The 1,044,756-nt window shown below is 47.0% G+C and overlaps 1 protein-coding gene, 1 long non-coding RNA gene and 1 pseudogene across 3 annotated transcripts; all 3 read left to right on the top strand.

Annotated features, from left to right (window-relative positions):
• The first annotated feature begins 50,837 nt into the window (after positions 1-50,837).
• LOC147702862 (uncharacterized) lies at positions 50,838-54,430 on the top strand (annotated as a pseudogene).
• A 134,829-nt stretch (positions 54,431-189,259) lies between these two features.
• Positions 189,260-798,770, top strand: FBXW11 (F-box and WD repeat domain containing 11). 2 transcript variants are annotated; one of them, XM_086931440.1, is made up of 14 exons: positions 189,278-189,394; positions 228,199-228,300; positions 265,823-265,885; positions 288,264-288,489; positions 346,284-346,470; positions 346,573-346,663; positions 444,072-444,209; positions 534,854-534,972; positions 562,004-562,253; positions 662,466-662,584; positions 676,007-676,117; positions 724,377-724,455; positions 762,212-762,399; positions 796,433-798,770. In XM_086931440.1, the coding sequence occupies exons 1-13, from the start codon at positions 189,350-189,352 to the stop codon at positions 762,371-762,373; spliced, it is 1,692 nt and encodes a 563-aa protein (XP_086787566.1). In that variant the 5' UTR covers positions 189,278-189,349; the 3' UTR covers positions 762,374-762,399; positions 796,433-798,770. The 2 variants fall into 2 exon arrangements, with proteins under 2 accessions (XP_086787567.1, XP_086787566.1); XM_086931441.1 differs by lacking the exon at positions 228,199-228,300 and having other exon boundaries at positions 189,260-189,394.
• Positions 315,437-317,859, top strand: LOC147702861 (uncharacterized). The gene is made up of 4 exons (XR_015297256.1): positions 315,437-315,542; positions 315,636-315,727; positions 315,828-315,868; positions 316,209-317,859. It is a non-coding gene; the product is annotated as an uncharacterized LOC147702861 (long non-coding RNA).
• Positions 798,771-1,044,756: the final 245,986 nt, after the last annotated feature.

Below are 1,044,756 nucleotides of genomic sequence, written 5' to 3'. Positions count from 1 at the left end.
TTCAGATTCATGGTGTCAGCGCTTTCTTCAAAATTTACAAGTCTGGTATTATTGGATATATATATATATATATATATATACACAAATCCAATGCTCACCTTCACAGTAAAAAGTAAGCGGGACACATGCTCCGGGATAGGCAGAGGGTTTATTGGAACAAAACAGAGCCCAGTCTTTTGCAGTCCATGAAACGCTGTAGTAATGGGCAGACGCGTTTCTGGCCGGTTTGGCCGTCTTCAGTGCCAGTCTATATATATAAATAGTAGATTTTCTCAGGATTCTATAGCAGGACCGGAGGCTTCTGATTATGCTTACTCAATTTCCTTACTGCAAACACAGCAGCCAATGAGAGTAAAACTACAACAATAAAAAACATCAATACCCATGAGGCTTTGAACCACGCCTCCTTTGTTACAGCCAATCACTGCATTATCAAGTATACAAAGTAGAGAGACACTAATCTGTCTTCCTCTTTCTTTGCTGCTCCGCAGCCCAGATAAGTGCCTCTCTACCTTGTATTCTTGCACTGCACTGTACTGTATTGAATAGTATTTGCTATATATATATTGTTATTTCATGATTATTACGTCTGCTTGATGCTGTAATTCGATTACCTTGTGGGGGATTGCCTTATGTGCACCACGCGTCTTGTTTCCTGCGCGCCTTCTAGCTCTGTCTCCGGAGCGCGGCACCCCCGCGCAGCCTGCTCCGCTTCCTCAAGCTTCCCCTTCTTCAGCGCGTGTTGTGCTGTAGGTACCCCGCCGCTCTCCCCGCCTGCTGCCGGCAACGCTCCTGCTTGTGCCGCGGCCGCGGAAAGAGCGGCTTGGCCCCCACCGCTGGGAGAGGAGGACACGTCGGGGCCTTCGCGGGCGCCCAGCGTGCGTCTCCAGGGCTCGAGTGCGTCTCAACGCGAGCGCAGCCCACGAACAAGTGCCGATCAGACGCCTCCACCCCGGGCTGAACAGGGGATACCGCAGCAGGCCAGGAGCCAATTTGGGCCTTTCCTACTTCCTAGAGACAGCGTTTTGGATCAGACGATCCTCAGGATTATGAAGCATATTAACCCCTGATTTACCAAGGCCTATTGTGAGACTTAATTTTTGGTGACCCTCCTGCTGGATGCAGATAGGGGTCTTTTCCCTCCATTAGTCCTAGAGTGGGACTACATTGACTCTGAGTAATTTCAAGTGACTTGTATTGCGATTTTATTGACTCCTGAGCCCGGCACTACTCCCGACCAACACCATTTCCGGGGTTAATAATTGAGCTGCCCTCTGGGGACCTTTTGATTGGAATTTTATTCTATTTTCGAGGATGGCAGAGTTTGATTGCTATCAGGAGGAAGTTGATGCGTGCGGTGAGTAGGGTGGAGAAGACTGCTACGAGGAAGAGTCCATGGAGGACATTATTAATAAAAAGCTGGATGCTAAATTAGATAGGGCCCTGTCTTCCGCCCTTAGCTAAGAAATTGGAAATGCTTGTCCCTGCCGCTCCCAAAGCCCTCCCTCCTTCGGGCTCTGATCAGACCCCTGCTACCCTGACCAGTGAGTCCCCTGGGTCCTCTTGGCCACATGCCCATTCCTATGCAAAACTTTACAAGTCCAATGAAGGCGCAAAAGAGGCCGTTCCTTCCCTTCCCCTTCCACAGCCCTCGCCCATCCCTGTTGTGGATACCACTACCGATACTGGTACTGGCACAGACTCCTCCCAAGCGTCCAAACCGCGCAAGTGCGCAAAAAAGCGTAAGCATGCTTCCTCTCCTGTTACCCCATCCCCTTTCATGTTTGACCCCTCGGACATTGTCCACCCTAGATCTTCTGACTGGGTTCCTCCCCCCGCGGTGGCGTAATACTTACAGACCAAGCTGCGCAAAGATTTTCACAAAGAAGTCAGGGCTCGCCTGAAGTCAGAATGCCCCCGCCCAGACTTAGCCCACAAGGTGGCTCTCACCCCGACATCGATACTTCAATGACCACTTTTCTCAAGAAATATAAAAAGCACCCCAAGAAGGGGATTGACAGCGCCCTCCGGGTGTGCCAGGATAAGGTCCTCGACCTTTCAGGCCCATTGGCAAAGATTCTTGAATTGGCCCTCCAGGCTCAGGAGACAGGAGATGTCATCCATTCCGAGGTCCTGGTTGGTTGGGCACAAAGAGCGATTTGCATGTTAGGGAACGCTAACTGCGCCCTGGCCTCGGAGAGACGGTAATCCGTCCTGCTCAGGATTGATCCACAGTTGGTGGAATTAGCCTCTCGGAACCCGGTCCCTTGGCTGAAGGTCAATTGTTTGGAGACAACTTTGTTAAAGATATCGCCAAATTTGTAAGTACGTTCGCTTCCCTTGACAAATCTCAGGCCTCATTGAAGAGAGTGTTACACCAGGTCTCTGGTAGGGTCGGGTGTGGCAGAGGACGCTCGACAGGCCGCTACTCAAACACAAGTCCTCAGAGTGGATACGCCCCCAGGCGTAGCAGAGGTTACACCCAAGAACCCGACCAGGCTGGTTTCTACCCGTCCAGATTGCGCGGCTACAGGGGCCGCTTCAACCGGGGTGTCAACCGAGGTTATAAGAATTTCGACACTCAACCCTCTGGTAAGTCCTGTGTGTCCATTGATTCCCCTAGGGGGCAGATTGGTACATTTTGTGGTCAATTGGACGAAGCTCACTTCAAATGTTTGGGTCCTTCAGACCGTCCAGGACTATCAGAAAGAACTGTTGGAGTTTTCCCTTCAGGTGTTTCCCCCTCACCCTCTCCTTTTTTCCCATCAAGAACAGAGTTTTATAGACTCAGAAATAGAAGAGCTTTTGGCCAAACAGGCTATTGCCATGGGAGCCTTCATCCCGAAGGATTTTGCAGCAACGTCTTTTTGGTTCAGAAGAAAGGCAGCGGCCAACGCCTTGTATTGAACTTAAGGGATTTCAATCCCTATGTAGTGTATTGACACTTCAAGATGGAGGGCAGCCATCTTTTAAGGGACCTCCTGTTAGAGAACGATTGGATGGTCCGGCTGGACTTGAAGGACGCTTACATTACTGTCCCCGTTTGCCCCTCACATCAGAAATTCTTGCAATTTCCTTGGAAAGGGCGGTGGGACCGATATCAGACATTCATTTGGCCTGTCGTCAGCCCCTTGGGTATTCACCAAGCTCCTCAAGCCAGTAGTCGCCCGTCTCCGGGAGATGGGGGTGCAACTCATTTTGTACTTAGACAACATGTTAATTCTGGCGCAGGATCGGAATCTCCTCCTCACACATTTGGAGTGGACAATGTCCCTGTTACAGAATTTAGGGTTTGTCATCAACGCCAAGAAATCTGTGATGATACCAAGTCAGCAAATGGAATTTTTGGGATTCCTGATAGATTCGGTTTCTGCGCAGCTTCTCCTCCCAGCGAGCAAGATCAGGTCCATAAAGAAGGGGATCAGATCCACATTGACCAAAGAAATTATTTCCTTGAGGGTTCGAGCAAGAATTGTGGGTCTTCTTGCATCTTCGATACAGGCCATCTTTCCGGGTCCCTTGCACTACAGGGCCCTTCAGAGACTCAAGATCTTTTATATTCAGAAGAGGTTCCACTACGACCATCTCATTTCCTTGTCCCCGGAAGCTCGAGAGGAGCTTCATTGGTGGTTAGAACACATGACGGCCTGGAACGGGCAACCAATTTTCGGCGCAACCCCGGACGTGGTTGTCGAATCCGATGCCAGCCATTGGGGTTGGGGCGCTCGTTGTGGAGAATTTACCACAGGAGGATGGTGGTCAGCAGACAAACTAAAGTTGCATATAAATTGCCTAGAGTTGCTGGCAGGGTCCTTTGCCATCAGGTCTATCTCACCCCTGAAGAGCAATTGTTGCATCCTGCTTCGAATGGACAATGTCTCAGCGGTGAGATACATCAATCGTCTAGGGGCACGAGGTCCCGCATGCTAGTACACATAGTGAAGGAGTTCTGGCATTACTGCCTGGATCTCAAGATCTCTGTTGTGGCGGACTATCTCGGGGAAACGTAATCATGTAGCGGATTGGAATTCCAGGTTCCTCCGAGACTACAGCGATTGGAGACTTCACCCCTCACTTTTTGCTCAGATCATGGATATGCGAGTCCCTTGCCAGATAGACCTGTTTGCCTCTCTCCTCAATGCCCAACTTCCCCTGTTCTTCAGTTGGAGACCGGATCCGATGCCGATGGGAACGGATGCGTTCCTTCATCATTGGGGGCAGCAGAGGAATTATACGTTTCCTCCGTTTGCTCTGATCCCGAGAGTGGCGGCCTTTGTCCGTCGGCAGAGGGCTTCATTAGTGTTGGTGACGCAGTTTTGGACAACTCAGTCGTGGTTTCCCACACTATTGGAGTTATCTGTGGATCGGCTGTTCCAGCTTCCTGTATTCCAGACTCTCCTCCAGGACCCAGTGGGGTCTGGCCATCCACTGGTCCTTCAGAATCAGTTAGTACTGATGGTGTGGATGCTCTCAGGAGACATGAGAGCATTGCAGGACTTTCACAGGCGGCTACCAAGCGTGGGCTCCTTCCACCCGAAAAAGATATTCAGTTTCATGGAAGAGATGGGTGGGTTGGTGCCTTCAAAGACAGGTGGATCCCGTGGGATCAAATGTAACTGAGATTTTGAATTTCCTGTCGGAATGTGCAGAATCAGGCCTTGCTTACAGATCGGTTAATAATTTCAGGTCTGCCATTTCTGCTTGGCATGATCAGATTAATGGTAAGCCTGTGGGGATGCATCCCCTGGTTTGTAAGTTACTTAAGGGTGTCCGAGTGGCCAACCCTCCTCGGCCTAGGTATTCCACTTTATGGGATGTTTCTAAAGTTCTCTCCCTGTTGGAATCCTGGCCGGATAATGTTGACTTATCTTTAAAACAGATCTCTGCCAAACTTACCATGTTGCTTTGTCTCATTTCATGTCGAAGAGTGTCTGATGTTAGGGCTTTAGACCTGGCTGGTAGGATGTTTTCTCCTCATGGTGTCTCTTTTGTGATCACACGATGGACTAAGATCATGTCTCGTTCTGAGGAGTATCCTTCTTTTCCTCATAATAACAAGCTATGTGTTTTACAGTGTTTGAAGTGTTATGAAGAATGTACTTTTGCACACAGGTCTGATCTTTTGGGTCAGTTGCTAATTTCTGTCCAGTAGCCATTCAAACCAGTATCTGCTGCCACCTTAGCTAGGTGGGTTAGATGGGGGATGTCAGAGGCAGGTATTGACATCTCTGTTTATGGTGCCCACTCTGCCAGAGGGGCTATGGCCTCCAAAGCCTACCTGTTAGGATCCCGTTTGGAAGACATCTTCAAAGCAGCTGACTGGTCTTTTGATTCAATGTTTAAATTGTTTTATTATAAACCTATTCCTCATGTTTCAGATGCTGTGATTGATGAGCTTTGAACCAGCATAATCAGAAGCCTCCGGTCCTGCTATAGAATACAACATTTTCTAGGTATCCCAACAAGAATTTTAGATTCTATTAAGGGCACAGAGGTGAGGATTATCCCACCCGTTGGGACAGTTTATGCAACTGTGAAGATGTTTGATGTTATATTGTTCTAACAACTTTTTTATGCCCACCCGATGAGAAATGATGTTGCGGGTTTCCTTTCTCAACCTTGTTTTCTGTTTTAGGAAATGATTCCAACAAGAGTTGATTGGCTACTCCGGGTGGAGCTACTTGCCTTCCTGACAGAAGCGGATGCCTTCGTTTTCTGAGGATTATTCTCCGTTGAGAATTCCTAAAGAACTGTTCATCTCTCCGTTGAGAGTTTAAGACTTTGATTTTGTTCTTATTGGACTGAGTTTGCGCAAAGAAAAGAGGAAGACAGATTAGTGTCTCTCTACTTTGTATACTTGATAATGCAGTGATTGGCTGTAACAAAGGAGGCGTGCTTCAAAGCCTCCTGGGTATTGATGTTTTTTTATTGTTGTAGTTTTACTCTCATTGGCTGCTGTGTTTGCAGTAAAGAAATTGAGTAAGCATAATCCTCGCCTCCGTGTTCTTAATGGAATCTAAAATTCTTGTTGTGATAGCTAGAAGATTTTGTACTCCATTTTACCACAGGCCTGCCAAGTATCACGCATCAGGTGTGACACTAACGCATTTCAGTGTGGTGTTCCGCAACACCGCACTGAGATGCATTGTCACGCATTTTTAATGCACTCTGAAACACGGCTATGCGGCATGCCAGCGTGCGCCCCCTGCATCTGTGCGTGCATCTGTGCTCCGGCTCTGCTTCTCCCCACAGACGTGCCAGCAGCCAGCTGCCTCAATAAGGTAATAGTTAAAGATTTAACAGGCTTCTGCACTCTGGAGTCAGAGTGCTACAATGTTACAAATTGCCCCCACAGCGGCGCAGGGTGGCTGTCAGACGCCACTCTCTCACTCACTGCCAATTACCAGTCCGAGACAGAGGGAGGGGCAGCGCTGCCCTGAGCAATGAGTGCCAAGCCTTCTGTTCTGCTCCAGAGCACACCGCTCCGCTGCCAGCCCCCAGCGCTTCCTTGCAGGCCTTTTCATCTCCGCGCAGCCCGAGGCTCCAAGCCTTGGAAGTGACAAATAACTGCCCAATCATCATATCACCAGCCCGTGAATCCAATTACCGTAGTTCACTTCAGCCTACTTCGTTGCAATTCAGATTTATTGACGGGACATGGAGATTTCAAAGTGTTGCCAAATCTTTACCCATTGGCCTTTGGAAGCCTGATAGTGTAGCGCGCTGACAAATACCAGACTACTCCCTCTGCTATCTCTGGTAATGCACAGCCCTCCACAATAGTACAGTTCAAGGAGGGGAGGGGGCATTTTGTGTCTCAAGGCTCTTTTCTACCTGTGTCCCCGACAGACTCTCTGAAAAACTGGGCACACTTTCACCCGTTTTATCTCAGTCTTGCCTTTTGTGATACCCTGCATTTTTACTTTCCACTTCTGCTTTCCTCTAATCAGCTAGCTCCCTGAAGCACATCATAGGGTTAGAAGATGGTTTAAAAACCACAGCACTCGGCCTCTTCTGCTCCTTACCCCGCCCTCCTTTCATGACACACTGCCCTTCTTCTCCTCCCTAGACAGCGTTCTCTTTCACGTAGTGTCATTTAATCACAGTATAAAATCTCTCTCTCTGCTCCCCCCATGTCACTCCTTTCATCACAGACTGTCAGCCTCTTCTATCCTTCCCACTCTGTTTGTTCTCAGACTCGACTTATTAAAAGGAGCTGCCAGCCCTTTTAAGCAGTCTTTGAATTTTTCCTCCAGGGCGACCATTCTTTTCTCTTTCTCTCTGGTTTGTGCTGAACACTAAACTGCATCGTAAGGCATGTGTTTTTTTATGTCTGCATGACTGAAGTGCATACAATTGGTTGCTACTGGCTATGGCATACCGTGGGGGGCCCCGGGATTTTATTCGGATGTGACCTCGTGCCTCGTCCTGGAGGAAGAGAAAGTGAGGTAAGGTAGTAGGCAGGTCAGAGAAGCCGCGGGGGACTCACGAGTCGGGAAGTCCCGGTGCGCTGATGTCTGCGCAACAAAAACCCGCGTTGGACTGGCCGGAGTGACTTGACTACTGTCCCCAGACTCATGGCCGCCATGCAACATGAGAGCCATCAACATCATGGTGATGAATCGCCGCAGGCGCAAACTAGTAGTAGTGCGGCCCGGTCAAGGGACGAATCACTCATCTGGGAGAACTGGGTGCATTATGCAGTCTGATGAGCGGCCGTGGGTCCGTGTCACGCCGCGGCCGCCGGACTGACCGTGACGCAGTGACACACAGCAGTCTGAAATGCATATAAAGTAAGTGTACTTTGGCCAACGCTGCACGCCAGGCAGAGCCGTGACTGATATTGTGTAGTGCAGTTCTGTTGTTTATGTTGTAACTTATCAGAGACAGAACGGCAAAGCACATGCATGAGGAGGTAGCACTAGGATTAGTGCCCTTAGTTCCTTTTCTGGTGCTCTGCAGCAGTTTTAATAAGTTCTTGGAGTTATTTGTTGCTCAAATGGCTATAATTTCAGATATTTAGAAGGCTTCCCTCGTCTTAATTGCATGATTTTTGCTCACGAAAAAGTGTCACTCATAGTCGTTGAAATGTCACTCATAATTTCACTGAAGTTATACAAATGTCACACATGGTAATATGAAACCTTGGCAGCTATGTTAGCAGCGATTCAGCTTGGACAAGTATATATCACATATTTACAGAGTGAAAAGAGAAATAAAAAAAAATAAAAAAATTAAATTAAATTAAAAAAAAGGGGTGGAGAGCGGTATGTGGGGGAGAAGAGTTGGAGGCTGAGATTGGTGAGAGGAGAGAGGGGGACCTGAGGGGGAGAAAGAGATAAGGCAATTCAGCGTAAGAGAAATGTCTGAAGGTCAGCAGGATGGAATCCAAGGGACTAAAGGAAAGGACAAGAGTCAACAAAATGGCAGACCCGGGTCGTGGGCATCGATGGAAACCATCTCAACATGGTAAGATGCACCCAGGGCAATAGCGACAACAGGAGAGGGTCACAAAATGGCGGGGCGCACTCGAATTCCAGTCCAAAAGTTACGAGGGCCAAGTCCAAAGAAAACCAGAGAGCCGACACAACGGAGGAAGAAAAAGAGGGGAAAAGGAGCTAGACAGTCAATAGGAGGAGAATCTGTGTGCTGAGTGATTCCGTGCAACCGAGGTGCAGTAACACATACATGCAAAATAGACCCGGCTCTGGGGGCCAAAAATATCTTTATTTTGGCTGTCCCCCGCCTAAGGTGCATCTGCCTCAATAGAACTCAACAGTGAGAAATGCATTCTCCTGATTATTATTTTTTTTCAATCTCCCACTTTACTCTTCTAAAATGTTTTATTACAGAACGTGGTTGAGCAAATGTGAAACATATCATATAAAATAAAGGAGGCCACCTTATCTAGTGGGTCTGGGACCAGGGGAATCTTAGGAGAAAGCACACAAGGTCCCTTCGGGTAACCACAAAGGTGGTCTTGCCTAAATAAAGGTGCCCTACTTTTCTCAGCAATACCAATCTCACAATAAACGACAACCTCCAAGTATAGAGAAACATAAAAATAAATATGAATAAATTATACAATCAACACAACTATGTGACTAATAGTCACGCAAGTAACAGTACACATAATGCCTCTTGTTGGGGAATTCAAGCAAAAAGAAAGAGATGTTTTAAGTTATACATTTGTGCATTTATTCAAGAACATTGTTATATAGTAATGATCACAAAAACTGGAAAAATTACATTCATTTATAAAAAATACATTGTTGGCTAAATTTAGTCATTTATTCATATTTATTTTTATGTTTCTCTATACTTGGAGGTTGTCGTTTATTGTGAGATTGGTATTGCTGAGAAAAGTAGGGCACCTTTATTTAGGCAAGACCACCTTTGTGGTTACCCGAAGGGACCTTGTGTGCTTTCTCCGCAAATGTGAAACAGACATATTTTTAGGTCTCGTCCTATTAATCCCGCAAGGGATAATTGGACGAGAGTATAGTAGGCCAAATAAGCATTGAAACCAACGGCAGATTTGCCACAGTACATGTGCTCCGTACGCGTTCACAAACCAGCTACGTCACAAACCTCCATTTCTCCTCCCCTAATTATTCACTGCCCACGGCCAGCGGTACTTTCACTTTCACGGCCGCCAGGCTGTGTCTCGCATTTCTCCTCCCCACATTTACGGCCGTTCTTCTCATTCACACGCTCTTCAGGCCAGAAGGCATTTCTCCTCCATTTCTCCTCTCCAAATTATTCACTGCCCACGGCCGGCGGTTACTTTCACTTTCACGGCCACCAGGCCGTGTCTCACATTTCTCCTCCCCACATTTACAGTTCTCTCCATCGTATGCTTCCCCCAACATAACCCCTGCCCAACGGTGTGTGTTGCTGTCCTTTACGTTTTCCGCCCAAGTTGTGTGCCCTCTAGTCTGCTTTCCCTCTTCACCCACAACCCTCCTGAACTCTTGTTGGCTCATGTGCTTCCCCCGTAGCTAAAATTCTCCAGACCCCTCCATGCTCTGTTTCGTATTTAATACCCCATTCTGCCTTGATATCTGTTTTCCAGGAGGAGACGCATTTATTTTCCTGGGCGCACCATGGCTTGCTTCTTCGAGGAGCGACATTCTTTCCTTGAGCCACACAATGGTTGTACCAAGACACACATGCGGCTGAATGTTAGGTGGCCATCTAAAGCACAACATCGTTAAAAATTAGTAATTTTACTAAATGGCAGCATATCTGTTACATTAATCGTGCATGACTCTCTCTATTAAGGTTCAATGGTGCAGGCATAATTAATATTATTACCTTAATAGCTATAAACTGTTTTAAAATGATTCCTAGGGAGAGCGCTGGTAAACTCGTTGAGTTTCTTATAATGGTGTATTATTTTAGCCTAGGGTCATCTGACTAGTGGAGTTTTGTCACCCGTAGTAAATACATTGCTTCACTTACATGCCCAGCTTTTGTTTTACTTTTTGACAATGAAAACAGTTTTAGTGATAGTCCCGTGACATTATCGTGTGTAATCTGACACTGAACTTTACCGGACCAGAAAGTATGCTTGTATTTCATTGCAGCTTTGCTTTTTCTGACTGCCTCGGCAAGCTCCCATCCTATCGTGGCTCCTATATTTCTAACATGATTTGGCCATGCCAATCTGCCTCATTTGTTTGTAATAGGAAGGAGGGGTTTGGTGTATATACTGTGATATATAACGAAGGCATTTCTCCTCCCGGCCGTACTTTTTTTTATACTCCTCCCTAATTATTCACGGCCGCCAGGCCGTGTCTCGCATTTCTCCTCCCCCCTAATTATTCACGGCCGCGTTGCCCAGAGCTGCCACTTTTCTTTTTTTGCTATCAAAGACAAGGGTCCTTAGCTTATTAAGATCAAGAGGAGAATGAAATATAGGCCATGATAGGAGACTATATTTTTTACTGCCCAGCCGGAAAGGATATTTATTTTTAATCAATGCAAACACATTGGACAAATGGTTGTAAGGCACAATCCTGTACCATGCTTGGGGAAAAAACAAGTCTCCTATCATGGCCTATATTTCATTCTCCTCTTGATCTTCATAAGCTAAGGACCCTTGTCTTTGGTAGCACTGATCACCCACGGTCCTCAGCAAACTGTTTGGGTCCCCTTGTTGTATATTAAACTTCTCTTTTTTTGTGCACACCTTTTTTCAGTTTTTTTTCTTTTTGCTTGCATTTTTTATCACCGCTCTCTTTCCACTCGCCATCTACCTCCCTCCGCGATCTTTCTCGCTCTCTCCCTCCCTGTCTCACCCCCTCTCTTCTTCTCCACCGAGTCTTCCCCCGCCCCCCCTGCCCTTCCCACTGTCTCTTTTCACGCCGCTCTCTCTTCTCTTTCTCCCCTTTGTTATGTCACAGGTTGTTACCCACGGAGTTAGACCGGCCGGGTGAGACCCGGTTGAATCAGCGTCTCTCGACTGTCAGCCTCTCACCCCATCCCTCCCACCCCTCCGGTCCCTTCCCGGCCTCTCCCTGTTCCTCCCTTTCATCGTCCCCGCGGCATCTTCCCCATGGACCCCACACTTCCGGTCCGATTCCGCTCCACATCTACCTTTCCTCCCCTTCCTGCCCCCCTTCCCTTTCAGTATTTCTCTTTTCATCCTCTCTCTCGCGTTTCCTCGTGCCGCCCTTCCACCCCCTCTCTCTCTCCCCACCTCTCCACTGACGCTGATTCTGCCACTGTTCTCCCTCCCTGTCTCGTCTTCTCGCCCTTCGCTTCTTCCCAGTCTTTCCCGCCCTCTTTCCCTCCAGCTCCCATTTTACCATTATCTTTCTTCCTATCTTCCCCTCTCGCTCTCTTTCACTGCCCTTCCACTCTCTCTCATTTTCCTCTCTTACCATCTCTCTCTTCTCCGTTCCCGTGCACTCTTTATTTTTTTCCCCTCTTCATTCACTTTCCTTTTCCCATCTACCCCTGCTTTCTGCCACTCCTCTCTCTCATGCCACCAGCCTTGTTGAAAGTGCTGGTACGCTCCCATTCAAAGTATTATTACACCTCTACTGAGAAATTAAGGTACTCTCCCTTATGAGTTCTAGAGTCGCAGGCACTGAGTACCGGACAGTACCTGTCCACTCATGTCACTATGCTCAACCGAAAGCTATATGGAAATGCACGTGCGTATGTTCTTTCACATATGAAGCAGAGCTTTGGTGACTGTAGCGCCTCGCCTTCTTCTTGGTATCAACTTTAAAATGGGTGCAATATTGTGATTTCGTTATTTTGTGTTTAATGGCTGAAAACAGAAATGTCGAAAACGGCAATGGATTAATGTGTACCACAGCGTACTCCGCCAACATAGTGGCATATATATTTTTTCGGTTTACACACTGTCATGTCCGTTGACAAGAATTTGACCAAAATTACAAAAACATACAGAGGAATTTGCATGCAAACTGCTTTCAAATTAACTCTTTCAACAGAGTGTTTATGATTTTTTACACATTTTGTTTAGCGTGAACTTGACCCGAATGCACTGAAGCAGTGTACAGGAGCACCAGTTACATTACACAAGGGCACACATTCATGTGTTTTTTTTGTTAAGTATCGAGACTTTAAGTGATTTGCCCAGAATCACAGGATGTTGAGCTGCGGAGAATCGAGCCTATCTCACCACTTCTAAAATCAGCACCCCTGGCCGTAAGCCCACATATTCTGGCCATTTTCTACAAACTTTTATTGGGCCAGTGCACTATATCGAAATATTCCATTTCAGCAGACTTTGCACTTATCCTCCCATTGTAATCAAAAACATAATTTTCCGTCTCGGTGCTTTAAAATAAGTGTGATTAAAAACACACTTCCACACTTTATATCAATGGTTTTCAGCCACCATAAATGATTGTCAATAAATGGCGGACATTGAGAATACAAGAAATTGTGTCTGGTGAACAGAGGGACTTTTTTGCCCCGTTTTTTCTAGGTGCCCTCATTCTATCTATCTATCTATCTATCTATCTATCTATCTATCTATCTATCTATCTATCTATCTATCTATCTATCTATCTATCTATCTATCTATCTATCTATCTATCTATATATCGCCCTCACTCAATCTATCTATTGCACTCACTCTATCTATCGCCCTCACTCTATCTATCTATCGCCCTCACTCCATCTATCTATTGCCCTCACTCCATCTATATATTGTCCTCACTCCATCTATCTATCGCCCTCAGTCTAATCATCTATCTATTGCCAGTCTGTCTATCTATCTATCTATCTATCTATCTATCTATCTATCTATCTATCTATCTATCTATCTATCTATCTATCTATCTATCTATCTATCTATCTATCTATCTATCTATCTATCTATCTATCTATCTATCTATCTATCTATATATCGCCCTCACTCTATCTATCTATTGCACTCACTCTATCTATCGCAGTCACTAAATCTATCTATTGCATCACCACAGTATCACTCAGCATCACCACAGCATCACTCAGTGGCACCACAACATCACTATGCGCTACCGCAGAATCACTGAACGCCACAGCATCACTAGTCGCCACCACAACATCACTCCGCGCCATCACAGCATCAATCTGTGCAACCATTCAACAACAACTGGTTCAAATATGTTCTCTCAATGTTTCAAGCTTTATTACAAATGTCACAAAAATGTGTTAATATTTCACTTCTGTTCTTGGATTTTCGTCACAATAAAATACACTGAACACCACCACAGCATCACTCAGCACCACCACAGCATCACTCAGCACCACCACGGCATCACTCAGCACCACCACGGCATCACTCAGCACCACCACGGCATCACTCAGCACCACCACGGCATCCTCAGCACCACCACGGCATCACTCAGCACCACCACGGCATCACTCAGCACCACCACAGCATCACTCCGCACCACCACAGCATCACTCCGCACCACCACGGCATCACTCCGCACCACCACGGCATCACTCCGCACCACCACGGCATCACTCCGCACCACCACAGCATCACTCCGCACCACCACGGCACCACTCCGCACCACCACAGCACCACTCCGCACCACCACGGCACCACTCTGCACCACCACGGCACCACTCAGCACCACCACGGCATCACTCAGCACCACCACAGCATCACTCAGCGGCCTCCACGGCATCACTCAGCGGCCTCCACGGCATCACTCAACAACAACTGGTTCAAATATGTTCTCTCAATGTTTCAAGCTTAATTAAAAATGTCACAAAAAGATGTTAATATTTCACTTCTGTTCTTGGATTTTCGTCATAATAAAATACACTGAACATAATCTTCACAAAAGTTATTTACAAAAGTTTAAGCTATTGCCATTATAAATAACAATAACAATAAGATTTAAGTATTAATTATTAAAAAAAATAAAAGCCATTGTTATTTGTAATATTAATACATCTAAGTCACGTAAATACAATACATATTGCATTACAAATGCTATAGGTCTCACATTTGCGAAAGTTATAACTATGGGCATTGTAAATGACAAAGCTATTATTTTCGCTATTTTCAAAACCAACACGTAATAATAAATGTGTCATTTACAATACCAATAGCTCAAACTTTCCTAATGCGAGACCTATTGCATTGCAAATGCTTGTTTATAATGTGTGTTATGCTGTGAGTTCTGATTAACTTTGCAGGTCAATTTATTGAGTTGCTAGTGTTCTTTTATGGTCTCAATCTGATATCCTGTGCTGGCTTTGACAGGAGATTGTCCACTCTATGATCTTATTGATCAGGTCAAGGTAACAACTGGTGTAGAAAAAGAGTGAGGGGGATTCCGAGAGCTGCCTGGATAGATGGGGGTAAAGTCTTCCATTATATGTTTTCAGTGAAGAGATTTACCAAGATGCACTATTATCATAATGTTTCTGTCAAGCCTACAAGACAGTGCAGCTGTTTGTTTGCAAAAGACATATTGTGGGCTTACCAAGAATTTACAGGTGCTTATTTCCCGTGCAATCCTAAATCATTGGTTGGTTTTATTGTTACTCTCTTTGCTTGCTTCTTACTCAGTGGCTTTCCTTGTCCACCTTGTGTGTGTCCCTCTCCTAGAGTGTAGCCTCTTTGCCATCCTTTTGACTAGCTGTCTTGTGTACTTCCACTGCTCACTTTTCAGGGATCTACCTTTTTTATTTTTAGTTAAGCACGCCATGAGAGTGCATGTGTTTTCCATCTGTCTCCCTCTTTTGTTTCTGTGGATGGAGGTAGAATAAATACTCCAGCATCTGTAAAGGCAACATGTAATGTTTACCACTTTTACTGTAGATTGTATGTCTATTCGGCATGTCAATTGCAGTAACAGTAATTTCACATAATGTATCGCTGCTCAGCACCAGCTCAACGAAATGTATTCTTGATTTTTCAAATACTTCAAAGGTCATCAGGACAATTGTCAGCTATGCCTGGTCAAAAACCAGTTTAGTTGTAAATACACTCATTCTCCTTAAATTGTGGCCATAAATCTGACAAGAACAAATAATCAACTTGACTATCATCCATTAAGGCCAGCAACCCATCACAAGGATGGAAAGGGAACAAAAAGAACATATTCTTAGAACAAACTGTTGCAACATTTGCAGATTTGCTACATTCCCTAATAAGGATTTCAGTATCGCAGACATTTAGCCTGCAAATAGAGATAAATCTCATAAGGAGGTTAGGGATGGTAAAAGGGTGCCCTTTACATGTATATAACGCTGTTTGTGCACAGTGGGGAAGAGCACTAACATTTGCATTTTGTAGCAGTAATGCTCTCATTAAACAAGCTGAAAAATTTGAGAATTCTGAGAGTGTTTGTTTTCATTCAAGAAGCTGTGTCTAGTATGATTCACATTATCACAATGTACTGACGTACAGTCCGCGAGACCTTTGATGGCAGCTGACCTGACACTAAGAATCAACCTGCTGGGTTCAGATTTAGAGGACTCCCATGTGGGATATCCAAACGAAGTCTCACAAGAGACGAGAATTAATAATTTCTCTTATCCTCAACCCTCCACCCCATATCCCCACCATACTTAGTTTGATCTCTCCATTATGGTTACCCATTTGTCCCGTACCAGGCGTATCCTCAGGGTGGTACCGATGCTCTGAGGGGTCCACCTCTTGACAGTCCCAAGTCTGGTGTATTATAATAACGCTGACTTTTGGGATGGTCAAGCGGGGGCAAGAAAGGATGGGAACTGCAGGGAGGGAGACCTGTGAATGGAGAGAGAGAGACTTTTAATAACTCTTAGATGAGTACCTAGCTATTAGGACCAACAATAAAGATTAGAACCACCTAATAAATAACTGTAAAAGAAAAAAATCAACCCAGTAAGATGGGAGGTGAGCAGGAGGATTTGAGTCCCCAACATGGATACTGCAAAGGAGGAAACAATTGAGAGTATAAACAAACACCTCCTTCTGTTATTAAGGCCTATAGACCCAAGAGATAATGTTAAACCAGCACACCTAGCCTCAGTATCGGGTCTAGATGAACCATTAAGGACAGGAACCTCAGGTTTCCAATCACCCACTACTGACTTACCTGTCAAATGAACAAATGAATTATCACTGCTGATTAAATCTGTCTTTTGTGTAGTTCCAAGCGAATCAAGAAAACAGTGGCGTACCATCAACAGAATATGAAGAATGAGCTCTGAGGTGATTGCTTTTACCACCTCCAACAGTAGGAGCACCTTTGCACAATCTTCCACAAACAGTACTTCCAGAATGTTATAATTGTATATAAACAAATATCTAATGCAGCAGTACAATGAGAGTTCCTTCACTCTCTACTCATCCAAATATTTCTTTATTGTTTTGTCAAAAGAATCCTATAGTCAGTACCTCTCGCCACTTGAACCAGGAAATAGAGGTTCCACCCACGAAGGAGGTAACATGGAGCTGAATTGTGTACTCAATAGAGAATCTCCCCCGCATGAGTCCTCTAAGCAGCTGGACTCGCCAATGGGGGAAAAGAGCAGCAAGCGCACAAGAAGTTCAGGAGGGTTTGAATTGCTAACAGACCTTCTGCCAATAGTAACAAGAAAAGATACAGTGCCTCCAGCACCCTTACCAGACCGGGAAACTTGCAATCAAAACTCAGGCCGGAGTATGAAATAATCGGCGGCTCCGTGTGATGTCTTCCCGGCTACATCCGGGTTTCCTGATGACGCGCACAACGTGGGATGCAACATCATCAGTGCAAGTTCCGCATGGAAGCTGGTGGACAAAGTGGAAGATATTTGCAATGCTGAACACAACACCCTCCAAAATTGTACAGTGAACTGAAGTCCACAATCAGATACTATCACTCGCTGAAGTCCATGCAGTCGGACCACATGGACCAGCAGTAACTTTGCTAACTGTCCTGCTGATGGGATTTGTTTGCAGGCGATAAAATGTCCCATCTTGGTTAGATAGTCAATAACCACTAAGATAACAGTATATCGCTGATCTCTGGGCAACCCTACTATGAAGTCCACAGAGAACCTCTCCCATGGTTTGTCGGGGGTTGGTAATGGGTGTAGTAAACCTTGCGGTTTACCTTTGTCAGTCTTCATCTGGGCGCAGGAAGTACATTTCTTCACCCACAGTATTAGGTCCTTTCTGAGAGATGGGCACCAGAATTGCCACAGTGTTCATTCAGTTGTTTTTTCACTCCTGTTATGCCCCACACTGGGGAGAATATGGCACCATTGGAAGATTAGCTTTCTTGACTCATTAGTGGGGACTATTATTTGATTTCCTTTATCAGGAATGCCGTGATTTAGGTTACATTCAGGATGTCTTTTCAACCAATGTTTCTAAGTGAACGTTTGTACCTCCCTGGCTACTTTTCTTAAAAAGTGTCTGTGTGTACTACACAAAGGACCTTCAGTGGTTCGATGATAGCTCATTCTGGGTTAAAACCAGGTTCTATTGTTGATTCTTGATGTGTCAGTGCATCTGCTTTCTTGTTTTTGCTGCCGGTTATAAAGGTCACTACAAAATGATACTCTGCGAGGAACAGCATCCATTGACGTTGACGTGGGGTTAGTTGTTGGGCTGACTTCGTAAATTGCAAACTGTGATGGTCAGTATATACTGTGACACTGTGTTTCGCTCCCATAAACCAATGCCTCCATTCAAAAAAAGCCTCTTTGATGGCCAGTAGCTTTTTTTCGGCTATGGTGTAGTTCTGTTCAGTGTTGTTTAGTTTTCTGAACATAAAAGCAATAGGATTCAGTTGACTAGTAGTTGCATGCCTCTGGGATAACACCGATCCTACCGCCACCGCTGAGGCGTCAGCCTTTTCAATGAATGATAAATCCGGGTTAGCAAGGGTCAGTACCTGAGCAGTTACAAATGCTCTTTTTTAGAGCTTCAAAAGCTGATTGTGCATCATCCGACTACTGGAAACTTTTTATTCTTCTGCAACAATTTTGTTATGGGGGCTGCTTTATCAGAGAATTGATTGATGAACCGCCTATAAAAATTGGCGAAGCCTAGAAAACACTGAATGTGTCTTACATTTCGGGGACGTGGCCACTCCGTAACTGCCCTTACTTTTCTCTCATCCATTTCTTGTCCAGAATGCGTGAGCATGACCCCCAAGAATTCCATGGTGGTAACATGGAACTCACACTTGATTTTACAGAAGAGGTGATTATTCTGTAGGGCATGAAGAATGAGACTCACATGTTTGAAATGTTCTCCTTCGTTCGAAGAATAGATGACAATGTCGTCGATGTAGACAACCACAAATCAGTCCAGGTATTCTCGAAGCACATCATTCAAAAAGAACTGAAAGGTTGCAGGGCATTTCATAGCCTAAAAGGCATAACTTGATATTCATGTAATCAGTAGCGAGTTTTGAAGGCAGTCTTCCATTCGTCTCCTTCTCGTATACAAACCAAATGATCTGCTCCTTTATTATCAAGCTTTGTGTAGATCACTGCACCTTTGACTTGTTCCAACAATACAGATATTAAATCCTTTGCTGCGTCGAACGTTCAGCACCAAGTGCTGAACGTTCAAATAACGAGCGCTGGCCGTCGTCCAAAAGGTCGTTCGCAGCACTGGGGAGGTAGCGTTGCCGTCGGCTGTTGGCCGACGGCAGCGCTTAAGGGGTTAATGGTAGTGGGGAGTGTCTTTTTACTGTGATGGCAGTTAGTGCGCGAAAGTCTATACACATCCAAAGCTCCCCATTAGCTTTCAGAATTAAGAATAAAGGAGAAGCTGCAGGAGAACTAGAATGACGAATAAATCCCAGGGAGAGGCATTTATCAATGTATTTTCGCAAGTGTTCGTTTTCTAGCTCAGTAAGTGCATGGATTCTTCCGCAAGGAACCACCGCTCCCGGGATGAGATCTATCCGACAATCGTAGGGCCTATGAGCAGGGAGCACTTCTGGAATCTGATCACTGAATACTTCTTCATACTGCTGGTAAGAGGTGGGTAACATCACATCTTTTTTTGCGGCTGTGGCGATATGATGACATAATGCTAGTGCCATTGAAGGGACCTCAGTAGTCCTCAAACAATGTAGTCTGCAATATTCAGAGTCCATATTCAAGATCGCTTTAGACCACTCCATGGTGGGGTTATGTTTCTGTAACAAAGGCATGCCCAATATCACTCCATATTGGGGGGCTTGAATAATATTAAAGGAAAGATATTTGTGACGAGTTCTGTTCCATCCTACTTCATAGTCTTCTGTGGCATAACAAATGGGTCCTGATTCTAACCGCTTCCCATACACTGCAAAAACAGCTTCAGACAAAGGTTTGGGTATAAGCTTCACTCCCAGTCTTTCTGCTTCCATTTTATCCATGTGGCTCCGGAATCGACCATGGCTTTAATTCGGGATTGTTCTTGATTTATTAAGATCTCCATGGGAATAAAGAAATGTTCTTTACCGCAGAGGTGTTCTTGTTCAACCGAAGGGATGGACACACTGCTCGGAGGCTCCCCTTCACTAGGCTTTGTGCATATTAGTTTTCCGACGGTTTATCAGCTGATACAGTGGCCACTTGACCGTATCTAGGGTGACTGTTCTTGGGTTTAATGGCATAATCTTTAAGATAATGCCCCTTCTTTCCACAATACAAACATAGCCCATTCGTGTGATTCTTGCGTCGAAATTCTCTTTCATCAGGGGTTAAGGAGCTTGCACCATTCCTATTTCCATTGGTACGGGTGAGGCGGCCCCATGTTCAGGTGTCTTTGGGGCGTTCGAATCGAGGGGGAAATTTATCTTTCCTTTTGTTGTCTCTTTTGCTTTCTTTCAGGTGATGGACCAGATGCATAGTTAGATCTATGGGAGCTGAGCAGGTCCTGGGCTGTGGATCAATTTGAGCAATTACTCTTTCGACTCATCCTTGAGCCCCTGGTAGAAGATCGCCAGCTGTTTAGATTCTGGTCAGTCAGTGTCTGCCACTAGTCTTCTAAAGGTGTTCAAATAAACGATCAACTCCTTGTTACCCTGTTTTAATTCCAGTAATTCCCTGTCTGCGGAGAAGATGTCAGCCCTTCGATCAAACGTTTTTTCAAACTCTTCTCTAAAAGCTTCCCAATCATACAGTAAAGGATCATCTCTTCTGACTATGCGTACTTCCCATTGTGCCGCCTCTCCCGCTAATAAAGAGATTAAGAAGGCTACTCTCGCCTGATTAGTGGAAAACATCTTTGGGTTGCAGGTAAAGTGTAAGAGGACCTGAAGTATAAACACCTGTACTTTGGTTATGTCCCCATAAACATTTTCTGGAGGGGCTACGGGTATTGGAGGTGGTATTTCCACCAATACCGGGCTAGTCGAGGGCAGGGGATGACTTCCTACAACAAAGGGATTTCTCTGCATTCTGTCTATCTTGTCCTGTAAAGCTGTGGTTTTCATTACATGAAACCGTTAGCGTAGTTTGAACCGCTGCAAGAGCAACTAAGACATATTCTAAGGTGGTAATTCTGGAATCAGCATGACCGGGAGGATATATATATTCGTGGGCCGATTATTTGGTCCCGTACCAGGCGTATCCTCAGGGTTGTACCGATGCTCAGAGGGTCCACCTCTCAACAGCCCCAAGTCTGGTGTATTATATTAACGCAGACTTTGGGATGGTCAAGCAGGGGAAGGAAAGGATGGGAACTGCAGGGAGGGAGACCTGTGAATGGAGAGAGAGAGAGAGAGACTTGTAATAACTCTTAGAAGAGTAAATAGCTATTAGGACAAACATTAAAGATTAGAACCACCTAATAACTACCTGTTAAAGAAAAGAATCAACCCAGTAACAGGGGAGGTGAGTAGGTGGATTTGAGTTCCTAACATGGATACTGCAAAGGAGGAAAAAATTGAGAGTATAAACAAACACCTCCTTCTATTATTAAGGCCTATAGATCCAAGAGATAATGTTAAACCAGCACACCTACCCTCAATATCGGTTTGAGATGAACTATACAGGACAGGAACCTCAGGTTTCCAATCACCCACTACTGACCCCCCCTGTCAGATGAACAAAAGAATTGCCACTGCTGATGAAATCCGTCTTTTGTGTAGTTCCAAGCGAATCAAGAAAACAGTGGCGTACCATCAACAGAATAAGAAGAATGAGCTCTGAGGTGATTGCTTTTACCACCTCCAGCAGCAGGAGCTCCTTTGCACTATCTTCCACAAACAGTACTTCCAGAATGTTCTAATTCAGTGCTTTTCGGTGAAATGAAGGGTAGCGCACAGGAGATCTTCCGCAATCCGCCTGCCTGGAAGGATAAACTTGGGCGCGCTCCAGCACGAATGCGAGAACTCAAGTAAGGACTCGTTCCTGGCAGCATGGGATCCGTCAGTAATTGTCTTGTTCAACATAGGAATGCTTGTAGGGAGGATGTTTACAAGGCAAACGTTCCGTCTTACTTTGAATTCAGGTGACAAGCACCAGATGATAGGAGGGAGGAGTTTAAGTACTGAAAGGGTAGAATAGGTAGGACAAGAAATACGCCCTTGGCTTTATGGGAAATGTAGTCCCCCTTTCTTTCCTCATCCATATTGCCTCATTCAAACATAAAAGAACATTCAGACCCACTCCCCACTTTAGCGTTACCTAAACATGACCGAACCCCCTCCCAACGACCGATGTCTCGGCGGTCCACCAGTCTTAGTAGGGAACCGTTCGTGGAAACACCTAAGGAGACCAGGGCAATGAAGGTGGGCACTTGGTTCCCAAGAGAGCTCCGCTGGGCAGTACCCTTTCCACTCAATGAGGTAATGCACCCGTCCCCTTATGCGTTTGGAATTAAGGATGTTCTGTACCTCGTACTCTTCCTCCCCTTCAATCTCCACAGGCCTTGGTCTCTCAGGCACTCTGGTACCAGGGAGACAGGGTCGTAGGGGGGAAACATGAAACACAGGGTGGATGTGCCACGTGGAAGGGAGCATTAGCTTCATGGCAATGGGGTTGATCACGCATATAATCGAATAGGGACCCACAAATTTAGGTTGTAGCCGCGAGTTACCCTTAAACTTCGATTTTTTTTGTGCTAAGCCACACCTTATCCTCTACCTTATAGGATGGCTCTGGGGTTCCCTTTGTATCTGTATTTTGCTTATCTCGGACTCTGGCCACTTCCAGGTGTGATTTGGCATTCTGTAATACCTTTTTGAGATGTGCATGGTGTTCTTGGATTGTATGATGTGTGGAAACCCCTGGCTGTACAAATGGTAGTAAGTTAGGATGATATCTATTAAGGCAATAGAAGTGTGAACAACCCAGTGAGGAATGGTCTGCATTGTTATATGCGAACTCTGCAGTCCATAAAAGTGTTCTCCATTCTTCGCCGTGTTGTAATGTGAAACATCTCAGGTACTGTTCTAGGGTTTGATTTAGCCTCTCTGCTTTTCCGTCCGTCTGAGGATGGTACTCGTAGACAGTCGGGCGTCGATTTTCAAGACGCCACATAATGCTTTCTAAAACCTTGACGTGAATTGGGTCCCTCTGTCAGTGATGATGACAGAGGGAATCCCATGCAGACATACGTGTTATAAGAAGATAGTAACCACTTCCCCTGATGTGGGTAGTTTGGTTAGGGCTATGAAATTACCCATCTTGGTTAAGTGATCGATGACCACAAGAATGATGTTATTCCCACAGCTGGGAGGCATTTCTACAATAAAGTCCATAATCATGTTGTGTCAAGGGGCTGGAGGTAGGGGTATGGGTCTGAGTAATCCACTGGGTCGTTGGTGCTGAGCCTTGGCATTCTTACAGATGGAACATTCTGAGACATATTTTTAGGTGTCTTTCCGCAGTGTTTCCCACCAAAAGTATCTAGACATGTTTTGTAAGGCCTTTTGTTTTCCGAGATGTCCGCCCAAGGTAGAGTTGTGCATCCATTGCAAGAATTGTATTTGCAGTGGCCCTTCAGGTACGTAAAGCTGTTTGTCATAAAAAAACAAATGGTTCACAACAGAGCGGTGTAGCAGTTCTCGAGCAAGCCATGCATTTTTGTCTAGAGTCTTAACTTGCTTCTTTACTTCTTCTAGGAATTCGGAAGATGTCGTCAATGCCATTATTTCCATCAGGAAGGAAGCCTTTTGAAGAATGATCGGAGGTTCTTCTGCTAGGGCTAGGTTGGTTTCTGGAATAGCCATGGGTCTCGAGAGTGCATCAGCCTTACCGTTTTGAGGTCATGGTCTATATCTGATCACAAATTCAAAGTCTGAGAAAAACAGTGACCAGCGGAGCAGTTGAGAGGTCAGGGCTCTAGCACTCTTTAAAAAGAGTAAATTCCGATGGTCGGTGTATATTTCCACCATGTATCTGGCCCCCTTTAAATGGTGTCTCCATTCCTCACATGCTCTCTTTATTGCCAACAGTTCCTTGTCGGTGATGCTGTAATTCACCTCGCACGTAGACAATTTCTTGGAGAAGAAGACAACGGAATGGAGCTGTCCAGTTTCTGGGTGTCTCTGGGATAGAATGCCTCCAATGGCGTAATATGAGGCGTCTGTTTCTACCACAAATGGCTGACTACCATCGGGATGCTGTAAGATCGGGCACTCGTAAAGCAGGTCTTTAAAGTTTGAAAAGCCTGTTCCGTAGAGTCAGTCCATAAAAAGGCTGCTCCTTTCCGTAGCAGGTGTGTCAATGGTTTAATGATTTTGGAGAACTCCTTGATAAACCTCCTATAGAAATTCGCAAGGCCCAGGAAACTTTGCAGGGCCTTCACACAAGTGAGGGATTCCCATTGGATGATGGTGTGTATTTTCTTTTGGCCCATACAGAGACCATTGGGCCCGATGACGTACCCCAAGAACTCTACATCTGTGGCGTGGAACAGGCATTTTTCTAGTTTGGCATACAGAGCGTACCCCTAAATGCGCTCTAACACCACTGACACGTGGTGGACATGTTCCTTTAGTGATGCTGAGTATATCAGGATACCAAAGGTGATGATGACGGAGTGTTTGAGCAAATCAAATACTCACCCCCAGTCAACTGATCTGGGTTTAATCCATCACCATTCTTTAGCTCACTCCTCCACCCCAGTTCAGACATGGCCATTTGCAAATCAGTCTGACACAGTGCCTCATGGGAACAGTCCAGCCCAAACTGCCAAGCCATGTCTTCCCTCGACTGGAAACAAGCATCCTGGGACCGGTTTCGGGTTCATAACTCTCATCAACCAGGCTATCTTTAAACCATTGGCAGAGTGAGCAAGGGACCCACGTCTGGGCATACCCTGCCAACTTAGGGCAAACAAAGCGTTACCAAAGGGGATGATAGGTGGAGCGTGAGCAAATCAAACACTCACCCCAGTCAACTGATCTGGGTTTAATCCATCACCATTCTTTAGCTCACTCCACCACCCCAGTTTAGACATGGCCATATGCAAATCAGTCTGACACAGTGCCTCATGGGAACAGTCAAGCCCGAACTACCAAGTCATGTCTTCCCTGGACCGGAAACAAGCGTCCTGGGACTGGTTTCGGGTTCATACCCCTCATCAGCCAGGCTATCTTGAATCCAGTGGCAGAGTGAGCAAGGGACCCACGTCTGGGCATACCCTGCCAACTTAGGGCGAACAAAGCGATACCAAAGGGGATGATGGACAGAGCGTTTGAGCAAATCAAACACACACCCCCAGTCAACTGTTCTGGGTTTAATCCATCACCATTCTTTAGCTCACTCCACCACCCCAGTTCAGACATGGCCATATGCAAATAAGTCTGACCCAGTGCCTCATGGGAACAGTCCAGCCCGAACTGCCAAGCCATGTCTTCCATGGACAGGAAACAAGCATCCTGGGACAGGTTTCGGGTTCATAACCCTCATCAGCCAGGCTATCTTGAATCCAGTGGCAGAGTGAGCAAGGTATATCAGGATGTTATCTATGTACACGATGCATGAGACATCCAATAAGCCCCGTAACACTTCATCAATAAAATACTGGAATACGGCGGAGGCATTGCAGAGACCAAAGGGCATCACCTGATACTCATACAGCCCAAATTTTGTACGAAAGGCCATTTTCCATTTATCCCCTCGCGGCAGGCGTACCAAATGGTAAGCTCCCCGGGGATACAGTTTGGTGAAGACTTTGGCTCCCTTCAGCTGGTCCAGCAGTACGGGTAGCAAGGGCAGGGGATATCTGTTCTTTTTCGTCACTCTGTTCATCACCCTATAATTGATACAAGCCCTCAAGCCCCCTTCACGTTTCGGAATGAAAAACAGGGACGAGGAAGCTGGGGAGGATGATGGACGAATGAAACCGGAAGACAGCAATTTATCCAGATATTGTTGCAGATAGGTGGTTTCAGCCTCTGTGAAGGAATATACGCGGCTACAGGGTATGCTGGCACGAGGCTCCAGGTCTATCACTGTGACCGAGAGACTCGGCTGATAGACGAGGACTCCCCTAACAAGGAATGGTGGGTTGTTGACTCTACAATGTCTCCCTCTCTCCATCCCTTTCAGAACGAGTGGAGCAGAGACAGATATCCGCTTTAGTCAAAGCAGGAGGAAGAACTGGGTGAACGCTCCTTTAAATGGGCGTATGAGTATGGAGAGGATAGGCCCCCAGCTGACGTCCATGCGGTAGGATTGGATAAAATAGAGGAAGTACAGAACACGGTGTGTGACGTCATCGGAGAGGAGTTACTGGCTTTGAGAGGAGATTGAACTGCGTTGGGAGGCGAGGAACGAGTACAAGAGACAAGGGACCATGAGGAGAGAGGAATACCGACCGAGGGAGTTGCAGAGCCTGGAGGCCAACGACCCCGCGATTCGCCGAGCCAGGTTCCAGGAGGCACTTGGCTACAGCAGGTACGACAGAGAATGACGGGCTGGGTTGGGAGGCGGGGAGACTCGACTTGCTGGAGTAACCCAGCCTACGATATATATAAATACTCGTTCCAAACCCACGTTTCCCCCCCTCCTCAACCACCCTTTCCTCACCAATACATACCTCACACCCACTGTCTAATACGTGTTGTATGATACACTTATTCAGCGGTGATCCCCACACTGCCTGGTTCCCCGGGCATTTGGATAAGAAACGGAACTCTGACCTGAAGCTCTGTGTCTTTCTCTCCACATATATCCTGCGGTGAGGAAACCGGGGAACAGTACCAAGACCACAGAAGGAGAAGAGCTAAACTGAAGCGGCAGCGCCCTGAGGTCACCCATACCGACGGATCCTTCGGTGTATACTCAGGACAGACTCACCACTAGGAATAAGAAAACCTTTAAGAAAATAAAACCCCATTTACCCAGACCTGGTCTCCGATCCCTTACTTTGACCCCGCCACAATCACGCAATCATATTCCCTGTGTGGGGACAGCTTGCTTGCTTCTTGTTTGCTGAACATGTCCTCGTACAGCTGGCATTCCTCTGGAAGTACGGAGATAAGGCAAACACTCTGCGCACTGCAACCACTGGCAAGCAGTGCAGCTGGATTTCCCGTCTGGTAAGATGTTTGGACTCTGTTGCGGGTACAATGTTCAGAACAGTACGAAGAATTCATTGTAACCGTGGGGCTGCCCATTGAATGAAGGGATCATGTTGTGTAAGCCAAGGCATCCCCAAGATGAGTTTGAAATGCAGGGCATCAATGAAAGCGATTGTATATGCTCGTAATGGGTCATTCCAAACTGCATCAGGATCTGAAGGGTATGAAAACGCACCGGACCTGACGTTAACGCAGTTCCATCCACTGCCTTCACAGGTTCCGGGATCCTTTTTCTTATGCAGGGTACTCCTAATTCTTGAGCCTATTGCTGGTCGATAAAATTGCCTGTGGCCCCAGAATACAATAGAGCATGCACAACCATGGGCTCCACTCCTGGCCACTCCATTGTAACACACACATCAATGTGGGGCACCAAAGTTTGCGCAGTGTTGGCCACAGCAGGAAAGACCTCTTCAGTTTCAGGTCCCAAACAAGGAGTCTCTAGCTTGTTTGAGCATAGCAGTTTCCTGGAGTTTCTGGCAAGTACTCCAACACAGGCACGTTTCTAGTTCCTTTGCTGTCTTTGTATGTAGCTTTGGTCTTTGTTTTATGATCCTTAATGTAATGACCAGGCTTTCCGCAATACATACACACTCTTTGACTGCGTCTTTGGTTCCTCTCATCAGGGCTCAGTGGACCAGGCACGCCGCTTATCTGCATCGGTTCCGTCCCATTGCATGACTGCCGGTGTTCTTCAGTTAGCGGCTTTGATCGAGGAAGCAGGAACCTGCTTCGGTACGCTGTTTAACCCCCTTTCTTTCCTCGAGCCGGGGATCCAGTTGTACCGTAAGGTCGGTAAGTTTGTCACAGGTAGAGGGCATATGAACCACTTGGGCTAACACGTCCTTCAGTTGGCGTCGCAGTCCCCGGTAATACAAGGAAATTATTTTTTTTACGGGGCAATCTGTTTCTATAACATAGTCGGTTGAACATGGTTATGTATGTCAAAAGGTCTTGTGAGCCCTGCTTAAGTGTTATGAGTTCCCTATCTAGGGGGAGCTGGGGCTCCTTTCTATCAAATAACTTGCGCATCTCCTCACAAAAGTCAGAAAAATTAAGTAATACAAGATCATTTCTCTCTATCAAGGGACAGGACCAACTCAACTAGCTGCATTCCCTCCCAGATAGGACATCATGAACGCCGTCTTGGCTTGATCGTCCGGAAACACAGCGGTCCTGCACATGAAGTGCAGCTTACACTGTCCCAGAAAAATGGCAAACTTTTTGGATCCCCAAAGAACCTCTCGGGAGGGGCTAGCGCCAAATGGAGGGGCTTTATCACTTGGATGGTGGATGATCCTGCTCTCCCACCCTGATCCTGTATCGTGTCGGGGGATGTGGGTGGTGGTAGAGTCCAATTCCTAATGTAAGAGGGCCCTCGTGAACCTCTAGGGCTAGCGCAGGACAGGCCTGCTACTTCTCGTCTCATGGTGTCCATCTCATTTCTCAATTCCAGGTTTCCCCCCCGAAAGGCATCCACCTCCATCCGCAAAGCGGTCAAGGTTTCTAGCACTGAAGTAAGAACAGTGTTGGTATCCATTGCTCAGGCTGTAGGCAACTGTGGGCCTGTCACTCTGTCACAACAGAGACTGTTTAACTAAACTTGAAAGCCGGATATAGCAGGAGCGATGTAAGATGCTAGATAGCCCTTTTCCCCTTATATGGCACCACCTGCGAGTATGTATAAGCTCACTCCACAGATCATACCAAGGCAGGGGAAGGGAAAAAGGGATAAACTAAACAATAAAGTTGCAGAAGCGAGAACACTCAATGGCGTGGGAACCTAGAGTTGTAGGCTTCACTCCTATGATCGCCCTGTGTTCCCTGTATGACACACAACACAACACACATGAGTTTCTACCCTAACCCTCCCTGATACATATATATATATATATATATATATATATATATATATATATATATATATATATATATATATATATATGTCAAAACGTATATACTGTACTTACAGTTAAATGCTGCAACAATCATCCCAAGGAAAAAGGCACAAAAGGTAAAAATAAAGAAAATACATTTAAGGCTGTTTCTTCGCCTCCAAAGTTCAAAAGCAGAACACACAGTGTAGCATATAACCCTCTCAGGATTCAGCAACAAGTCACAATACATTGTACTTATTTTAAATCAGATGTCTGGCAATGATTAGTATTTCCTTTTAGGGTTAGAAAGAGAGCAATTTCCAGTAGCACATACTTCCAGCGTGTGCTTGAACGAATAACAAAAAAAAAATATTCAATGAATGTGGATGGATAATCCGAGCCTCTCAACGGATCATAAAGAATAAGACTTCACCCAGGATGAATCGTAGACGCATCTTAATGAGTGCATCGCGCTCTAGCGTGTCCATAGAAAACAAGGCGCTGAGCGCTCATCTCGCCGTGAGACCAAGGAAGCGGCAGAAACGCGGTCGCTCTCCAGCGCGAACGCTAGCAAAATCAGAATGCCAGCGCCTCAGCGCTTTTCGGTGAAATGAAGGGTAGCGCACAGGAGAGCTTCCACAATCCGCCTACCTGGAGACAAGCATTTACAATGCAATGGTCTCGACCTTATTTAAGGTAGAGCTATTAGCATTGCTCATGACATTTTTTTTTTTTTAATCATAAACAAATGGCATTGTTATTTACATTGCCAATAGCTTAATCGTTAAATAAATGGCATTGTCATTTACAATGCCAATAGCTTAATCACTCGCAAATGCATGACCTATTGCATTTACACCCACACAGAGCCACACACACAAAGCCACCCACACTCACATACAGGGCCACTCACACAGAGACACACACACACACAGAGCCCCACACACTCACACAGAGCCCCCCCCACACACACACAGACAGTCCCACACACACACACACACACACACACACACACACACACACACACACACAGAGCCCCACACACACCCAGAGCCACACACACACCCAGAGCCACACACACACCCATAGCCACATACACAAACAGGAGAGCAAGCGCAGCGAGGGGGCAGGGAAGCAAGCACAGCGAGGGGGCAGGGGAGCAAGCACAGCCAGGGGCAGGGGAGCAAGAACAGCCAGGGGGCAGGGGAGCAAGCACAGCCAGGGGAGCAAGCACAGCCAGCGGGCAGGGGAGCAAGCACGGCGAGGGGGCAGGGAAGCAAGCACCGCAAGGGGGCAGGGAAGCAAGCACAGAGAGGGGGCAGGGAAGCAAGCACAGCGAGGGTGCTGGGAAGCAAGCAAAGCGAGGGTGCAGGGAAGCAAGCACAGCGAGGAGGCAGGGGAACCAGGGGGCATGGGAGCAAGCACAGCCAGGGGGCAGGAGAGCAAGCACAGCCAGGGGGCAGGGAAGCAAGCACAGCGAGGGGGCAGGGAAGCAAGCACAGCGAGCGGGCAGGGAAGCACGCACAGCGAGGAGGCAGGGGAGCAAGCACAGCCAGGGGGCAGGGAAGCAAACACAGCCAGGGGGCAGGGAAGCAAGCACAGCTAGGGGGCAGGGAAGCAAGCACAGCCAGGGGGCAGGGAAGCAAGCACAGCCAGGGGACAGGGAAGCAAGCACAGCCAGGGGGCAGAGGAGCAAGTAAAAGCCAGGGAGCAGGGGAGAAAGCACAGCGAGGGGGCAGGGGAGAAAGCACAGCGAGGGGGCTCCTCGACATTGGCATTCACCCTTGTATAGCGCTGGCTAGACCCGCAGGTATCAGAGCGCTTTCCCGTAGGAACGAAGCAAGGGAGAAACAAACTCTGTGTGCCCAATTATAGACAACCTGGAGCACGGCGCCCTGTTCTGTTCCAAGAGATTTTAATTCTTAAAAAATGCTCCAACCCTTGTGCTTCTACCCCCAAGGGAATCACAAATTCACTCTTAGGCAGGCAACAGCATTCTGGGGGTGGTAGCGCCACTATTTGCATTACACGTGTGGAACTATATGTCCCAACATGCAGAGAGCTTTCGGCTGAAAGCTAGGAGTGGCTGAAAGGCACAAATGCCACTGAATATCTCCGAGCAGAGAGTGGCCTGCGAACACACATTTGCCATTGTCTCATCACCTGAAGGGAGGCTAAGGGAAGTAAAGAAAATACGATTGCAGGACATTTTATACCTCAATAAAAGCTCTGTGGAACTTTGCAATTTCGAAGAACCCGTAAATTTAGGCCATTTCAGGTGTATTATATCACCCGTCACAGCCACGAGTCACACACGGGGTAAAAAAGAACTGAGAATGGTGGCCCTTTGTGTTAAACAACACAGCTTTGGCGGGCATTCAAAACATCACACTGCTAATAGCCAGTGGCGTCACTAGGAGTGTGCGGGGTTGCAGACCGCACCGGGTGACACCATCACATGGGGTGACACCGACGCTCTCAGCACGACTACGGCTACACGGTGACCAGGGAGCAGGCTTCACAGGCTGAGATTCAAGGTGGAAGCGAGCCTCATGGTCAGACTTACGTTCTTCCACACTCGGCCCCGCACACTCTCTAAACACACATGCACACGCGGAATGTTTCAAGCTTCTCTCACACACTTCCACGAACACCCTCAAACCAGGACACGCTCGTCGTCGTCTCCCAAATCGGACACAGACGCATTGCTGTCAGCTCCTTAAGCACAGGGACAGAACAGGCGGAAGGAACTCAGTTACACCAAATCTGTGTGAATAGATAGATGAATGGCGCTTCCAGCCGCTACTCATACAGATACAGCTGCAGAGCTCCGGTCACAGTTTTAGGCAGCGCTAGTGTATCCAGCTGAGCAAGGCAAGTGCGAGCGTGAAAGGTCGTGCTTCTGAAACACAGGTCAGAATGACACAAGGCGCTGCGGGCTGTCCCTGCGACCCTTCATTCAGACAGTGGGGCCCCGGAGACACTCCCGTACCTCACAAAAACAAACTGAATACGGTGCAAGGGCGGCAGGGACATGTCTGTGTTAACCCTTGTATAGCGCTGGCTAGACCCGCAGGTATCAGAGCGCTTTCCCGTAGGAACGAAGCAAGGGAGAAACAAACTCTGTGTGCCCAATTATAGACAACCTGGAGCACGGCGCCCTGTTCTGTTCCAAGAGATTTTAATTCTTAAAAAATGCTCCAACCCTTGTGCTTCTACCCCCAAGGGAATCACAAATTCACTCTTAGGCAGGCAACAGCATTCTGGGGGTGGTAGCGCCACTATTTGCATTACACGTGTGGAACTATATGTCCCAACATGCAGAGAGCTTTCGGCTGAAAGCTAGGAGTGGCTGAAAGGCACAAATGCCACTGAATATCTCCGAGCAGAGAGTGGCCTGCGAACACACATTTGCCATTGTCTCATCACCTGAAGGGAGGCTAAGGGAAGTAAAGAAAATACGATTGCAGGACATTTTATACCTCAATAAAAGCTCTGTGGAACTTTGCAATTTCGAAGAACCCGTAAATTTAGGCCATTTCAGGTGTATTATATCACCCGTCACAGCCACGAGTCACACACGGGGTAAAAAAGAACTGAGAATGGTGGCCCTTTGTGTTAAACAACACAGCTTTGGCGGGCATTCAAAACATCACACTGCTAATAGCCAGTGGCGTCACTAGGAGGGTGCGGGGTTGCGGACCGCACCGGGTGACACCATCACATGGGGTGACACCGACGCTCTCAGCACGACTACGGCTACACGGTGACCAGGGAGCAGGCTTCACAGGCTGAGATTCAAGGTGGAAGCGAGCCTCATGGTCAGACTTACGTCCTGCCACACTCGGCCCGCACACTCTCTAAACACACACGCACACGCGGAATGTTTCAAGCTTCTCTCACACACTTCCACGAACACCCTCAAACCAGGACACGCTCGTCGTCGTCTCCCAAATCGGACACAGACGCATTGCTGTCAGCTCCTTAAGCACTGGGACAGAACAGGCGGAAGGAACTCAGTTACACCAAATCTGTGTGAATAGATAGATGAATGGCGCTTCCAGCCGCTACTCATACAGATACAGCTGCAGAGCTCCGGTCACAGTTTTAGGCAGCGCTAGTGTATCCAGCTGAGCAAGGCAAGTGCGAGCGTGAAAGGTCGTGCTTCTGAAACACAGGTCAGAATGACACAAGGCGCTGCGGGCTGTCCCTGCGACCCTTCATTCAGACAGTGGGGCCCCGGAGACACTCCCGTACCTCACAAAAACAAACTGAATACGGTGCAAGGGCGGCAGGGACATGTCTGTGTTAACCCTTGTATAGCGCTGGCTAGACCCGCAGGTATCAGAGCGCTTTCCCGTAGGAACGAAGCAAGGGAGAAACAAACTCTGTGTGCCCAATTATAGACAACCTGGAGCACGGCGCCCTGTTCTGTTCCAAGAGATTTTAATTCTTAAAAAATGCTCCAACCCTTGTGCTTCTACCCCCAAGGGAATCACAAATTCACTCTTAGGCAGGCAACAGCATTCTGGGGGTGGTAGCGCCACTATTTGCATTACACGTGTGGAACTATATGTCCCAACATGCAGAGAGCTTTCGGCTGAAAGCTAGGAGTGGCTGAAAGGCACAAATGCCACTGAATATCTCCGAGCAGAGAGTGGCCTGCGAACACACATTTGCCATTGTCTCATCACCTGAAGGGAGGCTAAGGGAAGTAAAGAAAATACGATTGCAGGACATTTTATACCTCAATAAAAGCTCTGTGGAACTTTGCAATTTCGAAGAACCCGTAAATTTAGGCCATTTCAGGTGTATTATATCACCCGTCACAGCCACGAGTCACACACGGGGTAAAAAAGAACTGAGAATGGTGGCCCTTTGTGTTAAACAACACAGCTTTGGCGGGCATTCAAAACATCACACTGCTAATAGCCAGTGGCGTCACTAGGAGTGTGCGGGGTTGCAGACCGCACCGGGTGACACCATCACATGGGGTGACACCGACGCTCTCAGCACGACTACGGCTACACGGTGACCAGGGAGCAGGCTTCACAGGCTGAGATTCAAGGTGGAAGCGAGCCTCATGGTCAGACTTACGTTCTTCCACACTCGGCCCCGCACACTCTCTAAACACACATGCACACGCGGAATGTTTCAAGCTTCTCTCACACACTTCCACGAACACCCTCAAACCAGGACACGCTCGTCGTCGTCTCCCAAATCGGACACAGACGCATTGCTGTCAGCTCCTTAAGCACAGGGACAGAACAGGCGGAAGGAACTCAGTTACACCAAATCTGTGTGAATAGATAGATGAATGGCGCTTCCAGCCGCTACTCATACAGATACAGCTGCAGAGCTCCGGTCACAGTTTTAGGCAGCGCTAGTGTATCCAGCTGAGCAAGGCAAGTGCGAGCGTGAAAGGTCGTGCTTCTGAAACACAGGTCAGAATGACACAAGGCGCTGCGGGCTGTCCCTGCGACCCTTCATTCAGACAGTGGGGCCCCGGAGACACTCCCGTACCTCACAAAAACAAACTGAATACGGTGCAAGGGCGGCAGGGACATGTCTGTGTTAACCCTTGTATAGCGCTGGCTAGACCCGCAGGTATCAGAGCGCTTTCCCGTAGGAACGAAGCAAGGGAGAAACAAACTCTGTGTGCCCAATTATAGACAACCTGGAGCACGGCGCCCTGTTCTGTTCCAAGAGATTTTAATTCTTAAAAAATGCTCCAACCCTTGTGCTTCTACCCCCAAGGGAATCACAAATTCACTCTTAGGCAGGCAACAGCATTCTGGGGGTGGTAGCGCCACTATTTGCATTACACGTGTGGAACTATATGTCCCAACATGCAGAGAGCTTTCGGCTGAAAGCTAGGAGTGGCTGAAAGGCACAAATGCCACTGAATATCTCCGAGCAGAGAGTGGCCTGCGAACACACATTTGCCATTGTCTCATCACCTGAAGGGAGGCTAAGGGAAGTAAAGAAAATACGATTGCAGGACATTTTATACCTCAATAAAAGCTCTGTGGAACTTTGCAATTTCGAAGAACCCGTAAATTTAGGCCATTTCAGGTGTATTATATCACCCGTCACAGCCACGAGTCACACACGGGGTAAAAAAGAACTGAGAATGGTGGCCCTTTGTGTTAAACAACACAGCTTTGGCGGGCATTCAAAACATCACACTGCTAATAGCCAGTGGCGTCACTAGGAGGGTGCGGGGTTGCGGACCGCACCGGGTGACACCATCACATGGGGTGACACCGACGCTCTCAGCACGACTACGGCTACACGGTGACCAGGGAGCAGGCTTCACAGGCTGAGATTCAAGGTGGAAGCGAGCCTCATGGTCAGACTTACGTCCTGCCACACTCGGCCCGCACACTCTCTAAACACACACGCACACGCGGAATGTTTCAAGCTTCTCTCACACACTTCCACGAACACCCTCAAACCAGGACACGCTCGTCGTCGTCTCCCAAATCGGACACAGACGCATTGCTGTCAGCTCCTTAAGCACTGGGACAGAACAGGCGGAAGGAACTCAGTTACACCAAATCTGTGTGAATAGATAGATGAATGGCGCTTCCAGCCGCTACTCATACAGATACAGCTGCAGAGCTCCGGTCACAGTTTTAGGCAGCGCTAGTGTATCCAGCTGAGCAAGGCAAGTGCGAGCGTGAAAGGTCGTGCTTCTGAAACACAGGTCAGAATGACACAAGGCGCTGCGGGCTGTCCCTGCGACCCTTCATTCAGACAGTGGGGCCCCGGAGACACTCCCGTACCTCACAAAAACAAACTGAATACGGTGCAAGGGCGGCAGGGACATGTCTGTGTTAACCCTTGTATAGCGCTGGCTAGACCCGCAGGTATCAGAGCGCTTTCCCGTAGGAACGAAGCAAGGGAGAAACAAACTCTGTGTGCCCAATTATAGACAACCTGGAGCACGGCGCCCTGTGCTGTTCCAAGAGATTTAAATTCTTAAAAAATGCTCCAACCCTTGTGCTTCTACCCCCAAGGAAATCACAAATTCACTCTTAGGCAGGCAACAGCATTCTGGGGGTGGTAACGCCACTATTTGCATTACACGTGTGGAACTACATGTCCCAACATGCAGAGCGCTTTCGGCTGAAAGCTAGGAGTGGCTGAAAGGCACAAATGCCGATGAATATCTCCGAGCAGAGAGCGGCCTGCGAACACACATTTGCCATTGTCTCATCACCTGAAGGGAGGCTAAGGGAAGTAAAGAAAATACGATTGCAGGACATTTTATACCTCAATAAAAGCTCTGTGGAACTTTGGAATTTTGACGAACCCGTAAATTTAGGCCATTTCAGGTGTATTATATCACCCGTCACAGCCACGAGTCACACACGGGCTAAAAAAGAACTGAGAATGGTGGTACTTTGTGTTAAACAACACAGCTTTGGCGGGCATTCAAAACATCACACTGCTAATAGCCAGTGGCGTCACTAGGAGGGTGCGGGGGTGCGGACCGCACCGGGTGACACGATCACATGGGATGACACCGACGCTCTCAGCACGACTACGGCTACACGGTGACCAGGGAGCAGGCTTCACAGGCTGAGATTCAAGGTGGAAGCGAGCCTCATGGTCAGACTTACGTCCTGCCACACTCGGCCCGCACAATCTCTAAACACACACGCACACGCGGAATGTTTCAAGCTTCTCTTACACACTTCCACGAACACCCTCAAACCAGGACACGCTCGTCGTCGTCTCCCAAATCGGACACAGACGCATTGCTGTCAGCTCCTTAAGCACAGGGACAGAACAGGCGGAAGGAACCCAGTTACACCAAATCTGTGTGAATAGATAGATGAATGGCGCTTCCAGCCGCTACTCATACAGATACAGCTGCAGAGCTCCGGTCACAGTTTTAGGCAGCGCTAGTGTATCCAGCTGAGCAAGACAAGTGCGAGCGTGAAAGGTTGTGCTTCTGAAACACAGGTCAGAATGACACAAGGCGCTGCGGGCTGTCCCTGCGACCCTTCATTCAGACAGTGGGGCCCCGGAGACACTCCCGTACCTCACAAAAAAAAACTGAATACGGTGCAAGGGCGGCAGGGACATGTCTGTGTTAAGAGCCCGCATTCCGACAAGGCTTGTTCACCCTCAAACCAGGACACGCTCGTCGTCGTCACCCAATTTGGACACAGACGCATTGCTGTCAGCTCCTTAAGCACAGGGACAGAACAGGCGGAAGGAACCCAGTTACACCAAATCTGTGTGGATAGATAGATGAATGGCGCTTCCAGCCGCTACTCATACAGATACAGCTGCAGAGCTCCGGTCACAGTTTTAGGCAGCGCTAGTGTATCCAGCTGAGCAAGACAAGTGCGAGCGTGAAAGGTCGTGCTTCTGAAACACAGGTTAGAATGACACAAGGCGCTGCGGGCTGTCCCTGCAGCCCTTAATTCAGACAGTGGGGCCCCGGAGACACTCCCGTACCTCACAAAAACAAACTGAATACGGTGCAAGGGCGGCAGGGACATGTCTGTGTTAAGAGCCCGCATTCCGACAAGGCTTGTTAGTGTTTCACAACACGGGTGGCATGGACGGCAGGGCCCGGGGGCGCGAAGAGTGTCCATCAAATAAAGGCGGCCCCTGAAGTATGCAGATTGCAACAGAACACCATACAATCCACGCACACGCACACGCGGAATGTTTCAAGCTTCTCTCACACACTTCCACGAACACCCTCAAACCAGGACACGCTCGTAGTCGTCTCCCAATTCGGACACAGACGCATTGCTATCAGCTCCTTAAGCACAGGGACAGAACAGGCGGAAGGAACCCAGTTACACCAAATCTGTGTGGATAGATAGATGAATGGCGCTTCCAGCCGCTACTCACACAGATACAGCCGGGACTTCTTCCGGCGGCGGCGGTGGTCGGCCAGAAATGGCTGCCTCAAAGCTTCCGAAATTTTTCGGATTTGGGGAGTGTTTTGCTGTCCTGAGTGACGGACGACGTCACTGTCTAAAGAACAGCAAAACACACGCCCCCAAATCCGAAAAAGACGGAGCCTATTCGGAGGGACGGCTCTCTCCTCCAATGGCTGGCCTCCGTTTAGGAAGCCAGCCAATGGAGGGAGAGCCAAAAAGAGGGAGGGACTAATAGTCCCACTAAGTAACATTAATTATCGGACTTCCGGTCTGCCTTCGGCAGACCGGATATTACCTCGACCTAATAAAGGAAGGATAAACGCGTTCGCGCTGGAGCGCGACTGCGAGCAAGGACTCGTTCCTGGTGCCTGGGATCCATCGGTAATTGTCTTGTTCAACACAGGAATGCTTGTAGAGAAGATGTTTACAAGGCAAACTTTGAATTCAAGTGACAAGCACCAGATGATAGGAGGGAGGAATTGAAGTACTGAAAGGGTAGAAGAGGTAGGACAAGGAATACGCTCTTGGCTTTATGGGAAATGTAGTCCCCCTTTCTTTCCTCATCCATATTGCCTCATTCACGCGTAAAAGAACATTCAGACCCACTCCCCACGTTACCGTTGCCTAAACGTGACACTGTGAGCAACCTAATTAAAACTTCACTTTGCGCCCAAACTGCTGTCTTATGGTTGCCCTGGAATCACCAAATGGTCATCAGCATGGCAGCTGCAAGATCTCTAACGAGGGTGAGCTGTAATGTAATTAACATACCTCAAATCTCACTCAGTTTACACTAAAAGATTAATGGAATTTTTCCATATGCGTGTGTCCCTTAAGGCAATGCTGATTCAAATCTGATCAAGGTACAGGTCTACAAAGCTAATCATCTCTTTAATTACAGTCTGTCACACTCCTACAGTTAAATTACATGGTGCAGCTAATTGTGCCTGGTGAAATGCTCAAAGTCAGTGTTGCAACGATTGGTGCTGGGCTTCTTCAGTGAGTGAATGGTTTAGAAATAATTTCTGGAAAAACACCACTGCATTTCTTGGAAGTCTGCACTTAAAACATTTTGGAAGACCTATTTTCTGCAGATAGTATTTACACTGAAAGAGAAGTTTGTGATCACGTCATTTACTAACATCTTCAAAACATCTCACTGGTCACATAAGATCAATATCCATGTTGTCACAATTGTCTATGTGCCAGGGTTGCATATTACTTTACTGTAACTGTGTAGGATGCTTTTTCTTAGCTACTTGTTTACGATTATGTGTGTAAGCGCTTCAGTGCCCCATATAGAGGTAGTAAGCTCTATACTAATTCTACACTACTATACAGGTAGTACTGCCCACTAAGGCCATGGGAATAGCAACTATGTTGGACAATTTTAGTGGATGAACAAGATGTGGGGGGGAGAACCCCACGCAGCATGTCGGAGTGGACATTTTCTGCCATCCCCTCTCAGCTCACCCATTGCTTTATTTGCCCTTGCACTTTTTTTTAATTGATACACCCTACACATCTATCTCCTTCAAGGACCCACTGCTGCATCTGCCATTTATTCTCCTCCACTATCAGTCCCCCTCTCCACCGCTGCCCTCCCTTGCCAGCCTCGTTCTTTTTGTAGCACTCGGTAGCTGCAATTTTCCATCAAATCACTCATTTAATTAAAAAAGCCTTTGTCCACTTCACATATTTTTTAATTTACTGCCTCAAGATGGGCATCCGCTATTTTGGAATGATAAATGAAGTAGACTACTACATCATGACATGTGTATGCACATGCATCATCACCCTGTGGCTGCCGGAGACATGCATACGTTCACATGGGTGATAACGTACCCCGATTTACATCTGCTGCCGGATTTTGCCACCCCCTAGTTACCTTGTGTCTGCCGCTGCCCCATGCCCTGGCTGTAATTATACTCTCCCATGTCCTACATCGTCTGCTCTTAGCATCTGCCCCACATCTAAGCGCTATTTTCGCTTGGCGCTTATCAACGCCCGCTCCCTCCCGAAACATAGCTTAGAAATTAGAGAATTTATCGGGAGTCAGGAGCTGGACATCTTGTTCATAACTGAATCTTGGAGAGACGCTGCCTCCGGCCCGGATTTCTGTGCAGCCACACCGGAGGGTTACTGTGCGGTAAGACAGGACAGAACTACGGGAAAAGGTGGTGGCTTAGCCATTATTCATAAAGGGATTTTTCAATCTAAAATTGAATCCATTCACCGACTGAATTGCGAAGCCTGTACTTTCTCCATTACACTTAACCACAATCAAGTCTTTAAGGGAATTCTTATATACCGCCCCTCTGGTCCACACATCAGCTTCCTGTCGACTCTTGATGATCTTACGGAACTCTCCTTGGGCCATTCTGAATATACCATTTTAGGGGACTTCAATTTTCATCTGGAAGTCCTAGGGGACAAAGACACCACCCAACTGATTTCCGACCTACTTGCAGTAGGATTACAGCAGTTGGTGGAAGCCCCCACCCATCAGGCAGGCCATACGCTTGATGGCTTGTTCACCAACAACCCTGACATCTCACTGACTACAGTTCTTCCTTTAGTATGATCAGACCATTCAGCAGTTATCTTTACTATCCTGGCTCATAACCCCAATCCCCCGTAATACACTTCTCGCACCCCCATTACTACCAGAGCCTGAAAAACATAGACTATCCTCTTTTGTCCAATATTCTGGCTGAATCCTCTTATGAGCCATCACCGCACCCTACGCTTCTGTCCAGTAGATATCAGGATTGGATTCTGGATGCCATTAATGAAGTAGCCCCAGCCAAAACCATTATTTCCAACCGGGCCAGGCCATCTGCCCAATGGTTCACAGAGGACCTTCGGCTACAACACCAGTATTGCAGGAATTTAGAAAGGAGCTGGCGCAAGCACTACAGGATCTCGGATAAACAAACATATAAAGATGCGCTAGCGTTATAATAATAATAATAATACCGATATTTATAAAGCGCGAACAGCTACCTCACAAGGAGGTGTCCCGGCGCTGAGTGATCATTTTCCAGGTAAGAATGGGCGGAGAAAGGGGAGAGAGTGTTTAGTTATTCTGGGAAAAGAGCCAGGTCTTTAGCTGCCTCTTAAAACTGGCTTCCGTTGGAGCCAGTTTGATGTTGACCGGTAGGGCGTTCCAGAGTGTCGCCGTGCAGGCAGAGAAAGATCTGCCTCCGAGTCTGGCTCTCTTGGCGCGGGGGATGGAGAGCAGGTTTCGTGAATTAGAGCGCAAGCATCTCTCCTGATAGTATCTGGGGAGTCTAAGCTTTAAATAGGAGGGGCAGGTCCCCTTTTGGGCTCTAAACGCCAGAGTTAGAGCTTTAAACTTGATTCTGCAGGCTACAGGGAGCCAATGCAGATCGCGCAAGTACGAAGAGACATGCTGTTTAAAAGGGATGTTTTTTAGCAGTCTCGCAGCCGCGTTCTGCACGATCTGCAGTCGTTGCACCAGATATTTGGGTAGGCCGAGGTAGAGGCCGTTTGCGTAGTCCAGTCTGGAAGTGACTGTAGCATGGACCACCGACTTGCGACAGTCTTCAGGCAGGAGGGACAGAAATTTGCGAAGGTTTCTTAGTTTATGGAGACAGCACGCAGAGACCTGCTGTATATGTGAAGAAAAGGAGAGACTCTCATCCCATCTTACTCCCAGATTTTTCGCATTGGTGCTGGGTAGAGGAGGGATACCCATTTCGGAGGGCCACCACAGGCTTGGGGGGGGCCGAGTATGTTTGCCAAAGAAGATGACTTCCGTCTTGCTTGCATTCAATTTGAGTTTGTTTGCATTCATCCATTTGGCAACATCTCGCAAGCATCCCTTCATATTGCTGAAGGCTGCCTCTGAGACGTCCGAGAAGGGGAAAATTAATTGTGTGTCGTCGGCGTATGAAATCGCCTTGACACCCCAATTAGCAATAAGGGAGAAGAGAGGAGCCAGATAAATATTAAAAAGTAGTGGACTGAGGGCCGAGCCCTGAGGGACACCGCACCAGAGGGGTTTAGGTTTTGAGGAAAGGGGGCCCAAGGCTACTTTCTGGGTACGATCCGTGAGATAGGACTGTAGCCAGCCCAGAGCCTTATCTTCCAGGCCTGTGTTTTGTAGCCTTGACAGTAGCCTCACATGGTCCACAGTATCAAAAGCGGCAGATAGATCCAGGAGCACCAACATAGCCGATGCTCCTGAATCTAAAGACCACCTGATCGACTCAGCCACTTCTATCAGAGCGGTCTCAGTGCTAAAGCCCGCCCTGAAACCCGACTGGGTTTCATGTAGTGTGTCTCTTACTTCTATGAACCTGTTCAGTTGGCGCTGTATCAGTTTTTCAAACATTTTGCCAGGGGCTGCTAACAGGGAGATTGGCCGGAGATTGCTCAAATCATCCGGGGCACCGTTTGGTTTCTTTTTTAAAGGCAGGAGTGTGGCATGTTTCCAGCAATCAGGGAATAGACCAGTTTTGATAGATGTATTCCAGATATGTAGCAGTGAAGTGGCAATTGAGTCCGACATCATTTTCCAGAGCTTGGGCGGGCATGGGTCATCAGGAGCCCCTGATTTACATTTTTGTAGTTCCCTTTTGGCCTCGGCGAGGGAGATAGGATGAAATTGAGCTAAGGCGGGGAGGGAAGCCACATTATCATTTGTGTCGGACATAATTGTGGGCTCGGGATTGGTGAAGGTGTCGTAGACTTTCTCGATCTTTTTATCAAAAAAGACCGAGATGTCCTCGCAGAGTTTCTCCGACGGAGTCACTTCAGTTTCAATTGCCCGAGGTTTAAAAAAGGATTGAACAATTTTAAAAACTTCCTTGCTGGATTGTTCAGCTTGCTGAATGGAGGTCGCAAAGAACAATTGTTTTGCTTTTTTTATGGATTTGTGGAAAACACGCAGGGCTTCTTTATAGCAAATTTTTGCTGATGTGGAATAATTTATCCGCCAGAGACGCTCTAGTTTTTTGCAATGACTTTTTTCAGCCAATAGCTCAGTCGAGAACCATGGGGCCGAGGGGGATTCTCTGCGTGATGTAGCAATTTTTGCAGGCGCGATAGTATCCAGCGAATTACCTATCCAGAAATTTAGAGCCACAGCGTCCGAGTTCACATCTGATGACAGAGTTGGAGTAGTGGCTGAGAGAGCAGGACAGAGAGTCTCTGCTGATATGTTGGCCCAGTTTCTGCGAACATAGGATCGTCTCCCTTTTGTCTTCGTTATATAAGAAAGCCATCATTAAGAACAAAAGTGCTTTTTTTCTTGCTCAGATTGAGTCTGCCCAGAACTCTGCTAGAAGGCTTTTTCAAGTCGTCGATTCCCTCTCCAATCCTCCGACAGGGCCTCCCAGTGAACCATCCCAAGACCTCTGTAACGCCGTTGCAACTTTTTTCTTCACCAAGGTCATGAACATTTATTCATCTTTTTCCTCCCCTATAGGTTCGGACCACACTGACCTTTTCCCTCAGTCCTCCCCACTCACTCCCACCTTTCCTAACTTCCACATGGTCACGACAGACCAGATTAGCAAGCTAATCACCTCCATTAAATCTGGGTCTCCTTTAGATCCCTGTCCCCCTCCTACACTGAGTGCCTTAACTGAGGTTATTACTTCTCCGCTCACGGACCTATGCAACTCCATCTTCCTAACAGGCATATATCCTGAAATTTGGAAAAAAGCGGTCATCAAGCCCTTGTTAAAAAAGCCTTCCCTGGACCCCGCGGACTCAGCTAATTATAGACCTATCGCTTGCCTTCCATTCCCGGCCAAAATATTTGAAGCTATTATGAACAAACAGCTGTCGGGTTTCATCGATTGCCACCAACTTCTAGATGATACCCAGTTTGGCTTCAGGAAGGGCCATGGCACAGCGACAGCTTTGATAAAATCCTCGGACGAGATCGGGACTATAATGGACCAGGGTGGGGCAGCGGTCCTTGTACTTCTAGATCTATCCGCTGCCTTTGACACGGTCGATCATTCCATCCTCATCGACCGTGTCACATCCCTGGGGGTGACCGATCTTGCCAGGGACCTCATTGCCTCGTTTCTGGCTAATCGCACTCAGGCAGTGAAACTGGGCACTTTTTACTCACCCATCTTCACCCTTCCGTGCGGGGTGCCACAGGGCTCCTCGTTAAGCCCCACATTATTCAATATATATGTGGCGGATTTGGCGAGAGTCATTAAAGCACAGGGTCTCAGCTTAACCACCTATGCGGATGACACTCAACTGGTGTTGGCGATACACAAAGATGAACCTGCTGTGGCCGCAATATCTCAGGAAGGGATGATGACCATTAGCTCATGGATGTCAAGCAACTGCTTGAAGTTAAATTCGGAAAAAACCGAGGTCATGACCTTTGGCAACCTTTCTCCGGAATGGTCCTCCATCTGGTGGCCCAGTGAAATGGGACCACCCCCCACTTCGGTTGCCAAGGTCAGAAACCTCTGTGTCATGTTCGATGAGAAGCTGCTGTTTAAACACCACGTGAATGCAGTGGTCTCATCGTCTTTCTATACGCTAAGGAAGATCAAAAAGCTGTTCCCATATCTCCCTCCATGGGCAGGGAAAACCTTGATCACCACTCTTGTTTTCTCTAAAATTGATTATGGCAACGCCCTCTTCCTTGGCACGCAAGAACAGATCTTATCCAAACTACAATCGGTGCAAAATGCAGCGGCCAGAATTCTGCTTGGCATCCCTAGTCGCGGCCCCACCTCTCTGGCCATACGTCACCTGCATTGGCTAAGAGTCAAGAGTCGGATAAAGTTTAAGGCACTTTGCATTGCTTACAAGGCCATCCATGACTCTGGACCCAGGTTCCTCAAAGATGCTTTTCGGATCTATGCTCCGCAAAGATCTCATCGCTCGGCTGGCACCCACCTCCTTTCTGTCCCACGCACCAGAACCACCAGCTGGGGAGTCAGACGTTTCTTAGTAGCCACTTTCAGACTGTGGAACTCTCTTCCTTTGCCCATCAAAACCAGTCCCACCCTTACCATCTTCCGTAAACTCTTGAAAACCTGTTTATTCAATCAATGATTCATCTGGTAGTTATCTGTCCCAGGCAGTCCGATATGCGCCGAGACACCCTCGGGTAGTTGTGTGCAATAAAAATCTCAAAAACATAAACATAAACATAAACATCATTATGCTTTTTTTTCTTTTTGTCAGTGGTGTTCTGCATTCATAGGCAAAGAAGCCCTTTTTTAGGTCTCGCCTATCCCTTTCGGCAAGGAATGGATAGTCGAGAATTATAGGAGGCAAAAAAGTTCTCAAACCATCGGGCGGATTTCAGACAGTTCATGTGAACACAAGCACGCGCATTTCCCCACATCGAAGCCATCAGCCTCCCTCCCACAGGCTTCCCCAGAGTGCGCAGTGCACGCTGGCCTCAATTCTCCTCCCCCTAATTGCTTTCACTTTCACGGCCACTTCAAAGGGATCCTTTCCCAGCCGCTTTTTTTGTTCTTTCGGCGATGTTCTTGTTTTAAAGGGGATTTGGGTATGTAAATTGGGACGAAAAATACAATGGCAGTATGGCACAGTTTTCAAACATTTTCAGTAGTTATCCTTCGATTCCTTGCCTGTTAAAACTCAGCTTACTGTTCATAACTGTAAACGTACCAGCCTTGACATTTTCTGACATGCAAACAAAATTTCCTGTTCCTAAAATTCCACCAACCTAGATCTTTTGAATTAAGAAGAGATGTTGAGAAGTACAAACTCATTCATTTTTTGCCTAGGTGACACCGGTACGCAAAAATATTTGTGACCAAGCCTTATGTGCACGAGACAGACTTTCTCACCACAAATATTGGTACTTCCCAAACTCGCTCCCTTTGTGCGTTTTTTCGCTGAAATAAAAAAAAGCGTACCGTGAATCGTTTTCATGACTATTATCTTTTCCTTCTTTGCAGTTTACTGCAGTCTGAGCCAAAGAAAACATGTCCAACTCCCTGCATCATTTTCATTGTAATTGAAAACATTGAAAAACAAAACGTTCAACTTCCGCCCAGTGCTCCCAGGCCTCCTCCCCCACAGAGGGTCTTTTGGTTTCGCCCTGTTGTCATTTAGCAGATTTCCTGGGCATGCGACATAGCAACGAGCTTTCGCTTAAAACAGAAAGCCGGGCCACCGTCAGTTCTGCCTGAGGTGATGTCGCGCCCGCTGCAGGCATGCGATCCAAGAAGCCATCTGAGGCCTGCAGATGTGTCACTCGTGCGCTCGGCAATCATTTTTGCTTGTTTAATAACAGGCACTGTTGAGGTTCTCATTGCCATGCCTCGTGAACTCGTTCGCGTCCAAAGCTCCGGCTAATGGGATGCACATGTAGGCCCAGAGCCACGGAACGCAATGACAAAATCTGAGCGTTCTCGGTCCGGGAAGGGCTGGTCCCTCCTCCCCCAGGGCCTGCTGTAGTTTGCACATATCGTTTGGGGCATAATGTTCAGTCTCCTGCCAAGAAACTCTTCTGCGCCACATTCTCATAAGCTGCAATCATGTACAAATGATAAAAAATCCTAATCCTAAAACTGGAAGCCTTTTAAATTAATATATTACTTAAAACACGCAGCTATCTTTTGCATGAGCAGGCAAGGGGGTGGGATGTTTTTTTCCCAATTCAAAGTTAAATTAAAGATATATTTTGACCAATGCAATAATGAAGAGACTTGCCCCAGACCAGCAAATATAGTCTCCCTTAACAGCTGAGGAAATTGTACTTGCTATATATTTTTTCTGAGTTTTATACACAGCAAGATTTTTCTGTGTTTTAAACACTCGCTGCTGACATCTTCAGTTATGTAATAAAGGTCATCAGTTCACATCCTGGCAGGACCAACTCACACACGTGCTATTTAGCGCTAATTCTTTCACACACATGCAAACACACACACACACACATTCACAGCAAGATTTTTCTGTGTTTTAAACGCTCGCTGCATACATCTGCAGTTATGTAATGAAGGTCATCAATTCACATCCGGGCAGGACCAACTCACAATTCCAGCTTCTAAGGTGGATGAATTGAGTACTGTTACATTGGGTTATAGTAGTTCATTTTCATTGTGTTGTGAGTGCGCCTGCTGGCCAAAATAGACTGCCACATTAACGCATGCATGCAACACATAGAGCCAGTGGTTCAACGGCTACGGCTAAGGGGGATACATTTATCACTTTGTGTGCAGACTAATTACTGAGATTCATGCGCATCAGCAAAAATGGAGGCCTGCGGGTCGGTCACATTCTCTGCCTCTCTCGCCATACCGTCACTGTAAATTGCCTGGAATGCGGCTCACACAAAGCCTCCCTTTACCTGGGGAATGCTTCTAAGGAGCACGCTGCCCACAGCAGAAAATAATTAACTCACTCTATCTGTCTATCCATCGCACTCACTCTATCGCCAACACTCTTTCTATCTATCGCCCTCCCTCTATCTATCTATCGCACTCACTCTATCGCATCCCCACAGCATCACTCAGCACCACCACAGCATCACTCAGGGGCACCACATCACTACTATGCGCTACCACAGCATCACTGAAATCCACAACATCACGCGTCGCAACCACAACATCACTCAGCGCCACCACAGCATCACTCAGCGCCACCACAGCATCAAGCTGTGCAACCATTAAAACAACAACTGGTTTACATATGTTCTCTCAATGTTTCCAGCTTTATTTCAAATGTCACAAAAAGATGTTAATATTTCACTTCTGTTCTTGGATTTTAGTCACAATAAAATACACTGAACATAATCTTCACAAAAGTTATTTACCAAAGTTTAAGCTATTGCCATTATAAATTACAATAACTTTTATTTAAGAATTAATTATGAAAAATAAATTAAAGCCATTGTTATTTGTAATATAAATACATCTAAGTCATGTTAATACAATACATATTGCATTACAAATGCTATAGGTGTCACATTTGCGAAAGTTAAAACTATTGGCTTTGTAAATGACAAAGCTATTCATTTCGCTATTTTCAAAACCAACACATAAATAACAAATTTGTCATTTACAATACCAATAGCTCAAACTTTCCTAATGAGAGACCTATTGCATTGCAAATGTTTGTTCTTTTGCCAATACAGAGCAGCATCACCAAAAAGCACTGCAAAGATAAAATGCCAGGTAACATAACGATATTGAAAGGTAAAACCAGTTGGTTTTGACAATGCTGTTGAAAATGTGAAAAGCATTTAGAAGAACCAAAAATGTAAAAAGTCAAAGAAAGAACACAATTAAAAGCCCACTATAATGTTTACAAAAAGAGAAAAATATAATAAGGAAAATGAAACCAATACGTCTAAAATCCAATAAGGATAATGGGATATATGACATTTTAAAGATTTCAGTAAAAAAGTGCCAAGAAAAAGTAAAGGTCTAATGACAGCCTATTGTCACGATTGACCTGGACCTAGGCATGATTTCAGGTTGATCGCCATGGAGTGTAGGTCGGAACCTATACATAGGTTTGTCCCAGTCTGAGGTTTTACCTAGGGACTCAGTCTCTGAAATGGAAGTCGAAATCCTCCAATAGGGCAAGGTTGCAGGCTGTACCTGAGAAGAGATCCACAAAACTAGAGATCAATTGGATGAGGTAATGCTGAAGCTGCTGGTTTGGATGGGAAAGCTCAGTGGTAGAATTCATCTTTCGAGTCCAGAGAAGTCCTCTTGTCTGTTGGTTACTTTTCATACCTTTGACCAGTTAGGATTTCTTCGTTAGTACTTAGTCACTTTTTCAGAGCTCAAAATCCTCCATCAGGACAAGGTTTATCCACACAGAGTTTCTCGAGGCCCAGATACCTTCTCATCAACGGTCTAGTGAAATGGACTTGCTGCTGCAGAAAATCTCAAAGCAGAAGAAACCTGTTTCTTTAGCACGGTGAAGTCGCACCTTGAGCAGATTGGCTTGGATGGTTGCTCCAGGTCCTCCGGAGGTCTGAAAGCCCCAACTTTTCAAAGGTGCTAGGAGAAGTCTAGATAGGCACAGCCAGGGAGTCCAGGACCTCACGAACAACACTTTGGGTGCCAAAGCTTACACCACCAGGGTCAAGTCCAGATACAGATGCTATTAGTCAGCTGAGGACTTCAGGGAAAAGGCCTCTTGCTGTTTGCTATGTCCTAGTTAGCCACACAGGAGGTCTGCTAACTGACACTTGAAGTCCACTTCTTTATCCTGGGTACAACTGGGAGCAGGTCCAGCTTTTCAGGTCTCCTCACAAGTCTCAAACAGCAATGAATAAAAAACAAATCAGAACACTTTACTTAACAATGTGCAAATGATAAATATTTTTGCTGAAACCCTACTGCAAGGCAATAATGTTTACACGCTATACTGTTTTATCAGTAAAGCTGCATGTTAGTGGGAACATTTGTGGCCATTTCAATGGAAAAATAACTATCTGTAAATTGCAGCGAGCCCCCATAACATGCTTTAGTAATATTTTAATTATAATTGAGATGTAAAACATAACCTGATAGACATTGCTGCTCTCGCCCTGATGACAATGCTATTAGTGAACAGGAAAGCAAATCTGGGGGGGTCATGTGTACCCTATATGTGGTCTACATTCTTATTATACAGGAAGTACATGTTTAGTCTATTAAATCAAACAAAATAGTTTGTTTGTACAGCAGAAATGCTGAATTCATCTATTTGAAGGTGCTGTCATATGTGATAATGGAGACTGTAAAATAAAATATTGGCCTAGGACAACACAATTTCAGACCAGTTAATTGGTCAAGTATGCTACATTTAGGTCAAGTAGGTTATTCAAGTCTGCAGGTCTGGTAACATTTTTATGATTTTTCAAGGCCTGAACATTTAATAAATATTAACTCTTTTTACTGGTTCTTAACCGAAGTGTGAGGGGGACAACCGAACCAGGGCAGGAGACTCACCGTATCTGTCCCACGGTTTTCAATTCTATGTCAGTCCACGGAGGCTCAGATTATGCTTCTCTTCACTTTACTGACAAATACAGCAGCCAATAAAAACTTTAAACTGGCATGACCCCGGAAGGACAACCCCCTCCAACAGTCTGCACCAATCACTATCAAGTCCAACATATAATTGTCCATGTTTAACCATACGACCTCCTCTTTCTTTGCTGCTGGAGCAGCGAGTTAAGTGCCCTTTACGTTACTACTTTGTTGTGGTTAATTGTTATAAGGGCGGTGGTTGTTAACGGCGCGTGAGCGTGTCTTTGAACTTATTGTTACCGTTGTATTATTTATGCCCCTCGCATTTATTTGATGTAGCTGTTCCCGTTGTATTGTTTATGCCCCACGCATTTATTTCATCTAACCTTTTGGTGGCGCGAGTCGTAGGAGCGCGAAACTGAACAGTAGGGGGCGGTGGAGCAGGAGGAGACAGACGCGAGTCTCTCACGCTCAGGAGGCCGTCGAGTTCAGCCCCCACACGCGACGCGCATGCGCGAGGAGCCGACTTTCACTTTTGCATTACCGGCTCCTCGCACATCGCGCGTCTTTTGACTGCATAAATCCTGGTCTCATTGAACGCTTACCGGAGCGTGTCCGGATCAGAGCCAGGCTCTAGGGGAGATTTTGTATGCATAAAGGGGTCTCCTTCCACCTTGATTTTGACCTCATAGAGTGTTGGACATTAGGAGCTACAGTGTGTGTGTGTGTGTTAGAGGCACCCCTGGGCTGCTCCCCCCCTGTAGAAGTTCCTCCACACCTCCCTGCTTTAGAGCTATGGCGTACTACACCGAGGAGGACAACCAATGGGTAGAATACAACGAATATGAAGAGTATGAGCCACAAGAGGAACAATTGGAGGAAAATTTGGTGGAGGCCCTGGATACCCATGTCCAAGGGTCGGTCAATAAAGCACTGATCAAGGCTCTCAAGCCTTTTACTAAACCCCTTCAGAAATATGGCAAGAGAAAGTTTAAGTCAGCCCGAAAGGGTGATACCGCTACTCACTCCTCGGCCCAGGTGTTGGCACAGATGGCCACGAATGTCATGAAGGATCATGGCTCAATGGCGAACTAAACGTCTGGGGATTCTTCCCCGACCCCACCTGACACCTCTGATTCAGAGGTGGAATCGGTGGCTTCCAGAAAGAAATCTAAGAAGGTGAAACACACCGCTTACAAAGCAGATGATAGTCAGGTGCCAAAGAACCTTCTTTTTGATCCTAATAGTATTGTGCACCCTAGATCCACAGAATAGGTGCAGTGTCCAGAATTGGCGCATTATGTGGGTAACAACCTGCGACAAGGTTTCGACAGTGGAGTGAGAGCCACACTGCGATCTGAATGCCCCAGACCATCCTTGACAGGAAAGGTAGTGGATACGCCGGACTTGGATCCCACAATGGTGGCGTTTATGAGGAAGTTTGCAAAATAGGGGCTGGATAGAGCATGGCGGGGTTGGCAGGACAAAATGTTGGATGTCGCTGGACCCCTCACGAAGATTCTAGACGCAGCAGTTAAGGCAAAGGATAAAAATGTACCAATGGATGTATCGGAGGTCCTGGAATGGGCACAACGTGCCATGTGCTTCTTGGGGAATGCGAATGTGGCCCTGTCTACGGAGCGGAGACGCTCTTTTCTTATGAGAATCGATTCCCAACTGGCAGAAATGGCCCCTTACGAACCAGGTTCCCTGGCTAATGGTATGCTTTTTGGGGACAAATTTGTTAAGGAAATGGGCAAGTACATTACCACCTTCTCCGCGCTGGACAAGGTGCAATCAAACATCAAGAGAGTGTTCCACACTGGTGTTTTTGATAGGGCCAGACGCCCACGAGGTCGAGGGTCCGGCCGAGGTTATGCACAGACCTCGCGTGGAGCAGATCAGAGAGGCAGAGGCAACCGACGCTCCAATTTCTACCCCTCCAGTGATAGAGGAGGTCGAGGCAAAGGGCAGAGAGGAACCTATCATGGACAGCAGAATAATTCAGGAGACAACTCCTATTCAGGTACGACTTCTATGTCCGTCAGAACATATGGTGGGAGGCAGACTGTCTCTTTTTCTCCACAGGTGGCGAATGCTCACAAACGACCCTTGGGTGTTACAGACAGTACAGGGATTTCACATAGAGTTCTATGCCTCCCCGGTACAGCGGCAGAGGCCGAATCCCCTTCATTTTTCCCAAACAGAGCAGAGTTTCATCGACGCAGAGATATGCTCCTTGCTCCAGAAGGGAGCGATTGTGGAATCCACCCCACACGATCTAGGCTTCATAAGCACCGTCTTTGTGGTCCCCAAAAAGGACCAAGGGTATCGTCTGGTGTTGAACCTCAGAGAGTTCAATGGCTGGGTTGTGTATCGGCACTTCAAAATGGAAGGTATACACCTCCTGCGCGACATCCTCTTGGAACAGGATTGGATGGTACGCCTGGACTTAAAAGACGCCTACCTGGCAGTGTCCATTTATCCCCCACACCGGCGGTTCCTACAGTTTCAGTGACGCAACCGGTGGTTCGAGTTTTCCGCCATGCCCTTTGGACTGTCATCCGCCCCATGGTGTTTCACCAAGTTGATGAAACCCATCGCACAGAGGTTGAGAGAAAGGGGCGTTCGCTTCATTATTTACCTCGACGACATACTGATTTTAGGACAGTCGCCGGAGATGGTGTCACTCCATCTGTCATGGACGATCCAACTCCTTCAGGACTTGGGCTTCCTTCTGAATTTACAGAAGTGCATCTTGAGACCTTCTCAAGTGATGGAGTTCCTGGGGTTCCAGGTCGACTCGGTGAAAGCTCAGTTGCTCTTGCCCCTCAAGAAGAGAGTGGCTATCAGGAAGGAGTTGAGGAGAGCGCTTGCCTCTCCGACAATCTCCTTGAGGACTTTGGCGTGCCTGATAGAGCTTCTAGCTTCTTCGATCCAGGCGATTTTTCCGGGCCCTTTACATTACAGGGCCCTGCAGCGGTTGAAAGCGTTGCACTTGCGCAAGGGTCTGACTTATGCCCAGCAGGTTTCCCTTTCGGCAGAGGCTCGTACGGAGATGAACTGGTGGTTAGAGCATATGGATGCGTGGAATGGCAGAGCCATTTTCGCGGCCACCCCGGAGGTGGTGATAGAGTCGGATGCCAGCCGCTGGGGCTGGGGAGCCCGTTGCGGCTCGGTGGAGATGGGAGGTCGTTGGTTCCGCAAAGAGCTGAGTCTCCACATCAATTGCCTGGAACTCCTGGCAGGTTCCTTTGCGATTCGCACTCTGTCTCCTCAGAAAGTTTCATGCTGCATTCTCCTACGCATGGACAATGTGTCCGCGGTGGGGTATATAAATCGCCTAGGAGGCACCAGGTCACGTCTCCTGGCGGAGATAGCCAAGGATTTTTGGCATTATTGCCTGGCCCATCAAATTTCGGTGACGGCGGAGTATATACCGGGGTCCGCCATTGTGACGGCGGATTGGAACTCTCTGTATTTGAGGGATACCAGCGATTGGAGGTTGCACCCCAGGATCTTCGGGGCGTTGAACCACAAATGGGATCTGTGTGTGATGGATCTGTTTGCCTCACGGCTCAACAGACAGTTGCCCCAGTTTTACAGCTGGCGTACGGATCCCTTGGCGATCAGCTCGGACGCCTTTCTTCAGTCATGGACGACGGGCATTCTATATGCGTTTCCTCCATTTATCATGATCCCGAGGGTTCTGGCTCAGGTTCAGAGGCAGAAGGCGGAGATGGTCTTGATCTCCCCGTGTTGGAAAGCACAAGCGTGGTTCCCAGTAGCAATGAGTCTTACCTGTGCATCGCCGGTGCGGATCTCATCGTTTCCGGACCTTCTTACGGACCCGGTGGGTCTTCGCCACCCGTTGGTCCTTCAGGATCAGTTGTCCCTCATGGCGTGGAGACTTTCCGGTGCCGTTGGCAAGTGCCGGGTGTTTCACAGGACACTCTCTTTTTCTTATCACAGGCATGGGCACCTTCCACCCACAAGCGTTATGAGTCAGCTTGGAGACGATGGGTTGGTTGGTGTAACGAACGGCAGGGAGATCCGATGGGATCCGATATCACTGTGATAGTGAATTTCTTGTCTGAATTGGCGCGGTCAGGAATGGCTTATAGATCGGTGAATAACTTCCGGTCAGCTATTTCGGCGGGACATCCGCATGTTGAGGGCAAACCTGTTGGGGAACACCCCCTGGTGTGTAAGGTAGTCAGGGGGATCCGTTTAGTGAATCCCCCTCAACCCAAGTACACTGAGCTTTGGGACGTTTCAGTGGTCTTGTGTTTTTTGGCGGCTTGGCCGGCTAATGAGGGTCTGTCTCGCAAACAGCTCTCAGCAAAGCTTACGATTTTGCTCTGTTTGATCTCATAAAGGCGAGTGTCGGATATTCGGGCCTTGGATTTGTCAGGTAGAGTATTCACTCCCACTGGAGTTTCTTTTATGATCTCTAAGCGTACAAAAACACATACAAAATGCATTGCTTATACTGCATTTCCTCATCACAGTAAATTATGTGTAGTTAAATGTCTGAAAGTATATGAGGATTGTACTAGAGAATTTAGAACTGATTTTGGTCAATTGTTGATTTCATTGCAGAGACCTTTCTGCCCAGTCGCCAGTGCGACTCTGGCCAGGTGGGTTACCTGGTTGTTGAACCTGGCCGGTATTGATACCTCTAAATTTGGGGCTCATTCTGTGAGGGGGGCTATGGCCTCAAAATCTTTTGGTGCCGGTTCTCGGCTTCGGGATATCATGACTGCGGCAGATTGGTCATCTGATTCCACCTTTAAGACGTTTTATCATAAACCTATTGTGGATGTGGCCTCGTGGTGGTGGAGAAACTTTAAACTAGCATAATCTGAGCCTCCGTGGACTGACATAGAATGAAAAATTGTCTAGCAGACGCGACAAAGAATTTTCAATTCTATTAAGGACACAGAGGCGAGGATTATTCCACCCTGGCTTGCAGAACTGTATTTTCGTGCATTATTGTATGATTATGTAAAGTATTGTACCCACCCGAATGATTGTTATGGCTTGACTGTATTTCCAAGTTTGGGAATGGCCATTACGACATATATTCTTGTTTCAGGTGATCAGCACAAGCAGACTTGAGATGAACAGCCTATGATCTGGGACTGTGTGCAGTTGTGCAGGAGGTGACTTCCTCGACGATGGATGCGATAGTTGCCACGTTGGCCTCCGGTCTTGTTGGACTGATGGTGTAATCGCAAAGAAAGAGGAGGTCGTATGGTTAAACATGGACAATTATATGTTGGACTTGATAGTGATTGGTGCAGACTGTTGGAGGGGGTTGTCCTTCCGGGGTCATGCCAGTTTAAAGTTTTTATTAGCTGCTGTATTTGTCAGTAAAGTGAAGAGAAGCATAATCCTCGCCTCCGTGTCCTTAATAGAATTGAAAATTCTTTGTCGCGTCTGCTATACAATTTTTCACTTTCTGACATCCGTGAGGGGGACCCAAGGGGAAGGAAGGAGTTAACCATACCACCTGCCTCCTCCTCACAGGACGAAGGGCATTCCCCGCCGCAGGATGATGTATGAACAATGAGTACGAAGGCGGAAGAGGAGGGACTGTCAGCACGTAAGAAGAGGGAATCCCAGGAAGCCGGCAGAGAAAACCCGGAAGATGCTGAGAGTTGGAGGAGCCTGGCTGCAACGGCGAACAAAGACGCCATGCCGACGGACGGAGAGAGCCCAGCTGACGTGCAGAGAGAGGAAGAGGACACCGGTGAAGTCGACAACTGGTGGGAAGATTGGTGGAAGACCTCAGGGATTGCCTTCAAGCCGCCGCAACTCAGGAGAGGTGTGGTAGTTGCGGTAGGTGACTCAGGCAGGGGGAGGAGATTTAAGGGTCAGGCACTAGGGTGAAGAGGGGTCAAAAGGGGACACCGCCATGAAAGTGTGCACTACTGAGCCCTGCATGTCACGCCCAGAGTGTCCATAACCTCCGAAGAGGGAGGCTAGGACAGACTTTGGGGAATATTGATAATCCTAGGAAGCCTTGCATGTTAAGTTATATTTGGCTTTAATTTTGTTCCCGATTTTCATGGGGTACATGGCTTATTCCCTGAAACTAAGGGATAGGTAGAACCAGATAAAGAGAGAGAGAAGCTAAAACGGGATCAAATACATAGTCTCTTAGCCACCACGTTCCTACACCCTTTTTCTCAGCTCTAACTTCCTGCATTTTGGTGTGGTGATGGTATCTCAAAGCCCAAATACAAGGACACTATACTTACCGCTGCTATCTTATCTTTTGGGAGATTCTGGGGGACGTCATCCTGACAACCTGACTGAAGATACCTGGAGAGGAAAAAGGAAAAGAGAAGAGAGATTGTTTGGAAACTCAAGGAAAATCCTTGCCCTTTCTGTTCTGAAACTTTACTTTATACCATTTCAATAAAACGACTCCAAAATTAAGCCACACATCAAGCCTCCTAGATTCTATTTCCACCCATCCCTCCCACACCAAGATAACAGAGTTCATATTTTGATTTGTGCTTCACTCTTCTCATAGGGCAGCCAGAACTTTCACAGTGAAAATAGCCTTTGGGGCTTTATCACTGGAGGGACATGGTTACATAAAATTTCTACATATCCCACTTTTAAATACCATGCTACTAGCCCTACATCGGAGTGACTTGTTAATATTTAAAAGGAAGTTTGTTCCTGGTCATTTTGACAGGTTGAACTGCAGGTCTGAAGAAGTGGAGAAGTGTGGCTCAATGGTTAGAGGAGGCATTCCCGGAAGCTGAGGTCAGACCCGGGACCAGGGTTCAATTCCTGATGCCGCAGGGTCTGAGCCCAAGTGTACATGGACTCGATAATTCTCACTTCGGTGCCTACTCGAACCACGGGTTCACACTCTGCAACTCTGGGCAATAGCTTGCTTAATCTCCACTACGGCCCCCCGCGGTGGGATGCCTGGCCTTCACCTTGGGGATGCCCAGTACGGGTTATCTCACAGGGAAAAGCCAGGACGGGTTCCCAATGCAAGCGCCGGGACACCCCGTTGGGGTAGCTGTGCGCTATATAAGATACACTAAAAAAAAAAAAAAAAAAATTGTCAAGTTTCACTAGTAGGCCTGAAGCTATGTTTCCCTTTTACACCAGTGGATGCCACAGTACCTGTTGCTGTCCACAGGAGACATTTAATTTTTCATCCCATGGGTGTTTTTCTACACCATATATCCAGCCCTATAGGAAAGTTAAATATGCCAGTCAAAGAGAGCCAATTCTTACATTTTTTAAGAGTCAGAACACACACTGGACAGCAGTGTGCAAGTGTGAAGAATTAAAGAACCTCCAATAAAATACAGCAAAAATTGGGGTTGACCAAGCAAAAGGAGATATTTTCTAACAGGAGATTAATAATCATCCATGCACCTAAGGCAGAGATGCAGTCATCAAGTCTTGTCTTGTGGAGGTCTACTGGGCCATCCGTTTTTAGAATGTTTTGCATATCATCTACCTAGTTTTAACATGCAGGGTTGAACAATCTGATCAGCTCCACTCATAAGGTGAGGTAGATATTGATTCGTAGAAGAGGGAGGATTGACCCCTGAGGGATGTCATGATGTTGGGTGTGAGACGTGGATAAGAAAGGTGGTAAGAAGACCAAGCTCTTTTTGCCTTTGAGGTATAAAGCAACCATTTTAGGTTATTTTTTGCATATTCCGAGGTGGTAGACTCTATCTAGTAGTGCCTGTTGCTTATAGGTCTGGAAGCAGTAACGTATCCACACCATTCCTGTCCTCTGTTAGTTTTATGTCATCCCACATGGATACAGGACTAACTCTATCTCTACCTGCCCTGAATCCAGAGTGTTGGTACAACATCAAGTTTTTTCTTCAGTAAATTGGGAGAGATGAGTAAAAATTGCTACTTCAAATAGTTTATCCAGAAATGGACCATAAGCCTTTGGCTGGTAGTTTTCTGGATGGATGGGCAAACACTGTTATTGAAGAATGATCTAAAGTATGGGTGTTTTAGTGCTGGTGAGAATGATCCTAATTCCAAGAACTTGTTTAGTATGGTTTTAGCAACTTCAACTACACAGGTTGTTCAAGAATATCTTTCTTATTTTTTTTGGGCAGTGTTGGAAATTGGGTACCTTGTTGTCGCTATCAGGAGGACATGCAAAACTTAAAATTACATGCCCTGCCTTTTATGTACATAGCACCCTGCCCTATCGGCTACTTAGGGCCTGACATTGGGGTGACTTATCTGTAATAAAAGGGGAAATTAAGGCCTGGCAAGCCGTTTTAAATGTGAAGTCAAAGTGGCAGTAAACTACACCCACAGGCTCTGCAATGGCAGGCCTAAGACAGGTTTGAAAGGCTACTTGTGTGGGGGGCACAATCAGTCCTGCAGGCCCACTAGTAGCATTTAGGTTACATGCCCTGTGCATATGGTATGTCTTTGTACAAGGGACTTACAGGTAAACTAAATATGTCATTTATGTATAATCCAATGTTACCATGATTAGGGGAGAAGCACATGCACTTTAGCACTGGTCAGCAGTGGTAACTCGGCACTCGTGAGTTGGTGACAGCACTTACGAGGTCCTGCTTGAGCATTGGGGGCAGACTGCGAGCCTTGCTGGAGGTGTGTGAGCTCATCTGTCACCCGCCATACTGCCATTCTCTTTTACGCTTTTTAAACAGCTTTTAAAATCTGTTTAACTTTGCCTGATTTTAGCTGGGAAATAGCTGAGTTGTCTAACATATTTTACCTGTGCTGAGGTGTGCTTCCCTGCCCCGGTCCACCGCGGCTGTTGTGCCGTTTAAGTGGAGGGCGGTGCGCCATCTTGGGTGAGGACCCGGATACCGGTGGGGCCGTTCGCTGCAGTCTAGCTGGGGGTGGGGCTTAGCTATTTACTGGCCAGCAGTGTGAGGCGCTCTTGTGCTGAGGTGTGCTTCCCTGCCCCGGTCCACCGTGGCTGTTGTGCCGTTTGAGTGGAACGCGGGGCGCCATCTTGGGTGAGGACCCGGATACCGGTGGGGCCGTTCGCTGCAGTCTAGCTGGGGGTGGGGCTTAGCTATTTACTGGCCAGCAGTGTGAGGCGCTCTTGTGCTGAGGTGTGCTTCCCTGCCCCGGTCCACCGTGGCTGTTGTGCCGTTTGAGTGGAACGCGGGGCGCCATCTTGGGTGAGGACCCGGATCCTGGTGGGGCCGGTCGCTGCGGTCTAGCTGGAGGTGGGGCTTAACTATTTATTGCACATGGCTGTCCGGACGCGCAGCGGACGCGCCGAAAGGCTCTCCAAAGGCAAGCCCGTCTGCGCCCGTCCGTGCCCCGGCAGCAACCAGCGCCAGGCACTCTGGTCAATTTGTGCCCGACCCTACCAACAGGAAGTTCACCTATTCACGGGACGCTTTGCTTGAAGTTAGGGGCCCCAGCTGCAATACGATCAGACAGGGGGCTGTCCTGGACAATCTTTCCGGAAAGTGCCCTGCGTGTGATTTCTGCTTACAGAATACAGCGCCCCATCCCTCTATCCGGACTTCGGACAATATAAGAATTCAGGCAGCGCTCATTAATGCACGCTCAATGGTCAAGCATGCAGCAGATATTTTTGAACTGCTAGCAGATGACATGCTAGATGCTCTGTTTATTACAGAGACCTGGCTCACTGAGTCGTGCGCCCCGGTAGTGGAACTTACCATCCCCAGAGGCTACAAAATTGTCAGGGCCGATAGGGGGGCGGCAGAGGGGGTGGGTAGCGGTAGTACTTAGGGACTCCTGGCTCTTCACTAGCGAAGTCATTAGAGACTGGGCGGATGGAGAAGCTCTCGACTTCGTCCTCATGATCTCTCCTCATTTTATGTTAGGTGGGACCCTGGTATATCGCCCACCGGGCCCACCTGGAGCTTTCCTTAACCCCTCCCATGCTGGTGACGAACCCCAGCCGTCACGCCCCGCGGTGGGCGTGAGCTGATGATGGCTGGGGTTCGTCACGGCCCCGCCCTGTTCTTTTGTTTACCGCACAGCGGTAAAATCGCGGCCGCAGCGAAGGGGTTAAAGCACTAGAGGACGTTATTGTCCCACGCGCCCTATGCTACCCTAAATTTCTCCTACTAGGAGACTTCAATATCCATTTGGACACCCCATCCATCCCGGAGGCCAGGGCTCTCCTGGACTCCTTGAACTTTGCCCAGCTAACTCAACACGTGCTGATCCCTTCTCATGTCGGGAGACATCTTATTGACCTGATCTGCTCCAATTTCCCTATATCAGTTACTGATCGTTAACCTACAACATGGTCTGACCACTTCTTGATCAGGTTCTTGTGGGGGGATAACAGGTCTGGCAGATGCCCTGCCCCTCCCACCGGGCCTCAAGCCAATAAAGTGAATCTCCCTGCTCTTATGGGGTTCCTACGTCAGACCCACCCTTCCCCTGCTACGGACCTAGAGGGGGCAGTGGCCAATTTCGACCACTGGATTACCCAGGGAGTTAGGGCCTGCTCTAAGGCTAAACCAGGAATTTCTCATTGCTCTTTTCCCTCTCAGCCCTGGTACTCTTCCAGCCTTAGGGATCTGAAACAAGGGTGTAAGATGCTGGAGCTCTGCTGGCGTCAGAGCTACTGTATGACAGCAAAGGCGGCCTTACGTCGCGCCCAGAGAGAGTACTACTCGGCCATTAGAAAGGCGAAGAGCGACTACTTCGCCGGGAGGATTGTGTCGGCCCGGAATAATAGCAAGGCAATTGTCCGGAGCTTCCTCTCCCCCTGTGCGGATTCAGGAGAGTGTTGGCCCTGCTTCCAGGCACCTGGAGAGTCTCTCTCCTGAACCCCCCTCGAATCTTTCTGCTGATTCCTCCCTTCTCTCCTCATTTCTGCCCACTGCTGAGGCAGATGTACTGGCCCTCCTAAGATCTCTTAAGTTTGGCTCTCCAGCTGACACCTGCCCAGCTCGGGTCTTAGCTGGTGTAGCTGAGGTCATCTGCCCAGCAGTGGTGGATATGGTTAATCTGTTCCCTTTGGTCGGGTCACGTTCCTGCTCAATGGAAGCGGGCTAAACTACTCCCCTTCTGAAGAAACCCTCATTGGACCCCTTGCTGCCGGCTAACTATCGGCCCATTTCTCTCCTTCCTGCCATCGCTAAAGTATGTGAGAAAGTGGTCTTCCGGCAGCTTGAGGCGTTTGTGGAAGCATCAGGAGCACTCCACCCAGCTCAGTCAGGATTTAGATCCTCTTACAGCACAGAGACTGCACTAGTGGAGATGTCGGAGGCTATCAGAGAGTGTCTAGATGGAAGCAGCAGGGCAGCCTGATCTTACTCGACCTCTCTGCCGCCTTCTATATGGTGCCCGACCAGCGGCTCCTAGATAGGCTTTCTGCAGTTGGGATTTCAGGCCTATTCTGGAAATGGATTCAATCCTTTCTGGATTCCCGTTCACAACAGGTCTGCATGGCCCCTTGTGCCTCCTCTGTCAGGAACTTGGCTACCGGGGTGCCACAGGGCTCCACCCTAAGCCCCCTCCTTTTCAATATCTACCTGACCTCCCTTGTTTATCTGGCAGAGGAGCTGGGCGCAAAAGTGATAGCGTACGCTGATGACACGCAGCTATTCTTTACCTGGGGTGGCTCTGACCTAAACACAAGTGCTGCCCAGTCGTGTCTAGCCTCAGTATTTCAATGGTTGGCCTTGGCTTCCCTCAAATGTAATGAGGTTAAATCAGAGTTCCTCCTTTATGGCCAGTTCCTGGATGATTTCAGATCCCGCGTATGGCCTCCGGACTACCCCAGCCCACAGTCCGTGGGGGGGCGGCAAAAAACCTGGGTATCTGGTTTAAGGAGGACCTGCGATTCAGTGACCATGTAAAAAAACTAATGGGGGTCTGTTTCGGCACCCTTAAAGCACTCAGAAAATTTTTTCCTCTTCTCCCGAGAGCAGCTAAGGAGACGGTCACCCGTGCACTGATCCTGTCCAGACTGAATTATGCTAATGCTCTGTTCTGTAATAATGTGAATTACTGGACCACACAGTATAAGCTTCAACTTTACTTTATTTTGACGGAGCGCCGGGAAACACAACCTCTTGCTTTGGAACGGTCGGCGCCAATGCCATAAGATGGCCGCCTTCCGTTTCCGCTACTCCCCTTCCTGTTCCGCCTAGCGGAACACTAGAACGCTAAAGCGTTACCACATGTTCCTAGGGCTGCCGGGCTATCTGCTGCACAGGCTCCAAATTATTCAGAATGCTGCAGCCAGGTTTCTCTTCAATGCCCCTACGAGGTCCACTGCACAGCAGTTTCTACGGGAATTACACTGGCTTCCTGTGGCTCTGCGGGTGCGATTTAAAGCAATTACTCTGGCCCATAGGGCTCTTCATGGCCTGGGCCCTACCTACCTTAGGAAGCGTTTTGTTTTTTATTGGCCAAATTGCCCTCTGCGGTCAGCGGGGAACCGCCAGATGGTCATCCCTCGCTTCCACAGAGTGCGGATGGGGGGTAGTCTATCTCTGTCAAGGCTGCTGAAGCATGGAATGCGCTTCCTTTTGATCTCCAATCTATTTTGGAGTTCCAGCTCTTTAAAAAGCAGCTCAAAACACATTTGTTCAGCATGATCCGCTGTGGAGTAGGGGTATGGGCGGACCGGAATAGCAGGCTTGGAGGACGATGTATTGCGCTATTTTTAACTGTTTTTATTGTTCGGTACCAGGGTAGACAAGAGGGGTAGAAAGGAGGTGTGACTGGATGTCTTGAAGCCTTTCTCGGGTCATAGAAGGAACAAGGTTGCTCTCAACTGTGCTGGGGTCGTCTGGGTTATGAGGACTTCGGGTTGGCTTCTTGTCCATGGACAGGATCCGGTTTCGCCTCGGAGGGGGACGAGAGAGAGAACAGGGCAGTTAGTCCTTTTGGTATTGGACCGTTGGAGCACTATCACCAACACCCGGGTCGTGATGGGGCCAAAGGGAACGTGAGGGTGAGGACGGTAAGGGAGGGTTCGGGGAGGGGGGGCAGAGAGGGGAAGGGGAAGAGCGTGCTGAGGTGAGGGAAGGGTGCCGGGACTATGATACAAAGCACTAGGTTAAGTGAAACGGCTAAGAATTAAATACAGTGCAGTTGTGGTCTATCAGTGAGAGATACTATGTACACTTTCTACAGCTACAGGGAGACACGGAGAAAAGATAACAGCGTACTCCCCTGCCCCGCCGCAACTCTCCTGCGAGTTGCGGCCGCTCTCCAGCAACCTCCTGAGGACTCCACCAATCTTCGGTCCAGACGTCCTCCTCCTCCTCGTCTCCGATCCTCTGCTCTTCTTCTCCTTTCCTCGCACTCCTTCCACTCTCCGCCACAGGTTCTCCGTGCGCTGTCTCCTGCCACGAGTCCGCCTCCTTGAACGCTCTCCTCTCTTGGTCGTCAGCTTTTCTGTGTGTCGGGTCAGTGATGGAGGAGGGACTTCCGGGGTCACGGGAGATCGCTTCCGGTTCGTTCCGCATCTCCATTGGTTGTACTGCTTTCTGCAAAGGGAGAGAGAGCGGAGGAGTCCTGGTCGTCAGGGACGCGGGATGGACGGGTTCAGAGGCCCTAGAGCCCCTGCTCGGACGCCGCCCTGTTAAGGTGAGAGGCGCTCCCCTTCCACATCCCCTTTCCCTAGCTGTCTTTCTTGTGGGGGTGGTGGGGGGTGGATAACGGGAGAGATAGTCCGCATTGCCCTGTTCTGCCCCTTTTTGGTGCAATGTTTTGAAACAACAGGGTTGCAGGGATAGGAACCACCGAAACACTCGGTCGCTGTGGCCCCTGTTTCGGGCCATCCATTCTAATGGAGTATGATCCATATACAGGACAAATTCCCGACCCTCCAAGTAATACCGAAGGCTTTCTACCGCCCATTTAATAGCCAGGGCCTCCTTTTTGACTACTGTGTAGTTCATTTCCCGAGGGAAGAGCTTTCTGCTAAGGTAGAGGATTGGCCTTTCTACCCCTGTCTGGTCTTTCTAGGATAGGACGGCCCCCAAACCCTGGTCTGAGGCATCAGTTTGTAGGATGAATGGCTGGGTGTAATTGGGGCTGATTAGTACTGGTTCGGAAACAAGGGACTGCTTGAGTCTGTTAAAGGCTTGCAACAACAAGGGAGTGGGGTGTTGTAGTACTGCTTCTTTTCTTGTGTTTTTCTTTAGTAGGTCTGTCAATTGGATGGCTGTTTGGGAGAAGTTAGGGATGAACCTCCTATAGTAGCCTAACAGACCGAGGAAGGCACGGAGGTCTTTCCGTGTGTGTGGCAATGGAATGGTCTGGATGGCCTTTATTTTGTTATCTTGAGGTCTGATAACACCCTCACCAAGCAGGTAACCCAAGTACTTTACGGTTTGTGCAGCGAGAGTGGTTTTGGTCGGGTTGATGGTAAACCCGTTTTTCCCAAGGGATGATATGACTTCTTTCAGATGGAACAGATGCCTTGGCCAAGTATCGCTATAGATGACAATGTCATCCAGGTTGGCTCCTGTGTATTGGGCATGTGATTGTAGGACTATGTTCATGGCCCTCTGAAACGTCACAGGGGCCCCGTGAGGCCCGAAGGGCAATACCCTGAACTGAAACAGGCTATCCGGCGTGGAAAACGCTGTTTTTTTCTTGTCTTCTTTTTTCAGGGGTATCTGCCAGTAGCCTTTGCAGAGATCCAGGGTGCTTATATACCTGGTTTTGCCTATACGTTCCACCATCTCATCTACTCTTGATAAGGGATAGGTATCGAAACTAGAGACCTTGTTAACCTCCCGAAATTCTATGCAGAATCTCGTAGAGCCATCCGGTTTGGGAACTAGGACAATGGGCGAGTTCCAGCTGCTGAAGGATGGCTCTATGATGCCCATCCGCAACATCTGGTTCGCCTCTTCTCTGATAGTGGTCCGGCGTGCTTCAGGGACCCGGTAGGGCCGTTGTCTCACGGTTTTTCCGGGTTCCGTGTGGATGGCATGTTCAATGATGGTTGTGTGCCCTGGTAAGGAGGAAAAGACCGCCTGTAGTGGGGATAAGTTGTTTCTTAGGTCTTGTTTGTTGCTTTTGGGCCGATCAGGGTCTAGACAGCTCTCAAACAGCAGGGGTTTCTAGGCCTGTGTGCCGGCTAGGACAGGCCGGGGTCCCTCCCATTTCTTCAGGAGGGTTATGTGGTATATTTGTGTGAGATTGCGGTTGGAGTCCAGTTCGATTTTGTACGTGACCGGAGTCACTTGTCTTAGGACGGGGAACGGACCCTGCCACTGTCCTAGCAACTTATGGTCGCAGGAGGTTATGAGTAGCAGTACTAGGTCCCCGGGGACAAAGGACCGCACCTTGGTTCCTTGGTCATACTGGAGTTTTTGGGTTGCCTGTGTCAGGATCGGAGCTGTCCGCGAAATGCGTGGCATATCTAAGCCCCGAGGATCGAGAACTACGTTGCCCATGGTCCCTAGCGGCAGAAGGAGCGTGATGATGTCATTGCGCTGATTCAGGAACTAGTAGCAGCGGCAAGGAAGGACGGTGCCGATAATTCCTTCTGTGTTTGTTGTCCTGGTCGGTAGGCAGCTTATCTGGGAAATCGTGAGTACAGAAACTGTGTTATAGACGACACTCGCTCTTGGACGGTGAAACGAGTGGGTGTCGTATTTTTGGCAATTGGAAGACACGCGGCTGCGTGTAAGCTGTATAGACACTTTTGGATTTCCTAACTTGGCAAAATATACGTTTGGTTTCTTTCCTGTTGGAAGAGAAAGAGACGCTTTCTCAGTGCAGGAGGGAAACGCTATTCTTGGGGCCAAACGATCTTTGGATATAAACTATTGATGTGTGTGCTTGGTTAAGACTGAATTACTCGAGCAGTTGGAGACTGATAACGCTTTTGGGCTCAAAACGTTGGGCAAAAGTCCCTACTGGTTGCATCAATATGTTTAATGACTAATACACTTTTTTAGGTGTGAAAATATTCTTTATTATTAAGGGAAGGAACTGTGATTTGGTGATTTCAACCTCACGTATTTCTATTTGCTTTATCTGCACATCGTTATTGTTTTCATCAAGAGAGACTCAACAGGGGGTACATGATCCGAGGGAGCGTGTGACCAAGATTAGCACACAGATATATTGTGGTATGTCATTTATGATCTTTGGTGCATACATTTCTTTTCTCTCCATTAAGAGCTATAGCTGGGTAGTAAGGTATTCCTTATTCTCTTCTAGCTGGTGACCGCCCCTGGTATTACCCTGTGCCTGTGCTCCTGTGTTTAAAGATCCTATTATCTTCCTTTTCAGGTAGGGGTCTAGAAATCCATTTAGACGAGTATAGAGGAAGTGAGGGGATTTACTGTTGTAGGAAACAAAGGGGGGGGTAAGTTGTTCTAAACAAACTGTCTTTGTCATTTCATATCTCCCTCCCTGCTGTCCCCTTCCTTTCCCGCGCTCTCGGAACCATTCTGGGGTCTGTGTTATATTATCAGACTTCGGGGTTGTTGTGGGTGTGCGGGTTTCGGACTTTCATCGCAGCCCCGAGGAGTATAGGATACGGAGCCTGACAGCCTGGGCGGTCACCATGTTTTGCCTTACTATCTCTCTGATTTGTCCTAAGTGTGTCTTAAGATTCTCTACGTATTCAGGTAGAGGTCGGGTTCGATCCGGCTCGGCCTCCCAGGCCTCTCGAGCCATGTCTAACAGTGTCCTGGGTGCCCGCCCATACAGGAGTTCGTAAGGGGAGTATCCAGTACTGCTTTGGACTTTACAGCGAATTGCGAATAAGGCCAAGGGCAGCATCTCTTCCCACCGACGGCTCTCCAGGCCTAGTAGTTTCTTGAGGGTGGTTTTTAGGGTGGCATTATATCGTTCCACCAACCCGTCGGTCTGGGGGTGGTAAGCAGAGGTCCTTATCTGTTTGATGCCCAGGTGGGAACATACCTGGCGCATAAGGAAAGAGACAAAAGGAGTACCCTGATCTGTCAATATCTCGCAGGGAAAACCTACCCGGGCGAAGATGGAGATGAGAGCTTTAGCAATGTTCTGGGTGGTTGGTTGGCATAAGGAGACGGTCCAGGAAAACGGGTGGCGTAGTCCTCCAGGACAAGAGCATACCTACACCCGCTCTTTGAGGGTAACATGGGGCCTATAAGGTCCATCCCTACCCTACTGAAGGGGACATCAATGAGAGGGAGGGGTTGGAGGGGTACTTTGGGGGCCGGTACCGACTGTTCTTCTGGCACACAGGGCATTCACAACAGTATTGACTAATTTGTTTATACACACCAGGCCAGTAGAACCTTTACAAAATGGTCTGTCCCATTTTTTCATCCCCGAAATGACCCCCTAATAAATGGCTATGGGCCAGGAACAGTACTTTGTCACGAAAGGGACCGGGAACGAGTAGCTGAGGGGGTTGCTGGGGTCCGCCTTTCCTGTATAAGAGTCCACTCTTTTTGAAGAAATAAGGACCTACTTGTAGTGGGTCTTTGTTTTGCAGGGTGCGCCCCCATGCATCCTGTAACACGGGGTCTTCTTGTTGGGCGGCTCGATACTCCCGGTCGGTTTCCCATGGATGGTTGTCCAGCTGGATAGGATAGGCCTTGGTGTGTGTCCTCTTCTCTTTCTTCTTTTGGCTCCTGGTCTTCGGAGTCTTGGATGTTGGCTCTACGGGGGGAGGGTTTTGGGAATAAGGAGCCTCGGCCCACCACCTCTCTAAAGAGTCCGTAGCGTCTTGCAGCAAATGGGGGAGGCCACTGTAGTCACTGCCTAGGATGACTTGTTCCGGTAGGTTGGGCACCAGCCCCACTGTGAGCTGGCTACCCTCATCGGTGGGGTGTTGTATTCGGACCCTGGCGGTGGGATATCTCTTCGTGTCACAGTGTACACATTGTATGGCCACTGTACCGGTCACAAGTCCAATAGGGGTTGGCACCTCCTGGGGTCTTAGGACACTTTGCCGGCAGCCTGAGTCGGCGAGGGCCATCATTTGGTGGCCGTCTATCTTCACTGGACAACGGAAAGGAGGAGGGCTGGCATCCGTGGTGAGGCAAACATAGTTCCTGGCAAGCCCTACCTCCATGGGCTCTTCTTTCTGAGGGCAAAAGCAGGCAATATGCCCATACCCTCCACAGTGGTAGCACTGGGGTCCTGGAGGGCTTGGTCGAGGCAAGACCGGGAAGGGCAACAAGGGAACAGGTTCCGGTTTTCGGGGCACGGCGGGCCTTTGGGCCCGGGGTTGGCCACCATGCGGTATACGGGGAGGATGTTCGTCCTTCTTCTGAAAATCTTGTGCTCGGCTATAAGCGCTAGCTATTTCAACGGCGCTGTCCAGTGTCAGGCGGGCATGTTGTCGCACCCATTTCTGGGTAGCGGGATGGAGAGAGGTCAGGAATTGCTTCAAGTAGATCTTGGACAGAATGTCCTCCTTTGAGGCTGTGGCAGGCTTCAACCACCGGTTGGCCAGATCCTGGATGCGGAAAGATAAACGCCTGAGGCGTCTCCTGGGGTCCTTCTCGGGCTTGCCTCAGTCGAACCCTATACGTCTCCTCGTCGATCCCTAGATGTTCCAGGATACAGGTCTTTATGTCCTGGTAAGGCGTTTATCCTTGTACGTTGGCCTGCTGATAGGCCGCCTGCAGTTCCCCCGTCAACAGAGGACCCAAGTAGTGGCCCCAGCAATCGGCCGGCCAGGCAGCGGCTTGTGCCAGGCGTTCAAAGTTTGTGAAGAAGAAATCCGGGTCTTCTCCCGGAACGTACTTTTGTAAGACCACTGAGGGAAGAGAGGTAGTTGGTCGCTGCTGTCCCATTAGGTCGGCTAACCTCCCGAGGGCCTGATCCTGAACGGCGCCCTGATCCTTCAGGACGTCATGCAGTTGTCCACGATCGTCTTCAGCCGTCTTGAGGAAGCGTTCCATCATCTTCCCTAGGAGCTCCTGACTTTCCGCCAGCTGTTTAACTGCGGCCTCCATGCCTTCGGTAGATCCCACTTCTGACACCAGGTGTGGAGTAGGGGTATGGGCGGACCGGAATAACAGGCGTGGAGGCCGGATGTATTGCGCTATTTTTAGCTGTTTTTATTGTTCGGTACCAGGGTAGACAAGAGGGGTAGAAAGGAGGTGTGACTGGATGTCTTGAAGCCTTTCTCGGGTTGTAGACGGAACAAGGTTGCTCTCAACTGTGCTGGGGTCGTCTGGGTGAGGAGGTCTTCGGGCTGGCTTCTTGTCCGCAGACAGGATCCGGTTTCGCCTCGGAGGGGGAACGAGAGAGAGAACAGGGCAGTTAGTCCTTTTGGTATTGGACCGTTGGAGCACTATCACCAACACGGGTCGTGATGGGGCCAAAGAGAACGTGAGGGTGAGGACGGGAAGGGAGGGTTCGGAGAGGGGGGGCAGAGAGGGAAAGGGGAAGAGCGTGCTGAGGTGAGGGAAGGGTGCCAGGACTATGATACAAAGCACTAGGTGAAGTGAAATGGCTAAGAATTATATACAGTGCAGTTGTGGTCTATCAGTGAGAGATACTATGTACACTTTCTACAGCTATTTACAGGGAGACACGGAGAAAAGATAACAGCGTACTCACGTGCCCCGCCGCAACTCTCCTGCGAGTTGCGGCTGCTCTCCAGCAACCTCCTGAGGACTCCACCAATCTTCGGTCTAGACGTCCTCCTCCTCCTCATCTCTGATCCTCTGCTCTTCTTCTCCTTTCCTCACACTCCTTCCACTCTCCGCCACAGGTTCTCTGCACGCTGTCTCCTGCCACGAGTCCGCCGCCTTGAACGCTCTCCTCTTTTGGTCGTCAGCTTTTCTGTGTTTCGGGTCGGCGATGGGGGAGGCACTTCCGGGGTCACGGGAGATCGCTTCCGGTTCGTTCCGCGTCTTCATTGGTTGTACTGCTTTCTGCAAGGGGAGAGAGAGAGGAGGAGTCCTGGTCGTCAGGGACGCGGGATGGACGGGTTCAGAGGCCCTAGAGCCCCTGCTCGGACGCCGCCCTGTTAAGGTGAGAGGCGCTCCCCTTCCACATCCGCTAATTTGATTCCAGCTTCTTCCCCTGCTCTCCCTCGCGCCAGGACACTCCAGAGTAACAGTGCGCGTTATAAATGTAATATAACATTACATAACATAAAGTGCTCAGAGTCCTAAGGCCAATAAAAAGAAATTCAGGAAGAGAAGGGGAGTGTTAGACCTGGCATCTTTTGCCGTGTTTCCCCTGTCTTTTTGCTTTCTGACCTGGTTTAGTCTCTGTTTTTGCTGGTTTAGTGTTTCTGTGCACTTTCTCACTGCTGTTCAATGTTAAAGTGCAAGTGCTACTATTGTAAATTGTATTATAGATTGATGTTTCCAAGATTGGCATATTTGATTTACTGGTAGCCCCTAGTAAGTCGCACTCAGAGAGCCATGGCCTGCAAATCAAATGCTGCTAATGGGCCTTCAGCACTGATTGTGCCACCCACATAAGCAGCCTTTCGAAGGGTTCTCCTGCCTTCCACTGCAGTGTCTGTGCACAGTTTTTACTGCCATGTCGACTTGGCAAGTGCACCCATTTGCCAAGCCCTAACCTTCCCTTTCATTACATGTGAGTCACCCCTAAGGTAGGGCCAAGGTACCCTAATTGTCAGTGTGCGGTGTATTTGAAGGGTAGGACATGCACTGGTGTGTGTGACATGTCCTGATAGTGAAATACAGTATATTTCGTTTTTCACTGCTGAAAGGCTATCTGTCCCATTTGGTAGAATGGGGAATACTTTGTAAACACTTTACGAGTTTATCTTTCCATTGGGACATGATACAGAAATTTAGTTTAGTATGCCTGAACTCAGAATGTAGAAATGCATCTTTTAGTAAAGATGCTCTTTATGTTTTGTGTTTGAAAATACCACTTTTAGAAAGTAGGTATTTTTTTGCTTAGAAATCCTGTGTGCCTCTGCTGGGTTGTGGATTGACTGTCTGGCTTTGGAGTGACAGGGGCTGGGGATGTGCATTCTCTTCAGACAACTACTGAGGGGGTAAGGTGTGTCCTGCCTCTCCTGTATGAGTCACGGCTGGGCTGAATAGACCTGGGCTACATTTAGAGTAGTGGGAGGAGATTTCTTTGCACCTGAATGGGCCTGGTATGCCTTGGACAATGCTGCCCCCACCTACTGCTAGGAAGCTGGGGCAGAGAGGACTAAACAGGTTTGGACTGAGTACAGATGCACTCTGCGTAAGAGAACATAGAGAAACTGATTATACATTTTGGGCGCCAGACCCCAGAAATAGCTTGGATCAAGGAACCTGTCAAGAACAGCTGGAAGAACTGCCAGAAGGAGTTCTGTCCCTTTGCTGTGTTGTTGCCTTGCTGGGTTGGCCTGCAGTTCATTGCTGCTTCTGACTTGGGCAGTGAAAGGACTGGACTGAACTTTCTTCACTTGTTGCTGAGTATCTCCATGGGCTTGAAATAGAGCTTCCCTCCTGTTCGCGAAATCTCAGGGACAGCGAAGACTTCACTTACCTCTGAGTACCGCCTCTAGAACCATGGGTTTCCATTCCCACAGAGGGGGAAAGCAGCCAACACCTTCACCGACACTGCTTCCGGCTCCGTGTCCAGAGGGCACAGCAGAAGGCACTGCCACACTTCGAACCGCAACACTGGTCACACCGACGATGACGACCACTGCCGCCACCGAGGTGCTGCGTGCACCGCGACCTGTTTGCACTGCACCCTGCGCCGCCTCGCTTCACTCTGGCGCCCTGGTCTCACCGACGACGTTGCTGCATGCTGACCTCACCACCTGTGACCGCAGCATGGTTTGGGGACACCGCTCGTAAGTCACACAAAGCACCGCCCCGTCTCACACCGAAGTATGGGCCAACCGACGCCAGCTCTCATCAACCGACACTGGCGCTTGCACCGTGACCTGTCAGCACTGCAACGAGCACCGTCTCACTCCACACCGCAGCCCTAGTCTCACCAATGCCGCTGATGACCGTCACTGAGCCATTACCTGCTCTGCGACTTGAGGCACCACATGCAACACCGCTATGCTTCACATCGCAACCTCGATGGTTCCCACGACCTTCCTGCACCGACGTGGTCGGCTGGCATCAAAGGTACTGTTTACGAGTCTGCTGACACTAATGCCGGTCTTCACCTACACAGTCAGCCGGAACTGTTGGAGTCTGTTATTTTCAGCACTGCGGTAGCCCAGGACGGAGCGACCAGCTTTAAGGAACTGCCTTTTGAAGTAATTCTTGCAAAGTGCATATTTTTGATTACTGTATATTGATCTTTTGTCATTGGTAGTCTCTTTTGCACAGATAAATATTGGTTATTTTTCAAAAACTGTTGTGGTGTCCTTTTGAAGTGTTTTCACTTATTCTGTGTGTTATGTGCAAATGCTTTACACACGGCCTCTGAGATAAGCCCGACAGCTTGTGCAAAGCTACCAAGGGGTGAGCAGGGGTTATTTCAGTAGTCTATCCCCGTTACCCTGACTAAAAGGATGGGTCCCTATTGGGACAAAGGTGCAAACAATTGCCAAATAGAAACCCTCATTTCTAACATTGGTTGTCAACGGTGAGGATAGGACTTGTGTTTGCCCTTGACCTACAGTGATTGGTGTACACTACTGCCATATCGCAGACCATTACGTGCCACATACTATTTTTGTTTGGTCTATTTTTGGGATCCCATCTTTTTTTGAACTTGAACTTTCCATTGCATTATGCCTGAATCAAGAGCATTATCGGTTGGATCCTTGGAAGTGGGCTCTGAGGGGGAGAAGTTAGAAACCTACAACATGAAGGAGTTGAAGGCTATCTGGAAGAACCTCAAAGTCCAAATCAGGGGTCTCACCAGGAAAGAGGAACTACAAAAGGCGCTGAGGGCCTGGGTAGCAGCCAGACATGCCAGTGGGTAGTCTGGAGATCTCAGCGTGGAGGTGAAGGAGCCTATTTCTAGGATGGATGTGCTTTTGGGAGGGGGGAACCCTCCAGGCCAGGCAGCAGTAGCTTGTCCTTAGAGGAGCTGAAGGACAGGCGGGAGGCAAGGAAGTCTCCGGCTGGAGAATGAGAGGGAAGACAAAGAATAGCCATGGAAGAAAGGAAGATGATGTTGGATCATGAGCGTGGTATTAAGGATCTGGAGCTAAGAAGTAGGTCCAGCACAGATGGTGGCAGCAATTTCTCAGTGCAGGCAGATATAATTGTGCACATTCCCAATAATGTAGGCAAGGAATTCAAGAAAGGGGATGACATACAAAGGTGGTTTCAGGGTTAAGAGGCATCTACACACATGCATGGGGCCCCTGAAAAAATTGGGGAGCAGGATTGTGGCCTCTTTTCCCAGAAGAGAGGAGGGACACTTTAGTGGCTTTGGGTAAGGGACAGAGCCTCACCAACACTGACATGAAGGAAGCCCTTCTCACCAGGTATGGACTCACTCCTGACAAGTACAGGGATCAGTTTAGGTCCAGAAGGAAAACTGATGCAAACACTTGGATGGAATGTGTGGATTCTTTTTGTGCAGGTGACTGGATGGTTGAGTGAAGGGCAGTAATGTGATATAACTTCAGGGGCTCTACAGTTTGTCTAGTCTATGTTTTGCAGTGCTGCTCCAGCACGTGACTGATAGTAAACTGACTGACCCCAGGAAGCTTGCTATGGAGGGGGACCGCTGTGTGAGTACCAGGGTTGACAAGAAGGTGTATGGGGGCATTCAGCCAAAGGTGGGCAGGGTTCCCAGCAGAAGAGTGGGGGTACACGGGTAAAGCACAGGAGTTCTCTAAATGGCCCCAATCTAATAACCTGGGTAAAGGTTCCCATCCCCAAGGAAATAAGAAACAAGGGTTCTCTTCAGGGAAGCTTATAGAGACCGGCACCCACACGTCCTATGCCTATGAGCAGGTAGGTTGCTTGAAGGGGGACCCCAAGTGTCCCAAGAGGGCATAGCCACCCACCGGTGGTCAGTCCAAGGTATTGGCTAGTGTAACGCTTGGGGAGGAGTGGTACCCACAGGAGGGTAGGGATCCCACAGAGAGGACACCCATCTCACTAGGGGACAGTGATATGGTCCCAGGAAACCAGGTGCTTGCTAACACTAAAAAATACAGCGCCTGGGTGACCATCAATGGGAGAAGGGTAGAGGTTCTCAAAGATACTAGAGCCAGTGTGACCTTAGTCTGGTGTCACCTGGTCTCTGAGGAGCCAGCAGTCCCCGAGGCATTCCACCAAGTAGTTGCTATATACAATCAGAGCATCAGTGTATGGTGGCACAGGTTCCCTTTAAATGGTGGGGGGTCTCAGGCCCTTTGAGGGTGGTTGTGAGCCCTACCATGCCTGTAGGTTGTCTGCTAGATAATGACCTGGAGGAGTCCTTGTGGAAGGATGTTGAGCTCAGGTCTCATTTGGAGATGCTTGGGTTGCCAGAGTGGACATGCGTAATCACTCGGTCTATGACAGCCAGTAAAAGTGATCAGAAGGACCTGGAGCCTAAAACAGTGGCCCAGGTTCCTGTGTGACCACTCGGTCTATCGCAGTCAGTAAACGTGATCAGAAGGACCTGGAGCCTGAAACAGTGGCCCAGGTTCCTGCCAAGAGAAAGGGCAGGGAGCGCTAGAAACCCGCCCCTGAAGTTCCTACAGTCTGGGAGGAGCCTGACCTTGAGGGGGACGCTCCAGTACCTACAGGGGAGCAGGTAGCTGAACTGGGAGACTTATCTGAGGGGACCCATTAGCAGCAAGAACGTGGTCCCACTAGGGAAGAATTATGCAGGGAGCAGAAGGATACCCTTCTCTGGAGAGTTTGCAGCAGCAGACTGCAAACCAGGCAGCTGGTGACCAGTCTGGATTACACTGGATCTACTGGGGGAATAATCTCCTATACAGCGAGCCTAAGGTTGCTGAACCTGGGTCACGCCGTGTGCTGGTGGTACCCCAGTGCTTCATGAACTTCCTACTAGGTCTGGCCCACGACGTGCCTTTGGCAGGACATCTGGGGCAGGACCAGACCCTTGACAGGATTGTCACCCACTTCTTTTGGCCCCAAATTCAAAGGCAGTCAGATGCACATTGCAGGTCTTGCCAAACATGCCAGGCAAGTGTTAAGAGTGGGAGGAATTTTAAGGCTCCTCTCCAACCTTTTGAAAGGGTTGAGATGGGCATTGTGGGACCACTGGGTCCCAAGACAGCCATGGGCAACAGATACATCTTGGTCTTAGTAGATCATGCCACCCGGCACCAGGAGGTTACCCCTCTCAGGACAACAACAGCGCCACTGGTGGGCCGGGCGTTAATGGGGATCTTTTCCCGTATGGGCTTTCCCAGAGAGGAGGTATCTGATTGTGGGACCAATTTAATATCCAAGTATATTGTTAGATTCCAACTAGCCCAAGCACTGCAGGAACGTAGCATGCACCAATCCCCTTTACTAGCCCCTTGGACCCCCACAGGTCAAACACTATGTGGGCACCAAGGGACCCGAAAAGAGGGTGGTAATGTTGAGGAGACACCAAGTCTTCCACCCTTGGCGACGAAAAGGAAACAGCTCCCTCCTGCTTTACGCTTCTGCACCACACTGTATAAGGGGAGACAAAACAATCCCTTCATATATCACTGCTGACAGTAAAACCACCAACCCTCAATGATCATGCCTTGTAAAACAGTCAACAACCCCTCTTACCGCTTTAATGTGCAGGCTTTGCTTCGTAAAGAATAGGAGTGCAATTAGTGTAAATAGCACTCCAGTGACTGCAATAATGACTCTGTAACTTGCAGGAAGGGGAGGGAGCTGTCGTCGCAAAAGCCAAAAATAAACAACAAAGGAATAATGGCCAATGAGGGGAAAAAGGTCTTACAGTGATAAAAGGTCACCGCCTAAAAAAAAACCTTCGGTTCGTCTCCCAGGGACAGAGGAGACAAAGTATAGACTCGCAAAGAGTCCAAAACAAACCCAGCACAGCCTTCGCGGAGTGACCCGAAACATCACTTCCGCTCAAAACGAAGCTGAGAGCAGTCCCGGCAAAGACGCGCTGGAACCGCCGGCGCTCCGTTTGAAATCCGCGTTGCTTCCTCTAGACGAGAGAAAACATCTCTGTGCAACGAGCGTGTGAGCGGGGGCCCCCGGACACACTACAAAAAGAAAAGGAAGGCTGATAACAAAAAATGGGAATAAGCAGGATGGGAAGGGAACCCAGGAGAACCCACACACCTCTCTAACTAAGCAAGGGATGAAACTAAAAGCAGGGGAAAACGGCAAACTTTCTCACGAGCCCGTGAGAAAGGAGGATGATCAAAGAAAAAATGGGGCTTCAAAACAGCAGGGAAGAACTCGATCCAGCAGCAAAACGACAGCCAACAACCAGGGTAGAAATCCAAACACTGGCAGATATCAAGCATCGAGCTAAAGGTAGGACCACCTTTTATCTTACTTCCTAGTCATGTGATATCAAGGCATGATCATAAACGAGGGACTAACCCAATTCCTAACAGTACCCCCCCCAATGATCCTCCCCACAGGTCGGGGTTTCGAGGGGTGCTGTCTGTGGAACAATCGGACCAACCGCGGAGCGTGCACCCCCCGGCTGGTTCCCATGTCCTGTCCTCTTTAGTGTACCCTTTCCAGTCCACCAGGTATAAAAGGTGCCCCCTGACCCGCTTCGAATCTAGAATAGCCTGCACTTCGAATTCCTCCTGCCCATCCACCATAACAGGAGGAGGTGGTGGTAACACCTGTGCTGAGGGTACGTAGGGTTTAAGCAAAGAAGTATGGAACACGGGGTGTACTCTATATTCTGATTGTAAACTGAGCTTCATTGCCACGGGGTTAATGACCTGTAGAATGGGGAAAGGGCCCACGAATCTGGGCTGCAGTTTGCGAGAACCTTGCAACCTCAGGTTGCGTGAAGCCAGCCACACTTGGTCCCCTGTCTTATATGCCGGAGCATCAACACGATGCTTATCCGCCTGGACTTTCATCGCCGTCTTTGCTACTAGAAGGCTATCCTTGGCCAACTTCCATATGTCTCTCAAACGCTCGCACACGTCATCGATGGCTGGCACGCGACCCGTGGGCTGTATAGCTACTGCTCTAGGATGATACCCAAGGGAACAGTAAAAGGGTGTCATGCCCAAGGCGGAATGCACACTGTTGTTATAAGCGAATTCCGCAATGGGCAGAGCCGTCACCCAATCACAGGACAAGGACACAATCAGACAACGTAGATATTGTTCCATCGTCTGATTGGTGCGCTCGGTCTGACCATCGGACTGAGGGTGGTAAGCCGAAGATAAACGTATCTCGGTTTTAAGCACTTGACACAACTCAGTCCAAAAATGTGAGACAAACTGCGCCCCCCTGTCGGATACAATCACCACTGGCAACCCATGTAAACGCACCACCGAAGACATAAACACCACCGCCATCTCCTTCGCAGTAGGGAGTTTAGGAAGCGGTATAAAGTGGGCCATTTTGGTGAATAAATCCACCACCACCAGAATGGTATAAAGTGGGCTATTTTGGTGAATAAATCCACCACCACCAGAATGGCGGTGCAACCAGCTACCAAGGGTAGATCTGTTACAAAATCCATACTTAAAGTATGCCATGGACAAGGGGGTACCTCCAAAGGCTGTAAGAGACCCGATGGTTTACAATGCGAGGGCTTGCTGATCGCACACACAGAGCAAGCACCCACATATCCCTGAACATCCTTAGTCAATGACTCCCACCAAAACCACCTCATACATATTTCCTTAGTCTTCCTTATTCCTGGATGTGCTGCCAAGGCAGAGGAGTGACACCATTCCAGCACCTCATCCCTCAACACAGGGGGTATAAACAACATGCTCTCATGGTACAAAAGTCCATCTTTCATTGAGATCAGGGGTAGAGACAACCAAGGCGCCAGATCTACTTGGCTCAAACGTTCCTTCACGAGAACAGGAAAGTCTTCCACTACCAAAGCCCCTATTATTCTTTCCCGGCTATCATCGCCCTGCTCTCCTTCACGGAGCCATCTTCCTTTCCCACAACGTGTATTCGAGAAAGAGCATCGGATTTCACCTGTTGGGCTGCAGGCCTGTATGTTATGACGAAGTCGTATTCATTGAAGAATAAAACCCATCTCATCTGACGAGGAGTTAATGCCCTAGCAGAACGAAAGAATTCCAGGTTTTTATGGTCGGTGTAGATAGTAATGACATGTCTGGCCCCCCATAAATAATGACGCCATTCCTCAAACGCAAGTTTGACCGCCAGCAGCTCGCGTTCCGCCACAGTATAATTGCGTTCGGCTGGCAATAAGGTCTTAGAAAAGAACGCAATAGGATGCATATGGCCTGTGGCCTCATCTCGCTGGGATAATACCCCACCCACAGCACACAAAGATGCGTCGGTTTCTACAAAATACGGCAGGGCAGGATCAGGATGCACCAATAGCGGTGCAGTCACAAACTGTCTTAGCAACGTACGAAAGGCATCCTGAGTCTCACTTGTCCAATCAAAAAGAACACCCTTCCTCAAAAGGCGAGTCATCGGAGCCACAATGTCAGAAAAATGCAGTATAAATCGCCGGTAGAAATTGGCGAAACCTAGAAGCACCTGTATTTGCTTCACATTAGTTGGTACTGGCCAGGTCTCTATAGCCTGAATCTTTTTTGGGTCCATTCGGATGCCTGCTGCAGATATCACAAACCCTAAAAACTCCACCTCAGGAGTCCCAAACTGGCACTTCTCCAACTTCGCGTATAAGTGATGTTCCTTTAAAGACTGCAATACCTGCGTCACATGCTTGGTATGATCGATCTCCTTCTCTGAGTATATTAGTATATCATCCAAATATACTATAACTGTCTGATCCAGATACTGGCCTAGGACTTCGTTGATAAAAAACTGAAACGCCGCCGGCGCATTGCACAGACCAAACGGCATTACCGTATACTCAAACAATCCGTACTTTGTCTTAAAAGCCGTCTTTCACTCATCTCCTGGCCGAACCCTTATAAGATGGTAGGCGCCCGCAAGTCTAACTTGGTGAACACCGTCGCCTTGCGGAGCTGATCCAGCAACACGGAGATGAGTGGAAGAGGGTACCGGTTTTTAACGGTGGCCGAGTTCAACGTTCTGTAGTCAACACATGCCCTCAAGGACCCCTCTTTCTTCGGGATGAAAAATATAGCCGATGACACTGGCGAGGATGAATGACGAATATAACCCAAGAGCAACATCTCATCTATATATGTTTTCAGATGGGCCTCCTCAGGCTCAGACAATGCATAAACCCGACTGCATGGCAATGGAGCTCCTGGTATTAAATCAATCTTGCAGTCGTACGACCTATGCGGAGGAAGACCTTGAGCGCACACCTTGTCAAACACATCCTCATAAGATGAATATTGAGGAGGAACAACACTCTTTTCAATCATGGCACAAGACAAGGGGTTGATCTGTTCCGCTGCCACCACATAACAATTCCTCAAGCAATGTACTGAGTCCAACGTAACCAATCTCTGTACCCAGTCAATCCTCGGGTTATGTTTTTGCAGCCACGGGACCCCCAACACCAATCCAAAAGAAGGGGCATCAATCAAATCAAAGACCACACTTTCCACGTGTCCGTTCTCACACAACAAACCAAGTGGAACGGTCTGTTTTGTAATACACCCTGATGTCAACTCGGTCCCATCTATCGCCCTTACTGGCTCAGGCTGTTCCTTCAGGTGACAGGGAACCATCAACTTTTCAGCCATCGAGATGTCTATAAAGTTTCCGGTGGCCCCAGAATCTAACAATACCGACACCGGAATGCGTTTCTGTGCTGGAAGCAGCAAATGGGCGCTAATCACAAAATGCCTTGGAGCTTGATCTAAGGCCCCTACCACCTCATACTGCTCTATTCTATCAACACCTGAACCTTGGTCCACATATATACACGCCACCTTCTTACCAAACCCTACCCCTGATGGTTTCACAGGGCAATCACGTGCGAAATGGCCCCCCTGTCCACAATAAAGACACAGATTCAGCTCTCTTCTTTTTTTCTTTTCCTCTGAAGTCAGGGGTCCCCGCACTCCACCTATTTCCATGGGTTCCGGTGCTGATCTACTCTCCCCTGTCGACTTCGCCTCTGGTTTCACATAACTACTACGGGGTGGCAGAAACCGGTTACGTTCTCCACGCCGTTCTGTCACCCGGTGATTCCGTTTTACCACGAGATCGATAAATGCTGCAAAATCCTCAGGCGGATCCACCACCTGCGACACTATATCTTTCAACTCCTCACAAAGTCCCTGATAAAACAGAGACGTTCTTTTCTCAGTTGGCCAATGCGTCTCGGCTACCAATCGATTAAAGTTGGCTATATAAGACAATAAGTCCTGCCTGCCCTGTCGCAGCTTCAACAGTTCAGCATCACTGGCCTGCATAAATGCATGCTTTGCAAACAGACCACGCATTAAGTCCTTAAATGCCTGATAGTTATATAGCACACGGTCGTTGCTTTCTACCAGAGGAATTGCCCATTGAGCCGCGTTGCCAGCCAGGTATGACAGTATAAAAGCGATCTTAGCTGAGTCATCGGGGAAGGCATTAGTCCTACACATAAAGTGCAGCTGACACTGGTTCATAAAAGTGCCAAACTTATCAGGATCTCCTAAAAATCTCTCAGGGGGGGGCCAAGGGAACTGCCACGGGGATCGTCACTGTTACCGCTATGGGATTACTGCTACTAGCAGTACTTGCTCCTGCCCCGCCTGTATACTGAAATGTAGCTGATTGTAAAACAGGGCCCGTTCCCCTGCTAGAGGCCTGTTCCCTTGCCCTAACGGCCACCAGTTCCTGTTTTAGCCCTACGTTCTCCTGCTGCAGCTTCTGCACTTGTGCCTGGAGAGTATGTACAGCTCCCATAATATCTTGCATAGTAGGATTACCCGTTCCCCCTCCTAGGGCATTCCCATCGTCATCCATGCTAGTCCGGGCAGTGCTATTATATCGTGGGCTTGATATTCTGTTAGATTCCAACTAGCCCAAGCACTGCAGGAACGTAGCATGCACCAATCCCCTTTACTAGCCCCTTGGACCCCCACAGGTCAAACACTATGCGGGCACCAAGGGACCCGAAAAGAGGGTGGTAATGTTGAGGAGACATCAAGTCTTCCACCCTTGGCGACGAAAAGGAAACAGCTCCCTCCTGCTTTACGCTTCTGCACCACACTGTATAAGGGGAGACAAAACAATCCCTTCATATATCACTGCTGACAGTAAAACCACCAACCCTCAATGATCATGCCTTGTTAAACAGTCAACAACCCCTCTTACCGCTTTAATGTGCAGGCTTTGCTTCGTAAAGAATAGGAGTGCAATTAGTGTAAATAGCACTCCAGTGACTGCAATAATGACTCTGTAACTTGCAGGAAGGGGAGGGAGCTGTCGTCGCAAAAGCCAAAAATAAACAACAAAGGAATAATGGCCAATGAGGGGAAAAAGGTCTTACAGTGATAAAAGGTCACCGCCTAAAAAAAAACCTTCGGTTCGTCTCCCAGGGACAGAGGAGACAAAGTATAGACTCGCAAAGAGTCCAAAACAAACCCAGCACAGCCTTCGCGGAGTGACCCGAAACGTCACTTCCGCTCCAAACGAAGCTGAGAGCAGTCCCGGCAAAGACGCGCTGGAACCGCCGGCGCTCCGTTTGAAATCCGCGTTGCTTCCTCTAGACGAGAGAAAACATCTCTGTGCAACGCGCGTGTGAGCGGGGGCCCCCGGACACACTACAAAAAGAAAAGGAAGGCTGATAACAAAAAATGGGAATAAGCAGGATGGGAAGGGAACCCAGGAGAACCCACACACCTCTCTAACTAAGCAAGGGATGAAACTAAAAGCAGGGGAAAACGGCAAACTTTCTCACGAGCCCGTGAGAAAGGAGGATGATCAAAGAAAAAATGGGGCTTCAAAACAGCAGGGAAGAACTCGATCCAGCAGCAAAACGACAGCCAACAACCAGGGTAGAAATCCAAACACTGGCAGATATCAAGCATCGAGCTAAAGGTAGGACCACCTTTTATCTTACTTCCTAGTCATGTGATATCAAGGCATGATCATAAACGAGGGACTAACCCAATTCCTAACATATATGACATCCCTATGGGAGGAGAACGATGTGACCTACACGTTAACCTCTCCTACCACCCACAAGGTAATGGTTTGGTGGAGAAATTCACCCAAACCTTAAAAAGCATGATCAAGGGTCTAACAGAACCCATGAGGCGTAAGTTGGACATCTTCTTACCATGCCTTCTCTTTGCATTCAGGGAAGTACCACAGAAGTCATTAGGGTTCAGTCCCTTTGAGCTTCTATATGAGCACCTTGTGAGAGGACCCAGTCGAATCTTATGCCTTGCAGGACAAGTGGATGGGGCTTTTGAGGTGGTGGAGTGAAAAAGTAATGTCACCTACCTGGTAAATTTGCAGACTCCCAGGAACCCTTTGAGGCTCCTCCATATGAACCGCCTCAAGCCTCACTTTGAGAGGTCTGAAAAGAGCATGCTCTTGGCAGTTTGAAGAAAGCATGCTCTTGGCGACAGATGATGGGGTGGAAGACGAGACCCCTCCTGTCTACCAAGGAGCACAATGGGTCAGTGGAAAGTGTGATCCTTTCCCCTACACTGTCCCCAGAGCAGCAGAGTGACTGTCACCAGTAGTTGGGGCAGTTTTACGCGCTGTTCTCCCTGACCCCAGGTGTTACTCACTGGTGTACCCATGACATGGACACTGGTGACAGCTCTCCTGTGAAACACAAGATTTACAGGTTGACTGACTGGGTCAGAGCCAGCCTCAAAGAGGAGGTCTCTAACATGTTTGCATTAGGGGTGTAAGAGCCGTCCAACAGTCCTTGGGCCAGTTCAGTGGTCTTGGTCCCAAAGGCTGCTGCACCTGGTGCCACTCCTGAACTGCGGTTCTGCATGCACTACTGTGGGCTCAATGCCGTCACTGTGAGGAGGGACACACCACTGTAGAGCCTTGGGTTGATTCCCCTCCGATGACATCGGTATCACTTTCCCGACACGCCTTCCAGGATACCACATGAGCGCGAAATCCATACCATTGTTCCGTGTTTCCACAGACCGCCGACGCAGACGAGAACCCGGAAGGGGGAGGAGAATGCACCGGAAACTCTTTGAGGGATCCAATGAAAAGTTGAAAGGTAAGACAGGAGAAGGAGGAGGAGAGTTCGGGGGAGAGAAACCAGGAAGGACGTCGGAAGAACCACGCAGAGAAAATGAACCCTGTAGCTGCACACCGCGAGAAGACCCAAGGAGCGGAGAAGCGGTGGAGACCGAACCAGACGAGACTTGGTCTGAGGAGTGGTGGAGTCCTCCGGAGGATGCTGGGGAGCAGCCACAACTCAGGAGAATTGCGGCAGAGCCGGTGAGTGCCAGTATTCCTTGGGAAGGAGGGGGGAAACGCGGGTGGCAGTTGGGAAATTGGGGGTTTCTTAGGGGGTTTTCCTCAGCGGTAGTGTGGGTAGCTCGCTGTTTAAAGGGAGCGGGTGTGTCTCACTGTTTCGGGGACCGTGAGGGGTTTTTGGAACATGTGTGAGCTGACTTGAGCTACAAACGGGAAGCAGAGTTGTTTTTGCCATGTGTAGTTGACTTAAGCTACAAGCACAGTACAGAGGTGTTCTGAGCCTTGTCTGTCTAACTCAAGAGTGAAAGAAGCTTAACCACGAGTTGTTGGCAGGGTCTATTGTTGCTTTAAAGTTTCTTTACTTTATGCTTATCGAACAGAGCATTAAAATACCAGGTGGAACAGTTATGTTAATTGAACAGCTGTGACTTTAGCAGTTGTGTTATTCCAGTATCTAAATACTCCCCTCCCTTCATTTAGTCCTTCCCCGGCACGTCTCTTTATTTTCTAACAGTTTGAGCACTAAAGGTGTCGTGACGGGTGCATCTATTATTAACAACCCAAAAATAGTGTCCTGACGGCTCTTCTTTCTCCCTCTTATGAGCCTCTGGGGAGAACCCTGTGATTCAGAAGAAGAGGAGCCAGGACCATCAGCCACTTTGTCACCATCCAGCTCATCAGAGGAAGAAGAACCTAAAGAAAAACCTATTGAACTCAAACCTCTTGTTACTTCTGGCAATAAAAATAGACCTCTTGGAAAATACCTTCAGCCTCCTCGCTTGTCTGATAAACCTGCGCTCCCACAGTCACCAAGACTGATGCGCACCCCATCCCCAAGCTGATGAGCTCATTGATCGGTTGGGAGCTGCTATGTTCCTCAGCACTTTTGGTTTGATGTCTGGGTACAGGCAGATTGCATTAACTGAGTGGGCCATGAAAAAGTCAGCATTTTCAATACCAGAGAAGCACTACCAGTTTTGGGTGATGCCCTTTGGGTTGAAGAATGCCCCGGCCACCTTTCAGAGGTTGGTCGTCCAGGTGTTGGCTGGGTTGGAGGATTTCAGTGCCTACTACCTAGACTACAGCAGTTTTCAGTTCTAGCTGGAAACATACTTGCAGCACCTCTGGGAAGTGTTGAAGGCTCTGCAGAGGGCAGGCCTCACGGTCAAGGCCAGTAAGTGCCAGATCGGGCAGGGCTCTGTAGTGTACTTAGGGAACCAGGTAGGAAGTGGCCAGGTGGCTACCCTACAGCCTAAGATTGACACCATTCTGGGTTGGGAGCCCCCAAGACCCAGAGAGAAGTGAGGGGCTTTTTAGGTCTCACTGGCTACTATAGGAGGTTAGTCAAGGGCTATGGCACCATTGTTGCCACCTTGACAGCTGACTTCCAGGAAGTAGCCCTGGAAGGTGATCTGGACTGATGCTTGCCAGGTAGCTTTTGATGCCCTGAAGGCAGCCATATGCAAAGCGCCCATGCTCAAGGCACCTGACTTCTCTAAGGAATCCTTAATGCAGACTGATGCTTGTGAGCATGGTGTGGGAGCGGTGCTCTCACAACTGAACGATCAGGGCCTAGACCAGCCTGTAGTCTGTAGCTTAGACTACTCCCCAGGGAACAGAGGGGGAGTGCCATAGAGCGAGAAGCTGTTGCTCTGGTCTGGGCACTGAATAAGCTAAGACCTTACCTTTTTGGGACTCACTTCAGAGTTCAGACAGACTATAGGCCCCTCATATGGTTAATTCAAATGAGGGTGAGAACCCAAAGCTGTTGAGGTAGTCCATCTCCCTACAGGGAATGGACTTTAAGGTGGAACACCGCCCTGGCACAGAACTCGCCAACGCTGATGGTTTGTCCAGGTTCTTCTGCCTTAGTAAAGAGAACTCCAAGGAGGTTGGGTAGTTCTCCCTACTTTCAGCTGGAGGGGACATGCAGTAGACCTGGCATCTTTTGGCATTTTTCCCCTGTCTTTTTGCTGGCTTAGTGTCTCTGCAAACTTTCTCGCGGCAGTTCAGTGTTAAAGTGCAAGTGTTCCTGTTGTAAACTGTATTATGAATTGATTTTTCCATGATTGGCATCCATCTGAATAGAAAATATTAAAATAAGATGGAAAAAAGGGACTACTTTATTTCTTTTCACTCTTCTGCAATCCATAAGCATAATGGGGTCCATTGTGGGCTCCCTCAAGTGGTAAATTACATCAAAACCGATACGGAAGGTAGACATATTTTACTTTAAGCTAACCTAGAGGTCAGACACTTAACTTCTTGGCCTTCTAAACATTCCCAGCAAGAGACAGGATTATTTACTGATGGAATTTCTCTCTACTCTTGGTGAGTTCACCAGTGGGATGCAATCCTTGCCAGAGACTTTAATTCAGTGGATCCCACAAATGGATACATCGGGGGAAGTATCAGGTGCTTTCTTGAAAAATGAATATTGAGAGGTTGGGGATGAGGGACACTCGTTGGGAACTTCACCCCGGATAAACTGATTATTCCTTTATGCCCCCTGTGCATTAAACACATTCCCAAATATATCTGTCTTAGTTAATAATCACAATAGCCCACTCAGTCAAGAAGAGACAATAAGCGGAATAGGTGTCTCAGACCATGCATACATCACAGTGGATATTGACTTTATTCTAATGCTTAGCAATCTGCCTGGTGCTTACACCCTAGGCTGCCTGGTGCTTACACCCTAGGCTAATCAGAAGCATAGTACCGAAAATGGCTTTAGTGGAACAGATAAAAAAATATTTCTAAATCAATGACAACGAAGAAATATGTCCACTGAGGCTCTTGAATGCCATGAAGGCTGTCCTGAGAGAAATAGGTAGTTCCAGGAGTGTTGGCTCAGATAAACAACGTCCGGAGACGGAGTGAGAATACATAGCAGCCCCATCCGTGGCTAATTTGAGGAAGTGAACTAGCACACAAAGGCAATTCAGAGTGCTAGACAACAGCAAAGCTGAAATCTCAATGCTGCACCTCAGAAAAACCTTTTATGTTGTGGAGAATAAAAAATAGTCTCACTTGTCTAGGCAGTTACGAGGGAGAAGGGAACAAGAATATATTAAAGAAATTAATGCGGTTCAAGGTGAAATTTCTCAGACAGAAGTCAATAAACTGGAGATATTCTACCAGTTCTACAAGAAATGATACTCCAGGAAGGATCCCCCATCGAGCCTCCAGAAATTGTACCTGTGGGGGTGCCCCTGCCCCAGAAGACAGTCCTCAACAATAAGCACTGGATTCTCTGATCACGCAAGAGAAGTTGAGATTGGCTATAAAAACGGAAAAATAAACAAGGCACCAGGCCCAGATGGATTGAAGGGATTCTTTTGTTTATAAAACATTTAAATCTATTAGTACCCAGTCTACAGAAAATATTTAGCTATATTGTGCAACAAGGCTAGGTTTTTGAGGGACACAAGAATAGCGACAATTTCAGTCCTTCATAAAAAAAAGCCACGCTTATAGTCCTCCTGCAGACGGATCGCCCTAATAAATACTGATGTCAAATTATACTCAAATATCCTTGTGGCAGAATGAAAGAGATCCTCCTTTACTTAATACATGCAGGCCAATCTAGATTCATAGCCTCCAGACAGACTCATGATAATATAGGAGGGACAGTCCACTTGGTCAAGAAGGTTAAGAAAAATCGAGCATTTAGTATATGCTTAGAAAGGGGTACCCAAAAAGGGCTTAGGAGATGTGGCCTAGCTTCTAGAGTGGCTGACTTTGGAACCTTCGAACCCATTTTCAAATTCAAACCTCTGCAGCTTGACTCACCATTGTGTCATTCTAGACAAATCACTTGGCACATGCATCAATATTGCTTTTTGCGATTCCTTAATTGCGAAAAATAAGGAATTGCAATTAAGGAATTGCAAAATGCAATGCATCAAGAAATTGCTAAATAAATTGCGATTTCTTAATATTCTTTAATTGCGACTCGCAAATTGCGAGTCGCAATTAAGGAATACCTCCCCATTCATTCCTATGGGCCTAGAGGCCCATAGGAATGAATGGGAAGACATTCTCAATTTGCGATTAGCAATTAGCGAATCGCCAATTGAGAATGCGATTTCAAGGGTGCAGGGGTGTCCAAAGGACACCCTGTTGCACCCCTGAAATCAATCTGTGCACATATGTTGTGCACACACATGCCCTTAGGGCATGTGTGTGCACAACATGAAACTTTGAGAAATGCACAAAAGGGCATTTTTCAAAGTTTTCGCAAATTACCATGAGGTTCAACCTCATGGTAATTTGCTCCCCCTAATTGCGAATTCGCATTTTTTTAAAGTTTCATGCATTGCATTTAAGGAATCGAAAAATGTGATTCCTTAAATGCAATCGCATTTTGAGAATTAGCAAATATTTGGGAATTCTCAAATTGCGAATGCCTTCACCCTTCATGCATTCCAAAAGCAGATTTTACGATCGCATTGGGCGATTTTTGCGATTTGCACCGTTTGCGATGGCAAAATCCTTTGAAGCATGTACCTGTAAGGGCCTGATTATGAGTTTGGTGGTGAGAAAGCGGGGCGGCACACCACTGACCTACTCCCACAACGCTAATTCCACCTCTGACCACCCGCCAGATTACAAGTTGAAATTCGGCTCGGAGGTCCTGCAGCGGCTGGCCCACAGCTCTGCCTTTCAAAGGCTCATAGGAGAACATTAGAAATGCAACGCTGTGGGACAGCCACAGCGGGTTCCAGCATGGCATGGACTGTTAAGTCCATGTTGTGCTGGAACTGGGGGTGCAGATGGCATGCCCCCTGCATGCGCCCCTGTGCACTGGGGCACCAGGGGATCTTGCAGGGCCCCCTAAGTTTCCTCACTACCACCCTTTTGCAGAACCACCCAGGATATAGTGGCATGGATTATCAAATTTAGCGCCACAAATATGGAAATTTAGAGGCATAAATATGGAAATTTAGAGGCACTTTATTTTACTCACAATCATTCATTTTCAGCTTTAAAACAATGGAAAGTGTTTTCGCAGAGTATTCCACTTTGAAATAGGCCCTGATGTGATGTCATTTTCTTTGATGCCCCCTTTCACTACCCCTAGCATTTTAATTAATTGACACCCATGCTCTAGTTGGCCATGTTACCCCCTCACCTTCCATGTCCAATGTGCCTGTAAAACCCTGTATCTTGTTTTTAATTACACAACAAACAGCCGCCTTTTGACTCAGGTTGGCAGATTTTCCACCCCCCATGCTGGCAGACTTACTCCCTCTGACAAGGCAGCTGTTGAAAATTCACCTTATGAAGGATTAACCAGCAGGGCACATGAGGGTTGTCCACCAAAGTTGCAGCCTCCGCCATGGGAAGAAATATTTTGGTGGGTTTCGGCCCTAATGTTTTATCACCTAAGTGGCTCCTCCCATGTGGGGGTGCAGATACTCTGTTGAGTAAGATCCAACGCTGAGGAGATTCCACCAGTAACATAGCATAAGTATTTGTAAAGCAAAACCCAAGGGCACCTTGACACTGAATAACAGATGTTTTTTACCCAACTCCGTGGTTTAATTTTATTGACCGCAGAAAGATGAAATTCGTAGTGGACCCACCGGGGTTTGAACCTGTGACTATGAGGACCCGGCTTAACCATGGCCACTGGGAAAGTCACGTGAAGTGGAAATACAAGGTATGCACCACATATCAGCCTGGATTTGGCACAGATTTGGGGATCCATGACCACCACTTACTCCTTGCTGGTCTTGCACAGAACTAACTCCACTGGCCCGATACTGGACCAGCCACAGCAGAACCCCTGACCAGTCAGCCACAGCAGACTGGTCAGGGGTTCTGCACCTATGTGGTTAGTGACAACTAGACATTAGTGGCCCCAAAGGCAGTGCAGGAGGCGTCCACACCGGCTTAGAGCCCCCTTGAGTACCCTACACAGAGTGGTATCATGGGTGAGCTATCCCATGCCACCATCCTCATCAGGCTCTTAACCTGAAAGATGTGGCCATCTAAGCATTTTTTTATGCAGGCCAAAGTTTTTTAAAGGTGACTTTGGCTTTCTGTTGGAACAAATGTAACCTTAGATGAAGGCAACAGTTTGGCATTTAAGTGCAAAGACAAGCCGCCCAGCGGTAGACTGGACTTTACGTTATCAACATTTGTGAAGCGCCTTCTACCTTTAGTATTGCGCTGAAGCACTTTCTTAATTGGGGACCTATTTTTAAGGTCCTAGAATTCCTTGTATCCGTTGTTTATTTGCAGAGTTTTACTATAGTTTTTTTAATGTTTTTGATTTGCAAAGGGTTAGTAGAGGTTTGTTTTGGTTGTCTGCAATAACGATATGCCGGGTTGCAACCCGATGTTTGTGGAGCACAATGGCTCATTTGTTCTCTTTGTGGGTAAAACTAATTAAAGAAATTTGAACCAAAACGAGTTTAATAACATCTTCTAACAATTAATTAAACTCGGGGGTGACAAGAGATTTTCTGCACCGGGTACCACTTGACCTTACTATGCCACAGGGCCTGGAAAGGACAGAATACCCGAATGTTTACTTTCAGTTTCACAATACACTGAGGGTGAAATCCCTGTCCCTTTGCCTCTGCAGGACGTTTGACACTTGTCAAGAGCAGAAGCAGCTGCACACTTTTTCAGCATGTCATTGTGAAGTACTTGTATTTGGGGCATGCAGTAATACACTGATGGTGCACATTACTATAGCGCCTAGTGAACATTCTTTGTGAAACTTTGCCCCGGTAGTGTAAATGTGTCCAAAAACACAAAACATTGATGTAATACTGTCACAAAATTTGCCACATTAAGCAGCATCATTTGCCTTTTCTTGCCGTATAATTTAGTCAACCCTTCCACCTATAATGATCGTCGCCCTGTTGCATAATTCCAGGGGCCCTGCCACCTGCAGTATGGTGGACCGGACATCTGTCTTGATTGTGACAGATTATCCTGTCTGCCAAACTCAAAATGAGGCCCTTTCTCTTTTAATCTACATAGGACACATGGATTCCTTAGATTTCAACAAGTGTTCAAAGTCAAGTTCATAAACCTGTTGCAACTGTTGAGCCATAACGTTAGTAACCAGATATGGGCAAGCTGGAATGCTGCTGTGACTGTCTGCTTACGGAAAGAAATAAGATCTTGTTATAAACAAATTGAGCAAAACCAGTATCTCTACCCTCTCATCTTAATCTTCATTAATAAAACATTGTAATAATGTTCCAATGTTTTGTTTGTACATTTTATCTAACCATCAGATACATATATGGAAAAGTTATTGAAAGAGTCCACTGTGACCGAAAGTTGGGTATACAAGAATAAATAGAATGTATATCTGAGCACTCAGATTAAACGAAGGGAAAGGGAACTTCTAATAAAGGATATTCTAATGAGGAATAATGAGATACACTACAATCTGGGATATGATTGGCATCATACTCCAGTTAAGATTCACAAAATGTATCTGAAAGAATGCCTTATGGGAGTGACGCAAAGGCTCTGGGATAGAGGGAGACACCCTTCACCCATGGTGAGATGCCCCAAGCATCTTCCTTTCTGGAACAAAATTGGAGAGGTTCTAAGACACATCCTAGGGTTTGCTTTCCTGTTCGATCCTAAAAACTTTATATTAGGAATCAGGGGCTAGATGTAGGTAAAGTACATTTACCAATTCTAAAATACCGAATTTTACCGATTCAGTATTTTAGAATCGGTAAATGCCATGTAAGAAAAAAATAGGTAAAAATTACCGAATCGTTAAGATTCGGTATTTACAGTATCGGTATTTACCGATTTGGTGATTCACATTCATTCCTATGGGTCTAGAGGCCCATAGGAATGAATGTGAATTACCGAATCGTTAAATACCGATTCGGTAAAATAGGGAAAGAGTCAAGGGTGGCAGGGTGTCACATTGACACCCTGTTGCATCCCTGAATAGTGCTTGTGTACACATGTGGTACACATACATGCCCTAAGTTCATGTATGTCTGCCACATGGCACTGGTGTAAATTCACAGATTTGCATTTACAGAGGTATTCCTTATTTACCACCAACTAATAGTTGGTGGTAAATAACGAATCCTTACAGCACAGAAGCACTCTTCCAAGTGCTTCCTACATGTCATTTACAGATTCGGTAAATACCAAACAGGTAAATGATGATTCGGTAAGTACCGAAAATTTACCGAATCTGTAATTTGGCCACCTACATCACAAAAGCCTAATTCCAGTCGGTAACCGCTGAAATTCGGTAATTTCGGCCATTACCGACCGGAATTAGGCTTCCTACATCTGGCCCCAGGTCATATAATTGAACACATATGGCCAAATCAGAGCTAGAATCAGGCAGTTCCTAATGCAAGAATCAGGCAGTTAGTAATGCAAGAATAATGCGGGTCGTAATGCAAGAATCCGGCAGTTTGTAATGCAAGAATAATGCCGTTCGTTATGCAAGAATCAGGCAATTCGTAATCCAAGAATCAGGCAGTTTGTAATGCAACAATCAGGCAGTTCGTAATGCAAGAATCAGGCAGTTCGTAATGTAAGAAACAGGCAGTTCGTAATGAAATAATCAGGCAGTTCGTAATGGAAGAAATAATGCTAAATCTGCGCAGTCAACTCGGTCACCACTAGGCCCCCAACAGCAGAGAAAACGGTCGTAAGCTGAGAGGGGCGGCTCAGGTACTGCTGGGCAGGTACGGGCCTATCGGGGACTCTGCGCATCAAACGCGTTGCAGCGGGAGAGAGGTCGGAGCACTCCTGTACTCCCAATGCCTCGATCTCTCTCTCTCCGCTCGCCGGACATCCTTCTGAGCGATTCCGATCACGTTGCAGTTCCATTGCTAGGCGACGCTGTAGCCGGACGAGTTACGGCGCTTCCTTCTCCTTCATTGACGATCTATCTTGGGCAGATTCCTCTTGGCGAACAACTATCACAATCCCTTTCACCTTGCAGCTTCCCTAGCTTCAAGAAATCCTTTAGCACGTTGGGGCTCGGGCCTGCGGCGGCAATCCTTACTCACAGCCTCAGTAATGAAGACGGCTCAGGCCACAAACAGCAATACAGCAGCGTGGACAATGTTTCACGCTGCGGGGGCAATTCGGTCAAGGGCAGCTCGTAAAAAGCTCCACAGACCCCACAGCACTTCAAGAAATCCTTTAGCACGTTACGGCTCGGGCCGGAGGCGGCGATCCTTACTCACAGCCTCAGTTACGATGACGGCTCAGGCCACAAACAGCAATGCAGCAGCGTGGACAATGTTGCACGCTGCGGGGGCAATGCGGTCACGGGGCACCTCGTAAAAGGCACCACGGACCACAGAGCAGTATCTGGCATGCAAAAAGCACACGCACCAAGCGTCGCTGAGACACGGTTGGAAACTTTGATGTTCCTGAGTTTCCACAACAGGGGACCAGCACTCTTCGAGCCCTTGGAGACAAGTTACTTCAGGACACAGCATGCAGTAAAGTCCTTTCAAGCAGGGGGACACAACACACAGCAAAGTCCCTTGTCCTCTCCTTAGTCAAATCAGCAAACTACAGGCCAGCCCCAGAACACACAGCAAGGGCAGTCCTTCTGTTCAGTCTCTTCAGCTGTTCTTCTATGGCAGAGGTTCCTCTTGAACACAAAGTAGTTTCAATCCCTTTGGATTTCAGTCTTGAGTTCAGGGGTTTCAACTCTTACATTTATACCACTAAATGCTGTTGAAGTCTTTGTGTTCAGGGGGCTCCAAGCCCAGTACCAACCAGACCTGGGTGTCTTCCTGCCTTTGCACACCCTTTTCCTTTGATAGTCAGGGTCTGGGCCCCAAACGCTCAGCAGGAGGTGGAGCCATTCTTTGGTGGCAGCAACACAGCCCTCCTCACATTCAGGGGGCTACTCCTCCCCCACATCAAATGCAGGCCAGCCTGTTGCTGTCTCACCTACTCCTCTCTGGTGTCAGGATACTCCCCAGACCCTGTAACATCGAAACCCAAACATGCAATACACAACCAGGCAGAGGCACACGGGATGGTTTGAGACAAGAAACCAGCCACTTCTAAAAGCGTGGTTTTTAAACACACAATTTAAAAACCATTTTCACAAAAAGATGTGTTATTAAATTCTGAGTTCAGGCACACTAAACTTCATCCCTCTATCTTATGCCTATAGGAAGATATGCTGGAAACATGGGACACAGCATTCCCCATTCTGTCCTATGGGCAAGATAGCAAAATGAATTTGGCAGTATTTCACTGTCAGGACATGGTACACACCTCAGTACATGTCCTACCTTTCACATACAATGCTCCCTGCCCAGGGGGGTACCTTGGGCCTACTATAGGGCTGTCTGATGTGCATAAAAATGGATGGTAAGGCCTGGCAAGCGAGGGCACTTGTCAGGACAATAAGGCAGTTAACAAACTGCGCGCAGGCTCTGCAGTGGAAGGCCTGATATCTCTTTTTAGGGCTACTTTTGTGGATGGCACAATTAGTGCTGCAGGCCCACTAGTAGCATTTGCATTGCCAGCCCTGGCACACATAGTGCTCTTTACTAGAAACTTTACTAGTAAGGCAAACATACCAATTATGGACAATCAATTACCATAACACTTTCTACAGGGAGCACTTGCCCTTTGACACTGATCAGCAGTGGCAAAGTGCCCAAAGCATCTAAGTCGGCAACATAATGTCAGAAAAAGGTCTAGGAGGGAGGCAAAAAGTTTAAGGAACTTTAGCCATAAAGGGCCAAGTCCAACAAGTGTCCTAAGACTGGGACAAGGTAGAAATATCATTAAACAACTATTTTAAAAAGTTATTGAAAATCCAATTCAATGGTGATGTTGGATTTTTAATAAATATTAGGGTAAAGTAACTTTTAGAAAGATACCTTTTCCCTACTTGAAGTTCTTGAAGACTAAATTTGCATTTGCTCTCCCACTTCTGCCAGTCATAAATAAGCATTTGAAGAGTTCTTAAAAAGGAGTTTAATGCTTCTCAGGAGCAAACAATAGGCCGACAAGAAAGGGCAGAGATGACACATCTGAACTTCCCAGAAGCAGCAGTCTGGGGCTGTGAGCCTCCTTTTTCACAGTGCAGTGTCCAATCCTGCTTGAGTGTCAACGCCTGCTTGACTGGTCTGCTTGGATTTTACATATCACAATGGGGGTGCACTTGAAAAGAAGGGAAACATGATGCCAAAGCAACTCCTGTGTATCCACTGTATGCACCACATGCATGATACATTTTTTATTATACACTTACTATTCTAACCATACTGTGCCTTTTACGCTTAGACAATCTTCAGCATTTCCTCTGATGAACCTTTTTCCACCGATGGTAGGGGTGGAAATTAGGGTGGCCAAGTATTACGGAATTTTACGTATGCCTTAGGAACTCCATCATTTGAACAAATGCGTCTTTAGCACACATTTGTTCGGCATGCAAGTAGATTTAACGACTTGCCTTAAGGAGGAGCTGGGTATTTACACAACAGAAATTCAAGGGTATTAAGTATACGGGAAATAATGGCGCTCAAACAGTATTAGCGTATATATCAAGTGAAATTGACAAAAATCACTGGTGCTAGCAGGGAGGGGAGACCCCAAGAACCCCTCAATTTAAATGTGAGAATTCACATCTAAGAATTAAGAAAACAAAATCCCGCGCACACAGGTTAGGTACAAACAAGTAGAGTGCTACTATATATGATTCACAGTAACAAATGTCCAACGTAGGTTCTTTGAAGTATATTTCCTTTTATTAGATCGTCACACCAATGGGAATTCACAGCCAGCCGACACGTGTTTCGTTATAGGTCTGTACAATTCTAGACGCTATAACTCTTCAGGGCTTAATGGCTGGATCCTTATCTGTAAGGGCCCTAGTCCGGTGATAATTCCAACCCGGCAGGGTAACCTATTAGTAGGAGGATGACGGCGTAATAGTTCCCTTAAAACGGTTCAACACACTGTACAGAGGAGACGCCAACTTCACGCATATCTATGCGAGCAACAAATCCATGGTTCCAATCGTGGAGTTTAAGAAATTCTTCAACGTACACCACATGGGTTTGTGTGGTGTTCGAATTCTGGGTAGAATCACCCTCGATGAGACTCGCGTCCTCGACACGGAGCTGGGTATTTGAATAGTTTCATTTCCTATTCCAACTCCAGTCTGCGCAACAGTAGGGAAGGGGTTGGACTTTAATTCCAACACCACTCCACCACTGCGCCCGTTGTAAGCGACTGCATGCTAAAGATGCATTTGCTCTGTTGCGGGTGCTGTGAAGGCACAGCATGATTACAACTTCATTCTAAAGGACGTTTCCTGGCCAAAACACCATGTTAGCTTGCCAACGAGGGCCATTAATTGACAGTTAACTCACAAATTTGAGATCTGATTTAAGTACACCACTCTAAAGACCGTGCTGTATAAATATACAATAGAAACAGGAATACACAACCTCCTGAAGAAGTTAACTCGGGATAGAATTATGAAGACAAAAAGCTCTGCAACAGCAACACAGAACAAAAGAAGTACTACTTGATGTTCCGACAGAACTAGCTGATTTTCCCTACAACTCATTTAAGATACTAGTAAAATAGCACAATTTAAATGGAAGAACCAACAAGACTCAGACCGGTATTAGATTAACATGATTATATTAAAGATCCAAAATTCATAGTCATAAGCAGTCTTTTGAGAATTTCAGTTAAGCATATCACAGCCTACATTAAAGCACTAAACATTAACCCCTTCTGTGCTGCGCGAATTTTGCTGCGGTGCTGAACGTTCCATTGGGCCTATGGAACCATGACGGAACGCTTCCGTCATAAGCACAGGCCAACCGACGCTCATGACGGAACCGTTCCGTCATGAGCATGGAAGGGGTTAAGGGGCCTGTAATGCTGGGCGATCTGCGGGCTGGAAAAGCAGGCGAGGAGGCCGTATGTAGTGTGCTATTCTGAAGGTTTATTATACAAGGAGGCAGAATCAATGTCACAACACAAGGAAGGTAAGGAGGGTTCCGGGTTCGCAGTCCGCTCCGGGTCTTGGGTGTAGTCCTGGGTCTGGGATTCTCCGACGACAGCTCCGGTGTAGGGGAGTTCCACGGAGGGCAGTAAGAGAAAGAAACAAAGGACCGTTAGTCTTATCCTTATGATCCGATGCTATACCGAACACCGTCACCCGGGTCGTGAGGGGGCGGGAAGAGAAAAGAGATCGTGAGGAAAGGAGGGTGTAGGGAGGCCGGAACACAAGGGGGTTTGTAGAAAGCGTGTCAGGAAGGGGTGTGTGGGAACGGGGACACGGGGGCCACTTCAAACAGTGCGAGTGCTATACAAATATACTACAGTGTGGGGTACGTGATGCTAAAGAGAAGGGTTTATTTACAGGGCGTTAATAGGACTCCTAATGAGTAGGGGTAAGGAAGGCTTAAGACACTCACCCGGTCCGCCGTAACTCTCCAAGTGAGTTACGGCCGCTCTTCAGCCACCTCCTGTGGGCTCCACCACTCTTCGGTCCACACCTCTCCGTCACACGTCTGCTCTCCTTCTTCAGCTCCAGTCCGAATCTCCTGCCACAAAACTCCGACGGGGTGTTCTACTCGGATCCCGCTTTTATCCTGTGCTGACTCTGCCGCTAAGGCGGGACTTCCGGGGTCGGAGGGATTTACTTCCTCCGGGCTCGTGGTTCTGGTTGGTCCCTGGGGAAGAGAGAAGGGCGGAGCCTTGTGGGTTATGGCCGGATTGCCGAGTTCTGTCTTTACCATAGGATATGGTGTGCGCTTTTGTAGTCCCGGTGGTGGAAAAGACCGAGGTAGGTGCGGGGTAGAACAGCCCTCCTGGGGGGTCCGCGGGGGCGCCACCTCACATACCCTTCCCCTAGCTGTCCTTCTTGTACTGGATGGAGTATGAGGGTAGCGTGACAGATAATCGGCATTGCCCTGGTCTGACCCTTTCCTGTGTAGAGTCTTGAAGTGAAACGGCTGAAGGGAGAGAAACCAGCGGAGGACCCGGTCGTTCTGACCTTTGTTCCGGGCCATCCACTCCAAGGGAGCGTGATCAGTATAGAGGATAAAGTCTCTGCCCTCCAAGTAGTATCGTAGGTTGTCAATCGCCCATTTTATGGCCAGGGCTTCTTTTTCCACCACTGCGTAGTGTTTTTCCCTGGGAAACAGTTTACGACTAACATAGAGAATGGGTCTTTCGTTACCTAAGGGATCTTTCTGTGACAGCACCGCCCCCAGCCCATGTTCGGAAGCATCTGTTTGTAGGATAAAGGGCAAGGAGTAGTCAGGGGGTATCAAAACAGGGCTTGAGGTCAAGGCGTCTTTTAGATCTGTAAACGCGTGCCAGGCTTCGGGAGAGGGGTTTCGTAACAACTCATCAGAGCGGTTAGTCTTCTTTAGAAGATCCGTCAGGGCGGCGGCTCTCTGGGAGAAGTTGGGCACGAACCGCCGATAATATCCGAGAAGCCCTAAAAAGGCTCGAAGGTCTTTCTTTGTTTGGGGAAAGGATAGGGAACTGATAGCCATGGTTTTGCTTTCCTGAGGTCTTATTAGTCCCTCCCCCAGAAGATACCCCAGGTATTTGACAGTCTTTGCCGCCAGAGTGGTTTTGGCGGGATTTATGGCGAATCCAAAAGAGCCCAGGGAAGAGACAACGCTACATAGATGTTTCACATGTTGTGGCCAGTTGTCGCTGAATATGACGATGTCGTCTAGATAGGCGCCTGGGTACTGTGCATGGGGTCTCAGAACATGGTTCATTGCACGCTGAAAGGTGGCGGGCGCCCCGTGAAGACCAAAGGGCATGACTAGGAACTGGTATAACCCCTCAGGGGTGGAGAAGGCTGTCTTTTTCTTGTCTTGTTCCCTGAGAGGTATCTGCCAGTACCCTTTACAGAGGTCCAGGGTGGAAATATACTTTGCCTTCCCTATCCTCTCTATCATTTCGTCCACCCGGGGCAAGGGATAGGTATCGAATGTGGATATTTTGTTGACCTCCCGAAAGTCGATACAGAAGCGGACCGACCCGTCTGGTTTTGGGACAAGGACGATAGGGGAATTCCAGTCGCTAACTGAGGGCTCTATTATTCCCATCCTTTGCATGTCTTCTATCTCCTGCCTTATGACCGCCCGACGGGCCTCGGGTACTCTATAGGGTCGCAACCGGACCACCCTTCCTGGTTCGGTTTCGATGGCATGCTCAGTAATACTGGTTCGACCTGGAGAAGAGGAGAAGACTCTCTGAAGGGGTCCTAGGGCTTTGCGGAGTTCCTGGACTAGAGTAGGAGGTAGTTCAGGGTCTACACAAGGGTCAAAAGGAAAGGACAGGGGTTGGCTAGTTCCTGTTAACACCGGCCGGGGTCCTTCCCATTTCTTAAGCAGATTCACATGAAATATCTGGGAGGTACCGCGTGTGGCATCCAGTTCTACCTCATAGGTAACCGGCGTCACCTGCTGGAGAATGGTGTAAGGGCCTTGCCACCGACCCAGGAGTTTCTGGTAGGATGAGGGCATCATAAGAAGGACCAAATCGTTAACAGCAAATACCCTGGGACGAGTGCCCTTGTCATATTGCTTCTTCTGGCTGGTTTGGGCACTTTCGAGGTTCTGTCGGACTATGTCCCGTATCATGGCTAGGTGGGTTTTAAGGTTATCCATATATTCTGGAAGCGGCCGTGTGCGATCCGGCTCTGCTTCCCAGGCCTCCTGTGCCATGTCTAACAGGGTGCGGGGAGGCCGTCCATATAGCAGCTCATAAGGGGAGTAGCCTGTGCTGCTCTGCGTTTTACAGCGTATGGCGAACAGAGCCAGTGGCAACATATCCTCCCACCTTTTAGCTTCCAGACCCAAAAGCTTCTTGAGAGTTTGTTTGAGGGTGGCGTTGTACCGTTCTACTAATCCATCTGTTTGCGGATGGTAGGCCGAGGTACGGATTTGCTTAATCCCCAGCTCAGCACAGACCCGTTTCATAAGGGCCGACACAAAAGGGGTACCCTGATCAGTCAAGATCTCTCTGGGAAACCCTACCCGAGAGAACAGGGTGATCAGGGCTTTTGCTATCGCCTGGGTAGTGGGTTGTCGCAAAGGTATGGCTTCCGGGAAGTGGGTGGCGTAGTCGACTATGACTAACGCATAGCGACACCCGCTGCGGGAAGGCAGGAGGGGGCCTATGATATCCATTCCTATCCTACTGAACGTGACGTCTATGAGAGGCAGGGGTTGTAAAGAGACTCTGGGGGGTTGGTAACGGCTGTTTTTCTGACAGACCACGCACTCCCTACAGTAGGTTTTGATCATTTGGTGTACCCCCGGCCAATAGAATTTCTCTAGGACTGCTTGGCTGGTTTTCTCATCCCCAAAGTGACCCCCTAAAAGGTGGCTATGAGCGAGGAAGAGGACTTTGTCCTGAAAGGGGCCTGGGATAAGTAACTGTGCGTTCTGTTGTGTCCCCCCTCCCCGGTACAGCAACCCGTTTTTCATGAAAAAGTAAGGACCTACTTGCAAGGGGTCTTCGTGGTCAAGGGCCCTTCCCCAGGCTTCCTGCAGGAGGGGATCCTCCTGTTGTGCCGCCCTGAACTCTCTATCGGTCTGCCAGGGGTGTTCTTCGGTTAACACGGGATATGCGCTGACATACTCTTTCTTTTCTTTTCTCCTCTGACTTTTGGGTTTATGCGGTTTAGGTGTAGACTCCGGGGTTGACTGTCCCTGATAAGGAGCATCCTTCCACCATTGGGCTAGAGAGTCAGAGGTCTCCTGAAGTAGTGTGGGTAATCCCGGATAATCACTCCCCAGAATGGCTTGTTCAGGGAGGGCAGGCACGAGACCTACGGTGAGGTTGGTTCCTGGATCCTTCTGATGATGGATCCGCACTTGAGTAGTAGGGTAGTGCTTGGTGTCCCCATGGACGCATTGGATGGCCACTACTCCCGTAGGGTGCTGGACAGGATGGGCCAGATCTTGGGGTCTTACTACACTCTGACGGCACCCAGTGTCAGCCAGGGCCATCAGTCGTCGTCCATCCACAGAAACAGGACAGTGAAACGGCGGGGGAGCGGCCCCGGGAGGGTGACACAGGTAGTTCCGTACCAGGCCGATCTCCATTGGCTCCTCCTTCTGCGGGCACATCCGGGCGATGTGCCCAAACCCACCACATGAGTAACACTGGGGTCCGGGGTTGGGGGGTCGAAACAGGACCGGAGAGGGTAGAAGAGGTGAAGGTTCCGGTCTTCGTGCTGTTTGGGGACGAGGGGGACGTGAGACCATAGTGTGTGAATACCTGTGTGAATGTTCCTCCTTTCCCCGCTGGAGCTCTTGAGCCCGGCTATAGGCAGAGGCTATCTCTATGGCGGTTTCAAGAGTGAGCCTAGAGTGTTGCCTCACCCATCGCTGGGTGGCCGGGTGCAAGGAGTTCAGAAATTGTTCAAGATATATTTTTTCAAGGATATTGTCTTTGGTGGATGTCTCGGGTCGGAGCCATCTGTTGGCGAGATCCTTGATCCGAAAGGAGAGGGCTCTTGGATTCTCCTGGGGTTTCTCCTTTGCTTTTCGCAGTTGAACCCTGTAGGTGTCATCATCGATACCCAAACGTTCTAATATGTACCGTTTGATATCTGCATACGGGGTGGTGCCTTGAATGTTGGCCTGCTGGTAGGCCGCCTGTAAGTCGCCGGTCAAAAGGGGACCTAGGTATTGACCCCAACGATCCACAGGCCAATTGGCCGCTTGGGCTAGCCTTTCAAAGTTGGTGAAGAAGTAGTCCGGATCCTCTCCCGGGATATACTTCTGCAAAACGACTGACGGGAAAGAGGAGACAGGCCTAGGTTGTCCCAGGGCGGTAGTTAGCTTTTCCATGGTTTGTTCGTGGGCAACCCCCTGACCCTTAAGGACGTCATGGAGCTGTCCCCTGTCGGTCTCAGCGGTCTTGAGAAATTGTTCCATAAGTTTCCCGAATAGCTCCTGGGATTCCGCCATCTGTTTAACCACGGCCTCCATGCCTCCAGCAGATCCCACTTCTGACACCAGATGTAATGCTGGGCGATCTGCGGGCCGGAAAAGCAGGCGAGGAGGCCGTATGTAGTGTGCTATTCTGAAGGTTTATTATACAAGGAGGCAGAATCAATGTCACAACACAAGGAAGGTAAGGAGGGTTCCGGGTTCGCAGTCCGCTCCGGGTCTTGGGTGTAGTCCTGGGTCTGGGATTCTCCGACGACAGCTCCGGTGTAGGGGAGTTCCACGGAGGGCAGTAAGAGAAAGAAACAAAGGACCGTTAGTCTTATCCTTATGATCCGATGCTATACCGAACACCGTCACCCGGGTCGTGAGGGGGCGGGAAGAGAAAAGAGATCGTGAGGAAAGGAGGGTGTAGGGAGGCCGGAACACAAGGGGGTTTGTAGAAAGGGTGTCGGGAAGGGGTGTGTGGGAACGGGGACACGGGGGCCACTTCAAACAGTGCGAGTGCTATACAAATATACTACAGTGCGGGGTACGTTATGCTAAAGAGAAGGGTTTATTTACAGGGCGTTAATAGGACTCCTAATGAGTAGGGGTAAGGAAGGCTTAAGACACTCACCCGGTCCGCCGTAACTCTCCAAGTGAGTTACGGCCGCTCTTCAGCCACCTCCTGTGGGCTCCACCACTCTTCGGTCCACACCTCTCCGTCACACGTCTGCTCTCCTTCTTCAGCTCCAGTCCGAATCTCCTGCCACAAAACTCCGACGGGGTGTTCTACTCGGATCCCGCTTTTATCCTGTGCTGACTCTGCCGCTAAGGCGGGACTTCCGGGGTCGGAGGGATTTACTTCCTCCGGGCTCGTGGTTCTGGTTGGTCCCTGGGGAAGAGAGAAGGGCGGAGCCTCGTGGGTTATGGCCGGATTGCCGAGTTCTGTCTTTACCATAGGATATGGTGTGCGCTTTTGTAGTCCCGGTGGTGGAAAAGACCGAGGTAGGTGCGGGGTAGAACAGCCCTCCTGGGGGGTCCGCGGGGGCGCCACCTCACAGGGCCAATTAGGATGGCGGTGAATCTGCATCCTCCGGGCCGGCGGAAGCCACCGCCGGCCTGGAGGATGCGGATTCACCGCCGCGGCCACAGAAAACACCCACCGCCAGATTAGGATGGTGGCGGGATTGCGGTGGGACCAGTGGCGGACGGCAGGTCCGTCCGCCGCTGATCCGCGGGGTGTGGAGGGCTATTTGGTGGCGGTGTCTGTGTAACGGGGTGTACAAAAGGGCCTCGGATGGCATGCAGGACTCAGAGCCTCCAGGTGCCGGTCTCCCTCGAGCAAAGAGGGCGACCGAGGGGAGGTCCGACCTAACGCTTGTTCCCTCCCCTCCCCTCTCTCTCTCTAAACCACAGGACCCGGGTGCAAGCTGGACTGAGCCGAACGCCATGGACTGGCCCTTTAACTCAGGAGAGGACGCCGAGTGGGAGGAGCCGACCTATCCGACCTGCCCCTCAAAAGGAGAACACGACGGGTCACAGGTGTGCTTGTTCACCTGGAGGGCGGAAGGAGAGAGTGCGCGGAGAACGGATGGTCGAGAGGAGGAAGATAAGGATCGGAGGATCGGACTGCAGGAGGAGAGAGCGGGAGACGCCAGTGGAGAGGCCGAAAGCCGGTCAGCGAGAGCGAGAGAAGGAAGCCGGACGTCAGGAGAGGAGACAAGAGCAGATTCGCCGCCTGCCACGGACGGAGGAAAGCCAGGAGGCCACCGTTCCCACGAGCCGCCCAGCCACTCACCCAGGGGAGGTGCGTGGCTTCTCCAGGTACGTGACCGGTTAAGGGGTTGGGTAGGAGGTCAGCGTACGCTAGGTACAACGCCCCGGGACGTCTAACCACCCCGGTACCCTTCCTGTGCACGTAACCCCTCCAATCACTCGTTATCTAGAGCCCAGGTGATCCCCTCACTCCCTACCCTGCACGGAGTGTTGTTTCAGAACAAACGCCTGACACTTTTCCTTTCTTCTCTTTGGGTGATTGCTGGAGAGCTACTCCGATAGTCGGGACGGACTCCGAGGAGGAAGAAACACCACCCAGAGGACCAGAAGGGACCCGGAAGAAGGAGAAGGTCGCCCATCGCCAACGGAGGAGAAGCCGGTCTCCACGGAGATACCCTAACCGGAAAAGCTGTACCGACCAACTTTTTGCTGCAATAAAACCCCAGTTGCCACGAGCTCGCCTCTTGCCCCTATCTTCTGCGCCGCATCCCGCACAAATTGTAACAGTCTGCAAGACACCGTCAGCCGAATTACGATCTGCATTGCAACATGCTTTTCCACGGCGGCTTTTCCGCCGTGGAAAAGAATGTGGTCTTTGGGGTTTGGGGGCCCGTTACGGGCCCCCAGGGTGTCGGGGGGTGCACATGGGGGGTACCTATGGTACCCCCCAGCATTTACATGCACAAAGCGGTAGGCACCGCTTGGTGCCTGCCGCTTTGTGCATGTAAATGTAAAACATGCATTTTTAACCTTGCAGCGAGTGTTGCTTCAAGCAGCACCCGCCGCAAGGTTAAAGATACAGGATTTGACCGCCAGGATGGCGGTCACATCCTAATTGCACCGGAGGGACCGCCGCTGCCCCTGCGGACGGGCCCTCCACCTCTGGGGTGGCGGTCGGACGCAGGGCCGTCCGCCATCCTAATAGGCCCCTAAGTCAAGGCTATTATCAGAATCAGTTTACAGAGTTCCACCACCATTAAGGCAGAAGGATAGATTGTTTGTTTAACAGCTCAAATTTCACAAGGAAGGGGAAAGAGTTTCAATTAAAGTCCATTATAGGTGAGTCCATTAGCATAAAAAGAAAGAAATAAAAGAAATGAAAAAGGTTCGGCAAAGAAGGTTTCAGTCCATCAGCTATCAACTGAAGTATCAGCAAAGTAGTCCAAAGGTAAGAGAGAAGTTAGGTCTTAGTAATCATTAAAAAAATCAATAAGTATAGCATGCTTTCACAAGGGGAAAGGAAAAAGTATGGTGTTTCTTATTTTATAAAGTCTCTAGCAAATTCCAGTGATATAGCATCACAACACCATTGAATGACTGTCATATTCTCAGATTCACATAATGTCACCTAGGGCACTTGCAACAGTGAGATGCTTTGCCATGCTGGTCATGAGAAACGAAAGATTTGAAAGTCCACATAGGCCTAACAAAGGTGAAAAAGAAATACAAAGTATCCATCTATACCAACAGCTGAAATCATGTTCCCACAGGAATATTTCACTGTGAACATTGAATAAACATTCTGGAAAAACGTTTTCGAAAAAGCCTTTAAGTTAGCATGACACAATTTAATTGAAATAAACTGTAAATCAATATCAAATATAATGCAATAAGGGCCAGATGTAGGACGGCTATTACCGGTCGGTAACGGCCGAAATTAACAAATTTCGGCCGTTACCGACCGGTAATAGGCTTTTGTTATGTAGGGGGCAAATTTACAGATTTGGTACATACCGAATCGGTATTTACCGATTCGGTATTTACCGAATCATCATTCACCGATTCGGTAAATACTGAATCATCATTTACCGATTTGATAAATGACATCTAGGAAGCACGTTAAAGAGTGCTTCTGTGCTTTAAGGATTCGTTATTTAACACCAGCTATTAGTTGGTGTTAAATAACGAATACCTCTGTAAATGCAAATCTGTGCATTTACACCTGTGCCATATGACAGACATACATGCCCTTAGGGCATGTATGTGTGCTACATGTGCAAACAAGCACTATTCAGGGGTGCAACAGGGTGTCAAAGTGACACCCTGCCACCCTTGACTCTTTCCCTATTTTACCGAATCAGTAATTACCGATTCGGTAATTGACATTCATTCCTATGGGCCTCCAGGCCCATAGGAATGAATGGCAATTACCGAATCGGTAAATACCGATTCTGTAAATACCGAATCTTCACGATTCGGTAATTTTTACCTAATTATTAGCTACATAGGATTTACCAATTCTAAAATGCTGAATCAGTAAAATTCGGTATTTTAGAATCAGTAAATCCTTTCAACAGAGATTATTACATAGAAATAGCAAACGTTAGAAATACCCTAATACCACACAATCTAAAGATTTATATGTGTATCATTTTCTAAGTTCATACTACAAAATTTGTTTATCACTTTTCATAAATTATAGTATCTCTAGTATCAATATGTGAAATTTCAAGATCGTACCTCATTTCTACACATTTTTGCACCAACTTTAAATAATGGTGCATTTTAACAAAAAGCGATAGAAACACTATGCCACTTTATTAACAGCACAATTTTATCCATAAACGTTAAATGAACAACATAGTCATAAGAAACTCTTATGAGTGCAGCTTGTTTATATGTATTAGTTTGCTTTGTATGTTAAGCATGCTTTTACAGTGCTTCTACTACACTTGTCTCAGTTTCCTGTGTCACTGCATCTAACGTGTGCAAAGTGCACTTTCAGATTTTTGTGTCTAAAATCAGAAAATGTGTTCTGCATTATTATTTTGTCGTGAGGTGCTGCAACAGGAGATAATGGAGCAGGAAAGAGACACAGAAAAATTTCCCCCTCACCTATCTCTGTGTCCTTTCCTGTGTTTTCAACCGGCATCCACACTGCAGGACGTAAACTATGCCTTTAAGGATCGGAGAATCTCCAATCCGCTTCCTGATCATGTGACCTGGTCACGTGATCCAATGAACTGCTACTGCGACGAAGCGTAAAGCAGGGCTCTTCTGCAGAAGACGCTGTGGATGACATGCAGCTGGAGAGCACTAGAACTTTTACTAGAACTAGACACTTCCTCAACTACATGACTACATGATTAATTGAAGGATTAAGAAGTGAAACCATTAGGTGTTTAATACACCCATTAGAGAGATTAGGCATTCAGACACCCTTTATATACTTAGCCGTTTTTATCTTCTCTCTTATGCAGATATTGTGCCTTGTCCTTGATGGTCCTGTTGTATCATGGAGTTCAACTCATGAACCCATCCTTCCTTGTTTTTTTCCCTTCTTCCCCAGATTTCCATTGTCACTTTGACCTTGTTGGGTGCAATTGGTGATTTGGTGAAGTAGTGGATTCTTCTTCAAGTCCATGATGTTCGTGCGGAAAACAAAAATAGGTGAGACCTAACAGAACGCGAAGCCCGAGAAAAGTTTTCTCTTCCGCCCGGTCGTCGTGGAAATGACTCTAGCAGATTTAGCACCATGTTGGGTAGCCTTCAGAAGGAAACCCAAGCCCTATTGGCCAGGGTGGATTCCATACAGTGGGGTATGAGGTCTGATTCAGGTCCAGGGACCCCGAATCCTGATACTAGCATCATGGTTATACAAGTCACAACCCCACCATCCATCCCTTTGGCTCCCCCTGAGCGTTTTTTGGAGGAGCCTGCTAAGTTTGCAGCTTTTATTAGTCAGTGTCAGCTTCATTTCATGTGCAAGGCCCCCTGCTTTCCGACTGACCAAGCAAAGGTGGCGTTCGTTATATTCTATTTAGGGGGATCTGCTGCTATTTGGACCATACCTTTGATAGAAAGAAACGACCCACTGCTATAAGACTATGACACTTTCAAAAGAGAACATAGAAAATTATTTGACAAACACACCTTCACACAGTCAGTAGACACTGCGCTTGTGAATTTAAAACAAGGGACTAAAGACTTGGCTACATATATTTTCCCGTTCAATAGACTAGTAGCAGAACCTGGTTGGCCCGAGGAGAAGCGTAGTGTTCTGTTTTACAAGGGGTTGAGAGAGGATTTAAAAGATCTGTTAGCACAGGTTGTTGACCCTTCTGAGTCCTGCACAGCCCTCATCGACCTGGTGGTCAAATACCCTAACAGAAAAGGGGAATGTGTATTTGCATGAATACCTTGATGAACTGATGAGGATTGGGTTTATTCGTCCCTCTCGGTCACCGGCATCGTAATCTCTCTTATTCATACCTAAAAGAGAAGGGGGTCTCAGATGTTGTATAGACTATAGGGCTTTAAACGCCATTACCATCAAGAACAGGTTTTCCTTGCCTCTGATATCCTCCCTCCTTGACCAGATAAAAGATGCTAAGGTGTTCACCAAATTGGATTTGTGAGGGGCTTAACATCTTGTAAAAATTGAGGAGGGAGATGAGTGTAAAATGGCCTTCTGTACCAAGTATGGGTTATATGAATAATTAGTGATGCAGTTTGGGCTGTGTAATGCCCTTTCGGCTTTCCAGTTTTCATCAATGAAGTCCTAAAGGGCATGTTGGACCTGTTTGTCATCGCTTACATTGATGACCTCCTGATTTATTCTTCATCCATGCAAGAACATGAAATTCATGTTAGGAGGGTCCTCGAACGTTTGAGAGATAATCATTTATACTGTAAACTAGAGAAGTGCCATTTTCACACACAATTAGTATATTTTCTTGGATTCATGGTATCTCCCCAGGGAAAAAGTATGGACGCAGAATGTAGCAGCCATCACTCGTTGGCAAGCACCACAGACTGTTAAAGAGATTCAGAGTTTCCTAGGTTTCGCCAATTTTTATAGACATTTTATTTTTCTGACTGAGGGCCAGATGTAGGTAACACATTTTTACCGACTGAAAATTACCGAATTTTACCCAATCGGTATTTCCGAAAAGTGAAACGAGATGTAGGTAAAAAATCGGTAAAAAATACCGAATCGGTAAAAATCGGTAACCCCTTCACGGTATTTACCGAATCGGTATCTTCCGAAACGGCAAATACCGATTCGGTAACTCACATGCAATCCTATGGGCCCGGAGGACCATAGGAATGCATTGAAACTACCGACTCAGTATTTACCGAATCGGTAAATACCGAGTCAGTAAATCTCGAGTCGGGGATACAAAATATCAGGCAGTTGAAGATACAACCAATCACGTGTCACCATCCCGCCCCTCAGCCAACCAACAGAGCAATAGACCAATCCTGTGCATGGACCCCACCCCACATCCAGGAAGTGGCCACACCCATGCAGGTGCAGTGTAACTGATCACACAGGAGAGCAGACACACAGAGACAGGCAGTTGTGAAGCAGAGCCCTGCAGGAGAAAGACATGGAGCCCCAACACTCTCAAAAAGAAGGTGCTGAGAGGAAGAGAAAGCTGAAGTTTAGCACTGGAGAACTGCAGGTGTTCCACTACCCAAAAATATTTGGAAAACAGTCCCTGCATGTACCAGAGGCTGTCAAGAGGAGCACCTGGCTGGGGATCCAGACTAAAATCAATGCCATTGGAGTGACCAACAGGGAAGTGGAAGACCTAAAAAAGCGATGGTATGATCTAAGGATCACCACGAAGAGGAAACTGGCTGCAAGAAGCAAGGAGTCAAATTTAACAGGTGGAGGGAAGAACAAGGCACCTCCACCCACAGACCTGGAAGAGCTAGTGGAGTCCACACTGGAGCCAGACTGCGTCCTGGGGATTGGTGATGCAGACAGATCAGCCCGAGCTGCAGCTAAGAAATGTAAGGGACATGCCCATCATCCCACGCCCCCTGCCTGTGTTCCTCCCCCAATGTGGCAATGTATTTAGGAAATCCAGTTCTGACTTTAGTACTCACCTGCAAAGCATTATGGGAGTGGTAGCATAAGAATACCCATATGAGCAGTCAACATGAAATGTTGTCAGGCATGCCACACAATACAATCAGACACATGGGAGGAGCAGAAAATAGTGATGTCAAAATGTAATTTAATCTTGATGTACACGGTGAAAGCACCACTAAGATACTGTCCATGTCTGTCCACAGGAGAGACATCACGCAAGTCACAGTAGGTGAGGGAGAAGACACATCCCCAAAGGGATAGCGGTGAACAAGAAGGCAGGGATGCTGGGCCCAGCAGTGCAAGACCTACAGACATACCAGAGGCAGACGACACCATGCAACTGGAAGCATCTCCTGTGCTCATAGGCTCACCACTACCTGCGTCAGAACAAACACACACACCAGCAGACTCTGAGGTGTCTGAAATCCTCAGGCCAGTGAGGCATGAGGGTCCCCCGCATAGGATCCTGCAAACATCCTCGGATGAGGAAGGGGAATGTGAGGAGTCAAGGCAGTCAATGGCAGGGAATGCACCAGCTCACACATCCACTCCTGACAGGCCATCTGAAGGAAGAAGACGTCGTAGGGCCCGGGAGTCCGGCGGCAGTGGCCGTGATGAGAGTGTTTTCCAAGGACTTGAGACCACAGTGGTGAAGGTTCGGCGCCTGCAAGCAAAAGGGATCAGTGCAGTACACAGGCAGATGCTAATTCTTAACACCAACTTCACAGACATGAACAAAGGAATAGCATCAATGGCAGACAGCATGAGGGACATGGCAGAGGGAGTCAGGGACATGTCTTAGTGTGTCATGACACTCTGTGAAGAACTTCGTGAGGACCGTGCACAAAGGCGCAGGGAGAGCCATCGTACGCAGCAGCAGACAAGCGGCATGCGGCAACTAGCAAATGCAACTTCACTTATGTGTCGCCGGTCAGTTGCAATGCAGGAGGGGCTGGTGCACTGCTGTACTGACCTCACACGGGGGATGGGGAGAGTCACTTCAGCGATGGAAGTGTTGCTGACAAACCAGTCAGCCACCACAGGAGCAGAAGGTGTCGGGGACACAGATACCACTAGTAGCAGGGCCAGCACCCCTGTACCTGAAGTAAGGAGGATTAGCAGACGCCAGAGCGCCGGTGCTGCCACTGCAGACTTTGAACCCAGCCCAGCTCCTGCAGCACGCGGGGCTGTACATGGGCGCAAGCAGTGAGTCCAGCAAGGTCAGTTGGACATGTGAGGGTGAGGTAACCCCTGTACACACAGTAGTGCCAGGCACACTAGTATGTGACATTTTTGGCTCATTTATTTTCTACGTAGTGCTAAATAAACTACGTGCATTGATGTACAACACGTGCATTGTCTCCATACTTACTCAGAAGTAGTTGTGTGTGATTTCTGTCCGTCTCTGTCTTCCATCTGTGGGTGTTGGTACTCCGACTGTGTTGGCTGCTGGTAGTGCCTGGTCATCGTCATGGTCTTCATACTCCTCCAATTCCACCTCTGTGCCCCTCTTAGTTGCGAGGTTGTGCAACATTGCACAGGTTGCAATAATCTTACAGCACGTTACAAGTGCGTACTGCGTGCCCCCCCACTTTTGTGGAGGCAGCGAAATCGGCTCTTCAGGAGGCCAAAGGTGCGCTCAATGATGTTCCGGGTGGATTTATGTGCCACATTGTAACGTCTCTGGCTGGGGGTTGTGGGGTTGAAGTAGGGTGTCAGGACGAAGGAACGGAGTGCATATGCACTATCCCCTAAAGTGGAAGACAGAATTATACATTACTCAGATGCACACATTGACATACATCTGCTTCATCTATCAAGGAAGTGTCACCCATTTCTTTACCTAGCAGGTATCCTTCCCCGAATTCCCCCGCTGTCAGGTGGGTATAGATCCCACTGTTTTGGAAGATATATGAGTCGTGGGTGCTACCAGGGTATCTGGCCACTATATCGGTGATGATGAACTTGGCATCACAGATTGCTTGCACATTGATTGTGTGTGTTGACTTCCTGTTCCTGTATATGTGCTCTGTGGCAGCTGGGGGCAAATGGGGATGTAGGTCCCATCAATGCAGCCAATCACGTGTGGGAAGTTAGCCATGAGGTAAAAGTCTGTCTTGGTCCTGAGCAAGTCCGCATCAGTGTCTGGGAAGTGGATGTAGTGATCCATTCTTTGTATCATGGCGTCCAGGAACCTTCTGAAAAACGCTACAGGCAGCTCTGGGACACCCCACCTACCGCTGCCACTATACTCTGGTGGCTCCCAGATGCTAGGAGGTGTATGCTACAGAGCACCTGGACATGGGGTGGGATGGCATGGGCCCTTGGTCTTGGGTGGTCCAGGAGTGGATGCAGGTCCCTGATCAGGTCCATGATGGTTTCAGGGTGCAGTCTGTATCTCTGCCTCTGTCAATTGGAAGAGTGTAATCCTTTGCCTATATACCTGTTCCTCCCTTCTCCATTCCCTCTCACCTGCTGCCTGTAGCCTTAGCCGTCTTGCTATGACGTAAAAAGCAGCCATTCTAGTTCCAGTGTTGCATTTTGGGGCCCTTTTTTATAGGCTATACCTGATTACCACCTGCTTGCAATCCATGTTAAATACCGACTTGAAATTACCGAATTTCGGACAAATTCGGTAATTTAAGGCTCACCTACATCTCGATGGCGTGGTATTTTTCCTTTCGTAATTTCCAATTCGGTATTTTTACCGATTCGGAACTTTTTCCGACTCGGTATTTGTTCTGATTCGGTAATTTTACCGATTCAGAACTTTTACAGACTCTGTATTTGTTCCGATTCGGTAATTTTACCGATTCGGAAATGTTAACGAATCGGTATATTTACCGAGCCGGTAATCTACCGATTCTGTATTTTTACCGGTTTTCGGCGACCTACATCTCATTTTCCTAATACCGGTAGGTAACGGCCGAAAACACCGGTTTTCGGCCGTTACCGCCCGGTATTAGGCTACCTACATCTGGCCTTTAGTTTCTCCGATAACTAGGCTCTTGAAAAAAGGGGTTAAGTTTCAATGGAATCCAGCGGCAGATGCATCCTTTCTTCACTTAAAGGAAGCCTTCATACAAGCTCCCATCTAAGACATCCAGATCCTTCACGTCCTTTTGTGGTTGAAGCAGATCTCAAGTGGCAGTTGGAGGGGTCCTCTCTCAGGCAGATCCTAGCACAGGACGTCTTCATCCAGTGACTTATTATTCAAGGAATATGGCTCCAGCCGAAATGAATTACTCAATAGGAGACAAAGAACTACTGGCTATAAAAAGAGTCTTTGAGGAGTGGAGGCAATATCTTTTAGGAGGAAACCATAGAATAACAGTCCTCTCAGATCACCATAATCTACAGTTCTATCCATGCGACAACTATGTTGGACTCAGTTTTTTAGTGATTATGACTTCATCATACAGTTCCAAGCAAGGAAAAAAACGGGAAAGCTGATGCATTATCCCGCTTAGGTTACAAACCCATAGAACAACAACGTGAGCCTCCCCTTATAATAGCCAGTCAAAGAATAATTGGAGCTCTTTATTCAGAGGATGATTTTGTAAGGAAGATTAAGGAGGCACAGGCATCTGAAGACATGAAAAAAATCATAGGTACCCAAGAAGTTACCAAAAACAAGACCTGTTCTATGTTCAATGGGTTTTAGTGCTTCCTACTCACAATTTGAGGGTACAAGCTTTAGAGTGGTGCTATGCTCATCCTCTAGCTGGACACCAAGGGTACAAGAATACTCTAGATTTACTACTGAGACACTTTTGGTGGCCTAAAACAGTATGTGCACACATGTTATGTGTGTGCCCAAGGCAAAGCCTCTCACCAACCCCTGTGGGACTGTTACAACCATTACCCACTCCCCCTAATCCCTGGCATACAGTTACCTTAGATTTCATAGTAGAATAACTGAAGACATCTCAAGGGAACACTAATCTCCTAGTTGTAGTAGATTTATTGACCAAGATGGCCCATTTTATTCCGCTCAGGGCACTTCCCACGTCACACGTTTTGTGTTTGTTCAACATGTTGTACGCTTACATGGCCTTCCTTCCATTCTGATATCTGACAGAGAGTCTCAGTTTATTTCTAGATTTTAGAGGGCATTGGGAGCCCTGTTGCAGATAGATGTTCGGTTGTCCTCAGGCCAACACCCTCAGACAGATGGTCAAACCGAGAGAGTGAATCAGTGTTTTGAACAGTATATCAGGTGCCAAATTTTACACTCACTCTCTGATTGGGATGAATTGGCATGGATAGCCGAATTTTTATACAATAATAGTTATTACTCTTCCACTGCTTATTCCCCTTTTTACTGTACTTACGGTTTTCATCCACAAACAATGCTGTCTCAGTTTCCTTCCGTCAATTCTACCCCGGCAGCCATAGACTTAGTGAAAGAAATACAAAACATACACAGAGCAGCTCAAGTGAATCTAGATAAGGCTAAGGCAAGATATAAGGAGCGAGCGGATTCCCACAGTCGTACAGAGCCTAGATATAGCCAAGGGGACGAGGTGTGGCTTTCCTCAAGAAATCTTGTGCTGAAGGGGTTTTGCAAATTTAAACCCCGGAACATAGGACCATACAAGATATTGAAAGTGGTAAACCCTGTTGCTATGAAACTTGACCTTCCTGCTTCTTTGAAGGTACACCCGGTATTTCATGTCTCCCTTCTGAAACCGGTAGTACCAGGTATGGGTCTCCCTACAATATCAGCCCAAGTAATGGTAGATGACGAACCTTAGTATGAGGTAGGGGCCATCATCGATTCACGTAGAGTGAGACGTAGGCTCCAGAACTTGATACATTGGAAGGGATACAGTATTGAAGAATGGACTTGGGAACCAGCTAGCCAGGTACACGCTCCTCGATTGGAGCGTTTGTTTCACAGGCATCATCCTGATAAACCAAAACCTGTTGGGGGGACCATAGGTGCGGTGTACTGTCACGGCTGCCGAACGGTCGGGAGCCGGAGCCGAATGAACTACTAAAATGGCCTCCACACAGGGGACGCCCAGGCGCAATGACCAGAAAGGTTAAAGCGCAGTCATCCCCGAGCGGCAGCGCTTCGCGTTCCTGTATTCTGGCATAGGGCTTACCTTCCGGTTACCTCATTCTCCTTCAGGACTTCGGGAATCAAGTGCTTCTCCGCGGTCTCCCAGCCTTCGGTGCTCAGCCACCCCTTACTGGACCTCTCATTGTGTTCTGCATCTGGCGCGTTATCTTCCCCGATCGGACCTCTGACAGTGCTACAGTCTTCGGTGCTCTACCCTTGCCTCCAGAAGAAAAGACAGAAAGCTTTATTAAGCCTACATAACAGTAACAGCACTTTGCGCTGTAATTTTTCTATTGTTTTACTGAACTCCTGCACACTTATCTTGTTGTAAATGAATCTAGGACCCTAGTGTAATTTTCCCGATCCTTATATAGGCATAGAAATCATTACCATATTTGGACTGAGCCTATACAGCCCAAATACGGCATGGCTACTTCCACTAAGTTCCAAGAATCAACAACGATTTCTTAGAAAATCCGCCTTCAGCAGCTAGGGACTTCCCCTCGCCTGAATACTAATTTATCTAGGAAATCATGGAGTTTTCAAAGAACGGAGTCTTTCCGTGACATTATTAAGTCCAATCATACGTCAAACTCTGCACCTTCAAAGTATAAATAAGCCTACATTTGCCGAGACAAACACACAGTGGTTTGGAGCAGATCGACTAACTACTTGCCCGACGCCCTGCAGCAGCAAGTGCCGAAGGAAGCCGACCCTCCAGCTGATGCACTGAGAGACGCTGTCTTTTCTCCTGCCGAGAAATCCAGCTCCAGTGTTTCCAGGCTACCCTTGCGGGTTGCTGGGTAATCGAGTCCTGAGAGAGAGATACAAGACCTCCTTCATTCTAAAACCAAGGTACGGAGCTGATTAGACCCTTAGAGAATTCTTGGATAGATCCTTGGCAGAGAAATACTAAACTTAAAATACTCCTCACCTACTTCCCTTGTACTAGACTTGGGTTAGGTACACCGGAGTAGGCGTATTTTAGAAGCACCAGTTGAGTACTTTTAGTCATTATTTTATTACTGTATGTATTTTATACGTTTTAGGCAACTTATGGCTTAGAAACCATATCATGCTTTTACAATACTACTTTATAATACTTTTCGTATTATATGCCCTGTACTTTATAACCAGTATTACGATTGTAGCAGTACATTTCTTATGCTTGGGAAATAAGACTGTTCAATAAATACCTTTTATTGAAAACGCCTGTCTCTCTATTTTCTCAGCACCTCTGGTGAAACGAAGCATGCACGATTGACTGAGTAAAATAGTTATCTATTATTTCCGCGACTCTAGAGATTGATTTCTTATTCTTGGGAAACAAAGTTGTCATGTTTATGCGGTTGTCAGAAACAAATCCCTTCTTGTTTATTCGAGAAAGTTTCTAGTGACCTCTGAGCTAGCTGGCACTGACAATTAAGTTTAATATATATGATAGAGACCTAGTCGACCTCAGTCCTACGTCTAAACTATAGTATATGTTATTCCAATGCGCAGAGCCTATTGGGAATATAGGAACTACACTACAATCTAATCAGGTTTTCCTGTTGCTGTGGGCATCCGTTCCTTCCTTAACTTGTTTTGATTTACTAACCTGCAAGCAGACAAAGAAGGCATTAGATAGATGTCTGATTTTAAGGCGGTGTTTACTTTCTTACTTTGACACTCTGTTTATGGAGTTTATTTACGTTTGAGAGTTTGGTGAATAGGTCGGTTCAACTCAAGAGTCTTCTTCTTTTTTTTATATATTTTGTTTTTGATCTAACTAAGGATACCATATTTTGTTTTTACTAGACCCAGACACTTCCTCAACTACATGACAAGATGATTAATTGAAGGATTACGAAGAGGGGAAACCATTAGGTATTTCATACACCCATTAGAGAGATTAGACATTCAGACACCCTTTATATACTTACCAGTTTTTATCTTCTCTCTTATGCAGATATTGAGCCTTGTCATTGCTTGGTCCTGTTGTATCCTGGAGTTCAACGCGTGACCCCATCCTTCCATGTTTTGTTTCCCTTCTTCCCCAGATTACCATTGTCACTTTGACCTTGTTGGGTGTAATTGGTGATTTGGTGAAGTAGTGGATTCTTCTTCATGTCCATGATGTTCCTGCAGAAAACAAAAATAGGTGAGACCTAACACCTTCCTTACTCAGGCCCTATGGCTCTCTGACAAGAGCTTTAGATTCAATCAAAAACTTGACCCTACCTTACAAACCGCTTAGGCTCACACTAGACAGACCACTACTCTACCCAGCCCTGTGTATCCACATTTTCACGTTGAAAACGACCTCGTATAGAACCGGAAACACAGGGCTCCTTCTCAGTTAGTAGTGCCACAGGCCTTTCAAGAGCAGGTCCTTTTTTCGCTCACTCCCACCTACTTGCAGGTCATAGGGGAGCTCAAAAGACAACACAAATAGTGCTACAACATTTCTATTGGCCAGGCATCTTTGCTCATGTCACCAAATACTGTCAAGAATGTGAAGTGTGCCAAAAAAAGAACCCTTATAGGCCCCCTTCCGTTCCCTTACAACCCCTTCCGATTATCGGAAAATCGTTCGAGAGGATAGCAATGGATCTTATCGGCCCCATACCTTGGTCTAAGAAGGGTAACCCGAATGTCTTAATCGTGGACTATGCTACGCGTTATCCAGAGGCCTTCCCATTAACAGTCCCCACCACTACTAACATCAGCAACAAACTCCTAGAATTGATTCAAGGGTGGGTTTTCTGAAGGAAATCTTCAAGGACCAAGGAACCCCCTTTGTATCTACATAAATGTCACAAATATGTAGAACTCTTGACATTTCCCATATCAAAACATCAGTATACCATCTGCAATCAGATGTTGTGTGAACGATAAAACGCTACTCTTAAATTGAAGGTAAAGAAAATGCTGGCTGTCAAAGGTAAAGAGTGGGACATGCTTCTCCCTCTGGTACTGTATGTTGTAAGAAGCCAAACCCAAACCAGTTTGGGCTGTTCCCCTTTTGACCTCCTTTATGGCAAGGAGCCATGCAGCCTGTTGGAACTAACCAAAGAGGCATGGGAGCAAGAGAAACAAGAAACCAAGACCTTCCTTGACTATACCCAATCCTTACACACATGCCTACATAAATGCAGGGAGCATGCTGATGTCAATTTAGAACAAACCCAAACCAATCAACAACTGTTTTATGACAAAGGAAGAAAATGGAGGCATCTAAACGTGGGAGATTGGGTACTAGTACTCATGCCATCGGCTCTGCGATCCATTTTCGGATCATGTGACCTGGTAACATGATCCAATGAACTGGTATTGCGACGACGCGTAAAGCGTAAAGAAGGGCTCCTCTCCAGAAGACGCGGCGGATGACCTGCAGCCGGAGAGAAGCTGCGGAAACGAAGGACCACCCACATACTCGCCGGAGGAGAACCAGGACGAAAAACGACCAGAATCGGAGTTCACTAAAGAGAAGGACCAAAAGAGGGAGCCGGACCCTATTCGGCAGGCGAAGATTCCAGCCACGTTCTAGGAGGCACGTGGCTTAGCAAGGTACTAGCGCGTTTGGGGAAAGGGAGCCTGGGCTTTCAAGTCTGGTCGGGAGGAGGGAGACTAGTGCGGTGTACGCGTGCTGCCAGAGTCACAAAGATGCGCGCAACGCCAAGCACAGCGCTCAGAACACTGGTGATGACATCTGGGTGAAGTCTCCTGACACACCTTTTCCCCTATCAGTTTAAGGACTTTTGGACATCATCTTTATGTGATTTTTTAGTGTTTTCCTTTTGTCTCCTTCTGCCCTACACCCTCTGGAGGCTTATAATCCGTGAGGAAGAAACTGACAACACCAGTCTGCTCTCTTGTTCATCTTCCATTTCGAGATAATTTCTTGTTCTTCTCAATCCACGATTTCTATTCTTTCTCTATCAGCCAGGGGCGTAGCTAGAGCTTGTGGCGCCCGGGGCTATCCTTCAGATTGCCGTCCCCCCTGGGAGGGTGCTCGGCAAAAAGGACGGCGAGCACCTGAAAGAGGTCCGAGAGACACGTAGTATCTCCGCTAATAGTTACCTCGATCAAGCAAGTTACATGCACATACATGTCTAGACAGCCCCGTCCCCAAAATAGTGCTGCCTGGGGCGGACCAACCCCACCTAGCTACGCTCACACTCACTCTTCTCTCCATCCATCCTTATCTCCATCCAGCTATTCATCTCACACGTTAACACGTCAAAACAATATGGAAAGAATCCTTTTTCTTCCTCAAGACCCTACTGAATAAAAACCTTACATAAATTTCCAGGATTAAGATCTCCACATATTACCCAGCATAGTGACAGAAATAGAAGAATCCAGTGGACTGTATGTAGGCCTTGCTCTGTTACTCAAGTGCAAAACCCAGCGTGTACAAAAGGCAGCAGTAAGACTTCTTCTACATCTTACAGCCACAGAGCTTAGTAACGTATGTCGCACCTCCAATAGCCCCCAGTTTCTCAGAGGATTTTCTTCGAAGGGCTTGGCATGGTCCACAAAATCACCTACTGAGCTTACATGAGACATGAATGTCCCTGACCAAAACCTAGAGTCAGTATCTAGACACCTCCCCTTTCCACAAGAGGGGAAATGACACCCTTCTCACTCCAAGCAGCTAATATACCATGAGACATGTTTCCTAGATTAATTTACAACTTTTTAGAATACCTAAGATTTAGGAACGATCTAAAATAAGGCACTTTCCCACATCTACTAAACAATACGCAAATACTAGTGAAAAGCCATCTCACCCTTTATGGCTGCTTTCTAAGTTCCCACTCCTGTCCACCTAGGGACTTTAGATTCCATCAACGAGTCTACAATCACCTACTACCCCTATGCATCATATATCAAAGTCCAACAACAAATCATGATTGAATCACCATATCCATCTATCTTCTTTTACTTATTTTGCTATCTTTAATTTCTTTCCTATATTGTCTTATGAGGCTGAGCTTGTGCTTTTGCTTATATTATGCTCCTGTAAAACCCCTATATCATTACCGGTTGCAAAGTATGCTGCTTACTTACTTATTTCCAAAATTCATTTTAATTTAGCTGCCTGTGTATACTTTTGTAATAAAATGCTCCAAAAACCACAGAAAAAATAATGAGGCAAGAGGGCAGTGTGCAGATATAAATACAAATATACACATGAGCAGCCGTGCAGCAATGTGGGGGATCTACCCACCTCACAAAGGGAAACAATAGTAAAAGGAAAAAAAACATTAAACTAGAAGGACGCATTGGCTGTTGGCAGAAGCAAAATTTGAATGACACTGCAGCAGACCAAAAGATGAAGAGAGCTAACTGAAAGCCTCTGGCTCAAAAGTATTATATATGAGGTCAATGAACTTCGGGGGAGCATGCAGCAGGCTGCACTGATGTATGCTTCCCTCAATGCCCTCAGGCCACTTTCCCAAAGTGGAAACTGTCTCTCAAGGACAGCTTCCACTTTGCAAATGTATACCACCAATTATGCGGGGTGGTATCCTTTCAATGCTCCAGTTGAGTGCAAATGGTACCTCTTCACCACCCAGCAGGAGCCTATGTGGACCACAGAGCTGTGCGTGAGCAAACAAAATGAGGTAGCAAACAGTGCATTACAGGAGGAAAAAGTGACAAGTGTGCAGATTACAAGAGAAAACAAAGTACAATTTGAGGTATAATACTGCAATATATGCTACAGTGGCGCAACGAAACTTGAGGGGGCCCCCCTGCAACGCACATGGAGGGCCCCAACAGGATATGCATATGTGAGGCCCCAACTGCAACTACAAACAAATGGCTGACCGAAAAACAAAACACATATTACCAGGCAAAGTGTGGCCTGCCTGACGGCAAAATCAATCTGGATAATAACCTCAGGACGACTCGGGCCTCTCTCCCTCTGTGACGTGAGGAAATGCCAGTCCCTAAAACTGAGTCTAAATGCCCACCACCTGCAGCTGCAACCACCGACATTAATAAAGCAACAAAACTTGCCTCAATTACTTCAAAAGTGAGCGTCCGTTCGTTCCCTAAGGAAACCTCAAAGTACACGCAGACAACAGTGTCTCCTCTCTGTGTGTGTGCTACATAGCCGATGGGGCCCTGGAACACGAGGGCTGCTGTGGGGCCTAAAAATTACGTTTTAATGACCCCAGGATGCATCCCACCCCACCCTCTGAGGCTCCTCTCTCCAACACTCACCTGATGCCTGCCCTGCAGTGTTGTATCCTAACCTTGTTCTCCCCTGTGCCCCAGTTACCTCTCTGACTTGAGAGCACCCATTGTCACCTCTCCTCTCCCATTGGTTCCCCAACGTTCCACCACCCCCTCCAGCTTTAGGAACTGTCAACTGATATGTTAATATGCTTCCTGACCACGCCGTGACCTGGTGTGGGGCTGTAGATACGGAATAAACTTACAGCTGATTTACCTACTGCTTCCTGGTATCTGATTTCAACAAGTGGCGACGAGGTAAACCACGGCCCCTCACCACGGATTTGATCTACTTTATTCGTAGGAATTAAGCATTTATACTGAAAAATGCCCTCCTACCTGAACTCCGTATAATGCTCGACATGACATCCTGAAATTGGTTAGTGTCCTTGGAGCTCTTCTGCGGCGACACCTGAGTCGAGGCGCCTGTCTGCTGCATTTTCATGAGGGTCGGCCTCCCCGGCGTGAGTGATTCGAAGTCCCTGTCTTCTGCTTTGTTGTGAGGCTCGGCTGTTTCCCGGCGTGTATTCCACGGCCTCCGCCCTCACCACCTTTGATGACGACCCGTCGGTAAGCACAGCCCTGGCATCGGATGAAGAGGTGTCGATTGAGTGACTGCGCGCTGCTGCTTCGAGGGTTGTTGCCGTCACACGGCGAAGGTGAGAGCCAAAGAATATCGTGCTGCGCCTGTAATTAATTGTCGGGGGAGACGCCTGGTGATTTCCTATGTGCGCAAGGAGATTTCTCTTCGTGCCTGTTCTGATTGGGAAAGAGGCGCCTTCTTCCTCACAAGAGCGCAGTGACAATTTCTGTCAGCTGTTTTCGCGCCACATACTTTCCTCAGCTGCGTTCTTCTGCGCATGCTTCAGCACGTTCCACGTCACTGGAACGCAGCGTCTGGCGCCATCTTGTGGTGAAATCTTCGGAACTTGTATAACTTTGCCTTCAAACCAGGCACATACACGGTGATGTGCACACCCATGTAATTCTAATGGAATTGTATGTTTTTCTTGCAAACAGCTTTTAATAAGACAGTTACAACAAAACTACATTACTGGAAAACAAAAATCTGTACTGTCAACTAATAATTCATTCTGTGACAACTAAGCTGATGCCCCAGGCCTGTGAAATATTTCTGCTATAACTGTAACGTATATTGGACAGTTAGACAACCACTCTTGGTTTAATTCATCTCGAGTCCACTCCTTAACCCTTCGAAGGCAAGTGTCAAGTTACACTAGGAACAACTGCTACTTAGAATTTCGCTTGCGCTTTTAAATCAGAGACTTGTGTGTCTTCATCCTTAAGCTCATTGGCAATGTGTGCCCTTAGTTCATTAAATCTTGCGCAACCCCAAGCTTTCCTACCTCTCAAAGGTGCTCCTAGTATGCCATGGAAGGAATGGAGAGAGTATTTCACTAATTATATAGAAACTGTGGAAGATGAGGATTTCACTCCAGAAAAGAAAAAGAAAGTGTTGTTGTACTGCTTAGGTCCAGGGGGTGTCAAGACTTATAATAATATTGAAAAGAAGGTAAGAGAAGGTAATGATGTTTATCAACATGCATTAGATGACTTAGATGCCCATTTTTCACCTATCGTTTGTGTTGCTGTTGACCGGTACAAATTTTCAAGAAGGAAACAGGGCAAAGATGAGAGCATTGATGATTATGTGGCGGCCTTGAACAACCTGGCTCTAACTTGTAGATTTGGTCAATTGCAAGAAGAATTTGTACGAGATCAAATCATTATGCATGCGAGTAACCCCAACATCCAAGACAAACTATGGGTTAATGGAGAATCTTCCTTAAAAGAAGTTGTTGCTCTAGTTAAAAAAGCTGAACTAACAGGCAGATGTGCGAAAGCGGTTTTAGATGAGCCAATTGTCGTTAAAGCAATTCGTTCTTCCAACGCAAACAAACTCAGACAAAAGGCCAGCAATAAAGAAGTTGCGCATGAGTATCATAAAAAAAATGAACCTTACAAATCTAGGCACAAAAGTGAGAAAAGTCACAGCAGTAAATACAAAAATCCACCTGAACTCAAATGCTATCGATGTGGTTCTCCTAACCACTTTGCAGATTCAACAAAGTGCCCCGCTAGACATCAGAAATGCTTGTCATGTGGTTTGACTGGTCACATCGCCATGGCCTGCAATAAGGCATCCTTTAGGCAGAGCAGACATGTCAGACACATTCAGGATGAAAGTGACTCTTCAGATGAAAATTCGGAGTACTCAGATTCAGATAGCATCAATTACGTGTTCTCCATTGAATATGATGTATTGGAACTTACACCCACTAAAAAAAAGAAGCCCATGTGCGATGTGAAATTGGGAGGGGTAACTGTAAACTTAATGGCTGATTCCGGCTCCCCTTTCACAATCATCAATGAGAACGTATGGAAACAATTGCTTACTGATAAAATTGGAACATCGCTTGAGAAGTCAAACATCGTTGCTAGAAGTTACACTGGCAACAACATCGAATTTCTAGGAACACGTGAATTGGAATTCGAGTTCAAAAACAGGAAAGCTAGTTGTAAACTCTTCATTGCAAAAAAAGGACCTTCAGTACTTGGCTGCAGTGACCAAGCCGATCTGGGAATAATCCTCAACCCAAACAGCGCAGACCCTGTTTTGTCCGTTGATGAGTCATGCAAGAATACAATTCATAAGGATTTTCCTGAAGTGTTCTCTGGAAAAGTAGGTCTTCTTAACAGTTTTGAACACAAAATTGAACTTAAAGACTCAGCCATTCCATGTGTTCACAAGGTAAGACACTTACCAGTGTCGGTTAGGAGTGATGTTCAAACAGAGTTGAATAGACTGGTCAAAGATGGAATAATTGAGGAAGTTGAATCAGCGGAGTGGGTTTCTCCCTTAGTTGTGGTCAAACGTCCCAATGGCAAAATTAGGCTGTGCATTGACCTTAGAGATCTTAACAAGAACATTATTGTTGATCAGTATCCTCTACCACGCATTTATGAGATGTTTAATGCCACTAATGATATGTGTATTTTTTCAATAATAGATTTGAAATCCGCATATCACCAGATACCCCTACACGTGGACAGCAAGAAATACACCACATTCATCACCCCATTTGGTTGTTACCGTTTCACTAGGGTACCGTTTGGGTTAGCCTCTGCCGCGGCGCTGTTCCAAAGGGTCATGACTTCCATCTTGGAAGGCGTTGCAGGCATCAGGTTCTTCCAGGACGATATTTTAGTCATGGGTGGCAACCAACTGGAACATGACACACGCTTAAAGCAAGTTTTCAACAAACTTAAAATGCATGGTCTTACTGTTGAACTAGATAAATGTAAAATTTCTCAGGAACAAGTGGTTTATTTGGGACACACTATCAGCCACGAGGGCATCAAACCAAAGCAAGGCTTAGTAGATGCCATTCTTAATGCTCCTAGCCCATCTAGTAAAGAGGACATCAGAGCTTTTCTCGGATTAACGGAGTATTACTCCAAATTCATAAGGAATTTTTCAGAAAAAATGTACAGTCTAAGACAGTTGCTGAAAAACAAAACAACATTTGAATGGTCCCCAGAATGTCAGACCACCTTTGAAACAATCAAAAAAGAAATTAGTGAAGCACCTTTCCTCAAGGGATTTGATCCCAAAGCCGAAATCTATGTCACAACGGACGCAAGCAACAAAGGATTAGGTGCAGTGCTAGCACAGAAGGATAATTCAAATCAAGAATGGGTTGTGGCTTTCGCCTCCAGGTCACTCACCCCTGCCGAGGAGAAGTACTAGGTAATAGAACGCGAGATGCTTGCCTGTTCTTGGGCGCTCAACCACTTCAGAGCATACATATGGGGATACAACATACATCTTCGCACGGATCACAAGCCATTGATCAAGATCTTATCTGCTTCTGGTTTGCAAAATGCCTCACCACGTCTGAGTAAAATGTCAATAAAATTATTGGACTACAACTACTTAGCAGAATATTGGCCAGGCATCAAGAACAAAGTCGCTGATTTTCTCAGCAGATTACCCCTGCCACATAACGAGAATTTGAATGCTCCTGAGGATGATGAAAGAGTGGCTCTACTCTTCAACACAAATTTTGAGGGAATCTCTACTGGAGAATGGGAGAATCACATGTCTCAGGATTCAACGCTAAACGACGTATGTAAATATGTCAACACTTCGTGGCCAGAGAAACGCCACCTTCAAGACAACATTAAGTTGTATTGGGAAATAAGGAATGAAATCAGCTTTGAAAATGGTGTGTTGTACAGAGTCGGTAAAGCCATCGCCCCTATCACTCTCAGAGACAAAATCCTGAAACTTTGCCACATGGGTCACCTTGGCATCACTAAAACAAAGCAAAGAGTCAGAACCTATTATTGGTGGCCCGGTATCGACAAACAAATTGAAATCCTGATAAGGAACTGTGTCGAATGCAGTGATTCTGATAAAGTTCTCAAGACATCCAAAGTTTCCCTTTCTCCACTTCACCCTCCCCAAATGGCTTGGGAAAAATTAGGCCTGGACATTGCTGGACCAATTGAAGGACATGATGGAGGGATCAAGTACATCATAGTGGTCATCGATCACTTCTCCAAATGGCCGGAAATAGAAATCGTTTCTGAAATAGACAGTTCAACTATTATATCATTCCTGGATAAATTGTTCCTAGGTGAAGGTCTACCCAAATGTATTCTCACAGACAATGGTCCACAATTTTGCTCCATGATGTTCAAATCATTCCTTGAAAGGAACTGTATCACCCACCACACTACTTCATTGTACCACCCTGAAGGAAATGGTCTTACTGAACGCTTCAACCGTGTCCTCAAGGGACACATACGATTGTCAAGGAATGCCAATCTTAACTGGGAAGAAGAGGTGTTCAAACTCATCTGGGCTTTCAGAATCTCTCCCTGTGCCAGCACCCGCAATGCACCTTTCGTGCTCATGAGAAGCAGACAGCCTCTGAGCATTGACCTAGGTTGGATGCCTGTTTCAAAACAACTTGAATGGTCACCTGATGTCATTAGGAACAACATAATCAAGGCGCAAAAATACTACAAAGAATGGTATGACTCAAAACATAGTGCAAAAGAACACTCATTCAAAGTTGGAGATCTGGTGAAAGTTCGCTTAGAAAAAAAAGTAAAGAAAGGAGAAAGCAGATTCACCTCACCTCTTCGCATCAATGAACTTTATAACAACGCCGCCAGACTCAACGATGGGAAAGTGTGGCACATGAGCAGATTGGCGAAATGCCATCTTGAAGGCAAAGCTCCAAGTCAAATGCAACCTAATGTGCATAGTAAAGATTTGTGGGTTGATTATGATATGTCTAGTTCTGAACATGGTTGCATGCCCAGCAATGAGACTTCACATGTTCTCCCACCTGTCTCTGACTTTGCTGATTGTCACTCATCAGACCGGTCTGTTGATGTCAGTCCTCACACTCCGTTTCCAACGCGGGGTTGTCATGGCGACTCACATTCTGACTCTGAAGTCATGTCTGACAGTCGCAGCTTCAGCGGTAGGTCTGGCAGAACCAGTAATGATCCTCACTCTGACACCGATAGTATTTCTGATCCTCACCGTGTCACGGGGAGGTTTGGTCGAACCATTCGTAAGCCAAAACGTTATGAAGACTTTGTATATGATTAATGTTCACCGTTCCTCCCGCTTGAATGTATGTTTCATCGCCGAGGGTTCAATCCTTTAAAACTCTCAAGAGAGGAAGATGTGTTGTATCCTAACCTTGTTCTCCCCTGTGCCCCAGTTACCTCTCTGACTTGAGAGCACCCATTGTCACCTCTCCTCTCCCATTGGTTCCCCAACGTTCCACCACCCCCTCCAGCTTTAGGAACTGTCAACTGATATGTTAATATGCTTCCTGACCACGCCGTGACCTGGTGTGGGGCTGTAGATACGGAATAAACTTACAGCTGATTTACCTACTGCTTCCTGGTATCTGATTTCAACATGCAGCTCAAGTGGTAGGCGCGAATGGGCGGCAGGAAACAGGACAAGGCAAAATTAAATTATTGCCGGTGGCCACGCAATCTCTCTAGTCATTTCCGGGATGCCTCACGCGCGCACTTTTAATTCTGCTGAAATGCGCTTCACAATGGTTACCAGCCCCATGCCCCCACCCTAAAAGAGCGAAGACCCACGGAGCACTATTTAATTTGTGAAAGAGGCCACAGCGAGGTGTAATGATGGGGAACCTAACACAAGTTATGTAAGCACTTCACATCCCAGACGGATACACGCAGGTATACGAACAAACGTTACGTCAATTTGGCAAGTGGGTTGCTGGATAAAAATTCAAATGGAATTAATTTTCGCTTTACCTTAATTTGGCCGTCGGTGTCGGTGTCTCTCTCGACTCTCGAGTCGACTCGAGGCGGCACAGATGGCAGGTCAGGCCCAGCGCATGCCAGCACCAACAGTCAACTCAAGAGAGCGCACTGCGCACGCACTAGTCTGCGCCACTGCTACAGCGCGGGCGGGGGCTGGCCAAACAGATACCCAGGGCCGTCATTGGTAGCGCTTTCGCGCTCTACAGGATTGACGGCCCTGGCTGGGACATACCGCCGGCGCTGTGTGTTTGTCTGCAAGCATGTGTTTTTGCACTTCACTGCCGCCTCCAAAATGGTGCCGCCTGGGGCGGACCGCCCCCCCCCCTAGCTACGCGGCTGCTATCAGCAAAATCTTATTGACAATATAATCAGCATTATGCTTAATTCAGAAGACAGGAGTGGTAGACGACTAGAACGACAAGCGTCGTTCCTGTCCTTCTCTGCGTTTGAATAGTATCCCTGAGCAAAAAGGCCAACATTTCTCGAGATTAAGTGACACTTTGGCTCCTCAGTGTTTTACGCTGTTTCCTACATTACGGGTGCGCCCCACCCACTGCCTGCACTTTGCTGTTACCCTCTAACGGACCCCAGGTAAGTTCTCCGTATAGGCACGCATTGACAATAACAATAATTGATTGCCCATCCGGTGCTTATATAAAAAGTACTTTACTCTAAGCACTAAATACAATACTCTACATAAATAATAAATAACAGTACTATGGTTAACAACTAGTGAGATTACTTTTTAGAGTAAGCGGGAGCAATCCATGTTGACTTATGTTCTTTCTGGGACGCAAGTATCACTATATTCAGTGCAAGTCCAAAGTCAGCAAGCATGGGACACATTTCTGTCTGTGTTCTAGACAAGCATCTCCAAATCTCCTGAACATGCAAGTCTTCATGAGCAGAAGAGGTGTCAGAATACACCGAACATAGGCACCACCTAGACAAAGGTCCTACCTCTCAGATGCCGAAGTTAGGCTAAATATCTGAGAGAAGGCAAGAAAGACTATGGGCCCTATTACGAGTACAGCAGTTATCAGGACAGCCGTACTCACTGTAGTAGCCTGACCAGAGTGTGGTGGACGGACCGCCATAGGGCTGCTGCCTCCGCTTGGATCCAGGGTCTCACAGTGGTGGCACCGTGGAAAGGGGCAGCAATATGCTGGTGGTCCAACTGGGGCACCACTGAGCATATTACGAGTTGCCTGTCCACTTTCCATTTCATGGTGGTGAGCCTGAATGAAAAGGGTGGTGGAGAGGCAACTAAGGGGGCCCTAACAGGCACCCTGCCGGCACATGCAGGGGGGCACATGTTGTGCCCCTGTGGAACTGCAGCCCCATTTCAGCACAGTATGGCATGCATGACATGGTGCATGGCACGCCGTGAAGGAATGTGCTGCAGGTGCTGTTACAGCAACGGTCTGCTGGTAAGGCTCTCCTATGAGCCTTAAACATCTACCGCCATGAGACCACCGCAGCACCACCTACCCGCCATTGGTTAAAGCCATAATCTGTCGGGTGGGCGCAGATTGGGCTTGCCAGTCTTCATGTGGGCGCAGCGGTTGCGGGCCAACAGGAGGACCGCCAAACTCGTAATCATGCCCTATATGTCCAATGGAACCATATGACTCTCACAAGATTTGCAAATGGTGTCGGCCATCTTGAATGCTTAAAGTACATGTTGCTCGTGGTCCTTGGTAGCCAATCTGGATGCTGCAGCCAGGACTTGCTGTTTGAAGACTGAAATTCTTGTAGCCTGTAATTCTTAGAAGTCAACAAAAGGCGTTACTGGAATCAGAGAAGCATTCTAGCGCAGCAAACACTTGTAAAAGGGTACGAACTTGCATTTAAATATTATTTCAGGGCTTCTCCATTAAGGATTGTGAATTCTCGTTTTGCATATGTTTATTTTTCTCAAGGAGTCATCTATTGGAATTTTGAACTCCTATTTTTATGTTATCAGTTTACAGCAGTAGTCATTCATTATATTATTTATTTATGAGTCTTTTTATGCATACAGCTACCCAGAAGGGTTTCCAGGCGCAAAGCAAACGCAGTTAGGGTGCAAGTGTATTAAATTAGAACAGCCAGGTCTTCAAGCTTTTGCGAAAAGTCAATAATGAATTACAGTTTCTTAGAACTTCAGGAAGAGGGTTCACCAGTTTCGGGCCTAGATAGGCAAAAGAGCGGCCTTTCATGCAAGTTAGATGAAACCTCGTGACAATGAACAAAGCTTGATTCGAAGATCTCAAGGAACAAGTATGCTGATATGGGCTACCAGTTCATGTATGTAGCTTGGCTATAATCTCTGTTTGGCCTTAAACATATAGCACAGTGCTTTATACTTAATATGCTTAATAATCCTAAAAAATACAGTTCCTGTAACAAGAGACAAAGTGAAGTTGATTTCGGTAAGTGATAGAGCATCCTAATGGCAGCATTTTGAACAATCTGCAGACGATGGACCGAGGATTTATCAGCGCACCAGGTATAGCACATTACTCTAATCCAATCTGAATATGATTAAAGCCTGAATTACAGTCCTCTGAGGAATAAGCCAGATGATCTTTTTCAGCCATCTGAGGGCTTGAATCTTTCATTGGCTGAATCTTGAAACAGGAAAGAAACAAACAATCCTAAAGCTGAGCCTTCAAGGCCTAATGCCACCAGTCTTTACACCAGGATGGAGTGGGACACCATATGGAAAGCCACACTCAAATCCAATATAATGAGTGCGGCAGTGCCACCCTCATCCAAGTGTTGTCTTCAGTAACACCTAAAAGGGCGGACTTAGTACTATGTATGGCCCTAAAGCCAGACTGCGAAGGATCAAAGTAATTTTGCATCCCAACAAATGCAGTGAGCTTTGCATTAACATGCTTTTCCAAGGCTTTTGAGAAGACTTGTAGCGAAGAGATAAGCTGAAGTTCGACATGCGGGAAGAATCCAGATTCGCTTTTTTCAAAAACGGAAGGACCATAGCGTGCTTCCACCTTTGAGGTAAAAACCCCTCTCTCAACATGGAATTAAAGAGCTCCAATATCATAGATTTAAAGGTTTTTCCAGTAACCTGAGCTTATCTGGTGGTAGGGGATCCAGTGGAGATCCTGATTTGATGGATTGTAAAGCAGCTAGAAAAGATGCAAAATCCAAAAGGGGACCACTCACTCAATTTTGCGCTGCACCCTGCCTTGGTTGCTGGATAATAAGTCTCCACTAAAGGCCAATTCAAAGTATCCATATTTAAGTTAGAATCTGCATTCACAGAGTCTTTATCCAACTGTGAGTGAATGTTTTCCACTTTTTGAATGAAGAAAAAAGCTAACTCATCGCAACAGCTTTCTCTGGGAATGTTATGTTATGTTATGTTATTTATTTGTTAAAGCGCAAACAGCTGCCCCAGCAACGGAGCGTCCCGGCGCTGACCTAACCAGTACCTGAGGAGAGAGGAGGAACCAACAGAGGAATTAGATGACAGAGAAGAGATGGGTTTTGAGTTTCTTCCGGAAAGCGATCAGATTGGTTTGGGTACGGATGTGAGGAGGTAGGGAGTTCCACAGCTTAGCCCCTAAGACTCTGAAGGAACGACCACCCTTTCTACAGAGCTTAGTTCGGGGGACCATCACGAGGTGTTGTCCCAGTGAGCGCAGGTTGCGCTGGGGAGTGTATGGTACCAGAAGTGGGCGCAGGAGTTCAGGACAATCAGAGTTGAGAATTTTAAATGCCATGGTTAGGGTTTTAAAATGGATCCGAGATTCAATTGGAAGCCAGTGCAAATTGCGGATGGTGGTTCTGGCAGAACACCTACGTGGGAGACCAACCACTGCTCTGGCGGCCGAGTTCTGGATACGTTGCAGTCTTGCTAGTTCAGCTTTGTTTGCCCCCAAGAGCAAGACATTGGCATAGTCCAGCCGGGCAAGAATCATGGATTGTATAATGAGTTGGCGGGTTTTGGAGTCAAAGAATCCAAGTATGGGGTTGAGGCTCCTCATGAGACCCACACACGTAGCTGCCACTTTCTTCGTGTGGGACTGAAAGTTAAGTGAGGGGTCAAGCCAGACACCTAGATTTTTGACGACATCTTTTGGCACGGGGGTGGGGCCAAGCGCAGAGGGCCACCAATGATTGCTCCAAAGGGTGGGGTTTTTTCCCAGGAGGAGGACCTCCGTTTTCCCGGCATTTAGCTGCAAGCAGTTGAGTGTCATCCACTGTGCGACTGCTGCGAGGCCATCTCTGAATTTGGTAGCTGAAGGTGATGGACCTTCAGAGAGTGTGATGACCAGCTGTGTGTCGTCAGCGTACGACACCAGCGTAAGGTCCCACTCTTTTGCCACCACTGCGAGAGGCTGGACGTATAGATTAAAAAGGGATGGGCTAAGTGCCGACCCCTGGGGGACCCCTTGTCCGATGGAATGGGGTTGAGAGATGTAGGGTGGGGCTGAAACTTGAAAGGACCTGTCTTTTAAGAAGGACTGGAACCATTCAAGGGCTAATTCGCCAATCCCAATGGCCTCGAGTCGTTTCAGCAAGATGTTGTGTGAGACCGTGTCAAAGGCCGCGCTGAGATCCAACAGGATCAGCGCGGCACTTTGACCGGCGTCTAGGATACCTCGAAGGTGCTCCGTAGTGGTCAGCAGAGCCGACTCAGTGCTGTGGCCTGGTCTGAAGCCGTTTTGGGAAGGGTCTAGGACATGGTTTTGCTGCATGTGGTGGGATAGTATTTTGTTGACATGAGCTTCAGCCAGTTTTGACGTCCAGGGGAGCAGTGAAATGGGCCGGAAATTTTCTGGTTTATTGGGGTCTAATGTGGGTTTTTTGATGACAGGTGAGACCCAAGCAGATTTCCAGCAGGTGGGGACCACCGCTGAGGAAAAGGAGAGATTGAGTAGTTTGGCAAGCAGGGGGAGGAAGAAGTCAAGTGATTCCAAGAATTTGGACGGTCGCATGGGGTCTGCTGGAGAACCAGACTTGACCTGTCTACACAGTTTAGAGAGGTCGTCGAGAGATATGTCAGGTATTCTTAACAGTTTTGATGTCGTTGCCGCCGAATGGGGGGTGTTAGTGGGCGTAGCATCGTCTTGTGGAAAGGACGCGTAGATCTTCCTCACCTTTTCAATAAAAAAGGTGGCAAGGTCCTCGCATTGTTTCAGGGAGGTGATGCAGGAGCCTGGATTGGGAGTTTTCTGGAGACTTTGGACTAAGTTGAAGATGGTTTTGGTGGGATTGGAGCTGCGTTCGATTTCCTTTGCATAGAAGGAGGCTCGGGTAGTGCGAATCGCCTTGTGGTAGGTGCGAAGTTTAGATAGGTAAAGGGTTTTGTTGATGTCTAAGTAGTTTTTCCTCCACTCGCGTTCGGCTTTTTTGCACTCTTTCCGTAGTGTTTTGAGTGAGTCATTGTACCATGGGTTAGAGGGGGAACTGCGGGTTTTAGTCCATTTGGGCGGAATTAAGGCGTCAAGCCCTGTGACTATCCATTCGTGGAAGGCGGCGTATACTGTATTAATGTCCCTACTCTCATCGGGGAGGTGGAATTCTCCTAGGTGGTTGATGAGGTCTCCGGAGATGAGTTTGTGCCATGGTCGTTTGTGGCTGGATTTGGCCGCGACTTTGGGGGGCGGTTTTTTTGCCATAATGGTTAGTTTGACAAGAAAGTGATCAGTCCAGCCCATGGGTTCAGGGGGGTCAGTCGTGATTTCCGATAAATTAGAGAAAACGGGATCTAATGTGTGCCCGGCAATGTGGGTGGGGGAGTGGACCAGGGAGTTTAACTGCAAGGCCGCGATGTCGGCTAGCAGGTTTTTGATAGTGGAGTCAGTGGTGGAGTCGAAGTGGAGATTGAGATCACCCAAGATGGTGAAGTTGGGGGATGAGACTGCCAAGGTGTGAGCAAGTTCCAAGAGTTCCTCAATAAATCTGGCGGAGGGGCCAGGAGGCCGATAGATGTAAAGGCCAGAGAGAGTGAATTGCGGGCAAGTGGCAACTATGAAGCGTGCGCATTCGCAGCCCCAGATTTCTTCTTTGGTGAAGGAGCAGTTGTATGCTGTACGGTATACAACGGCTATTCCACCGCCCCTAGAGTCTCTGTTAACCAGTTTCATGGAGAAACCGTTAGGCAGCGTAAGATTTAAAATGCTGGTTTGGTCGTTATGGAGCCAGGTTTCACATATGAACAGAATATCTGGGTTTTCGTCCGTAATGAGAGTGTTGACTTCTGCATGGTGCTTTACGAGAGATCTGACATTCAGTTGTAGAACCGGGAGGGAGGGCAGCTTAGGTATCGCTGCTGTATCACTTACCAGGCTGGGCGGGGGCGTAGCAAAATTGCAGGACTCACAGTGAAGTGCAGTTTGTCCGAGGCAGCCTTCGAGCTTGTTGCATCTGGTTTTGGCGTTCAGTGCATGGAGATGATCTCTGTCATAACTGACTCGATGTGGGGGATTTTGTGCAGGGGGACTGGCGAGAGGCGATGTCTTGGCGATGACGGGCGCAGACGGGCTTGCCTTAGGCGCGCCTTCGGCGCGCAAACGGCGCTCCCGCTGCGCTCGTCCGCTGCGCTTCCTGTACGTGCACATTTATCCCTGAAAAGAGTGGGTGTGGCCTCACCGGGGGCGTGGTCAGCGTGCACGCCTGCCCAGATGGCGGCCGCTTTGTTTGTAGAATTGCGTGGAAGGAAAGCGCGACTACAGCTATATCGCCAGCTGTGCGCTCAAGGTCAGGTGACTGGTAGGATGCCAGCCGTGTTTAAAAACACAGTACGTGACACCACACCACACAAATAGTCGGACGATTTAAAAGGCTTCTAGCGTTAGTACCGCCAGCCCCGGCTTCCGCCTCAGGACTGGGAAGGAATTGTGTTGACACCGCTAAGGTCGGTGTTTTATATCGTCAGGAAGTGGGCGTGGCCTCACCGGGGGCGTGGTCAGCGCGCACGCCTGCCCAGATGGCGGCCGCTTTGTTTGTAGAATTGCGTGGAAGGAAAGCGCGACTACAGCTATATCGCCAGCTGTGCGCTCAAGGTCAGGTGACTGGTAGGATGCCAGCCGTGTTTAAAAACACAGTACGTGACACCACACCACACAAATAGTCGGACGATTTAAAAGGCTTCTAGCGTTAGTACCGCCAGCCCCGGCTTCCGCCTCAGGACTGGGAAGGAATTGTGTTGACACCGCTAAGGTCGGTGTTTTATATCGTCAGGAAGTGGGCGCGGCTTGAACTTGAATGAAGTTCAAGTTCAAGTTCAAGAATTTGTATAGCGCACTACTCACCCAGAGGGTCTCAAGGCGCTTGGGGAGGAGGTTATTTATTTATCGAAAAGCCAGGTTTTAAGTTCTTTTCTGAAGGAGATGTGGTTCTGTGTAAGGCGGAGGTGAGTGGGGAGTGAGTTCCAGGTCTTGGCCGCCAAGTAGGAGAAGGATCTGCCTCCCATGGTGGATCTTTGGATACGCGGGACTGCGGCGAGGCCTTGATTGGAGGATCTTAGTTGGCGGGTGGGTGTGTAGAAGGATAATCGAGTGTTGAGGCATTCGGGTCCTAGTTTGTGGAGGGCCTTGTGTGCGTGGGTGAGGAGACGGAATGTTATTCTCTTGTTGACGGGAAGCCAGTGGAGGTCTTTCAGGTGGCCGGTAATGTGATCTTGGCGAGGGATGTCCAAAATGAGTCTCGCCGATGCGTTTTGGATGCGTTGGAGTTTTTTCTGTAACTTGGCTGTGATTCCGGCGTAGAGGGTGTTTCCGTAGTCTAGTCGACTCGTAACCAGTGCGTGGGTGACAGTCTTTCTTGTCTCGGTGGGGATCCAATGGAAGATTTTTTTGAGCATACGAAGTACGTTGAAGCAGGAGGATGAGACGGCGTTGACTTGTCTGGTCATCGAGAGGGAGGAGTCTAGGATGAAGCCTAGGTTACGAGTGTGGTCTGTGGGTATGGGTGCGGAGCCTAGATCCGAAGGCCACCATGAGTCATCCCAGGCAGAGGGGGATGATCCTAGGATGAGCACTTCTGTTTTGTCTGAGTTAAGTTTTAGGCGGCTGTTTTTCATCCATATGGCTACTTCTTTCATGCCTTCATGAAGATTGGTTTTGGCGGTGTTGGGGTCTTTGGTGAGGGAAAGGATCAGCTGGGTGTCGTCAGCGTAGGAGATGATATTGAGGTTGTGTTGGCGCGCGATGGAAGCGAGTGGACTCATGAAAAACGTTGAAGAGGGTGGGACTGGGTGATGATCCTTGTGGAACACCGCAGATGACTTCGGTGGCCTCTGATTTGAAAGGGGGAGGCGGACTCTCTGAGTTCTTCCGGCGAGGAACGAGATGATCCAGTCCAAGGTTTTACCTTTTTTTTTTTTTTTTTTTTTTTTAAATTTATTTTATTACGAAAAAGCACCTCACAAAATACAAATAATCGCTCGCCTACAACCCATCTCGGGCAGGCAATAGGTCTTCGTGCAACAACAATGACATGTACCATGATACATTTACATCATAGAGTCCAATATAAGCGCTCGCCGGAGGTCAGTTGAGGGAAACCCTCCTCTGTAGGCTTGTACCATCTGCAAAGTAGCGTGCATTTTGAATAAATGAACAAAGCAGTACATTTTTAGTTTTTCTCCCAACCAATCCCCAACCCCGTAAACACCCCCCTCCCCGTAACTGGTCCCTCATTTGTGCTCCACGAGTAAGTCCTCAGGCGTCGCTATCACCTGTTGTATCTAGTGCGGCCTACCACTCTCCCTCAATCCAGAGTGCTTCCCCCCCCATTTCACACCTCTAGGGATGGGGTATCTCCTACCGCCTATAGAGCGCTAGTTGTGCGGGGGAACACCCCGGGCAGGTGAATCAGGCGGCTCTTGCATGACACTCCCTTGTTCCTCCCCTTCTCCCTCCTCCGAGACAACCCCGTCCGGCTTGGAGGACAAGTAGGTCTGGTACAGCCCCCAAAAGTTCTTGGGGAGACTTCTGGGCGGAAGGAGCTCACTGTATGTTTCCGCCTGCGTGTTACAGTACTTCATATCGCTAGTCCACCGCTTGAGTGTAGGTAATGGCCCCCTCATCCAGCATAATGCAACTACCCGCTTCGCAAGGAGCATCCCCATGCCCACCAGTTTCCTAACCGAAACGGGGATCGATTTCGTGTAACCCATTAGAGCAAGGGCTGGGTCCATTGCCAGGTCCACCTCCACTATAGTGCTCATTTCAGCGAATACGCCGGTCCAATACCTCTGGACCCCCGGGCAGTTCCAGGCTAAGTGCAGGAAGTCTGCAACCTGTGCCCGGCACTAGGCATGGGCGGAAAATCCGTTCCGCTCGCGGATTTTGCGGATTTTCGGGAAATCCGCAATCCGCGAGATTTGCGAATCTCCCGCAAAATCCGCAAATCCGCGAGCAGCGGATTTTGCTCGCACTGCTCGCACTGTTCGCGTGAGTTCGCGTGAGTTCGCGCCCCGCGAATAAGTGCAAAATTGCAGAAATACGATCTTAGCAAAACTGAAAGTAATTACTTACCAGGTTCAAAAGTTCAGGCTCATCATTTGTAGCCATTTCCTGTAGTGCTTCCTGAGGGGCCCCTCCAGAGTTCAGTTGCCAGTTGAAACTATTATGTGACCCTGCTCTGAACCTCAGAATAGTTACACATATGCCACAAAGGTCCTGAATTACAGCTAAGGGAGACAAGCAGGAGCCAGGCTGGAAGTTAAAATCCATTAATCAGCCCCTAATTCAATATTGTCAGTTGGGGCAGGGCAGGTGTTGTAACTAATTTTGCAACAATGAAAGCACTTAGCAAGTGCAAAAGATCACTAATCAGGGCGCACTAAGGAAGCAGGTGCCAGCTAAAAAAATATTCTGTGACACATTAATCAGCCCCAAATTAATTCAGGTCACTTGAGGCAGGGAAGGTGTGCTTTGCTTTGCCGAAAATAATGTACACTGGACAACCAGAGGGTGTGGTGATGAAACAGAGGGTGGCATGGGTGGGCCAGAGGGTGGCATGAGTAGTCAGAGAGTGGCAGTGGTGACAGAGAGTGGCAGTGATGAAGAAGAGTGTCCCAAACAGGCTGGACACGTAGAAACAACAAGTTCGCGAAACTTGCGACCCGACAGGTAAGTTCGCAATTTGCGAAAGTGTACAAAACCCTCGCGAACTGGCAGAAACACGGGCGAACACAAAAAAAAAAAAAAATCCGCAAATTCGCGGGAATTCGCGGATTTTGCGGATTGCGAATCCGCAAATCCGCAAAATTCGCGAACGCGAGATCCGCAAAATTCGCTCATGCTTACCCGGCACCTCTCGCAGTGTGGGGTGTCGCGAAGACCGTACCTGTGGAGCCGTTCCGGTGTATGGTATACCCTTTGCAAAAATTTAAAGTGGACCAAACGATGCCTCCCGTTCAGGGAAATGTGGCCGCACAGCAGTAGGCCCACATGTCGTCATCGACGTGGGTGTCCAGGTCAGTCTGCCAGGCTAATCGCGCCCTCGTGTAGAGCAGGGCTGTGTGCTCGTGTCCTATCCCGTACAGCCTAGTGATCAGCTTCTTCGGAGATACGCTGTCTATAACATACACCAGTTCCGGGACTGCGGGGGGTTCCTCCATGTCAGGGCCCAGTAGTTCCAAGAGGGCGCTACGGACCCGATGGTACTGAAAGCGTTGAAGCAATGTGGAGCTCTCCCTCCGATGCGAGATCTGTGCCCACGTCTTCGCCTTGCCATTCACAAATAGGTCCCCCAAAGTGTGTGCACCTAGTCCGTGGAGGGCCCTATGGACACCCGGTTCCGCCAAGGTCGGCAGCCAGAGCGCCCATTGTATAGGCATGTTGGGAGCATACATCAGCTCCTTGTTTTGCCTCTGCAAAATGGAATGCCATGCGTGGTTGGTGGACAGTAGGGAGTCCAGTACGCCAACCCTGCGGTCTTTGGGGCCGCAAATGGTAGCAGGAAGTGGAGTAGGGTCTGCGAATAGCCGTTCCAGGATCACGTGCGGAATGTCTTGGTTGGCATGAATCCAAGTGTGGAGGTGGGAGGCCTGCGGAATCCTGTAGTAGCGCTCCAGATCCGGGGCCGCCAATCCCCCCTGCTCATACGGTAATTGCAGCACCTTCCATTGCACCCTAGGTTGTTTCCCGGCCCACGCCAATCTCACCAGGAGTTTGTTTAGAGTTGCAAAGAAGGCTTTCGAGAGGACAATTGGGAGATTATTAAATAGAAATAGAAACCTCGGGAGAATGACCATTTTCATTAAGGCAACCCGTCCCAACAGAGACAACGGGAGTTTAATCCAGAGCTCAACGTCATCCACGAGTTTGCTGTATGCAACCCCCTAGTTCTCCCTCAGCATGACGTCCGGGTCCGTGTGATGCATAATGCCCAGATATCTTATCGGCTCAGTGGACCATTGGAGCGGGTAGTCCATCTCGAAGGGGACAGTAATTGGGGTCAGCGGGAAGGCGACTGACTTCGCCCAGTTAACCTTCAGTCCGGATAGCGCGCCAAACCTCACAACCTCCCTCAGTACCGATGCAAGATTATTGGCCGGGTCCCTGACATAAAGCAGGGTGTCGTCCGCATAAGTGGAAATACCCATCTTGTAGGTGGGGTAATTGATGGCTTCATACGAGTGGTATTCCCGAATCGCACACGCCAGCGGCTCCGCCACTAGGGCGTAGAGTAGCGGGGAGAGGGGGCACCCCTGTCTCGTGCCTCTGCTGATGGAGATCGGCTCCGAGACTGCATCACCCAGTCTGACTCTGGCTGTGGGCTGGTGATAAAGGGCGCCCAGCAGTTGGAGGAAGAGCTCTCCCAGCCCCAGCTTCTGCAGTACTTTGCGCATGAAGGGCCACTCCACAGAGTCAAAGGCCTTCTCCATGTCTAGAAAGACCGCAATGGCTTTGGTGTCCTGCCTAGTGTGCTGCATGGCTCCCATGACCGTGCGGATATTGTAAGTGAGGTTCCTAGCCGGGATGAACCCAGCCTGCTCCGGGGCTACCAACTCGGGCGCCACCAGTGCCAGCCTGGTCGCCAGCACTTTTGCGTAGAGTTTAGCGTCCACATTGAGAAGGGACAATGGGCGGTATGATCCTGGCAGGTCGCTGGGCTTGCCAGGTTTAAGTATAGTGACAATAAGCGCCTCCCGCATAGAGAGTGGCATAGCGCCGTTTTCGCAAATTTCGTCAAAGAGGGTGGAGAGGTGGGGGAGCAACTTATCTTTGTACGCCTTGTAAAAGGCCACCGTCAGACCATCTATCCCGGGGGCACTGTCCGCTCTCATGGTGGCCAACGCATCAGATATCTCCTCGCAGTGGATAGGGGTCATCAGGAATTCCCTCTGCCAATTCTCAAGGAATGGCATCTTAATATAGCTGAGGTAATTGTCAATTTGATCCTCCACCCCCGAAATTTTAGTGGTGTATAGCTCCTCATAGAAACTCCTGAATTCCGCCAGAATGTGTGTCTCCTCCGTAAGTATCTCCCCTCCTGTGGTGCGCATTTCCGCGATTGTCTGTTTGCGCCTAGCGCCTTCCATAATCCTGGCAAGCAGTGCACCCGGGCGGTCACCCTCCCCATATGCGCGCGCCGTCGCATACTTTCCTAAATGTCGTACCTCCCTGTCCGCTTCCTCGTGGAACTCTTTCAAAAGTTCTTGCAGGGTGTCATCCCCAGGCAGGCTCGGGTCAAGGAGCTGGCGGCGTTCATAGTCTGCTATCTGCCCCTCCAAGAATTTCAGCCTGTTTCTAATTGCCTTGAGGACCCCGGAGTGCTTTGCCATGACCACCCCCCGTACATACACCTTGAATGTCTCCCAGATCGTCCCGAAGCTGTCCACTGAGCCCAGATTGGTGGTAAAGAAATTGTCTATGTCCTCTCCCAGGTCAGCCCTGAAAGCCTCATCCAGCAACGAGTATGGTGGAAATCGCCACGTGAACGGCGGGATTCTCTGCTGGGGAGTGTGCAACTCTAACAGCACCGGGGAGTGGTCCGACAGAGTGCGGGGAAGCACACTGCAGCTCCTGACCATGGAAAACAGGGAGTGTGAGGCCAGCCAGTAGTCAATCCTGGTATGGATGTTGTGGTACGCTGAGTAGTGCGTGTACCCCCCCTTGGTGCTATGTCTTTCTCTCCATACATCTACCAGACCCAGCCTCAACATTTCTGCCTGCATGCGCTGCGCCGCCGCTGCAGGGCGCCTGGCAGGGCCCGCAGACCTATCTAGATCAGGGCTGAAGGTGAAATTGAAGTCCCCACCCCAAACCATATTACCAGCGGACCATTCAGCACAATGTTCCGCAACCGTTGCATAAAAGTCAGGGGAGTCATAGTTCGGGCCATAGACATTCATGACCAGTAGGTCGTGTCCCTTGCCTGTGCACTTGCTCAATACAAACCTCCCCTCCGGGTCCGCCTTCACCAAGGCAAGGGATAACTTAGTTTTCGGGTTAACCCAGGTGAGGACCCCTCTGGCGTGTGTGGTGAAACCTGCGTAAGTGGAGTGTCCCTGGAGCCCCCTGTGTGTTAGCATCTTGCTGGTGTTGGGCAGATGTGTTTCCTGCAGCAGCGCCAAGTCTATGTGGTGTCTCTGTAGGTAGTGCAGCACCTTGCGGAGTTTCCGGTAATCATTTAATCCCCTCACATTCCAGGTGATAGCCCGGAGGGACTCCGAATCACGTAGTGAGTCTGCCTGTGTCGTGTCAGCCATTAACATTAAAAGAGGACATCAATTGTAGCGTGGTGACAAGGGCCACCCCCCTCCAGTAGCGGCAGCCGCCCACCCACCCCGCAGTACATAACATTTTAGAGCACATGTCGAACCCTTCCCCAAACATCCCAAACATCCCCGAATTCATACCCCCGTTACCCCCCTCCGCCCACAGTCAACCAACCCCAACCTGGTGTGACCGAGATCCCTGCATTCACCCCCCCCACCCGTCTTCAAACTTCCCCAAGCAGTCTCAAGAAGAGCCGCAAGCACTATAAGCGCCAGGGCAGAGGTAGCGCACTCGATGTCCAAATCGACCTCAGTCCGGTCGTTCCTTCTGCACAATATCAATAGGCCGCCCCCACGCCAGCGCCCCCAATTGCTAGTGCGGCTGTAAGAAATGAGAGCAGTATAGTACCCGCCTTAACGGGCGTCCCCCCCCACCCCCCCCCGGCTCGCACCGACCCTCCCATGCGGCAGGGCCCCAGCAACACCACCCCGGGTCAGATTAACAGTGTCATAGCAATCGCCGCCCTCCACCATAACCCGTGCGGCTTGTGCAGATCTCACCCACAGCACCATGTCCAGAAGTCCGTTCACAGCAGTGATGCGCCCCGAGTGGGCTCCCCCCGGTCCAACCGACAAGGATTATCGCAGGGGATAGAGTAGCCGAGCATCCAGAGGAAACCACTGCGCCCCCTCTCCTCGCTAGTCCTGCTCATCCAGGTCGTCATTGCCAGCACGCTCCTCCGCAGGCGCCGTCCGGTCCTCTCGATGCTCCTTGATCCATTGTTTCAGGGATTTCTGCAGCTCCTTGGGGTCAGTGAAAAAATGCGAGTGGCCCTGCCTGTTGATGCGCAGCCGCGCCGGGTACAACATGGCATAGTCCAAGCCCAGGTCTCTGAGTTGCTGCTTGTAGGGGACGAATCGCCGTCTCTCCTCCTGTACCTTGGAGGTGAAGTCAGGGTATAACGAAATGTTCATCCCCTCGTACTGCAAATCCCCCTTCTCTCTAGCAGCACGGAGGGCAGCGTCCATGTCCCTGTAGTTGAGGAGTTTTGCTATTATCGGCCTAGGGTTCGCACCCGGTGGAGGCCTTAGTCCCAGGGTGCGGTGAGCACGTTCCACTATAAACATGGGGGAGAAGGTATCGTCCCCCAACAAAGTTTTAAGTAGTTTCTCAACAAATAGTTCAATTTTCCCCGTTTGGGTCGACTCCGCCACACCCGTGACGCAGATGTTGGATCGCCTGGAGCGGGCCTCTAAGTCTTCGGATTTTTCCTGTATCACCTGGAGCAGCCTTCCAAACTGCTTGCGGTCAGCGTCCCATGTTGTTTGCGCCTCCTCCGCCTCCGTTAGCCTGCGCTCTGCCATGTCCAGCCTCTCTGCATGCTTATCCACCCTCTCCGTCATTCGATCCATCCGGTACGCCAGGGCGTCAATCTTGGTGCCAATGGCCGCCATGCCCTCCTGTAGGCCCTTCTCCATCGTGTTGAGCATACCTTTAATCTCTGCGCACAGTGCGGAGCTCGGGTCTGCAGCTGCTCCCGGGGACTGGGCCGCCGGAGGGTCCGGCACCTTCTGTCGCCTCTGGTCAAACGATAGTTTAGTTTGAGTACTGTCGCCCTTGCCCATCACTGCAGCGGATAGGGAGGCCAGTGTCCTCAGGTCTTATAGTGCCGATGGTCCTCCAATGGGACGGTGTGGGATCCTTCCCCGTGCGCAGGCCGGAACTGGAGGCCGTCCGCCCAGGTCCCTGTCGTGTGCAGGCCTGCCTGCCCAGCACTGCCACTGGCCGAGGCAGGCGCTCGTCTCTTTCACTCCCCCACAGGGTGCCTCGGTGCCAGGACACCCCCAGCCAGATTAAGGGTGCAAAGCTCGTGTAGGGGGTACACTATCACGAAGCCGCCCGCCGCTCCTCAAGGCTCCCTCCAAGCAGTCAGGCTGCCAGGCAGGTCTCTCCGGTAGGAGGTAATGGCGCCCGTGACAATGCAGGGTTCCGCCGGCGCCACGTGTGCCCTCCCGGCGGGTCCGCCTTGCCGCCGGCGCTCGTTCGAGTCCCCCAAGTCCTTCAGGGTGTGCAGCTGTTGCAGCGAGAGTCCGCCGTGTGGTCCTGGAGCGCCGAAGGGGTCGCGGCTACTGCCGGCCTCAGTGCACGCTCCTTAGCGGGACATCTTCACCCAGGGGCCGCACGTCGGGTGACGCAGCCCGGCCTCGTGTCTCAGGACAGCGCGGGGATCCCGGCCTGGTCCGCAACTCTCCGGTCGGTGGCGTCGCCGGGGGAACCCGCAAACGCAACTCTCTCAAAGCCGCGTCGGAGGTCCGCGGGGGGGATGGGGAGGCAGCCCCCGCCGGAATTCCACAATTATCGCCGCTCTGTGAGGATAATTAACGAATGTTCTGCGGCGCTAGCGCGGAGCTCTGCACTTAAGCGTCCACCATGAACGCCGGCTAGCTCCGCCCCCCCAAGGTTTTACCTTTTATGCCGATGTTGCTGAGGCGTTGTATGAGGGTGCTGTGACAGACAGTGTCGAAGGCGGCGGAGAGGTCGAGTAGAATGAGGGCCACTGTTTCTCCGTTGTCCAGTAGTGTTCGGATGTCGTCTGTAGCTGCGATCAGGGCGGTTTCGGTGCTGTGTTTGGCTCGAAAGCCGGATTGTGAGGGATCGAGGGAGTTGTTGGATTCGAGGAAGGCGGCGAGTTGGCTATTGACGGCTTTCTCAATGACTTTGGCCGGGAATGGGAGGAGAGATATGGGGCGGTAGTTTTTGAGTTCAGAGGGGTCTGCTGGGGGTTTCTTCAGGAGGGCGCTGACTTCGGCATGCTTCCAACTTTCTGGGAAGGTGGCAGAGTTGAAGGAGCAGTTGATGACGTCACGGAGATGGGGTGCGATGATGGAGTCTGCTTTGTTGTAGATGTGGTGTGGACATGGGTCGGTTGGCGAGCCAGAGTGGATGGAATTCATTAGGCGGATGGTGTCTTCAGTGGTGATTGGGTTCCAGGCGTTGAGGTTGTTAGAGGGCGGTTTAGGTTCTGAGGGGGGTGGAGAGGATTGTTCGTTGGAACTGTTTTCGAAGCTGTTATGTATGTCGGCAATTTTGTTGTAGAAGAAGGAGGATAACGAATCGCAGAGGTCTTGGGAGGGAGTGATGTCGTTTGAGGCTGCGGTGGGGTTGGTGAATTCTTTGACGATGTTGAATAGTTCCTTGCTGTTATGGGCGTTGTTGTCGAGTCGATTCTTGAATGCTGATTTCTTGGTGGATCGAATCAGCTGGTGGTGTTTGCGGGTGGCTGACTTGAAGGTGGTCATGTTGTCGGTGGTTGGGTTTTTTCTCCATGTTTTCTCGAGAGTACGGCATAGCTTCTTGGATTTCTTAAAGTCATCGTTGAACCAGGGGGCCTTTTTTTTGTCTTGTTTGGTGTGGTGGTTTTTCAAGGGTGCTAGTTCGTCAGCGCTGTGAGTGATCCATTGTTTGAGTTTGGTGGCGGCTTGGTTTGGGTCCGATGAGAGGGCGGGTGGGTTCTGGTTGAGCGATGTGAGGAGTTGGTCGGTGGTGATTTTGTTCCATTTTCTCTGGGGGATAGGTTGTGGGGGGTTGTGGGTCGAGGTGGTTTTGTAGCTGAAGTGAACACAACAGTGGTCCGTCCAATGGAGATCTGTGGTGTGATCGAAGGAGATGTGTTTGCTGGAGGTGAAGATTGAGTTGAGCGTATGTCCGGCTACGTGGGTGGGGGTGTCAACAAGTTGTTTGAGGCCGAGATTGGCCAGGTTGTCAAGAAGGGTGGTGGTGTTGCTGTCGTTTTTCTTTTCCAGGTGGAAGTTAAGGTCTCCTAGTAGAATGTAATTCTCGGAGGCGAGGGCATGTGGACTGATGAAGTCAGTGATGTCTTCGCTGAATTGTTTACGGGTTCCTGGAGGCCTGTAGATGAGGGTGCCTCTGAGTGTGGTCCTAGGGTCGGTGTGGATCTGGAAGTGGAGGTGTTCGGCGGTTGTAAGGTTATCGTCGGAGCTGGTCGTGATTTTGATAGTGTTCTTGTGGACGATGGCGATGCCTCCTCCTGTTTGGACAGTGCGGTCTTTCCGGATGATCTTGTAATTGTCCGGGATGGCTATGGCGATGTCGGGTGCTGATGATGCGTTCATCCATGTTTCAGTAAGGAAGGCGACGTCCGGTGATGTAGTGTCGAGTAGATCCCAGAGTTCAGTGGCGTGTCTGTGGACCGAGCGGGTGTTCAGCAGGATGCACTTCAGCTGGTTAGAGTCGGAGCTGTGTTTGGGGTTAGTGGATGTGGGGTTGGTCTTATCGCTGGTAAATTTGCAGGGGCGGCAGGCGAAGGGACCGTGGGTACGTCCCGGGCAGCTTCGTAGCATTGTGGTGTTTGTCCGAGGTTAAGGGCGAGGAGAGTTGCGGTATCATACGTGAAGCGAGAGGGCTGGGTAAGGCGGGGACCAGGGGGTCTGGCGCTGGGCGCGGTCCAGGCGCGAACGGGCGTAGACAGGCTTACCTTTGGTGCACCTTCGGCGCGCATGGGGCGCGACCGCTGCGCGATAAAGCATCTGTCATAAGAGGATAGTGGAAGGGGAGGGGCGCGGGAGGGTCAGCTGGGAGGCGGGAGCGGGGAGGAGACACGGGCTGGGAGTGGACACAACAACAACAACAAAATGGCCTCCTAAATAGAAAAACAAAACGGGGCACAGCCGAGGACCGGCAATCACAACAATATCCAAATGAAAACAGTATCAGGCACAGAGCAGCGCAAACGGGAGCAAAAGCAAGCAGCTTGTTCAATTTTGAATCCCCAACAGGCTGGCTATGTAATATGAAATTGTCAATGTGGCGCAGGAAGGGCACTGATAGCGCTTAGTGGTAACGATACCAGGCGCTGAGAGAGTGCGCTCGATCACGGGTCCAGCAGGGTAGCAGGCAGCAATGAGGTATGCAATCTGGCAGCAGGCGTGGGAGCGTGGGTGAGCGACCGCTTCGGGGCAAGCCCAGGTGGTCACAGCGCTAGGAGGGGAGGAGGGACGGTCTTACTCTGTCTGTGGGCGGGAGGGTCAGCTGGGAGGCGGGAGCGGGGAGGAGACACGGGCTGGGAGTGGACACAACAACAACAACAAAATGGCCTCCTAAATAGAAAAACAAAACGGGGCACAGCCGAGGACCGGCAATCACAACAATATCCAAATGAAAACAGTATCAGGCACAGAGCAGCGCAAACGTGAGCAAAAGCAAGCAGCTTGTTCAATTTTGAATCCCCAACAGGCTGGCTATGTAATATGAAATTGTCAATGTGGCGCAGGAAGGGCACTGATAGCGCTTAGCGGTAACGATACCAGGCGCTGAGAGAGTGCGCTCAATCACGGGTCAAGCAGGGTAGCAGGCAGCAATGAGGTATGCAATCTGGCAGCAGGCGTGGGAGCGTGGGTGAGCAACCGCTTCGGGGCAAGCCCAGGTGGGAGCAGGAGAGACAACACTAGCGTTCAATAATTCTTTCACCACCTTAAAGAGCATTTTCTGGCAATGCTGAGCATTAGTAATTTTATCTGTGTTGCATGAGTGGACTTCCAGAGGGCATGGTAACCTTTTAATACGTTTCTATATTTGCTATTGGACTTTTCAGCAAACAACTTTCTTCAGCATCTTTCTAGCCCTATGCCGCGTTTTCTTTCTAACTTAAGTGCGTCAGTAAACCAGGGTGCTGGCGGGTGAATTCCTCCTGCACATTTGGTGGTAGTTGGTAGGATAACATCAATAGCCCCAGTGAGCCAGTGATGAATTGCAACTCAATCCAAATCAGCCTGATGTTGTAAAATAGAGTTGGTACTAAACAGCTGCTCGTTTACTGCTGGGATGTTACGTTCGGACCAAATCCTAAATTCTGAATTCGAGTTAGATTGTGCTATAGGAAGATGAGAAGAAACCTTAACTTTAAAAGGCACAGCACAATCGTCGGACCGACAAACCAGAAGAGGAAGGTCTATCAACAGATCCTTTATATTAGAGAAGCAGTGGTCCAAGAGATGGCCATCAATGTTGGTGGGCAATGAATTCAGAAGTGGCAAATTGAGTACACCTAAATCCTCAATGAAAGATGCATTTTGGTTGCTCATCAAGTCATCAAGATGGAGAGTAATATCCCCAAGTAGAGTAAAGTTAGCATTTGCAAAATATAAGAAGCCAATAAATCAGGTAGGTAATAAATCAAAGCCCCAGAAAACGTAAATTTAGAAGTAAGGGAGAGTGGAAAAATCAAAGCTTCGCAGTCAATGACAAAAAGTTCTTCAATTTTAGATTTAAAGTCTTTTTAAAAAAACATAATGGCAATACCTTTGCCTGGCCTTTCCTTTCTATCTATCCTGACTAATGAAAAATTTTCAGGAAGTGCTGCAATTATATCCAGCAAGAAACCTGCTTGCAGCCAGGTCTCAGTAGGGAATAGCGCATAGAGCATGGCCATCATAATAGTTGTTGAAAGCTGAGCGCGAAAAATTGCAATTGCAGGTCAGACAACTCAGCCGAGCATTGTGGTAAAGAAGAGGGCCGCTGCCCTCTGCAGTAAGGTGTCCCTAAGCAGGTCGCCGCTTTAAGTACATGTTTGTGACCGGTGTATGACAGGTGGGGGCCACTGTGAATTGTGTGGGCCATCACCCCAGTGCATCGCCTTAGTGACGAGAGGGCTGTCACCGTGGACAGTGTTGCAACCATTAGATGGATGTTTCCTTGAAAGCAGAGAAAGTGACCGCCATGTACCAATTGGGGTCGCAGAAGGAGGTGGCCGAGACCCACGAACCAAGTGCAAACTGTGAACTCTGAGCTGTTATCTCGTCATCGGAATGTCAGGAGCACCCAGAGTCTACCATCAGGTCCCAAAGCTACTTACAGGTTCAGAACCATTGCTGCCGCGAACAGACTGCTGCTCACGAGCACCTACCCCATTGACGTCTACCCTTGACTGCTGAATGCTCATTCTCGGTCTTGTCTCTACGGAGAGCAGGTGAGACAGAACCTTGAGAAATTGAGCCTTTAAGTGGAGCATCTGCTCTCACTGTAGCACCATATGTGGCCAGTGGGGGCCTTCTGAGACTCATATTCAAGTGAATGGGGAATAACCAGGCCTGTAGATGAAAGAACAGGACGATGGTAGCCGGTGAGACCGTGCTAGTATGCAGACTGTACGAAGAGTGTGTTATCATTCAGTGTGTACTGTATTTTGCTGTGTGTATAAATGCTACGTTTTATAAATGCAAGTATTTGGCTGGATATTCAATTATTGCACTTGCTGAACGTCCATTCATTTGTGAGCTTGTGTTCGCCCCACCCCTATCTCCACCATGAGAAGGCTTTTACTGCTTGTCTGATGCTACCACTGACAGTCAAGCACAGAAGGGGTACTTGCCCAGTAGCCCAGAGCCCCGGGAAGTCAGAACTAAAAGCCCTCAGCCTTAAACAGTTGGGCGTAGTAGCTCCTGCGTGCCCCGAGGCCCTCTGAAAGGTATTCTGACCAGCCCAAATTCTGCAGCCACCCACATTGTAAAAGGGCGTTGGTTTTGAGTGGAAAAATGTGATCTGTCCATGTTATGTTTTGGGCTCTTTTCTGTCGTGGGCTCTGGGCCCACCCACTCAAGGGGAGTACCATTTTTATCGGGAGACGTATAGGAATTAATTTTTATAGGGAGACATGTAGGAATGAGTGGTAGGACATTTGAGGATCCCTTCAGATTCCGGAACTTTCCCTCACAGAAATGTTACGAAAATATGTATTTTTAGCCAAAGTTTAAGGTTTGCAAGGGCTTCTTGGAAACAAAACCACATGAGAACCATACAAGTGACAGCATCTTAGACTTCCTCAGGTATCTAGTTTTCAGAAATGTCAGGATATGGTAAATGTTCTTGGGTGGCGCCTGACCTAGGGCCCAAAATCTTCAGATACCCAGATAAAAAGCATTGATTTTTCTGGGTGAATGTGATGCTTTCATTTTGGTGAGTTTTGCATTGCAGGCACTAAGATCCACCACACAAGTGAAGAACCATCTTAGGTCTCGCACCTGGTGACGCAACGCGAAGCGCTGTCGCCAGCGAGACCTATTGTCGCTGACTTGCCTCTCAAGGGAGACAGGAGATGGGCACGCGCAAGCTGGACCAGAAATGTGAATGCGCCGCGCACATCTCCTGTCCCCCTTGGGAGGCAAGTCAGCATGCAGTTTCACTTTAACTTTTTGGAAAACTCGTCCCATCGTTGGAACGCGGCCCTGCGGGCGCGCTCAGTAATTAATCAATGGCACTGTGCCTTTATCGGCAGAAATGAAGATTCATCCAAACTCACTCAGTGTGGCGGCTGGCTGCGGCGCGGTACTGGAGCACTCCAGCTCCTCCATATTTCTGGCAGCACGATGCGGGGCTGCCTCCTTAGGCATAGGAGCCCCGCACTGCTATCGACCGCTCTCCCGGGACTTCAGCTCCCGCACTTCCTGATTAGTGCTGGGGCTCCCTTTTCACCCCGGGAGCCCCGGAAGGGGACAGCCGCTGCCTACACCGGCCGCACGCGCGAGCCGCAGGGCACGCTAACGTAACATGTACCGCGCATGTGTGGACAGCCCTCGCCCTCCCAGGTCTCCTCCCCGCCCGGATGAGGAGCTGCTTTCTGTTTTGCCGTTCCCTGCCTCGCTGCAAGTTAGTGTTAAATGTGACTAAATGTTAGCATTCTGCCCGCTTGGCCCGTAGATGAATGTTAGTGCTACGCACTCGACTCAGTTGCTGAAGGTTAGTGATGTATGTACACTCGATGCTACATGGCTGAGTGTAGTCGCTATGCTCTCTTAGTTCTGTGACTGAATGTTAATGTTATAGCTGGGGACTGAACGTTGGTGCTCTGTATCTTGGCTACCGCAGTAGTGCTAGCTCTGTGGCTGATTTTAGTGCTGTGCCTTCTTGACTGAATGCTTGTGCTGTGCACTCCTGGGCCTGTAGCTGGATGTTCAGGATCGGCGCTCTGTGGCTAAATGTTACCGCTGTGCGCTCTCAGCACAATTTCAGTGCTGTGCGCTCTCGGCACTCCAGAAGGATGTTAGTCCTGTGAGCTCCTGTCTCAGTGGCTTACAGCTGTGTTGCTGGACGTAAGAGCAGTGCGCTCTGGGCCGCACAACAGTACTGCTGCTCTCTCCCCATCTAAGGAGGGTCTGCTCTCTCTCTTCAGTCCTCAACCCTCCTCAAAAGCTGTCTCCACGCAGTAGGCCTCTCTGGCGGTTTGACATATTTATACCTCCTGATTATTTCGGCGGTGGGGATAGGCTCAGCTTTGGAGGTATCCGCGTGACAGCGAGTGACGAATCGGCGGCAGTGTGGGATCAATGAAAATTGCAGAAAGCAGGATGCACAGCGATGCCCCTGACAAGGCCTTAGCTCCTCGGCTGACGGAGCTGGCCACGTTTGCATATTTGTGTTTTTTGATTATTGTGATTTCCCCGTCCATCTTTTCACATAGCTCCAGTTACCGTCCTTCCTAAATCGTAGCTTTTCATTGGTAAATAAGCTTACTAGTCCCTCCTTGGTACCGCCTTGTCACCATCTGTAACCTCCCACAAGGACTGGTGTTGTTAAACGGTGTGCTTTATATGGTCAGTGAGCACTATTTTTTGGTGCACAGCAAGGAACGTGTTGATCTGCCACTTTGCACTAGCACTCTTAATGTTTCCTCCAGCGCCAGCACCAAGTCATACCTACACCTCTCCAGCGATGCCCCCACAAGCCAACACCTCTCCAATGATACTCAAACAACACCCTGCTTCGACATACCCTTACCCAGGGCTTTAAGTGGGATGACAAAACTGGGGGGTCTCTTAAAGGGGCGTGGCCAGTGTAATTAAAGGAGTGGCTTAAAATCACGTAAACTAAAATCTATGCATAGCATAGTGTGTTGCCCGACTTGTATTTTGCTGTTTCTGTCATTGCATACAGATTTATGATACAAGTAATATCATGCCTACAACAAATCAGGATTATTGGCTTTGTCAATGGTTGTGAGATACATAAGATAAACAAGCAGCAACTATGGCTTGAATATTTTGAAAAAGCTTCCACTTTCAGCCATGGTGACACCAAAATAGTGTTGCTGTTCCTGAGTTTCAAAACCAGAAGGAAAGTCCAGAAAGAGCATGGCTCTTTAAAGGATTGCCCTTCCCCTACAACACTCACCTGGCATGACGTCATGCCGTAACGTCTCCACTAGTGAGAAGTGAGCAGTATGAGCACTTAACAAAGCCCCCAGAAGCCGAGTGATGTGGTGCATCATAACCCTAGAGACCCCAAGTGCTCCCTCGACTCTCCCTAAGGCGACTAAAGAGCTCCAACTGTTACAGGAGGTATCTCCCCACTGATTCGTACCTCTGTCATAACAAGGCACTGCACTGGAAACAGAAGGACAGGCAGAAATTCACCGAATAGTCAAGAGCTAGCTTCCTGCGCATGTAGTGGCCAAGTTAGAGTTCGTAAATTCCGGAAGAAAAAGAAAATACAAAAAAGTTAGGCAATAAATCTGAAAATAATCAAATTAATTCTGAATTACTTTTATATACTAGCTCATGAACGTTAACTGAAATGCCAATCAGTCAAAGAAAAATACATATTTTATTAAAAAACGTTATTACATTAACACAGGTCAGTCAAAGTAAAAGGCAATTGCTAGTTTTAAAGATGTTGCTAATTACGTTTTATAGAGATTTGTCCTAATAAATGTATTACTACTGCAACCAGAAGCGACTAGAATAGATAGCAGGGACTACACGCCTTCATGGCACATGCTTCTGAGCTGGCTGATCGGATCCCCGAAACACAACTACTTCACTCATTCAGAGTGCACTGTGGGAAAAAGTGATCCAAGAGGGAGCTCATGAACTCACTCCTTACGTGTTTTTGATGGTTGAACAGGATCCTGATACCTCTTGAGAGATAGTTAATGGAAGATAAGCATTTTGTGAGCGTCTGCCCTCATACATGCAAACAGGGAAGTTTGTATGGTGCGTTTATGAAGCGCTTCATGCTGTTGTCCGTGCCTTCTTCACCCCAGCGCTCCCTCCCGTTGTCCGCGATACCTACAGTTTGCAATAGGTCTCGCATTTGCGCAAGCTTGAGCTGTTGGCATTGTAAATGACATTGCCTTTTATTTATGTTTTAGTTCTTAAAACATAAATAAAAGGCATTGTCATTTACAATGCCAACAGCTTAAACTCTCGTAAATGCGAGACCTATTGCATTGCAAATGCTTGTTTATTAAGAGGCATGTTGGAGCACAGAATAGTAGAACATTTGTTGTTACTATTTGGATTTCTCTGCCTTTGTGGCCTCCAAGCGTAAGCTAGTGTTCAAGAAAGAAGACATTATGCAAAATGCACTCTAAATCACAATTATATTGTTAACCACAATTTTAGACGTGTACAAGTAACCACTGTTCCTAAACTCAATGGTTTGTATACATTTCCGAAATGCATAGGTTTCCTTATTACCTGTTAGGAATTGGGTCTCTACTTGACTGAGGTATGCACCCTGTCCAAGTAGGGACCACACTCGTAGGAAGGGTAAGTCACAATACAATTCAAAATTATCCTGTGCTCAACCTCTGGTAGCTTGGCACAGAACAGGCAGGCTTAACTTAGAAGGCAATGTTTAAAGTATTTGTGCAATAACTCATACAACAACGAAGTAAATACACAGCATAAAAGACTCCACACCAGCTTACAAAAATATTTTATTATATTCTGACCAAATAATAATTTCTCTTTGTAAGGCACAAACATATCACCCCTTAAGGGTTTCAAGGCGCTGGGGGGACAGCGGGGAGATTACGTGAGCTATTGCCCAGAGTCACGTGATGCTGAGCTGGCACCAGGAATCGAAGCAGGAGCCCTGCGCTCTGGAGTCAGCCGCCCTGGTCCCTGCGCCACACCTCTCCCGCTATCAAAACCAGACAAAAATCCAATTAGTAGAATTTGAGATACTGAATTTTGATGAAATAAATGTAGTAAACCGCTTAGAAGCAAGTAGAGCTAAAAATAGGTCATGCTGGACAGGTGCAAAGTCAAAGTACGGGCTGGCGGTGATGGAGTACCGTCCGGATATGAATATATGGCGTTACAACGCAAACAATTACAACACATTCTTTTACAACGCAGTTTTTACATCACAACTACCATTACATCGCATGATTTTACAATGCATGCCATTACAACACATTTTTTAAAACTACCATTACACCGCATTCCATTACAACGCATACCATTACAATGCATACCATTACAACGCATAATACTTTGAGGGCAACAGTAGGGTACGTGTTGGATAGTGTAGTGGTAGAAATTATTATTCCCACTCCAGTGACTGTAACAGTAGGGTAAGTGTTGGATAGTGTAGGGGTAAAAATTACTATTCCCACTCCAGTGAGTGAACAGTAGGGAAAGTGTTGGATAGTGTAGAGGTAAAAATGACTATTCCCATGTACCCCAAAACCCATACCCACCCTAAAACAAAAACAAATCTCTATTACTTATCTTATAATGTGTTGTAATGGCATGCGTTGTAATGGTATGCGTTGTAATGGCATGCGCTGAAGTGAAATGCATTCTAATAGCATGCGATGTAAAGGCAATTGCGTTGTAACAGTTGCATTGTAAAGGTAGTGCATTGTAATGACTGCGTTGTAATGGATGATTCCCGCCGGATATAGGACCCCACGCAGGCCCTGGTCACAAGCAGCGAGATGCGTTGATCTTCTCCATGCAGTGAGGGTGATGCCTCTGTTCCAAAGACAGGTGCTCAAGTTGAGAGCCGTCAAGTGATGCATCAGTTTCTGGAATACTGTTGAGGAGATGCGTCAATCTCAGCAAGAGGCAGTAGTGGCGATACGCTGTCCGATGCATCAATCTGTGGAGGCAAAGCACTGGTCCTGGAACGATGCGCCGATGTTACTCTCGCAACGGGGTCCTGAAGGTATTCTGCCAGCCCAGCTGTGGTCCTTTGAGTAGAACTGCTGCAGAGTGATACCTTCTCGCAGTCGCTTCGGAATCACCAAAACCCATCAGAATGCAGATGTGAACTCAGGATGCAGATGAGCCTCACCTTCCTGTGATTGTGGCTGTCTAGAGGGAATGCACAAAGGATAGCTGTCACCCAACCCAGACGTGTATTGGAGACAGGCTGTAAGGCACAAAAGAGCTAAGAGAAATGTCCACTTTCTAAAAGTGGCATTTCTAAAATAGTAATGGTAAATCCAGCCTCATTAGTAAAGAGGATTTATCAAGGCCATTTCAAACATAAAAACATCAGCACCCTTCTCCTGTCTGATCTGGAATTACAGCTTAAAAGTGCATTAAGGAGTTCTCAATGCTAGTGTATGAGAGGAATAGGCCTCACAGTAGTGAAAAAATAAATATGCTGTTTGCCACTGTCAGGATATGTAAAACATACAACCACATGTCCTACCTTTTACTTACATAGCAACCTGCCCTTTGGGCTACCAAGGGCCTTCCATAGGGGTGACTTATATGTAATAAAAGGGGAGTTTAAGGCTTGTCAAAAAGCTATAAATACCAAGTTGAAGTGACAGTAAACTGCACACACAGGCCCTGCAATGGCAGGCCTGAGACCTGTTTGAAAGGTTACTTGTGTGTGTAGCACAAGTAGTGCTGCAGGCACACTAGTAAAAACAACAGTTGATGGACAGAATGCAGAACAATGTCATACATTCACCCCAGTACAGAGATCTGGGCCTAAATCCATCGTTTTTTTGCTCACCACACCACCCCAGTTCAGACATGGCCATATGCAAATCAGCCTTGACCCTGTGCCTCATGGGAACAGTCCAGCCCGAAATGTCAAGCAATGTCTTCCCTGGACCGGAATCAATCATCCTAGGACTGGTTTCTGGCTATCAGCCGTCTTCAGCCAGGATAGCTTGACTCCAGTGGCGTGGGGAGCACACTAGTAGCATTTAATTTACAGGCCCTGGGTATATGGCATACCACTTTACAAGGGACTTACAGGTAAATTAAATATACCAAACAGGTGTAAGTCAATCATAACATGTTTGAGGGAGAGAGCACCTGTACTTAGCATTGGTTACCTCCGGTAAAGTGCTCAGAGTCCTAAAACCAACCAAACCTAATACAGAAAAATGGAGGGAGGGAGGGAGGGAGGGCGGCAGGCAAAAGATTGAGGGAGGACCACCCTAAGGCTGTCAGTTCTAACAATACCCATTCTTCATACTTTATATTTTACCATATGAATTGATGTAAATTTGGTGCACAAGGAAAAATCATTGTACGGTGCAGCTCAGTTGTAGGCTCTGTGCATTGTGTGTTTTTGAAGAACCTACAAACCGTAAATATCACTGTGACCAGAACAGTCTACTGAATGACACAATATATATCGACCACTGTAACAAGAAGTTACACATGAAAATGTTGCCACAAATGGCTGTTTTTTTCCTGCACATTTTCATTATTTATTTTATTTCAGCAGTTTATTTGGGAAATCCTAGAGGGATCTATGCAAATTACCCCCTGCTGAATTCAGAAGTGCCTACTTCTTTTCATAAATGTAAAGTTTTCTGCGATCATCCATGAGTTTCACACCTGTTTCCACCACAAACTGCAAGCAGGCTGAAACCACAAAATGTGGGAAAAATTGAATACCTCCATGGTTGCTTCTGGCCCTGGTGGGACTCACTGACCCAGGGTTTACCTGTTTTCCTGCCTTGCAACAACTGCTGACGGGGGGAGGCGCCAGGTCATCGTGCTACAAAGCACTACCTCTACCCCACAGCGCGGACCCCTCCATCGTTGCTTCTGGCCCTGGTGGGACTCGCTGTCCCAGGGCTCATCTGTGTTCCTGACTTGCAACAGCTGCTGGCAGAGGGAGGCGCTAGGTTATCGCACTACAAAGCGCTGCCTCTACACGCCCGAAGACTGGACCAAAGCGAGCCTGTCTGCGCCCATCCAAGGCCGAGCATGGCTGGGCTGGGCTACCCCTCTTTAGACTCTTTGGGCCCAGAGCAAAGGGTAAGTGGTTTCTCCAATACCTCATTCCCTGTAAGGGGCGTTTCTACCACAAATAACTATACTCCAGGATAATAAGGAAACTGATGCCAACCCCAAAAGGAAAGGGAAAATTAAACCCTGGTACAAACACACCAATAACTAATTACTTAACCAATGCGATGGGTCCCATCAATAATGAAATAGCTAATGCTGAGGAACGCATTGCTGTTACTAAAACAGCTTTGAACACGGCTTTAGAAGTAGCTAGATTTGAAACAGCGATTTTAGAAAGCGGAACCAATAACTCATTATGATCAGGGGGAAATGCAGCTATCCTATCTAATGTAAATGAAGCACCCTATGTATTGACAACTTCACCAGAGATATCTGTATTATCAGGGAGCACTGAAATGATATCCCCCCTGCAAACAAAGTAAGCCACCACTAAAGCCATGCCAACTAGGTCCAACAAACAGAACAAAGTCTTAAAGACGAGTAAAGCACATAGAACAGAGGAGGATTTGGCACCCAGAATTTCGAAAAGTCTTAAAAGCGTATTCAAGAAGCTACACGTGAAAATAGGCACAATAGAAAGAAGGCTAATGTCGGAGATAAAAACTGTTAAGCATGATGTTGAATCTATTGGGGAAATGATTAAGGACATAACATCACCACAAAAAATATCCAACCTAATTCACCATATTAAGATTCCAAACATGGAACTACAGAGCCATCTATTAGATCTGGCACCATTGGCGTGGGCCTCCCCTGCATTTTTGCCTTTGCCTCCAGTGTTTTTGCTGTATGTTGGACTCCGTTTTGCTGGTCTAGATGCTTTGGGCACTTTGCCACTGCTGTTCAGTGCCAAAGTGCAAGGGCTCCCTTTGTAAATTACTGTTATGGATTGGTGTTTCCATGATTGGCTATTTGATTTACTAGTTAGTCTCTAGTACAGTGCATTGTGTGTGCCCAGGGCCTGTAAATCAAATTCTGCTAGTGGGCTGCAGCACTGTTTGTGCCACCCACAGAAACAGCCTGTAAAATGTAACTCTGGCATGCCATTGTAGAGCCTGTGTGCAGTCTGGGACTGCCATGTCGACTTGGCAAGTGCACACACTTGCCAGACCCTAAACATTCCCTTTTCTACACATTAGTCACCTCTAAGGTAGGCCCAAGGTACCCCTGTGGACAGGGTGCCTTGTATGTGAAAGATAGGACATGCCCTGATAGTGAAATACTGCCAATTTCGTTTTTCAATATTGCAAGGTTACCTGTTCTCATAGGACAGAATGGGGAGTTTGTTTATAACATCTTATAAACATAACTGGCCCTCGGACCCAGGTAGAAAAACACAGTTTAGTATGCCTGAACTCAGAATGTTAAAGTGCATCTTTTAGTGAGGGTGATTTTTACATTCTGTGTTTGAAAATACCACTTTTAGAAAGTAGGTATTTTCTTGCCTAACCATCCAGTGTGCCTCTGCTAGGTTGGTGTATTGCATGTCTGGCTTTTGGATGACAGGGGCTGCGGCTCCAGGAGTCTGATGAGTCAGGGCTGGGCTGAATAGGCCTGGTCTGCATTTGAAGTAGTGGGAGGAGTAACATCTGCTCCTGAATAGGGCTGTGAATGCCTTCCACAATGACGGCTCCGCCCCCCCTGTGGTGTGTCTGGAGCCCGGGTTCACACTGACAATGGAGGTTGTTGTGCACTTGCTAATTTCCCCACAGAACTGGTTTTGGCTGGGTACAGACACTCTGTGCCTTCAGGGAACAAAGGAGTTTTGGGTATAAAAAGAGGGACCCAGACCCCAGACATTTAGATCACTTCTGGGAAATCAAGAGGAACCTTTGCCAAGGAGAGGAGCAGGATAAGCTGAGGAAGAATACTGCCCCTGCGCTGTTTCCTGTCTGGGGTTGGCCTGCAGTGGCTGCTTGCTGCCAAGGAAAGGAGGAAAAGGACTTTGCTGTTTGCTTTGTCACCTGCTTGAAGAAAAGATCTCCAAGGGCTTGAACCGAAGCTTACCTCCTGTTCTGAAGTCTCAGGGACACAAAGACTTCACCACCAGCTCCTCTGAATTTCCTTGCTGGGAATTCCAACCTGCAAGGAGGTGCCTGCTGCTGTTTAGGACCTCTAGAGACTGTTTGTCACGGGGAGCTGGAAAATCGACGCAACACCGAAGAAGCGTGTCGCATCCGCAGCTATTTTCCAACGCATTGCAGAATAAATCGTCACAGCGCCTGCTCCGGCTCGAGAAATGCCCCACGACGCATCAGGTGCAACGATCTCCAAAGCCCAAGATCACGGCACCGATCCTGAAGCAAGCCTGCCTTGCGGCTGCACAAAACCATGCATCGTACCGGAGCGATGCATCGCATTGAGGCCCCAAGAATGCTGCATTGTTGGGGGCTGCAGTAAGAAACAGACGCATCAACTCCCCATGCAGTAAGAAATTGACACATCATCTCCTCTGCCGTAAAGAACAGATGCCTCAACTTCCCTGCGCAGCAGTAAGAAACCGACGCATCACCTCTCCCAGAGCAAGGAACCGACACATCACCTTCCCTGAGTGTCAGGAACCGACGCATCACCTTTCCTGCGTGCCCGTTTTGTTTGTTTGTGTGACGCATCCAAGGTACTTTGTGTGAAAAGTGTTGCATCTGCAATTTGTTTTGAACTGAACTATTTCTACCATTTGAAAGCCTTATTTTTAATACTGCATTGTGGAATTTTGTCATTTGGTCTTATTTTAGTTTAGATAAAGATTACTTATTTTTAGGTCGAGCCTAAAGCAGCGCATCGAACTATAGTAAGTGAGTTTTCAAAATGCTACCCACAGGGTTTAGCTGGCCTAATGCCAGCGTTCACTAGAACGTGCGCGTGCACAGCAGCCATCTGGCTCCTTTGCTCGCACTCCCATTCCCTTCTCGTCAGCTTTAATCAATCAGGCACCATGCACCCATTGTCTTTCCTCTCGCTCCTCCGCCCCTCCCCCGCCGTGACACGGCCAGACGACTTTTATTTTAACAGCACGGTGCCCATTTAAAGGGACGCTGCGCTTCAGTTCGTCGTCTACTTTCCTCACCCGCATGGCTATGTGCGTGCCTTTCTCTTGTTTAGTCATGCCATAAGCATGCGCTGTATAGGCCAGTGTTTATGTAGGATTCCGATTTTTAAAGGATTTCAAACAAATGTTTTGTGTACTGTGCCACTTGCGGGGTCTCTCAAAGTGGCGCTGTTCTCGGCTAATTCCGCTTAGAAAGAAAGTGCCTTTTGAACTAACTAGAGAGGTGCGCGGCTCTCAGATTCCACTACAAACTAAACTGATGCTTGGTTTTACAAGCGCACCATTCTAACCATTAAAAGCGCACTATCTAAATTAATATACGCCAGTAAGAGTAACAGAGGAGAGCTAAGGATTTTTTCTCTCCCAATCGTACCTTGCATTATAAGTATTATTATTATTTTTCTTAGTATAACTTTTCCCGTCTCTATTTGGCTGTGTTGGTCGGTGGACCGTGTAACAATAAAGCTTTTTTCTGCTGTTTCTCTAAAAAACAACAGCGGTGACGCTTATTTTCATACGCGGTCGCATTGTAGGTGTATAGACCGGCGATCACATGGTATAGAGGAAGACCAGTGATAGGCTGCCTGAACGTATTTAAATCGCCTTGTCTATTAACCTTTTTTTCACTATCACTTTTATCAGGAACCGGTATACCAGGAGCAGGGAGGACGTATTTAATATTTGAGGTGAGTGTCCCACCGCTAGATAGACCACTTTTTTATCCCCCGTAAAATGCCGCCACATTGACTATCTGGCAGTATGCGCCTCTCGAGCGGCTTTTAATTCCCCGATATATTAGTTTGTTGCAAACCTCTTTCAACCGGCTTTGTAACTTTGTAGCTGCGCCATTGTAATTAAGTTCAGTCGCGGTGCGGCGTTGACATAGAAATGCCCGTCTGGAGCTCCAGTGCGATTGAAACAGACAGGAGTTTGGGCGAGACGATGAATCATGTTTCACGATGCCGGCATATAGCAGGATCATTTAATATAACCTGTGCTAATCATTGCAGACTAATATTAACGCTATAGCCACGTGTGAGTACAGTCTTTTAACGCACATTATTAAATAGCATGACAGCTATGTTTATAAAGCATGCGTGCCATATCTCTCAATAATAAGGAATGGATTAATGTATTGCGAGCTGTTCATACTAAAATGTGACAATAGAGAGTAAACTGACCAATACCACAATGTACGAAGTGTAATTTGTAATTTGTTTAGTAAACAAAGCATTCCACTATTAATTTTGAAGAGTGAGACTGTCAACCTATGGTATAATGAGCACATTTTCTGATAGGGAATTAGAGGTAGCCAAATAATATAAAAGAAACTATAGCAGTGCCAGTAATAATTTAATTGAGTTAAGGCCGTTTCAATCTCTTTAGTTAATAATTCAGCAAAAAGTCAATATCAGAATGTTGCTTACAACTTGATATAACAATTTCAGATGGTCATATAAAAAGACCTCTTCAGGAGGACAACCCTTGATAACTGCGCACCTCGTATAAATGCAGTGAATTGATTGTGGCTGCAGTGATTCACCGCTCTGGGATTTTTTTTTTAACCGGTAAGAGATGCATTGTAACCTTTGGGTATATATAAAAAACACATGCCAGTGCTAAGCCTGTCGATTTACACCTCCAATATTTTTCTTTAGAGTCTACCTCCAAATTAAATTGCTGATAACGGTTGCTCCTGTATACATGAATACCCCTTGGGTATTTGACTAGCCAAGGTAATTATCCTAACACATTCGAAAAATGAAGAATAAAAATACCGCAATAGGTTTTTTTCAAGCTGATGTTTAAATTATGTCTTGAAGGTGTATACCTTGATGAGAAGACTGGTACTCTCAAAGTACGGTATAGACCAGGCTATCAAAGGAAAATTCCAATATTATTTGTTCACATCTTGGATGTGATTCTGAGGTATGTAACTACCATGGCTTATTAAAGTTTCCAGAGATTAGTAGTTGTCACACAGTAGATATTAAAACATTTATGTGTCTAAATGACATATAATTGTGTACATTTTGTACGTAGGGAGTAGTTATGTTTCCAACGTTTGGTTGAGCTCAGAATTGTTGAAAATATAGTATGCCTAAAAGAATGTAGATTGGAACTGTACCATGTCAAACTGTTATACTGAAGTTTTTTTTTAAAAAGGCTGTTAGAAAATATGATGTGATTAATTGTATGTGTCTTACCATTCAGAAAAACTGTCCTGAAGAAGGTGTTTTAAAGCAAAAAACCGAAACGTTGCGTCGACAACAGTTTTTTTCCAAACCATTGTTTTTTTTCCATATTATTGTTTTCCTGGTGACAGGAAATTTTTAATTGTATTTTAATATGTGTTATTATGATATTGATTTGATATATACAATAAAGTACTGTACTGAATAAACCATGTATTTTTATAAATTTTGTTTTGTAATAAGTTTTTAGTACTTACATCCACTTGTTATCTTTGGATATTAGTCTTTTGTCATGTTGGGACTAGTTTTCCCTTCTGAGTTCTGACAAATAACACTATCCTACGGTTAGGTTTTGTGTATTCATTCTGTGTTAGGGATATTGTTGCTTTATTGCACTTTACTTTTAAACATATTCCTCTAAAGCGCTGCATGCCACCATTGCTACAAAAATACATACACCTTTTTTTAGGCCTACAATTTATAGACTTTTGTTGCAATTGGTGTTGCAATATTTAGTAATGCCAATAGCTCAAACTTAATTAATGTGAGACCTATTGCATTGCAAATGATTGTTCTAAACTGGTGTGGTGTCCAATTGCAGTGTTTTCACTATATTACTGTAAGTGTTCACAAATGCGTTATGCACTGCCTCTGAGATAAGCCTGTTTGCTCATGCCAAGCTACCTAGGGGGTGAGCCTGGGTTATTTTAGGAGGGTATCCCCCGAACCCTGACTAGAAGCAAGGGTCCCTATTTGGACAAAGGCATCTACCTCTGCCAACTAGAGACCCCATTTCTAACACCATCCATCACAAAATGTGAGGCAGAAAGTCCCCTTTGTCCCCCTTAAACTCGACCAAGCAAAGGACAACACAAACACACGCTTAGGAAAAACAGTCCCCGCCCATATATATATAACTAGCAACACCATTAATAACAGTAAAAGCATCACAGACAATAGAACCTCCAGTTTTTTTTTAAATCCTCAAGATACTCTGCACTTACCACCCAAAGCAACACCATACACTATCATATTGAAAGATGCCCCACAGTTGATAGAGGGGGTCACTGAAACATGGACGAACTAAAAAAACAAGGTTGTTCATTGATTTACTAAAAGCAGCAATTGTAGTGCAAATTTTCTTTCACAAGGAATTATTATGTTACGAGGAGTGAACTGGGATGGTCCCGCAAGGAAAATCGGACAAGGGGACTGTAATATTGTAAATTTCTGCTCATCAGATCTGGCTAGACAACTTCTCAGAGACAGCCAAAGGATGAGGGAGATGCGGCCAGATGGCATCAGAGCAGTACCTCTTGGGCTTTTCCATAAACCAGAAGGAGAACAATTTTCACATAATAGCTACAGTCATTCATCTATATATAGGCATACACCATTGCCAATAACAAACAAATTTGCCCCACTAAGAAGATGTAGTGATCTTGACTGACTATCTAAGTACTCAATCCAAGACCTGAACACAACTGGTAAATCCTACAAGTCACGAATATGCAATCCAAATGCCGGGACAGTACTAAAAGAGCCACAACTATATATAGGATCGGTCCTTACAACTTGGAACATTGCTGGGATTAGAAATAAGTTAGAGGACAAGCCATGGATAGATACAATTAAAAGTTGTCAATAATCCTCTTACAAAAGACATGGGACACAGCCTTCTATATCGAGCGATACTCATCAGTAATAACACCAGCAATTCCCTCTCGCTCTGGCAGGTCAAAAGGAGGCCTAGCTACTCTGATTGCAGTCACACCTTCATTAACTCTGAAAAAATCTTTAACTAACTCGCCATTTTATTCAGTTATTATGGCTTGAGTCTAACAAAGACCAGAGTATAGTGTTAATCAACTAATGACATCTTTGATAATATTAGAAATCAAGTTGTATTGACCCTCGAAAAGGAATTAGATAGCTTTACAAAATGTCTTAAAAATAATGATGTTTGTATCTGGGCAGGTGATATACCTGGAGCTTTTAGAACAACTGATCATAATGGGGAACACCGAGGTACCAACATATGAAAATTATACCCAGTCTTCAATTATTGATCACATTTTGATCTTAGAAAACGGTCTGAGTCTGATTAGAATATTTGAGGTTATTGAAAGCATTTTTTGCGACCACCATCCGCTTTTTCTCACCATGGGTCCATACAGCAGAAAAAAGCTCGTCTAGTAACAGACATAGAAACCCAAGGAGAAAATGGTATAAGTATTAAATGGTCAGGTGGTAATTCGTCCTCTTTCCTTTAAAACCTTGTTCATGACAACAACCATGATGTGAACATCCTGATCGACAGATTATCTTGGCCTTTTGTAATATAATATCTGCGATAGCAAGAGATCTATGAACCAAAAGTAAGAATAATTCCAAGCCATGTACCGGATGGTTTGACCATTCTTGCTCTAAAGCTATTAAGAACCTCAAACGAGCTTTGAAGAAAAACCTAGAAAGACTAACTTGATAAAAGATTTAAGAAAGTCTTATAAACAGGTTTTAAGTAATAGAAAAGCAGTAATCCAGGAACAAGCAAGGGGAAATATAATACAGGCAGCAGATATGCGGGACATATCATTATTCTGCAAGACAATTAACCATCCCTTTTGTAAAGATCAGACATCAGCAAAGATTGATATCCTGGTACAATCCTCTGACTGGATAAGCCTCTTTGGGCGGATTTTTAATCCAAGCGATGACAGTTTACTAAACTCCGAAAACAGTGTCTTAAAAACAGCTTGCACTGACCTGGAACCAATATCATTGCAAGAGATCACAGTTGCTCTAGAAAGATGTGCCAATGGGAAGGCACCAGGTCCTGACGGGGTGCCCATTGATTTGTTTAAGTCAGATATTAATTTTGGGGCCCCAATAATACTAAAAGTCTGTAATGTCTCAGCAGGGGGATTTCTGCCCGTAGCCTAGACACAAAGTACCATTGTACCGATATTCAAGAAGGGAGATAGGGGAGACATAAAATGTTATTGCCCCATATCTCTTCTTAATTCAACTTCAAAATTAGGATACTTTTGGAAAGACTAGAAAGCTGGGTGAATGACAACTCAGTTCTCACAGAATCACAATTTGGGTTTAGAAGAGAGATCGGGACAATAGAGCAATGTGTCAACTTACACTTAATCATTAGTAAATACACACTCTGTAAAAAAGGCCATCTACACCTATGTTTCGTAGACCTAACAATTGCATTTGACCTGGTTAACCATATGAAATTATGGCAGACATTGGCTAAGATGGGTGCCCCCAAGGAAATTATCATTTACTTCTCCTAGTATAATTATTTATCTGCCAGAGTACAATATGGAAAATAACAACAGAAGGGAGGTAGAGTGAAGAGTTTAGGATTCTTACTCCATGGGCACTGTTACACAAACAAAAAGAATCCTACTCACAGTGGACAAGGGGAATGTCGACCACGAATGTGGGGACATTCAGTGTTTTGTAAAATACCCCTCACACACCAACAGGCCCGTTGGTGTCATGCTTCATCATTGGGGCCTTCGCACCCCTCTAACGGGATGCGGCGTGCTGCGACCTACGACTACGCGGGACCACTGGTAGTCTACAAAAAAGAGCCCTAATGCAACTAAACCACCACTACTTAAGGCCAAGGGCTCTCCAGCGGATTTTGGGAAGTGCACGTCTCGTGCACGAGCTTGCCTGAGCCTTCTGCCTATCAGCCTGCCAGTTCTCCTCCCCTAATTATTCACTTCACTTATTCACGGCCGCAGGCCGTAACTCTGGCTCTTCAAAGGCTCTGCTCCCCGCCCCCCACCCGCCTGCCCTTCACGGCCGCTTGCCTTCTGTCCCTTAATCTCCCCGTGACTCCCCCCTCACCTCTCCCACTCCACTGCTTCAGGCCCCCACCATTTGCTCAGAACATTGCTTGTTTTTTTCGTTTTCGCTACAGCTTCCCCAGCATTTGTCATGCCGCATTATTAGTGCTCCATGCCTCGGCATCAACCACTTGGCATTGCTTCTACAGTGATGTTTTTATTTACATTTTAGCTACAGCCCTCCCCCCACCACCATTGTACGATCCCTCCTGCCCTTTACGTTAGTGCTTGCTGCTTGCTTGTTAATGGTGGCTTAATTTTGCGAAAGACTGCAGCTACAGCTTTGCTTTCCACAGAAGGTGATTTTTTCGAGGCTATATTTTGGTTTTAGCTACAGCTCTTTCGCTGTAGCAACTCCTTTGCTTTTGGCGTGTTCCCTGCTGCGTCCTTCTCTTTCTTTCTTCCACCCTTGGTTTTCCTTCCTCCACGCATCTGAATTTTCCCTTTCCTTTCTCCAATCCCAGCGGCCTCCTTAGAACCCGACACTCTTATTTTGCGTCTGTTTAAAATCTTTCAATTAACTATTTATATGGCTTGCGGGTAGCATGTTTCACAGATCTCTTTACCACTCACGCTGCTACAAAATAAATGCTGTGTGTGCCTGTCCTTAGTTTATTTGAATAAATACAGCACAGCGCACTGTCATTTGACATATTTCCATTCCACAAAGAGGCTCTTATGTATGTAGTACGCAAACATTTAGGGGCTTGATTAACCAAATGGCGTTATGTATGGTCCTGCAGGGTCCTTAATTGAAACCGGTGTATGACAGTACGCACATGGGCAAATTTGCATTACACGTGGAATTTAGCATTAAACAAAAAGAAAATACACAAAGCATCCGAGCCTCGGCTGTGGAAATATAAATACCTCTAAGTTGGGACATTTTTATTTTACGCAGTTAAATTGCAAAACCCTTACTTTTGCTCACCTCACTCCTCCTCCTCCTCACCCCAACCCCCCAAAAAATACACCCCCCAATCGTCACTTGCAATCTACATTTTGTAAACACCTCTTCAGGCGCTTCCACACACCTACATACAAATCATACTGTAACAGCTCTTTAAGCAGACTAGCGCCGCTTCGGTAACACCAGGCAGGCACAGCACTATTCGGAAGTAAAGTTAAATTATTGTCATTTGCTGATCACACACAACCAGCCAAAGTTTCCCATATCTCTCTACCACTCATTCAGCTACAAACTATATGCAGCACGAGGCGTAACTGTAAAAAAAAAGCCTCAATTTCAAATGGGTAGGTACAGGACAATTCAATTGTTTGACTATCCTTTCAGCTAACGCTGCAGCGCCGGTTTACTTCATGCCCTCTCTATACTAATCTTGCCACTATTTATAATACTTGTAACGTCTGCGGATTCTCTCCCCTTAACACCATGGTCACCTTTATCTGCCCCCTTCTTTCCCATGCATACAATCCATGTCTCCACAACCTTCCACAAGTTAGCTCCGGCCCTACGCTCACCTCTGCCTCTCTTGTCTCCCACCACCCAGTCACAACTCATATCAGTGTGTTTCTCAGTGTACTACTCAAAACTGTAGCGAATCCCTTTACACACAGACATAAGGAAGGCCCCTGCAGGGGGCTTAATTTAAGCCAGTGTCCAGTTACTTCCAGTTCAAAAGTGCCAACTAAATATTAAATGTTAGGTACGATTACCTTTCGCTCTATCAGAAATGTTTAATTCACCCTCTTTATAACACACTGCATGGCCTGTTCGTAACCTTATTTCATCACAATTTATCTTTACTTTAAAAACAAGCATTTGAAATGCAATAGGTCTCGCATTTGCAAAAGTTTGAGCTTTTGGCATTGTAAATGACAATGCCTTTTATTTATGCGTTTGAAAACCTTCAAGCTGTGCGTAAACAAGCACTTTGAACTTATAGTCTATGCTTATGAGAAGCAAGGCTGGCAGTCTCTTTTACTGCCAGCCTTGCTTCTCGTAAGCAAGGACTATACGTTCAAAGTACATTTTATGCACCGATTGCAGGTTTTAAAAATACATGAATAAAATTCATAGTCATTTACAATGCCAATAGCTCCAACTCTCGCAAATGCGAGACCTATTACATTGTAAATGCTTGTTTCCAAAAAGCAGCAATATAAATAAAAGTATAACAAAGAAAGAATAGGTTAAAAACACAACACAAGAGTTAATAAAGACATTACACTTTGTCATTGGGTACCATGACTCATATTGAAGACTATACAAAATCACCCGCATGTATCCTAATTCATTAACATTTGGGGTAGATTAAGAGAGATGAGTTTCGAAGGAAATATGGTTGAACCATCTTTCTCAAGACTACAAAACACTGTACTCTTGCTGGTTAAAACATTGTGACCGTGGGACGATGGCGGGCTGGAAAATCAGGCAAGGATGTCGGATGTAGTGGCCAATGGCGTTTCTTCTTATTATGCAAAAACATAATACAATGCTGGGAATTTGTAGTACAGAAGTGAAGTTCCGGGAGAGGACGTCTCGGTCTTCTTCAGTGCTTCGGTGGGTATAGGTTCTCCTGGGAGGTTGAGCGCTGGGGCGGTCCTCGGAGGTAAAGGAGACAACAAAAAGGAGCGGTTAGTCCAGCTGGACCTGTTATGGTACAATCCGTAACCAACACCGGGAATACAGTGGAGGGACTCGAGGAAAGCGACCGTGAGGGAGGGAAGGCGGGACAGAATCAGGAAGGAAGGGAGAAAGAGAGAGAGAGGGTTCTGTGAGGGTTCGTGATGGGGTAACCTATGAACTAAGTGCTGTACAAGTGGTGACGTGCTATACAAGGATTTTACAGTGATGGCCAGTGACACTAAAGAGAAGCTGATATTTACAATGCAACTAGTGTGCTACAGAGGTGGATTCGCTAGTACTCACACGCTCCGCCGCAACTCTCCGATGAGTTGCGGCAGCTCTTCAGCCACCTCCTCTGGACTCCACCAGTCCTCGCTCCACACGTCTTCTCCTTCGTTCGCCTGTTCTGCATCAGCTCCGGTCCGAGTCTCCTGCCACAAGATCGCTGCTCCGACGGCGTCTCTGTCTCTGCTTCTGCTTTTTCCTGGTTCCGGCGGTGGTTCTGAGGAGGGACTTCCGGGGTCATGGGGTTGTGGTTCCTGGAAACAGCTGCTCCGGATTGGTTCCTGAAAGACAGAGAGGGGAGGGGTGCTGGTTGTCAGGGTTGTATCCAGGGAAGCCTCACTGCCGGTTGCCGCGAAGGGTGAGGGTCCGAAACCAGGAGGTCCGGGCGGGGTCTGGGACGGAACCACATCACAAACATCTATAACACAAACACATATATTAAATGAATGCTAAAATACAATTATTATATTAATTAAAAACATCAGCTGTGAAAAAATCCATTATTACTCATAATTACTAGGTTAGAAATAGAAAGCTTAGAAAAATACATTTACTGTTTGTGATACCAACACATTATTACTCTTGATCCCAACAGTGCCCGATGCAACCACAACAAATATTCCATCAATCCATCACAGGTATCTAGCAGGCAAAAAACATTTCGCATTTAAGAGCATTTCGAAATGTTTTTTGCCTGCAGCCAGATACGACACATGCTAACTACACGTGCGGTCTCTGACTACTAGCAACAACAGCGACGCTAACTGACGACAACCCGGTGGACCTAGGCAATCCTCTCCTTCCCAGTAAGCAGCGCCTACAACATCCACCCAATTTAAGTACACCTGCCAGCAGACACAGTGACTCTGTCTTCTGTCCCACCCGAGATTTGCTAGACATGCCCAGAACTCCCTCAACTAAAAGCAGGACTCACGTGCCGCCAATTCGGAGCGTACATGAGTGAGTGTCCACCCCACCTCCCCCAGACATTAGTGTATACACTACTTGGGCCCCTACTGATTCTCTCCTTATTTCCACAGAATTACAGTCCCATGGTTGAGACTGTCTGACACTTAATTGTCAAAAAGCCCCATCCCACTGGAAGTAAGTTGCGCATATTAAGCTTTTAACTGTTTAATCCATTACCCCAGCATCCCCGCATTTCTTTACCACTAGTTCCCTATCTAAAGCATATTGTTGATATGACATAAATAATACATTGTAATTGGTATTGATTTTCTCCAAACAACTGGGAGCACCATATCACTGAATATGACTCTAATGTAGGTACATCTGGTAATCATACTTACGTTAATTCAGTTTCAGATTGCTCACTCCCTTGTCCTGAAGATGATCTTAACTAACTAAAATAAAACGTTGTCAACCCCCCCACAACAGGAACCCCTTCTCATTGTACATACTCATGTGGAGTTCCTTTTCTGTTGTAATTGTGATGTTATGTTTCTAAGTTCACTTTCACTTTGTCACAATACACACGTTTTCACTTACGTTAAGATGCTCACCCACACACACAAGGCACTCCACGGCACCGGACCAGCATACCTGAACAGCCGGCTCAAATTCCACGCACCCCAAAAGACCCTACGATCAGCCCAGCTCTCCTACGCCAAGGTCCCCCGCACCAGAAAGACCAGATCGGGAGGCCGCTCCTTCTCCCTTCTCCTTCCTCGCAGCCAAAGCATGGAACGCCCTTCCGCTCCACCTCAGACAGACAACATCGCTCTCCATCTTCGCAAGAAACCTCAAAACCTGGCTCTTCGACAGACCCCCTCCTTGATGGAATGGAACCTGCACCCCCCCACCCCTAGCGCCTTGAGACCCTTACGGGTGAGTAGTTGCGCTTTAACAAACTCCTGATTGATTGATTGATTGATATGTGAGCACCTGACAATATCTTGAGATATCTATGTTTACCATTTAAAAATAAACCCTAAAGGTTTCCCTACAATCTCGCTCCCTTTATGATTTAGGGCCAGATGTAGGTAGCCCCTTTACCGATCGGAATCGGCCGAAAATACCGATTTTCGGCCGTTTCCGATCGGTAAAGGGCTATGGAGATGTAGGGGCACATATTCGGTAATATTTACAGATTCGGTAAAATTACCGAAAATGCAATGTGGGTAGCCAATTTTCCATTGGCACATGCCTTTCAGAATCGGTATTTTACCATGGAATACAAATCCATGGTAAAATACTGATTCCTGTGTACATGCACATCTGTGCATGTACACATGTGCCATGTGACAGACAGACGTGCCCTTAGGGCATGTCTGTGTGCCACATTGCACACATGCCCGTTTTGGGGGTGCTAGAGGGTGTCACAGTGACACCCCCTGCACCCTTGACAAATTTGAAATACCAAATTTTACCGATTCGGTATTTCAAAATCGGTAAATGGGATGTAGGTACCAACATCTGGATTTTTTACCGATACCTTGAAATTCGGTATTTACCGATTCGGTAAATACCGAATCGGTATTTGCTATTGAATCCTATGGGCATCAAGGCCCATAGGATTCAACAGCAAATACCAATTCGGTATTTACCGAATCGGTAAATACCGAATTTCAAGGTATCGGTAAAAAATCCAGATGTTGGTACCTACATCCCATTTACCGATTTTGAAATACCGAATCGGTAAAATTTGGTATTTCAAATTCGGTAAATGGGATTTACCTACATCTGGCCTTAAATGTCTAGTCTAAATTGATTACACACCGCCCCTCCGGGGCTGTTACTCTAGACCTAGTACGGCCAAATCTGAACCATTGTTCTCCTCAAACATGGTCTATGAGGAATGGCTAACAGCGTTGCACATCAAACTCAGGAAAATATATTTCTGAGGAGAATATTGTAAGTCTCTAATTCTTCTCCCTCTTACATAGCCCATAAGGAGCTTGCAGTTTTCTATATCGATGATTACATCAGTACAGCCTATTTAATTGCCTAGCCCGGGATATGGAGTAAAATCGGAACCAGATTCACCCAGGACATCATAATTGATTGCCTGGGTCTTGAACACAGCATTAAAATCCAATGGCTGGCATAGAACAATAAACTCGTAAAAGAGGTTGACAAGGACCTTGATATTCATGACCCTGTACAAATCCTATATTATAGCAAAAAGGAACTGAAAACAGGGCTTGTTGGGGCTAGGGATCTCAGGAGGGAAATCAGGGAGAATGAAAAATCAACAATTACGGAATATAACGAGGGACAACAAAAGAAAAGAATACAACGATACCTGTTCTGGGTACCAAACCTGTGTCATTGATTCTACCTTACAAGACTTAGATTGGGTACTCTCCACTTTTTAGTAGCCTTCCCTGACATGGGCAAATGGAAACAAAACCTTTCATTTTGCCCATGTGATATAGAGTAAAAACAGTGAACTCTACATTTTATTCTTTTATGCAACTTTTATAAGGAAAAATATTTTACGTTCCCTTTTTCATAGGGACAATTTATATTTTTATATAGCAGCTTATAATTTTATTCGTAGCTTGGAAAACGAGGGTGTATGTTATGCTGTGGCCTGATGCGTACAATTATCAATCAAAAGAAGGAAAGAAAATGTGCATCTTGAGGCCTTAAATTACGAAACTACTCATGTCATACACATATAAAGGTCGCTTATTATATTTTATCTTTATTTGAGGATTTACTTTCATTATATATTGATACTTTTTATGTACTTTATCGCTTAATTTATTTAGAAACTATATTATTATTAAGTTGTTAGTCATCATGTATTTTTGCCTAGTCGGTGGCAGAGCACTATACTCGTCTAAAGTCGTTTTTATTATCATGATGTTTGGGATTTGAGATATAAATAATGCTGCACCAAGGGCGTAACACAGGTCCCCGCAACCCCAGTGGTGCGGGGGGCCCCCGAGCTGCAACTGGGGCCCCCTCAACACCATACTCCGGCCTTTGAGCTCCATATTAAATACAAAGTAGGGGCCCCTTCATGTACCCTGAAGGGGGGACCCCTCAACTTTCGTTACCCCAGTGTGCTGCACTCTCGCTCATATAAATAAATTACATATAATGGAGATAAATTATAATCAGTGGTCTTGTCAGATGAAACTAAAACATGACACACATTCACATGACGATTTACTTGTGATAATCATAGGCTACTATTATTTGTATTATCTCTCTTTCCCTTCTCTTATTTATTTGCTGTAATTTACAGATTTAAAGATTCGATTGTCCTTTTTAATGTCTCTGCAAAACTGATGCCTTTTGCCTGGCGTCAGGGAACGTCTCAGTTAATCACTCCTCCGCCATATCGGGGACCCAGCTGCCTGCACCGACCCCTCCTCGTCCTTCATAGCGAGGAGGGGTCGGTGCAGGCAGCGGGGTCCCCGATATGGCGGAGGAGTGATTAACTGAGCCGTTCCCTGACGAAGGTGTGGTCAAACACCGAAATGCATTGGAACATGGATTGTCTTGAATTTTGAAAAGAATGAAAAGTGAATAAAATAATTTTGGATTTTGAACTTAACAAGAATATGGAGTCATATTTCTATAGAACGATTGAAGATTGAATTGTTGAAGTAAAACTACGCTGGAGGTTCCAGCAAAGATATACTGGTGCCTAGGGTGACACACTTATGAGGCAATAAGTGTGCAGCTAGAAGTTGTTTGACATACACTCCAGGAGGGGAGTGATACCCAAGAGCACAGTTGAAATTGGATTTAACATTTAGGCGGTGCACAACCCGATACACAGAAGCTCACCTGTGTGAAGCCAGCCTCCTTCAGGACAGGAAACAGATGTTTTTTCCTGGGCTCTAAATAAAGCCCGCAAAACATAACAAAATGCATAGTGTCTTGAACAGAAAAGTGATCACAGTGACAAGGGGGCTAAATCAGGTTTTTCTGACGTTTTAAAATTGCCCAAATAAAAATGGATCAAATTAAACCTGAACTTAGTAAGGAGGAATCTGTGGAATGGGATCGTGACCTGGCCAAGATAAGGTGCTAGTGCAAAAGAATTAACAAGAAGATAGTGCCTCCTCACAGCTGTTTTCACAAGTTCTTTTCCCTCACAGAAAGCTCTTGCCCTGTCCATAAATTGTTTCTTGATCAAATCTATATCTTGAATCTTGATGCCCCGGGGAGATGTAAAAAGTTCTGGTCGTCCCAGATCTGAGAACTCCTTCATCAGATACGCCATCCATGGCACCCTTTTACAATGGTCCAGCGACATAACGTCAGACATGATCCTATGGTTGAGAGGCAGCTCCTCGTTGAGCCAAGTCTTCAACCAAAAAATCAGGGGTGCCATATTCAAACCATCAGTAACGAAGTCCAACCCCACCTCCATGTGTATTGAGAAGGTAGGTGAGGACTGTGGGACAGACAGGAGGGACCGGATAAATCTATTTTCTGCCTTCTGGATTGGATCAAGGTTGACATATCCCCACAGGGCTGATCCATAAGAAGCCAAAGCGACAGATTTACTTTTATAGATCTTCAGAAGGGCTTCCATCGGCCTGGCACCCAACCTGTTCGCGAAGCCCATTATGGCTGCAGAGGATCTTGTCACCGCCAGCCTCTTCGCCCTGACCTGGGGGCCCCAAGATCCTCTCTGGTCGAAAAGAACCCCCAAATATGGGAACGTGGAGACACTGGTGACAATCTCTCCCTTACATTTAAAGATTTTGTATTTCCCTTTACTGGCTTGGCGCCCTACGACCATAGTATGGGACTTATTTATATTTATTTTTAGGTCCATAAGGTCCATAAATGTGCCGAATGCATCCAGGAGACGCTGCAGGCAGAGACCAGTGCGGGCTATCAGCACTGCGTCGTCCGCGTACAGGAGCGCGGGGATCTTAACTGCTCCTGCACGCGGAACATCTCCAACAACATCCTCCAGATATGCACTCAGACCATTTATGTAGATGGTAAAAAGCAACGGGGCCAGTATGCAGCCCTGCCTGACCCCTCTCATGTACTTGAAACGGGACGTACACCTACCCTCATTGGTGACCCGCACTGCAGCAAAAAGCTCTTGGTGGAGAGAGGCTATAAACTTAACCAGTGCCCCATCTTCAGGAGTGTGGTCCATAACTTAGACCTGTTCACCAAGTCGAAGGCCGAGGAGAGGTCCATAAACGCTAGGGATAGGGACCCCTCCTTGGCCACCGTATATTTGGAGATCAACAGGTGTAGGTTGGAACATTGCTCAACTGTTCCTTTCTTTTCTCTGAAGCCATACTGGATATCGGCCAGCCCCCCGCAGCACTCTAAGCTATCCCTCAGTTTATCCAGCAGGACTCTACCTAAGATTTTAACTGTAGAGTCCAGGAGGGATATGGGCCTGTAGCACCCCGGGTCGTCCCGCAGGCCCTTCTTAAAAATGGGGACGGTGGTAGAAATGGCCCAGGTGGATGGTATAAAGTTGCCATTAACTGCATTGAAAACATTAGCCAAAACCCCCGCCCATAACTGGGGTGCATGTATGAAGAGTTATACAATAGTATACTTTTGAACTGTTGTATAATCTATCATGTACGCACGCTATCATGCCCCTGCTTCCTTTTTTACAACTGCCTGGAGAACGACCTATCGGGAATATGAGGAAGCAGTCTAACGTTTAATATAATAATAAACCACTTACTCTTGTTAGATTACACCATTTTTTGCTGGAGAACAGTCTGGATCTGAGTGTATTAACATATGTAGCACCTTTACATATTTGGCAGCGAAAAGTGAATGTGGTAACTTCACAGATCAACTGATAAGGGATCAGTTATTCACCAGATGCTTTAATGTGAGACTTCTGAACGTCTTCTCACCTGCAAGAACCCTTCACTTGATGAAACTATTGACATAGCCAATAGCGTTCAGAAATCTAAAGAATATTTGAAAGAATTGAGGAAACATCAGATGACACATTGTCTCTTGTCAAGAACAAGAAACCTGGAGTTGCTATTTTACCACATGGAACTTTCTCACAACAGAAGAACAAAGCGTCATCTGATTATTCATGTTTTAGATGAGGATCTAAAACACATGTTGCCTCTTCCAAGCAATGCCATGCATTAGGAAAGAAATTTAATAAATGCCATTTATAGGTCATTTTGCTAGAGTCTGTAGGGCCATGAAGAAAACAAAAGTTAATTCTGCTTTAGCAGATGATCAGAACTGTCTCTCTAGAGGATTAGGTAACATTATTTTGTGTTGAAGTGCATGAGAAAGACGTACCTGTCTGCAAATAGTGTATTTTAAACTTTGTAGTGGGTGGAGTTACTATCCCAATTTTGGTAGATTCTGATTAAAAAATCAGTGTTTTTTCAAAGCACATTATTTGTGAAAGTAGACTTTTGTGTAGACATTCAACTCCTGAGATTGATCCTGGGGGTTAGAATGGGATCAAGCTACATTTAAAAGGATATTCTTAACTTCTGTTTAATTAAAAGAATGTACTGTTGTGGGTAAGGTGTATGTTTCTGTTAAAAGTCCTGGTAATTTAGCTTGGCTCCATCAGAGGTGTCTCAGCATTGTTCTGAGACGGGTTATCCTCAAATTCTTTCTGCGAGTGATGCTGAAAGTCGGTCTATTAATTTGGAATCAATAATAAAACAACATCGTTGTTTTCAAAGAAGACCTTGATATGGTGAGCCATTTGTATTTTTTTATTAAAGTAAAGCAAGAGAGCTGCCAGTAAAGTATAAATTATGTGGTGTTCCATTAAGCATTATATCAGAACTGAGTGAACTTCTAAAGAAAGTATCTAAAGATGGCGTGGTTCAACCAACTGATTCCATCTAATGGTTATCTCCAGTTGCAGTAGCATGACAAATGAACACCGAACTCAGAATGTGTATAGACCAGAGAAGACGTTATCAAAATCACATGGGTAGATGGTCACTCTCTTTCTAGGATAGATGAACTAATAACATCTTTGAGCGGGATATGCATTTATCTAAACTAGACATGTGGTCCTCTTATTACCAGGTGGTTGTAAGTCAGTAATCTAGGCATTGTACTGCTTTTGTTACCACAGGCTGTATTTTCCAGTTTTGTAGAAAGCTGTAAAGCTGTTTGAGGCGTTCCAAAGAGTGATAGAGGAAATTTTGCTTCGTATTCTAGGTGGATCAATCTTCCAGGATGATATTTTGGTTGCTGGGAAGTATAAAGCTGAAGAAAACCATAGAGTGGGTTTGGTTTTAACAGAAACGTCTAAAAGGTGTTTAAAGCAGAGAAAGGACAAATGTTTCTTTGGAGAAGAGGAGGAAAAATACTTAGGACATGTGGATTTGAGTAAGGGAATTTTGCCCAGACCCAGTGTTTTGAGAGCACTTGTTTTTATTTGATATAACTCTGCTTGTTCCCAAAAGCCGGGAAGATGATGATCCTAGCACAGACACCCAGCACTTTTTTCCTTATTTCCCACATACTCTAAAATTAAGCTATATAGTGGCTATTTTATAAATTCCCCCAAGGAAAATCTACAACCATGGCCGCCGTTAGATTATCCAGGATGTTGGGAAAAAGGGACACAAATTTGGCAACAAAACCTTGTGGACGAAAGTTATGGAGGTTTAACCACGTCCACGAGGTAACCCTTACATCCAAAAACAAGCATTTGCAATGCAATAGGTCTCGCAGTAGAAAAGTTTGAGCTATTGGTATTGTAAATGACAAATTTTTTATTTATGTGTTGGTTTTGAAAATAGCTAAATTAATAGCTTTGTCATTTACAATGCCAATAGTTATAACTTTTGCAAATGTGACACATACAGCATTTGTAATGCAATATGTATTGTATTTACGTGACTTAGATGTATTGATATTACAAATAACAATGGCTTTTTAAAAAAAGAATTAATACTTAAATAAAAGTTATTGTAATTTATAATGGCAATAGCTTAAACTTTTGTAAATAACTTTTGTGAAGATTATGTTCAGTGTATTTTATTGTGACGAAAATCCAAGAACAGAAGTGAAGTATTAACATCTTTTTGTGACATTTGCAATAAAGCTTGAAACATTGAGAGAACATATTTGAACCAGTTGTTGTTGAATGGTTGCACATATTGATGCTGCGGTGGCGCTGAATGATGTTGTGGTGGCGACGAGTGATGCTGTGGTGTTCAGTGATGCTGCGGTAGCGCATAGTGATGTTGTGGGGCCCCTGAGTGATGCTGTGGTGGTGCTGAGTGATGCTGTGGTGATGCGATAGATAGATAGAGTGATTGTGATAGATAGATAGAGTGAGTGCGATAAAGTGAGGGCGATAGATAGAGGGAGGGTGATAGATAGAGTGCTGGCGATAGATAGAGTGAGTGCGATAGATAGACAGATAGAGTGAGGGCGATAGATAGACAGAGTGAGAGCGATAGATAGATAGAGTGAGGGTGATAGATAGAGTGAGGTCGATAGATAGAGGGCGATAGACAGAGTGAGGGTGATGGATAGATAGATAGAGTGAGTGTGATAGATAGAGTGAGGGCGATAGATAGAGTGAGGGCGATAGAGATTGATAGAGTGAGGGGCGATCGATAGAGTGAGGGCAATAGATAGAGTGAGGGCTATAGACAGAGTGAGGGCGATAGAGTGAGGGCGATAGATAGATTGATAGAGTGAGGGGCGATAGATAGATAGAGTGAGGGTGATAGAGTGAGGGCGATGGATAGATTGAGGGTGATAGATAGAGTGAGGGTGATAGATAGAATGAGGGCGATAGATAGAATGAGGGCAATAGATAGAGTGAGGGCGATAGATACATAGAGTCAGGGCGATAGATAGATAGAGGGAGGGTGATAGATAGATAGATAGAGTGAGGGCGATAGAGTGAGGGCGATAGATAGATTTATAGAGTGAGGGGCAATAGAGTGAGGGTGATAAATAGATTTATAGAGTGAGGGGCGACAGAGTGAGGTCGATAGATAGATAGATTGAGGGCGATAGATAGAGTGAGGGCGATAGATAGATTGATTGAGTGAGGGGCGATAGATAGATAGAGTGAGAGCGATAGATAGAGTGAGGGCGATAGATAGATAGAGTGAGGGCGATAGATAGAGTGAAGGCGATAGATAGATAGATAGATAGATAGATAGATAGATAGATAGATAGATAGATATGTAGATAGATAGATAGATAGATAGATAGATAGATAGATAGATAGATAGATAGATAGATAGATAGATAGATAGATAGATAGATAGATAGATAGAGTGAGGGCGATAGATATATAGTGTAATTATGTGGCGTGTAATTATGTGGCACTGAGTGGTATTTGGAGTGTATGTTGCGTTGAGCGCAGTGTAAAGATGTAGCATATAATTATGTGGCACTGAGTGGTATTGTGTGGAGTGTATGTTGCATTGAGTGCATTGTAATTATGTAGCATATAATTTTGTGGCACTGAGTGGTATTGTGTGGAGTGTGTGTTGCATTCAGTAGAGGGTAAATTTGTGGCGTGTAATTATGTGGCATTGAGTGGTATTTGGAGTGTATGTTGCATTGAGTGCAGTGTAATTATGTGGCGTGCAACTGTGTGGCACTGAGTGGTATTTGGAGAGGTGGTGGTTGTGGACCTGGTGGTGGACACGGTGGTGGTGGACGTGGTGGTGGACGTGGTAAACGCGGTGGTGGTGGACGCAGTGGTGGTGGACGTGGTAATGGTGGTGGATGTGGTGCTGGACATGGTGGTGGATGTGGTGCTGGACATGGTGGTGGATGTTTTGGTGGTGGATGTGGTGGTGGTGGATGTGGTGCTGGTGGACGGTGGTGGTGGACGTGGTGGTGGTGGACATTGTGATAGATGTTGTGGTGGTGGACGTGGTGGTGGTGGATGTATTGGTGTACTTGGTGGTGGACGTGGTGGTGGTAGTGGATGTGGTCAAGCCAGGGTGGGGGAGGGAGAGAAAGGGGAGAGCCAGACAGAATGATGGGAGGAGCTGCTGCTGCCTCTCCCATCTGCTCCCTGGGCAGCCTTCCGGATAGCCAGGGATTGGGGGCGGCCACACCAAGGACAATTAACCCACGCACTGACCTGTTTATATAACCTGCTCAGACCAGTTCATAAACACTGCTCTCTGACTGAGCCACAGGGAAACTATAAGCTGTTCATGCGTCCTCGCCCAGTCTGGTTCTAAGAAACCCCCTTTGAAAAGATATAGAGGACAAGGCTAGACAGTGAGGATAAAATGATGCCCAGAATCACACAATGTAGCCTTGTGGAGGAGCGGGGATTCGCACCCTGTTCTTCAAATGTATACCTACATTTGGTAATTACATACCGCTTACTACACCTGACTAGGAGGTCAGTTCGGCTAATTATTTTTATTATTTATTATTATTTAAAACATTTGTATAGCGCAGCTGTCACCTTACAGGCATCCTGGCGCTGAGATATCTCCAGAGGAGGGGGAGAAGCACGGGGGAGAGCAAGCAGTACAATGACCATCAAGTTAACACTTTGGGAACAGCCAAGTTTTGACACGTTTCCTAAAAGGAAGGAGTTCTTTCGTTTGACGGATATCTAGGGGCATACTGTTCCAGAGTTTAGCGGCCGCAACTCCGAAAGATCTGCCTCCGGTCCTAACTTCAAGTCTTGGCACTTTTACAAGACATGCCGTTGTAGAGCGAAGTGCTCTGGTTGGGGTGTACCAGTCGAACATGGCTTGCAGAGAGCTGGGCCCAAATCCATGCAGGGCTTTGAAGACGAGACAGAGGGATTTAAAGGCCACTCGTTGTTTCAACGGGAGCCAATGGAGTTCGGCCATCGCCGCTGTGGCCGAGGATCTTCTAGGCCAGCCAAGGGCCAGTTTAGCAGCGGCAGATTGTACTCTTTGAAGTCTGTCTAGCAGAAGGCCTGGAGACTCGAGTAGCAGCGCATTGCAATAGTCAAGGCGACTTAGAATAGTACACCTGACTATTAAAGCCCGGGCCTGTAGGGGAAGTAGTGGCAAGATCTTACGTAAGGACCGAATGAGGGCCGAACAGGTGGACACCGTTTTCGCAACCTGGGCTTCCATGCTCAGTTTGTTGTCCATCATAACACCCAGATTGCGAACAGTGGTAACCGGCTGAGATTTTTCCGAGGATTCTGGGGGCCAAAAGTCCACCGGGAAAGGGCGAGGGATCCGACTTCCAGCACAGAACAAAACCTCAGTTTTGGAGGCGTTAAACTGTAGTGAGTTGTTATGTAGCCAGCCAGCCGTGTGTCGCAGACAATCATGAAAGGATTCCAAAGGAATCGATTCCTCACCCTCGCAGGAGAGGATGAGTTGAGTGTCGTCTGCGTAAATGATGGCCTTTAGCCTGTGAGCCTTTATCAACGTGATCAATGGTTTTAGATACACGTTAACCCCTTCCCCGCGGATGACAAAGCCAGCTCGTCATGGGCGTTACCTGCGCTGCGCGGATGACGAGCTGGCTTTGTCACGTTACGCGGGATTTTTAAAAATGCCGCGCACAGCGGGAAAAGCCGCCGCAGCGAAGCGGTTAAATAAAATCGGGCTGATGGACGAGCCTTGAGGCACCCCATGAGACACCGGGGAGAAGGCAGATTGAAACTGAGGAAGGGATACAGCCTGCTTCCTATCCCGCAGGAAGGAACGAAACCAGTGCAAGGCAGTGCCACCCACCCCGGCTTCCCTCAGTCTCTCCAATAGAATCCCATGATTTACCGTATCAAATGCGGCAGACAGGTCCAGCAGAATCAGAGCTACTGCCTGACCCCTGTCTGCACGCATTTGAAGGTCCTCCATAGCAGTAAGTAGGGCTGTTTCGGTACCGTGGGCTGGGCGGAAGCCGAATTGTATATCGTCCAGAAATTGATGCTGCTCCAGATGTTTGGAGAGACATGAGCTCACCCAACGTTCCGCAATTTTTGCAGGGAACGGTAGCAAGGAGATGGGTCTGTAGTTCTGTAGGCACTCTGGGTTTAAGGAGGGTTTTTTTAGCAGTGGAGAAACAAGAGCCTGTTTCCAAGAAGCAGGAACTGTGCCACTAAGCAGAGATTGATTACAGATCCTGCATAGAGTAGGAAAGAGTTCCTCCCAGGAAGCTTTCCAGATTTTATGGGGGATAGGGTCCAGAGGCGATCCAGATGAGATACCGCGAGCCATTCTGTCGAAGTCCGCCTCAGTAGTAGGGGGAAGCTCCAGCAGACAGTCCGCAGGCTGCCATCCTGGGTTCCCTGCACCGATGTCTGTATTACCTTCCCCAGAACAAGGGGGGCAGAACAGAGTAGGGGTGGTACTCAAGTTGCGAATGATGGCTTCTATTTTTTCATTAAAATACAGAGCTAGATTATCGCAAAGGGCCTGTGTGGGTAGGGTCGATTTTTTTGAGCAGTCAGGGTGAGTAAGACTGTTCAGAATCTGAAAAATGCTTTTGGAGCTATTTGCAGCGGTACAGATTGTGGAACAGAAATAGTCAGATTTCGATTTCTGGATCCAGGTTTTATTTTCGGAGAGTTTGGTTTTCCAGAGCAGTCTGCTGGCATGGGAATAACCCTACCTCCATTTCCTTTCCGCCTGTTTTCAGGCAAGTTTAAGAGCCTTTAAGGAGTCATTAAACCACGGAGACGACACTCTGCCCTTATGCTTACGTGTTTTTAGTGGAGCAAGAGAGTCAACCCTCGTGGTTATCCTGAGACATAAAGCCTCGTAATTGTCATCAACTTGCCGGTTCGGGGAGAAGCTGTCATCCACCTTGAACACTGCACCCGTAGTTCTCAGCCTCTCGAGAGCTCTCCAGTCTCTGTACTTAAATTCAGAGGAGGTGCCATGTACCGGCGTTCTAAACCCCTTGCTGTTAATATAGAATTTAAGAAGGGAATGATCAGTCCAGCCCATGGGCAAGATTTCATCCAGGTGTACTAGCTGTGGGACCGAGAAGATAAGGTCAAGCCGATGCCCTGCTCTATGAGTGGATTCCCTAACTAATTGATGGAGACCCACACTTTCACAAGAGAGCAAAAGATTATGCAGCCCAGTATCTAAGGTGCCATTCGGCCAAAGGTTAAAATCGCCTAGAATAATCAGTTTATTGTGGGATGTCGCTATGTTGGAGAAGGTATCGAGTAGCGATTTTTGTTGCTGGGTGCTGAAGGCCCCCGGTGGTCTATAGCAGATGACCACCGTAAAGATAGCCCCTATATGACTGTTAATAGAGAGGCCAAGCAGCTCAGTCCCAACGACCGAGTCCATATCTAGAATATTGATATGCCAAGAAGCTCTATAGATCACTCCCACCCCACCACCTCGTCCTTTTGGTCTGGGGAAGTGCAGGATTTTATATTCCTGCGGGCAGGCCCAGCCCAGCTCGATTTCGCAATCGAGGTGGGTCCAAGTCTCAGTGAGGAACAGGGTGTCTAACTGATGAGTGTCCACCAGTAGTTGGATTTCTTCGGCATGCTTGGGCAATGATCTGACATTAAGAAGTCCGCACGATAAAACGAGAGGTGACCCTCATGCGCGTACTCACCCAAGTTGAGCAGAGTCTCCCGGGAGTAAAGTGGAGGAGCTGCAACCGTACACGCGATACTTTGAGCAGAGTGGCCGGCGCTAGACGCGACCTGGGCGCAGACGGGCTTGTCTTAAGAGCGCCTTCGACGCGCTGACGGTGCGCCCGCTGCGCTCGTCCACTGCGCTGCCGAGAAGTGAGCATTATTATGGGGAGAGAGGAGGGGCGTGGCTTTGTATTATATGCTAGGTACCGGAAAAACAAAGCACACGTCGCACAGGAGGGACAGGTCTGCAACATTTAATGTGGTACCGGAAGAGAGCTCAGTTCGGAGCAGGGGGGGCCGACTTGCAACCCTAGCTCCGAGTTCAGTTTCCTTGAGCGGCGGGAAGTGGCTGAGGGGAGCAAAGGAATGGTGGGAGGGAATTCGGATCCTGCTTATGCGTCCTCGCCCTGTCTGGTTCTAAGAAACCCCCTTTGAAAAGAAATAGAGGACACGGCTAGACAGTGAGGATAAAATGATGCCCAGAATCACACAATGTAGTCTTGTGGAGAAGCGGGGATTCGCACCCTGTTCTTCAAATGTATACCTACATTTTGGTAATTACATACCGCTTACTACCCCTGAAGAGGTCAGTTCGGCTAATAATGCTAGGTACCGAAAAAACAAAGCACACGTCGCACAGGAGGGACAGGTCTTCGACATTTAATGTGGTACCGGAAGAGAGCTCAGTTCGGACCAGTGGGGCCGGCTGGCAACCCTAGCTCCGAGTTCAGTTTCCTTGAATTTTCCCGTGCACCTAGGGCTGAAAAGCCCCTGCGGGCTCTACTCTCACTGCAACACGCATTCTGCAAAGGCAGAGGGCAGCTCGGGTTACAAGCTGCCTTTGAAGAACTTCACACCAGGCAGCTGAAATATGTGCGGATTACGTGCATGGGTGCTATTTTAAATCAGGTAGCGCTAGGAGGGGGGCTCAGCTACCATGCCAGCATTCCAACTCACAAGCAGATGGTGCTGTTTCGCACAAGATGAGCGACGGGGAGTGGCTGAGGAGAGTAAAGGAATGGTGGGAGGGACTTCAGATCCTGCTTAAAACAAGAACTGGCATTGCACGGAGGGGGACGGGGGAGCGGCTTTCTTTGATGTCTGATGCCGAGGCTCAGACAAATGGTGTGGGATGTGGCTGGCGATGTGCACGCGCCTGGCTCACATGAACTGTACCCGATCCGCAGTTTTGGGTAGACTTTTGAAAGCCTTACTATAATCTCGACAAACAAGCATTGCTAAAGCAATGCTGTAGTCGAGAACTAAACAGGATGAAAGCCCTAACAGTCAAAAAGTTAAGAAGCATGCCCAGGATTTGGCAGATTTTTGAATTTTAAACAGATGGCAGGTATTTTTTTCCTTATTTCCCACATACTCTAAAATGAAGCTATATAGTGGCTGTTTTAGAAATTCCCCCCAGGAAAATCTACAACCCTGGTCGCCGTTAGATTATCCAGGATGTTGGGAAAAAGGGACACAAATTTGGCTAATTGTGGATACAAGTTATGGAGGTTTAACCACGTCCACGAGGTACCCCTTTCATCCAAAAAACAGGGGGAAAGCCCTAACAGTCAAAAAGTTAAGAAGCATGCCCAGGATTTGGCAGATTTTTGAATTTTAAACGGGTGGCAGGTATTTACTCAGGGAAAGGTGGCAACCCTATCAGAACTCTTCATATTAAGTGAAAAGTCGGATAATTCACCCTATGACGTAGTTGGAAAAGACGCATCCTCATCCACTATATGCCACATGGCAATGTATTTCAGCCCCTAATTAAGCTACACGGAAACTAGCACGAAGGTTGCAGGTTGCATCAGTTTTGAAGAGTGAGACTTCCTAAAGGTGTACTGTGACTGTGGGACCCGTGTCGCTATCCCTCAAAGACCGCAGAGTAGGGCTTCGGAAGGAGGCGGAACCAAGGTACTTGTGTCCAGACAGAGCGCTCCAGTATTCCAATTGGTATAGAGAGAGGCAAACGCGTCAAAGTTCCCCCATAGCACAGAGCGAACATGCCAACTCGCTGTACAACAGGACAGTAGCAGGCCATATAAGACTTAAGGATTTGCAAAGAAAACTGTATTTTTGGCTCATTTTTGTTTTTACCGTTATATATAGCGCGAACTCTACTCGAAAGTGTGGTATGCGCTCTAGTCTATGAGCGTGTACGCGATGACGCGTCACGCCATAGACTAGAGCAGTAGGCGCACGCATGCGCAGGAGGAACGAGGAGAAAGGCGCGAAGCGCGGAAAGCGGAGTTGGCGACCGGAGCGGTAGATGTTAGACGCTCGGCGCCCTAAGCTCTGTGGCACTTTGTGATATTCAATAAACGCAAGTTACTCAACTTCCATTGGCTCAGCATACATTGTGTGGAGGAAGAAGGGACGTTACAGTGGCGACGAGGCTGGCATCTGAACACCACCAGGAGCAGAGGACGACAGCTATCACCCCCTGCAGCCCCCACGCATGAGCCAGCAAGGCAGGACATCCACAGGAAGAGCTAAGGGCGTGGCAGCAGCGCAGCAGCACGGCACAGACCCTAACACCGACTCCATAGTCAGGTTAGTGCTGCCCAAGACACCAGGGGCCCTCAGCCAGCACCCTGGCAACCAAGGGAGACACCCCCAAGCCAGAGGACGGGGGGAAGACCGAGCAAACCGCGCAAAGTGCGAGGGACAATACCCCAGGTAGTCCAAGGGGCCAAGGCGACACGGCAGAGAGCGCAGGAGCATCCGGTGAGCCTACCCAACGAAGGGCCCAGGAGGGAGACCCTAGAGGCGACGCTAGAATGGCGAATCAAGCCTCAGCACTGATGGCACCCGTCCCTTTCCTACCCAGGCCAGGAGAACCCCAATTAAAATGGGAAGACTGGAAAGAATACTTTCTCAACTACATTGAGGCCCTCGGAGATGAAAATGAAGGGGAATACACGCCGGAAAGGAAAAAGAGACTGTTGCTCCACAACTTAGGCCCAGAAGGGGTAAGGGTGTTCAAGAATCTGGTACCCAAGGAGAGAGGTGCAGCGGAAACAGATGTCTTTGTGAATGCACTGGACGACCTGGACAGCCACTACCGCCCAGCAGTTTGTGTCTCCATAGACCGCTATAATTTCCAACAGAGAAAACAAGAGGCGGGAGAATCCATTGATGACTACGTGGCGGCACTCCGACGCCTGGCTATTTCGTGTCGGTACGGGACCCTGCAGGATGAATACATTAAAGATCAAATCGTGATGCACACCACCAGCAGAGCGGTCCAGGACAAGTTATGGGCGATGAACGAGACGTCCCTCAAAGAAGTGGTGGCAATGGTCAAGAAGGCAGAAATGTCTAAGCGAGGTGCCGACGCGGCAAAAAGGGAAAGTGGGCCGAGGCAGATGATCAACAAAATTGATGAGGCACCACAGTCCAGCAAGCCCAAAAGCACTTACGGAGATCAGAGGAAGGACACAAGAGGAACTGGAAGACAGACGACCCGCTCCAACCCTGGTAACAAATTTGCGTGTTACAGATGCGGCAGTGCAGCGCACGCGGCGCAGGACAGACGTTGTCCCGCGTTCCGCGCCAGGGGCTCGTTTTGTGGTCTGACCGGCCATTTCGAAAAGGTGTGTCGAAAGAAAGGGTCGAAGTCCACCGTCAAGTGCATCGACTCGGCCACAGCGAACTTGAGTGAGGAAGAGGACCCGGAAGAAGATGATTTGGTTCTGTGCATAGAGGACCAGGTACTGGATGTAGCAGGGAAGCGAAGAGATAAGCCCCGCACGGACATGCTCATCGGGGGTGTGAAGGTACATGTGGCCGTCGATTCAGGGTCCCCTTGGACCATCGTGCAAAGATCGATATGGGAAGAGGACTTCGCACCGGTCGTGGGGCCCGATCTAATGCCGCCGGACATCAGACCCATCTCGTATACAGAGAATTCCATCCCCCTGGTGGGGTGCGGGGACTTCGAATTCAGAGGACGGTCGGCCACGTGCACCCTATACGTGGCGGAGAAGGGCCCATCGGTGTTGGGATGGAGAGATGCAGGAGATCTCGGCATCATACTCAATCCAGGAGGGAAAGAGCAAATACTGTTAACAGATGAATGGCCCCTCTCGAAGGATGAGGACTGGAAAGCGGCATACCCCAAGGTCTTTGAGGGCACGGTCGGCAAACTGGACAAATTCGTACATAAAATAGTCCTTAAGGAAGGGGCAGTACCAGTTGTCCATAAGGTCCGGAACATACCCATATCCACGAGCGAAGCGGTACAACAGGAACTGCTGAAGTTGGAAGAACAAGGCATCATCGAGCCAGTGGACAGTGCGGAATGGCTATCGCCCTTGGTGGTGGTCAAGAAACCGAATGGTAAGGTCCGGCTCTGTGTGGACCTCAGAGAGCTCAACAAAAACCTCATCGTGGAGAGATTCCCGCTCCCCAGGATTGAGGAGATGCTGGCGAGAACGAAAGGCATAACCCACTTTTCCACAATAGACCTCACGTCAGCATACTACCAAATAGAACTGCATCCGTCAAGTAGGAAGTACACGTCCTTCATAACACCCTTCGGATGCTACCAATTCCGGAGGATGCCCTTTGGCTTGGCATCCGCCGCGGCCGTTTTCCAGAAGCTCATGCACAGACTGTTTAAGGACATCTCGGGGGTGCAGTATTTTCAAGATGACATTTTAGTCATGGGCTCCGACAAGGGAGAGCATGACAAGAAACTGCATCGAGTCCTAGGAGTGTTGCAAGGGAAGGGCTTAACGGCGGAATGGAGCAAATGTAGAATTGGGACTCAATCAGTGACCTACTTAGGACACGAAATAGGAACACACAGCATCTCGCCGAAAGAGCAAAACGTGAAGGCAATAAGGGATGCCAAAGCCCCAGCAACCAAAGAGGAGGTGCGGTCATTCCTTGGAATGGCCGAGTATTACAGCAAGTTTGTCAGACATTTTGCCACTCGGACCTACAGGATGAGGCAACTAATCAGAAACAATGCAAAGTTCGAATGGGACGAAGAGGCTCAATCCGAATTTGAGACAGTAAAAGACTGCATCAGCCAAGCCATCCCACTGCAAGGGTACGTCCCCACCGGCAAGACCATAGTAACGACAGATGCAAGCGACAAGGGCTTGGGGGCGGTGTTGGCGCAGGAAAGAGAAGATGGATCCAAGGAAATGATCAGTTTTGCGTCCCGTGCGCTCTCTCCGACGGAACAAAGGTACAGCGTAATCGAAAAAGAGATGCTGGCGGTCACGTGGGCCTTAAACAAGTTTCGGCAGTTCATATGGGGCACAAGATTCAAGCTTCAAACGGATCACAAGCCGCTTATCAAAGTGTTGACGTCCTCGGGCCATGACACGGCGACCCCAAGAATCGCCAAAATGACTTTGAAGCTGCTGGATTACACCTACGATGTAGAATATCTTCCAGGCACGCAAAACAAGGTGGCTGATTTTCTCAGCCGGGCTGCTGCGATGGAGGAAGCGCCGGAGGAGGCCCCGGACAAGGAGGAGATGGTGGCCAGCATGGAGGATCACGAGATGTCGATTAGCGCACAGGAATGGAAGGCGGCCTATGAGCTAGATGAGGAGAAGGTGGAAGTAAGGAGACACCTCACTGAGGGATGGCCGGACAAAAAGAAGCTCACGGAGGGTGTGCGACGATTCTATGAGATGAGAGAGGAATTGTCCCTGAGCGATTCGGGAATATTCTTGTACAGAGGAGAACGGGTGGTGCCCCCAGTGACACTTATACCCAGGCTGTTGAAGTTACTGCATGAGGGACATTTGGGCATAGTGAAAACTAAGGCGTTGGTCAAGCAAATGTACTGGTGGCCAGGAATGGATGCCCACATAGAGAGACAAGTGCGGGAGTGCGGGCAGTCCCAAGGAGCGGACAAGGTGCTCCGCCCGCTCAGACCGGCATTGGGGAAGTTTGACACCCCGCAAGGCCCCTGGGAGGATGTGGCTATAGACATTCTGGGGCCCGTCCTGGACAGTAGAGGGGTGAATAAATACATATGTGTGATAATGGACAAGTATTCCAAATGGCCTGAAGTGGACATACAAGAGTCAATGGACACTGACACGATATTGAGATTCCTGACCTCGGTGTTCCTACGAGAGGGTATACCCAAATCCATTCTCAGCGACAACGGACCACAATTTGTGTCGGACAAGTGGGGTCGATACATGAAAAGGAACGGGATTGAGGTGAAACACACGGCCGTTTATCATCCGGCATGCAACGGCCAGGTCGAAAGGTTCAATCGGGTGCTCATGGGCTCCATTCAAGCAGCCATATCACAAGGAAAGGACTGGGAAGTGGAAGTAATGAGCATGCTATGGGCTTACCGGATCACGCCCTCAGTAGTGGGGTACAGTCCGTTCCAAGTGCTAAGAGGACGGCATCCCTTCACCCGGGACAACGTTGCATGGAGGGAGAAGACCATCACCAGCAAGTGGTCCCCAGCGGTGGTGCAGCACAATCTGGAGAAGGCCCAGAAGATCTACGCAGCACACTATGACAAGCGACGCAACACAAAGGAAACCGTGCTGGAAGAAGGGGAATGGGTCAGGGTTAAACTCCCTACCCTACAAAAGAAAGGCGAAAGCAAGTTCAGCCGGCCCCTACAAGTTCAGGAAGTACGAGGCAGGGCGGCTCTTCTTAGTGACGGCAAGATCTGGTCGCAAGACCGCATGGCCAGAGTCAATAAAATAATAGTATGGCCCAAGTCGGAAGAGGATGAGAGACGGATGGACTCCCAGGAAGCAAGACCCCAAGTGGGGCACAGCGCAGAAGACCGGGGGGAAAGTGTAGGTGAGGACACTGAAGTGGAAGGCCCGGGAGCAGCGCCTACTGACGGAGATGGCGCACCGGTGAACGCAGAGCAGAGAGCAGATGTGAGAGAAGATGGGAGGTCCCAAGGAGAGACAGAAGGGAGAGAGAACATGCCGGTAAGACACACCCGCAGCGGAAGGGCAGTCACTGTGCCCTCTCGCTATAGAGACTTTGTGATGGATGGACACTAGCTTTTGGTGCCACCTCCCGAGGTGCCCCACATAGACTCATACTCCTGTGAGGGACTCTCAACCTGCTAGGGGGAATGTTTTGTTGTTTATATTAAAGGGGGGAGATATGTGGTATGCGCTCTAGTCTATGAGCGTGTACGCGATGACGCGTCACGCCATAGACTAGAGCAGTAGGCGCACGCATGCGCAGGAGGAACGAGGAGAAAGGCGCGAAGCGCGGAAAGCGGAGTTGGCGACCGGAGCGGTAGATGTTAGACGCTCGGCGCCCTAAGCTCTGTGGCACTTTGTGATATTCAATAAACGCAAGTTACTCAACTTCCATTGGCTCAGCATACATTGTGTGGAGGAAGAAGGGACGTTACAGAAAGTATTGGAGCTCGTTACAAGAGCCCCGTTACACAACACAATTTTGTAGGTAGGTAAATTAGGTGAATTGCCCAGAATCACAGGCTTTTCCAAAGTCTGCAACTTAGGCCGTTACGCCACATTATCTCCCGTTCTTACATTTTCCTTTAAATAATATGCTTCGTAACTGTGTGAGCACGCACCTGGCTCGATTAAGTCATCTTTGAACAGGTTATTATCTCACTGAATCCAACATACTCCCATTCAAAGATGGCCGCCGTAAAACCTTCTGCCGTATTCAGCACGCTCATGCCTTCGTATGTTTACCAATGCGGCAAACTGAGGGTTGTTCTGACTGCCTCCAGGTTTCCGGGCGGTGGCAGCTACTCGGTCACGTGAGCGTCTCGTCACGCAGGGCGGAGCTCCGCGGGCCCAGCCGCCGCCGCGGTCTCTGCGCTTCCGTCTGAAGCTGGGAAGGAGGAAGCACAGCCTGGACAAGATGGAGTCTGAGTCTGTGATCGAGGACAAGACTATCGAGCTGATGGTGAGTCAGTGGCTTAGACAACTGCCACCACTCAGGTCCTATGATCGCAGTCGGGTGCGTCTGTCTGGAGCTGGACATTAGTGACGCACGCTTTTGCCTAGTTGGAGGCGGCCGGCCTTCTGTATTACAGCTACTGAATCCTTCTCCAAGTCGGGGATCTTAGCCCCACTCCCATTACAGTGTGGATTGTCCTCATTACTCATCCAGTGGGGTGTTCTTGTTCAGTCGGGGCCTTCCCTTCTTCTCCTGAGGAGTTATTTTTCTTCTTTTAGATGTTGGGTTTTCATTCGTCCTCCCCTTCCTATTGGAAGAGGGGCGCAGTAGAGGCATATTTCCTAACTTGATCAGTGGCAGCTACCTCCTGCCTCTCCGGTAGGAGACGGTCTTTCCATTTCCCGTTGAGGGATCGATTCCCTTCCTTATTTAGTGTTGGGGTGCCCCCTTCTTCTTTTTGGTGTAACCCTTCTTTTGCCCACCGGGAAAGCCCTATTCCACCACAAATTGGTGGGTGTCTACCCATTTTTTAAAAAAATGTAGTTTCCTTCTAAAGCCTGTCGCTGGTCACACAAAGGTGCTTGTCTCTTTTCTTTAGAGGTGGTGTTTGGGGTCCGGTTTTGTCCCTTACTCTTTTTTACCTTTTATGTATTCACAGTGACATTATATTGTACTACCATGCCCATCCTTTACTCGGCAAACAAACGTGAGAGAGAGTGCATGGTGTTTGAAGGGACGGCACCCCAAGTATATCCCTTGAAACCTGCATGGGAAATCTGCATGGGAAATCTGACTGGTGGGCAACGTCTTTGGGAATCTGGGTACTTTTCTAAGGGTAGGAGGCTGCTCCACTCTTCTAGGGCAGGCAGAGAAGCACAGTTTGATACATGTCCAGCGGTTCTAGAGGGTGAGAAAAGTAATCGTTTTCCTGGTGACGGCCTAATTTAACTTCTGTTTCAGAACAGGTGTTCAAACCCATAATCAAATATGTTTGGATTATGTTTTTTGTTTTAGAACTTAAAGGGCTCTGAAAAGCAAACACACATTTAATAGACGGGTAATTATCACTATTTGTGTTGACTTCTCTTAATCATTCTTCCTATTTATCGATGCACTTTTTACTTATTGTATCATGCGACTAAGTTCATAAGAACAAATTGCAATGACATTTACAACTAAATATGATTATCGCTTTACCCATCACCAGTATTATTGTAAACTGCTTTGATATGTATGGTCTGATGTGCCTTTGTGCGCTGTCAAATGTTACACCGAGAATTGGATGGCAAATTACATGTCTGTTGATTGTTACAATTTTATGTTTTTAAAAGCCACCTGCCATGCTGCGTTTTGGCATTTGTTTGAAAGGCTAGTTACCGGGGCGCTTGGAAACTTGTTCCATTGGTACACCTTCATATGTGTTTGCGTGGAAATTTTACCACCAACAGTTAGGTAGATCTCGATGCTTTAATCACACACCAATTTGATAATGAAAAAAAGAGAGTACGCCGAATTTAGTTTTAAACATAAAATCTTGTAAATAGATGCCCATTTTGACTCCCGTTTATTCCGAAGATTACACATCACATCAGTGCATGGATTTTTGTGCATCAATTCGGTAGTTTCGCGCAAGCCTTTTGTATCAGCATATTGTTATGCAATCCTTCAACATTATGGTTAGGGGTTCTTATTGAAGCTAAAGTTTATTTCTTCTGGATGGGCATCACTGATATGTTTCATTTTAGATGCGAGCAGTCCTCTTCTTTTTCGTTTGATAACCATTACCATTGTTATGTCCAAATTGTAAGGATGAATGTTAAAATGATTGTACCTCTGACCATGCCTGATCAACAGCATGTTAGATAAAGTAAAGTTGCGTTGCGTCCTTGGGATGGCAGCCCTGAAGTGCATGTTTCAATATTTTGAAAAATCAAGTATGAATTTGGGGGTTGTCCATATTTCTTTAAAGACCGTATGGAAATAAATTATTTTCCCTTTTTTGAGTGCACATTTCTATTTACTTGTGTTGTGCGAAAACTCCTGTACCACAAACATGATTTGGCTGAAATTGTTTCATTTATAGAAATGCGCCGTTGATCAGATTTCCTGCTGTTTACTCCCTACCCATGTCATTGTCTTTTGTTACGGATTGGCTGTTTACGGAATATTGCATCTTTTTATACTCACAAGGCAGAATAAAATCACTTTTGGGTTCCCTTTTGTTGGGTCCCTAAACCCAAAAAGTTGATCAACCCAGAATCTATATAGACCAATGGATTCTAACAGAAACTCAGTAACTGTTTTGGTTTTATATGTGAAATCTCAGGATTACCTCTATTTTCTAGTTCAGAACAGTAGGTTTTATGAAATCACCAGTTTTCTAGTAGTAATTATGCTGTCTGTCCATAACCCTTTTGTCTGGTTATTTACCCTCCTTTTGCTGTCTACTTGAGACTATCCTTATTCTTAAGTTTGCAGTCTCTCATTCTCTGAGCTTTCGCTCCTTTTGTCACTCAAGCCACTTCTTCCTTTAGCATGACTTTTTTATGCTGGTTACCATCTCCACAAATGCTTGCGTATCTGTGTCAAATGTTTTTTCAAATAGGCATTGTGGCAATTTTGTTCTCTGAACAGAACATAACCAATGTCAGCAAAGTATTCCATTTCTTTCCCGTTCCTGATTGTCTGAGGATGCCTCGCTGAATAGAAAACTGAAGCTAAACATGCAAACTTGTTTTTTTTCATTCTAGGTGGTTTTATAAATTTTATTTCCTGGTTCGTTAACCAAGGTGCCTTTATAGAAAATGGAGCTGTTTTAGTTAATTCATTTTGCTTTTTCCTTCACAGTGCTTTACAAAAGAAGGCCTCATTTCACTTTAGGTTTTTCTGCAGAAGAACCTGCTGATTCGCTATCCACTGCGTAAGACAGTGCTTAAGAAATTGTATTTAACTAGGAAGAGCGACTGTAGGAGTACACTAGCCACAGTAAAACCAAGAGCACTGAGCCGTATACAGGATCTAGCTGTTGATCTATTATTTATTTATTTATTAGTTGAATTTGTAAGGCGCAACATCTACCCAAAAAGAGTTTCCCGGCGCCGGAGTGGACTGGCTGGAATTTTTTTAGCAGCTTGGGGAGAAATATTGGTTAAACAACCAGGTCTTAAGGGAGTTTTGGAAGCGGGTATAGACTGTTTCTTTCCGGATATCTGGGGGGAGTGAATTCCAGAGAGAGGGGCCAAGGTAGGCAAAAGATCGGCCTCCCATCCTAGATTATTTAAATCTGGGTAAAATTAAATTCTCATGGGTTGATGAGGGGAGGGACAGGGGTTAACCAAAGATTGCAAGTACTGTGGTGCCATGCCAGTTTTGATTTTGAAATCACTTTTAATAAAACCTGGAAATTATTTTGAAGACTATCCCATCTTTATAAGACATTAGAATTAAAAACAAGCATTTACAATGCAATGGTTTCGCCTTTGGAAAAGTTAGAGCTATTGGCATTGCTCATGACATTTCTTTTTTTTTTTTTTTTAATAAATAAATGGCATTGTTATTTACATTGCCAACAGCTCTGAGAGAGAAACATTGAACATAGGGGGGTGGAAATTTTGTGGGGATCACACTGGGGACAGAAGAAAAGAGCTGATAAACCTATGCACTCTCACGGAGTACAATCCGAGACAAAAAAAGTCATCGAATAAGAAGCAAATAAATGAGATTGACAATAAACACAACCACTGGTAAGCAATGGACAGGTTGTAGGCACACAGTAGGCCTTTTGCAATCAGACAAGTTAAACTACGTGGGCTGGACCACAAAAAGTAATGTGTTCTCGCTGCGTCAAAATGTCAGGAAGTTAAGAAACAAGCATGGCCAGTACAAATAAGTATGATCTTAATAGGCTGCACTATCAAAGACACACTCATCACTCTGAACTCACACTAGCACTGTTCATCCCCTGCACTTGTAATTGTGGTTTGGCTGTATGTAGTAGTGTATGGATGGATGGATGGATGGAGTTTATGGGATGGATGGATAGTATGGATGTCTGGATGTAGTGTTACATGTTTGGAATGTAATGTATGCTTTGGGATGTATTGTGGGATGGATGGACGGATGGATGTATGGTGTGGTGTTATGAAGGAATGTAGTGTGGTGATGGATATATGGATGAATTAGGGGATGGCTGGCAGAATGGAGTGGATGTTTTGTATGGATGGAATGGAGGGAGGCTATGGATGGATGGAGTGGTGGATGTAAATAGGGATTTAGTGGGATGGATTGTGATGGATGGAGTGTGATGGTTGGATGGAGTGTGATGGTTGGATGTATGGATGGAGTGGTGGGATGGATGGATGGAGTGGGATGGATGTATGTCTGTTGTGGGGGTATGAATGAATGTAGTGGACTTTGAAGCTGCGGATCCAGGTTCGAGTCTGGTTAGAGGCTCAACATCAGTGTGATTCTGGGCAAACCACTTAATCTACCCGTGCCTAAAAAACACATGAATGTGTCTTTCCATAATGCAACTGGCGCTCATGTAAAGCGCTCCGACATCTTGGGGTCGAGTTCAAGCAGTATAAAAACTGCAACAACAAAAAAAGATAATAAGTGGCTGAGGTGGGATTCGAACCCATGCAGCTAGAGTAAAAAGGTCACTGGCGTGCAAAAATACAAGGGCTGAATATACGGTGCTCAACTACTAGGAGTGGCCCGGCTATGCCTCAAGAGGGTGTGGCTTAACGGCCAGATCGGCCGACTTTGAAGCTGCGGATCCAGGTTCGAGTCTGGCTAGAGGCTCAACATCAGTGTGATTCTGGGCAAACCACTTATTCTACCCGTGCCTAAAAAACCCATGAATGTGTCCCTCCATAATGCAACTGGCGCTCATGTAAAGCGCTCCGATATCTTGGGGTCGAGTTCAAGCAGTATAAAAACTGCAACAACAAAAAAAGATAATAATAAGTGGCTGAGGTGGGATTCGAACCCATGCAGCTAGAGTAAAAAGGTCACTGGTGTGCAAAAATACAAGGGCTGAATATACGGTGCTCAACTACTAGGAGTGGCCCGGCTATGCCTCGAGGGTGTGGCTTAACGGCCAGATCGGCCAACTTTGAAGCTGCGGATCAGGTTCGAGTCTGGCTAGAGGCTCAACATCAGTGTGATTCTGGGCACAGATCACACTTCTTAGAAAATATTTAAAGTTTACACTTCGTTGGACAACCCCTTCTAGAGACACCCTACTTTTTCAAGCTCTTAAAGCCATGCCTTACCCCTCAAAGTGTTCCCATTCCCAGCCTGAGGATGCAGTCATTTTTTAGGGGCGGACAGGGTAACACTTGAGAGCTGTTCCCAAAAACAGATGGGCAGGCCAGCAAGTAGGTAAACATCGCAGGAAGACTTTTGCCACCCTCTGGACAGCCCCCTGATGCAATCGTCTTATATTTATAAGAAGATGGGCTTCGATGTATTTTCCCCGGGAAGTCTGTTCTCAAACACTACTGGGAAAAGCCAGGGGCTCTCATAGGCGGGCACAAGAAAGGAAATGTACTGGGTTTTTAACTATTCAAATAATCCAGCTCGGCTGCAGAGGCCCCCACGCACTCGTGGGCTGTTGTTCCATAGCACCAGCTGCACTATTTTGTGCCCCTCTACAAGGTCCAGGGTTTTAGACGTTAAGCCAAGTAGAGCATGCACCACTCCCACTCAAGCCAATTCCAGCCGGGAAGATCACTGACAAATGTAAACAAAACCGTTCAAGGCATGTGAGGACAGTGATAGAAAACTGCATCGGTGCCCCGGCATTTCTTTCCAACTGCAATAACAAGCAGCGAGCATGTCCGCTAACCATTCATAGAATTAAAAACCAAGCACGGCAACGCCAGGCTACAAAAATATGTTTACGTGCCAAACATGCCAAGAGTAGTTAACACTTAAGTTTACAGCTGCTAACTGATTGATCCAACTTAAAAGCTCAAGCTAAGCATAGGTCTTTCAGGTGCTATCCCCACAAACACTGCAGTCAACCTGCCAGTATTAATCCAAAAAAGTAACTCATTGCAGCGTTTTGAAGGGGCGCAAAAGTCCAGTCGTCCCACACCCTCCCCCCCCCCCCAAATACAACAGGTTAGAGAAATCGGAACGCGAGAAAACCTGTAATTTCCAAACGTTGCCTAAGCAATTAAACAAAGTGCCTTTTCACGGAACACTTCCTGTGTCGTTTATTATCAAAACTTCAAAACATGCTACAAAAAAAAAATACATTGCATAAAAATACGTGCAAAGGTCAACCAAAGTCGCGCCACTTTCAATGTGCCCCCAGACACGTTTTGCAAGTACTCGAGAGCAGGTTACAGCGTGGCCATTTCTAAGTAAGTTATACATTAAGCCATATAAACGGGGTGGTTGGTGCCACTCACCTGGTTTTGCACTCTCAGAGCCATTTTGAGATTCGGGCAGCAGTGCTAGGCGCACGGGCAGTGAGCGGCACAGCGGCAGTACTTCCTGCCCCCTCTCCCGTAGCTCCAGCCCTCAATGGCACCTGGGATCCGCACCGGTGCCCCGCCTAGCGCCTGATAAACTTCCGAAAGGGCGGGTCTCTTCTTTCTTCACACAGCCATGCCAAGTGGGCTAACAGGCGCAAGCGCTCGGATGTCACAGGCAGAAGAAGCGATACTAAAGAGAGCTGCAGCTCACAGCGCGAGCCCCGGAGCTGCCCGCGCAGCCAATAACATTTGACGTGACACACCTTGCCCCAGGGGCGTAGCTAGAGCTTGTGGCGCCCGGGGCTATCCCTCAGATTGCCGCCCCTTGAATCCGCAGTCCTGTGATTGTGTGAGGTTAAGTCTTGACTCAAATTTTGAATCTCACCTCATTGTCAATTTTCGGGCACAGATATTTCTCACATGTATCATTGGAATGCTAGTTTTACATTGATTAACTAGTGCAAGTAAGTGTTAACTATCTGAAATCGCAGTTGTGGAGGGATACGGAATACATTTCTACAAAAACCTATGCACACAGGCGTGCTGTAAAATTGTAATTGCATTTATATGGCGCTTACTACCCCTGACGAGGCGTCGAAGCGCTTTTTTGGCGAGTAGCACGCTACTCCGGGACCCATAGAGGATTAGTGTTGAATTAGTATAGTGTATACCTTCTGAGGACAGACCAGAGCTCTGTGGAGCGATAGCCCCAATCGACACAAAGCGGAAGGGATCCCTCATGGGTACTTACAATTAACTTGATCTGACCTTGTGTAAAATAACCTAGTGCTCATGTAAAGCTCTCTGATGCCTTTGGATCAAGTTCACACTACATAAAACTGCAAAAAACGCCAATGAAAGACTTTTACCTTCAAGGGTTCCATAGCTGCCAAGGTTTCAGATTGCTATGTGTGACAATTTCATAATTTCAGTGTAATTATGAGTGACATTTTAACAACTATGAGTGACACTTTCTCGCAAGCAAAATCAAGCAATTAAGACAATAGAAACATAAATATCAGAAATAACAGACATGTCAAGCGTCTCCCACCCACACACCCATGTAGCCTGTGGTTTACTTTAAAGGTATTGGAAAGTTTTACTGACCTCAACAATATAAGCAACGGCCTTTACCTTTAACTGACTGTAGGATGTGAGAAGCTGCAAAGAACAATCAATATTTTCGCATCAGACACAAAAGCTAATATGAGACCCTCTCTCAGTTGAGCCAGTAGCGCAGCACGTCAGAAAGGTTGGCCCTGGGAAATAACTGCCTTGCCTACGCATTAACAATACATATAGGAATTCAGAATTAAAGCAGATGGGATATTGTAGCTGTTCTATCATATGCCCGTAGCTACTGACAATCCAGGGGGATTTCCGTTACACTATCAAAGCCGACACCCGGTTCCCACTCATACATCAAAAACGTGCTGAAAGGAAGTATTTCTTCGAACCCTGGCTGCCCCTGTAGTAGCTGTGCACTTTTCCGACCGGGACCATTAGCAGTGTGATTAAATCAATAACTGAGCATTGCCCACGGGGTCTGTGGTACGGCCGCCCGTTATTATTAACGAGTTTCACTGCCTTCCCTGCTCACGCACCCAGCACCTACCAGCAGTAAAAAAAAAACGGGTCTTGGCTCGTCCAGAGAGCTAACTTTCTTTTCAAGCAACTCCATCTGAAGAGCACAGAGCAGAGCGTGACCACGGGAAAGGAGGCGGCCTGGGAACAGCAGCACACAGCACAGGGGGGATGCTGCAGAGGAAAGGAGAACGGCACAAGCACCCCCTGCAGCTCTTGCTTTCTACCATCCACCACCAAATTGCCATCACCGGTTCCAAGGAACGATCGATCATGCGGCACACAATGTTTCCAGTATAGTCGGTAAAATAGTTCCCATCCATTCTGCTGACTTCATGAGCTCACATATTCGGAATTAGTCTTTGACATGTTTTTGAATAGGAGCTGTCTTCCTCTTGCCTTGCACACCACATAGATTATAAAGGCCGCCTCCACGGGCCACAAGTGCCTCGCGGCACAAGGAGACACTCTTGAAAATAAATTCAGGTGGCATTACTCATGTTGCTACCGTTTTCGGCCGCCGCCCACAAGTTAGTGCCGCCTGGGGCGGACCGCCCCCCTCGCCCCCCCCTAGCTACGAGACTGCCTTGCCCACAAGGTAATTTGAGCTTGGTCGAGTCAATGAGGTTGGAGCCGGATTTTTTCCATTAAAAAAAAACACCTAGTTTTCATTCAGATCAGAAACCCGTATTGCCTTTTCCCTGTATTTAACAGCTACTACATTCAATAACTGAAGAGTTTCGGTTGAATACATGACAACGAAATTAGTAATGATCCCAGCTTCCAGTCGGACAGTTAGGAGCTGTGACCCACAGTTCTTTTAAAATGGCGGCAGGCGCGTTATTTTAATTTTTTAGAAAGTAACCAGGGCACAAGTCCTAAGAAGTCAGGTCCCGGGCCGCGCTGTGATTGGCTGACGTCACGGGGGTGTCCCGGGCCGGCAGCCAATCACAGCGCGGCCCGGGAACGACGTCACGGGGGTGTCCCGGGCCGGCAGCCAATCGCAGCGTGGCCCGGGACAAAGGGGCGGGGCTTAAAAAAAGCACCAGAAAAGCCCCCGAATCGCGTTTTCAAGAGAGCGCGATTGACAGCCTCTGTCTCCCAATGGCTAGCCTCCATTTATGGAGCTAGCCAATTGGAAACAGAGGCTGTCCTAACCTCACTACTAAAAACAAAAGATTTCGACTGGGAGGGGCTTCGCCCCTCGCCAAAAGTCGAAACCTAAAAAAACACCTTAAGTCTCATCAGGAACCACCATTTCTGTCAGCAACGTCCAAAATTACACCAGCATAATACCCACTCTACTACAGAAAACATTAAAGCAATTCTGCTTGTGGGGATTGAATATTTTTTCCCTTCTCCCTCTCCAGTTACGTGACAGGGCGGATCGTTGGAATCAATCAATCACTGCTAGTTAATAAATTGTAACATTTGTTGTGGGGAATGATTAGGTTTCATTCACGCGGTTACATTTGGCATTAGGGTTGACAACTTTCAAAATTGAAAAACTGGTTAATTTGGGCATAGAGATATGTAAATGTATTTATATAGCGCAAATCGCCCACATCGCAGGCATCTATGCGCTTGCTTAGGGAACCCGTCCTGGTATTCCCCTGTGAGCTACCCCGGCAGGGTATCCACAAGGGTAAAGCCAGGCATCCCGCCGCGAGGGGCCGTTGTGGAGATTAAGCAAGCTATTGCCCAGAGTCGCAGAGTGTGAACCCGTGAGTCGAGTAGGCACCAGAGCGAGAATTATTGAGTCTGTGGAATTATTGAGGCCAACCCCCGTCGGGGCGGGGAATTGAACCCTGGTCCAGGGCCGATCTCAGCTTCCGGGTCTGCCGCCTCTAACCCCTGAGCCACACTTCTCCACGATAGATATGAATATTCAAGGCACAGGTGACCATCTAAAGGTTTAATCATTAAATACCTTATTTAGGAAACGGTTTTAGCAATGATTTAGGAGGTGTCGCATAACTCAATAAGACTGAGCTTTTTGTTTCAACATTTGCTTAATTATTTATTATCTTTCAAAAGTTTATGACTGCAACTCTTTGATTTGGACTAAACCAGGACCGGTGAATTCACATCGCCTATGGCTCGGGCCAATTAGGACATTCTCACTGGTGAAGAAAATCTTGCTATTTTACCTAAGGTTTTTAAATACATGTTTAAGTTTTTGGCATAACCTCTGATTTCAAACTATGTAAAAGAAGTTGCATAACTTCCACACTGATTAAGCCAATTTTCCCTTCATTCTAAAATGAAAATGGAGATTTGAAACATGTTAAGAAATCTGAGATGAATTAATTTGCCGACCATAATAATTCCGCCACAGAAATGCTTCAAAGCTGCAGACGTACTGCATATTATGATGTGAATTGAGAGTGCCAATGATTTAATGGCGGAAGACTGGGTGGACAAAACATCTTAATGAATACTAAATGGATTCTGATCCCTAGTTTTAAGGTCAGCTTTGACTGAAAATTAACACATTATCCCACATTTATTAAGAGAAATGGGGATGATTAAGACCAGTCGGTAAGATTTGCCTCAGTAAAGGTCAAGTGGAACCTTAACACTATTGGTGGGTAACGTTCTTAAGGGAGAAGAGATGACTTGAACACCAAAGGTCACGTTTAATTAAGACACGTCATGGGAAGGGACTTGTAAAACATGAAAGACGTTTATCCACAATAGCAGTAATAGCAGAGACTTTTTGATTCTGCTTGTTAGTATACATCATTGGTAGAAAAATATGGAGAGTTGTCAAGCTGATTCTGTAAGCTAAGTAGATTATATTTTGGGCCTTTTAGGTCTTGGGTACAAGCCCTGTCATCAATCCTTTTTGTTGCCAGTTATTGGAAGTATTCATAATGGATTTTGGCTCCACCCTCCGAGTATTTGTCTCTCTTGAAATTGACTGTTTTGTGTATCATTCGACTTTATATGGTGTGCTTGCTTTACTATGTATGATCTATTTTAAATTTCAAAAGTACACTGAATTTCCCCCACATCAGATTCTGATTAATTCATTCAGTACGTACTTATCATTTTCACTTTGTTTTTTAGTGCTGCTCGCTTTTTAATGTTTTAATCGGCATTCAAAATTCATGCCAGGCCTATTGGCTTTTCCAGTGCCTGTTGCTCTTACTTCCAAGATGGATTTTAAAAGGTATACGGTTTTCCTTCTTATCTTTTCACACCTGCAAGTGATTATTGCCACTTACATTTTTGTCAAGTTAGCGGAGGCACAAACTGTTTCATTTTGTTTTTTTTCTTACACTCAGGGATACATTGTTATTTTTGGAAGACTCGTGCTCCGGTGTTTTATTTGCATTACATTTGTTTTGAATTGCATCTTACTTCCAGGCCCTGACACTGTGTCCTTCTTTGAGAAACTGTAACAAGCCATGTAGTGTTGAATGTAAATTTCAGGAGGTAGTTGTAATGTGCTGGAAACTATTGACGTCTCAACTTCGAGGATCCATGATCCTGTGTTTACAAAAGTGGATTCACTAGCAAGACAATGTAAAATTTTGAGCATTTGAATCTTAACAGTGCTGAAAGAATACGTATCCTATTTATTCTTTAAGATTTGCGGGTGCTTTTCCTCCGTGTCTGCTTGCACTTTTGTTGTAGGGGATATTTAGTAAGGTTTTTTTAGTTTGTGAATAGTCTGGAAAGTGACATCTATCCAAGAAGAAAGCAAAGCTATGTACTTTAAGCTGCATGAAGTGTTTGTGACATGGTTAAGATTTATTATGAAGGCATTGAGTTGGTTGTTTAAAAATCCGAGGTGCCTGAGAATGGCCAGTGATGGCAGTAACGGAAAAAACAATGTGCATATATTTTGGAGGCCTGTTAAGCGGTAAGGAATCGGATGTGGGCAAAATTGCGATTTGGAAAAATAATGGGCAATGCCTCGTGGTAGGACAGAGTAACCTTCTGGAGCCATGGGATAACCCAATAAGGCTAACTAATTTGTATCTGGAAAGGTTTGAATTAAAATAATTGCATAACTAAAACCTCTTAGGGTGGTGTGACCTGGCTGAAGTAAGTAGAACTAGTATTTAATCACCAGGCCGAGGGAGACCTATTTAATTGTAGACCATTTTTCTCCCTACCATTTCCTTTTCTCTATTATGTGGCTGAACACACTTTGCTTGTTTGCTTACTACATTTGGGCAGTATTACATTCATAAAAACATCAGTAATATTAGTAAAAATCAGTATTGAAAGCTGATTGTATTTTTAAGAGTGTTTTAGCTGGGAACTGAGATTTTACTGAAACAAGGGGGTTCCTTCGACCTACTCTGTAATGCTAATAAAGCTACTAAATGCAATTTTATATATGGATTAAAATGTATTGGTTAAATATATTCTACGATGCATTATGTGTATACTGCAGGTCATCAAGGAGCTGAGTGATCAGATAAAAATAGTAGGCCGAAGGCAGATTTAATTTATAAAGTCGGGAAACTCAGAGGTAACTTGCAGTACTCTTTAAACCTATAAAAGCTGTTACTTTCTTCTGCTTTATACTTTGTCCTTGCAAAAAGGTTAAATCCTTGATCACTTTCTGTCATATTTTCGAAATATAAGATCTGTAGTGCAAAACTAAGCACAGCAATTTACAGTTGTCCAGAATGGGCATTAACCTGCAGAGAGATTTCTGCTGTAGTGTAATGAACTTGAGATCAAATCGATAAAAAGGAACAGGAATTAAACAAGCATTGGAAATGCAATAGGTCTCGCATTAGAAAAGTTGGAGTTATTGGTATTGTAAATGACATATGTTATTTATTTGTTGGTTTTTAAAATTGCTAAATTGATGGCTTTGTCATTTACAATGCCAATAGTTATAACTTTTGCGAATGTGACACCTATAGCATTTGGAATGCAACATATTTTGTATTTACGTGACTTAGATGGCAGCTCTTGTCGTTAGGCCACATCTCTAGAGAGCAGGAGAGTGCAGCAGGGGAGAGAAGCACAGCAATGCAATAGGTCTTGCATTAGGAAAGTTTGAGCTATTGGTATTGTAAAGGACACATTTTTTATTTATGTGCTTGTTTTGAAAATAGCGAATTAATAGCTTTGTTATTTACAATGCCAATAGTTTTATCTTTTGCAAATGTGACACCTATTGTAACACAATATGTGTTGTGAGGGTGAGTGAGGGTGAAGGTGAGGGGTTGAGGGTGAGGTGTTGAGGGTGAGTGAGGGTGAGGTGTTGAGGGTGAGTGAGGGTGAGGTGTTGAGGGTGAGTGAGGGTGAGGTGTTGAGGGTGAGTGAGGCTGGGTGAGGGGTTAAGGGGGATTGGTCGAGGGTGAGGGGTTGAGGGTGAGGGAGGGTGAGGGGTTGAGGGTGAGGGAGGGTGAGGGGTTGAGGGTGAGGTGTTGAGGGTGAGGGTGGGTGAGGGGTTGAGAGTGAGTGAGGGTGAGTGAGGGTGAGGTGAGGAGTTGAGGGTGGGTGAGAGTGAGGGTGAGTGAGGGGTTGAGGGTGAGGGGTTGAGGGTGAGTGAGGGTGAGGGGTTGAGGGTGAGGTGTTGAGGGTGAGAGAGGGTGAGGGTGAGTGAGGGTGAGGGGTTGAGAGTGAGTGAGGGTGAGTGAGTGAGGGTGAGGTGTTGAGGGTGAGTGAGGGTGAGGGTGAGTGAGGGTGAGGGTGAGTGAGGGTGAGGGGTTGAGGGTGAGTGAGGGTGAGTGAGGGTGAGTGAGGGTGAGTGAGGGTGAGGGTGAGGGGTTGAGGGTGAGTGAGGGTGAGGGTGAGTTAGGGTGAGGGGTTGAGGGTGAGTTAGGGTGAGGGGTTGAGGGTGAGTGAGGGTGAGTTAGTGTGAGGGTGAGTGAGGGGTTGAGGGTGAGGTGTTGAGGGTGAGTGAGGGTGAGTGAGGGTGAGTGAGGGTGAGTGAGGGTGAGTGAGGGTGAGTGATGGTGTGGGTGAGGGGTTGAGGGTGACTGAGGGTGAGGGATTGAGGGTGACTGAGGGTGAGGGATTGAGGGTGACTGAGGGTGAGGGATTGAGGGTGACTGAGGGTGAGGGATTGAGGGTGAGAGATTGAGGGTGAGGGGTTGAGGGTGAGTGAGGGTGAGGGGTTGAGGGTGAGGGGTTGAGGGTGAGTGAGGGTGAGGGTGAGTGAGGATGAGGGGTTGAGGGTGGGTGAGGGTGAGTGAGGTTGAGGGTGAGTGAGGTTGAGGGTGAGTGAGGGTGAGTGAGGGTGAGGGTGAGTGAGGGTGAGTGAGGGCGAGTGAGGGCGTGTGAGGGCGAGTGAGGGTGAGTGAGGGTGAGTGATGGTGTGGGTGAGGGGTTGAGGGTGAGTGAGGGGTTGAGGGTGAGTGAGGGGTTGAGGGTGAGTGAGGGTGAGGGTGAGGTATTGAGGGTGAGGGGTTGAGGTTGGGTGAGGGTGAGGGTGAGTGAGGGTGAGGTATTGAGGGTGAGGGGTTGAGGTTGAGTGAGGGTGAGGGGTTGAGGGTGAGTGAGGGTGAGGGGTTGAGGGTGAGTGAGGGTGAGGGTGAGTGAGGATGAGGGGTTGAGTGAGGTTGAGGGTGAGTGAGGTTGAGGGTGAGTGAGGGTGAGTGAGGGTAAGGGTGAGTGAGAGTGAGTGAGGGTAAGGGTGAGTGAGAGTGAGTGAGGGTGAGTGTGAGTGAGGGTGAGGGGTTGAGGGTGAGTGAGGGTGAGGGAGTGAGGGTGAGGGGTTGAGGGTGAGTGAGGGTGAGTTAGGGTGAGGGGTTGAGGGTGGGTGAGGGTGAGTGAGGGTGAGGGGTTGAGGGTGAGTGAGGATGAGTGAGAGTGAGGGGTTGAGGGTGAGTGATGGTGAGGGTGAGGGGTTGAGGGTGAGTGAGGGTGAGGGGTTGAGGGTGAGTGAGGGTGAGTGAGGGTGAGTGAGGGTGAGTGAGGGTGAGGGTGAGTGAGGGTGAGTGCGGGTGAGGGTGAGGTGTTGAGGGTGAGTGAGGGTGAGGGGTTGAGGGTGAGTGGTTGAGGGTGAGTGAGGGTGAGTGAGGGTATGTATGTATGTATGTATGTTGAGTTTGAGGGTGAGTGAGGGTGAGGTGTTGAGGGTGAGTGAGGGTGAGGGGTTGAGGGTGAGTGAGGGTGAGGGGTTGAGGGTGAGTGAGGGTGAGTGAGGGTGAGGGGTTGAGGGTGAGTGAGGGTGAGGGTGAGGTGTTGAGGGTGAGTGAGGGTGGGTGAGGGGTTGAGGGTGGGTGAGGGGTTGAGGGTGGGTGAGGGTGAGTGAGGGTGAGGGTGAGTGAGGGTGGGTGAGGGTGAGTGAGGGTGAGTGAGGGTGAGGGGTTGAGGGTGGGTGAGGGTGAGGGGTTGAGGGTGAGGGTGAGGGGTTGAGGGTGAGGGGTTGAGGGTGAGGGGCTGAGGGTGAGTGAGGGTGAGGGGTTGAGGGTGAGTGAGGGTGAGGGGTTGAGGGTGAGAGGTTGAGGGTGAGTGGTTGAGGGTGATAGAGGATGAGTGAGAGTGAGGGTGAGTGAGGGGGTGAGGGGTTGAGGGTGAGTGAGGGTGAGGGGTTGAGGGTGAGTGAGGGTGAGGTGTTGAGGGTGAGGGTGGGTGAGCGTGAGGGTGAGCGTGAGGGTGAGCGAGGTGTTGAGGGTGAGGAGTTGAGGGTGAGTGAGGGTGAGGGGTTGAGGGTGAGTGAGGGTGAGGGGTTGAGGGTGAGTGAGGGTGAGGTGTTGAGGGTGAGGGTGAGTGAGCGTGAGGGAGGGGTTGAGGGTGAGGTGTTGAGGGTGAGTGAGGGTGTGGGTGAGGGGTTGAGGGTGAGTGAGGGTGAGGGGTTGAGGGTGAGTGAGGGTGTGACCATATCCATTCCAGACACTGATAATTAATTGGCGACAAAAGTTATTATTTGACGTGGCATATCTTAATTGCTAGGTTTTTTAATTACTAGTTGATGTTTAATTTTTGTAATCATTTTTTTAAGTATGCACCTCTTAAAAAAATAAATAAAAATATTGCTTGTTATGTATTTCCATTTGTAGACCTAGAATAGTTATGGTGCATTGTATGTAGCTTTAAAAAATAAAAATGTAGACTGCTCAATGTATTTCCGTGAATAGATGCAGGTTGCCTCTTTCTGTCAAATAATATCCCTTGTTCAACTTACTATAGTGGCGCGGCATACTATGAAGCAGCAGAGGAGGACTGACTGTCAGAGCCTTGCTCTTTCCTCTCTTGCCAACAGGGCTACTCCAGAATAAGACCACGAAAACCATAATTTGTGAAACATGGCCATTTGACTCGCAGCCCGGTCAGTGGAGGGGCTCCGCTTTCTGATCCGTAGAGGCTGATGCGCAGTCACTTTCTTGAAGAGGAAATGGGGAATAAAAACTTTACTTTTGAAGTGATGTCGATGAACCTGGCTTGATGTCACACTGCTGCATTGTGCTGATTTTCTAAGTAAAAACATGCATAGTGAGGAGCACTAATACGGGTTTGAGATGGTGGAAGAGCTGCTTATCTCTTATGGAGATAGATTATCTGGGGGAGGAAGGGCTCCTAATGGGAAGTGTAGACGGGGAGAAATTGAGAAAAAAAAGCTGAGCAGGGAGGGTGTTATTGCGGCTATCTGTTTGCCCGAGGGGAGGAGAAATGCAGGCCTGAGGCAGAGCACACGCTGAGAAGCTTGTGGGAGGGGGGCTGGGCTGCCTTTGATCTGGTAATGCGAGGCAGGCAGGCAGGCGGCTGGTGGCATTGTGCACGAGCTTTTTAGGGCTTGCGCTTGCGCAATGACCTAAAAAGCACATGCACTTGAAGAAATCGCCAGTGGAATCGCCAGTGGTGGATCAACACTGGATAAGCCGTAATAGAGCTTCGCCAGCGATGCGCAGAAGCGCATCAGCAGGCGAGCCCTAAAAATATCAGGTCAATGCCCTGTTAGAACGCCCTCAACTCTTTACCCCGAGTTGCCAGCAAAACAGAGGGTAGATGATGATTTATTGTTAGGACCCCCAATGCTATGCATGCCACCCCCCTTATGCCCGTAGTACAATGCCAGGACCCCTAAAGTATAGCTGGAGATGGCACGATCGCCTCAGTCTCCACTGCCTCTGCTCCCAGTCACCCACACCAAATGCCTCATCAAGGGATGCAATAGTAGAGGTAGGAACAAAAGAAATAGGAGCGCCCAGGGTCCCGCGATGAAGTAAAAATGAGCGAGCAGGCATTGATAAAATAGTTAAAACCCTCATAGATGGGAAAGAAACAGAAGAATATGTAACTGACATATGTAACTCCTATGTTGAAAACCACAAACAATACTTTATTGTACGTCTGTTACCACACCCTTACTGCATATGAAGAGAAATACCAAGATGTAGGGCCCGAGAGACTAGTGGCTCTCTATAGGAAGGTAGACATCGGAGATGAAGTTGACAACGATGTTGCAGAACTATTCTCATCCACACTAGAAGTATTGCGTCACCTCATAGAACATGGACAGATAGATAGGGACAGGACAACTAAGATAGCAGGACCCCCGGTGGAAAAACCGGATAGCATGATGCCAATTAAAGAAGCTGCCCCTAACTGGGTACCTCCTAGAGGACAAGGGACTCATGACAATATGAACCATCAAGATGCTAGAGGAAGGGTGGTCTACAATTGGGTGTACCAGCCATGGGACAGACAGGACATTTTGACGTTCCGTAAATCTTTACCGGATTTACCAAAGAAATCCACCACCTTTTACACTGAGCTAGGTACCGTTCTGGGATCGACAATAATGACACTTGCAGACATAGACTTGCTCTTCGGGTTATGTTTGCCAGCAGATGTGTGTAAACAGATTAGGAAAGTAGACCATACCGAACTGCTGGGTCATACCTGGGAACAACTCCACATACTAGATAAACAGCGGAACACTGGTCAGAAACCGGTTAAAGCAATATTGGACCTCCCTGACAAAATAGTGCAGAAAGTGAAAACGCTGAGCCCAGAGAAAAAGATAGACTGGTCCGTAGTAACCGCGTGCCGCCAGAAACCACAAGAGGATGTCTCGGAATATTTCTCCAGATTTGAAATTGTGTTCTCCGATTTACAGTGGACAAAACATGTCCACCGCAACCGGACACCACTTATTTGTGCAGGACTACGTCAAAGGACTACTGCCAGATGTATCCCAGAAACTACAAGCCAGCTAAAGTAGTTGGGAGGCATCTAAACCGGCGACCATTCTCCAAATGGCCCAGTACTAAGAGCATCAGAGAAACGAAAATGACAGGGCTACAGAAAGGAAAAAGAAGGAAGTGAAGGAAAGGGAAATGATAGCCCAACTCCAGGGGGCGAATACAGGAAGGGAGCAATATAGGGGAGGAAACAAGCAGAGTACCCCTAGAGTACAGCCTCCTAGGAACAATCCATCAACATCATATGTAGGACGCCAAGACCTAGGACTGGATCAATGTGCATTTTGCAAAGAATATGGACACTGGAAATCCCAATGCCCCGCTTTGTTAGGAGCTGGTAGGGGCAGAGGGGCGAGGGAAATAGCAAGTGGACAGAGAGGAAGAGGACGTGGGAGTAGGTATGCGAGTGAAGCAAGCGAGGAAAGGCTAGGAAGAGTGAACACATTTGACTATCCCAGGCAGAATCAGTACCAACAGACAGATTACGACAACACGTAATCGAAACTGGCTGCACGCCCATCACTGCAAGAAAGTCCCTCCAACGCTGGCAACCTGTGAAGAGGTGGAGGTGCAAGAGTAAGTACTCGCAAAGGACCGACCAGCTCTGAGTTGCTACCCACAAGAAGACACCCTCCAACTGTCTGAATTTCCTGACCCCACGGTGCCATCCAAGGAAGGGTACAACCCAAGATCGACGAAAAGGGGGAGCTCTAACAACCAGGCCACTAACTGAGTCAGAGTCTCAGATCGGTATCACAGCCAAACAACGCTACCAGGAAAAGCACCAGACAAGTCTGTGGTCCTAACAGTTGGTGACCTCCTCGAAGATGATGGAAGAAACTGAACACCTGAAGAGCAACCGCAAAGACACCGAGAATGCCAACCTGCACAGCACAAAGACAATTGCACTTGTAGCATCATTTCTCACCTGCCTCCTGCTAATGGTCACACTCTAGATTATTGACGAGAATGCACCTGCATACAGAACAATGTCGCCCACCATGCAACCAACCACCAAGAAAGAACATTATCTGGTATCACTGTCGCCACATCTCCGAGAACGACGCAAAGAAATTCTGGAATAATTCTTTAGTGCAAATGCTGCACCAACACAATCTTGCCACTAACTATTGGGTCTGTGGGCTGCTACCACATGCCACTGAACATTCCATCCCTTTCATTCCTTCACCCTTTTCTGTTCACGGATCTTGGCTTGCCTGGATGATGCTCCTACAAGAAAGTTACAAAGACAATGCCACTTCGATGGGACAAAAATCTCAGTTCTACAACAAATTCTGGCTGAACAAAACAGGAAGAACAGCCGCTCCCTCTTGCCCTCACACCTCCAATGCGACAATCCCAATGAATGTTCCCTCCAACGAACGAGTGGAAATACAAGTGTTCAATAATCCTGTCGGAGCCACATTTTCCTTCCTGAAGAAAAGAACTGCTGCAACACCGACTGTAGCCCTATCTGTGGTGAACGTCTATGGCCTTGTGTGCATTGAAGGCCGTGGGACTAAGAGTGTGGGTCACAGCACTTGTAACATTGTAAGGACTTTGAACACTGCCAACCCTCCAGCATTTGTTGCATCACCCAATATGTACTTTGTCTGTGGAACCAAAGCCTACACCTGGCTCCCAAGAAACTGGGGGGCACGTGCTACATCGCCTTTGTTTTGCCACCAACCTACTCAGCCCCTGCAGAGCATCATCGAGAAAAGCGTTCTAAAGACACTGATCAAGCAGACTCTGCCTCATCACAGTTCCTCGACGCAGCAAAAGGGCTCGTCCCGCTATGAGGTCCGATGGCAAACAGCCGAGCCATCAGACATCTGTCTCAAGCAGTAGAAACCACCCTGAACGTCACAGCTGGCATCCTCACCAGAAACACTGCTGAGCTTCAAGCTACTAAACCGCATGGTGCTGGACGTGGTACTAGCGGACTGTGGAGGAGCATGTCGCATCATCGGTGCCAGTTGCATATACATCCCTGATAATTCTCCCTCTGTCTATGAAGCAATCGAACATCTCCACAGGCTGTCTTCAGAAATTCATCAAGGATCAGAGACTTGGACAATTGGAAGTTGGCTTTGGGGCATCTTGAAGGACTGGGGCTGGATAATATCAATGTTTCTCTTGGTCCCAGTATTGGCAATATGTGGTTGTTGTTTGGGTGTACACTGTATACCACCTTTGGGTTCTCTTTGCAGAAGTACATTGCGCCCTAAGACTATGGACACTTGGCTAACAAAAATGAGAGTAATGTATGAATAAGAGATACAGGACATAATGGAGATCGTAATAGATTGATAAGCTGGCTAGTTATGTTCAAAGGGGCGAGCGACTGTTAAAAGCGAAACGACGATCATAAACATTACCTGCGCCACCTTGTCTGATGGAAGTTCCTACGTGCACATAAACTGCAGGCATTCTGATCAATCGTAGCCGTTTTGTATTCCGTTGGTCACCTTTTTGTTTCACCCTGCCCTTACTAGCATGCCTCTGACCAACCTGGTGTGTGAGCTGGGGGCTATAAACTATTGCCACGACAAACATCAACTTGCTGCCACAAACTAATTTTTCCTCTCCTCTCTGTTTACAGGCAAACCCATGGCAACCCTTACACAAACGGGGTCCAAATATCAAACAGACTTTTGCAAACATGGTTTATTGCACTGCACACAGCAAGACTTGGTTTTGCCAACAATGGGACCTGTTTTTATCAACAGAACGGACTCTTAGATCTGGCCGGTCTCATATGTTTTAGACCCTGAAGCAAGGTCCAGCTGCAAGATTAGATTGTCTATTTTGACCTGGGTGGGAGGAGAATTAATGTTGGCTGGTGTAACCATATTGATGGAACAATGTTGGGCTTGTGTGACAAACCTGCCAGGGGCGGAGACTCTAAGCTTGTAACCAGGATAAATAAAACAAATGCATTGTGTCAAACCTGTATAAAAGGAAGAGCCAGAAGGAGTTGCCAGCAGAACACCTCCCTCAGACATCTCGGTGTCTGCAGTTGACGTGGTCTCCTCTGAAGAGTAATAAACCTTTTTCTTGTCTTCCAGTTTCCAGCGCTTGCCTCATTATTTTGGTAACAAACCCAAGATGAATTATAGGTGGGACCCTGCCACTGGGCAGCATGGGGGTCTTAGAAGACTCGCTGCTTTTCACACCTTTATTTGTTTTAAAAAGGAAAACAAAAATAAAAGGCATTGTCATTTGCAGTGTCAATAGCTCAAGCTTGTGTGAATGCGAGGCCTATTGCATTGCAAATGCTTGTTTTATACAAGGTGTGTAAATTATGGCTTTTGTTAAAAATGATTAAGACTTGTGTTTGTCACATGAGGTTTAATTTATCTGCCCCTAAGATATGGTGTGTACCAGAATAACATTAAAATAAATATTATGTAAAAACATCAATCCTTAAGAGACAATGATGAAAGCGATTGGATCACTAAATTTAGAAAAATGTATCTGGTTGATAAATTGTTTAGGTGTAAATTAAGAATAGTGTGATGACAGCGAGAGAACCTTGAATATGGTTGTCCTTCTACCTTTTTAGGTTTTGCCTCGCCAAAAAGATGCGCTCTGCGCATCTTTTTCGGCGCAGGCGAAAACCTGATGAGAACTGTAGTGTGCTTTGGTTCGGCCCTCGTCATTCATTGGCTGGCTCCGTAAATGGAGCCTAGCCATTGGATGAGGGGCCTGTCCGTCAATGCCGGACCAGACACGGGGGCGTTCCCGACATTCTTTGGCTTTTGCCGACGTCACGCGACGCCGGGAACGCCCCCGAGTCTGGTCCGGCATTGCCGGCACCTGCCTTCCGTCGTCAGCGTCTTCCTTCGTGCTCCGTCTCTCCTCCCCCGCCCCCTCCCGCTTGTTTCCTCATGGCCGCCTTCCTGCTCCAAGGCCGTCGTCGGCGTCTCTCCTCCCCCTTTCCCGCCCCCTCCCGCTTTTCTTGTTTCTTGTTCTTGCCTTATGTCTTCCCGCCCCCCTCCGCTCTCCGTGCCTGTCCGTGTGTGTCTGTTCCTGCTCCCCCCCCACCCGATTGCTCGCAATGAAGCATGCACCACTAAACCCCAGCACAGCGAGGCACAAACCAGCCCGAGGGAGGGGACGGGGCTCTCAAAAGCGACAGGCAGCGGCGCCTCGGTCAGGAGAGGAACGCAGAGCTGCACCAAGCGTGGAGAAAAGGTACACCATGTCCACCGCCCGGTCCCCCGCGTGGATCATGGCCACACCAGGTACCCAGGATGGCCGAAGAGCACCTGACTATCGAGCGCTAACCGACCCAGCGCTAACGGGCTCAAGATCATGCCCACCCAGCACAGCTAGCCGGCCGGCCATGCCAGGTAAGAGCGCTACTCTCTCCCTTCCCCCGGTTAACCACGACAGAGGAGGACCATATCCCACCCCCCAACCCCGAGTCGGGTAGGGGGTGGCAATTCAAGAGGGGGGTGCATGCTGCGCCTGCCAGGGAACCCGTAAACGCTGAATTAGCCGCAAAATAGATTCGGGCCATCTTCGGCCAATGTTCGAGCCTTGGGGTGTAGCAACATTACGGTAAAGAGTGTCTGGAACATTCTAACAGGAAGTGGACACAGCACTTTCACCTCAACCATTAGGGAAGTTCACTGCGCTGTGACTGCTTCCGCTGCCTTGCAGATGAGGAGCGACCACGGACCATTTCCGTCAAATCGTCCACAACCCCATAAAAGCGGGATTACCATGTGCGGAACTCTCGTCCCGGGGGTGGTTATGAGAAGGGGTAAAATCCGGCCCAGTTCGCTCCTTCACTAGCCGCGGTGGTGGGGTCGGTTTGGCCCACCCCTCACTGTAGCAGTCCCAGTGAGCTGCCACTTACGACGATCCACCGCGTGACCTTGGGCATCGTGGTACCACAGCCGAGTGACTGACGTAGATTCCGCTTCTTGTTATGACAGCGCAGGGCGCGTCTATAGCCACCATCACCTGTGCATGGGGCAGCGATGTCTGACACTGTGATACAGCCACTTGTTAGTGTCTGTAGTAGCCAGCCTTGTGACACCCATCACTGCTGAAACCTACCACCCGAGGCTGCGCGTTGGGGGGGGGGGTGCTTTCTGAGCAGCAGCGTGTCTGTTGTAGCAAGCCTGGTGCCACACAATACTGTTGGAACCTACCACATGAGGTAGGTTGGGGGGGGGGGGCTTCTCTGAGCAGCAGCGGTGTCTGTGGTAACAAGCCTTGTGCCACCAAGCACTGGTGGAACCTACCACATGAGGCGGGCAGGGGGCTTCTGTGAGCACCAACGGTGACTGTGGGAACAAGCCACGTGCCACCCAGCACTGCTGGAACCTACCATGGAGGCTGCCAGATGGGGAAGGGGTGGGGGCGGGGTCTCAGCATCAGTGGTGTCTGTGGAAACAAGCTTTGTGCCACCCAGCGTTTTGCATTACGTGTGTTCTGTTTTGTGTAAATCTGAATTGTACACCAGGGGTCTGCATCATGTTGCTGATTTGTGTGTCTAGTGTGCATCTCGTTGTGTTGTCTGTATATGCTACCTCTAAATCGGATGGGTTGTCTGTGTGTGTTTTGTGCTGTTTTTTGTCTATGTCCTGTTTCCTACGTGTCACCAGGTGGTGTAATATATTGATGGTCCTGTATGTGGGTCTGTGGGGTGTGCTGTTCTTTGTGGTGTCTGTCTATGTTCTGCGAGTGTTGCACTGTCTGTGTGTTTGAGAGTCGTGTGGGCCTGTAAGTGCTGTTGTGTGTTGTGTATGCCTGTGCCCTGCTTGTGCTGTGCGTGGGTTGTCTGAGAGACTCGTCTGTTCACGTGAGTTGTGGGTGTTTTACTCTTTAAAATATGATGCCTTTTTTATTTTATGTTTTATTTGGACATTTATATTAGAGCATTGTACTGCGCATTGCTTTAATGCACGGGGAGGCAGTAAGTGATTCGCAGGGTGTGGCACTGAGGCACTGGTTGGCACCTGGCTGCTGGAGTCCGAAGTGGTATGTCTGCCATCACCAGTGCTTGTGGCCCTCTTTACGTGCCTCTGTTGCCTGCTTGTGGCCCTCTTTACGTGCCTCTGTTGCCTGCTTGGGACCCTGTTTTCGTGCCTCTGTTGCCTGCTTGGGACCCTGTTTTTGTGCCACTGTTGCCTGCTTGGGACCCTGTTTTTGTGCCACTGTTGCCTGCTTGGGACCCTGTTTTTGTGCCACTGTTGCCTGCTTGGGACCCTGTTTTTGTGCCACTGTTGCCTGCTTGGGACCCTGTTTTCGTGCCGCTGTTGCCTGCTTGGGACCCTGTTTTCGTGCCACTGTTGCCTGCTTGGGACCCTGTTTTCGTGCCTCTGTTGCCTGCTTGTGGCCCTCTTTACGTGCCCCTGTTGCTTGCTTGGGACCCTGTTGCTTGCTTGTGACCCTGTTGCTTGCTTGTGACCCTGTTTTCGTGCCTCTGTTGCCTGCTTGGGACCCTGTTTTCGTGCCACTGTTGCCTGCTTGGGACCCTGTTTTCGTGCCTCTGTTGCCTGCTTGTGGCCCTCTTTACGTGCCTCTGTTGCCTGCTTGGGACCCTGTTGCTTGCTTGGGACCCTGTTGCTTGCTTGTGACCCTGTTGCTTGCTTGTGACCCTGTTTTCGTGCCTCTGTTGCCTGCGGGGGGCTCGCAGCGAGCCCACAGTGTGTGGGGTGGGGCTCGCAGTGTGTGGGGGGCTCTGTGTGGGTGTGTGTGTGGGGGGGCTCTGTGTGGGTGTGTGTGTGGGGGGGCTCTGTGTGGGTGTGTGTGGGGGGCTTTGTGTGGCTGTGTGTGGGGGGGCTCTGTGTGGGTGTGTGTGTGGGGGGGGGTTTGTGTGTGTTGGGGGGCTCTCTGTGGGTGTTGGTGTGTGTCATTTGCAAGAGATAAAGCTAGTGGCATTGTAAATGACAATGCCATTTATTTATGTTAAAAAAAAAACATAAATAAAAATAATGTCAAGAGCAATGCCAATCGCTCTAACTTTAACAAAGGCAAAACCATTGCATTGTAAATGCTTGTTAAAAGAGGGGTCTATTGGGTCAGTGTAATATCATAATTGGCTTACTGGGCATAAAGTTTCACTTGCTTAGACAGCAAACATCTGCGTGAAAAGCTGTTTTATTGACTTGACCAAAATAAAGCCCTCCTATTCTCTCTCTCTCTCTCTCTCTCTCTCTCTCTCTCTCTCTCTCTCTCTCTCTCTCTCTCTCTCTCTCTCTCTCTCTCTCTCTCTCTCTCTCTCACTTCTGCAGGGGTGGAAATCTTGAATGTGCGTACATGTCCAATGGGCAAAGTGCTACAGTAATCTTCTTTCCCTTGTCCCACTCTCTGCCTAAATCAATTAGATAGCCTGAAACAGAGTCATTAGAAGCCTACGTTGTCCTCCTTGGCTCCCAACCACTCCGTGATTAGCTGTGCAAACTATTACAGTATTCTATTAAAACACACCGCTCTTACTCCATATGTTGTAGACTGGTTTTGTTTCCTATACCATAGCTTCATACCTTTGCCATAATGTCCATTGTTCTTTTCATCTGTTCTTTCACAGTATAGGCTTCACCTCCCCATCGCTTTTACCACAACTTCAATAGGTCTCCATTACACTCTCACTTCAGGCTCCAATCAGCAACTCCATCTTTCATTCCTGCACTCCATCATTCCTGCAAACTGCCACCTGGGTAACCAGGCATGCGGTCATGAGCGTCCCATGTCAAAGTTGAAGAGGCTTAATGATCACGAAGGTGCAGTATATGTAAAATTATAATGGAAAATATGTTTCAGTAAGAAACCCACACTTGTAAATAAGGATGCCACGGTGTTAATGGGTAGAAACAAAATGCAAGTAGAATAAAGCTGAGGAATGAGCTTAGCTTTTAGCAGGTGAAGCAAATAGAGAGAGAATGCTAAGTGAAGACAGGCAGCCTTTGAAACTGGTAGTTTGTTTAGTACAATGCATGGGTTGATCATGTTGGACAGAATTAACACCAAGTTGCTTGGGGCAGGGCAGGGATGAAAGTGTCCACTTCCGCACTATAATGGGGCAGCCAGTAAGTTTATAGCCCTGTATATGGAACTGGCACTTAAGATTAACCTGTGAGAGTCGAGCCAGAAAGAGAAGAGCAACAAATGAGACTCTTTTGCATTAGTCAAAAGGAGAACCAGCAGACTGGGAGTATGGGGGCTGACGGAATGGGCAGAGTCAAGCCGTGCAGCCAGACATTTCATTGGTGACAACTGACGAGGCTTATGGGGGAGCTTTCTGGAGTATAGTGATGGGTGCATTATAGGAGCAAGGGCCTGACAAAAGGCGCAGGCAGAAAAATTAGGGTGACACGGAAAAACCTTATTGAAAGGGTTCAGGAGATAGGCTGATGCAGAGGATGTGCGATGTCTCGGTGAAGGGCAGAATTACTACCGTCACGGGGGGAAATAAGGTGGTAGGAAATGTGTTTTAAAAACTGCATGTAGATGAGGAAGACTTGATTAGGCAGACCAGGGGTAGACCCTGGTATTTCCTTGTGAGTCCGGGTACAAAAGAGAAGAGTCAGATGGACAAGAAGTCTGAGTGAGTTGAGGCTCGCTGCTGTTTGCGGAGTGACCTGCAGGTCACAAACTTAAATCCTAACGGGGTATATGCTACCTTCCATCCTTTCCAGGACAATACATAGAGTGCTATTAAATTGGCATTAGCGACAATTGTGATAAATGAACACTAAATCAACAAAACCTGACATTGACATTAATTATGAAGTTTTCGAGGAAGATTAACAGGTAGCTATACTGGGGAAATAATGGTGCTGTGAGGGAGAATGGCCTGCCATAGGGCAGGAGTTCAGAGGTAGGGATGACCTTCAAGGGAATAGAGGATATGACATACGTTGGCAATGAGGATGTAAAGTTTTAATGGTATGGTAAAGAAATACTGATAGAAGTGAGGGGAAACAAAACTAGTGAGAAATAAAGGCCAGAGGTAATGGAGTACACTGCAAAGAAGTGCAAGGATAGACCATCTAAAGGAGGAATAGTGGTCGACCGAATTGAGGGATAAATGGGAACACCACACCCTCTGCTTGTTACAAAGAGGCACAGTATAAAAGGAGACAGCTCAGCAAACTGGCAAGTTGGGTCAGCGAGTAAAGGCTCACAGCTTACATGTTATGTGATCTGCAGTCATGGCATAGAATCCTGCACGGTAGACTCCTCCTTCGTGAGTGAACTGAATGCAGTTTTCATTAAGTGATAATAACGTCTATTATTTACATTGGTTGGAAACCGTGTGAGTCTAGTCTGAAGCACAATAGAAAGGAACACTGTCATTCTGTAAGTCTTCAGTATTTACACAGAGCAGTAATACTGAGGGGGGTAACAAAACACAACTGTGTTGTAGGAAAGCAAGGGTACAGAGGTATAGCGAAACATCAGGGGAGGAAGAGAAGGTGTGGGAGTGGTTGACATGGGGACGTATAGTGTCAAGGGCAGAAATACTGGAGGACGAGTTAAAACAAATAAAGAATTTTAAAAGTCAGGCAGATCACACGAAAAGTGCCTGGGAGGGTGTGAGGTTAGAATCTTTGGACAGAGGGCAAGTGGCATACTTATCTGGCGCACAAAAAGGAAGACTGCGGCCTTTCCTTGTGTTACACAGAGGTAAGCTAGAAAAGAGGGAAATGGGCAAGTTGACTTGGTAATTTAAGGCTTGCACCGACAGCTAGGGTGACCGGCAGATATATTCTGTCCATTCTCTGGAGGTTAATAACTGTGGTAACTCTGAGAATAAACTATCATTGCCATAGCCAATAGGCAATGCCTGTACAAGCTTTGCCAAAGCTTTTTGGCCATGTTCTACACTAGCGTGGCTAAAAATAATTCACGTTTAAGAGTGTCGTGGGGTGGTGAAGAGTGGAGTAGTGTGTTGTGGAGTGGGATAGAGCGTCCTATTTTGGAGTGACATAGATTGGAGATGTGTAACGTGGTGTAAGGTGGAGTGGTGTACAGTGTTACAGAGTGAAGTGACATACAGTGGAATATAGCGTACAACCTTCCTCTAGCGCTCCCTACATACATCGCGCACAGGTGGACGACTACAATAAATAAGGTTTGTGCAAGGGAAGAGACGAACTCCAGCTGGTCAGTCTAAAACAAATAGACAGCAAATAGAAAGGAAGCAAATGTGAGTTTCAAACCACAAAGCCAATGGTAAACAAAGGGCAGAAGGCGTTCCCAGGGAAGCTTTCTGTATGTCCCAGATGTCGTTAGCTGTGCTGCCTAGTAGGCTTTGACCTAAAAATGCATCCGTACAGGTGCTGCTGTTGTGAAAAGATAAGCCAATCTGTTCCGATCGGACGAGGCAGAGGATGCGTAAACGTGAGAGAGAGAGGGTAAAGCGTCAAGAGAGTTAAGGAGGCTGACTTGCATGGGAGCTAGATTAGGGCAGGCAAGCCTTGTACCCAAGTGCTGCACTGCAGTTCATTGAACGTGACAAACTGTCAAAAGATGTACTAGGGTGAAAAGTTGCAGTCTAGGAAAGGGGAATAGGCTGGATATTACAATTAGTGTAGGGAAACCATGTTGAACCCTAGTTTAATCTTCATGGGAATTAAACGTGTATAGTACACCGCGTTAAGACAACACAGGGGGTCAAGGAGTATGTTCTGGTTGGAGACGAGGAGGAAAGGAGTTTAGAATGGTCTTGCTCAAAGTGATTGCTTTGAGGAAAGAGCAGTGCATGTGAGAAGTGACGAGTTATGAGGCAGACTAGAGCAATCCTGCAAAGGAATATCGTAAGATGAGAAGGCAGGCTCTCGTGACAGAATCCAGAATTTTGGAACACTGCCAAGCTCCTATTGAAGGACGTAGATGGGATATGCAATGCAGCCAGGTTGTGTGTTTTTTAAAAACTTGTAAATAGATTAAGTAAAAGATGTTCATTTTCCTACAGGGATTCCTGCTTGTACGACTTCGTGTATACGTTTTGGTCATTGATATGTGTTTAAATATGAGACCTCTGTTTTGCTGCTAGAATACTCATTTGCTAGTCAACGGAGTGGGGTGGATGAGAGTTTTAAAATCAGGCATACTCGAACATCTCACTCCTCCCTTTCCCTCCTACCAGGCTCCTGTTCTGCACAATAAGAAAAGATTGCTTAGCATTTTGAGAATGCTTTCACTTCATTAGCTTAGATTTATTGCTGCTGCTATGGGTTTAGCTTTTTTCTCATACTGCTCTCCGTGGCCTTTGGTCTACAATAGCAACTACACAATTGCTGGCCAGTATTGCCGTTGTTTCTGGAAACACAGAGCTCAAATGCTACAGTAAAGGGATTGAGTTGTCTAGTACTTCCTTTCTTATGCCTTGATTTCGGGGTTAGCTAGTCAAATTGTGTAAGGTTACTCTTTAAAGATGGTGTGGAGTAGAATGACTAGAACGATAATGTTCAGGCAGTTTAATTTGTTTTTTAAAGTAAAGACTTACATTTTGATTTGTAAGTCTGTGTAATTGCTTGTAGGTGTTCAAATTCATTAATAGTATCCATAGCTGCCAAGGTTTCAGATGGCTATGTGTGACATTTTCATAATTTCAGTGTAATTATGAGTGACATTTCCACAAATATGAGTGACACTTTCACGCAAGCAAATCAAGCTATGAAGACAAGGGGCACATATAAATATCAGAAATTACACACATTAAAGCATAGCTGTTAATGTTTCAGATTGCTTGTGTGACATTTTCATAGATTCAGTGGATTTATGAGAGACATTCAGTGACTAAATGTGACACTTTCTTGCAACCAAAATCACGCAGTGAAGTCCATAGAAACCGACAAATATCAGAAAACACACTCCTTAGTACAACAACATGAAAGTCATACGCTGCAGCAGGTGCTTTTTAAGCTATTTTTTAATTTCTAAATTATCAGCACGAGAACAGTATGACCTCTATCCAGCGGGAACTTTAATAACCTCACTTATCTGTTACTTTCACTTAGCAAGTCTTAGTGTTGTGAAAATAAAACAAGCTGCTTTTACTGTCCAGCAAGGATATCAAACCCTTTGAACTAATAATGCATCAAAACATCTACTAGTTTAATTTGACAAAACTCCCACCTTAGATGGCCCTGTATTTACAACACAGACAACTTTAGTGTGCCATTTGCATGGTGCTATGCTATGCTGTGCTGGAGCCCCCTCCCCATTTTAGTAATAAACATTTTAAATGGTAGGAGTACATTATATTAAAATATGACTTACTAAATCTCTTGATAGAATGATCCACCAAGAGGTGCTGCTGCGGGACCCTGGAGATTGCCTGCGTGTGTGTCTTCTTCAATCAGAGCAAGCCGTGCTGCACTGCCTCAGCCTATGACACCTGCTCCGCCTCCCACTATGAGACTCATCCTGTTAGTGGGGAGTCCGGGGCACAAGTTTGGCTCTGCCTGGACATGGTACAGCAACAGCACGTGACGAGGTCAACTTAGAGCATGAGTGCTTGCTGGCAGTGCTCCTGTAGTCTGTAAGTGGCTGCACCTTTACGTCTCTGCTTTGATTCTTTGCGATTACTTTCAAAACGAAACAACTTGCCCGCGTTTTATTCCAGCAAGTGTAGAGCCTCACTGATGGACTTTGTTGTCCCTATCAGCATTTATTACGTTATAAGTCCTGTTTCATTTAGCCCAGCGCAGCAGCTGTTTTCTTAGGATTCATTCCGGAAGGCTTGCCCAGGTGACAGAAATTACTTTCTCGGGTGTCGGGCCTGCATGTGATTTAGTTTGAACGAAAATTAAAAACACCCCAGTGTTGCTAAAATGACACGCTGAACCGGTCTATGGCGGCTAGCACACAATGCACTACTCGTGAGGTTTAACTCACGCCGTGTGGACGTATCAGATTGATTGTATAGAGCCAGAGGCCATTGTCAAGATTTTTCACACATCTTCCTCGGAGTCCCAGCCGGGATCGAACTGTTAGTGGTGGCACAGATGGCACCGGACAGTGAAACAGGGCGGGCTGCACAAGGGGCGGCGCGGCGGGTGGCCATGATCATGCTTGAGAGAGAGTGTGCACAGAACCTGCCTGCACTCTCTAATCACCTGCCGCTTCTGGACTGTGCTCAACTTCCTGCTTCCTCCGGACGTGACGCCGGCCCATCCCAGGCTGGCACATTCGGATGTATAATACTGGCGGCCCCTGTGGTGCGCCAGTGATTGACAGCTGCTCTGAGGCTGTATGAGCGGGCAGCCGGCCCCCCTGCAGACTGCACTAATCGCTGCAGTTTCCAGGGCAACAGGAACACAGTCGTCCGCGTCGGACTCGATTCTGGCAGCGCAGGCAGAGCAGAGAATGATACATTGTAGCGCGGCTGCTCATGAGCTCAGAGAGCTCAGCTGCAGTGTCTCGGTTTCTGTTTCGGCACTAGTGGGCAAAGCAGCAGTGTCTCAGAACTCAGAGCCCGAGCACGCGGGAGCTGCTGGCGCGCTGGCAGCACAGGTGGCAAAATGCGTGACAAATGCATTCAGTGCGGTGATGCGGATCACTGCACTGAAATGCGTGACTGTCACACCTGTTGCGTGACGCTTGGCAGGACTGAGTATCAAGATTGTGCTGATATTTTTTATCTTCGACGTTTGTTAAAAGATTAGGTGTATATTGAAGCAAGGCTACAGTTTGACTTAGTGCTTAAAATTAACTAAAGCACAACCTCTATTCATAAAAATAATTAATCTTGCAGTTCAGTTGTTCTCATTTTTGTCATTGCATAAAGTTGTTCTACTGAGGTGGGAATGGGATGACTATGATTACTCCCGAAGACATGCTGGTCCTCGTTATTTGCAGTCAGCAGTCCTGACCTGGTTTAAGTTTGGTTTCTTAGTTCTGTCAGTTACAGATAACATTTAGAACAGCACAGCCCACAGGAAACTGAGTAAGTGTAATAAACAATACAATGTTTATTGAAAAATATTTATAAAATGTAGTTGGAGTCTCATTTTCCCAGCAAACCATACATGTTTAGATGGACTAGAAGGCATGTGAGTGCTTTTTATTAAAATTTATTAAGTAGTTGGAATATATGTATGAAGAACATTTCTGTGTAAAATACAAAGCAAATGTTAAACCACTCCAAAATGACAAATAGGTAAAAACAAGTGTGGTAGCCATTAATGAGCAGAATGTGAGGACTGTGCAATAAGTGGCTCAATGTAAGTGATACCTGTGCATAAACCATTAAAAACTGCAGAATTGTTAAGTATGCACAAGTGGCTGCCACCTCGCTGGATACATGCATTTGGATGTAATTCTCAAGAAAAGTCTAATGTTTTTTATAAAAATAAGTTTAGCTCTCGTTGGCAGCTGGATGATGCATACTTGTGTATAGATGAGAGCGTTTTAGGTCCCAGCCTACCACAAAGTGCACCTGTCTGGTTTGCTAAAGGCATCTGGGGATATTCAGAAATTTGACATAGGAATGCCTTACCATTGGCTTTGTGGTTTGTAACTCACATTCTCCAGCTTTCTATATGCTGGCTTTATTTGCTTTAGGCTGTCCAGCTCTAGTTCGTCTCTCCCGTTGCCCACATCTTGTTTACCGCATTCTCCACAAATTCGCTTTCTGTAAACAGGCCTTTAAATCTTTTTCTCCACTCTGCCTCTCCATTTTACACCATTCCACTGTCTCTCTACTCTACACCACTCAACTCTGTGCCAATGCAGTCTACTCCCCACTGCTCTACTATGCACGACTGCACCCTTCACCACTCCGCGCTGCTACCGTCTGCCACCCTACTCTGCAGCACTTTACTCAAAGCCATGTACTCTGCACCAAATCACTCCACGCTACTATACTCTGCATCTCTACACCACTCTACTTTGTGCCAAGGCACTCTACGACACTGCACTTTACACCAATGCACGCCACTCTACTATACACCACTGCACTCTGACTGTATACTCTGCAACACTGCCACTGTGCTTTATGCCATCCATGCCACTAGACTACGCTAATCCACTCTACGCCAATTCCCTCTGCCACTCTAATATACTCTGCACCACTGTATTCTGACATTCTACTCTATACCTCTGCACTCTGCGCCTCTTCACTCAACTCGGAAACAATCTATTCTGCCACTGCACTCTATGCAACTGCACTCTGCCACTCCTCTCTATGCCACTGTATGCAACTACACTCTACACCATTGTTCCGCCCTATGCGGCTGCAGGCTAAGCCGCCCTTTACCGTCCTCTATGTTACTGCCCACTTTTCTCTGTGATTCTCCGTGCTACTCTACTCTTTTCTCTGTGCTACTCTTCTCGACTGCACTCTACAACGCTCCACTCTTTAAACTCTGCTCCTCTGGCACTCTTCTCTATTCTATGACACTAGTCCAATCTATGAATCACTACGCAGCTCTCTCTGTGCCACTCTACTCTAATATTTGACACACTACTCCATTCCACTCTGACAATCTACTCCGCTGTGCTGTATGCCACTCTACTCTGCACCACTCCACGACACACTGCCAGTCCACTCTACCACACTTTTGAACTCTGACACTGTACTCCATTCTACACCTCAACTTTACACCCTTACAGTCTACTTCTTCCACAACACTGTAGTGTACTCCATGACCGTTCATTCCATACCAGTCAACTCAACTGTACGGCACTCCATAATGCTCCACTCCACTTTACAACACTCTCCTTTACCCTACTAACTTTTAGCCATGCTGAATAGCAGCCACTCAGGTGGGCACCTCTGCTTAAACATTGGCCAAGCCTATAAATAGCACTTGCATAGGCTCAACCTATTGGCTTTGCCAATGCTTGTTTTTTAAAGGCTTGCCTGATAGTGCAGCAGTCTCTCTTACCATTTGTTACCAACACCCTATAAATATTTAACAGAGATTGTGCTCTGCACAGAGGTGTATTTCTCACACTTCATTCCAAAGCTTGGTGAATCATTCTGCTTCCTATACAGTGATTGCAGTTTAATGCATGAAGGATTATTTTATAGAACGAAAGTAGTCTGAATCAGCAGACACAGGAATTCTGTTTTATAGGTGCAGCTTTTTTTTTTTTACCCTACAGGAAGTGGGTTATAATGTGTGTGTCTTGTTTTTCTTTTTTGGGGGGTTGTTAGAATTCATATTAGACTTATTGGATTTGCCGATGTTTTGTTTCTTTTTGCAGATGTTCAAAATTACCTTCTTGAAGCATTGGCAAATCCAAAAGACTAGTCCTATTGTTGGCCTTGCGAATTTAAGCCATGTGTACATTTACACAGCTTTTTCCTGTCTCATTACTGCTTTATAGGCCTTTTGGGGGCGAGCTGTAATTAGTGAAGTATTATTTACTGTTTTACATCGTTACCTACAGCACAGCCACGCTGGATATTGTGCGCATGTGCTTGGCCACTTTGGGCCACTGTGACCGGTGCACACATGCTGAGTGGTGCTAGCCGGTTGCCTGTTATTTTCGGGTCTTGCAGAACAATTTCTACTAACAACATAGTTTGTCTAGTTACTGGAACCAGATCTTGGTTGTTTCTCTTCTCACACGTCTACCAGAGGGAAAACTGTTATCGTAATCGTGTTTCTCACACAATATGATGTATGAGAAAAGGATCTTGGTGCACTCGCTGTATAAACATGAAAAAAGAACTGGTCTTACGTTTCACAATGTGGTCAGCATTTATTGTGGTTTCTCCAGCTTTAAAAAAAAATCTGATCAGGGAACGAACCCCAACCATACGATAAGAGTGGGTTGATTTTCTTTTGACAATCATATCCTGGCATTGGATGGGAAAAAATTTGACCAGAAAGGAAGAAAGCTTTATTATGGAGTACTTTGGGAATAGAAGGACAACGTATTTTTAAGTATTTCCCCGAAGATCATGATCTAAATTGTCAACACATACCTGATGTGTACAAGGAGGCCAAATTACGTTTAGAACAAACGTTTGCCAAAGAGGTAAACATTGTCACCTATCGCCACGTCGCTGTACTTATTTCTTCACTACATTTCTACTTACTCTTCTTGATTTTTTTTTCCCTCTCCTGAAGCATGGACATTTCCCTGTTTTGGTTCTTAAGGAACTAAGTTTCTTTTTTAAGCTGTTCAGAAGAGTGGATGGGTTCCAGCTGTCTCTCGAGTGCTTCTCTTACTTTCTCCTTTCTGCTGTCTTTCACCCATGTGTTTCTTCCTCGTTTTCCCTCCATAATGCCCGAGCCCTTGTGTGCTCCCCTGCCAGTGTTACTTTCATCTCCTGTGTACTATTTCCCCTTGCAGCTCCACACTGCTCTGTCAGCTTTTCCGCCTTCCCTCAATGCTCCACATTGCTCTCCCTTTTAACTATTTTCTCCTCATGTCCACCATGATGCTTCCCCCTTACCTGCACCCTCCATTTTGCTAATGGCACCCCTGTGGCTTCAGCCACGGCTGGCCCCGTTATTCCTTCTGAGCCCTCCCCAGATGCTTTACCTCTGTTCTGCTTTAATATACTCTGAGTGATCCGTAAGATCGTAACACTTATCCTGAAACAGACCCAGAGAACCACCATGGTCCAGGCCTTGGTAGTCTCATGTCTTGACTACGGCAACTCCCTGTATCTGGGTTCCCCAAAATATGTTGTAAACAGGTTGCACAAAATGCAACCGCTAGGCTACTTCTAAAAATACCTAGACAGGAGTCCGTGAAAGTTTCCCTGAAACAGCTTCACTTGCTGCCCATCCAATCCAGGATCAAATTTAAATCCCTCTGCCTGGCTCACAAAGCCATGAATGGAAGGGGCCCAGCCTTGCTTAGGACACTGATTTCCCCATATATTTCATCTTCAGACCACCTCATGAAGACGTTGAGGATAAAGGTCAATATGGGAAGGAAGGTCCTTCTCACACCTGGTCCCGAAGCTCTGGAATTCTATGACCAGGTAAGTGAGACTGCTGAAAGATGAACGCAGCTTCAGAAAAAAACTTAAGACATGGCTGTTTCATATTGACTCTTAGTCTTGCTCCTTATGACACTCTCCTCACCTCTACACAGCCCCTGGGCAGCCATGGCTATATAAATCCCCAAAACCTAAACATGTTGCTAACCACCACACACTTTCAAAAGAAAACTTGCTTTTCCAAGTTGGATTGGCAGATAAAAAAAATAACACAATGGTCATTTTGTAGGCACATGTGTAATGAGGGAGCATATAAAAAAATAGGATTTTGGTTTTTGCCCCCTTATTTAGCCACACTGTGTTGCATCCATAGTGCTGGACAGCATGGCTGAAAGTTATTGGGAAAGTAAATGGCTTAAAGATTAGACCTATTGGCTGTGCCAATGCTCGTTTCTAATCACTTGTTCTCCCTTGTTCCTTAAGTCACCATCCCAATGATTCTTTCATCTGCCCTCTGTTGCATGTGGTCAGCACCCCTTTTACCGAACTTTTGCTTTAGTTGTGCAACTGCCTAATCTCCTACTTGTATGATTTGTTATCTTGCATGTATTTTTGTTTTTTTTATATTTGTAATGCAGAGTACACTATTTCTGGGGCTGCTAAACTCAATTTGACACAAGGCTGGCGATGGTTATTAAAACTGTTGACTAAACCATTATCCGTGTAATTAGTGGATCTTTAAAACATGCTTTCTCTGTCTCAGTGTGGTGTGAAGGTTGTACATCTTTTTAGTACCATTGATGTAGCTCCTGTTGGTGAGTTTCACCAGTTTACATTCCTTCACAGGAACAACCTAATAGTCCTTTAAGTAGTATTTGTTTTTATTTTTCTTTCATTCTTTGCAATTTTCCAAATTCTCATCAGTGGATAAAACTAAACATTTCACTAAGTAGGGACTGTTAAAGTGGATTGGAAGCCCAATTTATGTTTTGAAACCACTCAAAGGTACTTTCTCTTCTCAAGCACCATTGTGGGTGTTTATTCTAGGCGAAGGGGTGCTGCGGTATTGTTATCTGTATATATTGTATAGTGAATGATAACGCAATTTGCTAACCTAGACCATCCCGCAGTATCCACCATTGTAAAAAATGTAACTGCTATCTTCTTATTCGTGAAGTTTTTCTGTTAAAGCAAGGCTTGATATTATTTAGGTAGTTTATGATGTTTACATTATGGTTTTCTTTGAAGAATTTCTACTTTGTACCCCTTGCTTACATATAAAATAGTAAATCCAGTACCATATTATATTAGTAAGTATATATGAATTATCTTTTGCATGGAGTGCAGTGTTTTACATTCATATTATTGCGATGCTGAAAATTCTGTTCTGGTGCAAGCAGAATACTTCCTGATTTCCAATTACTGCCACATCTTTCATTTTAAACCATTTGATGCTTGTATTATGTGTGCTTATGTGAATAAGAGGTTGCTTCCAAGGCTAACGTGCTCTAAAGCCTAGATTACGTTTGTACTTGAGGATTGTTGGTGTTCTTTAACTTGGAAGCAGTCTGCAACTGCTAGCTGCTGTTGGGCTTATTACTAGTTTACTTGAAGTAGAACACCAGGGAATCTTTTTCTCATTTCTCTTCTAGACTGGCTGTGCAAGATCTTCTAGTGTCAGACTGAAGTCTGATCTAGTTCCAGAACATTTTATTACGGGTACAGCTTTGGCAAATGTATCATGTTTCAGATTTGTCCTTGTCTATTCCAGCAGCAGTCAAAACTGTTGGCGTAAAAATGACTGTGACTCTGCTTTTGTTTGTGCAATTGCTGCATTGTATTTATATAATTAGTCCACCGAAAGTTTGTGGGATTCTCACCAAAGGTAAAATAACTGCTTTGACAATGGAGAGGCTCCTATCATTAGATTGATCATTGACTTTGCCTCTTGGTTCCCTTCTCCTACCTTGTACTAAAATCTAATTAGGGATTGATCCTTTAATGTAAAACCACATTGGTTACCAATGAATGGTAAGTTTAATATTCATGCATATTTGTATTAAATTTAATTTGTTCCTACTGAGCTGAATTTGAACAAGAAGTGGCGCCTAGGAAGCTGCATAATAAGAGTTGCCTTAGCTGTTTATTATCCCTCTGAGCATACATTAAAGGTGTTCTTATTTAAGGGGTTATCTAATGTACTTGGCATTGTTGAAAATAGTGAAAAGTTAACAAAACACCAATATAAAACGAGAAAGTAGCTCTCCTGAAACACGTATTATGAAGCTATTCAGCCTGTCGGAGTTTGGGGGAAGTACAAAAACAGTGCTTATACCACCTGTGAATGCTTTCTTTTGAGCCAGTGATGCCCCCTTCATTGCTTAGTTGTCCACATTTGAAAGAAAATCCGAAATATTTACTTCTGATTAAAACATTTTCCCCAACATTTATGAAAAGTTCCTAAATGGTTACCAAATTGCTCTTCATTTTAGGATCATCCCATTTCATGTTATCACCAAGGATAAGGCGTTTGAGTGCAAAATGGGTGAAAGTTTAGATCATAAAGGACCTCCGCATCTATTTTGCCCTGTACTGGCATTCATTACTCATTGACAAAGCTAGCATTCAGAAAATCTTTCCGCGTTACTATACTAATATTTTAGTTGCCTGCGTGAAATGGTTTTTATGGCATCTAACTGCATCTCTTCCTTCCTTTTTGTCATCCTGCAGTGTTCTGTGCCAAGGTCTTTGTGGCTAGGCTGCTCCAACCTGGCAGAGAGCATGTGCGCACTGAGATGCCTCCAGAGCATGCCCAGTGTCAGATGTCTCAAGGTGCCTCTTTTCATTCTTGAACCTGTTATATGCATATGTTGTAAACATTTGTGCAACTCTGTCAGTCTTTTTGTTCGAAAAGTTTGAATGTCTTCTGTTCTGCAACATGCCTGTATTTTGTCGCATTTTCTATTTTTGTAGTAGCCCTGCAAAGTAGAGGTTCTCTTGTAGGGGCTGAGCAAAGCAATCTTATGTGTTCAATTTTCTGTTCCTTGAAAGACCCCTAGTTATTGTAGTCGTTTTGCATGTTGCCTGAATGCTTGATTTATTTATATATCTTTATTTATAAAAAAATAAATAAAACCAAAAGGTGAAATCATATGCAGTTGATTAATAGCCTCACTTATCTATTAGAACACTGTTTACAAGGGATGTTTTTCTCTTTGTCTATCTCGGCTTTGTTTACATTAATGCAAACATTAGCTATGCTTCATAGTGATTAGTGTTTTTTTGCGGAAGGGCAAGGTAATTTGCAAGCTGATTTGCCGAAAGAGATCAAAATATGTTTTAAGATTTGTCCTGAAGATGCCGGTCACTAAAAGCGGAACCAATAGGTTGATCATTTCATTTTGGTAATAACTTCTCAGGGACTGTAGCCTGTATTTTAATAAGGAAATGTCATCAACATCACAACCCTCTCTCCAGTAATTTGCCTTTTCTCCCTTTGCACACGTGGTCTTCTTTCTTGGGATGTGAAAAGGCCAGTTGCGGATGTACATTAACCTCGCAGTAGTCAACAGCTATCATCGTTTGATGCCTTTCAGTAGTTGTACCAAGATAACACCATCTTGATTCTGTAGTTAATAGTGAATCTGCAACCTCATGTAATGCAGAACATAGGAAAATATCTGAAACTTGATGCGGTCTGTGCCACTTGGAAAGACATTTTTTCTATCCTTTCAGTTATCTTGTCTTTTAGCGAAGATGTATGATATGGAGTGAAGGAAGTGTTGAATATTACTTAATGTTGACAATCAGTGGTGTTTGCTCTTGACTGCGTGTCGGTGTAGATCGTAGCGACTAAGCTGAACAAAGTTCTTTCATTCTTTGCATGTGATTTCCAAATGTAATTTGCAAAGGAATAATGTGCTTTAGTAACTTTGATCTTGATGCACTTTTTATTTCTAAGTTTTTTATTTCTCAACTCGATACTAAAACAGGCTGCACTACTCTCACTGTACCAGTTAATGGCTTTGGTAGGTTTAGCGTAACAATTGACTTCCTCCACTTACTCAACCTTGTGGTGAAATTGCTGTGTACACGGTAGGTATTCACATACACAGTGGGCAAGATTTATTTTAGTTCTTGTGAGTTAAGACGTAAACATAATTTTTGAAGATCCTCTGTAGAAGGCCCAAGATTGCAAAGGTACTAAACCCGGCATATGAGACTGATCACCTTTTCTCTTTAAAACTTCCTGAAAGTGATTGATTTTTTTTTTTTGGGGACTACTGTTCTGGCTGTCTCTATTATTCTATTTGTCTGAAGTGTTTTTTCTGAACTTATCCGTTCTAATCAGTAACACAACGATGGTGCCACGAGCACTAATGCTATCAAAGACCGTGCACCTCAACATTGCGTTCTAAAAGGCAGTCCTAATTGGGATGCAATATATCACTGTATACATGCAACTTGTAGAGGAATCATTGGTATCCTTTCCTCTTTTTGATCCTCAATTTTGATGGTACAAGGTTACACATTTATTAAACAGCTGTCTAATCTTTACTTCTGCACCAGTGTTAAACTGTACATTTTATATGGACACGTTGAAAAACTTTGAAAGGTGACCGTCTTCCAATGTGCTAAAATGTGTTGCCTTATTAACTTGCATATTTCGACTGCAGTGGCAGCTGCCTTTAACTTATTTTTGAATTAGTTTTTCCTTTTTGAATTTGATGGGGGTATTTTCTTAAATGAAATTTTAAAGCTTAGGTAACCTTTTCCCTTTAACCAGTAAGCTGTTTTGACATAACCGGTTTAAGACGAGTGTAGGTTTAAGAAAGTGTTTTCTGTTTACTTAGGAAGACTGCAAATAAGTATACGTTCAAGTTTCAGAAGGAATGGCTTTAGTCTGATCCACTGGACAATTCCTATCACACTGAAGAAGCAGTCACAAATAGGTGAAAAGATGAGTATACAGAATTACACTCACCTTCAAATATTGATAAAGAAAATTTAAATTTGAATGAGTTGAGCCCGTTTGGTAATAGTGGTTGGCTATTAACTGAGGTTTCGATAGCATGTATTAAATGGATACCTTCAGTGAATTGTGAAGAAGTGCTTGCAAGCGTGTGAATACTCCAGCCCTATTTCCAAATTTAGAGTATTCAATGCAAGACTTGTTCCATTGCATATTTTATACCAGTACTTGGATACTGATCAAGTAATTGAGAGGGGTACCAACTGGCATATCACTGCGACTGGAGCTAATTTAAAACTTTGCCGCAATTTTCATAAAATCAGGTAAAGTTCAGGCCGTCTTGAGGATGCACATTCGCTTACCATTCGTTGGCATTATTTTCAGTCTTTTTTGCTGCCTTCTCATTGGGCAGCTCTTGCTATGCATCGCTCTTTCTGTGACACACGGACCAAGTACAGATTAATTGGGTGTGATTAGTGTCCCTCTGCTCTGGCCAGCCGTTGCCCATGCTATGATCCAAGTACTATTTCTGTGCTATGGGGCAGTCTATGCTGTCTGTGTCCTAGCTCCTTTTTTCTTTTTTTTCTTTTCACTCATCCCCACCTCTCCCTGTTTCTTCTCCCTTCCCTCCCATCCCGGTTTCTCCTTAATTTCAACCCACCCTCCTGTCCCTGTTTCACCCTCTGTAACAGAAGGGAGAAAAGTGCAATGAAACTGCCAGCGCTGGTGGCTCTATTGTGCTTTTTAATAACCACGATATTCACTCCACCCCATTTTCGCCAATGCTTGTTTGGTATTAGATGACTGGTTGCTGTAATCCTTACCAATATTTTTTTTTCCCCCATCGAAATGACCACCCCCTTTTTTTTTTTCTAACAAATTGGGGATTCCAAAGGTACTCCGCATTGAGTCCCTTGAAAATATAGCAATTTGGTTTATTTTTAAAAGGAGTGGGGGTGAGGGAGAGACGCTGTGTAACGTGCTTTCCTCCCCAAAAAATAGGCAACAGCGAAAAGGTTGCTGTGCTGTGCTAATATTGCCATTTTGTCAGCTTTCAGGAAATGCTGAGTTGTGGAAAGACATTTTTTTTCACCGAAGGTTTGCAATTTTATTTTTTTTAAGTCGGCTTCACTATACTTTTGCAGTTAGTGTGGGAAAGAGGTGTGAACCCGGAAAGCTGTACATTCCTGTAAAGTAGACACAATTAGGAATTCTGCAAGGGACAATTGTAGATGTCTCATGATTTTCCCAAATAAACTAATGGTTGAAATAAATCAGCATTGACCATGCCAATAGGTCTCACCTATCAAAGGAATTGACTTTGTCAATGTGTTTAGCCACGTTTTTCAGCAGTGGGTTGCTGTGCAGAATGGCTGAAAGCTAAAAACAAGCATTGGAAATGCAATAGGTCTTGCCTTTGTTTAAGTTACTCATTTACATTGCTAATGCCCCCTATTGGTAGGATGATTAGTATGGCTTTTGAAGTCACTCTAACCATTATGCAACAGTGTTCTGATGAGTGCTTGGTTGGGACCTCATAATAATTATTCAATGCACTGTATAATGTGCAGGTTTCACTTTTTAATAAGGGAATTTTATTGTTGCTAGGTTTTATCTAATGTTCTTAATTCCCTTTTTTCTTCTTCTTACTAAAAGTAATGTGTAACTGTATAAAATGTATTCTTTTATGGTGAATTTTTTTACCGAAAAAAGATTTATACTACTACTACTACTACTACATTGCTAATGGCATTGTGTTATAGCTATGTATTTAGTGTATGTATGTGATATGTTGTGGTTGTATGTTAGAATATTATCTGTTAGCTGTGTAGTAGTTAAAAGCATAGTGTTAAGAGGGCAAGGGCATAATGGAGGTGGCAGGGGAGAAGCACACAGGCAACAGAACGGGAGGGGGGGTGGATGGAAAACTCGTAGAACGGGAGAGGGCATGAACAAAGGGATGGGGAAATCAAAACGGGAGCGAGGAGGAAAGGATGAAAAGCAGACATCACTTTTAACAAATATAGCTTTCACAGATGCAAACAACAACATGGTTTTCGATCATTTGCCGGGGCTACTGCCGCCGTCGGTTGAGCCGTTCGTATCACCAGCGGGGCACAAGAATGAAGCAGCTGCGAGGCACAGCGCGCCTAGCTTGGCAGTGTAGAAAAAGTCAGGCAAAGCAGTGGAACCCAGGAGCTGGCCTGGCTGCTGCAGCTCTGCCGCTCCCTGTGTGCCCATGGGCTGTCCCTGCCTCGTGGCAATATAAGGCAGGCAGAAAAAGTGCATGTGGGTCTGATTAAATGGTGAAGGGGTGCTGGGCTCGAGTTGCGCCTGGCAGCTCAGGACACTTTGGTGAGGATTGATGATGGCGCACAGGTCTGTTAAATGTGTGCCTGGTGATACAGGGGCCACGCAGCCATAACCAGAACAAGCATACACTGCAGGCAGAACAAGCGTGGTGGAAGCAAAATGTGCGGCTAAATAATTAAACGGGTGCTGACAGTCTTCAAAACGCCTTCCTCTGTACATGCAGCAGGCACTGCAGCTGGTTCAAAAAATTGCAAATTGCGCAGCTAATTAATTAAACAAGCGCTGTCCTCAGCAAGACCTAAAAAGCTTTCGCCACACCATTGTACGAATGAAAAAAGTAAAAGATCCACTCCAGGTGGTCGGGGCAAAAAGAGGACAAGGTGGTAACCAGGAGGGACTAAAATAACCTCCTTTACGATCAGAACACACAGTTTACAATAATCAGTGACGCAAAATTACGCACACCACGGACGGAGCGAGATTGAGTTTCTAAAAGTATATGGATTCCAAGAAGCCCTCGCAGAGCGAGCAGCGCATACGCGCTGCAATGCCAGGCGAGACCTAAAAACTAATGAAAGTAAGTAGGGAACATAAAAAAAATTGACAATCTGTAATTTGTTTACCCCTATAAACTACTGACAAAAGTAATATACTATAGATGCGATAAACTCTTCCAGTCACAGGATGATAATTTTTGTCCATAAACCAGCAAAACCCAGAGCCATTAACGGAGCCTCCGCATAACATTTTTCATTGTGTACAACCATGCATCCATTTTTGAGGAAAAATTCATGAATGAAAATGGGTTCAGAGTAAAGCTGTTCATGTTTGTTTAAATGTGCCCACCGACTTTAGGATTAGTGGTTCTTTGTCTCTGAATTTCGGGTAACCCATAATTTTGTATTCGGAGGACGTTTCTCATAATATGTTCTTTCTTGCACAGCAACTTAAATTTGAAAACCTAAAATGGAAAGAGGTTCAAAAAATGTTCTACTATTTTGTTTTCTCACTGCTCCCAATAAAAACGGTACCCCAGTTACGTGGGTTAACCGATCACCCACGTCAGGAAAAGCCCCATAACCAGCATAGAAATATCAACATTTTTTCTTGGTATTTAAGTCTTTCTGGGATGTTGGTAGCTGTGGTATGCGGGCCCGAAAGTCTGCTTCATCTAGTAAAACCTACCCAAACCAAGGCGTTTCTAAAAGTGAAAGACCTTCAAGAGTTCCAGGTGGTGTGGCTTGCTTGGATCCTACTATTTCTGCTTACACAGATGCCTTGCATTTATCAAATATTGGCTAAAATCATAGAATTATTCAAGTTTCTGAGATCAAAAGTTAAGGGTCACTGAGAATTAACAAAAGTCTTGCCTCTCGATGTTCTCTCTCACTTGGGGGGGATGGGCTTATCGCCTGCTTTGGAACTGGTCAATACATTGACTGTAAGAAGTCAATGTGATCTTTGCATGAGTACAGTTTTGGTGCATTTCTAACGTGCTTTAGGCCTATTCATGCATGAATGTGGTGGGGTACTGTTTCTATCAGAACTGTGGAAATGTGGGGTAGTAGAACTTTGGCTGGAAGTGCCCAAGATGTCTGTCACATAAATATTAGAGTAACTGTCTATAACTCGATGTTGGCAAATCATTCTTGATGATAAACCAAACCACACCACCTTGGTTACCCTGAGTCTCTACGTTTCAGAAATGCCCCATTTTAGGGCTCGCGTCCTGCGTTGCACTGCAGCAGTGCTCAAGCAGGCGAGAGCCCCTTTGTCCGGGGTTTGAAAACTAACCCTGGAATAGCACACACCCGTGAGTGTGCTTTTCCTTTTGGGTTCCGCTATTGGGCTTTGTGTGCGCGTGTTTTTTTTAACAGAGCACGCAATAGGCCAAAGACGGGTGCATTGCTCCGCCCATGGCCTATTGGTGTCTGTTACGCACACCAAAGCCCATATGTTTTCAATTATCGTGCCCAGACACGGGCACAATAATTGAAAACCTATGCCTCGCTGTGACGCGTGCACACCCCTTGCGTGTGTGTTTTTTTTATTTTTTATTTTTTTTACCTTTCCTCATGCTGTATGTATTCCCAATCACTCTGCTGCCGGAAGCTTTCATTGAGGTCAGGACCCGTGTTCCATGTAACGCACAACTTTCTCAAGTCATCGGGACCGTGGAGTGATAAATGGCCCTGCGGTGAGCATGTTTTAAAATTTTTTTTTTATTTAATGACCGCCTCACAAAAAAATTATTTATTTAGAGCTTCCCATGTGTTAACTATTATAGGGCAGCGACCCCCCACTGTGAAACCACAAACTTTCTGCTTTCCGGCCAGATATGTGCACTTCCCGCGGCAGTGAAAGGCCACAAGGCAGCACTATTGTGTTTTTAAACATTGCCTGACCCACTGGGCATTGACAAACATTGCAAGCGTATTAACACAAATAAAACTGTCAGCTTACTACAGAATAAAGGGAATATTTCAACTAGATAAACTTCCAAATAAAATAGTAATCTAATAGTTAAAATTTGTTTTAATGCTATCAAACTTTGAAAATTCCTGCTCACCTTTTTAATAAAATGTGTTAACGAATATCTGGCAGACAAAGGAACAGAGAGTGGATTTTAAGGCGTGCAGAAACATTCAGCCGCGATAGAAAAAAAGCGGCAGTGGTTTTCATCATCTTCCAATGGTGTCGCCCATGTTTCCTTAGCCCGGCCGGCCCTCAAAATCCAGGAGGAACGGAATAAGAGGTCAAGCCGTCAGAACCAACTCCCAACTGCACGATAAAGGCTGCCGCTATTCGCTCTCTGTGATGGAAGGCGCTATCTCCCAATAATGTTGCGATCTCCTGCGTGTGCTTCTCGCGAAGACTAATGCACATTTGCACCACTCCACTCTCCATCCAGAAGGGACTCACGCCGGAGGGTTGGAGTTTAGAAGTCCTGGCTCCCTCCTTTATGCAGGGACTCTTTTAAGAAGGTGGCGGGATTGTTTCGCCGTGGGGGAGTTCTCGATAGTTGAGCCGCTCTTAGCGCTTTATGTTCCCTTTTGTACACTAACTTCGCCAGGTTCTAGCCACCATGCGACTGGGGAGGAGAAGGCGAGGCTGAATTGGGGGGGTGGTGGGGGTGCTTTGCGCCCATACCTGCCTTTGTTGTCTGTATCCTGGGGCGAGGTGGAGACAGGGGTCAGACAGGTTTTTGGATTGAAAGTAAATGACCGAAAGTAGAGATTCCTGCTGTTCTGGTCTCTGGGGATCACAGTGGGGGGGGGGGAGGTGACTCGACACTGACCCAAACTGGACCCGAGACTTACTCGGAGTGGTGCAGGCAGAATTCGTGGGTGCCCCGGTCAACTTCTCTTCTGTGACGTGGTGCACGCACCTCTCCATTTCTTTGTCTCTCTAGGCGCAGTCTGCTTCCCAAAGTAATTTTACAACTTATTGACTGTGACCGGATGAGAGTAGATATATATGGCGGGGTCCTTCCTCGTTCCTCAAGTAACTATGTTGTATTTTCAAAAGGACCAATGCTCTTAAAAAATGTTTGCATCTTATCATAACGCAGCGCTCTCCCCTTTTGTGTGTGTGTGTGTGTGTGTGTGTGTGTGTGTGTGTGTGTATGTATGTATGTATGTGTATATATATATATATATATATATATCTCTATATATAGATCACACAGTTCAAATTCTTTAGAACCGCTCCTCAATTAAGGACACTCAGGTCGTTCTTTGTAGTCCCATAGCCATCGATGAGAACAAAACAATCTGCGGTCTCCCAGCACAGCACAGAAGAATCCGAAGTATCGGAAGACTAACGGACGAATCAAAACAGACAAGCCGGTGCGGCAGCAACAGGCGGAGAGAAAAATGACACCGAAGGAGAACAGTCATCTACATCCTCTAATTTTTTCGAGGAGTACGAACTAATAAGGGGTCTGAGATAAAGACCAGCCGCAAGAACCCACCCCCAGAAGCCACAAAAGGAAAACAAGGAGGGGCAGGAAAAGCCGCAACGGGTTGTTCCACCCCAATTATGACTCGCAGCAGACGCGGGGGAAGGTAGAACTAACTGGAGTGGGAATGACCAACGACAGTAAAGAAACTATAATCAATCTGTCTGATAGAATACTATCAGAGAAAGAGCAGAACATTTTACAGCTGGGACTGACTTTTTGACCCACACCGGCCTTCAATTACACACAAACACGGATTGGTATTTTTAAATTCGTAAGGAAGGTCAAGCTAATAAATTCATGAACTTCACCTTAAAGACAATACCCTTGCAATAAGAGAAGAGACAGGTTTGGGTATCTTAACAGGAAGAGACTTGGAGACTATATCAATAGCACAAGGACTATTGGAGGAATCTGATTCCCAGATGGACCCATCACTATCACTGACGCAAATCTTGGAAGAAGGTGGAATTACACAGCAAGGCTGTAAGAGTAATATGACCATCAAATCTAAATATATTCCGAAAAGCAGTCATGATGCAATAGATACCTTCCAAGAGGTAGTGATTGGAGAAATGAAAAATCTACAGAAAAAGAAATTCAATGGTGCAAAAAGAAACTTTAGTAAAGAGGAATGGGATATCATCAAAAGCCTGAGAGAGGATGAGGACATAGTAATCAAGTCGAGTGATAAAGGGGGTAATGTAGTATTTTGAAAAAACAACAATATGAAGACGAGGCACTCTCGCAGCTGAAAAAACTTGATCACTACACCCCCATTAAACGAGAAAAATATCTGGAGAGCATCATGAAGTTTCATACCCTAATCTGTGAATGGAAAGATAAGGGTATAATGGATGTAAAGGATTGGGCAAACTTTAAGTGTGAACATCCTCAAATAGCGACATTCTATCACCTGCCTAAAGTCCATAAGAGTAAGATCTGGCCTCCAGGGCGTCCCATCGTGTCAGCTAAGGACAGTCTTTTGGAAAAAACCTCAATCTATATAGATAACTTTATTGCACCATTGGTGAAAGATCTAAGCTCTTACCTAAGGGACACAAAAGACTTTTTACGAACAATACAAGGAGTGATTTGGGAAGAGGACTTAATATTGATACCATTGGACATTGCAAGTCTCTATACCTCTATAAGACATGAAGACGGCCTGAAGGCCATGAGATTCTTCCTGGACAGAAGGGCTCTAAAATACAGGACACACAACCAAATGTTAATTGACCTTACTGATTTTTGTTTTATAAATAAAATTTTCCTGTTTTCAGGTCAACTGTATCTACAACTCCAGGGGACCGGGATGGGCACGTGCTTCGCCCCCAGCTATGCGAATTTATTCGTGGGCTGGTGGGAGGAGCACGTGACCTGAGCGGAGCCTAATGAGAACTGGGTGAAGAAGATAGTACTCTAGACCCGCTATATAGATCTTTTCATCGTATGGCGTGGGACACAGACTGAAACTGAGGAATATATTGGGATCCTCAATGAGAATCAACAAAATCTAAAATTTACCAGCCATATCAGCAAGGAAGATGTTTTTTTATCTTGATCTCAGAGTGCACATACAGGATAACAAAATTCAGACAGCTCTCTATAGAAAATCAACGGCGTGAAACACTATCCTGCATGCAGGGAGCTGTCATCCACGCAATGTGGTCAACAACATTCCGTATGGAGAGTTTCTACGGATTAAGAGGAACTGCTCCACAGAAGAGGAATACATTAGAGCCAGGACAGAATCCAGAAAGAGGTTTGAAGAGAGGGGCTATTGCAAAGGTGTTCTAAATGAAGCGGAGCACAGAAGTGATGCCAGATCTAAAGATGATTTGCTCATTGATAAAGCCAAAAACAAAGATACAAAAGTAAGAGTAATTACTCATTTCAATGACCAATCACACCAAATGTTTCAAATCCTGAAGAGGAATTGGAACATATTAAAATCAGATGGTGTAGTAGGGAGCTTGCTATCAGAGTATCCATTAATTACCTATCGGAAAAGCAATTCTCTGAGAGATCACCTAGTAAATAGCATATCACGAATCAAAGCGGAGAAAAAAGACGCCTGCTGTGGGATTTTATCCTTGCATGAAATGCAAGGCATGTAAAAACTCAGAGTGAAGGAATATGAGGTACTAGGGAAATCACATAAGATCACAATTTCAAAACTGCTAAATTGCAATTCGGAATTTACTGTATACTGCCTGCTGTGCCCGTGCGGCAAAAAATACGTGGGCAGCACCACCAAGCAAACTAAACTCAGATTTCTTGAACACGTGAGAGCCATAAATACAAAAGATCAGAGTTATACGGTGGCTCGTCATTATGAAAAAAAGCACAAAAGCAATTGTAATCTGTTGAGCTTTTTTGTGTTGGACCAGTTGGTAAAAACAGAAAGAGGAGGTGATTGGGCCAAGAAATTGAGAACCCTAGAGTCCAAATATATCATAATGATCCAAACCAAGAATCCTGTAGGACTAAATAACGAACAAGAGACGTGGGTGCACATTGGATGAATGAGATGCTTTCCCAACAATTTGACATGGCAGTAGGGAACTATCAGTCACCGTATGTTTTGTGAAAGAAAGGAATTTTTCCCCCTACCCTTCCTTCACTCCTTTTCCCAAAAAGTTTGAAACTTGGTTTGAAACTGACCTGCAGCAAAACGAAATCCCCGGTCTAGAGATGTCACGCAATGTATGGAAAACGAAACAGCCCATCCAGGGCAGTATCATTTTAAATATATTTAACTATACGTGACGAACCAGGCATATATATAGGCCGATCATAAGTACATCTATAATGTTGATCTATGATATGGATCTGATGAAATAGCCCATTCAGGGCTTGATTGAGGGTAGAAATACCGATTTACAAGTATGATATAATACTTTGTATCAACAACAATTGCATATGTGCGAAAAACATTTGTGATTTATACTTTCAGAATGCATGAATGCTGATGTACATAGACATTGCAAGATGGCCGCCACATAACAATGAATGAAATTGATATGCCTTCTTTTATGTTGTTGTTTTTAATCATGTGACATGATGTCATGGTGAAGCTTTATTTAAACAAAAAAATGTCTGTCAGTCAACACTGACGAAGGCGGCAACGCCGAAACGCGTTTATTGACTTGACATGTGTGAGAAGAACGCTTTTGAATAAATGTGGCTATGGGACTACAAAGAACGACCTGAGCGTCCTTAATTGAGGAGCGGTTCTAAAGAATTTGAACGGTGTGTTTTCGATAATATTTGCATCTCACCGTGCGTTAAGGAGGCACCCAAGGATAAGAGGAGCGGCAGTTGGTGAAATGGAGTTTGGAATGTATATATGTGTATGTGTATACATGTGTGTATATATATCTCCAAAGACTGCAATTTAATTTTGAAAAATGAGAAATAAAGATCGCACCGGAAAAATCTATTTCACGCTCCAGAAAACTGAGGGCTTTTTTTGCAGTGTGTATTCCTAATGGCAATGCTGAATGGAAATATGGCATATTTGAATGTACATGTGTATATATATATATATATATATATATATATATATATATATATATATATATACACACAATCTCTCTATAGTGTGTGTGTGTGTGTATATATAATATTCATATACACACACATGTACATTCAACAATGCCATATTTCCATTAAGCATTGCCATTAGGAATACACACTAGACGTTTCCGGTGCGATCTTTATTTCTAATTTTTCAAAATGTAATCGCAGTGTTTGGACGCCTACCCTTGTTCGTGCTCCACATTCGCTGTCGGCTATAAATCGCCCTTCGCTTGGTCTGATCCTCTCTTAATAACAATAAAACTTTCATGGGCATTGAAATTAAATGGAAAAGTAAACCCGCAACCCGAAGGGTCGGAAGGTTGTTATTAGGGTGAACAAACCTCCCAGTTCTGCTCGGGCTTGCTCCCTTCTCAGGAGCCTATCAAACAGAGAGATAATGGCGGTGTCTGACCCACGAGCACTCCCTGCTGTGCGAACAAACACTTATGCCTGCTCCCAATCCACATCTCGGGGCGCGGGACGTCACCACACCCAGCAGCACAAAATGCATCGGGGTTATACAGACCCTTGGCACTGGAAAGGTAGTGCGCAGGACCTTCAAAATCAGCGCTCTGCACTAAAGCAGTTAATAGTAATTTGTTTTGAATTGTTTGTTTCTTTGAAATCCCATCTGAAATAACAATGAGGGCCAACCGTACCATGTTTTGCAGTTTCTGAGTTTATTTACTTTCAAAGATAATTGGCGCACTTGCACTTTTGACTCAGCTTGCACGTTCGGATACAAATGTCCTCTTTTTAACGACCTACAAGCATTCAACACAAGGGTCTTGTCACACACATCCCTTGACGTTTGATACATGTAAGATGTAGCTGGGAATCCAAGGCGTTGTTGCCAGCTTTCCACGTTCCTGGTTTGAGAATTACTGAAATCTATGTATATGTTAAGTATTTATCTTTGTAAGTCAATGCTCAAACAAAGCAGTCTGCCATTAAAAGATCAAGAATCTCCAGAGGATTAGTTGGTTGTTGGGGCTCAACTGTAGCAGAGTTCAAAAAGATGCAATAATACAGTAACCGCCTACATTCTCAAAGTATTCCACAGATAAAATGCACATAAAACACATTTATTTCATGCATAGACCTGCAGTTCAAACTAGTCTTATTTAGTGCCACCCACATTGGGAACATGCACAAAGAAATACAGTTGAAAAGTTTAAAGTTTAGTCCATGCATTCAAACCTTTCTGCACACACATGCAATCTGGCACATCCTTCAATGCACACTCCCCCCACTCAAGCACCTTATAATATTTATCTGTGATGATGGGATTATTTGCACATGTATGTAACCTTAGTTTTCATATGTGCTTGTTCTGGAAATTGCTGTACCATACGCATTCATTACATAAGTAACACAATGTTGTTTATGTGCTACAGCAGAAATATTTTTAACATTCTTATGTGCCTCTTTTTTTTCCCACCACACAATTCTTCCCACACCCTACATTATAAAGTGAGCAATTTTTAGATACATGAAGGAAACTCGTATGAAATGGTTTTCAAGGTAAATCAACACGTTTTCCTTAGTATTTTGCCTACAGGTTCTGTTGTGCTCATTTCTCTTCAAAGCATCAATCCTGTGCTAAATTAGCATGTCATTGTTACACTAAACTTGCACTTTATTCAAATAGGCTGACATGTGATGCAGCTCCAAACCTGGTTTCCCATTGTGTTTCTCAGCACGTTCCTTGTTTAGTGTGCAGGCCTTGGAAAGATTTGGGTGTAAACAGCTTTGACAGTGTATGTGTAGGCAGGCAGGGCATACGTATATGGATCGATCTGATAAAAATGTTTACCTGTTTATTTGGGCGAGGAATCAAAATGACTAGTATATATCCCTGTCTGTAATACTACTCACCTCACTCCATATTTGCTCAGATGCTGTTATTGAGGGCAGGTTTATCAGTTTAGCTTCTGTTCAATTGTAATTTTTCACTGATTCACTTAAACTATAACGCAGCTTGAGCTAGTAGTTTCCCTTTTTGGAGAATTGCGATCACTACAAAAAAAGAATAATTTAGTTTCACAGACACTGTATGTGTAAGCAGTCTGTGCCATCTTCTGATGTTTACTTCAGATGTCCCAGTTGACATTGCATGATGCGAATGTTGGTACTGAGCAGACTACTTGCACCAAGAGATTAAGCAAGACTTAACTTCAAATGTATACTGACGACATGCAATGATAAACAAAACGACAAAACGATAAACAAAAATCACAAATTGCTTTTTTCATGCACATCCCTAGATGCAGGAAAGCTTCCTCGTCAGTGGAGTAAAAGCAAGGAATCATGTTTGTCATAACCGACCAAAAATGCATGACTTTGTTGATGATAGATTCTGAAAAGATCACATAAAACATGGTAGTTCATCAACATATTGTGTATGGTCTGGTTTGACTTCACAGCAAAAATGAGCCACTTTATGCACATGGAGACAGTGACAGTCGGGTGAATCCAGAGGCGATTAAACTAAAACATAGGAGTTCTATCCCATGCAAAATTCCATGTGTTCCAAGCACCTCACACAGCATATAGCATAATGCTGGGAACAGTTGTTCAAGGAAGAGTCGAAACCCATCTCAACACGTTTCAACCTTGCAATGGTGTTCAGATGCTCCAAACATTTTGGTGGCATACATTTTCCTCATGACTGTCCACAACGTAAGTGGTGAAAGCACAAACTATGATTCACATGGGCAATAATAACAAACCCCTCTTGAATATGAATAGCTAGTGGGGAACAAGCTCCCCATAGCTCGGGTCGGCTGGTATTTGTCCTAGAAACTGAACTAACAATATGGCTTATGCTTGCTTGTTTCCCACCTTATGGAGATCCACAAAACCAGAGTAGGCTGTGTATGCTGGTGCCTTCACTTGCCACACAAGTCCACCAGGTAATCGTTGACCCCATTTCTGGGGCCTGGGGTATTATCACGTACCAGTGCCTCCTTGGCTATACCACGAACACAAGTCTTGTGGAAGTTTACCTTGAAGTTGATAATACAAAAGAGGCTACAGGCTATGCGTAAGGATGTTTCATTGAAGGAAATTCTTAACTCTCTTCTTGAGTCAGTCAAGGTGTACCTCAATGCGAAATGAGAGGATTGCAAAGGCTAAATAAGAAGTCAAGAATTACTAGCCGGGGGCAGAAACTGCGATTATTCGATCTTTGTTAAAAGAGAATCTGCACTTGTGTGCATAACTCTGGGATGTGAAAAATGGTTGTTTGTCAATCCGAACTGAACTGACAAAAATGGTTCTGAAGACCCAGTTTCATAATCCACTTTGCTCCGATGTTATTCCTCAAGTGATTTATCCAACCTGGTAAATGCTCTTGTTTTCCTAAAAAGCCTTTTGGTTGAGTTCGTTTTGCCCTAACTTTTTTTTTGCCTGATATTTTTTTATTATTGCTGTTAACCGGGTCATCTTGAACCTTCTCTCCATAGTTCTTTTTTTATTGTAGAGCTTCTTTAGGTCTCGCCTATTAATCCCGCAAGGGATAATAGACGAGATATAGTGGGCAAACCAGGCTCTGAAACCATCGCGGATTTCGGACAGTTCGTGTGGTGCACTCGTGCGGAAAGCGTGTCCACATCAAAGCCATCAGCCTCCCTCCCACAGGCATCTGAAGCTTCCCCCGGCGTGCGCTTGGCCTCCGGCATTCACCCCTGCGTGTGCTCCGCCTCACTTCTCCTCCCCCCTAATTACATCCCTGCTGTTTCTTTTCACTTTTTCACGGCCGTGCTCTGCCGTTTCCTGTGTTTTCTTGCTAGTTTGGACTGAATTGTGTCATTAATTGAGTTTTGTGTTTTGAGTGCCAGGATATTTCTTATTGTTGTATGATAACACACCTTGCAATCTATCTTTGAAACTATCTGGGATCTGGCTTCGATCCTCAAGCAACCATCGGGCATACCAGTGCTCTGAAAACATGTCTAAACCAGCAAAGCAGGTAAAAGCCCCGTCCGGATAGCGAATGCTACACTCAACAGCACCGTGGGCAGTTTTAAATGCTGTTTTATTGCAGAATTAGAGAGGTGTGTGACAACATAATTTCTCCAGAGGATTACATCAGATTATTTGTGGCTGACCGAAAAAATAGATCAGCGGTGTTCAACAGGTTCTGGAGTGCGCACTGTTCCCAGTTCTGTTCCCCCTTTGCCGCGTCTGCTTTGTTGCTTTTATTTCCAGTTTTCGTGCCTCAATCCTTCAGCCCCTTCCCTTCCTTCTTTTCATTAATATATGTTCAGGGGCCATGTGTGAAATCTTCTGCAAATCCCCTAGTTCATCATGGTACGAACATGATCCCCCCCCCAAATCCAGCACACACTGTCACGCTGGTCTCTGGGGGTGGACCAGCACTGGCAGTGTCAGATGCATACTCGCTCCCCTCCTTTTGTCTGGTCTGAGTGGGTCTCTCGCATAAACACAGCACATCTGACATGTCCGCCCTCTCTCATTCCTCCTTTGTAGCTGGGAACACGTCGCCTCAACCAGACAATAGATGCGGACTCCCGCGGAGCACCAGCAACTCTGGATCGTAAAATATTAATTTTGTGTGCGGTTTGTAAATCAAGGACACGCTCGGCCCGCTGGGTTTCCCGTTTAGGTTTCTGTTTCTCCGTTGCCTCTGCTGGATCGACCCGGCTGGTCATTTCGACATGAAGTAATGTATGGTGCGACTCCTGCCGGGTGCACAGTCCCCTGCTCTGTGCTCCTTGCCAGGCCCCTTGTTGCTTTCTCAGTTTGCAATAATAAAATTAAAAGGTTGTTGGTAGGCGCTTCGTTTGTGCCTCTGTGCCCCTCCCCTTTTTGTTAACACCATCTCGTTTTACCGTCCGCTTTATTTTCTCAAAGTTCGCAACCGCCTCAAAATATATTGCTGATATTTCGTGCATGTGGAGTTGGCAGAACCATATGAATTATGTCTGCTTCCAGCAACATCTTAAATGTTAAACTTAGAAAGTAGCGTTTCCTTTCATTGCCTGTTGTGGCTTGTTTACAAAGCTTTACCTCGATAACTTTTTTTGTCTTCCTCTCATATCGCTGTTCACTCTGTCTATTCCTTTCTCACTCTTCCCGTTTTACCTTCTTCCTCCTCCAACTCCGTCGCTTCATCCTCTTTGATCTTTGGTTTTCCCCCTCTCACCCTCCAGTCCAGTATAAAGTTATTTCCTGTTTTACACTCTTACGCAATCCTTCATTCTTTTGTTATGTTCTCCCTTTCTCTACGTCCTCCTTCCTCGCCTTTCTCTTTTCACTTTTTTTCTACACGTATGAAAATTCCCTCTTTCCCTTTGCTTTCGTCTTCTTGTCCTTAAACTTTCTCATAACCTAGTTTCTTTCTGTTTTTTCTTTTTGCCTTCGTCTACATGCTTTCCACCTTCCTTCTTTCCTGCATCGTTCATTTTCACCTACATGCCCTTTCTTTGTTTGTATGTTTCTTTCCTTCTTGCTCTAATCCTTCTACTCCATTTATAATTATTACAAGGGACACATTTAGATAAGGACTCCCAATATATGTTCCCTAAACAACCAATGACATTAAAACTGTTCGTTGGGTGCCCCTGAAATTCACAAGCCTTTTACTTACTGAGCATTGATTTAGTTTAAACGTAGTGGTTGAGACCAAAACCCGGGGTTCGCAGACATCTGCATGGATGAACTTTGGTCTGGCACCTCTGTGGGTTCAGGCACCTGATGCACCACCACATTATCACTCAGCACCACCACAGGAGCACCACCACAGCACCACCACAGGAGCACCACCACAGCACCACCACAGCATCACTCGGCACCACCACAGCATCACTCGGCACCACCACAGCATCACTCGGCACCACCACAGCATCACTCGGCACCACCACAGCATCACTCGGCACCACCACAGCATCACTCGGCACCACCACAGCATCACTCGGCACCACCACAGCATCACTCGGCACCACCACAGCATCCCTCGGCACCACCACAGCATCCCTCGGCACCACCACAGCATCCCTCGGCACCACCACAGCATCCCTCGGCACCACCACAGCATCCCTCGGCACCACCACAGCATCACTCGGCACCACCACAGCATCACTCGGCACCACCACAGCATCACTCGGCACCACCACAGCATCACTCGGCACCACCACAGCATCACTCGGCATCACTCGGCGGCCTCCACAACCATTCAACAACAACTGGTTCAAATATGTTCTCTCAATGTTTCAAGCTGTATTACAAATGTCACAAAAAGATGTTAATATTTCACTTCTGTTCTTGGATTTTCGTCACAATAAAATACACAGAACATAATCTTTACAAAAGTTAAAGCTATTGCCATTATAAATTACAATGACTTTTAATTAAGTCTTAATTATTTAAAAAAATTGAAAGCCATTGTAATATCAATATATCTAAGGCATGTAAATACAAAACATGTTGCATTACAAATGCTATAGGTGTCACATTTGCGAAAATTATAACTATTGGCATTGTAAATGACAAAGCTATTAATTTAGCTATTTTCAAAACCAACACATAAATAAAAAAAATTGTCATTTAGAAGACCAATAGCTCAAACTTTCCTAATGCGTGACCTATTGCATTGCAAAACCTTGTTTTGTCTTTGGGGGTAGGGGTTGAACCACCTCCTTATATTTATTTTTCTGTTCCCCACTCATTTTGCGTTCCCTTTCCTTTCTCCATCCCCTTGAGGACTGTAGGACTCCCCTCCCTTTTTATTTCCCCACTTTTCTTTGTGACGCTGCCTCCACACCATTGTTAAGTACTTACCTTTTCTTCCATGCCATCATCTTCTGCTTCTTAGATTCTGGGCCGTGGTAGCCAATAGGTCTCCCATTTACACGAGTTTGAGCCATTGCAAATGACAATGCCTTTTATTTTGGTTCTTAAAACCTAAATAAAAGGCATTGTCATTTACAACTCACTTAAATGCGAGACGTAAATACATTGCAAATGCTTATTTCCCTTGTTTCTTTCTCCTTGTTTCATCCCCTCCCCACCCCTAACCCCTCTGAAATGTTGTTCCGTCCATCCCTGTGTGAGCCTCTGCACCAGGCCCAGCTGACTGATTTAATTCTCCTTTCCAAGTATACCCCATTTTCTCTCACCATTCTATAAGGTCGCTCTATCCTGCACCCTCACCCCCACCCTCCTGCACCCGTAGGCCATAGGCCCAGCTGCCTGAGCCTTAATTCTTCTCCTCTGACATTGTTTCCTCCCTCCTCTTTTGCTCCGTCTCCCCATCTGGAAGGTTGTTACCTCCATCTCTGGGTTCTGTGCATGCGTGCGTAGAGGGTGAGGGAGGGAATGATGGGGGCCTTGAGGGAGAGAGGAGCGGGAGGCGGCTCAGAGGGAGATGTGTCACACGTAATGTGAATGGTGTGTGGAGAGGGCACAGTGGTGATGGGATCATAAACAAGGGCGGGATGAGGGCAGATGTGAGGGCAGGAGTGTGTGAGGGAGCTAGTGGGAGATGTGACATGAGGGGGCAAGTTTTTGTGAGCGAGCTGGTCTGAGATATGTGATATGTGATGTGGGATGGGGTCAGGGGTGTGTGAGGGAGCTAGTGGGAGATGACATGTGAGGGGCAGAGTGTGTGAGGGAGCTAGTGTGAGATGTGACCTGTGAGGGGCAGGGGTGTGAGGGTGCTAGTGTGAGATGTCATGTGAAGGTGGGGGCAGGGGGAAGAGTCCTAGGGAGGTAGGATGAGAAATGTGAGAGGCTAGAGTGAGATGTGACGTATGAAGGTCCTGTTCGAGAGCACGAGGAAGGTAGGGAGCTAAAGTGAGATGTGACTTGTGCGACAGCGTGAGCTTTGCGAGGCGATGGGGTTTGTGCGCAGATGCTTGAAGCAGGGAGTAGGATTCAGTGTGCGACATGAGGTGACTGGTTTGGGGAGAGGGGCCTGGGGCAAGCGAGGTGAGGAACTAAGGTGAGATATGACTATTGTGGGGGGGCGTGTAGGGGAAATGTGTGCAAGCATGTGTCTCTGGGAGGCGGCCATCAAGGTTGTGGGGTTAATTAGAAAGGCGCTAGGATGGAGGCAAGCCGAGTGAGTGGGAAAGACTCGCATGTGGTGTTAGTGTGGGATGTGTGAAGGAGAGGCGCATACTGTAAAGGGCAGAGATGCCGTGCATATTGTGTGAGGAAGTGACGCCGTTCTGTGAATCTCCGCAACGCAACTCCTGTAAAAAGGGAATACATTAAATACATGTGCTGTGAGGAATGGGGGGCGTGTGGTTTGAGGAAGAGACATGCTGTGAAGAAGAGGGACACACAGAACAGTGTGTATGAGTGGGAAGGGTGGTTGAGGAGCCCACTACCTCTCTTGCACTTGGACCTCCGCCCCCGTATAATCCTGCCCCTGGCACCCAGCCTTGGGTCACCGGTCCGAATAACCCTGGCCAGGGCTATGGTTTACTTTATGTCTCTGGGACTTTGTACACCTATGGTGGCCACCTGCCCGCATCACTTCTAAGGCACTTCATGTGTGTGCAGGCACAGTAGATGTTTGTCGATGAGCAGGCACAGTAGATGTTTGTCAATGAGCAGAGGGGTTCGTGTTTGGAGATTCATTATACCCCTCTTCTGCAAACCAGGCCCTTTAAGAGCTGCATCTCCTCGCGAGACCGAGTTTATCCCAGGTGAGCGACTATTGTTCATACTTACGTGAGTTGTAGTCAATTTTCCACCTCCTGGGGTAACCCCAGACTGATGCTAGGGCGACGTTTGAGAGAAGTTTAAACAAGAAAACCAAACGCTCGCCATTCCCGTTGTTTGTTTTTGCATCGTGCTTTCACTTTAAAGTGAAAGTGCGATGCAAAAATAAACACGCAGCGCCCTGTCTCCTTTTGGGACGGCCCATCCGGACTGCATCGCAGGGCTTGTTTATATAACACGCCTCCTTGCGATAGGAAACGACTTCACGATAGCTGTGAAGCAGGCGATCCAGTTCGGATGGGCCGGACCAAAAGGCGAAAGGGAGGCAACGCAAACAGCTAATTTCCAATGGCAGGTGACGCTAGCCAATGGAAATGAGGGACGGGGCTTAAAGCCCTTTTCTGAAATCCCTCTCACTCAACATGTCTCGCCAGCATCTAGCGCATGCACTGCAATGCAGGCGAGACCTAAAAAGCTACAAGACCTGTACTTTCATTACCCCTTTTGCCCCATTGTTTTATTTCTTTTATTTATTGCGGTTACTAATATTTTAGATGGTTATTTCCAGACCTTTTTAAATGATTGTGATTATATATATATACTGTCCAAATTCAATCCTTAAGATGTTTTTTCATGGAAATGGATTTATTACACGTTGCTAGTTCTTCAGAATGGAGGTTTAGCAGCTTGCGATCTTCTGGCTACTCTTAAACACTTTGTAAAATGTGTAACTATATGGTAAAACCGTGAACAACGCAGTAATTGCACACACAAATGATCATAATCCCCAGAGGCAGTGGTTTTAGTTATTTATAATTCCACTTTGCTAGAATACTCTCCACTTGTGTTAATTCCTACCACTGGGGTCTGTGTACCACTATTCAAGCCCATTGATTAATACAATTTTTTTAATACAGGCCACAATGTATCTCGTTCCCATCTAGTATGCCTTCATAGTCTCTGCAGGTCTCCCTTTTTAAGTGCCCTATGCATTTTTTTTAAACTGTGCTCTACCCTGTTACAGTCCTAATGCTATGAACTAGGAGATCACTTTCCATACCATATTTATTTAGAGTTATCCTTGGCTGACTAAGTAGAAATTGCAATCAACTATATCAGACTGGCTTAGAGGTTGAATGTTGACCTAATCAAAAGGTTTATGTATACTTGTTGGCTCTTATTGTCTATTGGTAAATTTATGCGTGCTAGAGCAGCAGCCAAGACTGCCATTTCTCATTTGATTGCATCCTGCATAACAATCAGAGTGGAATATTAGGAGCTAATATTAGCCAGTTTTCATGCAGTGAATCCTACTTGTTCCTTGGTCTTCCAAGTTTTTCCCAAGTTTGTCCTGAAATTCTAGCATATGCACCGTTCAATATGCAGTTTGTAAATTCCAGATGTAAAATTGGAAGGAAGATGTCCTATTAACTAGCTGGTTCTGCAAAACCTTTACACTTGATGTGAAATTATAAAAATCCTATCATTGCAGACAGTTTTTTTTGTCTGTGGTTTGCTTGGAAGAGTGAAGATTGGTAGAATACATTGTTGCCCCATTATATCTGTTGCTTTTGGACGATCAGCTCTCTTCCCTTGGTATATCTGGGATTAACATTACACATTTGGGAATTGACTATTGTGTTTAGCCAAATCATCTCATTTAAATTGAAATGTAGGGAATCGGTGCAGGAGAGTATACCAAAAACTCACTTATTAAATTGAAGTGAAAGTCTCTAGTTGTGCTTTCAGATAGTAACAGGATAATCAAATGTTTTTTCAGCTGAAAGCTAATTTAACCAGTGTTGGTGGTAAATAATGCACTAATGTTATGCACTATTCTCTATGCGAACAATATGAAGTTATTATATCTGGCTACACAGACCCCCGCCTTTATTCATATATTATTCAATGTATTGATTATATTATGTTTTTAGTTTGAAGCAGAACACGACTCTTTGCTGTCATGCACAGCAGTTTCCAGACTGTAGCATTTAATTTGTAACCACTCAAGATTTCGAAAAAGAATCAGCAGCATAAGCTTTCTGAAATGGAATATAATTGAATACAAATCTCATAGGCTTTGTTTTAAAAACTTTTTATTGATTTTATGCAACAAAAACCGAAAACGCACAGGCAGTGCATGGGTCTACTCTAAGAGGAGGAGAAATTCCAGTCATATGCCAGGACAGTAGAATGAAAATAAAATGGCAATTCACAAGGCTGAAGTGAAACCACAAATTTCATAGTTAAGAATTTAGATTGTGGTGCGTCATATTTCCGCTCTTTGGATCACCCACAAAAGTGGAACGCGGTGATAAAAGGTAAGTAACACTTAGGATCTGTTTTTAATTCATCATCTGATTTTAATGTGTGTTTAAGTGAAACAAAACATTAAACACACTGACATTACAAAAGGAGTTTTAGGCCTATTGCAGTTGATTACTGCAGTGCTGTTTCACTTGTCTGGATGTTAGCTATTCTAACTGTTTATTTATCTTACTTTCGTGATTACTGAGATATCAAAGTACAGCTTAAAGCTCTAAAAATCTGCAGTTGGCTGCTCAGATCCTTACATTTTGTGACTTTTTTTTCTAGGTTGGATACATTTGCTAAAGATGTAAAAGTGTTGCTTCAAGTCTGATAAACCCATAGGATTAGATCAGCAAGTGCCACCAATATTGACTGCATTATCTATTAATGGCATGCCTGCTGCCCAGTGTCCAGGTCAGTGCAGCTTTGGTAGTATTAAAACGAGTCCTCCCTGTATTGACCGGTTCTTAATTGGTTGTGGGTCTAAGGACTTCTACAGTAGAGTCCTGTAGGAAAGAAAGGTGAGGTGGGCATCTCCTTCAGACAGTTTGTGTTGCGGATTGTCAGTAACCCCTTTGTAGTATGCTTTTTCTTTATACTCTTTCCAGTAGTCGTTTGCTTGGTAGCACCATTTAATTGGTAGGAACATGAGCACCTAATGCTAGTTGAATCGGAAATATCATGCATTTTATATGCATGTATGTTTTTGGACCAGACCATCGTGCAAATTTCAGGTACCTCCTGGCTTTTATTGGAGCCTACTCTATGAACTACTGTTTTACTGCTGTTTTGGAAGACTTGCAAGACTCCTGGATAGATTCTACCTTCTGCAGTGTTTCTGACAAAATGAAAATTAATTTTAGCACTATGCCAAATTTGAAATTGGCTCCCCTTTTAGATTATATCTGTGATTTTAACCTTGTGCATGTAAATGACATGCCCAGGTAATTTTCCTGAGAAGTACATTTAATAGGAGGTGTTCCGAAGTATGTCTTTCATCTTCGACTTCCTATTCTCCAGGCTTACTAACTGCAATCAGTACGTTCAGAGAAAATGTTCTTGTAGAAGACCCTGTTTCCCTACTGTGACACTTAATTTTACTGCAGACTTGCAACACTCAATACTTTGATCCGTACACTATATGTACTGCCAAGGACCAGCATATGTTCTGCTGTAATAATACTTTGTGTGTTATTTTTACTGTTAAGACAAATACTGGCTTGTCCAGTCTTTCTTTGGCCTCCCCAGGGCGTATCTGTACATAATTTCCTCAAGTATGTGCACTCTAGAACTTGCAAGGATTGGTTCACATATTGCTGGACTTTCCTAGAGGATGTAAAGTGTTTAATTCTATTTGTTCCTCGCCCTTACCATCAATGTCATCTAGCACCTGGAAGCAGCCTTCGAGCTCCTTTTTGAAGGTTAAACAAAGTCATTTGACAAGTTATTTGTCCACGTACTATTGGGCATATGGCTCTCGCTGGTAATAGCACTTTTAGCCCTTTTACAATTCGGGGTGGGGTCGCACACTACTCACACACCAGCAGTATCGCCCCTAAGGACTGTGGTAAGTGTAGTTCGTGTTCAGCGATGCATCTTCTTTCAATTCTCTACTATCTTCTCTCTCTTCGCCATCCCTGTACATGTGTTTCAGGGTATTTACCCCTCATCAGCAGAGATTAGGCCATCTTCTGGGGTTGCCAGTGGCTGCCAAAAATTACCAGGTTTAGTACCACTCAGGCGCGCAGGTGCGGGGTCCCAGGCTCGTCGTCCTGCTGCTCGAAGATGCTTTAACATTACAATTCGGGGTGGGGTCGCACACTACTCTCACACCAGCGGGATCGCCCATAAGGACTGTGGTAAGTGTAATTCGTGTTCCGCGATGCATCTTCTTTCGATTCTCTGCTATATTCGCTCTCTTAACCAACCCTGTACACGTGTTTCGGGGTATTTAACCCTCATCAGCAGGGATTAGGCCATCTTCTGGGGTTGCCGGTGGCTGCCAAATATTACAAGGTTTAGTACCACTCAGGCGCGGGGTCCCAGGCTCGCTTGAGCTTTGAGCTGACGAGCTCCTTGGACGACGCACCTGCGTGCCGGTTCGGGCATCGAGGCCTTTGACGGCTGCTTGGCGGTCTTCTCTTACAACCCAAACTATTTTTCTCTACTGATGAGGGAAGTTATCCCGAAACCCGAGCCATGTCTCGGGCGATACCCAAAAACCCGGGACATGTATCTGGTCTAGAGATCATCAGTCTTACAAGTACCTACTTGCACCCACTGGTGTGAACCACTCAAGAACTCCATGTACCAGAGTCCCTAGGGGCGATCCAGAGGAGGGGTTAGCGGTGTGCGGTCCATTGCGATTGCTTTTAGCCCTTTTGTTTCTGATTTCACTGTTGTAGTTCATATATTTGTTACGTCAGGCTTTTTTATCAAACCTGTTTAATACCCTTTGTTATTGATGTTTGTAGTGATGAACTTCACTTTACTCATTACAGTTCTTATTTTAGTATTCGTTTTCTGACGCATTTGATTTTACTGTGACATTAAAATAGAACCAAGATGAAAGGTTATAAAATATTTGCGTAACTTTGTCAAAATGTACTTTTATTTTGTACAACAAAACATTTTTTCCACATCCTAGTAAAGCTGTCCCGAATATCTACAAATGTAAAGAAATTGTGTTTCCACGCTTTAACAATTCAGTGTCCTTTGTTTCTCTCTCTCTGGTATGGGTTTAATATCAATTCAGAACTATGGTCTTTAAAGTTCATTAATGTTCTACTTGTCTTCGGCAAAATGAAACTGATGACTTGAAAATTGTGAATCTGTAATAAATACAGAGCAGTGAGAAATCGCAAAGAGAGTGGTAGCTGAGTTATTGGAATGTTTCTTTGGGTGTTGTATCTGACTTTAGTGATTCTTGCAGTTCTGCACCATAAACAAGCACCTCCTTTAGTCTGTAACTAAATATTGAGCAATAGGGGAATTGCACATAAAAGCACAATGTGTAGGAAAGATGCAGCTAAACAGTAAATGTACTTTTGTCTTAGCCTAATCTGCCTAAAACCCTAAAGCTCATGCTAGTATCAGTGGCCACTTAAAATTTGCATGACCATTCGCATGACCATTCCAGGTGAAACTAACCTTTTAAGGGATCTCAGCCTTTCTCCAGCTGTACAAACTGAGTCTGCACCAGAGCTCCTTTCTTATGTAGAGAATATAGGGCTGTGTCTCAAGGTCCTAGAGTTCTTTGAGGTTTGCCCCTCAAAGACTAGGTGGCTTGTGCCCTTGAGCTAATCTCTTTATCCTCTCTCACTCTGATAATACTAACAAGTTCAGTGACTGGCAATGCATCATTATGTCGGTGATTACACACTCGTTGACTCTACAGCCAGATGACCTAATGTAAACCGTGCTCTAAAAAAAAAAGCACTCTGCAGAACATCTTGTTGCAGTTCAGTGTGCCTAGGGGTCTCCATGCCATCGACTCTGTCAAGTAGAATTCAAAGGCCACCCTCGAGCTAGTTCACTGTACCATGAATTTACAGTTTTACATGTATACTAAAGTATAATCCATTCTTCGCTTCATATTTCATCCTCTCCACTCTGGACCAAAGCCTAGTCTTCAAAGACTTAGCAGACTTGCAGTGAGAAGTGGGCCCTCAGCAGTTCTTCTTAATTGTTACATCTATTAAGTACAATTCTTTTGTTTGTGGTGCTGGTTAGCAAATATTTCACAAAGCTCCTAGACTCTCTGGCAAGCGCTCTGTTTCCAGGTGAGGCCGGCCTATTTTTACCTAAATGTTTGTCTGATGCTGCCTTTTTGTTAGGTTGGGTCCTTGTACAGCCTCCTCTTAGCCATGGAGACCATCTTCCTTTTAGAGACATTCCCCATATTGTACCTTCCAGTATTGCAAAGAAAAGTCCATGAGGGTTTTCCTTCAAGACGGATAAGGGACTTCATATCCTCATGTGGCCTACTTAGGAAGTTGTTACTTTTTTGGAGATTCCAAGAAAATGTGCTTCTGTTTTCAAGACCTTGCTACCTAATGCAGGTTGTTCTAATGGCAAGATGTCAGAATTGCAGGTTCAGCTATACTTGGTGGATTAGGAGACACAATGGCAGATGGCTGGTGCTGCTGAAGTGCAAGGCATAGAGAACTCTATCGTCTGCCAGGCTATAACCAATTACGCTGTTTTAGTGGTGCTTTCTACAGACCCTTAAAATTAAATGTATCAAGCAACACTACTGAAATGAGTTTGGGTTTGGGGGTGCGATGCAATCTCTTAATAATTCTCTTGCAGCACAACTCATTCTTATTGGCCCAAAAGTAGATTTCGTATTAATATCCACATTCACCTTTACTGTGATATTTCAACATCAAATGTGGTGGTGGGAGGGAATGCCGAAATAGATGTGTCCATGCTTCTCTACTAGTTGCAAACAGTACTGGCATTTCACTAGAATAACTGCCCTGCTATGCTGAGATTAACTGTCTGAGCAACAGTACAAATTATTCGATAAGCAACTGAATTCCTGGGTGTGATATTAGATAATGTGCACTTAAAGACCATACTGCTGCTCATCATAACTCGTGGGGAGGGGGATGGGGGAAAGAGTCAGTCGGGCACTGCCACTCTTACTTAAGTGTGTTCAAGTAATTGACAGGGACCTCCTGTACGAAGCCTAGTAATTTTACAATTCATATTGGAAAAGTTGCTGGAGTTGACAACCTCTTTGTGCAAAATCAGGCTTTGATAAATGAGTCCAAAGTGTATGAAAACCCAAACCTGCCTGATTAAGCAAGATAGTTGATGGAAGTGAAAGTCGAGAAGATGGAGAATAATTGTATGCATGTGAGAATTTTCGGGAGGTGCTCTCTGGTGTGATGCAAGGTGTTTTTAACCCGTTAAGTGCTGCGCACGTTCACCGGCTGACGGCACCACTACCTCCGTAGTGCTGCCGTCGGCCGTTGAACGTTCGAACTGCACCTGCGCAATGGAACGTCCAGCACTGGAGCTGGATGTTCCATAGCAGTTAAGCGGTTACATTAGTTGGTGTTGCTGAAGATGTTGTCCAAGAATGGAAAGGTAGCTACTTGCTGCTAGGTGAAGTGATGGCACAGATATATTTTAAAACTAGAAAGAGTAACCTCTTTTTTCGTACTCTATTAATCAACTTGATGCATGTCAGGGAAATAGCCCTAAATTCTACATCTCTTCCATTTGCTTATGTGGGAAACAGTTATATTTACGGAGCTTTCTTATCCAAAACTTATGAGCGCCTTCTGTACACAGATCGGTCTGATGACTGATATGTAAGAGCGCTGGGGAGCCCCAAGAGTATGTATGCGGGAAATCGGGAGAGCTCAGTATTGAAAGCGCTGTCTATATCAGTCCGAATTGCTTCCAAAAACTCTCATGAATTTGGGAAAATTCCACAGGAGGTGTATCAGAGTCCTGGGTTGCCACAACCTCGCCAGCACTGACCATCACATAGCCTGTTCCATTTCTGAATGCGTACAGGGGTATAATACCAACATGAGCTGATTTTATATGCTGTTTCGGTACTTTCTACGTTATATGCTGTGTGGTGAGTCCTGTAGAATATGTCTCCCCATTCTTTGTCAAAGAGACTATGCCCAAGTTCTGCCTCCCAGCGGAGCTGGCCCAGGGTCCTATGATTGAGCGAAGCTTTTGTTAAGTGACAGGTAATTTCTGAAATAGTTTCTTTGTCATCTTCTTTGAGGAACAGCCACTTCACAAAAGTGGTCATATGTCTGCTACCTTTAGGGTGTGTCTCTGTATTGAGCAACCAATGGGTCACCTGGGTGTGAGTTAACCTGTTTTATTACCTTTGACCAACTCCTTACTTCTTGTTCGAACAAGACCTTCATGATCGTAAAGTCACCCTACCCGCTTACTGCCTCCCTCCAGCCAGTACTTAGCAATACCCGGTGACAGACTGGGTGGAAACTCTGGGTTCGCAAATAAGGGAGTCTTAGGGGAGGGGTAAGACGAGAGCCCAGCAGTTTCTGCTATCTTGTCCCATATTTTCAATGTTGGGTCTGGTGACAGGGGATGAACAGAGACCCTAGGATCTATGGGCATGAGGGAGGCAGACCTCTGCAGATGTGTGAGCTTGCTACTGTTTGACCCAAAAAGACCCAGTGCTTTTGTGTCATGTCATTGGCAGATTCCACTCAATCAGATATCTCAGCTGTAAATGTAAATGTACATGTACATGTATTTATATAGCGCAAATCGCCCACATCGCAGGCATCAATGCGCTTGCTTAGGGAACCCGTCCTGGTATTCCCCTGTGAGATAACCCCGGCAGGGTATCCACAAGGTGAAAGCCAGGCATCCCGCCGCGAGGGGCCGTTGTGGAGATTAAGCAAGCTATTGCCCAGAGTCGCAGAGTCGCTGTGCAGCTTGATAGTACCGCAAGACATTAGGAACCACCAGACCCCCTCCTTCCTGCTTGGTGCGTTGCAAACATTTGGCAAAGAAACCAGAGCACACTATATTTTTTCTTTATTTTTCTTTTTTCAAAGTATCTTCTTCATCAAGTTTTCATTCATTCAGGATAGATCACACCAAATGAATATTTTTAAAAGGATTTTATTTGTGAACAGTGTCCACTTCTCAGAGATCACTGTATCAATCACTTAAGCCTACACGTGTTTCATCACAGCATGTGGCTGTGACTCATCAGGGCTGATCAAATGATCAAAACGCGTGGTCGGGGAGCCGGTGATAATTCCAACCCGGTCCTAGTCGGGTAGTTTGTAAGGCACAATTGGTGATTAAGTGTGCCGTCAGGAAACTTTTTTCCGGTGCGCAAATGTTCTTAAATAAATTCTGGCCGTATGCAGCCAAGGTCCAGCTTGTAAAGCTTCTGTCTCCGAGTGCGGGAACATTGTTTTTTGGAGTCCGGGCTTCTTCTTACCCCTGGTAAAGCGATCGTTCTCCCTTTGTAACTGACAAAGCTCTCAGGGTGGGGGGCGGAGGAGCGTCTGAAAGATTTAGATCCCAGGGCAGGATGTTCATTTTCACTGCGGCTACCCTACCTAGCCAGGCAAGAGGAAGACGAGTTGGCCTAACTGCTAGGGAGCTCGACCTCGGACCTGGGGAACTGGGTTCGAGTCTCTGTAACGTCGCTGAACATCCTGTGATTCTGGGCAAATCACTTAATCTCCCCGTGCCTAACAAAAAAAATAAATGAATGTGTGTTCTCATGCAACATAACTGGTGCGATGTAAAGCGCTCTGATACCCAATTCGGTTGCGGGTCAAGTTCGCGCTATAATAAACGCTGCAAAAAAAAAAAGGCGCTGCCAGTGATCTAGGTCTTTGCGGATTGTGGTCCTGAGTCTAGAGTAGTTGGCCTGTGCAGTTTTAATGAGACTCTGAGTCAATACCAGTCCCAAATAGGAGTGATTGGATTCCACCCTTTGAAAGTCGAACCAGGCGCGTAGGGTTTGCTCTGTGTCTTTGTGAGTGGTGAGGTTTAGTATTTGTGATTTCAACAAGTTTACCTTGAAGCCCGACACAGCCCCAAATGCTTCCAGCTCCAAAATAGCAGAAAGTGAGGTGAGGGGTCGGATGATGGTGAATATGATACCGTCTGCATAGAGACTAATTCCATGTGTTTCCGCCCGAATGAAACGCCTACTGCGCTGGGGTCGTCTCGCAGCCTCTGTGCAAAGGGTTCTATATATAGAGCGGGCAGCCCTGCCTTGAGCCCTTCTCCACCAGGTATCTGCTAGAGCTCACTCCATTCACCCGAACTACTGCACCTGGCTGTAAATGCTAAGCACCCAATTCACAAAGCGCTAGCACATCCCAAAGCTCCAAAGAGTTGCAAAAAGGTAGGGTCAGTGCACTCTGTCAATTACCTTCTCCGCATCAATAGCTAGTGAAAGAGCCTCTTCCTGGGAACACTGGACTTTGTCAAGTGGGGTGGCAAACACCCTTGGTGTTGTCCCCACACTGATGTGAAGGAATAAAGCCAGCCTGATCTGGATCAACAAGGCCAGGCATCAGGGGATTAAGGCGATAAGCCACGATGCTAGCAAACCGTTTCGCATCCACATTGAACATGAATATCCGGCGGTGTGAGCTGCACTGCTAGGAGTCTTTGCTGGGTTTCGGAAACACTGAGATGGAGGCTTGTAACATGAACTCTGTCAGGGTTCCATTATCTGAGAAGGAGGTAAAAAGGTGAGTAAGCAGGGTGGCCAGATCGTTACATAACGGCTTATAAAAATGGCGTCTAAGCAGTCTGGCCCGGCGATTTCATTGCCATCAGCCTTGCAATTGCAGAAATCACTTCTATTCGAATAGGCTGTTCAACTGTCTCTCATTCAGATGGTGGGAGAGGAGTGGTCGCAGCGGACTGTACCAAGGAGGACGCGTGATCCCTGCGTTTAAGTTAACATAGAATGCCCGGAATCCAGCTGCAATAGTTGAGGCTTCAGCTACCACGACACCTGTGCGCTTTTGGATGGCCTCTCCTGCGTTTGCGTATTGTTTGCTGCCTAAGCAACGGGTTAGCACCCCCCCTTGTTATACTCGTTATAAAATGTATGCTTGAGGCGAAACATTGCATATTCAGCTCTGTCTAGATCAAGGCATTTGAGCTGAAGCCGCTCCTGTTCCTGTTTGCACCAGATTCTAGAAGCCCCAGTGCACTTATGGATGGCATTTATTCCAATACCGACTTTTCCAACTCCTTCCTTTTTATCTTTTCGAGTCTTGTTGCCATGGACTGCTGTCGCAATAAAGGCTCCTCAGACAACTAGTTTGAGGGTTTCCCAAACCCAAGAGAGGGAAACCTTACCAGAGTCATTAATGGTCAAACAGTCAGTGATCATCTGTTGAATTGAAGACACCACATCAGGAGCTTGCAACAGCGTTTCACATAGATGACATTTTGACCGTTGGGAGGGGTCCACGGGGCCACGTGTCAGAGTAAGTGTGATTGCTGCATGGTCTGAAAGGGAGTGGGGCTCAATGGAAGAAGCTGTTATTCGGGCCCATGCTGAGGAAGAAGCTAGAAAATTATCTAGACGGGCATAGGTCTTGTGCGCAGCTGAATAGAACGTGTATTCCCGTTCATCCAGGTGTTGTAAACGCCATACATTGCGTAGCCCACAATCTGCTAGCCAGTCCAACCCTTGTGGGGAGAGGACCCCAATGTTTCCATTTCTCTGCCCAAAGCGACCCGCCCCCCATCCATGATTATGTTGAAATCTCCAACCAAGACCTCCTGGTCTGGGAATTGAAGGACCCTGGCAAGTGCGTTGGTGATAAAGGTCTCCTGTTCATTGGGAGCATAGAGTGAGGCTATCTTAAAATGAAATGTACCCATTTGACCCCGGACAGCTAGCAAGCAGCCTTTAATCTCCAGACAGGTACCCAGGATCCCCCCTTGGAAACACCTAGAGAATAGGATTCTTCCCCCCCCCCCCCCACCCCCCCCCTCCGACAGTGAGTGTCGTGCGCAATCAGATGCATCCCCTGAAGCAAACCAATATCTCTTTGTGTGTGTTCTAAAAAGGAAGGTATCGCTGACCTCTTAGTGGGATGCTAAGACCTTTCCCATTAAAACGAAGTATTTTTATCTCCATGACCTGGGATGTAAAGAGGACTAGGCGAATGTAAACTAGGATCACAAGACATTAGTTGTTGAAGTGCCAGGGGGCCAATCAAGCAGGGTGGGATCATAGTGGTTCTGAGATGTCATTTCGCCCACATGTAGTCAGTTGTAAGGGGAACACCTTAACAAAACCACAACAAAAAATAAGAAGTTGGAAAAAACATCTTTTCCATAAAGCCTTTCCTGACATGGAAGTCCGGAGGACCACCGGGCCAATGCAGGCGGCAGACCGCTTCCCCCTCTCAGTCCGCAGCAGGATTCTGAGCCACCTCCACAGCAACTGCACCGGCGAATGTCATTAGCATCTAGCCCCAATGCAAGCTTTCTCATGGCTTGTTGACGACCCCCCCTCCCCCCGTAGAGGCCCAAGGAGTGCTGGAGACTTTAAAGATGCGGGGCATCCTGTGGGAAACCGTATCAGGGGAGCAGGCCGGATTGGACGTCCAGGCATAGGCAGGGCACACTGACCGCCGGAGACCCGGGTCCCAGAGGCAGGCTCTCACCAAGGAGTGAGCCTGCTGATGTTCCACCGTGATCAGGGGCCTGCGGAGGTCCAATTGCAGATGCAGGGACCTCTGTGTCGATGCCAAAGACTTGGCACTCCTGGCTCTTGTCCGCTGCTGAGCTCAAGGCAGAGGCCCTCACCGTGCTCCAGCCGATGCTTAGGCTTAGCACACTCACAGTGCGGCGCAGGCCTCCGCGCACGTCAGATGGCGGGTCCCCCTTATAATTCCAATGCTGGTTCTGTCCATGTGTCCAGCCCCGGGGCAGTCAGCACATACCCCCCCCCCCCCCCCCCCCCTCCTCCCCTCAACCGCCACCGCCCTGGTGCATCCTCACCGGGTGGCCCACCGACTCCTCTGCTTCTCGCCGTGGTCGCTCATTGTACTCTGCTTGTACTCCTGGTCTCTCTGCTCCACCGAGCAATCGCCAATCTGGCACCTACAAGCTCCCAGGTGTACTGGACTTGACCCAAAAGCAATTTACGGGGGCCTCAGCTGTTTATCCAGCTGGGGGGCTGCGATTAAAAATGCTTTTCATCAGCCAGGGACGGAGTGCGAGAAAGGAACATCCGCTCACTCCGCCATCTTGTCCTATGTATAATAAAAATATTTTTCTTCTTGACTTCGCTGAGCATTCTGCAGCCCTTGATGTTAATTAGTAGCTGGAAGGCAGTCATAACTCCAGGATTCAAAAAGGAAACGGAACATACAGATCAATGTGAAAGCCCTCATCAAAGGTATTGTAGGGAAAAAAAAGTCCACAGCTTTGGGAAATTATGTGAGAGGGACTCGCTGCTAGGTGGATGGAAAGCTTGAACCAACACCTTGCGGCAGGGTAGGAGTAGTAGGAGAGGTGGTTAAGGGTAGAGCCCAATGCCATTGTCCTCCAGATGCCAAGATAAATACCTCGCTGGAATCTCTGCTAGAGAAGTCTGCCTTTTTGCCTCTGTTACCTTATCTGGTTGGTAGACCAGGGCTCCATTCCCTTGAGAGACACCCAACATAAGCTTGGAGAATGTCTGAGTGTGGAGCTCTGAGAAAAATGTGGGTGATGTGTCCCTCTTAACTGAGTTTAATGGATTAATCCCCATCTCATTCTGCACATGCTACCTGTGATCTCCTTTCTTTTTAATTTAAACCCCATATCTTTTATTTTCCTCTGATTATCCTCCCCACGCTCAATCCCCTTCCCAGTTATGAACCGGAGAGCAGTCCAGGGGCTCTCCCACCCTCCTTTGCCAATGTGTTTGTTCTTTTTCTGATTAGTGCCTTCTCCCTTTGTCCATACAACCTTTTGGTTTCATTCGCCTTACTAAAGAAGTCTGGGGCATGTGAATTGCTCCTTGCCCGTATACAATGCATTGCTCTTTTAAGTGGGGTCCTTCCACCTTAGGCAGCCCATAAGACTTAAGTTGGTAGCGCTCATTATACAAGCACTGGTTATTTTATTATGCTGCATTTTTATTTACATTTTCAGATATATAACCAAGTGTGTGTGTCGTAAACAGAATGTGTAAAGTCATGACAGGAAACAGCACAAGAGCAACAGTAGGGCTAGATGCCCAAGGTGCCATTCGTGGCCCCTCAGGACGTTCCAGTATATTTCTGCATTTTTTATTTCTCTAGTAATAATTCTGAAGAGATGTCATTGCCTATGATATGTTCTTTAAGTAGCTTGCCTTTCTGAGTCACATTGTATGTTGTGTGCTATGGATCATATCTCAAAAAAGATAACTTTGAAAAACAAAGGCTGAAGAGCGTAGTGCCATTAGTATAAACATTTGAGATCACTCAACATTTTGTTGTGATGGGTTTGTGAAATTTCCAAAGTCTTTGTATGAGGAAGCGTAAGTTATGATATGAAAAAGGTAAGAAGTTAATTATTCGAATTCCAAAGCAACACAGAGGCCACTGTGAGTGACACTGTATGGTCCTCGATGAGTAGAGCTGTAGGGAAACAGAGCTGCCCCTTAAGGGTTCTACTGATTACTTCTTTATCACAGGCATGGCAATGGTAGCTTGAAATAAGAGAAGGTAAAAGCAGAGCTAACTGGTCCAGTGAGTGAAGAGATTTTTTTGGGCAGAAGGCCACAGGAGGATTTCGTAAACTACCGGTAGAGAGATCAAGGGAAGGTCCAGATAATTTTATGGATTTAGTGCCAAACTGGTAGTGTTTTTCATCATTTTATGGTCATGCCTGCATGTTGGTCCTCATTTACTGACTTGCAGAGTTATTCCAAGGTTGTTGGCTAGGGGCTAGAGATAATGGGGTAGCGTACATTGTACTCTGTATCAACTAATTGACAAGATGGCCATGGAAGTTTAGTGAATTTATATACGTTTAGAGGCACATTACTTGACTGAAGGGGTTTATTTTGGTAAAAATGTCCTTCTGGACAATACTGGGTAGAGAATCCCAGTGTGGTCAAACGAATGTGCAAGGTGAGAAATGGAGACTCTTGAAAGCTGGTTATGAGTAAGGAATGGTGATGCGTAGTGGCAAGCATAGCAGCATGTCAGAGCTCTTGCATGTGAATGTGTGGTAGTCTAGATATTAGCAAGGAGAACTAAGTAGTACAGAGTGTTCTGGCCTTTAATTGTTTGGGGAGGTGGTTGAAATCTGAAATGGGATGGCAATCTTTAGATCGCTACCGAATGAACTGGTGAGCCTGTCTCCACCTTCTTTATTGTGATTGGGAGAACACAAATGTAGCTTACAGTGTCCAGATTTGCAAGATTTGTTGCTGTAGTAGTGCCTTAGGCTGCTCTTTATCCGGCATTAACCGAACAGCCCCACGAGAGACGCGTCTACATTGAGACTGGCGTCCTTATCGCCATACTGTGGCATTCTATATGCACGGCCATCGTTGCCTGCAGTACTAAAGCTACTCCCTGTGCTCATACAGAATGGAGTAAGGCTTTATGTATTTCATTCAGGCATGTTTTTGTCTATTATAAAAGTCCTGATGATGATCCCAGTTATCTAGTTGAGCAAAAGGGATCGAAACGTCGACACCCACGAGTGGGTTTACACTTATAATATTGTGAAATGAGACTGTGTAGACTCAACTCCAGGCGATACTGTTACTAATCTGTGATTTTTTTACAGTACCCTGTCCTTGCTCTCTTCCTTTGCCTGAAAGACACCCCTTTCACTTTAACGCTATCCTTCTCTTTTCCCTTTTTTTATGTACGGCACAGGCTTGTGTCGAGCTATTTGGTGTATATTGTAAGATTGGACATTGCCTCCAGTAAATAAACTCCTTTCCCGGCTGGGTTTGGAAACTTTAACTCGTATAGTTTTCCATTGTGTACCTATACTGTATTGTTTTGATTCTTAAATAGGCTAAGGACCTTTGTTCTTCATAACGTTGGGACCACATCACAACATTGTGGCAATAGGTTACAGGTGAGTAAAGTGAAAGATGTCTAACTTGTAATCTTGATGTGTATATAAGCCTTCGGTTCAGTTTGCTTGGTGTAGTTGTGGTGAGGGCAATATCTGCTGCAGTGAGCAGTTTATTTATGGATGAGAGGCCTGATTCTGTACCTGGGACGTAGAAAGGTTAAGTGAGGGATGGTGGGAGCTTGGTGGCTGCATGATGATGTGGAAAGTTAAACTAAACGTGGTGTGAGGAAATGAAGGAAATCTTTATAGTAAGTCTTATTTAAACTATTGCTGTGAGGAGCCTGTGAAGGAGAGGGAGGAGATGGATATCCAAAAAAACTGTAAAAGTCACCATTCTTGTGCATTTGCATAAAGGCCACTGTCTGTTATGCTATTTGCCACTGAGCTCTTTGTACAGGCTCAGTGCCAACATTTGATAGCCCGATACGTTTATGCTGACATCCCATTAGGAAAGTATTTCACGTGTTGCAAATGGAGAAGCAAGTTACTCACCTGTTGTAATAACATCTACACACCTTTTTTAATCCCTCTATTCCCAGTGAACTTTTTTTCATTACTTTGGCCATATTTTGTATTCATTCAGGCAGCTTTATTTTACGAAGGTAGTTGTAAAGTGCGTAGTGAATGTATAGGAGTTTGGTTCTGGGGCACATAGGACAGCGCTTCCAACACTTAACATTCAAGCTTATCTTTGACAGTTTCGGGTATTGGCCCATACACACAGTTTGATGTTCTCCGACACCATGAAGTGAGTGTACCTTTAATAGTGTTACTACAACTGGTGGGATTATTTTTGATAGTGCTCCTTGTAGATGTCTGCGGGTTGATACTTCTAGTATAAGCACGTATTTACTGATGATAGATACCAGTTGGTAAAATACCTCGTTTAATCAACTGGTTTATAGATACTTAACATGACTTTTCTTCCCCCTTTTCAGAACACATCAGTAATGGATGAGCAGAATGAAGATGAATCTCCAAAGAAAAACACAGTGTGGCAGGTAGAACCGGTTTTTTAAATTAACTATTATATCTTGCAGTATGTTATCAGCTGGATATCACCTTGTTAATGAGATTATACACTTAGCCCTATATTAGTTTTTTGGACTCTGGTCTCCAGATTACTACATGCCTTTGTAGAAAAACCTCAAATGTGTGCACTCACACCATAACCTTGTACATCTCTTATTTCTTACCCTGTGCAGTCTAAACAAGAAATTAAAGGATGTTTGTTAGTGCAGCTGCTGAGTAATGATTGCTTACTAATTGAGTTGTACCGAATCTGAGGTTTTTAGAAAAAAGTGTTTGGCATCAGTCAGAACCAGAAATGGGTTATCAGTTAGGAAAACAAGTTGTCAGGCAGAAGGGCAAGAGTTGTTTGTGAAAGCAACCTATAAATGCAACCAACACTCCGCAGGAAGGCAATATGATAAACTAACCCATCATAATGGCTATAAGTGAAAGGCTGCTGGGGTGGCAAACCATTCATAATGCTGAAATGCAGAAGTATTACTAAAAGTTGATGACCACTGTCGGACTGTTTTGGGAAATTTGGGAGACTATCTGGCCACATTCCTTATGCGTGCAACACAAACTGTTGTGAGTCTGCACTCCATCGACAAACCTTATCAAAGTCTCTGACGTATTCTTAATATCAATGTCCGGGCTAAACTTTTCCTATTCATACCACTTCATGCTGCGTTCTGATATTTCTTGATTTTTTTTTTCTCTGAATGATGCTTCAAGCCTTTTTCTCTCTACTAATTACAGTTGGTTATTTGAATGTTCTTCATGTAAGCTGCATACATGTACCAATGCTTGAACTTCAAATTTTATTTTAAAATAAAACAGGCTTACTATGGCAGTAGCTTAAACACTTGTATCTTCTGTTCTGTTGCTAAACTCCAAGCCGGGCTGCTCCACCAGTACTAAAGCAAACTAAACAGCACAGGTATTCACAGTAAAGGGTACTGGGGAAGTGGCTGCATAGGATGTTGAATTTTCACATTTCTCTCTCCTTTTTCTTTTTTAATTTTTTTTTATTATTTCATCAGAAAAACAAAGTGTAAACAATTGATTGTTTTGACATATATATGAATTACAACAGAAATCATTCAGTTAATGCTTAGTCACTTAAAGTACCAAACGAAATGTAAAACATATTTTTAAAAAGCAAAGAAAAAAAAATTGCGGAGAGGGCTAAACAGTTTTTAACCCCACCGACTATGATCCTGTAAGAATGAGCATGAGTCTATCCCTCTTTAATTAACCGTCTAATTTAATTTTCCATTTTTCAACTGGGGCCCATATCAGTTTCCCAAGCTGCTTTGCATTCACGCCTTTTTTTTCGTATAAAGCTTTCTCTAGAGTATAGATAGCTAATAATTTTGAGAGCCATTGTTGAAACGAAGGTGGATTAGAGTCTTTCCATACTGTTGCAATACAAAGCCGGCTCAGCGTCATTGCAATAAACAAAAATTCTTGATGGGGTACCTCCTGCCCCTCCTTTGCCACCCCAAGAACCATAATCTCATTAGTTAATTTAGTTGAGATTTCCAATTCCTATTCCTATTTTTGGAAATCTCTCTCCTTTTCAAAGACCTAAGCCCTGGTACTTGTTTGCAAGAGAGACTTCAGCCAGACACACTAGCCAAAATACGTTTTTGGGTGTTCCTTCATGACAATTCAATTTCTCACGCCTTACATTGCTATGATTTGTTTTTGAGCTGATAAACATTTTTTTTAGCTCACTCTCCATATTGACACATGATTTCATATTACACAGCTATTGTGTAAACTGTTGATTATGAGATACTAAAAGTGTAGGAAATGTTAGCTTGCAATTATGTCACTACCCGAAACCCAAGTCCCTTAATGATTCCAGTTGCCATTTAGTATCTTCATTAATGTGTCCTTCACTTATTCAACTTGTAAGACACCATTGGCTGCTCCTACAACAAGCCCCTATATGTTACTGCATAGATGAGCTGTACTGCATGCCATTATATTGTAACATTTGCATAGCCAGGAGCTGCGCACATCGATCCTGGAAACATTTCATGTGCACAGGACAGTCTGTTAGAAATGTTAATGTTATAAGTTTGGATTTACAGATGGCACCATTAAGTTAATTCATCCCATCCAGTATAATTTTCTAATTTTCCCCTGTACCACACCAAAAGCATCGTCTTTCTTGTGGGTTACCCCTTGTCACAAATGTCAAGTCTTTAACTCTGTAGTCTTATTCATTTTGCATTAATATTCCTGAAAGTAAATACTTCAAAAGCATATATTATGAAATGTGGTAAAAACAGTGCAAGGTTCAGTGATATTTTTTATTGATAATACAAAAGTAGATTGTATTAATAGTTTCCCATACCTTAGAATTCAATTTGATTACCAAAGGACCTGGGGACCTGCTGTGCAGGTAAGAAAATTAATGTTTGTTAGGACGTTTGGTGTGCTGACCAATTTTGCTAGAAGGCTAGTTAGAAGACCAGTCCCAGAATTAATACTGACCAGAATTAATACTGATATACAAAGCTATGTGTCTATCCACAGCTATGTATGGAGCAGGCATCTGGGACTACACGGATGTGAACCCCATCCAACTAATAGAAAACGCATTTTCAAAGTACCTACTAGCCGTCCCCTCCAGCACGGCGAACTTGGTTTGTCACTCTGAACTCATAGCAGATTTGGCCAAAAACGAACCTATTTTATTGTGGCACAAGGTCTGGGCTACCGAGGAGACCAACTTTAATCGTGGGGTGATTAGGGATTGCTTGGGTATGGAGATGTTGTCCTCTATCCTGTGGTTAAATTACATCAAAAAGTTCACGTGTGATATTGGCCACCCAGAATATTTTGAAAATCCAGATCGTATCATCAAATTGATGAGAAAGTCCTTAAAAACATTTTGCCTAGCCAATTTACAAATTAATAGACTCCCCACGGAGATTGTTAAACAAACAGTCGTGGAGATCCAACTAACGCTGTCATGTTATGCTATTAAGCCATACCTTTTATGTGTTCCTGGGCCTTATGAGAGGATGCTTTTAACACAATTTCGCTTGGGCATCTTTCATAGATTGGTGAGATTCCCTGCTACTAATGATTGGTCAAAAACATTAGGTGCCTGCCCATGTGACGCTATATCACAACACTCCACATTACATGTCGCCCTATTTTGTCATTTTTATTTCTACCCAAGAAAAAGATTTTTAAAACCAGTTTTAAAAACCGATGAGGCTGAGGCAATGTTGTACAGCGTTTTTGGCGATGCAAATCTTAGATGATGAACTGACTATTTTAGCTGTTCTCTTTCTTTAAAAATGTTACGAGCTGTAGACTTTTAATGAAAATAGCTGGTGTACAATTTTTAATTATGAAATTATTTCCTTGGAAAAATGTGCTTCTAGATTGAATGTTTAGCTTAGTGCTTTTATGATTTAGAAAGTAAATTGAAGAAAGCTATATTTGATATGAACTCAGTAGTCTTATTCATTTTGCATTAATTTTCCCAATTGGGACCTATAGGTTGTTCTGGAGGTAATGGGCAGATGTTGAAGATGTGTGACCAATTGTTAACATTTCATGTTGTCTGCTCCCAGTTCTCCTTTGACATATCCACATATCTCTGCTTGTGTGCAGTGACTTTGAAGCCCAGTGTAACTCTCTAAAGTATGTCTAGTTCTGAGTAGTATGTTCTCTTTTGATACTGTGCATTGCCAAACTTATTTAGCAACTTGGGTAATACCACGTTCAGCTAGCCCATCGCAGGTTACAGTATTTTAATAGTCTTCTATTCGAGAGAGTGACCCCAGAAATGTTTGTAGAATGATACTGAAACGTATTAATAGTGTTAGCCCTACGTATCCCCTGATGCTTGTAGCAGATTTGCCATCCTGCTGTGATCTTCTGAGTTGTCATGCCATTGGCCAACTCCCCTTCAATCCAGAAGCCTAATTAAGTTCCTGCGTTGTAGGTTGGATCTTGGGTTTTTGGCTTTTTAATGTCTCTGACCCTACGCTGTTTACGATTCACTCGATGTTCTGTAAAACTGCGTTGTTACCATTAGAATGCCAAATTCAATATGTATGTCCTATGGAGGTTGCATGTTGGACTAGCTGCAGTGCAAATGATCTTGATGCCATCAGGGAAACCTGTTGAGTCTCGCAATTGGGTACAAGCGGCACAAATGTATCAGGTTTCAGCGGTGTACCATAAATCTTTTTGATTGTTCTGTGCCCTGTCTGTCCAGTTCTGGTGTCTCACTTTCAGTCTTGCCTGCGACTGCCACCTTAACCTTTTAATTGTTACTTGCCCTCCCAAGCTACACTAGGACCTCTGAGGGAAGGAGAAGGCATATTTTAAAGCACCTAAAGGTCTTTGCAGTCATTCAGGAAATTCCCCAATAGCAAATAGTGTGGTACATTAAATCTCCATTCAGTCAGGTGTATGCTTGGCAGGCCTCTGTCTTCTCAAATCTGTGTAGTCAGTGTTTTTTGTGGTATATTTCTCTAGCTAATCTCACATGGTTAGTTGCTCCAGTTTGAAAGTACCTAATCCCCATAATCAGATTATATAAACTCTTCAATATGTTTAAGGATTTTGTTATCCTCTGATATTCTGATAAATGGCTAAAAGACCCCTTAATCCTAAAGCGTAAGCAAAGCCCAAATGTGCATCAAAATCATACTTTATGCGTACAAGTGCATCCAGAACGTGTCTCTATAGTCTAAATTGTTTTAGACCTCAGTCAATACTGATGTTTACCATTGACCAAGTCTGGGAATAAATAGTAGTCATCCCTGGCAACACTGGTGACTAATATCCATAGATCAAAACGTAACAGTTGGCTAGCTCTGTGTTAGCAAGCCTGCTTGTTGGTTTCTGAACTGCTCTGAAAAAGCAAAGTTTGTCCCATAAGACTTGTAAGTGAGACAAAGGAGAAGTGAATCTGTCAAATACAGTTAAGACATCAGCAACAATTTTGGGGAGTTTTCTTCAACTAAAAGAATGGGCCAACCAACTTACAAAAGCATGTGCTGCCATCAAACACAATTTTTATTTGGCCAAAAGGCCTTATAGATCAAACCATAAATATAAAGACAAAATCCAGATATGTACAAGAAACACAGATAAAAATAAACCATCTTCTGAAACACAAAAGCAAGTGTCCCTCAAGGCACTATGATCTTGCCTATGCTTTTCAACATCTACATGAAGTCATTACCGTTACTGATCAATCCGTTTCACCTTGCGTGCTATAACTATGGAGAAGACCCACAAATGCTCCTTCAACTGGAATGCCCCAAGACATTAGAAACTCTCAAATTTTCAGTTATCTCGGAGCCGTGAGTCAATGGATGACTTGGAGCCATCTCAAATTGAATGTTTCCAAAACAGAAATACTTGTGTGGCGATTGGAAACATTATGACCCGCTTGCCGCCTGGCCTGATGAACTGGGATCACCGCCTAAAGTATCGAAGGAAGTAAGAAACCTCGGAATGACCATTAACTCCTAGCGATCGATGAATGCCCAAGTGGACAATCTAGCAAGTTCAAACTCTGTTACTATAAAAACTCCGCACCGAACCTTCCCCATTTGGGATTTCCACACAAGGTCCAAGCTATCATCTACCATGGATCACCTTTAACGAACCTGGAAAGACTGTAATGGGATTTCGAACTCACCTGCCAGACTACTCTTGCATATCAAACCGCGAGACCACTTCCCCCTGCCTTGAAAGCCCTACATTGGTTACCAGTTGCTTCATCAGAAATACAATCACCAAACGCACTCAACAAAGGAACCTCCCCTCTAGAGTGGCACCTCACCTCAAAATCCCAAGATACAAGGAAAAAAACATGGATGGCACATCCTTCTGTGTTCAAGCAGCTAACCTATGGAACTCTTTACCTCCAACATAAGATCCATGGACAGCCATCTTATCTTCATAAAACAACTCAAGAATTGGCTCTTCCCCACATAAGCACCATACGTAAACAGAAATATACAGCATATCCCTCTGTATATACACATTTATTTGTGCTAGAGATATGTACCTCTATATGTGTATTTCTTTGTATAAACATGTAGAATAATTATTTAAAAAAATAAAAATTAAGTACAACACTTGAAAACCAGAGTTTATCTAATGCATCTTTGATCTACATATACATATACTTCCTTTATCCATCTATATACATTCCATGTACTTGGATCAATATATATTACTTTCTCCTAAAAAAAAATATTAAATGCCCTACCCTATTTCTCATCCTACATCTCTCAATATCTTTAATCCACATATACTTACTTCTAGTATGCATCTATATGCTTTCCATGTACTTATGGATGTATATACTTGTTACTTTCTTCTAATTCAGCATATCCAATGCACTACCCTATTTCTCACCCTGTACCTCGATCAATATACCCTCTACATCCACACTCATCCCAAACACCATACCACTACTATGATCCCCAAAATAACCCTTTCTAGACTCATCCCTATTTTAACTCTCCATGCATCATCTGACACCTTCTACTGTACAGATTTCTCCAAAACAAGCCTTTATAAACTCTTCGCCTCCATATCCCTTTTTACTTAACCCAAGCCTCCTCCTACTGCTATGACCTCCAAAACTTAAAACAAGTCTAAATCCTGCACTCTGTTATCCCCCCCACTATCCTTTTCAATCAAAATAAGACTAAATAAATAACATTGCTGCTATTACAATTACTAAGGCATTTCATAGAGATAGTGATGCCATTGTGTGAAAAGTCACGTGCTTCAATAGTGTATTCACAAACATTACATGCCCCACATTTGACATGTCCAATCACAGGTGGGAGATCCCATACAGATTCAAGAGGTGATGTAAGTGGGGGATCTGGGAGAGCAGCTCTAACTAGGTGGTCAAGGAGATTTTTACTTTTCCTGAAAGCAAACAAAGGTCTCAAATGTGGGGCATGTAATGTTTGTGATGCGATCATTTGCCCGTGCCCCAAAATGTACATCGGCCAGACCACCCAAAAGGCGAAGACCAGGATTTCCCAGCACAGGAGTCTGATCAGATGCAAGACCCCCAATGCTCCTTTGGTAGAACATTTCTCCGAAGCAAATCACACAGAGGACAATCTAAGATGGACAATCTTGAAAGTGGTGAAATTGCCCCGACGTGGAGGCAACTTGGCACAGTTACTGAACAGAGAGGAACTGAAAAGTATCCTACAATTTGACACAATCCGTACTGGTCTGAATCGAAGTGAAGATTGGACAACTTTACTACAATTTAATTTGTTTTATTAATGCCTATTTTTCCAGCTGGAAACTCTTCTAAAAATGTGAAGTAATTGAATGCACTAATTTATGTCACTTTGCACTTCACCTCACCAACACCTAGCTATCCCTCTGCACAGAGGCATGGACCAGCTCATACAGAGACCCCTCTTCAAAATGGCCGCCATGCTCTCTACGATCACTGAATCACTCTCCCTGACCACCCGCGGCTGCGCCCCCTTGAGGACGTGGCTCCGCCCACCACCAGTCGAGCACATGAGGGCCTCCAGCCTTCAGTCCACCCACGGACCAACTGCAGCATCGGCTGCACCGTGGCATACGAGGACATCGCTCCCGATATTAGGTAAGCCGCGTCTCCCCGCCGCTGGCCTCCTCTGAACGCCCAGCGCAGCACCGCCGCTGGTAATTCTATCTCCCTTCTCTCCCCCGTAGCGGATCCGAGCACTGTCCCGGCACCGCCATATTGCAACCCGGCAAATAATTGGTATGTATCTCTTGCCCAGCCCTATCCCCGTTCTTAATCTCTGCCCGAATCCTGTGTAATCCGCTTTTCGATTTTTAAAGGATTCTCTAAGGACTAATCTTTACCAGTTCCCTGACGCAGGAAAGTGGCTACGGCCATCAGCGTCGCATGCCGACTTTGCTCGCTCACCCATGCGGCACAACCCGGCAAGACAGCTGGCTATCAATCCAGAGCTATCGCAGCCTCCTCAATTGCACCTCTTCCCAATAAGAGGTAATTTAATAACTTGCATGAGTCCCCTACCAGAGCTACTGTAACCATAGCCTTCTCCATTGCACCTCTTCCCCGCAAGAGGTAATTTAATAACCCGCATGTTCTAGACTGCGTGAGTCACTTCACAGGCTATCCTTAACTCACTGTCATTATGCAATCCAGCCCATGTCCGCATCACTAGTCACTTCGAATTCACTCGGACTCCGTTCATAAATCCTGCCATGCACGAACTAGCCCACAATGCGCCGAAACTTTTTGTAAATAATTTTTAAAGTGTACATATTCATTTATTTGATGCTTGAAAAGTCACCTTATTCACTCAAATGTATTGATGGCGCACATCACAACCCTTCGCCCAGTCACCGCGAATCCGATTATAGTCTTCATAAAAATATGGAGCAATGCTGACTCCTCTTCCATATTGTAAATATGACAAACTTTTGTTCTCTTCTCCTGTTTCTCCATAGGCGTATATAATTTTCCCCACAGGCAACACAATAAGTCCTGATGATGATCCCCATGTATCTTAGAGCGGGGGATCGAAACGTCGACCCTTTACAGTAGTTGTACGGTATAAAATAATGTGTATCATTCGCTGTACATACTACTCTGGCAAAACACTTGCATTTTTTATTTAAAAAAAGTGTCCAGTTTGCTCTTTTTCTTGCCTGTAAAACCTCTTCTTACCTCTAACTCTCCCTAAACTTTTCTGTTTTGTGGTAAAGCACAGGATTGTGCTCTTGTATTCTTTGTAACGTGACTTACAATTATTCTTACATTGTGAAAATATCCAAGTCCAGCCGGACAAGGAATTTAAATACAGGCGGCTTATTACGGCTTTGGTTAAATATCTTTCTTTTATTCATGCACTGCTTTGGACCATTGTTTCCTTACAAATTGTCACTAACCCTTGGTCCACAGCCAAAACCGGGGCTGCCACCACACTCTGCTATATATCGCAGCTCCTATCTAGGACATCGTTTCTATCTCCCCCCTACAATGGACAGGGCATTCGGCATGGCTCCCCAAAGGGACAAGAGCTGCTCCACCAAGGACCACTGTAGTGGCGGCGGGGCGTATACGCTACCAAGTATCACGCTATCCCCTCCAGTTTCGCCCTGCAGAAAGAGGTACCTGCCCTGCGCATCCAACCATAGGCGTTTGTGTATATACGGCACTCTCCGATGAATAAGGACTGCCACTCCCCTTGAGCCCCTCGAGAAGCCCGCGTGGTATGCATGTGTGAACCCTGAGCGCTGGAGACATAGGGCCTTCGTGCCCAGCAGATGGGTTTCCTGCAATAACAGTATGTCCACTCCCATTCTTTTGACGCATTGAAAGATTGCTCTCCAGATTAGCAGTGAACCAGGGCCTACCCGCCCTCCCTCCCCGACAGCAGACATTTGAGTAGTATATCACATGTGGGACAAGCATCCCCAAGGCACAGCCGGTGCAGCACATGGCAAATAACGAGCGGCAAAGCATACGTAAACACACCCCCCCCCCAAACCCCCAACTCCCAACCCCCCCTGCCCCCCCCCGTACCTCCCGTCCCGAACATGGAAGCAGCTGTTGCGGTCGGATCGCGGCCTGGTCCCCAACGGGAGACCCAGCCCCACGTCCTCCAATGGATCCCCTTGTGGCAGCCCATAGTAACTAGTCTGTCACTCCCACCCACCCATTCGGACCGGGAAGAGCTCCCAGCCCAAAGCAACAGTGCACCTGAGCATCCACACCCACTATATGCATTGAGTCGCGTTCATGGCCCCTCATCTTCCAGCTCAATCAGTTTGCTGTTCCTGCGAGGGACTACCTCTGCGGGTGACCGAGCCCGATCGCGAGCCCCTATTCGAGCGCGGCCTTCCACGGCGCCGACTCTGGCTTCTGAGGCCCCTCCCGGGCAGTTCCACTAGAGGAGGAGTTCGACTCCCCGTCTCTGGCCGTGTTGACCCTAACTTTCACGGTTTTGTCTGTCCAATGGAAAACCTCCTCCGGAGTATCAAAGAATAAGGTTCGGGACTTGTAAATCACCCGCAACCACGCCGGGTAAAGCAACGCATACTGGAGTTTAAGGCCACGAAGGAGGGCTTTGGCTGCAAGAAACGACTGACGCTGCTGCTGTACCAATCTCGTATAGTCCGGAAAGATGAGGATATTCGCGTTGTCGTGCAGTAGTTCGCCCTTGAGACTTGCTTGCCGCAGAATGGTATCCGTATCAGAGTAGTTCAGAAATTTGGCTATGATCGGCCTTGGGCGCGCTCCCACAGGGGGCTTTTTCACGAGCGCCCGATGGGCCCTCTCCACCACAAAGCAGCGGGATAGTGTGTCTGCCGGGATCCAGCCCCTCCAACCATTGCGCCAAGAAGTCTTCGACCTGGTCTCCCTCGCAGCCCTCCGGAAAACCCACGAAGCGGAGATTGTTCCGCCGAGCACGCCCCTCAGCATCCTCGACCCTCATGGCCAGGTCCTTCTGTATCTTTTCCATGGACGCAACCTTTTTCTTTAGGATGGAGACATCATCTTCAACCTCAGTGATACGGGTCTCAGCACCAGTGATTCGCTCTACTGCATTCCGCAGGTCCTGGCGGAGAAGGGTGACATCTGCAACTACCGCACCTATTTTGGCGTCCAGCATGTCCCTCGACTGTGTGATGGCCGCCAGCAGCGCCGCGTTGTCAGGTGCCGGTGCCTGGGATCCCCCAGGGCCCACAGCCCCAGTGAACTTGTCCATTGGACCCTGCTTGCCCTGGCCACCCCGGCCCCACCCCGCGTCATCTCTCCTCGTCCTCAGCAGTAGTAACTCCTTATGCAGGTATGTTCACAGTCCTGGGCAAGCTGTGTAGGCCAGATGCAAGCAGACCTCCGCCCAACGCAGAGTGGAAGCTCAGGGGCCGCACCCAACACCACAAAGTCTCTCTTTAGTCCCACAGGGCCAGCGTGCCACAGGGCCACTAGCAAGTGCGCTCCACGGGGCCGATGGCCAACAATGTCCAGGCAGCTCCAATGTACACCTCGCACACCGCCTCCACTGGCTCAGAGAGCCGCTAATTCCACTCCGCCGGGGCCCGACCTGACCCCCGAGTCGCCCCGCAGCAGGCAGCCTCAACTCACCACTGACTCGATGATCCCGCCAGTCGCTACTGCTAGTCTCTCACTGGCCCCCGGTGCTTCTCTTTCTATTTAGTGCGGTCGGCGTCCCATCCACCGCTCCAGTGGGGAGCCCAGGCAAATGCGATACCCCAGGTCGTCTCGGACAGTGAAACCCCCGAGCACCGGGACGCGCCTCGAGGGCCAGGCGCGGCAGTCCGGGGTATGGCTTGTAACTGTCCACAACCGGTCACCAACCTCTGGGGCCACACTCAAAGCCACTGGCCCCCGTCCTCAATCACACACGGTTCCTGGCGTGCTGGACCACTGTTCAGGGCATGCTCTCACCGAGAGCCATCAACGGCTATTTTAGGGCCACACTGGGGGCCCCACCACTTGTAGTCCGTGTCCGAGTTGGGCGCCGCCTGTCCTCCCCGCCGGGGCCCGATCCAGCCCCCGAGGCACTAATTCTCCGTGCAAACTCCACTCACCTCCACCACGACTACTCCGCTGGACTGTGCAGCGCCTCCCCTCCGATATCAGGCAGGCCAGGTCCTTCTGCTCCGCGTTAGGGCTCTGCTGTGCGGGGCCCAGACCAGCGTCACTCAGCTTCCGTCGATCAGGGCAAGCCGAGAGCTCCCACATCTCCCGCAAGGGCCCTTCTCCTGCCCGCTGCTGCCACCCGGCCGAGCGGCTCAGCAGACAGGGTGGCCCAAAATGGTGGCTACTTCTCAAGGATGTCGCCTCAAATGTTTGCCCAGTCAGCTTCAAGCCGAGCACCACTCTGATGTCCAGTGGCGTGCCTGGCGGGGGTTACCCCTCCCCGTACAGCCAGGCCCCCAGCCAAGCTCTGACACCCCGCAGCGCTCACCGCCGCCGACAGCCGCACCCGAGCTGGGCAGCGCCAAAATCGAGGCCCCGGCATTGCGGGCCTCGTTGGATCTGCTGGGGCCCGCGGCGTTTCGGGGTAGTTTTCGTCTTCCTCGGTGCCCCCACCCGGCTGTTCTCGCTACAGAGTGTAGTGCACCGGTCCAGCAGCAGAAACCTCTGACAAGGAACCCAATGGATGCCCAGGGCAAGGGTATTTGATCAGGATAAGGTTAGGCTGGTCAGTAGCTCGCGCTCTACACGACCGCCATGATCGTCGGCCAAGCCACGCCCCCTCCAAATGCTTGAGTTTTGGTGCGGAAAAACAGCAGTTGCTTACAATGTACAGTTGTGTTTTAAAAATGAGTTTGAAGATGTTGCACAGACAGGTTAAATGTTAAGTGGGATATCCAGACATCCTGGATTACCGTATGTCTAATTATAAATGGGGTTTCTATTGAGTAGAACTATGCACCCTGTCCAAGCAGGTACCAGAATGCTAGTCCGAGTAAGTCCCAACACACCCTAAATTATCCTGTGCTCATCCTCTTGTACCTAGGCACAGAGCAGTCCGGCATAATTTAAGAGGCAATGTGTAAAGTATTTGTGCAACACATCAAACAGTAAAAAACACCACACAAAATGATTCCTCACTGAAGGAAACTAGGCTTTTGTTGCAGTCCCCCCTTCCTCCCACCCACACACTTTTTTGCTCCCTTTTTAGGTCTTGCCTTGCGAACGCAGCGCGAAAGTGCTGTCGCCAGCCAGATCTATTGTTGCTGACTTGCCTCGCAAGGGGGACAGGAGTTGGGCACGCGCAAGGCAATTGGAGCTTGTGAACGCGCCCGTGAACACGCATGTACAGACGCGATATGCACATCTCCTGTTCCCCTTCTGTCCTCACCAGCCTCATGTAATTTCTTTTTTTTTTTTAATGCGCACGCACCCTTTAAATGTTCAGCAGGCCCCACTTACTAGCTCTTGTGGGGACTTTGCGCTGGTCTCGTGTCTTCAGCGGCTTGCTGCAACACCACGCGGGGCACCGTCTTGCTCACTGGAGCCCCGCCTGAAATCCTGCTTTGGCCGCGGCATTCACGAAGGCTGGGTGGGCTCCTGCCAGACTTATGCTTTTTTTTTCTTTTTGGCCTGGACGGCCTCCTCCCTGAGCCGCGCAGCACTCATTAAAGTACTGCAGCTTTTGAAGTCCGCACACGCCGGTGCAGAACATGCGAATGCTCCAGGTACAGCGCATGCACGGGCTGCCCTCGCCCTCCCAGGTCTCCTCCCCGGCCCGGATGTGGATCCGCTTTCTGTTTTGCTTGTCAATTGTTGTTTTTCAGTTCACACTAAGATGGAACAGGATATTCTGGTTGAAGTAAATCATCCTTTTATCGTAAAATTAAACTATGGTTAGTTTTAAAGAAATAGTTAACTGCTTTGCTGAAGTTCTGACGCAAATCATAGTTTGTCGCACTATGAAACAATATTAAACCTACTCCTTGAAAAATGTTTCTCTTAACATGTTGTGATTTGCTACTATTTCGTTTTGCCTTTCGTTCTTTTAGTACTGATTACCTTTAGAGAAAACAGGTTAAGATTTGTAATTTAAATGTTACTTCTATTTTAAATCTGTTTGGCACTTTAATTAGAGAACTATGTAATGCTTTTTCACCACTTGCACATTTTTTTGGACTCTGAGGGGTCACACCTGGTAAACTGGGGAGCTTCATTGCATAACCGCAGCAAGCTTGGATTCCACCCAAGTAGCCCTACGTAAATCGGGGAGGCAGTGCTATGTATTGGCTCCTTTTTAAAACACTTTGTGGCGCACATGTCGTGGTGCCTAACTAAGCTAATACCAAAGATTCTCATGGGGCCTTTGTAATATGTTCCACTTCGATTGCTTTCATGCTGTGCCCAGCAAGCCTCACCCTCCCCAGGGATGTTCGATAAGCACCCTCCCTAGGGAGGACTTTTAAGAAATAAATTTCTCCAGTATTGAGGTGTCTTTCATAGATTCACATGCCTGAATCATTCCCTGTCGGAGTGGGAGTCCCACGGTATATAAAAAAGCAAAAATATGCCTATAGAAACACCAAAACCTTGGTAATAACAAACCAGGAAGTAAAGTAGCCCAAGCTACAGTACAAAAAACTTCTACACATGACTATCCTAGTCATTTTGTATAGACCAAACTGCAGCCAATCAGGCGACAGCATCCACCACAATTTTCTCCTCAGAGGCTCAGGCTCTCAGATTTTCTACCGCACATCGTGTGAAGGGAGTCTCCCTGAGCTTTGCTCAGTGTGTTCATTACTTTGGTTGGTTTTTACCTTCTAAAAGATGTCTACTTCTAAATCCCTCTTCAGGGCCTGTGATTCTTGTGGGAAGCTGAGGCTGTTTAAGGAGGATCCTCACAAGAAATGCATTTATTGTTTATATCCAGATCATGAGGTAAAGGAGTGTAAGATCTGCAGAACATTTCCTCAAAAGACCCTCAGGGACAGAGAGGGTCGTCTTCTCCTGTGGCTCCAGAAGATCAAGGACCAGGATAACCCAGTTTCTGAGGTAGGAAGTATAGCCTCGGGGTCTACTATGTCCTCTGGAAAGAGGAAGGCTGAGGTTGAGAAGGCTTCTCCTGGGGCAAAGATGTTGAGGAAAGCCCAATCCTCTCAGGATTCTGGCATGCCTTCTGCTTCTGCATCAAAAAAGGCTCCTCCACCTTTTAAATCTGTTCCTGGTATGCCCCCAAGGAAAACTGGAAAATCTTCATCTTCCAAGACAGCTTCTCATAAAATATTACCTCAGAGAAAGACCTCGTCGTCTTCAGCGACGACGACGGCTCCACCGTCTACGTTTCTTAACGCCAACGCTTCTTCAACATCGACGGTAACCTTCTCCTCACCAAGACCTGAAATGGTGAGGTCTTCAGCTTCCTCACCGTCGACGCTGGTTCAGGTAGCGGTTCGTCCCATCTCGTCGACGAAGATGGTGCCATCGATTTTGAAGGTACCGTTGACACATGCGTCGATGAAAGTCATACCGTCGACTGGCTCATCGCCGACAAAGATCACCCTCCCATCGACGTCATCCTAGTCGAGGAGGATTACCAGTCCCTTTACCTTCAGTCTACGACAGCTTCATTGCTAGAAAGACGCTTGTCTTATTGTATTTATAGAGATTTTCTTGTCACAACTCAGCGCAATTATCACCAAGCCATCCGACTCTGTTTTTGGTATTGCATTATTATTAGCAATGCCAATAGCTCAAACTTTTGTAATGCGAGACCTATTGCATTGCAAATGCTCGTTTTACTGATGTGACACACTAACATTGCCAGTAGACTGACCTTCTTGATAATGACACCCCTTTATATTTTGATGCATCTATTATCGGTGGGATGGGGTGGTATTGGGGTTATAGGGTTTAAGACCCTTGTGGGTGTCCTTTGATATTAGGGTGTCGCCATTTGTATTAACATCTGATTGTACATATTTATAATTTACCATGCAATATTTTGTAGTGTGTGTAGAATTAAAGTACTTTTTCTTTTTAAAAGAAAAAGCACTAAGGTACCAGTAATTTGAACAATGTTGTGTACCAGTGATCTGAGGTTAATAGCCCACACCATCTCTCCTCAGTACATTTTTTACTTCATTTTGTTACCCTGAGATTGTCAAGTGCTACAAAGGGGTACTTGGTTCTCATTAAAATGTCAATTGCAGAGGAAGTACTTGTGAAGGACTCAAATCCTTTGCCACTAATAGCACAATTTCTTACACTACTAAATTTGATTCCTCCTTTCAAACTTCTTCATAAATTTCTCTTTGGGTCCAACTTGAGAGATGTTGTCCCAACAGTGACTGTTGGTGATTTGAACTTGTGGCAGGCCCAACAGTTCAAACTGAGGCATATGGGCTGCAGATGGTACATTATGAATAGATCGCCATCTGGTGTTGGGCTCCGATGATTGCACTTGTTTTTCTCTTGGAGAGTCTTTTGTATCTTGGTGACTCCTCCTTTGGTTGCTAGTGCGCATGGGCATCGGCTCCATCCTTAGATTGTTTTTTTCCGCCATCTGGTTCGGATGAGGATTGAAGCGCTCCAGATCGACTTCGGAAAGAAGTGACTTTTCGGCGCGTATTCCCTTTCCAATTTGACGGTATTGTTATCGAACACTATTTAGTTTCCATTCCGACGCGTTTCGACTCCAACATCGAAGTAAAACTTTAATCTATGTCGACGAACAGGAGGCCTTTTTCGACGTGGTCAAGCCTGGAGTCCATGGAAAGGACTCCATTTAAGAAATGTCCAACGTGTGGTGCTGAGTTCCCACACAAGGACCTACACGAGGTTTGCAACCTCTGCCTATCGCCTGAACACGAATCCAGGGACTGCGAAGCCTGCGCAGCATTCTCCTCCAAGTCGACGATTAGAAACCGTCGAGCTCGAAGACACGAGGTTTCCAGAAAGCAGTCGGAGGCGATCCCGGAGCTGTTCGACCAGCACCTCGATGAAGAAGAGGATCATGAAGATCAGTTGAGGTCGGAAGGGGACGAGTCGGATGTCGAGGAACTCGACGTGCAACAAACCGTGAGTGACGACATCCCCTTACCAAAAAACCGACCCCGTGTGGTAATGACCCCGCCTTCGAGCCCGGTCAAACCGCAGAAGAAAGTTTCCGACACCCCGCCTTCGGGCCCGGCAACAAAACCGAAACTCTCGGTCTCCCACCATGTCGGATCCGACAAGCGGTCGACATAGACTTCGACGCCGAAGCTTCATGCAAGGGAAAGCTCGGCATCGAAACATTCCATGTCGAAACCGAAACATGCTTCGACGTTGAAGACTCACTCGACACCGAAAAATCGGAATCTAGCAAATCCTCGGTGCCGAAAACACCGAACATTGACGATCGAAAGCAAAGGCACCTTTCGGAACCAAAAGCTTCGGTACCGACACAGGAGCAGCAAACAGATCCGAAACAAAAGATTTTGTTTATCGATCCACAAACTGGCAAAGTAGTGACGAAGAAGAGGAAGAATGAACAGCTAGAAGACAAACCTCTTCCTTCTAAAAAGAGAACACTGGGGACAAATACAACTCCTACTTCTCCTCGACCTAGAGTCACACCCTCTTCTCCTATTCCTCACACTATGCCAAATATTCCTCCACCTTCTACACCAAGACCATCTACACCTCAGTCAGATGTAGACAGTGATACAGGGGAGGGAGAACCTCATGGGGATGATGACACTATCCCAGATGAGGATGACCCATGGGAACATTATGACGCAGGGTCGGATGATGACAACGACCCAGAGTTATATCCCTCAAAGCCTTCACCACCTGATGATAACACAGGGTTTGTACAGCTCATTAATAGGGCAGCAAAATATAAGGTAGATCTACATACAGAACCTCAGGTAGAGGATTTCCTATTAGAGACACTACCTACTGCACAAAGAACATCAGGTACTCTACCTATGCTGAAGGGTCTTCTCAGTCACACAGCAGACATATTCAAAGACCCAGTGAGGGCTAGGGTATTAAACCCAAGAATTGATAAAAAATATAAGGCAGCCCCAAAGGACCCAATATTTATCAAAGGGCAGGTACCTCTGTACTTGCTTGTAGTTTCAAACGCTCGCAAAAGAGCGAACTCATTATCTACAGGAGAGGCCCCTCCACCTGATAAGGAGTCAAAATTAATAGATGCATCAGGCAAAAGAGTAGCATCACAAGCGGCAAATAGCTGGCGTATAGCCGATACACATGCGCTACTTGCACGTTATGACAGGGCACATTATGATGAGTTAGAGAAACTTATCACACATCTCCCCAAAGAACATCAGAAGAGAGCAGATCAGCTAATACAGGAAGGAAAGATAATAACTAACACTTCCATTAAGTGCGCCCTAGACGCGGCAGACACTGTAGCAAGATCCATCAACACCAGTGTCATGTTAAGGAGACATGCATGGCTTAGAGTCTCAGGGTTCAAACAAGAAGTACAAACATCTTTATTGAACCAACCCTTTGATCAGAAGACACTTTTCGGCTCAAGCACAGATGAGACTTTAGAAAAGATGAAAAAGGACACAGACGGCTAAGTCAATGGGAGCATTACAACAGCCAACACAAAGTGGTTCCTTTCGTAGATCCACGTATAGAGGGGGCTCAAAAAGTACAGGAACAAGTCAGCAATCCACCTCTTTTACGCCAACGTCACCCAGGGGTAATTCAAGAGGTAGTTACAGGGGTAACAACAACAAGGGTAGAGGTCGCGGAAATAATAACAACCGCAACTCCCCAACCCCAAAACAGTGACTTAATACAACTTCCCCCAGACCACATAACACCGGTCGGGGGACATCTAGCACAGTTCCTACCTGTCTAAGAAAACATCACATCAGACAAGTGGGTGAGACAAATTATCCAACATGGTTATTGCCTAGAACTCACTGCTACCCCACCAAACATCCCCCCCAAACAGCGTCCAATGAGTCAAGACCATCTGACATTGTTAAAGGAAGAAGTACTATCACTACTACAAAAGCATGCCATAGAGAAGGTTCCAAAACATCAACAAGGGACAGGAGTATACTCTCTATACTTCCTAATCCCCAAAAAAGACGGGTCCCTAAGACCAATCTTGGACCTCAGACCTCTCAATGCATACATAAATTCGGAACATTTCCACATGGTCACGCTCCAACAAGTACTTCCTTTACTGAAGAAAGGGGACTTTCTTTCTACACTGGATCTAAAAGACGCTTACTTTCACATCCCAATTCACAAAGCCCACAGAAAATACCTAAGGTTTGTAGTGGAAGGACAACATTATCAATTCAAAGTCCTTCCGTTCAGTGTCACAACAGCACCAAGAGTGTTCACAAAATGCCTAGCTGTGGTGGCAGCACACCTAAGAAGACAACAAATACATGTCTTCCCTTACTTGGACGATTGGTTAATAAAGGCCAAGTCACAAGAAGAATGCCTTCACAACACACAGAAGACCATTCAATTGCTGCATCACCTAGGGTTTACGGTGAACTACAAAAAATCCCACCTACAACCAAACAAAATTCAACAATACCTGGGGGCTACTATAGACCCAGAAAGAGCCAAAGCATACCCCAATCCAATCAGGATACAGACAATGGTCAGGTTAATACAAAGATTTCAACCACAACACTTACTACCAGCACAAGTGTTTATGCAGCTGTTAGGCATGATGTCCTCCTGCATACTACTAATACCACATGCCAGACTACAAATGCGTCCACTACAGGAGTGTCTAGCGACACAGTGGAATCAGGCTCAAGGTCCGATTAGAGATCTGGTGTTGGTAGACGACCGTACGCATCGCTCTCTGAAGTGGTGGAACACAACAAACATTTCCAAAGGACGGTCGTTCCTAGAACCGATTCCACAAGCGGTACTGACAGGGGACGCATCGCTCTCCGGATGGGAAGCGCACATGGACAAATACACAGTGCAGGGGAAGTGGAGTGTGCAGCAAAAGAAACTGCACATCAACTACTTGGAACTACTAGCAGTATTTTTAGCACTAAAAGCTTTCCAAATGCAAATAACAAACAAGGCAGTCCTGATCAGAACAGACAACATGACTGCAATGTATTATATTCAAAAACAGGGGGGGGAAGCACTCTCTCCAACTATCCAAACTAGCACAGGACATTTGGAGATGGGCCATTCCTCAAAAGATCTATCTGTTAGCAGAACACCTACCAGGAGTTCAAAATCCGATAGTAGACATCCTAAGCAGAGAGTCAGAACAAGTACACGAATGGGAGCTGCACAACCAAATACTGCAGCCATTCTTCCAAAGATGGGGACAACCAGAGATAGATCTGTTTGCCAATCATCAGAACGCAAAATGCCAAAACTTCGCATCCAGGTACCCACACCACCGGTCCCAGGGCAATGCACTATGGATAAATTGGTCCAACAAATTTGCTTACGCTTTTCCCCCTCCCACTAATTCCGTTAGTGGTTCGGAAACTGCAACAGCACTCAATGATAATGATACTAGTAGCACCCACGTGGGCAAGACAGCCGTGGTTCACCACGCTACTACAACTCTCACAGGTGCCACATCAAAAGCTAAGATTATTACCCATGCACCTTACACAGAACCATGGAGAAATAATGCACCCAGATCACAAACAATTGAACCTAGCGATCTGGCTCTTGAGGTCATAGAGTTTGGATACTTAGATTTACCTCCAGAATGTATGGAAATCATTAAACAAGCAAGACGTCCTACCACCAGAGCATGCTATGCAGCAAAATGGAAAAGGTTTGCTGTACACTAACAGTAATCACATCAACCCTCTGGACGCATCTACTAAACAGATTATTTGCTATTTACTACACTTGCAGCAATGTAACTTAGCATATACCTCTATCAGAGTTCATCTCGCAGCTATAGCAGCGTACCTACAAAACAGGCAACATCTTTCCCTGTTTAAAGTACCAGCAATTAAAGCTTTCATGGAAGGACTCAAAAGAGTCATTCCACCAAGACTGCCACCTTCCCCAGTCTGGAATCTCAACATAGTACTTACCAGACTAATGGGACCACCCTTTGAACCTATGCATAGGTGTGAAATACAATTCCTCACATGGAAGGTGGCCTTCCTCATAGCTATCACTTCACTCAGAAGAGTAAGTGAGTTACAAGCGTTTACAATTCAAGAACCATTCATGCAGTTACACCAAAACAAGGTGGTTCTTAGAACAAACCCAAAATTCTTGCCTGAAGTAATTTCAGCATTCCACATCAATCAGTCAGTGGAACTACCGGTCTTCTTTCCAAAACCACAGACGGTAGCGGAAAGGGCCCTACACACATTAGATGTCAGAAGGGCAATATTGTATTATATAGAAAGAACACAAACTTTCAGAAAGACAAAACAGCTATTTGTAGCGTTTTCTCCTACACATAAGGGCAATCCCATCTCTAAAGCAGGCATTGCCAGATGGATTGTAAAATGTATACAAATATGCTACTTAAAGGCAAAGAGGACATTAACTGTTCCTCCTAGAGCTCACTCTACACGTAAACTAGGAGCATCTATGGCATTCTTGGGAAACATTCCACTAGATGACATATGCAAAGCAGCTACCTGGGTTACACTGCATACCTTCACAAAGCACTATTGTGTAGATGTGCACACAACACAACAAGCTAGAGTGGGACAAGCTGTACTAAAGACTTTATTTCAGACTGTTGCAACAGACACGGGCGACCACCGCTAGGGAGAGAACTGCTGTATAGTCTATTCATAATGTACCAGCTGCAGCCCATATGCCTCGAACGGAATATGCTACTTACCAGTATGCATCTGTTCTTGGCATAGAGGGCTGCAGAGTGGTACATGCCCTCCCAGCCTCCCCGGAAACCTGTGTCTGTTCCAACAATATCTTATTTAGATACACTTACATGGGCATTTCTATCTGTATTCTATCATACTACTCCATCTAACCCTACTATGGCAAAACAATCTAAGGATGGAGCCGATGCCCATGCGCACTAGCAACCAAAGGAGGAGTCACCAAGATACAAAAGACTCTCCAAGAGAAAAACAAGTGCAATCATCCGAGCCCAACACCAGATGGCGATCTATTCATAATGTACCACTCTGCAGCCCTCTATGCCAAGAACAGATGCATACTGGTAAGTAGCATATTCCATATTTTGCAATGATCATGCAAAGATGTTCGACTTATTTTAAAAATTGCTTTTATAATAGGGTGATCTTTGGGGGTGATTTCCTAACACTAGGTTAGCTTCCCTTGGCCCAGGTCATGGCACCTGGCTGCAGTTCGTTTTAGAGTTTACATCAGGCCTGGTATTAGAGCTTAAGGTTAGAATCAGATGCAGGGTGGAGTTAAATTTAGTTTGGCAACTTACCCCAAGCTCTAGATTAGAAGAGAGATTTCCCGTTGTAAAATGTCTCCCAGGTCACTTGCTTGGCCGTAGATTGTAAATGTTAATACATTTGGTGACAATTTACTGTAAAGGACTGGGAGAGCTAGTAACATTTTAATGTAACGCCTAGTGAAGTTTTCATGTGCTTAAAGTAGATCGTCTACTTTTTCTTACCTCAAATACTACTGGTGTTCTTGAACTAATGCAGGGAAAAAGATGTGATGCAATTTTTTGAGTATTTTTTTCTTCAAATGTTTAGAAAAAAATGCTATGCAATCATTTTGTTATCCAACTGATTACAAACATTTTGTGTATTTGTTCATGTTGCTCATATTTCATTTTAGAATTGTCTGCCAAAGCACATTGATCTTTTACATTTTAATTGTTTTTTTTACTATTCTCTCTGCATTCATAGATACAGAATGGACCTTCATCTGTTATTGTCTCCAGAAAAAGGCCTTCAGAAGGAAATTATGAGAAAGAAAAAGACTTGTGCATAAAATATTTTGACCAGTGGTCTGAGTCGGATCAAGTTGAATTTGTAGAACATCTAATTTCCCGAATGTGCCACTTTCAGCATGGACTAATAAATTCATATTTGAAGCCTATGTTACAGCGAGATTTCATTACTGCTTTACCAGGTAATAATGCACATGTAATAACTTGAGTCAGTGAAAGATGTACCTTGTTCTCCTGAAGACTATTATTTGCCTGTATATGCTTTCATCATCATTCTTGCTCCTGTTGTCTTGAGGACAAAAAAAATGTGTTATCTGATTTGAGGTCCTTGTAAATAAGAGTGGCAATTTACCTTTAGTAGTAATGGTGGAGTTTCCCTCTAAATGTTTTTGTATGGCACAGCGATTGTGAGCTCACTACTTTTGTATATAGAATTAAAAATAGAATTGAACTAGTTTTCAGTGATTGAATGACCTTATCTGATGGCGAAGTTAACTGTTGATTTAGCCCTGTAGCAGAACCTGTTTCTGGGGGTTCTTTTTAGGTCGAGCCTAGACGTGCTATCAATGCGAAGCATTGATTGCTGTCTGCTCGACAACTATTGTCAACCGTGTCTGGGAATGTAGACACGAGTCAGACGCGCGCTTTTCCATTCTCAGATTTGACCGCGGGAGCGCGCTTCTGAGACGCGCTTGCGCAGACGCACACACAGCCCCTGCTTTCACTTGGCGCACACACATACACACACAGCCAGCCCCCACCCCCCTGCACACACACACATACAGACACGCACAGACACGCACGCATACACACGCCGCCGCCTCCTACCCCCCCTGCACACACACACACACACACACACACACACACACACACACACACACCCGCCCCGTGCACCGGGAGATCTGCCATACCCCCGAATCGGTACTTACTGGTTAGGCGCGGGAGCGGTCAGCGGAATCTCCGCCTCTTCCTCCTCGTACTCCGGCCGTCTAGAGAGTCAGGCTCCTCTGCAGCTCCGGGTGGAGGAGGTAGTGGTGGGAAGGCGGGCCCGGCTTTAGGGGAAGGATCCATAGAATCATCTCCCGCTGGGGCAGAAATTGGCGAGAGTGGCTGCAAAACCGGCAGCTTCCCCCAGACCGGGGGCGCATCCCCGTCAGCCTCCGCCAACATCGCAGGGAGCGGCGGTTGCAGGCCCCCAGCGTAGGAAACAGGCCCCACGGTGCACACACTGGGCGGGGGGCACTACCAGGAGCGGAGTCTTCCAAACGGAAGAGGAAAAGGGGACGAAACCCACGACGCGCAACACGGCACAGGGAGGCGGTGCGCGCCAGGCCTCTGTGGCTGCCTGGAATGTGTGCGCGCGCTCCCCAGCCTGTCGCGAGCACGCCTCCTTCTGGCTGCTAGCTGTGCGTACACTGCCCCAGCCGGCATGGTCACAGCGGGCCGCCTCTCCTCTCAGCTGGATTCGCTGCCGGGGGCGGTTCATAGGTTCTATCTGCCTTCCCCGTTGAAAAAGAGGGCTCTTCACATTCTTTTCATTGTCGGACTTGTTATTTTTTTATACTCATCATTTGTATAGCGCACTGCTGCCACTTTTGCATTCTCGAGTCAATCATATTTCGTTTCAAACACTGGAGCAACCTTGCACGGTTGGAAGTGTGCATGGTTGCAATGTGGCTAATCAGCATGGGAATGTTAAGGTGGCCTCTAGAACATTCTAAGTGGCACATCAACACGTGCAGATTGATGGTGCTCTTAAGCTTAAGGGCCTAATCAAGGCTTTTTCAATTGTGCAATATGAACGTCACGGGCTCGATTACAGCAGTAGGCCTGCGCATTGATTGTGTAAATTGTGCACCCACTCATTAGCATTAGCACAGGGTGGGCTAATAAGCAGATCCTCATGTAATACCCCATTCCTTAGAATGCAGAATAACATGCTATAGCCATTCCGATGTCTGCAAAAGCTCATATTTGCTCTTTTGTCCTGTCATTTGCACAAGGTTTGACTTGTTTAGTTACAAGAGCAAATTTGCTCTCGATTTTAAGCTATTGCCATTATAAATTACAATAACTTTTTTTTAAGTATTAATTATTTAAAAAAATCACAAGCCATTGTTCTTTGTAATATCAATACATCTAAGTCACGTAAATACAAAACATGTTGAATTACAAATGCTTTAGGTGTCACATTTGCAAAAATTAAAAATATTGGCATTGTAAATGACAAAGCTATTATTTTCGCTATTTTCAAAAGCAACAAATAAATAAAAAAAATTTAATTTACAACACCAATAGCTCAAACTTTCCTACTGCGAGACCTATTGCATTGCAAATGTTTGTTATACACATGGCAGGAATACTTCTGGTGTGTTATTACTGAGTTTTCCCTGTGGATGGAGTCAGTAGGGGTCATGGGCCTTGCAGACCCCACCATGCTTAGATTTGATACATGTTTATGTTGTCTATCCATAGTGGATTAGGATGGGTGCAGTCTTCCCCCTAAACCGCGTCAGGTGGGAAGGTGTAGTCCGCTGCTTGGGGACACAGCAGATTACACATTGGTCAAACGTACTGCCGTTCACACATTTTGGCTCTCTGACTGACACAGGGCTGGTGTTTGTGAGTTGTTCTTTGGCTGAGTATGAAGCTGAATTATTTATTGATTGGCTTTATACCTTCTTTTGTTATGCATAAGGGGTTTCCTAGCTTGGGTAGAGTGCTAAGGTCCTTTTTGAGCTATCAACTGTATACTACTTGGCTCCATGTCCCCCTGGCCTAGTGATTCCCTGTACCTGTATTCCATCTTATTTCTACCGCTTAGTTCTCAAACTTTTGTCCCTGCTGCAGTTTTTGGTTTTGGTTAGTTTTCTTCTTAAACATTCACACTCTTGATGCTATGCTCACTCTCGTTCTTCTCTGTTGGATGTTTTGCTTTATTCACCTGTGTATAGATTTATTCAGTGGCTTGTATGATGAGCGATTGGTGTGTCACGAAGTGCAGGTTGTGGTTAGCATGTTACAGATTGAATGGTGAGTTTGTTCCGTAGGAGAGCAGCAAAGTATGTGTGGCAGCTGACAGAGTGCAACATTGTAGTTTTAGAAGTCACACTACCTATCTAAGAAATTAAGCAATCAGTGAGAATATTGCATTTTTGAGGAATGGCATACCACGCTCAGCTGCAAACTGGGCTGTACTCTGGGAAATAGTAGAGGAAAGGCAATGCAGTAAACACTCAACAAACCCTACTTATGCATAGACCGCTAAAGCTGCTGGGACTTGAGTACTTTCAATATAGTAAAAATATATGGAGACAAGGAAAACAGACTTGCTGGGCCTGTTGCCCAAAAATTCCCTCCATCTAGATTAGCTGCTGTTTTGTAGCTCTTTGTCCCACTTGTCTTAAATATGAGTGTAAAGAGAGGCTGGTACGCTGAAGGAATGGCAGGAAAGCGTTAGTGAATGTTGGGAATTGCACCACACATCTATTCTTTATCGCTTAGTGTTAAATAGGGACACAATTTACTCTGGCTCACATATTTGTCTCATTGTCTCTTCTGAATTACAGCCCTCATTCATGTACACCATATTTTTACTTCCATATACAGCCTTCCCCCTCACCCCCCCAATAACATTCCTTTCCCGGCAATGGGGTGACTGTTGGTTGAAGTGAAAACCAGAGACTTAATTGTGGCCTTTTTTACACATATGTATTATTGTAGGATTTCATTCTTGTTTTTTTTCTTTTTGAAGGTCAATGTATGGCACTCGTAGCAGAAAAAACAATTTATTCCTCTAATAATATCGTCATAGGGGATTTCAACCTTTGCTGTGCACTGCATCAATTGAAACTCTTTGACGCAAGCGCACCTTTGACCCACTGCCACCTGAGTTAAGGACTCAATTTTTGACATTGGATATGCTAAATAAGACATTCTGAAGGTTCAATCCCTGCTCCTGGTTGATTGGTTGTATTACTTCCTTGTCTGCATCTCTGGTCCAAAACCCCAACCGTCAGACAACCTAAAACTCTTTTCTGGATCTGCAACTCCAAGGACATTAGCATGTCCACCTCTACTTCAAAAATATAATTTAACTAGCCATCCCTGCTGAAATTCAGATTAATTAGTTGTATGGTGAAAATTAGGTCATGACTAGGATCGCTGGTGAATGTGCCCTGCTAAAACTAAAAAGGCTTTAAAATGTCTGACCATTGAGAGCTGCATATCGAGCATGGTGCTAGAATCCTCTACGATGAACCTGGAAATTCTGTGAGATGATTGCAAAAAATATAATGAACTCCACTTTGAGGCCAAAGCTCAATTCTTGGAAACTGTGATGAACTCCTAAACCTATCCACAGAACCTTTATTATATTATTGAACAGATCATCAACCATGGCCTTGCTCCAAAGCAGATGGAAAGAAATTCTTCCGATTGTTTGACTACAGCATCTTTCACTCTGTCCAAAATGGCCTAACTGCTTCTTACAAGACATCTGCAGTGGTCGTGGCATCTGTAATTTAGATGCATTTTCATCCCCTCTTCTCTGCAACATGGAGTTCCCCTAGACTTTGTCCTTTCCACACCTCTTTCTAATCTCTAGGAAGGCCCACTCACATCTCATCTCAGACAGTTAAGTAAGTTTTACCATCTTTACACTGATCTGCTAAACAGAAGTCTCTTGTACAGACACTTGCTGGAGCTATTACTGATTATTGCCTCTTACCCCTTATGACTCCATGGGACTGCATATTTGCTAGACTGTGGATCTGCTTGAATTCAGGCTTTACAATAGGGAATCCTCTAGATCTTTAAGCATCATCCTATGCAAAAATCTGAATCCTAAAGTCCACACCATAGCAGAATCCCATCTGTGGACTTTAAATCAGTTGTTCATTTGCTAGTCCATTTGATGCAATTTGCTAATAGGCATCCTCATAATTCACCCAGAATCAGTGGGAGGTTTGCACTCTTCTGCTAGGCCAGACAATCTGTGAACTTTACCTCAGTTCTTCTTAAACTTAAATGGATTTCTGTTAAAGCCCAGAGGCTATTTAAGCGAATCTTCAAACTATCTTTATTAAAAAAAAAGCTGTCGCAGCCTACCTTGATTCTAGCAATGATCCAACTTTTCAGTGTGGATGCCTATTTCAAAGCACTAACTTGTGTAGGGTCAGCGTAATTGACCCTATACAACTTAGTGCTTTCCGTTGTGGCGCTTAATTTATCTTTAGTTAGTTTGGTTCAACTCCAAAAATGGTTAAATCTACAGCAAGAGAGAGCAAACCAGGTGCCTTGTTAAATAATTGTATAACCAATTGCGGATATAAGTACTACTCTATTTGCACACTTTTTCCAGAATCCTTAACTAACTCAGTTCTTGGGAGTCAATAGCAGCACTGTCTGAACAGACAATATTGTATGTAAGCCACAAGCAGTAAAATAAAAGACCCAAAACTACAAAGAATCATCAAGCCCATCAACAGACTCTCCAAGAACTGTCCGAAAATATTGCAATTTAATGAGTTACATTACTGGAAAAAAACAAGAGAATATATCTGGTCTACCTAGCCTCAAAACGAATAGTTTCTTACCTGTCAGTGTAGTTTTGCTGCTTGAAGATATTTCTGGATTCACTATGCTGTGCATTATTCCGCGGTCTAGTGGTTGGGTCCGGAATCAGTCTTTTCTTTGTGTTTTTTTTTCCGTAGCCCAGGTGGGCGTCGACGTCCCACGTTTTGGTGTCCTTCCGGTGACGTCGGCATGCTTCCTGCGGTAGCTCCCACCCTTGGGCGCCATCTTCAGATTCTTTTTTCCGCCGTTGGGTCTGGATTGTTCTTGAGAGGGCTTCAGAGATTTGGAGAAAAAGAGAAGCCAAAAGCCAAGTTTTTTGGAAGAAAAGAGTTGAAAAGACAAAGTGAGACTACATCAGCGAAGGGGATGACTAAGGAAGAGTATCTTCGAGGAACTTCGACGTCCAGAAGAGAATGCGCAATCAGGGGGCCCCCTGAACGCAAGAGATGGACAACACACCATTCAAATTCTGCCGGAACTGCCACCACAAGTACGCGCAGAAAGACCAACATCCAGTCTGCAACCTCTGCCTGCCGGTCGACCACGAAAGTAGGGACTGCAATGCCTGCTCCACCTTTACGCCGAAGACCCTTCGAGTGAGAGAGAGGCAAAGGAGAGCTAACTTCGCCATGCAGGGCAATGGCCAACCACCATCCCTTCGAGACCTGGGACTCTCGACCGATGAGGAGGATTACGTCGCCGAAGAAGAAGACTGCTACACGGTCGTAGAGACAGATAATACGAAGACTCCAGAAAAGGTAGGAGACTCGACACCCCAAAAAAGCACGAAGGACTCTCGACAGTCTGCCCAAGACTAACGAAAAAACGAGGGTAAGACCCCGAAAGCGCCGACCACAAGCAGTAAAATAAAAGATGCAAAACTACAAAGAATCATCAAGCCCATCAACAGACTGTCCAAGAACTATTTGAAAATATTGCAATTGAATGAGTTACATTACTGGAAAAAACAAGAGAATATATCTGGTCTACCTAGCCTCAAAACAAGCTATCACTTTGCGATTAATCTTGGACCTAACCTTTGAATACATTTTTTAAAATGCAAAGGCTCTGGATGAGAGATGATGCCCTTAATGGAGAAAAACGTTTCGACAACTGTTGTTCTCAAGGACCAAAATGTTTGTGATGAGGGTATGTTATCAGTGTAGTGTTTTGCTTCGCGGCATAAAGGGTCTTGACCAAAATGCTAGCAGTTGTAGTGGCTCACTTGAGCTTTTATACTGTACGTGTTTACTCATACTTCAATTACCGGCTAGTAAAGGCAAACTCAATCCATCCAAGCTACTGAAACATGCAATCAGCTGTGGATTTGCTGCATCTGGTAGAGTTCATAGTGAAGTGGAAGAAATCCTATGCATTAGCAGAAAGATTGGTTTTTCGGGAGTGGAGATAAGCAAGAAAAGAGCACCTTCATTCCGAATACGAAGAAGGTGGAAGTATTGCTGAAACTATCTTTTACTAGATTTCTCAGTCTGTTTACCGTAGCGACTGCAATAAAACGGTCAGGCATGATGTAGTCATGATGCCAAATGCAAGGCTACACAAGACCAGTCCGGATATGGTTAACACAAATTGTTACAATACTGGGGGATTGGGAGAATCTAGCGGTTACAATAAAATAAACACAAAACTGAAATGATGGAGCAAAGACAATATCACAATAGGCATATTTTTCAGGACACCAGTCGCGCAAGCCATCATAACATATGTTTTACATGTAGGATTGGCTGTGAACATGAGAAGTAAAAATAAGGGATCCGTGGCCCTCACAGATGGCACTGGAGCAAATGAACTCCAGCCAACTTTTCTTATGCTGAACACTTTCCAGGCTCAGATTTCCAGCACAAATATAAAAAAACAACAAAAGACAGCACAAAAACTAGGTTTTATGTGCACAAACTGGTTCTCAACATCACTCCCCCTCTCGAGGTTGGCACAAGACATTTGATGGTTGACAAATGCAAGAAACCTCAGACTTATGGCAAATCATTTCCCAGGGATAGACCACGTGCACAAGACCATTTAAGCAGGCAAGCTGCCACCTTACACAAGTTGGAGTTGAAGCAGTCCTGGGAGTAAATTCAAAAATCCAATTCACTCATACCATAGGAAAACACCAGATTACTATTCTAGATGTTGAAATATACAAACCGAGTGGATCATTACAAACCAGAGTGTGTCGAAAAAGTACTGACCGTAACAACAGTCTATTGTATTCTAGTTTTCATTCCACAGCACTGAAAAAAAGACCTTCCGTATTCTCAATTTATGAGGATTAAACAAATGACATCTGAACAAAGTTCTCTTGCCCAGTCGCGAGGAGAATATGCTGAGCGTTTCACTGAACGAGGATACCCCGAAACAGTGATACAAGATTCCATTACCAGAATCCAAACAAAAAAATAGCACCTCTGTTAGCACAACATCCGACACGGTCACAAAAAAAATCACATTTGTTTCGAAGTCTCTACCAGTTCCACGCAAATTAAGAACATTATTTGGAATAGGTGGGAAATTCTTTGAAGTGAAACAGATTTTGGAGATATTCATTCTGAAAAGCTGTTTGCTTACCAACAGTCGAGAAATTATAATTTTTTTTGTTTTTTGAACCCCACACATGAGGCCATGCAACAAAGTCTGAAAAGGCGCATTAAGATGTGGACATTGTACCCATTGTAACAATTTAATTACTTGGATCACTTTAACACTCCCCCATAGCAGGCAAATAATCATTCTCAAACACACTTTCGACTACACAACCAACTAATTTAATGTATCCTTTAAAATGTCCTTCTGGCCTAATGTATATGGATTAAACCTCTCTGAAAATTAAAGTGAGCTTAATTTAGCATAAAAGCAACACTTCGTCTGACATTAATCTTCAAGCATGGCCATACATTGGCAAGAATCGAAACACAACATCAGCCAATTACGGTATCAGATGCTTAAAGTGGGGAATGTGCACAAGTTAGCGGGCAACAATAGGGTGCTGCAGAGAATAATTGATAGAGGTTGAACACCTTGCTTCCATTTCATCTTAATGACACTTGAAATGACGTTTCTTACAATAAAAATCTATTTGTAGCCTGGAGAACTATTCTCAGCGATAAGACATAGTTTGATCATTTTACGTCTGCAGGATATATGTGGGAGACCTCTTTGTTATGAACGCATATGTACTGTTTTTATTTAACCACTGTTGATTTATTTGCCAGTTTTTCTTGGGAGTACTTTAACAGTTTCCCATAGCATTTCTGAATATTAAACTTTCCAACACCGGTGTTTTCAAGGCGGTACCTGAGGTTGTTAGGGGTTGGACTACATATTTTCTTTTACCTATTAAATCTCGAGCTAGTTTTGTCATTCTCTGCTTTATCATCAGACTGTTTCTTTCACCTTTCTCGTGGTCGTCCTGGGTTGAGTTACATACTTGCGTCTTACGGACTTTTCGCAAAAATAAGCCACACCGTAAGGATTTAACTTTGAGAATGGCAGCTGCACTGGCGTTTAGTGAGATGAAGCTGATCAATTGTTAGATGGTGTGTGATATTACTATTCAGGTGAGCGTTTGTTGTGTTCTTGAGGGTGCCTTGCTTTTTATCGTTTCATGTAGGCTATTTGATGGAGCGTGTGCACATTTCTTTTTATTATTTTGTAATATTTTTGGTAGCACCTGACACGCTGTTGTGTTAACTGGCAGTAAGCAGCTATGTGAGGAGCTATGCTCATAGATTTTTGTCTCTGCGTGCAATTCGCTCCAACTCACAAATTCGCTCCAACGCACATTCTAGACATTATTAGTTTTTGTTGCATATTTCAAGTTCTAACAACTGGGATAGGAATTTCATCGGCTGGTATGGCTTCAATGGCTTAATCACCCATTAGCCAAGTTTTGGCTGGTGGTAGACTCATTTGGTTAGCATGCGGACATCTTTTTCACACTTGATTACTGTTCTTCAGTTCTGGTTCTTAAGAACAGTAATTGTGTCCAAGACATTTTGGTTCTAAGGATAGGTTTCTGGCATATTGTTGGATGCACAGAGCATGTCAGTCACATGAATTAAGTGGCTGTCTTGAATGAGCTTCCTTTACCAATGTTACTTTATTTTCAGCTCCTTTTCCCTGAACAAAAGCTTGGAATACATTGAAATGGAGTGTAGGATTATTGTGTTGTGTGATTAACATAAGAGAAAAGTATCTGATAGAGACTACTAGCCACAGATTCCTTAACGTCTGATTATCCCCAGGCATAAGACTGGATCTTGAAAATGTTCTTTTCCGCATGCAACGTGGATCCGGGTCCTGTCCTGGCCTGTTTTCAGGCCTTATGCTTGTGTTGAGGATCGTGTGCGAATGCCTTCGGGCTTTAAGACGCGTACTTCCTGTGCTCGGCGACGGATCCTCATCCTACCTGTATGTGGTGTTTGGGCAAGCACCATGACTCCACGGACTGCAGCACTTGTCAGCACCTCAAACTGAAGTCCAGGTGGGAGCACCGGATGAAATTGCTGTCGGTCCGCTACCTCGGAAGCCAGGAGCCGCCGATTCTAAATGCGCATCACCCTTCGCCACGGCCCCAAGGGCGTCGCTCGCCAGCTGGTAGGTCCTGCAGCTTGTCTCTGAGACCCTGTCCTCGTTTGGTAGAGGGCGTGGGTGCCCCTCTGGACATGCGCCCTTGCCTGTAGCCACCCTACCGGCTGTTACCTGGTGTCGTACGACTAGGTTCCAAATGAAAGTCTATGCTGCGGCTCTGCAGGCTTCTTTGACCCCTCCTCCACCTCCTGAGATGTCCGCGGATCCCTTGTCTCACGCGGGGCCTTCCTCGTATTCCCCGGCGGCTTCGGCGCTGACTGGTTAGGCTTCAGGTTGTAGGAGGGTGGTGTTGTTGAGGTGTGGTCCTGCGTCGTTCCCCTCTTCAACCCTAGGCTTCCCTGCCTCGCCGCAAATTCCTACGGGGCTCCCTGTGGCGTCTCAGGAGGTCGCCGGGACTCGGGGCTCGTCCCGGAGTCCACCTTGGTCCTCTGAGCAGGCATCTGACTCGCCAGAGGCCGAGCTGGCTTTCCTCCCCTGTCATGGCGGTGCTGCAGATGGAGTCCGGGGCCTGGGGTGCTTTCCCGAGTCCCTCTCGATCCTCTATGCAGGTGGCTGCCTCGTGTGAGGTGGAACGGGTGCCGTTCCTTAGCTGAACCGGCTCCGACCCCGCTCCTTTATCCTAGGGAGCACGTGGTGGTGATGGTCGATTCGGTGCCGCCAATATCCTTTCCGGCGCCGATCGATGTCGAGCCAGTGGCTGTGGCGAACTCCACGACGCTGTGCTGGCGTCAGGTCCTCGACCCGTCTCCAGAGGTTCCTTCCTCTCCGGATGTTCGTCATCTCCCGGTCTCTCCTTCTCCGGAGACAGGACGCCGTGTTGTTGCTTTTTCACTAGCGTATCTAGGGAGGGCTCCCCACCGGCCTCAACCATCGGACCCTCTCTTCCGCAGCTTGCGGTTGGTTGCTCTGCCGGCTTCTCTGCCTTCCCCGGGGGCCCCTCAGGTTCCCCACTCGTCCATGGACCCACCACTTTTCAGGGGCTGGCCGTTTTTTCCTCTGGCTGGACTTTGGGACGGATGGCTTAGTTTACAGCAGTCGCCCACAGAGGAATTGCTTTCTCCCCTGCGGCGCCCTACGGAGGCCAGTGTTGCCTTTGTTCGGGCTTTTTCCACGGCCGCTGGCATTTTGCGAATGGGTTACCCAGTCACCCCATTCTCTACGGTTCATCTGTTGGAAGTTCTCCACCAGGGCTCTGGTGGATGGGAGCTGCTTCTTCGATTCGAAGCTTCTCTCCACAACTCTCTTCTGGGGGCTTGTGGGCGTCCTGCCATGGGTGATCCGGTGCCCCAGCCACTCCTACACCACCACCGTCCTGCTCTGCACAACCCAGTCTGCCTTTCCTTCCACTCAGGGCTCTCTTCGGCAGATTGCTTTTCCTTCCTTGCCTTTGGTGGTGTTTCCTCCATCACAGGAGGCCAGGTGGCTGGATTCATGGGGGCATAACATCTTTGCTTCCTCCAGTGCTGCTTTGCGAGCGCTCAACACTCTTTTGGGTGTTGGCCAGAGATACCTTTAGCCTGTGATAATCTGTGGAGTCCCTTCTATCTCACGTCTCCCACGAAGGTGCCCGTGCTGATCTATGGCACCATGTGTTAGATGGTCGGGAGTTGGCCGCTTTTATTCTCCGTGCGGCCTTGGATGTTGCTGGTGCTCTCGGACGGGCTACGGCCAGTTCTGTGGCTCTCCGTCGCCATGCTTGGTTGCGGGATAGTGATTTTCCTTAGACTATTAGGGAGCATCTGGCTTACCTGCCATTTGATGGGGTTCTTTGGTTTAACACCCACGCAGACTCTGCCATTCAATGTCTCCTTGCGGGGCTCCGCCCCCCTACTCCTCCGTAAGCTTGGCTTGTTGATCCTCTGGGGCTTGATGGGAGGCGCTATCTCACATTTTTCCTGGAACCTGGTGTTTTGAGTGGCCCGTCTGTATGTTCTGTGTGGTTTGACATGCCTTCGGGGTCCCTAGGTTGGCCCCTCTCTTCTGATGGCTGTTGGTTCAGCCCTTCTGTCAATTGTGTATTTTTTAGCTGACTGATAAGCCGTCTGTGGTTCTAACCGCAGGTCCTTATGTTCTTCTTCTCTGATGCGGTATTTTTTCCTTAAGAGTGGTTCTCTTGGTTTCTTTGGGACATGTCTTACTCTAAGTTGGGTACTTGTAGCTATTGTATAGCTCTGTCCTACACTAGGAGGGCTTGTACTCCTCCTTGCCGGGTTCCTCACCTTTCCTTGTGTTACTGTATACCGCTGGTGGGGTTTCTTTGCTCTTGTCTGGATGTAGCTTGCGCTGCTCCAGGTTCTGTCCTTTTCAGTATTCGCTTTGGCATGCGGTCTGCAGCGATGAACTGTTGTCTTTCCGCCCTTTTTTGTCCGGCGGTTTGGCCTGGCCTCTGTCTGGTGTTCCAGGGAGGATTGGATTTTCATGTGTTCTGGTTGACTGCTTTACCGTCCTGCGTATTTCTCCTCTTCTCTTTTGGCTGGTCCCACTTCTTTTAGTGGGTCGGTTTATGTCTGGAACGGTCTCCCTTTAAGGGTTGTTCTGGTCTTGCTTTCGTCTTGTGATCCGCTTGGTCGTGGCGCTCGGCTTCATGGTACTTGCCGGCTGCGCACGACTGCTCTTTCTGGTCTTCAGCCAGGGGCCTTGGGGTGTGCTCTTGTGCTCCTGCCTCTTGTTCCACTGGAGCCTTGCTCGACTACGTCTTTCTTCTCATGCCTGCCTTTCTTGACTGTGGAGCTGTTCCTGCCTTGTCCGATGACTCGAGGCTGAGGCCGGTTAGGCTGTCCTCTTCACTGTGTGTGTTCTCCTGTGGAGGGTTTTGCCTCCATTTCTACCTCTTCTACTTAGTTTGGGGTGATACTTTCTTCCTCGTTACTCCTCCGGGGCTTTCTGACGGATGTCCCTGGTACCTTGGACCGGATTGGGATGCCCTGGCCTCCCTTCGCCTCCTCCTTGCTTCCTTCTGCTTGGTGGGGGCTGGGCCGCTCTTCTTGTTCCCTTTACACATCCCCTGCTGGGGCCCTGTTTCTTCCTACTGGGAGGCTTTCTCGCAGACTCTCCTCCCTTCTGGGTATGGCTAGGGTATCTATTCAATGTTAAGGAATCTGCGGCTAGTAGTCTCTATCAGATGTAAAAGTTACTTCCCTTCGGTAATGATGTATCTGGTAGAGACGATTCTAGCCGCAGATTCCTTCACGACCCGCCCTTCCTCCCCGTTCTGCGAGAACCTTCAGCTTGGTCTTCTGCACTCGCCTGCCTCCTAGTGGTTTTGGCTTCTGAAAGTGCCCTCTTTCGCTTCCTCCCTAGTAGGAAGCTTGTTCTGTTGGTTTGATCCACTCCTTCCTTTCTGATGATTGGTTGGTGGGTTCATGGGTACTTCTGCATCCATGCACCCTGGTCTTCTAGTGTGGGGCCTACTCATGCTCTTCTCCCTTTTTCATTGATAAGAATTTTTGACTCCTCTGCAGCTTTGAGTTGGGGTCTCTTGCCTGTGCCTCGACCCTTAGCTCTTTACAGGGAATGTGCCTCTCCTTGCTGGTGTTGTCTTGGGGTAAATTGTTGTTACTCTTCTATTCTGGCCTGGTTGTCCCTCACTGGTATATGCTAGGGTTACCGGCCTTTTTCGTCTGCTGTGACGTTTTTCACATGCTTTTCTGCCCCCAGGGAGGATGTCGAATTTTCTGGCTGAGTTGCTTCGCAGTAGCTCTGCTCTGCTCTTCTATGAACACCCTGCCTCTTAACATCAGACAAAGTGTCACACTGCTTCAGTTCCGTAAACTTTTGAAAACCTGGCTTTTCTCTCAGTAATCTCTTTTCATCTGTCATATCTGTTCCATTCTCTCATCCCCTCATTTCTTCTTAGTCAATATTGGTTTTAGCGCCTTGACGCCCAAGGGTATAAGCAGCGCTTTACAAGTGTTAAAAATAAATAAATAAATAAATGACTTTCGGTGCCACAGTGCCTGGCACTCTCCCGGATGGTGCTGTTCCTCGTCATTCGTTTCTTCCCTTACTGTTCTGATTTTTTTCGCACACTGTTCCCATATTCTCAGTTTTTGTTTGTGATGGCTCCGCGTTGTGGCGTGGAAAAGTTCTCGGAAGAAAACTGACGGCGCGCCAGGGTGGGGCTTATGTGACCTTGCTGAGATCACGCCCCCCCGGCACGCAGAGGTGCTGTGGCAAAGAAAATTTTCCCGATCCAGTCTTATGCCTGGGGATAATTCTACGTTAAGGAATCAGCGGCTAGAATTGTCTCTACCAGATACATTGTTAACAAAGGTAAGTAACTTGTACATCAAGTTAATTCAATAAAATGAGCTCATATCCTTCATTTTTGGATTTATCATCCAATGTCATATGTTATGTTCACATTAATTGCATTAAATTCAAACTATTAATGAAGGATTTCAGTCTATACATTTGGATTAATTTTGGGAAGTGTCATCCCCGGGCAAGTGTGCAAGCAAATTTGTTCATCAGTTGGATATACAGTATCTGTTTGAGTTGTTGTGTTGTTGTATCCCATCTTTGAAGGTCTAAGCTCTGGCGATGGTTCTCGAACAACCAGCACAGGACCTTCAGTGGTGGGTGAAGGATTCCAAATTTACCTGCAGTAGGCTATTCTGTCTGCCTGATCTAGAGCTCAAGGTTGTGCCTGATGTATTGGCTGTGGGATGGGGAAGTCACCTGAACGAAGTGGAGAGGCCTCTTGTCTACGCTGGCGCAGATGCGCCACAAAACCTTTCTGGCGCCACATGGATACCAGCTGGCTCTAAAAAACTGTCTTCTATCAAAGGCTGCCCAATGCAGGTTCTGACTAGCAAATTAACAGAAATGTGGTACTGCAACAAAGCGGCCGCTGTGGATGTCACCTGCCCTGTGCCAGGTGATGTGGAGTGTCACTAGGTGGACCTTCAAGGGATTACCCTCCATGTCTACAATCTGGCAGGATCCCAAAATACCAAGGCACACATGAGCTCAGCAGATGCCATCTAGTCAATCAGGAGATCTCTGCAACTGGAGGTAGTTCAAGGCATATTTGCTCAGTCAGGCATGCCTCAGCTAGGTCTTTTCGCTACCGCCAAGAACTCTCATTTCTGTGCTCTAGTGTTTCCCCCTCTGGGTTGCCTGGGAGACTCGTTCTACCGTCAGCAGGACTTTGGTCTCCTTTATTGCTGGTTCTCCAGGTTCCGAAGAAGTATCATGATAGACAGGACTCTTATCATTAGCTTCGGACAGGGCTTGGAGTTTCTTGTACTCCGAACTGCTCAGTCTGTGTTTGGCCTATGCTCAATCTACCTCTTTGGGAGGAACAGTACGCCAGGGTGTACAGCTTAACCTCTCTAGCTTACACTTCCATGAGTATAGGTGGATTAAAATCAGCAGAGTGTTTATCTGCCTGCTGAAGTGGTGGACACGATTGTGGCTACAGTCTGCCCAAAAAGTTAGTCTATTCTAGCTGTGGGGAAAGGTTTATGACCTGTAATGAGGTCTGCTGGGTTGATGTGCTTCAGGAGAGGCTTCCTGATTTTCTATCTTTAGACCGATAAGGCTCTGCATTTGTGAGCCCTTTTGACCTTACTGTATTTGCCTGATTAGCCCTCTCTGTTCAGATCACCCTTTGTAATGTTTTATTTGAAGGAGTGCGGTGGGACCACCTGTACTAGGCCCTTGCATTCTTGGTGTGTTCTGAGCCTTTGCACTGCTATTCTTAGATTAAATGAGAAACTGTTATAAGGATTGGCATCTTCTCCCATACTAGTTATGTCAATGATCTTTAGGTGTCCATGCAATCTCCATACACCACCACCTTCATGGAGCAGTAAGTACTCTTCCATATTGGACAGTCCAATGCACTTACTGCTTTTTTCTCTTTATAACATCCCTCTAATTAGCACTGGCTTTACTGGTTGGATACCAATAGAGTGCTTGGATTATAAGTTGGTTAGCCTAAGGCACAACAGGTGTACTGCTCTTAGCTGGATTCCTGTGCAAAGAAGGGAAAAACAGTCAAGAAACGGACCCTTTCAGATAGGTTATCTTCTGTCACGATGTGCTATACTGTGAACTTCTTGAGAGCCTTAGGGCTCATTCCACCAGAGCTAAAGCTGCCACTATGGCTGCCAATAGGGTTGTGCTGGCGCTGGACATCTACCCACAATTTCACCAGGAACTACTGTATCAACTGTCAGGTTGGCAAGGAGGGTAATTTTGACTGCTTGGTCCTGCAGGGCTTCCTGGTGTGAGGTTCACTCCTCAGACCCCCACCCGCCCCTCGGAGGGTACTGCTTTGGTATCTATAGAAAAGGTGACGACTCTGTAGTTAAAAGTATCTATTAAAAGAAAGTTACTTTTGGTAACGATCTGTTGAGGCATGTGTGGCTGTATATACACATGCTGTCCATACTCCTACCATCTAGTGTTTGACCCGGATGTGTGCAAGTTGTTTTTCTTCGAAGAAAGCTTTTGAGTCATAAGATACTGTTACTCATCCTCTTGATGAATATGTGCACGGTCATCGATTCCAATGTTAGATTGCTTTCTTGCCGCAGTCTGGTTCAGACGTGTGATCCTATTCTGCAGGTTGACAAGGACTTAGTGCTCTTATCCATTCACACGGTTCCTTTTTTCAGTCGACATTCTCCCTCGTGTCTCCCTTACCCATGGACCCCTCCTGGGACTTACCTGTCTGTGCCTACTCTTGGTGCCTACTCTTATTTCTCCGTTGCATTTCTTCACCGTGCCTCGACGGTGATGGAACACAGATGTCATTTCGATATTCCCGCTGACACAAAACATTCTCGGACCATAATCAGGTTTGCATTCTGTGTTTGTCGCCGGAACGTAGCAAAGCTGCCTGCGATGCTTGCTGCTCCTTCAGTTACAAGAAGGCTCTTTGTGACCGTCACACTCGTCTCTCGAGTGTGAGATGGAGATGACACCCAAGACCCCTTTGGTACCAAGAACATTTAGGGGGAGCAACATTCACAACCATCAGCTGCTGCTGAAGCACCTTTCTTCCCTTGAGAAAGTTCTTGCTCCAACCTGGAGCTTGAGCACCTTCTGCCAGCTCAGCAGTCTGAGAGTTTGACACCCTCTCGTCCCTGACACTGCACTGATCCTGAACAGCCTTCAGACAAAGGTCATTCAGCCTCTCTGGAGCAACAGACAGGCTTTCGGACCACCACTGCTTTCGGGCCATGGTCAGCACGACAAACTGCTTCGGATGTCCTATCTAGTTCTGGCTCAGTTCCGAAGAAGCCCTCAAGGCATACTGCTTTGGTTCCCTGCTACCTTGACACTGAGCCTACCTTCGGCACCAACCACATGTACCTCTGCTCTGTCAAGTACCTTCACGCGAAAAGCATCCACTTATCAAAACTGCTTCCCGCCAGCAGTGCAGCTCACACACACAGGTCACCATAGACCTGGTTCATCACTTCGTGTTTACCATCAACGCCACAAAATCCTACTTCCACATCTCCAGATCCAGCCCCACATAGGTGGTGTTCTCAACTCCGAGGTAGGGATCGCCCATCTAAATCATACCAGAATCCAGTTCTTTCAAGTGCTGCTCCTGTCATTTCAACCAAATTAACAACTCAAGAACTCTGAGAACAACTCAGACCAGCCATGCTCCTCCTAGGCATGATGGCTTGAATTGCCATTGTTCGTCATGCCAGATTTCATGTGCATCAGTTGCAAGAATGCTTGGCAAAACAATTGGGAAGCTCTAGTGTTGATCAGCCGCTGCACTTGACTCTCTGCAGTGGTGGAACACCAACAGCCTGATGCAGGGCCCCCCTTTCCTTGTCCAGTTCTGCAGAGGATTGTTACAACAGACGCCTCCCTTACGGGGTGGGGCGCACACTTACTAGATCTGACTTTACAGGTTAGTGAGAAGCCAAGTATCAGGACCTCCACATCCACTACCTGCAATTGCTAGCCTTTCACCTTGTGTTGAAGGCTTTCCTACCTCACCTGATATACAAGTTTGGTCTTGTCCAAACAGTCCATGACAGCCATGTATTACCTTCAGGAACAATGTGGGCACACACTCTCCACATCTGTCTGTTATCTCAGAACATTTGGCGTTGAGCTGTCTGCCAAAAAATACAATTATTGGCGAGGTGCCTTCTGGGAATAGACAACTATTTTGCTGATCTCAGCAGGATGGGGCAACAAGTCCACAAGTGGTAACTCCACCCACAAGTTCTCCTCCGCTACTTTCACAGGTGGCGGTTCCCACAGATATACCTGTTCGCTACAGTAGGACATTCCAAAACTTCATCTCCATGTTCACACGCTCATAGTCCAATGGCGATGCACTGTGGATTAACTGTTCAGTGATATTTGCCAATGCTTTTCCTCATTTCATTTGTGGTTTGGAGGTTTCAGCGTATATCCGTCATGCTCCTCCTTGTGGCACCCACATGGGCCCACCAGCCCTGGTTAATGACTCTGCTCAAACTCTCACTGGTTCGGCTCTCCAACCAGCCGGGCCTTTTCACACAAACCTTGTGAAATCAGGAGCCCAGATCCCTCAACCATGCAATCTGGCTCCGACGGTTATCAAATTTGAATACTTTAATCTAACAACCTGAATGCATGAGCATTCTTAAGGAAGCACTGATACCTACCATCCGTGCCTGCTACGTAGCTAAGTGGTAATGATTTGTCTGAGTCTGTCACTTAAAAGATATTGAGCCTCGAAAAGCCACAGTACAGGACAATATCTGTTACTTCACTTGCATGTTTCGGGGTTAGTCTTTGCCTCCATATGGTTACACCTAGCCTCTGTTGCTGCCTACCTTCAGAATAGACAACACGTCTCTCTCCCCTGGATACCAGTCATTAAAGCTTTCATCCAGCGTCTTAAAAGCGTCATTCTTCACCGGATCCCTCCAGCACCCTCATGGAATCTCAACATTTTACTCACATGTTTAATATGTCCCCCAATTTGAGCCCCTCCACACCTGGCCCACCAGTTTCTCTCTTGGAAGGTGGCATTTCTAACTGCTTTTAACTCTCTCAGGCGTGTCGGTGAGCTTCAAGCATTAACACTGGAAGAACCTTTCTTCCAAGTACCATGGGGTTGGTGCTGAGCACAGCCCTATCCCCCATCATTCCATTGACCTTCCTGCCCCCCCAGCGCCCCAACCTGATTCAGTTGCAGAACGGGCTCTCCATATTTTGGATGTAAAACAAGTCCTCATGTACTACGTTGATCGAGCCCTATCCCCTATCATTCCATTGACCTTCCTGCCCCCCCCCACCCCCTCCCCCCTCCCAGCGCCCCCAACCTGATTCAGTTGCAGAACGGGCTCTCCATATTTTGGATGTAAAACAAGTCCTCATGTACTACGTTCATCGAACCAAACCATTCAAAAAGGTACAACTTTTTGCTGTTTACTCCAAATCACACAAAGGGAAGGCTATATCCCTGTCAGCTTTTGCCAGATGGTTAGCTAAATGCATCCAGACATGCTATGCTAAAGCAAATCGCACTCTGTCCACTCCCAGAACACACTCTACATGGAAGAAAAACGTTCAATGGCCTTCCCTGGGAACATCCCTATAGCTGATTGATGGATGTAAAGCAGCAGCAGCACCAGCTACCTGATTCACACCATTCACTTTCTAAAAACACTACTATGTGAATGTCCTAGCCTGACAACAAGCTAATGTTGGTTAGGTAGTAGGTAGGTGTAGCAAGGCTTTTTGAAGTACTGGATACAGGGAACACATTGGGTCTGGCCTGGAAAGAGGCAAAGCAATGTATCATAAAATGCACTTTTTGATGCCTGGATCATCAGGCCTCCAGATAAGGCTGAGGTTTAAGAATTTTATAGGCATTTACCCCTTTGGTGCTCATGATGGAACGGTTCAGTCATGAGTCCATAGGTTCTTAAGAACCTTCAGCACCGCAGCGCAATTCGCGCAGCACTGAAGGGGTTAAAATCATCCAGGTACCCGACCTGGTTGATATGAATATTTTTGTGGAGATTGAATTCAAAGGTTGAGTCTACCTTGCAACGCTTCACTTCCATAAGAGATGTTTAGTGTTAGTTTTGCTGCTATTACCTTTAGCAGTGGCAAGTAATTTTTTTGGGATGTCTAACCTTCTCTGTAAAGTGAGGGAGGCAAGAAGCAAGGCATTACCCTTAATCTGCAGTCCCAGCCTGTGCTGGTAAAGGAGCCCTTGTCGAACAAGGCATCTAAGTTTTCATCGGCTCCAATTGTTGCTTTTGTATGTTCCATTTAGCCTTTTCTGAATCCTATAACGGACTTACATGACCTTGGTTTTCTTCTGATTTATAAACATGCCGTTTGTTATTAAGTAGTGAGATAGTCTGTCAATGAGATGTTGCAAACCGTTTTTTTTTGACTAAGGAGATTCACGTCTGCATACAGAAGGTTTGAGATGTGCATGTCTCCTAGTTTAGGGGTGTGAGTGTTTAATTTACTCAGGGCAGTGGTCAGGTCGGCCAAAAAGACGTTCAACAGGTATGACATAGGAACGCATCATTGCTTTAGACCCTGGGAATTTTCTGGTTTCCTGGACATACAGAGCTGTCTGATTCTCACTCTTGCCTAGGTGCCTGTATATGACAGCTGTAGTGCTTTTAGTAGAAGAGCAGGGATACCCCAGTGTGCCAGTTTTTGCAAGAGCAGGTTACGCTGCACACAGAAAAATGCAACCTTAAAGATCACAAACTAAAGGTAGACCATTGTTTTTCCGACTTTAGTTTATCTGTTATCACCGAAAGTGGCAGACAGTTGGTTGCCGCGCAGGCTCCTTGAGTAAACCCAGATTGATTTAAGGGGGTCATGTTTTCTTTCTGCACAGAGCAGTCGTTTCATCCAAGGAAGACCTGTGAAGTGCTTTACCTTGGTGTCTAATAGGGTAATGAGGCTGTAGTTTTCCGGCTAGTGGCGATCAGCGCTTTTAAAAATTAGGGTCATTATTGAGCCTTTTGATGAGTCTGCAATAAATTCTTGTTGCAGGGCACTGTTAAAAACTACCATCAAATTAGCCGCACAAATGGCTGGGTTTGTCTTATACGGTGCTTGTAGGGTTCCGTTTGGGCCTGCACTTGTGGATTGATGTTTGAATTTGATATTCACTAAAGCTGAGCACTCGCCTGAGGCTGTGAGGGTCATTGGGGTTGCGTTTCCCAACTCTAGGTTAAGAGATGGTGACCTAGAGATTTAAAAATAAAAAAAATTGTTAAAAAAATTAAACCATCTTGATTGTTAATTTGAACTTGAATATTGTGACTTAAGACCTGCGCAGCTTCCTATAATCTGTTGTTTTGAGCACCCCCGGCAAAGAGTGTACCTCTGATGGTAGAGGCATTGGGCTTTGCGCTCTATAGTTGCTTGTGGTCACGGTCTTCTGTTTATTTATTCTGATTTGATACATCTGCCTGTGGATTCCTTATGAATATCCCCTGCGCCAGCATTCTGTGGAAATTTTTCCTAGCTTTCCGTGCCGTCAAGGTCGTCACAATGGCTCCACATGACGTCACCTGAGCCATAAGAAGACCACGTCGGCGTGATGACGGCAGTTCCCTTTTTTCCGCGTTGTCGACACTAACTGATTTTTTGGGACTCTCCATACTTTGTTTGAAACTGTTTCTAGTATGTTACGGATTGTGATTTGGCCATGTCTGTTCAGAGGAAGTCTGGTTTCAAGCCCTGTAAGGAATGCGGAGCTCAAATGTCGATCACTGACCCGCATGATGACTGTCTTTGGTGTTTGTCATTAGATCACGTTGTCGAAGGCTGTTCTTCCTGCAGGAAAATTAACCTGAAGGCGTTTAAGGAAAGAGAAGCCAAGCTTTACATGTCTAAAATAAGAAAGGAGAAAAGGGGTCGAAAGCGATCGAAGTAGAGGTTGTCGACTTTGCATGACTCGAAGAGAAGACACAAAAAGAAGAGACATGGGTCTCAGCGCCGTTCGTCGAAGCCTCGAGCTTCGAAGTTCACCCTCGGCGTTGTTAAAGAGTTTGTTTCACCTTCACCACCAGAGTCTCCGCAGGCGACTCCGGACCGTTCACCTTATATGGGTACTCTGGCGCAGTCTCCGGCGTCGAGAGGCTCTCCGGCTCCGGATGGTTCATCGAATCCGGTCGATGATGAGACGCCTGCTGCTCCTGTGGCTCCGCCTGTGACCCCAGTGGTTCCGACTCGGATGTTCCTCGATCGGAAGTCGAACCGGCGCAGTATCCTTCGTTCCCAGCTCCGAACCTTCGCATTTTTTAAAAACTATATGACTGGTTTGCCAGGGCCTCATGCCAATCTGGTGCACCTTCGTGTCCCATGGGTCTATTGGCGTTTAATGTGGGTGTGCCTCAAAATTACCCTCAGGCCCCCTTTGTGCTATATATGCCGATGGCGCCGTCATGACAAATTCCTGCACCGAGGATGTAGACGCCGTATGGGCAGTCCCCTGCTCCATCTGGTGTGCCTTCTTCGCGGATTTGTTCGCAGGTTGCTGTTACAGATCCGCCGTTGGCGCCGCGTATGGTGCCACCGGCGCCGCAGCCTAAGATGCGCTCTAGGAGAGAAGTGCAGAGGTTGATTGGGGAAGAGCAATACCTGGTTGGTGACATGGAGGAAGGTGAAATTTATGAGGCTGAAGACTTATTTGAAGACTTGTGTGAGGCAAGTGGACTGGACACTTCTCTGGAAGGGGATTTTGCGTCTTGGAAAGCTTCTCCTTCAAAGGAAGTCGCACCGTATCATGTTGTAATCAAGAAGGCAGCTGAACTTTTGGATTTACAGCTCCCTATGGCTGAATACAAGCCTAATCTGCTTACCAGAGGTGCTTTACTCTCCGTCCTCTGTGGTTGAGCCTCTCTTGCCCTTCAATGATGTCCTGACGGAACCGATACTTGAGGTTTGGTGCAATCCTCTTTCTGCTCCTGCAGTTTATAGATCTGTGTCCAGGAGGTATAGGCTTGCCCCAGGGGACCCCGAGTTTCTTTCTTCTCATCCCTCACCTCAGAGTTTGGTGGCGCAAGCTTCATGTTCAAAGCAGTCTGTGGGTTCCTTTCCTCAAGCTCCAACTGACAGGGATTCAAAGAAGCTTGAGCAGTCTGCTAAGAAAGTCCTCGTCAGCAAGTATGGCTTTGAAATCCACCAATGCAACCTGTTTGTTGGGTAGATACATTCACGCCCCTATGGGATCTGCCAAGCAGATTCTTCCTAAATTATCCGAAGAGGACCGGGGTAATTGAAGTGAAGTTTTGGCGGACTCTCAGGCTGCTGCTCGCCAAGTTATCCAGTCTGGCTTGGACACTGCAGATTCAGTGGCAAGGGTGATGGTTCATCTGTTGCTACTAGGAGACCTGCATGGTTGAGGTCTTCTGGATTTTCACCAGATGTGCAAGCTGCGCTTTTGGATCTTCCCTTTGACGGCTCTAAGCTTTTTGGGGAAAAGGCTGACTCTTCTTTGCAGAGATTTAAGGACAGTAGGGCCATTGCGAAATCCTTAGGATTACAGTCTCAGGCAAGAGGCTATGGCTTCAGAAGATACCATGGTTTTGGGAAATCTTCCTTTCATTCACGTCAGCCGCTGCAGCAACAAAAGAACCCTTTGTATATATTCTACAGAGGTAATATCAGAGGTAGCCTTAGTGGAGCTGGACAGCAGCCCTCTTCCTCCTCCTCCTTTACCTCCCCAACTCCTCCTGGTAATGCAGGAAAGCAGCCTTAGATCCGCCATACTGAATCCTGTGGGTCCTGTGGGAGGTCGGCTAACCTATTTTCTACAGGATTGGAAATTAGTAACTTCGGACCTTTGTGTTTTTAGATTTGGTAAAAAAAGGGTACGCCCTTCCCTTCAGAGAATTCCCTCCACCTTACCCTCCTTGTCAGGGGTTTTGCACAGAGGATTATTTGCTTATCCTTCAGAAGGAGGTACTTACCCTTTTACAAAAAGGTGCGATATAGGTGGTTCCGGAGCAGGAGAGGGGTCAGGGTTGCTAATCCTGGTATTTCCTTATCCCAAGAAGGATGGCAGATTGCGTCCTATCCTGGTACTCAGAATCTTGAATCTGTTTCTCAAACAGGAGAGGTTCAAGATGCTCACCCTAGCGCAGATTCTTAAAGCGCTGCAACAAGAGGACTGCAGGATGCATATTTCCACATCCCAATCCTGAAGTCTCACAGGAAGTATCTTTGTTTTACGGTTGGATCGCAACACTACCAGTTTGCGGTCCTTTCTTTTGGTCTTCCTACCGCACCTAGAGTCTTCACCAAGGTGATGGCCGTGGTGGCTGCCCATCTCAGGAGGTCGGGGATTCCAGTTTTCCCCTACCTGGACGATTGGCTATTGAAAGCAGTCGCCAGAGATGGTGCGTCATCATCTGCAGGATACAACCCAAGTCTCACCTTGTGCCCTCACAGCGCAACCTTTTCATAGGGCAGTACTGGATACTACTGTGCCGAGCTTTTCCGCCACCGCAAGGGTTTCTCGACATTCAGGAAATGATTCCTATGTTTAAAATGGAGCGGTTGTTCCGTTTCTGAAGGTCCTTAGCCTGCTCTCTGTTCGCTTCCTGCATACTGTTGGTTAACCATGCACGCTGGCACATGAGGGCGCTCCAGTGATGTCTCTGCAGGCAGTGGTATCAGCACAACGGAGATCTCAGGGAGTCTGTGGATCTCCAGAGAAGCTGCAGTGGATCTGTCTTGGTGGAGGGCAAACTGTCTCAAGGGAAGTCCTTCCATCTTTCTCCATCGGTGGCCACAGCGATAACTGATGCCTCTGCCCTAGGGCTGGGTGCTCATCTTGGGGATCTGGAGATCAAGGGTCTTGGGTCTCCAGAGGTTAGGTTGTTTCACATCAACTTTCTAGAATTGCGGGTGATACGTTTGGCGCTCAAGGACTTTCTTCCTTCCTTTTGCGGTCTGTTGGTTCAGGTCCTGACGGACAACACTGCCGCAATGTGGTATGTCAACACGCAGAGAGGAGTAGGGTCGTACCGTCTTTGCAGAGAGGCGTTGCTTCTCTGTCCTGGGCTCAGGACCATCCGATTTGCTTGATGGCAAATCATCTGGCCAGGGTGCTGAACGTACGTGCGGATAGTCTGTTGACAGTTCTCTGCCGACCACAAGTGGAGGCTTCATCTGGAGGTAGTTTGTCTCATCTTCCAGATGTGGGGAACTCCTTGGGTGGACCGGTTTGCCACTCTCGAACGCGCACTGCCTATCATTCTGCAGTCTCCAGTTTCAGAGGCAGGGATCGTTGGGGGACGCGTTTCAGTTGAGATGGGTTGTTAATATATTTTCTGCACCTAGTTGACTACTTAATACGGCACTGTGCAGTCACTTCTGGAAAACAAAATGAAGTCTCTGCAGAGTCCGATGGGACAACTTACCAGTGTGCAGGAGTATGTTCTGTTATGTTAATGCCATTTTTTAAGCGTTGCAATTACCCGGGGGTATCCTGGCGCCGAGTAGTAGATTAAAAAAAGATTTCTGGATCAAGTCTGGTGCCTTGTGAAATCTAAAGGTAGGGAATCTGGTTAGTTGATGTATCCACCAGAAAGGGAGTTGTCGAAGGTGTGAAACTTGTTCATTTGAGCTGCAGTATGTTGATCGTTTTTATAAGCATCTATTCTGATCCCTGGCATGGTTCCCCATATACAAGTGTGTGTTTTACTAATACATTCTGCTCGCTATCTTCTGACCAATTGGGCAATGCCTTCTACTGCATGAAGGAGCAGGTCATGAATTCTAAGCTGCGTTTTTTAAATTTGCTTTGCTCTTCTTGTCCGACACCAGCGCCGATTGGAGCCATGCCTTCCAGACTGGAGCCCGAGCCCTATACCTACTGCTCGGACTATGGGAGGAGGGGGTCGCTGGACCTTGAAGACTACCAGCCCCTAGACCCGAACATGGACTACTGTGAGGATTTAACGGATGCCACCTAACTGGACACCACCTAACTGGACCCCTCTCCAGATACTGGCATGGACTCTCCTCCTACCGTGGCAACATAGGAGGGAGCCTCTTTTGCTATGGTGGTGAGAAGGTTGGCTGAGGTCCTAAACATTAGCCTCTCTTCAGTGGCAGTCAAGACTATTTTGACAGAAGTGCTTCAGCCGGGCGTTACCCCTTCAGAACCTCTTATCCCATTTATTGAAGCCCTCATGAGTATCTTGCTTGGAACTTGGGCCTAACCCTGCACAGGGGCTCTTGTGAACAGGACGAATGCCACTACCTCGCCCCAGGGGGATCCCAACTTCCTTATGCAACACAATACCTCCGGGAGTTTGTGGTCTAAGCCTCCACCTCCTGTGTAAATCCTGGCATATTCCCTACCACTGCAACAGAAAGGGAATCCAAGAGGCTGTACACCCTAGGAAAGAAAAATTTTCTTCCACTACTTTTCCAGGGATGTTCAAGCATCTATTAAGAACATGTCCTCTGATGGCGTCCGTCACTTTGGAGACCAGTCAGGCTCAGCACTGGAGTGCCTCAAGGATAGCACGGCTACTGCCAGATCCTTGGGCATTTCTATGGCCCTTTGCTTGCTAACCCCAGTACAGCTTTCGCTCCTTATGTGGCCATGGAAGAGGCTTCCAGCAACATCTTTACCAGCCCAGCAACCACAACACACAAGTTTCCTAGCCTTTGCATGGCTGAGGATGCAGTACACACAGGCCCTATACTTCATATTTTGTGAACTGCTTTTTCCACATGTGTATTTCTAGTGTTTCTGTGTCTCTGTTTGCTATTATGTTGCCACAAATGTCGTGCCAGCGCTAACACACTTTAAGCTATTTTTCTTTTCCTGTCTGGTTGCACTCTGTCCCTTATTTTCTCCGTTTAGGTTTCCACATTGCGATTGTTTGTATGTTGACCATTCTAAGATGGCCGCCAAGTTAGGGCAGAGTTGATTAGTCCTTCTTCTTATCTTTCGACGGACCACTTCCTGTTTGCTGCTTAAGTTCATTGGGCTGCATTTCTGTTTGTGGCTGCTAGCGGGCATATCGAGCTGCTGTCCATTTTGGTGATATTGGCTGATAGACCCTTTCTGGTAAGCATCTGAAGATATTTTAGGAGTAATGAGATGAGGCTAAAATCGCCATTACGGTTAGTTCACTAGTTCGTTTGGTTTTTTGTTTGGCAGCCTGCTGATGCCATTTGCACAGACGTAGTCATTCAGTGACTCTTTCACGGTCCGACCGTTGTTTGTGAAGTCACCAACATTGCTAGCTGTTGGTGAGTACGTGCCTCATATTAATTATTGGTATGTTATTTCTTGTTTAGACTTTGGCTCCTTCGTGTAATTTGTAGTGACACAGAGGTTTCATTTTTACAGTGAGCTTTTTGGAGTCATAGAACCTTTGTATTCGCTTCTCAGTAAGTTTCCCCGTTTTTTACACTATATTCACCTATCTTTATCACTATATTCACCTATCTTTATCACGAGTATGGAGTGATGCTTTAGTCCTGGATTGATCTATTTTTGTTAGTAGACTGGTGGTTTGCACGGTGATCCTTCGCACTGCATGCTGCTCCTATATGCACTTCTAACTTTAATCACGTGGTTTACTCATGTTTCAGTACTGGTCTCTTTTCACTTTTACTTATGCGCTTGGCTGCTTTGTTGCATCATTGGGCAAAGTTCTCTAATCTTTTTGCAGAGTCCTGTCTATTATTCTTTGCTTTTACTAAAGATGATGATTTCTATTGTTGGTAGATTTCCCCTGATGAAGGGCTTTCCCGCTATGCCCGAAATGCATTGGGATTTTTAAACGTTTGGATGCTGCTGTGAAGCACCTCGCATTTATGTTCCACCCACCTTATTTTGAAGAACGTGAATAAAACTTCTTCGGAGATAAGATACCAAGACGTGCAATTTCGGAATTATTTTGTGCACTGTTCTGTTCCATTTGATGCTGTTTTAACTATGATGTACTGATTTACATACTATATTTCCTATTGGATTACATAATTGTTGTAGCGTCCTTTTGACGCCTTTCGTAGTGCATTGGGTTACCCCAGATAATTGTCTGGGAACTTTTACTTGTGTCTTGTTCCAGAAGGCTTGCAGGGCCTCTCACCCGTTGCACACACTGCTGTAAAAACTTTGATTCACTGTGTTGCGTTGATTTAATTTTGATCACCTTTGATTATTGAGTGCATTAAGGCTGCTATCACTTTTACACATCCCTGTGTGCCATGCCTACAACCCACTGCCCTGGCAAAGGTCAGCCACCCCTCAAACTTGGTGCACTATACCAGTGGTGAGGGTACAGGTGCATGAGCCCTGTACCCTTACAGTAACTAGACCAATTCTTAGACATTGTAAGTGCAGTAATGCCATTAAGAGTGTATGGTGCTGGGAGGTTGTCGTTATGAACTCCACAGCACTATAATGGTTTGGTATCAAACTTCTCAGCACACTAAACCCACACTGCCGGTGTGGGATTTAATGAAAAATGCACTCCAAAGGGCATTTTAGAGAAGCCTCCTGAAAAACGACCAGTCTTTGGTGGGTTCGCTGACTGGTACAGACCAGCCTATCATCACGAGGCCGGTTGCTGGACCCCTGGTGTCAGAGCCCAGAAACAAAGCCTTACCAGGACACAGATGGTCACACCTCCCTCACGCCAGGAAGATCCATCTGTGGCAGGGGAGCTTCAAAGGACTTGCCTCCTTTGTAACGCAACCCCCAAGCCTCTCCTGCTTTCAGGAGCAGACCCCCTTCCTTTCTTTTCTCCTTTGCATCAGGAAGACAGATTAGAAAATTTAGCACAGCCCAGAAGGCGTGCCCACCTCTGCTAAACCCACTCCTTAGGTGGGGGAGGCGAGGTGAAGCCCACTCTTCAGTGCCCGCCATCTTGCAGTTGGCAGGCACTCTCCAATCCGGATTAGGGATTGTGCCCACTCTCCCCACGTGGGGTGAGCACACCAAGGGTGTAGTCACCCTAAGAATTCTATTAAAGAAAGGCACCCCCTAATTCTACATATCAGGTCTGGGAGAAAAGGGGGAAAGACCACAGGAATGCAATGATAATCCCCCACTTGACCTATAATATTCTAGATTTGGCTTAACACCGCTTTAATGGGCATCTCATCCTGTATTAGTCAAAGCACAATACAATAGATCATTTCAACATTTTATTCAGAAACTCATTTCTTTTCCTGAATTGATAAGGGTTTTTGTATTTCATTATACATTTATACAAAAATGGCACAAAAATATCCTTTTAAATAGTTTGCAAACACATTTTTCTGGAAAAAACATTTAAAAAAAATGTTTTTAAGACATCACGATCAAGGAGACAATACATTTATGAAATATGATACATATAAATACCCTTCTTATAAATAATCACTCTTCATACCCCATCAAAAGAAAAAAGAAAACCTCATATCATCATACCACACCTCTCATTCCAACTCATCCTCACCATAGCCAAACATACATTCTCACATTCAAGACCACATCAGTATCCCAACTAACAAAAGACACATGGTAGAAATCCTTTTCAATTGTCCATGGTATTGCCGCCAGCCGGGACTATATCATGCCAACGTACGTTTCGGTGGATTCAAAATATTAGTGTCCATCTTCCTCTGGCCATACAATAATATATATCTTTATCCATGACACAGGTGTGATGGGGAATCCAATAGAGTAGATTAGAGTATACTGCTCTCCATCTTTGAATCTCCTATTGGATAATCCTTGCAGTGCTGCAGCATGCTGCAAAGTCAGTTGGTGTTAGAAGAGATTTACTGAATTAGATCCCCGTCTTTATGCTTTGCATTTATTAGTGGGGTTGAGTACCGTATGGTCTCAACTGTACCGCAGAATTTAGGCTTTCAGGGCAGACTGTAGTCCGGACCAAGGCTCGTCCAATTTTTCCTTATGTGCTGCTTTAAGCAGTCTTCCTAATTCTGATCTCTTTGACCCACATCGGTCTCATTCCTTTTTCATGTCGCTAAGCCTATTAGTGCTCCATGGTCACTTTTTTCATGCTCCAGCAGCCCCGTATCCCTTCCCTCGTATCTGCAGCCCGCTAACCCGGAGAGTGGGAGATTATCATTGCAGTCTTGTAGTCGCCCTAAGGTCAGTAGTCCATTGGCTACTTACCTCAAGACCCCTAAATCGCCCCCCAAAAGTAGTATTAAGGGGGCAGCCCTGAACCAAGAAGACAGATTCACGCAACCTACGAAGAAGGATGAAAGAAGACGCCACCAGGGAAGACTGCAGAGAAGAACTGACTTGGCCCCAGTCTTTCTGCAGTATCCTGAGATCCTGCGTTAAGTCACCTTGTTCTCCAGCCACCGATACCAGAACCCCTGGGAGGATTGACTGCCTTCAACAAAGACCGGATCTCCTGCAGCTCTGTTCAAAAGAATCTCCCAAGACAGACTCTGATCCTGATGAGGACAAAGAAACTAGACGCCTGGAACCACCACTGCACCAGTCGCCTACGGCCAGAGTTATTAGAGTGGCGACGGGTCCCAGCGAGGCCCCCTAGTGCTCCAGAGTCCACCATGGGTTGACCCCTCCAGGACTCCCCGATGTAGTCTGCAGCCTCTGCACAGAGAACGCCGCCCAAACTGCGAGTGACCCGTTAAGGTGAAATCCGACTTTAAAAGACAACCCTGCATCCAGCCGCCTTGCACCCTGGAGAAGAGGACCCAAGAAGCACCTACTTCCCCGAACCCTCAAACTTACCTGCCCAGCTGCTGGTTCCTCCCGGAATTCTTCCTGGACCGAGCCTGCAGCCAAAATCCAAAACAGGAAACTCTCTTTGAAAAGAAAAGGGCACCTGACGCCAAACCGCTCCCTGCACCCAGCTGCCAATGCGGGTGCGGACTCTGATTCCCCTGTGCCCCTAACACCAGTAGCTTTGCTCCCACAGCCGTGTGGCCTGCTCATGAACCGCCACCAACCGGAGGCCCCCTATCCCCCACTGGATAACAATGGGCCTCAGCACTCTGCAACTGGTGGCCCTAGTGCCGCTGAGGGTGATATGAGTGAATTCTCTACCCTGGGGAAATCCTGGTTTTAACCCCAGAATACCAACTCCCAAGCCAAAGTACCTACCTTTAAACCGATAACCACATTTTTTTCCCATAGGACTGCATTCTTGGGAAAATTGTTTTGTGTGGAGTTAGTTTTGTATGAGAACTTGAAATACTGTACTAAAAGTGAATTACTTACCTTTTGTCTAGGAAATGTCTGTGTGATATCAAGGCATATCACACTGATTAACAAAAGTAACTTAAAAAGTAATCTGAAAAGTAACGTGCACAGTAATCAGTAAAGTAACTAAAAAGTAATTTCGAACTGCTGACTTACCTGTAATTCAACCAACTGCATTTGAACCTGCATTCAACTGTAAATCATTGCATTAGATTTTGCAAAGTATTATTTCACTTACCTGCCCCCGTTCTGGCTTGGTTCTAGAAATAAAATAACTAAATAGTATTTTTGATACAAACACATTTGTCTGAGTTCAGTCTGAGTGTGTGGCATCATTTCTTGCCTGAGTATGTACAACAAATGCCTGACACTACCCTCTGATAAAGCTTCACTGCTCTCCCACACTACCACAAATAGAGAGTAAGATGCTAGATACTTTTACCTCTGGGGTTCCACTGGACTCTGTGCATACTATATCTCATTTTGGTATAGTATATACAGAGCCAGCTTCCTACATCAGACCAGTCCAAATCCTGCCCCCGACTTTTCTTCCCTGCCCCGCTCCAGCAGCCGCAGCCTCCAAACCCCTTTAGTTTGCCCTCTTACCACCATGGGAACCCAGTGGGAGGCAAGATACACCATCTACCCCACTGGATTTCAATAATAGACACCTGGGTTCTTCAGATTGTCCGTGGAGGCACCCACTTGGAATAACAGGCTGACGGAGGACCATCTTTCCTTGCTCCGCCATCAAGTGAAGGCTCTCTTGGACAAGGGAGCCATAGAGGGGTTGCTGATGCCAGAAGTAGGAAGGCGTTATTCCCGCTAGCTTGTGGTACCCAAGTAGGATGGAGGCCTTCGTCCTTTCTTAGACCTGCACCCTCTCACTTGCTACCTCAAAAAGGAAACATTTTAAATGCTCATGCTCTCTAAAGTCCTGTCTACCCTGGACCCAGAAGACTGGATAGTAATGCTGAACTTAAAGGATGAATACTTCCACATTCCTGTCCTGCCTGCTCACAGGTATTACCTAGCGTTTACAATAAACCACAAGCACTTTCAGTCCCCAGTGCTCCCTTTTGGCCTTAAGAGTGCCTTTCATGTGTTAACCAATGTGATGGCTGTGATTGCAGCACCTCTGCGGAGATCAGGGTTGTCAGTCTTCCCTGTCACAAAGACTGGCTGTTGAAAGTGGGCTCGCTCCAGGTGCTGGGGTTCACTATCAATGTGCCGAAATCGCACATGACTCTCAGATGCTCCCTTTCATTAGAGCTGTTCTAGACAGTGTGCAGCTTCGGGTCTATCGTTCCAAACAGCAAGTCCATAATATTCAGGCTATAATACCGATGTTTTAGCCTCTATCCTAGATTTCAGTGAGAGTGACTGAGGCTGCTGGGACTCATGGCCTACTACATCTTGCTTGTGAAACATGCCCGCTGGCATATGCAGGCTCTGCAGTGGGACCTGAAGTTTATTTATTTATTTATTTATTTTGAAAGTTTTATATAGCGCAAACAAGATCTTTGCAGATATCAGAGCGCTTTACAAGGACAAGGGGGTCATAGAATAATAGACTGTAATAGTTGAGGTAGTTAGGTACAAGGTGCATAGTTACATAGGTAAGGTCATATACAAGAGGTAGGTCAAAGGTGAGGTAGTGTCTTCTATCATAGTGTAGGTACAAGGTGCATAGTCAAACAGTTGCGCCAATAATATAAAAGTACAAATATAAGGAGCATATACTTGTTTAAGCGATCTTAAAATGCTTAGCATGAAGATAGGCATAGTTGAGGTAGGAGATGAGTACAGGTGCATCAAAAGTACAAGAGTAGGGATAGTTGAGGTGGTGTAGGTACAGTATGCAAAGTCAGACAGGTGCGTCAACAATATAAAAATATACAAAGAGGGAACGTATACAATCAAATAAGTCGATAATACAAGTAGTACAAATAGTCCAAGGGGTCAGGCAGGTAGTACAGAGCGGATACTTGAGAGATGCAGAATGATAGATCATGTGTATTTAGCCATCAGGATCGCTTTTACTTCTTTCTTAAAAAGTTTGTTGGAGGAGGTGAGCCTGGTTTCAGGAGGGAGTGAGTTCCAGATCCTGGGTGCCATTCCTGAGAAGGAGCGTTTATAGGTTTTTTCCTTCCGAAATCTTCGAGGCTTCAGCAGAAGATTGTTTGTGCTTCTAGTAGTTCTAGAGCCACCAGAAATTGTCAGCTTTTGAGAGGTAGGCGGGTGAGTTCATGTGTACAGCCTTGTGTGTCATGCAGGCTATTTTCAGATGTATTCTGGCTTCAAAAGGTAGCCAGTTCAGGGATTTAAAGTCAGGGGAGATATGCGAGCGCGTTTTTTGAGCCAGTGATGAGTCTCGCTGCAGCGTTAAGGGACGCTCTTAGGGGTGCCGTTGTAGTTAGGGCGAGCCCGCAGAGGGCGGTGCTACCGTATTCTATGTACGGGATGACTATAGATTGTACTGCAGTTTGGAAGTCTTTAGCTGGAAGGAAGGGTTTAAGTTTTCTCAAAGTATTGATTTGGAAGTTCGCTCCTTTCGTTGCCTTGCTGATGTGCTGCTGCATGTTGAGATTGGCGTCAAGTGTTATGCCTAAAGATTTTGCTGAGTCTACGATGGTAGGTTGTACATTTAGAGCAGTTAGGTGCTTAAGCCATGTTTGAGCGGTAGAGATTTTTGCGGGAGGTGAGATCAGGAGGAACTCAGTCTTCAGCGCATTGAGTTTGAGGTGATTCTCGGCAAGCCAGGATTGGGTGTTTCTAATCGTGGTGTTCAGAAGCATGATGTCCTTGGGAGATTGTATTTTGAGGTAAAGTTGGGTGTCGTCGGCATACATGTGAAAGTGAACATTGGATGCTTGTAGCAAAGTAGTGAGAGGTTCCATAACTAGGTTGAACAGTGTTGGGGAGAGGGAGGATCCTTGACGGACGCCTAGCGATACAGGTACCGGAGAGGACATCAGATTGTTGCTTTTGAATCTTTGTGCCCGGTTGTGTAGAAAGGAGGTGAACCACTTGAGAACAGTCCCAGATATGCCCATTCTTGTGTTTAACAGATCGAGTAGGTTCTCATGTTTAACTGTGTCTAATGCGGAGGAGAGCTCAAGAAGGATGAGGAGGCAGGTATCGTTTTGGTCTAGGATTTGGAGGGCGTCGTCAACTGTGAGTCATTGCAGTTTCGGTACTGTGCCCTGCTCGGAAGCCTGATTGATGAGCGTTGAGGAGATCAAACTTATCTATGCGTTTAGTCAGTTGTAGCTGTACGCATTTTTCCAACAGTTTAGCGAGAGTGGGAATATTTGTAATAGGACGGTAATTGTTTAGATCAGTGGGGTCTGCTGTTGTTTTTTTTAGTAGCGGTGTGACTTGTCCGACTTTGAGGGCGTTAGGGATTGATCCTTGTTGAAGAGAGCTATTGATAATCTTAGTCCAGAGTGGGAGGAGCAAAGGGGTAAAGTCTTTTACAGCGTTAGCAGGAAGGGGGTCAGTGAGGTGATTGGATGGTTTCAGGGTGCTGATCAGTCTGCCAATTTCTTCTTCGGAGTAGGTGCCAAAGGATGATAATGTAGCATTGTTCTTTGGTTCAGACGCTGCTGTGTGTTGGGGGTTGGAGTAGAGGCTTGCGTCATTGAGGAGATCGCTTCTTATGTTGTCGGTTTTTTGGTTAAAGAAAGCAGAGAATTCTTCATAGGAAGGTGTAGCGCCCATGGTGCTGAGTGTCTGGCGTTGTTCTTTGGATGGTGTTCTAATTAGCTCGAACAGTTTTCTTGGGCGGTTTTTTGCTTGGGCGAGCTGGAGGCTGAAGAAATCTTTTTGAGCGTTTTATTTTCCTGAAGTAGGCGTTTCTCTGTTTCTTCAGTGTTTTTAGGTGCAGTGCACATGGGGCTGACCTCCAGGTGTGCTCTGCCATTCGCATGGCCCGTCTATCTTCATTGAGGCTCCCGTCATACCATGGGTTGGAGATCTTGGACGAAACTCTTTTCAGTTGCATGGGTGCAGCCTCATTGATTATTGTGATCATAGCATTGAGATAGTGGTCAGTCAGGAGTTGAACGTCCGTAAGTTCAAGTGGTCATGGCATCAGGGGAATCCCTCCAACTTTGTCCGGAGCGCGGAGGGAACTGCTAAAGATCTGCAGTGGTGGCTAACAAACTGTGATTGGGATAGCGGCAGACCCCTCTCCCTTCCCCCGCCTGATATGAAAATGTTGACATGCTTCACTTCGGGGACGGCATGGCCATCTGGAAGAGGTGGAGATCCGAGGACTCTGGTCTCAATAGAAATCCGGACTCCCCATCAACCTTCTGGTGCTCCGGCAATCCGGCTGGCATTGAGCTTTTCTACCCTCCATCAAGGATAGGCTAGGACAGCTTTTCACGGACAATACCACTGCCATGTGGTACTGCAACAAGCGGGGTGGAGTGGGGTTGTGGACCTTTTGTCAGGAGGCCCTACGTCTCTGGACATGCCTGGAATAGCAGGGCATATCCCTAGTGTTGAACGCCTGGCGTGTTCTTTGAACTCCAGGGCAGACTAACTACACCGAAGATGCCTAGGGGGATCACATATGGCGTCTCCATCCATAGGTAGTGCAAGATCTCATTCAGCATTGGAGAGCCTTGGTTAGGTCGGTTTGCCACCACTGAGAACGGGCAATGTCAGCAGTTCTGCGCGCTGTATTTTCCAAGGTGGCTCTCTGAGATGCTTTTTGTCTCGAGTGGAGCTCATGCCTTCAGTATACTTTTTCACTCATGCCACTCCTGCCCAGAGTTATCAAGAAGATCAGGAACGACCAGATGGAAGTCCTTGTCCTTGTCCTTGTGGCTCCTAATGGGATTGGATAGTTTGGTATTCTGAGTTGTTGAGCACGGCCATCGGTCCTCCGATCAGGCTACCTCTTCGATGTCTTGGTTTTAATCATGCATCAAATGACTTGATTATCCGGCGTCTTGAAACCCACAATGCCGAACGACACAAATTCCACATCAGATTAAATGTTTCAGCTGTTGTGCTTGTTGTTGATTTGCGATCTATGGGGAAATTGCTGAGGGACAGATAAGAAAATTAAGACCAAGTAAGCATCAGAACGTCTGTGGTGTTTATTTTTTTGTTGTAGAATGGGGTTCGGGGTGTTAAAATTACTCAGTCTAATTTTGTCTTTCCTGGAAGGACTTTCACCAGATCTGGTATTTTTTTTTTTTTACTAGCAGACCATACCCAAGATGCGTAGGGAATGTAGATCTGTGTTGTATAAAAAGAGCATTCTACTCTTAAGACAAAGATCCAGGTGCACATTACATAGTTATGTCTGACAAAGACTCTTATCAAGTTACCTCACTGGTGATTTCAAAGATTAGTATGATTAAGTCTTTTTTAGAAGTTCATCCATTGAGATAGAGGAAGAGTATCTGAGTTGAGCAAGCTTTCAGAACCATCTTCTTTTTTGTTCTGAAGAACTTGTACTTCTACAAATACCAAACAAGCTGACTGTTTAGAACAGATACTCCGTGTATACCGGCACGTTAGAAATATTCAAGTCTTGTGATTTACCTAGCAATAAAGTGAATAGGGCAGCAAAAAAATTCTACGTAGATACATGTGTACCAGAGCCACACTCTGAAAGTCCAAAAAAGAAAAGAGAGTAACCGGAGTGCGAGGATCAGCCTTACACTGATTCAGTTTTCAATGGACCATCGACCACCAACGCAACATCTCAACAGAGGCGTGTTTATTTGTCTTTTCTTGTAGAAGGTCATCATTTTTGTAGCTGCTTAATTTTTCTCTAGGTTATTAAAGTAAGGATATGTTTACTCCGACACAGAACTGTAATAAACTTAGGTTAGCTGTTGAGCAAATAGATGGAATTTCAGGTATTGGAGAACGGTAACATGAGCAGATAGTAAACTCAACTCCAGAGGGAGAGAGTGTCAGAGAATGGTAGCTGTGTAAGAAAATGAGTGTCACTTAGGCAATCACTTAGAAAGCGTTGAACTTTCAGCAGGGCCAGATTAACTTACATTTACAAATTTTGGCAGCACTGTTCTTTAGTAGTTTGATTTTGTAAGCTTGTGTCTGTTCTCTTAAATCTGGGATGAATGTTGTCATGATACCACAATTTTCTCTATGGCTCTCCTTAGATGTTTGGTTGAAATTTTCATTGTATTCCTCTTTCACCTTCATGTGGATCTTAGCTACATATGCTAGTTTTGTCTTTCTCTGTGAGTCTCCTTATTGGATGTAGAGAAGTTGAACGCTATTAGGGATATGTTAGAATTTTTGTATGTTTCTAATCCTTTTACATGTAAGACTCGTATGGTACCTAAATTGTTTTGTTTACTCTACAGTTTTTGGCAATTACTCAACAGTAAACCCAGTCATTTAATGTAATCTAAATGCTATTGACCAAGATTGTTGTCAGTCTACTTTCCCAGTGGTGGTCTCCTTTTCAGAAGGTGCTGTTTAAAGCACCTGCAAGAGATTGTATAGTGCCCTGCTATAAGGCATGAAGTTGGCGAATGAAGTGTGTGAAGCTTTGGCCACAATTCTGATCACAGTGCTTCTTCATTAGAGAATGGTGGTGGTTCCTTATTGTGGAATTGCTTCATGTACTAGACTATGAATCTATAGCATCCCTTTTGTTCATTACTACTGAATGACCAATAGCTAAGTTAGCAGCATGGTATATTTTAAAAACACTATATTTGGGTTTCAGACCAAATATATTTGCACTATACATATACTCCTAATTGGTGCAAGCCCAAATAGGTTTGTAATACACCATTTATGTGATGTTTTGGAGATAGACCACCCTGTTTTAATATTTCCATAGGTACTACGTTTGACCTTTTCCGTTTGACATTTGCTGTGGGTAGATTTGCAATCTGCTTGTGGAAATCTCTTCCTGAAGTGCTGTATTAATAAATGTAAAGTGAGATTTGATTGGTCTATAAAAGGAACCATCAAGAAACGAGCCGTGGATACACCCCCACCAAGGACGATAGAGCTATACTGTAGGAAAGCATATCTACCAAATGTAGCTCAAATGATACAGCTTAATCCAGGAGGCATGGTTGAGCCATTGCAGCTTAATCCAAACAAAAGACGAACATAACTCAAAAAATTGTCACTGAGCCTCTAACTCCTCTGCCTCATTCCCCAGATGCATGCACTTAGTTAGCCTGCACCAGAGTAAAGTTATTTGAATCGAAAATCCTATTGATCCAAATATACAATTATTTTCAGCTTCCAAACTGCTAAGAGTCGCTTATATAAGTTCACATGTTGAGCCATTGTTTAGCATTGGCCCTGGTAGTTTTTTGTTGGCATTTTAAGGCACAGGTGTATATACCTCAAGCTTAATTTTTTTAAAGGCAAATCCATTCTGTTGACAATTTCTGACAGTTTACAATTTACATATTAGTGTCTGGCTTTTCCATGTATGTAACTTCCACAGGCTTTCATCCTATGTACTGTAAATTCTTTATATGCTGTTTGCCAAAATGTTGTGTGTAAACAGTATAGTCATTTCTAGCAGTCACCAGGAGCCTAGTCGTTCTTACAAACAAAGTTCCTGAAAACAACCTTGGAGATTTTTTTTTGCATACCCAGTTCTGGTCATTTCTTTTTATTTACCTTTTAAAGGTAGTTGCATAATATATTGGGAATTGCGATCTCTTCTTGCACATTGAATCAGCAAAAGTGTATATCTGAAACTAGTAGGTGTTCTGTAGCTTACGATTGACTGGTAAATCTGCTCTGATTCCTTGTATGCAAGAAGAATGCACCTCTGATGCTTTAATCCTCTCTGAGCAGTTTGTACCTCTTTTGCTTTAAATTAATGTTTTACTATTTGACTAATGTAGTATTGTTTTTATTGGGCATAGAGTTTAATCCACAAAACTTATTTCTCCAGTATTGGGGTGTGTTTCATAGATTCACATGCTTGCTTGAATATTCCCCGTCGTCGAAGTGGGAGCCCCACGGTAAATAAAATAGAAATAAAACCAATCATATATGTATATAAAAACAGAATTACATACATTCTAAAACCATAAATACTCATAAGTACCAAGGTTGGCATTAACACATAAGAACACATTAAAAGAAAAAAGCACTTTCATAGCATATCCATGTCATTATTAGTCCGAACTACAGCCAATCAGGCGCAAGCACCCCTCTAGAACCTTCTCCTCAGAGGCTCAGGCCCTCAGATTTTCTACCGCACGTCGTGTGAAGGGAGTCTCCCTGAGCTCTGCTCATTTTTTTTCCATGGATTTCTACAGTTTTTAGATGTCTTCAAGTAAGAAGTCTGTTTCGACCATGTGCTTCTTGTGGGAAATTGCGACTCTTCGCAGAGGACCCTCACAAGAAGTGTATTTACTGCCTCTATCCAGAGCATGAGGTAGGCAAATGTAAAATTTGCAGGACTTTCTCAACCAAGACCCTTAAGGACAGGAAAGGACATCTCCTCCTGTGGTTACAGAGGTTGAAGGATAAGGATTCACCTCTTTCTGATGCGGAAAGCCTTGCGTCAGGTGTGTCTAGAGCCCCTTCTAAGTGTTGCAGTGTGCAGTACTTGCCATCTCCATTCTTAAAGAAGAGGAAGCTTCACTCTAGAAGGCTCCTGCTGTGTCTCCACCTCTTCCTGCTATGCCTACGAGATCTGACTCTCAGGCGTCTACGGCTCCTTCTACGCATGTTTCCACTAAAAAACGTGCTAAATCGTTGACTGGAGCGTTGACTGTCTGCCCGACGAAGAGACCTGCCATCTCTACCTCTCTGACGACGTCGGTGATGACGACTTGTGCCAGCGGGTCGTCGACGGCAGCTGCGTCGATGTAGTCCGTGTCGACGATGGTGTGTCAGCTTCAAGTCTGTTTCGTCGACGTCCAAATCTTCGTCGACTCCTTCAGTGAAGAGAGCCTCTTCGTCGGCCGGTGCTCGGTGGATGACTGCTCCGTCAGCAACTGTCTCGTGCCAATTTCGTCATCCCGTTCTGGGACTCCTGCTGTTGACCCTCTGCTCCAACGTCGTCATGTGTCTTTGTGTCAACTTCCGATTCCACGTCACTCTAGGCCTCCATCTCCTCTTTTTGCCACAGGTTCGGAGCTTGACTCTGGTTCGGATGAGGAGGAAGATGATAGATTTCGGGCAGCTTGAAGCCCTTCGGAGCTTGTCATAAAGTGTCAGGACTATGAGGACGATCAAAATGATCATTATTTCCATGAGGAGGAGCCTTCTTCTCCGGTTTCCACAGCACAAATACCGCTCTCCCGCATTTATAATCTCGAATACATGTTGGAGGACTATAATAGACGTTTTCCACCATCTCACCAAGGATCTCACCAGCCTACGGTGCCTGCAACTACAGCGGCTCCTTCCTCCACTGCACTGCCAGAGCCAGCTGTGCCATCGGCACCATCTGCATCATCTATTCGGATTCAGGCAACTTTGTATGAGAATGACGTTCGCCCATATCGTGAAGGCGGCGAAGTTGATGATGATGATGACGGGACCATGGTAGATTGGGACGATTATCAGGCCCATACACTGTCGCTGCCCCCTTCGGGTCCAGGGGATTCCCCCCGTTGATATAGCTGGATTTCACCAACTTATGGAACGAGCGGCGCTCTCTTTAAACTCCCTATGGTTCTGAAGGATGAGGACTGTTTTCTTTATGATTTCAAGAGTCAACCTTTTAAACCGGTGCGTACAGTACCCATAATTGACTTTATCTGGAATGAGGGTGTCAAACTGATGCAGACGCCAAATTCTTTTCCGGCGCTTCTTTCTCATTTGGAGAAGAAATATAGGGCGCCCCAGGGTTCTCCAGCTTGCCTGGTAGCACAGCCTAAACCCGATTCCGTGATCACCCAGGCCGCACAGCACCATTCCAGGAATCAGTCTTCTCCTATTACCGAACCTCCTGACTGTGAAGGACGTCGTCTTGATGCCAATGGGCGAAGGTTTTCCACTATGGCTTCTACCACCGTGAGGGCTACAAATTCTCTGGCCATGCTGTCACTACGACTGCCAGATGTGGTCGGATAGGTCTTCTATTATCGACCTCATTCGTGAAACCTCCAGAGCAGAAGCTCTCAAGATTCTTCAGGAGGGAGCGAGAGCGCGCCATCCGAGATTGACTGCTCTGTGGACATTGCAAGCACTGGTTTTCGCCAGCTTGCGGGGGCAGCTGTTTTACGTCGTCAAGGCTGGCTTCGTTCCACCTCTTTTCGCCAGGAGGTTCAGGCGAAAATCCTAGACATGCCTTATGACTGCAAATCGCTTTTTGGCCAGCATGTAGACAACTCACTTCAAACCATAAAAAATGACACCGAGACGGCTCGTGCCCTAGGCACTTTGCATTTTCCCAAACAGCCTTTTCGTGGTGCACGCGGACGCTGCACCTCCTTCTTTTTGCGGCGGATCCAACCAGTACCACTCCTACGGTCAAGGAAATCCGAGATATTCCTCCCAATCACAGCAGTCCTATCTGCAACAGTCTACCAAGTCATACAGAGGAAAGTCTTCCTACAGAGGCTCCGCTTCGAAGAAGCAATGACTTGCCTTCCCAGCTCAAAGTTGGAGGTCGAATCTCCCTTTTCTTTTCCAATTGGTCTTCAATCACTTCGGACAGTTGGGTGCCCGGACATGGTGTCAAAAGGCCATGCTTTGGAGTTTAAGGTCCCTCCAAACACACTTCCAACTGGTCTACCTCCGGCTCACCTCAAAGAGCTCTTTCAACAAATTCGAATCATGATTCAGAAAGGTGCCATCGAAGTGGTTCTCAAGTCTCAGAAGGGGATGGTAGTCTATTCCCGTTTTTTCCTAATCATCAAGAAGTCCGGTGAATGGCGTCCGATCCTAGACTATAGGGCCCTAAACATGTACCTGAAGTGCCAATCCTTCCGCATGCTCACGCTAGCAGAAATTCTCCGCCTTCTCTCGAAGGGCGACTTCCTGACCACCATTGATCTCCAGGACGCCTATTTCCACGTGCAGATACTTCCGAGACACCGGAAGTACTTGCGCTTCCTGGTAGGGCGCAGAGATTTTAAATTCAAGGTTCTGCCTTTCGGCCTTCGCTCCGCCCCTCGCGTCTTCACGAACGTCTTGGCCCCGGTGGTGGCACATCTACGTTTGAAGGACGTTCAAATCTTCCCCTACCTGGACAACTGTCTCATCAAGTCCTAATCTCGTCATCAGGCTTCTCTGGGCACTCGATTCTGTCAGAATCTATTCCACTCCCTTGGTCTGTCCATCAACACCGAGAAGACTCAGTTCGATCTAGCTCCCTGCAGGACCTTTCTAGGCGCCACTCTGAATACTTCTCTGGTGAAGGCATTCATGTCTCACGAACGTCTGCAGTGGATTCTACGCCTAGTGGCTCTCCTCCGTTCAAAAGGGTCTGTTTCAGTTCGTGTATTGAAATCGTTTCTCGGGAAGGCGGCGTCCTGCATCTCCCTGACTCCAAAGTGCAGGCTCAAAAGTCGCCCAATTCAGGAGGAACTGGACAAACAGTGGCGTCAGGTATCCGGCTCTTTCAACAATTCGGTCCTGGTGACCGCTCAGATGAGGTTCGCTCTCCACTGGTGGGTTCAACCATCCCACATCGCTGCCGGTCCGGTACTTCTTTCCTGACCATTGCTCCAGAGCTCATGCATACCACGGATGCCTCCTTGGAAGGTTGGGGCGCTCATCTTCAGGGCTATCCATGAAGGGCAAGTGGACCCTGTCTCAATGTTCTTGGCACATCAACAGACTGGAACTAATGGACATTTTCCTTGCGCTTAAGTCTTTCCGTCTTCTGCTTCAGGGATAATCGGTGCTCATTCAAATTGACAATACCACCAGTATGTAAACAAACAGGGCGGCACCAAGTCACCACTCCTCTCTCAGCTGGCACAGAGCATCTGGGACTAGGCACTCGGTCACCACATTACCCTGACAGCGGTTCACCTACCAGGCATCTCCAACATCCTAGCGGACTCCCTCAGTAGGTCCGCGTCCTCGACCCACGAGTGGGAGTTGCATCAGCCGACTCTGGACTTCATCTTTCGGCTGTGGGGTCGCTCGAACATGGATCTTTTTGCGAGCCCTGTGAACCGGAAATGCCCGTCTTACGCAAGCTGGCTTCCCCATCAAGGGTCGTGCGGGAATGCCCTTCTGATGGACTGGTGCAATCTATTCGCCTACTCTTTTCTGCCGATCCTGCTGGTTCCTAGAGTGTTGTGGAAAATGTGGAGACGGCCGTGCCACATTCTCCTGATCACTTCCAGATGGCCTAGACAAGCGTGGTTCTCGGAACTGCTGCTTCTCCCCCAGAGCAAACCCATCCTCCTTCATCCTCGAGCGAATCTCCTCACAATGGACAAGGGTCAGATCTGCCATCCGGACCCCTTCTCTCTCAAATTATCGGCCTGGAACCCGAGCACCTTGAATTTGCCCACTTGAACATTTCGCCAGCATGTAGAGAGGTTCTTGCCAATGCGAGAGCTCCGTCCACAGTAGACTTACAAGCTAAAGTGGAAAAAGGTTCTGTCACTGGTGTGCATCTGTCAACATCCATCCCGTGCACTCTACTCCTGCTCAGCTTCTGCAGTTCTTTCTGCAGTTAGCTCAATCAGGACTTTCCCACTCGTTTTTGAAGGTCTTCCTGGCGGCAATATCTCGTTTTAGGCAGGGTGGGTCTTCCTTTCTCAACTCTTCCAGAGTCATTCGGCAGTTTTTCAAGGGACTGTTAAGGATGTTTCTGCCCATTTGGCGTCGTCCTACCTGGCGTCTCAATGTTATTTTGGCGCAATTGATGAAGGTGTCTTTTGAACCCATCCACAGAGCGGATTTGAAATTTTTGACCTGGAAGGTTGCCCTTCTCGCCTTGACCTCCTCTCGTCGCGTGAGTTCAAGTTCAAGTTCGGACATTTGTATAGCGCACTACTCACCCAGAGGGTCTCAAGGCGCTTGGGGAGGGGTTCATTATTTGTCGAATAGCCATGTTTTCAGTTCTTTTCTGAAGGAGATGTGGTTTTGAGTAAGGCGGAGGTGAGTGGAGAGTGAGTTCCAGGTCTTGGCAGCAAGGAATGAGAATGATCTGCCACCCATGGTGGATCTTCGGATGCGCGGGACTGCGGCGAGGGCTTGATTGGACGATCTTAGTTGGCGGGTGGGTTTGTAGAATGACAGTCGAGTGTTGAGGCATTCGGGTCCTAGATTGTAGAGGGCCTTGTGTGCGTGGGTGAGAAGGCGGAAAGTAATTCTTTTGTTGACGGGAAGCCAGTGGAGGTCTTTTAAGTGTCCGGTGATGTGATCTTGGCGAGGGATGTCTAATATGAGTCTCGCTGATGCGTTTTGGATGCGTTGGAGTTTTTTCTGTAATTTTGCTGTGATTCCGGCGTAGAGGGTGTTTCCATAATCCAGTCGACTCGTGACTAGTGCGTGGGTGACAGTCTTTCTTGTTTCGAGGGGGATCCAGCGGAAGATCTTTTTGAGAATACGAAGTACGTTAAAGCAGGAGGATGAGACTGCGTTGACTTGTCTGGACATCGAGAGAGAGGAGTCTAGGATGAAGCCAAGGTTACGTGCATGGTCTGTGGGAGTTGGTGCTGTGCCCAGAGCGGAGGGCCACCAAGAGTCGTCCCAGGCAGAGGGGGAGGATCCTAGGATGAGCACCTCGGTTTTGTCTGAGTTGAGTTTTAGGCGGCTATGTTTCATCCATTCGGCTACTTCTTTCATGCCTTCGTGAAGATTGGTTTTGGCGGTGTTGGGGTCTTTGGTGAGGGACAGGATTAGCTGGGTGTCGTCGGCGTAAGATGTGAAGGTTGTGTTGACGCGCAATGGAGGCGAGAGGACTCATGTAAACGTTGAAGAGGGTGGGAATGAGTGAAGATCCTTGTGGTACACCACAGATGGCTTCAGTGGCCTCTGAGTTGAATGGGGGAAGTCGAACTCTTTGAGTTCTCCCAGCGAGGAATGAGATGATCCAGTCCAAGGCTTTTCCTTGTATGCCGATGTTGCTGAGGCGTTGTATAAGGGTGCTGTGGCAGACTGTGTCGAAAGCGGCGGAGAGGTCGAGTAGAATGAGGGCCACAGTTTCTCCGTTGTCTAGTAGAGTTCGGATGTCGTCAGTCGCTGCGATGAGGGCGGTTTCGGTGCTGTTTGGCTCGAAACCCAGATTGAGATGGATCGAGCGAGTTGTTGGATTCAAGGAATGCGGCGAGTTGGCTATTAACGGCTTTCTCAATGACTTAGGCCAGGAATGGGAGGAGGGATATGGGTCGGTAGTTTTTGAGTTCCGAGGGGTCTGCTGTGGGTTTCTTCAGAAGGGTGCTGAGTTCGTCGTGTTTCCAGCTATCTGGAAAGGTGGCAGAGTTGAACGAGCAGTTGATGACGTCACAGAGATGGGGTGCGATGATGGAGTCAGCTTTGTTGAAGATGTAGTGGGGGCAGGGGTCGGTTGGTGAGCCAGAATGAATTGAGTTCATTAGGCGGGTGGTGTCTTCAGTGGTGATTGGGTTCCAGTTGCTAAGGATGTTAGTTGGCGGAGTAGGATCTGAGGGGGGTTGGGAGGGCTGATCACTGGGAGTGATCTCGAAGCTGTTGTGGATGTCTGCTATTTTGTTGTAGAAGAAGGAGGATAGTGCATCGCAGAGGTCTTGGGAGGGAGTGATGTCGTTAGATGCTGCGGTGGGGTTGGTGAGTTCTTTGACGATGTTGAAGAGTTCCTTGCTGTTGTGAGAGTTGTTGTCGAGACGATCCTTGAATGCTGATTTCTTGGCGGATCGAATCAGTTGGTGGTGTTTGCAGGTGGCTGCCTCGAGGGTGGCCATGTTGTCGGTGGTTGGGTTTTTTCTCCATGTTTTCTCCAGGGTGCGGCATAGCTTCTTGGATTTTTTTAAGGTCATCGTTGAACCAGGGAGCCTTTTTGCTGGTTGGTTTGAACTGGTGCTTTTTCAGGGGTGCTAATTCGTCCGCACTGAGGGTGATCCATTGCTTGAGATTAGTGGCCGCTTGGTTTGGGTCCAGTGAGAGGGTGGGAGGGTTTTTGTTGAGTGATGTGAGGAGTTGGTCGGAGGTGATTTTATTCCAGTTTCTCTGAGGAATAGGTTGCGGGCGGTTGTCGTTCAGGGTGGTTTTGTAGCTGAAGTGAACACAGCTGTGGTCCGTCCAATGGAGAGCTGTGGTGCGATTGAAGGTGATATGCTTGCTGGAAGTGGAGATAGGGTCGAGTGTGTGTCCGGCAGCATGGGTGGGGGTGTCGACAAGTTGTTTGAGTCCGAGGTTGGCCAGGTTGTCTAGAAGGGTGGTGGTGTTGCTGTCGTGTTTGTTTTCAAGGTGGTAGTTGAGGTCTCCTAAAAGAATGTAGTTCTCTGAGGCGAGGGCATGTGGGCTGACGAAGTCCGTGATGTCATCGCAGAATTGAGTGCGGGTACCTGGAGGCCTGTAGATGAGGGTGCCTCTAAGTGTGGTCCTGGGGTCGGTGTGGATCTGGAAGTGGAGATGTTCGGCGGTTGCAAGGTTGTCGTCAGAGCTGGTCGTGATTTTGATGGTGTTCCTGTGGATGATGGCGATGCCGCCTCCTGTTTGATTGGTGCGGTCTTTTCGAATAATATTGTAAGTGTCCGGTATGGCTATGGCGATGTCGGGTGCTGATGATGTGTTCATCCATGTTTCAGTAAGGAAGGCGATGTCAGGTGACGCAGTGTCGAGTAGGTCCCAGAGTTCAGTTGCGTGTCTGTAGACCGAGCGGGTGTTAAGTAGGATGCACTTCAGGCGGTTAGAGTCGGAGTTGTGTGTGGAGGGAGTGGGTTTGGTGAGGGTACTGAAGCAGTTGAACTTGCAGGAGAGGCAGGCGAATGGACCGTGGGTACGTCCTGGAGTGGCTTCGCAGCATTGTGGTGTGCGTCCGGGGTTGAGGGCGAGGAGAGTTGCGGCATCATCAGCCTCCTTTCCTTCAATTCAAATCGGACTGTGTTGTACTTCGCACCAACTCGGCATTCATGCCTAAGGTGCCAACTGATTTTCACCTCAATGAACCAGTGTTTTTAAAGACTTTCTTCGCTAATCCCCAATCTCCAGCGGAGCAACATTTGCATTCATTAGACGTTAAGAGATGCCTTAAATTCTATATCGACAGGACAGCGCCTTTTCGTAGGTCTGATCAACTGTTTGTTGCTTACGGGCGCAAGCCAACTATTGCATGTTGGATTTCCTCAGCAATCTCATTCTGTTATCTACAGTGAGAGCTCATTCCACAAGGGCGATGATATCCTCTACGGCCCTGTTTGCTGGTGTGCCGATTCACCAAATATGTCGAGCAGTCACGTGGTCCATCAGGCATACTATCACTAAGCACTACTGTCTTGAGACGATCAACAAAGCTGATATGGCAGTGGCCCACCCCAATACTGGAGAAGAGCAATTGTTACCTGTAAACAGTGGTTCTCCATAGATTCACATGCGACCCACCCGCCTCCCCACAGAGGCTCGCTTCTCCTCCTAGACTCTTTTGTCACTGTTGTGCTACGAAAATCTAAGGGCCTGAGCCTCTGAGTAGAAGGTTCTAGAGGGGTGCCTGCGCCTGATTGGCTGTAGTTCGGACTAACATAATGACATGGATATGCTATGAAAGTGCTTTTTTCTTTTAATGTATTCTTGTGTTAATGCTGACCTTGGTACTTATGAGTTTTTATGGTTTTAGAATGTATGTAATTATGTTTTATATACATATATGATTGGTTTTATTGCTATTTTATTTACCGTGGGGCTCCCACTTCAACGACTGGGAATATTCAAGCAAGCATGTGAATCTGTGAAAGACACCAATACCGGAGAACCAGTTTACAGGTAAGTAACAATTGTTCTTATGGAATCTCATAAGCCAAACCGGAAGAGGATCTTAAACAATGCATCTATGTTGAGATAATAGTAGAATGCTAAAACACATAACCCACTGTCTAAACTTTGTGGAAGTGTTCGGTATACAAAATAGATTGAGTTACTTAATTCACCATAGTAGGCTTTTCAGGCGTGCAGGTTTCTGGTATACAGGTTTGAAAATATTTTGGGGTTTTGAGGTTCGTGTGCTAAAGTTTTGTTTTGAGTATTTCGAAGTGCAAAAAAGAACAATTGATGGACAGAATGCAGAACAGCGTCATAAATTCACCCCAGTACAGAGATATGGGCCTAAAATCCAATGTTTTTTTGCTCACCAGGCCATTCCAGTTTGGACCCAGCCATATGCAAATCAGTCTTGACCCTGCACCCAATGGGAACAGTCCAGCCCGAACTGCCAGGCCAGGTCCTCCCTGGACTGGAAACAAGCCTTCTAGGACTGGTTTCGGGCTGTCAGCCCTTATCAGCCAGGATAACTTGACTCAAGTGTCATGGAGAGCACGGGACCCACGTCTGGGCATACCCGTCCCAATCGGGGTGACAAATGCAAAAAGAACATTTGATGTACAGAATGCAGAACAAGGTCATACATTCACCCCAGTACAGAGATCTGGGCCTAAATCATGTTTTTTTGCTCTCCATGCCATTCCAGTTTGGACCCAGTGCTTGCCTGGCTGATGAAGGGTGACCTACCCCGAAATCGGTCCCAGGATGCTTGTTTACAGATCAGGGATGACCTGGCTTTGCAGTTCGATCTTGACTGTTTCTACAGTGCACCCGTCAACTGTATGACCATCACAAGCTGGATTGCCTGTAGCTGGTCCCCATGCTTTCTTATTTTTTAAAATATTTTTTTAAGAGACTAAGAAGAGACACTTTAACGAGAGAATATCGAGAGAATATTGTAAAATATTGAGACATGCCTAGATTTTACCTCTTATAGCCCTTTTCGTTTTATAATTTCTGGCCAAATGTTGATAATTGACTGCTCTTTCACTGAAGTTTTGCAGGCCTTTTCCCCCTGGTATAGCTGATGGATGAGGCAAACCGGGAGCTTTTGAATTGGGGACATGTGGTCTCTTTGATCAGTTTCATATTTAACCTAGCCACATGGAGCTTTTCCACTTTTAACTAAGAATTATGAATGTTTTGTTTTTATGTGTATTGTCCAAAGTCACAAGCTAACTACCATTGAGGGATAAAGAAATACTGAGAAGGGCAGCGAGGGAGATCAATCAAGACACTGCAAATTAACCTCTGCTGAAAGGCCTAGCAATAACCAATGACAGCCCCCACAACAGAGAACCTTCTCTCTCCACAGATCTCATTACAATGGTAGTAAACCTGGGAGTTAAGAATGTGATGCATTAGTCTGTTGGCAGCATATTTGTGGGCAGCTAAACCATTCTGTACTACTGACAGCCATGCATGGGTTGTCTGAAATTGAAGACAATGTAAAATTTCCTAGCTTTTATGAAGGAAAGTTTCAATTCTATTAAGTACATGAAGGCAATGATTGTGCATTGCTCTTTCCTTTGTTTTAGCTCATCAGCCCAAACAGTATGAACGATGTAACACTGGAAACACAAGACTACATTGATCGTGAGTCTTTGGTTCAGGTGGAGAAAATAGTCCACTAATCCCTCCGTTCCATCTCTCATAAAGACACCATCAAAGAAAAGCACTTACTCTTTATTTGTGTGAAGGTTACACCATCGGATAAAATAAAAATTATTGCTTCTGGTCGTTCCCTAAGAGAAGATATGAAAAGAAACCACTATTACTTAGAAATTCCTAAATGTTCTAACCGTCAATACCAGTTTTGTTACATTGTCAGATATGCTACATTACAGCAATAACATAAGCAGAATATACTTATTTTTGCAGAGTAATCCTAAATCTTGTGCTTTGGTAACAAGAATACAGTAGAATTGCAGGGCGGATAATCCTGGTCTCTGTATCCTTAATGGAATTATAAAGTCTTAGCTATCGTGAGGGAAATTTCTACATTTCATTCTCAGATCGGAACTTCAGATTATGCAGGTTTAAAGCTTATTAACCCCCAAGGAGGCAACATTCAAGACTGGCTTGAAATAGAATATTCTGAAAGTGGCGTAGGAGGAGCGGTCTGATACATTGAGGATATCTTCCAAGGCGCCTCCTAAATGAAAGCCTTTTGATGCCCTGGCTTCTCTGGTGGAATGGGCTCCAAAAATTGCATTACCAATTCCTGCCATCTCGCAATAGTTGGTGATGAGACCGCTTAGAACTATTTCTTCAGGGCAATAAGTAACTGTGATGTTCCCAGAGCGGCGGATTTCCTCGGTCATCAATTCATACACCCTAAGGCATCTTGCCACACACAACTTTGAATGCTGAAGGAAATCTGGACAGTCTACAACTCTAGTGTTCAATTTAGTCACCCATGAGATTGAAAAGGACACCCCGTCTGGGGAACAAATCCTTTTGGGAACGTGAAGAGCGCTCGCACATCTCACGGCCTTTTGCAAGAGATCCGGCATAAAAGAATAGCCAGTTTACTTAAGAGTTGATTCCATGACTGAAATGTTATTTTGACAGGATTCCATGTCCTTAACGTCCTACAGGGAAACTTACTTGGGAGTTGGAGGCTGAGATCCTCATGTTTCATCACCCTAGAGACTAAGAGGTGTTTATATGCCGGGATATCCTGAAAAGGAAAATGATCCACGGAAATAGCCTGAAAGCAAGCATTAATTGCCCTGCTAAGCCCTTCTCTGCCAGCTCTGATAAGAAATTGACGATGCCTATAACATCCTACCCCATCCAATTGCGAATCCTTTGCACACACCAGCATTACTCGGTGCCATGTGGACTTGTATCGCCTGACTGTAGAAACTGTCCAAGCACATTTGATGTTGTGAGGATCTCCCAGCGTGACCTGCAATCCTGTACACTGTCCGCTATAGAGTCCCTTGTTCAACCACATGGTGGGAGTTGGTCTAAGTTGCCTAAACATTTTTCAGGAGGATCAGAGTCCGGGAAAGAGGGATTGGAGAGGCCATAGAAAGTTCCAGAGGAACTGGAAGCCAAACGTGCAATCTCCACAGTGGTGTCACAAGCACCAACTCCACTCTCTGGTCTGGGTGGTCAGTCAGCTAATCATTAAAATGGGGGGAAGGGGATACCCCTGTCCCAACTCTAGTCCAGGAAAAATACATCCCTGGCCTTTACTAAGGGGACCTGGCTTTTTCTTGTAAAGGTTAACACCCAGGCAGGCTAGAAATACAAAAGCTGGCTGAATATAGAAACAATATTCAAATATTGAATATTGTTTCTATATTCAGCCAGCTTTTGTATTTCTAGCCTGCCTGGGTGTTTACCTTTACAAGAAATTGTTGTCCCTGACCCAGGAGTCTCATCCTCAATCAGGGGGTCCTTGATACCTACAAGAAACTAAGGGGACCTGGCTGCCAGCTGTAAAAATTAAGTAGTTGGTGGTCTAGACGGGAGATCCCTCCAGTGTCTGGATTGCCAGTCCCCTGTTCGGTTCATTCTTCCTGGAAGTTGCTCCTCCTTCACTAAAATATTGTGGAGTAAGCAGTAGTGCCAGAGGTCTCTGGCTATATTGGCCAGGGCTTTGGAGCCCAATCCCCTCAGACAGTTGATGTACCTCACTGCTAAGACATTGTCCATCTTCAGCATGATGGAGCAGGAAACCCAGTTGGGCACTAGGCTCTGTACTGCAATAGAACATGCCAAGAATTCTAGGCAGTTGATGTGTAAGGCTTCTTCTGCTTCTAACTCGGGTCCTCCAGTAGTAGCAGCCCCACATCTGGCTCCCCAACCAAGACGCCGATCATCTGACTCTATGGTGACTTCAAGCGAGGAACCAAAGATTACCTTGCCGTTCAGGCCTGCATGTTTTCTGACCCCCATTGGGTCTCCTCTCTGCGTTTAAAGTTGAGGGAATGTTGTCTGTGTACAAGAGTCGCTGCCTGAGATGCATATCCCATCTATCACTGTAAGTGCCACGAAAAGTTAGCTTGGATGAAAGAAGCCAGCAGTCCCACCACTGGCGAGATGTCTGAGCGAGAGCTTTGCTTTCCATATTTTTTCTGTAATTCCCTGCATATCGGGCCATTTTTCTCTGAGAACTTCAGCGATTGTTGAACCGAATCCATCATGAACTCCAGGAGAGTCATCTTTTGGGCTGGGTTAACCTCCGACTTCTCATTTATGAGAAACTCCAAGTTCTGCAGTAAGGAAACTGCCATCCTCAGTTAACTTCTTAAACCGCCCGGATCCTGATGCATGAGGAGGATATAGTCGAAGTTGAAGATGAGGTGTACTCTTCTTGTCCTTAACTACTCCATGGCTGCTCTCATGATCTTGGTGCAGGACCAAGGTGCTGAGGAAAGATCGTATGGAATTGTAATATGTATTTATATAGCGTCTGCTACTCCTGATGAGTCGTCAAATCACTTTTCGGTGAGTAGCATGTTACTCTGGAAACCAAATAATGATTAGTATAGGGAAAATATTAATTTGAACGGTGGACATGTGAGTCTGTTAGTTGGATTGAATAGGATAATGGTGGAATAGAAGAGGGAAGCATCTAGAAGGTCCTATTTGGGAGGTAATAGTAGTTAAACCACGGACGAGGCATCGAAGAGCTTTTTGGTGAGAAGCATGCAGCTCCTGAACCTCTCCTCAGTCCTCCTGGAATCCTTAGGGCTCCAATATGGAATGGAAGGCCTGTGAACTTGCAGGTTTGATTTTTCCAAGTAAATTGGAGAAACTTTCTGTGGGGAGGAAATATCGGGACTATTTTAGGTGTTATGTAGTCCGAGGCGTACCAACCAGTTGTTGGTTTGGAGGATGTCTCTTAGAAGGTGAATTCCTTCCATTTTGAAGTGGCGATAGACCACCCATTTGTTGAATTGTTTGAAATTTATTATCGTCCAGAAACCTTTGTACTTCTCCACCAAAAACCGTGTGCTGATAAAACCCAGGGGTTGAAGGGATGTCAAGGATAGCACCCCTTTCCTTAACAGATACCCCACTTCTTGGTCTATTAATTGCTCTGCGCCTTGAGCGAAGTTTAAGGGCAAGGGACATACCTGTTGGCACTCAGTGCCTTATAACTTTGTGAAAGCTGTGCACCGATTGATGTACCCTAGCATCTCCTGTTATTGCTGTCCAGTTGTGAAGGAAGCGTCTGAGTCTGTCCTGCACTCTCAACAGAGTAGAAACATTGGCTACCATTTGAACCTCAGGCAGCATTGGAGGTGCACCAAAAGGCACCTCGTCCATTTGTGTTTTTTTAGAACCTAGTGAGGGGAAGAAACTCTCTAATCTTTTCTGGTCCTGCCATTTCATGGATCTTTTAGTTTGGAGTCTGTGGGGAGCTTGGCTGATGGAACAGCTAAGTAAGCCCCCCTAACTCTCCATGCTCCAGCGAAACCTTTTGGGCCAAAAACCTTATTAGGGTTTGCTGCGCCTTATTAAGATAAAAAAAAAGTGGTCACAAACTGAAAAAACCTTGATGAAAGGGTCTCCAAACAACCCCCCATCCACCACCTAGTCAGCCTCTGAGGTGTCCAACTCTCCTAATTTGGGGTCTATCTTAAGGAGGAGTGATCTTATCCGCTCTGTATAGAGGGCTCAATTGGCATTACCCAGGAAACAAAACGGTGCGTTGGGCACACCTGATAGGACTTTAAGATCAAGGGGACTACCAGACACCCTGGTCTCCTCCGTCATATCCAGGATTTTGTTAAGAAGGCCTAAGACGTCCAGGACACCAAGGAGCGGTCAGGGCCCTTTTTGGGGTTCTTGATGAACTTATTAATCAATGTGGCCACCTTGGGGTTGATCTCAGAGGGAATGGGGTTGATCTCAGGGGGATTGTTCTACATTTCTGTCAGGGATGGCCTAGGGCATTCTGCCGTAAGTCTGCCCCTAACCTCCTAATCCAAGGATTATGTAATGTGACTACCCACACATTGTGCCACCTTGTTTTCTGGGGTCTAGTCTGAGGAACAAGGTGAAAAATATCATTGGGTCGAGCATATCTTATAGGGCCGAAAGGGAGTGAGAGTCACCTGGATCTATTCTGGGATATTTAGAGCCATCTTCCTGTCTCCACAGTCTGCTGGGGCCTGCTTCGTCCCCAGATTCCACATTATCATTGCCTTCCCTGGCATCTCCCACAGGGAGGAATTGGTAGTCATTGAGGGTAGTCCCAGAATTATGTTGGTTGTCATCTAGGGCATTAACCTTTCTCTTCAAAAAGGCGAAGCGTAGCCTCTCAAAGGCGTCGGAGGGTTAACAGTGTCCCTTAGGGGCCACCCTAATAGAGCCAGAATCCTCGAAATACCAAGTGCTCCCTTTGGCTTTGCGGTTGGAAGACTGCTGATTTTAGCGGCGAGTAACAGAAGTTGCTCGTTAATTGGCTTGAGGGCTGAAAAAATTACGCATTGATAAGCCACATCAATGACCTCAACTAGCCCTTCATTAAGGGGGGGAAGTATATATATATATATATATCCTACCTACTGACAACCGACAGTAGATCAACAATATATGTATATTTGACCTACTGGCAGTCGTCAGTAGGTAGTTAGGACCTAGTTTCTATAGGAAAAGCATTTTTTGATTTCCCAATATCTTTGGTGCAGGTTGACGAATCTGCATGAAATTTTCGAAACTAATGGGGCGCACCGGTCAGCTCTTGTCATGAAAGGGGGAGATTAGTCAAGCGGGGGCCCAAGAAAAAAGGGGGGGTCCCAAAAGGCGTTTTCTCCTTGTTCATTTCCGTAGGAACGTTTGTTGCAGCTACTGCCCGAACTGCTGAACGGAACAACACCAAATTTGGCTGAGAGGTAGCTCTTGGTCCAGAGTGCACTCTTTGCTTTAAATTGTGTAAATCTGTTCAGTAGTTCCTGAGAAATTATAAAGTAAAAAATATTGATATCTGTTGACCGAGGAGGATTCGCCAACCCGCACAAGCTTCATTCTGATTGGCTGCCAACACTTCAAACCAGGAAGTGTTGGCAGCCATCTTGTGACTCGGTAAAACGATTTAAAAAAAGAAAATGGGGGCAGGGTAGAAACCCCCTGACCCACTAGGCCTGGTCAAGGGGTCTTACAGGGGCTCAAAAGGCATTATTATTTTTTTAAACGGGATTCGCGAGTCACTCTGAGAAAAAAAAGGTGCGTTACCGCGCTTTGTTTTAATAAGCCCCCGGGTGGGCCAGGTCCTGGGTGCAATATTCCAAATATATGCGGCCGCTGCGTGAGCAGCCCGGTTACTTCCCCTTCTCAGGCTTTATTAATTATGGGTGGAGGCCCCCCCCCCCCCCACAGCCCTGGGCACTGCCACCTCCCTAGGGCTTTTTTTATTAAAAGAAGTGTGAGGTGTCTCTTGCTTGCCCCCCACGCTGACACAGGTACCATCATCACCCCGGGGAATTGGAAAATAATGGGTGGGGGTGCCTCCCGGGGCCCACCAACTCCCTGGGGCATTGGAAAATAATGGGTTGGGGTTGCTCGCGGGCCTCCCAATCCCTGGAGCACACCTCCTCCCGGGGCTACCTTTAAAATCTGTGAGGGGGAGGGTTCAAGCACCCCCCCCCCCCCCCCCCCACTGCCTCGGGGACCACCACCTCTCTGGGGCATAGATGAATGGAGTGCGGGAGTCCGTTGCCGACCCCCGAACCCGGGAACCACCACCTCCCCAGGGCTATTTACAAAAAGCACCAATTCAGATGAACCGCGGCGGCAATTCCGCAGCGGTGCGGCGGTTTAGGGCAGTGGGCGGGGACGCGGCGACCAACTGACGTGCGCAGCAGTACGAAGGTAGTGCGCACGACAGCTTTGGCCGACAGAAGCACGCAAGGGGTTAAGTGTCACTGCCTAGGCCACGAGCCGCACCACCACAGGAACATTGTGGGTCTGCTGCTGCTTATTGGGGCAGTAAATGCGGAGCGGGGTGGAACTGCCATTGGTGGGCGTTCTGTGACATTATTTTTGCCTCCGTTTACTCCAATATTGACATTTCAAGTGGCAGTAACCAACTGGGGACTGATTTTGCAGACTACAGGTCCCACAATTCATAGCGTGTTCTAGACACCTGAGCGCTATTCAAGATAATAATAAAAGAAAGACTTACCTTAAGTCTTTGTCTGCCACTTGAATGCGGTAATGCCCATTGAAGAAGAGGGAAATCCCAAAACTAGTCAGCAGGAGCCGGAGGCGTGTGTCACTGTTCAAAGCAGCCTTTCTGTGGACAATGCTCACCACTTATCTCACATACTTTAGACTTTGTCTTCATCTAAGTTAGATCTCATCCCGCCTCCAGTCTCAAAACCTCCAAGCAGTCAAAATTTCACTCCATTAAATTCTGTTTTTCCGGATGCTGTGAAGTTCGACGAGCGGGAGAATGTGGCACAATGTGCTGAATTCTAACGCTGGAAGCTTGTTTTGCACTTTAAAATCTGCACGAGCGACACCATGCCAGATGCCGCTGTTTTTCTGCTGCTCAAGTAGCTTTTCTATTCAAACAGCAGCTTCTCATTGTGATCTGCCATGACCGCCCATGTTGAAAATCTCAGCTGGAGGCGTTCTAGCGCCCGATAATCTCGCTAGGGTATGCAAATTCTTGCTCAACAACTTTACATTGGCGAGCCGCATGTGAGAAAATCTCTGCCACGTTGTGGTTGACGGGCATGTTTAAGGTTTACTTTTAACCTCTGAGCAACATTCAGGCATGCTGGAAAGGTTATGACAACAAAAAACAAAGGTGTTGGATGGAATGTTTGAATTCATCTCAGTCACTGGCAATCGTTTGGGTCCAACTTTTTTCACCCACCATGCCACCTTAGTTTGGATCAAGTCATATGAAAATCAGTCTTGACCCTTCTCTAGTGGAAAGAGTCCAGTCCGAACTGCCCGGTCCTCCTTGAAAACGCAGCACAAGCAACCCAAGACTGGTGGTGTTGTTATTATGGCTCATCAGCCAGATATAGCTTGATTCTAGTGGCACAGTGAGCATGAGACCCACATCTAATCAAACCAGTCTCATTCTCTTGACCCTGCAGTGATTTTAACTGCGTAAATAAATAAAGTAGGTGTTTTGGAGATTTAATCCCAGTCTCTTAAATTGTGCATCTGTTACCGTTCATCAACACTCTTGGAGAAAGCGGTTACTGAAGCAAGGTCAAGGAGTAAAATAGTTTTTCAGCTGAACATACTCTTCAGGTTCTAATGCATAAACGCGGAATTGAAGTACATAGCTGACGTAATAACCATGATATATAACCATCCTACTTTAAAAGTAGTGTTACCACATCTGCACATCTTAAATATTTTTTTAAACTTCTCTGTTAATTAATTCTTGTTCTTGGGAGTATAGTTGTAAGCATCACAAGACTTTTAAAATACGATTGAAACACTCTAAAGCTTCCATTAGGAGGCCAAAGGCACAATCTCATTCTGACTTTGTGCTCTGTCCCATTTCCATTTTTGTTCTGGAACATATTTCTATGTGTATTTTGCAATTGGTTTGTTCGAGATATAGTTTATCTCTTGGAATCGTGATCCATTTAAGACTTTTATTACGTGAGGTTTTTGTTACTCTAGGTAGTTTTAAAGATGTTGCTGCTAATGCTGCATAGTGAGCTAATGGATCTATAATATGTATGTATATATATTTTCTCACAGAACAAGGCTTGGATCACATAGCAGAAAACATCCTTTCGTATCTTGATGCTAAATCTCTGTGTGCAGCTGAACTGGTCTGTAAAGAATGGCAGCGGGTAATTTCTGAGGGAATGTTGTGGAAGAAGCTGATAGAAAGAATGGTACGGACAGATCCCTTGTGGAAGGGGCTTTCTGAGAGAAGAGGGTGGTAAGTAACTTCTGGTTGAAGATGCCCTGTTAAAAAAATTATTTCATAAGTAATGGTATAAGAAATGTGAAAAAATTTCTCCTATTTTTCTTTTGCTTAAAGGGATCAGTACCTGTTTAAAAACCGGCCAACAGACGGCCCTCCGAATTCTTTCTACCGGTCATTATACCCAAAGATTATTCAGGATATAGAGGTATTTTTCCTATTTTTTAAGTCTACCTTAATTTTCTGTTGTCTCTCTGCTCCTTACTTTTACTTAACACAGTAATGTTAAAAATATTTAGTACTTGTGATTATTCTAAAGTATGAAGCATTTGTTTAAATAGTAGTGAAAGATACTTTACAATGGTCTTTCTACACGTGTTCTCTGTTAATCATGTCCAATATAAAAAGAAAGACGAGAAACTACTTCTAGGGTAATGAGTACATTGTTTAGTAATCATCCTTTGGTTAGATAGACTTGTATATTTCACCTCAGAATTGGATCATGTGAAAACACTTTATAGATGGTGAATGAAATCTGTTTAAACAGTGTTGACATAGTTACTCTACATATGACCACAATTATGTAATACTGAACTTGCTGAAGAAGCAGTGGCCTAGCTACGTGTGGATTATGTTGGCTATAATTATGCCTTTCAGTTTTCAGGCTGCCTGTAAAAATGGTTGGCATCTTTGTTTTCTACTTAATAGACAGCAGCTACTAGTTTTCCAACACTTGTTACTACCTAGCATTTGAAAGTGCTTCTACCCTTAATGAACTTTGAGTAATGATTTTCCAAAGTGAATACATATATTGTTTTATTCATTAAAACATAAAAATTAGCTTTGAAACATAATGGTAGTAGAATTTAACTTTTAAAATGTGATTGCTACATACTTTTAGCTATTTTAGTGAGAATATGTATTTCAACTTGCAGATTTCCACAATATCGTGGATATTTGCAACATTTATTCCCCGTAATATGCTTTGGACGTATTTGCTGAATATCTTAACTTACACACAAGACATGGGTTAGCCTGGTTTCAGACATAGTCTAATGTACTACTATGAATTTTAACTGTAAATGTAATTGGTTTAAGTTTATTTATCCATGTAAATTCTCTTTCTTATAGTAGTGAACTTCACAAACTAGCCTCATTCTACCCTTTCGATGCAGCAGTTCAGGAAAATGAGTTGGAAAAAAGTGATTATTTTACATAGGGTTATGGAAGGAAATTGGGGAAGATAATTCAAATTCTAGGGTGTTTTGAAAGTGCAGGAATGTAGAAGTTTGTTAGTAGATTGTAAAGACAGACATGCAATTTCTGTAAAGTTTATTATTCATAAGTAATTTAACCCTGTGACCAAGAATAAGGAAACCTATTTCATATAAAGGTCCATTGTAAATGAACAACTCTGTTCATGCAGAGAAAATATAAAAGGTGTCTTGGCTGTCTAGTTGTGGCATACAACTCGAAGTCCTAGGAAGAGTGTGCCCTCATGAAGCCAAAAACTATCTGGGAAAGCAAATCTGTACGTCCCCAAACACTGAAAGAAGTATTGGGAAGCCCTTTTCGCTCAAAAATGAGTACGTGGACTCATTCCTTTGATGGATCCTTGTCAAAGTAAGTCTTAAGAGTCAATGTGGAAGTGTAAGACTAGTTAGATTCATCCCAGTCCCACCATTGTCAACGTTGGAAGTAGAAAGGCTGTCTGGGTGCTTCATGGTCTTGCTTCTTTTCCCTTGCCGAGTTACTGATCCCACAACTAGTCTCAAAGCATAGCAGGTTTCCTGGTCCTTCGGCCACATTGCAATAGATTGAGACTTTTGGGGAACCATATGACACATTTTCATCACACTTTCTGGTGCGCCTTGGAACCCTAAGGATTCCCAGAGGCCTACAGTTGGGTGAACGCCAGTGGGTCCGCCCTCTGCACGGTTGTTTCATGATTCACCTTGAGTTCTACTCAGACGACAGAGCTGACTTCCAATCTGGCACCAAAATCCACACCGGTCCCATTGACCTCAACACTGCTACTAACTGCGGGAGGAAGTCCCTGTTCCTGTATGTACTGATGCATCTAGTACCAAATCAATCAGATTCAGAGAGAAGGTGGAACCACATCCCTGTTCTCCAACAACGTTTCAGTTTGGACTCTGATCAGAGCCAACTAGTCTTTGGATATGATAATGGGGATAAGGGGGATTTTTCATCACTATGATTATGCACAGACTTGCAGTGCCCTGGCCACTCAAACATTGGGTTGTGTTCTTCCCCTGGAACACGAACGAAAGAAAGTGCCTCCTTTGTTATTGTAATTAGACTTGCAGCAGAGGAATTGGATTTACAACAGCCTATTACAGAACTCGTAATTAACTAACTTACGAGTTTTGCAACCAGGGCAAATGTTTTGAGAACCCTTATTCTCATGTTCGAGGCATGTGGGCTGCTGAATTCATATCTGTGCATAGATCGCCGCCTCGTGTTGGGTCTGGAGGGGCGTGGCTTGGACGCCGATCGGGATGGCGGCGTGAGCTCGCAGCTCCGCGCGGAATCCCGCTAATTCTCCTGCTTTTTGCACCCTGGGCGACCCGAGGTTGACACTCCTGCCTTCCGAAGTGTGTGGGGACCGCTGGGCGCAGGCGGAAGGTTGCTGGGGGACTGCTGGCCCCGAGGAGACTGAGTTGGGCGACGGCCGAGGTGTTGCAGAGAGTGAGAAGAAAATGGCGGCGATGAGGTCGGGCAGCCCCGGACATCAGCTTTGAGCCGAGTTGTCGCCGACTGGCGGGAGGCCCTGCAGCCGATAGACCGAGGCATTGGGGACAGAGGCGTCAGTTCCAGAGGTCAGGGGACAGTGATTCGCCCCGCCCGGACTTTGGGGCCCCTCGCTGGCCGCCTTCTCTATCTCCTTCCTTCCCCCCTCAGGCTTCCGAGGGGGTCGGCTGAACAGTGCTCGCCACGCTGGCCATTGGCCCTGAGGGCATCGGCGGTGGCACTAGATCCTGCTCAGTATCGGAGAGTTGGTGCCGAACTAAGAGTGCAGAGGCTGGACGGGCTTTCTGGCCTGTGACGCAGCACCCTGAAATGGCGGCGGCTGGAGGGCTGGTGGCCGAGGAGCGCGCTGAAGGGGACATGGCGGCATCGTCTCAGATGGGTGAGATTTCCCCGCCGGAGTCGGACCAGGAGCAGCGGCTGAACCGACGTCTAGACGCCATACTCTATGCAATCACCTCGACCAAGGAGGCGCTGCACCAGGACATCGCACAAGTGGCCACGGGACTGGGGCTACTGAGAGCGGACCACGCGAAGCTGGAGGATAGGGGTCAAGGACCATGACCAGCTGTTAGCGGACCTGAAACCGTCGGTGGTGACCGCGGAACACAAGATCACAGACATACTGGCCCGGTTGGACTCGCTGGAACGACGGGCGGAGGATGCCGAAGGCCGCAATAGGCGAAACAACGTGCGGGTCGTAGGCCTGCCGGAACGAATTGAGGGGGAGGATGCGGTGGCCTACATGGAGAACTGGTTCCGCACAGTGGTGGCACCGGAGGGGCTTACTCCTTTCTTTACTCTGGAGCGAGCCCACAGGGTGCCTGCTCGCCCACTGGGGCTTGGCCGCCCTCCCCGACCGATGGTGGTGCGGCTCCTCCACTATAAGGACCGGGACCTCCTCATCCAGAGGGCTAGGATGTCGGGCCCGTATGAGGTTGAAAACAGCAAGGTCACGATCTTCCCGGACTACACCCAGACGGTCCAGAGGAACAGGGCATCGTTCCTAGCGGTAAAGAAGGAGCTACGGGAGGAGGGCATTCAATATTCCTTGCTCTTCCCGGCCAAGCTGCGGGTCATACTGGATGAGACTACGCACTTCTTCCAGACTCCGGACGAAGTGTGGCAGTGGCTGGAGTCGTATAGAGCGGGGACAGACAGGTCGCATAAAAGTAGGCGAGATCAGCCTAAGCAACCCCGGATCAGACAATCGCAGCGCATCCGGTCCCGCAACAGGCGCCAGCGGGAGAAACGGGAGGCTCAAATGGCTGCGGAAAAGAGATGCGCTTGCAGCAACGGCGGCCATCACGGGATCGCAGCAGAACAATGATCTGGTGGAAACGGACTCGGGCGGGGAAGGCAGCAGGACAGGAGAGGACCTCTCGGAAGCGGAAAGCTCGAAGGGGCCGGTGGTGACCCCCCAGACCTCTGATGGAATATTTTGCGGTTGAGACTATGTTGGGACTTGGTCGAGACTTAATGGTAGGGCGGTATCCTGTTGGCGATGAGTGGGTTACCGGGAGGGGGGCTGAGTGCGCAGAGTGGGATGAGGGCGCGGGGTGTGGGTTCCGCTAGCTGGGGTCGGCGATAACTCACCCCCCTTTGGCCCTTAAGGCCTTCTGTGGCGGAGACCACAGGGTAGGAGAATGGTTAGTTGGTTCGAGGTTTGGATGAGGGCTGACATTGGGTTCGTTGGCTCTGTCCTGGGGAGTGGGGTTTGGGGTGTTTTTCTGTTCAGGGGGTGTTCTGGGGGTGGCAACTGCTTTGGGGGGGATGTGTACTTTTGTTATTTGGCTCGGACTGATCGATGCTGGTATGGGGACATTACCTAACTTGAAATGCCTGACGTGGAATGTCCGGGGGCTGCGAACTATGGTTAAACGCCACAAAGTACACGCATACCTGGTGCGAAGGGGGGTTCAGATTGCTATGCTACAAGAAACCCATCTGACCAAAAAAGAGTGCGCTGCGTTGCAAAAAAGATGGCAGGGCCAGGTGTTCGGCACCACTTATTCAGCATATGCCAGGGGGGTACTGATCTGGGTGAGGGCGGGGATACCGTTCCAGGTATTGAATCAAGTAGTGGACCCTGATGGTAGGTTCGTAGCAGTGGAGGGGAGGCTGTATGGCAGGGATGTGGTTCTCTGTTGTGTGTATGCGCCAAATACTGATCAGGCTCAATATTTTGATGGCATGTCTGGGTCCTTAGCCTCTTTCCTGGCAGGCCCGATAGTGTTAGGGGGGGACTTCAACTCGATTACGGATGTGGCTCTAGATAGGTCCCACCCTCCCCTTGTAGACTCCCCGGTGCGTAAGTTGGCCATGCACAGGAAGGACTGGCAGGACAGATGGGGGTTGCTGGATGTTTGGCGGGAGCAGCACAGAGACACCAGGGATTACTCCTTTTATTCTGCTCTCCACGCACTACATGTGAGGATAGATTCAGTGCTCTGTAGTGGGTCCCTAGCCCCTTTGATTTCCCATACGGAGTACCTGGCTAGAACCATCTCGGACCATAACCCCCTATTGGTACACATCCAGTGGCAGCGGGAGCGCTCAGCGATACCAACATGGCGGCTCCGGCCAGACACGCTGGAGGACTCGGTATTCAGTGACGCTGTCCAGCAAGGCATAGACCGTTATTTCGGCGAGAATGAGGGTTCGGCCACGAGTAGGTCCACTGAATGGGATGCAATGAAAGTGGTGGTGAGAGGGGTGTGTCTGGGTCGGTTTTCGAATTCTCGTACGACTGTGTTGAATGCACTCATGAAAGCGGAAGAGACTCTGAGAGATTTGGAGCGCCGCAGGCCGGCCAGGCCGGACTTACAGACCCAGTTATTGGAAGCGAAGGAAGTGGTCGCCACCGAGACGGAACGGTTGAGGTGTTACAACTACAGGCAATACGTCGTCAGAGCGCATTCAGAACGGGACAAGGTGGGCACGCTCTTGGCCAGACTTGCTAACCCGGAACTTAGGGGCTGCCCGATCCTTAGCATTAGCAACGCACGGGGGGAGATGGTGTATTCCCAGGCAGCGGTGTTGGAGTGCTTTCGGGTGTATTATCAGGAATTGTATCAGAGTCAGTTGGGAGTGGAGGTCCAGGAAATAGCGGAGTACCTAGGGGCGAGGCAGCTTCCGGTCCTAGACGAGGAGGACGCGAAAATGTTGGGCGGCCCGACCACGCTCACTGAAATACGGGTGGCCATTAAACATATGGCTCGTAATAAAACGCCCGGGGTGGACGGGTTACCAATAGAATTTTATCAGCAATATGTCGACAGCCTGGCCCCCAGGCTACTGGTGGTGTACACGGAAGCTTTTGAGACAGGGGGTTTGCCTGGGTCCATGCGTGAGGCCTTGATTGTGCCGCTCCTAAAGCCTGGCAGGGATGCAACAGATGTGAGGTCCTATCGCCCGCTGTCCATGTTGACGGTGGACTACAAGATCCTGAGCCGAATTCTAGCCTCCAGACTGGCCCCACACATGACGGGCCTGGTGCACAGGGATCAGGCTGGGTTTATCCCCACGAGGAGCACGGCGCTGAATATTCGCCGCCTGGTGGGGATAATGGACGCCATCTTGGATGGGGATGGGGGCCAAGCGGTCCTGTCCGTGGACATTGAGAAGGCCTTTGATAGTTTGGAATGGACTTTCCTGGATGGAGTACTGGAGAGGTTTGGCATAGGTGAGGGGTTCCGCCGGTGGACGAGGGTCTTGTATGCCTCGGCGACGGCGCGGGTGCGTTTGGGTGGTCTGGTGTCTGCGGCATACCCGGTGGGCAGGGGCACAAGACAGGGGTGCTCCCTTTCCCCCCTCTTGTTTGCGCTGGCGATGGAGCCTTTGGCGGTCCATGCGAGGTCGGGTGACAAATACGCGGGAATAGCCAGCGGCGGGCAGCAGCATCACATATCGCTGTATGCGGACGACCTACTCCTGTACCTCTATGATACGGCGCGGGCCCTGGAAGGAGCGATGGACCTGTTGTCGGAGTTTGGCCGGCTGTCGGGCCTTAAGGTCAACTGGGTGAAGACCTGTGTGTTTCCGCTGAGAGCGGAGTCACCCAACCCTGCTCGCGACCTGGGGGTGGTCTGGGAGCCATCTTGTTTCACGTATCTGGGAGTCCGTATTTACCACGCGACCGCGGACCTATTAGAGGGCAATATTGGTCGGTGCGTTCGGGCACTGAGGGGCAGCATATCCTTCTGGTCGACCCTCCCGCTGACAGTTCTGGGTAGGATTGCTCTTTTGAAGATGGTGGCGCTCCCCCGCTTCCTGTACTACTTCCGGACGTTGCCTATCTGGATTCCTCAGGGGATCTTTAGAGACCTGAGGACGATGATTATTGGTTTCCTATGGGGGCATGGCCGCTGTAGAGTGGCTCTGAGCACGCTGCTTCGCCCCAAGATTGAGGGGGGCATGGCTGTCCCCGACTTTGAACTATATTATTTGGCGGCGCAACTGCAGGTCCTCACGCAACATGTGGCCAGGGTGTTCAGGGGTCCGGAGGAGGACCGAGAGCTGGGGATACAACGCCATGTGCTGTCCTATATCGTCATGCAGCAGAGACTTGAGCTACGGGCCTCACTATGGAGGAACGGACACTCAGGCTGTGCTGGCAGAGGAGCCTTAGGAGAGCGAAGGCGACGCGGCCTTATGCGCCGGAAATTCCGATCGGTATGCTGACGGCCCTGCCGCATGGGGGTGATTGGTCCCCATTGCTGGATTGGGAGGATGCGGGCCTACAGATGGTAGGTGACCTGTACATAGATGGGGCTCTGGTACCCTTCGAAGTGCTTCGGGAACAGTTCGGGCTGCCTGACGGGGGGTTCCTCCTGCATGCGGCAGTGGTAGCGGCTATACAGAAGCACTGGAAAGGAGGGCTCATGGAACCGACCACGACTATGGCGTGCCAGTATGTGGTGATGGCAGCGGGCACATTCAAGGCTGTGACATGCCTCCATAACAGGATGCTGAACGAGGGACTGGAACCGCTCCAGGGGCTAAAGGCTAAATGGGAGGAGAGTGTGGGCAGGCCCATCCCAGACACGGCGTGGGGTCACATTTTACGGCGTACGTGGAAAGGCACGAGAAATGCGCGCTTCCAGCAAGTGCATTTCTATGTGCTCCATAGGGCCTACCTGACCCCCGAAAAAATACGGCGGTACTTCCAGGTACAAGACGCTCGGTGCCCGCGGTGTTCGTCTCCAGGGGCGGACATGGATCATTTGTTCTGGGGTTGCCCGCACTTGGAGGCCTATTGGGCGGAGGTGGGGGACCTCCTAAACGAAGTGACCGACAGGGAGGTGGATTTCGACATGGCGGTGTGTTTGTTGCTCTGGTTCCCGCACACCAAACACACCAAGGTGACGAGCAAATTTATTGATCTGGGTCTGATACTGGCGCAAAGAGAGATATCATGGCATTGGAAATCTAAGGACGGGCCGTCAACACGGAGATGGAAGAATGAATTGCTGCGGTGGTCTGAATGCGAGAGTGTGCTCCGGATGAAGCAGGCTGTCAAGCTTGGTAATGAGAAGGCCTTGGATGCAGCACGTGCGTGGGAGTTGGTGGTGCAGGCTTTGCGTGACTCTTTGGTGGAGGATGAGGACTGAGGGACTGGGGCCAGTGGACACTGCGGGGCATACGAACACAGAGTTGTCATTGACACTGTAGTGGATCCATCCAACATATCAGGACGAGGCACACACCCTTAGCAGTTGCCGGGGTGGGGACATCGGGGGGTTGTTCAGTGGGAGTTTGGGGTGGGCCGGAAGCCAAGAAGCTGGTTGTCCGCGATGGCGACTTCGAGTTCAGTAGGACCAGTAGGACACAGCGCGGAGTAGGAGAGGGCTGGGGGGAGCGGCCAGGCATGGTAAGCTCTACAGCGCTCGGGGGTGGGGCCGGATGCGGATAGTAGTATTGATCACGCAAGCGGAATGGCTGACGGAGGCATTGTTGAGGGTGGGGGGGTAAAATGCAGATACGTAAAACGATCTTTCGACCATGGTCCCTATGGGACGCTCACTGTGATGTTTTCCTACTAAGTAGAGTACTATGCCGCCCGGCCTCCGGGATGCGGGCTGAATGGCTGTGTATGATGTACGTTTTATTGTTGATCGGGGGGGACGTCACGAGTGGACTGGTTGACTAACTGTATTCTGTGGTTTCTAACTCTGCAATAAAAACAAATTAAAAAAAAAAAATAGTGTTGGGTCCGGATGATTGCACATTGTTGTCCTGGAAGAGTCTTTGAAGTATAGGTGGCTCCTCCCCTGGACTACAGTGCGCATGGGCATCCTCTCCATCCTCAGATTGTTTTTTTTCCGCCATTGGGTTCGGCTGTTACTATCTTAGCTCAAGTTAGGAAAACTTTCTACAAAAGCCAAAAGGCTTTCGACAGCGTCGGTATCATTTCGTTCGGTACCGGTAACTTTGTTTCGAGAGTACATCGAGGAATCAGATGGGTTTCTTTCCACACTCAACCCGAGCTTCGATCTACAATGGAAAGAAGCCCATTCAAGAGGTGTCCACTTTGCAATGCAAAATACCCGTACATCGATGTCCACCCGGTGTGCAACAAGTGCCTGTCCCCGGATCACAACGAAGCCAACTGTATGGCCTGTGCCCGGTTCAGGTCGAAGAAAACTCTTCGGATTTGACGCGCGACTCAATTGGAGTCGAAAAGGTCAGCGCCTGTTCCTGAAAACATCTTCGGGACCGAAGACTAAGAGGTCGTTGATCTGAAGGATCAGGAATACTGCTCCGATCCGGCTTCGGACCATGACTCCGAGTAGGACGCCGAAGACAAAGAGGTGCAAGAAGAAGACGAAAATGTCGTCGAGGAGGTAGGAGACGACGCAGAGGCCCTTGGGGCCGTAGAAGATAGCTCAGGGGAGGAGCTAGGCCCAACCGGCTAAACGGGGGCCGACGATGACGCACTCAATAAGGCTCAGGTCGAGGGATTGCCACTAGGCCTTACCAAAGATCTACAGTCTCGTTCTACAGCCCCGCATAAAGGCCCGGCTTCGAACATTAATAAAGGGCCATCGGTTTCAAAACCGCCATCGGTCGATCCAAAGAAATCTAAACCGAAAGTATCAATGACAAAGCCGAAACCGAAAGTGCAACTAACTCTGGTCGGCTCCAAGGCCTCAAAACCCTCGGAGCCGAAGAAACAGAAAATGGCCATCGATGCCGAAAAGCTCAAGGAGGTCATCGAACCGACGGTTGGGGCACCGAAGACCAAGGTCAAGGCTGTCGAACCAACAAGGCCGACATTGAAAGGAGTCGACACACACACACGACTCGAACCGAAAGACTGGATCGATCCTCGGTTTAGGTCTGCGGACAAGACGAAGACTGGCTCCAATGACCCTGTTGATTCGACGCAGCCGAGTCCATTCATAGCCAAGGAAGTGTCGGAGTCACTCCAACGCATCAAGGATAAGGCTACAGCGGTCGGGCCAAAGAAGGCCCCAACACCAAAGCTGGTCGGAAACGTTCAGACCGCGTCGACGCCAATCACATTCAGGTTGCCACCCTCAGTGCGTCCGAAGATGTTCGAACCAAAAAGAGGTATCTGCGCCTTAAAAAAGTATCGACGGAAATAGAGGCTACAGAGGAGCCTGAAGAACAGGAGCCGAGGCAATTCATCGACTCGGAAACTGGTAGACTGTCCATATATAAAAGGAAAATAATACCAGAAACACCCATGGAGTCATATAAGATTCCCTTGAAGAAGAAGAGGATTTCAACAACGTCACCGGCTCTTGTGGAACCCCTCCATTCCTATGGACAAGAACCTCAGGATTTTTCACCCACATACTCAGATGTGGCGGCAGGGGATGACGAACATGAAGATGACCCTTATCATATGGACACTGATCCCGATGATCAAAACCAACCATGGGCAGACCCAAGGGATCCGCAGACTGCCCCAGACACTCATGTGTACAGTGTGAAAACATCTCCTACTGAGGACACTACTGCCTTTAACACCCTTATTGAAAGAGCAGCCAGTAATCATGACGTCGAGCTACATGCTGACCCTGTGGACGAAGACTTTCTGGTCGACACCTTTTCCACTTCAGAAAGAACAGCCAAGACCCTGCCCATGCTAAAAGGGGCCCTTAAGCATGCTGGTGACATTTTTAAGGACACCACTAGGGCCAGGGTGTTAAACCCAAGGATTGAAAAGAAATATAGACCGGCACCTGTGGACCCTACTTATATGAGGGGACAGTTGCCATTGGACTCATTAGTTGTTTCTAATGCACGTAAGAGAGCAAACTCCCAGACTACAGGTGATGCTCCTCCTCCTGACAAAGAGTCAAAAGTTCTGGAAACTTCAGGAAAAAGGGTGGCTGCGCAGGTGGCTAACATCTGGCGCATTGCCAACACTCAGGCACTCTTAGCCAGATATGACAGGTCCCATTATGATACCCTTGAGACACTGTTGCAACACCTACCAGATCAGTACAAGGAGGGTGCAGAACTACTAATCCAAGAAGGGAAGCTTATAACCAATGCTTCCATCAAGTGTGCGCTAGACGCAGCTGACACTGCAGCCAGGGCCATCAACACTAGCGTTATGTTAAGGAGACATGCCTGGTTGAGAATCTCGGGATTCAAACCAGAAATACAAACTTCTATCCTCAATCAGCCAGTTAACCCGGACTACTTATTTGGACCTGAGGTTGACACCACCCTTGAAAAAATTAAAAAAGACACGGAGACTGCAAAGTCTATGGGGGCTCTGCAGTCACAGCAGTTTCGGGGTGGCTTCTTTCGTCGCTCCAATACTAGGGGACCTTCAAGAGGCCAATCCACACAACAGACACAGTACAATAAAGGGAGTACACAATCCACCTACAATAAGAACAACCGGGTGGAAACAACATCAAGGGCAAAGGCAGAGGAAACAACAGTTCCAGATCCTCTGCCAATAACAAACAGTGATGCCCTGTCACTGACCCCTGACCATGTAACACCTGTCGGGGGGGAGACTACAACAGTTCCTGCCAGTCTGGAAATCCATCACCACGGACAGGTGGGTGAGAGACATTATCCAGTACGAGTATTGTCTGGAATTAACATCCACTCCACCCAACATCCCACCAAGACACCGTCCTATGTCCGCAGAGCACTTACACTTATTGCAGCAGGAGGTCGTCAGCATGTTGCAAAAAGGGGCCATAGAGCTCATGCCTGTAGAAGACCAAGGCTCAGGGGTGTACTCTCTGTACTTTTTAATACCCAAAAAGGACGGGGGTCTCAGACCTATACTGGACCTCAGGCCTCTAAACAGTTACATTCTGTCAGAGCATTTTCATATGCTCACCTTACAGCAGGTTCTGCCGTTACTCAGTCAGGGAGACTTTCTCGCAACACTGGATCTAAAAGATGTGTATTTCCATATACCCATACACCCATCGCACAGACAGTATCTCGGGTTCACTATTCAAAATCAACATTATCAGTTCAAAGTCCTCCCTTTCGGAGTAACGACGGCACCCAGGGTGTTCACAAAGTGCCTGGCGACGGTAGCAGCACACCTAAGGAGACAGCACATACATGTCTAGCCTTATCTTGACGACTGGCTTATTCAAGCAAAGACGGCCCAGCAGTGTGCCAGCCACATGTCCCACACCATTCATCTTCTTCACAGTCTGGGATTCTCGCTGAATTATCCAAAGTCACATCTTCAGCCTGCTCACGTGCAACAGTACCTGGGCGCGACAATAAACACTCTGGCAGCCAAAGCTCAGCCAAATTCAGCGAGAATAAACAGCATGCAAATGCTGAAACAAAAATTCAGACCTCAACACTCGCTTCCAGCAAAAGTGTTCATGCAGTTGATAGGCATGATGACCTCCTGCATCTTCATAGTCCCGCACGCGAGACTACATATGCGTCCGCTTCAGGAGTGCTTGGCACGTCAGTGGAATCGGGCTCAAGGACAATTTAAAGACCTAGTGTTGGTGAGCGGTCGGGCATTCAACTCTCTGCATTGGTGGAACCCACAAAACCTTTGCAAGGGCCGACTGTTCTAAGAGCCTGTGCCACAGATTATACTAACAACGGATGCGTCTCTCCAGGGATGGGGAGCTCATGTACTCCACTACACAGTGCAGGGACTATGGACAGCACAGCAAAGGAAGATGCACATCAACCTTCTGGAACTGATGGCAATCTTCATGGCGATGAAAGCTTTCAAAGTACACTTGTGCAACAAGGTCGTGTTGATCCGGACGGACAACATGACTGCCATGTACTACATGCAGAAGCAGGGAGGAACACTCTCCACAGTTGTCTCATCTGGCTCGGAGCATGTGGAAGTGGGCCATTCAGAGGAACATCTTCCTCATGGCGGAACACCTCCCGGGCAAGGACAACCAGATGGCGGATCTGCTCAGCAGACAGACACCAGATGCACGAGTTGGAGATACATCCATCAGTACTACAACCGCACTTCCAGCAGTGGGGTCACCCAGAGATAGACCTGTTCGCCACAAGGGAAAACGCAAAATGCCAAAGCTTCACCAGCAGGTTCCCACATCCACAGTCGCAGGGCAATGCGATATGGATGAACTGGTCAGGCAAATTTGCGTACGCTTTTCCCCCAGCACCTCTAATACCGCTGGTGGCACACAAACTGAGGCAACACTCGATGACACTCATCCTGGTTGCTCCAATGTGGGCACACCAACCATGGTACACCACGTTTCTAGAACTATCCGTGGTACTGCATCAAAAACTGCACGTCACACCCAGGCTTTGGACGCAGAACCATGGCGACATTCAGCATCCAGATCCGCAACAGCTCAACCTGGCGATCTGGCTCCTGAAGTCTTAGAATTTGGCTACCTCAACTTGCCCCCAGAATGTATGAATATCATCAAGGAGGCAAGACGGCCCACAACCAGAGCATGCTATGCGGCTAAATGGAAAAGGTTTGTCATATATTGTAACAACAATGACATTAACCCACTGGATGCATCTATTCAAAACATTATCTGTTATTTGCTGCAATTATACAGGTGTAATCTGGCGTACAGTTCCATTTGTATACATTTATCTGCAATAGCAGCTTATCTTCAAAACAGGCAGCACCTCTCACTATTCAGAGTGCCTGCCATTAAGGCTTTTCTGGAAGGACTCAAAAGAGTGATCCCTCCCAGACATCCGCCTTCACCAGTCTGGAACCTCAATGTGGTCCTCACCAGACTGATGGGACCACCTTTTGAACCTCTACACTCTTGTGAGATTCAGTTTCTAACCTGGAAAGTGGCTTTCCTAGTAGCCATTACCTCACTACGAAGAGTTAGTAAACTCCAGGCCCTAACCATTCAAGAGCCGTTCATACAGGTCCACGCAGATAGGGTTGTACTACGCACCAACCCTACATTCATGCCTAAGGTAGTTTCGCAGTTCCACATGAACCAGACCATAGAACTGCCAGTTTTCTTTCCTAATTCAGATAATGTCGCAGAGAGATCCCTGCACCCATTAGATGTCAAAAGGGCTGTTATGTACTATATAGACAGAACAAAAGACTTCAGAAAAACAAAACAGCTTTTTGTTGCATTTTCCCCACAACACAAAGGCAACCCTATTTCCAAAGCAGGGATAGCCAGGTGGATCGTTAAGTGTATACAAATTTGCTATGCTAAGGCTAAACGCACACTAACCATTCCACCGAAAGCACACTCCACACGTAAAATAGGAGCGTCCAGGGCTTTCCTTGGGAATATTCCTTTAGAAGAGATATGTAAGGTAGCCACATGGTCCACCACACATACATTTACGAAACACTACTGCGTAGATGTGCATTCTAAACAGAAAGCAGCTGTAGGACAGGCTGTTCTCAAAACTCTTTTTCAGACTGCTGCAGCTGGCACGGGCAGCCGCCGCTAACAGGAGGGACTGCTATATAATCTATGCAGATATGAATTCAGCAGCCCACATGCCTCAAACTGAATATGCTACTTACCAGTATGCATCTGTTCTTGGCATGTAGGGCTGCTGACATTAATATCGCCCACCCTCCTCCCCGGTGCCTGTAGCAGCTGTAGCATTCAGAATTACTATGTAGCATGGACATCAATCACTGTATTACACTCCATCTCTGCCACAATGGCGAAAAACAATCTGAGGATGGAGAGGATGCCCATGCGCACTGTAGTCCAGGGGAGGAGCCACCTATCTCGTGATACTTCAAAGACTCTTCCAGGACAACAATGTGCAATCATCCAGACCCACCACTAGGCGGCGATCTATGCACAGATATGAATGTCAGCAGCCCTACATGCCAAGAACAGATGCATACTGGTAAGTAGCATATTCGTTATTGAATACCTGACTGACAATCTTATGGGCACCTGGTCAAAACCCTGTTGGTGTCCACCAGTGAGCAGGCAGGTTGCTAGATGTCAGAGACTTAACCCCAATTTTTTGTCGCAGTATCTTGCAACCGAAGTTGGGTGGTTCAGGCTACCACCAGTAGAGTGAACCCCAATTCTTTCCTCGCAGTTTATCCTTACATTCAGGAGACAGATATTTGTGTCAGGCCTATGTCTTGCCTTCTGGTTAGTCAATCAATCCGTAGATTTGTAGAGAGCTTGTCACCTGTGAGGGTATCCATTTGATTAGCTGAATAGCCAGGTCTTCAGAGTCTTTAGAAGAGATGTGTAGGTCCGTAGATAAAAGGGTTGCTCATTTCATATCTTAATTGCTAGTTAGGAGGACGAGTGACCTCAGCATATGCTGCTTTGGCGGTGAGGGTTAGAGAAAGGAATGCGCAGCTGTCTGGTGGGCTGATTGGAATTCAGGCGGTGGTTCAAGTAGGTGGGTCAGCAGTTGTGTAGGGCATTGTATACATGGGTTATGAGCTAGAACTGACATCTTTTCTGTACAGGGATTCAGTGGGGTTCCCTGAGGTAGGGGGTGATATGGGTCATCTAGGGAGATCATGACTAGTCTAGCTGTGGCATTCTGTATGGTCTGTATTCAGAAGAGGTGAGTTGCCATCCCTACGTAGAGTGTTGCCGTACTTTAGTCTGCTGGAGATGAGGTCTTGGGTGATAGCGCGTCTTGAGCTTTGGGGGTAGCCATTTGAATATCTTACGAAGCATATGGAGGATGCGAAAGCAGGAGGAGGAGTCTGAGTTGACCGGAGTTGTCATGGTTGGCTTGTTGTCCAAAACGATGCCTTGGTTCCTAGCATGGTCAGTGGGCTGAGTTCTGAGGGTCACCAGGATGCATCCCATGGGGAGCTTTGGTCCCAAAAATCAGTACTTCTGTCTTGTCTCTGAGCTTCAGGCAGTTGTCCTTCATCCAGTTGGGGACATCTGTAATACAAATGTGGAAGTTGGTCTTGGTGTTGATGGGTTCTTCAGAGAAGGAGATGAGTTGTTGCCTTAATAGGATATGATGAGTTTGTGGGTTTTGGTGGTGCTGGCCAGAAAATGTTAAAGGGTGGTTTAAGCGAGTATCCTTGGGGTACCCCACAGATTTCCTTGGGTTCGGAGGTGAAAGGGGACAGGCAGACTTCTGCATTTTTCCAGTGAGTAAAGCGACGATCCATTGCATTGTGCAGCCTTGTGATTAGTGTGTGGTGGGAGACTGAATGGAAATTTGGTAAGCGATCTAGAAGCATCAGAGCCGCAGTCTCTCAGTTGAGTAGGTCTCAAATGTTGGCTGTAGCCGCGATGAGAGCTCTCTCAGTGCTGTGGTTCCTGCGGAATCCGAATGAGCAGGAGTTGAGTTGGAGGTTCCATCCCTAATCTGACGAGAGTTGTTGGTTGATGGCTTTTTCTACTACTTTAGGCGAGAACAGGAGCCGGGAGATAGTTCATGCCAGCTCTTTTCTTGGGATATATACACCCATGATTTGTTACATCATTTGCGAGGTTTTTCTGTCAACCCATGAGACATTTTGGTGCCAACCTTGCTCAACCAATCCAGGGTGGTTAAGATGCTGCAATTTACAGCTTACGGTTTGGCCTGGACATTATAGACTGCTAGGGCAGAGCTGTTGGTACTAGTGTGGTGCTGCAATGGCAATCTTGGATGAGATCTCGGAGTTTCTAGGTTGAAGTACAAAGCTCTTAAATGGACATGCCATTAGATTCTATTCGCCTGCTAGGCAAGAAGGCTGATTTAGCCTTTGAATACTTTAGAGAAAGCAACTGTTGCATTCATCAGTCCTTTCCACCCTTGCAAGACCGTACCCTCAACAGTTTCTATTCCTCTAAGGTTGCTCCAGAAAGTTAGTGTCCTTGCAATTCCAAAGCCCACAACAGGCACCAGCAGTCCTTGTAGGGCCAGGATTCAAACAGATAACTTAGAGGCCATCAGGTGGCACACTTCCCAGACACTCAATCCCGCGACATCCGCCTCAAAGTCGCTTAAGTTTGCCCTGAAAGTCACACCATCACCCTATGGGATCCACAATAAGAAATTACCATCATAATGGCCAAGGATGACATTTGACAGGTGGTTCCTGCAGAACGCTCAACAAGGCTATGCCCAGTCATTCATTTTAAACCATTGCACCTCCAGTCCAAATTAGAGAATGTTTCAGAGGAGCACCTGTCTATCTTGCTCAAAAGTGCAAGCTTTTTTGGCCAAAGGAGCTATAAAAGAGGGTCCAGTCCCTGGAAATTGTGACTGGCTGTTAATCCATTTATTTCTGGGTGCTAAAGGAATGAGGCTTTCCCCTATTTTAGAGCTTTGTTCTATAAACTCCTTGTTCTGCAAGGACAGGTTCTCCAGTATTGGATTTTTCATAGATTGACATGCTTGAATCATTCCCCGTTGTTGAAGTGGGAGTCCTAAATATATATATATATATATATATATATATATATATATATATATATATATATATATATATATATATATGTATGTCCTTTTAAAAAAAGAACCAAACTTCAGCCAATCAGGCGATTGCACCCTCTTGAAAACTCTCAAGGCTGAGTCCCTCGCATTTTCTACCACAAGTGTGAAGCGAGTCACCCTGAGCACTGCTCTGGTTCTTCAGCTGTGACTTGTTTTGGATCATCCAAGATTATATTTCCTGTTTTATTTCTCTGACCCTGACACTGATATGTCAGAGCAGCCGAAAAAAGGAGAGGTTACACCCCGAAGACATTGTCTGCTACTTTCAACCTTCCCAGAAGGTAAATGACTTAAAAATGTGTTAAACATTTTCCTCTAAATCGCTCATGTATACAGAGATGAGGCTATTGTGGCTACAGAAAAATACATTTGTCAATGAGGATTCTATCACCTCACAGGAGATGTCAAAACGCCATTAGTCTACAGAGGTGTGCAGAAAAGCCGTAAAAAAGACTTGCCATGAGTTTTCAAAAGGCACTTTTCACAGAGAGAGAGAGAGAGACAAAGGAAAGAAGCCTCTCCGAGGCAATATCAGACCCTACAACTCCCTCTTCAACCCTGATACTACATCAGGGAAAACCTCTTCAGAAGCCAGTCATGGGAAAACATAATCTGACAAAGAGGCATCTAAGGCAAACTGCTGTCAAAATCATCATCATCATCAACAATTATTATAATGTTGACTACAACAACCTCTCCTACTATTACTGCCTCGTCTACGACAGTCTAGTCTAAGACGATGGCCTCGTTAATGACGACCACCTCGCTGACTGCAACAACCTCGTCTAAGTCAGTCTTATTGACGATCTCATCTGATAGAGACTACTAGCTGCAGATTCCTTAACGTAGAATTATCCCCAGGCGTGAGACTATATCTGGAAAACTTTTTGCAACAGCATCCCTGAGCGCCGGGAGGATGGCATCATGCGTCCGTGTACGTGATGTCAGCGAGGTCACATAAGTCCCACCCCCGCGTGCCTGTCAGTTTTTTCCTTTCCCGCGTGCAGCGCAGATCCGGTCTCTGTTTGGGGCCCCTTTTTTCATTCATTATGATATTTGTTGGTGGAACAGTGTGCGAATGCCTTGGGGCTTCAAGACTTGCACGTCGTGTGGGAGTCTTATGTCGGAGACGGACCCTTACCTCATTTGCATGTGTTGCTTTGGGGAAGATCACGACACCACTGATTGTGAGGCCTGCCAACAGTTGAAGCCGAAGTCGCGGCGGGAGAGCTAGATGAAACTACTCTCGGCACACTTCTCAAGGTCTGCTTCAATCCCTCATTCGGCCTCTGCGGCGCTTTCAGAAACTGCCGTCGTCGACGTCTTCAACCCGCTCCGATGTCATGGTAGCGTCGCTTCCCTGTGGGTAAGTGTCTCAGCTTGTCTCCGGGGACTGGTGTTTAACCTGCCTGGGGCGTGGTCTCTCGGCGGGTTATGCAGCCCTGTGTGTCTCCTATCCACCGTTTTCCGGTGAAGGGGCGTCGAGAGTCCAGGCTCTTCGTCCTTTCCATTGGACTAGTCCCCTGTGGGACCCTCTGTTATGTCCAGACTGTTAGGGTCCTTTCGCAGACCCTCCTTCTCCGTGGGTATGGCTAGGGTATCTATTCTACGTTAAGGAATCTGCGGCTAGTAGCCTCTATCAGATGTACGAGTTACTTACCTTCGGTAACGATGTATCTGGTAGAGACGATTCTAGCCGCAGATTCCTTAACGGCACGCCCTTCCTCCCCGTTCTGCGAAGACCCTTTGGCTTGCCCTTCTGCACTCGCCTCCCGGTGGATGGCTATGATAAGTGCGTGCATTCTTTTGCTCTTTTGACAAGATGTTGTCTTGCTTTTTGTTCCTCTGTAGAGGTTAGATCTATAGGTACTCCTGTGCTCTTCTGCTCTGGTTGCTCCAGGATTGAGGCTGGCCTTCCTTCGTCCCTCCCTTTCCTCCCTCCTTCTCCTCCCTCTTGTTTCTGAAGGTCCTGGCCCCTCTGCTACCCTCTGGGTTTTGGCCGTTCCCTGCCCTGGCTCCCTTGGAGGGATGGGGGGGGGGGGGGGGGAGGGGTTGCTGCACTCTGCTGGGTTTGCATTGGAGGTCTGTTGTTCCCTGTTTTGGAACGGGCTCACCTTCATGGTCTTTGTCAGGGTTGATGTCCTGCTACATGTTGTCATGACATTTTGCATACGTACTGTTTTCATAACTGGCAGGGTGGCTGCTCAGGGCTGTGCTCTGTTATTTCTTCTTTGCCTGCTTTTGGGTGCTGCAGTGTTGGCACTGCTCCTTATAGTGTTCTTCGTCACCATTCCCTTTTCTGCTGCTTCCCACACTGTTCCCATGCTTTCACAGTTTCTCTGCAGGCTCCGCGTTGTGGCGGGGAAAAGTTCTCCGAAGAAAAACTGGCGCGCCGGGGTGAGACTTATGTGACCTCGCTGACGTCCCGTATGCGTATGACGCATGGGCGGAGTCTCGTGATGATGGCTCGCAGGGATGCTGTGACAAAGTTTTCCGAATCAGCTCTGACTGGGGATAATTCTACGTTAAGGAATCTGCGGCTAGAATCTTCTCTACCAGATACATAGTTACCGAAGGTAAGTAACTCGTACGCCAACAACACAAACGACGACAAACTCATTGTAGTTAACGAACACCAAACACCACATAGTGTAAGAAAGTGGCTCTGTATATACTGGACCAAGTAAGGTACAGTGTGCACAGAGTCCACAGTCCCCAGAGGTTTTGGCAGAGGCTAAAGTTAGATATAACTTTACTCTCTAAAGTGGTAGCTTGGTCTAGCAGTAAGGCAGTATCAGAGGACCGTGCAAAGCATTTGTTGTACACACTCAGCAAATGGTCTCACACACTCCAGAACTGAACTCTAGAACAATTGTTTAGTATCAAAATATATAGTAATTTTATTATAGAACCAGCAAGGTAGCAAAATATACTTTCTCAGAATGTGTTACTTTAGTTAAATACTTTTCAAATAGGTAATAGATTTTTTTATTACAATAGTTAGTTGTTGCAATAGGCAACACAATTTCGAACACAATGCAATATTGAGCTCAATGGAAATTTCTCGTTAAATTCAACAAGTTACTTTGTAGATTACTTTTCTAACCACAGGACTGGATCCTAGATTCAGTCCTGGGACATTTCCTGTAAACTGTTAAGTAAAAGCGTTTTGGTTACAGTAGTGATTTTTAAGGAATATTATTGTATTTTAAAAGTTAACGCTTAAAAACTTTTTCACATAAAATCACCAATGTTATCCTATGGGTAGTATTATCGTTAAGTTTTCTTTCTCAGTGTTGGATCCTGGATCCAGCCCTGGTGCATCTCCTGTAAACAGTTGAAATAGTGCATTAAAGTCATACAGGCGATGTTTAAGGAATATTTGTAGTTTGTGAAAATCGACACTTCTAATGAAAAGCAGACAATGGATTCCTATGGAAGGAAATTCAAGTTACTGGTAAGTACGGCTAAAATTACCTTTCAGAGTCAGTCTTGGGCTAAAAGATGCAGCACTGGGTTGTCTCCTGATAACAGGTGAGTAAATCGGAATTCGTTGTTCGACTGATTTTATATGAATATTTTAAAGTTCCAAAACTCCACACTTCGAAGAATTTTCAACTGAAACCAGTCAATGTTATCCTATGGAAGGAAAGTGAGTTATTGGCTGGTAGGTACAGTTGGTACACCCTCAGCGGCAAAGGGGCAGCCGGGCGCAGAGGTAGTTAGGCCCAATGTTATCCAATGAGAGCATTCGTTTGGTGGCTGTGGGAGCTGGGCTCTTGATCACTTGCCCAGTGCAAATGGGTGAGTAGATTAGGACAAAAGTTGCACTGCCAGGGGAACTCAGGCGGCAGGGTGCATTTGAGCCGTCGGGCGCTCAATGTTGTTCAATGGAGATCTTGGAAAGTGAACAAAGGCTGTAGGCCCAGGGACGGAGATTCTTCAGGAGCGACCAACACATCGAGGGGTAAGTTGGGATCTTGGGGGATAGGTTGGTTCCCTGGAGTTGGGCATAGGGGGTGCTAGGTGCAGGGGTGTCTTTTGATGTCGGGAGATCTTACCCTCTGCTGGTCGTGGTTGGAGGGGTCCCTTCCTCTGAGGCTGCAGGCGTTGTCTGGGTCATTGAGGAGGGTCCTTGGGCACTGGATTCCAAGTCTGACACTCCAGAGGGACGTCCTCAGTGTCTATGTTCTCTCAGGCCGGGCTTGGCGGGTGTATTGTGTACTGGATTCGCTGTTCCTGGCTGACACCAGGGGTATTGCAGAACCACTGCTCATGGGAGTACCAGTCTCTAAGAGGGTCAAGGCAGGCAGGTCCTCTGGGGTTCTTGAGGCTGTTGTCCGCAGGAGATGCCGGGATTTTGCAGGAGCAGGTTCACGGATCAACAGACCTGTAGGGCTGGGGCTAAGTCATTTGGTGTCGTCCTCTTGTGAGCAGCTCTGCGGCAGGTCGTCTTCTATTTTGTCTTTCTTGTTGCGAAATCGGGATCTGAGGAAGGAAGGTTCAGGGTACCCCTAAACTAAATTTAGGGGCGTTAAAGGTAGGGGAAGGGCAGGGACCAATAGGTCCCTGTCCTGGGGTGAGTACACCCCCTATCCTGCTCCTCTACTGTGGGAGGGGGACAGGAGCCTATCTCTGATTGTGAAGGGCTCCCCATCCTCAACATGGCTGGAACCCGGAGCTGTGCTTCACCTCGCCTTTCCCACCTGAGGGGTGGAGTTGGCACAGGCTGGCACACCCCCTTTCCTCACATAGGATTTCCTTCCAGTTTTCCCGCCAGAGTGTTGGGTAGAACCGGTGGGGGCCAGTTTCTGAGTACAGCAAGTGGCCTGGAGAAGCTCACAAAGGTGGCATGCCTTGAAGCACCCCCTGCCCATCCTTGGGGAGAGACCTAGTACCTCGCCAAGGATGTGCATTGTTGCAGGCCCTGGAGAGCAGGGGGCTCTCCACCCAGGGGTCCAGCAACATGTCTGCTTTGTGGCAGCCTAGGCAGCCTCTCAGACAAGACGTGGATTGTAGGTTAGGTTTCAGGGGGCATCTCTAAGATACCCTCTGTAGTGCATTTTACATTAAATCCCACACTGGCATCAGTGTGTGTTTAATGTGCTGAGAAGTTTGATATCAAACTTGTCGGTTTTCAGTGTAGCCATTATGGTGCTGTGGAGTTCGTAATGACAATCTTCCAGCACCATATACTCTTAATGGCATCACTGCACTTACAGTGCCCAGGAATGGCCCTGGGTACTGTAGGTGCACAGGGCTCATGCACCTGTGTTCACATCACTGGCATAGTGCACCCATCTAGATGGGTGACTGAGGTATGCCAGGACAGTGGGTTTGTGGGCTTGGCACACAGGGATGTGGGCCATGTCGACTCTGTTTAGTTCTGCACCAAGTCACTCAGCCTGCAAAGGCAGTGTGTGGGTGTCCACGTACAGGGCCCCTAAGGGTGGCACAATAATTGCTGCAGTCCTTAGGGGTCTTCTCTGGTCACAGTACCCTGATTACCTAGGGTACCATTTACCAGTGGCTGACCCGTGGCCTGAGATGCCAATTGGGTTTAGGTTTCAACACAGTTTTACAGAAGGAACACCGGCCCTGGGTACCTGGTTAGCAGGAACCCAGGGCACACTCAGTGAAAGTACATCAGCCATTCAGCAAAAACTGGGGACATAACATGCAAGAAAGATGGCACTTTTTCGCACAGTTTATCATAACTTAAAAAATGTTAAAAAAAATAAAGTGGACTAATATGAGCAGGTCTACAACAGTTAATATATGGAGAGGCAATATGTGGAGCAGTTTTGAAGTGTGAATCTTTCTGGATTCACTATGCTGTGCATTATTCTGCCATCTAGTGTAATTGTAGTCTTTTTTATCATCTTTTTTTTGTGGCCCAGGTGGGCGGCGACATACCACCATTTGGTGCCCTTGGTGACGTTGACGCGCTTCCTCTGGAAGCTCCCACCTTTGGTCGCAATCTTCAGATTCTTTTTTCCGCTGTTGGGTCTGGATAGTTGTCGGAGTTCCAGAGATTTGGAAGAGGAATCAACGGAAAATGTGAAAAATCGAAGATTCTCATCGCACCCGACTACAGGCCAGGTAGCCTGGAATATGGAGGACAAGAAAATTTCGAGAGAACTGCGTTCAAACGAGAATGCGCACACAGGGGGTTCCCTGAGCTCAGGAATGAACAAAGTTTTGCACCACTTGCTACCATAAATACGCCCAGAAGGACCAGCATCCAATCTGCAACCTCTGCCTGCCGCTTGACCACAACAGCGAGGACTGCAACGCGTGCTCTGCGTTCAAGCCCAAGACCCTCAGAGTAAGGTAGAGACAGAGAAGAGTGAACTACACCATGCAGGGGCAGGGGCCTCCTCCATCGCTCCGAGACTTGGGCCTCACCAGTGGAGAGGACAACCTCGCCAAAGGACCGAAGGACAGCACTGTTGTCGAAGTCCAAAAGAAAACGTCGAAGGAGGTAGATCGCCAGCCACTCGAGCGGCACTCGTAAGAGTGAAGCAAAGTCCTCTTAGTGAACATTGCAGTCGAAACACTCTGCGAAAGCAACAGCACCCAAGGACAATCAGCCTTGCGGATCCTTCAAAAAGGTTTTAGACGGCAATAATCCATGAAAAATCTAGGTCGTCTAAGGATGCTCTCAAAGGACACCTCGATGCAGAGAAAAGGGTCAACAACGACTTCAACCTCGAAGAGCTCAAACTCTTGACACCGAACAAGCTGCAAAGATGGAGAGGAAGAAAAAGAGGCTCTATGCCAAAATGGCGAGCATTCTGCAGCGAAAAAAGGACTTTGACGAAGAGATGAGCCAGTACACCATCTCGCCGAAGCCTGCGGCAGAAGTCGAAAGGGGCGACGAAGACCCTGAACCACAGAAACAGCCTGAATCGGTTGAGGAACAGGAGGAAGAGGCCCTGTATTACTTGGAAGGCGAGGAGGATCAGCAAACCTACCAGGACTCAACTTCGTCAGAGGTGCAAGACTGAGTGGCAGGACCATGACGCCAAATTACGGGAAGGAGTAGTAGACGCATACCCTTTGAGGCCTTCACCGCCAGACGATATAGTGGTCTATAATATGGTGGTAAAAATGCTGCAGAGACGTATAGAGTGAAATTGGAAGAGGAGAACCTAAGGCATGTTTTCTCTTGGAAACTCTGTTATCTCAACAAACAAGGTTTCAGTTCCTGCCCATGCTCCCTAGTGTGCAGGACCAGGGCAGGGAGGATTTCAGGGAGCCAGCTGTATGTATATCAGTGACCCCAAGGACAGAAAAGAAGTACAAGCACTCCTCAAAGGACCATGCATACATTCAGGGATTAGTGCCAGCTGATTCAATCATAACAGCAACAGCTAGTAAATGGGCCAATACTAATAAAATAACCTTCAAACAAGAAGCCAAATAAGTCACACTCTGCAAAAGAACTTTCACTCTTGCTACTAGAGGCACAGGAACTACTCAACAAGGGGGCAATAGAGATAGTACAGTACAGGGAAAGAAACAAGGGTGTTTGTTCCTACTATTTCCTCGTACCAAAGGTAGACGATACACTAAGGCCTATCTTGGACCTAAGGTTCTTAAACAAGTTCATAAGGACACAAAGATTCAAAATGACATCTCTGCAAGAAGTGATACCCCAGGTATAGGAAGGGGATTACATGGCAACTATAGATTTAAGACGCATACCTACATGTCCCCATCAACAGAGGACACAAACTCCTACTGAGATTTTTGATCAGCAACACTCACTACCAGTTCACTGTGCTTGCATTTGGGCTCAAATCAGCGCCAAGGGTGTTTACAAAATCCTTAGCAGCAGGAGCAGTGTAGCAAAGGAGGCAGGGGATACATGTAAACCCCTACCTTGACGACTGGCTCTTGAAAGCAAGCTCCTTCAGCCCCAGCAAACACATCCAGCAGGTGATACAAACACTAATCCAACTGGGTTTTTCAATCCATTGGGGGGGGGGGGAAGTCTTCAATAGAATAGGAACAGGTGAAGATATTCTTAGGGGCAGAGATCAACACCATACATGGCAAGGTGTTCCCAAGCTCCAAGAGGATTTTGGCATTACTGAAAAACATGTCTATACCACAAGGGGCAAGTTCTGACAGTGAGGACGGTGAGCAGACTAATGGGAATGATGGCATCTTGCATACACCTGATCCCAAATATTCAACTCCACATGAGACAATTCCAGGAATGGATACAGCAGCAATGGTCACAGGCAACAGGTAGTTGGGAAGATCTAGTGGTTGTCGCACACACACAGTGCATCAGGAAATAGCGCAGTGGAAAAAGGAAAACCGATCACAGGGGAAACCATTCACACAGCCAACTCCAACAGTGACCATCCCAACAGATGCCTCCCAGATGGGGGTAGGGCGCGCACATGAACAAAGTCAAAGTGAGGAGGTTATGGTTGCAGCAGGATGCGATCTGGCACATCAGCTACCTAGAGCTAAAAACTGTGTTCCTAGCCTTAAAAGCCTTTCAGAAGGAGCTGCACGGAAACAGGGTGTTGATCCAAACGGACAACACAACCACCATGTTCTACATCAACAAACAAGGTGGAACACAATCGGTAGCACTGTTGGGGCTAGCACAGGAAATATGGACATGGCCATTCCTCTAAAAGTAGATCTACTAGCAATACATCTCCCAGGGAAGGACAGTGGAATCAGACCGACTCAGCAGGCAGACGTCCGCATTCCACGAATGGGAGATCAATCAACAAGAAATGCAAAGGGTGTTCCGGAAGTGGGGGACACCGCACATAGACCTATTTGCAACACACCAAAATGCCAACACTTTCCATCCAGACAACCAGACCATCGGTCACAAGGGAATGTGCTATGGATAAGTTGGTCAAAGACATTTGCTTACGCTCCTCCCCCCCCACCCCTCCCCCACGTCCCCATCCCCCGATACCACTGATACACAGGGTACTCAACAAACGAAGGATCAGCAACCTGTAGCTAATACTAATAGCACTTCAGTGGGCCAGACAGTCCTGGTTCTCACAAATAGTGGAAATGACGCAAGCACCAGCACACAGATTCCCTAGAAGAAAGGACCTGTTAATAATGCAGAACGGAATGGTGCTACACCCAAAGCCTGAGAACCTCAACCTAGCTGCATGGCTCCTGAAGAGCTAGAATTTGCACACCTCAAACTACCAGCAAGCACAATGGCAGTGCTCAGGGAAGCGAGAAGACCTACCACAAGAAAGTGCTAAGTAGCAAAGTGGAAAAGAATCTCTGAATGGTGCATTAGGGACAAACTGCAAAGGAGAATCACAAAGGAATCAACAGTACTAAGATACTTAACTCATCTACTACAAAGTAAACTAAGCTACACATCCCCAAGGGTGCACTTAGCGGCGATAGTGGCTTACACAAGAGGAGAAACGGGGAAAAGTTTCTTCACCTCCCAAGTAGTAAAAAGATTTCTAGAAGTAGCAAAGGGAATCGCACCTCCAAACAGAATGCCAGCGCCAGCATGGAACCTTAACGTAATGCTAACTCAATTGATGAATGCACCATTTGAGCCTTTTCACAAGGATACACTGCACATGCTCATGCTAAAGACAGCCTTCATAGTAGCTATCACATCACTACGAAGAGTAAGTGAATTGAAAGCGCTAACACTTCAAGAGCCCTACCTGCTAATACACAGTGATAGGATTTTAATGAGAACAGACCCACACTTCATGCCAAAGGTGGTATCACGGTTCCACATCAATCAAAGAATCCAAATACATAGTTTTCTTCAAAAACCAGCCACAACCACAGAAAGGGCGCTACACACACTGGACGCCAGGAGTGCTGTGATGCACTGTATAGAAAGGACAAAGAAGTGCAGAAAGACAAAGCAGTTCTTTGTTTCTTTGTTTTGGGAAGACCAGTTACCCAAAATACCATTGCTTGGTGGATTGCTCAAACCATACTACTCTGCCACAAACGAGCAGGACAACTGTTACAAGGAGCAGCTCATGCTCACTGAAAAAAGAAGAAAGGAGCAACAATTGCGTTTCTAGCTAACACCAATTCAAGGCATTTGCCAAGCAGCAACATTATCTTCAGTGCACCCCTCCACTAAGCATTACTATGTAGATATCCAAATGAACAAGGAAGCGCAAATGGGACAGAAGGTCTTACAACACATATTCAGTAACCAGAGCTCATCTTCCACCCAGCCACCACTAGAAGGACAAACTGCTACAAAGTCTATGCTGAGCATAGTGAATCCAGAAAGATTCATGCTGCAAAAAGTATAGTTTCTTACCTGTCGGTGTACTTTTACAGCTTGAAGACTTTCTGGATTCACTAGCGAACCCACCCTCCTCTGCCAGAAAGATGAGACAGGAGTAAAGGGATTAAAACTGGAGAAAGAGGGAAAACTTGTTGCTCCTTGAGGCCGACATTACCTCGCTTGAGAGCGACTTGGGTGGTGACGATACCCCTGCAGTCTTGCACTCCTTGGCGTTGAAGCAGGCTGATTATAGGGCACTGGTGACCGATGCTGCTAAGGTTATGCACAGGAATCAACTGGGCAGACTCTATGATGTGGGAGATAAGGCTAGTAAGCTACTGGCATGGTTGGATAAGTCTGAGAGAATGAGTCGTGTGGTGCCAATGATCACCCGTGTGACTGGGGAATGCGTGTCTGACTCAGGAGAGATTGTGGAATGCTTTGTGGATCATTTTCAGACGGTATACCGATCGGTGAGTGATAGAGACGAGTTTGATTCCCGCTTGCTCTTGCGTGATATTGCGCTGCCCTAAGTTTCGGACGAGGATAGGTACGCTTTGGATGCGCCTATAACGATAGATGAGATTGCTATCGCTATACGGTCCCTTCGTTCGGGTAAGGCTATGGGGCCGAATGGTTTACCCATCGAGCTCTATAAGCTACGGCCCGATAAGATGGCGACCCATTTGCGCAATATGTTCCTTGATGCCTATGAAGCGGGTCTCCTCCACCTTGATCAGCGTTTGGCCACTATAGTTGTCATCTACAAGGATGGCAAGCCTTGTGACCAATGTACTTCTTATCGCCCTATTTCTGTGCTCAATGCTGAGCCTAAGATCCTGGCTAAACTACTAGCGAATCTCTTGCTAACGGTGATCTGTGACCTGATCCATCCGGATCAGTCCGGTTTCATTCCTCATCGGAATACGGTGCTTAATCTTCGCAGACTCCACGATGTTCTCGTGAGAGCTGGGACGCTGACCGAACCCGCCATCTTGGCCTCGCTCGACGCCACTATGGCCTTCGACACCATTGAGTGGCCCTATCTGTGGGCGGCTCTTTCGCAGTTTGGTTTTGGCCCTAACTTTATTGCGTGGGTGCAGCTCCTGTATGAACGTCCATTGGCCCAGGTGGTTGTTAATGGCAGAGTCTCTGGATCGTTCCCGCTTGGGTGTGGCACCCGACAGGGTTGCCCGCTCTCCTCCCTCCTTTTTGTACTGGCATTGGAGCCGTTGGCGGCGTGGCTCCGGTGGGAGCCCTCGATCAGGGGGATCCGGTGGGCCCCAGATTTTGAGGATCGCGTCGTTATACGCAGACGATATTCTCCTTTACTTTACTTCAGAAGTCCCTTAACGTGCTTTTTGATGTCCTCACCTCCTTTGGGAAAAACTCTGGTCTCGTCATTAACTGGAATAAATCATGTATTTATGTTATAGCGGGGGTGCTTCCTCCGCTGCCCCGTAGATTCCCGATCCAGGTGGCGGAGACTGGGTTCAAGTACCTGGGAATTTTCATCTCCCTGGATCCCTCTGTACATTACGACTGCAATTTATATGCCCCCTTCGGCGCCTTAAACTGGACGTCCAGCGGTGGCGCGGCTTGACCTTGTCCCCATTGGGGCGTGTGGCTCTTTTCAAAATGTCCCTCCCTAGATTTTTGTATGCCCTGCAGAATTTTTTTGACTCTGTCCCCTCTAGTTATTTTCGTGAGGTTGAGGGGCTCCAGAGGCAACTGATATGGGACGGACGGGCTCGTATCTCCTTACCTAAACTTACTTTGCCATGGTATGATGGTGGTATAGCCCTTCCGGACATCAAACGCTGCTACTGGGCCTCTCAGTTGAGCGCGGTCAATCATGTAACATACTCCCCGGGTCCTGTCCCAGCCTTCGCAATGGACAAGTTTCTATTGCCGGGCGGTAATTTCAACAGGGCTTTGTACTCGAGGGAGCCATTCCGACTTCTGCCTGGACCTACAAAATGTTCTGTACGTGCGTGGAGGGATGCGAATGTGGCTACGGGCTGGCGTGATAAGATGACACGACTGACTCCATTGTACGACTCTGAGAGGCTGGGCAGCCTGTGGCGGACGAAAGGGTTTGATAAATGGGATACGATCGGTATTAGCAAGGTGGAGGATCTTTGGTCTAAGGGCACAGTTAAGTCTTTTGATGCCCTTAAGGTGGAGTACCAGCTTGACGACAGAGTATTTTCGATACCTTCAGGTGCGCCATGCTCTGCTCTCGGGGTTCCCTCCCGGGACGGAGATCCCCCAGTCGTCGACCGCTCGAGGACCGTATTCTGGAGGGCCACGTGCCTGACAGTACGATATCCTTGATTTATAAAAAGCTCATTAACACCAGGGCTAATCTTCTTGTGCGGTTTCGGGCCTCTTTGATTGCGGATGGCCTGGAATTAGACGACGAGGATTGGCAGATAGCGATCGCCTCCCCCAAAGAGGTGGCTATTCCAGCTCGCCTTCGTTTTGTGCAACTAAAGATCCTCCATCGAGTGTACATGACTGGTACGCGTCTGGTACGAATGGGGTATTCGACTGATGGGCTGTGTAAGCGTGGTTGTGGCATGAGTGGTACCTTTCTACACATCATCTGGGAATGTCCGGTGATATCCGCTTTTTGGTCCAGAGTGCGTGACATTATGGGGCGGGTCACCGGGGTCGCTCTTTTGCCTGAGGCTCGTTGTTGCCTGCTTAATGTCTGGGAGCCTACGGACTGCACGGCCGCTCAGACCTTCTGGGTAACTCTTGGCAACATGGTTTCCAAGAGGGACATAGCGCAACTCTGGGGTTCTCATAGACCGCCTGGGATAACAGCCTGGAAGGAAAACATGGACTGGTGCATGTTTCGGGAGAAGACTGTCTATGAGGCTTGGGGACGTCCCAGGAAGTGGGGCAGGATTTGGTCACAGTGGAATGGGTATCATGGAGATATCTGCACCCCTCCACTCGATTATACCTCTCGTCCCCGTAATTGACGTTCCTGAAGACTGGCAAATAAAACCTCTTTGTAATCCTCTTCACCATTCCCCCGCCCCTAGATATGAGTCGCTAAATTCTTTAGTCTGACTTCCTCCTCCTCTCCACCCCAAACCCTAGGTATTACTCCTACCATGTGAGTGTGTGTGTTTGTTATTCGTTTTCACCAAAATTATAAAAACGAAACCTGGTTTATCCTTTCTTTATTGGGTTTTGATGCCGGTGCACCAATAAGTTGCTACTTATGGTTTTACTGTAATGCCTCGCTGTCTGGTATCCAGATGTTTCTTGTCATAGCGGCCGGCCCAATTGGGTTGTAGGCAGACGCTGTGTACTGTGCAATCCGAAAATAAAGGTTTTAAAAAAAAAACAAAAAACTGGAGAAAGACTTTAAAAGGTTAAAGGAGAAACAAAAGTAACACAAAACAAGAAAAAAGGAATCTGAAGATGGCGACCAAAGGTGGGAGCTTCCGGAGGAAGCGCGTCGACGTCACGAAGGACACCAAATGGTGGTATGTCTGCACCCACCTGGGCCATGGAAAGAAAACAAAAAAATACTACAATTCCCAACCCAACCACTAAATGGCTGAATAATGCACAGCATAGTGAATTCAGAAAGTCTTCAAGCTGCAAAACTACACCAACAGGTATACTATAAGTTTCACCACTTTGCTCCAACTCCAGAGGCCATGGTTCAGGTCCCTGTAGCTCTAGTACTAGACCTACAGGGCATGTTACAGGGTTACTACAAACACTTTTTTCTAGTCTGCAGGGTCACAATCACCGATAAGTCGGCATCCTCTGATACTCCTGCCACTTCAAGAATGACCTCTGTGTCAAATTTTGTTGTACTTCCTCGGAATGACTTGTCCACCTCAAGTGATGATAGAGAGAAGGTAACCAATGAATGGGGCAATTATTTAATACTGACACTTTTTTGAAAGCTCCAGCGCCACAACTGGTGAATTTCCCACCAGATGATGGTGATTTCCATACCTTTAAACAGGTGGCCAAAAGCTTCCAATTTCCAATAACAAACAAGAAATCGGTTTCTTTTTTTAATGATTTAAAAGAGCAGTGAGAGCTATTCCAATTGCTGATTATATCTGGGAGGAATTATATTCATGGAAAACCTTGTCACCGTCACATCAGTCCTAATAAGAATCAATAAGAAGTACAAAGCGCTTGAAGGCTTATCACCATCTCTGGTGAGCACCGGAATCCAAACTCCATCATTTCACAAATGGCTCACCTTTGTTCAAAGAACTCTTCCACGCTAATCGCAACCCCACCTGACAAGCGAAGTGGAATCCTTGATAACATTGGAGAAAGGTTCTCAACCATGCCTGGTACTAGTCTATACACTGCTCATTTACTAGCAATACTGGACAGTTATGACCCCCAGCTGTTGCCACATGCATGGAATTTCTACCAGAAGACAAAAGGGCTGATTCTTCGGGAGGGAGTAAACTCATCATAGGAAATCATAGATTGTGCTATGCATATAGTTTCAATAGGATCCCGACAGCTGACCGGGTCAGCGTTCCATGAACGCCAGGGTTGGTTGAGGGCCACAACATTTAGACCTGAGATGCAAAATATTATATATGCCATACGATGGTGACATTCCGGTTGGTAAGCACGCCAACGATGCCTTGTAAGGGCTCAAGATGGACTCTAGCACTGCAATCTCTTTGGGCACATTAAAGTTTTGAAAAACACCCGTTAGATGGGCCCGCAAAACAACACTTTTATGTATTGAGGAGGATAGCAGTATCTGTTATCAGCCCTCTCAGCAGCCCTTTATGCCACCTTACCAGACGGCAGCCTACCCCAAGCAACACATTCACTAAGCACTACTGTGTAGATATCCAAATGAACAAGGAAGCGCAAGTGGGGCAGAAGGTCTTACAACACATATTGAGTAACCAGTAAGGAGAAGGCAAGCAGCACAGACAAGACACACTGGTAGAAAACGGTGGCAAAATTGTAGGGCCAGTTACTGCCCCAGCAACGCACCATCTGTTGGAGGAAAAAAATGATTAAACATTTCTCCTCTATGCCGTAAAATAACATTGGACCAGTGGTTCTTGGATCTCATCACAGTCACACATAGAGGTTCACCCAGATTCAGCCCACTGCACTTCATCTTCTTTGGAAGGATGTTTTGGCTATGCTAAGCAAAGGTGCCTTAGAAAATGACCCACATTCTCAGCAAGGAATTGGTTTCCATTCTTGTTTTGCACTCCATCCAAGAAGTTAATGTTCCTAAGCAGTGCAACTCTGATGCTGTCCAAGACTCAGCCTTTCTATCCTAGGACATGCAACGAAGGCTCAAGGAACTGGCTCTCAAACTATGCAGAAAAAAAGGCAATTTCAGTGTGTCTGTTCAAATAGCCTCTAGGCATGATGTCATCAGTGACCAATCTGATTCCTGTTGCACTACTAAAAATGAGCCTTACAAGAACAGCTAAAAAACCATGGATTGAAACAGAAGTATCGTTTGAGGACCGGGTGACCATTACACCATGTATGATGAAAGCACTAGGCTGGTGGTCCCAGATCTCGCACCTGTTCAGAGAGCCTCACATTCTTACCTCAAATACCTGATTTTGTAATGAATACGAATGCCTCCCTAGAGTGCTGGGGCGGTAATCAGCAGGACCTGCAAATTCAAGAAAAGTGATATCTGCTTCAGAAGAGTATGTATATCAATCGCCTGGAGGTCAATGCCATTTATCTCAGTCTCCAGGCTTTCCTGCTCACCATAGCAGGGTCTTTAATCAATCAATCAATCATATCAATTGTCAAGCACACTACTCACCCGTGAGGGTCTCAAGGCGCTGGGGTGGAGATTGCTGTTACTGCTCGAAAAGCCAGGTCCTGAGTAGTTTTCTGAAGGCCAGCAGGTCTTGGGTCTGCTGTTGGTGGATGGGGAGGGTGTTCCAAGTCTTTGCAGGGAGGTGGGAGAATGATCTGCCACCGCAGGTCGCTCTTCAGAAGCGGGGGACTGTGGCCAGGTCGGCGGAGCGGAGCTGGCTGGTGTGGGTGTAGAAGCGGAGTAGTCTGTTGAGGTACGTTGGTCCGGTGTTGTTGAGTGACTTATGAGCGTGGGTGAGGAGCTTGAAGGTTATCCTCTTGTTGACTGGGAGCCAGTGCAGGTCTCTCAGGTGGGGTGTGATGTGGCTGCGGCGAGGGATGTCGAGTATCAGGCGTGCAGAGGCGTTCTGGATGCGTTGGAACAGTCTAAGGAGTTTGGCCAAGGCTCCTGCGTAGAGGATGTTTCCATAGTCCAACCTAATACTGACGAGAGCCTGGGTGACCGTTCTTCTAGTTTCAGTGGGGATCCACTTGTAGATCCTGCGGAGCATGCTGAGGGTGTTGAAGCAGGAGGAGGAGACGGCGTTGACCTGTTTTGTCATGGAGAGGGTGGAGTCGAAGATAACCCCTAGGTTGCGTTCATGGTCGGTGGGTGTTGGGGCGGTTCCCAGTGCGGTCAGACACCAGGAGTCGTCCCAGGGCGAAGGGGTGGATCCGAGGATGAGGACCTCCGTCTTGTCAGAGTTCAGCTTCAGTTGGCTGTTCCTTATCCATTCAGCAGCTGCCTTCATTCCTTTGTGAAGGTTGGTTTTGGCAGTGTGGGGGTCCTTGGTGAGGGAGAGGATCAGCTGGGTGTCATCAGCATAGGAGATGAGTTTTGAGGTCATAGCGACGTGGGTGAGCGGTGCCATGTAGATGTTAAACAGAGTTAGGCTGAGGGATGAGCCCTGGGGTACGCCACAGATGATCTCGTTGGCTTCGGAGCGGAAGGCGGACGCTCTGTGTTCTGCCGGAGAGGAAGGAGGTGGTCCAGTCCAGGGCCTTCTCTTGGATCCCAGCGTTGTGGAGGCGTGTTCGTAGTGTGTGGTGGCAGACCGTGTCGAAGGCGGCTGACAGGTCCAGGAGGATAAGGGCCGCCGTTTCTCCGTTGTCCAGCAGGGAATTGATGTCATCGGTTGTGGCGATGAGGGCAGTCTCTGTACTGTGGTTGCTGTGGAATCCGTACTGGGAAGGGTCCAGGATGTTCTCCATGAGGTAGTGGGTCAGTTGTTTGTTGACTGTCTTCTAGATGACCTTTGCTGGGAATGAGAGCAGGCAGATGGGCCTGAAGTTCTTGTGGTCCTTGGGGTCTGCCTTTGGTTTCTTGAGTAAGGCGTTGATCTCTGCGTGCTTCCAGCTCTCCGGAAAGGTTGCTGTCTCGAAGGAGATGTTGATGACTTTCTGGAGATTGGGTGCGATGGCTCTGCTGGCTTTGTTGAAGATGTGGTGTGGGCATGGGTCTGACGGAGATCAAGAGTGGATGTTGTTCATGATCTTGATGGTGTCGTTTGTTGATGTTGGTTCAGAAGAGCAGGCGGATGGTGGTCGTGGGGGCGGAGCTCTCCTTGGTTGTCGTTGCGGTCATGGCGTTGAAGCGGTCGTGGATGCTTGCGATCTTGCGGTGGAAGAAGCTGGCCAGCGAGTCGCACAGGTCTTGCGAGGGTGGGACGTCGTTGGTGTTGGAGCTGGGGTTGAAGAGTTCCTTCATGATGTTGAAGAGCTCTTTGCTGTTGTGCGTGTTGTTGTCTAGGCGGTCTTTGAAGGAGGCCCTTTTGGCAGATCTGATGAGGTGATGGTGTCTGCGGGAGGCGTTCTTGTGGACTGCGTGGCTGTCTGGTGTTTGTTCACGGAGCCAGATCTTCTCCAGCTTTCGGGAGGTTTGTTTGGAGACCCGGAGGTCTTCAGTGAACCAGCTGGCTTTCTTGTTGGTGTGACTGTTGGAGGGTTTCTTGACCCGGGCGAGGGTGTTGGCGCAGTCGTTGATCCACTGTCTGAGGTGGCGGTGTCGGGTTGGCGAGTGGGCTCTGGAAGAGGGTGGGGGTTAGCTGGTCTTTGGTGACTTTGCTCCAGCAGCGGCGAGGCATCTTGTGGCGCAGCGGAGAAGCAGACCAGGAGAAGTGGGTAGTTTAAGTGGTTCGGGTTTATTTAACAGTTTGCTCAAGACAAAGAATTCTGAGCGTTGTAGTCCTATCCCCTTCCTTGTTTTCTCCTTTGTGGGTGGATTCAGGACGTCAGCTGTATTCCAGTGTAACCGGGTGGCTTGGTTCTCAGCAACTCGCCGGTGGACAAGACCGTGGGGAAAAAATAAAATAAAGGAAACCGTAAGGAAGGTGGTTTACCTTCTACGGAACGCCGCGGGAAGCAAGGGGTGCAGAGCGGTTTGTCAGCACTACTGTCACAAGTGTTTCTCATGCACGTGAGGAGGTCTGAAAAGGAGCCTAGTTACGGTGTCAGGGTTTCTTTCACTACACCCTCTCCCCTGGGGCCCTCATTTACGCGCACCCAGGCAAAACCAAAGGGTTGCCAGGTAGGGTGTGGCTGCCTGTCTGTTCCTCGCTCAGCCGCTTCTGGATTGGGACGCTCTTCTCCGGGGATGGGTCTTCCTCGTCCTCCTGAAGATTTCCCGAGTCCTACCAGGGATGCACGACTAAGGTTTCCACCAGCGTGTCCTCCTGCTGCCTCGCTGTCTCGGCCGGTCCAAACAAACAACTTCCTCCCTCAGCGTCTTCAACCTGCGGAAGTCATGTGATTCAGTCACATGACTCGGAAAGGCCATGGGCTTAAAGGAACAGAATTAGATGGTCTGGGATATATGCCTATGCTTTTCCCACGATAGCTCTAATACCAAAAGTTCAGCAAGAAAAAAGCAGTGTGTTGTCGCTTCATCCTTATAGCACCCTGGTGGCCCAGGCAGCATTGGTTCACTCTATTTTTCCTACTATCGTAATCAAAAGAGGGGAGGATGGATCACTTGTCCTGTATACCTGGGTCTTTGGTGTGCCTGGAAAACTGGTAAAAACCCTCATATACGTACACAATGGCGTGGGTGGTATATCTTGATTCTCCGCCTATAACATAGAACAGAATTCTCAAACAGTTCAACAGTATTGTTATCCAGTATTAGGGTGTCTTTCATAGATTCACATGCTTAAATATTCCAGTGGACGATTTTGCATGTTTTTTGGTGGAAACATGACTGGAAGAAGCAGTAGATGCCTGAGAGTCAGATCTCGTGGGCGTAGCGGGAGGAGGTGAAGACACCGCAGGAGCCATAGAAAGGGAGAGTTTCCTCTTTAAAAATAAAGAAGGCAATTCCTGCACACTGCTACTCTTAGAGGCTGCTTTTCAAGTTCCAGACAACAGGCTCTCTGCGTCGGAAAGTGCGGTATCCTTGTCTTTAAGTCTCTGCAACCAGAGGAGGAGACTACCTTCCCTGTCTATAAGGGTCTTATTGGAAAAGGTCCTGCAAAATTTACATTTGCCCACCTCATGGTCCGGGTAAAGACAATAAATACAATTCTTGTGGGGATCTTCAGAGTACAGTCGCAGCTTCCCACAAGAAGAACAAGTCTAAATAAAGACTTCTTACTTGAAGACATTGAACACAGGAAATCCAGAAGAAAGTAGAGAAAACTGAGCAGAGCTCAGGGAGACTCCCTTCACACGACGTGCAGTAGAAAATCTGAGGGACTGAGCTCTGAGGAGAAGGTTCTGGAGGGGTGCTTGCGCCTGATTGGCTGCAGTTTGGACTAACATAATGACATGGATATGTTGCAAGTGTTTTTTTCTCTCTACCATGTATTCCTATTTAGGGATTATGTCTTGGTATTTCTATGCATTTCTACTGTGTATTTTATGTATTCTATTTTTACATACTTATGTTATTAGTATTTTTATTGCTTTGATATTTACCGTGGGACTCACACTTCGACGAATGGGAATATTCAAGCATGTGAATCTATGAAAGACAGCAATACTGGCGAACCACCTGTTCACAGGTTAGTAACAATTGTTCTTCACTGGTAAGTGCTCCTCTCCTGGAGTGGCGCTTGAACGGAATTCTTTCTCGACTAATGGAGAATCTATTCGAACCCATACACATGAATGACCTCAAATGTCTCATATTGAAGATCGCATTGTTGCTTGTGCTCACTTCACCCAGAAAAGTGAGTGAGATAAAGGCTTTCACAGCTCAAGAACCCTTTTTACGCTTCACTGACTATTCTATCTTTTTCTGAACCAATCAAAAATGTGTTCTTAAGGACCCTTCTGACTTTCTCCTCAATGAGCCTATAATACGTATTTTCTTCCCGAATCCGACCTCACTAGCGGAACGGTCTGTCCATATTCTAGATATTAAAAGATGTCTAAAGTGCTTCCTACATCGTGCTGAACAGTTGAGAAAAACTAACCAGTTGTTAGTCTCAAAAGCACACACTCGTACGGGTGCTGCAGTCACAAAAGCAACCATCGTCTGATGGATCTGAGCTGCGATCCAGTGTTGCCACTCGAAGGCGGGCAAAACGTTCACAACAAAAACTAGGTGCATTGTCCATCTAACCTGCTTTGTTTGCAGGAGTGCCTCTGGAGAAAATGTTGTGCTGCAAACTGGAAAAGTGTGCATACATTTGTGCAGCATTGACTGAAATCGGCACACTGTAGTGATGCAACAGTACGACAGGCTGTATTACGCCACTTCAATTACAGAAGCCCCTTTGGGTTACATGTGTTTGATTTTGTATTTATGCTAGTGTGTGTGTGAAAAAAATAAATATAGATTTTTAATTTATTTATTTATTTATTGACATTTGTAGAGCGCGGCGAATACCCGTGGGCCTCTCGGCGCTAGTTAAGGGATGGATCAGCAACTGGGGTAAAGAAGATATACAAGGCTATTGGTCAAATAACCACGTCTTTAGCTGTTTGCGGAATGTGAACAGGGAGGGACTTGCTCGGATATGTGCAGGAAGGGTGTTCCAGAGTCTAGGGGCGGCAACCAGGAAACGCCTGTCGCACCAGGTGACTGTTCTAGTGCAAGGCACAGCCAAGAAGTTCTGAATAGAGGAACGAAGAGATCGGGTTGGGACATGATGGAGAAGATTCTGTTTGAGAAAGTGGGGACCTTGATTATTGAGTGACTTGTAAACAATACACAGCGATTTGAATTTGATACGGCTGCGTATCGGGAGCCAATGGAGATCCCTAATGATGTTTGTAACTGGTGCGAACTTGGGGATCCCAGCCAGCATTCGTGCGGCTGCATTTTGGATTGCATTTTGGATTAATCACCTCCCTCTATTTGTACTAATAGTATAAAGTATACATTAACTGCTTGCTATTCTAATTCAGGCATATGCATCAAGGAAAGATTCAATACTGGAAAGAAAATAAAGTTACTTACCTGTAGCTGTATTTCTCCAGTATTTGTATCTTTCAGAGATTCATATGCAACCCATTCTCCACCCCTAAGACCTCCCTTTATAGCTTGGGGTTTATTTCTCACTTTTGCTTTGAAAATCGGAAGGACTAAGCCTCTCTTGGCAGTGTTCTAGAGGGTGAGATCGACGAACTGGCAGAAGTTTGGTTCTGTTAAAAAAAAAAAAGACATAGGTCATTAAAGTGATTGTTCATTGCCACTAAAGCTTATGATAATGATATACTGCTATACTGCTTTATTATTGTACTGTGGGACTCCCACTTAGTTGACAGGGAATGATTCAAGCATATGAATCTATGAAAGATACCAATACTGTAGAACTACGTTGCAGGTAAGTAACTTATTTACTTCTGTCTGCCCTGCATCCAGGTGAATGGATTGTTGCTTTTGACCTTCTAGATGCCTACATTAATTTACCCGTCCTGCAGTCCCACAGACACCACTTGGTATTCAAGGTAGGCCATGAGCATTTCCAATTTGCCATGCTTCCTTCAGCCTCATTTATGCTTCTCAGGTGCTCACGAAAGTGATGGCTGTGGTCACATCTCTCATGTACCTGGCCTACAGTCCCTACTTGCAGTTCGAGGTAGGCAAGGAGCATTTCCAATTTGCCATGCTACCCTTCAGCCTCAGGTGTTCATGAAAGTGATGGCGGTTGTAGGAAGCTGGCTCTGTATATACTTTACCAAAATGAGGTATAGTTTGCACAGTCCAGTGGGACCCCAAAGGTAGGCCAAGGTAAAAGTAGATAGCACCGTTCGAGGCATGTGGGCTGCTGAATTCATATCTGTGCATAGATCGCCGCCTAGTGTTTGGTCCGGATGATCGCACATTGTTGTCCTGGAAGAGTCTTCGAAGTATCACGAGATAGGTGGCTCCTCCCCTGGACTACAGTGCGCATGGGCATCAACTCCATCCCCAGATTGTTTTTTTCCGCCATTGGGTTCGGATGTCTTTGGTTCCCTCTTGTCGGAATCGATAGAAAAACTTTCCTTGAGACCAAAAGGTCTTTAGTCTTACGTTGGTATTGTCTTGCGTTCGGCTTAGCAACTTTTACTTCGGCTCCGAGCCGAGTTCTGTACTTCCGCGTGCTTTCGGCGCGGAAGGCCTTGTCGACGCTCCAGACTCATCGACCATCCATCATGGACCGAAGTCCATTCAAAAGATGTCCGGTGTGTAACTCGAAGTACCCTCACATCGACGTCCACCCGGTTTGCAACAAGTGCCTGTCGCCGGACCACGATGAGGCCAAGTGTATGGCCTGTTCGAGATTCCGGTCCAAGAAGACACTCGAGCTCCGTCGAGCTGCGCGCCTGGAGGCCCAGCAATCTGCACCGGCGCCTACGGACATTTTCGATGCTGGGGAGGTCGAGGATGAAGATATCCAGGACGTCTCAGAATCAAACCCCGCGTCGGATGTTGAGGAGGACTACGACGCTGAGGCCAAAGCTTTCGAAAGCGAAGAAGTCATCGAGGAGGTAGGAGACGACGACGGGGCCCTAGGGGCCATGGAGGATAACTCGGACAAGGAGCTTCCTCAGACTGACTCTGGGGCCGTGCCAATCGATAAAGCCCAGGTCGAGGGATCGCCTTCGGGCCTTACCCAAGACCTTGATTTGAGTTCCTCTGCCCCGCCTGCAGGCCCGGCCACGAACATTGGTACTGAGTCACTCCCGGTGAAAATGAAATCGAAAGTGAAATCTACGGTCTCGACGCCAGATACAGCGCAGGTGCAGATATCGAGACCGAAAGTGCGCATCGCATTGGTCGGATCGAAGACTTCGGAGGCCTCGGCGCCGAAGAAACCTAAGATGGCAGTCGAGCCGAAGGGCCAAGTCAAGATGGCCGAGCCTAAGGCTACTGCGTCGAAGACTAAGGTGAAGGGGTTTGACGCATCGGCGCCGAAGAAGATCGACGCCGGCAAGAGTCTGGTCGACCACAAGAAGGCTGTCGACCCCAAGAAGTCTCTTGGAGACCCGAAAAAGCGGCCCGATGACCCGAAGGTCCTCTCTGCCCCGCTTCCCCACGACAAGGCCAAGGGTGCTACGCCAAGTGTGTCGACTCCGAAAGTGGCCTTGAAGGACTCCGTTGAACCGGCACGACCATCTGCCGCGTTCACGAAGAAGGTCACGGAGTCCCTGCAGAGCATGAGGGACGGCACCGCGGCGGTCGAGCCGAAGGACCCTCCGCCTGCCAAGCCTCTGGAAAAACCGGCAAAGGCGTCCACGCCGATCCTCTTTACCTTGCCGCCTAAGACAGCGCCGAAGGCTTTCGCTGCTAAACCGGGGGCCAGTGTGCCCGAGAAGGTATCTTCGGCGCCTAAGGCATCGTTGGTGGTCCATGGCCCGCGGCCTCGACAACACTCGGAGGAGGAGCGTCAAGAACATTTCATTGACGCCGAAACGGGCAGGCTTTCCCTTCTGAAGAGGAAAATCACCCCTGAACCCCACTTGGAGTCTTACAAAATCCCCCTAAAGAGGAAAATGGACTCTGCTGCTACGCCAGCCTTGGTGGAGCCCATTTCACCACAAGCTCACGAGGTCTCGCCCACTTACTCCGACGTGGACGCTGGTGAGGGCGATGACGAGGACAGCTATCCGGTCTACACAGACCCGGAGGATGTAACTGGGCCCTGGTCTGCCGGTGGTGACCCTGGGGATCCACATTCGGGACAAGACCCTCAGCTCTTCTCTACTAAAACCTCACCTACTGAAGACTCTGCTGCTTTCAATGCACTCATTGAGCGGGCAATTGCAAACAAAACAGGTGATGGACAGAATGTGGATCCTCGGATGCTTGATTCCGGTCTGGGAAAGATATGGCTGTGTAGTTCGGACTGGACTGTTCCCATGGGGCACAGGGTCAGAGCTGATTTGCATAAAGCCATTATCTAACCCAGGGTGGTGTGGAGTGCAAAACACGATGGATTTAGGCCCAGATCCTTGTACTGGGGTGAATGTAAGACATTGATCTACATTCTGTCAATCAAATTGTTTTTTGTAATTTTCTCCCTGAGTGTACTGGGGTAGCTCAGACGTGGGTCCCAGAGCCTCCACACCACTGGAGTCAAGCTAGCCGGGCTGATGAGGTGTTACCTCGAAACCGGTCCGGTCCTCGGATGCTTGATTCCGGTCTGGGAAAGATATGGCTGTGAAGTTCGGACTGGACTGTTCCCATGGGGCACAGGGTCAGAGCTGATTTGCATAAAGCCATTATCTAACCCAGGGTGGTGTGGAGTGCAAAAAACGATGGATTTAGGCCCAGATCCTTGTACTGGGGTGAATGTAAGACATTGATCTACATTCTGTCCATCAAATTGTTTTTTGTAATTTTCTCATTGAGCGGGCAGCAGCCAATCACAATGTCCAGCTGCATGCTGACCCTGTGGATGTAGATTTCCTCTTTGACACCTTTTCTGTGTCTGAAAAGACTGTGAAAACTCTGCCAATGCTGAAAGGCGTTTTGAAGCACGCTGCTGAGGTCTTCAAAGAACCCACCAGGGCGAGAATCGTCAACCCGAGGATTGACAAAAAGTACAAAGCGGCGCCTACTGATCCAACTTATATTAAAGGACAGTTGCCTCTGGACTCCCTGGTCATCTCGAATGCCCGGAAGAGGGCCAATTCTCAGACTACGGGTGATGCTCCTCCCCCAGACAAAGAATCCAAGTTCTTTGAGGCTTCAGGGAAGAGGTTAGCAGCACAGGCAGCCAACATATGGCGCATCTCAAACACACAAGCGCTTCTGGCGCGTTATGACAGGGCGCACTACGATACCCTAGAGACCCTTTTGCAACACCTGCCTGATCAATATAAGGAAGGGGCTGAGATGCTAATCCAGGAGGGGAAGCTGATCTCCAACGCTTCCATTAAGTGCGCTCTGGACGCAGCTGACACCACTGCGCGAGCCATTAACACCAGTGTTATGCTTCGGAGACATGCCTGGCTAAGAATCTCTGGGTTCGAGGCATGTGGGCTGCTAAATTCATATCTTAGCATTAGATCGCCACCTAGTGTTGGGTCCGGATGATCGCACATTGTTGTCCTGGAAGAGTCTTCGAAGTATCCTGAGATGGGTGGCTCCTCCCCTGGACTACAGTGCGCATGGGCATCGGCTCCATCCCCAGATTGTTTTTTTCCGCCATTGGGTTCGGATGCGGTCTCGACGTCTCTCCGTCGGAACCGAATAAACATCACTTTTTACGGCCAAAAGGCTTTGGGTTCTTTACGTCGGTATTGTTTGCGTACGGTCTCGAGTTCTTCCGTCTCTCGGAGCCGGAATCACCGGAGTTTTTTACTACTCTTCGGACATCGAGGCCTTCTCATCGCGACTCGACACCAAGTTCCCAACATGGAGCGGAGTCCGTTTAAACTCTGTCCGCTCTGTGGGTCCAAATACCCACATATAGACGTACACCCGGTCTGTAATAAGTGCCTTTCGCCAGACCATGACGAAGGAAGTTGCCGGGCCTGTGCGAAGTTCAGGTCGAAGAAAACTCTCACGATTCGGCGCGCAGTGCGCCTTGTGGCCAAACAAGCGGCCCCGGATCCAGATAACATCTTCGGCGACCAAGAAGAAGAGGACCAGAGCCATCATCTTCAAATCTCCCCGCCTGAGACGGAGGTCGAGGCTGATCCGGAATATGACGACGACGGAGTCGTGGGTCAAGGCCTTGAATACGTCGACGAGGTAGGGGACGACGTTATGGTTTATGGGGCCGAGGAAGATAGCTCAGGGGACGAGCTATGCCCCGAAGTTGACGAACATCAGGAGAGGGTCGCGGGATCGCCTGTCGGCCTTACCCAAGACCCTGTAGCGCAAGCCACGGCCCCGCCTGCCGGCCCGGCCACGGACATACTTGCTGCGCCGAGGGTTTCGAAACCGAAACTGAAAGCAACGGTCTCGACTGCACCTAAAATGGCCGACCCGAAACCGAAACCGAAAGTTAAGGACTCAATCGTCCCTAAGATGGCGGTCGCAACAGCAAAAACAAATAAACAGGCGGCCTCATCGACTCCGTCGACCTCCGGTCCGCAGAAGTCGAAGAAACACGGCGATTCCACTGGGTCGAAATCGGCGCCGGAGGAGAGATCCTCTAAAAAGGGTGGCACGCACAAGACAAGCGCGCCGGCGAAGCCTGCCAAGGCAACCGACACAGCCCCGGCTCCAACGGGGACATCTGCGCATCGCTCCAGGGACTCGGGGTCGGCGCCGTCCATCCCTCCAAAAGACCAACGGAACGTCGCATCCGAAGGCAAGGCCACCTCGTCGGTGCCAAAGACATCGGTCACCGACGCATCTCTCGTGGCTGCTTCACTACAAAGAATTAAAGACAAGGCTTTTTCTTCGTCGACGCCAACGCCATCGACGCAGAGGGCGGCAGATGTCCCGGTCAAGCCGGCAAGTAAGCTCCTCTTCCTTCTACCGCCAAAAGTGGTGCCAAAGGCCTTTTCCTCGAAATCGACGCCAAAGAAGTCGGACTCTTCTACGGCAGAGACATCTTCGGGTCAAGTGCTCGACCCTGAAGAAGATTCGGAGTGCTTCATAGACGCGGACACGGGGAAGTTAACCCTTTATAAAAGGAAGATCACTTCGCAGCCGGTGGAATCCTACGTCATTCCCCTAAAGAAGAAAAAGTTTCCACAGGACGCCTCAGGCCTCATGGAACCTATCCAGCCTCCTCTGGGACGGAGCCCAACACCGTCTCCAGACCACTCTGAAAGTGAGGGCTATGGTGAAGATGAACAATACACCTTCCCAGTAAATGAACCTGATGCACAGCCAGATTCTTATTATGGCATTGGGGACCAAGGCACCCAAGATGTGGGGCAAGACCCACAGACTTTCAGTACACGTGCATCCCCTACGGAGGATTCTGCAGGTTTTCATGCACTCATTGAGAGGGCAGCTGCTAATCATGATGTGGACATGCATGCTGACCCAGTTGAGGAGGACTTTCTATTCGACACATTTTCAGTTTCGGAAAGAAATGTAAAGACCCTGCCTATGCTCAAAGGGGTCCTCAAGCATGCTGCGGACATCTTTAAAGAGCCTACCAGGGCGAGGGTGGTCAACCCACGTATTGAAAAAAAGTACAGACCAGCGCCTGCAGACCCTGCATACATTCGAGGACAGTTGCCGCTTGACTCCTTGGTGGTAGCTAACGCACGCAAGAGGGCCAACTCCCAAACAACGGGTGAAGCTCCTCCCCCGGATAAGGAGTCCAAAGTGCTAGAGGCAGGAGGCAAAAGAGTGGCTGCACAGGCTGCCAATTTCTGGCGTATTGCAAATACACAGGCACTACTGGCACGTTATGATAGATCACATTACGACACACTAGAGCAGATTGTAGAACACCTGCCTCCGCAGTTTCAAGAGGGCACCAAAATGATTATACAAGAAGGACAACTGATCTCCAACGCGGCCATAAAGTGCGCACTTGATGTCGCGGACACAGCCGCTAGGGCCATTAACACCAGTGTCATGCTCAGAAGACAGGCTTGGCTCCGCATATCGGGGTTCAAACCTGACATTCAAACAACCATACTTAATCAACCAGTCAATCCGGATAGACTGTTTGGTCCAGATGTTGACACCACCCTGGAAAAGATTAAAAAGGACACTGAAACCGCTAAATCGATGGGGGCCCTACAATCTCAGCAGTTTCGTGGCAATAATTTTCGTCGCTCAGGTGCCCGTGGAGTCACCAGAGGACAGATGGGTCAACAGTCACAGTTCCCTAGAGGTGGAGCACAGTCCTCGTACCCCAAACAAAACAAGAGGGGCTACAGGGGAAACAGCAACAAAGGACGTGGCAAGGGAGGCAACAATTCACGCTCCTCTGCCCCGAGCAACCAGTGACTCTCTGTCACTGCCCCCCGACCATTTAACACCTGTCGGGGGGAGAATACAGCAGTTCCTGCCCGTCTGGATCAACATCACCACAGACAGGTGGGTGCGACAGCTTATCCAGTACGGTTATTGTCTAGAGTTGAAATCCACTCCACCCAACATTCCACCAAGGCAAAGAGCTATGTCCGCAGAGCACTTGCACTTATTGCAGCAGGAAGTTTTGGTGATGCTGCAAAAAGGGGCAATCGAGCTCGTGCCAGTGGGGGAGGAAGGCACAGGGGTTTATTCCCTGTACTTCCTCATTCCAAAGAAGGACGGATCTCTCAGACCGATTCTGGATCTCCGTCCCCTCAATCTGTACATACTGTCAGAGCATTTCCACATGCTTACACTGCAACAGATTCTTCCTATGTTAAACAAAGGAGACTTCTTAGCAACCTTGGATCTCAAGGATGCTTATTTCCACATTCCGCTACATCCGTCCCACAGAAAGTACCTCAGGTTCACTATCCAGGGCACGCATTATCAGTTCAAAGTCCTACCCTTCGGAGTCACAACTGCCCCAAGGGTCTTTACCAAGTGTCTGGCGACTGTAGCGGCGCACCTCAGGAGGCAGAACATCCATGTCTACCCCTACCTCGACGACTGGCTCGTTCAAGCCAGGTCGGAACAGCAGTGCGCCGCGGACATGTCGACTACCATTCACCTCCTTCACGACCTGGGTTTCTCGTTGAATTACCCGAAGTCACACCTTCAGCCGGCACACGTCCGGCAGTTTCTGGGTGCGACAATCAATACCCTGACGGCCTCGGCACAACCAAACCAGGTCAGGATAGACGGCATACAGTCTTTAATCCAGAAGTTCAGACCGGGACACTCACTTCCAGCAAGAGTGTTCATGCAGTTGATAGGCATGATGGCCTCCTGCATCTTCATAGTCCCTCACGCACGGTTGCATATGCGCCCGCTCCAGGAGTGCTTAGCAAATCAGTGGACACAGGCTCAGGGACAATTAACAGACCTAGTGTTGGTTACCAGTCGGGCATACAACTCTCTGCATTGGTGGACTCCACACAACCTTTGCAAGGGCCGACTGTTCCAGGAGCCAGTGCCACAGGTTATCCTGACAACGGACGCATCTCTCCAGGGATGGGGAGCACACCTGCTCACTTACACAGTGCAGGGACTATGGACGACGCAGCAACAGAAGATGCACATCAACTATCTAGAACTGATGGCGATCTTCATGGCACTCAAGTCCTTCATTGTACATCTCTGCAACAAAGTGGTGTTAGTCCGGACGGACAACATGACCGCGATGTACTACATCCAAAAACAGGGGGGCACCCACTCACCACAGCTGTCTCACCTGGCTCAGAGCATGTGGAAGTGGGCCATTCAGAGGAACATCTTCCTCATGGCAGAACACCTCCCGGGGAAGGACAATCAGATGGCGGATCTGCTCAGCAGATACAGTCATCAAATGCACGAGTGGGAGATACATCCATCGGTACTCCAGCCGTACTTCCAAAGGTGGGGGCGTCCAGACATAGACCTGTTCGCCACAAGGGAGAACGCAAAATGCCAAAGCTTCGCCGCCAGGTTCCCACACCCCCAATCGCAGGGCAATGCGATATGGATGAACTGGTCAGGCAAATTTGCTTACGCTTTTCCCCCGACACCCCTGATACCACTGGTGGCGAGGAAACTACGGCAACACTCCATGACACTCATCCTAGTTGCTCCAACGTGGGCGCGCCAAGCATGGTACACCACGTTCCTCGAACTCTCAGTGGTCCCGCATCAAAGACTGCGCCTCACGCCCAGACTTCTGACGCAGAACCATGGAGAAATTCAGCATCCAGATCCGCAACAGCTCAACCTAGCGATCTGGCTCCTGAAGTCTTAGAGTTTGGATACCTAAACCTACCTCCTGAATGCATGAACATCATCAAGGAGGCGAGGAAGCCGTCAACCAGAGCATGCTATGCCGCAAAATGGAAGCGTTTTGTCATCTACTGTGCAGACAATGGCATAAACCCGCTAGATGCATCTATCCCTAACATCATTTGCTATCTGTTACACCTTTATAAGTGCAAGCTAGCGTTCACTTCTATTCGGATACATCTATCCGCCATCGCGGCTTACCTTCAAAATAGGCAGCATCTCTCAGTCTTCAGGGTGCCTGCCATTAAAGCGTTCCTTGAAGGCCTGAAACGAGTCATTCCCCCAAGAACACCGCCAGCTCCCGTGTGGAACCTCAATGTGGTCCTCACCAGACTGATGGGACCACCGTTTGAGCCAATGCACTCGTGCGAACTGCAATTCCTAACGTGGAAAGTTGCTTTCCTAATTGCCATTACGTCACTAAGACGCGTAAGTGAGTTGCAAGCACTCACGATACAAGAACCATTCATCCAGATTCATCCAAATAGGGTAGTACTACGTACTAACCCCAAATTCCTTCCAAAGGTGGTGTCACATTTTCATCTCAACCAAACTATCGATTTGCCTGCATTCTTCCAGAACCCACAAACAGTGGCGGAAAGGATGCTCCATACGTTAGACGTACGGAGGGCATTGATGTACTACATAGACAGGACACAACACTTTAGGAAGACAAAACAACTCTTTGTTGCCTTCTCACCACAACACAAAGGCAACCCAATTTCCAAAGCAGGAATAGCCAGATGGATTGTTAAGTGCATTCAAATCTGTTATCATAAAGCCAAGCGCACTTTAACAATACCCCCAAAGGCACACTCCACACGCAAGTTGGGGGCATCCATGGCTTTCCTTGGAAACATTCCTCTAGAGGACATTTGCAGAGCAGCCACGTGGATTACACCACATACCTTTACAAAACACTACTGTGTTGATGTACATTCCAAACAGCAAGCGGCTGTAGGACAGGCTGTTCTCAAGACACTTTTTCAGGTTTCTGCAGCTGGCACGGGCAACCGCCGCTGATGGAGGGACTGCTATGTATTCTATGCTAAGATATGAATTTAGCAGCCCACATGCCTCGAACTGAATATGCTACTTACCAGTATGCATCTGTTCTTGGCATGTAGGGCTGCTAACATTCATATCGCCCACCCTCCTCCCCGGTGCCTGTCGCAGCTGCAGATATACTATTGTATTCAATCATTAGCATGGACATCCTTTACACTTTTCACTCCATCCTCTGCCACAATGGCGAAAAACAATCTGGGGATGGAGCCGATGCCCATGCGCACTGTAGTCCAGGGGAGGAGCCACCCATCTCAGGATACTTCGAAGACTCTTCCAGGACAACAATGTGCGATCATCCGGACCCAACACTAGGTGGCGATCTAATGCTAAGATATGAATGTTAGCAGCCCTACATGCCAAGAACAGATGCATACTGGTAAGTAGCATATTCATTTCAAGCCAGACATCCAGACCACCGTCTTGAACCAAACGGTCAACCCAGATCACCTGTTTGGCCCGGAGGTTGACACCACCCTAGAAAAAATGAAAAAGGATACTGACGCTGCAAAGTCCATGGGTGCCTTGCAGTCCCAGCAGTTTCGGGGTGGGTCCTTTCGTTGCTCCAATACCAGAGGTACCTCAAGGGGTCAGCTTTCGCAGTCTGCGCAGTTCTACAAGGGCAACACCCAGACTACTTATGCCAACAAGAGTCGAGGTGGATACCGCGGCAACAGCGCCAAAGGCAGAGGACGTGGCAACAGCTCCAGGTCCTCTACCGCCAACAAACAGGGACGCATTGTCACTGCCCCCCGACCACACAACACCGGTCGGGGGGAGACTCCAGCAGTTCCTGCCCCTGTGGAAGTCCATCACCACGGACAGGTGGGTCAGAAAGCTTATCCAATTTGGTTATTGTCTGGAGTTAACATCCACTCCCCCCAACATACCCCCAAGGCACCGTCCTATGTCGGACGAGCACTTGCATTTATTGCAGCAGGAGGTCAATGTCATGCTGCAAAAAGGGGCAATAGAGCTCGTGCCCATGCAGGAAAGAGGCACAGGAGTTTACTCCCTGTACTTCCTGATTCCAAAGAAGGACGGGTCCCTCAGGCCCATCCTGGATCTCAGGCCCCTCAACTTCTACATCCTGTCGGAGCACTTCCATATGCTAACCCTGCAGCAAGTGCTCCCGCTGCTCCAACAGGGGGACTTTCTCGCAACTTTAGACCTAAAGGATGCGTACTTTCACATTCCACTACATCCTTCACACAGGAAATACCTCAGGTTCACCATCCAAAACCAGCATTACCAATTCACGGTTTTGCCTTTCGGGGTCACCACGGCACCCAGGGTGTTCACAAAGTGCCTGGCGACGGTGGCGGCACATCTGAGAAGACAAAACATCCACGTCTACCCCTATCTGGACGACTGGCTCATCCAAGCGAAGTCAGCACAGCAGTGTGCCGCCCACGTGTCCCACACCATTCACCTCCTGCACGATCTGGGATTCTCACTGAATTACCCAAAATCCCACCTCCAGCCCGCCCACATACGGCAGTATCTGGGTGCGACCATAGACACTCTGGCGGCCACAGCACAGCCAAATTCAGTGAGAGTCAACAGCATTCAATCGCTGATCCAAAAATTCAGACCTCAACACTCGCTTCCAGCAAGAGTGTTCATGCAGTTGATAGGCATGATGGCCTCCTGCATTTCCATTGTCCCGCACGCGAGACTACATATGCGTCCGCTTCAGGAGTGCTTGGCACGTCAGTGGACTCAGGCTCACAACCAGTTGAAAGACCTAGTGTTGGTGAGCGGTCGGGCATACAACTCTCTGCATTGGTGGAATCCACGAAACCTTTGCAAGTGCCGACTGTTCCAGGAGCCTGTGCCACAGATTATCCTGACAATGGACGCTTCTCTCCAGGGATGGGGAGCGCATGTACTCCAGTACACTGTGCAGGGACTATGGACGCAGCAACAGGGGAAGATGCACATCAATGTTCTAGAGCTGATGGCGATCTTCATGGCACTGAAGGCTTTCAAAGTACATCTATGCAACAAGGTCGTGTTGATCCAGACGGACAACATGACGGCCATGTACTACATTCAAAAGCAGGAAGGAACACACTTTCCGCAGCTGTCTCATCTGGCTCAGAGCATGTGGAAGTGGGCCATTTAGAGGAACATCTTCCTCATGGCAGAGCACCTCCCGGGCAAGGACAATCAGATGGCGGACCTGCTCAGCAGGCACAGCCACCAAATGCACGAGTGGGAGATACATCCATCACTACTCCAACCATACTTCCAGCAGTGGGGTCATCCAGAGATAGACCTGTTTGCCACAAAGGAGAACGCAAAATGCCAAAGCTTCGCCGCCAGGTTCCCACACCCACAGTCGCAGGGCAATGCCATATGGAGGAACTGGTCGGGCAAATTTGCGTACGCTTTTCCCCCAGCACTTCTGATACTACTGGTGGCACGCAAGCTCAGGCAGCACTCGATGACTCTCATCCTGGTTGCTCCAACGTGGGATCGCCAACCATGGTACACCACGTTTCTAGAACTGTCCGTGGTACCGCATCAGAGGCTACATCTCACACCTAGCCTTCTGACGCAGAGCCAAGGCGACATTCAGCACCCAGATCCGCAACAGCTCAACCTGGCGATCTTGCTCCTGAAGTCCTAGAGTTTGGCTACCTGCACTTACCTGCCGACTGTATGGACATCATTCGGGAGGCAAGGAAGCCCTCCATTAGAGCATGCTATGCGGCAAAATGGAAGCGGTTTGTCATTTATTGTGCAGACCACAACATTAACCCGCTGGATGCTTCTATTCAGAACATCATGTGTTACATTTTCCATCTGTACAAGTGTAATCTGGCCTATGCTTCCATTCGCATTCATCTGTCTGCAATGGCCGCTTATCTCCAAAATAGGCAGCATCTCTCCCTCTTCAGGGTGCCTGCCATTAAGGCTTTTCTGGAAGGGCTCAAACGAGTCATTCCGCCACGGACTCCACCAGCTCCTGAGTGGAACCTCAATGTGGTCCTTACCAGGCTGATGGGTCCTCCCTTTGAACCACTGCATTCCTGCGAGATTCAGTTCTTGACATGGAAAGTGGCTTTCCTCATAGCAATTACATCGCTACGGAGGGTTAGTGAATTGCAAGCCCTCACTATCCAAGAGCCATTTATTCAAATTCATTCCAACAGTGTAGTGCTTCGCACTAACCCTAAGTTTCTACCCAAGGTTGTGTCTCAGTTTCACATCAACCAAACAATCTAATTACCTGTTTTCTTTCAAAATCCTGAGTCACTGGCGGAGCGGATGCTCCATACCCTTGACGTTAAACGGGCCCTAATGTATTACATCGATAGGACCAAGGATTTTAGGAAAACTAAGCAACTCTTTGTCGCCTTTGCACCGCACCACAAAGGTAACCCTATTTCCAAGGCTGGTATTGCTAGGTGGATCGTTAAATGTATCCAGATCTGCGATCTAAAAGCAAAACGCACTCTAACCATTCCGCCAAGAGCCCACTCCACCAGGAAGTTAGGGGCCTCTATGGCATTCCTTGGAAACATTCCTTTGGAAGACATATGTAGAGCAGCAACATGGTCTACCACACACACATTTACTAAGCATTACAGTGTTGATGTGCACTCCAAACAGCAGGCAGCTGTAGGGCAGGCTGTTCTCAAAACACTTTTTCAAACTGCTGCAGCTGGCACGGGCGGCCGCCGCTAATGGAGGGACTGCTATGTATTCTATGCACAGATATGAATTCAGCAGCCCACATGCCTCGAACCGAATATGCTACTTACAAGTATGCATCTGTTCTTGGCATGTAGGGCTGCTGACATTCATATCCCCCGCCCTCCTCCCCGGCGCCTGTAGCAGCTGCAGTATTCACATATACTCATAGCATGGTCATCATTCACTGAGTTTCACTCCATCTTGGCCACAATGGCTAAAAACAATCTGGGGATGGAGTCGATGCCCATGCGCACTGTAGTCCAGGGGAGGAGCCACCTATCTCGTGATACTTCGAAGACTCTTCAAGGACAACAATGTGCAATCATCCGGACCCAACACTAGGCGGCGATCTATGCACAGATATGAATGTCAGCAGCCCTACATGCCAAGAACAGATGCATACTGGTAAGTAGCATATTCGTTACACTCCATTTGTGGTAATGTGGACGGGCAGTAATGCTTTATCAGAGGGTAGTGTTAAGCATTTGTTGTACCCTCTCGTGCAGCAAATGTCACACACTCAAAAACTGAACTCAGACCAATTTGTTTGTATGAAAAGTACTATTATTTATATTTATTTTCTAGAACCACTCAAATGTAAATGGTACTTTTCAGGGCAAGTTGAACAATAAAAGCGAGCTCAATGAAAATGTCTGTTCGAGGCATATGAGCTGCAGATCTTACACTGTGCATTAGATCGTCACTTGGTGTTGGGCATGGATGATTGCATGTTTTTGTCGTCTTGGAAGAAGTCTTTGTAGTCACGAGATAGGTGACTCCTCCCTTGGACGATAGTGCGCATGGGCATCGGCTCCATCCTTAGATTGTTTTTTTCCGCCACTGGGTTTGAATGAACTTATTCCGCTCCGGTTCGAAATTAATGTAACATCTACCTGACGAATATAAGGCGCAGGCAAACGACCTTATACAAGAAGGCAAGTTAATTTCAAATGCCTCAATCAAGTGTGCACTTGATGTAGCAGACACTGCATCTAGAGCGGTAAACTAGACGTCATGCGTGGCTACGCATTTCAGGATTTAAGCAGGAAGTACCATCTCAAATCAGCCATTCAACCAACATCAATTGTTTGGACCAGAGGTAGACACAGCACTTGAGAAAATGAAAAAAGATAGATACAGCCAAATCTATAGGAGCTTTGCAATCCACATAGGCTAGAGGCTCCTTTCGTCGCTCCGTCTATAGAGGAGGCCCTTAACAAACTGGAGCAGACAATACAGCTTCCTTCAAATCCAATACACAGGCATCCTCTAGTAAAGGATATTTTAGAGGAGGCCATAGAGGCAACAACAATAAAGGAAGAGGTTGAGGTAACAACAATAATCAAACCTCTTCCACCACAAAACAGTGACCTCCCTCTGCTCCCCCAACAGCACTCCACTCCTGTGGGGGGCAGACTAACACAGTTCCTACCTGTCTGGAATTCCATCACAACAGACAGGTGGGTAAGACAAATTATCCAGTATGGCTACTGCCTTGAACTTACAGCTACACCTCCACACATACCACCCAGGCAGCGTCCAATGTCTGCAGAACATCTTACGCTGCTCAAACAGGAAGTCTTATCACTTCTTCAAAAGAACGCAATAGAAATAGTTCCTTTACAACATCAAGGAACAAGGGTTTACTCGCTGTATTTTCTAATACCCAAAAAGGACAATCACTATTTACACTCAGATCATTTTCATATGATCACTTTACAACAAGTGCTCCCATTGCTGCAGCAAGGCGACTTCCTTACAACACTGGATCTAAAAGACGCCTACTTCAACATTCCTATACATCCTTCTCACAGGAAGTATCTGAGGTTTGTACTGCAAGGACAGTATTATCAATTCAAAGTCCTTCCATTCGGGGTAACAACTGCATCAAGAGTGTTCACAAAGTGCCTAGCAGTAGTAGCAGTACATCTCAGAAGACAACAAATACATGTCTTCCCTTATCTAGACAATTGGCTCATAAAAGCCAAATCATTCAATCAGTGTATTCAACACACACATCAAACAATTCAAACATTGCACGACTTAGGGTTCACAATCAACTACATCAAGTCGCACCTACATCCCTCTCATGTACATCAATATTTAGGGGCTACAATAAACACAGCTCTAGCGTATCCCAGTCCAACAAGGATCCAGAGCATTCAAGCCTTAGTCGCAAAGTTCCAACATCAACACTCTCTCCCTGCCAGAGTGTTCATGAGACTAATAGGCATGATGGCATCTTGCATCTTCATTCTACCATATGCAAAACTGCAAATGCGCCCGATACAAGAATGTCTAGCACGACAGTGGAATCAGGCTCAAGGACAACTAACAGACCTGGTGTTGGTGGACAGTCGAACACCAAAAACTTGACAAAAGGGCGGCAGTTCCTCGAACCTGTTCCACAAATAGTACTTACAGCAGATGCATCTCTCACAGGTTGGGGAGCCCATCTCATGCATCATACAACTGAAGGAAAATGGACCAACCAACAAAAATCGTTCCATATCAATCACCTAGAGTTGCTAGCAATATTCTTAGCACTCAAAACATTCCAAGTACAAGTACAGAACAAAGCTGTCTTAATCCGGACGGACCACATGCTTGCACAGAACATTTGGAGGTGGGCAAATCCACAAAACATATATGTTAGCAGAACACATTCCAGGAGTTCACAATCAGATAGCAGATCTATTAAGTCGGCAGACAGAACAGATTCACGAATGGGAACTACATCCGCAAGTTCTGCAACCATTCTTTCACAAGTGGGGTCATCCAGACAAAGATCTGTTCGCCACACACAAACGCAAAATGCCCAACCTTCGCCACCAGGTTTCCACACCCGCTGTCCAAGGGCAAAGCGATATGGATGAACTGGTCAGGCAGATTTGCGTACGCTTTTCCGCCACTATCGCTAATACCATTAATAGTGCGCAAGCTACGACAACAGTCCCTCAAACTGATTTTATTAGCTCCCACATGGGCACGCCAACCGTGGTATACAACTTTGCTAGAACTATCCCTTGTTCCACACCAAAAACTACGCCTGACACCATCCTTGCTAACGCAATGGAGAGATCAGACATCCAGACCCAAGTCAACTGAAGCCGGCGATCTGGCTCCTGAGGTCTTAGTTTGGTTATCTTAACCTACCACCAGACTCTAGGAATGTCATTAAAGAAGCCAGGAGACCTACTACTAGAGCTTGCTATGCTGCTAAATGGAAAAGATTTGCCATTTACTGCAACAATAACCAAATTGATCCCCTAGATGCTTTCATCCAAAATATCATTTACCTTCTACATTTACAAAGATGTTATTTGGCATATTCATCTACACGCCTACATCTGGCAGCAAGTGCAGCATATTTACAAAATAGACAACATCTGTCTCTATTTAGAGTGCCTGCTATTAAAGCGTTTATGGAAGGATTAAAAAGAATCATTCCTCCCAGGTTACCACCCTCTCCAGTGTGGAACCTAAACATTGTTCTTACAAGGCTCATGGGACCACCTTTTGAACCTCTACACAACTGTGAACTGCAATTCCTCACATGGAAAACTGCTTTTCTAATAGCTATTACCTCCCTTCGGAGAGTAAGTGAGATTCAAGCTTTCACTATACAAGAACCATTTTTACAATTACACCGTAATAAAGTGGTTCTCCGAACAAAACCCAAATTCCTTCCAAAAGTCATTACTCCGTTTCATTTAAACCCATTTGTAGAGTTACCAGTGTTTTTCCAAAACCCAGACTCTGTAGCAGAAAGAGCTGTACATACAGAAGACGTTAAACCAATCCATAGTTCTGACATGAAATACCTTTCGTGGAAATTGGCTCTCCTCCTTGCTCTCACGTCGGCTAGGCGTGTTGGAGAATTGCAGGCTTTGACCACCCAAGAACCTTTCCTTCAATTCAAGAGAAACACTGTGATGATGAGCCGGTCATTCTGAAGGCGTTCTTTCCTCAACCGGCTACGCCAGCAGAAAGAGCATTGCATTCGCTGGATGTGCAACGATGCTTGAAATTCTATTTAGAACATACTAAATGTTTTCGAAAATCCTCAGCTATTTGTTGCCTTCGGAGGTCCATGCAAGGGCCTTCCGCTATCCAAACAGGGTGTTTCAAGATGGATCACGAGTGCCATTCTGCATTGTCACAAGGCTGCAGGAAAACCTCTAACTGGAAAGATCCAAGCACATTCCACAAGATCTGTGGCTTCTTTAACAGCCCTCTTCGCGGGGGTACAGATTAAGGATATTTGCAGAGCTGCTACCTGGAGCAGCGTTCACACCTTTACCAAGCATTACTGCTTGGAATACTTGCTACAAGATGATGCGGCAGTAGGACAGGCTGTCCTGAGGAACCTCTACCACTGATGGTGAGCTTTCCTTTCTATCCCACCTTCCGTATTACACATTTTGTATCTTGTCATGTTGCCTATTGCTATAATTTTATGATGCAAAATGTGATTTTCTTGCTAACTGCTTGCTACTCTGATACAAAGCATGGGAATCTATGAAAGTTCCAATACTGGGGTAAGAAAACAAGTTACTTACCTGTAACTTTAGTTCCCCAGTATTGGTAACTTTCATAGATTCCCATGCGCCCACCCACCTCCCCAAGGAAAGCTCAGCCTACAACAGATATGGTGTCTAAGTACACAACGGCTACGAAAATCTGAGGCTCTGAGGTTCCTTCAGGAAGGTTCTAAGGGGTGAGGCACTTCTGATTGGCTGATGCCTAAGTTTGGTCTCTTTTACACAAAGAGGGTGATATGCTACAAAAGGGAATGAGGCCTAGGCCTTTTTCCTTTGTCTTTTGTACCTACAGCTATGGTATTTCTGTTACTGAGACTCCCATTCCGACGACTGGGAATGATGCAAAGCATGGGAATCTATGAAAGTTACCAATACTGGGGAACTAAAGTTACAGGTAAGTAACTTGTTTTACTCCAGTATTGGAACTTTCATAGATTCCCATTGCTTGTATCATTCCCCGTCGTCGGAATGGGAGCCTCGGTAATAATATATATATATATATATATATATCTATAGGTACATACACCCTAATAGGTGTAAAAAAGGTAAAAAATTAGGCCTAGGCCTCATTATCTTTTGCAGCCTATAGCTGTCATTATGTAAAAAGACCCAAAGTCCCCTTAGCAACCAATCAGATCAGCCTCACCCTGTAGAACCTTCCTGAGAAAGCTCAGAGCCTCAGATTTTCTACCGCTTCGTTGGTGACAGGGAGTCTCCTTAGAGCTCTGCTCTAACTTCAACTTGAGGTACTGTTTAAACAGTTTTCTTTAAGGATTTCTTTCAGCTTTGTCATGGCTGATAAGGAAAAGAAGAGCCTTTTCAGGTCTTGTGCCACTTGTGGCAAAAAACGACTTTATGCAGAGGATCAACATCAAGACTGTATTTACTGTCTATACCCAGACCATAAGGTCGATAAGTGTAGTATATGCAGGAGAATGTCTGTTAAAACCCTCCGTGATCGTGAAGGACGGCTACTTCTGTGGCTCAGGAAGTTGGAAAGGAGAGAGGAAGTAGTGTCTGGTGATGAGGAAGATGCCAGATCAACATCTTCAAAGACTTCATTGAAGAGGGGCGGATCGTCTGTGGACACTTCAACTGAACCCCCCTTAAAGGCTGTGCGTGTGACCTCTGATAGGTCTGGCAAGCCAGGGCCTATCGAATCTCCTCACGTGAGTGTAAAGGAGAGGGAAAGGCAGGCACTGCAGGTGCAAAAGGCTAAACTGGATGAGAGCTCGGCTGGGCCTTCCCACCAGGTTAAAGTAGCCAAGTCCGTCAAAAAACCGACTGTAGAGGCTTCTACAGGGGTCAAGAAGGACTCTAAATCATCTGAGGTGATTTTGTCTCCTCAGTCGTCGACGAGCCACCCAGCGACGACGAGGACGACGACGAGAGCGTCGACGAGGACCTCGATGTCGATTCCGTCGACGAAGACTGGATCGACGACGGCGTCGTCGACGATGACCACGTCGACGGTTACCACCACGTCGACGAAGACCATCCCGTCGACGATGACTATTCCGTCGACGGTGGCAATCTCGATGACGACGATCCCGTCGACGAGGACGACGAGCCCGTCGACGACGACAGCTCCGTCGACGAGCCCGTCGACGATGGACCCGTCGACGATGACAGTTCCGTCGACGATGCCGTCGACGGTGAAGGGACTCTCGTCGACGTTCCCGTCGACGACGATTCAGAATAAAGAAACGGTGGATTTGTTTTCAACGCCGTTGACGACAGGAGCGCCAGAAAACAGCAGAAGGAGAAGGATAACCCCAGATATGACTTCTCCAAGGAAGGTACCATCATTACCTCCACCCCTTTTGTTGGATGAAGATGACTACTCAGAAGAGGAAAATGAGATGTATGGGGACGCTTACAGTCCATCACAATTGAATCTGAAATACCATGATTCGGATTTGGATGAGGAATATTATTATCAAAAGGAACAGCGGCCAGAGAGACAGGTTGCATACCAAGATACCCAACCACAGCAGGGCATGGTATCGATGCCTATAAGTCTTTTGTCAGACTTAAGGGCAATGCTGGAGGAGTATAGGAGCAAGAAGGGGTCGCAACCTGTGGAAGGTCAAGCACAGGTTCAACCGCAGGTGGTGGCAGCACAGTCAGTGCGGCCTGCACAGGAAGAACATGAGAGGGCATATCCTCCGCAAGTCCAAGTGGATACCTCGGATGAAGATGAAACGGGGCAAAACCAAGATCAAGACCAGGAGAGTGAATGGAACCAATATATTGCTCCGGATCCGGCTTCACCAGTGCCAGACCCGGTCGATTCGCCTCCGGCTGATGTAGGAGGTTTCTTCAGCCTGATGGAAAGAGCCACAGCGCGCTTTAAGTTAGCGATGCCGACAACATCTACAGATTGTTTTTTATACGATTTCAAAGAGGCATACCGTAAGGCCGTGCGCTCGATTCCCATTGTGGAGCACATATGGGAAGAAGGGAAGAAAGTGATGCAGACCCCAGCGACGGTCATTCCAACTCTTCCGCGCTTGGAGAAAAAATATAAAGCTCCAGATGACAGTCCCGCCTGTTTGATTGGACAACCTAGACCTGACTCGGTCATATCGCAGGCGGCACAGAAGAAATCGCGGAATCCTTCGGCCACCCTCACGACTCCGCCGGATAAGGAGGGTAGAAGGTTGGACAACGCTGGGAAGCGTTTTTCGTCGATGGCTAGCTTGCTGGTCAGAGCGGCGAATGCCTTGGCGATCCTAGCAAGGTACGACCGCCAGATGTGGAGTGATGTGGCACACTATGTGAATCTGCTAGCGGATGACCAGAAAGCGGAAGCACAGAAACTTCTGGAAGAGGGACAACGTTCCTCTTCGGAAATGATTGACTGCGCGATGGACATCGCCACCATCTCTTTCCGTGCCCTAGGCAGTGCAGCGGTTCTTCGGCGACAAGGATGGCTGAGAGCTACATACTTCCGGCCAGAGGTCCAGAATAGGATTTTGGATTTGCCCTTCGACGGGGACATGTTGTTTGGGAAACATGTCGACGATACCCTACAGGGTATAAAGAAGGACACAGAGACAGCAAGGGCTCTGGGGAACCTGCAATATAGAAAGACACCGTTCCGTGGAGCACGAGGAAGAGGTTTCTCTTCACCTAGAGGAGGTTATCAGCAACAGCGATATTCACAGCAGTCGCAGTCTTACAGGCCCCAGTACGGCAATCAATACTATCAGCGGCAGTCGCAATCCCAGTCTTTCTCTCGCCAGAACGCTCGTGGACGACAGGGGCGTCAGGGCAAGGACGCTGGCAAGCGTCAATAGCGGCCTCCCGACTCTGCCAACTGTTCCTCAGCTTCTGGGATCTCCAGTGGGCGGCAGGATATCACAACATCTGAGCAGCTGGGAAGAGATTACATCGGATCAGTGGGTATTAAATATCATCCGAAATGGGCATACTCTAGAATTCCAGGACTTTCCACCTACAAGAGCTCCCCACGCCGCTACTTCCAACCATCTGAACCTTCTTCAAGAGGAAGCTCAACAAATGCTTCAAAAAGGGGCGATCCAGCGTGTTCCCCTATCACAAAGGGGAGAAGGTTTCTATTCCAGATTTTTTCTGATCCGAAAAACAAAACAAAAGTGGCGTCCTATCCTGGACTTGAGGGAGCTCAACACCTATCTCACGAAACTATCGTTTCGGATGATTTCACTCCAGGACATATTGCGCCTCTTAAACCCAGGCGACTACATGGCAACATTAGACCTGGAAGATGCCTATTTTCATATCCCGATCCATCCAGCTCACAGACGTTTCCTTCGCTTTACAGTAGGCAAGAGTCACTTCCAGTTCATGGTGCTCCCATTTGGATTAAAGTCCGCTCCTCGGATATTCACAAAGGTGCTGGCACCGGTAGCGGCATTTCTGAGAAGACAGTCGCTGGAAGTATTCCCGTACTTAGACGACTGGCTGCTGAAGGCCCCAAGCTTGCAAGAGGCATCGAAGGCAGTGGACACGTGCTTGAACCTCTTTATTCATCTGGGTTTACAACTCAACAAGGAAAAGTCAGTTCTTCAGCCTGCAAGTACGGTGAAGTTCTTGGGAGCGATACTCAATACTCAGGAGTGCAAAGCCTTCCCATCGGAAGAGAGACAGATGAAACTCATATCGTCAGCCACCCGTTGCCAAAAGAGAAGTTGGATGACAGTCAGGATGTACAAATCTCTTCTAGGGTCGATTTCATCCTGTATTCAATTGGTTCCGCATTGCAGACTGCGAATGCGCCCCCTGCAGGAGGAGCTGGACCTTCAGTGGAGACAAGTGGAAGGTTCGTTCGACGACAGGGTGACGATAACCCAGCGGATGAAACGGTCGGTTTCATGGTGGATGAAAAGATCTCACCTCACTGTGGGACTCAGTTTCAAGGCTGCAAGGGCTCCTTAGGTCATTACCACGGACGCTTCTCTTCAAGGTTGGGGAGCGGTCATGCAAGACCTCCAGGTCAGTGGTCACTGGACTCCGGAAGAACGTCATCTACATATCAACGTTCTGGAGCTAGGAGCTATTCGACTGGCAATGTTGGCTTTCCTCCCAAGGATTACGGATTCAGCAATCCTGGTGCGGACGGACAACACCACCGCAATGCATTACGTCAACAAGCAGGGAGGCACAAGATCGCCACTGCTTTCACAGGAAGCCCAAATACTGTGGGAATGGGCGATAGCGCAGAACATCACACTCGTAGCAGAACACCTTCCAGGAGTATGCAACAAGAAGGCGGATACGCTAAGCCGCCTGAGAGCAGTCTCGCACGAGTGGGAATTGGAGGACGCAGTGATCAAGGACATCTTCTCCCGTTGGGGGACCCCAGCGATCGACCTGTTTGCAACACCGGGGAACAAGAAATGCCGGTGTTACGCAAGCAGGGAACACCATCGAGGGTCACTGGGGAATGCCCTTTCGATGTCCTGGTCAGGCGCGTTTGTTTACGCCTTTCCGCCATTTCCCCTGATTCCTCGAGTCCTCAAGAAACTCAAGATGGACAGGTGCAGGATGATACTAATAGCGCCTGCCTGGGCTCGCCAGTTTTGGTACACGGAGTTGCTTCTCCTATCAGAGACACCACCCATTCATCTGCAACCCAAACTGACACTTCTGTCTATGTACAACGGCCAAGTTCTTCACCCGAACCCGAGCTCGCTTCAGTTGGCGGCTTGGCTCCTGAATACAGAGAGTTTAAGGATTTAAACATCCCAGAAGAATGCAGGACCATCTTGGCACAGGCACGAGCCCCTAGCACTAATAAGACATATAGAGCGAAATGGAAGAGGTTCCATTTGTGGTGTCAGAGGGAAAATATACATCCTTTCTCGTCAGCTCCGCATCAACTTTTACCATATATTCTTTCATTGGCACAAGCATGTCTGGCTCATGCTTCTATCAAGGTCCACCTGGCAGCTATTTCCAGGTATAGGAGAACAAGATCGGGTCCCTCTCTATTATCAGCGAGAGTAATCAAACAATTCCTGAAAGGACTGTTTAGAGTTTTCCCGCCAGTTAGGCCCCCACCTCCGGTGTGGCACTTGAATGTGGTCCTGGCTCAGCTAATGAGACCGCCATTTGAGCCAGTGCATAAAGCGGACCTGAAGTTCCTATCATGGAAAGTGGCGCTTCTTTTGGCACTCACCTCCGCAAGGAGAGTAGGAGAGCTTCAGGCTTTAACCATCAAAGAACCCTTCTTACAGTTCAAGAATGATACAGTTATCCTGCGGATGAACCCCAAGTTCATTCCGAAGGTACCAACAGACTTTCATCTTAACGAGCCAGTGGTTTTGAAATCTTTTTTTCCTCGGCCTTCAACCCAGGCTGAGAGGACACTTCATTCTCTGGACGTTCAGAGATGTTTGAAATTCTATCTACAACGCACAGCTGGATTTCGAAAAACACCCCAACTGTTTGTGGCTTTCGGAGCCCCAAGGAAAGGACTTCCTTTGTCAAAACAAGGGATATCTAGATGGATAACTAGTGCGATCCGGTTCTGCCACCAGGCGGCAGGCAAACCTTTACAAGGACAGGTGAAGGCACATTCCACAAGGTCGATCTCAGCATCAGCGGCGCTGTTTGCTGGAGTATCCATAAAGGACATTTGCAGAGCAGCCACCTGGAGCAGTACGCACTCCTTCACGAGACATTACTGCCTGGAGGCGGCTGCAAAGGAGGATTCGGCTGTAGGACAGGCAGTCCTGAGAAATCTCTTCCAATAAGAGGTGAGCTTTCCTCTCTTCCCTCCTCCTGTTTTTTCAAACATTTCGTTTATTATGCTTTGTTACTGCTTTATAGTTGTTATATCTGTGATGTCAGTAGCTTATAATGATTCTGTACTGTGCACGAAATGTTTGAGGTATGCTAACTGCTATCTACTCTGATACAAGCAATGGGAATCTATGAAAGTTCCAATACTGGAGTAAGAAACAAGTTACTTACCTGTAACTTTAGTTCTCCAGTATTGGTAACTTTCATAGATTCCCATGCGCCCACCCGCCTCCCCTGGGAAAGCTCACTTTAGGGCTAGGTGATTATGTGGCAAAGCAACGGCTACGAAAATCTGAGGCTCTGAGCTTTCTCAGGAAGGTTCTACAGGGTGAGGCTGATCTGATTGGTTGCTAAGGGGACTTTGGGTCTTTTTACATAATGACAGCTATAGGCTGCAAAAGATAATGAGGCCTAGGCCTAATTTTTTACCTTTTTTACACCTATTAGGGTGTATGTACCTATATATATATATATATATATATATATATATATATATATATATATATATATACCGAGGCTCCCATTCCGACGACGGGGAATGATACAAGCAATGGGAATCTATGAAAGTTACCAATACTGGAGAACTAAAGTTACAGGTAAGTAACTTGTTTCTTCTCCTCTATTATATTATATAGATAGGACCAAATCCTTTCGCAAAACAAATCCATTGTTTGTAACTTTCTCTCCACCACATAAAGGCAAACCCATCTCTAAAGCTGGAATTGCAAGGTGGATTGTAAAATGTATACAGATATGCTATCAAAAAGCCAAACGTACATTAATCGTTCCTCCTAGGGCGCAGTCCACACGCAAACTAGGAGCCTCCATGGCTTTCTTAAGTAACATTCCCCTAGAAGACATTCCCAATTCTATCTTAATTAGATATACACTCATGGACATCCTTTCTTCTTTCTACAAACTACATCATGGCGAAAAACAATCTAAGGTTGGAGCCGATGCCCATACGCACTATGGTCCAAGGGAGGAGTCACCTATCTTGTGACTACAAAGACTTCTTCCAAGACAACATGCAATCATCTGAGCCCAACACCAGGTAACCATCTCATGCACAGTGTAAGAATCTGCAGCTACATTCCATTACAGATGCATACTGGTAAGTAGCATTTTCCTTATCGGTTAACAGGTAAGTACTTGGTTGTGGGAGTTGGTATTTTGGGGTAAGAACCAGGGTTCCCCCAGTGTCAAGGATATATTCTCAAAGGACCCTCAGCGGCACTAGGGCGGTTGGTTGCAGAGGGCTGAGGCCCAATGTTATCTGATGGGGGATAGAGGGCCTCCAGTTGGGGGTTGCTCACTAGCAGGCCAAAAGGTTGTGGGAGCAAAGCTCCTGGAGTTAAGCTCAGGGCAAAGGGTGATCAGAGTTAGTACACAAGGTGGACCCATAGCCACACAGGGTTGGTCAGTTGCAAGGTGTTGTTTTGGCGTTGGGTGCCCTGTTTTCAATGGGGATTGTCAGTTTTGTTTTTTGGATGCAGGCTCGGTCCAGGAAGACTTCCGGGAGGAACCAACAGCTGGGAAGGTAAGTTGGATGGCTTGGAGACGTAGTTGCACCTCGGGTTCTCTTCTCCAGAGCGCAGGGTGACTGGATGCCGGGGTGTCTTTTGATGTCTGATTTCATCTTACCGGGCAACTATGGGTGGTAGGGGGGTGTAATGTCCGGATTTTCCGCTTAGATGGGATCAGCCCCTAGGGGCCCCTCTAACCCAGCCAGAACGTAATCACCTCCCTCCTTAGAACGTATTTACAATGGGTATGGATATATGTATGTACATTTCGTACCTAAGGATGGGGAAATAGCAATAAACATGCATAGGTTTTCTACCATATCCTATTCATATCAGCTAGTCTCGCGGCCACTCAGACCCAGACTAATCTACCCTGGGGCAGATATGACACACAATCCGGCGTGTCTACACACATGGGTCTGCAGCCCTAGTGCTCTCATTTACACACGGTCCGCAATCCGGCAGACCTCCACGCTGGTCTCCTCCCCAGCGCTCTCATTTACACACGGCCCGCAATCCGGCAGACCTCCACGCTGGTATCCCCCCCAGCGCTCTCATTAACGCCGTATATCAACGACGACCACTTTCCTATGGACACCTATGGAATAACTTCTCATTTATCTACTTGGGATAAAACTATGACAATGAAAGTTAGTACGGTTTTCCGAATTACAATATGTACCTTCTACTCCTGGCGTCAAAGGTCCCCTCGCTTCCTATTTGTTTGGTCACTCCTTACCTGATCGGGATTTCACATCCGTTCATGCAAACAATGCTCAACTAGAGGCATAAGTTACCATGATTGAACAAGAATACAAGGCACATGTCAGTTCACTAGGAACTGGGGTCACTTTATTACAACAATATAGACACATACACAGATCTGTATTATAATGGACACATCCACATGTAACTGACAAAGACTATAGATAGAACACACCGCTGCAAGGAAAAGGATTAGCAATACAATAGCCTAGGGAATAAAGACAAGATTAAGATGTAAGTGTAAAGTAAACTAATATGACAGGACCGATATCACCTGATTAGTGTGAAGTCTTGTTCTAGCTGTCATCTGGGTTCCTCTCTCGTCTGTGCCTTGGCTCATCTCAGACTCTCTCTCTCTCCTGCACTCTTGGATACACCTCTGCGCTGATCACTTTGCACTGGATTTCTCTCCCCCACGGACTCTCTCCACCTTCCAACTTCAATCTAATGGTTTCTGCCGTTCTGATGACCGTTCATTCCACTAGCTTGTTCATTCTGGGTACGATCTCTGTGCCAATGTCCAATTAACTCCAGCTGCTCCCACAGGTTAATCCACGATATAACTTCAGTCTCTTCTAAAAGGCATTACTTCAGACTCCAGCTATTCACAACTCCTCCTGATAAGTAACTGCTTCTGACTGCTTCCTTCAGTTCCAGCTCACTGACTGTCTGTTTGTCTTCTCTCTGTTCCAAGCATTTTCTGTCTCTTCTCCTCTTGCAATTCCACTCCTCCAACTCTACCAACACTCTCTGCTCCTCCAATTCAACTCAGCTCTCTCTAGCTTGAACTCTCTCTCTCTCCTACTCCAACAGCTCCTCACTCTTCTACCACTCCAGCTCGACTCACTGACTCCGCCTCTGCACTTCACTAATATAGAATGCTGTTTCCTCATGGAAAGTTCCAGCCATCAGCCTGCCGCCCATCAGATCCCTGCACCACTCCGCATCAAGGACACACACCCAGCTGGCCAGCCTTTTGTTGTGTCTTCCACACAGAGAATAATACAGCCTACCGATAAGGGCTGGCCCTGACCGGTTCTCTCCAAGCGAACAACAGCTTTAACTATAAACTTTACCTTTACCCTTGAAGCCTCTCAGCTCCATCAAGATGGAGTCCCTCTAGTTCTGGGCCTATACGCCTGAGAAGGATGAAATAACCCTTAGCTCTATCATAGTACCTACATAAACCATACCAATGTGTAATATAAAGTCAGGACCACAGGATCCAACCTCTACTATAAGCAAAAATAACAGGCCAAAGCCAATAGGCAATAGATGGCCTCTTCTAGGTCTGGAAGAAAGGGCTTAAAAGGGCCAACACAAGCTAAGAATACCTATCCTAGATGTGAGCAAGATTAAAGTCTATATCACTGCTAAATAGAGCCAAAAACCCTGCCAAGACAGGGGGTCTTTGTGCAGAGGCTGCAGGAGACGTCTGGGAGTCCTGGAAGGGTAAACCTATGGTGGACTCAGACTCTGGAGCGCTGGTGGACCTCGTTGGGACCCCTGGGCCACTCTAACTCTGGCCATAGGCGACTGGTGCAGGGGTGGTTCCAGGCATCTGTATTCTTTGTCCTCAGCAGGCTCCCGATCTTGCTTTGGAGATTCTTTTGAATAATGCTGCTGTTCACAGGCGATCTGTTCTTTGTTAAAGGCAGTCCGTCCCCCCAGGTGGATGTTGCTAGCTGCAGGACAAGGTGACTTTTGGCACAGGAGCTCTGGAAACTGCAGATGCGCCAGTAGGGCTGGGGCCTAGTCAGTTCTTCTTTGCAGTCTCCTCTGCTGGCCATCTTCTTTCGTCCTTCGTAGGTTGCGGGAATCTGCCTTCTTTGTTCTGGACTGCCCCCTAAATACTGTATATTATGGGGCATTTCAGAGGTCTCAAGGTCAATAGGCAGTGGGCTACTGACCTTAGGGTGACTACACCTTTGATGTGCTCACCCCATGTGGGGGAGTGTGCAATCCCTAATCCTAATTGGATAGTGCCTGCAAGATGGCAGGCAGTGAAGAGAGGGGGGGATTCATCTCGCCTCTCCCATCTGAGGGGTCTGATTGGCAGAGGTGGGCACGCCTTCTGGGCCGGCTAATTTTTCCAGCCAGAAAGGAGGGGAGACAGAAAAGGGCCCTGCTCCTGATAGCAGGAGAGGCTGGGGGTCACGTTACAAAGGCGGCAAGGTCTTTGAATTTAACTTCCCACAGATGGCTCTTCCTGGCCTGGCGGAGGTGTGACCACCTCTGCCCAGGAAAGGCTTTCTTTCTGGGCTCTGAGAGCGAAGGCTCCCACTCCAGGTGTCCAGAAACATGTCTCATGGTGGCAGGTTGGTGTGTTCGAGGCATGTGGGCTGCTGAATTCATATCTGTGCATAGATCGCCGCCTAGTGTTGGGTCCGGATGATTGCACATTGTTGTCCTGGAAGAGTCTTCGAAGTATCACGAGATAGGTGGCTCCTCCCCTGGACTACAGTGCGCATGGGCATCGCCTCCATCCCCAGATTGTTTTTTTCCGCCATTGGGTTCGGATGTGTTTCGGTTCCCTCTGTCGGAATCGATAGTTGATTAACTTTTCTAACTCGAGACCAAAAGGTCTTTAGGCTTGGCGTCGGTATCGTTTTCATTCGGGTTTTGTCTGTTTCTCAGCTCCGAACTCTTGCTACCCATCCGCGTGCTCTCGGCGCGGACGGGCCTAATCGACGCTCCAGACATGGAACGAACTCCGTTCAAAAGGTGCCCGGTGTGCACCTCCAAGTATTCACACCTCGATGTGCACCCTGTGTGCAACAAATGTTTGTCACCGGACCATGATGAGGCCAGGTGTATGGCCTGCTCGAAGTTCCGGTGTAAGAAGACTCTCAAGATTCGTCGGGCCTCTAGACTCCAGGCCCAGTTATCGGCACCCCGGCGCCCCCGCCGGACAACATCTTCGAGGAATTTGTTGAAGACGACGATGTCCTACAGGTTTCGGACTCTAGCCCTGCGTCCGAGGGGGATGCCTACGACGCGGGAGACGAGGAGTTTGACGAAGCCGGCGACGAGGTAGGGGACGACGATGGGGCCATTGCCACCGTGGGGGATAGCTCGGAGGAAGAGCATCCCCAGACTGACTCAGGGGTCAACCCCCTTCATGCGGCCCAGGTCGAGGGATCGCCTTCGGGCCTTACCCAAGACCTCGTTACTAGTCCAGCAGCCCCGCCTCTGGGCCCGGCCACGGACATTTCTGATGCGCCACTCCCGTTAACGAAAACGAAAGTGAAGCCATCGGGTTCCACACCTCCGGTTTCAAAACCGAAAGTGAAAGCTGCACTGGTGGGACAGAAGGCTCTGGAGGCGTCGATGTCTAAAAAATTCAAAATGGCCGACTTGAAGAGCCGCGCCAAGATGGCCGACCCGAGGACCTCGGGGTCGAAGGCGAAGTCGACCGACGCGGCCGCGTCAGCGCCGAAGATGGTCGAGGTCGATGACCCGGAGAAAGCTTCGAAGAAGCGTCAAGGCGATTCCAGAGCTCTGGCTACGCCGGCTCCGTCCGTCGGGGCCAAGGATGGTGATGTGTCGGCTCCGAAGACGGTGCCTCTCGCCGACCCGACTCCCGAAACGGGGAAATCGCTCGAGCCGGTCAAGCCCTCTCCAGCCTTAACGAAGAAGGTCGCGGAATCCCTGCAACGGATTCGGAAGGACTCTGTGGTTCCCGAACCAGAGGATGTGGTGTCGAAGCCCACACTGAAGCCGACAAAGGCGCAAATGCCTATCCGCTTCACCCTGCCGCCGAAGTCGACGCCAAAGGCTTTCGCTCCGAGGCATGGGGCAGGCGTGCCCTCGAAGGAGGTGTCGACGCCCAAAGCGTCATTGGTGGTGTCGAAGCCTCGGCTCCAGCCACTTGCAGAGGAAGAGCGTCGAGAGGTCATCATCGACGCCAATACCGGGAAACTGTCCCTCCTCAAAAGGAAAATCACCACGGAGCCGGTGTTGGAACATTTTCGTATTCCTCTCAAAAACAAGAGGGACTCTGAGGGTACTTCGGCCCCTATAGCGCCGGCATCTCCAAAAGACCTAGAACGTTCACCAACGCGTTCCAACGCGGGGGATGGTGACGAAGAGGAGGTCGAGTACAACTATCCGGCGTACTCTGATCCGGAGGAGGAACGTGAACCTTGGTCTGCCGGAGGCGACCCAGAGGACCCGCAGTCTGGTCAGGAACTGCAGTTCTTTGCGGCAAAAACCTCACTGACGGAGGACTCTGCAGCCTTCAGCGCTTTGATCGAGAGAGCTGCAGCTAACCATGATGTCGAGCTACATTCAGATCCTGTGGATGTGGATTTTTTGTTTGACACTTTCTCTGTGGCTGAAAAGTCAGTCAAGACATTGCCAATGCTCAAGGGAGTGCTAAAGCACGCGCCGGAGGTCTTCAAGGAGCCCACTCGGGCACGTGTCATCAATCCACGCATTGACAAGAAATATAAGGCAGCGCCCTCGGATCCAACATACATCAAGGGACACTTGCCACTGGACTCTTTGGTTGTATCCAACGCACGCAAGAGGGCGAATTCACAGACCACTGGTGACGCTCCTCCCCCAGACAAAGAGTAAAAAATATTTGAGGCCTCAGGGAAACGGATTGCTGCACAGGCAGCTAATATTTGGCGCATCTCAAACACGCAGGCCCTACTTGCACGCTACGATAGGGCTCATTACGACACCCTAGAAACACTGCTGCAGCACTTGCCTGACCAGTACAAGGAGGCAGGGGAAATGTTAATTCAGGAGGTAAAGCTCATCACAAACGCTTCCATCAAATGTGCGCTGGATGTGGCTGATACAGCCTCCAGGGCGGTCAACACTAGTGTGTTGCTAAGAAGACATGCATGGCTTAGGATATCAGGTTTTAAACCGGATATACAGACAACCATCCTGAACCAAACAGTTAATCCTGACCACTTGTTTGGCCCCGAGGTGGATGCGACGCTTGAAAAAATGAAAAAAGACACAGACACTGCTAAGTCTATGGGGGCCCTCCAGTCTCAGCAGTTTCGGGGTGGTTCCTTTTGCCGCTCCAATACCAGAGGCACCTCAAGGGGTCAGGCATCGCAATCCACACAGTACTATAAGAGCAATACCCAAACCTCATACACCAACAAGGGTAGAGGTGGCTACAGAGGCAACAACATCAAGGGCAGGGGACGTGGAAACAACAGCTCCAGGTCCACCACCGCCAACAAGCAGTGACGTCTTGTCACTGCCCCCCGACCACACAACACCGGTCGGGGGGAGACTCCAGCAGTTCCTGCCCGCGTGGAAATCAATCACCACGGACAGGTGGGTCAAATCTCTTATCCAGTACGGTTACTGTCTGGAACTTACTTCCACTCCACCAAACATACCTCCAAGAAACCGTCCTATGTCTGGCGAGCACTTGCACTTGTTGCAGCAAGAAGTTCAAGTCATGCTGCAAAAAGGGGCAATAGAGCTCGTTCCACTACAAGAAAGGGGAACAGGAGTTTACTCTCTGTACTTTCTGATCCCCAAGAAGGACGGATCCCTCAGGCCCCTCAACTGGTATATTCTCTCGGAGCACTTCCATATGCTCACGTTGCAGCAGGTACTCCCTCTGCTTCAACAGGGGGTCTTCCTGGCTACGTTGGATCTAAAGGATGCATACTTTCATATTCCCCTGCATCCTTCCCACAGGAAGTATCTCAGATTCACGATTCAAGACCAGCACTACCAGTTCAGGGTTCTGCCGTTCGGGGTCACCACAGCGCCAAGAGTCTTTACAAAGTGCCTGGCGACTGTGGCGGCGCATCTACGGCGCCAGAACGTCCACGTCTATCCCTATCTGGACGACTGGCTCATTCAGGCAAAAACAGAACAGCAGTGCGCCGACCACGTGTCCCGCACCATTCATCTCCTGCACGATCTGGGATTCTCTCTGAATTACCCGAAATCCCATCTCCAACCCGCCCATATACGGCAGGATCTGGGCGCGACAATAGACACTCTGGCAGCCACTGCGCAGCTAAATTCAGTGAGAATCGCCAGTATCCAGACGCTGATCCAACGATTCAGACCTCAACACTCGCTTCCAGCGAAGGTGTTCATGCAGTTGATAGGCATGATGGCCTCCTGCATCTCCATCGTCCCGCACGCGAGACTACATATGCGTCCGCTTCAGGAGTGCCTAGCACGTCAGTGGACTCGGGCTCATGGGCAACTGACAGACCTAGTGTTGGTGAGCGGTCGGGCATACAACTCTCTGCATTGGTGGAATCCACAAAACCTTTGCAAGGGCCGACCGTTCCAGGAGCCTGTGCCACAGATCATCCTGACGACGGACGCTTCTCTCCAGGGATGGGGAGCGCATGTACTCCACTACACAGTGCAGGGACTATGGACACTACAGCAAAGGAAGATGCACATCAATGTTTTGGAACTGATGGCAATCTTCATGGCCTTGAAGGCATTCAAAGTACATCTGTGCAACAAGGTCGTGTTGATCCGGACGGACAACATGACGGCCATGTACTATATTCAGAAGCAGGGGGGCACACACTCTCCACAGCTGTCTCATCTGGCTCAGAGCATGTGGAAGTGGGCCATTCAGAGGAACATCTTCCTCATGGCGGAGCATCTCCCGGGCAAGGACAACCAGATGGCGGACCTGCTCAGCAGGCACAGCCACCAGATGCACGAGTGGGAGATACATCCATCAGTACTCCAAACGTACTTCCAAAGGTGGGGTCATCCAGAGATAGACCTGTTCGCCACAAAGGAGAACGCAAAATGCCAAAGCTTCGCCGCCAGGTTCCCACACCCGCAATCGCAGGGCAATGCGATGATGATGAACTGGTCAGGCAGATTTGCGTACGCTTTTCCCCCAGCACCTCTGATACCGCTGGTGGCACGCAAACTCAGGCAGCACTCGATGACTCTCATCCTGGTTGCTCCAACGTGGGCTCGCCAACCATGGTACACCACGTTTCTGGAACTCTCCGTGGTACCGCATCAAAGGCTTCATCTCACTCCCAGCCTTCTGACGCAGAGCCATGGCGACATTCAGCACCCAGACCCGCAACAGCTCAACCTGGCGATCTGGCTCCTGAAGTCCTAGAGTTTGGCTACCTCAATCTTCCCCCCCGATTGCATGGACATCATTCGGGACCAAGGAAGCCCACTACTAGAGCTTGTTATGCGGCTAAATGGAAGCGGTTTGTCATTTACTGTGTAAACCACGACATTGACCCGCTAGACGCTTCCATTCAGAACATCATTTGTTACCTGTTCCACCTGTACCAATGCAATTTGGCGTATTCTTCCATCCGCATTCACTTGTCTGCGATGGCAGCATACCTCCAGAATAGGCAACACCTATCACTTTTTAAGGTCCCTGCTATCAAGGCTTTTCTGGAAGGACTCAAGAGGGTCATTCCACCACGGACACCACCAGCTCCGGAATAGAACCTCAATGTGGTTCTTACAAGGCTGATGGGTCCTCCCTTTGAGCCACTGCACTCGTGTGAGCTTCAGTTTCTGACTTGGAAGGTGGCTTTCTTAGTAGCAATTACATCGCTACGGAGGGTTAGTGAGTTGCAGGCGCTCACCATCCAGGAACCTTTCTTCCAAGTACACGCTAACAGGGTGGTGCTCCGCACTAACCCTAAATTCTTACCCAAGGTTGTATCTCAATTCCATATGAACCAGACAATTGAGTTGCCAGTGTTTTTTCAAAACCCAGAGTCGCTGGCGGAGCGGATGCTCCACACCCTTGACGTTAAAAGGGCCTTAATGTACTACATTGACAGGACAAAAGATTTTCGTAAGACCAAGCAACTTTTCGTTGCATTTGCCTCACACCACAAGGGAAACGCTATCTCCAAAGCTGGGATCGCTAGGTGGATCGTGAAATGCATTCAGATCTGTTACGCTAAAGCTAAACGCACTCTCACAATTCCACAGAGAGCTCACTCCACCAGAAAGTTGGGGGCCTCTATGGCTTTCCTAGGTAACATTCCCTTAGAAGATATTTGTAGAGCAGCCACATGGTCTACCACACATACTTTCACTAAACATTACTGTGTAGACGTGCACTCCAAACAGCAGGCTGCTGTTGGTCAGGCTGTTCTCAAAACACTTTTTCAGACTGCTGCAGCTGGCGCGGGCGGCCGCCAATAATGGGAGGACTGCTATGTATTCTATGCACAGATATGAATTCAGCAGCCCACATGCCCCGAACTGCAAATGCTACTTACCAGTATGCATCTGTTCTTGGCATGTAGGGCTGCTGACATTCATATGGCCACCCTCCTCCCCGGCGCCTGTAGCAGCTGCAGTATTCATATATATATATGTATACATATGCTCATAGCATGGGCATCACTCACATACTTCACTCCATCTGTGCCGATGGCTAAAAACAATCTGGGGATGGAGGCGATGCCCATGCGCACTGTAGTCCAGGGGAGGAGCCACCTATCTCGTGATACTTTGAAGACTCTTCCAGGACAACAATGTGCAATCATCCGGACCCAACACTAGGCGGCGATCTATGCACAGATATGAATGTCAGCAGCCCTACATGCCAAGAACAGATGCATACTGGTAAGTAGCATTTGCATTACCAGTCAGGGAACCCACCAGAGAATGGTTGTTTTTCAGGGGGCATCTCTAAGATGCCCTCTGAGTGCATTATATAACCTATCCCACACAGGCATCAGCGTGGGTTTATTATGCTGAGAAGTTTGATGCCAAACTTCCCAGAATTCAGTTAAGCCATTATGGTAATGTGGAGTTTGTAATGACAAACTCCCAGCACCATATACTCTTAATGGCATTACTGCACTTACAATGTCCAAGAATTGGTCTAGACACTGTAGGTGTTATCTTCTTTATGGGTCCAGATGGCCCCATAAAGAAGATAAAGAACCTTTTATGCCAGCAGGAAGTGAAGGAGCCCAGTCTGAAAAGGACAGGGTTTAAAGACAAAAGGCAGCGCTTGTTTTACATATCCAGCACTGCTTTCTTGCATTGTGTTTTTCTATCCGTGCTTTCTCGCTTTTCCTTGCTTCCTCCTTTCTTTCTTACATTGACGCTTTTCTCTCTATTACCCTGGGTCAAAGCATGATGAAGAAAAAAAATCAGCCTGGTCAGGAGAAAGGAGCCAGACCCCTCAAGAAATTGCACTGATGCTCCTTCTCAGGCTACTATTCTATATTTCCTCACTTGTCTTTCAGTCCCTCTAACCCCGTTCCTTTTGAGAAATTTCTACCACACACCCTGAGCTTCCATTGGTATCCGTGGTCCCGCTGCATACAGCTCAGCCCAAACATAGTAACCAAACACAGCTTGACTACAGTCCCAGTACAGGAAGCTGTTCTTGTTCTTCCCCGTGTCTCTCGGTTCCACCCGTCTCTATACCTCTTGCTCTCCCTCTTGTGACCTTCTCACCCAATAGTGGCCGGAGGCGCACAGAAAGGCCAATGAAAGAAAGGGCGGGGTTTGATCTCTACTATGCATGCTCGGGAGCCTTAAGTGACGTGCTTGTCACGTGACATCAGTGTCGTTGCTAGGTAGTTTCCTGTGATGGGAACTGGTCACTGCCTCAGATGGGACCCGCAGGATCCTTGGAGTAACAGTCAAGTCAAGTCAAAGAATTTATATAGCGCACTACATACCCAGAGGGTCTCAAGGAGTCGGGGCTGGACAGAGGCCTACACAGCGCTGCCGCAGTCCAAGGGGGACCCGCGCGGGAGCTGTAGCCTGACCCTCCAAGCCCCCCTGACCCTCCAAGCCCCCCTGACCCTCCAAGCCCCCCTGACCCTCCAAGCCCCCCTGACCCTCCAAGCCCCCCTGACCCTCCAAGCCCCCCTGACCCTCCAAGCCCCCCTGACCCTCCAAGCCCCCCTGACCCTCCAAGCCCCCCTGACCCTCCCAGCCCCCCCTGACCCTCCCAGCCCCCCCTGACCCTCCCAGCCCCCCCTGACCCTCCCAGCCCCCCCTGACCCTCCCAGCCCCCCCTGACCCTCCCAGCCCCCCCTGACCCTCCCAGCCCCCCCTGACCCTCCCAGCCCCCCCTGACCCTCCCAGCCCCCCCTGACCCTCCAAGTCCCCCCCCCCCCCGACCCTAGATCAGTAGCTTCAAGGTAACCCCGGTTTCCCAGGCAGCAGGGCAATCGGAACCAGACTTTGCTCTGAAGAACACACACCAGGGCCTAGTGCATTTGCTCTTGAGTGTGCACTGTGCATGATTGTGCATCTCCCTGCTGCCAAGTGTAGGAACTCTGCAGGGTGCGCTGCTTGACTATGCCCAATGAACACTCCACTTTTTTGGCCTAATGCTGGCTCTCTGCAGGATGCACAGTCCATATTGTAACTTTGAACGTTATGTGCCGCTTTGGCGTGGTGCAGGAGTGTTGACCCGGTACACTGTGCTCTATCATGCCTCTGAACGCACAATCTCAGTTGTTCTTAACTAAAGGGGAAATACTTCTGCTCTGTCATTAAAAACGGGGTTTCACAGTGTGATTTGAGAGCCCCTAACTTCTTTAATTATTTAGATCTAGACTGTTTTACCCGAACCCAAGGCACTAAATACCTGACAATATCGTTAGGAAGCTGCAACGCGAAAGATCACCTGCATCTAAGTTTGCTTTTGTGTTAAAAACAGATATTTGTCGCTGTTCACTAACCGCGTCATTCACACACCTAAACAGGAAAAAAAAGTGATTTGCATGCTTAAAAAGTAGAATGCCATATACTTTCATGCATTTAGGGTGTGCAATCCTTGCAGCTTGTTCGGGTAAAATGCCAGCAACATTAATAAATGATCAACCTATCGTTTCAGTTCCCACGGGTTGACTCAGCCGTTCATTCTTCTAAGTCGACAAAATGACTGCCTTAGGTTAAGCAATAGTAAATATCTGTGGTTTCCAGAACAGCTTAACTGTAAAGCCGTGGCAATAACGTATTGCCATAAATAAAAGAATTCATAAGATTTTCCACCCGAAACTCATGCCCTGGACCTCGTGCAGGGAGCTGCTGAGGATATGGTGATGAGTATAGAATTGTACGTCTCGACAGTATAACTCTCACAGGCCTAATACAGAAATCTTAGCGGGACTTAGTCTAGTGGGCAATGTTGGAACAGGTTAAGAGCTCTTAACATGTTTTAGTGATGTGCCTTTAAACACCATGATGAGACTGATAAAGACTGTCCAGCAGGATGCTCTGGAGTGCAGTCATAATTTAAAATCCTGTCCTAGACCTGTAGATTTAGTGATCGTAGTCAAGTTGTGAATAGATGGGAGAAATTGCCTACTTTCTTCAGGCCAAGTTTTTGTAGTTTTCTTGAAAATTACTGTGTAATTCTTGGCAGGCATTTATGAAAATTGTACATGAGGTGTACCAATTACGTAAAAAAAGTAACACGTTAAGTCAGGGCACTAGTAAAAGCAAAGCTAAAAGCTACCTAATTACAAACAGAATTGATTGCTTAAGCTTAACTAAAGCCGAGACTGTTGCATTGCAATTGCTTGTTCTGTTTAGCGCTCCTCTCAAGGGTCCATATTCTGCTAGGCCTGGTGTAGATCTTTCCATGGGTTAGGTGGGCTGCTTCTGCATAGCACATTCCAGCTTCTCATGAGCATTTTCTTTATCTCTCACGTGGTCACAGGAGCTTCTCCTCAAGCTTTCTAAAAAAAAGGCTGAGCCTAGAGGGAGAGTATAACAGTCACTTGTGATCTTTTGCTCCTACACTGATGATCAGGTCTCTTCCGTGTTCCCATTGTCCTGACTTTGAGGCTGTGGCAAGCACCCTACAGGCAAAAGGTTGGGTTTCAGTTGTGAAGGTTAAATTGGTTCAAGAGGGCCAGTATGGTAAATCTCCACCAAGTCCGTGAGATGGCAGATTTAACAGAATTGGAAGGATCCCAAAATGGACAACTTTTAAGAAAATCGCCATTGCAATTCTGCCTTGATTGGTAGTGAAGCATAATATGCTTAAAGGTGCATGTAGAAAAAACAGCAATTTGCTGTAGAGTGCAGAAGTAGTGTTTGTGAATTTAGTAGTAATATTGACAATCTGAAAAACACATTAGTGTTAGATTCCTTACCTTAGAATATCCCCAGTCATCAAACCGGATCCGGAAAGTTTTCGTCAGCAGTACCCCTGCGCATTCGTAGGCGTTGTCCTGTGACTTAGCGTCTATCATCGGCGTCGTGTTCGCCGGAATGACGTCGCTGGAGTAGTTAGATGCCGCCCTCGCTCGCTGACGTCCGTTCTTCTTTTTTCTGCAAGTGCAGATCCGGAAAGAGCATACCCTTCACATTTCTGGATCTTTTTCGAGTCGACTCGACTCTTGGTGCCGGTAGGGATGCCCGGTTTCAAGCCGTGTGACGCCTGTCACCGACTGATGTGGGTTACCGACCCCCACTGCTGGCGTCTCTACTGTTTGAGGGCCTGCCACGATGACCAGTCGTGCCCCGACTGCCGGGCCTTGACGTCGAAGGCTAGGCGGGAGTGTTCTCGTAAGCTCCTCGAGTTCCGGCAGTCGGCTCAGCGCCTCTTGAGGTCCTGGTTGAGGAGTAAGTTGAGGGACCGGTTGCGGAGCCGCAGTTAACACTGATCGTCTCAATCCAAGTCCTCGCACTTGGGTAAGTGGAGACATGGCAAAAAGAAGTCGAAGAAGCATTGTCGCTATTTGACTTCGCCTCGACGGTCATGCGATTCAGCCGAGGATTCGGGTAGCTCCGCCAACGTTGCTCCGGTGGGGCCCGCGCAGTCGCATCCAGCCCCACACCCTCCTGTCCCTGGACTCGCTGCGACTCCAGAGCAGATCCGAGACTTCCTCGTGGCCATGAGGAGTCTCTTCCCGCCGTCGAGACCCACCGGCGCGCATTCCGGCCCCGCGGGTCCGACTGGACACTGATGAAGGGGATGACTGGGAGGGGTCTGAGGACCCTCTGGCACAGCAGTGCCAGTTAAGTTGGGACTGGGCAGATGAGTTAGGGTGAGGCCAGTGGTCTAGACACTATGCCTGACATTGGTTTTACCTATCCTCCTTCCATGGCTACGGAGGAGGGAGAAACTAATACTGTGGTGCTGTGCAATGGCCCGCCTCAGCGCTGGGCCTTGAGCTCCCTGCTGTGGCCGTGAGGACTAACCTCCTCACCAAGGTGCTTCAACCGCCAGTAAGCTCTTCGGAGCCTCTGCTGCAGTTTAATGAGGCCCTCACTGATGTTCTGATGGGCACTTGGACCAAGCCCACCACAGTCCCTCCTGTGGATCGGAACGTGGTCCGGCTCCACCGCCCTGCTCCGGACAACCCATGATTTCCGACCACCCCCGAGAGCCTGGTTATCCAAGCCCCCACGTCCCAAACCGCATTCCCTACCGCACCCCCGTACCGGGAATCCAAAAGGCTGGAACAGTTTGGCAAGAAACTGTTTTCCTCTGTCAGTCTAGGGTTGCGGTCCATTAATACTGCATGCCTTTTGGGCCATTGCACCCACTCTCTGTGGGATACTGTGGCAGACTTGCTGCCCCAGTGTCCGGAGGAGGCCAAGACATGGCTTGGCCAAACTCTTGCTGAGGGGCGGGATGCAGCATGGTACTCTATTCGATGTGGACTAGACACCACAGATTCGCTTGGCAGAGCGATTGCAACGACGGTAGCGATTCGTCGTCACGCCTGGCTGAGGTCCACCACCTTTTCAGGGGATGTCCAGAGCACTCTCATAGACATGCCTTTTGATGGCTGTCGCCTCTTTGGCGACAAGGTAGATGGCGCGCTGGAGCGCTTTAAGGACTCCAGGGCTACGGCCAAGTCCTTGGGCCGGTCAGCCCAGCCCAGAAACGTATGCTTTATGCTCCTTTCGTGGCCATGGAAGGCGCACCCCCGCACATTCGTCCAGCCACAGCCCACAGAACCAAATTCAACGCAGTCACGGACGTGCATTCCGCCGTGGCGGAGCAGGGGGCCAGAGAGCTGGTCAGTCCACATCTGCTCCTGCAGCATCTGCCTCAAAGCCTTCCTAGCCTGAACTTTCAGGCCCATTCCACGCCAGTGGGAGGCAGAGTTGGCCATCACCTGCTCCACTGGCGTACCATCACTTCAGACCGGTTGGTGCTGTAAACCTCCCCTTCGAGACGACCCATTCAGCCAAGCCACTACATGTCAGGGAATCACTTGCAACTTCTGCAGGAGGAAGTTACGGCCCTCTTGGCCAAGGGGGCCATCAAGCTCATTTCCGGGCCAGAAGTAGGGCGTAGTTGTTAATCCCATTACTTTCTGGTTTCCAAGAAGGGCAAAGGGGGCCTGCACCTGATCTTGGAACTCAGGAGCGTCAACGTCTTCCTCCGGAAGGAGAAGTTCAAGATGCTGACTTTAGCTCAGGTTCTGGCTGCCCTGGACCCTGGAGACTGGATGGTAGTGTTGGACTTGAAGGACGCTTATTTCCATATTACCGTCCTGCAGGCCCACCGGCATTACCTGCGGTTCACGGTAGGCCACAAGCACTTTCAGTTTACCGTGCTCCCCTCCGGCCTCACCAGTGCCCCTCAGGTGTTCACGAAAGTGATGGCGGTGGTTGCAGCTCTTCTGCGCAGATCAGGAATTCCTGTCTTCCTCTATCTTGACAACTGGGTGTTGAAGGCAGGCTCGCCCCAAACAGTGTTCTCCCACATCGAGACTACGGCTGACCTCCTGCATTCTCTGGGGTTCTCCAGCGTGCCAAAGTCACACCTGAGTACCTCTCGGATGCTCCTCTTCATCAGAGCGGTTTTTACTTGGCGCAGGTGGCGGATGTGGGCTCTGCAGTGGGTCTGAAGTTCCAGTGGGCACAGCATCAGGGCAACCTATCCGACCACGTCCTGATCTCAGAAGGCACGGACCGCGATTGGGTCCGTGGCAGATACCTCTCCCTTCCCCAACCGGAGCACACAGTGATGACTGATGCGTCCCTCCTGGGAAGAGGGGGGGGGCACATGGGAGAGGTGGAGATCCGCCGGAGTCCCGGCTCCATATCAACCTTCTGGAGCTGTGGGCGATCCGGCTTGCACTGAAGGCATTCCTTTCCTCTGTCCGGGAAAGTGTAGTGCAGGTGTTCACGGACACCACCACCGCCATGTGGTATTGCAGCAAACATGGCGGGGAGGGGTCGTGGACCCTATGTCAGGAGGCTCTGCGCCTCTAGACATAGCTGGAACATCAGGGCATCACCCTGATGGTTCAACACCTGGCAGGTTCCGTGAACGCCAGGGCGGACAAACTCAATCGTTGGTGCATGATGGATCATGACTGGCGTCTGAACTCTGACGTTGCGCAAGGTCTCTTTCAGCAGTGGGGAGAGCCTTGGTTAGATCTATTCGCCACCGGAGAGAACGCGCAATGTCATCAGTTCTGCGCGTTGGAATTTCCAAGGCGGCACTCGCTCAGAGACGCTTTTCGTCACGAGTGGTGTTGCGGTCTGTTGTACGCTTTTCCACGTATACCACTTCTGCCCAGAGTGCTGAAGAAGACCAAGAGCGACAGGGCCCAAGTCATCCTTGTGGCTCCGGATTGGGCACGAAGATACTGGTATACCGAGCTCCCCAGTATGTCAATCGATCGTCCGATTCGACTGTCTAAGGAGGACCTTCTGTCGCAGCAACAGGGGAAGGTCCTCCACCCGAACCTGTCCAGCCTCAATCTCCATGCGTAGAGATTGAGTGGCGACAGTTGATGCCATTTGACTTGCCTCCTGAAGTCTGTGATGTCATTCTGGCAGACAGGCGTCCCGCCACGAAAACGGTATACGCCTGCAGGTGGAACAAATTTGCGGCATGGTGCACAGCAAAGGCTGTGGATCCCCTCTCTGCCCCTCTTTCAAAGGTTCGCCTCACTTTTTTCCCTGGCCCAGCAGGGCTCTGCTCTGGGCACTATCAAGGGATATCTTTCGGCCATTTCAGCCTTCTTGAGGCTTCCTGATCAGCCCTTTCTTTTCAAGTCCCCTGTTAATAGATTCTTGAAAGGCATTACTCACATGTTCCTCCAGTTCCCTTTGTAATGCCTCAGTGGGACTTGAATCTGGTGTTAACCTATCTGATGTGTGCTCCCTTTGAGCCGCTCCATATCTGTCCTTTACGTCTTCTGACTCTAAAGACTGCTGTTCGAGGCATGTGGGCTGCTGAATTCATATCTGTGCATAGATCGCCGCCTAGTGTTGGGTCCGGATGATTGCACATTGTTGTCCTGGAAGAATCTTTGAAGTATCACGAGATAGGTGGCTCCTCCCACGGACTACGGTGCGCATGGGCATCCTCTCCATCCTCATATTGGTTTTTCCGCCATTGGGTTCGGATGTACTTTTCTTTACTCCAGTTCGGAAACTTTTCTAAAGGCCAAAAGGCCTTCGGGGTCATCGGTATTGTTTCGATCGGTGCCGAGTTCTTGTTCCAGTTCTTCTTGAGCAGGACGTCTAAGAGAGCCACGTGGCCTTTTCGACACCGGAGGCCCGATCGTCGATGGAACGGAGCCCGTTCAAACGATGCCCCCTTTGTAACTCGAAGTACCCGCACATCGATGTACACCCGGTGTGCAACAAGTGCTTATCACCAGAGCACGATGAGAACAACTGTCTAGCTTGTGCTCGATTCAGGTCGAAGAAGACGCTTAGACTCCGACGCGCGGCGAGGCAAACTATGTCGAAGCCAGCGCCCGACCCGGTGAATATCTTCGGCGAAGAGGACGAGGAGGTCGTCGAGACCGAGGATCCAGAACAGCAGTAGGATCCCGGTTCGGAGCATGACTCCAACTATTATGAAGACGACTAAGACAATGTCAAAGATGAAAACGTCGTCGAGGTAAGGGACGACTTATCCCCCATCGGAGCCGTTGATGACGACTCGAGGATGAACCAGGCCCAACATTGGGTACGGGGCCCGAAACAGGCACTCAAAGACTTCCAAGGGCTCAGGTCGAGACATCGCCAGAAGGCCTTAGCCAAGATCTTGAACATTCTATAGCCCCGCGTCAAGGCCCGGCTAAGAATATATTACATGAGCCATCGGTTCAACTACTCAAAACAAAACCGAAAGCTGTTGAATCAAAAAGGAAACCGAAACTGCTGCAAACAGTCTTCGGGTCGAAAAGCTCAAACCCATCGGAATCGACGAAGAAAAAAGGTGTCGACGACCCTGCAGGGTCTAAAGTAAAGAATGTCGAACCGAAGATCGGTGCACTGAAGTCCACCATTAAAACCAAGCACGTCGAACCGAAGAAGTCGATGTCGACTGACAGCGACACAAACAAGGGACTCCAGTCTCTGAAGGTTCTCGATCCGTAGCATTAAGTCTACAGGCCACAGCTAGTCAAAGGCCTCGAGTCAAAATCCAAAGGCGCCTCGAAGGACCACGTCGAGTCGAGGCAGAAGAGCGCGCAGGGCCAAAAACTTATTGGCGAAAAGGCAAAGTCGGTCGGGCCTACATCGACGCCGGCCCCGAAGAAGGTCAGTCTGTCTAAAGACACTATGCCACCGCTAAAATTCGGATTGCCCCCGACTGCACTCCCCAAGGCGCTCGATCCAAAACCTTGGGTCAAAACACCCAGACAGGTGTCAGTGGGAAAAAGGAGTCATCCTCTAGAAGAGGACGTTATGTATCAAGAGCCCTTATGTGATGACCAGTCGAAGCTACATATCGACTCCGAATCTGGTAACTTACTATTTATCAAAGGAAGATCAGGTTGGAAAATCCTCTGGAATCATACAAAATTCCACTCAAGAAGAAAAGGGATTCTGCAACATCACCTGTCCTTTTTGAGACTGTGAGGTACCATGGCCAGGAGACTTCTGCATACTCACCCACACCCACTACTGAGGATATGGGGTATGACGATGAACAATATAATTACCCTGCTGACACGGATCAGGATGACCAGACTCAAGCCTGGACAGACCCTGCTGACCAGGGGAGTCACAGACTGTTCCTGATACTCCCTCTTATCCTGTTAAAACGTCACCAACAGAAGATACAGCTGCTTTCAACGCTTTAATTGAAAGGGCTCAGAAAAGGAGGTGGTGATGGACAGAGTTTCTGAATTAAGCAGAATACCCCTACCCAGTCAACAGATCAGGGCTTGATCCATCACCGTTTTTTTAGCTCACTGCACCATCCCAGCTCAGAACCTGGCTACATGCAAATTAGTCTATCCCTGTCCCAGTGCATCATGGGAACAGGGCAAACCAAACTACCAAGCCAATTCTTTCACTGGGAAGGAAACAAGCTTCCGGGGACCTGTTTCTGGCATTACAGCCGTCATCGGCCCGGCTTGCTTGAATTCTGATGGTGCAATGAGCAAGGGACTCACATCTGAGTATACTCTTCCACGCTTATGGTGGACAAAAAGATTCAGAAAAGGGGGTGGTGATGGACAGAGTTTCTGAATTAAGCAGAATACTCCTACCCAGTCAACAGATCAGGGCTTGATCCATCACTGTTTTTAGCTCACTGCACCATCCCAGCTCAGAACCTGGCTACATGCAAATTAGTCTGTCCCTGTCCCAGTGCATCATGGGAACAGGGCAAACCAAACTACCAAGCCAATTCTTTCACTGGGAAGGAAACAAGCAAGCCCGGCCGACGACGGCTGAAATGCCAAACCGGTCCCCAGAAGCTTGTCTCCTTTCTGGTGAAGAATTGGCTTGGTAGTTTGGTTTGCCCTGTTCCCATGATGCACTGGGCCAGGGACAGATTGATTTGCATATAGCCAGGTTCTGAGCTGGGATGGTGCAGGGAGCTAAATAACGGTCATGGATCGAGCCCTGATCTTTGGACTGGGTAAGAGTGGTCTGCTTAATTCAGACACTCTGTTCATCACCACCCCCTTTTCTAAATCGTTAATTGAAAGGGCAGCACAAAATCATGATGTGGACATGCATGCTGACCCAGTTGAAGAGGACTTCCTGTTTGACACTTTCTCCACTTCAGAGATCTGTTAAAACTTTGCCAATGCTAAAAGGTGTCCTTAAACACACAGGGGACATTTTCAAAGAAACAACTAGAGCAAGGGTTATTAACCTAAGAATTAAAAGAAAATACAGACCGGCGCCTGTGGACCTTACATATATTAAGGACAGCTGCCATTAGACTCTTTCACAAACTACGGGTGATGCTCCTCCTCCAGACAAAGAATCTAAAGTATTAGAAGCTTCTGGGAAAAGGGTGGCTGCTCAAGCAGCTAATATCTGGAGAATTTCTAATACACAGGCCCTATTAGCCAGATACGATAGGGCGCATTATGACACTCTAGAGCAACTGCTACAACATTTGCCTGAGGCCTACAAGGAGGGAGCAGAGATAATAATCCAGGAGGGGAAACTCGTATCCAACGCATACATTAAATGTGCGCTAGACCAGCAGACACCGCAGCCAGGTCCATCAACACAAGTGTCATGCTCAGGAGACATGCTTGGTTGCGCATCTCTGGGTTTAAACCTGAGATTCAAACCACATTACTAAATCAGCCTGTGAACCCTGATTTTTTTTTATTTGGTCCTCATGTGGACACAATCTTAGAAAAGATTAAAAAAGACAGACAGCCAAGTCTATGGATGCCTTGCAGTCCCAACAGTTCAGAGGAGGTTCCTTTCGTCGCTCCAGTAACAGAGGAGCTACACGAGGCCAGGCAGCACAACAGATTTCATACAATAAAGGGAGCACGCAGACCACCTATAATAAAAATAATAGAGGTGGATACCGTGACAACAGCAGCAAAGGCAGAGAACGAGGGAATAACACCAGATCCTCCGCCAATACTAAACAGTGACGCCTTGTCAATGCCACCGGTTGGGGGCGATTACAACAGTTCCTGCCAGTCTGGGAGAGCATTACCACAGACAGGTGGGTGAGACAACTTATTCAGTACGGCTATTGTCTAGAGCTAACTTCCACTCCACCCAACATACCCCCAAGACACCGTCCTATGTCCGCAGAGCACATAGACTTATTGCAGCAAGAAGTTGTCAGCATGCTGCAAAAAAGGGCCATAGAACTCGTCCCCATACAGGAACAGGGTTCAGGGGTATATATTCGCTGTACTTCTTAATCCCCAAAAAGGATGGGTCTCTCAGGCCAATACTGGATCTCAGGCCCCTAAACAAATACATCTTATCAGAACATTTTCACATGCTCACCCTACAACAGGTTCTGCCATTGCTCACTCAGTGAGACTTCCTAGCAACACTAGACCTAAAAGACGCGTACTTCCACATACCAATACATCCTGCACACAGGAAGTATCTCAGGTTTACCATTCAAAATCGGCACTACCAGTTCAAGGTACTACCTTTCGGGGTGACAACAGCCCCCAGGGTGTTTACCAAGTGCCTAGCGACAGTGGGGCCGCACCTGAGGAGAAACCATGTCCACGTCTACCCCTATCTGGACGACTGGCTCATCCAAGCAAAGTCAGTCCAGCAATGTGCCAACCACATATCTCGCACTATTCACCTCCTGCACAGCCTCGGATTCTCATTAAACTACGCAAAGTCTCATCTCCAACCCGCTCACGTACAACAGTACCTAGGAGCGACGATAGACACTCTGGTAGGAAAGGCACAGCTAAACTCAGCAAGAATCAACAGTATTCAATTACTGATTCAGAGACTAAGACCCCAACACTCGCTCCCAGCACGGGTGTTTATGCAGTTGATAGGCATGATGGCCTCCTGCATCTTCATAGTCCCTCACGCGAGACTACCCATGCGTCCGCTTCAGGAGTGCTTAGCACGGCAGTGGAACCAGGCTCAAGGACAATTAAAAGACCTAGTGTTGGTGACCGGTCGCCCATAAAACTCTCTGCATATGTGGAACCCAGAAAACCTTTACAGGGGACGACCGTTCCAAGAGCCGGTACCACAAATAGTGCTGACGACGGACGCATCTCTCCTGGGCTGCGGAGCCCATGTCCTCCATTACACAGTGCAGGGACTATGGACGACACAGCAAAAGAAGATGCACATCAACCTGCTAGAACTGATGGCAATCTTCACGGCGATGAAGGCGTTCAAGGTACATTTGTGCAACAAAGTCGTGTTGATCCGGACGGACAACATGACTGCCATGTCCTACATACAGAAGCAGGGAGGGACACACTCTCCACAGTTGTCACATCTAGCGCAAAGCATGTGGAAGTGGGCCATTCAGAGGAACATATTCCTCATGGCGGAACACCTCCCAGGCAGGGACAACCAGATGGCGGATCTGCTCAGCAGAAACAGACACCAGATGCACGAGTGGGAGATACATCCCTCAGTGCTACAACCGTACTTCCAGCAGTGGGGTCACCCAGAGATAGACCTGTTCGCCACAAGGGAAAACGCAAAATGACAAAGCTTCGCCGCCAGGTTTCCACATCTGCAGTCTCAGGGCAATGCGATATGGATGAACTGGTCAGGCAGGTTTGCGTACACTTTTCCCCCAGCCCTGCTCATACCACTAGTGGCACGCAAACTGCGACAACACTCCATGACACTCATCCTAGTTGCTCCAACGTGGGCGAGGCAACCATGGTACACCACGTTCCTAGAATTTTCCATGGTGCCTCATCAAAGGCTGCGATTAACACCCAGTCTTTTAACGCAGAGCCATGGAGACATTCAGCACCCAGATCCGCAACAGTTGAACCTTGCGATCTGGCTCCTGAAGTCAGAGTTTGGTTACCTGAACTTGCCTCCTGACTGTATGAATATTATCAAAGATGCAAGAAGACCTAGAACCAGAGCATGCTATGCGGCGAAGTGGAAACGATTTGTCATTTATTGTACCAATAATGACATAAATCCGCTAGATGCTTCTACTCAGAACATCGTATGTTACCTGTTACATTTACATAGATGCAGTCTAGCCTACAGTTCCATACGTATAAATTTAGCTGCGGTGACAGCTTATCTTCAGAAAAGGCAACACCTTTCACTCTTCAGAGTACCTGCTATTAAAGCTTTTATGGAGGGACTCAAATGAGTGATTCCTCCAAGACACCCACCTTCACCCGTCTGGAACCTGAACGTGGTTCTAACCAGACTGATGGGACCACCTTTTGAAAGTCTACACTCGTGTGAGATACAATTCCTAACGTGGAAAGTGGCTTTCTTAGTGGCGATTACATCACTTAGAAGAGTTAGTGAGCTACAAGCCCTAACTATTCAGGAGCCATTCATACAAATTCATGCAAATAGGGTAGTGCTACGTACAAACCCTAAATTTATGCCAAAGGTGGTATCCCAGTTTCACATCAATCAGACTATCGAACTGCCAGTGTTCTTCCCAAATCCAGATTCAGTTGCAGAAAGAGCTCTCCATACCCTGGACGTTTAAAGAGCTCTCCTGTACTATATGGACAGGACAAAACCTTTCAGAAAAACTGAGCAACTGTTTGTTGCCTTTTCACCACAGCACAAAGGCAACCCCATTTCAAAATCAGGTATAGCCAGATGGATTGTTAAGTGCATACAGATTTGTTATCAGAAAGCTAAACACACATTAACAGTTACCCCAAGAGCGCATTCCACATGCAAGTTAGGGGCATCCATGGCTTTCCTGGGAAACATTCCTCTAGAAGACATATGTAGAGCAGCCACATGGACTACCATACATACATTTATCAAACACTTCTGCGTAGATGTACACTCCAAACAGCAAGCAGCTGTAGGACAGGCTGTACTCAAGACTCTTTTTCAGGCTGCTGCAGCTGGCACGGCAACCACCGCTAAGGGGGGAGACTGCTATACATTCTATGCACAGATATGAATTCAGCAGCCCACATGCCTCGACGGAATATGCTACTTACCAGTATGCATCTGTTCTTGGCATGTAGGGCTGCTGACATTCATATCGCCCTCCCTCCTCCCCGGTGCCTGTCGCAGCTGTAGCACTCAGAATTATTCTATAGCATGGACATCACTGCCTGTATCATACTCCATCCCTGCCACAATGGCGAAAAACAATCTGAGGATGGAGAGGATGCCCATGCGCACTGTAGTCCGGGGGAAAAGCCACCAATTACGTGATACTTCGAAGACTCTTCCAGGACAACAATGTGCAATCATCCGGACCAAACACTAGGCGGCGATCTATGCACAGATATGAATGTCAGCAGCCCTACATGCCAAGAACTGATGCATACTGGTAAGTAGCATATTCCTTCCTGGTTGCCATCACCTCTGCCTGGAGAGTGAGTGAGCTCCAGGCTCTTTCTTCTAAGCCTCCTTTCCTCTCTGTCCATCTGGACAAAGTTGTTCTGAGGACCCGTCCTTCTTTTCTACCCAAGGTGGTTACTGCCTTTCACATCGGCCAGACCATTACCTTGCCCACCTTCTTTCCGCATCCTTCCAAAGAGTAAGAGAGGCTCCACCCAAAACGTGCGCTCTCTTTTTACCTGAACTGCACACAACAGTTCCGGGGGGACGACCAACTCTTTGTCGGCTACGTGGGTGCTAAGAAGGGGTGGGCGGTGCACAAGCAGACCATCTCTCTCTGGGTCGTTTTGTGCATCAAGATCTGTTATTCCGTGGCTAAAAAGGAACCTCCTGTGGGGCTGCGTGCCCTTTCCACTCGTGCCACAGCGGCTACTACTGCCTTTGCAGGACATTTGTCAGGCAGCTACGTGGGCCTCGCTGCATACGTTTGCCAACCATTACTGCCTGGACATCCATGTCCAGAGAGACGGCTTTTTTGGCCGTTCTGTTCTCCAGGACTTTCTGGTGTGATTTTGGTTCGCAGACCCACCACCGGGGTTTGTATTACTGGGGTATCTATTTTAAGGTAAGGAATCTAACACTAACCTGTTTCTTTCAGATGCACAAGTTACTTACCTTTGGTAACGATATATCTGTAAGAAACATTGGTTAGTGTTAGATTTCTTACCGCCCCACCCATCCTCCCCGTTCTGCGAACCGATATCTAGGGTTAAGGACTTTCCCTGTCATGGCCCTTGTTTCATGGCACAGTGTAGGTTTCTTGCATGGCTATGCATTCCTGGCGCAGAAAGTTATGTAAAGAACTGACGTCAGGGCGGCATCCAAGTACTCCAGCGACGTTATTCCGGGGAACACTTCGATGCCGACGACTGACTTGGAGCCACAGTACGACGCCTACCGACACGTAGAGTTAGTGCTGATGAAAACTTTCCGGATCCAGTCGCCTGGGGATATTCTAAGGTAAGGAATCTAACACTAACTAATGTTTCTTACAGATATATTGTTACCAAAGGTAAGTAACTTGTGCTTTATCAGTCTTGCACCTTTATCAGTCTTGCACCTTTATCAGAGATGAGAATTGTAAGGGGAACCATTTTAACAGGACCACAGGCAATGCTTCCCATCCATCAAAAAAATGTAGCAACGTAGTTACCCAGGGCCTAAACTTCTTTGTTATGCTCTAAACATTGTGGCTCATGCTTGAACCAGGGACGCGGTTTAATTACACAGCTGAAGATGAATCAGTTACAATAATATATTGTTTATTGTGTGATTAGTTAAAACCATTAGTTATTGACACATACATTGTACAAACCGTCTTGAATAACTAGCATAGTAAGACACAGTGCAGGTGCAAAAAAGCCCATACAGTCAACGACAGATAAAAAGGCATCATAACTAAAATGATGACACTGATGTTTATTCAGTGTTAACATTATAAAAACAAACAATTGCAATGCAATAGATCTCGCATTTGCGTTGTAAATTACACTGCCTTTTATTTGTGTTTTGAAAACCTGCAAGCACTTTGTCCTTGTAGTCCTTGCTTACAAGAAGCAAGTCAGTCAGTAAAGGAGGCGCAGTTACTCCCAGCCTTGCTTCTCGTAAGCAAGGACTAGAAGAACAAAGTGCGTGTTTACGCACTGCTTGTAGGTATTTAAAACAGATAAATAAAAGGCATTGTCATGTACAATGTCAATAGCTCAAACTCTCATAAATGCGAGACCTATTGCCTTACAAATGTTTGTTTCTTTTCCACTGCACATAGCAGGTAGGTCCCAGCCCACCTAGAGCTTAAGCTTCGATTCACTGTACGAAGATTTCGAGGTCCTAGAGCCACATCTGATATTTGTCAGCTGTGTGCCAAAAGCTAATGTTTGAAGAGGAAGCTCTATATTTCACAGTCACAAATCACTACAGACCACTGAGACTGCCCTGAAATCAGACTGTGCCCTTGGGCGTGAGCTGTGCACTTTGTGGCAGGTTAGGTTTGTGATGCTTTCTATTGAATGTCTCCTGTGCATGTCTTTATGTGGGGTAGGCCGGCATTGTGTTCTTTTAAGCTATAGTCTACTAAGGAGACTGCGCAGTATCACAAGGAGCACCCACACCAGTCAGTTAGCTGTTTTAGTTAATGATGGGGCTATAACTCTTCATGTGGGACTTTTCGGACATGACTTATGCTGGCAGTGTAAGTTAGAACTTACCAGGCCCATTTTTGTTGCAGAAGATAGGTTTCCAAAAAACATCCCTCCTGGACGAAAGCTAATTAAAAAAGTATCATACAGACAAAGACAACTTCATACCTCCAAAAATACTTGTTCATTTTCGGAATCTCTTTTCCAGTCATCAGTATCACTCATTTTATGATACCTCCTAATAAAGCAAGACGCACCGGCAGCTTGCAACACATGTCTTCTGCAAGGAGTGCAGTGCCAGACGGTGCACAGGGGCAGCCTGTGCTATGTTCCAAGAACAGCCGGCTGCTTCGAGTGCCGACTGAAGAAAAGTGGCTGGAGATGAAGCAGTCTGTCTGGCCAGCAGGCAGACACTGTGCCGCCTCCCAAAAAACCCAGTACAACCAATGTGGGATTGTGGGCAAGTCACGTAATCTCCCTCTGCTTAAAGCAAAATGAACTTGCCCTTGTGCAATGTTAGTGCTATTTTTTAATGGGCTCCAATAGCTTCCTGGTCGAGACTATATAGAAAACTGAGAAAGGAAAACATTACGTGAAAGCGGACTGTGGATCAAATGAGGCGGGAGGAGTCAAAGCGCCGAATGGGAGGCTGATGCTAGCGTGTTAGAATGGAAAGCTGCAGCAAGTCTCTTTTTGCAGTTTTATATAGCGCGAACTCGACCTTAGGGTATCAGCGCTTTACATGAGCAATAGTTGCATTATAAATGGACGCGTTCATTTTTAGGCGGTGGGAGATTGTGATTTGCCCAGAAACACAGGATGTTTGAGCCTCCGGCCACACTCAAGGCTGGGTCCCTGGCTTCAATGTCCGCCACTCTAGTCATTAGGCCACATCCTTTCCCTTCTCTCGTTCACGAAGAGTGGCAACGAGGTCTCGGCATCTGTACTCGCCATTGTAAATAAAAATGGAACGTGAACGCCGTGTGTCAAAAAGAAAAAAATGCTGTAACGTAGCACGTTTGTTTAGGAGATTAGACAAAGTAATCACTGTTTCTAACAAAAAAAAATTGTGAATGCAGAGTGTGATAAAAAAGACGTCAGCGGAGCGCATTTGTTTCTGAAGCAAGCTAATCAAAGTAACCAGTGTAAACAAAAATTCTGGCAATATTGAAAACGGTGAAAAAAAAAATAACACTTAAAAACAGACTCTGGAGCAAATGAGGTTGGATGAGGAGGAGCGCAGGAGGGGAGGCTGATGCTAGTGGGTGAGAGCGGAAAGCTGAAGCAAGTCTTTGGGTTCGATGAGAAATGGTGCTTTGAAGTTTGAACGCAAGCATTTTACTCTTTTTATAATGACCTGGGCCTGGCAGCCGACACATTTAAGGACATTCCGCTCCCTATCAATGGCAGCGTGAACAAAGCAAAGTGCAGCCACCATATTTAAAGAACACAACTCAGGGTGCCCGGTGCAGCTATTAGAACAAGCGCGGTCCTGAAAGTGAAAGGAGGGCCATCCTGCAGCTTGGGGATCTCTTGTCTTTATGGGGCCATGTGTTTAACACATGGCCCGTAAAGATAAGAAAGTGCTTTGCGACAGACGCAGGGCAGGCCACCGAGTCCGGATCTGAGGCGAAAGGGCGTCTACGGAAAACCCTCATTTCCAACGGCAGGCCACCGTTTAGCATAAATAGTGATGCCAACCAATGGAAATGAAGGGTGGGGTTTAAAGCCCTCATCCGAAAGTCCTTGTTAACAATAAATCTCTGGAGGCGAGCAGCATATGCGCTGCCATGCCACGTGAGACCTAAAAAAAGTGCTGGTGCAGGGAACCCCACAAAGCCTTCAAAAAGTGCATAGCACCTGGGCCGTTTAACACTTTTTTGGGGTTTTTTTACGCAGTAGTGAGAAAGTAGTGGAATCCTTTTTTACTGATGGTGGAACTATCTCAGTAGTGCAGTGAATAATAGTAGCAGGTTATTTTTTAAAAGGGTACCACCTGACCAACATGCATAACAGTAAACTTTGGACATCTGTTAAGAAACACTCCTAGTTCAATAGAAATCGGCCATGTTGCTATTGGGAAGTATACTCTGACAACAGTAGATGATGATAGGAGCAATTTGATCGTTAAGAACACCTTCCAACTGGATTGCTTGACAGATGGAGCTGCTGGATCTACAATCCAAAATTGCATCAGATAAAACCAGCTTACCGGCCATGAAAATTTATAATAGAAATATGAATCACAGCTAGATCGGAATCCGCGTACATTTGTTAAGCTATTAAATATTCACAGGGATTCATCCAGTTGCTTAACGCAACATTTAATTTTAAGATTTGATTGTCCTTCCACACCTGTTGTGGTTCACACCCAAGAAGTTGTTGCAATACCTTGAAAGATATTTTAGGCAATAAGCTACATCCAGCTGTGTTTGAATCTGAGGCCAAGTTATTATAAAAAGTAGGTGTTATGGTTAGCCTGGTCGAATAGTGATGCTGTGACTCTTAAACAATCTTGATCTTTGAGACAACCAACCATAAAAGCCTGAAACAAGAACGTGACACATTTTCTTTCCTTGTCAGTTGTTTTCACAGAATAGGAGGCAGAGGCACTCCTGAAGTGTAAAGCACTGACCAAAAGGTACTAATCAAATTAGAGTGAGAGAACCTCCTACATCCAACCTCATGATGTGATTACAGCACACTTGATGGTATTTATTATTCCTCTCATGCCACCCGAATCAAACCAGGTTACCTCAATTGTGTCCACAAGCTACTTATTGGCCCATGTTACAGTAGTGGGCTAAAAGAGGATTCTGTCAGATAAAATGTCAAATTTGGAAGCAACAATGCCCACTGAACAAACATGTTAGGGACTTTCAGTAGTGGTGTAAGCTCACTATGCTTAAAATGTTTCGAGTACCCTGTGACCTGTTCTGTTTCAGTAACTTGGTTGCCATAATGGTGTTTTGCATAACACAGAAACTAATTTAATTCGTGTATTTGCCTAAGGATGTCATGCCGGTTGTTGCTATCTAAAGCACATGAAATATGAATCTCCTCTGTGAACATCCTCATTCCCTTTTATCTCCATCAGTTGCATGCAATACTATAGTTCCCTTTTTTAACCCACTATTTCAGTGTGAATAGATTGTCCTTAGCTCTCACAGTCCCTGTTTTATAATGCTATAATTTCGCTGCCGAACTCTGTGGAAGGAAAATGTTGTTGCATTAAGGCCTGGCATTTGTGCTGATAATACTATTTCCCATTGGGTTTGTTGCGGGCGTGAGCCAGCCTGCATACAGAACACTTTCAGATTTTCCAGTTGTCTGAATGCGTACTTTCACTCTAGTCGGAAATATGCTTGATACATGAAACTAGTGATGTCCTATTTAGAAAATTGAGCCAGATGACTAGATATTTACTGTTTAGACAAGTGGTCCGTACCACTAAAGAGGCTCTCTCTACCCCTAAGTGCAGGAACACTATTAGTTTCTTTGCCATTAGGAAGGCTTCTGGGACAAGAATCCGGCCTTGTTCGTAGATGGACAAAATAAAAGTTGCAGATCTGCTGTGGATCCTTTAGCAACTTTATACCAGAGACTATGTTGGCAAAGGATGCAAAGTCCTTATCCTTCAATTGAGATAGAACTAGATTTCCTGAAACCAGTAGTTGACCCTGTCTAAACCAGTCTGCTTTGCGGCTTTTAGTGTCTTTATCAATCGCTTGCACATTTTCATGGTTAATCGCACTAGATGAGGTCTACCCAGGGCTGCTTCCACTCTGGTGCCCTCACTCTACAGGTGGTAGATGAGACACTGATGGACCCCGTTTGGTCAGCAACCTGTTAACTGCTATAGTGGAACAACATTTAGCTTTGCGGTGTAAATGCTTGATAGATTCACATGCTGTGCGTTACTCCACCATCTTGGTCACTAGATTTTCATTTACAAACCTTTTCCTGTTGGGTGGAGTCAGTATGACTTTCATGGTGTCGACAGTAAACCCACAATGCCCCTTAACCTTCTGACCTTCATTTTAGATTATTTTCTTCCTCTTGTTTCAAAGCTGCTTTGAGGGCTCTTGCAAGAAGTGCTAGAGCAAAATCTGAAGAAAAGGTGAACACACAATCAATATGCCAAACAAATGTCAGAGGATTAGCTGGAATATAGGCTATCCCCACCTTGCCCAAACCTTCGCACTCTGTTCTCCAGGGGGGTTCCAACGTAGTTGAGGAATATTTTATTGTGGACGTGGTGCCTCTTAAACACCTGAACACCATTTTGTAGCTTGGCACATTTTTCAAGTTGTGCCCCAATTGCAACCTAAAGTTTCCTCTTTGTGACAACTTTCTTCTTATGTGTTTTCTTGTTCCCAAGATACCAGTTTATGTTCTATTACTCCCTTACAGTCTTTAAGCTGCAATTGCATTCTTGAGGCTATAATTGATTGTGTATTAAATAGGTGCTTGTTACACCTTCCAGGTACTGCCTTCTTTTTTGCACCTGCTGCATAAAGTCCAGAAAAATTATCACTTTTTGTTCTTTTACATTGGGTCCTCAATTGAGCTACTTGCGCAATAACCCATGGCTCACCAACCATCTGTGGATTCAGAGAAAAAGAAGTCTGGTCATTTAAATATTAAAGCCAGGTTTAACAACTGTCATGATTTTTTTTCCTTTTTATCTAGGCAAAACCATGGTAATCAGATTGCTCTTCTATGAGCACACTTCATCATTCCGATAATGTCCTTTACTCTTTTATACACTTTATGTACAAGCAAAGTCCTTTCACGTGTTAATCTAGCACATCCATTTTCAACCCCTCCACTTAGACACTCTTTCAAACTTTGAAGATATCTGTTCCATTTAGGTTCATTCTAGATCAGCATTTTAGTTTTCAGTAAAATGCTTGAGTCTTGTTGATGACCTAATCCAAGGCAACCTCTGATACAATTTTACAGGATATGCTTGACACTTCTGGTGGATCTCAGAGTGCTCTGCTTTTATCATTCTTTGAGCTTTAGTCTGATTTCCTGGACTGCAAGTGCCTCAGATTTCCTTTTGGCCTTTTATGATGTGCTACGCACTCAGTGCTACTGCAAGCTGATCAAATATGCAGATATATTTTTTAAATCTGCTGACTTCTGAAGTTTAATTTGCTGGAGCCAGGGGGAGTACGTTTAGAAGTTAATGGGTTCTTGTGCTGGACATGATGGCTGTCCCTTTTGTACAAGTGCCTTTCACAGTCTCCTCATGCCTGACTAATTTTTAATGTGTGCGTTGATGGCCTGGCTTTCTGCTCTCCTGGTTTTGTCTCTGGCCAACCATCTCATTAGTTAATCTGTTTCACCCTTCCCTTACATGTTAAGTCTTCTCTCCCTGTAGCAGCTAATGCAGCCTCATTTTTGTGTCTGACAAACGCAGCTCCCCCACCATATGTCTAAAATAGGTACCACTGTCCAACCCTGGGATTATATCTCCTCTCCCAATGGTCTCCTATGTTCTTGCACTTCTCTGAAGCCTTGCTTCCATTGGTTGTGCTGCCACTTGTGCCCTTCTTTCTCCTTTCCCCGGGCCAGTCTTGTTGCACACATCACTGGCTTGCCTCTCTACTTAAGGATTTACCCATGAGTTGGGAGGAGTTCTTGTGAAACTTAGTTATCACAATTCACATCCTTCTCTTCCTTTGCCAAGTTCTGTCATGTTGCTTCATCTTAATCGGCACATTCGTATGATTTCATGATGGAATTTGGCTTTGCGTTGGCCTTACCACCTCCCGACTTTTACCATTAAAAAAACAAACATATTTGCATAATGCCAAAGATTCCTGTAGTTTCAAGAGATGATTTAGGCTGTGGAATACACGTTGATGCTTGGTTAGGTGCTTTGATGTGTTTTCCTTTGCCTAGGTTAGAGGGCCAAGAACTGTCTGATAATGTCTAATCCGCTCCTATGAGATGGTAATAAATCTGCTGAAATATGAAAATGTCCAAAGATTTTGGAAGGTGTCTTTATTTAGGTCTGAAGAGTTAGTCCTTAAAGCATAACACAGGATGTATGTTTTTCTTTGGCCTACATTTGGTTCCTGGAAGACTTTGAATGACTTGCTTGTATAATAGATCGCACACAAATGTAATGTTCACCATAGGTCTAACATTTGCTAGAGTTGATGGGCCCATTGAGTGCTGTATTTAGAAGATAACCAATCCTGCTACAGAACAGTTGTTTAACAGAATACTTTCTCTGTGTGTTTACTTTAATATTATTGTCTATAATATTGGATTGTGCCTTCCAAAGCAGTGTCCTGGTTTTCTTGTTAGACTATAGAATCAAACTGGAGATGTGGGAGGCATAACCTGCAGCGAATCCAGTGCCGTTCTGAGAACAGTAAAGGTGTCTACTGTTTACAGTATGACGATGAGAAAATTATCAGTGGATTAAGGGATAACTCCATAAAGGTAAGGACACACCTATTATCTATTTAAGTAAAATGTACGATTTATGCTGGTGTACTACAAAATTATTTGCCTTCTCTATAACTCCTCTATAAGCCAAGCTCAATTAATAGAATGTGCAAAAATCTGTTCGCCTTAATATCGGAAATGCACTGTTTTATTATGTTACTAAACTCGCTGTAGTCATTCCGGTTACTGAACTTACAGAAGAAAACATCAATTTTCAGTGTTGTAAGTGTTTAGAATTTTTCATTTATTAGGTATTTTTATTTTAAAATGACTAATTTAGACCATTTTAAATCAAATAGTAGACTGCTGTTTGCCGGTAAATAGATTGGTGATCTGCCAAGAGCCTCCCACAGATTATTGGTCTTGAGACATCAGTTGCTGGGCCAAAAAACATACTAATTCGATCTTGCATACAATCTTATGTTTTTAATTTTTGTTGTTCTGATTGATAGTTTTAACTGCAGATCTTTACCTTATGAATATCGCAGGGGCCAGCCTGGATCTGGAGAATTTTCTCAGCAGTTACCTTGCACTTCAGTGTGTAGTGTCATGCGGCTCAGTGTCTGGTCCTTCGTGCCCCAGAATTGATGTCTGGCTCCTATATATCCACCAATGTGCTGATGGCAGTTCCTTTATTTTCATGCCATCCGACATGGATATGGACCTCATTCCCTCAAATTTCGCCAGGTTGGTCAATACTTTCAGGAAAGTTTTTTCTAGTGTGGAAGGATGTCCCATCCGTAATCATCCAGTTTCAGGCCACATAAAAATGTCAGCGATCGACCCCCACAAGGTGTCTCTCTAGTGCTGGCACTTCAGACTCTATTTTAAGTCATGATACTTGTGTGCAAGGATAAACCCAAAAGCTGTTTACCAGGGAACAGAAGCTCTCTCGCTCAGAGGCTGATCTCAGGACTGTTCATCTTCTAAATCCTTCTCATTGCGAAAGTCTAAGAGAAACAAAGTCGAATCATAGGTCACATTCATCTTGCCGCTCCCACTGTGAGGAGTCTCTGGACTCCAAATAGCGAACCCGCTCTCCGTTCTTGGGGCAGACTGTCACTTTTCCTGATGCTCCCCAGCTTCCCCAGGCCATTGGCACTGCCACAAAACTCTTCAAATTCAAGGAGACCATGAGCAGGATATTCCTCTGGTGCGCCTTCGGGCTCTAAGAATTTGAAGACTTCTCTGGTTGGTTTACCTCTTGTGGATTCATCCTTGACACACTGTGCCACTCAACCCGGTGTGTGGGTCAGTCTCAACTCGGGACACAATCTTTTTTTACCTATAGGACGCCAGTGGACTAGATACAGGCCTACATTTACCTACAACTCTAATGACTTCAGAGGAATCTTTCCGTCTTTGTCATTGTTGTAAGTTTCAAGACCTCTGCTGCTCTCCTTAAATTGGGGATACTTTTTCTCACCGGAGCTTGTTGCTGCCTTAATCGCCCACATCTCGCCCCCCCGCTCCGCGGGAGCCGCTCGTGCCTAAGCCTGCGGGGAGAGTTGCTTTACAGGACACACTGAGAGGCGCTGGAACTTGACCCTTGACTCCATCTATGTGTAGGCTGAGGCGGGACTGCGAGGACCAGCCTGCTGAGAGGCCCTGATCGGCCACAGCTGGTCCTCTTCCCGCCCCCTCCCTGTTTGTTTAAAACCTACTCTTGGGACCTGCATCAGCGGGATACTTTTTCTCACTGGAGCTTGTTGCTCCCTTAATCGCCCACATCTTGCGGCCCCCGCTCCGCGGGTGTCGCTCGTGCCTAAGCCTGCGGGGAGAGTTGCTTTACAGGACACACGGAGAGGCGCTGGAACTTGACCCTTGACTCCATCTATGTGTAGGCTGAGGCGGGACTGCGAGGACCAGCCTGCTGAGAGGCCCTGATCGGCCACAGCTGGTCCTCTTCCCGCCCCTTCGATATTGGTGACTATTTCTTCAAGTGGCCTCCACGCGGGACGCGCGCGGGCAAAGCCCGGTCCGTCTGGGGGCCGTCTGGGGGCCGTCTGGGGGCCGTCTGGGGGCCGTCTGGGGGCCGGGCTGGGCCACCCTCCTGAAAATTTGGCTACGGTAGCACGGACAGTTATCCAACTCCTGTTTACTGTTGATTGTTTTTTAACTGGGAAGTTGTTTCGCTGGGCCCAGTGTATTTGCTTACTTTCTACTGGCTATTTATACAAATGTCTACTCGCTCAGGGAAGAGTTTGAGAGGGGGGGGGGAGGCCCTGGTTGTGTTACTGGCACAATGGACCAGTTTATCTCCCGAGTTGTCACAGTTACAGAGAAGGAAATCGCCATGACAGAGCGGCGTCTTTCTCGAGAACATCTTCCAAATAGGCGGTAGTCACTGGGTTCCTTGGCATTAGTTCCCTCTGCAGCACACGCAACCGACCCCGTGGTGAATGCTTCTCCCCTGTTAGATCATCCATGGGTTGCTGCTTTAAGGGTCAGTTTGGATAGGCTGGAGAGTATGGTAGACATAGCCCCACTTACCGATGATAATGCTTCGGATTTACTGTCCAGTGAGACCTCCGTCCCTAAGCTCCCTCACAACATTTCTTCTAGTCATGGGGATTCCCCCCCTCCAACAGTGTTGGTACCACTGGTAGCAAATAGACCTGTTCATATTAAAAGGAAAAGAACTGTCAGCCCGCGCAAAGGTTGCCATTCCAAACCCTACAAGAAACATAGGAGACTTGGTACCAGGGTGGGTGTGATCCATAAGGGCGCAGGGTTGGGTGAAAGTTGCCCCCAGGGGGCCATGGGGGGGAGAGCCTTCCGGTGCTATAGCATAGAAGCCATGTGTTGATCTGACTAGAGATTCTGCCGAACTCCCAACCCATGAAACCCCCTTGATTGCCCAACTAGAGAAAATGTTGAAATCATATTTGATCCCGGTCGTAGAGAGTTTTAAAGGGCTAGTAGAGCGGTTGGATAGGTTTGAGCAAGTGACCCTGGACAACTTTTTTTCCATAAAATCTCTCATTAAGTTACATTCTAGAATGAGGGAGGACGGACCAGGGGGGGAATCTGTTGCCCGGGCGACTCCTATATCCCCACAGGGCTCACCTATTGCACCTGGAACGGCTAAAGGGGTGGTAGCGGTTAATGCTCCTGCTGCACATGTTGTGGCTTCTACTGGGGGTGTTCGGAACCCAGGGTTGGCCGCAACGAATGATACTGAACACTCAAACATACCAAAGGCTAGAACGGAGGGACGCGACTCCTCCCCCTGCAGACTTCAAAAGCGCCAGAATTCAACAGCCTCGCTGGTGAGAGCAGCGTGAGACAGGCGCTGGAGGAGAGCATTGCGTAAAGGAGGCTTTTAGCTAATGTGTGTGGCTATTTAAAAGTACCACAACTCGTTTTTTAGCATTTGTACATTCTGTGCTTTGAAAATCAAGATCGATTTTTTTAATTAGTGTGTGGGTGAACTGGTGGCATTAAAACTGTTTATTGCACCTTGCACTTTGCCTATTTTGCACTTCCCCGGTCGGTCCCCGGTCCGTCACGGCTATCTGTGCCGCTTGAACGGAGGGACGCGACTCCTCCCCCTTGTTGGTTTACTTCCGGGGCACTTTCTTATATATTGGAATGTGTCCACGGCCGCGCAGCGGACGTGCGCAGCGGGCGCGCCGATGGCGCGCCAAAGGCGCGCCAAAGGCAAGCCCGTCTGCGCCCGACCGCGGCCTGCTACGCTGATGGTTTGTTCTCAGACACAGCCAGGATTGTCTGGTCCAAAGAGGAGCTGGTTGCTTTAAATTCGAAGCTGCCTTGCAAAGCCCTATTGGATCCAGCTGCTGATCAGAGTCTGCAGGTCTGCTCGCTGTGCGGTTTCCCGCTGAGCTGGGTTACTCTCTCTGGCTCCAGCTCCTCTTACATATCTGCCGACCGGCCTGACTCAAGCTGTTGCAGCTTGAAAATGGGTCTCTTAAACTGCCGGTCCATGCCCAAACACGCCGATGACATCTGGCTATTGCTTGAGGATGGTGAGTGGGATGCGATGGTTCGAGGCATGTGGGCTGCTGAGTTCATATCTGTGCATAGATCGCCACCTAGTGTTGGGTCCGGATGATTGCACATTGTTGTCCTGGAAGAGTCTTCGAAGTATCACGAGATAGGTGGCTCCTCCCCTGGACTACAGTGCGCATGGGCATCGCCTCCATCCCCAGATTGTTTTTTTCCGCCATTGGGTTCGGATGTGTTTCGGTTCCCTCTGTCGGAACCGATAGTTGTTCAACTTCTACTCGAGACCAAAAGGTCTTTAGGCTGGGCGTCGGTATAGTTGCGTACGGGTTTCTTTCTGACTCTCAGCTCCGATCTCTTGCTGCCCTTCCACTTGCTTTCGGCGCGGTCGGGCCTGTACTACACTCTTGCTATGGAGCGAACTCCGTTTAAGAAGTGCCCGTTGTGTCACTCTAAATACTCGCACCTCGACGTGCACCCGGTGTGCAATACCTGCTTGTCGCCGGATCACCGCGAGGACACCTGCATGGCGTGTTCGAAATTCAGGAGCAAGAAGACTTTAAAGATTCGTCGGGCCAATAGGCTCCAGGCTAGGTTATTGACCACGGCGCCCCCGCCTGACGACATTTTCCAAGAATGTCGAGGGAGAAGACGACGTGCAAGGTTCGGACTCTAATCCCGCATCCGAGGGAGAGGCCTACGACGCGGGTGAGGAGAACTTTGACGAAGTCACCGACGAGGTAGGGGACGACGATCAGGCTTTTACCACGATGGGAGATAGCTCGGAGGAAGAGCATCCCCAACCTGACTCAGGGGTTGTTCCCCTTCATACGACCCAGGTCGAGGGATCGCCTTCGGGCCTTACCCAAGATCTAACTATGAGTCCTGCGTCCCCGCCTCCGGGCCCGGTCACGGACACTTATGAACCATCACTTACGTCGAAGAAAACGAAAGTGAAGCCAACTGGTCACGCATCCTCGGATGCGAAACCGAAAGTGAAAGTGGCGCAGGTGAAGAAGGTTCTGGAGGTGTCAACTTCCAAGAAAACCAAAATGGCCGACTTGAAGAGCCACGCCAAAATGGCCGACCCCAAGCCCTCGGGGTCGGCGCCGAAGGCGAAGTCCTCCGACGCGGCTGCGTCGGCGCCGAAAGGGGTCGCGGACCCGAAGACTGCTTCGAAGAAGCGTCAGGGCGACGACGCGCATAGGCAGGGGGCGTCGGCCCCGAAGACGGTGCCTGCCGGCGAACAGGCTCTCGATGATGAGGGGTCGCTCGAACCGGCCCAGCCCTCTCCGGCCTGGACAAAGAAGGTAGCGGAATCCTTGCAGCGGATTCGTAAGGCCTGCGTGGTTCCCGCACAGGACACCAGTGTGCCTAAGCTGACGCCTAAGCCTGCGAGGGAGCAAACGCCTATCCGTTTCACCCTGCCGCCCAAGTCGGCGCCGAAGGCCTTCGCACCGAAACAGGGCGGACCCTCGAGGGAGGTGTTGACGCCGAAGGCTGCCTTGGCGGTGTCGAAGCTGCGTCTCCAGCCGCTTGCGGAAGAGGAACGTCGTGCGGTAATAATCGACGCCAACACCGGAAAACTGTCGCTCCTCAAGCGGAAGATCACGACGGAGCCGACGTTGGAACCCTTTAAGATTCCTCTCAAAAACAAAAGGGACTCCGAGGACTCTCCGGCTTTGGTGGAACCTGTGTCCCCGCAAACCCTAGGACACTCGCCGACGCATTCCGCTGCAGCCGATGCGGACGAGGAAGGTGACGAGTACAACTATCCGGCGTACTCGGATCCGGAGGAGGAGCACGTACCGTGGTCCGCCGGAGGCGACACGGAGGACCCGCAGTCGGCTCAGGACACTCAACTTTTCGCGGCCAAGACGTCCCCGTCTGAGGACTCGGCGGCCTTCAATGCTCTGATAGAGAGAGCTGCTGCTAACCACGACGTCGAGCTGCACTCGGACCCCGTGGATGTGGACTTCTTGTTCGACACCTTCTCGGTAGCCGAAAAGTCTGTCAAAACACTACCGATGCTTAAGGGGGTGCTGAAACATGCAACGGAGGTTTTCAAGGAGCCCACCCGAGCGCGTGTGGTCAACCCTCGCATCGACAGGAAATATAAGGCAGCGCCCACGGATCCTACATATATCAAGGGACACTTGCCATTGGACTCCTTGGTTGTTTCCAACGCTCGGAAGAGGGCGAACTCTCAAACTACTGGTGACGCTCCTCCCCCAGACAAAGAGTCCAAGATCTTTGAGGCCTCAGGCAAACGAATTGCTGCACAGGCAGCTAATATCTGGAGAATATCTAACACCCAAGCATTACTTGCACGTTATGATAGGGCCCATTATGACACATTAGAGGCCATACTGCAACACTTGCCTGACCAATACAAGGAGGCGGGAGAGATGCTCATTCAGGAGGGTAAACTCATTACGAATGCATCCATCAAATGTGCACTGGATGTGGCAGACACAGCCTCCAGGGCTATCAATACCAGTGTGCTGCTTCGACGCCATGCCTGGCTTAGAATTTCGGGGTTCAAACCCGACATCCAGACTACGATCCTCAATCAAACAGTGAATCCTGACCACCTGTTTGGCCCTGAGGTGGATGCCACACTGGAGAAAATGAAAAAAGATACGGAAACTGCCAAGTCTATGGGGGCTCTACAAAGTCAGCAGTTTCGGAGTGGTTCCTTTCGCCGCTCAAACTCCAGAGGCACCTCAAGGGGACAGGCGTCCCAGTCAACCCAATATTACAAAAGTAACACCCAAGCCTCGTATAACAACAAGGGTCGAGGTGGTTACAGAGGCAATAATGTCAAGGGCAGGGGACGTGGAACCAATAGCTCCAGGTCCACCACCACCAACAAACAGTGACGTCTTGTCACTGCCCCCCGACCATGCAACACCGGTCGGGGGGAGACTCCAGCAGTTCCTGCCGGCGTGGAAGTCCATCACCACGGACAGGTGGGTGAGGTCTATTATCCAGTACGGGTACTGTCTAGAGCTTACGTCCATTCCACCGGACATACCCCCAAGGAGCCGTCCTATGTCAGGCGAGCACTTGACCTTGTTGCAGCAAGAAGTTCTAGTCATGCTGCAAAAAGGGGCGATAGAGCTCGTTCCATTGCAAGAGCGGGGAACAGGGGTTTACTCCCTGTATTTTCTGATTCCCAAGAAGGACGGATCCCTCAGGCCGATCCTGGACCTCAGGCCCCTGAACTGGTACATCCTCTCGGAGCACTTCCATATGCTCACGTTGCAGCAGGTGCTTCCCCTGCTTCAACAGGGGGACTTCCTGGCTACGCTGGATCTGAAAGATGCCTATTTTCATATCCCCCTGCATCCTTCCCACAGGAAGTATCTCAGATTCACGATCTTAGACCAGCATTACCAGTTCAAGGTTCTGCCGTTCGGGGTCACCACGGCACCGAGAGTGTTTACCAAGTGCCTAGCGACTGTGGCAGCGCATCTCCGTCGCCAGCACGTCCACGTCTTTCCCTACCTGGACGACTGGCTCATTCAAGCAAGGACAGAACAGCAGTGCGTCGACCACGTGTCACGCACCATTCATCTCCTGCACGATCTGGGATTCTCTCTGAACTACCCAAAGTCCCATCTCCAGCCCGCCCACGTGCGACAGTACCTGGGCGCGACAATCGACACTCTGGCAGCCACCGCGCAGCCAAATTCAGTGAGAATCGCCAGTATCCAGGCGCTGATCCAACGATTCAGACCCCAACACTCGCTTCCAGCGAGGGTGTTCATGCAGTTGATAGGCATGATGGCCTCCTGCATCTCCATTGTCCCGCACGCGAGACTACATATGCGTCCGCTTCAGGAGTGCCTTGCACGTCAGTGGACTCAGGCTCATGGGCAACTGACAGACCTAGTGTTGGTGAGCGGTCGGGCATACAACTCTCTGCATTGGTGGAATCCACACAACCTTTGCAAGGGCCGACCATTCCAAGAGCCTGTCCCACAGATTGTCCTGACGACGGACGCCTCTCTCCAGGGATGGGGAGCGCATGTACTCCATTACACTGTGCAGGGACTATGGACACTACAGCAAAGGAAGATGCACATCAATGTGTTGGAACTGATGGCAATCTTCATGGCCTTGAAGGCGTTCAAAGTACATCTGTGCAACAAAGTCGTGTTGATCCGGACGGACAACATGACGGCCATGTACTACATCCAGAAGCAGGGAGGCACACACTCTCCACAGCTGTCTCATCTGGCTCAGAGCATGTGGAAGTGGGCCATTCAGAGGAACATCTTCCTCATGGCGGAGCATCTCCCGGGCAAGGACAATCAAATGGCGGATCTGCTCAGCAGGCACAGCCATCAGATGCACGAGTGGGAGATACATCCATCAGTACTCCAACCGTACTTCCAAAGGTGGGGTCATCCAGAGATAGACCTGTTCGCCACAAAGGAGAACGCAAAATGCCAAAGCTTCGCCGCCAGGTTCCCACACCCGCAATCACAGGGCAATGCGATGTGGATGAACTGGTCAGGCAAATTTGCGTACGCTTTCCCCCAGCACCTCTGATACCGCTGGTGGCACGCAAGCTCAGGCAGCACTCGATGACTCTCATCCTGGTTGCTCCAACGTGGGCTCGCCAACCGTGGTACACCACGTTTCTGGAACTCTCCGTGGTACCGCATCAAAGGCTTCATCTCACTCCCAGCCTTCTGACGCAGAGCCATGGCGACATTCAGCACCCAGATCCGCAACAGCTCAACCTGGCGATCTGGCTCCTGAAGTCCTAGAGTTTGGCTACCTCAATCTACCTCCCGATTGCATGAACATCATTCGGGAGGCAAGGAAGCCCACTACTAGAGCTTGTTATGCGGCTAAATGGAAGAGGTTTGTCATCTACTGTGTTAACCACGATATTGACCCGCTAGATGCTTCCATTCAAAACATCATTTGTTACCTGTTCCACCTGTACCAATGCAATCTGGCATACTCTTCCATCCGCATTCACCTGTCTGCTATGGCAGCATACCTCCAGAATAGGCAGCACCTGTCACTCTTTAAGGTCCCTGCTATCAAGGCCTTTCTGGAAGGACTCAAAAGGGTCATTCCACCAAGGACCCCTCCAGCTCCAGAATGGAACCTCAACGTGGTTCTTACGAGGCTGATGGGTCCTCCCTTTGAGCCACTGCACTCTTGTGAGCTTCAGTTTCTGACTTGGAAGGTTGCGTTCTTAGTAGCAATTACATCGCTACGGAGGGTTAGCGAGCTGCAGGCGCTCACCATCCAAGAACCTTACTTCCAGGTACATGCTAATAGGGTGGTGCTCCGCACTAACCCTAAATTCCTACCCAAAGTGGTATCCCAATTCCACTTAAACCAGACAATCGAATTGCCGGTGTTTTTCCAAAACCCGGAGACACTGGTGGAGCGCATGCTCCACACCCTTGATGTTAAGAGGGCCTTGATGTATTATGTAGACAGGACAAAAGATTTTCGCAAAACCAAGCAGCTTTTTGTTGCTTTTGCCACACACCACAAGGGAAACGCTATCTCAAAAGCAGGGATTGCTAGGTGGATAGTAAAGTGCATTCAGATCTGTTACGCTAAAGCTAAACGCACCCTCACTATCCCACCGAGGGCCCACTCCACCAGGAAGTTGGGGGCCTCTATGGCTTTCCTAGGTAACATTCCCTTAGAAGATATCTGTAGAGCAGCCACATGGTCTACCACACATACTTTCACTAAGCACTACTGTGTAGACGTGCATTCCAAACAGCAGGCAGCTGTTGGTCAAGCTGTTCTAAAAACACTTTTTCAGACTGCTGCAGCTGGCACGGGCGGCCGCCGATAATGGAGGGACTGCTATGTATTCTATGCACAGATATGAATTCAGCAGCCCACATGCCTCGAACTGCAAATGCTACTTACCAGTATGCATCTGTTCTTGGCATGTAGGGCTGCTGACATTCATATCGCCCACCCTCCTCCCCGGCGCCTGTAGCAGCTGCAGTATTCATTCATATATATACATATGCTCATAGCATGGTCATCACTCACATTCTTCACTCCATCTCTGCCAATGGCTAAAAACAATCTGGGGATGGAGGCGATGCCCATGCGCACTGTAGTCCAGGGGAGGAGCCACCTATCTCGTGATACTTCGAAGACTCTTCCAGGACAACAATGTGCAATCATCCGGACCCAACACTAGGTGGCGATCTATGCACAGATATGAATGTCAGCAGCCCTACATGCCAAGAACAGATGCATACTGGTAAGTAGCATTTGCATTTTTAACCGAAACATGGCTGAATGAACACACTATGCCTACCATCGCCCTAGCGGTGCCACTTGGTTATAAAATGTGTTTCTCTAATAGAGGTGATGGGAGGCGAGGCGGGGGGGTGGCCCTTCTCTTCAGAGATTGCTATAAACTCACGTCCTCATTACCCACTACAATTGCAGGGTTGGAAGGCTTGTTCTTCTGCCTACAAATCAATCCCCGCCAATCCCTGGCAGGCATGGTTATTTACCGTCCTCCAGACTGCACAGATACAGCTCTTTTGGCGCTTATTGACGCCATTGTTCAAAGCTCTGTCCTCCATTCCTACTTTATAGCTGTAGGGGATTTCAATGTGCATGCTGAGGTGGCGGCTTGTCCACTTGCTGAGCGGCTTATTTCAACACTGAATGCCGCTAATCTGACACTATGCAGCACAGCTCCCACACACAAAGCAGGCCATATGCTTGACCTAATCTTCTCCAATATGAATGATCTGGTAGTGGGTTCACCACTAGAGCTGACTTGGTCGGACCATGCTTTAATCCCATTCTCGGTCAGGCTACCCGGGTCAGGGCCCAAAACAGGGAGACGCTCCTTTCTGAAGAGGCAGTGGAAAAGCTTGATCCCTGAAAACATAGGCCCTGTCCTGGCCCACAACCCTCCTGTACTCTCATCTGATGTTAATAAGGATGCAGTGGCTATGTCAAAATGGATTGGCGATATGGTGAATTCCATTGCGCCAGCTAAACGGGCTATGTCCCGCAGAGACTCCCCCTCCGCTCCCTGGTTTTCTGAGGAACTGAGGGCGGAGAAGTCCGCCTGCAAAAAGTTAGAGCGACTTTGGAGGGTGGACTACTGCAGCTTGGCGAAGGCACGTTACAAGGCCGCCATCCGCGCTTTGCACAAATCTATAAAAATTGCTAGGAAACTTTTTTTCCTCACCTCCATCCAGCAAGCAGAACACTCTAGCAAAGAAGTGTTCAAGATAGTGCAGTCTTTTTTTAAACCCAGATGTATTGAGCTGGATGTGACTCCGTCTGACAAACTCTGTGATACTATATCTGAATATTTTGAGAACAAAATTCTGAAAGTATCTGACTCTTTCACTCCTGCAGTAAGCACTGTTAAATCTGATGTCATGGAGTATAGAGCGCCGCAACTAACTCTGGGCCAATTTCAACCAATCACACGAGATGCTGTTCTACAGGAAATTAACTGATGCAAATCAGGATCTCCTGATGATCCTTGCCCACCAAAACTTTGGAGTCTGATGGCGGATTTTGTGGCACCTACTCTCCAGCACATATGGAATGTGTCCATTTCTTCTGGAGTGTTCCCAGAGTGCTGGAAGCATGCTACCTTACTCCCGTTGAAAAAAAAGCCAAACGGGGCCCCAGAAGATTTGAGTAATCTTCGTCCCATTTCCTTACTGGCAGCGCCGGGTAAAATGCTTGAGAAATTAATCCAGCGGCAGCTAAATAAATTCACGGAGGACAGCAACGCTCTGCATGAAACACAATCAGGCTTTAGAGCCGGTTTCAGCACCGAGACCGCCCTGATTGAGGTGGCCGAGTCAGTCAGGTGGTCGCTGGATTCAGGAGCATCGGCAATGCTGGTGCTCCTGGATCTATCGGCCGCCTTTGATACGGTGGATCACGACAGGCTATTACAACGCCTGGCTGGGATCGGCCTCCAAGCCCAGGCATTAGGCTGGCTCCACTCCTATCTGTCCAACAGATCGCAGAAGGTGGCTCTTGGTACCTTCTCCTCAGATTCCAGGAGTTTGAACTGCGGGGTCCCACAGGGCTCGGCCCTGAGCCCGCTGCTTTTTAATATTTACTTGGCCCCGCTGTTCACACTGATTGCCAATTGGGGAGTCACTGCAATTTCCTACGCTGATGACACCCAGTTGGTCTTCCCATTCTCTGAGGTTTCGGAGGCAGCATTTTCTAACTGTAAGGGCTGCCTTCGCGACGTGGCCTGTTAGATGAATACCAACAAACTGAAATTAAACGCAGGCAAAACGGAGGTGATCTTCTTTGGCACAAGCGACCACCCCCCCGCTGAGCTCTGGTGGCCGGAAGAGATGGGTCCCGCTCCATCTCCGAGCATAAAGGCAAAGAATTTGGGGGTTACATGGGATAATGGCCTATCCTTTGCTCCCCAGATACAGAAGGTCGTTGGAGGATGCATTGGTAAACTGAGGAGCCTACGCAGATTTCTCCGACTGCTCCCAGTGAGCTGCCGCAAAACGATTATCCACGCCACAATCACTTCAAGGCTTGACTATGCCAATGGCCTCTATTTAGGCCTTCCGAAGTTTTTGTTGCAAAAGATGCAAATCGTTCAGAATTCAGCGGCTAGATTGCTCAGGCAGGTCCCTTTTAGACATCACATTTCTCCCCACTTGCGCATGCTACACTGGTTGCCTGTGGCAAGTCGCATAAAATTCAAGGCGCTCACCTTGGCCTACAGAGCCCTTCATGGGACCTGCCCAAATTACTTTAAAAAACGACTGCCTAGATATTCTCAGGTCAGACTCCTAAGGTCTAGCTATAAGGTCCATCTCCACGTTCCTCGAGTGAAAAGGGCGCGCTTAGGTGGAAGAACTTTTTCCGTAAGTACGGCACGGCTTTGGAACACCTTGCCACAGGAAATCCAACAAGCACCCTCCGAACCTTGCTTCAGAGGCCTACTGAAAACATGGCTTTTCATGCAATAAATCTCATCTCTCTTGCATTATGACTCTCACTGCCCATGCCAGCGCCGGGACACTTCCTACGGAGGTAGCTGTTGCGCTCTACAAAACTCAGTATTATTATTATTATTATTATAGTACTGTCCCTGTTAAGAAGCTTGTGCGTCCCGAGGTCCCTGGCAGAAATGGCCCTCCCAAATTAAGAAACTCTGGCACTAGTAAAGGCCCTGAGCTAGCACAACCAAGAAGAATTAGTTCCAATCTTAGTTCGGCTATCCAGCCTGACGCGCTCCAGATCTAAGGAACTTTGCGGGTATTTTGAGGAAGCTGGCTCTACCCGATTGGAACACACTTGTGGAAGGCTACTCTATTTGCATCTTCCAAGAAACTTGGAGCAGGGAGCCTTGTCACAAGGTAGGCTACTCATCCTTCTTTGTACCAGCAGTGTCCTCTCTTTTAGGGAAGGGCCGCCCCTCAGGAGGCCTCCTTATATGGGTTGCTATCTCGCTTGGTTGCCAAGTTACTCAGCATGCGGCAAATTCACCCGAACTACTGAGTATATCAATCAAGGGACCGCGGAGAGGGCTGATCCTGGACATTTTTAATATTTACGCCAGGGGCACGAAGGGAGGCTCGCAATCACCCATAGTATCAGGGTTGGAATCTTTGCTTAGGCAGTGTCCCAATAGATCTCATGTCCTGGTCGCAGGGGACTTAAACTGCACGTTTGAGCCCCTTGGGTTGGAGGACAGCTTGGGAACCGCCGATGAAGACACCAGGAGAGGGATACCAGTCCGAACTATACCGCCCATTAGGAGGTGGTCTCAAGTGGTGGTCCAAATTAACTCCTTAAACATGCAATTTGGCCTTAGGGCGGTAAACGGGACGACGTCAGATCCTTCTGGAGCCCATATGTAAATGTAAATGTAAATGTGTTTCGATTTATATAGCGCAACACTTTAACCCAGGGGTCTCAAGGCGCTTGCTTAGGGAACCCGTCCTGGTATTCCCCTGTGAGATACCCCGGCCGGGTATCCACAAGGTGAAAACCAGGCATCCCGCCGCGAGGGGCCGTTGTGGAGATTAAGCAAGCTATTGCCCAGAGTCACAGAGTGTGACCCCGTGAGTCGAGTAGGCACCGGAGCGAGAATTGTCGACACCATGGAATTTTGAGCCAGAGACCCGCCGAGGCGGGGAATCAAACCCTGGTCCACGGCCATACTTATAACAGGGCTAACCATACGTCTAGGATAGATTATATTCTCCTTGACGTAAAGCTTTGGAGCTTCTTGCAGGATATGGAGGTACTCCCTTCAGTTGAGTGATCACAACCTCCTCTCTCTTGCCCTCCTTCCCCTGTGGATCGGGAACCAGGGGGTGAAAAAATCCTTAACTCCCGTAATAAATCAAAAGAATTGTTCAACATCGTGGAAAGTCTTAGTGGCAGTGATAGAACTTCTCAACCTGTGGCCCCCACTCAGGACCTTTGTAATTCACTGAATTCTTTTTTCTTTGATAAAATCTGCACTATAAAACAAAGTATCCTCACTACTCTGTCCTCCTCCCCTTTGGCTGACACCTATTACAACCCTTCAACTCTGGAATCTTTTCCCCTCATTGATGGCGCCACTCTATCTAAGCTTTTTGCCAGGGTCAAATCGGGCTCACCTGATGATATCTGCCCCCCGCACATTTTGAGAGAGGTGGGAACTGCTATTCCTGAGGGCATGCTCTCTATGCTGAATGGATCTCTCTCACAGGGTAAAGTCCCTGACAACTCAAAAAAGCCCTCCTCATTCCCGTGATGAAGAAAGCCGGAGCTAACCCGCTGGACCCGCTCAACTATAGGCCTATATCACTGCTGCCATACTGTGCCAAATTATTGGAGGCTCATGTCTGCGACAGTATCTCCAAATTTGTTGAAGAAACAGAATACCTCGCACCCAACCAAGCGGGTTTTCGCCCATATCATTCAACTGAGGCAGTTATCCTTTCGGTACAAAATACTTTGAGGCGGAATGCGGATGAGGGGATCCGCCAGGCCCTGGTGCTACTGGACCTTTCGGCTGCGTTCGACACGGTTGACTATACCATCTTGGTCAACCGTGCCGAACAAGCAGGTCTCAGGGGCCCTGCGCTGAGCTGGATCCGCTCATTCATTACCGGCCGCACTCAATCTGTTAGATTGGGCTCTTTCACAGCTCCCACTATACCTACCACCTGTGGAGTACCTCAGGGCTCATCATTATCACCTTTACTTTTTAATTTATACCTACGCCCCCTACTGTACTCTCTTAGGAAAGCGAAAGTTACCATCTTCAACTATGCAGATGATTTGCAGCTCATCTTCCCTTTAAACACCAAGGACTCAGTGGAGGAATTTCAAAATACCATGTCTCATATCCAGAGTTGGATGAGCTGCAATCATTTGAAACTCAACCCAGGCAAGACTGAATTGGTCTTGCCTGGGCAGAGTGCACTTAGTTGGAACCCTAGCTTCTGGCCATCTAGCATGGGGGCCCCTCCCTCCAAGTCATCTTCAGTTAAGAGCTTGGGAGTTTTTATCAGCGAGGATCTGTCCCTGAAAAGACAGGTAGGCGCAGTGGTGTCATCCAGCTTCTTTCAACTGAAGAAAATTAAGAAAATTGCCTGTTTTTTTTTCTCCGGTTGCCCTTACTCAGATCGTCATTGCCTTGGTCCTGTCTAGACTAGACTTCTCCAACAGCCTTTACCTCGGGCTCCAAATTGGAGAGTTAAAACGCCTCCAGCTGGTTCAAAACCAGGCTGCCAGACTTATTCTGAACCTCTCTAAAAGGCAGCCTGTCAGATCAGGGTTGAAACAGCTACACTGGCTGCCTGTCGAGCAGCGAGTAGCTTTTAAAACGGGGTGCATTTTATTTAAGTCCCTACATGACTCTGGCCCCCAGTTTATCAGAGATCTATTCATCAGATATGACCCTTCCCGCAATCTCCGGTCCACTCACAAATCCCTTCTGATCGTCCCCTCTTATAAGAGGAAGCGTCTCGGAGGTTGCTGCTTTGACCATCTTGCAGCCACCTTCTGGAACTCGCTTCCTCTCCAATTGAAACTGAGCGATAACATTCTGAGTTTCAGACACTCCCTCAAAACCTGGCTATTCTCCAAGGCTTACTGCTGAGCTGCTTCATCTCTATTTTTAACCGGTGCGCTGTGTTCCTTCCTATAGCGCCATGAAGCCCCAGGGCGTACGAGCGCTTAATAAATTAATATTAACAATAACATTAACATTAACCTATGTCTCGTATAGTATCTATCCCCCAGGAAGTACATCCTTCCAACTGTGGCAGATGTTTGAAGTAGAGCAAGCTTATTATTGACTAAGAGAAAGTGCTAGCTATTGGGGCACTCTTAGACACAGCCCAGTCTAAATTGGATTCGCTGACTCCTCTGTCTGGGGAAGTCACTGTGCTTTTTTGTGATACAACCAAGGCCTTGAGTGACCTTTTCATTCTCCCAAGTAAGGACTCCTGACCTGGCAAAAGCAAGCAGCTGCCCAAACCGCCGGGTTGGTTTACTAAAAATTGCAGGGAGAAGAAAAACGCCCCGATAGATGCTGTCAAAAGCAAATCCCAGGCTGCAATTAGGCTGGCTAGGAAAGAGTACTCCCAGACAACTACCGCAGCAAAGAGAGAATGGGAGGATGGGTTCTGGGCGGATCTCATGGAAGCCAGTATGGGCAGGGATGCTAGAGGCTTTTGGAACCTTATAAGATCTATGGATAGGCCAGATAGCACCCTGATGACGTGTAACATCCCAGCCCAGAACTGGTTCAACCATTTTTTGTCCCTCTATACCCCTATTGAGGTGGATTCCCATACTACCTTTTCTCTGGCTGACTGTTTAGGGGATACTGAGGGTGCTCCCTTCTCCTCTAGAGAGGTAGAAGGTGTAATTGAATCATTGGTGCCCCTAAAAGCTGCTGGGCCTGATGGAATACCGGGCGACTTGCTACGTGCAAATCCCAAGGAGTGGGGGAAGCTGATTTCGTCACTGCTTAATGCTGTCAATAGCGGTGCGCCTGCACCCGATTCGTGGAAGGGGGCGGAGGTTGTCCCGATATTCAAAAAGGGGTGTCTGGAGAACCCCGCCAACTACAGGCCAATAAGTCTCATCGACTCATCACAAAAAGTGGCAGGAAAGGTGATTTTGGGAAGGGTGCTCCAGTGGGTGGACGACAATAACATCTTGTCGGACTTCCAAGCTGGATTTCGCTCTGGAACCGGGACTATTGAACAGGCCTTCAGACTAGCTCTCTTGTATTGGAAGGTGGTGGTGCTGGGCAAAGGCAGTCTGTATTTGGCCTTTATAGACCTTAAGACTGCCTTTGACCTGGTACCAAGGGAGGAGTTGTGGAAGGTTTTATCAGAACTGGGGTTGCCTCCGTATATCCTATACCTCCTCGTGAGACTACACGCTGGCAATTTTGCGCAGGTGCGATGGGGCATGAATGGTGAAAAAACTGATAGGATTCCTGTGGGAAGGGGCGTCAGTCAGGGATGTGTGCTAGCTCCCACTCTGTTCTCTCTTTATGTGAACGGAGTGGTTGAGCATTTGGTAAGAAATCCCTCGGATGCTCCCTCCCTGGCGGGTAAACGGATCCCAACACTGCTCTTTGCAGATGATACCCTTCTTATTTCAAAGACCCCCATGGGCCTCCAGAGCCTCATGAATAGTTTTCAGGAGTTTTGTACATTGAGGGGATTGGTAATCAATACTGACAAAACTAAGTATTTGATTATGAATCCGCCTAAAAAACCTGGGCGTCCTCCGGCTTTGAATTCTGTCCCATTGGAGAGGGTATCAGAGTTTGACTATCTGGGTATCCGCCTTAACGACTCATTTAGCTGGAACCCACACATCCAAAAAATGCTCCTCAGTCATAAAAGGGTGGGTGGAGTATTACTTAAGGAACAACGCTCCTCCTCAAGCAAACCTATTGCCCCAGTTGTGGAGATATACAAAGCCAGAGGGGTTAGTGCTGCCTTGTACGGGGCGGAGTTGTGGGGTACTTGCAACCTGGACGTATTAGCAAAATCGGAGAGCAAATTTCTGAAAGATCTGATGGCTCTCCTGTTGAGTACACCTACAGTCCCCGTGTTATTGGATCTAGGCTGCAGATCGATCAAGGCCAAAGCGCAACTCCGCCCCCTGCTTCTTTGGGCTCGGTTGTGGCAGGTGCCCGAATTAGCCTCCTAGGCAGAGGCGTTATCAGAGGTCATGGCCATGGAAGGCTGGTCCAGGATTAAATGGCTGAGGGATGTAAAATGGCTATTTGTGGAGCTAGGGCTTGGTGACGCGTATGCATCGAGAACTGCCCCACCTAAAGCCATGATTAGAAACTGTATTGGAATTGGGTCTCTTCTAAATTATCTTCAGATCCACGTCATTGTAATTTCACTGAAGCCTTTGTGAGGATTAAAGATGTGGTGGCTTATGAACCTTACTTAGATATGATCTCCATCCCTTTTGACCGGGACCTGTATTTTAAATTCAGAGTGGGGACCCTACCTGTAGGCGAACTAGTTGCCCGATGGAAATCCTCTCACCAGTCTTCCCGCTGTTGTGCTCGTTGCCCCACTCTGGTAGAGTCGGTAGCCCACATTCTTTTCGAATGTCTGGATTACTGTGCGCCTAGGAGGCGCTGGCTCAAACCCTTATGTAGACTCCTAGGTACCCGCCAGCACAAAGTGGCGCTACGCATTCTAATTTCTGATACATCCACTTTGGTTGTTTGTGCGGTTTCAAAATTTTTAAAGTGGTCATGGTTGATTCGTGTAAGAAGGCTGTCTTTGTCAATTTAATTCTTCTTTTAACTGTTTTAACATTTTTATTCCCCTTTTTCCCTTTTTGTGTAATTAGGAAGTGATTGCTACAAATGTTGTGCTTTATACTTGTTGTACAAGCTTTTATGATATTTTTATATCGAAATAAAGCCTATCAATCAATCAATAAATTGCTTACTACTGAAGTTAAAATTAATGTCCTTTATCTTGCACAAACATCTCAAGAGCCTAGCCAGGGTACAAACAGGCAGGTCGGTGTCACTGATTTTTGTGTTGCACAGAGGGACCTGGCAGGGATGCCCACTGTCGCTGCTGCTTTTTGCGGTGGCCATGCAGCCTCTTGCTACCCGCCTTCGGGGTGTACTGTACGAGTGGGGAATACAGATGGAGGGCACCAAACATGTGGTGCCCCTCTAGGCAGATGATGCATTGGTTTATCTTCGGTGCCCCAGACACACTGTACCGGTAATGTTGGAAGCCCTGGCAGTGTTGGGCGATCATTCCGGTCTGCGTGTCAACCGTTCCAAGTCTAAGCTGTTTCTCCTTGGGACATTGGTGGGGTGGTCTGAGGCAGACTTGCTGTCATTGACCCTACCTTGGGAGATAAAGATAGTCAGTTAATAAGGCATCAAGATCAGTTATAGGTTGGTAAAGAAGCAGTCTCTGAAAGGCTTACGTCCTCATTCCATCAGGGCTAAAGCTGCCACCACTGCCAGTCTTGGACATTTGCCAGTCTGCTACATGAGCTGCAGTTCGTATATTCATGAAGCTCTACTGCCTGGAGAACCATGATTGGTGGTAAGGACACTTTGACTTGTCTGTCCTGCAGTATTTCCTGGTCTAAGTCTTTCCATCATTCAACCATCTGCGGAAGTGCTGCTTTGGTATCTATTCACAGGATGAGGAATCTGCTCTTAAAAGTAACCCTCAGAAGAAAAAGTTACCTTTGGTAACACTTTGAGATGGAAACTGTATCTAACCGCAGATTCTTCAGCGACACACCCACCTATTGTGTGGCAAGGACTCCTATAGCCCAGTCTAGAGATTGGTACAATCTGATTGCTAAGAGCCATTTATTCTGCGGTGTGGGCCAACAGAAAGAAACTGACAGGAGTGTGTGGAGGTGGTGGCTATGTAGTAGTCTTAACCTTATTTCAGGGATTGGACGGGCCCAATGCTGACCCACATGACTCCACTTATCAATGTGCGAGGGACTTGCTGAGAATTTTCTAGATCCAGTCTGGGGCTGGAGGTATTGACAAGGTGAGGAATCTGCAGTTAGAGTATCCACCAGAAAGATCCTTACCAAAGGTAAGCAGCTTTTTTCTCTTTTTCCGGTATAGGAATCGTACTTCGAAATTGCTGTTCCAGTGAAAAAGGTGAATGCTTTTAGTTTCGCTTGCAGGATCAGTGGAGGTCACTGCAGCCGCATTAGTTATTTTATCCATCTGTTCAGAACAAGTCAGTAGCAGTTACTTTTATACTTTAATTAATAGCAGCAATTTTCTCTTACCTTTCTTTGAGGTTCATTTTGCGGTTACTTGAATGTTTTTATTCCCGACATGTCACACATTTTGTTTGACATTTTCATTCATTGGTATCCATTTGCTATCTTGTGATTCTGATTCACGGTACTGAGCATTTCAGGTTTTTAGGTCTCGCGACCTATAAATGCGCGCAAGCGCATTGAGCGGATCGAGAATTAAAGTGCTCGAAATCCTAGTCAAACCAAGGGCTTCTTGCGCTGCGGTTTTCTTAGAGTTCACGTGAATCACGTGACCAAACAAGCACGCTCATTCACGGCCGCACAGCATATCAAAGGGCTTCGCCCAGCGTGCGCTCTGCGGCTTCTCCTCCCCTAATTGAAGCAGGCCGGCCGTACTTTCAGTTTCCTGACCGGCCGCTCTTAACGCTTGTTTCTCTTCATACCCATTGTCCTCTCTTTTGCCTCCTCTGCCCGTTTTTGTTCTTTTTGCTCCTCTCTCCCTTATCCATTCTTTTTGCCTTTTTCTCTCCTGTGGCCTCCCCCATGTCGTTGTGCCTTCGATGTTTCTCGTCTCTCTCCTTGGTCTCCTCTAGGGTTTCCCCTGTCGTCCATTCTGCTTTCCCATTTATCCTTTCTCTCAGCTTCCCTTCGTGCGTCCTCTTCGCTTCCCGTTGTCCCATCTATCATTTGTTCGTTCTATCACTTCCTCGCGTTTTCTTTTCTCTTTCTCATCTTTTCTCTACTCCTCCTTTTTCGTCCCCTTATTCATTGTCTCACTGTCCTTTATGTCTTAGCCTCCAGCTCCTGTGTTCCTTGGCCCCTCAGTCCTTTCTCCTTAATTTACCCCACACGTTCTATTTATTCTCTCAACCATAGTCTATCTCTTCTCACAGTGAACCCGTGAGCCTTCCTCCGGTTTGTTCTCTCTGCCGCGCCAAGAGACACCACGTTCAGAATACAGGAAGAGAGCAAACACCCCTGCCAGGTCCTAGTTGTTTATTCTCACTCTCATACCACAGCAATCCGCCCCCCCCCCTCCCCCCCCCAGCCACCGACACGGGTCCCAGCCACCATGAGCCAAATCTGAGACTTATCACGCTGTGTCAGGCCTAGAGGAACAGAAGGCCCATGGGCTTCCGGGAAAACTATGACGCAGCGACGCCATCCGCCTCCTTTCTCACGTTCTGTCAAATCTTGATATACGCCTTCCGTCCCTCCTTTTCGCGGACGATACAATCCTAATATCGCAAACGCCACATGGCCTACAGATCCTATTAGACAGGTTCCAACAGTACTGTATCTACAAAGGATTAGAAATCAATATAAAAAAAACAAAATATATGGCACTGAACCCGCACAAAACTTTTAAAAAGAACTTAATGTTAAATGGGCAAAGATTAGACTACGAGCACAGTTTCACTTAACTGGGGGTCTTGATGGACTCTGTAATGGGATGGGGCCCACAATTGGAAAAATCTAAATTGGTGTTTAAACAAAACTGTTTCCCAATAACACAGAGATGCAACAAAAGTGTGAACAAAGCAGTTACTCCAGCAATAGAGCTTTTTAGATACAAGGTACAATCCGCCTCCTTGTATGGGGCAGAAATCTGGGGGCCAGTATGCAAAAAAACTTTTGAAGTACTGGAGAACAAATTTGTCAGGGGACTATTGAAAGTTCCAATCAATACCCCCCTGATACCCCTATTCTTAGACCTTAATATTAAACACACAGATCAGCACGCTATATTGAGACCATTGCTGTTGTGGGTCAGATTATGGACAACCCTGGAATTATCTGACTATAAAAATGGGCTGAAGGAAGTATTAGAGCTGGATAGAGACAATAAGATCTTCTGGTTTAAGCACGTAAAAAACTGGCTTACCAAGCTCGGATTATCTCACTTTTGGAACGAGCCTGGATCTCTAAACTCAACTTCCAAGAAAATTGTCAAATTAAGCTTTTGGTCATATGTGAGTTATGATTCTGTGTATACAAGAACTCACGGCCCTCTCACTGAAAAATTTCTTTTGGCAAAAAATGAGGCTCTATTCGAACAATTTCTAGATGAAATTCAACCTCCACTGGCTAAATCTTTATATTTAAAATTTTGGTATGGAACGTTGAGGATAAAAGTAACTGAGAAAAGATGGGGGAAGACTGATAAAGATCATTGTACCCTGTGCACTAATAACCAAAGGGAGGACATTTTCCACATACTGTTTTTTTGCCCCAGTTATGACAAAGCTAGGAAAAAGTGGATAGTCCCCTTGTGCCGTAACATTGGCTCTACTTCCCATAGGGAAGCTGGCAGAATCCTAAGTATGGACACCAGCCAAGTAATCGTGTTCGGTATTAGCAAATTTCTATTGTCCACTTATTTTGTTAGAAGGAAATTATCTCTTTCATTTTAACTAAAGAAAGCTGCTATTTAGACTCTCCGAAATCATGAACAAAGCCAAGGCGCAATTTTAATTCTGGTTGCTCAAATTCAATGTAATGTCTTTTTAACTTTTCTATTGTTTTTAACATTTTAATATTTATCTGATACTGTGCCAAACTGAAACTGTAAACTATGTGCTTTTATTGATGAAATACTAGCTAACGTGTTAAATCTGCTGAAATGTAGAAGTAATGCAGTATTAGGGTGCCCATTATAATGAATGCTATATTGTTGTATATTTTACCATGAACTGTATATTTTATTGTTATCTTTTATGTTGCAATGCAACGAAATAAAGATTGAATTGATATAGGCCGAATCCCCTAGACCGCTGCTCGAGGTGCTTGCTGCAGCTAATGGGGGTACAGGGCTTAACTAGTACCGGTGGTTGCAGCTCGGACACAAGTTTGGGGAGCAGTACCTAATTTTTATCATCTAGCTTTTACCAGTGAACGAAAGAGGCAGAATACGAGAAAAGAGGAGTTAAAAAGAATGAAAAACAAGCACTGGCGTTGCCAATAGGTCTCGCAGTAGGAAAGTTGGAGCTGTTGGTTTTGTAAATGACAAAGCCCTTTAATTTTTAAAAAAGAAAACAAAAATAAAAGGCATTGTTATTTGCAATTGTAATAGCTCCAACTTTCCTACTGCGAGACCTATTGGCAACGCCAGTGCTTGTTATGCTTATTGTAGGTCCTGTTAAAATCTTTTTTCTGATGTGGGGGTCCATCAAAATGTTTGGTCCAGTCAGGTCTGATCCTAGGCTGCCTCATTTATAATACTTAGTTTTAGGATAAGGTTATACGTGCGTAAGGAAATGCCTCTTATTGTATTGTCACCCCCCCATATTTTGGACTGATGCTGGTAGTGTTTCAATTCCATATGCACTGAGGTCTGCTAACTGCACCCCAGTGCTAGTTCTGTAAATGTGTGTTTTCAATGGGCCTATACCCAACTGGCATAAGCCAACTTCTAATTCCCTAGTATATGGTACCAGAGGTAGCCAGGACCAGTAAGTTAGTGTCCCCTCAGGGACTGCAGCACTTGCTGTGCCACCTTGAGTGTGAACAGGTAAAACGTGACTCACAAGCTGCCACTGTAGACTAGTAGAGTTAAATAACAATGGGGTAACACGAAAGACCACTGGACCTGGATAGAACACAGTACCAGAAATAATGGTCACAGTGGAAAATATTTTAGTGCCAATATCAAAACAGAACCATAATAAATCAATCAGTACAATTTATTTATGTTCAGAAGTATGCTGGTAAATTCAGTGAACAGCATTGATTGTCTGTACATTTCTAAAAAGGTGCCCCAGAAGGAAGAGAGAAGGTGCTCTGAACGAGGAGTGCACTTGTGAGGGTTGTAGAAGAAGTGAAAGGCAATGTGCAATAAATACATCAAAGGACTGATAGAAGCCTATCCAGCCACATGAAGGCGAACATTACATATGAACATAGTATCCTCGTGACCCAGACAATACATTTCTGTTGTCAGTACTTGACAGTAAAATAGAGACCGTTGAGGTTTCGAGCCCCTTGTTGTGTATAGGTTGGTAAATCCTTAAGATGGGGTCTTAATCAGGCCAGAAACAGACACCTAGGTTTAATTAATGTGATCTTATTAATCTGGTGATGGGAACTGCAAGAATGGTAATGAATAATTAAGCAATTAATGTTCCAATTCATGACCGGCTCGATAAATCAGGCGATTGATTTCACAAAAAGAGTACATATATACAGTATATTTGACATGTCTTTTGTTTAGACTAGTATGTGACTGGCATTTTACCACCCATGACACACGACAAATATCTCCCAATTTATAGTAACTTGCTTACCTTGGATGCCTGAACCGACCTAGGCCTGGTCTTCATTACACAGTATATATAAAATATATTAGGCTTCATTGGCTTTGACTCCAGCCCGTCCTCTCTGTGAATCGGTACTCTTCCTTCGTCAACAAAACCGGACTAGGGATTCTGCTGCCCTCCAGAGCTAGAGTTCATCATGGTTTCACTCGCTCAACCGCTCCGATAAGTAAAAACATGACTCCTAAAGACACCCCTGCACTCGTCGTCCCTGGGCCTTGGAGAAGAGGACCAAAGGTGCCCCCTCCCCTTGGCATCGCAAAGGCATGAACCCACCCACTGCTTCAGCCCTGTAGCCCCCTTTTACAGTGACAGATCCCCATTGAAACGCCCTGGGGGCCTGATGCTGAATTTTACTCTGCACCTGGCTGCCCTCACGCAGCTGGTGGTGTACTGTTGGTGCTGCTGTGGACCTTGCCCACCCCTCACCTTAACTTCTGGAGATTGGTCCTGTAAGTCGATATAATGTACCTGTTTGCACAACTTGTCCGTCCTTACTTAGAAAAACACTGCAGAACTTGGTCGTGGGTCTTGGCTGTACTACATTTTCATACAGTGCATGCACTTGGGGCACTTTCGTGCTGCACAACAAAGCGAGGGATCACTACCCAGTTTAGGTATGCCTCTAAGGTCATGCCCGAGACTATACTGTTCGAGGCATATGAGCTGCAGATCGTACACTTTTTTGTAATAGATCCCCACCTGGTGTTGGGCTTGGATGATTGCAGGTTGTTGTCTTCTTGGAAGAAGTCTTTGTAGTCACAAGATAGGTAACTCCTCCCTTGGACAATACTGCGCATGGTCATCGACTCCATCCTCGGATTGTTTTTTCCGCCACTGTGTTCGGATGAAAGTTTTCCGCTCCGGCTAAAAAAGACTTTTTCAGCAACTTCAAAGCGTGAAACTTTAAACAAACATTTTCGACGTCGAATAGACTTTTCGACATCACCAGCTACATTCCGGTGCGTCGACGCGGGCTGTTGGGCCTATCGGTGCCGTACGGCCTACGCCTCATGGACAGAACTCCATTCAAGAGAAGCCCGGTATGTCGAGCAAAATTCCCTCATAATGACCACCACAAGGTCTGCAACCTCTGTCTATCGCCGGAACACGACGAGGGCTCGGCGCCGAGGAAAAAGACTACGGCTTCCGTTGCCTCGGCACCGACGAAACCACATGTGCCAATTCCACCTCCTCCATTGGCACCAAAACATCCTTCGACACCGAAGCCAAAACGCCCTTCGGTGCCCAAAGACAAAGATCCTTCGGCACCCAAACCAAAAGACGCATCGGTGCTGAAGCCTAAGACTGTACCGGATCCGAAAGCTTTGATTCCGAAACCTTCCGGTTCCAAGAATAAAGATGGAAAGCCAGAGTCCGGCGCCGCTGGGCCAACGAGATCTGTCTCCACTCCAAAATCTCCAACCTCGGTACCAAAGACTCCAAGGCCTGATACAGAGACACCTAAACCTTCTGACAAGCCTACCAAGCCGACACCACCTTCAGCACCGAAAATTTTGCCACAGGACTCAATACAGCAAAAAACACAAAACAACCCCTATCGGCACTGGAAAAATCAACACCGAAGAAGATTGTAGAGGAGGAAGAATTGTTTAGACCAGATCCTAAACAAAGAAAAGTCCATATCAATCCAAAAACTGGACATGTGGAAGCAATTCCTTACAAGAGACCAGCAGACACACCACTTCTACCTGTGGTTCCTGCCAAAAAGGATTGTGCAACTTCTCCAATGCACCCTTCCTCTCCTTCACCTTCTTCCTCTCCTATCCCTCCTTACATTGAACCTACAGCTTCTCCTGTTAAATCTTCCTGCATCATCACACCACACTAACTAAGAGTATGGTCTAGGTGGGGGGGAATGACATACCAGAGCCACATGCATACCCTTTAGATGAAGATGTCAATCCAGAATATCCCAAAAATGACGATATAGTTTCCCACCACACAATGTGCCAGACATTCCTGATCCTCAGTACTACCCAACAAAACCTTCCCCTCCAGAAGATAGTATTGAGTTTAATCATCTATTAAATAGAGCTGCCCTTTACCATGGGGTTTCAATGCACTCTGATGACATTGATGAGGATTTTTTACTGGATACATTTGTGCAGTCACAAAGGACTACGCAAATACTCCCCATGATCAAAGGAGTCATTAAACATGCTCCAGAAATATTTAAAGACCCGGTATGATGTAGGGTATTAAATCCAAGAATAGAAAAGAAGTATAGACCACCACCATCTGATCCAGTCTATATTAAGGGACATCTGCCACTAGACTCTTCAATAGTGTCACCACCCGCCTGACAAAGAATCTAAAGTTATTGATGCGTCAGGTAAACGGATTGCTGCGCAGGGAACAAACATATGGCGCATAGCAAATATACAAGCCCTACTCTCACGCTATGACAGGGCTCACTACGACCAATTAGAGAAAGTAAAGGAGCACCTCCCAGATCAATACAAAGATCAGGCAGCAGAGCTCATACAAGAAGGCAAATTAATATCCAATGCCTCAATTAAATGTGCACTAGATGTAGCTGACACAGCATCAAGAGCAGTCAATACTAGTTTTATACTCAGACGACATGCGTGGTTACGCATGTCAGGTTTTAAACCAGAGGTACAGACTACCATCTTGAACCAGCCCTTCAATCAAAACCAAGTGTTTGTGCCGGGAGTAGACAACACACTAGAAAAGATGAAAAAAGACAGACACAGCTAAGTCTATGGGTGCATTACAATCCACACAGACTAGAAGTTCTTTTCACCGCTCCTTTTATAGAGGAAGCTCTAAGCAAACCGGCACAGATACATCATCTTTTAAAACGCACACACAGACCTCCTCTAACAAAGGCTACTTTACAGGAGGATACAGAGGCAATAACAAGGGAAGAGGTACCGGTAATAACAACCGCTCCTCTTCCACTCCCAAACAGTGACTTCCCTCTGCTTCCCCTACAGCACTCCACTCCTGTGGGGGGCAGATTATCACAGTTCCTACCTGTCTGGAATTCCATCACAACAGACAGGTGTGTAAGACAGAGTTCGAGGCATGTGGGCTGCTGAATTCATATCTGTGCATAGATCGCCGCCTAGTGTTGGGTCCGGATGATTGCACATTGTTGTCCTGGAAGAGTCTTCGAAGTATCACGAGATAGGTGGCTCCTCCCCTGGACTACAGTGCGCATGGGCATCGCCTCCATCCCCAGATTGTTTTTTTCCGCCATTGGGTTCGGATGTGTTTTGGTTCCCTCTGTCGGAATCGATAGTTGATTAACTTTTCTAACTCGAGACCAAAAGGTCTTTAGGCTTGGCGTCGGTATCGTTTTTGTTCGGGTTTTTTCTGTTTCTCAGCTCCGAACTCTTGCTACCCATCCGCGTGCTCTCGGCGCGGACGGGCCTACTCGACGCTCCAGCCATGGAACGAACTCCGTTCAAAAGGTGCCCGGTGTGCACCTCCAAGTATTCACACCTCGATGTGCACCCTGTGTGCAACAAATGTTTGTCACCGGACCATGATGAGGCCAGGTGTATGGCCTGCTCGAGGTTCCGGTGTAAGAAGACTCTCAAGATTCGGCGGTCTGCTAGACTCCAGGCCCAGTTATCGGCACCCCCGGCGCCCCCGCCGGACAACATCTTCGAAGAATTTGTTGAAGACGACGATGTCCTACAGGTTTCGGACTCTAGCCCTGCGTCCGAGGGGGATGCCTACGACGCGGGAGACGAGGAGTTTGACGAAGCCGGCGACGAGGTAGGGGACGACGATGGGGCCATTGCCACCGTGGGGGATAGCTCGGAGGAAGAGCATCCCCAAACTGACTCAGGGGTCAACCCCCTTCATGCGGCCCAGGTCGAGGGATCGCCTTCGGTCCTTACCCAAGACCTCGTTACTAGTCCAGCAGCCCCGCCTCCGGGCCCGGCCACGGACATTTCTGATGCGCCACTCCCGTTAACGAAAACGAAAGTGAAGCCATCGGGTTCCACACCTCCGGTTTCAAAACCGAAAGTGAAAGCTGCACTGGTGGGACAGAAGGCTCTGGAGGCGTGTGTCTAAAAAATTCAAAATGGCCGACTTGAAGAGCCGCGCCAAGATGGCCGACCCGAGGACCTCGGGGTCGACGCCGAAAGCGAAGTCGACCGACGCGGCCGCGTCGGCGCCGAAGGTGGTCGAGGCCGATGACCCGAAGAAAGCTTCGAAGAAGCATCAAGGCGATTCCAGAGCTCTGGCTACGCCGGCTCCGGCCATCGAGGCCAAGGATGGTGATGTGTCGGCTCCGAAGACGGTGCCTCTCGCCGACCCGACTCCCGAAACGGGGAAATCGCTCGAGCCGGTCAAGCCCTCTCCAGCCTTAACGAAGAAGGTCGCGGAATCCCTGCAACGGATTCGGAAAGACGCTGTGGTTCCCGAACCAGAGGGTGTGGTGTCGAAGCCCACACTGAAGCCAACGAAGGCGCACACGCCTATCCGCTTCACCCTGCCACCGAAGTCGACGCCAAAGGCTTTCGCTCCGAGGCATGGGGCAGGCGTGCCCTCGAAGGAGGTGTCGACGCCCAAAGCGTCATTGGTGGTGTCGAAGCCTCGGCTCCAGCCACTTGCGGAGGAAGAGCGTTGAGGTCATCATCGACGCCAATACCGGGAAACTGTCCCTCCTCAAAAGGAAAATCACCACGGAGCCGGTGTTGGAACATTTTCGTGTTCCTCTCAAAAACAAGGAGGACTCTGAGGGTACTTCGGCCCCTATGGCGCCGGCATCTCCAAAAGACCTAGAACGTTCACCAACGCGTTCCAACGCGGGGGATGGGGACGACGAAGAGGTCGAGTACAGCTATCCGGCGTACTCTGATCCGGAGGAGGAACATGAACCTTGGTCTGCCGGAGGCGACCCAGAAGACCCGCAGTCGGGTCAGGAACCGCAGTTCTTTGCGGCAAAAACCTCACCGACGAAGGACTCTGCAGCCTTCATCGCTTTGATTGAGAGAGCTGCAGCTAACCATGATGTCGAGCTACATTCAGATCCTGTGGATGTGGATTTTTTGTTTGACACTTTCTCAGTGGCTGAAAAGTCAGTCAAGACTTTGCCAATGCTCAAGGGAGTGCTAAAGCACGCGCCGGAGGTCTTCAAGGAGCCCACTCGGGCACGTGTCGTCAATCCACAAATTGACAAGAAATATAAGGCAGCGCCCTCGGATCCAACATACATCAAGGGACACTTGCCACTGGACTCTTTGGTTGTATCCAACGCACGCAAGAGGGCGAATTCATAGACCACTGGTGACGCTCCTCCCCCAGACAAAGAGTCAAAAATATTTGAGGCCTCAGGGAAACGGATTGCTGCACAGGCAGCTAATATTTGGCGCATCTCAAACACGCAGGCCCTACTTGCACGCTACGATAGGGCTCATTACGACACCCTAGAAACACTGCTCCAGCACTTGCCTGACCAGTACAAGGAGGCAGGGGAAATGTTAATTCAGGAGGGAAAGCTCATCACAAACGCTTCCATCAAATGTGCGCTGGATGTGGCTGATACAGCCTCCAGGGCGATCAACACTAGTGTGTTGCTAAGAAGACATGCATGGCTTAGGTTATCAGGTTTTAAACCGGATATACAAACAACCATCCTGAACCGTCTTTGAAACACGGCTCCGGGAACTACAGGAGGGGGATTACGGCTAGTCGGGTGCATCCGCCTGTCTATGATATTGAGCGCTACCACGCTAAGTCTTCTCCTCCCGGTCACGGCCTCCATTGAATACTAATGAGAGACTGCCAACTACGCGAGCAACGTTTATTTTCTACATATCTCACCCATCCGGGTGGCCACACGACCATTTCCGGTCCATAATTTATGAGGCCCTGAAGATTCGCAGTCTGTTCCCTGCGATGAAACACGTGTTGGCCAGTACAGAGGAACATTAAACCGGTGTTTTACACCAAGAACTTTACTTCTTTTGGAACTCTCTTATTGCACCATATGGTCGATTTACTCAAGTGTTGATGTGCACAGCTTACCCTTCTCATTGTAACCGAAAATCACCCAGACATTACTGTTTTTCTCCAGTGCAGGGGCTTTGTTGTTACTGAACCATCCTGAACCAAACAGTTAATCCTGACCACTTGTTTGGCCCCGAGGTGGATGCGACGCTTGAAAAGATGAAGAAAGACACAGACACTGCTAAGTCTATGGGGGCCCTCCAGTCTCAGCAGTTTCGGGGTGGTTCCTTTCGCCGCTCCAATACCAGAGGCACCTCAAGGGGTCAGGCATCGCAATCCACACAGTACTATAAGAGCAATACGCAGACCTCATACGCCAACAAGGGTAGAGGTGGCTACAGAGGCAACAACATCAAGGGCAGGGGACGTGGAAACAGCTCCAGGTCCACCACCGCCAACAGGCAGTGACGTCTTGTCACTGCCCCCCGACCACACAACACCGGTCGGGGGGAGACTCCAGCAGTTCCTGCCCACGTGGAAATCCATCACCACGGACAGGTGGGTCAAATCTCTTATCCAGTACGGTTACTGTCTGGAACTTACTTCCACTCCACCAAACATACCTCCAAGAAGCCGTCCTATGTCCGGCGAGCACTTGCACTTGTTGCAGCAGGAAGTTCAAGTCATGCTGCAAAAAGGGGCAATAGAGCTCGTTCCACTACAATAAAGGGGAACAGGAGTTTACTCTCTGTACTTTCTGATCCCCAAGAAGGACGGATCCCTCAGGCCCATCCTGGACCTCAGGCCCCTCAACTGGTATATTCTCTCGGAGCACTTCCATATGCTCACGTTGCAGCAGGTACTCCCTCTGCTTCAACAGGGGGACTTCCTGGCTACGTTGGATCTAAAGGATGCATACTTTCATATCCCTCTGCATCCTTCCCACAGGAAGTATCTCAGATTCACGATTCAAGACCAGCACTACCAGTTCAGGGTTCTACCGTTCGGGGTCACCACAGCGCCAAGAGTCTTTACGAAGTGCCTGGCGACTGTGGCGGCGCATCTACGACGCCAGAACGTCCACGTCTATCCCTATCTGGACGACTGGCTCATTCAGGCAAAAACAGAACAGCAGTGCGCCGACCACGTGTCCCGCACCATTCATCTCCTGCACGATCTGGGATTCTCTCTGAATTACCCGAAATCCCATCTCCAGCCCGCCCATATACGGCAGTATCTGGGCGCGACAATAGACACTCTGGCAGCCACTGCGCAGCCAAATTCAGTGAGAATCGCCAGTATCCAGACGCTGATCCAACGATTCAGACCTCAACACTCGCTTCCAGCGAAGGTGTTCATGCAGTTGATAGGCATGATGGCCTCCTGCATCTCCATCGTCCCGCACGCGAGACTACATATGCGTCCGCTTCAGGAGTGCCTAGCACGTCAGTGGACTCAGGCTCATGGGCAACTGACAGACCTAGTGTTGGTGAGCGGTCGGGCATACAACTCTCTGCATTGGTGGAATCCACAAAACCTTTGCAAGGGCCGACCGTTCCAGGAGCCTGTGCCACAGATTATCCTGACGACGGACGCTTCTCTCCAGGGTTGGGGAGCGCATGTACTCCACTACACAGTGCAGGGACTATGGACACTACAGCAAAGGAAGATGCACATCAACGTTTTGGAACTGATGGCAATCTTCATGGCCTTGAAGGCATTCAAAGTACATCTGTGCAACAAGGTCGTGTTGATCCGGACGGACAACATGACGGCCATGTACTATATTCAGAAGCAGGGGGGCACACACTCTCCACAGCTGTCTCATCTGGCTCAGAGCATGTGGAAGTGGGCCATTCAGAGGAACATCTTCCTCATGGCGGAGCATCTCCCGGGCAAGGACAACCAGATGGCGGACCTGCTCAGCAGGCACAGCCACCAGATGCACGAGTGGGAGATACATCCATCAGTACTCCAACCGTACTTCCAAAGGTGGGGTCATCCAGAGATAGACCTGTTCGCCACAAAGGAGAACGCAAAATGCCAAAGCTTCGCCGCCAGGTTCCCACACCCGCAATCACAGGGCAATGCGATGTGGATGAACTGGTCAGGCAGATTTGCGTACGCTTTTCCCCCAGCACCTCTGATACCGCTGGTGGCACGCAAACTCAGGCAGCACTCGATGACTCTCATCCTGGTTGCTCCAACGTGGGCTCGCCAACCATGGTACACCACGTTTCTGGAACTCTCCGTGGTACCGCATCAAAGGGTTCATCTCACTCCCAGCCTTCTGACGCAGAGCCATGGCGACATTCAGCACCCAGACCCGCAACCGCTCAACCTGGCGATCTGGCTCCTGAAGTCCTAGAGTTTGGCTACCTCAATCTTCCCCCCAATTGCATGGACATCATTCGGGAGGCAAGGAAGCCCACTACTAGAGCTTGTTATGCGGCTAAATGGAAGCGGTTTGTCATTTACTGTGTAAACCACAACATTGACCCGCTTGATGCTTCCATTCAAAACATCATTTGCTACCTGTTCCACCTGTATCAATGCAATTTGGCGTATTCTTCCATCCGCATTCACTTGTCTGCGATGGCAGCATACCTTCAGAATAGACAACACCTATCACTTTTTAAGGTCCCTGCTATCAAGGCTTTTTTGGAAGGACTCAAAAGGGTCATTCCACCACGGACACCACCAGCTCCAGAATGGAACCTCAATGTGGTTCTTACAAGGCTGATGGGTCCTCCCTTTGAGCCACTGCACTCTTGTGAGCTTCAGTTTCTGACTTGGAAGGTGGCTTTCTTAGTAGCAATTACATCGCTACGGAGGGTTAGCGAGTTGCAGGCGCTCACCATCCAGGAACCTTTCTTCCAAGTACACGCTAACAGGGTGGTGCTCCGCACTAACCCAAAATTCTTACCCAAGGTTGTATCTCAATTCCATATGAACCAGACAATTGAGTTGCCAGTGTTTTTTCAAAACCCAGAATCACTGGCGGAGCGGATGCTCCACACCCTTGATGTTAAAAGGGCCTTAATGTACTACATTGACAGGACAAAAGATTTTCGTAAGACCAAGCAACTTTTCGTTGCATTTGCCTCACACCACAAGGGAAACGCTATCTCCAAAGCTGGGATCGCTAGGTGGATCGTGAAATGCATTCAGATCTGTTACGCTAAAGCTAAACGCACTCTCACAATTCCACCGAGAGCCCACTCCACCAGAAAGTTGGGGGTCTCTATGGCTTTCCTAGGTAACATTCCCTTAGAAGATATTTGTAGAGCAGCCACATGGTCTACCACACATACTTTCACTAAACATTACTGTGTAGACGTGCACTCCAAACAGCAGGCTGCTGTTGGTCAGGCTGTTCTCAAAACACTTTTTCAGACTGCTGCAGCTGGCACGGGCGCCCGCCAATAACGGGAGGACTGCTATGTATTCTATGCACAGATATGAATTCAGCAGCCCACATGCCTCGAACTGCAAATGCTACTTACCAGTATGCATCTGTTCTTGGCATGTAGGGCTGCTGACATTCATATCGCCCACCCTCCTCCCCGGCGCCTGTAGCAGCTGCAGTATTCATACATATATAGGTATACATATGCTCATAGCATGGGCATCACTCACATACTTCACTCCATCTCTGCCAATGGCTAAAAACAATCTGGGGATGGAGGCGATGCCCATGCGCACTGTAGTCCAGGGGAGGAGCCACCTATCTCGTGATACTTCGGAGACTCTTCCAGGACAACAATGTGCAATCATCCGGACCCAACACTAGGCGGCGATCTATGCACAGATATGAATGTCAGCAGCCCTACATGCCAAGAACAGATGCATACTGGTAAGTAGCATTTGCATTCTCCAACATGGCTACTGCCTAGAACTCACAGCAACCCCCCCAAACATACCACCCAGGCAGCGTCCAATGTCCACAGAACATATGACTCTGCTTCAACCGGAAGTTCGAGCACTTCTACAAAAGGATGCTATTCAAGTAGTTCCTTTAGAGGAACGGGGAACAGGAGTTTACTCCCTGTACTTCCTAATTCCCAAGAAGGACGGGACACTAAGACCAATTCTCGACCTCAGGCCCCTCAACCATTACATACAAGCAGATCATTTTCACATGATCACTCTACAAAAAGTACTCCCACTACTACAACAGGGAGACTTTATTTCAAAGCTAGACCTAAAGGACGCCTACTTTCATGTTCATATACATTCTGCGCACAGGAAGTATCTAAGGTTTGTCCTACAAGGACAGCACTATCAGTTCAAAGTCCTTCCATTCGGGGTCACAACAGCACCGCTAGTGTTTACAAAGTGCTTAGCAGCAGTAGTAGTAGCAGCACATCTCAGAAGACAACAGATACATGTCTTCCCTTACCTCGACGATTGGCTCATAAAAGCAAAATCGTTCAACCAGTGTGTCCAACACACAGAACAAACAATTCAGACATTGCACGACTTAGGGTTTACAATAAACGACACCAAGTCGCACCTAGAGCCTTCGCACGTTCATCAGTATCTAGGAGCTACCATAGACCCATCTACAGCTCTAGCGTATCCCAGTCCAGCCAGGATACAGAGCATTCAGACGAAGTCTCCATTTTTCAACACCAGCAGTCTCTCGGAGCCAGAGTGTTCATGAGACTAATAGGCATGATGGCGTCTTGCATCTTCATAGTTCCACACGCAAGACTGCAAGTGCGCCCATTACAAGAATGTATAGCACAGCAGTGGAATCAGGCTCAAGGTCAGCTCACAGACCTGGTATTGGTAGACAGCCGTCCATATCGCTCTCTACAATGGTGGAACACCAAGAACTTGACAAAGGGACGGCCGTTCCCAGAACCTGTTCCACAGATAGTGCTCACGACAGATGCATCCCTCACAGCAGGGCCGGCCCTAGGCATGTGCAAAGTGTGCACCTGCACAGGGCCGCCAAACCCCAGGGGCCGCCACGACGAGGATCGGATCGGAAGGATCAATGATGCATTGTGGCACTGGCGGCCCCCTGGCAGGATTTGGCGGCCTCCGGCTCCGACCCCGGCTTCCAATACTAAGTTCCGAGTCAGACAGTCGCAGTTCCAAGCCCTGACACAGTGAGTCACCCCCAGCCCCCCCCAGTCCCCCCCCCCCCCCCCCCCCCCCCTTCCCGCCCCTTCCCGCCCTCCTCCATTTAACTTCCCTGGCCTCTGGCTCCGAGTCCGCACCGACCTCGTTCCTGATTGGGCAGCAGGGGCGCCAGGGTGTTTCAAATCATCATGACTGTCACCCGGCTGGCTGGCACAGACGCCGGAAGCCAGGATAGAGTGATCTGCGGCAGCGTGCAGATTCAACCTAACCTGCTGCTTGACTTCCCCACGTGCGTAACTAACTTGTGGGACTGGTGGCTTAGGACTCTCTCTGCACCTCCCAGCCATTTGGTGGTCGTCGACGTCTGAGTCGGACAAAAGCTGAGCGGCCCCTGAGCTCAGACTGAGAATAAAGTGAAGAAGTGTGAACGCACCTGCCGGGTTAGGGCAGAATAGATCCATTCTCTCAGATGATTGATAATAATATTTCTGCACACTGTTTGTGGCACTGACTGACTATCGCGATGCGTCATGGCAAGCAAGCGAGTCATATGAAGATAGCTAGCAGGGCGTGAGTGTAGCTGTTAATGCTTGAGGTCGGAGGGACGAATTTACTGCACTGCAGCCGGGAGTTTTGCCGCATCGAGGTAGGCCGCTCGCTGTCTGTCTTCCAGTGGCAGCGCCGGCCACTGATTTCCTTTAGGCCCCTCTTCTCCTTTGTACCTGCAGGGCCTATAATAAAGGTGGAGTCGGGGGTACTATTTTGCATTAAATTAAGTGGCAGTATATGGCTCGAGTCCCAGCCAGCGGAAGGCCTAATCATTGCCGAGTATTACATTTCTGAATCACTGACACTTTCTCCGAGGGGCAGGGGGCCCGCCGCATTCAATTTGCCGGTGCTGCATCCATCGACTCGTAGGCCGCTGTCTGTCTTCCAGTCAGTGGCACTGGCAGCGGGCGCGGCGCCCCATGTAAACTGGTGGTGATTGATTTCTTTAGGCCTCCTGCCCCGCCTGTGCCAATAAAGGTGGAGAGAAAGGGTATTTCTGCACTATTGAGCAGCAGACAGTTGAAATATGGCTCCAAGTCCCAGCGACTCCTAGGGGCCCCTAGAGCTCGGGGGGCAGGGGAGCGACCGGGCCAACCCGAGCGCTTTCAGTTTGACACAGCCAGGCGCGGGCCCTGGTGGAGCGCGGAGTGAGCTCCGCCCCGTCCGGGGCCCCCACCTACTCTCCCTGCACAGGGCCACCATGAGCCTAGAGCCGGCCCTGCTCCCAGGATGGGGAGCCCATCTCTTACACTATACCACACAAGGCCAATGGAACACCCAACAAAAACAGTTCCATATCAACCATCTAGAGCTGCTAGCAATTTTGCTAGCACTCAAAACATTTCAGGTACAAGTACGAAACAAAGCTGTCCTAATGCGGACGGACAATATGACAGCCATGTATTATATACAAAAACAGGGGGGAGGGGGGGGGGGGGGGGGGGACACACTCTCTGCAACTGTCCCAGCTTGCACAGAACATTTGGAGATGGGCCATTCCTCAAAACATACACCTGACAGTAGAACACCTTCTAGGAATTCACAATCAGGTAGCAGATCTGTTGAGTCGACAGTCACAACAGATTCACGAATGGGAGATACATCCACAAGTTCTTCAACCATTCTTCTAAATGTGGGGGTATCCACAGATAGATCTGTTTACCACCCACGAAAATGCAAAATGCCCAACCTTCGCCGCCAGGTTTCCACACCTACAGTCTGAGGGGAATGCGATATGGATGAACTTGTCATGCAGATTTGCGTATTCTTTTCCGCCTCTCCCACTCATTCCACTAGTAGTGCGCAAGCTCAGACAACAGTCTTTCTAACTAATACTAATAGCTCCTACATGGGCACGTCAGCCGTGGTTCACCACACTACTAGATCGCTCACTGGTTCCACATCAAAAATTACGGCTCACGCCATCCCTGTTAACACAGAACCATGGAGAAATAAGACATCCAGAGCCAAGCCAACTGAATTTGGTGATCTGGCTCCTGAAGTCTGAGTTTGGTTACTGAAACCTACCACCAGACGGTATGAACATAATTAAAGAAGCTAGAAGACCCACTACCAGAGCATGTTATGCCGAAAAGTGGAAAAAATGTGCAATATATTGTAACAATAATCACATTGATCCACTGGATGTTTCCATCCAAAATATTATTTGCTACCTTCTACACCTACAAAGGTCCAATTTGACTTATTCTTCCATACGCCTGCATCTTGCAGCAATGCAGGCTATTTACGCAATAAGCAACATCTATCTCTCTTTAGAGTACCTGCAATCAAAGCATTTATGGAAGGATTAAAACGAATAATCCCACCTAGGTTACCACCTGCTCCATTATGGAACCTAAACGTGGTCCTTACAAGACTTATGGGACCCCCTTTCGAGCCTTTACACAAGTGGGAATTGCAATTCCTAACATGGAAAACTGCTTTCCTTGTTGCCACCACCTCTCAGAAGAGTTAGTGAAATACAAGCGTTCACAATACTAGAACCATTTTTTCAGACCCATCCTAACAAAGTGGTTCTTAGGCCCAATCCTAAATTCCTGCCAAAAGTTATTACTCCTTTTCACCTTAACCAATCAGTAGAGCTACCAGTGTTTTTCCAAAAACCGGACTCTGTTGCAGAAAGGGCGTTACACACCTTAGATGTTAGAAGAGCTCTGTTATACTACACAGACAGGACTAAATCCTTCAGAAAGACAAAACAACTATTTGTATCTTTCTCTCCTCCACACAAGGGCAATCCCATCTCTAAAGGAGGAATTGCCAGATGGATTGTAAAGTGTATTCAAATATGCTATCAAAAAGGTAAAGGTACAGTAACTGTTCCTCCTAGAGCGCACTCCACTCGCAAACTAGGAGCCTCTATGGCTTTCTTAGGAAATATACCACTAGAGCACATATGCAAGGCAGAAACATGGTCTACAATGCACACCTTCACTAATCACTATTGTGTTGATGTGCAAGCCAAGCAGCAAGCTGCAGTGGGCCAAGCTGTCCTTAGAACACTATTTCAGTATGCTGCAACGGATACAAGCGATCACAGCTAGGGGAGACACTGCTGCACAATTGTTGCAAAAGTGTACGATCTGCAGCTCATATGCCTCGAACGGAAAATGCTACTTACCAGTATGCTTCTGTTCTTGGCATGTAGAGCTGCAGAGTCGTACACGCCCTCCCGCCTCCTCGGGACTTGTATCCGTTACAGTACTCATCTTACTTGGATCCACACGCATGGACATCCTTTCTCTTTACTTCTACTAACTCCATCATTTCCCATCATAGCGAAAAACAATCGGAGGATGGAGTCGATGACCATGCGCAGTATTGTCCAAGGGAGGAGTCGCCTATCTTGTGACTACAAAGACTTCTTCCAAGAAGACGACAACCTGCAATCATCAGAGCCCAACACCAGGTGGCAATCTATTGCAAAAGTGTACGACTCTGCAGCTCTACATGCCAAGAACAGATGCATACTGGTAAGTAGCATTTTCCTTATCTTCAATCCTCGCAGTGGTTCCGTTCCACAGTTATTACTATTACCCATAGCATCACGTAAAGATTGCTGCCCCCAGAACATTTCTTTTAGCTGGTGTCACTGCTACGACGTCACGTGGTTTTAAGTTTACGCCTGACTTCCGCGTTTCAAACCTACGCGGTTGTCTGCCGCGCTGATTACCTTTCTCCAAACCTGGTCGAGTAGACACAGCGCTTCATCATCTGTTTCCTGGTGAGTTTTTTTAGTTCCACTGCCGCTCGTTTCTGTGTAGAATGTTAGCATTTCAGCAGCAGCGGTTTTCTTTGTTCACCCAGTTTTTTTTACTCCCAATTGACCTCAGTCTGGTATCTTCTCTTCACATTTTGCCTCACAGGACACAAGTCTCTTGTGCTGCTGGTGTGCAATTTATTGTAACAATAATCACATTGATCCACTGGATGTTTCCATTCAAAATATTATTTGCTACCTTCTACACCTACAAAGGTCCAATTTAACTTATTCTTCCATACGCCTGCATCTGGCAGCAAAGCAGGCTATTTACGCAATAGGCAACATCTATCTCTTTAGAGTACCTGCAATCAAAGCATTTATGGAAGGATTAAAACGAATAATCCCACCTAGGTTACCACCTGCTCCATTATGGAACCTAAACGTGGTCCTTACAAGACTTATGGGACCCCCTTTCGAGCCTTTACACAAGTGGGAATTGCAATTCCTAACATGGAAAACTGCTTTCCTTGTTGCCACCACCTCTCAGAAGAGTTAGTGAAATACAAGCGTTCACAATACTAGAACCGTTTTTTCAGACCCATCCTAACAAAGTGGTTCTTAGGCCCAATCCTAAATTCCTGCCAAAAGTTATTACTCCTTTTCACCTTAACCAATCAGTAGAGCTACCAGTGTTTTCCAAAAACCGGACTCTGTTGCAGAAAGGGCGTTACACACCTTAGATGTTAGAAGAGCTCTGTTATACTACACAGACAGGACTAAATCCTTCAGAAAGACAAAACAACTATTTGTATCTTTCTCTCCTCCACACAAGGGCAATCCCATCTCTAAAGGAGGAATTGCCAGATGGATTGTAAAGTGTATTCAAATATGCTATCAAAAAGGTAAAGGTACAGTAACTGTTCCTCCTAGAGCGCACTCCACTCGCAAACTAGGACCTCTATGGCTTTCTTAGGAAATATACCACTAGAGCACATATGCAAGGCACCAACATGGTCTACAATGCACACCTTCACTAATCACTATTGTGTTGATGTGCAAGCCAAGCAGCAAGCTGCAGTGGGCCAAGCTGTCCTTAGAACACTATTTCAGTATGCTGCAACGGATATAAGCGATCACAGCTAGGGGAGACACTGCTGCACAATCGTTGCAAAAGTGTACGATCTGCAGCTCATATGCCTCGAACGGAAAATGCTACTTACCAGTATGCCTCTGTTCTTGGCATGTAGAGCTGCAGAGTCGTACACGCCCTCCCGCCTCCTCGGGACTTGTATCCGTTACAGTACTCATCTATCTTAGATGCACACGCATGGACATCCTTTCTCTTTACTTCTACTAACTCCATCATTTCCCATCATGGCGAAAAACAATCGGAGGATGGAGTCGATGACCATGCGCAGTATTGTCCAAGGGAGGAGTCGCCTATCTTGTGACTACAAAGACTTCTTCCAAGAAGACGACAACCTGCAATCAACCGAGCCCAACACCAGGTGGCAATCTATTGCAAAAGTGTACGACTCTGCAGCTCTACATGCCAAGAACAGATGCATACTGGTAAGTAGCATTTTCCTTATCTTCAATCCTCGCAGTGGTTCCGTTCCACAGTTATTACTATTACCCATAGCATCACGTAAAGATTGCTGCCCCCAGAACATTTCTTTTAGCTGGTTTCACTGCTACGATGTCACGTGGTTTTAAGTTTACGCCTGACTTCCGCGTTTCAAACCTACGCGGTTGTCTGCCGCATTGATTACCTTTCTCCAAACCTGGTCGAGTAGACACAGCGCTTCATCATCTGTTTCCTGGTGAGTTTTTTTAGTTCCACTGCCGCTCGTTTCTGTGTAAAATGTTAGCATTTCAGCAGCAGCGGTTTTCTTTGTTCACCCAGTTTTTTTACTCCCAATTGACCTCAGTCTAGTATCTTCTCTTCACATTTTGCCTCACAGGACACAAGTCTCTCGTGCTGCTGGTGAGTAATCACTTAGTATGCCATTTGGGTACAGTTTCTGAACAATTGTACACAGAATTGTTTGTTTATGTCTGCGCATGAATTTGCGCACTGGCACGGTGTCCCTTTTTTTCATCATTTTATGCAGTTCCAGATCCCTCTCTACAATTAAGATTTCCTATCATTATGGTGTTTTGACATACATCTTCTTACCTTTCCCAATACATTCCGGGTGCTTATGTTTGCTCTCTGATTTTTCTCAGGAATTTTCCTGTTCCTTTAGTGTTGTATACAAGTGAATTTACAGTTGTGCATTTAAGTAAGGAACTTTATTAGCATTTCTACTCACACTTTCGCACCTTGAGTAGTACACACTTTTTGCTCTTTGCACTTTTACTTACCGTTCTTGAGGTGTCCTTTTGGGTACTTTCATCTTCTTTCTTCACAGTTGTATTAGTCGGCATGCTGTGATGGTATCTGGTTAGGTTGGTCACTTAGCATATTTCACGTATTTTGAGTCCTGTGTAATTTCCTATCTTTCACACTTCATGTCACTTTACCCATCTTAAGGTCTTTGTACACAGACTTCGGTGTTGTCTGTTTCAGCAGCTTTGTGATATTTAAGGGTAATATGAATCGCAACAACAGGATGTTTTCTTATTGTTTTGATCTTTGTTTAATTTAGTGTTCCCACAAGAGGGGACATCTTGTCACGAAATGCATTGGGCTGCACATCTTTGTCCTGCATTTTTACAACACGTTATTTGTATTTGTAAAACATGGAACATGATTCATTGCTATAATATGTATGATCACAGTAATCATTGTATTATGCGTTGATAATCGCATTACATTGTTTTCAACAAATATGTCATTTGTTTGAAATCTATTATGGTATGAGTATTTCTTGGTTAAAATTTTCAGTTTTTGTTTGAAAACAATTTTAAAGAAGTGCATATAAATTTTGTACATATCTAATTAGTTGTGCAGGCAGCGTTTCAAGCAAATACTGTGCTTGAGTTTCTTTTCAGTTAACCACTCTGCGCCTAAAGTTATCCAGGGCAGGACCAGATTGTATGTTGGAATGTACCCTCAGCCCATCGGCATCGCAAACACTCAGGGAAGGCTATCAGACCCAACTTGCAAAGTCTGTCTAATATAATATACCTTATGTAGATGTTTGAATTATATGAGCCTCAACCATGAGGAGAACGTCTCGTCCCCCCCCGGAGAATCTAACGTCTGTCAAGTCAACGTCGTCGACTGGGCCTAAATCAGCTTCCCTGCCCCCAAATCAGCTTCCCATGCCCCCTTACGGCGTCTAAGGTGGTTGAGCTGTTAGTGCCCCCCCTTCCCGATAGAAATTGACCCAATGCTGCATTTATCTGTTGGAACCATGCCATTGAGGTTGGGTAAGGACACCATTTTTCTAGAGGAACGTTCTTCCATGCAGAGATAGGGGGAGGCTTGACCATGACTGAATCTCTGCTTCACCTGATCCGTCAAGTAGCGTTGGGTTACGCTCCCATGAGATGGATTGGGTGTCTAATTAAAAAAAAAAAACATCTCAGGTATTTTAAGCCATCTACTGCTACTGTGAGTTCTTCTGTCCAGCACCCACCGCCCAGAGTCTCCCTCAAAAACCAAACAGTAGACTTCTCTACATTCATATATAAACCCAACGTTTTCTGAAAGATACACATGATTTGAAGGATCCTGGGCCAGATCTATCAGGGTCGGTAAAGAAAACTACATTGTCTGCATAGTTTTATGCGGTCTGAGATTTTGGGCGTCCACTCAAAGCCACACACCAACGCATCCTCTCACCCTTGTGACAAGCCAAGGGCACTATGGCAAGAGTGAATAAGATGGGGGCAGCCCTGTCTGGTGCCCCACCCTATAGGAAACTGGGCCGATACAGACCCTGCAACCCAGATGGATGCCATAATGGCACTGTATAATAATTGTACGTAAGCTAAGAAGTGAGGGCCCATATTTAAGTGTTTCAGCAGTATAAACATATATGTTTGAGGCATATGAGCTGCAGATCTTACACTGTGCATTAGATTGCCACCTGGTGTTGGGCTCGCATGATTGCATGTTGATGTCGTCTTGTAAGAAGTCTTTGTAACACGAGAAAGGTGACTCCTCCCTTCGACGATTGTGCGCATGGTCATCGGCTCCATCCTTAGATTGTTTTTTTCTGCCACCGGGTTCAGATGAACTTTTTCCACACCGGTTCAAAATCTACTTTTCAAGTACTTAGACGTGTAAAAACTTATTTAAACTTCACCAAACTACTTTCGATATCCACAAACATCGTCTCGACTCCATCAGCTCGATTCTGGGCCGTTGGGCCTATCCATGCCGTGAGGCCTACACCTAATGAAAAGACGCCATTCAAAAGATGCCCCAACTGTGGAGCAAAGTTCCCCCTCAGTGACCATCATGAGGTGTGTAACCTGTGCTTACCGCCAGACCACGACGAATCCAGCTGCACAGCCTGTGCGTCTTTTCGATCCAAGAAAACCATTCGAGATCGGAGGGCCCGTCGATACGACATGCAGAGATCGGAACCGGTGGATATCTTCGACGAAGAAGTTCCGCTCGTTCCCGAAAAAGATTCGGACGATCTCCAAATCGTATCAAAGGCAGACTCAGATGACTCCAAATCATTGGGTCAGCGCGTGAGTACTACTGCCCCGGCCCCATACCCACCACCCAAATCGAAGGGAAAGGTCAACACTTCGCCTCCGGGCCCCAGCCGAGACCGAAAACCCACTTCGAAAGCCCCGCCATTGAGCCCGGCTCTGAAGAAAATACTCAAGCCTTCCGCTAGCTCCTTACTGAGCAAGCCGAACGTGCCGATCCCACCAACTCCCTCTGCACCGAAACCGAAAGAAGTCTCGGCTCCGAAATCGTCGACTTCTAAAGACAAAACTATGAAGCCAGTGTCTGATGCCTCGAAGCAGAGGAGACCAGCTCCCACTCCAAAGCCAATATCTTCGGTACTGATATGTACAAGGCCTGATTCCGATGCGCTCAAGCCCTCGAAACCGCTTTGACTCCAAAAACAACACCTTCGGTGCCGATATCTACGTCAAAGGACACAGTTACAACTCCTAAGGCTAAAGACAAGCAGCAACCACACCCGGAACCAAAAAATCAGCACCAGCAAAGGTTCCGCAAGGAGAAGAACTTTTCCAGCCTGATCCGCTACAAAAGAAGATCTACATTGACCCAAAACACAGGTCATGTATCCACTACACCACACAGGAAGAGGAAATCGGACACAGCACCTACACCTGCAGTGCCTGTCAAAAAGGTCTCTGCCACATCTCCTATGCACCCTTCTTCTCCTATACTTCCTTCTCCTTCATCTTCTGTTCCTCCTAACCATTAATTTCAGAATTCTCCTGAACACTCTCCTCCTCATTCCTCACCACACACTCCTCAAAATGGTGAGTATAGTATAGGGGAGGGGTAGACCCAGATGAGCCTTTTCCCTACCCTGTTGATGATCCAGATTAGAAGTACCCAAACCCACAAGATGTGCCATGCATTCAGATGAGGCAGAGGAAGATTTTTTGTTAGATACGTTTGAACAATCACAAAGGTCTGTTCAAATTCTTTCTATGATCAAAGGGGTCATCAAACATGCTCCAGAGGTATTTAAAGATCCTGTACGTGCTAGGATCCTAAATCCTACAATTGAGAAAGTACTGGCCTGCTCCTGGTGATCCAGCAGCCTACATTAAAGGACAGCTACCCTTAGATTCACTAGTTGTCTCAAATACTAGAAAAAGAGCAAACTCAGACGTCAGGTGAAGCACCACCCCTGATAAAGAATCTGTGATACATCTTCAGGCAAAAGAATAGCTGCACAAACTACTAATACATGGCGTATGGCTAACACGCAAGCCCTCCTTGCAAGATATGACAGGGCTCATTATGATCAGTTAGAAAAATGTATGCAACATCTACCTGACCAATATAAGGCGCAGGCAAACTACCTTATACAAGAAGGCAAGGTAATTTCAAATGCCTCAATCAAGTGTGCACCTGATGTAACAGACACTGCATCTGGAGCTGCAAACACTAGTGTCCTCCTTAGACGTCATGCGTGGTATGCATTTCAGGATTTAAGCAGGAAGTGGAAGCTACCATCTTAAATCTGCCATTCAACCAACATCAATTGTTTGGACCAGAGGTAGACACAGCACTTGAGAAAATGAAAAACGATACAGATACAGCCAAATCTATGGGGGCTATGCAATCCACACAGGCTAGAGACTCCTTTTGTTGCTCCTTCTATAGAGGAGGCTCCAAGCAAACCGGAGCAGACATTACAGCTTCCTTCGAATACAATACACCGCCATCCTCCAGTAAAGAATATTTTAGAGGAGGCTATAGAGGCAACAACAATAAAGGAAGAGGTTGAGGTAACAACAATAATCGAACCTCTTCCACCACAAAACAGTGACTTCCCTCTGCTCCCCCAACAACACTCCACTCCTGTGGGGGGCAGACTAACATAGTTCCTACCTGTCTGGAATTCCATCACAACAGACAGGTGAGTAAGACAAATTATCCAGTAGATCGGACTTCTTGATTGAGCAGCCTAAGATGTTCTACAGACATTGGACGCTGCCTGGGTGGTATGTGTGTTGAGGGGTAGCTGTAAGCTTGAGGCTACTGCAGTAGCCTCGAGCTTACAGCTACCCCTCCTCACATACCACCCAGGCAGCGTCCAATATCTGTAGAACATCTTAGGCTACTCAATGAAGAAGTCCGATCACTTCTTCAAAAGAACACAATAGAAATAGTTCCTTTGCAACATCAAGGAACAGGGGTTTACTCGCTGTATTTTCTAATACCCAAAAAGGACAATCACTATTTACACTCAGATCATTTTCATATGATCACTTTACAACAAGTGCTCCCATTGCTGCAACAAGGCGACTTCCTTACAACACTGGATCTAAAAGATGCCTACTTTCACATCCCTATACATCCCTTCAAAGGAAGTATCTAAGGTTTGTACTGGAAGGACAGCAGTATCAATTCAAAGTCCTTCCATTCGGGCTAACAACTGCACCAAGAGTGTTCACAAAGTGCCTAGCAGTAGTAGCAGCACATCTCAGAAAACAACAAATACAGGTCTTCCCTTATCTAGACGATTGGCTCATACAAGCCAAGTCAATCAATCAGTGTGTTCAACACGCACATCAAACGATTCAAACATTGCACTACTTAGGGTTCACAATCAACTACATCAAGTCGCACCTACAGCCCTCTCATGTACATCAATATTTAGGGGCTACAATAAACACGTTTACAGCTCTAGCGTATGCCAGTCCAGCAAGGATACAGAGCATTCAAGCCTTAGTCACAAAGTTCCAACATCAGCACTCTCTCCCTGCCAGAGTGTTCATGACACTAATAGGCATGATGGCATATTCATTGTACCATATGCAAGACTGCAAATACGTCCGTTACAGGAATGTCTAGCACAACCGTGGAATCAGGCTCAAGGACAACTAACAGACTTGGTGTTGGTAGACAGCCGCACAAATCACTCTGCAGTGGTGGAACACCAAAAACTTGACAAAAGGGCAGCCGTACCTCGAACCTGTTCCACAAATAGTACTTACAGCAGACTCATCTCACAGGATGGGGAGCCCATCTTCTACATCATACAACTCAAGGGCAATGGAACAATCAGCAACAATCGTTCCATATCATTTACCTAGCATTGCTAGCAATATTCTTAGCACTCAAAACATTCCAAGTACAGAACAAAGCTGTCTTAATCCAGACGGACAACATGACAGCTATGTACTATACACAAAAACAGGGGGGGGGGACACACACACTCTACAGCTGTCCCAGTTTGCACGGAACATTTGGAGATGGGCCATTCCACAAAAAGTAAATCTGTTAGCAGAACACCTTCCAGGAGTACACAATCAGATAGCAGATCTGTTAAGTTGGCAGACACAACGGATTTACGAATGGGAACTACATTCTGCAACCATTCTTTCACAAGTGGGGTTATCCAAACATAGATCTGTTCGCCACACACAAATGCAAAATGCCCAACCTTCGCCGCCAGGTTTCCACACCCGCTGTCCAAGGGCAATGCGATATGGATGAACTGGTCAGGCAGATTTGCGTACGCATTTCTACCACTAATACCACTAATAGTGCGCAAGCTACGACAACAGTCCCTCAAACTGATTTTAGTAGCTTCCAAATGGGCATGTCAACTGTGGTATACAACTCTGCTAGAACTATCCCTAGTTCCACACCAAAAACTACGCCTGACACCATCCCTGCTAACGCAGAACCATGGAGCCATCAGACATCCAGACCCAAGTCAACTGAATCTGGCGATCTGGCTCCTGAGGTGTTAAAGTTTGGTTATCTTAACCTACCACCAGACTGTAGGAATATCATAAAAGAAGCCAGGAGACCTACTACTAGAGTTTGCCATGCTGTTAAATGGAAATGATTTGCCATTTACAGCAACAATAACCAAATTGATCCCCAAGATGCTTCCATCCAAAATATCATTTGTTACCTTCTACATTTACAAAGATATAATTTGGCATATACATCTATACGCCTACATCTGGCAGCAATTGCAGCATATTTACAAAATAGACAACATCTGTCTCTATTTAGAGTGCCTGCTATTAGGGCGTTTATGGAAGGATTAAAAAGAATCATTCCTCCTAGGTTACCACCCTCTCCAGGGTGGTTGTTCTTACAAGGCTCATGGGACCACCTTTTGAACCTCTACACAAATGTGAACTGCAATTCCTCACATGGAAAACAGCTTTTCTAATAGCTATTACCTCTCTTAGGAGAGTAAGTGAGATTCAAGCTTTCACTATACAAGAACTATTTTTACAATTACACCGTAATAAAGTGGTTCTCCGAACTAATCCCAAATTCCTTCCAAAAGTCATTACTCAGTTTCATTTAAACCAATCTGTAGTTACCAGTGTATTTTCAAAACCCAGACTCTGTAGCAGAAACAGCTCTACACACACAAGACGTTAAAAGGGCTCTCCTCTGTTATATAGATAGGACCAAATCCTTTTGCAAAACAAAGCAATTGTTTGTAGCTTTCTCTCTACCACATAAAGGCAAACCCATCTCTAAAGCTGGAATTGCAAGGTGGATTGTAAAATGTTTACAGATATGCTATCAAAAAGCCAAACGTACATTAACCGTTCCTCCTAGGGCGCAGTCCACACGCAAACTAGGAGCCTCCATGGGTTTCTTAGGGAACATTCCCCTAGAAGACCTTTGCAAGGCAGCAACATGGTCTACAACACACACCTTCACTAAACACTATTGTGTTGATGTGCAAGCTGCAGTAGGCCAAGCTGTCCTCAAAACCCTCCTTCAAACTACTGCAACAGATACAGGTGACCACCGCTAAGGGGAGACACTGCTGTACAGTCTATGCACAGTGTAAAATATGCAGCTCATATGCCTCGAACAGAAAATGCTACTTACCAGTATGCATCTGTTCTTGGCATGTAGAGCTGCAGATTCTTACACGCCCTCCTGGTTCCCCGGGGCCTGTATCTATTCAAGTTCTATCTTAATTAGATATACACGCTTTGACATACTTTCTTCTTTCTGCAAACTCCATCATGGCGAAAAACAATCCAAGGATGGAACCGATGCCCATGCGCTCTATCGTCCAAGGGAGGAGTCGCTTATCTCGTGACTACGAAGACTTCTTCCAAGACGACAACAACATGCAATCATCCGAGCCCAACACCAGGTGTCGATCTAATGCACAGTGTAAGAATCTGCAGCTCTACATGCCAAGAACAGATGCATACTGGTAAGTAGCATTTTCCATATCCAGCCTTGTTGATATCGGCCAAAAGCAGCGCTGCAGGACAGCCTAAGTGATCCACTGCTGCTATAGCTTTGTGAGCTCTGCGCACATTGTCGTGTCGCACGTTGGAGCATAACGCCGTCCTGATCCGGAAGTATCCGATCGGGCAGGTGGGGTAGTAAGCTATTCTGCAGCACTTTTGCCACTAACTTGACTTCTATTTTCAGGAGTGATATTGGCGGTATGATGTACAGTGTTGCAGTGGGCGACCCCGTTTCAGAAATACCACAGTCTCTGCATGTCTCCAGGCGGGGTGCATACATGCCTCTTTCAGGGCCATTTGAACTATAGCTAGATAAAGGGGTTTGAGCAGAGGCATAATCCCTTTAAAAAACTCACTGGGAAATCCATTAGGGCCTGGGATTTTCTGTGGCTTCATATCCGATATGGCAACAGTTAATTCCTCTAATGTAATGGGGGTCTCAGGGGAATCTTGTGTATGAATGAATGAATACTTTGTTTGGTAACTCAAAACAATTACATTAAAACCAAAGTACAGAATTACAAAGTTACAAAAGTTAAAACCAGGAGAGTTTCGGAAGATCAGTCTAAATGGTAGCTCCCTGAGCACTGGGAGTACGATAGAGTTCGTGGAAAGGCTGGGGCCTGCTAAGTCTCTATGTTCAAACGCTCAGAAGCCATCAGCAGGGACCATGTCTGATAGATAAACTTTCCAAAAGAGGCCATGTGCTTTACAGTGGTCATGGTGTAGAGATGGGAGATCCCCTCCTTTGCGGTACGTGACCCTGCTTGTCTTAGGATTGGTATAAGATAAAGACTGCGGGCCATGCGCTGTGCCGGGAAGCAGAATAGAAGATGGGCCAATGACTCACGTTTATACCTGCAAAGTCTACATTCCCGGATTCCTGAGCCAACCTGACCGAAGGCATATAATTCTTTGAGGGGCAACGGATGTAGTCTGTAGGCTAAGATCTTATGTAGGGCTGCACGGCCTGCGTGAGATGATGTTTAGGATTGTGCAGGATATGCGGAAGGCACAGGGACTCTTGAAAGTCTTTTCTTACCAGAGACTCCAGATCCAGTTCCCGTGACCGCGCTCGTACTTGTTTTTTGATCGCGTTTTTGATGGCGATGTAATTGACGAGTTCGGGGTTCCAAGACTCAATGGCAAGGTTAAGATGATCCTTTGCCGCGTTGAGAGTGGCCGACCAGGGATTCCCTGGTTCTCTGAAAATACATTTCAGGACTGCCTTGAGTGTGTTCTCCTGTGCCGCCGTTGTTAGAAAGTAATATTTGCTTAGGACGGCCATCTCTTCCAGATTTTGCTGGTTGAGTGAAAACTCAAGGCGGACAAGGGTGTTTCTGGTGCACCTTGGTAGGTGGAATAGTCTCTTGTAGGCTCTACAATGGATTTTTTCTAGCTCATTATAGAGTTTTCTCTATGGTTTGGGCCTCGTCCCAGATTGCGTAAATAGTGCCAAAACTCTTGCGATTTTCCTGGGCTCAGCAAGTCAAACATTTTCAGCCATTGTGCTTCGCAAAAGGCTCGTTTTGCTGCCCAAACCTTCTTTGAATTACTTTTTTTGGCCTCTTGTAATTGTTTCTTGTTTGGGCTTGTGCCAAATTTGCGAAAGAGTTAGCGTTTCTTGTTCAGTTGTTTGGCGGTTATTTTTATTTCTGCGTTGTGACCATATGTGGGTAGGGGATACCTATGAGTTGTGCTGTTTGAGTTGCCGCGAAGAATAGCCGCCAGGGTCCCTGTTATATCGTTCCAAGTTATTATTGCACCCTTTTTCTGTTCGCTCGGTGGCCAGCCTGACCACTGGTTTGCCCAGTTGTTAAATGTAGTAAGCGGTCTGTTCCCATTTGATTCTTCTGGGGAGTTTTATTAATTCTTCACCGTTGGCTGCACCGATGTATTCAAGCCTGTGGCGTGTGTCCACTGCGAGGTTCAGTGTAATAGTTGAGGCGGCATGATCGCTGTCACTACGCCGGTGAACTTCGAAGTTTAACATTAGGGGTTGCAGTTTATCGCTTAGGATGATGTAGTCGATCGTTGTTTGGTTGTTAAATGTGGGAGCGACAAAAGACCCTGGGTTCTTTAGGAGGACTGAATGCGCTGTCGCCAGCTTGTAGGATTTTAACAGGTCGTTCAGTGCGTTAGAGGCCCCGGGCAGGTGACTTCGTGTGATTGATACCCCTATGTTATGGATGTTAAAATCGCCAAGGATAATGCATTCAAAAGCCGAGAATTGGAGCAATAGGGACTCTAGGTGGTTTATCAGAGTGGCCAAGTTGGATGTAGGCCCGTGGGGGTTGTGATAGAGGTTGATTAATAAAAGTGAGAAGTTTTCATTTATCGGGCTACTGCCTTTCAGGATGCCTGCCTGGAGGGTGTCCGGAAGATTAGGTATTTCCGCAAATTCCAGTTTGAGTGAGTTTTATATAGACGCATATCCCCCCTGATGGTCTTCAGAAGATGTTGAGCTTTTTTGCTGGTTTTCCATATTCTGCAGATCCTCTTAATGAAAGAGGGTGGATCTCCCAGGATTCTTGTATGCAGATTATGTCCGCCGCAATTTGGTTGAGAAGCAACCTCCTGAACCCAGCGACATTCCAAGTCATGAATTTCAAACTCAAACTGGCCGAAGACCGATCCCTGTCCGGGGGCTTTGGATGCACGTTGGTCGTGCTTCGGTGGGGTGGGCCTGGGACGTTAGGGCAGTAACAGTTAGGATCTGGGATTTAGTACTAACGGCAGCCAAGACCAGTCTTTGCTCGCGCATCCCGATGTTGCACATATGCGTTTGCCCTGCGTCGGATAGGTTGTTATCTTGATTGGGATTCTGATGGTTTGACCTGTGTTTGTGCCACCTTTGGACCCCTGAAGGATAGGCACCGTGTTTGGCACGTGGGTGGGGGGAGCATCCGAGCGTAAGTTCTCTCCGGCTAGTTGTACAGTGTTTCCCGTCTGGGAATGCACAGAGTGTATTTTTAAGATTAGGGGGTATTTTTGTGCATGCTTAGATTTTATTTTTATTCCCCCAGCTTTCCAATAGCTTATGCTGGCTTTTCAGTGCCTCTGCCATGTCCGGGCTCGTGAAGGTTATCTCCGTGGTTTCATTTTTCTCCTCAGCATCTGGCGGCAGGAAGGAGATGGTTTCAATGTCTGTAGTTTTTATTTCCTCCAGCCCTGGAATGTTAGCACGAAGTGTTAGAAGATTACTACGGTTGAGAATGTCCCACCTCCCCTGAGAGACATAATTTCCGATCCTGGGATTGGGAGAGGTTTGATTGGTTGACGGAGACCACTGCCTGGTCGCCTATTTGGGATGACTGTACTGCGCTCGGTAGAAGGGTGTTTACCTGCCTGTTTAATCCCTTTGACCGCTGAAAGGCCACCGTGAATGGTAAGCTGGGTGGGCTATTGTTAGGCGGCATGTTTTCAGTGCCCTTGAGGTCTAGGGCAGCCAGTGGCCCTTGGGATGCACGGTGCGTCGTTTACGTTGATGGAACGACGACCTGAGAGATGTTTAGGCGGGGGGCATATTCGCTTGCAAGGGCTTGAGTCGTTTCCATGGAGCTTTGTCCTTGTAGGTCGTTTGCTTGATTTTTTTTTTTGGTACTGTTGGGGCTGGCTGGGAGGCCGTGAGGGGGGCAAACAACCCCGGGAATATTTCTGTGTTGGTAAAGTGTGGAACTTCGAGCATTGGCTCAGTAGTTTCTGATGTTTTGGTGATTACAGCTAGTTGGGTCGTTTCCGACTCTCTATGTGACCTGGCGTCTGGTTGCCGGGCCGTAACCATTCCCGGATGGATCTGGGAGCAAGGGATTTGTTTTTGTTTGCCTTGTTGAGTTTTTTCTTATTTTTCCTGGATACATTTTGAAGGTCTAGACTGGTCGATGTGGTGGTATGCTGACGGTCCTGGTTTTTTGTTTTTGGTCGGGGTGGTGTTTGTTCTGTTCGTGCTGATTGTAGACTGAGTCGCCTCCCGAACGATTTTATCTTCTTTATGAGTTTCTATACTGTAATTTGGCACGATTTTTGAGCCTTCTATTTTTAGAGAGTTTAAAGCTGGGGCCTGTGCGGTTGGATCCTTGATCTTGCCAGTTTCTTTCTTGAGGTCCTCTATTAGTGTGGTCATGATGTGCGGATGTTTTTCTAGGTTATTCAAAATTGGGCTGCAACTACATGACTCAGGCTTAAAGTGTGCGCTATCCTGTGCTCTACGGATCAGGGAATTCAGGTGGTCCAATTTGGAGTCGATCCCAGAGATTAGGTTTGCGACTGTTTGTAATATATTTGTCTGGGCATCGAGCTAGTCGGCGTGCATTATTGCGGCGCCGGTCATAGAAATGAGTGTCTCATTGATCAGGGTTAGATGGTTTACAATCACTGGGGGGGCTCTCTACCCTATCCGAACTTCTGCACATTGGCGTTGATAGCTTGGCCGTTAAGACTTGTTCCGGGGGGCTCCAGCTTGACGGGTTCGGGGACTGGGTGTGCCGGGCCAGTAATTGTGGGATACCTGCTCCTTCATTGTTTCATGAGTGCTGCTAAACGCATCAAACATGTCCTCTCCATTTTCCGAGGCTTTACTGCATGTGCTGTTGGGTGGGTCAGCCGTGAGGGCCCCGTTTGGGATCATATTCGGTTGAGGGTCTTCTGGTAATTGGTGGGTCGAAGTTGTTGTTCTGATGTGATCATACCTCGGTGCGACCCTGTCTGATGCCTCTAACTTGAGGGGATTTCCACCCCGGAGCGTAGTTATTATTGGTGATAGGGATAATCTTGGTGCCCGGGTGGCGGAGGGGCTAGGGGTTTGACCACCCTCAGATGTTTCGGTGGGCGGTATACAGCTTGGGGGCCTAGACTGTTCAGCTGAACTAGTAACCAGAGGACACAAGAAGCTTCTTATGTCTCGATTTCCTGGGGGGCAAGTAGTGGCTATGTTGGCGCCGGAGCGGGGAGTAAGGTTGACTAGGTTATAGTGCTTCCCATCTTGCTCTACTTGCGACAATGATGGGATCGATGTCAGTACTGGGAACGCGGTGGGTAGACCTGGGGACGTTGGCGTTACTCCAGTGGCGCCAGGTGTTCACGGGAGTCCCCCTTCCAAGAGCCCTTGCCCTTGGGAGAACCCCCCCGCTCCCGGGGGTAGAAAAGTTTTGCCTTACGTCTCCTGGCGGATCTGTGGGGCGAGGCTTTTCCTGTGCCTGTAGTAGGTCGAATTTCTAGTCCTCATTGTTCTTCCCTGTTTTTCCCTGTTTTCTTTTCCCGGTTCGTTACTCTCGCTGCGATGATGGGGCGGCGGGGAGAGGAGAGGAGAGGAGTGGTGTGGGGTCAGCCGCAGGCAGCGAATTTCCCAATGCGGGGGGGGGGGGGTCACCGTAGTGATCAGGTCCTGCTACCTCTGTCCCAATGTGCTGGCCGGGTGTTGGAAATCTGGCTTTGAACTTGCTCTTGCGCTGCATATGCTCCCCTCCCCCAGCCCCCAGCTGTAGCCTGCTGCTTTGCTGCCTTGCAGCCTTAGTGTTGACTCACAGGCACCCAAGACCTCTTGTCCTCCTGGCTCCTGCCCCAGTACCAGTTCCTCGCTCTCCCCGGAGGTGGCCGGTTCACTTTTCCTCAATTCGCTGCCCTTCTTTGCGTTTAGCTCCGTGCTAAAGTGTCACCGAGCTACTCAGGGGGGCCAAATGCTGAAAGCGGGGGCGGAAGGGGGGCAGTGAGGGGGCTAAGATGACAAGAGGCCAAGATGACTGGCTCCCCCCCCCCTTGCTGGCGGTGTTATCACAGCGCTTAGGGCAGCGCTCACACCTGCCAGTAGCCAGTAGCACTTTACAGCACCTTGCTCCTGTCCTGTATCGTGGCTCGCAGGGGTGCAGGCTCGCAAAGGCGTTGGCGGAGGCGATTCTGTTAATACAGCGCTTAAGGCACACCTCCTCACGCCTGCACGGCCGCACCCTGCTCCTCCCCCGCTCGCAAATCACTGTTGGAGCAGCGGACCAGATGCGATCAGGCTGACCGCCACGGTCGGGCCAGCAGGCAGGTTGCAAGAGGCGAGCCGCTACAGGCCGCGCCTCGCGTGCTCCGGTGAGTCCTCAGTCTCTTCCGTGTGTTCCTTGCGGGCCTCCTTGGTGAATCTGGTGGGTCGGAGCGGCAATCTCCGAGTCTGTCTCGCTGCGGTGAAGATGCCGTTCTGGCGTACTAGCGCAACTCACAGGCTTGTTGGCTTGTGGGAATTAACTTGTGTATCTGCGGAAAACTCCTTTGGTGGTATATCCCGAAATAAATCTTCAATCTTTGACTCTGTCAGGACTTTGTGTTGGGCATACAGAGTTTAATAGAATTCGCCGAAACTATGGGCTTCGCTAGATCTGTGAGTGTCGTGCAGTCACAATTTCGAATTGCAGGTATATGGATGGGTTTCAGGGCATGTTGATGTAGTCTATGCAGTAGCCTTCCTGACTTGTCTCCCTGCTGATAAATCGTACTCTGCGAGGCCAGCCAGGCACACCTGGCCTCCTCCAGCAGTTCACCTTGATATTATTGTTGGAATCAACTCAGTTGTCTACTGGCTCCGTCGCCCTCTCTACCAAGTCTTACTAGTTCGAGTATACGGGCCTCCATTTGCAATAATTTTTGCTTTTTTCTTTGACCCTCTGCGATACAGTATAGGTTTCTTAGCTTCCCATAAGACTTTAGCAGAGGGGACCATCTCCTCGCTAAGTGAAAAATATTCGAGTAGTGCTTTATGAATGTGTTTTATGAATGTGTTTTATAGGGCAAATTGTGCATTTGCCATGATAATAACCGCCAGTGAAGCGGAGGCCTCCTCTTGCCCACCAGGAGTCTCAACCCCAAGGGGGAGTGGTCAGAAAGTCCCCTGGGCATGATCTCCACTTCTGGCACACTGTGACCATGTTCTTGGATAATGAAGATATAGTCAAGCCTGCAAAATGAACCATGGACAGTGGAATAATATGTGTATCTTGCCATCATCTGGTGGAGGGCCCTCCATGAATCTGTCCATCCAAACAATGGTCCCAACCTTCAGGGGTGTCCCTCACATCTGTCTCCACCTATCTCTCTAGGGGTGTATCACATCATTCCAGTCTCCGTCAGTGACCGCTAAGCCTTTTGGTATTGACCCCCAAACGCGTACAATACGTTCTACAAATGTTTGGCTCAGAGGTGGGGGGGGCTGGTGGGGGGCTGGGGGGGGGGGGGGAAGAGAGGCACTGCCAAGCACCAGGGGTTCACCGCCCACCATGCCCTGCACGACTACAAATCTGCCTTGTGTGTAAACCCACGTGCAACCCACGTGCATACGAGTTGAAATAGGACCCTGTGCTCTATCAATATGGCCACCCCTCTGGAGCCTCTTGTAAATCTAGTGTGTAATGTGTGTGTGAAGCCAAAGAGCTAGGCATGGTGTTTTGGTCCCCATTACATGAGTCTCTTGTAAACAGGAAGTCAGCCCCATGCACTTTGCTTATCTAAGAACGGAACTCCACTTTACCTTATCAAACACTCCCCGGACACTCCAGGTCACAATGTGCAGCTTCCCAGTTGGAGCCCCACACTTTTACTGTTATTGAGGTATAGGACCTTTTGGGTCGGGATTTAACTTGTAGGGTGACTACATTGTCGCGACTCAGGATGCACCATAACATCAACTGAATAAAACTGAACCATCAACCAAACCTCCCCGCCACCCCCCCGCCAATTCGGTCCCACACCCCTCCCACCCACACCAGAATAACGAAAGAATCATTGAGATATCTGTCACGGAAGGGATTCCGCACCCGCCCCAATGGAGAGCAGGCACAGGATTCTTCCACTGGATCCCCAAAAACCCCATCAACTGCTATTTTCTTGAGTAGTTGGAAATGTTCTTCTCAATTAAAGTAGCCCATTAACATGCCTTAATATTACCTTCACACATATATAGCTTCACACCCTTTTCTGTTACTTCCAATTTGTGTCACGATTTGCGAAGACAAATATTCAGTTGCCAAGGGTCCCAGTTTGATTGTCTACACGTGAACTAGAGTGCCACGACAATCATGATCGATGTCGCCGCTTGTCCTCCTTATGGGTCTGACTTTGTCGTGGTCTTCCTGACAAGGTGTCTGAGTCCCGAGGTGGGGGTGTATGAGGCTTCAGGTGTTGTATCTCGACAGTCCATGTGAACTTGTAGAGGATTCTCAGATGGGCTGGCAACAGAAGCATGTAGAAGACCTGTAAATCGTGGAGGAGGCGGTCCATCGATGCTGTAAACGACTGGTGTTCTTGAACTAGCCTGGTGTAATCCGGGAAAATCATTATGCAGTGGGAGTCAAATGTAAGGGACTCGTATGCACTGGCCATTTGACGAATGGTGTCTCTATCATTAAGGTTTAGTAGTTGGGCAATAACTGTCTGCGGTCTGGTACTTGGGAGAGACTAATGTTATATATTTGAGGAGAATTCCTGTCTGGAAAAATGTAACTTATGTTTGAGATTTTCCTTCTGAGATTCCTCACTGACCCATCAGTTTTCTCCTCATTGGAAGTCAATTAATGAGTTTTTCTTTGCATTATATTATAGAAAAGTCCTAGTTACTGCTTCTGTGACTTTAAACATTTAAAGCAAGTCACATGTCTGTGTACTACAGTTCTAAATGTTTTCCTAGAATTTATTAAGGGTATGACGTTTGGAACTCTAGGTATTCTATTTTTTATTTTATCGGATTATTGGAGTAAATCCTCTTTTGGAATGAAATCCCTCTACATGCTTTTGTGAAGCTGCACTGCACTGCCTTTGTACATTTTCCAGACTGCCCTGTGCTCCCTCAAACCCCCACAAACTCTGCAAACATTTACCATTTAACTGGGGCTTGAATCTTGCCAGTCTCTTTAGGATATTCCTTTTGCAGGACTTTGTTACTGCTCAATATTCTGCAGCTCTTATTGGTGTGAGTGAAACAGACACTAAACTAAACCTTGTACGAACAGGAGAGGCAGTAGGCAATTTTGTGTAAGCAGTTGTCTCAGCTGCTGTTTTTGGAGATTGGTTGCTGCTGCAGCATCCACCTACAGTTGGGGTTGTCAACTGGCTGGTATTTTTTCATATGGCAGTAAAGAGGGTTGGGAAAAAAGTATATTCTGTTCTGAAATGTAAATCAAAAACTGCAAATAAATGAAGAAATAACATGCAAACTATTTGACAGCCGTCTGAAAGACTATTGAAGCAAATGAGGGATCATTGCCATGTTAAAAAAAAAAAATACTGAGGTTTACCTATTCTTTTTCACTTGCCAGCTCGTTGTCGGTTTGTTTCTGAAAGTTGGCAACCCTATCCGCATGCAGTATAAACAAGTGGATCCAGCACACAAGCTGGATTGCACCATCCTTTTGTTTATATTTGTTTGGTTTCCCAGTATCTACTGCAACAATAGGCAAGACGAGAGCCAGCAGGGTGTTTGGTTTGTAGAGCACCAATCACAGTTGAAAAATTAAGATTGGGATGCCATTTCTTCTTGTTGCTTCCCTTCATGTAATTGTTTTGGGGTGTTATGCTGCTTGTACTCACTGCTACCGTTGTAATGGGAAGTCTACCTGCATGTAGGCTGATGCTGACCATTTTGGGGGGTGAACAGCAAGAGTTTCTGGTACTTCTGAGGGCCAGTGGATAACACCCCACGGAGGAACTGTGCCCTCTGGAGAGGGCTGACCGAGGAACTATCTCTTTTTAGCTGGCTGACGTGTTCTATTGTCAAGAGATGATTTATAATTTTGTGGTGGGACCCTTAACTGTTGGGCACTCCCAAGGAACACGAAGGTAAAGGAGGAGGCAAACAGTTTTTTCATCCTCCCAGAGAATCCACCCCTGGATACGTGTTTGTTTCCTATATTTACCCTGTAGAGAGCTATGATACCCCCAAGGGTATTGTTCGCGCTATATAAAACCTTCAATATAAATTGTGGAAATTGTGGGTAGCATGTGGCTAAACAGTGCAAGTTGGTTAGCACATATGTACAATTGGAGTGGTGTGGGGGCATTAACAATGTGAGTAGGTTTGCTCACATGGAACATGTGTAGAGCTATGGATCATGGACAAATACTGAGGCACAAAGAGGATGGGCATATTCACAGTGCTAGGAGCAAACCCACAAAGTGATACTCGGTACTGACAATCAGTGTACGGTGTTGAGGCACAAAGACTGAACCTGAGGCGCGTAGACAGACCATGTAGTGGGCTAGGTGCCCATGGTAGAGTGCCAGGAACGTGTTTGTCACAGGCTAGTGTGGGGAGATCTAGAGACATCGACATCTAGTAGGAAGAAGGTAGATATCCGAAAGTGTGGAAAGCTTGGTTAAACATGCATAGTGCTTCGAGCTTGGCGGAGGGTGAAAAAACAATTTTTAGTCGCATTGGTTCTAGAGTAGCATGTTTCTTGCCGTAAAGTGCTTCAGTACCTAATCTGGGGTAGTAAGTTTTAAGTAAATGCAAATACAGTGAAAAACAAGTTCAATAGTGTGTACAGTGCTGACCAGATCACACCGGGGCAAACCGTGAGTACCAAGCCCTCTACCCCGCTTCCATCTCAAGACGAGGCTCCGGTCGAAGCATCGCTTAAAGGCCTTAGCCGAGATCGACAAACTCCTTCAGAGACCCTGCCTTCTGGCTCAGCTCCTAAGACCAAACCCAAGCCTTCTGAGACCCCGGAATGAGCTACACTCTTCCCAAAAAGGCAGTCGAACCGAAAAAGGTTGTCAAGCCGAAGAAAATCATCGAAACAAAAAAGGTTGTTGATCCCAAGAGAATAGTCGACCCGAAAAAGGCAGTCTAGCCGAAAGACTGTCGACCTCCCAAAAACATGTCACACTAAAATTCCTGGTGACCCGAAAAAGGCAGCTGAGTCGACGCAAAAACTGGTCGATCCGAAAAAGGTTAATGAACCGAAAACACCAGTTGACCCGAAGAATGGTATTGAACCGAAAACACCAGTCGATCCGAAAAAGGTTATTGAGCCAAAAAGTACGGTCGATCTGAAAAAAGTCGTTGAACCAAACAAGGTCGCCGAACCAAAAAAGATGGTAAAGACGAAACATGTCGAACAGAAGAAAGTCGCCGACCCGAAAAAGGGCACCGACCCGAAAACAGCAGTCGAGCCAAAAGTCTCATAAACAAGTGACTAAGCCAAAATCATCGGTGCAAAAACCAAGGACAGTTGAGGAAGAACTTTTCCACCCTGATCCAGTGAAGGAAGAACAACCTAAACTGTATATAGACCCTAAAACAGCACGGGTAATAGTTTACCACAGGAAGAAGAGACCTTTGGACACTGACACTTCTTCCCCTGTTCCTCCAAAGAAGAAAGACTTTGCAACCTCTCCCTCAAGGCCTTTCACTCCTCCTCCTTTCTTTCCTGACATGCCTTATGTACCTTACTCTCCTTAACATTATGATGAGACAGAAAACATAGGGGACGATCCTCAATATAACTTTGTAGACCCTGAGGATCAGGAGAACACATAGGATGACCAAAATGACCCTTATGATACATAGGACCCACAACCCATCCCTGACACCTCTACATATCCTACAAAGCCGTCGCCTACTGACGACACCATTGTCTTTAACCAACTAGTGGATAGGGCAGCTAAATATCATAATGTAGACATGCACACTGACCCAATAGAAGAGGATTTCCTCTTCGACACTTTTCCTACTTCCGAAAAAAGTGTACGTACACTTCCTATGTTAAAAGGGGTACTAAAACACATGCCAGACATATTTAAAGATCCAGCCAGAGCGCGTGTCCTCAATCCCAGAATTGAGAAAAAGTATACGGCATCCCCTTCAGACCCTTCTTAAATTAAATCACAGTTGCCTTTAGACTCATTAGTGGTAGCAAACGCTCGAAAGCTAGCTAATTCACAGACCACAGGAGATGCTTCCCCTCCTGACAAAGAATCAAAGATACTAGAAGCCTCAGGCAAAAGAGTGGCATCCCAAGCAGAAAATACTTGGAGAATTGCAAACACACAGGCTCTATTAGCATGATACGATAGAGCACATTATGACCAGCTGGAAGGCTTACTACAACACCTACCAGAACCATTCAAATCTAAAGCTAACTACCTAATATAGGAAGGCAAATTTATAACAAATACTTCCATTAAATGTGCACTTGACGCAGCTGACACAGCAGCTGGGTCTATTAACACTAGCGTGTTACTACGCCGGCATGCGTGGCTACGCATTTCCGGATTTAAAAATGAAGTGCAGTCAACCATCCTCAACCAGCCAGTTAACCAAGACTTTGTTTGGCCCTGCAGGAGATACCATCTTGGAAAAGATGAAAGGATACTGATACTGCTAAATCAATGGGTGCACTTCAGTTCCAACAATCCAGAAGTTCCTTTCGTCGCTCCTCCTTTCGAGGCTCAGGTAGTGGCAACACATCACAAACTTCCTCTACATTTAAAAGTAATACCCAGAGCACCTTTAATAAAGGCTCCAACAGAGGAGGTTATAGAGGCAATAATAACAAGGGCAGAGGACGTGGCAGCAACAAAACCAGAGCCTCCACCGACACCAAACAGGGTCTTGCACACACTCCCTCCAGACCACTCAACACCAGTCGGAGGCAGATTAACACAATTCCTATCAGTTTGGAACGCAATTACCACGGACGGGTGGATGAGACAAATCATCCAGTATGGCTATTGCCTGGAACTCACTTCTACTCCACCCAACATACCACCCAAAAGCCGCCCTATGTCCAAGGAACACGTCACGCTGTTACAACAAGCGGTAACATCCATGCTAGAAAAGAGAGCCATAGAGCCAGTCCCCTTTCAACACCAAAGGACAGGAGTATACTCCCTATACTTCCTTATTCCCAAAAAGGACGGGTCCCTCAGACCAATATTGGACCTCAGACCTCTGAACCAATAAATACTCTCAGAGCATTTTCATATGATCACTCTTCAACAAGTACTCCCGTTACTCCAACAAGGCAACTTCCTCGCTACATTAGATCTCAAGGATGCATACTTTCACATACCTATACATCCAGCTCACAGGAAATACCTCAGGTTCACAATAGAAGGTCAACACTATGAATTCAAAGTGCTCCCCTTCGGGGTAACTACAGCACCAAGGGTTTTCACAAAATGCCTAGCAGTAGTAGCAGCACACCTAAGAAGGCAACACATCCATGTGTTCCCCTACCTGGACGATTGGCTCATAAAAGCCAACTCAGACGCACAGTGTGCAAACCACACATCCCAAACTATTCAGCTCTGCACAGTCTGGGTTTTTCCATAGATTACACAAAATCACATCAGCCCTCCCACATACAACAATATCTGGGAGCAACAATAGATACCTCCGTGTCAAAAGCATATCCAAATCCAGCCAGGATAGCCAACATGCAGTCTCTAATTCAAAGATTTCACCCACAACACTACTTGGCAGCTCGAGTGTTCGTGCAGCTTATAGGCATGATGGCCACCTGCATATTCATTGTCCCTCATGCCCGACTTCAAATGCGTCCATTGCAAGAATGCCTAGCACGACAGTGGAACCAAGCTCAAGGACAACTAAAAGACCTAGTGTTGGTAGACTGTCGCACTTAACTATCTGCAGTGGTGCAACCCACAAAACCTTTCCTAGGGGCGACTGTTCCAAGAGCCAGTTCCTCAGGTAGTGCTAACAGTGGACGCATCACTGACAGGTTGGGGAGCCCACCTACTTCAATACACAGTCCAAGGGCTCTGGACAGTCAAACAGAAGACACTGCATATAAACCACTTAGAGTTGCTAGCAGTATTTCTAGCGATGAAAGCCTTCCAGAAATACTTGTACAACAAGGCTGTATTAATCCGGACGGACAACATGACAGCCATGTACAAAACAGGTAGGGACACACACTCCGCAGCTGTCTCACCTAGCACTGAGCATATGGAGGTGGGCAATTCCAAAAAACATCTTTCTCCTGGCAGAACACCTCCCAGGAATAGACAATCAGATCGCAGATCTACTAAGCAGAGACAGCCAACAGATACACAAATGGGAGATTCACCCTCAAGTCCTCCAACCATTCTTCCAAAAGTGGGGGCATCCAGAGAAAGATCTGTTTGCCATAAAAGAAAACTCAAAATGCCAGTCCTTTGCCGTCCGGTTCCCACACCCGTTGTCACAGGGCAATGCGATATGGATGAACTGGTCAGGCAGATTTGCGAACGCTTTTCCGTCAACCCCACTGATTCCATTAGTCGCACGCAAACTAAAGCAACAGTCCCTCACAATGATCCTAGTTGCTCCCACATGGGCAAGACAACCATGGTACACGACACTCCTAGAACTCTCAGTAGTCTCTCACCAAAGGCTGCGCCTATCGCCACAGCTGTTAACGCATAACTGTGGAGAAATCAGACACCCATATCCCAATCAGATGAACCTAGCGATCTGGCTCCTGAAGTCTTAGAGTTCCGATATCTTGACTTGCCTCCAGACTATGAACATTATCAAGGAAGCAAGACGCCCAACTACTAGAGCATGCTACGCAGCTAAATGAAAAAGATTTGTAATTTACTGCAATAATAACCAAATCAGTCCATTAGATGCCTCTATACATAACATAATGTTATTTATTACATCTTCAAAAATGCAATCTAGCATACTCTTCCATAAGGCTACACCTTGCTGCTGTAGCAGCATAGCTCCAGAACAGACCACACCTGTCCCTGTTCAGAATACCACCTATCAAAGCTTTTATGGAAGGACTTAAAAGTATTATCTCTCCAAGACATCCACCTTCGCCAGTCTGGAACTTAAATGTAGTACTTACCAGACTTATGGGGCCACCTTTCGAACCACTCCATTCATGCAGATTACAATTCCTAACATGGAAAATGGCATTTTTAGTGGCCATTACCTCGCTCAGGCGAGTGAGTGAGCTATAGGCACTAACAATTCAAGAACCTTTCATGCAAATATATCAGAATAAGGTAGTGCTCCGTACTAACCCTAAGTTCATGCCAAAAGTTATATCAACATTTCTTCTCAATCAGTCAAGAGATTGCCAGTTTTCTTCCAAAACCCGCAGTCGGTGGCTGAAAGAGCTCTACACACACTAGATGTAAAAAGAGCTCTTTTATATTACGTTGACAGAACTAAAGCTTTCAGAGAGACAAAACAACTATTTGTTGCTTTTGCTCCACAGCATAAGGGTAACCCTATTTCAAAATCAGGAATAGCCAGATGGATAGTTAAGTGCATTCAAATATGCTATCAAAAGGCCAAGCGAACTCTAACAGTTCCCCCAAAAGCCCACTCAACGCACAAAATGGTGGCATCCATGGCTTTCCTAGGAAATATTCCACTAGAAGACATATGTAGAGCAGCTACATGGTCTACCATACAAACTTTCACTAAACACTACTGTGTAGACGTGCAAGCAAAGCAACAAGCTGCTGTAGACCAGGCTGTCCTAAAAACTCTTTCAAACTGCTGCAGCTGGTACAGGTGACCACCGCTAGAGGAGATACTACTATACAGTCTATGCTAAGATATGAATTCAGCAGCCCACATGCCTCGAACGGAAAATGCTACTTACCAGTATGCATCTCTTCTTGGCATGTAGGGCTGCTGATATTCATATTGCCCACCCTCCTCCCCGGTGCCTGTCACAGCTGCAGTAATTCTTTCTACATACATTTACATGGTCATCTCTTACTTTTCTATACTCTATCTTTGCCACAATGGCGAACAACAATCTGAAGATGGAGAAGATGCCCATGCGCACTGTAGTCCAGGGGAGGAGTCACCTATCTCGTGATACTTTGAAGACTCTTCCAGGACAACAAAGTGCAAACATCCGGACCCAACACTAGGCGGCGATCTATGCGAAGATATGAATGTCAGCAGCCCTACATGCCAAGAATAAATGCATACTGGTAAGTAGCATTTTCCTTCCTGTTCTTTCCCTGAAGCGGCAGAGGAATTCCTTAGCATGACAAACACTTCAGGTGCAAGCAAGTGGCTGAACAGTGGGAAGAGGGCAGGGGTAGAAAGAGAAAAGCAACTGTGCGGGGAGGGGCAAGTGGTGACAGGAGGTGGGATGAGGGACATTGCGAACAACCAATGAAAGAGGGTGTGGTAGGAGAAGCATTCATGAAAATAAAATGGATTGCTAAACATGAAAATGCACTTTAAAATAAAAGGACGAGGCAGGGATCAGGCGCAAACAAGGGTGGGGAAAGCAGCAATAGGGTCGCTGATCAAAACAATCAGCTGACTGAGTGCAGTGCACCGCGGTAACTGACAGCGGGAGGAGGGCGGGGCAATTAACCGCTAGGACAGCATGGGGAAGGTGGGGGGGGGAATGGAGTTGGCTACAACGGAGGGCGAGAGAGGGCAAGCCAGTCTATGGACAGTGGGAGGTGGGAAAAACATGCACTCCTATGGAGTACAGCGAATAACTAAAAAATAATTACCTCAAAGTGAGCGTCCAATGGAAGGATAATGGCCCCAGACAGGATGCTGTACTTTACCCATGCTCTTCTGAACGAGTAGCCAGACTGGAAGAGAAAGGGAAACCAAGAGGCCCAACCAGTGAGAAGCAAGGAAGTGAGTGCCAGGAAACCAACAATTGGTAAGTGATGAGGGAAGCTCAAAGCCTTTTTTTATTCTAACATCATGCAGCAATCCAGAGTGCCTAATCAGAAACACCACAATCACAAGACTCCAGTGACAAAATCTCCAATGAATTGATCTCAAGAATTACAAAGATTGAAAATTACTTGAAGAAGAATGTTGGCAACACCAAGACAAAAGATGACCTCACCACAGAAAGACTCCAATATCCATCCATCAATCCATTCCTTTAATCCTGTCACTAGAAGATTTCTTCTATATTATTATTGCAGCCAGACCATCCGCATCTTCTTCAGGCCCAGTACCGGCAACACTGCAGATAAAGATAACCTTTCTTCAACCTGAACAGGGAATGATAGCCAGATGCCTACTCAACAAGTCCCTGAAACTAGATTAATTCCCAACTGAACTTAAAACCTCAGACTTCCCCTGATAAAACCTCGACCCATATGACTCAGCAATCACTATGCCTATGTCAAATTGACCGTTCTTTGGAAAAAGTTTTGAGAGCAGTGTTTACTAAACTCAAACTTTACCTAATAATATGGCTTACTGACAGACCAACTGTCCAGTTTCAGAACAGGTAGAGGTGCAGAGTCCGCCACACTCTATATCAGAATCCATGAAAATGCTTTACAATGGATTACTTATCTCACAGACAGTAGTGTACCTACCTCCTTTCACATTACCTCCTCACCTTCAACACTGCAGTGTTCCATCATATCCACCTATTATTCAATATCTATCTTATTCAACCTAATGACAAAAAACAACTCATCCTGCCGCAAGTCTTCTCCACCTTTTAACCAGGCGAACCCATAACTCCAGTCCTGAAATCACTTGATTGGCTACCTGTTGCTAGTAGGGCAATGTTATAGGCACTCTGCGTTGCCCATAGTTTCTCCCAAGGAAAAGGACCTCTATACCTACAAGTTAAATTCAAGTAATACAAACCAAACCGAACACTACGCTCCAGGCTTGCACTACTTATCATACCACCTTATTTTAAGAAATCCCCAGGAGGGACTGCTTTCTCGGTATAAACTGCCAATCCCTGAATTCACTACCAGTCAACATTTGAAGAAGCCAGGAGCATAAACACTTCTGAAAATAGTTGAAAATATGGCTATTTCCTAGATCAATGGTTCTTAACCTGTGGTCGGCAGACCCCTGTAGGTCCGCAACACACTCTGGTCGGTGGACTGCTTATAAAGATAAATAATAGATTAATAAAATATACATAAACAAACAAAATGTAACCTTTTAAAACTTACTGTAAATGTGAAGGAATTTGAAATTGAAGACTAAAAATAAAGCTGGTATCCTCAATGATTTGTGGAAGCAGTCCAGGTGCATCAAACTGAATATAGTATGAACAATTGAATGTAGAAAAGCTACAACCTCGTAATTGGCCGTAATATTTTTTTTAACTTTCAACATGTTTTGTGTATCAGATAAAATATATTGTGTATTTGTTTGATAATGTAAGTTTCTGTATTTTTGTGTATTATTTTGCTGTTCATATCTGACAAATTGCTTACACCGTTGGCCCTGGAATCCAATTATGATTAATCAGGAGTCCCCGGATTCTAGTAGTGATTAAGTGGAGGTCCTCAGAATTCAAAAGGTTAAGAACCACTTACCAGCAACACAGCCCAGAAAATAGTTGCAATATCAAGAGCAAACCCACAAACATAACCAGCAAACTGCTTTCCATATGTAGGTAAGTCGACCTGTGGTTTGCCATGGCGTTATGTAGTTATTTTCTTCCATAAATAAGGTATGGCCCACAATAATACAAAAATCCTAATACACAGTGGCCAGCAACAAATTGTAACTTTTGCGGCGTGTATCCTTTTCTAGATTCACATGCTGTGCATTATTCCGCCATCTACTTGTTAGGGCCGGAATTCTTTTTTTTTTTCTCTCCTTGTTTTGGTCGCGGTCGACCACTGTTTGGTGCCAGGTAGGTCCCCTGTGTGACGTCCACCACGCACGTCGACCGCCAGGATACCGTCTGACATCTTCAGATTCTTTTTTCCGCTGTTGGGTGTGGAAGCAAGACTGGAAGCTCCGAAGAAAGTTTCGATTTTCCCCCAAAACTTCAAAAAAGATGGTGATTGCTGAAAAATATCATTGTCTTAACCGGAGACAGGAGCAGATCTTCGGTTTAACACCAGAGGCCACTCCGGTGCACAAATGGTGAGGTAGGGGTCATGGAGAATCCCCTCTTCAAATTCCGCCCCAAGTGCCACCACAAGTACGCTCAACGCAACCCACATGAAGTCTGCAATCTTTGTCTGCCAGAAGATCATCAAGACCAGGACTGTGAGGCCTGCGCAGCATTCCTGCCGAAGACACTGAGGACATACCGAAATCAAAGACAGGCCCACTACGCCACAATGCCGCAGACAACAAAGAAAACTTCCCAGAGACCTGTGTTTCTCTAGCTATCAGGAAGAACATGGGGCACCAGCGGAGGTGAAGCCCAAGGGATCGGATGTCGAGATCCTACAAGAAGACTCCGAAAAAATCCTTGCCGAGAAGAAGGCGAGTGATCCGAAAAAGAACACTGAGAAGGTATGACACCATAAACACCTGTCGGAACTGAAGGGCCACAAACATAAGGAGCACTAAGCAGCCAGACGCCAAGCAAGAAGGCGAATGAGGGTCAGCTGCGATTAAAGGAACCCAACCAAAGGTTGCCAAGAAGGGAAAATTGGTGAAAATGCCTAAACCAAGGGTAGACCACAAACCCGCAATGAAGGGCACAACTCTCCCAAAGACTAACGTTGACGTCGGGAAGAAACGAAAATCTCCGGCCTCTGACACCGAGAGGGCCCTGAGGTGTCAAAGGGAAAAGACTCAAGGAGGAAATGGCAACGCTCCTACGAAAAAGGAATTAGGCGCCTCACTGAAGGATTTTCGAATCCCAAAGACAACGGCGGCTGACCTAGAGAACGTCTACGCCGAAGAGGCAGAAGATGCCAAGGGAGAAGGTATCTTTGACTCCCCTACAACCCGTGAACCACGAGGCGAAGAAGCCGAGGAATATGGAGACATACCTGAAGAGAAAAACTCTGAAACTCACACAGATATGTGGAGCGACCTCAACACATAGAGAAGAGGTAATTTGCAGTTTTGCAGCGTGAATCTTTCTGGATTCACTATGTTGTGCATTAATCCGCGGTCTATTGGTTGGGGAATCGTAGTCTTTTTCTTTTTTTTTTTTTTGGAGCCCAGGTGGGTGTCAAAGTCCCACCTTTTGGTGTCCTTCCTCTGACGTCGGTGTGCTTCCAGCGGAAGCTCCCACCCTTGGGTGCCATCTTCGGATTCTTTTTTCCGCCGTTGGGTTGGATAGTCACCGAGAGGTTCCAGAATTTTTTGAGAAAAGAAGATAAACGGAAAATCATAAAAAATATTGGAGAATACATCTCGAAAAGCAAGACCACTGAACTGGGACGACGAAAGAGGAGGAAAACAACGAAAACTTCGACGTCCAATGGAGAATGCGCACACAGGGGGCATCCTGAGCGCAGGAATGGATAAAACACTTCTGCCGCAATTGTCACCACAAATTTGCGCAGAAGGACCAGCATCCGGTTTGCAACCTCTGCCTGCCGGTCGACCACTAGAGCAAGGATTGCAACGCCTGCTCCGTTTTTACCCCGAAGACGCTAGGAGTAAGAGGAAGACAGAGGAGAGCCAACTACAAAATGCAAGGCCAAGGTCAACCTCCGTCGCGCCGTGATTTGGGCCTCTCCAGTAGGGAAGAGGACAACATCGCCGAGGGACCAGTTGACTACACTGTCGTAGAGACCGAAACAAAAACTACAAAGGAGGTAAAAGAGAAATCGACTCTCTAAGACCCCGACAGACTCTCGATAGTCCGTCTAAATCCTCGAAAGGAGCACTGGCGCCGAAACATTCGACGGACCCAGCTGCATCCAGCGACAAACAGCCCAGCGGATCCTTCAAAAAAGGACTCCCAGTCAGCAAAAACCCAAGACCAGCCGAGGCCGTCTCAGCAAGTCCCCGAGAAGGTGTGGTCGACGCCGAAGGAATAGGACCCAAAGGCAACTTCGACATCGAAGAGATCGACCGAATCCCTCAACGCCGAACAGGCCACCGAGATGGAGAGGAAGAAAAGAAGGCTCAAGGCCGAAATGGATAATATCCTGCAAAGGAAAAGGTAATTCGACGAGTAGATGAAAAGGTTCACCATCCCGTCGAAGCTGACGACCATCATCGAGGATGAGGACGAAGAGGAGTTCGACGTCTAAGAGCCGCCCAAAACTCCGGAGCCCCAGGAACACCAAGAGGAAGAGGCCCTATACTATTATGAGGGAGAAGACCAGCAAATATGTTTGGGATCAGCATCCTCGGTAGCGCAGGACCTGGATTGGCAGGACCTCAACACCGAAAGCCCCGAAGAGGCCGTGGAAACGTATCCTTCGAGGCCTTCGCCGCCAGATGACATTAGCATCTTCAATATGGTCATCAGGAATGCAGCAGCAGCATATGGGGTGAAGCTAGAGGAAGAGAAACCAAAAGCCTCCTTCCTCTTAGAGCCCCTGCTCCCCACTCAAACTAGGAGTCAATTCCTCCCCATGCTCCCAATTGTCCTGGACCAGGGAAGGGAAGCATTCAAGGAACCATCAAGCTGCAGGTCTGTCACACCTAGGACAGAGAAGAAGTACAAACATTCCTTTAAGGATCCACCATACATCCAGGGATTCATCACGGCTGACTCCATCATTGCAGCAACCTCCAGAAAGAGGGTCAACGTCCCCACAAACTCGGGCCCACCTCCAGACAAGGAGAGTAAGAGGATAGACCTCACTGGGAGGAAAATAGAGAGTAATGCAGCAGTCCACTGGCGCATTGCCAACTCTCATGCCCTACTCAACACATACGTACCAGCATTGGGAGGAGGTCGGACAGCTACTCCAACACCTCCCTGAACAGTACCAACAGAGAGCAACACACCTGGTGGAGGAAGGGAAGAACATATCAAACTCATGCCTGAAATCAGCCCTGGATGCGGCAGACACGTCCAGCAGGCTCATGATGATCTGGGTCCCCGAAAGAAGGCATGCCTGGCTGAGGATCTCAGGTTTCAAGCCGGAAGTCCAGAATAATATTCTGAACACTCCCTTCAACGGAGACACTCTGTTTGGATCACCAGTTATTGAGAAACTGATGCAACTCAAGAAAGAGAACGAAACTGCAAGGTGCATGGGGGCGTTGCAATTCAGAGGAATGAGAAGGGGCCCCTCAACATGGAGGCCAAACGGAAGAGGGGGAAACCAGCCGGGAACGTCACATCAGAGATTCTAGCAGAACTACCAGGGCGAAAACCAAGCACAGCAGGGCCAGCAAAAACAAACCTGGCAATACCAGCCTCTGGGGCAGTCCTTTCGCGGGATAGCGAATTGACGAGGACAAACAAGAGGGGTCAGCAAACCACCTCTAAGTGACTCCGCTCCACAAAATGTGCCCACCCACACAACACCGCTAGGGGAGGGGCAGAACAAAATAAGCAAAGAAGTTTTACACACACTCAAATCAGAGATCAATGAACATGTAATACCAGTAGGAGGCAGACTAACACACTTCTTCCAGGAGTGGAAGAAAATAGCAGACCAATGGATACTGAACATCATACAGTTCAGATACTGTATAGAACTGGAAAAGAAGCCTCCAAACAGGAAACCAAAAAAGGCTCGCTCAGCAAAAGATCTTGCGTTACTCTTAAAGGAAGCACAAGAACTCCTACACAAGGAGGTAATAAACAGTACCATTCAAAGAAAGAAACAAGGGAGTGTATTCAAACTACTTCCTCGTACCAAAGGTGGACAAAACGTTAAGACCCATCCTGGATCTACGGTTACTAAACCAATACATAGACTGAAAAATTCAAAATTACATGCCTAAAAGAAGTCATCCCTCAGATAAGGGACATAGACTTTATGGCCACCATAGACCTCAAAGATGCCTACCTACACATTCCCATGAACAGACAACACAAACATCTACTGAGATTTGCCATCGACAAAGCACACTACCAGTTCACAGCCCTAGCCTTCGGACTAAAATCCGCACCAAGGGTCTTTACCAAGGGCCTCGCAGCAGTAGCAGCGCACCTACGGAGGGAAGGGATTCATGTATACCCCTACCTCGACGATTGGCTGGTAAAAGCAAGTTCCTACAAACAGTGCCAAATACATGCACAGTGGGTTACAGAGACGCTGACAGAATTGGGTTTCTCAATACACTGGGGGAAATCCACAATGGAACCACAAGTAGTGAAGATCTTAAGCTCACAGATCAACACCACACAGAGCAAGGTGTTCCCCAGCGACACTTGCCGTGCTGAAGGAGACATGTTAATACCAGAAGGGGCGAGCTCTGACAGTGAGGCCAGCGAGCAAGATCATGGGGATGATGGCATCGGGCATACACCTAGTCCCCAACATACGACTCCACATGAGACCATTCCAGGAATGGCTCTAACAACAATGGTCACAAGCTACAGGGAGTTGGGAAGATCTAGTGGTTGTAACGCACGCAGTGCCGGAGGAAATAGCGTGGTGGAACTACGAGACCATTATAAGGGGTTAGCCTTTAACACCACCAAACCCAACAGTGACTATCACCACAGACGCATCCCAGAGGGAATGGGGGGAGCACACATGAACCAGCTCAAGGTGCGGGGTCTGTGGGCTCCAACAGATGCGATCAAACTAATCATCTACCCGGAACTAAAGACTGTGTGTCTTGCCCTAAAAGCCTTCCAGAAACAGCTGTACAAGCAGAGAGTGTTGATACAAACCCACAAAATAACAACAATGTTCTACATCAACAAACCGAGAGGAACACAATCAGTCGCACTATCCAAACTAGCGCAGGAGATATAGAGATGGGCCATCCCACTGGAAATAGACCTCCTGGCTATACACCTACCAGGATAAGACTACGTGGAGGCAGACGGGCTCAGCAGACAGAAATCAGCATCCCACGAGTGGGAGCTCAATGCGCAGGAAACACAAAACTATTCAAGAAGTGGGGGACATCAAAAATAGACCTATTTGCAACACACCAGAATGCAAAATGCCAATACTTCGCATCCAGGCAACCAGGGGAACAATCCCAGGGGAATGCCCTATGGATAAGCTGGTCGAAAACATTTGCCTACGCTTTTCCCCCGATACCACTGATACACAGGGTACTCAGCTAGTGCAGAACTAACAACATTACACTGATTCTGGTGGCACCACAGTGGGCCAGGCAGTCCTGGTTCTCTCAAATATTGGAGATGGCGCAGGGACCACCCCACAAGATCACAAAAAGAAAAGACTTGCTCTCCATGCAAAACGGGGAGGTACTTTACCCAGAGCCAGAGAGCCTCTGCCTAGCTGCATGGCTCCTGAAGACTTAGTTTGCACACCTGAAACTCCGAGAGAGCACACTGGGGGTGCTACGGGAGGCAAGGAGACCTACCACACGGAGGTGCTATGTGGCGAAATGGAATAAATTCACGCAATGGTGCATCAGGGAAAACTACACAAGAAAATGACCAAGGAATCAACTGTGCTAAAATATTTAACACACCTGCTAAAAACAAACCTAAGCTCTAACTCGCTGAGAGTACATCTAGCAGCAATAGTAGCCTACACAAGAGGGGGGACGGTAAAGAGCTTCTTTACATCTCAAGTAGTAAAGATATTCCTGGAAGGGGCTAAAAGGATTGCCCCTCCCTAGAGGATGCCACCACCGGCATGGAACCTTAATTTAGTTCTAACAGAGCTGATGAAAGCGCCTTTTGAACCCATCCAGAAGGCCTCACTACAAATGCTCACAATGAAGACAGCCTTTCTAGTAGCAATCGCCTCCCTACGCAGGGTAAACGAGCTACAAGCGCTGACACTACAGGAACCGTACATTCAAATACACAATGACAGAGTGTTAATGAGAACGGTCCCACACTTTATGCCAAAGGTGGTGTCAAAGTTCCTCATGAATCAAATAATACAGATACCAAGTTTCTTCCAGAAACCATCCACAAGCGTAGAGAGCACTACACACTCTGGACGCTAGCAGGGCAGTAATGCATTACACGGAAAGAACAATAGAGCACAGGAAAACAAAGCAGTTCTTTGTATCCTTCGCAAGCAGTTTCCTGGGAAGACCAGTAACAAAGGGCACCATTGCACGATGGATCGCACAAACTATACAATTCTGCCACAAGCAGACAGGTCAAGAATTGCTAGGAGGGGCACAAGCCCACTCTACCAGGAAAAAGGGAGCAACAACAGCCTTCCTGGCTAACACACCCATTCAAGACATATGCCTGGTGGCAACATGGGCTTCAGTGCACACGTTCACTAAGCACTACTGTGTGATATACAAATGAAGAAGAAAGCACAAGTAGGACAAAGTGCTGCAACATATATTCAACAACCAACGCTCCTCTTCAACCCAGACACCACAAACATACCAAACCGCTATAAAGTCTATGCACAGCAATCAATCAATCAATCAGTGACATTTATAAAGCGCGCTACATACCCGTAGGGTCTCAAGGCGCTGGGGGGGGGAGGGGGGGTGCCGCTACTGCTCGAACAGCCAGGTCTTCAGCTTCTTCCTGAAGGAGAGGTGGTCTTGGGTAAGGCGCAGGTCGGTCGGGAGGGAGTTCCAGGTCTTGGCGGCTAGGTAGGAGAAGGACCTTCCTCCTGTAGTTGCTCTTCGGATGCGGGGGACGGTGGCGAGGGCGTGGTTGGCTGATCGGAGGTGGCGTTTGGGAGCGTAGAAGTTGACTCGGCTGTTGAGGTAGCTCGGGCCTTGGTCGTGTAGGGCTTTGTGTGCGTGGGTGAGGAGGCGGAAGGTGACTCTCTTGCTGACGGGGAGCCAGTGGAGGTCTCTCAGATGTCCGGAGATGTGGCTGGTTCGTGGGATGTCGAGGATGAGTCTGGCTGAGGCGTTTTGGATCCGCTGGAGTCTCTTCTGGAGCTTGGCAGTGGTGCCGGCGTAGAGGGCGTTGCCGTAGTCCAGTCGGCTGGTGACGAGGGCCTGGGTGACGGTCTTCCTGGTCTCTGTGGGGATCCACCAGAAGATCTTCCGTAGCATGCGTAGGATGTTGAAGCACGCCGAGGAGACGTTGTTGACTTGCCTGGTCATGGAGAGGGAGGAGTCCAGGATGAAGCCCAGGTTTCGTGCATGGTCTGTCGGTTTGGGTGCGGTGCCCAGGGCGGGAGGCCACCAGGAGTCGTCCCAGGCGGAGGGTGAGGAGCCCAGGATGAGGACCTCCGTCTTGTCCGAGTTCAGTTTCAGGCGGCTGGTCGTCATCCACTCGGCTACCTCTTTCATCCCTTCGTGCAGGTTGGCTCTGGCGGCGGCGGGGTTGTTGGTCAGGGAGAGGATCAGCTGGGTGTCGTCGGCGTAGGAGATTATGCTGAGGTTGTGTTTGCGTACGATTGCCGCGAGGGGGCTCATGTAGACGTTGAAGAGGGTGGGGCTCAGAGATGATCCTTGGGGGACGCCGCAGATGACTTCGGAGGCCTCTGACTTGTATGGTGGTAGGCGGACTCTTTGTGTTCTTCCGTCGAGGAAGGAGATGATCCATTCCAGCGCCTTGTCCTGGATTCCGACGTTGCTGAGGCGCCGTACTAGGGTGCGGTGGCCGACCGTGTCGAAAGCCGCGGAGAGGTCTAGGAGGATGAGGGCCGCTGTTTCTCCATTGTCCATCAGGGCACGGATGTCATCGGTGGCGGCGATGAGGGCGGTCTCGGTGCTGTGATTGGCTCGGAAGCCGGACTGTGAGGGGTCGAGGGATCCGTTCGTCTCGAGGAAGGCGGCCATCTGCTTGTTGACGGTCTTCTCGATGACTTTGGCTGGAAACGGGAGAAGCGAGATGGGGCGGTAATTCTTGAGGTCGGTGGGGTCCGCTGTTGGTTTCTTGAGTAGAGCGCTGAGTTCGGCGTGCTTCCAGCTCTCCGGGAAGGTGGCGGTGTTGAAGGATGTGTTGATGATGTCTCGCAGGTGGGGTGCGATGACCGCGTCGGCCTTGTTGAAGACGTGGTGAGGGCAGGGGTCGGTCGGTGATCCGGAGTGGATGGAGTTCATCGTGCGGATGGTGTCTTCGGTGCTGATCCCGGTCCAGGCGTGGAGGGTGGTGGTGGGGGGTGGTTGTTCGGTCATGGTGTGCGTTGGTTGGTTGTTGAAGCTGTTGTGTATGTCCGCGATCTTGTTGTGGAAGTATGAGGCGAGGGAGTTGCAGAGGTCTTGCGATGGGGTGATGTCGTTGTTTCCTGCGCTGGGGTTGGAGAGCTCTTTCACGATGTTGAAGAGTTCCTTGCAGTTGTGTGCGTTGTTGTCCAACCGGTCCTTGAATGCTGTTTTCTTGGCGGCGCGGATCAGCTGGTGGTGCTTCCGGGTGGCAAGCTTGAGGGAGGTCCTGTTGTCCGGTGTCGGTTCCCTTTTCCAGACTTTCTCGAGGGCTCGGCAGTTCTTCTTGGAGCTCTTGAGTTCGTCGGTGAACCATGGGGCCTTCTTGCTGCCGGGTCTGCTGGGCGGGGTCCTCAGAGGGGCGAGTTCGTCCGCGCAGTTGCTGATCCACTTCGTGAGGTTGTCGGCGGCCTGGCTGGGGTTCGCTGAGCTGGCAGGAGGGTGCTGGCTCAGGGAGGTGGCGAGCTGGTCTGCTGTGATCTTGTTCCAGCCTCTGCGGGCGGCCTGTTGCTGGTGATGGTGGGTCGTCGTTCTCTTGAAGGTGAAGTGGACGCAGCTGTGGTCCGTCCAATGAAGCTCTGTGGCGTGGCTGAAGTCGATGTCTGTGCTGGATGAGAAGACGGCGTCGAGTGTGTGTCCGGCAAGGTGGGTGGGGGTGGACACCAGTTGCTTGAGTCCCAGGTTGGCGAGGTTGTCGAGCAGGGTGCTGGTGTTGCGGTCGTTGTTGTTCTCCAGGTGGAAGTTGAGGTCTCCCAGGAGGATGTAGTCAGCGGAGGGGAGGGCAAGCGGGCTGACGAAGTCGGCGATGTCCTCGCTGAATTGTGTGCGTGGTCCCGGGGGTCGGTAGATCAGGGTGCCTCTGAGGGTGGTGTTCGGGTTGGTGTGGATCTGGAAATGCAGGTGTTCGGCGCTGGTCAGGGTGTTGTCGGTGCTGGTCGTGAGACGGATGGTGTTCCTGTGGATGATGGCGATGCCTCCTCCCATCTGGTTGGCGTTGCGGTCCCTCCGGACGATCTTGTAGCCCTCTGGGATAGCGATGGCGATGTCGGGAGCTGAAGAGGCGTTCATCCAGGTCTCCGTGAGGAAGGCAACGTCAGGGGCTGTGGCGTCTAGATGGTTCCAGAGTTCGATGGTGTGTCTGTGGACGGAGCGGGTGTTGAGCAGGATGCACTTGAGGTGGGTGCTGCTGGTGTTCGGCTTGGCGAGTGCGGGGCTGGACCGGATGCATGAGAACTTGCAGGCGTGGCAGCTGAAAGGTCCGTTGGTACGTCTTGGAGTGGCTTGATGGCATTCTGGGAGTCGGCCGGTGTTGAGAGCGCTGAGGGTGGCGGCTGAGTACGTCAGGCGGGTAGGTCGGGGTCTTCGTGGGCCAGGGGTCCTGGCGCTGGGCGCGGGCCGGTCGCGGACGGGCGCAGACGGGCTTACCTTTGGCGCGCCTTCGGCGCACAATCGGCGCACCCGCTGCGCGTGGCCGCTGCGCGTTCGCACGGTCGCCATTTAAGGCGAAGTGCGCGGGTGGGCGGAGCAGCTGGGAGGCGGGAGCGGGGAGGGAACAGAAGGCAAAAAGGGGCGGGGTCTGCGGTGGTGGCGGGAAGCGGGGAGCGGGGAGGGAGGACGGAGGGCGGCGCGGTAGGCGGGCAACCAGGAAGGAAACACTGACACGGCAACGCAAAATACAATCCCAAACCAATGGGGATAAAGAGTTAACACGGACACAGAATTTAGACAGCAAGCACAAATTACGGTCAAAACAAGGGAAAAAAACAAAACAATCGACAGCGGAGTCAGCCGGCAGCCGGCAGCGAGGCGGGCAGTGAGCGAGGCAGGGTGCACACGCAGCAGCTGGTGGCCGTGCGGCGCGGGGGTGTCCCACAAGTGGGTCACACTTACCTGTGTCGCACGGTCGCCTTTTAAGGCCAAGTGCGCGGGTGGGCGGAGCAGCTGGGAGGCGGGAGCGGGGAGGGAACAGAAGGCAAAAAGGGGCGGGGTCTGCGGTGGTGGCGGGGAGCGGGGAGCGGGGAGGGAGGACGGAGGGCGGCGCGGTAGGCGGGCAACCAGGAAGGAAACACTGACACGGCAACGCAAAATACAATCCCAAACCAATGGGGATAAAGAGTTAACACGGACACAGACACAGACATAGTGAATCCAGAAAGATTCACGTTGCAAAACTTATCTTTTTTTACCTGTCTGTGTAGTTTTGCAGCTTGAAGATCTTTCTGGATTCACTAGCAACCCCACCCACCTCCGCCAGAAAGATGAGGCAAGAGGAGGAGGAAATACAAAGACAATATACAATCAGATGTCGTGAAGAGACAAAACTGTAATTCCTTACATTAAGGAAAGGACTTCAAAAGATTGGAAAAGGATGAACAAACATGACGCAAAAACAAGGAAAAAAGAATCCGAAGATGGAGCTTAAGGGTGGGCGCTTCCGCAGGAACGCACCAACGTCACAGGAAGGACACCAAAAGGCGGGAAGTAGAAGCCGATCTGGGCTACCAAACAAAAAAAAACCGAAAAAAGACAAGATTCCGGACACAACCACTAGCCTGTGGAATAATGCACAGCATAGTGAATCCAGTAAGATCTTCAAGCTGCAAAACTACACCGACAGGTAAACTATTCGTTACCCTTCGAAACATTTACCTCCATATGACATAGCTTTTTTATAATGACATTATTAAAACGGCAGCAAATCAATTTGGGGGTACCCTTTGAGGAAGAAAATGGGGTAACATGTTTCTTGCTAGAAACCCTGGCACCAGCTTCAAAGGGAACACAATACCTTCTTATGCTACCAACTATTCTTAATCAAGGCAAAGAAGCCTTCAAGTAACCAACCTCAAACAAAAGGGTAACCCCCAGAGTTGAGAAAAGTATAAACCCTCCTCAAAGAACCCTAAAAATATTCAGGGAAGTGCAGTATCTGACTCCATTATTGTAACCACGGCCAGGAGGAGAGCATATGTATTCTCCAACACCGGGCCTTCACCAGAAAAAGAAAGAAATAGGATGGATGTGGTGGGGAGAAGGATGACAAAGGCAGCAGCTCAGTGGTGCATTGCTAACTCAAATGCCCTACTAAATGGATATGGCCACCAACAGTGGGATATGAGAGAGGAGATTTAGAACAAACTCCCGAAGGAGGACAAGAGGGCAAGATCTATTGTCCTGGAGGGGGAAAACTTGGCAAACACTTGTCTCAAGTAAGCTTTGGATGCAGCAGATACTGCTAGTAGGCAAATGTGTACAGGAACCATCCTGAGAAGACCTGCCTGGCTCAGAATCTCTGGTTTTAAGCAGGAAATTCAAACCTCCATCATTAGGCCATTCAATGGAGAAGCACGGTTTGCAAAGTGGTAGATGAACCCCTTCAACAAATAATGGGCAATGATACAGCAGGGGCAATGGAGTCCCTGTTATTGAATCCCCCTTAGAAGAGGGGCATTTAATAACAGAAAGCACAAATTAGAATGCACCTTTGTTCAAGGTCAACCAATGTCACAACTTACTCATGGGCAGAACTCAAGTCAACAAACGGGTCAGCAGTTAAGCAATCCAGGAACAGAAGCAGCCCTTTCGAGGAAGAGGCTAATCCTCTAGAGGAAGAGGAAATGGGTCAAATGACTCAATCACAAAGAAGGACCCACACGTCACCAGTGGAGGGAAGAATATCCTTTTTCCACAAACCATGGGAAAGGATCACAACAGACAATTGGATATTAAATTTGATAAAATACGGGTATTGCATAGAGCTAACAAAGATACCACCAGCAAACCCACCAAAAACAAGGAAATTGAGGAGATCAGAACAAAGTCTGCTAAACACAGAGATCAAGGAACTAAGCCTAAAAAAGCAATAGAAAAGGTACCAAGACAAAAATGGTTCACAGGAAACTACTCCCCATATTCCCTAATACCCAAACAGGATCAAACTCGAAGACCAATCATGGACTCGAGATTCATAAACAAATTCATGCTAACACAACGCTTCAAAATGTGTACCCTCCAAGAAATAATCCCACTAATTCAAAAGGGGGATTGCTTGGCAACAGAAGACCTCAAAGATGCCTACTTACAATATCCCCATGAACAAAAGAGACAAAGTACCTAGGATTCCTGCACAACGGAACACACTACCAATTCAAGGTACTTCCTTTTGGAATCAAATCCGCTCCACAAGTGTTCACAAAGTGTCTAGCTGCAGTGGCGGTACAAAAGGGGGTGGTGATGGACAGAGCATCTGAATCAATCAAACACTCACACCCAGCCAAAAGATCTGGGTTTAATCCATCACCGTTCTCTTGCCCTCTCTGCCACCCCAGTTCAGACATGGCTATATGCAAATCAGTTTGACCCTGTGCCTCATGGGAACAGTCCAGCCCGAACTGCCAAGCCATGTCTTCCCTGGGCCGGAAACAAGCTTTCGAGGACCGGTTTCTGGCATTCCAGCCGGCTTCAGCCCGGCTTGCTTGAATCCAGTGGCAAAGTGAGCAAGGGACTCCCGTCTGAGCATACCCTGCCACACTTATGGCGGCCAAAAGCAGTACAAAAGGGGGTGGTGATGGACGGAGCATCTGAATCAATCAAACACTCACACCCAGTCAAAAGATCTGGAAGATTCTTTGTGGTTTATGGAGAAACCCACTGTTTGTAGCGTTTGGATCATTTTTTAACATGATTGACATATTTGTTTTGAATCTCCCCTTATGAGCCAGTCGTCTAGATGGGGGAAAGATGTGGATTCTCTCTCTTTTCAGGTATGCCGCCACTGCAGCTAGCGGTACAAAAGGGGGTGGCAATGGACGGAGCATCTGAACCAATCAAACACTCACACCCAGTCAAAAGATCTGGGTTTAATCCATCACCGTTCTTTAGCCCACTCTGCCACACCAGTTCAGACATGGCTATATGCAAATTAGTCTGACCCTGTGCCTCATGGGAACAGTCCAGCCCGAACTGCCAAGCCATGTCTTCCCTGGACCGGAAACAAGCTTCCCAGGACCGTCCATTACCACCCCCTTTTGTACTGCTTTTGGCCGCCATAAGTGTGGCAGGGTATGCTCAGACGTGAGTCCCTTGCTCACTTTGCCACTAGATTCAAGCAAGCCGGGCTGAAGACGGCTGGAATGCCAGAAACCGGTCCTCGGAAGCTTGTTATAACAGAAAAGTTTGAGGCTGAGATATAATGGTGGGCATCCAAGAATATAACACTAGGCATACATTTCAAAACGCGAAATCCCTCAGTGACCATTTAAACAGATGCCTCCCACAAGGGTTGGGGAGAACATAAAAAAAAACCTCAGGTTACGGGCTCAGTGGAGCACTGCAGACTCTGTAAAGCACATCAACTTCCTAGAGATGAAGACATTGTTCCTGGCACTAAAGGCATTTCAAGCCCACATAGGAAGGAAGACAGTATTGATCCAAACGGACAACACCAAAACTATATTTTACCTCAACAAACCAGGAGGAGCGAAATCGTTCACCCTAAGCAAAGAAACTCATGAAATATGGAAATGGGCCAACTCACGGAAAATCAGCTTTCAGGCAATCCACCTGACAGGAAAAGACAACACCCTAGCAGATCAGCTCAGCAGCTTGCATGAATAGGAGATAACATAAAGGAGCCTGCAACAGGTCTTCAACCTCTGGGGAACTCCACAAATAGACCAAGTTGCAACAATGGAGAACAAAAAATGCCAATCCTTTGCTTCCAGGTTTCAACACCACCTATCAAAAGGGAATGCCCTGTCACTAAACTGGTCGGGACATTTGCATAAGCTTTTCCTCCAATTTCTCTAATACAAAGGGTTCTGGGGAAAGTCAGACAACCAGGAACAAACCTAATACTCCTAGTCCCTCAATGGACAAGACAAACCTGGTACTTAAGCATACTCGAACTGTCCAGGGTACAGGTGATCAAGTTTAAACAAGGACCTCCTCACAATGCAAAAGGGTCAAATCTTTCACCCAGAAACAGCGACGCTCAGCCTAGCAGCCTGAATACATAGTTCGGACATTTGAACTTGCCACAAAGGAAATACTGAATGAGGCAAGAAAACAAACAGACCACAAGACAATGCTACTCAGCTAAGTGGAAACGGTACACCACATGGTGTACAAAAATACAATACCCTAAATTCTATTTCCACACAGGAAACTGTGCTCATATCTTACACACTAGCATAACATCAACTACTCAAGGTGCACCTGGCAGCAATTGTATCCTACACCAGGTGAGATTTATTGATAAGTTTCTTCACAGCAATAGTCATCATAAGATTCCTGGTATGGCCCCAAAGGATTGTACCCCCAAAAAAGGCTCCACCCCCAATGTGGAGCTTAAAGACAGTCCTAACACAACTAATGATGGGACCATTCGAGCCCATGCGCAAAGCAGAACTCCAATACATCACCATAAAGACTGCCTTCTTAATAGCTATAAGATCTCTACGGAGAGTAAGTGAACTACAAGCTTCAACTATTGATGATCCATACATGCTAATCCACAAGGACAAGGTTATCTTTACAACAAACCCTCAACCCCCTACCTAAGGTAGTAAGCAAATTCCTCGTGACCCAGAGCATACAGCTAGTAGTCTTCAAAGACCCGGAAACACAACTTGAAAAAAGCCTTCATACCCTGGACATAATAGGGGCTTTACTATACTATCTACAAGAGACCAAACAAATCCTTAAATGCAACCAGTTGTTCATCTCTCACTCAAAGTCCAACAAGGGAGAACCCGTGACCAAGGATATAGTTGCAATTGGATTTTAGAGGAAATTCAATATGCTATACCTCAGCAGGAAAAACTCTAAACACACGGCCAAAAACCCACTTAACAAGGAAAAAAAGGGGCAACCCTGGCCTTCATGGCCAATGTGTCAATAGACTCCATATGTTCCTCGGCAACATGAAGATCCCCACACGCTCACCAAACATTACTGCATGATGACTAAGGAAGCTCAAGTGGGACAAAAGGTACTTCAACACCTGTTCGCAAGGTATTCCCCCTTACCACATCCGCCCCAAAGGAGGAGGAAACTGCTACATAATTTAATGCACAGCATGTTAATCCAGAAAAGGATTCATGCTGCAAAACGAAATGGTTACTTACCAGTAGGAGTAGTTTTGCAGCTTGAAGAGTTTTCTGGATTCACATGCGACCCACCCACCTCCCCTAAGAGTAGGAATACTAACTGGTGGGTCAAAAGATCACTGAAACCAAAGAACTAACATCTAAAGACAACAGGATTTGAGATAACCCCAGATATAAAGGGGAAAAAAAAGATTCAGAAGATGGATACCTCACACAGGATCTTCCGGGACGCTGTCAGACGTCACACAATGGATGGCCTTAGCACCAAATGGTGATTGACGCCCCAAAGAAGAAAAAAGACTATTCTGGAAACACTACAGCAGGACCTCCCTAAGGTGAAGGGTCTGCAAAGTGGACTCAGGAAAAGTATGACCTCAAGAACTGAGTGGACGAAGGGACTTTCCCACCGGATCAGACACAAAGGGATCTGGTGCTTTTTCTGATTTGGCTTTCCATCGCATCTATCCTATACACTTTTGGGAGAATCACCAGGAGAGGAGCTTTGGCTCCTCCCACATGTTGGGAGCTAAAAGTACATGTTTGATTTTACAGAATTTATGTGGTTCCAAAAAAGTGTTGGGCCCCCGCACAACTGTGCTCATTTTGTTTATTTATCCAGTTGCCTATGCTTGAATTTTCAAGGGCATGCAGGTTACGGTATAATACTATTAGTGTCTTAGATAACTAGATAATTTACTGTGTTTTGCTCTGGCAGTCGTACAGATGGAAGCAAAGAAGTCATTGACATTCATGAATTTTTAGGTCTGGAATGACAATGAAATTGTTAGTATATCATATGTGATTAATGTAGGAAGCTGGCTTTCTGGGTTTAGTCTCATCCTCTTTCGTTTGGGGAGGCGGGTTGTGTAAGAAAGTGCCTTCTTTATGCATGGTTGCCCCCTACCGTTTGCTAAATTGCTGATGTACTTTGACTGATGTGCCATGGGTCCCTGCCAAACTGGTACCCAGGGCCTATGTTCTTTTCTCTAAACTGCATTAAAAACAAAATCCAACTGGAACTCCTTGGCTACAGGTCAGTCCCTTGTAAATGGTACCACAGGTACCAAGGGCACTATGGTCACGGAAGGCCTCTAAGGGCTGTAGCATGTATGGTTAGAGGCCCTGTACCTTTACACACACACACTGCCATTGCAGTCTGCGTGTTTTGGTGCAGAACAGAGTGAAGAGTTGACATGGCATACATCCCTGTGTGCCATGCTTACATCCTACTGCCCAGGCATTGGTCAGCCACCCTCTAGCTGGATGCACTATACCAGTAGTGAGGAGTATAAGTGCAAGAGCCTGGACCCCTGCAGTGTCTAGACCAATTCTTAGACATTATAAGTGCAGTAATACCATTAAGAGTTTATGGTGCTGGGAGTTTGCCATTACGAACTCCACAGCACCATAATGGCTTTACTGAAAACTGGGAAGTTTGGTATCAAACTTCTCTGTACATTATCCCCACACTGATTCCTGTGTAGGATTGAATGAAAAATACGCTTAGAGGGCATCCTAGAGATGCCCCCTGAAAAACGACCAGCCTCTTTTAGGTTCCCTGAATGGTAGACACCAGCGTGCCCCCCTGAGACATGGGGTGGGAGCCTTTGCTCCCTGAGCCCAGAAACAAAGCCTTTCCTGGGCAGAGGTGTTCAAACCTCCCCAGGCCAGGAAGAGCCATAGGAGGCTGAGGAGCTTCAAAGGCCTTGCTGCCTTTGTAATGCGGCCCCCAGCCTCTACTGCTATCAGGAGCAGCCCCCCTTCCTGTCTCCCCTCCTTTTCGGTGGGGAGACAGGCAGAAAAATTAGCCAGCCCAGAAGGTGTGCCCACCTCTGCCAACCCCACCCTTCAGGTGGGGGAGGCAAGGTGAAGCGCACTCTTAAGTGCCTGCCATCTTGCAGATGTTAGGCACTCCCCAATCAGGATTAGAGATTGTGCCCACTCCCCCGCGGTGTGAGCACACCGAGGGTGTAGTGACCTCAAGACCCCCTAAAACACCCCCTAAATACAGTATTTAGGGGGAAGACCTGAATCAAGAAGTCAGATTCCCGCAACCTACAAAGGAGGACAAAAGAAGACGCCCAGCAGACGAGACTGCAGAGAACAACTGACTTGGCCCCAGCCTTACTGGCCTGTCTGCAGTTTCCCAAGATCCTGTGTCAAACGACGCCTAGTCCTGCAGCCAGCGACCTCCAGAACTTCAGCGATGACTGACTTACTTCCATAAAGGCTGGATCTCCTGTGAACAGCAGCTCTTTTCAAAAGAAATAGCCAAGAAAGACTTCGAGCCTGCTGAGGACAAAGAAACCTGACACCTGGAAACACCACTGCACCTGACCCCTATGGCCAGAGTCAGTGGACCACCGGTCCAAGCGAGGTCCCCCAGCTCTCCAGAGTACGAGTCCACCATGGGTAGACCCCTCCAGGACTCCCCGACGTCGCCTGTAGCCTCTGCTCAGAGAACTCCCCGTAACTGCCAGGGGTCCGGTAAGGTGAAATCCAACCTCAAAAGACACCCCTGCCCCTTCCCCTTTCGTTATATGGTCGATCAGCAATTTTTAAAATGGTTTCCCAATCTAGATTACTGTATAGGCTGCAGAATTTTCCATATGCCATACCGCATGCTTGGTTTGGTCAGGTAAATGATGTACATAATACATTTCTCTGGCATGACTGGCTATGCAGGTGGCGTTGAACACATGCACGCAGTCAACCTATTGCGGCGGTATAGCGGCTGTGGACATCTTTGCCTACTACGTGGCCTCCCACCTACAGGTGGTCAATGAATGGCGGTACAACCTGCCATCGGACCCAGCATATGCACTGGACCACATAGCAATGGGGACTATCCCACTCCTCCAGCTCCTATATAGTTCGCAGTACCTGGACTTTCTGCCCCCCGCTTGCAGCACAGTCATTCGCATATTGCGGGCTGTGGTTAGACAGATGGGATGGCGTGGCCGCCTGACCCGGGCAACCCCGTTGTGCGGGGTTCCGCAGGTGGGACATGGTAGGAATCTCCACCCTGGGTGATATAGTGCGACGTATCGTATTAAAGTAATTTCAACTACTCCAGACGGAGTTTCAACTTCATAAGTCGCAATTCTATTAATACCTCCAACTACGGCATGACCTAAACCCCATACTACGGCAGACCGATATCTTGCCCGAATTTATCCCCTAGAAGGACGCCTACTGATGTGCCCGCAAGATACGTCCGCTATACCCAACCCTGACAGCGTACACCCATACCTCATTACACAAGACTAGAACAGCATAGGAGGAAGGCATACCATATACCACTGATGATAACTGGGCGGAAGCTTTGGCCAGCCCCCGTGGGGCAGCAATCTCAACCCGATACCGACTGATACAGTTTAAATACTTGCACCGTATATACTATACCCGATTCAGACTATGGAAGATGGGTGCCATTCAGTCCCCTGTATGCCTAGGATGTGGGATAGTAGAAGGGACCTTCTTACATACAGTCAGGGGATGTACTGCACTACAACCATTTTGGTGGAAAGTAGTGGCTTGCCTGCGTGAGGTGCTGTCTTGGGATCTACCTCTTGAGCCGAAGTTATTGTTCCTGCACAGCACAGATGGTATTGGGGGGAACCGCTGTAAGCAGCACTTATTGTTTTCAGCCATCACCATTGCTAAAAGGGACATCGCTCAACAGTGGAAAAGCTTACTCCCTCCCAAGATCAGCAGATGAAAAAATACCATTGATGAATGTATGAATGCATAAGAAAATATGGTTGCGGTGGGGGTACTACAGGGGCATAGAATTACCCCAACTCCTAGTCAGACCCTTGAATGACTGTGTCCCCGTGAGGCGATTGGCCTCCATACTATTGAAAGCTTAATTTGTTTACTTCCGAGTGCATATGCAGTTGTTCAATTATAGTTTGGTGGGGATCGATATAAACTGCTCAAAGTTATGTTTGCGAATTATACAGCGAATACAAATTGATTTACATGGTGTTAATGTATCCTCCAGGACCCGTCCCTATATATCTCATGTAAAATCAATAAAATATATTGTTAAAAAAAGACACCCCTGCTTCCAGCCACCTTGCGCCCTGGAGAAGAGAACCCGAGGTGCACCTTCATCCGTGAGCCCTCAAACTTAGCTGCCCAGCTGTTGGTATCTCCTGTCTTCCTGGACCGAGCCTGCAGCCAAAATCCAAAACTCGCAGCTCCCATTAAAAGAAACCGGGCACCCGATGTCAAAAAAGCGCCCTGCCGCAGCTGTACTTTGGGTGTGAACTGTGATCCCCCTTTGCCCTGAACCTAACACCTGGAGTTTTGCTCCCACAACCCTGTGGCCTGCTCGTGAGTAGCCACCAACCGGAGGCCCTCTACCCCCAATTGGATAACATTTGGCCTCCGCACTCTGCACCCGGCTTCTCTAGTGCCACTGAGGGTGTTTTGAGAGTGCATCCTTGACCTTGGGGAACCTTGGTTCTAACCCCAGAATACCAACTCCTACAACAAAGTACTTGCCTGTTAACCGATAACTTTGTTTTTCTCCTTAGGAATACATTGAATGTTTTTCCTTGAAAAATGTTTTAAGCGTGGAGTTGATTTGTATGAAAACCTGAATATCTGCAACTGTACAAAAAAATGATTTAATTACCCTTCCTCTAGGAAGTGGCCCAGTGTGATATCTAGGCATATCACACTGAGTAGAAAAAGTAACGTAATCTTTAAAGTAACTAAAAAGTAATTTTGACTTTTCAACTTACCTGTATTTCAATCAACTGCATTTGAACCTGCATTCAATTGTAAAACATTGCCTAAGATTTTGCATAGCATTAATTTCACTTACCTGCACCAGGCCTGGCTTGGTTCTGAAAATAAAATAACTAAATATTTTTTATACAAACAAATTGGTCTGAGTTCAGTCTTTGAGTGTGTGATATCATTTACGGATTGAGTGTGTACAACAAATGCTTAACACTACCCTCTGATAAAGCCTTACTGCTCGCCCACACTACCACAGATAGTAAATTGCTATCTACTTTTTCCTCTGCCTACCTTTGGGGTTCCACTGGACTGTGCACACTATACCTTACTTTAGTATAGTATATACAGAGCAAGCTTCATACAGATAAAAAAAAATCTTTGAAAGTCCTATAGAGAGATGCGCTTAGGCTCCACTCACATGTTGGCCCACCCGGAGAACAGATTTTTATTGGGCCGAATGTGTGTTTCCACTAAAATAACTGCATGTTTAGGCTCGATACAGCTGGACTGAGTTGGTTTTGGTGGCAAGCCCATGATTGTGGCGATAGGCCTGATCTTTTTATTATGAAATGTTATGATTGTCACTAGGCCTGACTTGTTTATTGTGAAAAGCCTATATTAAAGTTGATTTAGGTGTGAATTCTTACTCTGTACTAAAGCCTACAGATAAGTTTTTTTAGCATTAAATATGGAATCTCACAGATGAGTAAAGTGTAATGCCAGTTTTAAAGTCTTCATCAGTTCATTAGGAAAAGCTGCCAAATTCCATAGGTTTGATCTTTTTATTATGAAAAATTATGATAAAGCCAGTAGGTCTGACCTACTTATTGTAGCAAACATATGTTAAAGGCCATAGACCTTTAAGGCATAATGGTTATTACACTGGTTATAGACAGCTACTTTGTTACATAGTGTATCACAGATTAGTGCTGTAGGGAGTGGTTATGTTGATCGTGAACCACCTAAACAAATCGTGGGGAAAGACCATTTGGACTTCAGTAGTCTTTATTGGGCTCTTATTAGTACGGATTTTGTATTATTTTGAAAACGGTATTTTGTACTTATTTGTAATTTTATTACGGTGTACCTGATGGTTGCCTTCTGGTAAGGCATATGAACCAACACAGTAGGTGTGAGTTGCTTATGGCGACAAGGCGCTGATAAAGGTTATAAGCTTGATTGTTTATGGAAAGTTATGTTTAAGGTAGTAGACTTGACATATTGAATGTGAATGAAACGAGCATGTTAAAGTCACCAGACATTTAAGAGTAGATTGTTAGTACATTGTATGAAAGCCTACAGATGGGTATCTTATTACATGGAATTTCACAGATTACCACAATAGGCTAGCATTTGGGTGTTGGTTACCATTCTAACAAACCCAGGGTATAAAAGTGATGTACTGTCAGAATCCTTGTTAAGCAGGTTTAGGAGAGATTATTTTGCTTTGCCAACTGTCATGTTGTATACTATGAGATTGTATGACTGATCTGCTCAGTACAGGGGTCCTCCGTTAGTTAGTGATAAACAATTGATAACAGTTACTGGCCTGTTTGGTTCACTATGAAACAATGTGTTGTCATAGGTCTAATGTTAGCATATTAGGCTTATTATATCAATTGTGAACAGCACATGTTAAAATCCACAGACATTTATGGGTTGAATGTTATACCACTGTACTACTGCATATAGATGAATATTTTGTCACTCAAAATGTCAATTACCTGTGTAGCAAATAGGTTTGCTGTTGGTTGCTTCCTCTAAAAAAAATTTTTTTTTTAATTGTGGGATAAGATTTGCTGTTTGATAGTTCTCTTAGGTTTCTGCCAGTATCTTGTAATAAAAAAACAGACCTTATTCATATACATAACCAAGCGGACATTTGGGTCCACTTTGTTCTGCCAGTGGTTTGAGTGTCATTTACGCTTTGCTTCCATCCATGAAGCAAATTACATTGGTTAATGGTTCAGTCTGTGTCAGTCAGTGGCTCTTATGCTCAGTGAATTGTGGCATGTTCTGATCACGTTCGTACATCCACATGAACATGAGTGAGCTTGTGTAAACATATGCCCTCCCTGTTTAGAAGGCAGCATGGCTTTTTTTTCTTCTCGTAGTTTTTTATCTTCATAGGTTGAGTTTGTACGTGTTTTATTGCAGTTGTATCAGAGGGTAAATGGAAAGATGAGTCAGTGGATGAATGAATAGATGCACGAGTGAAAAAAATGAGTGACGGAATGGGTGTATGGTAATTTAATGTGTTTGCACTATCAGTGACACAAAAGGAACTTTTTTTTCCATAAGACGGACCTATTGACATTGCCAATGTTTGTTAATGTTATTGGTTCCTCAATTTGAAATTGACCTTTCAAACATATCGTCAGTCTATAAAGTTGATGATTACCTTGTTGAATACATAATCCTGATGCTGTCAGGTGCTCTAAACTTTTAAGCATGTTCCTGTTGCTGTGAGCTACTCTAACCATCATATGAAGAAAACTATGCTGTGGAACTGATGCAGTGGGTTATGCTAGGAGTATTTATCTGTTTCAGTGCACGTTTTCTAGGCATTGCAGTTCAAAATGTTTTTTTGTTGTAATATTTACTGCATATGATGTGATGTTAATTGATAAAGACCAATTTATTTGTTGGCACAGATTTGGGATAAAACAAGCTTGGAGTGCTTAAAAATACTAACGGGACACACTGGGTCTGTGCTCTGTCTACAGTATGATGAGAGAGTCATTGTAACTGGGTCGTCCGATTCCACAGTGAGGTAAGAACTTGTATATTTTGGTTAAGATGGGGGCTTGTGTTGGAACTTACTGTTATTTGAATTACTTTTAGGATTTACATTTATTTTATGGCAATTATGTTAATTGAACTTTGTTTTTGAACTGGCAGGACATAATCATGCCGAGGAGCATAGCACTGTAAGGATGCTGAAATTATTATTCGTAGTTGTGGTAGTATGCACCAGCAAAAGTATAGAATAGGCATGTGATATGACATGTTGGGTTCTTAACCTATATCGAATGGGTGACTAAATGTTCTGATGAAAACATTTGTTGGTTTGGGCTCATGAGGGCAGCAAGTCCTGTATAGTAATTATTTGGACATTGGAATTCAGTATTCGCCTGAAGGGGTGAGTAAGTGGTGGGTTGGTGGGATGAACGATTTTGTGCAATTAAGTGATAGACTTAATAGCCATGCAAGAATGGTGGTAATGGAGAGAAATAAGTGGGACAAAATCTATTTGAGGTGTTGGTGGTGTGACTGCTCTCCCATATCCCTTGTGCCTGTGGGTGAATCCATGCCTGGAATTACACTCCTGCGGTTCAAATACTGTGTACCACTTTTTTGCAACTAGTTGATTCCTCGGGTTTCCTTTTTAGGTTTTGCCTGCAAGTGTGCACGTAGTGCGCATGCGCTAAAAAAACCTTATGAGTCTTATGTGGGATCGATGACCCGCCCCCGGCTCCCATTGGCTAGCTCCATAAATGGAGGCTAGCCATTGGGAGCCGGATCTGTCCGTCAACTCCGGACCACATTTGGGGGCGTTCCCGTGTTTTTTTCCCTGGGCGTGGTTCCGTTCGTCTTGGAGGCGGCCTCTCCTCTACCGTGCCGGATTACACTGCTGCAGCCGTCGGAGTTGGTAAATGTGCAGTGTGCGGAGTTCCGTTTGGGTTTGTTTTCTTGAGTCCATGCCGACCGCTGCCGGAAGAAGTCCAGGTGAGTGTTATTTTATTTTATTCATTGCCTTCCAGCCCCCCCTTCCGCTGTCCGTGTGCCCGTTCCCACCCCCCCTCCCGCTCTCCGTGTGCTGTCCTGTCTTCCCCGCCTCCCCTCCCGCTGTCCGTGTGTTCCCGCCCCCCCCCCTTCCCGCTGTCCGTGTGCCCGTTCCCTCCTACCCCCTCCCGCTGTCCGTGTGTTCCCGTCCCTCCCCTTCCCGCTGTCCGTGTGCCCGTTCCCTCCTACCCCCTCCCGCTGTCCGTCATTGTACCTTTCCTCTCTTCTTCCCGCCCCCCCTCCCGCTGTCCGTGTGTCCGTTCCGCCCCCTTCCCCGTGTGTCCGTTCCGCCCCCTTCCCCGTGTGTCCATTCCGCCCCCCTCCCCGTGCGCCCGTTCCCACCCCCCCTCCCCTTTTACTCTCCGTTGCTTGTTCTTCTTCTAACAACACTTAACAGGAGTGGGCGCTTCGAGATCTGTTTCTGAAAATAGGGCTGTAATTCATGTTCTCATCTCATCACATAGCCTTCTTTCCTCTAGCAGGCTCACTTAGTACAAAATGCCCCCCATTTACTCGCCGCTCCAGCCTCACGCCGCCCCCCCCCCCCCTTTCACCAGCTAAACGCATGCGCAATCTGCTGCCCAGGTCACCCGTAGTTGCCACTGTACAGTCAGGCAAGCCACAATGGGGTTTTCCTGACCTGCTCTGGTCTAGGCTGGCTTGTTTCTGTTTATCTACGAACAATGCTGTGGGCTCTGAGCCCTGTCATCTGCCGTGGAGGCTCTATCCGTTCATTGATGTTGACATCTGGGCTCGATTACATGATACTACACAGAGGCATGTTATAGTCTTTGATGCTCTTAGGTTTGTACATAATTTAAATTGCTATGTCAAGTGGCAACCCTCTTGCAACATTGTTGCCCAGTTCTATTTGACATTCAAAGTCCCTGCTTTAAAAAGGGACAGTTGAGTGCAAGCAATACATGTTATGGGTGCATCTTATATCATTGTAACCAAGGTTGGCAAGTGTATTGTTATTTTATTCCTCGCATATATTCTCTAATTTAATTGTTTGGAATAGATTGTAGCGGATCATGTACACCACGAATCATATTTAGGGAACACGCTATCCGCATAGCTTTAGTATGCTGGAGGCGACAGATATGTACACGTCCAATATTTGGCACGGGCTGCACTTGAAACCCTTATCTGCGGAACACATATCCCAACTTGTTAACTGATGGGGCAGATCAACTTACAAACCACAGACAATAATGAAGAAAAGGTTCTTAAATGTTATTTTGCATGCAGTAACATCTTAGTTAACTAGATTTCTTTCTACTTTCCCCAAAGTTCAGTAGAAAATGAGTTCATGTATCCACTTAATTTACATGCTTGCTATATTTAAGCCCCGCGACATTGCACACACATCCATTATTTACGTAGAATGTCATGCGCATTTATTGTGGTTTCATGTTGTGCTACATTTTTTACACATAATTAACTTGTGAAACAGGCCATGGGCAGTGTCACGAAAGAGTTCAAACCTATCCAGGTTGCTTTTCTAAGACCGAGATCAAATGTCAGATGCTGTTTTTGAGTGTGCCACAAACTCATTACGTGCTCCAGGCTTTTTTCCGGAAAGTAGTTGATTATTATCAGACCATTTTCATTTAATTGTTTAGGTTTTGTGACACATCAGGTAGTCTAATTATTTCATTAAGTACTCTTCCATTACACTCCTGCATTGAAAAGGCGCCTTTAGGCTCAGTCTAGACCCTGCACAAAGTAAAACCTGGTTAATAATGACTATTCAACACACTACAAAATTACAGTAAGCTTGTTGAAACTACAAAGAATAAGACAAATCCGTATTTACTTGCACATTTCAGAAAGAAGATGCAAAAATAATGAAATGCATCATGTCACTCCTGCCATTAATCAATATAGGTTTGTTTTCATTGCATCACTGACTTGTGCAGTTAGTGAAGGCATTATTTGAATAACATTGTTTTTATTTGTTGTTTAACCCCTTCGCCGCGGGGCTATTCCCCGCGGTGCAGGGGGCAGTGGGGCTGCGCGTGGTGGCATGGTGCTCATGACGAGCTTGGCTCGTCACGCAGAATAGTGGCGCTGTGCTCATGACGAGCTGAGCTCGTCATGACCACGCCCGTTTCTTAGAACGCTCAGCAGGGGAATTATCCCCGCGTAGGAGCGCCGCGGCGGTCATGACGAGCATAGCGCCACTGTGCCTCATGACGAGCTCAGCTCATCATGAGCACCGAAGGTGTTAAATTCTTTAATGTTGCAGATTTGCCCTATCAGGGCATAAATTGCATTTTCAGTTATTAAATAGCACGAAAGCCTGACCTTGTTGTGTCCTTCTTCCCTCTGTCTGCCTGGTGTTTTGTGCCGTTCCCCCACCTGAACTGAGCCCTTTAAAATAAGGCCATGCTCCAAAAAGTACCGCAGCCCCCTGCCCTGAACCATAAAAAACTGCCCCCTACCTCCGTGAAGAACTCTGACTCTGCTCCCTACCCTCCCTTGGTGCCTAAAACTGTCCCCTGCCATGCACCTTACAAAGCCTTGACTTAGTAAACTGTCCCTTCTCGGTGTGCTTCGAGGCCGTAAAATGTAAGCCTAGGCACAAATGTAAGCCTAGGCACAAATGGATGGTTGGATTTGTGGGGTAAAGTTTTATTTAATGTGATTTTATGTAGCGCGAACTTTACCCGAAGGTGTCAGAGCTTTACATAAGAACCAGTTGCCAAACCTAAGGACTTTGATTTACATGCGTTAAGTAAAAGATACAAAGAGGAAAACAATTGAAATGTACTAGATGTAGTCATACAAAGAAGAGACTGTTGATTTTCGTTATATTTCTATATACATATGGAAGGGATATGAATAGATGTACTGCAAGAGTCACATAGGAATGTTAGAGTAGAAAGATCTGCATATACTAGTGAATACAGTCCTCTATATATACAGAAAAAATGAGTTATATTTAGAGGGGTCGGAGTGGGACCCAGTGGGTGGATGGATGCATGATGGATGTATGGATGTATGGGAGGATGCATGGATGGGTTGTTGGTTGGATGGGTTGGTGGATTGCATAAATTGTTGAGGGATTGGCTGTATATATGCATCTATCCATACACCCATCCATGCATGCACCCATCCATGCATCCACCAACTCATCCATGCAAGCATTACAACAGCCCGCAGCTCTCCTTCGTCTCTCCTCGCCCCCCTTCCCTGAGCCCGCAGCTCTCCTTCGTCTCTCCTCGCCCCCCCTTCCCTGAGCCCGCAGCTCTCCTTAGTCTCTCCTCGCCCCCCCCTTCCCTGTGCCCTGCTATTGTAAATGACAATGCCATTTATTTATGTAAAAAAAATATATAAATAAAAATAATGTCAAGAGCAATGCCAATAGCTCGAATTTTAACAAAGGCAAAACCATTGCATTGTAAATGCTTGTTTTATTTTTAACACACTTTGAGTTTTCAAAAGAAAAATCAGTACAGACCAATATCATATAATTAAATGACAGCTTTGAACTATTCTTTTATTACGAACATGGTGTTTACATTTTGTATGAAGCAATCCATCAAACTAACTGCATTTTGCTCTCTGCCACGTCACTCTAAGAAAGAGGCGAGGCTAGGCTGGTTGATCTTGAATGGGTGCTTAGTTTCTACATTGATAGGACTAAAGAGCTCTGGTGGTTGATCAACTCTGTCTGATTTACTAGATCACAAAAAGGATCAATAGTTGGGAAATAGCCTCTGTCGCAGTGGGTTGTTCTTTGCATTAAGTTGTGCTACGCTCTGGCCAAAAACAACCTGGAGGAGGAGGGGCGCAGGTGGTTGTCCTGTGAGCTCATTCCAACTAGGCGAATGCTTAATCTATGGTGCTGGCTACATGCATTCTGGTGTTGGACATCTGCCATGGTGGTATTTTGGCATCTGACCATACCTTCACCTGGCACCTCTGTAACAACTCTGAGGTCTGCAGGGAGGCTAATTTTGCCTGTTCTGTCACATAGATCTTCCTGATGTAAAGCCCCACTCCTCAAACCCACAGCCTTTATGGGCTTTTTGTTTTGAAATCACTTCAAAATGTGAAGTCTGTGATTAGAAGTATAAATTGCTAAAGCATTTTCTGGTGGATACTCTATCTAACCACAGATTCCTCCATGTTCTGTGGAGTGGACTTCTTGCAAGCTATAAGGTCTCAAGCTAGAGGTTGCTCACTGTCATCTTAATTTGTTGATAGCTTCACGTCTAAGGGACGTCAGCACACAGATTGGCACCTTCATGTAGCCACTTCGGAGGAGAGACCAAGTCACCCCAAAATCCGATGGCAATACCTATCAATGTATGGGAGCTATTGCTGAAAAGATTGTCTGGGGCTGGAGAGTATTTCAAAAGGTGAGGAATCTGCTGTTTGATTATTCACCAGGAATGCAGTTACTAGAGTGAGTAACCTGTTTTGCCGCAGGAAGTTGCTCATTAAATCTATCTTGAAAGACAAAAGTAAGGACCAACAGAGGAGTGGAAAGCAGAGTGTGAGAAAGTGCCATCTTTCTTGCATTGTATGCCCCCACTTTTTGCTGAATTGCTGATGTGCTTTGACTGAGTGTGCCCTGGGCTCCTGCCAATCAGGTGCCCAGCGCCTGTGTTTGGCAGGTGCCCAGGGCCTGTGTTCCTTCCCTAAAAACTGTATTGAAGCTAAAACCCAATTGGCATCTCTGGCCATGTCAGCCCCTTGTAAATGGTACCCCAGGTACCCAGGGCATTGTGACCAGAGAAGAGCCCTAAGGGCTGCAGCACTTATTGTGCTTCCCTTAGGGGCCCTGCACCCTGACACTCACACACCTTTGCGGACTGAGTGTCCTGGTGCAGAACTAAACAAAGAGTCTACATGGCAGACATCCCTGTGTGCCATGCTCACAAACCCACTGCCCTGGCATACACCAGTCACCCCTCTAGCTGGGTGCCCTATGCCAGTGGTGTGGGCACAGGCGCATGAACCCTGTGCCCCTACAGTACCCAGGACCATTCCTGGGCACTGTAAGTGCAGTGATGCCATTAGGAGTATATGGTGCTGGGAGGTTGTCATTACAAACTCCACAGCACCATAATGGCTACATTGAAGACTGACAAGTTTGATATCAAACTTCTCAGCACATTAAACCCACCCTGATGCCAGTGTGGGAATCAATGTAAAATGCACTGGAGGGCATCTTAGAGATCCCCCCTGAAACCTAACCTACAATCCACCTCTGGACTGAGAGGCTGCCTAGGCTGCCACACAGCAGACATGTTGCTGGACCCCTGGGTGGAGAGCCCCCCCGCTCTCCTGGGCCTGCAACAATGCACATCCTGGGCGAGGTGCTAGGTCTCCTCCCCCAGGATGGGCAAGGGGAAGCTTCATAGGCATGACGCCTTTATGAGCTTCTCCAGGCCACTTGCTGTACTCAGCAACTGCCCCCACCGGTTCTGACCTCCTGTCTGGCGGGAAACCCTAAGTGAGGAAAGGGAGTGTGCCAGCCTGGGCCAACTCCACCCCTCAGGTAGAAGAGACGAGGTAAAGCACAACTCCGGGCTCAGGCCATCTTGAGGATGGGCGAGCCCTCCCCAATCAGATAGGCTCCTGCCCCCCTCCAACAGGAGAGGAGCAGGATAGGGGGTGTACTCACCCCAGGACAGGGACCTCTTTGTCCCTGCCCTTCCCCTACCTGTAACACCCCAACATTTTGTATTTAGTGGCACCCTGTACCTTCCTTCCTCAGATCCCGATTTTGAAACCAGAAGGAAGACCAAGAAGAAGACTTGCCGTGCAGTTGCTAGCAAGAGGACAACACCAACTGACTTAGCCCCAGCCCTACAGGTCTGTTGATCCTTGAACCTGCTCCTGCTAAATCCCGGCATCTCCTGCGGACAACAACCTCGAGAACTCCTGAGGACCTGCCTGCCTTGACTCTCTTAGAGGCTGGGACTCCCATGAGCAGTGATTCTGCTTAAACAACAATACCCCTGGTCCCAGCCAGGAACTGCAAATCCAGCCCACTCTGCATCCGCTTAGCTCGGCCTGTGCCCGAGTGGACAAAGACCCTGAGGACGTCCCCCCGGCGATTCTGACCTGGAATCCAGTGGCCTCGGACTCTTCTCTAAGACCCAGACGACGCCTGAAGCCTCAGAACTAGGAACCCCTCCAACCGCTACCAGCAGAGGGTAAGATTTCCCGACTCCAAAAGACACCCCTGCACCTGGCGCCCCCAGCCCCTGGTGCCCAACTCTGTGGTGCCTACCTATCCTCCAAGATCCCAACTTACCCCTTGAAGTGTTGGTTGCTCCAGAAGATCCTCTGTCCCCGAGCCTGCAGCCTTTGTTCACTTTCCAAGATCTCTATTGATTAACATTGAATGCCCGACGGCTCAAAAGCACCCTGCACCCAGCTGCCCGAGTGCCCCGGGCAGTGCAACCTTTGTCCTAATCTGATTCCCCATTTGCCCTGAGCCCAGCTCCCACAGCCACGTGGCCTGCTTGCCAGCCACCACCAACCGAAGGCCCCCTGCCGCTCATTGGATATCATTGGGCCTAACTACCTCTGTACCCGGCTGCCCCTTTGCCGCTGCGGGTGTACCGACTGTACCCACCTGACCCTGGGAGACCCCTGAGTCTAGACCCAGAACCTTAACTCTGCCAGTCGAGTGCTTGCCTGCGTTTGGCTGAAAAAGTTTCTAAGTGTCGATTTTTGATACCTACAAATATTCTTTAAAATTCGTGCCAATGATAAAAGCGTAATAACTTGTTTAGATAGATGTCACAGTGCTGAACCCAGGAGCCCAGCACTGAATTACTAAAGTTATGCAATCATATTTTACCTGCAAACTGAATTTTCTTCTGTAGGATAACATTGGTAATTTCACCTGGAAAACATTTCTAAGTGTCAACTTTTAAAATACAATAATATTCCTTAAAAATCACTATTGTAACCAAAACGCTTTTACTTAACTGTTTACAGCATATGTCCCAGGACTGAATCTAGAATCCAGTCCTGTGGTTGAAACCAGTAATCTACAAAGTAACTAATTGCATTTAACTGAGAAATTCCCTTTGAACTCAATGTTACATTGTGTTGGAAATTGTGTTGCCTATTGCAACAAACTGTAACTATTGTGATCAAAAAGTATATTGCCTATTTGAAAAGTAGTTAATTACAGAAACTCGTTCTGAGAAAGTATATTTTGATACCTTGTTGGTTCTAAAATAAAACCACCATATCTTTTGATACAAAACAATTGGCCTAGATTTCAGTTCTTGTGTGTGAGACCATTTGCGGACTGTGTGTACAACAAATGCTTTACCCTGTCCTCTGATACTGGCTTACTGCTCGACCAAGCTACCACTTTAGAGAGTAAGGTTCTATCTAACTTTAGCCTCTGGGGACTGTGGACTGTGTACACACTGTACCTTACTTTGGTCCAGTATAAACAGAGCCACTTTCTTACGCAGAGTGATCCTAGAAGAAGAGGGCTACAGTTAGGAGTGAGAGAAAGGAGTAGGGCAGACTCTGGCCATGAGGGCTTTTGGGTGGGCTGTAATTGGTGTGTGACCTAAGGAGCACCAACCCTTCTGTGGAGCCGTAACATAAATGCACATCAGAAATGGACAATACAGCTAAGTAGCTGACACAGGTGAATGGTGGTCCTGGGTAAGAGGTCCTTTGGAAACTGGCCGTTTAGTCCCAGGAGCTTAAAGAGATACCACAGCCTGTCATAGTTGTAAGGAACCTGGAAATTAAACATCGCAAATATAGTTCAATTTAACAATAAATGTCAGTAGGAGCCACTGCATGCTGTTAACTATACTACTATAATAAAGGAGAAACTTTCAGGCTTTGAGGCGGGTAAACTCCGGAAACACTGCGTTAATCTACACACCCGATACACCGTAGAAATCGTCAGGGTGTGCAGATGGTTATAGGCTATATAAAGTTTAAAAAGAAACCTTATTTAAAAAAAATTATTTTGACAAAAAAGTAGTCCCCCCCCACCCTCCCCCCACAAAGTAGCGCCGGCCGCGACGTGCATGCTCACGCCGAAGAGCCGCGTCAGAGGAGCGGCGGACATGGCACAAGGGGGGTGGGCAGTCACGTGAGGTGCAGCGGACAGGCCAGCGGTGGTGCGACCAGCGGAGAGCCGGACATGGTGCAGGGGAGGAGTGGCGGCGGACAGGCGGTGAGGAGCAGAGCGGCGAGGAGCTGTCAACTCAGGAGCGGCGGCTGAGGTAAGCAGGCGGGTGTCTGGCCAGGCGGGGGACGGGGAGTTACAAAAGGCAATGTCTGGGCAGGCGGGGGTCCGGGAAGGCGGGGGACGGGGACTAACACCTCCATTGACTCAGACGAGGGTCGGGGCAGGCGGGGGACGGGGTGGGCGGGGGCACGGGCTGCTGGGCAATGTCAGGCCAGGCGGGGGTAGGGGGAAGCCTGAAAGCTCCCGGACAAGGTCGGGACGGGCTGCTAGTATACTATTAAACCAGGTTGTGCCTCTGACCCTTGCACCCGAACTGTCTCAAGACTAGTGTCTGAGGCAGGACTGCTTCAGCTGTTTGCTTCTTGTGCTCTTCAGTTGTTTTCTGAAATGCTTGCTGTAATGTTGAATTCTGCAGCAGAATTGGACAATGGTGATAGTACTAATTATATTTATATTTTTATTAATTTGCAAATGTGTGAACTTCCTGAACTGTTCGACCTTTAAGGTACCCAGACAACAGATAATCATTAAAATCACACTTAACAGGAAAAGTATATTACGTTCAGATCACCTTATACATTAAGAAAGAATTCTGTGTTTTTTAACCGCATCGCTGCTGTGGCGATTTTTGCGCTGTGCGGCGTTTTTCATTATCCCGCTTTACATGACGAGCTCAGCTCGTCATCAGCACACGCCACCCGTGGGTGATGACGAGCTGAGCTCGTCATCAGCAGCGAAGAGGTTAAACAGTGAAAAGATGCATTGAGCCTTAAACAATAAGCCAATGCGTTCCATACCTTCATAGCTACTACAGTAAGTAACGTGCTGCCAAATTTGGCTATCTACACCTGGCACTGATGAAAAAAATATATATACTGCTTTTACTGACCTCTAAAATTCAAAGCATAGAGAGCTTTAAATACTTAAAAGCAGAGCTTTGCCGTGTCTTACAATTCATACGTAAAACTCCATGAGGGAATCGTAAATTGGAATCCACCCCAGGTATTCAGTGTTTTGTCAAATGGCCAGTATTTTTTTAACCAGAATACATTAGGGTCTGGTAGTTTTGTATTGCTTTTATCTTTCCTGAACATTAATTCATATTCAAGTTCGCTACTCAATGTTATGACAATGTTGCTTAAACTGTAGCTTACATTAATAGAATATAGGTTGCAAAATGTAATAATAATAATCCACATTTGTAAAGCGCGAACAATCACCTGTAAGGGTCTCCAGGTGCTGGGGGCCGTCTGGAAGATTAAGCAAGCTATTGCCCAGAGTCACATGGTGCTGGGCTATTCAGCCGCCAGCGATCGAACGGTGATCCCCAGATTCCAGCATCAGTCGCCCTGGCGGCGGCGCCACACCAGGCTGCTACATTAGAAAGATTAAACGGGTGGTAATGTGAAGTTTTTGTCACAGCACCAACTTAAGTCTAAGTAGCATTAAGGAAGGAAAGTGGCCCTACATTTCTAGCAGGCAAAACTGTAATTAGTTTCTTAGGCCTTAAAAATTACCAGCGATTGCGTCAGGCAAGACTAAGATTTGTTTTGTTTGCATTTACGCATATGGGATTATTTGTTATTTAGGCTTTAATTTTACACAAGCATATGTTGATTTTCGAAGAATGAGGTGAGTCCTTCTTAAGACTGACTAGGATCTAGATGTCTGTGGACTCACATTAAAAAACGCTTTTTCTCTGCTTACGTTGCTGAACACCTGCAAAGCAGCCCATACGTAGGTCGTGGTATCAAATGTTGCAGACAGATCTTAAGACCATCAACTGAGCTCTGTCATATAGCTGCACTATTTTCTCTCTAGCATCTAGAACTGCTGATTCCATTCCTTGTAATGGTCTAAAGCCCACTGTTAATTGGAAAATCTTAATTACATTTCCAATAGTTGTTGTAGAGCTGTCTTGTTACAGTATTCTCTGTGCTTGTAGTCAGAAAATTTACTCTTCAAACTTGTCTGTAATTGGTGCAACAACCAACAACTTTTCCCTTGACAGCTGCAGCTATCTTTGATTACATGTTATTTATACTTCAAAAGGTGTAGCTAAGAATTAGTTGAAAGAGTGAAGTGGGCTTTAGTTGACCCCAATTCAGCTATTGGCTTTCAAGGGTTTTTCTTGGTTTGCTATTTCTTGGATGTTTTGCCCAACTAACCAATTTCAATTTCTGAATTATTATATTGTCTTTTTTCTGTGATTGGTGGGTATTCAAATAGTCTCCTTGTTAGAATTCAATGCAGCACACATAGCATGTTATAAACAGTCTCTGTTTTGGGTACTGACTTGCTGTCATTTAATTGATGGTTTATTTGTGTTTGAGACATGTGGCTGTAGATACGCATTCTAAGCATACCCCCGCATCTAGTGCCGGATGTGTACAAGTTGTTTTTCTTCAAAAAAGAGTTCCAAGTTATGAGGTAAAGTGACTCCTCCTCTCGATGTCTGATTTGGATGTTTGATGGTGCTCCAGTTCAAGACCGCTTCAGGTTCCCTTTGGTACTTTATACCTTTCTCCATACACCAGTATTGTTGTGCGATCTAGTTTCCATTCTTGCATATTTAAATAAATTCTGAAAATCTTGCAGTCAGCTTGTCGTGCTTCAGTTGCTGTCTTAGGGCCTTGCTCGTTCAGGCCTATTATTTCTACCATCTTCTTCCACTCACAATGTGTTGCTAATGGAACGGACTCCCTTTTTTTTGTCACTCCTGCTGCACAAAATATCCGAGGACCAACCTCAATCAGGTTTGCAACACGTGTCTTTCACCAGACTACAGAGAAGTCTGTCGATATTTCAGATGGAAAAAGACCTTGAGGGACAGGCAGGTGCATCACAGAGAAATGCTGGGCAGGGAGATGGAGGAAACCCCCAACATCTTCGGGAAACAAGATGTCGAAAAAAGTAATCATGAAAGCCTCTGGGACTGAAGAAGAAGCCTTCCCCAGCCAAGAATCTTCATCCAACTCAGAGACGGAGAAATGTTTTTGATTTGGAGAAATTTTTCAAAGGCAACGTACCATGGAGTACACATGCCCCTGTAAAATTTACTAAGACATACTAAACCGCATGAATATATGGCTTCTGGACCTCCACTGCCAAAGAAAGGCACCAAACATCCGATATGGATGCCCTGCTCTCTGCTCTGAAAATTAAGACAAAATGACCACACTCTGTCCGACCAGCTTCGGTTCTGAGACATTCAACTCATTCCTCCGCTCCCAGCACCCCATGGCCTGACAAACCAGTTCCAGCCGGTTAAGAGCACAAAAGCAAGGGCTCTTCGGCACCGAAAGATGACTAATTTCGCACCGAAAAGAAAAATCCACGTTGGCACTGAAAGAAAGCTCTACTTCGGCACTGAAAGAAAGCTCTACTTCTGCACCAAAGGGAAAACCTACTTTAGTTTCCAAACCTGTAATCTCCACAACAGACTTGCCTACAGAAACAATCTATATATATAAGGCACAATAATGGCATGCTGGAAGTAAATTTATTCACAAAGCCCTTAGGCCGTAACACTTTACTGCACTTTGACAGTTACCACCCCCGGGCACAAAAAGAAGGAATCCCCTTCAGCCAATTTCTCCGCTCGAGACGGAATTGCTCAAACAGCACCGATTATGATATGCAAGCTAAGGACCTCAAAGCAAAATTTCTAACACGAGGATACCCTCACAGGCTGGTCTGCACATCATTCAAGCAGGCGCGCTTTTATGATAGGGACTCCCTACTAACACCTAAAATTAAACAAAATAAAAACCAATTGATATGCATAACCAGACATTCCACCCTAAATAGTACAGTGAGGCATATAATAATGACAAACTGGCACATTCTAAACAGTAGCGCAGAAAATAATACCAAATTGCCGAAACCCATTTTCGCCCAGAGAAGAAACAAAAATATCAAAGATCTAGTAAGTCGCTCAAGATTCACAGAGAGTCACTTATCGTGTCAAAGAACCATAGACTGAAGTACCCCAGTGACAGGCACCTACACATGCAATTCTTGTATAGCGTGCGCATCGGCCATAGTGGGACCCAATATTGAATATCAGGGATTTACCATCAAACCAACAAAAATGTCTATCTGTAAGAGTAAAAACATAATCTATCTGCTCCTATGCCCTTGTGGGCTAGGATATGTAGGAGAGACATCCAGATCCCTTGCTACAAGATTGACCGAACATCGTTCGGCAATCCACACGAAAAAAATGAACGCACCGCTGGTGAAACACTATTTAGACTTCCAACATAAACATACAGATATAAGGTGGTACATTATAGAAAACTGTAACCACGCAAATATTGCAAACTCAGAGCAATTTCGCAAAAAACGCGAAGTCTATTGGATTTTCCGTCTGGCGTCATATCCCAAAGGTTTGAACAATGAAATACCGTGGGAAAACGCAATCAAATATAACCTCTAAACAGGGAACCTCAATATAATCATAGACCTTAGTATCGCCCGCAATAGTATCACCCGAAAATAATTTTCTGAATTCTTAGACATTTAGATTAGGACAAATCTGTAATCGAACTATTATAAATAGACCTTAGTGACTATCAGGAAACCTGAATGAGCAATAAAATAAAATACATACATCGCTTTCGATAATTAAGCAGGATTCACAAAAAATTGTGGACGTAAATATAAACCCATCATAAAAAGGAAATGTACGATCGGATAGGATAACAAAACCGAAATAACTTTAAATTGCATCTAAATAGTTATATTAAGCATTAAAATGCATGCATTTTCTAATCATGTAGAAAAAAACAATAAATAAAAATGAGGGGAATCACGATAAAAACAGTAAATACGGTCTTTTTTCAGTTTCTATAAAACTGAACCAATACTCCCTCCAATATGGCTACCGTAGTAGTCCGTCAACTATTTCTATATCGGAGATGTGATTCCCCCTGTCACCTATGAGCCTCCGTAATTAGAATACGCAAAAAAAGAGAAACGGAGAAACCAATTAACCCGAGATTCGCGCCTTTTGTCCACCAATATAAAAAAGGTGAACGCCAGAGCAAACTAGACACCGCAACAGACCCCCACTTGAGGCCACGGGATTAGACGTGAATGGGTAAGAGACTACGCAGTCCCACTTTGATAGGACGCGCAGATAGAAATAGACGTTTAAAGCTAGAAGGGGCAAGCATGCAAGCATCTATTGAAAAGTCATATATTCCATTTGGATCTGTACCCCCCCAGAACGCAAAGATAGAAATAGCCGTTTAAAGCTAGAAGGGGCAAGCATGCAAGCATCTATTGAGAAGTCATATATTCCATTTGGATCTGTACCCCCCCAGAACGCGAAGACAGCAAACTGTCTAAACTACAAAACCGATGTAAATTAGGAATCATTCAAAAAATAAAGGGGGGACGCCATTGGGTATATAAGAAGTAAGACTCGGACATATCGTTTTATTAAATCCTGACGTTAGATCTTTATGCTAAGCGCAGGGAATTAAGGAGGCTATTTAATGAATCATAATCAGCCAATACCTATAAAAAGAGTTAGATATAGAGCCATACCTCCCGCTTTCTACATAAATATAGACGATAAAGCATGTTAATAGCTGATATAACGCACGGAATGGCAACTAACTATAATGGCCCTTTGGTTTTTTCTGTCCTATCCAGATATCAAATCAAGGAATAGGAGGTCACCAATGCCCCTATTTTCCTACATTGGGGACCTCGAACTACTAATTTATAAGGTACTGTTGGAGAACAGCCTTCCCCTTTCTCTTCTTTAAAAATAGAACTATCTAATTAGGTGCATCCAGGTGGATTATTTTCATGACTTTAGCCTTGTTACACTCTGTTTTCATAGGTGCAACCTAAAGCAACTTCAAGTGCAATTCGTTATCACAGTTGACTGCAGACGCAATATCATATTTGGTAGATTTCCAAACATACCACGGTCAGTATATATTAAGGTATTAACCACAAGGTATTAGGTAGTATCAAAGACCTAAAACAACCAGTCATATAGCCTAACATTAGCTTATCATTCTCTGCAGTGTATTCCTTCTGAAAACACCACCATACAGCAGATCAACACATCACGAATGATGATTCAAGTAATATAAAGAAATAAATCATAGAATTGGATTGCAATTGTTTAAGGTAACTATAAATAATATGCACTCCTCTACAAGATAGTATATGTACACGTACACATATTCTCAATTCTGAATGATGTTACTTTATTTCTTTTTCCTTGTCTATCTTCAATCAAAGGATACAACACTATCGCTTAGGGTGACTCAGTACCTCCCCATGCTGAAGGGCATGCTCCGACATGCCGAGAATATATTTAAAGACCCTTTTAGAGCACGCATCATTACACCTAGGGTAGACATAAAGGAGCACCATCTGACTATATATATTAAAGGGCAGCTTCTTCCACACTCTTAAGTTGTCTCCAATAGATGCAAAAAAAGCAAATTCTCAGACCTCAGCTGATGCCACTGCACAGGACAAAGAGCCAAATGTATTAACGCTTTAGGCAAAAGGGTGGCTGCACAAGCTTCCATTCATTGGAGCATCACTAACAGCCAGGCACTGTCAGTGAGGTACAAAAGAGCACATTGGAATGAGATTGCTCATGGAGATTTTGGAGGAGATTCCCAATGTAGAAAAAGGGGACAGGAAATTGTTACTGAGGGGAAACTCATTTCTAATACCTCCATCAGAAGTGCCCAAGATTCAGCAGACAAAGCTTCCAGAGGCATAAACGCCAGCATATTACTATATTACTACCTAGGCATGCATGGCTGTGTGTGTCTGGATTTAAACTAGAGGTAGAATAGTCATTACTAAATATACAATTTGGCAAGCAATATCTGTTTGGTCCACAGGTGGACCAAGCATTAGAAAAAATGAAAAAATAGTAAGGTAGCTGAATCAATGGGGCTTTGCAAATGTCCAGTTACTCGTGTCTCCTTTCGGCATATAAGCAAGGTGCCAAAACTGCGTCCTACGATGCCTCTACATCCTCCTTCAGACAACAAAATCAGGTTTCACCCTCTAGAGGATACTAAAGGAAACTGTAGAGGTGTCTCCGCACCCTCCACCTAGAGGCAATGACTCCCTTCTCCCCCCCCCCCCCCCCCCCCCCCCGGACCATTCAACACCTGTCGGGGCAGACTACAATGATTTGGAATTGGGCATTGTCCAACAAGGTTCATGTCTGGAGCTCATCACCACCCCTCAAAACATTGCACTTCCCTGACACAATCTTTCTGTAGAGCATCAACATCTTCTAAAACAGGAAGTGAAAGCTCACTTGCTAAAAGAACCAGTCCCTCTTCAGTATCAAGGCACAGGAGTATACTCCCTATACTTTCTCATTCCAGAAAAGGGTGGATTATTGAGTCCCATATTAGACCTCAGGCCTTTTAATCATTACATACTATCAGAACACTTCCATATGGTGATTGTTCAGGATGTGGTTCCATTACTTCAACAAGGTGACTGTCCGCAATATACTTAAAGGACGCTTACTTCCATATTCTCATTCACCCAGCTTGTCCCAAGTATTTTAGATTTGTTATAGTAGGAAAATATGACCAATTCAGTTCTCCCCTTAGGAGTCACAACTGCTCCTCGTCTGTTCACCAATTACCTATCAGTGATAGCAGCACACCTGCACAGACAAAATATTCATGTCTTCCCATATCTCGATGACTGGTTAATAAAATCAAGTACGCTTCTCTTGTCAAGTGCACATTCAAACCACTCAATCTTCGCCTTCGGCTGGGAATCGCAATAAACATACATCAAATTGTCAACCGTTACAAGTTCCCCCATACTTGTGGGCCATACTTCACACTCAGTTGGGTTTAGCCTACCCAAATCTCACCAGAATCTAAAATATTCAAACAGTGTTGTATAGATTCCAGTACAATCAAAGCATAAGTCAAAACACTCTCTACAGTTGGTATGCCAAGATCAGATGAATTGGCGCTGGGCATTACATCACAATACATTACATCACAATATTCACCTATTAGTGGAACACCTTCCTGAAATGGACAACCAGGTTGCTGACCTCAGCAGGACGCGGCAACTAGTCCACGAATGGGAACTCACCCCTCTAGCCTTTTCCCATACTTTCACAGGTGAAGGTTTCCACACACAGACCTTCGCAGCTGCAGAAAACGCAAAATGCCCAGATTTCACCTCCAGGTTACCAAACCCTCAGTCCAAGGGCCATGCTCTACAGCTGAACTGGTCAGGGATATTTGCCTTTAATTTTCCACCTTTCCCTTTTCTTTTATTTGTGATTTAGAAGCTCAGGCAAACTCTCTCTCTCTCGTCCTAGTAGCATCCAGTTGGGCTTGCTAGCCATGGTTCACCATGCTGCTGGAACTATCAGTAGTTCCCCACAAGAAGTTTCCTCTCCACCCATATCCTCTCAATCGGAACCATGGAGACCTGCTGATCCCCGACCTACCTGAAATGCCCCTACATTTTGTATTTAGGGGCAACCGTGAACCTTGCCTCCTCAGACCAGAAGAAACAAGGACCGAAGAGCTGTGCTGAAGGACGAGGAGGACACCAACTGACTTAGTCCCAACCCTACTGGCCTGTTGCGACTTCAACCTGCTCTAGCGGAATCCCGGTGTGGCCTGCAGCCAGCAGGCCACCAGAACCCGGAGGACTTACCCTCCCTTCCCTAAAAAGAGTGTGCCTCCCGTGAGCACCGGATTTACTCACCAACAGACTCTGGCCAAATCCGCAAGTCTGCACCACTCTGCACCCGATGCCCACGGCCCACATTTGAATGACGCAACACCACGAGTAGGTCTCCTTGGTGATCCTGACCTGGGATCTGGTGAACTCTGACCAACCTCAAGTCTCCTGACAACACCTACAGATCCTTTCAGGAGGATCCCCCAACCTCGACTCGAGCTGGTGAGGAAAACCAGACACCCCTGCACCCAATGTCCCACAGCCTTGGGTGGCCCAACCGACGGTGTCCTGGCATCCCACGACATCCCAACTTACTTCTCCAACCAGTGGTCGCCTCCAGAAGATCTTCGTGCCCAAGCCTGCAGTGTTTGTTCTGACCAGAGCTTTCCCATTGAAAACAGGGCTCCCTATGTTGATCCTGCAGCCGGCTGCCCCAGTGCAGCTGTGGATACACCTTGTGTGCGATCTTAGATCCCCCTTTGCCCTGACCTAAAACCTAGGAGCTTTGCTCCCGTATTAAAGTGGCGTGCCAGTGAGCATCCACCAACCGGGGGCCCCCTATGGATAACATTGGGCCTCAGCACTCTGCACCCGGCTGCCCTAGTGCCGCTGAGGGTGTTCTTTGAGTGCATCCTTGACCCTGGGGGAATCCTGGTTCTAACTCCAGAAACCCAGCTCGCACAACCAAGTACTTACCTCGTAACCGATCCTTCATTCCTCCCACAGGATTGCATTAGTTGCTTTTCTTTAAAAATGTGTGTGGAGTTGTAGATTGTTTCAAAACATAAGACTGTATGTTTAAGGCATATGAGCTGTAGATTGTATATGTTAGCATAAATCGCCATCTGGTGTTTTGTCTGGATGTTTGCACTTTGTTTTTGTTAGAAGAAATCTTTGCAGTCACGAGGTAGGTGACTCCTCCTTTTGATGATAGTGCAAATGGGCATCGACTCCATCCCAGATTGTTCTTTTCTGCCATCTGGTTTGTATGTGTATTGTTGCGCTCCAGTTCGGTATAGTTTTCGAACCCCTTCAATGCGCAGTCCTCTACCCTCAACGGTATTGTCTATTGATATTGGTTTCCCATTCGATGCGCATCATGTAAAATCTGAAAACCTTCGATCGGAACCTCTAGGTGGGCTGTTGGGCCTACCCGTGCCAACCACTGCAGCAGTCGATAAAGCGAAGTTATGTCCCGGGTGTCGTGCTAAGTTGCACGCACCGACTTGCAAGAGGTCTGCAACCTCTGCATATGCCTGGAACATGACTAAATGGACTGTGAAGTGTGTTGATCATTCAGATCGAAGAAGACCATTCGTGAACATCTGGCTCGACACCCTGAGATACACTGCTGCAGCGACTCTGTTCCAGACATCTTCGGCAAAGATTCCGATTCCCACCGTCCAGAACCAGAAGCGGAGCAAGAACAACTGGTCTCGGTGTCTGAAGCAGATTCCAACATGGAAGAAGAACTTACCATCACTCAGAGTCAACGTACTGTGAATACAGATTCCCATGTGCCCAATCACCCAAAATCTAAGGCTCTGGTATCACCTTCACCCTCAGGTTGGTACCGAGAGAATGTTTCAGATGCTCCGCCCTCCAGCTCGGCTAAGAAACGCCAACACAAGCCTTCAGGCTTGGGCTCGAGCCAGCCCCATTCCGGTGCCGAAACACAAACAGAAGGCTTTGTCGGTCTCCACAACACCGGCACCGAAGACACCTTCAGCACCGAAGTCCTCAGAGCCGAAGCCCTCAAAGCACAAAGACCTGGAGCCCAAAGCCTCCAAACCTAAGACCTTGGAGCCGAAACGTACAATTAAAGGCTCAGAGCCGAAAACCTCTGAGCCGAAACCTACTACTCCAAAGGGTTCAGAGCCTAAATCTGCAAAAAAGCACTCTGACTCAAAACGCTTGGATGCCGAAATCATCCCCATCCAAAGAACCTCACCCCAAAGAGCCACCTTTGGATACCAAATAAAAAAGGCTAAGCATTGATCCTAAAACTGGACACCTCCAGGCCATTTTCCCTAAAGAACAGAAGCTGGATCTCGCAGAGGATCATTCCATAGCTCCTGAGGAAAAAGGACATGGGTAATAACCCTTCTCCCCATACATACCTCCCTCTCCTCCTCTTAACCAAAATTTGATAATTGCACCATCAAATTCACCACCACCTCCACTAACACCTAACACACAGGATGAGGACTATGGGGATGGGGATGAAGACCATAACATGCCGCAGGATGAGGACATACCACAGGACACTGATACCTGGGACGAATTATGATAAAGATCCAGAACATGTTAACGACTCCCATCTGTATCCCTCCAGGCCCTCCCCACCTAATAACATCGGCTACGTCCAACTTATCAACAGGGCTGCCCAGTACCACGGGGTGGAGCTTCATACAGACCCTGAAGATGAGGATTTTTTACTTGACACTATCACATGCACAAAGGTCTCTTCATACTCTACCAATGCTCAAGGGATTGTTAAAGCATGCATATGAGGTATTCAAAGACCCAGTCAGAGCAAGAATACTCACACCTAGAGTATACAAAAAATACAAGCCTGCTCCTACAGACCCAGCATACATTAAAGGTAGCTGCCCTAAGACTCTCTGGTAGTGTCCAACGCTCCCAAGAGAGCTAACTCCCAAACTACGGGTGTCGACCCTCCTTACGACAAGGAGTCTAAACTCATTGATACCTCAGGCAAAAGAGCGGCTTCTCAGGCTGCTAATCACTGGCTTAATGCCAACGCTTCGGCTCTATTAGCACTTTGCGATAGGGCTCACTAAGATGATTTAGAAAAACTCATGCAACACTTGCCAGATGAATACAAAACCAAAGCCAACAACCTCATTCAGGAAGGTAAGCTCATCACCAATACTTCCATTAAGTGCGCACTAGATGCAGCAGACACAGCATCTCGTGCCATTAACACTAGCGTACTATTGCGCAGGCACGCTTGGCTTCGAATATCCTGATTCAAGCAGGAGGTACAGTCTTCCATACTTAATCAACCTTTCGATAAAAAACATCTTTTCGGGCCAACTGTCGACACGTCCCTAGAATAGATGAAAAAAGATACGAAAACTGCAAAGTCCATGGGGGGTTTGCAAATTCCTTCTACCAGAGGTTCCTTTCGCTGCTCCTTTTATAGGGGTGGCTCAAAAACAATGTCCAAGGAAAATCCCTCCTCCTCCTCCTCCTCCTCATACAGGGCCAATCTCCCGTCTTCCAGAGGTTATTTCCGAGGGAACTACAGGGGAAATAATAAGGGCAGAGGCAGAGGTAACTCCACCCGCGCTTCCCCTGCCAACAAACAGTAACTTCCTCCACTACCCCCTGAGAAATCCACTCCTGTCTGGGGACGTCTCCCACAGTTCCTACCTGTCTGGAATTTAATCACCTCAGACAAGTCGGTAAGACAAATTATCCAGTATGGTTACTGCCTGGAACTTACCAGCACTCCCCCAAATATTCTTCCAAAAAAACTTGTAATGTCACCAGAACATCTCACACATCTCATAACCGCCTAGGGTTATAAAACTTCTGTCCTCTATTCGGTCCGGATCCCCGATGGACCCTTCCACAGCTTCAATACTGAGACTATTCACGGAAGAAGGTCTCCATTCTTCCCTTAATTAAAAAAAATCTACTTTAGACCCCTGTGAACCTAACAATTATAGGCCAATTTCAAGACTCCCACTTCCGGCCAAAATCCCTGAAAAGGCCTTAAACACACAACTAAACTCATATCTCTCAAACAATAATCTGCTTGACCCCTCGCAATATGGATCTAGAGCAGACCACAGTACAGAGCTGTCTCTAACTAAATCCACTGAGTAGGTGAGGGAAGCGCTGGACAGAGGAGGAACTGCCATTTTGGTTTTGTTGGACCTGTCCGATGCCTTTGACACTATCCATCACGAGGTCTTAATGGGCCGACTGTCTGAAATTGGATTTCAAGGAGCAGCCTGGAACTTACTACGATCGTTCCTGTCGGAACGCTCTGAAACGGTGGACCTGGGCAACCATAGGTCTAAACCATTTACTCTTCCTTGTGGTGTACCTCAGGCTTCATCATTGAGCCCAACACTATTCAATATATACCTGATCTTGGCAACCCTGATTAGATCACAAGGCTTCCAAATAAGTTCATATGCAGACACTCAAATTGTGCTATCGATCTCACATGGTCAGAAGGAAACTGAGGCTCGCTTTCATATCTGCATGAGGGCCATCTGCAAATGGATTACGGCAAACCGCCTGAAATTAAACTCTGGGAAAACAGAGGTTCTTATATTAGGAAATAATCCCAATATATGGACGCCAGAGTGGTGGCCTGACAAGCTAGGCTTGTGCCCATCACTCACCAGGAAATCAAAAAACCTTGTGGTGATTATGGACAATAATCTCTCGTATGGCGTTCACGTAAGCATTGTGGTCTCAGCCTGCTTCCTAATCCTCAGGATAATAAGGAAAATAAAGTTCTTTCTCCCGTCTAAGAACAGTGATTACTGCCCTTATTATGGCATGGATCAACTACTGCAATAGTCTTCTGCTAAATACTCAAAAACGGCATATCAGCAGACTACAAATCGCCCAAAATGCAGCAGCACGATTAATCGCAGGCACTCCTAAATTTGTCTCGGTAAAGAAAGAGCTGGCTCAACTTCATTGGCTTCCTGTGAGGTTAAGAGTATGTTTTCAGGTCCTTTGTATAACCTTCAAAGCCCTCAACTGAATTGGCCCCAGCCATTTGAGGAAGAAACTTTAGTGGTATGAGCCCAATAGAAATCTTCGGTCCAAAGGAGCCAAACTAGTTGTAATGCCCATGATTAAAAAGGCCAGTTGGGGACGTAGAAGCTTCATCGCATGCACATCCAAGGCATGGAATGAGCTTCCACTTTACCTAAGAGACTCCCCAGATCTTCTCTCTTTTAGAAGGGGGCTAAAACCCATGGGTAACCGTACGCTTTATAAGCTCCATTAACATAACACTCCTGAAACAAGACGTTCTTTCTCTGTTACAAAAACATGCGATAGAACCAGTTCCATTGCATCAATAGGGGACAATAATGTACTCCATGTACTTTATAATTCCTAAAAAGGACGGCTCTTAGGCCTATATTAGACCTCAGATAGTTAAATCTCTACATACAATCAGACCACTTCCATATGGTCACACTCCAACGGGTGCTCCCATTGCTTTAGCAATGCGACTTTCTATTCACTCTGGATTTGAAGGACGTCCGCTTCCATATTCCTATTCACCCAGCCAACAGAAAATATCTCAGGTTCATGGTGGACGGACACCATTATCAATTCAAAGTTCTCCCCTTCGGGGTAACTACAGCACCCAGAGTATTCACCAAGTGCCTCGTATATATGCCAAGAACAGATGCATACTGGGTAAGTAGCATTTTCCTTAGAAAAACGTACATAATCACCTTTTATCTAGGAAATGTGAGTGTGATATCTAGGCATATCACACAAAAAAGTAATCTGAAAAGCAATTTAAAAAGTAATCTTTAAGTAATTGCAAAATAACAGAAAAGTAATCTCTGGTGCCACGCCTGCAGTCTCTTTGCAAGTGTCAATTTTTCAAAGTGAAAAGTATGTTTCTGTAAAATTGGTCTGGATAGCCTTCTTTAGTCGTGTCCATTATTGATCATTGTTGTGCAATACAGGTCTTACACTCCTGTGTTAGGCCTAAGGCTGCTCGCCACAAACTACCACTAAAAGAGCACTTTGGATTTTACATTGAGCCCTGTACACTTTTGGGGAATCTCTGAACTCTGTTAGCAGTGTTACCACCTAGTGGCAACATACAGAGCCAGTTTCCTACACCAGGACATTCTGTGTATGATCCCTAAGTTTCAGGGTTAGTCTTAGTGAGGATTGCTTTGAGAATTCTTGGCCTCACGCATACTCCTTGCCCACATTGCCAGGGATTACATGCAAGCCCTGCAATGGGACCTCAGAATCCAGTAGGCATTGCAATGAAGCTGCCTCACCGACACCATTTGGATCTTGAGGCTACGGCTCTAGATCAGCAGTTCTTTCTGTTGCCAATCTTAGCTCATGGCTATGATGTACTCATCGCTATTTGTTTTAGAGGGGAGTATTCCTGGACGATGTGGAGATCTGAGGCCTCTAATTTTCAGCTTCAGCCCGTTTCATATCAACCTTCTTTAAATTCAAGGTGATCCAGCTGGCTCTAAAGACCTTCTGCCATCTAATAAATTGAGGCTGGTGCAGGTCCTTACAGAAGACAGTACCACATAGTGGTACTGCAAAAAGCAGGGTGCTGTGTGGTCCTAGAGGCTGGAATTGTCTGTTATACAGAAACATTGCCCTAGTTGTCAACCTCCTAGTAGGGCCCAGTGCAGTGCAGGACGTCTTCATGCTCTGTTGATCAATCTGGCTACATCTGTTTGCCACTGTTTGGAACATGCAGTGTTGACAATTTTGCACACTAGAGTTTCCTCCAAAGCACTTGTTGACTTATTCCAGTTGGGATGGAGCACACGACTTGTAACCCCTTCTCACCTATATCTCTCCTGCATCAAGTTCTAATAAGATCACGAAAGACTGGGCCCAAGTCCTCTTAATTGCACCAGATTGCGCTAGCAGAGTGCAGTTTCCAGCACTTCTGAGTGTAAGCATTTGCCCTCTGATCAACCTTCAGCTTTGGGAGGACCTTCTGTCTCAGCAGCAGTTTCTGCCTGAATATCTGTTGCCTGGAGTGGTAACTGTGACAATTTCTCCCTACGAGCCAAACTTTCTGATGTCATTTTGTTTGTTCTCTTTAGCTCAACCGTTTGGTATATTTTGAAAATGATCAGAAAACTATGTCCATACATTCCTCAAGATTCATGCAAAACATTGGTGATGGCACTAGCCTTGGCGAGATTAGATTATGGCAATGCCTTATACTCTGTACTACAAGTCCAACACCTAGCTAAGCTCCAGCGGCTGCAGAATGCAGCCGTAAGGCTGGTGTTCAAAGTTCCTAGATCTGAGCCAGTTGGTCATAGATTGAGTAGTCTCCACTGGCTTCCCATGGGGAAAAGGATCAGTTTTAAATCATTGTGTCTGGCCTCTAAAGCCCTACATGGAACGGGACCACAGTTTCTAAGAACACATTTGAAATGGTATGTGCTGGCTAGAAATCGAAGGTCAGTCAACTTAAAAACTCTGCAAACTCCCAAAATCAAGCAAGTAAGGTGGGGAGGGAGAAGTTTTCTGCATCGGACTGCCAAGGATTGGAATCTTTTACCCATCACGATAAAATGCAACCCCTCACAGATGCACTTCAGGAAAGCCCTAAAAACGTGGCTCATTAATGCCTAGATAAAGCACACATGGCCAGATTTTCTTTCACATCGGACACAGCCCCAAGACGCCCATGGGCAATCGCACGCTTTAGAAATATTAAATTAAATCAAATCAAACCTCGCCTGGCAGTGGGCACAGTGAGAGGTTATTTGTCAGGCCTTTCTATGTTTATCAGAACAACCTTCTTTAAGTCCGTGGTAGTGGTGCCTTTCCTAAAAGATTTGAGACACGGTTCCTCCTAAAGTATTTGCAATGGCCAGTAGAAATATGATTTGGTCATGACAATCCTAATGTTAACCTTTTGAGCCTATGCACAGCTGCTGTTTTAGGCTATTGATGCTGTGTGAGTTGTGGGCATTGCCACTACGTACAATGCCCTACACTCCCTTCTTCCTGGACAAGTTGGTGTTGAGGACCTGGGTGGATTTTTTCTTTCCATATTGGTTCATCATTCAGCTTGTTAATACTTTTCGCTGCAGCCCATAATTGGAAGGAGAAGAGGCTTTATTACCTTGATCTAAAATCAGCATAGTTATTACATTGATGGGATGAAAGATCATTGGTTAGAGTATTAACTGTTTGTTGGCTTCTGAAGAGCAAAGAAGGGCAAGGTGGTGCAGAAGAGGACTTTGCTGAGGTTGATAATCCTCTGCATCAAGATCTGTTACGCACTGGCCAAAAAGGAACCTCAAAGGGCCTGAAAGCCCTTTCAACCAGGGCCAAGGTTGCCACCACAACATTGGTACATTGGTGGTGGTGGTCGGGGGGTAGGGGTGCATGATCTTGATCTCTACGAGGCTGCAGTGTGGGCATCTATGTACATTCACACAGAACTACTGCATTGACAGCCAGGCCCACTCGTTCCTGAAAGACTTTTTGGCATAAGTCCAATCCCCAGACCGTCAACCTTGAGAAATACTCATTTGGCATCTATATATAATGTTGAGGAATCTCTAGTTAGAACAAGGCATTTGTTTCGATGATTCTCTTTCTGGTGGATACTCTAACTGCAGAGTCCTCACGGCCCTCCCTTCCCCCCGTTCTGTGGAGGTATATCTAAAATGCCCCAAATCGTTGCCTTTAAGGGTGAAGAACGGGAACTTGATATCAGCGCCCAGGTGTGGCACTGGTATGCAGCGCGGTTTCGTCATGTTCTGGCTGGGTCAAATGTACATGGAGTCACACGATGTCACCTACCGGCGTGAGGAGCACTGCTGTTGAAATTCTCCTAATCCTGTCTGGCGCCTGGGGTTCTAAAGATGAGAAATCTGTGAAAGTGCATAACCGTAAGCAAATCCTTCATTTGAATCTTTTAGATCTTTGACTGCCTGCATTACATTGAGATTATGCTACTTAACCAAAATATTAAAACTCCTATATTTTTTCTGTGCCTTATTGCGAGTGCTATAATTTAAAATGTATCACTGTTTAGCAGTTTTGCAACACTTTTAAAATAATCCCTACCTCATATCGTTTTTACTGGTTTCTCCTCCACTGTGCTAAGAGAAACCTTAACATTTTTCATTTTTTTTTACTGTTACTTTTTAAAAAAAATAATAGCAAATGTCATTAATTGTATTAATTTGCGACACCCAAGAGAACCATTTGTAAGGGGAAGAACTGAGCTGGGCTTCTGATGTAAACCGTTTTGAAGTGCCTGTCGAAAGATTTTCCTTATTGTCAGTAGGGTATTTCCAGATTCTGTGAATTTATTCATTTTTAAAATATTTTGTTTCCGCAGAGTATGGGATGTAAATACAGGAGAGGTTCTCAATACACTGATTCACCATAACGAAGCTGTACTTCATTTGCGATTCTGTAACGGTTTAATGGTAACCTGTTCAAAAGACCGATCTATTGCTGTTTGGGATATGGCTTCTCCCACTGACATTACTCTTCGGCGTGTCCTAGTTGGTCATCGTGCAGCAGTTAATGTTGTGGATTTTGATGACAAGTATATTGTATCTGCATCTGGTGACCGAACTATTAAAGTAAGTTCATATTGTAATGTACTACAATTTCGCTGTTGAGATTTGGATATTGTTTTGCAACAGTGGTGCTGCTGCCTTTTTCTTACTGTTATATGGTTATTGTTTTTCTTATATCATTTTTTTTGCTGTAGTAATTGGGTATAATATATCTTTAATTGCATATTAACTTTTTCTTTCTTGTAGGTCTGGGAAACAGACTATAATGTGTTTTTGAAAGTGAATTGACGAGGTTTTTCAAGGAAACACTCCTCTTGCCCTGTGGTTTCTTGCATCCCATTCAAATGTTTGAGTCACTTTAACTTTAAAAGAAATAGAAAAACGTATTCCAGAGTATAGATTGGTTTTGCTAGCAAGGAGAGCAATAGTGCTTTTTTCTTTTTCTTTTTGGCGCCTAGCTTTCCATCATGAGATTCTCTGACGTAAACAACTTTAAGGTGTGTCTAGAGAAGGCAAAGTTTTTTTTAATCTCCGTTTGCACCAGTTTGCCAAATTAGTCACAAAGTACATTTGACAGAAATCACCACTCTAGCAGTGCTTATTTGGAAGAACAAAGTAGTCAGTGGTGCTCGGATACCTAGATTTTACAAGACTGGGAAGATCTGAACCTTAAAGAAAAAACTTGGAAACTGCAGGATCACTTTCCTGCTCAGCAGGTAGTTTTGTTGTATTTTTTCTCGACACTAAAGATCCTTGAATACGGCTGCTTCTAAAAAGGCTTTGTTTCTGAGATAAACATTTTCCTGGGATTTTTTCAGTCCCATCTTTCAACCTTGTGTAGCCTATTTTCAGCAATGTAGGAGCAATTTTTTGATTACTAAAACTGTTATTATTATTCTCAGTTTGCCTGCTCTTCGATAGGTGTCTTTTCTGTTTTGTGAATGTCTAAAAAGGACAAAGACAACATGTACTAGATCTACCTTCCAAATTATCAGACACAAAGGACAGACACATCTGAGAAGATGGCAGAGAAAACGGTTTCAGAAATCCTGCTTGCTTTAGTGCCAAGTTGGTAGAGCGAAGGTAAGATCCTTTTAATAATCAATGGTTAGGGTGTGGTGGGTTATTCCCTCTCCTTTTCCCAAGAAAAGACCAGCATGAAGTTGATGGATTAAATGCTTTATTTAATAAGGCAACTGTCAATTTCACAGGCTTCTCGGTCCTGGGTTGCTAGTGATCCGTTACAGAGCGGACCTAGCTTGGCAGTTCGGAGCACGGTCAAGACTGATTTGCATATGACTGGCTCCAAACAGCGGTGGCAGGATGCGCAAAACAACAATGGGCTGAGATGTGGCCCTGAGTAATTACCAGTGGCTGAGATTAATTCAAGCATCTCATCCATCCGTTTTTGTATACTCAATGAAAATACCAAGTCGCAACTCCAAAGCCTCTTTCCAAACAGTCTCACTGCTGCTGTTGCTCAGTTAATTTTGAGGCCCTCGACCTTTTACATTTATCATTCCTTAATGCTCAGAGTTACTGTACTCTTTGCTCGATCAAGAAAACTGCACTAAGGTAATTTACTTAAATCTATTTTTAGCCACAGCTTCAAGAGTGTTTTGTTAGGTCAGCCCCTAGGTCATGCAAGTGGGTCCAAGACCTCAACACCTCTATCCCTCCCAGAGCTCTCAACAGAGTGCTCCCACTTATTTCAAGCTTTGGATAAATTCATTGTTGCTCGACATAGCACCAGATAATCAGAAGCAGCACAACTGCTACCTGTGACACCTGCAACCCAGATTCCTGTACCAGTCTATTCTTCCTCTTCAGCATGAGAAATGCAGGTCCACAAGAAATGTAATACATAAATGAGCAAGGACAATACAGGTTCTCACTTACTGAGCACCTCAGGTGTCTGAGGAAATTCACACCATTTACTTAAGCCAGGAGACTTAACTGGCCCTATCGGGGAAATAAATTTGGTCTAACCAATTGTGTTCTTCAGTCTCCAGATATCATCCCATCAAGTACATCTTCGATTTTATTGCAGTAGCTGTAATATGGTAAAAAGAAGTATTGCCCAGAGGATCAATATTGATACCCTTATTTTAGCAGTCCAAACTTACATTCTCAAGAGTTTTGTTTATCACCTTTATTTTTAAAACTTTCAAATCAAACTATCCCAAGACGGCAGTCTTTATGAATATCCAATAGAAATAACAGCTCATACACCTAGTCATGTTCAGTTGGCATAGTCTATACACATGGACATCCATACATTTCCGTCATGGGTCCATCATGGATTATAGGGATATCTATCAGCCGGTTTAAATCTCTGTCCACTCCAGTTTTAATCTGAGTTCTCATGCAATGGCCAACTCTGAAATAGCCCCACACCACTTCCCAACCAGGGTCCCCTCTGACAACCATTTAATCAGTATTGCGTTTTAACAGCAGGTGGCCCAGGGTTGCGAATCAGTGTGAGGTTTCCCCTGTTTTAGTTGAGGGACAATACTCTGGCATTAGTGTATCATTAGTAGTAAGGGTATTTTTGTTGCCTGTTTGAGCAGAGTCCCCACCTTCTCTCCAGTATCCCACCAGTGTATTTCACATCCAGACTATTTGCAGGAAGGAGAATTCCAAATTTTTACATTTTAGACAGTGCCACTGTCTAATGGGGGTACATCCTATAAATTCTTTCAGGGGCAAATGAGTGTGTTGTAGATAATTTAAATGTCATCTTGAATCTAGGGTTGCTGGCCACCACTTGAACCTGTGCACAGTCCCTATTCCATCCTGCACCCATCGGGGGGACCATAATTCCCTGTTCCAGGCCAACCGCGTCCTCTGAGGCATGGGTGGTCTATCCTCATTTAGCACTTTATAAATGCATAAAACAAGTCCCCTCCCCCAATGCTTAATTTGAGCAGGTGGTTTTTGGTGCTCAGCACCGGAACTTGTGGCAGTCTGCCACAAGGTGGCGCTGTCTGAGATTACCACAACAACAGTCCATTATTAAATCAATATACATTAAAACTGACTATTACCTGATGCCCAAGCCATTCTTTTAGCTTTGGGGGCCTGGGGTAGTCCGAATTGTGTCACTTGTGGTAATGTGATTGTTAGTAGTTGTGGTGTGTCTGGGAAGCCAGTCCAAACCTTCATAGCAGTGTCAGACAACTTTGCAAATTGTACAACAGGACTCTAAAGGCCTCTCTAGCCTACACAAAGGCTAGAAACGCATCCCCAGGTAAAAGGTCAACCAGTGTCGGGCAACCCCCATCCCTCCAAGCAGTCAACGACCGCACCTCTCAAATCCGACGAAATAGCTGCAGCCTTTCAATCAACAAGGATATGCTAAGAAGTGGGTTTTCAGTACCCGCTTGACTGCCTGCTCTCACGTCATAGCCACCTGCTGTAACACCTATAGGGTGCCATTGAGCACCTTTCATCAAATAAATTGGCAGGTTGCGGTCATCTAGAGCAGTGTTTCCCAAACTGTGGTCCGCGGACCCCCAGGGGTCCGTGACACATTCCCTGGGGGTCCGTAGGCAACAGTTTTAAAAGCACAGAAAAGTTTCTTGTATAATTAGCAGCTTTCCAGCAACAATAAAAGTGTCAAGATCATGCCAGTGATTAATGTACCTGCTGGAGAGAGGAGAGTTTTGTTCCGTGGCAGTTTTGACTTAACTAATGTAGCACAGAGGGTTAATGTGCCTACTGCAAAGAACGTGTAACATGCATTTTAAAACGCAGTATTTTGTGTGCATAGGTTCGTGGTTATTGCTTTTGTCACAGAGATTCCTTTATTACTGTGCACTTCACAAGTGACAATCGTAATGTAGCAGAGGGACCTATAAACTGTCATCAAAGAGCTGCTTGCAAACTGCATGGTACCAGTTAGTAACTTATGTTTTTCCGCAGTTATTCATTATCCTGATGCTGCTCAAAAGGTTTATTTGGGTGGAAATGCATTTTTAATATTAAAGTCAGTGCTCGCCACTGTGTTATGTTCTGAATCCTGAGTTTGTGCTTTTCCAGACCAAGCTCTCTTTAAACATTTTATATACACACTGATTTACATGTATGGTTCAATGTCTCTATATGTGTGTGATGTAAAGTGTTCTGGCATCCTACAATGGTATGAGAGATGCTATAAAACAAATGAAATGCATGTGACAGAGAGGCTATTACTTCAATATAAAATACTAATGGCCAGATGTATGATCCGTTTTTATATGTGCGAACGGGTTCGCGAACCCGTTTGCGAATGCAACAACCTATTGGGCCATGTACATTGCCGATTCCGCGAGTCGCAATTTGTTAGCGACTCGCTAAATACGTTTTGCTATTTGGAAGGGGCATTTCCTTCCAAATAGCGAGTCTCAAAACCATGAACAAATGTTTTGGAGTCGCAAAACATTCACAATTACCACCGACTTCAAGTAGATGGTAATGCATTTGCAAATGGGAAGGGGTCCTCAGGGGACCCCTTCCCCTTTGCAAATGCATGCAAAAATATTTTTTACGGGCAGACCGTGGTCCCAGGGACCTCTGCCTGCCCTTAGAAAATGATAACAAAATGTTTCATTTCATTTTTCTTTAAATGCATGGTAAATGGGCTGCAGTTCCTTTTTAAAACTACTTTATTTAAAAGCAGTCCCAGACATGGTGGCCTGCAGAGCCCAGCAGGCCACCATACCTGGGAGGGCTGGCATTCCCAATGGGCTCGCAAATTGCGAGAGGCTCATTAATATTAATGCAACTCGCAATTTGCGACCCCCATTGGGAATCCCAAACAGTGTTAAACACACTGTTGTACATTTCATTTAGCGACTCGCAATTTGCCACTTGCCATGTGTCGCCAATTGCGAGGCGCTAAATGAAATGGTCTTACATCTGGCCCCAAAATCCTTAGTACTTTGAGTATTTGTTTTGTATGCACACGTGTGTATTTTTTTCGAATTACTCTTTTAATATTTGAAATTTATCTCATGCCAATTGCTTGGGGGTCCTCAGCTTCCAGTGGTGACTCAATGGGGGTCCTCAGGAGTCAAAAGATTGGGAACCACTGATCTAGAGTACCCCCAAGGTATCTTTGTTCCCAGTTTGGTGTCTGATTGTACCACTTAATTGTGTGCTGTAGCTTTGAGATGATTCAGTGTAGCTCACAGTCTGCGGTTCAGTCTTACCGTTTCACTTTACAACTTGAATACTTTCATGCGCACTGTGCTTAGTTTTCCTTCCCACACCAACAAGACATGTGGCTGTTTGTTTCTTGAAAGACTGTCCTCGGTATTGGGTACATGGCATTGTGCACTAAATATAGGCAACCGGGTAAAAGCACAGTTTTCGCCAATGCCGCTCTTCACATTACAGAGAGCTGGAGCGTGTACCAGAAGGTTATTGATGCTCTAAATCCCTGCAAGACCCTTGCAACTTTAAGTTGATGGTGCGTAATGGCAGAAGGCGCCACCCACACGCCCAAGTATTAAAACTACTTTTGTTGTTGTTGGATACTGACATCCGGCGATTCAAACTGGAGTGTTTCCCAGTCCCATCAGTGGTTATAATATGGTCATCTATTTCATAATACAGAGGCCTCCGATTGTTGTGAAGAGGTCCATCTTCCACAGGGGAATAAGGATGGAGTTATGGGTCCGGGTCAGATGCACATGGGTGTCATCAGTGTAGATGGAGACCTGATGGGAGGTGCCTTCCACTCACTTCGCTTGGCTGTATCGTCTGTCGTGGTCTTATAACTTGGTGCTCCATTGCGAACGCAAAGAGGTATGGTAACATGGGGCATCCCTGCCTTATTACTCTCTAAATGGCTCATTTCTATGAGAGTATGCCATCCGATATAACCCTATATTAAAGGTAAATCTAGTTTAAATGTTTAAGGCCAAAGCTCATCTTGGTAAGGACTCCAAACATATATTCCCAACTGAGGGAGTCAAAGGCCTTTTCAATATCAAACGGCATCAAGGCACCTTCCAACAGTGTGTATAGAGTCCAGGTGACCCCAGAGGTAGGCAGAGGTTAAAGTTAGATAGAACCTTACTCTCTATTTGTGGTCGAGCAGTAAGGCAGTATCAGAGGACAGTGTTAAGCATTTGATGTACACCCTAAGTCAGCAGATAAATTCACACACACAAGAACTGAACTCTAGGCCAAATGTTTTTGTATTAAAAAATATACTGTTTTATTTTTAAAACCAAGCATGGCACAGGTAAGTATTAAATACTTTACAGTAATACGTTGCAGAATGTAGAACAGTTTGATTATGCAGTAGGAATTTACTTTGATTTATAGGGGATGCAGTAGGTTGCACTACTTAGCAAATACAGTACATTGAAATGAATAGGCTTTTTTCAGTAAATTACCGGTAAGTACTTTTTTACGTTACTTATCTAACTCCATGCTGGATACCTAGATTCAGCACTAGGACATTTCCTGCAAACAGGTAAGTAAATGCATTTTGGATATTCGTGCGAGTTTTAAAGAATATTTTTAGATTTCAAAAATCCACAGGAAAATTGTCAATGTTATCCTATTGAGGAAAAACAGGTTATTGGTTCAAATGTAAGTGATCAACTGTGGGATTTAAGTTTATGGGGTCAGTAATGCACTCTTGTTACACCCTCAGCGGCATTAGGGTGGCCGGGTGCAGAGTGTTTAGGTCCAATGTTATCCTATGGAGGATAGGGGGTCTCCGGTTGGTGCTGCTAGCAAGCAGGCCACACTGCTGCGGGAGCAAATCTCCTAGGGTTTTTCTCAGGGCAATGGGGATTGCAGGTCAGCACAAAAGGTGCACCCTCACCAGCATTCGGGTGGCCGGGTGCAGAGTGCAGTTTTGGCGTTGGGCGCCTTGTTTGCTATGAAGAGACTCCGGTCAAAAAAAACACTGCAGGCTTGGGGACGAAGATCTTCTGGGTGCGACCACCACTTCGAGTGGGAAGTTGGGATCTCTTGGGTTGTCTAGGCACTGTTGGTTGGGGCACACAAGGCCGTGGGGTGTCTGGTGCAGCTGTGCCTTTAGGCGACGGAAAGTCTTACCTGCTCTTGGTCACGTAGAGGGGATCCTCTGGATTGAGCTGCAGGCGTCTGCTGGAGTCTTGAGGCTGGTCTGGAATTCCAGATCCTTGGTCACAATCTCCGGGGAGACTGCCTCATCATGTTTTTCCGCTCGGGCCAGGTTCGGCGGGTGCAGAGTGGGCTGGATTTGCGGTGTCCGGCCGGAGCCAGAGGTTGCAGTTGAACAAATCAGGTATTCACGGGAGAAGCAGTCTTTGGAAGTGAAGGCAGGCAGGTCCACCGGGGCTTTTGAGGTTGATGGCTGCAGGACACACTGGGATTTCGCAGGAGCAGGTTCGAGGGGAGACCAGCCTGTAGGGCTGGAGCCAAGTCAGTGGGCGTCATCCTCTTGGCACTGAACGGTTACTCTTGGCACTGAGCGGTTATTCAGTCCTTCTTATCTTCCGTTTTGTCGTTTCTTGATTTGAGGAAGCAAGGTTCAGGGTGCCTCTAAATACTAGATTTAGGGGCTGTTCGATTTGGGGGTCTCTAGTTGGCAGAGGTAGGTAAGGGGGTACACTCTTAAAATAACCCCTTCTCACCCCCTTGGTAACTTGGCACAAGCAGACAAGCTTATATCGGAGGCAGTGTGTAAAGCATTTGTGAACATACCCAGCAACCCAGTGACAACCCTACAGATGGATTCCACACAAGTTGTAGTATAAAAATAAATATTTTTTATAGAGACTTAACACGAGAGGCACCACCGTCTGGCTTCAAAACGTGCGCTCTCCTTCTACCTGAACCGCTCACAACAGTTCTAGGTGGATGACCAGCTCTTTGTTGGCTACGTGGGCACCAAAAAAGGCCATGCACAAACGGACCATCTCTCGGTGGGTCTTTCTCTGCATCAAGGCCTGTTACTCATTGGCTAAGAAGGAACCCCCTGTGGGGCTATGTGCCCCTTTCCACCAGGGTAACAGCAGCCACTACTGCCTTGGGAAGCGGCGTTCCCTTGCAGGACATTTGTCAGGCAGCTACGTGGACCTCGTTGCACACGTTTACCAAGCATTACTGCCTTGACAGTCAAGTCCGGAGAGACTGATTCTTTGGCCATTCTATTCTCCGTGACTTTCTGGTGTAATCTTTTTCACAGACCCTCCACCGGGGTTGGTATTGCTGGGGTATCTGTTCTAAGGTAAGTAATCTATCACTAACATGTCTCTTTCAAGTGAAGTCAATAACTTTATTCGGTTATATTACATAAATAACCATGAAAGTACATTAAAAAAAACACAGCATATAAGATACAAATTATACTTGCACAATTAATCAAATTTAAATTCATACAGATGCATACAATAGGCTAATTACACTTTACAGTTTAGAAGGTTGATTTTCGTGAGATAAAAACATTTTTAAGAAAAGCAGAGACAGATGCCACAGAAAATATATCATCAAGCTTCTGATTGCTAAAAAGGCAGGTCGGCATGGTCTTAAATTCATATACATTAATATGGGCATAATCCACCTTTTTCTTGGGATTGAATAAAATTTACAAAAGAATAAAATATGGTTTTCAGATTGACTGGATAAGTCGTCACAAGGACATTTAATTATTCCATTTGAACAGTAGTTTACAATAGGAAAACTTAGTAACCTGAACAGGAGACCAAATCTAAAACGAATCAGTAGAAACCTTTCAAATTCACTCATCTGTAAAGTTAAATTGGGTTGGATAACATTCAATATCGTTATTAGTTGATGAGAGATCACTGTTTTTTTAGTCATCTGATTTTTCCTTACGTTTCTCCAGATAGGTTATGCATAGCTTTTTCAGCAATTTCCTCGGAATCTGGGTCATTAACCTAACCGGGGGTCATCATAGTAATCAAGATGATCAATATTTACAAGGAAGGTCTTTATGTACCGTAACCACCTCACCTTGTGGACACAATCAATGTTCAAAGCATCCCCCAAAATGAAACTGTTTAGATAACATTCATCCCTGGTCCACACCCTGTGCCACAGGAGAACCGGCTGCACCTTGATAATATCTTCTAAATAAGGAAGACCAAGTTCAGCGTGACAATTGTGGGTGGACATACTTTTCGGTATTGATAAGAGGTATCTCAGAAACTATTTCAAATCAGCTGTAATGTTGAAACATTGGAATCCCCCCAAATTCCCGCCCCATATGTGGCTATCGCCACACAACCAGCTTTGTAAATAGATAAAAGTTCTTTTACAGGTTTCTTCCCCATCTTTTTACTGAATAATTTCAGGGCCATTATAGACTTGGTTAATAGCAATCTCCTACTACGTTACCCCATTGACCAGAACAATCAAACAGAATACCCAAATAGGGGAAAGTTTGAGTAAAATCTAATAGTTTGGAGTCAATGTACATAGTTCTTTCTCTTTTTTGTACGTAGACCACAATTCATACAAAAAGTTTTAGCACAGTTGACTTTCAAATCCAAATAGGCCATAAGTGGTAAACGAGGTAATCATTTTTTGCATAGCTACAGGGTTTCTTGCCATCAAAACTGCATCATCAGCATAAATTAATGCTGGAATTGGGCGGTTTGACGCCAATGGCAAATCTTGGCAATCTTGCAGCAAGGTTTTTTCTAAATCATTAATATAGATGGTAAATAAAAATGGGGCAAGGACACATCCTTGCCTCACACCCCTTGCAATATTAACCATCCTAGTACATTCACCATGCTTTCCAAATCTAATAGAAGCCCTGGCACCATTATACAGGTCTCTAAGAAATTGAATAATATTGTCCTCTACCCCCAAATGTTCTAAAATTAACCACAGCTTGCTGTGGCTAACACAATCAAAGGCGGATGTTCAATCCACAAAGGTTAAAAACATCCTACCTCCTTTGACTTTAGTATACTTCTCTAGGAGTATGTATAAATTAAGGCACTGGTCTACGGTGCTGACACCTTCCCTAAAGCCATATTGTAGGTCGCTAATAATCTTATGTTTATCTGCCCATGTATGCAACCTATTTAGGATAACTCTACCAATAATTTTGACTGTCGAGCAATGACATAGGGCGATAGCACGCGCAACTAGTCCTATCGCCCTTTTTGAATATATAGGCACTATAATCGACTCGTACCATGTCTGAACCAAATCAGCAGAACTGGAGGCTTTAAAGAGTCGAGTAAGCAATGGCGAACCATAAGGTCATATTATTCTTAAAAATGTCCACTGGAACACCGTCCGGATCCGGTGTTTTACCCCCTAGGCTCAATTTAATACTCTTAGTTACCTCTTCCAGAAAAAAATTCTAATTAATTTTACTCCTTAATAAATTAATAGAGTCCGCCTTCACTGTCTCCTTCTGTTTTTCTTTGGTCTAAACTGGCACGCTATAGAGCATTTCAAAATGTCTCACCCATTCAGCTTCGGAAATAGCAATCTCAATCCGTGCCTTAGAATGATCCTTAAAGGGTTCATTTACTGCCTTCCAGAAGGCTGTCATGTCTCGCAATTGGGAAGCTTCACTTAATGCTTCCCTCTTCAATACGTTCCCTCCTTATTTTTTGGGCCGTTTTATATACGTTACGGAGTTCCCTGATCAGATTCTGATCCCTATCAGTGTTATTCAAGGCCCGTTTAAGCTTAGAGTAGGCCTTCGTACACGTCTTGTCAAACCAGCTTAATCTTTTACTTTTCGGGTTTTTTAATTATACCCAAAGATTATCCTTTATATGTGTCGTTATTAGCTTAAAATTATCAATTATTTCAGTGTTGGTGGCATCCACATCCAAACAAGTATTAAAACTTGCTGTTCGAGGCATATGGGCTGCAGATGGTACATTTATGAATAGATCGCCATCTGGTGTTGGGCTCGGATGATTGCACTTGTTTTTCTCTTGGAGAAGTCTTTTGTCGTCACAAGACTGGTGACTCCTCCTTTGGGTGCTAGTGCGCATGGGCATCGGCTCCATCCTTAGATTGTTTTTTTCCGCCATCAGGTTCGGATGAGGATCGAAGCGCTCCGGATCGACTTTGAGAAAAAGTGATATTTCGGCGCGTATTCCCTTTCCAATTCGACGGTATTGTTATCGAACGCGATTTCATTTCCATTCCGACGCGTTTTGACTCCAACAATAAACATTTTACTCCAGTATTGGAACTTTCATAGATTCCCATTGCTTGTATCATTCCCCGTCGTCGGAATGGGAGCCTCGGTAATAATATATATATATATCTATCTATAGGTACATACACCCTAATAGGTGTAAAAAAGGTAAAAAATTAGGCCTAGGCCTCATTATCTTTTGCAGCCTATAGCTGTCATTATGTAAAAAGACCCAAAGTCCCCTTAGCAACCAATCAGATCAGCCTCACCCTGTAGAACCTTCCTGAGAAAGCTCAGAGCCTCAGATTTTCTACCGCTTCGTTGGTGACGGGGAGTCTCCTTAGAGCTCTGCTCTAACTTCAACTTGAGGTACTGTTTAAACAGGTTTCTTTAAGGATTTCTTTCATCTTTGTCATGGCTGATAAGGAAAAGAAGAGCCTTTTCAGGTCTTGTGCCACTTGTGGCAAAAAACGACTTTATACAGAGGATCAACATCAAGACTGTATTTACTGTCTATACCCAGACCATAAGGTCGATAAGTGTAGTATATGCAGGAGAATGTCTGTTAAAACCCTCCGTGATCGTGAAGGACGGCTACTTCTGTGGCTCAGGAAGTTGGAAAGGAGGGAGGAAGTAGTGTCTGGTGATGAGGAAGATGCCAGATCAACATCTTCAAAGACTTCATTGAAGAGGGGCGGATCGTCTGTGGACACTTCAACTGAACCCCCCTTAAAGGCTGTGCGTGTGACCTCTGATAGGTCTGGCAAGCCAGGGCCTATCGAATCTCCTCACGTGAGTGTAAAGGAGAGGGAAAGGCAGGCACTGCAGGTGCAAAAGGCTAAACTGGATGAGAGCTCGGCTGGGCCTTCCCACCAGGTTAAAGTAGCCAAGTCCGTCAAAAAACCGACTGTAGAGGCTTCTACAGGGGTCAAGAAGGACTCTAAATCATCTGAGGTGATTTTGTCTCCTCAGTCGTCGACGAGCCACCCAGCGACGACGAGGACGACGACGAGAGCGTCGACGAGGACCTCGATGTCGATTCCGTCGACGAAGACTGGATCGACGACGGCGTCGTCGACGATGACCACGTCGACGGTTACCACCACGTCGACGAAGACCATCCCGTCGACGATGACTATTCCGTCGACGGTGGCAATCTCGATGACGACGATCCCGTCGACGAGGACGACGAGCCCGTCGACGACGACAGCTCCGTCGACGAGCCCGTCGACGACAGACCCGTCGACGATGACAGTTCCGTCGACGATCCCGTCGACGGTGGACCCGACGACGATGATGGTTCCGTCGACGATGCCGTCGACGGTGAAGGGACTCTCGTCGACGTTCCCGTCGACGACGATTCAGAATAAAGAAACGGTGGATTTGTTTTCAACGCCGTTGACGACAGGAGCGCCAGAAAACAGCAGAAGGAGAAGGATAACCCCAGATATGACTTCTCCAAGGAAGGTACCATCATTACCTCCACCCCTTTTGTTGGATGAAGATGACTACTCAGAAGAGGAAAATGAGATGTATGGGGACGCTTACAGTCCATCACAATTGAATCTGAAATACCATGATTCGGATTTGGATGAGGAATATTATTATCAAAAGGAACAGCGGCCAGAGAGACAGGTTGCATACCAAGATACCCAACCACAGCAGGGCATGGTATCGATGCCTATAAGTCTTTTGACAGACTTAAGGGCAATGATGGAGGAGTATAGGAGCAAGAAGGGGTCGCAACCTGTGGAAGGTCAAGCACAGGTTCAACCGCAGGTGGTGGCAGCACAGTCAGTGCGGCCTGCACAGGAAGAACATGAGAGGGCATATCCTCCGCAAGTCCAAGTGGATACCTCGGATGAAGATGAAACGGGGCAAAACCAAGATCAAGACCAGGAGAGTGAATGGAACCAATATATTGCTCCGGATCCGGCTTCACCAGTGCCAGACCCGGTCGATTCGCCTCCGGCTGATGTAGGAGGTTTCTTCAGCCTGATGGAAAGAGCCACAGCGCGCTTTAAGTTAGCGATGCCGACAACATCTACAGATTGTTTTTTATACGATTTCAAAGAGGCATACCGTAAGGCCGTGCGCTCGATTCCCATTGTGGAGCACATATGGGAAGAAGGGAAGAAAGTGATGCAGACCCCAGCGACGGTCATTCCAACTCTTCCGCGCTTGGAGAAAAAATATAAAGCTCCAGATGACAGTCCCGCCTGTTTGATTGGACAACCTAGACCTGACTCGGTCATATCGCAGGCGGCACAGAAGAAATCGCGGAATCCTTCGGCCACCCTCACGACTCCGCCGGATAAGGAGGGTAGAAGGTTGGACAACGCTGGGAAGCGTTTTTCGTCGATGGCTAGCTTGCTGGTCAGAGCGGCGAATGCCTTGGCGATCCTAGCAAGGTACGACCGCCAGATGTGGAGTGATGTGGCACACTATGTGAATCTGCTAGCGGATGACCAGAAAGCGGAAGCACAGAAACTTCTGGAAGAGGGACAACGTTCCTCTTCGGAAATGATTGACTGCGCGATGGACATCGCCACCATCTCTTTCCGTGCCCTAGGCAGTGCAGCGGTTCTTCGGCGACAAGGATGGCTGAGAGCTACATACTTCCGGCCAGAGGTCCAGAATAGGATTTTGGATTTGCCCTTCGACGGGGACATGTTGTTTGGGAAACATGTCGACGATACCCTACAGGGTATAAAGAAGGACACAGAGACAGCAAGGGCTCTGGGGAACCTGCAATATAGAAAGACACCGTTCCGTGGAGCACGAGGAAGAGGTTTCTCTTCACCTAGAGGAGGTTATCAGCAACAGCGATATTCACAGCAGTCGCAGTCTTACAGGCCCCAGTACGGCAATCAATACTATCAGCGGCAGTCGCAATCCCAGTCTTTCTCTCGCCAGAACGCTCGTGGACGACAGGGGCGTCAGGGCAAGGACGCTGGCAAGCGTCAATAGCGGCCTCCCGACTCTGCCAACTGTTCCTCCGCTTCTGGGATCTCCAGTGGGCGGCAGGATATCACAACATCTGAGCAGCTGGGAAGAGATTACATCGGATCAGTGGGTATTAAATATCATCCGAAATGGGCATACTCTAGAATTCCAGGACTTTCCACCTACAAGAGCTCCCCACGCCGCTACTTCCAACCATCTGAACCTTCTTCAAGAGGAAGCTCAACAAATGCTTCAAAAAGGGGCGATCCAGCGTGTTCCCCTATCACAAAGGGGAGAAGGTTTCTATTCCAGATTTTTTCTGATCCGAAAAACAAAACAAAAGTGGCGTCCTATCCTGGACTTGAGGGAGCTCAACACCTATCTCACGAAACTATCGTTTCGGATGATTTCACTCCAGGACATATTGCGCCTCTTGAACCCAGGCGACTACATGGCAACATTAGACCTGGAAGATGCCTATTTTCATATCCCGATCCATCCAGCTCACAGACGTTTCCTTCGCTTTACAGTAGGCAAGAGTCACTTCCAGTTCATGGTGCTCCCATTTGGGTTAAAGTCCGCTCCTCGGATATTCACAAAGGTGCTGGCACCGGTAGCGGCATTTCTGAGAAGACAGTCGCTGGAAGTATTCCCGTACTTAGACGACTGGCTGCTGAAGGCCCCAAGCTTGCAAGAGGCATCGAAGGCAGTGGACACGTGCTTGAACCTCTTTATTCATCTGGGTTTACAACTCAACAAGGAAATGTCAGTTTTTCAGCCTGCAAGTACGGTGAAGTTCTTGGGAGCGATACTCAATACTCAGGAGTGCAAAGCCTTCCCATCGGAAGAGAGACAGATGAAACTCATATCGTCAGCCACCCGTTGCCAAAAGAGAAGTTGGATGACAGTCAGGATGTACAAATCTCTTCTAGGGTCGATTTCATCCTGTATTCAATTGATTCCGCATTGCAGACTGCGAATGCGCCCCCTGCAGGAGGAGCTGGACCTTCAGTGGAGACAAGTGGAAGGTTCGTTCGACGACAGGGTGACGATAACCCAGCGGATGAAACGGTCGGTTTCATGGTGGATGAAAAGATCTCACCTCACTGTGGGACTCAGTTTCAAGGCTGCAAGGGCTCCTCAGGTCATTACCACGGACGCTTCTCTTCAAGGTTGGGGAGCGGTCATGCAAGACCTCCAGGTCAGTGGTCACTGGACTCCGGAAGAACGTCATCTGCATATCAACGTTCTGGAGCTAAGAGCTATTCGACTGGCAATGTTGGCTTTCCTCCCAAGGATTACGGATTCAGCAATCCTGGTGCGGACGGACAACACCACCGCAATGCATTACGTCAACAAGCAGGGAGGCACAAGATCGCCACTGCTTTCACAGGAAGCCCAAATACTGTGGGAATGGGCGATAGCGCAGAACATCACACTCGTAGCAGAACACCTTCCAGGAGTATGCAACAAGAAGGCGGATACGCTAAGCCGCCTGAGAGCAGTCTCGCACGAGTGGGAATTGGAGGACGCAGTGATCAAGGACATCTTCTCCCGTTGGGGGACCCCAGCGATCGACCTGTTTGCAACACCGGGGAACAAGAAATGCTGGTGTTACGCAAGCAGGGAACACCATCGAGGGTCACTGGGGAATGCCCTTTCGATGTCCTGGTCAGGCGCGTTTGTTTACGCCTTTCCGCCATTTCCCCTAATTCCTCGAGTCCTCAAGAAACTCAAGATGGACAGGTGCAGGATGATACTAATAGCGCCTGCCTGGGCTCGCCAGTTTTGGTACACGGAGTTGCTTCTCCTATCAGAGACACCACCCATTCATCTGCAACCCAAACTGACACTTCTGTCTATGTACAACGGCCAAGTTCTTCACCCGAACCCGAGCTCGCTTCAGTTGGCGGCTTGGCTCCTGAATACAGAGAGTTTAAGGATTTAAACATCCCAGAAGAATGCAGGACCATCTTGGCACAGGCACGAGCCCCTAGCACTAATAAGACATATAGAGCGAAATGGAAGAGGTTCCATTTGTGGTGTCAGAGGGAAAAAGTACATCCTTTCTCGTCAGCTCCGCATCAACTTTTACCATATATTCTTTCATTGGCACAAGCAGGTCTGGCTCATGCTTCTATCAAGGTCCACTTGGCAGCTATTTCCAGGTATAGGAGAACAAGATCGGGTCCCTCTCTATTATCAGCGAGAGTAATCAAACAATTCCTGAAAGGACTGTTTAGAGTTTTCCCGCCAGTTAGGCCCCCACCTCCGGTGTGGCACTTGAATGTGGTCCTGGCTCAGCTAATGAGACCGCCATTTGAGCCAGTGCATAAAGCGGACCTGAAGTTCCTATCATGGAAAGTGGCGCTTCTTTTGGCACTCACCTCCGCAAGGAGAGTAGGAGAGCTTCAGGCTTTAACCATCAAAGAACCCTTCTTACAGTTCAAGAAGGATACAGTTATCCTGCGGATGAACCCCAAGTTCATTCCGAAGGTACCAACAGACTTTCATCTTAACGAGCCAGTGGTTTTGAAATCTTTTTTTCCTCGGCCTTCAACCCAGGCTGAGAGGACACTTCATTCTCTGGACGTTCAGAGATGTTTGAAATTCTATCTACAACGCACAGCTGGATTTCGAAAAACACCCCAACTGTTTGTGGCTTTCGGAGCCCCAAGGAAAGGACTTCCTTTGTCAAAACAAGGGATATCTAGATGGATAACTAGTGCGATCCGGTTCTGCCACCAGGCGGCAGGCAAACCTTTACAAGGACAGGTGAAGGCACATTCCACAAGGTCGATCTCAGCATCAGCGGCGCTGTTTGCTGGAGTATCCATAAAGGACATTTGCAGAGCAGCCACCTGGAGCAGTACGCACTCCTTCACGAGACATTACTGCCTGGAGGCGGCTGCAAAGGAGGATTCGGCTGTAGGACAGGCAGTCCTGAGAAATCTCTTCCAATAAGAGGTGAGCTTTCCTCTCTTCCCTCCTCCTGTTTTTTCAAACATTTCGTTTATTATGCTTTGTTACTGCTTTATAGTTGTTATATCTGTGATGTCAGTAGCTTATAATGATTCTGTACTGTGCACGAAATGTTTGAGGTATGCTAACTGCTATCTACTCTGATACAAGCAATGGGAATCTATGAAAGTTCCAATACTGGAGTAAGAAACAAGTTACTTACCTGTAACTTTAGTTCTCCAGTATTGGTAACTTTCATAGATTCCCATGCGCCCACCCGCCTCCCCTGGGAAAGCTCACTTTAGGGCTAGGTGATTATGTGGCAAAGCAACGGCTACGAAAATCTGAGGCTCTGAGCTTTCTCAGGAAGGTTCTACAGGGTGAGGCTGATCTGATTGGTTGCTAAGGGGACTTTGGGTCTTTTTACATAATGACAGCTATAGGCTGCAAAAGATAATGAGGCCTAGGCCTAATTTTTTACCTTTTTTACACCTATTAGGGTGTATGTACCTATAGATATATATATATATATATTATTACCGAGGCTCCCATTCCGACGACGGGGAATGATACAAGCAATGGGAATCTATGAAAGTTACCAATACTGGAGAACTAAAGTTACAGGTAAGTAACTTGTTTCTTCTTCTACGTCGACGAGACCGGGAGGCCTTTCTCGACGTAGTCCAACCCGGAGTCCATGGAAAGGACTCCATTTAAGAGATGTCCAACGTGTGGTGCTAAGTTCCCACACAAGGACCTACACGAGGTGTGCAACCTCTGCCTATCGCCTGAACACGAATCCAGGGACTGCGAAGCCTGCGCAGCATTCTGCTCCAAGTCGACGATTAGAAACCGTTGAGCATGAAGACAGGAGGTTTCGAGAATGCAGTCGGAGGCAATCCCGGAGCTGTTCGAGGCCCAGCACCTCGAAGAAGAAGAGGAACATGAAGACGATTCGGGTTCGGAAGTGGACAAATCTGATGTTGAAGAAATCGACGCTCAACAAACCGTAGGTGACGAGGTCCCCTTACCAAAAAACCGACCCCGTGTGGTACTGACCCTGCCTTCGAGCCCGGTCAGACTACTGAAGAAAGTTTCCGACGCCCTGCCTTCGGGCCCGGCAACGAAACCGAAACAGAAACCGAAACTCTCGGCCTCCCACCATGTTGGATCCGAGAAACGGTCGACATCGACACCGAAGCTCCTTACAAAGGAAAGCTCGGCTTCGAAACATTCCATGTCGAAACCGAAACATGCTTCGACGTCGAAGACTTGCTCGACACCGAAAAAATCGGAATCGAGCAAGTTCTCGGAGCCGAAAACACAGAACGTTGACGGTCAGAAGCAAAGGCACCTTTCGGAACCAAGAACTTCGGTACCACCACAGGAGCAGCAGACAGATCCAAAACAAGACTTTGTTTATCAATCCGCAAAGTGGCAAAGTGGTGACAAAATCACCGAAAAAGAGGAAGAATGAACAGCTAGATGACAAAGCTCTTCCTCCTAAAAAGAGAACAATGGGGACAAATACAACTCCTCCCCTTTCTCCTCGACCTAGAGACACACCCTCTTCTCCTATTCCTCACACTATGCCAGCTATTCCTCCACCTTCTACACCAAGACCATCTACACCTCAAACAGATGTAGACAGTGATACAGGGGAGGGAGAACCTCATGGGGATGACGACACTGTCCCAGATGAAGACCCATGGGAGAATTATGATGCAGGGTCAGATGATAACGACCCAGAATTATACCCCTCAAAACCTTCACCACCTGATGATAATGCAGGTGTTGTACAGCTGACTAATGGGGCAGCAAAATACCATAAGGTAGATTTACATACAGAACCTCAAATAGAGGATTTCCTTTTAGAAACGCTACCTGCTGCACAAAGAACATCAGGAACACTACCTATGCTAGGGGTCTTCTCAATCACACAGCAGACATATTCAAAGACCCTGTGATGGCTAGGGTATTAAACCCAAGAATTAATAAAAAATATAAGGCAGCCCCAAAGGACCCAATATTTATCAAGGGACAGGTACCTCTGGACTCGCTTGTAGTCACAAACGCTCGTAAAAGAGCAAACTCATTATCTACAGGAGAAGCTCCTCCTCCTGATAAGGAGTCCAAGCTAATAGATGCATCAGGCAAAAGAGTAGCATCAAAAGCAGAAAACAGCTGGCGCATAGCTAATACACAAGCGCTCCTTGCACACTATGATAGAGCGCATTATGACGAGTTAGAAGAACTCATCACACATCTCCCTAAGGAACATCAAAAAACGTCAGACCAGCTTATACGGGAAGGGAAGATAATAACCAACACTTCCATTAAGTGCGCCTTGGACGCGGCAGACACTGCAGCAAGATCCATCAACACCAGTATCATGTTAAGAAGACATGCATGGCTTAGGGTCTCAGGGTTCAAACAAGAAGTACAAACATCTTTATTGAACCAACCTTTTGATCAAAAAACACTTTTCGGCTCAGGTACAGATGAGACTTTAGAAAAGATGAAAAAAGACACAAACGGCTAAATCAATGGTAGCATTACAACAGCCAACTCAAAGGGGTTCCTTTCGTAGGTCCACCTATAGAGGGGGGCCAAAGAATACAGGCACAAGCCAGCAATCTACCTCTTTTGCACCAACATCACCCAGAGGTAATTCAAGAGGTAAAAACAACAAGGGTAGAGGTCGCGGGAATAATAACCGCAGCTCCCCAACCCCAAAACAGTGACTTAATACAACTCCCCCCAGACCATATAACACTGGTCGGGGGACATTTATCACAGTTCCTACCTGTCTGGGAAAACATCACGTCAGACAGGTGGGTGAGACCTATTATCCAACATGGTTATTGACTAGAACTCACAGCTACCCCACCAAATATCCCCCCCAGACAGCGTCTAATGCGTCAAGATCATCTGACATTGTTAAAACAGGAAGTACTATCACTGCTACAAAAGCATGCTATAGAGAAGGTTCCAAAACATCAGCAAGGGACAGGAGTATACTCTCTATACTTCTTAATTCCCAAAAAAGACGGGTCTCTAAGACCAATTTTAGACCTCAGACCTCTCAATGCATACATAAACTCGGAACATTTCCACATGGTCACGCTCCAACAAGTACTTCCTTTACTGAAGAAAGGGGACTTTCTTTCTACACTGGATCTAAAAGACGCTTACTTTCACATCCCAATTCACAAAGCCCACAGAAAATACCTCAGGTTTGTAGTAGAAGGACAACATTATCAGTTCAAAGTCCTTCCGTTTGGGGTCACAACAGCACCAAGGGTGTTCACAAAATGCCCAGCAGTAGTTGCAGCACACCTAAGAAGACAACAAATACATGTCTTCCCTTACTTGGACGATTGGCTAATAAAAGCCAAGTCACAGGAAGAATGTCTTCAAAACACACAGAAGACCATTCAATTGCTGCACCTGCTAGGGTTTACGGTGAACTACACAAAATCCCACCTACAACCAAACAAGGTTCAACAATATCTAGGGGCTACTATAGACACAGAAAAAGCCAAAGTATACCCCAATCCAATCAGGATCCAAACACTGATCACGTTGATCCAAAAATGTCAACCACAACACTCACTAACAGCTCGAGTGTTCATGCAGCTGTTAGGGATGATGTCCTCCTGCATACTGCTAATACCATATGCCAGACTACAAAAGCGTCCACTGCAAGAGTGTCTAGCGACACAGTGGAATCAGGCTCAAGGTCAGATTACAGATCTGGTGTTGGTAGACGACCGCACACATCGCTCTCTGAAGTGGTGGAACACAACAAACATTTCCAAGGGGCGGTCGTTCCTAGAACCGATTCCACAAGTGATACTAACAGCGGATGCATCGCTCTCCGGATGGGGAGCGCATATGGAGAAATATACAGTGCAGGGAAAATGGAGTGCACAGCAAAAAAGACTGCACATCAATTATCTGGAACTACTAGCAGTGTTTCTAGCATTAAAAGCTTTTCAAATGCAAATCCTCAACAAAGCAGTCCTGATCAGAACAGACAACATGACTGCAATGTATTATATTAAAAAACAGGGGGGGACACACTCTCTCCAACTATCCAGACTAGCACAGGACATTTGGAGATGGGCCATTCCTCAGAAGATCTATCTGTTAGCCGAACACCTACCAGGAGTTCAAAATCAGATAGCAGACATCCTAAGCAGAGAGTCAGAACAAATACACGAATGGGAACTGCACAACCAAATACGGCAGCCATTCTTCCAAAGATGGGGACAACCAGAGATAGATCTCTTTGCCACTCATCAGAACGCAAAATGCCAAAACTTCACATCCAGGTACCCACACCACCTGTCCTAGGGCAATGCGCTATGGATAAATTGGTCCAACAAATTTGCTTACGCTTTTCCCCCTCTCCCACTAATTCCATTAGTGGTTCGGAAACTGCAACAACATTCAATGACAATGATACTAGTAGCACCCACGTGGGCAAGACAGCCGTGGTTCACCACGCTACTGCAACTCTCACAGGTGCCACATCAAAAGTTAAGATTATTACCCATGCACCTTACACAGAACCATGGAGAAATAATGCACCCAGATCCCAAACAATTGAACATAGCGATCTGGCTCCTGAGGTCATAGAATTTGGATACTTAGATTTACCTCCAAACTGTATGGAAATCATTAAGCAAGCAAGACGTCCTACCACCAGAGCATGCTATGCAGCAAAGTGGAAAAGGTTTGCTGTATACTGTAACAGTAACAACATCAACCCTCTGGACGCATCCACTAAACAGATTATTTGCTATTTACTACTCTTGCAGCAATGTAACCTTGCTTACACCTCTATTAGAGTACATCTTGCAGCTATAGCGGCGTACCTACAAAACAGACAACATCTTTCCCTGTAAAAGTACCAGCAATAAAAGCTTTCATGGAAGGCCTCAAAAGAGTCATTCCACCAAGACTACCACCTTCCCCAGTCTGGAATCTCAACATAGTACTTACCAGACTAATGGGACCACCTTTCGAACCTATGCATAGGTGTGAAATAAAATTCCTCACATGGAAGGTGGCCTTTCTTATAGCTATTACTTCACTCAGAAGAGTAAGTGAATTGCAAGCATTTACAATACAAGAACCATTTCTGCAGTTACACCAAAATAAAGTGGTTCTTAGAACAAACCCAAAATTCTTGCCTAAAGTAATTTCAGCATTCCACATCAATCAGCCAGTGGAACTACCAGTCTTCTTTCCAAAACCACAGACGGTAGCAGAATGGGCCCTACATACATTAGATGTCAGAAGGGCGATATTGTACTACATAGAAAGAACACAAACTTTCAGAAAGACAAAACAACTATTTGTAGCGTTTTCTCCTACACATAAGGGCAATCCTATCTCTAAAGCAGGGATTGCCAGGTGGATTGTAAAATGTATACAAATATGCTACTTAAAAGCAAAGAGGACATTAACTGTTCCTCCTAGAGCTCACTCTACACATAAACTAGGAGCATCTATGGCATTCTTAGGAAACATTCCTCTAGATGACATATGCAAAGCAGCTACCTGGGTTACACCGCATACCTTCACAAAACACTACTGTGTCGATGTGCAAGCAACACAACAGGCTAGAGTGGGACAAGCTGTACTAAAAACTTTATTTCAGACTGTTGCAACAGACACTGGTGACCACCGCTAGGGAGATAACTGCTGTATAGTCTATTCATAAATGTACCATCTGCAGCCCATATGCCTCGAACGGAATATGTTACTTACCAGTATGCATCTGTTCTTGGCATAGAGGGCTTCAGAGTGGTACATGCCCTCCCAGCCTCCCCGGAAACCTGTGTCTGTTCCAACACTATCTTATTTAGATACACTTACATGGGCATTTCTATCTGTATTCTATCATACTACTCCATCTAACCCTACTATGGCAAAACAATCTAAGGATGGAGCTGATGCCCATGCGCACTAGCACCCAAAGGAGGAGTCACCAGTCTCGTGACGACAAAAGACTTCTCCAAGAGAAAAACAAGTGCAATCATCCGAGCCCAACACCATATGGCAATCTATTCATAAATGTACCACTCTGCAGCCCTCTATGCCAAGAACAGATGCATACCGGTAAGTAGCATATTCCTTACAAGTCCTAATTTACATAGAGTCTTCGGGGACTACCTTGACCCATTTCAGTGCATATCCATTCTGTCTTGATAATGCAATATTTCTAGGATAGGACCCAAGTGTATTATCACAGTTAGGGGCAAAATATGGATCCAAAATTTCGACCCGGGTTTTCCAACGTGCTATAGTTAGAAACACTATCTCCGTAACATGATATCAAAATGAAATCAATTGTCAAATACCCCTCTACTGTTGAAAGTGGCGGAAAATGGTTTCTCCGGTTGACACATTTTGTTAGCAAAACCTAGATCATTCATAAAAACTATTTCATTTAGAAGATCCCCAGTTTCAGTGTGATCAAAATGTAACAAGTTTGTGTCCTTATCAGACATCAGACCACAAGTTCCCTTTTCACCCCTTTTACCTGGGGCGCAGTTAAAATCGCCCCACACACACAACAAACTCTGTAGTTTCCTTGCTTATTAAACTGTTAAGGTCAGTTCTCAGGGTTTTCAAAACTACAGCAATATCTACTGATGGAACGTTATTATAAAAGTTCACAATCAATAAACAATTCTATTTATCTATATGTAACCCAACCATGTGATAAAAACAATTATTATAAAAAAATCTCAATTCTTTCACATTTAAAAAGGTTCGATACATAGGTGCAGAGCCCTCCTTTGGCTCTGCCTCGTGGTGAGTCTATAGCTGATGTAAATATAGTTTTAAAACCATTCAAATTATATACTTCGACTGCCCATGTTTCTTGTAGGCATACAATGTGATATTCATTAATAAGTTTGACCCAATACGGATTATCTAACTTGGCTCTAAGTCCAGCAATATTCCAGTAAATAATAGACCAAGTACCCTTGTTCATACAGTTAATGACACTACAAGTGGTCCCAGCATTTTCTATTTTACCAATATCAATCTCTTCATTCAAGTTAAGGTCCCTAGTTTCTGCTTCAAGTCCTATATCAGAGTGTACTAGCTCCTTAATGATATCAGTTGGAAGAGATTGCTCGGTCAAACCCGATTTTACCTGGTTATCCATTGCCATTTGAGGTAAATGATTTTCAGTACATTTTGCATATGCATATTTCATTATTGGTCAATCTACTTCCCCAAGCCCCGATAAAGATTCAAAGCGGTTACCTATTGGGACATTGAATTGTTTTTCTAATGAAAAAATGGGGCCACCACAATATAAGTTGTAAGACAAGGGGCCACCGTAAGTAGCAAGTGAGGAAGGATAAAAATAGCTTAAATCGAAGGAAAAAATGCCTCCCAAATTTCTATGATTCTGAAAGCCACTTATATGCTGTACTACACGTGGGTCTCTGAAATAACGATGATACAGTCTCCATCAATATCCTTTATTCTACGGCCCACCCAACTTACTCTGCGTACGTTAAAAATGTCACCATGTAGATCCGGTCTAAGTGTTCTGTTTCTACCCAGCCAAAACATTACCTTATTCTTCAGCTCATGATAAGTTTCAATCTTATCATGTTTCTGCTCAGGAACCTGCTAGCACAACTACATATGGGTATGAATCCGGGGGAGATCTAATCTTTGACTGTTACCATAACCTTTATTTCTAGAGTGTACAACTTTATCAGATTAGTTTGTCTTCGCTACATTCTCAGGGCTCCTTTCATCTCTGACTTTCTGCCCCTCAACATGACCTCCCTTTTCCTTTGATCTCACTGTTCGTGTTGCCTCACCGTCTTTCATGACACTTACTGACCTGAGTGGTTCTTTATTTACTGACACGGTGTTCTTACGGGGTGTAATCAATGGTTTATCAGGGGATGAAGTTAGAGTTCTAATTTGGGGGGATTCACACTCCACCAGTTTCTTTAATAGTGCAGAGTTAGCCTGAGTTGTTTGTTCAAGTGTCCCTAACTGTTCACTAATCCTTTTTGATCGTTCCAATAATGGTAAGATTAAAGATTTAACCAAGTGTTCAATTTTTTCTAGCAAACACTCTATACTCTTCGCCTCCTTTACTAGTGGCTCTGCTACACTGGAAGGTAGTATATTGAGTGGGGGTCCGGTTTTCGCAGATTGTTTTATGTTAGATTTTATGCCCTCGGTCAGTTTTACTGCTACCTTAGGTAGTACGACTTTGGTCTTTTTGGGACAACCCCCCGTTTGTAAGTATCCTCCTCGTTTCCTCTTAGGGGTAGGGCCTGCAGCCACTGAACGATCAAATAAATTGGGTTCAGTTAACTGCTTGTTCGCCGATTGAGTAGATATACAAAGGCCAGGATCAGTTGTTGGATAGACCAAAAAGGAATCAGCGCTTACATCAATATGACTTGAGTCCAATATAATTGATAAATCATGTCAATGTTGGGTTTTAGCATCAAAATGGGAACTAATTATAACTGGATGGTCTGGAGATGGTGCTAAGGCTATACCGCCATATGATGATCTCCTCAAGTACATGGGATCAAGGGACAAACGGCGTTCAGTTATGGCGATTTCATGTTCCAGGATCAAAGCGGCCCTGGTGATGAACGCATCTAATGTTCCGGGTACCCCCGCACCCCCCCTCCCCCCCCCCCCCCCCCCCCTCCCCCCCATGTGTTTTCCGGCTTTTTCCCTTTCGCATTTTTTGAAGCCATTTGCCTTTACAAGTTACAGGAAGTATACAAGAAGTAAAGTTAATTAAGAGAATTGAGCAAGTGGTAATATCGATTATATAACAAAATTAAGACACATTAAAATCTTACAAGAATAACTACGTTTGTGGGGTGGCCCAGTCCAGTCTCTTCCTGTCTCTGCCGGGCTCAGACGGGCCCGCCCTTGGCCCGGGCTTCTCCCGCGCGCGTCCTGCGGAGCGGAATTATGGCACTAGTTAAATGCACCTATGAGGGGGCGTGGCGGTGGAGCCGGCCGTGGCCCTGCTGCCTTGTGGGGAGCATGGTTCTCCCGAGTTTGTGTGCCCCTCTGCGCCTTCGCTTCAGTGCTGCCGCTTTGTCCTGGTGTGCGAGCGTTTCCCGTGGAGCAGGAAACGCAAGAGGTATTTGTGCTCCTGTGCACCTGTGAGGGGGCGTGGCGGTGGAGCCGGTCGTGGCCCTGCTGCCTTGTGGGGGAGCATGGTTCTCCCGAGTTTGTGTGCCCCTCTGCGCCTTCACTTCAGTGCTGCCGCTTTGTCCTGGTGTGCAAGCGTTTCCCTTCTTTCAGATGCACAAGTTACTACTGGTGTAACAATATATGTGTAAGAGACATTAGTTAGTGATAGATTCCTTACTGCCTCACCCATCCTCCCCGTTATGCGAACTGATTACTAGGGTTAAGGACATCTCTTCAGGGCCCTAGTTTCATGGCACCAGTGGTTAGTTTCTTGCATGGCTCTGTGTTCCTGGCACGGAAAGTTGTGTACAGAACTGACGTCAGCGAGCCTGGGTGGCGCCTAAGTAGTCTCCGTGACGTCATTTCGGCCCATGCGACGGACGCGAAGTCGCACGACGATACATACTAACTCACAGGGGTACTGCTAGCAAAACTTTCCAGATCCAGTCTGACGCATGGGTATATTCTAAGGTAAGGAATCTATCACTAATGTCTCTTACAGGAATATTGTTACACAAGTAGTAACTTGTGCATTATGGCATGCCACAAACACAAGGGCATGTCCTACCTTTTACCTACAATGCACCCTGCCCTTGGGCCTACCATAGGGGTGACTAATATGCAGAAAAGGGAAGGTTTAGGGACTGGCAAGTGGGTGCACTTGCCCCGTCAACATGGCAGTACCAGACTGCACACAGGCTCTGCAATGGCAGTCCTGAGACACACTTTTACAGGCTGCTTCTGTGGGTGGCACAACCAGTGCTGCAAGCCCACCAGCAGCATTTGGTTTACAACTACTTGGATAAGTAAACCAAACCAACAAATCATGGAATCACTAATCCATACATCCCTTTACCATAGGGAACATTTGCACTGTGACACTGTGACACTGGATAGCAGTGGCACAGTGCACAAAGCATCTATAACCAGCAAAAAAATGTGAGGCAACAGCAAAATATGGAAGGGAGACCCACGCCAAGGTGCCAGGTCTAACAGGGGCATTACGGGTAGGTAGAGGGCAGGGACCAATGGTTCCCTTCCTTGGGGTGGGTACTTCCCCTATTGTCCCACCCTCCAGATGGAGGGCGCTGCATGAGCATGTTCCTGGTTGGTTGGGTCCCCCCCCATCCTCAAGATGGCAGTGACTCGGATTTGTGGTTCACCTTGCCTCCCCCACCTGAGGGGTGGAGTTGGCAGAGGTGGGCACACCTCTCTCCCTCACTTGTTTTTCCCACCGGTTCTCCCGCCCGAAGTGGGGGCAGAACCAGTGGGGACCAGTTGCAGAAAGTGGTCTGGGGAAGCTCACAAAGGCAGCATGCCTTTGAAGCTTCCCTTTCTTGAACCCTGCCCATCCTGGGGGAGGAGGCTTGGCATCTCGGCCCAGGATGTGCATTGTTTCAGGCCCCCGAGAGCAGCAGGCTCTCGACCCAGGGGTCCAGAAACATGTCTGTTGATGGCAGCCTAAGCAGCCACTCATTCGGGACACTAGAAGTTGGTTGACTTTCACAAGACCTCTCTAAGATGCCCTCTATCGTTCATTTTACATTAAATCCCACACTGGCATCAGTGTGGGTTTAATGTGCTAAAAAGTTTTATACCAGACTTCAGTTTTCAGTGTAGCCATTATGGTGTTGTGGAGTTTGTAATGACAAACTCCCAGCACTTACAATGCCTAAGAATGGACTTGAGCAGTGTAGGGGTACAGGGCTCACGCACCTGTACCCTTACCACTGACAGTGCACCCAGCTGGAGGTGTGGCTGATCTAGGCCAGGGCAGTGGGTTGTAGGCATGGCACACAGGGATGTGTGTTATGTCTACTCTTCACTTTTGTTCTACACCAAGACACGCAGCCTGCACAGGCAGTGTGTGAGTGTAAAGGTGCAGGGACTCTAAGGGTGGCACAATAAGTGCTGCAGCCCTTAGGGGCCTTCCCTGGTCACAGTGCCCTGGATACCTGTGGTTCCACTTACCAGGGGCCTACCTGTGGCCAGGGATGCCAAATGGGTTAAGGCTACAATGCAGTTTTAGGGAAGGAACATAGGCCCTGGGTACCTGATTAGCAGGAGCCCAGGGCAGACTCAAAGAACATCAGCCATTCACCTCAAAGTGGGGGGAATACCATGCAGAAAGAGGGCACTTTCTCACAGTTAGTCCTCATGTACAAGTGTCCCCATTTTGGCTAAGAGTCTAGTGTAGTGGTCTTCAAACTTAATGCCGCACCCCCATATAAAAAAACAATCTCGCTGGTCCCTTTAATTTTTCCCAATTTAGTTAAATATGTCTTAACATTTTTAAATATTGCAGTTAAGTTCCGTTACCCTTTTTATATATGCTCCCAGTTAGGATATAAATGACAAAGATGTCTGTGATGGGCCAATATGAAGTGAGAAAATCATGGTATCATACTGAACCATTTCCCCCATATTTTGTGAAATAATTCCGGGCATCCTCGGGCTTCAAATAGGGCTTCCTCTTGGGTCCTGCACCAATCCACCCCTCTCCTCCATCCCCCACCATTGGGGGCCTGGTCCGCGGCCAGTGCAGCGCTATGTCCTTCTTGGCCACCGTCCCAAGGAGACGTTTGTCTGTCCTGGAACCGTCTAGACCGTCAAAGACCCCCAGCAGCATCCGCAATGGGTCATGCGGGACCACCCATCCCAGGGCCCGGATGAGCTCCCGTTCCACAACCCCCCCCCCAACCCCCAGAAAGACATAATCGCCAAGCATAGCCACACCATGTGGTAGAAATCAGTAGAGTCCATGCCACATCTCTGGCAGTCCGAAGAGGGTCTTAGTCTGGCATGGAACACCCGTTCCGAGGTGACCTATGCCGCATGGAGGTAGTATATCTGTACCGGGCGCAGCTTGGAGGACGCGGTCAGGGTTCTGGGTGCCATAACGGCATCTCTCCAATCCGCCTCCTCCAGGGGACCCACCCACCCCTCCCAGCGGGCGCATAGTCTGTCTAGGGAAGCGGGCCATTGTTCACTAGGGAACGGTAAATGCGGGACACTCCTCCTCTGCCCAGATTCCCCATCATCACCTGGGCCTCTAGCTGGCTAAACTCTGGAAGGGAGACAGTGAGGAGAGATGTGTGTAGAGGGCGTGGTGCAGTTATAGGTAGCGAAAATGCTGGGTGTGAGAAAGGGCGTGACGCTGCTGTAAGTCTGTAAACTAGCGGATATGGTCCCCCACCGAGACATCCCCGAGCACCGATACCCCAATGAGGTCCCAGCGGCGGAACCCCTGCAGGGACGAAACCAGGTCCCATGCCAGAGCGGTGTCTGTCGAGTGAGTGTTCGGTCCCACCGCACGTGTCTCAAGGCAGCGCGCCAGGCCCTGAATACCGTTCTGGTGACCGGGACCATTGTCTTTGGCACTGGAGTGCCGTACAGAAGTGCCTGAACCTGTGGAAAGTCCATCACGCCGAGCTCCACCTGATAGGCTGGATAGGACCAGCCGCTGCATACTAGTCGTGGATGACTATAAGTTTAGTGACAAGGTAATAAAGGTGGAGGTGGGTCACCCCCATACCTCCATCAAAGGAGGGGGGATGCGGCTGTGTGCCAGGGATATACGCGGTCGCCCGCCTCCCCAGAGAAATCGAGTTAGGGCCGGGTCGAGTTCGCGGAACCAACTGAGCGGGAGGGGTATGGTGATGTTATGCAGTATATAAAGACCATCATTTTGAAGAGCGCGCTCCTACCCAGGGGCTTGAGGGGGAGAGTGTGCCACCTCTTAAGATCAGCCTTCATCCGGACGACCAAGGTCGTGGTGATATTCAGTGCCCACTCAAGCTCCGGCAAGAGAACTACCCACACCCCGAGGTACTTGACCGAATGACGCCTGAGAGGAATGGTCCATTGCCAGTCGTAGCACTCCCTGGAACGGTGAAGCGGGACCAAAGTGGACTTGGCCACATTGAGACGAAATCCGGAGACTCCCTCAAAGGCCGAGAGGACCTGCAGACACCTGGGGCCCGAGTCCGCTGGATCCGCCAGGTAGAGAAGCACGTCATCTGCATAGAGAGCTATTTTGTCCACGTGGCTCACATTCCAGATCCATCCCCGAATCAGGGGGTCTCGCCGGATGAGTGCCGCCAGGGGTTCCATCGCCAACGCAAATAGGAGTGGCGAGAGGGGGCACCCCTGACGCGTGCCCCTGCGGTTCGGGAAAGCCTCGGAGAGCTCTCCATTAATAAGCACCCGAGCTCTGGGATTGACAGAGGACCTTAATGAGGCGGCGGACTGAGGGTCCGAAGCCCAGCACGTCCGACAGGTAATCCCAGCTCACCGTGTCAAAGGCCTTTTCAAAGTCAAGGAAAAGGAGGGCCAGGTCCGGGGTCAGTCGAGCGCGGTGGGCCAGGGCCAAGTGGAGTCGGCGGATGCAGTGACTGTTACCTCTAGCTGGCATGAACCCACACTGGCCGGGGTGGACCAGGTCCTGCAGGAGGGGCCGGAGCCTCTGGGCCAAGACCGTGGCAAAGAGCTTGATTTCTGTGTTGATCAACGAGATTGGGCGGTAGTCCGCACAGCTCAGAGAAGGTGGCTGAGTTTTCGGAATAACCACGATCGTCGCCAAGTCCGATTCAGGGGGGAAGGAGCCAGTTTCGGCTACATGACGGAAGAGGTCCAGTAGCCGGGGGGCCAAGAGGTCACGAAAGGCTGCATAGTATTCCCGTGGGTACCCATCGGGACCGGGCGTCTTACCAGGGTGCAGGAGGGAAATGGCATCTTGAACCTCCTCCAAAGTGAAGGGGCGGTCTAGAGCATCTGCAGTGTCCTGGGGGAGAGTAGGCAGTCAGGCGTCCGCCCCGTCCAGCAGGGTGGTCAGAGGCACATTCGAAGGTCGGGCAGCATAGAGGCGCGTGTAGAAGTGTGCAAAGGTTCATGCTATGGTCGCGGAAGTCACTTAGAGGGTGCCGTCGTGCGAGCTAACCTCTGGAATAAAACGGTTGATTTTGGGATAAGAGACCAAATTGTGGAGGAGCTTGCTGTTTTTGTCTTCCCATCCATACACCCGCGCCACCGACTATCGCCACAGCATTTTCGCCGAGTCTAGCGAGATCCGGCGGATCTCCTCGTGAACCACTGCCAGTTGCCGGGAGGAGTCAGAGTGCCCGTCAGAGGAGTGCGCAGCCTCAAACCGCACTGCCTGTGACTCCCGCTGCTAGAGTCGGACCAGTTGTTCCGATCTTTTCGCGTGGACCAACCCCCTGGCCACCCCGCTGATCACGGCCTTGCCTGCCTCCCACAGCGTTCCCGGCGAGGGACCGAGCCCACGTTGGTGGAGATGTAGTGACGGAGTTCCTAACCAAGGGACTCTACCAGGATGGAGTCCTGCAGGAACCAGGCATTTAGGCGCCAGACCGCCTGTGGACCCGTCTGGAACTACCCGAGCTGGAGGGAGACAGGAGAGTGGTCGGACAGTACCCTGGGCAGGATAACGGTGCCAGAAACCAGCAGCAGGAGGTCGATGCGGGAGTGGGTATGGTGGGAGGCCGACGTATGGGTATATTGACTCGTGCGGTGGTTCCAGACCTGCCATACATCAGAGCCCGAAGGCCGAAGCCCAGCTCGACAGTATATTAGCGGAGGTGATCCGAGCTGCGGACGGAGCCCCGGTTGTGCCACGTTGGGGCTGCATAACGGCGTTAAAGTCTCCCCTGACCACCGTGAGACCCCGCGGAAGGGAGGAAAGGACCTGCGTGAGATGTCGAAGTGTCAGAGACAGGAGGGTGGGGGTGATGCAGAGACTCAGGAGGTTTAGGGGGCACCCTTCCACCATACCGGATACCACCACATACCGTCCCTGCAGGTCTGTTACAGCTGTGTGCAAAGTGAAGGGAAGGCTCTTCCTAAGTAAAACTGCCACCCCCCGGGACACACGTGTAAAGCCAGAATGCTAGACACTGTCAAAGCCTTAGCGGTCAAGGAAGTTACATTGTGTACCTAAGAGATGTGTCACCTGGAGAAGGAGGATGTCTGCTTTGTGGCGATGGGCAGCACGGAGGATGGCAGTGCGTTTAATGCGGTCTAGGAGGCCATTGACGTTCCAGGAGAGAATGTGGAGGGGCCTAGTGAGCGTGTACGCCATCAGAGGGGATGAGAAGTGGGGCGACGGGGGCCTGCGGGGGCGCACACCCAACTGGGGGTGGGGGGGGGGGGGAGAGGGGGGGAATTCAACCAAAATCAGTCATAGGGGATCGCCTTGGATCGATAATTAGATTGACAATGGCGAGGAGCCAAGGAAAGGAGGGGGGCGGCCCATATGTGGCCGATAAATACCAATTATTAGACAAAGGGAGCTGCATGTCAGGAGAGGACTTACCCGCAAGATAGCGCTAGGAAGAAAAGCTGCAACCAGCCACCCGTAGGCAGCCCCAACAGCAGCCCATGAGCGGCCAATCAGAGCGGAACCTAACAGCGGCCCGTAGGTAGCAAAAAGTAACAAACTTTGGGGAGACAACGGACCTCTCCCCCACCCTCGCCTCCCAACTCCACCGCTCATATTTTTAATCACTTAAAACAAAGCATGTGCTTCTCTTACCAGAGCAAGGCACCCCCTTGGGATCACTTAAACCGCACACCAGTTTGAAGACCTCGGATCTAGTGGCTACTATTTTAGCCAGCCCTTTTTTATCAACATTTTGGCATGCACAAGGGCCTATATGAGGCAAGTTCAATCGTATCCTTGACTGGTTTGGTGGCATATCAGACTGCCTCCCAAGTTGTTCCAGGCAGGTTGACCTTTGGTAGCCTTCTTGATAAACCTTTAATAATCGGTGTGATAGCAAGGCAGCATAAGTCTGAAGAAATCTATCCCCAGCTGCAGCAATCCTGTGTGCCAGCTCATCTATGGCAGCTAGTACTTATTCCGCACATCTCCAGTCCCACCCTACTTACTTGGGGGGCTCTCTCTTGCTCTAGGCTGTCCAGGAGGCTCTCATTCTGTAATGCCTCCCTCCCCTAGTAGTCTGCTAGCATTTTGTTTATGTTCACCTGTGTCACCTCTATCGCCTGTTTTGTTCAGCAAACTTATCTGGCACTGTCTCCCGTTTTAAGAGACTGGCCAACAAATAACCTGATTTTTTTCCCCCTTCCTCTGCAGTTTCTGCCAGTATTCCTTCAATGTATGTTTGTCTTGGGTGTCCCATGTCTCCTCTGTCACTGCTAATTTCTATGAAGATGCTCGCCTGCGTTGTCTGCACTCGGCAGCAACTGGAAATGTGCTTGTTGCTCCTCCTCCAGGGTCCGGAATGGTGCTAGGTGATGCCATCTGCAATAAGTCTTAGGCATAAACTATCCCCTCATTACTGCCTTAAGAGGCTCCCACTCAGTCGCTTGTATCCCATTGTGCTCTAGATACTTTTCTAGGGCTTCCTTAATATCCGCACAGAATGCTTCTTTGCTCAGGGCCTCTGGGTTCAACCTCTAAGCATGATACTGCACATATCGGCCATCACCCCCATAGTCTTTCAGTACAGGAGAGTGATCAGACAGAAAATCTAATTTTTGGATCATAGTACTAAGCTCTATTGACACACAAGATTAGATCTAGTCTAGGGGAATAAGTACATTTTGATTTTTGGATGCATTGTTTGCCAAACAGTAACGCACCCCAGTTTCACCGTGATTTCTTATAATGCAGAGGTGATTCCTGGCTTTGCGAGGTGTCTAGGAGAATGTCTATCCAGATCCCCAACTGAAATATAGTTGAAACCTCCTGCCCTGATGAGACTGAGGTGAGTGGCATAATGAGTTCCAGAAGTGTCCGATAAAAGGTTGTCATCAATATTTGGGTGCATAAGAATTTAACAAGACCTATTTTTACCCCATTCAAAAACCAGCGCAGATTCCCAAACCTACACTCCACGTCTGCGTGACTGTACCTATGCTGAAAGGGGACCACTGGGCCATCTATCTTGTGACCGCTCGCTCATATTAGGGAGTACGTTGAAGAAAACATCAGCTCCTCCCTTCTTTGAACTAATTGTTTTGTAGCGTTTCTGAAGACCAGGGCCCCTCCAGCATCTCTATTCACTACTAATACCGTCACTCTTTACTGGATTTGACACTATTCAAGGCATCTCCCATCAGTCCGGACTAACATTTCACCCCTGCAAATTAGCCATAGGTGTTGTGTAACTTCCCAACACTATAGTATATCTTCCTGGTGTCCACCTCATAGCCTTTGAGACCCTACTTGTTACATGATCGATTCTGTTCTGTATCCATACTGTTCCCAGCCATCATTTAAGCCTGTATGGTTTGAAGTAGCAGCCTCCATTCTAAATAGTTTACAGACAAAATCACAATCTGTACCTAGTTTGCTACTGACTCTGGGCTTTCCTGAATAGCTGCATCCCACTTTCTTCAGTGCTTCTGAAAAAGAGGAAACCAGAGAAGATCTGCAGATTAGTGCGATCTAAAACAGAATTACTAAACATGCCCATGGACTCTAAAATAGTCTGAGTTAAAAGTCCATTGCTCTTGGTTCCAAATCATGAACTTGCCCACAGAAGCAATTAATCTTCAAAGAAGGCATAATCCCTTGAGACCGTTATTAATGCAGTGAAGGACACTTTGTTCGTACCAACTATATTTTGTTCCATCCATGCAACATGCCACTTTATGCCTCACGCTTCTCACCCCTAAGTATTGAGACAATTTAAAGATGTCATTGATGCACTGTCATCTTTGAATTGGTTGCTGTTGTTTAATGATGCCTGCCATGCTGCATCCCACAATACGCAAACTGTTGAGGGTTTTTGAACTACGCAATGAACAGGTACTATTTATCTCAACTATTTCGGACAGGTACTATTTATCAACTATTTCGGACCTAGTAATGTACCCCCTTATCCTTCCTGAGTTCATTGTGTGCGGTCCATGCCACCATGTAGCCCCTCACATCATGTTCTGAAACATTCATGGAACCTTGCATTGAAAAAGTGACAGTGCAGCTAGGTTTTCTTTTTGCAGTAGCCATTTTAAAAGCAAGCATTCAAGGACTTGATGAAAGTTCTTTGACCTGGTGGTGGACAGAAGTTTTACACACTCGGCCAGTTTGATTCATACATAATGGTTCAAATGTACATAGTTGACCCTTTAAGGTCCACCTGTCACTTTTTTGTAATGCTTCTAAAAATGAATGAATGATTTTCTACTAAACTGAAATAAGAACCTATTTTGATTGAAGTTCTAACTTAAAAAAAAGTTTTAATGAACAGGGTGCTGAAGGTATGGAGGGGGCAATTCGAAATATTCAGTGTGACCTAACAGCATTTACCATTTTAAATATCAAAGGAATATTTGTTTTTTTCTTTATCATAAACTGCTTACCTAGGTTAAAAAAAAAGTAGCCACTAGTGCGAAAATGGGCAGTAGTGATGGGAAGGAATGTACTGTTCTCAGGTTAGGCACATTGGACCTCAGTAGTAACATTTGGAAGAAGGGTTTGGCCTTCAGCAACCCAGATACTCTGCCAGGCTTTGCAAAGTGTTCCAGAGGCCCAAGTGGCCATTATGCTCAAGTCAGCTGGTCACACATACCTACATTTGCAACAGTATCGTTGAACAATTAACTGTTTCTTAAAAACGTTTTCACAGAAACAACCATGTATAGAAAAAATGCACATTTGGTAACTTGTGCAGTATAGGAAGTTTATCAGGAAAAACTGAAATTTTTAGACCGTAAGAGTTAGTTGCTTTTCATGGAGGGGTAGAGCATTCCATAGGAAGGACCCTTTTTGTGAAGCGTAGCTTGTTGATTTGAACTCTGGTCATCTGTTCCAAATTTGTTAGTTTGGTATAGGAGTGCAAAGAACACTTTTCTCAACTACAGCTCAAACGATTGGACTCATTTAGCACAAATTTGTTTAAGACAAATACATTGTCAGCCTGTGCTTTCTCTCTATCATTAGTAGGTGTGTATATGCCAGTGGGTTCTAAGTTTTCAGATTAACAATTGCCCAATTTTCTCTGAGTGATTGAAAAACTGCAGCTCTATGTTGCAGAAGAATTTTTACACACCCACTCACACACAAATGCAGTGTTTTTTCCTCTCACTTGCTCTCTACTATCCACTATCACTCCCTGTGAAAGTTTCATTTTGTATGTTAATCTGGGTCTTCAGCATTGTTCCCTCTGTGTGCAGCAGTGTAGGGTCTCTGTGTGCTGCAGTCATGGCTATGTGCACCAGGAACCAGACCACGCATGTGTGCGGGGCAAAATATCATTCCAAACGTTTGCTTAAAACCTTGCAGCCCAGCTCTGTTAAGTAGAGACATTTTATTCCTCTATCTGATGTAACATTTCCTATACATTGATTTACACACTATGATTCAGTGCCTCTGTGTAATGTGTATGCAATGTAAGTGCCTAACACCTTACACCACCTTACACTAGTATGAGTGGCGCTATTAAACAAAATAAATATGAGAGAGAGGTTATTGAGACGTGAGGTTCACTGTTAAAGGTTGGTAATGAGTATCTGTTGTGGAGGTGGTCATTGGAGCGCCAGCAAACATTGTCACACCAGGCGCCACCAGCACTAAAGCCGGCCCTGTACAAATGGCACTAATAATGACAGTGAAATTATGAAAACATCCTACATTGCAAGTTGAAACCTTGGCAGCTATGCTGCTGCATTTCTTTTCCTAATAGGGTTGGGCTGTTGGGTGATTGTGTGCATTTAAGGTTTTTGTCTTCATTGCAGCTCATGATGGGTGCTGAGATTAACATGAAAACTTTAAGAAATGCACAGGGACATCTTAAGGATTTTTAGTGCCTAGGCTAAACTTATTTCTGGGGGCCTGGATTAGAACAGCTTTGGCTTTATGATCCAATTTCAGCTTGTTCATGTCCTTTTTGGCCAGGTCACCGACACTGCAGAAGCACGTTGGTCCAAATTCTAAATGTGCTTCCATCTAATATTCAGGGATAGTGGGATGTGTTTTCAAAATTGTAACAAAGCCTGAAGGAAAAGGAGAGGAGACTTGTGAGAAATTGGATTTAGTTGCGGAGAAAGGGGGAGAGAGGAACAAAGTAGAAAAAGTCAGGGTGCAAAGACAAGAAATGGGGAAGGGGTAATGGAAAAATTGTTAAGAGAGGGACGGAAAGAGAAAGTCAGCCAGAGGCTTTGGAGAACTGGAAAGGAGAATAGAGAATGGGAAACCGGTAAGAGAGAAAGCAAAGAACAGGCAGTGAGAGAGAAATTGAGACAAAAATGGGATGGGGAGAATGGGAAAGTGGGTAAACGTGGAGCGGGACGGATATGAGGAAGAAGAAGAAGAAGAAAAAGAGGAGACGGCGAGACCTGCTGGGGAGTGGAAGAAAAAAGGACAAAAGATATGACAGAGAAGACAGCGAGTGTGGTATGGCAATGCTTCAGATGTAGGGTCTGCATATCGAGGTTGGTGGGGGTTCTATAAGGAGCTTTTTTCGCCATCTTGTCATTTCTAAACACTTGCTCTATGTAACCTTGCTCACCTGAACGAACTAAGTAGGGTGGAAGGCTGGTTAGGCCTTGCCAAGAGTTGTAATCTTGCCAAGATGCAGGTCTGAGCAGATGGCAGCTGCAAGTGTGTAAATGACTGATCCGTCTGTCCGGAGAATTCTCTTCACTAACACTTGCTTCTCTTCTCTTTTTGAAACTCAGGGGCAGCAACAATGTAGTGGTGTCACCAGGCCTTTAAGTGGAAGCTTTTTTCAATATTATATGAAAGCCATAGTTGCTGCTTATTTATCTCATTCAACTAACAACCACTGACTAAGCCAATAGTCTCACTTGTTGTAGGTATGATGTTACTTGTATAATATATCTGGATGCAATGACAGCAACAGGGAAATACAAGTTGGGGGGCACACTATGCCTAGCACAGAAAAGTTTAAAAAGTCGCACAATCATCCCGCAGCCCAGCTCTGGTAAGAAGAGAAATTCAGCAAGTCTACAAACACTACGTGTGCTTTTCACACTGTTTGTAGACCTGCTGAATGTCTTTGATTAATAGAGCGCAGCTGCAGGGTGATGGGCAGATTGAGTGGTTTTGTTTAAAGTATTCATGTTAATCGCAGCTCGTGACGGCGCTTCAATTAACATGAATACTTAAACAAAAGCACAAGGTATGCACTGCAGCCTGGCTCTAAATGAAAGAAGCACACGTTTTTTTGCTGCTCGCTTTTTAAAAGCAGCTGCGGGAAAGCTCTCATTTGATGTGCTGTGTGCGAGCGCGCTCCACACACTGCACTGCGCGCTACATGCAACAGAGGTGCACACGTTATTGGGAACGGTGGTCTTTAGCCCTGCTTGCTTTATGTATGTTGGATCTATAGATTTCAAGGTAACCCTGCAAATGCTACCTGCTGATTTGGTAGGACATTGAGCCACATTTCTCTATTATGGTAATTGCTGTCATTAATGTTCCATAGTATAATACAGAAAAACTAGCTTTCAGTGGGAAAAACTTAAATTAAGGGGCTTTATGGGAAGTTCACAACATTTAATACACGTTAAATTGGGAGCCCTCCACAAGGTCCAGGGTCAGGGTACCCAGATTTTTTAATGGTAAATATTAGGCCAGAGGAACAGAGTCCCCTCATGTCCTACAATGGCTGCCTCAAAATTCCTCTTAATTTTTTCAGCCATACAATCAAAGTGCAAGCTCCTGCAAGACTCACAGGAGGTGCTTCTTGCTCCCGTGGGACTCGCAGGAGCTGCTTCTCGCTCCCGTCGGACTCTCAGGAGATGCTTCTCGCTCCCGCGGGGCTCGCGGGAGCTGCTTCTCACTCCCGCGGGGCTCGCGGGAGCTGCTTCTCGCCCCCGCGGGGCTCGCGGAGCTGCTTCTCGCCCCCGCGGGGCTCGCGGGAGCTGGTTCTCGCCCCCGCGGGGCTCGCGGGAGCTGCTTCTCACTCCCGCGGGGCTCGCAGGAGCTGCTTCTCGCTCCCGCTGGGCTCGCATGGTCTAGAGTGCGACCACACACAAAGACCTGCACCGATTGTCATGCATCCCAAACGTTGATGGAGTGGTCCCTTAAGCTCTTTGCCTGCCGGTGTGCAACACTGTGACTGTCTCTATCCCGGACAAGAGAAATGTCCTGGGAGCGGTAACCGAATCAAAGATCCTCGTCCTATTTGTAGTCCTTGAGCCACTCTGGTAAGTCCCACAAAAAGAAGAGTGGGAGAAGTTTTCGACTTCCCTCTGTCCGTCGCGGTCTTCAGAGGAGACGATGGAACTTAGTCATTTGAGGCCAGGCTCTGTGGTTGAACCTGGGCAGACTCCGGCCCTCCCTGAGTTAGTCGGAGTGAGCCATGCTCAACTTCATAAGTTTTGAGGCCCCAGTGGTTTGGGAAGGCCCCCTACTAGTTCCGCACCAGCAGCTCCGGCACCAATCGGACCCCTTGGATCCACAGATAGATCAGGATCTGGACCAGTGTCAGTCAAACCTTCTTGACAGACTCAGGTCCCTATGCCGATGACTCTGTTCCCATCTGTTCTCCAAGTCTGACACAGAGCCAGGGGTCATAGTTAGATGCCGACTAGAGCCATGCCTTACAGGCCGAACCCTAAGCCCTCTTCGTATGGGCTAGGTCTAGGAGAGGATTGTAAGGGGTTGCTAAATCCTGAAGAATACTACCCCTTAGATACCATTGTGGACTGGTATGAGGACTTGGCAGAGGCCAGTGGACTGGGCACTTGTCCAGATAATGGACTGCTTTCCCCCCTACAATGGCAATGGAGGAGGGAGCCTTATATTCAATAGTGGTGGGAAGAGCGGCTGAGGTTCTGGACCTTAGCTTACCCTCTGTAGTTAAGACCTGCGTCTTGGCAGAGATGCTTCAATTGGGGATGATCCCCTCAGAACCGCGCCTCCCATTTAATGAGGCAACAACTATTGTCCAGCCCAGGGGCTCCTGTGAACAGGACGATTGCCCGCTGTTGCCACTCGTCTGGTAGACCCCAATTTATTCACACAATACCCTACCCCAGACATGTTGATGGTCCAAGTCTCTACCTCCCCCGTGAATCCTGGCACATTTCTTAATGCTGCATAGGATAGGGAATTCAAGAGGCTGGACACCTTGGCTAAGAAAATATTTTTCTTCCACCAGCCTGGCATTGCAGTCCCTGAACACCGCATGCCTTTACTCCCATGCTCTATGGGATCTGGTTGCGCAGATGCTGCTGGTGGTTCTTCAGTAGGCCCGTACTATACTCACCCAAGCTGTTGCAGACTGCAGCGAAGTTCACAATCTGATATGGACTGGATAACACCGACTTGTTGGGAAGAGCGGTTTCCTCGATGGTGGCCTTGGAATGCCACGCCTGGCTGAGAGCAGGCTTTTCAGGGATGTTCAAGCATCTCTTATGGACATGCCCTTTGATGGCTCCCTTCTCTTTGGAGACAGGCAGGTTTCATGCAGGATCCCCTTCAGGGACAACAGTGCTACAGCCAGGCCCTTGGGCTTTTCCATGTTCCTCGCCATCCCCAATCGCTTTTTGCTCCTTCTGTGGCCACAGAAGAGCTTTCCAGCCGCATCTATACCCTCCCAGCCACCACCACGTGCAAGCTTCCCAGCCTCTGCATGGCTAAGGACGCGGTACCCACAGGCCTGTGGGTTAGGCAATTAGGAGTTCTGGCCAGTGCACCACCACCACCACCAGCTGCAGCCTCCAAACCCTTCTAGTTTCCCCTCCTACCATCGTGGGCACTAAGTGGGAGGCAGGATATGCCATTACCTGCTCCACTGGAGGTCTCTAACATGGGAGTGATGGATTCTTCAGCTTGACCGGAGTGGCTACTCCCTCCCCTTCGTGACTACACCTCCACCCATGCCACTTACTTTCAACAGACTGATGGAGGATCATCTTACCTTGCTTCATCAGGAAGTGACTGCTCTCTTGGCCAAGTAAGCCATAGAGAGGGTGCTGATGTCAGAGGTAGGTCGTGGTTGCAATTGCCACAACTTTATGGTGCACAAGAAGGACAAAGGCCTTCGTCCTAACCTAGACCTGCACCATCTCAATTTCTTCCTCAAGAAGGGAAAGTTTAAACTGCACTCACTTTCTCCCGTCCGGTCTGCCCTGGAGACTGGATGGTAGTGTTGGACTTGCAGGACGCAAATTCCCACATTCCCGTCCTCTCCCCAGAGGCGTTACCTGAGGCTCATGGTGGGCCATGAGCACTCTGTTTGCAGTGCTCACTTTTGACCTTACCAGCACCGGTCAGGTGTTCACTAAAGTAATGGCGATTGTTGCTCCTCTGCAGAATCGGGGGTGCCCTTCTTCGCCTACCTCGACAATTGGCTGTTAAAGGTGAGCTCGCCCCCGGCTGTTTGTCCCATCACCAGATTACAGCGGACCTCGTGCATTCGTTGGGAATCCCTAGCAAAGGGCCGAAGTCACAACTGACTCGCTCTCAGCCGCTCCCTTTCATCTGAGCTGTTCTAGACATAGTTTCAGTCATATCCTCACGAACGGTGAGTCCAGGATATTCATGCTATGATACTGATGTTTCAGCCTCTATCCTGGATTTTGTTGAGAGTAACTGAGGCTACATGGACTCATGGTATCCTACTTATGAAACATGCCTGCTGGCATGTGTTGTCTCTGCAGTTTGACCTTAAGCTCCCATGAGTGCAGCATCAGGGAAATCTCTCTGACATGTTGCAGATCTCGGAGGGAGCTACAGAAGATCTGCAATGGTGGTTATTGAACGGTAATTAGGTTGGCGGCAGACCCCTCTCCCTTCCGGACACAGATCTCACAGTGCTGAGGGACGCCTCACTCCTGGGATAGGGCGGCCATCTGGGCTAGGTGGAGATCAGGGGCCTCTGGTTTCCTCAGAATCCGGACTCCCCATTAAAACTTCTGGAGCGCCGGGTGATCAGACAGGCATTAAACGACTTTCTATCTTCCATCAAGGGAACGCTAGTACAAGTGTTCACAAGCAACACCACCGCCATGTGCTACCACAACAAATAAGATTGGGGTCGTGGACACTTTGTCAAGAGACCGTGCGTCTCTTGATCTGGCTGGATTAGCAGCGAATATCCCACTGCCGAGAATGCATAACATCAGCAGTTGGGCCCGCTGGTGTTTCCAAGGCTGCTTTCGCATGGCACCGCTTTTCGTCCTGAGTGGAGATCAAGGCTCCTGTATACCTTTCTGCCCATACCACTCCTGCCCAGAGTTCTCAAGAAGATCCGGAACGACCGGGTGCAAGCCATCCTTGTGGCACTGGACTGGATTGGGAGGGACTGGTATCCCGAGCTGTTGAGCACGGCCACCAATCCTCCTATCAGGCTGTCCCTTCAGCACAATCTTCTATCGCAGCAGCAGTGGTGGGTTCTCTACCAGAACCTGTCAATGTTCTGCCTTCTTGCTTTGCGATTGAGAGAGAACAGTTGAGACCAACACTTTGCTTGTTTGGTCCTGCAGGACTTTCTAGTGTGAATCTGTTTAGCAGACCCACCTCCGGGGAAGTTTTGCTTGCATTTTTATTTTAAGGTAAGGAATCTGCTGTTATAAGTCTCTATCTGATGAACAATGAACTTACCTTTGGTAACGCCTTATCTTGTAGAGACTTTCTAGCTACATATTTCTTACCGACACACTTATCCTCTCCTCTGTGCAAATAGATTTCTAGGGACAGGGTGGTTTACCTGTCAGGGCCCTTGTCTTCCACACCAGTGGTTAGTGGTGTTGCGCTCCTGGCGTGGAAATCCGCAAAAAGAAACTGACATCAGCATGCTGGGTTGGCGCCTATATTGGCACTGAACACATCACTTCTGGGGCAGACTATGCGCAGACTCAAATGACACCACCTACCAGCATGCTTGGGGTACTGCTTACAAAAGATTTCTGGTTCCAGTTTGGCGTATGGGGGGAAATTCTAAGATTAGGAATCTGTGGCTAGATAGTCTCTACCAGATAAAGCGTTACCGAAGGTAAGTAACTTGTTTGTTACTACCACACCAAAAATCAGTTTCTTACGGTACTTATGTCCTAACAATTTTGCATAAATTATGTGGCACTCTAAGCCTGACAGGGTATTGTCTTGACTTATACCGGGTGCTCTCTTGTGTCTGGACAAAACTCTACCTCTCAGATGAGCTCTAATTAGAGTGAAACAGGTCAGTCATTGGTTTTATTAATTCCAGGTTGGCTTGGATGATATTTTGCCAATCCAAAGTTTTAATACTGTGCCTTGATTGGTAAAAGACATTTGTCATTTTTTAGCTCGGTGTGGATGCTAAAGGTTTTTGCTACAATAGTGGTAAAATGCGTTGTCACTTTCTAGCTCAGTATGTGTTGCACCTTGCTAATCTTATGCTGAAAAAATCTGCTACAAAAAGACTTTTGAGGTGAGCAATTTCAGAGTGTAGGTGGTGGTGTTGGGCGCTCCATATAAAGGAGCTGTAATCCAAATGAACTTGGCAACTACTTAGTTGAAACTATCTCTTTTTCGTTCCAATAATACTGCCTTTATTTTACATAACTATTATTCGGCAAACATTTTAAAATTATAAATGTGTTTTCTGGCATCTAGTAACATTTTTGAAACGATTACTTGTAAGAGTCTAGCAGCTTGAAATAGTTGCACAATGATATGCTACTCGCTGTAGCGCCATAAAACACTGGTTATATCAGTCAGTATCCGATGCATGAAGGAGTTCCGATTATGTGTCCAGGTAGTGCACTCTTTATACTATCTACGTCAGTAAAAATAGGGGTGGCTCTTTGAATGCTTTTTGTCATAACTGATTTCAGGCACACACCCATCCATGGCTGACAAAATGTTGCACTAGGATAAATACTTGTAACTTTTGTCCCCAACCACAAGATGGCAGAAGATGCAAAGCATGTTAATTTATTTTCGAACTGCAAACAGGCAAGTAACTGTGTTCATACTCGATCTCAGTAAAGGGTTTATGGATTGAGTTGCAGTTTGTGACGCATAGCTAAACTGAGCATGTCATTTTAATAGAATTCATTAAACTGCATGTACGACTTAAATGAAGGCAACATGTGTTTGCATAGAGTGGAATGCTGTTGCATTACTTATACTTAAAGGGGCATGCTGGTGTCTTTGATAGATTTTGCATAACCGTGCAATGTTTCGCGTTGTGAAAATGGAGATCGTTAAAGGAAATAAATGTTTTTTAAAAAGTCGCCGGAAATGTTTTTAGGACCTGTGGACATCATACAAGCAAACGTATTAAATTTTGCGTTTTCTGAAAGAATGAATCGTATCTGGCATGAAACAATCTCGTTCAAACAAAGGTAAAAAGCAAGGGTGTGGACTTATAAAGTGCAGAGCAGACCATTTTTTAGAACTGGACTGGGAAGAACAAACTTCTAGTAATATGAGAAGCCTACGAATAAAGGATGTAAAGCAACCTCCTGGTCAACCCGATTGTGTAACTGCAGTGCCAACCGCATACTTCTAACCTGAACTGCTCTATGTAATGCACTTGGCTTCAGATCCAATTTTACGATTGGTTTGTTATGTCAGGCATTGTCTTTTCTCTGTTTACTGTGCTTTGAAGTGGCTGCGCTCATTTGTAAGAGAGGAAACTTTGCGTGTTGCTAGGAGAGCTAATATTTTAATAACTCGGAAATGAGTATGCCCAGAGAATGTACTCCTTCCATTAAACATGTTGTGTACTTTGCTTGTGAGCCGGTGTAAGTTAAAGGTCATTTGTTTAATTTCCTCGTGTGCTCTACACTGCCCCAATGCCTCACTAGTGAAAGGATTCAAGATTTGTGCAGGCATCACCCATACTTCTCCATGCAGTTAAAGGTGTCAAGACTCCAATGGACTTGGACCCGAGACAATAAACACAACACGACTGTCCTTCCAAATACAGCTATCATATGACTGAATGGAACATGCAGTTGTGCCCTTTCCTGTGATACCGCTTCTTTGGATACAGCAATCGCTTTCAGCTACAGAGCTATTTCAAAACATTATAGTATTTCAAAGTTATTTAAAAGGACAATGTTGGCTGCATCCTGATGTTGCGTTTTTCTTTCTTCTCCCTGGCCACAGGAATAGAAAATAAAATACCATTGTGTGGAGAATTGCATTAGATATGGACTATGAGGGCACCCGATGCATGCCTAAGTTGTTTTGCCTCTGTACAGCATTTGATAACGTCATTGAAATGATTATTTTTGCTGTCACCAGTATGCATGTGTTTTCCTTGGCAGCTCCAGCAATGACTGGCGGAAGGCTCCAAAGTTATTGCAAAAACATGCATACCAAGGACTTGTGCACTGCCATCGATTGGGGTCATTGTCTGGAAGTGAAAGACAAATGGGCAAAATCTAAAAACTTCTTGCCCGCATCTCCCTTGGTGGGCACATATTGCGCCCTCTTGGACAACAAGGCTTATGCCCTTGTTTATGCTGATGAGACTGTTCTTGCCCTTCTAGGGGTGATAGTTGTGAAATAGTCAGTTCATCAGAGTGCTTTGGAAAACTGAACAAAAAACCAGTGCTTCAGTGCGTCACAATAAGGGAATCTGATCTTGTAAAAGCCTGCAGATGCACTGGGGTCCCTGTAGAACTTCTTGGCAGAATTGGACTCTCCAGCGACATGATTTACAGCAAGGGATGAGGTGACATGGAGACTTAGGTAGAGTGTCCTTTTCTGTACTGGTTATATTTTCTAGGATTATATTGACGGGGCAGAGGCAATATGTTCTCCAACTGAATGAATAGAAATGGTGCATTCTTTGAATCCACTCCTGCAGTACTTGGAGGACTGATATTTGGTGAACTGTTTCTCTTGTGAAAATTGTATTCAATGCTTCAAAACTTAACTGCTTTCTAAGCTTCATCCGAGCCATCAAAACAATAGCATCACCATTATGGGATGGAAAGAGAATCGGAGAACTCCACATCTTTGCAATGATAGTTGGAGGTGTTATTATGAAAGAATTTCACACTTGTGTGTGGCTCAACCTTTGGGAGAAGGTAGCCCTGACTGGGAGTGCCATGGTGCCAAGGATGATTTTATTCTACATGAAATGTTGTATCGGAACTCTGTCCCCTTGGTCTGGGGAACCCATTTGTGCCTGTGAAGACTGCAACATTCTTGAAAAGAGCATTTTTCAAGAACTTGGACCCAGTATGATTTCAGCTATTGAGCAAAGTGAAATGGGTGTATGGCTTTAGCTTCTCAAGATGCTTTTTTACTACCAATCCTGTAGCAAGGGTTTTGGCAGTGGTTTGTTCTTTCACCCTTCCACTTAAACTCTTCCCCCTGTTTTAGGCCGATATCGTTATGGACCAATAGGATTGGCCACTACGCATCAGCATTTCCACCCAGGAGATGGGCCAAGTCCTCCACCCTACCTCATCTTGACAGTTTATGGTATGTCATCAAAATCCCTATTTGAGGGAAGATAGCTTGCCACCCTACACCCGGCCATTGGGTTTGTGGACCCTATCAAAAGCCCCTACCACCACTTCCCTCTTTATAAATGACTTAGAGTATTGGGAGTCTCAAAGGTATTTGCTGGACCCTTTAGGTTACAGGAAAACTTACTGGTACTGCATTCTTTCTATTGTGAAGGATGCATTGAAAGCCTTCATTTAAGGTTGTACATTTCATCATACATCAAGGTAAATGAGAGCCGATAGGGCTGCTGAAATATAGCTTCGCTGGAGATTGAAGCAGGCGGAACAAGCTCTTTAACTCGAGCCAAAGACATCTGGATAGAAGGAGCTCAAATGAGTGCATCTGCTTCAAGACTTCAGCCACGTATTCGCCAGCAGCAGCTGGTCATAGGAAGTATGCAAAATACCAGTCTCTTCATCCCAGTGCTGGCCATAGTTATAATATATGGAGAGCCCCCATTTTCATTTCTTCTGTTAAAGAGCAGTCGGTATTCTCTTAACCCTAGAAGATACTTCAGGTACTTTGAATTTCTAACCCAACTCAGCAGATAGATAATTTGTAGTTGTCCTAGACCAACAACTGCAGTGTTTCTCTCACCCTCTGCACAGCTGACTGTATGCTGCCCAGTGACAGTGCAGTAGCTTAGCCAGCAAATCAGAGCCTTTCTCAATCGGGTGCCACAACGAAGGAATTACCAGAAGATAGCCCTTTAATAGTGACGTCTTGTCAGACCCAGTAAACAAAAAAAAGATAGAGGAGGCCATAAATGAATATCTTAGACACAACGACACACCGGACCCTAAACCAACTACTCTTTGAGATGCACTCAAGGCGTCAGTCAGAGGCACAATAATCGAAATTAAATCCAAAATCAACAAAATCACTAACCTGCACCTGTCCCAGCTTGAGCAAGATATTAAGGAACTAGAAGCAGCCCACATCAGCGCCTCGCACAACACTACTATCCTACGTGAACTAACTGGCAAGAAAATGAATTTAACAAAATCCTGAGTGAAAGGGCCGGTCTATGGATCAACAAATACAAGGCCATAAATCTTTGCGAGGCGGGGAAACACCTAGCCTCTTACCTAAAACATAAACGTAATCAATTTACCATCTCATCCATCACACTCACATAACAGAACCCATACAAGGCTCAAGTTCATTTTAAAGACCTTCCAAGAGTTCAACCAGGAACTCTACAAAAGCGACCAGAACTTTGACCTGGAGGCGTGCACAAAATATCTCCATAGACTCGACCTCCCCAAACTAACCAAAGTAGAAACACAGAGGCTAGGGCAAGAAATTAGCACAGCAGAGATAGAAATGGCGGTCAAGTCGATGAAGACAACAAAGCCCCAGGCCCGGACGGAAACACTTCAGCTTTTTACAAGGCCTTTATCGATCAACTGAAATCCACCATAAAGAGTGTTCAACCACTGTGCAGAGGATGGTCTGGTTTCACAACCCATGTCCGAGAACAATATAGTTGTCATACCAAAAGAAGGCAAGGATGAACTGCTGCTCAAGAACTATAGACCCATCTCCTTAATCAACGTAGACTGCAAAAAGTACGTGAAAATCCTGGCAAAAAGATTAAACCCTGTTCTCCCAGTTTAATAAGCAGTTCACAGGTAAGCTTCCTAAAGACCCGTATGTCTAGCCACAACACCAGACTCCTCTGCCACATTCTAGAACACACCTCTAAGCTGACAGAACTAGCTGTGGCATCGCCCTTGATGCCGAGAAGGCCTTCGATAGAGTCTCTTGGGGCTTCCTCGAGCAATGCATGCAGGCATTCAACCTAGGGGAAGGGTACATTAGGATGGTGATGGCATTGCATGGAGACTCAAAAGCACGCATAGTTATTAATGGCTCACTCTCTGAACCTCTCACGCTGCAACGCGGCACCATACAAGTTTGCCCGCTGTCTCCCGCACTCTTTTTGTTGGCCCTAGAACCACTTATTAGCGATATCAAGACTAATGCTGAAATAAAGGGGATCAACATAAAGGACGTGGAAATTAAATTAGCCGCCTCTGCGGATGACATTCTTATCGTGACAGAGCAGCCTAGGACCTCTATTCCGGCCTGACTGAATCCATAGAACTATACTCTGCACACTCAGGATATAAGCTCAACAGGGACAAATCTGAGTCCAAACCCCTCAACATCCACTCCTCTATGGACTCCCTGGGAGGGTCAGGCCTGACTTGGCAAACAGGGTTCATCAAATACCTGGGTATCCACTTTGGCAACGACCTCATGACCACATTAAATCAAAATGAGAAGATAGTATTAGAAAATAAAGAAACTCCTAGAGTCCTGGTCCCCCAAATTTATAACCTGGTGGGGCAGAATAGAGACTATCAGGATGATGATTACACCAATGATCAATTACCTGGTGAGCATGCTACCCCTACTACTCACGGATGACTTCCTCCGCAGAGTGGATAAACTAATTAGTAACTTCCTATGGCGGGGTAAAAGAGCACGCATTAGTATCAAAAAACGAAGACGAGACAAAGAATTGGGGGAGGTTAAACCTAGCAGACTTTAGAACCTACCAAACTGCATTCTTGGCAAAGCACGGAGCCTGCTGCCTGTCACGCCCGCAACATTACACACCATGATGGCCACTAGTGGAGCGAGCCTTACTAAACAACCTCATCCCGCTGGTGCTGCTGACCGCTAACAAACTCACACACGCCTCTAGCCCAATTTTCAAAAACAACAAAAATAGCCCTACTAAAAATAGACATCAAAATGGAGAACAGTGTAAGGAACTCGAAATGGGAATCCCTCTAGGGAAACAGCAAATTCAAATACAATGGTCAATGCCTAGTCTTTGACACATGGATAGAGAAGGGCATCTCATACCTAGCTCAACCAGAGCAAGAAGGCCACCCCAGCACGTCTGACACACTGAAAGATAGAAACAAACTCCCGGCAGTGTAGTTTTACAATTCCCTAAAAATCGAAACAGCCCTAACAAAAGCCAAGCTTTTGCCAGCCACCCTGTCAATCATGCAGTATATAACAAAAATCAATAGAATAGGTCATCAAGTTTCACACCTCTACAGACTACTCCACCCAAACTCCACCAAACTTAACGACAAGACATCTAACTACTGGGTAAAACAAACCAATACACCACTCTATGAGCAGGAGCTACCTCTCCTTTGGGCATCCCCTCACGTAACAAAATTACACCAGCACTATCACAAAGGACTGGTAATCCAAGGAACTGGAGAACTTTGGTAAGGAATTATTTTCTTCCACCAGTATGGCATTACGGTAGGTAGGGCCGTTACTCCCATCCTATTTCCCCAAGCCATCTCAGACTGGAGGGACGCAGCTAAGTTTGACATCAGATGTGGTTTGAGCACAACGGACTTGCTAGTTATTGATTTCCATGACTGTGGCCGTTCATCACCACGCCTGGTTAAGAACGTCTGGTTTTTCAGGGTTTGTCCAGGCGAACCTCATGGACCTGCCCTTTGATGGCTCACCTTTCTATGGAGACAAAGCGGATGCTACTCTTAAGCGCTTTAAAGACTCATGGGCCATGGCCAAGTCTTTAGGCCTCACCACCACCCCCAGGGCTTCATCTGCTTTTTTTTCTTCTTTCGTGGTTGCGGAAGGGGCAATCAGCCGCACCAACCCTGTTCCGGCCAGAGGGCCCCGCAAGTTCAGCAACCTCTGTGAGGCCATGGACTGGGTTTACCCCGGCCTCATGGGCCAGGAAAACAGAAGTTGAGGCAAACCACAAGCCCTTCCTCCACTGCAAAACCTTCCTAGTCCGATCCCCCAGGATCACTCTCGACCAGTCAGTGGCAGGAAACGCCATCTCCACCATTGGCAAAACATTACATCTGACAAGTAGGTGTTGCAAATAGTCAGAGACTGCTCCTCCATCTATGCCCTCCATCCTCCTCCTATGATCGGCTGATGGAGGATCACCTTGCTTTGCTCTGCGAGGAAGTCAAACCTCTTGGCCAAGGGAGCTATAGAGTGTTCCCGGGCCTGAAGTAGGCAGTGGTTGCTATTCCCGCTACTTTCTGGTCCCAAAGGACAGAGGACTTCATCCTATACTAGACTTCAGAGCCCTCAAGTACTTCCTCAAAAGTGAGAAATTCAAGATGCTCACCCTTACTCTGGTTCTGTCTGCCTTGGACCCAGGAGAGACTGCATGGTAGCGCTGGACTTGCAGGATTGCCTTTTTCATATTCTCTTCCTGCCTGCCCATCGTAGCTGCCTGCGATTCATGGTGGGTCACGAGCACTTTCAATTTGCAGTGCTCCCCTTTGACCTCACCAGCACTGTAGGAAGCTGGCTCTGTAAATACTATACCAAAATGAGGTATAGTGTGCACAGAGTCCAGTTGAACCCCAAAGGTAGGCAGAGGTAAAAGTCGATAATATTTTAGTCTCTATTTGTAGTAGTGTGGTCAAGCAGTAAGGCTGTATCAAAGGATAGTGTTAAGCATTTGTTGTGCATACTCAGGCAGCAAATGTCACACACTCCGACTTAACTCAAACCAATTTGTATCAAAAATATTTAGTTATTTTATTTCTAGAACCAAGCCAAGCCTGGTGCATGTAAGTGAAATAAATGCTTTGCAAAATCTTATGCAATATTTTACAGTTGAATGCAGGTTCAAATGCAGTTGATTGAATTACAGGTAAGTCAATGTTTCGAAATTTCTATTCCGCTACTTTACAGATTACCTTTTAAGTTACTTTTTTATATGACTTTTTAAGTTACTTTTTGTACTCTGTGTGATATGCCTAGATATCACAATTGGGGCCTAACAAGGGTTCAAGTTAACACAATACGTACATTAAATATTAATCAAAAATAGAAACGAGCAAGGACATACTAATCAAATAATAATGGGCAAAAGATATTTTGAAAAGGGAAAATTAGAAAAAAGAAAAAGAACCCATGTACAAATACAATTTGTAGAAAATGTATTGCCAAAATTCATCTGTTGGATCCGAAGACATATATAACAATGGCGCTCAACACAGTACACATATAACGAAATAAACAGTACACTGTGCAGGCAAATAGTGGCTATGGGAAGGATTTATACAAAAATAGATGGAGTTTAGGACAAAACTGAATCAAAGCACAGCAAACAATGCGTCCTCTTCAATTTGGGCCACATATGTGCGGCAATTTCACCATACCGGACCACTCGTGGGTTGGGATGGGGGGGGGGCGCAGGGGGAGTTGGGCGGTCTCCGTGCAGAGCCTGCAGGTGACGTCTGGGTGTCCTGGAGGGGGCAACCCACGGTGAACTCTGACTCTGGAGTGCTGGGGGACCTCGCTGAGACGGTGGGTCATTCGAACTCAGGCCGTAGATGACGAGTGCAGTGGTGGTTCCAGGCATCTGGTTTCTTTGTACTCAGCAGGCTTAGAGTGTCTTGGGAGTTTTTTTTTTAACAGAGCTGCTGTTCACAGGAGATCCGGTCTGTGTTGAAGGCAGTCGGTCCTCCCAGGGTTCTGGAGGTCGCTGGTTGCAGGACAAGGTGACTTTTGGTGCAGGAGCTCTAGAAACTGCAGACTGGCCGGTAAGGCTGGGGCCAGGTCAGTTCTTCTCTGCAGTCTCTTTTGCTGGACTTCTTCTTTAGTCCTTCTGTCTTCTTGGTTCCGAGCTGCCCCCTAAATACTGTGTTCGAGGCATATGGGCTGCAGACCACACACTAGTGCTTAGATCGCCATCTGGTGGTGGGCCTGGATGTTTACACTTTGTTGTTTTCTTTCAAGATGGGAGATGACTCCTCCTGTGGAGAGGAGTGCGCATGGGCATAGTCCATCTTCAGATTGGTTTTTTCCGCCATCGGGCTCTGATGTGTTTATCGTTCGGTCCCGTTACTGATCTCCTTGCGACTACCAGTCCTACATCATACCATCGGTATCGTCTTCTTGATTACAGTTACCTGCGTCGAAGAAAGGCTTGTGCTTCTCGATTCCAGCGTTTGTCGGGGCAGTCTGGCCCAAATGCGCCATTGGACCTTTGGCTCATGGAAAGAACACCCTTCAAGAAGTGCCCTCAGTGTGGACACAAATTCCCCCACACTGACCTACATGAGGTTTGCAATCTGTGCTTGTCCCCAGAGCACGAGAGTCAAGATTGCCAGGCCTGCTCTTCGTTCTGGTCCAAGAAAACCAACAGAGACCATCTAGCTCGAAGAGTCATGGCGCAGTCCTCTTCATCGACACCAGACCTCATCATAAAAGAGTCTCCGATCGATCTAGAGTCCGAAGAACAACAGCAGGAGGACATTGTTTCCGAAGCAGAGGATTCATTTTCTGGTGCCGAAGGACAATCAGAAGACGACATCTTCTTCCAGCTGGTCAACAGGTCGTGAGTACAAGCGTCGACCCTGTTCACACCCCCATACTGGGACAGGCTTCGGTTCCACCTCCACCTCCACCTTCGGGTCCAGGTTCACACTGACCAAAACCTTCAGATGCCCAACCTTCTGGCTCGGCAGTGAAGAACCCAAAAACGCCTCCACTCGACTCGGCCTCGAGTCAGTCTGTCGGTCCAGACAAGCAAAAGGTCCAAAACCAAAACTAACTCCGGCACCGAAGCAGCCCTTGGTACCGAAACCGGTCGAGCCAAAAACAAGCTCAGCACCGAAAGCAGGTCCCAAGTCTATTGAACCGAAGACAACTCCGGTTCCAAAAAGCCGACCCGAGGTCCATCTCGGCACCAAAACACCCAATGGTCGACTATCCCAAAAGGGCTTCAGGACCAATAATTCCGGATCCGAAAAGCTCCGATCCGAAAAAGAAATAAAACACCAAGTCTTCGGATCCGAAACCAAGATCTGCTCCAAAGACCCGAATAGACACTGTAAAACCTTCCAAACAATTCGGTCCCAAACAAGACTGTCCCAAACAAGACAAGTTGGCGCCAAAAAAGGATAGTTACACAGAAGAGCTTTTCCATCCAGACCTAAAACAAGACTCTTCAAATGAATCCAAATACTGGACATATAATTACAGTGCCTGAATAGAGGAAAATTGACTCTCCCTAGCCACCTCCAGTTCCTTTAAAAAAAAAAAAAACATGCTCAAACTTCCCCCATAAGAATTCCTTCACCATTGCCAGAGATACCACTTGACATTTCCCCTGCACACTCACCATCCACCACGTATAGTCCTGTACCAGAGGATGATGATCAAGAGATTTATTCACAGGGGTTAGAAAGTAAGCAGCACATAGATGACACAGATGACACAGATGACCCAGACAATATCGCTGGCCCATCAGATGATCCCTGGGAAGATTATAACGCGCCAGATGCACCAGATCTGCCACAAGATGATGCATACACTTCTAAACCATCTCCTCCAGATGACACTATTGGGTTTACGCAGCTTATTCATTGAGCAGCCACTTTTCATGGGGTTGATTTACATACAGATCCAGTGAAAGAAGACTTCCTTATGGATACACTGCTGTCCTCATACAAAGCCACAACCACATCACCAATACTCAATGAAGGGGTAAGACATGCACCAGAGGTCTTCAAAGACCCTGTTAGAGCCAGGGTAATCAACCCCAGACTAGAAAAAAAGAATAAAGTGGCTCCAACTGACCCAGCATACATCAAGGGTCAGCTGCCATTTGACTCATTAGTATTCTCAAATGCGAGAAAAAGAGCCTACTCGCAAACAGGGGATGCTCCACCCCCTGATAAGGAGTCCAAGCTTTTAGATGCCTCAGGGAAACGTACCATCTCACAAGCAGCCAATGTCTGGAGAATTGCTAACACTCAAGCTTTGTTAGCAAGATATGATCGAGCTCATTATGATGAGCTAGAGACACTTGTGCAACATTTGCCGTTAAGTATAAAGCCAGGGCTTCTGACGTAATACATGATGGCAAGGTCATTACCAATACCTCAATCTGCTTTGTGTTAGATGCTGCCGACACAGCCTCTAGAGTGATAAACACAGGAGTACTGTTATGTAGACATGTCTGGTTACGCATCTCTGGCTTCAAGCCAGAAGTACAGGCCAGTAGCCAAAAACAACCTTTTGCCCAGCAACATCTTTTTGGTCCTACAGTTGTTAATGCACTAGAGAAAATGAAAAAAGATACGGACACGGCAAAATCCATGAGATCCTTACAAACTCCGACCCACCGAGTGTCCTTTTGTCGCTCCTCTTACAGACAACACCTGCTCTTCTCATAAAGCGCCGACCCAAACCTCGCCCAGTAGAGGTTATTAAAGAGGAGGATATAGAGGTAACAACAATAAGGGTAGAGGCAGAGGCATCCACAACCGCAATGCCTCCATTCTCAAACAGTGACTTCCCCCCCATCTCACCAGACCGTTCCACTTCTGTCGGGGGGAGATTACTACAGTTCCTACCTGTCTGGAACGCCAACACAACAGGCAGGTGGGAAAGACAAATAGTTCAGTCAGGTTATTGCCTGGAGCTCACTTCCACTCCTCCAACAATACCACCCAGACAGCATCCCATGTCACAGGAGCATCTCACTCTCCTAAAACAAGAGGATGCATCTCTACTGCAAAAGAATGTAATAGAACCAGTCCCAAAACACAGAAGTTTACTTCCTATACTTTCTCATCCCCAAAAAGGACGGTTCCCTCAGACCTATACTAGACCCGAGGCCCCTAAACCTTTACATACAGTGCAACCACTTTCATATGGTCACATTACAGCAGGTTCTGCCTCTGTTAAAACAAGGCGACTTCCTTTCCACATTAGATCTCAAGGAAGCCTACTTCCACATTCCCATCCATCAAACGCACAGAAAGTACCTTCGTTCCGTATTAGACTGTCAACATTACCAGTTCAAAGTACTCCCTTACAGAGTAACTACAGCACCTCGAGTTTTCACAAAGTGTCTAGCAGTAGTAGCAGCATACTTAAGAAGGGACAACATTCATGTCTTCCCATACCTAGACGACTGGCTAATAAAATCCAAGTCATACCACCAGTGTGTGCAGCACACGCATCAGACCATCTGCCTGCTACACAAGCTAGGATTCGCAATAACTCAACAAAAAGTCAAATCTCCAACCATCCCTGTCTCAACAATATCTGGGTGCCACAATAGATACCTCCAAAGCAATTGCACCCCCAATCCAACAAGGATACAAAGTATGCAAGCTTTAATACAAAGATTCCAGCCACAACACTCACTACCAGCTCCAGTGTTAATGCAATTAATTAGAATGATGGCATCTTGCATCTTCATAGTGCCACATGCATGACTCCAAATGCGCCCCTTGCAAGAGTGCTTAGCAAGTCAATGGAATCTGGCTCCACAACAAATAACAGATCCTGTGCTGGACGACCAGACACATAGCTCTCTGCAGTGGTGGAGCACCAAAAACCTTTCCAAGGGCCAGCCATTCATAGAGCCTGTTAGTGGTGCTAACCACAGACTCATCTCACAGAATGGGGAGCACATTTGAAAGAACACACAGTACAGGGCACATGGACACTGCAACAAAAGCTACTCCACATAAATCATCTAGAGTTGCTAGCAATTTTTCTAGCTCTAAAATAGTTTCAGCATTACCTATCAGACAAGGCTGTATTATTCCGTTCCGACAATACGACAGCCATGTACACTCCTTACAGCTCTCCCGGCTGGCACAGAGGATATGGAGGGTGGGCCATTCCTCAAAAAATCTTTGTTAGCAGAACATCTACCAGGAGTTAACAATCAAGTTGCGGATCTGTTAAGTGGTCAAAGACAACAGATATACGAGTGGGAACTTCATCCTAAAAGTTCTTCAACCTTTCTTTCACGAGTGGGGCCAACCAGAGATAGATCTGTTTGCTTCATATTGCAACTCCAAATGCCCAAGCTTCGCCGCCAGATATCCACACCCATTGTCCAAAGGCAAGGCGATATGGATGAGTTGGTCAAACAAATTTGCGTACGCTTTTCCACATCTCCCACTAATTCCATTAGTGGTACGAAAGCTACAGCAACATTCCCTCACATTGATTCTCATAGCACCAACATGGGCAAGACAACCGCGGTACACCACTCTACTAGAACTCTCAGTAGTACCACATCAAAAATTAAAACTCTCTCCACATCTACTGACAGAACCATGGAGGGATCATGCATCCGGACCCAATACAGCTCAACCTAGCGATTTGGCTCCTGAGGTATTAGAATTTGGATAACACAATCTTCCGCCTGATTGCATGAATGTTACTAAAGAAGCTAGACGCCCCACCACTAGAGCATGCTATGCAGCCAAGTGGAAAAGATTTGTTGTGTATCGCACAAATAACATTAACCCACTAGATGTTTCTATACAAAACATCATCTGTTACCTGCTTCATCTACAAAGATGTAGTTTAGCGTACTTTTCAATCAGATTACATCTTGCTGCTTTAGCAGCTTACCTTCAAAACAGACATCTGCCATTATATAGAGTACCTGCCATCAAAGCAGTTATGGAAGGACTCAAAAGAATAATTCCTCCTAGGATACTCCCCTCCCCTCTATGGAATTTAAATATTGTTCTCACTAGACTTATGGGTCCTCCATTTGAACCCTTGCATAAGTGTGAATTACAGTTCCTTACATAGAAAGTAGCTTTTTTAGTTGCTATAACCTAACTCAGAAGAGTAAGTGAGATCCAGGCATTAACAATTCAAGAACCATTCATACAACTCCATCACAACAAAGTGGTTCTTAAAACTAACCCAAAATTCCTTTCAAAAGTCATTTCACCATTCCACCTCAATCAATCTATTGAGTTGCAGTATTCTTTTCTCAACCACAAACCGTTGCGGAAAGAGCTCTGCATACATTGGATGTAAAAAGAGCGCTCTTCTACTACATTGATAGGACAAAACCATTTCATAAAACAAAACAGTTGTTTGTGTCCTTTTCTCCTCCACATAAAGGTAATCCCATCTCAAAAGCTGGAATTGTAAGGTGGACTGTTAAATGCATTCAAATTTGTTACCAAAAAGCAAAACGCACTCTATCCATCCCCCCCTAGGGCTCATTCCACCTGTAAATTAAGGTCATCTACGGCATTTCTAGGAAATATACCCCTAGATGATATCTGCAAAGCAGCTACATGGTCTATACAGCAGACATTTACAAAACACTTCTGTGTAGATGTGCACGCAAAACTACAAGCTACTGTGGGCCAGGCTGTACTCAAAACATTATTTCAAATTACTGCAACAGATACTGGTGGTCGCTGCTAAGGGAGAACACTGCTATGTGTAGGAGAGTAGGGTCTGCTTCCTATGGTTACCCCCACTTTTTGCTCTGTTTCACTGTTTTTTCGACTTTAGTGTGGCTGTGGCCCTGCTAATTAAGCCCACAGCCTGGCTGTTCTCTCTCTAAATTGATACCATGTACTTTAGGTACATACCAGATTGGTTACTGGGTCACCCTTGTGAACCCCTGTATATGGTACCTTAGGTACCCAGGGTATAGGTGCACCCTAGGCCTACCAGGGGCTCTAGCATTTATTGTGCCACCCCTGGTTAGCGGTTAGCCTTCCAAACTGACACCACAAGTCTGTACTTACAGCCTGGGTAAGGTGGTGTAATCAACCCTTAGTACCTATATCTATATATATATATCTATATATCTATATATATATATATATATTTATTAGCAGCCCGCCCGACCGGGGATGAAAAGCGAGTGAATTTTGCGCGTTCAGTCGTGTGTGCCCCCGCTTGAGGGCCAATGATTGTTTCCTGCTGTTCTTATTTTTTGACCCACCCCAACGCTCTTCGGTCAGAGTCCTTTTTAGACACAACCAGGCCAAGCCACACACTGCGTTCGGCACCCCCAGTATGTGAGACAACGGGCAGTCCCCCAAGGGAGTCAAGCGAATGTTTACTTCTGTAGTAGGGGATCTCTGTGTATAGTCATAATCTAGTGAATAGTCCCGCCCATGTGCGCGGACCCCGGAGCAATCAAAAATAATCTCTTAAGCTGTCAAAACATGCAGACCTGCATAGACACTTAAGAGATAATTTAAAGACAGATAATGCAGCCTATATCCACAGGCTACACTGTCCAATACTTCAACTGGAAATTCCACCAAAAACCACAACAGCACAGCCTGTCCAGGGTTTTCCACAGAGAAAAACCTTGCTTTGAACAGCAAAACCCTCTGGAATGATTGAGAGGAAGGAGTGGACAGACAAGCCCCATAGGCTGCCATTATGTGGCTCAAAACAGGATACTGTGCCTTTAAGAGAACTTCCCAGAAGCCTCACAGTATCCCAGAATGCAGTGCAGGTCCCTTTCACCTTCAGTTCTTTTTTCCGGCTCCTGCTAGCAGGACCCTGGAGCATTAGCTCTTCTTTTCTGAGCTTTTTCTATACTATTTTTGTGATATTTTTGGATTTTTGTAGCTTCACTCGACGTCTTTGGCCTTTATCTGCATTCTGCTGTGGTTTTTTGGCAGAATTTCTGCAGTCTTTTTGTCTTTAGACTATTTCTAGTCTGACATGTGCTTTGTCTGCAGCTGAACTGAAGGCCAAAGCTGAAGCTCACAGGGTTTGTACTCTGTGCTTGCCTGTGTCTTTGGACACCTGTCTTCTCTGTACCTTCTTTGCTAGGGGGCTTCGGCTTCCAGGTTTCAAACAGAGGAGTTTGAAGGCATCTTCAGCCTCTGGGTGAGGTGAGGGTAGGTCCTCTACCGAGTCCCATGCTGTACTCTCTGGGGTTGTCCCCAGTAAGGGCACGTCTGAACTATGACGCGGTTCCAGTCGGCACGTGGAGTGCCTGGACGTCATGGAGTGCCTCGACGTCGACGCCATGGAGTGCCTCGACGTCGACGCCATGGAGTGCCTCGACGTCGACGTCATGGAGTACCTCGACGTCGACGTCATGGAGTACCTCGACGTCGACGCCATGAAGTGCCTCGACGTCATGAGGTGCCTCGCCGTCATGAAGGGCCTCGAGCATGGAGTGTCTCGACGTCGACGCCATGGAGTGTCTCGACGTCGACGCCATGGAGTGTCTCGACGTCGACGCCATGGAGTGTCTCGACGTCGACGCCATGGAGTGTCTCGACGTCGACGCCATGGAGTGTCTCGACGTCGACGCCATGGAGTGTCTCGACGTCGACGCCATGGAGTGTCTCGACGTCGACGCCATGGAGTGTCTCGACGTCGACGCCATGGAGTGTCTCGACGTCGACGTCATGGAGTGTCTCGACGTCGACGTCATGGAGTGTCTCTATGTCATGGAGTACCTCGACGTCATGGGGTTCCCCGACGTCATGGGGTGCCTCGACGTCATGGAGCAGTGTTCCTCGACGTCATGGAGCGGTGATGCTCGACGTCATGGAGCGGTGATGCTCGACGTCATGGAGCAGGGATGCTCGACGTCATGGGGCAGGGATGCTCGACGTCATGGGACAGTGAGGCTAGACGTCATGGAGCGGTGAGGCTCAACGTCATGGAGCAGTGATGCTCCTTTTGGGGCATTGGTCACTTGGGCTCTGCCCTCTTCCATTGGGTCAGGACGTCACCGTTAGGGATGGCTCGGCGTCTCCTTGGTTGACACCTAGTGACATTTTGACGTCTGAGTGTTGGTTGTCATAGAGACAGTCACTGTCTTAGTGATGGTGACGTCGTAGTGAGGTTGGCGTCATCTGTTACAGCCGCAGGGTACTGCCGGCTCTTGACGCCTGGGTCTGGTTCCAGGCCTCGCTCCTTGGTGAGCCTCCCGTCGTAGAGGGGACTTTGTGTTCCCGGCACCTTCCACTCACGACGCAGAGCAGTTGATCAGCGTCGAGGAACCCTTCTGATGGGGAGTTTGTGGTTACTCACCACGTCTACACGAGGGACGTTTGTCCTTTTGCTTAGTTTTGAGTGCTTGCATGCCACACGTCTGCTAGGTCGCCTCCTGCTCGACCACTACTGGTGAGACCACCGGGGATGTTTCAGAATCCCCTCGGTTCCCTCTTCCGTCCACCTCCCCAGGGGCCTTTTGCCCCTCAGTCTGCGAACCTCCGTGCCTTGATGCCAGGGATGCGTCTACCATGAGTACGGGGAGTCCCTCTCCGACTCTTTACTGGTTGGCGGGACTTACCTTTCGTCCACTACCGCCTGGCAGGAGGTTCTGGCTCCTACCGTGCTCCTGACTTGGTCGCAGGGGTGGCGGCATGTAGGCCTCGCGCTGTGGCCCGCGGTTGTTGGACCGTTGTTGTGAGATCCCTTCGTGGGGGGGTTTTCTTCACCGGTTTGTGGTTCCTCTGCCGAGAGACAGGAGGGAAGCCTTACAAGAGGTGGTCTAATGGGCCTGATAGTTTCGGATCTAGGCATCGGTGTCGGAGCGAAGTTTTTCTCTCCTGCCGACCCCCAGGTATTGTGGGTTTGTCCTACATTGCCATACTTTTATTTGCCTGACGTCTCTGCAGCCTGCGGCTCAGCAGTGTGCTTCTACTCTCCCGTTCTTTGGGCAACCCTTGGGTTGCCATGAGAGTAGTGAGTGGCCCGCATGAAGTCTGAATCGGAGACTTTTGGACGGCTGTAGGTTTGGGGCATGGAGTACGGCCTGAGGCCTTCTGCCCTTTCTAGCGGCGTTTTTCCTCTCAGGATTTGCCGGTGGTCCCGGGCCGCCATTTAATGCTTTACAAGTATATTGTGCGCATACGCGGGAGAGCTTGTGGCTCCTCGGCGAACAAAGGCCGGCTGGGTCTAAGTCAGTCTCCGGTTCATCGGCCCTCCTCCAGCACTTCCTCCGGTCGGCTCGCGGTTTCAGCGGTGCGAGCTCTAAGCAGAGGCCGTTTTTCTGTATAGGACAAGGGCGATAGAGGACGTACCTCTGTCTCAAAAGAGGAGAGGTCTGTACTCCCGGTTCTTCTGGTTCATGAGAAGGGCAGGAACGAGTTCAGGCCCATTCTGGATTTGCGACAAGCAAACAAGTGGATTCGCAGTAGAGGAGTTTCGCATGCTGTCGTTGCATCAGGTTTATGCTCTGCTGCAACAGGGAGATTGGCTTGGTGCCATAGATCTACGGGATGCATACTCCCATGTGCTCATTGCACACAGGAAGTTCCTGCGATTCCAGGTCTGCGCCCATCATTATCAGTACACAGTACTGCCAGTCGGGCTGAAGTCTGCGCCCAGACTATTCTCGAAGTGCATGGCAGTGGTAGCTGTACGCCTGTGGAAAAACGAGGTGGCTTCTCTAACCGTGCCTGGACGATTGGTTGATCAGGGCCTCCTCCTTCTCGGTAGCTCAGGCGCACTTCAGGAGGACGTGCGTTCTCTGAAACGAGCTGGGGTTGCACATCAACATGTCCGAGTCTGTCCCCATTCCGGTCCAGTGCATACAGTACTTGGGAGCCTCCGTCAATACGCTGTCAGCAAGCGTGTCTCCTTCGGTGGAGAGTCGATTATCTCCCCTTGGGAAGGCTCAGGCTCTTGTGACCGCCCCATCTACGGTAGTGGAGATGGTGTCTTCTCTACTGGGGTCGGTGGCCTCTTGTATGTTCCTCACGCCACACGCACGGCTGCTCATGGGACCTTTGCAGGAGTGCTTGGAGGATCAGTGGGATTAGAGGAAAGGATCCTTGGGCGACAAGATACGACTGTCTCTGGGTGCTCTTCAGTCTCTGAAGTGGTAGTGTTCAGCGGAGAATCTCCTAAGGGGGGTTCCCTTTCACAAGGACATTTCCACACAGACTGTCGTGACAGATGCGTCCCCCCACGGCTGGGGGGGCGCTTTCCGGAGACTTGCAGATACAAGGAACTTGGTCCCCGATGGAGTCCACGTATCACATCATTTTCTGGGAACTCAGAGCTGTTCCCTTGGCATTGAAGGCGTTTCTTCCGTCCTTCCAGACCAACTCTCTGCTTGTACAGACGGACAATTTGACCACAATGTATTACCTCAACAAGCAGGGGGGTTCGAGATCGCGCACTCTGTCGCAGGAGGCGCGGGCGATCTGGCGACTGACTCTAACGGCTACCCATCTGCCAGGTGTGCAGAATGCTCGGGCAGTCTTGCTGAGCAGACTGATTCAGGAAAGCCATGAGTGGGTCATAAACGACGAAGTACTAGGAGAAGTCTACGGCGAATGCCGAGACTTCGCCTCCAGGTACTGCCTGTGGGGAAGCTGGGGAATGCGTTATGGATTAACTGGTCGAACAGCTTTCTGTACGCTTTTCCACCTTTTCCCTTGATTCCGGCGGTGTTCATCAAGCTGTCCCAGTCCAGGGCGCGGATGATCCTGATTGCCCTGGAATGGCCCAGACAGTGGTGGTTCACGGACCTGCTTCACCGGTCTCTCCGTCCTCTCATACGGAGGCCTTGCAGGCCGGACCTTCTCGCACAGTTCAGGGGGCAGACGTTGCACCCCAACCTCTCGTCTTTGAGTTTGGCTGCATGGCTCCTGAGATAGTGTGATATGGCCATTTGAATCTACCAGAAGTTTGTTTGGACATACTGAAGGAGGCTAAGCATCCTTCCACTAGGACTTCTTCTGCTTAATAGTGGAAGAAGTTTTTGCATCTGGTGCATGTCCAAGGACCATGCCCTGTCGACGTGTAAGGAAGATGTCTTCCTTCTGTATCTTCTACGCCTGGCGCAGTTGGGCCTTAATGTCTAATCCATTACGGTTCATTTTGCTGCGCTGACTGCCTACAGGAAATGCCCTTCAGACTTCCTTCTTCCAGATCCCTGTGATCAAAGATTTTTTGGAAGGCTGGAAGAAAGCATTCCCTCCTGTCTGGCTTCCTTCGTCTTCATGGGAATTGAATGTGGTGCTGTCCAGATTGATGTAGGAGCCTTTTGAACCTATTCATAGGGCTTCGTTGCAGCATCTGTCCTGGAAGGCGGCGTTCCTCGTGGCCATCGCATCGGCCTGCAGGGGGAGTGGTATTCAGGCGTTGTGTTTCCAAGGACCTTATACTGTATTTCATGCTGCTGAGGTTGTTACGCATACTCATCCTAAATGTCTTCCTAAGGTTCTTTCTGGTTTTCATGTCAATCAGACAATAACTTTGCCTACGTTTGTTCAGAATCCGGCATCTCCAGCGGGAAGGTCCCTACATTCCCTGGATGTTAGGAGGGTGTTGGAATTTTATCTGGCTAAAACCAGAGATATTCGTGGTTCAGATCAATTGTTTGACAATTATGAATCAGTCTGGACCGGTTTTGCTACCTCAAAACAGTCCATCTCTAGGTGGATTGTGTCCTGTACACTATTGTGTTACCAACAGACTAATACGACCTTAGGAGGTAAACCTAAGGCTCATTCCACCAGGGGCAAAGCTGCCGCGACTGCTTTGCTGCTTAATGTTCCGATTACAGAAATCTGCATGGCCGCCACTTGGAAGACGGTCCATACCTTGGCTTAGCATTACTGTCTGGACACTGATACCAGGGCAGATGCTCGGGTTGGGCAGGCTTCGCTGCGAAATTTGTTCGCACAATAGTGGTGTTATTTCTCGTTTCTCCACCGCCGCTTTGATGTGGGGATGGGCTTGCCATTCTATTCACTAGATTATGACTATACACAGAGATCCCCTACTACAGAAGGAGTAGTTTCTGTCCTGTAACTCCAGTTCTGTAGTAGGGGTATCTCTGTTATAGTCATAAGCGCCCGCCCTCCTCCCCGGTGGAGAGAGATATTCATGTTAGGAATGCTACAGGTCTGGCGTGTTACGCCTTCAAAAAGAACTGAAGGTGAAAGGGACCTGCACTGCATTCTGGGATACTGTGAGGCTTCTGGGAAGTTCTCTTAAAGGCACAGTATCCTGTTTTGAGCCACATAATGGCAGCCTATGGGGCTTGTCTGTCCACTCCTTCCTCTCTATCATTCCAGAGGGTTTTGCTGTTCAAAGCAAGGTTTTTCTCTGTGGAAAACCCTGGACAGGCTGTGCTGTTGTGGTTTTTGGTGGAATTTCCAGTTGAAGTATTGGACAGTGTAGCCTGTGGATATAGGCTGCATTATCTGTCTTTAAATTCTCTCTTAAGTGTCTATGCAGGTCTGCATGTTTTGACAGCTTAAGAGATTATTTTTGATTGCTCCGGGGTCCGCGCACATGGGCGGGACTATTCACTAGATTATGACTATAACAGAGATACCCCTACTACAGAACTGGAGTTACAGGACAGAAACTACTCCTTACCACGCTTCGAGGTGAACGCCTTTGTGACGCCCCCAGCACACGGCCAGAGCAGACGATGTGATTAATGTACGACCCAGATGCCATGAAGTGCGGAACGTAGCACACGGGAACGTAGCACACACCCCCAGCGTGCCCCTTGATGCGGCGCCATAACGTAATTGGCGCTTCACATGGCATGAAAGGCGGACACACGCCCACCCCGTTTGTCACGGCCCCAGCGTTTGTCACGCCCCCAGTACACACCTACAGCAGAACGCAGACACGCCCACAAGGGACTACTTTGCTGGCACAGTTCTTTTACCTTTTAATTGTATATGGTGGCCGTCTGCATATGTCCTTCTGCTGCAACTGCCCATATATATATATATAGATATATAGATAGCTAGAGAGATAGATAGATAGATAGATAGATAGATAGATAGATAGATAGATAGATATATGTCTCCAGATCTTCGAACCACCTCCGGCCAGAAAGCCGGCGAAGCAGAAGAACAGACCACAAATAGTCGGCCAGATTTTCTGTTTTATTTCTTTACCCAAGTTTGTCAAAGATGACTCGTTTCGGGCGTGAAAAGCCCTTGATCACACAACGGCCACAGCAAACCATTTTCTTTTTAAATGCTTAGTTTGTGTACTCCCCCCCCCCCCCCCCCCCCCCCCCACCATTTGACTGCATCATGTGATCATCAACAGTGAGGAAATACTGCACTTAAAACGACATATACAACCAATTTTAAAAGACATTTGAAGGTACATGAAATTGGTAGCACTCACACATTGTATATATCTCTCAATTATTGCTGTCTAAATACAGACAATTGATACAATATATTTACAAATATATTAATGTGGGCCAACAAAATTTGCAATCTCTAGAATTATTGTATAAATACATATAATAACTTTAGGCATTACTAAACGACCAGACCTGTGATTAAAATGTATAAATATAAATATTAATATAACCATACACAATATCCATGTCTTCTGTATCAATAGTGTTCACTTCATTGCCTCACGCTATCATCAAACCAAAGATCCAATAACACGTTTTAATTTTCCAAGTCTAACAAATTTGTGTATTTGTCAGATTAAGTGCAATTTTTAGCTAGACGCTAGACATAGATTTACTGTGCAAAATATCTGTGCAAAATAATTATTGTAAAGTGCAAACCGTCTGATAAATAACATCTATTAATCATATATTCAACAACAATGAATCCTAATATCCAGGAAAAAACATTGTTAAAAATATAGTGTTTTAAAATTTTATCAGATACGGTAAAAATGGTACAAAAAGAGGAGATAAAATATGTAGTACAAACGAGATTCTAATTTGATTATTTCCATAATTTATATTTTTACAACTATATAGAAAGAAATTTGTCATAACAAAGTTCATTAATGTGTATTCTCCATATCATTATTAATCTTTTATCATAAAATTAGGGAACCTGTGTTTCATGAGGAGAATTACACTCAATCCATCATGATCAGTAATTCAGTAAACAGCACTACTTATATCAACCGAAAAACATTTGTTATTAGAAAATCTCAAACTGACTAAGAATCTGTGAGCGAACACAATAAAACGGAATTGCAGAAAATTGTGCAATTCTTCCGTGTTTAACCCGTTTGGCCACTTGCTATCAAACTCTAATATCATTTTAGTTTCAAGTTGGCGCAATTGTCGTTCACGGTTGCCTCCCCTACGAGGTTTGGGGATAGCCCCCACCACAAAATATTTGAGGTACGCCACATCGTTATTATGACATCTTTTAAAGTGGCGTGCAATGGGGTAGGCTGGGTCAGAATGAAGAATTGCCCGAAGATGCTGCAAAATCCTGATGTGCACCTGTAACTTGGTGCTACCAATGTAGTTCAATCCACAGGTGCACGTCAGGACATACAAAGCATACTCCGTTTTACAATCATAGCTCCTAGATTGCCACATTCTGTAGACTGAACGGGGTTCGAAAGTAAGTGGTATTAATGGTTCGAAAGTAAGTGGTATTAATTCCAAACTTGCAGGCTCTGCAACTGGAACATTTACGGAACCCTTTAGCAGGCTTTAACCACATATTATTATAGATCGTTTATGGGCTGCTTTTATATAGTATCCTCCCCATGTTGTTAGCTTTTCTAAAAGTTACAGTAGGGCTACTAGATAATCTAGATCCAAGTACACTGTCAGTTAAGAGAATCGGCTAATTTTTCTTGACAATGGCTCGAATCTTCTTATCCTCATTACTAAAAGAAGTTATTAATCTAGGGCAGTTCTTTTTCGCCAACTCTTCTCTCGTGGCATTTTCTATTGCAAGGGTCACATTGATAGGATCTTTGATATGAAAAGTCTTTCTCTGGATCTTATTTCTGCCTTCTTGATTGCTTCTTGCAATAATCCCTCTGAGTACTCCCGTGCTATTAGCCGTGCCATCATTTCATTGAGGCAACCTTCAAAGTCTCTCTCAGTACTACATATACGCTTCAATCTTAAAATCTCTTCATAAGGGATACTGGCAATTAGATGCTTAGGGTGTAGACTTGTGGCATGGAGAGTGGCATTTCCAGCTGTGGATTTCCTATGTAATGTAGTCTCAATCTTTTCATTTTTGATGTAGACTTTCACATCAAGAAATTCCGCACAGGTTTTTATCGATGTTGGAAGTGAATTTAAGATTGAGATCATTTTGATTTATGTCCTCCACAAAAACAAGGTCTTCTGATTCATCTCCCTGCCATAAAATAAAAATATCATCAATATAGCGGAGATAACAGATAATTTTTTCTTGATACCATGTCTTATGCTGTTTTTGTTAGGACTTGTTCCTCTCACCAGCCGACGTGAAGACACGCATAGCTGGGGGAGAAACAAGAACCCATTGCCACACCTCAATTGTTTATACAACTCCTTTCCAAAAGCACCACTCAATGAGTTTAATTTTTGCTTTGTTGTGTTCATAGAATTTGACTGATCTTTTTGCCAAGAAGTATTCAATAGCCATCATTCCCTGTGTGTGATTAATACTAGTATAAAGTGATTCAACATCGAGTGTTATCAATAACATGTCATCACTCCAACATAGATCATCAATTTTAGTTAAAAAATCACTTGTATTCTTTACATAACTTAGTAAATCTTTAACAAGATCTTGCAAGAAAAAGTCTATATACCGACTCACTTGTTCCCCGGCACTCTTAATGGCAGATATATAATAGGCCTCCCGGGAACTGGCGTAATTTTCTTGTGAATCTTCGGTATTAGATATAACACAGGGTGGACTGGAAACTCATTGTTCATAAACCTAAATTCATCATTAGAAATAAAACCTTCCTTACGCCACAGTGATAGTTGTTTAAAAAGGACTTCCTTAGCTTTAGAATACTCTTTGTGAGTCGTTTTCTTGTAACATTCTTTGTCACACAATTGTCTATTGGCCTCTTTGATGTAATCCTTCTTTGACCAAATCGCCAAATTTCCTCCCTTATCAGAGTTTATTACAATCTCATTGTTGTTGCAAAGTTTCTTCATCAGATTTGCATATTCCAATTTTTTAAAATTAATTTTCTTATTCTTTTTGCTTTTAGTATGTTGATATAGATGTTTATTATCATTGATCACAGTCAGGAAATATATCAACTGCGTCCTTAGGCATCAAAGGAAAAAACTAGATTTCATTTTGTATGGACTCAATCCTGCTCCTATTTGGGTCATATTGATTTTTGGAGGCGCACTTGTGTAGCCAGATAAGCATCCGGTTCCAATGGTTGAGACAATGTTGCGGCATTTAGATCATGCATCATTAAGAGATTAGGTACATTATCAGATTCCAGAAATTGTGCACTTGTATCAGTATCATTTACATTTGTTGTATCCAAGCTTTCTTTTGCTGTTTTAAGGGTCAAGAATTTTTGTAGTTTCAATTTCCTAATAAAACAGTAAACATCAATACGCGTGTTGGCATAATTGAAACTCTGACCCGGACAGTAACTCAATCCTAAAGATAGATGTTCTTCAGTCTTGGATAACTCTATTGTAGATAGATTTATGATACTGTTATCAATTGATTTAACCTCCTCTTCCAAGTGCTTTTTTTCTTTTTCTTTTGCTGCTTTTTGTCTGCATTTGCGTTTCCTTTCTCTTCTCCGCTTGTTTTTTCTTTTTCTTCTTGCTTCTTTTGCTTCGGTCTCAAAGTCTGCAACCTCTCCTCCACTAAACAAGCATTGGAAATGCAATAGGTCTCGCAGTAGTAAAGTTTGAGCTATAGGTGTTATTTATTTTTGTTTTTTATTTATGTGTTGTTTTTTCTAAATAGCTAAATTAATAGCTTTCTTCTTTACAAAGCCAATAGTTATAATTTTTGTAAATGTGACACCTCTAGCATTTGTGAACCAGGGGTGATGAAGCAAACCAGAAATTGTGTGATGCAACGTTTCAGACCCTGATATGAGACGATGTCTTCCGGATGGAGAACGTTACTGGTGCCGAGGGCCTATAGATTAAGCAAGAAGAAAACTAAGGACCTGGTCGCCCTGTGCAAGTCTCTAGTCTAGAAGAACCCACGCGTTTTTTAATTTACTTTTGATTTTTTAGTAAATAATCTAAAAATACAAGATTCAGACAAAATCCAGATGTGAGCTTTAGAGTTAAGACTATATCCAAAAGACATATATGGAATTAACTGAGGACATTATAGTAAGAGAAACCCAAAGTGGATATATATATATGATATAATTGTATTTTGTCTTGCATACATGCAGGGATCTGTTTGCGGCTCCCAGTTGGATAATGATTTAGAACCCTGTATGTATGTGCTGCCGTTTCCGCCAGCAGCCCCGACTGGTCATTCTGTGTTTTCACATGTATGTGAGGGTTTATGAGGGTTCGACATTGATTTCTCCTAAATGACCCAGAGCTGGCTTTCAGAGATCTAATATGCAAGAGCGGCCGTGTAAGAAGACCACCAGGAGTCGGCACAATAGCGGCCTCCTTGATTACTTTACATCCTGCTGCTCGATATTCATGTACCTCCGCGGGGGCGCCATTGTTATGAGTCCTGTTTTGGTCACGTGACCTGTCAGCACAAAAGCAGCTGGCCAGCGCGGAACAATTGGAGGGTCGTTCTCCCTGCGCAGAGGGGGTGCGGTAAGGACAAGGAGGGGCGCATCTGGCCTTTATGCCCCGCTGTAAGTGTTAGGCTTCTCTGAGGAGGTTTTGACATGAAACCATGTCCGTCCTCGTGTATTTCTGTTGGGAGCTGTTTTTCGGAGCAAGCCAGGCTGGTATTTGAGTGCCCAGTGCTTGTAAAACATCACTCAAGTCAAAGTCTTCCTCCGTGCTGTGCATCCCTGCTAATGACGTTCCTGATTCATTCTCCCAGAATGTTTGGAATGTTCAGTTGTAAGGCAACCTAATACCCCAATGGCCATGAGGCAGCATATATATATAAACGCTCCAAATAACTAAATTCAGGGGGGACAGGAAATAAAAACAGAATCTGCCTCTTGCAGAAGGTGTAGCCACGTGGGCAAACGCAGAATCCTGCGACGTTATTACGGACATACAAAAACCGTGAGTTTTCTGTAGAAAATGTATTTCTTGCAGGAGGGAATGTCAGGAATCCCGTCGAAATGCTCTAAAATGTTGCATTCTAACTCGGTGGTATTTTTCAAAACACGAGGGCAATGAACGTCATAATCCTCGCTCCGTCACCGCAGGAGTCGTTCCCCCATTAATGATACAAAAGGTTGTCCCGGAAAGCTAGGAGCACGTACCATTAACTAAAGCCTCGAGTGCACTTGTTTCGAATGTAACCAGGTGACTGGGCCTTTTGTCTGTCCGAGGTGCATAAAATGAGCACTGATTGCAACCTGGGTGTCGGTAATTACACTGCAAATATGGCCTGTATTAGACGGTATTTGGGTTCGCTCTAGGTGTGCTGTCCCCCACTGTGCAAACACGGAGTCTTGTGATTAGCATAGTAGGCGGTTTCCTGCAAGGTCCCGGTAGGAACACTGCTTTGCACAAGTGAAAAGCTGCACCACAGTGGGATGGTGTATCCTGCAGTTTATTCAGACTATTTTACAGCCGTACAGTGAACGCTGTAACCCTACTTAATTCGGATACATTTTAAACAATATTGTTCCTAACTTTTCCCACCTGTCTAACCTAGGAGAGTTTGTTGCAAATTATTTTTACGGCGTCATTATTTGTCTTTGTATTGCTATAGGCGATATAGGGTCCTTTGTCTGGATTTGGGTAAAAATTGTAAAAAAAAACAAGACGGAGGGAAGAGAGGGGAGGGGGGAGGAGAAATGCGACACGGCGGGAAGGGTAGGGGGCGGAGCGGGTAAAATAAACAAACAAGACGGAGGGAAGAGAGGGGAGGGGGGAGGAGAAATGCGACACAGCGGGAAGGGTAGGGGGCGGAGCGGGTAAAATAAACAAACAAGACGGAGGGAAGAGAGGGGAGGGGGGAGGAGAAATGCGACACGGCGGGAAGGGGAGGGGGCGGAGCGGGTAAAACCAGACGGACGTGCACGCGCTTTTAAGCTCAATGCGCATGCGCATTGAGCTTAAAAGTCACGGGCACTGCAAGGAATCGCCACGATTCCTTGCAGTGGATAAAGAGTGGATAAGCCCCCATAGTCTCGCTTGCTCGATGCGCATGCGCATCGACAGGCGAGACCTAAAAATCAATTTATTGCTCTAAATTAAGTGTTATCGGAGCTGGTTGTCTATTGCCGTCAAATTCACAACTAGAGTCACTAGTCAAAGAGACCATATCAGCGCTTGCACTATCATCATTTTCATTTTCAATTGATCTCGCATGTGCTGCCTTTGATTGATGCGGCACACCACTTGATATCTTTTTACTGAATTCCTGTCTCTTGCTAGTGCTATACTTGCGAGCAAAAGTAAACATTTGTCCATTCAGATAATCCGCTTGGTCTCTGGCAAATTTATGTGCCTTCCTATTTTTTATTCATGTTTATTAAGGCGCTCATTCATTGCGTCCAACAATTTTTTTGTTTCAGGGGAACCAGCATCATCTTTGCTCTCTATCAGCATTGATTTTATCAATTAACTCCCAAATTGCAGTGCGGTCAATTGCTGCGTACTTTATTAAAATGTGCACAAGGTTCATTGAGACGGTTAGATTACTCTCTCCCCACTCCTTCAGCATCGCCGGATTCGTTCTGTCAAAGCTCGGGGCTAATAGAATGCGTAATCCACGAGGGACCCTGTCCACTTCCGCATATTTACTTAAAGAGCGGTGTTCCCACCATTTTGTAATTTCAAGTTTTTTTGTTCTTCTCCAATTCTTTAATTAAACCCTTCATACTAGGATTGATGTTTCTAGTAACTGAATTCACATTCTGTGTGTCTGAATTGTTTGGCAGGTTTCCAAATAATTAATCAGCTGCCTCCTCGCGTTTGCGGACAGGTTCCGCTGACATATTGACACATGGGCGTATGTTTTTAGTAGCGCTCGATAGTCTCTGCTACAATTTAATGGCTGCCGTTTATAACCTTCCCACCTGAGATTACGCACATTCCACTCCACGTTCCAACAAACCAGCAAGTCGTCCGACACTTCGGGTTTCCGGCGCCATGCTTGCTTCAGTGAGAAAAATCTTGCTGCATTCGGCAGTTCTCAGGGGGCAGTCGTCGCAAATTCCACCACGGAGTCAAAAAAACACAAGGTTTGAAGATGGCTGCCGCTTGCAAGAAGGGAGTCTGTTGACAGAAGCAAACCCACTTCCGTAATTGACATCAATTACCAGATCCTCGAACCACCTCCGGCCAGAAAGCCGGCGAAGCAGAAGAACAGACAACAAATAGTCAGCAAGATGTTCAGTTTTATTTCTTTAGCCAAGTTTGTCAAAGATGACGTGTTTCGGGCATGAAAAGCCCTTGATCACACAACGGCCACAGCAAACAACTTTCTTTTCAAATGCTTAGTATGTGTACTCCCCCCAACACCATGTGACTGCATCATATGATCATCAACAGTGAGGAAATACTGAACGACATAAACAACCAATTTTAAAAGACATTTGAAGGTACGTGAAATTGGTAGCACTCACACATTGTATATATCTCTCCATCATTGCTGTCTAAATAGACAATTGATACAATATATTTACAAATATATTAATGTGGGGCAACAAAATGTGTGTGTATGTATGTGTGTATATCAGGCCTTGACAATCCTGGAGGCAGAGTGCTTGGTTTTGTGTGAGGGTGCCCTAGCATGAGCCGAGCCCCTCTGCAGCTTTCGGAGCCATCTCCTTATAGCTGTTCTATGATCTAGCCATACCATATTCTCTTAAGTGCATTATATCCTCGTGGTTAATGCTAACTTTGGTTTGGCGTTATCAAAAGATGTCGTGTAAGGTGTCCAACACTTTGGAATACTACACCCGCCAGTTCTGGTGGTGAGGGTAGCATTGCACCCTTCTCAAGGGAGAAGACATGTAGTTACTGGTGAACAGAGCCCCAGCATCACAAAATAGATGCTGTTGCCACAGACACGAGTCTGCCCTCCTGCTGCTGGTCGAAACTCCGGCAGGCGAGGCCTAGACAATAGTTTTTCTGTCCAGGGAGGTGCCAGCACCTCCCCAGACAGGCTTTAGTGTATTGGGGCAGGGTGAGTTTCATTCAGTGAATGCTTTTCAGACACTGCCTGGGGCACACAAGGTGCTCCATCCATTTCCCAGTTCAAGCAGGTTGCTGGGGCACTCAACCCCAGCGCGAAACTGAACAAAGGGGAAGGCGTGTAACCACCCCCTCCCCAGGTCCACCTATAGGAGGGACCTTAGAGTTAGTCCAACCCTTAAACTTACTAGAAGTATAGGAGCCCAGTCCGCGAGACTTTATATTACCCTGGACGAAACTCTGATACATAATTCCTCGACCTTCGACATTTCATTTCGACTGGAAGACAGAAGAAATCTCCCTTGTGGTCAAGGAGTGACCACCCTTTCAAACGGGCACCAACAGTATTTTTGCCGGTCTGCATTTTCTGGGCTCCTGCCGGATCTCGAAGAATCTGCGACACAGGACACTCTTAATGGCATTACTGCACTAAAAATGTCTTAGAATTTTTCTAGACACTGTAGTGGGACAGGGCTCATGCACCTGTACCCTCAACACTGGTATAGTGCACCCAGCTAGAGGGGTGGGTGATCTATGCCAGGGCAGGAGGTTGTAGGCATAGCACAAAGGGATGTGTCAAAGTCAATGATAGAATGAACACCCTTCATTTTCTGTTTTATTCATTTTAAACTCAGTCAGTTTTTTTTAGAGGCTGCTCAAATGCAAATTTCTTGGCATGCAGGCCTGACCCTGCTCCGTCCCAAGCACAGACGTTATTATTCAAATTCGAACTGTTGCGCCATCGCACTCCCCTTCAAGCACGACACGAAGAGCACGTTCTTTTCTTTTTATGGCAAATTAGTATCTTTAGTGTATTGTTCGAAGGTGTTTTTCACTTCTTAAACATAGTGGGCACATAAATCAGTTTTAAGGGACGTTTATCATATAGTTAAAGGTATTGTTGGCAAACAAACGTGAAAATTACTAAATGTCCCGAAAAGATTTAAAATAACTGATTTACATATTGTTCAAAAGTTTGGTAAACACCCAAATTCACTGATGGCTTAGTTTACACTGCAGCTACCCCTGCAGAAGGGCAGGTGCTGAATATTGCTGAATAAATATGGACTGAACAAAAAACAGACTATATTGGATTACTATGGTTGAGTGGAATTGCACATTTAAAATGATGATGCATCGCTATGTGGCTGTGTGGCTTGAAGCGGAGTACCAAGGGTTGTGTGCCATGTTGAGACTTCACTTTGTTCTGCAGCAAAACATGCAGCCTGAAATGCCAGTGTGTTTGTGTGTGTGTAGAGGAACATGGCCTCTAAGGGTGGCACAATATGTGCTGCAGCCCTTATAGGATCGCCCTGGCCACAGTGCCCTTGGTTCCCATGGTACCTTTTATAACCGATTAACCGAGGGTTCAATTCCGACGCGGTGCAGTACAGTGGGCGGGCCGCGTCAGCCAGTGGACGTGCGCAGCACTACGAAGGTAGTGCGCGCGACAACCGTTGGCCGACACCAGCAGCAAAGGGGTTCAGGGACTGACGTTGCCAGAGAGGTGCCAACTGGTGGTACAAGGTACAGTTTAGGAAAACAACACCGGCCCTGGGAACCTGCTTGCACCTCAGAAAACCCCAGGGCACATAGTCAAAGTTCGTCAGTAGTTTGTCAAAAGTGGGGGGCTTACTGCAACAGAAACCCAGTTTCTTACAAGCACCCCTCGGGTGTTCACAAAGGTGATGGCGGTAGTCGCAGCCCATATATGGAGATCAGGTGTATCATTCTCCTTCTATCTTGACGACTGGTTGTTGAAGGCGGGCTCACCCCAAGCAGTCTTCTCCCACCTCCAGGCTACGGTGAACCTCCTGGATTCGCTGGGTTCACTGTCAACGTGCTGAAGTCACACCTGACTCCCTTTCAGACTCCTTTTCTTTGGGTAGGTTCTGGACCTGGTGCACTTTCGGGCCTATTCTCCTGAATGGCGAGTCCAAGATTTTCAAGCTAGGATACGGTTTCAGCCTCTATGCTGGATTTCGATGAGAATACCTCTGAGGCTGTTGGGCCTCCTGCATCCTGCTAGTGACCCATTCCCGGTGGCACATGCGGGCTCTGCACTGGGACCTGAAGTTCCAATGGGTGCAGCATTGAGTGAATCTCACTGACTTGGTTCAGATTTCAGAGGGCACTGCGAAAGACCTGCAGTGATGGCTGACAGACCGCAATTGATTCCAGGGCAGACCCCTCTCCATTCCCCACCCTGATCTCCCAGTAGCGACTGATATCTCCCTTCTGGGATGGTGAAGGCCATCTAGGGAAGGTGGAGATCAGAGGACTCTGGTCTCTGGAGGAAGACAAGATCTATATTATTCTGTTGGAGCTTCGGGTAATCCGGCTGGCACTGAAAGCCTTTTTGCAATCAATAAAGGGAAGGCTCGTCCTTGAACACCTGTACAACACTACTGCCGGTTGGTACTGCAACAAACAGGGCAGAGTGGGGTTCTGGACTCTGTCACAAGGCCCTGCATCTCTAAACTTGACTGAAACACAGCATTTTCCTGGTGGTTCAACACCTGGCCAATTTCTCTAAATACCAGCGTGGAAGAGCTCAGTCGCAGGTGCCTTGCGGATCATGAATGGAGCCACAATCTGCAGGTGGCACAAAGTCTCTTTCAGCAGTGTGGAGAGCCTTGCTTAGATCTGTTCGCCTCCAAAGAGAACACTCATTGTCAGCAGTTTTATGCGTTGGAGTTTTCAAGGCGGCTCTCGCTTGCTAATGCTTTTCGCTCAGCCTCCAATGCGCTTTTCCGCCCATGCCATGCCTCCCAGAGTTCTCAAGATCAGAAGCGACCAGGCACAAGTTATTCTTGTGGCTCTGGACAGGGCACGCAGAGTTTGGTATCCCAAGCTTCTAGACATGAGCATCGATCCTCTGGTCAGGCTGCCCCTTTGGGAGGAACTTCTGTCGCAGTAGCAGGGGAGGGTTCTCCACCCGAACCTGTCCAACCTCTGCCTCCCTGTGTGGAGATTGAGCTGCGAAAGTTCACAGATTTTGACCTCCCTCCCAAAGTCTGTGAGATTATCTTGTCAGCCAGGCGTCCCTGCACAAAATCAGTATACGCTTGCAGATGGAACAAATTTTGTAAATATTGACACCCTTGTCTGCCCCCTTATCTGAAGTCCTTCTGTTTATACTTTCTATGGCCCAGCGGGCTCTGCTCTGGGCTACCTTTCGGCCCTTTCTTGTTTTCTTCGGCTACCTGATCAGCCATCTCTTTTCAAATCTCTTCTGGTGCAGAGGTTCTTGAAGGGATTAACCCATTTGTTTCCTCCTTCACCTTTCATCATGCCACAGTGGGACCTTAATTTGGTTCTCACCTTTCTGATGTGTGCACCATTTGAGCCGCTGTATAACTGCCCTCTATGGTTGCTCACCATCAAAACAGCTTTTTTGGTGACTTTAACCTCTGCTAGGAGGGTTGGTGAACTGCAGGCACTGTCTTCACAGCCTCCTTACCAGACTGTCTTTCCAGACAAAGTGGTCCTCTGGACTAGGGCATCTTTTCTGCCTAAGGTGGTAACACCCTTCCATCTGGGACAGTCGCTTGCCCGTCTTATCTTCTATGCACCCGCACCCTTCCAAGCAAAAAGTCTCCTCCATCTGGCCCAAAAAGAGCATGATTGTTCTTCCTCTATCGAACCAGAGAGTTCCGGGTGGAAGACAAACTCTTTATAGAATACATAGGGGCAAAGAAAGGCTGTGATGTCCAGAAGAGGAAAATATCCCAATGGGTTATACTCTGCATAAAAATCTGTTACACCTTAGCGAAGAAGGAGCCCCCTGAAGGCTTGGGGGACCAACCAGAGCAAAAGCGGCCACCACGGCTCTTCACCGTGGTCTTCCCATTTCCAATATCTGCAAAGCTGCCACGTGGGCATCTCTGCACACGTTCGCCAGGCACTACTGCCTGGATTCTTAGGTTCGCAAAGGCAGCCTGTTCGGTTGCTGTTTTGCAGAACTTTCTAGTCCAAGCCGTTCCGCAGTCTCTCCTCTGGGGATGGTGTTGTTTGGGTATCTGTTCAAAGGGAAGGAATCTGCAGCTAGATGTGTCTATCAAATGGAAATGTTACTTCCCTCCAGTAATGCCTTATCTGGTAGAAACAAGGTCTAGACGTAGGTTCCCTACGGACCCACCCAACTGCCCCGCATTGAAGGATTGGTTTTAAGTCTCAAGAATGTTCCCCCTTCATGGTCCTAGCAGTTCATTTCTTAACACGCCATGTTCAGTCCCTTCATGGCTTTGCGCTTCTGGTGTGGAAAGTCATGAAAAGTACTGACGTCAGTGCGCCGGAGTGGCGGTTATATTGACAATGTGGATGTCGGGACTACAACGCCAAACACAACGCTATCACATGGAGTCTACAAGCACGATCTACCGGCGCGCACGGGTACTGCTAAGAACTTGCGGATCCAGCCTGAGGCCTGGAAGTTCAAAGATAAGGAATCTGCGGCTAGGTCATGTCTCTACCAGATAAGTCGTTACAGAAGGTAAGTAACTTGCCCATTAACAAGGTATGACAGGGCCCACTGGGTTAAAAAGTAGGGGCTCCTCCAACATCTCCCAAAGAAGCACAAAAAGAGGTATTAAGCAATAGTGAATGAAGGTAAAGTCTGAGAAAGTGCCATCTTTCTTGCATGGGTATGCCCCCACTTGTTGCTGAATTGCTGATGTGCTTTGACTGTGTGCGCTCTGGGCTCCTGCCAACCAGGTACCCAGGGCCTGTGTTCCTTCCCTAAAACTGTATTGAGGCTGAAACTGGCTACCTGTCAGCCCCTAGTAAATGGTACCCTAGGTGCCCAGGGCATGGTGACCAGAGACGACCCCTAAGGGCTGCAGCAGTTAGTGCCACCCTTAGGGGCTCTGTACCCTGACACACACACACTGCCTTTGCAGGCTGAGTGTCTAAGTACAGAACTAAACAGAAAGTCGACATGGCACACATCCCTGTGTGCCATGCCCACAAGCTCACTGCCCTGGCATCCATCAGTCACCCCTCTAGCTGGGTGCCCTATGCCAGTGGTGGGGGCACAGGTGCATGAGCAATGTGCCCCTACAGTACAGAGGCCATTCCTGGGTACTGTAAGTGCAGTGCTGCCATTAAGAGTATATGGTGCTGGGAGGTTGTCATTACGAACTCCACAGCACCATGATGGCTTCACTGAAGACTGAGAAGTTTGATATCAAACTTCTCAGCACATTAAACCCGCACTGATGTCAGTGTGGGATTTAATGTAAAATGCACGAGAGAGGGCATCTTAGAAATGCCCCCTGAAACCTAACCAACTCCCAGTGTCCTGACTGTGTGGCTACCGAAGCTGCCACCACCAGACATGTTTCTGGACCCCTGGGTCGAGAGCCTGCCACTCTCGGGGGCCTGGAACAATGCACATCCTGGGACAAGGTCCCAAGCCTCCTCCCCCAGGATGGGCAGGGGAAGCTTCAACGGCATACCGCCTTTGTGAGCTCCCCCAGGCCACTTGCTGTACTCAGCAACTGGCCCCCATCGGTTCTGACCCCCACTCTGGCGGGAAGAACGGCGGGAAACCCCAAGTGAAGAAAGGGGGTGTGCCGGCCTATGCCAACCTCACCCCTCAGGTGGGAGAGGCGAGGTGAAGCACGACTCCGGGCTCCGGCCATCTTGAAGATGGGGAGCCCTGCCCAATCACAGCTAGGCTCCTGCCCCCCTTCCACAGGAGAGGAGCAGGCTAGGGGGTGTACACACCCCAGGACAGGGACCCATTGGTCCCTGCCCTTACCCTACATGTAACACCCATAAATTTAGTATTTAGGGGCACCCTGAACCTTCCTCCGATCCTGATTGCAGCAAGAAGAACAAGAAACAAGACCTGCTGTGCAGCTGCTAGCAAAAGGACGTCGCCCACTGACTTTGCCCCAAAACCCTACAGGCCTGTTGATCCTTGAACCTGCTCATGCGAAACTCTGGCGTCTCCGGCGGACAGCAACCTCGAAAACCCCGGAGCACCTGCCTGCCTTGAACCTTCCAAAAGACTGGGACTCCCACGAACAGTGGTTCTGTTCAAACAGCAATACCTCTGGTGCCAGCCAGGAACCGCGAATCCTTCCCACTCTGCACCTGCCGAGCCTGGCCTGTGCCAGAGTGAACCAAGACCACGAGGGCGTCCCCCTGGCGACTGGGACCCGAAGTCCAGTGCCCAAAGACCCGCCTCGACGAACCAGACGACACCTGCAGCCTCAGAACCAGGGACTCCTCCAACCGCGTCCAACTGAGGATAAGATTTCCCGATGCCAAAAGACACCCCTGCACCCGGAGCCCTTTGGGGTACCTACCTTTTCTCCAAGATCCCAACTTACCTCTCGAAGTGGTGGTCTCACCTGAAGAATCTCCATCCCCTAGCCTGCAGCCTTTGTTCACTTTTAACATTCCCATTGGATCACATTGAGCACCCGACGGCTCAAAAGCACCCTGCACCCAGCCGCCCGAGTTCAGCTGGAAGTGCAACTACCACCTACTCTACTTCCCCACCTGCCCTGAGTAAGTGACCAGGAGGTCAGCTCCCACAGCTGCGTGGCCTGCTTGCTTGCAGCCACCAACCAAAGGCCCCCTACCCTCCATTGGATTGCATTGGGCTTACTCTCTCTGCACACGGCTGCCCCAGTGCCGGTGAGGGTGTAACTACTGTACCTTTCAGACCCTGGGATACCCCTGAGTCTATGCCCAGAACGTTCACTCCACCAATCGAGAACTTAGCTAAAAGCCGATAGCTCACTTTCCTTTCATAGGTTAACATTGACTGGTTTTCACTGAAATTTCTTCGAAGTGTGGAATTTTGAAACTTTAAAATATTCATCTAAAATCAGCCGAATAACGAATTCAAAATTACTCACCTGTGATCAGGAGAGAAGCTAGTACTGTCCTTTTAGCCCAGTACTGAACCCGAGAAAGTAATCCTACTTACCCGTAACCTGAATTTTCTTCCATAGGAAACCATTGACTGTTTTGCTGTGAAATTTCTTTTAAGTGTCGATTTTTGCAAACTAGAAATTCTTTAAAAATCGTACCAACTATCAAACAGTAATTACTTACCTGTCTTAGGTAGAGGTCCGAGTGCTGAACCTAGGAGTCCAGTACTGGATTACAAAAGTAACGAGAATCTACTTTACTTGTGACTTGAATTTCCTTTCATAGGATAACATTGCTTAGTTTTCACTGAAAAGTTTCAACTTTGAAAATTTATATTTTTTAAAATCACAACTGTAACCAAAACGCTTTTACTTAACTGTTTACAGCTTAGGTCCCGGGACTGAATCCAGGATACAGTCCTGTGGTTAGACAAGTAATCATAAAGAAATCTATTGCATAGGGCGGCTCGGCAAGATGGCGGCGTCAGGCTAGACGCCGGTAGCAGCTTCTGACCAACTCAGCGGAGCATGCTGCTAAAAATAACCAGGATAACTACTTTTAAGTACAGAATCAGAAATATGAGAAAGTTACGCTATAATTACTATAGCGGAAAGAATGAATTTAAAGAAATGTTAAAACTCGGACCGAATTATGCAGCCTCCTGTATCGGTAATTGTACCTTCCGAATGCGTGATCCCGAGGACGCCGCTCTCACTGCTAGCTTCAATCATCGGATACGCAGTGTTACGGTTACTGGCCGGTAACCGCCCCTCTCCAGGCGTTCAACCTCTCCTTTGGCGGCTGCACCTGGGAGGCAGCCCGGAACACGCAGTACAAGCGAAACACGCCGTCACTCAGGATACAATGGACTCAAAGAACGCGGCGGCTGCTGCCTCTGCAGCGGCCAAAACAAGAGCAGCGCGGCAAGCCCTCCGCGACCAAGAAGCGAGTAACAGGCGTGGTGCTACCCGCGGAGAACTTGCTGAAACTCCTGCCGGGGGGTTTAATGAAAAAACGCCGGTTCGGAGAGGCGCGACTCTCAGCAAAACCCCCGCTGCACTGCCCTCTGCCCTGACTGCCCCCACGGTGATTTCTATGCTGCAGCGTGCCGCCGCCAGCCAGAGACTTCTAAACAAGCCGGCACAGCGAACCAACCCAAAGGAACAACTTGCTACCGCTACTGAAGTAGCCGCCACACCAGTAGCTGGGATTGATGTAGAGAATACTGGCGAGTCGGCGCCCATTATAGAACAGACGGAGGTAACCCACGACTTTAATATGCCCGAACACAACGAAAGGCAGGAGTCTGCTCTCACTTCTGAGGGATCTGATACCACGATTACCGCGGTAAGCCAAACGATTCATTCTGCTCCTGCTTCAGCCTCCCATGTTAGTAATGGTACTTCCCAAGGGGGGGGGTTAGTGATACTGCCTCTAACATCAGGGAGACCCTAGACCCCCCAGAGACTCGGGCACAAACTCTAGATACTACTAATGGGTCTGTTGGGTCGCCTAGTGCCCCTACTTGCAGTGACAGCAATAATGACAACAACTATATACCCGAGCCGAATAAGGAGATGCCTATAAATACTACCCCCCTAAATATGGGTTTGACTACTGATTTACATACTGATTTAAACAGTTTTACAACAGGGCATCAATATGATACAATTAACGACTGAGGGGAAGGATGTTAGACTCAAGCAGGAATGAAGAGGCAAAAACAGCTAATAGCGCGATATACGACCACCTTATTGATCCTATTGAGGCAATGGAAGCGGATAAAGACATCACAGATTTTTATTCCTTCTCAGAGGATATTAGCTGGTCAGGTGACACAGAGGATGAGGTTGACGAAGCAGAGAATGATTTTGACTCGAATATAAGTACAGAATCAGATCCTAACCCCCCAAAGGAAGTACGAGATAGAAGGAGGACGATTCTCTAGAAGAAGAGGGGAGGACATCATGGAGCAAATGAATTGACATGGGACTACACTCCGACTGTCTTGACCTTAAATCAGAATCTTACTGCAACAGCTCAAGCTTCATCCTCAAACCAAGTCCCAAATAGTGAACAAACTGACCCATCTGGGGCTACACTGACACAAGTTATGGAAACAGTATTACAAGCCATTGCATCTCATCGGGAAGAGACATCAAAAGACAGCCGCAAGGCACGAGCAGCATTACAGAAGGTGCAAGGTGTAGTTCGTAAGCTTTCAAAAACTATGGGCGCCTTTACAGAAAGATTAAATGATATAGAAGACCGGATCGTGTTGAACGAAACCGAAGCTGCTGCAACAAACGAGCGAGTGGAAGCACATGAAGCAGAGTTCCAGGATATTAGATGGAAACTGGAAGATTACGAAAATAGGCTTCGCAGAAATAACCTGCGCGTTCTTGGCGTGCCTGAAAAAGCAGGAGAAGACTGCCGATCCTTTATTATACAACTGCTACGTGACACCCTTCCCGAACTTGCCACATTGGATTGGAGCTATGAGATACAGCGAGCGCATAGAGTTCCCCTAACCTTAAAAACTACATCAGCCGCGGGCAAATACCCACGAGCGATCCTAGTTTATTTTGGGAACTTTATGCTTCGACAAGCTATATCTGATGAAGTCACGCCGGATAAACATCGTAGTAAGGACTCTATTTCATATTTTGTACGCCCTGACTTTTGCCACTATACAGTCGAAAGGAGGTGGCGACTCAGACAGCTTATCAAGCCCTTTCAAGAAAAGAAAGCAGTGGTATACCTGAACAATCCGGCTAAATTAAAAGTAATTTATGGTGGACAAACAAAGTTCTTTACATCTGAGATCAAGGCTAAAGAATACCTAGAGACAGCGACGGCTCGTGGAGGGAGTTACGGTGGGGCAGGAGGGCAAGGAGGGGGAGGGGCAGGGCGGAGGTTGCTAAAAACCGGCATATGGATAATTGCAGGTAAGTAAACAATTTAATTAATAAAACGAATTTCGTAGCTCGCACTGCATTGCATTTTGCGATGCAAGGCGCACTACGAAATTCGTTTTATTAATTAAATTGTTTTCTTACCTGCAATTATCCATATGCCGGTTTTTAGCAACCTCCGCCCTGCCCCTCCCCGCCCTCCCGCCCCACCGTAACTCCCTCCACGAGCCGTCGCTGCCTAGAGAGTTTAAAATAAAGCAGTACACTAGGCTATAATAGCCTATGTCATTGAGAATCAATAGATTCCATTATTTTTGACTATTGAGTAAATCAGGGAGGCATAGATGAATTGGTGTACAATATTAGAGACAAAGGAACCATTTTCTTTTTCCCTAACCTCTTGGCTATGATCCTGTTCCTCCTCTCTATATTTTCTTTGATGCTGCTCTTTTTTCCTTTTTCATTTTTTCTGTTATGTTCTCTTTTTTTTTTCCTTTTTCTTTGGATTGCATGTTTCGCTGGTGTTGGTCAGACAATGCTAATCCATCACTATAGACTCTTATGGAGTCTTGTTGCCTTTTTTGGGGTGTTGGGGGGTGGGGACAGGGGAGGGTGCTGGGTGGGTGTCTGGGAGGGAAAAATGCACTGTAAAACGAGCAGATTAGGGAATACTAAAGGAATATTGAGAGACAGCAAAACACTATGTATGAGGTATGAATACCGTCCAAAACACAGAACAAGATGGGGAAGTTAAAATTAGGATGCTAAAACGTGGCAGGACTTAATGATAAAGGAAAGAGGGCTCAATTCAAACAATTAATGATTCAAAGTTCATGGGATATTATATGTATACAGGAAACCCATATTCCTATAGGAGAGAGAAATCCAATAAAAATTCCAGGCTTTAATTTATTGGTCACAACTACACAAACCTCTAAAACCAGGGGAGTCACAATTTTAGCGAGAACAAGACTGGGTATCCCAACATGCAAAAAAGCTGACCCTCAGGGTAGATGGGCCATTGTCCAACTCAACATAGGCATTACTATCTGCTCTATTTATGGTCCTAACCTCGACGATCCTGATCCTACACTATTCACTGAGCTAGAATTAGAATTAGCATCATGGGCAGGTACTTTAATCTTATGTGGCGACCTTAATTTAACAATGGGCCAACTACAATACAATCAAAATCAATACACCTACATAGGTCGAAAACCGAGAGTATTCAGGGCAGTACAAAATGTGATTCTCAGCTATAATCTTCGAGACATATGGTCCCTAAAGAACAGAAGAGATCCTGGATACACGTACTTTTCGTATCCTCATAGAAAATATATACGTATAGACTACATATTCACTACCATGGATATTGCTCTGAATGCTCTTATATTTAAAGACCCCAAGACCATATCAGATCATAATGCACTCTATATAACATTTGAGGCTCCTAGCTATAAGATGGTCTTCCCACAATGGACATTTGATCGCAAACTTCTTGTTAATCAAGAATACATAACACATATCAGACAATGGTCCAAAGAATTCTTTGATATTAACCAATATAGTGCTTCTCGGTTGAATGTATGGGATAGCTTCAAGGCCGCATTAAGGGGTGAGACTGCTACTTTTGTAGCTAGTCGCAAAAAAGAGCGGGAAAAAATATATACACAACTAACAAATAGGCTTCTAAATTTAGAACATCTACACGCTAACCAGTTACATCATGGGATTCAGGCTGAGGACACTCTTAGTGCTTAAAGCCGAGATTAATAACGATCTAACGCAAAAAGCAGCTGAAACTCTCCAAGCAGATCGAAACAAAATCTATGAGACTGGAGAGAATGTAGGGAGACATCTTGCCCTCAGAATTCGGCAATCACAATCTCGCAATTTCATCCAAAGTATTGAATATGGTGGGCGGAAACATACCACCCAAGAGGATATAGCCACATGCTTTCATGACTACTATCAAAAATTATACCAGAATGAAGATAAGCGGTCAACAGCTGATACCAAGGAGTTTTTAGATAACTGGCTTAGAGAGACAAATATGGCTAAAACCATAGATGAAGATACAAAGAAAGAGCTTGATAAAGACATTTCCAGAACAGAAGTAGAGCTAGCTTTAGCAGAATTAGCTGCAGGAAAAGCAGCGGGACCAGACAAAATCCCCCTAGACCTCTATAAAAAACTGGGCAACTTAATCATCCCGTTCTTGCATGATCTTTTTCTTGGGATACAATGGCATGGTAAACCCCCCGAATCTTGGAAGCAAACGAATATAGCCATTTTCAGAAAAAAAGATAAACCACCAGAATTAACAACCTCATACCGGCCAATATCATTAATTCAGATTCAAAAACATATGCCAAGATTTTTGCCAACCGTCTGAGTAAGATCATCGAACATCTGGTCTCTCCCTGGCAACACAGTTTTATACCAGGCAAGAGCACCACAGATCATACACGCAGAGTTATCTCCCTCTTTGACATCATGGGAGTCGAGGGGGGCCAGATGTCGATGATCTTATTAGATGCCGAGAAGGCCATTGACCGGGTCTCTTGGCAGTTTCTTTGGGAAATATTAGCCATTAACAACATCGGCCCGGCATTCATAAAATCTATAAAAGCCCTCTATGTTGACCCCAAGGCAAGAGTAATGACTGGTGGGTGCGAGTCTGAATATATAAATATTCAGAGAGGTACGCGACAAGGCTGCCCGTGCTCTCCATTATTATTCGCACTATATATCAATCCACTAATTCTCAAATTAATAACATCACCGGCGATCAAACCCATTGAAGTAGGCATTTACAGCACTAAAGTTCTCGCCTACGCCGATGACGTGGCGGTTGTAACAACTAACTCCACAGATGCCATAATCGAAATTGAAGAAACCACTCAATCTTTTGGGCTATATTCTGGCTACTCTCTAAATCAAGATAAAACCATGGTTATATGCACTGAGAATACGCCTTTTATAAGCCAACACAGAGTTAACAACGCAAAATATCTAGGAGTTAACATCTCGCCAAAAATCAGTGAAATTAATCAGGTAAACTATGACCCTCTAATTAAAAAAATAAAGACAGACTTACTCAGAGTAAATAATCTTCATCTCTCCATAATTGGCAGAGGAAACTATGTTAAAATGACGGTATTTCCAAAGATCCTATATCTGTTTCGAGCTATTCCCTTTTTAGCTAATAATGATACAATGAAAACACTTGACCGAGCAATATCCTCGTTTATTTGGAGTTATGGGAAGATAAGGAGAGCCCTATCCAAGTTAACATTGCCATCCTCTAGAGGTGGTTTAGCAATTCCAAATTTATCATACTACCTATGGGCAACCATCTTACAACAAATGGCGGTTTTGCTTACACCTTATCCCAATAATCACAATGACCAAGGTCAACCCATACCATCAATTTATGAGTTAACGCTGGGCAGCAAAGCCAGAGGCCTGCTACTGAGACAAGTAGAACCTGCTTATTTTAAAAAGATAAAATTTAAAACCTGGAATAGAACCATCAAAACATTGACAATTTCCAAATATACCAAATATACACCTTTATGGTATAGCGCAGTAATACCACACTATCTTAGCGATAATATAACCAGGCGCTGAGAGAATTTAGGCATAATAACTATTGGCGACTTTTTAGACAGAGATGGCAAAACATTTGACGAACTATAGGCCAAATATCAAATCCATTCTACAGACTATCTAAAATTCATTCAAATTTGCACAACCCTTAGACAAATTATATCAAATATAGACCTAAAACCCATACCACTCCTAGATCTTATAGGAAAACAATCAACCAGAATAAACAATATATATGACATCTTCATAAGAAATCACCCCAATGACCTTGAATATACAGAAACTAGTTGGGTTAATAAATTGAACAACGCAAATGTTGACATAGACATGACTCTATATTTATCTTCTAAAGTCTTACTTGCTTCCAACCTAAAGGCCCAAATTTACAAAACGATATATAACTTATACTACACACCCTTCAAACTGTTCACTTGGGGTAAGATAGCACATGATAAATGCCCTAGATGTACACTAGGACCTGCTAACCTTATACATATGTTCTCTGAATGCCCCAAATTAGAACAAATTAAAAAAAGCATCACGAAGTACTGGGCCGAAATTTTCAGACACGAAATAAGAATATCAACAACTCTGTTCTTGTTGGGGTATGAGGATTCCCTAGGCCTCAGCAACTTGGAAATTCCTGTTATTTTCATAGGCACTGCTGTTTATAGAATTATTCTTGCATCAAGATGGAAAGATTCCGAAGCTCCAACTTTCCAGGGATGGCTTAACAGACTATTAGCAATATATAAGCAAGAAGTAGCAATTTATAGAACCAGAGGGAAAAAATCACGGTTATACAGGGAACAAATCTGGACACCAATAGCCAACTGGTATGAGCTGCAAAGGGACTAAATATATGCTTAAGTTAATATAATGTCCATATAAAGGACTCTTTTACTTTAAGTCCTCCACTTTACTTTAGAGAACTTGGCTCTCTTAATGCAATTTATAAAGGCCTATTATGTTGTTGTGTCAATGGAATGAAACCGGAATGTATTATATGCTGACTTTTTTACTTGTTCGTCTTAAAAATTTGCTGAATGTTTTGCCATCTCGAATTTCGGAATATCTTTTTCATTTTCATATGTATAATATATTTTCGTACTTTTGTATAGTTCTATATTTTCTTTTGTGTTTCTCGAATCTGCTCAATAAAAATAAAAAAAATAAAAGAAATCTATTGCATTTATGTAGAAAAACCCATTAAACTCCATGTTAAATTGTTGCCTAGTGCAACCACTGTAGCTATTGTACTTACAAAGTCTATTGCATTTTTGCAAAGTAATTACCTAAAGTCACTCATATTGAGAAAAGTATATTTTGATACCTGTTGGTTCTAAAATAAAACTATATCTTTTGATATAAAAACAATTGGCCTCGAGTTCAGTTCTTGAGTGTGTGAGACCATTTGCTGCCTGAGTGTGTACAACAAATGCTTTACACTGTCCTCTGATACTGCCTTGCTGCTTGACCAAGCTACCACTTTAGAGAGTAAGGTTATATCTCACTTTAACCTCTGCCATACCTCTGGGGACTGGGGACTCTATACACACTGCACAGTATTTTGGTCCAGTATATATATATATATATATATATATCAATGAAAAAACCATTGGTTTTAGGCCATATATAGTTAGGGATTTGCATTTACAAAACCTTATTTTACTCGCATAAAACCATTGAAATTCCATATATAGTTATAAGCGCTAACTATATATCGCGCACCCGCAATCCACTGCTGATGATGTCACATATTACATCATTCATGACATGGTTAGTGACATCACTGATGACATCACTGATGACATCTCAAATGACATCACTGATGACATCACTGACATCTCATTTGACATTACTGATTACACCACTGATGATATCATTTATGTGATAATACATCTTCAGACTCTAATATAACCTTAGATACACTCAGTGTAAACAGGCACTCACAGACTGTCACACATCCATGGAGTTACTCACACACCTAGTCAGTCATGCAAAGAATCAATCACAACTCCATTTCCTCAACTATATAGTTATACACACTTTACTTATTCAAACATATAGTAACACATATTTACTCTCTTATACAATCCCTGATACAAGCTCACAGTGATTCATACAGCCACTCACACATTCACTGGCTCTTATCCACAGTTATTTATATATGTCAACTCTCACATGTATTGTGTTTTACATACATACTTACTTGCACATGTAGCACTAAGATATCCATTCACTCACCAACACACCCATGCACAGTCAACCGCCCATATAGCTGTTTCCACATGCACTCTTGAACTCATACACCTAGTGAATCAACTGCTTACACATCTATGCACAGAGTCACACACCTCCCAGCCACCCACACACACACTCAGCCTCCCATTCAAATACTTGGGCAACCAATCAATAACCCATATAGCCACTCTTATAGCTACTGATCAACACATGCAGCAGCTTACACAACAACAGACATACTGATGCACAAATTAAGACAGTTTAGTCACTAACCCATGCACTCAGTGAGACACATTTAATCACTCACTCATACAGTCAGTCATGCACCTACTAAATTCTTCATCCAGACACTTATACATCCACTCATTCTTCAATATGTAAGACATATTTTAACTTTACAGAAACATACAGTCACTGGATGTTGTCATCAGTGGTGTCATCAGTGATGTCATTTGAGATGTCATCAGTGATGTCATCAGTGATGTCACTAACCATGTCATGAATGATGTAATATGTGACATCATCAGCAGTGGATTGCGGGTGCGCGATATATAGTTAGCGCTTATAACTATATATGGAATTTCAATGGTTTTATGCGAGTAAAATAAGGTTTTGTAAATGCAAATCCCTAACTATATATGGCCTAAAACCAATGGTTTTTTCATTGAATTTTCAAGGTTTTGTAAATGCAAATTCCTAACTATATATCCACTATAACCTATGGTTTTTTCTGTGAATTTCATTGGTTTTTTAATAGCAAATATGAAAAGCTTTAAAATGTCAAGTACGTGATAGATAAAAACATTTTCGTATTTATGCACGCTGATGTGCTTTGAACGCTGCACCCCCCCCCCTCCCCTCTTTTGTCTTAGTAGTACTCTCTCTTTGCAGATAGTGAACGGTAGTTAACGCAAGCCTTTGCCCCCGTTGTAATCCGTCGTGCCTGCTTGTCTCTCCATTTGATTGATTGTTGTCCAAGCATTTACTGTTTTAGAATTGGTTCTCTTTGGATCATTCTCTATTTACAAACAAGCACAAAGTCGCAATACTCTGTTTAGTCTTTGCAGATAGTGAAAAATCGTGTAAAAAAATAAAAGTAATCGAGCAAAATCAGTAGGCCACTAATTGGATCTCTTTTTGACCTCGCTAAAATAGAAATATTAGGAACAACCCTTCATGAGAAATACGAAAATAGTGAGATGAACTGAGCTCCACACCATGAGGGCTGCAAGACAGCTCGGCTCCATCACCCATCCCGCACAAAATAACGACAAACCCTATGCAAATATTAAAAATATAGACAACACACCAGCAAAGAAACAGGGTAAAACATTTTATTAAAAAACTATTTACATAACGTTGGTTTATAAGATGATGTCAGTAGTGGACCGATGTGTGAATAGGTCGAAAGCAGCACAAGGCTCCAAGATCCGGATGGCAAGCTCCTGGATGTTGGGTGCCATAGTTCAGAGTTCTGAGTTTGAGCCTTTTTCAATGCCTGTGCTTTGTTGAATCAAAATGGCGGCTTGACACAAAGCTGACTCAAGCGTTGCTACTGATGCTATGCAGACCAAAACTGGTTTTCAGTTTGTACATTTTTCTAGATTTTTCAATCCAAGTTTGGTTGACTTTGTAGAACGATGGCTTCAAATTTTCAACATACGGTGTGGTGGCCGTGACTGGGAGGGGGCGCTTCGCTCCTGCCCCCTCCCCAAGTAAGATTTTCATACGTGAAAGTACGTTAATGGTTTTGGTCCCTGAGTTGCTTCGATGTCACTGCCATTCTCAAGTGGCATAAGTTCTGGATGTTGGGTGCCATAGTTAAGAGTTCTGAGCAGTGCTTGTAACACTGTCTGAAGCTTATTTCCACCTACTGCAGCTTCACTATTCTCAAAGTAAGTGAGTGTCGTTTGTGGACCTGACTGCATTAGAAAACAATGTGATATGTTACCTTCCTAAACAGCTTGACGGAGGCCCCTGAGGGGCGGTGTGATGGCCATGGACTCGGAGAAGACGCTTGGCTCCGACACCCTCCCCAAGTCTTATAGCACTGGTGTAGCCTGAGATCGCCCCCGACATAGGCGGCCGGCTCCCGGGGTCCGGCGGAACTTTTTGCCTTTTGATGACTCTTCAATTCTGAACCTTGTCCCACAATCCGTTTGACCTGAAGACACGCTGTAGTGGGGCGCCCCTTTACCGTTTCAGTTGCCATTCCGCCCGCTTTTGCTACACTGTGCCTCTTCCGCCATTCAGCTGTTTACCGCCCGCTCTTGCGACTACAGCGTCTCGCTCATCATGTAGTTGAGTTGCTCCCGCTCTTGCGGTGCAGCGATAGGCGGCTGCCACAGGACTCTCAAAATGGCGGCCGGCTCTTCGGTTTTGGGCCTGGTCCACTAAAATGGCCCTGGGACACCTTTGAACTCGGACGCTTCCCTGATAGGGCTTGGGTCCCATTCTCGAAAAGCGTCCCCTCAGCCGTGAAGATTCTACAAAAGTCTTGGGGGCCTCCGACTCCCGCAGGCTTCTGGTGGGGAGCGGCTGCCATGATTGCTCGTGGAATGGCCACGACGGAGCTACGAGATGGTAGTGGTCTCATGCTGACGCCAGCTTTAGTCTGAAACATCCAGAAACACTGTAGACTACCAATTCGATCAGTTCCGGTAGCGCCCCAACATGACCCGGAAGAGAAGAACTTGCCCTCCCCTCTTTGACTGATGGTTCTTGTTGCCTGTCCCCTCTATTGTCATTTAACAGGACTTTTTGGACTGCTGAAAGGGGTTGTGTTCCGAACGCTGGTTGGTGGAGACATTTTGACTATATTCTTGACCTAAGTTGTCGCGTAATGCGTTATATGACACGCCGCGTTAGCGCACCCGGAAGTGATCCGAGGCGCGGTGCGCAGCGCGTAACGTAAGCCTAACAGGTCATGTGACTTGTTAATAAAACTTTTCATTGGTTCATTTTACTTTTGTTAATTTAATGATGAAAAGCTTGGTCATATGACCTAAAAAATACGCTTTTTATTGTTTTCGAACAATATTTTTTTTTCAAACATATGTTATAATATTCCAGGCTAATGTACTTTCCCGGAAAATTTACAACTGTCTTGCAAGTAAAATATATTCCTTTTTCGAGAAAAAGGGCGTTTCTTCCTTCCATGACGGAGCCGTTGAGTAAAAGAGATTCCGCCTGCTGTCTTAGTCGCCGATACGCCTGATTATCAGATTCTTATCGATCACTTTATGTTGCAGACATGAAAAACACAACTGCCCTTGACCATTTATCTTTACTGCGTTCCTACATATTATACCTTTTATCCGTCATGTAATTGGACTGCTTTATTTCACTTGCCTTTTACTGATTCGAAAACAGTGACTAAAAGTAAAAACTTTACCAATATAAATACTACTACCGTGTTTTGTTTTAAAAACCTTTATTGTGAAAATGTCAGTATACAAATACGGGCCTATAACCACGTGGGCCGGCCACGGAGCAAACTGAAATCGTATATGATGAGGAGACATTTACACTGTAGAAGAACGTAACGAGCGGGCCATTAGGTTGCAAGAACAAAGGTGTCTAACAGTTGCAGAATCGGTGGACGTACATTTTGTAATTAAAATAAGACAGGGCCACTTACAATAACATTTTCTAGATATACATTTGCGGGCAAGGAGTTACGAGTCCCATTTATACCGGCGCCATTTTGGGCGAGGCCGGGCAGGTCCAATATATAGTCAAAATGTCTCCACCAACCATCACCCAGACCAGAACCCCTTTCGGCCCTTTATGCTACAAGATGGTGTCTTCCATTCAGAAAATATTGTTGGCAGCATTTTGAAAGGAAACAGAAACAGCCGTTCTCCTAGTGAGTTTCACATTGTTACATTTAGGAAGAATGTTGAAGAGTAGTATGTGGAAAATCTGAAGCCATTTTTCTACAAACTCTCAATCAGACTTGGATGGAAAAAAAAAACCTGAAGAATGTACAAACTGAAAACCAATTTTTGTCTGTATAGCATCAACAGTAACGCTTGAGTCAGCTTTGTGTCAAGCCGCCATTTTCATTCAATCAATAGCGTCCCCCTGCACACATTCAGGGACCTGGTCGTGTCTTCAGATGAAACGGATTGTAGGAAAAGAAGCAGAAAGGAAAAGGAAAAAAGTTCCGCCGGACCTCGGGAGCCGACCGCCTATGTCATGTGCGACCTTTGGCCACACCAGGGCAATAGTGAAGCTGCAGCAGGTGCAAATAAGCTTCAGACAGTCTTACAAACACTGCTCAGAACTCTCAACTGAGGCACTCAACATCCAGGACTTGCCATTCGGATCTTGGCGCCTTGTGCTGGTTCCGACCTATTCACACATCGGTCCACTACTGACATCACCTCATAAGCCAACGGGGCACCCCACGCCGACTTTCGGCGCAGCATTGTAGGATGGCCACACCAGTGCGGCAACTTGCTGGACACCACCTCGGTGCCATCCGGATCTCGGCGCGTTCGAGTCACTGTGCCGGAAGAGTGACCGGAACTCAGCTGAACACGCCGTCTTTCGGCGCAGCATTGTAGGATGGCCACACCAGTGCGGCAATTTGCTGGACACCACCTCGGTGCCATCCGGATCTCGGCACGTTCGACTCACTGTACCGCAAGAGTGACCGGAACTCAGCTGAACACGCCGTCTTTCGGCGCAGCATTGTAGGATGGCCACACCAGTGCGGCAATATGCTGGACACCACCTCGGTGCCATCCGGATCTCGGCACGTTCGACTCACTGTACCGCAAGAGTGACCGGAACTCAGCTGGACACGCCGTCTTTCGGCGCAGCATTGTAGGATGGCCACACCAGTGCCGCAATTTGCTTGACACCACCTCGGTGCCATCCGGATCTCAGCGCGTTGTGCTGCCTTCGGCCTATTCGCACATCGGTCCGCTACTGACGCCGCCTCACGTGCCAACGGATTTTCTACTCTTTTTGTAGCCCTATGCCGCATAACAGGTCATGTGACTTGTTTATAAAACTTTTCATTGGTTCATTTTACTTTTGGTTTCCTAAAGATGGAAGGCTTGGTCATATGACCTAAAAATAACACTTTTCATTGGTTTAGAACATTTTTTTTTCCCAAACGATGAAAGCCCCACCTTGTTTCTGGATCATTCAGACTGAAGCTGGCGTCAGCATGAGAGCACCACCATCTCGTGGCTCCGTCGTGGTCATTCCGCGAGCAATCATGGCAGCCGCTCCCCACCGGAAGCCTGCGGGAGTCGGGGGCCCCCAAGACTTTTGTAGAATCTTCACGGCTGAGGGGACGCTTTTCGAGAATGGAGCCCAAGCCCTAGCAGGCAAGCGTCCGAGTTCCAAGGTGTCCCAGGGCCATTTCAGTGGACCAGGCCCAAAACCGAGGAGCCGTCCGCCATTTTAAGAGTCATGTGGCAGCCGCCTATCGCTGCACTGCAAGAGTGGGAGCAACTCAACAACATGGTGAGCGAGACGCTGTAGCCGCAAGAGCGGGCGCAACTCAGCTGGATGGCCGCCACCTGGGGAGGCCCGTTCACGCCACCTCCCCCACGCACCCCCCCCCCCACCCCCCCCGGGCCGCCGCACGCCAATTTTCGGAGCAGCATTGTAGGATACCAAAACCAGTGCAGCAGTTTACTGGACATCACCTGGGTGCCTGTCGTACATGTTGTGTCAGCCATGGGACACTGGACACAGTGCCATCAACATCTCAACGCGTTCTGCTGCCTTGGGACTATTCGCACAACAGAACGCTACTGACGAGGCCTCCCCCCGCACCACCCGGGACGCCCCACGCTGTTTTTCTGTGCTGCATTGTAGGATCCCAAAACCAGTGCGGCACCCAGGCGACATCACCTGGGTGCCGTCCAGAACTCTGCACGTTGTGCTGCCTTGAGACTATTCGCACAAAAGACAGCTTCTAACCATTGTTGCTTTTTGGGTTGAAAAATGTTTAAATGTTTTTAGTTTTTGTTCCGTTCATTATAGTTAAAAGTTAATAAAGTTTTATAATCTTACTTTGTTGGAGTGTTATCTATTTTTTTTAAAACGGGTGAATGGGGCCTTGAATCGGGTTATTGTCATGTGTGGGCTTTGGAAGTGTGCTGCTGCAGGATCGGAGATTTCAAACTCAAATGCACGTTCTTTTTCTTACCTTTCCGAAGCATGGAGCGCAATAGCAGGCAGAGAAAGGGTGATGCACGTGTTGAACACTACCTGACCTGGCAAGTTGCTGGCAGTGCCCCCCCCGCCCGCTCCTGAAAGAGAGCACACACACACCGCCGCCCCGAGTACTTCACAAATCTTTAAAAGACCATGCGCTTGTTCATGAGGCTTAAATGGTTTATCACCTCTTCTAGAACCCCTGCATCGACCCTCTGACGTTTCCTGGAAAAATTACCATGTAACACAATACCAAGCCCTGTCAGCTGAAACCCCCAAGGAATCGCGGGGCATATTATCAAGAGGGTTTATCTCCGCTTTTTTGGCTTTAAAAGCCATGAAAGCGGAGATAAAATTATCTCCCTATTACCAAGCTGTCGCTAACACCAGTTAGTGACAGCTAAAAGGAGATAGCGACCATCTTGGGCCCCGCTTTGCATGTCAGTGATACTTATCACTAATGACATGCAAAGTGGCGTGCCAAGATGTTAGCGACTGGAAACAGTCCCTAACATCGCTATCTCCTATTACCAACTTTTGGAGATATTCGCGCTAAGCGCGAATATCTCCAAAATCTAACACCTGCCCTGAGCAGTTCTTAGCCATGTTATCCAATGGGAGGTGGATAACATGGCTAAGAGCATTTTCTCGATAATACATGAATATCGCTGACTTTTCTGCGATAATAGCAAGGTTTATCTGCGATAAAAATCGCCGATGTGCGGCGATAATTTTTGTCTCTAAACAAGTTAGAGACAAAAATTATCGCTAGTTGTTCGTAATATGCCCCCGGGTTTTTGCTTGCAGAAATCGGGAGGCGGGAGACTAGCACTGAAATCAGTAGTCTCACGCCTGAATCGGGAGGGTTGGCATGTCTGAATTCTCTACAGCTGGGGCCATAAACTACATCCGCAGGGGTAGGTGATAGCCTGGGACCAGCCTGGCATCTAAAATGGCTGCCGTGCACGACAAAATTGTGGCATTGGAAAAAAGGCAAGATGGCGCAGCCGCTGGAAGAGATGTATCAACATATATCAGCCTCCTCAGCCACCCTCAGGAAACATAGGGGATTAGGATACGTCTCCCGCACCCCCTTATACCTAGTAATTTAATTAACGAAGCACAAAATGGCGAATTCCCGTTTCGCCACCAGTTTGCGGCCCAGTTCGCGGCCCGTGAAGCGCTTCTACCGTGAAAAATCATTTTTTTTTTATTTTCCCCACGGGACCCTTTAATAACCCCAACAACATTCCTAGGGGATCAAGAGGGGTATACCTTGCCCCCTTTCAATAAATTCCCCCTTCGTTTTTCACCTCTTCTTCTCTCTCGATCCTACCGAGAGATAAGATGGCGGCCGCTCCGGACTGTTTAGAATGTTGACAGACACCGGAGAGCCAATCAGCTTTCTGTTATCCAATGGAAGGTGGATAACATGGCTAAGAGCATTTGCTGGATAATGCATGAATATCGCTGACTTTTCAGCGATATTCATGCATTGTGGCCAATGTGCGGCGATAATTTTTGTCTCTAAACAATTAAAACGAAGCACAAAATGGCGAATTCCCGTTTCGCTACCAGTTTGCGGCCCAGTTCGCGGCCTGTGAAGCGCTTCTACCGTGAAAAATCATTTTTTTTTTATTTTCCCCACGGGACCCTTTAATAACCCCAACAACAATCCTAGGGGGTCAAGAGGGGTATACCTTGCCCCCTTTCATTAAATTCCCCCTTCGTTTTTCACCTCTTCTGCTCTCTCGATCCTACCGAGAGATAAGATGGCGGCCGCTCCAGACTGTTTAGAATGTTGACAGACACCGGAGAGCCAATCAGCTTTCTGCGCGCAAAGTTCCGTTTCGCGAAAAGTAAGCGGACCGGATCGCTGCCTGGAGCGCTGTTACAGATATATATCTTGTTTTGAACGTTAATTTCTCAAAAACTACTGGAGCACATATATTGAGACCTATCAAAGGCACATCTGGATAACAGTCCCTACAATTTTGCCAAGTTTCGTGAAAATCCATTCAGCCGTTCGGGCTAAAAGTGAGTCCAACCGCCCTATGGAAATTAACATGGGAAAAACGCGTTTTGGGACCCCCCTTTTTTCTCGGCCCCCCCTTGACGACCCCCCCCCAAATTTCCAGGAGCTGCTCAGAAACAAAATGTGCCATTTTCCTGAAAATTTCAGCCGATTCCGTCCACAAACGCCAAAGTTATTAGACATAGAATTTTCAAAAATGCCATAGGGAAAAAATCCTAACTATATATACCTACTGGCGACCGCCAGTAGGTAATATATATATATATAGCCACTTTCTTACATAGTTATTACTAGCAATTGTATAAAATATGCACTAAATGCAGCTGACACAGCTGGTATGGGGTATTAATATGCATGGCTAAGGGTGTCCGGATTAAAACCTGAAGTACAGCAGGCCATATTAAATGTATGCGGCCCACTAGTAAGTGACTTTTAGTTCCACCATAAGCACACACCGTTAGAAGAATTGGAGCTTTTATGGCTTTTGTAGGGAACATTCCTATTGCTTTTTGCAATGCTGCAACATGGTCTACTCCACACACCTCAACAAAACATTGTGTGGGTGTGTTTGCACACCAACAAGCCAGTGCTGGGCAGGGAGTACTTAAAACTCTTTTTTAAGACTACTGCAACCTCCACTGTTTAAGGTGAGGGACTGCTTTACAATCTCTACAAGCAATGTAGATGAATTGGGTGACTGTATTTGTCTGGAGTAATAAGGCTCTGCATTCTTCAAAAAGAAATGGCATAATCCTAGCCCAGGAGCTTCTATAAGACCCATAACCTGCTATCCAAAGTCAGTCTAGTGACCCCAACACACAAGATAACTGAGTCACCCAGAAGGGGCAGGTATGTGCTGGCTTGAGAGGAAAATTCCACCCATGGCTGCAGCAGAACGGTTGTGGAGCAATGGGCAGAGAAACTCAACTGTTATTGTTTTGTGTTGAGTGGACTTTGTGAATGGTGTGTGTTCTGAGGTTTTACCAGTCATAGTTGGTGTATGTTTACTTGACTAAATCTGCGCCAGGATACTCCCCAGTAGCAGAGCGCGCTATAAAATGGTTTATAATAATAATAGCATGTCCCTTGGTCACATGGAGGGACCACATATAACTAGGGATTGGCCCAGCTGTGCTTCCAGCTAAATATTGCAGACACTGCCACTGGCACGCATGTGTGTAGCAGCAGTGGCAACAAATTCTGTAGGATGATTGTATGGTCACCGAACATATGAATCTTAACCAAAAAACATACACCTATAGGACTGTAGACACCATTGATATGTTGCTGGGATGCTTGTGCACCCACAATTGTCAACTGCTATTGCCTCGGCCACAAGCTTGCATGGAAGCTGCATCCCCTGCCATGGTGCCCTAGACATTCCTGGTGAATATCTGAAGGTAGAAGTCCACTTGCCCTATTCAAAAATAGGGACAATATAGGACAGTGTATACCTTTTACCTTTTTTTTTTCCCCATATGTCTCACATACACTATATATCATCTCTAGTTATGTAGTGCATAAGAGCATATGCCAGGGGTTTACAGTTCTCTAGGTGGAGTGGTAATGCATTATAGACAGGAAGATTTAGGGGAAAGGAACATTTCATAGCCTTTGTCAAATTGGTGAGGGGAGGAAGAGGGCAGATATACTGCGAAATGTTGATCAGTGCTTGGGATTGGGTAAATTGAACAATAATTGCTTTAGTTGACATTGTGAATCTGAAGATAAATTAGCTTTTTGCGACTGAGTGGATGTCTGCAAGCTTTATTTTAATTATGGATTTGTCTACCACTACCTTTCTACTTAAAATCCTTCATCTTTTTATCATGCCCTTATGCACATAATTGTAACTATTCCTGCCACTAGCACTCACATTACATAAAGGAAATATTGGTATATGGCAGGCCAGCCTACCTCAGCCACGTTCATAATTGCACATCACAGTAACTCAATTCAACTATATCTGGTGACAAACTCTTGCTGTTCAACTAACATTATCCCCCGTTCACCTCTTTAGGCCTTAACACAGTCATCGAACATCACCTGTTCACAATCTGATTAAAGAAGTACCCCATTTCTGCAAATATAGCTAGTTGCAAGCTGCCCCCCTCCTATATTACTGAACTGCTTAACTCCTCTGACTTTGCCTACTTCTAAGACCTTCTCACCTCATAATGCTTGGGCTCAAGGGATCAACACCAGAGCACCACACCACCTCCGCATCGCTCAGCCCCACACATCACCTCGGCACCGCTCAGCCCCACCTCGGCACCGCTCAGCCCCACCTCTGCACCGCTCAGCCCCACCTCGGCACCAGCGCAGCCCCACCTCGGCACCAGCGCAGCCCCACCTCTGCACCAGCGCAGCCCCGCCTCGGCACCAGCGCAGCCCCGCCTCGGCACCAGCGCAGCCCCGCCTCGGCACCAGCGCAGCCCCGCCTCGGCACCAGCGCAGCCCCGCCTCGGCACCAGCGCCGACCCGCCTCGGCACCAGCGCCGACCCGCCTCGGCACCAGCGCCGACCCGCCTCGGCACCAGTGCCGACCCACCTCGGCACCAGCGCCGACCCACCTCGTCACCAGCGCCGACCCACCTCGTCACCAGCGCCGACCCACCTCGGCATCCCCGCCGACCCACCTCGGCATCCCCGCCGACCCACCTCGGCATCCCCGCCGACCCACCTCGGCATCCCCGCCGACCCACCTCGGCATTCCTGCCGACCCACCTCGGCAATGTTTTCTGTACATTAAAAGAGTAAGAATATGTCACAACAGTTTGTGGGAAACGTAAATCAAATCTGCTCTATAGGATAATACCTACGCTTTGTTTGATCTCGTCACAGGTCAGATCGTAATGTAGAAGTTAATATTTGTGAAGTTTTCTTGGACCTTTCTGATGCTTTCTTTTTATCACACAGGTCTGGAGCACAAGTACGTGTGAATTTGTCCGCACTTTAAATGGGCACAAGCGTGGCATTGCATGCCTGCAGTACAGAGATCGATTAGTTGTAAGTGGATCTTCAGACAACACCATTAGGTGGGTGAAAAATTAACTGATGCACAATAAACATAAATTATCAAGTTTTTGGCAGTGTAATTTACAAGCAAGGTATAATCCCATAGCATGCTCGATTTGTAACTTGATGTTTCTTTCAGATGGTTTCCATTTATCCTTCCAATATTTTTTGCTCCTTCATCCTGTTCCATTTAAGATATCCCACTATAACAATGAAAAGGATTTCTCACTTTTTAGTTTGGCCCATTTAACATAAGAAACAATTGTTTTTTTCCACCTTTTCCATTTTAGTGGCGATTAGATCATGTGTGAAGGTATATTTATTTTCTTTCATTGTTTGATCCCTGTTTATTGTTCCTGTAAATGTATTCCTTTTTACGTCTGGCTCAGCAGCACACCTGTCTGCAGACGTATTGGTACCAGTTCTTTAAAATATACACCGAGTGCCTTGGCTCCACCCAGGGGAGAATTGACACTCACCTCATGCTAGTGCCGATTTGGTATATTATTCAGCTTTCCAGAAATACTTCAGTTGGAATACTTTAGAAACTATTTTACATCAAATGTGCACTCAATCATCACCCTGTTTGTTCCATTCGGTTCTTTATCTGCTACATTTTTTTTCTATATGGAAAGCAGTCCTTTTTACCTGCTTTCTTCCCAGCATTGACAAATCCAGTAGGGCAGGCTTTAATGCTAGAAGCAGAATTTGGGCATGCAATGTATGTAAACCACATTTGTGTGCATTTACTTGCATTCTTTGGCACATTCAAGTAAGACCAATTTTGCTTTGCTAATGCCTGTTAAATTGTTAATATATGCGTCCTCTAGGACATTTTAACAGCAAGTCTGGGTCTTGTTCTGTATATCTAAAGGTTAGTAGATGATACTAGAAGGAGGTTTTTTGCTTGCTCCCTGGGGATTTTTGACTATGGCATAGGTGCTCAGTAAAGGTTGTTTGTAAGTCGCTTTTCACTTTGTCATGCTGATTGTCCATGGCAGGAGTTTATTTTAGCACTGCAGTTATGCAAGTATATTCAATTGACGTAGATTGGCGAAGCTGTCTCGTAGGTTTAGGGTTAAAAACATAACTTGAGCATGACATTTTATCTTTTAAAACAATTGTGGTGCATAATGTCTGGAAACATTGGTCTTGCATCAGATTTGTTACTCAAACTGTTACTCTCAGACACTTAAGCTTCATATTGCGATCATATTGCTATAAAGATGCAGCTGCCACATGACACAGACTAAGGTCTATATAACATTATCAACTTATCATTTCAAGGGCAAAGTTGCACTTGCTGGTGGTCTATGAGCTGAATTTGTTATACTAGCTGATTTGACAATGATTTTGGCCAGAACAGAATAATTCTGCAAAGTAGTCCTTTCTTCAGTATGCAAGTATGATGTTAGCTCATATATTAATGTATATACTTTTAAGCATTCACAAGCCTGCGTAGTGTTGTGCTATAGATAAATACATAATTAAGAGTAATCATCAGATCTTTTGAATTACTGCAAAGCACCAATTTTAAAGTCCTGTTTGGAAGGGTGTTTTTTGGCAGAGATAAATATATAGATACATTTGAAAACACTAAGTATTATTGCAGTTACTCACTTCAGTCACTTTATATCAATGCATAATGTCAAACCAGTAACTTCAATCATTTGCTTGCCTTTGACCTATGAGTACTCTGACCATCAAAAATTGACAGGTGAAGTCCATGATGCAAATCTGGCCATTAAAGAGCTGCAACCGGTTCAAAGCACCTCGATGGCCTTAGTAAAAGACCTTACAGACGTGGAAGGCCGAAACCGCAGCAACAATTTCCACATTGTAAGACTCCGAGAAGGGGCTGAACATGGGGACTTGAGCACGTATCTGGAGAAATGGATAAAAGAGGAGGTTTTGACTGGTCTGCCCACCACTTTATTTGTGCTTGAGCGGGCACACAAAGAAATTGATGTGAAAGGAGGTTTTGACTGGTCTGCTCACCCCTTTCTTTGTGCTGGAGCTGGCACACAAAGTGCCGGGGAGCCCCCTGACCCGGAGAAAATGCCTAGATCTGTGGTAGCCAAACTTCTCCATTATAGAGACTGGCCTATTGCTGAGAACGAGGACTTCAGGCTGGAAGGCTGTATGGTGACGCTGTTCCTGGACTTTAACGCAGCTGTATAGGCGAAGAGAGCCTCCTTCCTGACTGTCAAAAAAGAGCTGAGAAACACTGGCATGCAATATTCACATGTGTCCAGCCCGCCTGAAAATCATACTAGACAGCACCATCACCTTTCACACAGACCCTGATGTGGCTTTGAGCTGATTAGAGAGGCATTATATAAAAGAAAAAAGGCAGGGAGCCTGGGATCAGCGAAAGGACTCTGCAACCTTGATGCCAGTCTAAGAGTAGACACCCCATGCTCAGGCTGGGCTAAAGCGTCAGGGATAGCTGTGGCTGAGCTTACCTAGAACAGCCTCCCGTATCATGGGATGAATTACATATGGAGGATCCCAGAAAAAGAGAGATACATACTCTGACACCTCCCTTAGTAAATACTATACCTAAAGTAGCTCCCCAGGCAGCGAAAGAGTTAATATGAAGCTGGGAGATTTTGTGTGAAGCTGAATATACTGAACTGGTGTGGAGTGGGGCTGGAATGGTTGATGTGCCTCCTTTACCCACAATAGAAATGTACACATAAAGCTGATACATTATGCACAGGGTCCTATATCACTGACTGAGGACCTGGGGCAGGGCTGCAGCTGCACTGCAGGAGGGGGTTCAGGGGTGTGCTGGGTGTCGGCACTTGAGAATTCGTTGCTCAGCCGAATGCGCAAACCTTCTCGGTGGCCGACGCGAAAGAGCAAGCAATTTTGTTCTCATTTTTTAGCCAAACCCCATACTGCCACTCTATTTAACAGGTAACCTTTTACTGTGGTTTCCTCTTAATTCACTGCCTGTTTGGGGGGCCAGCTGTTTGGCTGTTCTGGGGAGTGAGGGTTGAGTCCAGAATTTCTGTTTAAAGTTCTGGTTATGGCAGCTATACAAGCTTGATCTGCTAGGGGGGTGTGAGGCAGATCCTCAGGCCATCAAGTCAAGGTTATTTACGAGGACGATGGAGACTTCCGAGGAACGTTTTAAACTGATGACGTGGAAAATTCAGAGAATGGAGTCTGCAAATAAGTGTCACAAGGTCTGTATGTTTCTAAAGTCCAGGGGAGAACAAAGTGCTTTCCTCCAAGAAACACACCTCAAACTGTGGCGGAGACGCTCCGTTGCCACTGGAGGGGGCAACTTTATGCCACAGAATACTTGGCCTTTGTGAGGGCAGCACTATTCTAGGTATGGGTGGGGGTAACTTTCGAGGACAATTGAAGCAGAATGCACCAAGAGGGGTACTATGTTCTGGTAGAGGGGAAATGGAATGTGATGTAGCTGACTATGGGGTCTTTTAAGCCCCAAACCAGGGTTAAGTCCCTTTTCTGGGACTGGTGTCCTCTCAACTTAGCTGTACTTGGAGAGGGGAGGTAATCCTGGGAGGTGACTACAACTGTGCAGCTGACACGGAGTTGGAATGTTCAACACCACTCATGGTAGGTGCGCAAGTCTGTACGACTTCACTGGGGATCTGGGAATGGATGTCTGGCTGGGACCTGGAAGATGTCTGGCAGGGACCTGGAAGATGTCTGGCAGACACAGCATGGGTCTGAAAGGGATTACTCATTCTACTCTAGCCTTTATAACCTGTGAGGCTAGACAAGTTCTTGCACACAGAGTATCTGGGGCTTACAGTATCTACAGCGCACTGCTTGTGGAGCTCTGACTGAGGCTGCCTGGTCCAGCAAATTCCACATGAAGGCTCCGGCCTGACTCACTGGAGGATGTCCTGTTCTGGAGTGGTCTCAGTCACTCTATCGGGACCTTTTTTTACCACAACGCTGCCATAGCGACTGATTGCCTTGCCGAGTGTCAGGCGTTTACATGGTTATCCTAGGGTACTGTATTGGGCAGACAGTGAGGTTATGAAACACTCTAGATGCTGAACCAATGACCCTTGATGTGACCATATATGGGTTGGAGGTAAAGCTGGGAGGTGATTCAATTCGATGCAGTGTGCTCTTGGAGCAGCTACGGTGCCATAATTACAAGGCATGCATTGAAAGGACACACATGGCAGACGGGAGGGCAGCACTGTATTGGTGTGGGTTGTTCAGGCGGAGTGCCAGAGGACTACAATTAAGCAACTGCTAACTGTGCGTGGCAGCACTTTACATTCCCACAAAGACATTAACTCAGCATTTCAAGACTACTTTGACACTCTGTATGGACCAACTGGGGAGTTCCCGAGCATAAGAGTTTAATCTTTCCTGGACAAACTCTGGCTCCCCACCATTGCTGCTGGGGAGGTGGTGTAGCTGCGTTCGCTAATCGTGCCCCAGAAAATTGACTCTGTCGCACACCTAGACTTAAGAGGTGCAAGTTCTTGCCCTGTTGACCAAAGCGGGTATAAAGGTGGCACCTCTGTAAGAAAGGGGCACAGGATTTTACTCCCCAAGAAGGACTGAGGTTGGAGACCAATAAGGGCCTGTTCTGCTGTCCCTGAACCAAGTCTGACAGGCTCCTGAATGTAGAAGATTGGTTAGCAATCCTGGATCTCCAGAGACACCCATTTACACCTCTATATCCTTCTCATCCACAGACTACTGGAGATTCCCAATGAGGCCCTGCCAATATCCGTTCATGGTCCTACTATTGTACATACAGGCTCACCTCTCATTTTCAGCAATGTTCTAGCAGTTTTACTTATAATGTCACCATTTAACGTATTTTCAAATCTGCAAGACTTTTCAAGGATATGACCGTTCAAGATCTGTGGACACCCCTTCAACAGACTTTCCCCATCAATTATCTGCAACTATTGACAGTCCAACTGGCTCGCAAAACATTATCTGCCACGTCCTTTATAAAACAGTCTTGGGAAAAACTGACACAATGGCTGCCATGTACTGCCTTCAGAAACCAGGGGGCACACATTCTTGCCAGTTCTCTGTGCTAGTGCAGGACAATTGGCGTTGGACGATCCACCACAAAGTACATTTGCTAGTGGAGTCCCTTCCGGGAGTGGGATGACTGTGCAGACCTGCTCGGCATAATATGGTAACAAGTCCACAAGTGAGAACTGAACCCCCAAATCCTGCTCCCATACTTCCAACACGAAATGCCTAAGCTTTGCCTTCAGGTGTCCGCATCCACAGTCTGTGAGCAATGCATTATGGAAGGACTGGTCATGGATATTTGCCTATTCTTTTCCGCCTCTCCCACTTCCATGTGTGGTTTAGAGGCTACATCAGACGTCCCTCACCCTAATCTTGGTGACTCCCATGTGGGCCAGACATCCCTGGCTCACAACCCTTCTAGAGTGGTTGATGGTCCCTCACAAAAAGGGTTCCCACCAGCCAGATCTTCTCACTCAAATCCAGGGCACAGTCCGGCACCCCGAGCAGCTCAACCTGGTGATTTGGCTTCTGAGGTCCTAGAGTTTGGCTACCTCAGTCTACCCACTGAGAGTATGTCCATTCTCAAAGAGGATCCCTGTCCCACTGCTCGAGCCTGCTATGCGGAAACATTGGAGGTTCATCTACTACTGCCTGTCCAAGTAAATTAATCCACTCAAGCCAGCAATGCAAGACATTGTCTCCTACTTGTTCCACTTGCAACATTCAGGTCTGACTTGCACCTCCATTTGTTTGCTTTGAGCTTCAGTGGCACCATACCTGCAGAACAGGGGGCAGTCTTAATTATTCAAGTTAAGAGGGATATCGTACCTCACCCCCTGGGTAACACCCCGCTCCGTCCTGGAACTTCAGTATGGTATTTTAAGGCTTTTCGGAGCCCCTTCATATGTGCCCTTCAGTTTCTGTCATGAAAGGTTAATGATTCTAGCATCAATCGCTTCCCACAGGCGTGTGAGTGAGATTCAACTTCTCCCACTTGGAAATATCCCAACGTTTCTGCTCAAGGTGGTCTCTCTGTTCCACCTCAACTAGACAGTTGAACTCCCAGTGTTCTTGCCACACCCAGACTCGGTAGTAGAGAGAGGCCTTCACACATTGGATATAAAGAAGGCCCTCACCTACTACATTGACAGGACAAAACCATTTTGAAAAGCGCATTAACTGCTGCCTTCAATAAATCATTCAAAGGCAGCACCATTTCAAAAGCAGGGATAGCTTGCTGGATAGTCAAGTGCGTTTAGTCCTGCCTCGTCAAGGCCATCAGATGGCTCCATGCCATCACACCGCTTCCCCCAAACCTCTTAGCTGCCTCCATGGCCATTTTGCGTAACATCCCAATGGCTCTTTTCTGTAAGACAGATACCTGATCCACAGCACACACGTTCACCAAACACTGCTGTGTGGATGTACTACCACCTCAACAAGCTCAAGTGGGCCAGGCTGTACTGTGCACACTTTTTCAATCATCTGCAGTATTCTGTGGCTAGCCACCAGTTAGGGAGCACTGCTTTACTGGCTATGCCAAGCATGTGTAGCTAAAGCTGCACATGCCACAACCAGAACATTTTACTTAAGCTTTAAGTAGCTGCTCGTGGTATGAATGCTGTTGATTCACATGCTCCAACCCGCCTCCCCTGAAGCCTTTGGTTTTCGCTGATTATTTGCTTTGCTTTTCTTTTCAACATTCATTCACATTGTCCTCTTCTGAGTTTCATCTCCATCTTCACCCAGGCGGGAAAGCAATCTGAAAATGGAGCAAATACCCATGCACATTGACTATCCTAGGAGGAGTCCCAATATCTCGTGACTCAAAATACTTTTTTGAAGAAAATCAAGTTGTACATGTCAGAGCCCCATACTAGAGAACAGGAGTATGCAGAGTCTGTGAATCTACAGCTCTACATGACTACAAACGGATGCTTACAGGGTAAAAAATGTCTTACCGTACAGGGGTGGCTCTGCTCTGTAGTCCCTGGGTTGGTATTAAGTCGACATAGAGCCAAATGGTGCTACTACCAGAATGTGGGGAGCATTATTGGAAGAATTCTCTGTATCCAGTCTGGCTCCTTGGGATATTTCAAAGGTGAGGAATCTATGATTGGAGTATACATGTTAATTTAGGAGTGGTAAGACATTAAGTCTTAAAGTGTGATACACAGACCTACTTCTCTGTTTAAAAAGCTGATGAAGCCTTTATTTTGTTAATCAGATTAGTTTATCAGCAGTAGGTCATTGTGGAGGGTTCGATATCCTGGGTGATTGGCATTTAATCTGTAGGAGGTAGAAAGGGTAGTTTGTGATGAAGGTTTTTTGAGACAATGCATACAGTCAACTGCTGCCATTTGTAGAAGCCAGAAATGTTTGAGACCTGAATTGCTGAGGCTAGGCAAGGACGCATCTTGGAATGCCTGAAGTTGTGACTTTTTTACGTCATTAGCAAAGTTCCCTTAGTCCAGCAGTTAAGACTGTTGATCTTAAAAAAAAAAAAAAGAAAAAAAACCTGGGCCCACATATCTAAGGTGGGGGAGGCTCACCTTAGGGTACGCATGTGAACAAATGGGTGCTGTCCCAGGTGGTTAAGTCTCTCTCAACATTAGCCGGCAACCAGCAGCTGCACGAAGAAAGTGGGGTGGGGGGTATTGCAGCGTGTAGAGATTATCATAGGGGTAATCATTGGGCAGTTAAACTTTTGGTTCGCATTAATTACCCCTCCTCCCTTCCCTCAACTATCTTGATAAGAAAGTCCAGAGATTTCAACCAGTCTGATGGTTGAGAAGAGATGGCACCTATCCTCTTAAGGCAGATTTCCTTTTTCGCTAGTATCGCATAAAACAAAAGATGTCTGGCAGGCCTGCAATACCCTCTGCCACTCCAAAAATAACAATGAGTGGCTTATCGTAACCTGTAGCCTCCATTTGCTTGAGATATTCTTTCCCACTGCCTCTCAAAATTCCAGAATAGCTCGATATTGTTGAAACATATGCACGTCCGTTGCAGTTTCTAAAACCACATTTCTTACATTTGACAGATCTTCCTTTTGCCATCTTTGACAATCTTTCTAGAGCTATGTAGTCCCTATGGAGTGAAAAGAGATGGTTTGTCCTTAACCAAGCAAGCTCAACAATTGAGTATAATGTGTGCATCAATACTTGCCAGATTGCTTGTTGAGGGAGTATGTATGTATAGGCATTTATATAGCGCACTACTTACCCGGAGGGTCCCAAGGCGCTTCGACCGCTGCGAAACCCTTCCTGGCTTCCCTGAGAGATGGTCCCTTAATGGGTATCTCCAGGGTGAGACCAGGCATCCCCGGCGGTCTGGTGGGGCCGTTAGTGAAGATGAGGCAAGCTAATGCCCAGAGTTGCCGAGTGTGATCGCTGATCAGAGTGGGCACCGAGGCGAGAGAATTATCGAGTCCGCTGACCCTGGTCCAGAAACCTGCCGCGCCGGGAATCGAACCCTGGTCTCGGGCCGTCCTCTGCTCTCGGGTCTGCCGCCTCTAACCAGTGAGCCACACTACTAGTAGTTTCAATACTTCGCCCCACAGGTATTCTCCCAGAGTGAAATCTCTATCTGCAGCCTCTTGAATTGCCCAGCACCACACTGATACTACTTTGCTTCCAGGAGGTTTCCCCACCAGTTGATCATCCAAATAGTTCCACTTCCCAGAGGGGACCCTCCATCTTCACACTCAACTCAGCCCAGGGTACAAGATTGCCGTTCTGGGCTAGTTCTCCCTAACATATTTCTGCCTCTTTCATTGGTGTGGCTAATTTGTCTTTTAGAGACACTGGTGTCACTGGTGAGTCCCATATAGGAGCCAAGTTTGAATAATACCCTAAGCTTGTCAACAGTCTAATGCTAGCCAATATTCTTGCCATAACTTGCAGCACATTAAGTTTAATCTTTATTGAAGTACTTTGGGTCTCCAAACTTGAATAAGAAACAATCTAATGCTATGTTAGCTCCATTCAGCATTACATTAAACCGGGAACCCAGGTCGGAGCAGTTAAGAGAATTTAGCAACATTCTGGTGTGTCAGATCCTGTACAATCTTCAGTCCAGATATCTAATTCCCTTTCTAATCAACTGGTTCTCCTCTTCGAGATTCCATGCCATTACCTCTGTTTTTACAGCATTAACCTCATGTCCTGACACTTTGCCATACTCCGGTGCGATCTGGAATTTGACCGGCAGTGCAGCCAAAAGGTCTGAGGTGTAAACCGTTAGGTCATTGGTGTAAAGTGCTACCTTTTTCTCCCAGCCCTCAAATCCAAAGCATGGAATATTTACAGCAGCTCTATTTTCGGTCCCAAGGGCTCTATAAAGATATTTAAAAGCAGAGGGGATAAAGGGCAGCCTTGTCTAGTGCCTCTGAATAATTTAAAAGGCTCTGTCAGGTTTCCATTTACTAAATTCTCGCGAATGGGTCCTGATATATTATCTGGACGGCCTTATGTAAATTCTCCCCCGATTGTATTTTTCCAAAATAGCAGCCAAATATGACCAGTTAACTCCATCAAAGGCTTTGGTGGCGAATCACTGACCAAATGTAGAATTCCAGAATATCGAGGTACAAAAATATTGTGACAAAAATATCGAAGTCAAGAATATCTAAATCCTATCTACATCATGGTAAGTACAAAAATATCGAGAAGAAAAATATTGTTGCCAAAAATATTGTTAAAAATATCGTATTTTTTTAAAAATGTTATAAAAAATGTGAAATTAAGTAAAGAATGTATATAATTAAAAGCAACAGTTAAAACTATTTTAAAATGTTTAAAAATTATAACTAATACATATAATGTAAAAATAAATTAAACATATACAATATAATATATACTTAATATTTATCAATAATTATTTTACTAACTTATAAATTAAACAAAAAATAAATACATATACACATACAACAATAATATAAATACAAATATACAAAATATATATAGCAGATGAAAAAAATAAAAATTTAAATATTTTTAAAATAAATTATACACTACGTTAACTAAAACAGTAGAGAAAATATTGGCTAGCGGAGGGAATAAAATCACTATTCCAACTCCAGAGAGTGCAACAGTAGGGAAAGTGTTGGATAGCGTAAGGGTTAAAATTACTATTCCCACTCCAATGAGTGCAACAGTAGAGAAAGTGTTGGATAGCGTAGGGGTAACAATTACTATTCCCACTCCAGAGAGTGCAACAGTAGGGAAAGTATTTGATAGCCAAAGGGTTCAAATTACTAGTTCCACACCATAGAGTGCAACAGTAGGGAAAGTGTTGGATAGCGTAGGGTTTAAAATTACTATTCCAACTCCAGAGAGTGCTACAGTAGAGAAAGTGTTGACTAGCGTTGGGCTAAAAATGACTATTCCAACTCCAGAGAGTATAACTGTAGGGAAAGTGTTGGATAGCAGAGGGCTAAACTAAAAATAAAAAACAATTTTTTATACACATTTTTATTGGTTTTCGAAATGCCATAAAAAAAACAGCCCAGAGGGCATAACAGGTGATCCAATGGTGCAATCAAAGTTCAGTGCAGTTATCTGTTATCGATAACTCCCATCAGGGAGATAACATGAGCATTCCCCCGTCATTCCAACCCCCCTCCCCGTGCCTAGCCTGATCTAAATATCTCTGAGGACCTCATCATAGTGGTCATCCCAGCGGGATTCCTCATGCAGATGCCACCCTCAGCCCCCTCTCCCCCAATTCCCTAAGAAACTCCCACCACCTGCCCCTGCCCCCTCAGGCATGCCGCTGTCTCATTAAAATGTCCGTTCATACCCGTCTGACTCATCCACTTTATTCCATGTCCCCTACATCTCGAACCCCAGGGGCCAATATTGTGGAGAGAATTGAAGTAAGCCCCCAACTAGTCCTTCCCAGGTCCCACTCTATGCTTGAGCCTGCGAGGAACCTCTGTATTCAGTCGCCTGGTGCTGCACCCATCTCTCCTTCTATATCTTCTGCGTACTCAGCCGGGTGCTTCACCAAGTCCTCCAGTGTTGGTCTTCGCAGTATGCGGGAACCAATGTAACAAACCACAACCAGGGGTCAATGATATGTCTCTCTCAGTCACTGTTGCCAGTCCAGTTGTCACCCCTCTCCAGTATTCTCCCAAGTGTGGGCATTCCCAAAACATGTGAAGGAACCCTGCCCCCTCCAGATTCCACCTTGGGCAGGTGGACGAACCCCCGAAAGTAATCATTAATATTGCCCGGTGTTAGGTATGCCCTATGCAATACATAGAAGTGAATTAATTTGAAGCACATGTTCCTAGTGCCCTTCCAAGCCCGTTCTAGGATCTGTCCCCATGGTTTTTCCTCTGTGGCCTCCCCCAAGTCTGCCTCCCATTTAAGGCGTTAAGCTATCAGAGGCTGTTGCAAATCGTGCGTGATCCGCCTATAGAGACATGTAACCTCCTTGACAGTCCCCGCTGTCATCACTACATACTGACAAGCCAGGAACGTCTTGGGTTCCACCAACCCCCTCTCGCCAGTGCTTTCTAATGGCTGCTGTCAAAGCTGCATGAAAGAGTAGGTTATCGCGCGGAAGGTCCTGGCGCTCCAAAAGGTCCTTAAAGGGGAGGAGGTTCCCATCTTCAAACAAGTCTCCAATAGTAATGATTCCTGCGTCTTCCCACTTGCTCCAATCGCCCCATGAGGCAGCTCTTCACACATCCGTAACAGAATCTCAGGTGCGTATGGGATTCGCGCCCGTCTAGTCAGGCGACTCCAACACTGTCTCACCGTTCGCAAACCAGAGGGAATTGTTCTATCCCTCATAGGCAACTGTAGCAGCACCCGAGACAGAAGGTTTAAACTTTGATCTTGGCCACCCAAAACCTCTGCATTCCGGTTTTGCTTTGCCACCCATTGTGTAAACCATTGTAGCTGCGCTGCATGGTAGTAGGCCTCAAGGTCCATTAATAATCAATGTATCATAATGAATTTACTTCCTACTCTATTCCCCTATAAACCCACAACCCGCTCCTAAACTTAATGAACACAATTAATTTTTATTAATTGAATACTTGATAATTATATTAATACAATTCTCAATTAATAAAAATTAATTACCAATTAATAATGAACAATAAATTATCAATACCAATGCATTTTTTTACTTAATTATAATAATTTACTTCCACCCTATTCCCCTATAAACCCACAACCCGCTCCTAAACTTAATGAACACAATTAATATAATTATCAAGTATTCAATTAATAAAAATTAATTACCAATTAACAAATTAATTATCAAGACCAAAAAATTAAAATTATAATTTCTTTAGTATAACTAAATTACTTCCCAACCTATTCCCCTATAAACCCACAACCCGCCACAGTACTAAAACGCAAAATGTAACTTTTTTTACTAACTGATCAAAATGTAATACATATACTTAAAAAAAAATACAAAACAAAACAAAAATGTGGAGCACATACATATAAAATACATACTAAAATACATAACACTAGTATAAACATGGATATTAATAACGTTATTTTTGCAAAAGATATTACTAATTTCGATATTAACATAAACAATATTTCTTACCTTCAGGTCGATATTCTGGTCACCGATATTCTTGATGACTATATTCTGTCCCTCCGATATTTGCAACTCAATATTTCTGTAGGCCGAAAAAAAAAATTGGATATGTCTGTGCACCTTTGGTGGCATCTAAGGTCACCACTGCTAGAGGAATATAGGGCGGAGGCCAAATAAATCACAACCATCAGGCTATATTTTCATGTAAATCTCTACCCTTGATAAAACCCTTCATTATGTATCATCTCACCTGCTACTTTACTTAGGCTGTCTGCTAGGATTTTTGCAAACTTATTGTAGTCGCATTGAGCAGGGATATCGGCCTATATGAAATGCAACTAACGGGATTTTGACCTGGTTTTAATATCCGTGTGATTATCGCTTCACCCCAGGATGTGAGTAGCTGAAGACCGTTTATCCTGACTCATCATATTTTAACTGTTTTAAGTATGCTTCTCCATGTTTTTGCTTCTTTCTTGTGCAAGAAGAACTGGACTGAAACTAGTTATCCTTTCTGCAGTACACATTGTCAGCATTTTATATTACTCATTTTGTTAAGTTCTTTGGGGGGCATTTGATGGGGCTATATTGTGGCAGTTAGTGGGATGCATTTAGAGCAGTTGGAGCGGTCAGGGCAAGTTAGTTGACAAACTGTAGGGGTTATTGATGCCATAGTCATGTGTTTATAAAAGGTTTTGAATTAGCCAACAAAAGTATTAAATGATGCATATCATGAAGCCATTGAACAAAAGAATCCCCTTCTAGAGTCCGGTTTGTAAAATTTAAGTTTTGCATTTGCATTTTCTTCATGCTACTCAATCTTAGCGCTACATCATGGTTTTACTGTCAATTTTTCTTTTTCTTTGTAGACTCTGGGACATTGAATGTGGTGCCTGTCTAAGAGTGTTAGAAGGACACGAAGAATTGGTTCGATGCATTCGATTTGATAACAAGAGGATTGTTAGTGGTGCATATGATGGGTATGTTCTCCTTTTAAGATTTCACTGGAACATATTTTGGATCTTTCATGCAGAATTAACATTTTACTTCATCTGCACATACAATGTTTTATTTTAATATTGTATATTTTGTATAATTTAGGATGTTTTGTTGAATTTTTTGTTAGTGTGGTTTTGGTATATTTATTTTGAGAAAATATTGTGTGATGCAGTATTCATTTTGTCCCGGTCACCCAGTCCTGCTCAACATTAACTCTTCCATAGTTTAACGTGCTTTAATACCCTTCATCGTACTATTACACATGTTGATTCAGCAATATTCACTTACACTAGATTAACACTACTTTATTCATCTGTAGCTTCTTCATATCTTTTATGTGACCTAAGCACCAGCCAGTAAGGTGGAGAGACACAAAGCAAAAATCCCCCACCCCTCACATGTCAAGTTTTCTACTCCATCTCAAGCGGGAGGAGAGAATTCTCAGAACTCGGGCCGGAGTTTCCATTTTGGCTAGATTAGTCTCTCTGGTTTAAAAAATGTTTTCCTACTGGACTCCTGGTCACTCCTAGTGTGAATAAATTTTTACTCCTCCTGCTGTAAGCGTTTTGCCTAGGAGAAATACTTTTATTCATAGCTAGTGTTGGCTGCAGATACAAATGCTAGGCATACTTCTGCCATCTAGTATTGAACCCCAACTCTGTTTTTCCTCAAAGGTTTATAATTCGCTAAGTGCATTTTCTCCTCCCCCTCGAGGCATTGCACTTGTCGAATGCTTTTTTTTCCCTCCATCGGGGTTGAGGCGTGCTGAGCCAGAGCGCTGCAGCATTTGACGCCACGCAGCCTAAGGAAAAGAAAATGAAGACCCGAAGATCGACTGCACACTGGAACAGACTTCCCAGCATCCAAGTAACAAACGCCTGACCAGAATTACAGTGTCCAGGTGATGTAGACGAAGAAATATCTATTTCGACGAGGTCTGTGATGATGAGCCAGGTATGCCCACTCCAACACACTGTATGCAATTTGTGCCTGTCTTCAGAGCTCAAAGAACAGTACACTACCTGCTGATTGTTCAACAACAAGAAAATCCTTCAGACATGACTGCATCAACGCCTCATGCACAACATAGAGCACACAGTCGAGGCACATGTCAGCCACGACTGCTACGCGGATAGTGATTCAAGTGCTCCAGTAGGAAACTGGATCGTCATAGCCAGCCCACACACACTAGACACATCGTCCTTGGATGAACCTGCTCCGGTACAGTCCATGTCGCCAGCTCCAACCACCGCCTCTGGGTCAAAGACCAAGACCTCGCTATTTTTGAGTACTGTAGACTACACTTGCCACCACCACTACCCTGCCATGGTGCGCCACAACCTGCAGGTTTAGACTGACACTGTGAGCATGCCCCGGAGCTGAGAAGGGACGAGAACATTCTCTATCCTGATCGGGCATCCATGCCATAACAAGGTCTGTTCTGGCATGCTGCTGGCAACTGAACGCAAATTGGCACCAACGAGCCTCGGACACCAAACCTTTACTCTGAACCGCCAAACACATCAGAACCGAAGAGCGCCAAAAAGACTTTCAAACATTTACGGAACTGAACATATGCTTGGGCTCAAACGGATTCAAAACAGACTTAGGTTCCACGGGCTGAAACCCTGACTCTATTCAACGCAGAAGAAAATCCACAGGTCTGGAGTTTCTAAGCCACATTCTGTTTCTAAAGAGACACCACCTGCACCAAAGGAAGAACAAATCAAACTACCAAACCCTTTCAACATCCGGGAGTGGTATTTGAGGGATTGCAACATTTTATGCCGGAGAAACTCAAAGAGGGTGCAAAAAGAAAGGCAGAGGAGTCCTACTATCCCCAGCCTCCACCAAAAACTGTAACACAGCACCACAAATCCTATAATGATTTGTCCAGGTAACTTGCTTCAAAATTACTTACCCTCTCCACAGGAAGAAGTGGGAGGAGAAATACAAGACCTTTATTCCCAGGGCACACAAGATACTCAACATACACCTGACCCATTGGAAGACTGACGTGGCTCTACCAGATCCAGACATTAAAGAAACCTGTGCGTATAAAAAGGTTCTCCCCTGATGACACTTTCTTATTACAGTGTCATCCAAAGAGCTGCAGAGTATCATAAACTCTCTATGCATTCTACGGAGGAGGAAAGTGACTTTCTAGTGGAATTTCACGTACAAAGCGCACAGTATACAACACTTATTCAAGATTGGGTCCATTCTTACCGTTTCCAAGGAAATGTTCGAGGACCCAGTCAAATCAAGGGTCCGGACACCAAGAATCGAGGTAAAAATAGACCTTCCCCAACCAACCCAATCTACATTAGAGGGCCTCCCCTAGCAGCCTCCCTTGTAGTCCCTAACCCTGGGCGGTGAAATCCCCTCCATTTGCAGATTTTGCACAGTTTTCCACGCTCCACAAAAAACGCGGAGTTCCCAAAAACTCATCTACGGGGAGGGAATGTTTTTTTTCTCACTCGCACTTGGCAGCGTCAACTTGGTGAGCGCGACGAAGTGAAATCAACCTCCTGGCAAGATTTTCCTACGCGGGAGATCAGATTTCTCAGTTTGAGTGGTCTCAACCACTAGTGTTGAGAAACGTTCAGTTCGCGTTGAGATAGTTGCCACTCATGTAGAAAATCTACTTGAGCAGCAGAAAGGAAGCGGCGCCCTCTTGTGCTGCCCATGGTGCAGTTCGCAATGATTTTACAGCGTGAGACAAACAGCTCTCAAAATCACCTCGAACGACATGTCCCTAACACTCCGCTGCTTGCGGACTCCACGTAGCGCGGCAGTCTTTTTGTCACTTGCAAACTCCGCCCAGGACTAGTAGTCATCACTGCCAAGAGCAGCTGCACAAGGCACTGGGGAGGTATCTCCTCCAGATAAAGAAAGCAAACTGATTGAGGCTACTGCCAAAAGGATTGCCACTGGACATGCTAATCATTTGAGAACTGCCAATTCTGTTGGTCTGCTCTCACGTTACAATAGAGCAGAGTTCTTCAATCTGTGGGGTGCGCAACACCCTCTCTTGTGGGGGGAGGGCGCAAACTCACTGTAAGATCTAATCTTGCACTGTTTCCTAACAGATGGGGCACAACGTTCCCATATGTTTGTAATTTCAAAAAGCCAATTCCAAGAGCTGAAATCCTTCAGCTGCTGTGAAACCGAAAGCAAAACATTTCAGCTCCGATAATTAACTGTGCCGGGATGGTTGGTTTTTCACACAAAGGAAGCAACGTTTCTCTTTAAACGACATTAAGTATGGGCATGCCGAGGAGGAGCCACGCGCGTGACCAAAATGGCCGTGTGAAGACTTGGCTCCAGAGTCCCCATCCCTCCTTCGAATATATCCTGGGAAATTGGCAGGGGAATAGATCGTGCCCCCAGGCGAAATTTGGGAGCGAACCGACAATTCTAGACCGCCGAACCACCGTCTGCTGTTTTGGGGCCTATCCACCGTCTGAACCGGGGAACACAGTGAACGGTGGACCCGACTGCTAATTGAACAACATCTGATTAGGAAACCGGAAGTTCAGGTCCGACCCCATAATTGACACTCTACAACTGAAGCTCCAGGAGATCGTGGAATACGATGAAGGCTAGTCGCGCTTTCATCGAATCGGCTAAATGAGTCACGGGAGGTGTGACGTGTGAAGTGGTGAGGCTTGGAGAAGACTAACGCATCCATTATACGGGGCCTGAGGGGAGCATCGAACGCCTGATCCTAGCTGATCCGGAAGAAAGGGATCGGTCACTACGGACTCGACTGCCCAATGGCGTCTAAGTCAGACGCCGAAAAGGCCCCTTCCAGATCCGGGAGAGGCCTGAAGAATGTACAAACTAATAAACTCGATCGATACACACAGCCCAAAGGTTCTCCGTTGGAACAGAGAAAGACCTCAACACCCGTGGAGACTCGCTGAGTGAGTCGGCGGAGCTCACACTGGCTGATGTCATGAATTCTATAAATAAGGTCCAGACTGCGATGGTGGAAAAAATGGACGCATTGGACAATAAACTGGATACTTTCAAGCTGGAGGTCAATCTGTTGCGAGGAGACCATGCAAAAACAAGCGAGAAAGTCAAGTCACTTGACATAAAGACTTCCAGCTTGGTGGATGATATGGTGGAATTACAGCGAGAGGTGCGTGCCCTGCAGGAAGCACTGGAGGATACCCGAAGGAAGCTGGAATCGGCGCAATAATATACGCATACTTGGCGTACCGGAAAAATCGGAAGGTCAAACACCTGATCTATTTGTGGAAGATATTGTCCTTAATCATCTAAAACCGGGAGGTCCAAGTAACTTTTTTACGATTGAGCGTGCTCATAGAGTGCCAGGTGGTAGGCCGAAACCGGGAGCGCCTCCTCGCCCGATGATTTCAAGGGTATTGAACTTCCGCGATAGAGACGCAATATTACAAACGGCACGCTCAGCTGATCAATTGTGGTATGAAAACGCCACGCTCTTTCTTTCCGGACTTCACCCAGGCGGTGCAGAAACTGAGACAAAGCTTTCTCCCCGTAAAAACGCAAACTCAGAGACAAGGGCCTGTGATACTCTATGCTGTTTCTGGCGAAACTCAGAGCGGATTTGGAGGGGAAGGCCTGGTTCTTCGACAACCTGGAGATAACATCGGACTGGGTGGACAGTAGAGTGCCGGAACGTTCTGAGAAGCGACATCAGGAAGTGACGGAAGAAGGACAGGAGCGAGAATGACACCAATTACGTGGACTGTTGAACTGAAATCATGGCCAGCTGAGATGGCTTAGGTACTCGCTTGAGTGGTCGCACTGGAGGGACACTGACATTAATCTTAATTCAGGAGGAATTTTTTGGATGGGGGGAGGGGCTGAGCGATGGTTCCTCCTCGTTACTACCTTTAGTTAATTAGATTAGGGTGGGCCGACAGGCACACTGCGAGTTGGGGTGGGACATTGGCCTTATGCAGGGGTGCAGGGTGGAGGGGAGGGATGGGAGGCAGGGGGGCGTGATGTTTGTTAATTTTTTGATTGCCAGAGATTGTTCGTAAAATACTGTTTGTTTACGTCGGGTGACACAATCGCAGCGTACAGTGAAAGGAGAGGGGTAAATGTCTCGGAGTGGGCAAGGATCGGGGATAAAGGCGCTAAGCTGGAATGTTAATGGCCTGGGAGATAGAATCAAGAGGGGGATGGTGAATCAGTTTATAAGAAGACATGCCCCAGATGTTTTGCTCCAGGAGACCCACCTGATTGGTAATCGATGTATGGCACTACATAGAGGCCGATATAAGTTAGTGGCGCATGCTGGGTTCACGACTGGTTCGCGGGGTGTTGGCATACTGATTAAGAACTCCTTTCCCTTTGGAATCCGATCTACGTGGGTGGACCAGAGAGGCAGTTATGTGGGTGTTTCAGGACAGCTGGAGGGTAGAACGGTGACATTCCTTTCAGTCTATGTACCGCCTGGTCTCCACTCCGACACTTTTCGTGATTTGAGTGCGGTTTTTCTCACGCTGCCCTTGGGCCCTTTGATTCTGGGGGGTGACCTTAACGCAGTATTAGATGGGGAGTTTGATAGACACCCAAAGCGGCTCCTTGGACATTCCCAAAGGTGGCTCCCAGATTTTCTGGAAACGCGGGGGTTGGTGGATAGTTGGAGAGTTCGACTCCCCACACAGACGCACTTTACTCATGTGTCTGCTGCGCATAATAGTATGTCGCGGTTGGATTATGTCTTAATACCAGCAGCTGAAGCAGTAACAGTCAGAGAGGCCAGATACCTGGGTAGATGCATATCAGACCATTCTCCCCTATGGCTGCTACTGGATAGCTGGCGCTCTGTGGCTGGTGAAGTTGCTCCCATTAATGCATGGCATTTAAAAGACCCGAGCACTAAGAAGGAGATTAGCCGAGCTTCGGATCATTATTTTCGGGAAAATGAGGGTAGCCTCACTTCAGCGGGAACACTTGGGGAAGCATACAAAACGGTGATTAGAGGTGAGGTCCTTTCCCTGGTAGCAAGGAAGAAAAGGAAACGTCAAGAAGATCTAGTTAGGGTGGAAGGCGAAGTGGTGACACTGGAGAAAAGATTGGCTGAGTCCCCAAGTCAGGAGGGTCTCCATCTTCTAAAGTTGCGACAAGACGAGTATAGGAGTCTCGCCAGAGAGAGAGCAATCAATCAGAATAACATCACACAGAGCAGAGTGTATGAGCATGGAGATAAGGCAGGGAAGCTGATTGCATGGCTAGAGCGAGGGGAGTGGGCATCTAGGCTAGTGCCAGAACTGGAAGGGAGTGACTCTAATATGATCACAGATCCACAAGAGGTTCCGGAGGAGTTCTCAGAATATTACAGGGGGGTATATACCTCGATCAGTACATACTCAGAGGAAGAAAATAGTGAGATGATCAAAGACATTGGTATGCCGATGCTGTCAGAAGATGATAGGAAATATTTAGACTCCCCCTTCGCAGATGACGAAATAGCGCAGGCTATACGTGGGACGGAGTCTGGGAAAGCTACTGGCCCCAACAGGATAATTTATTGAATTATATAAATTGCACGGCCAGAGGCTCGCACCATTTCTTCGCGCCATGTTTCGTGAGAGCCTGGAGGAGGGCCAACTGCCCTACGACCAGCGCGTGGCCAACATTGTAGTAATTCACAAGTCAGGGAAGCCCAGGACGCAGTGCTCCTCCTACAGGCCTATCTCAATGCTGAACCTAAAATACTGGCCAAATTGCTGGCCACGACACTGGTTAAAGTTATCACCACCCTGATGCATCCTGATCAATCAGGGTTCATGCCGCGTCAAAACACTGCCTTAAATATGTGCAGATTACATAGTGTCCTCGGTCGCTCCTCGACCCTGCAGGAACCGGCTGTCCTAGTGTCTCTCGACACCACGATTGCATTTGATAGTTGAGTGATCTTATTTATTTGCTGTATTGAGGAAAATGGGTTTTGGGGAGGAATTTATTGGTTGGGTCAGATTGCTGTATGCCAATACCTTGGCCAGAGTATTGGTTAACAGTGGATTTCCCCCTTCGAGAGGGGCACAAGACAGGGTGTCCTTTGTCTCCGCTTTTATTTGCACTGGCACTAGAACCCCTGGCGGCGTGGGTCCGATGGGACCTGACGATATGAGGGCTGCGTTGGACGCTGGAGTGGGAAGACAAAATTTCGCTATATGCTGATGACATTCTGCTGTATCTTACTAGGCCCAGGGCCTCTCTGATTTCCTTTTTTGACATATTGGCAATTTTTGGTAGGTACTCCGGGTTCGTGATTAACTGGTCAAAATCCGTTTATTTGTCTTAGCCGGAGAGCCACCAATCATTCCAAAGTCATGCCCCTTGCAGATTGAGGGGGTGGGTTTTACGTACTTAGGAATTTATACAACGTTTGACTCGAAGCTTAGATTTACACACAATCTGGGTTCTTCTCTGAACCGGTTTAAAAAAGATGTGGAGAGCTGGAAGGCTCTCCCGCTATCACTGCTAGGGAGAGCAGTGCTGTTTAAAATGTCACTTCCACGGTTCTTATATGCCCTTCAGAATTCGATGGATCCAGTTCCGATATCCTATTTTAAAGAAATAGAGGCGCGGCAGAGAAATCTCCTCTGGGACGGACTGCCTAGAATAGCATTTTTAAAGTTGACCCTACCTTGGTATGATGGAGGTATTGGACTCCCAGATCTGAGGAAATACTACTGGGCCTCCCAAATTGGCTGCCATCAATCAAATAATATACGGTCTCCCAGGAGATCCCTGCTATGCCATGGATCGTGAGCAAGCACCGGGAAGAGACATACGCAGGGCATTCTATGCTAAAATTGGGAGATTCCCATTAAGGGACCCACAGCGCATGCTGTGAAGGTGTGGCATAGTGCCAATAAAGCATTGGGCTGGGAGGGGAAATTAACGCTAGCAACACCTCTTTTTAATACTGAACAATTGGGGAGCCTATGGAAATCAAAGGGCTTCGATAAGTGGGATCTAATTGGTATTTCCCAGATAAAAGATGTCTGGGGCAAAAATGGGATGCACACTTTTGACGCTTTGAAAGTGAAGTATAAGCTGCATGATAACGAACATTTCCGCTATCGGCAAATCAGACATGCTCTCCTTGCCCATTCATCTACACATGAGACCATTCTAGGAATGGCTTTAAGCACAATGGTCACAAGGAACAGGGAGTTGGGAAAATCTAGTTGTTACGCAGAGGATACAGGAAAAGTTAGCATGGTGGAACAAGACAAACCTATCAACACAATTCATGAAGCTTTATTCGGTGCATGTATATGACCATACAAGCACAAAACAGAATATAACAATCCATTAAAAGCACACATACATTTCATAATTCATAAGCTAATTCTACAATTAATATTAACAATCAGAATACATTAAAAAAACATACTTTTCCTGGATTTGATGCATTGGTTTAAAAACGTTACAGTATAAAAACAGATGTCTGCCGATTGCAAGTTAAAAATTAAAATCATAGCATGTTTAACTGTACGAACACCATATTTAACAAACATGGGTTTCAAAAAAGTAAAACGAAAGTTCGTGTACAGTTTACAAAACAGCAGAAAGTGCAAAGTGCTCTGAATGGATACACCATCACACATACATGGCCCGATTGGATGTTTCTTAATATTTGGGTGGGCCACTAAATAATGTGCCATACCAAATCTAAGTGGTTAGCACAAATTTATGTGAATGCCTAGTTACCATGGTTAAGTACAGTGGAAAACCTTCCTCTGAACTATATCTGTTGTAAAACATGACAGTGGACATAGATCCAGTGACAAAAACACGTTTCCTCCCCGCATATGCCAGGAATATACTTTTCATTTCAGCTTTAGTTATCCTTGATGCTGCACTGGGATCAATTAAAATGTTCAAGTTAAAAATGTCTGAGAAACAGGCAACGACCTATTTAACCCAAGGTATCTCTCGATATTTATCCAATTGTAAACAGTCCTCAATAATTGATCTGTTAAAGGACTTCTCATCCTTCAGCCAGATTGACCGCCAAATCATCAATGGCCTAAGGGATAACAGATCAGTTAAATAATTGGTGGCTAGTTCTCGATGACTCAATTCGGTTGAGGCTGAAGTGGGCAAAAATAGGAGCTTTTTTAGAAATACATTTTCCTCCAGCTGTAAATTATGGACGCAGCTGTGGCCCCATACTCCTGCCCCATACAACGCTATGGTAACACATCTAGCCTGGTAAATCTTGAGCATATCCCTTGTATGGCGATCCCCAACCTTCGCAGCAAATTTATAGATACCATGGGCATTCTTTGCCATTTTGTTCTGGATGTTAAATTAATTAGTCCATTTCCTGTCTTTAGAGAAGGTAATACCTAGGTAACAAAATTTGTCAACCTGCTGCACCTTTTCACTGTCTATAAAAAAGCCATTTGTCAGTTTACTTTTGGCCCCACAGGTCATGTGTGTTTTCCCTTTATTAATTACTAATTTTCTATCTTTAATAAAGGAAGAAAAATTGTCCATTAATCGCTGTAATCCCACAGGGGTTCTGGAGAGTAGAACAGCGCCATCGGCGTATAATAACACCTGTACCGGGACACCTTTAATCTGGGGGGCGTCTGCATTAACCTTTTTTAAAATAGCATAAATTCCATTAATAAATAAGGTGAATAGGAGGGGGCCAGTACGCAGCCCTGCCTAATTCCTCTTTTAACCTTGAATTTTGGGGTGCATTCTCCATTAGTTCCAAAGCACACGCTAGTTTGCAGTTTATCGTGCAGCCTAGCGAGAAAAAAGATTATACCATCGGGTGCCACTAGCTTCAACAAGGTTGGCCATAAGACAGAATGGTCTACCATGTCGAAAGCACTACTCAGGTCTGCAAAGCAGAGGTACAGGGAGCCAGGTTTCGCTTCAGTATATTTCCCGATCAGTAAATCAAGATTGATACACTGATCGAGTGTACCCCGACCCTTCCTGAATTTATACTGGCTATCAGCCAGAATGCCATCCTGCCGAACCCAGTCCTCTAATCTCACCAGCATGACACTACTCATGATCTTAACTGAGAAGTCAAGGAGATAAATGGGGCGATAATTTTTTGCGTCAGACCTACTTCCCTTTTTGTAAATGGCCACTATAATCGATTCTCCCCAGGTTGTAGGGGCCTCAGTACACACAGCTGCATTAAAAACGATAATCAAAAGAGGTCCCCAAACCTCTTGTGCAGCTTTATATAAGTCTATAGGCACCCCGTCCGGGCCTTGGCTTTCCCTCCCTTGCTAGCACGTATGTCTCGTTCAACCTCGCTAACAGAAATATCCAAGGGCAGAACAGCCCATCTATTGGGTCTGGCATCTATAATTCTATTAGAATTGAAAATATTAGAAAAATGGGCTATCCAACCATCACTCGAGACGTTGGAGGTTAATTCAGGTTTCATTTCGTCCTTAAGGAAAGAAGAATTAACCGTGGCCCAGAATAAGGTGCAATTTGATTGCTCTGCTGCTTGGTTAAGGGAATCCTAGGCCTGTTGCTGCAGTTCGCTCTTCCTCTGTTTGAGCACACATTTGTATTCCAATCTCAAGTTAATAATTACATGTTTATCCCTAGGCTTTTTTGCTAATGCCTGCTTGAGGTCAGTTATTGCAGCGGTGCAGTAATGGTCGAACCATCCTGGTCCATTCCTACGTTTCCCACTGCTGCGTCCAGTGAACTTAGCGTCAATAGCTTTATTGATTCCATTAAAAGAGGATAAAACCTTCTCGTGATCAGATCTATTTTCCAAAATAGAGACAATAACCAGCAGGCTGTCCTTAACTATGGAGCTAGTTAATTCTTGGGCCTTTTCCCCTGCCCATCTAAGCCTTACTCCATTGGTCCTGTGAGGTTCTATATTAGTGATTGTACTCCCTACACTGACTGCGCTACCTGCCCAAAAAGTAGTGTCCAAGATCATACAATTATGGTCACTTAATAAAGTTACATCAACTCTGGGGGTAGCACAGCAAGATATGATGAGACAATCACATGGTCAATTACAGAGCTAGTGTGCCAGTTTTTTTAAAGGGGGGAATAGGTAAACCATTTACATCTTTACAACACTCCAGTATTTCCATGTCATAACAGCCCATGAGCTTATTCAATGCTTCCCCATAGCTGTTGTGCCCGAAATGGAGTACATCCCACCCGGCATTATTAGTGACCCCACAAACCTTTAGTGATGACAGTTCACATAGTGTAGTGTTAAAATCCCCTACCCAAATAAAATCAAAAACAACATTCACTCCCGAACATACATCTTCAATGGCACTGGCCAAATCTGTAACTACTTTGGCCCTAGTGCCATCAAAAATATTATTATAATAGTTAATCAATAAAATATTACGATCTTTGCCCTCAGTGAGCCAAAGTATCTGCACAAGATCGCCCACTGGCATATACTTTTTAACAACAATTGGGCGAAGAATCGATTCAAGTGTCAAAAGACCACCTTTGGCTCTACCTGGTCCCACACCCACCGCCGGTATGTTGTAGGAGACATATCCCTCATAACTAACATCTCTGCACCATGTTTCCTGGAAACATAAGATGTCATGGGTGTCAATAAAATTTGACCAACCCAAGTCCCTCTCCTTAGATTTCAGTCCTGCCACATTCCAACTGACAATTATAATACCTTTACCTCTTATACCAACCCTGTCAGACATCAAGCGGTTATTTTGTCTCGCACTCTCATTCAGGTTTATATTACTTGTATCCCCACATTCCATATTCTCCCCCGAATCCACCACCAATTTTGATACTGGCATGACAATTAGTTCTGGGGCCAAAATATTATCTTCAGAGACATCCATACGGGGACTAATAGTCTCCTTGGATTGGGGCTGTCCTACCTGGACAAGTCAGTCGTTTACATCCAAGGAATTTAAAACCTTAAAACGATTTTGCATTGTAATATCAGGATATGGCCTATGAGTAACAGGGCAGAAACTTTACTCTCGTGAGGTGCAATGTTAAGGTGGCTATAGAAAAAACCGAGCGGGCGCACATGTGATCAGTAATCGGTAGGGAGGCGGCTCTCAGAAGTACAGTGGCAGCGTGTTGAGGGTATTTAAAGTTAACAATTACGCAATCTCCCCTATAGCACTTCCTGGAACTCCCTATCCAGTTGACCCTTCTCGTAGTCAATACTTGGTCCGAAAATGCAGTCTGGACACCACTATGGCTATGCAACCAGGATACCGTTTTATTAGTTAAGACAACCACATATGGTGCACAGTCAGGGGGGAGGTTAGTAGCGCGCTTTCGCCTTACTTCGGTCCAGCCCTCCTTCCTTTCTTCTGCGGTTACATCCTGTCTATCATGACAGACTGGGGGCGGGACGGGTTGAGTGTTCCGAACAACATTCTCACTACCACATACACCCCTCCCTCCACACCCTCCCAGAAAGAGCATCCTGTTGATCAGTATTTCTCTTAGGGCTGTTAGACTGCCCACTTCCTCCCCATACTTGTTAAGAAGTCCTCCCAATCTATTGACCTCTGCGGCCAGCTGATCAAGTTTGGCCACTAAAGGTTTAATAATGCCCTTAATCTTAGAGTCAATGATACTGACTAGGTTTTTAAGTTGTTCAGCATCCAATTTGACAGCTTCATCTTTGGCCGTATCACCATCATCCTTGTCTATATTTTTAGGGGGGGGGTCAACTCTATTTCTTATAGTACGTGAACCCCCACGTTTGGTCTGGGCTTTCCTGCATGCTCTAACCACTCTTCACAGAAGTCGGCGGATGCTGTACAATAGAGTCTATGGAATCATCCAATACAACTTGAGTTGAAGTGGACTGCTCAGGCGATTCCCTGATGGAGGCGTCTAGATTAATAAGACTAGTACTAACATCCAGCGCCAGTGAAACAGGGACAGGACCAGTTGTAGAAGGTAAAGAGGGACTGCTTAATCCGAACGACTGTCGCCTTTCAATATTAATCTTATTGACAACCTTAACTAGATAGTTGTCCAAGGTGTATGGCGCAGAAAGAGCCTTTTGCTTAGACATACTTAAAACTAATAAATTCAAAATTCAAAAAAAGAAAGAAACCAGAAATAAAGCTCTCATGAGTTGCACAGAATAAAGCAACTCATGACACCAGTGGCACTAATCATTTAAAAATACACAATGTTTGTACACGGACCGAATAGATTATAAAGTCTCACTGTAAAGTCTCACTGTATAGGGGGCGTATGAAGTCCAAGTTCTGTGGCCCAGCCCAGCCTCGTTCTGTCCCGGACTGTCCAAGACTGTCTGCCCTTTGTCCGGGCTTCCTCCGGCGAGTCCCGCGCGGCGCTGGCCGGATAGTGTTATCTAGAGCTGGTGGGCGTGGTGGCGGACCTCTGAACAGGTGGGCTCACGCACGGACTCCTGGTTCCTGGAGTCGCGTGCAGGTGATTGCCCCCAAATGGAAACTGCCTCGGTAGGTTCTCCCCCTCCAGGGGAAGCGGCAGCTCTAGGAGCGGTGAAATCGACAAGCGAAGCGGGACCCGCACCAGCGGGTCCGGCACCAGCGGGTCCGGCGAGCTGTTAACTAGAGCTGGTGGGCGTGGTGGCTGGCCTCTGCACAGGTGGGCTCCCGCACGGACTCCTGGTCCCTGGAGTCCCGTGCGGCGTGCAGGTGATTGCCCCCAAATGGAAACTGCCTCGGTAGGTTCTCCCCCTCCAGGGGAAGCGGCAGCTCTAGGAGCGGTGAAATCGGCAAGCGAAGCAAACCTATCACAAGGGAGACCTTTTACACAACCAACTCCAACAGTAACCATAACTACAGATGGGATGGGGAGGGGAGATCACATGAACAACCTCAAAGTATGGGGACTGTGGATGGACCAGGATGCAATACAGCACATCAACATCCTTGAATTAAAAACCGTGTTCATAGCCTTAAAAGCCTTTCAGAAACCGCTCTATGGGAAGACCGTTCTAATACAAACAGACAACACCACCACCATGTTCTACATAAACAAACCAGGAGGAACACAATCAGTAGCACTTTCAACTCTAGCGCAACAACTGGGGAGATGGGCAATCCACCTATCTGGGAAGGGCAATGTAGAAGAAGACAGCCTAAGCAGGCAAGCTTCATGTGACCTGAATTAATCAGAACTCCAGAAGATTTTTCACAAATGGGGAACTCCAGAGGTCGACCTCCTTACAACACCCCAGAATGCCAAATGCCAACTCTTTGCATCCAGGAAACCCTGCCAACCTAACTCCCTTACTCCTGATACCACTACTCCACAGGGAAATCAACAAATGTAGAATCATCAACATGAAGATGATTCTCATTGCCCCGCAATGGGCAAGACTTATCTGGTTGTCGGAAAAAAGGGAAATATCTTGATCAGTTCACAAACTACAAAGGAGGCAAGACTTGTTAATAATGCAAGAAGGAAAGGTGCTCCTCCCAGAACCAGAGAACTTAAGCCTCACAGCATGGCTTCTGAGGACTTGGGGTTTGGGCACCTAAAGCTACCAGAAAGCACAAAGGCTATCCTAAGGGAGGCAAGAAAACCTACTACTAGAAAGTGTTATATGGCAAAATGTAAAAGATACTCTGTATGGCAGACTCGAGGAAGGACTTCTCTAGAAGAACACAAAAGAAAAGATTGTGCTAAAGTACTCCACACATCTACTACACAGTCAACTAATTTACCCGTTGCTAACCACATCTTGCTTGAGAGACTCCTCTGCTGTGCTGGACAGCAATAAAAACGGGTGTGGTCATGACGAGCTCAGCTCGTCATGAGCACAGGAGCACTGTACTGCATGACGAGCTGAGCTCGTCATGAGCATGGAAGGGGTTAAAGGTTCATTTAGCAGAAATTGTAGCATATACAAGGGGCACATAGAGAAGAGCTTCTTCACTTCACACGTGGTCAAATGTTTCCTTGCAAGAGCCAAAAGAATTGCACCCCCAAAAAGGGTACCTGCACCCACATTTTATCTAAGTCTGATTTCTGCCCAGCTAATGAAAGCACCCTTTGAGCAGCTATACATGGCCACACCACAAATGCTCACACTAAAAACCGCCTGTTTGGTGCCAATAACATCACTACTTAGAGTAAGTGAGTTACAGGCACTAATGTTACAGGAACCCTACTTCCAAGTATGTAAGAGTATCATTATGAGAACGGGTCCACACTTCATGCCAAAGGTAGGCTCACAATGCCACATAAATCAAACCATACAAATCAGAAGTTTCTTCCAGATTCAAAAAAGACCGGCAGAAAGAGCATTGCACACTCTAGACACAAGAAGAACAGTAATTTATTACATTGAAAGAACAAACGAATACAGAATAACAAAATAACTTTGTATCATTTACAAACCGTTTCCTAGGGAAACCAGTAACCAAGAACACAATCGCAAGATGGATAGCACAAACCATACATTTGTGCCACAAACAAGCAGGAGAAACATTACAAAGGGCCCATATGGCTGATTCTACAAGAAAGGGGAAACTATCACCTTTCTAGCCAACACACACTTCATGAAATTTGTATGGCAGCAACATGGTCTCCAGTGCACACTTTCACAAAATACTAGTGTGTGGACATTCAAATGAATAAGGAAGCACAAATAGAACAAATGGTCTTGCAACATCTGTTCACTAACCAACGCTCCTCTTCAACCCAGCCGCCACAGTAGTGGCAAAACGCTACGATCTATGCACAGCATGTGAATCCAGAAAATATTCACTCTACAAAACATGGTTTCTTACCTGTCTGTGTAGTTTTGCATCTTGAAGAATTTTCTGGTTCCACTAGCGAACCCACCCTCCTCTACCAAAAAGGAAGAGGGGAGAAAAGAAAAAATAATTAATCTGAAGATGGCGACCAAAGGTGGAAGTTTCTGGAGGAAGCACATGTCACAAGCGGACACCAAATGGTGGTAGGTCAACGCCCACCCAAAAAAAAAGAATTACTAGTCCAAACCCAACCACTAGATGGTAGAATAATGTACAGCTTGTGAATTAAGTAAATTCTTCAAGCTGCATAGCAGGGAAGGCAGTTCTTCTGCTCAGACGTGTGACCGCAATGTATTGCATTCAGAAACAGGGGAACCCATTCCGTACAATTATCCCAACTGGCACAAAAAAATATGGAAATGAGTGAACAGTCTCAACACCCACTTCCTAGCACAATACATACTGGGTGAGACAACTCAATTGCGGACAACCTCAGCAGAACACAACAGGTTCACAAGTGAAAAACACAATACTTCCACAAGTGGGGAAACCCTGCAATAGACCTTTTCACAACTGTGCAAAATACCAAAGCTCTGCATCCAGACAGCCAGGCCCACAATCCAAGGGCCATGCTCTGTCGATGAACTGGTCGGGGATATTTGCATATGCGATTCTTCTCTCCCACTCATACCTTTCGTGGTCAGGAAACTCAGACTTCAATTTCATGAATTCTGATCGCACCCACCTGAGCTTGTCAGCCATGTGACACAACACCACTGGAGCTCTCCCTACTACCTCACGAGAATCTAACCAATTATCCATATCTTCACACAGCAAGGGCAGGGAGAGACCTACTAATCCTCAATAGCTTAATCTGGCTCCTGAGGTCATAGAAAGTGGATTCCTCGGTTTACCTGACAAATGTATGACTATTCTTAGAGGCAAGAAAACCTACCAAAAGGTCTTTACCATGCAGCAAAATGGAAGCATGTTGTACATTACTGTACAACACTGAATGTTAACCCATCCTTCCCAACAGAGCAACAACTGTTACACTTAAAAAAGTCAGTTAGCATACACCTCAATACACCAACACTTAGCGACTATTGCAACATATTTACAAAAAAGAAACACTTGTCACTTTTCTGCATTCCTATAATCAAAAGTCTTCATGGAGAGATTAAAAAGAGTACTTACATCACGTACAACTCCAGTACCAGCGTGGAATCTAAACATTGTCTTTACACAACTTATGGCGCCACCCCTTGAGCCACTACATAATTGCAACTACAATCAACATAGAAAGTGGCTTCCCTTGTAGCGAAATACATGTGCTCATAATGGCATACCTTCAGACAAAGTATGTTTGCGCACTAAACCAGAATTGTACCCAAGGTCATATCTCCATTTCATTTAAATCAAACCTTGGAGTTACCGTATTTCTTTTCAGAACCAGAAACTGTTACAGAATGTGTTTTACATACACATAGACGTTAAAAGGGCACATAAGTACTAACTAAAATATGGCAAACCCTTCAGAAAAACCAAACAGTTTTTTTTTCAAATGCAACTAAGGGAAACTCTATATCCAAAGTAGATATAGCTAGATAGATTGTTAAATGCATCCAAATCTGTGATGCAAAAAAGACACTAACAATTGTGCCAAGAGCTCATTCAACAAAGAACAAGCATATGCAATGCAATAGGTCTCGCATTTGAGCTATTGCCATTGTAAATGACAATGCCTTCTATTTATGCGTTGAAAACCTGCAAGCTGTGCCTAAACAAACACTTTGTACTTGTAGTCCTTTCTTATGACTAGCTAGGCTGGCAGCCTCCTTTACTGCAAGATTTGCTTTTCGTAAGCTAGGACTTTACATACAAAGTGCGTGTTTATGCACCGCTTGCAGGTTTTCATAACGAATGAATAAAAGGCATTGTTATTTACAATGCCAATAGCTCCAACTCTTGCAAATGCGAGACCTATTGCATTGCAAATGCTTGTCCCGGTTTACCCCGCTTTAGAAAGTGTGATTTACTCCTGATGTCTTCCCCTATCCCCCCCCCCCCCTTCCCGGTTCTGAGTATCCGTTTGTTCTCAATGCAATGCCATTTATAACGCACTGCTACCTCCTAAGAGGCATCCTGGTGCTAGCGGCTAGGCTCAGATAAGTCATACACCAGACAACCCAACCAGATTCAGGTTCCCAGCTAGTGAGAATTACAAAGCAACGTTTTCAGATTCTGTCTAAAAGCGGTTTCTGACGGGCTGAGGTGCAGACTGTGAGGAAGAGAAAGAAGCCCAAAGCTTGGAGGTAAGGAATGCCTGGTCCCTCCATTGCCTCTGTGGTCTTCTCCTCTTTACCCATGGTGGTTCTTGATGCCCCTGCTCCACTGATCACGTGATCTACATAAGGTCTGGTCCCACTTCCTATCCACGGCTCTTGTACCCATGCCTAGAAGCTTCTCTGTCATGTCTATTGTCACCTACATGACAGTACCTTTTGAGGGAGGTGGTGCATGATTTTCACTATTTCTCCTGCAAGTGTCCAGTTGCATATATTGAGGACCATTGACTAGAATCTAGAAAGCTCATCCTGCACCTGCAAACCCCTCTCCAGATCAGAGGTAGTCGCCATATACATGTGTGTGTGAGGTAGCGCTTTAAGTGGGGAGCAGCTGAGCGCTTGTGATGGCAGCGGTGCTCTGAAAGGGCTACCGAGCGCTGCCATGGAGCCCACACTGCACAGCAACACCTACCTGGAGCTGCATCCACAATTTGATATATTTTTGTTATTTTAAAGTGAGTGATAAAGGCTGTTATTTTTATCACACAGGCGAGGGAGCCGCCGACACATACGGTGTTACATTGACATCCTTTACTTGTTAGTGCTGCTTAGAGATTTTACTTTTTTGTTTTATTTCGACATAAATTTTTCATATTGTTAGGCTTAATCACATCTGCACAGTCAGCACCAAAGACTGGAAGGTTGTCCTACGCTGCAGGCAGCAATGACTGCAAGGCGGAGCTGTGCTTCATGTACCAATGACTGCACGGGCGGACCTGGTCTGCATGTACCAATGGCTGCAAGGCCGACCTGGTCTGCATGTACCAATGGCTGCAAGGAGGACCTCCGCTCCATATACCAATTGCTTCAAGGCGGATCTGAGCTGCATTATACCGATGGCTGCAAGGCAGACCTGGTCTGCATGTACCAATGACTGCAAGCAGACCTGCGCTGCGGGCATCAATGACTGCAAGGAGTACCTGAGCGTCATTTACCAATGATTCAAGGTGGACCTGAGCTGCATGCCCCAATGACTGCAAGGCAGACCTGCACTGCATGCACCAATAATTGCTAGAAGGACCAGAGCTGCATGTACCAATAACTGCAAGGAGGACCTGAGCTGCATGCACCAATGACTGCAAGGCGGACCTGAGCTGCATGCACCAATGACTGCAAGGCAGACCTGCACTGCATGCACCAATGACTGCAAGGCAGACCTGCACTGCATGTACCAATGACTGCAAGACAGACCTGCACTGCATGTACCAATGACTGCGAGGTGGACCTGAGCTGCATGTACCAATGACTGCAAGGCAGACGTGCACTGCATGCACCAATAATTGCTAGAAGGACCAGAGCTGCATGTACCAATAACTGCAAGGAGGACCTGAGCTGCATGCACCAATGACTGTAAGGCGGACCTGAGCTGCATGCACCAATGGCTGCAAGGCAGACCTGCACTGCATGCACCAATGACTGCAAGGCAGACCTGCACTGCATGCACCAATGACTGCAAGGCAGACCTGCACTGCATGTACCAATGACTGCAAGACAGACCTGCACTGCATGTACCAATGACTGCGAGGCAAACTTGAGCTGCATGTACCAGTGACTGCAAGGAGGATTTGAGCTGCATGCACCAATGACTGCAAGGCAGACCTGCACTGCATGCACCAATAACTGCAAGGAGAACCTGAGCTGCATGTACCAGCGACTGCAAGGAGGACCTTAGCTGCTTGTACCAATGACTGCAAGGAGGATCTGAACTGCATGTACCAATGACTGCAAGGTAGACCTGGTCTGCATGTACCAATGACTGCAAGGTAGACCTGGTCTGCATGTACCAATGACTGCAAGGCGGACATGAGCTGCATGTACCAATGACTGCAAGGAGGATCTGAACTGCATGTACCAATGACTGCAAGGTAGACCTGGTCTGCATGTACCAATGACTGCAAGGTAGACCTGGTCTGCATGTACCAATGACTGCAAGGCGGACCTGAGCTGTGAGTGCCACCTTGGAAAAACACACTTGGAACAAGCAAAAAGTAGCAAATAAATGTTTGATTGGCTATGTAAGGCCAGGATACCATGGTTTATCCTCTGGGTCCCCAGGGGCACTAAGTTGGATCTTGGGCAAGTCTCCTGAAATCTCGCTTTCTGTGTTTAGTGGCAGGGACAGTTTTTATGACTTGCAAAAGCATAACTTGTGACCTAATCTCACTGTACCAGCCGTCACCAGGTACTAACCTGGAGATCACTACAACCACATGCATGAACAACTGCAACATTTGTGTTTTTTTGTGTGTAGTAAACCATGTTTCTCTTGCTTGAGTCACACACAGATGATCGTACAGGGCAAGCAACAACAGAACAAGCTTCACTCGTACACAGATGAACGTACAGGGCAGGCAACAACAGAACAAGCTTCACTCGTACACAGATGAATGTACAGGGCAGGCAACAATTGTACAAGCTTCACTCTCACAGATGATCATATAGGGCAGGCAACCACAATACAAGCTTCACTCGTACACAGATGAACGTACTGGGCAGGCAACAATAGTACAAGCTTCACCCGTACACAGATGAACGTACAGGGCAGGCAACCACAATACAATAAAATATTTTAAATTGAGAAGGAGCCTACCACTTATTGTCTGCCCAGTGTTTTATTGATGAGGCTGGAGCCCACTCTGCGTTTAGCTGCCTCAACCCGAGCTAGTCTAGAAGCCTTCTCCGGGCCACTCTCAGTGCGACCCAGAAGTCTGCAACCTTGCCTGGGACATGGAGCGCGCGGCCCGAAGTGTCCGGGGCTCCCGTGAGCTGAGGGGGCCCGCGTGTTGCAGCCTGCATGTAGGAGAAGCTAGGCGGGAGCCCACCCCGCAGAGGGAAGTCCGGCGGGTGCCCACCCTGCCTTTGTGAATGCCGCATAGTGCGGCCTGAGCACGATTTCAGGCGGGGCTCCTGTGAGCAAGACAGAGCCCCGTGTGTTGCTGCACCAGTGACCGGGTGAAGAGGCGAGTCCCTCCTGCCATCGAGGAGACCAGCCAGGGAGCAGCACAGAGTTCCCACAAGAGCCGTTCAGTGGGGTTGAGCGGGAGGCATGCTGTACGTGCCCACCGGCTGGCTGATATACATGCAGCAGACAAAGGGCGCAGCGCCTGGACAGGACATGTGCACGCATATGGTGCGATCATGAGTTATGATAACGACGCGAGCTGTACGCGTGCACATCTCCTGTCTGTTAAACATCGGCACAGACAGTCGATGTGTACGGCTTGCGGCGTTATTACAACTCCTGCTCGCACCATACATGTGCACATCTCCTGTCCAGGACTTGCCATACGCGTGCACATGTTCTGGTCCCCTTCGCAAAGCAAGTCAGCAACAATAGAGGTCGTCTAGGCGAGCAGCGCATGGCGCTGCTTCGCTAGGCGAGACCTAAAAAGGAGCAACCATGGTCTTTTTTGGAAATATCCCTCTTAATGAAAATTGCAAAGTTGCAACATGGAAAAACCCTAACACTTTTACAAAGCATTATTGTGTGGAAGACAACAAGCTTTAGTTGGAGAAACAGTTCTAAAAACATTTAAAACAATCACACCATCTCATGCCTAAAGCCACTGCATGGAGGAGTACTGCTTTACGATCTATGTATAACATGTGTCTCTGCAGCCAACACATGCTACGAACGGATCCTGTTACTTACCCTGTAAGCATCCATTCATAGCCTGTAGGTCTGCAGATTCACATGCACACTTCCTGCTGCTATTAGATGGTGCCTAAATAACTACCAACGCAGTATGTTCAACAGTGAACACTTACTAATCAGACTATATCCTCACGCCGTACATAGCAAGAGGAAAATAATATGTTCGAGGTAAAATGAGCTGCAGATTACACACTGTGCATAGATCGCCACCTAGTGTTGGGCAGGATGTTTGTAGTTTGTTGTTGTCCTGAAAATTTCTTTGGAAGTCACAAGATAGGTGACGACTCCTTTGGACCACATTGCGCATGGGCATTGGCTCCATCCTCAGATTATTTTTTTTCCGCCATTGGGCTCGGATGTGTTTCCTGTGCTCTGGTTTGGAACCGAATTTCCTTCGGCGCGCAATCCTCACCCAGTTCGGCAGAATTGTTTCGATCACGTTCCACATCAACGCGATTCTTCACCACTTCAAAGTCGTCGATTCCGGTCGTCGACAAAGGCCTTCGGGCCTACCTAGCCCTTACTCTCTGGCTCATGGAAAGGACGCTATTCGAGGAGTGTCCTCAATGTGGGTCGAAGTTTCCCCACACCGATCTACATGAGGTGTGCAACCTTTGCCTCTCACCGGAGTACGAGGCCAAAGACTGTTCCGCTTGTGCCTCTTTCCGCTCCAAGAAGACGATTCGGGACCGACTAGCTCGAAGAACAATGGCTCGCTCGTCCGCTTCGATCCCTGACGACATCTTTGAAGAGGGCGTCGACGTTCCAGAACCCCAGCACGCCGAAGAAAGTGCCAGCTCCTCTGATGCCGAAGACTCAGACGTCGAGGACATCACTCCAGCTCAACGGGTCGTAAGTAATACCGTCGACCCCAACCCTTTCTCGACACCCTCAAAAAAGGCTTCAGTCACACCCTCACCTCCGGGCCTGGGTGCACACCGAGAGACTGCTTCCCACGCCCTGCCTTCGGGCCCGGCAAAAAAGCCTGCTAAGCCTTCAGGTGGCTTGGGTTTGAGTCAGCCTATTCCCGGTGCTGATCCTATACTGACACCGAAGAAGAAGCCATCTTCCTCAACCACGCCGACTGCTGCTCCGACACCAAAGCATACGGCGCCAAAGACTGGCAGCGGCTCATCGATGCCGAAACCGCACTCGGAGCCGATTAAAATACCGCCCAAAGGCTCCAATTCACACGCTGCGGAGCCGAAGAACACCTGGAACCGAAAAAACATGTTCTGGTAAAAGACATTTCGAAAGGTCACACTTCTAAACCAAAAGACCCTAGACCAGCTACCGACTCTGTGACGAAAAAAACTCCGGAACCTTGACGCCAAAGGATCTGCCCTGTACAGAAGAACTTTTTACACCAGATCCTAATCAAAACACTCTTGTAAAGGCTCCTAATACTGGCCAGCTAGCTCTTAGCTCCAAGAAGAGACGACTAGAGGCGCTGGCACCAACTCCTCCTCCAAAGAAGAGACATTGCAACCTCTCCATTAAGGGTCCTTTCTTCACCACCTCCCCATACTGTTCCTCCTCCTACACCTCCTCCACCAAATCATTCACCTACACCATCCACTAATCCAGATGATAATGTGGATACAGACTCTGATGACACAGGTGGGGGTGCACATGACCCAGCAGGGACCAACAGTCCCCTCAATCACCTAATCCATGGGATGATTATAACACCCCTGATGTGCCTTACGTCCCACAAGACGATGTATATCCTTCTAGACCTTCCCCACCAGAGGACACTATAGGTTTTAACCTACTAGTCCAGAGAGCTGCCCAGTACCATGGGGTTGACTTGCACACCGATACTGTGGAGGAAGATTTCCTATTAGACACTTTTGATAACACACAAAGGTCTACTGCCATTTTGCCAACGCTTAAGGGTCATCAAGCACTCAAAAGAGGTGTTTAAAGATCCTGTCAGGGCTTGGGTCCTCAAACTTCGCATTGAGAAGAAATATATAGCTGCCCCTACAGACCAGTTTACATTAGAGGTTCAGGACCACTAGATTCTTTAGTAGTGTCTAATGCATGTAAACATGCTAATTCACAAACATCATGCGAGGCCTCACCACCAGATAAAGAATCTAAGCTCCTTGACGCCTCCGGGAAACAAACCGCGTCACAGGCAGCTAACATTTGGCGCATTGCCAATACCCAAACGTTGTTGGCAAGATATGACAGGGCACATTATGATTAACTGGAGTCCATAATGCAGCATCTACCAGACTAATATAAAAATGGGGCCAATGAACTCCTACAAGAAGGTAAAAATATTACTAATACTTCCTTCCATTAGTTGTGCCCTAGAGGCTGCAGATACTGCCTCAAGGGCAATCAATACCAGTAACCTTTTGCGGAGACATGCCTGACTACGTATTTCAGGTTTTAAACCTGAGGTACAAAATTCCATCCTCAATCACCCATTTGATGAGACACATTTATTTGGCCCTAATGTCGATGTGTCTTTAGAGAAAATGAAAAAAGACACTAAGACAGCAATATCTATGGGAGCATTGCAGCAGCAAGCTCCCAGACGTTCTTTTTGTCGCTCATCATATAGAGGCAACACAAGAGGCCACTCCTAAAGCCCCTTGACTTCCTACAAAACCCCTAGCCAATCCACATACACTAAGGGCTACCAGAGAGGGGGTTACAGGGGTAACAACAACAAAGGCAGAGGCAAAACCAACAACTCCCGCTCTCCCTCCACCCCTTCTCAATGACTTTCCTCCCCTTCCCTCATAACATTCCACTCCTGTGGGGGGAAGACTACAGCAATTCCTTCCTACCTGGACCTACATCACATCAGACAGGTGGGTGTGTCAAATTATTCAGTCAGGTTACTGTCTAGAACTAACATCTACCCTTCCCCCCCCCCCCCCCCCCCCCCAAACATACTACCCAAACAGCGTCTAATGTCACAAGAACATCTATCACTGGTAAAGCAAGAAGTAATATCTCTGCTAGAAAAAAAGTGCAATAGAACCAGTTACTCCGCACCAACAAAACAAAGGGGTTTACTCCCTATATTTTATCATCCCCAGGTACGGCTCTCTAAGACCTATTCTGGACCTCAGACCGCTAAACACATACATAGTCAGACCATTTTCACATGGTCACACTCCAACAAGTCCTTCCTCTCCTGTTACAAAACTACTTCCTTGCTACTCTAGATCTCCAGAACGCATACTTCCACATTCCCATTCACAAGGCTCACAGGAAGTATCTCAGATTTGTAATAGACGGGCAGCACTATCAATTCAAAGTACTCCCATTCGGAGTCACAACAGCACCAAGAGTATTCACCAAGTGCCTAGCAGTAGTGGCAGCACATTAACGAAGACACCACATCCATCTCTTCCCGTATCTCGACGACTGGCTCATAAAAGCCAGCTCAAACAACCAGTGTGTGGAACACACTCATGCCACGATCCAACTGCTCCAAAACTTGGGGTTCACAATAAACCACACCAAGTCTCATCTGCAACCATCCAAAGTACAAGAGTATATCGGTGCTACAATAAACACCTCCACAGCGCTAGCTTATCCCACTCCAGCAAGGATAGCCAGCATGCAAACTCTTCTCACAAAGTTTCAGCCACAGCACTCCCTTCCAGCACGAGTGTTCATGCAACTCATAGGGATGATGGCCTCTTGCATTTTCATAGTGCCCCGTGCAAGACTTCAAATGCGTCCTCAACAAGAGTGCCTATCACGTCAATGGACCAGGCTCAAGGTCACTTAACAGACCTAGTGTTGGTAGACGTCAGACTCCTTGCTCTCTGCAGTAGTGTAACACCAAAAACCTTTCCAAGGGACGACCGTTCCTAGAGCCAGTTCCTCAGATAATCTTGACAGCGGACACATGGCTCTCCAGCTGGGGGGGGGTCAACCTACTGCAACACACCATGCAAGGCAGGTGGACACCGCAACAAAAGCTACACCACATCAATCATCTGGAGTTACTACCTATTTTCCTAGCACTAAAAGCTTTCCAAAAGCAAGTATCAAACAAAGCTGTGTTAGTCCGCACGGATAACAGGACAGCCATGTATTACATACAGAAACCGGGTGGAACACACTCCCTGCACCTCTCTCAACTAGCATAGGACATATGGAGGTGGGCTATACCTCAAAACATATTCCTTCTAGCCCAGCATGTTCCAGGAGTACAAAATACCATAGCAGATCTGTTACTTCGTCCGACACAACAGACCCACGAGTGGGAACTTCATATGCAAGTTCTTCAACCATTCTTTCAGATGTGGGGACAACCTCAGATAGACCTCTTTGCCACCCACGAAAATGCCCAAGCGTCACCGCCAGATATCCACACCCACTGTCCAAAGGCAATGCGATATGGATGAACTGGTCAAACAGATTTGCGTACGCTTTTCCAACTCTACCACTCATGCCACTAGTAGTACGCAAACTACAGCAGCATTCTCTGACCCTCATCCTAGTTGCTCCAACGTGGGCCAGACAACCGTGGTACACCACACTGCTACAACTGTCTGTAGTACCGCACCTAAAGCTGCACCTGTCTCCACACCTCTTAACACAGAACCGTGGAGAGATCAGGCACCCAGGCCCAGCTCAGCTCAACCTTGCGATCTGGCTCCTGAAGTCCTAGAATTTGGATATCTGAACCTTCCTCCAAACTGCATGAATGTCCTTAAAGAAGCTAGACGTCCAACCACTAGGGCATGTTACGCGGCCAAGTGGAAACGATTTGTGATATATTGTCACAAAAACAATATTGATCCCCTAAGTGTGTCTATTCAACACATCATAGGATACTTACTGCATCTCCAAAGATGTAACTTAGCCTATACGTCTATTAGACTACATCTTGCTGCAATAGCAGCATATCTGCAAAACAGATAACATCTATCCCTGTTCAGAGTGCCTGCCATTAAAGCCTTTATGGCAAGCCTTAAAAGAATAATTCCTCCCAGAGTACCACCTTCGCCTGTGTGGAATTTAAATGTTGTTCTCACACGGTTAATGGGACCTCCCTTTCAACCTTTACACAGATGTGATTTACAATTTTTAACATGGCAAGTTGCTTTCCTAGTAGCTAATACTTCTCTGCGGAGAGTTAGTGAACTACAAGCACTAACCATCCAAGAACCCTTCTTGCAAATGCATCAAAATAAGGTAGCTCTACGTACTAATCCAAAATTCCTGCCCAAGGTCATTTCTCCATTCCATCTCAATCAATCTGTGGAACTGCCCCTTTTCTTCTCGCAACCAGTCAGTAGCAGAAAGAGCTCTTCACACATTAAGTGTCAAGAGAGCATTGTTATACTACATAGAAAGGACACAACCTTTTCGTAAGACAAAATAACTTTGTGTCTTCCTCACACCACACAAAGGTAATCCCATTTAAATATCTGGGATAGCTATATGGATTGTCAAATGCATACAGATTGTTACCACAAAGCTGCACGTTATCTGTTCCTCCTAAAGCCCACTCTACAAGAAAAATAGGGGTTTCAATAGCATTTTTTGGGAACATTTCCTTAGATAACATCTGCAGAGAAGCTACATGGTCTACACCGCACACACTCACAAAACACTATTGTGTAGATGTGCAAACAAAACACAAGCTAATGTGGGCCAGGCTGTTCTCAAAACATTATTTCAAACTACTGGAACAGATAGGGGTGGTCGCTGCTAAGAGTGGGTACTGCTATACAATCTATGCATAGTGATCAATCTGCAGCTCATATGCCTCGAACGGAAAATACTACTTAACAGTATGCATCTGTTATTGGCATGTAGAGCTGCAGAGTTTCAGAGTTGCACACGCTCAACCCCCCTCCCCCCCCCGGCTACCCTTGCTGTTCCAGTATTATCTTAATTAGATACAATTACATGGGCATCCTTCCTTTTCTTGCAAAACTCCATTTGCCTAATGGCGAAAAACAATCTGGGGATGAAGCCGATGCCCATGCGCAATGTGGTCCTAAGGAGGAGTCACCTATCTCGTGACTTCCAAAGAACTTTTCAGGACAACAACAAACTGCAAACATCCGGGCCCAACACTAGGTGGCGATCTATGCATAGTGTGCAACTCTGCAGCTCTACATGCCAAGAACAGATGCATACTGGTAAGTAGCATTTTCCTTGTACTGATAATCCGATTTTAGAGTGCACTTGTTTTCCCCTGCACAGCGACAAAGTTTGTGTTTTCGTGGAGAAACTCTGAAAAATACTAAAGTGAGAGAATGCAGGTTGAAAGGGCATCCCTTCATAGAAATGGAAACGTTTGCTTTTTATCTTTGCTCGCTTATCTAGAGAGAGAGAGAGAGAGAGAGGACACCATTCTCTTCATGAGGAGTTCTGAGTCTAGGCCTATATCCTCTGTACCAGTGAGCAAGACGTTTGGTTTTGGTTTGCCCCCCACTAAATGCAGTCAATATGCCAACACTATTATCTTGTTTTTTTGTTGGTCCCTTCACCTACATGCCAAGAACAGATGCATACTGGTAAGTAGCATTTTCCTTGTACTGATAATCCGATTTTAGAGTGCACTTGTTTTCCCCTGCACAGCGACAAAGTTTGTGTTTTCGTGGAGAAACTCTGAAAAATACTAAAGTGAGAGAATGCAGGTTGAAAGGGCATCCCTTCATAGAAATGGAAACGTTTGCTTTTTATCTTTGCTCGCTTATCTAGAGAGAGAGAGAGAGAGAGGACACCATTCTCTTCATGAGGAGTTCTGAGTCTAGGCCTATATCCTCTGTACCAGTGAGCAAGACGTTTGGTTTTGGTTTGCCCCCCACTAAATGCAGTCAATATGCCAACACTATTATCTTGTTTTTTTGTTGGTCCCTTCAGGTGAAGAGTGTTGGCCACAATTGTCAGTGTGTATTTGTGGGTGTGCCCAAGCTCGTGCCACCTACAGAATTAAGTCTGCACCTGCATACCTACTAAACCAAAATGGTGGCTTATTACTCTGTGCACCCACGAAAAACCTGCAGAACCCCAGAATTTTCTGCTTGAATCTTTCTTACCAACTCTCCCAGCCGAATTTCCCATCCAGCTCTACTTATTAGCTATTGTCTGGAGTAGTTTTCCATCACTTGGAGAAGTCTTTTAGCTCCACCCTCTTTCAAAGATGCATCATTTAAGTTTTTGCTGATCTCCCGGTATAACCGCTGTCCTTGGTTTTAATCCTGATCGTAGGCTGGTGCCCTAAAGCGCCTCATATAGCAAAACCACAAGCTGTTCATCGTATTTCAAACTCCATATTCATTTATCCCATATCTACTTTGCTCTGACCCCCACATTATCTGGTCTCGGCACAGCATTTATTGTGGCTTTCCTGATAAAGGCGCTCTGTACACCGGAACTCACGTAGATAATATGAAGATTCATTTTCAAACTTTCAGCCACTTCAATATATAATTTTTTGATCTATTGTTTTTGATTTTTCTCCTTTGTCTTTTTTAGGTCTCGCCTGTCAATGCGCATGCGCATTGAGCTTGTGAGACTATAGGGGCTTAACCACATCAGTGCTAAGGCAATTCCCCTTGAGTGCTGTTACTCCAGATTTCCCATTGTTCATGACGAGCTCAGCTCGTCATGAGCACACGACCAGTGTACTGCATGACGAGCTGAGCTCGTCATGAGCAGCGAAGGGGTTAAACAGAGTTTAACTACACTGGCGATTTGATGCTGTGCCCGTGCGCTTTTAGGTCAATGCGCAAGCGCATTAAACTAAAATGCGCGTGCACAGCATCAAATCGCCAGCCATCTGTTCCCCAGCTTGGCGCCTCCGCTGCTGCTCTCTCCTGGCTGTTCCTTCCCTAATTATTCAGGGCCGGCCGTACTTTCACTTTCACGACCGGCAGGCCGTGTCTCGTTTTATTTTTTAAATGTGGTACACATTTGAATGCCATTGCATGCTGCACCCGTGTTTTACGCGCACACCGCAATGTCACTGCCCGTTCTACAAGCCGCCTTGTTACCCTATGCTACACAATACACACACGGATAGAATAGTACAGTGTACAAATGCACACTGCGATGTCATTGAATGTTCTTGTATGTTGAACACACCGTGATGCATTGTGTGCTCACGTTGTCCCAGCTCCGGGCTGCAATAACTATGCATGAAATGTTTTATTTTTCCCCTGTTAGCATTTCCCACATTTCCTCCCTACTACTCCTACCGTCAGTGTTTAGCAAGCTTTTGCACGTACCCGTCATGCATGTGTTCTCTTTCCCTCCCCTCCCGCCTCCACCCCCACCCCACTCTCTCTGCTGTTCCTCCCCCTCCCTCCAATGCTGTGTGAACGACCTCTGGAGCTTTTGTTTACCTTTATCTACTTGGATCGGACCAGAGTGGTTCCAGCATTTGTGCACTGTGCTCCTCGTAGTGATACCTTTTTTACGATAACAGAAGCACACAGGCTTGTATTATAACAAGTGTATTCTATGATTGATTGTTTCATATTATGTATAGGAGATATGCACATGACTGTTGTATGTCTTCACTTTTGTTTATTCTGTTGGTCATATTGTGATATTGTCTTATACATATGTTTCATAGAAATATCACACAATCTACAATGGTCATTTTAAGCACATTTGTATGAATAAAATTAATTTTTATTGAATTTCATTGTACACTGAGTCTATAACTATGTGTTTGTATAACTAGGTCTCACATATTATATAGACCCATAGTTGCCAAGGGATTTATTTACAATAAGAACCCCAGAAGAAAATCCGTTTCCTATCTGCAGCTCCTTTTTACGAGAGTGTTATGAAAACAGCGATAATGCGTCAAGAAGCTTTCAATTTGTACCAACGGGAATTGAATGTTGAAGTCAGACATACTTCAACGCATTGTTGCCTTGTACAGTCTACTCTTTTCGACGTTGGTTAAGGTTTACCTTGGATGCATGTAGGATTTCATTATAGAACACAATCAAATCTACTGCTGTCCGAACTGTAACGTGAAATAGCCTTGCGCTGACCAACATGGGGTCTGCAAGTTCTCTCCCCAGAGAACGCAGAGAGATCATGTGAAGCCCTTCATACCTTCTGCTGTAAAAAGACCCTCCGAAACCGGAGAGGGGGGAAGGAGGGTGCATCAAAAGATGAGAATTGTATACATAAGTTTCTTTGGAGGCCGATTCCACCTTCAGCAAGTGTTCGATTTAGATCTGGTGGTGTGTCCAAAGCAATATCTTCAGAAATGTATTTGATCTTGTTTTGAAAATGATAGCACATATCCTGTGTCTGCGTAATAGGTTGGAAATGGGGGTCGATGGACAGTTGGCTGAATTCTTAAGTTTCTATTTTGTGTAAAGTAGCTTGTTTGCCTTGTAAATTGCTGTTTAATATTTTAGTATGGCTATTCTGTAAAATGTTATCTGAATCAGCATACTCTTTTCTGCAAATGACTTCTAGTCTCCTGTATGCTTGCTTCAGGATTCTCAAACAGTGTACTGGGGAAATTATGATACTTTATTTTTTGTTTAACCAGCTGTACACGGTCACTCTCTTCCAATGCCATTTAATCACATATTAAATCTTGTAGCAGCCACTTTCACACACTCGATCATAAAAGGCTCATTCTCTAAAACTCAGTTCAAATGTTGATTTATGCTTAACTATTTTCATGAACCCTCTTCTACATTGGTAAGTCTAGTCGAGATTTTCAATTTATTCAGAGCTAGTTTAAAAGCAATAGCACTATGGTCAGATCACAATATTGGAAGTGGGACATCTAACTTTATTAAATTGTGATTGCTAAAAACACATCCATGGTATGTACCACTTTGTGTGGCAAAATCCACAAGTTCAGTGAAACCAAAAGTTTTCAGTGTATCTATTAAGGCAGTAGTGTCTGGGTTTTCTACTAATTCAATATAAAAATTAAAGTTCCCTGACATGGTTACATTGATGTACAGAGAAGGGCTTTGGCAAGATATTCCTCTGCATATAAATCTGCTAATCATTGGCCTAGAAGCAGCCTCTGGAGGCTTGCCTATTCTACCAAGGCTGCTACCACTGTGTTAACATGTCAGGTGTTTGCCCTTGTCTGTCAGGATGTAACGTAGGCGTCCGTACTCATGTTCACAAAGTATTACTAATTTGATAGTCCGACAGGATAGATATTTTGCCTGTTTGATCCTGCAGTACTTTTTTGGTATGAGCCTTTCCACAGTTCCACAATCTTGTGAGAGATTTCTTTGGTGAGTATTGTAAAGCTGAGAAATCTGCCGGTAGAAGTATTATCGGAAGAACAAGTTACATACTTTCTGTAACACTGTCTTTGCACGCAATACACTGTGTGAGACCGTTGGTCAACACCGGGTCCCCAATCCTCAGGGTGCCCATGCCCTTTCAGTTGTCAGACTTCAACTTCAGAGAATGTCAACGTGTTGAAGGTTATTAAACAGACGCCTTTCAGTAAATGCCCTTCATGTCATGCTAAGTATCCTTGGGCCGACCACTATAGCATCTGCAATGTTTGTCCATCTCCAAACTGTAAGGAAGATTAGTGTGGGGTTTGTCTCCCCTCCTAATGTAAAAAAATCTTTAATTATCAAGACAGTCGCTGTGCCCACAGCAGGATGTAGAGACAGCCAGTCGAAGGATCTCTGGCCATCTTTGGGGAACCAGAACCTCTCGGCGCTGAGGAGGAAGACATTGAGTCTTCACGCTTCCCACCTCTCCAACATTGGCCCGTATTCATCAACTCAAGTGCCTCTGAGGCCAATGAAAAGTAGGAGGAAAGAGCTCTATCTACTTCAGTCAGTTTTGCCCCTGCACAAAGATCACACCCAGTCTCGGGAGTGTGCTAGAGTGTAAAACCTATTGTAAGCCTCATAAGAGAATAAAACTGGCCACCTTAAGGTCCTCTGCCGCCTTAGGGATCCAGAAGACACCTAGTAGAGGCATAGGAGCTGAGGCAGGATCCATCAAAGGGTGTCTTGTCTGAAGAGCGCTTTCTGCTCTGAAAAGCATTGACAACCTTCGAAGTTGAAGGCACTGTTGACATCTGCACTTCCTTCGGTGCCAAAGCCAACATCAATGCCAAGACCCCTTTCCAAACCTGGGTTCAACGACTTCCAGTCGCCTTCAAAAACTGCTAAGCATTTACCATGGAAAAGGGAGCTTGCCTTCAATTAGAAACCTTTTCCAGACATCCTTTTGGAGCCCTTAACTCTCAAAAGGCTCAGACATGGCTATAAGTACTCCTCCTTTCACACCCCCTCTCACTTTCTCCCTTCCCCCATCATACTACCATCCAGAGTCTCCACGTTCTTATTAAGATAAAGGTTTATTACACCCCTACATATACATATGAAGCCCCATTCTACCCTACACTTGAAGAGGACCAATGGGAAGGCTGATATCAATCCAGTGGGGGATCCAAACTTAAAAACATATTCCAGTACAGAGCTGAGTCGATGGAAAAACTCATCCAACATTTCCCAGATAAATTCAAGAAAGGGGGAGGAAATGGTGGCAGAGGGGAAAAACATTTTCAACGCCACTATACCCTGTACTCTTGACGCTGCTGACACAGCTACTATGGGAGTAAATTCTTCCTTCCATCCTATTCCTCTGGCACTCCATGCTTTACATATCCAGCTTCAAGACAGAACTCCAGCAGCAGGGGGGGAGAGGAGGAGGAGGAGGAGGAGGAGGAGGGAGGGGGGAGAGGTCGGGGTGGGGTAGAGGCTAGGGGGGTGGGTGGAGAGGGGTTATGGGTGGGGGGGAAGAGGGGGTGTGGGGGAGAGGGAGAGGGGGGCACAGCTTCGGACCCCAGGTTAATGAGATGCTGGAAAATATAAAAAAAAGACACCGATAATGTGAAGTCAGTTGGTACCCTGAAGACCCCCAACCAGCAGGGGTTCCTTTCTTGAGCAGCAGTACAGAACAGGAATCGAACCCACTTCCCCTGATCAAACCTTCATATTATAAATAGCATTAATCACACCGCTGCTGTGGGAGTAAGTTCTTCCATCATATCCCTCTGGCACTCCATGCTTTACATATCCAGCTTCAAGACAGAACTCCAGCAGCATCTGATCAACCTTCCATTTGATTTGGGGGGGGGGGGGGGGGGGGGGCACAGCTTTGGACCCCAGGTTAATGAGATGCTGGAAAATGTAAAAAAGACACCGATAATGTGAAGTCAGTTGGTACCCTGAAGAACCCTACCCCGCAGGGGTTCCTTTCTTTAGCAGCAGTACAGAGCAGGAGTCAAACCCACCTCCCCTGATCAAACCTTCATATCATAAACAACATTAATCACACCACTACCAGGGCGGTAGGGGCTACGGGCACAGAGCATACATGGGTAGCAACTCGAATGGGAGTAGAGGCGCCTTCATTAAAGAAGCCTCCACCTGCAAACATTGACTTCCTCGCATACCTCTGATCACCCAACATGTGTTGGGGGAAATTGAAATATTTCCCTCCAAGAAGGAGGAAATTACTTAAGACCAGTGAATTCTCACAATCATGTGGCATAGATATTGCCTAGAACTTAATTCAGCCTCACCAAACCTCCCAACCCAGGCATTGGGAGTTTACTGCCTATATTCCCTCATCCTCAAAAAGGATGGCTCTCAGGCCAATCCTCTATTTTGGACCCCTCAACAGTGACATCCTCCTGAAACATTGCCACAGGACAACTCTCCAGGATGTCATCCCTCTGCTCCAGCAAGCCTATTTTATGATGGTGCTAGACCTATAGGACACCTACGTAACAAGATAGCATCCACCATGCTCATCAGTGCTACCACCGCTTTCTGTTAAGTGGTCATAATTACCATTTCAATGTGTTACCCTTCAGGGTCAGCTCAGCCCCAATGGTCTTCATAAAAAGAAAAGCCTAATTGTGATAGCTGCCCACCTCAGGCACACGTCTTCCCCCTCTATACATGATTGGCTGATCAAGAGGGCAGGCTTCAATTCCTAGCCGACACCCAAGCTGCTATTTCCCTCCTCCAAACCTTGAGATTTACCCTAAAAGCCACCAAGTTCCATCTTCGACCCCTCCAAATGCAACCTTTTCTAAGGTCCATTGTTAGAACCGGCTGTCTCTAGTTGGCAGAGGTATACACTTCTGACAAATAGGGACACACCTTTTCTAGTCAGGGCAAGGGGATCACACCCTTTGATAACCCCTGCTCACCCCCTTGGTAGCTTGGCAGAGCAGACAGGCTTATCTCAGAGGCTGTGTGTTAAGCATTTATGACCACATACAGTAATAAAATGAATACACTACAAATGGACACGACACCGTAGTATTATAAAAATAAGTATTTTTATATAAGGTTTAGCACAAGACCAAATAACGACAAAAAGGTACACAATCTTAATAAATACTCGGGGAAGGGAAAAGGATAGTTCAAAGGTAGTTTCTTCTTTAGCACAAAAGTCTTTAGTATCAAAGCAAATCTTCTTCTTGGCAATACAGTTCTTAGCAACAGGGTAACCCTCACGGGGGCTACACGACGTCGAGGCAAAGTTAATCCCAAGGTTCGGCGTCGACCGTGAGGAGCGCTACGTCGAGCCCGGAATCACACGGACCCCCAACAACACAGTACCTTTGGATAATGACGCACACGATGATCAGCGGCGTCGAGCAATCCGGCGTTGCGTCTTCGGTGTCGATCAGGCCTCAGCAGGCGGCGTCGTTGATGATGCGGTTGCACAGAGTGAGCAGCGCTCACGGCGTCGAGAGGGCACGAGGGCGATGCGATCAGCAGCGGTGCAGACACGAGGTCCCTTGGAGCTGGAGCCGTACTCCTACTCGCTGGCGTTACTGCTGGCGTCGGTCGGGCCCGGCGGCCGGTCGTCGAGGAAGCGGGACACTGGGGCCGTTACCCACTACGTCGAGCTGGATTCGGCGACGTCCGTCGGCGTCGAGGTGGCTGGCTCTTTCAGAGGTGCTGGATTCACAGGTTCCAGCAAATAGTACTTTAAGCAGATGAAGTCCTTTAGCCCTGTGACTTCAGCAGGAGACTGGCACTCTTCCAGTCCTTGGAGATTTTCTTAGCAAGCGTGAGAGTACACACACAGTTCCTCTCTCCTGGTTCCTTGGCAAAAATAAAGAAGCACTGCAGGATTCCCCCCAGCAAACAGCACACCGGCCGAAGGGGTAGGCAAGTCCTCAGATCAGCAGGCCTCTTGTCCTTGGTTACAGGGTTCCTTGTCAGAAGTGATCTAAATTCTTGGTTCAGGGGTCCTTCTCTTATACCCCTTTTCGGCTTTGATCCCTTTGTCCATGCAGGGGGATTTCCCAACATCCTGGGTCTGTTGTGGGTGGGGCCAGGCAGTCGCACCTGGCCTATTCATTGCGCAGGGCTGGGTCCTCAGACGCCCAGCAGGAGGTGGAGCCAGCATTGACACTGGCAGGAGCAGAGCTATCGGCCTCCTGGCAGGAGGTGGGGCTAGGATCGTCCATGGCAGGCACAGAGCCATGAGCCGCTTGGCAGGAGGTGGAGCGAGCATTGTATCATGCAGTGCAGGCTATCAGCAACTACTCTCCCCCTACTCTCAACGCAAATGTCCCACTCATCCCACACTGACTCATCCAGACCTGTGGAGCCACCCAGCTCCTGTCACACACACGCAAGACCAGCCGAAACCAGAAATGGTTAGACAAGAAAATAGACACTTTCTAAAAGTGCTATTTTCGAACCCGGAGTCCAAAAACCATCCACACCAACGGATACGTAATTAAACCCCGAGTTCAGGGATACCAAACTCGACATTGCACCATGCTCCCCGAGCCAGCTAGGATCATAGCATTAATAATCCCGGTGACCCATATTAACTAATGGAGAGCAGGCTACCTCGCAATAGTGAAGAACGAAGATGGCGGTTGTTCACTATCAGGACATGCCAACTTGGTCAGGCGCGTCCTACCTTACACTTACAATGCGCCCTGCCCGTGGGCCTACCATAGGGGTGACTAACATGAAGTCAAGGGAAGGTTTGAGGGGCTGGCAAGTAGGTATACTTGCGCAGCCTGCGTGACAGCACTAGGCTGCACGTGGGTCTCGCAATGACCGACCCGTAGACATTCTTTTACGAGGCCGCTCCTGTGGGTGGCACAACACGTGCTGCAAGCCCACGAGCGGCATTTGTATTTACAAGCCCCGGCACTCCTGGTGCACTAGACTAGGGACTGACAGTAAACCAAATAAGCCAAACATGGATACAATAGATACATCAATTTAACATAGGGAGCACTTGCGCTATGGCACTGATCAGCAGTGGCACGGCGCCCAAAGCATATACCAGCAAAACATCGTAAAACAGTGGAGGCAACAGAAAAAATGGAGGAGAGACTCAAGCCAATGATGTCAGGTCTAACATCCATTCTAAATGCTGTCCCCAACATAGCGTACGCAAATGAACACGATGTGCTTTAATTCCCGCAGCTACTGCCTCTTGTTCAGCCAAAACATGAACTCACAGAACAGTAATTTGCCACCTTGCCATTCTGGCCTCTTTTAAAACCATAGTTCCATGTGCCAAGCGCCATATGTGTCAGTTACAAGAGTGCCTCTTGACATAGAGGTCACAGGCAGAGGGTTACTGGGACAATCTATAGCTGGTAAGGTCAAGTGCCTATTACACTCTGAAGTGGTGGAACAGATTCATCCTGTTGGGAGGTAGGCCCTTCATAGACTCTATTCAGCAAGTGGCCATTACCACAGACTCCTCCCTCTCAAGTTGTAAATGAATCTCCTCCACATGACAATTCAGAGCTTGTGGTCACCTCACCCCTGCATCAGTTACATGGAGATTCTAGCCATTCATCTACCTCTCAGAGCCTTTTTCATGACATCCAAGACATCCTTATGAAAACGGAACACACAACCACCATGTACTACTTAAAAAATAGAGTGGCACCCATTCTGTGCATCTCTTAGAATAAGCACAGTGAATATAGCTTTGCGTGATACACATTTAATACATCTGCTAGCAGAGTACTTTCCAGGAGTGTTTAACAGTTTTGCTGTTCTGCTCAGCAGGATGCATCAACAAGGCCACGAGTAGGAACTCCATCCACAAGTACCATTCTTGTACTTCCATCGCTGAGGCTTTCCACTAATCGACCTGTTTGCCTCTAACGAAAATGACAAAAATGTGCCTTTATATTTCCGCACCCACAATTGGGCAATGCTCTATGGATAAACTAGACTGGTATATTTGCCTACATTTTTTCCTTCACTCCCACTCCTCTCTAGGTGGTGAGGAAGTTCTGGCAGACACCGAATCAAGGCAGAATCAGATCCCCATATGACAGGCAGCTCAACTTAGCAATTCAGCCCCTGATGTCTTAGTTTTATTTTCGCATTCTACCACAGGAATGCATGGATGTCATCAAAAAAGCTTGTAAATTGTAAATTGATACTTGTATAGCGCACTACTCACCCGCAAGGGTCTCAAGGCGCTTGTACGAATACCGCTGTGGAACCCATCCTGGCTTTCCCTGTGAGGCGTCCACTCCTGGGCACCTCCAAGGTGGAGGCCAGGCATCCTTTTAGCGTTGTGGGGGCCGTTGTGGAGATTAAGCAAGCTATTGCCCAGAGTTGCAGAGTGGGACTCCATGATTGGAATAGGCACCGAGGCGAGAATTATCAGGTCCGTGGAATTTTTGAGCCCAAGACCCGCCGAGGTGGGGAATTGAACCCTGGTCCCGGGCCAGACCTCTGCATCAGGGTCTGCCGCTCTAACCATTGAGCCACACTTCTCCCTAGAGTTCCTGCATTTCACACTTGCTATGCCACAAAGTAGAAAAGGTTTGTCACGGTTGAATTTCGAAATACAGAAATGCTGTCTGCTACCTACTTCACCTTTGGAAAGCAGTGATTAGCCTTCACACCCAGCTGCTGTTGCCGTTTACCTGCAGAATAAGGTATGTTCCTCGCTGGTTCAAATGCCTATCATTACATTTTTATGGAACATCTTAAGAGTTATTCCACACAAAGTTCCTTCCACCTACTCCTTTTTGGAATCTTAATGTAGTTCTTACGAGACTAATGGGACCTCCTTTCAAACCATTGTACCCCGACTGCCCTTTACACTTCGTCACTTGGACGGTGGCTTTCTTTGCATCCATGTAGAAATAGCATCCCGACTACCCTTTAATTCTACGTCTACTAATACATCTCACTAATAAACATATGTACAGCCCAGAATGACTTTGTCTTCTTTTTTATCCTTTATTTTTTCAACACGATTATGTGAAATATTCACTATCTTTTGTATGTAGGGCATTTGTACACCCCTCAAATCTAGCAATACATCCTAAATGTTTTAAACATAGGTCTCCTGAGGAATAGAAATATTATTTGTATATAAGCACACATTATCCCTCTTCATCTACAAAGGTTTTCATATTCAAAGCAGAAAAGGGTATTTGTATTGACTTATATATATATATATATATATATATATATATCAGCCATAAACATTAATCATTTGAGGATTAAATTTTTCTATTTTCCTTTTTAGACATGATACAACTTAGTTCGTCACGTTCTTTTACTGTGGCTTATTACAGTAGTATCAACGTGCTTTTCAGCATGAAACTCCTTCATCAGGACCGCCACATTTTCAGAGAACTCATTTTTTATCCATATATCCTGTGAAAACATAATACAAAGCTGCTGAGCCGCACAAACCAATACCAATAATTTGAAATTAATCAAAAACGATTAAAAAGGGGAAAAAACAACTGAAAAAAACCTGCACTAAAAAATAGAAGCATGATCCCCTGCATGGAATAACCATGAGATGATAGAAGATCCCCAGTGGACTCTATGAATATAGTCTATATAGTGACTTGTGGTTCGAGGCATGTGGGCTGCTGAATTCATATCTGTGCATAGATCGCCGCCTAGTGTTGGGTCCGGATGATTGCACATTGTTGTCCTGGAAGAGTCTTCGAAGTATCACGAGATAGGTGGCTCCTACCCTGGACTACAGTGCGCATGGGCATCGACTCCATCCTCAGATTGTTTTTTCCCGCCATTGGGTTCGGATGTCTTTGAATTCCCTCTTGTGGGAATCGATACAAAACTTTCTTAGGACCAAAAGGTCTTTAGTCTAATACGTCGGTATAGTCTTGCGTTCGGTCTTAGTTCTTCCAGCTCGGTTCCGAGCCGGATTCCCTACACCCGCGTGCTTTCGGCGCGGAAGGCCCAGTCGACGCTTTGGACCCTATCGACAGTTCGTCATGGACCGTAGTCCATTTAAAAAATGTCCCGTCTGCAACTCGAAGTATCCCCACATCGACGTCCACCCGGTGTGCAACAAGTGTCTGTCGCCGCACCATGATGAAGCCAAGTGTATGGCTTGTTCACGCTTCAGGTCCAAGAAGACGCTTAAGCTTCGAGCTGCACGCTGTAGGCCCAGCATGCTGCACCGGCGCCTGTGGACATCTTCAGGGGATGTCGAGGAAGAATCTATCCAGGACATTAGTGAGTCGAACCCCGCATCAGACGTCGACTACGACTACGACGCGGATGCTGAGATGTTCGAGGCCGAAGAAGTCGTCGACGAGGTAGGAGACGACGACAGGGCCCTCGGGGCCATGGAGGATAGCTCGGACGAGGAGCTTCCTCAGACTGACTCTGGGGCCGTGCCGATTCATAAGGCTCAGGTCGAGGGATCGCCATTAGGCCTTACCCAAGATCTTACGATGGGTTCTACGGCCCTGCCTTCGGGCTCGGCCACGGACATTGCTGCTGAGCCGCACCCTGGCAAATCAAAACCAAAAGTGAAACCTACGGTCTCGACACAAGACACTGCGCAGGTGCCGTCCTCGAAACCGAAAGTGCGCATCGCTTTGGTCGGATCCAAGGCCTCGGAGCCGAAGAAGCAGAAGGGTGCTGTCGAGCCGAAGGCTCAAGTCAAGGGCGTCGAGACTAAGTCTGCTGCGCCGAAGACTAAAGTCAAGGTGGTCGAGCCGAGCGCGTCGGCGCCGAAGACGGTCGACACCGGCAAAGGACTCGGCCACCCAAAGAAAGCTCTCGGTGACCCGAAGAAAGGACTAACTGACCCGAAGGTTCTCGTGACTCCGCGTCAACAGGACAGGGCCAAAAGCGGCGCACCCAGAGAGTCTACTCCTGGTGAGGCCTCGAAGGATTCTGTCGAACCGGCGCGCCCCTCCGCCGCTTTCACCAAGAAGGTGACGGACTCCCTACAGCGCATCAGGGAGAAGACCTTATCGGCCTGACCGAAGGATCCTGCGCCTCAGAAGCAGGTTGAGAAACCTCACAAGGCGTCCACGCCTTGTGAGGTTCATTTTACGTTGCCGCCAAAGACGGCGCCGAAGGCTTTCGCTCCTAAGGCAGTCGCCAGCATCCCTGAGGAGGTTTCCTCGGTGCCGAAGTCGTCAACGGTGGTCCCTGGCCCACAGCCTCGACGACCTTCCGTGGAAGAGCATCAAGAACACTTCATTGATGCCGAAACGGGCAGGCTTTCCCTCCTCAAGCGAAAAATTGCCCCGGAACGTCCAATGGAGTCCTATATGATTCCTCTCAAGAAAAAGGACTCTGCTTTCGCTCCCGTCTTGGTGGAGCCACTTTCTCCACAGACTCATAATGTTTCGCCCACTTACTCTGATGTGGACGCTGGGGAGGGCGATGAGGAGGATGAGTACAGCTATCCTGTCTATACAGACCCTGAGGATACCAATGAACCCTGGGCCGCTGGTGCTGACCCAGGTGATCCAGGTGATCCTCAGGCAGGTCAAGACCCTCAACTTTTTTCAGCTAAAACGTCTCCTACAGAAGACTCTGCAGCTTTCAATGCCTCATTGAACGGGCGGCTAACAATCATGCTGACCCTGTTGATGTCGACTTCCTTTTTGATACCTTCTCTGTCTCAGAAAGAACTGTCAAGACTCTGCCTATGCTAAAAGGTGTTTTGAAACATGCTGGCGAGATCTTTAAAGAGACTACCAGGGCGAGGGTGATAAACCCTAGGATCGAAAAGAAATACAAGTCAGCGCCTACTGATCCTACCTACATCAAAGGACAATTGCCTCTGGACTCCCTTGTCGTCTCGAATGCCTGGAAGAGGGCTAATTCTCAGACTACGGGTGATGCTCCTCCCCCAGACAAAGAATCCAGGTCTTTGAGGCATCGGGGAAGAGGGTAGCAGCGCAGGCAGCCAACATCTCACGCATTTCAAACACACAAGCCCTTCTGGCGAGGTATGACAGGGCACACTATGACACGCTGGAGACCCTGTTGCAGCACCTGCCTGATGAATACAAGGAGGCAGCTGAGATGCTTATTCAGGAAGGGAAGCTGATCTCTAATGCTTCGATTAAGTGCGCTCTGGACGCGGCTGACACCGCAGCCAGGGCTTTCAACACTAGTGTTATGCTGCGACGACACGCCTGGCTGAGAACCTCTGGATTTAAGCCGGAAATCCAAACCACCATCCTTAATCAAACAGTGAATCCAGATCACCTGTTTGGCCCGGAGGTTGACACCACCTTAGAAAAAATTAAAAAGGACACAGACACTGCTAAATCCATGGGTGCCTTGCAGTCCCAGCAGTTTCGGGGTGGGTCTTTTCGTCGCTCAAGCACTAGAGGCGTTTCCAGAGGCCAGCTCTCACAAACCACGCAGTACTACAAAGGCAACACTCAGTCCACTTACACCAACAAGAGCCGAGGTGGATATCGTGGTAACAGCACCAAGGGCAGAGGTCGTGGAAACAACAACTCCAGATCCTCTACCACTAACCAACAGTGATGCCTTGTCACTGCCCCCCGACCACACAACACCGGTCGGGGGGAAACTCCAGCAGTTCCTGCCAGTCTGGAAAACCATCACCACAGACAGGTGGGTCAGAAAACCTATACAATACGGTTATTGTCTGGAGTTAACATCCACTCCACCCAACATACCCCCAAGAAACCGTCCTATGTCTGCCGAGCATTTGCACTTATTGCAGCAGGAGGTCAAAGTCATGCTGCAAAAAGGAGCAATAGAGCTCGTCCCCGTGCAGGAAAGAGGCACAGGGGTCTACTCCCTGTACTTCTTAATACCAAAAAAGGACTGGTCCCTCAGGCCCATCCTGGACCTCGGGCCACTCAACCACTACATCCTGTTGGAGCACTTCCATATGCTGACCCTGCAGCAAGTGCTCCCTTTGCTCAGTCTGGGAGATTTTCTCGCAACTTTAGACCTAAAGGAAGCGTACTTTCACATTCCACTGCACCCTTCACACAGGAAGTACCTCCGATTCACCATCCAAAACCAGCACTACCAGTTCAAGGTTTTGCCTTTCGGTGTCACCACAGCACCCAGGGTGTTCACAAAGTGCCTAGCGACGGTGGCGGTGCACCTAAGGAGACAGAACATCCATGTCTACCCTTATCTGGACGACTGGCTCATCCAAGCGAAGTCAGCCCAGCAGTGTGCCGCACACATGTCCCACACCATTCACCTCCTTCACGATCTGGGATTCTCACTGAATTACCCAAAATCCCACCTCCAACCCGCCCACATACGGCAGTATCTGGGTGCGACCATAAACACTCTGGCAGCCACAGCACAGCCAAATGCAGTGAGAGTCAGCAGCATTCAATCGCTGATACAAAAGTTCAGACCTCAACGCTCGCTTCCAGCAAGGGTGTTCATGCAGTTGATAGGCATGATGGCCTCCTGCATCTCCATAGTCCCGCACGCGAGACTACATATGCGTCCGCTGCAGGAGTGCTTAGCACGTCAGTGGACTCAGGCTCACGGGCAGTTGAAAGACCTAGTGTTGGTGAGCGGTCGAGCATACAACTCTCTGCATTGGTGGAATCCACGAAACCTTTGCAAGGGACGACCGTTCCAAGAGCCTGTGCCACAGATCATCCTGACGACGGACGCTTCTCTCCAAGGATGGGGAGCTCATGTACTCCATTACACTGTGCAGGGACTATGGACGCCACAGCAGAGGAAGATGCACATCAATGTTCTGGAACTGATGGCAATCTTCATGGCACTAAAAGCCTTCAAAGTACATCTGTGCAACAAGGTCGTGTTGATCCGGACGGGTAACATGACGGCCATGTACTACATTCAAAAGCAGGGAGGGACTCACTCTCCACAGCTGTCTCATCTGGCTCAGAGCATGTGGAAGTGGGCCATTCAAAGGAACATCTTCCTCATGGCAGAACACCTCCCAGGCAAGGACAATCAGATGGCGGACCTGCTCAGCAGGTACAGCCACCAAATGCACGAGTGGGAGATACATCCATCGGTACTCCAACCCTACTTCCAAAGGTGGGGTCATCCAGAGATAGACCTGTTCGCCACAAGGGAGAACGCAAAATGCCAAAGCTTCGCCGCCAGGTTCCCACACCCACAGTCGCAGGGCAATGCGATATGGATGAACTGGTCAGGCAAATTTGCGTACGCTTTTCCCCCAGCACCTCTATCACTGGTGGCACGGAAGCTCAGGCAGCACTCGATGACTCTCATCCTGGTTGCTCCAACGTGGGCTCGTCAATCATGGTACACCACGTTTCTAGAACTGTCGGTGGTACCGCATCAAAGGCTACACCTCACACCCAGCCTTTCTGACGCAGAGCCATGGCGACATTCAGCATCCAGATCCGCAACAGCTCAACCTGGCGATCTGGCTCCTGAGGTCTTAGAGTTTGGCTACCTAAACTTGCCTCCTGACTGTATGGACATCATCCGGGAGGCAAGGAAGCTCACCACAAGAGCATGCTATGCGGCAAAATGGAAGCGGTTTGTCATTTATTGTGCAGACCAACATTGACCCATGCATCAATTCAGAACATCATTTGTTATCTTTTCCATCTGTACAAATGTAATCTGGCCTATGCTTCCATTCGCATACATCTATCCGCAATGGCTGCTTATCTCCAGAACAGGCAGCACCTTTCACTTTTCAGGGTGCCTGCCATTAAAGCCTTTCTAGAAGGACTCAAACGATTCATTCCTCTGCGACTCCACCAGCTCCGGAGTGGAAACTCACTGTGGTCCTCACCCGGCTGATGGGTCCTCCCTTTGAACCACTGCATTCCTGCGAGATTCAATTCTTGACGTGGAAAGTGGCTTTCCTTATAGCAATTACTTCGCTACGACCCGTTAGTGAGCTCCAGGCGCTAACTATCCAAGAGCCATTTATTCAAATTCATTCTAACAGGGTGGTGCTTCGCAATAACCCTAAATTCCTTCCTAAGGTAGTATCTCAATTCCATATTAACCAAACTATTGAATTACCTGTTTTCTTCCAAAATCCTGAGTCATTGGCGGAGATAATGCTCCACAGCCTTGACGTCAAAAGGGCCCTGATGTATTACATTGATAGGACCAAGGATTTTAGGAAAACTAAACAACTCTTTGTTGCCTTTGCGCCACAACACAAAGGTAACCCCATTTCCAAGGCTGGTATAGCTAGGTCTACTATCTGAAAGCCAAGCGTACTCTCACCATTCCACCGAGGGCCCATTCCACCAGAAAGTTGGGGGCCTCCATGCCTTTCCTTGGAAAAATTCCTTTGGAAGACATATGTAGAGCAGCCACATGGTCTATGACACAGGCATTTACGAAGCATTATTGTGTTGATGTGCACTCCAAACAGCAGGCAGCTGTAGGGCAGGCTGTTCTAAAAACACTTTTCCAAACTGCTGCAGCTGGCACGGGCGGCCGCCGCTAATGGAGGGACTGCTATGTATTCTATGCACAGATATGAATTCAGCAGCCTACATGCCTCGAAGCGAATATGCTACTTACCAGTATGCATCTGTTCTTGGCATGTAGGGCTGCTGACCTTCATATCGCCCGCCCTCCTCCCCGGCGCCTGTAGCAGCTGCAGAATTCACACATACTTCTAGCATGGTCATCATTCACTTAGTTTCACTCCATCTTGGTCACAATGGCTAAAAACAATCTGGGGATGGAGTCGATGCCCATGCGCGCTGTAGTCCAGGGGAGGAGCCACCTATCTCGTGATACTTCGAAGACTCTTCCAGGACAACAATGTGCAATCATCCGGACCCAACACTAGGTGGCGATCTATGCACAGATATGAATGTAAGCAGCCCTACATGTCAAGAACAGATGCATACTGGTAAGTAGCATATTAGTTTTAACTCAAGAATACCCAACATCAAGAAAAACATATGATGAATCATAAAATGTTATCTACCGACAGAAGATGCAAGCTGTTACTCGAAGGTTTCAGAATGTAAAAAGCTTGTTTATTAGTTTCAATTTGTTTAAAAGGGTTCTTGCCAAGACTAAAGTGTAGATGTGATCTGTAGGACATGTCAAGCAAAAGATAAAGCAATCTCAATGTTGAGTGAAGGCAGTCTTAGTCTCAGAAGTAAATAACTACTTTGAGAACTACTCTACCTGCTTTCTTACTTAAAGGTTCATGAAGAGGAAAAGACAGTAGCATATAATCTGAGGTGGAAAACCTAGTATTTAAGGGCTGTAAAGACACCTCTGAAAGTCATTGGAAAAAGAATATAAACCTTATGCTTATGAAACTTTGCCACAAAACAGTATTTTCACAAAATGCTATTCCTGCATTGTGATACATGAGTAATGGTGAGCGAACTACAAGCACTCACAATCCTGGAGCAATACATTGAAATCCACAAGGACAAGGTTGTACTAAGAAGAAACCTATAGTTTCTACAGAAGTTGGTAACGCAGTTCGACGCTAACCAACCCATCCAACTACAGCCCGCCTTCCAAGGACTTAAAACGCAGGCCGCGAGATCGCTACATACCCTGGACCTGCAAAGAGCACTCCTGTACTGGAGACAAAGACAATAAGGAAAGGGAACCAACTCTTCTATACCAGGGCAACCGAGGGTAACCTAGTATCGAAGGAGACAATTACATAATCAATTGTAGGGACAATATAACCCTGCTATGCTCTCGTACCCCAGAGTGCACTCAGCAAAGGGAGAAGGCCACAACCCTAGCATTCCTAGCAAATATACCCATCTGAATCATCTACATGTTTGCGGATATGGTCATTCACGCGCACCGTCACAAAATACTACTTTGTAGCTATCAGGATAAATAAGGAAGGCAGGTGCGACTCTTTGTATGATACTACAGCGCCTGTTTGCAAACCCAAGCACATTTCAACTTGTCCTCCCCAAGGACAGAAATACCTCTACATAATCATTGCACGGCGAGTGAATCCAGAATAGGATTCATACTGCAAAACGAAAGTGTGACTTACCAGTAGGAGTATTTTTGTGGCTTGTAGAGCTTTCTGGATACACATACGAACCACTTTTCTCCCCGAAAATGTGGGGAACAAACGGGCAGAGCGTACACCACTTCAATGAGGAGGAAGATTCACTTACCAAGGTCGCCAAGGAGAAAAAAGAATCCGAAGATGGCGACCACTTACAGGAACCTTAAGTGCTCGTAGCTGATGTCCGAGGGGATGGACTTACCCCCTAATCGTGGCCTACAGCCCAAAAGTTAAAGCAAGTAGGACCAGACACTATTCTGGACCCAACCACTATATGTTGGAATAGATGCACAGAATTGTCAATCAAGAAATCTCTTCAAGCTGAAAAACTACTCCTACTGAAGTAACCGTTTTGTTTCAAACATCCAGGCTGAACATTAGATGTAGGAGTATTCAGAGACGGTGAATCTACAGCACTACATGCTATGAATATATGGTTTCCTATGTAGATTTCACTGTGCTCGTCTGTTTAATCTCTTCTATTGACACGGGCTCATGCACTTAACGTTTTTAAGCACACAATACAGTTTTGCAGACACCATATCACATCACACATTTAAGTTTCACTGGGGGAATAGCAACGTATAGTTGTGTTATGTTGATCTGTTAGTGTTGAAGCATCATAGCTGTTTTCCATGTTTTCGCATTTCAGATATGCTCCCCGACGAAGGGCCAAAGCCCGAAATGCATTGGAGCAGATGGAGCTCTTGATGAAATGTATGCATTAACATTAAAGAAAAGAGGATAATTTCTTTAAAAACAAATATAAATTTAAAAAAGTCTTTTTGAAATTCCAGTTTCATGAGAAATCCTTGTTTGGGAATCACAAAAGAGTGCCCTGTTGTCAATTGGTAACACAATATGTCATCAGAGGACAGAGGATGTTACCACAGGAGCACCTAAAATTAAGTTGAGCATACTCGAAATTCTTCAACATAGGCTGTGCACCAACTACCATAAAGACAGTTTGCTATGTAGATTATAGCCATGCGTATTCATGAGGGGACAACATAAGCTTTATAGGTTGCTAATGTAAACATAGAAGTAGTTATTGGTTCTGAACCTATGCTTTGAAATGAAATGAAATGAAAAATGAAACTTATAAAGCGCACGTACACCTACGGTTTCTTGGCGCTAAACAATTAAAGTATAAAAAGTATGTACAACTGCTTGATTAATGAATGAAAAGAAATTAAATCACTGTTTTTACATTTTACAGAAAAATCAAAGTATGGGATTTGCAGGCAGCTCTGGATCCACGGGCCCCTGCAAGCACACTGTGTTTGCGTACATTAGTGGTATGTGAATTCAAATTTTTTTTAAACTTTAAATGACTCCAGTAATGCTGATGTTGAGTGGTTTTAATTGCCGTGTTATTCAAACTGATTGTCTAGTGGAAGTAGTCGTTGTAGAAAAAAAATCAAATCCTTTAAGAATGTTAAATGACCGTTCATTCAATTTACAAATAATGCATTCTAGGCTATTGTTGATTTTTGGATCTTGAAGTGTTTAATTTCACTCATGTATGTATGAATATGTATTTATTTTAAAAGTGTGAAAAGAAAATCCAAGAAAAGCTGTAACAGATATTTAGAGAAATGTTTATTCGGTTTGCATGTAAACCATCTAAAAAGTGTATTAAGGTTAAAAGTTTCATTAACCATGGACTCCAGTCTATAGCTTTGTAGACCAATAGTGATTCTGTGACTTAGCGTGCCATAGGAGTCAATTTTAATTTGACTTTTACTGTCCTTACCCTTTTTCAGAACTATCATTTTGCAGGCTCCGAACAGCACATTTTATTTTAACTCAGTGGAGTTTCTAAAAAAACTCAGATTGCGCGAGCAGGCGGAAATAGGCACCTTGTGCTGCACGCACTGTGATTTAGCACCTGGGAGTTGTTTCGTGCTAGAAAATCAGCGTGAACAGCACCATGCAGTGCGCCAAAGGGCAGGTAGATTTTCTACTAGAGTGGCAGTTTTATGGTTGTAAATGCTTGTGTTGGAGGAATCTCACGGTTGACCTCCTAGCGACTGCAGCGCCCAACTTAGCGACAGGCCCAACCGCCAAGGGGCAGCGCCAGACTAGCCAAAAGCAGCAATGTGCTGATAACCGTGCTTTCAGTGGAAAAATTGAGTGGCAGTAAGGCACTCTGTAGTCAGCCTCACTAAACTTTTTCTTCATTTATATCCTGTCTGGGAGAAGGTGTCAAAAGGGAAGGGACTCCAAAAACTCTTTAAAAACCCCTTCCCCATGTCTAATAAACATACTGTGGATACTTTTATCTGAAAGAAACACGTTAGTTATAGATTGTTAGACTTGGCACCTTGGCGTGAGTCTCCCTTCCACTTTTGATGTTTTGCTGGTGTTAGCTGCTCAGAGCACTGCGCCACACTGCGCCACAGCCAATCCGTGCCGCAGTGCAAGTGCTCCCAATGTAAAGTTCACCTGTAATTGATTTCCATGATTGGCTCATTTGATTTTCTGTCAGTCCCCAGTAAAGTGCACCAGGAGTGCCAGGGCTTGTAAATACAAATACTGCTAGTGGGCCTGCAGCGCTGGTTGCGCCGCCCACAGACGCAGCCTTTTGAAATGTGTCTACGGTCTGCCATTGCAGAATCTGCATGCAGTCTGGTACTGTCATGCTGGCTGGGCAAGTGTACACACTTGCCAGCCTCTAAACCTTCCCTTTACTTCATGTGAGTCACCCCTATGGTAGGCCCTAGGGCAGGGTGCATTGTAAGCATAAGGTAGGACAAGCACTGATGTGTGTGGCATGTTCTAATAGTGAATTACAGCCATTTTAGTTTTTCACTATTGTAAGGCTACCTGTTCTCATAGACCAGAATGGGCTGCTGGAATTATTACACTCTATAATCCCAGCAGGCTCAGGGAACACAGTAGAAAGTCAAGTTTAGTATGCCTGAACTCCGAATAATAAAATACTTATTTTAGTAAAGTTTATCTTAATATCCTGTGTTTGCAAATGCTACTTTTTGAAAGTTAGCATTTGCTTGCCTGACTTTTTCCGCCCACCTCTGTCAGGATGTGTATCTGCTGTCTGGTTTGTGTGAGTGACAGGCCTGGGGAATTCCAGGGGACAGTCTGGGCTGCCAGGTGGTGAATGGAGGGATTACCCCCGATAGGTGGGAGGAGGGCCCCTTGCTCTGAATAGGGCTGTGCTCTGCCACAACAATGCTGGCTCCACCTCCGGCGGAGCGTCAGATGTCCCTGCCCTGCACCCTGAAAGAAGCCGGCAGCTTCCTGTAAACAGAGTGCTCCAAAACTGGGCTGAACAAGGCTCAGGCCCCCTGGCCTGCAAAGACAAATGAAACTCAGTATAAATGTAGGAGCCCCGCTCCTAAGAAATTAGATCCAGTTTTAACACAACTAACCTCTGCCCAAGTAGAAGGACCAAGAACAAGCTGAAGGACTGGCTTGCAGTGGTGCCTTGCAGAGAAGGAGAGGAAAAGACCAAAGAGGACTTTGCTTTATTGTGCTTTAAACTATCTCCAAGGGCTTTATTGAGCTTGTCCCCTGAACTGAACCCCAGGACCAGTGGGTTCATTGTGCCTTGGCTCGTCTTCAAACTGAGCCGTGTGTTTCCTTCCCAAGGAGCTGAGTTTGCGCCCCCTCCTAGGGCCGTGGCACTTAGGAGCTTGCCCGCCTTTTTGCCTGCTGAGAGCCCCGCTCTGACAGTCGCTCTCTCCCCGTCGGGTCAGGACGCCTGCTCCTCTGCCACGCCGCCTACTACTGGAGCACGTGGAGTGCTTCCTAAGCGCAACCCTACGCCTCAGACGGCCACCCGTACGTGGCATCGTACCCAGCCGCCCCGCTTTGCCCTCTAGTCCTCTGAAAGAGGCCACGCCACACCCCGAAGGAACCCCCAGTACGGACCGTACTGGAGGCTCTGTGCCGCGCCTGCCTTCTGGAAGCTGCCAGCTGTAAAAAGACCCCAAGGTACACCCCCCCCCCCCCCCCCCACCCCACCGGTGCGTACTCGCTGTGTACGACTCGTCCCCCTGACAACGCCGTGTGGATCGAAGCGCCCAAGAGACACCAAGTCAATCCCAGTATAGTGCTCGTCACGGACTCTGGGTCTGCAACGTTCGTTTTTCCCCATCAGCACTGTACGTCTCGATCTGATCATCACTGTACGCCTAAACCGTTCGCAGCGACCCTTTCATCGTGGTACTCTTGCACTTGACCTATTAATGTTGATTTGTAAAGATTCTGACCGATCTGTATTATTCTGCTCGATCCTTATGACTGTGTTTTACCTGTATTATTTTCTTAACTGATTATCTTTGCACACACTTATCTGTAATATTTGGAGAAGTGTGGCTCACTGGTTAGAGGAGGCAGACCTGGAAGCAGAGGTCAGCCCGGGACCAGGGTTCAATTCCCGGCTCGGCCTTGAGTCCTAGTAATGTCCATGGACGCGACAATTCTCGCTCCGGTGCCTACTCGATTCACAGGTTCACACTCTGCGACTCTGGGCAATAGCTTGCTTAATCTCCACAACGGCCCCTCGCGGCGGGATGCCTGGCTTTCACCCTGCGGATACCCTGCCGGGGCTATCTCACAGGGGAATACCAGGACGGGTTCCCGAAGCAAGCGCTTAGAAACCGCTCGGTGATTTGCGCTATATAAAATTCCTGTACATAAAACGAAGCATAAGAAGTCATCGAAGAAGCATCGTCGCTCTTCGCCTTCTCCTCGTCTGCCGGGCGACTCAACGAGACGCCCCGGTGGCGCCACGTCTGCGGCTCCACACACGGAGCCTGAAGGGTCGACTCGGAGCTTCCCTCCCTTTCTTTTTTTTGAGAACGGATTTTATTGGTTGCATGACAATAATATAGCACGTAATGCTCTGAGCACCAGAGACAATCACTAGGGCAAATGATCAATAGCACAGCATGCAAACATTTTCTTAGGCGATAATTCAGGAGAAGAATGTAAACAAGGAAATGTCCAATAGTACAAGAAATCCCTCTGCCCCTGTCTGCCCCCCTCAACTCCCCCCCTCCCAATTGTGCTGCTGCCTACTCCGTCCGTGTCATACCAAGCGCTGCATATTATTTGCCAGAACAAAGGCCGTAGGGCCATCAAACATACTGTAGGGCCTCCTCCTCCACGGGCGGGTCCAAGTCCAGGCCCCGGTAGTCCGCTCACCTCTTCCAAATTTTATAGTGCTTAAGGGGGCACCCCGTGCGACATAGACAGGCTGCTCCAGACCCATACAATAGTCCATACCATTCAGCCAAGCTGTGAAGGTGGGGACACGAGGTGCCTTCCAGGATCTCGCTATGTCCCTCTTGGCCAGAGTCAGACCCAAAAGTAGTAAATGACGCTTGTATTTATTGCCCCCAATTCCAGCTAGAACATGAAGGAGAGCCAGTTTGGGGTCCCTCTGCAACTCCCAGGCCAGCACCTCACTCAAACACCGGAACACTCTGTCCCAAAACCTCTGAAGAGCCCCACAGCCCCACACTGTATGCAGCAGCGTGCCCACCTCAGTCGCATCTAAGACATGTCGGCGATGCAATCAAATCCGCCCTCCACAAGTGCTGTCTAGTGTAATATGTACAGTGGAGGTACCTGAACTGTATCAGTCGCAAGCGCGTGGAGACGGCCGCTCCCCTGGACCCCTCCAGGGCCTCCACCCAATCTTCGTCGTCGAGCTCCCCAACATCCCGCTCCCATTGGGACCTAAGATGGGCAAGATCCGAAGCGCTATGGTGTACCAGAGTCTGGTAGATGCGGGAGATCTTTTTGTCTGGCAATTCCCCCATAAAGACCTTGGCCTCAATGGGACTGAACTCCGGCAGTTCCTCCACGTCTCGGATATGCGGGGCAAGGGCATGCCGGAACTGAAGGTACTTGTAGAATTGGGTTTGTGGCATGTCAAACTCCTCCCGCAGCATAGCAAAAGATTTGAGCGTCCCCCCAGACATAACGTCTCCCAATGTAGAAATACCTATGCGTCCCATTGCCGAAAGCCCACCAGGGCCGCCAGATGAGGCAGTCTACCATTCTGCCACAGCGGAGTCTCCAGGGTCAGGACATTCCACCATCCCACCCTGCGCAGGGCCTGCTGCCAGACCTGGAAGACCACGCGCGTGACGGACGGCAGCGATCCCCGGAGGGGCGCAGAGTACAGCAGCGTATGTGGGGAAGCAGAGCCCATAAGGTATCGCTCCACCGCGTATGCAGGATCCCCCCTGTCCGCGTACCACCAGTCGTTGAGTACAAGGAGGTGTGATGCTTGATAATATGATAGTAAGTCAGATGTGGCAAGACCCCCGGTATAGGTGGAGCGGAAGCAAGTCCGCAGCGCAACTCGTGCCGCGCCGCCTTCCCACAAGAAACTGCTCAAGGCCGCGTTCAGGCGCCGAAACCAAGTGTGCGGGACCAACGCCGGGTGGTTCTGCAATTGATACAGTAGACGTGGGAGCGCGACCATCTTAAAGATGGCAGATCTACCCTGAATGGAAAGCGGCATCCTGGCCCACACCTTGATATCCTCTCGCGTACGGTCCCAAACCGGGGCGATGTTGCGCTCCAGGGCCACCGAGGCGTCCTCCGTGAGGTATACTCAGAGGTATTTCACACCTTCAGCCGTCACCTGCAGCCCATCGGCCCACTCACCCAGTGGATGCTGACCCCCTAGAATCCAGAGTGTGGACTTCCCAGGGTTCATATAGAGCCCCGATGTTTCTCCAAAAATTTGTAGGATCCGCATTATGCGAGGCCCAGAGCGATCCAAGTTGGAAAGAAAAAATAGTACATTGTCAGCGTATAGGGCTATTCTATCCGCCACCCCCGGTGACCACTGGAAGCCCCTCACCTGGGCGTCAATCCGCACCCACGCCGCCAGGGGCTCCATTGCGAGCGCAAAAAGGTATGGGGAGAGGGGGCGCACCCCTGTCTCGTTCCCCGCTGGATACTGAATGAGCGGGAGACGCCTCCGCCGACGCGGACAGCCGCCGTCAGGTCAGTATAGAGGAGGCGTATATAGGCCAGAAAACGGGGACCCAGGTTCAGTCGATCCAAGAGAGCCAACAGGTACGTCCAGCTCAGGGAGTCGAACGCCCTATCCATGTCAGCCAGCAGTAGCGCTACTCTCTCTCCCAAGCCCCGCCAGGCCGAGATCGCAACCTAGGCTCGCATAATGTTATACCTAGTGGCCCGCTGGGGCATGAAGCCGGCCTGGTCCGGGTGAACCAAGTCCGTAATGTGCGGTTTAAGCCTGTTGGCGAGGGCCTTCGCCAATATCTTGGCCTCGGTATTGAGCAGTGAGATAGGCCTGTAGGACTCGTGTTTCTCCGGGGGGCGTCCTGGTTTCAAGAAGACTACTACCTCAGCATGTCTCCAATCGGGAGGCAGCAGGCCCCTCTCCCGGGCCTCCTCAATAACCGGCCGAAAGTGGGGCGTCAACTGGGTAGCAAAGTGCCTAAAAAATTCGCATGGGAACCCGTTCGGGCCCGGCGCCCTGCCCGGATTCAACTCGCCCAGGGCAGTGGCCAGTTCGTCGTCCGTCAGAGGCCGGTCCAGCAGGTCGCGGACCTCATCCGACACGGCCCGCGGCGGAAGGTCATCAATGAATCGCTGCACCATGTCGGCCTCCAGGCACTCCCGGGGCGCATATAGGGACTCGTAATAGGACGCAAAGCTGCCCGCAATCGCTCCGGGCTCCCAACAGTGGCTCCCCATCAGGGGCGACAATCTGAGGCAGAGGCTGTGCATGCCTAATGCCCTGGCACAGGCGATGGAGCATTTTGCACGACTTATCACCCCATTGATATATGCGGCTCTAAGTGGCCAGCCAAGCCTGGCGGGCCTCATCTAATATGATCGAGGTATAGTGCTGTTGTGCCAGTATTAGTCTACGCCTAAGCAGCGCGCCATCGTCCCTCCGACTCCTGCGCTCCAGGTCCTCCAATTCTGCTTCCCGCCGCACCAGGTCCTTACGCTTTTCCCTCCGCGCCGCTGAGCACCACGAGATATCAACCCCCCTCAAAGTGGGTTTCATGGCCTCCCATATGGTTGCAGGGGATGCCACTGAGTCGACGTTGGCGGACAGGAAGTGCGCTAGTTCACAGGTAATATGGGCGCGGTAAGAGGGCTGAGTTAACTGCCAGGGCGATAGGCGCCATCTGAACGGCTGCCTGGTACGCCAAGTGTCAACCACCACAGAAATCGGAGAGTGGTCAGAGAGTGCCCGTGGCAAGATGTCAGCGGACATGAGCCTACCTGCCATCGCTCGCGGGAGAAAAATGTAGTCCAAGCGCGAGAACGAGTCACGTGCGGAGGAGAAGTAAGTAAAGTCCCTACGCGCCCCACGCTTGTACCTCCAGGAGTCAATCCAGTCCAGCCCCGTGACCATTGCCTGCAGTCTCTATGCTTTCCCCTCCCCTCCTACCACCCCGCCTGCAGCGCCCCGCCATCTGTCACAGGAGACGTCCATGACATCGTTCCAGTCCCCCCCAACAATCGACAACGCTATCGGCATATCAACCCAGAGGGACATCAGCTTCTCCACCAGGGCCCATTGCAGCGGGGGCGGAGCATATACGCTACCAAGGACAATCATCTCACCACCTATCTCGCCCTGCACAAAGATATACCTGCCCTGCGCATCCTGCCACGTGCGCCTATGTGTAAAGGGAACCCTCCGATGAATCAGTATGGCCACCCCCCGTGACCCTCTCGCGAAACCTGCATGATATGTCTGTGTAAAGCCATTGCGCTGGAGGCAAAGCGCCTTCGTGCCTAACAAATGGGTTTCTTGAAGGAGCAAGATGCCGGTTCCCCTGCCTTTGGCCCAAGCGAACACAGCCCCTCTCTTCACCTTATCCAGCATTCCTCTCACATTCCAGCTCCGTATTCTAGTCCCACCCGGACCTACCCGAGAGCCCCTAGCATCAGACGACATTCGTGTAACGGCATACAAATCATACAAGCCATGCCACTGGCACCAGCAGCAGTTCTCACAGCGGATCGGACGCATCCACCCTTCCAGCCACTTGGCACCCGCAGCCTCGTTGAACTTGTCGATAGGGCCCTGTTTGCCCTGACTTCCACTGCCACCCCGGGTCATGATGGGACAATGAGTGGGGCCCCACACGGCTGTCCGCAGCCCACACCCCTCCGCTGCAGATCAGGATTCCCACCCTATGTTCAGGTGGCGGCTGCCTTGCCCCCAGTCGGAGCCCAAATATGGCCAGGAGAACGCGGGGGGGAGAGAGGGGGCCCCCCCACACCAAGCACACCACAAATGTCCGGCCCGAGGTCCGATTCGACCTCCGAAGTGCAGCAGGGGCCCCGACCACCCCGTGGTCCCACTGACCGGACACCCAAGGCCTTCCGCAGCCGCCTGCAAGCACCGGCCCCTTCTGCCTCCCAACCGGGCTAGGGGCTCCCCGGTGACGCGGGAACCCGCCGTGTAGGGAGACAGGGAGATGTGGGCCCCTGGGCCCGACACGACCCCCGATCCGCCGAGCGACACCACACCTCCTCCACCTGTCCACCCCCGGAGTCCCCCTCTGACCTTGGTCTGCTGCAGCGTCGCTGTTGATCCCGGGTAGGTGGCCCACAGGGAAGCGCCGCTCTCCAGGGCCGGCAAGCTGGTCCTTCGCGGGCAAGATGGCGGCCGCACCACTCTGTCCTCCCCAGTCCTCGGGACCCGCCAGGCCAGCCCCGCAGCCACCACTCGCAGCGTTGTCTTCGCGGGAGCCGCCCCTCTCAAGTCCGGGGGCCGCCTCTGCACCGCTGCGCCGACACTCCGGGAGCACTCGGAGCCGGCGCTCAGGACCGCCTCTCGCCGCTCCGCTCACTCATCGGGGTAATTCAGTAATCGAGGCCCCGGCTCCGAGGGCCCCACCACGCTGCACAGCTCGCCACTTCTCACCGGGGCGCTCCGCCGCCCGATGTCACAGCGCGGGCGGCTCCAGCCGCAGTAACGAGGGGACCAGATGTCGTGGGGTCAGACCCAGCTGTCGGTAGAGTATAATTGCGACCAGGGCAGGATGGATTCAACAGGATGGTGATCGGCTGGTCGGAGCTCCGGCTCTAAACGACCGCCATGTTCGCTGGCCAAGCCACGCCCCCCTTCCCTCCCTTTCTGGGATCAAGAGCGACCCCCGCCCAGCTTCGTACGTTTTACGAAGTGATGCATGCCATCTATGGGTGGACCGACCCGTCTTTGGGCCCCACGGACTCTGTTGGGGGGCCTAGGACTTTGCTGCCAGCGGATCCGGCCCCAGCCGCCCTTGGATCTGGCCTGGATCCGGAACGGCGCTGGTTGACCTTATTACACCGGCACCGCTTCCAACAGCACCACTACCGTGCCACACGCCAGTAGGCCCCCCGGCCGGTGTTGACCCCAGCCTCCTTCCTGACGTGGACATGGTGCCAGACCGGCGTCAAGCGATGCCGGATCTGGTGCCGAGTGGGGTTTTTGTGCCTCTGTTCACTTCTGGGGCCCATTTCCAACCACAGTGGCAACCAGAGGAAGATGAGGAGGACTGGGAGGGGACTGACCAGCTTGGTTCAGAACAGGACTTGAGAGAGGAACTGGGGGATGCCAGTGGTCTTGACACTTCACTCGACCTTGGCATGTTGTCTCCTCCCACTGTGGCTACGGAGGAGGGAGCGTCACACGCTGTGATGTTGCGTAGTGCGGCTCAGGCTCTCAAGCTTCCTACCGTGGTGGTCAGGACTAACCTCGTGACTAGGTGCTTCAACCGGCGGTGAGCTCTTCGGAGCATCTGCTTCCATTTAGTGAGGCCCTCACTGACATCCTTTTGGGCACCTGGTCCAGGCCCAGCACGGGGGCTCTCGTGGTCAGAATGATCACCCGATGCTACCGCCCTGCTCCGGGTGACCCTACTTTCCTCTCCCAACACCCCACTCCAAAGAGCTTGATGTTCCAAGCCTATGCTTCCAAAAGTGCCTTCTCTACTGCTCCACCGGAAAGGGAATCCCAACAAGATGGACCATCTTGGCAAGAAAACTTTTCTTCCACCAGTTTGACTGTGTTCCGTAAACACTGCATGTCTCTTGGACCGTTATACGCCCTCTGTGTGGGATACAGTGGCGCAAGTCCTGCCTCTGTGTCCGAAGGAGGCCCGGGCAGTGCTCTCCCAGGCTGTTGCCGCAGGGCGAGACGCAGCTAGGTTTACAATCCGTTGTGGACTGGACACCGCAGACTCTCTGGTCAGGACCATTTCAACGTCGGTAGCGCTCAGACGCTACGCCTGGGTGAGGTCCACTGGCTTTTATGGGGGTGTCCAGAACACCTTGATGGACATGCCCTTTGATGGCCGTCGCCTTTTTGGCGACCAAGTAGACCACGCCCTAGAGCGCTTCAAGGACTCATAAGCTACGGCCAAGTCCTTAGGCCTCTCCTCCACTCTGGCGCAATCTGCTTTTCGCCCCTTTCGTGGCTGTGGAAGGGGTGCCCCACTATGTCCCACTCAGGGCCACAGGCCGCAGCAAGGTACCCAACCTTTGCGCGGCCAGGGACGTGGGAACCAGCGACGTGGTTCAGATTGCCAATGGGCGGGCCAGTCCACCAACTTCCCCTCTGCAGCTGCCTTCAAACCCTCCTAGTCTTTCCTTTCAGGCCCATCAAACGCCAGTAGGCGGCAGGATTCGCCATCACCTCCCCCACTGGCGCACCATCACTTCGGACAGGTGGGTATTGCAGATAGTCCGAAGGGGCTACTTCCTCCCCTTCGAGACTACCCATCCAGCCATGCCACCCCGTGACCACCGCATGTCTGAAGATCATCTAGCACTTCTCCAGCAGGAAGTTACAGCTCTCTTGGCCAAAGGAGCCATTGAGCGCGTTCCTGTCCCAGAAGTAGGTCGTGGCTGTTACTCCCCCTACTTTCTGGTTCCCATGAAGGACAAGGGCCTGCGTCCTATCTTGAACCTCAGGGACGTCAATCGGAGAAGGTAAAAATGTTGACTCTTCCTCAGGTCTTGTCTACCCTCGACCTGCAAGACTTAATGGTAGCGTTGGACTTGCCGGATGCTTATTTCCACATTCCTGTCCTGCCGGCCCTCCGGCGTTACCTGCGTTCACACTAGGCCATGAGCATTTCCAATTTACCATGCTCCCATTTGGCCTTACCAACACCCCTCAGTTGTTCGTGAAGTTGATGGCGGTGGTTGTAGCTCATCTGCGCAGATCAGGAGTCTGTCCTCCCCTATATCGACGACTGGGCCTCAACTTCCAGCTCATGGAAAGGACGCCATTTAAAAAGTGTCCTCTATGTAGGTCGAGGTTTCTCCACACAGACCTACATGAGGTGTGTATCTTTTGCCTCTCACCGGAGGACGAGGCCAAAGACTGTTCCGCTTGTGCCTCTTTCCGCTCCAAGAAGACGATCCGGGACTGAAGAGCTAGGAGAACAAAAGCTCGTTCATCAGCTCCGATTCCAGATGACATCTTCCAAAAGGGCGACGACGTCCCAGAACAGCATGGCGTCCACAGCAACTCAGAGGCCGAAGATTCCGAAGTCGAGGACATCACTACGACGCAAAGGGTCGTAAGTAAGAACGTCAACCCCGACCCTTCCTCAACACATTAAAAAAAGGCTTCGGTCACGCCCTCAGGCTCGGGTGCCCACCGAGACACTGCTTCCAATGCCCCGCCTTCGAGCTCGACTAAGAAGCCCACTAAGCCTTCAGGCGATTCGGGCCCGAGTCAGCCTGCCCATGGTGCCGGCGCAGGCACTGAAAAAGATAACATTGTCTGCCTCAACAACTGTATCGAAACAATTGGTGCTGAAGCCTAGTGTTAGCTCCTCGGCACCAAAACCACACTCGGACCCAAGCAAACCCGCATCGGAGTGGGGCAAATCATCGGAGTGGGGCAAATCATCGGAGTGGGGCAAATCATCGGAGTGGGGCAAATCATCGGAGTGGGGCAAATCATCGGAGTGGGGCAAATCATCGGAGTGGGGTAAATCATCGGAGTGGGGCAAATCATCGGAGTGGGGCAAATCATCGGCTAAGACACTGTCAAACAACAAGCTTCAAAGCCAAAAGAAGCTCACAGCTCGGTGCCAAAAAAGCCCTCCGCACCAAAGGATCTGCCTCCCGCAGAGGACTTATTTCATCCAGACCCTGCACAAAAGACTTTGGTTAAGGATCCAAACACAGGTCGACTAACTTAGTTAAAAAAAAAAATGACCACTTGACCCACCTACACCTGCTCCTCATCCAAAGAAGGACATCACTACCTCTCCTCTAAGGATACCTTCTCCTCCTTTTCTCTCTCCTCCTCCACACATACCATCAACACCTCCTCCCCACCACAGCACTCCCCTACACCTTCTCCCATAATAGATGATGACAACAGGGATGATGGCTCTGATGACGCAGGGGGTGGTGCCACCAGATCAGTCTATTCTTCCGGGCTCACCTGACCCTTGGAAGGATTAGAACACTCCAGACGTCCCTAAAGTCCCTCAAGACGACTCATATCCCTCTAGGCCTTCCCCACCAGAAAACACTATGTGATTTAATCAGCTAGTACACAGGGCTACACAATACCATGGGGTTGACCTACATACTGACCATGTAGAAGAAGACTTCCTAATGGATACCTTAAACAACGCACAAAGGTCCACGTCAATTTTACCCATGCTTAAGGGAGTTAATAAGCATACTCCGGAAGTCTTCAAAGACCCAGTCAGAACTCTGGTCATCAACCCACGAATAGAGGAGAAATATAAAGCTGCCCCTTCAGATCCAGCATATATTAAAGGCCCAGCACCATTAGACTCTAGTGGTTTCTAATGCACGCAAAAGAGCAAATTCACAAACATCAGATGAAGCTCCCCCACCAGATAGTCTAAGCTCCTTGACTCATCCGGTAAAAGAACTGTGTCTCAGGAAGCAAACATGTGGCGTATTGCCAATACACAGGCATTATTGGCCAGATACGACAGGGCACATTACGATGAATTAGAATCATTAATGCAGCACCTCCCCGATAAGTATAAATACAGGGCAAATGAGCGTATCCAAGAGGGTAAAAACATCACAAACCCCTCTATTCGTTGTGCACTAGATGCAGAAGACACGGCCTCCAGAGCAATTGATACCAGTGTTATGTTGCGTAGACACGCATGGCTACGCATTTCAGGGTTCAAACCTGAAGTCCAAAGTGCCATACTTTACCAGCCCTTTGATGAGCAACACTTATTCGGACCTAATGTAGACGTATCCCTTGAAAAGATGAAAAAGGATGCCGATACTGCCAAATCTATGGGAGCCTTGCAGTCGCAGGCTCCCAGACGCTCATTTCGCCGCTCATCTTACAAGGGCACCACCAGGGGATACTCTTCAGACACACCCTCTACTTCTTACAAAGCCCCCACACAATCCACCTATAGTAGGGGCTACCAAAGAGGCGGTTGCAGAGGTAAAAACAACCACTCCCGCTCTGCCTCCACCCCTGCCCAATGACTTCCGTCCCCTTCCCCGTCCCTTTCCACTCCTGTCGGGGGGAAGGCTACAACAATACCTGCCAGCCTGGAAAAACATCACATCAGACAGGTGGGTGCTACAAATAATTCAGTCAGGTTACTGTCACGAACATCTACCCCCCTCCCCAAAACAGCATCCGATGTCACAAGAACATTTGATACTGCTCAGACAAGAGGTTATATCCCTCCTGCAGAAAAATGCAATAGAAATAGTTCCACTGCATCACCAAAACAAAGGAGTATACTCCCTGTATTTTTTAATTCCAAAGGACGGATCTCTGAGGCCTATTCTAGACCTCAGACCCCTAAACCTGTACATACAATCAGACCACTTTCATATGGTCACACTCCAGCAGGTCCTTCCACTCCTTTTACAAAACGACTTCCTTGCCACTATAGATCTCAAGGACGCCTACTGCCACATTCCTATCCACACAGCGCACAGAAAATATCACAGATTTGTACTAGACCGTCAGCACTACCAATTCAAAGTACTCCCATTCGGAGTCACAACAGCACTAAGGGTGTTTACCAAATGCCTAGCAGTAGTAGCAGCACACTTAAGACCGCATATTCACGTCTTCCCATATCTAGACGACTGGCTCATAAAGGGCAGCTCATACAACCAGTCTACAACACACTCACGCTACAATTCAACTACTCCACGACTTGGGATTCACAGTAAACCACACCAAGTCACACCTGCAACCGTCCCATGTACAACAATATCTCGGTGCTACAATAAACACCGAATTAGCACTAGCCTATCCCTCTCCAGCCAGGATCACAAGTGTACAAACTCTCCAAACAAAATTCAAACCGCAACACACTCTTCCAGCGAGTGTTCATGCAGCTCATATGGATGATGGCATCTAGCCTATTCTTAGTACCTCACGCAAAACTACAAATGCGTCCACTTTAAGAGTGCTTAACACGCCAATGAACCAGGCTTACCGTCAATTAACAGACCTAGTGTTGGTAGACAGTCGGACTCATCGCTCTCTGCAATGGTGGAGAACCAAAAACCTTTCAAAAGGCCGACTGTTCCTAGAGCCAATTCCTCAATTAGTCATAACAGCGGACGCATCGCTCTCCGGCTGGGTAGCTCACCTACTGCATCACACCATGCAAGGCAGGTGGACACCACAAAAAGTCACTCCATATCAAACACCTGGAGTTACTAGCTGTATTTCTAGCCCTAAAAGCATTCCAAAAGCAAGTTTCAGGCAAAGCGGTCTTAGTCCGCACAGACAATATGACAGCCATGTACTACATAAACAAACCAGGGGGAACACATTCTCTACAGCTCTGTCAGTTAGCGCAGAAGATATGGAGATGGGCTATACCTCTAAAGATCTTTCTTTTAGCCCAACATGTTCCAGGAATACAAAACACCATAGCAGATCTGCTAAGTCGACAAACACAGCAGATCCACGAATGGGAACTTCATCCATTCTTTCAACTGTTCGGGCAACCTCAGATAGACCTCTGCGCTACCCACAAAAACGCAAAATGCCCAAGCTTCGCCACCAGATATCCACACCCGCTGTCCAAAGGCAATGCGATATGGATGAACTTGTAGGAAGGTGGATACCTGACTACGGTTACCCCAGATTTTTTGCCTAGTGTTTAGGAGGGGAAAAGTCAAAGCAGCCAAGGTGTTAATACAAAAAACTGGACATGTTATTACAGTGTCTGAAAAGAGGAAAATGGACTATCCTAAACCACCTCCAGTTCCTCTCCAAAACAAAGCTCAAACTTCCCCTATAAGAATTCCTTCACCATTAATAGAGATACCAGTAGATATTTCTCCAGTACTCACCATCCAGCACACATAGGATTGTACCACAGGATGATGACGAAAAAGACAATTATTCACAAGGGGTAGAAAGTGAGCATCATATAGACGACACAGATGACCCAGACAATATTCCTGGGCCATCGGATGATCCCTAGGAGGATTATAATGCGCCAGATCTGCCACAAGATGATGCATACCCTTCTAGACCATCTCCCCCAGATGACACTATTGGGTTTACACAGCTCATTCATAGGGCAGCCACTTTTCATGGAGTAGACTTACACACAGATCCAGCGGAAGAGAATTTCCTCATGGATGCACTACTGTTGTCACAAAAAACCACGACCACATTACCAATACTTAGTGGAGTGGTGAGACATACACCAGAGTTATTCACATACCCCGTCAGAGCCAGGGTAATTAACCCCAGACTGGAAAAGAAGTATAAAGCGGCTCCAACGGACCCAGCATACATGAAAGGTCAGCTGCCATTAGACTCATTGGTAGTATCAAATGCGAGAAAAAGAGCTAACTCGCTGACAACAGAGGATGTTCCACCTCCTGATAAGGAGTCTATGCTTTTAGATGCTTCAGGGAAACACACCATCTCACAAGCTGCCAATGTCTGGAGAATTGCTAACATTCATGCTTTGTTAGCAAGATATGATTGAGCTCATTATGATGAGTTAGCATCACTCGTGCAACATTTACCAGAGAAATATAAGACCAGGGCTTCTGATCTAATACAAGAAGGCAAGGTTATTACAAATACCTCAATCCTCTGTTCAGTAGACACTGCAGACACAGCCTCTAGAGCGATAAATACAAGAGTACTGTTGCGTAGACATGCATGGCTACCCATTTCTGGGTTCAAACCAGAAGTACAGGCCAGTATTTTAAATCAACCCTTTGACCAGCAATATCTCTTTGGTCCAACAGTTGATAGTGCACTAGAAAAGATGAAAAAGGATGCAGATACAGCAAAATCTATGGGAGCTTTACAAACTCAAACCCATAGCCCGCCCTTCGTCGCTCCTCATATAGAGACGCCTCCCAGGGGTTTCAAACTGATAACACCTCCTCTTCTTATAAAGCGCCCACCCAAACCTCACCCAGCACAACAGAGGGTATTACTGAGGAGGATATAGAGGTAACGACAATAGTGGCATAGGCAACAACAACCGCAATGCCTCTACTCCCAAACAGTGACTTCCCTCCCATCCCCCCAGACCATTCCAACCTGTCGGGGGAGATTAGAACAGTTCCTACCTGTCAAACTCCATATCCACAGACAGGTGGGTAAGACAAATGATTCAGTCAGGTTATTGCCTGGAGCTCACTTCCACTCCTCCAACAACACCACCCAGACAATGTCTCATGTCTCAGGAACATCTCATACTTCTAAGACATGAGGTTGCATCTCTATTACAAAAGAATGCAATAGAACCTGTCCCAAAACACCATCAAAACACAGGAGTTTACTCCCTATACTTTCTCATACCCAAAAAGGACGGGTCCCTCAGACCTATACTGGATCTAAGGCCCCTAAACCTGTACATACAATCCGACCATTTCCATATGGTCACATTACAAGTTCTGCCGTTGTTAAAACAAGGCGACTTTCTTGCCACATTATATCTCAAGGACACTTACTTTCACATTCCTATTCATCAATCTCACAAAGTACCTTCGATTTGTACTAGAAGGTCAACACTACCAATTCAAAGTACTCCCTTTCGGAGTAACTACAGCACCTCGAGTGTTTACAATGTGTCTAGCAGTAGTAGTAGCACACTTGAGATGGGACAACATTCATGTCTTCCCATACCTAGACGACTAGTTAATAAAATCAAAGTCATGCCACCAATGTGTACAGCATACCCCAATCTTACAAGGATACAAAGTATGCAAGCTCTGATACAAAAATTCCAGCCACAACACTCACTACCAGCTCGAGTGTTCAGGCAATTGATGGGAATGATGGCATCTTGCATTTTCATAGTACCATACACTAGACTACAAATGTGACCCATACAAGGGTGTTTGGCAAGTCAGTGGAATCGGGCTCAACAACAAAAAACAGATCTGGTGGTGGTAGACGACCGGTCATATCTCTCTCTGCAGTGGTGGAACACCAAAAACCTTTCCAAGGGCTGGCTGTTCATAGAGCCTGTTCCACAGGTGGTGCTAACCACAGACTCATCTCTCACAGGATAGGGAGCGCATTTAGAGAAACACACAGTACAAGTTACATGGACACTGCCATAAAAGTTACTCCACATAAATCATCTGGAGTTGTTAGCAATTTTCCTAGCTCTAAAATAGTTTTAACATTACCTCTCAAAGTCTGTACTGGTCCGTACGGGCAATATGACAGCCATGTATTACATCAAAAAACAAGGTGGCAGTGGCTGGAACATCAGAGCGTGACCCTGGTGGTTCAACACCTGGCAGGTTCCCTGAACTCCAGGGCGGACGAACTCAGCCGTCGGTGCATGATGGATCACAAATGGTGTCTGAACTCGGACGTGGCGCAAGGTCTCTTTCAGCAGTGGGTAGAGCCTTGGTTAGATCTATTCGTCACAGAAGAGAATGCACAATGTCATCAGTTCTGCGTGTTGGAATTTCAAAGGCGGCACTCGCTTGGAGACTCTTTTCGTCGCTAGTGGAGTTGCGGTCTGTTGTACGCCTTTCCGCCTATACCACTATTGCCCAGAGTGCTGAAGAAGATCAGGCGCGACCGGACCCAAGTCAGCCTTGTGGCTCCGGACTGGGCACGAAGATACCGGTATCCCGAGCTACTCAGCATGTCAGTCGATCCCCCGATTCGTCTGCCTCTTCAGGAGGACCTTCTGTCGCAGCAGCAGGGGACGGTCCTCCACCCGAACCTGTCCAGTCTCCACCTCCATGCTTGGAGATTGAGCGGCGACAGTTGAGGCCATTTGACTTGCCTCCTGAAGTCAGTGATGTTATTCTGGCAGCCAGGCTTCCCTCCACGAAATTGGTATACGCCTGCTTGTGGAACAAATTTGTGGCATGGTGCACAGCAAAGGCTGTGGACCCCCTTTCTGCCCCTCTTTCTGAGGTTCTCCTCTTTCTTCTTTCCCTTGCCCAGCAGGGCTCTGCTCTGGGCACTATCAGTCAAGTGGCATCCATCTTGAAAAAAACCACAGCTGACCTGATGGACCTTAACAACTATCGCCCTATTTCTAACAGCCCTACCCTAGCCAAACTCTTGGAAAAATGCGTTCTCCAACAACAGACAAAACACATTGACCACTTCGACCTCCTTGACAATCACCAATCTGGCTTTAGAGCAGGGCATAGCACCGAATCAGCCATGACTCACATTATCGACGACGCGTTACAAATACTCGACCAGAATGGATCATGCCTTCTCATCTTATTAGACCTCTCCTCTGCCTTCGATACGGTCAAAAACGAGAACCTGATTGACCTGCTGAATCTCAGAATGGGCCTATCCGGCTCAGTGCTCAATTGGTTTACCTTCTTTCTTCAAAACCGGACACACACATTCAAGGTCAAGAACTCCTTGTCCAAACCTGTACAAGTAACTCTGGGAGTCCCACAAGGGTCCGCACTATCCCCGACACTATTCAATCTATTTATGGAACCTCTTACTGTCTTGCTTCAATCATCCAACGTCCAATTTCACATGTACGCAGATTGTACACAACTCTACCTGAAGATTCATACTCCTGGAGATATCAAACTACTCAACAAAACGCTGCTGAACACCCAATCATGGCTAGCTGAGAACCATCTCCAGCTTAACGCACTCAAAACGGAATTCCTACTTATAGCTCCACCCTCCAAAATACCCCTCCTCCAGGATTGGTTCAAACACCTCACGGCATTCAACGTTCAGCCAACAATCATTGACTCAGCAAAATCTCTGGGTATAACCCTTAATTGCAACCTCAACATGCATAAACATATTGGCAACGCAACAAAAGGAGCAAATTTCCAGATTAATATTCTAAGGAAGCTTAAACCATTCCTACCAAAAAACGACTTCAAGACGGCAGTTCAAGCTCTAGTTATTCCCAGGATCGAGTACGGAAGGGTCTCTTTGCGGCCTCCCCAAAGCTACAACAGCACTACTAACAGCCACCATCAACGTGGCAGCTAGACTCATCACGGGCTCAAAAAAAAAGGTCCCACATTTACCCCGACTTGAAAGCCTTGAATTTGCTACCATTGGAAGCCAGAATTCACCTAAAAATAGCCTGCATGACCCACAAAGCCATTCACCTTAAAACACCCAGCTATCTCTCTCAGACTGTCTATCTCTGGGGGTAAGAGATCCACAAGAAGTGCAGAAAGCCTATTACTGAAGCCACACAGATTTAATAAGGAGAAAACTTATAAACGCTCCTTCTCAGGGATGGCTCCTAGGATCTGGAACGCACGACCCCCAGAAACCAGACTTATCACATCTACCTCATTTTTCAAAAAGGAAGTAAAGGCGATTCTCGGAAAAATTCACATGATCATCTACTAAGGATACCATGACTTATATAGGTGCTAATAGACAACCTGCATGGCACTGATGCTCTTTCGGCCCGCACCTTTCTCTTTATTTTATTTTGCACAACGTAGGATGCAGATTTGATCTACCTCTCGTTTGTTTTAGGTTTGCACACTAAATACACGTATATTTGTATTTGGTATTGTTGTATAACTTTTACTTTTTTCATCACTGCCCGTAAAGCGCTCTGATATCCGCAAGGATCTGGTTCGCCCTCTATAAAACTTTTAAAATAAATAATTAAATCAAGGGCTACCTCTCTGCCATTTCTGCCTTCTTAAGGCTACCTGATCAGCCCTCTTTGTTCAAGTTCCCAGTTGTAAATTGGTTCTTGAAAGGCATCACTCATATGTTCCCTCCTGTTCCTTTCGTGATGCCTCAGTGGGGCTTAAACCTTGTTCTGACTTATTTGATGTGTGCTCCCTTCGAGCCACTTCATAACAGTCCTCTTCGTCGTCTTACCCTTAAGACTGCATTCCTGGTTGCCATCACCTCTGCCAGGAGAGTGAGTGAGCTCCAGGCCCTTTCTTCACAGCCTCCTTTCTTTTCTATCCATCCGGACAAAGTTGTGTCGCGGACGCGACCCTCTTTCCTCCCCAAGGTAGTCACAGCCTTCCACATCGGGCATCACCTTGTCCACCTTTTTTCCGCCTCCGCATCCCTCGAAAGAGGAAGAGAGGCTCCGCCTGGACCCCAAATGTGCGCTCTCATACTATCTGGATCGCACACGCCAGTTCCGGGTGGATGACCAACTCTTTGTTGGTTACGTGGGCGCTAAGAAGGGACGGGCGGTGCACAAACGGACCATTTCCCGAAGGGCCGTCTTGTGTATCAAGGCTTGTTATTCACTGGCAAAAAAGGAGCCTCCTGTGGGGCTACGTGCCCATTCCACTCGTGCCACGGTGGCTACCACTGCCCTGGGTCGGGGAGTCCCCTTGCAGGACATCTGTCAGGCAGCTACGTGGGCCCTCGCTGCACACGTTCGCAAGACACTACTGCCTGGACAGCCAAGGACGGAGAGATGGCTTTTTCGGCCGTTCCGTTCTCCAGGACTTTCTGGTGTGATCATTGGTTCGCAGACAATCCACCTGGGTAGGTATTGCTGGGGTATCTATTCTAAGGTAAGGAATCTAATACTAACCTGTTTCTTTCAGATGCACAAGTTAATAACCTTCGGTAACGATATATCTGTAAGAAACAGTAGTTAGTATTAGATTCCTTACCGCCTCACCCATCCTCCCTATTCTGCGAACCGATATCTAGGGTTAAGGGCATCCCCTTTCAGGGCCCTAGTTTCATGGCACCAGTGTTGGTTTTTATCATGGCTCTGCGTTTCTGGCCCTGACCCGGAAAAGCTGTGCATAAGAACTATCGTCAGCGCGCGAGGGCGGCGTCGAAGTACTCCGGCGACTTAATCCCAGCACCGACGGACGCGGAGCCGCAGACGACGCCTACCGATGCCCAGGGGTACTGCTGCGCAAATATTTGCGGATCCAGACTGACGCCTGGGGATATTCTAAGGTAAGGAATCTAATACTAACTACTGTTTCTTACAGATATATCGTTACCTAAGGTAAGTAACTTGTGATTTTCTACCACAGAAATGCTCAGAATGTTGTGGACCCTCCTAGAGCCTTTCACATGCATATGATGCTTAACATAGTTGCCTAATCAGAAGGAGAAAGCCCTCTTTGGGTGATAAACTCCCATGTGTTTCTTAGTAAACACATATCCTTTTCTCTCTATCCTGTACCAGTACTTCACAATAGACACTCTCCTTACCACTTCCAAGCACAGAACAAAGCACTCACACCATGTGGTGGGTCAAACTCTACCACCTCAACAGCATTTCATTAGCCAGTTACGTTTACCAATCAAGCAATCAGGGATTTGTGAAGCACGCTATTTGACCGTGAGGGTCTCAAGGCGCTGGGGAGGTGGGGGTCTCTTGAAGCTCCAATTCAGCCAAAGAGCCAAGTCTTGAGGCTCTTCCTGAAAGTGTGCAGCGTGGGTAAATGTCTGATTTTGAGCGGGAGCTCATTCCAGGTCTTTGCTGTGATGTAGGAGTAGGTTATTCCGCTCACTCTGGTTCTGCCGAGGTACGGCAAAGGCAAGGTCGGCGAAGCGGAGGTTTCACTTGGGTACGTGGAAGAGACTCTTTCGTTGAGGTATTGCGGTCCGGTGTTTTGGAGGGATTCGTAGGCATGCGTGAATAGCTTGAAGGTTACTCTTCTCCACTGGGAGCCAGTGGAGGTCTCGTAGGTGGTGAGTGATGTGTTCATGTGGTGTAATGCCGAGGACTAGTCTGGCCGCAGCCTTCTGGATGGTCTGGAGCTTTCGGAGGAGGGATTTGTTGATTCCGGTATAGAGGACGTTTCCGTAGTTCAATCTTCTTGTTATGAGTGCGTGGGTGATTGTCTTTCTGGATTCAGGGGAGATCAACTTGAAGTTTTCGCGAAGGATGCGGAGGGTGTTAAAGCACGTGAAGGAGACTGCGTTGATCTGTGGGGTCATGGTGAGTGATAAGTAGAGTATGATGCAGAGGTTCAGAGCTTGGTCTGTGGGAGTGGGTTGCTGTGGGCCACCAGGTGTTGTCACATGCTTAGGGGGTGGGTCCGTGTACAAGGACTTCTGTCTTCTCAGAGTTGAGCTTCAGACAACTGCTGCTCATCCAGGATGCGACTTCTTTCATTCCTTCCTGGAAGCGGAGTCTGGTGGTGTCTGGTTGCTTCGTGAAGGAGAGGATGAGCTGGGTGTCATCAGCGTAGGATATTATGCTGAGTACATACTGTCTGACGATGGTGGTGAGGGAGGACATGTGGTGCCTTAGGGTACTCTGCAGTTGATCTCTGGGTTCGAAGAGGACAGGCGGGAGTCTTATTATTTGGGTTCGGCCGATGATGAAAAAGCGGATCCAGTCGAGGGCAGTTCCCTGTATGCTGGCGTCTTGGAGTCTGGTGGTGAAGGTGCGGTGGGAAATGGTGTTGAAGGATACAGAGGTCTAGAAGGATGAGGGCCGCCACGTGGCCCTGGTCGAGGAGGGTTCGAATGTCTTCTGTGGCGGTGAGGAGAGTGGTTTCAGTGTTGTGTTGCTGTGGAATCTGTATTGGGAAGTGTCGAGGATGGAGTTGGCTTTGATAAAGTTTGTAAGCTGAATGTTGACTATCTTCTTGGCGACTTTGCCCGTGAAGGGGAGGAGAGAGATGGGTCTGTAGTTTTTGAGGTTCGTAGGATCTGCAGAGGCCTCCATGAGGAGAACTTCTGCGCGTGTCAAGTCGTTTGTGAAAGTGCCAGAATCGAAGGTGGCATTGCTGTTGTGATGTAGCTCGGGTGAAATGGCAGCCGCGAATCTGTTGAAGATGTGTGGCGGGCAGGGGTCTGTGGGGGCTCCTGAGTGAATGCTCTTCATGTTCGTGGCAGTGTCTTAGGTGGTGACTGGGATCCAGTCGGAGATGGTAGGGTGGCTGGCGTTACTGGTGGTAGGTGTGGTTTCGGTGTCTGGTGTCCGTTTGTTGAAGTTGTTGTAAACAAACTTGATCTTGAGAGGGAAGTAGGAGCCTAGTTTTTGCAGAGGTCTTGGGAAGGAGTGACGTCTGAGGCTTCATGGGTTTCGTGAATTCCTGAATGACTCTGAAGAGGCCCTTTGATGATCTGGAGTTGGCGAGGATGGAAGTCCTTTTGGTGGATCTGATACGTTGGTGGTATTCTGTCATGGTGTTCTTGTTGGTGGTTCCGAGCTTCAGGGGTTTTGGTCTTTTGCCATACTTTATCGAGATTTCTGCAGGTGTGTCTGGATTCTCAGAAGTCACTGGTGAACCATGTGGCTTTCATGGGGTGTTGTCTGTCGGCGTTACGGAGGGGGTGCAAGCTTGTCTGGACAGTTTGAATCCATCTGTGTAGTTTATTGGCTGCAGAGATGACGTTGGTTGTGGGGGGGACGGGGATCGTAGTTGAGGGTGAAGTTGAGGTGCTCCTCAGTGACCTTGTGCCAATTTCTTCGTGGAGGGTGTGGTGTAGGTTTGTGAGCATTTTTTTTTTTTTTTAAGGAGAAATGTACACAGTGGTGGTCTGTCCAGGGGGCTTGCGTGGTGTGGCTGAAGTGGATGTTTCCTCCTACAAAAAATGGGATTGAAGGTGTGCCCTGCCCTGTGGGTAGGGATAGTAAAGACCTGTTTCAGTCAGATGTTGGCAAGGTTGTTCAGGAGAGTGGGGGAATTGGGGTCTCTGAGGTTGTCGAGGGGATAGTTCAGGTCTCTGAGCAATATGTAGTCCATGGAGGCGATGGCGTGGGATGCGATGAGGGCTGTGATGTTTTTGGTAAACGTGGTTCGTTGTCCGGGAGGTCTCTAGGCGAAGGTGCCACGTAGGGTCGTTCGGGGCCTTGTCTGGATCTGGAAATGGAGGTGTTCCATGGGGGAGGAGGAGTATTTTGTGCTGGAAGTGGTGAATAAGAGGGAGTTCTTGTGCGCAATGGCAAATTCTCCAGGGCGGTTGAGGGGGTAATTCCTCTGGATCTTGTATCAGTCAGGGATGGCGGTAGCTATGTCTGGGGCAGAGATGTTTGCCCAGGTTTTCGGGAGGAAAGCGATGTGTGGTGAAAGGGTGTGGAGGGGTCACAGATCTCTACTGCGTGTCTGTGCAGGGAGCGTACATAGAGGAGGATGCACCTCAGGGGTTCTAGTGCAGTGGTGTCAGAGTGTGGGCGGTAGCTGTTGGGGTTCAGAGGTTGGTTATTGTTAGCCCTGCTGCACCAACACTATTCAAACACAACCTGGTAATTTGACAGACACAATTTGCCCCCCAGCTAATATAATCTGTCTAAACATACCCACCTCCGCAATATACAAACTCTACTCCCATTGACTTGCATATCATCCTTTCAAAATTATACCTTGAACGTACCTCACTCACAATGCAGTTTGTGTCCCCACACACATATCACCCGTTGAAATGGTAAGGTAAGAATACTGTCACCATACAGAGCTGCTTTATAATGTGTTTATCCTAACTCCTTTTGACCTGATGAAACACCACTTCAGGTCTACTTACTGCATTTAGATTTCCATCCTTGTATTGGATTGAGAAAACCTTTACAGCAAAACATGAAATATCTGCTACAGTAACCCCACAGCTCAGCATAACCTTAATCATCCATCTGCATTACACCTAAATAAGTTGAACCATCTGACAGAGAATAACCACATCACACATCTATGTACACCTGTTATACACAGCAATCCATCTACTACTCCAACAAACACTTCTTGCATTGCTCCCTCAACACAGTAACATTGCTCCACTGAATACCAATTATCACATACAATGTTCCCACATCACACTGTGCAAAGACCACTAGAAGGCAACATATTAAACAAATCTCTCACTTTAAAAACATGCAAATGACATGAGCCAGAAGTCTACAATTTACTTCAGTGTGCACAACTAACCTCGCTCATGCTCCTGCTTAATTCTCCAACAAACCTGCCACACACTTTATAGAATTGGAAGGCACTCACTATAGAAGTAGAAGGCAACTGCTGACATAAGTGATGGCCCGAAAGGGGGCTGAGGTAAAAAGATGATCGAGGCATATGAGCTGTAGATATATGCTTTAGCATTATCGCCATCTGGTGTTGGATCTGGTTGTTTAAACTTTGTTTTTGTTCAAAGAAGTCTTGTAGTCACGAGATAGGTGACTCCTCCTTTCGGTGATAGTTCGCATGGGCATTGACACCATCCCCAGATTGTTTTTTTCTGCCATCAGGTTCAGATGTGGATTGTTGCACTCTGGTTCGATACTGTTTTTGGACCCCTTTGCGCAATCCACTACCCTCGACGGTATTGTTATCGATCGCGATCCCTCATTCGATGCTCATCGTCTGACTTTGGAAACTTTCGATTGGAATCCTTGAGGCCGGCCGTTGGGCATACCTGTGCTGTCCGGGTCAGCTGTTGATGAAACAAACTCCATTTAACTATGTCCCGGGTGTCGTGCTAAATTTCCACGCACTGACTTGCATGAAGTTTGCAAATGCTACTTATCCCCGGAACATAACAAAAGTAGCTGTGATGTGTGTCTATCCTTACGATCAAAAAAGAGAAGGTCTCAGTCTACAATGCAGACTTGGACATTGAGGAAGAGAACAACTTCACTGCGGGACAGCGTACCGTGAGTACAAATCCCCTTGTACCCAATCCACAAAAGACAAAGGCTTCGGTCCCTCCTTCACCTTTAGGTTCAGGTTGGCACTGACAACGTTTCTGATGCCCCGCCTTCCGGCCTGGCGCCGAAAAAAAAGAAAAGCCTTCGGGCTCGAGCCAGCCCCGCTCCGACATTGAACCAACACTTTCGGCTTCGAAACATAACAGCAACCTACCCTCGGGACTGAAGGTTTTATTTGCTACGCCGAAAGGCTTGGAGCTGAGACATTCCAAGTGCAAAGACTCGGAGCTGAGACATTCCAAGTGCAAAGACTCGGAGCTGAGACATTCCAAGTGCAAAGACTCGGAGCTGAGACATTCCAAGTGCAAAGACTCGGAGCTGAGACATTCCAAGTGCAAAGACTCGGAGCTGAGACATTCTAAGTGCAAAGACTCAGAGCTGAGACATTCCAAGTGCAAAGACTCGGAGCCGAGACATTCCAAGTGCAAAGACTCGGAGCCGAGACATTCCAAGTGCAAAGACTCGGAGCCGAGACATTCCAAGTGCAAAGACTCGGAGCCGAGACATTCCAAGTGCAAAGACTCGGAGCCGAGACATTCCAAGTGCAAAGACTCGGAGCCGAGACATTCCAAGTGCAAAGACTCGGAGCCGAGACATTCCAAGTGCAAAGACTCGGAGCCGAGACATTCCAAGTGCAAAGACTCGGAGCCGAGACATTCCAAGTGCAAAGACTCGGAGCCGAGACATTCCAAGTGCAAAGACTCGGAGCCGAGACATTCCAAGTGCGAAGACTCGGGGCCGAGACATTCCAAGTGCAAAGACTCGGAGCCGAGACATTCCAAGTGCAAAGACTCGGAGCCGAGACATTCCAAGTGCAAAGACTCGGAGCCGAGACATTCCAAGTGCAAAGACTCGGAGCCGAGACATTCCAAGTGCAAAGACTCGGAGCCGAGACATTCCAAGTGCAAAGACTCGGAGCCGAGACATTCCAAGTGCGAAGACTCGGGGCCGAGACATTCCAAGTGCAAAGACTCGGAGCCGAGACATTCCAAGTGCAAAGACTCGGAGCCGAGACATTCCAAGTGCAAAGACTCTGATAAACCCAAACACACGTAGCTGAAAACACTAGCACCCAAGAGCTCAGAGCCGAAATCTTCGGTGCCAAAGTCTCCAAGGAAAGATGGACACTTCCCCCAAGGAACTTGCATCTAAAAACCCAATTTTCAACCCAAAACAGAAGAAATTGGTCATAAATTGGTCATAAATCCTAAGAATGGACATATTCAAGCAACTATTTCAAAAAAACGGAAAGCTGACTTACCAGAGGACCACCATGCCCCTCCTAAAAAGAATAGGGGTACTTATATAACACCTCCTTCTCCTAATCCTAAACTGCTCATTACACCATACATTCACCTACTAGGCCCATTACACCAGACCCACAGGATGAAGGGGATGAGTATGAGGATGCTGATGCTTGGGATGATTACCATACAGACCCAAATATAGACAATGAGCCTGATGTGTACCCCTCCAGATCTTCCCCACCTGATGACAACATTGGTTATCTGGAACTCCATAACAGGGCAGCTAATTACCATAGGGATGATTCAGAGAACAAGGTTGCGTTCATTTACGCGTGTCTGCAAATGTGATATTGCCAACATGTCTGTTTGCACTGAACGCAAAATTTCTGTGTTTTTGAGTCCAATTAGTAGGTTAGAAATCAGGTTTTATTAATTCATAGAGCGGTTTAACCCTTTCTGCATAATTTAGAATGTAAGTTCTTTCGAAACTCAGGAATCCTAAATCAGCGTTTTTGGCGGTTGGAGCAGCTCACATTTCTCTAAAGTTTGCTGCCAGGCTTTTGCCTTCACTTGAAAGTTCATATCCTAAGACAAGAACGTTGAGGTGGGCAATTCTTGATTCTTTTTTTTAAAGTAGAATTTGTACCCTTCTGAGGCAAAACCAAGTATTATGGTTTTCACCCTGTTCAAGTGCCTGTCCAAATCATCGTCTGTAAGATAGATGTCATCGACATAAGATAATGCCTCATCATACGTTTGTAGTAACTCTGTTAGTCTTGCTGGAAATAACACTGGACTGTTCTTGAATCCCTGTGGGAGATGACAGAAGTGACGCTGTGTCCCCATAATTGAGAAAGCGGTCAAGTACCTGCTTTCAGGTGCAATATTTTGACAGAAAAAAACGTTTGAAATATCTAATGTGGTTTTACATTTTTTGCTCACAATGTTATTCATCAGTGCTGCACTGTGTGCATTGTGTACTGCAAAGGTTTTGCAACAAGTTTAAATGTCTGTAGTCCAAAACTGGACGATATGTATTGTCTGGTTTGGAGACAGGAAACAAAGGATTGTTCATGGACGAGGTGAATGTTTAAATCACCCCTTGGTATTCAAGTTGATATAGGATCTCCCTGACCTGATTTTTAGATTCTTGTTTAACTGGATAGTGCTTCTGAGCAGTTGGTTGATTTTTTTTTAACTGGATCGTATGTGAGGAGAATCCTCATTGCAACCCACATGATTTGTATATGACGCTGGTGCCTGGGTCACAGCCCATTTTCTGGCATACGTGTATTTTTTATGAATAGGATTATGATTTGAGAACGCTGGCATAATGATTTCTTCGCCATGTGGGCACTCCCTGACAAATTCAGGTGGCCAGTCTTTTTCAGCCAGAAGGATGTCATAACCCTTAGATAGTTTTTCCCAAAAGAGCGCTTTTATTTTCCTAGTTCTATCCCCCTCTATTCGGAGTGTTACTTCATATAACTTATGTGGTACACTAACCCTGGTATCTGCGGTTTCAACCTGAATGCTTTCATTCAGGTCCACTGTCTCCAGATGATCCTTCAGGATCTGGCAAGCTATAGTAACCTCTGCTGCGCTGTCCAGCATTGTCTTAGCCCACTCTCCGTTGTTGAGTTGTCCTCAAGATCCTCGGCATGTCCGATTTTAAGACTTGCTACCTTCTTTTTGGTGAATTGAGTATTCTTATTTTTCGGAACGCGTTGATAGTCTTTGGACTTCACATGTTCTTCCTTGTGTTCTGATCGTCCTCTTCTTTCAGATTTCTGTGAGGAAGTCTGAAAGGTACGAGAGGAACATGTATCAGTATCTTGATCTATCAGGTTTTCTCAAATTATCCCTGTTTCTGAGGTTATACCTCTTTTCAGAGGGCTCCTTTTGAGGAGACCTACCTCTGGATTGAGAACGCTTCTCTTTAGGAAGTGTTTGTCTAGTATTTTCTCACTTCTTTTTAGGAGGGGTGAGAGTGTTTATAATATAAACTTTTTCAGGATTTTCTGTTAGTTCAGGTTTTACTGGTTTCCCTCCCAAACTATATCTTCCCGATGCTTCATAGGATTTTTCTATTATTCTGGCCAGTTCATATGGTTGCTCAGTTACATCAAGTTCTTTTAGTTATTGGCGCAGTGCCACGGATGCTGCTTCACCTTTAATATTAGCTAATATTATAGCTGAGACCTGTTTGAAATCTTTCAGTAATTTCATACCCAGATTTAAAGCAGGCTCTGCCCCGTTTTCATATTGAATCCGTTTCAGGACGTCTGGTATTACCGCCATGGACGGAACACCATGTGTTTTTGTGTATATGGCAGCAAAGACTTTACCGCAAGTGTCAGTCCTCTAGGTGTGGTGCGATCCCCATTGGTAAACAGATTGGTAGAATCCTGGGTTTCTCATGAGGTGTACTATCCGGAAATACTGAGATAACCAGAATGGAATTTGTTCCCTTTTTGTGGGTAATTTACTGATGACTAATTGTATAGTCTGTGGTGTAATTTTGTTTGTGTTCCCCTGATAAGGGGCGTGCTGTGGAATACTTATAGCAGGTTAGACTGTTAACATCCGCATGACATATTGTACTAACTGCCTATGGATTTTAATTAATTGTTTTAGCTGAGCTAATAGTTCTAGACCTGTCATTTGTTCAATCGCAGGATGTGGTGTACAGCTGGCTAGTACTGGCCATTTTGCTCCTGGTCTACCTAGTGGACCGAGCCTGGTAATGTGCATTTGATAATGTAGGGCCCCTTTATACCAGAGCTGATGCTCTTGGTAAGTTATTGGAATTTCAATGTCCTCGAAAGGAACGTATTCCGCTGGAGGTTCCTCTATCTTATAGAAGTGGAACACATGTGTTGTTGGATTTGCTTGTGGAAAGATAATCCATGAATAGAATACCTCTGTCTGCCGATATTCATGTGCCTCTATGACAAAAATTACTCTACCACCTCTTGCTGATAGGCCATTTTCTATAAGTTTTATAGCTATGGTTTTCCGGACATTTTCTGGGATGTTTATAGCATCCGGGTTGTCATGTCAGAAACCTGTAACGTCTAAACCTGGTTGGTTTGCATTTACTGCATCTCTACTATTTTCTTCGTCACTATAAGACATTTTGTTGAATGTCTTTGCAGAGCACGTTTCAAGGAAATAAAGATAAGGGGCACAATATTTTGGAACACTGTATCCTTTAACGTTGAACAAAACCAAAAACGAATAAAATAGGATTTTTCGTCCTACTCAGTTTAAGGCGGATATTTTATCCTTTGACCCACTCCAGACGTCTATTAGAGTATTTTACGGGATAAAGGGGTCTCTGTGAAAAGCACAACTGAGTTACTCTAGTATCTAGCGTTAAATTAGTGCTTTACCAAACGTTGGGCGCCATTTAGTGTAGTTCCTATATTCCCAATAGGCCCTCGCATTGGAATAATATATCCTATAGATGTGACGTAGGACTAATGTCTACTAGGTCGCTATCAAATATATTGGACTCAATTGTGTGTGCCAGCTAGCTCAGAGGTCACTAGAAACTTTCTTGAGTTCACAAGAAGGGATTTCGTTTCTGACAACCGCATAAACATGAAAACTTTGTTTCCCCAAGATAAAACTGATCTTCAGAGTCGTGGAAACAATAGATAGATATTTTACTCAGTCAATCGTGCATGCTTCATTTCACCAGAGGTGCAGAGAAATAGTCTGGCTTTTTTCAATAAAAGGATTTATTGAACATTCTTCTTTCTCAAGCATAAGAAATTAACTGCTACAATCGTAAAACTGGTTGCAAAATATAATGCATACAGTAAAAAGAGTAGAATAAAATAATACTGTAAGAGCATTGTATGGTTCCTAGACCATAGATGACTACATACATACATAAATAACAAAGGCTAAAAAGTACTCAACTGGTGCCTCTAAAATATGCCTACCCCGGTGTACCTAACCTAAGCTTAGTACGAGGGAAGAAGTAAGTGAGGTGTAGCATAAATGTAGTATTTTTTGCCAAAAATCTATCCAAGATTTCTCTTAGGGTCTAATCAGCTCCGTACCTTGGTTTAGAATGAAGGAGGTCAATCTCAGGACTCTATTTCCCAACAACCCGCAAGGGTAGCTTGGAAACACTGGAGCTGGATTCCTCGGCAAGAGAAAAGAAAGCGTCTCTCTCAGTGCGTCTGCTGGAGGGTCGGCTTCCTTCGGCACTTGCTGTAGCGGGGCGTGTCGGGCAAGTAGATAGTCTAACTGCTCCAAAGCACCGTGTGTTTGCTATGGCAAGTGTGGGCATATTTATACCTTGAAGGTACCGAGTTTGACGTAAAGGTGGACATAATGTCATCAAAGAGTCTCAGTTCTTTTAAAACTCCATGAGTTCTTGGACAAGTCAGTATTCGAGCAAGGGTAAGTCCCTAGCTGCTGAAGCAGAGATTTCCAAGAAATCATTGTAGATTTTCGTAACTAGTGGAAGTAGCCATGCCGTATTTGGACTGCATGAGCTATGTCTAAATATGGTTATGATTCTTATGCCTATATAAGGATATAGTGATTTATACCTATATAAAGGCATGAATCATGAAAATTACAATAGGGTCCTAAAATGTTATACAACAACACATACTGTTCTTTAACCATATCCTGAGCCGCCATTATTAAAGTTAGTCATGGATTCTCAGATATTTTTAACTGTGAAAAATTCACACCACATTTATGCATAACAGCAGCTCCTCTGTAATCAGGCGCGTAGCACAACCGGGAGGCACTCGGCCGCCCGGTTGGAACCCCAATGATGAAGCATGACACCAACTAGGTTGGAGTGTGAGGGGTCTTTTAAGAACCCCTAATGTGTCCATGTTCATACTACTTACAGTGATTTAATTGCATACACATAGTGGATCCGTCCACATTGTTTAAGTTTTGTATTCATTTGGGGAAGGGACGTACCCCTGTACTTATTCCCTAGCTCTCCCTTTGATTTTGTACAATACTATTGTAACAACCACCACATTAATCCACTAGATGCTTCAATACAAAACATCATTTGTTATTTATTGCACATGCAATTTTCTAGTTTAGCGTACACATCCATACGCTTACATCTCACTGCAATAGCTGTAAATCCGCAAAATAGACAGCACCTGTCTCTTTTTAGAGTGCCAGCTATTAAGGCTTCTATGGAAGGACTCAAACTACTTATTCCTACCAGACTTCCACCTTCTCCGGTGTGGAACCTTAACATAGTCCTTACAAGACTCATGGGCCCACCATTATTAAAACTGTTGCACTAATGAGAAATAAAATTTCTTACCTGGAAAGTAGCCTTCCTTATAGCCAACACTTCTCTAAGGAGAGTCTGAGAGCTTCAGGCATTAACCATAGAGGAACCCTTTTTGCAAATGCATCAAAGCAAAGTGGTCCTTAGGATTAACCTCAAGTTCTTACCTAAAGTCATTTCTGCCTTTCATATCAACCAATATGTTGGGTTGCCTGTCTTTTTCCCCTTAACCAGATTCATTGGCAGAACGTGCCCTTCTCACATTAGATGTCAAAATAGCACTGCTTTACTACTTAAAAAGAACAAAGCCCTTTAGAAAGACTAAACAACTCTTTGTGGTTTTGTTCCACCACATAAATGCAATTCTATTTCAAAATCAGGCATTGCAAGGTGGATAATTAAGTGCATTCAGATATGCTACCTCAAAGCTAAACTCACACTGACAGTTCCCCCTAGGGCACATTCTACACGTAAACTAGGGGCTTCTATGGTTTTCTGAGGCAACATACCCATAGATGACCTCTGTAAAGCTGCAAACATGGTCTACACCACACACATTGGCAAAACATGATTGTGTGGGTATGTTTGCAAAACAGACTAGTGTGAGCCAGGCAGTTTTACGAACACTATTCAAAACCACTGCAACAGCTACAGGTTAGCCACCGCTTAAAAATAACTGCTTTATAGTTTATACCAACGCATAGAATCTACAGCTCATATGCCCCGAATGGAAAATACTACTTACCCAGTATGCATCTGTTCTTTGCATATAGAGCTGTAAGGTCCTATGCGCCCACCCGCCTCCCCGGGTACCTTTACCTGTTGAAGTGATATCTATCTTAGATGCAATCTACATGGACCTCTTTTATTACTTTACAAACTCCATCATCACCCTTTATTGCAAAACAATCTGGGGATGGAGTTGATGCCCATGCGCACTATCACCGAAAGGAGGAGTCACCAGACCCAAACACCAGCACCAGGGACACCTTCAAAAACGCCACCCTCATACACCACCAACTGATCCGGACTGCCAAGAAAACCGCATTCAAAGACCGACTAGACAACAACGCCCACAACAGCAAGGAACTATTAGACATCGTCAAAGAATTCACCAACCCCTCAGCCAACTCCAACGACATCACCCCCTCGCAAGCCCTCTGCGATTCCCTAGCCTCATTCTTCCACAACAAAATTGCAGACATCCACAACAGCTTCGACATCCAACCCGGAGACCGTCCCACCCAATCTTCTACCATACCTGCACCCCCCTCGAACATCCTTAACAACTGGAACCCAATCTCCACCGAGGACACCATCCGCCTGATGAACTCCATCCACTCAGGATCCCCCACAGACCCATGCCCTCACCACATCTTCAACAAAGCAGACTCCATCATAGCACCACACCTCCGAGATGTCATCAACTGCTCCCTCAACTCTGCCACCTTCCCGGAAAGCTGGAAACATGCCGAACTCAGCGCCCTTCTGAAAAAACCCTCAGCTGACCCCACCGAACTCAAAAACTACCGCCCCATTTCGCTCCTTCCATTCCCGGCCAAAGTCATCGAGAAAGCCGTCAACAACCAGCTCGCCGCCTTCCTCGAAAGCAACAAATCCCTCGACTCCTCACAGTCCGGCTTCCGAGCCAAACACAGCACGGAGACCGCTCTCATCGCAGCAACAGACGACATTCGAACTCTACTAGACAACGGAGACACAGTCGCCCTCATCCTCCTTGACCTCTCCGCAGCCTTCGACACAGTCTGCCATAGCACTCTCCTACAGCGCCTCAATAACATCGGGATCCAAGGAAAAGCACTGGAATGGATCACCTCATTCCTCACCGGAAGAACCCAGAGAGTCCGCCTCCCACCATTCAAGTCCGAGGCCACTGAAGTCATCTGCGGCGTACTCCAAGGCTCCTCACTCAGCCCCACCCTCTTCAACGGATACATGAGCCCCCTCGCAACCATCGCTCGCCAACACAACCTCAACATCATCTCCTACGCAGACGACACCCAACTGATCCTATCTCTCACCAAAGACCCCAACACCGCCAAAACCAACCTACATGAAGGCATGAAAGGTAGCAGAATGGATGAAGCACAGCCGTCTGAAACTGAACTCAGACAAAACAGAAGTCCTTATCTTAGGCACCTCCCCCTCCGCTTAGGACGACTCTTGGTGGCCAGAGGCCCTTGGAAAAGCACCCATCCCGACGGACCACGCAACCACGCACGAAACCTGGGAGTCATCCTGGACTCCTCTCTCTCGATGAACAGACAAGTCAACGCAGTCTCATCTTCATGCTTCAACATCCTCCGCATGCTCAAAAAGACATTTCGCTGGATCCCCACCGAAACCAGAAAGACAGTCACCCATGCACTGGTTACAAGTCGCCTGGACTACGGAAACACCCTATACGCCGGTATCACCGCAAAACTCCAGAAAAAACTACAACGCATCCAGAAGGCTTCAGCCAGACTCATACTTGACATCCCACGCAAAGACCATATCTCTAGCCACCTGAAAAACCTCCACTGGCTCCCCGTCAATAAGAGGATTACTTTCCGACTCCTAACCCACGCCCACAAAGCACTCTACGAACTTGGACCCGAATGCCTCAACACACGACTTTCCTTCTACACCCCCCCTCGCCAGCTTCGATCTTCCAACCAAGCCCTTGCTACCATTCCTCGCATCAATAAAACCACCATGGGAGGTAGATCCTTCTCCTACCTCGCAGCTAAAACCTGGAACTCCCTCCCCACCCACCTACGTCTCACACAGAACCACCTAGCATTCAGAAAGCTACTTAAAACCTGGATATTCGACAAGTAACTCCCTTCCCCTCCTCAAGCGCCTTGAGACCCTCTGGGTATGTAGCGCGCTATATAAATTTCCGACTTGACTTGACCTTTCTTGTGACTACAAAACTTCTTCGAACAAAAACCAAGTGCAAAAATCCGGACCCAACACCAGATGACGATCTATGCTAAAGCATATGACTCTACAGCTCTATATGCCAAGAACAGAAGTATACTGGTTAAGTAGCATTTTCCTTACATCTGGTTGTGTTCCTCCATATAGGCACCGACAAGGTAAAAAATCAATAAATGGAAAGACGCCCTTTGAAATTTTCAATGGTTATTGTGTTACTGAAATAATTTACATGCATGACATTTTTGTTGTCTCTAAGTGTATTGTGCTGTGCCTTTTGCTGTGACTGTTAACTGTAGACTCAGTAAAGGTAGTTAGATTTTACATCCTATGTATGAAATAGAGGGAATCTATGGCATTCTGTGCCATGTTTCCCCCAGCTCTAATTAGCAGTTTGCCCATGATATTAAAGCATGGAGACTGGTGTCTTACTCTCTCTATCACTCCCTCTGTTTTGGTCTGTTGTGAAGAAACTTTATCCGGTGAGCCAAAAGGCTCTATTAATTTTTTTAATTGGTACCTGGTCCCCTGAAGTTGATTCATATTCTGGGCATTGGTTTTCTAAAGTATTCCGATGACACACAGCTCCTGCTCAGGCTTTTTACTGTTGAATGCCAATCAGGTGAGTCAGAACTTTTGTGAAAATGAATGCAACCAATTCTAATACGATGGTGGTGGGAACTAGCATTTCTTTTATGGCTTGTGAACATCTTACCTGTGGCACTCATTGTAACTTAATCAAGTCGCATTTGTTTAGAACATATGCATATGTCTGGTTTCTGAACTCTGACGAGTATCAGAACTTTAAAATGTAGTTTAATTTCTTCTATTTGTATCTTTTGAGCAAGTTCTACCCATTCCTAACTTTCACTGAAGTTCAGGCAGTAGTTAGGTTGTTGAGGTTGAATAAGGGCACCATCACTTATCTGGGCTGCTTCTCCGGCTTTCTCCGTCAAATATCTCAGCATGTGTGCTCCTCTCTATCTTAGATGCCAGGACCATGTAATCCCTGTCAACAAAGTAGTAAACTAGTTCCTGGTTCCAAAGAGGCGAATTTAAAACCCTTTGCATGGCCATTTGCATGCTTCTGAAGTATGGACTCCTGGACTCCGTTTCTTAGGGATTTTCTGTCATCCCCAAATACAAGAATATTTTTGCTGCAGGCTGTTTCTTCTTCGCGGGACAGCAAAAGTGATGGAAGGGACGGAGTTATTTAATCTCAATCACAGACATTTGAGCTGCATTTTTTAATTAATTTGTTAAACCTATTATATCACTCTTAACAAGGTTCTCCAAAGTATGTGCTGGAGGGCCGGTTCCATGCCAGATTTCAAGATAACTGTTATCTAAAAATGCTAGAAATCTGGCTTGGATCCGGTCCTCCAGGACTGACATTAAAGAACCCTAACCTAGACCAGCATCACCCATATGCAGATCAGTTTTGGTCCCGTTACAGCAAGAACACATGACTTTGTATGATTTTCAGTACAGGCCATAAAGATGTTTGATTACTTTTTCCCAAGACTATAAGTAGGCCTTGCCCAAAGGTATTGAGAGGGGTGTGACCCCATGCCAAGAGAGGTCGGCCCAATGCTCAACGTACATTTTCATCTTTGTAAAATTAAAAAAATTGGTATAACTTTGGTGAGGCCTGTAAGCTTTCAGGTGTAGATTGGGGTACGCACTCTGGTCCGTCCACCCAAGATGACAGACACTGATGTCTGCATATTTGATGGCAGCAAGGACTCAGGCCAGGGAGGTACTCCAAATAGAGGAGAAAATACCTGACCATCTACGACGGGCATCTCGTTTGAGCATCTGCCTTCTGCCATATGTGGGAGAAGTTCTATTACAGTGTGAAATATAACATTAAGACAACACTATCAATACAACATGACCCTTTTTCTGTGCTTTTATATATGGTCCCATAATAGTTTGCCTAGTACAGATTCCTCTTGGAAAACCTTGACTACAATCAATCATTAGAATAATTAAGTAGTGCTGCAAACTCCATTAGTTCTCTTGGCTTGCCGGAGATTTAGGAAATTACTACAAAGGTTTTTCTTCTCAATTCGTATAAAACGATTGATTGCATGAATACATGGTATAAAGTACTGTTTATTTACTTGTTGCTATTGGAAAATGTAATCTAGTCTAGCTTTATTACCATATGAGAATGTGTATTACTCGTATAGTACTAAAATGCCCCTTGGTGATTACAAGCTTTGTACATGACTACTTTGCAAGACCATGCTCTTTCTCCCACTTTATAATGTAAATGCGGTAGGCAGTTGTTTGTCTTTGCAATAATTTCACAAGTTGATGTTATCAGACTGCAGTAGCCATGTTGTGTAAATAATCTGTAGTATTTTTTAAGCGTAATAAATTTTAAATTAGGAAACCAATAATTGTACAGTACTTTTTTAAAGAAAGTAATAAAACGTGATTAGTTACTTGGAAGAATAACTACACACTTTTCATTTTTCCATAGGAACATTCAGGACGTGTCTTTCGACTTCAATTCGACGAGTTTCAGATTATTAGTAGTTCCCATGATGACACAATTTTAATTTGGGATTTTTTAAATGTTCCTCCCAGTGCCCAGAATGAGACGCGTTCCCCATCCAGAACATATACTTACATCTCAAGATAGCAATCTGCACTTTTCTACCCCATCAGGTGAACTTTTCTATAACAAAAAATAACCATAAACTATTCTGTTGAAACCATACATGAAACGTATTTCTTAGTTGTGTGAGGGTTTGAAAACAAAATGAAGTATGATTCCACTGTTACGGACAACAGATACTCAGGAATACATTTGTGGTACACTTTTTCAGTTAACTAGTGTGCACTTTGCCATCTTATGAGCTGTTTTAAGTGAGTCTTTGTTTATTAATTGATTACCTTTAGACCACGTGTTAGTCTCTAAAGATTTACATATTTGACTTTTTGTGCTGTAGGTTTGTCAGTGAGTGGTATGATTGCTTCAATATAGTAGGTGAAATGTATTGGGGGGGGGGGTACATTCTAGACTGGTCCTTGTAATGCCCCTAACACCAGTACACTGAGAGCCCTCCACATGCCAGTATTTTTCTGTGGGTTTAAACATTTAAAAATGTCATCTTTGTGTGCATGTGAGAAGCCAGCCTATAAATACACAGATCCTCCTTTGCACATAAATACTTACTGTTTCTTCCTGTTCTGTGAGTTGTGGGGCTCATGCATATATGCCCCTAGTTGCACACACCATCTGCCAGACACAGGAATTTTCTAACTTGCACTTGGAATTCCAATGTGTACATGTACAGAATCCCTATGTGTACATGCATTTATTTTTTGTTTTTTCCTAGTAGTTTGTTAGATGAGTTTTAATCACAGGCAGTCGATCTGTATTGTAGGAGTGGGGTTCGGCTGAGCATGGTGAACACATCTTCTGATTCAATTGTTTGTACAGGTGTGCTTATCCTACAGTATATATGCATAAACCGGTCTTCTCTACCCAACATATACCAAGGTTTACTGGAGGACAGAAAACCCGGTTTAATGAGTCTTCACACAGCTGAGGTTTTAACGTGATCATTTTTTTTATAGTTCTGTCAGACACCATAAGGTTACCTCAGAGGGTTGGGGCGATGTGGGAAGTGGTAGAGTGATCAGAAGAAAGGCAAGGCTAGAACAGGTCAAAATAGGAGGAATTGGGGATGAGCCAAGTGACGAGAGTTCAGAAAATGTACTTAGATTTTTATAAGACTGTGTTTAGTTTATTGCTGGCCGCAAGCTTCTGAATGCAAAAAACAGAAGAGTAGAATAGGGTAGTAGGAATAAGGCTGGGAAGGCAGAGTAGTGTGTTGTGAATGTAAGGGGAATCAAAGTCTTGGCATGCCTGAGGCCAACTGGAATCTTAAGGTGTCTATCGAGGCACCTACCCCATTCTACACTATTGTCCTTTCTCCACTATCGTCCTTTCATGCAGCCTCTCGCTACTAGATGCATTTTCATTTTTGATCACAGCTGATGAGTGGGATGGATAGATGTATATTGGGGTGCTCATTTCGCTAGGTGCTCAGGTTTCTTAGATGGTTTTGGTAATAACATGACGTGTATTTGTAAAGCGTAGTTTACCCAAGGATATTTTGGCGCTGAATAACACATGATTAGGGTTGAACATTCGCTTTGGCCAGTGCTAGACTTTCACTTTTTGATATTTGACCCAGCAAGTTCTGGCTACATTGGTGAGATCCCTATGCTATTGACTGAAAAAAAGCAGAAGCCTGTTTTTAGACCTATTGGACTCATTGATGGTGCTCCAGGAGTCTAGGCAGGAGGTGCTGAACGCTTATCCATTTCACACTAAGACTTGATTGGCCAGCACCCTGTTGGTTTTTTATCAGATAGTTTTGCTTTGTAGTTGAGGACCAAAATACATATTCATATGTGGTTTTAATGTGGTTTTAATGCCAATATTATGTTTGGTTGCAAGACATTGCAAGATGTACTGCAAGATGTACTGTACAAATAAGAGTTGAGGCTGCTATTTCATGTCAAAGAAGGTTTATTACTAGTAGAATGTTATTAATATAAAAGTATTTCGCTTCTGATTCGAGAAACAGCGGTCTTGTTTAGCTTAAAGCTTTTTCAAGGCTGTAAAATAGTTGCATACAGGGAACATTCATTATGCAGAAATTGAATGATAAATTTAAGTGGGCACACATGAATAGGCAATACAATGTAGATTGCTTCTAAAAAATAATTAAAATAAAAAACTTTGTAATAACATGTCCAGGAGTGGTGAGTGTGGTGGAGAATAAAGAAAGTTGGTATGTATGTGATCAAGAGTAGTTAAGAGGGGGGTATCTGATATAGAAAATGTGGGCCAAGGTCTCTCTCATGGACTAGTACCTCTGTGAGATCTTAATAGTGCTTTCCCAGTTAAAAACAAGCATTTGCAATGCAATAGTTCTCGCATTAATAAAGTTTGAGCTATTGGTTTTGTAAATGACAATTTTTTTATTTGTTTTGTTTTTGAAAATAGCGAAATTAATAGCTCATTTACATGCCAATAGTTATAACTTTCACAAATGTGACACCTATAGCATTTTTAATGCTATATGTGCTGTATTTACGTGACTTGCATGTATTGATTAAAAAAAACAATGGCTTTTAATTACTTAAATAAGTTATTGTAATTTATAATGGCAATAGCTTAAACTTTTGTAAGATTATGTTTAGTGTATTTTATTGGGACGGAAATCCAAGAACAGAAGTGAAATATTAACATTTTTGTTACATTTGTAATAAAGCTTGAAACATTGAGAGAACAAATGTGAACCAGTTGTTGAATGGTTGCACAGATTGATGCTGTGGTGGAGCTGAGTGATGTTGTGATGGTGAACAAGTGATGCTGTGGCGTTCAGTGATGCTGTGGTAGCGCATAGTGATGTTGTGGTGCCCCAGAGTGATGCAGTGGTGGTGCTGAGTGATGCTGTATGCTATGTTTTGCTATCCTATGCTTTTTTTGCTATGCTATGCTGTTTTGTTATGCAATGCTATGTTTTGTTATGCTATGCTGGTGAGGTTGTGTGAGGGTGTGTGAGGGGTGAGTGAGTGGGTGTCTGAGGGGTGAGTGGGTGTGTGAGGGGTGAGTGGGTGAGTGGGTGTGTGAGGGGTGAGTGGGTGTGTGAGGGGTGAGTGGGTGGGTGTGTGAGGGGTGAGTGGGTGTGAGGGTGAGTGGGTGTGAGGGTGAGTGGGTGTGTGAGGGTGAGTGGGTGTCTGAGGGTGAGTGGGTGTGTGAGGGTGAGTGGGTGTGTGAGGGTGAGTGGGTGTGTGAGGGTGAGTGGGTGTGTGAGGGTGAGTGGGTGTGTGAGGGTGAGTGGGTGTGTGAGGGTGAGTGGGTGTGTGGGGGTGAGTGTGTGTGTGAGGGTGAGGGTGAGTGGGTGTGTGAGGGTGAGTGGGTGGGTGGGTGAGGGGGTGGGTGGGTGGGTGAGGGGGTGTGGGTGGGTGAGGTGGTGTGGGTGGGTGAGGGGGTGTGGGTGGGTGTGGGGTGTGGGTGGGTGTGGGGGGGTGTGGGTGGGTGTGGGGGTGAGGGGGTGTGGGTGTGAGGGGGTGTGGGTGTGTGTGAGGGGGTGTGGGTGTGTGAGGGGGTGTGGGTGTGTGAGGGGGTGTGGGTGAGTGAGGGGGTGTGGGTGAGTGAGGGGTTGTGGGTGGGTGAGGGGGTGTGTGAGGGGGAGGAGGTGGGTAGGGGGTGTGTGAGGGGGAGGAGGTGTGTGAGGGGGAGGAGGTGTGTGAGGGGGAGGAGGTGTGTGAGGGGGAGGAGGTGTGTGAGGGGGAGGAGGTGTGTGAGGGGGAGGAGGTGTGTGAGGGGGGGAGGTGTGTGAGGGGGAGGGAGGTGTGTGAGGGGGAGGAGGTGTGTGAGGGGGAGGAGGTGTGTGAGGGGGAGGAGGTGTGTGAGGTGTGTGAGGGGGAGGAGGTGTGTGAGGGGGAGGAGGTGTGTGAGGGGGAGGAGGTGTGTGAGGGGGAGGAGGTGTGTGAGAAAGGGGGAGTGTGTGTGTGAGGGGGAGTGTGTGTGTGTGAGAAAGGGGGAGTGTGTGTGTGAGGGGGAGTGTGTGTGTGTGAGGGGGAGTGTGTGTGTGTGAGGGGGAGTGTGTGTGTGTGAGGGGGAGTGTGTGTGTGTGAGGGGGAGTGTGTGTGTGAGAGGGGGAGTGTGTGTGTGAGAGGGGGAGTGTGTGTGTGAGGGGGAGTGTGTGTGTGTGTGTGAGGGGGAGTGTGTGTGTGTGTGTGAGGGGGAGTGTGTGTGTGTGTGTGAGGGGGAGTGTGTGTGTGTGTGAGGGGAGTGTGTGTGTGTGTGAGGGGGAGTGTGTGTGAGGGGGTGTGTGTGTGTGTGAGGGGGAGTGTGTGTGTGTGTGAGGGGGAGTGTGTGTGTGTGAGGGGTGTGTGTGTGTGTGAGGGGGTGTGTGTGTGTGAGGGGGAGTGTGTGGTGTGTGAGGGGGAGTGTGTGTGTGTGGGGGAGTGTGTGTGTGTGTGGGGGAGTGTGTGTGTGTGAGGGGGAGTGTGTGTGTGTGAGGGGAGTGTGTGTGTGTGAGGGGGAGTGTGTGTGTGTGAGGGGAGTGTGTGTGTGTGTGTGGGGGAGTGTGTGTGTGTGTGAGGGGGGTGTGTGTGTGTGTGAGGGGGAGTGTGTGTGTGTGTGAGGGGGAGTGTGTGTGTGTGTGAGGGGGTGTGTGTGTGTGTGTGTGGGGGTGTGTGTGTGTGTGTGGGGGGTGTGTGTGTGTGTGTGGGGGAGTGTGTGTGTGTGTGAGGGGGAGTGTGTGTGTGTGTGTGTGGAGGGGGTGTGTGTGTGTGTGTGTGAGGGGGTGTGTGTGTGTGTGTGTGTGGGGGAGTTTGTGTGTGTGTGTGTGGGGGGGTGTGTGGTGTGTGTGTGGGGGGTGTGTGTGTGTGTGTGTGTGTGTGTGTGGGGGGGTGTGTGTGTGTGTGGGGGGGTGTGTGTGTGTGTGAGGGGGAGTGTGTGTGTGTGTGGGGGGTGTGTGGTGTGTGTGGGGGGAGTGTGTGTGTGTGTGAGGGGGGTGTGTGTGTGTGTGAGGGGGGTGTGTGTGTGTGAGGGGGAGTGTGTGTGTGTGGGTGGGGGGGTGTGTGTGTGTGGGTGAGGGGGAGTGTGTGGGTGAGGGGGAGTGTGTGGGTGAGGGGGAGTGTGTGTGTGAGGGGCTGTGAGGGGGAGTGTGTGTGTGAGGGGCTTTGAGGGGGAGTGTGTGTGTGAGGGGCTTTGAGGGGCTGTGAGTGTGTGAGGGGCTTTGAGGGGCTGTGAGGTTGAGGGGTGGTGAGTTTTAGGGTGTGAGGGGGTGTGTGAGGGACAGGCTTTGGACTTTGAGATACACAAGCACAGAGCACTGAGGAGCAGGCACGGGGCAGTGAAGGAAACTGGTTTGGGGCAGTGTGGGTCATGCTCTTTTAGTACTGAGACCCACTCATGGTGCATTTGGAAACATACTCAGGCTCACAACAAGAACTGCCATTGAGCACATCCTTTTACAACTGAAAATGATTTACATCTCATTAGTTTCTATTTCTTCGGGCTCACACAGTCACAAAATAGGTCCTATAATTCTTAAGCACCTAAGAGCTCAAGGCAAATCACTGAACTCCGACGTTTTGGTGGAAAATTAGAAATACTAAATATTAGGTGTAGAAGTTCTATCTTGCAGTTTTTACTGCCGACTCATAATTTCTTTTGAACTTCAGACAATCCCAATTTGATTGGACAACAAGGCTCTTGTTACTTTTCAAGCAGAGGACAGGATAATGTACCACACTTTTGGGTCTTTCTTAAACTCTTTGGCGCCATTTAAGCAGCAAAGCTCCACATTGCTCCAGATGAGAATGGCACAGGGGTTTGGGAGCTAAGCAAGCTGGAACCAATCTCGGTATCGGCCTTCCTGACCGGATGACCCATCCATCACCAGATGGATCGATGAGGGGAGAACCGTTTCTAAGATTGCAAACCCATACAAAGAACATTGGCGCCTCTTTTACTTTATTTTGACAAGAAACAATAAGAACAGGAAATAACATGCATTGTCAAAGCTAGTAGGGTTCCTCTTTAGCTTTGCAAACATATTAGTTTTCCAATGCCTTTTTTTGATAATGCCATTCAGCATCAGCAATACCCAAAAATGGTTATTGCCGATGCTGAACAGTGTTGCAAATTTGAAAAAGTGCAATGGTGCGTATGCGCAACCAACCATGCATGCATGCCTCGTGTTGGTTGGCGAGCCCAGCATTATCAACCATTTGTCTTGATAATGTAGCCACTTTGTTTTTTGTTTACCATTCCAAAATGGCACACTTATTTTGAAACTGTGAACAAGAAAAAACATGAAAAAAAGCTTTTTGTTGAACATTGCAGCCCACCAAAAAACTGCTGGGTCCAAAAACAGTTTTCAAAAAATAAGACCGCAAAAGATGAGCAACAGTGGAATGGATGTAATGAGCAATGGGATCAGTAGGGGGCAGTAACAGAGGAGCTTCGATGGTGAAATGAAAAATATTTAAAAGAAATTGAAACAAGTTTGAATGCAGTTAAAGGGTGCAATTTCGAAAAATACTTGCGTTTTTGTTGGGGAAAGACAGGTTTATGTTTTATGTTTAGGACCTGCAATACAAACAGAGGGCATACACAATTTGAACTGGGGTGCGGTGTCGGGCACCGGTTGAAACTGAGAAGAGGAAAGGCTGCGCTGCGAGGGGGTCTGGGCAACCATGCCAGCATTTCGATTCACAAGCAGATGGTCCTGTTTATGACCTGCAGAGCGCATGAAGTGGCTGGTGGCAAATTGAATCAAAGCGGCCACAGTCGATTTGATGTTCTTGCCTTGTCTTGCTTTGTGGGAGGGTAGGGAGAAGCGAAGTCCTGTGCACGCGCCTGGCTCACATGAACTGTACGCGATTCGCAGTGGGTAGACTTTTTAGGTCTCCTTACTATAAATCTCGCCTACCATCCCTTCGGGATGGAATAGACGAGACCTAAAAAGACAAACCTTCAGTTCCCAATGAATGGTAGAACAGTATATTTAGATATAGATTGTTCGAATCAAATCAACTTTATTCGATTTTCAGATTTAAAAAAATCATAAGTCACAAATTATAAAATTTACATTCTATTATTTAAAACAAATTCCTGTACCATACATGATTACATCTTTATATATCACTACATTCTTAAAATCATATCTACAGTTAATTATTATGACAGGTATTCTAAACATTAGTCAGCCTCATGTTGGGGTTCCCATGTTATACTTTTTTTTTTTCAGTATAGCCTTCAAAAGTCCAGTCATAGCTCCCACACAATAAACATTATCCAATTTTTGTAAATAAAGGTAAGCAGGGCGACATTGAATCCTACCGCCCCCCTTCAACATTGGCAAAATCCATCTTGATCTTTCCACTCTATAAAATGTACAAAATAAAATTGCATGTATTGTAGTCTGAAGGGACATTTCATCACAGGGGCACCTGCAGAGCTCACTTGTGCAATCATTTTGTGTAGGGAGACTGACTAGTTGATGAGTTATCAATTCTAAGTCTTGTGAGGACAAACATATCATAACTTCCTGTACACCATTCCAGGTAGGGTTGAATGGTAGGTGATACAAGGGTTAGCTGGTGTGGAATGACCGTACTTTTCTGCATTTCTGAGGCCGCTCTTAGGAATTCTAAATGATCTTGACATAACTCTAAAATCGTTCCTAGAAATTGTAATCAATGTTCCAGGATTGCTATAAAACTGAGATTTACCCAAGTCTGTTAAGAACCCTCTAATGTACGTTAACCAGGGGATCTTATTTGCATGAGTTGTTCATGGCATCTCTAATAATATGTGTTTAATACTGTATTATTTGACGTCCAGACTCTATGCCATGACATCAGGGACTGCATCTTGATCAAATCGGAGATATAATAAATCCCCAATTTGTTGTGGCAAATATAAACAGATGTGCTCTGTGGTACTGCTAATATAAATTGCAAACACGTATTTTCATCTTTTTGTAACATGGCCACATCCTGGTGTCCCCAGACGCCCGCCCCATACATCGCTGCACTCAAGCATTTTGCGGAGGATGCCAGGGGGTCTTTTGCTCATTTTATTAGAAAAATTAATCAATGCCCAAATTGACAGTTTAAAAAGGAGAGTTCTGTTTTTAACCGCTGGAATCCACGACCCAGAATGGTCAAGTAAAAGACCCAAGTATGAGAATGTATTGGTCGCGTCAATCCTAACCTTCCCCAGCGGCAAGCTTTTACAGCTATTTCTCCCCTTTCCACGTCATCACATAGGTCTTCTTGACATTGAGTTTTAGTACTCGACTGTCCATAAACTCAATGTAAGTTTTAAGAGCACTCTGTAGACCCAGCTGAGTTCTGGCCATAAGCACCGCGTCGACCGCGTTGAGGAGTGATACTATGGGCTTGTTGTTATAGTGAGGAGGGTCTTTGGTCCTGGCCGTTAATTCCTCCTCTAAAGCGTTGGTATATAAAGAGAAGGGGAACGGGGCCAGGACACACCCCTGCCTCATACCCTTCTCCACCGCAAACGATCCAGTGCATTGCCCCCTATTCCATGTCTCACTTTTGCTGAGGCTTCAGCATACAGCTGCCTCGGAAACTGGACTAAGGCTGGGTCTACCTTTAAGTCCCGCAAAATATCCCACAGTCTATTATGGTTAACGCAATCGAAGACCGAAGTAAGGTCCACAAATGCTACGTACATTTTCCCTTCCTTGGCTTGGATATATTTCCCAGTTAACATTATAAAATTCAGCACCTGTTCAGTGGTCCCTAACCACTGTGTAAAACCAGTCTGCACTTTACATAAAATATTGTCATCCTCGGCCCAATGTTGTAGGATTTTCAGCACTATTCTACCTACTACCTTAACCAGGGAGTCCAACAAAGAGATCGGACGATAACACGCAGGGGTTGTCACGTTCTCCCTTTTTAAAAATTGGTATGATCACTGATTCGGACCACATTTTGATAAAGCCCTTCTAGCAGAAGGCCTTCAATACCCGTGTCGGCAATGAGGACCATACCGCTGGAAGTTATTTGAATAGGTCCATGGGCACGCCATCTGGCCCGGGCGCTTTACCACCTTTACTTTTATTTATCGCTGCATGACCTCTTCTAGTGTGGCGTTTAGCCCTATAGGCACAAAACTATCCGCCCCATCTTGTATCTGTGGAACAGAACCAATAACAAATTCTCCGGACCCCCTATCGCTATAGACGTTTGTGAAAAAATTGATCCAGGACACCTCTTCTATGGCAACTTCAATTCTAGGTCCCTCATTATTCGCAAAGAAAGAGGCATTTACTGTCTGCCAGAACATATTACAATCCTTTATTTGTGAGGCCTCATAGAGTAAAACCCAGGCTTGCTCCTTTAGTTCTTTTTTTTTTTCCTATTTTTTCGAACCAAATTATAGTTCTTTCTACATGTACTAATTTCCTCCTGGTTTCTCACACTTTTATGAAGGGCTACCTTCAGCAAGTTGTACACTTTCGTACATTTAGTGTCGAACCAGCCGCAAATCCGTGATGTGGAAATCTTCTTTTTGGTTCTTAGAGAGTTTTGAATCTCAGTTGTAATGGACGTATAGGCCCTCAGGATATCATTATAATCTGCACACTCATGAAGACATACCGCTATATGATCATTTGCATTAACTACGATTTGTTTCGTCACTTCTTCAGCCTTTATCTTGCCCCATCGTAAAGAGTAGCCATTCTGGCGTGCTAGGGTAATATTGTGTGACAATGCCAGAAAGCTACTATTGGATTGTTCAACTATTTTGGGGAATATTAAGCTAATACTCAGGGGCAGATAGTCGCTAAGGGTGTTACAGTGAGTTATAAAGTTATCAAACCTTGTTGCTTATCTATTTGGGATGATTATGAAATCTATCAGTGAGGTTAAACCTCGACCAATGAACGTAGGGGTAAAATCAACGCGTGGAATGCACAAATGGTTAACAAAACCCAGGTCATGCCCTGTCATAACATTGTTAAACATTTCTCCCCTTACATTATGTATAAAATTTGGGGTATGTGCATTAGCTTCCTCATGGACCCCACACTGCCCATTTTCAGTATTAACACAAACACCAGTGTTAAAATCCCCGCCCCATAGGAAATTATATCAGTGTCATTCGGTACCTTTATATTTAACATTTCCTCGTTCAGGCAATTTATAATTTTACCCAGTTCACCCTGTTCGATGTTATTATAGAAATTCACTATACATAATACAACTGAAGAGTTCAAGTGGATGCCCAGCATTTGATAGTAGCTCGTAGAACTGAGCTTTTCTATTTTCCTGACTTTAATCAAATTCGAAATATATTTACACAACCCTCCTTTATTTCTTCCATGTATAGATCTAACAGCAGGTACATGGAAGGTTTTATAGCCATCTAGGTTGATCTGCTTCAGTAGCCAGGTCTCCTGAAAGCATAGAATGTCAAAACTATGAATGAAATCTATCCAGATGTGATTTTGTACTTTTGAATATAAACCAGCGATATTACAGAAGAGCACGCGTATTCCCTTTGAAATATGAACAGTTGGACTATCTGGGGTGATTGTTCCTTTAGTGTGTGCATCTATCCCACTACCCTCAATAGTGTTTATTAGACATCCATCGCTTATAACCTCCTTCACTACCTTATTCTCTTTCTCCCTTTTATCCTTTATCACGCTTAGGGTAATGTTACGCCCCCAGTGTCACACTCTGGGATAATCACACTTAATTCTGGGGGTGTTTCTTCAACCACAGTCATCCTCGTTGCAGTTAGCCATGAGTCAATCGTTTTCGTCCAGGCATTGAAGCGGCATGAAACTATTGGAAACCTTAATACTATATGCCTGCTTGCTTATGCTCGGTGGATGGGGATACCTATCCCTATATGCCTGGTTCCTTATGGTCTTTGGATGGGAATACCTATCCCTGATCCATTTTGCAGGCCCTGATTGATGGAAGTAACTCAAAGGAAAGACCTTTATGCCTACTTCCAGTTTGCATCTATTATTGCCCATCCTTCTGAAGATTTCCCTGACCAATGTTGGGCTTCCTAGGGAGAGAACTACACAGTCCCCTTCCACATTTCTTTTAATTGTGCCTACTCTGGAGACCCGTCTAACCATTTTAAAGGCTGTAAACATATCCACAGTTAAAGTTGTTCTAACTCCCAGACAGTGGATTGTTCTATTCCTCAATGTTTCCCATGTTTCCTTATCCCATTCAGGTAGCGGGGGAACATTTGTCAGCACCACCGTGTAGGGTTGTGCAGTGGGGGGTAAATTTTGAATTTGACAATTCCCCAACTGCTCTGATGGTTTATACTCTTCTTTTCCTACATCAGGGCCCTTTTTTCCTCTGGTATCTATTTTCCTGACGTTTATTCGTCCTATCGCTGCTCTTTCCTGGTTTTTCGTTGACATTCCCCAAACTTCTAGTATGGTCGATATTAATTGTTTTTTTGGGGCCTATAGCCATCGTAGTGTGATCCCTTTTTCCTCCAGGTTTCTCTGGGGACACAGTATTATCTATTATGTTCAGGTGGTGTGGATTTAGGGTGTCTCCCCTTTTCTCCATTTCTTTTTTATTTATTACCCTTCTAATCCACTGTTGAGAGCCTATCTTGATTCTCTGCCACGGATGTCAAGCTCAACTCTATTTTAGCTAATCTTAACTCTATAGTAGCAAACGATTGTTTAATATACGTGCTTAAGTCGGCTAGTTCATTCCCTATACTATTCGTTTCCGCATCATGATTACCTTGTCCCCTTCTTTTAGTTTTCATGGTCAAACCTTTATTTTTTAAATGTCAAGTTACCATTCGACTGTTGATCCATCACTGCAGATATCTGTGTAATAGGCTCTGATGGGGTATTAAGTATCAGTTCCTGTGGGCTTCTAGGCCCTTTTGTTTTCAGCATGCAACATCTTTTAGGTGGGGGGCACAGCTCTGCATCCAGATCACTGGTGATGATCTCTACACCTGTAACTTGGATGCAACCATTTATATTCTCCCCATTCGAATTTCCTGATTCCCCTCCCTTCTCCCCAACCTCTTCAAGCTCCTTCTCATATACAGTGGTGGTCTTATTTATAGTAACTACGTCCTGGGGATTCCATTCTAGAGACTCCTCAACTGTAGATATTTTCTTATCTAGATCTCCAACCGCCCCTTTAAGATAGTTCAAAATAGTCTCATTTACATCTGCTGAATTGCCCCCCGATTGCACTAAGCTCACATTTTGTAGCTTTCTTTTCCCCATTTTACTGGCTCCTATAATTAAAGCACAAGTATACTCTTTCTGCTACTCTGTACACAATAAATATCAGTGTAAACCAAATTATTATACTCTGCAGCAACAAAGATTACACCCCCTTCCATTTTTTAGGTCTCGCCTACGCAACGCGCATGTGTTGCATAGGAGAGACCTGTAGCCATCGCCACAGCTTTGGGGGCAAAAACGTGCACGTGTTGCATTGCAAGCAATGCAACACGTGCACATCTTGGTGATTTCCTTTCGGGAGTGTGCAGTGCCATATGGTGGCACCATATGGTCACAGCCCCCCTCCCCCTGCTGCCGCGCACTTTTTTTTAATTGCAGATCTCACTTTCACAGCCGCGCGGCTTTACTGCCGCGTGGCCAATGCTTGTTTAGCTATCTAATTCACTGAGAGCCACTTTTCTTTTGGCGTCAGGGCAGATTTCTGTCCCAGTTCTACCGTACTACGAGTTATTTTAGAACTGCGCTAGGAATTCACTTTGCAGAGCCTTTTCGTGAAGTCTTGGAGTCCGGGTTTCGATCATTCCTGACAGACTTTATATGAGCTTCGTTGTTAAGTGCCAAGCCGACCGTATTCTGGATTAAACATGGAGAGCTCACATCACAAAATTGCCTCCTGCCAAGCGAAATGCAAATGTTGCTCGCAGAATGAGTTTCTTTGTGCTGAACTAGAGTATTGAAAGCATTAAAGGCGGCTGGATAAATACCTCTGCAATTTGCCCGGCTTTAATCGCCTTTTTCCTCTTTGTCCATCACGGCCACAGACAAGGAAAATAATTGCTTTCCTTTCTCTCCCGCTCGCTTTTTAAAGGCCTGGATGTGATTCTTCTTCTCTGCACGGAGTTATTTATTTTATAGGGGTTTTAAATAAACCTTTTGTCAGCTCCAGCCGTACCGTCATGCAAATTATTATTATTATTATTATTATATGAAATTTGTAATGCGCTCAGCTTACCCGGGGGCATCCCGGCGCAACAGACCAAAGAGGGAGGAACTCGATAGCTCACTACTGTGGAAACAAGTAGGTTTTCAGAAGTTTCCTAAATACTAGGATCTTGTGCTCTGAGCGAATCTTAAGGGGCAGAGAATTCCACAGAGATGCCACCTGTACCGAGAAGCGCCTGCCCCCAGTCCGAGCTCTCCTGACTCTCGCAGATTGCAAAAGATGTTGCTGGTCTGAGCGCAAAAGGCGGGGAGGTTTATAAGGACGGGCCATATTAAAAAGGATGGGGGGGGCCTTTGCCATGAAGAATTTTATGGGCCGTACACAACGCCTTGAATTTCACCCGCTCCTTAACAGGGAGCCAGTGAAGTGCTTTCAGGGCCGGGGCAGCAGACTGCCTTCTAGGGATCTCCATCAAAACTCTGGCAGCTGCATTTTGCACCTGTTGGAGGGTTTTAAAAGTGGCTTCAGGGGCACCAAGAAACAGGGCATTACCAGAGTCAAGCCTTGAAAGGATTAAACCACGCATCAAAAGCTTCTTAGCTGGATCCGGAAGCAGTGGGAGTACCTTTCGGGCTGACTTCAGAAGACCGAAGCAAACCCCCGCGGTCTTTCTGGCGTGGGTCCTAAAGGACAGATCTTCCTCCAACCATACTCCCAAGGACTTGATCTCCTTCTTGGGAGATGGAGGGTCGCCAAGAGACCGGGGCCAACAGCTGGCAATGATGGAGGGACTGGAGTTGCCCAAAAGCATCAGCTCAGTTTTTCCTCCATTAAGCTTTAGAGCTGAGTTGGACATCCATTGATAGACATTAGCCAGGCAGTCATGCAACAAGTTGGGTTGTTCCGCCAGCTGAGTGAGGCCTACCACCAGCTGAGTATCATCAGCATAGCTGATGATCTTCAGTCCCGAAGGGGCTACCACTCTTTCAAGTGGAGTCATATATGCATTGAACAAAGTAGGGCTCAACGATGAGCCCTGAGGGACTCCACATTGAAGAGGGAATAGGGAAGACTGCTCTGCCCCTTCCCAGACTTGGTAGAAACGGTTGGAGAGAAAAGATCCCAACCATTTCAGGGCCGTCCCTGAGACACCTACCTCTGACAGGCGATGGAGGAGCACCTGGTGACTCACGGTGTCAAAGGCAGCACTCAAGTCCAGGAGGATCACTGCCACTGATCCTCCAGCATCAAGAGTGCTCCTTGCTTCCTCCACTACCGCCAGCAGGGCTGTGTCCGTTCCTTGGCCGGGACGGAAACCAGTCTGGGAGTCTCCCAACAGGTGGTTGGACTCAAGATAGTAAGAGAGCTGACGGTTAACCAGTTTCTCTGCGATTTTAGAAAACCCCGGCAAAAGCGAGATAGGCCTGAAGTTGGTCAGATTGGCGGGATCCAAGCCTGGTTTTTTCAGTAGGGCTTTAACTACTGCCTTTTTCCATCTCTGAGGGACTATACCATGAGAGAGAGAGAGGTTGACAAGGTCAGTGAGAGGAGCTGACAGAGTATTAGCCACAAGTTTAAGATGTTTCATAGGCACTGGATCACTCGGAGATCCACTCTTCATCTCCATCAAGACCTTTGTAACCTCCTCCTCCGAGAAAGGACCAAAAGATACAAGTTCGGTCGGGCAGCTTATAGGACCAGTAGCCGGCTCAGAGATTTGAGGCATAGCGGGCAGAGAGGATAGGATAGTATCTATTTTAGAATGGAAGAAACTAGCCAGTTCCTCACATTTGTCTTTAGGATTGGAGTGCACGACTGGCGGGACTGGGGCTTTGAGGAGTTCTTTAAAAATTTTGAAGGATTCTCTTGGAGAGTTACTTGCCCTCTCAATCTTATCACTAAAGAAAATCTTTTTGACATCCTTCAGTGCACTTTTGTATTTTCTCATCTCTCTTTTATAATTAGCCCGGCTTTCTTCCGTCTGCTCTCTCCTCCAGGCACGTTCAAGCCTTTTGCAAGAGGTTCTGCAACTCCTGAGTTCCGGAGTATACCAGGGGGCAGAAGCAGTTCTTCTCTCCCTGATAAGCCTCCTTTTTTTAGGAATCAGTCGATCAAGAGAGTTAGTGAGCCAGTTAGCCAGATGTTGATCAGCAATATTGGGGTCATCTACAGGGTCAGGGCGAGTTATCGCTAGCTCTTCAACCCAACTTTCAACCGGCAGCTTCGACCAGAGTCGTTCCACAGTGTATTGTCTAGGCACGGGATCTCCCCGGTTCTTCAACAACCAGCTGAAAGGAATAAGGTGGTGATCCGTCCAGGGAAGGGGCAACATCTGGAGGGCTTGCAGGTTGGCAGTATTAGCAAAAACAGCGTCAAGCTGATGACCTCTGTTATGAGTGGCTCCCAGCGAGGTGAAGATCGAGAGCATCAAATGAGCTCAATAAATCTCTTGCCACCACGTCATTGGGGTCATCAAAGTGAAGATTAAAATCCCCCAGAAGTACAAAGTTGCGTGAGGCAGCGGCTAATGGAATGATGGCCTCAATAATAGAGTCCACAAAATTCCCTAGCGCAGCAGGAGGGCGATACAAAAGGAGGCCGGAGATGGAAACGGAGGAAGATATGCTAAGGGAGAAATGACAACTTTCAGTGTTGGTAATACCGCAGTCTGCAGCTTTGCACACGAAAGTATCTCTATAAACGATGGCCACTCCACCCCCTCTCCCATCCGGCCTATCAAGATGGAAAATGAGGTAACCTGGTGGGAGAGCATTGACCATATCGGGACCTGAACACGCGGTCAACCACGTTTCCGTTAGGAATAACACATCCAGACAGTGGTCCAAGAGGAGGGAGTGTATTTCTATTGCGTGACAAGGCAGTGATCTGCAATTAAGCAGAGCCATAGTGAGTGTGTTTAAAGCCACACAGTTATTAGACACTGGACACCCGAGACAGTGTTTGAAGGCAGTACCCTCAACCCAATTATAATGGCAACTAGGCAGTTTAGTCGCGCGAAGCGAGAGCAGAGAGTCTCGTGAATACCTGAGGGGAGGGGCCAGATGTCTAGATGGATTGAGCAGAGTGGTATGCCCTGAGCCCGTCTGGGCCCGGACGGGCACAGACGGGCTTGACTCTGGCGAAACTCCGGCGATATTCCGGCATCCCCGCTGCGCGTCTCCGCTGCGCGTGGACATGGCAGCTTTTTAAGCCCTAGTCGCCTCCTAGAGAGAGGACTAGCGCGTGCACCCTCTTCCCCAACCAAAGATGTCCGCCAACAGCCAACAAACGAAGGCGAGGGACCGGCAAAGAGCGGTGAATGCACCGAATACCGAGCGAGTCAGTGGATGCAAATACAATTTGGCATATGCCCGCTGATTACACAACAGGGACAACAATTTTAATTAAAAATACAAACAGGGAAGACAGCTGATGTGCTGGCGTCCGTGCTCCTTCCCACTAGGGGAGGGGGGGCTCCTTGCCAGGCTCTTTTAGTTTTTTGTTAGGCTCTTTTGCTCTTTGCCGGGCATCCCAATCAATGTTTTCAGCCACCTGCCGCCGCCGCTACCTCACCTCTACCTCTTGTGAGCCTGTGAGGTGCGTTGCGCTAGTCACAAACCCGGAGACGCGGGAGCCACACTGCGTGGCTTGGCTCAGCGGTTTTGCCCGTGGCAGTCCCTCGCTGCTGGTACGGGGAGGCGGTGGTGAGCGAGCAAGTGGTTACTGTACTGCTCCAGCTCAAGCTCCCTGCTGCAATGCAATGATATAATATTTCGCGGCTTCTGCCGCCGAAGAGGAAGATCTGCCGCTTGAAAGGAAATGTTTGGCGGCTCCTGCCGCTTCTGTTTTGCACTTGCGTCTTCTGCCGTGAAAAGAAAATGTTTTCGCGGCTCCGGCCGCAGCTGTGTTGCACTTGTGTCTTCGACCGCTTGAGAGCAAATACAGGGGTGTCAACAGATGCCACTCAGGGGCTCGCTCCTCGGCCCAGACGCTCGTTCCCTCGACTGCTCGCCTTGAATGATAAATGTAAGTGGGCACACATGAATGGGCAATACAATGTAGATTGCTTCTAAAAAATAATTAAAAAAAAAGAAAAACTGTGTAATAACATGTCCAGGAGTGGTGGGTGTGGTGGAGAATAAAGAAAGGGGAATGTATGTGATCACGATTTGTTAAGAGTGGGGTATCTGATATAGAAAATGAGGGCTGAGGTCTCTCTCATGGACTAGTACCTTTGTGAGATCTTAATAGTGCTTTCCCAGTTAAAAAAAAAAGACAAACCTTCAGTTCCCAATGAATGGTAGAATAGTATATTTAGATAAAGATTGTTCAAATAGCCAAGAAATATTGGTAGTTTGATGGAAGTCAGTATTGCGGCCCAAAAGTAGTGAATATGTGTGAAACGTGTTTGGTGTTGCTGGCGATTGTCTTTATGGTCTGTCAAGAACTTACATCCTGGATGTGTTTAATAACCTGTTGTCTTCCAGGATGCTGTACCCAAGTCTTGCATCATCCCAGTTAGCCAATACCAAAGGGGAGGATGGACCCCCCCCCCCGTCAACTGATCGGGGCTTAATCTTAATCACCATTCTTTAGCTCACTCCACCACCCCAGTCCGACATGGCCCAGTTCAGACATGGCCATATGCATTTCAGTCTGACCCTGTGCCTCATGGGAACAGTCAAGCCTGAACTGCCAAGTCATGTCTTCCCTGGACCGGAAACAAGCATCCTGGGACCGGTTTCGGATTCATAATCCTCATCAGCCAGGCTATCTTGAATCCAGTGGTAGTCCTGTTTATGGTATGACCATTTGGAAAGCTGGTGCCATATTTGTATTGGCCTGCAGATGACTTATTACTCTAGGTTGTGTGAATTGCTGACTGGGTAAGTAAGCTGCTGACTCCATATTTATTTTATTTATTTTAAAAGTTTTATATAGCGCTGGCTAGACCCGGAGGTATCAGGGATGTATGATGTTAGCACGCACACTTTTACCACGCATACCATTACCACACATTTTTTAAAATGCGGTACCTTTACAACGCATAGTGCTTTGGGTGCTGGATAGTGAATAGTTTCATTTACTATTCCAACACCAGTCCCCGTGGACACTAGGGAAGGTTATTGGATAGTAAATTAACCTATTCACTATCCATTGCCTATGTCAGATCGCCCCAAAGCGCTATGCGTTGTAATGGCATGCGTTGTAAAAGATGCGTGGTAATGGTAGTGCGTTGTAAAAAATTTGTGCTAAAGGTTGTATACCAGGTATCAGAGCGCTGTACATGAACATCTGATCATAGTTACAGGTTACATCATTACAAAGGTTACACAGTTCTTAGAGCATGGCAACATAGTTACTTGTAAAGCCGAGATAAACAATAAGCACAAATACGTAAGGGGAAAAGAAGGCAAGGTGAGATTCAGGGGGGGTTGGATTAGGGGATGTAGACAGATAATGAAGGTGGGAAAGAGGAGGGGAGGGGAGGGTGAGAGACACAGCATGGGGAGAAGAGGGGAAGGGTGACTGGGACAAAACCGGTAGACGAGTCAAGGCAACGTCCAAAGTCCAGTAAGCTGTGATCCCAGGGGAAGTGGTATCCCTTCCCTCTCTCTATTGCGAGAGGCTCCCTTTACGCAGTGGACTCTCTCAGAGAGGTCTCTGAGACTCCAAGGCCTACATACTGGATCCTCCCCCAAAAAGGGGAGAGGGAGTGCTTTGGCAAGGGGTGCCATACCATACCTCAAGTGTGAGTGGCTCCCTTGGCGCAGTGGACTCACTCAGCGGGTTCGCTGAGACTCCAGAGTATAAATATTGGATCTTTCCCCAACAAGGGGAGAAGGAGTGCTTAGTCAAAGGGCACAAAGGACAGGGGGTAGGCAGAGAAGCAGGCAAGGGGAGAGATTCAGGGGAGAGAGGATAGGAGCTAGGGAAGAGACAATAAGGAGAGACAAAAAGAAGCCTGCCTAAAGACCGACTGGGTAGGTGATGACCAAGGAGGGAATCCAAGGCCCATCTCCCCTATAGCTAAACCAAGTAGCTCCATCGGGCATCAGACAAAATAGTTCAGTCTCAAAACTTTGAGAGAGGAGGGAGAGACATAAATAAAGGGAGGATGCGGTAGGGAATGATAGGAGAGACAACAGGAAGTGCAACAATGTGGTTCAACAATATACAAGAAGAAGATCGACAAGTAAACATTAAATCAAACAATCAGCAATACAATTAGGGGTGGAGTGAAAGGCGAGCGAAAGTAGTGGGGTTAGGGGAGGAGAGAGAGTGAGGATAAGGGAAGAGACAACCATAGAGACGAAAGGGAGTCTGTCTAAGGTTCACAGAAAAACAGGGTGGGGACAAAGGGCAAGGGCATGTGAGGGCTGAGGACAGAGGACAGAAGACTATAGTGTTGCAGAGCGCAGTGGCGTACAGTGCATTGGTGTAGAGTGCAGTGACGTAGAGGGCAGTGGTTTAGAGTAGAATGGCATAGAGTGCAGAGTTTCAGAGAAGCGCAAAGTGGCTTAGGGTGGAGTGGTGCAGGGTAGTGTGAAGTGATGTAGAGTGGAGTGGTGCAGGATAGAGCACAGTGCCATAGAGTAGAGTGGCAAAGAGAAATGGCGTAAAGTGGTGTAGAGTGCAGTAGCATAGAATGCAGTGGTGCACAGTAGATTTGTCTACAGTGGATTGGCATGCAATGCAGGGGCAGATATTGGAGTGGTACAGAGTAGACTACATTGGCCTAGAGTGTATTGGCATACAGTGCAGTGGCATAGAGTGGAATGGCATAGAGTGAAGTTGTGAAGAGTAGAGTCGAGTGGCCTAAACTGGAGCGGTGTCGAGTAGCGTGGCGTAGAGTGCGATAGCATAGAGTAGAGTGGTGCAGAGTAGAGTAGGGAGGCGTGAAGTGCAGTGGCGTAAAGTGGAGTGGTGCAGAGTGGAGTGGAGTGGAGTGGAGTGGAGTGCAGTGGTTCAGGGTGTAGTGACAAATTGTAAAGTGGAGTAGTGCAGTGTATTGGAGTGGTGCAGAGTAGAGTGGAGTATGCATGGTGTGGTAACACACTCCCATTACAGACAACACATTTTCAATTGAAATGACCATTACATTTGTACAGACATACAGTTTTACTAACAAAACCATACAGCACACAAATGATAATGTGTGGAAATGACATCACCTAGTGTACTGATTTGTTTTGATCATATTAAAGTATTTGTTTTAAACACTACAGAATTAACAACAAATGTGTGCTGATTTGTGCTTTGTTAATTCAGATATATTCTGAAATACTTTAACAGTCCATTTAAATGTTGTGTGTGCGAGAAAAATCCCTTTCCTACCCCCGGTATCCAGCAAGATTACGTGAATCCTCTCACTTTGAAGTCAAAGAAAGAAAAGTAAACACCATGCTCCCTCAGAACACAGCACATGCGGAGGAATACAAGGAGAGACAGTGTGAAAAGGCTTTGCTCCTAGGGTGGGACGAACTGAACCTGGGCCGCCTGCTCCGACAGCCTCCCCTTTACTCACGATCCTCGCGTTGCTTTGGGAAACTTGTCTTAATGTGGGGTTGGTTGGTTGGCTGACTGCCAACTAAATAAATGGCTGACTATTATAATAGATGGCTGGCTGTCATAGTTACTGGCTTTTTTCCTCAAGTGACTTACTGGCTCAGCAGATGGCTCTCTGGTTGGCTTGGTGACAGGTTGACTGTATGTGTGGATGACTGACTAGTTGCTCAGTGGATCCGGTGATGACTTACAGTTAACTTGGAGATACCTAGTTTTTACATGCAGCTGTTTAGGTCAGTGGGTGACTGGCTGTGGCAGTTGGTATTTACCTGGCTTGCCAGCTCAGTTTGACTGGCTGTCTTTGGTTGGGTGGTTGGCTTTATAGCTGGCTTTTAATGACGGAGTATGTAGTCTTGCCCGTCTCAGTGTGTGTGACTGATTGTGTGGTAAGTAGCTGGCTGTCTACCTGGTTCGCTTAGGTGAGTTGACTCCTTGGACTTCTGGGTTGGGGTAGCTGACTTGCATTGCTCAGAAGGTTGATTTGTTGGCTGGGTGGCCAATGTAACTAGCTTGCCTCAGTCAGTTAGGAAAGGGTACTGATTCTTTAGACTCCACTGTCTTTGCATATGGAATCATAGATGCTAGAGGATAGAGGCCTTTTCAGGGGTTAATCTGCAGTATGAAATGACAGACACCACTGGTATCTGAAGATGATCCTGTGCTGATGCCAGTGTCTGATCGCCGAACAAACTTCCGTTTGAGTCCTGTCTCTAACCCAGTGTGTCTGCTAGGTCTCGCCTACCAGTGCAGCCCCCATTATCTTTTTTGTTGTGGCTGATCTAAATCGAGCAGAGGGCACCCTAATATTTTAACCATTATGAAAGTGATGGGGGAATGGCTTATTACCCTCTCCTCATACTGGTGCCTTTTATAATTTACAGTGGTCTTAACACCTCACCGGAGACCATGCTTAACTCACCACTTGGGTCACCAACCGAAGAGAGTGCCTGATTTAGTAGTGATCCAGAGAGCAGCTGCAGCATTACAAATGCCCTTACTCCTCATTGAGACCTGTAGAAAATTGGGTTACTACTTCGAAAGGTGATGCCCTTCTCGAGCAGCACCCGCAATCCACTGCTGTGCTTAACCCTCTGGTAGCTTGGCATAAAAGCAGTCAGGCTTACCTTAGAGGCAATGTGTAAAGTATTTACGCAGCACTTTAAACAGTAATCAAGTGAAAACACAATACAAGAAAAATCCCACACAAATTTTGAAACGGAGAGTAAAATTTAATACATTATTTGAGACCAAAGCAACAAAATGCCAATCAGTAGAACCCGAGATAATAACGTTTAAAGACTTAAGTGAAAATAGTGCCTAGCAGCACAAAGCGCCAACTGCGGGTATCTGGTCATGGCGGACCAGGACAAAGTCACAAGTTCAGGCTGATGGAGATGAAGTGTGGGCCAGATAGAGGGATCAAGTCAGGCCCACTGAACAAAGTACCTTAAATCCTGGTTTGTGGAGCATTGCAAGATCCCATGTTGAAGATGCGTCACGCACCAACGGTTCCAATGGGCTGCGGGGCTGCAGTGCGGAGTCCTGCATAGTCATCGAGAATGTTTTCAGTTAGGGGCTTGCAATGTGAAGGCCTGAAGCAAGGATCTGTTGCACAGTGGCAGTTCCAAGGAGAGTGCGAGCTGGGATGGGAAGTCTAGTGTTGGAAATGCATGAGGCCATGTCTGTTCTGCTTTGCAGCACCAAATCTGGGCCTGCAGGGAACCTTCAGGCACTCCAACAACTGTACAGGACTGGGGTTGCACCACTTGCGGGGTAGAACTCCCAGCAGGCCGACTTCAGGTGCTAGGTTCAAGGTGGTGGGGTCCTTTTCTTTCCCTGAGGCTCTTATCAGGTTGTTATGTTACACTGCATTTCTAAAGCACACAGCTACTCAGAGTATCCCGGCGCTGCTACCCTGAGCCCCCACCACCAGCTGGACAGGAAGAGCCTCTAAGAGAATGGGCTCGGAACAGAGGTGTTTTTAGGTTCTTTTTGAATGCCAGGCAACCGACCCTTGGAGTCACTCTGGAGTCACTCGGATGGTCCTGTGATCAAAATGCAGGTACAGTTCTTTCACTCAGGCGGCAGTGCAACAGAGCAGCAGTCCTTCTTGCAGAGCTTCACTGCAATTCTGAGTCTTCCACAGGTCCAGAGATGTACTGAAGAGTTTGGTCTAGGTACCAATATTTATACCTGATGCCCACTTTGAAGTGGGAGAACGTTCTGGAGGTTGCTACCCCTAGAGGTGTCTGGAATTTCCTGCCTCCATGCCCTGGCCACTGCTTGTCTGAGGTCACAAAAGACTAGTGTCAAAACATTTGAGTATGCTCAGTCAGACTTTGTAATCTGCAACTCTGGTAGATGACAAGTCCTTCCCCCGCAGGTCCGATGTGACCCATCCTGCCAACACCTATTGGCTTTTGTCTCACTGTCTGGGACTAATAAACAAAGACCAACTGCCAGCTACACCTAGTCACGTGACCCAGGATGCAGGCACCAAATGGTAGGACAAGAAAATGGCAACTCTCTAAAAGTAGCATTTTCACAATTGGGCCTAAAAAACGAGACATTACTGTTAAAGAGGGTTTTAAACTACTATTCCTTAGACCCCAAGCTTGATATTCCTACCTGCTCCAAATTTAAAGTTATCACTTATTAAATTTAATAAGTTGACCCAATGTTATCTTATGGGAGAACTTGTAAAACTTAAAAGTACATGTCCAACTTTTTTAATGTACTGCACTCTGCTCTGATTAGGGTGTACCATAGGGGTGACTCATATGTTATAAAAAGGGAGGCTTAGACCTTGCTGAAGGTGTATTCTGCCAGGTCGAGATGGTAGTTCAAAACTGCACACAAAGGCTGTAATGGCAGGCTTGAGACAATATTTTAAGGGCTACTTGAGTGGGTGGCACAATCAGTGCTGCAGGCCTACCAGTAGTATTTAATTTAAAGGCCCGGAGTACATGCAGTTTCATTTTACAAGGGAATTGCAAGTAAATTAAATGTGCCAATTGGGTGTATGCACACACACACACACAACTTAGCACTGGTTAGAGGTGGTAAAGGGCACAGAGTTGTAAGGCCAGCAAAAACAGGAGGATGGAAGGCAAAAAGTTAAGTAAAAACCATATGAAGGATGCCCCGTCCAGCAAGACCCAAACAAATGTTGCAACAGATTTTGCAGCCTGAGTCTGTCTCTTCTAAACTCTTGCTTCCTTTGAATGATGCCATCATGGATACTTTGATGGCTACTTCATCGGAGCCTTATTCTTAAATGCCTGTGAAAAGGCAGGTAGCCAGATGTCACAGACCGGTTGCCAGGTGACCCAGATTGTGTTCCCCAATCGCTCTATCGGGGGTAATCTTATTGTACAGGGCCCAGTAAAGTGAATCTAAATTAATTTCCAACCACTCTTCTGGACAGTCAGTCATGGACCACTTCTGGATGGCAGGGGACGTTGTGGCATCGTTTGGGTCCACTGTCAATGAGCTGAATTCACACCTGACACATTTGAACATGCTTTCATCCATTTGGGCAATCCAAAGCACACTGGAGCCCGAAGGGCTTTCACTCAGGCACAACCCATCCAGTACATTTGAGCTGTAATCCCAATGTTTTAGGCTCGGTACTGGTTCACGGAGAGAGTGGTTCTGAGGATTCTTGTCTTTGTATCCTCATTAGCTATGCCAAGTGTCACATGTGTGCTATGCAATGGGTTAGATTTTTCAATGGATCCGCACCAGGACAATCTATCTGATGCCATCCATGTCTCGAAGGAGGTGGCTCTAGATTTGCAGTGGTGGTTTCTTGATCACAGTTGGCCCAGCAGTCGGTCCCTCTTCCTTCCCCGCACAGAGCGGATGGTGGTGATTGATGCTTTCATGCTGGGCAGATTATCAGGAGGAGGTGGAGATCAGGGGACTGATCTTCTGTGGAGGGCTAGTTTCACATCAGTCTGCTTGAGTTGTGGGCCATTCTGCTGCTCCTGAGGCATTCTTGCCATTCACCTGGTGAAGGCTTGTGCAAGTTCTTAAGGACAACACCTCTGCCATGTGCTACTGCACCAAGCAGGGTTGAGTTGGGGGTCCGGTGTGGGGAAGCTTTTCTTGTCTTGAGTTGATTGGAGAACCGTAACATTTTTCTGTAAGTGATTCATCTAGCAGGGTTTCAGAGTACCAGAGCAGATGAACTGAGCAGGCAGCATCGAACAGATCATGAGTGGTACTACTTCCTGAGATAGTACATGGCGTCTTCCTGCAATAGGGAGATCCCTGGCTAGATCTTTCTGCCACAATCGAAAGCGCAGTATTAAAATCTTTGCTTTTTGAAGTTTCAGCAGGGATGCTTTCCAGCTACAAAGGAATAGTGGAGTTCTATACACCTTCCAGCCCTTGCCTCAAATTCTGAAAAAAGATCAGGAGCATTTGGACCCAAGTCATCGTAGTGACTCGGATTGGGCCAGCAGAATGTGGTATGGGACCTTCTAATGGATAGCATTAACTTCATATTCCTCACTTTGTGAAGAATCCCTAGGTGTCAGACTGGATTCTGAAACTTTAGAGCAGTTTCCCTGTGTGATGCTAAGGGGTGTCTTGCAGAACCACGCAGATGTTATGCGCCACTCATGTGCTCCAATATCAGTTACGTTCTTGACCAGACTTTTCAAAGAAATGCATCCAGTATACAATGAAAATGTAACACACTAAAACCAAATGGTTCTAACCTTGCAGGGACTGTTGCAAATAAATGTCCATGATGGACTTTCGTGAAGATTTTTTTTTGTTCCTGGGGTTAGACCATGACTCCAAAGCCTTTGGCAACTGTGCCTAGAAGAGTCTGATGGTCATATGGGATGGCAAAGCCAGATTTTATGTTGCCAGGCACAAGACTCTGCTCTGTGATCATCTAGTCAACCGTGGCGCGTTCCCTACCAATCCATAGGATAGAGAAACCAAGAAGCTAGACAGACCCTCCAGGATATCGCGATTTCGCGGTTTGCCGCGAAATCAGCACTTTTGTAGAAATCGCGGTATTTTTACAAAAGCTAATCTAATATCCTGGGGGGTCTGACTATTGACAAACATCTAATTCAACTTCCCTAATTTATACAGGAAATGCAGTACCTCATGTTTAAACATGTTCTAAATACCGCCTTTTCGAGATACCCTATAGCTCGAATACTGGTGCTGTTTGTAGTATCCGTGGCACGGTGCCTGTGCTAAGGAGCAAACATCGTGCTGCCCAAGACATGGTATAGGCGTTATCTTTAACGCCGGCAGTACAACGATTTAGGTTGAACGGGGCCTTGATTGTTGTACCGGTCACCACAGCATCCTGCCCAGCTCGTTGCAGGCACAGAGTAAAATAAAAGCATGGTGACCACGTCATTACTGAGGCTGCTTCCAGCTCTGCGCTTGTCACCAACAGTCCGTATGAATGTGTCTTTTAGTTTAGCTGGTTATGGAAACAACCCAAGATCACAGCACTCAAATTGCGTTAGTTTGCTACAACAAGACTCAAGACTGGAAACGGTTTTCCTGAGGAGGTGGAGCGAGGTTGTCCTTCAAAATCAAGGGGTCAGGGCTGGATCACAAACATTTTTGATTAGCACTGTGTTGCCTTTGGTTGTTTGTTAAGACTGTGCTTGGTGCAAACAGTTTTATGAGAACAAGCTTCTGCAGGTGGTAATTTGCGGTAAGAATGGTTGTGCTTATTTGTTGTGTGCCAGATTGTTGTGGTGGGGATGTGTTTTGTTGGTCTTTGTACTGCTGTGTTTTTTGCTGTGTTATTGCAATATGATGCTGTGTTTTACTGTGATTGTTGTGTTGCGTTCTTTTTGGACAGTTGCGTTATGCCATCTCTGTTTTAATTGTGATGTTAAGTTGCTTTGTATGGGTTATTTCATGATGCACCGATTCAATTGCTGCCATTTATGGGTAATCAGGGGGCTTCGTTGCAATCACTGCACCTTTCCTACTCACCAGAAAGCTCCCTGGTTACTAACCCTATAGCTAATCCCTCTTGAGTCTTTTGCAGCAGTGGCAGTGTAGGTATTAGATCGCCTTGACACATAAATACTGTCAAAAGTCATGGCATGTCACTTACTGTGGTGCAATAGGTAATCAGACCTTCCCGGATATCGTGCGTGCCCAAGTACCACCCTACTCCTGGCCACATCACTGCATATGATTTTGCAGGTGGGTTGCCCACAATGCAAGCTGCACTGTCACTGAATACTTAATTTATTTACATATATTTAAATAGTGTGCACCGGATGCCTGCATTGCTTCTAGGGGCAGAGAGAAAAGAGAAGGATGCAAGAAAGTGTGGAACATGTTCTTGAAGATGTGTGTTTCCAGCAGTTTCTTGAAAGTGAGCAGGTTGTTTGCGTTGCACAGGTGTGGGGATTGGTAGGGGCGGGCAGCTACTTAGAAGAAACTTCTGGATTTGCCATTGGACTTGGGAATGCATAGGGAGTTCTGCATGTTGGAGTTTAGGGGTTAGGAGAGTGTGCATTCACAGTACACATATAGCTGCAGAGAACCGAAATTGCACCGTGCATCACGACAAGGCATAAGTAGGGCTGTGAGCCAAAGGGTGTGCATCACTGTGGACTCGGGTGAACTCTGCATTTGACATCTCGCTCGGTCACGCCATCACCTACTCCAGGTCTGGTACGACAATAAGCAGAGCACGCACTTGAAGAGGCCAATGGTGTGGACTGTCCAACGACGTCACGCCCCTGGAATACTTCACCACTTCATTTCCCCATGACCAGCACCAGGATTTGACACGTTGAGAATTCCCAAACCATATCCAGAGATACACTCTAATATCTGTACAGGCTTTTCGAGGGAAACTGAGTGTCTACATTGTAATTAAACCAAATATACATAGCTTCATGTTGTTAAATAACAAAAAATGCTAAGATATCTGTGTGTGTTGTAGGAAAAACGGCCAAATAAAATGCCGCAAAATTGCCGCAAAATTTCCATTTTTGTGCCGCTAAATTTGCGAATCCATGCCGCTATATCCTGGGGGGTCTGGCTAGATACCTTTTATAAGAAAATGTTTTCTTCCGCCAGCCTTGCTTTGCAGTCGGCGAACACCATATGCACAGGCACAGGCAGTTGTCTTTCACCTCCAGACTACGGCAAACCTTCTGCACTTACTGGGGTTCACTATCAAAGTGCTATAGTCACACCTGACTCCCTCTCAGACGCTCCCTTTCATCTAAACTGTTCTGGACACTATGCCGTTTCGGTCCTATCCTCCTGAGCAGCGAGTCCAGCATATTCAGGTTATGATTGCGATGTTTAAGCCTCTATCCTGTATTTCGATGAGACTGACTCGGAGGCTGTTAGGTCTCATGGCCCCCTGCACCTTGCTGGTGACATATACCTGCTGGCTTATGCGGGTTCTGTAGTGGGTCCCTACGGCCCAGTGGGCACAGCATCAGGGAAATCTCTCCGACATGGTCTAGATCTCGGAGGGAACTGCGAAAGACCTGCAGCGGAGGTTAAACGCTATTCGGTCAATGGAAGAGCCCTCTCCCTTTCCAGACCAGATCTTATGGTAGTGACGGATGAGTCACTCCCAGACTGGGGCGGCTATCTGTGAGAGGTGGTGTTCAGAAGACTGGTCTCCGGCCAAGTCTGGGCTTTACCTCAGCCTGTTGCAGCTTCAGGTAATGCACTTGGCATTAAAAGCCTTTCTTCCTTTGATCAAAGGAAGGCTGGTGCAGGTTTTCACAGATAACACCACAACCATGTGGTACTGCAACAGACATGGAGGGGTTAGATTGTGGATCCTCTGTTAAGAGGCTCTGTGCCTCTGGAAATGGCTGGAACGTCAGGGCATTTCCCTGGTGGTTCAGCGCCTGGTAGGCTCTCTGAATGCCAAGGAGGATAGATTCAGTTGTCGGAGCTAGCGGATCATGAATGGCATCTGCATCCGGAGGTGGTGCAGGCCTCTCTCAAAAATGGGGAGAGCATTGTTTGGATCTGGTTGCCTCAGTCGAGACATGCAATGTCAGCAGTTTTATGAGTGGAACTTTCCAAGGCAGCTCTCGCTCCAAGATGCTTTTCATCTCGAGTGGAGCGCAGGTCTTCTAGAAGTCTTTACACCAATGCCACTCCTGCCCAGAGTTCTGAAGAAGATCAGAAACAACTGGGCACATGTCATTCTTGTGGCTCCGGATTTAGGCATGGAGAGTCTGGTATGCCGAGCTGCTGAGCATGAGCACAAGTCCTCCACTCAGGGTTCCTCTTCAGGAGGCTCTTCTGTCACAGCAACAATCCAGGGTTCTGCACCAACCTTGCAACACTTTGCCTTCATGCATGGAGATTGAGTGGTGACTGAAATCTGCAATGTTATCATGACAGCCAGGTGTCCCTCCACCAACACACGTCTGCCATTTAAGTAAGTTACAGACAAGTTGATCCCCTTTCTTCACCTCTTTTCTAAGTTCTGCTGTTAATTCTCAATCTCGCCTAGCATGACTTTGCTTTTGGACACCTTAAAAGTTTATCTTTAACCGCATCGCTGCTGCAGCGATTTTTGCGCTGTGCGGCTTTTTTTTTAAAAAGCTGCGTTACATGACGAGCTCAGCTCGTCATCAGCAGCGAAGGGGTTAAGCCATCTCTTCATTTTTGCAGTTGCCATACGAGCCAGCCCTGTGTAAGTTCCCTATTGTACATAGGTTTTTTGTAAGGTCTCCAACATCCATTCCCAACTTCTCCTTTTATCATGCCTGGTAGTAACCTCAATTTAGTCCTAAGATCTCTGGTGTTTGCTCCTTTTGTGCCGTTATACAGCTGTCCTATGGAGCTACTTGCTATTAAAGCAGCCTTTCTATTGGCAATAACATCTGCCCGGATGGTCAGTGAGCTTCAGGCTTTCTCATTCTCGGTACATTACCATCTACCCAGACAAGCTGGTACTTCAAGCAAGAATCTCATCCTACCGAATGTGGTCACACCCTTTCATATAGGCCAATCCATCATCCTGCCTACCTTTTACGCTCTGCCTCATTCCTTCTAAAGAAGGGAAGAGATTCCATCAGCTGGACACCAAAAAACCTTTGTTCTACCTAGACCGTACAAAAGTGCTGTGGGAGGACGATCAACTTTTTGTGGGGTACGTTGTAGCCAAACAAGGAAAGGCAGTGCAGAAACAGACCATGTCATGGTGGATAGTGCTTTGCATCAAAATCTGCTGTGCATTGATCAAAAAGCAACCTCCTGAAGGTTTGCAAGCTTATTTTACCAGAGCCAAGGCTGTCACCAGTACGGTAGCTTGTGGAGTACCTTTCCTGGATATATGTCGAGCAAAAATGTGGTCTTGGCTGCACTCGTTTACAAAGCACTACTGCCTTGACAGGTCCGTTGAGATAGGCATTTTGCTTGTGCGGTTCTACAGGATTTTCTAGTGTAATCCGTGTTGCAGCCCCACCTGGGGGAGGCGTTTCTTGGATATCTATTCTGAGATAAGGAATCTACAACTAGACCTCTCTAAGATGAATACGTTACTTACCTTCAGAAATTCCTTATCTAATAGAGACTGTCTAGCCGCATATTCCTTACCGACTCACCCATCCTCCCTGCTCTGCGAACAGATTGATAGTAAAGGGATTTCTCCCTTTAATGGGCCTAGTTTGACGCACTAGTGGTCCGTGTTCAACGTGGCTCTGTGCTTTTGGCATGGAAAGTCGCAAAAAGAAACTGACGTCCATGCGCTGAGGTGGCACCCATATAGGCACTGCACACATCACTTCCAGTGCCAGATGACAACCCTCTGAGCCGCCAACTGTTGGCGCGCAGAGGTAATGCTCATGAAAAATATCCAGATCCAGTCTGACACCTATGGATTATCTAAGGCAGGGTTCTCCAAATATGGTCCTGGAGGGGTGGATCAATGCCAGATTTTTAGCATATCCCCATTTAGATAAATGTAGTTTTCTTAATCTGGTCTGGACCCAGCCCTCCAGGGCTGACTTTGAAGCACCCTGATCTAAGGTAAGGAATTTTATTTATTTATTTATTATAACACTTGTAGAGCGCGAACAAAGGCCCTTAGGCATCTCGGCGCTAGATAACTGAAATGTTTTTCCCATAAAGACACCAAAAAAACTGCAGGGTTCATCAGATGTTAAAAAGCCAGGTTTTAACGCTTTTTCGGAAAGACCAGAGGGAGGAACTGGTCCTTATCGATTGAGGGAGTGTGTTCCACAATCTTGGTGCCGCCACCAGAAATCGTCTGTCACCCCAGTTGACTGTTTTGGTGCGGGGGACCACCAGATCAAGGGAGCTAGAGGATCGCAGTGTTCTAGACGGGCAGTAGAGGATTAAGTTCTGGGTGAAGAACGCTGGTCTGGCATTATGTAAGGCCTTGTATATCAAGCACAATGCCTTAAACTTTATCCTCTTTTTCACCGGAAGCCAATGAAGTTGTCTTATGGTTGGTGAGACCGGTTGAAATTTCGGAATACGCCCTAGTAGCCTTGCCGCTGCATTTTGAATAGCCTGCATTTTGGCAAGCACTCTCTCCTGAGCACCCAGAAACAAGGCGTTACAGTAATCTAGGGTGGAGAGGACCAGAGCGCTCACCAGGGTTTTAGCAAGATGTTCAGGCAGAAAGGGCATAATTTTCTTGATGAGCCGAAGTTTGTAGAAGGCAGAGGAGGAGATCTGGTTGGCATGAGGTAGGAAATTCAAACGGTTGTCAAACATGACACCCAGATTCCTGACTTTGTCAACTGGGTCCGGAGGCTGGCCCATGGACGGGGGCCACCATGAAGAGGACCACTCTGGGGAGAGATTGCCGAAAACTACCACTTCAGATTTCTCGGAATTTAATTTCAGGCAGTTGTGGGCCATCCAACTGCTAATTGCCTGCATGCCCTGAGTAAGCATGTTGGCTCTTTGTGGCCCATCGTTCTTGACCGCTAGGACCAATTGGGTATCATCAGCGTAGGACGTCAGGCTCATCCCGTGTGCCCTGATGACTTTGGCAAGGTCCGACACATAAATATTAAAGAGTGTCGGACTGAGGGATGAGCCCTGAGGAACTCCACAAGGTAATGACAGGGGAGAGGATTCAAAAGGTCCCACGGTGACAATCTGGGTCCTATTAGCCAAGAAAGAGGCAATGAGATTTTTGGCATTGCCTCGGATGCCCATTTTCTCGACACGGTCGACCAGGATAACATGGTCGACCGTGTCGAAGGCTGCCGATAGGTCCAGTAGAATCAGGATGGCCGAGCCTCCTGCATCCCGGATAGATCTAATATCATCCGCCGCCTTGACCAGGGCGGTCTCAGTACCATGACATCGGCGAAAGCCGAACTGCGAATCATCCAGCTTTTTATTCTCCTCTATAAAGAAGGAGAGTTGGGTATTCATGGTTTTTTCCGCTATTTTCGCCAAGAGAGGCAAGCTGGCAATAGGCCGATAACTTTTAGGTTCTTCTTTATCTAGATTGGATTTCTTAAGGAGCGGTTTTATAATTGTTCTCTTGAGGATATCTGGAAAGATACCCGTGGAGAACATGGAATTACAAATCTCTGTTATGGATGTAAAGACTACATCCATGATGGGCCGCATAACCTTCAACGGGCACGGGTCCAGAGCCGATCCTGATTTAATGGAAGATATAGTGTCTAGAACCTGTGGGCCTGTAACGTCACTGAACTGATGAAGAACAGGTCCATCTAGCTGAACCAAGGCATCGTGAGAGCTAATGGTAGTATTAGCGAAGATTCGATAAATGTCGTCAACCTTGCTAAAGAAAAACTTAGACAAAGCATCACAGATCATTTGAGACGGTGGGGGAGTAAGATCAACAGAGGAGCCGGCAAGCTGTTTGGTGGTTTCATACAGACATTTGTTGGAATTTTGTGCAGATTCAATTTTGTGACAGTAGTACATTTTCTTGGCTTCTATAATGAGATATTTGTATGAGGCCACTGACTCTTTGTACAAAACTTTTGACTCCTGAGAGTAGTCTTTCCTCCAGTGTCTCTCTCTGTTGCGGCACAGTTGTTTTTGTTTGCGTAGATCATCCGTATACCATGGGGCCGAAGGGGTGGATCTGTTCCGTGAGCGTAGCTTAACGGGAACCAGATCCTTAGCTGCTAAACTTACCCAGTTGTTGAATTGGGAAGTAGCAGTGTTAGGGTCAGTAGATAGCAAGGGAGTGGTAGCTGTAAGGAGATTTTTAAACCTACATTCATCCATATTCTCCCAAGCCAGATATGATTGACGGGGGGTAGAATTCGATTTATTGGGTGGAGGGTCACGTATTTGTATCGCTGTCAGAATGAGATGATGGTCGGACCCTGTTAACGGAAGTATTTGTGTAGCTTGAAAACCTGTAGCATTGGTGAAGATACCGTCTAACATGTGACCTCCATCATGCGTGGGGGCATGAACCAGGGGGGCAAGGCCAAATGTAGCTAGATCAGCTAATAATGTTGCTGAGTCAGGATTATCAAGGTCGTCAAAATGGAAATTAAAATCACCCAAAATGGTGAAAGAGTTGTCTAATGCAGATACTTCCAGCGTCGACCTAAATGCATCGATAAAATCAGTTCTTGGCCCTGGAGGGCGATAGAGGAGAATCCCTCTAAAAGTGTAGGAAGGAGACATTTTAATTGCAAACTCAATAGCTTCACAAAAAATCTGTGGGATAATAGTGAACCTTACCGTGTAAGTGTCACGGGCAATAATGGCGATACCACCTCCCTTTTTCTTGATTTGCCTATCTAGCCTATGGGTAGTGTATCCCACCGGAACAGCTATGACTAAGTCTGGATCGGAAGCTTGGCCCATCCAGGTTTCGGTCATAAATAAAAGGTCAATCTTATAATCTTGGATTAAATCATGAATGTCCTGGCTGTGTTTGCCCAGTGAGCGGACGTTCGTGAGGGCTATAACATGGGGTTTCAAGATATGGGGCTTGCTTTCCGAAGGTTTAGAGGGGATCATATTATGACAGCTAGGACAGTATATGACTGTGCTGGTTGACAGGGTGGTAGGATGAAGTATCGAGCAGGTTCGATTGCACAACGGGCGAAGATGCTGGAGCTGAGCGGAGGAGTAAATAATGCGGTGAGGAGAGTCAAGTGAACCAGGGGGGGTGGCCCTAGGCCCGGCGCGGACGGGCGCAGACGGGCTTGCCTTAGGCGCGCCTTCGGCGCGCCGTCGGCGCGCCCGCTGCGCCCGCCCGCTGCGCGGTCGGGTGGGTCCCTTGTTTATATACATATAGAATCTGTGTCTATATAGTATTTTACAGATAAGGTGTTATTTTAAGGTAAGTAGCTTTATATATAGGTCAAATGTGAGTGATTTCAAGCATTTTGTATATATAATGTTAATCCAATGTTAAACTTTTTTCTCTCATTTTCAGGGTCCCACAATCGTGAACTACTGGATATGTGGCTACTACATACCTGACGATGTTGATTCAAAACACATCAGAGTTGGAACTGGTTAAGGATGCTGTACAAATATAAAGCAGCCCAATTCTCCAGTCAGATTCTTTATCTTTGCTGCACCACTTCCCATTGAGGCCTTGGAAGCATTTACTACAGTTTTGACTTAAGATAGTTGAACATGAGGGCCATTCCCATTCACTTGAAAAATCCAAAGCTTCAACTGTATATTGCTTACAGAAACTGAACCAATTGCCTGTTTTCCAGATGTAAATCTAGTCAAGAAAGGACTTGGCCTAATTTATATTGCTTTGCACTTTTGTCTGAGACTTCAAAGAAAAACATTCTCCGGTGAAGTTTGGGTGCCAAACACATATCCAGAAAGTACTGTACAGAACTTTTGCTTGCAACGTCTTTTTTTCGCTCCACTCAATTGAAAATCCGAAGCCTTTCTTTGTATGTGGAACATCTACAAAACAAATCTCAACCAATTAGTGAAATGTAGTTTACTTTTATTTACTGCATCAATATTTCTTTATTTAAAGATTAATGTACCTACAAAAAACAATAATCGAGAACTAATTGTATAGCTTTGTCTTGTCTTTTTTCAAAAGTCTTTGCTCTGTACTTCATCCGTCCTCCTTTTCTTTGTTTGGTGTTCTAAAATGTGTGCTTGCCTCAGCAATTCAGATATACGCATGTAGATATAATGTACATAATCGTTCAACCCTCTAGGTGTTGGGAGTCAAAGTATTCCAAGTGCTAATTTATAAATATGTTCTTGGCATTGAGAAATTCCAGCTTCTGGCATCGAGAGGTTAATATCACTGACCTAGAAATATGCCTCTTAATATGGAGGTTTTCAGTATTCATTAGGATTTGTAATGGAAGCAACATGTTTTAAATTGTAATTCAAAGCTTTTTAAAACGTAAATAATGTTTAATTTATGTTCTGTTTATATTTTGTGCTGCAGTACTTACAATAGGTCTTTTTAAAATTTATTTATATATATATATATATATAGTAACATTTTTTTTTTGTTGGTGGGTGGAAAAATCTTTATGGGGTGGGATTTGAAAGCAGTCAGTATCATTGGCATTCATAACCATTAATGACACCAGTATCACAGTTAACACATTTGCTGTGGTTTGAGCCTGATCAGTGTTTGTTCTTTTATGTAAAGCTAACAATTGCCATAATTGTATCCTCCCTATTCTTTGCTTTTTCCAAATTAACATGTTTAAACACTTACAGAAAGACAGTCCTTATATCAGTGCATTCTTCAACACTTAAATACTATCGGTCATTAGAGATGTAGGTATTTTTTCATTCTGTATGCAGTATTTTTCTGTAATGAGTTTCTATAGCACTAAAATAAGTGTGACGAAAAAATGCATATTGTATGACTTCAGTTTAATTGGAGGAAATACTCTAGCACAAAATATTACCATTTATCTGTTCATGTTCATTTTTCAGCTACGCCTTTGTCCTCATATTTCCTATATGTGTCTGGAATGTTTTGAAGTATTAAGATCACTATTAATAAGCCCACTCAGTCTCTGGATAGTGACTCAATGTTCCTGTGTGTGTACTTTTAAATTAAGCTCACACACAATATTAGTTACAGTTTAATTACACTATTCTTTTCTTCATTTAAACTAAAAAAAGGTGCTGGGATCAAAGTTTCTTTTTTATCTTAGAAAATTTCTTTTGCAGTTTGTTGCTTTGTACATTTCTTTGAGAACATAAATCTATTAGGAAAGATGTACAAGTGTTGTAATAAATATCCACATAATCTACCTTGTGGTAAGCTTGACTGTCATTTAAGTGTCTTACTTTCTTCCTTTTATGTCCAGACACTATTTCACTGTACTGTCGTTTCGGTGTTTGTCCTTCGAACAAATGAGTCATCCCTTGTGCATGTATGAGATGAAAATATTTTTTTCTTTTAGAGAATGTTTGACCTGAACATGCGGTCTAAGATTTGATTGTGCTAAATGTAGTATACTTGTTGGCCTTGTGGTTGCCACCCATGAAACTCTGACGCCTGGAATTAATAGTGGTCCCTGACAGCACAGTGGACTTTCGTTTGCTTATTATAATTGGGCAACTGCTGTTATTGTTTCAAAGCACTGGGGGTAGTCTAATTCGAATTTGTAATTATGTTTGCCAATTATCTGTTTGGAAAAAAAGTTTGTGTATGGACAGCTTATTGAAACTGTTAAATTGTACAGATATTGTTTATGATCTAAAGCTTTGTACTGTGGAATGTGCTTAATAAAAAAATTTGAACTTTGTGTTTTTCAAATAAATTTACTTTCAATGCTTTCTAACGTCAATCCTAATCGAATGGATTAGTGTTAAGTGCATACATCTTTTCAGTGGGCAATAACTACAACATCTTTGCCACAATATGAAACGCCACCTGTCTTTGCTTTATATTAGTTATTCTTCATTGGCTGGGGTGGACTCCGTAATTAGTCCAGATTCTTGGCATACACATCTTTATTATTCTTTGATATATTTCCTTATTTTACTAATATGCAGTCTGAATTCCTTATCCTATGGTTTCACTTCTCTCTTTTCTTGGACTCTTACTCATGCTTAATTTGTAAAAGAATGAGTGTCAGTGCACACAGCTCTGCTCTGAGGACCGCACCTGGCGCTATTAAACGTGTCAGCGGCCTGAATACCCAGTCTGCGTAGTCTTCAAGTCACCTCATGCCTCTTTAATCTGCTACCAGGCGCCCAAAACACATTTATCTCTTTTTTGCTGGTTTCTGCATTTTTTTCCGTCTTGCTCTTCCTTATACTTTCCCTTTTATGCGTTTTATATGTCTTGCTCTTGAGAAATGTTCGATGAGGGAAAATACATGCCGGTCCCTAAAAATGTGTGCTGGTGGTTCCCACTGGCAAACACTAGCTTAAATTAACATAGCATGTTCCAACTGACTGGATTTAAACCATGCTTTTGTTTTCCCCCCCAAAGTCAGAAGCTGGCTATGGTTGTACCTTTTTGTGCTTTATTGACTGTACCTGTTAGACACTCGCTTCAGATGTAAATCTTGATTATGACCCTTAAGTACCACCTACAACAGTGGATGGTGGCTCATTTTCAGAGCTTAAATTACCTTAGATTATAAAGACTTTGCTGAAAGAAGAAACTCATTAAATGTCAGATATTCGCTCCTTAAAGCATTCTTATTTCCTTGATAGACGCACCTGGCTGTATGAGAACTTGAGGAGATAAAAGGCAAACTACTCTACTGGAGTTGAATCTAAGGTACCTACTCAGCCTAGCACTTGGGGACTTTACAGAGAGCCTGAACTTGGCTTGTCTCAAGATGCTCTAGCATAAAACTTAACACCATCTTTTTTTTGTTTGTTTTTTTGTAAATGTTTGAGTTATGGAGAACAAGCAAAAATTCAGTACAGCCTCAGTGATCACCATTACATCCTCATTATTTGAAAATAAACATGTAACAAACGAATACAAAGGGATATTTATGCTAACAATATATGACCAGAATTTTTTTCCCAAAAATATATTGTTTTATTTTGTTTGTTGATTTTTAATATGAAGATAATTTTTAGAATAATTTTACAAAAATATGAAAACTCAATGAGAATTGATACATCATATTTTCAAAGTGCAAATTCTAACTGGTGCCTAAATCCGGTAGTACAGTTTGATATAATTAGAAGTATATACCTAGTTGCAACCATCATTCATATCTATTTTTCGCATTGTACATGAATGTTTGCTAATATTTGTGTTATGTCCGATTGGGATCAAGCACAAGGTATGTATCAAAAACTTAACATGAACAGGTACATTGAAGTAAATCAGTACACAATAAGTATCAGACTATCCTACAATGTCATTATGGCTAACATGGTTACAATGTACGCACGTTTCGGTGGGACGCCTACATAAGGTAGCCATATGTGTCTTAAAAGATATACAGCGAATTGTCAATGGGAGAAGCTTCTGTTATTCATAATTCCTACTCCTTAAATTAAATGCCAGCAGACATGGCTGTATGATTTGACAAAGAAACTTGGTGTTAAGTAAAACGGTACAAGATCTCTGTAACAGGCGGCACATTGATCATTTCTGAATGCCGTATGAAAAGAGAGAAAAAGACTAGATATTTATGCTGGCGCAGTTCTGAAATTACAGGCGAGGTGGAGTACCACGGAATGAGGATTGTTCAGTCGCCGGAAACTTAAAAAAATGAGGAAAGGTGTATGCTGATTACAGGAGCATTGCGTGACCTTCAAAGAGGTTTTATTTAAACTCCAAAGAGACTTGATATTTTAACTTCAAAAACTTCTCTCCCGCTCGCGCCACACAGTCACACTGTAGTCACCAACTAAAACGCCACCCTCGACAGTGCAGAGATTTGCAGCGTATGCACTATGTACTCGCCAAACATGCTTGATGGCACTCACGCGCCCAAAAAAGAAGAAAAATTAAACACAAGTACATTAAGGCAAAGGAAGAGAACAAAACAAACGGTATACACCCGTTACAACGCATCTTTTAATCCGCACTACCATTACAACGCGACTTTTACAACGCATACCATTACAACGCATTGCGCTGGGGGGCGCTCTAGGATAGGGCATAAGTATAATTTACTATCCAACACCTTCCCTAGGGTCCACGGGGACTGGAGTTAGAATAGTAAATTATACTTACCACTATCCAGCACCTCAAAGCGCTATGCGTTGTAATGGTATGCGTTGTAATGGTCGCGTTGTAACGGTAGGTAGTTGTAATAGTATGCGTTGTAACATGGTACATCCAAACAAACATGCTCAGTAGTCATTTAGATCTAATTGGGGGATAAGGCAAGTGTGAATGGGAGGGGTGGTGGATCTGCTGGCATGAGGAGGTGCAAAAACAAAGAATATCAAGAGGGCAATCCCCTGAAGGTGGTAGTGCCTGAGCAATGGCGCACAACACTTTTGGCCTCCACGTTAAGGGGGAAGGTCTCCCAGCACTCACCCACCATTACAAGACGACCCACCTCATTTGGAGCCAGCGAAGAACGTGTGGTGCTGTGCGAGTCGATGTTAACAGGTCACGAAGCCAGCATTGAATGTCTGGTGGAGCAGGCGTCTTCCATGCCATTGCTAACCGACCTTTAAAGAGAACGAAGGCCAGGTCAACAAACCCATGTAAGTGCTGATCACCCTTCGCACTGGGACGCAGACCTAGCTGGCAAAAAGTGGGCGTGGGACAAGAGTGTGCGTTGCCAATTCAGCCACCACTCTGTCACCCTTTGCTAGGACGACTGCCACAGGCAATCCCAAACAATATGGTAAAACTCTGCGTCCTGAAGCACATAACTGGGGAAAGTGTTAAAAACGTGCTTGATTCGTTGGGGAGCAAGGTAGGCCTCATGAACTAAATTAAATTGAGCAAAACGGAACCTGGGATTGTGGAACCAGTCTTTGGTCAGCTGAGGGACTCAACACTACCCCTTGCATCCCACCTAGCATTTACATTGCACGCATGGTCCGATGGAAGCACCAGAAGAGCTGCATAAAGAGTGGTGATAGCATGTTGGGTGCCACACGCTGATAGCAGCTCTTTCAATATTGCAGATGTAGGTGACTCTCCATCCACGCCAGGCCAAGCAGTCTGTAGCACATGTTGCAGTGCATAAAAGGTGAGAAACCACCCGGCACTTAGTCCATAATTATCTGTGATCTCTGGAAATGTCATGGCATTACCCTCAAGATATAAATCTCCCAAGCGCTCAACACCACATGCATCAAAAGGGACCTATCAGCACTACTAATCACACCACGCAAAGTAACTGTGGTAACATCAACATTTTGTATATGGCTACTGGCTACCCGACCCTGTGGGTACAAAGGCAACAACCTCCAGAATGGCAGTGATCGACTGATGGACCCTAACACCCTGTCAATATTACCCTCACGGAGGTTGCCCTCTGTGTGATAGAAATTAACCCCCAGATATTTGAAAGCATCCTATTTCCATTGACGTCAATTCTATGTAATGCCGAGCATGGTGCTAAAGGAAACAAACAAGTTTTGGGCCAAATGACCCATAGACCCGATATGCCAAACTCATCAAGCTATTCCATCAGCTCAGGGAGGTTTGTCCCAGTGTACTTAAACACCAAGGGGTCATCCACATACAGTGATACGATATAGTGTATACCCAATTCACGTACTCCCTCCTTCGCCCGCATGCTGCAAGCCAAAGGCTCCATGTATGTTCAGAGCAAAAATATGGAGACAGTGGGCAGCCTTGGTGTGTTCAACATTGAATACAGAAAATATCGGAGATCAGTTGACTAGTCATTACGTGTGCCTGGGTATAATGTGCGCATCCAGGTCCAAAGCCCATCCTATTAAGGGTCTTGAATATATAGTCCCAGGCAATGTTCCCTCTAATTTTTTTCCTCTGTGTGCAGCAGTGGAGGGTCTCTGTGCGCTGCAACCATTGCTATGTGCGCCGGGAAAAAAAACGTGCGTGTCATCGGCGCCAAATGGCACTCAAAACGTTTACTTTAAAAAGTGAAAAGATGGTGCATTTTCACACATACAGAGCCAAAATAAGGGTCTTAAAGGCAGTTTGCAAATGTATTGTATTGTTTGTATTTTCATTGTTGTGTCTCTGACTGCTGTTGTCTGTCTTCCCCGCTGCCTGTACGTGGTCCGTGCCCCTTTTTCTTACCTCTGTTCCCCTCGCTGTCCCTGTGTTCTCTCTGCCCGGTCTTTCCTTCTGTACCCCTCGCTGCCCGTATCTCTGCCCAGTTTTCCCTTCTGTTCCCCTCGTCTCGCTGCCCCGTGCCTCTCTGCCCGTTCTGCCTTCTGTTCTTAGCTGCCCCTATATTTTATATTCTGTATTTTGCCTCTGTGCCACTCTTTTCTGTGACCTTCTGCCCTCTGTGCCACTCTTTGTTGTGCCCTTCTGCCTTATTCACTTCGTTTTTCCCTCATTTTTTGTGCCTTTCTGCCCTCTGTTCCACTTCGCTTTCCCCTCCGCTTTCCCTTCGTTTTTGCCTTTCTGCCCTCCGTCCCACTCGTTTTTGTAGCTTTCTGCCCTCTGTTTCACTCGTATTTGGGCCCTTATGCCCTCTGTCCCACTCGTTTTTGTGCCCTTCTGCCATCTGTCCCACCCGTTTTTGTGCCTTTCTGCCATCTGTCCACTCGTTTTTGTGCACTTCTGCCATCTGTCCCACTCGTTTTTGGGCCCTTCTGCCCTCTGTCCCACTCGTTTTTGGGCCCTTCTGCCCTCTGTCCCACTCGTTTTTGTGCTGCCCTCTGTCCCACTCGTTTTTGTGCCTTTCTGCCCTCTGTCCCACTCGTTTTTGTGCCTTTCTGCCATCTGTCCCACTCGTTTTTGTGCCCTTCTGCCCTCTGTCCCACTCGATTTTGTGCCCTTCTGCCCTCTGTCCTACTCATTTTTTTCCTTGTTTTATGCCCCTCTTGCCTTCTGTTCCGCTCCTTTACACAGCCGCTGTGCCCCCTGCGTCCTCGCCCTCCTGACTGCCCACTGTGGCCTTTTTTTTAAAATATTGCTGTTAATCGGAGCCCCTTCACGGGCTCCGATTAACATCAATACTTTAACAAAAAGCCACAGTCTGCCCCGCGCTTTAATAACAAAAGCGTAGACAGTTTCCAAACACAGCATGTGCTGAAGTACACGCTGTGTTTGGAAAGTGTCTACGCTTTTGTTAGTAAAGCGCGGGGCAGATGTGGCTTTTTGTTGAAGTATTGATGTTAATCGGAGCCCGTGAAGGGGCTCAGATTAACAGCAATATTTAAATAAAAGGCCACAGTCTGCCCTGCGCTCCCACATAGCCACCAGCCCCCCTGCTTTCTTAACTAGACTCTTCATGTTCCCGCCTCTCGCTTCTTCAAAGCGGCCAGCGGCGACTCTCGCGCGACGTCCTGTGTGCGCGCTCCTAGCGAGTCGGAGCGCGGGATGTAAGGAGAGGTGCGCGTGCGCGGCCTAGAGGGAACGGTGGTCCCAGGCCAGGGTATCCGTGGCCTTTTCCTTGTCCAATAATACATCTACGAGAGTCCAGGCCTCTGCAGGAGTACTGTGCATAAGATGTAGCAGTCGCTGGATATTAAGGAACATACTCCGTCCTGGGATAAAACTGGATTGATGATTGAATGATTGTGAGTAATCTATTAGCTAGCACCTTACAGTCCAGTTAGAGGGGTACTGTAGGAACGAACATTTAGCACGTCCTGGCTGGGTTTCAGCAAAGCCACAATCGATGCCTCACGGAGGGAGTTGGGTAGACTCCCACTGTCTCTGGCCTCGCCGAACAACAAATGGTGGGAAGTCTGCACCTCGAGTGGTTTTGTACTTGACCAGCAGTCTATCTGTGCCAGGGATCTTATTTCAAGCAATCTGAGCCAAGGCTGGGCGTACCTTCTCTAACTGCAAGGGTTCCTCAAGTTCAGATCTCTGTAAGGCATATAAGTGAGGCAGCGAGATACCACTGAAAAACTCTTGACACCCTATCTGCAGCGGGCGGATGGGAGCGGTGTACAATGCCTGATAATAAGTACGGAATAGGGCATTAATGGCCAATTGGAAAGTTATGAGCTCGCCGTCCTGTAGGCGCAATGCTCCAATAGGGGTGCTCTGGCATTTGCCAGTAGGCGACTACAATGATTGCCATGCTTGTGTTGAAGGTCCATCCGCTTCCTTATAGTCGTGTCTACTCCTCAGCCTCTGTGCGTTGTGCGCACAGGCGACGGAGATCCTCCTGCATTGCTTTACAATTAGCTACCCGAATTTCTATTGGCTGAAGGTCCTTCTTGAGAGCAATGAAGTCCTCTTCCAGTAACCTCTCACATCCACTTTGAGTGTCCCATTCCATGGCACAGGTGGAGGCAGGGTCAGCATTCTTCTCAAAATATCGAGAAACAATCCGTCATTGTGAGTGTACAACCCCCTGGGCAGCTACCCTGGCAGGGGTCACCCAGAACTCCCCAACTCTGAAAAGAAAACAGAACATTGTTAAAGCAAACACTTTAGTCCACATGGGAGTCACAGAAGGTAGTGGCATCATGGCGAAGGAGCAAAGCCCAGTGCTTAGACCCTTAGAAATACAAGACCGGAGCTGCCACGAGGACAGCATCCCTGTCAACATCCTGAGGCATCATGGAGACAGGAAATGGAGACAGCAGTCCAAGTGGGCAGCTCAGATGTGGAAATGGTGGGCAACCATGCTGGGAGAAGAGGAGACATCCGAAGTGTCAGTGTCGGAGTCAGGGCCTTAGAGGGGCCGGTCCAGGAGAGCAGCCAATGCATTGTCATGGTGATGGAGCATGGCCACTTCCAAAACATGTGCTTGCTCTGCCATCTGATCTCGGTGTAGTCGTGCACGAGGCGGCCTGTGCCGAGGACGCTTCAGTCTTGGAGTCACCCCTGTTTCATCCCCACGCTCTGCATCCAACATTCTGACAAGGCCCTTGGCATGTAACCAGGTCCAAACTCCGGCGTGGAGAAGACTGTGAGGTTTCACCAGTTATTACCTTAAGTTTAGCTGGGAACAACAATGTGCAGCGAAGAAACAAGTCTCTCGTGTTTCATCTTCATATAGGGTCCCCTTTTACGTTAAACTTCAAGAGTGAAGTCCTGGTTGGCCGCAATGAACGCATTTTCAAAGCACATCCAACAAACAATTGAGAAGGGTCTAAGGGCAGGTTTACCGACCGACCAGGTATGTGCCCCAAACACAATATACAACAACAATTAATACCTGGGGGTCTGAAAACAAGTGAGTGAGAGTCAGACAAGAAGGATCACAAAACCAAGGCTACACAAAATAACACCAGTGACGAAAGTTAGTAACTACAGGCCTGGTCGAGGCTCAGGAGTACATGGAGAAAAATAGTTCCCATCAGAAGCCACACTGTACCGCCCTCATTGTCATCATTTGGGTTCTCCTTACCCAGGAGACAGAACGGCCAGTAAGTTGTTACCGTGACCGAGAAATGTGATAAGTGGGAGGTACAGAACAGAATGTGAGTGGCTAATGAAAAAGCAGTGTATGGTGGTTGGAGTGAAAAAGTGAGGGGTAATAGTAAAATTAGGTGAACTGGGTAGAAAAATGGAGTACTGAAGACTGCCCGGAGACACCGACGGAAAGAGCGGTGCTCCTTTTACCTGCGCTGCAGCCAGGTGGGGTGAAGCCTCTCAGCCAACATACATGGTATACGGTTGAGTACGCCTGGGATCCTCAGGTGATATCTTTTCTTTTTTCCTTATTCACAAAGCAGTAGTGTATTTCCAACTAGGTCCTGAAGAATGCATTAGAAACTCTGTTCGATATTATGCAGAAACATGTTGACCATTATAAAGTGTGGTTATTATTTCAAACCCGCACTCACACCTGCCTTTTAATCTTAGGGATTGGGAGATACTAATAAATTTCATTTTTCTACCCAGTTCACCTAATTTTACTATTACCCCTCACTTTTTCACTCCAACCACCATACACTGCTTTTTCATTAGCCACTCACATTCTGTTCTGTACCTCCCACTTATCACATTTCTCGGTCACGGTAACAACTTACTGGCCGTTCTGTCTCCTGGGTAAGGAGAACTTAAATGATGACAATGAGGGCGGTACAGTGTGGCTTCTGATGGGAACTATTTTTCTCCATGTACTCCTGAGCCTCGACCAGGCCTGTAGTTACTAACTTTCGTCACTGGTGTTATTTTGTGTAGCCTTGGTTTTGTGATCCTTCTTGTCTGACTCACTCACTTGTTTTCAGACCCCCAGGTATTAATTGTTGCGCATTTTCAAAGCACCAAGACCTTTCGCGCGGAAGATGCGATCTTTATCCTAAAAGTTAAGAAACCATGCGATGCGGGGACGGCCTATCCGTGGGTGGATGTCCGGGGACCCGGTGTGCCCCCTCCACAAAAAACACCAAGGGGATCGTGTCCTTTAGCACCTTGTCCATAAGCCACTCCTCAAGAAAGAGCTCAGCTCTAGGCAACTTGGCGCTCTCTGTGAATTCAATGAAGCGAGTATTATTTTGCGGAGTGACCTGCATCTTCTGCTCTACAATGCAGGACTGCCACCTCAGCCTGCATCGCATCAAGCTTGGTCTGAAGTTCACAGATTTTGGGATCAAGAGTAAGCAGCACTGGCTCTCTGGAGAACTAATGGCATCATGTTACCTAGATACAGGTAACCAGGCTACCACATCTCCCCTTATGAACCATATTCCTGTGATACTAAACATATATTAAACTTGAACACATTTCCCTATACAACATGAGAGGTGCTCACCACAAGGTGAGAATACACCACATAGGTAATACATAAGTTACAAATATGCTCAATAAAAATTCAACAGGACAATATCGATTTGTCAAGCTTTTCCACCACTTGTAATGGCTCAGAAAACTTTGTGCCCTTTTCTAGTTGTACGGCCTAACTTCACTCTCATCCAGTCACCTGTTAATACAGCTCTTTTACACCATGCCTCTTGTCATAGTTCTTCTTGTACAACTGATGCATTTATTGCTCCTCACTACTGAAGGACACCATTTACAAAATATTTTCATATCTTTGCACACTCTTGTACCCTTAGTTTATGGTTCTCTCTCCCTGAGGATTCGAAATGGGCTGTATCCCGTGCCAGTGGAACTTATCGTATAGGCCCACAATGTGCTATTCAGTTGTTTACCCAATATTTGTCCATATTGATAGCTGCCTGGTGTTGGACCTTGCTCTTTTCCCCCCAAACTTTTTCGCTTTTCGTCCCCCTTTTTTGAGATGTCTCCCCCATGGTGAAGGTTACCGAATAGGCCATGTGTGGTGTGAGACGCCATGTTAATGTTAAATGCAATGCAATGGTGTGTACATTTATTTTCCCCCATTGTAAACATGTACCTTGGTGAAATGCTGCATTTATGTTTTGCATTTAAAATGGCTGCCAAGGCTATGCGTTGTGCCACCTGACTGCAGGAGGTTAGCAGTCTAGTTGTTAGGTACCCGCCACCCCTGCATTTGGAGGGAAAGCCTGGCACCCAGGGTGCTCTACTCCTCCCCCTGAGCCAGTTAGAACTAGTTCGCCTGCCTGAGGTGGGTTAGCGGTCTAGTTGTCTGGTACCCAGCAATCCCAGCATTTGGAGGGAACTTCAAGAAGCTTCCAGCCTTTCTGGTATAGGGAGAGCAGTACAGATGTGATGTGCAGAGACAGAGCTGGGACAGGAATGTGAGGGGACCTGCTGTCAGGGGATACCGCCACTTGGGCCTGTGTGCTGGGCCCTGCACCCATCTAGGACCCCCCTACTGTCCCCAGGGCTTGTGAAGCCCCACTTCAGGAATTCAGGCTGCTGTGTAGGAGGGCCACGCTGCAGTGGGGATGGTGAAAGCCTACCACCTTGTTTTGATGATGCCCCCACTACCTGCTGACCTGGCCCAGTAGTGCCTACTGCTCTGTCCCCCGGGCCCCTGAAGGAGGGCCCCCCAGGTCCCTGAAGCTGCCGGGACCCTGCACCACGCAAGCACTCTGCAAAGAAGCGCCTAGAAGGGAAGAAGCATCCCCGGGGCTTGCTGCTGGGACTGTCCGCCCCGCTTGCGCTGTGTGCCTGGAAGTGCTGGGCTGCAGAAGACTGCTTGGGTCCCAAGAGCGCTGTGACCAAGACTGCCCTGCTGATTGCCTGCCAAGCGCTATAATCTGGGAAGCGCTGGCCTGTTAAAGAACTGAATTGTTGAGTGCCTGCTAAGCGCTATAATCGTGGAAGCGCTGTGCTGCAGAAGCCCTAGGTGGTCTTAAACTGCCTGAACTGTAGTGCCTGCTGCTGGCCTGAGTGCTGTTATGACTGCCCCCAAAGCGCCGCTGTGTACTCTAAGCGCTGTACCTGCTGAGCGCCGTGTTGGGAGGATTGTGCCCTCAAGGAGCTATGGCTCCTGTATGCAGAGTTTTTCAAGGAGGGAGCCTACCCCTCATTGCCCCCTGGACTATTGTTTGGCTGGCACGGAGGCCGTCCTGCCCCCTGGAGACTGTAGTTGGGCCCCGTTGGCCCCTGGTAAACTGAAGCGGCCCGAAAGGAACTGAGGCTCCTGAACTGGGCATTAACGGAACAGATGCCCAGGGTTGATCTATTAAATGGTGCACTCTCGTTGAGGAGGATGCCCAGATGTCCCTCTGCCTATGTTTAACTTGCATTTAGGGGTAATGGTGCTTTCGTTAAAGTTATGCTCCTGTGCTCTGCCTATGTGATGGTGCCCATGTTAGATGTGATTATGCCTGTCTAGGCCTGAGGTCAATGCTGACAGCCTGATGTTCTATGTGATTTCTTTGTGCTCAGGTGTTTCCTGCCCCACGATGCCTAGGCCAGATGCTAGTATTGCGTGCCTATTGTCGCAGTTTGCAGGAGGTGCTAATGCCAGGCCGGCTGTTTTTATGCCTAGGGTCATATGTTATGCTGCCAGCCTTCTACCCAGGTGATGCGAAGGATTAATACCTGTGTTGGCCCTGCGATATTGACCCTATGTTTATGCATTTGCTAACATCCTTTTCATTTCAGCTGGACACTAATGGACTTACTTACCTTTTATTCTTTTTCCCATTTTCCTTATAAATAATCCCCCAGGTATACTTTGCTCTGGTGCCAGTTGGCGCCCCATTGTGATTACTCCTGTTATTGTGCTTGACCTTTGCAGGTTGGAGACAATACAAAACATATTCTTTTTCCAACCAGAAGCAGTGTTGTCTCTTTTGTAGTGTGCCTGGTGTCGTCTGTGGGTACTGCGTGGATTCTTCACACATGTCCTCAGGAGTTTGGCCTGCCCGCTCTGGTCCATGCTACCCCCTGTAGAATTGGTAACTCCATTTAAAACATTGTTGGCGAGCGGTGGGATAGGACTTGTGTTTGCGTAGTACCACAGCGGCCAAGGGTTACACTGCAAATAGAGCTTTGAGAGTAATCACAGGTTTTTGGGGATTATTGTTTTGCTGATTATTGTTTCCTCCTAAAAGTGTTTTTGAATTGTGTCCACTTGTTGCCCTGTGGGTGGTGTGTCCTGGGTGTACCTTGTCAGGATGGGGTTGGTTTATGATGAGGACTGCCTCATGGAGTACACAGAGCAGGAAGTTTTGTATGTCTGCAAGGAGAGATGGATACCTCCAGTAGGCAACATTAGAAGGAAGATGTTTCTTTACGAAGCTATCAAGAGGGGGGAACCCTTAGAGCCCTGGGGAGACCTGTCTGATTACCCCTCCGTGTATTTGAATGGTGGATTTGGTAGAGAACAGAGGGAGGGCTCCCAGTCCATAACCCCGGAGGGTGGTTACTCTGATGATGATGAGGTGAAGAAGGTTATAGGGCAGAGACGCCAGTAGCTGAGGACACCATAGATATGGAGTCTCGCACTGGGTCCAGTCCCGGGGGCACTGCCCCATCCCTTTCCTGGTCCCCAGAAGAGTGGGTAGATAGAAGGGAAGAAAGGGAGCATCGGCTGGCGCTGGCAAAGCTCATGCATGCCAAGGAGTTAGCGCAGCTAAGGGTGGAAGAGCGGACGCTAGAGACAGAAATGGTCCTAGCGCAAGAGAGGATGGCGGAGAGACTAGCTCAGGTAGGTAGGTTGTCCCCTGAGAGTGGTTTCTGTGGTCTGGATTCACCTGTGAGGGTGGGATCCAGTGGTGGCAGCGAGAGTAGTTCCAGTGCATGGAGTCCCACTCCCAGAGCCCAGGAGACAGTAACCAGTCCCCCTCTTCCTGGGAATCAGGCAGTGTTCAGGGGCAGGAGAAAGCTGTCCCACCAGTCCTGGAAGGAGTTTGCGGAGGAGTGTTGGACTGAATTGGAAGATTGGTTGGTGGATCGCACAGTGGATGATGGTGAAGGGTTGTTTCAGGTAGTCATCAAGGAGCGCCTGCTATGCAGTTGTTTTCCCCGGTTGCGTCACCACCTGTTGCAGTGTAGGTTCTCTGACCACAGGGAACTTGCACGGGAGGCAGACCTCTGGATAAGAGCCAGAGAGTCTGAGAGGGCATTGGGGAGTGATCCCAAAGGGGGTGGTGCAGGGATCTTCCGACCCAGCGAGGCGGGAGAGGTGAGGAGTAGCCCAGCTAGGTCCCAGTATAGTGAGAGGGTTGTAGGGCCTCACATCCTATCTACAGGAAGGAGTGAGGCGGGGAGGTGTCCCGAGGTGCCCCAACCGCAGTCACAGGGCCTGGAGAGTTCTATAAGTGAACCCCAGGTTGGGAGCCTAGACTGTCCTGATGTGCCACCCAGTGAAGGAGATCCCCTCTTGTCAGGAGAACCCGGAGTATCTGTAATCGGAGCTCCAGAGGTTCGGGGGTCTGACCAGTCGCAGGGTTTAGATCCTGGACTGGGGTTCCAAGTTCAGGAGTTGCCTGACCTGGAGGGTGGGATACCTGTAATTAAGGTCCCTACCGGTTTGGCTTCCAGGGGTACTTCTCCCGGTGGGAGGGTGCAGGACTCTGGAAGGGGGTGCGGAGAGAGGAAGGACTCTCCTCTGGCACCTGCCCAGCCACAGGGTGTAGATCCTGGACTGGGGTGCCAGGTTCAGGGGTTGCCTGACCTGGCAGGTGGGACGTCTGTAATTGGTGTCCCCCCAGAATTGACTTCCAGGGGTACTTCTCCAGGTAGGAGGGTGTGGAACTCTGGGAGTGGGTGCAGAGGGAGGAAGGACTCTCCTCTGTCACCGGTCCAGCCACAGGGCGCAGATCCCGGGTTGGGTGGCCAGGTTCAGGGGTTGCCGGACCTGGTGGGTGGGACATCTGTAATCTGAGTCCCCCCGGATTTGACTCTCAGGGGTACTACTCCGGTTAGGAGGGTGCGGAACTCTGGGTGGGGGTGCAGTGGGAGGTAGGACTCGCCCCTGTCACCAGTTTAATCTAAGGGTTTAGATTCTAGGTTGGGGAGAGAGTGGTGTTCTGAGGGTGTCCCGCCTAGGAGGAGAGGACGGAACCCCAGAAGGAGAGATAGGGGGAGGAGAGCCTCGCCCCAGAGTGCTGGTCAGTCTGAGGGTTCGGACCCCAAGTGGGAGGACCAGTGGCAGTTCGGTAGGAGGAGAGTGGTCAAACGGTACTACGGGCCTGAGGCTAAAGCCTCCCACTCTGTGTGAGAACAAGGGCCAGATACTTCTGGCTGGCCTAGAGGCCAGTCCTGGCCACATCCAATAGAGAACACCAGTGGGGTCATTTGGTTGGTGAAGGGAGGGTTGAGAGAGTGAACCATTGGGTTCCAGAATGGCGAAGAACCTGCAGATGTAAACATGTACCTTGGTGAAAAGCTGCATTTGTGTTTTGCATTTAAAATGGCTGCCAAGGCTATGCGTTGTGCCACCTGACTGCAGGAGGTTAGCAGTCTAGCTGTTAGGTACCCAGCCACCCCTGCATTTGGAGGGAAAGCCTGGCACCCAAGGTGCTCTACTCCTCCCCCTGAGCCAGTTAGAACTAGTTTGCCTGTCCGAGGTGGGTTAGCGGTCTAGTTGTCTGGTACCCAGCAATCCCAGCATTTGGAGGGACCTTCTAGAAGCTTCCAGCCTTTCTGGTATAGGGAGAGCAGTAGAGATGTGATGTGCAGAGTCAGAGCTGGGACAGGAATGTGAGGGGACCTGCTGTCGGAGGATACCGCCTCTTGAGCCGGTGTGCTGGGCCCTGCACCCATCTAGGACCCCCTTACTGTCCACAGGGCTTGTGAAGCCCCACGTCAGGAGTTCAGGCTACTGTGTAGGAGGAGGGCCACGCTGCAGTGGGGATGGTGAAAGCCTACCACCCTATTTTGATGATGCCCCCACTACCTGCTGACCTGGCCCAGTAGTGCCTACTGCTCTGTCCCCTGGGCCCTTGAAGGAGGGCCCCCCAGGTCCCTGAAGCTGCCGGGACCCTGCGCCTTGCAAGCACTGCGCAAAGAAGCACCTAGAAGGGAAAGGAGCATCTTGGACCCCCCCGAAGGTGAGGAGTGTTACCCTGGGGCTTGCTGCTGGGACTGTCCGCCCCCCTTGCGCTGTGTGCCTAGAAGTGCTGGCCTGCAGAAGACTGCTTGTGTCCCAAAAGCGCTGTGACCAAGACTGCCCTGCTGATTGCCTGCCAAGCGCTATAATCGTGGAAGCGCTGTGCTGCAGAAGCCCTGGGTGGTCTTAAACTGCCTGAACTGTAGTGCCTGCTGCTGGCTTGAGCGCTGTTGTGACTGCCCCCAATGTGCCGCTTTGTACTCTAAGCGCTGTACCTGCTGAGCGCCGTGTTGGGAGGATTGTGCCCTCAAGGAGCTGTGGCACCTGTATGCAGAGTTGTTCAAGGAGGGAGCCTACTCCTCATTGCCCCCGGGACTAGTGTTGGGCTGCAACGGAGGCCGTCCTGCCCCCTGGAGACTGTAGTTGGGCCCTGTTGGCCCCTGGTAAACTGAAGCGGCCCGAAAGGAACTGAGGCTCCTGAACTGGGCATTAACGGAACAGATGCCATGGGTTGATCTATTAAATGGTGCACTCGCATTGAGGATGCCCAGATGTCCCTCTGCCTATGTTTTACTTGCATTTAGGGGTAATGGTGCTATCGTTAAAGTTATGCTCCTGTACTCTGCCTATATGATGGTGCCCATGTTAGATGTGATTATGCCTGTCTAGGCCTGAGGTCAATGCTGACAGCCTGATGTTCTATGTCATTTCTTTGTGTTCAGGTGTTTCCTGCTCCACAATGCCTGCCTAGGCCAGATGTTAGTATTGCGTGCCTATTATCCCATTTTGCAGGAGGTGCTAATACCAGGCCAGCTGTTTTTATGCCTAGGGTCCTATGTTAAGCTTCCAGCCTTCTACCCAGGTTATGCTAAGGATTAAAACCAGTGTTGGCCCTGCGATATTGACCCTATGTTTATGCATTTGCTAACATCCTTTTCATTTCAGCTGGACACTAATGGACTTACTTACCTTTTATTCTTTTTCCCATTTTCCTTGTAAATAATCCCCCTGGTATACTTTGCTCTGGCGCTGGTTGGCGCCCCATTGTGATTACTGCTGTTATTGTGCTTTACCTTTGCAGGTTGGAGACAATACAAAACGTATTCTTTTTCCAACCAGAAGCAGTGTTGTGTCTCTTTTGTAGTGTGCCTGGTGTGTCGTCTGTGGGTACTGCTTGGATGCTTCACACATGTCCTTAGGAGTTTGGCCTGCCCGCTCTGGTCCATGCTACCCCCTGTAGAATTGGTAACCCCATATTTAACACCTGGATACTGCCTATCAGCACCCTGTTAAATTGTTACACAAAATCGTTCCCAGCTCGATGGCACATTGCTGTTTGTTTTCCCCCTAAAAACCCCATTCCTATTCAAGAAATTAAGAAAATCTTCTGGAAGAATACAATTATGGCATTAGCATCTACCACATCTAAAACTTCAATTTCTGGCCGTTTAGTGTACTGACCGTTCACTACAAAAACATACTTGGAAACACCCCAATCATCCAAAATAGGAACCAAAATATCTCTGCTCAATTCCTACCACGGGTATTCAGGACATTTACTCTCACCCAAGGATGGATGCAACTTGGATAGTGCTTTGTCGGAATTAGCACAGGTTTGGCAGTTACTCCAAAATAGTTCTATCTCAACATCCATGCCAGGCCACCAATAGGATGAATTAACTCCTCTTTGGAGTTTGCAAATACCCTGGTATCCCTCATGGTTTATGTTTAAAATCCTTACCCGCAACTCTTTGGGAGGTATTAGCCCCCCCCCCCCCCCCCCCCACACTTCATAATGTAGCCCTCTACTGAGAGAACATTCATTCTTAACTTCCTATAACTGTTTACATTCCTCTTGCACTGTGTTTTTGTTAGACCAATCATTGACTAAGAACCGTTTTTATCGAGCTCTGAGTTTTATCCTCTCCATAATTTGTTTCCCAATCTTATTTCCGTATAGCAGCCCAGCCATCCTCAATCATTGCTACATTGTAGTCTTCCAGCTCCCCCCTGGTATCTTCATGTCGAGGTAAAGGAGAACAGCTTAAATAATCAGACACTCTAGTTTTGTTCCCTGGTAAGCTTTCCACTTCATGTACAAAATCCAGCATCCTCAAATTCATTCTTGCTCTCCTAGGAGTTTCTCTGATTATGCCCTTGGAAGTAAGAGCCTTCACTAAGGGTTTGTGATACGTTTAAATTGAGAACCCCACACATATTGCCTGACTTTTTCAATTGCCCACAAATGTTTTCTTTTCAATAACAAAGTTTCTCTTCGGAAGGAGATCAGGAACGGGATGGAAATGCTAAGGTGCATTCTTCTCCTATGCCTGACCCCGGAGTTAAGACTACCCCAGGCCCTTCCCACTGGTATCCATAGTGATGGTACGGCATGGTCCTACTTCGGACCCCTGTAAAGGCATAACGTGTTATTATATCCTTTTTTATTCTTTCAAAATAAGATTGTAAATCTTCACTCCAAATGAACACTTGTTTCATCTTTAATAACTGCCTTAATCCATGCGTCTTCGTGTCAAAATTTGGAACGACCTTAGAATAGAGTTCTGCAACACCAAGGGATGATTTAACGTCTTCCTTGGACATGAGGGCGGGAGCATTCCTTATCGCCTCAATTGTGTATTTTGTCTATTTTTATTTTTGGTTATATGCCATTGCAACCTACATCATGACCCAAGTGTGTCACAGATTTCCATGCAAACTTGCACTTCTTGAGTTCTGCTGTGAGACCCTTGTCAGCTAATTTCCCTAATACCAATTTAAACCTGGAATTGTGTTCCTGTCTGTCCCATCACTAGGATGTCTTCTTGGAAAAAAGTCACTCCTTTGACTCTGTTAAAAAGTTTATGCATCAGATAACGAAAGACTGCAGCCACTGTCCTAAGGCAAATCAGCATGCGTATGAATCTATAGCACCCAAAAGGAGTGACTAATATTGTGAGATTCCTACTAGACGGCTGTAACTCTACCTGGTGGTAGGCCCAATGTTAATTTAGTAGTCGAACCATTTTGTGTCTTTAGCCTGTGACAAAAGTTCATCGATCCTAGGTAAAGGAAATGTATCTATGACTGCTTTTATTTAAACTCTAATGTTAATGAATATACACAACCGACCATCTGGTTTGTGTGCTACGACCAGGGGTGCCCACCACTCTGCACTGTCAATAGGCTCAATAAAACCTTTGCCCTCCAAAGCATCTTAAGCAGATCACCATCCCTGATGCTCATAGGTTTAATCCTTCAGTAACATCTTGTGGGTAAATCCTCTTAGCTATCAGACTTTTCCAGAAAAAACACTGAAATTGTTTAGTGAGCTCGGTCTTAAAATTCCCATTTGGTTCACTTACTAACATACCCTGGTTTCCACTTTTGGTGCCAAGGGTAATTCCCAAAGCACCCTGATCGACCCACCCAAGTACAGATGGTCCTTTCTATGCTACTTATAATTTCCCCACAGGCTGTCCTGATTTTAGATTTTAAAAAACAGTTCCCTAAACAAAACCATGGTAATCTTTTCTCCCGTAAAGGTAACTGGATGTACATCTGTAGGATTCAATTGACCCCCCCAACACTGCTGCAAACTTGATCTGAAAGAGACACGTTAGTGATAGATTATTACCTTAGAATTTCCCCAGGCGTCAGACTGGATCCGGAAACGTTTGCGTAGCAGTACCCTTGCGTGCCGGTAGGCGTCGTCTGCGGCTCCGCGTCCGTCGTCGGCGCCGTGATGACGTCGTCGGAGTACTTAGACGCCGCCTCCGCATGCTGACGTCAGTTCTTTTTTCCGCGCCAGCAAGCGCAGATCTGGAAAAAGCAGTAACCCTTAGTCAATTTTTGACTAACTTTTTTGGATCTTTTTGATCATTTCTCGAAGTCTTCTCAACTCCAATCGGTGCCGTAGGGATGCCTGGTTTCAAGCACTGTGAGGATTGTGACCGCACGATGCCGGTCACGGATCTGCACCACCTGTGCCTAACTTGTCTAGGCGTCGACCACGACGACCAGGCCTGCTCCGACTGCTGGGCCCTCTCTTCGAAAGCCAGGCGGGAGCGGTCCCGCGGGCGACTCGAACTCCGACATTCTGTCCCGCGCCGTGAGAGGTCCCGGTCCCACGGGAGGTTGAGGGACAGGTCGCGGGCTCGGAGCCATCACAGTTCCGTGAGTCGGCACCACTTCTCCGGGTTGAAGTTGTCGTCAGGTAAGAAGCACAAGAAGTCGAAGAGGCGTCATCTCTCTTCTGACTCCCCCCGAGCGATGCGGCCGGGGGTTCGGGTGACACCGCCCACGCGGCTCCTTCGGGGTCGCGGGCGTCGCGTCCTGCTCCACACCCTCCGGTCCCTGGGCGAGACGCGACGCCGGAGGAGATAGAGCGCTTCCTCATGGCCATGAGGTCCCTTTCTCCTCCGATGGGCTCCACGGCGCTTCCGGGCCCAGCGGACCCGTCTGGAGCCCCTAGCGGGTCGGGGGCTTCGGCCCCGACGCCGTCGGGTGCTTCGGCCCCGATGCCGCCTGCGCCTTCGGGCCCGGTGCCGCAGGGCCCCACTGTCCCGACACCGCAAGCGCCTTCCGGCCCGGTTCCGCAGGGTACAGCGGTCTCGACGCCGCCGGCTCCTAAGGGCCCGGTGCCGCGGGATCTCACTGGACCCTCTTCGGGATCTGGATCGTCACCGGTGGACCTTACGACCCCCCCGGCGTCGGTCCGTCAGGTGTCGTCGCCGTCCCCGGGCGGCACCGCCCCCGATGCCTCCTTCGCTCCGGCTCCGACGTCGGAACGGCGCTGCTTTCGACGCCGCTTGGAGATTTTCACTTCTATGAGTCAGCCCCATTGATTGACAACCCTGAGTATCAGGAGATGGGTGATGAGGAGGATTGGGAGGGGTCTGAGGACCCTCTGACCAGAGAGTGTGAGTCTCAAGAGAACTGGACAGGGGAACTGGGAAAGGCCAGTGGCCTGGACACCTCTCCAGACACTGGTTTTGTCTCCCCTCCTACCGTGGCTTCGGAGGAGGGGGCAACCTATAGTGTGGTGTTGATGAGGGCTGCCAAGGCCTTGGGCCTTGAGCTCCCCGTCGCGGCCGTGAGGACTAACCTCCTCACTGAGGTCCTTAAACCGCAGTCAAGCTCGGCTGAGCCTCTGCTGCCCTTTAATGAGGCCTTGACCGACGTTCTTTTGGGCACTTGGTCAAGGCCCGCTACGGGTTCGCCCGTAGATAGGAACGTGGCCAGACGCCACCGCCCGGCCCAGGGTGACCCATGTTTCCTGTCCACCCACCCCCGAGAGTCTGGTCATCCAGGCCTTCAATTCACAGACCGCATTCCCGTCGGCTCCACCTGATCGGGAATCCAAGAGGTATGAGAATTATGGAAAGAAAACATTCTCCTCCCTTAGTTTGGGACTGCGGCCTTCCAACACCGCATGCCTCTTGGGCCGCTACACCCACTCTCTGTGGGAGACGGTTGCTGAAGTGCTGCCAGAGTGTCCGTTGGAGGTACGGGCCAAACTCGGCCAAGCTCTCGTGGAGGGTCTGGATGCAGCCAAGTATTCTATTCAGTGTGGGCTGGATACCACCGACTCACTGGGCAGAGCGATGGCAACGACGGTGGCGGTGAGACGCCACGCCTGGTTGAGGTCCGCCAACTTTTCGGCCGATGTCCAAAACACTCTGATGGACATGCCGTTCGATGGCCGTCGCCTTTTTGGCGACAAGGCAGACCATGCGCTTGAGCGCTTTAAGGACTCCAGGGCTACGGCTAAGTCCTTGGGCCTCTCGGCCCCGCGCCAGCATTCAGGTGCCTTTCGCTCCCTTCGTGGCCAAGGAAGGGGCGTCCCAACACGTGCTGCCAGCCACTCGTCGCAAACTAACTTCCAGCGCGGTGGCGGCCGTGGAAATCGCCGTGGAGGCGGTCGGGGACAACGGCGAGGCCAGTCCACACCTTCTCCCGCAGCATCCGCCTCTAAACCCTCCTAGTCTGTGCTTCTCGGCCCATGTGACGCCAGTGGGGGGCAGGGTTCGCCATCACCACTCTCACTGGCGCACTGTCACTTCGGACAGGTGGGTGATGCAGATCGTCCGAAGGGGCTATTCCCTCCCCTTCGAGACGACCCCTCAAGCCATGCCACCGCAACACCACCGCGTATCGGGGGATCACTTGCGGCTTCTGCAGGAGGAAGTTTCGGCCCTCTTGGCCAAGGGGGCCATCGAGCGCCTTCCTGGGCCAGTAGTAGGATGTGGTTGCTACTCCCACTACTTTCTGGTACCCAAGAAGGGCAAAGGGGGCCTACGCCCTATCTTGGACCTAAGGAATGTCAACGGCTTCTTCCAGACGGAGAAGTTCAAGATGCTGACTCTGGCTCAGGTCTTAGCTGCCCTGGACCCAGGAGATTGGATGGTAGCGTTGGACTGGCAGGACGCTTATTTCCACATCCCCGTCCTGCAGGCCCACCGGCGTTACCTGCGGTTCACTTTAGGCCACGAGCACTTTCAGTTTACCGTGCTCCCCTTCGGCCTTACCAGCGCCCCACGGGTGTTCACGAAGGTGATGGCTGTGGTCGCAGCTCATCTGCGCAGGTCAGGGATTTCAGTCTTCCCTTACCTCGACGACTGGTTGTTGAAGGCGGGCTCACCCCAGACAGTTGTCAGCGACCTCCAGACGACGGCAGACCTCCTGCACCAGCTGGGGTTCTCCATCAATGTGCCGAAGTCACACCTGGGCCCCTCTCAGAAGCTCCTTTTCATCGGAGCGGTTCTCGACTCGGCGCAGTTTCGGGTTTACCCTCCCGAACAGCGGGTTCGGGATATACAGGCTCTGATTCCAAACTTCCAGCCTTTATCCCGGGTTTCGGTCAGGTTGACGCTGCGGCTTCTGGGGCTGATGGCTCCTGCATCCTTCTGGAGCATCACGCCTGTTGGCGGATGCGGGCTCTGCAGTGGGACCTGAAGTTTCAGTGGGCCCAGCATCAGGCCAACCTGTCCGACCATGTCCTGATCTCGGAGGGCACTGCGAGACAGGTGCAGTGGTGGCTCACGGACCGCGATTGGGTCAGCGGAAGATCCCTCTCCCTCCCCCAACCGGAGCACGTAGTTGTGACGGACGCGTCCCTCCAGGGCTGGGGAGGCCACATGGGAGAGAAGGAGATCAGAGGCCTCTGGTCTCCGGCAGAGTCCTGGCTCCATATCAACCTTTTGGAGCTGCGGGCGATTAGTCTAGCACTGAAGGCATTCCTCTCCTCTGTCCGGGAGAGTGTAGTGCAGGTGTTCACGGACAACCCAACCGCCATTTGGTACTGCAACAAACAGGGCGGGGTGGGGTCGTGGACCCTATGCCAGGAGGCTCTGCGCCTCTGGCAATGGCTGGAACATCAGGGCGTGACTCTGGTGGTTCAACACCTGGCAGGTTCTCTGAACGCCAGGGCGGACGAACTCAGCCGCCGGTGCATGATGGATCACGAATGGCGTCTGACCTCTGACGTGGCGCAAGGTCTCTTTCTGCAGTGGGGAAAGCCTTGGTTAGATCTATTCGCCACCGAAGAGAACACGCAATGTCATCAGTTCTGCGTGTTGGAATTTCCAAGGCGGCACTCGCTCGGAGACGCTTTTCGTTGCGGTCTGTTGTATGCCTTTCCGCCAATACCACTCCTGCCTAGAGTGCTGAAGAAGATCAGGCATGACCGGGCAGAAGTCATCCTTGTGGCTCCGGACTGGGCACGAAGGTACTGGTATCCCGAGCTACTCAGTATGTCAGTCGAACCCCCGGTTCGTCTGCCTCTTCAGGAGGACCTTCTGTCGCAGCAGCAGGGGACGGTCCTCCACCCGAACCTGTCCAGTCTCCACCTCCATGCTTGGAGATTGAACGGCGACAGTTGAGGCCATTTGACTTGCCTCCTGAAGTCTGTAACATCATTCTGGCAGCCAGGCGTCCCACCACAAAGTCGGTATACGCCTGCAGGTGGAACAGATTTGTGGCATGGTGCACAGCAAAGGCTGTGGATCCTCTCTCTGAGGTTCTTCTCTTCCTTCTTTCTCTTTCCCAGCAGGGCTCTGCTCTGGGCACTATCAAGGGCTATCTTTCTGCCCTTTCAGCCTTCTTAAGGCTGCCTGATCAACCATCTTTGTTCAAGTCCCCTATTGTAAATAGATTCCTGAAAGGCATCACACACACGTTTCCACCTGTTCCCTTTGTGATGCCTCAGTGGGAATTGAACCTGGTTCTTACATTTCTGATGTGCGCTCCCTTCGAGCCGCTCCACAACTGTCCTCTTTGCCTTCTTACTTTGAAGACTGCCTTCCTGGTAGCCATCACCTCTGCCAGGAGAGTGAGTGAGCTCCAGGCTCCAGGCTCCATCCTGTAAACCTCCTTTCCTTTCAGTCCATCTGGACAAGGTTGTGTTGCGGACAAGGCCCTCTTTCCTACCCAAGGTAGTCACGGCCTTCCATATTGGGCAATCCATCACCTTGCCCACCTTCTTTCCGCATCCCTCGAGAGAGAGGAAGAGAGGCTCCACCATCTGGACCCAAAACGTGCACTCTCCTTCTATCTGGATCGCACGCGCCAGTTCCGGGTGGATGACCAACTCTGTTTGTTACGTGGGCGCTAAGAAGGGGAAAGCGGTACACAAGCGGACCATCTCGCGGTGGATCATCTTGTGTATACAGCCGTGTTACTCCTTGGCAAAGAAGGAACCCCCTGTTGGGCTGAGGGCTCATTCCACTCGAGCCACAGCGACTACAACTACCTTGGGCCGAGGTGTGCCCTTGCAGGACATTTGCCAGGCGGCTCCGTGGGCCTCGCTGCACACGTTTGCAAGACACTATTGCCTGGACAGCCAAGTCCGGAGGGATGGCTTCTTTGGCCGATCCGTCCTCCAGGACTTTCTGGTGTGAATATTGGTTCGCAGACCCACCACCGGGGTTGGTATTGCTGGGGTATCTATTCTAAGGTAAGGAATCTATCACTAACGTGTCTCTTTCAGATGCACAAGTTACTACTTGTGTAACGATATATCTGTAAGAGACATTAGTAAGTGATAGATTCCTTACTGACCCACCCATCCTCCCCGTTCAGTTAGGTCATCCCCTTTCATTGCCCTAGTTTCAAGGCACCGGTGTTGGGTTTTAGCATAGGTCTGCGTTTCTGGCGCGGAAAAGCTGTGTCTAAGAACTGACGTCAGCACGCGGAGGCGGCGTCTAAGTACTCCGACGACGTCATCACGGTGCCGACGACGGACGCGGAGCCGCAGACGACGCCTACTGACGCGCAAGGGTACTGCTACGCAAAAGTTTCCGGATCCAGTCTGACCCCTGGGGATATTCTAAGGTATGGAATCTATCACTAGCTAATGTCTCTTACAGATATATCGTTACACAAGTAGTAACTTGTGCTTTTCCCCCACACAATGTTGTACAACGGTTTAAGGCAAACCAGAGTATGCTACAGTCTCCATTTATACCACCCCAATATTAATCTCGCACATTGATTTCTTTCTGGAATTAGTATTTACATCTAAAACTACATCTTTTATATTAAGGACCCCTTCATCACTAAAAGACTCCATTTCTTCCTCTGCATCATATTCATTTTCTAAAACACACTTGACAGCATTCCTGCTTACTTTGTTCTTTTTCCTACAAACCTAAGCGAAATGGCCGATGATGTCACAATACGCACATTTGGATCTAACCGCAGGACAATTGTTGTCCCTGGCCATATGTCTTTTATTACAACAGCTGAAGCCCACTGGACGCTTGTCGTCCCACTCTGGTTTACTTTTAACTGACTTCCTCCCTTTAAAATTCTAAGTGTTCCGTTTCTCCCACTTCTTGTCATAATCCCCGGTATTCAACACTTTATACGCTGACTCCCCCGCCCCCCCCCCCCCGACCATTGCTTTTCAATGCATCTTTTGCACACCTCCTAGACATTTCAGCCTTTTTCACAATGGCCACGATCTCTTTCAATGGGGAATAACCACAAACCTATAATTTCTCTTGAATGCTTGCATTGTCGGAAGGCATTATCACTTTATCTCGCATAGGATCATTGTTTAACATCTCAAATTCACAAGTGATAGCTAGTTTTTTTAGTGTTGACACATAGCCCTCTATTGACTCATTCTTTGCTTGTTTCTGTTGGAAAAATATGTACCTTCAAAAGGTAAACAAACAAAAGGATGATAATAAATGTCTAAGTCTTCCAAAGCATTTTCAAATGCATCGGCCCCTTCCGCCGGTCTTGCAGTTTTCTCCATTTTACGGTATACCCTTAACCATTCAGGACCTAAACTGTACAACAGCTTTTTCTTCCTAGAAGGGAAAATTCTTCTCAGTTTTCTTCTTCTAGGGCTGATAAATAATTTTAAAAATATGCTTTCAAGACTAGCTAATTTAGTAAGGATTCGACCCGGTCATGGTAAAAATGGTACTGGAGGTGTAGGGTAAAATGTAAATGTAAATTGATACTTGTATAGCGCACTACTCACCCGCAAGGGTCTCAAGGCGCTTGTACAAATACTGCTGTTTAACCCATCCTGGCTTTCCCTGTGAGGCGTCCACTCCTGGGCACCCCCAAGGTGGAGGCCAAGCATCCTTAGCGTTGTGGCGGCCATTGTGGAGATTAAGCAAGCTATTGCCCAGAGTTGCAGAGTGGGACTCCATGATTGGAATAGGCACCGAGGCGAGAATTATCAGGTCCGTGGAATTTTTGAGCCCAAGACCCGCCGAGGCGGGGAATTGAACCGTGGTCCCGGGCTAGACCTCTGCATCAGGGTCTGCCGCTCTAACCATTGAGCCACACAATTCCGAGAACTCCAAATCATGTGTGTTCCATCTAATCATGTTAAACTGAATGCAGATACAATGAGAAAAGAACTGGCCCACGCAAGATAACCCTCTAAAGTTGATGTGCACCATCAACCAGTACACAGCGCTGAAGCTATACTGCAATAATGTTCTTAATCATCCAACTTGTCTTAGCACTGAATAAAAAAATCAGGAATATTTCCATTGGTTAGTAAGTGCTGTGCATATCACCATGATGTGCACTGGTTACTTTTATCACCCAGTGTCTTGCTGTAACTAGACCTGAAGATGGTGTGTGAGTCACTGTGACGCGCACTACTTTTCTTGCATAACCCCCTTGTAATGTCCCGAAATAACCAGTACTCACGGTGAAGTATTTTCTTTTTGAGTAAAAGGTGTGAGTGTGTCACCACAGGGACACACACAGATCAGCACACCTGCTTCCTGGTGCTACAAATATGTATATATGGTGCTGGTTCCTTCCTGATGGTGCAGCACTCTTTGCCGAAAGAAGGGTGTGTGTGTGTCACCGTGATGGCACACACTGCACCGCTCGGAACAGCCACCAACTTCCATCTGGACTGCGCTGCCCGTTAGGCAGAATAAAAGATGTGTATGTCACTGTGACGACACACTGCACGGCTCAGTACACACAATGCAGCCTCCATGCCGTGTGGTACGCTGTGCATACTTCCTTTTTTGTAGGTCTCGCAGGAATGGATAGGTGAGAATTATAGGGTTGGATCAGGAAAGCTACACCAGGCGGTGGATTTCGACGAGTGCTTGTGTCCATGCACGTGCTTCCATCTGCCTGCCTCGCATCATTGCCACCAACATTTTCACTTAGATCCGCTCCGCCCCCTGCTGCACGCGCTTTCCATCCACCTGCCCCACGCGTCCACATCAAAGCCATCTGTCCCTGCTGTTCACACTTCTTTCACGGCCGAGAGGCCGTGCTTCAAAGGGATCCGCTCACTTCTCCTCCCCCCTTGCCTCCTCTCCCCCGCCCCACTCTGACTTCACATAAGACGATATTTGTGAATTCACCAAACCTCTTTGGTCTAGTCTCTCATTTTCTGTGTAATCGTTCATGTAAAACAAAACAAGACTCCATGCCAGGCACTGACCTGCAATCAGCTGATCGCACTGCAATAAAAAAAGATAACACTCGGCTGACACTGAGTCTCACAGTGGCACTGTCACTTGCGAGGCTTGCAGCACTTCAATGGCCAGCCGCCCGCCTGTCGCCTCAGACTCATGGGCGCTAAAACAATCACTCCCTCAGCAAACATGCACAGTATGTCTCCCACATCATCAGGCACAGCAGATGGCGCCACTGCTGCAAATTAATTGGGGTGCAACATAAAAGTATTACACTGAAACTGCGCTTTCAATATCTTGTTTTATTTTGTAGGTTACCACTGGTGCAAACATGGGGATTACACGTACAAATCTTTACTTAAAGCACAGTGGTGTGTGCCTTTAAAGATCGCCTTTAATAATGTTGCCGCGCGTGCCTACATGTGAAGGGGGCTGTGGGGCTCCTCCTTTCACCCAGTGACCTGCTCTGGCTTTCAGCACGGCCCGTGAAGAAGCTACTATTTATTCATCGGGGGCTGTGGGGCTTCTTGTTTCACCCAGTGACCTGCTTCTAATTGGTAACAATGCCGGGTGCATTTGTTTGTTTTTTCGCATACTAAATAATGTTGCTGCGCGTGCCTACATGTTACAAAATGTGTAAAATAATATTGAAGTGTACTATATTACCTTGAGAGATATTTTGGTATCTTGCATCTTTGATAGCATACTAAATAATTAACTTGCGCCACGACTCGACTCGCACCTGAAACTACACCAGTTGGAAAGTCGAGCCGGAACTAAAAGTCGAACGTAAGCGGAGGCAGGCCACGGAATTGCTGCTCTCGCTGCCTATCCAGGAGTGAGGTATAATCTAAAAGTTGATAATGTTGCCTAATAAAAATATACTTTTACACTACTTAACGTACCGCACGTTCATGATGACATTTATTCTGAACAGACTGCCACACTGCAGTCTCTTCTCACTGTACTATGTTGTTTTCAGCATTGTTCAGACGCACTACGGTGTTGGTCAGACCTGCTTGAAAACAACTACTCGCTCCGAGCACAGGTCATTGCTAATATTTTTTATGCTTCCCTCCTCTTCATTGCTTGATTTTGCTCACAAAAAAAGTGTTACTTGTAATCATTGGAATATCACACATAATTAAACTGAAATTAGGAAAATGTGACAATGGCAATCGGAATCCTTGGCAGCTGTGAGTCACTAGTGCTTGCACCCGAGTATTTGAGTTACTTACTTGCTTTTTAGAGGCGGCGTGCAATCAGCAGCTGCTGGCAGTACGTGAGCGCCAGGCCCGGAGTTAGAGAGCTGTAGTTAGAAGTCGTGGCAAAGCTACAGAAGAGGCTACCAGCTGCGGGCAGTGACCAAGTGTGACTGTGTGAAGTATAGCTGTACAGTGTCCTGCACCAGAACATGTTGTGCCACATCGTGTTATATTAAAATACATTCTTAACGCATTTTGATTAATGCAAAATGATGCTGCAAAAAACTGTGAGGAATAAACACCACCTCTGTCATCGAAGTGCCGTTGTTCCCTCAGTCGGAGATCGCTAACACTAGTGCTTTAATTAGTTGTTTGCTGGACACAGTGTGTGCTTAGCTGAGTTTTGCTGCTACCTTAATCATATTTTTTTGTTACTCTGGACCTAGTTAGGCCACCCTTGAACCATTGTTTGCCCTAATATACTCTATAACCCCTGGTTCACTTTATGGGGTACCCTTGTTTCTTATGCTACCTTAATCATGGCACCAGAGGTCCAGGTCTCTGTTGTGACTGGCGCTGGCTGATGCATGGGTGCTCTGCTCAGCTGACAGCTCGGTTGAGGCAGAACTGCACCCTGCAGGATGGCACTCTTGTCCTCCAGCCCTACAGCGTAGGCACTGTCACTGAGAGACTTCTGGTCAGTGCAGGCTGAGTGGCAGCAGGATGTTTTGATTTCAAATTCCTGTCACGAGCAATAACTGATTCTGCCGCCCACAGAATTAATAAATTAAACAAACTCCATGACCTCCTCCATACTGCTCCCCTCTATCTATCTATCGCCCTAACTCTATCTATCGCCCTCACTTTATCGCCCTCACTGTATCTATCTATCGCCCTCACTGTATCTATCTATCGCCCTCGCTCTATCGATCGCCCTCGCTCTATCTATCGCCCTCACTCTATCACCCTCACTCTATCTATCGCCCTCACTCTATCTATCGCCCTCACTCTATCTATCGCCCTCACTCTATCGCCCTCACTCTATATATCGCCCTCACACTATATATCGCCCTCACACTATATATCGCCCTCACTCTATCGATCGCTCTCACTGTCTATCGCCCTCACTCACTCTATCGATCTATCGCCCTCCCTCTATCTATCGCCCTCCCTCCCTCTATCTATCGCCCTCCCTCCATCGCCCTTCCTGTATTTATCTATCGCCCTCACTCTATCTATCACCCTTACTCTATCTATCCCCCTCACTCTATCTATGTCTATCGCCCTTACACTATCTATGTCTATCGCCCTTACACTATCTATCAATCTATCTATTGCCCTCCCTCTATCTATTGACCTCCCTCTATCTATCGCCCTCACTCGATTTATCTATCGCCCTCACTCTATTTATCTATCGCACTCACACTATCTATCGTATCACCACAGCATCACTCATGGGCACCACAACATCACTATGCGCTACCACACCATCACTCGTCGCCGCTACAGCATCACTCGTCGCCGCCACAGCATCTCTCGTCGCCGCCACAGCATCTCTCGTCGCCGCCACAGCATCTCTCGTCGCCGCCACAGCATCTCTCGTCGCCGCCACAGCATCTCTCGTCGCCGCCACAACATCACTCACCGCCACCACAGCATCAATCTGTGCAACCATTCAACAACAACTGGTTCAAATATGTTCTCTCAATGTTTCAAGCTGTATTACAAATGTCACAAAAAGATGTTAATATTTCACTTCTGTTCTTGGATTTTCATCACAATAAAATACACTGAACATAATCTTCACAAAAGTTATTTACAAAAGTTTAAGCTATTGCCTTTATAAATTACAAGAACTTTTATTTAAGTATTAATTTAAAAATACATAAAAGCCATTGTTATTTGTAATATCAATACATCTAAGTCACGTAAATACAACACATATTGGATTACAAACACTACAGGTGTCACATTTGCGAAGTTAAAACTATTGGCATTGTAAATGACAAAGCTATTAATTTTGCTATTTTCAAAACCAACACATAAATAAAAAAAGTGACATTTACAATACCAATAGCTCAAACTTTCCTAATGCGAGACCTATTGCATTGCAAATGCTTGCTTTTTAATGGACCCGATGCAGCGTGCAGCCGTAATGTGCTGGCGTCAGCCCCACTTGTGACACTGCTTGCCTTGTGGTCCCAGAAACAACTGATCTCGCAGGCCCGCCTCCTCATGCCTCCACACTCGCGTTTTCCCAGGGCACAAGTCCTAAAAAAAAGTGGGGGGGGGACTGACCTAGTTTTTCAATATGTATGTGGCATCACGGCGCTTGACATCACAGCGCGTGACAGCACAGAAAGTGGCATCAGATCTTAAGCCCTCACATATATGTTTAACATGTCTCATGAGTACATAGGAGCACATTTCGAGTACACAGGGAAACCCTCCTGATTTAGGCAGAAGATTCACACTTTAGTAAGCTACACAAAAAACAAGGTTGCTTTTGTCTGCGTAAACTTCTACCCGTAGTGTTTTGCAAGAAAAAATAATGGTGCTTAAATTATTTCAACGCCTCGTCAGGGGTAGTAAGCACTATATAAATTACATTAATTTTGTGTGAATACAGGTAAAGACCAACACATCTGACATTCTTACAGTAAATGCATACGGGGAGTGAGCAAAGTGAAAAGCTGCCCCTCAAGTATGTGTGAAGTGCTAACAAGGTGTGAGGCTTTGTTTCCCCTTCACTTCATTTGCATCAGGTGTGAGGCTCCTGACTGCTCCCAGCCAAGAGACTCTAACAAAAAGAAACTTGATGACCCCTCAGATTTGTCCTTTGTTATGGGCCCAGCAGGCGTCTGAACTAAGAGAGACATTCCCACCTGCACGTTGGTGCAGATCAAAGCAGTCAACAACGTGCAGATGCTGCTGAATGTGCCCCAGTGTTTGCAAATTACACTGGTACGAATTCAGCATATTTTTCAGTGGGGCCCAACTTATTGGCAGGGTGGACGACGTACACCCTGTGAAAATAGTGGGTGGATGCCGTCCACGCGCATGTACCCCAAACTTGTGCCCTGTGTGTTCCTCCAACCTCGCACTACAGAAGGAGCACACTCCTAAACCGCCTCTGCAACTTAGCTGGAGCCCACCCGCAAGACTGAAGGAATTCCAAATCATTTGAAAGTCTCAACCACCGAGCGCCATTAGACAGTACCTGCAATGTCTCCGTTTCCTGCTTGCACTTCACCCTGCTGACGAACTATTCCATGAATCGGGTCAATCCCAGAAAGTCACCAATTGTAAAGGTGATGCTTCATGGATAAAGGTAAATAGACTTTTATTTGAAGAGCAAGTGGGTAATGCGATCTAACTTCTGTCCAACTGACCACCCCTCCGTTCCACTTCCCCAAATTCCAAAACTTGTGGCATCATGGGGGAGGGGAGGGGGTTGGGGGAGGGGGGGGGAAGAGGAAGAGAGGGGCCGGCTTCGAGGCTAGGTACACTGGGCAGAGAGGGGAGCAGGCAGGCCAGCGAGGAACGCTGCAGGCCCTGCCACCCTGCCTCGCTATGCACACCCTGTAGCAGTATCAGAGACCCAGTGGGTGGTGCCATGATTGTGCGTGGCCCGAGGCTGCAAATGTCCTGCACCAGTTCATACACTGACCTTCGGGAACACTGCAGCTAGCAGTGATGTCTGTAAGGCCCAGAAAGCTGCAGCGCAGCCCCCATTTCTAGGCCGCCACCGGCACCTAGAGGGTGAATATGACTGGGGCAGCCAACTTTAGGAAGCTGGCTCTGTATATACTATACCACAGTGAGGTATAGTGTGCACAGTGTCCAGTGGAACCCAAAAGATAGGCAGATGTAAAGTAGATAGCACCTCACTCTCTATTTGGGGTAGTGTGGCTGAACAGAGGCTTTATCAGAGGACAGTTTTCAGTATTAGTTGTACCCACTCACTCAGCAAATGAATTCGCACACAAAGACTGAACTTCAGACCATTGTTTTGTATAAAAATATTCTTTATTTTATTTTCTCGAACCAAGCAAGCCTGGCACAGTACAGAAGTACAGTAGTAATGCAGTTGTAACACAGTTTGTATTGCAATTGTATATGCACATTTGAAAGAGACACGTTGGTGATAGATTCCTTACCTTAGAATATCCCCAGGCGTCAGACTTGGTCCGGAATGTTTTTCATCGGCAGTACCCTTGCGTGTGGGTAGGTGGCGTCGTGCGGCTCTGCTTCCGTCGCTGGCGTTGTAAGTGCCGAGATGACATCACGGAGTCTACTTAGGTGCCACCCATGCGCTCTGACGTCAGTTCTTTCTTTTTCCGCGCCAGCAAGCGCAAATCAATCAATCAATCATCGCATTTGTAAAGCGCACTACTTACCCGTGAGGGTCTCAAGGCGCTATGGGGTGGGGAAAGCTGCTACTGTTCGAAAAGCCAGGTCTTGAGGAGTCTTCTGAAAGTCAGTCGGTCTTGGGTCTGCCGTAGGTGGGTGGGGGGGGTGTTCCATGTCTTGGTGGCGAGGTGGGAGAACGATCTGTCGCCGGTGGTCACTCTTCGGATGCTGAGGACAATGGCGAGGGTGCAGTCGGCTGAACGGAGCTGGCGGGTAGAAGCTGAGTTGGCTGTTGAGGTACGTTGGTCCGGTGTTGTGGAGAGCTTTGTGTGCGTGGGTGAGGAGCTTGAAGGATATCCTCTTGTTGACGGGGAGCCAGTGCAGGTCTCTCAGGTGGGGTGTGATTTGGCTGTGGCAGGGGATGTCGAGGATCAGGCGTGCGGAGGCGTTCTGGATGTGTTGGAGCCATTTCAGGAGTTTGGCCGAGGCTCCTGCGTAGAGGGCGTTTCCGTAGTCCGGTTAGAGCATGTACCCTAGTCACTTTTTGACTAACTTTTTTGAGACTTTTGTCTCTACTTCTTTGAGTCTTGACTCCTGGTGCTGCGTAGGGATGCCTGGGTTTAAATCCTGCGGGGGCTGTCACCATACGATGTCAGTGGCAGACCCCCACGGTGTTTGTCTCTACTGTCTGGAGCTCGACCATGACTCCCGGTCATGTTCCGACTGTCTGGCCATTGCTCCGAAGGCTTAGCAGGAGCGGTTCCGAAAGCTGCTGGAGGCTAGGCAGTCGTCTCCGCGCCGTTTGAGGTACAGGGGTTGCTCGAGGGACTGCCCGCAGCGCCATCATCATTGCCACTCAGGTGGCAGTCTTTATCCTCTGAATTGGGTAAGAGCTATCACAAGAAAAAGTCGAAGAGGCGTTTACGCTCTCCAACTTCCCCCCCGTTGGTTTCCGGACACAGACAAAAGGGGGCCAGGGGTTCTTGCTCCGCGACTCCGTTGCAGCCTGGGAGTCCCGCGGCCTACCCGCCTTATCCTGGTCCGTCGGCGACTCCGGCCCAGGTGCAAGAATTTCTTGCCGCCATGGACCGCCTTGTTATGTTATGTAATGTTATGCTATATTTTTCTTATATAGCGCACGGCCACTCAAAGAGTGTCCCGGCGCTTTGATGCAGACCTGTATCATAACATAACAGAAAGAAAAAAGCAGAAAAAAGGGGGGAAATTCAGACTAACCAAGAAAGCTAATATCTAAGAGGTAAAAAGCCAGGTTTTAAGGCCCTTCCTGAACGCCAGTAAATTGGAGGTACTGCGCAATGTCACTGGCAAGGTATTCCAGAGCTGCGGAGCCAACAGTCTGAAAGATCGGCCTCCTATGCGTGCCCTTTTTATACGAGGGACCGCGGCAAGAAACAGAGACCCGGACCTCAAGGACCTTGCAGGATGGTAAAAAGCTGGCCTTTTTTGTAAATATTTTGCTCCTGAGACATGAAGAGCTTTATGCGCCAAAGTCAGGGCTTTGAAAATTATCCGTTTCCGGATGGGGAGCCAATGAAGTGACTGCAGGAGGCCCGAAGTTCTAGCACGGCCAGATAATCCGAAAATGGCTCGTGCTGCCGCGTTCTGGACCACCTGCAGTCGTTGCAGCAGATACTCCGGCAGGCCGAGATGAAGAATGTTAGAATAATCCAGCCTGCACAGTTATCTTCCTGTGATCCTCCGATAGTATGGGAAGAAACTTGCGTAGCATCCGGAGCAGACCGAAACAGGTGCCAGTAAGACCGATAATCTGGGATCTCAGTGTCAAGCAATTATCGATCTTAATCCCTAGGTTCTTGGCCACCTGGGAGGAACCTGCAGGAGGAAACATATTCTCCGGCCACCATTTCTGCCAATCTGGATCTGAACTGTACCTCCGATTTGTCCGAGTTGCACTTGAGGCTGTTGAGTTGGAACCAATTAAAAACAGCCCCAAGGCAACCCCGGATACTCTCTCCATCAAAATCCACACCTTTCCCACACGTAAAGAGGAGCTGGGTGTCATCGGCGTAGGAGACGATCTGGGCCCCGAAAGATTCCGCCAGTGCAGCCAGAGGGGTCATAAAGATGTTAAAGAGTCGGGCTCAGTACTGAGCCCTGAGGGACTCCGACACCCAATGACGGCATCTCGGCGGAACTGGAGGAGGCCCAGACAGTTTGTCGACGGCCCGCCAAGAAAGATCGAAACCAGCTGAGCACCATCCCCCTCAGACCGATCTCATAAAGTCTGGCGAGGAGACCCTCGTGGAGGACGGTGTAGAAGGCCGCCGACAGATCGAGCATCACCAGCATCGCCTTTTCAGGTCTAGGGCTCCCGCTGGCACGCCCTTGAGCCCCGCGGTCCCAGTTGAGGGCCCTTGCTTGCTGTCGGCTCTGCCACCAGCACCGGCGCTGCAAGGTCCTCCGCAGGTGGCTCTGGCACCGCATGGTCCTCCACCAGTGGCTCCGGCCCCAGTGCCTCCGCAATGGGTCCCGTTCGTCCCACCTCCACCCTTGCCCGGGTTTCCAGACAATTTTGCTTCGGCTTGGGACCATAATTGGGACATGGAGCTGGATCGGTGCTGTTCCTGGCGCCGTTGCACCATTTGTATTCCCCTACTCCTCCACCGCCTTAGACTGTACCTTGAGTCGTGGAGAAGGGGAATGACTGGGAGGGGTCTGAAGACTCTCTTGCACGTCAGAACAGGAGTGGGTTGAGGAATCGAAGGATGCAGGTGACCTTGACCTCTCCTCTGAGCCCGGCTTTCTGTCTCCTCCCGCGTTCATGGAGGAAGGCGCCACTTATACTGTGGTGCTCCGTAGAGCAGCTGAGGCCCTTGACCTTGATCTGCCTACTGTCACTCTTAAGACGAACCTCCTTGCTGAAGTGCTTCAGCCGGCGGCAAGTTCTATGGAACATCTGCTTCCGTTCAATGAGGTCTTGATGGATGTTTTGATGGGCCCCTGGTCTAGACCAGTCACTGGGGTTCCTGTGGATAAAACCGTGGCCAGGGGTCATCGCCCGGCACCGGATGACCCTGCCTTTTTAACGAATCATCTGACTCAGGAGAGCCTGGTCATTCAAGCATCCACATCCCAAAGTGCATTCCCAACTGCCCCGCCGGATAAGGAATCAAAGAAGCTGGAGCAGTTTGGCAAAAAGTTATTTTCTTCTGCCAGCTTGGGGCTGCGGTCAGTCAACACTGCATGCCCCTAGGGCCGCTACTCTACTCTCACGCTGTGTTGGCCACAGTGGTGCAGACACTGCCCCAGTGCTCGGAGGAGGTTCTGGCTGTACTTTACCAAGCTGTTGTGGAGGGTAAGGTCGCCGCAAAGTTCGCCATCCGGTGTGGGCTGGACAACGCAGACTCTTTGGGTAGGGCTATCTCCACAACGGTGGCCCTGCGTTGCCATGCTTGGCTGCGGGCCATGGGGTTTTTGAGGGATGTCCAGAGTTCCCTCATTGACGTGCCTTTTGATGGTACTCGCCTGATTGGCGATAAGGCAGACAGTGCGCTGGAGCGTTTCAAGGACTCTTGGGCTACCGCCAAGTCCTTGGGTCTCTCCACCACACGCCCAGCCATGTCTACCTTTTGTTCCTTTCGTGGCCACGGAAGGGGTGCCCCTACACGTTTGTTCAACCAGATGCCTGTGCAGAACCAACCTCAGCGCAGGCGTGGAGGCCGCTGTGGCGACACAGGGTGCTGGCGTCCAGGGCAGTCCACCTCCGCTCCCACAGCATCCGCCTCAAAGCCTTCCTAGTCCAAGCTTTGGGGTGCACCCCACTCTGGTGGGTGGCAGTATTTCACATCACCTCCCCCACTGTCATTCTGTCACTTCGGACAGGTGGGTGCTGCAAATCGTCCGAAGGGGCTACTCCCTCCCCTTCGAGTCTGCCCCCCAGCCATGCCACCTCTGTTCCACCGCATGACAGAGGATCACTTTGCGCTTCTCCAACAGGAAGTTACGGCCCTCTTGGCCAAGGGGGCCATCGAGCTGCTTCCTGGGCCAGAGTAGGACGTGGTTGTTATTCCCACTACTTCCTGGTCCCCAAGAAGAAGAAAGGGGGCTTGCGCCCCATCTTGGACCTCAGGAACTTCAGTCGCTTCCTCCGGAAAGGAGGAGTTCAAGATGTTGACTCCCACTCAGGTCTTGACTGCCGTCGACCCTGGAGACTAAATGGTAGTACTGGACTCGCAGGACGCATTTTTTCACATCCCCGTCCTGCCGGCCCACCGGCGTTACCTGCGGTTCACGGTAGGCCTGGAGCATTTTCAGTTTGCCGTGCTCCCCTTCGGCCTCACCAGTGCCCCTCGGGTGTTCACAAAGGTGATGGCGGTGGTCGCAGCTCATCTGCGCAGTTCAGGGGTGTCAGTTTTCTCCTACCTTGACGACTGGTTATTGAAGACGGGCTCGCCCCAGGCAGTCATCTCCCACCTCCAGACTACGGCCGACCTCCTGCATTTGCTAGGGTTCTCCATCAACGTGCCGAAGTCGCACCTGTGTCCCTCTCAGAAGCTCCCCTTCATCGGAGTGGTTCCTAAATTCGACGCGGTTTCGGGTCTATCCTCCCAAGCAGCGAGTCCAGGGTATTCAGGCTATCATGCCGATCTTTCAGCCTCTATTCCGGGTTTCAGTCAGGATGACCCTCCGGCTCCTGGGCCTGATGGCCTCCTGCATCCTACTAGTGCAACATGCCAGATGGCATATGCAGGCTCTGCAGTGGGACCTGAAGTTCCAGTGGGCACAGCATCAGGGCAACCTGTCCGATCATGTCCAGATCTCGGAGGGCACTGCACGACAATTGTAGTGGTGGCTCACGAATCTCGATTGGGTCAATGGCAGATCCCTCTCCCTTCCCCAACCGGAGCACACAGTGGTGACGGATGCGTCCCTCTTGGGATGGGGCGGCCACTTGGGAGAGGCGGAGATCAGAGGCCTCTGGTCTCTGGCGGAGTCCCGGCTCCATAATCAATCTTTTGGAGCTTCGAGCGATCCGACTTGCACTGAAGGCATTTCTTCCCTCTGTCCAGGGAAGTGTAGTGCAGGTGTTCACGTACAACACCGCCGCCATGTGGTATTGCAACAAACGGGGCGGGGTGGGGTCGTGGACCCTATGTCTGGAGGCTCTGCGCCTCTGGACATGGCTGGAACATCAAGGCATTACCTTGGTGGTTCATCACCTGGCAGGTTCTCTGAACGCCAGGGCGGATGAACTCAGCCGCCGGTGCTTGATGGATCACAAATGGCATCTTAACTTGGACGTGGTGCAAGGTCTCTTTCTGCAGTGGGGAGAGCCTTGGTTAGATCTATTTGCCCCAGAAGGGAACACGCAATGTCATCAGTTCTGCGAGTTGGAATTTCTAAGGCGGCACTCGCTTGGCGAATCTTTTCGTCACGAGTCGAGTTGCGGTCTGTTGTATGCCTTTCCACCTATACCACTTCTGTCCAGAGTGCTGAAGATTTGGCGCAACCGGGCGCAAGTCATCCTTGTGGCTCCGGATTGGGCATGAAGATACTGGTAGCCCGAGCTACTCAGCATGGTGATCGATCCCCCTGATCCGACTGCCTCTTTGGGAGGATCTTCTGTTGCAGCAGCAGGGGACGGTCCTCTACCCAAACCTCTCCAGCCTCCACGCGTGGAGATTGAGCGGCGACAGTTGACAGCTTTCAATCTTTCTCCGGAAGTCTGTGATGTCAGTCTGGCAGCCAGGCGTCTCTCTACTAAAACGGTATACGCCTGCAGGTGGAACAAATTTGTGGCATGGTGCACAGCAAAGGCTGAGGATCCCCTTTCTGCCCCTCTTTCTGAGGTCCTTCTGTTCCTACTATCGTTGGCCCAGCAGGGCTCTGCTCTGGGCACTATCAAAGGTTATCTTTCGGCCATCTCTGCCTTTCTACGGCTTCCATATCAGCCTTCTCTCTTTAGGTTCCCAGTTGTTAACCGTTTCCTGAAAGGCATTATACACACGTTTCATCCCGTGCTGTTCATAATGTCTCAATGGGACTTAAGTCTTGTCTTGACCTATCTGATGTGCGCTCCCTTCGAGCCTCTTCATAACTGTCCTTTGCGTCTTCTCTCTCTCAAGACGGCTTTCCTGGTAGCTATCACCACTGCCAGAAGAGTGAGTGAGCTCCAGGCTCTTTCTTCTAAATCTCCTTTCCTTTCTGTTCATTCGGACAAGGTGGTTCTAAGGACCCGTCCTTCTTTCTTGACAAAGGTTGTCACGCCCTTCCACATCGGGCAGACCATCAATTTGCCCACCTTCTTTCCACGTCTGTATCCTACAAAAGAGGAAGAGAGGCTCCACCGTCTGGACCCAAAATGTTCGCTCTCGTTCTATCTGAAGCGCACACAACCGTTCCGGGTGGATGACCAGCTCACTGTTGGCTATGTGGGCGCCAAAAAACATCGGGCCGTGCACAAACGAACCATCTCTCGGTGGGTTGTTCTGTGCATCAAAGCATGGTACTCGTTGGCTAAGAAGGAGCCTCCTGTGAGGCTGTGTTCCCATTCTACCAGGGCAACGGCAGCCACTACTACATTGAGACACGGCGTTCCCTTGCAGGACATTTGTCAGACAGCTACGTGGCCCTCGCGGCACATATTTACCAAGCATTACTGCTTTGACAGTCAAGTCCGGAGAGACTGCTTCTTTGGCTGTTCTGTTCTCTGTGACTTTCAGGTGTAATCTTTTTCGCAGACCCACCACCGGGGTTGGTATTGCTGGGGTATCTATTCTAAGGTAAGGAATCTTTCACTAACATGTCACTTTCAGATGCATAAGTTACTACTTGTGTAACGATATATCTGTAAGAGACGTTAGTTAGTGATAGATTCCTTACCGCCCCACCCATCCTCCCCGATCTGCTAACTGACTTCTAGGGTTAAGGTCACCCCTTTCAGGGCCCTAGTTTCATGGCACCAGTGGTCAGTTTCTTGCATGGCTCTGCGTTCCTGGCACGGAAAGTTGTGTACAGAACTGACGTCCGCGCGCATGGGTGGCGCCTAAGTGGTCTCCGTGACGTCATCTCAGCGCTTACGACGCCAACGACGGACTCGGAGCCGCACAACCCCACCTACCGACGTGCAGGGGTACTGCTGATGAAAAAATTTCCGGATCCAGTCTGACGCCTGGGGATATTCTAAGGTAAGGAATCTATCAATACCTAATGTTTCTTACAGATATATCATTACACAAGTAGTAACTTGTGCTTTGTTTTGATTACAGTATTGTTACTGAAAATGCAATGCTTTAGAAATACAGTACATGTACATTGTATACTCTTTTTAGTAAAAATGACCTGTAGATTACTTTGCAGATTACTTTTCTTACACAGTGTAGTATACCTGGATAGTGCACTGGGACATTTCCTGTAAACAGATAAGTAAAAGCGCTTTTGTGATTTAGTACACATTTTTTAAAAGGATTTCTATTAATAGAACAACAATCAATGTTATGTTATGGAGGAAAATATTGTTATCGGTTAACAGGTAAGTACTTTGTTGTGGGAGTTAGTATTCAGGGGTTAGACTCAGGGGTCCCCCAGGGTCAAGGATGCACTCTTGTTACACCTTCAGCGGCACTAGGGCGGCCAGGTGCAGAGTGCTGAGGCCCAATGTTATCCAATGGGGGGTAGGGGGCCTCCGGTTGGTGGCTGCTGATGAGCAGGCCACTGGGTTGTGGTAGCAAAGATCCTGGACTTCAACTCAGGGCAAATGGGGTGTAGGCCATCACAGAAGGTGCTCCGCAGCGGCACTGGGGTGGCTGGGTACAGAGTGCTGTTTTGCCGTTGGGTGCCCTGTAGCTTTCAATGGGAAGTCTTCGGTTTGCAAACACACTGCAGGCTCGGGTACAAAGTTCTTCTGGGTGCAACCACCACTTAGAGAGGTAAGGTGGGATGCTGGGGGTTGGTTAAGCACCGTCGGTTGGGCCACCCAAGGCCTTAGGGCGTCGGGTGCAGGGATGCCTTTTAGGGTCAGATCTTTTTACCAGCTCCTGGTCGCGGTTGGGAGGGACCTTCCGGTTTGAGTCTGCAGGCGCCTGCTGGTGAGGCAGGTCAGGGGTCTCCGTATTTTGAGTCCGGATCGCCGGGGCAACCTCTTCTTGGTGTTGGGACACTCAAACTTGGACATTGGGCATCGGTTGCGGAGTGGTGTACTCGCGGATCCTGCTGGAGTCTGTTGGTGAACAAATCTGGTGTTCACAGGAGACTGAGTCTTTTCTTTTGAAGGTAGGGCAGGTCCTGGAGGTTCTTGAGGCTGCTGGCCGCAGGACACACTGGGGTTTCGCTACTGTAGTTTGAGTTTGGGACAGGCCGGTAGGGTTGGGGCCAAGTCAGTAGGCGTCCTCCACTTGTTAGCTTCAGCACAGCTGTTTGGTCCTTATTCTTTTCTTCTTATGGTTTCTTGTCTGAGGAAGCAAGGTTCTGGGGTGCCCCTAAATACTAGATTTAGGGGCGTTACAGGCAGGTTAAAGATTGTGACCAATTGGTCCCTTCCCTGGGGTGGGTACACCCCCTATTATGCCACCCTCCTGTGGGAGCGGGGCATAAGCCTTTCCCCGGTTGGCTGGATCCCTCCATCTGAAAAATGGCGGGGACTCAGAGTTGTGCTTCACCTCGCCTCCCCCACCAGAGGGATGGAGTTGGCAGAGAGGGGCACACCTCTCTTCCTCACTTGTTTTTCCCGCCGGTTCTCCCGCCCGAAGTGGGGGTCAGAACTAGTGGGGACTAGTTGTTGAAAGCAGCAAGCCTTTGAAGCTTCCCCTTCGTGGACCCTGCTATCCTGGGGGAGGAGGCTTGGCACTTCGTCCCAGGATGTGCATTGTTTCAGGCCCCGAGAGCAGCAGGCTCTCAACCCAGGGGTCCAGAAACATGTCTGGTGGTAGCAGCTGAAAGCAGCACTCAGCCTGGACGCTAGTAGTAGGTTGTTTTTCAGGAGGCATCTCTAAGATGCCCTCTGTGTGCATTTTTCATTAAATCCCACACTGACATCAGTGTGTGTTTAATGTGCTGAGATGTTTGATACCAAACTACTCAGTTTTCAGTGTAGCCATTATGTGCTGTTGTTATGACAAACTTCAGCACCATATACTCTTAATGGCAGCACTGCACTTACAATGTCGAAGAATGGACTGAGACACTGTAGGGGTACAGGGCTTATGTACCTGTCTCCACACCACTGGTATAGGGCACCCAGCTAGAGGGGTGACTGATTTACGCCAGGGCAGTGGGTTGTAGGCATGGCACACAGGGATGTGTACCATGTCGACTCTTCACTTCGTTCTGCACCAAGACACGCAGCCTGCAAAGGCAGTGTGTGAGTGTGAAGGTACAGGGCCTCTAAGGATAGTACAATAAGTCCTGCAGCACTTAGAGGCCTTCCCTGGACACAGTGCCCTTGGTATCTGTGGTACCATTTACCAGGGCAGACCTGTGGCCAGAAATGCCAATTGGGTTTTGTTTTCAATGCAGTTTTAGGGATAGAACATAGGCCCTGGTTACCTGATTGGCAGGAGCCAAGGGCGCGCTCAGTGGGCCCATTCTCACACCTACTTCATGGTGCGGGCAACGGGGGACATTCCCTCATGCAAGGTGGCAGATTGGGTCACTGAAGGCAGCTGCTTCAGGTAAGCCAGTGTCAGTGCAAACCCCAGCATTGTCATAGGTCCATGTCACACGCACCCCACAGGCTGTCCAACCTTGGCGCCTCCGACTCCATCCTCTATACCCACCCTGCATACAACAGGCACTTAGCAGGTGGTTGCCAGGATGAGAAACAGGCTGCTCTGCATATATGTCGGGCCAGCATGTAACACTTCAATGAGTCTCTGATGCCCCACCATCTTGATCACGCCCAGAAACTAAGCACCATCTTGAAGTATTTATAGAGTTTATTTTTCCTCCGGTTACAGTTTTGTGGAAGGCTAATCTGGTGCAGTTGAGAGCTTTGATCTGTTCCCGTACCTGGAGCTATGTGCATAAACTAGTGAGCAATTGTTATGGATATTGGCACTGTCAAGAAAGCATGTAGTATTATGCCCAGGGCCACTGGAATTATGCAGTTTTGTGGCTATGACCTTTTCTGTTTAGTTTCTGATTTGGTGCATTTGCCACGTAATCCATAATTTGCTGCATAATCTGGAGATTTTAACAAAAGGAACGGTTTCTAGCTGACCCAAATCGAAAATTACTAAAAACGCAGTGACGTGTTGCTTACTTTTACAAATGTTGACTGGCCACCTTTTGTTACTTATTTCTGAATTTGAGTGTTAACCCCTTCAGTGCCGAGGACGTAATGGTTACGTCCTTGGCAACAGTGGAGCTGGGTTTTGGGGGGAAACGTACACAGGGGGAAAGGAAAGAGTTTTTCCTTTCCCCCTGTGCTTGTTTCTAATGGATTCCTGCTCCACGATCGCGGGTGAGGTCGTGATTGTGGAGCAGGAATCCATCCACTGGACCACCAGGGATGTTTTTTGGGTTTGTAGGGGGAGCAACCCCTTAGGCAAGGGTCCGCTCCCCTGGCGGGCATATTTATCCATGTTTAGGCCAATTTTAGGCTGATCAGGGGAGCAAAACTCACTTGGAACCATGGACTATGAAATCTGCACATTTTGGGAGTAACCCCTTGGGAAAGGGTCACTTCCATGGCAGTGATTTTTTTTATCCATATTCCCCCCCCCCCCCCCCCCCCCCCCCATTCCCCCGTTTCTTCCCCGGAAGCTTATTCAGCTGTTTTTAGGCCAAACCCACAACGCACCAGGGAATTTATTTATGTGCATTTTGGGAATGACTCCTTGGGCAAGGGTCATTCTCATGTGGGTGTTTTTTTACCTCCATATTTCGGCTCCCCCTGGGGCTAGATCAGGCATTTTTCCTGCTGATCTAGCCCCCGATGGGATTGAAACCCACTAGATGCCAAGGTTTCATTTTTTAGTAATTATGGGGAGCGATCCCTTGGGCAAGGATTTCTCTCCTTTTGGGGATAAATGTTTTGGTCATTTCTGCCCCCTTGGGGGCAGATTGGCTTTCTATTTTTAGGCCCATCTGCCCCCAAGGGTGGTAGAATCCTCTAGACTAGCAGGAATTGTTTTATTTATGTATATACATATGTTTTGGACAGGGGCCACCACCTTTTGGGGATGACTGTTTTGGCTTTTTTAGCCCCACTTGGGGGCAGATCGGCCGTATATTTTTAGGACCTGAAGGGGGCAAAAGCTGCTAGACCACCAGGGATATTATGGTGTATTGTGCAAAATGTTTTGGGGAGTGGCCCCTTTTGGCTGTGAAAATTCTGTCTGTTTATGCCCCCATAGTCCTTATATTTTTAAGCCCATCTGCCCCCGGGGACATTTTGTGTGTTAGGCTGAAGGTCTGTGTGCCATTATTTGTGATCGTAACATTTTGTTTTCTCCTTTTCATTTTAGGACAAAGCTTTATTTTAAATTGTCCTTGTGGTTTCTGCACTGGTAGAGCTGCAGTTTAGTTGCAAGTGTTTGGTAAGGAAACGTTTTTTTATATTGGTTACTGCAAATGTGAACTTCATGAATGTGTTTCTTGGGAAAGTTTGTAATATTAGAAGCCTATTTAGCTTTTGTTTGAATGTCTGTGCCATTTGTGCACAATGTGTATTGTGTTGCTTTTTTGTGTAATCTATTTTGTGTTTTCTTTTTTAGTGGGATATTGGTGCTTGCTGTGTCTGTGCAGAGTAGGTGCTGGTGAGTCTAGCTGCTTCTGGCAGTATATAGGTCTTTGTGTGCTTTGTATTGAAAGACTTTGCCTTGCTACTGCTATATGCTTGTAGTTTTTCATTTAGTTCTATAAATCTACACTTTGTTTATTACTTTCTTTTTTTTTTTTTTAGGTGTAAGACTTTTATTAACATTTGCTCAAAATACATAGCATTTGCCTACAACCCTGAGGCCGGCTGCCACACTTTATGATAATTTAGCACATATAATACACAGCTATTCAGCCGACAACCTTCGGTCCGGCAGCAATTTATTAACATTATAGCGGAGAGCTTGGCAACCATTTCTTGATGAATCAAATTCCGTCTCACTTTTATATTTTATAACCAAAACTAAACATGTGACTCGTTAGGTTTGATGATCAGCTTATACGTTCTCAACCATGTTTCCCTTCTCCCCCATCGGCACGCTCACTCAGGCACTCAACTAGTCCCCGGGGCTCCTTAGAAGAACTGGCTGGCCAGCCTGTCATTCCCTGATATCTGTTATGGGTATCCAGATATTAAATTAGTTATACTACATCCTCCTCATCCTCCGAACTATCTATGTCGTCCTCTGGTAGAGGTTCACACAGGTCTCCCCTGTAGCTGTTCCAGATCTTATTCCACTTGCGAGGGTTAGCTCTCATTTTATACACTGCTCGCTCAACCACCAGAAGCATATCCATATTCCTGCACCACTGCGCCAAAGTTGGTGCTTCTGCCGCCCCCCATTTCTGCGCTATATCTCGCTTGGCGACCATAATGCCCACAACGGCCCACTGTTGCCCCAGGCGTGTCATGTCATTCGGCCCCCATACATTCAACAGACACGAGCATGGATCAGGTGTAATGGAGATCTCTAGAGTCTGGGAGATGGTGCGTAGCACCTGTCGCCAATATTCTGAAATAGTCGGACACTCCCAAAGTGTATGCAGCAGTGTGCCCGCCTCCTCGCAGCCCCTGAGACAATATGGGTGGTCAGCTCTGTGCAGTTTGTGTAAAGTGACCCTCGTGAAGTAAACCCGGTGTAGTATCTTAAACTGTACCAGCCGGAATCGAGCCGATATGCCCGCCTCCTTCGGAGAGGCCATTGCAGCGTTCCAGTCCGTCTCATCCATTTCACCCAGTTCGCCCTCCCATTTCTCCCTTAGTTTAAGCAAGGGGTCAGGCAGGTTATTCAGTAGCTTTCGATATGTGAGGGAGGTGGCGCTAGCTTGTATATAGTCAGTAAGCAGGCGATCCTCCAGCGGGGAGGATTCCGGGACTTCCACACACGTCTCGATCGCCACCAGCAGCGCATGACGAATTTGGATATAGCGGTAAGTTTAGTTAGGGCCTAGGATATATTGCTGCTGGAGGTGTTCGAAGGGGATCACCCCATCTTTTGTCCACATGTCTCCTACCGTGGAGATGCCTATATTGTCCCATTGGGTGAACCCCTTACTGCGTCTTAAATGATCCAGCGCCTTGGTGTCCCATAGAAGTGTACGTTTTGGTATAACACCCCCCCACTTGAGCCTCGCCTGCGCCTTGTGCCACAGCGCCACTGTGTGCCTGGTCGGGCCCGTCAGTTTCGCCGCTAGTCCCCTGTGGTACAGCGGGGCCAGTAGACTGTGCGTGCCCAGCTGTGCTCTATCTACGAGATAGGCCGGATCGTCCTGTGGGGCATGCAGCCATTGGTTAATAATCTTGAGCTGCGCCGCCCAGTAGTATAAATGTATATTCGGCAGAGCTACTCCACCGTCTTACCAGCCACGGATGAGCTTCATGTGCGCTACACGAGCTGGGTGGTCGCCCCACAGCAAACCAGTCACCTCAGCCGTTACTTTCCGGAAGTATGAGGGTGGCACCAGAGTCGGTGTATTTTCCAATACATAAAGGAAACGTGGCAGCGCCATCATTTTGAACAGCGCTGCACGCCCCAGCAACGTCAGAGGAAAGGCCTTCCAATGCCTCACGTCAGACCTAAGTCTAGTAAGCGGTGGCAGCAAGTTCAGCTCAGAAAAGACTTTGTCGTCCCGGGTGATGTGGATCCCCAAATATCGGAAGGAGGTGCCCGCCACCTCCAACGGGCAGTCGGTGGGAAGATCCGGTAAGGGACCCCTAAGTTTGTAAATGACCGACTTCGTCCAATTGATCGTGTATCGGGAGGTCTGTCCGTGCGTATCACACAGTGCCAGAAGCACCGGGATACCCCTCTCTGGGTCTGACAAGTAGATAAGCATGTCGTCAGCATAAAGGGAGATCCTGTCCTATAGTGGCCGACGGTTCCTGGACTAAAGCGAATAATAAAGGTGAGAGCGGGCATCCCTGCCTCGTTCCCCTTGCCAGCGGTATCTCGCGGGAGATATGGCCGTTCGCTGCCACGTGTGCCACCGGGCTCGCGTATAGGAGCTGTATCCAGGAGATAAATTTGGGGCCGAAGCCCATGTTGGCCAGTACTGCGAATAAGTATCGCCATTCCACCATGTCGAACGCCATCCTGGCATCCAATGACAGGATGGCTGCTGGCCCCGTTAATAATGGGGCTCGCGCCAACGCTCCGTGCACTCTTCGGAGGTTCAACGCCGTACTCCTATGCAGCATAAAGTGCGATTTGGTCCAGATGGATCAAGTGCGCAAGATGAGGCATTAGTCTAGTAGCCAAGAGCTTCGCCAGAATTTTGGCCTCGGCATTGAGGAGTGATATGGGGCGATAGGACGTACATTCCGTGGGCGGTTTGCCCGGTTTCGGGATTGCCACAATGGTAGCCATACGCTGGTCAAGTGGCAGGATCTCTCGCTCCAGACCTTCTGTGTACATGGCCAGTAAAGGTTTACTTAGCGTTTCAGACATTGCCTTATACCACTCAATAGGGATCCCGTTAGGGCCCAGGGCTTTACCAGAGTGGAGCGCATTGATGGCTACTGTATCTCTTCCGAGGATAGGTCAGCTTCCAGCTCATCTACCGCCTCTTGCGATAGGTTCTGGGTCGGCACACCGTGGAGAGCCGCTGTCACCGCTTCCTGTGTTATTTCAACACCTGGGGTGTATACCTCCTGGTAGTGGTCAGCTAGGGTCTCTATTATCATTGATGGGCGTGTGTGTAGCGTCCCATTGGAATCCCGCAACTGCAGAATATTCCTATTACCTCCCTTCTTTTTGTCCAGCCAGGCCAGGAGTTTACTCGCCTTATCCCCAATATCATACTCTGTGTGCTGTTGCCGCAATGCTCTCGACCGTCCTTCGTCTAAGGTGGTCGTTATGGAGCTGCTGACAGAGCCGAAGCGAGTGCAGCGTGTCCACTGTCGGATCCGCCATGTGGGCCGCATTTGCTCTATTTAGTTCTAATTCTAAGTCCAGCAGATCCCTCTTTTGTGTATGCTAATGTCCCGAAATGGTCGTGATGGCCTGCCCTCTTAGCACTGTCTTGTAGGCTTCCCACAAGATCGTAGGTGATGTTATCGAAGCAGCGTTTTCCGCAAAATAATACTGAGTCACTTTTTTCAATTCCTTACGTATGGACGGTATCTGGAGATAGCCTGGAAAAATAGGGTATATTCTTTTTCGAGCCCTTTCTGGGCACGACCAAGTCAATGTGAGCGGAGAGTGGTCCGAGATGCCCCTTGGCCTAATCTGCATGTCACCTATGGTGAGGAGGCCGTCACCCAAGGCACGGAAATAGTCGATACGAGACAGACTATTATGTACAGTGGAGTAGTAGGTGTATTGCTGGCCATCAGGGTATAACTGCCTCCAGACATCGATTAGCCCTTGTGCCTCCAGAAACTCACTGAAGCGGGAGGGACCCGAGGTCTGTGTTCGGACCGGGAATCTGTCCTGCATGTTGTGCGCCACTGCGTTAAAGTCACCTCCTATAATAAGGTCTCCTTCCGGGAGCTCAAGGAGGAATTTCCCTAGGTCCGTAAGGGCAACCGTATGGAGTGCTGGTGGAATGTAGACTGACACTATGTTTAGCGGTCTGCCCTCCCACTGTCCATGTGCCGCCGCGAAGCGGCCTTGGTCGCTGTGGTAGTAGTCTGTAGTATGAATGGGGATGACTTACGCATCAGTATGCCCGTCCCGCGTGAACCTGAGGTGAAATCTGAATGCACTATCATATGGTAACCCCGTCTGTCTAGTGCTAGACTAGCTGTGCCCACAGGTGTGTCTCCTGAAGAAGAACTAAAGAGGGCCCCAACCTTCGAATACCCTGCAGAACCAGTCCCCGCTTAATCTTATCTCCCAATCCCCGCACATTCCAAGACATCAATTGCAGTGGTGCTACCGGCCCTGTGCGAAAGTCCCCACCCAAGGTATCAACCTGTATCCCGTGTGCCATTTCCATTCTGTAGTGGAAGATATGTTTGCGTTATGAAGTGAGACCCCTGAACCATTTGTGTGCTGTCCGATGTGTCGGTTTCATTGTGCCACATCCAACCTCCATGAGTCAAACAATTAAGAAACTTTGAAAACAACCCCTCCCTTAACTCCCTCCCTCCCTGCCCCCCTGCTACACGGACTTTGAACCGCCCACCCCCCCAACTTAGCAGAGTGCTTAACCCATCCCCCACACAAAGTATACTTGCTCGCTGGGGCGGAAGACTCTCCGGAGCCGGCGGCCTCTCTCACTCTCCTCGGATGCCCTCAGCCCAGTGTCCAGTGGCAGTTCGTTTGGCAGTCTGCTTAGTCTCGTCAATGTCTTGCGTTCACCGGGTGGTTACTGTTCCTTGTCGGCATCCTCATCTGCACTTTCTCTTACTGACGAGCGTTCCTCCATTCCACACCCTGAAGCTTGGGAGTTCGGATAATTTCCCGTCCCCTGAGTCCTTGGAGTTCTATCCGAACAACGTGGTTGAGTAGCCGGCCTCCATCCTTCCAGCCAGTCTTGGGCCATCTCAGGAGTATCGAAGAACCAGGTCTTGCTGTCCTCTACTATGCGCAACCTGGCTGGGAACAGCATAGAGTACGAAATCTCTCTCGCCCTAAGCTCCTTCTTTACGTCCAGGAACGTCCTACGGCGAGCGACTTCTGCTGTATAGTCCGGAAAAAAGGCCAGCGTGGAGTTTTGAATTTTGACAGGTGGGGATACTCGTGCGGCCTGCAGAATGGCGTCTCTGTCCCGAAAGTTGAACAGTCTAGCCAGGATTGGTTGCGGTGCTGCACCCAGTTTTGGCCGCCCCTCCGGGACTCGATGAGCTCTCTCAACGGAAAAGAAAGTGGACAGGCCCTTAGGTTGGAGTTTCATTGTTATCAGCTCCTCTACGTAGAGGTCCATTGCTCTAGTGTCCTTAGACTCCGGAACCCCAAGGATCCTGACGTTGTTCCCCCTAGAGCGCCCTTCCTGATCGTCCAGTCTGTCTCGCAACGCCTTATTCTCCGCCGACATACGCTCCATTGCCGTCTGCAGCTCCGATTTCGTAACCACCTCAATGGAGCTCACCTTCTCGGACATTTTGTGGAAGTCTGCCCTGATGAGTGATTTCAGTAGAGATGGAGCCTACCGTCGCTTGAACTTGCGTCAAGGCCTTCATGACGTCATCCAGCGTTGCCTTCTTCCCACCTGCTCCGTCCGCTGATTTACCGGTTGGTGTCTTCCCGTCAGTTGGGGGAGAAGTGCTTTTATCACAAGCGTATTTATCAATATGGGTCTGTGTGGTGCCACCTTTCGCGCCCTTGCCCTCCATACTGGCAGTCCCCGCGTCCCGATCTGCTCGTCGTAGTGTTTCCCTATGTGTGGCAATGTGGAAGAAGGTACGAGAGGAGTTCTGAATCAATTTATTATGCGTCCGGGATGTAGCCCACCACTACCCTGCTGCACTTACAGTCAATGGGTACACACTGCTTACTCAGTCGCTATTGGGCAGGTGCTGCTGTGTCTCATTCCAGCCCCTGTGGTGGCGCCACTCCTTATTTCCAACCTGGCAGGAAATCCTAGCGCTGGGGGCCCCTCTTCACAGGCAAATTGTAGGTGGCAAGCCGTATAGTCAGCACCGAGCACACTGTCACCTCTCTCACTGATGTTGTGTCCCGTATCACTCCCGTGTAAGACCACCCAGTGTGATTTATGTCTCTGTCGGTCACAGGCGTGTCAGGCCAATGTTAATTATTGCGCATCGGATCTATGGCTGCCCATGCGCCCTTCCCGCACCCCGGTGACCACAATGCAGGCAGCAGGCCGCCGTGTCAGCTGTTTCAGGCGTTCTTCCACCGGTTCAAGTGGAGGCCAAAGCGGAACCTCGTGTGAGGGTCGACTTCCAGCAGTAGCACCTAGAGGGATTTAATTAGTTAGGCAGAGCTGTCCGCCACTCACTGCGGGAATGTGTATGTCCTTGAAGCGGCCGTCGCTGCATCGTGTTCCGCCGGAGTCAGTCCCTGAGTCTGTGCGCTGCAGCGCCAGCGGGGCCAGGCGGGCACCAGGGCTCTTCAGCTTCTCGGTGTCACTTTCTGTGTTCTTGCGTAGTTTGGGGGCCTCCCAGTAGCGCCACCGGGGTATTCAGAAGCAGGGCGCACAGTATCAGGTCCCAATCCTCGGACCTCAATCGGGTCCAACAGCTGAGGTGGCAGTAAATTCACGGGGCTTGCTCACTTTATTCGAGTCACTCCCGGGGGCAGTTATTAAAGCGGCCGTATTTTCCCTGGGCAGTTCGCTCGCAGTGCACACATGTGTTGCCGCTTTCCGCTACGGGCGTTAAAGGTCACCCGATCTCATAGTATTGTCGCGGTATGTCAAGATGGCGGCTCGCACCATTTCACAGCCGTCCCCTTCACGCATCACAGCCCGTAGTCCGGCTTACTGTAGTTGCAGCAGTACCTCCGCTTTCCCTCCACTGCTGCTCCCGCTCCTCCAAAGTGTCCCGGGTAGTAATTCTGGCAGTCTTTGGGATCACCGCCACCTCCTCTTGCTCCGGCCGGACATTTCCGGCGAGTTCGCCCATGTCCTCTCCACTTCCGGTCGGACTCTTTGATTAGGACAGCCCCCGGATCTCGGCCACGGGCACTTCCAGCAATAACTTCTCCATCCGGCGTCGGATTCTCTCCGCAGTTGCTGCCGCCGATTCTGCCCGGTTCCGGGCGTCGGGTCCCTCCAATAGAGATCTTGATGTAATCTGATAAATGCACGGATTTATTGAGAGGCCGCTCTCACTACGGAGCTCACTCTCTAGGCTACCGCCATGCTCGGCTGCAAGCCACACCCTTGTTTATTACTTTTTTATACACTTTGGGTACTGTTGACATATTTGTCAAGTTACTTCTATAACTAAGTATTAAGGCTAGCCGCAGGATGACCGCTCAGCAGGTGGTTGGGATGCTTTTCGAGTCTTCTTCTGACCATGATTATGAGACTGACTGCATCTGAGGCAGAGGAGGGAGGGGAAGATACAGGCAGTGAGTTTTCGCTCCGCATGGAATCATCTGATGATGAAGCTACTCTCCGTGCAGATGAAGCTACTCTCAGTGCGGATGAAGTGCCTGTTTGAGAGGAGGACACTGTTGTGTCGATAGTGCAACAAGAGGCATCTGGATTTCAGCTTGAGTCTGTGAGGCTTCCCATTGGAAGTGTTGGGCTATGGCTTGACCCAAACATGGTGCAGCCGGTGCTGCCTGTCTTTAATGGTGTTGCAGGGTGTAGAGAGAATTGTGAATTTTTTTTGCCTATAAATTTCTTTCAGTTGTTTTTAGACGATGTATTTTTGGCTGAGATTGTTGAGTAGACTAATTTGTATGCTGAACAGTATTTGAGGAACAGTGCCAGGCTTAGGCCCCACTCTAGAGCTACCCGGTGGACTCCTTCAAATCTGGATGAGCTGAAGAAAATCTTGGGTTTAACTTTTTTGATGGGCCTGATTAGGAAGCCATCTCTGTCTTCATATTGGTCTACTAATCCTCTTGATGGCAACAGCTATATTTCCTGCAACCATGAGTCATAATCGGTATTTGCTTCTTCTTCGGATGTTGCATTTTATTGCTAATGCTTTTATGTTGCCCCGGATTACCCTGATTGTGACCTTCTTTTTAAGGTTCAGCCTGCCCTTCATCACTTAGTTGATTGATTTTCGGAGATCTATGTTCCCGGTAAAGAAATATCGGTAGATGAGTTTTTGGTCCTGTTCAAGGGTCGATTGGTTTTTAGGCAGTACATTCCTAGCAAGAAGGCATGCTATGGATGTAAGATGTATATGCTGTCTGAGAGTAGTACTGGATGTGTCTATAATTTCAGGGTCTACACTGGTAGTCCGTCCACTTTTAGAGTTGCAGAGAAAATTGTGTGGGAACTGAGCAGAGGACTTTTTAACAAAGGTCACCATTTATATGTAGATAACCTTTACACGGCTGTGCCATTGTTCAAGGAAATGTTCAAAGTGGACACTGTTGCTTGTGGCACAATCCGCTCTAACCGTAAAGGTTACAGAAAAGAGCTGGTTTGTAAAAAAAACTTGTGAAGGAACAGTGCAGTACCGTGCGTAGTGATGAGATTCTAGCTGCTCTGAAATTTTCTGACAAGAGAGATGTTTATGTCCTGACAACCATCCATGATGAAAGTACTTCACCTGTGACTGTTTGGCATCTGGTTGCTGAAGTGCGCAAACCTGTGTGCATTTTAGACTACAATAAGTACATGGGTGGTGTAGATCGAGTAGATCAGAGGTTAGAACCTTACACTGCTGTTCGTAAGGCGTACGTTTGGTATAAGAAGTTGGCTATCCATTTATTCCATTTAGCAAGCTACAATGCCTTTGTTGTGTTTAAAGATTGCTCTCCAGAGTCAAAGATTACATTTGTTCAGTTTCAGCAGTCTTTGATAGGTATCCTTGACTTAGTAGAACAGGCAGGAGTACCTAGAGAAGCAGTGGTTGGAGGATGTGGCTAGATGGAAACATCACCACTTTCCTGTTCACCTTCCTCCCACGGCTAGAAAAAGACTTTCCTGCTAAAAATGTAGTGGGTGTGTGAAGGAGAGTTGTATGTACTACCCCTATTTCCCTTCTAATCCAGGGATGTGTGTGCCCACATGTTTTAAATTGTACCACACACAACAGAGTTTTTGGTTACAACCGTGAGCATAAAAGTAAAGTGACAGGTCTGTATTGTTTTAAATTTTTGTTCAGATGTCATGGTTGGCAAAAGTGTGATGTATTCAGTTAGAACTGTTCTGTTTGTAGTTAAAGGTTTGCATATATTGCCAAATCGTTTTTTTTTTGTTGTTGCATAAAATATGTGATGGCGGTGTGTGTGGACTGGCGCTTGGCTGGCGGTGTGCGTTGACTGGCGCTTTGCTGGCTGTATGCGTGGACTGGTGCTTGGCTGGCGGTGTGCGTGGACTGGCGCTTGGCTGGCGGTGTGAGTGGACTGGCGCTTGGCTGGTGGTAAGAGTGGACTGGCGCTTGGCTGGTGGTGTGTGAGTAGTGACTTTCTGCTGGTCACTACATACACTGCTAGCCAAACACCACTCCACGCAATCCATCAGCTGGTGTGGTTTCTGTCTCAGGAATGTGGGTGTGTGAAAGTGATGGGCCCTTGAATGGCACTGTGTGCTGATGTGAGTGTTGTAATGTGATGGGCCCCCAGCTGGCGGTATGAATGGTTTTGTATGCGGCACACATTTGAAAGGTGTATGAATGGCCTGTAAAGAGGTTGGTGCCTTGTTGTGGCTTCACAGCTTATGAGCTCTGAGTCAATGGTTCAGTTTCTCATCCTTTCAATTATTAACAGTGCCTTTCATTTTTGCGAATTCTCTGGTTAATACAACTGTGTATACTGAACCATCACTCACCCTAGTGCCAAATCCAACCAGTATGTCTGAGCTTGATGAATAGGTGGTTGTGCAGAAATATTTGTCTTTACTGTCTTTCAGCAGCAGGGTGTACCTTGTCCCTTTTTGTGAATGTTGTAATGTGTTGGTTTTGTGCCATGTGGTGTGAATGGTCTTGTGTGTATCACATATAAAAAGGTGTATGAATGGCCTGTAAAGCGTTTGGGGCCTTGACGTGGCTTTACATCTCACAAGCTGCGAGTCACTGGTTGTTTTTTGTCCTTTCAATTATTGACAGTGCATTTCATTTTTGTGAAATCTCTTGTTAATAAAATGATATGTACTGAACCATCACTTGCCGTCGAGCCAAATCCAACCAGTATGTGTGTGTGCTTTAGGAATAGATGGCTGTGCAGTAATCTGTCTTTTTTGTCTCTCTGCTAAGGTGTACATTCCATCTAAGAATACCCTACCAACTGTAGATATTGTCGTAAACGAAACACCCATGGGAGTACATGGTGATGTCTCTCTTGTGGATCCCAACAAGTTATCTTACCCAGAATCCCCACCAAACCTCAATTTTTGCTGAAAATAATCACTTTTTCCACACATTTTTTGTGGGAAAGTTGTGGCATCACTGGGCTGACACAAATTTCCTACCACCCAGCGTTCGTCCAGGACTCCCGATACAAATGGTGCCTCACTCATGTGGGAGGCCCAAGTACCTGCGACAGGCAAGGGCCCAAAACATATTGACGCAACATCAAAATTGCCTGTTACAAAATGACCTGGTTTTGCAAGGGGGTTACCTGGGTTTTTGGCCCCGTGCTCGGCGGCCAGCTAGGGTAACCTACGAAACCCACACAATTCTGAAAACTAGACACCCGGGGAATTCCCAGGAGGTATGGCTTGTATGGATCCCCCAACGTTTTCTTACCCAGAATCCCCTGCAAACCTCATATTTAGCTGAAGAAATCACCTTTTCCACACATTTTTCTGTGGGAAAGTTGTGGCATCACTTAGCTGACACAATTTTCCTACCACCCAGCGTTCCCCCAGGTCTCCGTATAAAAATGGTGCCTCACTCGTGTGTGAGGCCCAAGTACCCACGACAGGCAAGGGCCCAAAACGTATTGAGGTGACATCAAAATTGCATATCACAAAACGACCTGGTTTTGCAAGTGGGTCACCTGGGTTTTTGGATCCGTGCTCGGCGGCCAGCTAGGGTAACCTACCAAACCCACACAATTCGGAAAACTAGACCCCTAGGAGATTCCAGGGAGTTATGGTTTGCGTGGATCCCCCAACGTTTTCTTACCCAGACCCTCTGCAAACATCAATTTTAGCTGGAAAAAAATCACTTTTCCCACACAATTGTGTGTGGGAAAGTTGTGGCATCATTGGGCTGACACAAATTTACTACCACCCAGTGTTCCGTTAATAGGGACCATTTGAACCATTTAAGATCTTCCCTCTTGCTGGCTCCAATACAACCGCTACTTCTGTCCCTCTTACAAGCACAGATCATGGTCTGGTAAATACAATACCTTTTTTATCAGCTAAGGATGAATCTTGAGCCAAAGCCTCTTTACGTTCAGGGGCTCCAGACCAGAGGTTCTTTATTTCTGTTATAAATGGATCAAAAATATGATATGAGGAAGAGCATGATCTCAACAAGGGAAGGCTTTTCTATTGCTTAACAAAATATGCTATCGTTGTTCCTGGCATCTAAGAAGAAGAGGAAAAGAAGTCTATCAAGTCGCATACTCGTAAAGGTTTCTAAGCAAAAGTATATAATCCTCAAAATTGTCATCTATTTTCTTCTGCAACTTTATTAGAATACAGCTGAGTTTTTAGAAACCCTAGAACCTCTGGCAAAGCACAAGCTGAGCCAATTTACCAAATTGAGCCTGGGAATCTTACAGACTGTAACCTTTGAACTATGCACACATTACTTGATGGTATTGAGTTCTTGGAACCCTGTCCCCTGTGAAACTACAAACCTATTTGCTATTTTAGTAAGTTCGGAAACACTTTTCTGCATATATATTTTAAGCAAAAAGATAAATACGTTTGTATGTATATATGTTTGAAAAAACAACTGGTTATTTACAAAACACACAGGAAACTTACAGCAGGAAATTCTATCTTGCACTCATGTTGCGTTTATCCACATAAATTAAAGCAGAGCATTCCATATGCAGAACATCTACATATGAAAAGAAATTGCAGTGATCCAACCTCTTTGAAGGAAGCACAGGGGCAATTAAAGATTTGAGAGAGGGTACAGTACCCAGGTTTTAAACGAAGCCCAACCAAGGTGGAGAGAATCACCAGACATTTGTTAATATTTTCGAACAAGACAGGAGTAACTAAAAGCAGAAAAGTCAAGGATGAACTACGGATGATCACAGGGTACAATGCCTATCATGCTAAGGTGAGAGAAGTAATGAACAGGCACTGCCATCTAGTAAAGAGTAATCCTATATTAAGTAGTGCTATATCTCGCAAACCACTGCTAACGTTTAGACAAGTGAAATCTATGTGTCAAGATCTAGTGGTGAGTAGCCCTGAGGTGGTAGACACATAAGGATGGTTGAGGACCAGTCCGGGTTTTGTTGGATGCCATAAATGTAAAGCTTTCAAACATGGTCTCAATAAGACAGAAATCCAATCACCATTATTGAAGAGTCCATGGAAAATTAGCGATCCCTACAACTGTAGAAGTGATTATGTAGTTTACATTTTACAATGCTCATGTCCAAAACTATATATAGGGAGTACTATTCACATGACGCACGTGAGAATTTTCCAACACCTAAGGGCAGTGAACAATTGTCACAAATGTTATCTTGTCGCCAGGCATATCAATCAGGTCCATGGAGGCAATGGGAATGAATTGTCTTATTATGTCATTGATTCAGTTCCAAATAGAAGAGGTGAAAACCAATAACTTATTCATAAAGGTTTATATAGCGCAAACATGATCCCGAGGGATGTCAGAGCACTTTACAATATGATGGAAGGAAGGACATAAATGCAATATCCACTTAAAGTAGGAAAAAAAAAACAATGGTTGCAAATTACAGGACAATTGCACTCAGGAGGGTAATAAAATAAACAAGTGTAAGCGGGCAACGAGGGGGGAATCAGTATGCAGCAAAGAAGCGCTCTATCAAATGGAGGTACAATGGTAGTAGGAACAATATCAACGGGCAAGTGAGCCTATCCCTCTTAGGGTAAGAATTTGTTCATTAGGAATTGTTTGGCTTCCGTGGAAGAGAGTTCCATATCTTTGGGGCAGCGCCGGAGAAGGCTCGGTGACAAGTTCTCTTTTAGTTAAGGATGAGTGGTTTCAAGAGGAAGGTAGAGGCGCTTCTTGAGGCTCTTACACCACAGGATAGGTCAAGTTTTTGAGCCAGGTACATGGGAGTATTGAAGTGAAGGGCTTTGCGCATCAGAACGGCAATCTTTAACTGGATTTGTGCTTTGTAGGGCTGCCATTTGAGAGATTTTAGGACTGGGGATATATGTTTGTTTCGTTTGGTGTCTGGAACCAGTCTAGCCATTCAGTGATGCCCTTAGTGGAGCCAGGGCATATTTGGGAAGGCCACAGAAAGTAGCACTGCCGTAGTCTAGCCTCGGGAAGACAAGCACTTGGACCACCTGCTTGAAATCATTTAGTGGAAGGAAAGGTCAAGTGGTTTGCTCCCTTACATACATTGCTGATATGATTTTTCATATTCAGGTGCTAGTCCATGGTGATTCCAAGAGACTTGGCTGAGTCTATGATGAGAGGAGTGAACTTAAATTAATACAGTTAGAATTTAGATATATTGTGATGTTAAATACTAGGATTCCCTATTGCTTTAATTTGGATGAAGAGTTATTGGAGAGAAGAAGAATCCTAACTATTTATGTACAAACAGTTAAAAGTGATTATATGTGTGTGTTTCTATGGAGAAAATCTGGTTAAGAAAAATTAGCATCTCTGAAAGGAAAAGTGATTGAAAAAGAGAAGGTACAAAACAGCACTAGCACTTTATAATTACAAGTTTAGGTTATGTTAATGTACTGTTGCAATGAATCAGTGTGAAGCACTCCATAGGCACTTTATGAGTAGAATAATAGGTTAATAAGTGTGAGTTATTTGTACACTAGCTTAGATTGTGTGCTAAACAGATTACAAGAAAAGTGAGAGGTAGACATTCTCTGCCCACACATTTTTTTAAACTTTCTCTGGAGTTTGATTGTTGGAGAAGAATTGGGGTATTGATTGCACATCAGATGATATGCAGTTCAAGCCAAGGGCACTAGGCAATAATCACCAGACATTCCTTTGGCACCAGCCGGTGACGATATTGAGAAAGATTATCCATGAGATTACTCTTTAATGTGATAGGAAGTTGAAAATGTATATAAAATTGCTCTAGATAATTTATTCAAATATATGTATTCTTTTATATACAATTTTCGCAACATTCTCCAAACACTGATCATGACCTTAGAGGGGGTTTTAACATGTTAATAATGCACTTGCACTTTAGGAGATCTCTGCAACTGTTAAGTATAGCACTTTTAATTTTCAATAATGAACTAGGATCTAAAGAGACATGTAAACAGGACTATTTCTGTAGGTACATGATTCATGCATGAGCACTTTGCATTGATGTTTTAACCTACTTGTGCCATATAACTGTTTAAGTATCTGAGATGCTATAGAGCATTAGCACTTTAAATAAATGTGAGCCAAATGGCGTGATTAATTGACACAGACAAAAAAGTAGAAATAAATAAAAAAATTAAGAAAAATGTATATTTATTAAAAAAAGGAAGAAAAGTAAACAAGAGAAATTGTAAGCAAGAGGTGTGTTGTAACATTTGCTGCATTGCTATATGGTATGTTTACTATATGTATCAAATTTGGAATCATGTAATCCACAATTTGTCATGGTAAAAATGGCGTCTAGTGTGTGATCAACGCAGTAGGAACTGCCAAAACGTATGACAGATAAGAATAAACGTTCTTTGAATTTACCTTGCCGTGTTGGTCCAGTTTGAGAGTAAAGACTGGAACTGGTGTGTGTGAATATATATATATATGTATATATGTATACAAACGTGAGAAGAATCACGTGTGTATTAAATAAGTTTCCTACTTGGATAGAACACTCTTCCAATATGGTGCCCTTAGTGGCCATGGGAGGTGTAGTCCTATGCTTATGTCAATGTCAATATGCAAGACTTTGTTTATTTAAATGGGACACATGATACTGACTAGTGACACACTGACGAAGGCTTACGCCGAAACGCGTCTGTGCTTACCCGTTCCCCTTGAATAAAGTTTTTCTGCTTGACTCTTGGACTGCGAGTGCTGCACTTCTTCCTGTGAACATGGGGAGTTTTGAGCGTTAATGTTATGCGGTTTTTCCTGTGGACCGCTAGCAGCACCCGTTCGTGAGTGCACGGCTTCACGTGGGAAGTGAGCGTTTTCCGAGGAGGAGTCACGCCGTGCACCGTAGTAGCTGCTGGACAACAACGAAAGGATTACAACCAGACCGGCAAGGGCAGTGCGGAAGGACAGCGCTGGATTGACTCCGGGGCTCCTGACGACAGACCGACTTGCCGGTGAGCAGATTTTCTGCATTTTTTCCGTTTCACGCATGAATGAGAGCGTGTAGCAGCAATGGCTTAACTGCTACCGAGAGCAGCAGAAACGAGGGGGAGCGAGCACGGAGGTTGCTGAACAACCATATTAAAACAAGCAACTATTCCTGTCACTAGGACCCATTAACAAAGTGCAAAAGCGGCAAAAATGTTCTCTGACACAGAACGAATGAACGCGGCAAAGGATATGTTTAAACACAAAGGAGCACCAATGAAAGCGACAAATAAAACGATCACGCCTGCAGAAACAACACAGGAACGTAAATTAAAAGACACTTTCATCAAGCTGGAAAAACTGCACGAGCGCGAAGTGCACAAGTGGTGGGAGGCCACAAGCCTAACAAATTACATCGAGGAAAAGAGAGTACCGAGGGGGCTGAGAGTACATACGGTACCCTCGTATGAACACCCGGATCCCCAACTGCTCACAGACTGGTTCGACCACACAGCGTCCTATTGCGAGGGCACATTGAAAATTTTAGTAAAATATGCCTGGAGCGATAGGGGGAAAGTGCTGGAAGAAATTGACACTATCAATGAGGAGTTAGAAAAAGAAACTGACACGGGAACAAAAACAACTATATCTCAAATGAGAGACCAGATGAAAGCGAGACTGGCGAAATATGAGCTAAAGATCCGAATGCGCAAACAAGAGAAATATGAGCGCGACGCCAATGACTACGCCACTGGTCGTGTCTTAACGTATGCAAAAAGGTTTGATGCACCTCGCAAAGCTCTTCAAAAGAGAACCATGACTGCAACAGCGAGCAATATGCCGGAGAGTGAACCCGCCATGTCAGAATCAGACCTGACTGAGAACGAGTCAGGAGATGAACAACGGAGGCAGAATGTCTTGGATTCACAGGATGCTGTACATAATGAAAAAGGAGCCCTACCAGAGAAGACCCCTTTTCAGGAGGAATACGAGATAATCAAGAGTACCTGGCTAAGGGGCGGAAAAAACAAACCACCAGATGTGGATGCAAACACATGTGTAGATGCAGATGCACATGTAGTAGCAACATCAACAAGAGGAGGAAGACAAGGAGGGCAGGCGGCGGGAAAAAGAGGCAGAGGAAGCACAAGGACCTCCCGATGGACGAGCCGTCAGACGAACAACAACAAAAAACAATAACTGTGAATCCGAAGAATAACACCGACCAAGCCAGCCTAACAGTAGTGAATTTAACACCTAAACAATTGACGGAAGCAGAATTGGAAGTTTTAAGTCTGGGTCTCACCTTTTGTCCCACAAATGACCTTGAGTATACCCAAACAAGGATCGATTTATTTCGATTCACAAGGAAGCTGAAACTTCACAAACACTTCAAGCTGCGCCCACACCTGAAAAACACCAAGAAGGGCCAAAAAATTAATGAGAGGGATATACTTAGCGCTAGAGACTTGCCAGCGATCGAGGCATTGGAGGATTTACGATTGGAGCAGCATTCCGATCAATAACAGGAACATCTAACTATCGCACAGCGGGCTGTTCTCCAAGGGGTCGAACAAGAAAGAGAGGAAAGCTCTTTCAAACCTGCATCAACTTTCGTACCCCAATCCTCATGGGACGCGATAGATGTCTTTACAGAGGCTATGAAAAGAGACCTAACTACTTACAGAAAGCTGCAACCGCCGACTTCAACAAATAATATCACGGAACGTCAACGCCAAGCTTTGAAGGGCCTGATTAGCGACGAAACAGTGGTGATCAAGCCCTCAGACAAGGGGGGCAATGTGGTTCTTATGAGTCGAGACCTATACAGAACTGAGGCTTTGAGGCAACTTGCGGATACAAAATTCTACAAGAAGTGCACGAATGCTGTGTATCAAACGAGCATTACTAGATATGACGCTCTAGTACAAAAATGGTACAATCACAATATGCTCGGGAAGGACGAAAATCTCTTTCTCAGAAACCACACCCCCATGCTACCAACTTTTTACCACCTCCCCAAACTACATAAAGACACGGAAAACCCTCCAGGCCACCCAATAATTTCATCTATTGGGAGCCTGACCGAGAACATGTCACGTTTCGTGGATAACACCTTATTTCCCTTAGTAATCAAGTTGAAATCCTATATAAGGGACACGAAAGACTTCCTGACCAAGATCCAGCAACTAACATGGGACTCTGGATACCTGCTAATGGTCTTAGACATTACCAGTCTTTATACTCGAATAGACCATAGACAGGGTCTCGAAGCCATTAAACATGCTCTGGGCCAACGGCAAATGAAATATGCATGCCATAATGAAATGATTTTGGAGTTTACAGAATTCTGCTTAACCAACAACATATTCCTCTTCGAGGACCAGCTGTACATACAAACATCAGGGACGGCGATGGGTACCTGCTTCGCTCCCAGCTATGCGAACCTTTTCGTTGGCTGGTGGGAGGAGCAGGTGCCCAGGAGCTGCACAGCGGGCACAGAGGAGGGGCATGTAAAATGTTGGTATCGTTACATTGACGATTTGTTTATCGTTTGGGATGGAGGTATGGACTCGGCAAAAGAATTTATCAGAATTCTTAACAATGATCTCAGTCTACACTTCTCAGGCTCGGTTAGTCCGGTGAGAGCGGAGTACCTAGACCTGGAGGTGTACATTGAGAACAACTCGGTGCATACAACATTGCACAGAAAGGACACTGCTGGCAACTCGACCCTTTTTGCCAGTAGTAGCCATCCCACCCAACTTAAGAACAGCATTCCCTACGGAGAGCTATTAAGAATCCGCAGGAACTGCTCCAAGGATTCTGATTTTGAGGCGGCCGCATCAGAATGTGTTAGCAGATTCTCCATGAGGGGGTACGGTAATACCTTACTCAAGAAAACCTTGAAAAAAGTGAGGAAGATGAAAAGATCTGAACTATTGGCAAATGACGAACCTGTAATGGGAAGGAACAGAAAATCCAATAAGCAAAATGGTAAATTCAGACTCATAACTCCATACTCTAGGGGAGCTATGGACCTGAAAACTATGCTGAATAAAAACTGGCACATCTTGAAGACGGACAACGTAATTGCGGATGACCTACCTGTTCATCCGTTAATTACCTTCAGCAGGGCCAGGTCACTTAGTGATATGCTCGTTTCCAGTCATCTAGAGAAACAAACACCAAAAACGAATTCCCTGAAGCAGATGGCGGGCTTCTATCCTTGTGGCCACTGCAAGGCCTGTAGTGGCAGCAAACGGGTACGATCTTTTGACATACCTGATACTGGTAAAAAAGTGCCTATTAAGCACTTTATTACATGTAGCTCCCAGTTTGTGGTTTACTGTTTAGTCTGCCCTTGTGGCTTACGCTACATAGGCAGCACTATTAAGGAACTCAAACTGAGGATCCTGGAGCACCAACGGGCAATTGAGAAGGTAGACACCTCATACCCAGTTGCCCGACACTTTGCGGATGAACATAGCAAAGATCGCAATCTACTCCGATTCTTTGGATTGGACATTGTTCCATCTAATGTAAGAGGAGGAGACAGACTCAGGAGACTCCGCAGACTTGAGTCCAGATATATCATAGATCTGTCGACGAAACATCCAGGGGGACTCAATAGCGGGGAGGAATTAGCATACCATCTGGGGAAGTGAGAATGTAAGAATAAGAGCTAACTCACTCCCGTGTGGAGAGCCTGGTACGATAGCTGTAAGTCCGACAACATGAAGCACAATTTTTTAACATCACTTCAAATTGTGTTATTGTAATGAATGCAATGTCTGAAGATGCCTTTCTAACATATTTTTTATGATGCGTCACCATCTTTACCCAAATTGGTTTTGCCTATGATCGAGACTATTGGATTTCTGTATCCTTTGATAATTTGAAACTATTTTGAATCTCTCTTCCAGGTAAATTAACAATTGTGAAATTTATCTGAAGTTGGTGTTAGGTTACCATGAGTGTGGCAATATGTAAATGTGTAGATATGTAGATAGCAATTCACATATATATATGTATAGGAATAATTAATGGAAATCGTGACCTTTCGTGTGAGGGTCTTTTCTTCCTTTTTTGAATAGCACTACTATCAACTTACATACCCACCAGATGGTACCTTTTCTTCCTTTGTGTTTTTGCTTTTCCTTTGTGAGTATATACACCTTGTACTGATTCCTCTTTTTGCTGACCTACTAATCTGTAGGAGTACCCTTCTGTCCAGCATTCCATGGAACAATAGCTCTCACTGTTCATGCTGAATCTAAATATTGAAATAGGAATGATTTCTACACGAAGGGTAACAGCATTTTTTCAATGTGTATAATAACTTTTGCTAAAATTTTGCACTGTTTGTAAATACACTTGTAAATATGGCACTGTACGTATTAACATAGGATACTAGCCGATCCACGGCTCTATTTTTCAAACGTGAGAAGAATCACGTGTGTATTAAATAAGTTTCCTACTTGGATAGAACACTCTTCCAATATGGTGCCCTTAGTGGCCATGGGAGGTGTAGTCCTATGCTTATGTCAATGTCAATATGCAAGACTTTGTTTATTTAAATGGGACACATGATACTGACTATTGACACACTGACGAAGGCTTACGCCGAAACGCGTCTGTGCTTACCCGTTCCCCTTGAATGACGTTTTTCTGCTTGACTCTTGGACTGCGAGTGCTGCACTTTTTCCTGTGAACCAGGGGAGTTTTGAGCGTTAATATACACACACGATGCTGCCCCTAGCTTTAACCAGCCTTTGTTTGCCTCGCTGTCATTAGCTTCCTGCACATCTTCCCTCATTAATCTTGTCCCTTTCTGACGCGTTTCGAGGCTGGAGCGCCCCGTAATCATGGAGTGCTTCACAGAGAGGTCAGAAGGCAGCGCTGTGTTTCACCATTTATTAAGTGGAATGTATCCTCCCTCAGTGGGCGTGGCACATTTTGGAAGAATGGAATGCTGGTAGTTAAAGTCCTTACAGAGCAGCTCAGTGCTTGTGATCCAGCGCTCCTATAGAAAAACTGTCTCACCAACTCTACCTATTACCTCAATACTCACCATTAATTATGAAACACTTAAACAGGCCCATAACACCAATGAGACAATTTTTGAGTAACTGAATCATGTGATTTGATTAATAAATTCACTCACCTAATATTTACACTATTATATACAACTGCAGTTTATCATCTTTACCATGGTTTTAAAACATGTATTATTTATTAAACAGGTCACTAAGACGATTGGATCAACTGATAGTAACTAGACCATGAATAAAGAAGACCAGCTTGTCTTTTTCGAATCTACTTTTTATTGACTTTATTTTTCATAAAGAAAGAGCATTTACGTTTTAGAATCTTTATTTCATTTGCAAATAAGAAAGCAGCATTTTATTAGGAAATGAATTAATAAACTGACATTTATTAAAGCAAGATCAGAAACATGAAATATTAGCAAATAACAGTTTCCATACCCTAATTCTATTTCCCTGTCTATTTCTCGGTTCACCTGAAAAGGAAAATATCAATTAAAGTCTGCTATCCTTACTTGCGCCAAATGTTCATCAGCACGTCATTCAGGAATCGGGAAGCAAGAGCTTTAGCCCTGCTCATGATGTCAGGTTTTGTACCTTTTCTCTATCTAAACTCTCTACATTCTACATTCTTTCAACAAAATCCAGGTCTCTCATTGGCTGAGCCATGTCAGTCCACCCTTAGGTCATCATCGAATTTTGACCAATTCCGGGCTTCACATAAGCCCTATTGTCTTTTTCTTCCACGACATTTGGCTTCCTCAAAAGTGTAACTTTTTTCTTCGAGTACTGTACTTTTACTTCCTAACCTTGGCAGACATTCACAAATCCTGTCCTTGGGCCTTCTTTCTGTGAGCACATTTTATTCAAGCAAAAGTCTTTTTTCTTTTTATTAATAATGTTTGTGCAGCAAAAATCTCCATTACGTAAATTTAAGGCTCCACTCTGGACAAGAATTCACGTCTGCATCTCTGTCAGCCATATTTTTCCGAGCCACTTTTCAGGCCTCACTTTAGAAACTATTATTAAACAAACACAAAACATCAATTAATTAAAGAATTGAGACCCATTGTGTTACCCGCCCCCCTTCTAATAATTAACCGGGCTAATTATGTTACCTAGCAGAAGCACAGTCAGGCAGCTTTTATAATTACTATTCCTCCAGGAACTGGCGAACTCCATGAGCTTTTGTCACAAAAGACATAACATAAGCACATGTAATAAGCACATGCCATTAAACAGCCACATTTAATACTGACAAAGAGAATAGACAAGAGTTAGTTTATTATTTTCGTCTTAACGCTTGCAACATAAAGCACATTAGTTAATCCCGCGTGTAATGTTTGCAATTTTAAACTAAGTTGAATAATACTTTTCACCACATGCTTATTAATTCAATTAATCATTAAGGGAGATTAACTTCACAGGTTAGAACAAAATTTTGCTCTTCACCGTGCTCCATCAACTCCCTCATCTGGCGATTTCAAAATCACCAAACAATACCCAAAATTTTATAAATTTTCAACCCTTGAACATGTTTTGGACTTTCTTAATATTTGTATTTCTAAACTTTAGTCTCATCTGTTTTTTTGCATTTTTCATATCGAGTTCTTCGAAACTCTTCTAATTCGATCTATCTTTCTTTTTCTTTTCTGAGTTTGTAAATTCTTCTCTTCTCAAGTAAGTGTATTCCACTTACAGGTTTATCTATGTGAATTTCCACATTAACATTTCCACTATTAAGCTTTTCATCTTCCAACTGCCAAAATTTAGACTTTGTCTGTTTTATCATTTCATTCCGCTTATAAATTGCTCTCCTCTCTTCCACCATATGTAAAAACGTTTTCTCTTTTGTTCTTAATTTACATGTTAGATTATTTTTAAAGGCATACTCACAAGTTAGTTCACTAGTCACTAAGAAAAATTCCCTCATCTGTTTAGCATATTTATTAGCATATTTAACTTTATTCAAACTTTCTTCAATTTTTACATTTGCAAAAATCTCGTCAGAGTAATAATACTCCAGATGTCCAGTTTTATAAAACAAACTAGCTATTACACTACATGTCACACCGTAAGTAAGAGGAAGCATGTTATAGGTGACACCCTCTGACACAGAAGTTGTTAATTTCACGCATACATAACAATCTTTTGCATTCATCACCTTAACGTATTCAGATAAAAGTCTTGAAAAAGTATTTCTAGAAAAATCTCCCACAGATCTATCTTGATGAATCTCTGGTTTATGTACAATACCCTTATTTGGGTCATCAATTTTATCATGACCACAGCTTTACTAGTCATGTTACCTTTATACATCTCTTTATCTATTCCACAAGGAAAAATGACAGCTAAGATTAACCAGACTAAAATTATCAAAATTACACATATTAAAGACAATTTGCAACATCTTTTGAGAATTGAGCATCTCAAATTATTATTATAAGAAGGCATCTTTACTAAAAATAAAAAAATATAAATTTAAAAATTACTAATATACTCCCCTATATTTTTTGCAGAAAACTTTACTTTCTAACAGCTTCTTCTTCGACCTTATGTCATACAACAGAATGTGTTTTTCAGCTAACACAATTTCTTCGACCTTGTGATCCTAACACAATTTTTTCGACCTTGCGTCACTTCAAAGAAAATCATTCATTGTCACTCTAATCATCTAAATTAATCTGACTACTACTGATTTCTATTACTGGTGGGATCACTATGTAGGACCACTCAGGTGACTTGTACTTTTGATTTGGTTTTATTGTTCTTTTTGGCCTACTACTGATCACTTCTATTCTTTTCTCTGTTTGCTTTTTCTTATTCAAGTCTTCTTCTTTTTGATATGAAAACTCATTCACCTGCTCTTTTGCTCTATTCACTAATTTGAATTTCAGGCCTTCATTTTCACTTGGCCAATTGTCTCCTTTTCTTGTTAACCTCCTTTTTGGCTCTGTCAGGTTATATTCCACTCTCCAAGCTTTTTTCCTTGATTTTTTCACTTTTGATTCATCTCCACTGTCATCTGTTTCACTTTCTGTGTTATCAGCTGATTCATCAATTATCAGTTTTTTTGTATCAGATTCTTCTTCAGATTCAGGTACTTCTTTACTCGGCAGGTTCACTTTGTTAGGAACAGCATCTTTATAGCTGGCACTTGAAATTTCTTCTTCTTCTTCTATTACTTCCAGTCCACCAGTTTCAGAATTTTTGTTCCTTCTTCCAAAGTTTCCAATCTGCTTTTCAATACTCTCCTGATCTTGATCTTGAATCACTTCTTGTTCAGTTTGCTCTTCTGCTACTTGATCTAGCAGTTTGTCATTTTCTTCTTCAGAATCTTGTATCACAACTTCATCATTTTCTTCATTCAATACTTCATTCGCATTTGAATCTTCCAGATCTCGACTTTCTTGTTGATCTTCAGAATCTGGATTTCTTTCAGGTTCTTCTTCTGAATCTGAATCAGCTGTTGTGTCACCTTCTTCGTCAGGATTTTCAGGTGAAGGGACTCGTATGGTATGACTAGCATGGATCCATCTTTTCAGTCCCCTACACTTTATTGCATTTGTTGTGACCAGTATCACCTGTCTTGCCTTTTGCCACCTTGGTACTAGGCAATTCCTTCTTCGATGAACCTTTGTCCTAAGCCAGTCTCCTGGCAACAGATCATGAGCGTGTTTATTTATTTATTATTTATTTATTAAATTTATATAGCGCGACAGCTACCCGTAAGGGTTTCCCGGCGCTGAAAGACAATTACAGCAAAAATACAATCCAAGGGGAAACATTTATTGAACAAAAAGCCACGGAAGCTACGGAAGAGAATGTGACAGTTCTCCATCCGCAAGTCCAAGGAAATAGAGAGTTCCAGAGTTTGGGTCCTAAGGTTGCAAAGGAGCGACCGCCCATTCTCGAGAGTCTGAACTTAGGAATACAAAATAGGTGTTGGGAAGAAGAACGAAGAGAACGAGCAGGAAAATAACGAGGGACTGAAGATAGGAGGGGGCGACTCCAATCTTGATCTTGTGCATGAAGCACAGTGCCTTGAATTTTACACGGTTGTCAAGACTGAGCCAGTGAAGCACCTTCAGACGCTCAGTGATGTGATCCCGTTTTCGACAACCACAGAGAAGCCGTTCAGCAGCGCTTTGAACCAATTGGAGACGGCGTATGACCGCCTTGGTAGACCCCAGGTAGAGCACGTTACCGTAGTCTAGTCTGGAGGTCACCAAGGCCGTCATTACGGATCTCTGGGTGTTGGAAGGGGTCGATCCAGAAGATTTTTCTCAATCACCTTAAGATGGTAAAACAGCTGGCTGCAACTTTGTTGGCCTGATCTTTCATAGATAGAACCTTGTCAATAATGACCCAGAGATTACATACTCGTTCAGATGGAGTGGGTAAAGAACCCATGGTCGATGGCCAGTGTCTCGGGCTCCAAAGATCAGGTTTGTTTCCAAAGACTAATACCTCAGTCTTCCCGCTGTTTAATTTAAGAAAGTTGCGATTCATCCAACGGGATATTTCGCTGAGACCTGTTTGCAAAGATGAGGAAGAGGTGGGATCAGCTTGGGATAGGGAAAACACAATTTGCGAGTCGTCAGCGTAAGTAAATATATTCAAACTAAAACGATGTGCAATATGGGCCAAAGGAATAACATAAAGATTAAAAAGAAGAGGACTAAGAATAGAACCCTGGGGCACACCATGTGGGGATACATAGGTATTGGAGGTGGACGTGTGAGAGAAGATTTGGAAAGTCCGGTCAGTGAGAAAAGACGAAAGCCAATGCAATGCTTTTTCACCAATGCCGAAGGAAGCAAGGTTATTAAGAAGGATACTGTGAGATACAGTATCGAAGGCTGCACTGAGATCAAGTAATATCAGTGCAGCCGATTCGCCTCGATCCAGTAGCAGGCGAAGATTCTCTGTCACTCCTAGGAGGGTGGTTTCTGTAGAGAAACCCTGACGAAAACGAGACTGGGAGGGGTGAAGAAGATTGTTAGTTGCCACAAAATGTGATACATGCAAATGAATGTGCCTTTCTAGGATTTTAGAGAAAGCAGGCAATAATGAAATGGGGCGAAAATTAGAAGCAACATTAGGATCCGCGGTTGGTTTTTTTAATAGCGGGGTGACCATTGCGTGCTTCCAACAACTAGGGACAGTAGCCGAGCTAAGTGAGAAATTGAGTAAAGTGCGAATCATAGTAAGTTGAGGGAGCTCTAACTTACGTAAAATCGAGATAGGTAAAGGATCAATGGGAGAGCCTGACTTAATGTTGTTCAAGATCTCCAGTAAAGTGGAAGGAGAAAGATCAGGCCAGGTCAAAAGAGAGGCCGTAGGAGAACATAATTCAGTGGGAAGCGACAAGGGGTCTGCACCATTTTTCACAATGGAGGGTGGATTAATCAAGGCATTGTTGTCATCACGGGCAGCAATATCCTGGTAAATATTTTCGATTTTAGAGATAAAATACTGGGCAAGTTCATCACATTTACTGCTAGAAAGAGGGGGGGTATAGCAGTAGTATGTGAGCCGGCAAGATCTCTGACCACATTAAACAATACTTTAGATTTGTTTATTGCTTCGGTGATCATTTTGTTAGCATAAGTGGCTCTAGTGTGAGCGCAAGCCTTGTGATATTGCTTTAGTTCCGTTTTATATATAAGACCGACTGGGATGGAGTAATCCTTTCTCCAGGCCCGTTCCAATTTTTTGCATCGGGATTTTTGAAGACGAAGTGTCTTATTGTACCAAAGGGCAGGTGATATATGCACAGTTTTTTTCTTTTGAGCAAGGGGGAGACCGATGTTAATAGCTTCAAGAAGCCAAGAATTCACCGAGCTGGCCGCCGCTTCCATGTCATCCAAACCTAGTGGATAATTAGGCGCAAGGTCAAGCAAGGCTTTATTAAAGGCAACAATATCAAGATTCTTCAAGTCTCGCTTCCTGATGTTCAAAGAAGAGTTGTAATTAGACTGTGCTTCATTACTCATTATGGTAAATTTAATGAGGTAATGGTCAGACCAGGAAACTGGCAGTGCCGGAAGACAGACTAGTTGAATGATATTAGAAAGAATAGGATCAAAAAGATGTCCACCTTTATGAGTGGGGCCCTTATTATGTAAGGTTAGGTTCATAGAGGCTAGATCTGCAATGAAGTTACCAGCCATACTATCAGTAGGGTCTTCAAGATGCAAATTCAAATTGCCGACAATTAAAAAATTAGTAGATGAAGTAAGAACAGATGCTATATATTCTAAAAATTGAACATGCCAGGAATTTACAATGCCCGGAGGACAATACACTAAAAGTCCTGTGAGGGTATTTTTAGGATTGAGAGCGAGCTTAAAATGCAATGCTTCGCAACTACCTAAAATAACAGGATCGGACTGGCATTGATACTTTTTCTTAAATATAATTGCCACGCCACCCCCTGCCCTTTTAGGACGGTCACTCCTGACAATAGCATACTCGACATGCAAAGCTTCGGCAATGTCCGGGCCGGAACTGTCGTGAAGCCAGGATTCAGTAATAAAGAGTGCGTCCGGGGCTTCATCGATTAACAAATCGAAAATTTCCTGTTTGTGCTTGGGCAGTGAACGACAATTATGACTCAAAAACACATAGCTAGGAAGAGAGGAAGTGGTCGATCGTGATTTTAAGCTGTTACAAAGTTGAGGGGTGTCTAAGTAAAAGGAGCAATGAGGGCAATGTTAAGGGAATTGATCAAGCATATTAAAAGAGGTTACTGTATGAGTCCTTGAAGATCTTAGATCAAGTAGTTGTTTGGCGTCATAAGAAAGGGGAGTCCCTGTGAAATGGCCAGGGGATATGGCCCCGGGTCCAGCATGGGCGCGGACGGGCGCAGACGGACGCGCCATCGTCGTGCCTGCTGCGCCCGCCCGCTGCGTCCGCCCGCTGCGCGAACGGGAAACGACGCACATTTATACAGGAAGAGGGCGGGAGGGTCGAAAAGACTAGACCGCGATCCCTGCACCTCCTTAAAGATGGCGGCTCACCCCCGGCTCAACCCGCAACAGCGTTCAATTGGCTGTGCGGTCCGATGTTATTGCAACAGTTAGATTATGTGCAAATGAGCAGGTAAGCAGAGACAAAGTAAAAAACTGTTTAAAACACAATTAAGAACAAGAATGGTATTCCGCCTAACTTTCCCGGCTTTCCGCCTCAGGAAAGTGAAATTGCTTTCAGTCAATTTCTCTTTTGAAAGTACTTCAGTTCCTACCTGGTGGAACACAGAAGTCACCACGTCCGATAGATTCTTGCAATAATCCATAATGACGCTATCATTTATGCTCAGTAGTTTGTCAACAGGAACAAATGCTTGTCTCATGACCCTTCCCATTAAAATTTTGTGGGGACTCAAACCAGTTCTTCTATCTGGAGTGCTTCTCAAAGTCATCAAAACAAGTAGAAGTGCATCTGTCCACTTCATTCCTGTTGCTAAACACATCTTGGCTAGCCTGTTTTTAATTGTACCATTCACTTGCTCAACAACTCCTGATGCTTCTGGTCTGTAGGCACAATGCAATTTTTGCTTTATTCCTAAAGCTTCACAAATCAATTTTAGCAATCTGTTTTCAAAATGTGTGCCGCGATCTGTCTCAATCGACACTGGAAAACCATACCTTGGTATGAGTTCTCTCAAAAGCAATTTTGCCACAGTAATTGAATCATTGTGACATGTTGGAAAAGCTTCCACCCATCTTGAAAACAAACAGACTATCACCAATACATATCTGAGTCTGTTTCGAGGTGGCATTTCAATGAAATCAAGCTGTATTCTGGTAAATGGACCACCCTCCCGTCCTATGGTTCCCAAGCTTACAACAGTTTTTCTGTTTGGGTTAATCTGTTGACATATGAGGCATCTCTGGCAAAAAGACTCTGCAATTATTCTGAATTTTGGATTGTACCAAGTTTGCCTAAATAATCTAATCATAGTCTCTCTTCCGATATGTCCTGGACCATGGTACATGCGTGCCATGTCAGAAATCATGCTGTCTGGTATTACTGGTCTGTCATCTTTGTAAACCCAGATCTCATCTTCCTCTGTTTCCCTGCAGCCTGCTTTTAGCAATGTGTCTTTTTCCTCATCACTTGCCTCATCTTGTAACTGTTTTACTCTTTGCCAAGTTTCAACTACAGATATTAGCATAAGTGAGTTCAAAACATGTTCATTATTTTTTTCCCGATTCACAGACACATTTTGTCTTGCGCAAAATGTTGCTATTGCTTCAGCATATGCATTTCCCAATGTTATATAGTCCACTCCCTTTTTGTGGGCTGTGCATTTCACCACAGCAATTTTTTCTGGAAGCTGGATTCCGTCAATTAGTCTCTTAATTAACTGGGCATTTCTTATTGGTGATCCCGCAGAAGTTAAATAACCTCTTTGAGACCAAAGCTGCCCATAGTCATGGACTACGCCATAGCCATACTGACTATCAGTCACTATGGTAATCTTTTGATCTTTTCCCAATTCACATGCCTGAATCAAAGCAATTAATTCTGCCACTTGAGCTGAACAAATTCCTTTGAGACTGGAGGCTTCAATTACATCTGCAACAGTGCACACTGAATATGTTGCAATTAGAACACCATCATCTGTTCTTAAGCATGAACCATCAACAAACAAAACTAAATCTGATTCAGGCAATGGGACATCCTTAATATCCTGCCTTGGTTTTGTACAATACTCTAATCCATCCAGGCATTCATGATCAACCTCATCTCTGACTTCTGTTTCAGTAGTGTCAGGTACCAATGTGGAAGGATATAAATTCACACATCTTGAAATTGAAACGTTATCTGATCCCAGAACAACTTTTTCATATTTTGTCAACCTGTTTGTCAAATACTGTGTTTTGCTTCTGGTGAGGAGAATCTCAACTGAGTGTGGGACGTAAACTTTAACTGGAAATCCCATTATTATTCCTTCACTCTGTTCCAAAGTCACACTTGTTGCAGCTAATGCTTTTAAGCAACCTGGTAATGCTTTTACAACAGGGTCAAGAACAGCTGAGAAATATGCTATTGGCTTTCTCAGTCTTCCGTGTCTTTGAATCAGAACTGATAATGCACATCCTTCTCTTTCACTGCAATACAGCTCAAACTCTTTTTTATAATCAGGCATTCCCAATGCTGGAGCTTCACACAAACTTCTCTTTAACTGTTCAAAAGCTTCTAATTCAGTTTTTGTTAATTTAATTGGGTCTTTTATGTCTGCTTTTGTCAGTCTCTGCAGTGGTTTTGCAATTACCGAAAATCAACTGATCCATTGGCGACAATAACCTACCATTCTTAGAAACATTCTGAATTGTCTCTGCATTTTTGGAGGTTGCATTGCCTGAATCATTTTTATTCTTTCTGTTGTCACTTGTATGATTCCCTTTGCAATTCTGTGACCAAGATATTTTACTTCTTGTTTGCAAAACTGTAATTTCGCACGTGACACAGAGAGGTCAGAAGGCAGCGCTGTGTTTCACCATTTATTAAGTGGAATGTATCCTCCCTCAGTCGGCGTGGCACATTCTGGAAGCATGGAATGCTGGTAGTTAAAGTCCTTACAGCGCTGCTCAGTGCTTGCCTTTAGTAGGTTCTGACATTCTGTGACAATTGTGCATTAATGCCTTCTGACCTCTCTGTGAAGCACTCCATGATTACGGGGCGCTCCAGCCTCGAAACGCATCGGAAAGGGACAAGATTAATGAGGGAAGATGTGCAGGAAGCTAATGACAGCGAGGCAAACAAAGGCTGGTTAAAGCTAAGGGCAGCATCGTGTGCTCCTCTGAAGCTCAAGGGCTTTTGCTCAACCATATATATATATAATATATATATATATATATATATATATATATATATATATATATATATATAATATATATAAATATATACCGATTCTTCACAACTCCATTAATCCAGAATTAGATTAGAAACTGAACGTAAACCTGTTTTTCTTCATGTTGATAATTTTGTTAAAGAATGTGCTATTCCACCATGACGCGTTTCAGCCCCTAGAGGCCTTGATGACATATATATAAAATCATTGAAAAAAAACAAAGGTTACAGCGACGTTTTAGTTAGGCTGACATTTTACCCACAGAAAACAATGGAAATTCAACAGTTGTAGTTATTCTTATGTGAAGAAACTATAACTTGTGGCCTAAAGTTACTTAATTATAGTTTCTTCAGGTAAGTATAATTATCGTACGTTAATACAACCAACACCCTCACATGGCCTGCCAGGTGGCCACCGCCTCCCCCTGCATACACCCAACCCTACACAGTGTACAGCCTTTGTCTGTGCGCGGCGGGGTATGAGGTTTTATTTTTTCGATTGGGCTTCGGATCAGAGGATCCATTGCAGATTTACACTGGGTGTCGTGCTGTGCGCCGCAGTGGATCTGTGGATCGGCAACATAAAAGAAATAATTGAAAAATGTTTTGCCCTTGAGGGGTCCCTGAGAGACGCCTCCATGTGCCATATGGGGTCAGGATACATTTGTCCAGACCCCTATTTGTGTTTTAATTTATGTTTTATCCCAAGGGGCCCAGCCAAGAAACAAAATGGCGGCTGCAACTTTCATTTTAGGTTGCAGCCAGCCAATCAATGGCTTGCTTTTCGCCTGAATCAGTGGGTACCTGCCTATCCTCCGTGGACCCCCCTGTGTATCATGCACTATGTCATGCCACCTTTTATAATTTCATATGTGTTATTAATGTAACCATTTCACATTCTCTATCTTTTTTACTATGCAAGAGTATAGGCAGTGCATCGTGAAGAGGAGAATTGTAGTTAGTGTAGAGTGCGGAGTGAAGTGAGAAGATTTTGTACGGAAGTGAGCGAGTTATATACATTTTAAGGTGGTGCGCAAGTATAAATGTGAGTTATAAGTATGACATTCATTTCAAAGTGGTGTTTAAATGGAATATTTTAAATATAACTAACATTAGTATATCTAATGTTTGTGTAGTTTAAGTTGAGTTTGTATAGCAAACAAGGTTTTCCTAACTAGAACTTATCTTTAACATTTTGGGTTTATTGTGGAATTTCAGTGGTTTTGAATGTTGGTAACAAATTTGTAATATTCATCCAGTTTAGTTTTGTGGAGTGTAGTGTTAATTGGATTGTGGTACAGTATACTGGCTTGGAGTATTGTAAAGTCTACTATGGTACGGTATATTGTAATATAGTGGAGTGAAGTGGAATCCTGTGTACTGGAGGGCTGTATAATGGAATGGCATACAATGGAGTGGCATAGAATGAATTAGGATACAGTACAGTGGCATATATTGGAGTGGTATAAAGTGTACTGGCAGACACTACAGTGGTACAGTGTGGGATAGCATTGAGACAAGTGTGGTAAAGGAGAGTTACTTTTGCAATATTGAAGTGTATTTGCGTCCACTGTACTGGTGTACAGTGGAGTGCTATAGTTTGGAGTTTTGTACAGTGTGTGATCATAAATTGGAATACTGTATAATGAAATAGCATACAGTCGAGTAGCATATAGTGAACTCTGGTACAGTGGAGTGGCATAAAGTGGAATAGCGTACACTGGAGTGGTGAACAGTAGCCTTACGTAAAGTTGAGGGTGGTCCAGCATAGTGTTGTAAATTAAAATTCAGCAAAGTGCAATGGCTTATATTGGAATACAGTGCAGTGGTGCAGAGTGGAATAGCATAAACTACTGTGGGGTACATTGCAATAAGGTACAGGGCTGTAGCATATACTGCAATAGCATAAAGTGTAGTGCCAAACAGTGGAATAGCATAGAATTAAGTAGTCCTCAGTGTAATAAAGTTTAGTGTAGTGGCATGTAATCTTCAAAGTATGTCGAAGTCACATATGTTGTAGTACCGTACAATAGAGTGTTGTTCAATTGAACAGGATTAATTCTCGAAGTGTAGAGTCTAGTAATATACATTGAAGTCTCGTTTAGTGCAGTGGAGCAGAATGTAGTCTTGTAAAGAACAATAGAATACAGTGTGTTGTAGTACAGCAGCGTATACTGCATTTTAGTACAATGGAGTGCTCTAGAGTTAAGTAGCGTACACTGGAATAACGTACACTCCAATTCTGTACTATGAACTTGGGCATAGTTGAATAGTATATAGTGGAATAGGGTAAAATAGAGTTGCATACAGTTGCGAGCAGTGGTGTAGGGGTGCCCAGAAACTGTCATACACAAAAGTGTAATAAAATACAGTGGTGAACAGTGTAATAGCATAGAGTATAGTGTTTTAGACTGCTGTGGCATACAGTGGAGATGGGTGGAGTATAGTGGCCCAATCTACAGTAGATTAGCATACAGTATAGTGGCATAAAATGGAGCAGCCTACTTTATGTATATGAATTGTTATGGAGTAGAATGGCGTAACGTACACTGTGTAAATTAAAGGAAACACAGGGTTGAATTGTGTGAAACAATGTTAGTTTAGATCTGCACAATATATATTATAATATGTAAACTTAATTGTTCTGGCTGTCTAGGTAAATAGTGTAAGTAATGTTAAACTCATATGTTATATAAACATGCTTATACGTTGATAGAAACATCTAGCCATAGATTCCTTACCTTTGTATTTCCCAAGCATCAGACTGGATTCAAAAGATTTTTCTTTGAGAAATACCCCTGCACGCCAGAAAGTTGTATTGGTCGGTTCCACATTACTCACCATTCACCCTACCCCCAGAAAGCTTGATAGTCTTGGCATCTTCGTCCCAAGGTGCGTTCCCTATTGCTTCCTCGGATAAGAAATCCAAGAGGCTGGACAGTTGGGGCAAGATAAAAAATTCTTGCACCATCCTTACATTGTGCTCAGTGAACACTGCATGCTTATTGGGCCATTATTCCCACACTCTGCGGGAAACTGTTGTGCAAGTGCTGCCATAGGTCCCGGAGGAGGCCCGGGCCATCTTTTCCTAAGCAATATCAGATGGGGAGATATGCAGCAAAGTACACCATTTAATGTGGTCTAGACAAGACAGACTTGCAGGGCAAAGCGATTTTATCGATGGTGGCTGTCAGACACCACGCCTGGCTGAGAACATCTGCTTTTTGGGGAATATCTAGGTCTCACTCATGGATATGCCCTTTGATGGCACCCGTTTGTTTGGAGAAAAGGCAGACACATTACTGGAGCCCTTTAAGGACTCGAGGTCGATAGCCAAGTCTTTGGGCCTCTCAGTGGCCGCACAACCTTCAGTCTCCCTTTCGCCCCTTTCATGGCTACAGGAGGGGCTTTCAGCTGTGCCAGCCACAACCTAGCCACTGAGCCGTGCAAGTTCAGCATCCCCTGCACCGACTGGCCGCTTAAGGCGGGCATGCCCCAGGCTGTCATCTCCCACCTCCATACTAAGGCGAACCTCCTGCCTTCGCTGGTGTTCATTAGCAATGTTCTGAATAACACCTAGCTCCCTCTCAGACACTCCCTTCCATCAGAGCCATTCTGGAAAGACTGAAGTTTCTGGTTTATCCTCCCAAATGGGAGTCCAGGATATTCAGGCTGTGATTCTGATATTTCATTCTATATCCTGGATTTAAGTGGGAATGACTCTGAGGCTGCTGAACCTCATGGCCTCTTGCATCCTGTTAATGACATATGCCAGATGGCATATGCGGGCCCTGCAGTGGGACATGAAGTTCCAGTGGGCACAGCATCTGGGAATCTCTCTGACATAGGCCAGATTTTGTAAGGAACTGCACAAGACCCAAAGGGGTGGCTGATGGACCGCGATTGTGTCAGAGGCAGAGCCCTCTCCCTTCTCCACCCAGATTTCACAGTAGAGACAGATACGTCACTTAACTGATGGGGCAGCCATCTGGGAGGGGTGGAGATCAGAGAACTCTGGTCTCTGGCGGAAACCGGACTCCACATTAACAGGTTAGAGCTCCGAGTGATCTGATTGGCATTGAAAGCTTTTCAACCTGTCATTGAAGGAAGGCTAATTCAAGTGTTCACACCCAACACCACCTCCATGTGATTTTGCAACAAACTGGGCAGAGTGGGGTCGTGGACTCTGTGGCCCTGTGTATCTGGGCATGGCTGGAACAGCAGGCCATTTCCTTGGTGGTTCAACACCTGGCAGGTTCCATGAACACCAAGGCAGACAAACTTAGCCGACGATGCCTAGTGAATCACAAGTCCGAAGGTGGCGCACAGTCTCTTTCAGCAATGCAGAGAGCCATGGTCAGATCTGTTTGCCTCCACAGAGAACGTGCAATGATAGCAGTTTTACACTCTGCAAGTTTCCAATGTGGCTCTTGCTCTGTGAGGTTTCTCATCTTGAGTTAAGATTAGACTTTTACTACGCCTTTCTGCCCATTCCATTCCTGCTCAGAGTTCTCAATAAGATCAGGAAAGACCCAGCCAAAGTCATCCTTGTGGCTCCAGACTGGGCACAGAGAATATGGTGTCCCGTGTGTCAGCAAATGAGCATTGATCCTCTGATCAGGCTGTCCCTTTGGGAGGATCCTCTGTTGCAGCAGCAGGAGAGGGTCCTCCTCCTGAACGTGTCAACTCTACAGTTTCTTGCGTGGAGATTGAGCGACAACTGTTTACAGAGTTCAACCTTCCTCCCAAAGTCTTCAATGTTATTCTGGCACCCAGGCGCCCCTCCACTAAGACTGTATATGCCTGCCGGTGGAACACATTTGTAATATATTGTACTGAAAAGTCTAACCCCTTAAGTGCTGCCTCGGTGCATTGGCCGACGGCAGCACTACCTCCCCAGTGCTGCGCACGACCATTGGACGTCCATTCAGCACTAGTTCCAATGGACAGCGCAGCACTGGGGAGGAATGTTTAATAGCATCTATGAGGCTATAGACATACTTTGTTTACTTTCTGATATTATGCTTTTTATTTTGTCCCTTACCCAGCAGGGCTCTGCTCTTGGTACCTTGAAAGAGTATCTTTTAGCATTGTCTGCCTTCCTGAGGCTGTCAGGCCAGCCCTCCTTATTTAAATTACATATTGTACATAGATTTTTGAAAGGCCTTGTATATATGTTCCCACCTGCCCCTTTCATTATGACTCAGTGGGACCTTAATTTTGTTCTCACTTTCCTAAGGTGCGCTCCTTTTGAGCCCCTGTGTAATTGCACCCTCTGCTGCTCTCCCAGTGGGTCGTCCTCTGCTTGGAAATTTGCAATGCTCTGGCCAAGAAGCAGCCTCCTAAAGGCTTAAGGCCTATTCCACCAGAGCTAAAACTGCTACCACTGCATTGCAATGTGGAGTCCCAGCCCTGGAATCTGACAGGCAGCAACGTGGACATCCCTGCACACGTTACCAAACATTACTACCTGGATAATGAAGTCTGCAGGTACGGCCATTTTGGCCTCTCAGTTCTGCAGAATTTTCTAGTCTTATCAGCAGTTCCTCTGGGGATCGCGTTGCTTGATTATCTGTTCAAAGGTAAGGAATCTGTGACAAGATGTCTCTAGCAGATGGACAAGTTACTTATGTTTGTTAATACCTTATCTGGTACAGATGTGATTTAGGCGCAAATTCCACTGACCCACCCATCCTCCCCACTGACATGTATCTAGGGACAATGTCACGAATACACGAATGTCAGTACTCTTCATGGCTCTGCGTTTCTGGCATGGAAAGTTGTGAAAAGTAACTGATGGCAGTGGGCCGGGGTGGTGCCTATATAGGTGACTCAGATGTCACTTCCGGTGTCGGCGATGCTGACGATGTCACGTGGTACCCACCGACTCCACCTACCGGTGCGCAGGGGTATTGCTCAAAGAAAATTCTTCTGGATCTAGTCTGTTGCCTGGGAAATTCAAAGGTAAGGACTCTGTGACTAGATAATGTCTCTACAAGATAAGGTGGTACCGAAGGTAAGTAACTTTTCCCTTGTGTTATGGTGCACCCTGCTAAATTCACAGTATGCCATGGTACATGGGGCTAACAACTGAGTAGTGATTGGTTCATGTCTGTGCTTACTAAAGGTAAAAATCAACCATATTGTTCATCACAAATCTCCATTATTGTGCGGTCAGCAGTTTGCTTATTTATGCCTTAGGGTGGTACATATGATTAAGGATTATTTTATTGTTATTAACAACCTATTACCACTTTATTTTGGTGAGACTAGGTGACCTTTTTTGTTTATAAATGTGTCGATGGTATTACCTTTTGAGGTTCTTGACTTTAGCTTGCACAGGAACAGAGATGCTAGATTCCAAAAACCCTCTCAGGAATAGTTCAGAGGTCAAGTGATTCTGAGCCTTTAAATCATTCCTTGGGGGGGAAGGGGGAATGGATAAAATAACAAACAAGAAGAGACTGGTCCTGAGCTGCTCCTCCGGTTCCTAATCGTCTTAGATTTCTATTCGTCGTTTTTTTAACCTAAGGAAGGAATACACCATTAATCTGCTCTCTTCCTTCTATCTTTTTCCTATCTATCTCTCAATTTAAATCTTCTTTCATGAGGCCACCTACCAGGAACTCTCAAGAACTGCGCCTCTCTCCTGCTTCTGTCTTGTATTTCTAGTTAACCTTTTGTCTAATTAGTTGTACCTGTAATCATAAGAGATATTATTATTTCTACTGTTTTATTTGCTACTCTCCTTCTAATCTTCTCTTTTTATTATTCACTTACTTCACTAATTAGATGTCTTTTCTGTTAACCTTTTCCTTCATCCTGAGTATTCTTAAATTGCGTCTTGACAGCTATATGCTCCTGCTTCTAGAAATACACAATAATATTATTAACATGCCAACCTTATTTTAATCTATTTATCTTCACTTACTCTTTTTAACAACTTGGTTTTATTTTCTTAGCTTCTAGATAATCACTTTTAAAGACTGGACTTCTATGAACTCTACTACTCAACTTTTGCTGGTAAGTTTTATCATTTATGCATTCAAAATCACTTAGCTTAATGTTTCTTCTGACGTTGTTTCTTCCAGATGGTCGTGACTAATCCACCACGTCTTCACTGGCTACGCGGTGAGGTGTGCTGTTGTTGGCGTCTTTTCCGGTAGGTTTATACCTCAAGGTTCCTTTGAAATAATTCTCGCTGCCTCCAAAACTTAGTTTTTTCATGGAACTACCTAAACTCTATCCTCCTATACACTTCTTAACTTAACTATGAATTTCCTGACAGAAAATACTCGAGTCGCCAAATTGCTGCTTACTCCGTAGAATCTCAGGTGAAGTGCGCACTTCCCGCAGCGCTCGCGTCTCACCTTGACCATCGGGCAGCTGCGAGCAGGAAGACTAGACCGCTACCTGATGTTCGACATCGGCGGCCATCTTGTTATGTTATGTTATAAAGGTCTCTTCTATAGCGCACGGCTACTCCAAGGAGTGTCCCGGCGCTTTGGCAAAGAGAACTGAAAGAAAAAGTGCACAACACAACACCGACCGCGGGTCGACAGAGAATTACTGGGAGAAAAGCCAGGTATTCAGTTCCTTTCTGAAAGAGAGCAAACTGTTGGCTTTCCTTAAGGAAAAGGGAAGCTCATTCCATCATCGAGGTGCCAGGTACCGGAAGGAACGGCCTCCAATGCGATCACGTCTGATGGTAGGGACAACGGCTTTAGCCAGCAAAGCGGACCTTAAAGTCCTCCTGGGGGCATAGAAGGCCATACGCTTCCCGATGTATTTTGGGCCAATCGAATGGAGGGCCTTAAAGGCAAGGGTCAGGACCTTAAAAGTAATTCTCTTAGAGATTGGGAGCCAATGCAGTCTCTTGAGTAGCTCCGAAGCTCTTGCCCTTCGCTGTGATCCAAAGATGGCTCTGGCAGCCGAATTCTGCACGACCTGCAGGCGTGCCATCAGGTATTTGGGAAGGCCAAGGTAGAGAGCGTTCGCGTAATCAAGCCGCGAGCCTATCAAGGCCTGGACAATAATTTTTTTATGTTGCAGAGACAGTAGTGGAAGAAACTTCCGCAACATTTTCAGGATGCCAAAACATTTCCCTGTCAGCCCTATGATCTGGGGTCTGAAGGAGAGATCATCATCACACAGAACACCCAGATCTTTGGCTTTTGATGAGGCAGCATCAGGCGGGAACATATCGCGGGGCCACCATGTCTTCCAACAGGGATCTGGTGGGCATCCGAAAAAAAGCAGCTCCGATTGATCGGAATTGCACTTCAGACTGTGCCTCTGAAACCAGTCAAATACAGCGCCCAGGCATTCCTTAATCCGGCCGCTGTCAAAATCCTCACCCTTGTTACACATGAAAAGGAGCTGGGTGTCGTCAGCATAGGATATGATCCGGGCACCAAAAGATTCCGCCACCGCCGCTAGAGGGGCCATATAGATGTTAAAAAGGGTGGGGCTCAGGATGGACCCTTGAGGAACCCCAACCTCCAGCGGCGGCATTTCGGCGGAAAACAGGGGTGCCCAGACCACTTGTCGGCGGTTGGTCAGAAAAGACTTAAACCAATTCCACACCGTCCCACGAAAGCCGATCTCCCAGAGTCTTAAAAGGAGACCGTCGTGGGGAACGGTGTCGAAAGCCGCCGACAAATCCAACATGACCAAGATGGCTTTGCCCCCACCATCCAGAATCTCTCTTATGGCATCGGTGATCTCAAGAAGAGCTGTCTCCGTGCTGAAATTCGCACGGAAACCTGATTGAGAGTCATGTAAGATATTATTGCTCTCGATAAAGCTGGAAATGGAGAGAAACACATGCTTCTCAATCACCTTAGCCAGAGAGGGAAGGAGGGAGATTGGTCTGTAATTGGCGTGAACAAGGGGATCTAGAGATGGTTTTTTAAGCAGCGGCAGAATTAAGGCATGCTACCAAGCCATAGGAACCTCTCCTGTTGTCAGGGAAGAATTAAGCAGTGGGTTGAGCAAGATGTTAACTGCAGGCGCCACTCTCCCGAGCCATTTCACTGAGCAAGGGTCAAGTAGCGAACCCAATTGAAGCCGAGACAGGAGGTCAAGGGAGGAAGCAAGAGGGATGGAAGGGAAAACCGAAAGAAAAGGGCCTTTCTCCTTCAAGGAAGGTGGCACAGTGGACGGATGACAGGCAGCTGGAATAAGGAATCAGGAAAAGAGTCCTGAATGGATTTGATTTTATTAATAAAGAACTCACTAAGCTGGCTAATCCAAACTTCAGTGTGAGAATGGATGGGCGTACTCGAGAAAGGGGAGATAAACTCTTTTACAATTCTAAAAAATTCTTTGCTCGTGTTTTCCGCTGCTTCGATTCTGCGCTCAAGATAGACCTTTTTTTCATCCACAATATGTTTGTGGTACAGTCGTATGGCATCCCTATATTTTATTTTGTCTTCCGGGTTGTACATGCGCCGCCAAGCTCTTTCAGCCCTCTTGCAATCTTGGCGCATCTTACCTAGAAGAGGAGTGAACCAAGGGGCGGAGGCGTGCCTACCCGCAGATTTGGCTGGCTTACCGGGGCTAGCTCCTCAAATCTAATTGTAAGCCACTTTTGAATCAAGTCAAGATCTTGTTCCAGGTTACCAGATAACAGGCAGGGATGTTGGCAGAGAGCATCAGAGAGCATTTCCGCCGTAACTAAATGGAAAGGCCGAACCACCCTTCTGCTATCTTTCGCCAGTCTTGTACCAGGCGTAACTGCAAAAGGAATGCAGAATTTAATTCAAAAGTGGTCTGACCACAGAACTGGAAGCGGTGGGGAGACATCGATTAGACTAGTTGAAAAAATCTGGTCAATAGTATGGCCTTTGATATGAGTAGGGCTGGAAATATAGGGAATCAACCCTAGAGAAGAGGCAATGTCCTGCAGCTTAATAGTATCCGGGTCCACTATATTGTCCATGTGAAGATTAAGATCTCCCAATAGGATGCAATGCTTCGATCTCAGGCAGGGCAACAAAAGTGCCGCCTGTAGTTCGACAAAGAAGGAGCCAAGAGGTCCCGGTGCTCTGTAAATAAGAATTCCAGCGCAAGTTTGACGGGGAGATAGCCTAAGAGTGAAACCTAAGGCTTCACAGCCCGTGATATTATCAACGGGAAAAGTTGAACAAGGAAAGCTCTTGTCAACAATTAATGCCACACCTCCACCCCTGCCTTCCACTCTATCCCTCCTATAGATAGTGTAATCCGGGGGTCAGCAGCGGCCAGATCAGGGCCGGAGCACTCACTCAGCTATGTCTCAGTAAGAAACACACACGATGTTTTAAGGTCTGATAGCAAGTTCCAGATGCCAGTGGAGTGTCTACTGAGAGATCTGGTGTTAAGGAGATGACACTGAAAGTATAGGGGTTTGGATTCAGGCAGAAAGCCCTCCTGACTAGGCATGTGCCAACCACAGCCGGAACAGCCCTTCCTAAGCAAATGGCCACCTGGGAAGACATGGTGGCAGGTGGAAATATGTCCTCGTAGAGCTAATAGCTCAGTGGAGAAATAGGAGAGCATGAAAACTAGAGGTGCGCACCAACGACCCGCGAAAAGAGCAAGACGTAGGAGAAGACCTGCGGGCCTACCTCGCCGACCTCTGAGACACTGACGGACAGGACTCTGGCACGACACAGGCGTAGGGAAGGCGCTCCCGCTGCGCGTCACTGCTGCGCGCCATGAGTAGTCCTTTAAATAGGCAGCTCACACTGTCCACGAGCGCAGGAACGCTCAAAGATGGCGGCCACAGTTCCCTTCCTGCTCTAAGATGGCGCTCCTCGCCCACAGCCTCCCCGGAACCGGACCCGCTAAGCAGCGGTGGGGTTTCCAAGAATTAATGTGCAGGTAAGAGGCAGGAAACAATGTGGCTAAAAACAGGGGACAATCAAAAGAAAATTAAAAGATATAGAAAAACCGGCGATTAAAATGCAGCTAAGAGCGCGCGCGACCAGCAGCGAGGCGCAGCAGCACACTCAACCTCAGGTACACTTCACCAGGCTGCCCACGTACTGACCACGCCTTAAATAGGCAGCTCACACTGTCCACGAGGAAAATCGATGTCGAACTAATGTGGTACAAGAATTCATTTTTGGCTGTACTTCACTGATTCTGCACCCTCCAGGGCGGGTCAATGCTAGGATTTGAGTTGGGGTCCTGACAACCCATTTGCAGAATCTCCGCGAAATTTAGTATATGTGTTTTTCCTGTTTCTTTGTGGAAGGAGTAAAGGTTTTGCAGGGTTTATTCATGAGGGTCCAAAGAAAAAAGGGGGGTCCTTAAATGTGCTTAATTGCAATGTATTTAACAATAACTTTTGTCTTTTCTGTTCCACAACAGTCAGTCGCATTTTGTTACAATGTGACAGGATTACATATTATAGTGCCCACCTGATTATTTTGTGTAGTTTAGGTAAGTAGTGCAACTAATTTATAAGTTTTAAGGTATTAAAAGTTAGTGATATCTTCTGTTGTATTATTTTAGCAAAATATGAGGGTATTCACAATAGTACCGCAGTGCATAGTGATTACAAGTTATTAGTTGAATGCCTACTAACGTACGTAAGCATTAGGTGTGATATTTGTGCCCAAACAATTACCACTTTAGTAAAGTAAAATTATGTAAGGTTAACATTTTTCTTTTTTGATTTCTATTACTTTTTATAGCAGAGTACTCAGAACTGTGTTTTTTCGTAGAGTAGCACAGTAATTTTTATTAATTGGTGAGCTACTTAGTACACTCTTTGTACATGTTTAAAAATGTCAAAAATTGAAAATACACTTCAGCACACTATATTTATAAAAATATGGAGTCATAGTTTATTTGCAGTTTTCTTAATCTTTTTGTTTGGTACTGCTGTACTTTAATTTTTATATATAGTATATATAACCATATAAATATTATTCCCTACCTATTACTACTTTACTAAAGTGGTTATAGGTATGGGGAAAATGGCAAACCTAATACTACCTTGAATGGTGTAATGCAGAAGGAAACTAGAACTGAAAAAACCATGGCTGCCTTCAACTTTTGTAGCGGCATTCATTAGCTAATGACTTGTCGTTTCTGTATACCTCTGGAGAACCTCAGTACTACAGCAGCAACAGATGTAGGTAAATTAAAAACTCTTAAAATGTATAGAATGCCCTACTTGAGTGCAGTACCCTAAAGAATCATCTCCCCACCATAATAAAGAATCCATCAAAATTTCCTAAAAATCCAACCAACGTTTTTCCCCCCGCACGAAATATAAATGTCTGTAAAATGTCTTCAATTTTGCACCTGTATTGGGACCCCCTTTTTTTCTTTGCCCCCCGTGACAAACCGCCACAAAACTTTCAGGACTCCAAGAATGAAACGGGGGCAGTAGGTCTGCAAAATTTCCAGGACATTCATCAAACAGGCGCAGAGTTATTAAGGGACATAAATCCCTATCTCCGGTCAACCTAACTATAACTATAGAGTGGCTACCGCCACTCTAAGACTTTATTAAAATTAGTGTCCTAATGTAATGTAGATTATGAATTGCTGTAATGATAAACAGTGGCAATGACATTGATTAATAATTTTTTTTTAAATATTTTAATGTGAATGGAACAACAGACGAACATGTCACACAAACACACCAATCCATGAAGAGGCACTATTTGTGTCTTGTAATGTGATGCTAAATAATGCTGAACTTGTAGAAGGAGTTGCAACATAAACTTAACAACTACACATGCTTGTCATGTGCCAATCACTTGTCTGTGATGAAGAATAGTGCCCATCGTATTAGGGTGTGTAAATTTGACATTCAGTAAATGGCATTATGTTATCCAAGCAACATAAATGTGTAATCAGAGGGAGGTGCATTTAGCCCTTGCAAGTGGTTCACACCAGGTGGAGGGGTGGGAGGAGAATCATACGAACAGGACATTGGGCCACCTGACCCAGTCGTGTACATCAAACATCACGAAAATCATATTCCAAACTATTGATAATTTCCTGGAATGTGGCTGGGCTTAGAAATACCAGTGCAAATCCCGAAGTGCGGTCTTACCTGAACACAGGTGACACCCTCTGCCTTCATGACACTTGGGCCTTGGCCCCTACGCCCTTATTAGGTTTCCACAGCCTCTTTGTGCGCCCGTCGGTTGATTTTGGTCAACTGCTATATTAACGCTCCAAGAAAAGCCATGTCGGCGCTCGTCAGCAACCTGCTCGAATGCCTCCTTTGGGAGGGATGAAGTGGGCAATCAAGACCGACTACCATTTTGTGTGTGTAAAAGGCCGCTTTATTTGAAACAGGTGCACATCACATACATTAAAACTGGCAACCGCCTCACAAAACTAGAACCTCTCTAAACATCAAGTTACCTGACCCCTTAGGTTTTCACTCCCCCAACCCTACGATCCCCACATGATACAATCCCCCCACCCTGAATATACAAATATACAATTCAATTACATCCTCATAGTATCCAATTTTCTCCCCTACATCCTAACTCCAAAACCTGCCAATACCTACAGACCTATCTGCCTTCTTGCAACTGTAACTAAGCACCCTCTAATGTAACTCCAAAACTGTTTACCCTTTCCCCGCTCCCGTTCCCCAAATCCCCAAACATAAGGATAAAGAACCGAACTCCAGCCAAACTTGGCCAACATCAACCCAACTCCGCCTGCACCTGTTCAAAGCGACAAATACATACAAAAGTCCCCCTGTGCACCTGTCCCAAACGCCGCCTCCCTAACAAACATTACCTCGAAATTAAAACCCTCCACCAACCAAATCCCAGGGGTGGGAGGGCGGGACAAGCTACTTTTGCGCTCCCAGCCACCAGGTTTCAATACCTAAAATGGTGGCTGGGAGGAAGTGGAACCCCGGCTATGTAGCCTAATTGGGCTGGTTAGTTTTATATTGGGCTGCCTTTGGGCTATTCCCAGGCAGCCCAAAGCTGCAAAATGGCCGCTCCCATGTTTGCCCACTTCCCCCTCCCAAACCTGCCCGGGGGGCAGACCTCGCTGCCCCCCAAATCCCCCTTGAGAGGGATGAAGGGGGCAATCATGACCGACTACCATTTTGTGTGTGTAAAAGGCTGCTTTATTTGAAACAGGTGCACATCACATACATTAAAACTGGCAACCGCCTCACAAAACTAGAACCTCTCTAAACATCAAGTTACCTGACCCCTTAGGTTTTCACTCCCCCAACCCTACGATCCCCACATGATACAATCCCCCCACCCTGAATATACAAATATACAATTCAATTACATCCTCATAGTATTCAATTTTCTCCCCTACATCCTAACTCCAAAACCTGCCAATACCTACAGACCTATCTGCCTTCTTGCAACTGTAACTAAGCACCCTCTAATGTAACTCCAAAACTGTTTACCCTTTCCCCGCTCCCGTTCCCCAAATCCCCAAACATAAGGATAAAGAACCGAACTCCAGCCAAACTTGGCCAACATCAACCCAACTCCGCCTGCACCTGTTCAAAGCGACAAATACATACAAAAGTCCCCCTGTGCCCCTGTCCCAAACGCCGCCTCCCTAACAAACATTACCTCGAAATTAAAACCCTCCACCAACCAAATCCCAGGGGTGGGAGGGCGGGACAAGCTACTTTTGCGCTCCCAGCCACCAGGTTTCAATACCTAAAATGGTGGCTGGGAGGAAGTGGAACCCCGGCTATATAGCCTAATTGGGCTGGTTAGTTTTATATTGGGCTGCGTTTGGGCTATTCCCAGGCAGCCCAAAGCGGCAAAATGGCCGCTCCCATGTTTGCCCACTTCCCCCTCCCAAACCTGCCCGGGGGGCAGACCTCGCTGCCCCCCAAATCCCCCTTGAGAGGGATGAAGGGGGCAATCATGACCGACTACCATTTTGTGTGTGTAAAAGGCTGCTTTATTTGAAACAGGTGCACATCACATACATTAAAACTGGCAACCGCCTCACAAAACTAGAACCTCTCTAAACATCGAGTTACCTGACCCCTTAGGTTTTCTCTCCCCCACCCCTACGATCCCCATATGATACAATCCCCCCACCCTGAATATACAAATATACAATTCAATTACATCCTCATAGTATCCAATTTTCTCCCCTACATCCTAACTCCAAAACCTGCCAATACCTACAGACCTATCTGCCTTCTTGCAACTGTAACTAAGCACCCTCTAATGTAACTCCAAAACTGTTTACCCTTTCTCCGCTCCCGTTCCCCAAATCCCCAAACATAAGGATAAAGAACCGAACTCCAGCCAAACTTGGCCAACATCAACCCAACTCCGCCACCCAGGGAAAGTGGGGTAGGTGATTACACCTCCTCCCCCCTTTCCCTGCCCCCCCGGCACAACCGCTCATCCATGAAGATCCCTTACTCCCGGCGAACGCCCAACAACTTCGCCAACACTTCCCAAAGCTCCAACAGATATAAATCCATTCCAATGTGGGAGAGGTGTACCCTGTCCCCCCTGAACATCTCCGGCGCATCGTACTTGATGTCCCTGTGCCATATGCGCACAAAGCCCAAATGCCGCAGAAACGCACCATCTCCACATTTAATTTCCACCTTGCCTTGTCCACCGCCTGTGGCTTCACCGCCCCTGCCACACTCTACGCGGCACCAGCTCGGTCCATACCACCGTACAACCTGCCCAACACCTGCGCAGCTCCGCCAAATCCCGCCGCATCACTCTCATCAGCACCAAACCCAACTCCTGCACTAGGTCGTTCTCCCCCAGGTGGAGGACCAACACGTCAGGGCAACGCCCCCCCGCACACCAATCCATTCAATGTCATGACCAACTCTTTCCATCTCATGCCCCCCTCCCCGACCAAACCACCTGAAACAAAGTCAGATTTAACCCCAGGTTATCCCCAAAATAGCTATCCTGTGCCTGCAACTTCGCCCTCTTCACAAAAGAATGTCCCGCAATCCAGACCAAGATGTCCCGGGACGTGGGGCCCGCCACCGAACCTGAAATGAGAAACAAATGGCAATCAACACTGTCCCCCAACTCCAAAATGCGCACTCCTATTGGGTCTGCGCTGTGCACATAACGGCGATAACAATCCAAGGTCCATCTACCCAAGCGCATGATGGCCCCCCTCCTGCACCACCGACGATGCGCCTCGGGCGCCGCCCCTATTCGAAAAGAGTGCGTGCCAAATTGGCGTCCATCCACACCCAGTCTGTCCAAGGTCTTCCGAAACACTCCCAACAGCTGTGACCCAGTTGCACCTTTCCCATTCGCGTGCTGAAACACCAAACCACTCGCTGCGCCTTCACCCCTCCATTTCCTGCCCCAATGCACCAGGCACTCACTTCCTTCCTCTCCCCCTTTCAGGACCCAACACCCCTCTGATCCGTCTTGGACTTACGCAACGACAGGCGCACCTCCGACTGTTCCACTTGCACCTCCGACCATTCCACACCCCGGCCGGCCTTAGAACCCAACAGCTCAGACACCCGGAATGCCCCCGCGAACATCCACATCATCAGAGTCCCCAACAGGCATGCCTCCCTTCCATCCCTGCACACTCGCGGCAGCATTACCACCACTCTGCCCAACAGCTCTTTCGACACCGGCCGCCGCACCGCCCTCCCGCCCGCTTTCCCGTGCCCAACACTCCAACATCCTAGTCCCCAATTCACCTGCGGACGGGGCGTATCCCCAAAACAGCTTCCCCATGAAACTTATCCCCGCCAGCTTACCCGCTATCGTTACTCTCGACAACCCCCTGCCAATCAGGTCCAGTAAGAACTGATCCACCTCCTCCTGCCTGTCCGTGCGCGGCGGCCGCCAACGAGCCCCGGTCGCCACAAACTCCCCCCAGGCCGCCACATACGCTGTTCTGGTTGACTCTGCCAAGGATCCTAGAACCAGCTGCAACATCCGGTGTTGCCTATGTCCCACATCCGCGCCGGCAGTGGTGTCGGGTCCCGTTCCGTGTCCTCAGCTAACCCACGGAATCTCCCCCACTGCGAACTAGACAGTGTCCGCAGTGTCATTGTCAATTCCTGGGACATGCACCGCGCGAAAAGCAATGTCATGGCGCAAACAGCCCAACACAAACACTCTCAACAGTTTCAACACTTGCTCATCTCTGGCGGACTGGCGATTCACCACTTGCACCACCGCCATGTTGTCCACATTGAAAGTCACCCGCCGATGGGCCAGCACTTCACCCCACAGCCAGATCGCCACCACCAAAGGAAAAAGCTCAAGGAAGGCAATGCTCCTCCCGCCCCCTGACCACTCTGTGGGCCACCTCTCTGCGCACCACTTCCCGTTCCAGTAGAGACCGAAACCCTCGCTGCCCGCCGCATCCGAGAAGATCTGCACATCCCAAACCAAGTCCTCGTCCCGCTGTAAGGGCACTCCGTTGAACTGGTTCAGGAAAAACCGCCACATCCGCAAATCCTCCCGCACGCCCACCGACACGCGCACATGGTGGTGTGGAGGCCTTCGCCCCGCCAATGCCCGGCCTAGCCGTCTACAGAACGTCCTTCCGACCCACACCACCACCCTGCACGCAAAGTTGAGATGTCCCAACAGCACTTGCACCTCCAACACTGTCACCTTTTGTCTGGCCACCATCACCTCCAGTAGCCCCAGCATCTGCTGCTGCTTGTCCACCGGCAGCCGTGCTTCCATCAACCTTGAGTCAATCTCAATACCCAAAAATGACAGCGCCGTGCCTGGCCCTACTGTCTTCTCTGGTGCCAACGGCACTCCTAGGTCCTCCATGATCTCCTGAAACCTGTCCAGAGCCACCTGGCAGTTCGTGGAGTCCGGGGCCCCGACCAAGAAAAAGTCATCCAAGTAGTGTGTGACTCCTTGGTGACCTGTGCGTTCCGTAAAAACCCACTGCAGGAACGTGCTAAAACATTAAAAAATCACGCAGGACATCGAGCAGCCCATCGGCAGCGCCTTGTCCACATACCAGCGGCCGTGAAACTGGATCCCCAGCAGGCCCCAGTCGTCTGGGTGAACCAGCAGCAACCGGAAAGCCGACTTGATCTCGCACTTGGCCCTTACTGCACCTCGTCCCTCCGTCACCACCAAAACCATTGCCGCCTCCAACGAGGAGTACACTACCGTGGCCTTGCTCTCGTTGATATAGTCATTCACCGACCCGCCGTCCGGCCATGACAAATGCTGTATGAGCCGGAACTGCCCTGCCTCCTTCTTGGGCACCACGCCTATTGGGGACACTATCAGTTCGGCCATTGGCCAGTCCCCAAAAGGCCCCGCCATGCGGCCTTCCTGCACTTCCTTGTCCAGCTTACTCTGTACCACATCCGGGTGCTCCCGCGCCGACCGCAAGTTGTCCGCCCAACGCCGCACCTGAGGACCCTCATATCCTAACCGAAACCCATCTCGAAACCCGGCCTGCAGACGTTCCGCAGCCCCCGCGTCCGGGTAAATGCGCAGGGCGCCGTCAACCTGTCCAGTCTACCCGGCGTACGAGCCCTTTGGCCCAGGCCCTTTTCCTGTCGGTTGACCGCTCCCGGGGCGCGCTGCTCCCGCTGCCGCATGTGGACCCCTATGCTGCTGTCCGGTAGGGCCCCAACAGCGCAGCACTGGGTGCCCATATCTGCCTCACCCAGAGCACTCGTGTCTAAAACGGCAATGCTCTCTGATGCATGCCCCCTTATTAAAATCCCAACAGGGCCCCGCGGTTCTGGCCTGGCTCTTAGCTCCGGGCCCCACCCCCCACGAGTGGGGCGCCCTTGAAAGGGCTGATATATGATCGGGAGCCCGCTGGCGGTAAAAATAGTCTTGCCCAACCCCGCCAAGCCCATCGTGTGCTGCCAAAGATCGCAATCCAGCTCGCCCCACTTCACCTCCGGATCCCACGCCATCCTTGCCCTGAACTCCTCGTCGTATTGCGCCCAGGCAAACACCCCCCCCCCCGTAATCTGCGCCTTCCGGATGACGTCCATGTATTTAAAAAGGGCCACCGATCTATCCGGGAATTTCTCACAATATACACTCGCGAAAATCAAAAACGCCGCAGTCCAATTCTCTATTGTCAGCGGCACCCTCGGGTGCTTCTGCAGCTCATACTCCTCCTCTTTCGACCCTTCCTTTGACCGAACCTCGCCGTGTAACAATTTCAACAACTCCACATACTCTCCCTTCCATATCTTCTCCTTAGTAACCGCCATCAAATGCGCCCCTAGCGGCTTCGTGACCCCCATGTAAGGGAGCTGCGTAAACTTCAATTCCTTACTCTCAGGCTTCGCCGCGCCCCCGTCATCCGCTGTTGCGCTGCCCGTACTCCCCTCCGCCTCTGGCTTTGCTACCTTGCCTGCCGCCGGCATCCCCTCTGGGCCCCCGCAACCAGGGCCCCCTGCATCCTTCCCTCCAGGCGCCAGCGCAGCCACATCCGTCCCCACACCCCGATCTACCACATACCTCCCCTTGCATAACCGATTCCCCCCCCCCCCCCACCTCCCCCCCACCGACACCATCCACGGCGCCTCCTTGCCTTTACCTGTAACCAAAGTATCCCCTTGCCGCTCCTCGCCTCTCCTTTCTGGCGCTGACCTGTCTCCCGACTGTGTTCGGGCCACCGCAGCACCCAGGCCCCGTGACACCTGCAAAAAAGAACTGACACCATTTCCGGACGCCCGGCCCATCCCTCAATTCCCCTTCCTCCGGACTGTCCTCTCCTTCCGTCAACTCAACCCCTCCCCACCAATACTTCCAGCGCGCCGGTGGCGGCGCCGACTGGACCCTGCCAGAGGCCCTCCTTCCGCCTCTGCCCCCACTCAAATCAAAATAGTCCTCTTTGCCGGTGCTCCAGGATCTCTGCTGGTCCCCAAGCCGCTGGGGCCCTGTGGGTGCGGGGGCCGGCGAGCCCGCCGGGGGTCTTCTTGAGCCAGCTGTGCCATGATCCCTCGTGGTCTCCAGGCTTGCCGCAGGAAGCTCCGCCCTCCGTTCTCCTTGGTGTCGCTGGGCCGCCCCAAGCCTTACCAAGTCCGCTCCCCTGCGCCGGCCTTCCCCCTGCAAGAAAAAAGGTACTGCTGGTGTGCCGGGTCCCTGCCGCTGCGCGCCCCCGCCCGCCCGGTACCAATCCCCCCAGCCGTCCCCCGCACCACCCTCATCTTCCTCCTCGCTCCAGCTAAGCCCCCCTACCCCTGCTCCCCCATCCACCGCCAATCCCAGCCCCTCCCTGGCCCACCCAACCCCCCCAACTCCCCACCGCCACCCTGCCCAGTCCCTTCCCACCCGCCCAGACGGCCCGCCTCGTCCCCCTCTTGCTCCGCACCCTCCGCCGCCGCCATTCGCGCCTCGCGGAGACCCTCCTCCCATGACGCGAACACATCCAACCCCTCCCACTCCCTCTCACTGCCCTCCGATTCAAACAACAGCGGGGACCCTCCCCTCACCCGCCCCTGTCCTCCTTCCATCTCCACCCCCCCGCCCGCTCCCCCAAGGCCATCCCCCCTCTCCCCGCCCCCTGCCTACTGCCTCCGCCCCTCCCCTCCCCGCACCCCCCCTTTCACTCCCTTTTTGCCTGAGCTCCTACCCCCTCCCCTTCCACTCCTGTGCCCCCTGCCGGGCCGGCGAGGGGCTCTCATACTGCCTCCTCATGGCCTGCCCCCCTCTGTCATTCCCCCCCTTTCCTTTTCCACCCCGCCCAGACCTTGCTCCTGCCTCCTCCCACCCAACCCGCCCCTCCCCCGCTCCTGCTCACCCTGCCCTCCCTGCCTCCCGGGCGCACCCGAGGACTCACTTTCCCCCCGGGCACCCCCCCGCCAAACTCCACAATGCCCGGGCGGCCGCTCGGCCTCGCTGCCATGCCTCCCGCCCGCCGCCCGCCGCCCCACCCTCCAGCCCGCCCGCCCACAACCGCTACAGAGAAGCGCAGCGAGGCGCCCCTGGTCACGCGCCTCGCCTGCTCCCCTCCGTCTCCCGGGGCCGCACTCCTGACATCGGGGCTGCCCCGGAGACTCACCTGCAGCCTTGGTGCCTTCCTCAGCAGCGAGCAGGCCATAACCGCCGCCACCACGCCGAAGGAGGCCTGCCGCACCGGCCGCGCCACCCGCGGCCCCACCAAGAGGTCCATCCGCCCTGCCTCACTCAGCAGGCGGATGGCCTCCAACACCCGAACATCTTCCGAAACCTCTATCAAAATGCCTGACAAACTGCACAAGACAAGCTACTACAAGCTACTTTTGCGCTCCCAGCCACCAGGTTTCAATACCTTAAATGGTGGCTGGGAGGAAGTGGAACCCCGGCTATATAGCCTAATTGGGCTGGTTAGTTTTATATTGGGCTGCCTTTGGGCTATTCCCAGGCAGCCCAAAGCGGCAAAATGGCTGTTCCCATGTTTGCCCACTGCACCCTCCCAAACCTGCCCGGGGGGCAGACCTCGCGGCTCGGCTGCCCCCCAAATCCCCCTTCGGACTATCCCCGTCATGATTTAATAATCACTGGACATTTTAACATCAGGGGTCTAGGATATTCCACCGCCGAGGTCTCCCCCTGGGTTAATTCGCGCATTGGAGCAGGCCACCAGGTGAGGGGGATCAAGGCAGGTAAGAGTGGCGCGCGGACGGGGGAAGTTTATTTATAGGGGGCCAGGAGGGGCGGGAAGACACTGAGCCAGTGGGAGGCGGGAGGGGGAGGCATTCGCTTTTGTACCTTCTACAGCCCGGCGTCCCGGGAGCAGCTTGGGTGGGGCTCACGTGGAAGGCCGCTCGTGGTGTTGCAAGGGTGGTGACTGCGTGTTTGTCCCCGCAACTTGAAGAGGAGGGTTGCTGCTCCGCCTCCATGCCAGTAGGCGTGGCGCAGGGAGTGGCGGCGCCGGCGACAGAGACTTTTCTGCCCCCAGCGGAGGTCACCAGGAACGAGCAGGTATGTGTTGCTGCTCACGTTGTGACGGGGAAGCATGTGGCTGTGGACGGGAGGCGGGGGCGGTCTTTGGGGCGTGTTTACCGCTCGAAGGGCGGTGTGCTGGACCGGGCTGCTCTTCGGGGGGAAATTGCTTTGAAGGGGAGGCGGGGGAGGAGCGTGGAGTGCCGGTGAACGCTGTGGATAATATGCTGGAGCATCAGGGGGAAGTGTGCCATGCAAACTGGGGCTACGTGGCCCAGTGGTGCCCATTGGTTAAATGTGCATGGGCAGCCTTTTTCATTGAGCCCAGCTTCTTCTTTGCTTTATTTAAACGTTGCAGCTGTGACCCAGGAGGCCCACGTGGTTGGGCATGGGGGTAGGCTTGCACAGCAATGTGAGCATATATTCCCCTCTTTGGTGGTGTCAGGGCAGGTACCCACTTGTACAGATAGGGTTTTGCAGTCTGGTGTTAAGGCACCTGGAGAAGCTGTACAGTTCCCTTCTCAGATAGAGGCAAGGCCCACAGTTCAGGTGGGGGATGCGGCGTGTAGGTCAACACAGCAGCCGGTCATCAGGGAATGCCTTCTGGTGTCACCCCCATATGATAGCGCAGGACCCCCAAGGAGGCCAGTGGGTGTGGGTGGTGAGTCGGCGGCGAAGGTGGGCGGCACAGTGCGGGTTGCGCCAGGGTTTTTGGGTACAGGAAAATCAGGTTTGAGCGGCTTGCAGGGCACGGTCCCAGTTTTATCTACAAAAACGACGGCTGGCAAGAGTAAGTTGCGGGCTGAGCACGCTGCAGCTCAGTCAGGGGGAATGCAAAGGTGCAGGAGATCTGGAGCGGGTTTCCTTGCCACTAAGGACAACACACCTGTTCCGAAGGACTTGCAATAGCAGTTTTATGATGGTGGGGTTGGTGATGGAGAACTGCCTGGGGGAAGTGATGGAAAACAATTGATATTTGACGCAGACAGCGATGATTTGGAAGAGGGCGAAGTGAGAGATGGGGATGGTGGCGCTGTTGGAAAAAATGTTTTGGCTACGGTGATGGATAAGAGGGGTGTTTCAGGGAAATCCAGTGTGTTTAAGTCTTTTGCAGACGTCAAGTGTGGACCGAGCAATTGGGAAGGCATCTTCAGCTACCTCTGCACAACAGGATGACCCTCTGAATTTTCGCGCGAGAGCTTTGGAGCTGCCACAAGGTAAGGCCGGATGGTGGTCTGTTTGGCAGCAGGGGGGGTCTTTCACAAAAATCAACTATGTCCATTGGTATTGGAGGGGACAAGGTCTTGAATCAGGTTCTTGATGGGAAAGGGCAACAGGGACATTCACGGGAAGAGGTGCAGGAGGGTGGTGTTGCAGGACGGATTGGGCAGAGAACTACGGAGTGGGAATCAAACAAGAAGGAAGCATTGGAAGAGGATATAAATATACACAAAAAGTTGCCTTACATGGGGATTGGGATGCCTTTAGGCTCTCATTTGACAGACAAGACTAAGAGCAGAATTTGGCATCACAAATTTGTTGATGTTTTTAAATTGTTACATCGTGACATTCAGGCCAAGGAAGGGTCAAAGGAGGAACAGTGGGAGTTAGCCAGGCGTCCTAGGGTCCCTAAAACGATTGAGAACGGGATGTCTGCTTTTCTGATATATGTTAGGTGCCATTTGTAAAGCGCACTGACGCCGAAGCTTCCTGGCGCTGATAGACAGAATGGGAGAGGAGGAAACACGGGAGGTAGAGGAACCTAGCTAAAGGATGGGAAGAGATGAGTTTTTAATTGTTTTCTGAAAGAAAGGAGAAAGGAAGAGGATTTGATAGATAGGGGAAGAAGGTTCCAGAGAATAGGAGCTAGGTAGGAAAAACAACGGCCGCCAAATTTCTTAGTTTTGTTTCTTGGGGTGGCTAACAAGTCACAGTGGGCTGATCGAAGGTTGCGTATACGGCGGTAGGGACGGATAAGAGATTTGAGAAACCCAGGGCTGGAACAGTGAAGAGCTTTGAAGGTGAGACATGCCACCTTGAAGGCAGCCCTTTGGTCTATTGGGAGCCAATGGAGGCTATGAAGCAGAGGCTTGGCAGATTGCCATCTGGGGGTTCCATGGATCATGCGGGCCGCCTGATTTTGGACGACTTGTAGACGGTTTAACAGAAATTGTGGAGGACCATGATAAATGGAGTTGGAGAAATCAAGACGGGAAAGCACGAGTGAGGTGACAGTTTGGGTAAGTGCCACGGGAGGGAGAAGGTGACGGACTTTACGAATCCTCCGAAGTTGGAACATGCATGATGAGATTACCGCTCCAACTTGGGCTTTGAGGGAAAGTTCAACGCCGATGATTATGCCCAGACTTTTTATTGTTTTAGCCGGGGTAGGGGGGGAGCCAAGCTCCGAGGGCCAGAACTGTGGGCCCCAGTGGGCGTGGCTGAGGCCAGGGAGAAGGAGCTCGGTTTTGCCGGGGTTCAGTTTTAATTGATTCTGGTCCATCCAAAGTTGGATGTGAATCATAACTGCGTGGAACGTATTGATAGCCAGTGGGGAGTTAAGTGAAAAGATGAGCTGTAAGTCGTCGGCGTAATTATAAACTGTGATGTCCCATTTGAGAAGGGATTGAATCAATGGCCGGAGGTATAAATTAAATAGAAGCGGAGAAAGGGAGGAGCCCTGGGGGACTCCGCAGGACGTAGGGGATTTTTTGGCCGTACAGGGGCCCAGAAGGACCGCCTGTGTTCTTCCAGTGAGGAAGGACCTGACCCACTCAAGAGCAGAGCCCTGGATGCCTGCCTGCTCGACACGGTGGAGAAGGATGTTATGGTCCACCGTGTCGAACGCAGCAGACAAATCCAGCAGGACGAGGGCTTTGGACTCCCGGCGTCCGCATTGCTCCTAAGTGTGTCAAGGACTGCCAGAATGACAGCCTCTGTAGAGTGGGCAGGTCGGAATCCAGCCTGATTAGGCTCAAGATGGCGGGAGGATTCAATGAAATTTGACAGGCAACGGGTGACATGGGCCTCTAAGATTTTAGAGAAGTAGGGGAGGAGGGAGATGGGACGGTAATTCGATGGCTCTGCAGGGTCGGCACCTGGTTTCTTAAGGAGGGGAACTAGAATGGCCTCCTGGAAGGATGTGGGAAAATTGCCACTGCTGAGCGATCTGTTGAGTAGATGTAAGATGCAGTCTGGCAGATTAAGGCATATGCTCCGCAAGACAGAGGGTGGGCAACAGTCATTGGGGGAGCCAGATTTCACAAGGATGGCAAGTTCCGCTAGGGAGGTAGTATCCAAAGCGGGAAAGGTAGTGAAGGTCAGAGGGTTATTAGAGGGTTATTAGAGGGATATATGCTAGCATATATTGTGAAAAACACCAGGACAGAGCAGTTGCCATGTTTAAGCATATGGATATTATCAGAAAAGCTCAGAGCTATTTTAGGGGTTATGCTTGGCTCTCATATGATGAGGAATTTCGAGTTTGCATGAGTGTTTTTAACGATAGACCCTGGGGTGATGTGGACTCTGAGTTATGGCTGCAATGGATGCCGTCTTCTCAACCGCCTGCTACTACTCACACTGCAAGTGGGTTGCCAGTATCTTACCGGCCTGTTCAATATCGCCCCGCCCAGTTGGGGTGGGGTTTAGCGGCAGGGGTCAAGCAGCAGTTTTTGGGGCCTGTCGAAATTACAACAGAAGTTTTTGCAGTTGGCAGTTCTGTAGATACAAGCATGAGTGCTCCCAATGTGGAGGGCGCCACCCCCTCATGCAATGTTTTCCATGCCAGAGATTCGCCGATCAGGGACGGGGGAGAGGGGGAGAGGCCAGTCCTTTCAGTTTGTCCCAAAGGGCTTATGCACCCATTAGGTTGGAGGTATTGGAGCAGTGGCTGACTGCATATCATGACACGGAAGCTGCCAATAGATTATTCTGGGGTTTCAAAGAGGGTTTTAGGATCGGCTTCCAGGGTCCAGGTCGGAGTCGGTGGTCGGACAACTTGAAGCCCGCTAAGGAACTCCCTCAGGTTGTTCAGCAGAAGTTGGGGGCTGAAGTCGCAGATGGCAGGGTGGCTGGTCCTTTTGTCAATTGTCCAATGCCTGACTTGATTGTGTCGCCTCTGGGGGTGGTGCCCAAAAAGAAAGCAGGGGAGTTCCGATTGATACATCACGTGTCTTGGCCTGAAGGCTCCTCGATTAATGACTTCATAGCAACTGAAGATTCTCGTGTGTCTTATGCGTCTGTGGATGACGTATTGAGGTTGGTGAGATCGGCGGGCAGAGCAGCGCAATTGGCCAAAAGTGATATACAGTCGGCATTTAGGCTTTTACCCATCCATCCTTCTGACTTTGGTCTGCTGGGTATGCATTTCCAGGGTGCTTTCTTTGTGGATAAAGTTCTGCCCATGGCGTGTTCGGTATCCTGTGCGCTCTTTGAAACATTCAGCACTTTCTTACAGTGGCATTTTACCTACATTAGTGGACATGAGCTTGTTTGTCACTATCTAGACGATTTTTTGTTCAGAATTCAGGGCAGTGTCTCAAAGCGTTAAACATTTTCCAAGACATGACTCGAGAGCTTGGTGTGCCGTTGGCACATGACAAAACTGAGGGCCCTAATACTACACTGACCTTTTTGGGGATTGAAATAGACACTTTGGAAATGGTGGCAAGATTGCTGGCGGAGAAAGTACAGGACATTTCAGCCTTCTTAGCTCAGTGTTGGAGGAGCATAAGCTGGAACTCAGGAAGGTGCAGAAACTGCTGGGATACCTGAATTTTGCGTGCCGGGTGGTTAGAGCTGGGAGAACATTCTGTAGGAGGCTTGGAATGTCTTTGTCTGGGGCCTATCTCCCACACCATCCTGTGCACATTTCCACTGCGGTCAGAGCAGATCTGTACATATGGCTCACTTTTCTTAGGGACTTTAATGGAATATCTTTGTTTTTTGCAGACGAAGATATGATTTGGCAAGTGCAGGTGTACACTGATGCTTCTGGTGCGAAAGGCTTTGGCATCTTCTGGGAAGGGCGGTGGTGTGCAGAGTGTTGGCCATTACATTGGCGTCATTACGTGGGCGCAGCATAGCCTTTCTAGAGCTTTTTCCGCTCCAGGTTGCATTGTATGTTTGGGTCGAGGAATTCCAGAATAGAACAGTTTTGTTCCAGGTTGATAACTTGGCAGTGGTAGAGTTGATTAACAAACAGAAGGCCAGGGATTTGCGAGTGTTGCAGCTGTTACGTGCTTTCATGCTCAAGTGTTTACAGTTGAACATCATTTTTAAAGCGAGACATATTCCTTGTGTAAATAATTGTATAGCAGACTCTCTATCTCGTTTTCAGTGGGAGAAATTCCGCAGGCTGGCTCCTGGGGCAGAATCCAACAAGACGCAGATCCCTCAGTGCTTCTGGGCATGGGGGGATTGAGAATTGTCCAGTTGGTAGAGCAATCTGTGGCAGAATCCACCAGAAGAAGCTATCAGCAAGCCTGGAACGAGTTCTTGAGTTATGGTAACAGGTTTTACTCACATGGAAGGTTGGTTGATGAAGAACAGTTTTTGTTGAGTTTTGTTTTGCACCTTATAGATAAAGGTCTTTCTCACACTACTATTTCTGGCAAATTGGCCGGCATTTCTTTTTATGGGCAGTTACAGTGGGGTAGGGATCCGGTGAGGGGGGTTTTAGTAAGGAAGGTTCTTAAGGGGTTGGGCAGGGAACAGGCTGGCGGCAAACAGTTGCGAAAGCCGGTGTCTTTTGAGTTGCTGCAGAGGATGCTGTTGCAATTACCATCTTGCTGCTATGATGCATTTGAGTGTGGTAAGTTTTGGTTATGTTTTTTGTGGTTATTTTGTGGGGCATTTAGGTCCTCTGAGTTATTAGGTTTGAGGAATGGGGTAGGCATACACAGCAAAGAAGTTTTTGTTGAAGGCCACAGGCTGCGGATTCGGTTGAGGGCTTCTAAGGCTGATGAATTGGGCAGGGGGAAATGAGTTTTCTTGAATAAGAGTGGTATGGAGATTTGTTGTCCTGTCAGGGTATGGGAGATTTTCTAGGCTTCTTCTTTTTCACACCTGGGTACATATTTTGTCATGCCCAAGGGAGGCCGTTTTTAGTTGCTCAGTTGTTGGCAGTATTACGAAAGGTGCTCCTTCGTTTGGGTGAGAATCTGCTGCATTTTGGAACGCACTCCTTTGGCATTGGAGCGGCCACGGAAGCTGCAAAATGGGGGTGGTCCTGGTCAGAAATACGTAGAATTGGGAGGTGGAGGTCCAGATGTTGAGAAAAGTATGTGAGGAAATGATTCCAGCGCTTCTTATTCCCTTGTTAATCTTTGTTTCTCTATCTAGGTATGATTGACAGGCTTACACACTTAAAGAGGACAACTTGGCTAGTTGGACACTCCTTCGTTAAATGGGCTGCGGTCTATGCTGAGCAACAAATTTGTGGGAGATCGCTGGGACTCACAAGTGTTAACCATGAGGTGATATGGAATGGGAAGGGGGGAATGCATTGGGAGGGTTTCTTTCCAGTCTTGGCCTCGATGTGTTCAAAGGGGGGCCCTCCGGACTTGCTGGTCATTCACCTTGGAGAGAACGATCTTGTAGACTTATCTCGCCTGACTCTGATCAAATTGATCAAACTGGATCTGACTGTCATCAAAGAAAAGTGGGTGTGCACCACTGGGTGTGCACAGAATTCATACTGCGGCTGCTTTGGAGAGGAGCAAGTAGCCATGCAGCTTTGGAGAAGACAAGAAGGAGACTTAATAGAGCTATGAGTCTCTTCTGCGGGGGTAAGGGGATTACTGTTTTATCTCATCCCAATATCCAGATTACTGAGGGACATCTTTTTCGTGCGAATGGGGTCCACCTGTCTCAAATGGGGCAAGCATTTTATTTATTGGAGTTAGGGGATTTGATTGCACAGATTTGACAAGAACAGATATGGTGCTCTAGCAGGTGAAGGTTCTCCTTGGTGGGGCAGGAAAGCTCTGTTCGGTTTTCCTGGGATGCAGATTTTCTGGGGGGTGGGTAGCCTGGAGTGGGTTTGTCCATCCGCAAAGGGGGGAGGTGGGGTACACAGCGGGAGGACATGAGGGGGATCTCAACAGGAGTTAGTTCCTTTCAGGGTTTGATTGGGGTGACTTTGTTGGGGTTTAGGTTTTGTAGGCAGGCTAAATCAAGTTTGGGGATTTGTTTAATCTGATAAATGACAAGATGTTTTGGAAAAAGAATTTTTAATTTTCACCTGTCTTAATAAAGTGTAAAAGACAGAGAGGTACCCCTTAAATAAGCCAAGGGAAATGGGGTTATTAAACCTAAGTGAGAGAGAGGGAGTTCCCTTAAGGCACAACTTAGTACAGGTTTAAAATAACGAACCTTATGACGTGACAATTATATACAACAAATGCATAGGGAAAGTTAAAAATTCATTTATTTTGAATACATTAAAAAAACAACAGTTAATAGGGATAACTAAACTTGATCCCTAATCTAAAACAAAAGTAAAATTGAGACAGTACAGTTAATTGCGACCTGCACAATTACAAGCAGACAGAACAGTTACAACATAAAATTGTTGGATACAGATTTGTATATTCTTGCTCCGATCTGGTAACACCAGTATTGTATCGCTACCACCTCAGCGTATCAATTGTAGTGTTGGAGACTTGATTTATACACTTTTAGTTGCGTCGACGCGTTTCGGTGATGTTTCCTTATTATGACCACCTTTATCAAGACATGTGAAATGTCTGCCAAGCACACGGGGTGTATACAATCGCCCTAGAAGTAGATATCATGCAAATAATTAACATCAATTTTAATGCAGTAAACAAGTTGCAAAACTATCGGTGATGTGTGGAAAAAACACATATTATTCACAATTCATTTTCTACATTGTCGCTAGACTCATTATTGATAGCATAGGAATCATAGATTCTGGACGTACATCTGTCTATTTTCTATGGTTACACATATACTTTTCAAAAGAATTATCTTTTTTTATAGGAAGCAAAAATCTGATGCTGGTTCTTTGCTATTACCGCTCTAAATTGGGCCACAAAATTTATCAACATTGGAAAATTATTAACAGATCTGTCTTACACTGTCCCAAAGTGCGTTGAAATCATGACAACATTAAAAACAAGTACAGCTATTTGTTCAGAGAAGGGTCATTTTTAAAAACATTTATAGGTGACCCAATTTTACGTCATAGATTCCACATAGGACGGTTTTTCTGAAAGCAAGGCGGGGAGGCCACATGGGGGGAATATTAAGACTACTCTTAACTCAAAAGGGAAAAGGGCAATATCTGAATGGATTATACCAAGGAACACCCAAGATTCAAGGATAGACATGTGGAATAGTCTATTTAAATTCAGCTTACCCTAGGATAATATGGACGGTCACTTGTAATAATCAAGTTCCGTGTCCTGATTGGAGCATGGGCTTCAATTATCGCCTCATTGAAAATGCTGCTGCTAGTAGAATATTCTGTGGTATTAGGAAATATTACATTAAATAAAGTAGCCTTTCTTGCTAATAAAGAATTTGGGGACAATTAGTTATTGCACGGGATGGGACCCAGTGGGAGATGGGCGCGAGCTGGTCTCCCCCTGGGTTAATTTGCGCATTAGAACAGGCCACAAGGTGAGGGGGATCAAGGCAGGTTAGAGTGGCACGCGGGCGGGGGAAGTTTATTTATAGGGGGCCAGGCGGGGCGGGAAGACACTGTGCCAATGGGATGCGGAGGCATTCGCTTTTGTCCCACCCACCCTTCCCTCTTTTTTCACCTTTTATGGGTCCTGGGGTCAATCTTGGGGATAGTCTGTCGGTTTGCCAGGGCTGTCTTCCACTACTTGCCACTATAAGACAGGCTTTACTTAGTTGTTAGATTTGGTAGGCAAATTTTCTGGGCGGTCTGCAGCCTGGAGCGGGTTTGTCCATCCTCAAAGGGGGGAGGTGGGGTACACAGCGGAAGGACATGAGGGGAATCTCAACAGGAGTTAGTTCCTTTCTGGGTTTGGTTGGGGTAACTTTGTTGGGGTTTAGGTTTTGTAGGCAGTCTAAATCAAGTTTGGGGATCTGTTTTATCTGATAAATAACAAGATGCTTTGGAAAAAGAATATTTAATTTTCACCTGTCTTAATAATGTGGCCTTTCTTGCTAATAAAGAATTTGTGGACAGTGAGTTATTGTGCAATGTCTCCCAATCAAGAGCAGGGACTGCTATTAATGATTGTTTGACGCTCCACAATTTAGTATCAACACAGATGGCGGCTAAGGGGAAAAGACCAACGAGTGGGTATTTCCCCCAAACTGTTAAGACATATCGACCACTGATTACACTTTTCTATCTTAGGGTTTGGCCGCCTGCCTGGGTCACTTTGACACATCAATTTGACCGGAAAGTGACCACAATCCACTAAAGTGTACAACTTGCGGACAAAGCCAACCTATAGGCACTTCAATTGGGGAAGATACAGTGAAATTAGCAAAAAGAATTAAGTGGCAGCCCGAACATAGAATAAAAGTCAGCACGTGGTTTGGGGCACTGGAGCTCATTCTAAAGTCTTCTCAACAGGAAGTGTTCTTCAGCAGTGGGGAAGACATTTGGTTGATATAAGATCGCATTTGGTGGAACAGTAGAACAAGCCTAATTTCAAACGGGTGGTTTGGAAACAGGTGATGTCTGGTCACTACTGCAAAGTAATTATCCCCACCAAAAGATCCCTTCGCAAAGCCCAGCGTGCTCATCATTTCAATCCATCAAATAATACAGATGAGGCAGTAAAACTGTCCAGAATGACTCACAAAAAAATTGTCTGGGAACATCCGAAGGAAAGACCCAACAAAGAACGGGTCACAGTAATTCAGCTATTAAAAGATTTCAACCAGGCTCTCTTCTGGGCCCACATCAACAAATTAAAAAATAGCAATGTGTCCAGAGAAAAGGAAGTCTCTGAAGCAGCCGGGGATCAGCATATTGCCAAACTGTCTGTGGATCGATAAGGCATCACATCAACTAACGGTCTGGTTGAAGCTACAGTCCAAAAGACTAATGTACTTATTCACGAGCAGGGCTGTCCTTGGAGGAGAGTCACATTGACTCAGGATGTCTAATTATGTCCAGGTAGGTTGCAAAATTACTTAACCGACTGAAATCAGACAGGGCTCCAGGCCTTTATGGCTTTCCCATCAGTTTATATAAAGAGGCCCATACAAGATGCGCCAGGGTGTTGCCACCAATTCATAATTACGTCTTTCAAACGCTGCCATCCCCCAGGTCTAGAGAGGATCCATTATATGCCCCATTTAAAAAAAATGAGATTGTACATTAACTGGAAACTACTAATTGATTGCCTTACTAGATGTCGAGGCAAAAGTTTATGCCCAAATTCTATTAGAACAACTAGAAACCTGGGTAGCCGAGGCGGACATTCTTCCAATCAGGCTTTAGGAATGGGCATCAACTCTAGATAATATCCAAGCACTATCAGTGCTCAGGCATTGTCTCCTGTTCTGCTTTCTAGACTACAGTGGGGCTTTTGACAGGGTGGACAGGGCCACCCTGAGGAGGAAGCTCGACGTATGGGGAACACCGCCTAATCTTTTAAGAGCCATCATTTTCTTATACACAGCAATGTAGGTGTGGGTGAAACCCTGCCGATCCACAGTCACACAAAAAGTTGATACCAACCGTGGGTTAAAATAGGGCTGCATTTTGGCCCCTATGCTGTTCAACTTATACACCGGAGATTTTAGGAAGGCACTGGACACCAGAAGTTTGGTTCCTTCAAAGCTAGGCTCCATCACTTTGCAATTAATCCAATATTCCAGTGACATCGGGATCAGGGATCATACTAAATCGGGATTACAACAGGCTCTGGATACCTTGAATAGATTCAATATGGCCAACCACCTACTGGTTAACCAATACAAAAAAATGAAGTCATGATATTTGGCAGTTATAGGCATAAGAAGACAGAGACATGGCGTCTGGGGTGCAAGACAATCACCACAGTTAGGCATTACAAGTATCTGGATGTGTGGTTTAGCGAAATGTGTGAGCCATAGCACAAATAAATAATATTAAAAAGAAGGTCACTACTACTATATACAGTATTGGCCAATAAATAGTCTACTCAGCAGCGCTTCAGTGGTCGCCATCTTAAGAGTAACGAAGGCAACTTTTTTTTTTTTTTTGGAAAACCTTTATTTATAGTAAAAAGTACACCGCTATTCAGCCATACATCCCGGAGGCCAGGCAGCATCAATGCAATCCTCAAAATCGTGCACAAAACCGTACACAGGACCGGTCAGGTTTAATTTTCAAAAGAAGCTTAAAACAATAAATAAACCAAGTTCCAGAAAAGGTCAAGGAGAGAAAAAGAAGAAAAGAAAACGAAAGAAATGGGGAAAGAACCTAGGCTGAGGACAGGTAAAGTACCCTGGGCTAACATCACGGGGAGAGATCCGGGGTAGCACCCTGCATTACTAGCAATGTAATAAATAGCAGCGTTACAAATGGGGGGTTGTAGTACAGGATAGGAAGCATGGAACTATGGGAAGGGGGGCACTACGGGGACAGACGTGCGTCCGGCGTCACTGCCTCGGGGGGTACACAAATATCACCTCGGTACGAATTCCACGCTCCCCACACAGACCTCCACATTCTAGGCTTGCCTCTGGCCACATACACAGTTTTCTCGCGGAGCATGCACCAGTCCATGTTAGTTTCCCATAAACCAATCGTGGGGGGTGCAGGCGCGCCCCACCTCTGTGCTATGTCCCTCTTAGCGATCATGTTGCCCAGAGTGACCCAGCGGGTCTGAGCGACATTGTAATCATTCGGGCCCCAAATATTGAGAAGGCAGCGCCGGGCTTCCGCAGGCAAGGTAACCCCAGTCACATCTCTCATCACCTCATGCACCCGGCTCCAGTACCGAGCCACCTCAGGACATTCCCAAAGGATGTGCATGAAGGTAGCAAGCACTCCACACCCTCTCCGACACGTACCATCCTGCGAATACCCCATGTGTACAAGCCTGGAGCCCGTGACATAAACCCTGTGCAGAATCTTCAGCTGAACAAGACGAAGCCGTGCCGATATGGCCACCTCCCTGGGGGAGGAGACCGCTGACTGCCACTCCTCGTCATCCACCTCAATTCCATCATTCACCCAGAGTTCTCTCAGTTTCGCCATCAAGTCAGACCTCACATTAACAAGCTTCTTATAAGTCAGGGAGATGGCACTATCTGGCATGTAACCGTCCAAAACTCTATCTTCCAGCGGGGACGATTCAGGCACTACCTCCCCCACCGGTATACAGGACGAGAGAGCGTGACGAAGCTGCGCGTATCGGAAGTACTCCGTCGCGCCCAGTTGAAACTCGGCCTTTAATACAGCAAAGGATTTGATCGCCCCACCAGCCATCACGTCTCCCACCTTGGATATCCCAATGACATCCCATCTGTCGAACCCTTTAGTATGCCACAATTTCCCCAACAAGTCGGAATCATACAGTGGAGTGGCCATAGAGATCCTGCCCTGCCATCCCAAAGTCTTGGTAACCGCCCTCCACAGCCGTACCATTGTCTTAGTGGGACCCGTCAGCTTCCGATCCAGAGACCTCGAATACAACGCCCTGTAGTAGTTTCCATTATTCATAAGCCATCGGTCCATTGCATAGCCGGGGCTAACTGCTGGGCCGTAGAGGCCATGGTTAACTGCAGCCAGTTGGGACGCCCAATAATATCGACGCACATCCGGTAGGGCAATGCCCCCATCATAGCAGGGTATGGTCAATTTCACCAAGGATATCCTTGGCTTACCGTCCCACAGCAAGGTGCGCTGCAAATTCTCAATCTCCCCAAAATACTTGGCGGGCACCGGATCCTGAGCGTTCTGCAACACATAAAGGAACCGCGGCAAGGACATCATTTTAAACAATGCCGCCCTGCCCAGTAAGGAAATCGGCAACTTTTTCCAACCCTCCACATCTCGACGCAGCCTCGCCAAAGGAGGAAGCACATTGTGTGTGTATCGTGCCCGGGGATCCTTTGATACATAGATGCCCAGATATTTAAAGCCCTGTTGGGCAATCTGTATTGCACAGCCGCGGGGAAGGCGCGGAGTGTCACCACACAACGTGTAGAGAGAGGACTTGGACCAGTTAATGACCAGGCCAGAGTAGCTACCGAAGGCGCCAAGCAATCCAAACACTACTATAAGAGAATGGCAAGGGGAGGTGAGGTACAAGAGGATATCGTCAGCATAGAGCGATACCCGGTCCTCAAAGCCCGGAGACCACGTTATCCCTGCGACATCGGGGTGAGCCCGGATCCACGCCGCCAATGGTTCAAGTGCCAATGCAAACAGGAGAGACGATAACGGGCATCCCTGTCTGGTGCCCCTGCGTAACGCAAAAGAGGCAGACACTCGGCCGTTAACAGTAACATTAGCCAATGGGGCAGAGTACAGGAGCCGGACCCAGCCGATGTAAGCGGGTCCAAACCCCAATTTGGCAAGCACGGCCCACAAGTAGTTCCACTCCAGCGAATCAAATGCCATGGTGGCGTCGAGCGAAGCGAGAACCGTTGGTTCAGTAAGCAGGTGAGCCCGCGCCATGACCGCGTGGAGCCTGCGAAGGTTGAGGGCCGTGTTGCGATGAGGTATAAATCCAGATTGATCTGGATGGACCAGGTCCGAAATCACCCCAACCAAGCGGTTAGCCAGCAGCTTGGCCAGGATCTTGGGCTCGGCATTTAACAAGGAGATGGGCCTATAAGAGCGACACTGGTCACGTGGCTTCCCCTCCTTGTGTATCACCACTATGGTGGCAAGTCTTTGGTCACGCGGGAGCTCACCAGCTTCGCGGGCCTCAAGGAACATATCCAGTAGAGGCGCAGCCACAGTATCAGCCTTGAGCTTGTACAGTTCAACGGGAATGCCATTGGGCCCCGGATCTTTGCCAGATCGCAGCGACCGGATCGCCAACGCCACCCCGTCGACCGCTAAGTCACGGTCCATGTCCTCCCGCTCAACATCCGAGAGGCATGGGAGCTCGATGTCCTCCAGAAAGGAGGCCGAGGCCGATTCCGGTAGGGAAGCCGCGGAGGTATAGACCGCCTCAAAATATTCCGCGAACGACCCGACAATGGCGGCCGGGTCCGTCAAGACCAGACCATCCTCGCCCAGTAATTCCGGGACAACACGAGATGCAAGGTCTCTCCTATCCAGCCACGCCAAAAGCTTGCCGGCCTTGTCCCCTGACTCATAAATCCTGCCCTGCTGTTCCCTGCTCAGCGCCTTCGCAGCGTCAGTGGCAGTGTTCCTAAGTTCCGTTTGCTTCAGGGATAGGGCATGGAGCAGGTCCGGAGTCGGCCCCAAGGCCAGCTGGGAATTCAGGTCAGAGATCTCAGACTCCAGCCGTACCATGTCCTCGTCCCGCCGCCTACGCACCTCCGCAATCAGGGAGTATGCCTCACCGCGGAGCACAGTTTTAAAGGCCTCCCATAGGGAGATAGCCGAGTCAACCGAACCAGAGTTTTCGGAAAAGTACCTCACTATGGATTTAGCCAGGAGGTCACGAGTCTTCGGATCTCGAAAATACTAAGGATTAATGGGGGCCACCCTCGACGTCGCGTTAACTTGGAAGTCAAAGGACACCCAAACCGGGGAATGATCCGAGATGCCCCTGGCCATAATCAATTCGAGACAAACTGCCATGGGCACCCGACAGGAACGTATACTGCCGCAAGGCGGGATGTAGTAGGCGCCAGCAGTCCACCAACCCCATGGAACCTAGGAAGTCCGGAAGCCAGGACTGTGATGCGCGTAGGTCTCTGTATGGGAAGCGATCCAATTCCCCCGATACCACCGAATTGAAGTCCCCCCCCAGAATCAACAGGCCCTCAGGAAGATTCAAAATGGCGCTACCCAGATCTTGAAAGGTGGTCGCTTGCAGCTCCGGGGGGACGTAAACCGAAATCAAAACCAGGGTACGTCCCTCCCATTTACCCACCACGGCCACATATCGGCCCCTCTCGTCAACAAGTATGGACTCCACCTCCAATGGAAGAGACATGCGCACCATGATGCCCACGCCCCTGGAGCCCGTAGAGAACCCCGAGTGGGCCACCATCTTGAAACCCTTCCTGTTCAAAGCCCTACATGTATTTCCCACAAGATGGGTCTCTTGTAGGAGAACAACATCTGGCGAGCAGCGTTTAAGCAGCTGCAGTACAACACTTCGTTTTATTCGATCCCCCAACCCATTCACGTTCCAACTCAACAAATTCAGAGATTTACCCCCCATCGTCTAGGACGCTGCACCCCATCAACCCCACCCGCAATAGTGCCCGCAGAACAAATAGAACAGACCAATGAGACCCCAGCCTAGACCAAGAAAGGAACAAAAAGGAATACAGAAAGAACACACCCCAACACACCCCAACAACCCCCCACCCTGCACCCCTGCATTTGACTAATAGCCACCCCAACTAGCAGTGTGCCTGTCGCCCCTTAACTAAGCTACAAAAAGCCCCTGCAGAGGAGAAAGGAGGCATCCTATCCCCCCCCCGTCACCCTCCATATGAATATCAGAAGCAATCAAAACTGAAGCAACAATGTCTGCAGTCGATGTCACTCGCAGCTACCCCCCCCAGAAAGTCAGAAATCTCGTCGGTCATTCCTGGGAACCTGCTCTTCCGGTGGCCTGCTCCGCCTGCTCCTCCGGGTCAGTCCGCTGTTGGGATAAAGTGTCCAGCCAGTCCCCTGCCGCATCCGGGAAGTCGAAAAACAAAGTTCGATGGTTGTGTTCAATGCGAAGCTTGGCAGGATAGAGCATGGAGTAGCGCAGCCCTAACTCCCTAAGTCTCCTCTTCACCCCAGCAAAGCTCTGGCGGCGCTTCTGTACGGCCTGGGTGAAGTCGGGGAAGAAGTTAACATCCGAGTTCTGGAAACGCAACGGGCCGGCAGTCCTCGATGCCTGTAGAATGGCGTCCCGGTCCCTGTAGTTGAACAGCCTCGCAATGATGGGGCGAGGGGAAGCGCCCGACTTCGGTGGGCCTCCCGGTATCCTGTGCGCCCTCTCCACCGAGAAAAACTTGCTCAGACCCCCGGGGGCCAGATTCTTGACCACAAGGTCCTCAACGAAAAGTTCAGCTGAGTCCTCCTCGGCTTTCTCCGGTACTCCAGTAATGCGAACGTTCTGGCGTCGCGCCCGGCCTTCGAACTCATCCAGCCGGCGAGCCAGCAATCCGTTAGCCATCCTCAAGTCGCGGACCTCGGTCTGCATATCAGACATGTCGTTGACTAGGCTTGATGTTTTAAGGTCCAGCGATTTCACCCGATCATTAGTTTTCCCAAGATCGGTCCTGATGAGATTGAGGTCGATCTTGAGGGTGTCCACCTTGCCAGACAGCGCCTCATGAAGGGTGTGCATCTCCGTCTTCACCCCCGCAATCGCTCCCATCACGTCCCTTAGTGTGATTTCAGAGTCATCCGGGGACTCGCCCCGTATAGGATCCTTAGTTCGACCCGCCAGTCCCGGCGACCCCTTAGATTGTGAGAACCGCTCCGGAATGGTAGATTGGGACTGGTTTGGTTTTCTACTGACTCTCGGAGGCTTGCCTCTGTCCGGGTCCCCTTTACCCGCCATGTTGGCACACCAGGGTAGGATAGTCCTAGGGGGCGAAGGAAGCGTGAAGCTCACCTACGGTCTGCCGACAGGGTCTCGATGTCCACAAAAGGGAGTACTCAGCGCAGGGTTTAGAATCCTGGCACCCCAGCCGGGTCAAGGAGGCTGAAACGAAGAGTTCCGTGAAGAGGCGCCGCTCGTACCCCTCGACGTCCGCCAGTGACGCAGGCGGGGCCACCAAAGTATCGACGAGCCAGCTAAGTCCAGGAAAGTCGGATTTTCATTCTGAAAACGGGCGCCGCTTCAGCACCGACTCAGCAATAATTTCCCACTATCGTGGGACAGGATAGGTGGCAGGATATTTGCGGAGGATCGGGAGGTCTTCGGAGCTCCGAGCTCACGCGGCCATCTTGGTTGCCCGCGAAGCTCCTCCCCCCTAACGAAGGCAACTTTAACTCCAGCTCTACAATACAGCCATCATGCCTACCCAGGTGCACTGGAAAGCACCCTGGAGATTTGCCATTGTAGAGCTTATAAGAAATTATTTCAGCAACCACGATATGCTTGACGCTCAAGATTAAGATTAGAGTTGGGTCTAGCAACTCAATCTCTTGTATGTAAAGCATCATTGCTAAAATATTACATTAAGTCCAGCATGGCCCCCACAAACTCAATAAACAGCCTTATAAAAACTATATATGAAAGCCTCTGTTGTGTCCTTACACACAAGTTGACACAGGTAGCCAGGTAGAGTTAAAGAGACTTCTTTATTGGTTCCAGGAACATATGTACATCGGTCCATATTCTTGTTGGCAGCCCTTATTCCAGACCCACCAGGAGCAGCCTCCCTGCTGCTCAGCCCATCTCCAACTGTCACCACTCATCCACAGAGGCACCCAGGGATTCTGTTACCATCTCTCACTCTGACTGAGCAGCAAGGAGACAGCTAGGCTGGATGTCATTCAATGACACTTAAGAGGATATAACATTATCCCCTTCCTTTTAACAGAAAAATGAGTGTGCGAAAACATGGGAACAACTATAAACATGAAAATATAGTAAAGAAGAAAATGTTCTAACTCAGCGAAGCAAAGCTAAATACCACTTCACAAGAGTAGAACCACTGCGTAATCTGAAGGAAGGAAAAAAATATTGACAAGTAAGATTAAATCAAAAGCAAGCAATAGCCCCATCCTTCCCAATAAACGAATTCAAAATGTAGAGAGGAGTGGACCACACCCCAGGGCAAACACCCAAGGTAAAAAACAGACAACAAAGGTGAAACCAACACGAAACATGAACGTATACCACAAAGTGAACAATACAGAGGGTACACACAGTGAGGCGCAGGGCGACTTACACACAACAACACCTGAAGCGCAGGGCGACTTACAAAGAACAACATGTGAGGCGCAGGGCAACTTACACACAAGACGCAAAACGTGAGGAGCAGGGTGACTTACAGACAACATGACAAGACGTGCAGCGCAACGCGACTTACAAACACATAGGACCCAATGTGCAGACCCAACGTGCAGCACATGACGGCATACACACATAATGCAACCAAATCTAAATCGTGAAAATGGGGCTAACACCCACAAACATACACGCTAAGTAGGGAAATACGGTCAATGGGAACTAACCCATGAGCCTACCTCCATGTAGAGGCCTAATGTAAAATGTCGAAATGGGACTAATACCCAAACCCATCCCTCATGTAAGGGAGTAACATGTGACTACCACCCACTAAAATACATGGACCACCCAATTGTAGTGAAACATAAACTGTGGCATCACGAAACAGTAAACTAGAAAAGAACATTGAGACAAAATAATCCATATGTCAATGCAAACTCCAATCCGAAGTATAATTTTAAACTGTTACCCATTGCTAGTGAGCGACCTCTCACCCGAGTTGTACTACTTAAACCACCTACTCACTAATCCTTATTGTAAGTCCAAAGGAGCATGGCCAGGCTGGGGCTTTCCGTTGGCAAAGACACTGGTGAGGCTGGCTTGCCTGTAGGTCCAAACAAAACACACTTTACTTTGTTACGCTTGGTTTCTACTCTCTTGGTTCTCTGGTTTCTTGTAGTTACTCTTGGTTGCTGTAGTACCTTTGTCCATTTGTAGACAGCTCTTAAATCCATTTAAATGCTTGAGTCCAGGTCCAGTTGTGGCCAAAATATGTTGTGTCCATACACACAAGTTGACACAGGTAGCGTTTAGTAGACTTCTTTATTGGTTCCAGGAACATATGTATATCAGTCCATATTCTTGTTGTGTGCCCTTATTCCAGCCCCACCAGGAGCAGCCTCCCTGCTGCTCAGCCCATCTCCAACTGTCACCACTCATCCACATAGGCACCCAGGCATTCCATTCATCACAGTCACACTAACATTCCATTACCATCTCTCACTGGCTGAGCAGCTAGGAGACAGCTAGGCTGGATTGCATTCAATGACACTTGAGAGGATATAACAGCCTCAGTCAACAAATCAATTAGATTAGGAGAAATAATCCCGTCACTCAAGATTGAAGAATCTGCTTTAGGGGACAACGCTATCCCTTACTCAGTTTGGAAGACAGCAATTAACAGGCAACTGAAAGTGGCCTCATCGGCACAGGATCTCTCAACAGTTGACAGCTTTGTGCTGGCCAAGCTTTTGAAGGACTCCTGCCATGTAGGGAAACCACAATCCTAATTCATGTATTACATTCATGCAGAAACTCAGGCCCAGATCCTTTATATGAGATAACTAGCCCTACCAATACATTATTTTAATCCAGTCTGGGCAGTCTTGGGAGACAATAGTACCTGCAGGCTATGCCACAACAAACAAGAATTATGGGGTTACCTGTTGTGTAGCTGCCCCGTTTTAGACCATCAAAGGAGACTCTTGCTCAAACCAGTCATTTTGGCAGAGGGTCACGCACCTGCGCACAGGCATCCATTATCGGCTTTAGTGGCCGGTCCCGGGTGTTATTGGAGAGATATGCCAAATTTGTGAGAATTTTAAAACAGCAGCTCTCTCAATGAAAGACATCAGTACCCCTTCAGGAAAGAATACAGACTTTAATTACATCATTCGCTTTGCATACTGGGTCACCTGCGCAATAGCTAGGCTATCGCTAGGACCAGTACAACAAGATTATTGCTGAATAGCCTGAGAGCTTTTATCAGTTTAAATGTTTTAATATCTGTTGCACAGCTTCTGAAATGAGACAGAACTCCCTCTACTCTTATTGCAATTCAAGATCAGCAGGGAGTCATAGTCAATATTCAGGTTCGAATTAATAAAATCTTCATAATGTATTTCAAAACCTAGAACAAACAGTCACACGTCTCCTAAAAGTCATGTTGAATACTCTGTGCTGCATATACAATAACTGCATAAACTAAGACACAAAGTCCCTCTATAAGAACCTATCTCAAAAGCCAAAATAAAAGCACCAATATAGGAACTTAACACCTCCAAAATTCTGTACCAATGGCCTGTCGGCCAAAAGGTAACCGGCATTCTTGGATATACTTTCAAGCAAATTGCTTGCAGTGTTTCAGGAGGTACTTGAGTGAAGGGAACTAAACAAAAGCTGAGAGAAGCTGTGGTAATTGTGCTACCGTAACCTGGAAGCGACTCTACAGACTAAAATGCTGTAGACTGTCAATACAAACGCAGACAATAAGGTGCAGTTCAAAATATTGGCCAAACGATTGAATAAAGTCATCGTGGTACTGGTGCACACAGACCAAGATGGTTTCATACCAGGTGGGCAAACAGTGTTGAACATCAGAAGACTATGGATGTGATAGCTGAACTCGAAGACAGTGAAGAGGAACGAACACTAGTGTCATTAGACAAAAGGATTTTATCATGGTGGGGTGTAAGTACTTGTTTCCCACTCTGAGAACCATTAACTTTGGACCACAGTTCCTTAAAATAGCTTCTGTATTATACATGAAACCACTAGCATGGGTTAGGACTATTGCCTACATATCCAAAGAATGGGAATTGGAGAGAGTACCAGAAAGAGGTGACATTTGTTGCCCCTGCTGTTTGCCCTTGCAATGGAGCCACCAGTATGCAAGCTTAGACAATAATTAAATAGCTGTGCAATAGCGACATAGGGCAAAAAAATATGTTGTCCTTGTATGCTGACGACATAATAGTGTACTTTGCAGATTCGACAAACTCATTTTAAATACTAATATGGGAGTTTGAAGTTGAATAAACAGAAACCCTCCCTATTCCCCTAGGAAATACTGTTTAGGTACCAGGGGAAAAACTGGGAAGTACAGAACCCAGATGGCTGGAATTGAGCCCATTAAAATTGCTAACGGCTGTTAGAAATGGGGGTCTCTAGTTGGAAATGGTCTGCACCTTTGTCCAAGTAGCGATCCTTCTTCCTAGTCAGGGAAAGGGGGTACACTTCTAAAATAACCCCTATTTACCCCCTGGGTAGCTTGGCACATGCAGACAGGCTTATCTCAAAGGCCCAGCTGCGTAGCTAGGGGGGGCGGGGGGGGCGGTCCTCCCCAGGCGGCACCATTCTTGAGGCGGCAGCGGCGGCGCGGGCCGGCACTGCCTAGAGGCCCGTTGCGGCCGCCTAAAAGTTCTGTGACGTGACCGGGTGACCTGCTTCTGTAGCTGCAGGCACAGTGCACACAAACGCGGGACTTACTTTTGGAAATGTAATTGAAAGTCCCACGTTTGTATTGTGCGTATGTGCCTGCCTGCTGTAGTTACCGCAGGTCAGGAGTGCAGGCTGCTGCATTGCAACGCGGCCTAAGTCCCGCCCGCCGCGTTAGTGACGTCACTTCCAGTCGCCGTCCCAGCCTCACTCAGAGTTCAGGGAGATTATTTATTGATAACGGCTGGCGGTTTGCAAGCGGGGTAGGCGAGAACTCCTCGAGCGGGAATAGGGAGAGGAGCACCTCACAGGAGGAAGCTGAAGTAGAGAACCACGAGACTGCCGTAAGAATGGCACATTAATACCTCTAATTGTAGTTTGTTTTCTCTTGTAACCTGCACACTTGTTTGCTATCTCACGCATTTTGTTTGCTCTGCTCACAATTGTCACTTTTACCTCATGTAACTTAACGTCTGTTTTTGTAATTTTTTCACTTGTATTTTTCTCCTCATGTATCATTATACGATAACCTCATTAATCTGTGTGCACCCTATTGATTGAATAACAGTAGATGGAGATATTTACCTGTAGTGATAGCCACACTTACAATCTAATTGTACTCATATGGTTACCATCTTCTCTCCTAAAGCTTGACATGACTTGTATCTAGGCCTCAGCAACTTGATTTATTTCTTAAATAAATACATTGAAAGTTTCATGTGTAGCTCTCCTCTAAAGGTGCACTTGCACGAAGATCTCATCAGTTATAACAAGTGCTTTGTTATCACAGAGAACTGTTAAGATTAACTGTCCTCATTGGAATTTGGCCATGCACATGTAGTGCTTAGGGAAGGGAGAGAGCTCCCCTGTACCTGTCTGTCCAAACCTTTGCTAACTTCAAGGCCAATGAGTTGTGGGTTTCTTTACCTGATTCCCGGGAACCTGGGGAGTGTACCTGCTCACAGAGAACATCATCTCCTGATAGGACCATCTAGATGGAGTTGATGGGAAGAAGCTTCCAGAACTTTCCATTGCCTAGTCATTGTATGTTCCTTACATTATTTTAGCAGATTCCTTCCTGACTTCACTGAAAGAAGTCCTTTCTCAACTATAACGATTTCCTGTGCCCCGGGAGCTGAGCTTCATGTTTGAATGCTTGTTTGTTTCCTCAAGAACCTTCATTTGGTTCTTTTGATGCTGACATCTTCCTCTTTAAAATTCCCCCTGCCACTTTTAATGTTTTATTTAGAATAGGGAAATTCCTTTAAGGAACCAATCTACATTATTTTTTTTTTTTTTTTTTTGTATGTTCTTATATAGCGCTCGACTACCCGGAGGCATCTCGGCGCTTGCCTTGGGAACCCGTCCTGGCTTTTCCCTGTGAGATAGCCCCTAACGGGCATCCCCAAGGTGAAAGCCAGGCATCCCGCCACAGGGGGCCGTTGTGGAGATTAAGCAAGCTTAATGCCCAGAGTTGCAGAGTGTGAACCCATGATTAGGTCAGGCACCGAAGCGAGAATTATCGAGTCCGTGGACATTTGAGCTCAAGACCCTGCCGCGTCGGAAATTGAACCCTGGTCCCGGGTCTGACCTCTGCTTCAGGGTCTGCCTGCTCTAACCAGTGAGCCACACTTCTCCACATTATAGTTTGTGCTCTTTATATTGTGATATTTGTAATCATTTTTTTTACCATGTACACATTTAGATTGCCTAATGGCATATATATACATGCTTTTTGGATAAATTGATTTACTAACTGAATGATTTGTAACATTTTACTAAATCTGCCAATAAACCTTTATGATTTGAACATCATCCTTTCTGTCATGAATGTGAAGCCACATTGTTTCACTGTTATAGAAATGTGCAGTAGCTGCTAGCTCCTTTAGTAAGCTGTCAGTTGACAACCAAAGGGCCATATGACCAGTGGACGCTCCCATATGACTACACAAGAACATTGAGATACAAGGAGCTCTTCCACATTAATTGGTAGCAGAAAGAAGATCATTTGTCACTGAGGTGTAGGGAGCTGGGATGTTCCCTAAAATATTCAGAACATGCCCCTGTCCAGTGCACGTCCCTAAAATCCAGGGCCCAGTTTTTAGAATCAGCGGTTTTCCTGCTGTTCTGAAGGTGGTTGCAGTATCTGAGAAGTGAGTAAATATAGGGTTGTGCATTGTAAATTGTGTATGTCAAGCTTGCCGTATTTGTGGTGATATTGTGTGTCTCACTCCATAGTGTTTGTAGAGTCCAAGAAGGCTGCAAAGTTAGATGAAAAGCTAATGTGCTTCTTTAGGTATGTTGCTTGTTTGTTTAAATTAATATGTGCTTGCTTTTGAGCAATTGTTCTCAGACTTGTTGCAGTCTAAGATCCTGGGATAAATATGGTGTATTGTAGTTTAGCTTGTCTGCTAAGGTTACAAACTGTCGGTCCGTAAGGTATCATTGGCAGCACAATTGGGATAAGGAACTGTGACTACAAATTGATTATTTTCACTGTGAGCACTATGGAGGAACACTCGCAGACTTTCTTTGTTGTAGCCCAGGCCTGCAGTGCGTCAAGTTGTACTTAGAGGAGCGAGCGCGCAGCATTGATTACACAGAATATGTTTATGCATTGTGACCGTACAGCCAGGAATGTAGGTGTTCCAGCACAGCCTGGGGTATATTACCGCTCAGGTCAGGTGCTCTGCACAACTACCTCACGCCACGCAATGCATTAGTAACAGCACACACTCTTTGCTCTTGCTGTCTGCCGCTTCAGAGTTTGTTTTTTATTTACTATGTAGCCAGCGACAGAAGGAAAGACCCGACGCCCCCCTGGGGCCCGCAGGTCCCACTGTCTCGGAGTGTCTCCTCCTCCAGTTCCTTTAGAACTGGCCGGGCCCAGGAGCAGCGCCCAGCTGCCTTCCCATTGGTCGCCCTGACACCGCATATGGATGCCATGATGCTGCACACAAGGACATCATGACTCCGTAGATTGATACCACAAGACCACAGATAGACACAGTGACACTGCAGATGGTCACTGTGGGTCTTTAAGAGTTTCCATCGTCTTTGCGAATTCATGCATCATTTGTCCTGGGCTGGCTGTTGTCTTGCTTGCTTTGCTATAAGTGTACCTTTCACAGTGCATATTGGTTGTCAGATCGAACTTCTTGGGGAGTGCGTCATTTGCCATCTGGTATGTGGCTGCTTCCTCCTTTTGGAACTTCTTGAATGCCCCTTTGACCCCATCTCCTGCTAGGTATTATAGATATTTGATTATCTTTGTGTCATTTCTTCCAGTGCATCGATGAAGTAATCAAATGTTTGTTTCGATGATCGAGTCGGATTAACTGGTGCTAATGTTTTGCTTCTTTGTCATGCTTAAGGATGAGGAGGTTGGCCTTCCTGACTTGTAACGTAATGTTTGCTGGGGCGTACCTGTTGGTTTGCATATCTTGATCATCTTTACCTGTGTGCTTTTATTCCCCTGCCTTTTTCAATTTTGCTGCGTGCGGTTTTGTGGTTACTCGCCCTGGCTGTTCTGCCTAGTGTGCCTTTTGTACTGCCAGTCACCAGTGTATTCCACTGTGTAGCCTTTGACTGTGTCATGTATGTACATATAACTTGCATGATCGAGGTAACTATTAGCAGCAATACTACTTGTCTCTCGGACATCTTTCAAGTGCTGACCGTCCTTTTTCCCCAGCACCCCCCATCCCCCCCCCCCCCCCCCCCCCCCCGCCTGAGGGATAGCCCCGGGCGCCACAAGCTCTAGCTACGCCCCTGCAAAGGCCGTGTGTAAAGCATCTGTGCACACATACAGAAATGCAGTGAAAACGCTACAAATGGACTCCCTGCCAGTTTAGAAAAATAAGTAATCTTTATCTAAACCAAACAAAATATAAATCCTACATACAATTATCAAAATCAGACTTTTAGAAGGTAAAAACAGTTTTGTCCATAGCTAACTATAGAGGCAACACTTTCAACACAAAGTACCTTGAATGTGTCAAAATCATAAACAGCAACAGGGAAGTTGATGCCTTGGTTCCTCATGCCTGAAGAAGGTGATGCCTTGGTTCCTTACTCCAGTGAGGTGTTGGTTACTTACTGCCACGCAGGGGAGGTGATGCGTCGGTTTCTTACTGTGGCCCCAGCTTTTTTGTAGACTTGGCGCCCGGGTGCATTGTATGGGGATTCGGGGATGCACCATCGCTGCGTTGATCTCTCCAGCCCGCGGTCCCACAAGGCGTTGGTTCTTGCAGTCACGCAGCAGGGCCTGCGTCGGAATCAGTGCAGTGATCTCGGACTTCAGAGATCAGTGCATGGGATTCAGTGTACGGTGATTTCCCCAGCTGTGGGCAGGCACTGCATCGGTTTCTTCAGCGGCACAGCGGCGATTAATCAGAAACGGGTGCAGATGTGATGCGCTTCTTTAGGTTCGTATCTTTTCCAGCTCCCAGCAGCAGGAACAACGTCCAGAGGCCCAGCACAGTAACAGGTACCTCTTGGCAGGTCGGAACTCCAAGTAAGGAAGGTCACTGGAGCTTGTGGTGAAGTCTTTGTGTCCCTGAGACTTCAGAACAGAAGGCAAGTTCTACTTCAAGCCCTTGGAGATCTTCTTCAAGTAGGATACACAGCACACAGCAAATTCTTTGTCCCATCCTTGGCAGAAACAGCCACTGGAGGCCCACCTCAGATATCACAGAGTAAAGGGGCAGTACTTCTCCTTCAGCTTTCCCATCTCTTCTCCTTGGCAGAGGTTCCTTTGGAGTCCAGAGGTGTGCTAAAGTTCTGAGCCCTAATGTTTATATTCCATTTCTCTTTGTTCTCTGGTGGCAGAGAGGCTCTGTACTCAGTCAAAACGAGTGTGTAAGGCAGACCAGGTCCATTTAGGTGCAAGGAAATCTCCTCCCCATCTCTAAATGCAGCCCAGCCCTGACTCATCCAGGAATGCAGGACACACCTCAACCTCCCAGTGGCTGTATGAATGCACATCCCCTGCTCCTGTCACTCCAAAGCCAGACAGTCAATCCACAAACCAGCAGAGACATACAGAATGGCTAAGCAATAAAATACCCACTTTCTAAAAGTGGTATTTCAAACACATATTATAAAAATCATCTTTACTAAAAGGTGCATTTATATATTCTAAATTCAGGTATACTAACCTCCATCCTTCTATCTTGTCACAATGGGAAGTTTTACTTATAAGATGTTATAAATAAACTCCCATTCCATCCTATGGAACAGATAGCCTTTCAATAGTGAAAAACAAAATACACTGTAGTTCACTATCAGGACATGTCCTACTTTTCACGTACACTACACCCTGCCCACAGGGGTACCTTGGGCCTCCCATAGGGGTGACTCTCATATAGAAAAAGGGAAGGTTAGGGCCTGGCAAGTGAATGCACTTACCAGGTCAACATAGAAGCAGAGACTGCAGCAGACACCACAGTGGCAGGTCTGAGACCCCTTTGAAGGGCTGCTTCGGTGGGAGGCACAATAATTGCTGCAGGCCCACTAGCAGCATTTGACTTACAGGCCCTGGGCGCACACAGTGCATTGTACTAGGGACTTAGTAGTAAGTCAAACAAGTCAGTCATGGAAACACCAATCCATATTCGAAATTTATAGGGGTAGCACTTGCACTTTGGCAGTGATCAGCAGTGACAAAGTGCCCAAAGCATCTAGAACAGCAAAAGCTAAATCCAGCACACAGCAAGAATACAGGGGGCAGAGGCAAAAAGACAGGGTCAAACCAAGCCATGGATGTCGGGTCTAACCGCGGCTATACAGAAAAGCAGGGATCAGTGGCTAACACTGCCCCTCTCAATAGCAGATGTTCTTAATATTCTTGCGGTGTCTCTTCCAATGCAGTATGTACCCAATACTACGCACAATACTCAAAAGAATTAGATAATTACTGATAATAATAGTGTGGAGTAAAATGAGAAGCAGGGTCAGTATGGAAACGCTGCAGTGTCCCCAAGAGCAAGTGGGGCTTAAGGTGCCATATCTGGCGTCATAATATCAGGCAGCGCAGTTAGTTTGTGGCAGGGTGGTGCATTCTGCCCAGTAGTGTAGATGGACTCTTACTGAAAGATTCACCAATGAGAGAGGCGCTTACAAATACGCCTATATGAGAGGGAGTATATTAAAATTGCTGACCCACGTATAATATGAGTCACATTACATGCCTGCGAATTTATTTCGATGGATGGGGAAGGTGGCTCCCAGTTTCAGAAAACCTCTGCCAGAGACGCTTTCCAGATTTCTGGCAAAAAGAAACAGCGCTTGATATGACCAGATAGAAAGAGGGAGGATCTATGGAGGCAGGTGACTTACATGAATCTGGTCCACTGAGTCCTTTTAAGCAAGCTACTGAGAAATTTCAGTTGGGGCTTGGACAGTTTATACATTACTACTCCATACATAAAATGGCGATGAAACCTTTGGGGACTGTTCCTGAAACAACATGCAGATTGTACATGCTAGATCTGTTGCTGCAGACAGATCAAGGCAAGGGGGTTAAAATGAGTGTACCATGTGTTGAGAGCAGACATACAAAAGACCCCACTGAAGGCTAGAATAAAATGGAAAACTGGCTGCATGGTGCACTTTCGAGACAAATAACTGGAGGAGGCCCTTGCATTGTTACAAACGGCAACAAGTAATGCCAGATTCGAACTAATACAGTTCAACTTCATTCGTAGGACACATGTCACGTCAGCGATGCAACACAAGATAGACCACACTAAGCCCTAGAGTTGCCCCAAGTGTCAACAGATGGTGTCTACATACTTAGACCTGGTATGGGCATACAATATTTACTGGACACAAGTAGTAGACTGCTATTGCACGGTGATCCAACTGGAACTGCTAAATGAACCTCAAGCTTGTCTGCTGGGTATAGGTTCCAGCAGGTCAAAAAGTAAAGTCAAGCAGAAGTTTATACATTTTATATTACTGCTGGCTCAAAGGCTACTGGCTATACACTAGCTGAGCACCCACGTTGACTAGATATAAGAAGCATGTGGGTGAGTGGTGTGTGGCGGAGGAGATCTGCATGAGATTGACAACACAAGATGAGAAATTGGAGGAGTATCTCGACTTGTGGCAGCTATTCACTAAAAGTTACAATTTGCGCCATATGAGCATCCACCATGAACTGATGGATCAGCTTTCTGAAGAGAAGTATGAGGGCATGGATATCTGCTGTCTGTGCAGTGGAGTCAACTACAACTTTAGGGTGTGTGAGGAGAGCCTTGAAGTAGCTGTCGTTAAAATTCCCTGCAGCACCAGCCATAGAATGTTTTTGCTTAGTGCTAATTGAAGGTTGTGCAAAGCTGTCTGCATAAAACATGCTCTTGTACTCATATATAGCTATGATTTTTAAAAAAAAATATTTTTATTAATATTTTCAAAAATACTCACAGTACATCATGATACATTTGGCAGTTTCACAGTGGGGTAAATATGTTATGCAATAAAGAAGGAAAAACAAAGCAAACTGCTTCCATATGTCTGGCACGAGGAGGATGTTAGTCCAGCTGCAATTGTCTTGGTGTGAGTCCAAGGAAAAACTGGGGGAGATAAACTGTGGTCCTTATAAGGGAAAGAAGAGGGGAGGGGAGAGGGATGGAGACAGGGTCTGAAATGCAGGATTTTGGATCATATCTGGATAGCAGCCGCTACCTGCCAGGAAGGGGGGTGCATAAACACGTACAGAGGTCATCTATTAGAGTGTGCCTTCAGTCAGGGTGCGGCGGATGGCATATGTTGGAGGGTTCAGGTTACCGCTGTAAGGTGTGTAAAAGGGGGGGTGATGTGAGGGGCATGAACGGGAATCCTCGCATATGAACCCTATTGCGGTGTAGGAGTTGTCTGAATCGCAGGGGCGGGTTGGGAGGTATCAGGGGTAGGGCACGTATGCGCTTGTTTAAACTGGTAAGATAGCATGGCCCACTCCCGGGATATGGGGTGCTTGCGTTGGCCCTTTGCTTCCTCCTCCCGTAGGAGTTCCTCCTCCGTGTGTGCCCTTTTCTGTACCGCCCCCACCCATGCCTCCATAGGGGGTCCCGATGTTGCCCGCCATTGCATGGCGATGTTTCTTTTAGCTAGTAGCAGGGACAATGCCGCGAAGCGGACCTGTACTTTGTGTGTTTTCGGTCTACGAAATATTCCCAGGGCAACTGCTTCGCAGGAGTCTAAGTCTGTGAGTCCCGTGAGTGTGCGGACAGAGGCGAGTATGGTGGACCAGTACAACTGTAAAGCTGGGAGGGCTCCAAAACGTGTAGGAAGTGTGTATCTGGTGAATGACACTTGGGACAAAGGAATTGTGTATCGGGGTAGTAGCGCTGGAGTCAGGCCGGTGTCTGATACGCTCTATGTAAAATGTAGAACTGTATATTCTTGAATCTCGCGTTTCTAGACACCTTCTTAAGGAATTCCAGTGCCCTATCCCACTTCCCGTCATGTAACTGTCGCCCAAATTCGTTCTCCCGGGTGGCTCTCAGAGTAAGGGCTTGTGCCCAAGCTCACAAATTGACTTATATAGCCAGGTAACAAGATGTTGGCCTATGCCCATGTATAGGATGGTGTGGACGACGGGGTTTGTCGCAGGTACGCCGAGTTGAAGATCATAATGTGGGCGAAAAGTGGTGATGAGTTGTCGGTGGGTTAGAAATTGTCCTGGGGGGAGGTCATAGTCCTCCATGAGCTGTTCGTTTGGGCGAAGCTGTTCCTCCGCAAACAGCCCCTCCACCTTCGTGATCTCGGATTATGTCCATGCACGGAGCATTGTGTGCGTGAAGTAAGTGTATCCGTTCGGCTAGCCGACCAGCAGCAGCCGTGGGGAGTAGCATGGGGTCCCTGCCGCGATGCGATGGATCTGTTGCATACACCGGCGAGCCACTGACACCTGTAAGGGATAGGTCCGGTGAGGGTTGGTGCCCGGGAGCAGCAGCCGATGGAGCTCGGGGACGGGGATAGGACCCCTCATGGTGTGGGTCTCCCCGGTATGCCGACCTGCTGTCCAGTACGACAGCCACTGAAGCTGTGCAACCAGGAAATACGACTCAAAGGTGGGGGCGCCTAGACACCCCTGAAAGGTGGGCAGTTGCAGTTTGGTGAGTGCGATACGGTGATGGCCTGTCCCGCATATGAGCGCACGGAGGAGCGCATCTAGTTCACGGAAGAAGCTACCGGGTGGGATAACTTGCAGATTTGCAAAGTAATATAATAGTCGAGGAACTACGATCATCTTGGTTATAGCCACCCTGCCGATCGGTGCCAGCGAAAGGTGTCTCCAGAAATCTACTGACGACCGAATGCCGACTAATACCTTACGGTGATTGCCCTCGTAGATGTCAGTGGGGGAGTGGTATAGGCGTACTCCGAGATAACGGGGAGCGCCCGTGTTCCAGTGCAGGGTTTGTGGACCGATGGGTATCTCCCGTGGGGCTAGGGATTGATGGAGGGGATAGATCGTGGATTTGTCCCAGTTCACCTGGAGGCCGGACGCCTCCGCGAACGCCGCCAGAACTGTCCATATGGGTGTCAGGTCCACAGTGATATCTTTATTATATATCAGGAGGTCGTCCGCGTACATGGAAACGCAGTGGACTGCGACCACTTTGGGGATACCCCAGGTGATTCCCTCTCGGCGTAGGCGGATCGCCAGGGGTTCCACTGCCAGGGCAGATCAGAGGTGACAGGGGGCAGCCCTGCCTAGTACCCCTCATGACCGGCAGCGGGGATGACATGTATCAGCCTAGCCGAACCCGAGACGTAAGGTTCGTGTATTGCAGGTTGGTGTACCGCAGAAGGGTTGGACCTATCCCTACCCGTCACAGGACAGCAAATAAGTATGACCAGGTTAAGGTGTCAAAGGCCTTTTTAAGGTCGAGGATAATACAGGCCACATGGGGGAAGGTGTCCCCTACCTGATCTTGAATGTGGAACAATCGTCTTATGTTCTGGGACGTGTTCCTGCCGGGGACGAATCCGCATTTGTCCGGATGGACCAAGGGACGTAGTATTTGTTCGTATATAGTTGCTAGGATTCTACCCAAGACCTTGCAGTCGGCAGATAAGAGTGTGATGGGGGGCTAGGAGGACAAATGTCGGGGATCACGGTGCGGTTTAAGGAACGTCACTATGACAGACTCTCGTAGAGATCCCCAAAGTTCTCCCCTCTCAAATGCGTCCAGAAACATAGCGGTTAAATGGGGGACTAAAAGGGCAGAAAAAGTGCTGTAATATTCGAGGGGCAAGCCATCTAGACCCGGTGCCTTGTTCCGTGCCAGCGCGCGTATTGCGCCAGAGACATCCGCCGCATATATTTTAGCGTTTAGGGTGTCCCTATTTGCATCTGTGATATGCGGGATCGTAAGGGGGTCCAAGAAATGGCTTGTCGCTCCCTGCCGAAGGTGTGTCGGGGTGTCATAAACCGCAGCATAATGTTGCCGAAATGCATTTAAAATGTCCAATTGGGTGCGCACTAGGACTCCCGTAGGCGTCAAGATCTCCGTAATGGGTTTGGTGTCAGTGTCTTGCTTCGCTAACCATGCTAAAAGCGTACCCATTTTGTCCCGCTCCTTATGTACCCGGGTGGCATATGCTCAAAAGTAAAATTTGCGCAGGTCCACTAGAGCGGAGAAGCATTGCGTTTTGGCTTCCACCACCTGGGCCGCCGTTGCGGCATCTGAATCCTCCTTTTTCGTGAGTGTTGCTAACTTGTGTTCAGTGTCGGCAAGTGTGCGTTCTAGTGTGCGGCGGACCCCTACCACTTGTTTGATGCATGTCCCACGGGCCACCACCTTAAACGCATCCCATTCCACTAATCTGGATGAGGCGGACCCTGTGTTGTGAGTGAAGTATTCCAGGATAGTTTGTGCATGATCGTGCCGGAATGTCTGGTCGGTGAGGCAGTCCTGTGGGAGGCACCATGTGGGCACTGGTGGGTGAGGAGGTCTCCATTGGACGCGTAATATATGTGCATCGTGGTCTGAGACTATCCGTCAGTTGGCCCCGTGTAAAGTGTTGGTCCGCCCATTCACAAGCGTCTGCTGCTGTGGAGAAGAAGTGTGTGGATCCAGCGTAGATGACTTTCAGGCGGGCCGGGAATAACAAGGAGTATTGTATGTAATTCACCCACAGGCGGCGTTTCACCTCCAGAAAGGAGGCTCTGAGCTTTTGCACTGCCTTGACATAGTCCGGGAATATCATAATGTTCTGGTTTTTGGCCCACAGTACTGCATCACGGTCTTGAAAATGAAGGAACTTCGCAAGCAAGGGGCGGGGGCGTTGCCGGGTGGCGGCTTGCCTGACGGGACCCGGTAGGCTCGCTCTATGGAGAAAAAAGCTGTGCGGTCCTTCGTTGGGGTGAAGGATTTGACCCAGGCCTCCATGTATTTGATGGGATGTGTCCCCTCAACGCCCTCCGGGAGGCCCAGCACACGTATGTTGCAGCGTCGGGAACGCCCTTCCAAATCATCCAGACGATCTTCTACGGTAGCCAGACGTCCCAGGGTCGTTTGAAGAGTTTGTTGCTGCGCCTGAGGGTGGGTTGTATGTCTGTGAGCGTTCTCTCCCCCTCTCTCACCTTATCAGCCAGCTTGCGATGGTCATCACGGATAAGGTTGATGTCCATGGTGAGGGTGTCCAGGCGTTCCTCCATGGAGGCCCTGGATAGTTCAATGGCTGCCAGGACTTGATCCAATTTATCTGAAATAGATGGGTCCGGTTGGGTCGCGGGCGCTTTAGGGAGCGTGCTGGTTTTGGGCTGGTTCTCTGGTGCCGTCTCCGGGACCGATGCCTATTGGGTGGCCCTGGGTTTCCCCATGTTCCTGTCAGAGCTCCAAGCATACCTGATATGTAATCGCCTCGACTTGTACTTGCGCGGGAGCAGAGATGATTAGGCTCAGGAACTAGATGCCAGTACCCGAATCCCAAGAGACGATGCCGGCAGGTCTATAAGAACCTCCCTACATCATCCTCCGGGAAGGGGGTGTGGATAAAATAACAAACAGAGAAGAGACTGGTCCGGAAAGTTTCCTCAGACTACTTCCTTCAGGGTGTCTGCGTATTGGAAACCTGTAAGAGGAGCACACCATTAGTTTTTCCTTCCTACGCTACTCTGACTCTAATGTTCTCGGGTTTAATCTTAACTCACTTAATATCTTCCCGGACCTTGCTTCTCTTCTATGAAATGTGGTTTTTCTCGTCTAGTTAGTCGTTGCTGCAGGGAAGACAAGGGCGAATGGGTTAGTTCCTTACGCATGCTATTCTATGGTCACCCCTGATACTGCCTCCTTCTAGACATACTTACTTGACTAACTACTCGAGGACGCTGCTTCGGGGGTTCTGTAAGGCTGTACTGTATTGGGAATATGTGGAACAAGACTTTACACTCACAACGACTCAAGGAGGAAGGTTCTGGCAATCCTTATTTTCCGACTTTTTGCACAAAGTTCAGGAAATGGTTTCTCTTTTCCCTTGCCATTCAATGTTCTAGGAAAAAAGACTTTTCGTTCCTCCTTTCGCTCAAGGTTCAAATAAAGGTTTCTCGATTCTCTTTTACTCAGTGTTCAAGAAAGATCTTTGTCGTCTCTCCTTTCACTCAATGTTCAAGAAAAGGTTTCTCGTTTCTCTTGGTCACATGGAATTTTAGAAGTTCAGATTATACACTTGACAATGTTAACTACGACACTTTGAATATCTTCAGTTTGGCCAAACACTAGTCATACGACACTTAGCTTTCTGTTGTTGACTGACTCTCTAGTTCGCTGAAATCTTCTTCTCCACAGGAAATCCACCTTGCTCAGGATACACTTCGACGATTCTTTGGAGATTCACTTGCCGCTGGAAACTTGGACTTGGGAAAGGGCTGTTATTACGCGTTTGAATTAGTACGCCGTAATAACGTTTCCTCAACACTCGCGCTAATCGCAAATGGAGTACTACAACCAGGATACTTTAAACTAAGGATTCGAGAAATTCACCAGAGTACGCACACAGGTTCTTCTTCGCTAACGGTTCAGGTGAAGTGCGTAGTTTCTAGAACTTGCGTCCCGCTCATACTCTCCGCACCAAAACGAGGCTTAAACGACTAGAACGTCAACCTCACAGCACCACGGCGCCGCGGCAGCCATTTTGTCTCTCCAGAGTCGGACCCTCTCCGACCATGATAACTCTGTGTATCTTCGGGCTTCGCTTTGGGTCGAGGTTGAACCACACACCAGCGTATCCACATGACGGGTTCTGACAGTACCCCCCAACAAGGCAGGCTCCTTCCTTCTGGGCTTGGAGGGGTAGCGTTGGTGGAAGGAATGAAACAATCTGGGAGCGTGAACATCTTCTTCCAGTTCCCACGATCGCTCTTCAGGCCCATAACCCTTCCAGTCGATGAGGTAGTACAGTTTCCCTTTGGAGAACTTGGAGTCCAGAATGTCTTTTACCTCAAACTCCGTTCCCGTCTCCAGGTGAATTGGCTTAGGGGGTGCTTGCATTCTCAGGTCTGCAGAAGTTCTCTTTAGCAATGAAACATGGAAGACAGGATGAATCTTTAGCCTAGGAGGAAGTGTCAATTGATAGGTGACGGGATTGATTTGTTTCTCCACTGGGTAAGGACCAATAAAGCGGGGTTGAAATTTTCGATTTCCTTTTAGTCTCAGATGCTTTGTGTTCAACAACACCTTATCCCCCACGGACAGTGGAGGACCAGCACGCCGCTTCCTATCCGCATAAATCTTATACTTCTCCTTAGCCTTTTGCAGATTGTCTGTTGCTTGTTGCTGGATGTGACCCATCTGGGACACCAGGTCCTCGACAGCTGGGACTGCCGTTTCCATTTGTCGGATTGATGCATTTGGATGTCGTCCATAATTCAAGAAGAAGGGGGAGAATCCAGTGGAACTGTTTCTCGCATTGTTATGGGCGAATTCTGCCGACCACAAATAATCGGCCCACTGGATTTCTTCCTTCAGAAGGAATAGTCGAAGATACTGCTCCAGCTCTTGATTCACCCTCTCCGTTTGCCCATCTGTCTCTGGGTGATAGCTCGTGGAAAACCTAACTTCTGTACCTAGACCTTTCATGAATGCCTTCCAAAAGTGAGATACGAACTGAGTACCCCTATCCGAAATGACCACCTTGGGTATGCCATGGATCCTGACTATTTGGGAGTTAAAATGATCTGCTACTTGTTTAGCTGACGGAATTCCTTTTAATGCTATGAAGTGGGCCATTTTTGAGAAGGCGTCTACTACCACTAGAATGGTGTCATAACCTCTGCTCAAGGGTAAATCGGTAATGAGATCAAGAGTCACTGTGTGCCAGGGATAAGGAGGGGTGGGTAGGGGCTGCAGGAGCCCCTTAGGTGCCTGTCGTTCAGATTTTCCCTGAGCGCAGATCTCACAAGCCTTAACATATCTCTCAATATCTGTTGACATCCCCGGCCACCAATAGTGTCTCTTTATCAGCTCTTCGGTTTTGTTCTCTCCCTTGTGTCCCGCCAGCTTATCATCATGACACTCACGCATCACCTGTTGCTGCAATTCTGTTGTAGGCACATACAAGGCCTCCCCTTGATATGGCAACTGACGAACAATCTTCCTGCCAGGATCTTCTCTAACCCAATTTTGCTTGTCCTCCGAACTCATGCTTCCTGCTATGGCCTCTTGGACATTGATCGAAACTGTGGCCCCAATAAACTTGTTCTCAGGAATGATCGGTTGAACCTCTATGGTCGTTCTCTGAGGGTCGGTATCCAGTCTGGAAAGTGCGTCGGCCTTCCCGTTTTGTGCTCCTGGACGAAAGGTAATTACGAAGTCGTAATCCGCAAAGTACAGGGACCATCTGAGTTGCCTTGGCGTGAGCGTTCTGGCGGACTTCAAGAACTTCAGGTTTCGGTGATCTGTGAATACTGTGACTTGATGCTGTGTTCCCATCAAATAATGCCGCCACTCCTTGAAGGCATCCTTGATAGCCAGTAATTCTTTCTCAGTGATAGTGTAGTTAATTTCCGCCGGGGTCAGCTTCCTAGATCGGTAAGCTACTGGATGCAGTTGACCTGTGCTCTTGTGACGCTGCGACAGGACTCCCCCCAACGCCTGGTCCGACGCATCAGTCTCGACATAAAACGGTTCCGATGGATCAGCATGAAGCAGGACTGGTGCAGTAGTAAAGGCTTCTTTTAAGGCTCGAAAAGCCTCCTCGGCCTCTTCCGACCACTCGAACTTCGTCCCTTTCTTTAGCAGCCTGGTAAGGGGTAGAATTCTCCCGGAAAATTCTCTGATGAATCGCCTGTAGAAGTTGGCAAACCCAATGAAACTTTGGACCTCTTTCACACTCGTTGGAGATTTCCAGGTGGTTACTGCCTCTATCTTCCGCGGATCCATTAAGATGCCAGACGGGGAAAGGACAAATCCCAAAAATTCGACCTGGGAAACGTCGAAGGCACACTTCTCCAGTTTTACAAACAGCTTGTTCTCTTGTAGTTTCCTCAAAACTCCTTTCACCTGCTCGTGGTGTCTCGTCACATCAGAGGAATAAATCAAGATGTCATCAATGTATACAATGGCACACTGGTCGATGAACTCCTTCAAGACATCATTAATAAAATGCTGGAAGGCAGCTGGGGCATTACATAGCCCGTAGGGCATCACTTGGTACTCGAATAGGCCGAATCTAGTCCGAAAGGCCGTCTTCCACTCGTCACCTTCTCGCATCCTGACTAGGTGGTAGGCCCCTCGCAGGTCTAATTTTGTGTAGACTTGTGCTCCTTTGACTTGGTCCAATAACTCCGATATCAAGGGCAGGGGGTATCTGTTCTTTTTTGTTATTCTATTGATTGCTCGGTAATCGATGCATGTTCTCAAGTCCCCTTCCTTCTTTGGCACGAAAAATAGGGGCGACGAGACAGGCGACTGTGAGGGTCGGATGAACCCATTCGCCAGGTACTTGTCCAGGTATTCTTTCAGATGTTGGTGTTCTTTCTCGGTTAACGCGTACACTCGACTGCATGGCAAGTTGGCTCCAGGTTCTAGATCAATCTTGCAGTCGTAGGCTCTGTGTGGAGGTAACAACTCGGCTTCCACTTCGTTGAACACACCTTCGAACTCTTTATACACCTCCGGGACCTGGCGGGTGTCTATGGCGCACACGGAGTGCTCCACAAGACTCAAGGCATGAGCTGGGTTTATTTCTTCTCCACTATTCCTTGGAACAAAACAGTTCTCACAACAGTAGTTTGAGTCCATGTGAACGGTTCTGGAGTTCCAGTCAATCGTGGGGTTATGCTCCGTGAGCCATGGTAGTCCAAGAATTAACTGAAACTGTGGAGCATCGATCAGGTTGAACTGGATCAATTCACGATGGCCATCTGCGGTGATCAGCTCCATCACCTCTGTGTGGCTCACGATGGGTCCCGACGATAGGTTAGTTCCATCCACGGCGCGGACTGACTCGCTTTTCTCTTTTCTTATGGCTCTGATTCCCACCTTGTCCGCAAAACGCAAGTCACAGAAATTTCCCGTCGCTCCAGAGTCTACCATGACAGAGACTTCGGTCAGGACCGTCGATCGGAACATCACTCTCATAGACAGAATCAGATGCGGAGCCGCCGCTTGTAGGGTATTGGCCACATGGTGTTCTTTTGGAGTCTCTTCAGTAATCGCACCCACCCGTTCAACTCCAGCCACAGGTGGTGCCGCTAGTTTTCCTTCGGCTTGAAAGTTCCTTTGGGCTTCTTCGGACAGTTTCGGACAAAATGCCCACTCAAACCACAATATATGCACAGGTTATTTGTTCTCCTTCTCTCTTTTTCTTCTTTCGTTAGGGGCCCTCTGATGGTTCCGATCTGCATTGGTTCTACTCCGGAGTTTCCTTCTGAAGTTCGTGTTCCCTCTGGACGCGCCCTGTCGAATCTGGGAACGACCGCCCGGAAATCTTTTTTCTTTTCCCCTCGCCGCTCTCCTTGACGGAAATCTATTTCTAGAACTAAATCGATGAGGGCCGATATCTCCGGTGGGCGATTTGGAATTTGAGCCAACACGTCCTTCAGCTCGTCTCTCAACCCACGATAAAACACTGCTGCTCGTTTGCTTTCTGGCCAGTCCGTCTCCACCACCAACTTGTTAAACTGCGCCAGATATGCTATTAGGTCTCGATTGCCCTGTCGCAAATCTAGTAATTCGTTGTCCACCACTTGGGAGATCCTCCTGCGATCAAATTTTCGAAGAAACTCTTGTTTGAAATTTTCGAAGTTCCTCAACAGCGGGTCTTCTCTGGTGACTAGAGGCATGGACCAGGCCGCTGCGTCCCCGCTCAAATACGAGAGAATGAAGGCTACTTTGGATTGCGCATCAGGGAAAATCGATGGGCGGCACAGGAAATGTAAGGAGCATTGCGAGAGAAATATCTGTGCCTTCTGTGGATCCCCACTAAACCTTTCAGGGGCGGCTAGAGGAATAACTGAGACAGGGAGTGTATGACTTGTGTAGTTGACCTGTTTGTCGCTTCTAACACTGGATTCATGGCCTCCCGCTCTAAACTACTAGTTCTGTGTAACCTCAGGGCTAACTCGGCTGTTTCCTTTCGGGCGTTCACTACCTCTTGTTTTAAATTCTGATTCTCTTCCCTTACTGCCCCCAGTTCCTTGTGGATTGCGTCTAGGATCGTCCCTAACGATTGTACATCTATTCCTTCGGCCATCTCTGCTCAGGTGCAAAAAATACTTGGGCACTTCACTCTGTCAGAGCTCCAAGCATACCTGATATGTAATCGCCTCGACTTGTACTTGCGCGGGAGCAGAGATGATTAGGCTCAGGAACTAGATGCCAGTACCCGAATCCCAAGAGACGATGCCGGCAGGTCTATAAGAACCTCCCTACATCATCCTCCGGGAAGGGGGTGTGGATAAAATAACAAACAGAGAAGAGACTGGTCCGGAAAGTTTCCTCAGACTACTTCCTTCAGGGTGTCTGCGTATTGGAAACCTGTAAGAGGAGCACACCATTAGTTTTTCCTTCCTACGCTACTCTGACTCTAATGTTCTCGGGTTTAATCTTAACTCACTTAATATCTTCCCGGACCTTGCTTCTCTTCTATGAAATGTGGTTTTTCTCGTCTAGTTAGTCGTTGCTGCAGGGAAGACAAGGGCGAATGGGTTAGTTCCTTACGCATGCTATTCTATGGTCACCCCTGATACTGCCTCCTTCTAGACATACTTACTTGACTAACTACTCGAGGACGCTGCTTCGGGGGTTCTGTAAGGCTGTACTGTATTGGGAATATGTGGAACAAGACTTTACACTCACAACGACTCAAGGAGGAAGGTTCTGGCAATCCTTATTTTCCGACTTTTTGCACAAAGTTCAGGAAATGGTTTCTCTTTTCCCTTGCCATTCAATGTTCTAGGAAAAAAGACTTTTCGTTCCTCCTTTCGCTCAAGGTTCAAATAAAGGTTTCTCGATTCTCTTTTACTCAGTGTTCAAGAAAGATCTTTGTCGTCTCTCCTTTCACTCAATGTTCAAGAAAGGTTTCTCGTTTCTCTTGGTCACATGGAATTTTAGAAGTTCAGATTATACACTTGACAATGTTAACTACGACACTTTGAATATCTTCAGTTTGGCCAAACACTAGTCATACGACACTTAGCTTTCTGTTGTTGACTGACTCTCTAGTTCGCTGAAATCTTCTTCTCCACAGGAAATCCACCTTGCTCAGGATACACTTCGACGATTCTTCGGAGATTTACTTGCCGCTGGAAACTTGGACTTGGGAAAGGGCTGTTATTACGCGTTTGAATTAGTACGCCGTAATAACGTTTCCTCAACACTCGCGCTAATCGCAAATGGAGTACTACAACCAGGATACTTTAAACTAAGGATTCGAGAAATTCACCAGAGTACGCACACAGGTTCTTCTTCGCTAACGGTTCAGGTGAAGTGCGTAGTTTCTAGAACTTGCGTCCCGCTCATACTCTCCGCACCAAAACGAGGCTTAAACGACTAGAACGTCAACCTCACAGCACCACGGCGCCGCGGCAGCCATTTTGTCTCTCCAGAGTCGGACCCTCTCCGACCATGATAACTCTGTGTATCTTCGGGCTTCGCTTTGGGTCGAGGTTGAACCACACACCAGCGTATCCACATGACGGGTTCTGACAGTTCCCGACCGTTGGTATCTCACTCAATTCCTGATGGGCTAGGCGTGCCGGCAGGGTTGTGTCAGCGTGGCCCCGGGAGGCAGCTGCCCTGTTGGTAGACTTCTTGTTATAGGGGGTTTAGTGCACCCGAAGATCGCCACCCCCCCAACGGGGTCCGTTCCGACGCTCCGCCAGGCGTGTTTTGCGGGAGGGGGCCACGCAGAGCACCGGATCAGAGACACCACCATGGCCCGGTGACTTGCTCCCTGGGTGGGAGCCGTCCAGACACCCCCTCGTCGGGTCTCGTGAGGAGGGTGGCCGGTGCCGGCCTGGTCAATGCGTCTGAACCCTCCGCTTGAAGTCCGAACGGGAGTTAGTTGCAGGCCGACCCCCCAGGAGGCGTGGCTGGGTAGGGGGGCCGCGATGGCAGCGGGGAGTTAGTGGTGTGCCGCTCACCCTCTGTATCTCCACACGCCGGGTCTCTTGGACTGCCTGGGTACTGGACGTGGGGAGCGTCACCTTATGGGCTTAAGCCGGAGGTCAGGTGGTTTTGGCGCGACACTGCACAGCCAGCAGTTGAGGGGGGGTTTCCAGGGCACCCCGCATCGAGATTCTGATGGGGCCTCGTAACTCTCTCCCAGGATAGGGCCCACCGGTGGAGGCCCGTGAGGAGGATGGCCGGTTCCGGTCAGTTCAGTTTGTTGGAGCCGCCATCTTAAGGTCAGGCAGAGGTCGGCTGCAGTCTGGCCCCCCGGGTGGCGTGGCTGGACAGGAGGTGGGGGCCGTAAGGGGCAGCGAAGAGTCTATGGTGCGCTGCTCACCTACTGCACTGCCACATATTGGGGCCCCGGCAGATGTGGTTGCAGGGAGCGTCACCTCGTGGGTTCCATCTTGATGTCAGGCAGTCTTGGGCGCGGACCAGCACAGCTAGCAGCGAGGGGGGGTCCCTGAAGCACCCGGTGCCAGTCCCATCCCCCGTAGACAGTATGGTGTGGCCCCCGGGTCTGGCAGGCGAAGACAGTCCCGCGGCGGCGCCGCCGGCAACACCGGGCGCCGCCGTCCGTCACCGACCTCCTCCGGTTCGCCCTCAGTGTGGAGCAGGGTCACAGCAGATGTCAGCAAGGATTGCGGGAGTTGCCCCACGCGCCGCCCCAGTATTCAGCGCGCATTAGATCCACCCGGGGAAGGATGCCGCCGGGCTCAGCTCTGCACCGTGGGCCGGTCCGGGCTAGATGCGGGTGTCCGCCATTTTGTGTTCGGGCCCGGGATCGGACGCCATCGGCCGTATCTCCGCTGGAAGCGTGGATTGTCTCCTTTTGTCAGTATCCCCAAAAGCAGCTATGGTTCCGCTTTTTCTCCACTGAACGACGAGGCGGCACAAACTTCTGGGCCGCCAATCGCGGAGCCTTAGCAGACCGCGGCCGCCATCGTGGCTTGCTTAGCCACGCCCCCTCATATATAGCTATGATATGTGGAGTTTGCTGGATTATTTATTGATACTGTAGAACTTCTTGAGCCCTAAGTGGAGGATCGTACTCAAACTTTAAGTCATTCGTATTTTGCATTGCAGCCTTCTGCATCCAACGCAGGTGTAGTGCATATGCATTAGGGATATTTGCTTTAGTTGCTGACTCAAGTGCAAGTGTTGGGCAAACTACAATAATCTATTTTCCCTGTGACAGAGGACACTCCCTAAAATTTGAACTGAAGTGAGAATTGTCTCAGTTGTAGAGAATCATTCCTCACCAGTAGAATATAAACATGATCTATAAAACTATAAACCATGGGGTTAGTCTGATACTCATAGTGCACTATATATGTGTAACTGAAAGTGCTAGCACAAAAGGTAATGTACTAGTTCTTGTTGTCCAATGTTTGGAGATATTTCATTTCTAGCATGTCTGCCTGCAGTCCAAGTAGGATAACAGTATGCATGTCTGTCCAATGGTTCTCAGAAATTATTAGATTAATTAAATCATATAAGGCCTTCACTTGCTCAGCATAGCAAATAAGCTCTTTCAAACTTCAAAATCTCCATCGCCAATTGCATCTTTCAGAGCATATTTGGAGGTCGAAAAGTAGCACATTTCTGTGGGAAGTCTGGTGCAACTCATCTACCCTCACTGGATAATTCATTTCCAAGGAAAATGCAGTCTATCCATATTGAAATATAAGAGGCACTGTTCTCTCCACCCTATGTAGGTGGTCTGTTAAATCATCTGTGATATGATATCTATTTTCATTAACACTTCGGAATCCTCTTGTAAGATTTCCATAATTCTTCCTGCAAAAAGCCCTACAATGTTCTTATAACCACCGGCAATGTAGTGTAGGCATACAGAAATCTGTCCAATGAGAGAGTGATTAGATACTGTGTTTCGGGTGCTCTGTTTTGAATACGGAACCTATAAGACATACTGTTGTAAGTCTGAGGAAAATTCACACAGACTTAGGAGTAGTAGAATGTACGTTTATTCCAGTCATCCACTCTCTCTGAAATTGAGATCAACGTGAACATTCTAAGCCGGCTCCAAGGCATACCAACAGGTGAGGAGGGAAAGGGGGAAGAGGGGAAGGAAGGTACCAATAGGAAGGAGGAGAGAAATACAACACTCCTCTATACCTAGGGGGTGAACAACGATGGAGCGAGGAGGATCAGGGATATGGGAAGGCAATGCAAGGGGAGCAAGGAAGGGGGGGTAGCAAGAAGGAAGGAGGCAGAGCATGAAGAGAAGGAGCAAAGGATATCAACGGTTCGTGGCAAGTCTATCTCCACTCCAAGTGTGCCCATCTTCCAGCTGCACCACATTCTTCCCGCTTTTCCTTACATTCTGGGGAGAATAATATTTGCTCTGTCCAAATGGGGTATGGGTAGGTTTCTTTACTACAACAGGAATGCCATTTTTGAGGTTTAAATCTCTCACCCCATATTTACGATCATACCAATTCTTGTAGTTGTCTTGGTGTTGATGGACTTTCTGTTGGTGCACTTCGGTGTTGACTGTCACCGCTTTTCCACCTTCTAACCAGAGAGGATTCAACTTGGTGCCTGGCTCTCTTCCCCTTAATGCCACGAAAGGAGAGATTACGTTGACAAGATTAGGAGCAGTGTGATAGGCCCATAAGCAGTTCCTAAGGGAGTCCTCGATTTTGAATCTGTTGGATATTGCCAGTTGGATATGCTCTTTGATCATGCGGTTGGTTCTTTCCGCCAAGCCGTTTGCCTTAGGACATTGGAGCGCAGTTTTCTCGTGTTTGATATTTAAATCTTTGAGGAATGTAGTCATTTCTTCCGAGGTAAACTGCACCCCATTGTCCGTTACAAGAATTGCAGGTACCCCTTCAAAGGAGAATACCGATTTCAAAAACAATATGAGGTTTTTAGTTGAAGCAGTGGATGTAAATTTTGTATTTATCCAGTGAGAAGTGTAGTCCACCAGGACAAACATAAATTTTCTCTGTGGACCTAAGGCTTCCATTGGACCAATTATATCCATTGTGAGTTTTGTCCATGGTACTATCGGAACTTCAACTGGGGAAAAGGGAACCTTGCGCAATATTTTGTTTTTATCGCTTCTAGCCCAACTAATGCACTCCTTGACTTTTACTTCAACCATGGAGTCTAGTTTAGGAAGCCAAAAACTGTTCCTGACTTTGGACTTAGTAATGCTTCTGCCCAAATGACCCTCGTGCGTGAGGTCTATTATTTTTTCGCTGAGAGTTGAAGGTGGGACGACTTTCTTATTACGATAGATCCTGTTGTCAATGACTGTAAGTTTGTATCTTACATCCCAAAAGCCTCTCATGTCCTCCGGGACGTTGCAACATTTTTCTGGCCATCCGTTGACAATTAGGTTTTTCAGAGAGTTCATTATGGGATCTTTCTTCATTTCTTCAACCCATTCTATTTTGGTGAGAGAGGGAAGTTGAATGGTTAAAATAGGAGCATCCAAGAGATTTTCCTGGTAGTCATTCGGAAGAGGTGACCTTGATAGGTAATCTGCAACTACATTTTCTTGTCCCGGCAGGTACTCCACTTTAAAACTATAATTCTATGGACCTAATATCCATTTGGCTATTCTTGGTGAATCACAGTGTGCTTGTTTAGCTGAGAAAATGTAGATCAAATGCTTATGCTCTGTGCGGACCGTAAATTTGGTTCCCCAAAGGAAAATTTTTAAATGATTGATGGCCCAGTAGCATGCTAGGGCTTCTCTCTCAATTACGGAATAGTTCCGTTCTGACTGGCTCAAGGTGCGAGATGCAAAGGCGATAATGGTCTCACCTTCTTCTCTTTTCTGGGAAAGTGTTGCTCCAAGTCCTTTGTTTGAGGCATCAGTACTTAAAATGGTTTGTTTTTTTATAGTCGAAAGAACTAAGACCAGGAGACGCTATGATTTCTTGTCTTAGCCTGTTGACGGTATTGTTGTGTATTTCTTCCCACTTGAATTTTTGTTTGGCCTTCAAGAGTTCCCGTAGATTTTCACATTTTTCTGAGAAATTAGGAATTAACTTTGCCATGTACTCGATTAGGCCTAAAAATGACTTCAGTTCTTCTTTGTTGGTCGGAAAAGGTGCCTCTTCCACTGCTTGTATTAAACTATGTTTAGGCCTGATCCCATCGTGTGATATTCTATGCCCAAGGGAATCAACTTCAGTTGCCTTTACCTTGCACTTGTCCCGTTTGACGGTTAATCCAACCTCCGACAATCTGGCACAGACCTTCCTGAACACCATGTCGGGCTCCTCTTCTGTTGCCCCATGGACTAGGACATCGTCTTGAAAACACATACTGTTCAGAATACCATCCAGCACTTGCTGCATCATCTTTTGAAAAACAGCGGCTGCAGAAGCAAGGCCGAATGACATTCTCCTGAACATATATGTGCCAAATGGAGACGAGAAGGCAGTTAAAGGTCTTGAGTCCGGGTGAAGTTCCACTTGATAGTAGGCCATTGAAAAATCTATAATGGAGAACAATTTAGCCTTCCCCATTGTGCTCAGTATTTCAATGATGTTGGGAGGGGAAATCTCTCGACCCAAATGACCTCGTTGAGGCTCCGTAGATCGATGCAGAGGCGGATGCCATCACCGTTGGCCTTTGAAGCGATAACAATGGGCGCAAGCCACTCACTTGAATCGATGGGTTAAATGACTCCAAGATGGCACAATTTACCAAGTTTGACTTTTAGGGGCTGTCTTAAAAGGAGGGGAACTTGGCGGGTCTTGTGGACGAACGGTTTGGCACCAGATCTGACTTTTATTTTATGTTGGTATTTCCTCAATAGACCCAAATCATCACAAAATAGGTGCGGGAATTCATCACAAAGAGTTGAACCAGGGTCAGACTTCTCCACTAAGATGACTTGTTCTCTGTTGTTTGGATCAAGAATGATGCCTAGCTCCTTCTGGTGCTTCCATCCCAGAAGGTTCGAGCCTTCACTCACCAGGTAGATCTTCCCCACAGTGGACCTTCCCTTGAAAGCTATTTGAGCGTCTAACATTCCTACCAATGGAATGGGATCTTTGGTGTAACCTTGCGGAGAGATGTCTGGTTTCATTATTTTAGTTTCTTGATCTCCCAGGTATTTTTTAAAATCTTCCAAGTTCAACAAGGTAAATGGTGAGCAAGAGTCGGCGAACATTTCAATAGATTTATTATTTAATAATATTTTGCATTTTGGGTAATCCTGGACATACCCGCCACATGTACTTTTCACTTGGAAAATAAAGTTCTGGTGTTCATCACTCTCAACATTAACTGCTTTTACTTGGCAGCTGTCACTGTCTCTACACACTCTTGCCAGATGGCCTCTTCTGTTGCATTTCTTACAAAACGCATTTCTTGCAGAGCATATAGGACTATTAACCAAATGGTCAGTGGCGTCACTAGGGTTGGTGTCACCTGGTGAGGGTAACTCATGGTGTCACCCCCTCACGACTTACCGCATGGACCTCCTCCTCTCCGAGTCCGCCAGTGGACACAGATGGCAAATAACGGGACCATACAAAATCCTTAGTAACGTTTGTAAATTTAGTTCCTATATTTACAAAGGCCATAGAAGAAAAATGTAATTCAACAAGGTGAGGCAACATCGATTCTTTATGTTGAGCCGGTCACCAGAGCTACCACAATGACGTCTCACGCTCAAGAAAAATGCACACACTCACTGCACTGACTGCATGCCAAGTACAACTACAACAGTGCGGGAGGTCGCGCGTGCTGGACACTGCTCGCAAATGCACAGTGCCAAGAATGACAGAACGGAAGGTAGCGCTAGCAACCCTTCCACCCGACCTATGCGTCAAAAACACACGAATGTCAATGTTCGGACAACAATCTTCAAAATCTGTTCCCATCTTCCTACCTCGCAGATATTTCATTCGCCCTTGAAAGCCTTGTAAGCGGCCGTTTGATTCATTCCCAGTCCTTATGAGGTTAGATTTCTCATGTCCAGCTCATAAAACAAAATCTACTTTGTAAGCCTCATTCAGATAATTAGAAAATTATCACATTTAAGCAAGAATATTGAGCCACAATGCCTGTGAGTAGTCGAATTTAGAGACAGGCCTGCAAACTCTAGTCCTCTGTGACATTTACGCAATTCCAATCTAATAATTACAGGAACACGGCGTAAAAGGGCCCTTTGTTATCGGGAGTTATTCAAAGTGCGGAATTAAGACAGAACATACATGGGCACAATTTAAACAAAACGCGACGAGGAGGGCTTTCACGCACTATAAATAAAAAAAGCTGCACTGGCAGCAGAGGTGAGGCGGAGGCTAAGCCGAGGTTCAGGCTGCACTCCAGAATCCACTGTGCAGTGCAGAGCGAGCCAGCGCTGCCAGCCAGCGTAACTAACCAGATTGGTGTCACCCCAGATGGGGTGACACCCGGTGGGGTCCGCACCCCCCTAGTGACGCCACTACAAATGGTTACTGCTCCCACATCTGAAGCATTTTAGATGCAATTGTTCTTTAGTATGTTTGTTGGGAGGTTCCTTTTTGTTTTTATTTTTAAGACATTACTGGACGGTTCCTCCACTTGTACTGAAGCCACTACTTCCTCGGATACTTTCATTTCCTTCATGCATTTTGCAGTGTGTTCGATAGATTGTGCAATGGCTATCGCTTCCTCCAACGTAGGATTCTTTGCCAATAACTTTTCTTGTATGCGACTGTTGCTTGTGCATCTTACAAACTGATCACGTATTAGTGAGTCATTTAGCTCACCAAAATCACAACTTTGGGTGAGACTTCTTAGTACAGCAATGTAGCTTTTTACTGACTCATTTTTGCCTTGACTACGGTTGAAAAATTTGTGACGTTCCTCATCCTCTTCTAATTCTGGTTCTGGCAGAGTCTCATAAACCTTATGGCCGTATACCCCCAAGTTGTGGAGAAGAATGTGCTGTTTACAGTATATGAGGCAGTAATATACACTTAACAGAGAAGTAAATAGTATGATCCACTGTAAATCCAGGTATTAGATACTGGCATCCAGTGCTGAAAAGGTAAGTCACTGTCATAAAGAAATAGCATAAACCTAAAAAAAAAGAAAGAAAAATGTCTTATCAAGAAGTACTTGAGGGGAGGAAGTCTCTGGATGAGCATAGCTCTAAGTCCTCGTAGAATCTAGCATCCAAGGCAGCAAGGTCACTGAATAAGACGGAGTCCAGGTCTATACAAAGCCACAAGTGTTAACTGGCACCATGGAACACACTTACTTCTATCCACGCGGAGCTCAGAAGGAAATTTCAGTCAGCCGTAACAAGGGAGGTGGCACCCGGCAAAACGTCAGGGCGGGTGGCTGGGTAGTAGCTGATAGTGCCTCCGGTGCTGACGACTCACCACAACAGCGGGGGATGAAAAAAAATCGATGGAGTGGGCATCTGATGGAGCTAGGCAGGCGGCAAGGAGACTCACAGGCAACCTCCTGGTACAGCGAGGGTTAACTTCCGCTCCGGAGCGGTCGACAAGTGGCTGGTGCGCCGGGAAGCAGGAGGAAGCTGGGATGGCAGCCAGCAAGGGAAGTCGGCTGCGTCGGAAGAGCAAGGTGTTTCAGGGCGGTTCACTCACTTGAGCGAACGGTAGGGGAGCGCTGGTAGACCACAGGCCTTGTGGCTGAGGCAGGCACACAGGACAGCCACGGCTGGCTACGGAGGCAATACCGGGGGGTCCCGCTGCAGCGGAGCGACGTAAGGAGTCCGGAGGCCAGGAAACAGTGTGGGGTAATAACGATAGGCTTCCATGGGGATCGAAGTGCCGCGGAAAGCAGGAAGAACATCAACTTACTGAAGCGGCCCCACAGCAGCGGTGAGAATGACTGGAGCTGGTGCCGAAGACCACTCCGGGAACAGAAACTGACAGAGAGCTAAATGCTGGACCAGCAAGGACATCAAAACGTAGAGTTGTTCATGTGACGACAGTAAGGCAACAGTCCTGTGTCAGCTGTCATGAATATGAGAAGCGTCAAGCAGACCCAGCATGAAGGATTAGGTTTGAAGCTCCGTTTTCAGTTCACGGATAATCTTGAAGTTTCCAAGCACCATTGGAGGAGAGAGAGATCACTGAAAGGGGAAATGACTGGACCTTCCCCCGCGCAGGATCGTCACCAGTATTGTAAGTCTGAAGAAAATTCACACAGACTTAGGAGTAGTAGAATGTACATTTATTCCAATCATCCACTCTCTCTGGAATTGAGATCAACGTGAACATTCTAAGATGAGCTCCAGGGCATACCAACAGGTAAGAAGATAAGGAGGGAAAGGGGGGAGAGGGGAGGGAAGGTGCCAATAGTAAGAAGGAGAGAAATACAACACATACCCAATGTTATTTCTATTTTTCTTATCTAAATTAATCATCAGTCCAGTACAGTGAACATTTTGTACCACATGTGTGCATTAACATTTTCTATAATTTAATATGGTTCTATGAAAGTTTTCAGGCTTGAACTTAAAAAAAAAAGGGGTTTAGGGTTGAGCGACAAGCTACTGTTACACACTGATACTGGTATTGATCTAGGATGACTCTTATATCATGTTTAGCTACACTAGGTTAATTCTCAGCATCAATAGTTTTGGAAAGTGATCTTTCAAAGGGACTACTAGGTGTACAGATCACTTTCCAGAACTCTGTAATATTAGGACATTCAGAAAACCATTTGAGCTTGGTACCTGGGGCATGTGGATATCGAGAGGCATACTTGGTTTCTCTTATTGGTTTACAACCAGAGTCTGTTGAAGGTACAAAGTGTGTTTTTTAAGCGAGGTGATTCCTTGAAACCACTTTCACCACTGCCTTCAGGTGCTCTCCATTGCTTCATCTTCAGTGTTTGATTTGAATGTTCTTGACACTTCGCTTTTGGTGCCAAATGTTGGTGAGTAAGGCCCTTTGTAGGATTGCATTTTAAGTGTGATTTCAAAAGTCCAAGAAGTGAACTTGTTGTGGTTCTCTGTATTTCGGTCTAATCCATGACTGTTCCATTTTTCTGCACAACAGAATGTTGTACCCGGCAAGTCTTCATTATAGAATGGGCTTCTTTGTCTATGAATTACGTTTATTTGTGCCAGATCATGAATGAATAGAACATACGTCTTCACACCAGATTGTGGAGGAAAAGGAGATATGTATCACTTGTCATTGCTGTTCTTTTACTTCCTACTATATAAGCTCGAGAGATCTTTGACTCTTTCAGGATATAAAGAATATCACATCTCTGTATCCTAATCTACCTTTCAAACAAAATAGATATAGCTTTGAAAAAGTCCCAAGCAAGGTAAAACATGTGTCGGCTGAAATCATCTAGGAAGCTCCATCATCAACACATCTGTAGTTACTGTTGAACAATCTGAACTGTACAACTTGCATTAGTATGACAGCTACAATATTGTTTGCCCTTTTGTGATACTAAGATTAGGTAAAAACACCATCCAGTTGAATTTACGGAGTACTGAATGATTTCTTTTTTTTGCTTGACTATATTGTCTAGTGAAAACATCGTATATGCATTGAGGTATATGAACAGTTACATTAATTGACGTAGAGTAAACAGTCAATTTTTTATACACATTAGGAGTGACCTGCTAGTTTTTTTAATAATCTGTGCCTGATTTGGGACCTTTTGTTCTTTAGTACAGTTATACACATCGTAGCAACAGATGTGATATAGTGTTCAGAGCACCATTGTTGATGGATGTTCCAGTGCTCTAAGGATAGGAATGTGCGACTGGTAAACCACTGTAGCCTTCTTTTTGTAATTAGATAATCTATTGGATTGCCTTGTTTTATTACCGTAAAGTTCTCCAAGTCATTCATAGGGTCATCAACATGTAGAGCAATCTCCCTCCAGCCATTATCTGAAAAGTCACTGTCTTCATTCTGCCCCGTACTTTGAGCACAAAGCTCTATGTATAAATCAAATGGAGCTGGGGAAATGGCACACGGTTCCCTTGTTCCTCTGGATAGCAATGTCTTTAGTTAGCTCGTATTTGACAAATACCCTACCCCGTTGACTGTGATCTAAATGCTTGATTAGTAATATGAAACTGACCAGAGATATATCCAGTTAATACAATCCAATGCCTTGGAGGCATCTTTTGTCAGTATCGCTAAAGCCCCCAGTGACATCTTGTAAGATTTCATGTCTGTCATACAGTACTTAAAGCCTTTCAGTTGGAGGTAATCTATTCCGCGGGAGTGTGAAGTCATGTTAAGATGATGCTGATAAATCTTTATATCCGCATTTAGGATGAAACCGGCCTATATAAATAACACAGTATTCAGAATTCTTCTTGGGTTTTAAAATCACTGAAATGTTAACATCTGCCCAAAAGCTCGGAGGCGTCCCTTTCTCTAGGATGTAGTTTGAAAGCCTCCAGTGAAGTATTTGTGTAGATTAGCAAGTAACTTTCTACTTACAGGTCTGCAGGAACGTTGCGAAATGGAGAAAGGTCCACAAATTCCCCAAATGTGCATATCTCACCCAACCATGTCAAAGGATCAATAGCAACTTGGGGAAGAAGGGAAAGAAAACAAGGAATAAAAAGGGTCGCGCTTCACTCCCCCATGTCAGAACTAGGATTGGTCAGTCAACAGGGAAATCTGTTAGAAAAAATAATTGAAGAAGTAAGTATGTGTTCTCTTTGTAAGTAGTCTCAATTATGCAATCTATCTATAGGCAACTGTAACTACCTGAATAACTCCCTTCTTCCGAATACTATGTCCACTGGGGTGAAAGAGAAGTCATAGGCGTCTAAAGAAAAGACAATAGGGTGAGTATCATGTGGAAAAAATAATGTATATAAAAAGTATGGCAGTATGAACAATGCAGTAACCCACCTACCATATATTACTTATATTCAGGCTGCCTTGTAAATAATTAATCCAGGAATCTCCTCCTTAATATGAAAACTAACAAATGTCTCCTTAATTTTCAGGAAGGAAATAAAAATAACTTTGAGTGAAAGAGCTGATCTCCTCAACGCGGGACTCTATATTAGATAAGTATTTTTCTCAAACAAATGAGGCTCAAAGAGATCAGCGAACAAGCGCTGTGTAAAATATGGCAGTAATGCCGCTTTGTTACTCTCTGTTTTTTATTGCAAGAACAAACCGTGATGTGCTAGGAACAAAGACTGGAAGCAGGAAAGGCAAGGAGCAGACCACGATCAAAATGACACCGTAGAAAACGCTGCCAACATGAGAGAAACCGACGCAGACTACAGCCTTGAAATGCAGGTGAGTTATTCTGAACAGTTGAGCTCGATCCCGATGCTGGAACGCGAAGGATCAGCGTCCGTGATCGTAGCGTCTTTATGCCCTTGGCTGGCTCCCGCAGATGCGTATATGCGGGAGCCAGCCATTTTAGTAGTTCCTAGTGTGTTGAAGCCCATAGTTGGTTGCACGCTGTGAGGAGCGTGTGACCGGCATTTCCGACAGTACACTCCCCCTAGAAGACCCCCCACTGGTTTGGGTTTATCAGGATACCGCAACAGACGAGGGGCATGTATATGATTAGCAGGTTCCCAAGTACATTCCTCAATCCCATAGTCTTTCCAGTGTACTAGGTATTGAAGTTTGTGTCTGATTCTTCGTGAATCAATGATAGTTTCAACTTCATAATCTAGTTCATTGTTCTCTAACAATGGAGCTGGAGCATCAGCCATACGGGTACCGGGTATAACAGGTTTCAAAAGAGAGACATGAAAAACAGGATGTATTTTAGGGCTGCCGGAAGGTTCAATTTCATAACAACAGGTTTTATGACCTTACAAATCTTGTAAGGACTAATATAACGAGGCTTGAATTTGCAGAACCTTTTCAGTGTAAGGTTCTTAGTGGATAACCATACTTCATCTACTTTAGTATACTTAGGTTCCTGACATCTATGGTGACCAGCTCTTTCATTGTACCCTACCTTAGCTTTGTCTAAATTCATCTTTGCTGGGTTGTGAATGTCCTGTAGGTGTTTGACAAAGTCTAATGCTGTAGGAACTGAACAGGAAGAAGAAAGAGGTGTTAAGATGGTTCGTGGATGAAAACCATAAGTACAGTAAGAAGGAGAGTAAGAAATAGAGGAATGGGACCTCTTATTATAGGAAAATCTGGCGATTCACACCATAGTGTCCCAGTCTGAGGAAGAATGCAAACATTGACACCGTATGTACTGTTGAAAACATTGGTTAACCCTCTCAGTTTGGCCATCAGTTTGAGGGTGGTGGCTAGAGCATAGTCTTACATCAATCTGTAATAAATCGCACACCTTTCTCCAGAATTTGGATACAAATTGAGCACCTCTGTCAGACACAAGAACAGAGTAAAGCCCATGCAGTCGTACTATATGTTCAATAAACAGGGAAGCCAACATTTTGAAAGTAGGTAATCCTTTCAATGGAATGAAGTGAGACATTTTAGTTAATAAATCGACCACAACAAGGAGTGTAGTGTTCCCTTGAGCAGTTCTAGGTAACTCAACATTAAAATCAAGGGAGATTGTATGCCAAGGGCTAGGTGGAGTAGGCAATGGAACTAATAATCCTGCAGGTGCCTGATGACACGTTTTTCCTTGTGCACATGCTTGATATGTTTGAATCTATTGGTTGATGTCCCTCCCCATACCAGGCCACCAAAAATGTCTTCTAAGGATTTCCATAGTTTTTTAAATTCTGGATGTCCAGAGAGAGGATGAGTGTGACCCCATTCTAACGCCTGCTGCTGCAATTCATGGGTAGGAAGTACTAAACCCCCTTGGACAAAAAGTAAATCCTGTTCTTTAACAAGTTCATTTGGGCCAACTAAACTCCCCAAATCTACAGACTCTTGTGCTTTCTTAACGATGTCTAAGAATTCTTCTCAGAACAAAGAACTTCTATTATGCGCTCTTTGTGTATTATGAGAGGGGGGTCTATTTGGGATTCTTCTAATACATAACCTAATCGAGATGGGGCATCTGCTTTCCCGTTTTTCTTTCCTGCTTGGAATTGTATGATGAAGTCATATTCGCTAAAAAACGGTGTCAAACATAATCGTCTCATAGATAAGGCTTTTGCAGATTTAAGGAATTGTAAGTTGCGATGGTCTGTAAGAACAGTTATCCTGTGATTAGTACCCAGAAGATATTGCCTCCATTCCTCAAAGACCTTCTTTGTAGCTAACAATTCCTTATCTCATACAGCATAGTTTAACTCAGCTGGTAACAGCTTATGTGAATAATATGCCACTGGGTGAAGACATCCTGTATTGGGATCAGTCTGGGAGAGAACCCCTCCTACTGCAGATTGGGAGACATGAGCCTCCACTACAAAAGGTCGGGAAGGTTCAGGATGTTTCAAAATGGGAGTCTGCTTAAATGCCTCTTTTAATTTACAAAAATCCTCTTCCACCGCGGGGATCCACAAGAATGTAACTCCCTTCTTGAGAAGTTTGGTGATGGGAGAAACCAATTCAGAAAAGTTGGCAATAAAACATCTGTAAAAATTGGCAAAGCCAAAAAGCTCTGAATATCTCTAACAGTCTTTGGTGCTTGCCAGCGAGTAATGGTTTTTACCTTTTGTGGATCCATACTGATTCCTTGTGGACGGTATGGAACTGACACTTCTCTAATTTGCAGAACAAATGATTGTCCCTTAATCTTTCAAGGACTTTTCTCACATGAACTTCATGCTCTTGTAAGGACGAAGAATAAATCGATAGATCGTCAACATAAGCTATAACAAATAGGTGTCCAACATGTCCCTTAGGACTTCATTGATAAAGAAGTGAAAGGCTGAGGGAGCGTTACTAGTCCAAATGGCATGAGTAAATATTCATACAACCCAAATTTAGTACAAAAAGCTGTCTTCCATTCATCTCCTTCTTTATTCCTTCCCAAATGATAGGTTCCTCGTAAGTCCAATTTGGTGAAAATCTTGGCATCTTTTATTTGATCAAGACGAGAAGAAATTAATGGTAGAGGGTATCTGTTCTTAATTGTAACATCATTGAGCATCCGATAATCTAGGCTAATCAAAAGAGAAAGGATCACTTGTCCTGCTCAACCTTGAGTGTACAGGACTAGCAAGGGGTGTCCCAATAAAAAGACCCTCATGCACGTGATGGGTAAGGTGGGTTCAGAGCGGTATATCTTGATTCTCCGCTTTATTATCACGTGTCTGCATAATCATAAGGTCTAGTTTCGGTATGCAGCCTCCACCCGGAGGTATTTTACCCAAGGTTGGTGCAGTAGTGAGCCAGAGATAAAAATATGTTAAAAAGACCAAAAACTCAGATAAGGTAAATTTTATTCAGTCTGGTTTATGGTCTAGTACACTCTGTTATAGTGCAACTTGTATACTTGGTAATGGGTAATAGTTGCACTTAGAGTTAGGAAATTACAGAAATAGGGAGGGGGGTGACTGAACATAGGTCGACATGTTTCTGCCTTGGTTGCCTGGTTCTTAGGACTTATGGGCATTCATCAGGACCAATAGTGAGTGTGGTGGGGGTTTAAACAAATCAAGTGCTCAGAAAAGTGAAAAAAAGGAAGAAGGTTATTGACCTGTTCCTATGTTTGGAGGTCTTATGGTACCTGTAACGAGTAAACACAAATTTGCAACACTCATACAGGGAGGGAAGGAGTGGAGGGACACACGTTAAGCAAAAGTTTGCTTCTCATATCCATCAATTATAAACAACTGTAAAATGACAATACTTTACATGACCGGTTACTGTCTACGACAATTTCAACTTACTCTACTACTTTCCTGTCTCATGCAGTCGGCTATAGCATGCTGGTGGATGAGTAGGCATGCATCTGTTGTGAGTATCACATCGTTTTGTGTAGCAAAATTGTGCTCGTAAAAGTTGCTACTAATTGTGATCATCTCTATTGTGTTTATTTTTACGTGGTGAAAAAACACTCAAAATGCAAAGAATCTTGGTAGGCATTGCGTATTCTATACGTGGAACTAGGTGAAACAATACGGGAGATACAGCGCGGTGCACGATGGACTGATTCACATGCGTATGGGAAAGGGCATTGTGACCGTCGGCGTGTTTTGGTATTACCTCGCGCAAATATTATGCACACTCCAATCGGTGGTAAGGCTCTGAGGAGGGGCTATGGGGAGAGAAGAAAAGGAGAAGGGTTCTGAGCATTAGGCAGAACACCTTTCAATACTTGCGGTTTTGATGAAAGCGCATTCGCGGTGGTTCCTGGCGTGTACCTATTGCGCCCGTCCCGCTGCTTTCGAGGTGATGCGCTGTGCTGCTCTTACCGAACCGGAAGCACTTGGCATTGTTTCCGGTTCGTATAAATGGGCGTTAGTTGTATACTGAGCGGCTTCCTATTGGTCTAGAGCTCTTGTTGACGTTACTATGGAGACCGAGTGTGTTGATCTCGGTGTTAGAGTCCGGTTCGCAGAGGGTATTGGATGCGATGCTTGGCTCATTGAGTCGTCGACTTATCTTTAAAATAGAGGGAGGACTTGGATGGTTAAACAAAGGGGATTATATTCTGGCAATTTGTATTGTGCTCCCTCGTATTTTTGATGTATCATAATGTTCCTCATTAGGGCACAGATTCATCTTGCATACTAGAGGATGTGGGGGTCATCATGGATGCTATGCATATTCTCATTTTGTGGTATGTCTAGTCTTCTAACTGATTGATCACCTTCTTACTAGGGATAACCAAGGTATATTGTCATTCAGTCCCTCGGTATCGGTCTTGAGTCTATGGACCCATCTCTGCTCTTTCTCAAATAGGGTTTTTTCTGCATTGTGATCCTTATTTGTCAAAGTTTCAAGGATCACCCATTGTAGGTCAAGAACAGTGTGGCCTTTCTCCAGATAATGCAAGGCCATTTTGGTCGTGCTTTTTTTACATTTCACGCTGCTCCTATGTTCACAAATTCTTTGCTTCGCTTTCCTGCAGGTCATCCCAATGTAGTTAAGTTGACACGGACATGTGATCATATATACAACATGTGTCGTGTTGCAGTTAGTATGGTTGTTTAGTGTCCATCTGAAATTGGGTAAAAGCTGTATTTCTTTTACTGATCTTGTAAGGGCACAGACCGAGCACGAGCCGCATGGATAGTGGCCTCTCACTCTGGGGTTGCCCCACAAAGAGACATTGTCTCTAGGTGTTTTGGGGGGTGGTCGTGTGTGAACCAGCATATCTTTTAGGTTTCTGCTCCTTTTGTTTGCAAATCTAGGTTTCTGCCAAGTTAGATTACCTGATGTTAGTATCCGCCAGTTTTTATTGACAATCTTTTTGATGGCATTTGTCATGGGGCTGTATGTGGTTACACATGTTAGGACTTCCTCTTGTGGGTTTTTTTGAACATTATCCAGAAGTGCCTCTCTATTCTGGTTTCTGGCCCGTTTCTTGCAGTTAGATATGATCTTCTTTGGGTAATCTCGGGCTTCAAGTTTTTTACAAAGATCGTTGGCTTGAGACTTATACTCTGAGATGTTGCTACAGTTACGTCGTAACCTGAGGAACTGACTGTAAGGTAGGTTCTCTCGTAGAGGTCTGGGGTGGAAGCTCTTGAAGGACAGAAGACTGTTTTTCGCCGTGGTCTTAAAAAAGGTTCTGGTTTGGAGGATATTTGCTTCAGCATAGATGGTGACATCTAAGAAGTCAATGCTTGTCTTGTCTGCAGTATATGTGAACTGTAGACAGGTATCCTGTTGGTTTAGCCATTTGTGGAAATTCAACAAGGTTGCTCGGTCCCCTTTCCAAATAACAAAAATGTCATCAATGTATCTTTTCCAAAACAGTATACATTGATGATAAGGGTTGTTGGTTTGGTTCAAAATAAATGTATCTTCAAAAGTACTCACATACAGCCCTGCCACGCTGGGGGCAAAGGTACTGCCCATCGAGGTCCCGTGGCATTGTAAATACAGGGTGTCTCTGTATTGAAAAAAGTTCTCCATAAGGGCCAGTCGGCAACATTCTAGAACAAAGTGTCTGGGAGTTCTGTACTCCCAGGTTGTGTTGAAAAGTATACTTTCAAGAGTTTCCATGGTTTTTTCCTGTGGTAAGCTGGTATATAAACTTTCCACATCAAACCCTACCAGAAGCATAGTGTCTGGTGAGTAGTTGATGTTCTTTAGGTGGTTCAGGAGGTCCCTGGTATCTTTGAGATACGTGGGGGTTTTTTGTACGAGTGGTCGTAGATATTGATCTGCAAACTCTGAGAGGGGTTCAAGAATTGAACCTATACCCGACACGATTGGGCGTCCAGGTGGTGGTATCCGCCCCTTGTGGGTCTTAGGTAATGAATAGAAGTAGGGGGTACGGGGTGTAGTAGTACGTAGGTATTCCCCTTCTTTTTTTGAAATCCAGTTGTTGACCTCACCTTCTTCTATCATCATAGCCACAGTTCTCTGGAGTCTAGATGTAGGGTCTGTTGTGAGAATTTTGTAGAATTTGTCATTTGACAGTAGGTCCATACATTGTTGGTGATATCCTGTACTAGTCAATAGGACAATGCCTCCGCCTTTGTCGGCCGGTTTTATGACAATGTCTTGGTCACTCTTCAGAGCGTTCAAGGCCTGTTGTTCGGATCTTGTAATGTTCTGGAACGGTTTCTGTACATCATTGGCTATTTCATCTATGCCCTTGAAAACTGCCTGTTCGAATGTTTGTACCTCAATGGGTATCTGGAAGTTTAATGGGCAAAAAGAGGACTTCTTTCTCAGGGTGGTGTCTCCTTCATTATTAGGAGGTTGGTCTTTCTGGAAAAAAGCTTTTAATTTCAATTTACGGCAGAACTCAGCCATCTCGCACTTCGTTTTGAAAACATCAAGTTTAGGAGTGGGAACATATCCCAAGCCCTTGTTGAGTACGCTGGTCTCTTCCTCTGTTAGAACCTTGTCTGTGAGATTCACGATGAGGGATTCGTGGATGTTCCTGCTTTGGCCTTGGTCACGCTCCTGGTCTCGACTTGTCTGGTTTGGTCTGACCAGGTTACTCCTCTTCTCCGTGTTCTTTCGGATGTCCGGCCATTCCCTAAAAAAGGAATGCGTTGTTGATAATTCTGCCCTCCCTGTGCTTGCATTTGGTGGTTCATCATCTGGGGGCCTTGAAAGTATGGGTTCATCCAGCCTTGGAACTGTGGGTTGAAAGGCTGAAAGGGCATCCCTGGATTGCCCATTTGGAAGAAAGGGGGGCGCCAGAAGTTGCGTCCACGGCGATTGCCTCTTCTGTTCTGCTGGTTTTGTTGAAAATTGCGAGATTTGTTATTTCCTTGGTCTGAGTTAGTACTGGAGGTGCTACTATCTGAGCCATAATTGGAGGCATTGTCATCCATATTATGATCTTTACTGCTATAAGGATGTATTTTTTCAAGAGAGAATTTTTTAAGTTCTTTAGCTAATTTTTGTAGCTTGGTCTGTATCAAATACTCTTGAGATTCACTCATTTCTTTATTTATTTCATCCAATTTTGCTTTGTATATGGTGATGTTGATCGTGCTGTTCATTTTCGTTTCCAAGATTTGTATTTTCACCATCAATTCATCTGTCAGTCTTGTAGCTGTTTTGATGATCAGGACTAAGTAGTCCCTCGTGCATTTCCATGAAATTGCAGACCAGTCTTTTCTAAATACCAGGTCTTTTAGAAAGATCCTTGGCGCATTGGTAACCCAAAGTCCTCTTGGTGCCGCATTTACCCTTAGGTACTCTGTCATGATAATTCCGTGGACAGCAGTTCTTATTTGTTCCTTTTTCAGGTCTGTGAGTTCGTCCCATTCTGCCGAGCTGGAAAGTGTTTGAGTAAGGTCACTGTTCGCAAATCTCGCCGGTCTAGCGAGTATTTCATCAATCTCTTCAATGGAGTAACTTAGTCCCAGATTTTCTGCCATTGTCAGATGTTGTTGGCAGTTCAATTGGATTCTTCTGATCCAAGTATCACTGAAGACTCCCACAGCTGTGCGCTGCTATCAATATTCTAATCAAAAGAGGGGAGGTGGAAAATAGATCCATTCATTTTCCAGGTAGATATAGGCTAATCAAAAGAGAAAGGATCACTTGTCCTGCTCAACCTTGAGTGTACAGGACTAGCAAGGGGTGTCCCAATAAAAAGACCCTCATGCACGTGATGGGTAAGGTGGGTTCAGAGCGGTATATCTTGATTCTCCGCTTTATTATCACGTGTCTGCATAATCATAAGGTCTAGTTTCGGTATGCAGCCTCCACCCGGAGGTATTTTACCCAAGGTTGGTGCAGTAGTGAGCCAGAGATAAAAATATGTTAAAAAGACCAAAAACTCAGATAAGGTAAATTTTATTCAGTCTGGTTTATGGTCTAGTACACTCTGTTATAGTGCAACTTGTATACTTGGTAATGGGTAATAGTTGCACTTAGAGTTAGGAAATTACAGAAATAGGGAGGGGGGTGACTGAACATAGGTCGACATGTTTCTGCCTTGGTTGCCTGGTTCTTAGGACTTATGGGCATTCATCAGGACCAATAGTGAGTGTGGTGGGGGTTTAAACAAATCAAGTGCTCAGAAAAGTGAAAAAAAGGAAGAAGGTTATTGACCTGTTCCTATGTTTGGAGGTCTTATGGTACCTGTAACGAGTAAACACAAATTTGCAACACTCATACAGGGAGGGAAGGAGTGGAGGGACACACGTTAAGCAAAAGTTTGCTTCTCATATCCATCAATTATAAACAACTGTAAAATGACAATACTTTACATGACCGGTTACTGTCTACGACAATTTCAACTTACTCTACTACTTTCCTGTCTCATACAAGATCAGTAAAAGAAATACAGCTTTTACCCAATTTCAGATGGACACTAAACAACCATACTAACTGCAACACGACACATGTTGTATATATGATCACATGTCCGTGTCAACTTAACTACATTGGGATGACCTGCAGGAAAGCGAAGCAAAGAATTTGTGAACATAGGAGCAGCGTGAAATGTAAAAAAAGCACGACCAAAATGGCCTCGCATTATCTGGAGAAAGGCCACACTGTTCTTGACCTACAATGGGTGATCCTTGAAACTTTGACAAATAAGGATCACAATGCAGAAAAAACCCTATTTGAGAAAGAGCAGAGATGGGTCCATAGACTCAAGACCGATACCGAGGGACTGAATGACAATATACCTTGGTTATCCCTAGTAAGAAGGTGATCAATCAGTTAGAAGACTAGACATACCACAAAATGAGAATATGCATAGCATCCATGATGACCCCCACATCCTCTAGTATGCAAGATGAATCTGTGCCCTAATGAGGAACATTATGATACATCAAAAATACGAGGGAGCACAATACAAATTGCCAGAATATAATCCCCTTTGTTTAACCATCCAAGTCCTCCCTCTATTTTAAAGATAAGTCGACGACTCAATGAGCCAAGCATCGCATCCAATACCCTCTGCGAACCGGACTCTAACACCGAGATCAACACACTCGGTCTCCATAGTAACGTCAACAAGAGCTCTAGACCAATAGGAAGCCGCTCAGTATACAACTAACGCCCATTTATACGAACCGGAAACAATGCCAAGTGCTTCCGGTTCGGTAAGAGCAGCACAGCGCATCACCTCGAAAGCAGCGGGGCGGGCGCAATAGGTACACGCCAGGAAACACCGCGAATGCGCTTTCATCAAAACCGCAAGTATTGAAAGGTGTTCTGCCTAATGCTCAGAACCCTTCTCCTTTTCTTCTCTCCCCATAGCCCCTCCTCAGAGCCTTACCACCGATTGGAGTGTGCATAATATTTGCGCGAGGTAATACCAAAACACGCCGACGGTCACAATGCCCTTTCCCATACGCATGTGAATCAGTCCATCGTGCACCGCGCTGTATCTCCCGTATTGTTTCACCTAGTTCCACGTATAGAATACGCAATGCCTACAAGATTCTTTGCATTTTGAGTGTTTTTTCACCACGTAAAAATAAACACAATAGAGATGATCACAATTAGTAGCAACTTTTACGAGCACAATTTTGCTACACAAAACGATGTGATACTCACAACAGATGCATGCCTACTCATCCACCAGCATGCTATAGCCGACTGCATGAGACAGGAAAGTAGTAGAGTAAGTTGAAATTGTCGTAGACAGTAACCGGTCATGTAAAGTATTGTCATTTTACAGTTGTTTATAATTGATGGATATGAGAAGCAAACTTTTGCTTAACGTGTGTCCCTCCACTCCTTCCCTCCCTGTATGAGTGTTGCAAATTTGTGTTTACTCGTTACAGGTACCATAAGACCTCCAAACATAGGAACAGGTCAATAACCTTCTTCCTTTTTTTCACTTTTCTGAGCACTTGATTTGTTTAAACCCCCACCACACTCACTATTGGTCCTGATGAATGCCCATAAGTCCTAAGAACCAGGCAACCAAGGCAGAAACATGTCGACCTATGTTCAGTCACCCCCCTCCCTATTTCTGTAATTTCCTAACTCTAAGTGCAACTATTACCCATTACCAAGTATACAAGTTGCACTATAACAGAGTGTACTAGACCATAAACCAGACTGAATAAAATTTACCTTATCTGAGTTTTTGGTCTTTTTAACATATTTTTATCTCTGGCTCACTACTGCACCAACCTTGGGTAAAATACCTCCGGGTGGAGGCTGCATACCGAAACTAGACCTTATGATTATGCAGACACGTGATAATAAAGCGGAGAATCAAGATATACCGCTCTGAACCCACCTTACCCATCACGTGCATGAGGGTCTTTTTATTGGGACACCCCTTGCTAGTCCTGTACACTCAAGGTTGAGCAGGACAAGTGATCCTTTCTCTTTTGATTAGCCTATATCTACCTGGAAAATGAATGGATCTATTTTCCACCTCCCCTCTTTTGATTAGAACATCCGATAATCTATACAACATCTAAGCCCACCTTCACATTTTGGAATAAAGAAGAGAGAGAGGAGGCTGGTGATCTGGAAGGGCGTATAAATCCAATTCTGAGCATTCATCCACATAATCTCTCAAATACATGTTCTCTTTATTGGTTAAAGCATATATTCTACTACAGGGAATGGGGGCACCTGGTACAAAATCAATTCTACAATCATAAGGCCTGTGAGGTGGAAGGTTGGTTGCCTTTTCCACATTGAACATTTCTTTCAAATCGTTCTATATAACAGGTAAGTCGGATATGTCAGTACTAGTGAGTACCCCTACTTTCTCTCAATCTTTTAATATATGGTACATATGTTCCTTGCAAAACCCCGAATTAAAATTCAACTCCAATTCTGTCCAATTAATAGAGGAGTTCTGGTAACGTAACCAGGGTAGGCCTAAAATGGCTGTGAATTGGGGAGATTGAATAAGGTTGAATGCAATATTTTCTTGATGTTTCTCCTCAATGATCAAGGTCAAGTCAATGGTAGTGTGAGTAACAGGACCTGATTAAAGACTACTGCCATCTATAGTTGTGATATCCTCCCAAGAGGCCTTAGGTACCATAAGGATTTTCTTACTATGTGCCCATTGGAGGTCCATAAAATTACCAGAGGCGCCTGAGTCTACCATTATTTGGATATCCATACTCTGATCTCTCCATATGATGCGAGAAGAGAGTAGGAAGTGATTTGAGGATGAATCAACAGATTTAGTTTGCGAGACAGTTAAACCTTAACTACCGAAGTCTTTGTTTCCGCAGACTCTGGGCTTCTTAGTTTTCCGACATTTTCTTTTGCTTCGGCTTAACAGGGCAATCTCTCAGAAAATGACCTGGTTGTCTGCAATATAAACACAACTTTATGTCGCGCTTTCTTTGCCTTTCTTCTCCACTAATGGGTCCTCTTACACTACCTATTTGCATAGGTTCTGGATCTTCTGATTGTTTCTCAACGTCTGGTCTTTTTTCCTTATAAACAAACACAAGTCCATCTGATCTTCCCCTTTCTCTTTTTCTTTCACAGATTCTGTGGTCTAGCTTAACCACCAGGTCTATAAGAGCCGTACAAGATTCAGGGGGATCAACTACTTGCGCTCAAAGAACTTCTAACTTATCCTTCAACCCTCAGTAGAACAGGGCACTGCGTTTTTCTTCAGGCCATCCCGTCTCTGCCACTAATCTACTAAAAGTAGAAATATATGTTGATAGATCCTTCGTACCCTGTTTCAAATTTAGAAGCTCCGAGTCTAAAGATTGCATACAAGAATGTCTGTTAAACAGCTTCTTAAGCTCTCCCTTAAATGCGACATAATTGTGCAGTAGTGGATCATCTCTTTCTATGAGGGGTATAGACTAATTGGCTGTGGGTCACCCTAAAGAGGACAGGATAAAAACAACTTTAGCTTGGTCTGTCAGAAAACATGTGGCTTTACACATGAAGTGAAGTTGGCATTGACTAATGAAAGTCACAATCTTGTTGGGATCCCCCATAAAACGCTCAGGGTGGGCCAGGGGAATGGAGGGCGAAGTGGTTACTTGTATAACTTGAATGTTTGTACCAGTAGGCTTACAAGAGGGAAACTGTGTTCCTGTTCTATTACCCAAACCAGAGTCCGTTCCCATGCCCCTTTGAAGAGTGTCTATCCATGCTGAAAGAGCCTGGGTTTCTTTCTGTGGATTACCCAGCATATGCGCTAGGTCTGCGAGTGTCACCGGACTCATTTCCGCGACGTTCAGGCAGAAATCAAAATTATTTTCTTTTTAGGCTTTGCGTTCTGTCAAGATTAGCAAGTAACTTTCTACTTACAGTTCTGCAGAAACGTTGCGAAATGGAGAAAGGTCCACAATTTCCCCAATGTGCATTTCTCACCCAACCATGTCAAAGTATCACTAGCAACTTGGGGAAGAAGGGAAAGAAAACAAGGAATAGAAAGGGTCCCACGTTGCACCCCCAATCAGAATTTGGTTTGGTCAGTCAACAGCGAAATCTGTTAGAAAAAAATAATTGAAGGAGAAGTAAGTATGTGTTCTCTTTGTAAATAGCCTCAATTATGCAATCTATCTATAGGCAACTGTAACTACCTGAATAACTCCCTTCTTCCGAATACTATGTCCACTGGGGTGAAAGAGAAGTCATAGGCATCTAAAGAAAAGACAATAGGGTGAGTATCATGTGGAAAAAATAATGTATGTAAAAAGTATGGTAGTAAGAACAATGCAGTAACCCACCTACCATATATTACTTATATTCAGGCTGCCTTGTAAATAATGAATCCAGGAAAATCTCCTCCTTAATATGAAAACGAACAAATGTGTCCTTAATTTTCAGGAAGTAAATAAAAATAACTTTGAATGAAAGAGCCGATCTCCACAACGCGGGACTCTATATCAGATAAGTAGTTTTCTCAAACAAATGAGTCTCAAAGAGATCAGCGAACAATTGCTGTGTAAAATATGGCAGTAATGCAGCTTTGTTACTCTCTGTTTTTTATTGCAGGAACAACCCGTGATGTTCCAGGAACGAAGTCTGGAAGAAGGAAAAGCAAGGAGCAGACGACGATCAAAATAACACCATCGAAATAACACCGTAGAAAACGCCACCAACACGAGAGAAACCAACGCAGAGACTATGGCCTTGAAATGCAGGTGAGTTATTCGGAACACCTGAGCTCGATCTAGATGCTGGAACTCTCAGCGTCCATGATCGTAGCGTCTTTATGCCCTTGGCTGGCTTCCGCACATGCGTAGATGCGGGAGCCAGGCATTTTAGAAGTTCCTAGTGTGTTGGAGCCCGTAGTCTGTCGCACGCCATGAGGAGTGTGTGACCAGCAATTCCAACTGTGTTAGTGTAAGTAATGAAACAATATTTGGCATATCTCAGATGGAAAGCAGTCCTGTCCTGCTGCCTTCCACCTTTTTAACCCTGTTCAGTCCGCTCCATTTCCCACTTGCCCTGGGAGAGCGATAGCAACTCTAACCTCCCCCATTGTCCAGCCATGTTCTACCTTGAAACATCTTAATTATAAATATATATAAATATCACAGTAAAATCTAGAAATTCAGCTCTAATCTCAGGCTCGGTTTCTAATAGTTGTTGCTTGGATTCAGTAAAGACCTTCTCTACGCAATTATGGGACCATTTTGATTTCAACTTCCAAGCAAGGATGCAACCACTTTTCTCGCCCAGCTCCATTTCTGCTCAAACCGCAGCTTCCTACTTCTTGGTAGTCTATCTAAAGATTGACCCTATATACAGGGCCGGCTCTAGGTTTTGCGAGGCCCTGGGCTAAAAGCATTTTGTCGCCCCCCCACAGTTTTAACTTTGAGCCCACAAGCTCCAAAATGGGCGCCAAAATGATGGACAATGGGCCTCCCACAGTGTCTGTGAATGGGTCTCCTTTCAATTGAAGGGAGCGTCTCCCTCCCTTATGTATCCAGATACCATCCCTGAGAGTCCAAGGGAGGGGGGCCCCTCCATTTCAAAGAAAGGTGACACCTTTCTTTGAAATGGATTGCTAGGGAACCGACAGGACACATCACCAGTGCGTGGCCCCATGCTGGTGGGCTGAGTGCGAGGCCCTGGGCAGCAGCCCACACCTAGCGCCGGCCCTGCCTATATACGTCATTTGGTAGTTGCAACTGCTTACATCTCTTTTTCGAATGAGCTGCTATAAAGGAGTATTGCCTAGTTTGATTTTAACCGTCTTCCAGTAGGCTGCTTTCTCTCAGCTGTTCTAACAAATCTCTGAATATATGCTTTGCAAGTCCCCCATTCTATTGAAGGCCCAACATTCTCCATAAAGGGAGAGCATTGTTTATTTCTGAGTTCCTGTTGGATTTATGTCTCCATTAGGATTTATGATCAACGGACCAGATATTTGTATTATTTGCTAGCTGTACAGAGAAAGTTAAGCTGACTATTGAGTATTCAAATGTCTGGAGCCATAGACACAAACACTCCAGCCTATAATCACACATCTCCTAAGTATTGATAAATACGTTATTATTGCTTCCCAGGGTAAAAAGAAAGGTCCTTCATGAAAGGGTTTCAGATAATTCACATATGTAAAATTCTTAATTTATTCATTAAAGATGCGGGTGCTTTCCTCGATTTTTGTTTGTGTGTGTGTGTGCGCAAACATAGCACACGGTCTAATACATGGGCAAGAGCAACATTGAAGTTGCACATAGAATAATAGTAAAGCTAGGCTCAGCTAAGGCAACTTAAAGTGCTTGAGTCAATTCTGGTTCGTCATAGTTGGTCCCAGAAAGTAATTGGAATCACCAAAATAGTCCCTCCCCATGAACCTCCTGTGAAAGGTTACACAAAAATCTGACCTATCCAACCGCTTACTGGTTCAGGCTTACTTTGAATAGCGTAATTGGACTTATGTGTTGGGGTGTTTATAGGCCAGTCCATACACTTGGCACTTGGACCCCCCGACCTTGGATTTTCTTAAAGCAAACAGAGTTGTAATGTCTGATGACTACAAGGGCAAAAGTGCAGGAGTTATCCGAGGGTAGAGACAGCAAGGTCCCCAGTTTGAAGCTATCACTGGAGTGTGTGACGATGGCCCCACCTTTGTCCGATGTTGTTCTCGAGGTTTGTGCATACCACAACTTGTTAATGAGTGTGAGCACGCATAAACAAGCAAAGAGCCCCTACTCTGAGCTGCAGGTCTTGGTCCATCCTCCACTCACGGATCGAGTGAGGATGTTGGGTATTTGCACAGTCTTCGGAGGCCGTGTTCATTTTCTCTCTATTGCTTTCTTCTTTTTCTTGGTTGGTGGAGAGCACTGGTTATGGGACCCATTCCAGCACTCAATATGTTCCAGCAGGACGATCCGGGTATATTTTATGCAGTACACTTTGTGTCAGGTAGGTTTGGTGCACTATATTAAATTGTGTGAGTTTAAATCTGGTATTTTAACTTATAGTGTTAGCCCCTTCATACACCTTTTGCCATTCTGGGTCTGTCAAGGGCTCCTCCAGCACCGTATCCCATTTAGCTTGAATAGGGAGCGGGTGTGTGTTCAGGTCCCCTCTCAATGCCTTGTATATATGTGATACCAGCTTTTGGCCCCCTGCTAATGTCATTAAGAGCGTGAAGCGTAGCAGTAGTAGGTGGTGGTTTCCGGGAATGACGGCCACACCTCTCGTGCCACTGCTGAAATCTCGGCATACTGAAGGTATTTCCTACTACCCAGCTCAAACGTGGTTTCCATCTCCTCGCTAGTAATGAACTTTTGTCCCTAATAGAGATTCCCCATCATGGAGCAGCCCTCCTCCGTCCATCTAAGAATGGACATGGTTTGGCTTATTTGTTTAAAAGGCACCACCGCCCATAGCGGAGCCTCCGGAGCATAGGGCGCTCTTTTCACAGTAGTTTTAATTGTGAGTGCCCAGATTGCGGCCGCATGTCTTATAATATATGGGAGGCTTTCTGGCACACGAGATCCCATCATGAGAAGGTCCGGTAAAGGGGTGCCCTGTGCGTGCCCTTTAACAACTGCTTCTCCCAATTTTCATCCCCACTGGACTGCATGTTGCAGCTGTGTTGTCATGTTGCGGCATGTGTACCCAGCCTGGGAACCTCTAATCCTTCCAATTCCTATTGCCTCTGTAGGGTATCTAATTTCACCCTTTTCCTTTTGGACCCCCATAAACGATCCACCAGTAGTTGTTCAAGAATCCGAAAGTGTATCCATGGAATACGATAAAGGGAGTTCTGCATAGTATATAAGCAATGCAGGAGAATCACCATTTTTACCAATGCTAGTCTCCCCATTAAGGACAAGGGAAGATCCTTTCAGAATTCTATCGATTTGCGAATACCCTCCACACAATTCCCCATATTGTGCTCCAGGTAGGTCTCCTGTGTGTGCGATAGCTTAATCCCAAGGTAGCGCATTGAGTCCCTAATCAAGGTCATCCCCACCCTAAGTAACTCAGTCTCATCTTTGCCCACCAGGCTCCCCATTGGAAAAAGAAAGCTTAGCCTTCCCTGGGTTAAGGGAAAGCCCTGACAATTTTCCAAATCTTTTAGCTCTTGAAGAAGCTCAGGAACTGCATCTTTTTGGTGCCTGAGGAATATCAAGGTATCATCGGCGTACATTGACACCACGTGAAGAGTCACCCTGAGCTGGATCCCCTGGTGCACCATTCTGCCTCTAAGGGAGGCAGCCAAGGGCTCCATCGCAAGAGCGAAAAGGAGCAGCAACAGGGGGCAAACATGTCTAGTGCCTCTCTGGAGCTACACCTGATTGCGAAGGCGGATCCAGGCCGTTGGCTTATTATACAACAGTTTTAGCCATCTCAAGTATTTATCTCCCAGACCCATCTGTCCAAGCACCATCCACATGTAGTCACATTCTACAGAGTCACAGGCCTGTCGGATGTCAAGGAGACACAAAGCCCAGTCCTCCTCCGGCAGGTGTGGCACGTGCCAGACTTGTGCAAGTCTGCGGAGGTTATGTGTTGTATTGTGACCGGGGACAAACCCAGCCTGGTCTGGGAGAACCAATCGGGTCATATATAGCAAGAGTCGCGCCACCAACACGCTGCACCAGAATTTTTCCATCTAACTTCAATAGAGAGGTAGGCCTGTAAAAGCTTGGGGAGAGGGGATCCCTATCCGGTTTCAGAATCATGGTCACTAGCGCCACCATCATGGTGGCTGGAAGGATGCCTGCATCCAGAACCTCGTTGTATACTGCCAGAAAATGATCTACCAGCTGTGGAGCAAACTGTTTATACAATTCAGCAGGAGACCATCACTTCATGGACACTTTTCCGATTTTAACTTTTTGATTGCTACAATTATTTCTTCTTTAGTGAGTGGCGCCCCCAAGGTTTCAGCATCGTCATCCTCTAGGACAGGAAGTGTTATTTCCCCCCAAAAATCCGTCAGTGTCTGCTGCCGAGTCTGTTTCAAAGTCAAACATGTCTGACGTAAGTGCGTAGCGAATTCCTGTATAATCGCATCCTGAGTGTATACCTCATTCCCCATGGTATTGAGAAGCTTCAACACCGGAGTCTGCACCGTCTCAGCATTGACGAGTCGTGCTAAGAGCGTTCCCAATCTGTCCCTCTCCATTTTTTTTTTACATATCTTTATTACATTTTATCTTTTCTGGTACATTGGTCCACAAGCATCTGCACATTTCAATATGTCTTCGATAGTATTTGTTATATAACTCTGCGTATTATGATCAAAAACATTTCTCACAATGTACAGCGATGACAACCATATCCAGGGCGCCGTGGTTACATTTATAGGGACAAGTCTCTTTGGGCTCATACGGCCCGCACATTCTGCTATCTCCAGTGAAGGATCGAGACAAAAGTATTTAGGGCGCCTTTCTTTGACAGCAAGGGTAATTCGTTAGGACATCAATACATACAGTCATGTATAGGGCACACTGAGACCCAGCACTAAACTTGCATCATACCACGTGTCATTGGTAAGTGGCTCAATATACATTTCAGGGCCAAGTCCGTGTAGCAGATATTAATTTTTATAACAGCAATTCTACTTCACCCAACTACTATAAACAATAATGCAAAACAAAAGGAGAGAGACATCAGTTAACTGAGGGCATGCGTTTCAAGTGTTTGGAGTGTCTTCCGGATGGACCCGCGACCAGATTGGTGTGCAGGTATGGTGCATGAGCTGCTACTTTAACTTTATATGCGCGTGCGTAGTTGTAGAGGTGATGCACTACAGGGGCTGCTCTCGCATTGCGTTTCTTGGGGAATGAAAGGTGTATGCCCAGCTTCATAAGTGTACTGGGGTTGGTATGCGACAAGGCTTCAGTGCCGGCGGCCAGGTGGCCTTTCAGGTGTCCAGTCCTGTTTGTTGTATCGGAGGTGTCTGCAGCATGGCGTTAGCTCGTGTGAAGTTCCCCAGCATGTCGTCCGAGATCTGGGCAGTGGGATATTATTGCAACCCCGCAGTCTCTTCCCTGTGAAGGGTGGTACTCTCCGCCCTTGCCCAGACCTCAAGTGTGTGAATTCCTCTGGTGGGTCCTTGTGTTTCCACCGCTTAGTTATGAGGTGCTTGGCTGTTATGAGGCCTAGGTCACGAAACCTGGAGCCAGCCTTATTGGCTTTTGTTCTCTTGTAAAACCCTAGGATACAGACCTCCCATGTGGAGGGTATCTCAATGCTCGTGCTGTTGGTGAGTGCGTCCAAAATTGCGTGCCAGTAGGGTAAAATCAGGGGACAGGACCACAACATGTGCAATAGATCAGCGCCCAGGAGATGACACCTCGGGCACTTGGAAGTGTTGACGTCAAAATATTTATTGTTTTTGTCTGGTGAGAGGTACGCTCTGTGTAAAATGTAAGTTTGTATAAGTTTGAATTGTGAGTTTCGTGGTATGTGTGTGGCACTAGCTAAAACATGTTCCCCACTCTATCCGTCCAGGGACGGCCCCTGCCCTCTGTCCAGTATGTGCGAAGTTTCCGCAATGGCTTCAGTACATTGGTGAGCAGGGCTTGTACCAGCCAATGTATCACATGTAATCCCTCCCCCATCACGTGAAGATACTGCATTAACTGATGTCGGCGGCTCGTTGGACACATCCCCCCCACTGTTGTGTGAGCGTTCGTATAAGGTATGTGTGTAAAAGAAGCTGACCCGCAGGTAATCAAGTGTCTGCCGTTAGTGTCACAAAAGGCATCAGGGCCCCATCCGCATACAGATCCCCAAGTGTCTCCATGCCCACTGCAGCCCAAGGCGCCAGTGTTGTGCCTGTTATTCGGGTCTCTACCTCTGGGCGTCCCAAGAAGCGGTAATACCGGGGCATATGGGAGTGTGTCTTTGGTGAGGTGAAGACTTCTCCTGAAGCATCTGTAAGCCAACTCGACATGTATTTGTGTCGGGCGAGGGTTTTTTCCTAGTGGGTGAAACAATCCACAGATCTGAGCCTGCGTCCAAACTGCGTCCCCGGTTGCCGTGTCTGCTAGGTTTTTGCCGCTAATCGACTTCGCGACCCACTGTAATTGCGCAGCTAGATAATATAATTCCAGGTGCGGGACCGCTAAACCGCCACCCTCAGGGGGTGCATATAGTTTCTGCAGTGCTATCCTAGGTCTCGCCGCATTCCAGATCAGGCTACGTAGCATCCCCTCTAATCCCCTGAAGAGCTTTACTGGGATATACACTGGTAGGTTTGCAAAGTAGTATAATAGCATGGGCAGCACTATCATTTTGGTTAAAGTGACACGGCTCATCACATTGAGTGGCAAGGACTTCCAGAATTGCATCTGTGCTCTGATCGAGGAGACAGCACGAATCAGGTTACCCTCCAGTATATCTGTTTGGGATCTGTAAATATAGATTCCTAGGTATCTAAACGTGGTCGGATACCAATTAAGTGCAGTCCTGTTAAAGATTATATTGGCTGCGGCTACACCTTCACAGAAAGAGTGAGCGCCTGATTTGGCCCAATTTACCCTGAGGTCCGACACCGCCTCAAACCTACTGAACAGTGCTGATATCTCTGGTGGCACAGCATGAAGATCTCGTATATACAACAACAGGTCATCCGCATACAGGGACACAGTGTGCAGTCCATCGCGTAAGGGTATGCTCGATTCCGCGCCACCTTCTCGAAGGAGAACCGCTAACGGTTCCATAGCCAGGGAGAAGAGTAATGGAGACAGTGGGCACCCCTCTCTGGTCCCTCGATAGAAGCTTTCCCGTGCGAGCCCGCACAGTGGGTCGTTGATACAGCAATTGTACTAGCTGTAGATAGTCATCCCCCAGCTCATATTTACGTAAGACCGCTGCGAGATAAGGCCACTCTAGTGAATCAAAAGCCTTCTCCAGGTCTAACACTAGACAGCCAGATCTGGGCCAATGTTCCGTGGCATATCTCTGGATTCGGAATAATCGCCTGATATTTAGGGAGGTGTTCCTAGTAGGTACAAATCCATTTTGATCGGCATGTATCAGAGTTGGTGTAAATGGGGCAAGCCGTTTAGCCAGGGCTGAGGCAAGAATTTTATAGTCAGTGTTTAGTTGGGCTAATGGGCAATAAGACCCCAGAAGGTCAGGGTTCCTGCCTGGCTTCAGAAAAGAAACCAGTATTGGCTCATTTTGTGTAGGGGTAAGTCTTGAGTATTCCAGCGTCACCTCGTATACCGGTAGCAGCTCTGGTACCAAAATATCTGAATACGCCGTGTAGAATTCAGCCGGCAGTCCATCCTGGCCCGGCGTTTTGCCGTTCGATAAAGAATATATACTATCCCTTATTTGCTCCGGCAGCAAAGGAGCACCTATTTATTCTTGCTGACCAATCGTAAGTTGCGGTAACGTTAGTACGGACAGGAAATTTTGTACGTCTGTATCTGTGGCTGTCAGGCAAGACCTGTACACTGTGGAGTAGTGTTCCGCAAATGCGCAGTGTATATCTTTCTGGGTGTGTACTATAACTCCCTGCATATTCTGTATCGCTGTTGCAGGCGTAACAGCCATGTCTTGCCGTATCAGCCATGATAGTAGCCTTCCGGGTTTATCTCCCATTTGATGGGTACGCGCTGAATGTGCTGCATAGTTTAAATTACGGAGACGGTCCAATAACCTGGAATGCTCATGTCTAGAGTGTTTCAGGGTGCCAATGTTACCCTCCAGTGCCTCCCCCTCTCCTCGGAGCTGGTCAGTTTCAAGGCGCGAGAGGTCTGCTTCAAGCTGACGCCGCATGCCTGCCTGCGCACCAAGGCAGGCCCCCCCTTATCACTACCTTGAAAGCGTCCCATTATATCAAAGGGGTTGTGGCGTACCGGTATTCTCCTCCAAGTACCATGGAATATTGGCAGCCAGCAGGTCTCTGAAGGGTGCATCCAGTAAAAGGTCTGGTTGCAGCCGCCAGGTTGGGATTGGCGGGTGGGGGTGTTCCCATGACACTTCCAAAACATGTGGGTTATGGTCAGAGTGCGCACCGGCCTAGATAATAAACAGTCAACACGTGGGGGAGCAGTTCGTCTGAACGCATATAATGGTCCAGGTGCACATGTAGGTCATGGGCTCCTGAATAATAAGAATATACCCTGTCTTGGGGGGGTGACGATGCCTATAGGCATCTTTCAGGCGCCAATGTGCAGCCAATTAGTCAATGCCTTCATTGCGTGGTGTGTTCCTGTACCCGGAAGGGGTGGGAAGGAACGGTCCAGCGACACATCAAGGACACTATTATAGTCGCCCCCTAAGAGCATAGGGACATCATGCCAGGACACAAGAATGTGTGAAACTCTATCGAGGAACGCCACCTGCTCAGTATTGGGAGCGTATATCGATGCAAGCACTATTTGTCGGCCATCCAGTGCACCCCTAACTATCACATACCTCCCCTCCGCGTCCACCAGTGACTGTGTGATCGTGAGTGGGACTCCCGCCCTCACCCATATAAGTGCGCCTCGCGCAAATGCGGAGTACCCTGTGGTAAATAATTGGCCTCGCCAGCGACGGTGTAAATGCTGTATCTCCGACTTGGCCACATGGGTCTCTTGCAGCAAGGCAATTTGTATATGATGCCGCTTCAGGTATGAGTAGATCTGAAACCTGCGCGACAGCAAGTGCATACCCCTCACATTCCATGTACCTATCTTAAATGAAGACATAATCCCCACAGTACATCAAGTGAACGTGTGTCCGCAGCAGCCTACAGACAAATACATTAAATGCAGCTTAGCGTTATACATCCTATCAGGTACTCTGACTTGCAGCCCATAACCTTGCATAAAACAGCACATAACAAATGATGTCTCATCATAAAGTCTCAATGAAAACATAACCATATGTAATACCAAAAGGGGGAAAATGCAGCCAGCAATCGTCCAAACCTCCCAATGGAGATAACAGTACCAACAATCCAGGGGGGTGCACTACGGACTACTCTAGGTCAAGATACAAACAACGTGTCTAGCATCCCAGGGGCTCCCTATTCACAGGCCAAATACAATATAGATGCAACTAACTTCGCATATTAACTTAGGAGTACACATCAGGTGGGCCAGGATCCTGTGTGTCCACAGGATAGCAGCAATATACATATCTGAGTCTCACCACCTCCCCCCCAAGGTCCAACGGCAGTACCAGCAGTGAATGAAAATTATAGGATGACAACTAACATCTCAAGTGTCTACCTGTACAGCAGCAGTTTGTCATCACTTACATACCCCTGTACCTCCATCCGCTGTCCTGGCGGCAATAAGAGCCTGCCATGTTCACGCTATCAAGTCCGCCGTCTGAGGGGTGACAGCTGGTTGTTCGGTCGAGTCCTGCAAATTCTGCGGTCCATATATCCGTTCGTCGTCGCTGGACAAGTCTCATTGGCTGGGGTTGGATGCCTCCTCAGTTCTTGGTGACCCGCTGATCTCCGCCACTGCCTGCAAGGCGTCTTGCTGCCCGCTAAGAATCAGCTCTGAGTGTGGGCCCTTCGGCGGCGAGGGCGGTGTCCCCAATCTTATTGATCTGCGCTCTCTACGCCGGGCAGTTGTAAAGTTGCAGGTTTATCCCGAGGCCCAGCATTGGTAAATGTGTACAGCCATTCCTCCTTCTACTCCGGGGAGTTAAAGAAGTGGGTTTTGTCGTTGGCTACCAGCCGCAGTCGCGCGGGGAACAACAGAGAATACTTTAAGTCATTTTGCCTCAATCGCCTCTTCACCGCCATGAATGAGGATCTCTGGTGCTGCACCTGGATGGTGTAGTCCGGGAAAAACATCACTTTGTGGTTTTCTATGTGGACGTCCTGGAGCTTCCTGGTCTCCTGTACAATGGCATCTCGGTCCCGGTAGTTAAGGATCCGAAGAAGCAGGGGTCGTGGATTCGATCCCGTAGAAGGGGGGTTTTCGCCGGGACCCTATGGGCACGCTCTATGACAAAGTGTGATGAGAGGGACCCCTCTGGCAGCAGATCTCTGAGCCAGGTCTCCATGTGCAGGGCAGGCTCCCTTCCCTCCCACTTCTCCGGCACGCCCACTATGCGGACATTGTTGCGCCGCGCCCTCCCTTCCGCGTCCTCCGCTCTATCCTCTAGGAACTCCATCCGGTTCAGCAAGTCTTGCACTTGTTTATCTGACTGTGTCATCTGCGGTTTGATGTCAGCAAGTGTAGATTCCAAAGCAGAGGTGCTGTCCGCCAGCTTCCAGTGATCTGCGTGCAGATGCGTAAGGTCAATTGCCACTTTAACGATTTTGGATTCCAGGAAAGTGCGAGTTTGATTTATGGTTTCCTCCAAACGTTCCATCGCGTCAAGCACTGCATCCAGCTTGTTTGCGGTCTGGTCCGCGGACCCCTGCTTCGCCATTTTGTCCAATTTGGGCTTGGACGACGCAGGTGCAGACTGCGCTCCGCCGGTTCCGGTCCGTGCTCGGGTTCCCCCCGGCATCGGGTACAGGCGCCGTTTACCTTTGCCGTTCTCACATTCAAGGAGCCTCACACAGAGTCACCAGTGTGTATGCGCCACTATGGGTTCTGTCCCACTGCCAACGGGCCTCAGGGGGTAAAATTTGGTGATCCGCGGCTCACAGTCACCCAGGTCTTGGTAGGAAGGGGTGCATCAATATGCTGTCCAGGAGTAAATCAAGGTGGGTCAGAGCCGGTGGCGCATAAAGCAGGTTACAGCCACTGACTCCCGCACTAGGGGACCACCCACGCACAGTATGTGGGATGCAACAGCTGTGGCTTGATAATGCGGTAGCGTGTTCACGCCAGTTGTGTGGTGGCCACCTGGATGATGGTCCGGGCCCCAGGATTACGCCTCAGCTCCAACGCACCCAATCTGTCCCCCTCCATCTACAGTCATTGCCTATAAGTGGTATAGTTGGGTTTTTCCAATCTCGACCAAGCCTCAAGAAGGTCACCCCGGAGTTGCGTCCACTTTGACATGTCAGCGGAAATATTATATAGTATTTGCTCTAGGGACTGTAGATGTTTTTCTGAAGTGTCAATATCGGCTGTGAGTTGATGTCAGACTCCATAAGTAGTTTTCATGCAAAGACCTCTGATAACGACTGATTGCCTCCCACTCCATGGACCTTGAGGCCGTGGATCCCCAGTTTTCCCCAAAATAATGACCAAGTGCTTCATTCACTGTTTGCACATATGGGGGGTCCGTAAGGGCCTCAGTGCGGAGTCTCCACAACGGAATGGGTGGACGTCCCAATCCGCTGGAGAGGGTCAGCAATAATGGCGCATGGTCGGATAGGTATCTCGGTAAGTATGAAATGGTCTGCGTGGCTGCAGACAGGCCCATGGAGAGACAACAATGATCAATGTGGGAGAAGGTCTGGGCTGCTGGGTTTTAACAGGAAAACTCCCTTTTTATGGGATTGGGAGCTCTCCATTCGTACCAGAGTTGCATGCCATGAAGGATACCTGTGAGGGATCTCAGCATGCAAGGCTTAGTGGGATCTCTAGGGGGTTCCCTATCTAGATATTCGTCGAATATACAATTAAAATCCCCAAAAAGAAGGACCTCAGCCCTCAGGTACGGAGTGGCCGCCTTTAGGATGATTGGGAAGAAATCGGGGCAATCCAGATTGGCGGCATAGACATTAATTATACATATTTACCTCCCTTCCCACCTCCCAAATAGGATGACATATCACCCATCAGGATCTAGAACATGTTGAAGGTGTTGGAACAGGACCCAAGGCGTCCCCATATAAGGGCCCCTCGTGCAAAACCCGAATATGATGTGGCGTAGATCTGCCCCCTCCATCTCTTCCATAGACTCTGTATTGTGGTCCTTCAAATATGTGTTTCCTGCAGCCCCGCTATTGCTATCTTATATCTCTTCAGGAAGGCGTGTATCAGCTGGCGCTTATCTAGGCCTCCCATCCCACGGACGTTCCAGTTTAGGACCTTCAACGTTTTTACTGTCATGACAATAGGGCAATAAGCACATCTACCTGCCTGGCCAGTGCGCTCCTCATGATTCCACAGCCTGTATAACCAAGTGTAATCCTCCGTGACTCTATTGGTTGCCTCGTAACAACAACATTGTGTGAGAAATGAACAACCCCTTGCCCCCCTCCCACGGGCAATAGTATAAATTGGAATGCCCAACTTTCGTTCCCCACACCAAGCAATACATACTGCCCCAAACCACTCTCCCCCACCTTAAAAATTCCAAAATCAGTATGTTTTGTTTAAGGCATTGTCCCAAGTGTTAGTTGTCTAATATGACAAAACTTGCATCTACTAAATGCTGTGCAAGAGAGTTGGTGATGCCGGGGAGCTATTTATCTCAAGCCTCGCCAACGACCCTGGTCTCTAGTGGGGGCGTTGCTGCTCCTGCAGCCTCCCGCGATCCCATCAGAACAAAAGTGCCATCTGACCCCCAACCTATAGTTATTAAATATTAAGAATCAGCCACAGAGGAGAAACTTAATGGAGCAATCAGAGGTATCACTCCCTGAGTTGAGAAGTATAGATCTCCCATGGACCCATAATGTAACGGTTTCAGGCAGAAATATCAGATTGTCATCTTATCTACAATACAGACAGGACTTAGCTGTACATTACAGCAGGTAGTGTTCAGTTCGTGGAGTTCATTTGTGTCTCATTCTTAAGGGCCTCCGTGTCTTTCTCAGTGGTCGTCACCCTGTCAGAGACTTTCCAGAAATAACACCGTAATAGATTAACATCTATAGCCACAGCATTGATCTTCTTAATCATATTGTCCCTAGTGGATTGGAGGGCCCTGAAAACATCCATCAGCATTGGAGAATCCCCAGCCGCTTCCCCTATTGTTCCTTTTTCCATTATAGGGTCCTCATTTCTGTCTTCCGACCCTGGGATATGGGTTGAGCTTAATTTGAGATCTTGTTGGATTGCGATTTTGCTGTTTTATCTTTTCCCATATTGCTCAGTGAGATATGTTAAGGTTGTCCTGATGGTTTCTCTCCACGAGAGGTGAAGTCAGTCTCTGCACCCCTCATCAAAACGTATTCCGGGAAGACTCATGCGCTTCCACACACAAAGTACCCCTCTCATCAAGTCATGGTGGGAGTATGCCAGCCAGAAGCGATCTTTACCACCATTCGTAGTTTTCGAAGCAGGAGCCTCCCAGCCACCACACCCCTCCGCCTTCCTGGATGAGCCCAAACAGGCTGTTTGCTGCCACCTACTTAGGTTTCCCCCAAGGACCTCTCCAGGACCCTCCGTTTCGTTTCCAAACCACAAGGTTGGGACCTCAAATTGTCTCATTCACTACCCAGACCATCCTCCACCAGACATCTCAGTTATCTGCTGCCCTAGGATCGCGCTTTCCTAGGATGCATCCGTCCTTTAGTCTGCACTGCACGATTCTCACCACCTGTAGCAGCCATCAGTGTGTTCCCCTAAGTATGCTGTTGGCATCCCCTTAGTATACTATGCAGATCACATTCTCTTCAGTCACATTCAGGGGTTCCACCGTGTGCCGGGTATAACTCGCCTCTGCTGTCCAGATTATATGATGCCCCTCTAAATGTTTCCGAAATGGGGAAGTACAGTTGACCTGCAGTCCCTTAATACAACCGGGCTAAGGGGCCGATTCACAGAACTAATCTGAGACAATATCCTAAACGCACTACTTTTGGTATTCACAGAAGGTGTTTAGTAGTAGTAAAGTTAGTATTTTGTCTTAAGTTAGTATTTTGTCTTAAATTAGGATTTTGCCTTAATCTTTGGTTTTAAGACAAAATCCTAACTTAGGACAAAATACTAACTTAAGACAAAATATTAATTTAAGACAAAATCCTAAATTAAGATAGAATACTAACTTAAGACAAAAATACTAACTACTACTACTAAATGCCTTCTGTGAATACCAAAAGCAGTAAGTTTAGGATTTTGTCTCAGATTAGTTATGAGAATTGGCCCCGAAGACCGCTGCAGAGTAATGCCAGGGGAGTCTGATTAGTACTCACTAGTATCCAGTGCTTCACTGGTATGTTGCTTTTGGTGGGCCGGATGGAGCCGGGGGGCCTGCCTCTGTCACATCTTTTCCCTGGCCTCCGCTCAGGGGATCCACTCACCTAGCAGTTATGTCTGAGGCCCAGGCAGCGTCTGTAATGTGCCACGTTGCGCTAGCGCGGGTAAATGCGGCGCCGCCGCATTAATAACAGACAGGGCACTGTGCTCTGTTTCCTCGTGGCTCCGACTGCCTTCGTCGGCCACGCCTCCTTTATTTTATACATCACGCACGTGACGTCATGCGTCAGCGCGCTAGCGTGCCCTTACCGGCGCGGGTAGACTGCACTGCTACCCGATGCTGCCGAACACTACATTCCTTCTAACCTTTATTAAACAAAAACTATATCAAATACAGTGAGAAAAGGTGGATCAGTTACCAGTCAATTAGTCCCAGTTCCTGGATCATCACACCAGGAAATCAGCCAGTTGGGATGAGGGTGCTGGAATCTTGCGCAAACCATACCTGGACTATTCTCCTCTGGACGGTGGCACCAGCGGTGTCATTCTTGTTGGGGTGCCGTTTCCCTGGACTGTTACTGGAGAGCTGGGCAGGCTCTCGCCCGGGGTTGTCGACAGTGACTGAGTGTCTTTGTTCATCAGGCTATCCTCCTCAGGGGGGTACAGCTCCGACGGCTCAAAACCGCTGTCATCCCTGAGTTGACTCGGACTGGCTCTCAAGTGATCAGGATCTGTATGAGGTGGTGTGCCAGGGTGCACCTTCTTGAAGAAAGAGATGTTGCGAGTGACAGTTTCAGTTCCTCTCCGAGCTGTCGCCATAGTGCCGGTTCGGCGGAGGACAGTCCACGGCCTGTGCTCGAATAGGAGTCGGAACTTGCTCCCTGGATATCGATCCTTTATATACACGGGGTCTCTTACTTGAATATCGGATTCTTTGGCTCCTCGCCGACTACTGGCTTGGTTATTAGAGTGAGTCCGGTTGGCCAGGGTCTTCTCCACGTCAACTTGTGCTGGGACCCAGGTTGGGTGATTCGGGATGGTGTCCTTCACTACTCGGCCCATGTTCGCCGGCCCCGGTGCTGCTTTGGTCATGAGGTGCGGGGTCAGCCGGTACTCTCTCAGGAAACTGTAGATGGCCCTCTCCAGTGGTGATCCATCAGCATGCGCAATGCGTATCGCCTTGTTGAGCTTGCGCATGAATCTTTCCACTTCCCCATTGGCTTGGGGCCAGCGTGGAGTTACTTTGCGGTGTTGGATCCCCCAGCTCTTTAGGTAATCCGCAAATTCCTGCCCCTGGAAGGGTGGACCGTTATCCGTCTTGACCACTTCGAATATGCCATGGGTGGCGATCGTCTTCTCAAACTTGGTGATGACCTCCATGGCTGTCTGACGTCCGACAATCTCTACCTCTGGATACTTTGTGAAGTCGTCAATGATCACTAAGGCATAGCGTCCATCGGGAAGGTGTCCGAAGTTTTCACTTACACATTCCCATGGCCTCTGGGGGTTGTCTTCCGTGATGACTGGGTGGGGGCGATCCGGCTGCCCGGCTGCTTGACACCAGGCGCAGGTTCTGACCGTCTGTTCTACCATCGCGTCCATTCCGGGGAACCACACTGTACCGGGGTGGCCGGCGCTGAAGATACGGAGTCAGAGACTTTCAATAAGGATCTTAAAGATGGCTTTATTTTGATATATGATCTTCGTTTCCTGATGGTTATGCGTTCACGAGCAAACGCTGCCGGGTCTGTTAGGGGCTTCCTTAGTGGCTCCAGGATGTCTTTGGTAGGGTGGACACTCTTCCTGCAGACACCGCAACCGGAAAAGAAGTAAAGAAATAGTATCGGGTTAGGGAAAGGCTTCACTGGGACAAGTACAGGGCCGGGAGTGAGGAGAAAAACCACGTGTATAAGTGCCAGTAACCCTCAGTCGTAGTGCATAATCAGTGCTCGTGAGGAGGGAGGGGTATTATCAAGGATCTATACACACGGGTCTTTACACTATCTACAAGTTACTCAACAGGTCGGGCACGCCGTCCCACCCAGCCCGCTACTTTGCCCCGTACCTGTTGGAGCCACGCCCCTTCCGTGGGAGCGTGGCGGGGCGACTCGTAAAGTTGGTGGCCTCCTGGCTTCTCTGGTTCTTCCTCTTCGGTTTCTGCTTCCTCGGGCTCCTCTGCGTCCCCGCTCTTCCTCCTCGTTCGGGTCTCAAGTCTCTCTGGCTCCTCCTGGGAAACGCCGTCCGCCGCTTCATGGGTTCCTCCTCTCTTTGACGGGCTTCGGGACGTGACGCGGGTTTGGGGCGTGTTCTCGTCATAGGTATCCTCCCCCTTAAAGGCATCCTGTTCGTATTCCTCGATATTCCACCGGTGTCTGTCTTCTTCTTCTGGCCAGTCGGGCTGCTGCAGAGAAGGGACAGAAGTGGGTAACAGGGGGGCAACTGTCCACCAGTTCGAGTTCTCTGACTGTCCCGTGGGCATTTGACCTGCCCCGTCACACACCATCCCCCCTGGATTCTCTCGTTCGGGGAGAGGGAAGACTCTGGACAAACAGTCTGCATTCCCGTTCTCAGACCCCTTTTTGTGAGTTACTGTGAAGGAGTAGGGCTGAAGGGACAGGAACCAACGGAGTACCCTAGGATTGTGGGCTCGGTTTCTGCTCATCCATTGTAACAGGGCGTGGTCTGTATGCAGGATGAATGGCCTGCCCTCCAAGTAGTACTGTAGCTTGTCTATAGCCCATTTCACCGCTAGACATTCCAGCTCAATGGTGGAATACCAACTCTCACGGGGATACAGTTTCCGGCTTACATACAATACTGGATGTTCCAACCCATCTACCCCTACTTGTGAGAGTACCGCCCCTATTCCGACGTTGGAAGCATCTGTGGCTAGTATAAAGGGTTTATTGAAGTCCAGCGAGACTAGAACAGGAGCTGTGGTCATTTCTTGCTTCAGGTGTCCAAAAGCCTGTGTTGCTTCCAGCGAGGGGTGTGACAGTTCCCTAGGTTTTCGGTCTTTTTGTAGGAGGTCTGTCAGTGGAGCGGCTACCTCAGCGAATCTGGGAATGAAACGCCGATAGTAGCCGATCAATCCTAAGAAGGCTCTCACGTCTCTTTTATTAGGGGGAAACGGGATCCTCTCAATGGCTTTTACCATCTCACTTTGAGGGGCTATGGTACCCTCTCCCAGGACATATCCTAAGTAGTTGACACTGGTAAATGCCGCTCGTGATTTTTTTGCATTGATATGCAATCCGGCCCGTTGTAGAGCAATGAGGATGATCTGTAGGTGTCCCAGATGTTCTTTCCACATGCGACTGTATATGACAATGTTGTCCAAGTAGGCCAAACTAAAGGAAGGGTATGGCCGTAGGACGGTGTTCATAAGGCGCCTGAATGTGGCCGGGGCCCCGTGGAGTCCGAAGGGCAATACAGTAAATTCAAACAGTCCATCTGTTACAAAGGCGGTTTTCTTCCTGTCTCCCTCATGGAGGGGTACCTGCCAATACCCCTTCGTGAGATCCAGGGTGGTTATGTATACTGCGTCTCCTATCTTCTCTATCAGCTCATCGACTCTCGGAATCGGATAAACGGCGAATGTGGAGATAGCGTTTAGAGCCCGGAAGTCCATGCACAAATGCTTTGATCCGTCGGGTTTTGGAATCATCACCTTCGGAGAGGACCAATCTCTCTTCGAGGGCCTAATCACGCCTAGGGATAACATATCCCTAACTTCTTTCCTCACCGCTTCCCGTCTGGCAGCGGGGATACTATAAGGCCGTTGCTTTATGATTTTGCCGGTGGTGTTTCGATATGATGCTCCACTATGTCGGTCTTCCCGGGTAGGTCCGAGAAGATATCCGAAAAGGGTTGTAGTACTGTCCTTAGTTCGGTTTCTTTCGTGTTTGACAAGTCCCTGTTCACCACGACGTGGCCCAAGGTAGAGTTCTCGGTGGATACGGTGGGAATGGGCAGATGGTTTCCTCTGGGGGCTGGTCCCAGCCACTCCTTCAGCCGGTTTATGTGGTAGCACTGAGTCTTGGCGGGGGGAGAGCTGTAATCTGTAGGTAGTGTTACCTATAGATTCGATAACCCGATAGGGTCCTTGCCATTTGGTTTTGTTTTTGCTGGCGATGAACGGTAAGAGGACTAATGCCCAGTTCCCCACTCGAAGGCGTCTCAACTTCTTTCCTTTGTCATAATGCCTTTTCTGCTGGATCTGCTTGTGTTCCAAGTTGGTATAAGCGAGGTTTCTGAGTTTGCTGAGTTTGGACTTCAGTTGTAGCGTATACTCCAGCAGGGATTTCTGCTCCTGTTCCTCCTCGGCCTCCCACATGTCCTTTGTTATTTCCAACAAGGAGCGGGGAAGGCGACCATAGAACAGTTCAAAAGCCGAGCATCCTAGGCTGCTCTGCTTTTGCGCTCTGAGCACATAGAGCGCCAAGGGCAACAACCGGTCCCAGTCTGGTCCTTCGGACGTCAACATTTTCTTCAGCGTGGTCTTGAGTGCCTGGTTATAACGTTCAACCAGACCGTCCGTCTGGGGATGGTAAACCGACGTTTTTAGGTGTCGTATATCCAAGGTCTTGCACACCTCTCTCTTCAACCTGGATGTAAACGGTGTGCCCTGGTCGGTTAACACTTCTTTGGGGAACCCTACTTGCGCAAACAGCTCCACAAACTTCTCTGTGATGTTGGAAGTATTGGGGGTTCTTAACGGGAAAGCCTCAATAAATCTAGTGGCATAATCCACTATGACGAGAGCGTAGAGGTGTCCTTTGGTTGTTCGTGGCAGCGGTCCTATTAGATCCATGCCGACCCTTTCAAACGGTACCACAATGATAGGCAGGGGTTGTAGAGGGGCTGAGGGAGGGCGGTGTATATTCCTTCTCTGACATATTTCACATTTGGGACAATAGTTCTGAACATCTTTATATATTCCGGGCCACAAGAAATGTCGTAATATGCTTTCCGTAGTCTTTTCTTTCCCTGCATGGCCTGCAGTGAGATGTGCGTGTGCGAAGAACAAGACTTGGTCACGAAAAGCCAAGGGCACTAGCAACTGTGGTTTGCTCCCCTCCTGGGATAGACGATACAGCAGGTCCTTTTTGATGATGAACCTGGGGAATATGGGTTGTGAGGTACCCTGAGAGGAATGAGCGCTTTCCCAGGCATTATACAAGGTCCTGTCCTCCCCCTGGGCAAACTTAAAGCTGCGGTCAAGGACCCATGGTTCTGGGGTCAGTAGCGCGGGAAATGGACCACCCCTTTTGAGTGCGGTCTTGTTCAGGGTCTTCCGAAAGAGAGAGAGGAACTCTGGGTTGTCCACCCCTAGTATCATGTCTTCTGGGAGGGAATCCACTACTCCAAGTCTAACACTACAGGAGCCCTTATCTATATGGGTCAGGGTGATCAAGGCTACGGGATAGGGTTTAACGTCCCCATGGACACAACGGATGTAAACAATGGTGTCCTGGAGATACTGACAGGGCCGCACAAACCTTTCTTGCACCACTGAATGCCTACACCCTGAGTCAAGGAGGGCTCTCACTGACTGGCCATTGATCCTCATACTCACGTAAAATGAGGTCCCCAGTTCAGCGATATGCAACACAGACCTGGGAAGGTAGCCCACTTCCATCTGCTCCTCAGGGGGTCGTCTTCGGGGGCACATTCCGGCAATGTGGCCCCACTCGCCACAGTCGAAGCATTGTGGACCTCTTGAGAGGGGGGATGCCATTCCTGAGGGGTTAGGTCTCTTCGGTTCCAGACCAAACTTGGGTTTCTTGTCTGTTTTTGGGGGCAGCACGTTTTTGGTAGATTTGTCAGATTCCCGACCTGGGCTGGGCCCTGGCATAGTGAGCAGCCATTTCAATGGCCTGTTAAGTATCAAGTCCAGCATGTTGTCGAAGCCATCTCTGAGAGGCATATGGGAGGGCTTCCATGAATTGTTCCAAATAGACTTTGTTGAGTATTTCTTCCTTAGTACACGCTTTAGGTCTCAGCCATTTATCGGCAGCCATTTTTAAGCGGAAAAAGAGGGTTTTAGGGTTCTCTCCGGGGGTCCCCCTTTCCTTCCTGAAACGGATTCGGTAAGCCTCTTGGTCTAGTCCAAGGTGATCCAATATGACTTCTTTTATCACCGTATAGGGGGTGTTCCCCAAGGGGTTGGCGGCCTGGTAGGCCGACTGGGCCTTTCAGGTTAGGAGGGGTGCCAGGAAGAAGAGCCACTTCTCCTCTGGCCACCCCAGAGCCCTGGCAGCCCTTTTGAAGTTCAGCATAGAGGCGTAAGGATCCTCGCCGGTTATATACTTTTGGAGCGCTATCCCCGTGGGGTGGGGAGTATGGCTCCTGCTGTCTATTTGAGTCACTACAGTTGGAGGCGGTGGCACATTCTTCATGCTTTCTAGATGAGCAGTAAAAGTGTTCTTAAACAGGTCCCGGTCAGCCTGGGCTGAGGATAGTTGGCGTTCTATTGCCCATTCTAGTTTTTCCTGTCCTTTGATCATGTGCTGTATTAGGGCGTCCATCTCACTCTCACAGATGGGCTGAGGTGGTATGGATCCCACTTCTGACACCACTTGTACCTGGGTGGCCGGCGCTGAAGATACTGAGTCAGAGACTTTCAATAAGGATCTTAAAGAGGGCTTTATTTTGATATATGATCTTTGTTTCCTGCTGGTTATGCGCTCACGAGCAAACGCTGCCGGGACTGTTAGGGGCTTCCTTAGTGGCTCCAGGATGTCTTTGGTAGGGTGGACACTCTTCCTCCAGGCACCGCAACCGGAAAAGAAGTAAAGAAATAGTATCGGGTTAGGGAAAGGCTTCACTGGGACAAGTACAGGGCCGGGAGTGAGGAGAAAAACCACGTGTATAAGTGCCAGTAACCCTCAGTCGTAGTGCATAATCAGTGCTCGTGAGGAGGGAGGGGTATTATCAAGGATCTATACACACGGGTCTTTACACTATCTACAAGTTACTCAACAGGTCGGGCACGCCGTCCCACCCAGCCCGCTACTTTGCCCCGTACCTGTTGGAGCCACGCCCCTCCCGTGGGAGCGTGGTGGGGCGACTCATGAAGTCGGTGGCATCCTGTTTGTATACCTCAGTATTCCACCGGTGTCTGTCTTCTTCTTCCGGCCAGTCGGGCTGCTGCAGAGAAGGGACAGAAGTGGGTAACTGGGGGGTAACTGTCCACCAGTTCGAGTTCTCTGACTGTCCCGTGGGCATTTGACCTGCCCCGTCACACACACCTTGGCTCTCAGCCGGCTCTTGGTTTTTACCATGCCTTGGTGTCCTCTCTGTGCCAATTCCACGGCTTCCTGGGCTAGGCTTGCTGGCATGACCAGTCTCGGTCCTCGTAGGAGGGAGCCTTGGCTGTCAAGGGACATAATGGACTCTAGCGTCGCTCTGGCGTGGTGTGTCTGCCTGCTCAGAGTGGCTTGAATGGGGCGCAGGTCATTTGATCGGACAGCATCCGCAGCTAGTTGTAGGCACTTGTCTCTTTGGGTGGCTTCAACGATGGCTTCTAGGCTCATGAGCAGGGGCCGTGACCTTTCCATTACCAGCCGGACGTATTTCTCGGTGTCCTCCACTTCTTCTCTTTCCGCTTTCGTGGCCGCTCGAGGGTGTCTCGAGAGGTAGTCTGCTGGATTCGTCGAGCCTGGTTTATATTCTACTCGGTAGTCATACGCTTGCAGTTGAAGTATCCACTTCTCGATCTTCGGTGGCAGCTTTGACACTGAACCCTGGAACAGGGGTATGAGAGGCTTGTGGTCTGTGGATACTGTCAAGGAGTGGCCATATACGTAGATGTGAAAGTGCCGGCAGGCCCAGTGAATGGCGATTGCTTCCCGCTCTATTTGCGAGTATCTATGCTCCGTGGCCCTTAGGGAACGGCTGGCGTAGGCGATGGGCGCCCATTCTCCATTGCTTTGAAGCTGGGTTAGCACTGCCCCTGGCCCATAGGGGCTGGCGTCCACTGCAACGTTGGTGGATCTGGTGAGGTCAAAGTAGGATAACGTCGTATCCGCTAACAGGGCTGCCTTTGTGGCTTTGAACGCTTGTTCCTGTTCCGGGCTCCATTGCCATGTGGTGGTGGACTTCGTCAGTCCCCTGAGGGGGTTTTGTGAGGTTAGAGAGGTCGGGGACGAAGCGCCCGCAGAAGTTTAGCATACCCAGGAAGCTTCTTATTTCCGATATGCTGGATGGGGCTGGGGCTTCTTGGACATCTCTAACCTTGTCGGGATCTGGTGCTATTCCTTGGTCGGAGAAGGTGTAACCAAAAAAACTGATCTTGTTCTTTAAGAACTGGCACTTCTTACGGTGTAGGGTCAGGCCAGACTCTTTGATCCTTTGGAGGACTCCCCTCAGTCTTTGATTGTGGTCTTCTATTGAAAATGCATAGATTAGTAGATCATCACTCACATTTAGGACTCCTGGGAGTCCGCTGAGAACTTCCCTGATGGTATTTTGAAATACCTCCGCGGCACTCGAGATTCCGAAATTGAGGCGCCGGTATCTTCTGAGGCCTACGTGCATGGAGAAGGTGGTTATGTATCGAGAGTCTGGGTGGAGTGGTAGTTGATGATACTCTGAGCGAAGGTCCATCTTCAAGAACCATCTTGCGCCGTTCAATTCTCCCAGGATGTCATCTATGGTAGGGGTTAGGTGCCGTTCCCTCTTTACCGCTGCATTTGGGAGTCGCATGTCCACGCAAATGCGGACTTGCCCCGTCTGTTTCGGCTTCCGGGCTACCACGATCGGGGACACCCATGGGTTGGGCCCGCTGACCTTCTCAATAATACCTTGTTTCTCCAACACCTCCAGTTCTTCTTCAACTTTCTTCCTCAGGTGGAACGCGATGCGCCTATGCCTCAGCGCCACTGGTTGGACCGACGGGTCGATATGGAGGGCGACTTCCTTCCCTTTTAGGCATCCGATGCCTTTGAAGACTTCACCAACTCTTCCATGATGGTGTCTAGCTCTTCTTCCAGTACCGCCATGGCAAACGATATGAGCCTCAATTCTTCCACTGACTGCCCACTTATTAGCATGCCACTGCCCTCTTTTGGGACCTACACGGTGGTGGGTACTTTCAGGCCTTGGTGCTGCAGTTCAGTCTTGAAACATCCTATCAGGGGAATAGGTGGCTTCTGGCCATACACAAACACTCTGATTCTTGCTTGGCGTAGGGTAGGCCGGGTGCTCAGCTGGTTGTACACGTTGGCGGCCATCTGCTCAATGGATGCTCGTGTGTCGATAGTGGCCCTCACTTCCTGCTGGTGAATCTTGATGCGGCACTTCCGGAGACGCCTCTTCTTCCTTTGTGGCTGGTCGATCGCGAACACATAGTGGACCGGGTAATCACCCGTGTCGTCGTCCATGTCTTCACTGTCTCGTTCTTCCAGCACCGCATGTGCAGCTTCTTTCTTGGCCTTCACCGATCTGCATACTGCTGCAAAATGGTTCATCCACCCACATGCGCTGCACTTCTTTTCTTTCGCCGGGCAGTCCTGCATGCGATGGGGCTGGCCTCCGCAATAACCACTCTTTCTTCTTGTCTTGTTGTTTCTTCCCCACGTTTTGGCGCGCTTTAGACCTTACCACGTTCACTTTCTCCCCCACGTTCACTTGCTCTGACTTGACGGGTCGGTGGAGGGCTGCTTCCATGTGGGAGGCTCTCGCCTGCGACAGTTCTTTGGAGCGGCCCAGGGTGAGGATGTCCGCTAGTGACTTGCCGTCTTCTTGAAGGATGGTGACTCTGAGTTTGGGTGAGTAACAGCCTTGGATAATCTGCCCTCGGATTACTTCCTGCTTATCCGAAAATCCGCACGTGCTGGCCAACTCTTTTAACCTTCTGTGGAATGCATCCGACGACGCTTCGGCTTCCTGCTTTGTATGGCGGAAGATGAACCTCTCCTAGTCTCTGTTTGCCATCGGTTCAAAGTGTGCGTTCAAAGCGTTGAGGAGAGTGTGATATGTCTTTGGTGTGGCTTCTACCAACGTTTTGTAGATCCGGTGGATGTCTTTACCTCCGAGGTGTAGAAGTAGAGCTCTGCGTTGCTCCCAGGCCGTGCCTGCCCCTTCGAAGTATATCTGGAGGCGATCCGTCCAGTCTCTCCATCGTGGAGCCAGGGACGATGGGGCCCCATCCACTATGAATGGTTCAATGGCGGGAATTGATGCCATCTTGACGCGTGCGTGAATCCTCTTCGCGGTACGTGCGCTGCTCACCTCTTGGGCGCACTGGTAGCTGCCTGTCCAGGTGTAATGAGGACGATGCCGGTGTGCTTTCCTGTGGCCGGCCTACCTTCCCTCTTGCCCCGACGGTTGTCTGTCTGGCCACTCTGTCCTGTGCTCACATGCAGGCACGCGTGGTACTTGGGTGTTGGCCAGCTCCTAGGTACAATGTGGACTTACTTCCCTTCCTCAGGGCACAAGCAGAGGCCCCAGGGGATCATTGAGTATCAGCACCTTAGGACTAGAAGCACCACTCCGGCAGACTTGAGGGCAGCGTGAGTCCTGTGGGCCCAAAGTACAAGGATACGCTTTGTGGGTGAATCACGAGTTGAAAGAGGGTAAACTGCACAGCCTGGGGTCTTTTAGCCCCTCGTCGCCAGTGTAATGTGCCACGTTGCCCTAGCGCGGGTAAATCTGGCGCCGCCGCATTAATAACAGACAGGACACTGTGCTTTGTTTCCTCGTGGCTCCGACTGCCTTCATCCGCCATGCCTCCTTTATATTATACATCATGCACGCGACCTCATGCGTCAGCGCTAGCATGCCCTTACCGGCGCAGGTAGACTGCACCGCTACCCGATGCCGCAGAACACTACAGCGTCCTCCCACCTCTCGGGGTCTCGGCCGGAGGTGGCCCACCACCCAGACTCGTATGGGAGAGGCTCTCACCGTCTACCCACGTTGGGTCCAGACCACTTCACAGCAGGCTCCTGTCCTCAGGAGCGGCTCCTCTCCCGACAGCACCGTACAGGGGCAGAAGTCGAAGGATTCTTCCTCTTCTCGTCGCAGGGCTCCGCCTCAGGGCTCCAGCGGCCTGCCGGTGTCTCAACCTCCACCGGAACGCAGCTCCGGGATAAGGACCTTCACCTTGTGGCTCCAAACTCACTCTCCGCACCTCAGCAATTCCTATAGACGAGTCTCAGGGGCATATCTGGGCACTCAGCCTTCCTCTACTCAGCGTCTCGTGTTACCCCTGGTCAAGATGGCGCCACTACGCAGTCAAGGCAGCTCCGTTAGTCTGGGCAATGCAGCGTTCTATTCACCTCCACAGGCATGATCGGTAGATGCACGGGGGTCTGCTTTAAATCAGGATGCAATCCGGGATCGTTATGAAGCAAGGATAATGCAGGATTTCAGGTTACATCTTGTCAGACAACTATGCACTATGTGTAGTTAGGTTCGCAGAGACACAAGGGACCAAGTTCCCAGTCCCCTATGCAGTAACCAGTGATTAATGAGCCACTTAAGTTAAAACAAGCATTTGCAATGCAATAGGTCTCGCATTTAAGCATGGGCGGAAAATCCGTTCCGCTCGCGGATTTTGGGGATTTTCGGTAAATTCGCAATCCGCGAACTCTCGCGAATTTACCGAAAATCCGCACGCAGCGGATTTTTTTGCTTGGTGATACAATATTGCGGCGTGCGGCGTTCACTTACCGTCATTCAGCGTTTGCAGAGTTGTTTTTCTCTATAATTTGCGAGTGCTGCGCCATTCTGGATCTTGCGCGGGAGTTTGGCGACGCATCGCGAGAGTTCGCAATTGCGAACATGTAGATGCGGCGGGCAGCAACAATCTCGCACTCGCGAAATTACAAAATGTGCAATTCTGCACAAGAAATCCACTAACCCTGGGCGTAGTGGGCGTAGTGGGGCTTCGTGGAGCTACGTGAAGTGGGCGAGAATCTACGCCCACCTCCGCACTCCGCGTAGCCCCACTACGCACCACAGGCCTCCCTCCCGCCCTCCCTAAATACTTTAAATTAAATGTGTAAAAGAATTAAAAGGCACTTACCTTGCCCGCCGCTGCCCGCCGCGTCCCCGGGGCTCGCTCTCTTCATTGCTGCCGTCTTGTGTACTAATGCGCATGCGCGGGCGGCCGCGCATGCGCATTTCTCGTGAGAAATGCGCATGCGCAGCCGCCCGCGCATGCGCATTAGTACACAAGACGGCAGCAATGAAGATAGCGAGCCCCGGGGACGCGGCGGGCAAGGTAAGTGCCTTTTAATTCTTTTACACTTTTAATTTAAAGTATTTAGGGAGGGCTGGAGGGAGGCGGGTGGCGGCCAGCTACGCTCCGTCTGCGGAGCGTGCGTAGTGCCGGATTCTACGCCTGCTACGCAAAATGCGTAGAAGCCGGCACTACGCACACTCCGTGCACGGAGCATAGCCGCCCGCCCACCCACCCTTAAAATCCACTAGCAAGCAGCATAAACCTTCTGAAAATGATGATTTTTATCAGAATAACTCCTCAGGTTGACATTTGCCTGCACTTTTTTGGATTTGAGGCCTTTTTGACTTTCTTTGGATCACTTTTGGATTAGAAATCAACTTTCACAAGTAAGTTTGTTTGGGGCATTCAGTTGCTGTTCTGCAGAAAAACGAGTTTTGCAAAACTGAAAGCACTCAGCAGGTGCAAAAGTTCACTCATCATTAGTAACCATTCCCTGTAGTGCTTCCTGAGGGGCCCCTCCAGAGTTCAGTTGCCTATGTTTGTTTGGGGCATTACAGTTGCTGTTCTGCAGAAAAACGAGTTTTGCAAAACTGAAAGCACTCAGCAGGTGCAAAAGTTCAAACTCATCATTAGTAACCATTCCCTGTAGTGCTTCCTGAGGGGCCCCTCCAGAGTTCAGTAGCCTACTTGCAACTATTCTATGACCCTGCTCTGACCCTCACAGCAGGCTCTTAGAATAGCTACAAGTAGGCCACAAAGGTCCTGGAAAAAAAAAATTGCACTGCAACAGAAAGCAAATTACAGATAAGGAAGCAGGTGCCAGACAGGAAGTTTAAATTCAGTGACACATTAATCAACCCCAAATTAATTCATGTCAGTTGAAGCAGGGCAGGTGTGCTTGCTTTCCCCCCCATAATCTACAGTGATGAATCAGAGGGTGGCAGTGATGTACCAGAGGGTGGCATGGGTGAATCAGTGGGTGGCAGTGGTGAAACAGAGGGTGCTGTGAACCTGTGATGATGAACCAGACGTAGAAACAACAAAGTCGCAACCGTTGTGAGCCGACAAGTAAGTTCGCAATTGCGAACTGGTACAAAACCCTCGCGAACTGGCAGAAACCCTTGCGAACACAAAAAAAAAACAATCCGCAAATTCGCGAGAATTCGCAGATTTTGCGGATTGCGAGTTCGCAAATACGCAAATTTGTGAATGCCAGATTCGCAAAATTCGCCCATGCTTACTCGCATTAGTAAAGTTTGAGCTATTGGTATTGCTAAATAATGCAACACCAATAGCTCTAAGTGTAATAATGCGAGATAAAGCAGGTTATGCAGATGATAAGAAATATATGGAATAAAATGAAGTTATTTGCGAATTTGAATAATGTAAGAGGTATTCAAATATTTTTAAGAATATGATATTAATATATCTCCCCCCGCCGACCCCCACCCCATCTCGATGCCTTATCCTGCAGGAATATTTTCTTCGTAGTCCACAAATTAGCAGAGATCTTCACGTGAAAGTGTGTGTACAAAAGGTATATGGTGTCCTACGTATTTTTAAGGATTAGAAGGACTATCCAGAAATTGGTAATCTCGGACTACTTGCCTTTAATGGCAAAGCTAACACAACGCGAAGCTGGGGGAGGCCTTGGTACAGGGATGTTTCAATAGCCATTAATCTGGCACCGCCTTTGCCCATATCACTGGGGGTGGAGAAATGGGTGGGGGGATGGGGCTCATCCTCAGGCGGGTAACTTCAGTGTACTGTATGAACAGCTAATACAAACTTTTGCATCACTTTGCCCGGCAGCACCTCTCTTCACGACCTGCCCTTAGAGAGTTGCCTTAGACATAGGCAACTGTTTTATTTTCCACTCGTTTCCACAAAGCCCAGACGTGGGACTCCCAGAGTCCCTGGCCAGAGTTTCTTGCATAGAAACACCCCAAGGCAGCATATTGGCACGAGGCACCCCTCCAAGACTTTCACTTTCCCGCTCATCTGTTGTGTGCCCTGCAGAGTGTACTGCGCGAGCAGTCAGAGGTGACCCATCCACAGAGCTAGGCTAGGACCTGCATTACCACCCTATCAAAGGCAGGAGGGTACGAGTACGGTGCTCGGAGTACCAATGGTGCACGTGGTGGTAACGCAATGGTGAGAGAGCCGAGAATGCCCGGGGAGGTGAAGGCCTGGTCTCGAGTGCAGCAGCATAGCTCGAACTCCAAGGAATTAGAATACGGTTGGGGGGGTAGTGAGGTGCGGGAGACGCGTGCCTGAACAGCTTGACACCAGCGGAGAAGGGTGCACGCGCACTGGGAGAGGGGCAGTACTGGGTGCGCATGTGTCTGGTTTCAGGGACCGAGGATCGCTTGCAGATCCATATAGGTGGAGTGCGAGAAGTGGATTGGCAAACTATGGTGGGACCCACAAAACCTGCACCTGCTATACTGAAAACAGGATTCCCATCCCCCTCACCCAGTGCTTTAAATGGGGAAAAATAAGTGTAGGTACTCATTAAATTGAGCTAGGGGCGTGGCTAATGGGAGGGGTTAGAGGCGGGGCAAGACATGATGATACTAAGACATTTCTATTGAGTATTCATTTTGCCTGTGAATTTCTTTTGATAGTTTCAAACTTCTCATATATGCAGATTAACAGCTGCATATGGTGATAATGAGTGGTGTGAATACCTGCTGGGAGCAGGCCCTAAATCATAATAGAAGGAGCTTTTAAATGAATGCAATCAAGCCATCAAAATTTGGCACAATATTTCTAATACAGAAACAAGCAGACGATGCACACACAAAGCATTCCACGCAATTCTTTCAAACTACCCCCTGAGAGTGTACATATACTCCTCCTATCTGAGCTTGCTTTCTCTCTCACACTCAAACATACACAGAAGCAGGCAAAGAAACACACACGCACGCACCCCCCCCCCACACACACCCAAAACCGGCTCACTCAGGATTGTTACAGCACAGCAAGCACTGAATGTGATTGACAGAGAAGGGCCTTAATGGGCCCTTCTTTATCAAACACAGCAGGGCGTGAAAAACTCCAAAACAGCGACATCTCTTGTATAACGCACAAGAGCAGCTGCTGAATGGTTCAGCAGTTTCTCACCTACGAGCTAGACAGGCGTTTTGGCTGTCAGAGTGCGGTCCAGGACGGCTGCACTCGGACTGCCTCGAGCTCCGCAGCACTAGCACCAATTAGTTTACCTTCAGTGAGTACCAGTACTCTCCTTAGCAGTGGAGAAGTGCCAGTACTCTGATCGGTAAAAATGAGAAGTGCCGGTACTCAGTACCGGTGAGTACCGGCCCATTTAAAGCACTGCCCTCACCCCAACCCACCCAGCGCAGTTGGAGCCAGACTATTTTGTTACAGCAGACTTGACAAGTACATCATTAATAGCATGCATATGCCTTACTCGAATAAACAAATGTATACACTACTAAATACAATATTACATCTACAACCATAAAAAGGATCTTTAAAATCAAATAGCAGCCCTTTTGTTCATTTGATGTCTCCAGTTTCCATAATTCATAATACACCGCAGCCACTTAGAAAATCTTTCAAATATAATAGGCTTCCGCTGATTAAATGGCAAGCTACGGGACGATGGGCGTATGCATAGGGCAGGGAAGTGTCAGCATAACGCAGGTTACTGTCTCCCCCTCCGAACTCACAATCGCAGAAATCCGTTCTACAGCAGCTAAAGCAAACTTGGCCAGGTGCACTCTGGTAGGTAGTATGCCCGAGCGAAAAATCAGACAGCAGTCGGAACCAAATAGAGCCTGGAACCTAGCAAACCAGGAACAGGTACAGTCATTTTATCTCTGCAGTGGGAGGGGCTATCTTCCAAAACCCAAGGGTTCAAATCTAGTCGGGTGGTGCGGACCCTGCAGTGTTTTTGCTATTTCGGTTTCAGGCCCGAGCATATATTACAATTGCACTTCAGGCATGTGACACACTCAGCAGCGATGTTGTACTTGCTTGATGTAAAATCTCAAACACATTTTTAAGTCCTCCAACGCACGTGACGTGAGTCTCTCTCACTTTAAGCGAGGGACAGAAACTGCCACCCAGCACGGCCGGCGTGGAGAAGCTCACAGGGGTCAGCCCGAGACGGGTCTCTGCCAGGTAAGGGGGGGCCGCTCGGCCTGCCCCGCATGTATGGTGGGGCACCGGACCTCCCCTTCCCCTGCACCCTCGGTGGTGGGGCGTGGGCCTTCGCCGCGTCTTGATGACGCGGCCAGCGCGCACCACCACCAATTGGTGCTGGCTCCCGCGTTGACCCGCGGGTCAAAGGGAGGGAGCTAGGGGGGCAGACCAGTGGGACCTGGCCTACCCCCATTGAGGTTAAAAGGCCAGGAGAGCGCGGAAGGCGCCCTCTCGTCCCCGCGCTCTCCAGGCCTGCTCCGTGCCCCCAAGGGGCGGAATAATCTTTTTCTTTTCTTTGCTTGCAGGTCGGGAACGTACTTCTTGCAGAGTTGCCATCGGAGCTCCGGATCACGCCGACTGCCCCGTGAGACGCATCGGCACATCTCGATCGCATACGTCGAGGGGTAGCAGCTGTGAGCACGGAGCAAGGCGGAAAGCGCTACACGCATCGGTGAGCGCTGGGAAAGTGCTCTCGTTGCCCCATTGTTTTTCGCCCGCATTACGGTGAAGTTTGGCGGGCTTTGGGGGATTGTAGTGCATTTATGGGCCGATTCGAGGGAGCAGTCCTGTTTCAGATTTTTCGTTTACAGAGGCTCTGTACCCTAAATTGCAGGCGCTGTGTTGTGAGAGCAATTGTACTGGTTAAATGGCTAGCGCTGTGTTTTTACAGAGCACGTGGACTGGATAAATTGCTAGCGCTGTGTTTTAAGAGCAAGTGTACTGGATAAATTGCTAGCGCTAGGTTTTCAGAGCACGTGTACCATTGTAGGCTGCCAGTTTCATGAGCAAGGGGAATCTGGGGAGTGCCACAACAGAGAACTGCGTGGTAAATGCGGGGCAGGGTTGGGCCTGGTTAGTACGTGGACGGGGGACCGCATGGGACTAGGGGCTGCCCATTTCTGACAATCCTGTGTTTACCCTACTTTTTAATACAGTGTTTTTTGTTTAATATTAAGGGTACGTGCAATACTGTTCAGATAGGGTTTCTGGGTGAGTGAAATACTGCATCCAGTAGAAGGGCTTGTTGTCGACCTCATGGTTACAGGTGCAAATCCCAGTTGGTCCATTTAAGGAAAAAGGATCAGTTAATAAGAACGGGGTGTGTTGGTGATATTGTAATTTTATGCTGGCATTGTTGCATTGAGGTTCCATAAAGGGGGCTGGGACTCAGCTACAAAGTGGCAATTTTTCTTTCAAGAGTGACAGGACTGTATGCTAACTTTCCTTTCATCGTAAGCCATCATATGGGGGGCACTGCGGTTTGAGCAGACTGAGAGCGGCGCAGTGGACATCGCTAACCGAGGACACAGGCAGGCCTGCATTTCACTACTTCTGTCGGGACGCCGGGCTAGAGTGCGCTCGCCCAACACCCAGGCTAGCTTGTGTGTCACGGTCACAGTTGCGTGGAGCTTACGGCCAGCCTGTGTGCCTCCAACTTTGATACAGGTACAAGAGCACATCATGCTCATAGGTGTGGCATAAGTGTAGGTTGTTTTCCTGTCGCAAAGAAAAAGGGAATGTCTAGTGGGCGTGGCGCTAAGCGTTCCCGCATGCAGCTTATACTGCAGGGCATGATGCACAAGATGACAGCTATGGACAGGAGACTGGGGAAAGTGGACCAGTTGGGTAAGAATGTGGCGGAGCTCAGACAGAGGTTTGATGATCAGGCTGGGCCATCTGAGAGACCCAAGCGAATTATAGTGCCCCAGCAGCCCAGGGGGGAATTGGATGCTTTGCCTAAACAGGTCGGGGCCAAGAGGGGTAGTGGTCGGGTCCCCAAGCCACATGTAGTAGGGGGGTCGCCTGGGATGGTCCCCGACGGAGTGCTTATACCGCCGGTGGCACCCATACCTACTCCACTAAGCCCAACAAGTTTACCGGTGACACTGGCTCCTACCACGCCGGCGCCAGCCCCAAACATAGCGCCCTTGGTGGTTTCAGCGGTAATTCCAATGGCACCAGTGGTGAACCCAGCACCTACCCCGGTACGCGACGTGGGATCACCCACCCCAGTTATTGCACCTCCTGGGGTTGGTCAGGTGCCCCCTGAGCTGGCAGCACAGATAGCGGAAGTACTCCCCTGGTTGGGGATTGGGGGGATGTTACCTTCGTCGGTGGGCGCCAAGGAGGCTGGGGAAGATCCTTCCGCAGAGGCAGAGAAAATGGTAGCAAAGATCATGATGACCAGGGGTGGCGGGTGGGTGCCAAGCGTGCCTATTTCTCCTCAAGCAACATGTTCGGGCAGCGACGCTGGAAAAGACAAGATTGTTGAACCAACGCGAGTCGCTGAAAGTGGTAAGGAGGTGGCATTGCCGGTACTAGGGGAAGGTACAATACCCTCCAGGAGGGAAAATCTGGCTCAGCATGTTACACAAGGGGTGGAGGAGTTGATCTGGGCCGGCAAATATGTCAATATATTTTCCTTGCTAGTTTATAACAGGGAAACGGAGTATGCTAAGACGCAGAAGGAGAGGATGTTGCCTAGCGAATGGCGGGGCCAAATGGCAAGATTCAGGGTAGAAGAGACACTGATTAATTGGATTAGAGCCTTTTCTGTGTTTATGGCGACCACGGCCGAGCGTTCCCCAAATTTGCAGGCAGAGATGGCATGTTTCCAGAGTAGAATTACAACTTTCAGTGACAAGTATTGAGGGGATGGGTGGAAGGAGTATGACATGACCTTCAGGAAAGTGGAAGAGTTTGACCAAACATTATCCTGGGATAGGGTTGATTCTATTTCATGGTATGGCCAGTTTACGGCCGGGCAACCAGGGAGTGCGGGCCCAAGCTGGAACAAAGGCTATCCCTCCAAACCCCAGCAGCCCTTTCGGTCAGCACAAGGGGGTGACACAGCTGGTAAGGCGAGGGGCAGTGGGGAGCGAATAGGGGTGTGCTGGGATTTTAACAAACGATCATGCACCAGGTCAGCAGGCACGTGTAAGTTCAAGCACGCATGTTACATATGTGGCCACCCTTCCCACCCAGAAACAACATGCCGCTCAAAAGGTAGCACCTCCGGAAACAGGGAAGAAGGAAGCAGGACTAGAGGGGGAGACCGGCAGCTCGCTCATTCACCCATTGACGTTCTGACTATGACTACTTGGCTGAACAGGTACCCAGACCATGCCTCTGCGAGGATGCTGCAGGAAGGTTTCTCACAGGGCTTTAGGATCCCAGCGGTGGGATATACCGGGACACCAGAATGTAGGAATCAACTGTCAGTTAGGCACAACCCAGTTGTGGTGGCTACAAACATTGACTAAGAGCTGTGCCTGGGGAGGATAGTGGGTCCTTTTATTGACATCCCTGTACCTAATTTTGTTTCCTCGTCCCTCGGAGTGGTCCCAAAGAAAGAGAAGGGCGAGTACAGGCTCATCCACAACCTCTCAGCACCTAGGGGTACATCATTAAATGACGCTATTGATGAAGACATTTGTAGTGTTAAGTATGCATCTTTTGACCAGGCAGTGGATATGTTGAGGATTACGCACCTGCGTGCCACCAACGGTACCGGACCTGTGAATATTTTTCTGCAGCCTACGCAGCGACCCTACATACATGCATATTCCCTGCTGATGAAAGGAAACAACCTCGAAACACGTGTCCAGGGATGGCCAACACGACAGTGATTTTTGCTCAAGACTCTGGCAGAGGCGCACCCGCTGATGCTTACTTCATGGATCACAATGCTTTGGGGTAACACGCTGGTAGGACGAGCAGTGTGCGACCAATTGGACTTTCGTTTATATTCAGGCTCCCTTGAGCTTGTTGGGCTGACGAGCCCATGGTTACGCACCTGCGTGCCACGAGCGGTACCAGACCTGTGAATATTTTTCTCCAGCCAACGCAGCGACCCTACATACATGCCTATTCCCTGCTGATGAGAGGTAACAACCTCGAAACACGTGTCCAGGGATGGCCAACGCGACAGTGATTTTTGCTCAAGACTCTGGCAGAGGCGCACCCGCTGATGCTTACTACATGGACCACAATGCTTTGGGGTAACACGCTGGTAGGACGAGCAGTGTGCGACCAATTGGACTTTTGTTTATATTCAGGCTCCCTTGAGCTTGTTGGGCTGCCGAGCCCATGGTTACGCACTTGCGTGCCACGAGCGGTACCGGACCTGTGAATATTTTTCGGCAGCCTACGCAGCGACCCTACATACATGCCTATTCCCGGCTGATGAGAGGTAACAACCTCGAAACACGTGTCCAGGGATGGCCAACGCGACAGTGATTTTTGCTCAAGACTCTGGCAGAGGCGCACCCGCTTATGCTTACTTCATGGACCACAATGCTTTGGGGTAACACGCTGGTAGGAGGAGCAGTGTGCGACCAATTGGACTTTCGTTTATATTCAGGCTCCCTTGAGCTTGTTGGGCTGACAAGCCCATGGTTACGCAGCTGCGTGCCACGAGCGGTACCGGACCTGTGAATATTTTTCGGCAGCCTACGCAGCGACCCTACATACATGCCTATTCCCTGCTGATGAGAGGTAACAACCTCGAAACACATGTCCAGGGATGGCCAACGGGACAGTGATTTTTACTCAAGACTCTGGCAGAGGCGCAACCGCTGATGCTTACTTCATGGACCACAATGCTTTGGGGTAACACGCTGGTAGGACGAGCAGTGTGCGACCAATTGGACTTTTAGTGGATATGTTGAGGATTCTTGGGCCTGGGGCTCTGATGGCCAAGTCAGACATTGAATCTGCTTTTCGGCTGCTGCCAGTGCATCCCCTAGATCAGCATCTGCTAGGTTTTTCATTTCAAGGGAAATTCTATATGGATATGTGTATACCCATGGGTTGCTTTGTTTCATGTGCCTACTTTGAGAAATTCAGTTCCTTTCTAGAATGGGTTTTAAGGCAAACAGGACACCACCATGTCATGCATTACCTGGATGACTTTCTTTTTCTGGGCGCAGCTGGCTCACATGAGTGTGCGTGGGCATTGCAGGAATTTTGCGTGCTCATGCGGGCTTTTGGGGTCCCGCTGGCACCTGGAAAAATGGCAGGGCCAGCAACATCCTTGGAATTTCTAGGCATAGAATTGGACTCAGTGGAGGGTTGTTTCAGGTTACCAACGAAAAAATCAGGAAATTCGGAGCAGCTCTACAACAATGTTTTGTTAAAGAGAAAGTGACGCTCCAGCAGCTACAACAGACTGTGGGTCAGCTGAATTTCGCACTAAGAATAATACCCATGGCACGCCCCTTCTGCCGCTCAATCTCGCAGTCCATGATGGGCCTGCCGGAAAAACACCATCGCACTAGATTGTCGGCCGAGGTTTGCCAGGACATGCGTATATGGATGGTATTCCTGGAGGATTTCAACGGCAGAGTAGTGTGGTGCGATCCCCCCACTACGTCGGCTGAGTTAGGCCTATGGACTGACGCTGCAGGTAGTGTCGGGTTTGGCGCCATACTTGGAAACAAGTGGGTGCCCCAACAGTGGCTGGTTTGGTGGGAGGAAAACGGCTTGACAGCTAACATCGGCTTTTTAGAGCTATTTGCAATATGGGTTGCATTAACAGTTTGGCCTGGCCATTTGTGTAATCAATCTGTGATATTCTGGTCTGATAACATGACCGTAGTTGAATGTATCAATCAGCAGGCAGCGCGGTGTAAATTTATACTCCTGAAGGAGATTGTGCTGATTTGCATGAAACTGAATGTACAGTTTAGGGCCAGACATGTCCCAGGGGTGTTGAATAACGCATCTGACGCACTCTCTCGCTTTAAGATGCAGGTATTCAGGGAGTATCTACCATCCGCAGAGGCAACACCGGCGCACTTCCTAACATCACTCTGGCAAATTGGTACCTCCAGCTACAAAACCTCGTGGCAGCTAGCCTAGCGCCCAGGACCAGGACGGCTTACGAAGGGGTGTTTATGTCTCATTGCTCCTTTTTGGGACAGTACTGGACAGAGAAGTGGTATCAGGGGAATTTCACCCAGTACATGGATACATTACATAAAGAAGGGTGCTCTGCAGCAACAGCTAGCAGACACAGGGCGGCCGTTTCTTTCTTTGCGCAGCTAAAAGGGGCAAAAGATCCCACAAACAGTTTCATAGTGCGGAAGGCACTGAGGGGGTGGCGGCGCATGCAAACAACTCCCACTGATTCCAGACAACTGATAGGTTTGGAGTGGCTGGCATCATTATTGAATGCCTTGTCTGACACCTGTAGCTCATTAGGGGAGGTACTCTTATTCAGAGCCGCCTTTTCATTGGACTTTTATGGGGCGTTACGGGTAAGAGAATTGGTGGCTAGCAGCAAGCTGGACATGCTAGGGGGTCTCCGGCTGGAACACACAAAGAACTGAACGATACGCTGTTGATCACCATACTTAAATCAAAAACTGATCAGGAGGCCCGGGGGGATAGTTTGGTACTCCACCGGGCACGGACTAATCCTTGCTGCCCAGTGTTCCATGTATATTCCTTTATCAAGCAACGAGCAGGCGCAGCAGAGGGAGCATTGTTAATGCATGCAGACGGTACCCCATTTACCAGGTTTCAGTTCCAAAGAGTGTTGACAATGACAATTGGCAAGGCTGGTTTAAATCCTAAAGATTTTGGGACGCATTCATTCAGAATAGGAGCGGCCACTGAAGCAACAGTGAGAGGGTTGCAGGCAAACAATGGAAAAAGGATTGGGAGATGGTCTTCCAACTGTTATAAACGTTATGTGCTGCTGCACATGTTGTGAGGTAACAAGTAAGTTACGCTGACGCCTGTCATGTTGTCTGTTTGTATTTCAGTTTTTCGAGCCTGTCACGCAGGGCAGAAACTATTACCGGGTCATCAACAGCAAGTATCCTCATCACGGCGGACCCAAGAACTCAGGAAGGAGACACAAGTAGTATGTGTGGTTGGTCACTCATACGTAAAGCACGCTAAACCTGTTTTCTTTTCAGGTGATTATAGACAGAGGGCGGAACAGGGAGGTTTCAAGGTTTCCTTTCATGGTAGGGGGGGGTCTTTGCCTCAGCCAGTTTAGGGGGTTCTTTACAGAATTGCTCGATAGGCACACCCCACCGCCCTTATTGGTTATCTTACACGTGGGTGGCAACTATTTGGTAAAACTGGGCAGGACGGTCCTGTTGGAAGAGATATCTCTGTAGTGAGCTGGTTAGCTAAAATATGTCCAGGCTGCACCATAGTGTGGTCTCAGATGATTCCTAGGCTGCAATGGAGTGAGGGGACTCAGTCAGGGCGTTGAATCATTCGGTAAAGAGGATCAACAACAAGAATAAGAAATTATTTCGGTCACTTCAATTGCAAAATATTCCACATGGGTGCATCTGGGGGGAACATTTCTACTTACCAGATGGGGTCCACCTGACTAGGGCAGGCAACAAATTACTGACAAAGAATATTTTGGCATGGCTGCGAGGTTTTTCTAGGTAGGCATGACCTTTCAGAGTAGGAGGTTTGGGGTGGCCAGATAGTTGGTCAACTATGCTGGCCTGTGGCGGTAAGGTCATGATGGGTGAGCAGTCAATTTAAGGTCCTTAGAGGGCGTCACCGTTCTTGAAAAGGGTTTCCCAGGTGGAGGGACCAATGGTCTCTCCTAGAACTCCAGGGGCGGTATAGCCGCTTGGTTGGATGGCTGCGGGGGAGGGGGGAGTCACGCTTTCTTTGGGCTGGTTAGCCACCCCGCACGTACACTATGACGTCATTAAACGGCGCAGAGTGAAAGGGCCCCTTTTTGATTAATGGAGTTCATGGAGCGTAGGGGGTAATCGGGAGGGGGGAAGTACTCTCTAGACATTTGTTAAGGTTAGCCCTTTGATATCTGTCTACATTGCTTGTGATCTAATGTCAGAATTTTGCATAATAATGATTGTGTAAATATTGTTTATTTCAACACATTTTTAAATTTGTTTTCATGTTTTAATAAATAGGCCCGGGGGCCGTGAGACCACCTGCATTCCAAAGAAAACTCCTTGCATGTCAAATTGCTTTAAGGGTTAATGATGGTGGTGCACAAGACAGGGAGGGGGTGGTCAGTAGTCCCTAACCGTATGGCTGGGCACCATACCTCCCCTTCCCCTGCACCCTCGGATTGCTTCCGGGTCAAAAGGGGGAGCTAGGGGGGGCTGACCAGTGGGAACTGGCCTGCCCCGATTAAGGTTAAATGGCCGGGAGAGCGCGGGAGGCGCCCTCTTGTTCCCGTGCTCTCCAGGCCTGCTCCGTGCCCCCAAGGGGCGGAATCATCTTTCCCACCCACCAGCCCCTGAAGCAGACTCTTGGTTTTATGTGTCGGTTGGTCTTACTGATTTTGGTTCAATTTTACTGTAAATATTGTTGGTATGAATTTTTTCCTTAGGCCTTTTTCCCGTTTACAGGCTGTAGTATTGAGTGTGAGCATTTGGTGTACATTAAAGTTTGGTATGCATGTTTTTCCTTAGGCCTTTTTCCCGTTTACAGGTATCATAATTGTCGTATTTATTGTAGTCCTTGGTCAGGCGGTAAGGTCATGATCGGTGAGCAGTCAATTTAAGGTCCTTAGGGGGCGTCACCATTCTTGAATGGGGTCGCCCAGGGGGAGGGGCCAATGGTCTCTCCTAGAACTCGAGGGGTGGGATATCTGCTTGGTTTGATGGGTGTGGGGGAGGGGGAGTCACGCTTTCTTTGGGCTGGTTAGCCAGCCCGCACGTACACTATGACGTCATTAAACGGCGCAGAGTGAAAGGGCCCCCTTTTGATTAATGGAGTTCATGGAGCGTAGGGGGTAAACGAGAGGGGGGAAGTACTCACCCGGTAAACGGGCCCTCTGCGCATGCGCACTCATACGTGAGGGCGTAGCTGGTTAATAAGGATTTGACACCGGTTAGCGACCTTGCCGTAGGCCCAAAATGCTAGGATATGCAAAATTCATACGTAGGATGTTAGATTCGGTTAGGAAACACGCTGTATTAGACATTTGTTAAGGTTAGCCCTTTGATACCTGTCTACATTGCTTGTAATCTAATGTCAGAATTTTGCATAATAATGATTGTGTAAATATTGTTTATTTCAACAAATTTTTTAATTTGTTTTCATGTTTTAATAAATACGGCCGGGGGATCGTGAGACCCCCTGCCTTCCAAAGAAAACTCCTCGCATGTCTAATTGCTTTAACGGTTAATAATGGTAGTGCACAAGAGAGGGAGGGGGTGGTCGGTAGTCCCTGACCATATACCTCCAGCACAGCAAGACGGGCCTGTGCAGCTATCTGAACCCATGAAACCTTATACATCACTGCAGCTTAATAAACACAGACAGGCTGTAACAGCCACCATCTTGGATGCCAGCAGCTGCCATCAAGACAGAACTTCTTGTTTAACCCGGCTGGGAACCCCCGAGAGCTCTGACAGCCCGCGTTAGATCCGAGCTGCTGCACTCAGAGAACTGCGGCGCGGGGGTCCCTGCAGAGGGAGGTCACTGAACGTCAGTGCGGAGCGGCAGCGTCTGGCGCTTCTGCACCGACCCTCCACACACTGCCCACATTACAGGCATCTTAACAAATGTAACAAACTAAAACAAAAAATGACGACAGGCATGGAGTCCATCGCTGGACCGGGCCCCTTCCCTGTCCGCTCTTCACTCACAGATCCGCTGCGATTTCCAACCTGTGATTGCAGGTCTGTGGGCGCCTACCATGACTGAACAGGCAATCTGTGTCAACTTCTCAAAAAGTGTTTAAAAGCCCCTTTTGATGTATTAACAAGCACACTAGAAACCAATCCTTAAAGATGGTGTTGTCCAGCACAGTGCTACCTAAAACATGCCCAGGTTGCCCAAAAGAAATAAATACGTTCGGAATCTGATAAAGTGGCAGACGTCTGAAGGCCGCAAGTGCTACGATAAGGCTGCCTGTTAAAGTGGCTGCGCCTTGTGCAATCTTGCACAAGTTTGACAGAAGAAAACGTCCATTTGGGAAATACGTTTGTAGCAAATCTGGCTGAACGACCCATGTGGGACACTGGGAAAAGTGGATAAATCCAGTGTAGGGAGGACCAGGGGGTGCTTTTAGTGGGAGGGGGGGGGGGGTCATCAGCTTTCCATTCCTAAAATATCCCAGTTGTAATACACAATTTGATTGTGGAGACATATTTTGTTACCCAAACTCTCCTGGAGGCAGTTAGACGTGTCGTGTGGACGGGCACAGGGCTTTTGATCATTCTGGAGCCGGTTTAGGCGGGAACCATCTCTGGAGAGACACCTGAGGCGCACAGAGACTTCATTTTACCGTGTGTGGGAGGGGTGGGGTTGCTTAGAAAGGCACATGGAAATACCAGAAGTCAGATATGACGCTTCTTGATAAAAGCCAGATGGGGTGGAATTGAGTGAGGAGCGGGGCCCCGCGGTGGCAGATCAGCCGAGGGGAAATATGTGCGTTTACCAACTTCACCTAACTTCAGAGAACAGTATTCATGACAGCCAGAGGAACAAGGAGCATAGGCTTCAGCAGGCGCGTGCGGTCTCTGAGCTTCCCAGGCTGGCTCCCTACTGCTCTTCCCCCATAATAATATTACACATGCAGGAACAGGTGCAAAGGTCCAAGACCAATCAAAATGCACGGACTGTCATAAAAACAAGCGGCAGGGAAAGCGTTCGCTTTCACTTCCGCGTGAAACAAAAAAGAAGCCAGCGAGCCACTGCGAGCCATGGCCTATTGGTGTCTATTACGCGCACCAAGCGTGTAATATACACCAATAGGCCATGGGTGGAGCAATGTGCCCGCTTTTGGCCAAATGCATGCAGTCTTTAATAATAAAACACATGCAAAGGCCAATCGTGTGCCACAAAAGGAATCGCTCACGCACGAGCGTGTGCGATTCCTAGGTCAGCTTGATTTCTGCGTTTTCCACTCACAAAATGTCTCACGCTGCGCGTGCACTGCTGCACAGTGCACCGCTAGACCTAAAAATAGTGATCAGGGAGGAGGGCCAGATACTGGACGTTTGGTGGTCTCTTGTTGTCGACCTGAGAGGCAACAAGGTAAACGTCACATAAGTATATATTCTACACACAGTACATACAGATTCTACTTCTTTCTACACTAGTTCCCCCTTTTTTTTCAAATTTCCTACCTGCGATCTGGAGCTGGTGTGAGGAACATCCTAGTATGTCTTGTGCTGGTTTGTGTTTAAGCTCGGGACTTGTAGGATTGGAAGGATGTATCTTGTAGAAGTTTCTTCTGAAGTTGCATCATTATATAGAAGAAAAATACAGATATCGAAATGTTTGAGTTACATCTAAAATATATAGAAGTCAAAACTGTTATACTTTAAACATTGAGTCTTCAGCTTACTTCCTTAAGATTTTCAAATCTTTCCTTAAAATTTCTAAAATGCAATTTTAGAGAGGAAAATTCCAACAGCAAACACAACATACAATGTTACTTTTAAAAATCATAAACTCAAAATGTCCAAGAGAATTCTAATGGTTCTTTTCTATAATCTGACTGTTCTTTTTTCGTTCTTGAAAAAAGTGTCCAAAAAGTGTCTTTCCAATGACGATAGGACTAGTTCTGTCTTGCGATGGGCGCCAACTGAAAAAATGTTGTCCTTAGTTTTCTTTTGTCTTTTTTTTTGCAGGGACCGTGGTTGCTGAGGATTCCAGGAAGACCTCAGGAAGAATCTTGAAGGCTGGAACTCTGCCGTCCTTTTCAGGCAGGGCGGACTGGTACATCCGGGCACCGGGCAATCCCCCGGTAGGCTGGATGGAGTGGGGGGCGGTTTTCTTGCAGGGGGCCGGTTTTGTGGCTAGGGCCGATTTTCGGTCCGTGAGTGACGTCAAGTGAGTCACTTCAGAGAGAAATCTGTCTGAGTCTGACCGTCAGACTGAGACTACTACTCCTCTCTCCATCTGTTCTGACTCCCTCTCAGTAAAGGACAATTACTCTATGGTGGACCAGAACTGAGACATTTTAGAGGTGTGGAAACGTAAGTGAATGCGGAGCATGCAGGTTTTAAACCACCTTCTAATGAGACTCTGGCGGGAAAAAACAAGACCAGACACACGCAGTCAGCAAGAGTAATAATCCTTTCCTACCGGCCCACTTTTGCCTGTGGACCGAAAAGTACAATTTCAGAGTATCATAGGCGGGTAAAATTTTTTAAGACAGTATTTGGCAAACATGATCACTACAGCAAACTCGTGTGTTCAGAAGTGGAATGTATTCCCTTGACTGCAAGGTGCATGTTGTGGCTTTTATGCATTTAAGCATGTAAACAATAAGCAATATTTTACAACGAAGATGTGTTATTGGGGACAAAAATAATTATACTTAAAAACGAGTCAACTTTTGAAAGCTGCGCAGTAGTTTTACGACAAACACTGATTTTTTTGTTATCATTTTGAATTCTAAACCAATTTTTTGTTTGAATGGTAAATAACCACCTCCACGGACAGATGGACTATGGGTGGAGGATCAGATGGCTGGGTTACCAGTAATTTGAAAACTCAGCATTGGAACAAAATACTTGTTGTGAAGTAATCACTTACTGATGACAGCGACATGTTGAAGTAAGGCACGGCCTGGAATGCAAAATGGTCATTTTTGTGTTCTTTAAAATGAGTATTGACAAAACAGCTCGTAATGGCTGTGCAGCCAGTCATTGAGCAAGGGGCTGGTTAATGCCAGAGCTGGAACGGAGCTGGCACGACCGGAAGCATGTCCGTGCCGGTCCCGTGCCAAGGGGTGCTGCGCAGGGCTGTACTGGGAACTAAAAGCAGCCCTGGCAAGTTTTGCCAGACCAGCCCCCGTCCGGCGCATAGCGAACAAGCGTTCCCGACCACTACTAGGGAGTGTTTTGGGGGGTGGGGCCTCCCCCAAGAAAATTTTGGAAATAGACAGACCAAAAAGGTGAATTTTACAGCACATTTTTCATTACATATGCAATTGTATCAACTTTCAAAGCACAGTAAATAGTAGATGATGACCTTAAAGAGCACCAGGTTACTCACCCAGTCATATGTACCCATAGACCTTCTTTCAGAGATCACCAAAAAGTAGACACCAGTAGTGAATCAGAGGGAACAAAGTAAAAGTGAAGCCAGCCCCCATATGGTGTGTAGCGAGCAAATGCAGTGAACAACTACTACTAGAGGGAGTTTGGGGGGCTTCCCCCCCCAAGAACATTTTGGAGACAGAAAGGCCAAAACAAAGCATTTTTGAACACATTTTTCATTACATATTAAATTGAGAAAGAGAGAGGGAGAGCTATACAGGGATATAAAAAAGAGAGAGAGAGGATAGAGAGAGAGGGAGAGGAGAGAGAGAGAAAAGGAAAGAGAGAGAGAGCGAGGAAGTGAGAGAGAGATATGGGGATAGAGAGAGGGGGGATAGAGGGAGGGAGAGAAAGGGGGAGAGGGTGAGAGAGGGATAGGTATAGAGAGAGAATGAGAGGGAAATGTATAGAGAGAGAGAGAGAGAGGGAGGGAGCAAGAGAGGTAGAGAAGAAGAGAAAGGGAGAGGGGGAGAGAGGGTTGAGAAATAAAAAGAGAGGGAGAGAGAGAAGGAGGGGGAGAGAGAGGGGGCGCAACAGAGAGAGAGAGGTAGAGAGAGGGGGAGAGCGAGAGGGATAGAGAAAGAGAGGGGTAGAGGGATACAGAGAGAGAGGGGGGCGATGAAAGGAGAGAGAAGAGGAGCGACAGGGAGAGAGGAGAGAGAGAGAAGGAAAGAGAGGTGTATATATATATATATATATATATATACGAGAGAGAGAGACAAAGGGGAGAGCTGGAAGGAGTAGAGGAGAGAGAGAAGGAGGGAGAGGTATATATATATATATATTTATAGAGAAAGAGAAAGGGGAGAGATGGAAGGAGAGAGAGAGAAGGAGATAGAGGAATATAGATAGAGGTATATATATATATATATATATATATATATATATCGAGAGATTTCCATCATTTCACTGCAGGACATGCCACCAATTTACTTATAATTTTACCCTCACTACACCAAAGCGCCATCGATGTTCCACATAATGCAATATTGTTTCAATACAGAATAAGAGAATAGTTGAACTAGATAATATAGATCTTATTGTATAACAAAACGGGTATCAACGTACTGAATAACATGTCATTAAGGTACAGCAGTATATGCCCATTAATGTAGTACAGAATGTCCCCTTGACTGTACTTCCTAATGTAGCCATCTTTGTACCGAATATGACCATCTCTGTGCTTCTGTACTGCAAAATATGCAATGATTGTAGTACAGAATATGAATAACTGTATTATGGAATGTCATTGCTACCCTACCAAATGAGGCTATTGTACTACAGAATATGTCATAATTTCACTAAAGAATAAGGCTTTTATTGCACTGCAGAATGGGCATTAATGTAGTGATGTTTTGTACTATGTTATATGTTCATTATTGTACTACAGAATGGTCCCATGACTGTACTACAGAATATGCTATAATTGTATTACTAACAAGCAGCCCGTCCCGACGTTGTCCGGGTATGAATTGCTGCCGGCCAGTAGTATATTGTTTTGTAGGATTTCGTTTTGATAGCATTTCTTATCTGTGACAGGCCTGTGAAACGCTCCGATTCACAGTGCACTGCTGATACACTTAAGCGTGCGCGTTCAGTAGTGTGTGAACTCGAGTTTCCCTACTTTATTTTTCCTTGCAATGTTATATAGCGCCAACTCGACAACATGGCATGAGCACAATTTACATTACAGAAGAACACATTCATTTGTGGTAGGCACGGGGAGAAAAAGCGATTTGCCTGGAATCACAGGATATTGAGCTGATGCCGAGATTCGAACGTAGCTCCACAGCTCTAAAGTTCGCAATTCTAGAACTTGTGGCGGGAGGTGTGTCTAAAAGTGTATGTTGGTGCTGGCCATCAATGAGAGAGACCTGTGCATTTTTCAAATGGGTGGTGAAAGAAATGAGTATGTTGCTAGAGATGTGGGCCACCATGCCATCAATCTACTTACCCGGGGAGGGTAAACACCCATTATTCCGCAACTTTCTTTCCGCATACCATCACTCCGCATACTTTCATTACGAAAGTACCATGGCTCCGCAATGCCATTATAACGCATGGCATTACATTTTATATGCCTTTACCACGCATACTTTTACAACGAAATTCGTTGTAAATGCATGAATGGTAAAAGCATGTTTTTTCTAATGTTTGGATAAGGTAAGTATGGGTATAGGGGGTATATGTTTTGGGGTACTGAGGTATTTGTTTTGGGGTGGTTGGATATTTTATTGGTTCAGATATAGTTTTGGGTTATGGGGTACAGGGGTCGTTTTAGGGTTTAGGGATAGGTTTGGGGGTACTGGGGTATTTTTAGGTTTCAGGGGTAGGTTTGGGTTTTGGGGTACAGGGGTATTTTACGGGTTCAGGGCTAGGTTTGCGTTTTGGGCTACAGGGGTATTTTTTGGGTTCAGGGCTAGGTTTGATTTTTGGGGTACAGGGGTATTTTAGGGTTCAGGGGTAGGTTTGGGTTTTGGGATACAGGGGTATTTTAGGGTTCAGGGGTAGGTTTGGGTTTTGGGGTACAGGGTTATTTTTTAGAGTTCAGGGCTAGGTTTGGGCTTTGGGGGTACAGGGGTATTTTTAGGGTTCAGCGGTAGGTTTGGGTTTTGGGGTACATGGGTATTTTAAGGGTTCAGGGCTATGGTTGGGTTTTCGAGTACAGGGGTATTTTAGGGTTCAGGGGTAGGTCTGGGGGTACAGGGGTATTTTTAGGGTTCAGGGCTAGGTTTGGGGGTACAGGGGTATTTTTAGGGTTCATGGGTAGGTTTGGGTTTTGAGGTACAGGGGTATTTATAGGGTTCAGGCTAGGTTTGGGTTTTGGGGTACAGGGGTATTTTTAGGGTTTAGGGATAGGTTTGGGTTTTGGGGTACAGGGTATATTTATAGGGTTAAGATGGGTTAGTGTTTAAGGGTGTTGGGGTATTTTGAGGAGTAAGGGTGGGTTATGATTATGGGGTGCAGGGGTATTTAAAGGGAGCAGGGTGGGATTAGCACACAATATGAGATATGGCATGAAGGACGGAACGTACCACATGCCCCCAGCGTATGTCACGCCCCCAGCACACGCCCACAGCACAATGCAGACACGCCCACAAGGAACTACTTTGCTGGCACGGTTCTTTTACCTTTTAAATGTATATGGTGGGCGTCTGCATAGCCTATGTCCTTCTGCTGCCACTGCCCTTTCCAGTGCTGTATTAGGTGCTGTGATTCCTGAGATTACCGCCTCAAAGGTTTGGGCTCTCTCTTTATTATATTAAGTATAGATGCAATCACTCTCCTACAGGAATGAGGCCACACCTGTACTAGAGACTATGTCATCATTTCACTAAAGAGAATGGCTATTATTGCCCTACAGAATAGCCATTACTGCAGCGCAAAACTTGCTGTTATCCTACTGTAGTAAATGTGCATTATTGTACCACAGAATGTTCCCATGGCTGTACTGACGAATGTGGCCATAGCTGTATAGAACATGAGTATCGGCTAATACTATAAATCAAATATTCATTATCTATAATATCATCCCACTCAAATATCCTTAAACAATCAGAGACGGCAGCACCAGACAGAAACACAAAAATAACCACACACGCAGAAAGGCAAACAAGAGGCAATCAGACATTTAATTACACATAGAAACTCTGTCAGACAAGAATTTAGACACTGACACAGAGGCAGACACAGTCATGGTGCCACTTTAGCACACAATACAGCCAGACGCAGAGATCCAGATGGATGCAATCACACAGAGACAGACATTGTAGTAGACATTGTGACAGACACATATACACGTCACAGACAGAAAAACAGTGATAAAGCTATATCCCAAGAAATATATTAATATGTAAGTAAGTAAAATGCTAGCTACCCAAGTATACTACTCTCCTCATGGCTATTAAGTAGTTTGGAAACTACTGCAATTGTCTTTTTTGTATAGCTGTTTTTATATTAATGACATAGTAAAATTTATTTTTATTTTTGAATAGTAATTTTGAAATTAATGATGCTGTAAAATGTTTCTTTTAGATTTGTATTTTTACGAGTATGTTTTTACTTCGTGATGTAAATGATCATAAATTGATAGAATAAATTACTTACTATTAATATGTATAAACAACACACACAATGGCACAGTGGTATACAAGTTAAACGCTGTCAATCAGACTTGCATACAGCACGGAAACAAAGTGACACACAGCAAAGACACAATGTCACACAATACATACACAATGACAGAAAACACACATATGGTGAAACTTCAGCATACAGCACAGATACAGTGAAACACAGATAAAAAGCACAATGACACATAGCACAGAAAACAGTCACACAACACACAGTAAAGGCTCATAGTGATACAAAGCGCATAAGTTATGATGCGCAGCACAGACAGTGATGGACACCACACAGCACAGGGATGCAGCAGAGACCACATCACTGCAAAACACACATCTGTGGCATGCACACACCTGTTGCTGCCGAATACACCACTGTCACAACATCTAACAAACCCTGACTTAACATAGCCAGACACACACACAGACTCATATATGAGACACAAGGCACAGTCACAATGACGACAAACACAACTGCATTTGCTATATCAAGCCACACAGGTATCAGAGCCACAACTTTACCACCACAGCCAAGCCAAGAAAGGACCATGAGCCAAACTCAGAAGAGTCTGTGGAGGTAAGGAATGTCCCCAAAGTTACCTCTAAACTGTAGAACTGGTGCCAGAGAAGAACATCTCTCCACAGCCCTGGTCCTGTCTGTGGAAATGATTGATCCCGGTTCTGCGCTGCGCAGTGGAGTCAGAGACAGTGAGTCTCTTGAGACGAGACCGACCTCACCGGAGCCTCCAGTTTTTGAGGGAGAGGCTGGGGGGCCGCCCATGCCCCAAATGTTTGCTCCGTTTTGTTTTCCACATACCATTAGATTAGGCCCCAATCTGATGGTATGTGCAAAACAAATCATTGGGCCTTTATTACATTCGTTGAGTACCCTATGCAGCCCCCGAGAGGCCTAGAAATCACAGTAGGCCGCGATTTAAGTAGGAGAACGAACGAAGCAGCCAGCCTGTATTAGCTTAGTTTTCCTATTTAAATTGCGGCCCGGCCGCCCCCACCATGCGCACCAAATCAAAAATTGTAATCATGATAATGATTGTGTTGTAGGGGAAGAACTCTCCTAGACATTGATTTGATATCAATTAATTAGTATTTATGGTAAGCAACAGAAGTTAGTTGGTGTACCCTTACAGACTAGCAGGTAACTGAACATCAAGATACATGAACCTAGAACACCATCACATTGAAGAATCTAAATGGAACATAGCAATTAAAGAGATAGACACAACCAAGATAAAGTGTAAATACAACGTATCCTCTTCTCTTGACACATTAGTTGCAAAGAAACTATTTGTTAAAATGAAGTAAATTCCAACCTACAAAGTAATGTACAAACAACCAATATTAAACTTACAAATAAGAGAAAATAAAGAAAACAAAATAATACAAATAATAACTATAAATGTCATGCATCATCACAGTAATAATCTTGTAACTAACTAGGAGGACACCTGTATCTCTGATTCGAAACACTGTCCTTTTCACCATTTTGTCTATTTTCTAGAGATACCTGCTTTCCTCATTCCTCATACATGTTTCACCGCCCCCATTTCTATTAACTTTTTTGTACAAAGCAACTCTTCTTAGATTTCAATGTTCACCATTGTACAGCGTTACAAACCTTTTATGTACAGATTTTACTTTGAATGGACCTCTGAACTTGTGTCAAACCACAACCAATACGTCCAGGTTTTACCTTCACAAAATCATTCACTGATATATGACTATTTTCAACCATCACATCATCACCATTCAATTTCCTGTTACTCAAATTAGCCATACCAATACAATCCTTCATCCATGCCAGAATAAGTTTTGAACCTGCAGATCGCCCCCGCATCATATTGAAGGGAACCTTCCCCGATACATTGTCCTCAGTGGTGCGATACACCCACACTAGATCATCAACCATATCTTTCACAGCACCACTGGTTGATACAGCCATTTGAATGGCACCCTTCACCATGCGATTCGCTCTCTCCACAATACCATTCCCCTGTGGGTTATATAAAGATGTCCTACTATGAATAATCCCACATGAATTCAAATACCTCACCATTTCGTCCGAAGTCAATTGTGTCCCATTGTTGGTTATCAATTTTACAGGAAATCCCTCTTCCCTGAACACTTCTGACATTAACCTAACAGCGCACCTTGTAGTTATCTCCCTACAAAACTTCACAACTAACCATTTTGATGTGACATCAATCATCACCAAAGCAAATTTCAAATCCGACCCAAAACAATTAAAAGGTCCAATAAAATCCATACACACCGTATGCCAAGGATATTCTGGGTCCTCAATTTTCCCATGTGACACATGACTGCCTACTTTCAATCTCTTTTCACTCTCAAAACATTCCACACACCTCTCAACCCATTCTGAAATCTGTTGATCCATTGCAGGCCACCAAAAATATTCTCTCAGTCTCTTCTTGGTGAGAGACTGACCAAGGTGTCCTTCATGCGCCAACTTGAACAACACAAATCTCAATTCATGTGGGGGAATGAACTTATCATCCTTCATCACTATGTTTCCTTCTTTATCAAAAATAGACAATTAATCAAAAACTTTTAAATTCGGTCTAACGGCAACTGCAAGAGTACTCTCTCTTCTAGTGCCTTTAGCAATGAAATATTTTACACTACGCATCACCTCATCCTTAGCCATGCTTTCATTCCACAGTTCTCTCCCAACCGCACCAGTGCACATACCCACCACATCATCAATAGCCGCCACGGAACCTTCACTCTGAAATGATTCCACACCAGATTTATCAACCTCCTGCCGAGGCAAAGGAATTATCGATAGTCCATCCGCCTGAACGTTCTTCCACCCAGGATTATAATCCACCTTATACAAAAATTCCTGCATGCGTGCTGCCAATCTTGTCAACCTGGCCGAACCCTTCCCTGCACCTCCAGGTGACAAAATCCTTATCAAAGGCTTGTGATCTGTTTGCAACCTAAATTTAAATCCCCACAAGTACATTCGAAAATATTCACACCCCATGCAGCAGCCAATGCTTCCCTCTCAATAATCGAATAATTCCTCTCAGAACTAGTAAGGGATCTTGAAGCAAATGCCACTGTTTTAATACCAGACAAATGTTCTTGTGCTTAAACTGCACCTATACCTACAGCACTGGCATCAACCTTCAAAACAGTCTTCAAAGTGGTGTCGAAAGGTGTAAGAATTTGTGCCTCACAAATTTCATTTTTAATATTCATGAAAGCCTTCTCTTGCTCATCATCCCACAAAAACTTACAACCTTTCATAAGTAACACTCTTATCTTCTCAGTGTTATCTGCAAAGTTGCACACAAACTTCACATAATACTCTATCAATCCTAAAAATGACCGTAACTGATCCTTATCAACAGGTGCAGGTGCCTTCCTTATTGATTCTAGTAAGTGACGTTTCGATTTCACACCTTCTGCAGACAGAGTATAACCCAAATACTCAACCTCTTCAACAGCAAACCTGCACTAATCCTTCCTCAAAGTCAAACCTGCACCCTCCATTTTGTTTAAAACTTCATTCAAGATCATATTGTGACAAAGGGTGCCAAGCACCTGGGGCTACTGCCCCCCACCCTCTGATGCCACAGGGGTTTGAGAGCCATGAGAGCCATGAGGCCTGGGTCTCATTCCTGATCACTGTTGGTGGTCACTGTAGCTTGCTGTCGGTCTGTTGGGACACACCTGTGAGGAAATTAAGGTTAGGTGCTGCACGGGTAGGGTCCACAGGTGAGGAGAAGGGTTCCACATGGATTGGTATGGTGGACCCTGAGAGTATGGATAGAGTGATACAACTGGGTTTAGGACGGCGTAGAACAGGACTGCCCTGCTGTTTGGGCCAGGTTCCGTGTTCTATTGCCTTAAGCAGGGTATCCCATCGAGGTATCGTTTGGTCTACCCTGGCTTTAGGCTGGAAGGGGGTTGTGTTGCAACTGGCCCTTCTTGCAGGGTCATCCCCAAACTTTTTGCTTCTTCCTCCCTTATTTTTCCTGACCCGTGGCCGTTGGCAATAGGACTCTGAGCACTTTACCACTGCTGACCAGTGCTAAAGTGCATATGCTCTCTGTGTAAATTATTATTATGATTGGATATACATGATTGGCATATTTGTATCACCATGAAGTCCCTAGTAAAGTGCACTGGGTGTGCCAGGGCTGGTGATGACAAATGCTACTAGTGGGCCTGCAGCACTGATTGTGCCACCCACATGAGTAGCCCTAAAATGGTGTCTCGGGCCTGCCACTGCAGTGCCTGTGTGCAGTCTAGGAACTGCTGTGTCCTTCTGGTCAGTGTCCCCACTGACCAGGCCTAACCCTTCCCTTTTTGTGCACATTAGTCACCCCTATGGAAGGCCCAAGGTACCCCCCTGGGCAGGGTGCAGTGTATGTGAAAGGTAGAGCATGTACTAGTGCAGGTGACATGCTCTGGTAGTGAAAGGCAGCCATTTTCGTTTTTCACTATTGTAAGGCTATCTTGCTCCATAGATTAAAATGGGGGATGCTGGCTTCAGTGGCTTCCAGCATTTCTTCCCATAGGAACAAGATAGGACATAAGTATCTAGTATCCCTGAACTCAGAATTTAATAACACATCTTTTAGGAAAGGTTGTTTTTAAATCCTGTGTTTGAGAACAGCACTTTTAGAAAGTTGCTGTTCTCTTGTCTGACCCTTCTGTGTGCCATGGCCTGTTTGTGAATTGAGTGTCTGGTTTGAGAGTGACAGGGGCTGGGGATTCCCCAGGAGGCTAGCTGAGTCAGCCCTAGGCTGAATGACTGCATTTGCAACCTGAGTGGTGGGAGGAGTTAGCATCTGGGCCTGAATAGGGCTGTGCCTGCCTGCCACAATGCTGGTTCCACCTCCTGCTGGGTGGCTGACGACCCTGCCCCTCACTCTGAATGGAAAGGAGAAGCCAGGAAAACAAAGTAATCAAGAAACACCCGGAACTGGTTCAGACCGGGCTCAGGGCCCACATGCACAAAGAGAACAAAGACTTTTAGGGGTATAAGTACAGGACCCCTGACAACAGAAAATTAGATCATCCTGGAATCAAGAAGGAACCTCTGCCAAGGAGAAAGCTAATTCTAAAGAAGGAAGACTGTCCTGCTGTTGCTCTGCTGTACTGACCTGTTGCTTTGCTGCCAAGGAGAGGGGAAGGACTTTGCTGTGGTGCTGTGTCCCCTGTCTTGAAGGAATCTCCAAGGGCCTGAGAAGAGCTGGCTCCCTGTTCTGAAGTCCCAGGAACAAAAGGACTTTTTCCCCAACTTCCCTAAACTCTGCTGAGAGAGTTCTGTCCTTCCTAGAGTGCTTGATCCAGTTGTGGGGCCTCTGGAAGTTGTACCTGTGCTGGGAAGCTTGAAACTAAGATTGAGAGACTTTTGCAACTGAAAAGTGTTGCATCGCTCGCTTGCGGAGCGCATCCCCGACAGTGCGAGAAGTTTCCCACCGCTACGAAGGTCGAGATCATCGCATCCTTCATTTGCGGGACGCGCCAGACCGGTGCGGGAAAGTCGAACATCGCTGCGAGTGTCGTCGCAGAGCGAATTCGCCGCACCGCTTGCTTGCGGACCGCATCACGTCGCTGCGAGCATCGTCGCAGAACCCTCGCATCGAGGAGCTGCGAGAGAGAGGATCACCGCTGGACCACGCATCGTCGCCCCGGAGATCGTCGCAGCCTCTATGAGATCGTCGCATCGTGCCTTTGCGAGAACAAACTTCCTACGGAACCTACGCACCGGAATCCATACAAGTGGCCTTCCTCCCCATACAGACCGGATTCGCTGCAACACGCCTGCTGCTGCAGCGGGGCTGTCGCATCGCCTCCCCAGGGTCTCAGGAGCAACGCATTGCTTGTTTTCCACCGCAACAGCTTCTGCTTTTGGAACTTTGTTGCAACTAAAAGGTACTGTGAGTAAACGTGACACAACTGTGAACTTTTCACGCATTTGTGGATTATTTTATCGCAACTTAAAGAACTTACATTACAACCTTAAGAACTCTTTTGAAACCATATTCTTGAACTGTGTATGATGGATTTTTGTCGTTTTGGTCTTGTGTAGTTTAGAATAAATACCTTTATTTTTCTAACCTGTTGTGGAGTCAGTTTGTGGGGTTTTCACTGTGTTACTGTGAGTGTTTGTACAAATACTTTACGCATTGCCTCTGGTCAGCCTAGACTGCTCGTGCCAAGCTACATAGAGGGTGAGCAGGGGTTATCTCAGAGGGTTATCTCCTTGCCCTGACTAGAAGCAAGGGTCCCTATTTGGACAGTGGTACCTACCTCTGCCAACTAGAGACCCCCAGTTCTAACAGCCGCCCACAACTTCTCCTGCATTTTGTTGTTCTTGCACTGAATGATGAGTTGATCCCTTATCATTTTGTCTCTTATTGCCCCAAAATTACTCTTTATCGATAACTCTCACAAACGTGTAACAAACTGATCAACTGTCTCATCATGTCTTTGCAGCTGCGTATAAAATTTATGTCTGGCCATTTCAATATTCACTTCTTTTGAATATTGTTTTTTTAACCTTGCCTTTGCCTCAAGATGCAAATTTGAAATTGCTCTTCCTTCCGCATTTGTTCCTGTTGGTAAAAATTTGAAGGCATGCTGACCCTCTTTACCCTATGTGCTCAGCAGTAATGCTTTCTTCCTTGCAGTGCTAAAGTCTTTTCCGTCTAATGCCTCAATATAGTTTTCAAAAATCTCTATCCACTCATCCCACTCAATAAGTGGATCCCCGCTGTTTTGTAAAAATAAAGGAGGCATAGTAACATTAGGATTCTCCATACTGTTTGTAATACCAGTTATAGGTGCACACTGTGTAAAAAGCGAACTCCACTGTTTATAATGCACACTTCGTAAAAAGCGAACTCCACCGTTTATAATACCAGTTATGAGTGCACATTGTGTAAAAAGCGAACTCCAAATGTCCCTCTATTACCAGTGTACACCTTGTATGAAGCCCACACAAAATAATCTCCTCTATAACATTTTCCAAAATGCAAAAACAAAACAGGGTCGAAAATGCGGTGTGTATCTTGCCTTAAAAAGTATCTTTTCCAAAGAACAAGGTGGACATTTTCCTCTATTGTCACCTTTACCGTGTTCCTTGTTGATGCGTGTTTATCACTTCCTGATCTCTCCTCCTCGATGTCTTTTTCCTCCCGTCGCACTTCTCGCCGTCGCCTACCAACCTTCTTTTGTTCCACAAAATAGCCGCTCTGTAATCCGTCACAACGTACGCCATGCAACGTGCCTTGTCACCATTGACGCTACACTGTACGTTCCTACGCGTGCTTTCGTCACAGTTGACATGCCTCTGCTCCTTGAAGACACAACAGCTTACTTCACTGTCTGCGCGCGCTGAAGAACATCCTCACTTCAAAAGTTTTTTGAGGTTTGCATTTTTTTAAATTTACTCAGTTTAAATCTTCCGATCGATGAGTCTGTCAAACTTTTCCTTTTACTTCAGGATTTACAGTTCACAACAAGCTGACAGTTTCCAACCAGTTCAGGAAAAGTCGCTTACATTACAGGTTTTACCCCAACACGCTCTAATCAACGTTTCCGTACTTTCCTTCAATTTCAAACCGAGTACACTAATCGATCCTCTTCTTCCTTTATCCTGCAGCTCTCCCGCAAACCAGATCTATTAAACGGAAATATGTAAAATTAGTCCTTACTTTTCTTTTTTAAAGGCCAGTGTTCTCCATTTGTTTTCCGTTTTTTCACACGGGGTCCTTTCTTACCAACGGAGTTCCTCACTCACTGTGCTTCTTTTCCCCGCTAGTCAATTGTCGCCATCTGTTGTAGGGGACGAACTCTCCTAGATATTGATTTGATATCAATTAATTAGTATTTATTGTAAGCAACAGAAGTTAGTTGGTGTTCCCTTACAGACTAGCAGGTAACTGAACATCAAGATACATGAACCTAGAACACTATGACATTGTAGAATCTAAATGGAACATAACAATTAAAGAGATAGACACAACCAAGATAAAGTGTAAATACAACAGATTGTTTGTCACGGTCCCTGATGGTGTGAGAAAAAATCCTAGGCCATCAAAAGACTTAAGTGAACAATAAAGCCAAACCAGTGGTCAAAGGAATAATCGAAAAAAATGGCAGTTTATATAAAACATATATTTTTAATCAGTATATTAAAAATCATATAGTAGATGAGCAAAGGTCAGACCACATGATAAGGATAAAAATCATCAATTACATACAATTGTTATAGAGATAAACATATAGCATAAAACTCATATTAAATACACTTCAAATTGCATTCACAAATCACAATTAATAACTAAAGTATTCAAAAAAGCATAAAAACTCGACGCGCGTTTCGGCAGAGAACCGCCTTCTTCAGGAGTCACAGATTAAGTCAAAGGAGGATACTCTATCCATACAGTAAAAAGATGGAAGGTGAAATCTTCAAGTTTCTTTAGTGAAAATATTATATCTCTCTGATAAAATTGATTCCTGATATATGGTAATACTCTATGTTCCAATAATGCTGATGAAATCAAATATATATATATAGAGCAGCAAAGTGGTTCCTGTTCAATGAGTCGCAGCACTCCAATCCCAAACGGAATCTCAAAACCGAATGAATTTTACGTGGAGGATTGGTCCCCACACCACGAACGTTGGAGCAGCACCATCTTGCTGCACATCTATCATTTACCTACCGAAGTGGCATTTTTCTTCTTTACATCAAGGCATCCTCGCCTATTGACATACATCAGGTTTCCCTCGACATCTCGACACTCTATTAATAAGCGATACAGCTTCAAACGTCCTGTTAAAGATATACCCGTAATCATCACGCATCGCTACTTCCTTTCGGAATAATTACGTTTTGAGATTCCGTTTGGGACAATTGCAGTAGTTTCCTAAACTACTTAATAGCTAGGAGGAGAGTAGTATACTTGGGTAGCTAACATTTTACTTACTTACATATTAATATATTTCTTGGGAAATAGCTGTATCACTGTTTTTCTGGCTGTGACGTGCATGTGTGTCTGTCACACTGTCTACACTGTCTGTCTCTGTGTGATTGCATCCGTCTGGATCTTTGTGTCTGGCTGTATTGTGTGCTAAAGTGGCACCATGGCTGTGTCTGCCTCTGTGTCAGTGTCTAAATTCTTGTCTGACAGAGTTTCTATGTGTAATTAAATGCCTGATTGCCTCTTGTTTGCCTTTCTGCGTGTGTGGTTATCTTTGTGTTTCTGTCTGGTGCTGCCGTCTCTGATTGTTTAAGGACATTTGAGTGGGATGATATTATGGATAAAGAATATTTGATTCATAGTATTAGCCGATACTCATGTTCTATACAGCTATGGCCACATTCATCAGTACAGCCATGGGAACATTCTGCAGTACAATAATGCACATGTACTACAGTAGGATAACAGCATGTTTTGAGGTGCATAAATGGCTATTCTGTAGGGCAATAATAGCCATTCTCTGTAGTGAAATGATGACATAGTCTCTAGTACAGATGTGGCCTCATTCCTGTAGGAGAGTGATTACATTAGTAATACAATTATAGCATATTCTGTAGAACAGTCATGGGACCATTCTGTAGTACAATAATGCACATATACCATAGTACGAAACGTCATTACAGTGCCCATTCTACAGTGCAATAATACCCTTATTCTTTAGTGAAATTATGACATATTCTATAGTACAATAGCCTCATTTGGTAGGGTAGCAATGACATTCTATAATACACTTATTGCATATTCTGTACTACAATCATTGCATATTTTGTAGTACAGAAGCACGGGTGTGGTCATATTCGGTACAAAGATGGTTACATTAGGATGTACAGTGAAGGGGACATTCTGTACTACATCAATAGGCATATACTGCTGTACCTTAATGACATGTTATTCAGTACGTTGATACCCGTTTTGTTATACAATTTGATCTATATTATCTAGTTCAACTAATCTCTTATTCTGTATTGAAACAATATTACATTATGTGGATCATCGATGGCGCTTTGGTGTAGTGAGAATAACATTTTAAGTAAATTAGTGGTATGCCCTGCAGTGAAATTATGGAAATCTCTCTCTCTCTCTCTCTCTCTCTCTCTCTCTCTCTCTCTCTCTCTCTCTCTCTCTCTCTCTCTCCTTTCTCTCTCTCTCTCTATATATACCTCTCTCTCTCTCTATACCTCTATCTCCTTCTCTCTCTCTATACCTCTATCTCCTTCTCTCTCTCCTTCCGTCTCTCCCCTTTCTTTTTCTCTATAAATATATATATACCTCTCCCTCCTTCTCTCTCTCCTCTCTCCCTCCTTCCATCTCTCCCCTTCTCCCCTTTCTCTCTCTCTCTCTTGCATATATATGTATATATATTTATATATATATATATATATATATATATATATATATATATATATATACACCTCTCTTTCCTTCTCTCTCCTCTCTCTCCCTGTCTCTCCTCTTCTCTCTCTCTCCTTTCATTGCCCCCTCTCTCTCTGTATCCCTCTCTCTCTCTCTCTACCCCTCTCTTTCTCTATCCCTCTCTCGCTCTCCCCCTCTCTCTACCTGTCTCTTTCTCTCTTGCGCCCCCTCTCTCTCCCCCTCCTTCTCTCTCTCCCTCTCGCTCCCTTTCTTTCTCTCGCCCCTCTCTCCCCCTCTTCCTTTCTCTCTCTCTCTATCCCTCTTTCTCCTTCTATCCCTCTCTCTCGCTCTCTCTCTATACCTCCCTCTCTCTCTATATATATTTCCCTATCCCTCTCTCTCGCTCCCTCACTCGCTCTCTATTTATCCCTCTCATTCTCTCTCTATAACCTATCCTTTCTCACTCTCTCCCCCTTTCTCTCCCTCCCTTTTCCCCCTTCTCTCTCTATCCCCATATTTCTCTCTCGGTTCCTCTCTCTCTCACTCTCTATCCCTCTCTCTTTCCTTTTCTCTCTCTCTCCTCTCCCTCTCCTTTTCTCTCTCTCTCCTCTCCCTCTCTCTCCTCTCCCTCTCTCTATCCCCTCTCTCTCTCTTTTATATCCCTGTATAGCTCTCCCTCTCTTTCTCAATTCAAAATGTAATGAAAAATGTGTTGAAAAATGCTTAGTTTTGGCCTTTCTGTCTCCAAAATTTTCTTGGGGGGAGAAGCCCCCCAAACTCCCTCTAGTAGTAGTTGCTCACTGCGCTTGCTCGCTTCACACTATATGGGCTGGTCTCACTTTTACTTTGTTCCCTCTGATTCACTACTGGTGTCTACTTTTTGTGATCTCCGAAAGAATGTCTATGGGTACAAATGACTGGGTGGGTAACCTGGTGCTCTTTAAGGTCATCATCTACTATTTACTGTGCTTTGAAAGTTGATACAATTGCATATGTAATGAAAAATGTGCTGTAAAATTCACCTTTTTGGTCTGTCTATTTCCAAAATTTTCTTGGGGGGAGGACCCCCCAAAAAAACTCCCTAGTAGTGGTCGGGAATGCTTGTTCGCTATGCGCCGGACGGGGGCTGGTCTGGCAAAACTTGCCAGGGCTGCTTTTAGTTCCCAGTCCGGCCCTGCGCAGCACCCCTTGGCACGGGACCGGCCCGGACATGCTTCCGGTCATGCCAGCTCCGTTCCAGCTCTAGCATTTACCAGCCCCTTGCTCAATGACTGGCTGCACAGCCATTACGAGCTGTTTCGTCAATACTCATGTTAAGGAACACAAAAATTACCATTTTGCATTCCAGGCCGTGCCTTACTTCAACATGTCGCTGTCATCAGTAAGTGATTACGTCACAACAAGTATTTTGTTCTAATGCTGAGTTTTCAAATTACTGGTAACCCAGCCATCCGATCCTCCACCCATAGTCCATCTGTCCATGGAGGTGGTTATCTACCATTCAAACAAAAAATTAGTTAAGAATTCAAAATGATAACAAAAAAAATCAGTGTTTGTCGTAAAACTACTGCGCAGCTTTCAAAAGTTGACTCATTTTTAAGTATAATTATTTTTTTCCCCAATAACACATCTTCGTTGTAAAATATTGCTTATTGTTTACATGCTTATATGCATAAAAGCCACAACATGCACCTCGCAGTCAAAGGAATACATTCCACTTCTGAACACACGAGTTTGCTGTAGTGATCATGTTTGCCAAATACTGTCTTAAAAAATGTTACCCGCCTATGATACTCGGAAATTGTCCTTTACTGAGAGGGAGTCAGAACGGATGGAGAGAGGAGTAGTAGTCTCAGTCTGACGGTCAGACTCAGACAGACTTCTCTGAAGTGACTCACGTGACGTCACTCACGGACCGAAAATTGCCCCCAGCCACAAAACGGCCCGCCTGTAAGAAAACCGGCCCCCACTCCATCCAGCCTACCGGGGGATTACCTGGTGCCCGGAAGTACCAGTCAGGCCCCGGCGTGATTCTCTCCAACTGTTGACCACATTGAAGGACCGCTAGACGGACGACATAGGTACGCCCATTGCAGATAGGAACTTGGAACGCGTCCTAGACAGAAACCCCAATATGACTAGAAACACCTGCTTCAGATTAATTAAGTTATATGTCCTGCACAGGGCTTATCTCACACCTGGACGCATCAATAAATACTTCCACAGGGATGATGTGGTGTGCCCGCGATGTGGGGAACTCGGAGCGGAAATGTTGCACATGATCTGGGCATGTCCAACAGTGCCCAGCTACTCGGAAGGAGTTACCAAAATAGTGGCGGACATTAGTGAGAAGACTATTCCCTGCTCACCCGCCCACTGACTCAGAGTTACCAGTAGGTTCCAGGACCTGGGCTTTATCCTAGTGAAACTGGAATCAACGAGGCATTGAAAGGCCCCAGGAGAGCCCCGGATAGAAGTATGGAATAAAGAGCTAGAAAGGTGGGTGGGGTGTGAGGAGAGAGTCCTGCTTAGGGATGCTCGCAGAGGGATCAGGTGGATTGAGAGGGCCAGAGCTTGGGACCCTGGGCTGGAAACAGGTGAATCTACACCGGGGATGCTGTCTTTGCCTGGGAGCCACCACAAAATGATCATCTGGGGAGGCCTTAGTTGCTGCCCCAACTGCACAACAGGGAGATAGCCAGTAGGACTCGGGTGGGGGGCTGGGGAGCCTAGTTTGATATAGACCCCCAGGAATAAAGATGTGAATATATATGTTGTATATCTACGACTGGTTGCAACTCGCAAGGGGGGAGGTGGGAGCTGGGATGTGGGAGTTCGAAACAGATGGTTACCGCAATGTAAATGGAGATGGCTCATTGCCATTGCAAGATGGGATATTAGAACGCTGTACACGTCATATAACTCTTCAATGAAATAACATCTGTTTACAAAAAATTATTGCCTATCATCCATAAAGCCAAAAGAATAACTCTTTTTGGGGGTTGCATTGAAATTAAAACTGGAAGTCATTTAGTTTGGAAGAGGCCGAATCATCTAACAGGCTGTCACTAGTTTTGAGTAGCCTCAAGGGAAAGTGTAGGAAATGTTTTCCTTAGACTAATCCTGATCATTTTCAAATGTTGTAGCAACGAAGTATTCATTGCAAGACATTTATCACAAAGATGATTTTACTTAATTGGCACGTGTCGGTATTATTTACATTTTCCAAAACCAGAATTGTCATCCTTTTGATATTTGTGCAGAACAATTATATAATCTGTTGCAAGTATGCTACAAAAATGCGAAATTAGTGACTGTGCAGTGCACGAGTGGTTGTGATGTGTGTGCAAAATAGCAAAGTGGAGAATGGTGCGCCCATTTAAATGAAAATGAACATTTTTTTGCCTGACTGAAACATAGGATTAGGTAGTAGCCAACTCTACGCATTACTGAATCCTGTTTGAGAGATGAAAAATTAGATGTATTGCTGTCTTTAACTTTAGTGTTCATAAAGTTTCAGCCTAATTGAGGCATTTAAGAACAAGCGTCAGGACAAAAGGTTTGAGACAGCTGAAGATAGCAATCAGAAATGTATATTTTAACAAAATATATAAGGGAAGCAGTGTCCAACAAATCATTGATTACTCTGTCTTAAATATTATAAATAACTATGGGCAAAAGTTGTGAGTGGTGAGCCCATTAAAAAAATAAGAAGCTTATGGGTAGATGCATCAACGTTGTCATTTGCGATTCCTTATTTGCGAAAAATAAGGAATCGCAAATAAGGAATCGCAAATGGCAATGCATCATTTATTTCGCAATTTTATTGAGATTCGGTAAAAATCGCAATTTTTACCGAATCGCAATAAAATTGCGAGTTTCAAATAGCGAATTCGTAATTCCCATTCATTCCTATGGGCTGAAATGCCCATAGGAATGAATGGGAATTGCGAATTCGCAATTTGAAAATCGGAATTCAACAAAGCATTTCAAGGGTGGAGAGGGGGGTCCAAAGGACCCCCCCCTGCACCCATGAAATGCACTTTTACATGTAAGTTACATACACACATGTCCTAAGGACATGTTTGTCTGTAACTTAACAGTTTAAAAAATGCATTTTTGTGCTTTTTTAAACAATTTTGCAAATTACCACGAGGTTCAAACTCGTGGTAATTTGCACTTGCAATTTTTAAATTCGCGAATTTTTTAACAATGATGCATTCCATTTAAGGAATCGCACAATTGAGATTCCTTAAATGCAATCACATTTAAGAAAATCGCAAAATTAGCGAATTTGAACAAAAACTAATGATGCATATCAAAAAGCATTTTTGGAGTCGCAAACGGCCGATTTTAAGGAATCGCACCGTTTGCGACTCCAAAAATGCTTGATGCATCTGGGCATTGGTCTTTGTTTACTACTTTATTTTAAGAAAAGTTCAATATCAGAATGTGCCACAATAGTCAACAATGACGTCTCCATCTAATGCAGGGACCATGACTCCCTTTGTCTACTAAGTCAATATGTGCCCACACATTTTTTAGATGGGGAAGACTGCAGTGTTTTACTTATTCAGTCATTCTTCGCCTTTGTCCATTCCCATGTCCCTTCGCCCCCTCCATTAATCGTTCTCCTCTACCCATGCCGGAGAGCCCTTTGTTTTTTTAATCCCTTAGGATGTTCAGTGTCTGCACTTTGTCAACATCTGTCTCTCCCCATCCATTTAGTGAGACTGCCCAATGTGAGTATCCACCCCGTTACCCATTTCTGTGCACCATTCATTCTTACTTACCCCCTGCATGCATCGTTTGGTGGTAACTCTGTGCCATCATCCTTAACTCCAGTTCCATCCCATGGTCCCCTTCACTCTTTCCCATCCTATGGACCATTTGGTGGTTGCTCTGTGGAAACTTCCTTTGCTCTGCCCATGTGGGCATTCCCATAGTTCTTTTAATCTATGGGCCATTCAGGACTTTTTTGTGCTGACATTCTTCTCCTCTGCCCATGCCCATGAGTGCTTCATTCTTGCTGCCCATCTCACTTTGGTGGCTGCACTGTGTCAGCTTCTTTCATCTCTGCCGATGCCTATGTCCCTTTCAGTTGTCTCCACTCCCTGCCTGCTTTTACATGCTGGTATTTACTGTTGCAGCCTGTCCGTACGGGGGAGGGGCCACCCCTCCAGCCTTTTCCCACCACAAGAAGAGTGTCTGTCAGGCTGACCTTTGTTCAGCCTGACAGACACAATTCTAGTTCAGATCGGGCAGCCAAGAGCTGTACATGCGCTACTGCGCAGGCGCCTGGCTGCCTGAGCTTAACTTTGCTACAAGCCTATGGGCGTGACCGCCTCAGTCTGGCAAAAGTGTCTTGAGGCCCTCCCCCTCGTGATGAGTGGGAGAATCATAGGCCTTTAATTTTGAGCCCTGAAGTGCTATGGGGCAAGTGTCAGTGAAACCTCGTCACAGAGTGGGGTGGGGTTAGCAGTCTTGCTGACCACATCTTACTCTGTGATGTGAGGGACTCCTGCTTCCCTCATTGGTTGACCTAAGGTCAGCCAATGAGGGAAGACAGCAGTCCCAACCCTCCTGGGACCTCCAAGGCTTTCCTTTCAGAGACTTGTTGTGAAGGTAAGTTTTTTCTATGTTTGGTCCACGCATGTTTAAATGTATGTGTATTTGTGAGTGAGTGTTGTGAATGGGCGGGGGGTGCATGTGTGTGAATGCATGGGTGTGAGTGAGTGTGTATGTATGCATGTGGTCCCTTCCCCCCTTCCTGCTAAAATGAATGGCTGCCACTGGGTTTTTGATTAGCAAAGACATTTGCCTGTGATTCCCAGTTAGTCACCCGAAAGATATTCCATGACTGAGAATCCTGTGCCCCTTTTCCCTTTCTTATTGGAAATTAACAAGGGCCCCCTGAACTTGACATGATTCAGTTCCTAGGACAGGGAATAACAATATGTGGAAAACCAGTTCCCAGGCAACTATCCGATCTTTACATTCAATATCAGAAGAGTCAGTCAGAAATAAAGCAGTAAATTATTATAATAAAAATTCTTTAGTTTTTATTCAGTTGTATATACAATTATCTGAATAATGTTAAAAAAACACAATCAATACAATACCTCACAAAAAGATAAAAGAAGGACAAAGAAAGAATTTCTACTTTATCCAATATAAAATAATACAAACAATCATCAAAAATCAAAAACAGTTAATGCAATTATTATAATTATGGCTTAAAATCTTCATGTAGTAATTGAAATTTTCGACGCACGTTTCGGCGTGTTAAACGCCTTCTTCAGGAAATTACCACACCCTACAGAAAATGGGTTTAACATAAACAAGAGTTAAAAAAATCTATCTACTGCTATAACAACGTAGATCATATTCAGTTATCTCAGTACTTATAAAAAAAAAGCCTAAAGATTATCTTAGTCTATGATAATCCACAGTTTCATTTACAATTAATTTAATGGTGCAGTCAACAATGCTTCAAAACATAGAGATTTATGTTTCTCAACCTTTAACAAACACAACAGTCTATAAATTATTATTGTTTACATTATATCATTCTGACATAGACTCTAATGGATCATAAGGCAAACAAACTTCTAGGGCCTTAATTTATAATCTGTATTTTGAGAACTCAACCTTCACTAAAGATAAAAAAGTATATGTAAGTAAAGAGACAGGATATAGTGAATGCCGGAAAGGGAAAAAGATGATTTCTGATGATGGTACTTCACCTATGAACAACTTTATAAAACCATTGAATTAAAAATTCATTATGTAACAGTTACTTACTGACTGTGGAGCAACATATTTTTGATAACTCTAAATCAGTAAAAACCGTTTACAAAAAACACTTACTTAAAGGTTCGTAGAATAACACCTAACTGCTTGCTGAATAAGATTATTCTTTCAATACTGATATGGAATTTTCTGGAAGAATATCATTAAAAAATATACAAGTTGGTATTTTAGATGAAAAATTCTAACCGGTTCAACTTGCTCCTTGTTTGCACTAATAGCACATCTAGTAATCAACAATTCATTCACTTACTAAAAAGTCCCTAGTGTCTGATATTGGGATAGATAAGTAGATACTGTCAGGGCAAACGTCTTAATCTTGCGACTGAACCTCCTTTTTTCTGAGGAGAGAATAAATATGAAAATATCATCATTCTGTCTTATAAATGTATAATAAATTTGATGGTTAAATGCGCAATGTAAACATGACTGAAAGCGTGACTTATTTTTGATAAAAACTACTTAAAAAAAAAAAAAACATTTTTATTGCAGTTTCAGTAAACTTGGCAATACATACAGAAATCACTCAGATTACATTAATGACTCGAGTACACTCCATCTACAGGTGTTCAAATTGTGATATGGCACGCACCTTCACCCCACGTCTAACCCCCCTTCCCGTCGTTTCCAGTATACACCTCCTCCATCTCCTCATCTGAACTGTCACCTTCTGATTCCGCCAGCGGATCACAAATGTCCCCTGTGATGGCATTCCAGGGAGCCCATATTTTATTCCATTTTCGCGGGCATTTCCTTACGGTATATACTGTACGATCCGTTATCATTGTTAAGTACATGTTTCTGCACCAAGCGGACAGTGTCGGCGCCTCTGCAGCTCCCCATTTTTGAGCAATGTCTCTTTTAGAAATTAAGAGCCCTAGCGTGACCCATATCAGTCCATATCGTGTGAGATCATTGGGCTCCCAAATGTTTAGCAGACATCGTCTTGGCTCTGGCAGTAGCGAAATTTCTGTTGTCTGCGAAATGGTGCGTAATACCTGTCTCCAATAGTTCATTATAATTGGGCAGTCCCATATGGTATGAAAAAAGGTCCCCTCCTCCCCGCAGCCTCTCAGGCAGAACGGGTGTGGTGCCCTCTGTATTTTGTGTAGTGTTGCCCTAGTATAGTATATTCTATGTAGGATTTTAAGTTGTACCAATCGCAGCCGTGCCGAGATGCCCACCTCCCTAGGGGATGCTAGGGCCTCTCTCCACTCTGGCTCGTCTATGTCACCCACCTCAGCTATCCATTTCCCTTTCAAGTTACCCGGTGGGTCCGGTAAATTATTAAGAAGCTTTCCGTACGTGAGAGAGGTGGCTTTTTGCGGCATACTGTCCGTCAGGAGTCTGTCCTTTAACGGTGAGGCCTCAGGCATATCAGTGTTTGATGGAAGTACCGCCAGTAAAGCGTGTATTATTTGCATATATCTAAATTTTTCAGTCTGGCCCGGCTCGTATTGTTGTTGCAACTGCAGGAACGGGATCACCTCTCCCTTGTCCCACACATCCCCAACTGTGGAAATGCCTATGTTGCCCCACATTGTAAAGCCCTTACATCTCCGCAGCTGCCCCAGTGCCTTAGTATCCCAGAGCGGGGTCATTTTTGTTATCACTCCTTTCCACCCCAGCCTGGCGTGTGCTGCATACCATATCAGTGCTGTGTGTTTAGTAGGTCCCACTAATTTCGCAATCATACCTCTGTTGTAGATTGCCGCTAGCATATTATTAGTTCCTAGTTGAGCCCTGTCTGCGCTGTATGCTGGGTCTTCATGAGGTGCGTGCATCCAGTGATTTATGACTTTGAGCTGTGCTGCCCAGTAATACAGTTGGAGATTTGGGAGTGCTATCCCACCATCGTACCAGCTGCCATATAATTTCGCTTGGGCTATGCGCGCCGGGCGATTTCCCCAAAGAAGGATCGAGACCAGCGCTGCCATTCGCTTGAAATATCGGGGTGGGACCAGGTCAAGCGTATTTTCCAGGGCGTACAAAAATCGGGGGAGAGCCTTTATCTTGTACAGTGCTGCCCTTCCAGGAAGTGTGAGGGGTAGTGACGCCCAGTGTTTCACGTCGCGTTTACGTCTCTCTAGCGGGGGGGCTAAATTTTTGGAAAAGAAATCGGCTGTTGAGTTAATGATGTGTATCCCTAAATATTTAAATGAGTCATCTGCAATCAGCAGCAGACACTCCACGGAGAGAGTTGGTCTCAGTCCCTTGAGAACATAAATAACTGATTTAGACCAATTTATAGTATACCCTGGGAGTCTACCATGGGTGTTACAAATATTAAGTAGCTCAGGTATGCCTCTACTAGACTCTGATAGATATACCAGCATGTCATTGGCATATAGTGAAACACGGTCTTCCCAACCTTCCTTCCAGTAGATTCCCTTTAGCAATGGGGTTTGCCTAATTATTGTCGCAAGCGGCTCTAGTACCAGTGAGAACAATAGCGGCGATAGAGGGCATCCTTGACGTGTGCCCCGCGCCAAAGCAATCTCCCCTGATATGTGACTATTGGCTGTTATCCTAGCGACCGGATTGGTGTATAGGAGCTGTATCCGCGCGCAGAATTTAGGGCCAAACCCCACATGCATCAAGACTGCAAATAAATACTGCCACTCCACCATGTCAAACGCCATTTATGCGTCTAATGCCAAAATAACTGCCGGATCTACCAGATGTGAGGCCCTTGCCACTGCTCCTTGTACTCTTCTAAGATTAAGGGCCGTGTTCCTGTGAGGCATAAATCCGGACTGAGCCGGGTGTATCAGTTTTGGCAGATGCGCTATCAATCTGGTTGCTAGAAGTTTTGCTAGGATTTTGCCCTCTGCATTCAGCAGTGAGATCGGAGGGTATGATGAACTTTCAGTAGGTGGTTTATCTGGTTTCGGGATTGCTACTATCGTCGCATTTCATTGGTCTAATGGCAATTCTGCTGTTTCTAAGCTCTCTTTAAACATGGCCAGAAGATGTGGGCCCAACGTTCCCGCCATTGCTTTGTACCATTCTACTGGTATTCCGTTCGGGCCCAGAGCGTTCCCTGATTTTACCGACTGTATAGTGGTTTGGAGTTCTTCCAATGTTAAGCCCGCCTCTAATTCTAAGGCTGCCTCCGGCGCAAGAGTGGCCATATCAATGTGTTGGAGCGATTCTCTTATGTCCGCCTCTGATAGACATGTAGTAGGGGTATATACTTCTTGAAAATGATCCGCCAAGATATTCACTATGTAATCTGGATGTGTTGGAAGCATCCCTTCCTTCGACCGAAGCTGCTGTATGCCTCTTATGCCTTCTCTACTCCTATCTAACCAGGCCAGCATTTTGCCCGCCTTGTCTCCTACGTCGTAAACTTTGTCTCTTGTCGGCGTAATGTTCTCTACTGTCCGTACTTTTAAGTGATCCCTGTAGTGTTGCTGGCATACCTTCAGTGTGTGCGCTGTGTCAGAGGTTGGGTTGGTCGAGTGTGTGGTTTCTGCCTCCTGGAGCGCCCCTTCCAGCTCTGTTAGTTCTCTATGACGCGACGTGATAGACGCAATAGCCTATCCCCTAAAAACAGCTTTATAAGCCTCCCATAAAGTAATTGCAGAGTCAACTGAGGTCGCATTTTTGTCAAAATACAGTTTGGTTGAGTTGCGAAGCGATTTTTTGATGGTTGGGACTGCAAGATAGCCTGGGTATATGGGATAAAGTCGTCTACTGGATTTTCTCGGACAGGAAAGTGTAAGCAGTAATGGGGAACTATCTGAAATACCTCTAGGTTTTATGGCGACGTTTTCAATGTTTTGTAGTCTCGAGTCTAGCATAAGGAAGTAATCTATGCGGGATAAACTGTCTTGGACCGCGGAGTGATATGTGTATTGTCGTGCCTCTGCGTGTGCGTGCCTCCATACATCTACCAGGCCCATCGCCTCCAAGAATCCCCGGAAACGCGAAGGTCCAGGTGTATGATTTCGAGCTGGAGATCTGTCTAATGTCGCGTCTAGTATGGTATTTAAGTCCCCTCCTATGATAAGATCTCCCTCCGGTAAACCCAGTAGGAAGTCACTTAGTGCCGGTAGTGCCACTGCATGTAGCGCCGGTGGTATGTAGGCCGAGACAATATTTAAAAGTTTACCTTCCCATTGCCCTTGGATCGCCGCAAATCTTCCCTGATTGTCAACTTCAGTCTGAAAAACCAAGAAGGACGATGACTTTTTAATTAATACGCCAGTGCCTCTAGAACCCGTGGTGAATTCAGAGTGGGCAATCATTTTGTATCCCCATCTATCCAATGCTTTATATGCCGACCCTGTGAGATGCGTTTCCTGTAGAAGTGCTAGCACCGGATTGTGTCTCTTCAGAGCCTGTAAGACCAGTCCTCTCTTTATTTTGTCGCCCAGCCCTCTCACATTCCAAGTCATGACTGTGAGGGGGTGTACTGCGATTTCTCGTGTCGTCATGTCGGCGTCACTTGGTGGAGGGTCGAGGGCCATAGGCACTGTATAGTGGCCGTAAGAAGGTAAAAGGACATGTCAGTGCGTGCAAGTAGGATCTGACAATCTATCGTGTGTACGGTCGTGGTAAATCTAGAATGTGCAGTGTGAGTTGGGTCTGCAGGCCTACCTGATGAGTGAAGTTTTTTCCTGCTGCCATTGCCTTGAACAAAAACAAACAATTTACGTATACTAATAATAATTTACCCCATCCCCTCCCCCCCTACCTGCCTCCCTGCTATGCGGACTTGCAACTACCCGCCTCCCCAACTTAGCAGAGCGCTCTTTCCCTCCCAACATCATAGTACTTGCGTGTCCGGGGTATTAGGTCCAGTGGAGTTCCCAGACCTTAAGGCCCCCCAAGGCCAGCCCTGACCCGCTCTCAGAGCCACCACAGCCTCATTACTGTAACAATGAGATCTATGTGTCAGTAGCCTCTTGATTAAGTGTCTTTGGTTCGCCGCCTACTCTTCTTCCTCGCGCCTTGGAGACTGCCCTGGATCCGGATGTTCAGTGTGTTGCGAATCTGGCCAGTCTTGTCCTTCTCTTCGGCGGAATTGTCTGTTTCCGCGGTTGTTGCTATCCGCTTGACGCCAACCTTCAATCCAGTCCTGCGCCGCCTCTGGAGTTTCAAAGAACCATGTCCGGTCCTCTGCCACAACCCTGAGCCTCGCCAAGAAAAGCATAGAGTAGGGTATCTCTCTTGCTCTAGTTCTTTTTTAACCTCCTGAAAATTCCTCCTGCGCCAGGACACAGCCGCCGTGTAGTCTGGAAAGAAGGTGATTGTTGAGTTCTGTACGCGCACCGGTGGAGAAGTCCTCGCAGCCTGCAGGATAGCATCTCTGTCTCGGAAGTTAAAGGGACGGGCGAGCACCGGTCTCTGGGGGGCTCCCTGTTTTGGCCTGCCGCCAGGAACTCTCTGTGTTCGCTCCACTGTAAAGAAATTTGAGAGTCCCTTAGGTTTCAACACTGTCTTTATCAGTTCCTCCACGTACAGATCCATTGCCTGCTTGCCTTCTGTCTCTGGAATTCCAATTATTCGCACATTGTTGCGTCGTGCGCGTCCCTCCTGATCGTCAAGCTTGTCAGCCAGAGATTTATTCTCTTTCTTGAGTTGAGCGACCTCAGTTTGTAATTCCGACGTGTCTGTCACCAGGGATTTTGTCACGATTTCTACTTCTTTTACCCTGTCAGCCATTTTGTGAAGATCTGCGCGTAGGAGGGATATATTTGTTGAGATTGTGCCAACCGTGGCTTGCACGTTCGTTAAGGCCGCCATTACATCTTCTAATGTGATCTTTTTAGCCCCTTCTCCTTCCTGGTTTTTGCTCGCGGACATTCACCCTTCCGAGTGTGTCACAGAGTTTTTCTCTAAGGCAAATTTGTCCAACTTAGATTAAGCGTTATTGGTTCTTGGACCCCTGCCCGCCATGATTCCTTCTTATGTGGAGTGGGCGACACTCTGTCTATGGGCACGGTTTTACTGTGCTCTTATGGCGCAGAGGAGGTCCGTGCGTTCGAGGGTTCGTGTACCGTTCAGTCTTTGGCCAGTTCCCTGTTGTTCGTCGTTTCCCAGTGGTGCACCGTTATAACTGCGGCGGGAGGAAAGGCGTTGTGCTCTGTAGTTCAAATACGGGTGCTGAATACCCCCATTTGCCGCAATGTCACCACTGCATCTATCAGCATCTCATTAAGCAATTCTCTCGTGGGGAGGATGAGCAGCCACCGTTGGTCCAGTACCCGCAGTATTTCAGGCGCCTGGCTGCACTCACTGTGGATTTTAACCCCTCTCTCCTCTCCACTTGGGCTTTTGACCACAGTTACCGCACACTCAAGACCCGCTGCGTGGCTCACCCACGGGACTCTTGGGGCGACGAACGGCGTCCGCAAGCACTGTCTCTAGAGGTGCTATGTGTTGGCGTTGTCCCGCGCACCCTTCACCGTATTCTGTTCTTCTGCAGCCTATGAATGAGGCAATGGGAGCCCCCGCCTTAGCAAGGCCACCATGATCTCCCTCAACGACACAGATGTCGCGGGTTCGGGGGGAAGGGTGGGGGCTTCTGCCACCTACCACCGGCCTTGAGTGTTCAGGTAGATCTCCAATCCTCCCGCACGCCACAGTCCGGTGCCCTCTGCACTTCCCACAGCAGGAGCCTTCGCCTCCGTAAGTGCGCGGATGTCGGGCAAGCGGCCAGCCTGCCTCCACCGCTGCAGCTCGAGTGCCGTTTCTGAGAGTAGTGACGTGCTTACTATGTGCGCTTCTCCCCCGGCGCGTGAGGTGTTTGTTTCTTTTGCCTCCTACGGCAGTCCCCCTTTCAGCTCACGGACCCTCCGGGCGCCGTCCGGACTTTTCGCACTTGACGTCGGCGTTAGTGGCTACTTGAGCGCCCAGTCTCTGTCGGATGAAAGGCCGCTCCGGCACCGTCGGTAACAGTCGAACTTCCCGGCCACAGATTGACACGGAGTTTCACCGGCTGCTACCGCTCGATAACGGGATGTGGCTCCAGCTCTTGGGGGTCTGGTAAACTATGGATTATTGGTCGGATTGTCGGAAGGCCTGCGTCTTCCCTGGACCTCCTAGGTTAAGCGGCCATCTTAGCCGGCTGTCAGACACGCCCCCCCATGAAAACTACTTTTATTGATAAAATTTAATACCTAATATATATCATCCAAAAAGATGTATGTTTAGAGCTTAGTAGCTTTCATATTCGTAATTAATGACGAATGGCTGCTAGACAACTCTAAACCATTTAGTTCTTTCATAAGAACACTTTAATTTATGCGACACATTACTGTTGAGGACTGAATAAGCAATATTAGCCTTTCTGTTTATTTACTTTGATCTGGCGGAGTAGTTGGTACCTCCTTTTTTTGGGGAATTTACTAGTGGATCTGGTTACAATACGTCACTTGATGTTAGGAACTAAGGTAAAGAACGGGATATTGAAACATTTTTTAGAAAAGAAAAAGGGCCGTATTTCAAAAAACATTATATTTGTTATCTTAGCCAGTCTAACTGATCTAAGTTGTCAATCGATATCGTTCTATATAACTGAATAACATGCACCTACATTGTCGAGTCGACAGTTTAACATAATGTGACCTAACTGTTTGATTCGATCGACTAGATGAAATGTTGTCAGTTGAAAATGATAAAGTGACACACATTGAACATTCCTACAATGTTTAAATTGTCGATTGTTTGTTAATTGGTTTATTATGCCTACATTTACTTAATCAGAAAGGACAGAGATGACATGGGTCGAAATACTCAGGAAAAGTATTTAACAATGCATTATACATTATTATAAATACCTACATTGCAATGCTGACGACAATAAGCACAACGTGGTAGTCCTACAGTTACTGCTGAGGCTGGCGTCAGAATGGATAATACTGATCAAATTGCCTACAAATATAGATACGAAAGGAGACAAATTGATATATAAATAAATGCGATGTCAATGTGACAATACACACTTAGATATAAATGATGGAGTAGTACTGGAGCTCCTAACTAAATTAACGACACAACGGCAAATAATGAAAATTAGCGCAATGAATGCGATGTCAAAATGACGATACACACTTAAATATAAAAAAATGACATAGTACTGATTTTCCTAACGAGATTAACAACAAACCAGCAATAAAACGACGGTTAGCGCAATGAGTGATAGCATAGCTTTAATGCTCTCCGTGGGTTCGTTGTCTCATAGACAGAAGCGAAGATAGAAGTAAAATTCGCTCATAGTAATGCTAACCTGTAAGAGATGAAAGAGCTGATAAACTCCTATTCCATGCGGTACGGTCCAGCCGCTGATGGCGTCTGACGACGTCTGATTAGGATGGTAACCAGGGGTCAAAGGACTCAGCCTATGACTACCTTGTTTTTTATTGGCCCTTACTGTTCATGTGATCAGCCACGTGATAGGGCTGCCAGTCTCATGAGAGGACGGGAGTTTCGCGGCCAATTCAAAAACAATTAGAAAGTGAAAAAAGGCGGCGCCACGGTAATCAGCACAAGAGTCTACTAACTAAAACTTAAAATACTCTTATTATTGTTATTATTGAAATAAGGCAATGCCATATTACATGAGAACCATCATTACCGATTTTGCAAAAATATGGAATAGGGACTGAAACATTAATATGCAAATATAACCTTGGCCTGCCTTCCAGCAACTCCAATATTGTTGTTATCAGTCTTTTAATCTAAAATGATTAACTTAGTCTCTTATTATCTTTGACTAACTATATTCTGCAACAATTTGTAAATCTTTAATTCATTATATTCACGACAATTCCATATTATATGAAACCTACTGTAGCGGGAATTCCGTTCTCCTACAGAACTGTGCATAGAGACCTGGAACCTCGGTGAATTAGGATGGCCCAAAACTCACCTCAGTACTCAAAATCCCCATACCGAGTTAGCTACAGTGTCTCATTGGTCATAACAAACTCCCAATGCTTAGACAGACCAGAACATGAACTTAGATTACCTCAGGTATCGTGGAATACATGAACACTCTTTTGTTATATAATCATTACAAACCAGAACTTGGAGTCAAAGAGGACACGTGCATGTTTGAAATATTTATTTACTAATGCATGGTTCTCAAACGCAGTATCTTATACAATACTAGCAAACATATTATAAGCAGCAAAGTTATCAGCATAGTTACTAGTCCATAAAAGGCGAACATTGACAGCATACTAAGATGCTGTAATGAATAGGAATTAACAATACCTAATTCACACCCTCCCTATTTAGCATAGTATTTTATATCTATGAAGGTCTCATTTGGGTTTTAGCAGGGCGGGCCCATACCTCAAAATCTCAGTGGGAGAGGATCACATCATCTCCCATCAACTCTCTGCATGCGAAGCACCATCAAGTGTGTGTCGTGTGTGTTCAGCACAACAATATAAAACCCGCCTAGAGCCAGATTTTGGCAGCAGCATGTGTGTTATGTCTATGGAGGTGCGAAGATCAGACCTCACAACAACATCGTGTTTAGTTATCCTTGCAGCCTTCAGCACTCACTGTGCAGACAGTGTACCGAGCAAAACTGATATCAGAGCAATAACATATTATTTCTCAAGCAAAGCACGAAGCTCTTCTGGGTCGAAAGCTAAAGCAACAATTATGTGTCGTGTGCAAAATGAGGCAGAAAGGTAAAATGGCGTTTAAACATTTAATAAGCTCATGCTAACTTAACACAGTATATAGAAAAGAATTAGCTATATGACACCCCCCAATGATCCGAGCACGGACAAAGTCAAGGGAAGGAAACACCAGAATAGGGGCATAACATGAAAGCAAAGTTCAATAATAATGAGCTAAGCGAAGCTGAAAAGTCATACATGATGGCCTATAGTGGCCAAAATAAAAAGTTCAAAACTCCCAAAGATAAAGTCAATCGGCCTGGGGCATATAAAGTCAATAGGCCTGGGGCGTAAAAAAGAACTCAGTATAAGCTAAAGGCACCATCAAAAAATACAAACTGGTACGTGCCGAAAATAAAAAGATTCCGAGGCATCTCAGGGCAGGACCGTACATGCAAAATATGCAGCAACAGCTTCTAAAATGAAATCACTGACATCATCCGAAAACAGTTCAGCCATCCAATTAAGCAGTGGAAAAGAACATACGTGTTCCTCCAGCATTGGATCCTCTAGCAGCATCAGAGGACAACTCAGTAGGTTTTACAGACTGCTATGTGCCAAGAACTCATGCGCCGCTGCGAGTATGTTCCAATGACCCATTAGTCCATGCAACGCTGCCAAGGCCATAATCCTTTCGCCAGAACAAACCAACTCGTGAGCAACTACGGGGCTCATCAGATGATTAAAATCGACGTCAGGAGACACCGTCAAGCAGAGACACAAATCAAGGGCCCATTCGAAATCGCAGCTCAGGCAATGAAAAACAGGCTGGACACATGTGAAATAGGAAAATCTAAACGATAATCCAAAAGCCGTGCTTAAAGTCGCAAGCGGCAGGGTGCCATAGTAATCAAGCATACGGTTGCGAAACAGCAGTAGGAGGGGCTCTGCGGCTTCAAGCGCAGGACGGGCATCCATGTTTAACAAAACTAAATATAATCAAAACGCCTGCAGCTAATGCCAGCAAAACCGGGAAGCCGCCAAACAGACTCGAAAATATAGAATGGAAAAAGCTAGGGATGATTCCAAATATCTTCTCGAATGAAGTCAAGAGACCACTGCTAACCAATTAAAAAAAATATGCCAGGCCAGAAGTGGAGGAGGCATTAAATATTTGGTGTACCAGCTCACTGAAATGTAACGGTAAATCAGTGTTCAAAAGGGCCTGCACCTCTGTGCGCGTGTTAGCTATGTGAAGGACGAATGTTTCTCGGCCGAACTCAGGGTCACTTCTTTTTGAGACAAAAGGGCTCTTATTCTAGTCATACCATTGAACTCTGCTTTCAAGGTTGGGATGCGCGGCCAGATGGAAACAGCTGAACTCCCATGTGTAGGGGGATACAGAACGTTTTTGCAACAGACAACACGTTCTGATACAGTTACCACATAAGCGACCCCTTTAATTAAACCACAACACTCTTCGTTATTCAACAGCAAATAACTACCATTCGCCAGTAATGTGAATGTGGGAACAATCGCAGGAACTGGGGTCCCCTTTAAAAAACAGGCTAAATTAGGCCGGTCCTGATTACACGAACCATGTAACTGGATGTGTCTGCATATCAATGAATGATCAGGGGACTCTGTGCATTCTTCCCCATTAAGGTACACCTCTTTCCCGTCTTTCAGGCATCTATAAGTGAATGGAAGAGACCACGTCTCGTGAAGGAATGAGTTCCCTAATGGTTCATATCTCCCTATAGCTATGTAACGCATACAATTAGTAAACTTGTACAAAGCAAATGGCAATGTGATTAATCCGTGGATAAGCCACGTTGCAGCAGTCGCTTCAGCAACACAAAACGGTAAAGACTCCAACCTCTCAATGTGTAACATGGAAAATGAAGCATCACGCATTGAAAGCATGCGTTGTTTGTCAGTTAAATTAAAGGGGCAAAAAGAGAGGAAACGTTCATGTAACTCCAAGGCACACGACCAGCCTTAAGCGTCTGCAGGGTCCAAGCAAACTGCATAATAGAACGCAATTGATTTTGACCATGGTACAAAACAGACAGTTCATCATGTACGATGTCAACAACAGATGATACAATATTATTCAATGTATAAATGCGGGAAGAAAGCATGTTAATACTGTTATCTACAACAGCAAGCACTTTTTCCAAATTAGCTTGATCTATCGCTCTTAGGTGCTTAGCAGCCTCAACCGGCGAAGTTTTCCAGATTTCATTGTAAATCGCATAAATCCACCTTTTAGATCTACCATTAGCCGGGCCCTTTATGAAGTCATTTAAATCCACATCATCAGTCAGTTTGGAAAGATGTAATTTAACAGCAGCCAATGTAGAATGTTGTAGCCAATTCTGACATAATTTGCTCACTGAGTAAGTGGTGACAGTATGGTCAGCATCAAAACGTGGATCAGGCCTGACTTGTGTAAAACCTTCAGCTAAACCCAAAAAGCGACGTTGGCAAGAATCAGAGCTTCTGTGCCACATCAGCCAACCCTTCGGATCCCAACTGGATATATTGAAGGATGCATTATGCATTAACGTTTGCAATTCTTGAATGGAATACTGAGTATAATTATTCCAACCCGAATATTCTTCTAAATCAGGAAAAGAAGGGGTATTTAATTTTTTTGAAGTAGCCAATCCAAAGCATGTTGTCTGGAAAATGGTAGAATTTAAAAACAACATATGATTTGGGATGAGACATGCACGGTGCAAAGCCTCAGTACCTTGTACCTGCCAATTATTAGAACCCCAAACCGATTTAAGGTCAATGGTTTGCTTCCATAGCTCATAGCCATCTGCAGCTAATCTGTCTAGAAAGGACTTCAAATACAACAATTTAGTATCGGTAAGTCTAACTTTGGACATGGGCTTTTGTGTCATCTTAAAGTAAAAGGACTCAGGACTTGATTGATTAAAGTCGGTAAAATAAGTGTACTTTTTCAAAAATGTACTGGAGCTGCCTTGTAACGGTGCCGGTCAATGTTCCTACTGTGTGTAATTTACAGTACCCTTTCTGGAACTTGTTTTATGCAAGAAATGGTTACCAAAATGTTGGAAGCAAAATAAATCACCATAATTAGCAGATTCTAAATACAAATCTTCAGCATCAAAGGCAGCATAATATTTCAAATCAGAAAATAATGACTCTACGGCCTGAACATCCCAATCATCAGAACGTATGTTTTGTTTCACCACATCCCCCATGTTCACTCTGAGTACATTAGGGACATTAACCACTTCAGTTGGGCCATGGATTTGATATTTAACTACATCCCACACAATCCCATCAAGAACCGGCCAAGCAGTGATGTTCACAAAATTCAAGTCTCTCTTCAGTCTGTGTGCAGAATGGGACGAGGAAAGGGGGGCCAAAGTTCCATTAAGATGCTGAATGCATGTTCTTTCCTCGACATAGTGTCCATCGACCAGACGGAAAAAATAAAACACAAATCCAATTGACATAAAAAGATAAACCGAAAAAAGCACCAGCCAAATATACATCCATGGAGGGACCAAAAAATTTATTTTAAATAATGTTGCATATGTTGCTAGACGTGAGGGATTCTTCGAATTTACTGAAACAGAGTCAAATGAGAATCAGGATTCTGTGGTTAAACGTGTCTGTATACCAGGCATCGACAAATCAGCAGGACAGGCATAGACTAAGTCATCAATGTTATTAACGTGAAAAGTATTCAATAAAGGATTGGAAATGGCAGACATCTCGAGGGTCACTTCAGGCTCAGCATTAGAGAGAGTGGCCAACACAGAATTTCTCACAACCGAAGGACAGGAGACTGCCGGTGTCATACTATGAAGAATCGGCCACCCTGTGTAACTTGACATTGTCAATTGAGATAAACCTGTTTTCCTTACGACCTGGAAGTGGTGGTAAAATGACTGTTCTTGTGCCCTTCACTCCAAGAACGGGAATCGGTGTTCGATAGGAAGGACCAAATTCTTTCTTGTTATCGATCTTCTCTCGAACCAGTTCTCCAACTTTGGGTAGCCACCCAACTACCGGGATCTGCAACGCATCATCCGTTGTGAAGGGCAAATGTTCCTTTGCAAGACTGTCTCTAGTCTTTTGTAGATCCTGTAAAACATTGCAATGTTCATCCACGTCAAAGGCCGTGGCTTTAGCCACGCAGTCTAGACCGTCGATGTCAGGGACATACATCTTGATACCAAAGAGCATTTCGTACGGGGTCCGCCCACCCAGAGACCTTCTAGGGAGATTGTTTAGAGCACGCTGCACGCCATTAAGGTGGGCTAACCAGTTTCTGCCAGTGCCTATAACTCGAGCTGTCAAAGATTGCTTTAAGTCTTGGTTCATTCGCTCCACTACACTATTACCCTCAGGTCTGTATGGAGACAAAAACTTGACTTGGACCCCCAACGAAACCATAGCATCCTTATACGCCTTAGAGGCGAAAGCCGGACCCTGATCCGAATGGAAGGAACCACAGGCAAAAATCCCTACAAAGACACGCAAATCTCTTATGACAGTCCGTGAATCAGCGCTGCGATGTGGCCATACCCACACAAAGCATGTGCATGAATCAACTGCTACTAAGATGTATTTATACGCAGTATCAGAAGAAAAAGGACCGCAGTGATCTAAATAAACGCAACCCAGTGGTTTATTAGATATGTACAACTGTGTCTGAGGCAGACGTGCAGCAGTCGAAGGCTTGATCTGCTGGCAAATGTCACATTGAAGGACATAATCACGCGTCTGTTTGTACAGTCCCCGCCACCAGAACCTCTGTTGAAGCGGAGTTACAGTGGCTGAGACGCCTGCATGCGCAGACGCCACACCTTCATGAGCCGCTGTAATCAAAGTAGCTCTGCGATCCGAGTTGGGAATCAAACGTTCGCCAACATCAGGAATTTTCACATAAGGAACTTTATCGGGACTTAAGTGGTATGTGTGCTTCGAAGGGAACCCCGCAGGATATTTACCTCCCTTCTCAGTGGCACCAACTGCCGCCAAGATGTCATCATCTATATTACTTTTGGACTGTGTAACTGCTGCAACTAAGTATTTCGATACTGCAGATTTTGCCGCTTCATCAGCAAGCGAGTTACCGACAGCGTGGACTCCCACACGCTGGTGGCCGAGAGTGTGAATCACAAACACAAGTGGCAACCGCTCTTTAAGCTCAGCCACTCGGACCCAGATCATTTTATGTTTTATTGTGCTACCCTTGGAATCACGAAAGTCATTCTGAATCCAATAGATCAAGTTCTCATTGTAAGACTGGACACAGTGGTAAGAATCACTCACTATGAGAGTCGTCACTCAAGGATCCGCGTACTCCAATGCAAGCATCAGAGCACGAAGCTCTGCTAATTGTGCAGTGCAGTCCCCTAGCGTCTGCGTGTGCACGACACTGGACTTGAACTCGTCGTTCACCATGGCACCGACCACAATGCTCATGCGGAAACGTAGGCATGTTTAGAGCCATGCGCAACCTGCGCCGAACCATCAGTGTAAATGATGCAATGGAAATCCTCCAGGGGTCGCATTGCTAAAGGAGCTGGATGAACAAATTCATACTGCAAGTACTCCTGCGACCGTAAGGAGGCGTCAAAAATAAACGTGACATCCTGGAATGTCAAGGATGCAGCCCATTGAATCCACCGAGGGTGCAAAGCTTTAGAATTAGGTACACTGGCTTTTGTGACTGCCTCCAAGGCAGGACACAGGGTAACAACCAACATGCGCTTTCCCTGTGACACGGCACGTTCCTTAAGAATTGCCATCTGCACAACCGTCAAAACTTTCTCCACAGTGGAAAAGCGCAATTCAGCCGAAGTGTACAAGTGCGACTTATAAGCAATAGGTACTGTGTCTCCTTCATTAAAAGTCAGGTATGTGAAACCCACCGTCCCAGGGATAATTCTTATCACCAGGTTGGTCTGGTTATCACGAGTCAGTAAGAATTTAGAAGCGAGCAGATCAGCTTGCAAAGAATGCAGAATAGCCGAATGCTCAGGCAGCCAGCATGATTTGGAAAAAGATGGTTGTATCAAAGCATACAACGGCTTGATACGCTGGGCATATTCCGGAATGTATGTCCTCCCGAAATTCAAGTAGAGATTTTAATTTTTTCAGTATTGTTGGAGCGCGCAATTGTGCGCATTTCACCAGGAAGTGAGGAGCCAATCCCTTTCCCTCATTGTTGAGCTCGTAGCCCAGAAACAACACTGTGAACTCTGCAATGTGCGATTTTGCAAAGTTGAATTTGTAACCTAAGGCGGCAAAGGCACAAATAATCCTGTTGACTCGACACAGATGCTCCCAAAGTTCGTCGTCTGTGAGATATATGTCATCCACATACGAAAAAGCATCTGAGTCGATTCCCTCTAAGAGGGAGACAATGCGGGCAGTGAAAATCCCAGGACTTTTTTTATAGTCCATAGGCAAATGACGATATTGTTTTAGAACACCGCCGCAAGTAAAGGATGTCCATTGGGAACTTAGAGCATCCAATCGATGGGCATAAAAACCGTTAGAAATGTCAAGCGTGGTTTTGAACCGCTTACGCACAAGACTATTCACTAGAGCAGAGCCGTGGGTATTCTGTACTGCACAGTTACGGCAATGCGAGTTTAAATGCCAGTAATCCAATACCAAACGACTGGCTTGTTCACAGTAAAAAGAGGGTTATTCATTGGTGACACACAGGTTTCAATTACACCTTGATATTCCAATTATTCAAGGATAGCCGCGACGGAAGCCTTTGCTTCTCGCCGTACGGGATATTGAGGTTGAGGTTGCGGCTGAGACCGTAAAGGAATTTCATGGCATGGGGACAATCTATCCCAACCACATTGATTGCGATACACAGCCGGTGCTAGAGCCAGAGCCCACTCGTCTGCAAAGTGCAGCGCATCCCCTTTCGAGACTGTGTTCGCGAAACTGGGGAGGATCACCTCCTCCCCTCGCGGAGCTGCAAGCACAAAAGGTGGGGGCCAGTCAGCCTCCGAAAGCAAAATGTCATATGTAGACAAAAGATTTTCCCAAAATACCCCTTTTATGGTTCGCTGTATGTCTCCCTCGATTAACAGGACAATTTCAAAAAGTCTATCAGGGGGAGCAACTCTGGTATCAGCTGTTTCAATGACAACATAAGTATCAGTCGCTTTCACCTTCAGTAGTGGACGGAGGGCCTCTCTCACTATGGTAATCTCCGCCGCGCTGTCCAGCAAGGTCAGAGCCCACGTCAGATTCCGAAGCCGCGTTCTCACTATCTGGGGCATATCGATGCGCTGTTAAGGCTGCGACTTTCTTCTTGGCAAACTGCGGTCTCTTTGGCGTAGAGCCTTCCTGCTTTTCTGCACCGTTCCTCGGGCGGGGCTGGTCACGTCCTTGCTGGCCACCCCGACCCCTGCCGCCCCCTCCACCACCGGTTGTCGGGGCCGATGAGCCCTGAAATGAACGAGGAGAGCGTTGGTCAGAAGCCTGAAAACGATCAGGAGTTTTAATCGTCACGCGATCGCGCAAAGCATAAATACGTTCCGACTGCGCAGGCAACTGAGACGCAGGATGAGAACTCTGGGTCTGTTGTGGTTGCTGTTGCTTACCCTGTTTCTGTTTTTTAGGCCAATTTTGTTTTTTGGACTTGGGCTGAACTTCAGTTTCCGAAGCTTGTCCCTGGGGCTGCTTTTTCTCTTTAACAGAAAAAGGCTTAAGTCCCTTGGCATTGCGACCCACGGTTTTATAAGCCGCCACAATGATTTTCGCTAACTGTCGGGGTTTCTCAGCATCGGGAAGCGCCGCTAACGCGTTAGCCACCTGAAAGTTCACTGCATCTCCCTTGACATTCGCAAGGATCAGATCGCAAACCACATCAAAGGTGCCACACAGGCGCATGCCCAATTCAACCGCAGACTCCGGCCCGTGATCATCTTGAACACGTTTAAGGACCGAAGACAGCACGGACATAGACGGGGTGCCGTAGCACCTCGCATAGACGGCTGCAAAAGTCTTACCCCAGGTCTCACAGACAATGAGCTCAGGGGCCAAATCTTTCGGAAAACTTAACGTAAGAATCCGGTGTTTTTCACCCGGAGTCGTATTAGGAAATACAGCTTCCAGCTGGTTAAAACATCTCGGCAAGCCAGAAAGGAAAATCATCCTTATCCTGGGGCTTCTTGCCCATGACCGCATTCACCATGACAGGACTGATTTTCAAACCGCCCTGTACGGCTGGAAGCGCCGCACCCCTCGGGGCTCCACCCGGAAGTTTACGGCCCATGTAATACACTAAGGCTCTAATCACGGCAATCGCGACGACATGTAGTCGTCGGAGTTCAGCCACGTTACAATTGCCGTGCAGCCAAAACAGGCCAACTAGTGCCTGGAATGGACAAAGGACCTAACCTCGGAGCGGTTAAAGAATGGGGTAGGCCGCCACCAAACCAAACTCCATGCTGCCAAACATCAATAGGAACTTCCTGTGCCCTGTACGGAGTATACTCATTAGGTACAGCCGTGGGAGTGTACGTGTGGAATACACCAGAATAAGCTTCCACTGCCGGAAATGTCACCCACGAATAAAACAGTTCATAAGGATGAGCATGTTCCGCACTCACCACCATGATCACAGCCAAGCCTTCCAAAGGCACATCCGCAAATGATCTCGCACCGCAATGCGACTATGCTGCAGAATGTCCACGGCAGCCATGACGGCACAAGAAATAAGAAAAACAAAGTAAACTTTGTAGCACAACTGGGTAGTAATTCAAGGAAACCGTTTCAGTAAGAATCAAGCTTGAAAAGACCTATTACAAAAATAGGTAGGTTTTTCCGACACCACCGTTTTCCGGAAACGACAGTGAAGGGGTTAAGGTTTGAATGTTATACTACTTCAGTGTCATGATAAAAAAAAAGAAGTAAAAGCTATCCTCATGGCTAAATACACTTGAACTACTATCTCGAACCTATTAACACCCTGCACCGATCTGTATTACATGTTTGACCCCTTTACTTATTTGTATGAGTTGTTTTATCATTCACATGATTGGCTTTGTAGTCACTTAGTTGTACTATTTGTAATGTGATTTATTGATTTACTTGTTTGAATATGTTCCCCCATGCACCCTCTGTGTAAAGCTTGATTTATTTGTTTGACTATGTTCCCTCATGTACCCTTCTATGTAAAGCGCTCTGATATCTGTGAAGATCTTGTTTGCGCTATATAAAACTTTTTAAATAAATAAATAAAACAACGTATGGGCGCCATGTAGCGGGAATTCCGTTCTCCTACAGAACTGTGCATAGAGACCTGGAACCTCTGTGAATTAGGATGGCCCAAAACTCACCTCAGTACCCAAAATCCCCTTACCGAGCTAGCTACAGTGTCTCTTTGGTCATAACAAACTCCCAATGCTTAGACAGACCAGAACATGAACTTAGATTACCTCAGGTATCGTGGAACACATGAACACTCTTTCGTTATATAATCATTACAAACCAGAACTTGGAGTCAAAGAGGACACGTGCATGTTTGAAATATTTATTTACTAATGCATGGTTCTCAAACGCAGTATCTTATACAATACTAGCAAACATATTATAAGCAACAAAGTTATCAGCATAGTTACTAGTCCATAAAAGGAGAATGGTGACAGCATACTAAGATGCTGTAATGAATAGGAATTAACAATACCTAATTCACACCCTCCCTATTTAGCATAGTATTTTATATCTATGAAGGTCTCATTTGGGTTTTAGCAGGGCGGGCCCATACCTCAAAATCTCAGTGGCAGAGGATCACATCATCTCCCACCAGCTCTCTGCATGCGAAGCACCATCATGTGTGTGTCGTGTGTGTTCAGCACAACAATATAAAACCCGCCTAGAGCCAGGTTCTGGCAGCAGCATGTGTGTTATGTCTATGGAGGTGCGAAGATCAGACCTCACAACAACATTGTGTTTAG

Source organism: Lissotriton vulgaris, chromosome 7 (genome assembly GCF_964263255.1).
Source record: "Lissotriton vulgaris chromosome 7, aLisVul1.2, whole genome shotgun sequence".
Classification (NCBI taxonomy): domain Eukaryota; kingdom Metazoa; phylum Chordata; class Amphibia; order Caudata; family Salamandridae; genus Lissotriton; species Lissotriton vulgaris.
This window is presented reverse-complemented; position numbering and strand designations above follow the sequence as displayed.

Bases quoted from the DNA above. Each gene is read 5' to 3' on its own strand.
- FBXW11 (XM_086931440.1), top strand. From the start codon at position 189,350: ATGGAGTCTGAGTCTGTGATCGAGGACAAGACTATCGAGCTGATG. The intron at 228,301-265,822 runs GTGCCTCTTTTC...CCCCCTTTTCAG, and splicing joins CCAGTGTCAGATGTCTCAAG to AACACATCAGTAATGGATGA. The intron at 534,973-562,003 runs GTAAGAACTTGT...TTGTTTCCGCAG, and splicing joins TCGTCCGATTCCACAGTGAG to AGTATGGGATGTAAATACAG.